Source organism: Aquarana catesbeiana, linkage group LG01 (genome assembly GCF_042186555.1).
Source record: "Aquarana catesbeiana isolate 2022-GZ linkage group LG01, ASM4218655v1, whole genome shotgun sequence".
Classification (NCBI taxonomy): Eukaryota; Metazoa; Chordata; class Amphibia; order Anura; family Ranidae; genus Aquarana; species Aquarana catesbeiana.
The window spans coordinates 647126640-648280072 of NC_133324.1; positions in this window are offsets into that span (position 1 = coordinate 647126640).

Sequence of the window (1153433 nt, forward strand, 5' to 3'; positions counted from 1 at the left end):
TGCTTTATTGCACATATTAAAGTAGACCTGTCTTCTGTCACAAAGCATAATATGTCACTGGGGCACATTGCAATGCTTTGCCCCGATAAGGAGGATGTGACAATAAACCAATCATAAAATCATTGCCAAAGCAGAAGGAGCAATTAAGATGTCTGAGCGCCACAGCCTATGGCTAGAAAACAGATGGATAATCTGGATAGTAATATGGTATGGACATCAGTGACTTTTAACTATGAGTTTTCTGAAGTTCACCAGCTGTATAATTGCCATAAAAATAACATTTACTTAGAATAAATAAAACATTTGGTACAAAGACAAAAATATTATGATAAAACAGATGTAGTGTCCCCAAAATAGTATCAATATGAAAGCATTCTATAAAGGTACAGCTGTTTATAAAGGGGGTTAAAATTGCATTTTTAAAAATGGTTTGAATTTGCTAGATTATTCATGAATTTTTAGCAAAGAAGTCAGAGATAACTTTTGCTCACCTAATGTGACAGATGTGGATTAGTAAATAGCTTACTACACCAGGTGCACAGCAGGTGCAGTGTTAAATAGATTCTCAACAACTATCTACTGCATCTACAATAAATAGAGAACAAAAACTCTCACCAGTTCTTCTAGTGCATCAAATTCTAATCCTTCAAACATGTAATCATTTAAAAAATAGCACTTGAAACATTCAATTACTCAGTCATGCTACACTGTATCCAAACAAATTTTTTTATCATTTTCTTCTCACAAATAGAGCTTTCTTTTGGTGGTATTTAATCACCACTGAGTTTTTTATTTTTTGCGATATAAGCGAAAAAACTGTGAACATTTTGAAAAAAACACACTTTTTTTAGTTTCTATTGTAAAATTTTGCAAATAAGTCATTTTTCTTCATAAATTTGTGGCAAAATTTATACTGCTACATATCTTTGGTAAAAATAACCCAAATTAATGTATATTATTTGGTCTTTGTGAAAGTCTACAAACTATGTTGCCAATCACTGAAAATTGATCACATCTGATCACACCTGATGTACTGAAGGCCTATCTCATTTCTTGAGACACTAACAAGCCAGTAAAGTACAAATACCCCCCAAATGACCCCTTTTTGAAAAGTATACAGTCCAAGGTATTTACTAAGAGGCATGGTGAGTTTTTTGAAGTTGTAATTTTTTCACACAATTCTTGGGAAAATTAAGATTTTTTTTTTACACAAACTGGTCATATTAACAGGTTATTTCTCTCACACAGCATATGCATAATTGCAACTACACCCCAAAATACATTCTGCTACTCCTCCCAAGTATGGCGATACCACATGTGTGAGACTTTTACACAGCCCGGCCACATACAGAGGCCCAACATTGAAGTAGCACCTTCAGGCGTTCTACAAGCATAAATTGCACATATCCTTTCTCAACCACCTATTACACTTTTGAAGGCCCTGGAGCACCAGGACAATGGAATTGTCCACAAAATTACCCTATTTTGGAAAGCACACACCCCAACGCATAATCTATGAGGCATAATGAGTCTTTTGAACGGTTTATTTTTTTCCAAAAGGTTTTGGAAAATGTGGAAAAAAAATGAAAATGCATTTTTTACACAAAGTTGGCCATTTATAAGATATTTCTAACACATAGCATGTACATAGCAAAAATGACACCCCAAAATGCATTTCGCTACTCCTTCTGAGTATGGAGATACCACATGTGTGAGACTTTTACACAGCCTGGTCACATACAAAGGCCCAACATTGAAGTAACACTTTCAGGCATTCTACGAGCATAAATTGCACGTATCCTTTCTCAACCACCTATTACACTTTTGAAGGCCTTGGAGCACCAGGACAATGCAGTTGTCCACAAAATGACCCCATTTTGGAAAGCAAACACCCCAACGTATAATCTATGAGGCATAATGAGTCTTTTGAATGGTTCGTTTTTTTCCAGAAGTTTTTGGAAAATGTGGGAAAAAAATAAAAACACTTTTTTTTTACACAAAGTTGTCCATTTATAAGATATTTCTAACACATAGCATGTACATAGCAAAAATAACACCCCAAAATATATTCCACTACTCCTCCTGAGTATGGCGATGCATGTGTGAGACTTTTACACAGCCTGGCCACATACAGAGGCCCAACATTGAAGTAACACTTTCAGGCGTTCTACAAGCATAAATTGCACATATTCTTTCTCAACCACCTATTACACTTTTGAAGGCCCTGGAGCACCAGGACAATGGAATTGTCCACAAAATGACCCCATTTTGGAAAGCACACACCCCAACGTATAATCTGTGAAGCATAATGAGTCTTTTGAATGCTTTATTTTTTTCCAAAAGGTTTTGGAAAATGTGGAAAAAAAATGAAAATGCATTTTTTACACAAAGTTGGCCATTTATGATATTTTTAACACATAGCATGTACATAGCAAAAATGACACCCCGAAATGCATTTCGCTACTCCTTCTGAGTATGGAGATACCACATGTGTGAGACTTTTACACAGCCTGGTCACATACAAAGGCCCAACATTGAAGTAGCACTTTCAGGCGTTCTACGAGCATAAATTGCACATATCCTTTCTCAACCACCTATTACACTTTTGAAGGCCCTGGAGCACCAGGACAATGCAGTTGTCCACAAAATGACCCCATTTTGGAAAGCAAACACCCCAACATATAATATATGAGGCATAATGAGTCTTTTGAATGGTTCATTTTTTTCCAGAAGTTTTTGGAAAATGTGTAAAAAAATGAAAATGCATTTTTTTTACACAAAGTTGTTCATTTATAAGATATTTCTAACACATAGCATGTACATAGCAAAAATGACACCCCAAAATGCATTCCGCTACTCCTCCTGAGTATGGTGATACCACATGTGTGAGACTTTTACACAGCCTGACAGAGGCCCAACATCCAAGTAGCACCTTCAGGCATTTTAGCAGCATTAATTACACATGTCATTTTCTGACTACCGATCACATTTTTGAAGGCCCTTTATATTTATAACACATAGCAGGTACATACCAAATAACAAAAGGTTACCTGTGGTTTTAGAAGTGCAGTGGTCCACAGAGGATAGCATCGGTCCAGGCAGCAGGCAAGAATGAGGTCAGCGACAGCAAAAGCAATCTTCCAGGCAGCAGGCAGGATTACTGTCCATAGTTCATACAGGCAGAGATACTGTCAGCACAGCCAGAGCACAGCCAGAGCACAGCCAAATCAGAGCCAAAGCACAGCCAAAGCACAGGTCCAGGTAGCAGGCAGAGGTGTCCTGGCAGAAATACTGTCCAAAGTCAGTAGAGGCAGCAGGCAGATATTTGGTCAACACAGCCAAAGTATCGGTCCAAGCAGCAGTAAGAAACATGGTCTATAATGTCATGGGGCATTACAGGCAGCAATATGGTCAGCACAGCCAAAGTATTGGTCCAGGCAGCAGGAAGGACCATCAAGCTTAGGGCCAGGGGACAGGGGTAGAGGCTTCTCCCACCCAAATCGCTTCGAAGCCTCCGGGCAACCGGACCCTGTTCTGGGAGCACAGAAAACGAAAAACTGTTTTTCTCTACTCAGAACGCTATTCTGAAGCCCCTCATGTATGTGAGACCCCTGTTTACTGAAGTAGATTGCCAAAAGATCAGTCCAAGTGGCAGGCAAAAACATGGTCGATTAACAGGCCGAGGTCGGTGCACGTGGAAGTCAGAAACATGGTTTAAATAGGCAGGCAGAGGCATCGTCGGTAAACAGGCTGAGGTTGGTGCACGTGGAAGTCAGAAATGTGGTTTAAATCGGCAAGCAAAGATATTGACGGTAAACAGGCCAGGGTCAGTTAATTAACATGGTAGCAGGCAAATGGGGAAATGGCAGTCTGTTAATAGTAAGGGGAACTAATATTGGATGGATGGATGTATGATAATTTTTGAAGCAATCTCTGATGCACAGGCCAGGTTGGGTGGGACATTGGGGACAATAATAGCTGGTATCTCTTCTTACTCTTCCTCTGCTGCATACATGGCATTTCTTTTGGCGTCTTCTTCCAGATTCTGTGGGGGGATGTGATAGGGAAAGTGTTGCTCGTGAAGTCAACTCACGCTATCAGTGTGAATGCTTATTCGAGCAGGACCTTGTTGGTAAATGAGGGCAGTGACAATATCTTCAATATACTTGAGGTAGGTGAATTGTTGGTTTTGAGTTGCTTTTTGGTAGCAGACAAAAAAAATTAAAAAGGGCCATGTGAAACAGGTGAAACGCAACTTTCTTGTACCAATAATGGGACTTTCTGGTTGATAAATAGGGCTGTAGCATCTGATCGTTTAAATCCACCCCCCCATGTACATATTATAATCGTGGACACATTCGGGCTTTACAGTGAGGCCGCCTCTTCTTTGGATCTCCACCACGGTGTCATTGTGGATGGTAGAGAGGATGTGGACATCTTTCTTGTCCCTCCACTTCATGGCCAACACCTCCTCATTCCTCATGAATGCCGATTCTCCGTTTTGCAATTTTTTGTCAACAGATTTTGTGGGAATTCCTTCCGTTTTTTTTTTAAAGTACCGCAGGTCGGGGTTTTTTTACTATAAAGGTGACGAAAAAGGGGCAGGCTGGTATAATAGTTGTCGACATATAAATGGTATCCTTTGTCAAACAGGGCGTATGCCAGCTCCCAGACAATTTTCCCACTGGTAATATATGTGGGGCAATCATGGGGCTGGATCTGGGAGTCTTTCCCTTAGCAAATTCGGAATGTAAAGACATATCCAGTGGCTCCATCACATAATTTATTTAATTTCAGGCCATACCTGGCTCTCTTGCTTGGTATATACTGCTTGAAGTGCAGTCATCCAGTGAAATGTATGAGGGACTCGTCCACACAAATTTTTTGGTCTCTAAATAGCTGAGAAAAGGAATTGATTAGGGGGCGTATCTTGTACAATTTGTCGTGGTTGGAATGATCTCGGGGAGGGCACTGTGAATTGTCATTGAAGTGAAGAAAACGCATAATCATGTTGTATCTTGTCCTGGACATGACAGCGGAATATATGGGCATGTGGTGGATGGGGTTGGTGGACCACTATGCATGGACTTTGTTCTTTTTTGTAAGCCCCATATTAAATGTAAGGCCCAAAAACAATTTAAATTCGTCCAGTGTTAGCGTCGCCACTGGAACATGTGGGCATAGGAAGGGGTTGGCAGCAATAAATTGGGATGCATACAGGTTAGTTTGATCCACCATATTCTGCAGCAAATCTTGTGGGAAAAATAAACAAAAATAATCAAATTGACAAAAATTTGTAGTGTCGAGCTGCACACCTGGCTGTACAGTGAAAGGGGGGATGATAGCGGATTCTGAGTTGGCAGGCAACCATAAGGGGTTTGCCAGGGCATCGGGAAGGTAGGACTGGGGCTGGGTTCTTCGGCTGGGCGTGTGATTCCAGTACTTGTACTAGGCTCCTCTTCCTGGGGTCTGGCGCTGCTGGTGGTGGGCAGATCTTGGTCCTAATCTTGGTCCTGATCTCGGTCCTGATCTCATTCTTTTGGGAGGGACGGTTTCCTCCGAGGACTCGGACTCCGATCCACTATCCTCCACTGGCTCGTATTCCGAACCAGAATCGGATGATAGGAGCTCCCCGCTGCTCTCATCATCCGACATGGTAAGAAGGGCATATGCCTCCTCAGGTGTGTAAACCCTTTGCGACATTATGGTAGTGTTTTTTGGTGGGCCTATGTAATGGTACTGCTGGTGGTAGTGGTGGTACCGATGTGGTATTACTGGTGGGCCTGTGTGGCTGTACCGATGGCAGTACAGGTGGCAGTACGGGTGGTGGTGGTACCGATGGCGGTACAGGTAGTGGTATGTGTGGTGGTGGCGGTACCGATGGTGGTACGGGTGGTGGTAGCAGTAAAGGTGGCGATACTGGTGGCAGGCCTGTGTGGCGGGCCTGTGTGGTGGTATAGATGGTGGGCCTGATGCCGGTACCTATGGCGGGCCTGATGGCGGAACTGGCGGTGGTACCGATGATGGTACTGGTAGCCTGTGTGGTGGTACCAATGGTGGTACTGATGGTGGTACCGATGGTAGGCCTGATGGCAGGACTGGCAGTGGTACCGATGGCGGTACTGGTAGCCTGTGTGGCGGTACCAATGGCGGTACTGATAGCGGTGGGCCTGTGACAGATGATTGACAGATGGGCTGATTGATTGACAGATGGGCTGATTGATTGGCTGGGCTGATTGATCAGATGGGCTGATTGACAGATGGGCTGATTGATTAGATGGGCTGATTGACAGATGGGCTGTTTGACAGATGGGCTGTTTGACAGATTGGCTGATTGACAGATAGATGGGCTGTGTGACAGGTCCTCTTTATTGGGGGGGTCATGTTGTGCACTGTGGTATGGTACAGATAATACACTGTAACAGACAATCTCACTTACTGTTCCCTGCTCTCTCCTCACATGATCGGTGTGTGAGGAGAGAGCAGAGATCAGATGGTAACTGCTCCTCTGTGTTTACATTTGTGACCGGCTGTGATTGGACACAGGGACACCCGCCTTCCTCGATCACTGCCCTGCACTCCTCTGGCCACGTTTGTTATGACATGTGATCGGCTGTGTCTTTGACACAGCCGATCACGTGACAAACAGCTGGCTTTTTACCGTGATCGGGGAAGCGCTGTGCCCGAGAGACACACGTCGTCCCTGATCGCCTCGCTGCGCGCCCCCGCAGGTGCGCACTAGGGGGTTATTCTGCTGGACGTCATATGACGCCCAGTCAGGATAACACAACCACCGCCCGCCTGTCAATCTGCTATAGGCTGGGCGGGAAGTGGTTAAAGGCTTGAAACACTGCCCATCATGACTGGTAATCAGCAGACAGCAGAATGTAGACATTTAGTTATTTAAGCTTTTGTTCCTTCAAAACTGCACAAGAATGCATGTTTTTCACATAGGGGCCATTTATTAATGTTTTCATCCAAGATTTACATAACTTTCATACAAGATTCACCATTTTTTTTTTACATGAGATTTAAGAAAAACTGGTTAACCCCTTTGTCTACCAAGGTTCATTTATAAATGTCAAGGAGTTAGCAAACTCACAGCTGCTGCAGCCTTGAGCTTGGTATCAATGTTTGATATTGATTTTCAGGTAAAAGTGATCCAGGTGACTCTATATCATTTTTAGAGGGCTCTGAAGATGTGCCCCCTGATTGTTCCTGGGTTCCCTGGTTCTTCTCACCAGGACCATGGTGAACTGTAACTAACAAACCCAGAAGTGAGATGTATTTTTTCACCTATGAGTTCACAGCTGTCACTCCCTGGTTACTCTAGCCTAAGATGCTGCTAATCAAGCATGATCTGTACATGATTAGCTGAAGTGACTGGCAGGAGAGACATTGGGGGTCTAATAGATCCCTGATGTCCCCACAAAGAGACATTCGGGAATACTTTGGGGGGTTATTTGCGAAAGGCAAATCCACTTTGCACTACAAGTGCACTTGGAAGTGCAGTCACTGTAGATCTGAGGGGGAAATGCAAGGAAAATAAAAAACAGCATTTTAGCTTGCACATGATTTGATGATAAAATCAGCAGAGCTTCCCCTCATTTCAGATATTCCCCTCAGATCTACAACGACTGCACTTCCAAGTGCACTTTCAGTTCACTTGTAGTGAAAAGTGGATTTGCATTTCGTAAATAACCCCCTTTATAATAAAATAGATAAAATTAATTCAAACAATTGTAAAAGGATACACATCAACCTTGTACACAGCTGAAAGCGAATGCACAGCAGATGGCACTTTAAAGCGTAACGCCACTTTTGTTGAGAAAAAAACATTCCCCCCGGGTGATCTATGTACATTACAAGGATTATAACAACCTTTGTTGCATATTCTTACCTTTTGCTATTCTGAAGAAATCCCTGTGTGTTTGTATGTGCCTCTGGGCTAAGTGAGTCTAATGGGAGTGGATTCATAATTATCAGTAAGCTGTGGCAGCTACAGGGAACTAATGAGAAAATCTGCTGGGCCTGCATCCCTTTAGACGTGTTCCGATTGGAAATATCTCACCAAAAATGACATTTTTGTTGCAGGGGATGCCTTAAATCTGACTTGTATCTTAGGAAGATCTCTGGGAAACTTGGTGATCCAATCACACAAGCAGGTAATTATGTTTCTGGGGAGTGGTCAGTACACATTCTGTGTACAGAACAACTCCATGTAGCCATATTGCTTTGCATTTTTTAGAAAATTACAGCAGCTGCAGATTGAAAAAGGAAAGGTAATTTTTAATAACATTCAATTACAATATGACTTGTATCACAATTGTACACACCATATCATTTTTTCTTTATTTGCTATTTTTTTCCCCATGAAAGTGGAGTTACCCTTTAAGTGAGACCTCGAGGGTCAATAGTTTCAAATCTCAAATAAGGGGGGAGTGGCTTGCGCGCGATCGAGATGGCCGCCTAAGCCGACAGCTCTGACTGGAAACCAGGGACAGGTGACGTTCTCAGCAGCAAAACGCACATCGGGTGCCCTCACAAAGCCCCACAGCACTATCGGAGTTCGATCCATGCAGTTCCGCAAACGGAAGGAAGACAGATACCCCAAGAAGATCACCGACTTCTTCACAATGCCAGCAACGACCGGAGAGGATTGGCAAGATGTCGCGGGCGGGGATCGTGCACAGGCCTGATCCTCTTACACGGATCTACACGGATGATGATCCTGGAAACTGGGCAGATGAAACTGATCAGCCGCCCACCCAGAGCTCGCCTCCTCACAGCTTGGACACGAATAGCCCAGCGAAGGCGCGGATGTGGATGGATCCCACGGCGCAGGCCTCAGGCGCTGTGAGCTCTACTTCTCCTCCAGACCAGGTAGCCCTAAACACATCATCCTCAATAGCAAACTACCCCACATCTGGCCAAACGGTCCTGGATACTATAATGAAGGACATGCTAATATCCCTTCAATCATCCCTAATGCTAAATATATCCACCATGATCAGAAAATTCTCAACTGAAATGCAGGGGCAGGGGGGGAGAGTACAGCATATTGAACACAAAATAATGTACCATAACAGTTAATGACCTCATAGATGCTTACAAAGAGCAATCTGATGACACAGATTGGATCAAAGCAAAGCTAGCGGACCTTGAGAACCGCTCGAGGAGAAACAATGTGAAGCTCCGGGGGGTCCCCGAGTCGGTAGCCCCGATTGACCTCCAAAAATACGCAGGAGATATGATCGCTCAGCTTATCCGAAGTATTGCCGATCGAACGTAGTATCGATCGTATACACCACATACCAAAACCCAAACATCTGGAGGCATTAATTCCCAGAGATGTTTTTAATGAAAATTCACTTCTTCCCCAAGAAAGAAAAACTACTAGCAAAGGCCAGATCAACCCCCAATCTCCCGGCTCCATACCCCAGGGTACACCTATACGCTGACCTCTCCCGATACACCCTCAACCTGTGGCGCCAGATGAAAACGATCACCAAAGCCCTGATCAACCACATGGTCCCATACAAATGGCGACACCCGGCCACTGTGATTGTCACCAAAAACGGGACATCACACATGGTATCTAACCCTGACGATGGTCTCTTACTACTGCAATCATGGGGAATAATCCCTGAACTCCCAAACAACATGATGAAGCCTCCTGCTGGACCTCAGAAGACAGGCCCCCAGCATAGGGAATTCCGCAACTCCAGGAGGTAAATGACTTCCCCGCTGAACTTAACTTCCCCAGCAACTTACAACCCCGGTTAAAAGTGAAGCTGAATGACATATTTTCTGAACTTTACCCCCACAGTCGGTCTGTATCACCCGTTGGTGTACTGACTTCTAAGTTACCGTCAAACGTTACTTGTTTATCGTTTGCTCATTCTCACCCACACAAGTGAGACACAGTTACTAATAAACCACTAACTGCACAATTCATCTGCCGCCCAGGATACGAACAGGAACTTCCTCGGCCTACTTGTGTGGCATCTGTGTTCTAGTTTAACTAACTTCTACTTTCTTTTTCACCTCACCAATACAGACTATATAGAGCAAAGTACTTACCCTCTCCTAGCCACCAGAGACCAGAAGACTACCCTGAGGACTCCATCATCCACAATCTGTTGAGAAGCTAATGTCGGCGCCAATCATAGTGAGTTTTCTTTTTTTTTTTTTCTCTCTTTTTTCACATTGACATCCACAAGTTCACAATGGCCATCAACATATTGTCCATTAATGCCAAAGGACTGAACCACCCAGCCAAAAGAGCATCACTGTGGAAAACAGCGCTGACTCATAACAGTGATATTTTATGCATTCAAGAAACGCACTTTGACCAAAACGCTACCCCTTATTGCCAACACAAAGCATTCCCACACATCTATAAGTCGAGTTTCTCCAAGAAGCAACGAGGAGTCCTAATTGCTTTCAGAGACACAGTATCATTTCAACTACACAAATCTTCATTGGATCTAGAAGGTCGGTTTATAATACTTGTATGTACCATTGACAATGTCACATACACTTTGGTGTCTATTTATGCCCCAAATCATAGACAAATGCCCTTCCTCAAGGCAACCCTTAAGGCAATCAGAGAATTACAACAGGGTCTCTTACTAATCTTCAATTTAGTTCCAGACTACGAGATGGACTCTTCCTCCGGACCAAGAAGATTCACCTCCCCACTAAACTCTTTTCTAACAACCAATGACTTGTATGATGCCTGGAGGTGTGGTTACGTGGCTGAAAGAGATTATACATACCATTCCCGGCGTCACAACACATATTCTCGCATTGATCTATTTCTATCAGATAAGTGGTTGCTACAAAACATTCATGAATCCAAAAATCCACACCATCACCTGGTCAGACCATGCGCCTATAAGCATAAAAATTACCAACAAATCGGCCAATCCTAATTCTTTCATCTGGAGACTAAACAACTCTCTCCTACAACACCCACCCAATGTCACCTATCTGTCCCAAAAATTGGAAGAATTTTTCCAAACTAACACTGGCTCAGTGTCTGACCCGACGGTCCTGTGGAACGCTCATAAATCCTTTATGAGAGGATTCTTTATCCAACTCGGTTCCAAAATGAAAAAGAGGAGGATGCAGAGGTTGGAAGAATTAAATGCAGAAATAGCCGCGGTGGACCCCTCACCTACACTACAATCCCAAATATTTAAATTACGCCACTAACTTCGATCATTACTACTTGAGGGTTACGAATTGAACCTTAGAAAGCTAAAGGCTAGATCCTACGTAACAAATAACAAAGCAGAGAAGGTTATGGCCCGCCGCATCAAAGGGCACAGATAAAAACTAGGATAGCACATTTGCTCCATCCAACTGCTCAAAACAAAATCATTAATCCCCAAGCAATAGCGGATACATTCAGCTCCTATTATGAAGACCTGTACAACCTTAACACAGATAGCACCACCCACCAACCCAATCAGACTGAGATGCAATCCTTCCTCAATCAGATCAATCTACCCTCACTACCATCTGACCAACTATCATATTTGAACAACCCTTTCACTGACCCAGAAATACACTCGGCCATCACGAATCTTCCTAACTCTAAAAGCCCTGGGCCGGACGGATACACTGGGGAATACTTCAAAGTGTTCAACACTATACTGACCCCACACCTATGCACACTATTTAACCACGCTGCATCCTCCTCATCGTTCCCTACCGAAATGCTACGGTCTTCACTTGTGATCACCTTGCCTAAGCCAGGTAAAGAACCTACCACTCCCCAAAATTTCCGTCCCATATCACAACTCAATCTAGACCTTAAATTATACGCCAAACTACTGGCAAATAGACTTGTAGACATTCTCCCTTCACTGATACACAGAGATCAAACAGGTTTCACCAAAGGGTGTCAGACCTCAGACGCAACTAGGAGACTGGTTAATATTATCCACCACTCCAGCTCAACAGGAATGCCTTTTCTGCTTCTGTCCTTGGACGCAGAGAAGGCGTTCGATAGAGTAAACTGGCAATACCTATCCATGACTCTTCTAAAATTCGGTTTCGAAGGCCGCATCCTCCAGGCTACATTAGCCTTTTACACCAATCTATCGGCACATGTATATACATCTAATTTACTGTCAACTCCTTTCCGCATAACCAACGGAACAAGGCAGGGATGCCCACTATCCCCCCTAATTTTTAATCTGGGAATGGAACCCCTAGCTGAACATATTCGGACTAACTCCCACATTATAGGTATCACTATAGGAAACACAGTAAATAAAATCAGTTTATTCGGGAATGACGTAATCCTGATGATTACTAATCCCTCATCATCCCTTCCAGAAGTCCAATAACTCCTAACCTGGTTTGGTGAGGTATCCTACTACAAAGCTAACCCAACAAAATCTTACATTCTTGATCTACGATTAGACACAGTACTAAGAAATCTTTTACAACAGCAATTCACATATACATGGGCAGACAAAAGTATACCCTACCTGGGTATCCATCTCACAAGATCCACAAAATCTCTTTTTTTAGATAACTATCTCCCCCTGTGAGCCAAAATCCAAGCTGGCCTCCACAATAAATCCAAACATGAATTCTCCTGGTGGGGCAGACTAGCTGCGTTCAAAATGATTCCTCTCCCACAAATTCTCTACCTATTTAGGACTCTCCACATCCTGATACCTGCCAGCTTCTTTCAATCCCTCCAAGCCATGCTATCACAATATGTGTGGCGCGGGAAAAAATCCAGATGTTCGCACTCGAAACTCATTAAACATAGAATGCATGGTGGGACGGGTTACATACATTTCTGAGACTACTTCTCGGCCTCCATTCTAACCCAAACAAAGGAATGATTTCTTCCCTCTCCTACCACAATTTGGGGCTCCATTGAATCCACATACAACATATATGGCCTGAAAAACCTATGGCTATTTGCAGCTCAGATGGGAACTAAAATCCCATCTCACTTACCCCCGACCATGAAAATATCCATTAAAACCTGGTTACACCTATTGTTCAACCAACCTACGAACATGCCACAGACCACCTTGAAAATCCCCTTGCAGGCTTTAAAATTCATCATCCACCAAATTTCCTTCACCTCCTGGATTAAAAAAGGCATAAAATATCTACACAACTTATACTCTGATAGCTCTCTTAAAACCTTTTCTGTCATCCAGAAGGAATTCCATATTCCTCATACTGACTTCTACCAATACACACAAATCAAACAATGCCTACACAAATGCCAGAATATCCTTCAAAACATACACGCATCAGCATGGTCCTTTCTGTCATCACCTACTCCAATTAGAAAGGGGATAACACTATTTTATAACATATTCCAACAAAAACAAATCTTCATCAAATCGCCCTCACACATCCAATGGGAAACCGACTTACAACAATCTTTCATGACTCTTCACTGGCACAAAGCCTGTAAAATTACACAAAAAACCTCACACTGTTCCACCTTATGGGAAATGTCAGTTAAACTAAATCTCTGATAGTACTACACCCCCACCACAGTTTCTAGATTCAATCCTCAACTTCCAGATAACTGTTGGGAGACATTGAGGACTAAGAGGGGACCTCCTACATGTTATGTGGAAATGCCCCAAACTGCTCTTATATTGGAGAAATGTATTTCATATCATCTCAGACATGTCTCAACAACAGGTCATGCCGTCTCCAGCTCTAGCAATGCTCTCCCTGGGCATAGACCGACTTCCCCACATACTGCAACACGCTATCATTCAATTACTTCTAGCTGCGAGATTAATGCTCACTAGAAATTGGAAAAACGCTGTTTTTCCCTCAATAGCTGATGTAATAGACCTAACTCACTTGCACTGCACGTACAAGCGGATGATGGCGTCCTCCACAGGGAGACTCCACATCTTTCTCAACAACTGGTCTCCTTGGCTTTCCTGGTACAAAAACACTGTAATAATGCCTTCTACTTAAGTGTGTACAACCTAATTTGATTCACGATGAGGGGGCCACACTTCTTCTCGGACGCAGATTGCTCCCATTGGGTTGTCTGAGGGGAGTGGGGTCACATCTACTACTGATGACTAGCCCTGCCATCTTTTATGATGATAGGATGACACACATCCGCAATAATTATCCAAAGAATAGACACAGAAGATTGACGTACTGTTTTCCGGTAATGTTTTGCACTCCTCCTTTGTCGAATCCTATCCATGTCACTCTGTAAATGCTAACAACTGTTATATTTATCACATTTATGCCTTTATTTTTGATCTCTTTGTATTAAAATACAAATAAAAATCTATTGAAACAAAAAATCTCAAACCATACAATCCCTCCATTGTTCAGTCCAAAACAATTAACATTTATTCACATCAACATCCATAAATAATAAAAATCCACAGTAAAAAGCATATGTTACACATAACCACTTGCCGACCGCCTAACGCACATATACGGCGGCAGAATGGCACGGGCAGGCAGAATCACGTACCTGTACGTGATCTGCCTCCCGCGGGCGGGGGGTCCGATCGGACCCCCCCCGGTGCCAGCAGCGGTCGGCATTTGACTGGGAGCGTCGGGAGGCGAGGGGGAGACCATCCGATCGTGGCCCCCCCCTCGCGATCGCTCCCAGCCAATCGGAATCCTCCCCTGCCTGTGTGTAGTTTCACACAGGCAGAGGATGTGATGTCATCTCTCCTCGGCTTGGCAGTTTCCGTCCCAGCGCCGAGGAGAGAAGACATGTGAGTGCACAACACACACACACAGTAGAACATGCCAGGCATACTTTACACCCCCGATCCCCCCCAATCACCCCCCCCCTGTCACAAACTGACAGCAAGCAGTATTTTTTTTTTTTCTGATTACTGCATGGTGTCAGTTTGTGACAGTTACGGTGTTAGGGCAGTGAGTATTACCCCCCTTTAGGTCTAGGATAACCCCCTAACCCCCCCCTAATAAAGTTTTAACCCCTTGATCACCCCCTGTCACCAGTGTCACTAAGCGATCATTTTTCTGATCGCTGTATTAGTGTCGCTGGTGACGCTAGTTAGGGAGGTAAATATTTAGGTTCGCCGTCAGCGTTTTATAGTGACAGGGACCCCCATATACTACCTAATAAATGTTTTAACCCCTTAATTGCCCCCTAGTTAACCCTTTCACCACTGATCACCGTATAACCGTTACGGGTGACGCTGGTTAGTTCATTTATTTTTTATAGTGTCAGGGCACCCGCCGTTTATTACCTAATAAAGGTTTAGCCCCCTGATCGCCCGGTGGTGATATGCGTCGCCCCAGGCAGCGTCAGATTAGCTCCAGTACCACTAACACCCACGCACGCAGCATACGCCTCCCTTAGTGGTATAGTATCTGTACGGATCAATATCTGATCCGATCAGATCTATACTAGTGTCCCCAGCAGTTTAGGGTTCCCAAAAACGCAGTGTTAGCGGGATCAGCCCAGATACCCACTAGCACCTGCGTTTTTCCCCTCTGCCCGGCCCAGCCCAGCCCACCCAAGTGCAGTATCGATCGATCACTGTCACTTACAAAACACTAGACGCATAACTGCAGCGTTCACAGAGTCAGGCCTGATCCCTGCGATCGCTAACAGTTTTCTTGGTAGCGTTTTGGTGAACTGGCAAGCACCAGCCCCAGGCAGCGTCAGGTTAGCGCCAGTACCGCTAACACCCACGCACGCACCGTACACCTCCCTTAGTGGTATAGTATCTGATCAGATCAATATCTGATCTGATCAGATCTATACTAGCGTCCCCAGCAGTTTAGGGTTCCCACAAACGCAGTGTTAGTGGGATCAGCCCAGATACCTGCTAGCACCTGCGTTTTGCCCCTCCGCCCGGCCCAGCCCAGCCCACCCAAGTGCAGTATCGATCGATCACTGACACTTACAAAACACTAAGCGCATAACTGCAGCGTTCGCAGAGTCAGGCCTGATCCCTGCGATCGCTAACAGTTTTTTTTGTAGCGTTTTGGTGAACTGGCAAGCACCAGCCCCAGGCAGCGTCAGGTTAGCGCCAGTACCGCTAACACCCACGCACGCACCGTACACCTCCCTTAGTGGTATAGTATCTGATCGGATCAATATCTGATCTGATCAGATCTATACTAGCGTCCCCAGCAGTTTAGGGTTCCCACAAACGCAGTGTTAGCGCGATCAGCCCAGATACCTGCTAGCACCTGCGTTGTGCCCCTCCGCCCGGCCCAGCCCAGCCCACCCAAGTGCAGTATCGATCGATCACTGACACTTACAAAACACTAAACGCATAACTGCAGCATTCGCAGAGTCAGGCCTGATCCCTGCGATTGCTAACAGTTTTTTGGTAGCGTTTTGGTGAACTGGCAAGCACCAGCGGCCTAGTACACCCCGGTCGTAGTCAAACCAGCACTGCAGTAACACTTGGTGACGTGGCGAGTCCCATAAGTGCAGTTCAAGCTGGTGAGGTGGCAAGCACAAGTAGTGTCCCGCTGCCACCAAAAAGACAAACACAGGCCCGTCGTGCCCATAGTGCCCTTCCTGCTGCATTCGCCAATCCTAATTGGGAACCCACCGCTTCTGCAGCGCCCGTACTTCCCCCATTCACATCCCCAACCAAATGCAGTCGGCTGCATGAGAGGCATTTTCTTTATGTCCTCCCGAGTACCCCTACCCAGCGAACCCCCCCAAAAAAGATGTTGTGTCTGCAGCAAGCGCGGATATAGGCGTGACACCCACTATTATTGTCCCTCCTGTCCTGACAATCCTGGTCTTTGCATTGGTGAATGTTTTGAACGCTACCATTCACTAGTTGAGTATTAGCGTAGGGTACAGCATTGCACAGACTAGGCACACTTTCACAGGGTCTCCCAAGATGCCATCACATTTTGAGAGACCCGAACCTGGAACCGGTTACAGTTATAAAAGTTAGTTACAAAAAAAGTGTAAAAAAAAACACATACAAAAATATAAAAAAAAAAAAAAAATAGTTGTCGTTTTATTGCTCTCTCTCTCTCTATTCTCTCTCTATTGTTCTGCTCTTTTTTACTGTATTCTATTCTGCAATGTTTTATTGTTGTTATGTTTTATCATGTTTGCTTTTCAGATATGCAATTTTTTATACCTTACCGTTTACTGTGCTTTATTGTTAACCATTTTTTTGTCTTCAGGTACGCCATTCACGACTTTGAGTGGTTATACCAGAATGATGCCTGCAGGTTTAGGTATCATCTTGGTATCATTCTTTTCAGCCAGCGATCGGCTTTCATGTAAAAGAAATCCTAGCAGCTAATTAGCCTCTAGACTGCTTTTACAAGCAGTGGGAGGGAATGCCCCCCCCCCCCACGTCTTCCGTGTTTTTCTCTGGCTCTCCTGTCTCAACAGGGAACCTGAGAATGCAGCCGGTGATTCAGCCATCTGACCATAGAGCTGATCAGAGACCAGAGTGGCTCCAAACATCTCTATGGCCTAAGAAACCGGAAGCTACGAGCATTTTATGACTTAGATTTCGCCGGATGTAAACAGCGCCATTGGGAAATTGGGAAAGCATTTTATCACACCAATCTTGGTGTGGTCAGATGCTTTGAAGGCAGAGGAGAAATCTAGGGTCTAATAGACCCCAATTTTTGCAAAAAAGAGTACCTGTCACTACCTATTGCTATGATAGGGGATATTTACATTCCCTGAGATAACAATAAAAATGATTAAAAAAAAAATGAAAGGAACAGTTTAAAAATAAGATAAAAAAATAATAATAATAAAGAAAAAAAAAAAAAAAAAAAAAAGCACCCCTGTCCCCCCTGCTCTCGCGCTAAGGCGAACGCAAGCGTCGGTCTGGCGTCAAATGTAAACAGCAATTGCACCATGCATGTGAGATATCACCACGAATGTCAGATCAAGGGCAGTAATTTTAGTAGTAGACCTCCTCTGTAAATCTAAAGTGGTAACCTGTAAAGGCTTTTAAAGGCTTTTAAAAATGTATTTAGTTTGTCGCCACTGCACGTTTGTGCGCAATTTTAAAGCATGTCATGTTTGGTATCCATGTACTCGGCCTAAGATCATCTTTTTTATTTCATCAAACATTTGGGCAATATAGTGTGTTTTAGTGCATTAAAATTTAAAAAAGTGTGTTTTTTCCCCAAAAAATGCGTTTGAAAAATCGCTGCGCAAATACTGTGTGAAAAAAAAAGAAACACCCACCATTTTAATCTGTAGGGCATTTGCTTTAAAAAAAATATATAATGTTTGGGGGTTCAAAGTAATTTTCTTGCAAAAAAAAATTATTTTTTTATGTAATCAAAAAGTGTCAGAAAGGGCTTTGTCTTCAAGTGGTTAGAAGAGTGGGTGATGTGTGACATAAGCTTCTAGATGTTGTACATAAAATGCCAGCACAGTTCAAAACCCCCCCAAATGACCCCATTTTGGAAAGTAGACACCCCAAGCTATTTGCTGAGAGGCATGTCGAGTCCATGGAATATTTTATATTGTGACACAAGTTGCGGGAAAGAGACAATTTTTTATTTTTTTTATTTTTTTTTGCGCAAAGTTGTCACTAAATGATATATTGCTCAAACATGCCATGGGAATATGTGAAATTACACCCCAAAATACATTCTGTTGCTTCTCCTGAGTACGGGGATACCACATGTGTGAGACTTTTTGGGAGCCTAGCCGCGTACGGGACCCCGAAAACCAAGCACCGCCTTCAGGCTTTCTAAGGCCGTAAATTTTTAATTTCACTCTTCACTGCCTATCACAGTTTCGGAGGCCATGGAATGCCCAGGTGGCAAAAAACCCCCCCAAATGACCCCATTTTGGAAAGTAGACACCCCAAGCTATTTGATGAGAGGTATAGTGAGTATTTTGCAGACCTCACTTTTTGTCACAAAGTTTTGAAAATTTAAAAAAGAAAAAAAAAAATTTTTTTTCTCGTCTTTCTTTATTTTCAAAAACAAATGAGAGCTGCAAAATACTCACCATGCCTCTCAGCAAATAGCTTGGGGTGTCTACTTTCCAAAATGGGGTCATTTGGGGGGGGGTTTGTGCCACCTGGGCATTCCATGGCCTCCGAAACTGTGATAGGTAGTGAGGAGTAAAATCAAAAATGTACGCCCTTAGAAATCCTGAAGGCAGTGATTGGTTTTCGGGGCCCCGTACGCGGCTAGGCTCCCAAAAAGTCCCACACATGTGGTATCCCTGTACTCAGGAGAAGCAGCTAAATGTATTTTGGGGTGCAATTCCACATATGCCCATGGCCTGTGTGAGCAATATATCATTTAGTGACAACTTTGTGCAAAAAAAAAAAAAAAAATTGTCACTTTCCCGCAACTTGTGTCAAAATATAAAACATTCCATGGACTCAACATGCCTCAAAGCAAATAGCTTGGGGTGTCTACTTTCCAAAATGGGGTCATTTGGGGGGGTTTTATGCCATCTGGGCATTTTATGGCCTTCAAAACTGTGATAGGTAGTGAGGAGTAAAATCAAAAATGTACGCCCTTAGAAATCCTGAAGGCAGTGATTGGTTTTCGGGGCCCCGTACGCGGCTAGGCTCCCAAAAAGTCCCACACATGTGGTATCCCCATACTCAGGAGAAGCAGCTAAATGTATTTTGGGGTGCAATTCCACATATGCCCATGGCCTGTGTGAGCAATATATCATTTAGTGACAACTTTTTGTAATTTTTTTTTTTTTTTGTCATTATTCAATCACTTGGGACAAAAAAAATGAATATTCAATGGGCTCAACATGCCTCTCAGCAAATTCCTTGGGGTGTCTACTTTCCAAAATAGGTTCATTTGTGGGGGTTTTGTACTGCCCTGCCATTTTAGCACCTCAAGAAACGACATAGGCAGTCATAAATTAAAGGCTGTGTAAATTCCAGAAAATGTACCCTAGTTTGTAGGCGCTATAACTTTTGCGCAAACCAATAAATATACACTTATTGACATTTTTTCTACCAAAGACATGTGGCCGAATACATTTTGGCCTAAATGTATGACTAAAATTGAGTTTATTGGATTTTTTTTAGAACAAAAAGTAGAAAATATCATTTTTTTTCAAAATTTTCGGTCTTTTTCCGTGTATAGCGCAAAAAATAAAAATGGCAGAGGTGATCAAATACCATCAAAAGAAAGCTCTATTTGTGGGAAGAAAAGGACGCAAATTTCGTTTGGGTACAGCATTGCATGACCGCGCAATTAGCAGTTAAAGTGACGCAGTGCCGAATTGTAAAAAGTGCTCTGGTCAGGAAGGGGGTAAAACCTTCCGGGGCTGAAGTGGTTAAAGGGGTTGTAAACCCTTGTGGTTTTTCACCTATACATTAAGGTGAAAAACCACCTGTGCTGCAGCTGCCCCCCAGAGCCCCCCTTTCACTTACCTGAACCTGGTCTTTCCAGCGACGGGGACGAGCACACCAGCTCCAGCCGGTGTCTGGATATGACATGGAGCATGTGCACTCAACTTCGTTGGTCGACCATAGCGAGGCCTGTTCTGAGTGGAACCTGTCCTGTTAAACTGCTGTATGGTCTTGGCCATTGTGCTGCAGCTCAGTTTCAGGGTCTTCTTATAGCCTAGGCCATCTTTATGTAGAGCAACAATTCTTTTTTTCAGATCCTCAGAGAGTTCTTTGCCATGAGGTGCCATGTTGAACTTCCAGTGAGAGCGATAACACGAAATTTCACACACCTGCTCCTCATTCACACCTGAGACTTTGTAACACTAACAAGTCACATGACACCAGGGAGGGAAAATGGCTAATTGTGCCCAATTTGGATATTTTCACTTAGGTGTGCACTCACTTTTGTTGTAAGCCGTTTAGATATTAATGGCTGCGTGTTGAGTTGTTGAGTTATTTTGAGGGGGAGAGAGAGAGAGAGAGAGAGAGAGAGAGAGAGAGAGAGGGATATAGACACTATATTACCAAACGTATGGGGACACCTGACTTTACACGCACATGAACTTTGATGGCATCCCAGTCTTAATCTGTAGGGTTCAATATTGAATTGGCCCACCCTTTGCAGCTATAACAGCTTCAACTCTTATGGGAAGGCTGTCCACAAGATTTAGGAGTGTGTCTATGGGAATGTTTGACCATCCTTCCAGAAGTGTATTTGTGAGGTCAGGCACTGATGTGGATGAGAAGGCCTGGCTCACAGTCGTCACTCCCTAAATTCACCCCAAAGGTGTTCTATCGGGTTGAGGTCAGGGCTCTGTGCAGGCCAGTCATGTTCCTCCACCCCAAACTCACTCATCCATGTCTTTATGGACCTTGTTTTTGTCCTTAGGCGCTTGCCTATTTTCTTGCCTCTGATGTGTTATAAATTGTTTTACTGCAATGTTTATTTGTCCTACATTGGGATTTGTACTTGTATATTTTATTGTGGCATTTGTTGTTTTCAGGATCATCAATTTTTGGTATGGTTTGTTGCATCTTTAGGACCATAATTCCACTCATGGGCCTCACCACATACAGGCATTCCTTACTATTGAGGTTATCCATCAGAATATTTATGATGTTAATGATTGGTCTACCTGCCTATACAACCTTATTCCATCTAAGGTTTGCCTTTATATTTACTCTTATCACTATCTTTCCTGCTTTTTATCTCAGATTCTTCTACCCTCTCACTTCCCCTTCCTTGTCCCCCCCCTCTATCTCATTCACCCCCTTCCCCCTCCATCCTTATTCCCCCTATCTGTTCCCCCCACCCCCTCTTCTCCTTTCCTTCTTCCCCTCTATTTCCCCCCTTTCCTTCTTTCTCCCTCTCCTTCTTCCCCACTTCTTTCCTTGCTTCTCCCATCTCACCCCCCTTCCCTTGCCCTAGTTTTGTTCTCTTTCCCTCCTCCTTTTTCTCTTTCTTCTTTTCTCCCCTTTCCTTTCTTTTTTCCCCCTTTTCTTTTTCCATTTACTTTATCTTTCCTTTCTTCCCTCCTTTTGTTCTCATTATTCCCCATGCCTCCCTTTCATTCTCTCTCTTCTCCCCCTCCCCCCCTTCCCCTTCCCCTTCCCCTTCTTTCCCTATTCCTACCCTTTGTAATTTTTGCTTTTCCTCTTTGTTTTTCCCCACTGTAAAAGCAGTCTATTTATCACTGTGAAACTGTGAATGGCATCCATTAATTTACCATTGTGTAAAACTGTGATAGCTTTGATTGGCAACAGCTATCACAAGGTACAGGTCCACTGTGATTGGCCATATGCCATTTGAGCACTGTTAAAAATCTCGGCAATACTCACAATAGTACACAATAGTACACTATGGATTAAAGCCATTTTTTATAACTGATATGTGACTGGTCACCTTGATTACATGGTACCAGGGCCATGCACAGTGGCCAGGTACAATGATCTGTCTTCTGCTGTGTCTGGTGGAAACTAGGGTACGCATTAGGTGTGAGAGTGGGAAGACGTCATATGACATCCACCCAGGATAGCAGTGCTGCCACCCAGGCATATTATCACAATATGCCGTGTGGGAGGTGGTTATCATTGCTGCTCCCTGCAAAATATTATTGTTTAAAATCTTTATTTGCAATGGTACATGTCCCCTTTGGCAATGTCCAGCTCCTCATGCAATTTGTTCCACAATACCTTGTCTATGAGCCTTCAAAATTAGAAATGTACATTCAACTCATCACTAACACAGATTCTATGACAGTTACTTATAGTCATGCACTTATAAATATATATGGAAATTATGGAATTTAAGTCATATGTATCCAGTTACTATACACCTCTAAATACGAACTGACTTTTTTTTAGTTCCAGTGTTTGTTGATATGCTCACAATACAGAAGTATTTCCAGTTATACTTGGTATAAACTTGATGTGCATCGATTTGAAGAGTCCTCCCTAACTGTATATAGTACATAATCCATGAAACTATGGTGATCTCACAATATCAAATACCATCATGTCCTGTTGTGAGTCAGGGTCATTGCGGCCAGAGGAAAAAAAAAAAAACACACCAAGCTACCTTACTATTTTTTTTACCAGACAATGTTGACTTTGTGGAGGGTGATAATCACCAAATATTTGCCTATACAGACTAAAATTGTTAAAAAACAGGATGGGGATGGCGCATTTGTTCAAGCATTGCTGTAAAGCACAGATTGTGATTCACAGTATATGAATATGAAAGGTATACTTTATTGTCAATTGCCCACCCCCGCATTGTAATAACGTTAAATACATAAAAGTAAAGCATGTACAAAGCTAAAAAAGTCATGTATGTTCAAGCTGAGATGTCATGAACATAAAAGGCAAAGCAGGGTTGGGCATGTAAAGATTAAAAGAGATCAATTTGCATCATAGTGTAGGAAAAAAATTATATTTGGACACACATAGGAGCTATGACTAAACAGTGATTTTCAATGAAACACCTTAGCTGTATATGTTGTTTCCCTCATGTTTTTTTATATTGTCGAATGCTTTTATAAAGATATGCTATAATAATGGTGATTTTATTAGAAGTGCGACCAGCCAGATTTTTTCCTACACTATGAAGACTATGAAGGAGAGGGTCAACACCTGCTAGTATGATTGTGGTCACTAGTTTTAGAAAGTAGAGGTAGTTGAAGCTTGGAATAAACTTTGAGCAGAGGTAGTAAGAAGATCAGCAGTAAATGGCTTCAAACATGCTCGGGACAAACATAGATCAATACTCAGACAAAGAGTTAACAAAAAAGAACAAGCAAAATAAAAAAACAACAACAACAACAAAAAAGCATGCAGACTCGACGGACTACTCTATTTTTTTTTTTTGCCATCACTGTTCTATTTTTCTATGGTGGATGTGGAACAGGGGACTGGCCTGGAGCGGTGCTTATTTTTCGTTTGCATCATTTTGCATCAGTCAATGTAGAAGCAATTAGTAGAAGAGTAGGGAATTTTTTTCCTACATCTCTGTTGTATATGTTTGCCACATAACAGAATTGCCTCCAAACCAAAAATGTCCTTGCCATCACTTCAAGTACATGCATTTGCATTGGTTGGGTCATGGGTAGCTAGTCTGCTTTTTTTGAGTTCATTCAGATAAAAAGAAGAACAAATTCTGTACAACTTGAAAACACTAATGCCCTGTACACACGATCGGACATTGATCGGACATCCCGACAACAAAATCCATCAGATTTTTTCCAAACTTGTGTTGCACGGTCGCACAAAGTTGACGAAATTTCCGAACGTCAAGAACGTGGTGACGTACACCACGTACGACGAGACTGTAAAAGGGCAGTTCAATACCAAATGCGCCACCCTTTGGGCTCCTTTTGCTAATCTCGTGTTAGTAAAAGTTTGGTGAGAGACGATTCACGCTTTTTCAGACTCGTGGTTTTCAGTTCTTCTTTCTGCTGTTCAGTTTGTGCTTGTGGGTTTGTATCTGGTCTTCAGTTCATGCAGTGAGTTCCCATTGGTTTATTCAGTGTGTTCTTGTCTGTTTGTTACTGATTTTCAGGTCGCTCTTCACAGGCCTTGCTGTTCTTCAGTGCTTTCTGTTACTTCATTCTGACCAGCCGACTGTTTTGAAGCCATGTTGCGTGTACGTACTCATCGTAGAGTTCATGCTGTGTGGGGGCTTGGTGTTGGGGTTCTTACTTTGACACAAGCCCAGTCCATGAACAGGGTGACGGACCCCGTTTTTCACCATTTGTTGGCTTTGCTGACCCCTTATATCAGCAGGCAGGATACCTGTATGCGGCAAGCCATCACTCCAGAGCAGAGGCTAGTCGCCACGTTGCGGTACTTGGTGATGGGGAGAAGCCTGCAGGACCTCAAGTTCTCGACAGGCATCTCCCCCAGGCTCTGGGGATCATTATCCCGGAGATCTGTTCTGCCATCATACAGGTCCTGCAGAAGGACTATATTAAAGTAAGATTTATCCTTTAACATCATATTTTATTGTATTTAATGTTTGATAATGTATTGTATTTCTTTCATCATTCCCTAATTACCATGATTGTAATATGCTATGAATGTCCATGCATGCTGGAATGTTTAAATTTTTTTTTTTGATCCTTCATGCATATTTGCCTTCACTTACCTCCCCAGCATGCTCTCCTGGGCCTATATCCACCTAGTCTAGTAACTTAACAATGTATTTTGTCAGCTCCATTGTAGTGCTTTACCCTAAACATCCCCTAAAATGTGTACATATGTTATTTGTATCCTTAAATTCATGCAGTGCCAGAGGCTTATTTTTGGGGTCCCAAAAACATTTGGAACCCCCCCTCCCCCCAACCGCTAACTCAGCTGATACCAATCCTCTATGTGCTGACTTTGCCAAACCCGTACACACTATACCTGCCTCTTTTATGGTCATATTTATGGACAAATTCCCCAAAGCATGTAGTGCAAGGGCCTGCCTGAATACTTTCAAATGGTACTGTTTAAAGTTTTTGTATCCTATTATTATCTTGATAGGTAATTGCAGAATGTTAAAATTGTGCTCCAATTTGTACAGTGTGTATTCATATTTTTGTATTATGACACTTCATACCTGTCCAGTGGGCTGCCAGTTGTGTAAGTAAGGAGGGGCTGGCCAAAGTAATACACATTATTTAGGCATTCATCTCTCAATGAAGTGGAGAGGGTTACCTGTCCAAAACATCCCCCCCTAAAATTTTTACAATGGGCCATCAGAGGGGGTGAGGAATCTGATAGGTGGACCTTATATTTTTGTCTTTAAATACTCCCTAAAATAAATGTTATGCTGATGTTGGCCAAGAATGTTTGTGTCTAATCTGCTTTCAATGTTTATGTGCAATTTTTTTTTCTGGTTTGACTCCACAGTTTCCTTCCATGCCACAGAAATGGCAGACTGTGGCCTCCCACTTTGCCCAGCGATGGGACTTTCCCAACTGCGGAGGGGCAATTGATGGGAAACATGTCCACATAGTCCCACCCCCCAACTCGGGGTCATACTATTACAACTATAAGGGGTTCAATAGTATTGCGATGTTGGCGGTGGTGTCGGCTACTTACGAGTTCCTGTATGTGGACGTGGGAAAGAATGGCCGGATGTCAGATGGTGGAGTCATCACCCAGACCGAGTTCTACAGGCATCTCCAGAATGGCAGCTTGGGCTTGCCACCTCCAAAAGACAATGCGGAAGGACTCCCATTCGTCTTCGTTGTGGATGAAGCATTTGCGCTGGGGGACCATCTTATGCGGCCATTCCTTATGAGGACCCTCACCCCGGACCAGAGGGTTTTTAATTACCAGCTGGCCAGAGCCAGAAGAGTGGTGGAGAATACGTTTGGAATAATGGCCAGCCGGTTCCGCCTATTTCTTACACCAATACACATGGTGGAATATAAACTCAATCACATCATCCTGTCCTGCTGTGTTCTCCACAACTTTTTAAGGAGAAATTCTTTCAACTATGCTGCCTCAGTTGGGCCTGAGGCTGGAATTCAGAATGAACCAACCCTGATGGCGCTTGAAAGTGGCCGTCCTGGCTTGCCCCCCCAGAGTGCCTGCGAGGTCTGTATAAGATACATGGAAGACATTTTTTAAATAAAAATATATTTGAAACTGAACAAATATTTATTTTGATTTACTGCTTGGCTTTCTTTTAGCTGTCTCCTTGGTTATCTTTTATTAATGTTATTTTTTTGGCCTTTTTCTTCAACAGTCCAAACGAAATTTAGTTGACACATGAGGTGACAATCTCTTCTTCGGTGAACTATTATTATTATGTTGTGGGTCTGTTACACACACACCTTGTTTTTGTTGTTAATGTATGTAATGCATTACTGACAAAAATATTAATATTTTTCAGCACCATGACTGAAATTTGGGGAGTCATGAAAATGGCGTGATTGTGTAAAATTAGAAAGCACTGTTGGATGTTATTTACTAAAGGAAAATACGCTTTGCACTACAAGTGCACTTGAGACTGCACTGAAACTGCACATGTAGTGCAAAGTGGAGTTTCCTTTAGTAAATAACCCCCATTGCCACTGAAAACACCAACTTTACTCCAAAAAATGCTTTTGAGCATTGAAAGAAGAACACATTGTTGATTATCAATCTTTTTAATCAAAGCACAATCACATGTGCGTTTATAAAAGGGTTTTTGAACAAACCAACATGTTTGTTGTATAACATTTTTTTAGGTCACATTAAGTAGAAATCGCCTTTTAAGGTAAAACAGGCATGTTTAAAACCATAAAAAAATACACAACTCTGGAACTTACAAAGTTCAACTTTTATAAAGTGAAGGCAATATCAGACATGAGTATGTACAAACTGTGTTTGATATTGCGTTCAGCAGATGGGGTGATGTCACCCCTGGAAAAGCCAAATTTAGAAGATGCACACAAATTGCCTAATGTCAACATGTGCTAGCTGCCATCATGGAGGATCAATGGACGTGTTTTGTGGGTGCAACCCCTTCCTCTCAGCTACTTTATTATCAAGGAAGGGGTTGCACCCATAAAACGCGTACATTGATCTCCCGTGATGGCAGATAGCACATGTTGATACACTGTGTGCATCTTCTAAATTTGGCTTTTAACATATGTAAAAAATTTTAGTCATAAAAAAAAACAGAAGAAATTTAGGGATTTCTGGTTGTTTTAGGTTTTCCCTAAAACATCAATGATGTTCTTCATTTTGTTTTGAACATCATTGATGTTTTGCTTTATGTTTTCTAAATCTCAATTACACCCCATTATCTCCCCGATGAGGATCTGGGCACTTTCAGAGGTGAAATGACATTCCTCTTCCACAACATCCCGATCACCTACAAAAAAACAAAAAAAAAAACACCATGTATTATAAATATACAGGCATCCATCTCTTACCTGAAGCTGTGGTTGCAGACACTCACCTGTTGTGGTGACAATTTCAACAATGTCTCCCTCCCCCTCCTCTGGTTGGGTTTTGTGGATTTCCCCTTCTTCCTGAGGTGGGAGGTCCCTGGTGTTCTCTGATGAGTGGTGTCCTCCGAGTCTTTTCTCCCCTATGTGAACAAAAAGAGGTATACTTAGCACACAGATATATGATGGCAGAAATAGAAATATAAAACATTGCTTGGAAGTGTTTTACAATTGTCTGTTTTGGCAGAGTTTGAAGCAGAAGAAATTTTTTGTCCTTTGTAAAACTTGAATACTTACCTGTTTTGTGCAAGCTTCACAGATGAAGACACGCCTGTAGTATACACTGGAGCACCTGTGTGGGCCCCCTAATAAAAAGGATGTTCTGGTGTCCCACACTAGTGCTCCAGCGTCCAGGTGTGTAAACAGCTGCTGAGCGTCCTCTCCTTACACAGAATCTAGTTTGCATTTCATTCTAGTTACAAACCCATCTAGACAACAAACTTTTTTAATAGAAGTAGGCCAGAAAAAGGTATTGAACTGCATCTGCCCAAAACATTGTATTTCAGTGGCTGAATGAACAATGTTTCCTATGAACGATTAATGTGCCCATGAACATGAAAGTTGCCATTTTAAACTGTACAACAGTAAAGAAAAGCAGATGGAGCAGCACGAACGTAATAAAAATAAACAGGAACACAGGACAACTACTTACTTTTTTGCAGCACTCTCCTGATCCTTCTATACTGATTGTGCTCCCTTAATTTGAGGTCTGACCATCGTTTCCTCAGTTGATCTTTGGATTGTCGTACCCCAAAATTCCTGTGCAGACTCTTCACAACTTTAGCCATGATCTTGGCCTTTCTCACATTTGGGTTGGGGTAAGGTCCATAGTTACCGTCATAGTCAGCCCTTTTCAATATGTCCACCATCTCCACCATCTCAACAAAGGCCATATTTGAAGCCTTAAATCGCCTGCGGGATCCTGACATTTCTGGCTCCGGGCTTTCCTCCTCCTCCTCGTTGCTGGAATTATCCTGCACCTATTGTCTCTCCGCCATGTGCTCTCCCCCACTGCGCTGAAAAAGAAGGGGTGGGGAATAGACTAGAATGAACGCCAGGGGCGGCAGAGTTTCACACATGCGCAGTGTATATAAAGCGTAACACGCGTGCGTCGTACGTACAATCTGTGAGCGGAGGAAGGAGCATTGAAAGCGCAGATCGTGATAACGAAGGTACCATTTTAACTTGGGCCTATACTGCCTAAAGATTGAGGCCTATATTGGGACAAGATTAGGAGAGTTTAGCCTGATATTAGGGTTTGTCTTGTGTTGTGTCTTGCAGAGAAATTGAATGGCTTCAATGATCACAATTTCCTCCCCCTGTTCATAGACAAATACAGGGAGCTGCCCTGTCTGTGCCAGGTCAAACCCAACCATTTTATAATCATAAACAAAAGAGGCAGGCAGAGCTGGAGAAATTGCTGGAGTTGGTGAAGCCGGTGGTCCCTACGACAACCATCCCCTATTTAAAAGCCAAAATTGGTGGCCTGAGGAGCATTTATCTAAGGGAGCGCAAGAAGGTCCAGGATTCCCAGAGATAACGAGCTGCAGCAGATGACATTTATGTACCCAGACTGTGGTACTATGAGAGACTGCGATTTCTGTCAGACCAGACTGAAGTCAGGGAATCCCTCTCCACTCTTCCTTCCACCCTATCTTCCACTCCAGCTGAGGCTTCCAATGTCCAACCTGGGACTTCCAGCCAGGAAGAAGTGGAGGAGCCCAGTTTGAGCCATGTATAGCATTGTTCTACAGATTTCTTGGCAAAACATAAATGATGTTTCCTAGATGTTATTATTGATCATTAATTGCTGATTTAATAAAGGCGTTCACATATCAATAGACAGTAGTGGGCAAAAATAATTGGGACAAGAATGAAAAATGCTGGGCTCAGAATGATAGTCTTTTCTATTTATTAACATTCAATTTGCAACAGTCATGAGATGAAAATTGTGTGTGATTGATTAAGAAAAAATTAAAACTATGTCCCTTTTTCATACACAGGAAGGCCTCAGCCAGGAGGAGGCTGTGGAATGTGGCAGCCAGAAGGAGGCGGGGGTTAGTGGCAGCCAGGAGGAGGTAGGGGTAAGTGGCAGCCAGGAGGAGGCGGGGGTAAGTGGCAGCCAGGAGGTGGCAGGGCACAGTAGGAGCCTCACACAATCACAGGTTCCTCCCCTCCGCCTTCCAAACAAAAGACCTAGGAAGGGGAGTAATGTGGAGGAGTCAGCGCTCAGGCTGATTTGGGAGGCTTCTGCATCCCTCAGAGCCACCCCCACTCGTGAACAGGCCTTTGCCTCCATGACTGTCACCAAACTGCAGGACATGGAGGAGGGCCAACGCCTCATGTGTGAGGAAATCATTTATAAAACATTAAATAAGGGGTTGAGGGCCCAAATCACACCCAATACCCACCTGTGTGAGTTGCATCATCCTCCTCTTCCTGCCACACCTCCAACACCACAGCCACAGCTTGGAAGGAAGAGTGGAAGGAAGACAAGAAAGTGATGGCCTGGGTTCAGTCTGGTCTGACAAAAGATGCAGGCTCTTGTATGACCACAGCCCGGGGACACGTAAGTCATCTGCTGCTGTTCCTGATCTCTTGGACTGCTGGACCAGATTGTACTCACTTAGATAAGGACTCCTCAGGCCACCAATTTTGCCTGAAAATAGTTGATGTGTGCCCTGGGGGCCAAAGGCTTCACCAATTTCTGCTGTTTCTCCAGCAATGCCTCCCTCTTTATTTGGTTAGGACCCCTAATAAAGGGTTTTTTTAACTAATACTTGCCTATGTGTGTTTTCCTTCAAAAAGGACAGTTTGTTTGTGAGTAGGCAGGTACATTTCAAAAATACAATGTGAAATTAACAAGGGACACCAACAACCAACCTCCTTGAGATTAAAAAAGACAAGATAATAATGGTATTGTGGTAACTTGACACACAAAACACACCCAAAACAATTCTGGAGATCACCAAAAAAAAAAAAACAGGAGATCTGGATTAAAAAAAAAAAATACAAAAATAAATCTAAAAAAGAAATTTTTTTCAGTAGATGTGACAAATAAAAATATTATATTCATGAAATCACTAGAAATAATAAAGAAAGAAGTTTGTGAGAAGTCTGTGTGAATATGAGCAGCAAAACAACTTCATTCTTCTAGCATTATAAAGAAGAAGAGAGTGCGCTGCATTAGACTATTTAAAACATTGCAGCATGACGAAAGTGCTATATCCATTACGATCGCTAATTTTACCAAACCGAGCAGTTCTGTCTCGTAATTTTTCTGAGCATGCGTGGCACTTTGTGCGTTGGAATTGTCCACACACGGTCGGAATTTACGCAAACGGATTTTGTTGTCGGAAAATTTTATAGCCTGCTCTCAAACTTTGTGTGTCGGAAATTCCGATGGAAAAAGTCCGATGGAGCCCACACACGATCAAAATTTCCAACAACAAGCTCCGATCGCACATATTCCGTCGTCCGACCGTGTGTACAGGGCATAAGAGGTATGACACAATCAGAATTCATGCTACTTCCATTTAATTCTGATTTTTGCCAGCATCTTTGTGAATTGTCTGTCCAATAAATGGAAGTATAAATGTTAAATGTTTCCTAAAGTAATCATTCCAGATAGATTTAATAGTTGGCATTATATTTAAAAATTATTTATATGTTCACAATATAATAACCTTTATTATAATTACTTTTACTTTTACTCTAACATATTTTTTACAGGTACTGTAAGGTATATGAAGGGAGAGCAAAACACTAACTTTAATAGCTCACACAGGAAATGTTTTTTCTAAGGCTCTTATGTTTGTAAGAACCATGTTGATAACATGACATTTTATAGCTTCTTTTATAGCAACCCTTACAGGCACTTAGTCCTGATGTAAAACTAAGTTTGTTTATATTTGGTACATATACTGAAAAGTGGTTCAAAATGTACAGTACACAGCTGTACTGGATACTGTAAAAATGATAAGATGTTAATTTATCACCAGTATAGGAGTAAAAAAATCCTGTTGGGTATGTTTATTGGGGAGAACCCAGAATAATTGAATTGTATATTTCCCCAAAGACTTTTGTCCTTTTATGATGATTTTTTGTACATTGAAACTGTTGCACAAAATGCACATACTGCATCATATTCAAGACTCACTCATATAAGAACATCATGAAAAAATACCTTTCTGGTTTCCTTAAAAAGGAACTGAACTCTGAACACTGTCCCTGTGCAGGCAAAGAACAAATACCTAGTTAGTAGTATTAATTGTAGGCTTACTCAGCTGATCTTTTCCCCCATTATTGACTTACCATGATTTCTGAGGTAATGGCAAAGAATCAACAAAAGAGTTAGAGAAAGCAAAGATCTACAGAATAAAAATTATACGAAAACCCCCTAACGGGGCTTTAAAGCAGCCAATGGATGCAATGTAGATGGTCAAAAAAGTTAGTTTTATTAGTACAAAAAGTAGTATAAAACAGATGAGTTCTGACCTATAGAGTCAGGACATGAACTAGAGTACAATATTAAAATCACAACGGACAGTGCCCGTAATTGGGAACAGTGTACAATACAGTGTATTTAGGACAACAAGATCATAAGTATTGGAATCCTGATGAGTTTCGACCCTCACTGGGTCTTCTTCAGAGGATGGTTGTCAAATGTAAGGATGTAAGCATATATCAAACACAGCATAAAACTCAACAATAGTCAACCCATATATGTACAACACAGCGTATCTGCATAGATTGCATAGTTACCCGTCACAGAGTTCCCGATAGTTCAGGATGTTCGTGATGAGAAGAGTGTAGTCCCTCCTATGTCCTCTGCCTCCCCAATAACCGGCCAACTCCCCAGGGAGCGGGTAATAGGCCAGACTTGCCTTGCAAGGGATCACGCATATGCTACCCCCCACACAAGGGGGAAAAGGTGAAAGCGGACAGCGGACGGCACACAATGCACCCAAGATGGAGTAACGGTGATGCTGGAATCAGATTGGAAACAAGGAAACATTAGTTCCCCCAGAAAAAAAGTAAGTAATTCCCCTAGTTGAGGGCGATTTACTCGTATTCGAATATAGGTCCGTGGGTATGCAGGGAACAGAGGGTACAGCAAGGAAAGGAAAAGAGGAGGGAGAAAGGGGAAGGGAAAGAAAAAAAAAAAAGGGGAAGGGAAGAGGGGAAAGGGAAAATAGAAGGGTGGAGGGGGAGGGGGGGAAAGGAAAGAAAAGAGTGAAAAAGCCAAACACGAAGGGGAGCCGTAAAGGCCAATGGGTGAAAGGGGTGAATGTGTGACTAGCAAGAGCGAACAACAAACGCCCTGCTGCCCTGCTGCCCATTTAGGACCATATAGCGATAGAAATATTGGAGTAGTAGTACTACACCAGTGAGAGGGACCAAAGAGCAGGAAGGAGAAGACCAGCCAGAGCTGGAGAAAAAGATGGAGGGAAATGGGAGTGATACATGAGTGAGAGTGTGGGGAGAGGTGGCTGGGAATGAAAAAGGTGGAGAGAGAAGATTCGTGTGTGTGAAAAGGACCCAGCAATAGCACAACAATCCAAAAACAAAACAAACAATTCGTGATGCATCAGCACAAGGAATAAATAGGTGCATATAGGTGACGGCAGTGCTAATTACCCAATAATAAGGACCGGAATGGCTTGAGTCAGATTGCCCAGGGTTCTGGAAGGTTAAAATATTAAATCATACATCACTGGATGAAAGGAATAATAGAGGAGGTGTCAGGAGGCACAGGCCGCCTCCATCCGCTGGGCTCCAGGGCGCATGCGTGGTGGACTCGCGCTACGCCGTACACCCGTTGGCGGCCCCATGGTGCGGCGCGCGCGGGTGCACTGCGGTCCCCGTGTGCGCGCCGTGGCCGTGCGGGTGCCCGGCAGCACGTCACGCTGACGCGCTCGCCGGAGGGCTACATCTGACGGCTCCAGCACCCAGTCGGGTTGCTGGTTTGTCGTCAGCTGTGCCCTGTTCCCTGTACCTGCTGTTGTCCCTGTTGTACCTAGTGACCCTGTGCTGAACCTTGCCTGAATAACGGACTATACTCTGCCTGCCTGATACCCCTGACCTCTGCCTGATTAACGGATACTCTGCCTGCCTGATACCCCTGACCTCTGCCTGATTAACGGATACTCTGCCTGCCTGATACCCCTGACCTCTGCCTGATTAACGGATACTCTGCCTGCCTGATACCCCTGACCTCTGCCTGATTAACGGATACTCTGCCTGCCTGATACCCCTGACCTCGGCTTGATTAATGGACTTTGCTCTGCCTGATACCCCGGTTCTGACCTCTGCCTGATTAACGGACTCTGCTCTGCCTGATACCCCGGTTCTTACCTCTGCCTGAATTACGGACTCTGCTCTGCCTGAAACCCCGGTTCGGATCTAACTTCTTGTCTTTGCAGTTCTTCAGTACCCAACGGCTACCCGGACCTTCCTCCGGCCCTTCTGGAATCCTGCTACTACCGGAAGCCCGTGCCTCCGCGTGCCCCCAACTCCCTGTATCACTTCCAGGGGTTCGGGTGCGCGTGGTCGTAAGGGCGAGCCGCTCTCGGCATCTTGGCCTCGGTGAGTATAGTCCCGACAGTACAAACCAGCCAGATATCCGAGGCCGACAGAACGTGCTCTCCTTTGGAGATCCTGTGTCAGCAGGTTTCCACTCTGGCCGACTCCGTTCAGAAACTACAGGAGGGGTATACTCAGATTGACAACCGCCTCCAACAAATTACCGGGGTACTCCCTCCTGCCGCTGCAGCTCCCACACCCAGCAGTGAAGGTCCGCTCCCTCAGGCCACCACCAACCCTAAAGTTGTCATGGCGCTTCCTGAACCTAGGGTCCCTACACCTGAATGGTTCTCAGGGGACCGTAAAAAATTCAGGGCTTTTAAGAACGCATGCTCTCTCTACTTTGCCCTTCAGCCCCGGACGTTCGCATCAGAGATCGTCAAGGTAGGATTCGCAATCTCACTGCTGTCAGAAGAACCTCAGGCCTAGGCCCATGGCTTAATGGAACAGGGAAGTCCTGTGTTAAACTCCATAGATACCTTCTTCGAGAGTATGTCCAAACTCTATGATGACCCACAGCGGATGGCTACAGCTGAAGCCATCTTACACCACCTGTCCCAAGGGAAGAGACCAATTGAAGACTATACGGTAGAATTCCGTAAATGGGCGGCCGACACAAATTGGAACGAGCCGGCTCTGCGCTACCAGTACCGTCAAGGCTTGTCCGAACTCCTCAAGGATGAACTAGCCAGAATGGAGACTCCCGATTCCTTGGAAGAGTTAATTCAGGCAGCTACGAAACTGGACAGGCGCCTGCGGGAACGTCGCTCAGAGCGGTTCCAGGGTCCACGTCCTACGTGGACGCCATTCAGAGCCTCACCCATGCCGTCACCATCTCCTACAACACCTCCCGAGGCCAAGCCCATGCAGCTTGGCCTGGTCCGAGCTCCACTAACCTCAGAAGAGAGGCAACGCAGACGGCAGTCCAACTTGTGTCTCTATTGCGGGGGAGCTGGACACTTCCTGCGCAGCTGTCCAATAAGGCCCAGTAAGTTTCTTCAGCCAAAATTGATGAATTGCCAAGACAATAATGCTCCAAAATCTTACGTGATGTTGTTTGTTTCTCTGCAGCTACCGGAAGGGGAGTCTCGCCTACCATTGATTGGGAGCTTGTAGCTGCTTCATGGATGCAGCCCTGGCCGTATTCCCTTGCAAATGAAAGCTCAAGGTCTACAAGTGCATCTGGCTGATGGGTCTCTTCCTAGTTCGGGTCCAATCACGCAGGAAACTCGGCCTATTCTAGTAACCACTGACTCCGGGCATCAAGAGCTCCTACGGCTTGACCTCATTCACTCTCCCATTTTTCCAGTCATCTTAGGCCTGCCCTGGTTACAGGCTCATGATCCACAGATTCAATGGAGCACTAAGGCGGTATCCTTCTCCTCTCCGTATTGCTCTGAGCATTGCCTCCCTTCGATCCCAAAAGTTTGTGCTACGGTTACTGTTCCGTCTGATAAGCTCCAGCAGATTCCCCATGAATATCTTGAGTTCCAAGAGGTCTTCAATAAACAGATGGCCGACCGCCTACCACCTCATCGGCCTTATGACTGCCCGATCGATCTGCTGCCGGGATCAGTGATTCCGTTCGGTCGTATATTTCCCCTCTCAGAGACTGAACTGGAAGCTCTCAAACAATACATCAATGAGAACCTGGAAAAAGGTTTTATACGTCCCTCGTCCTCACCTGCCGGAGCAGGGATATTCTTTGTTGGGAAGAAGGATGGATCCCTTAGACCATGCGTGGACTACCGGCAGCTTAATAATATCACCATCAAGAACAGGTATCCACTGCCGCTTATCCCGGAGCTTTTCCAACGATTCCGATCCGCCAAGGTCTTTTCCAAATTAGACCTCCGGGGTGCCTATAACCTTGTTAGAATCAGAGCCGGGGATGAATGGAAGACGGCCTTCAGGTCCAGGTTTGGACACTTCGAGTACTTGGTGATGCCATTCGGGCTGTGTAATGCTCCAGCCACTTTTCAGTCAATGATATATTCCGAGAATACCTGAATGACTTCCTTGTTGTCTATCTAGACGATATACTCATTTTCTCCTCCACGATTGAGCTACACAAGGGGCACGTCAAAAAGGTCCTTACCATATTGAAGCAGCACAAGCTTTATTTGAAAGTGGAGAAGTGCGAATTCGAGAGATCAGTGGTGCAATTCCTGGGGTTCATCATATCAGCAGATGGGATCGCAATGGATCCCCAAAAGATACAAGCCATTCAGGAGTGGCCAGCTCCGTCCGATAAAAACGGTTCATAGGATTCGCCAACTTTTACCGGAAATTCATTATTGGATTCTCGGCCATAGTGGCACCCATCACCCAGCTAACCCGCCAGCACGGTTCCTTCCGGTGGTCCGAAGCCGCAATAGCCTTTCTGAAATTGAAAACCCTGTTTAGTTCTGCTCCAATTCTTCGCCACCCCGATCCTTCTCAGCCATTTGTACTGGAAGTGGACGCCTCGGAAATTGCAACAGGAGCAATTCTTTCCCAAAGACAAGGGCCCAAAGCCGTCCTTCACCCCGTTGCATTTGCATCCCGGAGACTCAGCCCGCCGGAATTAAACAACGACGTGGGTGACAGGGAGCTGCTGGCCATAAAATTCGCTCTAGAACAATGGAGGTATTTGCTTGAAGGCGCATTACACCCAGTGATGATCTTTACAGATCATAAGAACCTTGAGTACTTACGGACAGCAAAGCGGCTAAAACCTAGACAAGCCCGTTGGGCTCTCTTTTTCTCTCGCTTCAACTTTCACATATCCTACAGACCTGGCACAAAGAATGGAAAGGCAGACGCACTCTCGCGGATGTTCTCAGCAGATTCCCAGACTCCAGAACCTAGTACAATCCTCTCTTCTCAAAACTTCCTTGGGATGGCACAGGTGGACTTGATGTCATCCATCAAATCATCGTCTAACTCTTGTATGGAACCAGAGATACAATCCTTGAAAAGAAATGGGAATTTTTTTTGTATCCGTGGGAAATTATTTGTACCTCGGGAGACACGGTCACTAACCCTTAAAATGTGCCATGACCATAAACTCACAGGGCACTTTGGGATAAGGAAGACGTCCGAGCTGGTCTCTCGCTCTTTTTGGTGGCCTGGGTGGAGACGGGTTTGCAAGGAATATGTGGCTTCTTGTCCTATATGCCAGCGTAACAAAGGTCAAAACGCCAAGTCTTGGGGTCTACTAAAACCCCTGCCCATTCCAGAATGGCCATGGTCTGACATATCCATGGATTTCATAGTGGACTTGCCAGCCTCGGGGGGTTTTACCACCATTTTTGTCGTGGTCGACCGTCTCTCCAAGATGGCCCATTTTCTGCCCATGAAGGGCACTCCTTCGGCCTTGGAGACGGCCAATATTTTTCTGAAGGAAATCATCAGGCTCCATGGTGTACCAAAGAGTATTGTGTCGGACAGGGGTGTACAATTTACGTCCAAATTCGGGAGGGAGCTCTGCAAAGCCCTAGATATCAAGGTCTGCCTCTCATCAGCTTACCACCCTCAGAGCAACGGCCAAATGGAGAGGACGAACCAGACCCTAGAGCAATACCTGCGGTGTTTCTGCTCAGGATCCCAGGATGATTGGGCAAGTCTTCTCCCATACGCGGAGTTCGCTTATAACAATTCCGTCCATGCTGCTACCAACCAAATTGCGGATTCCAAATTGCGGATTCCACCCCACGTTTCTGTCCAACGATGTTCCTGAGATAGCAGTCCCTGCAGTGCATGACAGAATAACCTCTTTACGCTGACAGTGGTTACCAGTGTCAGAACTGATTGGCGAGGCAATGGGAGGTGAGGACGTGAGAACGTAGCGTCCGTCACGGAGGGAGGGGTCCCAGTGTGGCAGCAGGAAGCCGCCTCGAGGAACGCTCTGTGAAGCCGCCGATGTACACACCACAACGGGAGGAGAACCTCTGCTTGCCAGCAGGGAAGATGACAGCTACATGAAAAAAGATACCGTTGGAGAAACATCCTAGGACACCGAGGAGCGGCCGGAGCAATAAGATAAGTGTAAACCGAAAGTGATCTGTGAAACAGCTTGTAAGCCCCGGCATCCCACCCCTCCTCCTCCCCCTTGTCTCTCCTGTCTTACGAACGGCTGGTTGTCTGTGAAATAGCTGTGAGCCTCGGCATCCCGTCCCCCCCTCCTCCCCCTCGTCGCCCCTGTCTCCCGAACGGCTGGCTAGAGGATTTATTGTCTGCAGTAATCCTCAGCCATTAGCACTGGAGGAATCAAAGGGATTTTTTTTTTTTTTGAGACACAGAACCTGTAAGAGTGGAGAGTGGAGAGGGTAAGAGGTGGATGGATGAGAGAGAATTGATTAACAGCATGTGAAGTGAAAGTCTTGAAGGACAGAAGTCAAGTGTATTTTGGAGATATTGAAGTTTAAACTCTGAGTGAAAATAATTTAACTGAACATCACTGAGAAAGTTGGTAATGTGATAAAACACCAAGGGACTGCATTTAAAAACGCCAGGGAAGCATAAAGAAATATATGTGACCATCAGCATCATTAGTGTTGTCAGCATAAAGCAGTTGAGTTGTGGATGATGAAGGAATATATACTGACTTAAGAGATAAATGGTTAAAGTCTGTATCAGAGCTGTGGTGGGGGAGGGGCAGAAGAGAGAGGGAGAACTATGATTAGGAAGAACCAACAAACCACCAGAAGTATAACACCTAAAAATAAATAAATAAATAAACATAACCAGCTGGGAAAACATCTAAATCACTATAAAACATAACAGGACTGACATATGGGATATCCCTAGATAGGGGTAAACCCTGGAACAGCTCTCTTACCTTTCACCTCCACTACCCACCCCCATAAACCTCTTTCGGTACCCCCTGCCCCAGTAAGACATACTGCTCCCCCCTAATTAAGGGAGAGCAGGGAATTACGGCTGGGTAAACGGATAAGAGGGATAAGAAGGGTAAAGATGAGTAAAAGCACAAATAAAACGACAAGAGGAGGCGCCCCTAAATCTCCAAAAGACAAACCAGGGGTCAGTACATTGAAGCATTACATGACACAAGGAGCCAGCCCAAGAAATACGGAAGCGGAGAAGCAGGGGAAAGCGAAGGTGGAAAATAAAAAAGGGACAGATAAGAAGGTGGGTGAGACCCCAGAACACTCCAGGGAAGATTTCATATCAGAAGGGGAGTTGGAAAGCAGTAGGATAGAGGGGAGACCATCCGAGTCTCTCCCCCCCACAAAAGGAGAGATGAATGAGATGTTACTGAGACTAGAAAAGTTGATCAAAACAGACATCAATATGATGAGAGGAGATCTGGGAAGCCTCCTGGATAGGGTAGAAGAAACAGAAAAAACAGTAGAAAATCAAAAGAAAGAACTGGAAACCCTTAAACAGCAAATGAAAATAGCACAACAAACCCTGAAGGAAATTCTCTATAAGCTGGAAGACCAGGAAAATAGAAATAGAAGACAGAATATAAGGTTACGATCAGTCCCAGAAAAAGAGGGAGAAGATCTGAGGAAAATGTGCACAATAGTGCTAGGCCCCCTTATAGACAAAAAGGATGAAGAACCCCTAAGAATAGAAAGAATACATTGGGTTGGATACCGGCGAAACCCAGAAGAGAGACCACGGGACATTATTATTAGATTTAGATTCTATGAGGATAAAATGGAGATTTGGAGGAAATTAAGAGGAAAACCACCCTTGACATATGAAGGAGCGGAGTTACAGGTGTATGCCGATCTATCCCAAGAACCCCTGACAAGAAGAAGACACCTCAAACCCCTCTTAGAAAAAATGAGACAACAAAACATTAGATACAGCTGGGGGTTCCCAGCCTGCCTGATAGGATACAAAGAGGGGAGATCAGTGAAATTGCGCTTTCCCGAAGATCTAGAAGAGTTTTGTAGAAAAATGGACTTACAGATACCAGATATACCGGGCTGGATGGGGGGGGGACTAGGGGGGAGGGGGAGGGGAAAAAGGGGGGAGAGAGGAAGAAAAAAGGAAAAAAAAAAAAAAAAGAAAGAAAAAGGGGAGAAGCTTTCCATGTTTAGGGGAGAGGGGAGGAGGAATATTAAAAAATAGGGTGCACAGATCACGTGAAACAGAGGATGGCTGATTAGCACCCCTTCAAATTTTCAATCTAAGGAAGGGGTGAGAGGCTACACTGGGTCCCACACCTTGGGACAAATGGGTTTGTCAGACGCCTTGATTTTCAGGGCGCCGGACAAACTAGGGGCCCATACAGGGCCAGGTGGGGAGAGGAGGGGGAGGGTGGATGGGTGGGGATGGAGGGAGGAAGGGGAGGGGGGGGAAGGGGTGATAGGGGACACTGGGCCCCATATCTTGGGACAAACGGGTCTGTTGGTCGCCCTGATGTTCGGGGCATGGAAAAACTAGGGACCCACTTGGGGCCAGGAGGGGAGGGGGGGAGGGGGGAGGATAGATAGGGGGAGGTGGTGGGAGGAAGGGAAATGGGGAGCAGGGGGGGTATATTGTGCATATGCCTCGACAGAAAAAGGGGTAGTTCAAGGTAGGCCAGAGGTACAAAAGATAGCAAATTCAGAAAAATGACAACATTTAAATTCCTATCCTATAATGTAAAAGGGTTAAACTCAAACTTGAAAAGGCACAAAATTTTGAGGGAACTACAAACCTATGGGGCAGGGGTGGTGTCCCTGCAGGAGACCCATTTAACATATGAATCAAATATTAGATTAAGATCAAAAGAATTCCCGAATTGGTTCTATAGAGATGCAATATCGAAAAGAGCAAGGGGAGTGGCGATAGGATTGGCTGAGGGGGTACAGTTTAAATTAGGAGGTATGATGCAGGACCCAGGAGGGAGATTTCTGTTCATCAGAGGAATACTTGGAGAAATAGAATGCACCCTCGCCAACATATACGCCCCTAACAAAAACCCAATAAGGTTTCTGAAGGACACATTGGAAAAATTAACGGATTTTAGGAAGGGGGAACTTATAGTAATGGGTGACCTCAATATGTGCTTAGAACCAGAAATCGATAGTACGTCCGGGGCACAGGGGACGAATAACGGACAGATGAGGAAGATAAAACAGGAACTACATAAAAATCAATTGGTAGACATTTGGAGGGTCATGAATGGTAAAACACGAGATTATACGTTCTACTCCCCTGTGCACCGGACGTACTCTAGGATTGATTACATCTTAGTAGACCATAGACTTTTAGACAGGATAGTAGGCTCAAAAATAGGAATAATCACAATATCAGACCATGCCCCTATTGAGATGGAGATGCAGATATATAGGGCTCAAGGGAGGCAATCATTATGGAGAATAAATGAAGACCTACTGCAAAACGAAGATATCTCAAAAAAAATAGAGAGAGAGCTAAAATATTATTTTGCAACAAATGAAACAGGAGATACATCGGGATCGGTGATATGGGAAGCACATAAAGCCTACATAAGGGGAATAATAATATAAGAGGGAGCAAGGAGAAAGAAGGAAAGGAAAAATAAGATGGGAAATGTTATAAAAGAAATTTTTAACTTAGAACAAGAACATAAAAAACACAGAGGACACCACCAAACAACATACCTTGCACTGATAAATAAACGGGATGAACTAAAAAAGTTGATGGAACAAGAAACAAAGGAAAAATTTAACCAAATAGCTAAAGAAAGATATGTGTGGGGAAATAAGGCGGGAAAACATCTAGCCAGAATGCTCAGGAAAAAAAAAGCCCTAAACTTTATAGGAAAGATACAGGATAAACATGGGAAGATGGTCTATGAAACCAAAGAGATTGGTGAAGTATTTAAAAACTACTATAGTGAACTATATACAGAGGAGATGAATTCAGACCAGATAAGTGAGGAAAATAAAAACAGGAAGATAGAGGAATTCTTAAAACGTGCCAAATTAACCAAGATTACAAAAAATTCTAGAGAGGTCCTGGAGAAACCAATAACAGAGGAGGAGATATATAGAGCAATAGCAGATAGTACACAGGGGAAAAGTCCGGGACCGGATGGGTTCACCACATATTACTACAAGAAATTTAAAGACATACTAGTACCGAAAATGTGTAAGTATATGAACGGGGTGGGAAGTGAGTTTGAACTAAGTAGTGAGGCGCTTTTTGCTACAATCACCGTGATCCCCAAAGAGGCCAAAGACGCGACTTTATGCGCTAGTTACAGACCGATATCATTGATTAACGTAGACACAAAAATATATTCAAAAGTACTGGCCACGAGGATAAAAGAATTGATGAATGGGGTGATTCATCCGGACCAAGTAGGCTTTATAGCAGGAAGGGAGGGAAGAGACAATGGGGTGAGAACCCTATTGCTGCTCCAGAAGAGAAGGGAGGAGGGACTTCCAGGTCTGCTCTTTTGCTAAGTGATGCCGAAAAGGCATTTGACAGGGTGGACTGGGAGTTCCTGTTTAGAACCCTAGAAATAATAGGAATAGGCCCAAAGATGATAGGACGGATCAAAGCACTTTATAGAAAACCCAAGGCGGCCATTAAGATCAACGGAACCCTGTTGTCACCTTTCGAGATGAAGAGAAGGACAAGACAGGGATGCCCCCTGTCTCCCCTTCTCTTCGTGTTGGCCCTAGAACCCCTTCTTGCAACAATTAGAAATAACCCTGACATTGAAGGATTTAAGGTGGGAGAAGAGGAGCACAAATTGGCCGCTTATGCGGACGATGTGCTCTTCTATATAAGTAACCCCGGAAATACATTACCAAGATTGGTTAAAATATTAGAACAATACGGCGAAATAACAAATTTTAAGATCAATATGGGGAAATCGGAAATTCTAAAGATAAACGTGAGTAAAATAGAGGAGGAAAAACTGAAGAGAGATTTCCAATTCCGCTGGAAAAAAGAGATCAAATATTTGGGAATAATGCTTACGAACTCCCCGGAAAAGATATATAGAAAAAACTATATCCATCTCTTGGATGAAATAAAGAGGGAAGGGAAAAAACTCCAGACAAAACCTCTTTCATGGATGGGGCGTATTAAAGCCATAAAAATGGTCCTCTTGCCTAAGATCACGTATAAATTCCAAATGTTACCTATTAAACTCCCACAGGAATATATTAGAAAACTGAAGTCAATAATCTCTAATATAATATGGAAAAACAAAAGATGAAGAATATCTCTTAAGACCCTAAAACAAGATAAAGACAAAGGGGGCCTTGCGGTACCGGATATCCTAAAATATTATAAAGCAATAATTTTATCAAGAGCAATAGAATGGGCTAGGGATAACCAAGAAAAAAGATGGGTGAATATAGAGAAATATTATAGTAAAACACGTTTAGGATCTATTATCTGGAACCCACCGAATCACAGAACGGTAGATGAGGAAACGCACTGTTTGACAAAAATAGTTTTAAAGACATGGGATGTAGTATATAAACAGTTAGATAAGATTTATAATTCTCCCCTGATAGAATTAAAGGAGAATGAGTATTTTGCACCAGGGAAAAGAGATATAGGTGGGAACTGGATAAAAAAAGATAAAGTACAGCTTAGAGAAATACTTAAAAAAGGGAAAATTGTCACAATTACTGAATTGAAACAAAACACTGACACATGGGTGATAGATGAATGGAGGTACATGCAATTAGACCGCTTCATGAAAAATTTACCTCAACCGATAAGATCCGGAGAAAATTTGACAGCGTTAGAAAAATTATGTTTATCGGAAAAAACAAAAAACACAATATCTAAGCTATATAAATTAATATTGAAAGAAGAAGAAGCAGAGGTACCCACATTCATCAAAAAATGGGAAAAGGAATTGGGAACACAAAAAGACACGAGCACGATTAATAAAATGTTATTTTTGGCCCATAGCTCAGCGGCGGATATAAAAACGGCCGAGATGAATTATAAATGTATGGCAAGGTGGTACGCAACGCCAGATAGGATAAGTAAATTCCAACATGGGAAATCGGCAGAGTGTTGGCGGGGCTGTGGAGGGATGGGTACTATGGCTCACTTATGGTGGAATTGCCCGGTAATTAAAAAATATTGGAAAAAAATCTTGAGCTCGATAAAGGAGATTACAAAAATTGAGGTGAAGGAGGATCCGTGGGTGGTTCTCTTCCATGGCATAGAAGGGAGTGTGAAACAATATAAAACATCTCTGGTCCCACATCTTTTAAACGCAGCAAAAAGATTAATCCCCAAAAATTGGTGGGGAAAAGAAAGTCCGGAGATGTGGGACTGGATAAATGCCGTGGAGGAGACCCACACCATGGAGCAGTTTTCTTTGTACAAAGAGGAAAAGAGATAAGTAGACAAATGGAAATGTTGGAAGGAGTTTAAAAAAACATGGAGTTATGCAGAAAAAATCAGGATTTAACTACCTACCAAATAGATCTTAGGCATTGCACAAGGGTTAGGGGGGAGAGGGGAGGGAAAAGGGAGGGAGATGGGAGGGAGGGGGGGTTATATATATGTATATGGTTTCTTTTTTTTTTTTACTTAGATATGTGAAACAGAGAGATTTATAAATAAAGATAAAATTTTAGAAAAGAGGAACTAAGGGCTGAGCCTCATCAGGTGAGGTTAGGTTTTATATAATTATTTTCTTGTAAACCCCTGTTGTGTCCTTCCGTTGAAAACAAAATAGATACGCCACAGTGATGAAGAGATGAGAAGAGACATATATGAGCGAGAAAGCTGAATTAGTCTCTCTAGGAATTTTCTGAAGTGGCAAAAAAAAAAAAAAAAAAAAAGAATAACCTCTTTACAAGTTAATTTCCAGAGGATTCAAGACATGTTGCAAAAAGCTCAAGTGGATTACAAGGAACAGTATGATCGGGGCAGGAGGGAAAACCCAACCTTTAATATAGGAGAGGAGGTCTGGTTGTCCACCACCAACCTTAAACTATCCATGCCTTCTCGGAAACTGGGGCCCAAGTTCATTGGTCCTTTTCCCATCAAGAGGATTATCAACCCTGTGGCTATGGAGCTAGCGTTACCAAGAACGTACAGGATCCATCCTGTCTTCCTTATTTTCTTGCTGAAGCCCATGGTGGACAGCACTTTTCCAGAAAGAGGAGAACTTCCTCCTCCACCAGTTAGGGTGGATGGGGAGAATGAGTTTGAGGTGGAGTCCATCCTTAATTGTAGGAAGAAGGGCAGACAACTGCAGTATTTGATCCAGTGGAAGGGATACCCACCTGAGGACAATTCTTGGGAACCCGCAAAGAATCTGCATGCACCACTCTTAATTCAAGCTTTCCATCGAGACCATCCGGAATTGATGTCCAGCCTGGGCGTCCAGTGTCCGCCCTTAGGAGGGGGACACTGTCAGGAGGCACAGGCCGCCTCCGTCCGCCGGGCTCCAGGGCGCATGTGCGGTGGACTCGCTCTACGCCGTACACCCGTTCGCGGCCTGATGGTGCGGCGCGTGCGGGTGCACAGCGGTCCCCGTGTGTGCGCTGTGGCCGTGCGGGTGCCCGGCAGCACGTCACGCTGACGCGCTCGCCGGAGGGCTACATCTGACGGCTCCAGCACCCAGTCGGGTTGCTGGTTTGTCGTCAGCTGTGCCCTGTTCCCTGTACCTGCTGTTGTCCCTGTTGTACCTAGTGACCCTGTGCTGAACCTTGCCTGAATAATGGACTATACTCTGCCTGCCTGATACCCCTGACCTCTGCCTGATTAACGGATACTCTGCCTGCCTGATACCCCTGACCTCTGCCTGATTAACGGATACTCTGCCTGCCTGATACTCCTGACCTCTGCCTGGTTAACAGATACTCTGCCTGCCTGATACCCCTGACCTCTGCCTGATTAACGGATACTCTGCCTGCCTGATACCCCTGACCTCTGCCTGATTAACGGATACTCTGCCTGCCCAATACCCCTGACCTCTGCCTGATTAACGGATACTCTGCCTGCCTGATACCCCTGACCTCGGCTTGATTAACGGACTTTGCTCTGCCTGATACCCCGGTTCTGACCTCTGCCTGAATAACGGACTCTGCTCTGCCTGATACCCCGGTTCTGACCTCTGCCTGAATTACGGACTCTGCTCTGCCTGAAACCCCGGTTCGGATCTAACTTCTTGTCTTTGCAGTTCTTCAGTACCCAACGGCTACCTGGACCTCCCTCCAGCCCTTCGGGAATCCTGCTACTACCGGAAGCCCGTGCCTCCGCGTGCCCCCAACTCCCTGTATCACTTCCAGGGGTTCGGGTGCGCGTGGTCATAAGGGCGAGCCGCTCTCGGCATCTTGGCCTCGGTGAGTATAGTCCCGACAGGAGGAATGTTGAGGAACCGTGGTGTGTCCCACACAAATGTGGAAGCAGTTAAGACGTTTTGAATATACTCACCAATCACTCAGACCGGTAGCTGAATACAAGGTATCACCAAGCTGGGAGAGAGTCAATGAGCCTCCCCTGGAACTTGGTGCTTTAAAAGTAAGTGTTAATTAACTAACCCCCATCAGGTGCGGGTGCTCATCGACTCCCCTCCCCCCTTCCCCCCCTCCACTGGGGGAAAGAGCAGCACAGCAGTGCGCTCAATGCGTGACCCCCCCGGCGTTCCGGAGGAGAGTAAACTCCCGGGTCCCCCGTCGCATCCGGCGCAACTGCGCAGGCGCCGTGACATCATGCGCACACGCACGAGGTCGCGCGCCCGAGAACAGCATCCAGAAGGGATCCAGGACGCCGCTGGCAGACAAGAAGCGCCCAATCCCAGGTGCTGCCACCTGGTGGGCGCATCAAGGAGACGTAGGGCCCAAGCGTCACCCCTCTTGTCCTGCCAGGAAGGCATGAATGGTACAATCCCGGCCCCTAAGTGGAGAGCACAGCCGATCAGGGGGAGACAACCTAGGACACAGGAAGAGACCACAAAATGATTATACATGTTGTCAAGTGATATTAAGAAAATATAACCACACTTGCCATTATCAGACGCTGATTAAGTATTGTGCATAAAATATATGGGATTTTTTTTTACCATAATATATACATCATAATGTACAATATCACTGTCACCTTACGAATAGTTCTAGGCTGTACTAGCGTCATCCGTTATGTTATCAAGATAAAGTAACGAATCATACAAAGTAACACATAATACCAGGTTATATGTAATATGAAAGAAACTGTGAACTGTTTTTCCAAGGCTGTATCCCTCTGAGGTTAGAAGATTTTAAGAAACAGGGACCCACTTTTTTGCATTACAATCAAGGCGGAAAAGCTGCATCACACAATTGTGAATGTTGCAAGTGATCATAATCAAATTACTAAACGCTGGGAAAAACCAGGGGTGGACCGTAAGATGGAAATTGTGGTTTTACTTATTTTAAGAGGCTATCCCCAGGGCTGGAAAAGGGAGGGTGTATATAGTGGTAATATGGTCCCTGACGCTCCTCCGGGGAATATTGCAGAAAGTACGGGGTTAGGAATCTTCTCCAATACACTCACTGTGTCCTATAAAAATAAAAAAGTGTGGCGCTAGTGCAAAATGAGGCTCCTGTTGCTAAACAGGTAGATATAATTATTTGAGGAGGAATGAAAAAACACTTTCAGTGTAAATAGGTGAAGTGAAGAAAAGTTGTTTTGTGAAACATCCAAAACTATTTATATGTGTAGAGAAATAGGGTACTCAGTGATAACCTATAGGTTGAATAGGAAACAATTCTGCATATGAGATCATATTCCAAATGAAAAACAAAGCAAGTACATATCAATGCAAGGTATCTCGATGGACTGAGTATGTTGTTTAACAAAACTGAAATACAATAGAAATGGGAGCCAAGGCGAAGGACATCGGAAATCCCTGAGGGAGGGCAAACATAAATGGGAGCACAAAAGTCTCTCAAATGACAAGATGGGGCAGTCCCACTCAGTCCCACAGACCACAGGGTGCAAACCGTCTTCTCAAGAGGTAGGTAAAGGTTGTTGGGAGGGGTCCTGATAATTACGCTGAATCTCAACTCATGTGGATGATTCCAACCAGGAGAGGGGAAAAAGCAAAAGGATGCCCTTACCAGATCAGGTGGACTCACAGGCCGTGGCGGTGAGTCAAACGAGCATGTACCGTCAGACGGTATGGAGTGAAGATTTGTGGGAAGACTTGTGGAACATCTTGTCAGCAGTCCTCAATTGAAGAACCAACTTGGAGTCTGGGGTCCCCAGGGTACGGTTTCGATCGCCGAATGACCGTTTCCTCAGAGGTCCGTCAAATGTGCAAATAAGCAAGAAAAAAAGAAAAAAACTTCCACATAGTGTGAATCCGTGATTTGTAAAAAAACATAAGAGCACTTTATTTGAGGAGTGTACTCCCAAAAAAAATATTTTTACAAACGGGGGGCAGTAAAAACTAGGCTCAATATAAAAACCGGCATAGAGAAGTATAAAAATAGCGCAGTGGGTAGTGGTGGGGTATAATCATATGAACCCGACGCGTTTCGCCTCCAAAGGCTTCTGCTGGGGTATGAATAAGCCCCCCACATAACTGCGCTTTATATAGTAAACCATAAATGAAGTGTAACAGCTGATCGGCGCTGTTACATGGGACGACTTCCGGGTTCGGCAGCGTCATCCGTGACACAACGGTCACATGATGTTAAATGGCCAATCATAGGGAGATGGTCAAGAGCCAAGCCTCACTCCTGATCCCCAATGGGCAGAGCGACAATCCCATTCGTCTCAACAGTCATGTGATCGTCACATGATGTGGTAATGACGATGGGACGCTCTGAGGCTGCGTATCAGAGGAAGCAGGAAGCAGAGGCCCAACAGATTAAAGCGTGGAACGCAAGCACAGCGGCGATCCACGCTGATGATGTCTAATTCTAGTATAATGGTGCAGTCCCGAACCCGGAAGTCCTCCCAACACATCACCATATACAGAAACAGACATAATAGAAAATACATGTATATACACTAGACATGGAAGATACGTGAAAGATACATATATATATGCTAAAAGTTCTTGGTGTATAAACTTACGATATACATAGGCAATATATATAATATTTCTTATAATAAAAATAATAGAAACAAGGGGCTAAAAAAAAAAAAAAAAAAGGGGCATGAAACCTATAAAGATATATGGAAACATCCAACAAAGGTTTATGAAGGGATCTAAAGAGGAAGTGACATGTATGTTTAATACTCAATACACATGTGATTCAGTTAGATTGGAATATTACTAAATGTGATTAAGTTAGATTGGAATATTGCTACGTGGAGTCAGGAATTAAAAAAATTCCAGGAGCACGGTGTTCTATGCATAAATGATAAATATTATCCATTCTACTGTGCAAAAGTGGGTGCTCGTAAAGAACTCTACAAAAACATTTTTTTTTTTTTTTTTTTTTTTTGGGTACATAGCATGGGAAAGAAATTAATTGCTCACAATGAGGGGACAACAATCCAGCAACACTCATAAAACTAAAAGGTCTAGGGAGGTGTTACGTAGTCCCTCTATATATATATTGTAAGAGGGAGGGAGGGGGGGGGGGGAGGACATAGATGGGCCTTCCTCACCAATTATTCTATTCAACATAGGCAGATAAGGAGTATTATCTCCAGACATTGGAAAATTTTAAAGAATGACCGAATACTAGGCCCATTACTTCCCGATCAGGCTGGAGTGATCTATAAAGGGGCACCATCAGTAGGTGGCAGAATTGCACCAGGGGTGGTTAATCCTCCGAAGACGCCATCTTTTTTCCATGACCTTAAGGGCTTTTACCCCTGTAGGAAATGTACAGTATGTAAACTCAATGTATGCAAATCTCGCAAAATTGATACCTTCATGTCGTCCACCACTGGGAGAGAATTTAAGATGAAACAATTCGCGACATGCACCACAAAGTATATAGTTTACCTTATCACTTGCCCTTGCGGTAAGCAATATATAGGACGAACTATACGCAATTTCTCTATACGAGTGAACGAACATATCACAGCCATATTAAAAGGACGCACCAATCATAGTGTTCCTAAACACTACTTATACCATCACAACCAAAATCCATCTGGAACGAAGTTTCAAATTATTGACAAATTCGTTCCACATTGGAGGGGGGAACCAAATACAAGGGGTGTTTCCAAACTTGAGACTTTTTGGATACATCTCATGAAATGCTATGTGCCACATGGACTCAACGTTGAGTGGGATATCAATGCCTTCATAAATCAGTCCTAGGCGTTGATACCCCCTCCTCCCCCCCCCCCTCCCCCCCCCCCCCCCTCCCTCCCTCCCCCCCTCCCTCCCTCTGACAATATATATAGAGGGACTACGTAACACCTCCCTAGACCTTTTAGTTTTATGAGTGTTGCTGGATCGTTGTCCCCTCATTGTGAGCAATTAATTTCTTTCCCATGCTATGTACCCAAAAAAAAAAAAAAAAAAAAAAATGTTTTTGTAGAGTTCTTTACGAGCACCCACCTTTGCACAGTAGAATGGATAATATTTATCATTTATGCATAGAACACCGTGCTCCTGGAATTTTTTTAATTCCTGACTCCACGTAGCAATATTCCAATCTAACTTAATCACATTTAGTAATATTCCAATCTAACTGAATCACATGTGTATTGAGTATTAAACATACATGTCACTTCCTCTTTAGATCCCTTCATAAACCTTTGTTGGATGTTTCCATATATCTTTATAGGTTTCATGCCCCTTTTTTTTTTAGCCCCTTGTTTCTATTATTTTTATTATAAGAAATATTATATATATTGCCTATGTATATCGTAAGTTTATACACCAAGAACTTTTAGCATATATATATGTATCTTTCACGTATCTTCCATTTCTAGTGTATATACATGTATTTTCTATTATGTCTGTTTCTGTATATGGTGATGTGTTGGGAGGACTTCCGGGTTCGGGACTGCACCATTATACTAGAATTAGACATCATCAGCGTGGATCGCCGCTGTGCTTGCGTTCCACGCTTTAATCTGTTGGGCCTCTGCTTCCTGCTTCCTCTGATACGCAGCCTCAGAGCGTCCCATCGTCATTACCACATCATGTGACGATCACATGACTGTTGAGACGAATGGGATTGTCGCTCTGCCCATTGGGGATCAGGAGTGAGGCTTGGCTCTTGACCATCTCCCTATGATTGGCCATTTAACATCATGTGACCGTTGTGTCACGGATGACGCTGCCGAACCCGAAAGTCGTCCCGTGTAACAGCGCCGATCAGCTGTTACACTTCATTTATGGTTTACTATATAAAGCGCAGTTATGTGGGGGGCTTATTCATACCCCAGCAGAAGCCTTTGGAGGCGAAACGCGTCGGGTTCATATGATTATACCCCACCACTACCCACTGCGCTATTTTTATACTTCTCTATGCCGGTTTTTATATTGAGCCTAGTTTTTACTGCCCCCCGTTTGTAAAAATTTTTTTTTGGGAGTACACTCCTCAAATAAAGTGCTCTTATGTTTTTTTACAAATCACGGATTCACACTATGTGGAAGTTTTTTTCTTTTTTTCTTGCTTATTTGCACATTTGACAGACCTCTGAGGAAACGGTCATTCGGCGATCGAAACCGTACCCTGGGGACCCCAGACTCCAAGTTGGTTCTTCAATTGAGGACTGCTGACAAGATGTTCCACAAGTCTTCCCACAAATCTTCACTCCATACCGTCTGACGGTACATGCTCGTTTGACTCACCGCCACGGCCTGTGAGTCCACCTGATCTGGTAAGGGCATCCTTTTGCTTTTTCCCCTCTCCTGGTTGGAATCATCCACATGAGTTGAGATTCAGCGTAATTATCAGGACCCCTCCCAACAACCTTTACCTACCTCTTGAGAAGACGGTTTGCACCCTGTGGTCTGTGGGACTGAGTGGGACTGCCCCATCTTGTCATTTGAGAGACTTTTGTGCTCCCATTTATGTTTGCCCTCCCTCAGGGATTTCCGATGTCCTTCGCCTTGGCTCCCATTTCTATTGTATTTCAGTTTTGTTAAACAACATACTCAGTCCATCGAGATACCTTGCATTGATATGTACTTGCTTTGTTTTTCCTTTGGAATATGATCTCATATGCAGAATTGTTTCCTATTCAACCTATAGGTTATCACTGAGTACCCTATTTCTCTACACATATAAATAGTTTTGGATGTTTCACAAAACAACTTTTCTTCACTTCACCTATTTACACTGAAAGTGTTTTTTCATTCCTCCTCAAATAATTATATCTACCTGTTTAGCAACAGGAGCCTCATTTTGCACTAGCGCCACACTTTTTTATTTTTAATTCTCATTTGCAACGGTCATATTGCTGTGTTGGCTGCTTTCTTCACATTTAGGAGTTGGCGCAATTTCTACACCTTTCTTTCACTCACTGTGTCCTGCCAGAGGAAAACCCCTGCAGGAAAGAAGCAAACGAGATAGATTCATTGAGGCCTGGTGGGGAGGTGGCCTGTAATTGGAATATCCATCTCTGCTCTTTCTGTAGCAGAGACTTATTCCAATCGCCACCTCTGGTTGGAATATGCATCCTGCAAAGGGCCACAAAGGTGACTCTTGGAACCCTGTAGTTGTGTATGGAGATTATATGCCTCCCAATGGGGAGATATGGGTTCCCCACCTGCATGCTGTATACATGTTGGGAAATACGTTTCCAAAATTCCTGCCTGGTTTTCCCCACCTAGTATGCACCACATTCACATTCCATAAGATATACTATTCCGCGTGTGTGGCAATTCACGAATTGTGTGGGTGTGAATATGTTTCCGTTGGGAAGGACAAAAGTTTTATCCTTTTTGATAAATGAACAGTAGGAGCAATGTCCACAGGGGAAGAGCCCGTTATGGAGCAGTGTTTCAATCTCCTATTTTCATTGGTGTGGTCACTCCGGACGAGCTTGTCACGTAGTGACATAGCTCTTTTATATGTTATGGTGGGTTGTGTTTGAACAAACTCACGCAATTTGGGGTCATCCGTGAGGATGCTTCAATGACGGTTTATGATTTTTTTGATAGCTGTGTGTTGTCGAGAGTAACGCATGATAATTCAGGTGAGATTACACTCAGGGCTCTTGGGGGGCTTAGATCTAAAGAGCAGCTGAAATCTAGATTGTCCTTGTCACGGGCATGGCCAGAGCGGAGGCTGTTGGAGAGGACTGTGTGCAAGCCTGTTGCCCACCGATTATGGGCCCTAGCATTTGAGGTGAATGAGAAATCCAGTCTGAACTGTATTAATCGGACTCAGTCATGTATATATTGTATGGGGACTCCTTACTGTATACTTGTGTCCCTGAAGAGGGAGGGGGGATTCCTCCAGCAGCCCCCTGCTGATAAGATTGATTCATTCTGCTGGGACACATCCTGTGAGGAGATGCTGGTGTTATCAACATGTGTTTATGTTAATTGAGAGAGCTGATCACATTAGCCACCAGCCCTGGCTAATAGACGAATGGTCTAGGCTGAGGAGGGGGGAGATTGTTGTTTGTATTGTTAATTGTATTAATGTGTGAAGCTCGGTGCCCACAAGACTGTCATCTGGTCTGGGTACATTTTGTAGTAAATTAGGTCATGTTAATTAGGTTAGCTTTGAGTCATCCCTGCTGTATAAAGGTCTGTGAGATCTCAAAATAAAGGAGTTCTGATGTACTCCAAGACTGGTGTTGTCTAGTTCTTGGGGTTCCTATAGCCAGATCCATTGGACTCGTGTTCCAGAACTTAGGAAGCGGTATATGACGGAAGCACTCAAGCGGAGTGTGGGGCGTTCCGTGACATTGGTGGCAAGCAGCGGGAAAGCTTCCTGAAGTCTGGGACATCCAAACTTCCATCTGGATCCAAGGTCCAGATAGCAGAAGAGGAGAGGTACAGATACCAGCCGCCATGGATGAGGAATTCAGAAGGAGGTTGCGAGAGATGCAGATACAGCACAGAGGACCAGTATCGGAGCAGGTCCTGCTGGGATGGTGTGATTCTATTCGCTGCAAACTCTGGAAGGAAGCGCTAGCCCGTGAGCAGCGACACCAGGGAAAAGTTCTCCCCTCCATCGAGGAAAGGTACTGGTCGCAGTACGGACTGCGGGTGCGGTTTTTGGGAGAAAAACCACACAAGAAGCAGACAGCTGAATTAAGCAGGCTGGTCTGGGCAGAGATGAAGCTGGATGAGAGCTACAGAGCCCTCCGGTGGCATGTATCCCAAGCATGTCCCTGGATAGCGGATGACAGCCCAACGGAAGGCTTAAGCTACGGCGGCTTGGGACTGTTGTTTGTGAAGCTGACAGGGGACCCTAACTTTGGGAGTGATTTGGAGCGGCGGGTGGACGAAATCATGGATTTCAGAGAAGGGCTACTGAACATTTCGGAAGTGCACTGGGCACAGGAAGATTTGGAGTTTCTGGCCGTTCAGGAATGGGAGCTAGAGATCGCCTACAGACGGCTGCTAGACATTGCTCAGTGCCAGGGCTGGGCTCCCTTTGCCTGGGACTATCAGGAAATACCAGCTGACAACCCTGAAATCCTGGCTGAAGAGTCGGCAATGTGGCAGAGCGATAGTGTGCTTTGCCAACCTGCCCCCACAGCTATGGAGGCGGAGGTCTTATGGCGGATGCAGCAAGTGCTGACTGACCTTGATGATCCTGTTTCTGCATGGGATGATCTTGGATGGAGGAATGTGCCTGTCCAGCAGCATGCCAGAGAATCTGCATTGGAAAATCTGGAGATTGCCATCCCCAAAACTGAAGTGCTGACAACAGGGCAGAGCTCTGCTAACCTCTGCCCAGCACTGATGGCATCTTCTGAGTTCCACGGACAGGAGATGGTGAACCTCTATCCACAGACACCAGTTATAGAGGTAGAGGATTTAATAGACTTTTCTGCTGAGGAAGAACAACCTGATGAGCCTCCAGCAGAAGAGCTGCTATCAGGGCCAAAGTTCACTGTGTTCTGCCCAGCACCAACAGTGGCTTCAGCCTTCCTGAGAGAAGAGGTAGTCAGCCTTTCTCCCACAACACTGACAGGGACATGTGATTTTCTGCCAACAGCATCTATGGAGTTAAAACAAACTTCTCCAGCTGAAGATCTGGTAACTGAACAGAGGGTCCAAGACCTCTGTCCCACACTTTTACCAATTCCAGAGACTGGGGATTTAATAGATGTTTCTGTAGAGGAGGAACCACCTGGCAAACCCCCAGCAGAAGTGCTGGCAACCGGACAGAGGGTCCAAGACCTCTGCCCCACACCTGCAGCAATTGTGGAGGCCCAAGGTGAGGAGGTGGCAGTCTATCGCGAGCTGCAGATCAGGATCCAAGGAGAGAATGCAGTCATCACCTCACAACTGCAGCTTGATCTGGTGTCGGTTGATGGGGCTTCAGTCCCCACCTGTATACCCCGGGGATGCTGGGCAGTCGGCCCAGATCCCCAACAGCAGGATGGAGTGAGCCCAGTCCCCCTGTCTTCTCTCCAGCGGCAGAAAGGATTCCAGGGAGAAGGGCCAGTCCGGGCCTCTCCCCAGCGGCAGATATGTTCTCTGAGAGAGGCAGAGGATGGCTGGGTGAGTAATGCACTGTTTGGGATGATTTGTTTGGGGTACTGTGTGAGTACAGGCAGTAGAGGACTGGAGCTGTGGACTAACTTCGGAGTCAACCCGTCTGGGGTCTCCTCCTGTGTTAGTCTCCTGCCGAAAGGGGAGAAATGTCACGGGCATGGCCAGAGCGGAGGCTGTTGGAGAGGACTGTGTGCAAGCCTGTTGCCCACCGATTATGGGCCCTAGCATTTGAGGTGAATGAGAAATCCAGTCTGAACTGTATTAATCGGACTCAGTCATGTATATATTGTATGGGGACTCCTTACTGTATACTTGTGTCCCTGAAGAGGGAGGGGGGATTCCTCCAGCAGCCCCCTGCTGATAAGACTGATTCATTCTGCTGGGACACATCCTGTGAGGAGATGCTGGTGTTATCAACATGTGTTTATGTTAATTGAGAGAGCTGATCACATTAGCCACCAGCCCTGGCTAATAGACGAATGGTCTAGGCTGAGGAGGGGGGAGATTGTTGTTTGTATTGTTAATTGTATTAATGTGTGAAGCTCGGTGCCCACAAGACTGTCATCTGGTCTGGGTACATTTTGTAGTAAATTAGGTCATGTTAATTAGGTTAGCTTTGAGTCATCCCTGCTGTATAAAGGTCTGTGAGATCTCAAAATAAAGGAGTTCTGATGTACTCCAAGACTGGTGTTGTCTAGTTCTTGGGGTTCCTATAGCCAGATCCATTGGACTCGTGTTCCAGAACTTAGGAAGCGGTATATGACGGAAGCACTCAAGCGGAGTGTGGGGCGTTCCGTGACAGTCCTATGGCTTGGTTATACGCTTTTTTAGGGCAAGATCGGCTGTATCCCCTTGCTAGCAATCGACTTTGAAGTCCCTCGGCCTCTTTTTTAAAAAGGGCATCATTCAAACAATTGCGGCGAAGGCGCAAATATTGTCCATAGGGGATTGAGTTCTTGAGTGGTGTCGGGTGAAAGCTGTCCGAGTGGAGGACCGTATTCCCAGCAGTTTCCTTACAAAACAAAGTGCTGGATAGCTTCCTTTCAGCAGTGACAGAAATGGAGACATCTAGAAAGGTGACGCTGTGGAGAGTGATCTGAGTGAGTATATTCAAAACGTCTTAAATGCTTCCACCTTTGTGTGGGTCACACCACGGTTCCTCAACATTCCTCCTCTATTATTCCTTTCATCCAGTGATGTCTGATTTAATATTTTAACCTTCCAGAACCCTGGGCAATCTAACTCAAGCCATTCCGGTCCTTATTATCGGGTAATTAGCACTGCCGTCACCTATATGCACCCATTTATTCTTTGTGCTGATGCATCACGAATTGTTTGTTTTGTTTTTGGATTGTTGTGTTATTGCTGGGTCCTTTTCACACACACAAGTCTTCTCTCTCCACCTTTTTCATTCCCAGCCACCTCTCCCCACACTCTCACTCATGTATCACTCCCATTTCCCTCCCTCTTTTTCTCCAGCTCTGGCTGGTCTTCTCCTTCCTGCACTTTGGTCCCTCTCACTGGTGTATGGCTAGTACTACTACTCCAATAGTTCTATCGCTATATGGTCCTAAATGGGCAGCAGGGCAGCAGGGCATTCACATTCACCCCTTTCACCCATTGGCCTTTACGGCTCCCCTTCGTGTTTGCCTTTTTCACTCTTTTTTTCCCTTCCCCCCCCTCCCCCTCCACCCTTCTATTTTCCCTTTCCCCTCTTCCCTTCCCCTTCCCTTCCCCCTTTTTTTTCCTTCCCTTCCCCTTTCTCCCTCCTCTTTTCCTTTCCTTGCTGTACCCTCTGTTCCCTGCATACCCACGGACCTACATTCGAATACGAGTAAATCACCCTCAACTAGGGGAATTACTTACTTTTTTCTGGGGGAACTAATGTTTCCTTGTTTCCAATCTGATTCCAGCATCACCGTTACTCCATCTTGGGTGCATTGTGTGCCGTCGGCTGTCCGCTTTCACCTTTTCCCCCTTGTATGGGGGGTAGCATATGCATGATCCCTTGCAAGGCAAGTCTGGCCTATTACCCGCTCCCTGGGGAGTTGGCCGGTTATTGGGGAGGCAGAGGACATAGGAGGGACTACACTCTTCTCATCACAGACATCCTGAACTATCGGGAACTCTGTGACGGGTAACTATGCAATCTATGCAGATACGCTGTGTTGTACATATATGGGTTGACTATTGTTGAGTTTTATGCTGTGTTTGATATATGCTTACATCCTTACAGTTGACAACCCTCCTCTGAAGAAGACCCAGTGAGGGTCGAAACACGTCAGGATTCCAATACTTATGATCTTGTTGTCCTAAATACACTGTATTGTACACTGTTCCCAATTACAGGCACTGTCCGTTGTGATTTTAATATTGTACTCCAGTTCATGTCCTGACTCTATAGGTCAGAACTCATCTGCTTTATACTACTTTTTGTACTAATAAAACTAACTTTTTTGACCATCTACATCGAATTCATTGGCTGCTTTAAAGCCCCATTAGGGGGTTTTCGTATAATTTTTATGCATCTTATGGGGTGCGCAGCCTATTTGTCTGTACTCATGTTAGTGTCTTTGGTTGGCCGATCTACAGAATAAATGAGGCAGACACAGGCAGTTCCTTATACTGTAGGTCCTAAGTTATTGCTTTCTCTCCAGCAAGTCCCAGGAGAACAGAGAGTAGCAGTAGCACATTTTCACCAAGTTTCACTCACAGAGCAGATACACAGCTTTGAGGCTGTAGATGCAGAAGTGCCTAAACAAAATTCTCATTCCAGGAAGAGCACTATTTTTTTTCAGGTGAAATGTAAGACAAAGATAAATCTTTCAGAGTACTGCCTGGATACAATTAAAGTGATATTAAATAAAAAACAAAATATTTAGCATTTTACTAATCTTAACCACTTCCCGCCCGCCATATAACAGAATGACATGCGCAAAGTGGTTTAGTTATCCTGACAACATCATATGATGTCTAGCAGGATAAGCCGTGATTGCGTGCCCGTGGGGCGCACAGCTACGCCATTGTTGGTGTGGTGTGTCAGTCTGACACACCGCATCACTATTTACCATGTGATCAGCTGTGTCCAATCACAGCTGATCACAATGTAAACAGGAAGAGCTGTGTATCAGCTTTTCCTCCACTCGCACTGACAGACGTGAGTAGAGGAGGGCTGATCGGCTGCTCTCCTGACAGGGGGGTCTATGCTGATTGATTATCAGTACAGCCCGCCCGAGGATGACCACACTTGCCCACCAGGGATGCCCACCCAGGACCACCAGGTATGCCCACCCATGACCACCAGGGTTGACAATCAGTGCCCATTAGAGGTGCCAATCAATGCCCATCAGTAATACCTGCCAGTGCTGCCTATCAGAGCCATCTATCAGTGCCCATCAGTGCCACCTATCAGTGCTGCCTATCAGTGTCCATCAGTGCTGCCTATAAGTGCCCATCAGTGCAGCCTATAAGTGCCCATCAGTGCCGCCTATGAGTGCCCATCAGTGACGCCTATCAGTGCCACCTATCAGTGCCCATCAGTGCTGCATATTAATGCCTCATCATCAGTGCCACCTCATCAGTGCCCATCAGTGCCGCCTTATCAGTGCCTGTAAGTGCAGCCTCATCAGTGCCCATCACTGAAGGAGAAAACGTACTTATTTACACAATTTTATAACACCAAAAGAAAGCTCTATTTGTGGGAACAAAATTATAAAAATGTTGTATGGGTACTGTGTGGCATGATCGTGCAATTGTCATTCAAAGTGTGACAGTGCTGAAAGCTGAAAATTGGCCTGGGCAGGAAGGGGGGAAAGTCCCCTGTATTGAAGTGGTTAAAAAAATACAGCATTTCACAATCCTGATATGTGCCTGCTGTACCATGTGTGAAAATCCCTGGTGTTCCTGCCAGTCCCTCTGCTTTTCTATATATAAAAAAAAAAACTAAACACACTAGGCCTGATAACACAATATGGTCAGTTTTCTAGCTGTGCTGGGAACTCAACCTATTCTCCTTCAATGTTCATAATTCTGACGAAACCCCGTCACTGCACAGCCATTCACTGAGAAGATCAGTGTGCTATGGTTTCTCCTTCCCTAGCTCTCTGAACTCCTTTTGCAGCTGAGAACAGAGAGTATGTGATCACTTATAAAAAGGGGAAAAGGTATTTATAATTTTTTTTTATATGTGTACACAAATGTTTTCCTTTCATTTCTATTTTAAACTGAATGGGTTGTTTTACAAGGTGAGGGTTTACATACTCATACTTTATGGTGACTGCTTTCTTTTTATTTGTTTAGACATGTTTAACTTTGTTTTCCCTGGTGATCCAGCCAGTAATACATCCCCTGTCTTAGGGTGCTTCACTCTACTGGAGGAGCAACAAAGACTTTGGACAGAAGCATTGTCAGTCTGGAGAGAGGATAGTTTTAGATGCACTTGCATATTTAATTTGACTAACAAATGAATGCCAAAGTTGATCTTTTGTAGGCAGTTACAGCAGCAGTTTTTTTTTTCCTTTCGATATAAAGGTCTTGCATAAATTGATATAATCTGACCACTGTTAAATAGTTTTTCAAAACCCTCTAGCTGCCACTATTGCTGGGCATCCTGGTCTGTTAAAGGAAGCTGAAAAATAACAGACTTTACAACCTAGTCAACAGGTTAAAATATAGGGAAATAAATCTGAAAAAGTAACATAACAAAGTCACCATATCTAAGAATTAGTAAGCTACAATATATATATATTTTTTTGTTTTCAGCTTAAATACCATTTTAACATTTTTACATTTTCGTATAATACCCATATTTCCTAGCCTCTGAAAAAAAAAAAAGCTTAATAGGAGAATTTATCTTGATGCACAAGAAATCATTGTCAGTGTGCTTCTCAATCTCCTTGGTGCTGAAAAAAAAATCAAATTTAGGCAAGAAAGTAAGCAGCAGACTGTAGGAGAGTGTAATTTATACAATAGGCTAACCTATCCCAGTTTTGCCGTATGATGCTTTAGGATGTGCCCTTTAATTAAACCTTGAATTTTATACAATGGAAGAAATATTATAGTGCAGAAAAATAAAGTACTTAATTCGAAAAATGTGAAGCTTTATAGTATGAGTATGACAATCCCAATTGTGCCATTTGCATTGAAGCAAATAAAATGGCTGTAATGTAATAAATATTTACTTCCAGAAAGGGTTAATATTTTCACAGGGCAATATATACTAAAATGTAACCTGCCTAAATAATAAACTTTATTGATGTGATTAACATATTTGTGAATCTCAGCATGAAATTGTCTAGTAAAATGTCATCTCTTATATATTTCAAATGATAAAAATACACATTATAAAGATAAGCTTTTCTGAAAGGTGAGTATCTTTAGTATGCAATGATCATTGATATGAAGGTTCCAGTTTCTAAATCAACATAACAAGTTTGATTCATGTTACATTACCTAATGTGACACTCTCTCTGTGTTGTTGTAAAACAGCAATTTTATAAATGGAAAGTGCTAATGAATGCACTAATGAATTCACTTATGAACTGACTTACTGTATTAATCATGACACATTAGAACACCTTTAGAGTGTTTCTCCAATAATCATAATTAATGTCCCCTCTTATGAACATATATTATTAAAAGTGTACATGCTGAAAGTGTGCCAATGATAAGAAATCATTAGGCGAAAAGGGTAATTAAAAAAAAAAAACATTTGTTTCTACCATGGCATTTTTAAATCCATGTTTTATTGAGTACATTATACCTTATAATTTTTTTTTATCTGATTGGGGAATAAAAGTCCCTATTTGTGATGTTCCTGGGCATCATATGAAGTTGTATTTTGGTTCATATCCATATGTTCAATGGGAATTCTAGCAATCACATCCTTGTAAGGCATGTAACTATACAGAGATAATACATCTATTGTCACAAGAAGTGTATTTGGCGATAATTGCTGTATATTATGGAGCTTGTTTGGGAAATCAGTTATATCTTGCAGGAAACTAGCTATGTTTTTCACAAATAGCTTTAGCACATTTTCTGGCCCTGAGAGTTGTTCAGTGAGTATATTCATACTTGTTATGTATCTGACTGAATTTATTAACTTGTGGAGCTTGGACAGAATACAGAAGTTCCTAATTTTTGGATTTTTTGAAATTGCACTGTTCAGTTATGAATGTGGGAGGGGTTGGTAGTGATTTTATAAGACATTTTAGCTGTTGAGTAAAATTACGGATGGGATTCCAACAACTCGCAATGCTTGCCGTCATTCAGCCACCCAACTTCATACATGAATTAATCAGCAGAAAACTTAATTTTGATTACTGGAGCCCAAACAAGATAACAAAACCTTACAGTGAGAAAAACTGCAAACTGTGGAGTCACATCCATACATTAACCCCACTGTTGCCAGAGCCATTTTTGCATTTTTTGCACAAATGCTTAAAAAATAATTTTAGGTCTGAAGATTAGGTAAAACCTCCAAACATTATATATTTGCTGTAGGAAGATACCCTGTATGTCAGACAATATTAGCACAACTGTTTATAAAACTCAAAATTTCAATAAAAATACACAAATTTTAGGGCACGTAACGTTTGGTTACATGAAAAAAATGAAGGTATGCCAAGTAAATAAACACCCAACATGTCAAGGTTTAAAATTGTGTGTGCCCGTGAAGTGTAATATACTTTGGTACCCTATATTTACATAGGTAATGCTTCAGAAGCCCCTATAGGTCATCAGTTTAGAATTAAGCATGAATAATGGGCCTATAATTATTGCTCTCACTCCAGCATGCACAATAATATTTAAGGTGTATAGCCCAATTGACCTTTTTATGTGTAGGCACCCACAATGTGTGTATTTGCATGGGGGGGCGTGTCACGTACCAGGTGGGTAGAGCCTGGTTTATGCAGAGGAAGGCCTATCTTACATCTCTTAGGGCCCCTGGTGGAGTATACAGGTGGCGCAGAAGTGCAGAGTCTCACGGGTGCCGGTAGACGTGCTAACCACTGGGCTGCTGGTTGAGTAGTTAGGCCAGATGGCAGCGGATGTTCCGAGGGCAGGAACAGGCTGGTACCTGGACGTAGTTAGCCAAAGAGCAGGTCCCCTGCGCAGATGGACAGGTGCTTGCAACTTGGTAGCTCTGAATGAACTGGAACATAAGCAGAGTCAGACAAGCTGAGTCATACACAGAACAATCAGATCAGGTACAGATGCGGAGACAGGAGAATGGTCAAAGAACAAGCCAGGGTCGATGCAGATGGAGAGCAGGAACAGTCAGGAGCAAGTCAGGTCAGTATTTCAAGAGCAGGTGCAGGTAACAGGGAACAGGACAATCACAGAACGCTGTAAAAGAGACAGCACTGATCCTGGGTGCTGATCCAGCTTAAATAGCCCAACGCGCCTTTTCTTCGGGAGGTTTGGGGAACAGGGATTTGTCTGCAGGCATTATTCTGTCTTTTGACATAGCCTTCCCGACAGAGCGCCTCAAAATTTGTTTTTTCATTAAACATTTTATTTTTTACATATGAGACAAAAGTCCCCTATGTGATGACTTTTTTGTGACAGGCTCTCTTTAACCGCTTCCGGACCAGCCGCCACAGTTTTACTTTTACCTTACGTTGCTTTGCCTTTTGGCCACTAGCAGCCAGAAGCACACGCACGTGCCCACGGCTTGCCACCGAAGCCAATGCGAGTGCCCGGCGGGTGCGATGACCGCTGAGCACTCATGAACACTTGTTTCTCTCAGGGGAGAAGAGACTGATCATGTGTTCATACTGATTATGAACACTGATCTGTCATCTATCCTAGCCAGTCCCATCCCCCCCACAGTTAGAATACAGTTAACCACTTGATCGCCCCCTAATGTTAACCCCTTCACTGCCAGTGACATTTATACAGTAATCAGTGCATTTTTATAGCACTGATCGCTGTATAATTGTCACTGGCCCCAAAAATGTGTCAAAAGTGTCCGATGTGTCCACCTCAATATTGCAGTCCCGATAAAAATCACTGATCACCGCCATTACCAGTAAAAAAAAAAAAAAATAATAAAATTGCCATAAATCTATCCACTTTTTTGTAGTCGCTATAACTTTTGCGCAAACCAATCAATATACGCTTATTGCGATTTTCTTTACCAAAAATATGTAAAATACATATCGGCCTAAACTGAGGAAAAAATTTGTTTTTGTTTTTTTTTAAATTGGGGTATTTATTATAGCAAAAAGTAAAAGATAGTGTTTTTTTTTCAAAATTGTTGCTCTTCTTTTGTTTATAGCGCAAAAAATAAAAAAACACAGGTGATAAAATACCATCAAAAGAAAGCTCTATTTGTGGAAAAAAAAGGACATCAATTTTGTTTGGGTACAGTGTGGCATGACCGCGCAATTGTCAGTTAAACGACGCAGTGCTGAATTGCAGAAAATAGCCTGGTCATTGAGCAGCCAAATCTTCCAGGGCTGAAGTGGTTAATGAGGCATCGGGGGTCTAAAACACTCTGCTGTCTCACCTGACCTTAAATCAAGCTAACAGAGCAAAGATTACAGTCCATTAGCTTTTTCCCCATCTTACTAGCTGGGGAAAGCGACAGAGGGACCCAAAAGTGACACCAGCAAATGAAAGTTCACTGATCCCCCTCCCCTCTACCTACAGCACCCACCATGCTTGTTCCCAGTCCGCTGTTGGGCACAGGGAGCCCAGGAAACATGGCAGGAGTGCATAGAGTGGTTATGTGGAAGCGATTGGGCAACTGTACATCCAACAGCTGGTTTGTCAGATTTTCACACACTCCAGGCAGCTGCAGCCACCAAAATTGTATATAACCCTCCGCGCCACTACTGATGTAAGATATATGGTGGTGACAGTAAAATGGCTAAAAACTCTCAAAAACAAAAGGAACTTTTAATATGATATGATAGGATCATATAGTTGCACTTTCGGTAATTTGGAATACCTAATTTAATGCAACAAGTACAAGTCACATTAGCAAAACAGGACAGTATTGCGTAAAATAATGAATCTTCATGGACACACCATAAAAGTACCATAAAAGTTGATCACCCAAAAAAAACCTGACTTTTTGTAAAAGTACTGCTTGGACCCTAGATGAAGAGGATATTCCTCCAAAAGCTATATAACAAAAAGCAATATACTCCCAATGGCTTATACACAGATTACAAATAATTTAAAATACCTGTTTTATATAAAAATATTGTTTTTATTTTCAATGGGTAAAATTGCATCAATAAAAACAGCAATAACAAAAAGGAAAGGGGATGGGAAGGGGAACATGTGGAAAAGGAGGAATAACAACAGCTCTGGTGTACACAAAAATAAACATATTAGATGTCTATATAACATTTAACAAAAAGAAATCCACAAATGGTATATCTGTGGATATTACTGTTTAGAGTAACCCCAACGCATTTCAATTTTGCATACGATCTTCTTCAGGGGGATAGAGACATCTATAACACATCAATACAAAATATTAGCAATATTGACATCAATAACATCATTATCATTGGGAATAAAGAGCCTGTATATGCAGGAATTCAAAAATAACAAAGGGTCCTACCTTTGATATGAGAAATATTTAAAGCCAGAGCAAAAAGACAAAATGTCCCAACACATCAGGATATGCTCACGGTGGTCCACCATCCAGAAAATGGGCAGGGAGTCCAATTCTGTCTACAAGAGGTCATACCTAATCAGACTTGCAGGGGTGGGAGGAGACACAAATGCGCGTATGATATACATGGGTATAATATCTAAGGATGAATTACCTTCAACTTTTTTATTTTTGTAAGGATATCCTATGCACTGATGCAAATCCTGTACTTTGTGCTGAAGGAATGTATTTGCCAGATAAAATGCATCACCTGGGGGATATAAATTTCCTACAGGTGTATACATATGTATAGAAGTTTATAACCTATGTCTATATAGGTAAAGCTGCATTCAATGGGTATATTTACCTTGTTTAATTATCTATCAATCCAGTATGTCAGAGCAGGCGGCTAGTTATGCGTTCATCGCAAGATTAGTGGTATCATCAGTTCCTCACCATTAAAGCATACACATGCTGCATTGAAAGAAACACCTGTGTGCATAATCAAGGTATGAACCAGTGCTTCAGTGTCACACCTCCCCATCCTGTATTGCACGCCCTTTCCAGCCATGAATAAATCAAAGGCCAGCTGTATGGCCTCCTTGGCGTTCAGGGAGAATCACGGCAATGGCCGCTGACTCCATGGAAACCTGTCTGGCATTGTGATGCCACGTGCTAGCAATTTTACCCATGCAATTTTACCCATTAAAAAATAAAAACAATATTTTTTATATAAAACAAGTATTTTTCATTATTTGTTAACACTGCGTATAAGCCATTGGGGGTATCTTGCTTTTTGTTATATACATTATTGGGCTAGCAGCACATTATTTATAACAAGGACAGGTGGGTTCCACATTTTCTGTTAAATTCCTCCAAAAGCTTGTTCTGCAGATTTAACCGTTAGTGCAAATAAAAAAAAACTATAAAGGATAGTACTCAAATGAGTTGCTGCAAGTGCATTAATACAGTTTAAACTCTTCCCGGCCACCTCATGCACATATACTGCGGCAGAGGGGCACGTACCTGTACGTTGCCCTTTAAGAGGCGGCTTGCGGGCACGCGCCTGCCGGGACCTCCGTGACCGTGAATGTGGGTCCCGCGGACTCGATGTCCGTGGGGATACCCGCAATCATCTCACGGTGAGGAAGAATGGGGAAATGCTAATGTAAACCAGCATCTCCCCATTCTGCCTAATGACACTCTCACTGATCACAGCTCCCTGTAATCGGGAACGGTGATCAGTGTAGTGTCACACACAGCCCCTCCCCCCCACAGTTAGAATCACTCCCTAGGACACACTTAATCCCTACAGCACCACCTAGTGGTTAACCCCTTCACTGCCAGTCACATTTACACAGTAATCAATGCATTTTTAATCGCACCGATCACTGTATAAATGTGAATGGTCCCAAAATCGCACCAAAATTGTCCGATGTGTCCGCCATAATGTCGCAGTCATGATAAAAATCGCTGGTCACCGTCATTACTAGTAAAAAAAAAATTATCAATAAAAATGCCATAAAACTATCCCCTACTTTTGCGCAAACCAATCAATAAATGCTTATTGCATTTTTTTTTTTTACCAAAAATATGTAGAAGAATTTGTATTGGCCTTAACTGAGGAAAAAAAATGTTTTTTATATATTTTTGGGGGATATTTATTATAGCATAAAGTAAAAAAATATGCCTTTTTTTTTCAAAATTAACGCTATTTTTTTGTTTATAGCACAAAAAATAAAAAACCTCAGAGGTGATCAAATACCACCAAAAGAAAGCTCTATTTGTGGGAAAAAAAGGACGTCAATTTTGTTTGGGAGCCACGAAGCACAACCGCGCAATTGTCAGTTAAATCGACGCAGTGCCAAATAGCAAAAAGTGCTCTGGCCAAATTGTCCAGGGCTTAAGTGGTTAAATCACTTTATGTAAAATGATAACAAATATGGGGATAGTTTGTTGTACATTATGACAGTGATAAAAGACATAATTTTGCATAGCTTTTTACTGATGTCATACATAATACTATTACTCCCAACAAAGTGGTAAAACCTGCATTGTTCCCTATTCATCCAAACATACATATCTCACCTACAACTTTGTATTTTTTTGAGAGCAGCGCTAAATAAATATACTTTAATTCAAAGAGAATATGAAAATAATCAACATTGGTGTTGATAAAGTACAGGCAGTCCCTGAGTTACAAGCATCTGACTTACATATCACTCAAACTTACAAACGGAGGGAGACAACAGGAAGTGAGAGGAAATGTCCCCCTAGGAAGGGAAATTCACTCCTGTAGGAGTTATCATGGGAAAAAGGTGTCTCCACTGAAGATTTCTCACCAATCCTTATTTTCCTGACAACCCAAAATTTTCAAAATCCAGTTGTCACAGTGACAGAAAGTGAGGTGAAATCTTCTGAACAGGGACACAGACAGAAAAACAAAAGTTACAGGGGTGTTAACTCTTCCCTTCCCAACTTACATACAAATTCAACTTAAGAACAAACCTATCCTGTTTGACTGCCTGTAAATGTATAACCATCTATGGTCAATCAATATAACAAAAATTAAAGAAGAAGTATGTCCAAAGCTTTTTTGGCCATATTTCTCTTCTGAGTCTAATGCCGCATACACACGAGTGGACTTTACGGCAGACTTTGCCCGGCGGACGGGATTTCGTCGGACAATTCGATCGTGTGTGGGCTCCAGCGGACTTTGTTTTCTCAAAAGTTGGACGGACTTAGATTTGAAACATGTTTTAAATCAATCCGTCGAAATCGAGTCTGGTCGAAAAGTCCACTCGTCTGTATGCTAGTTCGACGGACAAAAAGCCATGCTAGGGCAGCTATTGGCTACTGGCTATGAACTTCCTTGTTTTAGTCCGGTCGTCCGTCATCACATACGAATTCGACGGACTTTGGTGGATTGTGTGTAGGCAAGTCCATTCATTCAGAAAGTCCGTCGTAAAGTACATTGAAAAGTCCGCCGGGCAAAGTCTGCCGTAAAGTCTGCTCGTGTGTACGTGGCATTAGGAGAACTCCTGTTACCCAGGTTAGCGGGCAGCAAGCTAAAGCTATTGTCATCTAGACATGTGCACACTGAAATATTTTGTTTCAGAATTTCGTTTCCGTCTGAAAAATAAATTTATTTAGTTACTCCCGAAATTCTTTTTATTCATTTCGTTTTTTGTTAAAAATTGCATTCGTCCGAAAATCCAAATTAATTAAGGTCGAATCTGTCATTGAAGGCTTATGCCCTGTACACACGGTCGGACTTTCTGACGGAAAATGTGCGATCGGAGCTTGTTGTCGGAAATTCTGACCATGTGTGGGCTCCATCGGACTTTTTCCATCGGATTTTCCGACACACAAAGTTTGAGAGTAGGCTATAAAATTTTCCGACAACAAAATCCGATCGCGTCAATTCCGACCGCGTGTGTGGCCAATTCCGATGCACAAGTGCCACGCATGCTCAGAAGAAATTCCGAGACGGAACAGCTCGGTCTGGTAAAATTAGCGTTCGGAATGGATATAGCACTTTCGTCAGGCTGCAGTGTTTAAAATGGTTTAATACAGCGCACTCTCTTCTTCTTTATAATGTGAGAAGAATGAAGTAGTTTTGCTGCTCATATTCACACAGACTTCTCACAAACTTCTTTCTTTATTATTTCTCGTGATTCCCTCAATATATTTTGATTTGTCACATCTGAAAAAAAATCTATATATTATTTTTTTTTTGTTTTGTATTTTTTTGAAGCCTGATTTTATATATATTTTTTTCTTTTTTTTGGTTTGTATTTTGTTCAAGGCTGATCTTTTTTTGTTTTTATTTTTGATTTTACATCCTGACTATGTTTGGCGTGTGTTTTGTGTGTCAAGTTACCACAACATTAATATTTTGTATTATTTAATTTCAAGGAGATTGTTTGGTGTTGGTGTCTCTTGTTAATTTCATATTGTATATTTGAAATGTACCTGAATCCTCACAAACAAACTGTCCTTTTTGAAGGAAAACACACATAGGCGAGTATAATTGAACCAAAAAATAATTTATTAAGGGCTCAGAACCAAACAAAGAGGGAGGCAACGCTGGATAAACATCATAAATTGGCGAAGCCTTTGGCCCCCAGGTCAGACATCAATTATTTTACAGCAAAATTGGTGGCCTGAGTAGTCCTTATGTAAGGGAGTGCAGTCTGGTCCAGAAGTCCCAGAGATCATGAAAGCAGCAGATGACATGTATGTTCCCAGGCTGTGGTACTACAAGAGGCTGCATATTTTGCCAGACCAGACTGAACCCAGGTCATCACTCTCTGGTCTTCCTTCCACGCTTTCTTCCCGGCTGTGGCTCTGGTGTTGGAGGTGTGGCAGGAGGAGGAATAGGACCTGGAGGAGGAGGAGGAGGGGGACCTGGAGGAGGAGGAGGACTATGGGTGAGGTGACAAATGTGGGTTGCACATGTGATTTGGCCCCTCAACCCCTTATTTAGAGCTTCCAAAATTAAAAACTCACATAGGAGTCGTTGTCCCTCCTCCATCTGCATCATTTTGCATGCAGTTATGGCAGCAAAGTCCTCCTCCACACTGTGGGGTGTTCTGAGGGCCTCAGTAACCTTCCAAAATAGGCCTATGGCAGCCTCCTCCAGGTTACTCCTCTTCCTGCCACTTTGTCTTTGAAGGCGGAGGGTAGGGACCTGGCTATCAGGCAGCCTTCTTGGCCTGGCCACCTCCTGGCTGAGACTTCCCTGTGTATGAAACAGGGACATTGTTTTAGTTTTTAGTTCATCAATCACAATCATAAATTAGTACTCCAAACTAACATCTATTTAACATCATTGATTAGACAACTAGAAATCTTTAGAAGAATGCTATACCTGGCTCAAGCTGGGCTCCTCCACATGTTGCTGCCTGGAAGGCCCAGGTTGCGCATCAGAAGCCTCAGCTGGGGGGGAAGGAAGCATGGAAGGAAGAGTGGAGAGTGCTGGCCTGGGTTCAGTCTGACCTGACAGAAAATGCAGCCTGTCATATTACCACAGCCTGGGGACATAAATCATCTACAGCTCCTGATCTCTGGGAATCCTGGACCTTCTTGTGCTCCCTTAGATAAGTGCTCCTCAGGCCACCAATTAGGATCTTCAAATAGGTGATGTCTGCCATGGGGATCACAGACTTCACAAATTACAGCAAATTATCCAGCGCTGCCTTCCTCTTTGTTTGGTTCTTATAATCAGGGTGGTTTATCTGCCACAGACAGTACAGCTCCCTGAACATATCTATGAAGATTGGCATGATCCTTCAAGATATCCATTTTAACTGCAAGACACAACACAAGACAAACCCTAATGTCAGCCTAAAGTCTTCTAAACTTGTGCAAATACAGGCCTCAATCTCGAAGCAGTATAGGCCCAGTGTTAAATCTTACCTTCGTTATCATGATCGGCGCCTCCGTTACTCCTTCCTCCGCTCACAGATCATACGTACCACACGCGTGTGTTATGCTTTATAGACACTGCACATGCGTCAAACTCCACCCGCCCCTGACGTTCTTTCTAGTCTATTCCCCGCCCCTTCTCGTTCATCGCAGTGGGGAAGAGCACATGGCGGAGACAGAGCAGGTGTCTGATAATTACACCAACGAGGAGGAGGAGGAAAGCCCAGAGCCTGAAACGTCTGGATCCAGAAGGAGACGATTTAAGGCATCAAATATGTCCTTTGGGGAGATGTTGGAGATGGTGGACATCCTGAAGAGGGCCGACTATGACGGGAAGTATGGACCTTACCCCAACCCCAATGTCAGAAAGGCCAAGATCATGGCAAAAGTAGTCAAAAGTCTGCACCAGAATTTTGGGGTACGACAATCCAAGGATCAGCTCAGGAAGCAGTGGTCGGACCTGAAATTAAGGGAGCATGAGCAGTACAGAAGGATCAGGAGAGTGCTGCAAAAAAGTAAGTAGTTGTGCTGTGTTCCTATTCATTATTTTTATTACGTTTGTGCTGCTCCATGTGCTTTTCTTAACTGTTGTACAGTTTAAAATGGCAACTTTCATGTTCATGGGCACATTATTCGTTGGTATTAAACATTGTTCTTTCGGCCTACAAAATACCATTGTTTTGGCCATATGCATTTGAATACATTTTTTATGGCCTACTTCTCTTAAAATAATTTTGTTGTGTAGATGGGTTTGTAACTAGAATGAAATGCAAACTAGATTCTATGGAAGGAGAGGACACTCAGCAGCAGTTTTCACATCTGGACACTGGAGCACTAGTGTGGGACACCAGAACACCCTTTTTATTAGGGGGCCCACACAGGTGCTCCAGTGTATACTATAGGGGTGTCTCCATCTGTGAAGCTTGTACAAAACAGGTAAGTATTCAAGCTTGACAAAGGAAAAAAATATTTCTTCATCTTGGAACTCTGCCAAAAGATACAATTGTACCCCACTTCCAAGCAATGTTTCATATTTCTATTTCTGCCATGAAATATCTGTGTGCTAAATATACCTATTTTTTTTACATAGGGGAGAAAAGACTCGGAGGACACCCCTCATCCGAAGAGACCACAGACCCCCACCTCAGGAAGAAGTGGAGATCCACCAATGACAACAAGAGGAGGAGGAGGAAGGAGATGTGGTGGAAATTGTCACCACAACTGGTGAGTGTCTGCGACCACAGGCTCAGGTAAGAGATGGATGCCGGCAGATTTATAATACATGGTGTGTTTTTGTTTCTATCTTTTTAGGTGATGGTGATGTTGTGGATTCAGGTCATTTCACCTCTGAAAGTGCACAGATCCTGATCGGGGAGATCATGGGGTGTAATAGGGACTTGGAAAACATCCTGAAAAACATCAATGATGTTCAAAAAAAAAATGAAAAACATCATTGATGTTTTAGGGAGAGTTTAAAACCCCTCCAAATCCCTTCAGTTTTTGGTGCTTTTGGGGATCTAAATTTTTCAAACATTTTTAGACATATTCGAGAAAAGCCAAATTTTGAAGATGCACACAGTGTGTCAACATTTGCTATCTGCCATCACAGGAGATCAATGTAGGCATTTTGGGGGTGCAACCCCTTCCTCAATAATAAAGTAGATGTTTTGGGGGTGCAACCCCTTCCTCAATAATAACATAGATGGGAGGAAGGGGTTGCACCCCAAAACACGTCCCTTGATACCCCGTGATGGCAGCTAGCACATGTTGACATTCGGCAATTTGTGTGCATCTTCAAAATTTGGCTTTTCCAGGGGTGACTTCACCCCATCTGAACGCAATATCAAACACAGTTTAGAAATACTCATGTCTGATATTGCCTTCAGTTTCTACAAAAGTTGAACTTTGTAAGTTCCAGATTTGTGTCTTTCTTGTTGGTTTTAAACATGCCTGTTTTACCTTAAATGGACATTTCTACTTTTAGTAATGTGACCCAAAACATTGTTATACAACAAACATGTTGGTTTGTTTTAAAAACCTTTTACAAATGCACATGTGATTGTGTTGGTATTAAAAAGATTGATAATCAAGAATGTGTGGATTATTGTTTCAACGCTCCAAAACTTTTGTTGTGCTTAAATTGGTGTTTTCTGTGACAATGGGGGTTATTTCCTAAGGGCAAATCCACTTTGCACTACAAGTGCAGTTTCAACTGCACTTGTAGTGCAAAGTGTCTTTGCCTTTAGTAAATAACACCCAACAGTGCTTTGTAATGTTACACAATCACGCCATTTTCAGGACTCACCACATTTCTGTCAGGGTCAGTTAAACAAACACAAGCAGTAAATGTCACCAAAGATTTTAGTAGTCTTTAGTAGTTTTTTTTATTTGAAAAATGTTTCAGACATTGTCTGGCATATTGATGGCCCCCCTACCCGCAAAGTATTCTAGGTATCTAAGAGGGACCTCACGGGCACTCAAGGGGGGGCAAGCCAGGACGGCCACTTTCAAGTGCCGTCAGGGTTGGTTCATTATGAATTCCGGCTTCAGGCCCAACTGAGCCAGCATAGTTGGCAGATGATATGATTCAGTTTGTACTCCGCCATGTGTATGGGCGTAAGAAATAGGCGGAACCGGCTGGCCATGATTCCAAATGTGTTCTCCACCACTCTTCTTTCTCTGGCCAGCTGGTAATTAAAAACCCTCTGGTCCGGGGTGAGGGTCCTCATCGGGAATGGCCACATAAGATGGTCCCCCAGCGCAAACACTTCATCAGCAACGAAGACGAATGGGAGTCCTTCCATGTTGTCTTCTGGAGGTGGCAAGTCCAAGCTGCCATTCTGGAGATGCCTGTAGAACTCCATCTGGGCAATGACTTCACCATCGGACATCCGGCCATTCTTCCCCATGTCCAAATACAGGAACTCATAAGTAGCCAACACCACTGCCAACATCACAATACTATTGAACCCCTTATAATTATAATAGTATGACCCCAAATTGGGTGGTGGGACGATGTGGACGTGTTTCCCATCAATTGCCCCTCCGCAGTTAGGAAAGTCCCACCACTGGACAAAGTGGGAGGCCACAGTCTGCCATTCCTGTGGGTTGGAAGGAAACTGTGGAGTCAAACAAGAAAAATAAATTAATCATTTTGCACCTAAACAGGGAATGCAGATTAGACACAAACATTCTTGCCCAACATCAGTTTAACATTTATTTTAGGGAGTTTAGAAAGACCAAGGTATAAGGTCCACCTATCAGATTCCTCCTCCCCCCCTCTCATGGGCCATTTCTAACATTTTTGGGGGGGGAATCTTTTGGACAGGTAACCCTCTCCACTTCATTGAGAGATGAATGCCTAAATAATGGGTATTACTTTGGCCAGCCCCTCCTTACTTACACTATTGACAGCCCACTGGACAGGTAAGAAGTGTCATAATACAAAGATATAAATACACATTGTACACATTTTAGCACATTTTACATTCTGCTATTACCTATCAAGATAAGAATAGTATACAAAAACTTTAAACAGTACCATTTGAAAGTATACAGGCAGGCCCTTGCACTAAATGCTTTGGGGAATTCATCCATAAATCTGACCACAAAAGAGATGGGTATAGTGTGTATGGGTTTGGCAAAGTCAGCAGATAGAGGATTGAGGATAGATAGAGAATTGGTATGAGCTGACTTAGCAGTTGGGGAGGAGGGAGGGTTCCAAATGATTTGGGGACCCCAAAAAAAGCCTCTGGCACTCTGCCTGAATTTAAAGCACAAATCACATTTTTTCTCATTTTAGGGGGTATTTAGGGTAAAGCACTACTATGGAGCTGACAAAATACATTGTTAAGTGACTACATGAGATGAATATAGGGCCAGGAGAGCATGCTGGGGAGGTAAGTGAAGGCAAATATGTATGAAGGACAAAAAAAATTATTACATAAAAATCCAGCATGCATGAGAACAAAGGGGACATTCACAGCATATTACAATCATGGTAATTAGGGAATGAGGAAAGAAATACAATATATTATCAAACATTAAATACAATAAAATGTGATGTTAAAGGATAAAAATCTTACCTTAATATACTCCTTCTGCAGGCCCTGAATGATGGCAGAACAGGTCTCCGGGATAATGATCCCCAGAGCCTGGGGGGAGATGCCTGTTGAGAACTTCAAGTCCTGCAGGCTTCTCCCCGTCGCCAAGTACCGCAGTATGGCGACTAACCTCTGCTCCGGAGTGATGGCTTGCCTCATGCAGGTATCCTGCCTGCTGATATAGGGGGTCAGCAAAGCCAACAAACGGTGAAATACGGGGTCCGTCATCCGGAGAAAGTTCCTGAAATCGTCAGGATTATTCTCACGGATCTCGCGGAGCAAAGGCATGTGACAGAACTGGTCACGCTGGAGCAACCAATTCTTGGTCCATGAACTCCTCCCCACCCTGTTCATGGACTGAACTTGTGTCAAGGTAAGGACCCCAACACCAAGCCTCCGCACAGCACAAATTCTACGAGGAGTACGTATACGCAACATGGCTAGAAAACGGTCGGCTGCTCAGAACGAAGTAACAGAACACACTGAAGAACAGCAAGGCCTCTGAAGAGCGACCTGAAAAACCGCAACGAGCGGACAAGATTGCACTGAATAATCCAATACGAACTGACTGCACGCACTGAAGAGCAGATACAAACCCATAAGCACAAACTGAACAGCAGAAAACGATCTGAAAACCATGAGTCTGAAAAAGCAGGACTCGTCTCCCGCCAAACTTTTACTAACACGAGATTAGCCCAAATGGTGCCACGCTTGGTTCAGAACTGCCCTTTTCTAGTCTCGTCGTACGTGGTGTACATCACCGTGTTCTTGGTGATCGGAAATTCCGACAACTTTGTGCGACCGTGTGTATGCAAGACAAGTTTGAGCCAACATCCGTCGGAAAAAATCCATGGATTTTGTTGTCAGAATGTCCGATCAATGTCCGATCATGTGTACGGGGCATTATGGTGTCTGTCGAATGTTCAAAGAAGATTTGACGGAGCAGCTACACTGCACGTGTACATTTCCGGTCTAATTTTCCACCTACAAGCTAGCTGTAGTAGAATTCTAATGGTGTATGACTAGTAATAATTATAGTTATGATTAATTATTTTACTAGTCAACCAACATTAGAATTTTTCTATAGCCTATGGGTGGATGCATTTGGCCGGAAATGTTCGATTACAGCATCGTACAGTTTCGCTGCTCCGTCGAATCTTCTTAGAACTTTCAACAGACACCATAAGCCAAAGATTTGACGTTTGTATGTTTTTTGTTGCTTTGTGGAATCTTCGTTGTTCATGTTGAATGGTTTACTCTATCCCAACAGTCAGCCAACTTTCACATTCGTTTCTCAATCTCCAAGTGCAATGGCGGGAGCGGCATTCAACGTTGTGTCAGATATTGATATGGCATTATAATATAGAATATATAATAATAAATCCCCCCCACAACACAGGCAGCCTCTGAGGCTATCACAACACTAGCAACACTAGTATCACTATCAAGTTCACAACACTAACACAATAGCAGCAGATTATTATGAAAAAGTTAAGTTGAACTGTAGCTTGCTTCACTATTGTTCTGCTGCTATGCTTATGCTTAATTGCTAAATAATTCAGGTTCTCTGACAAACGGACCAGCTAAGATTGACTGTCTTCTGAAATGTTTCAGTGTGTGTGTGTCTCTCTCTGCTAGCAAATCGTAAGTGAAAGTAAGTTGGCTGTACGTGTGTACTTAGTTCTAGCTATTTTACTGCCCCTCCTCTTTGGTTACAATTGGCCAATAACATTCATCAACATCATTATTTTTATTTTACTTCCCCCACCCAATTCCAGCAGCGATCTTTTCTCTCTATGTCAAATCTTTTCTCTCTGTGTTGAATCTTTTCTCTCTATGTCGAATCTTTTCTCTCTATGTAGAATAATCTTGGACTAATAAAGTTAAGGTTAGGCACATTCGACCACAGGTTTGATAGACACAGATTGTTATTGTCAGCGTCATGTCGAATCTCCTATCTATATGGAACTGCTGTCGCAACGAAAATTAAAATAAAGCATTTGTTTATGTCGGATTTTTCGGTTTTCGTATTCTGCACTTTCGTTATCGTTTGTTAAAACGATAACGAAAATACCTGAAATTCGGACGAAAATGCATTCGGACGAAAATGAATGCACATGTCTATTGTCATCTGACATCACAGAGCCAGTCCAGATTATGCAGGGATCCCCACAATTATGTTGGGATCTGTCACAATGACTCACCAACAGATAGCTTAGCCTTTCAGAATGCTGAGAGCCTGAGCCAGCCACACTGCCCCTTTCACAGTCTGGCACTCCAATGAGCAATTGCGGGGCAGAGAAGAGGGCCAGTGACTGACAGTCACCACTCTCTGCTCAGAGTGGACTGAGAACTGAGTAATCCGCAGTCATCTTATTACTCATTTCTCAGTGTTAGAACCGGTGGGGGAGAGGAACAGCATTGGATTGATGCTACAGCTATATAGGCGTATATGCATGTTTGATTTTTAATCCCATACTTCTCTTTTAAATGTGTGAAGAAGTATACAAATGACCAAACACTTTTTAAATCTGTGAAAAAGACATCTGACTCTGCCCTACATGTTTCATCACTGAAACATACAACACTATGGGGCTTGCTTTCTGTTTCTGCTCTTATCTGTCTGTGAGTGTATTTTTATACTGAGTCAAAAACAAGTCCGGTCCTCGGTATCAAAGATTATTCCCATAAGTGCTTTTGACAACTTAGTTGTTGAGGGTTCTGCTATTCTGGTAAGCGTCGTAAGTGTTTCTATGTTCACAGAGTCAGAATTTCTTCATGGAGACACATATTTTCCTACAGAAGTCACCTTACTATGTTTGCACACCCATTTTTGGATCTTTAGAGGCTCTATGTGATTTAGCTTTGATTGAATCAATCAAGGTTGCTCACAGAATATTCAGTGTATGTTTGTTTCCTTTGCACTTTTTTTGCACCTATGTTTGGTTGCCCTATTTTGTACAGAATTTTAAGAGATTTGTAACACTTTGTATCTTTTACACAGATTGTAAAGTGTATGGTCATTTGTACACTTCTTGATACATTTATTTTCTATGTTGATTTTTTTTTTAAATCTTTATTTCCTTTAATTAAAATTAAAATAGGAGTAATACAATCCTGATTCCACATAAATACTGTATCTTACCAGCACATACAAAAAAAGGAGAAGAGAAAGAAAAAATAGGGAAGGACAAAACAAACTCGACATCTCTATCAGCAACTCACAACAGCTGTTTTCTGAGATTGATATTATCATTAGTTTATAGCCGAAACGCAAAAAATGGCAAACTGATGTCAACTACAACTCTAATGCCCCGTATACACGGTCGGATTTTCCGATGGAAAATGTCCGATCGGAGCGTGTTGTTGGAAATTCCGACCGTGTGTGGGCTCTATCGGACATTTTCCATCGGATTTTCCGACACACAAAGTTTGAGAGCAGGAGATACAATTTTCAACAAAATCTGATCGCGTCAATTCTGACCGTGTGTGGCCTGTTCCGACGCACAAAGTGCCACGCATGCTCAGAAGAAATTTCGACACGGAACAGCTCTGTCTGGTAAAATTAGCATTCGCAATGGATACAGCACTTTCGTCACACTGCAATGTTAAAAATGGTTTAATACAGAGCACTCTCTTCTTCTTTATAATGTGACAAGAATTAAGTAGTTTTGCTGCTCATATTCACACACACTTCTCACAAACTTATTTTTTTGTTTTTTTCTTGGGATTCCCTTAATATATTGTTATTTGTCACATCTGACAGAATGTTTTTTTTTTTTATTTTTTGGTTTTAAAGCTATTTTTGGTTTAGATTTTATGTTTGTATTTTTTCCAAGGCTGATCTTTGTTTAATGTTATTTTTAGCTTTACTCCAGACTATTTTTGTGTGTGTTTTGTGTGTCAAGTTACCACAACACCTCAAGGAGATTGTTTGTTGTTGGTGTCCCTTGTTAATTTCACATTGTATTTTTGATATGTACCTGAATCCTCACAAACAAACTGTCCTTTTTCAAGTAAAACACACATAGGCAAGTATAATTCAAAACAAAAATCCTTTATTAAGGGCTCAGAACCAAACAAAGAGGGAGGCAACACTGGATCAACAGGAGAAATTAGCAAAGCCTGGGACCCCCAGGGCAGACAACAATTTTTGAACATCAAAATTGGTGGCCTGAGGAGTCCATATGTAAGGGAGGGCAGTCTGGTCCAGAAGTTGCAGAGATCCGGAAAGCAGCAGATGACATCTGTGTCCCCAGGCTGTGGTACCACAAGAGGCTGCATCTTTTGGCCAACCAGACTGGATCCAGGGTCCTCACTTTCTGGTCTTCCTTACACGCTTCCTTCTGGGCTGTGGCTGTGCTGTTGGAGATGTGGCAGGAGGAGGAGTAGGACCTGGAGGAGGAGGAGTACTGGGAGAACCTGGAGGAGAAGGAGGAGGAGGAGGAGGACCTGCAGGAGGAGGAGGAGGACCATCTGTGAGTTCGCAAAGGTGTGTCTGAGATGTAATTTGGCCCCTCATACCTTTATTAAGAGCCTCCAATATGAGCGACTCACACATGAGTTTTGAGGCAATGATGGCAGCAATGTCCTCCACGGTGTGTGGTGCTCCCAGGGCCTCTGTAGCCCTCCAAAAGAGGCCTATGGCAGCCTCTAGGGCACTCCTCCTGCCACTTTCTCTTTCCAGGTGTTGGGGAGGGACTGGCATATCAGGCAGCCGGCTCGGCCCGGCCACCTCCTGGCTGAGACTTCCCTGTGTATGAAAAAGGGACATGGTTTTAGTTTTTGCATCATCAATCACAATCCTAAATTAGTATTCCAAACTAACATCTAGTTAACATCATTGATTGGACAACCTGAACTATTTAGAAGAATGCTATACCTGGCTCAAGCTGGGCTCCTCCACATGTTGTTGCCTGGAAGGCCCAGGTTGGGTGTCAGAAGCCTCAGCCGGGGGGGAAGGAAGCGTGGAAGGAAGACTGGAGAGGGATGGCCTGGGTTCAGTCTGGCCTGCCAGGAAATGCAGCCTGTCATAGTACCACATCCTGGGGAGATAGATGTCATCTGCTGCTCTGGATCTCTGCGAATCCTGGACTTTCTGGTGCTCCCTTACATAAGTGCTCCTCAGGCCACCAATTAAGATCTTCAAAAATGTGATGTCTGCCGTGGGGATCACCTGCTTCACAATTTCCAACAATTTATCCAGTGCTGCCTTCCTCTTTGTTTGGTTCTTGTAATGTGGGCTGTTGATCTCCCACAGACATGGCAGCTCCCTTAACATATCAATGAATAGTGACATGAAGTCATTATCTTTTAATAAGATGTCCATGTTCACTGCAAGACACAACACAAGACAAAGCCTAATGTCAGACAAAACTCTCCTAATCTTGTTACAATATAGGCCTCAATCTTGAAGCAGTATAGGCACAAGTTTGGCTCTTACCTTCGTTCTTACGATCGGCGTGTCCAATGTTCCTTCCTCCACTCACAGATCGTACGTAATATGCACGTGTGTTACGCTTTATATACACTGCGCATGCGTGTAACTCCGTCCGCCCCTGATGTTCTTTCTAGTCTATTCCCCGCCCCTTTTCATTCGGCGCAGTGGGTGAAGAGCACATGGCGGAGTCACAGCAGGTGCGTGCTAATTATAGCAACGAGGAGGAGGCAGAGGAAAGCCCGGAGACAGAAACGTCCCGATCCAGAAGGAGACGATTTAAGGCCACAAATATGTCCTTTGGAGAGATGTTGGAGATGGTGGACATCCTGAAGAAGGCCGACTATGACGGAAAGTATGGACCTTACCCCAACCCCAATATCAGAAAGGCCAAGATCATGGCGAAAGTGGTCAAAAGTCTGCACAGGAATTTCGGGGTATGACGATCGAAAGATCAGCTCAAGAAGCCATGGTCGGACCTCAAATTAAGAGAGCCCGAGCAGTACCGAAAGATCCGGAGAGTGCTGCAAAAAAGTAAGTAGTTGTGCTGTGTTCATATTCTTTTTGTCTTTCTTACTTTCGTGCTGTTCCATATGCTTTTCTTAATTGTACAGTTTAAAATGTCAATTTTAGTGTTCATGGGCCCATTATTCGTTCGTATCAAACATTTTTTTTTTCGCCCTCTAAAACCATTGTTTAGGCCATATGCATTTTCCTACATTTTTTAGGGCCTACTTGGATGCAAAATATTTGGTTGTGTAGATGGGTTTGTTACTAGAATGAAATGCAAACTAGATTCTGTGTAAGGAGAGGACACTCAGCAGCTGTTTTCACATCTGGACACTGGAGCACTAGTGTGGGACATAAGAACACCATTTTTATTAGGGGGGGCACACAGGTGCTCCAGTGTATACTATATGGGGGTCTCCATCTGTGAAGCTTGTACTAAACAGGTAAAGTATTGAAGCTTGACAAAGGCCAATAAAAAAGCGACATCTTGGAACTCAGCTAAAATTGACAATTGTACCCCACTTCCAAGCAATGTTTCCTATTTATAGTTCTGCCATCAAATATCTGTGTGCTAATTATACCATTTTTGTTTTACATAGGGGAGAAAAGACTCGGAGGACACCCCTCATCCGAGGAGACCAGAGACCCCCCACCTCTGGAAGAAGGTGAAATACCCCCAACACAAACGGAGCAGGAGGAGGAAGAAGATGTGGTGGAAATTGTCACCACAACAGGTGAGTGTCTGTGACCACAGGCTCAGGTAAAAGATGGATGCTGGCAGATTTTTGATACCTGTTTTTGTTTGGTTTCTCTCTTTTTAGGTGATCGTGATGTTAGGGATCGAGATCCTTTTACATCAGAAAGTGCCCAGATCCTGATCGGGGAGATCATGGGGTGTAATTTAGAATTGGAAAACATCAAGAAAAAAATCAATGATGTGATTAAAAAAAAAAAAAAATAATAACATCATTGATGTTTTGGGGCGAATTTAAAACCCAACAAAATCACTTTTTTGTTTGTGTGGTACAATGTTTTAAGTATTTTAGCAATGTTTGGAAAAGCCAAATTTGGAGGATGCACACAGTGTGCCAACATGTGCTATCTGCCATCACGGGAGATCAATGGACGCGTTTTGGGGGTGCAACCCCTTCCTCAATAATAAAGTAGCTGAGAGGAAGGGCTTGCTCCCACAAAACACGTCCCTTGATCCCCCGTGATGGCAGCTAGCACATGTTGACATTCGTAAATTGGTGTGCATCTTCCAAATTTGGCTTTTCAAGGGGTGATTTGACCCCACCTGAACGCAATATCAAACACGGGCACTCAGGGAGGGCAAGCCAGGACGGCCGCTTTCAAGCGCCGTCAGTGTTGTTTCAGGTATCACTCCGGCCTCAGGCCCAACTGGGCCAGCATAGTTGGCCGAATGTTTCCATAAAAAGTTATGGAGAATACAGCACGCCATGATTATATGATTAAGTTTATACTCCGCCATATGGATAGGTGTCAGAAATAGGCGGAACCGGCTGGCCAGGATTCCAAATGTGTTCTCCACCACTCTTCGGGCTCTGACCAGCCGGTAATTAAAAACCCTCTGTTCCCGGGGTGAGGGTCCTCATAGGGAATGGCCGCATAAGGTGGTCCCCCAGCGCAAACGCTTCATCAGCAACGAACACGAATAGGAGTCCTTCCACTTTGTCCTCTGGAGCTGGCAAGTCCAAGCTGCCATTCTGGAAATGCCTGTAGAACTCCGTCTGGGCGATGACTCCACCATCGGACATCCGGCCATTCTTCCCCACGTCCACATACAAGAAGTCGTAATTAGCCGACACCGCCGCCAACATCACAATACTATTGAACCCCTTATAGTTGAAATAGTACAACCCCGAGTTGGGTGGTGGGATGATGTGGACATGTTTCCCATCAATTGCCCCTCCGCAGCTAGGAAAGTCCCACCACTGGGCAAAGTGGGAGGCCACATCTGCCATTCCTGTGGCGTGGAAGGAAACTGTTGAGGAAAAAAAAAAAAATTAATATTTTTGCACAGAAACATGGCAAGCAAATTAGGCACAAACATTCTGGGGCAACCTCCAGATTGCATTTATTAAGGGGAATTTTACAACACCAAAGTATAAGGTACACCTATCATATTCCCCCTCCCCCCCCTCATGGGCCATTTCTAACATTATGGGGGGTGTGGAAATCTTGGACAGGTAACCCTCTTCACTTCATTGAGAGATGAATGCCTAAATACAGGGTATTACTTGGAACAGCCCCTCCTTTTAGTTACACTATTGGCAGCCCACTGGACAGGTAAGAAGTGTCCGAATACAAAGATAGAAATACACACTGTACACATTTGAGCACATTTAAACATTCTGCTATTACCTGTCTCAAGATAATAATAGGATTTAAAAAATTCAAACAGTACCATTTGAAAGTATACAGGCAGGCCCTTGCACTACATGCTTTGGGGAATTCATCCATAAATCAGAGCACAAAAGAGATGGGTATAGTGTGTATCGGTTTGGCAAAGTCAGCAGATAGATGATTGAGGATAGATAGAGAATTGGGATCAGCTGACTTAGCAGTTGGGGGAGGGAGGGTTACTAAAAATGATTTGGGGACACCACAAAAAAAAGCCTATGCCATTCTGCCTGAATTTAAAGCTAAAATAACATTTCTAAACATTTTAGGGGGTGTTTCTGGTAAAGCACTACTATGGAGCTGATAAAATACATTGTTTTAAGTGACTACATGCAGTGAATATAGGGCCCGTAGAGCATGCTGGGGAGGTTAGTGAAGGACAATCTGTCTGAAGGACCTAAAAAATTAATGACATAAAAATCCAGCATGCATGAGGACAAAGGGGACATTCACAGCATATTACAATCATGGTAATTAGGGAATGAGGAAAGAAATACAATATATTAGCAAACATTAAATACAATAAAATGTGATATTAAAGGATAAAAATCTTACCTTCATATACTCCTTCTGCAGGACCTGGATGATAGCAGAACAGGTCTCCGGGATAATGATCCCCAGAGCCTGGGGGGAGATGCCTGTTGAGAACTTCAAGTCCTGCAGGCTTCTCCCTGTCACCAAGTACCGCAGGGTAGCGACCAGCCTCTGCTCCGGAGTGATGGCTTGCCTCATGCAGGTATCCTGCCTGCTAATATAAGGGGTCAGTGAAGCCAACAGACGGTGAAAAACGGGGTTCGTCATCCTGAGAAAGTTCCTGAAATCATCAGGATTATTCTCACGGATCTCACGGAGCAAAGGCATATGAGAGAACTGGTCACGCTGAAGCAACCAATTCTTGGTCCATCAACTCCTCCCCACCCTGTTCATGGACTGGACTTGTGTCAAGGTCAGGACCCCAACACCAAGCCCCCGCACAGCACGAACTCTACGAGGAGTACGCATACGCAACATGGCTAGAAAACAGTCGGCTGCTCAGAACGAAGTAACAGAACACACCGAAGAACAGCAAGGCCTGCGAAGAGCGACCTGAAAAACAGTAACGAACGAACAAGAACACAATGACTAATTAAAGTCACGCGGAACTTGCTTGCACGCACTGAAGAGCAGATACAAACCCACAAGCACAAACTGAACGGCAGAAAACGATCTGAAAACCACGAGTCTGAAAAAGCGCGAATCGTCTCTCACCAAACTTTTACTAACATGAGATTAGCAAAAGGAGCCCAAAGGGTGCTGCGCTTGGTTCTGAACTGGCCTTTTCTAGTCTCGTCGTACGTGCTTGACGTCACCGCGTTCTTGGCGATCGGAAAATCCGACAACTTTGTGCGACCGTGTGTACGCAAAACAAGTTTGAGCCAACATCCGTCGGAAAAAATCCTAGGATTTTGTTGTCAGAATGTCCGATCAATGTCCGACCGTGTGTACGGGGCATAAGTATACAAGTGTTTAAACGTGGCAAAGGATGTGAACTCAATCTATGCCTATTGAACATAGAATTTTTTGATGTTATGTTGATTGATTACAGATGGTCATACAGATACATACATCAACAACACTGATTTTGGTTATTTTCATGTTCTCTTTAAATGAATGTAAATTTGTTTAGTGCTGCACTCTTTTATTTTTATTACACATATGTTTAGTATCAGAAGTCGTGTGCTGGCAGTTTTAGACATAGTCAAACCAAAGCACAAATCCTTACGTTTTATATTTTTTTTGTCACTTCTGAGGTCTGAAAGTTATAATGATCACTCAAACTGTTACAAGGAATTAAATATTTGTTAAGACCCCTTTCACACTGGGGCAGTTTTAAGGCGCTTTAGCGCTGGAAATAGCCCCTGCTAAGTGCTTGAAAACCAACTCCTATTCATTCCAGTGTGACTTTTCACACTTGAGCGGTGCACTTTCGGGATGTTACGAAAAATCCCGCAAGCAGCATCTTTGGGGTGGTTTTGGAGCCCAAAATGTCCTGCCCATAGGGATGAGTGCCATAAAAGTGATTGCAAAGCAATGTAACACCAGAGTTTTTAACCCCTTTTTTAGGGTTAAAATCACCCCACTAGCAGCCGAAAAGCACTGATTAAACAGCGGTAAAGTGCCGCTAAAGTGAGCTGCGGCCCCAGTGTAATAGGGGTCTTAAGGTAAAGTGTACCTAAATCCTTTTTTTTTTTTACATTTTAGGATAGAGTGGCAAATGATTAGAACTTGGTTTCCTTGCTGTCTGTGTCCCCACTTAACATCAGTCCTGGTGACCTTTGTCTCCAATAAAGAAAGTAAAGGGAAATGCAAAATGTTTGAATTGTCACAGGAATAAGAAGTACAGGGAAATATAACAAACATAAAAATAGGTTCAGGTGATAAATATCTAGTGGCAGGAAAATCACATGGTGCTTTTGCACCATGCGATTTCCTGGTGGTTCCCACAGATACATTGCCATTGATTACGCTGGTGGTTCCCATAGATATATTCCCACAAATACTTTGTGGTTTTAGATGCATGGGGGTTCCATTAACCACTTTCCACCCGCCGTATGCATAATGATGGCCGCAGGGTGGTTCTGTTATCCTGACTGGGCGTCATATGAATTCCAGCAAGATAAGCCGCTTGTGCGTGCCCCTGGGTGATCAGCTGTGTCCAATCACAGCTGATCACATGGTAACAAGGAAATGCCATTTATCGGCTTTCCTCCATTCGAGATGACAAGGCACAAGTAGAGGAGAGCCAATCAGTGGCTCTCCTGACAGGGGGGTATGTGCTTATAATCAGTACATTGATTATCAGTGCGGACCCATCAGCAAAGTGCATCAGTGCCCGCCAGTGATGCCCATCAGTGCCCCACACTGATGCCCACCTGTACCCACATGTGATGCCAATCAGTGCCCACCTGTACCCACATTTTATGTCAATCAGTGTTCAATCTGTGCCCATTAGTAATACCAGTCACTGCCCATCAGTAATGCCTGTCAGTGCCTCCTCATCAGTGATGCCTATCAGTGCCATCTATCAGTGCTGCCCATCATTGCCCACCAGTGCCACCCATCAGTGACCATCAGTGCTGCCCATCAGTACCACATATCAGTGTCCATCAGTGCTGCCTATCAGTGCCCATCAGTGCTGCATATCAGTTCCACCTATCAATGCCCATCAGTGCTGAATATCAGTGCCCATCAGTGCTGCATATTGGTGCCTCCTCATCAGTGCCCATCAGTGCCACCTCAAATGTGCCGCCTCATCAGTGCCACTTCTTCAGTGCCCATCAGTGTTGCCTCATCAGTGCCTGTCAGTGAAGGAGAAAACGTACTTATTTACAAAATTTTATAACAGAAACAGAGTAAAACTTTTTTTATTTGTAACGCAAAAATAAACATGCCACTGGTGATTAAATACCACCAAAAAAAAGCTCTATTTGTGGGGAAAAAAAGATGAAAATGTTCATATTGGGTACAGTGTCGCATGACCGTGCAATTGTCATTCAAAGTGCGACAGCTTTGAAAGCTTAAAATTGGCCTGGGCAGGAAGGGGCTGTATTAAAGTGCCCTGTATTGAAGTGGTTAAGAATGAATAGCAGTCCCATGCATTTTTGAAGAGCAGTGCGTATTGACTTCGGGTGGTTGGCGGTTGTGGGAACCAATGCTATTCACGCACCCGCAACCACCCCAATAGCGTGAACCAGGTCATAAATCCTCTTGCTTCCTGTGTCTCTGAGACAGAAATTAAATTTCCCTGATGGAAAAAAACTGAAAGGGATTTTAAGAATTCCCTACTCTATCCAAAAAAGTTTTGGCAATACATACACTTTAATCTTTTATAACCTAAAAGGAATATATAGTGGTTTTTAATTTTTAATTATTTTAAATGAAGATTTGAAAACTAAGTATAAAAAGGCTATTTTTCACCAGGTAAATATGAAATTTTACATATAAAAATGTTTTGTTTAGGGGAATTTCCAACTTGCAGTATAGAAACAGCCTTTTAAACAAGCTCCACTACCGCTCAGCTATCCTAAAGATCATCTTGCAGATCTTCTTCAAAGCTGCCACAGCCTCCAACAATTACTCAACTACACATAGCAGCCACAGTGATGGTTAAAATCAATCAAAATTTTTGCTCCCAGGCAAGGAAAATTGTAACTAGTCTTATGCGCATGAACTTTAATCCAGAAATATAACATTTTTCTATGCAAAATGAGACATTAAAGTGTCACTAAAAAACTATCAATAAAAGCCGTATTACACGTTGTTCATACTCAGTCAGTCACTACGAGATTCCTTCTCTGTATTAGGGAGTATTTCCTCCATATCACCTCTGAGCAGCCCATGTGACTATAGAGTCACATATGTGGGCATATACACCATGGTAAATGGTGGCTCACTCCCTCCCTCCCCTCCATGCCCACTAAGCAGCTAAACACAATAGGGGTGGGATATTACATGTAGATTAATGGAGGCTTCTTCTCCCTCTTATTCTAAGGCACAGGCTAGAGGGGCGTGACACAGCCTGTGAATAGCTGAAATCCACCCATACAATGATATTGCCAAAAATAATAAAGATTTGATTTCAAATATATATTTGTATGACAACTTAAAACAGTTGATATTAATTATTTATTTTTACTCTGTATTGCAAAGGTTGTTTTTTTTTAATTTTGAACCTGTTTCCCTGCAGACAGGCTGGGAAAGATCTGGGTTATGTGACAGCTGTATATCAATTAGGAAAAGGGTATTTATATTAAAGAAAACAAAATAGTTACAAAGCCATCATCCATTTACAGAAATAGAAGCGACAATGTAAATTAAACAGTGTGTGTTTAGTATCACTTTAACATGGTATTCAAAAAAAATGTGTCCATGAAGGCACGATCAGATCATCAGATGAGTGATTTTTATACTTTCTCATCCAAACATTTTAACTAAATTCTACAGGTGAAAGGCCAGCATTCGTTTTTTTCCTTTTAACCACCTCAATACTGGGCACTTTCACCCCCTTCCTTCTCAGAACAATTTTCATCTTTCATCGCTGTCACATTTTCAATGACAATTGTGCGGTCATGCTATGTTGTACCCAAATGAAATGTTTATTTTGTTCACACAAATAGAGCTTTCTTCTGGTGGTATTTATTCACGACTCCATTTTTATTTTTTGGATATAAGCGAAAAAAGAGCGGAAATTTGAACTAAAAACAATATTTTCTTCTTTCTATTTTAAAAGAAATCCAATAAAATCGAATTTTGTCATAAATTTAAGCCAACGTGTATTCTGCTACATAATAATTGGTTCATGTAATCATGGACATATGTACGCAGATGATCATGTACAGACGTGCGCAGGTGATCACAGACATATGTGTGCAGATAATCATTGGGACATGTGATTTTACTGTTAAATATGTGGGGGACAGGTGTTTTTACTATGTGGGAACATGTGTGTGGGGACATGTGTTTCGGGAACATGTGCGTTTTACATTGTGTACATGTTTTACATGTGTGATTTACATTGTGTACATGTGTGTTTTACATTTGTGAACATGTATGTTTTACATTTGTGTTTTACACTGGTGATCAGTGAGTAAAAAGCTGTAAAAAACAGCTCATACTCACTGATCACCAGCCGGCTGCAGCGATCCGCTCTCCTCTCCTCACCGACAACTTCTGTTTGAGGTGAGGAGAACCAATTGCCTAGCAACTGGCTCTCTGTTTACATCACATGACGGCCGTGATTGGACACGGCCATCATGTGATCAGGAGGGCCAATCACAGAGCCCTCCTGCCGATCAGAGATGCGCCGTGTCCGGGGGACACAAGCGCATCGGGATTGCGCCACTGTGTGAGTACGCACACGAGATCCTCCTCCTGCTGAGGGATGTTCCTGAAGTCCACTCAGAAGGAGAGAGCGCTCACCCGGCCATTTATATGCAGTGGCTGGGTGGGAAGTGGTTAAACAATGCAGTCACATGCTGGGTACAAAAAGCAGCTTAACAAACAGATGGACAGTAACAAATTACTGCTCCACTTTAAAGGATAAGTTCACCTTTTATAAGAAAATAATAAATGCACATCTCTCTTTAAAAAAATGTGCATTTATTATTTTTTACACTAGAGCCTGTAAAGCATTGTACTCGCACTCAGCAGATCATAGGTGCAATGCCAGGATCCTTCAAACTTTCAGTACACTGCCTGTCCATACCTCCAATATGGGAAGGCAAGTTCTGAATTGCAGGAAGAATCAATTAACTACGAGGACGCTCCATCAGCCCCCTCACAGTTCATTGAGCCATCAAGCCATTGGTTACAGTGCTTGTAGTTAATTAATTCTCAGAACTCTTTGAATGAATGATGTGGCCGCATGGGGATCAGGGAGACATATTGTGGAATCGGAGGAGATAACGTGTTATTTATTATTGGCCTTGGAGTTATTGCTTTGACATTATTTTTTTGGTTGAATAATGATTTGATTTAGTATATTTTCTACATTTTTGGATGCATAGAATGCACGTCTTGGTTAAGTTCTATTGGCAGATAGCATGTCTAATTTTTTTAGAATTTTTTTTTCTAATTGTGGAGAATAATACTTGGCTATGTGTTTTACTTCAAATGACAGTCTGGGAGTAGGCAGTTACATTTAAAGAAATACAATGTAAAACTGACAAGGGACACCAACATAGTTGTATCTTTGTTCTTAAAAACCATGGGATAATGGTATTGTGGTAACTTGCACAAATAATAAATAAATAAATAAATAAAAAAACATAATAATATTATTCTTGATATCACTAGGAAAAAAAGCCTTTAAAAATTTGTTTGCAATAACTCCATCAGTATCACCAGCAAAGCAACTTCAGTATTATTCCATTAAAGAAGAAGAGAATGTGCGCTGCATTTGGAGATTTCATAATTTGCCACGTCACAAATGTAATTCTCCATTACGAATGCTAGTTTACAAGACCGACCGCTTCTGCTTCCGAGCATGTGTGTTTGTACTTTGGACTTTTGTGCAACAGACTTGTGTACACACGATCGGAAAATCCGACAACACACATTTGTTGGCGGAAAATTTTAAGACATGCTAGCCAACATTTGTTGGCGGAAAGTCTGACAACAATTGTCCGATGGAGCATACACACGGTCAGATTTTCCGCCAACAGCCTGACATCCAACGTTTCCCGTTGGAAAATCCGATTGTGTGTACAGGGCTTTAGTCTTCAAATACCATAAACTTTAAAAAAGCTCACTGGTAGCAACCTATTTGCATGAGGTCTAATATATATTTCTACTACATTACCTTCTTTTATAATATTTTTGTGCATTGCAATTTGTGTCAAAATAATCAGATATTTCTATATAGATAATGAAAAATATGTATGCAATATCTGTTATATTCTGAATGTTATTAAAAATCAAGTGCATTCTGAATTTTAGAACATTAAGCATCTTTTCGCAGCTTCTTCTTAAACTCTTCTTAGCATTTTTGATTTCTCTGTTATTTAGAGAGCTCAGTTGATCAAACTGAAATTTTTACCCAAAAGTGGAGGTTGATATACAAAAGGAGTTGAGGCTGTTCATTTTGCAAATCATATATTCACACAAAAAAAGAGTAGTAAAGCAAGTATGATACAGTTGTGACAAGCATAAATATTCAAAATTGCAACATTTTCTTAATTACAATGATTTTCATACCATCTCATCCATTTTTTACGTTTGTTCTTAATTGCATTGCCATAGGTCCATCGCAGTGTCTTTTTGAGTAAATAACTAAAACCAATAACAACATTTATTTGCTAAAATAAAACATTCTTTCAAACCATGACAAAATTAACATATTCTCTCCAACTATCTACTATGATGTGACCTAATACTTAAACACATGATGGGCATATAAGCAAATTATCCAGCTACAAATTATGTTTTGTATAATTTTGTGTAAAATGTGTATACATAAATATCAGGAAGAGCTTTAAAAATTGCATGGTATATTGGCTTTTTTTGTGCTTATATTTTGAATGACACCTATTTCTTGAGCCTATTTTCCAGTGCCATTTCTCATCAATGTACTGTGAAGGATTAGAATTATGATGCTCCTCAGACACATCACCCTACCTTTCTCTGTTTGCTCTGGTTTTATGGAGGTGGTAATACTGTACATTTGATCTTTGTATTTATATAATTAAGAGACCAGCAGCAATTTAAAGGGTTGACTCTTTTTGGCGTTGAATTTTTTTTAAGTGTGATTATTTTTTGTAATGCTATTTTCACAAGTCGGAAACCCCCTTTTTTGACTTCTATCTGCATCTCTCAGACTGCTTGTCCTCTATAACAATGACTGTGATTATCCGAACCCCCACTGGCAGCAGATGGAATGAGGCTGCAAGATAAGCCATGTGCTTTTCTCTTGTGTTTCAGCTCAGTATTGGAGCTGAGGGAAAGCTGTTCTTCACAGGGAACCCAAGTGGGAGCCATTTTAAACAAGTGTGAAGAAAATATTGGGGTAATTACCAAACACATGGAGGGGGTCTGTAGCTATCAACTGTTGTAAGAATGGATTTTAAAATTCATTTAGCAGATTAGTTGATCCTTTCCCTGCAGTCGGTCTTATAATATAATTTATGTGCACATTTTATGCTGAAAGCCAAAGCCAATACAGATAAACCAAAAAATGACTTGCAATGTATTACAGAGTATAAATTCCGCAATGTGTATATTATATATATATATATATATATATATATATATATATATATATATATATATATATATATACCCAGTAGCTGATATAAACCAGCTGGTATAAAGCAGATTTCTAAAAAAAAAAACTTAAATAGAAAAAAGCTAGAAATGTTCTTTCACCATCTTTTCTATGATCATTTTATTTATTTATTTATTTATTTATTTGCTATTATTATTATACAGGATTTATATAGCGCCAACAGTTTACGCAGCACTTTACAATATAAAAGGGAGACAATACAGTTATAATAAAATAAAATACAAATAAAAGAGGATTAAGAGGACCCTGCTCAGAAGAGCTTACAATCTAATAGGGTGGTGCAGGTGGTACAAATGTTTGTAGCTGTGGGGAATGAGCTGGTGGAAGATGTAATAGATTAGTTGGAGACGTGATAAGCTTCCCTGAAGAGATGAGTTTTCAAGGATGGCCTGAAGGAAGCAAGAGTAGGGGATAGCCGGACAGGTTGAGGTAGCAAGTTCCAGAGGATGGGAGAGGCTCTGGAGAAATCCTGGAGATGAGCATGGGAGGAGGAGACGAGAGAGCTTGAGAGTAGGAGGTCTTGAGAAGAGCAGAGAGGATGGTTTGGGTGATATTTGGAGAAAAGGTTGGTGATGTAGCTTGGGGCAGAGTTGTGAATGGCTTTGTATGTTGTGGTTAGTATTTTGAATTTAATTTTGAAGTTTATATTCAAAAAGTAGTGATTAATGATTCTCTGATACTCTGAATGGTCTAAGGTTGTTAGTGGTGTACCCCAAGGTTCAGTGTTGGGCCACTGACTTTTTACCTATAAATTTACCTATAAATGATATAGAGGATGAAAAGTACCATTTAGTGTTTGCAGGTGTCACCAAGCTACAGGTATGTAGTGGAATAATGTCCTTGCAGGATGTCTCTAACTTACAAGTTGACCTCAATGCACTATTAATTACTTAATTGGTCAACTATGTGGAAAATGAGGTTTAATTTTGATAAATATATGCACCTGGGGACTAAAAACATGCATGCATCATTCATCCTAGGAGGAGAACAGCTAGAGAAATCAATGGTCGAGAATGATCTGGGTATTTTGTTAGATCATAAACTTATTAATAGCGTGAAATTCCAAAATTCCAAGCTGCAGTTTGTAAAGATAGCAACATACTTCCTTGTATTAAACAAGGTATGGACTCCGAAAATATAAGTGAAACACTCCTATTTCCACATCTGTATGGGTAATTGGTTAAACAGAGAGAGATTGGGCATATAAATAGCCCAAGGTCGGACTTTAGAGGCACAATGAACAGTAATGGGTATAAAAAGGTATATTTTATTTATAACAATACATGAGACAAAAAAAAGACAAAAAATAAAGAATAAAAAGCATATAATACACAATACAAAGCAAAGATGAATGTGTATAGTATACGCGGTAGTGAGCCCCTGTGCGTCAACGCGTTTCACTGTCTAACTTCATCAGGACACTCAGGGGTTGTTGAAAAAGAAAAACAGGTCAGTTCAGGCTGTAATCAGCTCTTTGCTGAGTACTCATATATAAGTGGCTGGCCTTTTGTATATAGTTATACTTTTAAAGCGCTGTGGTTTTTCATTGTCCAAGTCCATATCATCACCTCCCCCCTTCCCTTTCTCCCCCTGTTCCTTCCCCCCTTTTTTAGTTCTGTGGAGCCTTGTCGCCTGTCAATTCTACCAACATAGGTGCTACTGAGCCATTGGCTCTATGTTATGAATACCCAAGCACCTGGGATACTGTATATGGTGATACTTGAGGCCAAAGGGGTGAGACTAACCTTTGTGGACTCCCTTTCAAGATAATGAGAGCTGTTTTTCTTTTTCAACAACCCCTGAGTGTCCTGATGAAGCTAGACAGTGAAATACGTTGACGCACAGGGGCTCACTACCATGTATATTATACACATTCATCTTTGCTATGTATTCTGTATTATATGCTTTTAATTATTTATCTTTTGTGCCTTTTTTGTATCATGTATTGATATAAATAAAATATACCTTTTTATACCCATTACTGTCTATTGTGCCTCTAAAGCAGTGGTCATCAACCCTGTCCTCAGGGCCAACTAACAGGCCAGGTTTTATGTATTACCTTGGGGAGATGCAAACTAGAATACTGCAATCATTGAGCAGCAAATGATATCACCTGTGATGTATTTCAGTTATCTTGCAAACCTGGCCTGTTAGTGGGCCCCAAGGACAGGGTTGATGACCACTGCTCTAAAGTACCACATTGGGCTATTTATATGCTCAGTCTCTCTCCAGAGATATGTAGAGAGGTATGGACTCCAGAGAGAGGCCCCTGCTCAAATTATTAGTTAGACCTCATATAAAATATGCAGTTCAGTGTTGGGCACCAGTTAACAAAAAAATCTGAGAACTGGACAGAATACAGAGAAGGGTAACCAAACTGATAAGAGGCATGGATGAGATCATCTATGAGGAAATATTAGCTTAACTAAATTTATTCTCATTTGAGAAAAGGTGATTAAGGGCAGATATAATATAAAGGGCAGATGTGATATGATCATCAACTAGGGCAGTTAAGCTCATTACTAATGGTGACACCATAAACACTTCCCTTTGCTTTCAACAGCACTACATATTATTGTGGGGCAGTTTGGTCCACAAAAGCACCACAATTTCCAATGCACCCTAGTACCATATCCCCCACATACAGCTCTTGACAGTTCTTGCCATAGCTGGTAATAAAAGTAGGAAATTATCCCCACAATGACATCATCATATCTGGGAATCCCAAAGGCAGGCACAGAAGTTATTTCCCTGGTTGGGGTGGAGCACCTTGAGGCAGGGCACATGTGCACTGGATGTGGGAATGCTATACATCCATAAGGTATTGTTGAGATGGTGGAATGTCTAATCAAACCTTAATGATCTTCCTTCTCTGCCCCCCAGGTATAAAGTAGCTTGAATTTATTAGTATCTGCTAAGGTTCCCTGTTCTATCTCTTCATCTCCAGCACAGTATGTGGAGAGGATGCACATAATTTAATTGTGTCTGATGTTGAGGAGGACAGCAATGGGAGCATAAATAGAGGTGACAACAGACAGGGAGGACCATTTGGCATAGATGATTGTGCAGTTGAAGCCTGCCAATTAGGCTCCAGTCATGAGGTCTCTGACTGTACTTGAGTGGCATATGTACCAGAAAAGAAAGGTGCAGGAGAGGCACAGCATTAGTCCACTCCCCAGAGCTCAGCTGTTTTTAACACATGTTCTTAAGACCACGCTGTAGTAATTTTGTGTCTCTGCCTAAACTATACCAAGCATGGCATTACTATCAGTTAGTTGGTTACCATGAGTATAAACAAACATAAGACTTACCATGCAGCTCACTGGAAGCAACAACCGAGTGCTAGTCCTTGGCAGGAAAATTGACAAAGCCTCCAGTGATAATGATAAAAGTCTCCCACAGAGTTTTAGATGCTTATATTATGGCTTTTCCAGTGGAGAAGAGGGTAAGAATGGTGGCACACAGAGCAGGAGCAAGCATAGTCTTGCTCTGATTCTGTCAACCCAGCTTAGCCATCTCTAGCTGTAGCATTTATTCTGCCACAGCTGCTGAGATGGCAGAAGAAGTATGTCCATAGTCACTTCATGCTGGTGGATTCAGCCTCTTCCATGAATATGTGGCCTGTGCCTTACTGCAGTGCTAGAATCCCAGCTTCAATTTTTTTTACCTATGAGGTTATTCCTGCCCTCCACCATCACGTGGAAAACAATGTTTTCATATCATTGGACCACACGGTCAGCAGGAGGGTCAACCTGACCAAAGACATGTAACCCAGCAATTATGAGGAGGGTTGTAATATATTTTTCATGGCTCACTGGGTTACTCTGCTGGCAGCCAGGAAGGTTGAAGGATGTAGCACGCCTTTGGAACTGGTTGTGCCACCCTGTTCCCTTACAGCTCGTAATGGTGACAGCCCAGTCAATTCAATCTCTTCCTCTTCCTCAATGGCCCTACAAGAGAAGGAGACTCTGTCAGACACAATCCCAATGAGGCCTCAGCAGGTACAGGAGGAGCATGAGGAATAGTATGGTTGCTATGTCAGCACTCAAAAGGAAAAGGAAAGGCATCCAGGGATGGGTTTTATCCATCATAAACTCTGAAAGTAGTACATGGCTGGGAGGGAGATAACTGAGGATAATGTCATCCTTAGCAATGTTGGGGACTCAGGTTCCTCCATCTCCAGAAACTTATGGTGGACTTGTTTGTGCTTCAGAGCCTGAAAGAAGACTCTCGGATTCATGGCATCAAAGAATTTTTTTTACCCAATTTTTTACCGAAAATATATAGCAGAATACATATTGGCCTAAACTAATGAATAAATTTTTTTTGGATATGTATTATAGCAGAAAGTAAAAAATATTGTTTTTTTTTTTCAAAATTGTGTGCCTTTTTTATTTATAGCACAAAAAAGAGGTGATCAAATACCACCAAAAGTAAGCTCTATTTGTGGGGAAAAATTACATCAATTTTATTTGGGTACAACGTTGCATGACCGTGCAATTGTCAGTTAAAGAGACGCAGTGCTGTCTCGCAAAAAATGGCCTTGTCATTAAGGGGGTAAATCCTTCTGGGGCTGAAGTGGTTAAAAAACAAAACAAAAAAAAACACTTTTGTGTCTTTAAGCTTCCATGGATTAGCTAATCCAAATAAATGTCTAGTAATATTGTATTTTTAGAAAACACATTTGTTATTTATATTTCTGGCTTAAAGAAGCCAACTCTCCATCCAAAAGATGTACTCAAAATCCCGGACATTTTTCTGTTTTAAATTTCCAATGAAAATAGAAAAACTTATTTTTTCCAGATGCAATTCTCCTTTTCTCAACGTCAAAACTGTCATCCTGTCCAAAAGAGTTTAAAAGTTGTGCTGTAGTTTCTTTATAATGTTCCTCTCTTGTGTCTGAGAAAAAAATTTCTGTTTTCTGTCTGCTGTATAGCCGATCTATAACAGCCTGTGCAATTAGACTTTAAAGCTCTGGTGCTACTCTGTTAACATGTAACGCCCGCTGCTATTTTCTAAGGCATCCAGCCTTCTCTATGCCTGACCACCTTCTTAGCTAACGCAGGAAAGAAGGGTAAACCAGAGCAACCCATGGACACATCTAAACTCAAGGAGGGAGGCGTTGCCGCATTCCTGATAGACTGTAGAACCCTCAGACCGACCTGCTCCGCTTTGGCTGCTCTGCTTTCTTCCACTTCTTCTCTCTCGGGAGACATACCCAAGCTGAATGCAGCACCTCTAGTGTCAGTGCAGGGTGGAGGTCTGCCCTGGGACATTGGGCATCATTTTTTTTTAAAGCCTCCCTACTAAGGCAGATTTGGCAACATTGTTTTCAAAGGTGGAAGACACTTACAAGGCTTAAGGAGCTTAAGGCTGAAACCACACAATTGGGGGCTAGAGTGGAGCCCTTGAAGTCCCAACACACAGACACTATGTCTGTGCTTGAATCTGTACAACTCAGGATGGGACATTATGTTTATAAATTAAAGGATCTCACAATTGGATAATATGAAAACAGGAGCTACAGGAAAAAATATTAGAAAACACCAGATCTTATACCTACTTTTCCTTTGTTTTTACCAAGGTCCTGGAGAGACCTCTTTCGTATTCCATAGAAATTGAATGTGCTCATAGAGCATTAATGCCACCTAACCCAGATGCCAGCAAGCTGAGAGATGTGATCTGCAAATTGTTATGCTTTCAGGACAAGGACGCTAGCATGAAAGCTATGCAGAGAGGATCCAACTTAACTCTGAAGTTGTTCTCCTGGTATATCTTGGGGGACATGATCCTGATAGAGGTATGGGTGGGTTGACACCGTTAACACCTATGATATTATGTACTGGCTGGCTTATGTTAACATCTTGTCTCTGTTGTCCTACTTTGTTATTTTTTAAATGTATAAATAAAGATTAAACAAACATGTACCGCCTTGGTTTCTTTTTTTAAAAAAAGAAAATGTATTCCAATTTCTAGCTGAAATCTACTTGCGCTTTTTTTTTCAGCAATAATTTGTATTAGTTTTTAGACATTTCTTTTGCAAAAACCAACAATTGTAAAATCCACTTGTATTAGTATGTAATCAAAAATTAATTCATAAATAACTGTATCCTATGATAATGCAATTAACCATCTCCTGCGTGAAAGTACAGTATATAAAAAACACAATTCAAATAAATATGTATCAATATCCTTCTCCTGTGTGTGAATTACACAAAAACCTGTAAAAAGCAGTTGAAAACCATGTGCAATTTGCCCCACCGTTGTATATACACAATTTTTTTTTTTAGAGTCCCATAGATTCCATAAACCATGAAAATCCAAAACAAATCCAAAAAAGGAAGAAAAAAGAGAAGTCCTCTTGCAAATAATGTGACTGTATTGTGCTTTTGTATCTCTTCTTATTTATAAGTGACTTTGTGAACCACCACCACCTTGTAGATATGCCACTCACCAGATACTGTAAAATGATATGCCTTTGGTTCATTCACGGGATAACCACTCCACCTTAAAAGCCGTTCCACCTTAAATACGCTCCATCTTATTACCACTTTTCATCAGCTATGCTATAGTTGTTCCTCATGTAGGATATATAAATAGGCGATCATAGCGTAATATGTTTAAAACATTTATTGAGTAAAAAACAAAACCAGATATCACACTCACATTTAGAAGTGCCTTTGGGCCGGCATTGAGCAAATCCTGATGACGCATTTGATGATGCGAAATGCGTAGAGGCTGCTGGGAAATCTCTCGGAACAGGTGATCGTGAACGGGCGGAAACACACACGAGAACGAGGGGTGAGGCGCAAGCCAAATGTGGACGCCATACATGGACCACAGAACCGCTTAGAACCTGTCCCTATCTGCTGGATTTGCTCAGTGCCGGCCCAAAGGCACTTCTAAATGTGAGTGTGATATCTGGTTTTGTTTTTTACTCAATAAATGTTTTAAACATATTACGCTATGATCGCCTATTTATATATCCTACATGAGGAACAACTATAGCATAGCTGATGAAAAGTGGTAATAAGATGGAGCGTATTTAAGGTGGAACGGCTTTTAAGGTGGAGTGGTTATCCCGTGAATGAACCAAAGGCATATCATTTTACAGTATCTGGTGAGTGGCCAATCTACAAGGTGGTGGTGATTCACAAAGTCACTTATAAATAAGAAGAGATACAAAAGCACAATACAGTCACATTATTTGCAAGAGGACTTCTCTTTTTTCTTCCTTTTTTGGATTTGTTTTGGATTTTCATGGTTTATGGAATCTATGGGACTCTAAAAAAAAATTGTGTATATACAACGGTGGGGCAAATTGCACATGGTTTTCAACTGCTTTTTACAGGTTTTTGTGTAATTCACACACAGGAGAAGGATATTGATACATATTTATTCGAATTGTGTTTTTTATATACTGTACTTTCACGCAGGAGATGGTTAATTGCATTATCATAGGATACAGTTATTTATGAATTAATTTTTGATCACATACTAATACAAGTGGTGTAAAGATAGGAATAGCGCATTCACACCCATCCAATTCACTTATTCCTTATCCCTTAAAGAAAAGGTTTTTTTGAATGCAGCAATTCTGACAAACACATTGGTTTTTTGCGCCAGTGACACTTATTTATATAATTGTAAAATCCAGTTTCTCGGTTACAGGTAAATGTCAATACAACTTTGTCTTAAAGGAATGAAAACCCCTCCACCACTCAATTTTGAATAATTAATATTTTCTTTTTTTTTCCTTACTTACCTCTTAAGAAGTACCTTGTGTACTTCTGTCCCAGCCTCGCTGAGGCCCAGTGTGTCACGTCCTCTTCTCCCCCGCTGCGTTCTGGGACTTTTGTGTGTCCCAGAAGATGATGGGGCCATTCAGGAAGTGCAGCGTGACTCGCACATGCGCAGTTGGAAACCTGCAGTGCAGCCTGAATGCTCCACTGCCAGTTTCCCTTAGTTGGAATGGCGGTGCCTGCACCTGATCTGATGGACGGATCGGTCCTCGAGGGGGCCAACATCGCGGGCTCCCTGGACAGGTACTGTAAGTGTCCTTATTAAAAGTCAGCGACTACAGTGTCCACATTTTTTCAAATTTGTTTGGGCAATTCCTGTGTTGGTAATTAGCTTTTCTTTAGATATAGTATGATTTATTTGTGTTTTCAGTTCTTCTAAGGTAGGGGAATAGGGGGATAAACATTTTTGGGCAATTAGTTTGTGAGCTTTAAATAACTCAAGTGATAGGGACATATGTATTTTCCGGTAAAGTAGCCTCGTCCGACATGTTCAATAAACATATCCGTGGATCTTCTGCTTAAGTAACCTAAAAAACAGACTTTATAGTAGTCAGAACCCCTTTCCAATATCTATGAAGTTTTGGACATCTTCACACTATGTGGATCAGAGTGGCGGTGCCACTGTTACATTTGGGACAAAGGGGATTCTCTCTAAGATGCCAGGCGAACAGTTTTTCTGGAGTGTGGTATGTCCGGTGAAGAAAATATAGCTGTGTAAGTTTGTGAGTGAGGGATAAGCTAACCTGTGAGAGTGCATACAACACCATCTCCCACTGGTGATCTGTTACAGGGCCCAAAATCTTTGGACCACTGTTCTTTAGCCAGAACAACCACCAATGCTTAAAAACTTAGCGTAAATAGTGGAATAAAATTGGGAAATTAGGCCTTTCTTAGTATCATCACTCTGAACTATAGACAAAATAGCAAAGTATGTGCACAAGTTTGAGACTTGATGGCATGTCTCAACTGAAGGTACTGAAAAAACCTCTGACGTGGGAGGTCAAATTCCCCACATAGTTGATCAAATCATTTAAGAGAAGAATTTTCATACAATTGTACCATATACTGTATCCCTTTATTATTCCTCAGTTTAAAACCCTTCAACTTATTCAACTTCCCATATTCCCTATTATACCATATGGCGGTGCAATCAGTAAAACCTTGGATACCTGTAATATTTTTCATTGTTTGCCATACTCTGTCTAAAAACGTTTCTTTGTAGAAATTAGAAGGTTGATTCAGGTGTCTGGCCTCCAAGAGAAACAGGAGTGGGTACCTATTATATTCAGTGAGCACTATCCCTTGTATTGGGTCAGACTCCTGAATCTTATCCCAACCTAGCAGATGCTGTAGTTCAGAGGCCAGGAAATAATATGTAACATTCATTACAGCCAACCCTCCTACCTCTCTATCCAACATCAGCATTGTCAATTTGATCAAAATATGTGGTATACTCCGCGCTCAGGATACCAGCGGGTTGCAGCCTCCCTACTCAGTTCCCAAGGGAACTTACAAAAGATAAAATTAAAAATAGAAATAAAAGGGGTAGTGGCGCTACCCTATTAGAATGGGAAGAATGGTAGGTTAGATAGCTCTACCTATATGAAGGGAAATCCTTTTCCTAATGGACTAAAAGTATGTATATGTGTCCTCCAGTGGTGGATATTAACATGTGTGATATAGCAAAAGTGGACTAGTCAGGTATCAGAACTATTATACTGAATAGAAACATTCAGGTATAAAGCGATCAGAATAAACTATCATAAGCGTATAATGTGGTATATATAACATAAATGGTCTAGTCTAATAAGCATACATGTTTCCCAGAATAAACATTGGTTCTTCCAGGAAGAAATTATTATCCCAAAAGTATCTATGTGTCTACCACAATCAAGACAGTAGTGAAACTCTGAATAACCATAATATGTGGTAATAGTGTTACATAGGTGAAGCTTCAAAATGGCCAGAATATATATATTATAAAGAATATATATATATATATATTATAAAGAAATAACCAAAAATTAAAAACGTGCTAAAAATGATTAAAAAATAACCAAAAATAGATCCCAAACAGATGTGTGCAAAAAGTATAAATAGTCCCCACACAAAATGTGTGTTAGAAAAAGTTACTCAAAATACTAGTCACAAAAATAATGTATAAATGACATGAGAAAAACTCCAGAGTAGCCAAATGTTCAGCTTGTTCAGATGACTCGTTGTGCTCCCCCTCTTGGGTCCCCACTCACCAAATGCTGTTACCCCTGCAGGGGTGGTAGGCATATGTGGGTAAATGTGGATGGACTTCCTCCTCAGCTTCTCCCAGTGACCCATCCATAATTTATTGGGCTCCTGCAGCTGTCTCCACAAGGTCTGGGACACCCACACCAGTCAGCACCTCACCTAGTACTCATTCCACAGCTACTCAAGACTGGGTCCTCATAGAAAGGGAAAAAAAGGGGCTCCCAAAGATGTGGAAAAGCCCACAAATATTACAAGAATATTACAATAGCTGACAATGTAAAATGTAGGAAAAGCTAGTTCGCGATGTGCATTCCACCTGTGTTCCAGGCTCCCTACTTCCGTACCAGAAATGACGTGAAAGCGCAGCCCCGTCTTAAGCGTTCTCAAAGGCGGCGCCATCTTTTTCTATTTCTATTTGTATTTTTTTTATTGTCAATTTGATACGTGAATGTTTCTTCCTCCAAATCAATCCTGAAACAGGGTATACATTTTTCTAAACCAACTAGATGTAATCCATAAGGGAGAATAATGAAGACTGGATATTAAATGGGGGCCCAAATCATTTTAATTAAGTTTACTCTTCCAACAACTGTAAGCGGCAATCTACAGCAACTTAAGCATTTATCCTTAACTATGTAATATGTACTATTTGAATTTGATGAGCTTCAGCCAAAAGAGGATCTTTAATATCATCTAATGGGAGGAGAACAGATGTGTTCCAATGTATTCGGAAACCTGAAAAGGATCAAACTAAGGACTGTTGTATGTTGCCTAAAAACAACAGAGCATCGTCAGCTTACAGAGCCACCTTATACTCCCTTATGCCTCATCTGAAGCCGATAATTTATCCTTGTCATTTGTTGAATGGCCAAAGACAATGGCTCAATGGCCATGGCAAATAATAATGGCAACAGTGGACAGCCTTGTCTGGTACCCCTATAAAGATTAAATGGTTGAGAAAGCATATTAATTCTCAATCTAGCAGTGGGATTATTATACAATAAACAAACCCATGACACAAAGTTCAGGCCAATAGCAAAGGCAGATACAACTTCCCATAGATATTCCCACTTCACACTGTCAAATACCTTATGAGCATCCAAAGAAAGGATTGCTCTATGGCCACTTTTTTTTTTTAATTCTTTATTTTTAGAAAGGTAATAATGTGGAAACACAGATACAATCCCAATGAAATGTACAGAAGTAACAATAGACTCCCCAAAGGCATTTGATAGTACAATAATTTTGGTCATACAGAAAACTTTCGCCATCTGTGGGGTATCACTAAGTTGTAGAAGGGTACGGAGGTTCTGCATCATACATGACCGTATAATATACACTGTATTTTATGTAAAAAAAAAAGTAGCGGGGACCACTTTGATCCCGGGGTCGAATTACCCAAAAGAAAAGAAAAGAGTAAAGAAGATTAGTAGCTTAGGGAGAGAAGCAGAGAGTAGAAAATGGAGAGACGGGGAAATATGGGAAGAGGGAGAAGAAGAGAAAAAAGGGGGGTGGGGGTGGGGGGAGGGGTCTCCCCTTCATGGGGGAAGAGGGTCGGGGAAAATGCCTGTACCTCCGTCCAGCCTCGCCATCCCATCCGGGGAGCATGTAAGATTGTCGTATCACTGGGAGGTTAGATCAACAGCTCGTTATATTTCTTAGAATAAACAAATTTGTGCCAATAAAACCATTTTTTTGAAAATTGTTCACTGAGGCTTTTCTCTGTGGCCACCAAGTCTTCCACTGCCCTTATCTCCAATACCTTTCTCAGCCACACGGCCACCGATGGGGGCTGTTTCTGCTTCCAGAGCAGGTGGATGCAGCTCTTCACTGCTGTAAGCGGGAGAGGGATAATAGATTTCCTGTAGGTCTATGGCCACTATTATCTGCTGGCAATTGCATATTCAAAAATAATCATCAAATATATTTAGCTGTTGCTCTATTAGGTATAAAGCCTGATTGATCAGTGTGGATTCGGTCAGGAATGCTTTTAGATAGCCTATTAGCAAGAAGTCTCATCAGAATTTTAACATCCGACATAAGAAGGGAGATAAGATAATAAGACTCTGGCTGAAGCTTGTCCTTCCCAGATGTAGGAATTGATAATATTGTTGCTTCTAACAATGAAGGGAGGTTTATGTTGTTGTCTAGCCTTCCCAAAAACTCACAAAAGTTCAGGCAGAAAAATCTGCCGATATAATTTGTAAATCTTGCCTTGGAGACCATCTGGTCCAGGGGCCTTATTACTATGTATTTGTGAGGCTGCCAGTTCTAACTCTTCCAAAGACATAGGGGCATCCAGCATTAGTCTATCTGTGTGTTTTAATTTTGGGAACTCAGGTGTCACTAGAACTTAAGCAGACAAGTTCAATATCGCAGTCCCTTTAGATCTGTATAATGAGGTCTAAAAATCCGCAATCTGTGTCATATACAATACTACCCTCAGAATTTTAAATTGCAGAAATGATAGTAGGGTCCTGCAGAACTCGGGCTTCTCCTTCCTAAAAATATCTGTTTTTTTTAAATAAAATCATTTATTTTCAGCTTTTGTTAAGGATAAATATCCATACATTTTCTATGCCTCCTGCCATGCTGTCTGAGTAATCTCTGATGGATTTAATATAAACGCTTTTTCTGCTGTTTTTACCACCTGCATAATATCTGTCTCCTATTTTTTTCAATGCTTGCTTAATTTTGGAGATCTCCTTAATAAGGTTCCCCCTTAAATATGCTTTCATTGCATCCCAGACTACAAGTGGGAATGCCATACCTCTATTATATAAAAAATATTCATAAAGATATTTATCAATGGCATCTAATTAAATTCAGCCAGTAAGGGTTGACCCTCCAAAGCGGTCTCCCCAAAATTGAAACCGCCCAGTAATCAACAGAAATGTGTGAGTGATCAGACAAGTCTCTGGGTGCATATGAAACAAGAATTGAGCAAATAGTTTCAGCACAGCATCATTATATGGTGGAGGTACATATATATTTTCCAAGAAAAAAACATTTATTTTTGAGAGTACAAACCATAAAAATAAACTGACCCTTTGGATCAATATTGTATTGTCTGCAGGAGAACGTCACAGCGGAAGAAACCAAAATTCTCACTCCACTCGCATAAGATGAGTAGGTGGCATGATATTGAATTTTATGTTTAGCCTTATGAAAAAGAACATTGACATCCCCTGATACATGCATCTCCTGTAGGCACACAATAGCTGAATTATATTGTAATAAGGAGTAATAACTGCCTGTTTTTTTAACTGCATCCCCCAGACCCGAACATTCCATGATAGGATAGAAAATATATTTAGCATATGCAACAACAAAAACAAATGGTACACTAACCATGAATGGGGGGCAGTAAACAATTTGTCTCCCTCAGTCCACCGACATGTGTTGCATGTTGACTAAATAAGTACAGTACACTACTACCTAGCCTCACATCTTCATGCAGTGATATCCTGGCCTTGCCTTTCACCGCCAAATAGGTGGTCGGAGATCGAGATGGGATCTTTGTTTCCCACTCATTCTTGCTCCCTAATCTGGCCCCCTTCACCGCACCAAGATTCCAAGCTTCTTTGCCAAGGCCCTATGTTGTTCTCATTAAAGATATGGGGTACCTGTGCTACAAGGTTCTCTCTCTCTTCGTCATGCCCCCCTCTAAAGTCCTCTATAACCCCTTAATCCCAGACAGTTTGTCCCACACCCAAATGCATTCCTGGGCTCAAGGAGGTCTCCTCCAGCTCCACCATTTCACCCATCCAATTTCCCATAAGCTCCGGACCTTTGCAGATCTCCAGTCTAAACCTCAGATACCTGACTACCCATTCTACTCATATCTCCACGTATGAATAAACAAGGGCAGAGTGGGACTTTATATGAAGTACGCCGTCATCAGAGAGGAGTCAAGACAATGTACATTTATTGCATACCATAAAAATTCATAAAAATCAATAAGTAATGTTATGATATAATTCATCTATATACAAAAAGGAACATGATAATACATGACAGTGGAAAGGGATTGAGCCTACACAACCCGAGAACTTCCTTTTGCATCAAAATTATTTAAAACTCACGAACATAAACAATTGTACATATGAATAGTATTAATAACATAGTCAGTTTAAACATTGCATATACAAAGGCTCTATGCGTTTCGTGAAATATTTATATCCACTCTTCAGGAGCAGCAATGTAAATATCTGTAATGAAACATATAAGTTTCTGGGTCACTGCCTTGGAAAAAAGAAAAAAACAAACACAAAAAAGAGTATAAATCAAAAATGCATCCTTATTAAAGGAATACTCACAACCGCCATATGGAAGTGCAAAATTGAGAGCTGGAGACTCCCCTAGGGGCATCTTTTCCGGGAGCTGTGGCAGCATGAGGCACAGGAAGGGCCCCTACATGACCACACCAGGGGAAGACACTTAACCATAAGGTGGTAGTCCCTAAAGCACAGTTGTAAGTAGTAACTAGACACGTCTTGAAGGACTTCTATAAGAAATGTGAATGTGTATAATTAGCATTAATTCCAAGTATTCTGTGCTTAAATGGTACATGGAACTATGATTATTGACTAGATATATAATCTGGTACTTGACCGTTGGGACCATGGTATAAGGTATAAAATATTCAGCCATGACATTAGGGAGGACTCGTATCTCCAAGTAAGCCATTACCTATCCACATCTCCTTGACCCATACTCTACCTAAACCAACGGCCTTTGAGCTTTTTTGTTCCCAAGGCCCCATCAAAGGCCTTACACACTTACATGCGGAAATGGGCCTAATCACTCAAACACCAATATCCCTTCCTCAATGGTGTAAGACCTGAACTCATATGTCCAAAGTATCCAGGTGGGTGACGCAGAGAGAGACAACACCTAAAATATTACTCTTCTGATACAGGACCCCAGAATTACTGCATCATTTTGATCTCTCCCTCTCTGCAGGAGATGTGGTAAATCCAGGGCATGCACTACCACATCTTCTGGCAATGTGAATTGATTATGCCTTTCTGGTTCATAATGATGTCCCTGCTTCAGCGTATATTCAAACATCCCCCTCCACTGGATCACCTCTTTTTAGGTCTCCCCTTCTCTGAACTAGGGAAAGCTTTGAACAAATTAGCCTCCTATATTCTGCTGGCCGCCAAACGAGTTATCCCATTTTGTTGGTTATCCCCCTCCCTCCCATCTCAGGACCAGTTTCTGCAGGTCATCACCGACATATGCAGAATGGAACACATGACAGTCCAGGTAGATGATGCAGTGGACAGATTTGATAAAGTTTGGGATCTGTGGAGCAAATCTGAGTTCGATATCACACCCCCTAAACCCAACCTAATACCCACATACCCATCCTACATCTCAATCCCTCATCTTTAGTCCTCAGCTTCTCCTAGGTTATAACCCTCAGACTTCACTCTTTTGTATTTCCTTTGATAGAGTTACATATCTTGTACTGGATCTGTTTGTAGTTATTAGATCTAAAACTGATTCTTTTGAATTTCAATGTACTAGATATACTTTTCTCTTCATTTCTCAAATGCTGTATTTACATGTTATATATTCAATAGAAAACACAAGAAAAATACAGTACACTACTTGTTAAAGACATATACTCTAATGAAAGAGAGGGAGATCATTCCCTAAGTTATTACCATTTAAATAACCCATGGCTGAGTCTATAGACAATAAAGGCAGACATTGTAAAATAAAACCATACCACAATCTAGAAAAATTCTGCTGGACATACAAATAACAAAAAACAAAACAAAAAACACCATTGTACAGACAGAACACACATCTAGGGGTTGTCTATTGCATAAGTTGGAATAGTGGTCAACCACAAAAAAATGAGTCCACATAATGATCATGAACACCAAAAAAAAAACTGTGCTTATGATCGTGAAAAAAAAACTGTTTACACCTACTGTAACTCCATTTATTGCCTTTAAAAAAAGAAGTCATGGGTGTCGGGGGGAGGGCGAGGAGAAAAATATAAGCATTTTCAGTATGAATGGTCTAGGCTGATTTCCAGATGGCAATGGGTGGATGGGGATACAATATGCCCTTTTTTTTAGTAAAACCCTCTGATCCAAGCACATCTTGAAGCCATTGTTCTATAAAGTCTGTTTGGGCGTTTACCTTCAGCCCACTCCGGCAGGCCCAGTATACACATTTTGTTCCACCTTGGCCTATTTTCAAGATCTTCCAACCTACCATTGGGATTAGCCACTTCTGTTCTGGTAGGTTTGATCTCATTTTTCATATCAGGAAGATCATCCTCTATCACACTAACTCTCCCTTCCAGAGCAGTAGTGCGCTCACTTATTTTTTGCATATCTCACTGAACTATAGCAATGTCCTCTTTAATACTCTTCACTTAATCTGCAAGGAATTGCAAGGACATATTACAAGCCTGAACTGCCCTGAGTGCCCAAAGTAGGTTCTGTGGACTAAATAGGTTCCACAGGCTGCTCTTGCTGTTCAAACTGTGTACATGTAGATGTAGGGGCTGTACCAGGAACTAGAGCTGTACCAGTCCTTTCCATATATTAGGGGCTCAAGTTCAGGCTCAAACTCAGGTTGGTCAATGCCAGTCTGCATATTGGTACGCATGTCAGTGTCAGCACTACTAGTATGTATTTCCACCTCTACATTGAGGAGTTCTGCTTCCCCCTTAGATGTATTCAGATCAGATTGTGATCCATCATGCTTACAGTCCAGGCATATTTATGCAGCTTACTGGTAATCTCCCTTGTCTGGGCTCCAGTGGATTGTACAGAATGTATCTAGTTGTTGGGCCCATTTTGACAAACATCCTCTGACTCACTCTACTCCATTTTATTCCATCAGGTCTGCATGACTTTACAAGAGACAGCACTAGACAGAACACCACAGCACACCACAAAATAGCAATAATACCTTAGATCCCATACTGGGATTGCTTCACCAGGACCGGCAGGTAGGGAAAGAGTCTCCCCAACCCAGCCCCAGCAAACAACACAGAGTATAGACAGGCTGAGCTGGAGGATAATACCGAGGGGATGAAGGCAACAATGGGATGCAGGGTGAGACAATGGAGACAGAAGAGAGCCATGGATTTGAGCTGGAAGCTAAAGCTGGAGCTAAAAGTTAATATCAAGGTGCTGTCAGGCTGAGCAGGGAAATAATGTCAGGATTTTGCTAGACATACTGACATACAGCAGAAAACAGCACAGAACCGTGTGGTATTGCAGAGCGCTAAATGCAGTATACGTTTTATATACAGCAGTGCTTGGTCTGGCCAGGAGCCATATGCGGAAAGCAGGAAGACATGTGAAGCAATTCCCCCAATGCCTCAGAAGGATCAATGCAGATAAGGAATGGCTGGAGATAAGGAGGGCACGTCTGCTCACATCAGTGACCTAGTGACACACCCCCTACTTGCTCTCTACCTCAGAAAAAGCATTGAGACCAAAAGGATTAGAAGATTATCAGCAAGTCTGTGAAAAAGGAAGCTCATGTTTTGCTCGTGCATGCAATATAATTGCTCTCTCTCACAGAAATTGCAACAGAGGCCTTCTGCAATTCTGTTCAATGCTTTTATTTTTCAAAAGAACCTACTTTGTAACTCTTTTCCATCTTCAGTCTTTTTGCCTTTTCCCTCAGAAATTGTGGCCTATCCAATAAAGGCATCACAGGTATTCTACAAATGTGTATTTTTTCCTTTTAAATTTGAAGCAAATAGATATAAATAGCTGTGGTGCAAAACTGTAAAATTTTTACTTCCTCAGTCTAATGCCCTGTACACACGGTCGGATTTTCTGACGGAAAAAGTGTGATCGGATTGTGTTGTCGGAAATTCCGATCGTGTGTGGGCTCCATGTGACTTTTTTCCATCGGAATTTCCAACACACAAAGTTTGAGAGCAGGCTATAAAATTTTCTGACAACAAAAATCCGATCGGTTAAATTCTGATCGTGTGTACACAAATCCGATGCACAGTAGCTATTGGCTACTGCCCCGTTTATAGTCCCGACTTATGTGTTTTACATCACCGCGTTCAGCAAGATCGGATTTTCCGACAACTTTGTGCGACCGTGTGTATGCAAGACAAGTTTGAGCCAACATCCGTCGGAAAAAATCCATGAATTTTGATTCGAAATGTCCGATCAATGTCCGATTGTGTGTACAGGGAATAACACAAAACCCTGTTTTTTTATTTGCAGAGGCAATTTGCTTTCTCGGTCCCTCAGAAATTGCAGCCTGACCATACAGGCATAAAATCTTTGGTGCAAATCTGTAGCATTTTATGCCTTTGGTCTCTTAGAAACTTTTTTTTCCAAATCCAGTATGCTTGCTCTTTCCCGCACAAAATGTGTCCTATTAAATATAGGTTTAAAAAGTGCATTACAAATATGTGAATTTTTTTCTTTTAAATTTAAAACAAATAGACACTATTTTTTTCTTTCCAGATGCAGTATGTCTGCATAATATCTAAGGAACTGTGGCATGTGCACAAAGGTCTTTTTTTTATTTCAATATGCAATTTGCTCGCTCTCTCCTTCAGAAATTGTAGCTTATCCAACAAAGGCTTAAAAGGTGTGCTGCAATCTGTGAAATTTAAACCTTTTAAATTTGTAATTAATACATACATGTATTTCTTTTTAAATGGAAAATGCCTGTTTAATCCCTAAAACATTATGGCCTTTCCAAAAAATCGAATAGCTGTGGTGCGAAACTGTAATTTCTTTTTCACCCTCAACCCAACAAATAAACCCCTACTTTTTTCATTTACAGAGGCAATACACCTTTTCAGTGGCTCAGAATTTGTAGTCTGTCCATAGAGGCTTAATATCTGTGGTGTTAAACTGCACAATTTTGGCTTGGTCCATCTCTGAATCAAAACACTATTTTTTAATATACATATATAGTATTCTCTTTTAGTCACTCTGAAATTCAAGCTTGTTCATAGAGGCTTAATATCCATGGTGCAAGTCTGTAATATGTTTCCATCTTCAGTCTCCTAAAAATAAATATTTGTTTAATATTTTCACTTGCGCTTGCTCTCTGCTTCAAAAATTGTGGTCTGTTCAAGTTGTGCTGCAACTTTGCATAGCATTTCATTCTTCAATCCTAAGAGATCAAAATAATTGTTTTATTTTTTGGAAATTAAACCCATCTACTCTCTCTTTCTAAATTAGCAGATCAAACTATTTAAACTAGGTGATGGAGGGGACAGTCCAGAGGTAGAGATAGTCAGCGCGGAACATATTCCAGAGGGTAGTATTGAGGGCATTAGTGGTAGGTTGACCAAAGCACATAAATCCAAGGTAAGTATAGTAGCAAGTCCTAGTTGCAATCTTGGAACACCAAATAAGAGGATAATATGCAACCGGTCTAATCTACGTGGAATGTTCACCAATGCCAGGAGCCTGGCGGACAAGGTGGGTGAAATAGAGATACTGTTGTATGAGGAGGATTTGGATTTTGTGGGAATTTCAGAGACCTGGTTCAATAGCTCTAACGATTGGCTGGCAAACATTCAAGGGTATACCCTTTATCGCAAGGATAGAGAGGGTAAAAAAAGGGGGAGGAGTATGCCTATATATCAAGAATAATGGACAAGTGAATTTGAGAGATGACATCACTAAGGGAGCTAGGGAGGAGGTGGAATCCTTATGGGTGAAGCTCCAAAGGGAGGAAGCTAAGGGGAAAATAATACTGGGAGAATGCTATAGGCCACTAACCAGAGGGAGGAAGGGGAGACAGAGCTTCTATCACAATTTGGATTAGCAGCAAGGATGGGAAGTGTTATCATAATGGGGGATTTTAACTATCCAGACATAGACTGGGCGGAGGGAACCGTGCACTCATCTAAGGCTCGCCAGTTCCTAAATGTCTTGCAGGACAATTTTATGGGTTAGATTGTAGATGCACCAACTAGAAATAAAGCATTACTGGATCTACTAATTATCAACAATACAGACCTGATCACGGATGTGGAAATTTAGGTAACAGCGAGATGATGGGCATTGTGAATGGGCCGACTATGGGGGAAGGAGGGAGGGTGAAAACGGGGCAACACGGGGCAATTTAGGTAACAGCGATCACAGGTCAATTGGTTTCAGTATAAATCATACAAATAGGAAACATAAGGAAAATACAAAGACACTGAATTTCAAAAGAGCCACATTCCCTAAATTACGAGCCTTGCTAGAAGGCATAAATTGGGATAAAATCTTAGGAACAAAGAACACGGAGGAGAGATGGGTTTGCTTTAAGAGAATATTAAATAAGGGCATTAGCCAATGCATCCCTTTGGGTAATACATTTAAAAGAGCTAACAAAAGTCCTGGATGGCTTAACTCCAATGTAAAAATGCATATAAAAGCAAAGGACAAGGCCTTAAAAAAATACAGGGTTGAGGGATCATCATCAGCATTCAGACTTTATAAAGAATACAACAAAAAATGTAAGGGTGAAATAAGGACGGCTAAGATAGAACATGAAAGACACATAGCGGAGGAGAGCAAAAAAAGAAATTCTTTAAGTATGTAAACAGTAAAAAAGGGAGGGCAGACCATATTGGCCCCGTAAAGAATGAGGAAGGACATCTGGTTACAAAGGATGGGGTGATGGCGAAGGTATTGAATTTATTCTTCTCCTCAGTCTTCATGAGGGAATCGGGGGGCTTCAGTAACCAAAACTGCAGTGTTTATCCTCATGACACATCACAGGAAGCACCTCCATGGTTAACAGAGGACAGAATTAAAATTAGACTTGGGAAACTTAACATTAATAAATCACCGGGACCAGATGGCTTGCACCCGAGGGTACTTAGGGAACTCAGTCAAGTAATTGCCAGACCATTGTTCCTAATTTTTACTGACAGTCTACTGACTGGAAAGGTACCAGCTGATTGGAGAAAAGCCAATGTAGCACCAATATTTAAAAAGGGCCCAAAATACATCCCTGGGAATTACAGACCAGTTAGCCTAACATCAATAGTATGTAAACTCTTGGAGGGGATGATAAGGGACTATATACACGATTTTAGTAATGAGAATGGTATCATTAGCAATAATCAGCATGGATTCATGAAGAATCGTTCTTGCCAAACCAATCTATTAACCTTCTATGAGGAGGTGAGTTGCCATCTAGATAAAGAAAAGCCCGTAGACATGGTATATCTGGATTTTGCAAAAGCATTTGACACAGTTCCCAATAAACGTTTACTGTACAAAATAAGGTCCATTGGCATGGACCATAGGGTGAGCACATGGATTGAAAACTGACTACAAGTGCGAATTCAGAGGGTGGTGATAAATGGGGAGTACTCGGAATGGTCAGGGGTGGGTAGTGGGGTACCCCAGGGTTCTGTGCTGGGACCAATCCTATTTAATTTGTTCATAAATGACCTGGAGGATGGGGTAAACAGTTCAATCTCTGTATTTGCGAACGATACTAAACAATAAATTATCCGCAGGATGTGGAAACCTTACAAAAATATCTGAACAAATTAAAGGGGTGGGCAACTACATGGCAAATGAGGTTCAATGTAGAAAAATGTAAAATAATGCATTTGGGTGTCAAAAATATGAATGCAATCTATACACTGGGGGGAGAACCTCTAGGGGTATCTAGGATGGAAAAGGACCTGGGGGTCCTAGTAGATGATAGGCTCAGCAATGGCATGCAATGCTAAGCTGCTGCTAACAAAGCAAACAGAATATTGGCATGCATTAAAAAGGGGATCAACTCCAAAGATAAAACAATAATTCTCCCACTCTACAAGACTCTGGTCTGGCCGCACCTAGAGTATGCTGTCGAGTTCTGGGTACCAGTCCTCAGGAAGGATGTACTTCAAATGGAGCGAGTACAAAGAAGGGCAACAAAGCTAATAAAGGGTCTGGAGGATATCCGTTATGAGGAAAGGTTGCGAGCACAGAACTTATTCTCTCTGGAGAAGGAACGCTTGAGAGGGGATATGATTTCAATATACAAATACCATACTGGTGACCCCACAATAGGGGTAAAACTTTTTCGCAGAAGGGAGTTTAATAAGACTCGTGACCACTCCTTAAAATTAGAAGAAAAAAGGTTTAACCTTAAACTATGTAGAGGGTTTTTTACTGTAAGAGCGGCAAGGATGAGGAATTCCCTTCCATAGGCAGTGGTCTTAGCGGAAAGCATCAATAGTTTCAAGAAACTATTAGATAAGCACCTGAACGACCGCAGCAGTGGTCATCAACCCTGTCCTTAGGGCCCACTAACAGGCCAGGTTTGCAAGATAACTAAAATACATCACAGGTGACATCATTTGCTGCTCAGTGATTGCAGTATGCTAGTCTGCATCTCCCCCAAGGTAATACATAAAACCTGGCCTGTTAGTGGGCTCTGAGGACAGGGTTGATGACCACTGTCTTACAGCATAGCTAAAAAGGAGTACATACTGTCTGTTTTTCTTGCTTGATAAATCGGTAAACAACCTGTGAATGAATATGTGTCTGCAGAAAACACCACCACCTTTATTCCCTTTTGGGCATTCTCTCACCTTAAAGTATGACCCTCATCACAAAGGTCACATAAGGGCTCATTCAGAACATAGATCTCCAGTCAGGCAGCAGTGAATGGATTGAATACTGACAAAATACCAATTCTGGAACTTCCCACACAGGTGTGTTCAGTGGGGTGCTGTTTCCCAAAACCAGATAAGTTTCCATCTGGTAAAAACTACTATATGACAGCAAACCATATATCCCAAAAAAATAAACAACATTGCACACATGTGGTAAGAACATAATAAAAACTAAAAACATGAATATAGTTAAGATATCATAAAAGCTATAAAAACTAGGTGACAATCCAGGGGTTAATTCCTCATTATAGGCATACCTCTGCCTGAAGTAGACACCATGTATCCACTACTCCTATACATGGAATTAAAAGACAAATATATAATGCAGAAATAAACACAATATGCATAAAATAAGCAATAGGGATATGCAAAAATTGAATAATGGTATAATATGCATACAGTATATACAAGGTTGTAAAAATATATATGTGAAAACTTACATATGTCACATTGTTGCAGCACAACAGGAGGGGTTGATTCCTGATCCTGTGTAAACCACCTGGTTGCAACTTAATGCAAGTACTAGTCCTACATAAAAGAAAAAAAGGGAAAATTCCATGTGGTACAAAAAATAAATACAAGTTCAAACCAAAGCCTTAGGGCAATATTACTGTTGATATTTTGTTTGCTTGTATGGAGTGTTTGTTACGTGACCTTTCTAGTTGCAATTTTATTTTTGTGTATGGGTATTACATGATACATATTCTGTTTTTCTTTACACCTTCAAAGTCTTTCTATCTTCGTTTGTGACTCAGTAAAAACAAATGGAGTTCAACAAATGGAGTTCAGCATCTCCATGAAATATTTACTAAGTGTAATGCCCTGCCCATGTGCACGTAGCCCTGTTTGCCCTAATTTCAGATAGATTGGAGCAGCTGTTTTCTTGACTTTTGCTATTGCTGTAGACACACACTAGTAATCTTCTGCTGCCTTTGTAAAGGTAATGTTTTGGCTTCTTGTTGCTGTACCTTTAAGGAGAAAAAGACTGCCTCTAGGTAAGCCTGCTCTCTGATTGCAATGCATTTTCCCATAGCTGGGAAATGCAGAGAGGTAGACCACATTCAAAATAGTCCTGATGCACAATGGCTTTCACCTACATTTGCATATGTATGCAACTAAAACTTCTGTTGTTAACCTGAATAGTTAAAATGGTTTTGTCAGGAAAACCAGAAAACCAAGCTTATGCTTATGCTCAAAGAAATGTGCATGAAAAAACAAAAAAAAAAAATATGCACACAGATGGGTCCACAGAACTGTGCACAGAATTAGGACCATACGCACAAGCACATGTTGTGAGCATTAGCTTTCCTCTTGTGCTCATGAGTGTTTGCGTGCAAGTTTGAATGGATTTTGGAAGCTCTACAGAACTCAGGATCATTGCTAAGTGGTTGTCCTTCTGCCTGTGACCTGATCTTGTGTGTACATCTGCATCCTAACGCAGCTTGTTGACTTTACTTGTTCCCGAACCCCTGTTGCTGACCTTTCTTCCCGCCTGCTGTCCCAGTACCTCCTCTGCTCACCCGATACTTACCTTGGTCTGGATTTGATTCCACTCCTGGTTCCCGATTCTTTACTCCTGCTGTCTGATTGTTGCCAACTCCTGCCTGTCTGATCACACATCTGAGATCCTGCATCTTCCAGCTTGCCTGTTGTACTGTCTTTAGCTTTACATCTACCACAAGATTTCCTGACCTGGATCTCCTACAGGCACCCGTGCCCTCTCATTAACTCTGTCTCAACCAGGTTTTTTTCTGCTGGTTAGCTTGAAAGTGTGCTAGGGACTCCTAATGGCTTATATATGTTGACTTTGACATAGTGGTGTTCTGTTTAAGATACTGAGACTTTAGGTCTTTGGTACTAGCTTGAAAATCTTGTCTTAGAACTAATCTATTCAACATGTATTCAACTGACAATCTATGCTAAAAAGTGTCTGCTTACTCATCTTTCCTCACCTCTCCATTCACTTAAATATATACTTGCTTGGGTTAAGCATGCTGTAGACATGCCACCAACCTGTCAGAATCAACTTGTAAATCTTCAAGACTGGCCAACCTCATGTGTCTATAAATGTACTCGTTTTATAAATATAAATCTGCATAATCCAAATATTTTCCCTAATACATCATTGCCCTCAGTAGGAGGTTATAATATCAGAATCATCTAATCAATACACACGATGAACTGTGCTCTCAATATCAACATGATGAACATAGTTTTGAATACCAAAAGATTGTATCAAAACTGACACTTTTCAGTAATATATGCTGCTTAATAAAGGTTTTCAGTCATAACTGGATCCTAAATAGACTCAGTTTTAGTTTTTTTCATCTGAAGATAATTTAACATGAACTTCACATATTTTTGTTCTATCGAAAAATATATAGAAAATATAAGGTAACTATCTAGCACATTCCAAGGTAAAACCAAAAAAACACATTGCTTTACTTTTCTTCAAATTTAGAGAGTTAAGAAAGCTCAAGACTTAAATGTATTTCTTTTTTTGATTAACTGCACTGTGCTTATATATGTTCAAAAGCTTTTAGCTCCATTAGAGAAAATGTTTTTACTTGATAAACTTTCATTATGTGAGTTGCCTTTGATGTAAGATTACCTCAGTCAACATTAATTTTAAACTAATAGAGAATCATCCCCTTAAGCATGTTTCTTATATTGCTACTTCTTATAATTGACATTGGAAAATGAAGATTGATTTTTATAGACACAAAAGAGTCACATGAAAAAACATTCTTCCAGCAAGTAAAAACACTGGAATATAACATTTGATTATTCAATTTTTTTGTGGTGACATTTGAGTGAATCTAGAGCAGTGGTTCTCAACCCCTGTCCTCAGGACCCACCAACAGGCCAGATTTTAAGTATTACCTTGGGGAGATGCAGACTAGAATACTACAATCACTGAGCAACAAATTATATCGCCTGTGATGTATTTCAGTTATCTTGCAAACCTGGCCTGTTAGTGGGTCCTGAGGACAGGAGTTGAGAACCACTGATCTAGAGTATAGCAAAAGGCTTTCACCAGGGCTGAGGCCTTGGAGAAACAACATAGAATTGTATAATGTTGACTGCGGTCCTGGTGGAGTGGTTTGAATTGGAGGACAATTCACAGACTGTAGTGCTTGGACTTGCCTTTCTGACATTAGCTCACTATTTCATGACAGTTCAGAAAAGAGCAAAACAAAATACAAATACTTTAAAACAAAAAAATAATGGTCAAAATATTCCAGTGGCTTGGGCATGGCGAACAAAATGCTAGCACTAGTATCAGACAGAAAACATAAATCAGAGTCCAAAATGATGTTCAAAGATTAGAAGCGGACTTTGAGTTCAAAGTCTAGAGCAGATATCATACAGCAGAGTTATCACCAGAGAAATAAATCTGATCTTTTCATATACAGACTTTCAGATTTAATTGGAACTACCTTTGCCCAGACACTAAGTAAGTGCACTATTCCAGATTTAAGATGATTCCGTGGTTTGTCCCAGCAGGGCACCTCCCCCATGTACTTACCTTCCTTTGGCTCCCTCTCTGTACCTTTGAAAAGTAAAGAAAAAAAACAGTGTTTCTTTATAAAACAGAGCATGGGGCTCACTCATTTTTCTGCGATGTTACCCTAGGTGACTGAGCCGCTCATGAGGATGAAGAGAGAGTCCCCCAGTTCTGTGTGAGATTCAGTTTATGAGTTCACTCTTATGCCCCGTACACACGGTCGGATTTTCCGATGGAAAATGTGTGATAAGACCTTGTTGTCGGAAATTCTGACCGTGTGTAGGCTCCATCACACATTTTCCATCGGATTTTCCGACACACAAAGTTTGAGAGCTTGCTATAAAATTTTCCGACAACAAAATCCGTTGTCGGAAATTCCGATCGTGTGTACACAAATCCGACGGACAAAGTGCCACACATGCTCAGAATAAATAAAGAGATGAAAGCTATTGGCCACTGCCCCGTTTATAGTCCCGATGTACGTGTTTTACGTCACCGCGTTTAGAACGATCGGATTTTCCGACAACTTTGTGTGACCGTGTGTATGCAAGACAAGTTTGAGCCAACAGCCGTTGGAAAAAATCCTAGGATTTTGTTGTCGGAATGTCCGAACAAAGTCCGACCGTGTGTACGGGGCATTAGACAGAACTACGTCTCTTCACGCCTGATGACAGAACAAGAGCCAACACAAGGCTATCTCTCTTTGCTCCTGGCAGCAGAACAGAGAAGTGGGGAAACAAACTGTAGGGAGCTATGTGCCACTGATGAGGCCAAAATTAAAACAAACCTATTGCTTTGTCCTGCATGAACTAGGTGCAGATTCTTCTTAAAGTGGAACTTTAAACAGAAAATTTAGTTCTGCTAGACCACTTCAGGCTGATCACTTTTGCAGGTATAGCTATGTAAAACATTAAAAATAAATGTCTATACTGTTCAAAATCCAGTAATACATTATCTCATCCTGCTTTGCACATGCTCAGTTGCTCTCCATTTTTAGGCATTTTTAGGCACTGCAGAGTTTGTAGAGGCCAATCTGCTGACAGCCTTACATTGGAAGTAAACCCTCCTATCCTTTAAAAGTAAGGGAGCTGCTTCTGTTTTAATTGCAACTGTCATGGTGCTGCACATGTGATCAGCTATGACACCAGCCTTTTAATGGATTGACAGTTTGGTTGAGGACATAATCAAATTTAACAGTTTGTATTTCCAGCATTCCAGGAATGTAACTGTTTTTTGAAACCAGTAAATTGATGGGATTAGTTCTGCTTTATGATTTACTGCTGGGGCTTTGGGCTTCAGCAAAATGGCAGCCTCCAGCAAGATGTAACAGGGACAGTGCTGGAGGCAATTCACAGCACACACTAATTTTGATAGCATAATTATTATTGTATGTTCCTTGCTAAAGAACATTATTTTCTAACAAGTTGTTATGGGTAAAGTTCCACTTTAAGCTTTTTGATGTCAGGTATAAAGCTGCAGCATGGCCATGCCACCCCTGCCAGAAGATATTATAGGTGTGTTCCTAAACATGGAATTTTTGTTATGAATTAAGAATTGAGATAATAGAGGTGAGGGAATTAGCCAGTTGTGAACTTTGGGAGCTATGCAGTTGCAAACATGTCATTGCAGACATTGCAGATGAAAATGAACTGTAGTAAAAAAAATTAAGTAAGGATGTCAAGAGCCCCTTAAACTAATTTTGTGCTTTTTTAGTAATTTTTTTTTAAGTTATGCATGGTTTAAGCAAAACAAAAAAAAAATTAAAAAATCAGCGTGCAACCCTGAAGCAAAGTCATGTAAAGAAATTGGTAAGAATTTGTTTCTAATTTTGCACAAGTAACCCCAGGACATGTTCATGTTTATCAGAAGCATCCTTATTTGGAAGCTTAAAAACTAAACAGCTAAGGGTGACTGGAAAGGCAACAAAACCAGCTGAGATGCATACTGTGCTCGCATAATCCAGTCCTGTCATTAAAAGATAACTAAAGGTTTGTGTTTTAACCACTTGCTTACTGGGCACTTAAACCCCCCTCCTATCCAGACCAATTTTCAGCTTTCAGCACTGACGCACTTTGAATGACAATTGCGTGGTCTTACAACACTGTACCCATATGAAATTTTTATCATGTTTTCACCACAAATAGAGCTTTCTTTTGGTGGTATTTGATAACCTCTGCAGTTTTTACTTTTTGTTAAAAAAATGTAAAATCTGAATTAAAAAAAAAAAAAAAAATATTTTCTTATATTTTGTTATAAAAAATTTAAAACTGGTAATTTTTCTCCTTCATCGATGTACGCTGATGAGGCGGCAGTGATGGGCACTAATAGGCGGCCGTGATGAGTACTGATGGGTGGCAGTGATGGGCACTGATCAGTTACACTGATAGGCAGCACTGCTATGTGGCACTGATTGGCACTACTGGTGGGCATTGATAGCTATCACTTGTTGGCATTGATAGGTGGCACTTGTGGGCACTGATAGGTGGCACTTGTGGGCACTGATAGGTGGCACTGTGGGCACTGTTAGGTGGCACTGTGCGCACTGTTAGGTGGCACTATTAGGTGGCACTGATGAGGCAGATGTGCCTCTTCCACTTCGGGACCAATGTCCCTCACATCTGAGCCGGTGATCGGCTTTTTTTTCTACTCAAGCTGTCAGCTGTCATTGGCTGACAGCTGATCACATGGTAAGGGTCTCGGACTGGCCCCTTACTTGGATCGGTGATCACCCAAGTCTCAGTGACTCAGTGATCACAGCGAGCTCGGCGCGCGCCCTACAGGGCGTGCGCAGGGTGCATGCACAGGGGAGGCCGTCGTATGACGGCCTCTTGGGAATTCAGGTCTTTGCTGTGGCCATCATTTGGCCATAGCGCAGATGTCAAGTGGTTAAAGAAACAAAAAACAAACATGTCATACTTACCTCCTCTGTGCAGTTGGCTTTACACAGAGTGGCTCCGATCCTCCTCTTTTGGGGTCCCTCAGCAGCGTTCCTGACTCCTTCTTTTCTCAAGTGCCCTGTTGGAGAAGTGTTCTCCATCGGGGCACTCATGCGGGCCTGCTCCCGTTTCCTGCTGCTGCATCTATTGACACAGACAGCAGGACTCAGCCCCACCCCCGGCTCCTGCTTAAATGGATTTGATTGACAGCAGCAATCTATCCAATCAGGACCCGAGACACTGGCTGGAGCTGGTGTGCTCATCCCCGTCATGGGAAAGACCGGGTTCAGGTAAGTAAAAGGGGGGCTCTGGGGCGCAGCTGCATTGCAGGAGGTTTTTCACCTTAAATAGTAAATAGAAAGCATTAAGGTGAGAAACCTTGAGGGTTTACAACCCCTTTAAGCAAATCAGTACACTCATCTCTCATGTGTACAATAAACAAGAAGTATCAATCTGCACATTATTGTGTATGTGATTTTTTAAATACCCATCATCTTCACCCAAGTTGGGCATTGTTTAGGAGTTCCTATCACAGCCAGGCAGACTGAGCAGGAACAGCCATAAGGAAGAGGTTAAAATCTAGTGAACCATTTATTCTCTCAATCCATCAGGACCGCAGGTAATGAAATATCAGTGGGCATTCTCTTTACATGTAGGTCAGATTTTACATAGTTACATAGTTAGTCAGGTTGAAAAAAGACACAGGTCCATCTAGTTCAACCAATAAAACAAAAAAAATCATACAATCCCATATACACAATCCTATAAACAGTTGATCCAGAGGAAGGTGAAAACCCCCAGCAAAGCATGATCCAATGTGCTACAGCAGGGGAAAAAAAATCCTTCCTGATCCCCAAGAGGCAATCGGATATTCCCTGACTCAATGTTACCTATAAATGTTAGTATACAGTTATTATGTACATTTAGGAACGAATCCAGGCCTTTTTTATAGCAATCTACTGAGCTGGCCAGAACCACCACTTGAGGGAGTCTATTCCACATTTCCACAGCTCCTACTGTGAAGAAACCTTTTTAAAATTATATCTCTTTTCCTCTAGGTGTAAAGAGTGCCCCACCAGTCCGCTGTGGTGACCTTAAGCCCTTGTTCACACTGACTGTGGAAATGAAATTGTGCAAGTTCACACAATTTCATTCCTGTATGTCAGTCAAGACTTCGGGGCCAATTTCAGGGACATCTGTGTGGGTTTCTGCACAGATTTCAATGTAAATCGCACCCCCAAATTGCCAAAAGTAGTACAGAAACCACTTTTGGGAACCGGTGCGGCAGCGCAAATGCGGCGTTGCACTGATTCGGACACTGCCATTGCTGCAATTGCTGCCGATTTGGCATGCAATTTGTCAAATTGCATGCCAAATTGCATCAATGTGAACCAGGGCTAAATTGAATAACTCAACACCAACTGTACCTTTAAAAATTCAAGAAAAAAATCTGAGTTTTTCTTTATAAAACAGAGCATTTCTAGACCATATCACTTTTGAGCCATTGTGGATCATTTGGGGCTGTGTCAATACCATCCTCATTATGGAAATGAGCTCCCCCCAGGCTCCTTTGTATACACAAAACTAAAGAAAGTATTTAATATATTTTCCTTCTCTTTGTTCCCAGTCACCCACTCCAGATTATTTTGTAAAGAGCCTACATGTTTAGCCTGACCTATTTACTATTGATATATTTGAAGAATTTTTTGGGGTTTGTCCTACTATCTTTTGCAATCTGTCCTTCGTTTTGAATTTTCACGTCCTTGATTTCCTTTTTACATATTCTGTTATATTCTTTGTAACATTTAAATGCTGATAGTGTTCCTTAAATTTTATATTTTTTAAAAACTCTTCCCTTATTTATAGCTTTTAACTTTGGCCGTGAGCCACATAGGTTTTATTTTTAGCCTTTTAAACTTATTGCCCATGGGAATATACTTTGCAGTGAGTTTGCATACAGTATTTTTGAAGAATTCCCATTTCTGTTCTGTGCTCATCGATGCCAATATTCCCTCCTAGTCTAATGCCCTGTACACATGGTCGGACATTGATCGGACATTCCGACAACAAAATTCATGGATTTTTTCCGACGGATGTGGGCTCAAATTTGTCTTGCATACACACCGTCACACAAAGTTGTCAGAAAATCCGATCGTTCTAAACGCGGTGACATAAAACACGTACGTCGGGAATATAAATGGGGCAGTAGCTAATAGCTTTCGTCTCTTAATTTATTCTGTGCATGCTTGGCACTTTGTGCGTCGGATTTGTGTACACACGATCGGAATTTCCGACAACGGATTTTGTTGTCGGAAAATTTTATAGCAAGCTCTCAAACTTTGTGTGTCGGAAATTCCGAAGGAAAATGTGTGATGGAGCCCACACACGGTCAGAATTTCCGACAACAAGGTCCTATCACACATATTCCGTCTGAAAATCCGACCGTGTGTACAGGGCATAAATCTTGGAGAGCAGCACTCAACCTTGGAAAATTTGCTCTACTAAAGTTAAGTGTATTTATTTTTCCAGTATGAGCTTGTTGCTTACAGCTAACGTGAAATGAAATCATGTTATGGTCACTGCCACCCAGATGTTCTTTTATATGACGTTGGGTCCCCCACAAAATCCATACCCTTTGGGCCTGGTATGGACTGGGGGGAACCCACGCCGTTTTTTTAATGATTTTTTTATGTATATTGCCGGAATCCACCAATACATTACAGCCGCAAGCAATTTGAAATTACATTTCTTCCTTTAGAAATGTTATTTTTCTGTGGTACTGTTATAAACATGGGAAAGATGAGCTACTTTACAGGCAGACCAAGGGGACCCTGGGCACGATATTTAAAGGAATATATCATTTTTTTGTTTCACTTTAAGCATTATTAAAATCACTGCTCCTGAAAAAATGTCAGTTTTAAAAACTTGATACATGTCCCCTGGAGTAGTACCCGTTAACCTAAACACTTTTTATGGCAATAACTTGCATATAAGCCTTTAAAATGAGCACTTTTGATTCTTCATGTTCGTGTACCCCAGACTCTAACGGTGTTCGCATGTTCGCACATTTTTTGTCTGTTTGCATGTTCTGGTGTGAACTGAACCAGGAGATGTTCGGCTCATTCCTAGTAGTTGCCCCTATACCTAAATAGCCCTCATTGGACCCCATCAATCTTAACAATCTACACCCATCTCCTCTTTGAACGTCTAATCTACAATGGAGAGACCATTGAAAAAAAAAAGTTTTGATCCCCTTCAACCTGGATGTCGCCCAAAAACACATCATAGAAACTGCTCTCCTAAAACTCACAAACAATCTAATAATGTCTAAAACAAATTGACACTATTTTGTACTCCTACGCTTGGACCTCTCTGCTGTTTTTGACACCATGGACCATGGACTCCTCAAAAAAAAGCTCCACTCCTTCGGTCTTCCTTACTGTACTTTTTGCTGGTTCTCATCCTACTTATCCCATCGCACCTTCAGTGTCACTTACAATTCTACTCCCTCCTCTCCTTTTCCTTTCTCTGTTGGGGTCCCCAAGGATCTGTTCTTGGACCTCTCCTATTCTTGAACTACAACTACTCCTTGAGTCAGTTGATAGCCTCCCATGTCTTCCAATACCGTTTCTATGCTGATGACGCACAAATCTATCTCTCTATCCCTCAGCTCAATCCATCAGTCTCCACACGCATTACTAATTTACTAACAGACATATCATCCTGGATGTCACACCACTTCCTCGAACTCAATCAATCTAAAACTGAGCTCATAATATTCCCTCCCCTCAATGCCTCTTCCCCTGACTTCTCTGTCAAGATTGATGGCAAAACTATCAACCCATCCCTGCATGCCAAGGTGCTAAGCGTTATCCTGGACTCTGAACTATCCTTTTGGCCCCACATTCAATTACTGTCCAAAGCTGCATCCAAAAAACACCACTTTCTAACCAATGACACCACAAAGTTTCTATTTCACTCCCTGGTTATCTCTTCCCTCAACTACTGCAATTCCCTCCTGTATTGTGAGTAAAGACATCTTGTGTAAAACGCGTTAACCGTTCTCTAGTGACACATACCTTGGAGGTGAGCCTGACGTGCAGAGGGAGACCTCTCGTACAGTGATTCCTGGTTCCGGGATCACTGGAGTGGGGACAGTGACCGTCGGAGCACAGTGAGGTATGAGAGCCTGCAGGGTTCACTTGGCTGAAGATGATGTTTGTGCTGGCAGGGACAGGAACAGGCTTGATTGCTGTGGATGCAGGTAAGCAGATGCAGGTGTGCTGAAGGGAAGCAGATGCAGATTCGCACAGACGCAAGACAGCAGGCAGGAGCAGAGTCAGACTAGCCGGGTCACAAACAGCGGATCAATCAGGCAGAAGTGGCAGGCAGAGAATGGTCAAAGTTCAGGCAGGATTCAATAGCAGGAGGTCAGGCAAATGGATAGACAGAGCAAGGTCAAGGCAAGCCAAAGGTCTGGACTGGAGCCAGCAGTGAGGTCAGGAAGCTGGGTAGGTACTGGATCAGATACAGGTTCAGGATCAGGTCAAAGGATAAGCTGCAGATCAAACAGCAAGGATCCATTCAAGAGAAGCCCCCTTTAAAGGTCACTGGGCACCAAGGCAGCGTCACCGTGCACGCGTGCATGATCTCTGTGATCTGTGCACGCGAATGCGCATTGGCGCAAGTCTGTTCACCTCTGGACACCTGTGAGCTGGAACACGTCTCAATGAGCCTGTGCGCCTGTGACCAGTTGCAACGCTGTGCACGGTGCGTCCATGACATCTGGTTTGCAGCTGTGATCTTTGTACACCTGGAGCAGTGCTCACCTGGAGCAGTGTCTCCTTTCATTTATCTCTACTGCAACTCCTCATTGGCTTACCTTAACATAAGCTTTCCCCTTTTCAGTCTACCATGAATACTTCTGCTAGATTCATCAACATTACCAGTCGTTCAGTGTCTGCTACTCCTCTCTGCCAATCCCTCCACTGGCTTCCGCTCAACCAATTAATTGAATTCAAAATACTACCAATAACTTAAAAAGCCATCCACAACTCGGCCCCCAGCTACATCAATAACCTTGTCTCAAAATACCAACCAAATCATTCTCTTCCTTTCTCCCAAGACCTCCTGCTCTCTAGCTCCCTTGTCAACACCTCCCATGCTCACCTCCAGGACTTTTCCCGAGCCTCTCCCACCCAATGGAACTCACTACCCCAATCTTTCTGAATATCTCTTACTCAGTCTACTTTTAGATGATCCCTGAAAACCCTTCTTTATCTTCTTCTTCTTATGCCTATCCTGCCCCACCTAACAACTATACTTTTCTCCAGCAGCTCCTCCCCCACTGTTGTTATCTTTTGTGTCACTTAACCCCCTCACTTAAAGTGGAGTTCCACCCAAAAGTGGAACTTCCACTCATCAGATTCCTCCCCCCCTCCGGTGACACAGTTGGCACCTTTCAGGGGGAGGGGGGTACAGATACTTGTATATTACAGGTATCTGTACCCACTTCCGGCATAGATAGCCGCAGAATCTGCGGTTATTTACGCCACTTCCTGCTCCCTCCCCGCTGCCTGCTGGGAAACACAAGGGTCCCAGAGGCAGCAGGGACCATCCGTATTGCGCTGCGCGACTCGCGCATGCGCAGTAGGGAACCGGGAAGTGAAGCCGCACGGCTTCACTTCCTGATTCCCTTACCGAAGATGGAGGCGGCAGCACCCGAGGACGGAGAGACTCTTCGGCCTCGGGTGCCGACATCGCGGGCGCCCTGGACAGGTAAGTGTCCATGTTTTAAAAGTCAGCAGCTGCAGTATTTGTAGCTGCTGACTTTTAAAAAAAAAAATTTCGGCGGCGCTCCGCTTTAAATTGTAAGCTCTAACGAGCAGGGCCCTCTGATTTCCCCTGTATGGAATAGTATTGTAACTGTACGGTCTTCCCTCATATTGTAAAGCGCTGCACAAACTGTTGGCGCTATATAAATTCTGAAGAATATTAAAAATGTTGCAACAATGTAAATGGGCCCAAACTTTCAGCTTCAGATTAGGAGACATACCCACTATTTCACTTAAGGAGGAATGTTTCCACAGGTTCCTTCATATATTAAAGCATTACAATTTATTTAGAGGAAAATTGTATTTCTTTATTCTCTTGAGGTAACTTGTTGTTCAAAAGGCTGTTGGGTCTTCTAGTCCAGTATAAACATTAGGCTGGGTTCACACCTATGCGAATTGGATGCGACTTACACCACATTCAATTCCCAGAACATTTTAAAATCTATTAGTTTAAATCAGTTTGGTTCACATATGTGCGTTGAATTTGCATTCCGTATTGCCCAAGAAAGTGTGCGTTTTCTAGGCAGTGGGGTGCGAATTGCAGGCACATATTCTTCTATGGGAACACATCTGATTCGCAGATGCATGCCATTGTGAACAGGCATTCTCTCCCCCTCCTCACTACACCTCCCCCCTCTCCCTGCTCAGCTGATCCACAGATACAACGGAGATGCACCGCTGAACAGCTGCTTTTTCTCTGCGCAGAGAAAACAGAGCTGGAATTCGCACCGCACATGTGTGAACCCAGCCTGACCCAAACACCAGTGTAATCAGTTTAATCCTGCTGCTGCTTATTGGGGGCAGATGAATCCCTGATATTTTAAAAGTTTACTTTGTTCTGGAAAAACAATTATTGTAATTAAATTTGTATTAAAAACATTAACTTGGTATACTGTTTATTATATTTAAAATAAAATAAAGTTTCTAAATATTTAAAATATGGTCAGAAAATGAAAATGAAATACAAAATAATACATCTCGAAAAAGATGGACTGAGCTTCATCGAAAAGTTGACAATAAAAACACTGCAGTTTTTGATCTTCCTCCTCTGCAAGACCCTTGAGTACCTCTAGACCAGTTATGGATTTATATGGATTTCTTTGTGGGTGAGCACCTGGACTTTTTCTCTAACTTAGAGTGCCGTGGTTACCCTTGGAACTATATATATTATTACATATAACTATATATATATCTATATATATAGATACATATAGCTATATACTGTACATATATATATATATATATATATATATATATATATATAGCGCTGGTAGATTTTTAATCTATCGCTGATAGGTACATTTTGTGGGTTACTTGTTAAGTGAAGTTAGATTTGCCCCTGTTCCAGCTTGGCTGAGTTGCGTGTAGTTCCACACTGTGCCGGTGGGTGTCGTTGTCACCATGGGCTGGTGTTGGAAAGGCAACGTGTTGAAGCGTATGAGTGCTCCTCTGTCCAGGAGACAACTCGGTGGAGGTGGTCCTCCGAGTTGCATTCTGGGAGAGGGTATTTATGGAACAGACGCCATGTTCGGGGGTTCGTTTTCAGCCACCTGCTGGCCCTCCTGGCCGACAGGTATGCATTAAGAGTACCACCTCGTGGTCCTCCGTTCCTGAGGCCCACGTCGCTGTGGCGTGTGGGTGGGCCCAGAAGCCTGTCTGGGGCCTACCACAGCAGCAGAGGAATGGTCCTGAGCTGTCTATCCTGAGTGAAGAAGCTGGACAACCGAGGAGATCCCAGGGGAGGACCCATCATGGAAGGATCATGCAGAGTGCTGGTCTGGAGAGGAGCCTGGTGACTCGGTTGGAGGACGTATCCTAAAGTAATCTTACTGCATAGTACTGCCGGGTTGGCTTAAAGGTTCAAGTACTGTGTCTGACATTCATCGCAAACCAATACATCCTGTGGCAGAGGATCGTATGGGTTTTATTCCAAACAAGTCTGTGTCAGAGACTTTTGTTCGTGCTGCGTACTGGCTGCTAGGTTAGTGAGAGAGACCTATCCAGACAGGCAAAGATTGAATATCACAAGGGGAGTGCATTCAATTACAAGTGTTCAATTCCAAAGAATGTTCTAAAGAGTACTAAGGAAAGGTATTTGAGCTTCCCTGCAACTTTCCTTCTGCCTCTTTCCTGCTACTTCCTTCATTGTTTGCTCATTAAAGCATTGGATAATATATTCAAGTGTTTGGTGTCTACATCGTCCAGAGGTAAACTCAACGGGACCCTAGACCCGGTGTCGGTGAAACAGAGGTATCGAGAGTGAAGGTAACAGCCCGCTTTAAACCAGCAGCTCCATCGAGAGTTAGTGCTACATATATATATATATATCTATATGTATATAGATATATATATATATCTATAGATATAGATATAGATATATAGATATATCTATCTATGTATATACAGTATCTCACAAAAGTGAGTACACCCCCCTCACATTTTTGTAAATATTTTCTTATATCTTTTCATGTGACAGAACTGAAGAAATTACACTTTGCTACAATGCTACAATGTAAAGTAGTGAGTGTACAGCTTGTATAACAGTGTAAATTTGCTTTCCCTTTAAAATAACTCAACACACAGCCATTACTGTCTAAACCACTGGTAACAAAAGTGAGTACACCCCTAAGTGAAAATGTCTAACTTGGGCCCAAAGTGTCAATATTTTGTGTGGCCACCATTATCGTGCAGCACTGCCTTAACCTTTTGGGCATGGAGTTCACCAGGGCTTCACAGATTGCCACTGGAGTCCTCTTCCACTCCTCCATGACATCACGGAGCTGGTGGATGTTAGAGACCTTGTGCTTCTCCACCTTTCATTTGAGGATTTGCTCTGGAAACATGCTTGGCCAGTTCATCACCTTTACCCACAGCTTCTTTAGCAAGGCAGTGGTCGTCTTGGAGGTGTGTTTGGGGTTCTTATTATGTTAGAATACTGCACTGTGGCCCAGTCTCTGAAGGGAGGGGATCATGCTCTGCTTCAGTATGTCACAGTACATGTTGGCTTTCATGGTTCCCTCAGTCAACTGTAGCTCCCCAGTGCCAGCAGCACTCATGCAGCCCCAGACGATGACACTCCCACCACCATGCTTGACTGTAGGCAAGACACACTTCTTTGTACTCCTCATCTGGTTGCTGCCACACACGCTTGACATCATCTGAACCAAATAAGTTTATCTTGATCTCATCAGACAACAGGACATGGTTCCAGTAATCCATGTCCTTAATCTGCTTGTCTTCAGCAAACTGTTTGCGGGTTTTCTTGTGCATCATCTTTAGAAGAGGCTTCCTTCTGGGATGACAGCAATGCAGACCAATTTGATGCAGTGTGCGGCATGTGATCTGAGCACTGACAGGCTGACCCTGTACCCCTTCAACCTTCTGCAGCAATACATCTATTTCCCAAAGACAACCTCTGGATATGACGCTGAGCACGTGCACTCAACTTCTTTGGTCGACCATGGCGAGGCCTGTTCTGAGTGGAACTTGTGCTGTCAAACCGCTGTATGGTCTTGGCCACCGTGCTGCAGCTCAGTTTCAGGGTCCTGGCAATCTTCTCATAGCCTAGGCCATCTTTATGTAGAGCAAACATTCTTTTTTTTCAGATCCTCAGAGAGTTCTTTGCCATGAGGTGCCATGTTGAACTTTCAGTGACCAGTATGAGAGAGTGAGGGCGATGACACCAAATTAAACACACTTGCTCCCCATTCACACCTGAGACCTTGTAACACTAACGAGTCACATGACACTGGATAGGGAAAATGACTAATTGGGCCCATTTTGGATATTTACACTTAGGGGTGTACTCACTTTCGTTGCCAGCGGTTCAGACATAAATAGCTGTGTGTTGAGTTATTTTTAGGGGACAGCAAATTTACACTGTTATACAAGCTGTACACTCACTACTTTACATTGTAGCAAAGTGGCATTTCTTCAGCGTTGTCACAGGAAAAGATATAATAAAATATTAACAAAAATGTCAGGGGTGTACTCACTTTTGTGAGATACTGTATATAGATATATATCTAGATCTAGATCTATAGATCTAGATCTAGATATAGATATGTAGATCTATATCTAGATATAGATCTACATATATATCTATATCTAAATATATATCTACATATAGATATATATATATAGTACAACGTATATACAAACACATACAAACTTATCAGTAATGAAGACAATTCAGGCATCTCTCTTTTAAATCACTCACCATGCCCTCGAAATGGAAATATGTCTGTGCTTGCATCTTAAATGGCTTACATACTGTATATACAACTCATGGGATGTTAAAGGTCTGTAACCACATTTTAACCATATAATCAAAACATATACTGTATATGTGGCCTCATGGAAGTGGATCTTATTCCATGGGGCTACATGTACGCATCACTGTGTTTGTGCTGGGAGCACACTACACAGTGCGTGCCCAGCACAGAGATTAAGCTGTCACCTACAGCTCTGGGTCTTGTACTGACAATCAGGATCTGGGGGGACCAATTCCTGATCACATCATTTCTATTTATGAATCAATGTGTTATTTCTCCTCTTAAATTGAGAAAAAAATATATAACATATCTTTTTATCCTTGCTAGAGAAGAAGATTGCAAATAAAAAGCAAATAAGAGGAAGCATTGGGTTATCACTCAGGCTTCTGTAACTACTGTAAGTTCAGTAGACTCGGGTATGGTTGCCCGCTCAGCAGAAAGAGCCCATCCCAGCTCTGTATGCTCAGACAGAGGAGAGGAAAGTCCTGATCGCCGCACACCAAACTGTTCATACAATGATAGCAGCCTCAGCCTAGCTCCATGCAAGCCATGCCTCCAACCCATTTCACCTGTGGGTTAGGTGAAACACATCAGTGGGGCATGGGCTGGATGGAGCTAGGGTCAGGTTTGTTTGGTGTGCAGAGATCGGGACTTTCCTCTCCTCGTCTAAAAAATTTAAGTGTAGAAAAAAGACAAAATAACTATATTAGGGTTTGACCTAGGTCAGTTTCAGAATTATCATCAGTGCCAGGTAGTGTCAGTGTGTTTTAGGCAGGCTGGTCATAACATATCTTTAAGAGTGGTAGAAGTGGAGAAGTCAAGCCAAACATACCATAGGATTTAAAATTGTGTTTATTACATTTAAAGCATGTAGGTTTTATGCTGAGGAGTGATAGGTAAAAAAGTTTCAGGTGAAAAAGATTTTACTAAAAGTTTTAACAGTCCTACAGGAGCAAATGTTTACAAGCCTCTCAGGGCTCAACTCTTTTTGATTTTTGATGACCCCTTTCACCCCTTCTGCACTAAGAAAAATAAAATAAAATAAAGTATAAAAAATAGGCAGTTTGATAGTCCTTGCTCCTAGACAGAGCTATGCTTATCTAATGACATGTGAGCAATGTTCTGTGCAATAGTATTGTGAGCCCAGGCGAAGGTGCTAACATACCTCCAATAATAACCTGATCTAACAGGAAGAAGGTTGGTTGATGCTGGGCATTTTTAACCTGGAAAAGGATAGGCAGTATAATGCAAAGTATTAAATCTGCAGGGGCAGTACTGGACAAGAGGGAAGTTTTGTTGTCAAAGCTGATTTTTTTTTTAACATGGCAGTCTATATATTTTTTAAATAAATAACAAAAGTTGAGTTTTAAGATTTATTGTTCAATAGCACACACCTAGGAATTTACGTGCTCTATTACAAGGACTGTACCAATCCCAAGAAATAAAATAAAGTTGTTATTGATGTTTTGTTCACTGTATGATTATATAATCTTGTCTGACGGGGGCTAGCAAAAATGCAGATCATAACATTTGTTCTGCAATAAAAAAGCAAGTGTCAGCCCTTGTTAAGCTGGCATCTCATGTAAGTTAAAAGCTTTTAGGAAGATTTGCTCCAATACACTATCCATTGCATTACAGATTATTGCAAGGATATCTAAATCTTCTTGTGATCATGTAGATCACACACATTTTATGTAAGGCTCTCCTTTACAAACAAACTCTTCTAAGCAGGTTATTACGCATGAATGGTTAGAATTATTGAAGACATTTATTCTAACTTTTCTTTTTCCTCAAAGCATTAGAGTCTTGATATACAGACTAATTTTAGAAAGCATAACTAGCAAAAGCAACTTTCATCTTAATGCATTTCATTACTCAGGAGATAAGGTACAAAAACAGGACTTCAAAACTAACTTGAATTAAAATGAAAGCTCACACTGATTTCGTTAGAAAAATAAACAAGAAAAGATGTCAACATTTTATTTATTTACAACACAGCATAAATGTTTTAATGGTGGTGAACAGAAAGACTGTGTTTATTAGAAGCTGGTAGGTTCAACTTATTGATGCTTCATCAACAAAATGTTACACCCACTGTAGATATGGGATTACAGATAGAAAATTGTTTGCTCGGTAAAATAAAGAACAAATAAACATAGAAGAATATACTGTATATATTTGTTAGTGACTAGGGAATGAGATGGGGGTAAACCACAGGACAATGATTTTATAGGTCAGAAAGTACTTGGGAAAGCCAACTTTCTAATGACCCTCCTCACATGACAAAGGATATCTTATGTGGTGAGTTATATAATGTTACAGTGATTGATGTAATGTGAGTAGGGATAAGGTAAGATAAGACAACCTGTCATGGGGCCCCATGCAGACAACCTGACACGGGTCCCCATACAGCCAATACTTTAGCTATGAATAAACACAGTGATTGATCAGTACTGATCATTCATGTCTGTTCAGGAAAGGAAGGGGCTGGTAATATGACATATTTACCAGCCCCTTCCCCCAATATCAATCTTGAAAGATCCTATTGTCTGCTTGCAGCTGCCGGTGGAAAGGAGAGAAGGCACCCTGGCACCACTGTAAGGGTAGGAGGTGTACAAAGGGGTGCCTGGGCAGCAGGGAGAAACATATGGTGCACAGGGAGAATGATTAGTGTGGTAGGGGGCAATTACTGGAACTGATCCTTTGTATAGATCTCTCTGCAGCAGCTTAAAGTCATTGGCAGGGAGAGGAGAAGAAGTTAGCTTTCGGCTGATGCAGAGAGCCATACGGGAGGACTGCCCCCCCTTATCCACTGCCCTGCTTGGGGCTATAATAGATTTGAGTTAGACCCAGCCCCATTGCAGTTCATAGACCCACTAAACCATTGTGCAATTTTAACCCACAGTAACCAACTAAACATAATTAAATTCCTAACTCAGGTCCAATGGCTTAGAAAAGTTAATAAAGGGGCTTTTGGATAAGCCATCCCTATCACTATTATAGAGTGGGTTCCTAGCCATATTAACAATCTACTATTGCAGTGATAGGGAAAGCATAGGAAGTGCTGCTGTTCAAGTGCATGGGGGAAGGCTGGTGAAGGGCTTGTAGACTTTGGCAAGTATCTTAAACTAGATGTAAACCCTAGCAAGACGTCATGTAAGTAGCCAAATAAAGCATGCTCTGCTCAATGTAATGCTGCTGATGTCCTGCAGCTTCTTTACAGCCAGTACATGACCACATGTATGCATTACAGTGACAATAAGCTGCTTGTCTTTTTTTACACGGGACAACATTTCTGTTTATTGCTGGCTGCAATTGTTTTGTTTTTGCAATGGTGAAAACAGTTAATTATGCTTGGGCAATGTGCCTCAGCAGAGATCCTTTGGGAAAAAATATTACAGGGTGATTTTCAGGCAAGATTGTGGGAGACAAGGAAAGAGCTTCTTGATCCTATAACACGAGGTGGCCAAAACAAGGACCTTTATATTAGTATAACCAGCTGTTATTTTAATGAAAGCTAGTCATTAAAATATAAATAGGCATTTCCTGATATTATTATGCTAAGCTTATATGGGATTTTCGTGACTGGATTAACACCTACTTTAACTGTGCTTTAGCGCTTTGAATTGTACTGCTGGAGTACATTTACTTGCATGCCCAGGCCTGCTGATGTGCACAGATCTGTACACTCAAAAATAATTTTTAAGATCGATACCTTCCCAACCTTCTATATATTGTAAGGCTTTGAGTCACGTCATCCAGCTTGAAGAAGGAGCATGGCTGCCATGTCACTCGCAGCCTGTACGCTCAGGAATTGCATTGCATTCCAGCGCCGTCATCCCTCCTCGCCCAAAACCATCTCCACTGTTCCAAGCCTCGCTCCGAGTATATCTCCACTGCGGCTGGCCAACAATCATTCAGCAGTGTTTGCAGCGAGCCTGGAAGAGCCCAAAAAAGCAGGAACAGGTTGATTTCACTGACGATACTCCCTATGTTGGAACCAATGCCTTTTTTAACCACAAAAATGTGAGTTGCCTGTGAATTTTATCTATATTAAAACCTTGTCCTGTGTCTGCACCTCTTCCTTGTGTCTTTTCAGTGTCATTGGACCATGGTTTCTGTTCCCCCCTGACGGCTTCCCTGAGTACGGGACTCCCCCTTCATCATCACCCCATATGGTCTGTGGACTTCCCAAATCACTACTAGACTGTGGACTTTTGATTATGTTATCTCTACTGTGCATATATTATGCATTTTGTGCATATATTATGTATGCCTATACAGCATATTACCTAACATTGTGGGATATCTATTGTTCTAGTTCTCTGCACCTTTTACTTGTATATTGACCTCTTCAATTGTCGGCATCTTAGTGCCTTTTTAATTTAGGACCTTTGCCATTTTCTAACATCATTTGGAAGAAAACAAAATAATTGCAAGAACAGTGAGCACCAGGCATGTACTGGCCATTGGGACTACAGGGAGTTTCCCGGTGGGCCGATGGCTCAGTGGGCCGATTTCAGTGACAGTGGACCGCTGCCTCCCTCCGGTCCTCTGTCCCCCCCCCCGCAGTGCTCACCTCCTCTCCCTGGCTAGTTATGCAGCACGCCTGAATACAGACATGATGCTCAGGAGTCAACACTGAGAAGCTCATCATATGATCTGGAAGGAGGGCGGCCTCACTTTCCTGCCTAACCTTGTCCCATTGGGGGGGGGGGGCGCCAAACTAATTCTTTGCCCCAGGTGAAATAATGTCTAGCTTCCCCACTGGTACTGCCTATAAGAGAAATAATGTAGAACGGCTAATGGCTAGTGGGGGGGGGGGGGGGCTTGGGTGGCAAGCCGGCATGGGAGAGATCTGTCAAAGTGGGCCAGTCTGGATGAAGTCCAGGGCCAAATTTTTGTCCCAGTCCAGCCCTGGTGAGCACCCAAACCATTTCACGTTATAACACTGAGATTCACTGCATTCTCTCCTCTATCCCCATTGATAAAATAAAAGCTAGGCATACACCAGTTAGGCATGTTATTTTTTGTTAAAATTGTCTGTAGCTGGCCAGCCTGTGTTCTATGTCTCTAGTAATAATTTCCTGTTGCTGAAAAAAATCATATTGCATGTCATCTGTGAAATATTAATTCTTGTAATAAAACACGTGCATGTATTCTTTGTGTCTAATACATTGTGGCCAATTCTCCCTCATTAAACCCTTGCCGACCAGCGCATGGTGATGTACATCGGCACAATGGCACGGCTGGGCAAATGGGAGTACAGGTACTTCCCCTTTAAATCGCGGCATAGTGGGTGCATGCGCACCCACTGCGTACTCCATGAGGGCGTCCACAGATCCCACGCACTCGATGTCTGCTGGGGGCCTGCAGTCTTGTCATGGAGCTGCAGAACGGGGAGATGCCTATGTAAACAAGGCATTTCCCTGTTCTGCCTAGCAACATGACAGAGATCTACTGCTCCCTGTCATCGGGAGCAGTGATCTCTGTCATGTTCTAGTGAGACAATCCCCCCTACAGTTAGAATCACTCCCTAGGACACACTTAACCCCTTGATCGCCCTAGTGTTTAACCCCTTTTCTGCCAGTGTCATTTACACAGTAATCAGTGCATTTTTATAGCACTGATCACTGTATAAATGACAATGGTCCCAAAATAGTATCAAAAGTGTCCGATGTGTCCGCCATAATGTTGCAGTCATGATAAAAATTGCAGATTGCCGCCATTACTAATAAAAAATAAAATAATATTAAAAATGCCATAAATCTATCCCCTATTTTGTAGATGCTGTAACTTTTGCGCAAACCAATCAATATACGCTTATTGAGATATTTTTTAACAAAGATATATGTAGAAGAAAACATATTGGCCTAAACTGAGAAAGAAATTTGTTTTTTTATATATTTTTAGGGGATATTTATTATAGCAAAAAGTAAAAAATATAGCTTTTTTTTCAAAATTGTCGCTCTTTTTTTGTTTATAGTATAAAAAAATAAAAACCGCAGAGATGATCAGATACCACCAAAAGAAAGCTCTATTTGTGAGAAAAAAAGGAAGTCAATTTTGTTTGGGTGCAACGTTGCACGACTGTGTAATTGTCAGTTAAAGCGACGCAGTACCGTATCACAAAAAGTGCTCTGGTCAAGAAGGGGGTAAATCCTTCCGTGGCTTAAGTGGTTAAAAATGTCCTGCTGCTGGTCAATTTCTTTTAGATTATAACTTTAGCTTGGGATGATTAGAATGCATCAGATGGTTATTGTTGACAGTCTGTTCAATAGCTGTTCTTTTCAGTACCTCACTGCTTTCTTTAAAAAACAAATTGAAAACACTGTGCATCGTAAACACTGTACACCCCCAGATTTTTTAAAAATCAGCTTCCTATTCACAAATTCCCATGCTGTGCTGAAGGACCTTTCTCACATGACACATGTAGCAGGACGTCACTTGACCAGTAAAGAGAAAGCCTCTTTTAAAAAAAAGAAATAAATAAAAATAAAAAAGTTAAAGTCATAAAAATTTAAATAATGTTTGAAAAAAAAAACATAAAAATTGTGATGGTGAATGGCAAAATGGCTGGACCAGTGTTTGGCACTCAACAATCACAAAGTCAGTTTTTGTTCCCTTTTTTCTTATTTCAGAGATGACTGATCATTTAAGCCTTGATTAAGTCCTTTGTACAAGGAATTCCCCATGTAGCCCCTCCTATTCATCCCCCTGTGACTCAACGGGATCTAAGGCTGGCCATAGATGACTCTTTTTTGATCAGCCAGAGGGATGTTTTCATTTCTTTTGGATGTTTGTGAGTTTTTAATGTTCATGTTGGACCTTTTTTTTTAAAAAAAATTGGGGTACTTAAAGCACAACATTCACTTGTTATGGACCATCTGTTCTTGGCACTGCTTTTTCTTCACAGAACACCACTGAATCATTTGATGTGCATGTCTGAGCATGTGACCTTACGTATCTTGCAAGGAACCTCTTTCATAAGGTGTTAGGACTTCCTTCTTGCCTAAAAAGAGTACCCAGTTTTTATTGTTGTCCCTGCCTGTGTTTGCTTAACCAGAGTAGGGATAAATTTACAAAATAAAAAATGACAATAAAAATATAAAAATATTGAACAATTTAAAAATGATAACAATGTTAAATATGTAATAAAAAAAATACAACTAAATATAATACAATTAATCTCTGCACCTCTGGAAATACTGTGAAAAATAGAGTGTTGTAAGCTGCTGTACACCTCCTATTTCCAAATGGAAAATAGTAAAGCATTACAAATATAGTTGGCTTGGTGCAGTGATCTCAACAAATACATACACTAAACTCAAATATACCGAATAAAAAAAATCCACTTAAAAATTGACTATACCCTGAGGACATAATATCGATGAGAGCCATGCTGGCATCACATCCTGTTGTCTCATTTGTGGCCGCTGAAGAGCAGGGCCACTTTGCCTGGGACCTGGAGGTGCTATTAATTCTCAATGCCAACCGCATTTGTCAGCCTGTAAGTGCATTTTTTTAAAATAAAACATACTACACTTTTTAGGTCTCTATCCTAGTAATTCCTTTGCATGTATCTGGAGGCAGAGTGGGGAAGAGCTGGAGAAGGTGTCATATGGAGCCAAACTGGAGGAAATAAAGGGTGTTAATATAGTGCTGTGGACTTGTTTGTATAACAAGTCATAAGTATCTAGTGAGTGGCTTTTCAAAAGGGAGAGGTAGAGAGCACTTTTGGCATGGTGAAAGAGCACAATTTAGCCCTTGTTCACATTGGAGTGACTTGTCATGCGATTTGACAGGTCAAATCGCATGACAAGTTGCACCCCATTGTTGGCAATGGCACTTTTCAAATCAATGCAATTACAAAGAAAATGTTATACCTGCACTACTTTTGGTGATTTTGGGTGCAACATGCATAGACATCTGTGTATGAAGCCGCACAGATGTCTTCAAAGTACCTAAAGTCGCACTGAAAAGCGGCTTTGAAATCCATTTCATATGAATTTGCGTGATTTCAAAGCCTTCGATGTGAACGAGAGCTAATGGAAGCACTTTGTTTGGACTGGTTATATATTGGACATTGAGAAGTTTTGCATAGCCTGATCACTTTACAATAAGGACTGGTGGGAGGGGATTTGTAGTTGTCATAAATATTGTCATTTAAAGCTAATATACATTCATGGTTTATGTTGAAATTTGCATTTTACAAGGTAATAGTTGGCAACAGCAGATCGCCAATTATACGCAAATAGCACCAGCAGGGTTTCTTCTATTTTTTAGGTTTTGTTTCACACATTACACTGAAATTTATATAGTTACATAGTTACATAGTAGGTGAGGTTGAAAAAAGACACAAGTCCATCAAGTCCAACCTATGTGTGTGATTATATGTCAGTATTACATTGTATATCCCTGTATGTTGTGGTCGTTCAGGTGCTTATCTAATAGTTTTTCAATCACTGAGCAGCAAATGATGTCACCTGTGATGTATTTTAGTTATCTTGCAAACGTGGCCTGTTTGTGGGCCCTGAGGACAGGGTTGATGACCACTGCTGCAGTTGTTCAGGTGCTTATCTAGTAGTTTCTTGAAACTATTGATGCTCCCCACTGAGACCATCGCCTGTGGAAGGGAATTCCACATCCTTGCCGCTCCTACAGTAAAGAACCCTCTACGTAGTTTGAGGTTAAACCTTTTTTCTTCTAATTTTAAGGAGTGGCCACGTGTCTTGTTAAACTCCCTTCTGCAAAAAAGTTTTATCCCTATTGTGGGGTCACCAGTACTGTATATGTAAATTTAAATCATATCCCCTCTCAAGCGTTTCTTCTCCAGAGAGAATAAGTTCAGTGCTCGCAACCTATCCTCATAACTTATATCCTCCAGACCCTTTATTAGCTTTGTTGCCCTTCTTTGTACTCGTTCCATTTCCAGTACATCCTTCCTGAGGACTGGTGCCCAGAACTCGACAGCATACTCTAGGTGTGGCCTGACCAGATTCTTGTAGAGCGGGAGAATTATTGTTTTATCTCTGGAGTTGATCCCTTTTTAATGCATGCCAATATTCTGTTTGCTTTGTTAGCAGCAGCTTGGCATTGCATGCCATTGCTGAGCCTATCATCTACTAGGACTCCCAGGTCCTTTTCCATCCTAGATTCCCCCCAGAGGTTCTCCCCCAGTGTATAGATTGCATTCATATTTTTGCCACCCAAATAAATTATTTTACATTTTTCTACATTAAACCTCATTTGCCTTGTAGTTGGCCACCCCATTAATTTTTTCAGATCTTTTTGCAAGGTTTCCACATCCTGTGGAGAAGTTATTGCCCTGCTTAGCTTAGTATCGTTCGCAAATACAGAGATTGAACTGTTTACCCCATGCTCCAGGTCATTTATGAACAAATTAAACAGGATTGGCCCCAGCACAGAACCCTGGGGGACCCCACTACCCACCCCTGATCATTCCGAGTACTCCCATTTATCACCACCCTCTGAACTCGTCCTTGTAGTCAGTTTTCAATCCATGTACTCACCCTATGGTCCATGCCAATGTACCTTATATTGTACAGTAAACATTATGGGAAACTGTGTCAAATGCTTTTGCAAAATCCAGGTACACCACGTCTATGGGCCTTCCTTTATCTAGATGGAAACTCACCTCCTCATAGAAGGTTAATAGATTGGTTTGGCAAGAATGATTCTTCATGAATCCATGCGGATTACTGCTAATTACACCATTCTCATTACTAAAATCTTGTATATAGTCCCTTATCATCTCCTCCAAGAGCTTGCATACTATTGATGTTAGGCTAACTGGTCTGTAATTCCCAGGGATGTATTTTGGGCCCTTTTTAAATATTGGTGCAGCTGGTACCATTCAAGTCAGTGGACTGTCAGTAAAAAAATAGGAACAATGGTCTGGCAATTACTTGGCTGAGTTCCATAAGTACCCTCAGGTGCAAGCCATCTTGTCCCAGTGATTTATTAATGTTAAGTTTCCCAAGTCTAATTTTAATTCTGTCCTCTGTTAACCATGGAGGTGCTTCTTGTGATGTGTCATGAGGATAAACACTGCATTGGTTACTGAAGCCCCCCGATTCCCTCGTGAAGACTGAGGATAAGAATAAATTCAATACCATCTCCCCATCCTTTGTAATCAGATGTCCTTATTCATTCTTTATGGGGCCAATATGGTCTGTCCTCCCTTTTTTACTGTTTACATACTTAAAGAATTTCTTGGGATTTTTTTGCTTTCCTCCGCTATGTGGAAAGTAATACAGTAGTTCACAATTTTATAAGGTAATAGCTGATAACAACCTATAGCAAGTTTACGATGGTGGATTTTTTTTTTTAGTTTTTGTTTTTTAATTTGCTATATTTCAGTTTAGTATATGTTTTTAATGATAGCATTGCACCAACCCAACTATATTTGTAAAAAAATAAATAAAAAAAACGTCATGGCAGGTGAGAACATGGCTGGGCTTGGACCAGTGTTTCACTCTCAGCATTATAAAAGGTCATGTTTCTATCCATTCTATCTACTTTCAGAGACCATCAGGCTTTTACAATGAATTTGGTTCTCTCTGTTCTACAGAAAATGACTTTCTAATTTCTCCTACAATGTGGAATTCTTTTTAGTTATCCCTTCTGCTAGGTGAATATCTGAGCTGGTGGCTTTATCTTACAAGAAACCCTTTCTGGTTTTACATAGGGACAAGGTGATGATGAGGGTAAGATTAATGTTGTATTAATGTTGTAAGGATTAATGGATTAATGTTGTAACCAGTTTGAATCACCACCCCTGCCTGTACTAGCTTGACCAAGACAGGAATAGCCTTACAAATGGAAAAAAGTGAATAAATAGTATAATAAAATCTGTACATATGTAAATAATGAAGAGTGTAAATAAAAAATTGTATGCACCTGTTACAAACAGAATACAACCTGGAATTAAACTTATTCGCCCATTCAAGGGAAATTTAAAGTGGTTGTAAAGGTTCAAGGATTTTTACTTCCTGCATTCTATGCAGCCCCCCTAGCGTCCCCTAATACTTACTTGAGCCTGGTCTCCCTCCAGTGCTGAGCTCAGGAGCCTAGGCTCTCCTGAGTCTCTCCCTCCTTATTGGCTGAGATAGCAGTGGGAGCCCATGCTCCCACTATTGTCAATTACAGCTAGTGAACCAATTAGAAAACAATGGGGGCTGGGACAAACTGCACTCCATGTGAATGCTTCTTGCTGTGGAAGCACTCAGCAGGGGGGAGGGGCCAGGAGCGCCAGTGGGGGAACCAAGAAGAGGAGGATCTGGGTTGATCTGTGCAAAACCACTGCAAAGAGCAGGTAAGTATGACATGTTTGTTATTTAAAAAAAACCTGCTTTTAATATCACTTTAACCACTTGTTGACCGCTTTCCGCATATATACTGCGGCAAGGCAGCTCGGCTGCGCAAGCCGACATACTTGTACCTCGGTTCGTGCATGCAATAGTGTGAGCACGTGCACCACCAGACTCGGTGTCTGCTGGCCACCCATGATTGCGGTACAGAGAGGCAGAACTGGGATCTGCAACGCCAGTAAGAAAAAAATCAAAATACGTACTGAAAAGAAAGGAAATATGAGAGAATAAACAAAATTATTAGGGTGGAAAAAGATTCAATAGTACAGCACTATAGAAGTGCCACAATGCAATCAAATATACTGAACCTGCAGGAATGGGATATATCCCAATATATAGTGGGGACGGAAAGTATCAAACATACTGAACCTGCAGGAATGGGATATATCCCAATATACAGTGGGGACGGAAAGTATTCAGACCCCCCAACATTTCCTTAGCTGGATCCCAGGGACGACCACTTTGATAGTCACACAGATGTTAGGTAAAGTTGGAAGTTGTATTCACCTGTGGGTTTTTGTTGCCTGATGGAATTGTGTGGATTTATTGATCTCCCTTCTTATTTCTTCCTCCTTTCCTCCCATAAGTTGTGTCACTATTTAAAACCACCATATACTGATGCTACCTATTACACTGTATTGGGATGTTTTTCTTTTGCTGGTTGTTATCTACTGCAGACATACAGTACAGTGGGGACAGAAAGTATTCAGACCCCCCTTAAATTTTTCACTCTTTGTTATATTGTAGCCATTTGCTAAAATCATTTAAGTTAATTTTTTTTCCTCATTAATGTACACACCCCATATTGACAGAAAAATACAGAATTGTTGACATTTTTGCAGATTTATTAAAAAAGAAAAACTGAAATATCACATGGTCCTAAGTATTCATACCCTTTGCTGTGACACTCATATATTTAACTCAGGTGCTGTCCATTTTTTCTGATCATCCTTAAGATGGTTCTACACCTTCATTTGAGTCCAGCTGTGTTTGATTATACTGATTGGACTTGATTAGGAAAGCCACACACCTGTCTATATAAGACCTTACAGCTCACAGTGCATGTCAGAGCAAATGAGAATCATGAGGTCAAAGAAACTGCCTGAAGAGCTCAGAGACAGAATTGTGGCAAGACACAGATCTGGCCAAGGTTACAAAAAAATTTCTGCTGCACTTAAGGTTCCTAAGAACACAGTGGCCTTTATAATCCTTAAATGGAAGACGTTTGGGATGACCATAACCCTTGCTAGAGCTGGCCGTCTGGCTAAACTGAGCTTTCGGGGGAGAAGAGCCTTGGTGAGAGAGATAAAGAAGAGCCCAAAGATCACTGTGGCTGAGCTCCAGAGATGCAGTCGGGAGATGAGAAAAAGTTGTAGAAAGTCAACCATCACTGCAGCCCTCCACCAGTCAGGGCTTTATGGCAGAGTGGCCCAATGGAAGCCTCTCCTCAGTGCAAGACACATGAAAGCCCGCATGGAGTTTGCTAAAAAACACCTGAAGGACCCCAAGATGGTGAGAAATAAGATTCTCTGGTCTGATGAGACCAAGATAGAACTTTTTGACCTTAATTCTAAGCGGTATGTGTGGAGAAAACCAGGCACTGCTCATCACCTGTCCAATACAGTCCCAACAGTGAAGCATGGTGGTGGCAGCATCATGCTGTGGGGGTGTTTTTCAGCTGCAGGGACAGGACGACTGGCTGAAATTGAAGGAAAGATGAATGTGGCCAAGTACAGGGATATCCTGGACGAAAACCTTCTCCAGAGTGCTCAGGACCTCAGACTGGGCCGAAGGTTTACCTTCCAACAAGACAATGACCCTAAGCACACAGCTAAAATAATGAAGGAGTTGCTTCACAACAACTCCGTGACTGCTCTTGAATGGCCCAGCCAGAGCCCTGACTTAAACCCAATTGAGCATCTCTGGAGAGACCTAAAAATGGCTGTCCACCAACATTTACCATCCAACCTGACAGAACTGGAGAGGATCTGCAAGGAGGAATGGCTGAGGATCCCCAAATCCAGGTGTGAAAAACTTCCCAAAAAGACTCATGGCTGTATTAGATCAAAAGGGTGCTTCTACTAAATACAGAGCAAAGGGTCTGAATACTTAGGACCATGTGATATTTCAGTTTTTCTTGTTTAATAAATCTGCAAAAATGTCAACAATTCTGTTTTCTGTCAATATGGGGTGCTGTGTGTACATTAATGAGGAAAAAAATTTGATTTTAGCAAATAACTGCCATATATCAAAGAGTCTGTATGTCTGCAGTAGATAACAACCAACAAAAGAAAAACATCCCAATACAGTGTAATAGGTAGCATCAGTATATAGTGGTTTTAAATAGTGACACAACTTATGGGAGGAAAGGAGGAAGAAATAAGAAGGGGGATCAATAAATCCGCACAATTCCATCAGGCAACAAAAACCTACAGGTGAATTCAACATCCAACTTTACCTAACATCTGTGTGACTATCAAAGTCACACAGATCCAGCTGAGGAAATGCTGGAATCACCTGCCCTATATATCCCCCACTAGGCTGGCTTCTGACGTCACTGACCGAGTGTGGACGAGACAGGGCCACTGCGCATGTGCCGGAAGGCCCACCGTGCGCCTACAGACCCCAGAATGCCAAGCGGTCATAAATAAATGATGTTCCTTGATGTAGGATTGAAAAGACCTTAAATATATCATCACCTACCGTACATAATATCATCAAAAGATTCCAAGAATCTGGAGAAATCTTTGTGTGCAAGAGACAATGCTGAAATGCAAAAATGTACAAAGTCATATAGTTAATAGGGACAATAATCGCACAAAACATCATGTAAAACCATTAAGGCAATAGTCAGGAAAATGTAAGTATTTTTCTACGCGTTTTGAGGTCGCAGACGCTTCCTCAGGACTTAAAATCTCTTAATCCCACAAAATGGCTAGCATTGATAATTTTAATCTACAAACATAACATACAGATACATAATACATATGGTCCCATATGCCACTATCCCACAGAGCAAAGGGGACATTCATAAACTCAACTGTGCAAAAGAGCGGTGAGGAAAGGGGGGGGCTGAAGGGGAGGGGGAGAGAGAGACAGGGGTGGGGAAAAACACAAAGAAACACAAAAAACAAACAACAACAAAAAAACACAGCCACATCACATACCAAATTAATTTGTCATGTCTGTCTGGGCTATGGGGAGGCAAAGAATGGAACCAAAGGCAGGAGTAATACCTGAAAAAATGAAGGAAGGAGGATGAAGGGTGAGATGGAATCTCAAAAAGCCTTTTGTGATTTTGTGAAAAAAAAAATATATAGATTCACATCAGATGATCAATGGATGGTATAAAAGTGGGCTCATCCACTGCCCTTGCAACTAGAAAAGTTATAAGGATGATATTCTACCAAACTATACCCCAGTTTTACCTATTGTCGATCATGCTAAAGCCGATTGACAGCTACAGCGTGGCCAGCCAGTTCTGGGAGAGCATCATATGAAGTCCTCCTGTGATCGCGCCTGCGATCACGGTGGACGTCATATGCTCATGGTATGCTCTGTGATAGCTGTGTCCTCTGGACACAGCTGATCAAACATTGTGGTAAAGAGCCAATCAGCTGCTCTTTACCACGTGATCAGCTGTGTCCAATCACAGCTGATCACGATGTAAACACAAGCCGTACTTTCCTCATGCTGTCAGCATGAGGAGAAGCGAGGAGAGCCGATAACCGGCTTGTGTAAAAAGGACATCTACACTGATATCAATGTCCTGATTATCAGTGCAGTCCCAACAGTGCCCACCAGTTCTGCCTATCAGTGTCCACCAGTGCTGCCAATCAGTACCCACCAGTGCTGCTAATCAGCGCTCATCAGTGCTGCCAATAGGTGCCCACCTGTGCCTCCTCATCAGTGTCACCTATCAGCGCCCATCATTGCCACTTACCAGTGCTGCCTATCAGTGCCACCTATCAGTGCTGCTTATCAGTGACATCTGTCAGTGCCTATCAGTGCTGCCTATCAGTGCAACCTCAGCAGTGCCCACCAGTGCCGTCTCATCAGTGCCCATTAGTGCAGCCTCATCAGCGCACATCAGTGAAGGAGAAAAATTACCTGTTTGTAAAATTTTATAACAAACTATTAAAAACGTTTTTATTTTCAATCAGATTTCAGTCTTTTTTCATTTGTTTAGCAAAATAATAAAAAACCTAGTGTTGATTAAATACCACCAAAAGAAATATCTGTTTGTGTTAAAAAAGATAACAATTTCATATGGGTTCAGTGTTGCATGGCCATGCAATTTTCATTCAAAGTGTGACAGCACTGAAAGCTGAAAATTGTCCTGGGCAGGAAGGGGGTGAAAGTACCCAGTGGGCAAGTGATTAAAATAATCTGCCCAAGCCATACTAATCTCCAAACGTGGAGATATAGCACGTAAATATTACTAGCTGCAACATATGTTCAATGGCGATCTGCCAGTTTTGACCAACAATCCATTTGGGACTAACATAAAACAACATAAAAAAAAACACCACTTATAAAAAAGGAACAGAAAAAATATTACAACGATATTCCTCATTGTATGCCCTCTCACTCCAGATAAATAACAAAACTTACCACTATCATCAATGGTAAACAGTAACACATAATGGCACCAGTCGTGCTGTCTCCACAGAAAGGATTCTCCTAGATGTCTATTAGGTAAACCATGCCAGATAGTCCCCTTTCCTCCCAAGGACCTAGCTCCCATCAAAGCAAAACACAAAGTCTATAAAACGCATCCAAATGCTAATGACATAAAAACAGTAGCAGTGTATTTAATTAGGTAGCCGCCAGATCCAAGACCAGAGGTGGCAGTGTAATGTCAGCATATAGCCCCTTGGATCTGGCCGCTATCTAAGTAAGTGCGCTGCTGCTGTTTTTATGCCGTTAGCATCTGGATGCATTTTATGGACTTTATGTTTTGCTTTATGTTGATATAATAAAATACTACACTGTATTTGGCCCCTTTTTGGTGTCTGGCTCCTTGCGGTGAGCACTTTCACCCCATACAGTGGCATGGTGGTATTCCTACTCCCCCTAGTGTTGCAGAGCCATGTCTACAGTAAAAAGACCAAGGGTGAATGGATGGATGGAGGTGAATGGCTATAGAGGGATGCTGATCTCTATTGCTTAAAACACGCAATTTGCTGCACTCAACTGTTGGAGCTGGTGACTGCAGTACATTTTTTCAGTCTCAAGTGGTGGACTTCTTCCTCTCTGGATGGTGAAAGACACACTGGGACAGCAAGATTCTAACCAAGACTTTTTTCTTTCTGTCTTTATATTGAAGGACCGTTTATGTGAAAATAATGCTTTACCCTTAATGCGTTAAGGTGCTACATTTTGTGATATTGATTGTTTTGAGAGGTTTGTGTATATTTTCCCTTTTAATAGCTTCCTTAAATCTGTGTTTTAGAGCTGAATTGTTATATATATTATTTCATATATGAACATGAACTAGAAACGCTAAAGAGAAGAGGGCCCTTTAACCCTTGTTTTCAGCACTCAGTTCAAAAGCCTGCATCTCTGATGGTATGGGGTGCATCAGTGTATATGGGATGCGCAACTTGCACATTTGGAAAGGAACAATCAATGCTGAAAGATAAATCCATGTTTTAGAGCAGCATATGCACCTAACCAGACAACATCTTGGCTTATAGTAAGAGAGTCTGGGGGCTTAACTGGCCTGCCTGCAGTCCAGACAATTCACCAATTGAAAATATTTGGCACATCTTGAAATGAAAAATACAACAAAGAAGACCCAGGACTGTTGAAAATACATATTAGGCAAGAATGGAACAACATTCCTCTCCCAAAACTCTATCAACTGGTCTCCTCAGTTCCCAGACATTTAGAGAGGGTTGTTAGAAGAGGGGATGCTGCACCATGGTAATTATGGCCCAGTCACATCTTTTTTGAGACGTGCTGCTGCCATCAATTTCACAATTACCTTATTTTTTCTTAAAATGGTACATTATCTCAGTTTAAACATTTCATCTGTTTTCTATTTTCTATTGTGAATAAAATATAGGTTAATGACATTTGCAAATCATTGCATTCTTTTTTTATGTATATTTTACACAATGTCCCAACTTTTTTTGGATTGGGGTTGTACTTTAAAGGAATTATGTTTTTTCCATGTCACCCTCTAAAAGTAGGACCCTCTCCCCACTGTACAATATTTTTTTTTCCTTGTCAAAAGAAGTTTATTGAGTATACAATGTTATAAAGATACATAAAGTACGTTTACAAGGATCTATAAAGTAAGCTCATTGTTTTACAGTAGGGTTTATATAGGTAAATATCATGAAATTTCAAATATTAAACATTGGGTTCACGTAAACCTAAATTAAAGATATATATCATTTCCTTAGTTACTTTTGTAGGTATTTAAATGATTTATACCTACTATACATATTGTTTACAAGTAGAGTGTATATAGGTCAAATAAATTCTGATAATGAGCTTTAATCGTAAGATGGAGAAAAGGAAAGAAAAAGAAGAAAAAGGATTGAAAGGTAGAGGTATGGTCCACAAGGTTGTCCCGCTCGTCAGTTTATTATTCTTTTTAGTTCTCTTTGAAGCCTTAGAATGGGTGTCTCTGTAAGTCATTTAATCTGTTACCATGGCAACAGGACAGAGTCATTGAAGTTTGACAGGAACTGTTGTTTTATCCAAGGATGCCAAAGTTTTTCAAATTTTGGAATTTGATTTTGATCGATGGCTACCATCTTAGCATGGGACATTGTATTATTCATTCTGTGAATTGTTTCTGCTAGTACCAATGTAGGAGATTTCCATGCCTTGGCCACTGTTTGTTTTGCCGCCGTTATTAGTTGGATCATAAGTTTGAATTGAGAGAGTGTTAACCATTCCGGTTTTAGATTAAGTAAAGTTAAATATGGATCTGGTTGTATTATTTTTTTAAATATTTTAGATGCAATCACGAAGACTTCCTTCCAGAAGGTTTGGATTACTGGGCACGTCCACCATATGTGTAAATATGTGCCTATTTCTGGGCATCCTCGAAAACAAAGAGCTGAGGTATTAGATGAATATTTTGCCACTCTAGCGGGTACAAGGTACCAGCGAGTTAGGACTTTATAATTTGTCTCCAGTGCTAAGATGTTGGGTGAAGATGACTTAGATGTGAGCCATATGTTAGACCAGTCCGTGTCTTCTAAAGTTCGTCCCAGGTCCTCCCCCCACCTCTGAACGTAAGAGGGTCTATTAAGATTTGGTACTCCATATAATTGATTATAAAGTGATGAAATTGTACCTTTAGCAAATGGATCTTTTGTACAGATTGATTCAAAAATGGATAATTGGGATAATGGTGTATCCCCCTTTAGGAATGGTGTATAGAAATTTTTGATTTGGAGATATCTAAATATCTCAGAGTTTGGTAGATCATATTTTTCTCTAAGCGATGGGAATGAAAGGAATGATTTAGATGCTATGAAGTCATTTAGTGTCTGAATGCCTGATGTTGTCCAAGTTTTAAAAGAATTTGGGTAGATCCATGCCAGATAAAAGGCCGGATTTCTGATAAAAGAAAGGAGAGGATTGTGTGGAGATTGTAACTGATATTTGGTTTTTAGTTTATCCCAGAGAGATAAGAAGTGTTTAGTTATGGGATTATGAATTTTAAAGCGGTCTTTAGGATCAAGCCATAATAAATTTGATATTAATAGAGGGTCATTTTCTGAAGCCTCTATAAATACCCATAATGGGATTTCCTGTTTTGCATGGTATTTGGACAGACTGGCCAAATGTGCCGCTCTGTAGTAGTTAGTAAAATTAGGGTATCCCAGGCCTCCTTTATTTTTGGGAAGATGTAGTGTGTGTATAGGTATACGTGGTTTAGAAGAGCCCCATATAAACGAAGTTGCTCTTTTTTGTACTATTCTCAAAAAATAGGAAGGAATTGGAATAGGGAGGACTCTGAATAGATAAAGCAATTTGGGTAGAATAGTCATTTTGATTGCATTAATCTTCCCCATCCAGGATAAAGGAAGTTGCAACCATTGTTTTATTAGATTTGTGATCTGTCTTAATACAGGAGGATAATTGGTTGAGAATAAGTCAGAATGAGAGGCTGTTAAATGAATTCCAAGATATGGGATTGATTTTTCTGCCCATGTGAATGGGAGTGCAGCCCTAGCCGGGATCAATTCCATGTTTGTGAGTGAAATATTAAGCACTAGGCATTTCTTAGGATTAATCATAAGGCCGGATAGGGCTGCAAATCCATCAAGAGCTGGTATTAAGTTAGGACCAGAGACCTGTGGTGAAAAAGTAATATATTGTCTGCAAATATACATAATTTGTGTGTAATACCTCCTACTTCAATGCCAGTTATAGTTTGGTTTGTTCTGATAAATTGGGCCATGGGTTCAAGTATAAGGGCAAATAATAAGGGAGATAATGGGCAACCCTGTCGGGTACCTCTTTCGATATTAAAGGCTTCAGATTTGTATCCAGCATATTTTATATAGGCTTTGGGTTTATTATATAATGCTTTGATCCATGTTAAAAAGTGGGGTCCAAAACCCCATTTTTGTAATGAATATTGCATATATTGCCAGGATACTGTGTCAAATGCCCTCTTAATATCGAGAGATAGAAAACATAAAGGGATTTTCCGTTTTTTAGCAATATGTGCCAATAACACTGCCCTGCGTATATTATCGCCTGCCTGTCTATTTGGCATGAAGCCTACTTGATCTCTATGTATTAATTTTCCTATAATGCTATTGAGGCGTTTTGCTATTATTTTTGCTAATAATTTAATATCGAGGTTTAACAGAGAGATAGGCCGATAATTCACACAGGAAGTATCATCAGAAAGGGGTTTTGGGATCATACAAACAATTGCCATTAGTGTTTCTTGCCGAAAAGAATGTCCATCTAGAAGTTTGTTAAAAGTTTCAGTGAGAATGGGAGAGAGTATTTCTGAGAATGTTTTATAGTATAAAGCCGAGTAGCCGTCTGGGCCTGGTCTTTTGTTAAGTTTTAGGTCTTTTATGGCGTTAGCAACTTCATCTATAGTTATAGGCTCATCCAAACTGCTTTTTTGATTCTGAGATAACTCAGGTAAGGTTATTTTTGAGAAGAAGGATTCAGCCTCTGTAGGATTAAATTCATTGTTTGTCTTGTATAAAGTTGCGAGATGTGAGTGAAATTTATGGACTATTTTAACTGGATTACAAGTGTAAACATTTTTTGATAATTTCAAACGTATTGGTTTGAAAGATTTGTTAGTTGAATTTAATGCCCGAGCCAAATATGTACCTGGTTTGTTTGTATTCATGTAGAAATTGTGTTTGGAGCGTTTGAGGGATTTATCAACTGACTCAGTGAGAAATAGATCGTATTCCAATCTAGATTTTTCCAGATGAGATTTTGTACTCTGAGATGGATTATCTTGAAATGATATGTAGGCTGCATTAAAATTGAGTTCTAGTTTTTTTGCTAGATTTTTGCGTTCCCGTTTAAATAGTGCCATTTGTCTTTGTATTGTACCACGCAAGACAGGCTTATGAGCTTCCCACAGTGTTATTGGGGAGATGTCTGTTGTATTATTAATTGATATGTATTCCTTTAAAGCTTGTTCAATGGCCATCTGATGTAGTGGGTGTTTGAGCATTATGTCCGGTAAGTACCACGTTGGGTCATGCGCTTTTGGTATAGCTGAGGCTAAAGTAGTGTATACTGCATTATGGTCAGACCACGGAATCGGAATTATATCTGATGCAATAATTTCTGGTATCATTCCTGTTGTTAAAAAAATATGATCTATTCTGGTGAAGGTTTGATGAGGGTGCGAGAAATAAGTGAATTTCTTTTTCATTGGGTTACTTTCTCTCCATGAATCTACCAGATTGTATTTGGAAAGAAGTTGAGAAAAAGGTAATCTAGAGGTTATTTTGGATGGTGCAAAAGGTGATTTATCTAGAAATGGGAGGAGGACCTGGTTCGAATCCCCACACATTATCACTGTTCCTATTTTGTGTGTATTAATCACTTGTAATATATGTGAGAGGAATGGTGTAGGTTGTTTGTTAGGAGCGTAGTAGGAAATCAATGTGATTGCTGTATCCATTATATAACCCATGAGTATCAGGTATCTACCTTCTGGGTCTTTAATTTCTGATGATAAGGTGAATGGTGTGGATCGGTGAAATGCAATTAGAGTTCCCCTTTGCTTGGTACAGGCAGAAGCCGTGTAAATTTGTTGATAAAAAGGAGAAATATATTTTGGAGTAGAATCTTTGGTGAAGTGTGTTTCTTGGAGGCATACTATGTGAGCCTTCTTGTTATGGAAAGTACGGAAGGCTTTGGTCCTTTTTTGAGGGACATTTATTCCCTGAACATTCAGGGAAAGTATATTCAGTGGTGCTATGGCAATAGATCAAATAGTTTTGACTTACTTTTTGTTATGCAGAGCTGACTGCGCAGATCAACCTGTGTGGACTGAAGAGATGAATAGATAGAAAAGAAACCAGTGAATTCTGGAGTAAAGAGTAAACAAAAAACATATGAGATTAGATGATACATTGTATAAATTATTTTTTGCAAGTAATCACAATTTACCCGTGAAAGAGAATAAATATCTCTCTCAGGGGAATAAGTGCCTTCGTCACACTCCCACATAATATGGTTGGGAGAATGAGGAGGGCTAATGGGGGTACACGGATCTTCCGCTTACAGGAGAGAAGTGCTATGTCAAAAGACATCAAAATGATGTTTCATTAGTTGGAGTGCAGAATATAGTTTTTGTTGAAATTATTTATTCCAGGGTGGTTGTATATGGTTAGTCTTGCCCTAGGCTAAATAATTCAGTTAGAAAGGTACTGTTAATAACTTTGGTATTGATGAAGATAGTTTGAATTATTTTGGGATTTTAACCCTTTTTAGAGTAAACAATTACATATTTTATTCATATGTAACTGTTTAGATATGTTAACTCATAAAATTGAGGTTGTATTGCTTCAGATTAGAATAAACAAAAACATAATTCTAGGAACTAGTTAGGTAATTATATATTATATATTTGTTTTAAGAAAAGAAAGAAAAAAAAAAAAAAGCTTCCATTACTTCTGGATTTTTGAACATATTTGTCCTAAAAAGTAATAAATCTATTGTTATTACCTGATAATATATAACTGAACAAGAATTTCCTTATTTCACTTATATATTCTAAGGCTATATGAATCAGAAGTAATAAGAAATATAACTGGAATGTAACATGATCCCACACAGTGTGTGACTATCAGAATGCAGTTACATTCAGTTATAAATATAGGTTTTTTATAGAGAACCATCTCTTAGTATAATAAATGAAGAGATATCAGGAATTAGGATGTCAGTCCATTGAATCTTCTTGGTCCATGGATGATGTGGGTACAATATTTTTTAAAGCTTCGTTTTTTTTTTTTTACTTTTTTTGTTTTTTTTTTGGAATACCCTTCATACCACACTTAGGGCTAGTTTACACTTGCTTCAAAACAAGGCTTCGGACATGCTTTGTTAAAGCTCTCTGAATGCCAGTCAAAGCTTGTGACAGACCTAGCCAGGAGAGAGACTTTTGGAGGGGACTGAATGCTAGCCTTTTGCCAATCGATCGTGGGCCCTGGCATTTGGGGGAACAGTGCTCTTTGTGAGCCGTATGCCTGGGGACCCTTGAGGTGGTATTACTGTGGATTCGGGTCCTGGTCCCCCAGGACACACAGACTCTGGGGACCCTGGGTTTGCCATATTAGAATAGTGGCTGATTCATAATGCTGGGACAGATACTGTTAGGAGATGCTGATGTAAATTCCAGCACCTGTCTGTCTGTTGCCTGCTAGAATGTGTATTGTAAATAAGTCTACTATGGGATCTAAGAGTCATTAGATCCCCATTGTTGTTTGTGTTAATTAACTCTGCTATTGTGTGAAGAAGAGTCTATGTTGATTGTGTTTTCTGAGCTACATGATGGCCAGTCTGGCCTAAAGGTCATGTCTGAGTCATCTAGGCTGTCTAAAGGGATTAGTTAATTAGCCCATGTTAATTAGGTTTCTGGTCACAGGTGTATGTTCAGAGAAATATGAGCCGGAGGTACGCACCTCCACTTTTAGTGTATAAAAGAGCCTGTATTTTGCAATAAAGGAGATTCCTGGTTGAACTTACATACAGCCTGCCTGGTGTTTGTTCTGAGCTATCACAACTGGGTTAGAACGGCAGATAGCTGTAGTTCTAATGCAGGAGCATTGGATGACCGAGCAATCAGATGGTGTGATCTGCAATATGATTCTATAGCAGCAGAGGAGTATCAGGAGAGTGGAACCGAGCGAGCAAGGGACTCGTTACATTGGTTGGCAGCAGTGGGATTTGCTCTCCAGTTACTGGAACACTCCAAACCAGTCTGCAGGAGAGCCACGCTGAAAGACTTACTTGAGAGCCATGGAGGGAATGGTGGGATCGTGCTTCCTTGCTGTGAACACATCCAAACCATCACCTGGATCCAAGGTCCAGATAGCAGGAGAGGAGAGGTACAGATACCAGCCACCATGGAAGAGGAATTCAGAAGGAGGTTGCGAGAGATGCAGATACAGCACAGAGGACCAGTATCAGAGCAGGTCCTGCTGAAATGGTTTGATTTTATCTGCTGTGAACTCTGGAAGGAAGCGCTAGCCCGTGAGTAGCGACACCAGGGAAAAGTCCTCCCCTCCATCCAGATAAGGTACTGGTCGCAGTATGAAGTACGATTGCTGTTATTGGGGGAACAGCGAACCAGGAGTGGACAGCTGAGTTAAGCAGGCTGATGCGGGCAGAAATGTGGTTGGACGAGAGCTACAGAGCCCTCCAGTGGTATGTAGCCCAAGTGTGCCAGTGGGCAGCGGATGACAGCCCCATGGAAGGCTTTGACCAAGATGGCCTGGGATTGTTGTACTGGAGGCTGTCCAGGGACCCTGACTTTGGGAGTGATCGGGAGTGGCATTTGGAGGAAATAATGGAGCACAGAGAGCGGAAACTGAATGTCTCTGAAGTGCACTGGGCACAGGAAGATTTGGAGTTTCTGGCAGTTCAGGAATGGGAGCTTGAGATGGCCTACAGACAGCTGCTAGACTCTGCTCAGCAGCAGAGTGGTGCTCCCTTTGCCTGGGACTATCAGGAAATACCAGTTGACAACTTTTACATCCTGGCTGAAGAGTTGACAATGTGGCAGAGTAACAGTGTGCTTTGCCAACCTGCCCCCGCAGCTATGGAGGCGGAGATCTTATGGCGGATGCAGCAAGTGCTAACTGACCTTGATGAACCTGTTTCTGCATGGGATGATCTTGGATGGAGGATTGTGCCTGTCCAGCAGCATGCCAGAGAATCGGCAGTGGAAAATTTGAAGATTGCCGTCCCCAAACCTGAAGTGCTGACAACAGGGCAGAGCTCTGCTAACCTCTGCCCAGCACTGATAGCATCTTCTGGGTTCCACGGAGAGGAGATGGTGAACCTTTATCCCCAGACACCAGTTGCAGAGACAGGGGATTTGATAGACTTTTCTGCTGAGGAAGAACAACCTGGTGAGCCTCCAGCAGAAGAAGAGCTGTTATTAGGGCCAAACTTCACTGTGCTCTGCCCAGCACTGATAGCATCTTCTGGGTTCCACGGAGAGGAGATGGTGAACCTTTATCCCCAGACACCAGTTGCAGAGACAGGGGATTTGATAGACTTTTCTGCTGAGGAAGAACAACCTGGTGAGCCTCCAGCAGAAGAAGAGCTATTATTAGGGCCAAACTTCACTGTGCTCTGCCCAGCACCAACAGAAGTATCTGTGAAGTTACAAGGAACTTCTCCAGCTGAAGCGCTGGCAACCGGACAGAGGGTCCAAGATCTCTACTCTACACCTGCGGCGGTTCCGGAGGCTCAGGGTGAGAAGGAGGTGGTTACTTCCCAGCAGCAGATCAGGATACAGGGGAAGAAGGGAGAGGAGGTGTTCATCGTCCCTCCCCAACAGTTGGCCAGGGTGGAGGAAGTGATCTTTCCTCCCCAGCAAAGATCCGTGCACCTGGGAGACAGTACCACAGACATATCGTCCCAACATCCAGATGAGGGAATGGAAATGGAAGCAGCCGGCTCACCTCCCCAATGGCAGCTACACAGTTTGGGAGTGGAGGAAGCCGGCCTCCTGCCCCAACAGTTAGCCGGAGCAGATGGTGTGGGGTTTCTAGCAGAAAGGCTGGCAACAGGGCTGAATACTGCTGGACTCTGCCCTCAACTAACAGAGGATGGATTTCCTGTGAAGGTGGATGGGACTTCAGTCTCCACCTGTATACCCCAGGGATGCTGGGCAGGCGGCCCAGATCCCCAACAGCATGACGGAGTGAGCCCAGACACCCTGTCTTCTCTCCAGCGGCAGAAAGGACTCCAGGGAGAAGGGCCAGTCCAGGCCTCTCCCCAGCGGCAGATATGTTCTCTGAGAGAGGTAGAGGTTGGCTCGGTGAGTAATGCTTTGTTTGGAACAATTTGTTTGGGGTACTGTGTGGGTAGAGGCATTAGAGGACTGGAACTACTGACTAACTTCGGAGTTAACCCGTCTGGGGTCTCCTCCTGTGTTAGTCTCCTGCGGAAAGGGGAGAAATGTGACAGACCTAGCCATGAGAGAGACTTTTGGAGGGGACTGAATGCTAGCCTCTTGCCAATCGATCGTGGGCCCTGGCATTTGGGGGAACGGTGCTCTTTGTGAGCTGTATGCCTGGGGACCCTTGAGGTGGTATTACTGTGGATTCGGGTCCTGGTCCCCCAGGTCACACAGACTCTGGGGACCCTGGATTTGCCATATTGGAATAGTGACTGATTCATACAGTACCTGACCGCGAGATTGTGTTTCCAGCGCGATACCATCGCGCTGGTTCTCGGCGACAGGGTACTGTGAATGTCGCGCTGGCTCGCTCACCAGGAAAGGAAAACTTTGTTTTCCTTCCGCGATGAGTGACAGGCAGTGCTGACAGCTGTCTAGTATGAATCCTGAGGCGGGAACACCACGCCAAATTTTAAATAAAAAACCGGCGTGGGTTCCCCCCTCTGGGGCATACCAGGCCCTTAGGCCTGGCATGGATTGTAAGGGGAACCCCCTATGCCGAAAAAATCGGCGTGGGGGTCCCCCCCAAATCCACACCAGACCCTTATCCGAGCACGCAGCCCGGTCGGCCAGGAAAGGGGGTGGGGTCGAGCGAGCGCCCCCCCTCCTGAGCCGTACCAGGCTGCATGCCCTCAACATGGGGGGGGTGAGTGCCTTGGGGGAGGGGGGCGCCCTGCGGGCCCCCCACCCCAAAGCACCTTGTCCCCATGTTGATGAGGACAAGGGCCTCTTCCCGACAACCCTGGCCGTTGGTTGTCGGGGTCTGCGGGCGGGGGGCTTATCAGAATCCGGGAGCCCCCTTAATAAAGGGGCCCCCAGATCCCGGCCCCCCACCCTGTGTGAATGAGTTTGGGGTACATGGTACCCCTACCCATTCACCTAGGGAAAAAGTGTCAGTATAAAAAAAACACAGTACACAGGTTTTAAGAATAATTTATTAGTCAGCTCCGGGATCTTCTTCCGACTTCGGGGGGTCTCCTTCCGACTTCTCCCGGTGTTCGGCCTCTTCTCCCGGGCCCCGCCGCTATCTTCTTCCAGCTCTATTGCCAGCGAGGAGCCCGGTCTGCTGCCGCTGTCTTGTCGCCGCCGCTGTCTTGCCGCCGCTGTCTTGCCGCCGCTGTCTTGCCGCCGCTGTCTCGCCGCTTCTTCTCTTCTTTTCTTCTTCCCCGATGTTGACACGACGCTCTCTCCGGCTCGAATGCTGTGTGCGAGCTGCGGAGCCATTTATATAGGCGGTAACCCCGCCCCCTTACGACATCATGGTCCCAGCATGCGCAGGGACTCTGGCGTCATAAGGGGGCGTGACCCCAGAGTTCCTGCGCATGCTGGGACCATGACGTTGTAAGGGGGCGGGGTTACCGCCTATATAAATGGCTCCGCAGCTCGCCAGCATTCGAGAGCGTCGTGTCAACATCGGGCAAGAAGAAAAGAAGAGAAGAAGCGGCGAGACAGCGGCGGCGAGACAGCGGCGACAAGACAGCGGCGGCGAGACAGCGGCGACAAGACAGCGCCGACAAGACAGCGGCAGCAGACCGGGCCCCTCGCTGGCAATAGAGCTGGAAGAAGATAGCGGCGGGGCCCGGGAGAAGAGGCCGAACACCGGGAGAAGTTGGAAGGAGACCCCCCGAAGTCGGAAGAAGATCCCGGAGCTGACTAATAAATTAATCTTAAAACCTGTGTACTGTGTTTTTTTTATACTGACACTTTTTCTCGGTGAATGGGTAGGGGTACCATGTACCCCAAACTCATTCACACAGGGTGGGGGGCCGGGATCTGGGGGCCCCTTATTAAGGGGGGCTCCCGGATTCCGATAAGCCCCCCGCCCGCAGACCCCGACAACCAATGGCCAGGGTTGTCGGGAAGAGGCCCTTGTCCTCATCAACATGGGGACAAGGTGCTTTGGGGTGGGGGGGCCCGCAGGGCGCCCCCCTCCCCCAAGGCACCCACCCCCCATGTTGAGGGCATGCGGCCTGGTACGGCTCAGGAGGGGGGGTGCTCGCTCGACCCCACCCCCTTTCCTGGCCGGCCGGGCTGCGTGCTCGGATAAGAGTCTGGTATGGATTTGGGGGGGACCCCCACGCCGATTTTTCAGCATAGGGGGTTCCCCTTACAATCCATGCCAGACCTAAGGGCCTGATATGCCCCCGAGGGGGGAACCCATGCCGGTTTTTTCATTTAAAATTTGGCGCGGTGTTCCCGCCTCTGGATTCATATTAGACAGCTGTCAGCACTGCCTGTCACTCATCGGGAAAGGAAAACAAAGTTTTCCTTTCCCGATGAGTGAGCCATCTCGGCGCTGGCTCCTGCGACGGGGCTCGTAGGTGTCAAATCTCGCCGAGAAGTGCGGCGAGATTGACACAATATCACGGTCACCTACTGTACTGTTGGGACTCCTACTGTTAAATGCTAATGTCATCAATTCCAGCTACCTGTCTGTTGTCTGCTAAAATGTGTATTGTAAATAAGTCTCTAGTATGGGATCTAAGAGTCATTAGATCCCCATTGTTGTTTGTGTTAATTACCTCTGCTATTGTGTGAAGAAGAGTCTATGTTGATTGTGTTTTCTGAGCTACATGATGGCCAGTCTGGCTAAAGGTCATGTCTGAGTCATCTAGGCTGTCTAAAGGGATTAGTTAATTAGCCCATGTTAATTAGGTTTCTGGTCACAGGTGTATGTTCAGAGTAATATGAGCCGGAGGTACGCACCTCCACTTTTAGTGTATAAAAGAGCCTGTATTTTGCAATAAAGGAGATTCCTGGTTGAACTTACATACAGCCTGCCTGGTGTTTGTTCTGAGCTATCACAACTGGGTTAGAACGGCACATAGCTGTAGTTCTAATCCCGGAGCATTGGATGACAGAGCAATCAGATGGTGCGATCTGCACTCTGATTCTATAGCAGCAGAAGAGTGTCGGGAGAGTGGAACCGAGCGAGCAAGGGGCTCGTTACAAAGCTCCTGTCACTGAATAAAATGGTTAGCTTACAGTCCTGTTTACACTTGCTTTTGCTTGGTGCTTCGATGAGGCTTCAATGATGCATCGGTGGGTCTTTGGTGGAGCTTCGATGGGGCTTTGGTGAGGCTTCATGGGGCTTCCATAGGGCTTCAGTGGGGCTTTGATGAGGCTTCGGTGGGGTTTCAGTGGGGCTTCAAGCGAGCTTTGCCATAGACTTCTATGGAGGCTTTGAAGATGCTTTGAAGCACCACTGAATCTACATAAGTGGATTATTTTTGAAGTGAAGCCGAAGCAAAGCAAAGCAAAATCAGGTTTAAACAGGACTGTAAGCTAACCATTTTATTTAGTGACAGGAGCTTTAACTAGCATTCAGAGAGCTATAACAAACAAAGCCTTGTTCAAGCCATGTTGAAGCCGAAGCAGGTGTAAATGAGCCCTTACTGTGTCACATCAAGGATTCTAATTACCCCCTAGTTATTATCTTGGGAGTGGTTTACAGAATGATTAGGGTCTATGTTGTGGAGAATATAATAGTTTTGTGTAATTTAACAGAAGAAAATTGGGCAGGGCAGACAATGCTCTATTCACAAAAAAGGTTATGTGTTATCTGCCCTGAGCAGAACTCATGATCTAAGTACATTTATGGAAGACCAATTTTTCTGTACATGTATAGGGAAGATTTAATGTACTGCATAGATTTGGTGTAGATATACGAGGGCTCTTCAGAGAGTTTCCACACTTTTTTAGCTTTATTAAATATAAAAAAGTGCAAAAACTTTTTGAAGATTTAAATATATATATATATATATATATATATATATATATATATATATCTATATATCTATATATAGATATATATATAGATATATCTATATATCTATATATAGATATATCTATATATAGATATATAGATATATATATATATACATACACACTATATTACCAAATGTATTGGGACACCTGCCTTTACACCCGCATGAACTTTAACTAGTTTCCGCCCGCCCACTGTCAAATGACAGCGGGATGGTGCGGCTCTCGTTCTGGGGCGCCATCATATGATGGCATCCCAGAACGGCCCCTCTCGTAAGCCCACGGGGACACACAGCGCGGCAATGGCAGCTGCTCGGTGTTGCTAGGACATGGCATGACCCTTATCTCTGGGTGTACTCACTTTTGTGAGATACTCTAAAAGGTTTAGGAGTGTGTCTAGGAGCATGTTTGACCAATCTTCCGAAAGCGCATTTGTGAGGTTAGGCACTGATGTTGGAGAGAAGGCCTGGCTTGCAGTATACGCTCTAATTCATCCCAATGTTGTTCTATCGGGTTGAGTTTAGGACTGTGCAGGCCAATCGAGTTCTTCCACCTCAAACTCGCTCATCCATGTCTTTATGGATCTTGCTTTGGGCACTGGTGTGCAGTCATGTTGGAAAGGGAATGGGCCACCCCCAAACTGTTCCCACAAAGTTAGGAGCATGAACTTGTTCAAAATGTCTTGGTATCCCTTCACTGGAACTAAGGAGCCAAGCCCAATCTCTGAAAAACAACCCCACACCATAATCCCCCCTCCACCAACTGATTTGGACCAGTGCACAAAGCAAGGTCCATAATTACATGGATGAGCGAGTTTGGGGTGGAGGAACTTGACTGACCTGCACAGAGTCCTGACCTCAACCTGATAGAACACCTTTGGGATGAATTAGAGAGGAGATTGCGAGTCAGGCCTTCTCATCCATATCAGTGGCTGACTTCATGCACTTCTGGAAGAATGGTCAAACATTCCCATAGACACACTCCTAAACCTTGTTGACAGCCTTCCCAGAAGAACTGAAGCTGTTATAGCTGCAAAGGGTGGGCCAACTCAATATTGAACCCTACAGACTAAGACACTGTTAAAGTTCATGTGTGTGTAAAGGCAGGCATCCCAGTACTTTTGGTATATATATATAGATATATCTATATATATATAGATATATAGATATATCTATATATATATAGATATATATATAAAAAATGTTGCCCTGACATACTGTACACTTAAATATTGCTTATAGGTGGGTTAAAAAAAAGGGCAGTGATGAATGACATAAAAAAGGTGCTGTATGTGGCAAAAGGAAAGATTTGAATTGGAATAGACAGAGATGTGGGGGGACTGAGAGATGGCAAGGGGGAAGATAAAATGGAATAAATCTAGGAATAACAAATCACTACTGGGAGTGTTGTGTATGATCAGCAAAAATATGGATACTTTAAATGTTTCATGTAGCTATCAATGTCAATACATTCATAGACATATGTGGTCATGCATGTCCTGTAACAGAACACGCGACACACATTAACATGCACCCATGTTAATTTAAACTATACTTTAATTTTCTTCTCAAGAGATACTTTGTGTCAATTTAATTTGTTCTAAACCTCCAAGTTGGTTGAGCATTAATAAACAGTAGACACTAAGAACCTGTGCTATAATCTTTTTCATTTTTTTTTTTACAATAGATGTGCCTTAATATACAAACATTATCACAAATATATGTAACATAAATAATATTTGGCAGCAACCAAAGTGTTTTCTTTGCTTAAGATAGATAGTGCATAAATGTTCAAATTAAGTTAATCTTCTTGTCTCATCTATATTCTCCACTACAACTGATTTACATTGCAATGATAAACACGGCTGTCACCAATTTTAACATCAGTAGTTGCTCATCATAATTATTCATTATACTTTATAATTGACTTTGATCAATCATGTTTGACTATTGTATGATTTACTAAGTTCCTCTAGCATGGTAAGGCACAAACAAGGAAGGCTGGAGTGATTTTATATTGCAAATTTTACTTAAAGTAAAGTAAAACAGTACATGTATATCACTAATTACTCTCAGGTAACTTTTTAATGTACAGTGGGCAACCTCTGTTGCTAACATAGAACAAAACGTAATATTATATATACAGTATATATACACAGTATCTCACAAAATTGAGTACACTCCTCACATTTTTGTAAATATTTTATCATATCTTTTCATGTGACAACACTAAAGAAATTAGACTTTGATACAATGTAAAGTAGTGAGTGTACAGCTTGCATAACAATGTAAATTTGCCGTCCCCTCAAAATAACTCAACACACAGCCATTATTGTCTAAACTGGTGTCATGCAACTTGTTAGTGTTACAAGGTCTCAGGTGTGAATGGGGAGCAGGTGTGTTAAATTTGGTGTTATTGCTCTCACTCTCTCATACTGGTCACTGGAAGTTCAACATAGCAAAGAACTCTCTGAGGATCTGAAAAAAAGAATGTTTGCTCTACATAAAGATGGCCTAGGCTATAAGAAGATTGCCAAGACCCTGAAACTGAGCTACAGCATGGTGGCCAAGACCATACAGCGGTTTAACCACTTGAGCCCCGGACCATTATGCTGCCTAAGGACCAGAGGTCTTTTTCCAATTTGGCACTGCGTTGCTTTAACTGCTAATTGCGCGGTTATGCAATGCTGTACCCAAACGAAATTTGCGTCCTTTTCTTCCCACAAATAGAGCTTTCTTTTGATGGTATTTGATCACTTCTGCAGTTTTTATTTTTTGCGCTATAAACGGAAAAAGACCGAAAATTTTGAAAAAAAATGATATTTTCTACTTTTTGTTATAAAAAAAATCCAATAAACTCAATTTTAGTCATACATTTAGGCCAAAATGTATTCGGCCACATGTCTTTGGTAAAAAAAATGTCAATAAGCGTATATTTATTGGTTTGCGCAAAAGTTATAGCGTCTACAAACTAGGGTACATTTTCTGGAATTTACACAGCTTTTAGTTTATGACTGCCTATGTCATTTCTTGAGGTGCTAAAATGGCAGGGCAGTATAAAACCCCCCCAAATGACCCCATTTTGGAAAGTAGACACCCCAAGGAAATTGCTGATAGGCATGTTGAACCCATTGAATATTTATTTTTTTTGTCCCAAGTGATTGAAAAATGACAAAAAAAAAAAAAAAAAAAAATATTTACAAAAAGTTGTCACTAAATGATATATTGCTCACACAGGCCATGGGCCTATGTGGAATTGCACCCCAAAATATATTCAGCTACTTCTCCTGAGTACGGGGATACCACATGTGTGGGACTTTTTGGGAGCCTAGCCGCGTATGGGACCCCGAAATCCAATCACCGCCTTCAGGATTTCTAAGGGTGTAACTTTTTGATTTAACTCTTCACTGCCTATCACAGTTTCGGAGGCCATGGAATGCCCAGGTGGCACAACCCCCCCCCAAATGACCCCATTTTGGAAAGTAGACACCCCAAGCTATTTGCTGAGAGGCATATTGAGTCCATGGAATATTTTATATTTTGACACAAGTTGCGGGAAAGTGACACTTTTTTTTTTTTTTTTTTTTTTTTTTGCACAAAGTTGTCACTAAATGATATATTGCTCACACAGGCCATGGGCCTATGTGGAATTGCACCCCAAAATACATTTAGCTGCTTCTCCTGAGTATGGGGATACCACATGTGTGGGACTTTTTGGGAGCCTAGCCGCGTACGGGGCCCCGAAAACCAATCACCGCCTTCAGCGTTTTTAAGGGCGTGAATTTTTGATTTTACTCTTCACTGCCTAACACCGTTTCGGAGGCCATGGAATGCCCAGGTGGCACAAACCCCCCCCAAATGACCCCATTTTGGAAAGTAGACACCCCAAGCTATTTGCTGAGAGGCATGGTGAGTATTTTGCAGCTCTCATTTGTTTTTGAAAATGAAGAAAGACAAGAAAAAACTTTTTTTTTTTTTCTTTTTTCAAATTTCAAAACTTTGTGACAAAAAGTGAGGTCTGCAAAATACTCACTATACCTCTCAGCAAATAGCTTGGGGTGTCTACTTTCCAAAATGGGGTCATTTGGGGGGGTTTTGTGCCACCTGGGCATTCCATGGCCTCCGAAACTGTGATAGGCAGTGAAGAGTGAAATCAAAAATTCACGCCCCTTAGAAAGCCTGAAGGCGGTGCTTGGTTTTCGGGGTCCCGTACACGGCTAGGCTCCCAAAAAGTCTCACACATGTGGTATCCCCGTACTCAGGAGAAGCAGCAGAATGTATTTTGGGGTGTAATTTCACATATTCCCATGGCATGTTTGAGCAATATATCATTTAGTGACAACTTTGTGCAAAAAAAAAAAAAAAAAAAAAAAAATTTGTCTCTTTCCCGCAACTTGTGTCGCAATATAAAATATTCCATGGACTCGACATGCCTCTCACCAAATAGCTTGGGGTGTCTACTTTCCAAAATGGGGTCATTTGGGGGGGTTTTGAACTGTCCTGGCATTTTATGCACAACATTTAGAAGCTTATGTCACACATCACCCACTCTTCTAACCACTTGAAGACAAAGCCCTTTCTGACACTTATTTTTTACATGAAAAAGTTTTTTTTTTTTTGCAAGAAAATTACTTTGAACCCCCAAACATTATATATTTTTTTTAAAGCAAATGCCCTACAGATTAAAATGGTGGGTGTTTCATTTTTTTTTTTCACACAGTATTTGCGCAGCGATTTTTCAAACGCATTTTTTGGGGAAAAAACACACTTTTTTAAATTTTAATGCACTAAAACACACTATATTGCCCAAATGTTTGATGAAATAAAAAAGATGATCTTAGACCGAGTACATGGATACCAAACATGACATGCTTTACAATTGCGCACAAACGTGCAGTGGCAACAAAATAAATACATTTTTAAAAGCCTTTAAAAGCCTTTACAGGTTACCACTTTAGATCTACAGAGGAGGTCTACTGCAAAAATTACTGCCCTCGATTTGACCTTCGCGGCGATTCCTCACATGCATGGTGCAATTGCTGTTTACGTTTGACGACAGACCGCCGCTTGCGTTCGCCTTAGCGCAAGAGCAGGGGGCGACAGGGGTGCTTTTTTTTTTTTTTTTTTTTTTCTTTATTATTTTTTTGCTTTTTTATCTTATTTTTAAACTGTTCCTTTCATTTTTTTTTTTTTTAAATCATTTTTATTGTTATCTCGGGGAATGTAAATATCCCCTATGATAGCAATAGGTAGTGACAGGTACTCTTTTTTGAAAAAATTGGGGTCTATTAGACCCTAGATCTCTCCTCTGCCCTCAAAGCATCTGACCACACCAAGATCGGTGTGATAAAATGCTTCCCCAATTTCCCAATGGCGCTATTTACATCCGGCGAAATCTAAGTCATAAAATGCTCGTAGCTTCCGGTTTCTTAGGCCATAGAGATGTTTGGAGCCACTCTTGTCTCTGATCAGCTCTATGGTCAGCTGGCTGAATCACCGGCTGCATTCTCAGGTTCCCTGTTGAGACAGGAGAGCCAGAGAAAAACACGGAAGACGGTGGGGGGGGGGGCATTCCCTCCCACGGCTTGTAAAGGCAGTCTAGAGGCTAATTAGCCGCTAGGATTGCTTTTACATGAAAGCCGACCGCTGGCTGAAAAGAATGATACCAAGATGATACCTAAACCTGCAGGCATCATTCTGGTATAACCACTCAAAGTTGTGAATGGCGTACCTGAAGACAAAAAAATGGTTAACAATAAAGCACAGTAAACAATAAAGTATAAATAATTACATACCTGAAAAACAAACATGATAAAACATAATAACAATAACAATAACAATAACAATAACAATAAAACACTGCAGAATAGAATACAGTAAAAAAAGAGCAGAACAATAGAGAGAGAGAATAGAGAGAGAGAACAATAAAACGACAACTATTTTTTTTTATTTTATATATATTTTTTTTTTTTTTACACTTTTTTTGTAACTAACTTTTATAACTGTAACCGGTTCCAGGTTCGGGTCTCTCAAAATGCGATGGCATCTTGGGAGACCCTGTGAAAGTGTGCCTAGTCTGTGCAATGCTGTACCCTACGCTAATACTCAACTAGTGTATGGTAGCGTTCAAAACATTCACCAATGCAAAGACCAGGATTGTCAGGACAGAAGGGACAATAATAGCGGGTGTCACGCCTATATCCGCGTTTGCTGCAGACACAACATCTTTTTGGGGGGGGTTCGTTGGGTAGGGGTACTCGGGAGCACATAAAAATGCCTCTCATGCAGCCGACTGCATTTCGTTGGGGGATGTGAATGGGGGAAGTACGGGCGCTGCAGAAGTGGTGGGTTCCCAATTAGGATTGGCGAATGCAGCAGGAAGGGCACTATGGGCACGACGGGCCTGTGTTTGTCTTTTTGGTGGCAGCGGGACACTACTTGTGCTTGCCACCTCACCAGCTTGAACTGCACTTATGGGACTCGCCACGTCACCAAGTGTTACTGCAGTGCTGGTTTGACTACGACCGGGGTGTACTAGGCCGCTGGTGCTTGCCAGTTCAATAAAAAGCTTCCAAAAAAACTGTTAGCGATTGCAGGGATCAGGCCTGACTCTGCGAACGCTGCAGTTATGCGTTTAGTGTTTTGTAAGTGACAGTGATCGATCGATACTGCACTTGGGTGGGCTGGACTGGGCCGGGCGGAGGGGCAAAACGCAGGTGCTAGCAGGTATCTGGGTTGATCCCGCTAACACTGCGTTTTTGGGAACCCTAAACTGCTGGGGACGCTAGTATAGATCTGATCTGATCGGATCAGATATTGATCCGTTCAGATACTATACCACTAAAGGAGGCGTATGCTGCGTGCGTGGGTGTTAGCGGTACTGGCGCTAACCTGACGCTGCCTGGGGCCGGTGCTTGCTAGTTCACCAAAATGCTACCAAAAAAACTGTTAGCGATCGCAGGGATCAGGCCTGACTCTGCGAACGCTGCAGTTATGCGTTTAGTGCCTTGTAAGTGTCAGTGATCGATCGATACTGCACTTGGGTGGGCTGGGCTGGGCCGGGCGGAGGGGCACAACGCAGGTGCTAGCAGGTATCTGGGCTGATCCCGCTAACACTGCGTTTTTGGGAACCCTAAACTGCTGGGGACGCTAGTATAGATCTGATCGGATCAGATATTGATCCGATCAGATACTATACCACTAAGGGAGGTGTACGGTGCGTGCGTGGGTGTTAGCGGTACTGGCGCTAACCTGACGCTGCCTGGTGCTTGCTTGCCAGTTCACCAAAATGCTACCAAAAAAACTGTTAGCGATCGCAGGGATCAGGCCTGACTCTGCGAACGCTGCAGTTATGCGTTTAGTGTTTTGTAAGTGACAGTGATCGATCGATACTGCACTTGGGTGGGCTGGGCGGAGGGGCAAAACGCAGGTGCTAGCGGGTATCTGGGCTGATCCCGCTAACACTGTGTTTTTGGGAACCCTAAACTGCTGGGGACGCTAGTATAGATCTGATCAGATCAGATATTGATCCGATCAGATACTATACCACTAAGGGAGGCGCATGCTGCGTGCGTGGGTGTTAGCGGTACTGGCGCTAATCTGACGCTGCCTGGGGCGACGCATATCACCGCCGGGCGATCAGGGGGCTAAACCTTTATTAGGTAATAAACGGCGGGTGCCCTGACACTATAAAAAATAAACGAACTAACCTGCGTCACCCGTAACGGTTATACGGTGATCAGTGGTGAAAGGGTTAACTAGGGGGCAATCAAGGGGTTAAAACATTTATTAGGTAGTATATGGGGGTCCCTGTCACTATAAAACGCTGACGGTGAACCTAAATATTTACCTCACTAACTAGCGTCACCAGCGACACTAATACAGCGATCAGAAAAATGATCGCTTAGCAACACTGGTGACAGGGGGTGATCAAGGGGTTAAAACTTTATTAGGGGGGGTTAGGGGGGTACCCTAGACCTAAAGGGGGGTAATACTAACTGTCCCAACACTGTAACTGTCACAAACTGACACTATGCAGTAATCAGAAAAAAAAAAAAAAAAAAAAAAAAAACCTGCTGGTGTCAGTTTGTGACAGGGGGGGGGGGTGATTGGGGGGGGATCGGGGGGCGATCGGGGGGGGGATCGGGGTGTTTTGTATGCCTGGCATGTTCTACTGTGTGTGTAGTGTGTTGTGCACTCACATTGATGTCTTCTCTCCTCGGCGCTGGAACGGAAAATACCGAGCCGAGGGGAGATGACATCATTTCCTTTGCTGCTGTTTAGCATACAGCAGCAAAGGAGTGTTCCCATTGGCCGGCGGCGATCGCGAGGGGGGGGCCACGAACGGATGGCCTCCCCCTCATCTCGGATCGCCGGGGAACAGAACGGGACCGCTTCGGGCACCGGGGGGGGGTCCGATCGGACCCCCCACCCGCGAGAGGCAAATCACGTACATGTACGTGATTTTGCCTGCCCGTGCCGCCTTGCCGACGTAAATCGGCGTTAGGCGGTCCTTAAGTGGTTAACAGGACAGGTTCCACTCAGAACAGGCCTCGCCATGATCCACCAAAGAAGTTGAGTGCACGTGCTCAGTATCATATCCAAAGGTTGTCTTTGGGAAATAGACAAATGAGTGCTGCCAGCATTGCTGCAGAGGTTGAAGGGATAGGGGGTCAGCTTGTCAGTGCTCAGACCATACACCGCACACTGCATAAAATTGGTCTGCATGGCTGTTGTCCCAGAAGGAAGCCTCTTCTAAAGATGATGCACAAGAAAGCCCGCAAAACTGTTTGCTGAAGACAAGCAGACTAAGAACATATATTACTGGAACCATTTCCTGTGGTCTGATGAGACCAAGATAAACCTATTTGGTTCAGATGGTGTCAAGCGTGTGTGGTCGCAACCGGGTGCAACCAGAGTACAAAGACAAGTGTACCTTGCCTACAGCCAAGCATGGTGGTGGGAGTGTCATGGTCTGGGGCCGCATGAGTGCTGCCGACACTGGGGAGCTACAGTTCATTGAGGGAACCATGAATGCCAACATGTACTGTGACATACTGAAGCAGAGCATGATCCCCTCCTTTCGGAGACTGGGCCATGAGGCAGTATTCCAACATGATAAGAGAGAGGGATAGAGAAAGAAGTGGAATAAATAGTGGGGGCAAGGAGCAAGCACCGGAAATTGCACCCAAGACACTTTGGACATAGTTCCCCACAGACAGCTAATGTGTAAGTTAGGGTTTAAAGGCTTAGAAAATTCAGTCAATAAATAGATAGAAAACTTGATTAAAGGCTATGTTCATACTACTACACTGGCTGAACTCTTTAAGGTTGTTAGTGGTGTACGCCACATTCAGTGTTGGGACCCTTACTTTTTAACCTAATTCTAATAGTTAGTTGTAGAAGAGTTTGGAATTAAAAGTACAACTTTTGTGTATAACACTAAGTTATGCAGTGGAATAAAGTCCTTACAAGATGTCTCTAACTTAACAGCAGACCTGAATGCACCATTTGATTTAGACATCTATGCGGTAAATAGGTTTAATGTTGGTGGTTGTAACCCTAAAAAAATTTATAAAATAATCCTGTCCCTTGAAGGCATGATATAATGTGGGGAAAATAATTATTTGATCCCCTGCAGATTTAGTAAGTGTGCCCACTTACAAAGAAATGTAGGGCCTATAATTTTTATCATAGGTGTATTTTAAATGATAGAGACAGAATGACAACCAAAAATCCAGAACACAAATCCAAAACACGATACAAATGTTATAAATTGAATTGCAGTTCAGTGAGTAAAATAAGTATTTGATCCACAAGCAAAACATGACTTAGTACTTGGTGGAGAAACCCTTGTTGGCAAGCACAGAGGTAAGATGTTTCTTGTAGTTAGTGACCAGGTTTGCACACATCTCAGGAGGGATTTTGGTCCACTCTTCTTTACAGATCTTCTTTAAATCCTTAAGGTTTCTTGGCTGTCGCTTAGCAACTCGAGGTTTCAGCTCCCTCCATACATTTTCTATAGAATTAAGGTCTGGAGACTGGCTACGCCACTCCATTACCTTAAAGTGATTGTAAGGGATTTTTTTTTTTAAATAACAAACATATCATACTTACCTCCACTGTGCAGCTTCTTTTGCACAGAGTTGCCCCAAACCTGCTCTTTTGGGGTTCCCCCGCATCAGATAACCCCCTAGGGGAAGCGCTTCCCCAAAGGGGGTTGCCTTGTGGGCGCGCTCCCAAGTCCAGCATTCGGCGTCCATAGCCACAGAATGTATGACTCGGCACTGCCCCCACAGCATTGGATTTGATTGACAGCAGCAGGAGCCAATGGCTGCGCTGCTATCAATCTATCCAATAAAGAGCCGGGAACCTTGGGCAGAGAGACAGCGCATCCCCGGCAGGTCAAGTTCCAGGGCTCAGTAAGTAAAAGGGGGGGGGGGCTGGGGGGCCGGCCACTGCCAGGCTTTTTTTCACCTTAATGCATAGGTTGCATTAAGGTGAAAAACACAAAGGTTTACAACCCCTTTAATGTGCTTCTTCTTGAGCCACTCCTTTGTTGCCTTGGCAGTATGTTTTGGGTCATTGTCATGCTAAAAGACCCATCCATGACCCATCTTCAGTGTTCTGGCTTAGGGAAGAAGGTTCTCATCTAAGATTTTACAATGCATGGCCCGTCCATTGGCCCCTCAATACGGCAAAGTTGGTCTGTAGCTTTAGCAGAGAAACAGCCCCAAAGCATAATGTTTCCACCTTTGTGCTAGAGATGGTGTACTTAGGGTCATAGTCAGCATTTTCTTCCTCCAAACACGGCGAGTCCCCCTCCTCAAATAGGCACATGTACAGTCATAAAAATGAACATCTAAATGATTCAGGGAAGGATTGGGAGAAAGTGCTGTGGTTAGACGAGATCAAAATTGACCTCTTTGGCATTAACTCAGCTTGCCATGTTTGGTGAAGAAAAATGCTGACTATGACCCTAAGAACACCATCTTTACAGTGAAGCACAGAAGTGAATACATGATGCTTTTGGGCTGTTTCTATGCTAAAGGTACAGGCCGACTTTGCCACATTGAGAGGCCAATGGATGGGGCCAAATCTTTGATAAGAACCTTCGTCCTTCAGCCAGAGCACTGAAAATGGGTTGTGGATGGGTCTTCCAGCATTAAAATGACCCAAAACATACCACCAAGGCAACAAAAGAGTGTCTCAAGAAGAAGCACATTAAGGTCTGAGTCACCAGAGTGGCCTAGTCATTCTCCAGACCATAATCCTATAGAAAATGTATGGAGGAAACTAAAACTTTGAGTTGCCACGAGATAGCCAAGAAACCTTAAGGATTCAGAGAAAATCTGTAAAAAAAAAGTAGACCAAAATCTCTCCTGAGATGTGTGCAAACCTGGTCACTAACTACATGAAACATCTTACCTCTGTGCTTGCCAATAAGGGTTTTTCCACCAAGTACTAAGTCATGTTTTGCTTGTGGATCAAATATTTATTTTGTTTACTGGACTGCAATTCAGTTTATAGCATTTGTTGTATGTGTTTTTTTCTGGATTTTTGGTTGATATTCTGTCTCTATCATTTTAAATACACCTACAATGAAATTTATAGACCCTTCATGTCTTTGTAAGTGGGCAAACTTACAAAATCTGTAGGGGATCAAATAATTATTTTCCCCACTGTATAGAATAGTGCTTTTGCAGTGTCACATGTCCCTTTCCATGTTCTACAATACCTGGTTGATACTGCCTATTCCTGTGTTCCCCTATGTAATCTGACCACACTTATCATGGCTGCTGCTATAATAGCATGGTCAGTTTACATCCTTCCATCACCCTGCTTTCTCCTCAGCGTGACTGCATCTCCCCCTCCCTCTCTCCCTGCCATTTCCATAGTCTGTGCAAGAACCAGATTGCCTCCTCGCCCCTCCTGTCTTCACTGTGTAATACTATTCCCTTGCAGCTGGCCTTGGTTATAAAGTCAAATCTTTTAAATACTTTTGTCTTCTCTGTTTTAGGTCCATATTAAGTGCAGTGTATGTGTGTTTTTAATGCTACATACCTTTTTTGCACTGCTGTGCAGTCATGTGTCCTCCCTCTGCTAGCTTGCATATATCAGGACAGAATCTCAGCCCCTTCCTATGTACTCCCTTAGATTGGGAAGGAAGCAAAGGGAGTACACGTGACTGCACAGCAGCACTGTGCAAAGAACGTATTTAGCATTCAATTTTTTTGTAACACACATACTACATTTAATATTGATCTAAAACAGAGATGATAAAGGTGTTTAATAGCTGTGACTTTACAACTACTTTAAATGTAAAGTTATGCACTTGGGGGCTAAAAACATACATAATGCACTCCTGGAGAAGTACAGCTGAGAGAGTCAGTAATCAAGAGGGGTCTAGGGATTTAGGTACATCACAGACCTAATAGTAGCAGGCAAAGTGAAACTGCAGGTAATAAAGCAAGCAAAATACTTGTTTGTATTAAAAGAGCTATAGACTCTGAAGAGTCTTGCCCTTATAGTAAGGTCTCATTAGTAAGGTCTCATATGGAATATGATTTACAGTTTTCGGCACTAGCTCACAAAAAAAGGATGTTAGAGAACTGGAGAGATGGGAAACTAAACTGACAAGAGACATGCAAGACCTCTTCTATGAGGAAAGAAGCTGAAAAGAGGCAAATAAAGGGGATATGGTCACCAAGTATAAATACATAAAAGGTCCATTTAGTGAATTTGGTTAAAAGTAATTTACTTAAGTAATTGCAAAGGAAAAGAGGACATTGCATCTGAAGGAAAGGAGGTTAAACTTTTACATACAGTAAGGCTTCTTCACAGTGAAAATGTGGATTGCGTTTCCTCAAGAGTTAGCTAGTTAGCTCAGCTGATTTTTTTTTTTTAAAGCTGCATGAAGTCTTAAATGAACAGAATCTAACCAAATATTAACATATAAGTATTAAAAAAGCAAGATTGTTTATCCAGGTAATATATGATTTTGGATCAACAGAGGATATAAGGCTCTGTTTATGTAGGTTGTCTAATTTTCAATGAATGTATTTATTTTATTTATTGGTTTCTCTTAATGGACTCTTAAAAAAAAGCCTGTCACTTGAAAATGCTGAACAAGTTTTGTCTTTTACAGACTTCAGTAATACTTTTGTTGTACAATTAATATTCCTCATAAGTTATATTGCTACCTATCATTTTTAACATATGCCACAACTTCGATAGGGGTATACAGAAATAAGGAATGATATTTAAAATCTGCATAGACCCGTATAGCAAAAAATCTACTTAGAATATATACATATTTATAGACACCATATTATTATGGCAGTCATCGCAATAATTAGAAATGAATGTGCTGTGTAGAAGAAACATTGCTCCTCTATATGTCTATCTTCTTTTACATTGTGGTAGTTATGTTGTTATGCTGTCTTCTTAGGAACCAGTTTGATGCCAAAAATGACAGTTCCTGCCAAACTATTTATATTTACTGTATCTAAAATAGTAAGTCGCTCAGACTATGTGCTGCTGTTCCCTGCATTCAAAAGCAGGTGCTGGGACATATAACTCTTATAATACCAGTATAAATATTTCATTTTAACATTGTTTTATTGAGCTTTAGAAAGCTGTTATTTGGGGCATTCACTGGAAACCTGTCACAAAAGTACTAACTATGAGTACCCTCAGGATATAATTGTTATTAAACAAATGTTTAATAAAAAGAACAAGATGGCAGATCAGATGACCTTTCACACACAGTGGAGGGGATGAGACAGAAGGCAAGCTTTATGTTAAGGTGGCATGCACATCAATTACAGAGGCCTAGCTGCTAAGGTAGCAAAAAAACTTAAAGTGGTTGTAAAGCCATGTTTTTTTACTAAAATAAAAAAGATGTTATATTTTCCTGCTGTGTGCAGGAGTATTACACAGAGCAGCCCTGGACCTCCTCTTCTGGGGTCTCCCACTGGCGCTCTTTGTGCTACCTCTTCTCTGTATGCCCCATAGTAATCGGTTTCCTATGGTGGCATACATGTGCGCTCACTCCCAAGCTGGGCTGTGTGCATCCATAAATACACACAGAGTGGCTTGACCCACTCAGCTCCCGCCTCTCAGGATTTTACTGACAGCATCAGCACCCAATGGCTTCCATTGCTCTCAACCAAGCTTGGAGAGAGGAGAGAAAAGAACTACAGATGGGCACAGCACTGGATTGAAACAGGGCTCATGTAAGCATTTAGGGAGGAAAGGGGAAGGGACAGAAATTGTAAGGTTTTTTTGCCAATTGTCAGATGGAAGCCACCCAATATCTTCCAACCCCCCCGCCGTAATGCCCCTCCCCCACATGCACGCCTCCGCCATGCATCCTGAGCTCCGTGTGCCCACTGGAGCAACTCTGACCAAAATGGCAGTTGTCACCAAGTAGAGTCGAGACATGCATTTGCTTTCCCACCCTTCTTCTTTCTGACATGTAAAATGTCACTTCAGGGTCCCTATGTCAGTATCCCCAGCCTCTATGGCCGAGGAAGAATCTAATGCAGTGTGATGTGCACTGCATTAGATTCACTGGAGGACAGATGAGAATCCAGAGGTATTTTAGACCCCTGGTGTCTCATTAAATGGAACTTCACCAAAAAAAAAAAATCATATAGAGAACTTTTTGTCCCCTATGTGATGAAAAAAATTAAGTAAAAAAATGGAAAAAATGACAGTTACACACAAGCACATATCACCCCCCCACCCAAAAAAAAAAACTTTTGAGGCCCCATCCTGCGATGCCATTTCCTGTGTTTGAAGTACATGCTGGACCTGGAAGTGGGTCAGCGTTCAGACATTACTGTCTGTTAGTTGCTTGAAACGCTAATTCATGGTTTTAAGGCACTGTTTAAATCAGAATGTTTTTAAATGGGGAAATATTTTAACTATTAATAAAGTGTGGTGCACAATGATCTTTTGTTTGTTGCTTCTCTATGTGATGTGCTGAGCTTTGGTGAGTAGGCACTTGAAGCAGAGTGATGGCCTGGCAGAGCAGTGGAATATGACAGAAAACCTATGCTACATGTAATTGAGCGCAATTTGACCCAAATTAAATAGAGAGTCACAATATCTCTGGTGAGTTGTTACATTTAAGGAAGGAGTGTGGCACATCACATGTTTGGAGCACTTTTGTTTGATCAAGCAAGCACTTACACAGTGAATTGTGTTTGGGAATATATTTTCGTTTATATATTCTGTATATTGACTAAATATATGTTTGTTACAAGAGTATTATGGACAAACTAACGCACAACAGTGGTACAGCATTATTTTTTTTTTTTTGCAGCACATCCATAGCGCTGATAAATTTTGCATAGAACCTCATCTTTTATATTTTACCAAAAAACCTTTAGTGAATTTTTTATTGGAATTTTGTGTTTCTTAGACCTTTGTGCTAATATTATGTAACATCATGATTTCCTAAATTTCTGTATATGTGCTGCCTGAGGTACGTGATGCATGGTGTAGTGGACATTTGCTTCAGTCCAGGTCTCATTTTTAGTCCCCCCCCATGGTTTGCCTATGGTGTCCTTGTTTGGTGGCCCTGTTGTGAGGGGGCGGGGGGAATGAAAGGGAGGGCCTGCTCTGGTTCTGGTGAATAGGTGAGTGGGGGTTATTATAAATATTATTTTTTCTCTATCTCTCCTTCTCCCCTCCACCACCTCTTTACAGATGTGGACAATATATTTTTCATTGTACATTGAATAAATATATGCTTATATTTTCATTATGTTTTCAGAGGCAGATGGAGTGTCCTAAAAAACGATTTTAGGGACTTGGGAGCTAAATTGAGTAAAAGGACCTCCAAGATAGTATTCTTAGGAATACTACCAGTACATTGAGCCACACCAGAAAGGCAGAGGGAGATTAGGGAAGTAAACAAGTGGCTGAAGAGCTGGTGTAGTAAGGAGGGGTTTGGGTTCCTGGAGGACTGGGCCGACTTCTCAGTCGATAACCAGTACTATAGAAGGGATGGACTGCACCTAAATGAGGAGGGTGCAGATCAGCTGGGAATTAAGTTGGCCAAAAAGTTAGAGGGGTTTTTAAGCTAGGCGATGGGGGGAGGGTCCAGAGGTAGAGATAGTCAGCAGGGAACATATTCCAGAGAGTAGTATTGGGGGCATTAGTGGTAGGTTGACCAAAGCACATAAGCCCAAGGTAAGTATAGTAGCAAGTCCTAGTTAAAATCTCAGAACACCCAGTAAGAGGATAATATGTGACCAGTCTAAACTACGTGGCATGTTCACCAATGCCAGGAGCCTGGCGGACAAGATGGGTGAACTAGAGATACTGTTGTACGAGGACGATTTGGATTTTGTGGGAAATTCAGAGACCTGGTTCAACAGCTCTCATGATTGGCTGGATTGAAGCTAAGGGGAAAATAATACTGGGAGTATGCTATAGGCCCCCTAACCTGAGGGAGGAAGGGGAGACAGATCTCCTATCACAATTTGGATTAGCAGCAAGGATGGGAAGTGTTATCATAATGGGGGATTTTAATTATCCAGACATAGATTGGGCGTAGGGAACCATGCATTCATCTAAGGCTCACCAGTTCCTAAATGTCTTGCAGGACAATTTTATTGGTCAGATGGTAGACGCACCAACTAGAAATAAAGTGTTTCTGGATCTACTGATTACCAACAAAACAGACCTGATCACGGATGTGGAAATTTAGGTAACAGCGAGATGATGCGCTTTGTGAATGGGCCGGCTATGGGGGAAGGAGGGAGGGTGAAAACTAGGTACCCGCTCCCCTCCAAAAAATGCCAAATGTGGCAGCGGAGAGGCTGAGGAGGCAAACAAGCAAAGCTTCCCTTTTTGGGTGGAGCTCCTTTTTTTGATCACCCAGTGACAGTTACCACCAGATGTAAACCAACCACCAGATGTACAGTAAAACCTTAAATAGGAAAATACTGAAGATCCACAGTAAACAAAGGACATTTGTGACACCCATGAACCAAATCAGAAGCATTGTTGATCATCCAAATGTGCCTTCTGGTTACAGGGAGTAAACATATTTATATTTTGAGAACACAGGGTTTTGGTAGAAAAACTAACAAAAATGAATCGCGAAGCTGGCTTAATATACTTTATAGATTATATGTGCTTTTTAACACACACCATTCTTTGTGAGTAAAACTGTACTATCAGACTATGATGTCCATGTCAAATATATATAGTTTCAGTGACTTATTAATCTAAAGCTACAAGCCTTTTCATGTTCCGCTAACCAATTCACACTACAGCTATAGAAAGGTCACCTTGTATACAAGGTAAGCTTATAAAATGTTTTGTCCTTTTTATCTGTTATCTTTAAAATCAGTAATTATGTTTTCCACTTATGATTTGTTCAGTATGAGGTTAAAAAATGTATAATTAGAAACAGAAGTGATGATATTAATTGTGCCTTTTCTTTTTGCATTCTTCATTTTTGTACTGTGTTTTCTGCATGTTGTGTTTCATTAGCAGTGTCCCTTAGATAATTACTCACGAATATGCTGTGTATTTATCTTCGGTGATAATGAGTAAAAAATGACGCTCTATAATATTCTTCAGCTAAAAGGACATTGAAGTGCACTGTTTATAGCGAAATTAACAGCAACCAGTGTATAAGCTCTTTGCTCCCATTCTACATTTAATAAACAGTCAGAATCACAGCAGGAACAATACCACAGGGCTCATGTATTTTTACTTTTGGCCATCCCTGCTCTGCAGTATGTATGTAACTGAAATTCAGCTTGTTTAGTAAACAATCCCTGAGTGAAATGTGGTGAATGATCATTAAAAAGGTATAAAGTAATAAAGTACATACTGCACTTACTGCACTTGTTGATAGAGAACATGCATTAAAGTAACATGCTATTCAATCATAATTACCATAAAATACTATTACAGTGCCTTGAAAAAGTATTCATACCCCTTAAAATTTTCCACATTTTGTCATGTTACAACCAAAAAAGTAAATGTATTTTATTAGGGTTTTATGTAATAGACCATTACAAAGTGGCACACAATTGTGAAGTGGAGGAAAAATAATAAATGGTTTTCCAAATTTTTTACCAATAAATATGTGAAAAGTGTGGCATGCATTTGTATTCAGACTGCTTTACTCTGATACTCCTAACTAAAATCTAGTGGAACCAATTATCTTCAGAAGTCACCTAATTAGTAAATAGAGTCCACCTGTGTGTAATTTTATCTCAGTATAAATACAGCTGTTCCATGAAGCCCTCAAAGGTTTGTTAGAGAACCTTAGTGAACAAAGCACATCACAAAGGCCAAGGAACACACCTGACAGGTCAGGGATAAAGTTGTGGAGAAGTTTAATACAGGGTTAGGTTATAAAAAAATATCCCAAGCTTTGAACATCCCACTGAGCACTGTTCAATCCATCATCCAAAAATGGAAACAGTATGGTACAACTTTAAACCTACTAAGACATGGCCACCCACCTAAACTGACAGGCTGGGCAATGAGAGCATTAATCACAGAAGCAGCTAAGAGGCCCATGGTAACTCTGGAGAAGCTGCAGAGATCCACAACTCAGGTAGGAGAATCTGTCCACAGGACAACTATTAGTCGTGCACTCCACAAATCTGGCCTTTATGAAGAGTGGCAAGAATAAAACCTGTGTTAAAAGAAAGCCATAAGAAGTCCCATTTGCAGTTTGCGAGAAGCCATGTGGGGAACACAGCAAACATGTGGAAGAAGGTGCTCTGGTCAGATGAGACCAAAATTTTACTTTTTGGCCTAAAAGCAAAACACTATGTGTGGCAGAAAACTAACACTGCAAATCACCCTAAACACACCATTCCCTAAGGAGATCTTAGAAGAAAACTTGTTAGTGTCTACAGATGGCTTGAGACTGAGGCAGAGGTTCACCTTCCAGCAGGACAATGACCCTAAACATACAGCCAGAGCTACAATGGAATCGTTTAGATCAAAGTATATTTATGTGTTAGAATGGCCCAGTAAAAGTCCAGACTTAAATACAACTGAGAATCTGTGGCAAGACTTGAAAATTGCTGTTCACGGATGCTCTCCATCCAATCTGACAGCGCTTGAGCTATTTTGCAAAGAAGAATGGGCAAAAATGTCACTCTCTAGTTAGGTAGAGACATACCCAAAAAGACTTTCAGCTGTAATTGTCCTGAAAGGTGGTTCTACAAAGTATTGGCTCAGAGGGGCGGAATACAAATGCACAATACACTTTTCAGGTATTTATTTGTAAAAAGAAATTGAAAACCATTTATCATTTTCCTTCCACGTTACAGTAATGCGCCACTTTGTGTTGGTCTATCACATAAAAAACATAATAAAATATATCTACATTTTTGGTTGGCAAAATGTTGAAAATTTCAAAGGGTATGAATGCTTTTTCAAGGCACTGTATTAACCATTATCTATGCTAAATTGTAAATAAAATGTTCTTAATAAATGAATGTGCAGATATAAGTACAGATTTATCATGGGCTGCTGGTAACTGTCTCCCCTATTCCTTGCAAGCTGGCAGGCCACAGGAAAAGGGGGGACAAGAGAGCGCCCCCCCTCCTGAACCGTACCAGGCCACATGCCCTCAACATTGAGAGGGTGCTTTGGGGTCCCCCCCAAAGCACCTTGTCCCCATGTTGATGGGGACAAGGGCTTCATCCCCACAACCCTTGCCCGGTGGTTGTGGGGGTCTGCGGGCGGGGGGCTTATCGGAATCTGAAAGACCCCTTTAACAAGGGGACCCCCAGATCCCACCCCCCTGTGTGAAATGGTAAGGGTACCCCTACCATTTCACAAAAAAAGTGTCAAAAATGTTGAAAATGACAAGAGACAGTTTTTGACAATTCCTTTATTTAAATGCTTCTTCTTTCTTCTATCTTCTTTCTTCTTTCTTCTATCTTCTATCTTCTTTCTTCCTTCGGTTTCTTCCTCCATCTTCTTCTTGGATGCGGAGCGGCCCGAGAAGAAGAAGGGAAGTAGTTGCAGCGGAGGAAGATGCCAGACGAGAACACCAGAGGAAGAACCAGAAGAACCAGAAGAAGAAGATGGAGGAAGAAACCAAAGGAAGATAGAAGATAGAAGATAGAAGAAAGACGATAGAAGATAGAAGAAAGAAGATAGAAATGGTAGAGGTACTTTTGTACCCCCTTGCCATTTCACACAGGGGGGTTGGGATCTGGGGGTCCCCTTGTTAAAGGAGGCTTACAGATTCCGATAAGCCCCCCGCCCGCAGACCCCCACAACCAAGCAAAGGTTGTGGGGATGAGGCCCTTGTCCCCATCAACATGGGGACAAGGTGCTTTGGGGGGACCCCAAAGCACCCTCCCAATGTTGAGGGCATGTGGCCTGGTACGGTTCAGGATGGGGGGCTGCTCTCTCATCCCCCCCTCTTTTCCTGCGGCCTACCAGGTTGCGTGCTTGGATAAGGGTCTGGTATGGATTTTTAGGGGGACCCAACGCCATTTTTTTTTTAAATTTTGGTGTGGGGTTCCCCTCAAAATCCATACCAGACCTGAAGGGTCTGGTATAGATTTTGAGGGGGACCCCACACCATTTAAAAAAAAAAATTTTGGCCAATTTTATCAATGAACTTTTATGTGTATTGTTGGTCCGGCAATTCATTAATAGCTGCGAGTAGTTTTTAATGACTTTTTTTCCTTTGAAATGTCATTTTGCTGTCAGACTGTTGTAAACACGGGAAACATGCGCCCCTTTACAGGCATACTATAGACACCCCCAGATACGAAATTTAAGGGAATATTAAACTTTTATTGTTTCACTTTAAGCATTATTAAAATCACTGCTCCCGAAAAAACAACCGTTTTTAAAACTTTTTTTTGCATTGATCCATGTCCCCTGGGGCAGGACCCGGGTCCCCAAACACTTTTTATGACAATAACTTGCCTATAAGCCTTTAAAATTAGCACTTTTGATTATTCATGTTCGTGTCCCATAGACTTTAATGGTGTTCGCGTGTTTGAACAAATTTTTTGCCTGTTCTCATGTTCTGGTGCGAACCGAACAGGGGGGTGTTCAGCTCATCCCTAGTTATGGGATGCCCAATTTGACTGAAACAGCAGATGGGGACAACTTCTTCCTATGTACAGAGACTGTTCTGATCCTGGACTGTTCTCCTTCCTGGACACACTCAGTCTTTAGGGATCAGTGGCAAAAATCCCAAAGGAGCTCTTAGTCCCCTTTGCAAAATAGCACAAAATGTTGCAGATGACTATCTCCCAGGGCACAGGATAAAGGGTTAAGCACAGCACTGTCTTTTGAAAGCTTGCTATATGTGGCTGTCTCTCCTCTTCTGAATCCCTGGGTATGCTGATGTACTCACTCTGTCCTCTTTGCTCCCTGTTTCTCCTTAACCAAGATTCCTTCTCAAATCGTTCTTATGATAGGATCTTCCCAAGCCAGCCCAAGCCCAGCCTGGAGACAGAGTTCCCTCTAGACCTAGGGGACCCCTCCAAGGCTTCCTCAGCACTCCATCATCCACTCAACTCCCCTGCTGGCATGGCTTAAGCATATCCGTCCCATAAATGGGATGAATTAGAGCAGAGACTGCTAGCCAGGCCTTCTCATCCAACACCAGTGCCTGACCTTACAAATGTGCTTCTGGAAGACTGGTTAAACATTTCCATAGAAACACTCCTAAACCTTGTGCACAGCCTTCCCAGAAGAGTTGAAGCTGTTATAGCTGCAAAGGGTGGGCCAACTCAATATTGAACCCTATAGACTAAGACTGGGATGCCAATAAAGTTCACATATATATATATATATATATATATATATATATATATATATATATATATATATATATATATATATATATATATATATAGGTCTATATATATAGATAGATAAATAGATATTTATTTGATTTTCTCTACATATATCATAGATGTCAATATTTTTTTATTTATTAATTTATATGGAAAAGTTGGGGAGGGAATGACCAGGACTTCTCCAATCAAGTCCTACCTCACCCACAAACATTTAATTTATGGACTATCACGGTACCTCATGAACGCATACAAGTTAAGTAAAATTACAATTTATTCAAAAAATAGACATAATAAAAAATCTATATATATAAACAATATAGATTGACAACAATATAATACGGAAATATTACAATACAGTGTTTGTTGGGGTAGCAGTTTGAAAAGCCCACAAAGGTGAATGAAGGCAGGTTTTGAATATTTAGGAACATAAACCTCGACAGTTTCGCGGTCAAGCCGCTTCTTCAGGAGGCGTCCTAGTACATTCTCTACAAAATGAAACAATCAAAATTACAAATACATGATAATAAACAATGTAATGTGAGATAAATGACATGGCATTGGAGTAATTATTACAAAGTTTTTTTTATATAAGTACACTCACCAACCACTGCCCCTTTGGGCTTGGACGGCACTTGTGAGTTCCCCCGGGGGCGAGCAAGGGGGGTTTTTTGGCAATGTGAGCTATTATGTAAAAAACATAAAGTGAATAATGAATGTTGATATGGGGTATCAGCTGTTAGAAAAGTGATTGCAACCTTAGTGGGTAGGGTTGGGAAGATCGTCAGGAATAGAAAGAGAGGAGGAGGGAGGGGAGGGAAGGGGGGAGAAAAGAAGGGAAAAGAATAAGGTCAGGATTAATGAAGGGAATGATGGGGAGAAAAAGAAGGAAGAGGGGGGAGGAAAAGTGGAAAGAGACAGGGAAAAGGGGAGAGGGAGAAGGAGAAGGATGGGAAGGGGAGGAGAAAGAGGGGGGACAAGGAGGGAGGAGTGGTAGGACTAGGGATAGGGAAAGGAAAAAGGGGGGGAGAGGGGGGAAGGGGGGGAGGGAAGAGGGGGGGAGGGGGGAAAGAAAGGGAAGGGGGGGAAGGGGGGGAGAAGTGTGGGGAGAAAAGGGAGGAGATAAAAGAGGCAACGAGGGGGGAAAAAAGAGGGGAAGGGGGGAGGGGGGGGAAGAGAAGAGGTAGGGGATGGTGGTCAGAGAAATAGAGGAGCAGATTAGAAATAGCCCTCCACAAAGGTGAAGTTAGTAATCATTAATATAAGAATGGAACATAACCCACCAATGCTTAATTGAAATAATAAAAATCAATTATTGCTGACACCCAGGGGTAGGAGTTAATTACCAGCGACCACTTTGGTAAGATGCTTCAGCATGTATAAGCCAAACAGGGGCCCTTAGGGAAAAGAGTATGATGTTACAAAGAAATTATTATAGAGGGATGATGTAGCCATGGGGTCCTCCAGAAAAGAGGTGCACCGTGGCTTGTACATCATCTAGCTCAAAGGAGAAAAAATCAAAATGGCTCCCACAATGGCTATTTACTTACTAAGGGTCTGCTCATAGATCGAGAACCTCTGGGTGTACGCCGTCCACATAAGGCAGTCATGGTGACTGCCTTATGTACCCCCAACCCGGAAGACGTACGGCGCTGTGTGCGTCAGACGCCGTTGTCTCCGGGTCCGGCTCTCCACTAGTGCGCATGTGCGAGAAACAACCTTGCGCATGCGCATAGCCCCAATATTGGTGACGCAGTGCGCGTCACCATTGGGAAGCAGGGGCAGAGCCTGCCAATTGAGGGAAGCCCGGCCACTGCCGGAAAGTCGCATGCCTGCCACAAGGAGGAAAGTAAACTCCTCACGCCGTCTTGATGGAAGGAGAGTGTTGGGTATAGAGCAAAATTGAGTCTGTCACAGAGAAATATCAGGAAAGCACTGCGTCCCGCCAAGGAAAGAAAGTTTATTTCACTGGCATGGATGCTTGCATCCTGACATAAAATGCATTAAATACGATAGGCAGTACAGCATCAATGCGAACATAGAAGCATTTTTGATATACAGTATTCTTACAAGCCAACCAAGAAAATGAAAATACACAATACAAGGTGAAAAAAGGGAAATCTCTTTGCAAATGAATTGAGGATCTGTCACGTCTAATACAACATTCATAAGGCATGATAAAGAAATCCTGGGGGAGAAAAGAGGGGGAAGGGAAACAAAGAGGAGAAGGAGGGGAGGGGAAGGGGGGGTAAGGGGGAAAGGAAGAAGGGGGAAAAAGAGAAGAGCAAGGGAAAGAAGAAAATGTGTTAATGACATTATCAGTGGGAAACCACTAGAGAGCGAAGGCAGAGACGGGTCACCTGGGATACCACTAGTCCACTAAAGGAAATGTTTGTACGTATGTGCCTCAATAAGGCCTGGGTGGGTGAAAGTGTTCAGCCGCTCAATCCAGAACGATTCCCGTTTGAGGATTTGGTGATCCCAGTTACCTCCTCTGGGGTCCTCTGGGATAACCTCCAGTACACAAAACTTGATATAATCAGGGTTAAATCTATGATGGATTCCAATGTGGTGGCCCACAGTAGTGAGCTTACCATTAGTGGAGGCATACAGATGGTCCCCCAGTCTCTGCCGTAGCTCCCTAATGGTTTTACCCACATAGAAAGCCCTGCAGGCACAATTCATCAGATAGATGATGCCTCTCATGCCACAGTTGGCAGAATGTCTTGGGGAGAATAGTTCACCATTCGGAAGTACAAATTGTTGTCCTTCTTGAATCCAAGGACAGTGTGGACAATTGCCACACTTAAACGTGCCTCGAGGCTCTCTTGAATAGGATGTGGGGGTTCTATAATGGCTATGAGTGAGCTTGTCCCTCAAAGAGGTGGCTCTCCTAAAAACCAAATCTGGGGTCGGTCTGATATATTTCTTTAGAGTATGGTGGTCAGTCAGTATATGCCAGTGTCGAGATAGTATATTACATAATGGGTTGTGATGGATGGAGTATTTAGTAATGATTTTGGTGAACGAGGGTTGCTTAGGGCGGGGAGGACCTACAGTAGCATTTGTCGATCCTGAGCTGAGGCTCTATTAAAGGCTTTTTTCAAGTTGGTACGGCTATAGCCCCTGGCCAATAGGCGTATGCATAGGGCATTACCCTGTCAATGGAAATCCCCGTCCTCTGTGCAGTTCCTTCTCAGTCTCAAATATTGAGCATAAGGGATACTGCGAACTAGAGGATGGGGATGGGAGTTGGACGCATGCAACAGCGTATTGCCCGCTGTAGGTTTGAGAAATAAATCCGTGATTAGTTTCCCAGAGGAATTCTTTATGATCTGTACATCTAAGAACGAGATACTCTGGGTGTCATAAGTAAAAGTGAAATGAAGGTTGAATTGATTAATGTTTAGCCTTTCAATGAAGGCCTTTAGAAGTTGTTCGGTACCTGTCCAGATGACCAATAGGTCATCGATAAACCTATGCCAACAAAGGATGTGGTCAATGAAGGGTTCTAATGATTCATCACCAAAGATGGTCTTCTCCCAGCCTCCAAGGTATAAGTTGGCGTAGGAAGGGGCACATGATGTGCCCATTGCTACGCCTTGGGTTTGAAGGTAAAGTTGATCCATAAAAACAAAATAGTTTTTAGTAAGGATGAACTCTAATGCCCCGTACACAAGGTCGGAATTTCCGACCGAAAATGTGTGATAGGACCTTGTTGTCAGAAATTCCGACCGTGTGTAGGCTCCATCACACATTTTCCATTGGATTTTCTGACACACAAAGTTTGAGAGCAGGCTATAAAATTTTCCGACAACAAAATCCGTTGTCGGAATTTCCGATCGTGTGTACACAAATCCGACGCACAAAGTGCCACGCATGCTCAGAATAAATAAAGAGATGAAAGCTATTGGCTACTGCCCTGTTTAGAGTCCCGAAATACGTGTTTTACGTCACAAACGATCGGATTTTCTGACAACTTTGTGTGACCAGGTGTATGCAAGACAAGTTTGAGCCAACATCCGTCGGAAAAAATTCTAGGATTTTGTTGTCGGAATGTCCGATTAATGTCCGACTGTGTGTATGGGGCATTAGAGCTTCAAAATGAAATTGTTAACCGGCCAGGTGTTATGGTCTTGTTACATGAGGTAGGAGCCAGCCGTCCGGACGCACTGCTCGTGGGGAATGCTCGAGTACAGAGCCTCGACATCGATAGCCACAAGGAGGGCGTCCGGAGGGACTTGGACTCCCTCAATGTGTTTTAATAGATCAGTGGTATCCCGAATATAGGAAGGTAACCTTAATACATGCAGTAACAGAAATGTGTCAACCAATTTACTCGCATTCGCTGTTAAAGATCCTTTACCCAACACAATGGGTCGGCTGGGTGGTGAGACAAGATGCTTATGGGTTTTTGGTAATGCATAGAACGTTGGTGTTCGTGGCATCTGGATATTGATGAATTTAAGGGTATCTGCTCCCCTATTTCTCTGACCACCATCCCCTCTCTTCTCTTCCCCCCCCTTCCCCTCTTTTTTCCCCCTCGTTGCCTCTTTTATCCCCTCCCTTTTCTCCCCACACTTCTTCCCCCCCCTTTTCCCCCCCTTCCCTTTCTTCCCCCCCTTCCCTTGCCCCCCCTTGCCTTTCCCCCCTTCCCCCCTCTCCCTCCCCCTTTTTCCTTTCCCTATCCCTAGTCCTACCACTCCCCCCCCTCCCCCCTCTTTTTCCTCCCCTTCCCGTCCTTCTCCCTCTCCCCTTTTCCCTGTCTCTTTCCACTTTTCCTCCCCCCTTCCTTTTTTTTCTCCCCATCATTCCCTTCATTAATCCTGACCTAATTCTTTTCCCTTCTTTTCTCCCCCTTCCCTCCCCTCCCTCCTCCTCTCTTTCTATTCCTCACGATCTTCCCAACCCTACCCACTAAGGTGGCAATCACTTTTCTAACAGCTGATACCCCATATCAACATTCATTATTCATTTTATATTATATTATTTTATATAGCTCACGTTGCCAAAAAAAACCCCCTTGCTCTTCCCTGGGGGAATACCCGTTGAGGGCGTCTCACAAGTGCTGTCCAAACCCAAAGGGGCAGTGGTTGGTGAGTGTTTGATTTTGTAGAGAATGTACTAGGACGCCTCCTGAAGAAGCGGCTTGACCACGAAACTGTCGAGGTTTATGTTCCTAAATATTCAAAACCTGCCTTCATTCACCTTTGTGGGCTTTTCAAACTGCTAAACTGCTACCCCCAACAAACACTGTATTGTAATATTTCCGTATTATATTGTTGTCAATCTATATTGTTTATATATAGATTTTTTATTATGTCTATTTTTTGAATAAATTGTAATTTTACTTACCTTGTATGCGTTCATGAGGTACCGTGATAGTCCATAAATTAAATGTTTGTGGGTGAGGTAGGACTTAATTGGAGAAGTCCTGGTCATTCCCTCCCCAACTTTTCCTAAAAACTCTTGAAGGATGATGGTACCCACTAATTACATACCTCCCCTCTTCTAACTCTGTGGCATTTACCCTATAATTCTATTTGAGGGTGGATAACACACCCCGATCTTTGGATCAAAAATCCCCACGTTTTATGTGCCACCACTGTTTCTCATATTTTCTTACTCATATATTGTTGATTTTGTTTTTCAGGCCATCCCTTTTATTCTCAAATACAATTCATATCTTTGCTATCCGGGGACCTGTCCCTGTCACAATAGATTTAGAGCAATGTATGTTCTAGGTACAGCTTGGGGGGACTTTATGTCCAACATCCAGGCAGGGTGTCTAATTAACCAAAAGACAGACGATGAAACCAAAATATTTTTGGACAGGATGTTTAATCTTTTAAAAAGAAAATCCCACCTTTATTGGCACATCCAATACTTTGAATCCTACATCAAAGAGAAGGTTTGTCCCTTAGGTCTCCGTATACAAATGTTTCCAACCATCAAGGGTCCCTCCCCTGACTTTAAAAAGTTCTAGGAAGATATCCTGACCAAATGTAGTATATAATTAATGCAACAACTCACCACACAGTACCGATCGGACATGAAAGTACTGGATGGTGAAATCGATAGACTGATAAATCAATTTCCAAACATTAAAGACTCGGCCCCCTTCACCGATAAGTGGAAGGAGGTACAAGATCGGTTGGAGATTCTTAATAAGGATATCCTTATTAAGAAACAAGGTAAATTTTTTCAGGACAAACTGGCCTTTTCGGAAGGATATGCGTATAAATGGTCAGGAAAACTACACTCTAGAAAAAACAATGTCCGCAATCGTAAACCCCAAACTGCCACAGCAACGGATTATACTGAATCTGACTCTTCCATTTCTTCCCTGTCCTCACAGGTCACATCACGGTCTATAAATCCACGCACACCAAGCATTTCCCGGAAAAGATCCCTCACAGGCGAAAATCAGCCCATTAAGAACTCTAAAAAGGGTAAACAGCATGGTAAAACACTTAAAACACAACAGGCACCTAGGTCGGGTGTGCAGACTCCCCAAGAGGGGACTCTGCAACCCACCCTACACAATATCATTCCCAAACTGTTATAACCCAACATACAGACACTTTTGTCACAACCAAGTTTTTTAGTGCAGGCAACTCTAGAGTCTACCAGACAAGGAAACCTGGACTCGTTTATACAAAAGACCCCCGTTCCAGGCACTTCTCACAACCTGTCACAATAGACGCAAGTGATAATACTCACACACTTAATATTATTAATTTGACACCATATCTATTGTCCCCAGAAGATGAACAGGTTCTCCAACTGGGGCTGGGCTTTTGCCCCTCAGAACCTATAGACATCTATGAGACAATTAAAGACCTTTACCTCTTTGCCAGGAACTTAACTTTCAACTATATCTTTGATCAAGATCGTAAACAGATCAATCTGGAAAAAGAATTAGCAGAAAAAACAAAAAACTTTACTATGGCTGAATTCAGTGCATTACGTGGCCTAATGCTCCTCTATGATGAAGGAGCAATGGTATCAAAATGCCCTGACACTAATGACTCTTCACAAGTCAATCAATGTAACACCACTTTCACTTCACTACAGACTAACCCTACCAAGAACCTTAAATTGAAATCCCGGTCCTTCCCTGATCTAATGACATGCCCATCAGTATGGGCCTTGTTGCATGAATGCATCTTGTCCCTCAAAAAAGAGCAATGGCTAGCATTACCATCCAACCTAACCCAGAAACAAAATAGGGCAGTAAGAAAGCTTAAAAAAAACTAAACTGAATTATTAAACAGTTAGATAAAGGTGGCAACTTGGTGCTCATGACTCACCATCAGTATCAAACCATGTGTCTTAAGATTTTATCTAATCCTAACTGGTATTCCCCAATTGATTGTTCTTATATTCAAAAAACTATTGATGAATTTAGGAGACTCGTGGGTGGGGCCTTCTGGGAGGGCCTCATGGACGAGGATACCCTTAAATTCATCAATATCCAGATGCCACGAACACCAACATTCTATGCATTACCAAAAACCCATAAGAATCTTGTCTCACCACCCGGCCGACCCATTGTGTCGGGTAAAGGATCTTTAACAGAGAATACGAGTAAATTGGTTGACACATTCCTTTTACCGCATGTATTAAGGTTACATTCCTATATTCGGGATACCACTGATCTATTAAAACACATTGAGGGAGTCCAAGTCCCTCCGGACGCCCTCCTCGTGGCTATCGATGTCGAGGCTCTGTACTCGAGCATCCCCCACGAGCAGGACATCCGGACAGCTGGCTCCTTCCTCATGGAACAAGACCATAACACCTGGCCGGTTAACAATTTCATTTTGAAGCTCTTAGAGTTCATCCTTACTAAAAACTATTTTGTTTTTATGGATCAACTTTATCTTCAAACCCAAGGCGTAGCAATGGGCACATCATGTGCCCCTTCCTACGCCAACTTATACCTTGGAGGCTGGGAGCGGACCATCTTTGGTGATGAATCATTAGAACCCTTCATTGACCACATCCTTTGTTGGCATAGGTTTATCGATGACCTATTGGTCATCTGGACAGGTACCGAACAATTTCTAAAGGCCTTCATTGAAAGGCTAAACATTAATCAATTCAACCTTCATTTCACTTTTACTCATGACACCCAGAGTATCTCGTTCTTAGATGTACAGATCATCAAGAATTCCTCTGGGAAACTAATCACGGAATTATTTCACAAACCTGCTGCGGGCAATACGCTGTTGCATGCGTCCAGCTCCCATCCCCATCCTCTAGTTCGCAGTATCCCTTATGCTCAATATTTGAGACTGAGAAGGAACTGCACAGAGGACAGGGATTTCCATTGACAGGCTAATGCCCTATGCATATGCCTATTGGCCAGGGGCTATAGCCATACCAACTTGGGAAAAGCCTTTAATAGAGCCTCAGCTCAGGACCGACAAACACTACTGTACGGTCCTCCCCGCCCCAAGCAACCCCCGTTCACCAAAATCATTACTAAATACTCCATCCATCACAACCCATTATGTAATATACTATCTCGACACTGGCATATACTGACTGACCACCATACTCTAAAGAAATATATCAGACCGACCCCAGATTTGTTTTTTAGGAGAGCCACCTCTTTGAGGGACAAGCTCACTCATAGCCATTATAGAACCCCCACATCCTATTCAAGAGAGCCTCGAGGCAAGTTTAAGTGTGGCAATTGTCCACACTGTCCTTGGATTCAAGAAGGACAACAATTTGTACTTCCGAATGGTGAACTATTCTCCCCAAGACATTCTGCCAACTGTGGCACGAGAGGCGTCATCTATCTGATGACTTGTGCCTGCATGTGGGTAAAACCATTAGGGAGCTATGGCAGAGACTGGGGGACCATCTGTATGCCTCCACTAATGGCAAGCTCACTACTGTGGGCCACCCCATTGGAATCCATCATAGATTTAACCCTGATTATATCAAGTTTTGTGTACTGGAGGTTATCCCAGAGGAGTTAACTGGGATCGCCAAATCCTCAAACGGGAATCGTTCTGGATTGAGCGGCTGAACTCTCTCACCTACCCTGGCCTTAATGAGGCACATACGTACAAACATTTCCTTTAGTGGACTAGTGGTATCCCAGGTGACCCGTCTCTGCCTTCGCTCTCTAGTGGTTTCCCACATAGTCTTTAATTTACACTGATAATGTCATTAACCAATTTTCTTCTTTCCCTTGCTCTTCTCTTTTTTCCCCCTTCTTTCCTTTCCCCCATCCCCCCCTTTCCCTCCCCTCCTTCTCCTCTTTGTTTCCCTTCCCCCTCTTTTCTCCCCTAGGATTTCTTTATCATGCCTTATGAATATTGTATTAGACGTGACAGATCCTTAATTCATTTGCAAAGAGATTCCCCTGTAATGCCTATCGTATTTAATGCATTTTATGTCAGGATGCAAGCATCCATGCCAGTGAAATAAACTCTATTTCCCTGGTGGGACGCAGTGCTTTCCTGATATTTCTCCATGACAAACTCAGTTTTGCTCTATACCCAACACTCTCCTTCCATCAAGACGGCGTGAGGAGTTTATTCTCCCCCTTGTGGCGGGCATGCGACTTTCCGGCAGTGGCCGGGCTTCCCTCATTGGGCGGGCTCTGCCCCTGCTTCCCGATGGTGACTCACACTGCGTCACCAATATTGGGGCTATGCGCATGCGCAAGGTTGTTTCTCGCACATGCGCACTAGTGGAGAGCCGGACCCAGAGACGACGGCGTCTGACACACACAGCGCCGTACGTCTTCCAGGTTGGGGGTACATAAGGCAGTCACCATGACTGCCTTATGTGGACGGCATACACCCAGAGGTTCTCGATCTATCAGCAGACCCTTAGTAAGTAAATAGCCATTGTGGGAGCCATTTTGATTTTTTCTCCTTCATTCCTTTGAGCTAGATGATGTACAAGCCACGGTGCACCTCTCTTCTGGAGGACCCCGTGGCTACATCATCCCTCTATAATAATTTGTTTGTAACATCATACTCTTTCCCCTAAGGGCCCCTGTTTGGTTTATACATGCTGAAGCATCTTTCCAAAGTGGTCGCTGGTAATTAACTCCTACCCCTGGGTGTCAGCAATAATTGATTTTTATGATTTCAATTAAGCATTGGTGGGTTATGTTCCATTCTTATATTAATGATTACTAACTTCACCTTTGTGGAGGGCTATTTCTAATCTGCTCCCCTATTTCTCTGACCACCATCCCCTCCCCCCCCTCCCCCCTTACCCTCTTTTTTCCCCCTATTTTATCTCCTCCCTTTTCTCCCCACACTTCTTCCCCCCTTCCCTTTCTTCCCCCCTTCCCCTTCCCCCCTCTTCCCTTCCCCCCTTCCCCCCCTCTCCCTCCCCCTTTTTCCTTTCCCTATCCCTAGTCTTACCACTCCCCTCCCCCCCTTGTCCCCCCTCTTTCTCCTCCCCTTCCCGTCCCTCTCCCTCTCCCCTTTTCCCTGTCTCTTTCCACTTTTTCTCCCCCTCTTCCTTCTTTTTCTCCCCATCATTCCCTTCATTAATCCTGACCTTATTCTTTTCCCTTCTTTTCTCCCCCCTTCCCTCCCCTCCCTCCTCCTCTCTTTCTATTCCTCACGATCTTCTCAACCCTACCCACTAAGGTGGCAATCACTTTTCTAACAGCTGATACCCCATATCAACATTCATTATACACTTTATTTTTTTTACATAATAGCTCACGTTGCCAAAAAACCCCCCTTGCTCGCCCCCGGGGGAATACCCATTGAGGACGTCTCACAAGTGCCGTCCAAGCCCAAAGGGGCAGTGGTTGGTGAGTGTACTTACATATAAAAAAACTTTGTAATAATTACTCCAATGCCATGTCATTTATCTCACATTATATTGTTTATTATCATGTATTTGTAATTTTGATTGTTTCATTTTGTAGAGAATGTACTAGGACGCCTCCTGAAGAAGCGGCTTGACCACGAAACTGTCGAGGTTTATGTTCCTAAATATTCAAAACCTGCCTTCATTCACCTTTGTGGGCTTTTCAAACTGCTATCCCCAACAAACACTGTATTGTAATATTTCCGTTTAAATATATAGATTTTTTATTATGTCTATTTTTTTAATAAATTGTAATTTTACTTACCTTGTATGTGTTCATGAGGTACCGTGATAGTCCATAAATTAAATGTTTGTGGGTGAGGTAGGACTTAATTGGAAAAGTCCTGGTCATTCCCTCCCCAACTTTTCCTAAAAACTCTTGAAGGATGATGGTACCCACTAATTACATACCTCCCCTCTTCTAACTTTGTGGCATTTACCCTATAATTTATTAATTTATATAGCGGAACATGTATAATCCTGACATGTGTATAAAGTCCTCTTTTTCTCTCTCTTACTACAGTGGGAAAGGGAAAGAAGCTTATACTTAAGAAACTATAGATTATACTTGGAGAATGTAGACATGAGTATTGTCATGGGGAACAGTAACAAAATGTCAACCCAGAGAAAGCACAAATACTTCAGATCCACATTCCAGAGATGGGGCAGCTGTAATGTTGAACTAAAAAAATTACAGTGCTGTGCTTCTAAAACAAAAGCCAAATACAGTATAGGGCACAGTGTCTGGAGATTATGTAAGCAGTTTGATTGAGGTCCAAAGTAACCATGTAATATGGAGAGATATATTGCATGGCTAAGCAATGGAGCCATGAAGTCACACTGAGAGAGAGCTCTGAGCAGAGGGATTGCAGATTTAGGCTAGTGTGCCAGAAGAACCCACCAAATTGACTAAGGGCAGCAAGGATCCTAAAACCATCCATGTGCTGCTGAACTAGGTGGCTTCAGCAAAAATTCTTGTGGTATACTCCTGCAAAACTAAGAAAAGGAAATTGCAAAATAACACCCATGCTTGGGCCTCTGACAGCAGGTGGCCAGCTCACTGTACATGGAGTGGGTTGGATGGTAATGGAACAAAGATATCCCACCAGACAACTCCAGCAGAGATTCAGACATAGATTTGCTGGCACAGCAGAAAGAGGGGACATTTAAATGGGAGCTATCTGAAGTCAGACATCAAGCTGTAGAGGTTGTCGGATGGATCTCTGCTTTGGAAACCCCTCCGGTGACAGTGGAGTCCCAACTTTGGGCCAGTCTATGCCTTACACCTACATGCTCTCCCTTAGCTCTGACTAAAAGTTATTGAAGGTGAAAATCCCAACCATCTAAACAATTTCAGAAACCTGAGCTTTCCAGAAGCAACAAGGGGTCCGGATTTAAATGTCACAGTGACAACACTACTGTTCATCTTATTAGACAGGATCTCATTATCTAACATGGAAATTGATAGGGTCAAAGAGATGTTTTCTGTTGCATTCACAATTATTCAGTGAAAGAAAAGGTGATGTGGAAGGCTTAGGAGAAAAATAGAATTTGACAAGCAATTATCTCCTTCCTCTAGCTAAACTTTGTACATGAGAAGACAACTGTACCTACCTCAGAGCATCCATTTGACTTACAAGATAGAATAGCTGGGCACCAGTTCTAACTGCACTCACCTGACCAACTGCCAGCATTCTTTTACTTCCTTGGCTTGGATGCTGTGGAAGTTTCAGACTAGCTGGCTCCCATAACAATTTATTTACCTCCATGATGAAGGCTACCTTTTCCTCAATGCCAGAGACACCAATGCTTACAATCATTCAGAAGAAACCAACTGAGAGGCCCCATTACCGGTTAGGTCTAATATCGCATTACTGGCCATACAGCGCTTTAGGAACATCCTCTCTACAGCGGCCTACCTTAAAAGTGAGTACATATCGTCTCTCTTTTTGGGGGATTTCCCCTCTTCCTTTAGCCAACACATTCTCATTTTAGATCTAATCCTTGGCTGTTACTGGCCTTGTTCATATTTCTGTACAATCAGGACACAGGAGGATCTATTTCCTTTATATACACAATGCTATGTACTATTTACCTCACAAACCTTCATGCCTTGGTTTTTTATTACTTTATTTTTACTGTCTGTGTGACCGACTGACTCTGCAAAAAAGATACTGACCTTAATTTGTTACTCTTGGACTTTGTCATGCCTTAATCACCAATGGATGTTACTGCTCTGATGCAACTAAACCTCCTGTCAAGCATGCTTGTTCTTTATCAAAGGACTTTTCTGCATTACGCTTGAACTGCTTGCACAGAGCAAGACACTATGCTGCACACAAGCTTTAAATAATTATTTATCTGTACCTGTGTTGTGTCTTGAGATAAGATCTACCCAAATTAAAAACAGCCATAGATGGTTCGAATCTCGGCCAGTTCAGCCGAGTCGGCTGAGTAGAGATTTGAACCATGTATGGGCTGACTGAATGTACCCAAGTTGATAGATCATTCCCATGCTCCCCACGTTCCCCTCCCCCTTGCTGGGAGACCACAATAGCTCCACGGAAGAGATTCCCCCATCAACACAGACACAGGCTTAATTACGTCAAAACCTCTGCAATATATTCCCAAAGTGGACCTGTTAGTAGTCCAAAAGTGGTCCCAGATTGGTTCCAGAGTAGACCCTCCAAAAGGGGACCTTCCTTTCCCCTCTTTCCTGTTCCTGCCACTGTGCCCCCCCCCCACACACACACACACCTTCCCCCGTTACACTCCTCTTCACTTCACATTTTTCTCTTCCCTTGTCCTTTGTGATCCCCCTAAGCTACCCCTTAAATACAACTGTCCTCAACAACCTTAAGAGCCAGGCATGGGTGCTTTGAGACCTATGGGAAGATTTTATTCAACCAGTTATGTGTTTGACTACTGAAAGTTTCAAATATATTACATTATACTGTAATTTTATTGCTAGTTTTAATACACTGTTTAGTTCTTTTGCCAATATACTCCTTTATTTGGTGTTGCTTTAGAAACACGTAAGGAGTGTGAGTGTGCACATGATTGAACCCATGTACCTTTGCATTCTGTGTATGTTATCTCTACTCTCCCTTTTCCTGTTCATTCTCTTTTTCCTCTCCCTTCTCCACTCTGCCAACTTCCTGTGTCCCCTCCTTTTTCCCCATCCCTTTTCTCTCCTCATTCTACCCTTTGCTTTCTTCTCCACTTTTCCCTGTTTTATTTTTTCTTCTTTATCTTCCCCAAATGCATTAAGGTTTGGAAGCTACCTAGTCTCCAATATGCCCATCTGAAGGATTTCTGTTTAATGGGTTGCCCTCAGTTTTTGAGGAGGTTTTAATTCAATAGTTTTGGGGAATTTGGGGGGGGGGACGTTAAGGGAATAATAAAAAATTAGGGTTTACGTTACTGGCTGGCAGAGTAGGCCTTCATGAAGCAATTTTTTTGTTGCTTTTGGAATTTTTTACAATTCTTAAGGGTCTTTTCTCCGACTTAAACCTATCACAATTCTCTTCTCCTTTCTCTCTTTAATTCTTCCCCCACTCCTCTTTGTTGCCCCTTGTCCCCTAGACCACTTTAAAGGAAGTCACACTGACATTGCATATGGAACTTCAGGGATTAAATGCAGAAAATCTGAGTTCTCTTGTCTTCACTTTGGCAGCATGCACATGTGGATACCAGTTTAGATGGCTGTCTCTCAGTATTCACACATCATATAATCCACCTTGTGTTTTATTCTTCCTTTCAAACCACGTAACTGGCCATTCCTGGTTATTTTTTCCAATAAGGCTTGATGTTAAGCAGTGCAGTGTGTTTCTCCACAAGAGTGAGCACACACCACCTAATCTGCTTTTTCAGGTAGTCCAGAATCTACTGTCAAACACTCATGCCGCGTACACACGAGCGGACTTTCCAGCAGAAAAGACATTCCGATCGTGTGTGGGCTTCATCGGACTTTCTCTGTTGAAATATCTGATGGACCTTAGAAATAGGACATGTTTCAAATCTTTCTGACGGACTCGATTCCTATTGAAAAAAACGTTCGTCTGTATGCTAGTCCGAAAACCGAAAATGACGCAAGGGCAGCTATTGGCTACTAGCTATTGAACTTCCTTCTCTATTCATCATGCTCAAAACAAACGGACTTTGGTGGGATCATGTGTAGCCAAGTTCGTTTCGTCGGAACACCATCGGAACTCAGTTGAAAAGTCCTTCGGAGTTCAGTCCGACGAGCAGTCCGCTCATGTGTACTCAGCATTACTCTTTGTCCATATATTATAAATATAAAACCTGTATAGTCATTAGGGATTAGCTTCGAGTTCGAGTCGAACTCATGTTTGTCTAAACATCGACTGTTCGCCAGTTCGCCGAACAGCGAACAATTTAGGGTGTTCGCGGCAAATTCGAAAGCCGTGGAACACCCTTTAAAAGTCTATGGGAGAAATCAAAAGTGCTCATTTTAAAGGCTTATATGCATGGTATTATCATAAAAAGTGTTTGAGGACCTGGGTCCTGCCCCAGGGGACATGTATCAATGCAAAAAGAACTTTTAAAAACGGCTGTTTTTTCAGGAGCAGTGATTTTAATAATGCTTAAAGTGAAACAATAAAAGTGTAATATTCCTTTAAATTTCGTACCGGGGGGTCTATAGTATGCCTGTTAAGGGGCACATGTTTCCCGTGTTTAGAACAGTCTGACAGCAAAATGACATTTCAAAGGAAAAAAGTAATTTAAAACTACTCGCGGCTATTAATGAATTGTCGGTCCAAAAATACACATAAAATTTCATTGATAAAAACTGCATGGGATTTCCCCACAGGGGAACCCCGAACCAAAATAAAAAAAATGGGTGGGGGTCCCCCTAAATTCCATACCAGGCCTTTAAGGTCTGGTATGGATTTTAAGGGGAACCCCGTGCCAAAATTAAAAAAAAAATGGTGTGGGGTCCCCCAAAAATCCATACCAGACCCTTATCTGAGCACGCAACCTGGCAGGCCGCAGAAAAAGAGGGGGGACGAGAGAGCGCCCCCCCTCCTGAACCATACCAGACCACATGCCCTCAACATTGGGAGGGTGCTTTGAAGTAACTCCCCAAAGCACCTTGTCCCCATGTTGATGAGGACAAGGGCCTCATCCCCACAACCTTTGGCCGGTGGTTGTGGGGGTCTGCGGTCGGGGGGCTTATCGGATTCTGGAAGCCCCCTTTAACAAGGGGACCCTCAGATCCCAGCCCCCCGTGTGAATTAGTAATGGGGTACAAGTGTACCCCTACCATTTCACAAAAAAGTGTCAAAATGGTTAAAAAACACAAGAGACGGTTTTTGACAAGTCCTTTATTAATTTCTTCTTATTTCGGCTTCTTTTTCGATCTTCTTTCTTCTGGTGTTCTTCTTCTTCCTCCATCTTCTTCTTCTTGATCTTCTTCTTCTCCATCTTCTTCTTCCTCTGCTCTTCTCATCCCTCATCTTCCTCCAGGTTTCTTCTCCGCTCCGTCCGCACGATCCGCCTCAGTGGGAGTCTTCAGCCGTGTGACGCTTCGCTTCTTCTGACACTTCTTTTATAATGGAGGGCGGGGCCACGGAAGTCTCGTGAATTCCCCGTGCATCAGAGGAGGGCGGGGTCACCGGGTGGCCAGTGACATTTACATAGTAATCAGTGCATATTTCTAACATTGATCACTGTACAAATGTCAATGGTCCCAAAAATGTGTCAAAAGTGTCCAATCTGTCCGTCGCAATTTCACAGTACCGCTACAAATCACAGATCACCGCCATTACTAGTAAAAAATAAATTAATAATACAAATGCCATAAAAATGCCATAAATCCTTCCCATTCGTAGACGCTATAACTTTTGTGCAAACCAATCAATATACCCTTATTGTGATTTTTTTAGCAAAACTATGTAGAAGAATATATATTGGCCCAAACTGATGAAGAAATTTGTTTTTTTTTTATTTGGGGATATTTATTACAGCAAAAAATTAAAAAAATGTAAAACATTGTTTTTTTTAAATTGTCGCTACATTTTTGTTCATAGCGCAAAAAATAAAAACCGCAGAGGTGATTGAATACCACTAAAAGAAAGCTCTATTTGTGGGAAGAAAGGATGCAAATTTGGTACAGCATTGCATGACTGCACAAATGTCAGTTAAAGCGACGCAGTGCCAAATTGTAAAAAGTGCTCTGGTCAGGAAGGGGGTAAAATCTTCCGGGGCTGAAGTGGTTAAAAACAGGCATCCAATAGTAAACAGATCACAAGGCAGAACCCAGAAGTGCTGCATCCAGTGTGCACTCCATGGGCCGGAAGTGTCATCACCGGAAACTGAAAGTCTGGAGTTTTATTTATTGGTTATATACATGTGCAATCTTTCTTGGTCTACCTAATATTGGCTTGGTATCAAGAGATCCTCAAATTTTCCACTTCTTATTAAGTGATTATACAGCACTGACTGGCATATTCAAGGCTTTGGATATCTTTTTATATCCTTTTCCATCATTGTAAAGTTTCATTACCTTGTTACACAGGTCTTTTGACTGTTCTTTTCTGCTTCCCATGGCTTAGTATCTAGCCTGCTTAGTGCATCCATGTGAGAGCTAACAAACTCATTGACTATTTATACACAGACACTAATTGCGTTTTAAAAAGCCACACATGTGGGAAATTAACCTTTAATTGCCATTTTAACATGTGTGTGCCACCTTCTGTGTCTGTACCAAGGCCAAACATTCCAGGGTATGTAAACTTTCCATCAGGTCCATTTGGGTGATTTCGGTTATCATTATGATTTTAAAAGGAGCAAAAAAACTAGGTGATAATAAATGGCTTCACGTGATCACTATCCTTGAATAAAAAACATTTTTTTGTCATGATTAGTCATATTTTCAATATAAATGCCAAAATTTCACAATTTCTGCCAGGGTTTGCAAACTTTTGAGCACAACTGTATATATATATATAAACAAGTAAAATAAACTACAATGTTGGTAACAGCAGATGCTTTTCTGCAGAAACTGGAAACTTCATATTGTCTCTTGCGGGTATCAAGGATTTGCAGCAAAGCATCAAAAGTTAGCAGTCTCATTCATAACTCTTGCATATAACTGTGTAACTGCTGGCACAGGGTATGTACATCTCCAGGAGACAATAGAATTAACCCTGTTACTTATAGAATGCCTTCTTCTTCCTTATTTGATCCATTATTTATCATCTTCAGCTTGACCAAGCTGAGCATTTGGCATAGGAATTCATAGGAATCAATACCATTGTCTTTAAAAGTCCCTTCATAATCGCATAACACATGTATGCAGCATCCAGAAATTGGGCTTTAGTTCTGGGTCCTGCATATATATGTTCCTGTGTTTGCTCTAAAAGTGCGCTCAATTTCACTCTCCTAGCACTGACACCCGGTCTCGTACTAATGGTGAAGAACCAGAAGAACTGGTTCTGAATTACATGATCTCTGTGTTATTATTTCCTCCTCACTAGAGGAAAAGTCTGTACAAAAAAAGCCTTGATCTAGTTTAAAATTCTAGAATATGTTGCACTACTCCCTTTCATACAACATACAGATGTATGTACCCCACAGTAACACAGTTGGACAAAGCAAGGTCCATTAAGACATGGGTGAGCATGTTTGGGGTGGAGGAACTTGATTGGCCTGCACAGAGTCCTGACCTCAACCTGATAGAACAACTTTGGGGTGATTTACAGTGGAGACTGCGAGCCAGGCCTCTTGTCCAACATCAGTGCCTGACCTCACAAATGTGCATCTAGAAGAATGGTCAAACATTCCCACAGACACACTCCTAAACATTGTGGACAGCCTTCCCAGAAGAGTTGAAGCTGTTATAGTTGCAAAGGGAGGGCCAACGCAATATTGAACCCTACGGACCAAAACTGGGATGCCATTAAAGTTCAAGTGCATGTAAAGGCATGCGTCCCAATAATTTTGACAATATAGTGTATATGGACACTAGGGATGAGCCGAACACCACCCCGGTTTGGTTTGCAGCAGAACATGCCAACAGGCAAAAAATTTGTTTGAACACGCAAACACCGTTTAAGTCTATGGGACACGAACATGAATAATCAAAAGTGCTAATTTTAAAGGCTTATATGCATGTATAAAAAGTGTTTGGAGACCTGGGTCCTGCCCCAGGGGACATGTATCAATGCAAAAAAAGTTTTAAAAATGGCCGTTTTTTCGGGAGCAGTGATAATGCTAATAATGCTTAAAGTGAAACAATAAAATTGAAATATTCCTTTAAATTTAGTACCTGGGGGTGTCTATAGTATGCCTGTAAAGCTGCACATGTTTCCTATGTTTACAACAGTCCCTGCATAAAATGACATTTATAAAGGAAAAAAGTAATTTAAAAGTACTCGCGGCTATAATGAATTGATGGTCCCTGCAATACACAAAAAAGTAATTGAAAAAAATGGAATGGAATTCCCCCACAGTACATTACCAGGCCCTTTGGGTCTGGTATGAATATTAAGGGGAACCTCAAACCAAAATGTTTTAAAAAATTGCATGGGGGTCCCCCAAATTCCATACCAGGCCCTTCAGGTCTGGTATGGCTAGTAAGGGGATTTTAAGGGGAACCCCACACCAAAATAAAAAAAAAAAAATAGTGTGGGGGTCCCCCAAAAATCCATACCAGACCCTTATCCAAGCACGCAACCTGGCAGGCCGCAGGAAAAGAGGGGGGATGAGAGAGCACCCCCTCCTAAACCATACCAGGCCACATGCCCTCAACATGGGAAGGGTGCTTTGGGGTCATCTTCTTCTTCTCTTGCTCTGACGGACCGAAAAAAAAAGCCGCTACCGACCCACCTCCATGGGCCATATGACGCGTCTTTGCAGGTGACAGTTCTTTTAAAACTGAGGGCAGGGCCACACCATGACATCCCCAGGTGACCCCACCCCCCTCTGATGCACGGGAACATTCCTATGGCTTCCCTGTAGCACCAGAGGGGGTGGGGCCACCCAGTCATTATGGCGGGTGCCTCCCATGGAGGCAGATAGGTGGCGGCGTGCAGGTTTTTTTTTCAGTCCATCAGCGGAGCGAGAGAAGAAGATGAATGGACCTTGTGGGACTTTTTTTATTTTTTAATAAAGGACTTGTCCCAAGCCATGTCTTGTCTTTTTTTATCATTTTGACACTTTTTTGTGAAAGTGAAATTTGTACCCCATTACCATTTCACACAGGGGGGGAAGGCTGGGATCTGGGGGCCCCCTTATTAAAGGGGGCTTCCAGATTTTGATAAGCCCCCCACCCACAGACCCCCACAACCAGCGGGCAAGGGTTGTGGGGATGAGACCCTTCTCCCCATCAACATGGGGACAAGGTGCTTTGGGGGCTACCCCAAAGCACCCTCCCAATGTTGAGGGCATGTGGCCTGGTACGATTCAGGAGGGGGGGCACTCTCTTGTCCCTCCTCTTTTCCTGCGGCCTGCCAGGTTGCTTGCTCGGATAAGGGTCTGGTATAGATTTTTGGGGGGACTCCCATGCCATTTTTTTTTTATTTTGGTGTGGGGTTCCCCTTAATATCCATACCAGACCTGAAGGGTCTAGTATGGAATTTGGGGGGACCCACCATGCATTTTTTTTTAAATTTTGGTTCTGGGTTCCCCTGTGGTGGAATCCCATGCCGCTTTTTTAAATGACTTTTATGTTTATTGCCGGACCGACAATTCATTATAGCCGCGAGTAGTCTTAAATGACTTTTTTTTCCTTTCAAAATGTCATTTTGCTCTCAGACTGTTCTAAGCACGGGAAACATGCGCCACTTTACAGGCATACTATAGACACCCCCCAGGTATGAAATTTAAAGGAATATTTCACTTTTATTGTTTCACTTTAAGCATTATTAAAATTACAATTCCCGAAAAAACTGACATTTTTAAAACTTTTTTTGCATTGATACATTTCCCCTTGGGCAGGACCTGGGTCCACAAATACTTTTTATGACAATACCATGCATATAAGCCTTTAAAATTAGCACTTTTGATTTCTCCCATAAACTTTTAAAGGGTGTTCCGCGGCTTTCGAATTTGCCGTGAACACCCCAAATTATTCAGCAAACTTACGTTTTACTCAAACATCGGGCTCATCTCTAATGGACACTGATTCAGTTAGAGAAATTTTCAGAGCTGAAACAATGCAGCTGCAGTGAAATAGTGCACTGAAAACTATTGTACCAAGAAAAAGGAGTAGAGTGGACCAGTACAACATAGAAAAAATATAAATAAATAAAATGCACTAAGCAGATAAGTTAAGCTACGTTTCCTATATTTAATTTAAAAGCATAATTTTCAGTTTGTATTGGTGTATACCTTTTTGTTTTTTAATGCACTTTTTTACTAATAGTTAACATTTTTTTTGTTTTTCTTGGGTTAAAATGCTTAAACTCAGAGTACGAGGTCTTTGTCATGCACATGTTAACTAGTCTTTGTGCCGAACATAGTGAGCTATTTATCATTCTAAGAGAAATAGAAATGGTTGTCATAAATGACAGTATAACTACTGACCAGCACAATGGTTTGTCCCTGCTGCATTTCAAATGACGATATGTTGTCATATAATATTTATTTTCATTTCAACTTGTATGGTCATTTTTCATATGTGGTGCCCTTGGTGATGATGGAAATTAGTTGTATAATAACTTACTTTAAAGGACTGTCAAGCTTAGAGGAAGCCACTGCCATTGACACTTAGAAAAAGGTAGCCCTATAAGGAGTCATGTGCAACAAATTGAAATGTCAGTAAAGAACAACCATGAATTTCCATTTAAATAACAGTGATCTATAATTGTATTATGCCTCTATAAATTACCTCTTCCTCTGCTGTGTCAGTCAAAGATATAGAACCACATATCAAAACCGATGTAACAAGCGAGAGATAAAATAATCTTGCCACTAAGGTCATAGCTGGAGATTTGAATCAATAGCTTCTGTATGCAGAGATTAAAGGTTTTTATCTCACAAACAAATTCAGCACATGTTTTGCGTGTTATGTTAAGCTAAGGCTAAGAGGCCTCAGAGAACAAGTTTTATGCAGTAACATATTCAGAGCATTGTATTAAAGCAAAACAAGTCACTACATCCAATTTAGGACAATGACAGTTTTTGAAAAGTGCTGCATTTTAAATCAGGATGCATTTTTAATATATTTTATATACAGTATTTTATTGCATTTAGGAAAAGTTTAGACTAGTCGATCTATGGAAATCCTAGATATGAAAAAAAACAAGAAATATATTAACACAAATATGGTTTATAAGAATATATTTATTTTCTTTATCAGTATCGGATATGTTGGGTAGAGTAGGGAATGGTAAAAATCTCTCAGTATATTTTTTATGTGTCCCAATGAGGATAGGTTTTCACCGCCAGTTCTGGAGACACAGAACAAAGTGAAAGGACGTCAATCTAAAATTATGGGAATTTCCTGCTTAGACAGTTGTTCCCACTGGGAGATTTCCCCCCACATTCTGTTGTGTGACAATTGTACAATTTTGGATTTCCCATCACTTTTTGTCCTAGTGGAAAGTGAAGGTGAATCTGCCCTAGGGCAAGGGCTGTAATTCAAACCTAACAGGGCTTCTAACCTTTCTACATTCATCTGTGTAAAAATTGGGACTGTCTGGGGTGGTGTATTGGCCAGGGAAACTACCCAATCCTTCCTTATTCAGTCCCCAGAATACAAATAAATTAACCAGCTGAATTTTGATCCATGTTTGGCTGGCTTAAGTCACAGCTAAGTGATCTTACTGAACATAGTTCAAGTTAATTTTCCTGTCACACCAACTTTCTCCATTTGCAGCCTTAACACACAAAACCCCACATTATGGGCAGCATATAAATCCAAAATCCTGTATTTACTTTCAAATTGGGTTTCGCTAACCCAGGAGGAAGCCTGTGAAGCTGGAATTTAGCACCAAACTTTATTGAGGTCTATGAGTAACAAAACGTAGTGACAATAAAAAAGGACATGAAAAAAATGGCATGAGCTACCCCTTTATATGGTAAACAGACCCTTACACAGGAATACAGCCTGAATGACTAGTAAAGGGAGGGCAGCAAGTGTGTGGCTCACTTTCTTGCAGCATATCAAGTACCACATGCCTTTCAACATCAGGGGGTAACTTGGAAAGGGAGCTGGACAAGCCTTTAACTCCATCTAGGCATCTTATCCCAATGTTGAGAAACAAGGGTTTTTTCCTACATCCTGTTCCCCATAAAGGATGTAGGTATACTTAAGGGGGATTTTTAAGGGAATCTTGAGCCTCTTTTTTAATTAGGGGCCCATAGATATATTCCCCTTGCCAGGGCAGTGGTGAAAAATGCTTTAATGGCATTACAGAAAATAAACTTAAAAAAAAAAATGGGCAAAAATGTCCCCCAATATAAAACCTTGTTAGCCATGATATTCAGCAGTGTAAAATGCCAGGTATTCTAGGTGACATCATTGACCATTATGGTCATAATCTTATGCGATCAACATCATCATTAGGGATCCATGGCCCAGTGTTTATATTACCACAATGTTGGGGATCTCTTAATTACCAATGGGAGTGTGGCACATTAACATTGTTGGACTGTGGGTCGTTATGATTGATGAGAATTTGCAATCGCCATGATTCAGAATAGGTTTGCATCCCTGGATGTTGTGATTAATGATAAATTTACTCTATAGAGCATGATGGACATTTTGTTTATCTTGAAATTGTTCTTTAACGTAATATAAAATATCTTGACTATGGTGTTGGCTTGATGTTTGCATTTACTTTTTTTGTGGGAATGAGTATTAAAGAATATTAATGTACCCTTGTATTTATTCCTCTAAAGGATGTGGATATCCGGGGGGGTGCCTTGTTATGAAGGGGGTCCCGATTACTTTTTAAGTCACCCCATGTCCTTTTAGCAGAGCAAGATATGGGGAAGAGGCCCCAGATGTGGTCATAAGACAGTTACATATAAGACAATATTCCGGATATCAAAAAAATGGACATCTTATTATCAATAACTAATACGTAATTAATAATGCTTAGTTATTATTACTTACTTATGCCAAAATGTCACTACTAGGGATAAGCTTTATATTCGAGTCGAACACGAGTTCAACTCGAACATTGGCTGTTCGCCCGTTCATCGAAAACCAAAAATTAAGGGCCGTTCACGCCAAATTCAATTGGTGCGTAATGGCCCATAATGCACTGTGGGAGCGCAGTGTATTGCTGTATGATGATTGGCCAGAGCATGCACTATGACCTGCATGCTTTGGTCAATCACAGCGCCTTCAGCTAAGAGAGCCATAATTAGCCAAAGGCAGGGTGCCTTTTGCCAATCATGGCTCAGGGTGACCAAGTCCATGCCCCACACTATATAAGGCCGCCTGCACATCGGCCATGTGTAGTGTGTCATTGGCGTGGACGGAGAGAGAGTGTCATTTAGATTGAGCAGGCAGGCAGGCAAATTATTCAGTTAGCTGCAGTATATTTAATATATATATTCAGACAGTCTTGTGTATATATATATATATATATATATATATATATATATATATATATATATATATATATATCCACTGTATCCAGTTTAGCTATATCTGACTGCAGGCTGCTCCTGGCATACTGTTTCTAATATACTTCAGGCGGTGTATACAGTATACAGTGCTGTGCACCCATAGTGCAGTTGCTCATACTTTTCTGGTGGTCAATACAGTATACCCATAGTTGTTATTACACTTCTGTTGGTGTACAAAGTACCGTGCACCCCTAGTGCAGTTGCTACTACTTTCCTGGTGGTGTACACAATACATACAGTGCACCCATAGTTGTTATTACACTTCTGTTTGTGTACACAGTACCGTGCACCCCTAGTGCAGTTGCTACTACTTTCCTGGTGGTGTACACAATACATACAGTGAACCCATAGTTGTTATTACACTTCTGTTGGTGTACACAGTGTATTTAAAATATATATACAGATATATATATATATATATATATATATATATATATATATATATATATATATATATCCACTGCATACAGTTTAGCTATATCTCACTGCAGGCCATTCCTGGCGTACTGTTTATAATATACTTCTGGCAGGCAGGTTATTCAGTTAGCTGCAGTGTATTTAATATATAAAAAAGTGCAAAAACTTTTTGAAGATATATATACTGTATATATATGTATCCAGTTTAGCTATATCTGACTGCAAGCTTTTCCTGGTGTACTGTTTCTAATATACTTCAGGCGGTATACACGGTATACAGTGCTGTGCACCCATAGTGCAGTTGCTACTACTTTCCTGGTGGTGTACACAATACATACAGTGCACCCAAAGTTGTTATTAAACTTCTGTTGGAGTACACAGTACGGTGCACCCACAGTGCAGTTGCTAGTGCTAATACTTTTCTGGTGGTGTACACAGTACACAATACATACAGTACACCCATAGTTGTTATTAAAAAAATATATAGCAAAGTTGCGCTACCAACAACAAATAAATTGTGAAAAATAATAATAGCAGCCAGCATCAACAATGAATTAAATTGTGAAAAAACTGCAAGAAATATATAATGCAGCGCTAAAAGAATATACAATCCCCAAAATGACACTCTTGGGGAGAATATTCATCAAGTGTACTTGAGAATATAGGATTAAAGGTGAATAAATGAAAACCTGTCCATAACCTTTAACAAAGGGAAGGAATCTCATATGAGCATTGCACAGTAATCACTCAAGTGATTACACCAAAAAGTTCATCTAAGTCAGGTAAATCAACTCAATGGTTCAGCGTGTAATGGAGTTTCTAGATGTTTCATAGAAGCAATCAATGTAGTCTCTTTAGGTAAAATAAATCGGTGCAATCCTCCTTAAACGGCACAAAAGACAGGTATGCATGGTAGATATGACTTAGCCCGGTTTCACACATGTGCGGTGCGAATTGAAGCTCAGGTTTCACTGGGGAGATAAAAATCTCCTGTTCAACGGATTCATTGCGTTTTTGCTCAGGATTAGAGAGCAGGGAGAGGGGGAGGGAGGGGGGGGGGGGAGAGGGGGAGGTGTAGTGAGGAGAAAGAGAAAATCCTTGTTCAGAACGCAATGCATCTGCGAATCAGATGCGTTCCCATAGGAGATAATAGGCTTGTAGTTCGCACCGCAATGCCCAAAAAACGCACACGTTTTTTGTGCAATGCGCAGTGCGAATGCAACGCACATATGTGAACCAGATACATTCATATGAATGTATTTTAAAATGTCCTGCGAATTAGATGCGGTGTAAGCCGCATCTAATTCGCATAGGTGTGAACCCGGGCTCAATATATGATACTGTAGATGTTCATCAAATATCAGGGAAAGACAATGGGTACTCTTACCCCAGGGTGTGGACCCACACACCGGCGGTGGTGAGTCAATCAAGCATTAAACGATCATCCACAATAAATCATCCAACCGGGATCTCTGCAGGCAAGGCGGTGCCTAAAAACATCAACTTCCCTGGAGTTTCATGAGAAGCGGTAACCATCCAAACATCAGAGAGAAAGAGTATTTGTTCTTACACCCAGCGAGGTAGATCATGGCAAAAGAGAAAAATAGAAAGGCCACCACATAGAGCTGATCACTCCAGTATAAAAAATGTATTTAAATAAAATAGTAAAAAAATGTACAAAACATCCCCCATGATGTGTACAAGCGTGATCACAGACAAGAATAAAAAAGCGTGGTATATTGAGCTTAGCAGGCTATGTACCCGACATGTTTCGTACTAAATGTACTTCAACTGGGGCAACCCTCAGCATCAGCAGCAGTCTTCAAGGAATCATTTGCAGTCCCCAGAAACCCATGGAGTTGTACATGGCTGGGAGGAGGTGGTTGGGGATCATGTGATCCTTAGTGACCCAGAGGACTCAGGATCGAATGCCTCTGCAAACCTACGCTGCATGGCCTCCCTGATCCTGCAAAGCCTGCGAAAGGACCCTAGGATTTGTGGTATCAAGGAGAGGGATCATTACTGGCTGGCAACCCTTCTTGATTCATGTTACAAGGGTAAGGTTGCAGAACTTATCCAGCCTTCGCAGAGGGAGCAGAGGATCTTCAGGAGGCCTTGCAGAAAGGTTTGTGCAATGCGTTTCCAGAGCCTGGGAGGTTATAATTTCCTTGTGCTGGACAACGTGTTGCTGAGGCTTTGTTCAGTCACAGAAAGAGCGGTGGAGAAGGTGGCCCGCTGACCGATGCCTTCAGGCAATTCTTCAGTCCTCAGCGCCCAGGTCTGATCGGTTCCAGCAACCATCACCAGCGTCTGAATTACATGGTGCAGGAATATCTAGGGGCAAGATCAAACTTGGAGACCTTTCTACCAGAACATCCACTGGGTTACTGGGTCTTGAGGATGGACCACTGGCCAGAGCTTGCTCAATATGCAATTGATCTACTGGCCTGTACTGCATCCAGTGTTCATTCAGTGCTGCTGGAGGCTTTGTAACCAATCACAGACTGCGCCTGTCCACAGACTCTGTTGATCAGCTCACATTCATAAAAATGAATCAGTCTTGGATCACCAGCTACCAAGTACCTGATGCTGATGTAACCAAATGATTTTTCTATGGATGTGGGATCCCTTGAAGACTGCATATGCTAAGTGACTATCCTATTATGCTGAGTGACTATCCTATTCCTCCTGAATTTTCATGATGATAGCTTCTAAGAATATTTTCAGTTCGGGGCATCACCACCACTACCTAATGCCCAACTTTTCTGCCCCTGTTTAACAGGGGCGCGTAATTACAATTTTTGATCTAATATTTCACAGCAGGGCCTGTTCCTGCGCTCAACAAAAGTATCTGTGAGGCTTTACAGTGTTGTGCCACCACCACCGCCACCGCCTAAGGCCCAATTTTTCTGCCCCTGTTTAACAGGGGAATGTAATTACAATTCTTGATATAATATTTCACAGCAGGGCCTGTTCCAGCGCCCACCAAGAGTAACTGTGAGGGCATACAGTACAGTGTGGTACCACCAACACCTAAGGCCCAATTTTCCACAGAGTGTATAGGGCAGGCTGTATAGTATATACATTCGGTCCCCTATTTTTACACATTCGACTTACAAACGACTCCTACTTATAAACGGAAGGAGACAAAAGGAAATGAGAGGAAATCTACCCCTAGGAAGGGAAATTCTCTCCTGTAAGAGTTAATATGAGAAAAAGGTGTCTCCCCATGATGCTTTATCACCAATCCCTGTTTCCCTAATAACTCAAAATTTTCAAAATCCAATTGTCATTGGGACAGAAAGTGAGGTGAAATCTTCTGAACAGGGGTACAGACAGCAAAACAAATGTTACAGGGGTGATGATAACCCTTCCCTTTGTTATCCAAAAAGCTTAAAAATAGATTTTTTGGCTGGAGCTACACTTACAAAATGTACCTGTTCCAAATTACAAACAGATTCAACTTAAGAACAAACCTACAGTCGCTATCTTGTTTGTAACCCGGGGACTGCCTGTATACAGTACTGCTGCTGTTCAGAGTATATAGGCCTGGAGGCCCCACGCCTTTTTTTTTTTAATTTGGGTGCTGGGTTCACCTTAAACACTTCAATGCAGGGCACTTATACCTTCCTGCCCAGACCAATTTTCAGCTTTCAGTACTGTCGCAGTTTGAATGACAATTGCGTGGTCATACAACACTGTACCCAAATTAAATTTTTATCATTTTGTTCCCACAAATAGAGCTTTCTTTTGGTGGTATTTGAACACCTCTGCGGTTTTTATTTTTTGCTAAACAAATAAAAAAGGACCTAAAGTTTTGAAAAAAATAAAAGTTTTGCTTTTGTTTCTGTTAAAAATTTTTGTAAATAAGTAAGTTTTCTCTTTCACTGATGGGCACTGATAAGGCGGCACTGACAGGCACTGATAAGGCGGCACTGATGAGGTGGCACCAATGAGCGGGCACTGACGGGCACTGACGATGGGCACTGATATGCGGCACTGATGGGCACTGGTAGGTGGCACTGATGGGTGGCACTGATATGCAGCACTGATGGGCATTGATAGGCAGCACTGATGGGCACTCATGAGTGGCACTGGGTGGCACTGGTGGGCACTGATGGGCACTGATAGGCGACACTGATGGGCACTGAAAGGCTGCAAAGATGGGTTCTTATGGGTGGCACTGATAGGCGGCACTGATGGGCACTGATAGGCAGCACTGCTGGGCACTGATGGGCACTGATAGGTGGCACTGCTGGGCACTGATGGGCACTGATACATGGCACTGATGGGCACAGATACGCAGCACTGATATGAGGCACTGATAGACATCCCTGGTGGCACTGGCATTGGTAGGGATTGTGAGTGGGCACTGATTGGCAGCTGCCTGGGCATTGATTGGCAGCTGCCTGGGCACAGATTAGTATTTCCCTGGGGGTCTAGGGGGCATACCTGGTGGTCCAGTGTGGATGGCTTTCCTGGTGGTCCTGGGCGGCTTCCCTGGTGGTCCTGGGTGGGATCCGAGGGGGGCTGTTCTAATAAACAATCAGCACAGACCCCCCCGTCAGGAGAGCAGCCAATCGGCTCTCCTCTACTCGCGTCTGTCAGACGCAATTGAGGAAAAGCCGATCACTGGCTCTTCCTATTTACATCGTGATCAGCTGTGATTGGACACAGCTGATCACGTGGTAAAGAGTCTCTGTCAGAGACTCTTTACCTAGATCAGTGTTGTGGGGTGTCAGCGGCTTAATATCCTGAGGACGTCATATGATGCCCAGTCAGGATATTGAAACACTTTGCTGCCATCATTTTGAATTATATGGCATGTGGCAAGTGGTTAATATCCATACCAGAGCCAAAGGGCCTCGTAATGGTCTGGGGAGGGTGGGAAACATTACACTACAGCCGAAAGCAGTTTTGAATGACTTTTTTTCCTTTAGAAATGTCATTTTGTGCAGGGGCTGTTCTAAACACAGGAAAAATGCGCCACTTTACAGGCATACTATAGACACCCCCCAGGCACGATATTTAACCACTACCCTACCGCCCACCGTCATATGATGGCGGGACGAGGCAGCTCTTGTTCTGGGCGGATGTCATATGACGTGATCGCCCTCCTGAGCCACTAGGGGGCGCGCTCACTCGGGATGTCCACCGGTCACCTGCGATTGCCGGGTAACAGAGCAGGACCGTGGATCTGTGTGTGTAAACACACAGATCCACGTCCTGTCAGAGGAGAGGAGAACGATGGTGGGTCCCTTGTACATAGGGACACTGATCGGTCGCCTCCCCCAGTCAGTCCCCTCCCCCCACAGTTAGAATCACCTCCATAGGACACACATTAACCCCTTGATCACCCCCTAGTGTTAACCCCTTCCCTGCCAGTCACATTTACACAGTAATCAATGCAATTTTATACCACGGATTGCTGTATAAATGTGAATGGTCCCAAAAATGTGTCAAAAGTGTCCGATATGTCTGCTGCAATATTGCAGTCACAATAAAAATTGCAGATCACCGCCATTACTAGTAAAAAAAAATAAATAAATAAAAATGCTATAAATCTATCCCCTATTTTGTAGACGCTATAACTTTTGCGCAAACCAATCAATATATGCTTATTGCGATTTTTTTACCAAAAATATGTAGAAGAATACATATCAGCCTAAACTGAGGAAAAAATTTGTTTTAAAAAAAAAATGGATATTTATTATAGCAAAAAGTAAAAAATATTGTGTTTTTTCAAACTTGTCCCTCTTCTTTTGTTTATAGTGCAATAAATAAAAACTGCAGAGGTGATCAAATACCACCAAAAGAAAGCTCTATTTGTGGGGAAAAAATTATAAAAATTTCACTAGGGTGCAGTGTTGCATGACCGCGCAATTGTCATTCAAATTGCGACAGTGCTGAAAACTGAAAAATGGCTTGGGCAGGAAGGGGGTGAAAGTGCCCAGTATTTAGGTGGTTAAAGGAATATTACTCTTTTATTGTTTCACTTTAAGAATCACTGCTCCCAAAAAAACTGCCATTTTTAAAAAAATGTTTTGCATTGATACATGTCCCCTGGGGCAGGACCTGGGCCCCCAAACACTTTTCATGACAATAACTTGCATATTAGCCTTTAAAATTAGCACTTTTGATTTTTCACGTTCGAGTCCCGAGACTTTAACGGGGTTCGCGTGTTCGCACAAATTTTTGGTCTGTTTGCCTGTTCTGCCGGGAACCGAACCGGGGGGTGTTCGGCTCATCCCTAGTCACTACCATTAAGCCACCTAATATTTATTTTCTAATCCTCACAGCCACATAGGATATTTAATTTGTCACCTTATAGGTTTCAAAAGCAACTGTGTACCATGCATTTTCCTATCAGTATACTGTACATCCAGCAGTTCAACTCCAGGGATCACTTAGTTTACATAATTAAATCACCACCTCATCCTGGTGTCAGCACATCTCTGAGTATTACTATTGCATACTAGGCTAATAGACTCTGCAAGGGTTAATGTGATCATTTAACAAAGCCCTCTTAAAGAGTGTGCAGAGTTTATCTCCCATGTAGGATATCAAAACACCTTTATCACAATTTCTTATTTCAGTACTCCTACATTGCTACAACAGTTCGTTTCCAAGAGCCTTAAAGTATGTAAAATTCATATATCACATTTGCCTGCTGTTACAATTTATTTCCAAGGGAAAAATTATGTATGTCATATCTGTGAGGCACCTTCATGTATGCCATATCTGTGCCTCAATAAGGTACTGAGGCTTCACACCAATCATTTTTAAGGTACAGGCAACATCACTGAAAGGGTTATTGTTGCTTGAATAGCAGCTAATTCTTGGTCTTACTACCCTCTAGTCCAATGGAGAAGAGACTCTTTTTCCTCCATATCAAGACAAGATTCTTTGCAAGAGAGGGGGAGGCTTTGCCCCCACCCCACAACGTATCCCCCAATTTTGAAAAGCATATGGCCTGGTATGGTAGAGGACATGGGGAATTCATACTTACTGCCCTATTTTTTTCTGGACACCCAGGCTGTATGCTTGAATATTATTATTATTATTATTATGCAGGATTTATATAGCGCCGACAGTTTACGCAGCGCTTTACAACATTAGGGCAGACAGTACAAGTACAATACAATTCAATACAGGAGGAATCAGAGGGCCCTGCTCGTTAGAGCTTACAATCTAGGAGGGAGGGTCAAGTTATACAAAGGGTAATAGCTGTGGGGGATGAGCTAATGGAGAAAATAGTGCAGTTGTTAGATGGAGGCAGGATAGGCTTCTCTGAAGAGGAAAGTTTTCAGGGATCGCCTAAAAGTGGATAAAGTTGGAGACAGTCTGACAGATTGGGGTAGGGAGTTCCAGAGGATGGGCGAGGCTTGGGAGAAGTCCTGGAGGCGGATATGGGAGGAGGTGATGAGGGAGCTAGAGAGCAGGAGGTCTTGGGAGGAACGGAGATGGCGATTAGGTTGGTATTTTGAGACTAGGTTAGTGATGTAGCTGGGGGCAGAGTTGTGGATGGCTTTGTAACTTATTGTTAGTATTTTGAATTTAATTCAAAATAGAGGTCTAGTTGGAATAGTATGGGGAACCACAAGACACATTTTTCACAGATCTTCTTGTAAGGTTTCCACATCCTGCGGAGAAGTTATTGCCCTGCTTAGCTTAGTATCATCCGCAAATACAGAGATTGAACTGTTTATCTCATCTTCCAGGTCGTTTATAAATAAATTAAATAGGATTGGTCCCAGGACAGAACCCTGGGGGACCTCACTTTCCACCCCTGTCCATTTCGAGTACTCCCCATTTATCAATTTTGACTGGAATTCCACATTAATATCCAAAAAATAAAATAATAGTACAATTATGTAACTTGCTGGTGGCAAGCAGTAGAGCTGTCAGATATTGAAACTTCTTTCCATTACTGGCATATACATTGAATTTGTTCAGTGTTCTTATTTTGTTTTTACAATTTTCTTATTTTTCATTCCTATCCTGTCAATTTTTTCATTCATGACTATTTGCCACAGTGTCTGTTCTTTCAGGTTAGACAATTCTTCACTTGTTTAATTTTTAGCTCCTTTATTTGTTTGTTTGCTTTACTGCTTGTGCATAACATTTTTTTAACAGCATATGAGGTTTCTGTCTCTGGAAAACCTTTCACATGAGCACTTGTTACTTGCTGGCAAGATTATTGATTGCAAAAGGAATGTTGAAACAAAAGTTTCTGCAAGAATGGGTAAAGTTGTTATTGTTTTCATTAGCAAAGAGAGTTTGGCACACAAGGTGATAGAAAGTGGAATAGTAATAAAGGTATGATTCTCATTTTATGCCCCTGGCAACGGCGCTACTAAGAGATAAAACCTTAAATATGTCACTTATTCTGAGAAATGGTTCAATAACCAAGAAGCCAGCTCTAAAAAAAAACATCTAGCAGAATGCTAAATCACAATTTTAATTTTATAGTGACAATCATGTAGGCTTTATTTTCCAAAGTAAATGATAAATAACATTGGTATGAGGTTACATGGTAAACCCAGAGGACAAATTACGGAGTAAAACATTTATTATGGAAATACAATTGTTCCTTCTTAAGTTTAATGTGTATGATTAATTTTTACATGCACTTAGATCAGCTAAACGTGTCTAGAAATGTATCTCGCAATCTTTTGTTGGCTTGAATGCACAGAGATTAGAAAGAAAACTGGTCAGCTTTGATTAAAATAAGCCCTTTCTCCACAATATAACACACTGTATAATCAAGCAAATACTTAGAGGTACTCAAAATCTATTTTTGCTAATGAACAATCTCATACACACAGTAAAGCATCCGCTAACTGTGAGAGGGCCTGTTGATTCCTGGCATCAAACCCTATTTAAGTTGCTTTACTTAGCGGTTGATTTACTAAAGGCAAATAGACTGTGCACTATGCAAAGTGCAGTTGCTCCAGAGCTTAGTAAATGAGATAAAGCTTAACTTTGCAAAGAATAACCAATCATGTGCAAGGAAAATTAAAAAAAAAACAGCATTTTTGCCTGCACATGATTGGATGACGGAAGTCAGTAGAGCTTCTGCTCATTTACTAAGCTCTGGTGCAACTGCACTTTGCAATGTGCACAGTCTATTTGCCTTTAGTAAATCAACTATGTGTCATAAATGCAATATTTGTCCATGTGTGAAAATGAAGTTCACAATTTGTTAATTTTTTTGACACAATGGGGTTGATTTACTAAAACTGGAGAGTGCAAAATCTGGTGCAGCTGTGCATGGTAGCCAGTCAGCTTGTAACTTCAGCTTTTTCAATTAAGCTTAGACAAAACAACCTGGAAGCTGATTGGTTTCTATGCAGAGCTGCATCAGATTTTGCACTCTCTATTTTTAGTATTTCAACCCCAATGTATGCATTAATAAATGTGTTTTTTTAGCCATTCAATTCAACATACAGTTTCTGTCCCAACAGCTAAATTCAGGAGAGCACAAAGTGTTAATACAACTCAAGGAATGGCTAGGCATTAAGATATAGACTGAGTCAGTGTGGTTCCATACATCAAAATAAAAATACATTCACACTTACTATCCCTGGAAGTGACAGAGGTGCAACAGCCAAGTTGAACAGTTTGTTAAGAAAAGCATTCATGCTTTTTCTTCAACTTGCCTAAAGGAAGAACCTTTTGGTTTCCAACACCCCTAGTAATCCTTCTTTATCCAGGGTGTACTAGAGTTATGCCGCGTACACACGAGCAGACTTTTCGACTGAACTGGTCCGATGGACTGAGTCCGGCGGACAATTCGACCGTGTGTGGGTTTCATCGGACCTACAGCTGACTTTTTCGGTCAAAAAAATGACGGTCTTTAGATTTGGAACATGTTTCAAATCCTTATGTCGGAACTCCGCCAGACCCAGTTCCTATTGAAAAGTCCGCTCATCTGTATGCTAGTCCAATGGATGAAAAGGGCAGCTATTGGCTACTGGCTATCAACTTCCTTACTTTAGTCCGGTCGTACGTCATCATGTACAAATCCGTCGGACTTTGGTGTGATCGTGTGTAGGCAAGTCCGTTTGTTCGGAAAGTCGGTCGGAAGTCCGCCGAAAGTCTGTCGGATAGACTGTCGGACCAGTCTGGTCGAAAAGTCCACTTGTGTATACACGGCATTAGAGTTAGAAACAGGATTTGGGTTCAGGTCAAGCATAGGTTTAATGTGAACCCAGTACATTCATAGTTGGCAAGTTTGCTATAACAACCAACTACCAGTAATGAACTTTGAAGCCTTTGAACTTTGGTCAGATGGCTCAGAAGAGTTGATAAGGGGGTGTTTGGATAATCTACCCCTACAGCATAAAAGGTTGGGTTCTCAGCAGCCATACTGGCAATGTGACACAGAAAGAAATGAGAGTACTGCTGATAAAGTAAAAAACTATAAAGTAAAAAAGTAAAATAAAAAACTCGGACTGAATCTCTTTTAGTATAAAAATACTGTTTATCTTGGGGAATTTTGGGGTGGGAGAGAAAAATATTTTTACATCTGCATGCTGCTGTTGTCTACTCTTTACAGCCTTTTCACATGCCCTACAGTCATACCATGCTGTATGTGCTTTTTCACAGAGCATACTGTATTTCCTAATGTTGGCTGGCTACAACAGATTTTTTTGCACAGCCTGGCCCTGTCCACATGTGCTACACTGATAACAGGATACCTTTATAAAAATTGGGTAATTATACCCGTATAGAACACACCACGTGACTCCACCAAATATTAAAATATGAGCTCACCCTTCCTGTGACCTCTTTATCATAGAAGGCCTGCATACACCTGAGAAATAGTGGCTAGTCTAGTGTTCTCTGTATAAATGTTTTATTTAATATAAAGCATAAAACTACCCACACAAGTATGAATGGTATACAGCTTTAGGACACAGCACATCAGTCTGGCAATGACTAACATTGGTTCTCAAAACAAAACACTGCTGTAGGCTTCCGAGAGGTGTGATGATGTCATTAACAAGTCTCCACCTCCTTTTATTTGTAGAAACCTTTCCCACTGGGGTGGTGCAGGCATAAGTGGTAAAGCGCCGCTAGTTTTAGTGGTGTTTTACAGCTGTTATAGCGGCGCTTTGGCACTGCTAGCGGGGCGCTTTTTTAACCCCTCAGAAGGGGTTAAGAAGGGGTTAAAAGTGCCCGCTTAGACCTGTTTTTAAAGTGCTTTTCAGGCGATTTGAAAGTGGTGCCCATTCATTTAATTTAATTCATTTCAATGGGCAGGGGTGGTGGAGGAGCATTGTATACAGTGCTCCTGCATCGCTCCAAAGATGCTGCTTGCAGGACTTTTCTTCCTGTCCTGCAAGCGCACACTGGGGCTGCAGAAGAGGCAGTTTACAGGCTCTTTACAGGCGCTATTTTTAGCACAAAAACGCTTGTAAAGCGCCTCAGTCTGAAAGGGGTCTTAGGGTAAGCACACCACTTTAGCAGTTTGTATTAGGCATATACAGTACATACAATTATACAACAGATACAGATAACCAAGTATGTCATCTAACATCAAGCATAATACAACAAAGATATTCACTCCATAGTTTTATACCAAGTATAGCAAAAAACATGCATGCATATGGGTGCAATGAGCTACACTTAAGAAGTGACATCACTTCTGGTTCCTGTTTCTGTGAGTGACATCACTTCTGGTTCCTCCTGCTCCCAAGACTTTCCAACCATATCATGGCTAGACCATTCTGGCAGCTGGTTGGGAACATGAATGACTCTTATTACAAGGACACTCATACCAATTATTCACCAAAGTGGTGCTCATTGTACCTATATACATGCATGTATTTTTGTTGGTTGGATTTAAACAGTGGAGTGAATACCTATGATGTATTATACTTAATACCTAATACCTATTTGTACCTATTGTACAATTATATGTATATATATGCTTAATACAACTTTATTGCTAAAATATTTTTGTTATGTGGTGTGCTTATTCTATATGTTTAAAACTATTGTAATACCAGATTGATACACTGTGGAGGGGTTTAGACACTCTAAAAAAATAATCTTTTGTTGGTTGCTAAATGGTGTAGATAATTGTGGTGTGCAGACTAGAGATGAGCCAAACACCCCCCTGTTCGGTTCGCACCAGAACCTGCGAACGGACCGAAAATTTGCACAAACGTTAGAACCCCATTGAAGTCTATGGGACTCGAACGTTCAAAATCAAAAGTGCTCATTTTAAAGGCTAATTTGCATGGTATTGTCCCAAAAAGGGTTTGGGGACCCGGGTCCTGCCCCAGGGGACATGTATCAATGCAAAAAAAAGTTTTAAAAATGGCCGTTTTTTCGGGAGCAGTGATTTTAATGATGCCTAAAGTGAAAGAAAAAGTGAAATATTCCTTTAAATATTGTACCTGGGGGGTGTCTATAGTATGCCTATAAAGTGGCGCATGTTTCCCGTGCTTAGAACAGTCCCTGCACAAAATTACATTTTTAAAGTAATAAAAGTCATTTAAAACTGCTTGCGACTTTAATGTAATGTCTGGTCCCGGTAATATGGATGAAAATCAGTGAGACAAACAGCATGGGTACCCCCCCAGTCCGTTACCAGGTCCTTTGGGTCTTGTATGGATATTAAGGGGAACCCCGTACCCAAATTAAAAAAAGGAAAGGTGTGGGGCCACAGGCCCTCTGAACACAATATACAGGCGGTGCAAACAAGACAGGGACTGTAGGTTTGTTGTAAAGGAGAATCTGTTTGTAATTTTGAACTGGTACATTTTTAAAGTGTAGTTCCAGCCAAATCTATTTTAAAGCTTTTTGGAAAACATAGGGAAGGGTTATCACCCCTGTGACATTTGTTTTGCTGTCTGTGCACCTCTTCAGAAGATTTTACCTCACTTTCTGTTCCAATGACAAATGTTTTTTGACAATGTGGGTTTTTAGTGAAACAAGGATTGGTGATAAAGCATCAGTGGAGAGGAGACACGTTTTTCCCATATTAACTCTTACAGGAGAGAATTTCCCTTCCTAGGGGTAGATTTAATTTCACTTCCTGTTGTCTCCTTCTGTTTGCAAGTAGGAGTCATTTGTAAGTTGGATGTTTGAAAGTAGGGGCCTGCCCTATATAGTCTGCAGAAATTGCGGCCTTAGGTATTGGTGTTGCCACAACACTGTAAGCCCTCACAGTTACTCTTGGTGGGCACAGGAACGGGCTCTGCTGTGAAATATTAGATGAAGAATTGTAATTACATGCCCCTGTTGAACAGGATCAGAAAAATTGGGCCTTTGGTGGTGGTGGTGGTGGTGCCGGTGCCACAACACTGTAAGTCCTCACAGTTACTCTTGGTGGATGCAGAAACGGGCCCTGCTGTGAAATATTAGATTAAGAATTGTAATTGCATGCACCTGTTGAACAGGGGCAGAAAAATTGGGCCTTTGGTGGTGTTGGTGGTTTTGCCACAACACTGTAAGTCCTCACAGTTACTCTTGGTGGGAGCTGGAACGGGCCCTGCTGTGAAATATTAGATCAAGAATTGTAATTACATGCACCTGTTGAACAGGGGCAGAACAATTGGGCCTTTGGTGGTGGTGGTACTGGTGCCACAACACTGTAAGTCCTCACAGTTACTCTTGGTGGGAGCTGGAACGGGCCCTGCTGTGAAATATTAGATCAAGAATTGTAATTACATGCACCTGTTGAACAGGGGCAGAACAATTGGGCCTTTGGTGGTGGTGGTACTGGTGCCACAACACTGTAAGTCCTCACAGTTACTCTTGGTGGGCGCTGAAATGGGCCCTGCTGTGAAATATTAGATCAAGAATTGTAATTACATGTCCCTGTTGAACAGGGGCAGAAAAATGGGGCCTTAGGCACTGGTGCCACAACACTGCAACCCCTCACAGATGCTCTAGTTGGAGTGCAGGAATGAGCCCTCCTGTAAAATATTGTTCAAAAATTGTAATTACAGGCCCCTGTTAAACAGGGGCTGAAAATTTGGGCCTTAGGCACTGGTGCTGGTGCCACAACACAGCAACCCCTCACAGATACTCTAGTTGAGTGCAGCAACGAACCCTCCTTGCAAAATATTGCATCAAAAATTGTAATTACACACCCCTGTTAATTAGGAGCTGAAAAATTGGGCCTTATCCACTGGTGGCAGCGCCCAGAACCAAAAATATTCTTACAAGCTATCAGCATGATCATTGAGGAGGAAGAGCATAGTCACTCAGCATAGCAGGATAGTCACTTAGCATCAGCATAGGCAGTCTTGAAGGGATCTGACATTTAAAAAAAAATTATTCGGTTACATCAGCATCAGGTGCTTGGTAGCTGGTGGGGATCCAAGACTGACTCATTTTTACGAAGGTCAGACGATCGACCGAGTCGGTGGACAGGCGCACCCTGTGATCGGTTACAAAACCTCCAGCAGCACTGAATGTGCATTCCGAAAGAACGCTGGATGCAGGACAGGCCAGTACCTCAATTGCATACTGTGCAAGCTCTGGCCATTGATCCATCCTCAAGACCCAGTAACCCAGAGGATTTTCGGTGGGAAAGGTGTCCAAGTCAGATCTTGCCCCTAGGTATTCCTGCACCATGTAAAACAGACGCTGGCGATGGTTGCTGGAACCGATCATACCTTGGGGCTGCGGACTAAAAAATTGTCTGAACGCATCGGTCAGACGGCCACCTTCTCCACCGCTCCTTCTTTGACTGACCGAAGCCTCAGCAACACGTTGTCCAGGAACAGGAGTTTGTAACCTCCCAGTCTCTGGGAATGCGTTGCACAGACCTTTCTGCAAGGCCTCCCGAAGATGTTTCATCCTCTGCTCCCTCTGCGACGGCAAGATAAGGTCCGCAACCTTACCCTTGTAACGTGGATCAAGGAGGGTTGCCAGCCAGTATTGATCCCTCTCCTTGATACCATGAATATGAGGATTAGGGATGAACCAAACACCCCCCTGTTCGGTTCGCACCAGAACATGCGAACAGGCAAAAAATTTGTTCGAACACGGGAACATCGTTAAAGTCTATGGGACACGAACATGAATAATCAAAAGTGCTCATTTTAAAGGCTTATATGCAAGTTATTGTCATAAAAAGTGTTTGGGGACCTGGGTCCTGCCCCAGGGGACATGGATCAATGCAAAAAAAGTTTTAAAAACGGCCGTTTTTTCGGGAGCAGTGATTTTAATAATGCTTAAAGTGAAACAATAAAAGTGTAATATCCCTTTAAATTTTGTACCCAGGGGGTGTCTATAGTATGTCTGTAAAGGGTCGCATGTTTCCCGTGTTTAGAACAGTCTGACAGCAAAATGACATTTGAAAGGAAAAAAGTAATTTAAAACTACTCGCGGGTGTTAATGCATTGCCGGTCCGACAATACACATAGAAGTTCATTGATAAAAACGGCATGGGAATTCCCCACAGGGAAACCCAGAAACAAAATTTTAAAAAAAATTACGTGGGGGTCCCCCTAAATTCCATACCAGGCTCTTCAGGTCTGGTATGGATATTAAGGGGAACCCCGGCCAAAATAAAAAAAAATTGGCGTGGGGTCCCCCTCAAAATCTATACCAGACCCTTCAGGTCTGGTATGGATTTTAAAGGGGAACCCCGCGCCAAAATTAAACAAAAAAAAAACGGCGGGGGGTCCCCTAGAAATCCATACCAGACCCTTATCCGAGCACGCAACCTGGCAGGCCGCAGGAAAAGAGGGGGGATGAGAGAGTGCCCCCTTCCTGAACCGTACCAGGCCACATGCCCTCAACATTGGGAGGGTGCTTTGGGGTAGCCCCCCAAAACACCTTGTCCCCATGTTGATGAGGACAAGGGCCTCATCCCCACAACCCTGGCTGGTGGTTGTGGGGGTCTGCAGGCGGGGCTTATCGGAATTTGGAAGCCCCCTTAAACAAGGGGACCCCCAGATCCCAGCCCTCCCCCCTGTGTGAAATGATAAGGGGGTACAAAAGTACCCCTACCATTTCACTAAAAAACTGTCAAAAATGTTAAAAATGACAAGAGACAGTTTTTGACAATTCCTTTATTTAAATGCTTCTTCTTTCTTCTTTCTTCTATGACCCCGCCCCCCTGACACACGGTGACCTGGGGCAGGACCCAGGTCTCCAAACACTTTTTATGACAATACCATGAATATAAGCCTTTAAAATTAGCACTTTTGATTTCTCCCATAGACTTTTAAAGGGTGTTCCGCGGCATTCGAATTTGCCCCAAATTGTTCACTGTTTCGCGAACTTGCGAACAGCCGATGTTCGAGTCGAACATGAGTTCGACTCGAACTCAAAGCTCATCCCTAATGAGGATCCTTCCGCAGGCTTTGCAGGATCAGGGAGGCCATGCAGTGTAGGTTTGCTGAGGCATTCAGTTCGGAGTCCTCTGGGTCACTAAGGACGACATGATCCGCAGCCACCTCCTCCCAGCCACGTACAAGTCCATGGGTTTCTTGGGACTGTAAATGATCCCTTAAAGACTGCTGCTGATGCTGAGTGCCAGGCTCCACCTCCATGCTGACACAATCCTCCTCTTCCTCCTCCTCCTCTTCCTCCTCCTCTTCCTGTGTGATTGGCGGGCACGCAGGAACACTGTCTAAATAAAGGGGGCCTTGAGAGCTAAGGAAATCCTCCTCTTCCTGCCTCTGTTCTGCCTCAAATGCCCTGTCCATTATTCAATGCAGCATGTGCTCCAACAGGTGGACAAGGGGGACAGTGTCACTGATGCATGCACTGTCACTGCTCACCATCCTCGTGGCCTCCTCAAATGGTGACAGGACAATGCATGCATCCCTGATCATGGTCCACTGGCGTGGGGAAAAAAAACAAGCTCCCCTGACCCTGTCCTGGTGCCATAGTCACACAGGTACTCATTGATGGCCCTCTGCTGCATGTGCAGCCCCTAATAGGATCAGAAGAACACTAATTTTCTTCAGGTAGCTTTAGGTGCACACTGTGCAGAGGACGCACTACACTAACTGTAAATACTGTAGCTAATAGGACTAATAGGATCAGAAGAACACCAGCAATTTTCTTCAGGTAGCTGTAAATACTGTAAAAACACCTGCCTGCCTGTCAGTAGTAGGAAGAGAATAACAGGAACGGATCTAGCTAAACTGAATACAGTGTGTATATATATATATATATATATATATATATATATATATATATATATATATATACACAATACACTGTAAGTGCAGCTAACTGACTCGCCTGCCTACTAAATTAAATCAAATGACACTGTCTCTCTGTCTACCTATCTCTCTCTCAACGCCGGAACACACTACACAGGGCCACCGTGCAGGCGACCTTATATAGTGTGGGGCGTGTACTAAACCCCCTGAGCCATAATTGGCCAAAGCCACCGTGGCTTTGGCCAATTATGGCTCTCTGTACAGATGTGCGCTGTGATTGGCCAAGCATGCGGGTCATAGTGCATGCTTGGCCAATCATCAGCCAGCAATGCACTGCTATGGCGCAGTGAATTATGGGCCTTGACGCGCCACTCGAATTTGGAGCGAACGGCCCATATTGTGACAATATTGTGTAATGACCGAACAGGCAATGTTCGAGTCGAACATGCGTTTGATTCGAATACGAAGCTCATCTCTAGCGCATACCTTTATTGCTAATAACATCAAAAAGGCACCCCACATGATTCAGGGACCCCACATGGTTTGTCCCCCTCTTTCCTAGCCAGTCAGGTGGCATAATCAGATTAAGGTTCTGCTATGGATTTTTAGGGGGCCCTTTTGCATTTCTTTCTTTTGTTTTTTGTTTTTTAAGTAGTGTCCCTAAAGGTCTGTTATGCATTTTCTGGAGGACCTAATCTATGCATTTTTTTTCATTCTTGCTGTAGGATGTGTTATAGCAAAAGTGACATTTACAAATAAAAAAAAAAATACAGTTTACGTTGCTGGCAAATTACATGCATTGTTGGCTTTTTTTTTAAAGGCACACAAACCCCTCCAAAGGTCCCCCATAATACATATCAGACCCTTGGAGGGGTCTGTGTATGTGTGTGTGTTTTTTTTTTTTTAAGGAAGCTGTCAATTAAATATTGCCAGCGATTTGAAACACTTTTTTTTTATAGTGCTGCTGCAGCACTTTCTGTACAACTGAAATGTACCCTTCACAGACAGGATTAGGATAAATTCTAGGTATGTTGTTTAAATAAATTTACCATTTTTGAGCATTTAAAAAAAATTACTGCTGCTGGTCAAATGGAAATTTTATTAATTTTTTTGCATTGGTACAGGTTCCCCAGGACAGGGCCCACCACATGCTATTCTGTGAAACTCCCTTGCCTATTAGCCCAGAAAATTAACATTTTAATTTGACATATTTGGCTCCCATTGATTTCACTGGGATTCGAGTTTGGTTTACAAACTTCTTTGAAGTTCAATGGACCATGCTGGAACTGAAATTAAAGCAGTTTGGCTCTTTAGGTGAAAATGTTTTAGACAAGCATGAAAAAATGCTGTAAATTAGGAATGCTTTCAGAAACATAAATGTGAATAGTTTATTTTTATCAATTTCCAAAATGGAAAGTAAATGAACAGAAGAGAAATCTAAATATTTGGTGTGACCACCATTTGCCTTAAAAACAGCATCAATTCTCAATTCTTCTAGATACATAGTTACATTAGTCAGGTTGAAAAAAAGACACAAGTCCATCTAGTTAAACCAAAATAAAAAATTGAAAAAAATCATACAATCCCATATACACAACCCTATACCCACAGCTGATCCAGAGGAAGGCAAAAAAACCCAGCAAAATATGATCCAATTTGCTACAGCAGGGGAAAATTTTCTTCCTGATCCCCTGAGAGGCAATCGGATTTTCCCTGGATTAACTTCACCTATAAATGTTAGTATCTGTTTTTATTATGTACATTTAGGAACGAATCCAATCCTTTCTTAAAGCAATCTACTGAGCTGGCCAGAACAACCTCTGGAGGGAGTCTATTCCACATTTTCACAGCTCTTACTGTGAAGAAACCTTTTCATATTGGAGATGAAATCTTCTTTCTTCTAGATGTAAAGAGTGCCCCCTTGTTTTCTGTGATGACCTTAAAGTGAATAACTCAACACCAAGTTTACTATATGGGCAACTTATGTATTTAATATATAAAAAAACCCAAAATAGAGTCAAAGCTGCGCTCAGATCTAAAACCACAAACAGACAATTGTGAAAGAAAAAAGCTGCCAGCACCTACAAAAGTCCAGTATCTGACTCCTAAAATATGGTAAACAGCAAAGTGCAGCGCTATATATGTAAATGTGACATATAAAAAAATATAAATAAGAACCCACCAAGTGACATCATATCAGTCAGTAGATACATAAGCAAAATCAATCGATCAAAAAACAAACTTTGTTCACAAGTGCATGTGAAAAAATATATATAAAAAAACAATATGTGTAATAGTCCAAAACATAATAGTAGAGTCCACAAAAAGAAAAAACCCTCATCCAGGAGAGGTGTGATAAGAAGTAGATAATCCACCAAGGAGTGTGTGAGTAAGGTCTGCTTACCGGACGGCGATGACTGCTATTACAGCAGTCTCGCCCAGCATAGGGATTATGGTCTCCCAAAACCACAGATACAGAGCGGGACCAGTAGCTTTAACACTCGATCATGACCGGAAATAGAAAGCAAAACACATCCATAGCGCAATAACGTATGATAAAAGGTTTTTAATAGAATAAAAGAATTGCACTTACAATTTGGCAGAAAATAATGTGGCATGAGAGATATCATACACAGCAGCGGAGTCTCCGTGTGCCGTGATTCAATCCCCAGACGACGTCCATTCGTGACGAAACGCGTAGGGAGGAGCCTACGACGGTGACGTCATCACGTTCTCGGACGGGCTTTGCAGTACAGGAAGTGAATCGCGGCACACGGAGACACCGCTGCTGTGTATGATATCTCTCATGCCACATTATTTTCTGCCAAATTGTAAGTGCAATTCTTTTATTCTATTAAAAACCTTTTATCATACGTTATTGCGCTATGGATGTGTTTTGCTTTCTATTTCCGGTCATGATCGAGTGTTAAAGCTACTGGTCCCGCTCTGTATCTGTGGTTTTGGGAGACCATAATCCCTATGCTGGGCGAGACTGCTGTAATAGCAGTCATCGCCGTCCGGTAAGCAGACCTTACTCACACACTCCTTGGTGGATTATCTACTTCTTATCACACCTCTCCTGGACGAGGGTTTTTTTCTTTTTGTGGACTCTACTATTATGTTTTGGACTATTACACATATTGTTTTTTTATATATATTTTTTCACACGCACTTGTGAACAAAGTTTGTTTTTTGATCGATTGATTTTGCTTATGTATCTACTGACTGATATGATGTCACTTGGTGGGTTCTTATTTATATTTTTTTATATGTCACATTTACATATATAGCGCTGCACTTTGCTGTTTACCACAACTTATGTATTTATACATATACCCCTTAATCTCCTTCTCTCAAGAGAGAATTAATTCAGTTCCTCTAATCTTTCCTCATAGCTGAGCTCCTCCATGTCTTTTATCAGTTTGGTTGCCCTTCTCTGCACTTTCTCCAGTTCCCCGATATCCTTTTTGAGAACTGGTGCCCAAAACTGAACTGCATATTCCAGATGAGGTCTTACTAATGATGTGTACAAGGGCAAAATTATATATCTCTCTCTGGAGTTTATAACTCTCTTAAAGGGGTTTAAACCCTCAAGGTTTTTCACCTTAATGCATTCTATGTAATAAGGTGAAAAGCCTCCTGTGATGCAGCCAAAACCCCCAGATACTTCTGCACTATGGATTCCCCCAGTTGTACTCCCCCTAGTATGTATGATGCATGCATATTCTTAGCCCCCAAGTGCATAACTTTACATTTATCAACATTAAACCTCATTTGCCCAATTAACCACTTGCCGACCGCCGCACGACTATATACGTCGGCAGAATGGCACGGGCAGGCAAAAGGACGTGTATGTACGTCCTTGCCTGCCCGCGGGTGGGGGGTCCGATCGGACCCCCCCCCCGGTGCCTGCGGCGGTCGGCAAATCTTCCCCGGCGATCGGAGGTGAGGGGGAGGCCATCCATTCGTGGCCCCCCCCTCGCGATCGCTCTCAGCCAATGGGATCATTTCTCTGCCTCTGTATTGTACACAGAGGCAGAGGAAATGATGTCATCTCTCCTCGGCTCGGTATTTTCCGTTCCGGGCCGAGGAGAGAAGACTGTAATGTGAGTGCACCAACACACTACACACAGTAGAACATGCCAGGCACACAAAACACCTCGATCCCCCCCCCGATCGCCCCCCGATCCCCCCCCAATCACCCCCCCCCTGTCACAAACTGACACCAAGCAGGTTTTTTTTTTTTTTTTTTTTTTTCTGATTACTGTATTGGTGTCAGTTTGTGACAGTTACAGTGTCAGGGCAGTGAGTGTTAGGCCCCCTGTAGGTCTAGGGTACCCCCCTAACCCCCCCTAATAAAGTTTTAACCCCTTGATCACCCCCTGTCACCAGTGTCGCTAAGCGATCATTTTTCTGATCGCTGTATTAGTGTCGCTGGTGACGCTAGTTAGGGACGTAAATATTTAGGTTCACCGTCAGCGTTTTATAGCGACAGGGACCCCCATATACTACCTAATAAATGTTTTAACCCCTTGATTGCCCCCTAGTTAACCCTTTCACCACTGATCACCGTATAAACGTTACGGGTGACGCTGGTTAGTTTGTTTATTTTTTATAGTGTCAGGGCACCCGCCGTTTATTACCGAATAAAGATTTAGCCCCCTGATCACCCGACGGTGATATGCGTCGCCCCAGGCAGCGTCAGATTAGCGCCAGTACCGCTAACACCCACGCACGCAGCATACGCCTCCCTTAGTGGTATAGTATCTGTACAGATCAATATCTGATCCGATCAGATCTATACTAGCGTCCCCAGCAGTTTAGGGTTCCCAAAAACACAGTGTTAGCGGGATCAGCCCAGATACCCGCTAGCACCTGCATTTTGCCCCTCCGCCCAGCTCGGCCCAGCCCACCCAAGTGCAGTATCGATCGATCACTGTCACTTACAAAACACTAAACGCATAACTGCAGCGTTCGCAGAGTCAGGCCTGATCCCTGCGATCGCTAACAGTTTTTTTGGTAGCATTTTGGTGAAATGGCAAGCACCAGCCCCAGGCAGCGTCAGGTTAGTGCCAGTACCGCTAACACCCACGCACCGTACACCTCCCTTAGTGGTATAGTATCTGATCGGATCAATATCTGATCCGATCAGATCTATACTAGCGTCCCCAGCAGTTTAGGGTTCCCAAAAACGCAGTGTTAGCGGGATCAGCCCAGATACCTGCTAGCACCTGTGTTTTGCCCCTCCGCCCGGCCCAGCCCAGCCCACCCAAGTGCAGTATCGATTGATCACTGTCACTTACAAAACACTAAACGCATAACTGCAGCGTTCGCAGAGTCAGGCCTGATCCCTGCGATCGCTAACAGTTTTTTTTGGTAGCGTTTTGGTGAACTGGCAAGCACCAGCCCCAGGCAGCGTCAGGTTAGTGCCAGTAGCGCTAACACCCACGCACGCACCGTACACCTCCCTTAGTGGTATAGTATCTGAACTGATCAATATCTGATCCGATCAGATCTATACTGGCGTCCCCAGCAGTTTAGGGTTCCCAAAAACGCAGTGTCAGCGGGATCAGCCCAGATACCTGCTAGCACCTGCGTTTTGCCCCTCCGCCCGGCCCAGCCCAGCCCACCCAAGTGCAGTATCGATCGATCACTGTCACTTACAAAACACTAAATGCATAACTGCAGCATTCACAGAGTCAGGCCTGATCCCTGCGATCGCTAACAGTTTTTTTGGTAGCATTTTGGTGAACTGGCAAGCGCCAGCGGCCTAGTACACCCCGGTCGTAGTCAAACCAGCACTGCAGTAACACTTGGTGACGTGGCGAGTCCCATAAGTGCAGTTCAAGCTGGTGAGGTGGCAAGCACAAATAGTGTCCCGCTGCCACCAAGAAGACAAACACAGGCCCGTCGTGCCCATAATGCCCTTCCTGCTGCATTCGCCAATCTTAATTGGGAACCCACCACTTCTGCAGCGCCCGTACTTCCCCCATTCACATACCCAACCAAATGCAGTCGGCTGCATGAGAGGCATTTTTATGTCCTCCCGAGTACCCCTACCCAACGAACCCCCCCAAAAAAGATGTTGTGTCTGCAGCAAGCGCGGATATAGGCGTGACACCCGCTATTATTGTCCCTCCTGTCCTGACAATCCTGGTCTTTGCATTGGTGAATGTTTTGAACGCTACCATTCACTAGTTGAGTATTAGCGTAGGGTACAGCATTGCACAGACTAGGACACACTTTCACAGGGTCTCCCAAGATGCCATCGCATTTTGAGAGACCCGAACCTGGAACCGGTTACAGTTATAAAAGTTACAGTTACAAAAAAAGTGTAAAAAAAAAAAAAAAACACAAACAAAAATATAAAATAAAAAATAATAGTTGTAGTTTTATTGTTCTCTCTCTATTCTCTCTCTCTCTCTCTATTCTCTCTATTGTTCTGCTCTTTTTTACTGTATTCTATTCTGCAATTTTTTATTGTTATTATGTTTTATCATGTTTGCTTTTCAGGTCTGCAATTTTTTATACTTTACCGTTTACTGTGCTTTATTGTTAACCATATTTTTGTCTTCAGGTACAGCATTCACGACTTTGAGTGGTTATACCAAAATGATGCCTGCAGGTTTAGGTATCATCTTGGTATCATTCTTTTCAGCCAGCGGTCGGCTTTCATGTAAAAGCAATCCTAGCGGCTAATTAGCCTCTAGACTGCTTTTACAAGCAGTGGGAGAGAATGCCCCCCCCCCCACCGTCTTCCGTGTTTTTCTCTGGCTCTCCTGTCTCAACAGGGAACCTGAGAATGCAGCCGGTGATTCAACCAGCTGACCATAGAGCTGATCAGAGACCAGAGTGGCTCCAAACATCTCTATGGCCTAAGAAACCGGAAGCTACGAGCATTTTATGACTTAGATTTCGCCGGATGTAAATAGCGCCATTGGGAAATTGGGAAAGCATTTTATCATACCGATCTTGGTGTGGTCAGATGCTTTGAGGGCAGAGGAGAAATCTAGGGTCTAATAGACCCCAATTTTTTCAAAAAAGAGTACCTGTCACTACCTATTGCTATCATAGGGGATATTTACATTCCCTGAGATAACAATAAAAATGATTAAAAAAAAAAAAAATGAAAGGAACAGTTTTAAAATAAGATAAAAAAGCAAAAAAATAATAAAGAAAAAAAAAAAAAAAAAAAAAAGCACCCCTGTCCCCCCTGCTCTCGCGCTAAGGCGAACGCAAGCGTCGGTCTGGCGTCAAATGTAAACAGCAATTGCACCATGCATGTGAGGTATCACCGCGACGGTCAGATCGAGGGCAGTAATTTTAGCAGTAGACCTCCTCTGTAAATCTAAAGTGGTAACCTGTAAAGGCTTTTAAAGGCTTTTAAAAATGTATTTATTTTGTTGTCACTGCACGTTTGTGCGCAATTGTAAAGCATGTCATGTTTGGTATCCATGTACTCGGCCTAAGATCATCTTTTTTATTTCATCAAACATTTGGGCAATATAGTGTGTTTTAGTGCATTAAAATGTAAAAAAGTGTGTTTTTTCCCCAAAAAATGCGTTTGAAAAATCACTGCGCAAATACTGTGTGAAAAAAAAAATAAAACACCCACCATTTTAATCTGTAGGGCATTTGCTTTAAAAAAATATATAATGTGTGGGGGTTCAAAGTAATTTTCTTGCAAAAAAAATAATTTTTTCATGTAATCAAAAAGTGTCAGAAAGGGCTTTGTCTTCAAGTGGTTAGAAGAGTGGGTGATGTGTGACATAAGCTTTTAAATGTTGTGCATAAAATGCCAGGACAGTTCAAACCCCCCCAAATGACCCCATTTTGGAAAGTAGACACCCCAAGCTATTTGCTGAGAGGCATGTCGAGTCCATGGAATATTTTATATTGTGACACAAGTTGCGGGAAAGAGACAAATTATTATTTTTTTTTTTTTTTTTGCACAAAGTTGTCACTAAATGATATATTGCTCAAACATGCCATGGGAATATGTGAAATTACACCCCAAAATACATTCTGTTGCTTCTCCTGAGTACGGGGATACCACATGTGTGAGACTTTTTGGGAGCCTAGCCACGTATGGGACCCCGAAAACCAAGCACCGCCTTCAGGCTTTCTAAGGGCGTAAATTTTTGATTTCACTCTTCACTGCCTATCACAGTCTCGGAGGCCATGGAATGCCCAGGTGGCACAAACCCCCCCCAAATGACCCCATTTTGGAAAGTAGACACCCCAAGCTATTTGCTGAGAGGTATAGTGAATATTTTGCAGACCTCACTTTTTGTCACAAAGTTTTGAAAATTAAAAAAAGAAAAAAAAAATTTTTTTTTTGTCTTTCTTCATTTTCAAAAACAAATGAGAGCTGCAAAATACTCACCATGCCTCTCAGCAAATAGCTTGGGGTGTCTACTTTCCAAAATGGGGTCATTTGGGGGGGGTTTGTGCCACCTGGGCATTCCATGGCCTCCGAAACTGTGATAGGCAGTGAAGAGTGAAATCAAAAATGTACACCCTTAGAAATCCTGAAGGCGGTGATTGGTTTTCGGGGTCCCGTACGCGGCTAGGCTCCTAAAAAGTCCCACACATGTGGTATCCCCGTACTCAAGAGAAGCAGCAGAATGTATTTTGGGGTGCAATTCCACATATGCCCATGACCTGTGTGAGCAATATATCATTTAGTGACAACTTTGTGCAAAAAAAAAAAAATAAAAAAATAAATTGTCACTTTCCCGCAACTTGTGTCAAAATATAAAATATTCCATGGACTCAACATGCCTCTCAGCAAATAGCTTGGGGTGTCTACTTTCCAAAATGGGGTCATTTGGGGGGGGGTTTGTGCCATCTGGGCATTTTATGGCCTTCAAAACTGTGATAGGTAGTGAGGAGTAAAATCAAAAATGTACGCCCTTAGAAATCCTGAAGGCAGTGATTGGTTTTTGGGGCCCCGTATGCGGCTAGGCTCCCAAAAAGTCCCACACATGTGGTATCCCCATACTCAGGAGAAGCAGCTAAATGTATTTTGGGGTGCAATTCCACATATGCCCATGGCCTGTGTGAGCAATATATCATTTAGTGACAACTTTTTGTAATTTTTTTTTTTTTTTTTTTTTTCATTATTCAATCACTTGGGACAAAAAAAATGAATATTCAATGGGCTCAACATGCCTCTCAGCAATTTCCTTGGGGTGTCTACTTTCCAAAATGGGGTCATTTGTGGGGGTTTTGTACTGCCCTGTCATTTTAGCACCTCAAGAAATGACATAGGCAGTCATAAATTAAAGACTGTGTAAATTCCAGAAAATGTACCCTAGTTTGTAGGTGCTATAACTTTTGCGCAAACCAATAAATATACACTTATTGACATTTTTTTTACCAAAGACATGTGGCCAAATACATTTTGGCCTAAATGTATGACTAAAATTGAGTTTATTGGATTTTTTTTAGAACAAAAAGTAGAAAATATCATTTTTTTTCAAAATTTTCGGTCTTTTTCCGTGTATAGCACAAAAAATAAAAACGGCAGAGGTGATCAAATACCATCAAAAGAAAGCTCTATTTGTGGGAAGAAAAGGACGCAAATTTCGTTTGGTTACAGCATTGCATGACCGCGCAATTAGCAGTTAAAGCGACGCAGTGCCAAATTGTAAAAAGTGCTCTGGTCAGGAAGGGGGTAAATCCTTCCGGGGCTGAAGTGGTTAAACAGTGCATTGAGGTCGGCTTGTAAATCGGAGACATCCTGTAAGAACGTTATTCCACTGCATAGCTTGGTGTCATCTGCAAACACTGAAAGAGTACTTTTAATCACAGACCTTATATAATTTATAAAGATAATAAAAAGTAAGGGTCCCAACACTGAACCTTAGGGTACACCACTGATAAACTTAGATCATTCAGAGTAAGATTCATTAACCACAACTCTCTGAATTCATTTTTATAGTCAGTTGTCTAACCATTTACAAACTGATCTTTCTAAGCCTGTAGACTTTACCTTACACATTAGCTATGTGTAGGGAACTGTGTCAAATGCTTTTGCAAAATCCAAGTATACCACGTCCACAGCCACTTCTCTGTCCAAGGTTTTAATTACCTCCCCATAAAAAGAAATCAGGTTTGTTTGACAACTTCTGTCATGAATCCATGCTGTCTGTTGCTTAAAATATTTTTTTCCAGCAAGAACTCATCTATGTGGTCCTTTATTAAATTCTCCAGTATCTTCCTGACTATAGAAGTTAAACTAACAGGTGTATAGTTACTTGTTAAAAACTTTGATTCTTTTTAAATATGGGCACCACATTGGCTCTACGCCAAAGATAAGCTTGCACACAGATTTTGAAAGAACTCGGCATGTACTGTAGGTTTTTCCAAACATTTTGGAGAAATAGCCACAGATCTTCTATGGATGTAGGTTGCCTCATATCCTTCTGTCTCCTTGTATTATGCTACATAGACTGGATAATGTTGAGATTAGGACTCTGTGGGGGCCAAACTATCACTTCCAGGACCCCTTGTTCTTCTTTACGCTAACAATAAGTCTCGGCCAGTCTTTAGAGTGCTACACAGTAGCAGATACTGTGTATGCTCCACACCCCAAGAGGGGGACAAAATTCCGGTGAGTGCAGCCACAATAAGAGCATGGATAAGACACGTATGCTGTGATCACCTTTGAAAAGTGGAATATATCACTTTTTTGCACACAATTTAAAAAGTGGGACTATAATTTACTTGGTTGTAACGCATGTTTTTATATGTGAGTGATCTGCCCCTTGTTTTTTTTTTTTTGGAATTAAAGCTCATCATTCTATAAGCTTATTACTTATGAATTTTATTATTCACTTTTTTTACCATTGTCACAATTTTTGTATTATTTACGTAATTTTACAATCATTTGGGATGTTTATTAACCACGTATAGATTATTGATAAGGTTTGGGCTATTTATTGCCAACGTCTAAACACCGGGAATCTAGTGTATGCTAATTCACTAGTGCACGTTCACATATCTACTCAAGTTATCATATTTTTCTTTTTTCATCCTAGTTATATATTCACTTTTATCATAAAATATTGTAAATGATCAGGTGTATAGAACAACAGAACAGCGCCACATCTACTTCACTTTCTCGTCATCAGCTGTCAATGGATTTCCTCGCTGATAGCTGAACAATTTAAAAAAAAGTGTAGGTAAAAAAATAAAGAAAAAAAATGCATGGGTTCCCCTGCAGTCCATACCAGGCCCTTCAGGTCTGATATGGATTTGGAGGGGAATCCCAAGCCAAAAAAAAAAAAGTGTGCGTCCCTCCCAAAATCTGTAACAGACCCTTATCTGGGTATGCAGCCTGGTAGGTCAGGAAATAGGGGAGGCAAGCGAGCGCCCTCCCCCTGAACCATACCAGGCCACATGCCCTCAACATGGGGGGACAAGGGCCTCTATGTGACAACCCTGGGCTGTGGTTGTCGGAGTCTGCTTATTGAAATCTGGAATCCCCCTTTAACAAGGGGGCCCCCAGATCCTGCCCCCCTATGTGAATGACTATGGGGTACATAGTACATAGTACCCCTACCCATTCACAAAAAAGTGGCAAAAATGAATACACACAATAGACAGTTTTTGACAAATCCTTTATATCCTAATAGAAAAAATGAAAAATGCTTTGCCTCTTGGGAGGCCTCCAGCCGAATGCCTCCTCTCAGCTTTGACATTTATTATGGCCCCGCCCCCACATGACATCACACGCCCATCATGCACAAGTATGTGATGTAATCAGGGGGCGGGGCCACCGGGTGACGTAGCTAGGTGGCCCCACCCCTTACCTATATAAGAAATGTCAAAGCAAAGAGGAGGCATTCCGCGGGTGGCCTCTCAGGAGGCGAGGGCGTTTTTCATTATTTCTATTTTCCCAGGTCCAGCGGGTGGTGTGATTGACAATGGATTTACATCGAGGGACACTATTTTTTATTTTTCATTTTTTAATAAAGGATTTGTCAAACACTGTCAATTGTATTTATTGAAAATAATAATGCGTACTGGTGCGCAAACCACCAACTAGACTGTAAATAAAATAATAAATATAGGTGATAAAGCTGTCACCCTAAAGGTGTTCCCACACCACGAAATAACTGTCAATAATGATAATAGGTGATGTGGCGCTAAATCCAAAAAATGTGCAAAACAATGATGTGAAAAATCAGTAAGTAATCAAGTAATAATGTGAAACAACCACGTACATGGAGATTCTACACGAAAATCCAAATAATAATTGTGTCAACAGCAATTAATCTACCATCATAATGTGTACCAAAGGTTATGATGAACCATCGCTACAACAAAAATAGGTGTGGATATCCCTATTCCTAAATCACTAATGAATCTCGTACATAAATCCAAACCAATAAATCCAAAAAGTGACTGAATCCCATCAGGAACCAATATATAAAGTATAAACATTAAATATAATGCAAAGTATAAAAAATCAGTGAAAACAGTGACAAATAGATTCTCTGTATTACATAATTACAGTAAGTGTATATAAAGTAGCAGTCCAAAAAAATATTAAAATGTTTAAATTCATGCAAAAAAAAGTGCCCCAATAAAAAGTCCCATATACTGTGCAACCTGGATTGTGAAAATCTCCAGGAAATGGTGAAAATAGTAGTACCGGCAACAGCTCCCCAGTGCAGTCCCTCCAGCCTCTCACCTTAAGGCTGATCGATAACAGCCCAATGAATACAACCCAGATGGACGGACAGCTCCACGATCCTCCTCTAAAGGACTCTCCTATGGATCTCCTGTTATGATACCGCTCTCAGCTCCCACGGCACCCCAGTAAGTCAGCCAGGCAATACAAAAGATGGGAAGGAGTACTCCATGGTGTAGTATCAAATACAACCAAATTTATTAAAAGTATCCACTTACATTAGTAAAAAGAAAACAAGCACACACTACAGCTGATTCCTGATCCTGGACGTGATCGGGAAAAGCCGAACAAGACAGGACCCGCCTCTCCTCCCTGACACGTTGCGTGACCGCCACGTCACTTTTTCAAAGGGTATGGAGAAGGTTAAAGCGGAGATTCCTCTTATAGCAGAAGGGTTACCACGGTAACTTCTGCTCAATACTTAAAATATCCTACTCCTTACAGTTTAGTCAAATAACAACGAAAAATACTGACATATTAATTATATAAAACAAACAATGGTAAGTTCCATAAAACTATAAATAATAAATAAAAATATATATAAAACAAGGATCATGGTGTAATGGCTATATTCAATAGACCAGCGCCATCTAGTGGTCAAAGGAATATTACAAATGACTACATAAATGGATTTTTTTCCCTTGATACCGGGACTGCCATCTACTGGGCAATTAAGATATCACAGCAAAAAACCAAAATACTAAATAAAGTAATATTAATTTCTAACGTACCATACCATAGAAAAAAACAATACATATTTCTGATAATAATTCTAAAATCAATCAATACAAAAAGCATTTCATAAATCACCTAAATTTTAAAATGCATAAATATTTCATTAATCAGGTCTCATGTAGTACACATAATCAATAATAACTAAAAACAAATGTATAAATATAAAACTTCCTCAAGTCTCCTATTTCATATTATCTAAAAATTGTCTAATAGCAGAGAGAGAGCTAAATGATTTCTAAACAATTCCAAAAGGGAAAGAGAACAGTGATAGTGAAAAGGAAGTGAAATATGGTTTTAAAATAAGACTAAAATATTCAATAATCCGAAATAAAACAGTCAAGATCAAATTCCACATTATATCCTAATGGCGCTAAAGTACGAAGCTCATAAATCCAACGAGATTCTGACTGACTAAGTTTAATTACTTTGTTGTCACCCCTCCAATGGGGTTTGTATCTATCTATTCCCCATACTTTTAAAGCATTGGCGAAACAGCTACACAGAGACATAGAACAAAAAGATAATGAGACTGCAGCAAGGAAAAGGAGGAAATACCAGAGAGATTTGAAGGACTATGAGGATGATCTAGTGTTTAAATGGCAGAATAAATTAGAAGAATCGGTAACAAATTCCACCAATACAACCCCTGAAAAGGGAAGGGATGAAAAAACTATGGGAATCACTGAGAAAGTGAAGAATTTACCTATTAGGGTCCCAGGAGAAAACCGTAACATCTATAATACTCCGAATCAGAGACAAGGATGGAATGGAAACAATAATTGGAAAAAGCCTTTTTGGAAGAATAATTGGCATAATAATAATTTCTATAATTCTCCGAGATCCTTTCAACAGGTCCCGGATAGAAGAGAGTCGGTGACACCTCCTTGGAGAAATTATGAGAACCAAAGATATGATAATGGGAATGGAGATACCAGACCATATTATCATGATGGAAGACGAGAACAAAGGCTCTATGAAAATCATTATAATATTCCAACATATAATCGTGAATATCTGAATCATGAATATCTGAGAAGACCTGATGAAGGAGGACGGACGCCTAGAGACCATCGAGAAAGGGGAAGAACTCCGAATTATCAATATGGGAGACGTGATAGAACTCCGACTCATTTTTTAGAAATTAGATCCCGGGGGTCTCCCAGACGGTATCAGATGGAGAACAGATCTCGAAGATCTTTCAGGAGGAGCCCAGATTGGACACTGAGGAGAGAAACAAGAAGGGAAGAAAGAAACTGGGAACAACAGAGAGACCGGGGAGAGAGATCAAGGAGGTCCCCGAGAAAAGGTTCAGAAAAACCATCCGGAGGAAACAGAAAACAAAGCGTGGATGTAGAGCAGAAACAAAAAAAACAAAAGAAAAAGAGAGTAATAGGAGAAGGGATAGTGAATATCAGTGGAGTGGAATTGACAGAAAATGAAATTAGAGTATTGGACAAAGGTCTAAAATTCGCATTAAAAAAGAATTTAAATAAATTCAACACTTACATAGATATTAATAAATTTGCCAGAAGCCTTTATATTAAAAATATATGATGAGTAACCAGGAGAGGATCTATTGAGGAATAATAGTGTGAAAAGTGAAATCAAGTTTAGTGATCTAAAAAACAAATCGTTATTTAATCCCCCAATGGGAACAGAAGGACATATTGAGGTATTCCGAAGAATGGTTTTAAAGGATTTACAGGACCTTAAGATTAAAAAGATGAATGACCCTGGGGATATCAAAAATGGTATCAAGAATCTTGAAGAGAGGAAAAATATTGTGATAAGGCAGGCTGATAAAGGTGGAGCAATAGTGATCCAATCAAAGAAGGACTATCAGGAAGAACTTAATAGACAATTGAGCGATGCCAGTACATATCAGAAACTGCCAGGTAACCCAATTGTAAGATATAAAGATGACTTAGCTCATTTAGTGGAAAGAGGAAAATCAAAAGGCTTATTGAATAAAAGCAAAATATCTTCAGCCACGTGGATGCCGCATTCCGGTAATATATACTCTCCCTAAGATCCATAAAAATAAAGAGAAACCTCCAGGAAGGCCGATAGTAAATGGAATCAATCGGTCGGAGCAAGAATAGGGGAGTATATTGATTGGTTCCTACAGCCGCTAGTAATGAAAACAAAGTCATACTTAAGAGATACGAAACATCTGATACAGACAGCATCTCATTTGGGGATAGACCGGTATATCTTGCAACGGCCGATGTAGCATCGCTTTACACCATTATCAATCACGAAGAGGCAATACAAGCAACCAAATGGGCCCTGAATGAATTTAGTGACTTGAAGACGATGCAGAGAAAGTTCCTTTGTGATTGTTTAAGATACAGTTTGGATCACAACTACTTTTGGTATGAGAGTAAATTCTATAAACAGATTTTCAGACTAGCAATGGGTGCTAAACACACACCTAGTGTTGCCAATCTTTATATGGCTGAGTAGGAGGAAGAAGTCTTATATAATAATAAGCCACAACAACTCCTCCTTTTTAAAAGATTAATTGATGACATTATTGTTATCTGGGCTGGGGATAGAGAAAGTCTGATGGATTTCTGCTTTAACCTGAATACTAATAATAAGAATATTATCCTTGCATGGGAGATTAACGACGAGAGGATACAGTTTCTAGATCTGGAAATTCTAATAGAAGATGGAAAATTGGTTACACAAACATTCTTTAAACAGGTTGACAGGAACAGTTATCTCCCATTGGACAGTTGTCATCATGCTCCTTGGTTAAATAATATAGCTATAGGTCAATTTATTCGGTTAAAAAGAAATGTACCAAGCAGGAGGTGTTTTTAAAACAAGCAGAATTTATTGGTGAAAGATTCATTCAAAAAGGATATCGGTCCAGTTTTATTAAAGAAAACATTAAAGACATTGATGCCTTGGATAGAAGCAGATTGATAGAAGATTCAATTAGAGATAAAGAACCGATAAATACTGTACCATTAGTGATGGATTTTAATACGCAACACAAACAAATAGAAAAAATCATTAAGAAATATTGGAATATTGTGAAAGCCGATCGACATCTAGGAACAATATTACCGGAAAAACCTAGATTCACATATCGAAGGGCACCAACTTTAAGGGATCGTATTGCAAAAAATGTGTTGGATCCCCCTTCTCAAAATAAGTTTTCTTTCTTTGATGGAAAAGGATTCTATCCCTGTAAGACATGTTATACATGCAGACACACAAAGCAAACAAAGAAGAAAAAAATGAATTTTAAATCGACTGTTACCAGTAGAGAATATGAGATAGAAGAATTTATATCTTGTCGAACAGAAGGAGTGGTGTACCTGCTGGAATGTACATGTCAAATTCAGTACGTTGGATGAACTAAGAGAGAACTCTGGAAGAGACTCAAGAAACATACCCAGAACATTAAGAATGGCTACCCAAAACATCTAAACATTATGATCAGTTTCATAACAGAGATCCCTCCTCTTTAAAAGTATGGGGAATAGATAGATACAAACCCCATTGGAGAGGTGACAAGAAAGTAATTAAACGTAGTCAGTCAGAATCTCGTTGGATTTATGAGCTTCGTACTTTAGCGCCATTAGAACATAATGTGGAATTTGATCTTAACTGTTTTATTTCGGATTATTTAATATTTTAGTCTTATTTTAAACCCATATTTCACTTCCTTTTCACTATCACTGCCTCTCCATACCCTTTGAAAAAGTGACGTGACGGTCACGCAACGCCTCAGGGAGGAGAGGCGGGTCCTGTCTTGTTTGGCTTTTCCCGATCACGGCCGGGATCGGGAATCAGCTGTAGTGTGTGCTCATTTTCTTTTTACTAATGTAAGTGGATACTTTTAATAAATTTGGTTATATTTGATACTACACCATGGAATACTCCTTTCCCTCTTTTGTATTGCCTGGCTGACTTACTGGGGTGCCATGGGAGCTGAGAGCGGTATCATAACAGGAGATCCATAAGAGAGTCCTTTAGAGGAGGATCGTGGAGCTGTCCGTCCATCTGGGCTGTATTCACTGGGCTGTTATCGATCAGCCTTAAGGTGAGAGGCTGGAGGGACTGCACTGGGGAGCTGTTGCCGGTACTACTATTTTCATCATTTCCTGGAGATTGTCACAATCCGGATTGCACAGTGTATGGGACTTTTTATTGGGTGCACGATTTTTTTGCATGAATTTAAACATTTTAATATTTTTTTGGACTGTTACTTTATATACACTTATTATAATGTAATACACAGAATCTATTCGTCACTGTTTTCACAGATTTTTTATACTTTGCATTATATTTAATGTTTATACTTTATATATATTGGTTCCTGATGGGATTCAGTCACTTTTTGGATTTATTGGTTTGGATTTATGTACGAGATTCATTAGTGATTTAGGAATAGGGATATCCACACCTATTTTTGTTGTAGCGATGGTTCACATTATGATGGTAGATTAATTGCTGTTGACACAATTATTATTTGGATTTTCGCGTAGAATCTCCATGTACGTGGTTGTTTTACATTATTATTTGATTATTTATTGATTTTTCACATCATTGCTTTGCACATTTTTTGGATTTAGCGCCACATCACTTATTATCATTATTGACAATTGTATATATTACTTTTTGACACTTTTTTGGTGAATGAGTAGGGGTACTATGTATCCAATACTCATTCACATTGGGGAGCGGAATCTGGGGGCACCTTCCAAATTCTGATAAGCCCCTACCCACAGATACCAACAACCACAGCCCAGGGTTGTCGAGAAGGGGCCCTTGTCCCTATCAACATGACCCCCCCACCCCAAAGCACCCACCATGGAGAGAGCATGTGGCCTGGTATAGTTCAGGAGGGGGGGCGCTTGCTTGTCCTGGATAAGGGTCTGGTATGGATTTTAGAGGGGCTAAGCCATTTTTTTTTTTATTTTGATGTGGAGTCTCCCTCCAAATCCATACCAGACCTGAAGGGCCTGGTATGGACTGGGAGACCCCACCACATTTTTTTTCTTTATTCTTTCAATAGCCGGGTGCTAGCAATTGTAACCGCAAGTCATTTTAAATGGGATTTGACTTTTTTTTTCTTTAGAAATGTCATTTTTGCTGTAGCATGTTTTATGCATGCTACAGATGCGCCACTTTGCAGGCACATTAAGGGGACCCCCAGCACTATATTTAAAGGAATTTTTCATTTTTATTGTTGCACTTTAACCACTTCAATAAAGGGCAATTATACAGCTTCCTGCCCAGACCAATTTTCAGCTTTCAGCGCTGTCGCACTTTGAATGACAATTGCGTGGTCATACAACACTGTACCCAAACTAAATTTTTATCATTTTGTTCCCACAAATAGAGCTTTCTTTTGGTGGTATTTGATCACCTCTGGAATTTTTATTTTCTGCTAAACAAATAAAAAAAAACAAAAACTTTGAAAAATATTTTTTTTTTGTTTCTGTTACAAAACTTTGTAAATAAGTAAGTTTTCTCCTTCACTGATGGGCACTGATAGGGCTGCACTGATGGGCACCAATGAGGTGGCACTGATGGGTACTGGTGATGGGCACTAATATGCAGCACTGATGGGGCACTGATAGGTGGCACTGATATGCAGCACTGATGGGGCACTGATAGGTGGCACTGATGGGCACTGAAAGGCGGCACAAATGGGCCCTGAAAGGTGGCACGGAAGGGCACTGATAGGTGGCACGGAAGGGCACTGATAGGCGGCACATATGGGCACTGATAGACGGCACAGATGGGCACTGATAGGTTGATAGGTTGATAGGTGGCACTGATGTATACTAATAGATGGTACTGATGGATTCCAATCAGTGCCAAACAATAATGCCTGCCAATTAGTGATTCCCAATGTGGGCACTGATTGGCATCCATTGTGGGCACTGATTGGCATCCATTGTAGGCACTGATTGGCATCCCTGGTGGTCTAGGGTGGCACACCTGGTGGTGACATCCCTGGTGGTCCTGGTGGCGTCCCTGGTGGTCCAGTGTGGGCATTATCGGGGGGGCTGTGCTGATAATCAGCACAGATCCCCCTGTCAGAGGAGAATCTGATCGGCTCTCCTCTACTTGCATCTGACAGAAGCGAGTGAGGAAAAGCCAATCAATGGCTCTTCCTGTTTACATCGTGATCAGCTGTGATTGGACACGGCTCATCACGTGGTCTGTCAGAGACTCTTTACCACAATCGGAGTTGCAGTGTGTCAGACTGACACACTGCACCAACGATCACTGCGATGTGTATATATATATATATATATATATATATATATATATATATATATACACACACACACACACACATATATATATTCACACACAGTGCTCAGCATACATGAGTACACCCCAACAGTTTTGTCAGAAAACGTCTACTTTTCTTTCAAAATCATAATTTTCTATGGGGCACTATACTACAAAATACTCCCACAAATGCAGACCATTGATTGCAAACAAGATTTGGTAATTTGCACACACAAAAAAAGTATTTTTCCTAACAAATTAATTCAAGATTAATTCATTTTGCAAAAATGAATACATTCCAATAAAAGTCTTATGCCCCGTACACACGGTCGGACATTGATCAGACATTCAGACAACAAAATCCATGGATTTTTTCTGACGGATGTTGGCTCAAACTTGTCTTGCATACACATGGTCACACAAAGTTGTCAGAAAATCCGATCGTTCTGAACGTGGTGATGTAAAACACGTATGTCAGGACTATAAACGGGGCAGTAGCCAATAGCTTTCGTCTCTTAATTTATTCTGAGCATGCGTGGCACTTTGTGCATTGGATTTGTGTACACACGATCAGAATTTCCGACAATGGATTTTGTTGTTGTAAAATTTTATAGCAAGCTCTCAAACTTTGTGTGTCGGAAATTCCGATGGAAAATGTGTGATGGAGCCCACACATGGTCGGAATTTCCGACAACAAGGTCCTATCACACATTTTCCGTCGGAAAATCCGACCGTGTGTACAGGGCATTAGAAGCAAAGCTAAATTTTAGGCAACAGAATCCTAATTAACAAGAATTTAACTACAGGTGAGTCGAATTATTTATGAAACAGGTGTCCAGCATTTAGTTGATTATAAAAGGGCGCTACTTAAGAAAACCCACTTCCTATTTCATGCTTTCAGCAATGGCACCACATGGAAGATAAATGTCAATGTCAAGAAAAGTGAAGGCTACAAGAAAATCAGCAAAGCTTTACTTATCAGTCAAAATACTGTAACAAAAGTGATACAAAAATTTAACACAGATGGAACTGCAACCATCTCACAGAGACGTCCGGGCTGTCCATGGAAGTTAACACCTTGACAGGAGCGTCTTCTGATGAGAAGGCTTGAAGAAATCACCATGCAAGTTCACTACAGTTAGTTAAAGAAGCAGAAATCCAAACTGATGTGATTGTTTCCCCTGACACAATACAGCGTACACTGCAGAGCAATGGAATGCATGGGTGTTGTCCATGAAGGAAGCCTCTCCTAAAGCCCATGCACAAAAAACCCACCTAAAATTTGCCAGGGCCCATGCTGAAAAAGAAGTGATGAGACCAAGATACATTTTTTGGGAACTGATGGCTTTAAATTTGTATGGCATCGCAAGGTAAGGAGTACAAAGAAAAAAGCATGGTGCCTACAGTAAAACATGGTGGTGGGAGCTACATTTCATTGATGGTATCATGAATTCACAGATGTACTGCTCTATATTAAAAGAGAAGATCCTACCATCACTCTGTGCCCTTGGTTATCGTGCATGTTTCCAACATGACAATGATCCAAAACACACATCTATGGCTACTGTTGCATTTCTGAAGAAGAACAGGGTGAAAGTGATTCAATGGCCAAGTATATCTCCTGATTATTATTATTATAATTATACAGCATTTATATAGCGCCAACAGTTTACGCAGCACTTTACAATATAAAAGGGAGACAATACAGTTATAATACAATAAAATACAAAAGGATTAAGAGGGCCCTGCTCAGAAGAGCTTACAATCTAATAGGGTGGGGCAGGTGGTACAAAAGGTTGTAACTGTGGGGAATGAGCTGATGGAAGTGATAAAAGATTAGTTAGAGATGTGATAGGCTGAGGAAAAGGGGAAATTTGGGACTTTGAATGAGATGTGTGTTGGAGAAAAACAAATAAATACATAGCATAATTAAAAGAGGTTTATTCATAACAATGTGCTTAGGACATGGTACATAGCAGGTATAAGGAGCTGATGGGCATATAATGCATGTAAAAAAATTGTAATAATGCATTATTGCACAAACTTAATAAAATCAAAGCAAAATTAGAAACATGATTGAATAAAAAACTGCATAAAAAGCTTGACGCGTTCCGTGGATACATTCCACTTCTTCAGAAGAAAATGCAGAATTCATGTCTATAAAAAAAAAATATATCCAACATTACTCCAATGAATTGAACAAGGATGTAAGGAAAGGAAACAACCAAAACACCCCAAATAACTTACTTTACAGCTCTAAAAAATAGTCATGTAGTGCTGAAGCCTGCTGGTCAAGGAAGGGCGGGACATATCTCCGCCGGGAACTGGGGGGGCGTCAAACTTCAGACAGCCAAGAAAGAGAATACCACACTCCAGGGAGCAAAGAAATGTGTCCAGGGTGAGCTGCAGGAAGAGACCTGTAGACAGCTCCATTCTAGGTGAAAAAATAAAAAATGAATAAAAAATAAAAAAAGAAACAAAACTTCCATATGAGATGTGATAGGCTTTCCTGAAGAGATGAGTTTTCAGGGATCCCCTGAAGGTAGAAAGAGTAGGGGATAGCCAGACAGTTGGAGGTTGGGAGTCCTAGAGGATGGGAGAGGCTCTGGAGAAATCCTGGAGACAAGCATGAGAGGAGGAGACGAGAGAGCTTGAGAGTAGAAGGTCTTGAGAAGAGCGAAGAGGATGATTTGGGTGATATTTGGAGACAAGATTGGTGATTTAGCTCGGGGCAGAGTTGTGAATGGCTTTGTATGTTGTGGTTAGTATTTTGAATTTAATTTGCTGGGTGATTGGGAGCCAGTGTAGGGATTGGAGGAGAGGGTTGGCAGACACTGAGTGGTTGGTAAGGTGGATAAGTCTGGCAGCAGCATTCATGATAGACTGAAGAGGGTATAGCCTATGGAGAGGCAGGCCATTGAGAAGGGAGTTGCAATAGTCAAGGCGAGAGATAACAAGTGAGTGAATGAGGAGCTTGGTGGTTTCATTTGTTAAAAAGGGGCACATTTTAGAGAGGTGTTAAGGAGGTGAATTCTACAAACTTTTGACAACGATTGGATTTGAGGCTGAAATGACAAGTCAGAGTCTAGGATTACACCTAGAATGCCCCCTGGCATGAGGGGAGGGACTGATGGTCGCATTGTTGATTTTGATGGAAAAGTCATGGAGGGGGCACGGGCGGGGGGAATATTAATAGCTCAGTTTTAGAGAGATTTAGTTTAAGGAAATGGTGTGACATCCATGCTGATATGTCAGTTAGTAAATTAGTAATGTGAGAGGAGACTGAAAGAGTGAGGTGAAGAGTAGACAGATAGATTTGGGTGTCATCAGCGTATAAGTGGTATTGGAAGCCATGGGCGGTTATCAAGTGACCTAGGGAGGAGGTGTAGATAGAGAAGGGGTCCAAGAACAGAGCCTTGGGGGACCCCCACAGAAAGGGGCAATGGAGAGGAGAAAACAGAGTTGTAGGTGACACTGAAGGAGCGCTGTGATAAATAGGCAGAGAACCAGGATAGAGCAGAATCTCGGAGGCCAAGGGAATGTAGTTTATTGACAAGGAGTGCGTGGTCAACAGTATCAAAGGCTGCAGAGAGGTCAAGAAGTAGGAGTATGGAGTACTGGCTGTTGGTTTTAGCAGTTAGTAAATCATTAGTGAGTTTTAGTAAGGCAGTTTCCGTGGAGTGCTGCGACCGAAAGCCAGACTGTAAGGGGTCAAGAAGGTTTTCACTGAGGTAGGAGTTAAGACGGTTGTAGACTAAGCATTCTAGAAGTTTAAAGGTGAATGGGAGCAATGAGATGGGTCCTAAGTTGTTCAGGTTGGTAGGGTCCAGTGAGGGCTTTTTAAGTATGGGAGTGATCTGTGCATGTTTTAGAGGGGAGGGGAAAGTGCCACTAGAGAGGGAGAGATTGAAGATGTGAGTGAGGGAGCATAGGATAGAAGAAGAGGGTGACTGTGGTAGTTGCGAGGGAACAGGATCCAAGGGACAATTGGTTAGGTGGACATCTGAGAAAAGTTTTGTAACCTCTTCAGTAGTAGCCAATTCAAAAGAGGAGAGTGTTGAATGTGCTGTTAGGCAAGGTATGTTGGGTGTGGAAGATGTACGCACAGTGGAGGTGTCCTCACTAGGGATGAGCTTCGTGTTCGAGTCAAACCCATGTTCGACTCGAACATCGTCTGTTCGCCCGTTCGCCGAATTGTAAACGATATGGGCCGTTCGTGCCAAATTCGTGTGGCGTGTCATGGCCCATAATTCACTGCGGCATCGCAGTGCATTGCTGGCTGATGATTGGCCAAGCATGCACTATGACCCGCATGCTTGGCCAATCACAGCGCCGTCAGTAGAGAGAGCTGTAATTGGCCAAAGCCAGGGTGGCTTTGGCCAATTATGGCTCAGGGGGTTTAGAACACGCCCCACACTATATAAGGCCGCCTGCACGGCGGCCCTGTGTAGTGTGTTCTGGCGTGCTTAGAGAGAGAGAGAGACAGCATCATTAGTTAGCTAGATTAGGCAGGACAGTCAGTGGTGGTTATGACTAAGGCCTTATAGGCTGAAACGCGTCAACTGTTCTTATTTACGTTTGGTCACTGTGGCTTGTCAATAAATATTATACTTCTTAAGAGCAATCACCGGAATGCGGATCATCTTTTCCACATTTACCTACTTAGCCGGCGACTGTGGATCGAGCACCTGGGATCTCTGCTTTCTGTGTGATGTATGGGTATTAGCACTGACTTTTTTGTTTATATTCAGGACAGTCAGTGAGTTAGCTGCACTTACAGTGTATTGTGTATATATATGCATCCCAGGTGTTGTATATATATATATATATATATATATATATATATATATATATAGGCAGGCTTGTCTTGTTACAATATTTACAGCTACCTGAAGAAAATTGCTGGTGTTCTTTTGATCCTATTAGTACCACAGTCAGGCAGCTAGACTATTTACAGTTAGTGTAGTGCGTCCTCCCCACAGTGTTCAGTTAAAGCTACAAGTTAGTTTAGTGTGACCTCTGCACAGTGTTCAGCTAAAACTACAAGTTAGTGTAGTGCGTCCTCCTCACAGTGTTCAGCTAAAGCTACAAGCTAATTTAGTGTGACCTCTGCACAGTGTTCAGCTAAAGCTACAAGTTAGGGTAGTGCGTCCTCCTCACAGTGTTCAGCTAAAGCTACAAGTTAGTTTAGTGTGACCTCTGCACAGTGTTCATCTAAAGCTACAGGTTAGGGTAGTGCGTCCTCCTCACAGTGTTCAGCTAAAGCTACAAGTTAGTGTAGTGTGTCCTCCTCACAGTGTTCAGCTAAAACTACAAGTTAGTGTAGTGCGACCTCTGCACAGTGTTCAGCTAAAACTACAAGTTAGTGTAGTGCGACCTCTGCACAGTGCTCAACTAAAGCTACAAGTTAGTGCAGTGCGTCCTCTGAACAGTGTTCAGCTAAAACTACAAGTTAGTGTAGGGCGACCTCTGCAGTGTTCAGCTAAAACTACAAGTTAGTGTAGTGCGTCCTCTGAACAGTGTTCAGCTAAAACTACAAGTTAGTGTAGTGCGTCCTCCTCACAGTGTGCAGCTAAAACTACAAGTTAGTGTAGTGCGACCTCTGCACAGTGTTCAGCTAAATCTACAAGTTAGTGTAGCGCGTCTTCTGAACAGTGTTCAGCTAAAACTACAAGTTAGTGTAGTACAACCTCTGCACAGTGTTCAACTAAAGCTACAAGTTAGTGTAGTGCGTCCTCTGAACAGTGTTCAGCTAAAACTACAAGTTAGCGTAGTGCATCCTCCTCACAGTGTTCAGCTAAAACTACAAGTTTGTTTTTTGTGAGCTCTGCACAGTGTTCAGCTAAAGCTACCTGTAGAAGGTTGGTGGTGTTTTCCTGATCCTATCACTACCGCAGGCAGCTAAATAAGCTACACATTCGTTTTTTGCGAGCTCTGCACAGTGTTCAGCTAAAACTACAAGTTAGTTAGTGTAGTGCGAGCTCTGCACAGTGTTCAGGTAAAGCTACCTGTAGAAGGTTGGAGGTGTTTTCCTGATCCTATCACTACCGCAGGCAGCTAAATAAGCTACAAGTTAGTTTTTTGCAAGCTCTGCACAGTGTTCATCTAAAGCTACCTGTACAAGGTTGGTGGTGTTTTCCTGATCCTATCACTACCGCAGGCAGCTAAATAAGCTACAAGTTCGTTTTTGGCGAGCTCTGCACAGTGTTCACCTAAAGCTACCTGTAGAAGGTTGGTGGTGTTTTCCTGATCCTATCACTACCGCAGGCAGCTTAATAAGCTACAAGTTAATTTTTTGCGAGCTCTTCACAGTGTTCAGCTAAAGCTACCTGTAGAAGGTTGGTGGTGTTTTCCTGATCCTATCACTACCGCAGGCAGCTAAATAAGCTACAAGTTAGTTTTTTGCGAGCTCTGCACAATGTTCAAATAAAACTACAAGTTAGCGTAGTGCGAGCTCTGCACAGTGTTCAGCTAAAGTTACCTGTAGAAGGTTGGAGGTGTTTTCCTGATCCTATCACTACTGCAGGCAGCTAAATAAGCTACAAGTTAGTTTTTGCGAGCTCTGCACAATGTTCAGCTAAAACTACAAGTTAGTGTAGTGCGAGCTCTGCACAGTGTTCAGCTAAAGCTACCTGTAGAAGGTTGGTGGTGTTTTCCTGATCCTATCACTACCGCAGGCAGCTAAATAAGCTACAAGTTAGTTTTTTGCGAGCTCTGCACAGTGTTCAGCTAAAACTACAAGTTAGTGTAGTGCGAGCTCTGCACAGTGTTCAGCTAAAGCTACAAGTTAGGGTAGTGCGTCCTCCTCACAGTGTTCAGCTAAAGCTACAAGTTAGTGTAGTGCATCCTCCTCACAGTGTTCAGCTAAAACTACAAGTTAGTGTAGTGCGACCTCTGCACAGTGTTCAGCCAAATCTACAAGTTAGTGTAGTGCGTCTTCTGAACAGTGTTCAGCTAAAACTACAAGTTAGTGTAGTGCGACCTCTGCGCAGTGTTCAGCTAAAGCTACAAGTTAGTGCAGTGTGTCCTCTGAACAGTGTTCAGCTAAAACTACAAGTTAGTGTAGTGCGTCCTCCTCACAGTGTTCAGCTAAAACTACAAGTTAGTGTAGTGCGACCTCTGCACAGTGTTCAGCTAAATCTACAAGTTAGTGTAGTGCGTCTTCTGAACAGTGTTCAGCTAAAACTACAAGTTAGTGTAGTACGACCTCTGCACAGTGTTCAGCTAAAGCTACAAGTTTGTTTTTTGCGAGCTCTGCACAGTGTTCAGCTAAAGCTACCTGTAGAAGGTTGGTGGTGTTTTCCTGATCCTATCACTACCGCAGGCAGCTAAATAAGCTACACGTTTGTTTTTTGCGAGCTCTGCACAGTATTCAGCTAAAACTACAAGTTAGTGTAGTGCGAGCTCTGCACAGTGTTCAGGTAAAGCTACCTGTAGAAGGTTGGAGGTGTTTTCCTGATCCTATCACTACCGCAGGCAGCTTAATAAGCTACAAGTTAATTTTTTGCGAGCTCTGCACAGTGTTCAGCTAAAGCTACCTGTAGAAGGTTAGTGGTGTTTTCCTGATCCTATCACTACCGCAGGCAGCTAAATAAGCTACAAGTTAGTTTTTTGCGAGCTCTGCACAATGTTCAGCTAAAACTACAAGTTAGTGTAGTGCGAGCTCTGCACAGTGTTCAGCTAAAGCTACCTGTAGAAGGTTGGAGGTGTTTTCCTGATCCTATCACTACCGCAGGCAGCTAAATAAGCTACAAGTTAGTTTTTTGCGAGCTCTGCACAATGTTCAGCTAAAACTACAAGTTAGTGTAGTGCGAGCTCTGCACAGTGTTCAGCTAAAGCTACCTGTAGAAGGTTGGAGGTGTTTTCCTGATCCTATCACTACCGCAGGCAGCTAAATAAGCTACAAGTTAGTTTTTTGCGAGCTCTGCACAGTGTTCAGCTAAAACTAAAAGTTAGTGTAGTGCGAGCTATGCACAGTGTTCAGCTAAAGCTACCTGTAGAAGGTTGGAGGTGTTTTCCTGATCCTATCACTACCGCAGGCAGCTAAATAAGCTACAAGTTAGTTTTTTGCGAGCTCTGCACAGTGTTCACCTAAAGCTACCTGTACAAGGTTGGTGGTGTTTTCCTGATCCTATCACTACCGCAGGCAGCTAAATAAGCTACAAGTTAGTTTTTTGCGAGCTCTGCACAGTGTTCACCTAAAGCTACCTGTACAAGGTTGGTGGTGTTTTCCTGATCCTATCACTACAGCAGGCAGCTAAATAAGCTACAAGTTAGTTTTTTGCAAGTTCTGCACAGTGTTCACCTAAAGCTACCTGTAGAAGGTTGGTGGTGTTTTCCTGATCCTATCACTACTGTAGGCAGCTAAATAAGCTACAAGTTAGTTTTTTGCGAGCTCTGCACAGTGTTCACCTAAAGCTACCTGTACAAGGTTGGTGGTGTTTTCCTGATCCTATCACTACTGTAGGCAGCAAAATAAGCTACAAGTTAGTTTTTTGCGAGTTCTGCACAGTGTTCACCTAAAGCTACCTGTAGAAGGTTGGTGGTGTTTTCCCGATCCTATCACTACCGCAGGCAGCTAAATAAGCTACAAGTTAGTTTTTTGCGAGCTCTGCACAGTGTACACCTAAAGCTACCTGTAGAAGGTTGGTGGTGTTTTCCTGATCCTATCACTACCGCAGGCAGCTAAATAAGCTACAAGTTAGTTTTTTGCGAGCTCTGCACAGTGTTCACCTAAATCTACCTGTAGAAGGTTGGTGGTGTTTTCCTGATCCTATCACTACCACAGGCAGCTAAATAAGCTACAAGTTAATTTTTTGAGAGCTCTGCACAGTGTTCAGCTAAAGCTACCTGTAGAAGGTTGGTGGTGTTTTCCTGATCCTATCACTACCGCAGGCAGCTAAATAAGCTACAAGTTAGATTTTTGCAAGCTCTGCACAGTGTTCAGCTAAAACTACAAGTTAGTGTAGTGCGAGCTCTGCACAGCGTTCACCTAAAGCTACCTGTACAAGGTTGGTGGTGTTTTCCTGATCCTATCACTACCGCAGGCAGCTAAATAAGCTACAAGTTAGTTTTTTGCGAGCTCTGCACAGTGTTCACCTAAAGCTACCTGTACAAGGTTGGTGGTGTTTTCCTGATCCTATCACTACTGCAGGCAGCTAAATAAGCTACAAGTTAGTTTTTTGCAAGTTCTGCACAGTGTTCACCTAAAGCTACCTGTAGAAGGTTGGTGGTGTTTTCCTGATCCTATCACTACCGCAGGCAGCTAAATAAGCTACAAGTTAGTTTTTTGCGAGCTCTGCACAGTGTACACCTAAAGCTACCTGTAGAAGGTTGGTGGTGTTTTCCTGATCTTATCACTACCGCAGGCAGCTAAATAAGCTACAAGTTAGTTTTTTGCGAGCTCTGCACAGTGTTCAGCTAAAACTACAAGTTAGTGTAGTGCGAGCTCTGCACAGTGTTCAGCTAAAGCTACCTGTAGAAGGTTGGAGGTGTTTTCCTGATCCTATCACTACCGCAGGCAGCTAAATAAGCTACAAGTTAGTTTTTTGCAAGCTCTGCACAGTGTTCACCTAAAACTACCTGTGCAAGGTTGGTGGTGTTTTCCTGATCCTATCACTACAGCAGGCAGCTAAATAAGCTACAAGTTAGTTTTTTGCAAGTTCTGCACAGTGTTCACCTAAAGCTACCTGTAGAAGGTTGGTGGTGTTTTCCTGATCCTATCACTACCGCAGGCAGCTAAATAAGCTACAAGTTAGTTTTTTGCGAGCTCTGCACAGTGTTCACCTAAAGCTACCTGTAGAAGGTTGGTGGTGTTTTCCTGATCCTATCACTACCGCAGGCAGCTAAATAAGCTACAAGTTCGTTTTTTGCGAGCTCTGCACAGTGTACACCTAAAGCTACCTGTAGAAGTTTGGTGGTGTTTTCCTGATCCTATCACTACCGATGGCAGCTAAATAAGTTAAAGTTAGTTTTTTGCAAGCTCTGCACAGTGTTCAGCTAAAACTACAAGTTAGTGTAGTGCGAGCTCTGCACAGTGTTCAGCTAAAGCTACCTGTAGAAGGTTGGAGGTGTTTTCCTGATCCTATCACTACCGCAGGCAGCTAAATAAGCTACAAGTTAGTTTTTTGCAAGCTCTGCACAGTGTTCACCTAAAGCTACCTGTACAAGATTGGTGGTGTTTTCCTGATCCTATCACTACAGCAGGCAGCTAAAAAAGCTACAAGTTAGTTTTTTGCAAGTTCTGCACAGTGTTCACCTAAAGCTACCTGTAGAAGGTTGGTGGTGTTTTCCTGATCCTATCACTACCGCAGGCAGCTAAATAAGCTACAAGTTAGTTTTTTGCGAGTTCTGCACAGTGTTCACCTAAAGCTACCTGTAGAAGGTTGGTGGTGTTTTCCCGATCCTATCACTACCGCAGGCAACTAAATAAGATACAAGTTAGTTTTTTGCGAGCTCTGCACAGTGTACACCTAAAGCTACCTGTAGAAGGTTGGTGGTGTTTTCCTGATCCTATCACTACCGCAGGCAGCTAAATAAGCTACAAGTTAGTTTTTTGCGAGCTCTGCGCAGTGTTCACCTAAAGCTACCTGTACAAGGTTGGTGGTGTTTTCCTGATCCTATCACTACCGCAGGCAGCTAAATAAGCTACAAGTTAATTTTTTGCGAGCTCTGCACAGTGTTCAGCTAAAGCTACCTGTAGAAGGTTGGTGGTGTTTTCCTGATCCTATCACTACCGCAGGCAGCTAAATAAGCTACAAGTTAGTTTTTTGCGAGCTCTGCACAGTGTTCAGCTAAAACTACAAGTTAGTGTAATGCGAGCTCTGCACAGTGTTCAGCTAAAGCTACCTGTAGAAGGTTGGAGGTGTTTTCCTGATCCTATCACTACCGCAGGCAGCTAAATAAGCTACAAGTTAGTTTTTTGCGAGCTCTGCACAGTGTTCAGCTAAAACTACAAGTTAGTGTAATGCGAGCTCTGCACAGTGTTCAGCTAAAGCTACCTGTAGAAGGTTGGAGGTGTTTTCCTGATCCTATCACTACCGCAGGCAGCTAAATAAGCTACAAGTTAGTTTTTTGCGAGCTCTGCACAATGTTCAGCTAAAACTACAAGTTAGTGTAGTGCGAGCTCTGCACAGTGTTCAGCTAAAGCTACCTGTAGAAGGTTGGAGGTGTTTTCCTGATCCTATCACTACCGCAGGCAGCTAAATAAGCTACAAGTTAGTTTTTTGCGAGCTCTGCACAGTGTTCAGCTAAAACTAAAAGTTAGTGTAGTGCGAGCTATGCACAGTGTTCAGCTAAAGCTACCTGTAGAAGGTTGGAGGTGTTTTCCTGATCCTATCACTACCGCAGGCAGCTAAATAAGCTACAAGTTAGTTTTTTGCGAGCTCTGCACAGTGTTCACCTAAAGCTACCTGTACAAGGTTGGTGGTGTTTTCCTGATCCTATCACTACCGCAGGCAGCTAAATAAGCTACAAGTTAGTTTTTTGCGAGCTCTGCACAGTGTTCACCTAAAGCTACCTGTACAAGGTTGGTGGTGTTTTCCTGATCCTATCACTACAGCAGGCAGCTAAATAAGCTACAAGTTAGTTTTTTGCAAGTTCTGCACAGTGTTCACCTAAAGCTACCTGTAGAAGGTTGGTGGTGTTTTCCTGATCCTATCACTACTGTAGGCAGCTAAATAAGCTACAAGTTAGTTTTTTGCGAGCTCTGCACAGTGTTCACCTAAAGCTACCTGTACAAGGTTGGTGGTGTTTTCCTGATCCTATCACTACTGTAGGCAGCAAAATAAGCTACAAGTTAGTTTTTTGCGAGTTCTGCACAGTGTTCACCTAAAGCTACCTGTAGAAGGTTGGTGGTGTTTTCCCGATCCTATCACTACCGCAGGCAGCTAAATAAGCTACAAGTTAGTTTTTTGCGAGCTCTGCACAGTGTACACCTAAAGCTACCTGTAGAAGGTTGGTGGTGTTTTCCTGATCCTATCACTACCGCAGGCAGCTAAATAAGCTACAAGTTAGTTTTTTGCGAGCTCTGCACAGTGTTCACCTAAATCTACCTGTAGAAGGTTGGTGGTGTTTTCCTGATCCTATCACTACCACAGGCAGCTAAATAAGCTACAAGTTAATTTTTTGAGAGCTCTGCACAGTGTTCAGCTAAAGCTACCTGTAGAAGGTTGGTGGTGTTTTCCTGATCCTATCACTACCGCAGGCAGCTAAATAAGCTACAAGTTAGATTTTTGCAAGCTCTGCACAGTGTTCAGCTAAAACTACAAGTTAGTGTAGTGCGAGCTCTGCACAGCGTTCACCTAAAGCTACCTGTACAAGGTTGGTGGTGTTTTCCTGATCCTATCACTACCGCAGGCAGCTAAATAAGCTACAAGTTAGTTTTTTGCGAGCTCTGCACAGTGTTCACCTAAAGCTACCTGTACAAGGTTGGTGGTGTTTTCCTGATCCTATCACTACTGCAGGCAGCTAAATAAGCTACAAGTTAGTTTTTTGCAAGTTCTGCACAGTGTTCACCTAAAGCTACCTGTAGAAGGTTGGTGGTGTTTTCCTGATCCTATCACTACCGCAGGCAGCTAAATAAGCTACAAGTTAGTTTTTTGCGAGCTCTGCACAGTGTACACCTAAAGCTACCTGTAGAAGGTTGGTGGTGTTTTCCTGATCTTATCACTACCGCAGGCAGCTAAATAAGCTACAAGTTAGTTTTTTGCGAGCTCTGCACAGTGTTCAGCTAAAACTACAAGTTAGTGTAGTGCGAGCTCTGCACAGTGTTCAGCTAAAGCTACCTGTAGAAGGTTGGAGGTGTTTTCCTGATCCTATCACTACCGCAGGCAGCTAAATAAGCTACAAGTTAGTTTTTTGCAAGCTCTGCACAGTGTTCACCTAAAACTACCTGTGCAAGGTTGGTGGTGTTTTCCTGATCCTATCACTACAGCAGGCAGCTAAATAAGCTACAAGTTAGTTTTTTGCAAGTTCTGCACAGTGTTCACCTAAAGCTACCTGTAGAAGGTTGGTGGTGTTTTCCTGATCCTATCACTACCGCAGGCAGCTAAATAAGCTACAAGTTAGTTTTTTGCGAGCTCTGCACAGTGTTCACCTAAAGCTACCTGTAGAAGGTTGGTGGTGTTTTCCTGATCCTATCACTACCGCAGGCAGCTAAATAAGCTACAAGTTCGTTTTTTGCGAGCTCTGCACAGTGTACACCTAAAGCTACCTGTAGAAGTTTGGTGGTGTTTTCCTGATCCTATCACTACCGATGGCAGCTAAATAAGTTAAAGTTAGTTTTTTGCAAGCTCTGCACAGTGTTCAGCTAAAACTACAAGTTAGTGTAGTGCGAGCTCTGCACAGTGTTCAGCTAAAGCTACCTGTAGAAGGTTGGAGGTGTTTTCCTGATCCTATCACTACCGCAGGCAGCTAAATAAGCTACAAGTTAGTTTTTTGCAAGCTCTGCACAGTGTTCACCTAAAGCTACCTGTACAAGATTGGTGGTGTTTTCCTGATCCTATCACTACAGCAGGCAGCTAAAAAAGCTACAAGTTAGTTTTTTGCAAGTTCTGCACAGTGTTCACCTAAAGCTACCTGTAGAAGGTTGGTGGTGTTTTCCTGATCCTATCACTACCGCAGGCAGCTAAATAAGCTACAAGTTAGTTTTTTGCGAGTTCTGCACAGTGTTCACCTAAAGCTACCTGTAGAAGGTTGGTGGTGTTTTCCCGATCCTATCACTACCGCAGGCAACTAAATAAGATACAAGTTAGTTTTTTGCGAGCTCTGCACAGTGTACACCTAAAGCTACCTGTAGAAGGTTGGTGGTGTTTTCCTGATCCTATCACTACCGCAGGCAGCTAAATAAGCTACAAGTTAGTTTTTTGCGAGCTCTGCGCAGTGTTCACCTAAAGCTACCTGTACAAGGTTGGTGGTGTTTTCCTGATCCTATCACTACCGCAGGCAGCTAAATAAGCTACAAGTTAATTTTTTGCGAGCTCTGCACAGTGTTCAGCTAAAGCTACCTGTAGAAGGTTGGTGGTGTTTTCCTGATCCTATCACTACCGCAGGCAGCTAAATAAGCTACAAGTTAGTTTTTTGCGAGCTCTGCACAGTGTTCAGCTAAAACTACAAGTTAGTGTAATGCGAGCTCTGCACAGTGTTCAGCTAAAGCTACCTGTAGAAGGTTGGAGGTGTTTTCCCGATCCTATCACTACCGCAGGCAGCTAAATAAGCTACAAGTTAGTTTTTTGCGAGCTCTGCACAGTGTTCACCTAAAGCTACCTGTACAAGGTTGGTGGTGTTTTCCTGATCCTATCACTACCGCAGGCAGCTAAATAAGCCACAAGTTAGTTTTTTGTGAGTTCTGCACAGTGTTCACTAAAGCTACCTGTACAAGGTTGGTGGTGTTTTCCTGATCCTATCACTACCGCAGGCAGCTAAATAAGCTACTAGTTAGTTTTTTGCGAGCTCTGCACAGTGTACACCTAAAGCTACCTGTACAAGGTTGGTGGTGTTTTCCTGATCCTATCACTACCGCAGGCAGCTAAATAAGCTACAAGTTAGTTTTTTGCCAGCTCTGCACAGTGTACACCTAAAGCTACCTGTAGAAGGTTGGTGGTGTTTTCCTGATCCTATCACTACCGCAGGCAGCTAAATAAGCTACAAGTTAGTTTTTTGCCAGCTCTGCACAGTGTACACCTAAAGCTACCTGTAGAAGGTTGGTGGTGTTTTCCTGATCCTATCACTACCGCAGGCAGCTAAATAAGCTACAAGTTAGTTTTTTGCGAGCTCTGCACAGTGTTCACCTAAAGCTACCTGTAGAAGGTTGGTGGTGTTTTCCCGATCCTATCACTACCGCAGGCAACTAAATAAGATACAAGTTAGTTTTTTGCGAGCTCTGCACAGTGTACACCTAAAGCTACCTGTAGAAGGTTGGTGGTGTTTTCCTGATCCTATCACTACCGCAGGCAGCTAAATAAGCTACAAGTTAGTTTTTTGCGAGCTCTGCGCAGTGTTCACCTAAAGCTACCTGTACAAGGTTGGTGGTGTTTTCCTGATCCTATCACTACCGCAGGCAGCTAAATAAGCTACAAGTTAATTTTTTGCGAGCTCTGCACAGTGTTCAGCTAAAGCTACCTGTAGAAGGTTGGTGGTGTTTTCCTGATCCTATCACTACCGCAGGCAGCTAAATAAGCTACAAGTTAGTTTTTTGCGAGCTCTGCACAGTGTTCAGCTAAAACTACAAGTTAGTGTAATGCGAGCTCTGCACAGTGTTCAGCTAAAGCTACCTGTAGAAGGTTGGAGGTGTTTTCCCGATCCTATCACTACCGCAGGCAGCTAAATAAGCTACAAGTTAGTTTTTTGCGAGCTCTGCACAGTGTTCACCTAAAGCTACCTGTACAAGGTTGGTGGTGTTTTCCTGATCCTATCACTACCGCAGGCAGCTAAATAAGCCACAAGTTAGTTTTTTGTGAGTTCTGCACAGTGTTCACCTAAAGCTACCTGTACAAGGTTGGTGGTGTTTTCCTGATCCTATCACTACCGCAGGCAGCTAAATAAGCTACAAGTTAGTTTTTTGCGAGCTCTGCACAGTGTACACCTAAAGCTACCTGTACAAGGTTGGTGGTGTTTTCCTGATCCTATCACTACCGCAGGCAGCTAAATAAGCTACAAGTTAGTTTTTTGCCAGCTCTGCACAGTGTACACCTAAAGCTACCTGTAGAAGGTTGGTGGTGTTTTCCTGATCCTATCACTACCGCAGGCAGCTAAATAAGCTACAAGTTAGTTTTTTGCCAGCTCTGCACAGTGTACACCTAAAGCTACCTGTAGAAGGTTGGTGGTGTTTTCCTGATCCTATCACTACCGCAGGCAGCTAAATAAGCTACAAGTTAGTTTTTTGCGAGCTCTGCACAGTGTTCACCTAAAGCTACCTGTAGAAGGTTGGTGGTGTTTTCCTGATCCTATCACTACCGCAGGCAGCTAAATAAGCTACAAGTTAATTTTTTGAGAGCTTTGCACAGTGTTCAGCTAAAGCTACCTGTAGAAGGTTGGTGGTGTTTTCCTGATCCTATCACTACCGCAGGCAGCTAAATAAGCTACAAGTTAGTTTTTTGCGAGCTCTGCACAGTGTTCAGCTAAAACTACAAGTTAGTGTAATGCGAGCTCTGCACAGTGTTCAGCTAAAGCTACCTGTAGAAGGTTGGAGGTGTTTTCCCGATCCTATCACTACCGCAGGCAGCTAAATAAGCTACAAGTTAGTTTTTTGCGAGCTCTGCACAGTGTTCACCTAAAGCTACCTGTACAAGGTTGGTGGTGTTTTCCTGATCCTATCACTACCGCAGGCAGCTAAATAAGCCACAAGTTAGTTTTTTGTGAGTTCTGCACAGTGTTCACCTAAAGCTACCTGTACAAGGTTGGTGGTGTTTTCCTGATCCTATCACTATCGCAGGCAGCTAATTAAGCTACAAGTTAGTTTTTTGCGAGCTCTGCACAGTGTACACCTAAAGCTACCTGTACAAGGTTGGTGGTGTTTTCCTGATCCTATCACTACCGCAGGCAGCTAAATAAGCTACAAGTTAGTTTTTTGCCAGCTCTGCACAGTGTACACCTAAAGCTACCTGTAGAAGGTTGGTGGTGTTTTCCTGATCCTATCACTACCGCAGGCAGCTAAATAAGCTACAAGTTAGTTTTTTGCCAGCTCTGCACAGTGTACACCTAAAGCTACCTGTAGAAGGTTGGTGGTGTTTTCCTGATCCTATCACTACCGCAGGCAGCTAAATAAGCTACAAGTTAGTTTTTTGCGAGCTCTGCACAGTGTTCACCTAAAGCTACCTGTAGAAGGTTGGTGGTGTTTTCCTGATCCTATCACTACCGCAGGCAGCTAAATAAGCTACAAGTTAATTTTTTGAGAGCTTTGCACAGTGTTCAGCTAAAGCTACCTGTAGAAGGTTGGTGGTGTTTTCCTGATCCTATCACTACCGCAGGCAGCTAAATAAGCTACAAGTTAGTTTTTTGCGAGCTCTGCACAGTGTTCACCTAAAGCTACCTGTAGAAGGTTGGTGGTGTTTTCCTGATCCTATCACTACCGCAGGCAGCTAAATAAGCTACAAGTTAGTTTTTTGCGAGTTCTGCACAGTGTTCACCTAAAGCTACCTGTAGAAGGTTGGTGGTGTTTTCCCGATCCTATCACTACCGCAGGCAGCTAAATAAGATACAAGTTAGTTTTTTGTGAGCTCTGCACAGTGTTCACCTAAAGCTACCTGTAGAAGGTTGGTGGTGTTTTCCTGATCCTATCACTACCGCAGGCAGCTAAATAAGCTACAAGTTAATTTTTTGAGAGCTTTGCACAGTGTTCAGCTAAAGCTACCTGTAGAAGGTTGGTGGTGTTTTCCTGATCCTATCACTACCGCAGGCAGCTAAATAAGCTACAAGTTAGATTTTTGCAAGCTCTGCACAGTGTTCAGCTAAAACTACAAGTTAGTGTAGTGCGAGCTCTGCACAGTGTTCAGCTAAAGCTACTTGTAGAAGGGTGGAGGTGTTTTCCTGATCCTATCACTACCGCAGGCAGCTAAATAAGCTACAAGTTAATTTTTTGCGAGCTCTGCACAGTGTACACCTAAAGCTACCTGTACAAGGTTGGTGTTAGTTTTTTGCGAATTCTGCACAGTGTTCACCTAAAGCTACCTGTAGAAGGTTGGTGGTGTTTTCCTGATCCTATCACTACCGCAGGCAGCTAAATAAGCTACAAGTTAGTTTTTTGCGAGCTCTGCACAGTGTAGACCTAAAGCTACCTGTAGAAGGTTGGTGGGGTTTTCCTGATCCTATCACTACCGATGGCAGCTAAATAAGTTACAAGTTAGTTTTTTGCAAGCTCTGCACAGTGTTCAGCTAAAACTACAAGTTAGTGTAGTGCGAGCTCTGCACAGTGTTCAGCTAAAGCTACCTGTAGAAGGTTGGAGGTGTTTTCCTGATCCTATCACTACCGCAGGCAGCTAAATAAGCTACAAGTTAGTTTTTTGCAAGCTCTGCACAGTGTTCACCTAAAGCTACCTGTACAAGGTTGGTGGTGTTTTCCTGATCCTATCACTACAGCAGGCAGCTAAATAAGCTTTAAGTTAGTTTTTTGCAAGTTCTGCACAGTGTTCACCTAAAGCTACCTGTAGAAGGTTGGTGGTGTTTTCCTGATCCTATCACTACCGCAGGCAGCTAAATAAGCTACAAGTTAGTTTTTTGCGAGCTCTGCACAGTGTACACCTAAAGCTACCTGTAGAAGGTTGGTGGTGTTTTCCTGATCTTATCACTACCGCAGGCAGCTAAATAAGCTACAAGTTAGTTTTTTGCGAGCTCTGCACAGTGTTCAGCTAAAACTACAAGTTAGTGTAGTGCGAGCTCTGCACAGTGTTCAGCTAAAGCTACCTGTAGAAGGTTGGAGGTGTTTTCCTGATCCTATCACTACCGCAGGCAGCTAAATAAGCTACAAGTTAGTTTTTTGCAAGCTCTGCACAGTGTTCACCTAAAGCTACCTGTGCAAGGTTGGTGGTGTTTTCCTGATCCTATCACTACAGCAGGCAGCTAAATAAGCTACAAGTTAGTTTTTTGCAAGTTCTGCACAGTGTTCACCTAAAGCTACCTGTAGAAGGTTGGTGGTGTTTTCCTGATCCTATCACTACCGCAGGCAGCTAAATAAGCTACAAGTTAGTTTTTTGCGAGCTCTGCACAGTGTTCACCTAAAGCTACCTGTAGAAGGTTGGTGGTGTTTTCCTGATCCTATCACTACCGCAGGCAGCTAAATAAGCTACAAGTTCGTTTTTTGCGAGCTCTGCACAGTGTACACCTAAAGCTACCTGTAGAAGGTTGGTGGTGTTTTCCTGATCCTATCACTACCGATGGCAGCTAAATAAGTTACAAGTTAGTTTTTTGCAAGCTCTGCACAGTGTTCAGCTAAAACTACAAGTTAGTGTAGTGCGAGCTCTGCACAGTGTTCAGCTAAAGCTACCTGTAGAAGGTTGGAGGTGTTTTCCTGATCCTATCACTACCGCAGGCAGCTAAATAAGCTACAAGTTAGTTTTTTGCAAGCTCTGCACAGTGTTCACCTAAAGCTACCTGTACAAGGTTGGTGGTGTTTTCCTGATCTTATCACTACAGCAGGCAGCTAAATAAGCTTTAAGTTAGTTTTTTGCAAGTTCTGCACAGTGTTCACCTAAAGCTACCTGTAGAAGGTTGGTGGTGTTTTCCTGATCCTATCACTACCGCAGGCAGCTAAATAAGCTACAAGTTAGTTTTTTGCGAGCTCTGCACAGTGTACACCTAAAGCTACCTGTAGAAGGTTGGTGGTGTTTTCCTGATCTTATCACTACCGCAGGCAGCTAAATAAGCTACAAGTTAGTTTTTTGCGAGCTCTGCACAGTGTTCAGCTAAAACTACAAGTTAGTGTAGTGCGAGCTCTGCACAGTGTTCAGCTAAAGCTACCTGTAGAAGGTTGGAGGTGTTTTCCTGATCCTATCACTACCGCAGGCAGCTAAATAAGCTACAAGTTAGTTTTTTGCAAGCTCTGCACAGTGTTCACCTAAAGCTACCTGTGCAAGGTTGGTCGTGTTTTCCTGATCCTATCACTACAGCAGGCAGCTAAATAAGCTACAAGTTAGTTTTTTGCAAGTTCTGCACAGTGTTCACCTAAAGCTACCTGTAGAAGGTTGGTGGTGTTTTCCTGATCCTATCACTACCGCAGGCAGCTAAATAAGCTACAAGTTAGTTTTTTGCGAGCTCTGCACAGTGTTCACCTAAAGCTACCTGTAGAAGGTTGGTGGTGTTTTCCTGATCCTATCACTACCGCAGGCAGCTAAATAAGCTACAAGTTAGTTTTTTGCGAGCTCTGCACAGTGTACACCTAAAGCTACCTGTAGAAGGTTGGTGGTGTTTTCCTGATCCTATCACTACCGCAGGCAGCTAAATAAGTTACAAGTTAGTTTTTTGCAAGCTCTGCACAGTGTTCAGATAAAACTACAAGTTAGTGTAGTGCGAGCTCTGCACAGTGTTCAGCTAAAGCTACCTGTAGAAGGTTGGAGGTGCTTTCCTGATCCTATCACTACCACAGGCAGCTAAATAAGCTACAAGTTAGTTTTTTGCAAGTTCTGCACAGTGTTCACCTAAAGCTACCTGTAGAAGGTTGGTGGTGTTTTCCTGATCCTATCACTACCGCAGGCAGCTAAATAAGCTACAAGTTAGTTTTTTGCGAGTTCTGCACAGTGTTCACCTAAAGCTACCTGTAGAAGGTTGGTGGTGTTTTCCCGATCCTATCACTACCGCAGGCAGCTAAATAAGATACAAGTTAGTTTTTTGCGAGCTCTGCACAGTGTACACCTAAAGCTACCTGTAGAAGGTTGGTGGTGTTTTCCTGATCCTATCACTACCGCAGGCAGCTAAATAAGCTACAAGTTAGTTTTTTGCGAGCTCTGCGCAGTGTTCACCTAAAGCTACCTGTACAAGGTTGGTGGTGTTTTCCTGATCCTATCACTACCGCAGGCAGCTAAATAAGCTACAAGTTAATTTTTTGCGAGCTCTGCACAGTGTTCAGCTAAAGCTACCTGTAGAAGGTTGGTGGTGTTTTCCTGATCCTATCACTACCGCAGGCAGCTAAATAAGCTACAAGTTAGTTTTTTGCGAGCTCTGCACAGTGTTCACCTAAAGCTACCTGTAGAAGGTTGGTGGTGTTTTCCTGATCCTATCACTACCGCAGGCAGCTAAATAAGCTACAAGTTCGTTTTTTGCGAGCTCTGCACAGTGTACACCTAAAGCTACCTGTAGAAGGTTGGTGGTGTTTTCCTGATCCTATCACTACCGCAGGCAGCTAAATAAGTTACAAGTTAGTTTTTTGCAAGCTCTGCACAGTGTTCAGCTAAAACTACAAGTTAGTGTAGTGCGAGCTCTGCACAGTGTTCAGCTAAAGCTACCTGTAGAAGGTTGGAGGTGCTTTCCTGATCCTATCACTACCGCAGGCAGTTAAATAAGCTACAAGTTAGTTTTTTGCAAGCTCTGCACAGTGTTCACCTAAAGCTACCTGTACAAGATTGGTGGTGTTTTCCTGATCCTATCACTACAGCAGGCAGCTAAATAAGCTACAAGTTAGTTTTTTGCAAGTTCTGCACAGTGTTCACCTAAAGCTACCTGTAGAAGGTTGGTGGTGTTTTCCTGATCCTATCACTACCGCAGGCAGCTAAATAAGCTACAAGTTAGTTTTTTGCGAGTTCTGCACAGTGTTCACCTAAAGCTACCTGTAGAAGGTTGGTGGTGTTTTCCCGATCCTATCACTACCGCAGGCAGCTAAATAAGATACAAGTTAGTTTTTTGCGAGCTCTGCACAGTGTACACCTAAAGCTACCTGTAGAAGGTTGGTGGTGTTTTCCTGATCCTATCACTACCGCAGGCAGCTAAATAAGCTACAAGTTAGTTTTTTGCGAGCTCTGCGCAGTGTTCACCTAAAGCTACCTGTACAAGGTTGGTGGTGTTTTCCTGATCCTATCACTACCGCAGGCAGCTAAATAAGCTACAAGTTAATTTTTTGCGAGCTCTGCACAGTGTTCAGCTAAAGCTACCTGTAGAAGGTTGGTGGTGTTTTCCTGATCCTATCACTACCGCAGGCAGCTAAATAAGCTACAAGTTAGTTTTTTGCGAGCTCTGCACAGTGTTCAGCTAAAACTACAAGTTAGTGTAATGCGAGCTCTGCACAGTGTTCAGCTAAAGCTACCTGTAGAAGGTTGGAGGTGTTTTCCCGATCCTATCACTACCGCAGGCAGCTAAATAAGCTACAAGTTAGTTTTTTGCGAGCTCTGCACAGTGTTCACCTAAAGCTACCTGTACAAGGTTGGTGGTGTTTTCCTGATCCTATCACTACCGCAGGCAGCTAAATAAGCCACAAGTTAGTTTTTTGTGAGTTCTGCACAGTGTTCACCTAAAGCTACCTGTACAAGGTTGGTGGTGTTTTCCTGATCCTATCACTACCGCAGGCAGCTAAATAAGCTACTAGTTAGTTTTTTGCGAGCTCTGCACAGTGTACACCTAAAGCTACCTGTACAAGGTTGGTGGTGTTTTCCTGATCCTATCACTACCGCAGGCAGCTAAATAAGCTACAAGTTAGTTTTTTGCCAGCTCTGCACAGTGTACACCTAAAGCTACCTGTAGAAGGTTGGTGGTGTTTTCCTGATCCTATCACTACCGCAGGCAGCTAAATAAGCTACAAGTTAGTTTTTTGCCAGCTCTGCACAGTGTACACCTAAAGCTACCTGTAGAAGGTTGGTGGTGTTTTCCTGATCCTATCACTACCGCAGGCAGCTAAATAAGCTACAAGTTAGTTTTTTGCGAGCTCTGCACAGTGTTCACCTAAAGCTACCTGTAGAAGGTTGGTGGTGTTTTCCTGATCCTATCACTACCGCAGGCAGCTAAATAAGCTACAAGTTAATTTTTTGAGAGCTTTGCACAGTGTTCAGCTAAAGCTACCTGTAGAAGGTTGGTGGTGTTTTCCTGATCCTATCACTACCGCAGGCAGCTAAATAAGCTACAAGTTAGATTTTTGCAAGCTCTGCACAGTGTTTAGCTAAAACTACAAGTTAGTGTAGTGCGAGCTCTGCACAGTGTTCAGCTAAAGCTACTTGTAGAAGGGTGGAGTTGTTTTCCTGATCCTATCACTACAGCAGGCAGCTAAAAAAGCTACAAGTTAGTTTTTTGCAAGTTCTGCACAGTGTTCACCTAAAGCTACCTGTAGAAGGTTGGTGGTGTTTTCCTGATCCTATCACTACCGCAGGCAGCTAAATAAGCTACAAGTTAGTTTTTTGCGAGTTCTGCACAGTGTTCACCTAAAGCTACCTGTAGAATGTTGGTGGTGTTTTCCCGATCCTATCACTACCGCAGGCAGCTAAATAAGATACAAGTTAGTTTTTTGCGAGCTCTGCACAGTGTACACCTAAAGCTACCTGTAGAAGGTTGGTGGTGTTTTCCTGATCCTATCACTACCGCAGGCAGCTAAATAAGCTACAAGTTAGTTTTTTGCGAGCTCTGCGCAGTGTTCACCTAAAGCTACCTGTACAAGGTTGGTGGTGTTTTCCTGATCCTATCACTACCGCAGGCAGCTAAATAAGCTACAAGTTAATTTTTTGCGAGCTCTGCACAGTGTTCAGCTAAAGCTACCTGTAGAAGGTTGGTGGTGTTTTCCTGATCCTATCACTACCGCAGGCAGCTAAATAAGCTACAAGTTAGTTTTTTGCGAGCTCTGCACAGTGTTCAGCTAAAACTACAAGTTAGTGTAATGCGAGCTCTGCACAGTGTTCAGCTAAAGCTACCTGTAGAAGGTTGGAGGTGTTTTCCCGATCCTATCACTACCGCAGGCAGCTAAATAAGCTACAAGTTAGTTTTTTGCGAGCTCTGCACAGTGTTCACCTAAAGCTACCTGTACAAGGTTGGTGGTGTTTTCCTGATCCTATCACTACCGCAGGCAGCTAAATAAGCCACAAGTTAGTTTTTTGTGAGTTCTGCACAGTGTTCACCTAAAGCTACCTGTACAAGGTTGGTGGTGTTTTCCTGATCCTATCACTACCGCAGGCAGCTAAATAAGCTACTAGTTAGTTTTTTGCGAGCTCTGCACAGTGTACACCTAAAGCTACCTGTACAAGGTTGGTGGTGTTTTCCTGATCCTATCACTACCGCAGGCAGCTAAATAAGCTACAAGTTAGTTTTTTGCCAGCTCTGCACAGTGTACACCTAAAGCTACCTGTAGAAGGTTGGTGGTGTTTTCCTGATCCTATCACTACCGCAGGCAGCTAAATAAGCTACAAGTTAGTTTTTTGCCAGCTCTGCACAGTGTACACCTAAAGCTACCTGTAGAAGGTTGGTGGTGTTTTCCTGATCCTATCACTACCGCAGGCAGCTAAATAAGCTACAAGTTAGTTTTTTGCGAGCTCTGCACAGTGTTCACCTAAAGCTACCTGTAGAAGGTTGGTGGTGTTTTCCTGATCCTATCACTACCGCAGGCAGCTAAATAAGCTACAAGTTAATTTTTTGAGAGCTTTGCACAGTGTTCAGCTAAAGCTACCTGTAGAAGGTTGGTGGTGTTTTCCTGATCCTATCACTACCGCAGGCAGCTAAATAAGCTACAAGTTAGTTTTTTGCGAGCTCTGCACAGTGTTCAGCTAAAACTACAAGTTAGTGTAATGCGAGCTCTGCACAGTGTTCAGCTAAAGCTACCTGTAGAAGGTTGGAGGTGTTTTCCCGATCCTATCACTACCGCAGGCAGCTAAATAAGCTACAAGTTAGTTTTTTGCGAGCTCTGCACAGTGTTCACCTAAAGCTACCTGTACAAGGTTGGTGGTGTTTTCCTGATCCTATCACTACCGCAGGCAGCTAAATAAGCCACAAGTTAGTTTTTTGTGAGTTCTGCACAGTGTTCACCTAAAGCTACCTGTACAAGGTTGGTGGTGTTTTCCTGATCCTATCACTATCGCAGGCAGCTAATTAAGCTACAAGTTAGTTTTTTGCGAGCTCTGCACAGTGTACACCTAAAGCTACCTGTACAAGGTTGGTGGTGTTTTCCTGATCCTATCACTACCGCAGGCAGCTAAATAAGCTACAAGTTAGTTTTTTGCCAGCTCTGCACAGTGTACACCTAAAGCTACCTGTAGAAGGTTGGTGGTGTTTTCCTGATCCTATCACTACCGCAGGCAGCTAAATAAGCTACAAGTTAGTTTTTTGACAGCTCTGCACAGTGTACACCTAAAGCTACCTGTAGAAGGTTGGTGGTGTTTTCCTGATCCTATCACTACCGCAGGCAGCTAAATAAGCTAGAAGTTAGTTTTTTGCGAGCTCTGCACAGTGTTCACCTAAAGCTACCTGTAGAAGGTTGGTGGTGTTTTCCTGATCCTATCACTACCGCAGGCAGCTAAATAAGCTACAAGTTAATTTTTTGAGAGCTTTGCACAGTGTTCAGCTAAAGCTACCTGTAGAAGGTTGGTGGTGTTTTCCTGATCCTATCACTACCGCAGGCAGCTAAATAAGCTACAAGTTAGATTTTTGCAAGCTCTGCACAGTGTTCAGCTAAAACTACAAGTTAGTGTAGTGCGAGCTCTGCACAGTGTTCAGCTAAAGCTACTTGTAGAAGGGTGGAGGTGTTTTCCTGATCCTATCACTACCGCAGGCAGCTAAATAAGCTACAAGTTAGTTTTTTGCGAGCTCTGCACAGTGTTCACCTAAAGCTACCTGTAGAAGGTTGGTGGTGTTTTCCTGATCCTATCACTACCGCAGGCAGCTAAATAAGCTACAAGTTAGTTTTTTGCGAGTTCTGCACAGTGTTCACCTAAAGCTACCTGTAGAAGGTTGGTGGTGTTTTCCCGATCCTATCACTACCGCAGGCAGCTAAATAAGATACAAGTTAGTTTTTTGTGAGCTCTGCACAGTGTTCACCTAAAGCTACCTGTAGAAGGTTGGTGGTGTTTTCCTGATCCTATCACTACCGCAGGCAGCTAAATAAGCTACAAGTTAATTTTTTGAGAGCTTTGCACAGTGTTCAGCTAAAGCTACCTGTAGAAGGTTGGTGGTGTTTTCCTGATCCTATCACTACCGCAGGCAGCTAAATAAGCTACAAGTTAGATTTTTGCAAGCTCTGCACAGTGTTCAGCTAAAACTACAAGTTAGTGTAGTGCGAGCTCTGCACAGTGTTCAGCTAAAGCTACTTGTAGAAGGGTGGAGGTGTTTTCCTGATCCTATCACTACCGCAGGCAGCTAAATAAGCTACAAGTTAATTTTTTGCGAGCTCTGCACAGTGTACACCTAAAGCTACCTGTACAAGGTTGGTGTTAGTTTTTTGCGAATTCTGCACAGTGTTCACCTAAAGCTACCTGTAGAAGGTTGGTGGTGTTTTCCAGATCCTATCACTACCGCACACAGCTAAATAAGCTACAAGTTAGTTTTTTGCGAGATCTGCACAGTGTACACCTAAAGCTACCTGTAGAAGGTTGGTGGGGTTTTCCTGATCCTATCACTACCGATGGCAGCTAAATAAGTTACAAGTTAGTTTTTTGCAAGCTCTGCACAGTGTTCAGCTAAAACTACAAGTTAGTGTAGTGCGAGCTCTGCACAGTGTTCAGCTAAAGCTACCTGTAGAAGGTTGGAGGTGTTTTCCTGATCCTATCACTACCGCAGGCAGCTAAATAAGCTACAAGTTAGTTTTTTGCAAGCTCTGCACAGTGTTCACCTAAAGCTACCTGTACAAGGTTGGTGGTGTTTTCCTGATCCTATCACTACAGCAGGCAGCTAAATAAGCTTTAAGTTAGTTTTTTGCAAGTTCTGCACAGTGTTCACCTAAAGCTACCTGTAGAAGGTTGGTGGTGTTTTCCTGATCCTATCACTACCGCAGGCAGCTAAATAAGCTACAAGTTAGTTTTTTGCCAGCTCTGCACAGTGTACACCTAAAGCTACCTGTAGAAGGTTGGTGGTGTTTTCCTGATCTTATCACTACCGCAGGCAGCTAAATAAGCTACAAGTTAGTTTTTTGCGAGCTCTGCACAGTGTTCAGCTAAAACTACAAGTTAGTGTAGTGCGAGCTCTGCACAGTGTTCAGCTAAAGCTACCTGTAGAAGGTTGGAGGTGTTTTCCTGATCCTATCACTACCGCAGGCAGCTAAATAAGCTACAAGTTAGTTTTTTGCAAGCTCTGCACAGTGTTCACCTAAAGCTACCTGTGCAAGGTTGGTGGTGTTTTCCTGATCCTATCACTACAGCAGGCAGCTAAATAAGCTACAAGTTAGTTTTTTGCAAGTTCTGCACAGTGTTCACCTAAAGCTACCTGTAGAAGGTTGGTGGTGTTTTCCTGATCCTATCACTACCGCAGGCAGCTAAATAAGCTACAAGTTAGTTTTTTGCGAGCTCTGCACAGTGTTCACCTAAAGCTACCTGTAGAAGGTTGGTGGTGTTTTCCTGATCCTATCACTACCGCAGGCAGCTAAATAAGCTAAAAGTTCGTTTTTTGCGAGCTCTGCACAGTGTACACCTAAAGCTACCTGTAGAAGGTTGGTGGTGTTTTCCTGATCCTATCACTACCGATGGCAGCTAAATAAGTTACAAGTTAGTTTTTTGCAAGCTCTGCACAGTGTTCAGCTAAAACTACAAGTTAGTGTAGTGCGAGCTCTGCACAGTGTTCAGCTAAAGCTACCTGTAGAAGGTTGGAGGTGTTTTCCTGATCCTATCACTACCGCAGGCAGCTAAATAAGCTACAAGTTAGTTTTTTGCAAGCTCTGCACAGTGTTCACCTAAAGCTACCTGTACAAGGTTGGTGGTGTTTTCCTGATCTTATCACTACAGCAGGCAGCTAAATAAGCTTTAAGTTAGTTTTTTGCAAGTTCTGCACAGTGTTCACCTAAAGCTACCTGTAGAAGGTTGGTGGTGTTTTCCTGATCCTATCACTACCGCAGGCAGCTAAATAAGCTACAAGTTAGTTTTTTGCGAGCTCTGCACAATGTACACCTAAAGCTACCTGTAGAAGGTTGGTGGTGTTTTCCTGATCTTATCACTACCGCAGGCAGCTAAATAAGCTACAAGTTAGTTTTTTGCGAGCTCTGCACAGTGTTCAGCTAAAACTACAAGTTAGTGTAGTGCGAGCTCTGCACAGTGTTCAGCTAAAGCTACCTGTAGAAGGTTGGAGGTGTTTTCCTGATCCTATCACTACCGCAGGCAGCTAAATAAGCTACAAGTTAATTTTTTGCGAGCTCTGCACAGTGTTCAGCTAAAGCTACCTGTAGAAGGTTGGTGGTGTTTTCCTGATCCTATCACTACCGCAGGCAGCTAAATAAGCTACAAGTTAGTTTTTTGCGAGCTCTGCACAGTGTTCACCTAAAGCTACCTGTAGAAGGTTGGTGGTGTTTTCCTGATCCTATCACTACCGCAGGCAGCTAAATAAGCTACAAGTTCGTTTTTTGCGAGCTCTGCACAGTGTACACCTAAAGCTACCTGTAGAAGGTTGGTGGTGTTTTCCTGATCCTATCACTACCGCAGGCAGCTAAATAAGTTACAAGTTAGTTTTTTGCAAGCTCTGCACAGTGTTCAGCTAAAACTACAAGTTAGTGTAGTGCGAGCTCTGCACAGTGTTCAGCTAAAGCTACCTGTAGAAGGTTGGAGGTGCTTTCCTGATCCTATCACTACCGCTGGCAGTTAAATAAGCTACAAGTTAGTTTTTTGCAAGCTCTGCACAGTGTTCACCTAAAGCTACCTGTACAAGATTGGTGGTGTTTTCCTGATCCTATCACTACAGCAGGCAGCTAAATAAGCTACAAGTTAGTTTTTTGCAAGTTCTGCACAGTGTTCACCTAAAGCTACCTGTAGAAGGTTGGTGGTGTTTTCCTGATCCTATCACTACCGCAGGCAGCTAAATAAGCTACAAGTTAGTTTTTTGCGAGTTCTGCACAGTGTTCACCTAAAGCTACCTGTAGAAGGTTGGTGGTGTTTTCCCGATCCTATCACTACCGCAGGCAGCTAAATAAGATACAAGTTAGTTTTTTGCGAGCTCTGCACAGTGTACACCTAAAGCTACCTGTAGAAGGTTGGTGGTGTTTTCCTGATCCTATCACTACCGCAGGCAGCTAAATAAGCTACAAGTTAGTTTTTTGCGAGCTCTGCGCAGTGTTCACCTAAAGCTACCTGTACAAGGTTGGTGGTGTTTTCCTGATCCTATCACTACCGCAGGCAGCTAAATAAGCTACAAGTTAATTTTTTGCGAGCTCTGCACAGTGTTCAGCTAAAGCTACCTGTAGAAGGTTGGTGGTGTTTTCCTGATCCTATCACTACCGCAGGCAGCTAAATAAGCTACAAGTTAGTTTTTTGCGAGCTCTGCACAGTGTTCAGCTAAAACTACAAGTTAGTGTAATGCGAGCTCTGCACAGTGTTCAGCTAAAGCTACCTGTAGAAGGTTGGAGGTGTTTTCCCGATCCTATCACTACCGCAGGCAGCTAAATAAGCTACAAGTTAGTTTTTTGCGAGCTCTGCACAGTGTTCACCTAAAGCTACCTGTACAAGGTTGGTGGTGTTTTCCTGATCCTATCACTACCGCAGGCAGCTAAATAAGCCACAAGTTAGTTTTTTGTGAGTTCTGCACAGTGTTCACCTAAAGCTACCTGTACAAGGTTGGTGGTGTTTTCCTGATCCTATCACTACCGCAGGCAGCTAAATAAGCTACTAGTTAGTTTTTTGCGAGCTCTGCACAGTGTACACCTAAAGCTACCTGTACAAGGTTGGTGGTGTTTTCCTGATCCTATCACTACCGCAGGCAGCTAAATAAGCTACAAGTTAGTTTTTTGCCAGCTCTGCACAGTGTACACCTAAAGCTACCTGTAGAAGGTTGGTGGTGTTTTCCTGATCCTATCACTACCGCAGGCAGCTAAATAAGCTACAAGTTAGTTTTTTGCCAGCTCTGCACAGTGTACACCTAAAGCTACCTGTAGAAGGTTGGTGGTGTTTTCCTGATCCTATCACTACCGCAGGCAGCTAAATAAGCTACAAGTTAGTTTTTTGCGAGCTCTGCACAGTGTTCACCTAAAGCTACCTGTAGAAGGTTGGTGGTGTTTTCCTGATCCTATCACTACCGCAGGCAGCTAAATAAGCTACAAGTTAATTTTTTGAGAGCTTTGCACAGTGTTCAGCTAAAGCTACCTGTAGAAGGTTGGTGGTGTTTTCCTGATCCTATCACTACCGCAGGCAGCTAAATAAGCTACAAGTTAGATTTTTGCAAGCTCTGCACAGTGTTCAGCTAAAACTACAAGTTAGTGTAGTGCGAGCTCTGCACAGTGTTCAGCTAAAGCTACTTGTAGAAGGGTGGAGGTGTTTTCCTGATCCTATCACTACCGCAGGCAGCTAAATAAGCTACAAGTTAGTTTTTTGCGAGCTCTGCACAGTGTTCACCTAAAGCTACCTGTAGAAGGTTGGTGGTGTTTTCCTGATCCTATCACTACCGCAGGCAGCTAAATAAGCTACAAGTTAGTTTTTTGCGAGTTCTGCACAGTGTTCACCTAAAGCTACCTGTAGAAGGTTGGTGGTGTTTTCCCGATCCTATCACTACCGCAGGCAGCTAAATAAGATACAAGTTAGTTTTTTGTGAGCTCTGCACAGTGTTCACCTAAAGCTACCTGTAGAAGGTTGGTGGTGTTTTCCTGATCCTATCACTACCGCAGGCAGCTAAATAAGCTACAAGTTAATTTTTTGAGAACTTTGCACAGTGTTCAGCTAAAGCTACCTGTAGAAGGTTGGTGGTGTTTTCCTGATCCTATCACTACCGCAGGCAGCTAAATAAGCTACAAGTTAGATTTTTGCAAGCTCTGCACAGTGTTCAGCTAAAACTACAAGTTAGTGTAGTGCGAGCTCTGCACAGTGTTCAGCTAAAGCTACTTGTAGAAGGGTGGAGGTGTTTTCCTGATCCTATCACTACCGCAGGCAGCTAAATAAGCTACAAGTTAGTTTTTTGCGAGCTCTGCGCAGTGTTCACCTAAAGCTACCTGTACAAGGTTGGTGGTGTTTTCCTGATCCTATCACTACCGCAGGCAGCTAAATAAGCTACAAGTTAATTTTTTGCGAGCTCTGCACAGTGTTCAGCTAAAGCTACCTGTAGAAGGTTGGTGGTGTTTTCCTGATCTTATCACTACCGCAGGCAGCTAAATAAGCTACAAGTTAGTTTTTTGCGAGCTCTGCACAGTGTTCAGCTAAAACTACAAGTTAGTGTAGTGCGAGCTCTGCACAGTGTTCAGCTAAAGCTACCTGTAGAAGGTTGGAGGTGTTTTCCTGATCCTATCACTACCGCAGGCAGCTAAATAAGCTACAAGTTAGTTTTTTGCGAGCTCTGCACAGTGTTCACCTAAAGCTACCTGTAGAAGGTTGGTGGTGTTTTCCTGATCCTATCACTACCGCAGGCAGCTAAATAAGCTTGGTGGTGTTCTCTCACTACAGGCAGGCAGTTGATTTTGCTAGCTGCAGTATCAGTATATATATATCCCAGCTTAGTGCAGCTACAGGCCATTAGTATGTCTGGAAGGCCAACAAGGAGATGCAGACAGTCACAAGCCAATAAAAGAGGGCAAGCAGGCTCTGTGTCTAGAGCCAACAGTGCTGGTCGTGGAGACGGTGCATCCTCATCAGCATGTGGCTGTGGGACACGCTTGGCCTTTTTTTCAGCAGCTGGCCATGTTGAGCCGCAACATGTGAAAGACTTGGTCGAGTGGATGGTCAAGCCGTCCTCATCCTCCTCATCCTCTCTCACTCATGCTCAAGGTACTTTGTCTGGCAAAGCAGCTGCCAACGCGGCCTCTTCCCTCGGCTCAATGGCATCAGTGACTCCTTCCCTAGCTCTGCCATGTCCTCCTGAGGAGTCCCTCGAACTGTTTGACCATAGTGTTGGGTACATGCTCCAGGAGGATGCCCAGCGTTTAGAAGGCTCTGATGATGATACCGAGCTAGATGAAGGCAGTAACGTGAGCACGGACAGAGGGGGTGCACAAGAAGGACAGCAATCTGGCAGTCATGCTCCCCCTTCTGCAGCATACTGCCAGGTTTGCTTCAGTGATGAGGAGGGAGGGGATGATGAGGTCACTGACTCAACGTGGGTGACTGATAGGAGAGAGGAGGAGGAGGAGGCACATCACCAATGAGGCAGGATGCCCTCCAGCAGCCAGCCTAAGGGCAGCACACCCCAAAGCTCCTCATGTGCAGGATGCTACTGTCTCTGCACGTTATTCCAAAAGTTCTCTGGTGTGGGCCTTTTTTGAGACGAGTGCATCAGATCGCACCGCTACTATTTGCAACATATGTCTCAAGCGCATCTCGCGTGGCCAAAACATCTCCCGCTTGGGCACCACATGCTGACCAGACATATGTTGACCTGCCATGCAGTTAATTGGCAAGAGTATCTAAAAGACCCACACCAAAGAACAAAGAGGACCTCTCCTTGCACCTCATCAGCTGAGATCTCCAACCCTACTATACCTTCAGTCCCCTCTGAGACCTGCACTGAGAGGAATGTAGGTGTAGAATTAGGTGTGTCACAGCCAAGTACTTGTGGGCAATCTGCTTTCAGTACACCAACGTCAGATTGTACCAGGCAAATTTCCCTGCCCCAGCTGCTGCACCGCCAAAAGAAGTTCGCTCCCAGCCATCCATATGCCCAGCGGTTGAATGCTAGCTTGGCAAAATTGCTAGCACTTCAACTGCTGCCCTTTCAGTTGGTAGACTCTGCCCCCTTCCGTGAGTTTGTGGAATGTGTGGTTCCTCAGTGGCAGGTACCCAAATGCCACTTTTTCTCACAGAAGGCGATTCCGGCTCTCTACTGGCATGTGGAAGGCAATGTCCATGCCTCGCTGGACAGGGCAGTCAGTGGTAAGGTGCATATTACCGCTGACTCATGGTCCAGCAGGCATGGACAGGGACGTTACCTAAGTTTCACCGCACATTGGGTTACTCTGCTGGCAGCTGGGAAGGATGCAGGACAAGGTGCAGTAGTGTTGGAGGTTGTTCCACCACCACGCCTCCAAAATGCCACTACTAATGATTGTGACACACCTCTCTCCTCCACCCCCTCCTCTTCTTCCTCCATGGCCTCTTCCTGTGCTTTGTCCTCAGAACCAGCAGTGCTCCGTAGCCGTTCAAGGGGCTACGCAAAGTATGCAGGCCAAAAGATGCCATGCGGTGCTTGAGCTGGTGTGCTTGGGGGACAGGAGCCACACTGGGGCAGAGGTTCTATCAGCTCTGCAGGGGCAGGTTCAGAGGTGGTTGACGCCATGCCAACTTAAGGCAGCAATGGTGGTTTGCGACAATGGCACCAACCTCCTTTCTGCTCTCCGACAGGGACAAATGACCCATGTGCCCTGTTTGGCTCACATCCTTAACTTGGTGGTGCCGCAGTTCTTGGGAAGGTACTGTAAGGAAAATGGCTGTTTCTTTGGTTCACTATATAGCTTAGATAAGGGGCTTGAACTTTTGAACTTTTTATACAAGTTATATGAAATGCTTTTGCAAGATTTTTATAATGTCAAAATGACAATTTACTAGCAAGGAAAATATTGAAGTTAGGAAAGCTAGCTAGCTCACCGCACATTTGGATTAAAGCCAATGGTGCATGACTGTCTCAAAAGATTATTCCCATATTTCAAAATTATTCATATTATTCATTTTCTCGGAATTCAAGCTAGGTACTTTTTTAAAAGTGTCACTGAGCATGTCATATAAAATGTAACTTGTGATGATTTGTGATATGTAACTTGTGATACCTGTACTCTTGTGATTGGATAAACTAAGGGACCGCCCCTTGATTTGCCCCTACTGATAAATGATTTGTTACCCTATATAAACATGTGAAATGATACAATACAGTTGTATTTCTGGATATCCAACTGTGTGTGGTGTCTTGATTTAACCAATCGATTGAAAAGATCTTTTTTGATGTCCAAGTTCAGCTCGAGCAAGGAAAAGGTTTGAAGGCACACTTGACCAGTGTACCTATACCCTTACAGGTACCCAGGCTCACAGGATGTCCTGAGGCAGGCCAGGATAGTCTGTGTGCATTTCCGCCGGTCATATAATGCCAGTGCTTGGCTGGCAGACCTCCAAAAGGAATTTAGCCTGTCCAAGAACCGCCTAATCTGTGACATGCCCACCAGGTGGAACTCAATGTTGGCCATGCTGCAGCTGCTGCACATGCAGCAGAGGGCCATCAATGAGTACCTGTGTGACTATGGCACCAGGACAGGGTAAGGGGAGCTTGTTTTTTTTTCCCCACGTCAGTGGGCCATGATCAGGGATGCATGCACTGTCCTGTCACCATTTGAGGAGGCCACAAGGATGGTGAGCAGTGACAGTGCATGCATCAGTGACACTGTCCCCCTTGTCCACCTGTTGGAGCACACGCTGCGTGGAATAATGGACAGGGCACTTGAGGCAGAACAGAGGCAGGAAGAGGAGGACTTCCTTAGCTCTCAAGGCCCCCTTTATCCAGACAGTGTTCCTGCATGCCCACCGATCACACAGGAAGAGGAGGAGGAGGAGGATTGTGTCAGTATGGAGGTGGAGCCTGGCACTCAGCATCAGCAGCAGTCTTTAAGGGATCAGTCCCAAGAAACACATGGACTTGTACGTGGCTGGGAGGAGGTGGCTGTGGACCATGTCGTCCTTAGTGATCCAGAGGACTCCGGACCGAATGCCTCAGCAAACCTACGCTGCATGGCCTCCCTGATCCTGCAAAGCCTGCGTAAGGATCCTCGTATTCGTGGTATCAAGGAGAAGGAACAATACTGGCTGGCAACCCTCCCTGATCCACGTTACAAGGGTAAGGTTGCAGACCTTATCTTGCCGTTGCAGAGGGAGCAGAGGATGAAACATCTTCGGGAGGACTTGCAGAATGGTCTGTGCAATGCGTTCCCAGAGACTGGGAGGTTACAAACTCCTGTTTCTGGACAAGGTGTTGCTGAGGCTTCGGTCAGTCAAAGAAGCAGCAGTGGAGAAGGTGGCTGTCTGACCGAAGCGTTGAGACAATTTTTTAGTTTGCAGCCCCAAGGTATGATCGGTTCCAGCAACCATCACCAGCGTCTGTTTTACATGGTGCAGGAATACCTAGGGGCAAGATCTGACTTGGACACCTTTCCCACCGAAAATCCTCTGGGTTACTGGGTATTGAGGATGGATCACTGGCCAGAGCTTGCACAGTATGCAATTGAGCTACTGGCCTGTCCTGCATCCAGAGTTCTTTCGGAACGCACATTCAGTGCTGCTGGAGGCTTTGTAACCGATCACAGGGTGCGTCTGTCCACCGACTCGGTCGATCGACTGACCTTCATAAAAATGAATCAGTCTTGGATCACCACCAGCTACCAAGCACCTGATGCTGATGTAACCGAATAATTTTTTTGGAAATCTCAGAACCCTTCAAAGACTGCCTATGCTGATGCTGAGTGACTATCCTGAGTAATTATCCTCTTCCTCCTCAAGCTGATAGCTTGTAAGAACATTTTTGGTTCTGGGCGCCGCCACCAGTGGCTAAGGCCCAATTTTTTAGCCCCTGTTTAACAGGGGCATGTAATTACAATTTTTGATGCAATACTTTGCAGCAGGGCTAGTTCCTGCATTCCAACTAGAATATCTGTGAGGGGTTGCAGTGTTGTGGCATCAGCACCAGTGCCTAAGGCCCAATTTTTCTGCCCCTGTTCAACAGGGGCATGTAATTACAATTCTTGATCTAATATTTCACAGCAGGGCCCTGTGAGGGCTTACAGTGTTGTGGCCACAACAACAACTAAGGCCCAAATTTCTGCTGAGTATATATGGCAGGCCCCTACTTTCAAACATCCAACTTACAAACGACTCCTACTTGCAAACGGAAGGAGACAACAGGAAGTGAGATGAAATCTACCCCTAGGAAGGGAAATTCTCTCCTGTAAGAGTTATTACATTAAAGCCGCAAGCAATTTTAAATTACTTTTTTTCCTTTAAAAATGACATTTTGTGCAGGGACTGTTCTAAGCACAGGAAACACGCGCCACTTTACAGGCATACTATAAACACCCCCCAGGTACAATATTTAAAGGAATATTTCACTTTTTTTTACTTTAAGCATCATTAAAATCACTCCTCCCGAAAAAACGTCCATTTTTAAAAGTTTTTTTGCATTGATACATGTCCCCTGGGGCAGGACCCGGGTCCCCAAACCCCCAAAATTAGCCTTTAAAATGAGCACTTTTGATTTCGAATGTTCGAGTCCCATAGACGTAAATGGGGTTCTAATGTTCATGCAAATTTTCGGTCCGTTCTCAGGTTCTGGTGCGAACCGAACTGGGGGGTGTTCGGCTCATCCCTAGTCCTCACGAATTGCATCAATCTTGTTTTTGAAGTGATTGACAATCTCTTGGGCAGTGAGTGAGTTAGTGGGTAGAGGGGGTGAGGGACAAAGCAGAGAGTTAAAGGTTGGGAAGAGCCAACGGGGACTGGATGACAAGGAATTAATAAAAGAGACAAAGTAGGCTTGTTTGGCAGCATGGAGGCAGGAATTGTATTTTAGAAATGCAGATTTATATAGGGTGAAGTCTTGCAGGCATTTGGTTTTACGCCATAGTCATTCAAGAGAACGGCAATGTCTCTTGAGATTTCTAGTGTTGTCAGTTTGCCAGGGTTGTAACGGCCGGGGGCCTGATTCTGCGTGTGGTTAGAGGAGCAAGTTCATCTAGTGATGATGAGAGTGAATTGTTGTAGACAGAGGTGGCCAGGTCAGGACAGGACAGGGGAGAGATTATGTCATATAGGTGGTCAGTAGCAGCATAGAGAAGAGAAGGGTTAAAGTGGCGAAGGTTTCTACAAGTAATTGCTTGCTGCTTGGAGAGAGGGGTGGTTGGAGGCAAGGATACAGTGAAAGTAATGAGGTTGTGATCAGAAAGAGGAAAGGGGGTGTTGGTGAAGTTGCCAGGGTTGCAGAGATTGGAGAATACAAGGTCAAGGGTATTACCATTGGAGTGAGTGGAAGTATGTGTTCATTGGGTTAGGTCAAAAGATGAGGCTAAGTCGAGCAGTTTAGCTGTAGTTGGGCTGTTAACATTGACAGGAATGTTGTTGTCACTAAGAATGATAGTGGATATTTCAGAGGAGAGAAAGTAGGGTAGCCAGGCAGCAAAGTAATCAAGAAAGCGCGATACCAGTCCAGGAGGCTGATAAATTGCTGCAATCTTTAGAGAAATGGGAGAAAACAGACGAATACAGTGCACCTCAAAAGAAGAGAGGGACAGAGAGGGAGGGACAGAAAGGACTTGGAAGGTGCTTTGTGGGGATAGAAGGAAGACAACTCCACCTCCTTTCTGTCTGTTGGGTCTGGGGGAGTGAGTCCAATGGACACCACCATGGGAGAGGGCAGCAGGAGAAGCTGAGTCAAAATTTTGAAGCCAGGTTTCTGTTATGGTGAGTATGTTAAAGCCATGAGAGAGGAAGAGGTCATGTACAGATGTTAGCTTGTTACAGATGGAGTGGGCGTTCCAAAGGGCGCATGAGCTGAACCCGATCGAAAACCTATAGGGTATTGAAGAGACAAGTTGAGCATCACTCTCCATCCAGCATCCAGGCTCTAAAAGAGGTCATCCTTGAAGAATGAAAAAAGATCAATGTTGTAATATGTCATCATCTTGTTTATTCCATGCCTAGAATTCTTGGTGCTGTTCTTACAAATCATGGAGGTCACACAAAACACTAGATGTAGTAGTTTTTGATGTGGGGTGTAGTCATTTTTGCATCAACGAATAAGATTTTGTAATCTAAAGTTTTCCTCAAAGTTATATTAACCTTACTTTCATATAATGGAGCTAAACAAATGTTCTGTAAAACTTAGTTTTGTCAAAATTTTGGAAATTGTTCTTGAGTTCATTGATATATTGATTAAAATCTTACTTTTCAAAAAGTGTGTACTCAGCACTAATATATACACATACACACACACACACACACACACAGTGCCTTGCAGAAGTATTTACCCCCACCTTAGCTTTTTACCTATTTTGTTACATTACAGCCTTTAGATCAATGTTTTTTTAAATCTAAATTATATGTGATGGATCAGAACACTTTTAGAACAAAATTAGAAAAATATATACATAAAACTATTTTTCAGAAACAAAAAAATGATAATTGGCATGTGCGTATGTATTCACCCCCTTTGTTATGAAGCCCATAAAAAGCTCTAGTGCAACCAATTACTTTCAGAAGTCACATAATTAGTGAAATGATGTCCACCTGTGTGCAATCTAAGTGTCACATGATCTGTCATTACATATACAAACATTTTTGAAAGACCCCAGAGGCTGCAACACCTAAGCAAGAGGCACCACTAACCAAACACTGCCATGAAGACCAAGGAACTCTCCAAACAAGTAAGGGAGAATGTTGTTGAAAAGTAGGGCTAGGGTATAAAAAAATATCCAAATCTTTGATGATCCCTAGGAGCACCATCAAATCTATCATAACCAAATGGAAAGAACATGGCACAACAGCAAACCTGCCAAGAAATGGCCACACACCAAAACTCATGGACCAGGCAAGGAGGGCATTAATCAGAGAGGCAGCACACACGGTAACCCTGGAGGAGTTCTACAGCAGAGACTGGAGTATCCATACATAGGACGATAATAAGTCGTATGCTCCATAGAGTTGGGCTTTATGGCAGAGTGGCCAGAAGAAAGCCATTACTTTCAGCAAAAAACAAAATGGTACGTTTTGAGTTTGCGAAAAGGCATGTGGGAGACTCACAAAATGTATGGAGGAAGGTGCCCTGGCCTGATGAGACTAAAATTTTACTTTTTGCCCATCAAAGAAAATGCTATGTTTGGCGCAAACCAAACACATCACCCAAAGAACACCATCCCCACAGTGAAACATGGTGGTGGCAGCATCATGCTATGGGGATGTTTTTCAGCAGTCAGGACTGGGAAACTGGTCAGAGTTGAGCGAAAAATGGAAGGTGCTAAATACAGGGATATTCTTGAGCAAAACCTGTACCACTCTGTGTGTGATTTGAGGCTAGGATGGAGGTTCACCTTCCAGCAGGACAATGACTCCAAACACACTGCTAAAGCAACACTTGAGTGGTTTAAGGGGAAAACATGTAAATGTGTTGGAATGGCCTAGTCAAAGCCCAGATCTCAATCCAATAGAAAATCTGTGGTCAGACTTAAAGCGGAGTTCCACCCAAAAATGGAACTTCCGCTTTAAGGGAAGATGACCCCTGACATGCCACATTTGGGGGGGAGCAGAAACACTCTTTTTAGAGTGTTCCAGCTCCAACTTCCTCCCAGGGCACCACAGCGCCGGAAGAAAGATCACCTTTACCCCCTCCCTCTCGGCAATCATCTGGGACATGTCACAGGTCCCAGATGATTGCCAGTCACAGCACACAGCGCATATGTATATGTACATGTGTATATATATCATGCTGCACTAAGATCATAGGATTGCTGCTTGTTAAAACTGAACTACAGGCAAACAGATAAATACACAGATGAAATGCATATGTGGGAGTTGTTTTACCTGCCAAAGAATTTGACTTTTTATCTTGACTTTTATTTACAGATCTCCTCCCTTCCCACACCCTTTCACACAATGTTTTCCTCTCATCATCATGCTAATGGCGCTCCTTGGCTGCTTCTGATTCTCACATTTTGAGCTCTACTGTATGTAGCAAGAGTCTGAAAATAAAAGTCAGACAATTACACTGCTTGCATTTACAAAATACCTTAACTAATGTATTCACTAATACAGAGCTGCATTCAATTGTGCCTTTTATTTCGACCTGGAGTCCAGCTTTAATGTTTTAGAGTTTTCATGGGAAAATCTTAATGGTTTCATATGGTGGGCCGATATATATATATTTAATTTCCAGAGTTTTGAGCTCTTAAGATGTTATATTTATTGCAGCCACATTTTTTTAAATGTAATTTCAACTTGCTTTCTGTATGCAACAATTACATTTTCTTTGATTGATATTAAAATTACTATGATAAAAATTTATTTAACATGATTAAGACAGCAGTTTCTTTAAACTGCAAACTTTGTATGCTGAAATGTAGCATAATTGTCCTCTAATGAGAAAATATTAATGTACAAAGTTCCTATTATTTAATGTAGGACTTATTTTTTTTATGGGCAGCATTAGTATTTGTTAATGTACAGAACTGTGCAATATAAAGTCAGAACATTGTGCTCAAGAGGGCTTCATGGAACATCTTGTTAATAGCTAATAAGATATCATTACTAAACTTTAACTGCCTGTGGAATTAAGTGTTATGGAAAGATTGCCTTTTGCTAAAACAATGCTTTGCTTTTGCTGGCTAAACTTGAGGCTTAAATGTTTACTGCGTTAACTATGTTAATTAATTAAGCTATTTTATGTTGTTAAAGTAATCATATTACGTTTTTTTTTTTTACTGGCAGGTAGTAGAATAAGCTACAAGATTTAAGAATAAGGCAAACCTGAAGTGTAAAATACTTCCCTAACTCAGTACTGTCAGTTTAGGTGCCCTATAACTATTGACCAGTGAGGTTGCCCATCAAAGTGATCAACAAATAGCAAAGCTTAGAAGCCAGAAGGGTTTTGGTTCAGACTGTTGACCTAATAGTGCAGAAAATATCTGAGTATCAAAACGGTCTGGCATTCTAGCCACCATGAGTATTAACTTATACCCAGAAATGCCTGCATTTTGCCAACAATGCATACAAATGATTAAGAATTTAGAATTATATTAATGCGTACAGTTTTTAAATTACACGTCCTTTTTAAATTAAGTCTATTAATACTATAAAAGGTACTGATTAGATTGTTATAATGAATTTCCCAAGAGGTTCACAAATCTTTGGGTGACCCCCAAGGGACGGAGAAACTCTGAAACTGGGTGCATGTGACATGTTAGTTCTAAGAGGGTTAAAAGCTGGTTTTGATTTTCCAATTTCTGTCAACATTTTGGCTGTTCCTGTTGGCCTATCATCATGGCGAAATACTTTACTGGCCAGTAGAAATAGACAAGAGGTGAGAGAGGGTGTACAACCTTGAAATCTACCAGGAAGTGTTGACACTACAGTAGTGGGTTACAAAGCTCCCTTGTTTCAGTGTTCCCCCAATGACAGCGGGGTTATATAAAAGATCTTGTGAAATCTTCTATAATGTTATTATACATGCAAACACAGGGTTGAATTCACTGCAATAGAAAGTTAATCTGTCAGCCTGTGGACAGGCGTTCCATTTAAGCAAATGGAGAACTCCAGGAAAAATAAGCACATGAAAGATAATTTAAAAAAAAATGTTTACTAAAAGCTTTGCTGTTCTAGCAAAATGCACATTGGAGATCTCAAGACAGTGATGTTTTAGGTAAATATAACCATATTGAAAGGCACTTGTCCTTAAGGTTGATCTATTTAATTTAAAAGCTACTGTAATTTTGCATCATATAGAGTTATACTGTATAGATTTGTGTGCATTTTATCAGCCAAAAATAGTAGAAGGACTGAAATTCTAAAGGTGTAAACACATTTCTAAATAATACATCTTAAGAAGTGTGCACACTTTTGAGATATGAATGTTTAGAGAAAATATAGCTAAATCAACAATCAGAATGCTCAAAAAGCTGTCCCTGAGAAAGAAGGTGCTACAAATTTTGCTCTCCCACCAATGTTTGCAGCACCAAAGGCCACCGTAATGCAGAAAAACCATTCATTTAAGTCTCTTCAGAAACTGACACTTCCAGAAGTGTCAAACTTCTGGACTCCACAGCACTCAGTGCTTCCTCCCTCTAAATCCTACAAAACACAGTTATAATGCAAGAGTTTAACGTTAATAAAAATGTTGGTTTCTGAAGAGATTAATTTAAAATAATAATACACTTTTCTATATATACTAACAAGTAAAGTGAGGTCAGCTCTAATAAAAATGTAATCTCTAAGAATGTTTTACATGTTAAGGAATCACTGTAGACTGCGGTATGTGATGACATCTTTTTGGAGCAGTATTATAATGATCAGTGAAGGGGGGCGTGGCCTGGACGGAGACCGAGATGGCAGCATAATCTGTGAGCTCCTGTGTACCGCAGTCCAAACTCAGCTTATAGGGGAGCCTGCACCTACAAAATAGCATGAGCAGAACCACCAGGAGTTCTTCTGCATCCCGGGCCACCATGGATACAGGTACGCAATTGAGCAAGAACATTCCGGAGCTGTTCCGGACCCAGCGCCAAACGGCTGCGGCCTCACAGGCCAAGACCAGGTTCTCGCCTACCACACCATCCGGCTCTCTAACGATGGCTCCTCCCGACTCAGCCCCGGGCCGAGACTTACTGCCGAGCATCCTAGACTTAGAGAAGTTTGCATTAGATATTAAGAGCTCGGTAACAACGGCAATAGCGGATCTGAAAAATGACTTTCAGGCGGTAGCACACCGCATTGAGGCCGTAGAGCAAACCTCCAAAACACAAGCAGCCGCCATTCGCCAAGTACAATCTGTGTATGACTCCCAGCTTTCCCAAATGTTTGATCTTCATAGACATGTCAAAGACCTTGATAATAGAGGCAGGAGACATAATATTAGGGTGCGGGGGATCCCTGAGAGCGTGGACCCTGGAGCTTTACAACAGAACATTTGCTCATTGTTTAATGATTTAATGGAGTGCCCGGCGGACTCCCCTATTGAAATGGAGAGAGCACATTGTGCCTTGCGCCCCCAGCCACGTGAAAATGAACTGCCTAGGGACATTGTGTGCTGTGTGGTTAATTTCCAACTTAAGGAAGAAATCCTACGCAAAGCAAGAGAGAGAGGACAGATCTTACACAACGGAGCAGAAGTTAAATTATTTCAGGACTTGTCGCAAATCACGCTCCAAAACAGAAGAGCACTGCGCCCCCTGTTGGATGCTCTAAGGGCCCGCAATATCACTTATCGCTGGAAGTTTCCGTTTGGATTGTCAGTGTCATCCAGAGGTCGTTCTGCACTACTGCGCACGCTGAAAGACAGATTTTTTGCGAGCAGTTGGACCTTCCAATTATAGAATTACCAGATTGGTATGCGCAGTTCTTTCCTGCGGAACCATGACTCCCAGTGTCCCTCAATCCATCCCCAAAAGCCCAGCGACACAGAACACGCAGACACAGAGGTGACCTGGCTTCTCCAAGTGCCCGTGCATCACGATGCGACCCTTACCCACGCAGCCCAGGTTCACCTCCCTCACCTTCAGTGAGGAGAGGTCGCATGGAAGCCTAGAGTTACCCTTCATATGCTGGACCCATTGTTCGTTTGTTTTTTGTTCCCTTTTTTTTTTTTTTAGTTTGGGAGCTGACTGATATATGCCTTTTAGATACGTTATTAGACCTGCCTGTGACTTTTGCTTAGGCCCATCTAGAACACTATACTCTGGCACTTTTGTTAACCTTATTCTCCCAGTCCTGCTACACACTTTAATGCAAATGATCCCTGCAAATGGAGCTTCCTGTTACACACAATACATTGCAACTTGAGCCAGCAATGATGATCACACACCTCTGCAGACTTTTCTATGAGATGATACCTCTGAGACTGAGCAACTATAAGAGGATTTTGAACGTCCTGACGCCTCGCCCTATACCTCCGGGTTTTCAGTGCAACTCTCTTCTCGGTTGGTTTGTGAATGACTGTGATCTGCAATCGAGATGCGCACGAGAATGGACACAGCTTGCACGATGGATCTTGAAGACATAGAATAAGTTCACCCGCAGACATCATCATCGCCTCCATCAATGTCTCCACAGAAGAATTGCAACGAACACTGTGAGGTCTGCACCCGAACATTTGGAACATGGCCATCATGGCTTCTAGCCCTTCATAGGGATACGTGGTTTCGACATAACACTAATAGCACTGAGGACTGCCACAAGACCAGGTTGATTCGCTGTGACAGAGGTTTGAGATGTTAACTGTTTTGGCTTGGATGCCTGGGATACAGTGGGATCTGTCCCGACATCCCAGGTCTCCAAACAGGGGTTGAAGTAACTTAGCTTGGTTAAGATGTCAGGGATTATATGTAGCTTATGTAGCCTATATTCTCTAGCTGACCCAGACATGAACATATTGCACAGGGGTATAATGATTTACTTTAGGGTATATCTAGAAGTGAGGGCTATATAAGCTCAAATCAGTTTAACACCTTTATAACACTAAGGTGTGTATCGCATCTACCCGTGTACCTGAACCTATTCTCCCCCCCTGTCCTTGGGTATCTGCTGCCTTTATACTACAGATCACTCCCTCTCCTCTCCCATTCCATCTATTGCCCTCTTTCTATACTCTTCAGGTTTCTCTACCACGCTATTCTGCCTGCTAATCCCCTCCCTCTTTTCCAACTCATATTTTGTTTTGTGTACCCCGTTGTTCCCCCCTTTTTCCTATCCTTTTTTTCCCTTTTTTTTTTGTGGTGTTTCCCTTTTATTTGTACTCATTTTCGTTTGTACGAATACATGTAACCTTAAATGTGATACAGTTGTTTATTTTGCAAATTTTGAATAAAGTCTTTATGGAAAAAAAAAAATAATCAGTGAAGGGAATATTTTAAAGGCTAAGTTCATTTTTTCTTTCTAAATTCCAGCTCCCCTATGTACCAATATACCATTAATGTACTTTGTTGCAAAAAAAAATACAAGATTTCTTTAATTTAGAGAAAAAGGCCTTACGTTAGCCCTTGTTGTATTTCCTAGAAAGCTTCATCACTTGCTGCTATGTAGACATCAGACAGAGAATCCACGAAGACAAAGGAAGGCATTTAGCTGATCTTATTAGCACACGCCTGTGGCTGGCTGCCTTCCCCTCTTCCAGCAGATCACTAACACCTACCTCCAGGTATACAGTTTCCCAATACAATTATTTAGTGTTCAATTTAATCACTGTGCTCACTAAATACACAGACATTGTTTTTTTTTAATTTCATGCATAGATTATTTTTTTGGTATTTTGGAGTGTGCAGGAGAAGAGAGTTAAGATAACAGCCTATGTAGATAGAACTGTTGTATTGAAAACAGGAGAGGTATGTGCTGGGTTCTGTAAAGCTCAACATACAAACTGATTGTACAAACTTCTTTAGATCTACTATCAATTATGTAGTACAAGGGCCTGCCTAATTGGATATAGAGTGATTAATGTCACGGAACGTCCCACACTCCGCTTGAGTGCTTCCGTCATATACCACTTCCTCCCAGTCTGTATACAGATATCCCAACCTCTCTGAGCACAAACAAGGCGACACTTGCTTGTTGCTACCAAGAACTGACTTTATTCAGAACCAGAATACCGAACACCAGAATCACCGAGCTTCACACAGTTATATCAACACAATGGCAGTCGTCCCGTCTCCTACATTGTATAGAGGACAATGTCATTAGCTCACTCAATTAACATAAACACAGGTTGATGACACCATCATCTCCTCACAGGATGTGTCCCAACAGAATGAATCCATTGAAAATCCAGGGCCCATAATCAAAAGGCAACAGGCTTGCATACAGTCCTCTCCAACAGCCTCTGTCCCAGCTAGGTCTGTGACATTTCTCCCCTTTCGGCAGGAGACTAACACAGGAGGAGACCCCAGACGGGTTGACTCCGAAGTTAGTCCATAGTTCCAGTCCTCTACTGCCTGTACCCACACCGTACCCCAAACAAATTGTTCCAAACAGAGTATTACTCACCCAGCCAACCTCTGCCTCTCTCAGAGAACATATCTGCCGCTGGGAAGAGGCCTGGACTGGCTCTTCTCCCTGGAATCCTTTCTGCCGCTGGAGAGAAGACAGGGTGTCTGGGCTCACTCTGTCATGCTGTTGGGGATCGGGGCCCACTGCCCAGCATCCCTGGGGTATACAGGTGGAGACTGAAGTCCCATCCACCTTCACAGGAAATCCATCCTCTGTTAGTTGAGGGCAGAGTCCAGCAGTCCTCGGCCCTGTTGCCAGCCCTTCTGCTGGAAACCCCACACCATCTGTTCCGGCTAACTGTTGGAGAGGGAGGCCGACTGCCCCGCCTCCCTGGAACTCTGTAGTTGTTGCCGGTGCTGGGCAGAGGTTGGTAGCACTCTGCCCTGTTGCCAGCACTTCTGCTGGGGACTCCGCATCCTCTGCTCCGGCTAACTGTTGGGGCAGGAGGCTGGCTTCCTCCACTCCCAAACTGTGTAGCTGCCATTGGGGAGGTGAGCCGGCTGCTTCCTTTTCCATTCCCTCATCTGGCTGCTGGGACGACATGTCAATGGTACTGTCTCCCAGGTACACGGATCTTTGCTGGGGACGAAAGCCCACTTCCTCCACCCTGGCCAACTGTTGGGGAGGGACAACACACACCTCCTCTCCCTTCTCCCCCTGTATCTGCTGCTGGGAAGTGATTGCCATCTTCTCAGCCTGAGCCTCCACAATTGCTGCAGGTGTGGGGCAGAGGTCTTGGACCCTCTGTCCGGTTGCCAGCACTTCTGCTGGGGGTTTGCCAGGTGGTTCCTTCTCTACAGAAATGTCTATTAAATCCCCAGTCTCTGGAATTGGTAAAAGTGTGGGACAGAGGTCTTGGACCCTCTGTTCAGTTACCAGATCTTCAGCTGGAGAAGTTTGTTTTAACTTCATAGATGCTGCTGGCAGAAAATCACATGTCCCTGTCAGTGTTGTGGGAGAAAGGCCGACTACCTCTTCTCTCAGGAAGGCTGAAGCCACTGTTGGTGCTGGGCAGAACACAGTGAACTTTGGCCCTGATAGCAGCTCTTCTGCTGGAGGCTCATCAGGTTGTTCTTCCTCAGCAGAAAAGTCTATTAAATCCCATGTCTCTGCAACTGATGTCTGGGGATGGAGGTTTACCATCTCCTGTCCATGGAACCCAGAAGATGTTATCAGTGCTGGGCAGAGGTTAGCAGAGCTCTGCCCTGTTCTCAGCACTTCAGCTTTGGGGATGGCAATTTCCAGATTTTCCACTGCAGATTCTCTGGCATGCTGCTGGGCAGGCACATTCCTCCATCCAAGATCATCCCATGCAGAAACAGGATCATCAAGGTCAGTCAGCACTTGCTGCATCCACCATAAGACCTCCGCCTCCATAGCTGTGGGGGCAGGTTGACAAAGCACACTATTGCTCTGCCACATTGCCGACTCTTCAGCCAGGATTTCAGGGTTGTCAGCTGGTATTTCCTGATAGTCCCAGGCAAAGGGAGCCCAGCCCTGGCACTGAGCAATGTCTAGCAGCCGTCTGTAGGCGATCTCTAGCTCCCATTCCTGAACGGCCAGAAACTCCAAATCTTCGTGTGCCCAGTGCACTTCTGAAATGTTCAGTAGCCCTTCTCTGAAATCCATGATTTCGTCCACCCGCCGCTCCAAATCACTCCCAAAGTTAGGGTCCCCTGTCAGCTTCACAAACAACAGTCCCAAGCCGCCGTAGCTTAAGCCTTCCGTTGGGCTGTCATCCGCTATCCAGGGACATGCTTGGGATACATGCCACCGGAGGGCTCTGTAGCTCTCATCCAGCTTTATCTCTGCCCAGACCAGCCTGCTTAATTAAGCTGTCTGCTTCTTGTGTGGTTTTTCTCCCAAAAACCGCACCCGCAGTCCGTACTGCGACCAGTACCTTTCCTCGATGGAGGGGAGAATTTTTCCCTGGTGTCGCTGCTCACGGGCTAGCGCTTCCTTCCAGAGTTTGCAGCGAATAGAATCACACCATCCCAGCAGGACCTGCTCCGATACTGGTCCTCTGTGCTGTATCTGCATCTCTCGCAACCTCCTTCTGAATTCCTCATCCATGGCAGCTGGTATCTGTACCTCTCCTCTCCTGCTATCTGGACCTTGGATCCAGATGGAAGTTTGGATGTCCCAGACTGCAGGAAGCTTTCTAGCTGCTTGCCACCAATGTCACGGAACGTCCCACACTCCGCTTGAGTGCTTCCGTCATATACCACTTCCTCCCAGTCTGTATACAGATATCCCAACATCTCTGAGCACAAACAAGGCGACACTTGCTTGTTGCTACCAAGAACTGACTTTATTCAGAACCAGAATACAGTCTTATATACACAGGAGAAGATTACTCTAACAATACAAACGTAACCTAATTAACATGAGCTAATTATCTAATCCTTTATACAGCCTAGGTGACTGAGACATGACCTTTCGCCCAGACTTGTGGTCACCGAGCTTCACACAGTTATATCAACACAATGGCAGTCGTCCCATCTCCTACATTGTATAGAGGACAATGTCATTAGCTCATTCAATTAACATAAACACAGGTTGATGACACCATCATCTCCTCACAGGATGTGTCCCAACAGAATGAATCCATTGAAAATCCAGGGCCCATAATCAAAAGGCAACAGGCTTGCATACAGTCCTCTCCAACAGCCTCTGTCCCGGCTAGGTCTGTGACAATTGGGTAGAAATGTTTGTCCTCCTATTGTATCCTTTTGGTAAATCTTAACCACTTCAGCCCCGGAAGGTTTTACCCCCTTCCTGACCAGAGCACTTTTTACAATTCGGCACTGCGTCGCTTTAACTGCTAATTGCGCGGTCATGCAATGCTGTACCCAAACGAAATTTGCGTCCTTTTCTTCCCATAAATAGAGCTTTCTTTTGATGGTATTTGATCACCTCTGCCGTTTTTATTTTTTGCGCTATACACGGAAAAAGACTGAAAATTTTGAAAAAAAATGATATTTTCTACTTTTTGTTCTAAAAAAAATCCAATAAACTCAATTTTAGTCATACATTTAGGCCAAAATGTATTCGGCCACATGTCTTTGGTAGAAAAAATGTCAATAAGTGTATATTTATTGGTTTGCGCAAAAGTTATAGCGCCTACAAACTAGGGTACATTTTCTGGAATTTACACAGCCTTTAATTTATGACTGCCTATGTCGTTTCTTGAGGTGCTAAAATGGCAGGGCAGTACAAAACCCCCACAAATGACCCCATTTTGGAAAGTAGACACCCCAAGGAATTTGCTGAGAGGCATGTTGAGCCCATTGAATATTCATTTTTTTTGTCCCAAGTGATTGAATAATGACAAAAAAAAAAAAAAAATTACAAAAAGTTGTCACTAAATGATATATTGCTCACACAGGCCATGGGCATATGTGGAATTGCACCCCAAAATACATTTAGCTGCTTCTCCTGAGTATGGGGATACCACATGTGTGGGACTTTTTGGGAGCCTAGCCGCGTACGGGGCCCCCGAAAACCAATCACTGCCTTCAGGATTTCTAAGGGCGTACATTTTTGATTTTACTCCTCACTACCTATCACAGTTTTGAAGGCCATAAAATGCCCAGATGGCATAAAACCCCCCCAAATGACCCCATTTTGGAAAGTAGACACCCCAAGCTATTTGCTTTGAGGCATGTTGAGTCCATGGAATGTTTTATATTTTGACACAAGTTGCGGGAAAGTGACAAATTTTTTTTTTTTTTTTTTTTTGCACAAAGTTGTCACTAAATGATATATTGCTCACACAGGCCATGGGCATATGTGGAATTGCACCCCAAAATACATTTAGCTGCTTCTCCTGAGTACGGGGATACCACATGTGTGGGACTTTTTGGGAGCCTAGCCGCGTACGGGGCCCCGAAAACCAATCAGTGCCTTCAGGATTTCTAAGGGCGTACATTTTTGATTTTACTCCTCACTACCTATCACAGTTTCGGAGGCCATGGAATGCCCAGGTGGCACAAACCCCCACCAAATGACCCCATTTTGGAAAGTAGACACCCCAAGCTATTTGCTGAGAGGCATGGTGAGTATTTTGCAGCTCTCATTTGTTTTTGAAAATAAAGAAAGACGAGAAAAAAAATTTTTTTTTTCTTTTTTCAATTTTCAAAACTTTGTGACAAAAAGTGAGGTCTGCAAAATACTCACTATACCTCTCATCAAATAGCTTGGGGTGTCTACTTTCCAAAATGGGGTCATTTGGGGGGGTTTTTTGCCACCTGGGCATTCCATGGCCTCCGAGACTGTGATAGGCAGTGAAGAGTGAAATCAAAAATTTACGGCCTTAGAAAGCCTGAAGGCGGTGCTTGGTTTTCGGGGTCCCGTACGCGGCTAGGCTCCCAAAAAGTCTCACACATGTGGTATCCCCGTACTCAGGAGAAGCAACAGAATGTATTTTGGGGTGTAATTTCACATATTCCCATGGCATGTTTGAGCAATATATCATTTAGTGACAACTTTGCGCAAAAAAAAATAAAAAAAATAAAAAATTGTCTCTTTCCCGCAACTTGTGTCACAATATAAAATATTCCATGGACTCGACATGCCTCTCAGCAAATAGCTTGGGGTGTCTACTTTCCAAAATGGGGTCATTTGGGGGGGTTTTGAACGGTCCTGGCATTTTATGCACAACATCTAGAAGCTTATGTCACACATCACACATCACACACTCTTCTAACCACTTGAAGACAAAGCCCTTTCTGACACTTTTTGATTACATAAAAAAATAATTTTTTTTTGCAAGAAAATTACTTTGAACCCCCAAACATTATATATTTTTTTAACGCAAATGCCCTACAGATTAAAATGGTGGGTGTTTCATTTTTTTTTTTCACACAGTATTTGCGCAGCGATTTTTCAAACGCATTTTTTGGGGAAAAAACACACTTTTTTAAATTTTAATGCACTAAAACACACTATATTGCCCAAATGTTTGATGAAATAAAAAAGATGATCTTAGGCCGAGTACATGGATACCAAACATGACATGCTTTAAAATTGCACACAAACGTGCAGTGGCGACAAACTAAATACATTTTCAAAAGCCTTTAAAAGCCTTTACAGGTTACCACTTTAGATTTACAGAGGAGGTCTACTGCTAAAATTACTGCCCTCGATCTGACGTTCGCGGTGATACCTCACATGCATGGTGCAATTGCTGTTTACATTTGACGCCAGACCGACGCTTGCGTTCGCCTTAGCGCGAGAGCAGGGGGGACAGGGGTGCTTTTTTTTTTTTTTTTTTCTTTATTATTATTATTTTTTTATCTTATTTTTAAACTGTTCCTTTCATTTTTTTTTTTTTAAATCATTTTTATTGTTATCTCAGGGAATGTAAATATCCCCTATCATAGCAATAGGTAGTGACAGGTACTCTTTTTTGCAAAAATTGGGGTCTATTAGACCCTAGATTTCTCCTCTGCCCTCAAAGCATCTGACCACACCAAGATCAGTGTGATAAAATGCTTTCCCAATTTCCCAATGGCGCTGTTTACATCCGGCGAAATCTAAGTCATAAAATGCTCGTAGCTTCCGGTTTCTTAGGCCATAGAGATGTTTGGAGCCACTCTGGTCTCTGATCAGCTCTATGGTCAGCTGGCTGAATCACCGGCTGCATTCTCAGGTTCCCTGTTGAGACAGGAGAGCCAGAGAAAAACACGGAAGACGTTGGGGGGGGGCATTCCCTCCCACTGCTTGTAAAAGCAGTCTAGAGGCTAATTAGCTGCTAGGATTGCTTTTACATGAAAGCCAATCGCTGGCTGAAAAGAATGATACCAAGATGATACCTAAACCTGCAGGCATCATTCTGGTATAACCACTCAAAGTCGTGAATGGCGTACCTGAAGACAAAAAAATGGTTAACAATAAAGCACAGTAAACGGTAAGGTATAAAAAATTGCATATCTGAAAAGCAAACATGATAAAACATAACAACAATAAAACATTGCAGAATAGAATACAGTAAAAAAGAGCAGAACAATAGAGAGAGAATAGAGAGAGAGAACAATAAAACAACAACTATTTTTTTTTTATTTTATATTTTTGTTTGTGTTTTTTTTTTTTTTTACACTTTTTTTTGTAACTAACTTTTATAACTGTAACCGGTTCCAGGTTCGGGTCTCTCAAAATGCGATGGCATCTTGGGAGACCCTGTGAAAGTGTGCCTAGTCTGTGCAATGCTGTACCCTACGCTAATACTCAACTAGTGTATGGTAGTGTTCAAAACATTCACCAATGCAAAGACCAGGATTGTCAGGACAGGAGGGACAATAATAGAGGGTGTCACGCCTATATCCGCGCTTGCTGCAGACACGACATCTTTTTTGGGGGGGTTCGTTGGGTAGGGGTACTCGGGAGGACATAAAGAAAATGCCTCTCATGCAGCCGACTGCATTTGGTTGGGGATGTGAATGGGGGAAGTACGGGCGCTGCAGAAGTGGTGGGTTCCCAATTAGGATTGGCGAATGCAGCAGGAAGGGCACTATGGGCACGACGGGCCTGTGTTTGTCTTCTTGGTGGCAGCGGGACACTACTTGTGCTTGCCACCTCACCAGCTTGAACTGCATTTATGGGACTCGCCATGTCACCAAGTGTTACTGCAGTGCTGGTTTGACTACGACCGGGGTGTACTAGGCTGCTGGTGCTTGCCAGTTCACCAAAACGCTACCAAAAAAACTGTTAGCGATCGCAGGGATCAGGCCTGACTCTGCGAACGCTGCAGTTATGCGTTTAGTGTTTTGTAAGTGACAGTGATCGATCGATACTGCACTTGGGTGGGCTGGGCTGGGCTGGGCCGGGCAGAGGGGCAAAACGCAGGTGCTAGCAGGTATCTGGGCTGATCCCGCTAACACTGCGTTTGTGGGAACCCTAAACTGCTGGGGACGCTAGTATAGATCTGATCAGATCAGATATTGATCCGATCAGATACTATACCACTAAGGGAGGTGTACGGTGTGTGCGTGGGTGTTAGCGGTACTGGCGCTAACCTGATGCTGCCTGGGGCTGGTGCTTGCCAGTTCACCAAAACGCTACCAAAAAAACTGTTAGCGATCGCAGGGATCAGGCCTGACTCTGCGAACGCTGCAGTTATGCGTTTAGTGTTTTGTAAGTGTCAGTGATCGATCGATACTGCACTTGGGTGGGCTGGGCCGGGCGGAGGGGCAAAACACAGGTGCTAGCAGGTATCTGGGCTGATCCCGCTAACACTGCGTTTGTGGGAACCCTAAACTGCTGGGGACGCTAGTATAGATCTGATCGGATCAGATATTGATGCGTTCAGATACTATACCACTAAGGGAGGTGTACGGTGCGTGCGTGGGTGTTAGCGGTACTGGCGCTAACCTGACGCTGCCTGGGGCTGGTGCTTGCCAGTTCACCAAAACGCTACCAAGAAAACTGTTAGCGATCGCAGGGATCAGGCCTGACTCTGTGAACGCTGCAGTTATGCGTTTAGTGTTTTGTAAGTGACAGTGATCGATCGATACTGCACTTGGGCTGGGCCGGGCGGAGGGGAAGAACGCAGGTGCTAGCGGGTATCTGGGCTGATCCCGCTAACACTGCGTTTTTGGGAACCCTAAACTGCTGGGGACGCTAGTATAGATCTGATCGGATCAGATATTGATCCGTACAGATACTATACCACTAAGGGAGGCGTATGCTGCGTGCGAGGGTGTTAGCGGTACTGGCGCTAATCTGACGCTGCCTGGGGCGACGCATATCACCGCCGGGCGATCAGGGGGCTAAACCTTTATTAGGTAATAAACGGCGGGTCCCCTGACACTATAAAAAATAAACGAACTAACCAGCGTCACCCGTAACACTTATACGGTGATCAGTGGTGAAAGGGTTAACTAGGGGGCAATCAAGGGGTTAAAACATTTATTAGGTAGTATATGGGGGTCCCTGTCGCTATAAAACGCTGACGGCTAACCTAAATATTTACATCCCTAACTAGCGTCACCAGCGACACTAATACAGCGATCAGAAAAATGATCGCTTAGTGACACTGGTGACAGGGGGTGATCAAGGGGTTAAAACTTTATTAGGGGGGGTTAGGGGGGTATCCTAGACCTAAAGGGGGGTAATATTCACTGCCCTAACACTGTAACTGTCACAAACTGACACCATGCAGTAATCAGAAAAAAAAAAAAACATACTGCTTGCTGTCAGTTTGTGACGGGGGGGGGTGATTGGGGGGGGATCGGGGGGCGATCGGGGGGGATCGGGGGTGTAAAGTATGCCTGGCATGTTCTACTGTGTGTGTTTGTGTGTGTTGTGCACTTACATGTCTTCTCTCCTCGGCGCTGGACGGAAACTGCCGAGCCGAGGAGAGATGACATCACATCCTCTGCCTGTGTGAAACTACACACAGGCAGGGGAGGATTCCGATTGGCTGGGAGCGATCGCGAGGGGGGGGCCACGATCGGATGGTCTCCCCCTCGCCTCCCGATGCTCCCAGTCAAATGCCGACCGCCGCTGGCACTGGGGGGGGGGTCCGATCGGACCCCCCGCCCGCGGGAGGCAGATCACGTACAGGTACGTGATTCTGCCTGCCCGTGCCATTCTGCCGACGTATATATACGTTAGGCGGTCGGCAAGTGGTTAAAGAGATTGTATAGCGTACGGCCACCTTTAGACCCCTTTCACACTGAGGCAGTTTTCAGGCATTTTAGCACTAAAAATAGAGCCTGTAAAGCACCTGAACACTGCCTCTCAAGCCTCCCTAGTGTGAAAGCCTGAGTGCTTTCTCACTGGGGCAGTGTGCTTGCAGGACGGGAAAAAAGTCCTGCAAGCAGCATCTTTGGGGCAGTGCATGAGCTCTGTATACATCACTCCTACACCACCCCTGCCTATTGGAATGAATGGGAAACACTTCTGAAGTGCCTAAAAAGCACTTTGGAAGCACCGCAACCCGGGCGCTTGTAACCCCTTCTTTGGCCGCTAGTGGGGGTTCACCGCTAGCAGCCTAAAAGTGCCGCAAAAATAGTGGTAAAGCACCACTAAAACTAGCAGCGCTTTACCGCTAACGGACCAAAGAGAAATAGAATTATGGGACTTTTAGATGCTGAAACCTCCTATTGGAATAATATCTGACACAGTGATGTATAAAAATAACTAAATTTTATTAAATACATAAAAATGTCTTATACTATTTAAGACATGTGTAACAAAAATATGAAACTATGAAACAGCAAACTCTGTATACACCCGTAAACAACCCCTACAACAAGGTGAACACATTCCTCAATAATCACATATATGTGTAATCATAAACCATGATAAACACTCAGGACCAAAGTATGAGAAATGAGACACCGCCCAATGCGTTTCGCATGGTAGCTTCTTCAGGGGTTTTAGTTGACAGAGAAGTCGGTGCACTAGATCTGCTGTAAAAGAAACATAAATACAGATAATATAGATATTCATAGACAATAGTACAATAAAAACATCACTGTCAATTATTCATTTCTATGTTCATTCAAAAAACTTACATTCAGTAAGTAGTAGTTCTTGGAAACCTCAAAAGAGGCATTGCATGTTCCCACCAGGGCACTGCAGAATGGGTCAAATGTCTGTCTCGGTCATGTAGGTCTGAATCCAGCCCAAGAAAAGCTGTCCCACAAAGCACATCAGAAATCCCATACACAGGAAATGGCGATTTCAAGCTAAATTGATTAAAGTTCAGCCATGCTACACTACAAAAAAAAGGAGAGGGTAACTAATATCTCTCTGCTTAAAATAAATCAAATGGTGCAACAGCTTATTCAATCACATACCTGGGAGAAATCTCCCCAGTATAGCCACAAACAACTGCAAAGGTAATGAGCAGCTTCCAAATGCTGATATGGTCACAATGTTAAATCTGAAATAGCATAAAACGGATAAGATAAATAAGAATCTGTCACCATCTCCTAATGATTACATATACCACATCAGTCAAACTAAATACAAATTACCTTCAATCATGGCAGAAAACATCAAAAAGCCAACCACAAAAGGCTCCCTCCTGGTGTCACAATAACAGCAACATTCCCTATGGAAGACAATCTCCAAATGAGGATCCACAGGCCTTTGTGGCTGGTAACACCTTAAATAGAGCAAACTCCAAGAACAGCCTTCCTATCTCATCAGGGTTAAGCTAATTCAACTGTATCTAGTGGCAAAATGGTGTAACTGAAGTTAAAGGCCTTTGCTAATACACAGAGAATATTCACTGCCGCCATCTTGTGTATGAAAAGGAGATGGCAGGTGTGAAACTATTACTTGTTTAGTTAATTAGTGGCCACACTATAAGTTCATTTTGAAAATGTCACCATACTCATGGCAAAATGATTTCATATTGACACTAGTAATCACCAAATTGATAACTCCATTATATGCTATCATAAATTATGTAACAGTGCAGACTGTACACATTCAAGAATTTCAAGACTTTATTACCTCCTTATTAACCTTACAAAGAGGGGGGCATACCTGACCATAGAACACAGCTCTATGTCACCCCATGAACAAAAACGGACCCCACAGCTGCCCACCTGGGGTGTCAGGAAGATCCTGCCAGTAATCGGTGTTCCAGGCTCACTGGCGCGTGGCCGTGGGCACTACCGCGCGAGCACGCGGGCTCGTGCGCGCACGGGCATGTGCATGCGCATCCCCGTTGGCGCCAGGCAGGCTATTTAAACCTACCTGTCATACTAAGTCCCCGCTGTCTGCTCTACAGCGTTCCATGTGCCAAAAACCTGATCTGATCTGAAACCTTCTGTTACCTGACCCGGCTTCCTGTTTGGACTGTCCAGCTATCCGCCTGCATCTGAACCCCTGGCTTGCTTAGAACATTCTCCTGTCTGATCCCTGGTACCTCTACTGTCCGCCTGATATCGACCACCGGCCTGTCTGACTATCCTTCTGCTTGATCCCTGTTACCAGGCTGCTACCTGTTGTGTTCCTGGTTCCAGTCCAGCATTCCAGTATCCAGCCTGCTACCTGCTGTTGTTCCTGGTCCCAGTCCAGCATTCCAGTACCAGCCTGCTACCTGCTGTTGTTTCTGGTTCCAGTCCAGTGTTCCAGTATCCAGCCTGCTACCTGCTGTTGTTCCTGGTTCCAGTCCAGCATTCCAGTACCAGCCTGCTACCTGCCGTTATTCCTGGTTCCAGTCCAGCATTCCGGTATCCAGCCTGCTACCTGCTATTGTTCCTGGTTCCAGTCCAGCATTCCAGTATCCAGCCTGCTACCTACTGTTGTTCCTGGTTCCAGTCTAGCACTCCAGTTTCCTGCCTACTTACCTGCTGTTGTTACTGGCTCCAGTCTGCGTTCCAGTCTCCAGTCTTCTCTTCAGTTCCTGGTTCCTGAGTTCCCACCACTCCTGGACTTCTGGGTTACTGTTGATCCTGCCAGGCACCAATACCACTCCTTACTCCTGTGTCCTCTGTCTCCATTCCAGAGGGCCGTGAGTGGGAGCCGTAGGGGAGGTCTCTCTCTGCACTTCAGGCTCAAAACCTACCAGGTACATGACATGGAGGGAAAAAGCATCCCATACATTCAATTAATGTACATATAATTCCATAATTTTAAATTACTCACGTCACAAATAGGGATGAGCCGAACACCCTCCTGTTCAGTTCGCACCAGAACATGCAAACAGAAAAAAAGTTTGTTCGAACACGTGAACACCATTAAAGTCTATGGAACACGAACATGAATAATCAAAAGTGCTAATTTTAAAGGCTTATATGCAAGTTATTGTCATAAAAAGTGTTTGGGGACCTGGGTCCTGCCCCAGGGGACATGGATCAATGCAAAAAAAAGTTTTAAAAACGGCCATTTTTTCAGGAGCAGTGATTTTAATAATGCTTAAAGTCAAACAATAAAAGTGTAATATCCATTTAAATTTCATAGCTGGGGGGTGTCTATAGTATACCTGTAAACGGGCGCATGTTTCCCGTGTTTAGAACAGTCTGACAGCAAAATGACATTTCAAAGGAAAAAAGTCATTTAAAACTACTTGCGGCTATTACATTGCCGGTCCGACAATACACATAGAAGTTCATTGATAAAAACAGCATGGGAATTCCCCACAGGGGAACCCCGAACCAAAATGTAAAAAAAAAATTACGTGGGGTCCCCCTAAATTCCATACCAGGCCCTTCAGATCTGGTATGGATATTAAGGGGAACCCTGGCCAAAATTAAAAAAAAAATGATGTGGGGGTCCCCCTAAATTCCATACCAGACCCTTCAGGTCTAGTATGGATTTTAAGGGGAACCCCGCGCCAAAATTTAAAAAAAAAACGGCGTGGGGTCCCCCCAAAATCCATACCAGACCCTTATACGAGCACGCAACCTGGCAGGCCGCAGGAAAAGAGGGGGTGGACAAGAGAGCGGCCCCCTCCTGAACCATACCAGGCCACATGCCCTCAACATTGGGAGGGTGCTTTGGGGTAGCCCCCCAAAACACCTTGTCCCCATGTTGATGAGGACAAGGGCCTCATCCCCACAACCCTGGCCGGTGGTTGTGGGGGTCTGCGGGTGGGGGGCTTATCAGAATCTGGAAGCTCCCTTTAACAAGGGGACCCCCAGATCCCGCCCCCCCTGTGTGAAATGGTAAGGGGGTACAAAAGTACCCCTACCATTTCACTAAAAAACTGTCAAAAATGTTAAAAATGGCAAGAGACAGTTTTTGACAATTCCTTTATTTAAATGCTTCTTCTTTCTTCTTTCTTCTATCTTCCTTCATCTTCTTCTTCTGGTTCTTCTGGCTCTTCTGGTTCTTCCTCCCGCGTTCTCGTCCAGCATCTCCTCCGCGGCATCTACTATCTTCTTCTCCTCAGGCCGCTCCGCACCCATAGCATGGGGGGAGGCTCCCGCTCTTTTTTAAAACTTTTTTTTGCATTGATTCATGTCCCCTGGGGCAGGACCCAGGTCCCCAAACACTTTTTATGACAATAAATTGCATATAAGCCTTTAAAATTAGCACTTTTGATTTCTCCCATAGACTTTTAAAGGGTGTTCCGCGGCATACAAGCCAATATGACGGCTAACTGCTGATATAATTTTAGCGGTTTTTATTTCATAAACATAGTCCCTAATACATTTTTTTGAAAGGTCTTTTAGTCTTACCTACATAAAATGCCTTGTATTGGCATTTAATTTAGTAGACTACACTAACTGTATCACAGGTATTGTAATAGCTGCCTTAGGGGTCCACATTTGTCCATTGGATAATCTAATAGTATTTGCTTTCCATATCCAGCTGCAGTAATTACATTTCCCACCGCTGTATGTGTGCTTGCGTTTTTTACTCCAAGGGAGTATAGATACTTTTTCTTTCAAATTAATATGGGTTTAATGATCTTTCAAAGACCTTGCCCTACGAAATGTCACATTGGATTTGTCACCTATATACTTGTCAACTATTTAATCATCCCATAACAAATGCCAATGCCGTTGCAATATCTTCCTAAAGTCCCCATGATTTTGAGAAAACCCTGTAATAATACGGGTGGGTGTATTACTCTCTACTTTGCGATAAGTATAGAGAAGTGGCTGATATGTCCTGCCCTTTGTCCTATTGAAAGCCTTCTTCAAACATTTTTTACTGTATCCTCTCTGTATGAGATGTACCTGTAAATCCCTGGCCTGGACCAGAAAGTCCTCCTCTCAACTACAGTTTCTCTTTAGTCTTAAATATTGACTGAATGGTATACTATTCTTCAGGGCCACAGGATGAGCACTATCTGCATGGAGGATTGTATTGGCCAAAGTTGGTTTACAATATAAATCTGTGGTCAGACATCCGTCTTCACCCTTTAGAATCTGAATATCCAGGTAGGCAACTTTGGCCTGGTCACATTCTATAGTAAACTTCAGATTAAAAGTATTTTGGGCAGTTCATGACATAAAATCCCCCAACTCTTCTCGTGTGCCAGTCCAAATCTTTAGAATATCATCAATGTACCTGTGCCACGTGGCACAGGTACATCAACGAATCTACACCAAAGAATACCGATCGCTCCTACTCCCCTAGGTACAGGTTCGCATACGATGGGGCACATTTGGTCCCCATCGTAACCCCCTGCACCTGGAGGTAGTGGGAGCCATTGAAGACAAAAACATTCCTAGACAGAACATATTCCAATAGTTCCACGTCAAAGGCATTATAGCGCCATGTTGAGCTGTCTCTCTCTTTTAGAAATTCTGCAATCATGGTGATTCCTTTAGCATGGGGTATTGAACAATAGAGAGCCTCAACATCACATGTGACAAGCCAAGAATCTGCAGGCACAGTAATGTCATCCCGAATTTTCAATAAATCCCTGGTATCTTGTACATATGAGGGCAATGAAACAATGAATGGTCGTAGGTAATCATCAATTAGTTTACTGGCTTTTTCAGAGATGCATCCAATCCCCAACACAATAGGGCATCCGGGTGGAGCATCTCTGTTCTTGTGAACCTTCGGCGGGGAATAGAACATGGATATGATTGGATATTGAATATTAAGTAACTCATAGGTGTTTTTGTTAATGAATCCTGCATAGAAAGCTCGAGAGATGATCTCCCTGAGTTCTTGATAGAATACTTGTATTTGGGTTTCCGGTATACATTCTTTATTTTTAATGATATTCTTGCACATCCCAATATATTTTGGGCGGTCCATGATTACCATGTTACCCCCTTTATCCGAAGGTTTTATGATTATATTGTCATTTTTTGTTAGATTCTGCAAAGGAATATGTTGGGATTGGGTGAAATTATTCCCTCTAATGGGTACATCAGGCATTGACCTAATATCATGAAACACCTTTTGGATGAATGACTAGATGTGTATATTTCCTTGTAGTGGGGGGAATAATTGAGATTTGTTTTTGTATTCCGTAACAGTTGCCATCTTCACATGAACTGCTTCAGCCGGCAATGCAACTGAATCTTTAGGATCTATTGGATTACATTCTTCCCAGAGCTGCACTAGATCTTTTAAAACTCTGAAGTCGTTAATAGCGAAATCCTTCCAGAATTCCATATCTTTTGCTTTTTGAACCTGTGGAGTAGCAGTGGTGTCATGGATGACATGGAATAGTAGTTTTCTAGCAAATAACATCACATCCTTTGCCAGCTCAAATTTATCACCCTTCTGATAGGGAAAAACATAGACCTAGTTCCTAGACAGATATTTCATCCTGAGAAAGATGATGTTGTGATAAATTTATCACTTCTAATTTATTTATTTCTGAGTTTTCTTTGCAGATGTGCCTAGGTTAAAGATAGTAGGTTTTGTACTAGAATTACTTTTTTGTAGTTTACTTGGTTGTTCTCCGGAAGGTCCCCAAGCTCATGCATCACCCCCATTGTGTGATAAGGTATTACCCCCACCACAGAACATTGATAGTATAATGGCGTTGGATTGGAGCTGAGGAAACAAAAAAGTGGGAAGAGATAAAGATGTGCCCTTGAGGTCTGTGAAATTACCCTTGTTCGTATTTTGTCTTTTTTTATGGGTATTACCACTACCTCGACTACCAAACTTTGTTTTTTTATTTATCATACCTTCTGGATTGCTCGATGTAGCTGAGTCATTCTTTAGGGAGGAAACAGATGAGGAGGAAACAGAAGATATTACATTAGTATCATTGTCATTGTTTTGAGTTGTACCTTTATCCTGCAGAACGTTCTTACGGGGGTTGCCTGTTAGTTTCCCTCTCTGTATTGCCTGCTATTTGTAAGCTTTATTGGAATCATATGCTATGATATTCCTCATAAGCTTTTTATTTTTGTTCGCTACTATCTTTTTATTAAACTGCTCCATAAATTCATTCAGACTTTTCTGCTGCTCCTCATATTTTTGATTAATTATGAGCTCCTGATTGTCCAAACACAGCTTTTGAATTAGTTCATCCAACCCCTTAATTTCTTTCTCGTAGTGATCTTTTAAGATCTCCATTATCTGGGTGGAGCATTTATGAAGATTCTCCTCCCAGATCCCCTCATTTCACCACTAATATGTGGAAAAGTGGGGAAAATTTGGATTCTCAAACCAAATGGAACTAATTTGCGTTCTATATAGAAGTCAGAGTAGCTTTTATGCCAATAAAGGGATGATTTCTTAATCAAAAGCTGTTTCAGGCTTAGAAAGAATCCATTTAAATCTTGTTTATCATCAGTCAATCCAATCGCTTCTAATTGGATCCTAGAAGTAAATCCCTCCCACTCTTGTCCACAAAAATTGGCCATTCCCAAAAGGTGATATAGTGGCGTGAGATAGAAAACAGAATGTACAAATTATATTAGATATATATATTAAACAAATATATGTTCCAAAATGAGGTTGGCTGAGATACAAGAATATGGGCGTTTACCACCCTACAAAATAGTTATAATAGCGTATATAAGCCAAAATACAGCACCACATACCGGATTAAATAGAGCAAAGAGAAATAGAATAGAATAATGGACCCGCCTCCCCAGTGTGAGATACACCTAAAATGAACTAATTGCACTGTTGGTGCCATTAATTGTTAATGCCAAACCAAACACAGAAGCAAACACATATTTGCCACGTGAAAAACTAAGTAACAAATACAGCAAAACGTACAGTAAAAAAACATGCAACCCACATCACGCAAAAATGTTCCATGAGCTACTTTACCACCTGTAGCACAGCCCATTCAAATTAATGGGCTGCCCTATGTGTGTCAATGGAAAAATGAGACAAAAACATGCGCTCTCACTATGCTAAGTGTGAATTGGGCCTGAAAGCGAAATTGGGGTGTTTACACAAGAACAATGAGGCTCCATTCACATCTGTGTGTTTCCAAATGACAAACTACACAGAAAACGTGAGCTTTGCCATGCGTTTCAGAAACGCGCTGCCAATTTGCATCCTATTTGTGTTGTCATGCTCCACTCCAAAAAGTTCCAGAGCTTTTCCAGGCAGGCCCTTGTACTACAAATCTAAAGGAGATTGTACAATCAGATTGTATAGAAAGTGGATGGAAAGTAGTATTGTAATAAGGGAGGTGTGGTCCAGAGTGGTGAACACACCCTATCAAGCCCTCTTCTGTGATGCCACATAGAAGTGATGGCTTCTGGGAGATGACCCAAAGGGAAGTGAAAGCTGATAGAATCTACAGGAAGTGATGGAATCTTAAAATCAGTTAAAACATTCAAATGCACTGGCAGGATTTTAAACCTCTTGTGGACGAGGTAAGTGAGAGAAAAACACATTGGAATGGCTGAGCCAGAAATGACATTAACAAAATGCTTCTGTTTATAACGAAAAGTGAAATTCTGCTTAAAAAGGTGAACGTATCCTTTAAGTTAGCTTATATGTTTTTTTTTGAAGGAAGGATTATCAAAACGGTCTGCAGTAAGGTACCGCATTTATCGGCGTATAACACGCACAGGCGTATAACACGCACATTCATTTTAAGAGGGAGGTGTCAGGAAAAAAACTTTTAAATAAGGAACTTTGAAGCAAAATAAGGGTCAGTGTCCATCTGCAGCATCACCATTGCCATCAATGCAGCCTGATCAATGCCCATCTGCAGCCTCACAAGTGCCATCAATGCAGTCTCATCAGTCCACATCAATGCAGCCTCACCATTGCCATCAATGAAACAGCCTCACCATTGCCATCAATGCAGCAGCCTCACCATTGCCATCAGTGCAGCCTGATCAATGCCCATCTGCAGCCTAGAGGGGACAGGGAGGGAGGCGGAACAATCACTGACAGATTACATACAGTGAGAATCTCCTATCATAGACAGAACAGTGGTCCAATGGCGGCCAAGGAGATGGGACTTCCTATTACAGAAGCCGCCAAGTAAACAGGACATTCTCACTGTATGTAATCTGAAGGCGCTCATCTCGCCTCCCTCCCTGTCCCCTCCGAGGCAGCTAACATTGAAGTAGTGACGTATAACACGCACGCGCTATTTGCATCCGATTTTCACTGTGAAAAAGTGAGTGTTATACACCAATAAATACAGTATTAAAAAGACTAATGTAAGAAAACCTATGACTGGACTATGCACACTAATTTATTTACATATTCTGAACAAGCAGTAAAATTACTTTAAAACAAGCACCTGTTCACTTCTGTAGCTATAGGCATTGTGGAGAAATTGATCTTTAAATTAATTTTTCCTCTTTATTTTATATAGAGAACATCTTGACCACCTGACAGTCTTCTAATGTAAACAAACATCTAGTGCATGAAAGGTAATAGAAACTAAAAAAAACTGACTTCAAAGCCCTCATTGTGATCTTTCACAATACAATACTTTACATGTCAAACAAAACCAGAAGAAGAAATTCCCAGCTCAACTTACCGACCACTCTGCAACCAACCAAATTATTCTATCTAACAGTATGCATTAAAAACGTGGGTTTAGTTTGCACACATATGCAAATAAATGCATAAGCAGCAGAGCCACTTCAAGGCACCCTAGTATTATTTGCAGTCCTAGCTCTAAATTTTGAGAGCCTCCGCAGTTGAAGCGCATGCATTATAATGGATAGGTAGAGGGCAGGTAAGCCTGGAGGAAGCCCACCCCTCCTTAAAGGCACAGAGTCACACTAGACACCCTGCATATAGCAAAATGGCAGCAAAGGAGTCTAGTGCATCACTAGTATTCCAACAGTACAAACAAATGGCCTCTGCCACTGCCAGTGGTCATTTGTTTGTACTTTACAATACATACAGCTAAAGAAGTTAGGGATATGTACATACTTTAATGTTTACAGTCTGATCACTGGTGCACTGTAAATTTGTTTTAGAAATACCTGCATTTGTCTTTAAATCAGTTTACTAATTAAAAGATACGAAGGAAAATTAGTAACATTGGAAGAAGTCAGATCAACAGAGGAGATAAGAAAGCAGGACTTGAAACCTCAGGTGGAAAGCCTTTGACCAGTTAAAATATAATGAAACTTTCTAATGAAACTTTAGGTGCCAAAAAACATTGTGTATGATCACCAATTTTTTGACGAAACATTGAAAGGACTTTAAAACAAGCCCTTAATCACCTCTGTAGCACTTCTGTAGCTGTGAGCATAGTGGGGAAATTCACCATCAAAATTCACTGCAAAGGCACTGGAATCTCAGCTCCTTTCCTCATTTTCTATGGTGAAGAGTCTTTGCAGCCTATGAGCCGTCTGTTTTAACCACTTCAGATTTCCCCCCCTTCCTGATCAGAGCATTTTTTGCAATTTGGCACTGTGCTACTTTAACTGGTAATTGTGTGTTCATACAACGGTGTACCCAAACAAAATGTTTGTAATTTTTTTCCCACAAATAGAGCTTTCTTCTGGTGGTATTTGATCACCTTTGCGGTTTTTATTTTTTGCACTATAAATAAAAAAACACTGACAAGTTTGAAAAAAAAAAAAACAATATTTTTTACTTTCTGCTAAAAAAAATATCCAATAAAAAAGTAATAAAATGTTGTCATCAATTCAGGCCAATATGTATTCTGTTACATGTTTTTGGTAAAAAAAAAATGCCAATAAGCGTATATTGATTGGTTTGTGCAAAAGTTATCGCGTCTACAAGCTATGGGGTATTTTTATGGCATTTTTATTTTTATTTTTACTAGTAATGACAGCGATCAGCAATTTTTATCAGGACTGCGACATTGTAGCAGAGAAATTTGACATAAAACTACACTTTTTGGAGACCAGTGACACCAATGCAGTGATCAGTGTTAAAAAAATGCACTGTCACTGCACTAATGACACTGGCATAGAAGGGGTTAACATCAGGGGCGATCAAAGGGTTAAATGCGGGGGGTAGAGAAGGAAGCGCCACCTAAATGTAGTATTAACAAATGATATTCAATGATACCAGGTAAAATAACACTTACAGGATAAAAACATATAAAAGCTCATCTGTATTAGTGTACGGTCCTCAGTATCCCCTCTGGTCCTGTTCTGGTGACACTGCAGGGATGCTTGGCTGCAGTGGATGAATTACCAGCCAGGAGCTCCTTCTGTGGCCATCAGGAAGAGGCTGGGGCCAGCGTGAAGTGTACGTGGAGCGTGTGCGATGTCACAGGTCATCCTGGATCGGTATCCAGGGGAGAGATTATCCAGGGAGGAGGGCTTGTGGAGAGGTTTAGAAAAGGCTACGCACTCTGAGCCACTGCTCCTTCAATAGGCCTAATCCACAAAACCTCTCCACAAGCCCTCCTCCCTGGATAATCCCTCCCCTGGATACCGATCCCGGAAGTGGATGGACGACCTATGACGTCATGCGCACTCCACGTGCGCTCCACGCCGGCCCCAGCCTCTTCCTGATGGCCACAGAAGGAACTCCCGGCTGGTAATCCATCCTCTGCAGCCCTGCAGCGTCACCAGAACAGGACCAGAGGGAATACTGAGGACCGCACACTAATACAGATGAGCTTTTATATGTTTTTATCCTGTAAGTGTTATTTTACCTGGTGTCATTAATATCAGTTGTTAGTACTACACTCAGGTGGCGCTTCCTTCTCTACCCCTCTCTTACCCATCACAGAGCCAGCTCTCTGAGGACAGCAACTGCCTTGTTATCCAGCCTATTTTAACCATTGCACTGTCGGTTACTACTTAACCCTTGAACTGCCAGCCTGTCCACTATGGACTAAGTTGCTCAGCCCTTTATATCTCCTGTATTATATGGACTTGTGTGTTTGCGCTTACAGTTATTAATACCTTTTCAAAGGGTGTAGAGTGTTTGTTAACTGTGTGGGGGATGCTTTGACTGGGGGAAGAGAGAGATCTATGTTCCTGCTTAGCAGAAACTTCCCCTCTGACAGAACAGCGATCTACCCTGTTTACATAGGCAGACCACCGTTCTGCCTCTCTCAGAAGAGATCGCCGGGTGACGCGAACATTGGGTCCACCAGACCCACTGATTGGCTTTCACTGTGTCCAATCACAGCAGGAGTGGGTCACCGGCAGCACGCATGCGCCCCAGACCCTGAAGGAGCTGCAAAGTACAGGTATGTTGTTTCGCGCAGCCGGGCCGCAAAACAGTGGGTGCTTGGAAGATACTAGTAATGAATAAAATTGGACAAAAACCCACCAAGCATTGCAAGATCATGGGCGTGGTATATAGCCATAATGTAGATTTTGGCCAGCACACTAAGGATCTTCAATTTGGTCCAAAAGGTTTTTAGTTAAAGAAAGTTTACATCACAAAACAGAGTTGTGCAATGTTTCAGAGTCACGAGGACTCCTTCATCAGGCATGTATCCAGCTGGTGGTCGCTATGCACCCGGTACTTTAAGAGCTCTATCCAGGAATGTGTACGATGGGAATATGGACTGTGGTATATAGAAATGGTGCCTATACCCATATATTAGGGGAGGTGCATCCAAAAATGAATTGCACTACAAAAACACTACGTAGGATATAGCACATGTGAGGAAGTTGCGTCCTGAAGACGTGTTCAACGAAACGTACGTCGAGGCGGTACTTGGTCACGCAATTACATCACATCCGGCTTCCGTGGTTCGCTTGTCCGTCGAGGTTGGAACGCACGCCGTTGCCGCGACCATCTGAGAATCCTTCCCCATAGAGCCGATCTCCTCACTCTAAAAGATACGCTTCCTAGCCTCAGTGCCGGCGATGGCACCTTTTATGTGAGTAGCCATTTGGCTATGTTTTGTTTTTATTTGTATTTTTAATAAACGGTGTTACACTATGTCCGGTTCCTCTCCATCTATTTTATATCCCATGCGTGAGACCCTGTGATGTGAGGACAAGATTTTGGTTTATTTCTCTCCATTGCAGCAAGCATTATCTTGCTAAAGCCTATTTGACCTTTTTTTAATTAAATTGGTCAACTCCATCTGGTAAGCGTACACCTATTCCCATGAGCACATTGGTGTGTTGTTTTCAGTGATGGTGAAGGGATTTTGCTGCTCACGTTTGTTGATATCAAGATTCACATCAGGATTTCATCACAATCAACCTTTGAGTTTTTGATGGACTCTTTACCTTTATTGCACATTTGATATATTGAATAATTTTTTTTTGGTTATTATATGTTAATGACCATTATTGAACACATTTATATATTTCCTGTTTTCAGGTTTATGTTTTTGTATATTCAATATTCCTTTCCACTTAGGCAGGCTGGTATTTATCATTTGAATGTATCTGTTAGTTTACACTGAACAATTTTTAGTTATTAGTTTTTTCACTCATATTTTTTAGCGCTCCCCTACCCCTCTCTTTTTCTCACATTTATGCATCAATGATTCTATTCATTTTTGTTTAGGGTGTAGCTGCAATATTTACTATTTATTATTTACACTTTGTGGCGCGGAATTATTCACTTATTCACAGGATATAGCACATGCTCAGTTTATCATAAATTGTATTAATTGCACATGTGTTATAATAAAAAGCAGTACAAAAGCCAAACCCCCCCTCGGGGATACTCTCCTCCCAACCTCCCTAACCCACCCCACACACAACCCCTACACCAATGCTCCCATCCCACTTCCTAATCCTGAAACCCATCCCACTCCCCCACTAAATGCTCAACTTCCCCCTCAAATCTCAGTATCCTCTAGGGGAGTTTGCCTTTTGTACTGCTGTTTATTAAAATACATGTCAAATTAATACAGTTTATGGTAGCCTGAGTGGGTGCTGTGTCCTTTGTGGTGTTTTTGTTGTGCAACTAATGAAATCTGACTTAAGAGCCTTTGATGTGATCTTTGGGGGTCTTTGAGAATGAAATACTTTACAGTATATGCAGCTATGTTGGCAATTGAGAGCTTGGGTTAAACTATTCTATTCCATTTCTATTCTTGGCACTGGTGCATTTTAAATGTTTTAGAAATACCTGTATGCACCTATATTTGCTTTATATCAGCTTTCTAACTGAAGAAAAGGGGAGTAGAATGCAAAAATATCAGATCAGGAGAGTAGATAATAAAGCAGGACCTGGAAGCTCAGGAAGAAAGCTTTTGATCTATTAACATATAGATACATTTCTGATATACAGTAAGGTACTAAAAATAATTTGAAATGATGACTGATATCCATTTAAAAAACTCCTTCTCAAATTATACATGTTTTAGAGTTTTTTAATTGTGTAGTGCAAGGTGCTGTGACTCTGTAGGGTTAACTTAAGGTTTGTGTACATGCATAGGTGTACAGTACACATGTAGGGAGAGGAATGGCTAGCTCATCATGCCCTACATGTCAGCTGATAGTCCTAATGCTGTAAAAAGGATACTCTCATTAAAAGCAATCAAGCTGTACATGGGGGGTCCCACATTAGGATGACAATGCTGTGCCTCTGTACAGATACTCCTTGTTTAATGACTTACCTGTTTAATGACCGCTCGGACTTCCGAACGGCTCTCCAGACCCACGCAGGACATCATGTCATCACTCTGCATCAGCCTCGTTCTTACTCCCGGCCTGCTGTTTTACAGGTATGTACTGTTCTGTACTCGGTTCTCCTAAATGCCCCTTCCAGCATTCTTTATACTGTAGTGTACTGTCTTATGTCTTTATACTGTACAGTTTTATGTATTTATTTACAGTAATGTAATGTGTGCTTGTACTGTACAGGTATTGCCCACACCATGTCAGAAAAAAGAAAAAGCGTGCTTGCACCTGCAGAAAGTGCTCAGAAAAAAAGAAAAGCTATTGATCTTGATATGCAAATGAAGATCATTAAGGACTACAAGGCTGGCAAGAAAGTTAAAGAAATAGCAAGTGAATTGGAACTTGCACATTCTACCATGTCAACAATCCTAAAGGATAAAGGATAGAGTGAAAGAGGCAGTTAAAGCATCGACAGGATATCAAGCCATAATGACTAGGCAGCTGAAAGGCCTCATTCATGAAATGGAGAAATTGCTGGCGGTATGGATTGACGACCAAATAGAAAAAGAATGCCAATGAATCTTTTATTTATTCAAACCAAAGCACGCAATATTTTTGAGAATGTGAAAGTGCACAAAGGAGAAGAATGGACATTTACAGAAAGCCATGGATAGTTTCAAAGTTTTAGTGGGAGATTCAACCTCCAGAATTGGAGTACCAGTGGGGAGGTTGCACGTTAAAAGGAAATTTTCTCCAGAGCTTAGTGGATGTGGTGACATTTCACTTTGTAAAGAGAAATCTAATCATGTGCAAGGAAAATAAAAAAAAACTGTATTTATGCTTACACATAATTGGATGATAGAAATCAGCAGAGCTTTATCTCATTTGCTAGACTTTCTTTTCAAAATGAACAGACTATTTGCCTTTAGTAAATCAACCCCAGTGAGGATAGTTTGAAAGGAATCTGGGGTTGATTTACTTAAAGCAAACACTGTATGCTCTTTTACTTTGTAAGGGAATTTGCCCCAGAGCCTAGTGAAAGAGGTGATGCAAAGCAAAGATTTTTTTTTTTTATGTGATTGGGTATTCTTTGCAAAATAAAGCTTCACTACATTCACTAAGCTCTGGGGCAAATTCCCTTTCAAAGTGCAAATTTCCTTGCAAAGCGAACAGCCTTAAAAGCCCTAGTAAAAAGGGCTTTTACTAGGAAAGAAGGGAAATGTCATAAATGTCATAAATAATTTACTAATCAGAAAAAAAGAAGGGAAGAACCATTAGCGGCCTTGGTGAGGGCCAGTACGCAGGTCCGTGGGTTCCAGTATGGTGCTTTGCATGAAAAAATCATGCTATATGTGGATGACATGATGCCCTTTTTTGGAGACACCAACCACTCATTAATGGGTGTCATATCCATAATATCAGAGTTTGGCCACATTTCTGTCCTGACCATAAACTGGTCGAAATCTGCCCTTATAATGCTGGATGAGGAACAAGAGACGGAGCTTCCTAATTCTTGTTCCATTCCAGCAGTAGCCACCTTCAAGTATCTAGGAATACAGATCTCGCCCCGGCTCAGAGTTAATTGTTCCTTAAATGTACATCCCTTACTGTCCCACTTTTGGGAAAAGATGGAACAACCTTAAACTGTCACTGACGGGCAAAGCCAACCTAATTAAAATGATTTTAATGTCCCAGCTGCTGTATTTCCTCCACAACTCACCTGTAGCGATACGTCTCAAAATCTTTAGAGTGGTCAATAACCTATTTTCGACGGTTAATATAGAACACTAAGTCCCCCAGGATTAAACTGGAGTAGTTGCAGCACTCTAAGGACAGTGGAGGTTTGGTGGTACCCAACCCTTGGCTGTACTATATAGCTGCCCAGATGCAACATCTGGTTGGCTCTATGTTCCAAGGTCCAGTGGGCTCGTCGGCTTGGCTGATGCTTTTCGCCTCAGGGGCTGAGACCATCCCGATGGGTCTGGAGGCGCAACGCATGTTCGACTCGAACATTGTGTGTTCGGTCATTACGAATGATATGGGCCGTTCGTGCCAAATTCGAGTGGCGCGTCACAGCCCATAATTCACTGCGGCATCACAGTGCATTGCTGGCTGATGATTGGCCAAGCATGCACTATGACCGGCATGGTTGGCCAATCACAGCGCTGTGTGTACAGAGAGCCGTAATTGGCCAAAACCAAGGAGGCTTTGGCCAATTATGGCTCTGGGAGTTTAGTACACGCCCCACTCTATAAAAGGCTGCATCCGTGGCGGCCTTGTGTAGTGTGTTGCGGTGGAGACTGGAGAGAGATAGATAGACAGAGAGACAGTGTCATTTGATTTAGATAGAGTAGGCAGGTCGAGTCAGTTAGCTGTATATATATATATATATATATATATATATATATATATATATATATATATATATATATATATATACTGTATTCAGTTTAGCTAGATCCTCTTCTGCTCTTCCTAATACACTGAAAGGCAGGCAGGTGTTTTTACAGTATTTCCAGTTAGTGTACTGTGTACCCTGCACAGTTGCACCTACAGTATAGCTACCTGAAGCCAGGTGCTTGTGTGGGCTCCTGACATATTTCCAGGTACTGTACTGTGTACCTTGCACAGTTGCACCTACAGTATAGCTACCTGAAGCCAGGTGCTTGTGTAGGCTCTTGACGTATTTCCAGTTACTGTACTGTGAACCCTGCGCAATTGCACCTACAGTATAGCTACCTGAAGCCAGGTGCTTGTGTAGGCTCTTGACGTATTTCAAGTTACTGTACTGTGTACCCTGCACAGTTGCACCTACAGTATAGCTACCTGAAGCCAGGTGCTTGTGTAGGCTCTTGACGTATTTCCAGTTACTGTACTGTGTACCCTGCACAGTTGCACCTACAGTATAGCTAACTGAAGCCAGGTGCTTGTGTAGGCTCTTGACGTATTTCCAGTTACTGTACTGTGTACCCTGCACAGTTGCACCTACAGTATAGCTACCTGAAGCCAGGTGCTTGTGTAGGCTCTTGACGTATTTCCAGTTACTGTACTGTGTACCTTGCATAGTTGCACCTACAGTATAGCTACCTGAAGCCAGGTGCTTGTGTGGGCTCTTGACATATTTCCAGTTACTGTATTGTGTACCCTGCACAGTTGCACCTACAGTATAGCTACCTGAAGCCAGGTGCTTGTGTGGGCTCCTGACGTATTTCCAGTTACTGTACTGTGTACCTTGCACAGTTGCACCTACAGTATAGCTACTGGAAGCCAGGTGCTTGTGTAGGCTCTTGACGTATTTCCAGTTACTGTACTGTGTACCCTGCACAGTTGCACCTACAGTATAACTACCTGAAGCCAGGTGCTTGTGTAGGCTCTTGACATATTTCCAGTTACTGTACTGTGTACCCTGCATAGTTGCACCTACAGTATAGCTACCTGAAGCCAGGTGCTTGTGTAGGCTCTTGACGTATTTCCAGTTACTGTACTGTGTACCCTGCACAGTTGCACCTACAGTATAGCTACCTGAAGACAGGTGCTTGTGTAGGCTCTTGACGTATTTCCAGTTACTGTACTGTGTACCCTGCACAGTTGCACCTACAGTATAGCTACCTAAAGTCAAGTGCAAGTGTTCTCATACTAATATTACTACAGGCAGGCAGTTGATTCTGCTAGCTGCCGTATAATCGGTATATATATACATCCTAGTTTTGTGCAGCTACATCTCACTGCAGGCCAATAGTATGTCTAGAAGGCCAACAAGAAGAGGCAGACAGTCACAAGCTAATAAAAGAGGGCAAGTAGGCTCTGTGTCTAGAGGCAACTGTGCTGGTTGTGGACACGGTGCATCCTCATCAGCACATGGTCATGGGACACGCTTTGCCTTTTTTTCAGCAGCTGGCCATGTTGAGCCACAACATGCAGAAGACTTGGTCGAGTGGGTGACTCCATATCCTCCTCATCCTCTCTCACCCAGGCTCAGGGTACTGAAGGTGTAGAATTAGGTGTGTCACAGCCAAGTACTTGCGGGCAATCTGCTATCGGTACACCGACGCCAAATTGTAAAAGGCAAATTTCTCTGCCACAGCTGCTGCACCGCAGAAAAAAGTTCGCTCCCAGCCATCCACATGCCCAGCAGTTGAATGCTAGCTTGGCAAAATTGTTAGCGCTTCATCTGCTACCTTTTCAGTTGGTAGACTCTGCCCCCTTCCATGAGTTTGTGGAATGTGCGGTTCCTCAGTGGCAGGTTCCCAAATGCCACTTTTTCTCACAGAAGGCGATTCTGGCTCTCTACCGGCATGTGGAAGGCAATGTCTTGGCCTGGCTGGACAGGGCGGTCAGCGGTAAGGTGCATATTACCGCTGACTCATGATCCAGCAGGCATGGACAGGGATGTTACCTAAGTTTCACAGCGCATTGTCAGCTGGGAAGGATGCAGAACAAGATGTAGTAGTGTTGGAGGTTTTTCCGCCACCATGCCTCCAAAATGCCACTACTGGTGATTCTGCCACACTTCTCTCCTCCACTCCCTCCTCTTCTTTTTCCTCCATTGCCTCTTCCTGTGTTTTGTCCTCAGAACCAGCAGTGCTCTGTAGGCGTTCAAGGGGCTATGCAAGTACGCAGGCCAACAGATGCCATGCGGTGCTTGAGCTGGTGTGCTTGGGCCACGCTGGGGCAGAGATTCTTTCAGCTCTGCAGGGGCAGGTTCAGAGGTGGTTGATGCCATGCCAGCTTAAGCCAGGAATGGTGGTTTGTGACAATGGCACCAACCTCCTCTCCCTCTGACAGGGACAACTGACCCATGTGCCCTGTTTGGCTCACATCCTTAACTTGGTGGTGCAGTGGTTCTTGGGCAGGTACCCGGGCTTACAGGATGTCCTGAGGCAGGCCAGGAAAGTCTGTGTGCATTTCCACCGGTCATATAATGCCAGTGCTCGGCTGGCAGACCTCCAAAAGGAATTTAACCTGCCCAAGAATCGCCTAATCTGTGACATGCCCACCAGGTGGAACTCAACGTTGGCCATGCTGCAGCGGCTGCACACGCAGCAGAGGGCCATTAATGAGTACCTGTGTGACTATGGCACAAGGACAGGGTCAGGAGAGCTTGTTTTTTTTTTCCCCATGCCAGTGGGCCATGATCAGGGATGCATGCACTGTCCTGTCACCATTTGAGGAGGCCACGAGGATGGTGAGCAGTGACAGTGCATGCATCAGTGACACTGTCCCCCTTGTCCACCTGTTGGAGCACATGCTGCGTGGAATAATGGACAGGGCACTTGAGGCAGAACAGAGGCAGGAAGAGGAGGACTTCCTTAGCTCTCAAGACCCCCTTTATCCAGACAGTGTTCCTCCATGCCGCCGATCACACAGGAAGAGGACGAGGAGGATTGTGTCAGAATGGAGGTGGAGCCTGGCACTCAGCATCAGTAGCAGTCTTTAAGGGATCATTTACATTCCCAAGAAACCCATGGACTTGTACGTGACTGGGAGGAGGTGGCTGCGGATCATGTCATCCTTAGTGACCCAGAGGACTCCGGACAGAATGCCTCAGCAAACCTACGCTGCATGACCTCCTTGATCCTGCAAAGCCTGCGGAAGGATCCTCATATTCGTGGTATCAAGGAGAGGGATCATTACTGGCTTGCAACCCTCCTTGATCCACGTTACAAGAGTAAGGTTGCAGACCTTATCTTGCCGTCACAGAGGGAGCAGAGGATGAAACATCTTCAGGAGGCCTTGCAGAAAGGTCTGTGCAACACATTCCCAGAGACTGGGAGGTTACAAACTCCTGTTCCTGGACAACGTGTTGACGAGGCTTCGGTCAGTCAAAGGAGCGGTGGAGAAGGTGGCCGTCTGACTTATGCATTCAGACAATTTTTTAGTCCACAGCTCCAAGGTATGATTGGTTCCAGCAACCATCGCCAGCGTCTATTTTACATGGTGCAGGAATACCTAGGGGCAAGATTTGACTTGGACACCTTTCCCACCGAAAATCCTCTGTGTTACTGGGTCTTGAGTATGGATCACTGGCCAGAGCTTGCACAGTATGCAATTGAGCTACTGGCCTGTCCTGCATCCAGAGTTCTTTCGGAACGCACATTCAGTGCTGCTGGAGGCTTTGTAACCGATCATAGGGTGCACCTGTCCACCAACTCAGTCGATCGACTGACCTTCTTAAAAATGAATCAGTCTTGGATCACCACCAGATACCAAGCACCTGATGCTGATGTAACCGAATAAAGTTTTTTGAAATGTCATACTGAAAATTTTTTTGATGCAATTCTTTGCAGCAGGGCTTGTTCCTGCGCTCCAACTAGAGTATCTGTGAGGGGTTGCAGTGTTGTGGCACCAGCACCAGTGCCTAAGGCCCAATTTTTCAGCCCCTGTTTAACAGGGGCATGTAATTACAATTTTTGATGCAATTCTTTGCAGCAGGGCTCGTTCCTGCGCTCCAACTAGAGTATCTGTGAGGGGTTGCAGTGTTGTGGCACCAGCACCAGTGCCTAAGGCCCAATTTTTCTGTCCCTGTTCAACAGGGACATGTAATTACAATTCTTGATCTAATATTTCACAGCAGGTCCCGTTCCAGTGCCCACCAAGAGTAACTGTGAGGACTTACAGTGTTGTGGCACTAGCACCACCACCACCAAAGGCCCATTTTTTCTGCCCCTGTTCAACAGGTGCATGTAATTACAATTCTTGATCTAATATTTCACAGCAGGGCCCATTCCAGCGCTCACCAAGAGTAACTGTGAGGACTTACAGTGTTGTGGCACCAGCACCACCACCATCACCAAAGGCCCAATTTTTCTGCCCCTGTTCAACAGGGGCATGTAATTACAATTCTTGATCGAATATTTCACAGCAGAGCCCCGTGAGGGCTTACAGTGTTGTGGCAACACCAACACCTAAGGCCACAATTTCTGCAGAGTATATAGGGCAGGCCCCTGCTTTCAAACATCCAACTTACAAACGACTCCTACTTGCAAACGGAAGGAGACAACAGAAAGTGAGATGAAATCTACCCCATGGAAGGGAAATTCTCTCCTGTAAGAGTTAATATGGGAAAACGTTTCTCCTTTCCACTGATGCTTCATCACCAATCCTTGTTTGTCACTAAAAACCCCAAATTTTCTAAAAACATTTGTCATTGTGACAGAAAGTGAGGTGAAATCTTCTGAAGAGGAGCACAGACAGCAAAACAAATGTCACAGGGGTGATAACCCTTCCCTATGTTTTCCAAAAAGCTTAAAAATATATTTTTTGGCTGGAGCTACACTTTAAAAATGTACCAGTTCAAAATTACAAACAGATTCTACTTAACAACTAACCTGCAGTCCCTGTCTTGTTTGCACCGCCTGTATACTGATGTTCAGAGTATATAGGGCCTGGGGGCCCCACGCCTTTCCTTTTTTTAATTTGAGTGCGGGGTTCCCCTTAATATCCATACAAGGTGAGATGTCAGATGGGAAGGGAGGAGCTGGAGATGTGTCTGTGAGCTGGCGTCCTCGCGGCTTCTCTCCCATAGCAGTGTGAAGGGACGGGGCGGCCAAGAGGAACGAGGAGACAACATAGAGCCAGGTGAACAAATGCTATAGCCAAAGTATCCGGCAAGAATCGGGACCGGTGTGAGGACAGCTGATGTGGTGACGACCCGGGCTTCTCCCACCGGGACCCCGTCCACCCTGCCCCCCTTCCTCTCTAACGGGTTCTGTTTACACGGAGCGGCTAATACACCCGGTAGATCCTGCAATAGTGAACGAGCACAGAAAACAATTAACAACCACACCAGAAGGCAGAGGCGCAATAAAGGTCGGTGGGTAAGAATTTTTACTAGGCTACTCTGCCTGGAAGGTAAGAGCATTTATAAATCTACCAGTAACAGGAAGATTGTTGGTGTCGGTGTATTAGACATCAGTGAAGCAAGCCGGACTATTGTAGCACCCGTCTTATCTGCAAGTCAGGGAGACGGAACGCCGGGTAACAGGAATATTGGCCTTTTATTCAAATGTATATATTATCTTCAACAAACACTGGAGTCAAATCAATGCTACTTTAGGAAAGCACCTTAACCACCGGTCGTAATCTTTTATATGTTGGTAAATAACCGGGGAAAGACCCGTGGGATACTGTGTTTATGGTGAAGAACTGTTTATTCAATAACGGCCAATACTGGTAATATCTGCCCGCTATTCTATTTGTATAGCATATGGAAAGGGACGCTGGGCAATAGTTAGACGGCTAAACATATAAAAGTAAAATCTCGGCCATTCACCCCCATCACCACTATATTGTTAAACATGAACTGCTCAGAGTATAAGACACGAACATTTGTACTAGGCATGACAAATTAGGGTAAACTTTACTAATGTCGACATCAGTAACTGATTGTAACACCTGAAGCTTCTAATTCACCTGCTATAACTATAACACACAGGCATCATCCGGGGGCAGAGAGGCGGAGACACTGTGTATACCACATATGGTCAAATGTGTCAACATAAATCACTAGTAATTTTACTAGTGTTGTCTGGATATTAAACCTGCAAAAATCTGGGGGTAGGCCCTGGGCAATAAATCATATTGTTAACGCCTCTACAAGATCGACTATTAATCGTATTATCACGGTAACTTTGAACTCCTCTGAAACGACCTATGGGTACCTAGGTACATTGATAAACATACAGGTGTACAACACCCCTAACTCTACCAAAGTTACACCATTGCACTACCTGAGACACTCCCGCTACGCACCTGAATAATACGGTATTGTCAATTAACGTGGGTTGGTCTTAGGAAGGATTAAGGGGGGTGTGATAGTAGAGATTTGCCCTCACCATAATAGCATGGGATGTATTGAGAACTCCAGACCTACCAAGAACAGGAATTATTAAGAACAGCATATATTATAATCACCGCTAAGCCACAGTGCCTAGAATTTATAAATACCCGGATAAAGAGAAAACAGTATGAGCAGAAATACATCTAAAGCTGGGAAGGGGGGCCCACCGAAGACACCAAAGGATAATCTGTCAGGAAGCGCAGCTGGAAGCACTATTAAGCAATATTTGGCAAAGGGGGTGAGCCCGGGGAGTGCGCATCAGGAGACCCAAATTACAACCATGACAGATAAAAAGAAGAAGGGGTCTAATGGAAGGGGTGATCAGACTCCTGACCAGTCAAGAGATGATTTATCAACTGAAAATACCCTCCTCAACCTCTATACCAAGAAAGCGTGAAATCCTTCCAAGGTCTAAGGTAAAGGGCTTTTTTAGGTGAATAGAAAAATGGCTCCGAACACAATAAAATTCACAACATATAATGTCAAAGGCCTAAATATGGCCAATAAAAGACGCAATATTTTTAACGAGCTTAAATTACTTGGTCCGGACGTGATATTCCTTCAGGAAACTCACATCTCACATCAATCGAGACTTAGGTTGTCCTCAAGCAAATATCCGGTCTGGTACCAAGGAGATACCATCTCGAGTAGAACACGGGGGGTAGCTATCGGATTCGCAAAAAAAATAAGGTTTGTTCTGGAGGATAGAATAATAGATCCAGAAGGTAGATATCTACTACTTAAAGGTAGATTGAACGAAGAGGAATATACACCAGCAAACATCTATGCACCAAATACAAACCCGATGAAATACTTGGTAAATATCCTGGGGAAAATAATGGAATTCCGGAAAGGGCATTTGATAATAATGGGAGATCTCAATTTCTGTATGGATCCGGAACTGGACAGTACGGCCCGAACACAGGGGAAGAGAAGCGCACAATTAAAGGAGGTAAAACAAAAACTTTCCATCTACCAGTTGGTGGACATATGGAGAGTTCAACATCTAGGGAAAAGGGATTTCACGTTCTATTCCCCTGTGCACGGGTCATACTCCAGGATCAATTGTGGACTAGTGGAACACAGAGAGATAGATAATGTAGTGGAGTCCAGGATAGGAAATATAACCTACTCTGACCAGGCACCAATGACCATGGAAATGAGAACAGGTGGAAGCCCGGGCGGGATGGGACAGTGGCGTTTAAATGAAGAACTGAATAGAGAGGAAGAGGGGATCAATAGAATCAGAAAGGAGTTGGAGAATTATTTTGCGGTAAATGATAATGGAGAAGTATCAGGTGCCACCCTGTGGGAGGCCCGTAAAGCCTTTATACGAGGGGTTCTAATAGAAATGGGGGCAAGAAGGAAAAAAGATAGACGCGAGAAAATTAAAAAACTAATAGTAGATTTAGCTGGATTAGAACAGAAACATAAAAAACAATTGGGCCAATCCTCTAGGGAGCTTCACCAACAGATGGTTATCAAAAGATCAGAGTTGAAGACGGCAATGGAACAAGAGTCTAGAGTAACATACAGTAAGATAGAGTGGGAAAGATATCAATGGGGAAATAAACCAAGCAAACACTTAGAAAAAAAGGTACAGAAGAAGAAAGCTAGGAACTTTATTGAAAGAATACAGACTAAAGAGGGCCACATGGAATACTCATCCAGGAAGATAGCAGACACCTTTAAGAAATACTACCAAGAGCTGTACTCAGTCTCCAAACAAAACATCTATCTAAAAAATAGTAGAATAAGGAACAATAACTATTTAAAGAAGGCTGCGCTTCCTAAGATCACAGAGGTGAACAGAGAACTCTTGGAAATGCCCATTTTGGAAGAGGAAATAAGAAAAGCATTAGGTGGAATGGCCTCCGGGAAAAGCCCTGGCCCAGATGGGCTCACTTTGTCCTACTATAAAACATTCAAAGAAATATTAGTCCCTAGGCTCTGTCATTACATGAATGGGCTGGGAGATAGCTTTGAGATGGGAAGGGAGGCCTTAAAGGCCTCTATTACAATTATACCTAAAGAAGGTAAAGAGAAAACATTATGCTCAAGCTATCGCCCCATCTCTTTGCTCAACACCGATACAAAACTATATGCAGAGGTCTTGGCAGAAAGATTGAAGGAATCAATGAACTTTCTGGTTAACCCAGACCAGGTGGGGTTTATACCTAAAAGGGAGGGGAGGGACAATGGGGTCAGGGCACTCCTCCTGATGCAAAAAATAAAGGAGAGCGGGCCCCCAGGACTACTTCTGTCAATTGACGCTGAAAAGGCTTTCGACAGGGTAGACTGGGGGTTCATGACACAGACTCTGGAGACCATGGGAATAGGACCTAAAATGATCCGCAGGATCAAAACTTTGTACCAACATCCAACTGCCGTAATAAAAGTGAATGGTATAATATCACAACCATTCCAGATGGAAAATGGCATGAGGCAGGGGTGCCCCCTGTCCCCGTTGCTCTTCGTTCTGACCATGGAACCCCTCCTGGCCGCAATACGTAGAGATCCCGGGATAAGAGGAATTAAGGTAGGAGAAGAAGAACACAAAATCGCAGCATTTGTGGACGATGTGCTATTCTTTTTAACGGACCCGGTTTCCACTATGCCCAACTTAGTTGAAGCTCTGAGGAAATATGGGGAGGTATCAAACTTCCAAATAAACATGGCAAAATCAGAAATATTAAATATAAACCTTAATAAGACAGAAGCAGAGACCCTGAAAAAAGAGTTTAGTTTTAAATAGACCAAGGAACTAAGGTATCTGGGGATCAAATTAATAAACTCAATTGAGAAGATATATACAATTAATTATATGCCCCTACTCGACACTGTCAGAACGGACTGTAAAAGATTCGCCGGTAGGGCCCTTTCATGGATAGGGCGTATTAATGTCATCAAAATGATCCTTTTACCTAAAATCATGTATTGTTTCCAGATGATACCTATACCACTCCCCTTATATTACTTAAGGATGTTAAAAAAAAAAAATAATGACCTTTATATGGAAAAATAAAAGACCGAGAGTCCCCTTCCAAACCCTAAAACAAAGGAAAACAAATGGTGGCCTGGCTGTGCCAGATGTCCAGATCTACTATAAAGCTGTAGTATTGTCAAGAATAGTAGAATGGTCTAAGAGGGAAAATGAAAACAAAATGGGTTAAAATTGAGGAAAGTTTTAGTAAAGCACGACTGGGAAATATTATTTGGAACCCTCCACATCTTAGAATTTTAGATAAAAGCACACGCGTATTAACACGAAATGTCCTTAAAATTTGGGATGGGGTATATAAGAAAGTCAATGGGGAATATAATTCACCGTTAATCACATTAATAGATAATAATTTTTTTGCACCTGGAATAGAAACTATAGGAGGAAAAGAAGCACTATGGGGCAATACACAACTAAGAGAAGTTATTAAAGAAGGCAAAATTAGGCCACTTCAGCAGCTTAGACAAGGGAGGGAGAGGCGGGGATTAGATGAGTGGCGATATCTCCAACTGTGTCACTTTGTGAATAAATTACCACATCCTATTAGATCTGGGGAAAAACTCACAGATCTTGAAAGGCTGTGTGACATGGACGACTCAAGAAATATAGTCTCCAAAGTCTACAAAACTTTGATGACGTCAGAAAAATTGGAGATACCGCCATTCATGGGTAAATGGGAGAGGGAATTGGGCACAAAAAAGGACAATAACACCATTAGAAGAAAGTTGAAAATGATAGCCAACTCAGCATTAGACATTCGAACGGCAGAAATGAACTACAAATGTATCAGTAGAAGTTATTTAACACCAGAGATAACAAGTACATTTCAGATGGGGTCGGCATATTGTTGGCGAGGTTGTCAAGAAAAAGGAACAATGGGGCACCTCTGGTGGAGCTGCCCCAAAATAAAAAACTACTGGAGGAAGATACTTGCTCTTATTAAGAAGATCACGGAAATAGAAGTAGTAGAAGATCCCTGGGTGGTCTTGTTCCATGGGGGAGAAGGAGACTTAAATAAATATAAGCAGACATTGGTCCCGCAGCTCTTGAATGCTGCAAAAAGAACGATACCGAAGAGTTGGCAGAGGAGCGATAGTCCAGAGACTTGGGAGTGGATAGACGCGGTAGAGGAAATATATAACATGGAGAATATGGCGAACAAGGTAGACAAAATTAGTTGTGTCAACGTAGACAAGTGGGAGTGTTGGGAAAAATTCAAAAAAACATGGAACTACGCAAAGGAACTGAAAGCCTTAGACTAAAGAAAGAGAGTAGAAGAATAGACCCTGGTGAGGAGAGGTTGGGGAGGGCGAGGGGCTGGGAGGGAGAGGGAGGGGGGATGGGGTGGGGATTACAGTACAGAATCATATCACATATGTTTGTAATTATAAATATTAAGTAATCTTAATATAAAGGGAGTACAGTACTCGAAACTAGGCCTGATTACCCCTACACGGGACATATTACAAAATAGATATGTTATCTTAAGTTTTTACTATTTTTGATATGGTAAAATGTCACAATGATGAGACATTAGAGGGCGATTTAAGAAAAATGAACTGTAAAGTTGATTTAATTTAAGCCCCTCGAAAAGGTCGACTGAAGTGGCAAAGAAAAAAAAAAAAAATATCCATACAAGACCCAAAGGGCCTGGTAATGGACTGGGGGGGAACCCATGCCGTTTGTCTCACTGATTGTCATCCATATTGTTGGGACCCAACATTACATTAAAGCAAGCAGTTTTAAATGACTTTTATTCCTTTAAAAATGTCATTTTGTGCAGGGACTGTTCTAAGTACGGGAAACACGCGCCACCTTACAGGCATACTATAGACACCCCCCCAGGTACAATATTTAAAGGAATATTTCCCTTTTTTTTCACTTTAAACATCATTAAAATCACTGCTCCCGAAAAAACTGACATTTTTAAAACTTTTTTTGCATTGATACATGTCCCCTGGGGCAGGACCCGGGTCCCCTAACCCTTTTTAGGACAATACCATGCAAATTAGCCTTTAACGTTCTAGTCCCATAGACTTCAATGGGGTTCTAACGTTCATGCAAATTTTCAGTCCATTCGCAGGCTCTGGTGCGAACCGAATCGGGGGGTGTTCGGCTCATCTCTAACTAACACTTACGGACGTACCCCAGTAGGGCAGTGTCTTTATGGGAGAGAGATTTAGGGCCACTTATGGGAGATCAGTGGGAGGAGGCCCTGCAGTCCATATCTACTTGTTCTCTGAATGTGGCACAAAAAGTTTCCTAACTCTATATTATACTGAGAGTACACTACACCCCGACAAAACTACATAAAATGGGCAGACTGGCAGATCCTATTTGTGGTCGGTGCCGACAACACAATGGGGAACTCATACATCTCCTTTGGCGCTGCCCAAAACTCCACCGCTATTGGAGCCAGGTGGTTTGAACACTCAACTGGGTGTTTCAATTGAAGGTACCTTTAGACACAATATGCTGCATACTGGGGGTTCTGGAGGACGTTATCCCTGAGGAACTGCTAAGGATTGCATTCTCTAGGGCACTATTTCAGGCCAGGAAACTTATTTTAATGGGATGGAAATCAATCTCACCACCCACTACTGCCTCTTGGATAACGCATATGGGAAATAACCTTATTATGGGATGGTATATCTACCAACACATGGGATGCCCGGGTAGGTTTGAAAGGCTATGGTCACATTGGCTAGACAAACCTGGGCTAAATCCCAGGGAATTGGTATTGTCTCAACCTCCTGTCCCTAGGGGTGATTATGTTATATATATGATACATGTATGAAGGGATCTATGACAATGAGGGGGGATTGTGGGACTGAGTAAGTGGATGATATGTCTTGATCCATAGCTGCTGCAATGTTAACTGGAATATGTAACTGTCATTGTTAAAAAGTTATGGCTTGTGTTGTTTAATATGTTAAATAAACCCTTTTTCATTCAAAAAAGAAAAAAGAAGTGGAATGTTAACAGGGCAGGTATATGAAAAATGATTTGCATAGAATTAGGAATATATAGGGGTTGATTTACTAAAGGCCAATAGACTGTGCACTCTGCAAGTGCATTCGCTTCAGAGCACAGTAAATGAGGTAAAGCTTCACTTAGCAAAGAATACCCAATCACATGCAAGTTTACTTGTTTACTTGTTACTTGTTTACATTTACTTGTTCTAGAGTAACGGCACTTGCAAAGTGCACAGTCTAATGTGTCTCTAAATTAACCATTTAGTGTTACATTTTTGCAAATATGACAAAAAGGTAAAATTGTACTAAAAAAGAAGCTAAACATTGTGAAAAATCACTGTATAAAACATGTCTCTGTTAAGGTAAGATAGCTTGCAGAATTTGCAGATGAGCAAAGTTTTGGGCCAAATCATTGGTTAAGTTAATGTATAATTAAACCAGAAAATCAGTTTATTAAGGTTCATACCAGTTATACATATACAATGCATTTGGGTCCAGTTGAGGCATACATATACATTCCATCATGAGATATACAAACGTTAATATTCATGTCTGACATCATATCTTTGTACAGATGTGCATCTAATGTTTATATTGAAACAAAATAGTTTAAACAATTAGTCACAATGTCCAGCTACAGCTCATATAGTGCAAGTTTCGCCATCCTCCAGCCAACGATCCCATATACTAGAGAATTTTTGTGGGCGACCTCTGTGAGTATACATCATTTTCCTATAAGGGAGGGTATCGTTTATATCCTTTTTCCAATTCTGTAATGTTGGGGGTACTGTCTGCATCCAGACTTTAGCTATTACTTTCCTTGCTAAGAATAATGCTTCAGATATAAATATAGCTAAATATTTATCCACATCAGCATCAGGTAGTAAACCTAGGAGACATAATTTTGGGTCAAGACCCACAGGTGTGCCCATAATGTTGTGTAGAAACTGTATTACCTGTAACCAGTAGGATTGGATTTTCGGGCAGCTCCATATTAAATGGTAAAAAGAACCCGGAGCCAATAAACACATATTGCACATAGGACTTCTATTTTGTTGGAACTTCGCCAATTTTATTGGTGTAATATATGTGCGGTGCACAATATTTAGTTGTGTTAACCTATCTGATAGTTTAGGGGATGCCATCTTGACTCCCTCCAAGATTTCTACCCAGTCTATGTTATCAATTGGGCCTATGTCTTGCTCCCACTTTTCTTTTGCTATTTGGGATACTTTATGAGATTTATATAGTCTAAGGGCATAGTACAGATTAGATATAAGTTTAGTTGGGTCTACTCCTAGTATAATACCGACAACCGGAGGGGTGTCAAGAGTGATGTCCATTGAGGCCATCTGTGCTCTAAGCGCCTGTCTGAGCTGTAAGTATCTAAACAGTAGCTGGTTTGGGAGCGAAAATCTTTCCTTGAGTGACTGGAAGCTTAAAGGCCCATCTGCAGTGCAGACATGCGACAGATACAGGACACCATACGCTGCCCAGATCTGGGGATTAGGAACTGTTTTCAGTTCAGGTAAGTGGTCATTTAGCCATAGCGGGGTGTGCAAATGTATCCTGGATTTTGTTTCTTAGTTGCTATGTCCCAAATTTTTTGGTGGTGTTTCAACATGCCTGCGTTGAAATATGCATTGTTATGTTGACATTTTCCCTTTCTAAAGATTGCCTGAATAGGGGTAAGCAATAAATTTCCCGGGTCGTCGCATACTAAAGATCTATATCTCTGGGCTTCAGTAGTATTAAAGTAGTATAGGTGTGACAGTTGTGAGGCCACATAGAAATCTTGAATATCCGGAAGGGAACATCCTCCCTCAAGAATGGGATTTTTAAGAATATGCCATGCTATCTTATGTTTCCCTGGACCACATACAAAGGAGTTCAAGATGGCTTCCATTTGTTTAAATATTTTAAGTGGGATATACAAGGGAGCATGCCATATCATATATAAAATTTTGGGCAACAGAGTCATTTTTATTAAGTTGATTCTACCCATCACCCCCAATGGTAATCTTGACCATATTTGTATTTTGGATTTAAGCACCAAGAATAAGGGTTCCATATTTAGGGCTACATAGTCTCTGAGATCTCTGGTAATTTTAATTCCCAGATATTTAATTTCCACTAGTCTCTGTAAAGGAAGCTCTGGTACAACTACTGTAGGGGGAAAGTGATCTATGGGGAGAATTTGTGATTTCTCCCAATTAATTCTCAGGCCCGAATATTTCCCCATTTTCTCTATAATTTCCAATTCTGCTTGTAATGAGGGACCCTGATCCGCCAGGTAAAGTATTGTGTCATCTGCATAGAGACCTATCTTTTCCCAATAATCTCCACGCCTAAGGCCCACTACTTCCGGGCTTGCTCTAATCACCATTGCCAGGGGTTCAGCTGCAAGGGCATATAACAATGGTGATAGAGGGCAGCCCTGCCTCGTGCCCCTCTCCAGGGAAATTTGATCAGATAACCACCCGTTTACATACACCCTCGCCTTTGATGTCTGGTACAAAAGCCGTACCCATTTTATAAAGTTGGGGCCAAACCCATAACAATCCAGGCATTCCCACAGATAGGCCCATTCAACAGAATCAAACGCTTTAGCTGTGTCAAGTGCCACTACCACTCTAGTTCCTGCATTATCATGCTGGGCCTGTAGGTTCATGAATAGCCTCCGGATATTCATTGCTGTGTTCTTCTACGGCATGAACCCGGTTTGATCTGGGTGAATTAAAGATAGGATAACTGAATTTAATCTAGAGGATAGGATCTTAGCTAGTATTTTAATATCTACTGGCAATAGGGAAATGGGGCGGTATGACTCTGGGTAGTGAGGGTCTTTGCCAGGCTTGGGGAGGACTATAATTTGGGCCTCTCGCATTGATGAGGAAGCACTCTCGTTTCAAAAATTGAGTGGAAAAGAGTCTTTAGCTTTGGCGTAAGTATTTCTGAGTACGTGGTATAAAACTCCAGAGGTAAACCATCTAATCCCGGGGCTTTGGATTTTGCCAATTGGGAAATTGCAGTTATGGGGGCCTCTAGTGCTTGAATTTGTTCAAAATTTAGAGGAGAAAATTGTATTGTGTGTAGATATGATCTAATCTCTTGGGGAGTGTAGTTGCATTTGGAGCCATAGAGTTCTCTGTAGAATCTCAAGAACTTTGCGGCCACTAGTGCAGGGTCAGTGACAATCGTGCCATCTGTTTCATGCAATGATACTACTATTGGTGGTTTATCCTCTAGGTGAGCTAGATATGCCAGCATTTTCCCTGCCCTTTCTCCATGCTCGTAAATTCTTGCTTTACAGAAAAACAAGGGCTGTTTGGCTTTTTCCATCTGTAATTGTGACACTACCCGTTCTTGCATTTTAACTTTGTTAAGATTGTCAGGAGAAGGATGAGCATTATACGTCTCTTCCAAATCCCACAGCGCGTCCTCCGTCAAACGTAATATAATTTTAGAGGACGCTTTAAGGCTTGCGATTCTATTATCTAATACTCGTCTTGCATGCATTTTAAAATCGTCCCATTGCATGTTAAATGACATGAGACTTTGATCTGCTGAGAAAAAGAACTTTAGCTCTTTTTCTATAGAGCTGTGGTCCGTCAAAACTGATAACCAAAATGGATTAAGTCTCCACACATATAAAGGAGCCGTAGTGAGCAAAGACATCTGTATCCAACTTGGGGAGTGGTCTGACAGTGCCCTGGGTGCGAATCCTGCTCCTGTAATCCTAGGAAGTAATGTTTTAGAGACCAGTACATGATCTATCCTAGACATGGTTGCATAGCTAGTAGAATGGCATGTATATGCCCTTGTAGTGGGATTCCTATACCTCCATATATCAATTAGCGCAAATTCCGTCATGAGTCGACTTAGTCTAGTCTGTCTATTTGCATTAGCCACATTCCCAGATTGTGCAGGGCGATCCAGGTATGGGTTCATTGTCATATTGAAATCCCCCATCGATACAGCAGGGACCGTCGGATGCTGGGCCATATAAGATAAGCTTGCCCTGACCACTTCCGAGCTGTAGGGGGGGAATGTAACACGCTATCATTAACACAGGCAGTCCCCCCATAGTAGCATGTAAGAATATATACCTGCCCTGGTGATCCGACTCCATGGATATTAGTTCAAATGGAGTGTTTTTAGTTACCAGTAAGGTGACTCCTCTAGAAAAATTGGTGTGTGTACTATGATATGCCCACCCAATCCACGGTCTCTTTAGTGCAGCTCTTAGGTAACCAGTAATATGGGTTTCAGTTAGGATGATCACATTTGCTTTCTGTGAGTTTATATATGTAAGAACCGCAGTGCGTTTGATTTTATCTCTCAGTCCCCTCGCATTCCAGGTCAGGAATTTAATCGTAGTCATCTAATCCTTCGGTGGGAATTTATGAAGCAGATCACCAGGGCCAAGATAACTAAAAACATTGTACACTTACATTTTGATATCATGCCTCTCATTGCACATATAATACTCATACTTATGCATGTGTGTATCTGGTAAACAAACCTAACATTTGTATATACATTTTTTGGTTCAGAACTCAAGCCCTGTATATGGGCAACATCCCTCCCTCCCAGCTCCACACCTCCCCAACATGGTGAGAGCATCCAATACCCTAAACAGGTTATCAATATTACCATCATCCAGCATAAAAACCTAGCTGGCGGTGCATGACTTATTACCATTGTTTGATACATTACAAATATTAACATTATTCCTATGGGGACGATTGTTCACTGAACAGAGTGTGGTAGAGCAATATAGGGAAACTATTGTGTCCTCTTGTGCATATGAGAGTTAACCTCTGCTTCCTGGTATCTCAATCCCCATATTTGAATAGCTCACCGGATATCTGCGATCGGGGGTAGAGGAAAAAAAATAAAGTATATAAAACATTCATAGAAAAAATACAAGGAGAGAACAAAAGGGGAAAAGTGGGTGAAGAAAATGGGGCAATGGGGGAGGTAAAAATAAACCGCCCCCAAACGTTCTTGTTCCCCATCTCCAACCCAGCATAGGATGTAGTATAAGCATTTCTCCAGCCGTGTGAGGCTACAAAACTCATGTACTGTAATACGTCTCGGCTGTTGCGGGTCTTTTGATTTTTCCTCCCAACATCTGGGTGCAAAGATATAAAGTATGCTAAACTTGTGTGGAGGTCAAAATTCAACCTGGGTTCCTATGTAATAAGGGGAGTGGGTGAACGCACTTACAGTGGCAGTGTTCCGGTACACCAACTAAGTCGGTCTGTCTCGGCGGTCCAGCCATGTCATCGCTGCTGGGGTCTCAAAAAATTGCACTCAGTCATCTTCTTCCACCCCAAGCCTGGCTGGAAAGAGCATGGTATATTTTAGGTGCAGTACCCGTAGGCGACGATTGACATCCTGGAATTGTGATCTCTTCCACTGTACCTCACTTGAGAAATCTGGATAGACTGCCACGTGGCCGTTTTCTATCTGTATGTTTCCTCTTTCTCTTGTGAGTCGCATAATCTTATCCCGGTCCTTAAAATTTAGAAACTTGGCAATGAGAGTGCTGGGAGGTGCTCCTGTAGGTGGGGCTTAGCTGGTATACGATATGCCCTCTCCACCGCAAACATCACTGAAAAAGCCTCCTGGCCATATGTAGTAATGAGAAGATTTTCCAGATATTCCGTAGGATCTTTACCCTCAACCCTCTCAGGCAGGCCAATAAATCTAAGGTTGCATCTGCGAATCCTGTTCTCCATGTCATCCTGATGAGAATGGAGCTGTTGGATCTGTCGCTTCATGTTCTCAGTAGTGTGCTGCAGTGGGTTTCAGTTTCAGTGACTCTGTCTTTCACTTTAGACAGATCTTGTCTCAGGTGTGAGATATTAATTTTAACCTCATCAATCTTAGTCGTGAGAGTGGTCTGCAGCGCTGCTATTGCATCCAGTACTATGGTTGTGTCAGCGTTCTGGCAGTCTTCTCCTGTACATGTGGCGGCGCCATCTTTTGCCTGTCCGTACTCACCGTCGTGCTGGTATTTAGCAAGCTTGTCCGCCGTCGCTGTCGCTTTTTTCGGTGGTGACATAGCAGCTCCTTAACTAAAGATAAACAGCTTACTTAATATGTTTTGGTTAGTTGTAAGGAAAGAAGTGTTGGATCAGATACTCATAGAACATCAATATTGTAAAGAAAAAATGACTAATTCAAAAAGAAATGTCCGGTAAACTATCTGTCTTAATGTGAGCCCTTTGCTGCAATGCACAAAAATGTTAGATTAGAAATTGACAAGAGGAGAATAGAAGAAAAATCCATAAATCACAGTGAGCTAGGTTACTGCAGCAAACATATGTAATTATATTTTTTACTGATTCCTAAAGGTAATAATTAAAGTCTGTAAAGCATGAATCCAATAAATGTCTCTAGCATGTCTAATAACATGCATTTTAAATTTCAATCCCAAGCTTTTCTACAATATCACCCATATTATTGAAAATCTCTTATGGTCCTAGGTCAGTCTTATCTATTTTATGTTTGTTTTATTAATCAACATTTTTTTTTTGTAAATGAGCATGTAATAATCTAAATAATAACCATTTCCTACCTGGCCTATTGTAATAATACGGCCAGGTGGGTGCTATGCTATCCAGGATGGACATCACACGATGCCCTCCTGCTCATGTGCCTCATGCGTGCCCTAGGGGCCACGCAGGGGCATGATCTGTGACCTACTATGTCCAGAGGACACAGCAGAATACAGATCATTGTACCGGGCTGCTGTGCACAGCCTTTGTACTATGTTATCACTATGACCAACCACAGCGATTACATGTCAGTTGTAAACAATGGTTATCATTACGGATGAGCCGAACACCGCCCGGTTCGGTTCACACCAGAACATACCGAACAGGCAAAAAATTTGGAAGAACACACAAACAACGTTAAAGTCTACGGGACATGAACATGAAAAATCAAAAGTGCTAATTTTAAAGGCTTATATGCAAGTTATTGTCATAAAAAGTGTTTGGGGACCCAGGTCCTGCCTCAGGGGACAGGTATCAATGCAATATATTTTTTTTTTTAAACGGCCGTTTTTTTGGGAGCAGTGATTTTTTTAATGCTTAACGTGAAACAATAAAAATGATATATTCCTTTAAATATCTGCCTGGGGGGTGTCTATAGTATGCCTGCAAAGTGGCAAATTTTCCCTGTGTTTAGAACATTACCACAACAAAATGGCATTTCTAATGGAAAAACTGTCATTTAAAACTGATCGCGGCTGTAATGAATTGTCAGGTCTCGGCAATATAGATAAAACTCATTGAAAAAAAGAGCATGGGTTTCCCCCCAGTCCATTACCAGGCCTTTTGGCTCTGGTATGAATATTAAGGGGAACCCCAAACCAAAATTAAAAAAAAAAAATTGTGTGGGGGTCCCCCCTAAAATTCATACCAGGCTCTTCAGGTATGATATGGAAATTAAGGGGAACCCTGCGCCAAAATAATAAAAAATGGCATAGGGGTCCCCCAAAAATCCATACCAGACCCTTATTGGAGCATGCAACCTGGCAGGCTGGAGGAAAAGAGCGGGGACGAGAAAGTGGCCCCCCTCCTGAACTGTACAAGGCCACATGCCCTCAACATGGGAAGGGTGCTTTGGGGTCTGACCAGTCAGACAAGGGCCTCATCCCCACAACCCTTGCCCGGTGGTTGTGGGGGTATGCAATAAGAGACACATAACTGAGGCTACGCCACCGATACAACATCCCTCTATGGTGACGGGTACTGAGCATGTGAGTAGACTAGGTATTGCACGTGGTGGCCCTCCTGGGCAAGGCTGTCCACCTGCGGATCCCTCCCTGGTTTCCGCCACCAGGGACGGACCCACAGATGGATATTGGTAGCCAACACTGGATCCTTCAGGAGGTGCAGCTTTAAACATTATCAATTTATCGGATTACAAGTAGTCTGGTGATGAAATGACCTTACTTAGTAAAGGGCTTACTTTTTGCCCATCCTCCAACATGGACACTTTTGAAACCATCAAAGATTTACATCTATTGGCACGTAAATTATTACTTAAGAGCCTTTATGCGAAACCTAAACAAACTCATATATCGTCTAGAAAAGAAAATCAAGATATAGAGGACTTGGTCTCCATGTTGGAGGATCAGGAACATAAAGATCTTATTGATAGTATTGACATTGAATCAGTGCTAGCGATGCATACTACCCCACTACAGGGGGAATCAAGGTAAATCTATATTAAAGAAAAAATCTAGTAAATTTCCATCTCTAAATTCTAATTCAAATTTAAAAGCATTCATAGCAATGACATCAAGGGAGACAAAACACTTAAAAACTAAGGATCAACCACCAGACAACCTATCCGACACAGAAAGAAAGGCACTTATATCATTAAGCGACCAACATCAGCTGACAATTAAGCCCTCTGATAAAGGGGGCAACATTGTAATTATGAATAACTCTCAATATGTACAAATGTGCAATAAGATACTATCCAACAGAGAATGGTATCAACCCATCTCCAGACTAACAATTGAAAAGTTTGACAACAAATTTTTCACATTGGTGGATCAAGCATATTTAGATAGCACCATTACGCAACAAACATGGGAATTTATTCGCACAAGTCACTCTAAAATCCCGACCTTCTACAGCCTTCCGAAGATCCACAAAGACCTTAACAACCCCCCTGGGAGACCAATTGTCTCCGGCAGGGGGAGTGTCACTGAAAATCTCAGTAAATATATAGACGAACAGCTACGCTCACTAGTCACGAGCCTGCCTTCCTATATTAGGGATACCTCCCAATTGTTAAAAAACTTAGAAAATTTATGGATTCCACCTAATTCGATCCTGGTCACAGTGGATGTAGAAGCACTATATTGCTCTATTCCACACCAGAAGGGAGTTGAAACTGTTGGACGTTTTATCTCTCAATCAGATAAAGACGAAAAACCTTTACATATGTTCATCCTGCGAGAGTTACATTTCATTCTGTTGCATAATGCATTTGCATTCAACAGCTCCCATTTCCTCCAGATACAGGGGGTGGCGATGGGGACATGTTGTGCCCCATCTTACGCCAACCTGTATCTGGTGGAATGGGAGAATATTTTCTTATCTCCAGAGGCCCCATACATAGATCAAATACTAGTATGGTACAGGTTTATAGACGACAATTTCTTTATATGGAATGGGTCACTTAACGATCTCCATGAAATTTACCATGACATGTGACTCCCAAAGAATCACATTCCTCAATGTCACCATCTATAAGGGTCCAGACGGCCAGCTAGCCAGTACACTATTTTGTAAAGAAACAGCCGGAAACACCATCTTGCACGCAACCAGTTTCCACCCGGCACCACTGATTAAATCTATCCCCTACAAACAATATCTTTGCATCCGGCGCAACTGTTCTGACGATAATATGTTCCTCATGGAAGCTAAGAAACTCCAGAGGAGATTTCTTCAACGCGGATATTCTCCCACTTGTCTAAAGAGAGCCTTTAAAAGAGCTAGAGAGAAAAACAGACAGAATCTGCTTTTGAATAACCCACAAAAGGCACCCAACACCCTTCAAGACGCACCGATTAGGATCATCACTACCTTTGACAAACAACATAAAGCTTTGAAAAAAATCTTGCGTAAACATTTGCACATTCTTTGGATTGACCCCACACTGAGCCAGTTTATTCCTGAGGATCCTCTTGTTACGTTTAGAAGCACAAGATCCCTCAGGGACAGACTGGTTACCAGTGAATACATGGGTGAATTTAGAGGGGATCCATGCAAACGTTTGGGAACCTTCACATGTGGAGGTTGTCCCAAATGTCAATTTATGAACACGGACAAGAATGCCAAATTATATACCCAAGTAGACTGCGCTAGCAACTTACTAAAAATAAAACATAACAAACTAAAGCCTAAATACACTATAAGAATAATAGTGGATATACAAATATGAAAAGACTGGACATGCACCTTGCACAACACACCCAATACTGAGTGGGAACGTGCATGAATGCACTTCCGGAATTGAAAAACCTTCAATGTGATAAAAAATCAATCAAATAATGTGCATAATATACAAGTGCAACTGTGGAATAATATATACAATTATCGCTACACTAGTGCAAAAATAAGAAATGAATAAATGTGCTCTCAAAGATTCACAATCACAAATGACAATGAAGCGAGCCCCTGAGAAAATGCCAAGTGGGATGATGTAAAACAAAAATGTCAGCAATACAAAAATTGCAAACCAAAAAGTAACTAACAGTTTAAAACCCCTCCATAGGAGAAACAATTGGCAGGCTTCCAGCTTATTCATCCATATGATCAAACAGGGCAGAAGGTGTATCGATGTTAAAGTTGCTTGGAAGGGACCACAAGACTCGCGTTCCACCAAAAGAAAAGGAAAGGCATATAGTGTAAAACCTTAGTATACCATAGGGTCACCTGCGCTTATGTGCGCTACTCACGGGACCGGTATGCAGAGCAGGCATTCAGATACTTGGTTGGTTCGCCGCTGTCCGGCGTGCGTTCCACCAACTCCAGGAAGTGATGTCACTGGTAACAGATTTGGCAAACGTAGACAGGATGTTGCGTCGACGCGTTTCGCCCCTCCCCCAGGGCGTTATCAAAGACTTAACATCCCGCTCACGTAAGGAGTTATTTATATTATGCTCAGTGAGTGACAGCCATTTACGGCCAATGGGTGAAATATCACCCATTCCTTCCTCTATCATCATATCCTGTTGCAATCAAAACTTTAATCAGTGGTCGAAGACAAACATCTCCAGTAAACAGATATATATGCTTATACCATTCACATAGAGAAACGGATTTAACACTCACTGTCCTACACAAAAACAAAGTATATGCTACAACAGGATATCTAGACAAATATAAATCCTATACAGTATATGTTGAATGTCTGATTCTCTAATTGTATTTTACAATAAAAAACAATTCTTTAATCCGTTATACAGTAAGAAAAATATATAAAAATAAAATAAAATAAAAATATAAATAAAGATAAAAAATATATGTGTAAAGAATTACACATACATATGGATAATAAATAATTAATCAAAAAATCTTTAAATATAACACTATGCTTTGCTGATTACTAGATCTTACACCAAGACATAAATATGATATGGAAATATCCCAACAGATACTCAAATTTGGTAATTGATAACAATATATGTAGACAAATAAAATATCAATAAGTCAGATAAAATTAAATAAAAAAGGAAATAAATAAAAATGTGAATAATGATAGAAATGAAAATAAAAATAAAAATAAAAATAAAAATGAATATAAATAAAAATAATAAAAAATAAAAATAAAATAAAAATAAAAATAAAAATAAAAATTATCTGTTATATAAAGATGAAAAAAACTTTTTTTGACACTACCAATTGGATAAAAAACAGTTTAAGTCTAGCTCGATATTCAGGTCCAGGGGGTTCAATGTGCGTAATCTATGTATCCACTGGGTTTCGTTTTGTGAGATGTTTTGCCTAAGGTTAGAACCTCTCCAGTGTTCCTCAACCCTGTCGATCCCACAAAAGGTGAGTAGACTCGGGTCTTGATTGTGGAATAACCTGAAATGGTTGGAAAGACCATGAAACTTATACCCCTTCTTGATCCTATTTACATGTTCATTAAGTCTTATACCCAATTGCCTAGTAGTTCTTCCAACGTACTGGAGATTACAAGGACAAGACAAAAGGTAGGTAACATGTGTTGTACTGCAGGTTATGAATTTTTTGATTGCATAAGATCTACCGTCTACCAGAGAACTAAAGTGGGTGGTTTTCCGTTTGCGGAATTTGGATGTTCTACACATTCCACACCTGCCACAGCTATAAAACCCGACAGTATCTAGAAAGGTACATACCTTTCTCGGGGGGTCTATAACATTATGTGCCAGCTGAAGCCTTAATATGGGTGGTTTAGTGTAAATAAATTTAGGCTGCTTTGGCAACACCTTCCTGAGGTCATTGTCCCGAAGAAGGAGGGGCCAATGTCTCTTGACAATTTTCTCCAGGTCACGATACTGTCTGTTAAATCCTGTAAAAAAGGATAAACTGAAATTTTCCTGTTCCCCTTTCTCTTTGGATTTAAACAGATCATTCCTATCCATTTCCCCAACCGTTTGTTTAATCCTTTCTAGATTCTCCAGACTATAACCTTTTTCTTGAAATCTTTTCAAAATAATGTCAGCTTGCAAGTTGTAATCACTTAGATTACTGCAGTTTCTTCTAATCCTAAGTAACTGACTTTTAGGGATACCCCCTAACCATCTTGGATGGTGGCAGCTTGTCAGGGGGATATACCCATTTCGATCGACATCTTTAAAGAAGGTACGGGTAAGTAGTTTGTTGCCCTCTCTAAATAGTGTCAGGTCTAAGAAATTGATTTGTTGGTAACTAAAGCATTCGGAAAAAGAAATACCAAACCGATTGGTCCCTATTTTGGCCAAAAATTCCAAAAAGGAGTCAGATGATCCTGCCCAGATGATTAGAATATCATCTATGTACCTTTTGTATAACCTGAGCTCTGGGATACTGGATCGATAAATAGCTTCGTCTTCCCAAAAGCTCATGAACAGGTTAGCCGCTGAAGGTGCATACTTGGCACCCATTGCGACTCCTTTCTTTTGCCTATAGTATTCTTTTTTATGCCAAAAAAAGTTATGGCTCATTGCTAGGTCAAGAGCTTTTAGGATAAACTTCTTTTGTTTGAATTTCATATTTGTATTGCCCAATGCCCATTCTACTGCTTGTAACGCATGTTCTTGTTGAATATTGGTATAGAGTGAATTTACATCAATACTTGCAAGTAAACAGTTTTCATCTATTGTTATAGTCTTAGTTAATTCAATGAGTTCTCTACTATCTTTGAGATATGCGGGGTATTTTTTGGTAAGTGGTTGCAGGAAACAGTCTAGATATTCACCGAGTCTGGAAAAGAGGGACCCAATCCCGCTGATTATTGGTCGACCTGGGGGCTTAGATCTATTCTTGTGAATCTTCGGCAATTGGTATATCACAGGTAACCGTGGTGCATCAGGGGTGAGGTATCTAGCCTCTTTTTTCTTCAAGATACCCTCTTCAGTTGCTGTTTTAATTAAATTCTTTAGTTTTACCTTGAATTTCTTAGTAGGGTTATTCTTCAGCTTTTCATAAGTTTCCTGGTCTCCAACTAGTCTATTTAATTCCTCTAGATAATCAATTTTATTGAGTATAACCACCCCCCCTCCTTTATCGGCTGACCTAATCACTATGTTTTTATTTTTTATCAATAACTCTAAACCTCTTTCTAGATCTTTTTTCCGTCTTTGGGGTTTGACAACAAGTTTGTCCAGATCCTGTTCAACCAGAGATTTGAACACCCCAACGAAATGGTTATTATTGATCTGAGGGTTAAAGATTGAGTTATTCCTCAAAGTTGTATGCATATACTCCTCTTCCGGGGAATTTAATGCAAATTCTTTATTGGAGAAATGCTTTTTTATATTAACTTTCCTTATAAATTTTTGTAGGTCGATAAACACATCAAATTTGTTGAGATTTTTTTCCATAGCATATTTTAAGCCCAAATCTAAGACTTTTAGTTCTTCCTGAGAAAAATTGACATCACTTAGGTTAAAAATTCCTTCCATTAAGCCATTCTTTTTCGCTTTCCTTTTCCCTCCTCTGCATCCTCTTGTTCTCCTCTTCTTTCTTGATTTAATTGAGGGGTCGTGGGGTACCATGGTCTCCACTCTTCTGGTAGACTCTGGTCTCTCCCCCAACCCCTGGGGGTTGTAGCACCTCTCCCCCTTGTGATAGGTGGTCCCCCCGATCCTCTCCTCTGAAAATCCCCTCTTTGGTTACTGGGATACCATCCCCTTCCCCGGTTTGTTGGAGGATAGTAGTCGGACTGGTTGTAGGCCCAAGGCTGTCCTCCATACTGTCCTCCTCTATTATATCCTCTTTGATTATGGGATCCTCTATGGTCATAGCCCCTTTGACCATAGGATCCCCTTTGGGATGGATAGGGGTGGTCATAATCTAGGGGTTCATAACGATTGTATGTAGATACATCATACCCAGATGCTGATGCACCATAATAGTCGTTATTCTGACCATTACGAGTGGCTTTACCAGAGTCTTTATGAGAGCCATCAAACTTCCTGACAGGAGTTTTGATGGTGTCCAACACCCGAATAGGCTCTGTTTCCATAGGATTAGATGCAATATTGGACTCCTCCCCTATTTCTTGCCATTTATAGACCTTATTAGATTTGTAGTCATTGGTATCTCTAATGAATTTTTTGATTTTTTTCTTCTGGGTGTCCTTGTCCAATTTATCTACAAAATCCTGAAGCTGTTTTAATTTGTCCTTGCATTCCCCAGAGGTAATGAGAGGACCTAGTTTGGATTTGATTCCATTAATGTTAGCCTCAATTAATTTTAATTTCCTTTCTTTTCTTGCTATCAGCATTTCTAAAAGTTTCCTCTCTACACCATTAAAAAAAGAAAACCATTCATCCTCAAGATCTTTGTCTGTGAGCCCATCATTTGGGGCTAAATCCCATCTAAGCCGTCTGGGGGTCATCCTATCCTTCACATATTTTCTGAGAGAAAAGATATCCCACCAGGTCCTTACTTGCTTGTCAAGGGCACCCCTAAGATGTTTAAAATCTGAATTGATATCAGATTGTTCATTGTTGGATGAAAAGACATCGCAGGTGACCCTATGGTATACTAAGGTTTTACACTATATGCCTTTCCTTTTCTTTTGGTGGAACGCGAGTCTTGTGGTCCCTTCCAAGCAACTCTAACATCGATACACCTTCTGCCCTGTTTGATCATATGGATGAATAAGCTGGAAGCCTGCCAATTGTTTCTCCTATGGAGGGGTTTTAAACTGTTAGTTACTTTTTGGTTTGCAATTTTTGTATTGCTGACATTTTTGTTTTACATCATCCCACTTGGCATTTTCTCAGGGGCTCGCTTCATTGTCATTTGTGATTGTGAATCTTTGAGAGCACATTTATTCATTTCTTATTTTTGCACCAGTGTAGCGATAATTGTATATATTATTCCACAGTTGCACTTGTATATTATGCACATTATTTGATTGATTTTTTATCACATTGAAGGTTTTTCAATTCCGGAAGTGCATTCATGCACGTTCCCACTCAGTATTGGGTGTGTTGTGCAAGGTGCATGTCCAGTCTTTTCATATTTGTATATCCACTATTATTCTTATAGTGTATTTAGGCTTTAGTTTGTTATGTTTTATTTTTAGTAAGTTGCTAGCGCAGTCTACTTGGGTATATATCACTAAAGAACAGTACTTTTATTCTGCAGCTGCAACAAAGTCTTTTGGGTCTATAGATCACTATATTATATAGATATATTTGCGAGCGCTGTTTTGTATGTTTTTATGTTTCACAAGTAGGAGCACTTGGTCACAGCAGCTGCATAAATTAATTAAATCACGATGGAGATTTTCACCTTTATCAATGACAGAAGTTTAAATGCGGATGATTTCTTTTCATCCAACAATGAACAATCTGATATCAATTCAGATTTTAAACATCTTAGGGGTGCCCTTGACAAGCAAGTAAGGACCTGGTGGGATATCTTTTCTCTCAGAAAATATGTGAAGGATAGGATGACCCCCAGACGGCTTAGATGGGATTTAGCCCCAAATGATGGGCTCACAGACAAAGATCTTGAGGATGAATGGTTTTCTTTTTTTAATGGTGTAGAGAGAAAACTTTTAGAAATGCTGATAGCAAGAAAAGAAAGGAAATTAAAATTAATTGAGGCTAACATTAATGGAATCAAATCCAAACTAGGTCCTCTCATTACCTCTGGGGAATGCAAGGACAAATTAAAACAGCTTCAGGATTTTGTAGATAAATTGGACAAGGACACCCAGAAGAAAAAAATCAAAAAATTCATTAGAGATACCAATGACTACAAATCTAATAAGGTCTATAAATGGCAAGAAATAGGGGAGGAGTCCAATATTGCATCTAATCCTATGGAAACAGAGCCTATTCGGGTGTTGGACACCATCAAAACTCCTGTCAGGAAGTTTGATGGCTCTCATAAAGACTATGGTAAAGCCACTCGTAATGGTCAGAATAACGACTATTATGGTGCATCAGCATCTGGGTATGATGTATCTACATACAATCGTTATGAACCCCTAGATTATGACCACCCCTATCCACCCCAAAGGGGATCCTATGGTCAAAGGGGCTATGACCATAGAGGATCCCATAATCAAAGAGGATATAATAGAGGAGGACAGTATGGAGGACAGCCTTGGGCCTACAACCAGTCCGACTACTATCCTCCAACAAACCGGGGAAGGGGATGGTATCCCAGTAACCAAAGAGGGGATTTTCAGAGGAGAGGATCGGGGGGACCACCTATCACAAGGGGGAGAGGTGCTACAACCCCCAGGGGTTGGGGGAGAGACCAGAGTCTACCAGAAGAGTGGAGACCATGGTACCCCACGACCCCTCAATTAAATCAAGAAAGAAGAGGAGAACAAGAGGATGCAGAGGAGGGAAAAGGAAAGCGAAAAAGAATGGCTTAATGGAAGGAATTTTTAACCTAAGTGATGTCAATTTTTCTCAGGAAGAACTAAAAGTCTTAGATTTGGGCTTAAAATATGCTATGGAAAAAAATCTCAACAAATTTGATGTGTTTATCGACCTACAAAAATTTATAAGGAAAGTTAATATAAAAAAGCATTTCTCCAATAAAGAATTTGCATTAAATTCCCCGGAAGAGGAGTATATGCATACAACTTTGAGGAATAACTCAATCTTTAACCCTCAGATCAATAATAACCATTTCGTTGGGGTGTTCAAATCTCTGGTTGAACAGGATCTGGACAAACTTGTTGTCAAACCCCAAAGATGGAAAAAAGATCTAGAAAGAGGTTTAGAGTTATTGATAAAAAATAAAAACATAGTGATTAGGTCAGCCGATAAAGGAGGGGGGGTGGTTATACTCAATAAAATTGATTATCTAGAGGAATTAAATAGACTAGTTGGAGACCAGGAAACTTATGAAAAGCTGAAGAATAACCCTACTAAGAAATTCAAGGTAAAACTAAAGAATTTAATTAAAACAGCAACTGAAGAGGGTATCTTGAAGAAAAAAGAGGCTAGATACCTCACCCCTGATGCACCATGGTTACCTGTGATATACCAATTGCCGAAGATTCACAAGAATAGATCTAAGCCCCCAGGTCGACCAATAATCAGCGGGATTGGGTCCCTCTTTTCCAGACTCGGTGAATATCTAGACTGTTTCCTGCAACCACTTACCAAAAAATACCCCGCATATCTCAAAGATAGTAGAGAACTCATTGAATTAACTAAGACTATAACAATAGATGAAAACTGTTTACTTGCAAGTATTGATGTAAATTCACTCTATACCAATATTCAACAAGAACATGCGTTACAAGCAGTAGAATGGGCATTGGGCAATACAAATATGAAATTCAAACAAAAGAAGTTTATCCTAAAAGCTCTTGACCTAGCAATGAGCCATAACTTTTTTTGGCATCAAAAAGAATACTATAGGCAAAAGAAAGGAGTCGCAATGGGTGCCAAGTATGCACCTTCAGCGGCTAACCTGTTCATGAGCTTTTGGGAGGACGAAGCTATTTATCGATCCAGTATCCCAGAGCTCAGGTTATACAAAAGGTACATAGATGATATTCTAATCATCTGGGCAGGATCATCTGACTCCTTTTTGGAATTTTTGGCCAAAATAGGGACCAATCGGTTTGGTATTTCTTTTTCCGAATGCTTTAGTTACCAACAAATCAATTTCTTAGACCTGACACTATTTAGAGAGGGTAACAAACTACTTACCCGTACCTTCTTTAAAGATGTCGATCGAAATGGGTATATCCCCCTGACAAGCTGCCACCATCCAAGATGGTTAGGGGGTATCCCTAAAAGTCAGTTACTTAGGATTAGAAGAAACTGCAGTAATCTAAGTGATTACAACTTGCAAGCTGACATTATTTTGAAAAGATTTCAAGAAAAAGGTTATAGTCTGGAGAATCTAGAAAGGATTAAACAAACGGTTGGGGAAATGGATAGGAATGATCTGTTTAAATCCAAAGAGAAAGGGGAACAGGAAAATTTCAGTTTATCCTTTTTTACAGGATTTAACAGACAGTATCGTGACCTGGAGAAAATTGTCAAGAGACATTGGCCCCTCCTTCTTCGGGACAATGACCTCAGGAAGGTGTTGCCAAAGCAGCCTAAATTTATTTACACTAAACCACCCATATTAAGGCTTCAGCTGGCACATAATATTATAGACCCCCCGAGAAAGGTATGTACCTTTCTAGATACTGTCGGGTTTTATAGCTGTGGCAGGTGTGGAATGTGTAGAACATCCAAATTCCGCAAACGGAAAACCACCCACTTTAGTTCTCTGGTAGACGGTAGATCTTATGCAATCAAAAAATTCATAACCTGCAGTACAACACATGTTACCTACCTTTTGTCTTGTCCTTGTAATCTCCAGTGCGTTGGAAGAACTACTAGGCAATTGGGTATAAGACTTAATGAACATGTAAATAGGATCAAGAAGGGGTATAAGTTTCATGGTCTTTCCAACCATTTCAGGTTATTCCACAATCAAGACCCGAGTCTACTCACCTTTTGTGGGATTGACAGGGTTGAGGAACACTGGAGAGGTTCTAACCTTAGGCAAAATATCTCACAAAACGAAACCCAGTGGATACATAGATTACGCACATTGAACCCCCTGGACCTGAATATCGAGCTAGACTTAAACTGTTTTTTATCCAATTGGTAGTGTCAAAAAAAGTTTTTTTCATCTTTATATAACAGATAATTTTTATTTTTATTTTTATTTTTATTTTATTTTTATTTTTTATTATTTTTATTTATATTCATTTTTATTTTTATTTTTATTTTTATTTTCATTTCTATCATTATTCACATTTTTATTTATTTCCTTTTTTATTTAATTTTATCTGACTTATTGATATTTTATTTGTCTACATATATTGTTATCAATTACCAAATTTGAGTATCTGTTGGGATATTTCCATATCATATTTATGTCTTGGTGTAAGATCTAGTAATCAGCAAAGCATAGTGTTATATTTAAAGATTTTTTGATTAATTATTTATTATCCATATGTATGTGTAATTCTTTACACATATATTTTTTATCTTTATTTATATTTTTATTTTATTTTATTTTTATATATTTTTCTTACTGTATAACGGATTAAAGAATTGTTTTTTATTGTAAAATACAATTAGAGAATCAGACATTCAACATATACTGTATAGGATTTATATTTGTCTAGATATCCTGTTGTAGCATATACTTTGTTTTTGTGTAGGACAGTGAGTGTTAAATCCGTTTCTCTATGTGAATGGTATAAGCATATATATCTGTTTACTGGAGATGTTTGTCTTCGACCACTGATTAAAGTTTTGATTGCAACAGGATATGATGATAGAGGAAGGAATGGGTGATATTTCACCCATTGGCCGTAAATGGCTGTCACTCACTGAGCATAATATAAATAACTCCTTACGTGAGCGGGATGTTAAGTCTTTGATAACGCCCTGGGGGAGGGGCGAAACGCGTCGACGCAACATCCTGTCTACGTTTGCTAAATCTGTTACCAGTGACATCACTTCCTGGAGTTGGTGGAACGCACGCCGGACAGCGGCGAACCGACCAAGTATCTGAATGCCTGCTCTGCATACCGGTCCCGTGAGTAGCGCACATAAGCGCAGGTGACCCTATGGTATACTAAGGTTTTACACTATATGCCTTTCCTTTTCTTTTGGTGGAACGCGAGTCTTGGTGGTCCCTTCCAAGCAACTTTAACATCGATACACCTTCTGCCCTGTTTGATCATATGGATGAATAAGCTGGAAGCCTGCCAATTGTTTCTCCTATGGAGGGGTTTTAAACTGTTAGTTACTTTTTGGTTTGCAATTTTTGTATTGCTGACATTTTTGTTTTACATCATCCCACTTGGCATTTTCTCAGGGGCTCGCTTCATTGTCATTTGTGATTGTGAATCTTTGAGAGCACATTTATTCATTTCTTATTTTTGCACTAGTGTAGCGATAATTGTATATATTATTCCACAGTTGCACTTGTATATTATGCACATTATTTGATTGATTTTTTATCACATTGAAGGTTTTTCAATTCCGGAAGTGCATTCATGCACGTTCCCACTCAGTATTGGGTGTGTTGTGCAAGGTGCATGTCCAGTCTTTTCATATTTGTATATCCACTATTATTCTTATAGTGTATTTAGGCTTTAGTTTGTTATGTTTTATTTTTAGTAAGTTGCTGTTTTAATTAAGTTGCTAATTGCGCAGTCTACTTGGGTATATATCACTAAAGTACAGTACTTTTATTCTGCAGCTGCAACAAAGTCTTTTGGGTCTATAGATCACTATATTATATAGATATATTTGCGAGCGCTGTTTTGTATGTTTTTAAGAATGCCAAATTGCCGCATGGACATAGGTACAAACCATCCCACTTTGCAAATTGTTGTACTTTCGGTGTTGTCTATTTGCTGACATGCCCATGTGGGTGCTTTTATGTGGGCAAAACAAAACTTGAACTCCATCTGCAGATGGGTAGACACATAACAAGCATGCGTACCTGCAACCCCGACCTACCCCTGGGGTGACATACCCGGGAGGTACACCAGGTAAAATTTCCTAAAATTAAGTTTCTGGTACTGGACCGGGTACACCCTAGCAGTAGGGGGGGTGACTGGGACAAAATCCTACTACAAAAGGAGACCAGGTGGATAGTAGCCTTACAAGCCACATCACCACCTGGCCTAAACGATTGCATTAGTTATCGACCGTTCTGGAGGGGTTTACATCGGGAGTTTGGGAGGGTCAGGGATAATTAAATTTTTCCCCTCCCCTCCCTTCCCTGGGTTACCATTCTCATTTTTTAGTGTGTACCCTTGTAGGTTTTCACATGTAAAACTACAGCATCTCTTAATGTGTAGGTTAGATAACTTAGAGCTGAACAGGATTGTAACAACAATGCAACGGCCCCATGAACATGTACATTTCAGAGCCCACATGTACCTGTAAAAGTATTCTTGCAGGATGCACGATTGTTTAATATTATAATTATTTAATTTTATTACAGCTATATATGAGTCACTGCCAATAACAGATGTGTACTGATCTCTACTACCCATTCCTATCCATGATATAATTGTGCTAGTTTTTACATTTCAGGGAACGGATCCAGCCTATGGGTGTTTCCATATAAATGTATTTGCAGTTACTTAGCTAATTATCCACTAGCTGGCACTTTATCACCCACGCACTCTTCTGTTGCATAATTATATTGGCATCTGCATTTCTGGTAATTTGATATTCCAATGCCTTTTTTCATCAATCTTTCTTTTTTAGCTACTTTCTTCATGTGTTTTGTGTATTCTATGTCATGGGTTTGTCCTTTCTTTTTCTTTCATTGGTATCCACACTAATTCTCCATGTTTTATTGTTTCTCCCTAGTATTTGCTTCTTCCTCTTTCCCTCTAGCAGGGTTCACTTCATACACCCCCTATTGACGTCACGGCTTAGTTCCGACAGCGCAGAAGGGGGTGGAGATGTGATGACGTAGGTCTCCATGGAAACACAAGGGAAGCGACATAGGCACGCTCCGGCGGTGATCCCTTGTTTACTTCAATCACCGCTGCTGCGTTGGACGCATGCGCCGGCGTTACACACTGGCGCTATATAAATACAGCTAGCTAGTCTGTCATTTTTGTCAAGGTATCCATCCAGGCACCACACGCTACACGGCGACCAGCTTAAACCACAGGTAGGCTCCATCCACTTGGGGTACACACGCTCTCTGACCTTGCTTTATTAGATTGATTGCTCATCCCTTTTGTTTGTACACATATAGGACCCGTCTGCAGTGGGACATTTGGACATTTATTCCTGGGCTATTTAGCTTATACTACTAGTTTCAGCAAACTGGTTACCCCTCTCCCAGATGTTAAGTATATGGGCATATGCCATATAATAGGTATACATCTTTATTTACTCCTCCCCACTAGTGTATGCTAAAGATCATTATTCACTTGCAGTTTTGTTTTAGGTTTATATCTTAGAGGGGATCCTCATTCACTTATAGTTTTTTCCCCTCTTTCCATCACGTGGTTTTTCTTTCTTATGTATATTCCTGGTTTCCTCTGTGATCTCTTGCATACCCAATGCACTTATTTCTCTCTGCTTCACTCATAGCCCTTTTTTGTATTTGTTTCTTGTGTTTGGTGGTTTCTGGTTTGGCTACAGAAATAATCTATCCAGTCTTTCTCTACACTATATAATAATCTGGTTTGATAGAAATCTTGAAATGTCTAATTCTTCTTATTACGCAGATGTCACAGTTATTATGCACCTTAAGATTGTGCTCCACACATACAATATTCTCAACCTGTGCATTCTATAATATCATTTTGGACTCTTCGGTCCTTAGTGTTGGCCCACATGGAATCATCTCACTGGGTATGTTCATGGGCTGTTTTTGCTTTTTCCTGTTTATTTCCTTGTTGATTAATACCCTTCACATATAGGTCCATGTACCTTTATGCTTGTATTTTTGATCCAACTACAGTCCTCTTTCTTTGCATTATTCCTTGGGTTCTCTATGTATGTATTGTTTGACATATTTACGCTCTGCATGTATGTGTTCTCTGACATATCTTTTTGTAATTTTAGAATATATTTGAATGCTAAAAATAGTTTGAACCCCTGACCCCTGATGAAGGTATTTGAACATCTCATACAGGAAACGCGTCGGGCATCTGGGCATTCATATCTCATACTACTATGTATATAGCATTTTAAGGATATTTCATGTAATTTATGTCATGCATCTTTGTTATTTGTGGATATTATATGTTTTTTCACCATTAAAGTTTCGATTTTATGGATTTCTTTGAGTGGGTGGTCTATCTAAAGTCCCAATTGAGGGGGTTACCACTTTTTTCTTCTCATTTGTAGGGATGAGACCACCTCGCTCTGTGTGGTATGATGGGAACCTCTTATTTTTCTTGTGGGGGTATGCGGGCGGGGGCTTATCCAAATCTGGAAGCCCCCTTTAACAAGGGGACCCCCAGATCCCGCCCTCCCCCCTATGTGAATTGGTAATGGGGTACATTTTACCCCTACCATTTCACAAAAAAGTGTCAAGAATGGTAAAAAAGACAAGAGACAGCTTGGGAGAAGTTCTTTTAAAAAAAATAAAAAATAAAAATGTCCCGTGATGTAAATTCACGCCGACCGAAAAAGAAAAAAAAAAGCCGCAACCGTTCCGCCTCCATGGGAGGCTCCCGCCGACTGATGAGGGTGCTTTGGGGCCGTCAGACCCCAAAGCACCCTCCCCATGTTGAGGGCATGTGGCCTGGTATAGTTCAGGAGGGGGGGCGCTCTCTTGTCCCCTCTCTTTTCCTGTGGCCTGCGAAGTTGCGTGCTTGGATAAGGGTCTGGTATGGATTTTGGGAGTACTCCTACATCATTTTTTTATTTTGGCACAGGGTTCCCCTTAAAATCCCTACCAGACCTGAAGGGTCTGGTAGGGATTTTGGGGGGACCCCTATGCCATTTTTTTTTTAATTTGGCGCAGGGATCCCCTTAATTTCCATATCAAACCTGAAAGGCCTGGTATGGATTTTAGGGGACCCACATGCAATTTTTTTTTTAATTTTGGTTCGGGGTTCCCCTTAATATTCATGCCAGACCCAAAGGATGAGGGGAACCCATGCTCTTTTTTTCAATTAGTTTTATCTATATTGCCAAACCACGACAATCGTTTACAGCTGTGATCAGTTTTAAATGACCATTTTTCCTTTAGAAATGTCATTTTGCTGTGGTACTGTTCTAAACACGGGAAAAATGTGCCACTTTACAGGCATACTATAGACACCCCCCAGGCATGATATTTAAAGGAATATTTCATTTTTATTGTTTCATTTTAAGCATTAAAAAAAATCACTGCTCCTGAAAAAACGGCTGTTTTGAAAAAAATGTTTGCAATGAGACATGTCCCCTGGGGCAGGACCCAGGTCCCCAAACACTTTTTATGACAAAAACTTGCATATAAGCCTTTAAAATGAGCACTTTTGATTTTTCATGTTAGTGTCCCATAGACTTTAACGGTGTTTTGGCGGCTTTCGAATTTGCCACAAACACCGCATATTGTTCGCTGTTCGGCGAACAGGCGAACACCCGATGTTCGCGTCGAACTTGTGTTCGATGTGAACATCGGGCTCATCCCTACTTGTCATTCATAGAAATTGTGAACTATTGTGATCTCTGTGATTAGTTACAAAGATCATGTGGTATAGGGCCAATCACAGCAGACCTGTACCATGTGACAGGTTTGGCCAATCACAGTTATCACAATTTTACACATGGGCACATAAAGGGATGCCATTCACAGTTTCACAGTATAAAAATTATTACTTAGGGGGCCTTACAGGCGGTACAGGAGAGCTCACTGAATGTGAATCAGAAACAAATGGAACTTTATATTCTTCTACTAAACTAAACTGTTTACAATAGGTATTTTACCAGACTCTGCATCAAATGCCATAGAGACCACAGTGATCTAGTTCACCTATTTTAATGATGCCAGAAATTTCACCCATACTTGCCAGAGGTCATTAGTATACTCAACACTGTATTTCAAGGGTCAATTGCAACTGACCCAAAGCAGTGTGTCTTAGGTATTTTGGACAGTTTGCAATTGCAAAAGTTCTCTAAGGAGGCTGTTGCAAGAGCATTGTTTTAAGCACATAGGTTAACTCTTACTTATTGTTAGTCTGGCACTCTACCAACCTCTAAAGAATGGATAGCCTATATGGGTGACACCCTTTTGTTTTATTTAATTAAATTACTTTAATTTGATGTATTTACCAGCATAGGGATTGCCCCAACAAGTTTGAGAAGATATAGCTCCATGGTTGGATGCCCTTGGACTTAGCCGATTAGGTTTGGTGGCCAACAGGCTTTTTTTAACCCATTTTGTTGTAGCCTTTATATATTGTACGCTGAATATTGGGGAAGGTACATGGGGTTTTTTTATCGAATACTGCCCTCATACTCCATACCGTGTTAACTGAAAATGTATTTTATTAGCCGCGTGATCCTCTCTTTGTTTTGAATGTTTGGGTGGTGTATTGTGCATTGTCAATGTTTGCATTACAAATATTATGCTGTTATCAAATCTGAATATGGTCTGTACTGGACGTGCATTGTTGTGTATTGTATATGTTTTTTTATTGCTTTTATTCTCAATAAACTTCTTTTGCTAAAAAAAAAAATAAAAATACTTATACAGTGATCATGTATAAGTAATAAGCAATCATAGTTGTATTTACTTTCCTAATTTTCCAAAACAATTTGGCAAAAATGTACAACTTCAAAAACATACCATGTCTCTTATCAAATACCTCATCTACTTTCCGAAAACTGGTCATTAGGAGGGTATTTGTACTGTTTTAGCATTTTAGGGCCTCAACAAATGAACTAGCCCATTGGTACGTTAGAACTGATCAATTTTCAAATATAGGTTTCTGCTCTTTTATATATATATATATATATATATATATATATATAAAACTTAGTTTAAAAAAGCGCAGAAAATTTTATAAGAACCCTGGTATATACAATAGTTTGAAGACTCTACAACATTCACTCATACTAAATAATATACACTAATTTTGGTTATTTACGTATGTAGCAGAATACGTTTTGACCTAAATGTATGAAGAAAGATTAGTTATTTGCATTAGTTAAATACCACCAAAAGAAAGCTCTATCTTTCTCAAAAAAGTGTTAAAACATTTTATTAGGGTACAGTGTTGCATGACTAAGTATTTGTAATCAAGTGTAAGAGCACCGAAAGCAGAAAATTGGCCAGGAAGAGGGTGAAAATATAATGAAGTGTATTGAAGTGGTTAATCACACCTGTGTCACATAGAATAATGAATTTTCTAAAGTGAACACAAACAAAAACTGTTTGCCTTTAGACCCTCTCTCTCTCTCTCTCTCTCTCTCTCTTTTTTAAGTCAGATCTGTTTTATTAAGTTTTTGTGCTTTTAGCACACAATCGCACAAGCTATGCTTAACAACAACAAACAAAAGCAAAAAGGACAGTCATACAGAGATAATCATTGAGCATCAAAGACTGCCACAGTTATTGGCTGTAAGCTTACAGATATTAACAATTGGCAGCAGCTAGAGTACCAGCCTGGGCTTACACTAGATACGGTGCAAATTCACAACAAATTTTCTGCAGATTCTGCACTGCATCTAAGTCACAATCTGTGCAAACTGATTATAGAGTGTATGTTCTGTTAAAGACATCCCACAATCAGTTTGCAAAATGCAGCGTGATTTTCAGAATCAGATTGCATGGGTGTGAACACCCATGCGATCCAATTCTGACGTGGACAAAAAAAGGGTCCTGCACCAGTTTGGAGTGAATGTGGGGTGATTTAAGCCATACAAATCCATGGCTTAAATCTCACCATTGTGACACGACATTTAATTCTCATAGGAATGTGCTGCTATAACTGTGCTAATTATATGCGGTGTCCTGGACCGCAACAGTGGGAACCTGAGCCCAAACAGCATTCATAGTTTAATGGATTTTTCAGACATTGTAACTAAAAATACTGGAGTATTTAGACCCTCTCTCCCTAATTAAAAATATGTGCTGAGCTGCCTATACAGAACAGGCAGGAAGAGGATGGGAAGAATAGCAGGAATTACTCTTTTGATTCAGATATGTGTATCATTTGAGCTTGAGTCCTGTATAAATAAATGTTTTTTTTTCAGTAACACACTAGGAATTTGAATAGGGGTCTAACACTCCACCTACTGGCTAAAAGATTAAATATAAAATATTCATATGCAGTATTTTATAGCTGTATTTTTAGTCCTGAACATTATATACAAACATTTAACCACTTATCGCCCGCCATATAGCAAAATGACAGCAGCAAAGTAGTTTCAATATCCTGACCGCGCATCGCATCGATCGTTGTTGCAGTGTGTCAGCCTGACATACCGCAACTCCAATCTAGGTAAAGAGTCTCTGACAGAGACTCTTTACCACGTGATCAGCCATGTCCAATCACGGCTGATCACAGTGTAAACAGGAAGAGCCGGTGGTCGGTTTTTCTTCACTCGTGTCTGTCAGATGCGAGTAGAGGAGAGCCAATCGGCTGCTCCTCTGACAGGGGGGTCTGTGCTGATCAATTATCAGCACAGCCCCCCCGAGGATGCCCACACTGGACCACCAGGGACGCCACCAGGACCACCAGGAATGCCACCACTAGTCACCACAAGGTATGCCACCCTAGACCACCAAGGATGCCAATCAGTGCCCACAATGGATGCCAATCAGTGCCCACAATGGGCATCACTGATTGGCAGGCATTATTGTTTGGCACTTATTGGCATGCATCAGTACCATTTATTAGTGTACAGTGCCACCTATCAATGCCCACCCATGCCCATCCGTGCCACCTATCAGTGCCCATCTTTGCCGCCTATCAGTGCCCATCTGTGCGGCCTCATCAGTGCCACCTCATTGGTGCCCATCAGTGCCACCTTATCAGTACCCGTCAATGCAGCCCCATCAGTGCCCATCAGTGAGGGTGAAAACTTACTTATTTACAAAGTTTTGTAACAGAAACAAAAACATTTTTTTTCAAAATATTCGGTCTTTTTTTTATTTGTTTAGCAGAAAATAAAAATCCCAGAGGTGATCAAATACCACCAAACAAAAGCTCTATTTTTGGGAACAAAATGATAAAAATTTAGTTTGGGTACAGTGTAGCATGACCGTGCAATTGTCATTCAATGTGCGACAGCACTGAAAGCTGAAAATTGGTCTGGGCAGGAAGGTGTCCAATATTGAAGTGGTTAAAATATGGTGCCAAGAAATCATGCAATTTGAATATAATACAGAAGATGTCCAAGGTTATCTGATCTTAAGAACATCAATATACAGAATGTACAGTGATTAGACACATCCACAGATTGATACATGTAAACTGAAATTAGATATTCAATTACATATTTTTTATGTATGTAGAGTATGTGCCTATATTTGCCCTTCCCTGCATAAAGTATAAGTGATAAAGCGATTTATTTGACTGACCTTGTAGATATGCATCCAAGACATGAACAGCACTTCTTACAAGTCTGAATTAGCTGTCTTACCACCCGCCATTTTAGTAGAGGGCTTAGAAGTAGAAAGCTCTCACTTAGCCCATGCAGGCCACTTGTACTCACCTTGTCAGCACTCTCAACTTGCTCGTTCCTACATAACAGCCACTTCACAACATCCTCTGTAGGTTTAATGTCAGATGGTCCCAAGTACTGTTTAATGGGAGGCGATTACATGCTCACCAATAGCTTGAAGTACTGAGCACTTTTCCAGAGTTAGGGCATGGGCTGGCAAAACACTTTGACACTTTGCCCCAAATGAATTTTCATAAAACTAACCATGGTTTTTAGGATGGCTCAGGGGCTATGTTTAAATTGTTGGACATAGGTTTACTATTCAAGGTTAATTTAAGAAAATATGTTAAATCCTAAGGAGGACAAGTGGAGGGATAGGTGTAAGTGTCTAGATATAGAAATAGTTACACTTGGGGTAAACTGATTCTTAAAAAAAAAAAATAATGCCAAAAACCCGTTGCCAAAATGTATTTTGCCTGGTCCTACCAAGAATGTGTGTATTTTGCATTAACATACGCTTTCCAGTACTGTTGGATGAAGTAGGAGTTATTGAAGGGTAAGGCATAAACCTAAGCAGCCTGGTATCAAGGGGCCTGCTAGAAAGTGAGTTTCATTTTGTAACTGGAATTCTCAGAGCGGCAATTTTCAAGTCTTGCTACAGATTCTCAATTGGATTAAGGTCTGGACTTTGACTGGGGCATTCTAACACCTGAATATGCTTTGATGTAAACCATTCCATTGTAGCTCTGGCTGTATGTTTAGGGTCATTGTCCTGCTGGAAGGTGAGCCTTCATCCCAGTCTCGAGTCTTTTGCAGACTCTAATGCCGCGTACACATGAGCAGTTTTGCAGTCGGAATAAACTCTGAAGGTTTCTCCTTCTTCCAACGGAATTCCGCTCAAGCTCTGTCCCAGTCTCAAGTCTTTTGCAGACTCTGACAGGTTTTCTTCTAAGATTGCCCTGTATTTGGTTCCATCCATCTTCCCATCAACTCTGACCAGCGTCCCTGTCCCTGCTGAAGAAAAGCATCCCCAAAACATGATGCTGCCACAACCATGTTTCACGGTGGGGATGGTGTGTTCAGGGTGATGTGCAGTGTTAGTTTTCCGCCACACATAGCGTTTTGCTTTTAGGACAAAAAAGTTCAATTTTGGTCTCATCTGACCAGAGCACCTTCTTCCACATGTTTGCTGTGTCTCCCACATGGCTTCTCGCAAGCTGCTAATGGGAATTCTTATGGCTTTCTTTCAACAATGGCTTTCTTCTTGCCACTCTTCCATAAAGGTCAGATTTGTGCAGTGCAGAACTAATAGTTGTCCTATAGACAGATTCTCCTACCTGAGCTGTGGATCTCTGCAGCTCCTCCAGAGTTACCATGGGCCTCTTGGCTGCTTCTCTGATGAATGCACTCCTTGTCCGGCCTGTCATTTTAGGTGGACAGCCATGTTTTGGTAGGTTTGCAGTTGTGCCATACCCATTTTTAGATGATAGATTGAACGGTGCTCTGTGAGATGTTCAAAGCTTGGGATATTTCTTATAACCTAACCCTGCTTTAAACTTCTCCACAACTGTATCTCTGACCTGTCTGGTGTGTTCCTTGGCCTTCATGATGCTTTTCACTAAGGTTCTCTAACAGAACTCCGAGGGCTTCATAGAACAGCTGTATTTATACTGAGATTAAATTACACACAGGTGACTTCTGAAGGCAATTGGTTCCACTAGATTTTAGTTAGGGGTATCAGAGTAAAGGGGGCTAAATACAAATACACGCTACACTTTTCACATATTTAGTTGTAAAAAATATTTGAAAATGATTTATCATTTTCCTTCCGCTTCACAATTATGTGCCACTTTGTGTTAGTCTATCACATAAAATCCCAATAAAATACATTTACGTTTTTGGTTGTAACATGACAAAATGTGGAAAACATCCAGGGATATGAATACTTTTTCAAGGCATCGTAGGCATACCAAAACTTCACAATTACATTTTATTTAAAGCACAGTAAATCTTGTAAAATGTAAATTATAAGATCTCATTAGGTAATAATTTGCATTTAAATTTATTTAAAAATCAAATATAGCTATTCAAACTTCTGACTGCCATTGCATTTAATTGGAATCATAGAGAAGTATGCACCCTATCACACAAGAAGCTCCACTAAAAAAGCTCAGAAATAAATTTTTATATACTGTAATATGTTATAGAATTATTGATACTGTAAAATTGTCCAAAATGTAAATGGTACAGATTCATGTTCACTCTCCGGAATTGTACAACCTTCACTTCATAGTGTCTTGACACGATAACATCCCATCAGCAGTTTTACCTCAGGCTACTAGATTCACGGCAAGACACAATTTTCAGGTTGTCAGTCACTATGTCTGAGATACTGAACAAATCATTAATCATAATCACATGTTAAATCGTCACTTTTTTTTTTTGAATTTTGCATAATGGCTTACTGCATTTTACATATTATTTGTAACAATTATAGAATTTCCGTAATAAAATATATTTTTTAACTGGGCAATGCAAAAGCATATATTGACTGCTGAGGTGCTCAATTGTAGAATGGCGGAGGGCATAGCAAAGCTCGAGGGTTCCCTGGGAGCAAAGAAAATGATTGGTATCATAAAGGTGCTCAAAGCAGACACAGCATCGGAAATATGTTTTCATGTTAAAGCTCAACTCCATAAAAATATGTTATTATTTTTTTTAGTGACCAAGTAATTATAAAAAGCAGCTTTGGCTGCAATACACACCTCCTTCCCAGCACTGTTCTCTGCAGTTATTGCTTTCTGTCACTATGTTGCCAGTCTTCTAGGATGTGTCATTCAACCCACTTCTTGTAAATGCGGGTCCCACCCCTTGTACAGTAGGAGCATTACCACAGTTCCCTGAACTCACAGTACAATAACACGGAGAACAGCTCTGATGCCATCAAATCAGTTAACATCTCGAAGCACCATAGAAGACTGCTAACCTTTTTGTAGGTACTGTATATCAGTAACAGGAATAAGTTATACTGTGAGATCAAAAAAAGGAAAACTGGGTAAAATACTTATGTTAAGGGAAATCTGTATATTACAAACCATTTAAAAATTTCTTAATTTCAGTCTTCTCAGAAGTAGATGGCACTAACAAAAGCAAGTTGAAGGATAATACTGCTTTCCAAAATGAAGATCATTTGCATTGTCTCTAGAGCTAGCAGATGAACTGGCTCATTTAAAGCTTAATAAAGTAATGGGTCTGGTATTTATTCCAGAGTTCTAAGAGAACTTAGAGGTAGAGTTGATGGACCATTAACTGATGTTTAAAATGAATCTCTTCTAACAAGAGAAGTTCCCCATGACTTGCAAAGAACTAATATTGTACCTAGTAGTAGTAGAATTATTGGAATCTCTTCTAACAAGAAGGAGTAATCATAATTTAAAATAGACAACTTGCTATACTAGACGTATCATAGCCTTACCAGTGGCAGACCGTGTCAGACCTGTCTGAAGTTTTTGACTACAGTATATGACCAATGTTTAGTATCAGAGCAATGCTGTGAAAATAGCCTATCATGATTTCAGAAAAGTATTTGATACAGTTCCACATAAATATTGCATAAAATGAAACTGTGCAAGCTAGGACTTAACCCTTGCTAGCTAAAGAATAGATGTCAGAGTGTGGTACAAAGCACTGTACTAGGTCCTGTTCTTTTTTAATGCTTGTAAGTAAGGTAACTGAAGTTTAGTGGGCTGAGTATGTTTTTCTGCCAATGACACAAAGGTGTGCAATAGGTTTTATATTCTTTGAGGTGCTTGTAACATGGAACATGGTTTGGCATTACTGGAAGGTAAGCGCAGTAACTGAATTTTTATTGGATATAACAAAAAATGAGAATGAAAGGGTGTAAGCCTTTTCATAATTTTTGCATTATTATATATGTCATATAGTCTGGAACTCACATATTTTCGAGTTAGGGGCCACTTTATGGTTATGTCTTAGATAAGCAAGTTGGCTGCATATGTACTTGTATAAAATGTAGTTGTATAAATATGCAACACAAACTTTGTTTTTAACCTGAGATGTGAAAACAGTTTTATTATGTTTTTTTTGTGTTGACTATCTGGAAAATTTGTCATGGTATTTTTATGCTGGGGATGTGTTTGATCAGATTAGTAAAGTTACTAAAAGGTCCACTGCATGGTGCTAACACAGTGAATAATGATAATTTGATAACTTGTTTTTAACATAAGAAGGTATGTGTCACACACTAAATGATGAACACCAGTATTTGCTGGATTGCAAATCCAGTAGTGTTAATCCTGTATACTTACATGATTGGTACTTGATTTATTTCATTGTCTTTTGTTTGTAAAAAAAACTTGCATGGCATCGCATTCCACAGAAAAGACAGCCTTGCATATCAGGCATATGGGCTAGTATAAGAGTACAAGTAAACATTAAGCTGGTCATAAACAGAATTAATTTTGACTTGTTCTTGATGAACAGGCTAACAATTTGCTACATTGGGGGATTGTCCAAGATGGCACCAGAGCTGGACCTGTGATTGCCAAGCTCCCCTTCTGCATTGGGCATCCAGTAGATTTCCAGGCACACCTCACTGTTCGGTCTGCCTTCCACAGGCTCCCGCCACCCTGCTGATAAGCCTTGGGACAGTTTTTTTTGTTTTCAAAAAGTTTTTTATTTTGTTTTTAAGAATAACAGAGAAGGGGTTACAAATCCAAGACAATCAGAGCAATGAATACAAAGAGTGTAGGGATACGGATTATATGCAAAGACTAAGTACAAAAATATACTGTTGAGTTATATATATCTATTAGAGCTATCGACATATTCTGAAAGTCTGAGATTTAGCTAAATAGATGAAACATGTCTAGAGACCAAATCAAAGAGAAAAGAAAAAAAAAGCCCCAAGCAGGAAGATAAAACGTACAAAATCAATAATAAAAAGAAAAGAAAAACATAAAACTGTCAGGTTTGGAGCCTAAATAAGAACCAAGGATTCCAGATGGCATCATATTGAGGGATAGTGTCATGTAGGGTGTGATAGATCTTGTCAGCCAACATCATGTGGTCTATTCTTGCAATAACTTGAGAATATGGTACTGAAGCTGATTTCCAATGCAGAGCAACCACCCAATGCAAAGCTATACAAATAGAGTGGATCAGTTTAACCAACGGTTTAGGAGTGTCTGAAGGGGATTGAAATAATAGACAGTGTTGGTATGAGATGTTAAGAGGTTTGCCCGCTAATTTGTCTATTACTTTCAGGATCTCATTCCATGTAGGGCGTAGTTTCTTGCAGTCCCAAAATATGTGGAGAAATGAGCCTTGTTGCATGCATCCCCTAAAACAGAGAGTGGATGATTGTGGGTAGATCTTGTGAATACGCATTGGGGTGTAGTACCAGCGTGTCATCAGTTTAATAGCAGTTTCACGCACCATGAAAGATTTAGTGCATTTGCGTAGGTTCTGCCAGCCCTTCACCCAGTCTATATCATCGACCTCAGTGTCTAATTCAGCTTCCCATTGGGATCTATATTTTAGGGTTGTGACCTCTGTGTTAGCTTCCAGGTTGACGTAGACTAGTGAAATCAGACCCTTTTGGCGGGGTGAGTTTTGGCATATGTCCTCATATAGAGTGGTGGAGGTCGCAGAAGAGCCTGAGTAATGCTTTTGGAAGAAGTGACGTATTTGTAAAAAGTGATAGAATTCAGTGTTTGGGATGTGGTACGTGGATTGCAACTGAGAAAAGGAGATACATTTTGAGTTTATAAAAAATTTATCTAACGTAGTTAGTTTTAAATCAATCCAGAGTTGGAAAGAGGAGGGTCTATCAAAGGCCAATGGGAATCTAGAATCTCCCAGAAATGAGGCACCCAGAGGAACAATTGAGATGAGATTATATGTTTTTTTTATATGTGTCCCAGAGTTGAAGGCCTGCTTGCGTAATCAAATTTTTAGTGCCTACTTCTGATCTAGTCTGATTGTTTGACCACATAAGGCCAGGGAGATATAGAGGGGCGATGGATTCGCTTTCAAACTGCACCCAAGGGACACTGGAGTTATGAATATTCCATTGCGCTTGTTGAGTGTATCTACTGGCTAAGTAGTAAAACCATATTTGAGGAACCCCTAAACCCCCCCTTTTGGAAGAGCGGTACAGGACTTCTTTGGCAAAGCGTGGGGGTTTGTCCTTCCAAATGAATCTATTAAGCAACACCTGAATAGTGTGGAGGTATGTTTTAGATATTTTAAGTGGCAGGGATCTAAAAAGGTAGAGAAGTTTAGGGAGAATAGTCATCTTGAGTGCAGTGATTCTGCCAAGAAATGAAATGTTGAGGTGTGACCATTGTTTGAGGATACCTTTCAATTTAGAAACCATAGGTGGGAAATTTACTTCAAAGAGTCTGCAGAAATCCTTAGTCAGGTTAATTCCCAGGTATAGAAGGTGAGAATCTGCCCAAATAAAGGGATAGACTGACTGAAGATGATGCAGTTCTCCAGAAGAGTAACCTATAGGGAGGGCGCTTGATTTTGCCATGTTAATGGATAGACCTGAGATCTCTGCAAACTTTGATAGAGTCTGAAATAAGTTCGGCAGAGAAACCAGGGGGTTGGTGAGAAACATTAGAACGTCATCAGCATACATCCCAAATTTGTATGTCGAATGGCCCTTCACATAACCCGAAATATCAGGATCTTGGAGTATAGCTATGGCCAGAGGTTCGAGAGCTAACGCAAAAATTAAAGGTGACAACGGGCACCCTTGTCTCGTACCCTTGCCCAGGTCAAAAAACCTAGAATTACAGCCAGGGAGTCTAATCCGAGTTTTCGGGTTACGATAAAGGGCCAAGAATGCTTGTAGGAAAGCTCCCTGGAATCCCATACATTGTAGGAGTGTAGTGATGTATGTCCATGAGACGCTGTCAAATGCCTTCTGTATGTCTAGGCTAAGCATGAGGAGTTTACGTGAAAAAAGGTTGGCATCTTGTATTATGTTTGTCGCCAGGCGAATGTTATCGGTGATAAGTCTATGGGGTATAAATCCAGACTGAAAAGGGGAAATCAAAGAGGGGATAACCCCTGCTAGTCTGTCTGCCATGATCCTGCTAAAAATTTTTAAATCATTATGAATGACCGAGATAGGTTGGTAATTTTGGGGTAGGGTGTGGTTTTTGTGAGGTTTCGGTATCAGGGACATATTGGCTAGTAACATCTCTTCAGGGAAACTACCCCCTTGTAGGACCCAATTAAATAAATGAACCAACCGAGTGGTAAGGAGGGATGAGAATTTCTTATAGTATATAGAGGAAAATCCGTCGGGGCCTGGGGCTGAGCCTGATTTTAAAGATTTAATTACATTCAAAACCTCTGCTGGTGTGATGGGGACGTTCAGTTTATCAAGTTGTGTAGGTGTAAGATGTGGTAGAGGAATGTTCTGAAACCAGGCCTCATCTGCTGGTGAGGGTTTTAATTGGGAAGGGGCTAGCAGAGAGGAGTAAAATTGTTCAAAGATGTGAAGGACCTCTTGGGGATGGGAAGTGAGATGTCCTGAGGGAGTCATTAATCTATATACGTGGGGTGGGCGGGATGAGTGATTTAACTTTCTGACGAAGAGGGTAGAAGCGGAGCTTTCATGAAGGAGAAATTTGGCTTTAGACCAACGCAGAGCTTTTTCCACCCTCTTCGACAAGGTGCCATCCAACTCTAGTCTCTTTTGATCAATCAGCTGTCTGGTGGATTCTAAGTGTAGGAGATTGGTATTTTTGTAGAGATTATCTAGGTCTTTAGTAAGGGTTAAGATGTTTTGTTTGTCAATTTTGTTCTGGGCTGAGGCTAAACTAATTAATTTGCCCCTAAGGACTGCTTTATGCGCCGACCAAACAATGGCGGGGGGAGTTTCTGGGATGGCATTGAGATTAAAATATTCTTCGATGGCTTGTGCAACTTCTGCTTCCACCACTGTGTCTGAGAGGAGGGCCTCATTTAGTCGCCAAGAGTAAGAGGTAGGTGCAAGCCTAATGTAAGTAGTGGTGAAGGCAGTGGCATGATGGTCAGACCAGGTGCAGGGGTGGATGCTAGCCTCTGTAGTATTAGCAAGAATAATAGGGGTAGTGTAGATATAATCCAATCTCGCATAACTTTTATGAGGATGGGAGTAGAATGTGTATTCCCTAGTACCAATATTGAGTGCTCTCCAGGAGTCTACTAGCTGATATTCCAGTAGTCCACTGGAGAGAGAGCAGGGAAATGATTTGGAGGAGGGGGACAAAGTGGATCTATCAAGGTTAGAATTAGCAACCATATAGAAGTCCCCTCCAATTATCATGTGTGGTGAATGGAAATGAGAAAGGCGGTCAAAGAAGGAGTGAAAAAAAGAGGCAGGGGAGTCATTTGGAGCATAAATACTAGCAATAGTAAGTTCTCTGTTATGAATCTGACCTTTGATTATTACATATCTACTATCTTTATCTTTAAATACCTGTTTGACTTCCATTGGGAAGGATCTGTGCAAGAGTATGGCGGCTCCCCTACTTTTTGTCTGGTGTAAAGAGCAAAAAGTCTGAGGAAAGCTTCTGTGGAGGAATTTAGGGTGCGAGGAATGTGCAAAGTGTGTCTCCTGTAAAAGGAGAATTTGTGCTCCCAGCTGTTTATAAAAGGCGAAGGCCTTCTTCCTTTTAGGTGGGGAATTAAATCCCTTAACATTGTGTGATATACATTTAATTACCATGGTAAATGTTATTATACACTATGGTCTGGGGATAAATAGGAGCCAAATGGGTCCTAAGACAGGCACCTATTGTTTCATGGATCAAGCAGAGGGCCGACATACGAGCACTGGAGGGCAGTAGAGTGTGACATACAAAAAAGTAAGCCATAAAGGCTTAATAAGGCATGTACCCTGCAAAATATTTCTGCAATAGAGAATCGATGCAAACATAGTCTATTGGTTGACCAAAACCTGAGGCTAAAAAGGAGAGAAAAAAATAAAAGGAAAAAAAAATAAGAAAAAAAAACCCATAGGTCTGATAGTAACACAAGTGTCTTCATAACTAGAAACCGGATCAGGTAACTGTAATAAACCTGATAAGAGAAATACCAACTCCCGAGACTGCAAGGTCTCGAACCCAGCCTGGAAAAAGTTCTGAACTTTGCAGATCAAGTGGATAGAAACCCAAAAAAAAAAAATAAAAAGAGAACAGGCCTGCAGTAATGACTCAAACCAAAAATAAAAAAGAGGTCAGAATCTGCAGGCTGCTGCTGGGTGGGGTGTGCATGTCGCAGCTCCAAGGGACCGACGTCCGGGTCATTGTAATCTGGTGCGGGGTGCTAGTTGCTGGGGTATCTTGTAATTGTCCGCTACGCTGAGACGATCAAGGAAAGGGATCTTCCAATCTATCTCCGATGTCGTATCTGATCCTCCGTCTGTCTCTCCTGGTTGGGGGGGTCTGCCAGATGGGTGAAGGTCTAGGAGTAGAAGGGGGCCGGCGAATGACATCCGGATCCAAAAGGCCCAATTTGACCAGAACCTCTTGGCCTTCCAGGAGTGATGTGGCAGAGTAAGTGGTACCATTGTGGGGAATTACAAGCTTAAAAGGGAAGCCCCACCTGTAGCGAATGCATGCAGCTTGAAGGGCAGATGTAACCTCTTTCATGCCACGTCTCCTGTCCAGGGTGGCGGGAGAAATATCGGGATATATTTGGATGGTACGATCTTCCAGAGTGATGCGTTGTTGATTGCGAGCAGCTCTGAGAATCTCCTCTTTAATTAAAAAGTCCTTCATGCAAAGAACAATATCCCTGGGAGGCTTGTCATCTGGAGGTTTAGGTCTGAGGGCTCTGTGAATGCGATCACAGGTAAAAGCTCCGGCATCTGTGTCCGGGAGCAAAGATTTGAATAGACGAATTATTGTGGGGATGAGATCCGTAACGGATTCCGGTATACCTCTTATGCGCAGATTGTTGCGTCTATTGCGGTTATCGAGGTCCTCAATTTGGGATTGCATCAAGGAAAAGGCCGTGACTAGGGATTCGTGTTCTCTGGAGAGGTCACTGTATGCTAGTGCCAGCTCATCGTGCTTAGTTTCCAGTCTTTCTGTCCTGGAGCCTAAGGCCGCAATCTCCTGGGAGAGTGCGTGAGAGGTTTTGTGCAGCTCAGTCTGGAACTTTGTAGCCAGCCTTGCGTACATGGCCTCCAGGCTGCTTTCTAGGTCTAACTTGGTAAGAGAGGCTGTGTACTCACGGCTAGGATCCAGGGGAGGTGTCTCGTCTGGGAGATATCCTGGTGATGAGGCCAGAGACGGAGGTTTGCTTCTCCCCGCAGCGCCATTTTGAGACATGCTGCCAAGATCACGGGCGCGGAGGAGATAGTGGGTTAGGGTGTGCTGAGCCGATCCTCTGGGCTTTTTCTTTCTCCCAGGCATGCACCACGTATAAAGGGCTCGAGAGGTGATAAAATCGCTGAGAAAATAGCTGATATTAGCCCTGCTAAAGCCGTTATCTTCCCGGGCTGGACGGAGCTACACTCTCAGACGTCCATCACGCTCAGCGCCGCGCATGCGCCACGCCTTGGGACAGTTTAACAGCACCACTTGTCAGTGAGTGGAGCCAGTGGGGGCAGAGAAGAGGGGCATGCACGTGTCATCCTGCTTGCATAGAGTCTGAAATTCATGCACAGGGCTTTGCTTCCTCTCTGTGCAGCTCATCCAGTACACCTACTTGCCCAGCCCTAGAACTACAACCCCCCAATGTACTACCGCCACTCCCTGATGCCCGGGGATACACAAGGGCAGGCCGCAGGTAGCACAGAAAAAGAGGAGCCAGCGGAAACAGCCTGGAAAACAGTATGCAAGTGCCCCTCTGACCACAGCTATAACGACTGTAGCCTGCTGCTACAGTCTCCTCAGACCCTATCAGACTGGAGGCAGTGATGGCAGCAATTACTTTTTGCCAGAATGCTCTCATCACCAAAATAGAGCATGTCCGAATAGATATCAGCCTGAAACCCCAGGATCTGGACTCCTTCTGCTCCTGCATAACTGCTGAGGGACAAAGAATAAGTGATATGGAAGATGAACTGCATGTACAAACAGTTTCTTTCCACTCATTACAAACAAAAGTAAAATCCCCAGAAGCCAAAGCCAAAGAAGCCGAAAACAGAACCAGCAAAACAATCTTCGCATCGTGGACCTTTCCGGAGGGGGCGGAAGACACAGATCCAACTGCTTTCCTTGAGAGGCTGCTGAAAACTTTTAGCTGTGGAAAGAGCCCACTGCATGCTGGCTGCTCAGCCAGGGCAAAATCCAATATTAGAACGCATGACTCTTCATCTGTCCCAACTATTCGACTGAGACTCAGTGCCTAAAGAGATCGCTGAAAGGGATGAAGGCCAGGCTTCCCTTTCAGCATGATCTTCCCAGCCAAATGTTTAGGTTCAGGATGGCAAAACAACAATGTTTTTTACTTCACCTGAAGAAGCGGCGTCCTGGCTGGAAACTGTTCACCAGACCTGTTCGGGCTGCTATTCCTTCTTTATTCCTTCTTTCGCTACCAAGCTTCAGGCTTTTTTCTTCTTGTGGGCCCTGATCCCCAACCATGAGTACTCTACCCAGGACTGGCTCTAAGCTCGCCCTTTCCCTGCCTCCTTCTATTTGCTGTACCATTCGGGTAATAGCTACTCACTTATATTCACTGTAGCCACTTGTTTTCCCCTAGTTACATGGTTGCCTCCCTTTGGTGCTGGCACCTGGTCACCACTGTATGGTTTTTGTGCAGTGGTGCAGTGATGCTAATTCTTTCCCTACGGTGCTGTTCCCAGGAGCTTTTTGAGAGCCTGTCACTGTATTTTTCTACATTACCTGCCACAGACTAAAGTATTGTACCCTCAGCTGAGAAACTTGTGCCTTTAAAAGAGTTTAGCGGACCTCTGCTGTCCCCAGAGTCTTGTCCAGGCAGAGGATAGGGTGTGAAAACTAGAGCTTCAGTATGTTACTATGAGAGATCCGTGTGCTTACTTATACCTTCAAATGGTCCTTAGGAAAGTAATGGTACTGCATACTGCATCCACCCAAAAACAGTTGCAGCACCAATCACAGTGCATTTTCAAACAGAGGGAAAAACTGGGGGCTTCTGATGTAGCTTGCTAAAGAAAAGATACCGCTGTGGCCAAAGACTCTATAGTTGATCAGTCAGGTGCACTGGTGTCCACCATAGAACTGATTAACAATAGATTTGTCATCTATTATCAGACCCTTCACTCTTCCAAAGTAAAAAGGAGCAAACAGGAAGCGCCACCTGAGTGTAGTATTAAAATGAACAATTTAATCAAAAGATTAACAACACTCACAGGAACAAAGTTGAAAACAAGCTCATCTGGTGAATGGGAGATCCGTGTGCTTACTTATACCTTCAAATGGTCCTTAGGAAAGTAATGGTACTGCATACTGCATCCACCCAAAAACAGTTGCAGCACCAATCACAGCGCATTTTCAAACAGAGGGAAAAACTGAGGACTTCTGATGTAGCTTGCTAAAGAAAAGACACCGCTGTGGCCAAAGCCTCTATAGTTGATCAGTCAGGTGCACTGGTGTCCACCCTAGAACTGATTAACAATAGATTTGTCATCTATTATCAGACCCTTCACTCTTCCAAAGTAAAAAGGAGCAAACAGGAAGTGTCACCTGAGTGTAGTATTAAAATTAACAATTTAATCAAAAGATTAAGAACACTCACAGGAACAAAGTTGAAAACAAGCTCATCTGGTGAATGGGGGCCCCTCCGATCCATCTTGCGGACATTGCGCTGTGCACAGGGAACACAGAAGTTGCTGGTGCTGTGAAGTAGCTGGATAGCGTCCAGAGAAGCTGTGAGAGCCACCGTGAACCGCAGGGTGGATGTGACGTCACCGTAGATGGGGAGACAGCCAAGATACACACAGGAGGAAGGGCACACTGTGATAAACAGGTGATTAGAGTGTTCTTAACCACTAGACAACCGCTGCACGCCAATATATGTCAGCACAATGGCAGCGGTTGGCAAATGGGTGTACCTGTATGTCCCCTTTAAATGGCAGGGCTAGAAGGCATGCGTGCACCGGCAGTGGCACACAGATCATTTAATGAAATCCCTGCCTTCGGTCATTCACCCAAATCAAACTGATTTCATGCTCGGTAAGGACACTTTCATCAAGATCCAGTGCCTTTTTATGAACATTTCAGCATCCCGACAGAGGGGGAGTGGAGGGATGGTGGCATCTCTAAATGCCGAAAAAGCTTTAGACTCTGTTGAATGGGTCTACCTGTGGGAAATCTTGTGTTGGTTTGCCTTCAGCCCTCAATTTATATCCTGGATACCTGGCTTTATGCCAATCCCACTATGAGGGTCTACACCAATTACACTGCGTCCCCAAGATTTTTGCTTACTAGGGACACAAGACAGAAATGCCCACTTTCCCCCAAGATCTTAACTTTGGATATGGAACCCCTAGTCATTCTAATAAGTGGTCTGTCAGTGGGTCAGTGGGAGGAAAGAATCTCCCTCTATGTGGACCATGTTCTGCTGTACCTAGGTATCGCCACAACCTCGTTGTTGTCGGCACTGGAAATTGGCAACACCTTTGGCTCTTTCTCAGGCATCAAGATTACCTGGAACAAATCTTTCCTGTTCCCATTGGATCGGCGGTGAATCGGCACCGCTGATGGTGGCATCCACTCCTCTCTGACAGGTCACCAGATTTAAATACTTAGGGGTAGTGGTTCAATCTGGTATTTCTGGCTACTTAGCTAATAACCTGCTACTTATCTTGGACATCTTTATACATCAATGCTCTAGCTCTTCTTCGCTTCCTTTAAGCTGGTAGGTAGGGTCAACCTAATTAAAATGATACACTGGCCCAAATTTTTGCATTACTTCCAGCACACTCCAGTCACAATCCCTCAGCCCTTTTACCAGAGACTCAATAGCATGGTAACCTCATTTATTTGGGCTAGAAGGACACCTAGACTGGCTAAGATGGCTCTGCAACACCCTCTCATGCTCAGCGACCTTACTCTCCCCAACTTTGTAAAATATTATTGGACGGCAGTTTTAGTGATGGTATATTGATGGTTTACCAGGCCACAGGGCAATGCACTGGTAACACTGGAGAATGATCTGCTGGGCTCATACATGGATCTGAGCAACCTTTCTTTTTGGGGCCCTTGATCGAATGTGGATATCACAACTCCTATGCGCATTACCTTGAGAGTCTGGACACAAGCCTCTTTGAGATGTCGTGAACCAAGAGTGCACTCTCCCCATACCCTGTTGTGGGGGAATCCCAACTTAACACCTTTACACATGCTACAGGACCCTCAGGTGTGGGCTAAGTATGACATTACCCTCTTATGGCACATTATCTCACAGGGAAGCTTTCTTAGTCTTGAATCTTTAAATATTGCCTTTCCTCTACCCCAGTGGTCTCCAAACTGCGGCCCTTTGCTTGCATTATCCGGCCCTTGGGTCACTATTCTTTCCACTGATACGAGACACTATTCTGCCATCTGACACCGACAATGGACCACCATTTCTCCCACTGACACCACTAATGGGGCACTAATCCTCCCAATGATACCAACGATGGGGCACTATTCCTCCCCCTAATACCAGATGTTTACTTCCGCTGTTGCCAGAAAAAAATTCCACTCCACTCCAAATGGCCACAGTCCAGCCCTCCTAGAGTCTGAAGGACAATAAACCAGCCCTTTGTTTAGAATGTTTGGAGACCTCTGCTCTACCCAATCATATGCTTTTCCGTTATTACCAACTCAGACATGAAGTTCACACACAATTTCACCACAGGGTTTCCCTGTCCTCTCATGCATTAGAAGAGCTCCTTACAACAGAGGATCTAGGTAAGCCACTTTTCTCTATCTACTCAAAGCTTAGTTCTGCTAACAGGCCTAGGCTAGATAGCCTTTATCGGGGATGGCACGCAGATCTTCCTTCTCTCACTGAGGAGGACTGGTCGGAATGCTTGGATCATTTTTTGATGGATATGATATCAGCCACAGGTTTATTCAGCTCAAGCTAATAAATAGAGTCTACTAAACTCCTCAGAGACTGTCTCACATAAATTCCACCACCACAAGCACCTGTCAACAATGTATTGTGGAAGAGCTCACTCATATACATGCTATGGACCTGTCCTTGCATTCAGGCCTTTTGGAATGAAGTAGTATCTACCATAAATTCTGTAGGTGGTCTTTCAATTGCTCGAGACCCTCTTATTTTTTTTGCTGGGTAGGATAGACAATATAGCACACACCCACTATGTTAGATTGTTAATTTGTTACTCAATATCAAATGCTAGACAGACCATACTGAACAGGTGGAAGGTCCCACAGCCTCCCACTGTGGCAGAGTGGAAGGGAGCCATAAATGCAGTCCTCCCACTATATAAATTAGCATACACAAGTCAAAATTGCCCCAAAAATTTCAACTAAATCTGGTCCAACGGGATTGATGGCAAAGGGATTACTGTTTGATGCCAATAATTTTTTGCTTGTTATTAGTGTATATGGGGCTGTAGCTCAGGTTGGGCCAAGCTTTTATAAAGGCAGTTGATTTGTATACCTGACTACTGCCCTGGTATGCATGTACTATCTGGGAAAATATGAACCAAAGTTTGTGAATCTACATCTCTGTATATCTTGACTGTTACTACCAGAGTGTCATGTCTATGCAATTTTTAAGCCTATGCAATGTATTCTTTTGGCTTAACCCGTACTAATAAATTAATTAATTGTTTTACTGACAAACAAGAATAAATCTCTATATGGGTGACTCTGATGTCCCCCTCTGAGCCAGCATCCTTCGACAGAAAGATTTTGGCCACATTTCATCAGATGCAGCACTGCTTGCTGCCTGCATCGGCTGGCAGAATTCAATAACCACAGTGGGAGATTCAACATTTGTGCTATATATTGCTGTAGAGGAATCTGTTTGATTTTTAATCTAATAGAGTATGACCAGCTTAAGAGTAAGTAAAAGAGTGTGGAAAAAAAACACTTACACTTAATTTATCCAGGTTGTCACCTTTTGGGGTACCAGTGATGCAGGGGAGCCCAGTGCCTATTAGCAAGTAATAAGGCCAATGGAAAAAGGATCTGTAAATTAGGTGGTATACCAAGATGGGCAAGTGAAAATGTTCCTTTGTTGTTAACATATATGGAAACCAAATCACTAAAACCTCACATTTTTTTCAAGATGTTACTATAATTTAAAAAAGTAATTTTCAATATTTTTAAAAACAATATTTAATGAAAACATTATCTGGTAATATTTATCCTGCCATGAATGGAATTTTTCAGGTACTTAAAGTTACAAGATGACTATAAGGTGACTGTTCTCTCCAGTGGCGGCCGCTCCATTAGGGGCACAGGGGCGCCGCCCACCCCTAATCCATGTGCCCGGCCCCTAATCTACATGCAGGGCGCCGGAAGCATGGATTTCAATGGGTTTTTTTTTAAACACATGATTATAGCCTTAGGCTCTACTTGGCTTAAAAAAAGGTGGGCTCATTGTGCAGAGCACTGTCCACCCAGTTGTGTGACAAAAGCAAATTAATATTCACTATTGTCTTCCTGATTCTCCTCCCGGCCAATCAGGAAGTGGATCCTTAGGCCCGATTGGCCAAGATGAGAAGCGATCGTATTGGCTGCCAAGGGGGAGACGCAGGCTCGTGACCTAGATGGGGTAAGTGTGGTGTTTGCTGATTGACCAAGAGACAGGGGGGTGGGGGATTGTGACTGACTGACCGAACAGGGGGGGTTTGACTGACGGACCGACCAACTGCCCTGCCCCCCCCCAAAATAGGGCACCAGACACCACTGGTTCTCTCCCTGTCTTCCACTTGTACTCCTGCATTGTCACTCTGTCACACAGGTTTCCACTGTCAGGAAATCTGCCCTGAGAAATGCCATGCAGCCATCACAGGACTGCATGTATGCAAGCAAGAAATGACTACAGAGAGATCTAACAAAACAAAAAAAAAGAAAGAGAAAAACAAGTAGTTTATTTAAAATACAATTGGAATTGTTTTTGAAAAATAATACTTTAGCACATTACCGGTCATTGAATACAGAGGCATTGGCCCTGACTCTTCAACTGGCATATTGATCAAAATGACTGCATGTCTTCTTAGCATGCCCTAGTCTCTATGTAACCTGGCTTGAATGCAATTGTATCTTTAGTAATCAGAGTCATTATCATATATGTGAAATTTTGCTCAAAATGAATACAGATAAATACACCAGGCCCAATACCTCAGCACTCCAAGGTAATAAATCTGGATTGTGATATAATTAGGCTGATTTACTGAAGGAGTTGGGCAGCTTTACAAAATAAATTGTGTGAATATTCCCTTCAATTGTCTAATCATGTGCAGATGATATAGGTAAATAAGAACTTGCTTGGATAATTGAAGTAAATAATCACACAATGTATTGTGTGATAGTTCCTAAGTCCTTTAGTAAATCAGCCTTAATGCTGACAGCTCTAAAATATAGGGGCTGATTTACTAAAGTAGTTGAGAATCCCCACACAATAAATTGCATGAATATGTATTGTAATTATCCATTCATATGAAGAGCAAATTTTCTTTGCTTAATTTATCCGCATTTGATGTGATAATTGAAGTAAATATGCAATTGAAAATGGTCAACTCCTTTAGTAAATCAGTCCACAACTGTATTAGTTCTTTTTTCCTTGTCAAAAGAAGTTTATTGAGTATACAATGTTATAAAGATACATGAAGTAAGTTTACAAGGATCTATAAAGTAAGTTCATTGTTTTACAGTAGGGTTTATATAGGTAAATATCATGAAATTTCAAATATTAAACATTGGGTTCACATAAACCTAAATTAAAGATATATATAATTTCCTTAGTTACTTTTGTAGGTATTTAAATGATTTATACCTACTATACATATTGTTTGCAAGTAGAGTGTATATAGGTCAAATAAATTCTGATAATGAGCTTTAATCGTAAGGTGGAGAAAAGGAAAGAAAAAGAAGAAAAAGGGTTGAAAGGTAGAGGTATGGTCCACAAGGTTGTCCCGCTCGTCAGTTTATTATTCTTTTTAGTTCTCTTTGAAGCCTTAGAATGGGTGTCTCTGTAAGTAATCTGTTACCATGGCAACAGGACAGAGTCATTGAAGTTTGACAGGAACTGTTGTTTTATCCAAGGATGCCAAAGTTTTTCAAATTTTGGAATTTGATTTTGATCGATGGCTACCATCTTAGCATGGGACATTGTATTATTCATTCTGTGAATTGTTTCTGCTAGTACCAATGTAGGAGATTTCCATGCCTTGGCCACTGTTTGTTTTGCAGCCGTTATTAGTTGGATCATTAGTTTGAATTGAGAGAGTGTTAACCATTCCGGTTTTAGATTAAGTAAAGTTAAATATGGATCTGGTTGTATTATTTTTTTAAATATTTTAGATGCAATCACGAAGACTTCCTTCCAGAAGGTTTGGATTACTGGGCACGTCCACCATATGTGTAAATATGTGCCTATTTCTAGGCATCCTCGAAAACAAAGAGCTGAGGTATTAGGTGAATATTTTGCCACTCTAGCGGGTACAAGGTACTAGTGAGTTAGGACTTTATAATTTGTCTCCAGTGCTAAGATGTTGGGTGAAGATGACTTAGATGTGAGCCATATGTTAGACCAGTCCGTGTCTTCTAAAGTTCGTCCCAGGTCCTCCTCCCACCTCTGAACGTAAGAGGGTCTATTAAGATTTGCTACTCCATATAATTGATTATAAAGTGATGAAATTGTACCTTTAGCAAATGGATCTTTTGTACAGATTGATTCAAAAATGGATAATTGGGATAATGGTGTATCCCCCTTTAGGAATGGTGTATAGAAATTTTTGATTTGGAGATATCTAAATATCTCAGAGTTTGGTAGATCATATTTTTCTCTAAGCGAATGGGAATGAAAGGAATGATTTAGATGCTATGAAGTCATTTAGTGTCTGAATGCCTGATGTTGTCCAAGCTTTAAAAGAATTTGGGTAGATCCATGCTGGATAAAAGGCCGGATTTCTGATAAAATGTTTAGTTATGGGATTATGAATTTTAAAGCGGTCTTTAGGATCAAGCCATAATAAATTTGATATTAATAGAGGGTCATTTTCTGAAGCCTCTATAAATACCCATAATGGGATTTCCTGTTTTGCATGGTATTTGGACAGACTGGCCAAATGTGCTGCTCTGTAGTAGTTAGTAAAATTAGGGTATCCCAGGCCTCCTTTATTTTTGGGAAGATGTAGTGTGTGTATAGGTATATGTGGTTTAGAAGAGCCCCATATAAATGAAGTTGCTCTTTTTTGTACTATTCTCAAAAAATAGGAAGGAATTGGAATAGGGAGGACTCTGAATAGATAAAGCAATTTGGGTAGAATAGTCATTTTGATTGCATTAATCTTCCCCATCCAGGATAAAGGAAGTTGCGACCATTGTTTTATTAGATTTGTGATCTGTCTTAATACAGGAGGATAATTGGTTGAGAATAAGTCAGAATGAGATGCTGTTAAATGAATTCCAAGATATGGGATTGATTTTTCTGCCCATGTGAATGGGAGTGCAGCCCTAGCCGGGATCAATTCCATGTTTGTGAGTGAAATATTAAGCACTAGGCATTTCTTAGGATTAATCATAAGGCCGGATAGGGCTGCAAATCCATCAAGAGCTGGTATTAAGTTAGGACCAGAGACCTGTGGTGATGATAGAAAAAGTAATATATCGTCTGCAAATATACATAATTTGTGTGTAATACCTCCTACTTCAATGACAGTTATAGTTTGGTTTGTTCTGATGTATTGGGCCATGGGTTCGAGTATAAGGGCAAATAATAAGGGAGATAATGAGCAACCCTGTCGGGTACCTCTTTCGATATTAAAGGCTTCAGATTTGTATCCAGCATATTTTATATAGGCTTTGGGTTTATTATATAATGCTTTGATCCATGTTAAAAAGTGGGGTCCAAAACCCCATTTTTGTAATGAATATTGCATATATTGCCAGGATACTGTGTCAAATGCCCTCTTAATATCGAGAGATAAAAAACATAAAGGGATTTTCCGTTTTTTAGCAATATGTGCCAATAACACTGCCCTGCGTATATTATCGCCTGCCTGTCTATTTGGCATGAAGCCTACTTGATCTCTATGTATTAATTTTCCTATAATGCTATTGAGGCGTTTTGCTATTATTTTTGCTAATAATTTAATATCGAGGTTTAACAGAGAGATAGGCCGATAATTCACACAGGAAGTATCATCAGAAAGGGGTTTTGGGATCATACAAACAATTGCCATTAGTGTTTCTTGCCGAAAAGAATGTCCATCTAGAAGTTTGTTAAAAGTTTCAGTGAGAATGGGAGAGAGTATTTCTGAGAATATTTTATAGTATAAAGCCGAGTAGCCGTCTGGGCCTGGTCTTTTGTTAAGTTTTAGGTCTTTTATGGCGTTAGCAACTTCATCTATAGTTATAGGCTCATCCAAACTGCTTTTTTGATTCTGAGATAACTCAGGTAAGGTTATTTTTGAGAAGAAGGATTCAGCCTCTGTAGGATTAAATTCATTGTTTGTCTTGTATAAAGTTGCGAGATGTGAGTGAAATTTATGGACTATTTTAACTGGATTACAAGTGTAAACATTTTTTGATAATTTCAAACGTATTGGTTTGAAAGATTTGTTAGTTGAATTTAATGCCCGAGCCAAATATGTACCTGGTTTGTTTGTATTCATGTAGAAATTGTGTTTGGAGCGTTTGAGGGATTTATCAACTGACTCAGTGAGAAATAGATCGTATTCCAATCTAGATTTTTCCAGATGAGATTTTGTACTCTGAGATGGATTATCTTGAAATGATATGTAGGCTGCATTAAAATTGAGTTCTAGTTTTTTTGCTAGATTTTTGCGTTCCCGTTTAAATAGTGCCATTTGTCTTTGTATTGTACCACGCAAGACAGGCTTATGAGCTTCCCACAGTGTTATTGGGGAGATGTCTGTTGTATTATTAATTGATATGTATTCCTTTAAAGCTTGTTCAATGGCCATCTGATGTAGTGGGTGTTTGAGCATTATGTCCGGTAAGTACCACGTTGGGTCATGCGCTTTTGGTATGGCTGAGGCTATAGTAGTGTATACTGCATTATGGTCAGACCACGGAATCGGAATTATATCTGATGCAATAATTTCTGGTATCATTCCTATTGTTAGAAAAATATGATCTATTCTGGTGAAGGTTTGATGAGGGTGCGAGAAATAAGTGAATTTCTTTTTCATTGGGTTACTTTCTCTCCATGAATCTACCAGATTGTATTTGGAAAGAAGTTGAGAAAAAGGTAATCTAGAGGTTATTTTGGATGGTGTAAAAGGTGATTTATCTAGAAATGGGAGGAGGACCTGGTTCGAATCCCCACACATTATCACTGTTCCTATTTTGTGTGTATTAATCACTTGTAATATATGTGAGAGGAATGGTGTAGGTTGTTTGTTAGGAGCGTAGTAGGAAATCACCGTGATTGCTGTATCCATTATATAACCCATGAGTATCAGGTATCTACCTTCTGGGTCTTTAATTTCTGATGATAAGGTGAATGGTGTGGATCGGTGAAATGTAATTAGAGTTCCCCTTTGCTTGGTACAGGCAGAAGCCGTGTAAATTTGTTGATAAAAAGGAGAAATATATTTTGGAGTAGAATCTTTGGTGAAGTGTGTTTCTTGGAGGCATACTATGTGAGCCTTCTTGTTATGGAAAGTACGGAAGGCTTTGGTCCTTTTTTGAGGGACATTTATTCCCTGAACATTCAGGGAAAGTATATTCAGTGGTGCCATGGCAATAGATCATATAGTTTTGACTTACTTTTTTGTTATGCAGAGCTGACTGCGCAGATCAACCTGTGTGGACTGAAGAGATGAATAGATAGAAAAGAAACCAGTGAATTCTGGAGTAAAGAGTAAACAAAAAACATATGAGATTAGATGATACATTGTATAAATTATTTTTTGCAAGTAATCACAATTTACCCGTGAAAGAGAATAAATATCTCTCTCAGGGGAATAAGTGCCTTCGTCACACTCCCACATAATATGGTTGGGAGAATGAGGAGGGCTAATGGGGGTACACGGATCTTCCGCTTACAGGAGAGAAGTGCTATGTCAAAAGACATCAAAATGATGTTTCATTAATTGGAGTGCAGAAAATAGTTTTTGTTGAAATTATTTATTCCAGGGTGGTTGTATATGGTTAGTCTTGCCCTAGGCTAAATAATTCAGTTAGAAAGGTACTGTTAATAACTTTGGTATTGATGAAGATAGTTTGAATTATTTTGGGATTTTAACCCTTTTAGAATAAACAATTACATATTTTATTCATATGTAACTGTTTAGATATGTTAACTCATAAAATTGAGGTTGTATTGCTTCAGATTAGAATAAACAAAAACATAATTCTAGGAACTAGTTAGGTAATAATATATTTGTTTTAAGAAAAGAAAGAAAAAGCTTCCATTACTTCTGGATTATTGAACATATTTGTCCTAAAAAGTAATGAATCTATTGTTATTACCTGATAATATATAACTGAACAAGAATTTCCTTATTTCACTTATATATTCTAAGGCTATATGAATCAGAAGTAATAAGAAATATAACTGGAATGTAACATGATCCCACACAGTGTGTGACTATCAGAATGCAGTTACATTCAGTTATAAATACAGGTTTTTTATAGAGAACCATCTCTTAGTATAATAAATGAAGAGATATCAGGAATTAGGATGTCAGTCCATTGAATCTTCTTGGTCCATGGATGATGTGGCATAACGGCCTCTTTTGTGAGAATGATGATTCCCATTTTGTTCTGAAATTTTCTGGGTGCTGCCTGAAGGTGAAGATGATGCCATTCTTCTGCGTGTGGGAGTGTTGCTGCTTGTGGGTTCTGTCAGATTTAATTTTAAAAGGGTTTGTTGTAGTTCATCTGCTGATCTGCTTCTGTAAATTGTACCTTGGTAGTTAAATCTGACTGAAAAGGAGAAGCCCCATTGATACATAATGTTGTGGCGTTGCAGTTCCATTAGTTGGGGTTTCATGGATCGTCTTTTAGTAATAGTAAGTTGGGATAGGTCAGCAAAAATTTGATAATTGTGTCCTTGAAAATTAAGTTCCTTTTTTTGTCTTGCAGCAATTAGTATTTGTTCTTTTGTTCTGTAATAATGAAATGTTGCGATTATATCACGTGGGGGTCCATCTTTCTTTTTGGCTGTGAGGGCTCTGTGTACTCTGTCCAGTTCTAAACGTTCAATAGGGATGTCTGGCATTAGTTCTTGTAATAGAGCAGTAATAGTAGATTGCAGGTCTGTCACAGTTTCAGGTATTCCCCTTATGCGCAAGTTTGAACGTCTGGCTCTATTTTCGTAATCTTCGAGCTTAGTTTGAAGTATTAAATTCTCTTTTTTTAATTGTTCCAATTCTGTTATATTTTCTTGGGTTGTAATTTCAATTTCATCCATTTTTATTTCTAAGGCTGCGGTGCGGTTTCCCAGCTCTCTTATTTCTTTGGTTAGGCTTTTTGTTATTTGGTCTGAGGTTTGTTTTAAAGCCTTATGAAGCATCTTTTCAAATTGTAATAATATTACTGGGGATACTGAGGAGGCTTGTGGAGAAGTTTGTGAGAGGATTTGTTCTGTATCTGACTCAAATGGAGAGTCTTGCTGTGACATTTTCTGTCTGTGAGAGCGCCCTGGTGCTGTATCTTGTGAGGTGACTGGAGCTGCTTCAGCTGCAGTGAGTGCCTGTGAGCTCTTTGTGAGGTGATTTTTATTTCTGCCACGGTTTCCTCCCAGTACCATATTTCCTGCCCAAACTTTCACAGTTTGTTCCCAGGGGCAAAAAGGTTCAAATGGATACCTTTTGAGTCTGCAGGCTCCGCTTTGTCCTTCTCTTCTCTCCTCAGCGGTGTGGAGCTCTAACAATGCATGTCTGCTCCACTAGGCTCCGCCTCCTGCCCCCCGTATTAGTTCTTTTTTAAGCCAGACTTGTTCCATACAGGTTACCTTCTCCATTTGCATAATTAACAAAAAGCTAACAGGCTGTAACCACACTGCCTATATTGAGTTCATATGTTAGAGACAAATTCAAGTAACTCTTTCTTTGCCAGCATCACTAAATATTATTATAGAAGAAGATGGATAATGTACCCACTATCAGTCACCCAAACTACCATAAATTTATTTTTTTTATGAATTTATATTTTGTCACAACTCAGAATCATGGTTGAAAAACATGGTATTTCTACATTAGTTATATACTGTACAGTAAATTATAATAACAGAGTATAATTTTCAATTTTGTATTAGAAAACATTCAATAAATGAAATCAACAGATAAAACTCAATAAATGCTTGTCTTATTGAACAAAAATAGTCCAGATTGTATATACCAGTTTTTAGCATCCATCTTTCAGACACATTTAAACGAGCCACAGAATAGCAATATAAAGTGTTTGTTTCATAATTGACTTTTGGAAGAACTATTCCTGAGCTCTGTTTACAGTGAAAGTGGGAAATGGAAATGATCGGAGGGGTGCAATGAATATTGCCTTGGTTGCAGCTGCTTAAAAATACATTTTTCAAACCAGATGCTGCTTGACATTGACTTCTATTATTGTATGTCTTGTGGGACCTGAGGCAAATCTGCTGATGGTGGTCTTGGGAGATATCTATGACACCAAGATACATTTTTCTGTGATATCGGCTTCCCTGATAACACTTGAAGGTTATTTGTACCTTGAAGCCTGGTTTCATATAAATCATTTGGTATATACTGTTTGAAAGTCCTTTCATTCAACAGTCATCGTTATATGGAATGGTTTTCAAATTACATTTTAGTTTAATTTTTGTTGGATGTATATTATTTTCTGCTTCTTAATTCAGTAGGCACATTTTGAAAAACTGCAAACAATTACTGGCATGTCAGTTAATTTTTCATGTTGTAATGTTTAAATAAGCAAAAAAAAAAAAGGTTGTTATGATGTACTAATCAAATTAGTTACCAATTCTAAAGAATATAACATAATATTAAGGGGGGCACAATAACTTAGTGGTTAGTAGTGGGGCACTGTAACCCAAAGATCCTGTGTATAGTACTAAGTGCTATGTGCATAGAGTTTGCATAATATCCCAGTGTTGTGTTTTTTTTTTTTACTAGGCTCCACAGTTTTTCCAGACTTAGGTGTACTAAAATATAGTTGGTTTCAATTCAAATTACATTAGAACATATATTCCCGGGGAAGCAACAGAAATGACTATTGGTAATAGTAAGGAAAGTATGGCTCCAAGACTGAGGAAACCTACAACAGAAAGCCATAGGAAATCCAAGGACAGAGTTAAGCAGACATAGATCTCAACAAACAAAGTGTAAATTATTTCTATCAGCAGTGATAGGTGGAAGTCACACTTAGCCCAGGTTCACACTGAGCTGAACTCGCACGATTTCACTCCCGCATGTCAGTCCCCATTTCGGCCGCGATATCTGAGACATCTGTGCAGGTTTCTGCACAGATGTCAATGTAAATCGCAGCTCAAAATAACAAAAAGTAGTACAGAAACTACTTTATGAAATCAGTTTGGAGCTGCAAATGCAGCATCGCACCGATTAGGATGGTGCCATTACCGGCATTTGCCACCGATTTGACATGCGATCATACCAATGTGGACCAGGACTAAGTCAGAGTTGGTCTACAAACAGAAGATGATTTATAGACATGGGCAGGCAGAGATTACTCAGAGCTGGTCCAAAAACAAAGTGTGCAACAAAAGATCATCATATATGGCCAGATATACTGGCCAAGATATACACATAAGACAGGACAGGATAAAAAAAGGTTTAGCTTTTCTGCTGTACAGAGGATTACAAAGGCTGCGATTAAGTCAAATGTATATTTTTCTAGTTGTATTTAAAATATGTTTAATGATTTGTTAATACATATGTAACTGTAATTGTTGCATGGTTAATATCAGTGTTTTCCGTTTTTCATGACTTTGAACATTGTAATGAATTACAACATATCAAGATTTGGTATCTAGGCTTTTTCTGAAAATCAATTCTTGATTATCATGGGAAAATATTATATTAAATGTTTCATATTTACTGTATATTATCATCGAATACTCAATAATGATGGTGCTATATAATAAGTGACAAATGATGTTAAAAACTATAGTCTTAACAGCACAGAGGATTTTTTTTTTTGAAACCAGAGGAAACATTTTACCAACCTACTCACTATACCATGTAAGGACCATATGATTTATCTACAAATTCTTGAACTTTTCCTTGCATTATTAGTATTGTTTGCCCTTTCATGATCTAAAGGTTTGTGAAGGTTATGCTGTCATCAGAAAATTTGCCATAACAAGAATCTCTGTGGTTTTGCAATTTCTTCAGAGATTTGACAACCTGCAATTCTTGGCTCTTAAAGTTTGGTTTTATTTTTAAGCCTGAGGAGAATGCCTTGAACTTTGACAGCTTTGTTAATGGCATGTGAGTCACTCTCTAATCATGCAGTGGAACCTACTCCATATATAATATTCTCTTAATTTGCAAAAATTTGCATGATTGGCTTAGGCCCTGCTGACTGTATGTCATAACACATAAATGACCACCTTTTAGGCCCCATGTACACGGGACGCTGTTAAATGTATGTTCAGAGGCAGTTGGACGCTTTTTTCAACTGCCCCTGAACTCATTCAATGTTATCCTATGTGACCATGTACACAGCTTGTTTATTGCCGTTTTTATGCAGTTGCATTTAACAGCGTTTCTTTGGAAGCAAAAAAATGGGTTCAGACACGGAAGAGTTCCACGTTTCAGATGCCAAACGCGGCTAAACGCGGTACGGGCGTTTAGAGGCATTTTCGTTTATAAGCGTTTTTAAAGGTACCCTATATTTTAGACCTGAAAAGACAAAAATATGATGGAAAACAATGAAAAAACATAAAAAAAATATAGCTAAAAATGTTTTAATTGCTTGCGATGATTCCTAGACCATATATAGTAGGTACGCAGCTGTACATATATGTTTACAAAATATCCTGCCGACATTCGCTGCACAATCAAAGGATGGGTCCAATAGCGATGAATTCTGACTCTGGACCTCTCACGCAATTTTCTACGTCATTCTAGCCTCATCAAGAGCAATTATAAAGGAAAATGCAGCGCTCAAAAAAAGTGTGAGGTGTTAGTATAACCAAAACATGAATGATGCACCTAGTGGTGGAACAAGAGTTCAAAATCCAAACACATAGTATGCAAAAAATGTGTAATAAGTCCACACTGTAAAAAGAAATCAATCCAAATTAAAGTGTTGGGAAAGACCTGCACAGGCAGGTGTGGGTGATGTGAATCCGCAGGTGGAACAACAAAGTCAGTGATGAACAATATGAATCCGTGACTGAAGAACAACATCAAAGGTGTAAAACATCAATGAGTAGAGAAGGGTGGGTACTCTTACCAGATGGCGTGGACTCCCGTGTCTTATGACATGGAGTCAATAAAACATTGAGCCCCACCACGGCTGTAAAAGGATCTCCAGAATGCTGAAACCTCTGCAGCACCCCTCGACTCCCCTGAAGTGGTGAAGGGATATCCAGAAGACTGAAGCCGACCCGATATGCATAAACCAATGGGCATCAAACCATCATCCGGAAGGATCGCCACGACAGGCTTTTCCCGAACCTCCTGGTGAAAATGGCCAGTGGAATGCGATCTCTCTCATCGGGATATTATGCAAAGAGAAATTAAAACTTCCGCATAGTGTAGATAAAACAGGGATTTTTATTTCTAAAAAAAACATACAAATAAAAGTGATCACTATAAAAACAAGCAAGGGCAGCGTAAAGAAGGGAAGGTCGACCGATGCGTTTCGACCCAGGGGTCTTCAACAGGGGCATGAGCTACCCCCTCCACACTGCTAATATTTATAAATAATGTATCTAGAAGGATGAGACTCCTGAACCAATCACGTTGGAGCTATGATGTCAGGTGAACCGGAAATGAGTCATAATGACATCTAGACCAATCAAAATCTAAAGAAGGGGGGCGTGTAGGTGTGTGCTCCAATGGCGCGGTCTCACAGTCAGAGCCATGCCCGGAAGTCAAACAGCCACATGTCAAACAATAGAACGCCGTCAGGTGGGAAAAGCCCGCCAGGCGTCACTTCCTGGTCACGTGATACGAAGGGGACGGCGTCATGCATACCCCATCCAAGTCCCAAGGCACCAAGAGGTACACTGAGTGGGAGGGGGCAGCACAACGTCATCGGATCTCGGAACAACAAGTCCCGATCATGTGATTGGATCAGATGTTGTCACTGGACCGCGGAGGGAAAGGGGCCAAACAATATACTGCATAGCACTACCCAAATCTGACAACTAGATGTCAGCACTGAAAAATAACCAGTGCTCATCAGGTCAAAATGGTAATGAACAGTAAAAATAGATGTCATATTTCTATACACCCAGAGTAAATAAAAAAATGCACAGAGATATGAAACATGACCAGCCAGGGAGTCTGGCAGGTAAAAAATCATAATGAATATAAAAGGAAATATTCAATAATATAATACATGGTGAAATAGAGTGTGTTAAATAGGTTATGTGAAAGGAAATAAGGGTCAACGATGGAACAGTAACTGGGACATACAAAGTGAGCCCAACATAAGCCCTGGAGGCATGCTTCAGTGGACTCTAAAGGACAAAACATCATATAGGGTGGCACAGTGGTGTAGTGGGTAGCACTCTCACCTAGCAGTAACAAGGGTCACTGGTTGGAATCCCGACCACGACACTACCTGCCTGGAGTTTGCATGTTCTCCCTGTGTCTGCATGGGTTTCCTCCGGGTACTCCGGTTTCCTCCCACACTCCAAAGACATGCTGGTAGGTTAATTGGATCCTGTCTAAATTGGCCCTAGTATGTATGAATGTGAATTAGGGACCTTAGATTGTAAGCTTCTTGAGGGTGTAGGGACTGATGTGAATGTATAATGTATATGTAAAGCGCTGCGTAAATTGACGGCGCTATATAAGTACCTGAAATAAATAAAAAAATAAATATATTAGTGCCAGACAACTACTATGATGAATTGATGAACGAGTTGAGGTCCCACTCCATGTTCATACCGAACAGGAAGTAGGACCTCAGCTCATAGATCCAGTAGGTCTCGAGGCGGGATACGCCTCGAAGCCACGATTCTCCTCTCCAATGAGGGATGAATCTGTCTATAACTTGGAAAAGTGTGCCCGAAGGATCTTTATTATGGTGTTGTAAATAGTGTCTTGGTACCGTGTGTTTGCTTTTTCCGCCTTTGATGCCAGCAACGTGTTCATTAACACGAATGGAGAAGGTCCTGATGGTACGACCAACATATTGTTTATGGCAGGGGCATGTTATTAAATAAACAATATATTGAGAAGAACACGTGGCAAACTGTTTCATATGGTATACACGGGACGTCACAGTAGATGTAAATGTTAACATCTTTTGTCGGCCTCCAATGTTGTGGTGGCACACATTGCACTTACGACAAGGATAAAAACCCTTGCAATCTTGAAAGAAAGATATCTTTTTGGGTGGGTCAATCACAATCGGGGCCACCTGCCCCTGGATGGATTGTGCACCCCTAAAAATCACTGCAGCCCATTCAGGGAGAACTGGACCCAACAACCTATCATTAAGGAGTACTTTCCAGTGTTTCCTAAAAATATTTCTAACCTGTTTGGACTGTAAGGAGTGGGTGGTGGTGAAAGCCCACTTGAATTTAGCGTCCAAAGTATTCTTAGGATACTCCATCAATGTGGCGTTCTGTCAACGGACAAAATTGCATTGATCTCCCTGTCTAGGAGGTCTGATTTGTAGCCTTTTTCAAGAAATCTTTTCTTGAGTAGCTGAGATTGTGTCAGAAAATCTGATGTTCTACTACAGTTGTGGCGCAACCTGAGAAATTTGCCTCGTGGGATTGCTCTAAGCCATTGGTCTTGATGGCAACTGTCGACCGGAATATACCCATTCCGGTCGGTGGGTTTGAAGTAAGTTTTGAATTCCAAATGGTCCTCCATGGCCAGAATCTCCAGGTCTAAGACGTGAACGCTAGAGGTGCTAGCTTCATAGCTCAAGGAGATTCCCCTATCGTTTGAATTAAGGGTGGTCATGAAGTCATCTAGGGAGTTACGATCTCCATCCCATAGGAGGAGGATGTCGTCTATGTACCTGGCCCAGAGAACCAACTCCGGCCTACGGTCAACATAGACGACATCCTCCTCCCATTGTGCCATAAAAAGGTTGGCGAGGCTGGGCGCAAATTTAGCGCCCATAGCCACGCCCCTCTTCTGCAAATAGAACTGGTCCTGGAACCAGAAGTAATTATGCCGAGTGGCAAACCTCAACAATTGCATGATGAAATTACACTGCAAGAGGGGAAGTTGGACATCCCTAGATAAAAAACTCTCGACAGCGTCAAAGCCTAAATCATGGGGTATGCACGTATAAAGTGGTTATACACCTCACACTTTTTTTGAGTGCTGCATTTTCCTTTATATTTGTATTTCATTGTTAGTCACAATGTATGCGGCGGCTGTTTCTCATTTATTTTTGTTTTTTATTAGAGCGCAGTGTTTTGTATTTTCTTGTATCATCAAGAGCAATGTCAGGAGCATTTCCTCACATATGCTCATTATGGGATCCATTGCAAAAAAAAGCACAGAAATAGAGGCAAATACAAGTAGACAACTGCTCTCTCTGCTGCTGCTACTCACTCTGGTCAAAATGGCTGAAATAGTTAACTTACAATGTTTTTTGAGCTTGGGAAGGGTCTTAAATGCTTCTAGATGCAAACGCGGTTAAACGCGGCTAAACGCAACTAAATGTGGCATGCAAACGTGGCTAAATGGTCGTTTTAAACGCCAGTTTCGAGGTGTCAAAAAAATTCATTCAGAGGACTTTGCCTCAGCGTCCCGTGCACATGGGGCCTGAGGCAAAGTCCTCTGAACAAATTTTTTTGACACCTTGAAACTGACGTTTAAAACGCCCGTTTAGCCGCGTTTGCATGCCGCGTTTGCATGCCACGTTTAGCCGTGCTTAACTGCATTTGCATCTAGAAATGTTTATTAAGATTACCTCATTTGAGACCCTCCCCAAGCTCAAAAAACATTGTAAGTTAACTATTTCAGCTATTTTGACCAGAGTGAGTAGCAGCAGCAGAGAGAGCAGTTGTCTACTTGTATTTGCCTCTATTTCTATGCTTTTTTTTTTGCAATGGATCCCATAATGAGCATATGTGAGGAAATGCTCCTGACGTTGCTCTTGATGAGGCTAGAACGACGTAGAAAATTTTGCTCTTGATGAGGCTAGAACGACGTAGAAAATTGTGTGAGAGGTCCAGAGTCAGAGTTGTCAGGGGTGCTGTGAGGTAACAGGGTTCAGAGTCAGGGGTGCAGGAGGGTTCAGTGGTAGGGGTGTTGGATGACTAGAAAATGTCAGGGTGCAGACTCCGAGGAATATTAAGTTCTTCAAAGGTTGAAATGCAAACATTTTCTACTTGTGAGCCCACAGGGAGACTTCTCTGATTGATTACCACCCAATATGGTGCAAGCTCCTGAAATCGTGGCAGAGTGGCCAGAAGAAAGCCATTACTTTTAGCAAAAAACAAAATGGCACATTTTGAGTTTGCGAAAAAGCATGTGGGAGACTCCGAAAATGTATGAAGGAAGGTGCTCTGGTCTGATGAGACTAAAATTGAACTTTTTGGCCATCAAAGAAAACGCTATGTCTGGTGCAAACCCAACACATCACACCACCCAAAGAACATCATCCCCACAGTGAAACATGGTGGTGGCAGGATCATGCTGTGGGGATGTTTTTCAGCAGTTGGGACTGGGAAACTGGTCAGAGTTGAAGGAAAGATGGATGGTGCTAAATACAGGGATATTCTTAAGCAAAATCTGTACCACTCTGTGTGTGCTTTGAGGCTAGGATGGATGTTCACCTTCCAGCAGGACAATGACCCCAAAGACACTGCTAAAGCAACACTTGAGTGGCTTAAGTGGAAACATCTAAATGTGTTGGAATGGCTTAGTCAAAGCCCAGACCTCAACCCAATAGAAAATCTGTGGTCAGACTTAAAGTTTGCTGTTCACAAGTGCAAACCATCCAACTTGAAGGAGCTGGAGCAGTTTTGAAAGGAGGAATGGGCAAAAATCCCAGTGGTAAGATGTGGCAAGCTCACAGAGACTTATCCAAAGCCACTTGGAGCTGTGATAGCCGCAAAAGGTGGCTCTAAAAAGTATTGACTTTAGAGGGTGAATAGGTATGCACATTGACTTTTTCTGTTATTTTGTCCTATTTGTTGTTTGCTTCACAATAAAAAAAAATCTTCAAAGTTGTGGGCATGTTTTGTAAATTAAATGATACAAATCCTCAAATAATCCATGTTAATTCCAGGTTGTGAGGCAACAAAACACAAAAAATGCCAAGGGTTGAATACTTTTGCAAGTCACTGTACACAACGTTGTCAATTTAATAAGATATTTCTCCTACACAGCATGGGCATACTTATGCCCCTTACACACGATTGGACATTCCGACAACAAAATCTATGGATTTTTTCTGACAGTTGTTGGCTCAAACCTGTCTTGCATACACACGGTCACACAAATCTTGTCGGAAATTCCCAATGTCAAGAACGCGGTGACATACAACACGTACGATGATCTGGGAAAAATGAAGTTCAATAGCCAGTGCTGCTCTTCTGCTTGATTCCGAGCATGTATGGATCCTTGTGCATCGGAATTGTGTACACACTATCGGAATTTATGACAATGAATTTTGTTCTCGGAAAATTTGAGATACAGAAATGTCTGATGGAGCCTACACACGGTCAGAATTTCTGACAACAAGCTCCCATCGAACATTTTCCATTGGAAAGTCTGACCTTGTGTAAAACCCAAACACAATCTACTACACCTCATGAGTATGGCGCTACCAAATGGGTAAGACTTTTTTCATGTCTGGACTGAATATGTGCCAAATATTGTATCTGGTGTATCATACAAATAAAAAAAATAAGACCTATGTACTGGAATGGTCACCTCTGTATGTGTGATCAGGGATTATAACTTAGTGTAGCATCACCTCGTTAGTGTTAGTGTAGCATCACCTGTAGTAGCAGTCCTCGTTAAGGATGAGCCGAACACCCTCCTGTTCGGTTCGCAGAAGAACATGCGAACAGGCAAAAAATTTGGCAGAACACACAAACACCATTAAAGTCTATGGGACACGAACATGAATAATCAAAAGTGCTAATTTTAAAGGCTTATATGCAAGTTATTGTCATAAAAAGTGTTTGGGGACCTGGGTCCTGTCCCAGGGGACATGTATCAATGCAAATTAAAAAAAAAAACTGCCATTTTTTCGGGAGTGATTTTTTTAATGCTTAACCACTTGCCGCCCGCCATATAGCAGAATGACGCGGCAAAGTGGTTTCAATACCCTGACTGGGCGTCATATGACATCCGCAGGATATTGAGCTGCTGCGCACCCCCAGGGGTGCGCATCATGGCGACCGTTGTTGCAGGGTGTCAGTCTGATGCCCCCCAACACTGATCTAGGTAAAGAGTCTCAATCACGGCTGATCACGATGTAAATAGGAACAGGCGCGAGTAGAGGAGAGCCGATCGGCTGCTCTCCTGACAGGGGGAGTCTGTGCTGATTGATAGGGATGAGCTTCGAGTTCGAGTTGAACTCATGTTCGACTCGAACATTGGCTGTTCGCCAGTTCGCCAAACAGCAAACAATTTGGGGTGTTCGCGGCAAATTCAAAAGCCGCGGAACACCCTTTAAAAATCTATGGGAGAAATCAAAAGTGCTATGCTTCTCTCTTCATCTTCTTTTCATCTTCTTGTCTTCATCTTCTTTTCGGGCCGCTCCGCATCCATGATGGCATGGAGGGAGGCTCCCACTGTGTGACGCTTCTCGTCTTCTGACTGTTCTTAATTAGCAGAGGGTGGGGCCACCCGGTGACCCTGCCCCCTCTGACATCACGGGGAATGCCACAGGGAAGTCCCCGTCAAGTCCCCGTGCATCAGAGGGGGCGGGGTCACCGGGTGGCTCCACCCCCCCATTATATAAAAACCATCAGAAGACGAGAAGCATCACACAGGGGAGCCTCCCTCCATGCCATCATGGATGCGGAGTGGCCAGAAAAAGAAGATGAAGACAAGAAGGTGAAGAGAAAAAGATGAAGAGAGAAGCGTCACACAGCAGGAGCCTTCCATCCGATCATGGATGCGGAGCGGCCCAAAAAGAAGATGAAGATAAGAAGATGAAGAGAAGAAGATGCTGCGGAGGGAGATGCCAGACGAGAACACTGGAGAAAGAAGCAGAGGATCGGAAGAAGAAGAAGATGGAGGAAGAAACCGAAGGAAGATAGAAGAAAGAAGAAAGACGATAGAAGATGGAAAAAAGAAGACTTTAAATAAAGGAATTGTCAAAAACTGTCTCTTGTCATTTTTAACATTTTTGACAGTTTTTTTGTGAAATGGTAGGGGTACTTTTGTACCCCTTACCATTTCACACAGGGGGGGCCGGGATCTGGGGGTCCCCTTGTTAAAGGGGGCTTCCAGATTCCGATAGGCCCCCACCTGCAGACCCCCACAACCACCGGCCAAGGGTTGTGGGGATGAGGCCCTTGTCCTCATCAACATGGGGACAAGGTGCTTTGGTGGGCTACCCCAAAGCACCCTCCCAATGTTGAGGGCATGTGGCCTGGTACGGTTCAGGAGGGGGGCCGCTCCCTTGTCCTCCCTCTTTTCCTGCGGCCTGCCAGGTTGCGTGCTCGGATAAGGGTCTGGTATGGATTTTTGGGGGGACCCCACGACAATTTTTTTTACATTTTGGCGCGGGGTTCCCCTTAATATCCATACCAGACCTGAATGGCCTGGTATGGAATTTAGGGGGACCTCCACGCCAGTTTTTTTTTAAATTTTGGTTCGGGGTTCCCCTGTGGGGAATTCCCATGCCGTTTTTATCAATGAACTTTTATGTGCCGCGAGTAGTTTTAAATGACTTTTTTTTTCCTTTGAAATGTCATTTTGCTGTCAGACTGTTCTAAACATGGGAAACATGCACCCCTTTACAGGCATACTATAGACACCCCCACTTTAAGCATTATTAAAATCACTGCTCCCGAAAAAAATGGCCGTTTTTAAAACTTTTTTTGCATTGATACATGTGCCATGGGGCAGGACCCGGGTCCCCAAACCCTTTTTAGGACAATACCATGCAAATTAGCCTTTAAAATTAGCGCTTTTGATTTTAAACGTTCGAGTCCCATAGACTTCAATGGGGTTCTAACGTTCGTGCGAAGTTTTGGTCTGTTCGCAAGTTCTGGTGCGAACCAAACCGGGGGGTGTTCGGCTCATCCCTACTGATTGATTATCAGCACAGCCCCCCCTCGGATCCCACCCAGGACCACCAGGGAAGTCGCCCAGGACCACCAGGGAAGCCATCCAGACTGGACCACCAGGTATGCCCCCTAGACCCCCAGGGAAATACCAATCTGTGCCCATGCAGCTGCCAATCAATGCCCAGGCAGCTGCCAATCAGGGCCCACTAACAATGCCTACCACTGCCAGTGCCACCAGGGATGCCTATCAGTGCCGCATATCAATGCCGCGTATCAGTGCCCATCAGTGCCACATATCAGTGCCCATCAGTGCCCAGCAGTGCCGCCTATCAGTGCCCATCAGTGCCGCCTATCAGTGCCCATCAGTGCCACCCATAAGAACCCATCTTTGAAGCCTTTCAGTGCCCATCAGTGTCACCTATCAGTGCCCATCAGTGCCCACCAGTGCCACCCAGTGCCACTCATGAGTGACCATCAGTGCCGCCTATCAATGCTCATCAGTGCTGCATATCGATGCCACCCATCAGTGCCACCTACCAGTGCCCATCACTGCCGCATATCAGTGCCCATCATCAGTGCCCGCTCATTGGTGCCACCTCATTGGTGCCACCTTATCAGTGCCTGTCAGTGCTGCCTTATGAGTGCCCATCAGTGAAAGAGAAAACTTACTTAGTTACAAAAATTTTTAACAGAAACAAAAGCAAAACTTTTATTTTTTTCAAAATTTTCGGTCTTTTTTTATTTGTTTAGCAAAAAATAAAAACTGCAGAGGTGATCAAATACCACCAAAAGAAAGCTCTATTTATGGGAACAAAATGATAAAAATGTAGTTTGGGTACAGTGTTGGATGACCGCACAATTGCCATTCAAACTGCGACAGCGCTGAAAGCTGAAAATTGGAGGTGTATAAGTGCCCTGTATTGAAGTGGTTAAAGTGAAACAATAAAAATGAAATATTATTTTAAAGCCTGGGGGGTGTCTATAGTATACCTGTAAAGTGGTGCATTTTTTCAGGGGTAAACCTCTAGAATAAAAAGAAGGTGCTACTGATTTTTTAGACCCTGTGGTATTTGCACAAATGTTTATCAAACTAAAATATTCACAAAAAATAAAAACACAGCTAATTTTACAAAATTCCTGCTAAATTCCTACTAAATATAAAAGCTTAACCTGTATGGAGTTAATAAATAACAAAAAAAATATTTTTACATTGCGCCTTTTTGCAAAATGCTGAAATGGTGAAAATCGAACGTACCCAGAAAATTTTTTTAAAAATCTGGAAGTTTTCATTTATCACTTACAGCTTTCAGAATTTGTGAAAGACCCCCCAAAACCATATATTTTCTGAAAGCACATGGCCAGTAGAATAAAAAGAAAGTGCTACTGATTTTTAAAGCAGAGCGATATTTGTGCAAATGTTTATCAAATACATATTTTCGCGAAAAATACACTAAAATCACATAAACACAACAAAACAAAATTCCTGCTAAATTGCTACTAAAGCATCATTCACATGTGGCATACTAAAGTGTATGCCCATGGGGGGCCATGTTTACCCACACAGGGATGCACAGATGTTCCGTGCATCCCCATACAGGCAGTCCCATTTCTGTCAATTGGGATGCAGTGGCTGCACAGGCATAGCTGCTGTTCCCAATCTGACATCTGTGTGGGTGCATCACCCCAAACCAGACAGTGTGAGCTCAGGGACATGCATGCGGACCTACATGGATGCAAAATTGGGAGCAACGGATCTTTTCACTCAAGTGCTACATTCCAAATGACATCAATGGGACGGCCTGCACAGAGATGCATGGAACACCTGTGCATCCCTGTAAAGGTACCCTGTGTATGTCCTGTGTGAACAATGCCTTAATTCCCTTTCACACAAGCACACCGATTAGGTCTGCCTGTCCGTTTTTTAGGCGGGCACAATCGGAAAACCCATTGTTCTCTATGGAGAGGCTGATGTAAGTACACGTGTCCATTTACACCTGCCTGCATCAGATCCAGTCCCCTTAAAACAGACGGATGGGGATTCCATTCCCCATCTCTCTAGCAGATCAGATCGGATGGTATCGGATGGAAATGGACGGGCGGTCCGTTTCCATCCGACCACCCCATAGAGAATAGCGGGCTGTGTCCATGTCTGCTCTGTATCAGTGGAGAGGACATGGATCTGTCATCCCCCTGCTTAGCGGGGATTAGCAGACAGATCCCCCACTGAGCAGGTGGATCTGCTTGACAAAGTTCACTCCATGTGAAAGGGGTCTTATCAGGAACGGCTGGTTCATTAGGGGCGCAGGGGCATTTGTATGATTTTTTTTTCAAGCTGCATGATTAGAACCCAAGCCTCTAATTGGCTTGAAAAAGGTTTGGCTCAGGGAGCAGAGCATTGCACCCCGAACCCGTCCACTTGTGACAATATTGAATTATTATTTGCTATTGTCTTCCGGCTTCTCCTCCAGGACGGATCGGGTTGGCCGGGAGGAGGAGCTGAAGAAGCCGTGGATGGGGTGGGGGGGACCTTTACCGTGGAGGGGTGAGTGCGGGGGGGGATTGTCACCATGGAGGCGTGAGTGCAGGCAGACCTGGGGGGTCCTTGTTTTTGTGTTTGTTTTTTTTACTTTTTACAGTTTTTTTGGGGGGGAGGGGGTTGGGGCTTTGGTGAGATATAAGAGGTCTAAACAGACCCCCATATCTCTTTTTTTGAGACAGAGAAAGAGACTGCAGATAGTCCCTTTCTCTGTAGCACTTTACATGAATGGATGGAATCTGTATAGGGATTCCATTCACTCATAAAATGATAGTCTGATGCATTGTTATGCCCCGTACACACGGTCGGACTTTCCGACGGAAAATGTGCGATCAGAGCTTGTTGTCGGAAATTCCGACCATGTGTGGGCTCCATTGGACATTTTCCATCGGATTTCCAACACACAAAGTTTGAGAGCAGGCTATAAAATTTTCCGACAACAAAATCTGATCACGTCAATTCCAACCGTGTGTGGACAATTCCAACGCACAAAGTGCCACGCATGCTCAGAAGAAATTCCAAGATGGAACAGCTCGGTCTGGTAAAATTAGTGTTCGGAATGGATAGAGCACTTTCGTCAGGCTGCAATGTTAAAAATAGTTTAATACAGCGCACTCTCTTCTTCTTTATAATGCTAGAAGAATTAAGTAGTTTTTTTTTTTACTCCAGAATATTTTTGTGTGTGTTTTGTGTGTCAAGTTACCACAACACCATTATTATATTGTATTATTTAATCTCAAGGAGATTGCTTGGTGTTGGTGTCTCTTGTTAATTTCACATTTTATTTTTGAAATGTACCTGCCTCCTCACAAACAAACTGTCCTTTTTGAAGGAAAACACACATAGGCGAGTATAATTGAAACAAAAATTCCTTTATTAAGGGCTCAGAACCAAACAAAGAGGGAGGCAACGCTGGAGAAACATCAAAAATTGGCGAAGCCTTTGACCCCCAGGGCACACATCAATTATTTTAAAACAACATTGGTGGCCTGAGGGAGTGCAGTCTGGTCCAGAAGTCCCAGAGATCATGATAGTAGCATATGACATGTATGTCCCTAGGCTGTGGTCATACAAGAGGTCTGCATCTTTTGACCAGACTGAACCCAGGCCATCACTCTCTAGTCTTCCTTCCACACTTCCTTCCCGGCTGTGGCTCTGGTGTTGGAGGTGTGGCAGGAGGAGGAGTAGGACCTGGAGGAGGAGGAGGAGGACCTGGAGGAGGAGGAGGAGGAGGAGGAGGAGGAGGACCTGGAGGAGGAGGAGGAGGAGGAGGACTATGGGTGAGCTGACAAATGTTGGTTGCACATGTGATTTGGCCCCTCAACCCCTTATTTAGAGCTTCCAAAATTAAAAACTCACATAAGAGTCATTGGCCCTCCTCCATCTGCATCATTTTGCATGCAGTTATGGCAGCAAAGTGCTCCTCCACACTGTGGGGTGTTCTGATGGACTCAGTAGCCTTCCAAAATAGGCCTATGGCAGCCTCCTCCAGGTTACTCCCCTTCCTGCCACTTTTTCTTTGAAAGCGGAGGGGAGGGACCTGGGTATCGGGCAGCCTGCTTGGCCCGGCCACCTCCTGGCTGAGACTTCCCTGTGTATGAAAAAGGGACATCGTTTTAGTTTTTGCTTCATCAATCACAATTATAAATTAGTACTCCAAACTAACATATATTTAACATCATTGATTGGACAACCAGCAATATTTAGAAGAATGCTATACCTGACTCAAGCTGGGCTCCTCCACATGTTACTGCCTGGAAGGCCCAGGCGTCAGAAGCCTCAGCTGGGGGGGAAGGAAGCGTGGAAGGAAGAGTGGAGAGTGCTGGCCTGGGTTCAGTCTGGTCTGACAGATAATGCAGCCTGTCATAGTACCACAGCCTGGGGAGATAAATGTCATCTGCTGCTCCTGATCTCAGGGAATCCTGGACCTTCTTGTGCTCCCTTAGATATGTGCTCCTCAGGCCACCAATTAGGATCTTCAAATAGGTGATGTCTGTCGTGGGGATCACTGACTTCACAAATTGCAGCAAATTATCCAGCGCTGCCTTCCTCTTTGTTTGGTTCTTATAATCAGGGTGGTTTATCTGCCACAGACAGGGCAGCTCCCTGAACATATCTATGAAGATTGACATAAAGTCATGATCCTTCAAGATATCCATTTTAACTGCAAGGCACAACACAAGACAAACCCTAATGTCAGCCAAAAGTCTTCTAAACTTGTCCAAATACAGGCCTCAATCTAGAAGCAGTATAGGCCTAATTTTAAATCTTACCTTCATTATCACGATCGGTGCCTCTGATACTCCTTCCTCCGCTCACAGATCCTACGTAAGAAGCACGCGTGTTGAGGCGCATGCGCGGACTCCTCCAAGATGGCGGCTTAAGCCCGGAGCTCCGCACTGCCCTGATCACCCGGCGCACATAGCGGGGGAACCGGGACCCCGGGGACCATTATTCCCAGCTACGGACCGAGAGGAAGTACAGGGGATCGATTCTATGCCAGGCGGTTCGTCCAGGAGGGATCTGGAACCGCTATTCGGAGCGGAGTGGGCCGAATCCAAGATGGCGGGCGCCACGCTGCAAGATACACAGACAGCAGCAGAGATCTCAGGAAACAAACTCTCCTACGCCGCTGTGACCCGCTCTCTCCCCTCTGGGACCCCAGTGAGTACCCCTCCACTGATGGCACAGCTCACGGCCCTCTCAGAGCACCTCACAGAGCAGCCCTTGACACCCCCACCGCAGCCTCCCTCCCCTCACATCACAACAGGGCCTGAGATGGCGCTCACCACAGCCCACACTGTCTTTACAGCCCCTGATCTTTTCGCCCAGTTATCAGCCCTGCTGGATAAAGGTCTGGCTCAAACAGCAGCCAAAATAACTGGCGATATTAGGGAGGACTTCCAGGCCCTGGGCTCCAGAATGGAAGCTATTGAAGATAAACTTGACCAGACCATATCTAAAACAAGACAGAACTCTAACCACATACAGATTCTACAAGATCAACTGGACACTGCTCTCTCACGCATTGATGACCTTGAAAACAGGTCCAGAAGGGAAAACTTTAGACTGAGAGGACTCCCAGAATCTATAACCGACTCCACGACGGTGGTTCAAGACTTCATTAAACAACTTATCCCGGACATTCCTCCACATAAGTTGGAAATTGACCGCGCTCACAGGAGACTAGGACCCCCGAGGAAAGACGGCCTCCCCAGAGATATCGTGGTCAAACCACATTACTTCACGGTTAAAGAAGAGGTGATGAGAAAGTGCAGATACCAACAGCCCCTCACGTGCAGAGGTCATACCATACAGGTCTTTGCAGATATTTCACCCAACACAATACAAAAAAGGAGGGCCCTGAAGCCCCTATTAACCGTGTTGGCGCAACATGAAATTAAATACAAATGGGCCTTTCCATTTGCGCTCAAGTTTGACCACAAAGGTAAAACACACTCTTTCCGAAGCCTCCCAGAAGGAGAATGGATTCTGCTAGACCTCCGTCTCATCTCTCAAGAGTCAGCTATGGACTTCAACAATTCATCGGTGGGGTCCTACAAACGCCCATCTCCCGCAAGTCCTTTGCAGCCCCTATAGGAAAAACCTAAGTACAAACGCTCCAAGGAAGCCAGGCCACCACGAGTCCACGAGTCAAGAAGATGGTTGGATGATTGTCCCTTGTCTCTTTTTTGTTTTTCTCCTTTGTACACCTTCACGAACTCTGTGGACCTTCCCTAGATTATTAATTTTTATGCTTTTTCCTTTTTGAATTTTATCTGAGATCTTTTTTACCCGGAATGCATGTAGTGCTCTGAGTGAGGGCTTGGGTGATAGCTCCTGTGGTTACCCTCCCCTAATATACGGAGAGAGGGAGTAGGGCCATTAAGTTTTCTACGCGAAATGTTGGGCTTTAATAATGTTCTTTGGAGGGTGGGGGGGGGTGGGGAGGGGGGGGACTTTTGGCCTCTCCCCTCTTCTCCCCCTCGTCTCTCTTGACCTTCTCTTAGTAGGAACAACATACGCACTACTCCCAGATACAGTGCAGTCCCGTGAGGGTATCCTTTTAGGGCCTGGTTTGGGTTTTTGTAGTCCAATGTGAGCCGCCAAGATTCTCTGGTGGATCACTTATATTATTTTACTGTGCAGATCTTACCCTATACATTACTCTCTGATCCAGACTTACAAGGCATAGTGTAACAAAGTTCTATTCCATGACACTTCCTTTTACAGTACTCTAGTTGCGGGAAAGAGTTTTACTTTGCCTGGGATGCAGCCTAGGCAGTCTTCCTCTCCCACCCGGAACTGTTTCCTGGGTGGGAGGGGAAGAAGGTGGGACAAAGGGTTGGCGGGGTCCCTTTCGGATCCCCAGTTCGGATCTGATCCGATCAGTTGTTGTTTTTTTTTTTTTTTTTGAGCTTAATCTTATCAAAGTGCGCCGAGGTCGCGGCAGTTAGGCTGCACCTCCACTAATCCCAAGGACCAGGCGATGCCGGTCTCCTGGGTTATGTGTCCTCCCTGACACATCCACTACTGTGAGGGGTGATGTGCTCCATTGCCATCACCGCTCACCCAACTTCCATGATGACTTGATTTTCTCTTCTTCTACCCCTTCTCTTCTCTCTTCTCTACTCTCCTCACTAACAATTTATTCTGTTGTAGTTGGCTGTCTGCTGGGACATACCCACTCTTCCAATAAGACGTGCAGGGACGTTTTAGAGATTCTTCCTTCGGTACCCAATCTCCAACTGGACCAGGTAAGCGTTGAGGGATGGGGGCTAGACCTCTACTTCTGCTCCATGGCGGTCAATGACAATTTAACCTCCCTATTGAGGGTGGCCACACATAACACCCAAGGGCTGAATTCACCCTCTAAACGTAGGAAAGTTTTGGATTTTATGAAAGCCCGCAAGATTGATCTTTTGTTTCTCCAAGAAACCCACTTCCCGATCCGGTACAAACCTAATTTTATCCACGCTCAGTTCCCATTATTCTATTTAGCTAACGCGGAAGATAAGACCAGAGGGGTTGCAATCTTTATTTCTAAAAATTGCAGATTCACACTACAGACAATACAGCGTGAGCCAGAAGGTAGGTTTATCCTAGTTAAGGGATTCGTAGAGGGCAGACTTTACTCCCTGGTTTCTTACTATGCCCCTAACTCAGGACAGCAAAATTTTTTTAGCTCTATGTTTAAGACACTTGGACCTATGCTTGAAGGCTCCATAATTTTTGGGGGAGACTCCAATGTAGCCTTTGACCAGAGCTTAGATAGATCTAAACCCCCCAATGCCCAACACATCCGTCCAACTAAAACCAGTTTGAGAATCGCTAAGATGTTATATACACAGGGACTCGCAGACATTTGGAGGGAGCTAAATCCCTCCAAAAAGGATTACACTCATTTCTCCCATGCCCATCAATCCTATGCCCGTATCGACCATCTGCTAGTCTCGAATAACTTGATCCCGGCAGCCCAAAGATCACAAATTATAGACACAGTCTGGTCGGACCATTCCTTGTTAAGAGTTCTGTTAAATAACCAAACCCCAAACCACAAATATAACCTTTGGAGATTAAAAGAAAATATCCTGTCTGACCCAGCCTGGAAAATAGAAATTGAAAAGGCCATTACCGAATACTTTAATCAAAATGATACTGCAGATGTATCCGCGGAAACCTTATGGGCAGCTCATAAGGCCACAATAAGAGAGAAACTCATACAAATAGCAGCCAAAATTAAAAAAGAACACGGGATAGACATAGTTAACCTAGAAAAGAACTTCCGAAAATTGTGTGCGGAGCACAAGAGAGACCCGGCTGTAATACCTGCCTCCCGACTGGATGCGGCACGCCTAGAACTAAACTTAGCTCTCACAGCAAAGGCTGAAAAAAGTCTATTATGGCTAGGTGCGAAATATTACTATCGGAAGGACAGGACCGGGTCTCTCTTGGCGTCCCGTCTCACACCGCGCCCTCATTCCTATACCTTCCCTAAAATTAAAATAGCGGGCCAACCCCACACCACAAACCCTTTGAAAGTTATGGAAGCTTTCCATGGCTTCTACGCAGATCTGTATAGCGAACATAAGGCAAATAATCCCCAATCTCTGGCTAACTTCCTAGACAACATCCCGATTCCTACCCTATCAGCGGAACACAGAGACAGACTCGAAGCCCCAGTTACCACCGCTGAAGTTCTAGCAGTAATCAAAAACCTAAAGAGGGGTTCGGCACCGAGTCCAGACGGCTTCTCCGTACCATACTATAAGACTTATGCAAATACCATAGCGCCCTATCTTGCTAAATTCATTAACTTCAAAACCAAGGGAGAACCTCTGGACCCGCAGATGAACGCTGCCTTCATAACCGTGATTCCAAAGCCTGATAAAGACCAGGGAGAGGTTTCCAACTATAGACCCATATCCCTGATCAATAACGATCTGAAAATAATGACTAAAATTATGGCAGACCGTTTGGCCTCCTTTATAGGATCCTACATCCACAAGGACCAAGTGGGGTTCATCCCTGGAAGGCAAGGTCCTGACCAAATCAGAAGAACGGTGGATGTGGTCTCAATCCTGCAATCGGCTGGGACGGCAGCGGAGCCCAACAGGGAATGTTACTGTCTCTAGACCTACAAAAAGCGTTCGACTCTGTCTCTTGGTCCTACCTATTTTCGATTCTACAAAAATGGGGCTTCGGCCCTCGGTTTTCAGGGTTACTTCACTCCCTATACTCCTGCCCTAAAGCGAGAATCAAATTGCAAGGACAACTCTCTGAACCTATTAAAATAGCAAGGGGGACCCGTCAGGGATGCCCGCTCTCGCCTTTGATTTTTGCGATAGCAATTGAATCATTAGCAATAGCTATACGCACCAATCCGGACATAGCGGGGGTGCGCTGTGGATCATCTATACATAAATGCGGCCTGTTCGCTGACGACCTCATTCTTTACCTCACGTCACCATTAATCTCCCTGCCGGTACTATGTAAGCTCCTAGAAGACTTTGCACAGGTCTCGGGGTTATGTGTTAACTACTCCAAGTCCCAAGCTCTAAATGTATCCCTTTCGTCGGCGCTAGTGTCTCGACTGCAAGATGCGTTCCGCTTTTCATGGAGCGATTCCAACATAAGATACCTTGGAGTCAACCTCACTCCTAAATTTGAACAGCTATACCATGCAAATTACCCTCCCATATATAAAAAATTAGAATGTGATCTCAAACAATGGTCACCACATCACATCTCCTGGTTAGGTAAAATAAACTCCGTAAAAATGACTCTGCTACCGCGATTACTATATATTTTCAGAGCACTTCCGATTGCCATACGGAAGGATCACCTTTCAGCACTCCAAAACAAGGTAGTAAAATTTATTTGGGGATCGAAGGGGTACCGTCTCCCGAGACGCTCCCTATTCGATCTAAGAAATAGAGGTGGTATGGGACTTCCAAATCTTTTTTGGTATTACCAAGTGGCCAGACTAGCACAGATATCGATGGTTTACGCCAAGACAGCCAAACCTGATTGGGTAGAAATGGAGAGACAGGCGGTGCCAACATATACACTTGACTTCCTCCTCTGGTGCTCACCAAAGGCTAGACCTTCAGTCTTGTCTCCCGCCCTATCACAATCTCTGTCGTTATGGGATACTCTCAGAAAGAGCCCCTCTCTGGTATCACAAAGCAAACCCCTATCCCACCTGTTCCGTAATCCCGCCTTCCCACCGGGTATGGACATAAAAGCATTTCAGTGGTGGCTGGACAGGGGATTGTACCGGATCGGGAACTATTTTACCGTAGCTGGGCCAATATCCCTTAACCATTGTGTAAAACATCTGGATCTCCCCAATTCGGTTCAGATTCTTTCAAATTTCGCATTTTCTTCAATCAGCCTGGGTTGAGAAACCGAAACCTCCGAAATTCACCCCATACGAATTATGGTGTGGGGGTCTCATGGAGCAGAGGGGGGGCATCTCCTTAATCTACTCTTCACTTGCTACCACAGATAGGAAAGCAATGTTTATGCTGGCTTGGGAGAGGGATTTACAGGACACATGGGACCTAGACCACTGGCACATAACCTTCTTCCGTTCCTTCAAGGGCATTTATAATATCTCCTTGATTGAAGCTAGCCTAAAGGTAATCACCAGATGGTACTTAACCCCATCCCGGCTTTCTTTGATGCATCCCTCGGTCTCCCCTCTATTCTTTCGCGGATGTCACATGAAAGGCACCATGATACATATATGGTGGGAATGCCCGAAAATCAGGACCTTTTGGCAAAAAATATTTTACACCATTTCCAAAGTTATAGGTAAGACCGTTCCCAAGTCTCCTCTAATTGCTCTCCTCAATCACCCCATACCGGGGATCTCAAAATCATCACAAAAATTAGTATTTTTTATTCTTCTGGGAGCTAAAATTACCCTAGCTAAAGCATGGAAGAAGACATCTATTTCTATCTTAGCAGCAAAACGGAAAGTGTCATGGATAATGACACAGGAAAAATTAGTAAGCTCTCTCCTAGACACCTCAGCTCAGTATGAGAAGACTTGGGAACCATGGTCCAAATATATAGGTATGGGGGAACACCCAAATTCTTAGAAATAGCACTCTAATAGAAGTGGGCTTGCCTAGTAGACAGCCAAATTCCTATATTATCTAGACACTACAGCAATACTTCACCTCTCTCCTCTTCACTCCTCTTTCTTCTCCTTCTCCTCATCCCACCTTTTCATCACCTCTGGCTGGTTATAAAGGGGACCAACCCCTTCAGTTGGTTTACACTGGAGGGATCAATAGTAGAATACTTCACTAAGTAGAATGTCCCTGTGTCCAAAATACACAGATTAGCATATATATTTATGTTTCTTGACTAAGCTACGCCTCCGCCAGAGGGATAGTCAGTATAAGGTTGAAATGTTTTCAGAATAGCTTGCTATTGTTTCTACCAAGGTTTATTTGGTTCGTATACTTACTTTGTTTTTACATTGCTCAGTCATTAGGCTTTTAGAGGATGGACCCTATTCCTCTCTCCGGCACAGTGTGAACCCATATAGGGGTGCTGGCGGAGGAATTGGACAGTAACTCTAAGCCAAATCACAAAGGCCGGTTCTGACACGGACGAGTTAATATCAGACCCAAGGTAGCACCAAATACACCTAATGTTTGATGTAACTCAAGTTTACAAGATGTCACCAAGCTATAACATACCATGGTTATGTCTATTTTTGGTTTGTTTACATATATGATGTGTAACTACAGCTTGCGATTGCCTTTTGTTTCTTTTCAAAAACTAATAAAAATCTTTTACGCGAAATTCACACCCAAAAAAAAAAAAGAAGCACGCGTGTTACGCTTTATATACACTGGCCATGCATGAAACTCCGCCCGCCCCTGATGCTCTTTCTAGTCTATTCCCCGCCCCTTCTCATTCGGCGCAGTGGGGAAGAGCACATGGCGGAGACACAGCAGGTGTCTGATAATTACACCAACGAGGAGGAGGAAAGCCCGGAGCCTGAAACATCTGGATCCAGAAAGAGACATTTAAGGCGTCAAATATATCCTTTGGGGAGATGTTGGAGATGGTGGACATCCTGAAAAAGGCCGACTATGATGGGAAATATGGACCTTACCCCAACCCCAATGTCAGAAAGGCCAAGATCATGGCAAAAGTAGTCAAGAGTCTGCACCGGAATTTTGGGGTACGACGATCCAAGGATCAGCCCAGGAAGTGGTGGTCGGACCTGAAATTAAGGGAGCATGAGCAATACAGAAGGATCAGGAGAGTGCTGCAAAAAAGTAAGTAGTTGTCCTGTCTTCCTATTCTTTCTTTTTATTACGTTCGAGCTGCTCCATGTGCTTTTCTTTACTGTTGTACAGATGAAAATGGCAACTTTCATGTTCATGGGCACATTGTTCGTATGAAACATTGTTCGTTCGGCCTAGAAAACACCATTGTTTTGGCCATATGCATTTGAATACATTTTTTCAGCCCTACTTCTATTCAAATAATTTTGTTGTCTAGATGGGTTTGTAAGTAGAATGTAATGCAAACTAGATTCTGTGTAAGGAGAGGACACTCAGCAGCAGTTTTCACATCTGGACACTGGAGCACTAGTGTGGGACACAAGAACACCCTTTTTATTAGGGGGTCCCACACAGTGTATACTATAGTAATACGTAAAAAAAACTGCGCTCTGTAAAAGACAAAAGTGAGTAAGCAGCAGCATACGTTGTGACAGACAACTGAAGATATAATTAAAAAATGCAGCGCTAAACGATAATGTAACTAAAACAACCTACATAAGTCCATGTAAGAGCATTAATTGAACAATGTGGTGGAAAAATGATAAGCCCAAAATATGGAAATGGTTAAAAAATAAGATGTTAACTCATGTCCATACATAACAAGCAGGACAATAATGGATGGTTGGAGACCCACAGGACCCGGTGAATGTAGTATAGATCCATAAGGCTGAGCTGGCATCAACGATATTAAACATCCAAACAATAAAGAAGATGGGTACTCTTACCGAAAGAGGTGGACTCCCCTGTCAGCAACATGGAGTCAATCAGGCAATGAGCCCCATCGGGCTAGGAAAGGAAATCCAAGGTGTAGAAATGGGCAAGATGAACTTCCATCACCAGGAATGCCAAGGAACACACGGTGAGTGCCAAGGATAGAAATTTCCAAGTATGGAATGGCTGGGCAGCACTGGTCATCCAAAAGGAAGGTAATCTTGTCCGGAATTCATGCAAGAGAAAAAATCACCAGCAATGCCCCAGTTGAAGACCATTGGGTCAAAACGCGTCGGGCCGTACCCCTACTCCATGCTGCCTTTGTTCTTAATTTTGTGATCACTACTTTTATTATTTGTGGCTTTTTAGCAATAAAAATCCCCTTGTTTTTACCTGCACCATGCGGAAGAGGTGATTTTTTCTCTTGCATGAATTCCAGACAAGATTACCTTCCTTTTGGATGACCAGTGCTGCCCAGCCATTCCATACTTGGAAATTTCTATCCTTGGCACTCACCGTGTGTTCCTTGGCGTTCCTGGTGATGGAAGTTCATCTTGCCCGTTTCTATACCTTGGATTTCCTTTCCTAGCCCGATGGGGCTCATTGCCTGATTGACTCCATGTCGCTGACAGGGGAGTCTACCTCTTTCGGTAAGAGTACCCATCTTCTTTATTGTTTGGATGTTTAATATCGTTGATGCCAGCTCAGCCTTACGGATCTATATTACATTCACCGGATCCTGTGGGTCTCCAACCATCCATTATTGTCCTGCTTATTATGTATGGACATGAGTTAACATCTGATTTATTCACCATTTCCATATTTTGGACTTATCATTTTTCCACCACATTGTTCAATTAATGCTCTTACATGGACTTATGTAGGTTGTTTTAGTTACATTATCATTTAGCGCTGCATTTTTTAATTATATCTTCAGTGTATACTATAGGGGTGTCTCCATCTGAGAAGCTTGTAGAAAACAGGTAAGTATTCAAGCTTGACAAAGGGAAAAAATATTTCTTCATCTTGGAACTCTGCCCAAACAGACAATTGTACCCCACTTCCAAGCAATGTTTCATATTCCTATTTCTGCCATGAAATATCTGTGTGCTAAGTATACCTATTTTTTTTTTACATTGGGGAGAAAAGACTCGGAGGACACCCCTCATCCGAGGAGACCACAGACCCCCACCTCAGGAAGAAGTGGAGACCCACCAAAGACAACAGGAGGAGGAGGAGGAAGGAGATGTGGTGGAAATTGTCACCACAACAGGTGAGTGTCTGCGACCACAGGCTCAGGTAAGAGATGAATGCCAGCATATTTGTAATGCATGATGTGTTTTTGTTTCTATCTTTTTAGGTGATCATGATGTTGTGGATCCAGGTCATTTCACCTCTGAAAGTGCACAGATCCTGATCGGGGAGATCATGGGGTGTAATAGGGACTTGGAAAACATCCAAAAAAACATCAATGATGTTCAAAAAAAATGAAGAACATCATTGATGTTTTAGGGCGAGTTTAAAACCCCTCCAAATCCCTTCCCTTTTTTGTGCTTTTTGGAATCTAAAAATTTCTCACATTTTTTTACATATTCTCGAAAAGCCAAATTTTGAAGATGCACACAATGTGTCAACATGTGCTATCTGCCATCGCGGGAGATCAATGTATGCGTTTTGGGGGTGCAACCCCTTCCTCAATAATAAAGTAGCTGGGAGGAAGGGGTTGCACCCCCAAAACACGTTCTTGATCCCCCGTGATGGCAGGTAGGACATGTTGACATTCGGCAATTTGTGTGCATCTTCAAAATTTGTCTTTTCCAGGGGTGACTTCACCCCATCTGAACGCAATATCAAACACAGTTTATAAATACTAAGGTCTGATATTGCCTTTAATTTCTTTAAAAGTTGAACTTTGTAAGTTCCAGATTTGTGTCTTTCTTGTTGGTTTTAAACATTATTATTATTATACAGGATTTATATAGCGCCGACAGTTTACGGAGCGCTTTAGAACATTAGGGCAGACAGTACAAGTACAATACAATTCAATACAGGAGGAATCAGAGGGCCCTGCTCGTTAGAGCTTACAATCTAGGAGGGAGGGTCAAGTTATACAAAAGGGTAATAGCTGTGGGGGATGAGCTAATGGAGAAAATAGTGCAGTTGTTAGATGGAGGCAGGATAGGCTTCTCTGAAGAGGAAAGTTTTCAGGGATCGCCTAAAAGTGGATAAAGTTGGAGACAGTCTGACAGATTGGGGTAGGGAATTCCAGAGGATGGGCGAGGCTCGGGAGAAGTCCTGGAGGCGGATATGGGAGGAGATGATGAGGGAGCTAGAGAGCAGGAGGTCTTGGGAGGAACGGAGATGGCGATTAGGTTGGTATTTTGAGAATAGGTTAGTGATGTAGCTGGGGGCAGAGTTGTGGATGGCTTTGTAACTTATTGTTAGTATTTTGAATTTAATTCGTTGGGCGAGTGGTAGCCAATGGAGGGATTGGCAGAGAGGGGTAGCAGACACTGAGCGGTTTGTAAGGTGGATGAGTCTGGCAGCAGCATTCATGATGGACTGAAGGGGGGATAGTCTGTTTAAAGGTAAGCCAATGAGGAGTGAGTTGCAGTAGTCAAGGCGAGAGATAACCAGGGAGTGAATCAGGAGCTTTGTGGTTTCATTGGTTAGAAAGGGACGTAGTTTAGAGATGTTGCGGAGGTTGAGGCGGCAAGCTTTGGAAAGTGATTGGATGTGGGGCTGAAAGGAGAGTTCAGAATCTAGGATAAAACCTAGCACCCTGACATGTGGGGACGGGTGGATGGTTTTGCCATTGCTCTTGACAGAGAAGTCAGGGGAAGAGGCACGTGGGGGAGGAAATATTATAAGCTCGGTTTCAGACAAGTTGAGTTTGAGGAAGTGGTGTGACATCCATACAGATATGTCGGTTAGTAAGTTAGTGATGCGTGAGGAGACTGATGGAGTGAGTAGAGGGGTGGAGAGATAGATTTGTGTGTCATCAGCATAGAAATGATATTGAAAGCCGTGAGAGGCTATCAGCTGACCCAGGAAAGAGGTGTAGATTGAAAATAAAAGAGGTCCAAGAACAGAACCTTGGGGGACCCCGACAGAGAAGGGAAGAGGAGTGGAGGAAGTAGAATTGTAAGTGACACTGAAGGTGCATTGGGATAGGTAGGATGAGAGCCACTGAAGAGCACAGTCGCGGAGACCGAGTTAGTAAAGTTTTTTGAGGAGGAGGGGGTGGTCAACTGTGTCAAAGGCAGCTGAAAGATCCAGAAGTAGGAGTGGTTTTTGCAGTTAGTAGGTCATTTGTGAGTTTTAAAAGAGCAGTTTCTGTGGAGAGTTGAGGGCGAAATCCAGATTGAAGGGGATCAAGAAGGTTGTTTTTAATGAGGTGGTCACTCAGTTGGTTGTAAACCAGGCGTTCAAGGAGTTTAGAGGAAAAGGGGAGCAAGGAGATTGGGCGTAGGTTGTTAAGATTGGTAGGCTCCAAGGACGGCTTTTTGAGTATGGGGGTGACCAGTGCATGTTTTAGAGCATCGGGGAAGATGCCAGAGGTGAGGGAGAGATTGAAGATGTGGGTTAGAGAGTGTAGGATGGGGTCAGAGGGTGACCATAGCATTTGAGAGGGAATAGGGTCCAGGGGACAGGTGGTTAGGTGGGCGATAGAAAGGGGTTTAGCAACTTCATCTGTAGTAGTAGATTTGAATAGGGGGAGTGTCAGTTGTACCTGTTGACATGGGGTCTTAGCTGGGGGAGATACCTGTAGAATGGAGATTTCATCACGGATTGTATCAATCTTGTTTTTGAAGTGATTAGCGATTTCCTGGGCAGTGAGTAAGTCAGTGGGTGGAGGCGGTGGAGGACAAAGTAGAGAGTTGAAGGTAGAGAAGAGTTTACAGGGATTGGATGAGAAGGTGTTAATAAGAGTTGTAAAATAGGTTTGCTTGGCAGTGTGGAGGAAAGAATAGTATTTTTGGAGGGCAGATTTGTATTGGTTGAAGTCTTCGAGAGACTTAGTCTTGTGCCACAGACACTCAAGAGCACGACTACGTTTTTTGAGAATTTTAGTGTCATCTGTTTCCCAGGGTTGTAGGGGTCGAGGCCTGATTCTGTGTGTAGTGAGGGGAGCGAGCTTGTCCAGGGTGGAGGACAGAGATTTATTGTAGATGGACATGGCTTGGTTGGGGCAGGACAGGGGAGAGATTTTGTCATAGAGGTGGTCAGTAGCAGAATAGAGGAGAGAGGAGTTGAAGTTGCGAAAGTTTCTACGGGTGATGGTTAGGCGATTGGAGGGAAAGGTGGTGGAAGACAGGGGGAGAGAGAAACTAATAAGGTGGTGGTCGGAGAGAGGAAAAGGATTGTTTGCGAAGTTGCATGGAGTGCATAGGTAGAAGAATACAAGGTCAAGGGTGTTGCCATCAGCGTGAGTAGAAGCCTGTACCCATTGCTTCAGGTCAAATGAAGAGGTTAGACTAAGAAGTTTAGAAGTAGCAGGAGTGTTTGTATAAGCAGGGATGTTGAAATCACCGAGAAGGATTGTGGGAATATCCGAAGATAGAAAGTAGGGTAGCCAGGCAGAAAACTCATTAAGGAAAGTCGATAATGGTCCAGGGGGCCGGTAGATCACAGCAATTCTTAGGGAAGTAGGAGAGAATAGACGTATACAGTGGGCTTCGAATGATGAGAGGGAAAAAGAGGGAGGAGGGTGAATAACCTGGAAGGTGCTCTGGGGGGATAGGAGGAATCCCACTCCACCTTCCTTGCGTCCATTAGGCCTAGGGGAGTGAGTCCAGTGAAGGCCACCCTGGGAGAGGGAAGCAGGAGAAGGGGTGTCATGTTCGTGGAGCCAGGTTTCGGTGAGAGCAAGTAGATTAAAGGAATTAGTGACAAAGAGGTCATGAACAGCAGTGAGTTTGTTGCAGATAGAGCGGGCGTTCCAGGGGGCACAGGAGAGAGGGAGGCTGGTGTTGGGAAGAAGAGGAATGGAGACTAAATTGTGTAGATTGCGACTACTGCCAGAGGGTGTAGGGTGATGGAGATGGTGATGGGTGTGTTGGGCACAGTTAAATAAGGGAGGCCCTGGGTTTGGGGAAATATCTCCAGCGATTAGGAGAAGCAGAAGAGTGAGGGAGGTAATATGAGAATATGATTTGTATGAGGGGACATGCTTTAGTATCCTGGGGGGTATGTTAGCAAGTGGGCTTAGAGTTAGAAAGAGGTGATGAGTGCAGTAATAGGGGGAAGGGAGAAGTGAGGGTGATATGTACAGATTGTGGGGTGGAGCAGAGGGATGTAGAAAAGAGAGCTTGAGGAGAGAGGCTGCAATTGTGAAGAGGAGGAGAGGTAAAGAGTGCATGTTTCAGAGAAGGTGAGATAATATGAAAATGAGATCACCTGCAATCTGCTATGGTTTGCTTTGTGCAAATCGCTGAAGTGCAAGAGCAGAAGTGCCACTTATTTTAAGAACCTCACTTCTTTGGAAGAACCCCCTGTATGTGCAGCCCCCTGTATGTTCCCCCGTAAAGAAGGCCTTGTTATATACTGTGTTGGGTGTGGATGGAATCTGGCAATTAATCAATTAGGAGGGCATATTAGGAACGCAGCAAGCAGGGCATAACTTTCACACCACAATCAAACTGCAAGGGGACTAAAAGGCCAAAATTGTAAAGATAAGGAAACCCATAATTTAGGTAAGACTTAATGGCTAAATAAACATTGAAATAATGTGAGCATGGCTACAGATGTAGTTGAGACAGCGGTGACAAACAGATTTACCAAAAATGTATATAAGCGGTCAGTCAATTTTCAGTTTGCAGGACATGGGAATATAAACGCAGATTACCAAAAATGTATATAAGCGGTCAGTCAATTTTCAGTTTGCAGGACATGGGAATATAAACGCAGATTACCAAAAATGTATATAAGCGGTCAGCCAATTTTCAGTTTGCAGGACATGGGAATATAAACGCAGATTACCAAAAATGTATATAAGCGGTCAGTCAATTTTCAGTTTGCAGGACATGGGAATATAAACGCAGATTACCAAAAATGTATATATGCGGTCAGTCAATTTTCAGTTTGCAGGACATGGGAATATAAATGCAGATTACCAAAAATGTATATAAGCGGTCAATCAATTTTCAGTTTGCAGGACATGGGAATATAAACGCAGATTACCAAAAATGTATATAAGCGGTCAGTCAATTTTCAGTTTGCAGGACATGGGAATATAAACGCAGATTACCAAAAATGTATATAAGCGGTCAGTCAATTTTCAGTTTGCATGACATGGGAATATGAACGCAGATTACCTGTGAAGAGAGAAGAAAATGTTCAGATGGATGGTGCAAGAGCAGAAGTGCCACTTATTTTAAGAACCCCACTTCTTTGGAAGAACCCCCTGTATGTGCAGCCCCCTGTTTTACCTTAAATGGACATTTCTACTTTTAGTAATGTGACCCAAAAAATTGTTATACAACAAACGTGTTGGTTTGTTTTACAAACCTTTGATAAATGCACATGTGATTGTGGTGGTATTAAAAAGATTGATAATCAAGACTGTGTGGATTATTGTTTCAACGCTCCCAAACTTTTGTTGTGCTCAAATTGGTGTTTTCTGTGACAATGGGGGTTATTTCCTAAGGGAAAATCCACTTTGCACTACAAGTGCAGTTTCAGTGCAGTTTCAAGTGCACTAGTAGTGCAAAGTGTCTTTGCCTTTAGTAAATAACACCCAACAGGGCTTTGTAATGATACACAATCACGCCATTTTCAGGACTCACCACATTTCTGCCAGGGTCAGTTAAAAGAAACACAAGCAGTAAATGTCACCAAAGATTTTAGTAGTTAAAATGATTATTTTATTTTAAAAATGTTTCAGACATTGTCTGGCATATTGATGGTCCCCTTACCTGCAAAGTAATCAAGGTATCTAAGACAGACCTCACGGGCACTCAGGGGGGGCAAGCCAGGACGGCCACTTTCAAGCGCCATCAGGGTTGGTTCATTATGAATTCCGGCCTCAGGCCCAACTGAGGCAGCGTAGTTGGCAGAATTTTGCCTTAAAAAGTTGTGTAGAACACAGCACGCCAGGATGTAAGAAATAGGCGGAACCGGCTGGCCATGATTCCAAATGTGTTCTCCACCACTCTTCTGACTCTGGCCAGCCAGTAATTAAAAACCCTCTGGTCCGGGGTGAGGGTCCTAATAGGGAATGGCCACATAAGATGGTCCCCCAGCGCAAACGCTTCATCCGCAACGAAGACGAATGGGAGTCCTTCCACATTGTCTTCTGGAGGTGGCAAGTCCAAGCTGCCATTCTGGAAATGCCTGTAGAACTCGGTCTTGGTGATGACTCCACCATCAGACATCCGGCCATTCTTCCCCATGTCCACATACAGTAACTCATAAGTAGCCGACATCACCGCCAACATCACAATACTATTGAACCCCTTGTAGTTGTAATAGTATGACCCCAAGTTGGGTGGCGGGAGGATGTAGACGTGTTTCCCATCAATTGCCCCACCGCAGTTAGGAAAGTCCCACCGCTGAGCAAAGTGGGAGGCCACAGTCTGCCATTCCTGTGGGTTGGAAGGAAACTGTGGAGTCAAACAAGAAAAAAAATAATCATTTTGCACCTAAACAGGGAAAGCAGATTAGACACAAACATTCTTGGCCAACATCAGTATAACATTTATTTTAGGGAGTTTTGAAAGACCAAGGTATAAGGTCCACTATCAGATTCCCCCCCCCCCCATGGGCCATTTATAACATTTTAGGGGGGGAGATCTTTTGGACAGGTAACCCTCTCCACTTCATTGAGAGATGAATGCCTAAATAATGTGTATTACTATTGACAGCCCACTGGACAGGTAAGAAGTGTCATAATACAAAGATATAAATACACAAAGATACAAAGATATAAATACACATTGTACACATTTTAGCACATTTGGCCATTCTGCTATTACCTATCAAGATAATAATAGTATACACAAACTTTAAACAGTACCATTTGTAAGTATTCAGGCACAACTTTGCACTACATGCTTTGGGGAATTCATCCATAAATATGACCACAAAAGAGATGGGTATAGTGTGTATGGGTTTGGCAAAGTCAGCAGATAGATGATTGAGGATAGATAGAGAATTGGTATCAGCTGACTTAGCAGTTGGGGGAAGGGAGGGTTCCAAATGATTTGGGGACCCAAAAAAAAGGGCTCTGGCACTCTGCCTGAATTTAAAGCACAAATCAAATTTTTAAACATTTCAGGGGGGTTTTAGGGTAAAGCACTACCATGGAGATGACAAAGTACATTGTTAAGTGACTACATGAGGTGAATATAGGGCCAGGAGAGCATGCTGGGGAGGTAAGTGAAGGCAAATATGCATGAAGGACAAAGTACATAAAAATCCAGCATGCATGAGGACAAAGGGGACATTCACAGCATATTACAATCATGGTAATTAGGGAATGAGGAAAGAAATACAATATATTATCAAACATTAAATACAATAAAATGTGATATAAAAGAATAAAAATCTTACCTTAATATACTCATTCTGCAGCACCTGTATGATGGCAAAACAGGTCTCTGGGATAATGATACCCAGAGCCTGGGGGGAGATGCCTGTCGAGAACTTGAGGTCCTGCAGGTTTCTCCCCATCCCCAAGTACCGCAGGGTGGCGAAGAGCCTCTGCTCCAGAGTGATGGCTTGCCTCATGCAGGTATCCTGCCTGCTAATATAAGGGGTCAGCAAAGCCAACAAACGGTGAAATACGGGGTCCGTCATCTGGAGAATGTTCCTGAAATCATCAGGATTATTCTCATGGATCTCACGGAGCAAAAGGCATGCGACAGAACTGGTCACGCTGGAGCAACCAATTATTGGTCCATAAACTCCTCCCCACCCTGTTCATGGACTGGACTTGTGTCAAGGTAAGGACCCCAACACCAAGCCCCCGCACAGCACGAACTCTATGAGGAGTACATATACGCAACATGGCTAGAAAACGGTCGGCTGCTCAGAACGAAGTGACAGAACGCACTGAAGAACAGCAAGGCCTGTGAAGAGCAACCTGAAAAACAGCAACGAGCGGACAAGAATGCACTGAATAATCCAATACGAACTGACTGCACGCACTGAAGAGCAGATACAAACCCACAAGCACAAACTGAACAGCAAAAAATGATCTGAAAACCACGAGTCTGAAAAAGTGCAAATTATCTCTCACCAAACTTTTACTAACACGAGATTAGCAAAAGGAGCCCAAAGGGTGCCGCGTTTGGTTCAGAACTGCCCTTTTCTAGTCTCGTCGTACATGGTGTACGTCACCGCGTTCTTGGCGATCGGAAATTCCGACAACTTTGTGCGACTGTGTGTATGCAAGACAAGTTTGAGCCCAAATGCGTCAGAAAAAATCCTAGGATTTTGTTGTCAGAATGTCCGATCAATGTCCAATCATGTGTATAGGGCATAACACTTGCGGTAACAATGATCAGCTGTCAGTGGATATAGCAGCGATCGCTGCCTATATCCATTGTACAGGGAGGGTTTGGTATACAAATTTGGTATACCAAGCTCCCCAAGCCACAACTTCACCCCCACCTGCACCACCACCCCCCTCCCCTGCCACGATCTCCAGCCTGACAGTTTATCGGAGATCTGTGCAGGGAGAAGCTGCAGGCTGCGGGAGGGAAAGGAGAGATGCAGCTCAGAGCGGTCATGGATCGGGGTGCAGGGGCAGTATGGGGGGGTGATCAGAGGTATTGGGGGACACATCTGGACCCCCCCAAGCCCCATGCAGCACCTGAAGCCGGCGGGAGTGGCAGAGGAGGGATGCCGGCTAATGATGGTGGCTACGGGGAGCAGGTTTGCTGGGGGGGTCGGATCGGGTGGAGGGGGGATAATCAGTGATAGGGGGAGAAGGGGGGTGAAGGGGATAAGAGGGGAGAGTGGGGGGAGTAGTTCTAATTGAAAGTTAGCGTCGGGAGGTGGAGTGGCAGGGGACAGGGAGGTGGCGGCGTGGGTGGGGGGGTCCCATTAGGGGTTAATAACTCTGATCAGTGGTTTATAATCTGCTGATCAGAGTTAAAGAATTGTTCAGCAGAGTCTGCTGAACAATTTTGATATAAGCTTATGGTCATTGAAGTGACCATAAGCTTATAGGAGAGGGAGAAAAAAGGTCTGTACAGCGTACGGACTTGGCCACCAGCGGGCATTTTTTAGGTCCTTACGGCGTACAGACCTGGCAGTGAAAGGCTTGATGACTGCACTGGTCTGGTGACAGTGGGACTTGTGTAGCATTGATCAAGAACACTGTTGCTGGCTTACACTGGTGTGGCAACACTGAGAACTAGCGTGGCAGCAGTCAGGAGCACTGCTGTTCACTATACTAGGTTCACACCTATGCTTTTTTGCATGTCACGTTTGCGCGGGCATGGCAGCCCATTCAAAAGAATGGGATGTCGTGCCTCTGTTTCCACAAAATAAAGGTGCATGCACCTTTTCAAAAACATGGCTGTAGGAAATTGCATGGTCTTTTTGACCATGCCATTTCCCTGTGTTTCCCGCACGTGAACTGCGATATTACATGCATGGGGTACAATTCAGAATGAATGGCAGCCCCACATGTTTCCACAGAGCAGTGCGTTTTCACTGCGGGTGGTTGCGGGTGCAGGAATGGCTGTGATTCCCACAGCCACAAACAGAAGTGTGAACCTAGAGTTACACTGGACTGGTGACACTAGGACTGGTGTGGTAACAATCAGAGACCCTGTTGCTGACTTACACTAATGTGGTGACACTGCAATTGGTGTGACAGTAATAAGGAACACCGTTGCCAGCATACATTGGTCTAGTGACACTGGAATAGTTGTGGCAGTATTTAAGCGCACTGGGACTGGTGTGGTGGTAATTAGAACATTGGGACTTCTGTGGCAGTTATTTGGGACAATATGTCTGGTGTGGCAGTGATCAGAGGCACTGTGAGTGGTGTGGTGGTGATTAGGGACACTGTGAGTGGGTGGCAGTGATTAGGGACACTGACTGGCAGCACTGGTCTGGTGACATTGTTCTGATGTGTTAGTGATCAAAGACAATGGCTGGCAGCACTGATATACAGTGTTATCAGAGCAGCCAGCCACTGTACATGATCACTGCCACAGCAAGACAATGTCACCATAGTGACACTGCACCTGCTATGGTGATGTCACCAGATGACCCTGCCCCCTTGTGACATATTTAAGAACTGTCAAATGTCCTTTTTTTACCACAAATAGAGCTTTCTTTTGGTGGTATTTGATCACTTTTTTTACGTTATAAACTAAAAAGAGCAACAATTCTGAAAAAAAAAATATTTTTTACTTTTTGCTATAATAAATACTCCCCAAAAAAAGTCTTCCTCAGTTTAGGCCAATATGTATTCTTCTTCATATTTTTGGTAAAAAAATTGCAATAAGCATATATTGATTGGTAAAAGTTATAGCGTCCACAAACTATGAGAGATTTATGGCATTTTTTTTTTACTAGTAATGGCGGTGATCTGTGATTTTTAGTGGGACCATTGACATTTATACAGTGATCAGAGTTAAAAATAGCCACTGATTACTGTATAAATGTCACTGGTAGGGAAGGGGTTAACACTAGGGGGCGATCAAGGGGTTAAGTTTCCTGGGAGATGTTGCTTACAGAGGGCCGGGCTGACTGGAGGAGCAGAGATCACTAGTAACAGACGATCTGTCTCTCCTCCCCTGACAGAACGGGGATATGTTTGTTTACACTGACAGATCCCCATTCTGCCTGTCTCTGGAGAAATCATGGGTGGCTGGCAGACATCAAGTCCAATGGACCTGCTGGTTGGCTCCTCCACTCGTGAATGGCCATGTATGTGCCTGACATACAACTAAGGCGATTTGTGCAGGAAAGCCAACTAGCGGCAGTACAACTGCGGCGAGCGGTCGGTAACTAGTTAAATAAAGGACTTGTCAAAATACCCTACACTTTTTTACACTACACTTTTTTGTGAATGAGGAGTACTATGTACTCCTACTCATTCACAGGGTTGTGAGGAAGAGGCCCTTGTCCCACCTGCCCCTAGGCACCACCACCTATGTTGAGGGCCTGTGGCCCGGTATGGTTCAGGAGGGGAGTGCTCGCTCATCCCCTCCCTTTCCTGACCCACCAGGCTGCATGCTTGGATAAGGGGTATGGATTCCCCTGACATTTTCTTCGTAACTTTTATTGCCTGCATTTTTTTTTTTTTACGGGAAAGCCCACTGAAAGCTGATGACCCATCTGTTGTTAAGGATGCAGCGGCTGCCCACTCCTGAACATCCATGACAGTTACTGGTTGTTAAGGATGCCAACAACCGCCTGCTCCTTAACAACCAGCTAGTGACAGCCTGTGGTAAGGACACCCGCTACCACCGGTGCTAAACTACTTCATGCTTTCACTACTAAAATACTGCATGACTTCATAAAATAACTCATAACGGTAACTCATAACTCATAACAGTAGTTTATTAGTGTTTATAGTGAATGCTAAAAAACTTTTTGAAAAACGATGTGCTATATCTTACCATATACTTAGAAAGTCTTAATATACCACAAGAATAATTTAACAATTTTCTTTAACATATTGCCACTAGAGCAGTACAGTGTCACCATAGTACCACTCTGGGGGTGGGTGTTTGGGATTTTTCCTTTCGTTGTACACTATGATTGCTTATTACAGTGATAATCATTGTATAAGCAAACGGTTTTTAACTGTGTTTGGCATCCATTCATTGTGTCATTGTCTACTTTTGTGATTGCTGTGATTGGCCACAGCTATGACATGGTACAGGACCACTGTGATTGGCCCTGTACCATGAAATCACTGTGACCAATCACAGACCATTCCACAGTAGTAAGCAATGACATCTTGAATGACAGCCATTGTTTACTACTTTTCATGTGATCACTGTCATTGGTTACAGTAATCACATGGTACCAGGGCCAGTCATAGTGGTCCAGTACCCCTATTGGTGATCCGCTGTGTCCGAGGCTGCACACGAGTACCATAAGTGGCAGGATGCACAAAGCAGTTACATTTAGCTCCCCCTCCTTAAGTGAGAAGACTCAGCAGTTCAAAATAGCCGCAGAGATACAGTACATAGATAACCCTTACTATTTAAAAGAGAAGTGCGTGATGTAAAAAAAATAAACTTACATACATATCTAGGTGGATACAGCATCAGTGTGATGCTGCATCTGTCTCCCACTACCTTTGAGACTGAAAACTGAGTGATCAAAAACTACTGATTGTTCATTTCTCAGTCTTCAGTGAGCAGAGAGGCAGTGACTGTCAGTCACCGGACTATGTAGGAAGAGGTGCGCTGAGATGCTGAGCCAGCTGCCGATCAGGAATTGGATAGATCCCAACATTAAAATTGGGATCCCTACAGAGTCTGGACAGGCTAAGTAACATCAGCCAACAGTGGACTTTAGAAGGTGCGCAAAGTGTGTTGTCATGGTGATTGACTGATTCATTGGTGTGTGTTCCACTGTAACCACCCACAGCAGCTTTCCATTCAGCAGGTTCCATCTCCCAGTGCAGCTCTGTAACGTCATCTTCGGTCACCTGACCCGGATGCCGTGTCCCCGCCTAGTGCAAAATTGTAAGTTCTTCCGACATACCTTCACGGGTGGAGGCCACCACAGCAGCCGAGGGCCATCTACAATGTTAGTCCATCAGCGGGTCCTGTTAAATGGCATCCCTTGCAGTGCATTCTCCAAAAGACGAGTTATTTATTATCAATTGGATTGCCCAGTTATAATTTGATTGTTCGTATCAATCATTTTTAAAGCCAATGAGGTCATAATAATAATAATTGAATATTCAGGAAAATCAAAGTTTCATGTATGTCCCAAGTGCATCACAGAGATTTCTGGATGTGTGTTTTTTATGGCTACTCCCCCCAAGGATTATCTCTAACAGCTAAGGACGTTTTACTGTCACAAGGATTTTCATAGGTCTGTATACCCCAAGTGGAACCTAATCTTTTTGGTGTGCAACAGTGGACTTTAGCCTGCTGTCGGCTAAATACAGGCCTAACTAAGAACAAAGTGCACTACTGTGACCCCCCAGGGAGAAGTAGGGCCAAAAGAGCTTTGGTCCTACTTCTCCTTTAGAGGGTAACTCCACTTTCATGGGAAAAAATATAACAAAATAAATAGTATAACACATACTGCTACAGAAGCCATGTTGTAATTTAATGTTACTAAAAAATACCTTTCCTATTTCTTTTTTGCAATTGCTTTTAAAGTTTAGTGCAATATGGTAACCCAAAGGCATTCTTTGCACAGTTGGTGTGCAGAACGCCTCAAAAAATGTTATTTCCTGCTTGGTGGAAAACTTCTGCACTATAATACAAGTCAGGTTTTAGGCATTCTCTGCAACAAACCTGACAAATAGGTATCCCTTCAGAGCAGAAAGTTTGTTAAAATCCCTGCAATGTACATTGATTACCCAGAGCGGATTTCTTTTTTTCCCAACAAATTTTAGTAACACATTTACAGTGCATTTGGAGAATTGAGAAGGTTTCAACTTAGTCAGTACAAATATGCTGACATTTTGAACAAAAAAGTTATTTCAAGACATTGATGAAATAGCAACATTTAAAACCAATTTCACAATAGGGAAGCACGTGTCCTACTGCTTGTAAGGATGATCCAGAGAATGCTAGGACTAACTAATCTTGATAATGGGCTTATCACCAAAAATGGTGGTTATCATCTTTACACTGTTTATGACTGTGGCAGTAACTTGGTCAAGCAGTAATTACATTTATAGCACAATTGCACAATAAAAATATATTAACTAAATATACTGTATATTGATAGGGTACATACTGTATATCATATTGTCATAAGACAATCCTTTATATGAATGTGTCAGTCATATGCTGGCTTCTCTCCGGATATCTATACTTTAAATTTGTACGTACTATACCTGCTTTAGCACACTTTTAGTGCCTTTAATTAATATGTCTGAGGTTGCTGTATTATATTCCACCTTGTTCCTTTAATAAAGCAATATATGTTATAAGCTTGTTTTTTTTTTATTTTAATATGTTATACTCACTGTGGAACCTAAGGGATTAATCCTCTGCATTGTGTAAAAAGGCTGTTTGATCCTACCTTCTCTGATCCTCCCCTTCTTCCACAGTCCCCAAACCATCTCCTGATAGAACAGGGTCTTGGGGGCAAGCTGCACATGCTTGGTTTGGTGTGTATTGTTAGAGAGTTTTTTTTTTTTTTTGGTAGAGTGTATGTGATCAGCACAGGGCCAATCAGCACTGTCCAGGCAGAGGGTCAGGGGTCCTGCAGCCTCTTATGACTATCAGGGGAGAATAAAAACTCTTCCTACAAGCTTTAGCCAGGCACTAATAGAAGTCACACAATTGCTCTAACTGCTGAAAAGGTATTTAGCAGTATATATTTACTAAGTATTTTGCATTTCCATATTCTGTGTACTGCGGGAGACCAGATATAGCAAATGCAGGGTCCTGCATTTAGTAACACTTTAAATTTTGAGCAGTTAGTAATTTAGTTTTGGAATTGCTTGATGATGTGCTCTATTTGAATAATTACTTACCTCCCGTCTACAAAGGGGAATATTTTATCTTTTTTTTTCTTTTTACTATATATTTGCTCAAGTTATTTTCTATCCAAAGCCACAAACTTATTTTATATGACTGGGTAGACTTTATTAACACCATATGTTTTATGCATCTATTTCCTGTACAGTCATATTGTATATGTGATTATTGCTAGTATACTGTCTTTTTGTGGTCATATTTTGCCTTTGAATTGCCGCAACATGTTTTATGTGCATACTGTAAATAGTTATTTCCAAAGCTTTTAATACAAAGCAACATAAACTTACATACTTGTCAAAGTGTGTTTACACTACCTCTTTCTTTTGTAATGATTGTGCTTTATTGATACATTCACTGTAGGTTTTTGCTCAGTTTTTGTACTTTTATTTATATATTCATATATATATACCAAACACAGTACAGGCAACAAATTAGCCCTGAAGTTCCACGGGGGTTGTGCCAACGTGTGGCCAGGGAACAACAAAATCAGGTGGTTAGGCTGGAGTTTTTACCACCTCTGACCTCCCACCTTAACACAGACTTTATTTTGCTAAAGTCTGTACACATGCCATGACCACGATGCTGTAGTTTGTAGCAAAAAGGTTACAGCATTTTGCATTTTGTGGGTCTATGAAGCAACATTGCAACTGCATGTAGTGCAGACACTTGTGATGGTGCAACAGTTTCAGGAATAAATCAAGCAGTGAGGAGACAACATATCTCGTACTCACCACCTGTCAAACATCTCTGAAATGTGATTCACTGCGGATCTCTTTTCAGACAGGCTCAAAGGACTGCCACACATGTAAAACAAGCCTTAACCTCTTTGCACCCACGCTATAGCTGAAGGAGGGCTACAGCATGGCTTAAATTGCTGGAAGGGCGTCATGTACGTCCTCCTGAGCATGTGCTGCCTGCACGCTCTCAGTGGGGGGCGGGCAGCGCACTCTGTGATCAATGAGTCATCATCAACAAGCCATCATCAATGAGTCATCAATGTGATCAGCTGTCAGCCAATGACAGCTGATCATGTGATGTAAACAACCCAGTAATCAGCCTTTTTTTCCCTCATGCTGATAGCGCGAGTAGAAAAAAAGCTGATTACCAGCTTGTGTAAACGGGACATTTATCCTGCACACGGAGAGCCACTGCTGCTTCATTGGTGACCACCAGTGTCACCTACCAGTGCCACCTATCAGTGCCCATAAGCACTGCTAAGCAGTGCCCACCAGTGCCACCTATCAGTGCCCACCAGTGTCACCTTATCAGTGTCCACCAGTGGTGCCAATCAGTGCCCATCAGTGCCTCATCATCAGTGAAACCCCTCAGTGCTGCCTATCAGTGTCACCTGGCAGTGCCTATCAGTGCCACCTATTGTAGCCCATCAATGCCTTTTTGTGCCGCCTATCAGTGCCCTTTAGTGCCACCCATCAGTGCCCATCAGTGCCACATATCAGTGCCACCTATTGGTGCTCATCAGTGCCACCTATCCGTGCAGCCTCATCAATGCCTGCTGATCAGTGCCCACCAGTGCCACCTCATCAGTGCTTATCAGTGCCACCTATCAAAGCCCATCAAGCATGACCGCGCAATTGTCATTCAAAGAGTGACAGCACTGAAAGCTGAAAATTGGTCTGGGCAGGAAAGAGGTTTAAGTGCCCAGTAAGCAAGTGGTAAAATTTCCCTTTTTCACCCAGGGAAAAAAACAGACCATCATAGTGACCCAGTGTGTGGCACATTAAGTAAAAAGGTGATAATTACTGACAGCAATTTGTGTACACTGGCAATAAACAATTATGCTGTCTATTATTTTGAGGAATGATGACTTATGGCAATATGTGAGAGCACAGCAAATTCCAATGCACCACAGATGTGACTTCTGGTGATTTTTGAGCAAGTAAGCAAGGAGAAGAGGACATTTTAAGAACATGTGCACTTAGAAAATGGTGACCACCATTTGCCTCCCCAGCCCCACAACAGCTGGACTTAATGGAATAAACCCACTCCTTCGTATATTGAAATCGCACCACATGACACCTTCAGATCACAGATTCTGATGCTTACTTAATGGACACTGGTGCCCCCACATGGGGCCTACCTGTTGGTATATGAACCACCTTACACCTCTCTGCCTTCTGCGTGTTTCAGAAAGTCATACAAGTTCCAAACCTCACACACTACAGTCACTCTATGCTAAGTGTTAGGCGATCTTTGCCTAATATATTTGTTTGAAAATGGTATCCTAGGATCCCTTGGAGCCTAAAGCTTCTTGAACTCCCCCCCATGCTTACAAATTGTAGCACTAGACATCCTAATCCCCTTACACTTGATTGGCACTCCAGCTCCAAGGGCTCGTACCCACTATTCAAGCTAGCTTTGTGGACAACTTCCATCCATGTTGTTCCATCCTTAAGTTGTTGTTATTTGTTACTACTTATAGTATACTGCAAGGTACTTCTTTTTTCTCTTCTTGCCTGCCCCCCGTTCCTCCCCCCTCCACCCTACCAGGTGTTGCATAGTAAACTCCAATCCTAGACGCAATCATAATCATAATACATGCCTAGCCTGAGAATGGGACCCCTAAATATACTTACACTCAATGTACAAGGGCTAAACTCTCCACATAAACGGTCCAAAGCTTTTAAATCTTTTTTCACCACCAAGGCGCATGTTGTGTGCCTGCAAGAGACTCATTTCACTCCCCGATCCGCACCTAAATTCTTCCACCGAGCATACCCACAAGTGTATACAGCTTCAGCCAACTCCAAAAGTAGAAGCGTTCTTATAGCCTTCCACTGCACCACTATCTGAAATCAAGGACCCGGAAGGCCGCTATCTCTTGGTATCAGGAAAAGTGCTTGATTCTGAAGTAATGGTGGTTTCCTACTATGCACCAAACTCTAAACCCCTACCATTTCTTTCCCATTTACTAGAGGTAGTTGATTCTCACAAACGGGGCACACTCCTCCTCTGTGGGGACTCCTTGCCTGGGCACACCCTAATTACCCTGTGTGGTCCAAATTCCCCCTGTTTAGACCCCCAATATTTCACCAAAGCCCTGTAACGGGGCTCCTAAAAAAATTGTAAAAACATTATAAAAATAAAAACTACTGACACTGTCCTCTTACCTACTGACAGTGTCCAGTGCTCTGCTGACACTGTCAGTATACTGTATATATACATGCACACACACAAATATGTTTGAGCTTTGGGGTGCACATCCTAATGCAATAAGGTGTGCACACCTATGGTGACCACTTTGCTTCTAAAATGATTTTATATGCAATTAGGTCTGACTACACAACTCTACTATAGTAATCGTGGGAAAGGCATGGAAGGCAGTATGGGAAAGCCCCTCAGTCAGCAGAAAAAACTAATGGGGCTAGTTCTATTAATTATCTATTAATATCTATTAATTATTCTGGTTTTAAACCCTGTTTGCACAAATTGGTTCACTAATCTATCAATAAAACTCAATAAATTCCTCTCATACATTAATAAATATCCAAGTTTCCAATAGATATCTTTAAAAGGCCATAATGATTACCACTGGGAAAGCATTTGACTTTTGCAAAAATATGGAATACATTTAAAGATAACTTTGGTAAAATATTTTTAATCTTTTTTATTCTAATTTAGTTCTATTCCTGCAGTTTTTCCACATCTTATAAGTAATTTATTTTGGACAGCAGTACGCTGGGAACATATCTACTTTAATTTGCTTTCTCTTTCCTTGTGAGCTTCATATTTCATTTTCAGTATCTTAGTCAACATGTGACATAATAACATCTTTCAGGTAAGCCTCATACTATAGATTGAGTTATAAGTATATCTATAAATTCTATTCCATACTTGATTGACAGCAGACCAGCATTTTGAGCAAATTAACAGGGGCAAAGTAAGAACTGGAAGACTACATGCCTGAGGCTGAAAGCAATTGATACACAAGCAAGAAGAATATGTAACCTTGTAGGAACGTTGATGAAATGATGCAGTTTTGTGAGAAATATGCAAAATAAAACAATGATTTTTTTAGCAATTTTGTTTTCAAGTTAACATGATCGATTAGTGTTTCTTTTTTAGGTGTCATATATACACATTTTAAATTCTGGATTATATGATTTATAAATATTATCACTTCACTTTTAATTAATATCCATGCAGGACGTTTGGCCCTATAGGTACAAAGCTACTTAGAAACATATACTTAAAGTGTATGTAAAAAATATAAATTGCTTTTCTTTGGTGTCTTTTAGTCTGTGATTAGGGATGGGTAGGGATGAGCTGAACACCCCCCTGTTCGGTTTGCACCAGAACATGCGAACAGGCAAAAAATTTGTTCGAACACACGAACACCATTAAAGTCTATGGGACACGAACATGAATAATCAAAAGTGCTAATTTTAAAGGCTTATAGGCAAGTTATTGTCATAAAAAGTGTTTGGGGACCTGGGTCCTGCCCCAGGGGACATGGATCAATGCAAAGAAAAGTTTTAAAAATGCCCGTTTTTTCGGGAGCAGTTATTTTAATAATGCTTAAAGTGAAACAATAAAAGTGTAATATTCCTTTAAATTTCTTACCTGGGGGGTGTCTATAGTATGCCTGTAAACGGGCGCATGTTTCCCGTGTTTAGAAAAGTCTGACAGCAAAATTACATTTCCAAAGAAAAAAAGTTATTTAAAACTACTCGCAGCTATTAATGAATTGCTGGTCTGACAATACACATAAAAGTTCATTGATAAAAACGGCATGGGAATTCCCCACAGGGGAACCCTGAACCAAAATTTAAAAAAAATGACGTGGGGGTCCCCCTAAATTTCATACCAGGCCCTTTAGGTCTGGTATGGATATTAAGGGGAACCCCGGCCAAAATTTAAAAAAAAAATGGCGTGGGGTCCCCCTCAAAATCTATACCAGACCCTCCAGGTCTGGTATGGATTTTAAGGGGAACCCCGAGCCAAAATTAAAAAAAAATGGCATGGGGTCCCCCCAAAAATCCATACCAGACCCTTATCTGAGCACGCAACCTGGCAGGCTGCAGGAAAAGAGGGGGGCGAGAGAGCGCCCCCCCGAACCGTACCAGGCCACATGCCCTCAACATTGGGAGGGTGCTTTGGGGTAGCCCCACAAGGCACCTTGTCCCCTTGTTGATGGGGACAAGGGCCCCATCCCCACAACCCTTGTCTGGTGGTTGTGGGGGTCTGCGGGCGGGGGGCTTATCGGATTCTGGAAGCCCCCTTTAACAAGGGGACCCCCAGATCCCAGCCCTCCCCCCGTGTGAAATGGTAAGGGGGTACAAAAGTACCCCTACCATTTCACAAAAAAAGTGTCAAAAATGTTAAAAATGGCAAGAGACAGTTTTTGACAATTCCTTTATTTAAATGCGTCTTCTTTCTTCTATCTTCTTTCTTCTATCTTCTATCTTCCTTTGGTTTCTTCCTCCATCTTCTTCTTCTTCTGGTTCTTCTGGTTCTTCCTCCGGTGTTCTCGTCCAGCATCTTCCTCCGCGGCGCCGGTGTCTTCTTCCCTTCTTCTTCTTGGCTGCTCCGCATCCACCATGATGGGAGGCTCCCACTGTGTGACACTTCTCCTCTTCTGACGGTTCTTAAATAACGGAGGGCGGGGCCACCCCGTGACCCCGCCCCCCTCTGACGCACAGTGACTTCCCTGTCCGTCCCCCTCTGACGTCACGGGGAATGCCACAGGGAAATCACTGTCAAGTCCCCGTGCGTCAGAGGGGGTGGGGTCACTGGGTGGCCCCGCCCTCCGTTATTTAAGAACCGTCAGAAGAGGAGAAGCATCACACAGCGGGAGCCTCCCATCATGTTGGATGCGGAGCGGCCTGAGAAGAAGAAGGGAAGAAGACGCCGGCACCGTGGAGGAAGATGCCGGACTAGAACACCAGAGGAAGAACCAGAAGAACCAGAAGAAGAAAAAAAAATGGAGGAAGAAACCGAAGGAAGATAGAAGAAAGAAGATAGAAGAAAGAAGAAGTATTCAAATAAAGGAATTGTCAAAAACTGTCTCTTGTAATTTTTAACATTTTTGACACTTTGTTTGTGAAATGGTAGGGGTACTTTTTTACCCCCTTACCATTTCACACAAGAGGGAGGGCGGGGTCTGGGGGTCCCTTTGTTAAAGGTGGCTTCTAGATTCCGATAAGCCCCCTGCCCGCAGACCCCCACAACCACCGGGCAAGGGTTGTGGGGATGAGGCCTTTGTCCCCATCAACATGGGGATAAGGTGTTTTGGGGGGGTACCCCAAAGCACCCTCCCAATGTTGAGAGCATGTGGCCTGGTACGGTTCAGGAGGGGGGCGCTCTCTCGTCCCCCCTCTTTTCCTGCTGCCTGCCAGGATGCATGCTTGGATAAGGGACCGGTATGGATTTTTGGGGGGACCCTATGCCATTTTTTTTTAATTTTGGCGCGGGGTTCCCCTTAAAATCCATCCCAGACCTGAAGGGTCTGGTAAAGATTTTGAGGGAGACCCCACGCCATTTTTTTTTTAAATTTTGGCCGGGGTTCCCCTTAATATCCATACCAGACCTGAAGGGCCTGATATGGAATTTAGGGGGACCCCCCACGTCAATTTTTTTTTTAAATTTTGGATTGGGGTTCCCCTGTGGGGAATTCCCATGCCGTTTTTATCAATGAACTTTTATGTGTATTGTCGGACCGGCAATTCATTAATTGCCGCGAGTAGTTTTAAATTACTTTTTTTCCTTTGAAATGTCATTTTGCTGTCAGACTGTTCTAAACACGGGAAACATGCGCCCCTTTACAGGCATACTATAGACACCCTCCAGGGACGAATTTTAAAGGAATATTACACTTTTATTGTTTCACTTTAAGCATTATTAAAATCACTGCTCCTGAAAAAACGGCTGTTTTTAAAACTTTTTTTTGCATTGATACATGTCCCCTGGGGCAGGACCCAGGTCCCCAAACACTTTTTATGACAATAACTTGCATATAAGCCTTTAAAATTAGCACTTTTGATTATTCATGTTCGTGTCCCATAGACTTTAACGGTGTTCGCGTGTTCAAACAAATTTTTTGCCTGTTCGCATGTTCTGGTGAGGGGGAGTGTTCGACTCATCCCTATCTGTGATATACACTATTGAAACTGTTTTGTTATATCTGTTCATTAAGTGCAAAAAAAAACATGGTAATCCTTTCAAAAATCTAAAGCTGATAACTTCCTGTCCATTCTGTCTTTGCTATAGTTTTATCAGGTAAAATTGCTCCTAACTCTCTTTGCAGGCTACTAAACACCTCACCTCTATGTTATAAAGTTTAGGAGGTAGGGTTTTCTGGCCAAACTCATTTACTGTTTTAGGGTGACATTGTTGCTCCTTCATAGCTAAAGTTAGCATTGTCACATTGGCTAGTGCTCCATTTGCTGGGGGGTGGCAAACAAACCCCCCTGACCACACACCCACTCACCCACCCACCCGCTCGCCCACCAGCCCCACACTTAACCATTCAAAGGTCATGGACGGCTTTGGCGGCTTCCCTGGCTTCTCCTCCTGGCCAATCCAGTCGCTTCTCCTCCAGACCAATCTGGTCTTAAGACCCGCTGCCTGTCCTGATTGGCCAGGGGGGAGAAGGAGGAAGACAATAGCGAAACAACATTCCCTAATGTCACAAGTGGATGGGCTTGAGGCGCAATGCTCTGCACCCCAAGCCCAACTTTTTTGAAGCCAGTTAGAGCCTCAGGTTCTAGTCACGTGCTTCATAAATAAAAAAACATAGAAATCCATGTGTCCGGCAACCTGCATGAAGATTATAGGGGTGGAGCCCCTGCGCCCCTTATGGACCAGCCGACACTGGTCACAAGAGGTGTATTACCAGCAAGATCACCAGGTGATGATAAAGAAAAAAAGTCTGAAAAAAGAAATCAAATGCAACCACCACATATAAGGACTGGTAAGCTGCAATATATTAAATTTTTGTATTTGGGTTTGAGTTTTTATTAAATTAAACATGTGTAGTTAGACACTGGAAGAAATTGCTGTTTCATTTTTTTTTCAAGTTCAATTACAAAGTCACAACCAAATCTTGTATGTTGGGGTCTATGGTAGTACCCCTTCACAGTCAGCAATATTTCAGATTTAAAAAGACAGCACACATTAATATCCTCAGATATTGATACTTCCTTTAGGATTTGTTTGAAACAGTTAATGTTTTTGAAAAAAACATTCTGATTCTTAATGATACCGCTGTATGCTATCAAGTTCTGTAATACAACAAAGACAATGTTAACCTGACCATAGAGAGGAATATTTTTAAATGAGTAAAAGGAGGGTGAAAACATTTATTTATCATTGTTGAGTTAAAATAAAACTGACAATATCATAACTGCTCTAATGCCGCATACACACGGTCGGAATTTCCGACAACAAATGTTCGATGTGAGCTTGTTGTCGGAAATTCCGACCGTGTGTAGGCTCCATCAGACAATTGCTGTCGGAATTTCCGACAACAAAAATTTGAGAGATGGATCTCAAATTTTCCGACAACAAAATCCGTTGGAAATTCCGATCGTGTGTACACAATTCCGACGCACAAAATTCCACGCATGCTCGGAATCAAGCAGAAGAGCCACACTGGCTATTGAACTTCATTTTTCTCAGCTCATTGTACATGTTGTATGTCACTGTGTTCTTGACGTTTGGAATTTCTGACAACATTTGTGTGACCGTGTATATGCAAGACAAGTTTAAGCCAACATCCGTCGGAAATAAATCCACGGTTTTGTTGTCAGAATGTCCGATCGTGTGTATGCGGCATATTGCTGCGTACACGCGGTCTGAATTTCTGACAACAAATGTTCAATGGGAGCTTGTTGTTGGAAATTCCGACCGTGTGTAGGCTCCATCGAACATTTGCTGTCAGAATGGAATGGCAGTGAAACTGTATGGTCAAAAAGACCATGAGGTTCCCCTGCAGCCATGTTTTTAAAAAGATGCATGCCCCTTTTGGCTAGGTTCACACTAGCCCACACCGTGCATTCTGGTTGGGGGTGCAAGAATCGCTTTGATTCCCACATTCGCAACCACCTGCAGCTGAATCATGCTGTTCTTATGAGACACGTGTGGCTGCCATTCATTCTAAATAGCACTGCCATGCATCTCAGCCCATGGCGCAATCACGGGTGCGGGAACCACAGGGAAACCGCATGGTCAAAAAAGTGCAGGTGCTTTTTTATAAAGGTGCATGCACATTTTTCTGCAGTTCCTACAGAACAGAAGCCCATTAATTTGCCCATTTCATCCACACTAGTGTAAACCAAGCCTTTTTTTGTGGTTTGCGAGACACAGCAGCCCATTCAAATGAATGCCTGAGCCCAACAAGGGCTGCATGGCCTGCACTAGTGTGAACCAAGTCTAATGCCCCGTACACATGATCGGACTTTACGACAACAAATGTTGGATGTGAGCTTATTGGCGGAAAATCCGACCGTGTGTATGCTCCACTGAACATTTGTTGTTGGACTTTCCGTCAACGAATGTTGGCTAGCAGGTTCTCAAATTTTTCACCAACAAATGTTTGTTGTCGGACTTTCCGATCATGTGTACACAGCGAGAGTGAGTCGGTTTACAATTGAGCATATAGTTGTGCCACATCCAATGTTTACAAGAAATGAAACAAGATCCCCAGGTGGCGGACTTTTAAGGCACAAAATGGTATAAAGGTATATTCTAATATGAAAAGTATTTATTAAAATATGAAAAATACACAACATTTAATAAAAAATGTTGAGAATAAACATTCCAGTGTTGTCATACAAATCAGAATACAAGGACTTCCGGTTCCGGCGCCACATGAGGAGGAGGTGAGCAGCTCCAGCTCCCGCACAGCTCCTCACAAAACTGGCATTTAAGCCAGTCACAGCACCGGGGAAACCCCCACCGCCTCCGCTCCATCCCAGGCAGGCATGGATCGCTTCGTGGAGCGATCATACGCTCGGGCGCTGTCCTCGCCCCCCTCCACAGCTCCGCTGGCGGGAGACATAGCGGCCGAGACAGCCAAGATGGCGGCCGCTCCAGACTTAACAGAGGGGCCTCAGCAGCAGCCACAACCTCCCCCTGCCCCAGCTGTGACAGAAACCGACCCCACATCCCCTGCCAACATTGCCCAGGCTGTAGTTCAACTACTGGGGCCATCCCTTACAGCCACTGTGGACGCAGCGGTGCACAGAGGGCTGGAACAGCTGCACATAGAACTCCAGGCTCAGGCCCAGCGCATCACCCAGGTGGAGGAAAGGATTTCAATAATAGAAGATGAGTGCACTGCCTCATCTGCAGCACTTGCACGCATAAATGCTTCACATAGAGACATATGGGACAAACTGGACGATTTAGAAAATCGCTCAAGAAGAAACAATCTGCGCATCATTGGCCTGCCAGAGTCGATCCCAGCCTCCCACCTTACAAACATTTGTGCGAAAACCATCCCAGAGCAACTTGGCCTCCGCATACCGTGCACGGTTGAATGAGCACACCGTATGGGTCAATATTCTGACACACGCGCTAAACCTCGGAATGTGATAGTGAAATACTTAAACTACGCCGACAAAAACGCCATAATGCAAAAATTTCGTCGCACGCGCTCACTGGTGGTAGATGGCGCGAAACTGCTACTCTTCGCGGACTATTCCATAGAGGTAATGAAACAACGCAAGGCATTCTCCTCGGTATGCTCCACTCTGCACCACAATCAGATCCGATTCTCCCTAGCCTATCCAGCTGTCCTCCGCGTTCAAACATCTGAAGGGGAGCAACTCACCTTTCATACACCTGAAGAGGCGGAGACCTACCTAACCAACAGAAGCTCCGAAATGGAACACAGTGCCGCGGCAGAGGGATCACCATCTTCACAGCATGCGTATGGACCCCCTAAACACCCCCGAAGCCCAACCAAACCTCCATATAAGCGCAGCCGCTTCACCAACCAGGAAGATCGCTCTGGGAATCGTTGAAGGAACTGACGGAGGACTCCACATCATCACCCTTTTTCACATTGTCATTTTAGGACGGGTAGTATCAACCCATCTTATACTTTTTCTTTTTCTCCTTACAATTTTTTATCGTTAAGATGAGGATGCTTGTGATGTCTCTATAAACTGCCGTACCTGCTCTCTATAGAGCACTACCCCTTCCAACCTGTAGCTGAAAGTTACACAGTTAAGAATTATACAGTTATAATGTTATAGTCATGTTATTCAATAACAGCCATAATCCCCCACTACCTGGGAAACCTTCCTTTTCAAGGACACTTGCAATGTTATGTTTACATGTATTTTCTATTTTCTGGTCCACTTAAGCCTAATCTTAAGAGGGGGGCTTTCCCCTGTGTTCAGCGTACCTCGCCATTGATTAATTTAAACCTGCACTACCTCCTCAGGGGATTCCCCCCACCAGACCACCCTCCCCTCCTATCCGACACCCCCCCTCCCTATTCCCCTTCCTCTCCCCTACCTTCCCTATCCCCACCCCCCGTTGCTACCACCCTGCCCCTAAGTGAGGAGCTGGCAATCAATGGGAGCTATGCTAACTAGATAGGTGAGACCTCATGTGGAAAAAAGAGAAGTCCACAACTCAAGTTATGTATTTCCTTATACGATATACTGCCTTATTAATGTTTACAACTTATTGTTGCTCAGAGAAGTTTAAATTCATGTTTGCCAACCTAGTTCATATGTCTTCAGGGGTTCTGAGGCGCTTTGGCGGCTCCCAGGAGGTAGATAACACATCCACTCAGGGACTTCTATGCAAGCTCCTAAACCAAAACACTTTCAAATACCAAGTATGTCACAGTCTGCACTTGGGAGTCACCTAAAGTTTGTCTCGTGGAATGTTAAGGGGCTACGTTCCCCTAACAAACCTATGTCCATCCTCAGACACCTGCGGCGTCTCCGGGCTGATGTGGCTCTACTTCAAGAGACACATCTGGCTGCAGACGATCTGCAACGTCTTCGCAGATTGTGGGTGGGCTCTGTTTATGGTTCACCAGCAGTGGGCCGTAGAGCAGGTGTTGCTATCCTTTTACATAAAAATCTACAGCACAAAGTCAGAGATGTCAAGGTTGACTCGGAGGGAAGAAAAATGACTCTACATCTGACTATAGATGACAAACACATAGCACTTACTAACATCTATGCTCCCAATTCTCCTGACACCTCCTTATTCCAGGATTTAGTGAAATGGGTGCTAACTACACCAGAGACGCTACACCTATTGGGTGGGGACTTTAATTCAGTCATGTCCCCCCTAGCTGATCGCACAGGCCCCCCTACACATAGAACACACACCCATACCCCCTCATCATCTGCATCCACCCTACTGTCACAAGCCGTCGCCTCCATGCAATTTGTGGATATCTGGCGCTTAATGCACCCAACAGAACGGAAATACTCTTTTTTTTCACAACCGCACAATACGTTTTCCCGTATAGACTATTTTTTTGCTTCCCCCGGCCCTAAGCTCCATAATCAGTGCACCAGACATACAAGACACAGTGATTTCAGACCACAGCCCAATCGTGATTCATCTCACTCAAACAGCTCGCTCATCTCCCTCCCCTACTTGGCGCTTCCCCTCCTATCTAGCTGACAATGAGGACTTTCAACATACACTATACTGCGCCTGGGAGGAATACATCTCCACTAATGGAGCTCACATTACAGATCCTAACCTATTCTGGGAAGCAGGCAAGGCCTTCTTAAGAGGTAAAATAATTTCATACACAACCCAGTTTAAAAAAAAAGCCAAGCAACAGTATAGTAAATCAAGCGAAGCCCTACGCCTGGCTCATGAGCAGCTCACAATAAACCGCACCATAGAAAACATACAAAAATGGAGACAGGCCAAAAGCACCTTTGACCTATGGGCAGAACAGCACGAAGCGGCCAAAACATCATACTCTCAGTTACATTTTCATAGATTTGGAAACAAGGCTGGTAGGCTCCTGGCCAAGATGTGCTCAGGCCCCAGACGTCCCACCCGTATCTCAGCTCTTAGAGCTAAGACAGGCTCTATGATCACCTCCCCAGCTGAAATTAGCAACCTACTAGTGGAATACTATACCAATCTATACAAACCCACCACTGACTTACTGCTCGACAAAATACGTTTACCTGAACTCCACCACACACAATTAGAGACGATTAATGCCCCCATCACTGTTGATGATATTCGATTCACGATCAAAAACATGGCCTCGGCCAAAGCCCCAGGACCCGATGGATGTACCGCTGAATTCTATAAAATGACCAAAGAATTTATCCCTGATACTTTAAAACATGTTTACGCAGCTATGTGGGACGGAGGGCCCTATCTTCCTATGGGAACACAGGCCCACATCAAATTAATCTCTAAGAAAGGGAAAGACCCCCTATTACCGGGCTCATACCGACCGATATCATTAATAAATGTTGATGTCAAAATCCTATCCAAAATAATTGCGTCACGGCTAGCACCCCTACTGCCATCTTTACTACACCCAGCCCAATCTGGCTTTGTTTCGGGCAGATCGGCCACCCTAAACATTCGCAAAGTGTTAATGGCTCTTGAATACGCCAAAACTCACCCTAACCAAGACATTGCCATCATGTCATTAGACGCGGAAAAGGCCTTTGACAACATCAGTTTCTCTTGGCTCTTTAGAGTGATGACACAATTTGGATTCTCAGGACCGATTATGCGATTTCTGCTACAAATGTACGCATCCCCTACCGCACGTCTTGTCACCCCCGACTTTATCTCGGACACGATTCCATTAACGAAAGGAACGAGACAGGGGTGCCCCCTGTCTCCACTCCTGTTCAATCTAGCAATTGAACCCCTGTCCAGAATACTAAATTCAGCTGATGGAATCAGTGGCATCACTCTGGAGAACCACACTCTTCGTTCGGCACTATTCGCAGACGACATACTACTATTCTCCACCGACCCTATAACAGACTTCGACAGACTCAAACGACTTTTTTCAGACTTCAGACTTTGCTCAGGATTCAGAATCAATTTTGATAAAAGTGAGATCCTACCATTACACCCCCATCTCTCCAGTAAATGGAAACACCTATCCCCCCTGGCCATAGCCAACCAACATATTACATACCTGGGCATTAAAATAGGACGTGAACCATCCTCTTTATATTCTTTGAACTACCCCCCTTTGATAACCAAAATTGTGAAGGCGTTGGAGGCTTGGGGGTCCCTCCCTCTCTCGCTCTTTGGGAGATGCCACCTTTTCAAAATGGTGTCCTTTGCGCGCCTGCTCTACCCAATGCAGACCATACCTCTTCTAAATAAACATTCAGACATCCAAACACTTCAAAAGGCCCTAACTACCTTTGTATGGTCTCATAAAAAACCTCGCATAGCGCTACAGAAATTATGTCTCCCGAAGGGCGAGGGTGGAGCGGGACTGCCCAATATGCGTTTTTACAACCTGGCATGTTTACTTAGACAGGGCTTAGTCTGGCTAACTGGTAGTTCTAAATATTCTAACCTATACTTAGAAGAGGCTATGGTACACCCATATACCCTCTCGGCCATCCTCCATTCTAATCCCAATACATTACCCCCCCACCTCAAAACAAGTGTAATAATCAAGGATACGGTCGTTGCATGGAGAGAAGTAAGAAAATTGCTCAAAGTGCAATCCAACATCTCCAAATACCTCAAAATACAAGGCAACCCTATGTCCCTTCCATCTATCATCCACAAAGCTTTTGGCCAATGGAAACTTAAAGGCCTCACAGATGTCTCCTCTTTTTATCTCAACAAGCCGGGCAAATTCAAACCGTTTCATACCCTGATGCGGGAATATTCCCTACCACCAACACATGCTTTCTTTTATCACCAACTCATCAATTATCTCAAATCATGCTCTGGTCCTAATACCAACCCACTTCAAACATCCTGCATTGATACTCTCATCAAAAGCAATAACTACTCCATCTCCAATATTTACTCCTGTCTCATACAACATCAAACACGGAAGTATGCCCTCAAATCCTTTCAAAAATGGTCACACGTCTTAGATGACGAATCTCTACCAGAAAAAATCCTTGAGGGGTACAAGACAATACGCAACCTTACTGCTTCTGAATCTTGGAGGGAAACACAATTTAAGATCATTCACAGAGCTTATTTCCCTTTCCGCTACAACAAGAAGGACCCCACCCAAGCCCAATGTTCCTGGTGCAACATACCTCACCCCACGTTACTACACAGACTCTGGGATTGCAACAAGATTGATGCTTACTGGACTAAGGTGATCACCTACATCAACGAGGTCCACAAAATTCAATGCACAAAGGACCGCCTACTATGCCTGTTCAGCATACCCCCTTCACCCTCATCGCCAACGAGGGTCTCACAAAATATTTCACATTGGGCTCACCTCTGTCTTCTAGTGGCTCGCAGGACTATCATGTCTCACTGGATATCAGCTACTCCTCCTACCCTAACAACGTTTAAAAAAGCCTTGGCATCACTTTTCAATCTAGAAAGGCTGGACACCATCACCCTTAATTTCCGATCAACTTCCCGTTTTTTCAAAAGATGGAGGAAATACATTGAAGCTACATTCGCTCCACAGGCACTGATCGAAATAATGAACCCATTTCGATACACGAAATGGTACTTGACAAAAGATGTCACCAATTCTCCAGGCCGACTCAAAATACCCCCCACCCCAGATTCCTTTATTTTTAACCCACCGTAGGTTATCCATAAACTCATTGTGCCCCTAGGCATCCACCCTCTCAAATTTAGTCAGACGCTGCCTCCACTCCTGAAGGTATTTAGATGTTAAGATTTTATATGTCGAGCAAAGTTTCGCCCCATAATGTTGATAAGATGGCAAACATGAACTCCCCCATCTTCCCTTTCCCCTAATTTTTCTTTTTATTTTTTATTTTTTATCTTTCTGTTACTTCTCTTTTGATCTAACTGATATGACAAGATTGTATTTCAACTACTATGAGAAGTCATTCAACTTATAGATTGTAATGAGTAATACTCTGTAACTTTTGTGACACTAAGTCTTATACTTTTGTATGCCATAAAACCCAATAAATATTTTTCAAATCAGAATACATATAACTGACTAGTGTTTCCTGTACCCAACGCGTTTCGGAGCGAAAATGTAATCCTCCTTCTTCAGGGGTATAGTTTAAAAAAGAAACTCAGTATTCTACATTAAAATAGAGAAAATGATAGCATAAATATACAAATATATAACATATTGTACATCCAATTATAAAGTGTCAGGCAGGATTCATGGAGGGATGAATTTTTTTTTGTACCCTATGGGAGGGTCTATCGCTACTTTGAGATTTTTCTGAAAAAACTGTTTAAAGAAAGCCTATACACATTTTTTAATACCTCTCCTCTATCCCTGCCCCCTCTCCAGCTAGATCAGCTGTGTTTCATATGGCTGATTGCGAGGGGGAGGAGGGAGGGGGGTGTTCTCTGCATATCAAGGCCGCTCTCTCTGGCATCCAGTTCATTCCTGGGCTGGAAAATTTTTTTTTTTAACCATTTTCACCATTTTCACTCTTTACTTTAGCTGTGGCATTCGCAGACAGCCTCTCCTCTTGTTGCATTTTTCTTACCACACAAATAGCAATGTAGCCAATTCCATACAATATTTTAGAACCAAGCTATTTTTTATAATGGGCTAATATACTTCATTGCATTAAAGCTTTGTAACCTATTGGAGGGTCTATCGCTACTTTGAGATTTTTCTGAAAAAACTGTTTTAAGAAAACCTGTACACATTTTTTAATACCTGTCCTCTCTCCCTGCCTCCTCTCCAGCTAGATCAGCTGTGTTTCATACGGCTGATTGAAAGGAGGAGGAGGGAGGGAGGTGTTCTCTGCATATCAAGGCCGCTCTCTCTGGCATCCAGTTCAGTCCCAGGCTGGGTGCTGGAGCGAACGGTCATATTATTCCCACAGGTATGTTTTTTGTCTGGCAAGTTTATTCTACCATTTGCCTGCATTTGGTCTGTTGGATCCTTGACTCCCTATACATAATTTTTTGTCTATTGACTTACTCACACTTTTCACTCTCCAACAAAAAAAAAATTTTTCAAAAAGTTTTTTTTTTGATCCATTTTCATTCTTTCCTTTAGCCGTGGCATTCACAGACAGCCTACCCTCTTGTTGCGTCTTTCTAACCACACAAATAGCAACACAGCCAAGTAATTTCCACACACCACTGTGCAGGTATATTATCTATCTATCTATCTATCTATCTATCTATCTATCTATCTATCTATCTATCTATAGATAGATAGATAGATAGATAGATAGATAGATAGATAGATAGATAGATAGATAGATAGATATATTTATATATATATCTATCTATCTATATATTTTTTTTTTTGTCAACAGTTTATATACAATATTTTAGAACCAAGCTATTTTTTATAATGGGCTAATATACTTCATTGCATTAAAGCTTTGTACCCTATGGGAGGATCTATTGCTACTCTGAGATTTTTTTGAAAAAACTGTTTAAAGAAAACCTGTACACATTTTTTAATCCCTTACATTCATTAATTAATTTCATGCTTTCAGGGTCCTTTCCTGCTTTTCGGTCCCAGTGGGTCCTCAGGCTTCCCCTCCTCCGGGTTGGTGTTGTGTGGGCGTGGGGGAGCTGGACCAGCACATACGGGCCAGGCATTCTCCTGTTCTTGAGGTATGCCTGCATATTGAACTCTGTGGCTCAAGCAATTTGGAAACAACTCCTCTTGGCACCTCTATGTTTTTAAACAATTGTGACTTCCAGTCTATGTAAGTGCTCTCCACTTTATTATCCCTCCATGAACCCTGCCTGACACTTTATATTTGTATGTACAATATGTTATATATTTGTATATTTATGCTATCATTGTCTCTATTTTAATGTAGAATACTGAGTTTCTTGTTTAAACTATATCCCTGAAGAAGGAGGATTACATTTTCACTCTGAAATGCGTTGGGTACAGGAAACACTAGTCCGTTATATGTATTCTAATTTGTATGACAACACTGGAATGTTTATTCTCAACATTTTATTTATTAAATGTTGTGTATTTTTCATATTTCAATAAATACTTTTCATATTAGAATATACCTTTTTACCATTTTGTGCCTTAAACGTCCACCACCTGGGGACCTTGTTTCAGATCATGTGTACAAAAGTCTGTCGGACAAAAGTCCACACATACTCGGAATCAAGTACGAGCCGGAAGTGCTCGGTCTTGTAAAACTAGCGTTCGTAATGGAGATATCACGTACGTCTTGTACATCATTACGTTCATAATTGTTGGCCAACATTTGTGTGACTGTGTGTATGCAAGACAAGTTGGAGCCAACATCCTTCGAACAAAAATCCATGGTTTTGTTGTCAGAAAGTCCGATCATGTGTATGAGGTGTTAGACTTTAACACATTTGAGACGTGTACTGATAAAGAAATAATCTATTAGGTTCAAGAGAAAATATTGACACATTCTGAACCTTTTTGGCTGTAGTCTAGATACAATCCATTATACTGTGACAAAGAAAAGTGATTTAAATAATCTATTAGGTTCAAGACAAATTCTTGACACATTCTGAACTTTTTTGGCTGTAGTCTAGATACAATCCATTATACTGTGACAAAGAAAAGTTATTTTACATAACAATGCTCATAACAGTTTTGAATTATATAAGTCACTTTTATCTGACTAAAAAAACAAAACAAAATATAGCGAAGTGCAACCAAAAACAATTAAATCAAGTCCAAATAACAAAATCCCACCGTTGTGCAACTTTGAGTGACAGTTCATAAATTTCCAGTGACTTCAGTGACCATCCCCTCTAGCTGGAATGCCTGCTCACCTCCAAAAATGTACCCCACTACAGAGTCACATACACCTGTGATTGTATCTCTCAGGATGCCTTGGGAAAACAACTCCTCCACCTGGTGTTTCTGGACAAGACAGACCTCCTCTCAGGTTCTCACTATGTAGACCCCACTGTAGAGTCACACACGCTTAGTGTAATATCGCTCAGGATTTGCCGGGAACACAAATCCTCATCACAGTGCACCTAGACAGCTCGGACCTCCTCCCGGGATATACAAATGTGGAAAAACATGTGTGTCATCAAATATGTTATGAACGGAGAAAAATATCCTGAATGGTGGCACCTCATACCTGTACATGTTACGCTCTCTGATGAGCTTCTCCAACAGGTCTTCTTTAGCAGCATCATATTTGATGACACACCTATATAAAAATACTGTGTGATATATATATATATATATATATATATATATATATATATATATATATATATATATATATATCAGTGGGATGCTTCCTGAAGTCTGGGACATCCAAACTTACACCTGGATCCAAGGTCCGGATAGCAGGAGAGGATAGGAGAGGTACAGATACCAGCCACCATGCAAGAGGAATTCAGAAGAAGGTTGCGAGAGATGCAGATATAGCACAGAGGACCAGTATCAGAGCAGGTCCTGCTGGGATGGTTTGATTCTATCCGCTGCAAACTATGGAAGGAATCGCTAGCCCGTGAGCAGTGTCACCAGAGAAAAGTTCTCCCCTCCATCCAGGAAAGGTACTGGTCGCAGTATGGATTGCGGGTGCTGTTTTTGGGAGAAAAACCGCACAAGGAGCAGACAGCTGAATTAAGCAGGCTAATCTGGGCAGAGATGCGGCTGGATGAGAGCTACAGAGCCCACCGGTGGCATGTATCCCAAGCATGCCCTTGGATAGCAGATGACAGCCCAATGGAAGGCTTTGGCTATGGCGGCCTGGGACTGTTGTATGTGAAGCTGACAGGGGATAGTGATTTGGAGTGGCAGTTGGACGAAATCATGGATTTCAGAGAAGGGCTACTGAACGTCTCGAAGTACACTGGGCACTGGAAGATATAGAGTTTCCGGCCATTCAGGAATGAGAGCTGGAGATCGCCTACAGACGGCTGCTAGACTCTGCTCATCACCAGGGCTGGGCTCCCTTTGCCTGGGACTATCAGGAAATACCAGTTGACAACTCTGAAATCCTGGCTGAAGAGTCGGCAATGTGGCAGGGTAACAGTGTGCTTTGTCAACCTGCCCCGCAGCTATGGAAACAGAGGTCTTATGACGGATGCAGAATGTGCTGACTGACCTTAATAATCCTGTTTCTGCATGGGATGATCTTGGATGGAGGAATGTGCCTGTCCAGCAGCATGCCAGAGAATTGGCAGTGGAAAATCTGGAGATTACCATCCCCAAAGCTGAAGTCCAGACAACAGGGCAGAGCTCTGGTAACCTCTGCCCAGCACTGATAGCATCTTCTGGGTTCAATGGACAGGAGATGGTGAACCTCTATCTCCAGACACCAGTTGCAGAGACAGGGGATTTGATAGACTTTTCTGCTGAGGAAGAACAACCTGATGACCCTCCAGCAGAAGAGCTGGTATCAGGGCCAAACTTCACTGTGCTCTGCCCAGCACCAACAGCAGTATCTGTGGAGTTGCAAGGAACTTTTCCAGCTGAAGTGCTGGTCACCAGACAGAGGGTCCAAGACCTCTGCCCCACACCTGTGGCAGTTCTGGAGGCTCAGGGTGAGAAGGTGGCGATCACTTCCCAGCAGCAGATACAGGGGGAGAAGGGAGAGTAGTTTGTTGTCCCTCCCCAACAGTCGGCCAGGGTGGAGAAAGCAGTCTTTCCTTCCCAGCAAAGATCCGTGCACCTGGGAGACAGTACCATAGACATGTCGTCCCAGCAGCCAGATGAGGGAACGGAAAAGGAAGCAGCCAGCTCACCTCCCCGATGGCAGCTACACAGTTTGGGATAGGAGGAATCCAGCCTCTTGCCCCAATGGTTAGCCGAAGCGGATGATGTGAAGTCCCAAGCAGAAGTGCTGGCAGGAGAGTAGAGTGCTACCAAAGTCTGCCCAGCACTGGCAACAACTGTGGTGTTCCAGGGAGCTGGGACAGTTGGTTCATCTCTCCAGCCACAGATTACAGAATGTATGGATTGAATGGACTGTTCATCGGAGGATGTTATAGATTATGCATCACCTGCTCAAGTACTGGCAGCAGGACAGAGTACTGCAGACCCCTGCTCCACACCTGTAGCAGTTTCGGAGGCCCGAGGTGAGAAGGTGATGGTTCCTCTTTCCCAGTGGATTTCAGACAGAGATGCAAGGTGGAGAAGCTGCCATTTCCCCTCCCCAACAAGGTTTACTGCACCTGGGAGACAATACCAGTGAAAGGGAGTTCCAACAGCAGACGGCGTGCCAGAATGATGACACCAACCCAGCTGAAGCACTGGCAACCGGACAGAGGGTCCAAGACCTCTGCCCCACACCTGCGTCAGTTCTGGAGGCCCAGGGTGAGGGGGTGGTGGTCACTCCCGAGCAGCAGATCAGGACCCAAGGAGAGAATGCAATCGGCACCTCACAACTGCAGCTTGATCTGGTGTCAGTGGACGGTCCTGCTGTCTCCCCTAGCATAAACCCAGCAGAAGTGCTGGCAACCGGGCAGAGTGCTACCAACCTCTGCCCAGCACCCGCAACAACTGTGGAGTTCCAGGGAGCTGGGGCAGTTGGCCTCCCTCCTGAACAGTTAGCTGGAGCGGAGGATGTGGAGTGCCCAGCAGAAGTGCTGGCAACAGGGCACAGGGCTACCAACCTCTGCCCAGTACCAGCAACAACTGTGGAGTTACAGGGATCCGGGGCAGTTGGCCCCTCTCTCCAGCGACAAGCTGAGGTAGTAAAGCTGCTACTAGCAGCCGAATCACTGACAACAGGGCAGAGAGCCGCTGGCCTCTGCCTAGCACCTACAATGTCTCTATAGCTTCAGGAAGCTGGGGCAATCGGCCCCTCTGCCCAGCAGCAGACCGAGCCCCGGAATGTTAAAAACCATCCAGCTGAAGCACTGGCAGCCGGACAGAGAGTTAATGACCTTTGCCCCACACCTACTAAGGTCAACTATTTCTTGCAGCCAAGAATGGAGATCATGCGGACAGACTATTCACTCTGCCCGAGTAATGCATGTCCAGACCAGGTGGAGGTCTGGGACCTTGTTAGTCAACTTTTGATGGGGAGAAATGTGACAGACTCACCTGGGACAGAGGCTTTTGGAGGGAACTGAATGCTAGCCTTTTGTCTACCGACTATGGGCCCTGGCATTTGAGGGAGCTACAAGCATTTAGGAAGATTTTCTGTTATGTAATGCAAAATGATATTATTAAGGAGGCCGTGATGGTCTCTGCATGCTTGGGACTCATATAGCAGATGTGAAAGGAATGCTGATTAATGAGATCTGGAAAGCCCTGGGTCTCCTGTTGTCTACTAGTGTGGCTTCTAAGAGTATTTCACCCATTGTTGTTTGTGTTAATTAACCTTGCTATTGTATGAAGGAGCTCTGTGTTGATATTTATGATAATGTGTATTGTATAGTCGGTGAGCTAGGAGACGTGAAGTCTACCCTGAGGAGTCATATCTCTGAGTCACCTAGTCTGGGTAAATGATTTAGTAAACTAGCTCATGTTAATTAGGTTTCTGGTTACAGGTGTATTGTTAGAGTAATATGAACAGGAGGGAGGAACCTCCTCTTTTACTGTATATAGGACTTGTATTTTGGTTCTAATAAAACAGTCCATGTTCAGCAACTAAACAAGTATCATCTTGTTTTGTGCTTGTAAGCGGCTGGAATATCTGATATCTATATTCAGACTGTGAGGAAGTGGTATATGAGGAAAGCATTCAAGTGGAGAGTGGGACGTTTTGTTACAGACCTCATTTGAGGTGATGTTGGGTAATATTAGTGTCACGGAACGTCCCACACTCCGCTTGAGTGCTTCCGTCATATACCGCTTCCTAAGTTCTGGAACACGAGTCCAATGGATCTGGCTATAGGAACCCCAAGAACTAGACAACACCAGTCTTGGAGTACATCAGAACTAACTCTTTATTTGAGATATCACACACATTTATACACCAGGCTGACTCAAAGCTAAACTAATTAACATGAGCTAATTATCTCATCCTTTATACAGCCTAAGTGGCTGAGACATGACCTTTCGCCCAGACTTTTGGTCACCGAGCTTCACACAGGAATATAAACACAATAGCTGGAGCTAATTACAATTAACAATACAAACATAACCTAATTAACCTAATTAACATGAGCTCCAATAGGAGTCGTCCCGTCTCCTACATTGTATAGAGGACAATGTGATCAGCTCATTCAATTAACACACATTACCATAAACATCAACACAGGGTTAATTAGAACAAACAACAATGAGTTGAATACCTTTAGAACCTAGACTAAACTTATTTACATTAAACCCATTATAGCTGACATCAGACAGGTGAGTGGAGATGATGACATTAGCATCTCCTCACAGGATGTGTCCCAACAGTATAATTCAGTCTTATCATTCTAATATGGCATATAACGGGTTCCAGAGTCTGTGTGTTTTGGGGGGACATGGAGCTGAATCCAAAGTAACACCAACCCCAGGGTCCCCAGGCATACAGCTCACAGAGAGCACCATTCCCCCAAATGCTAGGGCCCATAATCGGTGGGCAACAGGCTTGCATACAGTCCTCTCCAACAGCCTATGTTCTGGCTAGGTCTGTGACATTTCTCCCCTTTCGGCAGGAGACTAACACAGGAGGAGACCCCAGACGGGTTGACTCCGAAGTTAGTAAACAGCTCCAGTCCTCTACTGCCTGTACCCACACAGTACCCCAAATAAATTGTTCCAAACAAAGCATTACTCACCCAGCCAACCTCTGCCTCTCTCAGAGAACATATCTGCCGCTGGGGAGAGGCCTGGACTGGCCTTTCTCCCTGGAATCCTTTCTGCCGCTGGAGAGAGGACAGGGTGTCTGGGCTCACTCTGTCATGCTGTTGGGGATCTGGGCCCACTGCCCAGCATCCCTGGAGTATACAGGTGGAGACTGAAGTCCCATCCACCTTCACAGGAAATCCATCCTCTGTTAGTTGAGGGCAGAGTCCAGCAGTCCTCAGCCCTGTTGCCAGCCCTTCTGCTGGAAACCCCACACCATCTGTTCCGGCTAACTGTTGGAGAGGGAGGCCGACTGCCCCGCCTCCCTGGAACTCTGTAGTTGTTGCCGGTGCTGGGCAGAGGTTGGTAGCACTCTGCCCTGTTGCCAGCACTTCTGCTGGGGACTCCGCATCCTCTGCTCCGGCTAACTGTTGGGGCAGGAGGCTGGCTTCCTCCACTCCCAAACTGTGCAGCTGCCATTGGGGAGGTGAGCCGGCTGCTTCCTTTTCCATTCCCTCATCTGGCTGCTGGGACGACATGTCGATGGTACTGTCTCCCAGGTACACGGATCTTTGCTGGGGAGGAAAGCCCACTTCCTCCACCCTGGCCAACTGTTGGGGAGGGATAACACACACCTCCTCTCCCTTCTCCCCCTGTATCTGCTGCTGGGAAGTGATTGCCACCTTCTCACCCTGAGCCTCCGAAACTGCCACAGGTGTGGGGCAGAGGTCTTGGACCCTCTGTTCAGTTACCAGATCTTCAGCTGGAGAAGTTTGTTTTAACTCCATAGATGCTGCTGGCAGAAAATCACATGTCCCTGTCAGTGTTGTGGGAGAAAGGCTGACTACCTCTTCTCTCAAGAAGGCTGAAGCCACTGTTGGTGCTGGGCAGAACACAGTGAACTTTGGCCCTGATAGCAGCTCTTCTGCTGGAGGCTCATCAGGTTGTTTTTCCTCAGCAGAAAAGTCTATCAAATCCCATGTCTCTGCAACTGATGTCTGGGGATAGAGGTTCACCATCTCCTGTCCATGGAACCCAGAAGATGCTATCATTTCTGGGCAGAGGTTAGCAGAGCTCTGCCCTATTGTCAGCACTTCAGGTTTGGGGACGGCAATCTCCGGATTTTCCACTGCCGATTCTCTGGCATGCTGCTGAACTTGTTCTAGCAGTTTCCTGTATGCCCTTTCCAGATGCTGTTCCTTCCTTAGCAAATGGTCCAGATCAGGTTTGAGCTCTGAGACCCCTGCAAGACCGAGCATAGACTCTCTATAGTCTCTCAGGTCCTCAAGGTCAGGTTCCCCTTCATCGCCAAACATAAAAAGATCTGTAAGGTTCTCCCACAGCAATCCAGGGCCGCCAAAGTCATATCCCTCCGGAGAGCATTCTGTTGTCTCCCCTAAATATCCCTCCTCTGCGTGCCATTGCAGAGCCCGATAATGATTGTCCAGCTCTATCTCCTGCTGGACCAACCTGTCCAACTCAGTCACCCATTGCTCCTGGGGCTGCTCTCCCAGGAATGCCATCCGCAATGCCCGTTGGTCACTGGCCCGTTGCTCTTGGGTTGGAAAGCACTTGCCCTGTTTTGTACCAGCGAGACGGAGGGCTGCAATCCAGAGCTCCACCCGAATCAGCTGCCTGAGCTCCAGGTATTCATCCTCAGACACAGTCCTGGTGTACGTTGAAAGGATGATCCGCAGCAGCCCCGGGAATTCTGATGCCAGGTCCATATCTCCGCTGGGGTGACTGAAGTCTGCTATGCTGATCTTGGATCCAGTTGGAGGTTTGGATGTCCCAGACTTCAGGAAGCTTTCCCGCTGCTTGCCACCAATGTCACGGAACGTCCCACACTCCGCTTGAGTGCTTCCGTCATATACCGCTTCCTAAGTTCTGGAACACGAGTCCAATGGATCTGGCTATAGGAACCCCAAGAACTAGACAACACCAGTCTTGGAGTACATCAGAACTAACTCTTTATTTGAGATATCACACACATTTATACACCAGGCTGACTCAAAGCTAACCTAATTAACATGAGCTAATTATCTCATCCTTTATACAGTCTAAGTGGCTGAGACATGACCTTTCGCCCAGACTTGTGGTCACCGAGCTTCACACAGGAATATAAACACAATAGCTGGAGCTAATTACAATTAACAATACAAACATAACCTAATTAACCTAATTAACATGAGCTCCAATAGGAGTCGTCCCGTCTCCTACATTGTATAGAGGACAATGTGATCAGCTCATTCAATTAACACACATTACCATAAACATCAACACAGGGTTAATTAGAACAAACAACAATGAGTTGAATACCTTTAGAACCTAGACTAAACTTATTTACATTAAACCCATTATAGCTGACATCAGACAGGTGAGTGGAGATGATGACATTAGCATCTCCTCACAGGATGTGTCCCAACAGTATAATTCAGTCTTATCATTCTAATATGGCATATAACGGGTTCCAAAGTCTGTGTGTTTTGGGGGGACATGGAGCTGAATCCAAAGTAACACCAACCCCAGGGTCCCCAGGCATACAGCTCACAGAGAGCACCATTCCCCCAAATGCTAGGACCCATAATCGGTGGGCAACAGGCTTGCATACAGTCCTCTCCAACAGCCTCTGTTCTGGCTAGGTCTGTGACAATTAGCCTATGTTTCTGTTTTCCACTAGTGTATTTTACTTTATTATCAGTTTTCACCACCTATCTTAAGCCTCAAAGCAACTGGATCAATCTTTCTTTGTTTTTTTATTTTTTTTTCGTTACAAACTGGACATATGTTGAGACAAAGTTGAAATCACATTAAGACTGTCCAAAGCCATAATTTAATTATTCAGTAAATCTTCTCAAGGTATAAATGTCAACTGCATATTCTTCTTAGTTGTTTACCCAAAAGCTCATACCACTCTGTGCTCAGTAAACTTACTCTCTTGCTCATAACTAAAAGTGACGATATTCTATTGTTCTTTCTGCAAAAGACAGTTTTTTAAGCATGCACCCAAGTCTTCAAAACCTGTTCACTTTAGGTCATAAGCCTAACAACTCACAATACAGACGGTTGAGAATTGGGATTTTAAGTCACCACATCGACAATCAGTTAGGCAACAACCAGCCAAAGGAGCACACATAGCAGACTGAAAATGCTGCTGCTTATTGCAAGACAATGGCTTAGTGTTGTGAGCCTTCCATGGGAATTGCTGGTAAGATCTACAGTTGCAATAAAAAGTATGTGAACCCTTTTGGAATGATATGGATTTCTGCACAAATTGGTCATAAAATGTGATCTGATCTTCATCTAAGTCACAACAATAGACAATCACAGTCTGCTTAAACTAATAACACACAAATAATGAAATGTTACCATGTTTTTATTGAACACACCATGTAAACATTCACAGTGTAGGTGGAAAAAGTATGTGAACCCTTGGATTTAATAACTGGTTGAACCTCCTTTGGCAGCAATAACTTTAGCCAAACGTTTCCTGTAGTTGCAGATCAGATGTGCACAATGGTCAGGAGTAATTCTTGACCATTCCTCTTTACAGAACTGTTTCAGTTCAGCATTATTCTTGGGATGTCTGGTGTAGATCAGGGCTTAATCTAGGTCCGTCGTAGGGTCAAGGTCAAAGGTCAAGGTCAGAGTCAAAGTTAGGTCATAGGTCAAGATCAGAATATTTTAGGTAGGGTTTTACAAAAAAATATATATTTTTTATTTAGTATATTTAGTATTATCAGTGTCAATGTCTTTTAGGTAGGATAAAAAAACAGCAAAATGTGCACTATTGTTTCTGGGCCCTACTAGGTACAAAGAACAAATAAACATATACAGTGTAGGTGGTATCGCTGCAATAGCCAGGAACAAGACCATTTATTTTGGGTTTTTCTTTGGTGGTAAGTTATGGTAATAGCAATAAATATACAGCTAAAATTTAAATGGATCAGTTTGCCTTTAATAATAAAAAAAATAAAAATAATGTTCATTACCAAATTATATCAAAATGCAAACCCAATTTGTTCTGAAAAAAAAACAAGGTATAATCTACCTTGATACACAAAGTAGTTAAGATGATCTGTACAGTATTACTAACGCATGTCAAAGTTACAAAATTGTTTTCATGGGTTAGGATTTGTTTTACCCTCCGTCATGAAGGGGTTAAGAAAGCTGAATACACAATGCCAAACATAATAAACAATAGATTTTTAGTTTACATATACTTTCAGTCCTTTTTTGTACTTTTGGTAGACATGGGGCTATATAAATAAATGGGCTTTGTAGGGTTTAACCTTTTTACCGCCATGGTGAATGAAATAGAACAACTTCCATCTGATTAGCTCAGTAGGCCCTACATCAGCTGCATTCCTTGCTTCAGTGACCATGACCTAATAGCCCAAGTGTTCCCCAGACTCTGTTGTTTAAATGAATAGCTATGATCAGTGGTTGGCTGGTCACAGTCATTTATACAAAATATCCCTATTTCCTCTGCTGAGACTTATGTGTGCCCCCTTCACTCCTTTGCTCTCTGCTGTGGGCCCATAATCAGCAATCAGTTTACCTCTGATCCCTGAAATTCTCTTATGTGTCCTCCAATCCTTGTGGTTTCCTGTGTGCTCTCCAATCACTGCTCTCCCTTTCCTATGTGCTCCTCCAATCCCTGCAGTGCTCACTGTTCTAAATCCTGCTCTGCCAGATTTCACTTGTACCTTTCCATTTACTGCTCTCCCCTTCCTGTGTGCCCCTCTGATTATTGTTCCACCCCCTCTACTGTGTGTATTCCAATGACTGTGTGCCCTTCAATTTACAGATCCAATTTGTATTATCACAGCTCTCCCCACTCTTTGTACCCTCCAATTACTGCAGCTCTGCAACTACCCCCAGTGGGTTTTGGAGGGGAGCTGGTTGTAGGCATTGATGATTCCATCAGTGTAATGGTGAGCAATGAAGCAATACATTCTGATTCCTCTATGTTCTTAAATAAACACTAGCGCTGGCGTACCTTGATAACTGAATGAAAAGTAAGAAAAAATGGCATGCTTACTCTCTCTTCAGGTGGTGAATCTCTTTCTCTGTCTCAAAAGTGAAATAGCAAGGGCCTGTTTAGACCACTGATATTTCCTCAAATATCCCACTGGTAAAAAATACAAAAAATTCTTTAAAAAAATGTGCTGCAGCGCATTGTTACATCCATCGCAATATTACATTTTTTATCTTTTTAAAATTTTTCTTTAATTACATGAATTCAACTCTGTAATATGCTACATTGCAATGGAATTTATGCCTGCATAATTTTATAGCAACACAGCACACATTTGGCACTGTGGATCAAGCATTACCATAATGCATAAGTCTGAAGCCATAGTCATGCACAGGGGGTGTGGCAGGTGTGCCTGGGCATATCCTAATCACTACATACGGTGCAGATTCCGCCTAGTGCCCAACCTACCCCCCATGTTGCCCCCACCCTGCCTCGCAGTTCTGCTGGCTTCTCACCTCTCCTCCCAGCTGCTCTGGGGGATGTTTTCATTTGGAAAGCAGGGAAAGGGGCTAATAAATATGTAATTTACCAGCCCCTTCTTTTTCTAAATAAACACGGTGAACACACTCTCTCACTGTGTTCATTCATAACTGAAGCATTGTAAACTGTGTTTACGATGCTTCAGTTTGTGAATGAACAGGAAGCCGCTCAGCACAGAGCACTTCCCATTCCTTCACTGTCCTGTGCAGCTGAGGCTAATAATAATCACCTTTAACCTATGTGTGATGCTAACCAACAGATTTTTAGTGCAAATTGCTTACAGTTTTGTGTGTACATTTTTATTAGCTCCACACAGTTTTATCTTTGGGATTAAGTAGGAATTTTGTACGTTATGTTGTGTTTGTCTGTGCTAAAAAAACTTTTTTAAAAACATTTTCTTAACTATCATGGGAAGTAAAAAATCAGTGGCACCTTCTTTTTATTTAATGGGTTCTGTGCTTTCAGAAAATGTATGGTGGTCTTTTACAAACCTTCAAATCTGTTAGTAAAAAAGAGAAATACAATAAAAAAAGTGAAATATAACATGCAAACATAAATGGTCTAGCCACCTGAGGTTAAACCCGGAGAGCAGGGTCTGGCAGTGACCGCCATAAACAAGCCTGATCCTTTTTTAAAGGTTGCAGACTGCATCTAGGATAAATTACAGTCTACAGCCAACCAGCACAATGCAGATATTTTACTATGGTAGGTAACTCACTCTTTTAAAGTGGTTGTAAAGGCACAAGGTTTTTTACCATCATGCATTCTACTAATACTTATCGGAGCCCACTCTCGATCCAGTAATGTCCAGGAGAGCCTTGCCTCAACAGGAACTCGCACTCCTGATTAGCTTTTGGCAGCAGTGAGAGCCATTGACTCCCGCTGCTGTCAATCACAGCCAGTGAGCCAATCAGGAGACAGAAGGGGCTGGGCCAAGCCACAGCTCTGTGTCTGAATGGACATACAGACGGCTCAGTTCGGGTGCCCCCGTAGCAAGCTGCTTGCTGTCTGGGCACTCGGCAGGAGGGAGGGGCCAGGAGTACTGACGTGGGACCCGAGAAGAGGAGAATCTGGGCTGCTCTGTGCAAAATCACTGTATGACATGTTTGTAGTTTTTTTTTAATAAAAAATTAGACTTTAATATCACTTTAAAATGGAAATACCTTACAGTTTTGGAAGATCTAAATAAATAAAAATTTTCAATACCTCAAATATTTCCACAAATGACAAACATCACCTGCCTTAGCATAAGAATACACAGAAATTAAATTATCAAGAGTCACTTTTTTTATTAGCGTCTAGGAGGATAATTAGCCTTCAGCAGGTGAGTTCCGAGATGATGAAAACATTCAGATTTGCAACAGAGCCTATGTTGGGCAGAAAAAATGCAGTTTGAAACCACTATAAGGCACTTTTAGAGAAGGGACTCTTAATTATATACAATGTATTTTCCCTTTATTATTGCTAAATTTGGGGTTGATTTACTAAGGGAAATTAGGCTGTTCACTTTGCAAGAGAATTTGCTCTTAGCTTAGCAAATGTGATAAAAATTCACTTTGCAAAGAATACTAAAACATTCAAGGAAAATGAAAGGTCAGCCAAGCTTCACCTCATTCACTAAGGTAAAGGAAGTTCCCTTGCAAAATGAAAATTCCCTTACAAAGTTAAACGGGCTGCAGAGTGCCCAGTGGGGAGAGAATGGAAAAACTCTTCTGCAAACAGAAGAGATAAACCCATAGATCCTACATGAGACTTGGGCTGATGCCTCCAAAGAGGGAGACAGTAGGCTTGAGAGAGGAGCCTCTTAGTGATCTGACCTCTCTCCTGGCCTCCCAGGAATGGAATGCTGACTAGAGAATACCCCTACAGCATCAGTGGTGAGGGGCATTTTGGTCACCATTTTTCTTGCGCTATGCTTGCTGGTTGTCTAGAGATTTTGCTACCAACAGTGATATCCACTCAGAATGCTATGGGGCACTCCCTTGGACTACAAATATGCCCACATTGAGAGTGAACAGTGTGTACCGCTGACAGACTTTAGATCCATTCTTTCACTGGCCAGTTGTGTTGTCACGGACTATAAAAAAGCACTATAAAATAGGCCACCTTGCTATTAGCATTTTTCAATAATGTGGTGATTTCTGTATTTCTGCTATTGCTGCTGTCAGAATGGTCTCAGGAGAAAATGTGTGCTCATGTGCCAATGCATAGAACAAAGGTCTTTGCCAGCAGGTTACGTGGACATGCTTATTTTGATGAGAATGTATGCAAAATTGTGCAAATATTTGCATGTGCAGGTAAAAGGGCACGCATGCTTGATTTTAGGCTTGGCACCAGATGGCCTATTTAAAGAAGAGTGTTGACGAAGGAGCTTACTAGATGATCTTCAGCTGTTCCCTACAGTATGTCCTGAATTTGCACTTATTCCTGATTTCCTGTTGCTGACCTGGCTTGTCTTTGGAATCTTCTTAGCTCTGACCTCCTGCTGTGACCAGGCTCGATTCTGAACTTGGCTCAGTTGTCTGCTTTCTTTGTTACACTATTTAGTGCTAGCATGCTGTTCCTTATTCACTTATTTATTATGGTTAGGTACATAGTTGTGCAGCCAAAATTTGTTGATAATCTTTTTTTCTACATGTTGTTAACCTTGACTAGCTTCCTGACCACAATCCTGCTGATTAGTTATTACTCACCTTAGCTTGCTTCCTGACCACAATCCTGCTGTCTATTCATTGCTCATTTTGGCTTGCCTCCTGATCATATTCCTGCTTTCTATCCATTGCTGACCTTAGCTTTCCTCCTGACCATGATCCCACTGGCTTTCCATTGCTGAACTTGGCTTGCCTCCTGAAAATGCCACCCCATACTCTTCCTCCAGGCTATCATGGAGTCTGGTGCCTCAGTCAGCTGCTGGTTCCAGTCTTCTCTGTGACTTCTTCACCTAGTTCACTAGTGGTCTCCTTAGTCTACAACAGTGTCTCTTGTCACTTCAACCTCTAACCAGGTACGTGATAGCTGTCCTTAAAGTGAATAAAGTTTTTTTTTATTTTAATCAGCTAAGTGTGTTCTGGCTTGGTCTGTCACAGGCAATTTAAGGGAAAAAATATTTGTGCTACTGTACTACTTATTATTACATGATATTTCAGCCTTGCTGTGACAAGATCTGTCTTTTTTTTTTTTTTTGCAGGGCTTGTCCTGGAAAACTAATAAAACTCTTTGCTTTGTTAGTGGCATGTCAGTGAAATGTCAGGTCCTTTTAAGGGACAGGTCACTGCAAGACTTTAGGACCCAAATATTCCTGTAGCCTCTTTAGGATTCAGAGCTACTGACAAACTAGATAAACCAGAATATTTACTTGGATCCAGTTTTTGTGTACAAAAATAAAATAAACTGAACAATTGACAAATATCATCAAATATTTCCTTTCCCACTAGGAATTTGTTTCATATAGTTCACTTAACATCAACATTAGGAACAGCATGCTAATCTTTACTGTCTGTGTTTTTACTTTTAACTACTGGAACATGCAATCTAAAATCTACAAAATAAATACAAATCATATGTCTGACAAAGGATACATTTTTATTTTCTATGTAAAAACTTGTGTAGAGCAGAAATGTACGCCTAAAAAAACAACAGTAAGGCAATACAAAATTTTAGAGAGATTAGAATATACAGTATACTGATCATTTATTTAGCACACATTGGCAATAATGTAAAGGGAACAACATATGTGTTTGTCTACCACCCTTGCCAGTAGATTTGGAAATCTTGGATATTTTAAAAACAGAACACATTGTTGCCTGTAAAAATATTCAGCAAGTTGTCCTTTTCTTTTATAAAACCTCTGTATTATACTTTAACTCTTGAATCTATACTTAGCTTGCTTCCACCACAAACGTTTCTGAAGAACACATTCAGAATCTTTAAAGAAATAGAGAACATGTGCTATTTTGTAAGAAAAAAGCCTGCAGTGCAGAAGTCTATCAGGACCAGTTTAATCTGTTGAACCTATACCTTCCAAACTTTGTATTGACATCTATAAAAATGCAATGAATTCCCCATCAACAGTAGTGTATTGTTGAGTATTGGTGTCAGGAAGCTAGCTGTTAGATAATTTGGACAGGGTATAATCCCCAATCCTCATTAAATTAGTAGGTATGATGCCCGGCAGGTGTGGAGATGCTACTCGGTGTACATCTTGCGGCATGTATATGTTCCTTGATTATCTGATCGAGGATGAATACTGCTGTGCAAAATGTAAGCACATTGTCTCCTTGGAAGCCCAGGTTCTGAATCTAGGGAAGCAACTGTCAGCGCTGAGAAGACCCTCCATACTAAAGGAGAGCCGGGAACGTACCCAGCAGGTGCTGGCAGGGGCCATCACAGAGGCAGGTGGAGACAAAAAGGTGCAGGCACTAGAAAAGAGTAGATGGGTGACAGTCAGGAAGGATAGAGGGGGAAGTGCTAGGGAGGCTGATCCGGGGCTGGAGCATCCCAATAAGTAAGTCATTGAGTGACATTGGTGAAACCAGCCCAACACCAGCACTGCTGGAGCTGAGGGACTCTCCTAGCTGCAAGGTGAAGAACTCCTCCTGTGAGAGTGAGAAGGAAGTGAAGGGAAAGGATAGATTCTGGTGGTAGTGGACTCAATTCTTAGAAGGACAGAGAGGGCAATCTGTGACAAAGACCTGAAGCACCGATGTCAGGGAAGGCATGGCCGTGCAGCAGGAATCGCATGGCAGACGCGCACATTCACAGTGGGTCGCACGCGCACATGTGTGCCTGTCAACAACGTTGCCTTAACTTCCTTAACCCTCTTGGACATGGAGTTCACCAAAGCTTCACAGGTTGCCACTGGAGTCCTCTTACACTCCTCCATGACGACACCACTGAGCTGGTGGATGTTAGAGATCTTGCGCTCCTCCACCTTCCGTTTGAAGACGCCCCACAGATGCTCATTACGGTTTAGGTCTGAACACATGCTTGGCCAGTCCATCACCTTTACCCTCAGCTTCTTTAGCAAGGCAGTGGTCGCCTTGGAGGTGTGTTTGGGGTCATTATCATGTTGGAATACTGCCCTGTGGCCCAGTCTCTGAAGGGAGGGGATCATGCTCTGCTTCAGTATGTCACAGTACATGTTGGCATTCATGTTTCCCTCAATGAACTGTAGCTCCCCAGTGCCGGCAGCACTCATGCAGCCCCAGACCACGACACCCCCACCACCATGCTTGACTGTAGGCAAGACACACTTGTCTTTGTACTCCTCACCAGGTTGCCGCCACACACGCTTGACACCATCTGAATCAAATAAGTTTATCTTGGGCTCATCAGACCACAGGACATGTTTCCAGTAATCCATGTCCTTAGTCTGCTTGTCTTCAGCAAACTGTTTGTGGGCTTTCTTGTGCATCATCTTTAGAAGAGGCTTCCTTCTGGGACGACAGCCATGCAGACCAATTTGATGCAGTGTGCAGCATATGATCTGAGCACTGACAGGCTGACCCCCCAACCCTTCAACCTCTGCAGCAAACCACTGTATGGTCTTGGCCACCGTGCTGCAGCTCAGTTTCAGGGTCTTGGATCTTCTTATAGCCACGACCATCTTTATGTAGAGCAGCAATTCTTTTTTTCAGATCCACAGAGAGTTCTTTGCCATGAGGTGCCATGTTGAACTTCCGTGACCAGTATGAGAGAGAGTGAGAGCGATAACACCAAATTTAACACACCTGCTCCCCATTCACACCTGAGACCTTGTAACACTAATGAGTCATATGACACCAGGGGAGGGAAATTGGCTAATTGGGCCCAATTTGCACATTTCCACTAGGGGTGTACTCACTTTTGTTGCTAGTGGTTTAGACATTAATGGCTTTGTGTTGAGTTATTTTGAGGGGACAGCAAATTTACACTGTTATACAAGCTGTACACTCACTACTTTACATTGTAGCAAAGTGTCATTTCTTCAGTGTTGTCACATGAAAAGATGTAATAAAATATTTACAGAAATGTGAGGGGTGTACTCACTTTTGTGAGATACCGTATAAACAATGAATGCCTTTTATTTCTGCTATGAATCTCACTTACAAACAAACAATGTTGAGAGGCTACGCAACACCATAGATGTAGAGCAGGGTGGTACCTTCTGCTCACCACTCTTCACAGAGTCTAAATTACATCTCCAGCTCTTGCTCCAGATCAGGCTGCTGATTCACTGGAAAAGGGAAGCTCAAGTTGGTGTGTGTAAACCTCACAGTGCTCCGCCCTATGCGTTATGTCAGATTGACTATTTCAAGGGAACTGGAGCACCATGGATCATTGCTTATATAGCTACTGCCTGCCTGCCTATGGATCTCTAGCTGCCACAGAGACTACCATTGCCATAGCAAAATGTAAACAATAACAGACAGCTGCTAGTGAGACCTGCAAAATACAGAGTGTATTTAATCCTCAGTACATTGTTCTCAAATTACCAGAATAAACAAATCAACTCAAAGCAATGATACTGTATTTATTCTGAACTAATATATGAACTTTATTAAAAAGAATATACTGTATATATAAATATATGTAAAAATTTTAATTGTATTTTTAAAAAATATCTATTTATAAACATAATGTAAACATAACATTAATAAACTAGAAAAGCTACAATTTCTGGGGAAATTGTGAAAGTGTTCTTGCCTCTACAACTGGAGTGGGCGGAGTAACTGGGTGGGGTGGAGTGGCTTGAGTAACTGTGAAAAGTGTTAAAAAGCTTAATATTTTAAAAAGTATAAATAGTAGTAAAAAAGTTCCATCATTAGCTGAAAGAGCTGAACATTTTTTTCAAAAGCAATTTTTTTTTTTCAAAAATGAATTTTTTTTTTTCAAAAATGAATTTTTTTTATTCAAAAATGATTTTTTTTCTTCAAAAATGATTTTTTTTTCTTCAAAAATGATTTTTTTTTTCAAAAATGATTTTTTTTTAAAGTAATTTTTTTTCTCAAAAATATTTTTTTTTTCAAAAATAATTTTTTTTTTTCAAAAATAATTTTTTTTTTTCAAAAATAATTTTTTTTTTCAAAAATAATTTTTTTTTTTCAAAAATATTTTTTTTTTTTTCAAAAATATATATATTTTTTTTCAAAAATATTTTTTTTTTTTTTCATGGGGCGGTCATAATGTTTCAGCTGATCATGGGGTTGTCAGCTTTTGTCACCTCCCACTCTAGTTTTGAACATTTCACCATTCATTCCTATGGGACCAATTTCACCGCAAAAACGACGATATTTCGTGAACCATTCGGCGAAACGTTCCACAGAGTAATAGCACACCAATTAAATGACATTGAGGCCGGATTCACACTGGTATTTTTCAGCTTTTCACAAAGTTCCACAAGGTAATAGGACACCAATTAAATGACATTGAACATTTCGCAATTCATTCCTATGGGACCAATATTGCCGCAAAAAACTACGATATTTCGTGGACCATTCGGCGAAATATTCCACAAAGTAATAACACACCAATCGGGAACAATCCGCTCGTTTCGGTATATTACTTGTCTCTGTAGTGTAAAAACTGTAGGAGGAGACTACAAGCATTATCAAGTCTAGCAGATGAAGTCACATGCATTTGGGGTGTCTCAGCATCTTGTGTTTACAACCACTGTTTCCTAGCAACGCTCATGCCCTGTTTATGCTTCCCAAATACTACTTCATCAAAACTGCCCCATCAGAATTACCCCATCAAAACTGCCCCATCATATTCCTCTATTATAAATCAGTACATGGTGTGTCTGTCCCCTCCCCCGGGCTCTGTAATCAGAGCTGAGATGCTCCAGCCACCTCCCCCCCTGTGTATAACAGAAGCTTTGGTAACCATGGCAACAAAACAAACACTAACAGTACACTCTGATTAATGGCTAAAATTTCCTGAAATGACCTCTAAACAAATGGCCGTATTTTAAAAACTATACATCCTACAGTGAAGATCTTTATATTGTGAGAATCACAAGACCCAGACCTAGATTTTGATGTATAGTATGTCTCTGAAATATTAAAAATGGAGGCACAGTCGCAGTTTAGAAATTGCCCTTCAAATTTGAAGGGGCTAGAGTGTAGTTTCAATGAATGTCAATGGACGGCGTGAGTTGCAAACAAATGGTCATATTGTGAAAACTATCAGGACTATGGCTTAGCCGTGGACATGTTTAGTGGCAGCAGGGATTGCTGAACGTTTTGATATAAGATTTGTGTAGGTGGGCTTGAAAATGAGGGAGTGGCGGCAGTTTAGAAATCATGTTCTGATTTTCCAGCTTTTGTCATTTCCCACTCTAGTTTCCCCATTCATTCCTATGGGACCAATTTCGCCGCAAAAACTACGATATTTCGTGAACCATTCGGCGAAACGTTCCACAAAGTAATAGCACACCATTCGGGAACAATCCGCACGTTTCGGTATATTACTTGTCTATGTAGTGTAAAAACTGTGGGAGGAGTTAGGGTGGTAAATTTGGCTATAATAATAAGAATAATATATATGTAAGACTAGAAAAGGTACAATTTCTGGGGAAATTGTGAAAGTGTTCTTGCCTCTACAACTGGAGTGGGCGGAGTAACTGGGTGGGGTGGAGTGGCTTGAGTAACTGTGAAAAGTGTTAAAAAGCTTAATATTTTAAAAAGTATAAATAGTAGTAAAAAAGTTCCATCATTCGCTGAAAGAGCTGAACATTTTTTTCAAAAGTAATTTTTTTTTTCAAAAATGAATTTTTTTTAATCAAAAATGATTTTTTTTTCTTCAAAAATGATTTTTTTTTTCAAAAGTAATTTTTTTTTTCAAAGGTAATTTTTTTTTTCAAAAATGAATTTTTGTATTTCAAAAATAATTTTTTTTTCGAAATTATTATTTTTTTTAAAGTAATTTTTTTTTCAAAAATAATTTTTTTTTTCAAAAATATTTTTTTTTTCAAAAATAATTTTTTTTTTTCAAAAATATTTTTTTTTTAAAAATATTTTTTTTTTTTCAAAAATGATTTTTTTTTTTTCAAAAATATTTTTTTTTTTACATGGGGCGGTCATAATGTTTTGGCTGATCATGGGGTGGTCATAATGTTTTGGCTGATCATGGGGTTGTCAGCTTTTGTCACTTCCCACTCTAGTTTTGAACATTTCGCCATTCATTCCTATGGGACCAATTTCGCCGCAAAAACGTCATTTCGTGGACCATTCGGTGAAACATTCCACAAAGTAATAACACACCAATCGGGAACAATCCGCTCGTTTCGGTATATTATTTGTCTCTGTAGTGTGAAAACTGTGGGAGGAGTCTACAAGCATTATCAAGTCTAGCAGATGAAGTCACATGCATTTGGAGTGTCTCAGCATCTTGTGTTTACAACCACTGTTTCCTAGCAACGCTCATGCCCTGTTTATGCTTCCCAAATACTACTTCATCAAAACTGCCCCATCAGAATTACCCCATCAAAACTGCCCCATCATATTCCTCTATTATAAATTAGTACATGGTGTGTCTGTCCCCTCCCCCGGGCTCTGTAATCAGCTGAGATGCTCCAGCCACCTCCCCCCCTGTGTATAACAGAAGCTTTGGTAACCATGGCAACAAAACAAACACTAACAGTACACTCTGATTAATGGCTAAAATTTCCTGAAATGACCTCTAAACAAATGGCCGTATTTTAAAAACTATACATCCTACAGCGAAGATCTTTATATTGTGAGAATCACAAGACCCAGACCTAGATTTTGATGTATAGTATGTCTCTGAAATATTAAAAATGAAGGCACAGTCGCAGTTTAGAAATTGCCCTTCAAATTTGGAGGGGGCTAGAGTGTAGTTTCAATGAATGTCAATGGACGGCGTGAGTTGCAAACAAATGGTCATATTGTGAAAACTATCAGGACTATGGCTTAGCCGTGGACATGTTTAGTGGCAGCAGGGATAGCTGAACGTTTTGATATAAGATTTGTGTAGGTGGGCTTGAAAATGAGGGAGTGGCGGCAGTTTAGAAATCATGTTCTGATTTTCCAGCTTTTGTCATCTCCCACTCTAGTTTCCCCATTCATTCCTATGGGACCAATTTCGCCGCAAAAACGACGATATTTCGTGAACCATTCAGCGAAACGTTCCACAAAGTAATAGCACACCATTCGGGAACAATCCGCACGTTTCGGTATATTACTTGTCTATGTAGTGTAAAAACTGTGGGAGGAGTTAGGGTGGTAAATTTGGCTATAATAATAAGAACTAGAAAAGGTACAATTTCTGGGGAAATTGTGAAAGTGTTCTTGCCTCTACAACTGGAGTGGGCGGAGTAACTGGGTGGGGTGGAGTGGCTTGAGTAACTGTGAAAAGTGTTAAAAAGCTTAATATTTTAAAAAGTATAAATAGTAGTAAAAAAGTTCCATCATTCGCTGAAAGAGCTGAACATTTTTTTCAAAAGTAATTTTTTTTTTCAAAAATGAATTTTTTTTAATCAAAAATGATTTTTTTTTCTTCAAAAATGATTTTTTTTTTCAAAAGTAATTTTTTTTTTCAAAAATAATTTTTTTTTTTTCAAAAATAATTTTTTTTTTTCAAAAATATTTTTTTTTTTCAAAAATATATTTTTTTTTTTCAAAAATGATTTTTTTTTTTCAAAAATTATTTTTTTACTTTTTTCAAAAATTTTTTTTTTTTTTCAAAAATATTTTTTTTTTTACATGGGGCGGTCATAATGTTTTGGCTGATCATGGGGTTGTCAGCTTTTGTCACTTCCCACTCTAGTTTTGAACATTTCGCCATTCATTCCTATGGGACCAATTTCGCCGCAAAAACGTCATTTCGTGGACCATTCGGCAAAACATTCCACAAAGTAATAACACACCAATCGGGAACAATCCGCTCGTTTCGGTATATTATTTGTCTCTGTAGTGTGAAAACTGTGGGAGGAGTCTACAAGCATTATCAAGTCTAGCAGATGAAGTCACATGCATTTGGAGTGTCTCAGCATCTTGTGTTTACAACCACTGTTTCCTAGCAACGCTCATGCCCTGTTTATGCTTCCCAAATACTGCTTCATCAAAACTGCCCCATCAGAATTACCCCATCAAAACTGCCCCATCATATTCCTCTATTATAAATCAGTACATGGTGTGTCTGTCCCCTCCCCCGGGCTCTGTAATCAGCTGAGATGCTCCAGCCACCTCCCCCCCTGTGTATAACAGAAGCTTTGGTAACCATGGCAACAAAACAAACACTAACAGTACACTCTGATTAATGGCTAAAATTTCCTGAAATGACCTCTAAACAAATGGCCGTATTTTAAAAACTATACATCCTACAGCGAAGATCTTTATATTGTGAGAATCACAAGACCCAGACCTAGATTTTGATACATAGTATGTCTCTGAAATATTAAAATTGAAGGCACGGTCGCAGTTTAGATATTGCCCTTCAAATTTGGAGGGGGCTAGAGTGTAGTTTCAATGAATGTCAATGGACGGCGTGAGTTGCAAACAAATGGTCATATTGTGAAAACTATCAGGACTATGGCTTAGCCGTGGACATGTTTAGTGGCAGCAGGGATAGCTGAACGTTTTGATATAAGATTTGTGTAGGTGGGCTTGAAAATGAGGGAGTGGCGGCAGTTTAGAAATCATGTTCTGATTTTCCAGCTTTTGTCATCTCCCACTCTAGTTTCCCCATTCATTCCTATGGGACCAATTTCGCCGCAAAAACGACGATATTTCGTGAACCATTCGGCGAAACGTTCCACAAAGTAATAGCACACCATTCGGGAACAATCCGCACGTTTCGGTATATTACTTGTCTATGTAGTGTAAAAACTGTGGGAGGAGTTAGGGTGGTAAATTTGGCTATAATAATAAGAACTAGAAAAGGTACAATTTCTGGGGAAATTGTGAAAAGTGTTCTTGCCTCTACATCTGGAGTGAGCGGAGTAACTGGGGGGAGTGCCTGGAGTAACTGTTGTGTGCTTGGAGTAACTGTGGAAAGGTTGAACTGGGCAGATAGGCAGAGTAACTGTGTGGAGTGTTTGTAGTGAGTAAAGATAGTAAACATTACACTAACCAATTGATTGATCAAATTTAAAAAGTGCACAAGTGCTAATGATGTAGAAGGTAGAAATATCGGTAAATTACTTTGTCGGACACAGACTTAAGGGTTACCAGGATTTATTCGGCCCCAGCCAAAGCATAGCACCTGACGGACTCGCGTCCCAAAATCAAGTGTGTCAAAAACAGTTTACACAGTGTACATATAATTTCAATATATTGCATCACAAGCGAACTGGCGGTATATTTCCGTTATACATTAACATTAACATTAACATTTTGAACAGTCAACTTTTTGAACTTTTTGGATACAAGGCAATTAATTAAAGCATATACTTTAAACCCTTACAAATTTTCAGTTTCTCTGCAGTTTTGCTCCTTGCTGTTTCTTTGTCTTACTAATCAGCAAGCAGGCTATAGCACAGGAAGGAGAGGGTGAGTGTGATGAGGACAGTGTGATAGGGCGAGCTGACGTGCTGCATCTACCGTCTGTAGGACGGGTGATCGTTTTAGCCAGCCGGCTTCTTATGCTTATTTGAATCTGCTACACTGTAAGTGTTATTTTAATTCTTTTAATAAACCTCAAAACCAGGATTACGCTATGTTGTTTCCCTCTCTTTTCCCGGGGTACCCCTAAATGAGAACAACCCCCCAGCTAGGAGTCTTTTATTAATCTCCATGATAAGAGTGATTTCCTGTGACTTGGTGGACTAGTGGTATCATCACCCTTTGGCTGTATGAAGTGGCATGTCGTTTCCTAGAAGCCCATCCAATGAAAGGCCCTGACCGGGTTAAGGTCGCAAGCCCCCTTGTGCTTGCCGTTTGGTAAGCGCGCATTTTATTTTCAGCTACCACCGTGGTGCGGTGGAGGAATTTTTTCTATTTTACATTTCCTGCTTTAAAAAAATGGGGTCTGAGCCTATGTATTTTCACAACATTTATTTGGACTTTATTCACTGTGTAAGGACTGTCCAGTGAACACTTATTGATTTAGGTTTCAAGAACTGTGTTAGTTATTTAATTTGGGTTCTAACCAATTAGTCCTATTCAACACTGGTACTAGTATTTACTCCTATTTACAGCGCTGCTATATTTGTTATATTGTTGTATTAGTGTGTGTATCTCACATAGAGTGGCTGCTTTTGTTATTATGTAGTTTTTTTTAATTTTTTTTCACTAAGTTATTTTCATCACTATTTTGGTTATCCCCTATTTGGTCATTCACAATATTTCACGAACAGGTACCCTTTTTGGGTGCACTACAGCGCGGTATTCCTCTTACTATATGATGAGGACAGATGTCTGTGATGGATGGGGGGGAGTAAGTGAGTTCAGTGTCTAACAAGTACACCGAACATGAAATATAGAGAATGATGTTTAGCTAATTGTAAATGGTCCCACATAACTATGGCCACGTAAACTGACCCTCATTGCCACTTTATCTGTTTGATGACCACTGTCTCACAACCACTGTTTCCTGGCAACACTCATGCCCTGTTTATGCAGGCTCTAAGCGTGTTCACAACCACTGCTCAAAACACAATACACAGGATAATGGTAGCTGTAATAACTGTGCAGTACTCCTGACTGGAGACACTGCTGCACCCTGGAGATGTAAATGTGATCCAACAGTGTGTTTTTTTCTGTGGTGGCTGCCCAGACCAGTTGAGTATATCCTCTTGAGTGAAGAAGGTCAGATATTGGCTTCTTTTCTCTGCACAGAAAATCTTCATTGAAATCTCCACAGAGTATTATAGGTTGGCAATCCATTATTTCCAAAGATTCCAAGAGGCCCAGCAGGTTAGTAAGGAATTGGCCAATACTGTAATCCGGTGGCCTGTAAACGACAGCGATCAAAGCTTGTACAGGGGACTCCAGTTTGACAACCAAGAACTCCAAGTCAGTCACATTGTGATGATACTGCTTTTCATAGGCCTTGAAATGGTTTCTGACATACAAGGCGACACCTCCGCCACTTTTACTTGCAATGTCAGGAAGGTTTGTGTACGAGAGGTGTCTGTTGCGTTTGAGCAGGTTGTAGCCCTCCAGCTGGAGACTTTCAGCAACAGAAGAGCCTGAGAGATGAGTTTCAGTGAAACATAAAACATCTCCAAGTGTCAACTCATGGTGAGATTTGATATCTTCAATGTGAGCTGGTAATCCTTCCGTGTTGTGATGGATAATTGTTAATGTTTGCTGTTTGTCTGTTGTCTGTAGAAACTTTAAGAGGGGCATAACACTTTCCAGTGATGCATTCTTCATTGAATCCAGGGAAGCTGTGATTTCAGGATCAGCAAAGATCTTCTTCTCATCAAAGTCGGTTATGTACAGTCCTTGTAGTGTAGTCGTTCTACTCAGAGCAACATAGGCCATTCCCGGTTGGAAGACCCGTTTCAATGAGACCACTGCCGACTGTATCGACATCCCCTGACACTTATGAATCGTACATCCAAAAGCCAACTTCAGGGGGAACTGCCTGCGAACAACTCCTTTCTGTCTCAGGTTTTCCTCTACCCTTTCTATGTACACCAAGTTGTCAGCATCACAAGACGACTTGTTACGGTATCTCTGTCCTGCATTTGGATTGTCCAGCACAAGCCCAAGCTTGTTTACCGTAGTAGCACCATTCTCAGTCTGGATGATTATTCTTGCAATCTTGCCAAATGTCCCATTAACAAGCCCGTCTTCTACATCAATGTTTCTTGTGATCATGATACGGGCACCTTCAGCTGCTTGCAGTGTGTCAATCAGATTGTCTTTGTGTCCTTTGAAAGGTTGGTGTTGCCTCAGCATCACTCCTGTCTTAGGGTCTTTTCTGTAATCGTCGGCATCTATGTTGGTGACGTTTGAATGGAGAACAGACACAGTTGCAGCATTATGTTTGTGAACCTCTTTGTTGGTGGCAAATATGTGTAGCACGTCATTAGGGCAGTGGGTGGGATCTGTAAAAGCCTGAGCAAGCAGAGCTTTGTCATCATTGCTTAAGGTGCCAGTCTTCTGCTTGACTCTGATTCTATTCAAAAGCTCAGCAAATGAAATGTCTTCCTTCTGTCGCATGATCTCTGTCAGCGTGATCATCTGAAAGTTGTCTTTCCAGACGTCATTGGTATTTTCCTCAAACACGCAGAGTGGCTTACTTTTTCCCAGTGGGGGGACCTGGTAAAAGTCTCCTACTGCTAGTACTGACATACCACCAAAAGGTTTCTTACTGCCTTTGATTTGCTGTAATCTCCAGTTGATGTAGGCAAACAGGGGCTTTGAAATCATTGACACCTCGTCAATAACAATGATCTCCGCATTTGACAGCTGTGCCCTCACTTCATCTATTAGATTTCCAAGTCCTTGGTAGGGTGGCTTCAAGCTTCTTGGCAACTTCAGCAGAGAATGCAATGTGTTGCCTGAAATGTTGAAAGCTGCTGTTCCTGTAAATGCAGTTAGTAAAACGCTGGGCATGGATATGTCTGCTTCCTCACGTAGTCTGGTAAGTTTACAGAGTATCTTTGTCGCCTCAGCATAGATGCACTTTATCAGGTGTGATTTGCCTGTCCCTGCACCACCAGTGACAAAGTAATAGAATGGGTCAGGATTTAGGCCACGCACACGGTTAGTGCACCAGTCACAAACTGAGTAGAATGTCTGAGCTTGTGTCCGGTTAAGGTTTCTGTACATTTTCCGAAGGAAATCAGGGCACATTTGTGGGGCTTTCACAGTAAGCGCAATTCCACCTGTTTGTTTGTGACGTGTATACTCCGGAACATCATCTTGTTCATTCTCATGAAGTGGCTCCCCTTCTTTGCGTTCCTCTACACATTCCAACCTATCCAACTCAGCTTCTGGGGCAAAGGTGTTCCAAGCATCTTCAACGGGTCCGTTTTTTACAAAGTCATCCAAGACTTGTTCCACAATTTTGTTGTGTTGTTCGAACTTCTTTTGGTTGCTGGTAACAATTGCAGACACTGCTTGGATTGCTTCTTCTCCTGGTAAGCTCACACAGGCGCCTTTGTAAAAATCCTGGTGTGTTGGGAACCTTACAGTTTTCAGTGATGACTCTGAACGGTGGGGGAGGTACAGTTTAAGCAGTCTGCCGTAGTAGTTCTCAGGGTCCTTCTTCTCTGAGAAGCGTGCGTACCTGATGATTGCAGGCTTCCCTCTCGTGCGTTTTTGAATCATTCCCATTTCATTCAATAGGCTGACACGCTTGCTGTCTTCCTTTTGCTTGCCATCTTCCTTCTGCTTGCCATAGACAACCCTGTAATGGGATGCAAAGTCTGCCAGACACATGGACTCAAACTCTGGTGTTTCAGGTCTGGCTCTGTATTTGTCGACAAAACTCGTCATCCACACATTAAGAGAATCGGCTGGTTTGTTCTGCAATGCACTGAGCGGGAGACTCATTTTCAGTGCGTTGTCACCAGTTGGCAGAAAAACAACCTCACGTGAGCAAGACTTCATTTTCAGGCTGCACGTACGGGCCACAGACTCCTGGGCGCTGACCTCTCTGTGTTTTGAATAAGCCTGAAGAACCTCTTTCATTTCTTCTCGTTCTGTCGCTGTTTCTGGGCTCATTTCTTTGACTATTGTTTTGAGATAGTCACTCAGCTCCCGTTCTGGCTTGGATATGTAGGACAACATGTACATGATGCAACCATACTCATCAAGAATGTACTGGATGTCCATGTTGGCGTTCCAGGCCGTCAGCAAATGTGGATTATAGTTGTTCACCCAGCAGTCCTTGACATCACGCTTCATTAGAATCACGCTTGAGGAGGTCAATGCCTGAATTTAGGAGTTGTACTGATTCAAAGTCATATCACACTGTGCCAGTAGCTGTGACATGTCTTCAAGCTGCACTTTTGGGTTATTAAGCAAATCCCAGACTGGTTTCAGTTTGTTTTTGGCTGCTTGTGGTTTCATTGCACAATCTCCTTGTTCTTCTGGCATCGGGTAAGTTATCCTCGTTTTTCTAATAGGTGGCTTTGGAAATCCAAATCTGCATACTCTGTTACCTTTCTTGCATGATTTTGAATGAGATCTGCTGTGCATTTGAAGTTCTGTTACAAATCTGTGAAGTAAGGCCTGTTTGGCTTCATCAGGCAGCTGGCATGAGATGTTATGATCTATAAAGGCACACACCTTGTCATCACTGTCTTGTCCAAATATAGGAGCTCCTGCTACCCAACAGAGACAATGTATATGAGGGCTCCCTCTCGCCTGAAATTCAACCCGGTAAAAGTAATCGATAACTTCACCAATTGGCTGTGCAGGACCCAACAGCAGCTCTCGCATCAGAGCATCAACCCGTTTGTCAAACATGCGCATGGTGGTCACTGGGTTGCCTCGAAGAATGTCACACTTTCCAGCCCAGTCTAGCCCCGCAAAATCCACCTTTTGACCTTGTTGTGCCTTTATTGCCGTTATTACCTCTGGCCATCTGAATTCTGCAGCAGAGAAGGTAAGAAAAAATGTTGGCTTACCCAATTGTCTGACCATGGCTAGCAAATTCTTCAGATTTTTATCCCAGTAAGCTGGACTCCCTCTCAGTGGTTGCATGAACCTTGTGGCATCTCGGTTTCGCACCAACCTCTCAACCTCACACTTGTCCTGTAGCAGCTTGTTGGATATTTTCCGTCCATCCCTGGTATTGGGTTTTCCTTTCCTTAACTGGATGGACATGCTGCTTTTGGCCATGTGTGTTTCTGTGACAAACTGCGCAAAGAAGAGGTAGCTTGTGTCTCTTGCAAAACGAGTATCAACACAAAAAAGCCTTGCATTGAAATACATGCTCGGGGACAGTTTGACTTGTCTTGCCTGGTCCAATGTATTCTGTCCAGTAGGGAACTGAACAGGGAAAGCCATTGCCTCAAGCCTAGGAACTTTAAAGAAGCTGACAGGTGTGTTTCCTTGTGCAGGTGCAATGCTGAATATTCCATCACCGTGTGTCAGTGCTTCCTCTCCAAGGTCAGATGGCTGCAAACAACTGTCTAGGCCAATTCCAGGTCTTAGTGTATCCTTCTCATCCTCTGCATTGGGAGGTTGTTGGTCATGGCCTTCCTGTTGCTCAGAAGCAGCCGGTAAACATGCAGACTGTACCTCTGATGGATCACAATTTTCGATGCGTTCAAGTATCTCCATCATTTCAGTTTCGTCACAACTGTCGAGTTCCATCCCATCATCATTATCATCATCATCAGCGATTGTCTCATCCACTCTAATTGAAATGTCACTGTAGTCGGGGTGTGTGTCAATGAGTTTTGACAGACCTGCTACTACATTTCCCATGTTGACATAATGAAACAGCTGGTGGCCTTTGTAAGTCAGATGTCTTTTCAGCTTGACTCTGTGTAACTGGGATTTGCTGTGCGATCTTGGTAGAGTATTGACCGTGGTTTCCACCTCGGATGGCACACACACTACAGCGCCATGTATAGCTGCCTGTCGACCTTTGGGAAGTGTGATGATCTTGGCAAATGGCAGTATTTTGGCCAAAAGTTGTCTTTCCAGCACATTCAAATCGCAGAGCTCTGGGGGAATGGGCGCCAGCTCCATGTTGTTAGTTACAGCGATGGATGATTTGTGTCCTGCTTTTAAATGTAAATCACAGTTGTGACAAATCCATTCTTTGGTCCTTTCATCTGGTACGGTGCATTGTTCAGGTCCTTGACAGTGATTGTTGCACACATGGACATATTTCCCTGTCAAACAGGCAGCAACAATGTGTAGATTCTTCTTGTAATTGCTGTGAATGCAATGTTTCACTTGGTTAGGGAAAAGGGTGCGATGACACATCGTGCACACAAATGTTGGCCCAGCTTTAATGCATTCATGGAAAGTGGATATAGCTGTCTGCATTAGGCTGTTGTCCACTGGTTGACTGCATTCCCGCATGACACGAGTCCATCGTCTGTATTTCATTCTTATTTTGAAGGCACATTGCATCTTATGGGTTATGCGAAAATCTGCTTGAGTTTGACGCTTTATTTTCATGTAACTCATGCAATGTTGCAAGTGACGTTTTCTGAAAGCAGGATCATTATGATATTTTCTGGTGATGTATTGCTTTTGCTTCAACTTGAAATCGACATTTGTGGCATATTTTCTGGTGATGTATTGCTTCTTCTTCAAGTTGTAATCTGCATTTGTCGCATATTTTCTGGTGGTGTACTGCTTCTGTTTCAAGTTGAAATCTGCATTTGTCGCATATTTTCTGGTGATGTATTGCTTCTGCTTCAAGTTGAAATTGGCATCTGTTGCATATTTGCGAATGATATATTGCTTCTGCTTCAACTTAAAATCAGCATCTGCTCTGTATCGGCTGGTGATGTATGTCCTTTTCTTATTGGTGACAGACATCTTTGTAGCCTTGAAATCACGCCTTCTTTCATTTCTGTGTCTTGTCTTCAGTTTTTGTCGTCTCTGTGCATTTAATTTGGACAATGCCTTACTGTCCTTCCATATGCCCTGTGAGGATTTCGCATCAACTGACCGTGGAGAATGCTTGCTGGCTGGGAATCCAGTGTGTGTTACATCTTTGGTCATCTGTGTCACTTTGTTCTCCACATGCTTTGCATTATGTGGTTTGTCAGATTGCGCCAGTGGGGACAGCAAACCATCTGACAGACGTCTTGCACGATGAAATGAGACTGGCATGAAGTCATACTGCAGTCCATCAATAGGGCCTCTGGTGTCTGTAAGGAGCAATTCATACAACTTATAAATCCTTGCCCCCATATCACTCAAATGTGTAAAAGTGATCATAACAGCTTTTCCTTTTCCAGTGGCAGGAAGTCCATCCTTATTTCGACTATGAGAATCAAACAGTCCATATCTCCCAGACTTGTCTCTGAACAATGCAATGCAATATGGCACTACTATAAAAAGTGCATGTGTAACATCTGCATTGAGGCACTGAAGTCTTGTGGAGAGGTCAACAAACCAACCTTGGTTGTCACCGTCTACCGTGTCTCTCATACATCCCGATAACACTGGAGATTTAACAACGTTATACTCATATTTGTCAGTGTTGACTCTGAGGGGCACTTCTTCCATTGTCAAGTGTTGATGCTGATAGACATTTCTTTGTTTTAGCTGTTTTATTGTTGAGCCATACAAGCTGTTGCCCTTCTTCAGTATTTGATCAAGATCACCCTTTCTCACATCATCAAGCTCACTGTGGTATGCCAAAAATGTCAGAGCCATGCATGTACACTGTTTGTTCCTTAACCTTCCATAGCCATGATGACCCTGATGAAATGATGCCTGCACAGAAATCTCACTTGGTACACATGGTTCTTGCATGCCATGATTTTCAGAAGTGCCCACTGTCACTGTGCTCTTGAACTTGACACTGAGTTGAACATGAAAATGACACCACAGGTTCACTATGTACCTCCTGGGCACATTCACTGTCACAAACCTCCATATCCACTATGCTGCTGTGGGGCTCCGGATCCAGTTTAGTCCAGCGTATCTTTGCAGCTTTAGATCTCTTTCCTTTAGATGGCATGATGATATTTGTGGAAGGAGCTATAATTCTCCTCAGAGCTTTGTTCGAAGAGCTATAATTCCCCTCAGAGTTGTGTTGGAGGAGGAGCTATAATTCGCCTCAGAGCTGTGTGGGAGGAGCTATAACTCCCCTCTGAGCTGTGTGGGAGGAGCAATAATGCTATAATTCCCCTCAGAGCTGTGTGGGAGGAGATACAATTCCCCTTAGTGTTGTGTGGGAGGAGCTATAATTCCCCTTAGAGCTGTGTGGGAGAAGCTATATTTCCCCTCAGAGCTGTGTGGGAGAAGCTACATTTCCCATCAGAGTTGTGTGGGAGAAGCTATAATTCCCCTCAGAGCTGTTTAAAAGGAGCTATAATTCCCCTCACAGCGGTGTGGAAGAAACTATAATTCCTCTCAGAGTTGTGTGGGAGGAGCTCTAATTCTCCTCAGCTGTGTGGGAGGAGCTATAATGCTAAGCTGTAATTCCCCTCAGAACTGTGTAGGAGGAGCTATAATTCCCCTCACAGCGGTGTGGGAGAAACTATAATTCCCCTCAGAGTTGTGTGGGAGGAGCTATAATGCTAAGCTATAATGCTATAATTCCCCTTTGAGCTGTGTGGGAGGAGCTATAATTCCCCTCAAAGCTGTATTGGAGGAGCTATAACTTCCCTCCAAGCTGTGTGGGAGGAGCTATAATGCTATAATTGTCCTTAGAGCTGTGTGAGAGGAGCTATAATTCCCCTCAGAGCTTTGTGATTTTTTTTTTTCAAAAATGATTTTGTTTTTTTGTTTTTTCAAAAATGATTTTGTTTTTTTGTTTTTTCAAAAATGATTTTTTTAAATGATTTTTTTTTTCAAAAATGAAATTTTTTTTTCAAAAATGAATTTTGTTTTTTTCAAAAATGATTTTTTTTTTAATTTTTTTTTTTCAAAAGTATTTTTTTTTTCAAAAATATATTTTTTTTTCAAAAATATATTTTTTTTTCAAAAATATATTTTTTTTTCAAAAATATTTTTTTTTTCAAAAATTAATTTTTATTTTTTTCAAAAATATTTTTTTTTTTACATGGGGCGGTCATAATGTTTTGGCTGATCATGGGGTGGTCATAATGTTTTGGCTGATCATGGGGTTGTCAGCTTTTGTCACCTCCCACTCTAGTTTTGAACATTTCGCCATTCATTCCTATGGGACCAATTTTGCCGCAAAAACGACGATATTTCGTGGACCATTCGGCGAAACGTTCCACAAAGTAATAGCACACCAATCGGGAAAAATCCGCACGTTTCGGTATATTACTTGTCTCTGTAGTGTGGAAAATGTGGGAGGAGTCTACAAGCATTATCAAGTCTAGCAGATGAAGTCACATGCATTTGGGGTGTCTCAGCATCTTGTGTTTACAACCACTGTTTCCTAGCAACATTTCCTTTTGAACATTTTGCCATTCATTCCTATGGGACCAATTTCGCTGCAAAAACGATGATATTTCGTGGACCATTCGGCGAAACGTTCCACAAAGTGATAGCACACCAATCGGGAACAATCCGCACGTTTCGGTATATTACTTGTCTCTGTAGTCTAAAAACTGTGGGAGGAGTCTACAAGCATTATCAAGTCTAGCAGATGAAGTCACATGCATTTGGGGTGTCTCAGCATCTTGTGTTTACAACCACTGTTTCCTAGCAACGCTCATGCCCTGTTTATGCTTCCCAAATACTACTTCATCAAAACTGCCCCATCAGAATTACCCCATCAAAACTGCCCCATCATATTCCTCTATTATAAATCAGTACATGGTGTGTCTGTCCCCTCCCCCGGGCTCTGTAATCAGCTGAGATGCTCCAGCCACCTCCCCCCTGTGTATAACAGAAGCTTTGGTAACCATGGCAACAAAACAAACACTAACAGTACACTCTGATTAATGGCTAAAATTTCCTGAAATGACCTCTAAACAAATGGCCGTATTTTAAAAACTATACATCCTACAGCGAAGATCTTTATATTGTGAGAATCACAAGACCCAGACCTAGATTTTGATACATAGTATGTCTCTGAAATATTAAAAATGAAGGCACAGTCGCAGTTTAGAAATTGCCCTTCAAATTTGAAGGGGCTAGAGTGTAGTTTCAATGAATGTCAATGGACGGCGTGAGTTACAAACAAATGGTCATATTGTGAAAACTATCAGGACTATGGCTTAGCCGTGGACATGTTTAGTGGCAGCAGGGATAGCTGAACGTTTTGATATAAGATTTGTGTAGGTGGGCTTGAAAATGAGGGAGTGGCGGCAGTTTAGAAATCATGTTCTGATTTTTCAGCTTTTGTCATCTCCCACTCTAGTTTCCCCATTCATTCCTATGGGACCAATTTCGCCACAAAAATGACGATATTTTGTGAACCATTCGGCGAAACGTTCCACAAAGTAATAGCACACCATTCGGGAACAATCCGCACGTTTCGGTATATTACTTGTCTATGTAGTGTAAAAACTGTGGGAGGAGTTAGGGTGGTAAATTTGGCTATAATAATAAGAATAATATATATGTGAGATAACAATAAGTGGTCTTGCTATGCAAGAACACTTAATAATATATATGTGAGATAACAGTAAGTGGTCTTGCTATGCAAGAACACTTAATAAATAACTAAAAATTATATATATATATATATATATATATATATATATATATATATATATATATAACCTCAAAGATCTACAACTTTTTCTATGTACACAAAGGGTCTATTTCTCTCACATATTGTTCACAAATATGTCTAAAGCTGTGTTAGTGAGCACTTCTCCTTTGCCAAGATAATTCATCCACCTCACAGGTGTGGCATATCAAGATGCTGACATGAGGTGATGGTCGTGGATGATCGACACAACAATGGGCCTCAGGATTTCATCACAGTATCTCTGTGCATTCAAAATGCCATCAATAAAATGCACCTGTGTTCGTTGTCCATAGCATACACCTGCCCATACCATAACCCCACCGCCACCATGGGCCACTTGATCCACAACGTTGACATCAGCAAACCCCTCACCCACATGACGCTATACACACTGTCTGCCATCTGCCCTGCACAGTGAAAACCAGCATTCATCTGTGAAAAGAACACCTCTCCATAGCGCCAGACACCTTTGAATGTAAGCTTTTGCCCACTCAAGTGGCTTACGATGAACTGCAGTCAGGTCGAGACCCCAATGAGGACGACAAGCATGCAGATGAGCTTCCCTGAGATGGTTTCTGACAGTTTGTGCAGAAATTCTTTGGTTATGCAAACTGACTGTTGCAGCAGCTGTCCGAGTGGCTGGTCTGAGATGATTTTGGAGATGGCGATGCTGGATGTGGAGGTCCTGGGCTGGTGTGGTTGTGAGGCCGGCTGGATGTACTGCCAAATTCTCTGAAATTTTTTGTCTCTTTGCATGTTCTGCTGCAAACCGAACTGGGGGTTGTTTGGCTCATCCCTAATGCTGATTATACAGCATGATTATTGAACAGGTGTGCCTTAGGATGGCCACAATAAAAGGCCACTCTAAAATATGCAGTTTTATCACACAGCACATGGCCACAGATGTCGCAAGTTTTGAGGGAGCGTGCAATTTGCATGTTCTGCTGCAAACCGAACTGGGGGTTGTTTGGCTCATCCCTAATGCTGATTATACAGCATGATTATTGAACAGGTGTGCCTTAGGATGGCCACAATAAAAGGCCACTCTAAAATATGCAGTTTTATCACACAGCACATGGCCACAGATGTCGCAAGTTTTGAGGGAGCGTGCAATTGGCATGCTCACTGCAGGAGCTGTTGCCCTTGAATTGCCCTTGAATTGAATGTTCATTTCTCTAACATAAGCTGTCTCTGAAGGCATTTCCGAGGCTACAATTCGCACAGGCTCACCAAAATTAGACAATAGAAGATTGGAAAAATGTTGCCTGGTCTTATGAGTCTTAATTTCAGCTGCAACATTCAGATGGTAGGGTAAGAATTTGGCGTAACCAACATGAAAGCATGGATCCATCCTGCTTTGTATCAACACTTCAGGCTTGTGGTGGTGTAATAGTGTGAAGGATACTTTCTTGGCACACTTTGAGCCCCTTAGTACCAATTGAGCATTGTTTAAATGCCACGGCCTACCTGAGTATTGTTGCTGACCATGTCCATCCCGCGTGTTTGACACCAACATGAATAATCAAAAGTGCTAATTTTAAAGGCTTATATGCAAGTTATTGTCATAAAAAGTGTTTGGGGACCTGGGTCCTGCCCCAGGGGGCATGGATCAATGCAAAAAAAGTTTTAAAAACGGCCGTTTCTCCGGGAGCAGTGATTTTAATAATGCTTAAAGTGAAACAATAAAAGTGTAATATTCCTTTAAATTTCGTACCTAGGGGTGTCTATAGTATGTCTGTAAAGGGGCGCATGTTTCCCATGTTTAGAACAGTCTGACAGCAAAATGACATGTGGGAGACTACCAAAATGTATGGAGGAAGGTGCTCTGGTCTGATGAGACTAAAATTTTACTTTTTGGCCATCAAAGAAAACCCTATGTGTGGCGCAAACCCAACACATCAGATCACTCAAAGAACACCATCCCCACAGTGAAACATGGTGGTGACAGCATCATGCTGTGGGAATGTTTTTCATCAATCAGGACTGGGAAACTGGTCAGAGTTGAGGGAAAGATGGATGGTGCTAAATACAGGGATATTCTTGAGCAAAACCTGTACCACTCTGTGTGTGATTTGAGGCTAGGATGGAGGTTCACCTTTCAGCAGGACAATGACCCCAAACACGCTGCTAAAGCAATACTTGAGTGGTTTAAGAGGAAACATGTAAATGTGTTGGAATGACCTAGTCAAAGCCCAGACCTCAATCCAAAAGAAAATCTGTGGTCAGACTTAAAGATTGCTGTTCACAAGCGCAAACCATCCAACTTTAAGGAGCTGGAGCAGTTTTGCAAGGAGGAATGGGCAAAAATCCCAGTGGTAAGATGTGGCAAGCTCATAGAGACTTATCCAAAGAGACTTGGAGCTGTGATAGCTGGAAAAGGTGGCTCTACAAAGTATTGACTTTAGGGGGGTGAATAGTTATGCACATCAACTTTTTATGTTATTTTGTCCTATTTGTTGTTTGCTTCACAATAAAAAAAAAAGTTGTGGGCATGTTCTGTAAATTAAATGATGCAAATCCTCAAACAATCCATGTTAATTCCAGGTTATGAGGCAACAAAACAGGAAAAATGCCAAGGGGTTGAATACTTTTGCAAGGCACTGTATGTATATATCAGCCTTTGAGGTCCTCAAGGGTGCTGCAGAATCCTGAGAAAAGTTGTCAGATGACTGAGCTCCCGATCCCCTGCCAAAATGTACATCGTCAGTGAGGGAGCTCGGTCAGCCAGCAAATGCTCTCAGTGAAAAGTGAAAACAATGGGAAGGTGAGTGTGTTCTGGGCTCTCTGCCTCTCCCTACAGTGCAGTACCCAGTTGTGTGAGTGTAGGTACTGTACTGCAACATTTTAAAAGACTGTGTATGTGTGTGTGTACATGTGTTTGTATATGTGTGTGTGTGTACATGTGTTTATATACGTGTGTGTGTGTGTGCATGTGTTTGTGTGTGTGTGCATGTGTTTGTGTGTGTGTGCTTCTGTGTGTGTGTGTGTGCATGTTTGTATATGTATATGTGTGTGTGTGTTTGTGTGTGCATGTGTTTGTGTGTGTGTGTGTATGTGTGTGTGTGTATATGTGTACATGTGTTTGTGTGTGTTTTAATGTGTATATGTGTTCGTGTTTGCTTTTATATCTGTTTGTAGGTGTGTGTGTTAATATGTGCATATATGTGTGTTTGTGTGTGTTCATATGTGCTTTTTTTAGTGCTTGTTCATAACAACAGTAAGGCCTGCTGCTCTTCTGAAAAGCAATCCATGCTCATATTGCTTTTTTTGGGTACCTTTAGTAATTAATAGCACCCTTATACATCTGCTAAAGAGCACAGCGTTTGTCTGTGTGTCAGAAATGAGTGCAATTTTGTTTGTGGTCTGCCACACACAATAATGTGAACCAAGTCTTAGACTGGAGTACCTTGAGACTGAAAATACTTTTCAAGGGTGCCCTGACTAATATAAGGTTGAGAAACCCATATATATATAGATATAGATATAGATATATATCTATATCTATATATATCTATCTATATAGATCTATAGATATATAGATCTATATCTATAGATCTATATATATCTATATATAGATCTATAGATATCTATATATATATAGATATATAGATATATATTAATTAATTTTTATAGTATAAATTAGATTTGATAAAGCAGATTTTTTATTCTGGCTATTATAGAACAATGGCTATATGTATAGGTGTCCCTCGGATTGATCTATTTACTAAGGATTAAACACCCTCTGTAATTTGCCAGTCTCCCTGGCTGCTGGCTGTGGTTTTTTACATTGTGCCATGGCAATGGTAGTCTCTGTGACAGTTTGAGATCTGTAGGCGGGTCAGCAGTATTTATATAAGCGATGATCAATGGTGCTCCAGTTTCCTTTGAAGACGTCATCTTGACGTAACGCATAGGGTGGAGCACTATGAGGTTCACACACACACCAACTTGAGGCTTCCCCACTCTGGTGAATCTGCAGTCTGATCCAGAGTGAGCACTGGAGCTGTCACTTGGACTTTGTGAGGAACGGTGGGCAGCGGGTTCCATCTTGCTCTGCATCCATGGTGTGGTTTAACCTCTGAACATTGCTGTTTTCTGAGCGAGATTTATAACAGAAATTATTGTTTGTATACAGAGAGCACTATTACTACTACTACTACTTTCTTTTCTGTATCCTTTTTATGCATATCGTGGTTTACTATGGAGACAACCTTGTATTGAAGAGATACCAGCATGCCAGTGTACTGAGCTGATCCCAGCTCTTAAGGAGGAAAAGGTGCAGTGGGAACTTTGAAATTTAAAGGTCCCTGTTATAAGGTGAGAAGCCATGTGTCTTTTGCCTCTAATGTTGATCAGAGTGGAGCAAACACACATTAAGATTTTTGTCAATTTTGATTGAAGGACTTTCATGTTTTGTCACATTGATGGAATCCCACACAAATTTGAAAGTTGCACATATATTGTTGAGATCTTTGTGATCTTTTGGTATAAGGGACTTTTACATCTTATATTATGGACAGTATCATTGCACACATTTTAATTTGGTCCACTTTATTTCACCTATTTTTTGCCTTTTTAAGCAAGCATACTAGTTTGATATTTATTGCTTAGCACAGCACATTGGTGCACATATGAGTGATAGATTGCCTTCTGTACAAACAGGATCCATACAGGGATCGTAATTCGATCCCTGATGAACCAGCCGAATTTCATTCCATGTATGGCCAGTTTAATAATTGACACTTGTATCTCTGGCATAGATGTCCTTTAATTATTTGCCCACCCCCTTGTGTGCAGGCCACCAAGATAAATACATACCATAATTACCCCCCCCCCCGTGCAGCTTACCAGAATAATTACTTAGCATCAGGCACAATTCAGTGATATTTACTCTGTGACCCCGCCTTTCATTTAATAAACCTCCTACCAGGTTCATTTTCAGTGTGCATGCATGTTGCACCCCCATTCTTTCATATGTGAGAGCCATACTAATGGTGGCCACAATGAATATCACTAGATTGGGGCTGAAGGGAAGCAATCATCTAGGTGGAAAGCACTCAGGGAAGCAGGCAAGTAATTAAAGATCAACTAAACCAAAGGTAAGCCAATGAAGGTTTAAAGCTCAGCTCCAGCCAAAATGTATTACTCTGTTTTGGATAGACTTGTGTGATTAATTTAGTTATGAATAAAAATTTAGACAAAATTTTCATTACTAGGATGTATCAGAATCTCCAAATCACAACAGTAATACATTTCAACAAATCAGAAATAAATTATAAAGAAAACAATGAATTTATTCATACTCATTTGCTTCACTCGGGTGACATGATGCAAAAGTTGGGGCCTTTTGTTAATGTTAATGAAGCATCCAAAATAATGTAACGATCATTAACTTATAGTTTTATTCGGATGAGAGCAGCGCTTGGATAATCAGCCAATTTGTTTTGCATTAAGATTTTTTTATTATTGTATAAAATGCACTACATATGAAATTGAAACATATTGCAATAAACACAGTAAGGTATAAAAGTGAAATAAAATTATTGCTATCTATTGTGTTTGGGGAGAATGGAGTTGGATTCATCAGAATCTCTGAATCATAACATAGTGAATGAATGCAAAATTAACTTGGTTCCATTAATTCTTTTCGGATGCACAAGACTCCAAGTCGATAGTGTCCAATCAGCTCATTCCATTTCTCTTTGCGGTTTGGACTAGCAGGGATAACTCAAAGTGCTTAAGTAATCTCCCAAAATAACAAATGAACATGGTAACATTAATATAGCCAATCTTTTGAAATAACTTCAGAAAATACGAATTGATACGGAACACCGAATATACAAAACAAATTCCGAAAATGAATAATTCTAACATAATGAATAGGGTAAAACCAAATAATTTAACAAATTAATCCGAAATTAAACAAAACGCATTTTTCCATCGTGCACAATTCTAGTTTTGGATAAAGCAGCTTCAGAGCCAGATCCTGTCAGGACAGGAAATGGTGAGAAATCTCTCCAATAGGAACATAGGCAAAAACACATCTTCTGCTAGTGAGGAAGGATTAGAACTCCTGGCAATGTTTTTATTTTTGTCCATGCCTTCTTTTCCCAATGACAGCTGTGTTAACCATTTGTTGTATGGGCATCACAGGAACAGAAAGTGACAACACATTTTTATTTCCCTCTCTCTATTGAAAATGAAAAAAAAATGATGTTAGACTTAAAATGGAAAAAGAGAACTTTAAAGTGACCCTGTCAAGTCTGTAAAAAAATGTTAATGTCAGGTCCCTGCAATAGAAAAGCTCTTATACTAATCTCTCCAACAGCCCATGTCTCCTATGTTCCCTCTATTCTAGCACTGCAGCTTTCTCCAACAACTTACAGTGGTATGAAAGGCAAAGTGCCACCTGTGCCCGCCTGTGCCCACCAGTGCCACCACAGTGCTCTGCAGTGCAGCCTCACCAGCCACCAGTATGGCAACAAAATATTTTACTAGTGAGGAGGCCTACCAGCATCTAAGCATGACGATGAGAGCAGTGGGGAGCTCTCTGAGTCTCAGTCTGATTCAAAACCCATTACAAGCAGCGGGTCTGATACAGAATCGGAAGAGGAATGTGTGCCCATGAAAAGAGGGCATTCTGGCGTGGCGCAGCAGCCTACTACCAGCAGCGCAGGGCCATCCACCTCACAAGCAGTGCCATCCACCTCGAGAGCAGTGCCATCCACCTCGAGAGCAGAGCCGTCCACCTCGAGAGCAGAGCCACTACAACAAAGGCCAGGCACCAGTAGGGTGTCATCTCAGCCCCAAAGAGATAGGGGCTGCCAGCCTTCCCTATGCCCTTCCCTATGCCCTTGTGGCTTCCCCCTAATTCCAGAACAGCAAATATCCCCCCTTTCACCGCCCAGCCAGGTGTCCAGGTGAACACCGATGATTTTGCCATGCTTGATTTTTTTTTCATTTGATTTTCACCGAAGACTTACTATCATCCATTGTGGCCCAGTGCAACCTCTACGCACAGCAGCACATAGTAAGTAACCCTGGCTCTAGTTACGTCCATCCCTTTGAGTGGGGAGAACTAACCGTAGAGGAACTCAAAATTTTCTTAGGCCTAACTTTTACTATGGGACTCACAAAAATAAACAATTGTACTCCTATTGGTCTACCAAACCCATCCACCACATGCCACTCTTCTTATCTCTTATGCCAAGATGCAGATACCTAATGATTATGCGGTTCCTCCACTACAATGACAACACCCAGTGCCCTCCCCGAAATGACCCAGCTTTTGACAAACTATTTAAAATTCGGCCACTCCTAAATTATTTCTCTGAAAAATTTCCCCAGTTATATACCCCCGAACAGAATATTTCCGTGGATGAATCCCTTGTAAAATTCTCAGGCAGGCTGGGCATCAAACAGCTTATCCCCAGCAAAAGGGCCCGATATAGGGTTAAACTGTACAAACTTTGTGACCGAGCCACGGGGTACATTTACGACTTCCTGGTGTACGAAGGGAAGGACTCCAAACTGCATCCCCCTGAATGCCCAGAGTACATTGGGGCCAGCGGAAGAGTGGTCTAGCAGCTTGTCTATCCACTCCTTGGAAAGGGATACCATCTTTATGTGGATAATTTTTATACTAGCTTGCCCCTCTTCCACAATCTTCACCGGAGAGACACCCCAGCATGTGGTACAGTAAGAGCCAATAGAATGGGTATCCCGCAAAAACTCGTCAATGAAAGGCTACGACGAGGGGAGACAGCATCTTTGCAGAACCAGGAGCTATTGGCTGTCAAGTGGAGGGACAGACAAAATGTCCACATGCTCAAGACAATCCATAATGACACCTACGTGGAAGTCTCCAGAAAAAACGGCCCAATCTAGAAACCAGCTTGTGTTTATTAATATAATTTGTTTATGGGGGAGTGGACTTCAACGATCAGATGATTGAACCCTACCTTCCCACAAGAAAATCCTGCCACTGGTATAAAAAAGTGTCCATTTATTTTTTCAGTTTGGCCAGCAACTATTCGCTTTGATTCCATGAGCAGACTCCACGAGCGCCACTGTCAGGAGACTAGTAGACCAGACTGTGTGGACTGCACAGAGATAACCCAAAACGCATGTAAGTGAATAAATAATATTTATTAAAATAGGTGATAATTCAGAAAATACAAAAAGTGCAAAACCAACACAACAAACCCACTACAAACAACAATATATACAGCAAAGGGGCAATACCGGAATCACAGATGTCAGCCAGGCCAGGGTCATACACAGCAGGTCAGCAGGAACAAGGGATATACCAGAAACATAAACGTTTAGCCAAGCCAAGGTCATACACAGAAGATAAGCAACTGAAAAAGGGCAGGTTGGGAAAGGGAGATAATGGATGGGATAGGATACAGGCTCAGGAGCAGGTTCAGGTTCAGGTTCCGATACAGGAGATACAGGTTTACAGGATACGGATAACAGGTCAGGGCGCAAGGAAGTAAGATACCAAGGCGAGCATGTGAGGGCTTGCCGGGTATTTATAGGACTGACTATAATTGACTTCAAGTCACACCTGAGCGCAGGGAGTGTTGTCTGCTCCATACTGCCAGGATCCATCTGGTGGACGTCAGTACTGCGGCCAAAAGATGAAATGAAAAATCCAAAAAGAAAGCGCCTCTTAAGTATCAGTGATTTATTAAAGTAATAAAAGCATATAAAAACATTTACATTAAGGCTGACGAATTGCAGCTTCCATAGAGAACTAAACCCGGTGTTTGTCAAAACTCCAATGGTGTGGGGCTGGATGGGTGCCGGGCGGATGGCCGCGGACCTCCGCTCGGAAGCGCCGGCTGTGTGTGCGGTAAGGTGAGATAGTCACTTAAGCTTCCTGGTTTGCTGTCCCCAATACACTTGATAAAGGAGCGCGCATGCTCGTTACGAGCTTCGTGCATGCTCAAAAACGCGTAGTGGACCCCAGCAAATCTGAACTACCTGAGTGACGTCATCACCCATGTGACCTGTTGGAACACGGAAGTGACTATCTCACCTTACCGCACACACAGCCGGCGTTTCCGAGCGGAGGTCCGCGGCCATCCGCCCGGCACCCATCCAGCCCCACACCATTGGAGTTTTGACAAACACCGGGTTTAGTTCTCTATGGAAGCTGCAATTCGTCAGCCTTAATGTAAGTGTTTTTATATGCTTTTATTACTTTAATAAATCACTGATACTTAAGAGGCGCTTTCTTTTTGGATTTTTTATGTATACATGGAGAGCTGACTTCACTCAACAGGGAGCTGCCCTTGGTATCCTGGTTGCACAGATCCCCCTGGCTCCCACATCCATTCATTTACATTACGGATGATCTACACATCATAGACTTTTTTCTGGACTATTTTTATGGGCCACTGTTTATTGTTTTTTACCCTCTCTATAGATTATTTGACCTATCATCGTATAGATAGAGAGAGATATATATCCAGATACTTATTTTAACGTCATTTTACTGTTAAATCCTCGGACTTGAGCGCTGCTACATCACATATTTTATCAAAAGATGAAATGACACCAGCAGGGAAATATTCTCCTGACAGTTCAACACTGCCAGGAGACACCTGCTGGTGGACCCCAGTACTGCATGCCAAACGATATATCTTACCAGCGGATGGACCCTTTCCTGACAGTACCCCTCCCTAAAGGAGCGGCCTCCGGACGCTCCAACTAGTCTTAATTGTCCATAGTCTATGGCATCAGGCAGATTGGTAGAAGAAGGCATTTCAGGCTGGTCGTCAGGCACATCCGGGCAGACAGCTGGCATGTCAGAGTCATTGAGCTGGGCAGCGGACAGGAACAAACCAAGCTGGGCAGCAGACAGGAACAAACCAAGCTGGGCAGCAGACAGGAACAAACCAAGCTGGGCAACAGGCTCCAGGTCATCGAGCTGGGCAGCAGGCTCCGGGTCATCGAGCTGGGCAGCAGGCTCCGGGTCATCGAGCTGTGCAGCAGGCTCCGGGTCATCGAGCTGGGCAGCAAGCTCCGGGTCATCGAGTTGGGCAGCAGGCTCTGGGTCATCGAGCTGGGAAGCAGGCTCCGGGTCATCGAGCTGGGAAGCAGGCTCCGGGTCATCAAGCTGGGCAACAGGCTCCGGGTCATCGAGATGGGAAGCAGGCTCCAGGTCATCGAGCTGGGAAGCAGGCTCCGGGTCATCGAGCTGGGAAGCAGGCTCCGGGTCATCGAGCTGGGAAGCAGGCTCCGGGTCATCGAGCTGGGAAGCAGGCTCCGGGTCATCGAGCTGGGAAGCAGGCCATGGGTCATTGAGCTGGGAAGCAGGCTCCGGGTCATCGAGCTGGGCAGCAGGCTCCGGGCCATCGAGCTGGGCAGCAGGCTCCGGGTCATCGAGCTGGGCAGCAGTCTCTGGAGCATTAGGCCGAACAGCGAGTACCGTAAGGGCAGGCCGGATTACAGGCACCGGCTCAGCAAGCTGGGTAACGGACCCCAGCCCAGTGGGCTGGGTAACAGGCCCCGACTCAGCAAGCTGGACACCGGGCACTGGTTCGGCAAACTGGATAACGGGTACTGGCTTGACAGGCAAAGTTACGGACTTCGGTTTAGCAGACTGGGTAACGGGCACCGGTTCAGCAGACCGGGTAACGGGCACCGATTCAACAGACTGGGTAACGGGCACCGATTCAGCAGGCTGAGACACAGGCACCGAAACTCCAGGCTGAAACACGGACACTGAAACTTCAGGCTGAGACACGGGCACCGAAACCTCAGGCTGAGATACCAACATCACGACATCAGGCTGGAAGACAGGTACCAGGATATCAAGCTGGAGTATGGGCACATCAGACCGGAAAGTGGGTACCAAAACATCAGACTGGGCTGCAGGTGCTGGGACTTCAGGCTGGACAGCAAAGACAGGCGCTGGCACATCAGGCAGAACAGCAGGTACTGGCACAACAGGCTGAACAACAGGTACATGGGACTGGTTAGTAGTCACTGGAGCGTCAGACTGGAACATGGGCACTAAGATGTCAGGCTGAGCAGCAGGCACTGGGACCTCAAACTGGACAGCGGGCACAGGCATTGGCACAACAGGCTGAGTAGAAGACACTGGCGCATCAGGCTGGACAGCAGACAGAAGATCATCAAACTGGGAATCGGGCACATCAGACTGGAACACTGGTAGCAAAACTTTAGGCTGGAACATGGACACAAGGTCATCAGACCGGTCAGCAAGCACTGGAACGTCGGACTGGGTAGCAGGCACTGGAACGTCGGACTGGGTAGCAGGCACTGGATCCTCAGACGGGGTAGCAGGCACTGGATCGTCAGACGGGGTAGCAGGCACTGGATCGTCACACTGAGTAGCAGGCACTGAATCATCACACTGAGTAGCAGGCACTGGATCGTCAGACTGAGTAGCAGGCACTGGATCGTCAGACTGAGTAGCAGGCACTGGATCGTCAGACTGAGTAGCAGGCATTGGATCGTCAGACTGAGTAGCAGGCACTGGAACGTCAGACTGAGTAGCAGGCACTGGAACGTCAGACTGAGTAGCAGGCACTGGATCGTCAGACTGATTAGCAGGCACTGGATCGTCAGACTGAGTAGCAGGCACTGGATCGTCAGACTGAGTAGCAGGCACTGGAACGTCAGACTGGGTAGCAGGCACTGGGACGTCAGACTGGGTAGCAGGCACTGGGACGTCAGACTGGGTAGCAGGCACTGGGACGTCAGACTGGGTAGCAGGCACTGGGACGTCAGACTGAGTAGCAGGCACTGGGACATCAGACTGGGTAGCAGGCACTGGAACGTCAGACTGGGTAGCAGGAACTGGATCTTCAGACTGGGTAGCAGGCACTGAATTGTCAGACTGGGTAGCAGGCACTGGATCGTCAGACTGGGTAGCAGGCACTGGAGCGTCAGACTGGGTAGCAGGCACTGGAACATGAGGCTGGGTAGCAGGCACTGGAACATCAGGCTGGGTAGCCGGCACTGGAACGTCAGGCTGGGCAGCAGGCACTGGGACGTCAGGCTGGGTAGCAGGCACTGGGACGTCAGGCTGGGTTGCAGGCACTGGGACATCAGGCTGGGTAGCAGGCACTGGGACGTCAAACTGGGTAGCAGGCACTGGGACGTCAGGCTGGGTAGCAGGTACTGGGACATCAGGCTGGGTAGCAGGCATTGGGATGTCAGGCTGGGTAGCAGGCACCGAGACATCCGGCTGGAAGGTAGGCACATCAGACTGGAAGATGAGAACATCAGATTGGGGCACAGGGACTTTAGGCGGAGACACTGGCTGGATAGCAGGCAGAGGTTTTGCAGAATCAGGTTTAGCTGGCCCGCAAGCAGACTGGAGTGGGTTGGTTGGTGTGGAAGCAAGTTGGGTTACTGGCAGGATCGTGTGGGTAGGAAAGAACTTTTGTTTCTTTTTTGGTTTAGCCCGTGCAGTTTTGTATGTAGGTGCATGGCTGTAAGAAAAGAAAGTAGCTGGGCAGAAGGAAGACCAAGGAACTGTAGCTGGAGGAGGGTTTTGTGGGACTGTTACAGGTGGAGGAGAAGAGTCAGGTGGATTGAAGACAGGATAGGTTCTACACTGGGAGACTGGGTAGTAGTATTTGGTAGGGGGCTGATTAAACTGGGCTGTAGCTGAGGTTGCAGATGATTAGTGGCAGGGCTGGAATATTGTGGCTTAGCTAATAACAGGAGATCTGACAATGCCTGCAGCACAGGTTGAACAAACGCTGATTCACACACAGCCTGACTAACCAGAGATTGTACTGAATAAATGCAATCGGATAACACCTGCTGGACACAAGCGGAATAATGTTCATCAAAGAAAGCCGGATCATCCTCTAACAACCATACCAGGGATTCAACCTGGTCACAACTGAAAGGAGGGGAGAAATCGTCACTACCTTCGGGAACGCATGACAAGGCTGACTTTGTACATAATTGGATTGAGTACTGTCCGTGATACTTTTTTTATTTGCACTAACATACAATTTTTCAGGACAAGCTTTCGGGGTATGTCCCCTTCTTCAAGGTCCAAGCAGTACTGATTCACAAATTTTTAAGCAGAATGTTAAAGAAAAAGAAGAAAAAAAAAAAAAAAAGAGAAAACCAAACACATACAAATCAATGGTAATAAAGATAGCAGCAGAGTTAGTGAGATAAGACAGAGGGAGAGCTAGGGGGAAATGCAGGGGGGGGATACTAATCACAGAGCGGTCGTAAAACTTTAGCATAATGTGTAAGGAAACCAATATCTAAATTCAGGCCATTATTCTTCGTGTCAAAAAGAAGTATCATTCTTAGTTCAAAAGTTTTCCTTTCCTGGATAGTTCTGAAATTCCCTTTAAGAACTAAGACATTGAGGTCTTCTATGGTGTGGTCCAATTGTGAGAAATGATGTCCCACAGGTGTGCATAAACTGTCTTCTTTATGTTCTTTGATGGTATGTCTGTGCAAATTCATCCTCGCTTGCAACTTCTGTCCTGTTTCACCAACATAAGATCCTTTGCTGCACCTTTTGCATTGGATGAGGTACACAACATTACTTGAGGTACAGCTGTAAGATCCCATGATATTGAAGGTCCCATTTGTGTGTGTAACACTTTTGGATAGATTTATCTGGTTGCATAGTTTGCAGCGTTTTTTATTGCAGGGTTTGCTACCATTATTTTTGACTTCATAATCAGAGTGAAGTTTCCTGCTGATTAGTTTGTGTCTGAGGTTGGGTGGTTGTCTGAAAGCCAATAATGGGGGTTGTTGGAATATTCCTTTCAGAGTTTCATCCTCTGTTATAATGGGTTGTAAATCTTTGATTATCTTTTTGATCCCTTCAAGTGCTGGGTTGTATGTGGTTACTAGAGGTACTCGGTTATTTGTTTTTTTCTCTGTGTATTGGAGGAGATTTTCTCTTCGGGTTTTCAAGGCTGTGTTTATGCTGTTGTTTATGGTTTTGTCTTTGTAACCTTTCTTATGGAAGGAGTCTGCCAGTGTTCTGAGATGTTTATCTCTGTCTTCTGGGTCCGAACAAATTCGGTGGTATCTGATGGCCTGGCTGTGTATGATGGCCCGTTTGGTGTGTTGGGGGTGAAAACTGGAACTATGAAGATAGCTGCATCGGTCAGTCGGTTTTCTGTATATTGACGTGTGTAGCTTGTCATCCCTGATGTATACTGTAGTGTCCAGGAAGTTGACATGTGTGTTCGAATAGTCCATTTTTAGTTTGATAGATGGGTGAAAAGTGTTGATCAATGAAAAGAATTGGTTGAGATTTTCTTCACCTTCAGTCCATATCATGAATATATCATCAATATAGCGATAATATCTGTATGGCTTTTGTTGTATGCTGTTCAGAAATTTGTCCTCCAGGTCAGCCATAAATAAATTTGCATATTGGGGTGCCATTTTGCTTCCCATAGCAGTACCCATACACTGGAGATAGATGTCATTATTGAAAGTGAAGTAGTTGTGTGTAAGAATGAATTCAATGAGCCGTGTCACATCCTCAGCAGTGTATTTGTGGTCTGGTGAGGATGATAAGAATCTGTGACATGCCGCCAACCCATCCTTGTGAGGGATGTTACTGTACAGAGATTCTACATCCATAGTGACTAGAAGTGTATTAGGTGGTAATTGTTGTATATTGTTAAGCTTGTACCAGGGATTCAGGTGGATTTTAGGGATTTTACTAAGCAATTAAAGGTCTCATTGCGACAATGCTAAGCCACCTACATTCAGAACTCATCAATGCGATTCCGGATAATCCAGAAATTGGAGACTTCTACATGTTGCCCAAGATCCACAAGCCAGGAAATCCAGACAGACCCATTATAACAGGTATGAATACACTTACTGAACATATCTCAGGCCTTGTAGAAAACATGTTAAAACCTTTAGTCATGAACACTGCAAGTTTCCTGCAAGACACCACCGATTTTCTGAACAAGCTTAACAATATACAACAATTACCACCTAATACACTTCTAGTCACTATGGATGTAGAATCTCTGTACAGTAACATCCCTCACAAGGATGGGTTGGCGGCATGTCACAGATTCTTATCATCCTCACCAGACCACAAATACACTGCTGAGGATGTGACACGGCTCATTGAATTCATTCTTATACACAACTACTTCACTTTCAATAATGATATCTATCTCCAGTGTATGGGTACTGCTATGGGAAGCAAAATGGCACCCCAATATGCAAATTTATTTATGGCTGACCTGGAGGACAAATTTCTGAACAGCATACAACAAAAGCCATACAGATATTATCGCTATATTGATGATATATTCATGATATGGACTGAAGGTGAAGAAAATCTCAACCAATTCTTTTCATTAATCAACACTTTTCACCCATCTATCAAACTAAAAATGGACTATTCGAACACACATGTCAACTTCCTGGACACTACAGTATACATCAGGGATGACAAGCTACACACGTCAATATACAGAAAACCGACTGACCGATGCAGCTATCTTCATAGTTCCAGTTTTCACCCCCAACACACCAAACGGGCCATCATACACAGCCAGGCCATCAGATACCACCGAATTTGTTCGGACCCAGAAGACAGAGATAAACATCTCAGAACACTGGCAGACTCCTTCCATAAGAAAGGTTACAAAGACAAAACCATAAACAACAGCATAAACACAGCCTTGAAAACCCGAAGAGAAAATCTCCTCCAATACACAGAGAAAAAAACAAATAACCGAGTACCTCTAGTAACCACATACAACCCAGCACTTGAAGGGATCAAAAAGATAATCAAAGATTTACAACCCATTATAACAGAGGATGAAACTCTGAAAGGAATATTCCAACAACCCCCATTATTGGTTTTCAGACAACCACCCAACCTCAGACACAAACTAATCAGCAGGAAACTTCACTCTGATTATGAAGTCAAAAATAATGGTAGCAAACCCTGCAATAAAAAACGCTGCAAACTATGCAACCAGATAAATCTATCCAAAAGTGTTACACACACAAATGGGACCTTCAATATCATGGGATCTTACAGCTGTACCTCAAGTAATGTTGTGTACCTCATCCAATGCAAAAGGTGCAGCAAAGGATCTTATGTTGGTGAAACAGGACAGAAGTTGCAAGCGAGGATGAATTTGCACAGACATACCATCAAAGAACATAAAGAAGACAGTTTATGCACACCTGTGGGACATCATTTCTCACAATCGGACCACACCATAGAAGACCTCAATGTCTTAGTTCTTAAAGGGAATTTCAGAACTATCCAGGAAAGGAAAACGTTTGAACTAAGAATGATACTTCTTTTTGACACGAAGAATAATGGCCTGAATTTAGATATTGGTTTCCTTACACATTATGCTAAAGTTTTACGACCGCTCTGTGATTAGTATCCCCCCCCCCCCTGCATTCCCCCCTAGCTCTCCCTCTGTCTTATCTCACTAACTCTGCTGCTATCTTTATTACCATTGATTTGTATGTGTTTGGTTTTCTCTTTTTTTTTTCTTCTTTTTCTTTAACATTCTGCTTAAAAATTTGTGAATCAGTACTGCTTGGACCTTGAAGAAGGGGACATACCCCGAAAGCTTGTCCTGAAAAATTGTATGTTAGTGCAAATAAAAAAAGTATCACGGACAGTACTCAATTTTCTCTGTCACAATTGCACTAATACGGCTACAACAAATCAAGTACATAATTGGATCAAAGGCTGAACATCCTCAAATAACGCATGACCCTGATCTACTAGTAAATGGGCTGATTGGATCATTTCCAGCAGTTGGTCACGGGTCCAATCTTTAAGAGTCTGATGGCAATATCCATTATCCTCTGCCGCCAGCAGAGAATAATAGACAATTTCACCAAAGTCCATCTTTTGCGCGCCCACCGTACCAGGACGGTTTCTCAGTGCAGCCACGTCTGGTCAGGGATGGCCTTGGTACACTGTCAGGAGACTAGTAGACCAGACTGTGTGGACTGCACAGAGATAACCCAAAACGCATGTAAGTGAATAAATAATATTTATTAAAATAGGTGATAATTCAGAAAATACAGATGTCAGCCAGGCCAGGGTCATACACAGCAGGTCAGCAGGAACAAGGGATATACCAGAGACATAAACGTTTTAGCCAAGCCAAGGTCATACACAGGAGATAAGCAACTGAACAAGGGCAGGTTGGGAAAGGGAGATAATGGATGGGATAGGATACAGGCTCAGGAGCAGGTTCAGGTTCAGGTTCCGATACAGGAGATACAGGTTTACAGGATACGGGATAACAGGTCAGGGTGCAAGGAAGAAAGATACCAAGGCGAGCATGTGAGGGCTTACCGGGTATTTATAGGACTGACTATAATTGACTTCAAGTCACACCTGAGCGCAGGGAGTGTTGTCTGCTCCATACTGCCAGGATCCATCCGCTGGTGGACGTCAGTACTGCGGCCAAAAGATGAAATGACACCAGCAGGGAAATATTCTCCTGACAGTTCAACACTGCCAGGAGACACCTGCTGGTAGACCCCAGTACTGCATGCCAAACGATATATCTTACCAGCGGATGGACCCTTTCCTGACAGCCACTTTCCTGACAAAATCCCGCTCGTGAAACAGGCCACAGACGTCAGAAGAAATGCTGGGTGTGCTCCAGAGGAGGAATTAGAGGAGACACCAGGTATTATTGTCCCGATTGTCCTTCCCAACTAGGCCTCTGTATAGGTGAATGTTTCCGCCGTTACCATACTTCTCTATATTATTAGGGAAGTATGGTAAACGTAATTCTCATTTCCTGTCATTTTCTTCCACACTCCTTATGCCACTGCACTGAACTGTACATACCTCTGCCTTCTCCAGAACCGACCCTGGCCTGTTATATGACCAAGCTTCTGCCTAACGCTAAATATACCTCTACCTTCTCCGGAACCGATCCTGGCCTGTTATATGACCAAGCTTCTGCCTAACGCTAAACATACTTCTGCCTTCTCCGGAACTGACCCTGGCCTGTTATATAACCACACGTCTGCCTAACGCTAAACTGTACCTACCTCTGCCTGCTCTGGAACTGACCCTGGACTGTTTGACCACATTTTTTGCCTGCCTCTTGGATTGATCTTTTACCCTGCTATGCTAGTGGGAACACAGGGGTCTCACATATGTGAGGGGCTCCAGAATTGTTTTTCTGGATGAAGAAAACTAATTTTTAGTTTTCTCATTCCCGGATTAGGGTCTGGAGACTCAGAGGCTTCAAAGAGATTTGGGTGGGAGAAGCCTCTACCCCTGTCCCCATTCTTTCCTGGCCTGCTACTTGGACCATGTTCCTGCTTACTACCAGGACCAATATTTTGGCACTTCTGGCAACGTCTCTTTTTGCACTGACCCTGGACTGTATATGGACAGTATCCCTGCCTGTACTGACTATGGACAATATTCCTGCCTGCTGCCTGGACAATTCCATTCGCTGTCGCTGACCACGTCCCTGCCTGCTGCCTGGATCAGGGCTCTCCTCCTGTGGACAATTGCACTACTAAAACCACAGGTAATCTTTTGTTTACCCCTTACTCAGCAGAATGTATTTTAGGGTGTAATTCTTGGTATGTACATGCTGTGTTAGAAATATGAAGGGCCTTCAAAAATGTGATAGATTGTAAGGAAATTGGATGCATAATTTATGTCCCTAGAACACCTGATAGTGCTTCTTGGATGTTGGGCCTCTATGTGGCCAGGCTGTGTAAAAGTCTCACACATGTGGTATCGCCACACTCAGGAGGAATATCAGAATATATTTTGGGGTGTCATTTTTGCTATGTACATGCTATGTGTTAGAAATATCTTATAAATGGACAACTTTGTGTAAAAAAAAAAAAAAAAATGCATTTTCATTTTTTTCCACATTTTCCAAAAACTTCTGGAAAAAAATTAACCATTCAAAAGACTCATTATGCCTCATAGATTATACGTTGGGGTGTTTGATTTCCAAAATGGAGTCACTTTGTGAGCGTTTCCATTGTCCTGGTGCTCCAGGGTCTTCAAAAGTGTAATAGGTGGTTGAGGGATTAGATGTGTAATTTATGCTCCTAGAATGCCTGAAGTTGCTACTTCAATGTAGGGCCTCTGTATGTGGCCAGACTGTGTAAAAGTTTCACACATGTGGTATCGCCATACTCAGGAGGAGTAGCAGAATACATTTTGGGGTGTCATTTTTGCTATGTACATGCTATGTGTTGGAAATATCTTATAAATGGACAACTTTGTGTAAAAAAATGTGTTTTCATTTTTTTTCCACATTTTCCAAAAACTTCTGGAAAAAAATGAACCGTTCAAAGGCTCATTATGCCTCATAGATTATACGTTGGGGTGTTTGCTTTCCAAAATGGGGTCACTTTGTGGGCGTTTCCATTGTCCTGGTGCTCCAGGGCCTTTAAAAGTGTAATAGGTGCTCCGTAATGGCTGCTTAAGCCTGGAGCTCCGCACCACCCCGGTCCGACGAGCGGCATAACACCGGCCCCAGCAGGCGGAGGACTCTCTCAAGCACTCCCCCCGCTAGTGGAACAGCGGGGGATCACGGTGAGATGGCCGGCACACAAGCCCGCCAAGACTTGGGCCCGCAATTTGCAGCGGTGGCGGCGGACGGGAGCTCCAAGATGGCCGCCGAAGGGGAAACCGCTAGGCCTAACCCAGCCTCACTTCATAAGGGGACCGAGCAACGTCCCATCCTTACCCCACCGACCCTGACCTATGCCCAAGCAACACAGGGAGGCCACAACACGCTCCAGAATGCGCAGCAGGGCACGCACCTAGCCCCACAGGGTGCTCACAGAGAGACTCACAGTAGTGAACAAGGGGAAGATGGCGCCTCTCCCTCAGGCATATCCCCTCACCTCTTATCCTATGCAGGCACCCCACCTGGATACACATTTAAGGACATATCTATCATGCAAGAAGAGCTTTTCACCAAATTCTCCACCCTCTTAGAAAAGGGCCTGGCCAACACAGCCTCCCAGATCACAAATGCTATCAAATCAGACCTCTCTAACCTGGGCTCTAGGATAGAGGCGATGGAAGACAAAATTGACCATACAGTCGCCAGAACCAACCAGAATGCCGCACACCTTCAGTCAGTCCAAGAACAACTGGAAACGGCCCTATCAAGAATTGATGAACTTGAGAACAGGTCTAGGAGGTACAACTTCCAAATCAGAGGCCTCCCTGAATCCTTCACGGATATCCCCCTCACGGTGCAGGACTTTATCTCGGACCTCATCCCCAACATCCCGCCGCACAGGCTGGAGCTGGATAGAGCCCTGGGTCCCCCGAGGAAGGACGGGTCCCCGAGGGACGTAATAGTAAAACCGCACTTCTACGCGGTCAAAGAGGAGGTAATGAGACAATCTCGCCTGAAGCCCAAGTTCCAACATCAGGGCCATCAAATCCAGGTCTTTGCTGACCTCGCTCAATCCACCATCCAAAGAAGACGCACCCTCAAACCCCTCCTGTCAGTGTTGATGGAACGAGACATCAAATACCGCTGGACATTCCCCTTTGCAGTAAAGTTTTCTATACAAGGCAAGACTCACACTTTCTCCAATCTACCGGAAGGTGAAAAACTTCTCCTCTCCCTCAAGCTGATCTCCCAGGAGGCCCCCATGGAACTCTCCTCATCTGCCACGGGCTCATCCAAATGCCCCCCCCAAGCAGCCCAGTCTCCCCTCTCTGGAACAAGGGCCCCTCTAAGAGGAGCAAAGACGGCAAACCCCCTTAACGGAGCTTGAAGGCCCCCTTCTTACGCACCTAGACCTCCCACGGTCTTTCATGCGGGGGACGTCCCCCCTCCTTCGAATGAGCTAAAGCTCCTCTTTCCAACCCCAAGACTCCAACGGGGCCTTGGACACAAGTTAACGAATTTGTTTTTCACTGTTGGGACAACGTTTACGGCTGAAATCCCCTGAAGTGACTATCCTACGGAGAACAGTTCCAGTGATCACTTTGCCTTTTCGAAGCGGAAGAAGGATCGCTTTCCATCCTAATCTGATTTTTAGAACACTGTAACCTCAGTAACCAATTTTCTTTTCAGACCCAGGCATAAGGTCGCCGGTCACCCAAAGCAGATGGTCACACTTCTTCCATGTTATTTAATTAGATTCTCACCGTTGTTTCCTTTTTATTAGCATTTTTCATGGGTTCATAGCTCTGCTTGAATCCCTTTTATAGTCTCCATGAAGGTTTATACTGTACTGAGATAGCAGTAACAAATAGCACTTATTGAGACGAAGTTCTTACACCACGTTATGCAAATAGTTTTTAGTTACGATACCTTAGAAGTATGGGTCCGGGGTGGTACCCATGCGCCTCCTCTCACCTCAAGGGCAACTACTGTGCCCCAGTAGAGTGAGACTTCTCTCGCCCAATATGGATGAGGGAAGACTTAAAATGGAGTTTAAGCGGTCACACACACCGCTACCCTCCACGGGTCCTTTTAGAAGACCCTTCTCGCTAATCTTTTTGTTATTACTGTTGTTGTTTTTTTTGTCTACGTGTCTCTCCTTCTTCCACCCTCTTCCTCTCACCTCTTCTTTTTCTCCTAGCTGGCCGTCTGGAGACCCCCCGGTTCCTCCCGCTCGCTATTATAGCATGGACCCGTCCACCCTTGCGTACTCAAGGAAAACTCTCCAACACAAGGTAGGCGGCTGCAGTGCCGGTGATCACTCCCCTCTCTGTTCTCATGACTGATCAAGTCTCTAAGGTTCTCGACCTCAGGGTCGCCTCCCACAACGTTCAGGGGCTCAACTCACCTTGGAAAAGAAGGGTTGCCTTAGACCATTATAAATCCCTCAAACTGGATGTAGTACTCCTACAGGAGACGCATTTTCCGATTCGATACAGTCCCAAGTTCTTACACCCCTTCTACCCATCTTTCTTTATGGCCAACGCACCAAACAAAACCAAAGGCGTAGCAGTACTTTTTTCTAAAAATAGTAAATTTAACCATATCTCTGATCTTAAAGACCCAGAGGGTAGGTTCATCCTTGTGAAGGGCACTCTGGAAGGAGTACTATACTCCATAATTTCTTATTACGCCCCTAATAAGGGTCAAGCATCTTTCTTCCAGAACCTCTTCACAACTCTTAGCCCCCTCTTGGAGGGCGGGGATTCAAATGTAGCATTTGACCAGGGTCTGGACAAAACCAACCCTCTCAAAGGTAAACTAACACGCCCCACCAAATTAAGCACCAGAATAGCTAAAATGATTCACTCCCAGGGACTAGCAGATATTTGGAGGGAGCTGAATCCCACGTCCAGGGACTTTACTCACTTCTCCTCTCCCCGCCAGACCTACGCAAGGATAGATCACATACTTATTCAGACTAATCTCATCCCTCTTTCCTCCAAAGCCAAAATCTTAGACATAGTCTGGTCGGACCACTCATTGGTCCTCCTGACTTTGAAAAATGTGCTATCACGTAGCGGGAGCTCTTACTGGAGACTGAACGAGTCTCTGCTGGGGGATCCAGTTCATGCCAAACTAGTAACAGATGCGATTAAGGAATATTTTCGGTTAAATGATGTCGATAACATCTCCCCTGAAACACTGTGGGCAGCCCACAAGGCCTCGGTCCGTGGAGAGCTCATCAGACTAGCCACTAAAGTTAAAAAGGAAAGGCTGATAGACATTCTTAGACTGGAACAAAAATTTATAGCTTTAAAAATAGAACACAAAAAATCCCCGTCTAAAGATCTTAATGATCAATTAGACACGGTTAGATTGGAACTCAACCTAGCTTTAACGGCAAAAGCTGAAAAACATATTAGATGGAGCGGTGCTAAATTTTACTGCCACAAAGACAGAGTCGGGACAATGCTAGCCGTGAAACTCTCCCCCAAGTTCCAATCGCCCTCTTTCCCTAAAGTGCGCATTGCGGGTCAGCCTCCCACGGCCAATCCATCCAAAATCATGTCAGCTTTCCATGAATTTTACTCAGGCTTATACAAAGCCACGCAAACACAGAGCGACAGTTCGACCATCTCCTTCCTCGAGAATATCACACTGCCATCTCTTTCTAAAGACCACAGAGACCTGATGGAGGAACCCTTCTCCTCAGACGAGATAAAGGAAGTTATCAAAAACCTCAAGACAGGCTCGGCCCCAGGGCCGGATGGCTTGTCAGTCCCTTACTACAAAAAGTTCGGGGAAATACTGGCCCCACACATGGCTAAATTTTTCAACTCAAAAAGAACGGGTTCCCCATTGGACCCCCACCTGAATACGGCTTTCATAATAGTAATACCCAAACCTAATAAAAACCACGAAGAAGTAGAGAACTATAGGCCCATTTCCCTCATCAATAACGACCTCAAAATACTCACTAAAATTTTAGCTTATCGACTTGCCTCTTTTATCAAGCAGTACGTACACAAAGACCAGGTAGGCTTCATCCCAGGGAGGCAGGGTCCAGATCAAATTAGGAGAGCGGTGGACATTGTCTCCATTCTCCAATCAAATTGGGAAGGGGGCCCTAAACAAGCAGGTATGTTGCTGTCACTAGATTTACATAAGGCCTTTGACTCAATCGAATGGCCTTATCTCTTCTCCCTCCTGGAGAGATGGGGGTTCGGGGCTAGCTTCCTAGGGGTACTACGATCCCTCTACTCAAACCCGGCAGCAATAATCCGACTGCAGGGACAATACTCCAAACCCCTTCAAATAGTGAGGGGGACGAGACAGGGCTGCCCTCTCTCCCCTCTCATTTTCGCTATGGCCATCGAAACACTAGCAATTGCGATTAGAGCAAACCCCAATATTCACGGCGTATCCTGTGGGGAACAAGTCCACAAGTGTGGGCTCTTCGCCGATGATATGCTCCTTTTCATAATGTCCCCTACCACTTCACTCCCTAACCTATGTAAATTATTGAAAGACTTCTCTAGCACCTCAGGCCTCAAGGTGAACTATTCTAAGTCTTCAGCTTTAAATATCTCCCTGCAGTCGGATACGGTATCCGCTCTACAAAGCTCCTTTGATTTTAAATGGAATGACCAATGGATAGATTATTTAGGAATCAAACTTCCAGCTAGAACAGAACAATTGTACCCTCTAAACTTTCCGCCAATGTACCGGAAACTTACAGCGGATCTGGGAACTTGGTCCAAGGGTGAGATTTCCTGGCTGGGCAGAGTTCATGCAGTGAAGATGATTCTCCTGCCCAGACTATTATACCTTTTCAGGGCCATCCCGATAAATATAAACAAAGAACACCTCTCCAATTTTCAAAAAAAGATCACCAAATTTATCTGGGGGGCCAGAGGACATAGATTTCAGCAAAAAACCCTATTCCTTCCGAGAAACCAGGGTGGCATGGGGGCTCCTCAGCTACACTGGTACTTTCAAGCAGCCAGGCTGGCCCAGCTGTCCACGGTATACTCCAAGGCAGAGAAGCCAGATTGGATTCAGATAGAGAGACAGGCCGTCCCCACATACACCCTGGACTATCTCCTCTGGACTCTTCACAAACAGAGACCCCCAATTCTTTCCCCAGCCTTATCCCAATCATTTCACATATGGGATAATCTAAGGAAAAATTCAGCCTTAATCTCAAGTTGTCTTCCCCTAGCGCACATCTTCAACAACCCTGACTTTCCCCCTGGGTTGGATTTTAAGGCTTTTCGTTGGTGGTTGGACAAGGGACTGTATCGGATCGGACATTTTTTCACAAATGAGGGCCCTATCTCCTTGGAGCAAGGTGTAAGGCAACTGGAAATCCCGAACTCTGAACACTTCAGATTCCACCAAATAAGACATTTCCTCTGTCAACGTTGGAGAGGAGGTGTCCCCTCACACAACGCCTTTACGCCATACGAATTATGGTGTGGTCGCTCCTTTGAACAGAGGGGGGGGATTTCCGTCATCTATCAGTCACTAGCCTTGCACCCCCAAAAAACCCCCTACATGCTTGACTGGGAGAGGGATCTAGCTTTTGAATGGGAGATCTCCAAATGGAGAAGCTCCTTTGACAGAGCCTTTAAAGGCATCAAAAACATTTCCTTAATTGAAGGAGGTGTTAAGGTTATGACAAGGTGGTACCTCACGCCTGTCAAGCTCTCCAGAATGTTCCCATCAGCTGACCCCAAGTGCTTTCGAGGGTGCCAGCTGGTGGGCACAATGGCCCATATCTGGTGGGAATGCCCCAGACTAAGGCCCTACTCGAAATAAAATATTCTCCCTGATAAGGAAAACGACACAGACCCAAATCCCGAAATCCCCGACCATAGCTCTTCTTAATGATAACTTCCCCAGGATGTCGAAGAGCTCACGTAAACTGACACACTTCATTCTCTTAGGTGCAAAACTCACCATTGCTAAGGCCAGGAAACAGCCCAAAGTCTCGGTGAAAGCGACAATCCACAAAATCTCTTGGATCATGGCCCAAGAGAAACTGGCCAGCATCTTAGACGATAAAACTAAGCAATTTGAAGCCATATGGGAGCCTTGGGCAAGGTTCATAGGCATTTCTCTCATTCCGGGAGTCCCACCCCAAAACTAAAAGGGGCCAACTTACGAGGCGGGGGCCCCTCCAGACGGTTAGCTAACCACCCTTTCTCTCTTCTCCTTTCTCCTCTTTCCCCTTTCTGCTTTTATAGTTGCTTTTTTTTGTTGATCATGTCTCTCTGCTGGGGGAAACTAGGACAGAACAGCGGGTAATGGCTGTATTGGGTTTTTCTCACCAGAATTCCTTCAGTTTGAGTCAAACATTACCCTTTTCGTAGCATGTATCTATCTGATATGTTGTATTCCCCAGTAATTATATTGTATAGATCCACGAGACCCTAGGGTCCAAGATCAATCCCAGGTTAGGAGAGGAGGGGGGCTCACGCTGTGCACAGCATGAGCCCGTTAGGGGTGCCGGCGTGATCCCCTAATGCCTCTCTAGTCGTCAGACAATCCACTTAGGGATCTTTTTCTATGTTTACACAAGCCACAAGGTTCCAATCATAGGTTCCTATACACCATAGTCAATTATATTTAATGTGCCTTATAAATGCTAACGCTCTAGTCCCAGCAGGTGTTTCTTATGTATCAGCGGATTTTACATGACATGCGATGTCAAACCCTGTACTTTAATGTGTTTTCCTTTATTATATTCTTTTGTTTTTGTACAAAACCAATAAAAGATTTTTGAATAAAAAAAAAAAAAAAAAAAGTGTAATAGGTGGTTGAGAGATTAGATGTGTAATTTATGCTCCTACAACGCCTGAAGTTGCTACTTCAATGTTGGGTCTCTGTATGTGGCCAGGCTGTGTAAAAGTCTCACACATGTGGTATCTCCATACTCAGAAGGAACAGCAGAATATATTTTTGGGTTTCATTTGTGGAATGTACATGCCATGTGAGAGGTATACTGTATAATATATATAAGTTAATGCCTTATAGTTGTTATCAATCTGTCACTAAATAGGGTCTTGTTTTTTGTAAATGGCTGCAAATACTGTATGTGAAATCACATGGATTATGAACTGTGAAAGTCACTCTAAAAAAAAAAAAGCAATCAATGAGTCGCTAGCATTGTCTGTTCTCTCCTTGCAGCTAATATTTTCAGGTGTTTCATGTGTATTTGATGTGTTGTCTCTGTGTGGAGGTGGCCATCTTGATAGAGGAACAGGGGTTTGCTTCCTCATGTCAGCACTGTCCCTGAAGACTGGTGATCTGATTATTTGTAGAGAAATATTCAAGGAGCAGTAGGAGGCCTGATAGGATGCAAGCTCACAAAATTAACTATGCAGAAGCAGTGAAATCAACAAGCAACATAGTAGTGGCATCACTATATCTTACTCCAAACCTTGTGAACTGAGGCAGCAGTAGCTACCACAGTAGATATACAATTATGAGATTATAAGCATAGGAGTGTCTAGTCACACTTACATTTCAGGAAGTGTGCTGCTTTTCTTCAGAAGTATCTTAGGAATAAAAGTAGAGTTTTCACAGTATTGCTTGGGCACAGTTAATATTTCTTGATGTTTGCAATAAAATAGCAATTTATCATTTTGTGAGTTCAGGTCCACTTCAATTGAGTATAATAAATGTTTTAAAAGCACTTAACTGTTCATTAATGTACCAAATCATTCCTACAACAATACTCATTTTAAGATCAATATTTTATTTAAATAAACATAATAAAATAATTTTATACATAAAATAAGATAAAAGGCTGGCATAATCTTAAAACAACACATTTACCCACAATTACCCCATAACATCATTAACTTAATTCTCAATAGTATTCGGCATTCATTTCTTGATGTTCTTCTTCAGGACAGGAGCCTTAGAGAGTGCTTAGTGTACAAACAAATAATTAGTTATTATGTTTTTCACATATTGCTATCAATTCATACCAATTCTAGATGTGATTCAAATATTAGCATTTATTCATATTGTAGTAGTATGAAAAAGGCCAGCCATGTTTAAAATCTTGTTGTTAATTACTTTTGTGTCTGTGGGAACATAGCAACCTCAGAATGAGCTATGGGGACACAAGGGACCTTAAGCACCTCCTACAGAACTTATTATAATAATATAGCTGGGCAGGAGCACTGGTTTGCTGAGTGGACGTCATTTGACCTTGTGCTTAAGGGCCGTGCAGTGGCATGATCTGTGACCCACTGTGTCTACCAGGCAGCGGTAAAAAACCCAGAATAAACTCAACTGGGACAGTGAGGGGGACACAAATAAGGACTGCTTAAACCTGTAAAAACAACATAATCCCACAAAGGAAATGGGTGCACTGGATAATTCTTGTTCCTTACAGGTAACAGGTAACAGGTGGTTGTTTATCAGCTTAATACACAGTTCAGTTTTGAATACGGATATGGGTTCAGTACCAAAATCCAATATTTTTTTTAAGCACAGAGGCAGCAAACAACATCGTGGGTAACATTCGAGGCTGAGGAAGGAGAGAATCGGGGATGGACCAGTTTGTGATAAAACTGACTCCACTCTAAATGATGATTTGGAGATTATCAGCCTATTTGGGCTTCAGTTAGCCCACGACAAAATGAAGGTATTGTGCTATGGTTAGGATATTTAGATAGATATGTATATAGATAGATTTGAAGTAATTAAGGATCTGAATTTGTTTGCCTGGAAGCTGAATTTTCAATATGGAACTGAAGGACCTAAAATTAGGAAGAGAGAAGCACCTCTTGAAGGCCTTCTCTCAGATTGGTGTGACTTGAAAAGATTGGATTACAAAGAACTTCAAGAGGAACTGCAGTCTGCTCACATAATTTGTGATAAAAACATCTTTGCTATTCTGAAGATTCCCTCCAACCACTTTGTATATTGTTTTATATAGTCTGTGATTCTGTACTTGCAAATATGCTGCAGAAATCTCCCTCCACTAAGTCTGGCTGCATCCGTTTTAACTGTGGGCAGCTGGAGCTGCTGCCTGTTCACTTCCTGGATTTACACAGACACACAGAGGCACACCTCCAGCTCTGCAGCCATGCAGCTTTCATTGGCCCTCTTATGACTCACCCCCCTCCCTTTCTGGCAAACTCTCACGAGAGTGAGAGAGAGCTGTGCACGATGTCATAAGCCTAGGCGAATGACCAGACAAGAAACAGGAACTGGGCTGTATAAGGTATTTACTGGCATAAAAAAAAAGTTTTACTATCCAAAGTAAAAACAACAATGGCCGAAGATTTAATAGATCAGAAGTAGGGATGAGCTTTGAGTTCGAGTTGAACTCATGTTTGACTTGAATATCGGCTGTTCGCAAGTTTGCCGAACAGCGAACAATTTTGGGTGTTTGTGGCAAATTTGAATGCCGCGGAACACCCTTTAAAAGTCTATGGGAGAAATCAAAAGTGCTTAAAGGCTTATATTCATGGTATTATCATAAAAACTGTTTGGGGACCTGGGTCCTGCACCAGGGGACATGGATCAATGCAAAAAAAAGTTTTAAAAAGGACCGTTTTTTCGGGAGCAGTGATTTTAATAATGCTTACAGTGAAACAATAAAAGTGTAATATCCCTTTAAATTTTGTACCTGGGGGGTGTCTATAGTATGCCTGTAAAGGGGCGCATGTTTCTCGTGTTTAGAACAGTCTGACAGCAAAATTACTTTTCAAAAAAAAAAAAGTCATTTAAAACTACTAGCGGCTATTAATGCATTGCCGGTCCGACAATACACATAGAAGTTCATTGATAAAAACGGCATAGGAATTCCCCACAGGGGAACCCCGAACCAAAATGTAAAAAAAAAAAAATGGCGTGGGGTCCCCCTCAAAATCTATACCAGACCCTTCAGGTCTGGCATGGATTTTAAGGGGAACCCCGCACAAAAATAAAAAAAAAAAAAACGGCATGGGGTCCCCCCAAAAATCCATGCCAGACCCTTATCCGAGCATGCAACCTGGCAGGCTGCAGGAAAAGAGGTGGGATGAGAGAGCAGCCCCCCTCCTGAACCATACCAGGCCACATGCCTTCAACATTGGGAGGGTGCTTTGGGGTAGCCCCCCAAAAACACCTTGTCCCCAAGGGCCTCATCCACACAACCCTGGCCAGTGGTTGTGGGGGTCTGCGGGCGGGGGCTTATCAGAATCTGGAAGCCCCCTTTAACAAGGGGATTCCCAGATCCCGGCCCTCCCCCCTGTGTGAAATGGTAAGGGGGTACAAAAGTACCCCCTTACCATTTCACTAAAAAACTGTCAAAAATGTTAAAAATGACAAGAGACAGTTTTTGACAATTCCTTTATTTAAATGCTTCTTCTTTCTTCTTCTATCTTCCTTCGGTTTCTTCCTCCATCTTCTTTTTCTTCTGGTTCTTCAGTTTTTTCTGGTTCTTCCTCCGGTGTTCTCGTCCGGCATCTCCTCCGTGTCTTCTTCCCTTATTCTCCTCGGGCCGCTCCGCATCCATGAGGCATGGAGAGAGGCTCCCGCTCCCGCTCAGGTTGCGTGCTCGGATAAGGGTCTGGTATGGATTTTTGGGGGGACCCTACGCCGTTTTTTTTCATTTTGGCCGGGGTTCCCCTTAATATCCATACCAGACCTGAAGGGCCTGGTATGGAATTTAGGGGGACCCCCACATCATTTTTTTTTTACATTTTGGTTTGGGGCTCCCCTGTGGGGAATTCCCATGCCGTTTTTATCAATGAACTTCTATGTGTATTCTCGGACCGGCAAGGCAATGCATTAATAGCCGCAAGTAGTTTTAAATTACTTTTTTTCCTTTGAAATGTCATTTTGCTGTCAGACTGTTCTAAACACGGGAAACATGCGTCCATTTACAGGCATACTATAGACACCCCCCAGGTACGAAATTTAAAGGGATATTACACTTTTATTGTTTCACTTTAAGCATTATTAAAATCACTGCTCCCGAAAAAACTGCCGTTTTTAAAACTTTTTTTTGCATTGATCCATGTCCCCTGGGGCACGACCCAAGTCCCCAAACCCTTTTTATGAAAATAACTTGCATATAAGCCTTTAAAATTAGCACTTTTGATTATTCATGTTCGTGTCCCATAGACTTTAACGGTGTTCGCGTGTTCGAACTAATTTTTTGCCTGTTCGCATGTTCTGGTGCGAACCGAACAGGGGGGTGTTCGGCTCATCCCTAATCGGAAGTTGAAAAAATGACTGAAGGTCCACTTTAAGATGCTGGTGAAGTTGAAGGAGGAAACTTGAGGGGCCCTGGGCTCATTTGAAGAATCTTCTGATGAATGAGGATGTTTCTGACTTTAGGAAAGAATACAAACCCAATCATATACATTTGCTACTCAGACCAATTCTAGCCAATGTGTTTGTTAAATTGGTTACACAGGATTGAAGGGATATCTCATCACAGAATAACACACACTCTATTACCAAAGAAATATCAGGCATTATTGAGATTACAGGAATGTGAGTATATTGTAATAAAATCCTCAGAAAAGGAAAAGGTGGGGGGTGTTGTATTGATGAACAGAATATGTTAGAATGTGTGAGAAGATCCTGAGCAATAGGGCCTGGTATAGGAAGGTAGAGATCGGTATTTTTTACATTTATTGATCAAGCATATGTGAAGGGAATCATTCCAACAAAATCTAAAACCTTTTATGCATTACAGCAAGTATATAAGAACTCCCCCCTGGTAGACCAATTGTTTCTGGAATGTCTGTCTCACACAACAGGCTAGTATTTTCCCATAAAAGTTTTTATTGTGAACAAATGATGTTACACAGTTTTTACAAACAATAGGTGGATAGACAACAAGGCACTTATTAACATGACTTATTTCACAACAGTAAAGCGAGTCAGTTGTGTATTCAAATGTAAGTCAATCAGACGTATAGCAGAGTAAGAAAGCCTCGAACTCGAGGTTTACCACATCATCTGAGATCAGGAACCATCTTAGGCAGGAGTATCACCTTGGATACTATTTCAGAAGTTAGGGGTTAATTGAGGAGATGGACGAGTGTAGTCAACTATGAGTCCGTATGTTTGTTCCTGAACACGCGTGGATGTGTCGGGCTAGCAACGTGGGGTCTGTCTGTATGGTAGGTTAGTCTCGTCAGTTTTTGAAATGTGAAGATTGGATGGTGAATTATACATCGGGGATAGGTTCGTCACGGGAGTAGGTAGCTGGTTGTCGTCGTCAGTTCAGTTGGGGTAGGGGAATAGAGAGGGAAATAGACATAGACGTGAAGGGGATTGAGGAATGGAGTAAAGATAGAAGTAGGTGGGGGAGGTAGGGAGCTGGGGTATCCCCTCCCCAGTCTCCACCGAGTTTCAAGAGCATGGATATTCTCGTATGCGGATCCCTGTCTGAAGGGGGATTCCCCCCGGGATCCACATTAAAGCAGGAGTGAACTAAGCAGCGAGTTTTGATGGGTAGGTGTATGTCTCAAGGGGGTTTTTGGCTTATTGCAATCAGTCGTTGTGGGAGGATTCGGGACAGTTTGGCTTCATGATGGAGGAATATCTCTCTGTGGTGCAAAAGTGGGTCCAACAAGCCCACGTTCGGGAGTATTTTGAAGGCGTATCTTTTGCAATGTGGATTAATTCCTCCATTTCAGCAATTTTGTCTACACGGGAAAACCATTCAGACATAGTTGGGCTACAAGGGGATCTCCATTTGGCCGAGATGCATAGTTTGGCTGCATTAATCATATGTATTCCCAAAGACTTTCTGTATGTGTGGGCTGAAGTGGAGGAATGGTGGAGAATGAGTCTGGAAGGAGTATAGTCCAGGGGGTATGTGGTTACCTGGGAAGTGATGTCATGCACCTGTTTCCAGAAAGTCTGGAGAAGAGGGCAGGACCACCAGACGTGCAGAAATGTGCCTATATCATTGAAGCATCTCCAGCATTTGTTAGACGTATCAGGATTAAATTTGTTTAGTAATTCAGGTGTACGGTACCATCGGGATAGGGTTTTGTAGTTATTCTCTTGTATCGTGACATTGAGGGAGCCCTTGTGTGCTATTGTGAAAATTCGTTCCCAGTCCTCTTCCGTTAGGTCTATTTGAAGATCCCTTTCCCAAGTCTGGCAAGCCTTTGTATCTTTGGGGGAGGTCAGGGCAAAGAGCATGGAGTGGGTATTTGCAATCAAGTGCTGTTGCGGTGTGGTTTGGGAGCATAGGTTTTCAAATGGGGTTAGGTCTCTAGATACCGACGTGTTTCGGTGTGTTGTTGCCAGAAAATGGCGAATCTGGAAGTAAGTCCATAGCGGGAAGGGTTCGCCCCCTGTATTTCTGGGAAGTGCATCACGGTTTATGAAATTGCCATCTCTAAAGAAGTGTTGGGCTAGTATGTCTTTGTGTGGCCAGGTGTCTTTAAGGAGGTTATCGGACATCCCCGGGGCAAACGCTGGGTTAAGGCGTATAGGCGTAAGGGGCCCTGGGTTAGAGGAGATTTTGAATTTTTTGCATACTTCCCTGAAGCTCTTAAGGGTAGCCTCTATTAGGGGGTGTTCTTTTAGGGTTTTGGGAATGTGGCATTGGAGAATCCATGGGGTGTTTCTAATGGGCAAGTGGGAGAACGAGCCTTCTAGTCTCACCCAGTCTTTAACCCCTTCGTGTACTGCCCAGTCTACAATTCTTCCCAGATGACAAGCTCTGGAATAATTCTGCAAATCTGGTAGCCCAATACCCCCTTTGTGTTTGGGTTTCGAGAGTTGGGAGTAGCTTATCCTAGGACGCTTGTGTTTCCACAGAAACTTCAGCGATTGTTGTTTGATCGTGTGAAAGAAGGCTGCAGGGAGTTTGATGGGTATTGTTTGTAGCAGATATAGGACACGCGGGAGCACATTCATCTTTAGGATGGCCGCACGGCCGAACCAAGAAAAGTGGGGTTTGTCCCATCTGCGTAAGTCCTCGGAGATGTTGCGAATCAGCGGGGTAAAATTTTTAGTGTACAAGTCCGACAGGCGTGTGGTCAATTGGATTCCCAGATAGGTGATGGAATTTTGTTTCCAGACAAAGGGAAAATTAACTTGGCATTGGGAAACTAGGTCTTTCGGGAGGGAAATGTTGAGGGCATGGGATTTTGAGAAGTTAATCTTTAGGTTGGATATTTGCCGGAATAGGTCGAAATCTTTGAGGAGGTTTGGGATCGAGGTAAGTGGGTCACTTAGAAATAGCAAAATGTCATCGGCAAAAGCCGCTATTTTAAACGTACTTCCTGCAATGGGGATACCCTTGATATTCTCGTTCGATCGTAGGCAGCGTAGTAGGGGTTCTAGGGTTAAGATAAAAAGGATAGGGGACAATGGACATCCTTGTCTCGTTCCATTCCGGATGGAGAAGGCGTCTGACAGGTGGCCGTTGACTTTGACTTTTGCAGTTGGTGTGGTGTATAGGGACATAATTAGGTTGAACATACGGTTCTGTAGACCTAGGTGGCGTAAAACCGCCCCCAGGTAGTCCCAGGCCAGCCTGTCAAACGCCTTCTCAGCATCCAGGGATAGAAAGAAGCCTCTTTGTTTTTGGGAAGTTAGCCAATGGTTTAAGTTAATTGCCTTGATGGTGTTGTCCCTGGCCTCCCTGCCAGGAACAAATCCAACCTGGTCTTTCCCTATTATTGTAGGAAGGAGGGGAAGGAGTCGGTTTGCTAGGATTTTTGCAAATAATTTAATATCTACGTTGAGTAGGGAGATTGGTCTGTAACTAGTGACTGAAGTGGCATCCTTCCCCTCCTTTGGGATGACCGTGATATGTGCTTCAAGCAATCTGTGAAAAGGTAACTTTGATGAGGTTAAGGAGTTGAAGGTCTTTAGGAACGGGCCTGATAGTATGTCTATAAAGGTCTTATAATATGGTGCTGAAAAGCCATCGGGGCCTGGGCTTTTGCCTGTTTTTAGTTGTTTTATCGCTCTCTTAAGTTCCTCTTCGGATATGGGGTTGTCTAAATCACGAGCCTCTTCCCGGGGTATAGGTTTGGGGCTGAATTGTTTGAGGAAGTCTGTGATAATGGCTTTTCTAGAGGTTTGGTCTACGGCTGTTTCGGGTTGCTGCGGTATGTTATAAAGTTCTGTGTAGTAGCGTTCAAATTGAGATGCTATGTCTGCGGAGTTTGAGCTTGAGTTACCTAAGGGGTCTTTAATGGTGTGAATATTGGTGCTAGCTTTCTTGGATTGTATCGCTCTAGCTAGTAGCTTCCCGCACTTGTTCCCCTGTTCATAAAATAGCTTTTGGTTTAACATAAATTTGCGTCGGGTTTTACGGTTGAGGACTTCCAACAGAAGTTTCCTGGTTTGGGTAAGTTCTAGGTATGTGTCTTGTGATTGGGACTGCTTGTGAAGTAATTCTAGTCTCTTTATTTTGTTAGTGAGTTCCCGTAAGGTTATTTGTTGTGTTTTTTTCCGATTGGTCTGAAGTGTGAGGAATTCCCCTCGAATGACGCACTTATGTGCCTCCCATAGGGAAAGGGGTGCTGTTTCGGAGTTGTCATTTTCCCTGAAGTAGTTGCTGAGGCTGGTGCGGATGTGGTTAGTGTCAATTTCTGAAGTGAGGAGAGATGGGTCAAGACGCCATATCTTTGTGACCAAGTTTCTTTCCGGGAAGGAAAGGGAGAGGGTGATCGGGTGGTGATCTGAGATGAGTAGGGGTTCAATGGTAGCGGATTTTAGGAATGGGAGATCTTTTTGGGAGAGGAAGAGGTAATCAAGCCTAGAGTACCTATTGTGAGGTACGGAGAAAAAGGAGTAATCTTTCCCATTCGGGTGTAAGGTACGCCATGTGTCGTGTAAAAGAAGTTCCTGTATTTGTATTTTAATTTGTCTCAGTGCCCTGTAGGGAAGGGTGGAAGACCCCGATGAGGAGTCTAGGATGGGCTGAAGTGTCACATTAAAATCGCCTCCAAGGATTGTAGTCCCCGCTTGGAAGCCTGCAAGGATGGCTGCGATAGAACGGAAGAAGCTGACCTGGGCAGTATTGGGGCTGTATATGTTTGCTAGAGTGACCGTCCGATTATGGATGGTTCCCTTCAGGAACACGTAGCGGCCCTCTGGGTCTATTAGGGAATCTATCAGTTGCCATGGAAGGTTTTTAGAGAGCAGAATTGTAACCCCTTTTGTTTTGGCTAGAGGGTTTGTAGCATGGAAGGCGGTAGGGTATCTGCGGCTTGCTAGTTTAGGGGTATTGTTCGTGCGAAAGTGGGTTTCTTGCAGAAACACCACATCTGCTTTTAATTTACTCATCATGCTGAGAATTTGGCTACGCTTCTCAGGGATATTTAGTCCTTTGACATTTTGAGAGACTACTTTGAGCGTGTTGTGTTGCATAGTAGAATGTAGGGGGTCCATGATCGTTGGGTATAGTCTAGTTGGTATATTAGGTACAGGGAGGGGGTGCAAATTGCCGTTGTGGCCGATGTGGGTGTGTGTAATCTGTGGAGAGACGTAAGCTCTTCAAAGGTATTTAAGCTTTATAGTGGGAAATGCTACGGTGGAGACCAGGGAGGGGGAGTAGCCCAGATATCTAAAGGGGGGAGGGGGGAGGGAGGGAAGAGAGTGTAAATAAAAGGGGGGGGGAGATAGGAGAAAGGAGGGGGGAGGTTAGTCAAGTGGGGTTTAGTAACGGGGAGTAAGATGTACTTACCGGAGGTAAACGTAGTCCGGCTACCTTACCCTGTTATGGGTTGAAACGTCCGGTGTGGGTCAACTAGGATAGTCACTGTCCTGTTGTGTGGAGGAGTGGAAGGGGTTCGAAGAAAGGTTCGAGAGACGTTCTGTCCGTGGGAGGTCATCCTGGGTCTATTCGACTTGTATGGAGGGAGCCTGCTTACGTATGAAGGGGAGAATGTGTGGTTAAAGATCTCAGATTGATGATGTGAAAGCAGAAACAATCAATAATATAGACATTTGGAACATTGAACAATAAACTGTGGTCCTAGCAATAAACTAGGTACGTTAGAAAACATGTGGAGGTCGCCACCTGGACAGCGAGTACAAAGGCTCAGGAAGAGTGACTTTGCTAGACCATCTATAGTTATATCTTAAAAATAAAACTGAAACTAGCAGCAGCCATAATCTTAAAGAAAGGTTGATTTTAGTGTAGATTATGAGCTTGTGGTAAGTATTGAGGCTTTATGGGGGCGTGAGGTGGCGCAGCCTCTACGAGGCTAGCTCACTATAATTTGGGGAGGCATTTGACTATGGGGGGAAAATAAATAAGGATCCATGGATGTTTACGTGTAAGGATTAGTCTAAGTGCAGACTAGACACCGAGTTAGGATAGAGCTGTACCTCGAGCAGTTGCTCATTCCCATAGCGGTCTTTGGTAGTTCCTAGCAAAATTTAGCAGTAGATTAGGTATGAAGTGGTCTTTAGTAGGTGTCTAGTAGACTGTACACAACTCAGCGGCTGTGGCCCTAGAGTGGTTGGTTTAATACAACCTGCCTATCCTTAGGAGGCTCATCCCTCATGGACGTCCCTGGCAAATGTAAAGCAAATAGGAGTGTGTCAGGTAGGGAAAAAGCCTTTATCCATGTGGGATGAGTCCCTCTTCTTTCCTATAAACAAATCAAAACATTCAACATAAGCATGTTCAAAAGCAGTAAATCAAGTTGATGGGATAAAAAGAAAAAGGGGAGAAACAGAAAAAAAAAAAACAAAGAACAAAAGGGGGCCAAAAAAAAGAGAGAACTCTAAATGTATCTCAGCGCATGGTGGAATACCGTGCGTTAAGCATCTGACTTGTTTTGGTTCCAGAGGTTCAGTTCGTTTCTTTGTTGCGTCGTCTTCAGTCTGGAGAAGGTACCTGAGAAGAAAAAGGGGGGGTTGGGATGGGTAGGGAAGTGGGGGGGAGGGGAGAGGGGGAAATGGTGGGGGGATACTCAAGTGGTGTAGTGAGCTGTGGAGTATGACACCATATTGAAGGGGGGGTCCATCGCAAGCTGTCATTCCTGGACTCAGTGAAGGCTGGCAGTTGAGTGAGGATGTTGGTGGTTTGTGTGGTGGCCTGTTGTTCAGCCAGACAGAATTTCACTGAGGATGTAAGCGGCTTAAGTTCTGCTACTTAGGAGAGTGGATTGAGTTCTGTTGGGGCCTGAGGGTGAGGGATGTGTCCTCGAGGCGAATGTCCTGGAATTGAGTTGATGTGGAGGTGTGTAGCGTGGGGTCTTCCTGGGTTTCTAGGTTTGTAGGAGTGTATTGTTGTCTGTCTGTATCTGGTGGATCCAGTTCGGGTCCGGTTTGAGGTAGGCCGCTGTCATGTGGATTTCACGTGTCGATCGGATTGCTGTTCTGCTCTGATGCTATGGTCCTGGAGCTAGGGTTGGGGTGGCGACCTAAAAGAAACTGTAACTCTGAACATGAGTGCTGTTTTCAAACATTTGGACAGGATTGATTAAGGCTGATCTGGCCGAGCCCGCCTGTGAGCTGGGGACGCTGTTGGGCTCTGTCGGTCTCTGTCCAGCTGCTCCCTCTGAGGAAATGGTCTTGGAGAGGATGATCTGCGCCTTCTAATGTGGAATTCATCTCTCACCGGGATAGCTTCCATGGAGTTGGTTCTTTGGAGCTGGGGGGAGCGAAAGTCTCTATACCAGTCCGGGAGTTCAATGAATGGTATCTGCAGAGTATTGCAGAACCCCCTGAGATCTTCCGGGACTTTCAGATTGGCAGTACGTCCAGCATTTGTTGCAGACAGGCAGAAGGGAAATTTCCAGCGATATTGGATCCCTTTTTGGCGCAGTAGGTCGAGCAACGGACGTAGGTCTCTTCTGTTTTGTAGGGTTATGGGGGACAGATCTTGAAAAATCTTGATTTCTGCACCCTGGTACATTAAGCTGCGGCGCTCTCTGGCTCTTCTTAGTATGTCTTCCTTCAATCTGAAATTTACTAGGCAGCATATCACATCTCTGGGAGGGTCTGAGTCCCTCCCTCTGGGTTTGAGAGCTCTGTGTAGACGCTCGTATTCAATGGGGGACTCGGGGGGTCTTCCCAGTAAGTCATTGAAAATCTGGATAGTTGCCTGTATAATGTGATTCTGCTCAATGGACTCAGGTATGCCTCTTACCCTCACATTATGGCGACGTCCGCGATTGTCCAAATCCTCCATATGCCTGTGTAGATCTCTGAGCTGGCTGTTGTAGATTTGGGACGAGTGCTGTATCTGTTGTAAGGCGGCATCATGGCGGGTAGTGGTTGTTTCTAGGTCATCAATCCTCATGTGCATCGATTGAATCTCCCTCCTAAGATCTGTAAAGGCAGCAGCAAAGGAGTCTTTTATATCTGTGGCCACCGACCTGAGATCATCCATGGTAAGTGGTCGGGCAGTAGATGGGCTCTCTGCACGCTGTGAGCTTCTCCCGGCAGGGCTGAGGCTTGAGGCGCGTGTTCCGGAGTAGGCCGGAGATGAAGCCGGGGCCTCGCGTGATCGCAGCCGGAAGATTTCCGGGATGTTATGTCCGGAGAGCGGATCCGTGCCCCTGGGGGATTGGGACCGGGACTGGGATGTTTTGTCCTTCGGTTTCCCCATGTGAGCGGCAGTTAAGGGCTCCTTTAGGCAGCTTGCAGGACCTCCGTGGGACAGAGCGAGGAGATCAGGCAGCCATTCTCGTTCGGCTCCAAGCCACGCCCCCCCAGGCTAGTATTTTGCTTGATGAATATCTCAGACCCCACGTGGAAGGTTTACCTTCATATTTGAAAGACACATTACATTTACTCACTACCTTGGATGTAGTCTATATTTCATCTGAGACTAGGCTAGTGTCCACCAATGTGGAGACCTAGTATTCCAACCTCCCACATCAAACCACACTTGGTAATGACATACCTGTGGGAGAGTATTTGAGGGTCTGTAGAAATTGTTCAGATTCCAAAGTATTTGAGGATGAGGCTCTTAAGCTCTGGAACCAATTTTCAAGAAGGGAATATAGTGAGAACTCCTTAAAACATATGTGCCATAGAGCTAAAACTAGTCCACTGGATCTCCTTTTGTTTCAAACAGAGAAAAATTAGGAAAAAATAAACAGAAACCCTGGTTCATTTATACTTTTTGAAATCAACCAAAGGTTATTCAGGCCATTTTAAAGAAACATTGGTATATATCGAAGGATGATAAAGTTTGGAGGTAGTTTGTTGACTGTTCCTAGAGTTACTCTTCAGACACATACATCTATCAGAAAATATTTGATGTCTAGTCCTTTCCAAGCTATATACTGTAGTCTGTATGTGCAATCTTTTTTTAATAAACACATGAATTTAAATGATAATGCAGTCCTCCTTTCATTTTTACATCTACCTGTGAGCCGAGAGCCTTTGACCATCAGGAGTTCCATACAGGCAGCAACACAGATCTGCGTAAGGCGGAGTCACCCACTGACATAATTTCCAGGTGTGATAGTGGTCAGTGAGCCTGTGGAACGCAGCTGGAGGGCACGCTGCAAGCGAGACACACCACAGGTCTGAAGCTGTCATTCCTCCTGCAGTTGTAGAACTTTGTGAGGAGTTTCCATAGTATGGAACATTTGTTTTTATTTTTCATTTCTTATTTTTACTTTTTTTTGCCTTCCTTTTTTTACTGTTTTAACTTTTGAATAAAAACATGTCCCTATTTAAATACTACACTATGAGAGCCCATATCTCATTTCTTGCATGAAAACCTTACCTATACTGGATATTGGAGCGAGCATTAGGAGAGGAGTACAGCTGGTTGATTTGGGCTTGGAGAAGGATCTTTTGCACACACAATTCGATCCAGCTGTGGGATATCTTTGCAAGGTCCATAGGAGCTGGATACCGGTTGGTAAAGTTGATCGGTGCATCAAGCCTATATGCTATGCGAGATACCCCTGTAGGGGTTACTGGAGCTGGTGAGTGGGCACCCAAGAGGGGGAGCACTTAAAAGTCACCTGGATTTTGTTCCTGTGTATCGTCACCAAGCACTTAACTATCACATAAGACTTTGGTTGGATTGATTTTTTTTTATGTATGTTTTGAACTTGGCACGTTCATTTTTTGGGCTCGTTTCATATAATTTCAACTATTTTTTAATATTTTATATTTGTCCCACACTTTTGGGACTATTTATTATTTTTATTTTTATCTGATTTATTTTTTTATTTTCATATACCTGTATTTTTGTTATTGTAGTATCACGTTTTTTGTATCACTTCTAAACATTTATTTATATCTAGTTTATTTGGCAACCTAGTGAGGTTTGCAACATTAGCACATGCACATTGGTAATTTATTAGGCATGCACTATTGGTATAAATTTAATGATGCAACGAGGGATATTTTGTTTGTAATTCATTGTTGTTATTTTTATAGGGGTGGTGCATGAATGTAGTTTGAATGAGCTGGAGCTTCTCTTTTGACACTCTGATGAAGCCCCCTCAGAGTGAGTACGTTTTCAATAGGAGAATGATTTTAGTACATTATGTATTACTTTTTTATTTTTCGAGTGGTATGTTCATTTATTCACAGGTGGACATCTTCATATTTGGAGGTGAATATAGCATTATTGGATTTTTAGATGTGGTTATATAGGAGCATTAAGGGCTTATTGTTTCTGTCTGTTCACTTTACTAACTCTGATGGTAGTCCCGTAATCTGATTGCGTGGTTTTTAAGGTGGGTAATGTATATGTGATTTATGCTAATGTATGAATCTGTGGTTTGGTTTGGAGTGGGGCCTCTTCCCCCCGCAGATAGTGATCTATCTCATGAAGGGCTGTGGTTTTTTTTCTTTGTCTCTCCAGCCCACAGGGTATTTTGTATATCTTTATGTACACAATGTATATGTCAGCTATTTTCATACATGTTTCATACTGTAAGAGATTATTTGTTTTATCACTCTGTGTTATTTGTCACTCTGTGTTATTTAACAGTTGTATTTACTTCATAGAAATGAACTGTCTGGCTTAGATGTAAAAGGAGTTGATCCTGAGGAAGATCAAGTTGATAGCAAAACAAGCCGATCCTTGGTGCCACTTATGGATAATCACTTAGCCCAAATATTTATCTGTCAGAATATTTTTAATGTTGATGGCCATGTTTTTTTATTAATGCCATGAACTTTTGTCCTTTTATCTTTATTTGTATAATTAAGTTGTGATGCTTTTATGAGATTATGTTTATTCTGTATGGCAGATTAAAATCCCATGTTTTCTCCACCCTACTGTGATGTTGGGGTTTAAGGTGTTTATGATATAGAAAAGATATATATTGATTTTTAATATGCACTCAACCCTTGGATCTAATTAGGGATGACGAAAAAAGGTATGAAATAAATTTTCCTTCTATTTGTCCACATTCATTAACTCTGAGTTATCTTAAAGGTACCTACATGCTCAGATCAGATCTTTTTATTATTATTATACACATTTTTGGGGGTGTTACAATCTCTAATTTATTTGAAATTGTGTTATCTTGATCTCCTTTTTACATATTTTGTACATTATTTTTAACTTTCAAATGATAAATGCGTTACAGCATTTTTTATTTATTTATTTTTTTAAATGCTTCTTTCTTATTCTTTATAACTTTTTAAACATATAAACAATGGGAATATATTTTGCTGTGTTTTTGCAGACAGACAATTTAAAACACATAGTAAATACTTAAAACATACTTTATTACAATATATATCAATAATTTAAAACATCATACAATTGTTCAATTGAAATTACTCATTTTGATTAATCTAATTAATTATTCTGTGATCACTGTTTTTGTAATTAATAGGTCCAGCAGCACATTATTTCTCATTAGAATTTCCATCATGTGACACATGAAATTTTCCTGCAGTATGTTTAACAAATGGTGAGCTTTTGTTCAGTATGCAGTTCCATCTGCCCAATCAATATCAAGATAGTTGTAGTCCTCCATGATTATAATATGGTCCTGCTTCCCCACCATCTCTTTCTGTGAAAGGAGATGGGTCTCCTCCACATCCTTAACATTAGGGGGTCTATAGCGTATACCAATTAATTTACTGTTTGTTTAATTTCTTTGAAGCTCCAGCCACAAAGACTCCATCTTTTCACTAGTCACGTTAGCAATGTAATTACTAATATTTACTATCAATCACTCTTAACATACAGACACAACCCTTCTGCATTTCGACCTACCCTGTCCCTTTGATACAGGCAGCACCCCTGGACAGTCACAAGCCAATCAGTTCTGATATTCCCACAAAGTCAAAATCCTCCTGATATGAAGTATACATATATGCATATATACACCCATATTCATTTTGAATACAAAAAAATGGAAAATATCATGAAAAAACATTGGGATATTCTATTACAAGATCCCCTCCTCAAAACCCTCCTTCCTACAGTACCACGAATCACCTACCAAAAAGCACCTAATTTGAAAAGTAAAATCGCCCCAAGCAAATTCAAAACTACCCATACCAACGACCATCCCACTACTCTCATACCTTTGGCTCGGAGCCGTACGAGCCTTACTACACACCGCAGCACGCCCGGTGATCGGCTTTGGCGTCCTTACAGCCTCATCCTTGGAACCCGCAGACAGATGGTCTGTGTCACCCCGAACTTATTCTAATCCGGAAGCGCCATCTGAAGATCTGAGGGAGCCCCTGCTGTGCCCAGTTACCTCACCCCATCCTCGCCAGGATCGGATGTGGGGTCAGCACTGTACGGACCTGCTGAGACTTGTAGTCCTCCATCTTCTCCTCTACTCAGAGACGTACTGGAACGCAACATTACAGTCTTCCATGTGAGTGGATATTGTTTGTTGAATAAATGATTGCTGATATATACTCAGAGGCGCCCTTTTTTTCCTTGTTTATTTCTTCTAGCTTATTGGACCTTGCTTCTGGTCTTTTTTTGGTGGCAGCCCTGACTGACTTCTCCTTATATATTTATATATATATATATATACCCATCTTGCCATTGGACTATTTAGGAACAGTTATCTGAGGTATATCTGCATTGCGCCTTTTTTACTTGTCTAATGTTTGTAATCACAGTACATGTGACAGATTGCCCTATCTGTCCTTCTACTAGTTTAGTTCTTTACCAGTATATGTCTATTTTTGCTTGTACCCCGTCCCCATCCTTACTGGACTAGTTGTTCCCTCCTGAGCTGATATCCCCAACATCATTCAATTGGGCATATTTATTGGAATATATCAACTCAGGACTAGCCCCCCTAATGTCCTCTACACACGATCAGACTTTCCGCCAACAAAACCATGGATTTTTGTTCGAAGGTTGTTGGCTCAAACTTGTCTTGCATACAAACGGTCACACAAATGTTGGCCAACAATTCTGAACGTGGGAACGCGGTGATGTACAAGATGTATGACGAGCCGAGAAAAAGGAAGTTCAATAGTGTGGCTCCTTCTGCTTCATTCCGAGCATACGTGAACTTTTGTGCGACAGACTTGTGTACAGGCATACCCCACTTTTAAGTACACAAAGCTTTATTTACTAAAGTACACAAAGCTTTATTTACTAAAGCTGGAAAGTGCTAAATCAGGCTCACTTCTGCATAGAAACCAATGAGCTTCTAACCCCAGCTTGTTCGATTAAACTTTGGTGATAAAACCTGGAAGCTCATTGGTTTCTTTGCAGAAGTGAGCCTGATTTTACACTTTCCAGCTTTAGTAAATAAACCCCATTGCATACTTAAAAGTGGGGTATGCCTGTACACACGATCTGACTTTCCGACAACAAAGTTTTTTTGGCGGAAAATTTGAGAACCTGCTAGCAAACATTTGTTGGTGGAAAGTCTGACAGCAAATGTTCGATGGAGCATATAAATGGTCGGACTTTCCGACAACAAGCTCATACCCCAATCTGTCCACTTATCTCCTACTTTCTTCACTTTTAGACGATCCCTAAAAACCCTTCTTTTCAGAGAAGCTTATCTTACCCACACTTAACAACAACTGTATTTTAATTTTTTCCATCAGCTCATCCCCCACAGTTATTACCTTTTTGTTTCCACTTGACCCTCCCTTCTAGATTGTAAGCTCTAATGAGCAGGGCCCTCTGATCCCTCCTGTATTGATTTGTATTGTAAGTGCACTGTCTGCCCTCATGTTGTAAAGCGCTGCGCAAACTGTTGGTGCTATATAAATCCTGTATAATAATAATAATAATATCCAACATTTTCCGTTGGACAATCCGACCGTGTGTACACGGCATAACACTTTGCCCTCATCTTACTTTATCTTCTAACTGTAACCCAGCTTGCACCTCCATATCACCACCCTCCTCTATACTGGCCCAGCCAGCACCTGATGGGAATATACATGTGGTCCTGACGTATTATATAAAATATAAAATGAAAAAATAAGAAATTTGATGAAGGTCGCAACCATGAATCTTTTACTAATTCTGACTCCCTTAACAGAAGGCATTCCTGTCAGATGCCTTTTCTTATCATGTCTGCATTGGAATAGCATAGATAATAAACCACTTGTTTTGGGTCTGTTTTTAAAAGATGAGTATATTGGAATGATATGGTCCCCTGTCTGCTGAAAACAGGTCACTTTTAAGTTGCTTCCTTTCTTTTTTATTACTCATTCCTGTGGCACATGAACTTCATAGATATTTAATGGGGGATATCAGGGGCTGAGCTAGGTCAGTAGTTTGAGATCTACAGTGGTGTAGTGGTTAGCACTCTCGCCTAGCAGTAAAAAGGGTCGCTGGTTCGATTCCTCAACCACAACACTACCTGCCTGGAGTTTGCATGTTCTCCCTGTGCCTGCGTGGGTTTCCTCCGGGTACTCCGGTTTCCTCCCACACTCCAAAGACATGCTTGTAGGTTAATTGGCTTCTGTTCAAAATTGGCCCTAGTTGGGGGCCAACTAGGGCCAATTTTGAGTTGGGGACCTTGGATTGTGGGCTCCTTGAGGGTAGGGACCGATGTGGGTGTACGATGTATGTGCAGAGTGCTGCATGAATTGGCGCGCAATATGGGTACCTTAAATTAAAAAAAAAATAGGGATGATTGTAGACACGCACCCACACTCACTCTGGATGGACTGGTGTCTTTATTCAACCTTACTAACTATGTAACTATGTGTATCGATTTCAGTACAATAATTTATTTTATTAAATAAATCTTTTTATGCACTGGTTAATGGGTACATTTCAATAATAGTTAGAGCATTATCAGACATGATTATGGTTTCAAAAGAGGCATCAACAAGTTTTAATAGAAGTTGATGAAGAAATTATCCAATTGCGAGCAGGAGAAGGAGGTTAAGGTGTGGCAAGTATCAAAAAGGCCCATAGAGTTTAAGTAGAAGTTTATTCTAGACATTTTTCTAAGAGAGGGGTTGAACAATCAATTGTAAAATAGCTAACCTGAAAGGCCTCTCAGCAGTATATGTATCATACTGCCTGAAGAAAATAGAAAATGTAAATCCACTAGGCTGTATAGGAAAAAGAAGGCCTAGATATCTTAGAAAATGCAAATACAGCATCTGATGAAAATGATAACAAAATAGTTTGTGACTTATGCAGGGCTACAGGGAGAATATTGAGCATCCTTTAATTATTGTCTCTAGTGGAAAAGCTAAGAGCCTTAGCAGCTAAACTTGCAACTAACTTTGTACAATTTATTTTTAACAAAGTCCCAGGAGAGTTCTCAGCCAAATGCAAACACAAGTAAACAGGGGTTTCCTTTTTTCGCATGATTGGGTAATTGAAGGGAATATTCACACATTTTATTACCTTAGTAAATTGGCCCAATTGTGTTCTGTAATCCCAAGGAGTGTGGGTTAATGAAAACCTCTTAAACAAAGATTTTACTGATAAAGGTCCAAAGAGTTTACCAGGAGCTCCTGGAGCCTAAAATGTCTGCTGACTGAAACAGAAGATGATTCCTAAAGGATGCGGTCTTTACTTGTGAGCAAAGTGAGCTTTTGTGGGAAAGTGGCTGCATGTTGGTGGTAATATGTCATGATGTGTTCCTTGATGATCTCATTGGAAGGTTGTAATCTTCTAGTGGGTTTGGAATGTACAGTTTAAAAGCTCATCTCAAATGCTTGGTGTGGATTGCTACACTGTGCACACCCCCTTGTTCCTTCAACTGCTCCATGTTGGCACATAATCTCACCTATTAATACAAAAATGTAAACCTTCAAATGAGAACAGATTTTGTTTTTAATTTGTAAGAAATCCCCCTAGTACAATCACTAACGGATTGTAAAAAGATGATTTGTTACACAATGCTCAGTGATTTCCACAGTCATACTGCTATTGTTTGCTACTAGCATCATACAAAATTCTAAATTCAAATTCTGTATTTCTGGTATGTTTATTAAAAGCAGCCATTTTGTACTCTTCATTAACTCAGCTTCATTTGTGTTCTTTGATTGACTTTCTGTGGAACTGTAAAGCTATATGGATATTGAGACAATCTAACAGCATGTTCAAGAATAGTGTAGTTCCAGACACAAGGTAAAAGAGAATCACATTACACTGTGGTTCATTTCGCTTTAACTTGATGATTTACTGAGAATGTAAATCAAGATACAACCACAGAAGGTATATTTAATGACATCTTAATGCATCACAGAATTTACGACATCCCATGGATAGCTTGAGCACTCAGCCATTTGAAGCAGATGCTGCAATAATTCTACTTAATACTTAGAAGCAAAGTAAAGCATATTGTTTTTGCACAAATGTTTATGAAACATTAATACAAATAATATGCACCATTCGGTGCTGAGCACGTAATCTGAAATATTTCTTTATAAATATTTATAAGTAGGACTTTTTGCCTTACCCTGCGAATTCATCACAAGCTTCAAGGATTTCAAGGTTGTGCTGTTATCATAATATGGCTACTTAAGAAAATATACAGAGATTAATGATTAAATCCAAAAATACTTTACATGATAGGTACAGTAGATTATTATTTTACTGTTATTTAAAGTCCAAGTTCACTCCAGGAGTTTTACTTTACAAGACAAATTACAAGACAAATGTAAACTATACCATAAATGTTGTGTTATACAGAATTTAGATTTAGTTGATATTTAGTAGATAATGCAGACAATGTGAATTTCATGAAAGTTAATTAACTAGATTTAAGTGAAAGTATCTGTCTAATTAAAAATTTGAACCACATTAAGGTGTATCAAATATCGGCTGGTTCAGCAGGGACCATCCGGGATTTGATCCATCTATGGGCAGGCTGGTTATACTGAAGTTGATGCATCAATTGACTTCCATACATCCAGCCTGTCAGTTTTTGCATGAGATTACTGTCAGCAGCTATAGCTGTTATCAGTAATCATTGTGTTCTGTCGTTAGGGCAGGCTCCCTGCCGGCAGAACACAATAGCGCTGTGGAAGGGATTTCCCTAATAACACTGACTGTGTTGATAGGGAATCAAACAATTTTCTTTCCTGCAACCCATGGTTGCAGGAAAGAAGATTGCATTATCTATGGCTTAGACAGCTCATAGACAGCAGATTTACGAGTTTCCACACTTTTTTTTATAAATTTCACAGCCATCTTCACCAGAGTGTGACAACTCATATACTAAACTGCAAGGTCAGCTGGCTTGCCAGACAGACTAGTCACATTACACTCTCAGACATGACCAATTACTACTCCTCCTGCCCTCATTGTTTTCAACAAAAGTGTAAAAGTTTGGAAACTTTTTGAAGACCACTCATACATGAAATTACATTTGGCATTTTGCTTTTTAAATCAAAATCTTTAACATTTAAATTTAGAGTCATCCTTAAATGATACCAGCCCAGCCCAAGAAGCATGCTGATATCCCTTTTGTGCAAATGAACACTCTCCTACTAAGCTGTTACCAGCTTTTACAGTGCCTTGGAAAAGTATTCATACCCCTTGAAATTTCCCACATTTTATCACGTTACAATCAAAAACGTAAATGTATTTTATTGGGATTTTATGTGATAGACCAACACAAAGTGGCACATAATTGTGAAGTGGAAGGAAAATGATAAATGTTTTTCAAAATGTTTTAAAAATAAATATGTGAAAAAAGTGTGTTGTGCATTTGTATTTAGCCCCCCTTTGTAGAACTACCTTTCGCTGCAATTACAGCTGAAAATCTTTTTGCGTATGTCTCTACCAGCTTTGCACACCTAGAGAGTGAAATTTTTGCCCATTCTTCTTTGCAAAATAGCTCAAGCTCTGTCAGATTGGATGGAGAGTGTCTGTGAACAGCAATTTTCAAGTCTTGCCACAGATTCTCAATTGGATTTAGGTATGGACTATAACTGAGCCATTCTAACACATGAATATGCTTTGATCTAAACCATTCCATTGTAGCTCTGGCTGTATGTTTATGGTTGTTTTCCTGCTGGAAGGTGAACCTCCATCCTCAGTCTCAAGTCTTTTGCACACAAACAGGTTTTCTTCTAATGCCGCGTACACACGAGCGGACTTTACAGCAGACTTGGTCCGGTGGACCAGAGTCCGCCGGACAATCCGATTGTGTGTAGGCTCCTGCAGACTTTTTTTTCCCAAAAGTCCGACAGACCTAGAAATTAAACATGTTTCAAATCTCTTCGTCATAACTCCGCTGGACTCACTTCCTGATGGAAAGCCCGTTTGTCTGTAGGCTGGTCCGACGGACCAGATACGACGCAAGGGCAGGGCACTGCATCTCGCGCTCGCTGCAATGGGAAAAAACAATTTTCCTATTGCGGCAAGCACGGGGCATACCAGGCCCTTAGGTCTGGTATGGATTTTAAGGGGAGCCCCCTATGCCGAAAAATCGGCATGGGGTCCCCCCAAAATCCATACCAGACCGATCCGAGCACGCAGCCCGGCCAGGAAAGGGGGTGGGGACGAGCGAGCGCCCCCCTCCTGAACTGTACCAGGCCGCATGCCCTCAACATGGGGGGGTGGGTGCTTTGGGGAGGGTGCACCCTGTGGCCCCCCCACCCCAAAGCACCTTGTCCCCATGTTGATGAGGATAAGGGCCTCTTCCCGACAACCCTGGCCATTGGTTGTCGGGGTCTGCGGGCGGGGGGCTTATCAGAATCCGGGAGCCCCCTTTAATAAGAGGGCTCCCAGATCCCGGCAACAGGTTTTTAAAGTAATTTATTAGACAGCTCTGGGGGTCTTCTTCTGACTTCGGGGGTCTCTCTGGTTCTTCTCCGCTGTCTCCAGCCTCTTCTCCCGTTGTTTGACCTATTCTCCGTGCATGCCCAGAGACTGTATCTGCATAAGGGGGTGGGGTCACCGCCTATATTACTCACATCGGAGCGCTCAGAGAGCATTCCAGCCAGAGAGAGCATTGTGTCAACATCGCAAGAAGAGAAGAGGGAGGAAGACAAGAAGGCAGAAGACCGGGCCACCACTAGCAAAAGAGCGGCAAAAGAGCAGAAGATAGCGGAGGAGCCTGGCAGAAGAGCGCGGAGAAGAGGTCAAACAATGGGAGAAGAGGCCGGAGACAGCGGAGAGTCGGAAGAAGACCCCTGAAGCCGGAAGAAGACCCCCGGAGCTGTCTAATAAATTACTTTAAAAACCTGTGTAGTGTGTTTTTTTTATTGACACTTTTTCCCCCAGGTGAATGGGTAGGGGTACCATGTACCCCATACTCATTCACATAGGGTGGGGGTCGGGATCTGGGGGCCCTCTTATTAAAGGGGGCTCCCAGATTCCAATAAGCCCCCTGCCCGCAGACCCGGACAACCAACGGCCAGGGTTGTCGGGAAGAGGCCCTTGTCCTCATCAACATGGGGACAAGGTGCTTTGGGGGGGGGGAGCCGCAGGGCGCCCCTCCCCCAAAGCACCCACCCCCCCATGTTGAGGGCATGCAGCCTGGTACGGTTCAGGAGGGGGGCACCCGTCCCCACCCCCTTTCCTGACCGGCCAGGCTGCGTGCTCGGATCGGGGTCTGGTATGGACCTTGGGGGATCCCACACCATTTTTTCAGCGTAGGGGGTTCCCCTTAAAATCCATACCAGACCTAAGGGCCTGGTATGCCCCCCGACAGGGCTCACAAGGTGCCAATCTCGCTGATAAAAGCATCGAGATTGACTTCCTTTTCTAGTCCCGTCGTACCCGAGTCACGTTCAAAATGAACGGACTTGTCCGTGTGTGGGCAAGTCTGTTCATTCCGAAAGTCCGCCGTAACTCCAGCGAAAGTCTGTCGGGAAGACCGGCGGACCTAGTCTACCGGAAAGTCTTGTCGTGTGTAGGCAAGTCCGCCCGTTCAGAAAGTCCGACGGTAGTCCGCCGGAAGTCCGGCGGGAAGAACGTCGGACCTAGTTTCCCAGAAAGTCCAGACGTGTGTACGTGGCATAAGATTGCCCTGTATTTGGCTCCATCCATCTTCCCATCAACTCTGGCCAGCTTCCCTGTCTGTAATGAAGAAAAACATCCCCACAACATGATGCTGCCACCACCAGAGTGGTTTCACAGTGGGGATGGTGTGTTCAGGGTAATGTGCAGTGTTAGTTTTCCGCCACACATAGCATTTTTTTTTTTTTTTTTTATCAGTTTAGGTAGACGGCCATGTCTTGGTAGGTTTGCAGTTGTGCCATACTCTTTCCATTTTTAGATGATGGATTAAACAGTGCTCTGTGAGATGTTCAAAGCTTGGGATATTTTTTTTTATAACCTAACCCTGCTTTAAACTTCTCCACAACTTTATCCCTGACCTGTCTGGTGTGTTCATTGGCCTATATGATGCTGTTTGTTTACAAAGGTTCTCTAACAAACCTCTGAGGGCTTCACATAACAGCTGTATTAACACTGAGATTAAATTACACACAGTTGGACTCTATTTACTAATTAGGTGACTTCTGAAGGCAATTGGTTCCACTATATTTTAGTTAGGGGTATCATAGTAAAGAGTGCTGACTACAAATGCACGCCACACTTTTCAGATATTTATTCATAAAAAAAATTGGAAAACCATTTACCGTTTTCCTTCCACTTCACAATTATGTGCCACTTTGTGTTGGTCTATCACATAAAATACCCAAAAAATACATTTACGTTTTTGGTTGTAACAAAATTTCAAGGGATATGAATACTTTTTCAAGGCACTGTATAACTTCCAGTGCCGAGTGGGTACAGAGAGGGGACAAAAAATGGCTTGATCACCAAACACCAGTCTTGTGCTGACAAGCATAAAGATCTTTCAAATCTCTGGTACTTTAGGTAAAGATACCAACATTCTGACAATTTATGCACTTCTTATCTGGTTTATACGTCTAGAAAATACTACAGTTGTTCTTAAATCAGATTCGTGTAATTTTCCTTAACCTGAGTTCTGTGTAATACTGTACACTGTAACCAGATTCCATAGAGCTTCTGACATGTTAAATCAGTGCATACATTGGGAATTCTTTGCTTGTATAATACATAAGATGGTAAAAGAGGTTACCAGAGGACCTGATTAATAAACAAGTGGGTGTGGAATGCAATGCTCTCCTACAATGATGACTCAATGGTAACGATGATGGAAAATAAAACCTTGAATAGGCTGTGTTCCATATGTGCATTTCAATTCTGACTACACTGCATGTTCAAAATATATTTTTCCTTTAGCAATGTTGTCAAATCTGGTTAAATTAAAGAAACCAGAGGTAAGACTTTCAACTTACTTTCTCCCCTGGGTAAACAAAAATTGCACATTTTTGCCTGTCTCTCGTCCTGGTCCACAATGGGTGTGACAGTTCCTAATGCATGTCAAAACCAGGCTGGTCTTTTGAGAGGAGGCCATTTTTTTTTACTGCTAAACTGTTTTTTAGACAGTTACATGTTTTTTCACCCTAGACTAGTGTTTATAAAGGGAACACATTTTCTCATCCTTGACTTGCTTTTTTTTTGTACCCATTTTTTAAAATCCTAGCCTGGTGTTTTAACAGAAGTACTAGTGGTGTTCATCTTAGGCTAATGTTTTGAAAGGGGTCAATTTTTAATCATAGGCTAGCGTTTAACCACTTCAGCCCCGGAAGGATTTACCCCCTTCCTGACCAGAGCACTTTTTACAATTTGGCACTGCGTCGCTTTAACTGCTAATTGCGCGGTCATGCAATGCTGTAACCAAACGAAATTTGCGTCCTTTTCTTCCCACAAATAGAGCTTTCTTTTGATGGTATTTGATCACCTCTGCCGTTTTTATTTTTTGCGCTATACACGGAAAAAGACCGAAAATTTTGAAAAAAAATGATATTTTCTACTTTTTGTTCTAAAAAAAATCCAATAAACTCAATTTTAGTCATACATTTAGGCCAAAATGTATTTGGCCACATGTCTTTGGTAAAAAAAATGTCAATAAGTGTATATTTATTGGTTTGCACAAAAGTTATAGCGCCTACAATCTAGGGTACATTTTCTGGAATTTACACAGCCTTTAATTTATGACTGCCTATGTCGTTTCTTGAGGTGCTAAAATGGCAGGGCAGTACAAAACCCCCACAAATGACCCCATTTTGGAAAGTAGACACCCCAAGGAAATTGCTGAGAGGCATGTTGAGCCCATTGAATATTCATTTTTTTTGTCCCAAGTGATTGAATAATGACAAAAAAAAAAAAATTACAAAAAGTTGTCACTAAATGATATATTGCTCACACAGGCCATGGGCATATGTGGAATTGCACCCCAAAATACATTTAGCTGCTTCTCCTGAGTATGGGGATACCACATGTGTGGGACTTTTTGGGAGCCTAGCCGCATACGGGGCCCCGAAAACCAATCACTGCCTTCAGGATTTCTAAGGGCGTACATTTTTGATTTTACTCCTCACTACCTATCACAGTTTTGAAGGCCATAAAATGCCCAGATGGCACAAACCCCCCCCAAATGACCCCATTTTGGAAAGTAGACACCCCAAGCTATTTGCTGAGAGGCATGTTGAGTCCATGGAATATTTTATATTTTGACACAAGTTGCGGGAAAGTGACAATTTATTATTTTTTTTTTTTGCACAAAGTTGTCACTAAATGATATATTGCTCACACAGGTCATGGGCATATGTGGAATTGCACCCCAAAATACATTCTGCTGCTTCTCTTGAGTACGGGGATACCACATGTGTGGGACTTTTTAGGAGCCTAGCCGCGTACGGGACGCCGAAAACCAATCACCGCCTTCAGGATTTCTAAGGGTGTACATTTTTGATTTCACTCTTCACTGCCTATCACAGTTTCGGAGGTCATGGAATGCCCAGGTGGCACAAACCCCCCCCCAAATGACCCCATTTTGGAAAGTAGACACCCCAAGCTATTTGCTGAGAGGCATGGTGAGTATTTTGCAGCTCTCATTTGTTTTTGAAAATGAAGAAAGACAAAAAAAAAAATTTTTTTTTTCTTTTTTTAATTTTCAAAACTTTGTGACAAAAAGTGAGGTCTGCAAAATACTCACTATACCTCTCATCAAATAGCTTTGGGTGTCTACTTTCCAAAATGGGGTCATTTGGGGGGGGTTTGTGCCACCTGGGCATTCCATGGCCTCCGAGACTGTGATAGGCAGTGAAGAGTGAAATCAAAAATTTACGCCCTTAGAAAGCCTGAAGGCGGTGCTTGGTTTTCGGGGTCCCATACGCGGCTAGGCTCCCAAAAAGTCTCACACATGTGGTATCCCCGTACTCAGGAGAAGCAACAGAATGTATTTTGGGGTGTAATTTCACATATTCCCATGGCATGTTTGAGCAATATATAATTTAGTGACAACTTTGTGCAAAAAAAAAAAAAAAATTTGTCTCTTTCCCGCAACTTGTGTCACAATATAAAATATTCCATGGACTCGACATGCCTCTCAGCAAATAGCTTGGGGTGTCTACTTTCCAAAATGGGGTCATTTGGGGGGGTTTGAACTGTCCTGGCATTTTATGCACAACATTTAGAAGCTTATGTCACACATCACCCACTCTTCTAACCACTTGAAGACAAAGCCCTTTCTGACACTTTTTGATTACATGAAAAAATAATTTTTTTTTGCAAGAAATTTACTTTGAACCCCCACACATTATATATTTTTTTAAAGCAAATGCCCTACAGATTAAAATGGTGGGTGTTTAATTTTTTTTTTTCACACTGTATTTGCGCAGCGATTTTTCAAACGCATTTTTTGGGGAAAAAACACACTTTTTTACATTTTAATGCACTAAAACACACTATATTGCCCAAATGTTTGATGAAATAAAAAAGATGATCTTAGGCCGAGTACATGGATACCAAACATGACATGCTTTACAATTGCGCACAAACGTGCAGTGGCAACAAAATAAATACATTTTTAAAAGCCTTTAAAAGCCTTTACAGGTTACCACTTTAGATTTACAGAGGAGGTCTACTGCTAAAATTACTGCCCTCGATCTGACCGTCGCGGTGATACCTCACATGCATGGTGCAATTGCTGTTTACATTTGACGCCAGACCGACGCTTGCGTTCGCCTTAGCGCGAGAGCAGGGGGGACAGGGGTGCTTTTTTTTTTTTTTTTTTTTTTTTCTTTATTATTTTTTTGCTTTTTTATCTTATTTTAAAACTGTTTCTTTCATTTTTTTTTTTTTTTAATCATTTTTACTGTTATCTCAGGGAATGTAAATATCCCCTATGATAGCAATAGGTAGTGACAGGTACTCTTTTTTGAAAAAATTGGGGTCTATTAGACCCTAGATTTCTCCTCTGCCCTCAAAGCATCTGACCACACCAAGATCGGTGTGATAAAATGCTTCCCCAATTTCCCAATGGCGCTATTTACATCCGGCGAAATCTAAGTCATAAAATGCTCGTAGCTTCTGGTTTCTTAGGCCATAGAGATGTTTGGAGCCACTCTGGTCTCTGATCAGCTCTATGGTCAGCTGGCTGAATCACCGGCTGCATTCTCAGGTTCCCTGTTGAGACAGGAGAGCCAGAGAAAAACACGGAAGACGATGGGGGGGGCATTCTCTCCCATTGCTTGTAAAAGCAGTCTAGAGGCTAATTAGCCGCTAGGATTGCTTTTACATGAAAGCCGACCGCTGGCTGAAAAGAATGATACCAAGATGATACCTAAACCTGCAAGCATCATTCTGGTATAACCACTCAAAGTCGTGAATGCTGTACCTGAAGACAAAAAAATGGTTAACAATAAAGCACAGTAAACGGTAAAGTATAAAAAATTGCATACCTGAAAAGCAAACATGATAAAACATAATAACAATAAAACATTGCAGAATAGAATACAGTAAAAAAGAGCAGAACAATAGAGAGAATAGAGAGAGAGAGAATAGAGAGAGAACAATAAAACGACAACTATTATTTTTTATTTTATATTTTTGTTTGTGGTTTTTTTTTTTTTTTTACACTTTTTTTGTAACTGTAACTTTTATAACTGTAACCGGTTCCAGGTTCGGGTCTCTCAAAATGCGATGGCATCTTGGGAGACCCTGTGAAAGTGTGTCCTAGTCTGTGCAATGCTGTACCCTACGCTAATACTCAGCTAGTGAATGGTAGCGTTCAAAACATTCACCAATGCAAAGACCAGGATTGTCAGGACAGGAGGGACAATAATAGCGGGTGTCACGCCTATATTCGCGCTTGCTGCAGACACGACATCTTTTTTGGGGGGGTTCGTTGGGTAGGGGTACTCGGGAGGACATAAAGAAAATGCCTCTCATGCAGCCGACTGCATTTGGTTGGGGATGTGAATGGGGGAAGTACGGGCGCTGCAGAAGCGGTGGGTTCCCAATTAGGATTGGCGAATGCAGCAGGAAGGGCATTATGGGCACGACGGGCCTGTGTTTGTCTTCTTGGTGGCAGCGGGACACTATTTGTGCTTGCCACCTCACCAGCTTGAACTGCACTTATGGGACTCGCCACGTCACCAAGTGTTACTGCAGTGCTGGTTTGACTACGACCGGGGTGTACTAGGCCGCTGGCACTTGCCAGTTCACCAAAACGCTACCAAAAAAACTGTTAACGATCGCAGGGATCAGGCCTGACTCTGCGAACGCTGCAGTTATGCGTTTAGTGTTTTGTAAGTGACAGTGATCGATCGATACTGCACTTGGGTGGGGCAAAACGCAGGTGCTAGCAGGTATCTGGGCTGATCCCACTAACACTGCGTTTTTGGGAACCCTAAACTGCTGGGGATGCCAGTATAGATCTGATCGGATCAGATCAGATATTGATCAGTTCAGATACTATACCACTAAGGGAGGTGTACGGTGCGTGCGTGGGTGTTAGCGCTACTGGCACTAACCTGACGCTGCCTGGGGCTGGTGCTTGCCAGTTCACCAAAACGCTACCAAAAAAACTGTTAGAGATCGCAGGGATCAGGCCTGACTCTGCGAACGCTGCAGTTATGCGTTTAGTGTTTTGTAAGTGACAGTGATCGATCGATACTGCACTTGGGTGGGCTGGGCTGGGCCGGGCGGAGGGGCAAAACGCAGGTGCTAGCAGGTATCTGGGCTGATCCCGCTAACACTGCGTTTTTGGGAATCCTAAACTGCTGGGGACGCTAGTATAGATCTGATCGGATCAGATATTGATGCGTTCAGATACTATACCACTAAGGGAGGTGTACGGTGCGTGGGTGTTAGCGCTACTGGCACTAACCTGACGCTGCCTGGGGCTGGTGCTTGCCATTTCACCAAAACGCTACCAAAAAAACTGTTAGCGATCGCAGGGATCAGGCCTGACTCTGCGAACGCTGCAGTTATGCGTTTAGTGTTTTGTAAGTGACCGTGATCGATCGATACTGCACTTGGGTGGGCTGGGCCGAGCCGGGCGGAGGGGCAAAACGCAGGTGCTAGCAGGTATCTGGGCTGATCTCGCTAACACTGTGTTTTTGGGAACCCTAAACTGCTGGGGACGCTAGTATAGATCTGATCGGATCAGATATTGATCCGTACAGATACTATACCACTAAGGGAGGCGTATGCTGCGTGCGTGGGTGTTAGCAGTACTGGCGCTAATCTGACACTGCCTGGGGCGACGCATATCACCGCCGGGCGATCAGGGGGCTAAATCTTTATTCGGTAATAAACGGCGGGTGCCCTGACACTATAAAAAATAAACAAACTAACCAGCGTCACCCGTAACGGTTATACAGTGATCAGTGGTGAAAGGGTTAACTAGGGGGAAATCAAGGGGTTAAAACATTTATTAGGTAGTATATGGGGGTCCCTGTCGCTATAAAACGCTGACGGCGAACCTAAATATTTACCTCACTAACTAGCGTCACCAGTGACACTAATACAGCGATCAGAAAAATGATCGCTTAGCGACACTGGTGACGGGGGGTGATCAAGGGGTTAAAACGTTATTAGGGGGGGTTAGGGGGGTACCCTAGACCTAAAGGGAGCCTAACACTCACTGCCCTAACACTGTAACTGTCACAAACTGACACCAATACAGTAATCAGAAAAAAAAAAAAAAACCTGCTTGGTGTCAGTTTGTGACAGGGGGGGGTGATTGGGGGGGGATCGGGGGCGATCGGGGGGGGGATCGGGGTGTTTTGTGTGCCTGGCATGTTCTACTGTGTGTGTGTGTGTTGTGCACTCACATTGCAGTCTTCTCTCCTCGGCCCGGAACGGAAAATACCGAGCCGAGGAGAGATGACATCATTTCCTCTGCCTCTGTGTACAATACAGAGGCAGGGAAATGATCCCATTGGCTGGGAGCGATCGCGAGGGGGGGGCCACGAATGGATGGCCTCCCCCTCACCACCGATCGCCGGGGGAGATTTGCCGACCGCCGCAGGCACCGGGGGGGGGTCCGATCGGACCCCCCACCCGCGGGCAGGCAAGGACGTACCTGTAAGTCCTTTTGCCTGCCCGTGCCGCTCTGTCAACGTATATAGTCGTGCGGCGGTCGGCAAGTGGTTAATGGGGGATACAGTTTTTTTATCCTTGATAGGGGTACCAGGTGATTTTCAACTTAAGTTATGTTTTGAGTGGAGTGTCAGTTTGTTTCATCCTAGACTAGTGTTTTGAGAGGGGCACCAGTTTTTTTCATCCTAGGTTAGGTTATTTTTTTCACCTGCACAGTTCTGAAGTAGTCTGTATGCAATCAGATGCAGGATGGATGCATGCATACAGAGCAGCAGGGACAGCAGGCTAGCAGGTTACTGGCAGACAGTCAGCAGGCACTTGGCAGACTGGTAGGTCACAGACAGCAGGCGCTTGGCAAGCTGACAGGTCACTGACAGACAAATAGCAGGCCAGTGGTAGAATTACCAGGGTCGCAAAAGTCACACTTGTGAATGGGCCCTGGCATTCCACCACTGTCGGGGTGCCCCAGCGAGGTTGCTAGCCGCAGGGCTCTGAGCTGAGATCATCTTTCTCACACAGCTCAGAGCTGGCACTGACAGTTTCCCTTCCCCCCTCCCTCCTCCCTCACATGAAGCTAAGCAGCTCACACTTCATGAGGAGCACACACAGGAGGAGAGGGGCAGGGAGAGAAGGAGCAGATCAACTGTCTCCTCTTCCATCTGTGCCAGGGAGGATGGAGGGGGAACTGTCACTGCCATCTCTGAGCTGTATGAGAGAGACGCTTTCAGCTCAGAGCCTTGCTGAGGAGGCAGGTGGCATTTATGAGCACTGATAGGCAGCATTGATAGGCTTCGCTGTTGGGCACTGATAGGTGGCATTGTATAGCACTGATAGGTGGCACTGATAGGCAGGGCTGATAGGTGGTACTAATTGGCATTGATAGGGGGCATTGAAAAGCACTGATAGGTGGCACTGATAGGCAGCACTGATGGGCATTGATGAGCACTGATAGGCTGCACTGATGGGCACTGATAGGTGTCATTGATGAGCACTGATAGGAGGCACTAATAGGCAGGGCTGATAGGGGGCACTTAAGAGGCACTGATAAGTGGCATTGATGAGCACTGATAGGTGGCACTGCTAAGCGGCACTGATGTGTATTTATGAGCACTGATAGGCAGCACTGATAGGTGGAATTGATGGGCACTGATAGGCAGTATTGATAAGCATCGATTGGTGACACTAATAGCCACTGATAGGTGGCATTGATGAGCATTGATAAGTGGCATTAATGAGTAGTAATAGGCAGCACTGATAAGAGGTATTGATGAGCACTGATAGGTGGTGCTCATAGGCAGCACTGATAAGCAGCATTGGTGGCCACTAGGGATGAGCTGAACACCCCCGGCTCAGTTCGCAGCAGAACATGCGAACAGGCAAACAATTTGTTCGAACACGCGAACACCGTTAAAGTCTATGGGACACGAACATGAAAAATCAAAAGTGCTAATTTTAAAGGCTTATATGCAAGTTATTGTCTTAAAAAGTTTTTGGGCACCTGGGTTCTGCCCCAGGGAACTTGTATCAATGCAAAAAAAGTTTTTAAAACAGCCATTTTTTGGGAGCAGTGATTTTAATGATGCTTAAAGTGAAACAATAAAAGTGTAATATTCCTTTAAATTTCATACCTGGGGGGTGTCTATAGTATGCCTGTAAAGTGGCGCATGTTTCCCGTGTTTAGAACAGTCCGAGAACAAAATGACATTAAAGGAAAAAAGTCATTTAAAAGTACTCACGGCTATAATGAATAGTCGGTCCCGGCAATACACATAAAAGTTAATTGATAAAAATGGCATGGGATTCCCCCACAGGGGATCCCCGAACCAAAATAAAAAAAATGCGTGGGGGTCCTCCAAATTCCATACCAGGCCCTTCAGGTCTGGTATGGATATTAAGGGGAACCCCGGACAAAATTAAAAAAAATAAATGGCGTGGAGTCCCCCTTAAAATCTATACCAGACCCTTCAGGTCTGGCATGGATTTTAAGGGGAACCCCATGCAAAAATAAAAAAAAAACGGCGTGGGGTTCCCCAAAGATCCATACCAGACCCTTATCCAAGCACGCAACCTGGCAGGCTGCAGGAAAAGAGGAGGGGACGAGAGAGCACCCTCCCTCCTGAACCGTACCAGGCCACATGCCCTTAACATGGGGAGGGTGCTTTGGGGTAGCCCCCCAAATGCATATAAGCCTTTAAAATTAGCACTTTTGGGGTAGCCCCCCAAAGCACCTTGTCCCCATGTTGATAGGGAGAAGGGCCTCATCCCCACAACCCTTGTCCGGTGGTTGTGGGGGTCTGTGGGCGGGGGGCTGCACTGACGATCAGGGCACTAATGATCAGTGCACTGATTATCAGTGTAAACAATGTACTGACTGTCTTTCCATTTAATGGCTCTCATTTCCTAACACAAATACAGGGGGCTACCCCAAAGCACCCTCCCAATGTTGAAGGCATGTGGCCTGGTATGGTTCAGGAGGGAGGGGCGCTCTCTTGCCCCCCATCTTTTCCTGTGACCTGCCAGGTTGCGTGCTCGGATAAGGGTCTGGTATGGATTTTTGGGGGGGACCCTACGCCATTTTTATTTAAAATTTTGTCACGGGGTTCCCCTTAAAATCCATACCAGACCTGAAACATGCGCCACTTTACAGGCATACTATAGACACCCCCAGGAACAAAATTTAAAGGAATATTACACTTTTATTGTTTCAATTTAAGCATTATTAAAATCACTGCTCCTGAAAAAACGGTCATTTTTAAAACTTTTTTTTGCATTGATCCATGTCCCCTGGGGCAGGACCCAGGTCCCCAAACCCTTTTTATGACAATACCATGCATATAAGCCTTTAAAATTAGCACTTTTGATTTCTCCCATAGACTTTTAAAGGATGTTCCGGGGCTTTCGAATTTGCAGCGAACACCCCAAATTGTTCGCTATTCGGTGAACAAGTGAATACCCGATGTTTGCGTCAAACTTAAGTTAGACTCGAACATCGGGCTCATCCCTAGTGGCCACTGATAAGCGCCATTGATGAGCACTGGTAGATGTCACTGATAGGCTGCACTGATATGCACTGATGGGGCTGCACTGACGATCAGGGCACTAATGATCAGTGCACTGATTATCAGTGTAAACAATGTACTGACTGTCTTTCCATTTAATGGCTCTCCTTTTCTAACACAAACATGCCATGGGAGGAAAAGGACTGCTGTGATTGACCCTTTACTGTTATCTGTGATCAGCTGTATCCGAAAGTTACATAAGTTACAGAGTGCGATAAATGCATGCCCCAGGGGGTACACGGGGGACAGGGCTCTGGGTGGATGTCCATGGACCCCCTCCCAAAATTGGAAGCCCGGGGCTTCGGATAAATCAAGGGGACAGGGGGGCCCTTCATGGTTTCTTGCAGCAATTCTCTGAAGGTTCTAGTTATGCCTCTGCAGCAGGCACTTGGCAGGCTGCAGCAGTGAGAATGATAGCTATAGGCAAGACATAGAGCAGGGTCAGGCAAGCTGGGCATGTAACCAGCAGGTACATCAAGAACAGAGGAGCAGGCAGAAAAGCAGTCAGATTCAGGCCAGAGCTGGCAATGCTAAAGCAGACAGGCAGAAGGGGCAGGCAGAGATGTGGTCAAAGGGCAAGCCAGGGGTCAGTTCAGGCAGAGTTTAAGCGTGATCAAATAGATCAAGACAGCAACAGGAGATCAAACCCAGGAACAGGTAGCAGATTAGCAAAACGCTGTAGACCATAAGGCAAAGTCCTAGTGCAGAAGTGATGTTTAAATAGCACACTAGGCGCCAATCTAGTGGTGGGCGTGTGCGTATGCGCATGCACACGAACATGAGTCTGGCCAACAGGTATTCTCCATCTGCCCATAACTATGTGCCTGGGCACATTTTGACCTTCCTGACAGTTTTTTTCCAACATATGGCTATTATCTTACTTACATGACTAAGGAAAGCATGCCATTGTTGTTATGAAAGAAGGTAAGAATCTGCATTCAATAAATTGTGTGAATATTAACTTCAGTTATCAAATAATGTGAAAAGCAAACTCCTGTTCACTTTGGATACACAATTTAAATTCAAAGCAAAGATTATCAACTGTTTTAGTAAATAAGTTCATTTATCTCACTCTTTCTAACATTTTAACCACTTCAGGACCGCCCACTGCACTTATACAGTGGTAGGGTACCCTGCACTGCTGGGTGGCATACATGTATGTGATTTTGCAGTTTTGGGTAGGGGGCGCACATGCATTCTCTACAGGACAAACTGATCAGCTGATCCTGGCCAATGATTTATGGCCAGAACCCGCTGATCAGCTGAGCGAATGACAGAATGACAGAAGAGAGCCCTGTGTAGGTAAACTACACAGAGCTCTCTACAGACAGCATAACCTTGTTAGGCAATATATCAGTTTACCAGATAAATTTATTAAAAGAAAGGGTCAAAATCTCTTTCACAAAATGAGTGCACATAGAAATGATTGCCTCTTTAACCAGTTGTCGCCCACCCACCTTCAAATGACGGAGGGACGGTGCGGCTCTGGTTCTGGGTGGGGCATGCCACACGGTGTTGATAGGACACGGCGTGACCCCAATCTCTGTAAAGAATCGCATTAGAGGCTCTTTAACTGTGTGATTGGCTGTGTCCAATCACAGCCGGTCACATGTAAATACAGGAATTGCCAGGAATTGTCTCTCCTCACTTCACACTGACAGAGTGTGTGGCGAGGAGAGCTGATCAGTGGCATCTCCTCGCAGGGGACAACAAGACGTAATCAGGGCACTGATCATCAGTGCCTTGATTACACTAAAGTGCCCACCAGTGCCAGCAATCAGTGCCCACCAGTGCCAGCGTTCAGTGCCCACCAGTGCCAGCAATCTGCCCACCAGTGCCAGCAATCAGTGCCCATTAGTGATGCCAGTTAGTGCTGGCTTTCAGTGGCCATCAGTGCCACTTATCAGTGCTGTCCATAAATGCCTATCAGTGCCGTCCATCAGTGCCCCTCCATCAATGCCCATCAGTGCTCATCAGTGCCGCCCATCAGTGTCCATCAGTGCCACCTATCCCTGCCACCTATCAGTGCCCACCAGTGCTGCCTATCAGTGCCCATCAGTGCCAGCTATCAGTGCCCACCAGTGCCACCCATCAGTGCCGCCTATTAGTGCTCATCAGTGCCACATATCAGTGCCACCTATCAGTGCCAATAAGTGTGGCATATTAGTGCCTCCTCATCAGTGCCACCTAATCAGTGCCCATTAGGCTTAGTTTTCACTGGCTTAAAAACAGGCGTTTGAGAGGCGTTTGACAGGAGTTAAAAACGCCCCTCAAAAGGCCTATGCACAAGATTCAATAGACAGCACATTGTGCTGTTCACATTACAAAAACATTAAGTGTTAGTGTCGCTTTGCTTCAAAAGTAAAGCTTAACGTCGAGTCAGGAGGCGTTGAAGCTTTTCAACGCCTCCCATTCAAGTCTATGGTAATGCTCTGCAAATGTTTTGCAGGCATTTTCAGCACGGTTTCGGGGCAGTTGCGGCACTTTAAAATCTGTCACGTTCCATTGTGGAGCAGTTTTAACAGTCATCAAACGCTACAAAACTGCGCATTGGGTGTTTTGGCAGCGTATTAAGGCTTGTAAAATGCCCCATTCTATGGCTCATTGACGCCTGTCTGATGCCCATACTATTGCTTTACAAACGCTATGGAAGCATTTGTTGAGCGTCAGTAATTTAGCAAGTGTGAACAAGCCCTTAGTGCCACCTCATCAGTGCCCATAAGTGCCACATCAAGTGCCCATCAATGCAGCCTATCAGTGCCTAAAAATTACTTTTTTTACAAAATTACTGACAAAAATTAAGAAAAACTTTTTTTTTTTTCTAAATTTTTGGTCTTTTTATTGTTGGTAAAAATAGCACCAAAAGAAAGCATGGCAGGATTTTTTAAGTTGTATTTTTTTGTTATAATTCTTTGGAAAATGAAGAAAAAAAATGTATATTTTTTTTTACATACTGTCTCCACTGCAGTACAGCATCATCATTTGCAGTGATCACAGACACTAACTAGTGACAGTACGGAGAAAAATTGTAATGCTTTTTTTTATTACATTTTGTTTCTTTTTTTTATTATTTTTATTATTTTTTTAACATACTGTGACCAGAGCAATATAATGTTACTATAGTAATGTTGTACTACTCTGGGGAAGTAATCAGGATTTTTTTATACCTTATGATTGCTTACAACAGTGAATTGCATTGCTATAAGCAAGCATTTCACAGAAGGAAATTGATTCATTCAGTTTGTTTTGTTGTGATTAGCTGTGATTGGCTAGAGCTAATCACATGCTACAGATGGGCTGCAATTGGCCCTGTCCAAGTGTGTCACATTGACCAATCACAGCTAGCAACACAATTGTACACAATGGATGGCATGAAAGGAAGCCATCTATAGTTTACAACTGTCATGTGATCTGCTGTGATTGGTCACATGGTACCGGCAGCAAGCCAGTACACTGATCAGTCATCAGGGACAAGGACCTCATCCCCACAAGCCTTGCCGAGTGGTTGTGGGGGTCTGCGGGCGGGGGCTTATCAGAATCTGGAAGATCAGATCCCAACCTCCCCTCTGTGTGAAATGGTAATGGGGTACAAGTACCCCTACCATTTCACGAAAAAATTGTCAAAACGTTAAAAACAACAAGACACAGCTTGGGGACAAGTCCTTTATTAAAAAATAAAAAAATAAAAATGTCCCACGATGTCCACTCATCTTCTTCTATCACGCCATGACAGACCGAAAAAGAAAAAAAAATCCGTAACCGACCCGCCTCCATGGGAGGCTCCCACTGTGTGACACTTCTACTCTGTGACAGTTCTTTTATAACTGAGGGCGGGGCCACCCGGTGATGTAAACGGGTAACCCCAACCCCCTCTGATGCCACGGGGAAGCCTTAGGGAAGTCCCTGTGGCATCTTAGGGAGCGGGGTCACCAATTCCGATAAACTGCCCACCCGCAGACCCCCACAACCACCGGGCAAGGGTTGTGGGGATGAGGCCCTTGTCCCCATCAACATGGGGGCAAGGTGCTTTGGGGGGCTACTCCAACTACTCCAAAGCACCCTCCCCATGTTGACGGCATGTGGCCTGGTACAGTTCAGGGGGGGCGCTCTCTTGTCCTCCCTCTTTTCTTGTGGCCTGCCAGGTTGCGTGCTCGGATAAGGGTCTGCTATGGGATTTGGGGGGACCCCTACGCCATTTTTTTTAAATTTGGCACAGGGTTCCCCTTAATTTCCATATCAGACCCGAGGGGCCTGGTATGGATTTTAGGGGGACCCCCAGGCATTTTTTTAACCACTTCAGCCCAGAACGATTTGCCCCCTTCCTGACCAGAGAACTTTTTGTGATTCTGCACTGCGTTGCTTTAACTGACAATTGCATGGTCGTGCGATGTGGCTCCAAAACAAAATTGGTGTCCTTTTTTCCCTACAAATAGAGCTTTCTTTTGGTGGTATTTGATCACCTCTGCGGTTTTTATTTTTTGTGCTATAAACAAAAAAAGAGCAACAATTTTTGAAAAAAAGCAATATTTTTTACTTTTTGCTACAATAAATATCACAAAAAAAAATAAAAAACATTTTTTATCTTCAGTTTAAGCCGATACATATTTTTGGTTAAAAAAAATCGCAATTAGCTTTTATTGATTGGTTTGCGCAAAAGTTATAGCATCTACAAAATAGGGGATAGTTTTATGTTTTTTTTTATTATTAATTTTTTTTTACTAGTACTAGTGATTTTTATCATGACTGTGACAGATCGAACACTTTTGGCACTATTTTGGGACCATTCATAGGGAGTGATTCTAACTGTGGGAGGGCTGGGCTATGTGTGACACGACACTGATCACCCCTCCTGATTACAGGAAGCTGTAATCAGTGTCCTGTAACTAGGCAGAACGGGGAAATGCTTGTTTACATAAGCATTTCCCTGTTCTTCCTCTCCGTGAGACAAACGCTGGTATCCCCGCGGACATCAAATCCGCGAGATCCGTTTTTGGACTCACAGAGCTTGCAGTGGGCGTGCACGCCTGTCATCCAGACCTCGCGATATCACGCACATTCAAGTGATTTTGTGCAGCGGAGCCAACCTGCCGCAGTAAAACTGCAGCGGCTGATCCGCAAGTGGTTCATTTTGGTTCAGGGTTCCCCTTAATATTCATATCAGACCCAAAGGGTCTGGTAATGGACTGGCTATGGTACTGTTCTAAACATGGAAAAAATGCGCCACTTTATAGGCATACTATAGACACCCCCATGGCACGATATTTAAAGGAATATTTCATTTTTATTGTTTCACTTTAAACATTAAAAAATGACTGCTCCTGAAAAAACAGCCGTTTTTAAAAAAAAATTTGCATTGATATATGTCCCCTGGGACAGGACCCAGGCCCCCAAACACTTTTTATGACAATAATTTGCATACTGTATAAGCCTTTAAAATGAGCACTTTTGATTATTAATGTTCATGTCCCATAGACTTTAACGTTGTTTGTGTGTTCTGCTGAATTTTTTGCCTGTTCGGTATGTTCTGGTGTGAACCAAACTGGGGAGTGTTCGGCTCATTCCTACTGGGCACAAGTGGCTGCATAAACTGGTCACAAGTGGCTGCATATACTGGGAACAAGTGGCTGCATTTGACAGGCACAAATGGCTGCATTTGACGGGCACAAGTGGCTGCATTTGATGGGCACAAGTGGCTGCATATATTGGGCACTAGGGATGGGCTTTATGTTCGGGTCGAACATGAGTTCGACTCGAACATTGGCTATTCGCCAGTTCGCCGAACAGTGAACAATTTGGGGTGTTCGCTGTAAATTCGAAAGCCGCAGAACACCCTTTAAAAATCTATGGGAGAAATCAAAAGTGCTAATTTTAAAGGTTTATGTGCATGGTATTGTCATAAAAAGTGTTTGGGGACCTGGGTCCTGCCCCAGGCGACATGTATCAATGCAAAAATAAGTTTTAAAAACGTCCGTTTTTTCGGGAGTAGTGATTTTAATAATGCTTAAAGGGAAACAATAAAAGTGTAATATTCCTTTAAATTTCGTACCTGGGGGTGTCTATAGTATGCCTGTAAAGGGGCGCATGTTTCCCGTGTTTAGAACAGTCTGACTCAAAGTGACATTTCAAAGGAAAAAAGTCATGTAAAACTACTCGAGGCTATTAATGAAGTGTCGGTCTGACAATACACATAAAAGTTGATTGATAAAAACGGCATGGGATTTCCCCACAGGGGAACCCTTCAGGTCTGGTATGGATATTAAGGGGAACCCTGCGCCAAAATTTAAAAAAAAATAGCGTGGGGACCCCCCAAAAATCCATACCAGACCCTTATCCGAGCACGCAATCTGGCAGGCCGCAGGAAAAGAGGGGGATGAGAGAGTGCCCCCCTCCTGAACATGCCCTCAACATTGGGAGGGTGCTTTGTGGTAGCCCCCAAAGCACCTTGTCCCAATGTTGATGGGGAGAAGGGCCTCATCCCCACAACCCTTGCCTGGTGGTTGTGGGGGTCTGCGGGTGGGGGCTTATCGGAATCTGGAAGCGCCCTTTAACAAGGGGACACCCAGATCCCGACACCCCACTCTGTGTGAATTGGTAATGGGGTACAAGTGTACCCCTACCATTTCACAAAAAAAGTATCAAAAAGGTTAAAAAACACAAGAGACAGTTTTTGACAAGTCCTTTATTAATTTCTTCTTCTTTCCACTTCTTCTTCCATCTTCTTTCTTCTGGTGTTCCTTCGGTGTTCTTCCTCCATCTTCATCTTCTCCATCTTCTTCTTCCTCCGTTCTTCTCGTCCTGCATCTTCCTCCAGGCTTCTTCTCCGCTCCTCCTGCGCGATCAGCCTTGGTGGGAGTCTTCCGCCGTGTGACGCTTCGGTTCTTCTGAAATTTCGTATATAATGGAGGGCGGGGCCACCCGATGACCCTGCCCTCCTCTGACGCACAGGGAACTTCCCTGTGGCTTTCCCTGTGTTGTCAGAGGGGGCGGGGTCACCCGTTTATGTACCCAGGTGACCCCGCACCCTCTAACAACACGGGGAAAGCCACAGGGAAGTTCCCCGTGCATCAGAGGCGGGCGGGGTCACCGGGTGGCCCCACCCTCTGTTATATAAGAAATGTCAGAAGAACCGAAGCGTCACACGGCGGAAGACTCCCACTGAAGCGGATCATGCGGACAGAGCGGAGAAGAAGAAGGAGGAAGATGCGGGGCGAGAAGGGCCGGAGGAAGAAGAAGATGGAGAAGAAGATGAAGAAGAAGATGGAGGAAGAAGAAGAACACCAAAGGAAGACGAGAAGAAAGAAGATGAAAGAAGAAGAAATTAATAAAGGACTTGTCAAAAACTGTCTCTTGTGTTTTTTAACCTTTTTGACACTTTTTTTGTAAAATGGTAGGGGTGCATATGTACCCCATTAACAATTCACACGGGGGCGGGATTTGGGGGTCCCCTTGTTAAAGGGGGCTTCCAGATTCCGATAAACCCCCCGCCCGCAGACCCCCACAACCACCGGGAAAGGGTTGTGGGGATGAGGCACTTCACCCCATCAACATGGGGACAAGGTGCTTTGGGGGTTACCTCAAAACACCCTCCCAATGATGAGAGCATATGGCCTGGTACGGTTCAGGAGGGGGGTGCTCTCTCGTCCCCCCTCTTTACCTGCGGCCTGCCAGGTTGCATGCTCGGATAAGGGTCTGGTATGGATTTTGAGGAGGACCCCCACACCATTTTTTTTAATTTTGGCGCAGGGTTCCCCTTAATATCCATACCAGACCTGAAGGGTCTGGTATGGAATTTAGGGGTTCCCCACGCCATTTTAAAAAAAAAATTGGTGCGGGGTTCCCCTTAATACCCATACCAGACCTGAAGGGCCTGATATGGAATTTAGGGGGACCCCCACGCATTTTTTTTTTGGTTCAGGGTTCCCCTGTGGGGAAAACACATGCCATTTTTATCAATGAACTTTTATGTGTATTGTCGGACCAAGAATTCATTATTAGCCGCAAGTAGTTTTAAATTGCTTTTTTTCCTTTGAAATGTCATTTTGCTGTCAGAATGTGCCACTTTACAGGCATACTATAGACACCCCCCCCAGGTACGAAATTTAAAGGAATATTACACTTTTATTTTTTCACTTTAAGCATTATTAAAATCACTGCTCACGAAAAAAAGGCCCTTTTTAAAACTTCTTTTTACATTGATACATGTCCCCTGGGGCAGGACACAGGTCTCCAAACACTTTTTATGACAATAACTTGTATATAAGCCTTTAAAATGAGCACTTTTGATTATTCATGTTCATGTCCCATAGACTTTAATGGTGTTCGCATGTTCAAGTGAATTTTTTGCCTGTTCGCAAGTTCTGTTGTGAACTGAGCCAGGGGGTGTTCCTCTCATCCCTATTGGGCACAAGTGGCTGCATATACTTGGCACAAGTGTCTGCATATGATGGGCACAAGTGGCTGCATATACTGGGCACACGTGGGTGCATTTGATGGGCACAAATAGCTGCATTTGATGGGCACAAGTGGCTGCATGTACTGGGCACAAGTAGCTGCATATACTGGGCACAAGTGGCTGCATATGATGGGCACAAGTGGCTGCATTTGATGGACACAAATGGCTGCATTTGACATGCACAAGTGGCTGTATTTGATGAGCACAAGTGGCTACATATACTGGGCACAAGTAGCTGCATATACTGGGCACAAGTGGCTGCATATACTGGGCACAAGTGGCTGCATATGATGGGAAAAAGTGGCTGCATATACTGGGAATAAGTGGCTGCATATGATGGGCACAAGTGGCTGCATATACTGGGCACAAGTGGCTGCATATACTGGGCACAAGTGGGTGGATTTTATGGGCACAAATAGCTGCATTTGATGGGCACAAGTGGCTGCATTTGATGGGCACGAGTGGCTGCATATACTGGGCACAAGTGGCTGCATATACTGGGCACAAGTGGCTGCATATGATTGGCACAAGTGGCTGCATTTGATGGACACAAATGGCTGCATTTGACATGCACAAGTGGCTGCATTTGATAGGCACAAGTGGCTACATATACTGGGCACAAGTGGCTGCTTATACTGGGCACAAGTGGCTGCATATACTGGGCACAAGTGGCTGCATTTGACAGGAACACATGACTGCATTTCACAGCCACAAGTGGCTGCATTTGATAGACACAAGTGGCTGCATATACTGGGCACAAGTGGCTGCATTTGATGGGCACAAATGGCTGCAAATGATGGGCACAAGTGGCTGCATTTGATGGGCACCAGTGGCTGCATTTGGTGGGCAAAGTGGCTGAAAATGCTGGGCACAGTGGCTGTATATGATGGGCACAGTGACTGTATTTGGTGGGCACAGTGGCTGCATATGCTGGACACAGTGGCTGCATATGATGGGCACAGTGGCAGCTGTATTTGGTGGGCACAGTGGCTGCACATGATGGGCACAGTGGCTGTATTTGGTGGGCACAGTGACTGCACACGAAGGGCACAGTGGCTGTATTTGGTGGGCACAGTGGCTGCACATGATGGGCACAGTGACTGTATTTGGTGGGCACAGTGGCTGCATATGCTGGGCACAGGGGCTGCATTTGATGGCAAAGTGGCTGTATTTGATGGGCACAGTGGCTGTATTTGATGGGTACACAGGCTGCATTTGATGGGCACAGAGGCTGCATATGATGGGCACAGTGGCTGCAATTGATGGCACAGTGGCTGCATTTGATGGGCAAAGTGGCTGGATTTGATAGGCACAGTGAGGCTGCAACTAATTTTTTTTTTTAAGTATTTTTCAGAATTTTTCAGTTTGTTTGTGCCCCCCAAAAATTTTGAGCACCAGCCGCCACTGTTCTATACCCTTCCGAAAACCCACAAAAATAACCAGACACCTCCTTGTAGACCAATCATCTCTGGAAAAAGATCACTCACAGACAATGCCAGCAAATTTGTAGATGCTTTCTTAATACCTCATGTACGGAGCCTCCCCTCCTATATACATGATACTGCTGACCTCTTGAAACATATTGAGGGGATCCAGATCCCTCCGGACACCCTGCTCATGGCTATAGATATCAAGGCTTTGTACACAAGCAGAGTGTCCAGATGGCTGGTTCCTTTCTCAGAGAACAAGAACAGACCTCTTGGCCCCGAACCAATTCATTTTGTGAATATTACATTTCATTTTGACTAAAATCTATTTTACTTTCAATGATCAACTGTATCTACAGACTCAAGGATTCGCTATGGGGACATCTTGTGCCCCGGCATAAACTAATTTGTATCTGGGCAGGTGGGAGAGACATATAACTACTGATGATTGTTACACACATTTCCTTGAACATGTCCTGTTATGGTACAGCTACATAAATGACCTGTTCATAGTATGGACCGGTACAAAAGGCAAACTGTTGGAGTTTATTCAGGCCTTGAACGACAATAGTTTTCACCATAAATTGACATTTAGTTTTGACAATAGTTGGATCCCTTTTTTGGATCTCTCTATCGTCACACAACAGGATGGTACAATAGGCACAGACCTGTTCCACAAACCAACAGCTGGTAATACGCTTCTCCAAGCGTCTAGTGCCCACCCATGTCAACTAGTGCGGAGCATTCCGCATGCGCAATATTTGCGCCTACAAAGAAATTGCACTCTAGAGACAGATTTCAGGATCCAAGCTAATGCCTTACGTGACCGTCTTTTACTCAGAGTTTATTTGTGTACCGATCTAAGAAAAGCGTTTAATCAAGTACTAGCACGTACTCAGAGCTCTTTACTGTATACCTTACCCAAACCCCCATCAACAGATACAGTTAAATTCATCACTAAGTAATCTGCTCATCATCAACAACTCAGAATGATACTATCCAACCATTGGCATTTACTGACAGACCACCATGTCCTGAGCAGACATGTGAGATCTACTCCAGAACTGGAGTTCTGGAGAGCATTCTCGTTAAGAGACCGTTTGACTAACAGCCATTACCAGCCATCCAAGTGAACCGTTGCAGGACCTAATGGAACCTTCCAATGCGGGGATTGTCCCCGCTGCCCCTGGATTTTCGAGGGGAAGAGGTTCCAGTTACCCAACGGTGAAACCTTTTCACCTCATATTTTTTCCAATTGCTGCACTAGGGGGGTGAATTACCTTATGCTGTGTAAGTGTAATGCCTTCTATGTAGGCAAAACAATACGAGAACTCTGACAGAGAATTGGGGACCACCTATACTATTCTGGCAATGGTAAACTTACCACCGTAGGCAGACACGTTGGACTGCACCACCACTCTGATTTTATGGTTGTCAAATTTTTGGTTCTTGAAGTAGTCCAACAGAGCCTTAGAGGGGGTGATTGGGATAGGATGATTTTACAGAGAGAAACTCTGGATCAGACGTCTCAATGCCATCACCCACCCAGGCCTCAATGAGATTATATCTTATAAACCATTCTTGTAGGTTTTTGGCAGTTTTTTCCCCCTTCCCCCCTCCCCTCTACTCCATCCCCTTTCTCCCCCTACAGTACCTGACTGCAAGAATGTGTTTCCAGCGCTATCCCATCGCACTGGTTCTCAGCGACAGGGTACTGTGCATCTCACACTGGCTCGCTCATCAGGAAAGGAAAACTGTGTTTTTTCCTTTTGCGATGAGCCACAGGCATTGCTGACAGGTGTCTGGTATGAATCATGAGGGGGAGCGCCAAGCCAAATTTTAAATAAAAAACCAGCATGGGTTCCCCTCCAGGGGCATACCAGGCCCTTAGGTCGGATATGGATTTTAAGGGGAATCCCCTATGCTGAAAAAAAGGTGTGGGGGTCCCCCCAAAATCCATACCAGACCCTTATGCGAGCACGCAGCCCGGCCAGTCAGGAAATGGGGTGGGGACGAGCGAGCATGCCCCCTCCTGAACTGTACCAGGCCGCATGCCCTCAACATGGGGGGTGGGCGCTGTGGGGCAGGGGGGTGCCATGCGGCCCCCACCCCAAAGCACCTTGTTCCCATGTTGATGAGGACAAGGTCCTCTTCCCGACAACCCTGGCTGCTGGTTGTTGGGGTCTGCGGGCGGGGGGCTTATCGGAATCTGGGAGCCCGTTTAATAAGGGGGCCCCAAATCCCAGCCCCCCACCCTATGTGAATCAGTATGGGGTACATCATACCCCTACCCATTCACCTGGGGGAAAAAGTGTCAATAAAAAAAACACACTAGACAGGTTTTTAAAGTAATTTATTAGTCAGCTCCGGGGGTCTTCTTCCGACTTCTCAGTTCTCTCCGGCCTCTTCTCCCGGTGTCCGGTTCTTCTCCCACTCTCCGGCCTCTTCTCCGCTCTCCGGTTCGTTTGCCAGGCTCCTCTGCTATCTTCTGCTCATTTGCTGCTCTCTTGCTAGCGTTGGCCCGGTTTTCTCCGTCGTCTTGTTCCCTCTTCTCGTCTTCCGATGTTGACATGACACTCTCTCCCGCTGTAATGCTGTGTGGGAGGTGTGTGACGACTTATATAGGGATGGGGCGTGGTCACCGGGTGATGTCACCCGGTGACCCCGCCCCTTGGGACATCACAGTCTCGGGGCATGATGTAGACTATAGAGAACTCAATAAAATCACCATCAAGAACCGATATCCGCTCCCTCTCATTCCTGAACTTTTTCAACGTTTTCGAACTGCCCAAATATTCACCAAACTGGATTTACGAGGGGCATACAATCTCGTTCGGATACGTGCTGGAGATGAATGGAAGACAGCTTTCAGGTCCAGGTTCGGTCACTTTGAGTACTTAGTGATGCCCTTTGGGCTCTGTAATGCCCCAGCTACGTTTCAGCACCTAGTCAATGATATCTTCTGTGAATTCCTAGATAACTTTGTAATTGTCCATCTTGATGATATTTTAATTTTCTCAACCATAATAGAATTACATCGAGCTCATGTAAAGAAGGTACTCTCAGTTCTCAGAAAACACGGTCTGTTCTTGAAGGGAGAAAAATGTGAGTTCGAAAAGACTACCATCCAATTCCTTGGTTTCATCATCACCACTGAAGGGGTGGTAATGGATCCACAAAATGTTAAAGCCATCCAGGAGTGGCCAGCCCCCCAGACAAAAGAGGAGTTCAGCGATTCATTGGCTTTGCCAATTTTTATCGCAGGTATATTGAACGGTTCTCTTCAATTATCTCTCCCATCACCCAACTGACCCGAGTTTCAATGGTCCCAGGAAGCCCAGGATGCTTTTATCAAATTAAATAATCTTTTTTACGTCAGCTCCCATACTTCAACATCCTGACCCAGTCCTACCTTTTGTACTGGAAGTTGATGCCTCGGAGTCCGCCACAGGAGCAATCTTGTCTCAGAGAAGTGGCCCAAAAGCACTTCTCCATCCAGTAGCCTTTGCTTCCCACAAACTAAGCCCTCCAGAGAGAAAGTATATTGTTGTTGATCAGGAATTATTAGCCATAAAAATTGCCCTTGAGGAATGGAGATACTTACTGGAGGGTGCGTCCCAGCCCATCATGATCTTCACGGACCACAAAAACCAGGAGTATCTCGGAACAGCCAAGCATTTTAGACCCCGACAAGCCCGATGGGTGTTATTCTTCTCCAGGTTCAATTTCCAATTTCTTACCGACCTGGTTTAAAGAACGGGAAAGCAGACGCACTCTCCCGTATGTTCCCGGAAGCCAATGAGTCAACGGAACCTGAAACCATCTTATCCTCTCACAATTTTCTTCATCTTATTCAACCAAACCTTCAGTCTGCTATTGAACAGGCCTCTAGTCAATGCACCAAATCCGAAATATCCTCCTTGGAAAAGAGGGATGGTTTGCTGTGGGCCCAAAACAAAGTCTCCGTCCCCTCTTCTGTAAGACTTCAGATTTTACAGACTTTCCATGACCATAAGATGGCAGGACATTTCAGGGTACAGAAAACTTCTGAATTAGTTCATCACTCCTTCTGGTGGCCGGGTTGGAGACAAGACTGTAAAAATTACGTTCAATCCTGTATTACCTGCCAATGCAGCAAGGGGTCAAACACCAGGGCCTGGGGGTTTCTTAGACCCTTATCTATCCCTGAACGACCCTGGAGTGAGGCCTCTATGAACTTCATCATTGACCTACCTCCCTCTGAGAAATTTACCACCATCTTAGTAGTAGTCGACCGCCTCTCAAAGATGGCACACTTTTTGCCCATGATAGGTACTCCATCTGCTCTGGCTACAGTGAACACTTTTATTAAAGAAATAGTAAGACTCCATGGTGTTCCCCATAACATCATTTCTGATAGAGGAATTCAATTCACCTCAAGATTCTGGAGGGACCTCTGTAAATCCCTAGAAATCAAAACTTCCTTTTCTTCAGCATACCACCCACAAAACAACGGCCAAACAGAAAGGACTAATCATACCTTAGAGCAATATCTCAGGTGCTTTTGCTCTTGCTCCCAAGATAATTGGTCAACCCTTCTCCCCTGTGCGGAGTTGCCTATAACAATGCCACACATTCTGCCATCAATCAAACGGCTTGCCAAATGGACTCCTCTTCCTGCCTGATCCTGTGTTTCACCCCTGGCTACTCTAAGGACTTTGCTTCTGCCTGATTACCGTGTTTGACCCTCGGCCTGTTTAAAGGACTTTCCCATTGCTTGATTCTCGTGCATGACCCCAGCTTGCTTAACGGACTTCTCTTTTACTGGATCACTGTGTTTAACCCCCGGCCTTCTCATCAGACCCTGTTCCAGTTACCTGTTCAGGATCAAGGTGTTTGAACCCCAGCCAGGATTCCCTGCTGACCAGTGTCCTAGTGCAACCTGTACAGTTCTTCTATCTGCCAGAAGATCTGCACGCAAGCTTCTACTACTTCCTGGCGACCCGCGCCTCTCCGTGCCCTATACCTTCTGTGCCACCTCCAGGGGTATAGCGCACTCAGCTGCAAGGGGAGCCACTCTCAGCATCTTGGCCCTGGTGAGTACCTGACAGAATGGACATCGTGGGACTGTTTTTCATTTTTTAATAAATGACTTGTCCCAAATTGTCTACTGTCATTTTTAACATTTTGACACTTTTTTTGGTGAATGTGTAGGGGTACAATGTACCCGATACTCATTCACGTAGGGGGGCAGGGATCTGGGGTCCCCTTGTTAAAGGGGGCTTCCAGATTCTGATAAGCCCCCCACCCGCAGACCCCCACAACCACCAGGCAAGGGTTGTGGGGATGAGGCCCTTGTCCTCATCAACATGGGGACAAGGTGTTTTGGGGGGGACCCCAAAGAATCCTCCCCATGTTGAGGGCATGTGACCTGGTATGGTTTAGGAGGGGGGTGCCATCTCATCCCCCCTTTTCCTGCGGCCTGCGTGCTTGGATAAGGGTCTGTTATGGATTTTGGGGGGACCCCTACGCCATTTTTTTTTAATTTTGGCTCTGGGTTCCCCTTAAAATCCAAACCAGACCTGAAGGGCCCGGTATGGAATTTGGGGGGACCCCTTTGCCATTTTTTTATTTTGGTGCAGGGTTCCCCTTAACATCCATAATAGACCTGAAGGGCCTTTTATGGATTTTGGGGGGACCCCCACGCAATTTTTTATTTAATTTGGGTGGGGGGTTCCCCTTAATATCCATACCAGACCCAACAAAGGGCCTGGTAATGGACTGGGCGGAACCCATGCCGTTTTTTTCAATGATTTTTATCTATATTGCGGGGATCCGACAATACATTACAGCCGCGAGTAGTTTTAAATGACATTTTTCCCTTTAGAAATGTCATTTTGCTGTGGTATATGTTTTGCATTGATACATGTCCCCTGGAGCAGGACCCGGGTCCCCAAACACTTTTCATGGAAATAACTTGCATATAAGACTTTAACGGTGTTTGCATGTTCTGACACATTTTTTGCTTGTTCGCAAGTTCTGGTACATACCAAACCGGAGGGTGTTCAGCTCATCCCTACATTCTCCGCTGGTATATCACTCCATCCCAGATTCACACATTCACCCCTTCTAATTCTTATTCTTGCTGGAGGAATTGTGGTGAATCAGGTTGTTTACTTCACATTTTATGGGAATGCAACAGGTTATCTCCTTTTTGGTTGTAAGTGTTCCCACTCCTGTACAATGTCACTAAAATCTCTTTAAACCCAACCCCAGAATTTGCTTTACTAAGTATTGGCATTAATAAAATTCCCCAGCATCTACATTGTGTAACGATCCATATTCTCTTAGTAGCAAGGCTGGCCATTGCCTGCCACTGGAAATCATCTGAACCAATCACAACTGACAAAGTAATTTCCCTGGTGCATACCCATGTTTTTTATGAATGCATGTTTGTGGCTTCGCAAGGACATCTATTTATCATTTATAAAATAGGTCTTACTGGTTTGAATCGTACAACCAAGTTTTCTGCTGTACACTGTAGGGACCTTCCTACATTAGCTTTACTTTTGTTATCTCACTGGTCATGAATTATAGGAGGCTTCATGGACAACAATGTTACCCTTATTTCTTTCTCTCTTTGTGTCATTTTCCTGTAACTCTATTGCAATGTACACCTATGGCAACCAACTGTTTTGGTCTGTATTTGTTTGTTTTATTGCTTAAATTAAATAAAAATCATTGAAACATAAAATATGGTAACCAAAGGTTATTATCAATACCAAACTGTTAACATACATATGACACATATGACCCAGTGGGGGGATTTACTAAAACTGTCGCACACCGAATCTGCAGCTGTGCATTTTAACCAGTCATCTTCTAACTTCAGCTTGTTCAATTAAGATTTGACAATAAATTCTAGAACCTGATTGGTTACTATACACAACTGCACCAGATTCTGTGTGAGACAGTTTTAGTAAATCACTCTCTTTGTTTATATAAAAAAGTGCTAAAGGGAAAAAAAAAGCATTTTAATTACAAATTTACATTTTAACACAAATTTCAAAGCTAAAGCCAATGAAACCTTTATCTCACAGTTATAACAATAGTTTACTAGTGTAAAAACCTAAATAATTCAAGTTCTATTTCTGCAGATATATTTCATTGGTTTTCTTATTTGTACTAAAAAGACGTATTTGTCTGTTCTACTCCACATTTTAACAATATGTATTGCTTTCAGTTACAAAGCAATAAAAAGGCTAAATATCTCCAAATGAAATGTTAAGAAAGCTTCTTACTAATTATTTTTTCAAAGTAACTGTTATTGAGGCCTGTAAATTGTGTTAAAGAATGGAGTATGTTCCATTAACAGGATTTAACAGCTAATAAAATAAAAATTCTCTTGTGCTAGACTTGTTTTTAATTCACAGGCTTATCTTGATAGAATGGCTTAATGGATATATGCAATTAATACTAATTAAAATTCTGCAAGTCCAGTTTTGAGAGCATTTTTATGGGAATGAATGTCAATATGGGCTTCATCTGTTTTAGGAATATGTGACATGTATTAAGCTTTGCTTTGAAATACTAGTCATCATTTGAATAAAAAAAAACTATAATCCTTATTACTACAATGTAACAATACACTTTAAAGTTAAGGTGCGGTTTATAGTGATAACAGTGAACTATTTTAGTTATATTTTCCAAAATAGTAAAGATATTACTAGAAAACATCCAGTTCCTCTATTAATAATAACATCTAAATAGCTAAGGTATGTATACATGTATGTATTCCCCTTTAACAGTGAAGAAAAGTGCTAAAGAGGAATGGAGTCGAGACATTCTAAAGTGACATTCTTATAAATTATATATTTTTTGCACCTAATCCCACTTCAAGGCAAAACTTTTTGTAGTTTGGCAAAGGGTTAGATCCTCTATACATGTCGGGATAATATCCCTTCACTTCAGACTTGTTCAGCATGTATTAAGGCAGTGTTTGCAAGCTTTTTCAAAGCATCTGCAAAGCTTTTAACAAGCTTTAAGCAACTTTGCTAAAACCTTTATCGTAGATTTAGACATGCGTCTAAATATACCTCTCCTCTAAAGCCTGATCAGTGTTCAGATGGTGCTTCAGAGTGGATTGTCACGTGATGTCAGAAGGGGCGGTGCCACAGGGTGACATAGCCGGGTGGCCCAGACCCTTGCCTATATAAGAACTGTCAAAGTGCAGAGCGGGCAGTCAGTGGGAGGCCTTCCAGGAGGTGAAGCGTTTTTATTTTTTTCTATTTTTTGTGTCCGGTGGGTGTCGTGATTGATGTGAGGGACACTATTTTTTTATTTTTTATTTTTTAATAAAAGACTTGTCAAAAACTGTTTCTTGTGATTTTAACTATTTGGCACTTCTTTGGTGAATGGGTAGGGGTACGATGTACCCGATACCCATTCAAATGGGGGGGCAGGATCTGGAGGCCGATAAGCCCCCGCCTGCAGACCCAGACAACCCCACCCCAGAGCACTCACCCCCCCATGTTGAGGGTATGTGGCCTGGTATGGTTCAGGAGGGGGGTGCTCGCTTTTCCCCTCACCTTTCCTGACCTACCGGGCTGCATGCTCAGATAGGGGTTCTGTATTGATTTTGCGGGGGACCCTACGCTGTTTTTTTTCAAAACTTTGGCATTGGGGAGGGCCCCAGTAGTTAAACGTGCTCATAGGATAAGAATCTCTATGTGACAGGTATAAGATAGAACAGGAGGTGAAAAAACTCCTTCCTTGTACGGTAAAAGACAACAGCTTAAAGGGTTACTTCAAAATTGCTACACAGTTATTATTATTATTGTTATACAGGATTTATATAGCACCAACAGTTTGTGCAGTGCTTTACAACATGAGGGCAGACAGTACAGTTACAAATGAATTCAATACAGTAGGAATCATAGGGCCTGCTTGTTAGAGCTTACAATCCAGGAGGGAGGGTCAAGTGATACAAAAGGTAATAACTGTGGGGGATGAGCTGATGGAGAAAATAAAAATATAGGTGTGGGCTGAATAGGCTTCTCTGAAGAAGAGGGTTTTCAGGGATTGTCTAAAAGTAATTGGAGTAGAAGTTAATTGGACAGATTGGGGTAGGGAGTTTCATAGGATGGGAGAGGCTCGGGAAAAGTCCTGGAGGCGAGCATGAGAGGGGGTGATGAGGGAGCTAGAGAGCAGGAGATCTTGGAAGGAACTAAGAGAATGGCTAGATTGGTATTTTGAGACTAGGTTAGTGATGTAGCTGGGGGCCAAGTTGTGGATGGCTTTGTAAGTTATTATTAGTATTTTGAATTTAATTTGTTGGGTGAGTGGTAGCCAATAGAGGGATTGGCAGAGAGGTGTGGCAGACACTGAGCAGTTAGTAATGTGGATGAGCCTGGCAGCAGCATTCATAATGGACTGAAGAGGAGATAGCTTATGTAAAGGTAAGCCAATGAGAAGGGAGTTGCAGTAATCAAGGCAAGAGATGAGCAGGGAGTGAACTAGGAGCTTTGTGGCATCAGTGGTTAGAAAGGAGCGTATTTTGGAGATGTTGACGAGGTTTATGCAGCAAGATTTGAACAGTGATTGGATGTGGGGCCGAAAGGATAGTTCAGAACCCAGGATTACACCTAGAACCTTGGCATGCGGGATGGGATGATAGTTGTGCCATCGATCTTGACTGAGGAATTAGGGCTAGGGGCACTTGGGGGAGGAAAAAAATTGAGCTCAGTTTTGGATAGATTGAGTTTGAGGAAATGGTGTGACATCCAGGCTTACATGTCTGTTTGTAAATTAATGATACACCATTATTTTAAACAAACAATTACAATAAACCATTAAACTATGAACACATGTGTACATTCCATCTTTCCTGAAGGTGTTAATGGTGCAAAAGGTTTTAGATAAGTCAAAATTCCTGATTATAGCATATCCATAATGTGCAATACAGAATATAGTACTGGGACCTAACGTGATACAGTAGTCAAAAAATAAAAAGAGCAGTATAGCAAGTATGTAATATGGATTGTCCTGCTTTGGAAGAAATTATTCTAAGTAGGAAGATATGTAAACCCCCCAAAATCCATGCCAGACCTTTATCCAAACATGCAGCTTGGCAGGTCAGGAAAGGGGGTGGATGAGCAAGCGCCCGGGTAGGGATGGTCTTGATGTTCGAGTCAAACAAACAAACATATGGGGCGCTCGTGGGACGTTCTCGCTGACGAGTGACCTACAATGCACTGCAAGATCGCAGTGCATTGATGGCTGCTGACTGGCCAAATCATGCACCTGACCTGCATGCTTTGGCCAATCACAGTGTGATGTGCTGTGAGAGCTATGATTGGCCAAAGGCAGGGTGCCTTGTGCCAATCATGGCTCAGGGGCTAAGTCCACGCTCCACACTATATAAGGCTGCTTACACGGCAGCCATATGTAGTGTGTTGGAGTGGAGAACTGGAGATAGCTTAGGCAGGTTAGTTAGGGGATAGAGCATGTAGTCAGTGTAATATATATATATATATATATATATATATATATATATATATATATATGTACAGTATATAATACAGTGCAGTCAGTGTACAGTATATAATACAGTGCAGGTAGTGTACAGTATATAATACAGTACAGTACAGTCAGTGTAAAGTATATAATACACTTCAGGCAGTGCACAGTATATAATACAGTGTGTACAGTATATAATAAAGTGCAGTCGGTGTACAGAATATAATACACTTCAGGCGGTGTACAGTAAATAATACAGTGCAGTCGGTGTACAGTATATAATACAGTGCAGGTGGTGTACAGTATATAATACAGTGCAGGTGGTGTACAGTATATAATACACTGCAATAGGTGTACACAGTATATAATACAGTGTGTACAGTATATAATACATTGCAGTCGGTGTACAGTATATAATACACTTCAGGTGGTGTACAGTATATAATACACTTCAGGTGGTGTACAGTATGTAATACAGTGCAGGCTGTGTACACACTATATAATACAGTGTGTACAGTATATAATACATTGCAGTCAGTGTACAGTATATAATACAGTACAGTCAGTGTAAAGTATATAATACACTTCAGGCGGTGTACAGTATATAATACAGTGCAATCTGTGTAAAGTATATAATACACTTCAGGTGGTGTACAGTATGTAATACAGTGCAGGCTGTGTACACACTATATAATACAGTGTGTACAGTATATAATACATTGCAGTCAGTGTACAGTATATAATACAGTACAGTCAGTGTAAAGTATATAATACACTTCAGGCAGTGCACAGTTTATAATACAGTGCAGGCAATGTACACAGTATATAATACAGTGTGTACAGTATATAATACAGTGCAGTCGGTGTACATAATATAATACACTTCCGGCAGTGTACAGTAAATAATACAGTGCAGTCAGTGTACAGTATATAATACACTTCAGGTGGTGTACAGTATATAATACAGTGCAGTTAGTGTACAAAGTATATAATACAGTGTGTACAGTATATAATACACTTCAGGCGGTGTACAGTATATAATACACTTCAGGTGGTGTACAGTATGTAATACAGTGCAGGCTGTGTACACACTATATAATACAGTGTGTACAGTATATAATACATTGAAGTCAGTGTACAGTATATAATACAGTACAGTCAGTGTAAAGTATATAATACACTTCAGGCGGTGTACAGTATATAATACAGTGCAATCTGTGTACACAGTATATAATACAGTGTGTACAGTATATAATACATTGCAGTCAGTGTACAGTATATAATACAGTGCAGTCAGTGTACAGTATATAATACAGTACAGTCAGTGTAAAGTATATAATACACTTCAGGCAGTGCACAGTATATAATACAGTGCAGGCAATGTACACAGTATATAATACAGTGTGTACAGTATATAATACAGTGCAGTCGGTGTACATAATATAATATACTTCCGGCAGTGTACAGTAAATAATACAGTGCAGTCAGTGCACTGTATATAATACAGTGCAGGCAGTGTACAGTATATAATACACTTCAGGTGGTGTACAGTATATAATACAGTGCAGTTAGTGTACAAAGTATATAATACAGTGTGTACAGTATATAATACACTTCAGGCGGTGTACAATATATAATACACTTCAGGTGGTGTACAGTATGTAATACAGTGCAGGCTGTGTACACACTATATAATACAATGTGTACAGTATATAATACATTGCAGTCAGTGTACAGTATATAATACAGTGCATTCAGTATATAGTGCAGTGCAGAGTATATACTACAGTGCAGAGTATATACTACAGTGCAGTGCATAGTATATACAGTGTAGTGCGGTGTGAAGAAAATCCCCATCATGTCCGGAAGGCCACCAAGAGTCCTTAGGCAGATGCTCACAGGCCACTATAAGAGGGCAAGCAGGCTCTGTGTCTACATGAAAAGTGGTAGTCACGGACATGGTGCATCCTCTGCAGGTGGGGCACGCTTGCCCTTTTTGTCTGCTGCTGGTCGTGTTATTGAGCCACAATGTGCAGAAGAGTTGGTGGAGTGGATAACTAAGCGGCCTATTCCACTGGCTCTTTGTCCACGGTTACTCCTTCCATAGCCCCACCATCATGCACGGAGGAGTCATCAGAATCATTCGGCCATAGTGTCGGTTACATGCTGCTGCAGGATGTGCAGCAATTTGAATGCTCCGATGTTGGTTCCCAGGTTGTGGAAGGGAGTAACATGAGCCTAGAGAGAGGGGGGCCACAGAAGGACAAGAAATTAGCAGTTATGCTCACTTAGCTGCAGCATACTGCCAAGTTTGCTCCAGTGACAAGGACAGAGGGGATGATGAGGTCACTGACTGTACATGGGTGCCTGAGAGAACAGAGGAGGAAAGTGAGGAGAAGTAGGAGGAACAACTCCAATGAGGCAGGATGTCCTCCAGGCGCCGGCTTGAGGGCAGCCATCCTATTGCATCACACCGCAGAGCTCCACAGGTGCAGGGCACTGCTGACATCCCTGTAAAAAATATGTGTAAATATCGCGCTGTCATAAAAATATAAGCAGCTAGCACAAACAAGTGATCTAATCCTGTAAGTAAAATTGTGTAGAGGGAAGTGCAGTGCTAAGAAATGAAAAAAAAGGTAGTGGATGACATTAATTCATATCATACAATTAGTGCATAAATTCCGTAGGTATATAATATCATGTGGTGAACATTGTATACATTGTGTCCATGGCACAAAAAATATTTTATAACACACTTATAATTGGTGTTCTAAATAAAATAAGTCCGTGTAAAAGTCCTGAGAAATATATAACACCAGGAAGTGTAAAGAGATAATATAGTGTTGATAGAAGATCCACCACCGCTCTTAAAGGGGGCTTACCGGAAAGATTAGACACAGATGGGTATACACCCACTGTGTCAATCAAGCTTGTAAAAGTGGGGATCCTCGATGATATCTGTTAATAAAGAACGCAAATCCAGGTGACCCGGGTACTTGTAAGGATTGTATATGGCTTTCATTTCTTAGCACTGCACTTCCCTCTACACTGCTGACATCCCCGCTGACTTCCAAAAGTTCATTGGTGTGGGCTTTTTTCAACACATGTGCAGTAGATTGGACAGTTGCTGTTTGCAATCTCTGTCTGAAGCGGATCAAGCATGGCCAGAACACCAGCTGCTTGGGCACCACATGCTCGACAAGACACATGATGACCTGCCATGCAGTCTGTTGGCAACAGCACCTGAAAGACCCACATCATAAAAAAATGCGGACTTCTCCTTGCTCCCCATTTGGGATGTCAACCCCTACTATACCTCAAGTCTCCTCAAAAACCTGCACTGAGAGGAATGAAGAGATAGCAATAGGTACTACAAGTACTTGCATCCAAACTGCTAGCAGTACACCACCTGTTGATTTCACCAGGCAAATTTCGCTACTTCAGTTGCTGAACCGTAAAAAAAATTCTGGCCCAGCCATCCACATGCTCAGCGTCTAAATGCTAGCTTGGCCAAATTTCTAGCACTACAACTGCTGCCTGTTCATCTGGTAGACTCTGCCCCCTTTTCATGAATTTGTGGAATGTGCTGTACCACAGTGGCAGGTTCCAAAAATTAATTTATTTTCACGTAAGGCCATTCCAGCTCTGTACCATCATGTGGAAGGCAATGTTTTGGCCTCGTTAGACAGGGCGGTCAGCAGCAAGGTTCACATTACCGCTGACTCATGGTCCAACAGGCATGGTCAGGGACGTTACATTTCCTTCACAGTGCACTGGATAACTCTGCTGGCAGCTGGGAAGGATGCAGGACAGGTTTCAGTGTTGGAGCTTGTTCCGCCATCATGCCTCCAAAAAGCTGGTGGTGATTCTGCCAAATCTGTCTGCTCCACCCCTTCCTCTTCTCCTTCCCGTATGGCCTCTTCTGCTGAATTGTCCTCTGAACCAGCAGTGCTTCCTAAGTGTTCAAGGGGATACACAAGCAGTCAAGGTTAAAGATGCCATGTGGTGCTTCAGTTGGTCTGTCTAGGGCACAGGAGTCACACTGGGGCAGAGATTCTGCCAGATCTGCAGGGGGAAGGCTCAGAGGTGGTTGACGCCATGCCATCTTCAGCCAGGATTGGTTGCATGCGACAATGGCACCAACCTTCTCTCCGCCCTCTGACAGGGACACTTGACACATGTTCCATGCTTGACACATATCCTGAATTTGGTGGTTCGGTGTTTTTTGAACATGTACCCAGGCTTACAAGATCTTCTGAGGCAGGCTAGAAAAGTCTGTGGGCATTTCCAGCGGTCATACAATGCCAGTGCTCGGCTGGCTTAAATTCAACGGGAATTCAACCTGCCCACCAACTGCCTCAGTTGTGACATGCCCACCAGGTAGAATTCAACATGGCAATGCTGCAGCGGCTGCACACACAGCAGAGGGCCATCAATGAGCACCTGTGTGAATATGGCACCAGGACAGGTTTAGGGGAGCTTGGCTTCTTTTTGCCATGCCAGTGGCTACTGATAAAGGATGCATGCACTGTCCTGTCACCATTTGAGGGGGCCACAAGGTGAACAGCAAAAATGTATGCATCAGTGACACTGTCCCTTTAGTCTTCCTGCTGGAGCATACGCTGTGTGACATCATGGACAGGGCACTGGTGATAGAACAGCGGGAGGAAGAGGCCCCTTTATGCAGATACCATTCCTGCGGGGGCCGCCAATAAAACAATGTTAGTGCAGCGCAATAATATGAGGAAGAAAGTCCATTGCAAAATATAGGAACTCAGATGTCCAAAATGAAGAATGGCAAGTTTCCTCATGATGGAAAAGGAAATAAATTCTCCAGTGGTAAATCGGTGACAATATCCTCCACCACAGACAAACAGATGTGCTTACCGGATCAGGTGGACCTCTTATTATAGGAGGTCAGAAACACATATATCCACTGAGAGATGATGGCACATTCCAATGCAGCTGAAATCTTCCATAGACACACTGCAGACCAATAAGAGGTAACAGTAGCTATTCAGATGTTGTGGAACTGGTTCAGTATACCTCCAAACCGGTAGGAGACACAGAGACTGGTAGTTTTGAGGCAGTTCATTCCATCCTTGTTAGGGAGTCTGGAGAGGTGCAAGCTCAAATGGGTCATGGAAATCAAGTGACCCCCCCTTACTCAGGGAAGTCACAAAGTGCTTGGTTGGATCTCTGATCTTCTAAAATAGAAATCCCTGCGGGGCCGCCAAATGCACATGAGGAAGAGGAGGAGGAGGATTGTTTCAGCCTAGATGTGGAGGATAACATACAGGAGTCTTCAAGGAATGGTTTTCAGTCCCCACAAACCTAAGGAGTTGTACGTGGCTGGGAGGAGGTGGGGATGGGAGGAGGTAGGGCTGGGAGGAGGTAGTTCCTGGCAATGTCATCCTTAGTGACCCAGAGGACTCAGAATCTCATGCCTCTTCAAACTTACGATGTCTGGGCTCAATTCTTCTGCAAAGCCTGTGAAAGGACCAGAGGATTTGTTGTATTAAGGAGAGGGATCATTACTAGCTGGCAACCCTTCTTGATCCACGTTACAAGGGTAACGCAGTTAGGGAGCAGAGGATGAAACATCTTCAGGACGCCTTGAAGAAAAATGTGTGTAATGCCTTTCCAGACCCTGGAAGGTTACCTGGACAATGTTTTTCTGAGGCTTCGTTCGGTCAGAGGTAAAGCAGTGGAGAAGGTGGCCAGCTGACTGATGCCTATAAACAATTCTTTAGTCCTCAGCCCATGGCTGTTAGGTTTAAGCAACCATCGTCAGCTTCTGCATTATATGGCGTAGGAATATCTAGGGGCAAGAGCAGACTTGGAGACCTTTCCAACTGAGCATCGACTGGCTCAGTTGGACCATCCTCAACTGGGTCTTGAGGTGGACCACTGGCCAGAACTTGCTCAATATGCAATTGAGCTACTGGCCTATCCTGCATCCAGTGTGCTTTCTGAATGGACATTCAGTGCTGCTGGAGGGTTTGTGATGGATCAAAGAGTGCGCCTGTCCACAGACTCTGTTGACAGGCTGACATTTATCAAAATTAATCAGTCCTGGAATGGCAGCTATCAAGCCCCTGATGCTGGTTTAACTGATTGAATTTGCTAGGGATCTGGGATCCTTTGAAGGCTGCCTGTGCTGCCTATCCTATTCCTGAATCTTGATTATGCTAGCTTCCAACAACATTTTTGATTTAGGGCACCACCAACACCCAAGGCCCAATTTTTCTGCACCTGTTTGAGTAAGGCATGTCATTTCAATGTGTTTAATAATTTTTAACAGCAGGGCCCATTCCTGCACCCAACAAGAGTAAATGTGAGGGGTTACAGTGTTCTGACACCACCAACACCCAAGGCCCAATTTTTCTGCACATGTTCAACAGGGGCATGTCAGTTCAATTTTTTTTCAATTTTTTTACAGCAGGGCCTATTCCTGCACCCAACAAGAGTAACTGTGAGAAGTTAAAGTGTTCAGGCACCACCAACACCCAAGGCCCAATTTTTCTGCACCTGTTTGACAGGGGCATGTAGGTTCAATGTTTTTTCAAATTTTTAACAGCAGTGCCCGTTCCTGCACCCAACAAGAGTAACTGTGAGGGGTTACAGTGTTCTTGGTGACCTTGAGCCTGGGCTCAGGTGTGGACTGGACCCTCGTACAAACCACAGGGGTGTCCTGGACAGGAGGCACAGGAGGAGCAAGAGAGGACAGCAGGAGAGAGCACTGCCAGGCAAGTCTCCAGGGAGAGGAACAACTGGTCACAGCCAGGAGGGCTGGTGAGTGACATACACAGACCTGAGAGAACTGGGGAGGCACACCTGAGAGGACTGGGAGGATGCAGTCTGGGATGGGTGCAGAGCCAGAGGAATGGTCTGTGGTGTCATGGGCAGTGGAGAAGGGCAGCTGCAGCCAGGAGGGCTGGTAGGGCCTGAAGATGGCTGACTGGGCTGAATAGCCGCATGTAGGACAGCTAGCACCAGAGACTTTCTATCCTGCTACACTATAGGGGCCTGCGGTCCCTGCCTGTAAAGGACAATTGCTAAGGCTTGGCAGGGCCAGTGTCAGGCTTATCCACTTTGTGCTAGCTGTGCCTCAACATTAGAGAGGAAGTGATGTGCAGGAGGAGAGAGGAGTGAACATTAGAGCAGAAGCAATGTGGAGGAGGAGAGAGGAGTGAACATTAGAAAGGAAGCTTTGTGCAGGAGGAGAAATGGAGTGTAAATACCTCAGTGTATATAGTTGTCCCTGCAAGTTCTGCAAAATTCCATTGGGCATCCCATACTTCCTATACCTCATCCAAATTCAAATCCCTCAATAAAACATAAAAACAAGCACATGGACTGTTTTTCTGTCTTGGAGTGTCTGCGAGGTGAACGCCGGGCCAGGCAGGGTGACAGGTGTGCCACAACACTTAGCAGCCCCTATGGGGGTACCGCTACATATATAATACAGTGGAGAGTATATAGTGTGGTCCAGTTAGTGTATATAATACAGTTCAGAGTATATAGTGCAGTCAGTGTAGTATATATAATAAATTGCAGAGTATATAGTGCAGTCAGTGTAGTATATATAATACATTGCAGAGTATATAGTGCAGTCATTGTAGTATATATAATACAATGGAGAATATATAGTGCAGTCAGTGTAGTATATATATCCATAATTCATAATCCAGGTCCTTAGAGTTTGCTATAGATTTTAAGGGGAACTCCACGCCAAAAAAATGGCGTGGGTCCCCCTAAAATCCATACCAGGGCCTCTTCCCGACAACCCTGGCCGGTGGTTGCCAGGGTCTGCGGGCAGGGGCCTATTGAAATCTGGAAGCCCCCTTTAACAAGGGGTATTGGGTACATTGTACCCCTACCCAATCACCAAAAAAAGTATCAAAAAGTAAAAACCACATTTGACAATTCCTTCATAAAAAAAGAAAAAAAAATGTCCCTCGATGATCTTTAATCACGCCACCCAAAACATAGAAAAAAATTAAAAAGCACCGCCTCCATGGGAGGCCTCCTGGTGACTGCAGTCTCTTGGCTTTGACAGCTGCTATATAGGCTGGGGAGGGCCACCCGGTGACGTAACCGAAAAACTTTTTTTTGCATTGATACATGTCCCCTAGGGCAGTACCCGGGTCTCCAAACACTTTTTATGGCAACAACGTGCATATAAGCCTTGAAAATGAGAACTTTAGATTTTCCATGTACGTGTCCCAAAGACTTTGATAGAGTTTGCATGTTTGCTAGAACTTTTTGCCTGCCCACGGTGTTCTGGTGCAAACCGAACCGGGGGGTGTTCAGCCCATCCCTAACCCTGGGCTTTGGTTGTGTTGCTAGTTATGTGGCTGGTGGGGTGCTTATCAGAATCTGAAAGCCCCTTTACCAATCCTGCCACTCACGCTGATTAGCTTCACAAACACAGGTCCTATGACAATGAAGTGCAACATGTTACTGAAGATTAATTTTATGCATTCATACTTGGACATCTCTAACAAAAATCTAGGGGCACTCAGTGACAAACAGTGAAAGTTCTCACCAGGACATTGTCATGATGAACAAATGGTATCAGGGCAATTGGAATGCATCAGTGCTGGCTGACTATTGTTGGACGCTGCAGTGGGATGCACTGGACACCGAGCACAAATGAAAATTAGCAGTAAAACACTTTTAGAGCTATTGAACTCATGCAGTGTGTCAGAAACATTAAGCAAATAAATACATTATAGTAATTTAACTGCTTGCCGCCCACCCACCGTCAAATGATGGAGGGACAGTGTGGCTCTCATTCTGGGTGGATGTCATATGATGGCGCACCTGAGCGGCCACTCCCGCGTGCCTGCAGGGGCACACAGTGTGGTGATCACTGTTGCTAGGACATGGAGCAACCCAATCTCTGTAAAGAGCCATGGCCGTGGCTCTTTAACCATGTGATCAGATGTGTCCAATCACAGCCGGTCACATGTAAACACAGAAATGCTGGTAATCGGCTCTCATCGCCTCACACTGACAGAGGAGAGCCGATCAGTGGCATCTCCTCGCAGGGGACATCAAGACATGTAATCAGGGCACTGATCATCAGTGCCCTGATTACAATAAAATGCCAGCCAATGCCAGCAATCAGTGCCCACCAGTGCCACCAATCATTGCCTATTAGTGATGCCAGTGCTGGCTATCAGTGCCAACTATCAGTGCTGCCCATAATGGGCAGCATCAGTGCTGCCCATCAATGCCTGTCATTGCTGCCCATCAATGCCCATTAGTGCCCATTAGTGCGGCCCATCAGTGCAAATCAGTGCTGCCTATCCATGTCCACCAGTGCCACCTATCAGTGCCCACCCGTGCCACCCATCAGTGCCACCAATCAGTGCTCATCAATGTCACAAAGCAGTCCCACCTAGTGCCCATAAGTGTGGCATATTAATGCCTACTCATCAGTGCCACCTAATCAGTGCTCATAAGTGCCGCCTCATCAGTGCCCATAAGTGCCACCTCATCAATGCCCATCAGTGCCACCTTATCAGTGAAGGAGAAAAATTACTTATTTACAAAATTTACTAACAGAAATTAGGAAAACTTAATTTTTTTTCAAATTTTTGGTCTTTTATTTTTTTGTAAAAAAAAAAAAACCTAGCAGTGAATATATACCACCAAAAGAAAGCTCTATTTGTGTGAAGAAAATTACAAAAATTTCACATGGTTAAAGTGACCTGTAGGCAAATGGTTAAAGTTAGCTTTATTTTAATCATGATTCCTATGTGACACAGTTATTCTGAAAATATGTAAGAAAACTTGTTTCCTGCTACTTATGTGATCAAAATAAAGAAAAAATATGAATAAAAATAAAAAGTTCAATTGGTTAAATATTATAAAGTGATTCTCAATGTGCCCAGTGTCTTTATGGAACTGCTACTACCACTCTTAAGGCCCGTACACACGATCAGACTTTCTGACAGGAAATGTTAGATGTCAGGCTGTTAGCGGTAAATAGGACCGTGTGTATGCTCCATCGGAAAATTGCTGTCAGACTTTCTGCCAACAAATGTTGGCTAGCAGGTTTTCAAATTTTCCCTGGACAAATATGTGTTGTTGGATTTTCCGAGCGTGTGTACACAAGTCCATCGGACAAGTACAAACACGCATGCTCGGAAGCAAGGACGAGCCAGAAGTGGTCGGTCTTGTAAACTAGCATTCGTAATGGAGAATTAACATTCATGACATGGCAAATTATGAAATCTCCAAATGCAGCGCACATTCTCTTCTTCTTTAATGGGATAATAATGAAGCTGCTTTGCTGGTGATACTGATGAAGTTATTGCAAACAAATTTTTAAAGGCTTTTTTTTCTAGTGATATCAAGAATAATATTATTATGTTTTGGGTTTTTTGGGGGCAAGTTACCACAACACCATTATCCCATAGTTTTTAGGATCAAAGATACAACTATGTTGGTGTTCCTTGTCAATTTTACATTGTATTTTTTTAAATGTAACTGCTTACTCCCAAATTGTCATTTGAAGTAAAACACATAGCCAAGTATTATTCTCCACAATTTTTTTATTGTGCATTAAAAAAAGAAAACAAATAAAATTAGACATGCTATCTGCCAATAGAACTTAACCAAAAAGTGCATTCTATGCATCCAAAAATATAGAAAATATACCAAATCAAATCATTATTCAACCAAAAAAAATGTCAAAGCAATAAAAGGCCAATAATAAATAACACATTATCTCCTCCGATTCCGCAACATGGCTGGTTGACGAACGGCCATTCAGAAATTAACTGAAAAGTGTGAAATGAAAAGTGCGAAATGAAAAGTGTGAAATGAAAAGCGCGAATCAACATTCACCAAACTTTTACTAACACGAAATTAGCAGAAGGAGCCCAAAGGGTTCGTAATTGTTGGCCAACAATTGCATGACCGTGTGTATGCGAGGCAAGTTTGGGCCAACGCCCTTCAGACAAACGTCCACGGTTTTGTTGGCCAACAATCTGATCGTGTGTATGAGGCATTAGCCTACTCCCACACTCCCACTCCCTACTCCCACACTAAACACAAAACAGTATAGACAAATAAATGGTGCGCTGTTCCTTTAAATAAATCCAACAAACTTCATAAATACTAACCCTCATGTGCTCCTCTATCCATACCAAGTACAAATATTTTGATACTAAATAAATCACAGCCTAATGGCATTAAATAAAACAAAACAAACACAATGCGATAAAGTGATATGCCATATACAGATTTGGGGTGTTAATCCTTAAATGCATGTCCAAGTGTCCATACATTTACTATTCCAACAGTTCAAGTATTTATTCCATAACACCAAATATTCCAAAACAATGTGCACATAACAACAATGTGCTCCAATCCACTGGTGCTACCACTCCGCCTATAAGTGAAATGCCTGCTCACCTTGGTAGTGGACCTAAAATCAATTGGTCACTCAAGCTTTTTACAGGTACTCTGTGTGATTCCACCTCCAGCTCTTAACAGCTTTTTCATGTGTGGGGTCCCTTCAAGAGACCTGTCCCAACTTGCTTCAATGTAGTTGTGCAAATTTATTTGATCAAATATGCACTCACATAAAAACAAAAATCAGAGAGCAGTATTCCAGCCAACAAAATGGAGTCTCTCACCAAATGTCACTGACTCCGTCACTTTCGGTCATGCACAAACCGGCACAAAGTTTGGTGAGAGACTCCATTTTGTGTTCAGTTTGAAGGGGGTCTATCATGATCACCAAAAGTTTTTTTCAAAAAGCTAAGCTTTTGAAAAAAAATTGTTGTCCAGTATTTCTCACAATGCGACAGGATTACTGATTTAAACAATGCACTCCTTGTCCTTGTAGCCTATATTTTACCAAAACAATGTTTAAGAGTTAGACCAAAAAACTGCAATAAACCACTGAGAACTCCCTGTGGTGGCTAATATACAAATTCCTATATTTTACACTTAATATGCTTAATGTTTAACATGCACATTATGAAAATAAAGTATGCTTTCATTTTAAATAATCTATGTGTTTTGTTCAAATACAGACTGAGTGGCCTGGCAATCTGGTAGTTGCGATATAGAGTATCTAAACAGAATTTGTTACTTAGGTCTAAATACCTAATTATTACTGTAACCATGGTATATAACATATATTTCTTAGGATTATTTCCTTCAGCATGACAGCATTTTTAATTATCATGTTTCAAATGAAATACGTTTTATTAATAATGGTTAGGTTTGATTGCAGTAGATATAATTCAATTCACAATAAATGAATACAGATTCTTTAATAAAAGCCATCACTATTTTAATTTAAAACTATTGTAACCTGCTTAAAGATCAAAGTTTGAATTACAGTGCAAACATGTTTGAAATAAAGTATGCAGGTGTAACTTTTATATGAAAAAGATATGCACTTTCATCCTTATATCTTGTAGGGATATGAAAAGACTAATTAATTGCCTATAGTATGCTTTTAGCTTTAAAACTGTAGGGAAGATGTTCAGAGATGGATTTACTGAAAGGAAATAAAAATACTGTAGAGGCAACTTAATAGAGGAGAAAATGTTAGCAAATCTCAGTGAATCTGAGTTAACAAGCTAAGGGGAGATTAAAATACAGTTTTTTTTTTTTTTTCTTAAAGGGAAACATTTAACATTTTTAGTAAACTTTGTTCTGAATCCATAGCACATTTTTTTTTCATTGTTTGCATACAATTTTCACTTCCCAAATAAGCTATATACTGCATATATATATATATATATATATATATATATATATATATATATATATATATATAAAATCAATATTTTACTTTTATTGTTGAAGTAAAGAATTGTGAAAATATGCCTGGAGGTGAGGGAAGTGAGAGGTAATATCAAAGTGAGGAGAAATCTTGTGTTAGACAGTTTTAACCAGAGCAAGTACCCCCAATAAGGAATTTGCAATGTATTGCAATTCTGGTGACAAATGCAAAATATTGAATTTCCACCCGTCAGCACATAATGGGTTAACACCTCCTTTGGAGCCCCCAAAGACCACATGTTCCAAACTGAATATAAAAGACAGCCCCTCCCCCCAACTAAGATGTTCTTTTTTTGGTCATGCTCCAGGCCACATGCTGATTGCAGTTGGTAAGTAATTTGTTTGCTGCATCCCCCCCGCCGAACCTACCCCACCATGTTCAACCTCTCATGGAGTTGGAAGACCCAGAATGCTGAAAGTAAATCTTTCTAAAAACTGAGGTGCCTTGTGCCAAGGCTGCGGGCAAAATAATGCTTAAACAGCATTGATATATTGTACAGGTGTGGTATTATAAGAGCTCTGCAATGTCATCATTGCCTCTCCCTTTGGGTTTTTTCCTGTCTTTTTATATGCAGCGCACCGCACTGCTCACCTGGCTTTATTGTCAGCCTGAGAGCGGCTGTGAATGGTGTCACAGAGTGTGGGGAGATGGGTAGCACAAGATGGAAACCGCCAGACACCATGCAATGGTGTAACTGATTTTGGAGGTCTGCAGTTGGGAGGGCTTCTCTTCCTCTCTCTCTGCAGTCCTGCCAGGTAAAGGACTTACCTCAGATTCTGGCTGAGTCTCCTGTCTGTCTTTGGATGTGCTGTCCTGTCTCTCTTGCTATGCTGTGTACTTCTGTGGGTTTGACAGTCTGACTGTTTTTTGTCTCAGACTCTGACTGTGTCTGCTGTCTGCCTTTGGAAATGCTGCCTGAAGCTCACCTGCAGAGACTTCTAAGATGAGTGGATGAAGGCAGATGGCTCTTAAAGAGACAGGGTTCCATGTTTTTGGTGAGAGGTAAGATGCTTTTCTCCATATATGTTGTGCAAATATGAGCTTGCCACACCTGTTAGTGGCACAGAATGTTAGCAAAGGTAGGAGGGGGCAACTTGGGACACGGCTCTTAAAAGAGTGCCCAAGGAAAATCTGCAAATTAAGGTATTTTGCATTATTTTGGGAGCAGAAACCCTGAATGCAAACGCTCCAAAAAACATAAGACCCGCCAACGATCACAGGATTACGACACCTAACAGGTTGTCACATTAATTAAGCATGTGGTCAATACACTCTAAATGAGTTGTTTCCACTTACCCTGTGAAGGGACAGAATCCAGGAAATTGGCACATGCGTTTATGCCAGCATGATAGAAAATGCCTTGCCAAGCTCAGGGTGCATTTTGGGCCTGCATGCAGTCTGCAGTGGCAGAGCAATGAAATTGCACAGGTTGCCTCACAAGGATGGGGGTTGTGCAAAACTCTAAGACCTATTAAGGCGGCTATAGCAGAAAGTGTGCTGCAAATATCCACGCCACAAGCAACACCCATAACGATAGAGCGTAAATCGCTCATTCATGAAAGATGGTCTTCTCCCATAATGGCAGAGCGTAAATCGCTGGTTCATGAAGGATGGCCTTTTCCAATAATGGCAGAGCATAAATCGCTGATGGAGGATGGCCTTTTCCCATAATGGCAAAGCATAAATCGCTCATGAAGGAGGATGGCCTTTTCCCATAATGGCAAAGTGTAAATCGCTCATGAAGGAGGATGGCCTTTTCCCAGAATTGCAGAGCGCAAACCACTCATGATGGAGGATGGTCTTTTCCCAACAGTGATAGAGCGTAAATCGCTCATTGATGGAGGATGACAGAGACCTCGTCAGAAAACCAATTTACAGTAACAGGTTCCCTAAACTTTATCCAGATAAAATGGCTGCTGTATGTTTATGCACTGCACTTCCAGGGGTGGTTGCTGCCCTCTTGTGTCTGGTGCAGCAAGTGTCTTTGCCTTTTTATAATTTGGTTGCCTTCAACAGACTTGTTCATACCAGATGCAGTCCAGTGCGTTTTTATTTCTGCATCAAGAACGCATGGATAGTGTTTAACTTTGATTCCATTTACTTCACACCAGTACAGCGCATTCTAATGCTGTCAACAAGAGTAGAAGGTTGCATTGTTTCTTTATAGGAACACATCGGGAAAGTGGCAAAACGCATGTAGAATGCATCAAAAACACTCATGCAGAAACACATCTGGAATGCAGAAACTGTGGTGATCTGGCCATCAGGCTTGCACAGAATCTATACAGTGACAGATTTTGCCTGCCAACCAGCAATAGAGTTAACTTCGATATATTAACTTCAGAAATGTCATTACATTCAACATTGGAAACTGCAAGATTTGGCATAGTTTCTGGAAAGAGTGGAACCTGGCAACTGACTTTTGGTTGATGCTTTTGATAGACCTAGTACAAGCGCTGGTGCACTCAGTCACTGCTAGGAGAGCATTGTGGTTATGCCACTGGAGGGCAGGCGGAACTTCACAAGCCTTTGACATTTCCTATAATGGGAGGTTATTGTTCGGCCAAACACTGAACAACGCAATTCAGCGAATGACAGGAGGAAAAGTCTGGACTGTAGCCACAGACTAATAAGAGGAAGCCGCCATCCTTCACTCAAACCCACTGAACTTCAGAGGGTGCAGGAGGTCAAATCTTACAGGACAGGCTGCAGATTTAATAGATCACAATGGAGCTATCTCAAAGTTACTTTAGACATGAAATAAGTCCATAACAAGCTGCTAAGATGGCTGGAAAGTCTCTTTTTAAAGGTGCGTCCAACCAGTCTCTTCCAGTTGGGGCAAGGGGGCCTAAGTGAAGTAGATGATTGTAGCTTCCTTCTGGGGGGTTTGGACAACAATCTCCAAAGACCAGTGGGTCCAGAAGACAGGTGGGTGGACAATGGAGAACAGATCTCAGAAGAGAAAATGTTTGCAACATTTTTATACTGCTACAAGTCCATTAAGCCAGTGATGCCAAAAACATAGAATCATCTGGGGGCCTTTCTCCCCAGTTTTTCTAGTACCTAAGGCAGGAGCCTCCTGACCTGCTTCAGTTTGAAGGAATGGAATGTGTTCATATACATCAAGAGGTTCAAGATGAAGTCCATGCAGACACTTACAGTAATGCCCTGTACACACAATAGGATTTTCCAATGGAAAATGTGTGATAGGACCTTGTTGTCAGAAATTCCAACCGTGTGTAGGCTCCATCACACATTTTCCATAGGAATTTCCGACACACAAAGTTTGAGAGCTTGCTATAAAATATTCCGACAACAAAATCCGTTGTCAGAAATTCCGATCGTGTGTACACAAATCCGACGCACAAAGTGCCACGCATGCTCAGAATAAATTAAGAAACGAAAGCTATTGGCTACTGCCCCGTTTATAGTCCGACGTACGTGTTTTACGTCACTGCGTTCAGAACGATTGGATTTTCCGCAAGATAAGTTTGAGCCAACATCCGTCTGAAAAAATCCATGGATTTTGTTGTCAGAGTGTCTGATCAATGTCTGACCATGTGTACGGGGCAGTAGAGTTCAGCAGGAGGACCATTGGAATCATTCAACTGGCCGACTCATACTTCCATGTACCGATCAATGCCGAACACCAGAGGCATGTAAGATTTGCGGTGGCCAGAGGTCACTTCCAGTTGTCTGCCTTTTACAGAATTGGCACAGCCCCAGGAATCTTTTTGTAGATCTTGTTGGCAGTGGTGGTACCTTGGGCCAGGTAGCATATGAGGGCTTTTCAATTTGCCTTCTTTAGCCTATGAGCTGGGCTGTCTATGGATCAGAAAATCATTGTGCCTATACAAATTCAACAAAAACTAAAATTTTGGACATCGCCACTGCACTTCTTTCACAGGCATGCCTCTCAGCCCAGGCAATAGGATAATTCTGAAGCCTGATGCCAGTCTCTGGGGCTGGGGAATCCACAATCTGAAGAAACAAGTGCAAGGCCATTGGAGGGCGGTGAAGTGCAGACTTCCCAAGTATCTTGAATGGAAAAAAAGCCTTTATCTAGCATTGCAAGCCTTTCAAGATTTTCAAGGGGTTGACAACAAGACAGTAGTAGCCTACATTTCCTAAAAAGTGGACACCAAAAGTCTTTTTTCTGATATTTGCAACAGGATGCCAATGCAAAGACTCCGTCAGACAAGAGGTTTATAGTGCCATGGAATTCTCTGTTTGATCTTTGTCTCTGGCAAAATTAAATCCTTTATGGCAAGGTCAGTAACAGCTCCCCAATCCAATAAGGCTACTTTTAAAAGCCTGGCTATGGAATAGGCTACACTAGAGGTCCAGGGATTCTCATCTGAGGTTGTTCAGAACTTGGTGACCAGAAGATCATCCATGAACGCTACATAGGAGAGGATATGAAAGAAGTCTGTTTTGTCTGCTCAGCAAAAGCTTTCTCTCCTGTGTTCCCTGCTCTAGCCAAAATCCTTGACAGTTTACAGTCAGCGCTAAAGTTTGGACTTGCATACAAATCCATTTAAGGTATAGATCGCTACCTTATGTTTTCACAAGCTGCAGATGTGTGCAAAAGCCAGTGACCAGATGATGCTTCCAGATGACAATCCATATGACCTTGACGGAAATCCTCTGTGGGACTTGGGCTTGGATCTGAGAGCACCCTTTTGCTCCAATAGGTTTCATTTCCATTGAAGTACCTCACAGTAAAACTAGTTCTGACAGCAACTACTTCAGACAGATATTGAAGATTGCAACACTTTCCGGCAATGGCCCTCTGGTGGCTTTTTCTTTTTCCTTTTTACCAGAGATAGGGATGCCACATCTATCTCCAAAGTAAAATTTTAAAGTGGTATCCAATTTCAGAGGGACTACTTCCCAGTTTTTCTGGAGTTTTCACATGAGAGGCACTGAGTGCACAGCAGGAAGACTTCAGTTTTCTTACACATGGTCGAGTTACTAACAGTGTACTTGGTCAAAAAAGGAAAGTGTACAATCTTTTCATTTAGCCATCAGGCCCCCAAGAGTCATCCACTCTTGGGTTACCAGGGTGACTAGATTGGCATGCAGGAAGCACGCTTTTCTGCTCTGAAACAATTGCAAGCCTATTTGACTAGAGGGGTGGCAGCCTTTGGGGCAGTTATGCCAGGATTGCTTGGAAGATTTAGGTAAGGCCTAGCTTGAAGGTCTGGTGCGGTCTTCATTTAACCTTACAAACTAAATATGCGACCAGTAAGTTGGGGACAAGAGAGATCAATTCTTTCTGGCTTTAGCAGCTTTTCTTTGATTGTCAGTATCTCTTTTCATTCGTTCTCTCCCACCCTATATTGGCTTTGGTATATCCCGTTATGTGCCGACGGGAGGATGAGCCAGGAGAATGGAAAATTGTTATCACTTACCGTAATTTTCCTTTCATGGCCTATCCTCACGTCAGCAAAGGACTCCCTCCCTAGTGGCCTGTCGCAGGCTAAGTTATCGAACATCTTAATTGGGGGGGGGGCTGTCTTTTATATTCAGTTTGGAACATGTGGTCATTGGGGGCTCCAAAGGAGGTGTTAACCCGTTATGTGCTGACGGGGGGATGGGCCAGGAAAGGAAAATTACGGTAAGTGATAACAATTTTCCATTTTCCCATTACTTTCTAACACACTAGCAGTCATTATCAGTACAAAAAGAAAGGAAAAATATATCTATTGAGGAACACAGACATCAATAGAAATCTGGCAGAGGTTCTATCTAGTAATGAGCTCTTCTGTCTGGCAGTAGGTCTTCTTACTGTGCCACCTGAGTTGCTGGACAGCTCCCTGCCTGATCCCTTGGACAACCTTACTTTTGGTTTTGTTTCTGGTAAACCTTGAACTTTTAGCTCCTCCCATGAACTTCATATTTAAAGTAATTGTAAAGTTTCATTTTTTTCCCTATAAAAATAATAAACATGATATGCTTGCCTGCTCTGTTGCAGTGGATTTGCACAGAGCAGCCGGACTCCTCCTCTTCTCAGGTCCCTCTTCTGTGATCCTGGCCCCTCCCTCCTGTTCAGTGCCCCCACAGTAAGCAGCTTGCTATGGGGGCACCCAAGCTGAGTCACAGCTCCCTGTGTCCATTCAGAAGACAAAGCCCTGACCTGGCCCCACCCCCTCTGTTCCCTGATTGGCTACCTGACTTTGATTGACAGCAGTGGGAGCCAATGGCTCCGCTGCTGTATCTCAGCCAATCAGGAAGGAGAATATCGGATGGCTGAGACACTCGTGGATATTGCTGGACAGAGAGCAACTTCAGGTAAGTGTTAGGGGGGCTGAGTGGGTCTTCTGCACACAGAAGGCTTTTTATCTTAATGCATAAAGATAAAAAACCTTCTGCCTTTATAACCCCTTTAAGCCATGCCTTTGCACTTCCTGTTTGCCAGATTATTGTGCTTTTCTCCAGGAAATGCCTTGCTCCTTACACTCCTGCTGCCATCTATATCCTTATTAGCACTCGTTACAGACTTTTGGCCTGCTCCTCGACAATGCATCCAGTTGAACACAACCTGCAATCACTTGTTACCAACCTTTTGCTTGTTTAGTGACTACACTTCTGCTTGATCCCTACCTGCTACATCTGCTACCAGACCACAGTTTGCTTACCTCCTGGTGGGCAATTCTGATTGGGAGCTCTGGTGAAGACTGGCTAGTGTTTAGAACCTGTGCCTCAGGTGAGCCTGCATTGCCTGTCAGGGAGAACTGCATTATCAGCATTATCCTGCTGGTTTCTGTGTGAACCTTCACTGCTACAGCTACTGGCCTCTGAGTCTGACCCCTTACTGTGACAATGGGAAACACATCTGTCAAATTAGGAATTCCAATTTTCTGGGATAATAGACAAAGGTAGTCAAAAATGACGGTCTACAGTCTGCAGTCAACAGCTGGTGGTGGTCTACTGCCAGATGTGCTGCAAGGACCTGGGACACCCTGCACCTGGGACACCCTGCATCATTCCTGTCAGTGGAGGCTGCTGAGAGGTCATGAGGTATAGCAGGGGCAGTCTGAGGAGAGTTAGGAGGAGGAACAGAATTGTGCCCCTTTTGTGTGGCTTTCAGGTGCTCTTGCCAATGCGCTGAGTGGTGGGAGGTTAAATGCCCTGTCAAGCATGTGGTACCCAAATGGCTGGTGTTTTTACCACGCTTGATGTGCTGGAGACAATGTTTGCAAATTGCAACAGTGCAATCGGCTGCACATGTGCTAAAAAAGGCCCAGACCACTGAGCTGTGGGAAGTAGGTTGAGGGATAACAGCTCCACAATGTGATGTAATAAGGTGGCTGCTCTCTACTCTACCTTGTTGGTGTTGTGCCTCACTCTCACTCTCCTCCTCTGCTCTATCTGTCACCCAAGTCACGTCAGTGACCTCATCATCATCTCCTCCATCCTCATTGCCAGTGGAGATAACTAGGCAATAAGCTGTGGCTGGGGGAACATGACTGCCAATTTGTATACCAGTGTTATCCCCTCTCTGTAGGCTCATGTGTCAGCCTTCCTCAACCTCAGAACCAACATCTGAATCAAGTAATGGCTGTGCATGGTCAAGGAGCAAGTGGCTGATGCTGTGTTCAAATAACTCAGATGACTCCTCTATGCCTGATGCTGGGGCTATGGCAGGAATAGCTGTGTACAAGGAGGCAGGTTTAGCCATTCTGGCAGCTGCAGTGAACTGTGCACCCTTCTCTGCTTGGGTGATGGAGGATGATGAGAATGAAGATGGTTTAGTAAGCCTACTCTGCATGCTGTGGCTGGATAGCATGGGCAACATCACTAAACAGAGAAAATGATGCCCTGCCTGAGGACTGACCATGTCCACCTTTGCCTGTGGACACATACACTGCTGGCCTCCTCACAGTGCCATGGGACTATCTGCCTCTCCTTGTTGTCCTCTCAGACATGATGTGGGGGGGTGCTTCTTAACAAAATGTAATAAAGATGTGGAAATGTGTATGTGGATGCATTTTCATCAATGGAAAGTGGTGTCTGGTGCACTTTAACTTGAGTACTCACTACAAAGACACAGTCCACTTATACACTCTAATAAACTGCAGTAAAACTGCACTGATGCACTGCAATATACTGCACGCAACGCACTTAAATTTACAGAGTTAAACTTGCAGTAACGCATTGAGCTATACTATGGTAAATGGAAGTTAATGCACTGAAATATATGGCGTTAAACTTGTAGTAATGCGCTGAAATATACTGCGTTAAATGTGCACTAATGCACAGAATTATACTGTGTTAAACAGCACGTAATGCACTGAAATATATGGCATTAAACTTGCAGTAATGCCCTGAACTATATTACGTTAAACGTGCACTAACACACTGAAATATGTGGCGTTAAACTTGTAGTAAGGCACAGAAATATACTGCATTAAATGGCACGTAACGCACTGAAATATACTGTGTTAAACGTGCACTAACGCACAGAAATATACTGCATTAAACACTAAGTAATGCACTGAAATATACAGTGTTAAACTTACAGTAATGCACTGAATTATACTGCGTTAAACTTGTAGTAACGCGCTGAAATATACTGCATTAAATGGCACGTAACACACCGAAATATACAGCGTTAAACTTGCAGTAACGCACTGAACTATAAGGCGTTAAATGGAAGCTAATGCGCTAAAATATACAGCGGTAAACTTGCAATAACACACTGAAATATACTGCGTTAAACATGCACTAATGCACTGACATATTAGGTGTTAAACTTGCATTAACGCACTGAAATATACTGCGTTAAACAAGCACTAACGCACATAAATATACAACGTTAAATGGCACGTAACTCACTGAAATATACGTCGGTAAACTTACAGTAACGCACTGAAATATACTGCGTTAAACATGCACTAATGCACTGAAATATAAAGCGTTAAACTTGCATTAACACACTGACATATATGGCGTTAAACTTGCAGTAATGCACTGAAATATACTGCATTAAACAAACACTAATGCACATAAATATACTGCGTTAAATGGCACAAAACACACTGAAATGTACGCCATTAAACTTGCAGTAATGCACTGAAATATACTGCGTTAAACGCGCACTAATGCACAGAAATATACTGCATTAAATGGCACGTAATGCACTGAAATATATGGAGTTAAACTTGCAGTAACGCACTGAAATATACTCCGTTAAACATGCACTAATGTACTGAAATATAAGGCATTAAACTTGCATTAACACACTGAAATATATGGCATTAAACTTGCAGTGATGGACTGAAATATACTGCATTAATTGTGCACTAACGCACAGAAATATACTGCGTTAAATGACACATTATGCACTTAAATATATGGTGTTAAACTTTCAGTAATGCACTGAACTATACTGCATTAAACAGAAGGTAAGGCACTAAAATATACTGCGTTAAACTTGCAGTAACGCACTGAAATATACTGCATTAAATGTGCACTAACACACAGAAATATACTGCGTTAAACACTACGTAATGCACTGAAATATACAGCGTTAAACTTACAGTAACACACTGAAATATACTGCATTAAATAGCACATAACACACTGAAATATACAGCATTAAACTTACAGTAATGCACTGAACTATACGGCGTTAAATGGAAGATAATGCACTAAAATATACAGCTGTAAACTTGCAGTAACACACTGAAATATACTGCGTTAAACATGCACTAATGCACTGAAATATAAAGCGTTAAACTTGTATTAACACACTGAAATATATGGCGTTAAACTTGCAGTAATGCACTGAAATATACTGCGTTAAACAAACACTAATGCACATAAATATACTGCGTTAAATGGCACAAAACACACTGAAATGTACGCTATTAAACTTGCAGTAATGCACTGAAATATACTGCGTTAAACGCGCACTAATGCACAGAAATATACTGCATTAAATGGCACGTAATGCACTGAAATATATGGAGTTAAACTTGCAGTAACGCACTGAAATATACTCTGTTAAACATGCACTAATGTACTGAAATATAAGGCGTTAAACTTGCATTAACACACTGAAATATATGGCATTAAACTTGCAGTAATGGACTGAAATATACTGCATTAATTGTGCACTAACGCACAGAAATATACTGCGTTAAATGACACATTATGCAGTGAAATATATGGTGTTAAACTTGCAGTAATGCACTGAACTATACTGCATTAAACAGAAGGTAACGCACTAAAATATGCTGCATTAAACTTGCAGTATCGCACTGAAATATACTGCATTAAATGTGCACTAACACACAGAAATATACTGCGTTAAACACTACGTAATGCACTGAAATATACAGCGTTAAACTTACAGTAAAGCACTGAACTATACTGCGTTAAACTTGCAGTAACACACTGAAATATACTGCATTAAATAGCACATAACACACTGAAATATACAGCATTAAACTTATAGTAATGCACTGAAATATACTGCGTTAAAAAAGCGATAATGCACATAAATATACTGCGTTAAACGGCACGTAATACACTGAAATATAGGGAGTTAAACTTGCAGTAATGCACTGAACTATACTGTGTTAAACAGAAGGTAATGCACTGAAATATACATTGTTAAACTTGCAGTAATGCACTGAAATATACTGCGTTAAATGTGCACTAATGCACTGAAATATAAGGCGTTAAACTTGCATTAATGCACTGAAATATATGGCATTAAACTTGCAGTAATGCACTGAAATATACTGCGTTAAAAAAGCAATAACGCACATAAATATACTGTGTTAAATGGCACGTAATGCACCGGAATATATGGAGTTAAACTTGCAGTAACGCACTGAACTATACTATGTTAAACAGAAGGTAATGCACTGAAATAAACATTGTTAAACTTGCAGTAATGCACTGAAATATACTGTGTTAAATGTGCACTAATGCACTGAAATATAAGGCATTAAACTTGCATTAACGCACATTAAATATATGGCATTAAACTTGCAGTAACGGACTGAAATATACTGTGTTAATTTTGCACTAATGCACAAAAATATACTGTATTAAATGGCACATTATGCACTGAAATATATGGTGTTAAACTTGCAGTATTGCATTGAACTATACTGCATTAAACAGAAGGTAACGCACTGAACTATACAGCGTTAAACTTGCAGTAATGCACTGAACTATACTGTGTTAAACAGCATGTAACGCACTGAAATATACGACATTAAACTTGCAGTAATGCACTCAAATATACTGTGTTAAATGCACACTAACGCACAGAATTATACTGCGTTAAATGGCAGGTAACACACTGAAATATACTGCGTTAAACTTGGCAGTAAAGCACTGAAATATACTGCGTTAAGCTGCACTAACACACAGAAATATACTACGTTAAACACTACATAATGCACTGAAATATACAGCATTGAACTTGCAGTAACACACTGAACTATACGGCGTTAAACATACACTAATGCACTGAAATATAAGGCGTTAAACTTGCATTAACACACTGAAATATATGGTGTTAAACTTGCAGTAACGCACTGAAATATACTGCGTTAAACAAGCACTAACGCACATAAACTGCGATAAATGGCACATAACACACTGAAATATATACAGTGTTAAACTTGCAGTAATGCACTGAACTACATGACATTAAATGGAAGGTGATGCACTGAAATATACAGCTGTAAACTTGCAGTAACGCACTGAAATATACTGCATTAAATGTGCACTAATGCACTGAAATATAAGGCATTAAACTTGCATTAATGCACTGAAATATATGGCGTTAAACAAGCACTAACACACATAAATATATTGCGTTAAATGGCACATAATGCACTGAAATATACGCCATGAAGCTTGCAGTAATGAACTGAAGTATACTGCATTAAACATGCACTAATGCACAGAAATATACTGTGTTTAAATGGCGCGTAACGCACTGAAATATGTGGAGTTAAACTTGCAGTAATGCACTGAACTATACTGCGTTAAACAGAAGGTAATGCACTGAAATATATGGTGCTAAACTTGCAGTAAAGAACTAAACTACACTGCATTAAACAGAAGGTAACGCACTGAAATATACAGCGTTAAACTTGCAGTAATGCACTGAACTATACTGTATTAAACAGCATGTAACGCACTGAAATATATGCCGTTAAACTTGAAGTAACACACTGAAATATATTGCATTGAATGGAAAGTAACGCACTGAAATATATGGCGTTAAACTTGCAGTAACACACTGAAATATACTGTGTTAACCATGCACTGACGCACAGAAATATACTGCATTAAATGGCACGTAGCACACTGAAATATACAGCGTTAAACTTGTAGTAACTCACTGAAATATATTGCGTTAAACTGCACATAACGCACTGAAATATACTGTGTTAAACGGTCACTACACGCACATGGACTGAACTATTACTAGATTCAAACTAAAGTAACATTAAAGTAAAAATTAATGGTCACTCACTACACTTACACTGACTGAACTATCCCTAGCTTCACACTGATGTAAAGATGAAGGGTGCTCACTACACTCACACTGACTGAACTATCACTAGATTCACACTAAACTAATATTTTACACTGAAAATAGAATCAGAATAGCATGCTATAGCACACTAACTGTCTAGTAGCACCGAACAGAGCCCTGTTCTATCTCTCTCCATGCTGATATCACACTAAAAATTGAAAGAATACTTTTATAGTGTGGGGTGGGACTAAGAGCAATGAGCCATGATTGGATAGAGTCATCATGACAGCGTCCAATCATGGCTCTGACAGTGCTCTGTGCCCTGATTGGGCAAAGCTTTCATTGCTTCAGCCAAGCAGGGCTTCCAATGCACTGTGCGGCAGTGCAGTGCATTGTGGTCATTCGATGGGCCGAACAAACGGTTGAACGCCCCCATAAATTGGGCGTTCATTGAAAGGGTGGACAGTCAATGTTTGGCCTGAACTCATACTCGGGCCGAACCATTCGCCCATCCCTATCTTATACAATAAATATATCTTTAGTGGTTTTATACTATGTGGGCCTCTCTTCTTTTTAATTGCTTATGATGATACCTTATCAGGTGTGCTGAGGCTCTTGAGTGGATTTGATCTGACATGGGACAGCATGCTTTGGAATACTACAGAGCTCCTGACGTGATTTACTCGTAACAGGCTGTAGTGATCTCTTTTATACAAGGAATTAATACCATTCAGTAAGAGGCTCTTAAGTACTTGGTGGAGGGCACAACATCAAGGTGTATTTATTTCACTGGTGGATGGCTGGAAAGTGACTTAAAAAACATTCAACATATATGAATTACAACTATTTGATTATTGGATACATTGAGGGAGATTTACTAAAACTGGAGCAGTCAGAATCTGGTGCGGCTGTGCATAATAGACAATCAGCTTCTAACTTCCGCTTGTTCAATTAAGCTTTGACAATTAAACCTGGAAGCTGATTTGTTTCTATGCAGAGCTACATCAGATTTTGCACTCTCCAGTTCTAGCAAATCTCCCCCATTAAGTGAACATTTTATATGGTCTGTGTTTTTTTACTTTTAGTTTAATTGTTTGTTTCTTTATGACTTTTTTGGTATGGATACGCACTCATTTTGTATATATATATTGCTTGCCATCTAGTATTTGGATGTTTGTAGGTACAGCTCCTTACATACATTTATACACTGAGTGCAAAATATTTCTTTATATTTATTGACAACTCACATGTTTGGTTTGCAAAAGTTCAAGGAAAGTAGAAGAGTGGGAGGGGTATCGGAGGCTCAAGGTAGGTAGAAGAGGGGGAGGGGTGTGCACGTGTGTCAAGAGTTATTTGCTAGTGAATACAAGGGATAACATTACTAACAGAGCAAGGGAGAAGGTGGACTCCTTTAGGCTGAAGCTTCTAAGGGAAAAAACAAACAGGAAATTAACACTAGGTGTATGCTATTGGCCTCTTAACATGAAGGGTGATGAGGAGACTGTTCTTCTCTCTCAGTTAGAAATAGTGGGAAAGCCGGGAAATGCTATTATCATGGGGGGCTTAAATTATCCAGATATTGGCTGGGCCGATAGAACTGCTCACTTATCTAAAGCTCATACATTTTTTAATGTCATTTTTGAATGTTGGAGACACCGTCAGCATCAGTTCCATCAGTTCCAACATTACAAAGAATTCAAGAAGAAATGTAAGTGTGTGATCAGGGCAGTAAAATAAGCCCACAAGAGACACATAGTAGAGGAGAGTAAAAAGAATACCCCACATTTTTTTTAAATTATACTAATTGTAAAAGGGCAAAGTCAGAGTATATTGGCCCCATAAAAGTTAGTCAGGGGAAGTTGGTTGCAAGTGACAGGGAGAAGGCAACTGTATTAAAAACATTCTTCTACCTGGTTTTTACTAAGGAAAAGGAGGGGTATAATAATAAACAACACTGTATTGTTAACAACACAACATGGATTGTACCCTTGTGACTAAGAAAAGCCAATATTCAAAAAAGATATAATGATAATGATAATGTCAACCCTAAATTTAATATTCCTGATATGTGCCTGCTGTTCCATGTACTTGTATGATGAATATAATATATCCTGTTTTCTTTGTATTGCTTCCTTTGTGTGAAAAACCTCATGTTCCTACCAGATACTCTGCTTTCCTATTAAAAACTGACAATAGTAGTCATGAGAGCACAGCATAGTCAGTTTTCTGATTGTGTAGGTGTAAGGAATACCACACGGAGGTATTCAGCAAGGATACCCAGATCAGTGGGCTATAGGGTAGCAGGGAGCAAGGTACTGGGAGTTGGTCACAGGAGCCGGTCTCAGGAGCAGGTACAGGAACAAGGATCAAGATCAGGCAGGGACACATCTCACAGAACAATGAAGCACCGAAGAACAATGAAGCACTGAACTTCAGTCAAGGGTGATCATTTTATACCTTCCAGTAGCCCATGTCATGTGAAGCCTAATTACTCGGACAGCCCAGCTGCTGGGAGACACCCACTGGTGGCCACCAGAACAGCATCCTTTGATTCTGCGAACAACAGTGCCTCCAGCAGGTGACCAAGGTAATGACACAAGTCCTGACAGCTGGGGAATCTCAGCCTGCTTTCCTCCAATGCTCAAACTTTTGCTGACACGTCCCCCCTGCATAAGCCATTTATTGGCTAGATCAGTTTGCTGCTGCTTCTCCTCCTCCAGCTCTGTAAACTCCTTACGCAGCTGAGAACAGAGATTTATAATTGTTTTTATAGGTATACACACATATTTTGCCTTTCAATTCCATTTTAAACGGAATGGGTTGTTTTACAATGTAACGACTCACATATACTTTAATGTAAATAAATCCCCAGGATTACCTTAGAGTCTTCAAATAACTTAGCTACAGGTTAGTAAGCCTAACATCAATAGCATTTAAACTATTGGAGGGGATGATAATGGACTATATCAAAGAATTTTCTGATGAAAATAGCATCATTATTAGTAGCTAGCATGGATTTATGAAGGGCTGTTCTTGCCAGACCAACCTATTAGCTTTCTATGAGGATGTGGTGTACCTGGATTTCACCAAAGTATTTGATAGCTTACCCCATAAATGCGTATAGTTGTTGTAAAGGCAGTAGTTTTTTTACCTTAATGCATTCTCTGCATTGAGGTAAAAATCTTTAATATTCAGCTAACCCCAGCCCCTCCTAAATACATACCTTAGCCCAATCTTGATCCAGCACTGTGCCTGAGAGCAGCAGCACTGCTCAGTTTATCTTCACATGCTCAGAGACAGCAGGGGGAGCCATTGGCCAATGAAAGGAAGTTGGGGCTGAGCTGCACTGTGTGTGTCAGGAGCGAGCCCACACATGTGCCCTCATAGCAAGTGTCTTGCTATGGGGACACTCAGAAAGGAGGAGGAGCAGAGAGTGCTTACTAAGGACAGCAGAAGGGGAGGTTTGGGCTGCTCTATGAAAAACCATTGCACAGAGCAGGTAAGTATACCATGTTTATTATTTTAATAAAAAGAAAATAAAGTTTACAATTACTTTAATTTGCAAATTAAAGTCTGTTGGCATTGACAATAATGTATATACCTGGATAGAGAACTGGTTACAGGAACGTGTCCAAAGGGGGATAAACAGCATCTTCTGAGAGGTCTCAAGTTGAAAGTGGAGTACTCCAATACTCTGCCCTGGGACCAATTCTGTTTAACTTGTTCCAAAACAATTTAGAGGTTGGTATACAGTATATAGTTTAATCTCACATACAAAGCTAAGCGGGGTGATAACCTCGGAACAGGATATAGCAACTTTAGAGACAAAATAAAGGACTGGATAACTACATGGCAAATTAGTTTTTTATTGATAAATGTAAAGCAATGCATTTGGAGGCTAAAAATATAAGAGGGAGGACCCTTGGGGAATAGAAGATGGAAAAGGATCTGGGGGTCCTAGTGCAGGTTCAACAATAGCATGCAATGCCAACCTATAGCAAGCAAGGCTAGCAGACAATTAGCATGCATTAAAAGGGTATTTACTCAAGAGATAAAACTATAATCCTATCACTTTACAAAACTCTGGTTGAGCTGCATCTTGAGTATGCCATCCATTTCTGGTCAAAAGACCTCAGGCAGGATGTGCTGGAAATGTAGAGAGTTCAGAAAAGGGCAATAAAGCTAACACAAAAGCAGCAGTTCAATCCTAAACTGTGTAGAGGGTTCTTTACTGTTGGAAAAGTAAGAATGTGGAACTCTCTTTCACAATTGATGGTGTCAGCGGGAAGTGTAGATAACTTAAAAAAAGGTTTAGATGGCCATCTTAGTGAACACAATATACAGTTATTTGGGAAATAGCAGGCACTTTAATATATACATACATACAGAATCTCACAAAAGTGATTACACCGCTCACATTTTTGTAAATATTTTATTATACCTTCTCATGTGACAACACTGAAGAAATTACACTTTGCTACAATGTAAAGTAGTGAGTGTACAGCTTGTATAACAGTGTACATTTGCTGTCCCCTTGAAGTAACTCAACACACAGCCATTAATATCTAAACCACTGGCAACAAACGTGACTACACCCCTAAGTGAAAATGTCCAAATTGGGCCCAAAGTGTCAATATTTTGTGTGGCCACCATTATTTTCCAGCATTGCCTTAACCCTCTTGGGCATGGAGATCACCAGAGCTTCACAGGTTGCCACTGAAGTCCTCTCCCACTCCTCCATGATGACATCATGGAGCTAGTGGATGTTAGAGACCTTGCGCTCCCCCACCTTTCATTTCAGGATGCCCCACAGATGCTCAATAGGGTTTAGGTCTGGAGACATGCTTACCCTGTCCATCACCTTCACCCTCAGCTTCTTTAGCAATTCAGTGGTTGTCTTGGAGGTGTGTTTGGGGTCATTATCATGTTGGAATACTGCCCTGAGCCCCAGTCTCAGAAAAGGGCAATAAAGCTAACACAAAAGCAGCAGTTTAATGCTAAACTGTGTAGAGGGTTCTTTACTGTTAAAATAGTAAGAATGTGGAACTCTCTTTCACACTTGGTGGTGTCAGCGGGAAGTGTTGTTAACTTTAAAAAAGGTTTAGATGGGCATCTTAGTGAACACAATATACAGTTATTTGGTAAATAGCAGACACTTTAATTGTCTCTCTGAAGGGAGGGGATCATGCTCTGCTTCAGTATGTCACAGTACATGATGGTATTCATGTTTCCCTCAATGAACTGTAGCTCCCCATTTCCAGCAGCACTCTTGCAACCCCAGACCATGGCACTCCTACCACCATGCTTGACTGTAGGCAAGACACACTTGTCTTTGTACTCCTCACCTGGTTGCCGCCACACACACGCTTGACACCATCTGAACCAAATAAGTTTATCTTGGTCTTATCAGACCACAGGACATGGTTTCAGTAATCCATGTCCTTAGTCTGCTTGTCTTCTGAAAACTGTTTGTAGGATTTCATGTGCATCATCTTTAGAAGAGGCTTCCTTCTGGGATGACAGCCATGCAGACCAATTTGATGCAGTGTGCAGCATATGGTCTCAGCACTGACAGGCTGACCCCCCACCCCTTCAACCCTTGCAGCAATGCTGGCAGCATTCATATGTCTATTTCCCAAAGACATCCTCTGGATATGATGGTAAGCACTGCACTCAACTTCTTTGGTCAACCATAGCGAGGCCTGTTCTGAGTGGAACCTGCCCTGTTAAACCACTGTATGGTCTTGGCCACTGTGCTGCAGCTCAGTTTCAGGGTCTTGGCAATCTTCTTTAAGCTAGGCCATCTTTATGTAGAGCAACAATTATTTTTTTAGATCTTTGCCATGAGGTGCCATGTTGAACTTCCAGTGACCAGTATGAAAGAGTGAGAGCGATAACACCAAATTTAACACACCTGCTCCCCATTCACACCTGAGATCTTGTAACACTAACAAGTCACATGAGGAAGGGAATATATCTAATTGGACCCAATTTGCACCCTATACCATAGTATAGTGATATGCATCACTGGATATCCTGCCAGCGTGCGTGATTACATCACGTGTTCACATTTCTCTGTAACAAGCATGTTCAGGTAATAATGAGGGAAACAAGAGTAGCAAGCTGAAGTATCAGATTCACCTGGTGATGTGCCTGATCTTTACCTCCACAATGTGAGTGCATCTTACAGTTCCTTTCTTCCACCTCCCCACTTCTATTGCTCTTAGAGACCCTTTTTTCTTGTTTTATATCTATTGAAGGATATTGTGAAGCTGATATTTGTGATTGCTGTATCATAACACCCATTTACATTTTGTATCCACCTGCTCACATGTGAGTGCAAAACTTACAATTCTTCTTATTCATCAATCTTTGTGTCACGAATACAGTACTGAGCTTGGAGAGTGCACCGGTATCCTTTCTCCTTGTTTCCATCTCTGGAGTAATTTAGACATAATCACCTAATCTTCATTGACACATTTTGCCTATTCACTTCTACAACTTGTGAACCTGCTACTTAATGACACCATCACCAAGTACCTATTGACACATGATATCTATCTATGAGTCTGTGAGTGCAATACCTACCTTCTATACATCATCATTGGTCAATCATCAATACTATACTTGGACTCTCCTTTTCCTTTTTCAGCCTATATTTTTGGAGAATTCATGTGGTTTCGACCTGTTGTGACTGACATCTATTACCTATGAATATGCTGGTTTCATCCATTAGCTTTTGAGTGCAATACTTACCTCTTCTTGACTACCATTGTTTTCCTAATTATTTCTGCACTTAGTGGCACACTCTCCTCCATCCAGGTTTTTCTTTTTTTTTTCGTATACCAGCGAGAAGATTCTAGAGTTTGCATGAAGGATAGGATAGACTGCTGACAGTGTATTTCTTCAAAGAGACTGCATCATGAATAGTTGTTAACAAAAGGACCAGGTTGGTTATCTCCCAGCAATCACTTGTGGAAAGATTCTTATATTGGTGGGACTTTTTTGCGCTGAGTTACAAATAGGCTACCTCCTTGGAGTGATATTTGTGTTTGTTTTTGCATAAATGTGAGACATCAAGGGTATGTTTAGACCCATGATATTTCGCTAAAGCCCCTCAACAGGTTAGTTACAAAAATGTAAATAAATACATTTAAATTACGGAAAGGTAAGTATTCAATTTTCCGTTTTCCTGGTGCCTCCCATGTCAGCATACCCATGGTAAATAACTCGCTTACAGGGAGGGTACTGCAATAAAGCAATTTAATTAAACAAAAAAGCTATAGTACAGATGACTGCAAAGTCCTTTCCCCAAACTCTTGGGAAGTAAGGACTGCTGGGTCCACGCTATAGTGGGACATGAACGTGCTGAAGGAGGACCAGCTGGCCGCTCGACAAATTGTCTCAGGGGAGACCTGCGCCAAAGCTGCCCAAGAGGAGACTATTCCATGTGTTGAGTGCGCATTGACCACATCTGGAACTGGGAGACCACTAGCCCAATATGCTCTTTGGATTAACCTTACAATCCAGCTTGCCAAGGTCGTCTTAGATGCTGTCATTCCCTTTCTGGCACCCTTGGGGATGACAAATAGCCGTTGATCTTTCCTGAACTGCTGCGTCAAATTTAGGTAGTGACTTTGGGATCTGGCTATATCCAACTCATGCAGTTTTGAGGAGGCTGGATCCTCCCCGAATGCTGGAAGAACCCACTCTTGGTTCAGATGGAAGACTGAAGGTACTTTAGGGATGAACTGATGAATAGGTTGCAACACCACCCTGTCCGGGAAGAGGGTTGTGACCCTAATGCTTGGATCTCTGATACCCTGCGACCCAAAGTGATGGCGACTAGAAAGACTGCTTTCAGAGAAATATCCTCCAAGGTGCTTTCTTCTGTGGAAGCAAACAGAGGTTTTGAAAGGATATTAAGCACGATAGTCAAATCCCACTTGGGGTATAGCGTCTTTCTAGGCGGTCTCAATCTTAGAACTGCTTTCAAGAAACGTTCCACCAGAGGATCTAGCGCCCACCGGGTGTCTGTTAGAGCTGAAAGGGCTGAAACCTGAACCTTAAGCATATTCAGGCCCAAACCTAAGTCCAATCCACTCTGTAAAAAGAGGAGTATGTTCTGGATTCCGGGGTTTAGAGGATCTAAATGGTTCCTTTCTGCCAATTCCGTAAACTTTCTCCAAACTCTATAGTATGTGGAATTCGTAGATGCTTTTCTGGCCTGTAGTAGTGTTTGAATGACATTATGCGAACATCCTAACTCGCCCAACCTTTTCCGCTCAACTTCCAAACCCTCAAGTCTAGGCTCTCCGGGTGCGGGTGACAGAACTTGCCTTGAGACAGAAGGTTGTCTATGCGTGGAAGGTGAAGCGGTTTGCACAAGGTCATCTTGATTAGCAACGTGAACCACGGTCTCTTGGGCTAGTATGGAATCACTGCTAAAACTGTGATCGCTTCTGTGGTTAGATTGGAGAAACCTCAGTATCAGTGGAGTTGGTGGGTATGCGTATGCCATCTGAAAGTTCCATGGCTGGGTTAGGGCATCCACCCCTGCTGATTTCGGAGATGGGAACCTTGAAAAGAAAAGTGGTGTCTTCGCATTGAGCGGAGAGGCAAATAGGTCTATTTGGGGAGTGCCCCATTGTTGGCATATCCAGGAGAAGACCCTCGGATTCAGAGACCACTCGTTGTTGTGGCTGAAAGATCTTGAAAGCTGATCGGCTAACTGGTTCTCTGGCCCTGGGATATATGAGGCTCGTAGGTTGACTAAATTCCTCTCGGTCCATGTCAGAATGGGTGTCACTTCGTTCAGAAGGGACCTGCTGTGCGTTCCTCCTTGATTCTGAACATAAGCTACTGCCGCTTTGTTGTCCATCTGGAGAAGGATGGATTTTCCCCTGAGGAAGGTGGCCAGAGACAGGATTGCTAACCAAGCCGCCCTTAGCTCCAAGGTGTTTGATACTACCTCTGTCGCATTGAATTGCCATCTGCCTTGTACCAACTGGTCTTGGTAATGTGTCCCCCATCCTAACTGACTTGCGTCTGTCGTCAGAACAGTCCATGGGATGGGGCAAAGGGGACAGTGAAGCAGAAGGTTGGATGGTCTTGTCCACCACCAAAGGCTGGATTTCATTGTAGGTGTAATCAATATCCTCTGCTCTAGGCGATCTTTCTTCCACTGTGATAAGAAGCCCACCTGGAAAGTCCGTAGATGCCATCTGGCCCATTTCACCATAGGTATGCATGAAGAGAGGGAACCTAGCAGGCTTAGACAGTCTGATGCTGCCATAGAATGGCTCGCTAGTGCCCTTTTCACTTTCCCTATCAATGAAGGGATTTTTTCTGCCGGGAGTGAAACTGCTCTTCCTGGAGTGTTGAAGAATGCCCCTAGGTATTATCTCCTGTGTGGGCGTAAGTTGACTTTTGGCGTAGTTGATTAGCCAACCAAACTTTATCAGTGTGTCTAGGACCAACTGTACATGTATCACCAAGGTCTGCCTGTGCTGAGAAAGAACTAGAATATCGTGTAGTACTCGAATCCCCTTCTCTCAAAGAGGAGCCAAGATCGCTACTAGCATTGCCTAGCAAGGCATTGGAATTGAAGATGTAAGTCACCTATTTTGAACCGAAGAAAAGGTTGAAACTGAGGGTGGATAGGTATGTGCAGATACGCATCCTGAAGGTCTATGGACGCCATCCAATCTCCTGGCTGAACAGATAGAATGACCGTGTTTAAGGACTCCATCTTGAAATGTTCCACCCGGATATACCTGTTCAGCCTCTTCAGGTCTAGCACCGGCCTCCAACCCCCCGATTTTTTTGGGGACCAAGAAGACTGGGGAATAAAAGCCTAAGTGCTTCTCCAAGTCTGGAACTGGTACTACTGCCTGCTGGAGAACAAGCATTTTGACATATTGAAGAAGGCCTCCTTCTTCTCTCTGGAGGCTGGAATCTTGGTGGCCTGAAAGGAATAGAGGGGAGGCTGCCTTTTGAATCCCCAGAAATGACCTTGACAGACCGTGGACACTGCCCACTGGTCTACGCAACCTTCCACCCAAACCCGGGCAAACACCTTTAGACAGGCTCCTACCGGACCGGTTTGGGTGGAGAGGGTGTCAAAAGGACTTCTGGCCATCAACTGTGGATGTAGAGGCTTTTGGTTTAGCCAACCTCAGAAAGGTAGCCTGTGAACCTTTCCAGCCCCTTCTTCTTTAGCCACAACGCTCTTCTGGCAGTTATGGAATACAGCATGGCCCTGGAAGAGCATTTTAGGATGTCAATAGCCACTTCTGCTATGAAATCTGAGGCCAGCTTTAATTCATCCAGTGCCTTAATGATTTCTTCTCAACCTACCCCTTGTCTGAGGGCCGTTTCCACGTTGTCTGACCATACTCTGGTGGCCCTTGAGATCGAAGTCAGAGCTACCGCCGGCTTGCATGCTCCCCCAGCCGCCTGATATGTTTTTTTCAGGTCTGAGTCAATCCTTCGGTCAAGGACATCTTTAAAGGAGACTGCGTATTCTAGTGGCAAGGTCGAGTTTCTAGCCAACCTCATAACTGAGGCGTCCACAGTTGGTACAGCATCAAAAAGTTGCGCATCTGCTTCTGCCAGTGGATATAACTTAAGAAAACTATTATACGCCATAGGTCTTCTGTCTACCTTCTGCCATTCATCTGTTACCACCTCCTTGATTTCTTCCATCAAGGGAAAAGTTGATACCTTCTTTTTCAGATGTGGGAAATATTTCTTTGTTTTAGAACGTGGCTCCGGATTTTCCTCCCACTGTATTGCATCCTTGACCGTGGTTATGAAAGGCTCAACTAGAGCGAAGTCAAAAGCTGAAATATTGCTATCCACCCCTTCCGCCTCGTCTTCAGAATCCACCTCTGCGTCCGAATGAGGAGTGGACGCGCTTACTGCTGCTTCAGGCGAGGGTGGGTTAATTTGGTCTTGGGAGAGGGCCAACTCCCTGATTGAATCCTTGATCAAGCTCTTAATTGATTCCAGAGACTGCTGCTTATCTTTCTCTTTATCCCCTGTAGCCTCTAGTAGACACTTCACGCATACCAATTTTTCCGGCAGCGCTTGTCTTCCACATACCCAACAGGTCTTTTCTTTTGGATACAGCGGTCTGTGGGATTCGTGTCTGCTAGGGGTATGTCGGGGTGACATCTGGCCACTGCGGGAGGCATGAGCTGAGGATGAGTGAGAGTGTCCTGAGCTCCTATGACCTTTGGATCTCCTATCTGAGGAGCTACGGTGAGATGATCTGCAGGATGATCCCCGGTGCGGGCTGTAGAAACAAAAAATATGTTCTAATTTGCCCATAGTGCTCTTTTTTATTTTCCTTTAAAACTTACCTGATTGTTGCAGCCCCTACCTAGCGGTATGATGAGGATCTTTTTGTTGCGGTATCACATTACTAGGGGCAGCTGGGCAAGAGAAAAACAAAAAAAGGATAGATTTCTTTCTGCTTTACCTTTTTAACCATATACATTATATACACATATATATATATATATATATATATATATATATATACACATACACACATATACAGTAGTTTGTTACTGGGCATGCACCATACTGTCACATGTGCAAGTAACAGCCTGCTCACATACAGATAGGAGACATACCATCAGGGAAGAGCATAGAGGAGAGGCTAAGCTCCTGTTAATCTTCCAATATGGCCCAAAAAAAGATCCACAGAAAAAAACGGCCTCCCATACTTATCTGGCGCCTTTAGCAGCCCAAGCGCAGGGACTCCATACTGCAGGAGAGCATGAACCTGCAACGGTTACACCATAAAGCAGTGAGGTAAGGCTGATAATGATCCTGCAGGCAGGACAAAGTAAAGAATACTGACTAAGGGGAGGAACTCTTTTTTTATAGAGTTAAAATGGTCCTGTGGGTTGGTAGAGGGCGGAGCAACCAACCATGGGTATGCTGACATGGGAGGCACCAGGAAATAGGTATATGTCTACTTCTACATAAGATTTCAGCTCCCGCTGAACAGAAGACCGAACAAACAAGAGTTTAGGCATTTGTCTGAACACTCAAACAGCCAAAGTTCATTGCAAACCTAGGTTCAGATTGAACCATGGGCTCATGCTTAGTTCTGTGAAAAAAGGGACAAGGTGCGCCAATCTAAGTGCAGTATCAAATAAAACTTTTAATAAATAAATGTAAAAAAGGTGGCCAAAGGGCTACTCACAAACACTCAAAGAGTTGGGCATGTATACACATATAGATGGCCCATAAGCAAAAACCGCAGCTGTTCACAGTGAGGGGGTCCCAGCGATATGATGGACGCTGTCTAAAGGATATTCAGAGGAAGTCCATGGTCTGCAATCCTCGGCGGTGGAGACGCTGCAATGGAGGGCACAGGGAAGTTCAGATGTCAGCAAAGGCTGTATGTTGTTCGTCTCCAGTGCCGGAAGCCGGAACAGGAAGAGGACCAGTGTGAGGCACACGACTCACTGCTGTGCCTCACACTGGACTGGACGAACAACATACAGCCTTTGCTGACATCTGAGCTTCCCTGCACCCTCCATTGCAGCTAGCAGGGGCCCGGTCTTCTGCCACTGCCCAGTTCTTCTCCAGTATCTTCTGCCAGCCTTCTCCAGTATCTTCTGCTGACCTCCCCCGCTATCTCCTTCCAGCTCTTTTGCTAGCGGGGGCCTGGTCTTCTGCCGCTGCCGCTGTCCGGTTCTTCTCCGGTATCCTCTGCCGGCCTCCGCCTTTGCCCACCTTTTTTACATTTATTTATTAAAAGTTTTATTTGATACTGCACTTAGATTGGCGTACCTTGTCCCTTTTTTCACATTGCCTTTCAGAGTTATTACTTCTACTCTCAAGGGAGCTGCTGTTGGTGCTTATCCTCATTTTTATTGAACTTTTCATTGAACTTTTAATTGTCATTTTTTATTGTTCTTGATGTTTGGTTGGTTTTTGCGCCATTTTTCCTTTTTTTCTATTTTCATCCTTAGTTCTAACCATTCCTCACTCTACCCAAAGCTGAAAAATAATTTTTATAAAGACATCTTCCCTGACAATTTGTTTGCAAAGCATGCTAAGCTTTATAGTAAGAAGGTCCAGCTCCACCTTCTCACTAGTTGAATCTCTCTTCTAAAGCCCTTATCTGCTAAGAGAGAAGGAAGGTTCCTCATCAGACCCTTTCAGCTATGTGTAATAAGATTCTACTTATTATATTATCATATTTCAGATATACTGGACTGAAAAGAAATACATAAAAAAGCAATAAAAAATATTAGACTTAAACAAAATAAGGAAAACATTTTCTGTCAATGAAAAGTTCACTTTTGACAAATACTACTTCTATACTCCCTTTCCCCCTAAATTTAAAATTAAACACACAAACGTGTTTACTTACCACAGCATGGCCTCCTGTGCTTTTATTTTCTCTGGGCTAAAATATTTTGAGGGTTGGCTTTGTTTGTGCAGTGAGATTTCACAGATTTGAATGTGATTGTACTCTGAGTGTCTATAGTCACATTTTTTTTTAAGCTTTCTTATAGGGACAAAATCCGCCTCATTTCCTCCGCTAAACTGAAATTCCAAACTGTGTTGTTTGCCCTGTTCTGGACTACAGAACACCTCCCCCTCTCCTCATCTCCATAAATGCGGGAGTTGTTTTGTTGTCTATGGAGGAGACCTGGGCAGGGCTGATAGCATTACTTCAGACTGAGTGAAACAGAAGCAGTATAGTCGGTACACAAAAGTATTATAGGAACTCACTAGATTTCTGGCAGGATCAACTGGTATTTTTTTCTAACTGAAGAATTGTAAAACATAGGGGGGGTCATTTACTAAGATGAATGCACTGCGCTGGTTCAGACCTTAATTGGTGCACTGAATAGATCCTTAATTCAGCGTGTGAACCTGTGCACACACAGGAGTACCTACACGCGAGAATGTTTCCAGCGTAATGGGATCGCGCTGGTTCTCGGCCAGGTACATTTCGCGCTCACTGCAATAGGAAAAACACATCTTCCTATTAAGGCAGCGTGAGAAAAACTGGCATGGGTTCCCCCTCCGGGTGCATGCCAGGCCCATCGGTCTCGTATGGATTGTAAGGGGAACCCCCTACGCAGAATAAACGGCGTGGGGGAACCCCAAAATCCATACCAGACCCTTATCCGAGCACGCAGCCCGGACGGTCAGGAAAGGGGGTGGGGACGAGCGAGCGCCCCCCTCCTGAACTGTACCAGGCCGCATGCCCTCAACATGGGGGATGGGTACTTTGGGGAAGGGGGCGTGCTGCGGGCCCACCCCCCCAGCACCTTGTCCCCATGTTGATGAGGACAAGGGCCTCTTCCTGACAACCCTGGCCATTGGTTTCGGGGTCTGCGGGCGGGGGACCTATCAGATTCCGGGAGCCCCCTTTAATAAGGGGGCCCCCAGATCCCGGCCCCCACCCTACGTGAATGAGTATAGGGTACATGGTACCCCTACCCATTCACCTGGGGGAGAAAAGTGTCAAGAAAAAAAACACACTACACAGGTTTTTAAAGTAATTTATTAGGCAGCTCTGGGGGTCTTCTTCTGACTTCGGGGGTCTTCTTCCGCGCTCTCCGCATCTTCTCCCGGTGTCCGGTTCTTCTCCGCGCTGTCCGGCCTCTTCTCCCGGTGTCCGGTATCTTCTGACGGCCTCCCCCGCTATCTTCTTCCAGCTCTTTTGCTAGTGGGGGTCCAGGCTTCTGCTGCTGTCTGGATCTTCTGTCGCTGTCCGGTTCTTCTCTGGTATCCTCTGCTGGATCCCCTGCTATCTTCTTCCAGCTCTTTTGCTAGCTGGGGCCCGTTCTTCTTCTTCTACGTTGTCGTCTTCTCCCCTCTTCTCTTCTTCCGATGTTGACACGACGCTCTCTTCAGCTTTAACCCCCCTGCTAGCGGCCGAAAAGGGGTTAAATACTCCCGCAAAACGCTGCTGGAGTGGCATTTTGCTGGCAGTATCACAGCGCTGCCCCATTCATTTCAATGGGGAGGACTGATGAGTTCACCGCTCCAAAGAAGCTGCTGGTAGAACTTTTTGTGATGCCCTGCCAGCGCACCACTCCAGTGTGAAAGCCCTCACTGGATGAATGGAGCCGCTTCTTTAGGGCATTTTTCAGATGCTATTTTTAACGCTGTAGCGCCTAAAAATGCCCCAGTGTGAAAGGGGCCTAAAAAAAGGCCTGCTAGCAGCACCTTTGGAGTGGTGTATAAACCACTCCTGCCAATTGAATCAATGGGACAGCGCAGCTATAACGCTGGCAAAACGCTGCTGCGGTGGTGTTTTGCGGGCGGATTTATATAAACCTCTTTAAAACCACTAGCGGGCGAATACCGCCGGTAAAGCCGCGCTAAAAATAGTGCCGTTTTACCGCTGACGCTCGCACCGCCCCAGTGTAAAAGGGGTCTAAGTCCGCCTCGGACCTGAACGGACACTCCATAGACCTCTATGGAAAGTAGGATGTCAGTGGTGACATGTCCACTCCAATCCGAAAAAGTGTAACGGAGGAAACACCTATTTTTCCATCCATCTGCAGATCGGATCGGGTGACGACGGACTCTACGGTCCGTCATCATCCGATCCCCCATAGAAGAGATCGGCACTCTGACAGGTCCATCCCTGCACAGTGTGCAGAGACAGACCTGTCATCTGCCTGCTCAGTGGGGATCCACAGAGCCATCCCCCACACCTCCATGTGAAAGAACCCTAAGGCCAATGCCCTTTGTACAAAAATCCACCGGGAAGTTTATACAAAGTCCTATCGTGTGGTGTAAACACCAGAAATTCAATTTCATATCTTTAAAGGTCACCATACACTGGCCAATCAGTTAGCTCTTCCATAAATTAGATTCAGTGCATGAGCCTGTTTGGTTTTCTACAATTAGAAGTAATTCTTACAGTGCATCTTCCTAATACCGCTTTAGCCTAATGCTCTCTTTCCACTATTTCAACCCCAAAGTTGCGTGATTTACAATGTGCTTTTTCAGCTTGTTTTCCACTAATGCAACTTGTCATGCCACTAGGGACTGAAAAGTTGCATCACAAGTTCTACCCCATGATTTACAATGAGTACCGTTCATGTGTCTGCGACTTCAAGTTGCAGCAACTTCAAAGTAGTCCCTGCACTACTTTGGTCCCACTTTGATGCGACTTGAGGTCCATAGACCTCAAAAATACACAGGCATTGCTTCAAGTTTTGGCAAAAAGTTGCGGGAAACTCGCGGCAAAAAACACGCAACTTTGGGCTTGCAATAGTGGAAACCGAGCCTTAACGCCATGTCATGCGACTAGTTCAAAACATCGGAGAAAAAGTTGCACTGAAGTTGGAACAAAGTAGTGCAAGAACTTTTTTTGGAGTTGCACCAATTAGAACGGGGGAACATTGAAATACATGTGTTTTGACTTGTCCTGCGACTTCACATGTGTCAAGTCGCACAACAACTCGCAGTAGTGGAAAGATGGCCTAAGGCCACTTGGAACTGAAAAGTTGCATCACAAGTTCAACCCCATGATTTACAATGGGTACTATTCATATGTGTGCGACTTGCTTACGCCCATGCCGTATGCACAGCGGGCACACATCTTTATTACAGAAATCCATATTTGGTATGGAAATTAACCACTTGTTTACTGGGCACCTAAACTCCCCTGCTGTGCAGACCAATTTTCAGCGCTGATGCACTTTGAATGACAATTGCACGGTCATGTGATTTGGTCAGCCAAATGTTTTTCTTTTTTAAAGTTCCCACAAATAGAGCATTCTTTTGGTGGTATTTGATTACCTCTGTGGTTTTTTTCTTTTGTTCAAAAAAAAAAAGAAAAGACAGATTTTTAAAAATAATTTAGTATATTTTTGGATATTTTGATATTAAATTTTGCAAACAGGTAATTTGTCTCCTTCATTGATGTATGCTGATGAGGCGGCACTGATTGGTTACACTGATAGGCAGCACTGCTTGGGACCACTGGTGGGCATTGATAGGTGGCACTGGCAGGTGGTACTGGTGGGCACAGATGAGGCAGAACTGCCTCTTCGGGACCAATTGCACCTAAGCTGGTGATCAGCTTTTATTTTTATCCTCATGCTGTCAGCGGGAGGAGAAAAAAATAAACAATTACTGAGCTTTAGTTTACATCATGTGATCAGCCGTCATTGGCTGACAGCTAATCACGTGGTAAGGGGCCGGGATCGGCCCTTTACTCAGATCTGTGATCACCCGAGGCTCAGTGACTCAGTGTGCGCTGCAGGGAGCACACAGGGAGCCGGTTCTATGACTGCCTCCCAGAAATTCAGGTCCACGCTGTGGCCGTCATTTGGCTATAGCACAGACACCAAGTGGTTAATAGAAAAACAGATGCAGATTTCTAGAACTGGCCAAAAATAATGTTTAGAGTCAAAGGCAACTGATGACTTTCTATTAAAGGTCTAAATGGGCCAATAACATGCATCACAATTGAACTTAGGAATGTGTCTTTGCAAAGTTAAACTAATTTAAAATCCTTTCTTATATTTGCTTGGAGATAGAGTGCAGAGGGATTAGAAATTTTGTTAGATGTCTACACCCCTGATAGGGTGAAGACACCTCCCAAATTTTGCCAATTTCTCATTTAAAATTATTCACTTCCTGTCACATAGCCAAACAGGAAGTGAGGGTAAAACCCTACCAATGTATGCCCTTGGGGACACACAGGTCAATATAAATAGTTTCCCCATTCGGGAAATTGTACTCTAGCATTTTGCCACGTACACCCCAAATGATTATGTATCTTGGGGTTTATTTACTAAAAGGTAAATCCACTTTGCACTACAAGTGCACTTAGAAGTGCAGTTGCTGTAGATCCGAGGGGGACAAGCAAGGAAAAGAAAAAAAAAACTGCATCTTTGCCTGTACATCACCAGGACTACCCCTCAGATAGTGCTAGAGTGCAATTTGCATAGTGGGGGCACTAGTTAGATTGACCTGTGTGTCCCTAAGGAAAAATATTGTTAGGGTTTTACTCTCACTTCCTGTTTGGCTATGTGACAGTAAGCGAAGTCAATTTTAATAAAAGGGAGACAAAGGCCAACGTTAAAAATAAATAAAATAAAAATAAAAATCTTGATTTCCCTCAAATGTTCACAATTAGAATAGGATTGTCTTCAGCTTGATTTTAGTTCAGTGCTCTAAATCAGTGCTTCTCAACCCTGTCCTCAAGTACCCCCCAACAGGCCATGTTTGCAGGTTTACCTTCATCTTGCACAGGTGCTTTAAATCAAAGTCAATGGTTTTGTATTTTGGACAGCTATTTTAGTTAAGATACATTTCCTAAACATGTCCTGTCGGGAGGGGGTACTTGAGGACTGAGGCTGAAACCACTGCTCAAAAAGAAAATTGAATACTTACCACTCTGAAATGTTACTTTCCTGGTCACTATCCATGGCAGCATACGCACAATCCATGCATGTGCTACCACGAAGGCACCAGGAAAGTCTAAAAAAAATTAAAAAGGGATTTGTCTAAGACATGCCAATCAGCCTAGTTAAGCTGCAGCTGGGAAACATGTTGCATGAAAAGAACACACATAAAACATAAAAAATTTGAAACAATTTTATTGGTAAAAAAAAAAAAAAGCAAGGAAAGCAGAATACACACATGTATGTTAATTTGAGACACTAACAGAATATGTTTGACCCTTTTGCACATGCACAATGGACATCTATTAAGGATTAAAACAACATTAGGCACAACATCTTGAGAAAGAATTTTAAAAATAAGGCAGCACAGACAGTTAAATCAAAGTGAACAACGTAAAAACTACAAAAATTGCCAACATAAAAAAAGATTTCATGGTAAAATAACCACCACCCAAAAAAACAAAAACAAACCAAAGTAACAAATAAATTGCATAAAAACACATCTATTTTGCAACAACATAATAAACAAAATACAAATCGAAAATACATGTGTTAGAAACTCAATAAGGACACCCAAATGTACTCTCTTGCCGGCTCCCCACACACACAATCTTGGCTCTTTTCAGGGTAAGGCTATGTTTCCACTAGTGCGTCCCCAAAGTCGCGCGATTTACACTGCGATTTTGCGATGCGATTTGTGGTGCGTTTTGTTGCGACTTTAATAACGACTTTGTGCGACTTGGATGTTCTGAGATTTAGTCATAGTGATGTAATTCCTTATCCTGCTTAGTTATTTCCTTTTCCTCTGTCACGTGTTGTATGTTTGTTAGCAAACATGTTGGCTATGCAATATGTTGGGTCGGCAGTCATTTTGGCTGCTGTAGCAGCATTTATAGATAAAGAAGAGGAGGATAACTGGAGGAGGAGAAGGCATAGGTTTTGGATCCATCCCATCATCGCCCAAAGGGAAGTGAGAGGCCAGTTTGGGGTCCTTTACAACAACCTCTGTACTCATGAAGACAAATTCTTCAACTAGACAAGGATGTCAATTAGAAGGTGAGAAAATTTTTTGATGTCAACTTGCAAATGCTGCCAGATATATTTATGAAAATGTGTATATGCCTGGTCAGTATGACTCTTTTTAGAATTCTTAGGTTTGAATAGCTAGAAGTGTTAACTATAACCTGATCAAATTGTTATAAAAATGGAACTCGATTTTTAAATGTTTGATTTTTACATGGTCAATTTAGATAATAGCCATATTTTTTCTCTTTACAGTTTTGATGAATTGTTGACTTTGCTCTCTAGCCATCTAGAGCGACAAAACACAAGTTTCCAAAGGAGTATTCCAGCTGTTGAAAGACTCATAATAACATTGAGGTAACTTTTCATACCTACTGTTTCTTCTTCTTAACTTCTATGTGGCATTTGGATATCCACATCATTCTTTCATCCACTTTACATGAAGTAAAAAAATAAATACTAGCATGTAATTGTGCGTGAGATTGTTTTTACAATCTTAACTTTGCCTCTACATCACCAGTGTCTTTCTCCTGCTCCTCTTCTTCCTTCACTTCCTCAGGCACCTCCTTCCTAGCTCATTTTTTTTTAGTTTATTGAAGTAGCTTAGTTTAAATATGTATCATTATCATAAAATGTATGTACTTTTCCATTTTAGGTACCTGGCAACTGGACATTCCTTTGCAAGTTTGCATTATGAGTTTTTGGTTGGCAAAACTACTGTCAGCAATATTGTCTACGATACCTGCAGAGACATCTGGAATGTCCTTAGGGATTTGGTCCTGAAGAAGTCCACTTGCGAAGATTGGTGCAAGATAGCGGAATTTTTCTGGGATCGTTGCAATTTCCCAAATTGTCTAGGGGCAATTGATGGAAAACATATGAGGGTAGTGATGCCCATCGGCAGTGGAACAAAATACTTTAATTACAAAAAATATTTTTCTTTTGTATTACTGGCAGTGGCTGATGACAATTATAGTTTTAGCTATATAGACATAGGATCATATGGCAGCAGCTCAGACTCCAGTATTTTCCAAAGATCATCGTTTGGAAGAATGTTGCGGGAAAATGGTCTGGACCTGCCACAGGACTGTCCTTTGCCAGGAACAAATGGGCCGCCAATGCCAATTGTGTATGTTGGGGATGAGGCCTTTGCTCTCAGTGAGCATCTATTAAGGCCTTATTCCAATAGGTGTCTGAGTGAAGAGAAGCGAATCTTCAATTATCGGTTAACGAGGGCAAGACGAGTGGTAGAATGTTCATTTGGCATTTTAGCCAACAAGTGGCGTTTGCTACATACACCGATTAATTTAAAACTTGAGAATGCAATATCTGCAGTAAAAGCAGCATGTGTGCTTCATAATTTTGTTAGAATTCATGATGGCTATCTTTTTGAAGATTCCCACATGCACGATCTGGAAGGTGCACAATGGAGTGCCAGTAGGGGCGCCACCAATGGTGCCACTGTGCGTGAGGGATTCTCGTCTTATTTTATGTCTGCTGCTGGTTCTGTCCCCAGCAGGATGCCATTGCATAATGTATGTCATGCATTTTATTGTAATATTATTTAGATGTCTGTTATGTTTCATTGCATCCAAATGCAGAATAGGTCTTTACCACAAATTCGAAAAAAAGGATAAGCAGAAAATGCATAATGTAACCAGAATAATTTTTATTTTCCTGAATTTTGTGCAAGAATGCACCAAAAAATTTTTTTAATGTGTTTTGGTGAACTACACCATTTTTTTTTTACTTTTTAACAAGCACAACAAATATTAAAATAATAAAATATTTCACTTTGAAAAACACCAAAATAAAAGTCATAAAAAAATAAAATATATAATCTAAATCTTTTTTACAAGACAACTCTTTTTGCAAGATGGCAAAAATAGAGAAATAAGTTCCATGAACTCAAAAATTCAACAGTTGTTGTTTTGGCCTCCTCAACCAACCAAAAAATATAGAACAAGTCTTAAACCCACAGCAAAAATAATCGAAAATTACAATTGCTCGTATGTTTTGTTTTCAGTGGTCCCGGAAACGGAACTATTGTTTGGTCCAGGGAAATCCACTGATGGACCAGGGTAATATTTCCTTTCCAGAAAAGGCGGAAGCTGACTGGGTGTAGGCTGCTTAAGTTGGTGAGTGGTTGGGGGGCCAAGGGTAGAGGTAGTGGGGGCAGGAATTGGATGCAACATGCGTGGCCTTGAGGGATTCAGCATATTACCATACTGGTCACAGTATGGACGGTTTATTGGTGGAGCATACTGTGTACTTGGAAAGTGAATGTATTGTTGATAAGGGGGATATTGGGGAAGGGGGGGTTGCATATATGCTGAGGATGTTGTTGGCCCCTCACCCACAAATGATTGAGCAGTTGACATCAAAGCCATCCTGAGTGCATATTTTTTCTCAGGGGGTACCTGTTTACATATGCCTAAAATTACAGTGAGAAATGCTGTGTCTTCACACTGGTTTTCAGCCATTTTAGTGGACATCTGACTGACTACATCTAAAATTTTATCCATGGGTTTCACAGGCCGGGCACTTCCCCTTAAAGATCTTCGCAAAGGCCTAGAGACATTGCTAGGCCCTGGTTCTGCATCCTCCTCATTCATTGAGTTTGATGTTGACCTTGATTCATCTACGAACAGTTCCTTGTCAACATTGTCTTGGAATTGTTCTTGCTCCTCCTCCGCAGCAGCTTCCTCTGACTCATCTTCTGCTGCCAAACCCTGTGTGCTGTCTTCCCAGCTTGCTTGGGTTCTGAAATACAAATCACATATTTTTTAAGTAAGCATTACAATTTGATATGTACAATTCGTAACATATGCCTGCTGATAACTTACTCTCGCATTTCCAACACTGGTTTCAAAAAATCAAGATCCCCGGCATGGGCATATGGGGCTAATCTTTTTGAGCCGGAACCACTCCTTCCTTCTTTTAATTTTCGTAAGTACCGGTTGTAGCAGTCTTTGAGACTTCTCCATCGAGTTTGTAACGAGTGCACTACAAAATATAAAGCAAATAATAAATTAAAACCAAAAACTTTAGTAACTGCCTATAGGTCATTCATTTGCTAGGCTGCATAAATGATATGGATGGTGTTAAAACAACCGCTAAATATATTACCCATGACACCTACATAATTTGCCATGTGCTGGAGGATGTTGACAGGGCCATCTTTAATATCATTTATTATTATTAATATTATTAGGACTGTGGTCAAATATTATTTGCTGGCCCACACACACAGATTTACTTTCCTGCAGCCACAGGTTACAGGAAAGTAACTATATAAATTCCACCATCAACACAGATAGTGTTGACAGGGGATTCCCTCCTGCCAAACCATTGTGATCTCCTGGCAGGAAAAGCGGTCCCCACCAAGAAAACACAGTGCACACTGTTAACACACACCCATTGGTTGCAGAATATTTAAATAGGTGCAAGGCGCAAAGTGCTAAGCAGCATATATCAACCACTTACTTTTTGAAGAACGTTCTGTGGCTGATAAAGAGTACCAGGTCTCATAATATATGCGAGCCACTTCCAACCATGCTCTCTCCTTCTTTGCATGATCTTTGTAACCTGGATCTCTGAGGTCATATATTGCCGGACGTTGTCTGACAAGCCGAATAATTTCCTCATTGTCATGCACTTGTCGCTTGTTTTTTCTAGCCCTAGGTATGCTTCCCGCTGTCTTCCACACTCACATACATCAATATAGGAAGTGATGTATTTGGGAGGAGCAGAGATCATGTGCTTCCGTAGACTTCCGTGGAAGTCACAACAAAGTCGCGGTGTCAGACATGTACATACGACTGCATTGCGACTTAATACCTTTCTATGGAGAACAAGTCGCACCGAAGATGGAACAAAGTAGTGCAAGAACCTTTTTTGGAGTCGCTGCGACTTGAGTCGCACCAATTAGAATGGGGACAATTGAAATACATGGGTTTTGACTTGTCATGCGACTTGACATGTGTCAAGTCCCAAAATAAGTTGCAGTAGTGGAAACAGAGCCTAAAGTAAAGAATGCTATCTGCAAGCTTTATATAACATAGGTTTGTGTGCTAATGAGGCAATTGCAAACACATGGACAGTCCATGAAACACAAAATGCAAGTTCACCCAATGTAGAGAGAACTTAAAAGTGAGTACACCTGTTAAGGATGTCCTTAAATTACTAACCCAAAAAACACACTCTGAGCATGCCCAGAAACATCCAAGTAATGTTCACACACAAAAAGCACCACCAAAAAAAAACAAAGTCCCTGAGCATGCCCAGACCAACCCAAATGCATTTCACACACTAAAAGGCACAAGAAAAAAACAAAGTCCCTGAGTAGGCCCAGAACAAACCAAATGCAGCTAGCACAAAATAAGCCACCCCCTGTCCAAAATTAAGCACATCATCCAGCATGCACCAAAATTACAGATGGGACAAAACACCCCCCAGTTCAGGGGGGCAACTAAAGAGCCTAACATGTGCAATAGTTATACAACAAATACCATTGCAGTCTAAGGGAACTGACTTGGCAATTTTACTAGTCCCCACTTGGCTGGCTTATCTTCTAGTTATTGGCCTTAAAATGGGTATGGGGCCCAGGTCCCACCCTAAGGGACATATATCAATGTCACCAATTGGACGACCCTGTGACAGACCTAGCCGGGATAGAGGCTTTTGGAAGGGACTGAATGACAGCCTCCCGCCGGCCGATTATGGGCCCTGGCATTTGGGGGAACGGTGCTCTTTTGAGCTGTATGCCTGGGGACCCTTGAATTGGCATTACTTTAGATTTAGGTCCATGTCCCCCAAGACACACCGACTCTGGGGACCCTGGATGTGCCATAGTGATGGGTGTCACTAATAGGGGCACAAGGTGAATGAGAACCCCACTATGATCTGTGCTAGTCAGAGACTCAATGCTGTATATATGTGTATATATAATGTGTGCTGTCTCATTGTGTTGTGTACTGTTTGCTGTGCTAGTTTTGGGTGGGGCTGTATTCCAATATTCTATTGTGTTTGTCTGCCTTGGATCACAAGATGTGTATTGCATTGGAGGGAGGGTGGATTCTTCCAACAGCTCTCCCTGCTAAGACTGTGTACTGATGAGACGTTAAACACACCTGACCTGTGTGTCCATTGTCATTGGACAGTTTAACCCCGCCCTCTTTTCCAAGGGTGGGGGGGAAAGAGTCTCTGAGTTATTTTATCTGTTGTGTCCATGTGTTATAATAAATGAGTTGATTCCTGCTTGAAACCTGAAGACAGAGCCGTGTCTCCTTTTTGGGGTGGATTATTTGTATGGATTCCTTGTTCAGCTGATTGGAGTGTTTGGTAGCTGCCTTTGTGTTTGGGTATGAAATGTCCTAAACGACTTTAACCCCTTTCATACTCGGGGTGTCGTTACAAACCCCAAAAACGAAACAAGGAGAAATGCCTTTAAATATGCCAAATTGCTTAAGGGCCAGTTCACACCAATGCAGTCCAGTGCATAGTTTATGCATCAAAAATGCATGGAAATTCAATTATATGGTTTTCAATTGCATAGTTCACACCAGTGCTTGCAGTTCCAGTGCGTTCCAGTTCCAGAAAAAAAAGCACTGGACTGTACTGGAAAGCTGTAAAAAGCAATAAAAATGCACTGGAACACACTTGTCCTTATTTAAGGTTAAGAAAAAAGGGGGGGAGCACTGGACTGCATCAAAAATGCACTAAAATTGCACTGGAACGCATCAAAAACGTGCATGCAGAAAAGCACTTGGAACGTGTCCGGACTGCATTTCTATGGTGTGAACTAGCCCTATGGGCCCTAAGGTCCAGATCACACTATAGAAACGCAGTCCGGATGCGTTCCAGGTGCTTTTCTGCATGCACGTTTTTGATGTATTCCAGTGCATTTTTGATGCATTTTTGATGCAGTCCAGTGCTTGTTTCCCCCCTCTTTTTTCTTAAGCTTAAATAAGGACAAGTGTGTTGCGGTGCGTTTTTGGTGCATTTAGGTGCGTTTGAGTGCCTTTTTGATGCATTTTACAGTGTTCCAGTACAGTCCAGTGCATAAAAAATGCAGCATGTTCTACATTTTTTTCTGGAACTGGAAATGCACTGGAACTGCAAGCACTGGTGTGAACTATGCCATTGAAAACCATATAACCTACTTTCCGTGCGTTTTTGATGCAGAAAAAAAAATGCACTGGACTGCATGTGGTGTGAACTGGCCCTTAAGGAATAAAAGTTATTTTAAAATACTCACGGCTATAATGAAATGTTGGTCTGGCAATACACATAAAAGTTCATTGATAAAAACAGCATTAAGAAAAAAAAACAAAATTAAGAACAAAAAAATGTGTGGGGTTTCCCCAAAATTCCATACCAGGCCCTTCAGGTCTGGTATGGATATTAAGGGGATCCCCGCACCAAAATAAAACAAAAAATGGCGTGGGGGTCCCCCTCAAAATCAATACCAGGCCCTTTAGGTCTGGTATGGATTTTAAGGAGAACCCTGAGCCAAATTTTTTTTTTTAAATGGCGTGGGGGTCCCCCTCAAAATCCATACCAGGCCCTTCAGGTCTGGCATGGATTTTAAGGGGAACCCAGTGCCAAAATTAAAAAAAAATGGTGTGGGGTCCCCCAAAAAATCCATACCAGACCCTTATCCGAGCACACAACCTGGCAGGCCACAGGAAAAGAGGGGGGGACGAGAGAGCGCCCCCTCCTGAACCGTACCAGGCCACATGCCCTCAACATTGGGAGGGTGCTTTGGGGTCCCCCCCAAAACACCTTGTCCACATGTTGATAGGGAGAAGGGCCTCATCCACACAACCCTTGCCCGGTGGTCTTCTTTCTTCTATCTTCCTTTGGTTTCTTCCTTCATCTTCTTCTTCCTCTGGTTCTTCTGGTTCTTCCTCCAGTGTTCTCATCCAGCATCTTCCTCCGTGGCATCTTCCTCCGCGGCATCTTCTTCCCTTCTTCTTCTCGGGCCGCTCCGCATCCATGGGAGGCTCCTGCTGTGTGACGCTTCTCGTCTTCTGATGGTTCTTAAATAACGGATGGCAGGGCCACCCGGTGACCCCGCCCCCCTCTGACGCATGGGGACCCCCGAGGATTTCCCCGTGACGTCAGAGTGGGAATAACCAGAAGAAGAAGATGAAGGAAGAAAGTGAAAGAAGAAAGAAGAAGGAAGATGGAAAGAAGAAGCATTTAAATAAAGGAATTGTCAAAAACTGTCTCTTGTAATTTTTAACATTTTTGACACTTGTTTTGTGAAATGGTTGGGGTACTTTTGTACCCTCTTACCATTTCTCACAGGGGGGAGGGCCAGGATATGGGGGTCCCCTTGTTAAAGGGGGCTTCCAGATTCCGATAAGCCCCCTGTCCGCAGACCCCCACAACCACCGGGCAAGGGTTGTGGGGATGAGGCCCTTGTCCTCATCAACATGGGGACAAGGTGCTTTGGGGGGGACCCCAAAGCACCCTCCCAATGTTGACGGCATGTGGTCTGGTACGGTTCAGGAGGGGGGGCGCTCCCCCCCTCTTTTCCTGCGGCCTGCCAGGTTGCGTGCTCGGTTAAGGGTCTGGTATGGATTTTTAGGGGAACCCCACACCATTTTTTAAAAAATTTTGGCACGGGGTTCCAGACCTGAAGGGCCTGGTGTTGAATTTCGGGGGAAACCCACGCATTTTTTTTCTGAATTTAGTTTTTTTTCTTCATGCTGTTTTTATCAATGAACTTTTACATGTATTGTCAGACTGACATTTCAGTATAGCCACAAAGTGAACCAGCGTAAAAAAAAAAAAAGTCTAGAGGTGCGCCCGTTCAACCTATGCAAATGCATTTATGTTGCTTGACATTTACTAAGATTTTGCCAGCGCACAGAACCAAAGCATTTGAACAAGCGCAAATGCCATTTGAGCATGCGCAGTGTATAAATTCACCTCCCGCAGCTCTAAATGTATTTGCCGGCGCTGCCGGCTTGTCAGAAAAAGACACTTTCTCATTCTATTTTGGCCATATTTGTTATTTAGGCAGTTAGTACTACACTTCCTCACATCACCCCCATAATATTGGCACTTCCAGATTGTTTAAATTTTAAGTTAAAGATGCCGTGCTCCATGTCTATAGTGGCGTACTGATCACCTCTTCCCATGCACTGGGAAGAGAATAGTAAATGGGGGATCGCGCTGTGTTACCGGCTCAAATGCTTTGTAAATACGAAAATGTCATTTGCACATCGGCATGCACTGCAAGTCATGGCACAAATGCTTCGTAAATCAGCCCCAGGGAATGTGTTTGCATAAGAGAGATATACTAAATATGTTATTTTTTAATTTTGTGTAGACATATATATTTAGAGCCCACAAAACTCTTGATATGATTGTTGCAATGCTTTAAGGTAGAGATATTTTGAGAAAGTGATACAATTCAGTTATTATTTAATTGTAACTAGAGACATGATTGTGTCATATTAAGGATGTTATACTGGTTAGATAATGTGGGTAAAAATAGATCTATTTGCCCATGCCATTTATTGAGAAAGAAAATTCAGAACAGCCATTATTCAAAAAAAAAAGGAAAGAAAGAAAGAAAAAGAACACATTATCCTAAAATAAAAAATCAGAAATTAAACTTTACCATCATTATCACTTCGAAAAGAGTATAAATCACAAAAGACAGCAAACAGGAGGATGCAGCATTAAAAAATGCAGATCTGAAAACAAAATCTATCCAGAACAGATGGGTTCACAGCAGAATATCTCATAACTGGAAAGAATACAGCAGCAACATTAAGATGCTCAAATTTCTTTGGGGATGTGTACAAGAAAAGAGAGAAAGAAACCAAACACAGCATATCCCATTAAACATTTGTCATAAACCAAAATAGGAAAACACATCTTGATGTTTGTATGAGAGTACTGTGTCCATTATTCCAGCGAAATAATTAGATCTAGTGAGTGCTTTTTCACTATCAACATATTTCTCCAGGATATTAAAAACGATTTCAGGACTAGAGCTAGCTATAGCTTTTCAAGACTAGAGCTAGCTATAGTTTTGCTAAATAAAGAACAATAAACTGACCAGTGAAAGTCTGCTTATGTTCACAACTTTTGCTCTAGTGTGAAACCTCTAAATGACAACACTATAGGGCTGATTGCCTAAGGGAATACTATCCTTTATTCATAATTGTCAGGTAGGAGTACACCTAGACCACAGAGGGTGCAAAATATATTTCTCTTCATACACTTATGCCGCGTATACATAAGCGGACTTTCTGGTGGACTAGGTCCGACGGTCTTTCCGACGGACTTTCTGACTAGGTCCGACGGACTTTCCGAACCAAGGGACTTGGCCACACATGATAGGACTAAGTCCGTTCATAAGTCCGTTCGGTTTGAACGTGATGACGTAAACAGGACTAAAAAAGGAAGTTCAATAGCCAGTAGCCAATAGCTTCCCTTGTGTCGTATTTGGTCAGTCGGGCCAGCACACAGACGAACAGTTCCCAATTTTAGTCCGTCGGACTTTGAGTCCATCGGACAGATTTGAAACATGTTCTATTTCTAGGTCCGTCAGATTTTTATCCCGAAAAGATATCGGACTAGCCCACACACTATCAGATTGTCCGCAGGACTAATCCCGTCGGACCTAGTCTGCCGGAAAGTCCACTCGTGTGTACGCAGCATCAGGGGTCGATTTACTAAAGTCAAATCCACTCTGCACTACAAGTGCACTGCAATTGCACATGGAAGTACACTTGGAAGTGCAGTCACTGTAGATCGCTGTAGATCTGAGGGGAAGCTCCAAAATGAGGGGAAGCTCTGCTGACTTTATCATCCAATCATGTGCAAGCTAAAATACTGTTTTTTTTATTTTCCTTGCATGTCCCCCTTAGATCTACAGCGACTGCACTTCCAAGTGTACTTTCAGTGCACTTGTAGTGCAAAGTGGTTTTGCCTTTAGTAAATAACCCCTATAGTCACCAATTGCTAACGTTTAATGTAAAAGGGAAAAGTCCTGAAAGTTGCACATCTCTGCAAAACCCTGTAAGAAGACGTATGACAGCCTCAGTCCGGGCTCCAACCAGGCCACGCTCTTAATGTGTTTCACGCCACCTGCGGAGGTGTTCCCCATGACTAAGCTCCATGGGTTGGGTGGCCTGGTTGGAGCCCAGGCTGAGGCTGTCATACATCTTCTTATAGGGTTTTGCAAAGATGTGCGACTTCCAGGACTTTTCCCTATTCCATTAGATGTCTAGAGCTTGGACAAGCTCTGTCCTTGTCTGCACTCCAAGCAGTTGCTACATAAGAGGACCCGGTGGAGCCTTGAGCGGCACCTATCAATTTAGTCTGAGTCACACTTCCTAACTTAGTTTAGGGCCACAGAAGTGGTTTGTTATGACACAAGGGCCAGATAAACTGAACTGAATCTTTAAAGTAAAACTGAATAAAAAATGGAGATTAACTATGTTATACAAAACATCTAAAAGTGCTAGATGTGCCTAAGCAGTACCCCAAAAATGTATTCTTGTCTTGAATTTCTCCTGAAAACTATCAATGCACTTCCTAGTATGTGAGTCTGCTTAGACCCCTGTACCTTGTGCATTTTCTTTCCTATGCAGATATTCTTTAATGCGCAAGTTCACCTTTACAGAAAAATCTGTAAGGTGAACTTACACAGGTCCCCCTCCTTGCCCTCCTCCCCCCCCGGTTCCGCTGACCTGGATCGTTGCAATCTCCAGTTCTAAAACCCTGGTATATCTGCACCAGGATCTTAAAAATCCTCTCTGCAGCCATGCGTCTTCTCCATAGCAGACAGGACAGGCTATGCGGCTGCTGAGACAGCGCGGACCAATTAGAATGCTCTAAAATGTCCCTCCTGACAAGGGACGTTTTGGACATTCAGCTCAGGGGAATTCTAAGCTTAAAACCGGAGATTGCCACGGTCCAGGTCAGCAGGAGGGGGGTGGGCAAAGAGGGGGACCTGTGTAAGGTCACCTTACAGAGTTCTCTGTAAAGGTGAACTCACCCTTTGAGTGAAAGTGTGGACTGCAAAACTAGAAAAATAAATGAATATTTATTTTACAAGAAGTCACTTACAAACTGAGATTGTGACACAGACACTAAAATTGGATTTACAATGAATTCATAAATTTAGCTGCTACAACATAGGTACAGTATATTATATTATATCAAGAAATGAGTTCCCTCTCATAGATACCCAAACTAATTGTACTAAAGTTGGCAGATAATGATCTGCGATTGACTAAGTCGGTTGACTCACTGTAGTAGAATTGAAGGGCAGAGTCCATCTGTAAATTATGCCAACAGGGCTGAAATATAATAACCTAATCATAAGGAGTTAAGATATCATGAGGGTGATTTCAAATAACCCACCAAACGATTGCAACCAGAAAACAAACAAATATCATCAAGAGAATATGACATTATAGTTACCATCAGTAGCAAAATGAAGTGAATCGCTAGGCTGAAAGGATAGGGCCGTAAGTTGGCTGCCAACCAAACCCTCAAGATGGCATCCAATGAGTAGATATAGGCTGAGCTTAGGGTAGGGCCTATCTTTCTTTTAAAATGGCATCTAGTCAAGATGGAGGATGTGTGTCCCATAAATTTTTAGTGAAGGATGATGAGTACCTCCAATGAAATGGGTGAATCTTCCTATAGATGATGAGTGTATGATCCTCCTGTGTCTCCCTGAGCTTGCTATTTATTTATTTATTGAAAATAAATACAATTTAGAAATCTGCCCAGAAGGTGTAGTTGGCGATTTCTAAATTGTATTTATTTTCAATAAATAAATAGCAAGCTCACACTCTGTTTCATAGTTCCAAATCAGAGACATTATAAAAATCTTAATTTTATTTGCTAGAGGCTCTGACAAGAACAAGCGTGGTAAGACAGTGATTGGGAAATATCAACTGCAGAGAGACCTCAGGCAAAACTGGTAACTAGTGATGTTGAGCGAACTGGTTAAAGTTGAGCTTGCTGAATGTTCAACAAACCTGGCAGGAAGTACCTTAAACCCGGGTACACACTATTAGTTTTTTTTTTTATCAAACCCACGGGTTGAACGAAAAAAAAACCTGTCAGCTCTGGTCGGAGCCGCTGTACTAACCATGCAAGGTTAGTACAGCAATCTTCCCTACTGAGCTGTTGTGTTCTGACAGGTAGATTGGCTAAGAGAGCTGATCGGGAGTAAGTCGGATGCTGGTTTTCCAGCATGCATGTCAGACATACGCATGGGCTGAATGTCGCCCATTTTTTTTTTCAACTGCAAGTTGTCTCCCAACATTCAGCCCGTGTGTACGGGGATTAACTTAGTGTTGTGGGTAGATGATGCAACCAGTTTTAGGGGCAATTAGTAAAGCCAAATATGGTGCATACAGCAGGGGCAAATGGCGTGCATTCATTCTAGAATGCCAGTAAACAAAGCTGCTGGAATTAGTAAGTATATTTGTATTGTATTGACAAGCATGATTTCTGGCTGAATTTCACTGAATTTTGTTACAAGGATACATTTCCACTTTAATTTTGAATAGAGTTGGAAAGATCTATGCCCCGTACACATGATCGGAAATGCCGCCAGCAAAAGACCGATGTGAGCTTTTGATTGGAAAATGCGACCGTGTATATGCTCCATCAGACTTTTGCTGGTGGAATTCCAGCCAGCAAAAGATTGTGAGCAGGTTCTCTATTTTTCGGTCGGAAAAAGTTCCTATCCGAAAATGCGATCGTCTGTATGCAATTCCGATGCGCAAAAAAACACGCATGCTCGGAAACAATTCGAAGCATGCTCGGAAGCATTGAACTTCATTTTCTCAGCTCATTGTAGTGTTGTACGTCACTGCGTTCTTGACGGTCGAAAGTTCAGAGAACTTTTGTGTGACCGTGTGTATGCAAGCCAAGCTTGAGTGGAATTCCATCGGAAAAACCATCCAAGATTTTTCCGACAGAAATTCCGCTCATGTGTACGGGACATTAGAGCCTCTGTGTTCTTGTGGAGGAGATTTTTCTAGACAGGAAGGTATGAATAATGTGTTCATTATTCACACAGACAAAAAAAATATTTTTCTGTAGAATTGGGAAAGTTTGGAGTGTCTTACAATGTACTTATTGCTGTCCTCTCCCTTGTGTCTTAGTGACTACTGCATTGTCCACTTCTTCTATGGACATCTCAGGGAAAGGGTGCAAGGGATAATCTCTCCAATGGGGCCATAGATAGGAATTAAAAGCTTACAAATACCTGTATTTTAATCTTTCCCCACTCTATCCAAAGATAGTTTGCTGCAGTCAGGTATTAATAATAATTTCTTCAAAGCTATGTGAAAAATTTCAATTTGCAAAACCTGCTATATTGTGAGTGTTTAGGTCTGAATACTTGATTTGAGAGACAAATTAATCTGATGCCTCCGTTTTTTTTCATATCTTCATTGATGCAGTGTATGTTATTAGACATATAATTAGTGTTATTATTTTTACATATATTCAGCAGAACATGCATGGATTATAACTGACATAAAAGATATTAACAATAATCTTTGCAGCTGTGAATTACAATTTGTTGAAAAACCAGTGCTGCAGTTAGTTACATTGTGAATGTCTCGTTACTCCATAAGGATTATTAGTTGGAAACAATTTAACCAGGAACACTGCCAATGATAAATTAATAGTCCTTCCATTCTATCAATGCTGTAATTAGATGCTTTTGTTTCACAGATTTAAAACAATTTTCTATAAATTTTCCAGATGTTATCAAGACATCTATCAGTCTTAATAGTCATGCATAACCTTTAACAGAAACCAATCACATATACTGGAATTCCGTTAAGGATAAATGCAGATGTCAAAATTTGCATATTGTAACTTGCAGAGTATCTTTCTTACCACTTAAGTAAATTTGTATAACAATATAAAATGTAATTGTTATTATCTTATATTTTTCTGTTGTAAGTCAATAATTTACCAGAGATCTGCTCCTTAAACATCTAAGTGATGTTGTTTTTGTTTGCACAAAATAATAATAATAAAAAAAAAAATCAATCAAATAAATGATTTTTAGAATTGTTGTGATCTTTAGTTTTTTATTCATCATTCAGAACATTGTCAGTAAGGCCATAATTCTAACAAATACTGATTATTGTCTATTTTTCTGTCTGAAATTTTGTTGAAATCATTTGCCAGCTTAAAGCAAAGTTCCAGTCATATTTTTGTTTATTGAAAGGTAGCAGCTACAAAGTGTAGCTGCTGCCTTTTAATAAACAAACACTCACTTGTCCCATGATCCAGAGGTGCACTCATCCACGCTATGTTCTCCCCATGTCCTCTCTCGGCGGCACCGGCATCTCTACTATGGGCGCCTGGCTGTGACAGCTTGTGGCTTCACAGCCGGGTGCCCACTGCGCTTGCACGAGTGGTGCTGCGCTCTGTGACTGGTCCTGAAGTCTTCTAGGGCCTGTCATATGTTCCAGAAGACTTTGGGAGGGAGAACTTCTGCTTCTGATTGCCTAAGGCACCCAGAACGGAGGTGGGAGCAGGTACCTGTCAAAATCAGGAACCTGTCTGCCCCCCCCCCAAAAGCTCCGTTTCACAAACAGGAGCCGGGGAGGAGACCTTAAAGCAGAAGTTCCACTTTTGAGTGAACTCCGCTTTAACCTTGCACAATACACCATAAAGTTTAACTTTTTAAAATGTTTCAGAGTTAAGATGTTTAACACTGTAACGCTTTGACATTTGACATTGCCACTTGCCTATAAGATCCTTGATAAAAAAGAGAAAAACTATGAAAATCTTTTAAGCTGATAACTTGCTGTGCTTTCTGACTGTTGTAAGATATTTTTGTTACTAGCTATATCTGTGAACAACAGAACACCCCCCGTGTTATGGAGAAGAAGGTGCTCTGTAGTCCTGTCATAGGGTGACAATTGTAATCCTCCATAGATACTGTACAGAGAGTTCACATGTCACCCCAGAACAAGATCACTAGACTAAATCACTAGACTAAAATTGAAGGAAAGAAAGCCTATAAAAAAGGAAACCTAATGAAGCAACCGCATTTAGTCACTGGTAAGCTGCATTATTATATGTTTTTCTTGGGTTTAGAAACACTTTACAAACTGTGTATTACATTTACCTATTAATAGGATTGAGTGAATCTGCATGGGTTCAATTTATGACCATTTTCGTGAAACATCCTCAAAGTTTGAAAAATCCAAACATTTTCCAAACCGCACTGAAGTCTATGGAAACCATTGTGGCTGTATTAGTCAGCCCTTTTGAGAAAAAAATACACATGCCCTACCTTTAGTTTGATCCTACCACATCTGTGTCCTGCAGGCCCTGCTAGCCCCTTACTATTGCCAAATGCATCATCTCTGCATCTAATTTTAGACCATTGTGATATTTTTAAGGGAGGTGAACTGAATGCCTAGTTTTTACTTAACCACTTCAATACCGGCACTTTCACCCCCCTTCCTACCCAGACCAATCGTCAGCTTTCAGCACTGTTGCGCTTTGAATGACAATTGCACGGTCATGCAATACTGTACCCATATGACATTTTTATAATTTTTTAAACAAAAATAGATGTTTCTTTTGGTGGTATTTAATCACCACTGGGCTTTTTATATTTTGCTAAATAAACTAAAAAAGACTCAAAATTTTGGGTAAAAAAAAAGTTTCTTTTCGTTTTCTGTTATTAAATTTTGCAAATAAGTGATCTTTTTTCACAAATTTATGCCAAAATGTATACTGCTACATTTCTTTGGTAATCCAAATAAGTGTATATTATTTAGTCTGTAGGAAAGTTATAGAGCCCACAAACTAAGTTATACAGTATACTGTATGTCTAAACAAAACTATCAATCCTGATGGCCTATCTCATTTCTCGAGACCCAAAAATGCCAGGACAGTATACATATCCCCCAAATGACCCCTGTAGCAGACAGTCTGCAGTAGACAGTCTGAGGTATTTAATAAGAGGCATGTGTTTTTTGATACAATTTTTTGGAAATTTATGAAAATATTATTATTACTTCTTTACATACTGTCTCAAGTGTCATCACATAACTAGTGTGTGGGCGATCAGGGATACTGACTACCGACAGTACATTACAAAAAATATATATAATTTTTTTAATTTTTAAAAAAAAAATGTTTTATTACTTTTTTTCTTTTTTTACATTTTTTTTTTTTTTTTACATACTTTGACCGAGGCAATACTGTTTTACCATAATAACACTGTACTACTCCTGGTAAATCAGCAAGGATTTTTTTTTATGCACTTTCACTACTTATACTGTAATAGTGAGTTTCACTGTTATAAGTAGAGTTGCACCGATACCACTATAGGTATCAGTGCAAATAATAGGCATTTTTGCGAGTATCGGTACTTACAAAAAATCCTCTGATACACAGAACCAGTACCTTTTTGGTGCGATTTGAGTCCATACAAAATGAATGGGAACTTCCATGGGCGGGCTGGAGAGGTCCTGGTGGGAGTGTGAGCTGGCTGCCATGGATCGTGTGTGGGGGTTCTCAAGCTGGTAAATGACAGACCTAACGTACATATCAGGAAGAAGAGGGGCGGACTGACTATTGCGCTCTGTGGGTCACCTGCTTGTACACTCCGAGCATCTGCTCTTCCACCTCCATGTGTCTCTGCTAACTCTTGACACTTCGTATGGAACATGACTTCCTTCCCTCTGAGGTGAGTGGAGCCTAGCCTGACCTCTCTCTGCATCATTATTAACTCCTTACTGCACCCACCCCATCTCCATACATTAACCCCTTACTTCACCCATCCCATCTCCATATGTATCATTAACCCCTTACTGCACTCCACCCCCAATCTTCATGTGTCAATAACCTGTTCCTGCTGTGTGCCTCTGATCCCCATAGTCAGAGTCCTGGGAGATCAAATTGGAGGAAATGAAAGTAGAATGTGGGCAGAGTGCTGTCAGAAGAGGGACTGGTCTGTGAGCTGGAACTAGTTGGGAAGAAGTGAAACAGATATAATGGTGTCTCATGCAAAATGCTCCAATTCTAAAACCAATACCTGCCTGCACCTTTTTCATGCAGTGCAATTTGAGCCCATACAAAATGAATGAGCTCAAATCCCACTGCAAAGAATCACATGTGATTTGAACAGGAATGCTGAGCGATTCCTGTTCGAATCACATGTGGTTACCAGCACCATGTCTGTGTGAGCCTAGGCTCATGTAATAATTTTTCATTAGCCTAAAAAAACTGTCACATCACGCTAAAAATAGGTATCGTTAATCGGTATCGGCGAGTACTTGAGAAAAAGTATTGGTACTCGTACTCAGTCTTAAAAAAACTGGTATTGGTGCATTCTTAGTATAAGCAACCATTTTTCTGAAATCCATTCACTCAGTTCTTATAGTTGTGATTAGCTGTGATTGGCCACAGCTAATTACATAGTACAGATGGGCTGTGATTGGCTCTGTCTGTACCACGTGACTACTGTGACCAATCAGGGAGATCAACACTATAGTACACAATGAGCAGCATGAATGGAAGCCACCCATTATGTACACAGCGGGTGACATATTGTGCCCATGAGGAGCATGCCAGGTGTGATCCTGGGAGGATGTCATATGGTGTCCACCCAGAATAGCGATTGTCCAGCCCAACTGTCATTTTACTATAGGCCGGGAGGGAAGGTGTTAAACTTTTAGTGATATGGGTGTGAATGTGTGGTGCTTTTGATGCATTGCACACTACCCTCAAAAAAATTATAATATACATTAGTGTTTAAGTTTTGCAGGCAGGTGTGAAAAAATGCTGTAAATTAAGAATGCTTTCAGAAATAGAAGTGTTAATAGTATATTTTTATAAATGAACAAACTGGAAAGTAAATTATTGGAAGAGAAATTTGAATCAAATCGGCAGGTAGTCTGTTCCAAACAGCTTGGAGAGTTAACCAAAGATCTGCTGTGGATGTTGGCTGCCTCAAACCCTTCTGTCTCTTCATGTAACCCTAGACAGACTCAATGATGTTGAGATCAGGGTTCTGTGGGGATCAAACCATCACTTCCAAGACTCCTTGTTCTTCTTTACACTGAAGATAGTTCTTCATGGCATTGGCTGTATGTTTGGACTCATTGTCCTGCTGCAGAAAACATTTTGGGTCAATCGCATGCCTCCCTGATTGTATGGCATGATGGATAAGTATCTGCCTGTAAATCTCAGCATTGAGGACACCATTAATCCTGACAAAGTCTCCAACTGCATTTGCAGAAACGCAGCCCCAAGGCACCTCTACCATGCTTCACTGCTGCCTGCAGACACTCATTATTTTACTGGTCTTCAGCGCTTCCATGAACAAACTGCCACCTGCTACATTCAGATATTTCAAATTTTGACTCATCAGTCCAGAGCACCTGCTGCCATTTTTCTGCACACCAATTCCTATGTTTTCATGCTTAATTGAGTTGCTTAGCCTTGTCTCCACATCAGAGGTATGGCTTTTGGGTGCAATTCTTCCATGAAGACTACTTCTTGCCGGACTCTCCCAGACAGTAGATGGGTGTACCTGGGTCCTACTGGTTTCCACCAGTTCTGCACTGATGGCACTGCTGGACATCTTCTGATGTCAAAGGGAAGTGTGATGTGTTCTTCATCTACTGCTGATTTGAAGCCAAAGGGTAGTCACCAAATATTGATTTGACTTAGATTTTTCTTCTGTTTGCTTGCTTTGCATTTTGCAAATTGATAAAAATAAACAAATAAAATATATATTTTTGAAAGCATTCTTACTTTACAGCATTTCTTTACACCTGCCTAAAACTTTTGTACAGTATAGTATGCATACTATAAAGGCTAACCACCCAAATCTAGCAGAAAAAAGTTAAATTAAAAAAAGAGCCTATAAAATTTAAAAAGCTGGAAAGGGGTGACACAGAGGCTGGCAAGCAAGAGCACAATACAAAAAAAAAATCTAATCTTGAGAAGGACAGCTAAGTGTATAGAACTGTGAACACCAGGGATACACAAGAGTATGTAGCTCACCACACTGCAATATATATATATATATATATATATATATATATATATATATATATATATATATATATACACACATTGATACTTATCTGCTATTCCTTGGAGTGGGCTCATTATCTGGTGCCAGGCTCAGAGGTAAAGCTCTAGAAGCATATGTGGGATTTTTTAACAAAGCAGGATGAAAATTATGAGGACATAAATAATAATGGGAAATTATCAACCGACACCAGAAGTATACCATAAGAAATTCAGGTCACTGCAAAATAGACCTGCAGACTCCTAAATGGACGTGGTAAGCCCCCTACACATTACATTCCAGCAGTGGGCTAAAGGACTGAACAAACAATCCTGAGTCCCTCGATGACCTGATGATCAAGGGTCAACTCCTTTACATCTGTCCTGCTGAACTATTACAGTTTGTGTTGGAGTGCAAGCCTGAGTCTGCCAAAGTGTCAGAAGAATTGGCAGATACTTACATGAACACTTTGTTATGTGAGCACCACAGGGCTTCTCCCAGCAGAGCTGAAAGAATCTCTGCTCAGTGTGACTCCTGTTCCCTAAGCATAATAGTTGCAGTTCTGTATGACATCTTAAAGAATGAGCCATACAATAGCCTCTTGAGCACTCAAGGTGGACTGGTGGATCAGATGATGACTCAGCAGAAGAGGGCATTGAGGCAGAGGAGTATGTGGAGGTGGAGGGGACAGCTCTGGCATCATCATTAACTGTAAGGAAAAGAGACGGCTGTATAAGTTCCAGCAGGGTGCCCTGTCCAGCATCCTCCCGGCTGCCTGCGGGGTTACCCAGTGAGTAGTAAACTATATATACCACCACTGTCCATGCTATCTGTAGTTATGTGGACCTTGCTTTCTGGTCCAGCAATGTGGAAACATTGCCCACCATGTGTAAGGCAGGGATGGCCTTACAGGCAAAGAAATTGCAGCCTGGAACCTGCCACTGTAGTACAGCACAGACCACAAGTTTGAAAAGGGACAGAATCCACCAGCTGGAAAGCAGAAATGGTAAAGCCAGTGATTTGGCTAAGCATCATGGAGATAGCCAGGAGTGCATTTGTTTGTGCTCTAGAAGGTGGGGCAGCAAAACTTATATGCTCAATACTACAACTAGTGGGGTGACATTGACAGAATCAGAGCAAGGTTACAACTTACAATCTATGCTTTCTCCTATGTTACGTGGCTCCATGCTGATGCTTTACCTCACTTTGACCTCTGACAACCCAGGATATGCTGTCATCCCTCTCACTGCAGGCTAATGAAAGGAAATAGTGTATTTTGAGGGTAGAGGTGGAAAGGGAGGAAATGGAAGGAGGAGAAGGATTATGGCCATTTTGCCGATGAAGAGGATTCTCATTTTGTTCCCACTGAGCTGTATAGTGAGAGGTCAGATGTTTCTTCATACAGGTAGTACCCAAATGGCAAATTGTATTGCCACACTTGATACGCTGGAGGTAGAGGACTGCTGCACATGTGTTAAAAAAGGCCCACACAGATGAGCTCTGGGGAGCAGATCGGGGGATGACACTCAATCTCCCTGCCATCCAAATAAAATATCTAGCAGTAACATCAACATTATTAACAGAACACTGATAACCAGAATTTTTTTTAAAGCGGCATCCTGCATCATATTGCATCATATTGCTACAGTTTTGTAACAGCATGTTTTGCCAGGGCACATGCCTAAATTTTAAAATCTCTTAACAATACATATTTTAAGCTATCATAAAATACTTGTTAAAACATTGTTTGGTGTGGGGATTTTGTAAATGGCTTTAAGTATCCATTTGGAAGTAATTTGCAGTTTAGTGTGGTTTAATTCAACCTGATAGTGCCCTGTTAATGCAACTCAGCTCTCCAAAACCAACCATGCTTTATAAATCCTTACCCAAAAAAAATTGCACTAATAAAATGTACTTACCTACAGTTCATACAGTACAAACTGCTCTCTTGAGATATACTCAGGGCTTTTTTTCAGCGGTAACGTGGGGGAATGCAGTTCCGACACCTCAAGCACTAAATGTAAGGGGTGTGCTGGAGGGTCTATTGATGCTGGCTGCTGGGGGATTTATTGTCACTGGTGGGGATCTGTTTTTGTTTGGGGGATCTATTGTTGCTGGGGGGTGTCTTATGTTGCTAATAGGAATCTACTATTGAGGGAGAGGTTTGTTGTTGCTGTATGCTGATGGGTCTATTGCTGCTGGCTGCTGGAAGATCTGTTGTTGCTGGGAGGTCTAATGTTGCTGAGTGGATCTTTATTTGCTGGGGGTTGTATTTTGTTGTGGGTGGTCCATTGTTTGTGTGTGTGCATGTGTGTGTGGGGGGGTCTATTGTTGCTGGGGTGGGGTCCATTGTTGCTGTGTGTGTGTGGGGGGGGTCTATTGTTGCTGGGGTGGGGTCCATTGTTACTGGGGGTGTCTATTGTTGTGTGAGGGATCTATTGTTGCTGTTGTAAAGTCTATTGTTGCTGGGGGGGGCTATTGTTGCTGGGGTGGGGTCCATTGTTGCTAGGGGAGTCTATTGTTGAGTTAGTGATCTATTATTGCTAGGGTGGAATCCTATTGTTGCTGAGGGGACCTATTTCTGCTTGGATGGGGTCCATTGTTGCTGGGGTGGAGCCCATTGTTGCTGGGGAGAATCTATTATTGTGTGAAGGATATATTGTTGCTGGGATGGGTTCTATTGTTGCTGGCTCCAGGGGATCTATTTTACTGCTTTTCTTGTTATTAGATAAGAGCAAATTCCATACAAATTATTTAGCACCACAAAATGATACTTGGGGCAGTACTGGGAGGTAGGTAGGGGGTGGGACCAAGGGCCAGTGCTCAGAGGAGCGTAGGGTGCGTAGACAAGGGGGAACTCAGAAGGGGGGAGTTCCTGCACCCATCCTCTGAGAAAAAAAGCCCTGGATATACTGCATAAGGGCTGGGTCTAAAGCACGTTTACAAGATGATGTTCTTACTGGGAGAAAACAAGACAGTAGACTGGGCCTGCCTAATTTAACTTTCTGTTACAGATATGTCCTTTTTAAACAAGACACCTAGATCCTAAATTTTATTAAGCCCATAAACAATGGGTTGGGATTGAATATATTTTTTAGTTCCAAATCTGCCTACATCCCATGAATATGCCCCTCAGCACGCTCATCAAAGACCTCTTTACCATTATTTATACTGCCTTTTCTAAAAACATAGGATTATCTAAATAAGAGTCTAGCAATTTCTTTCTATGTATGCCCAATGATGCCAAATCTAGGCAGACCTGACTTTCCCCAGTGTACCATATCCTGAAAAGATGTCACTAAAACCTGTATGCTAATTTAGTATGCTGCTAACTCACAAAATGTCTATTGCCAAGAGAGGGATTTTAAGTTATTATCTAGAAGCATTTAGATATTCCATGGATCTACAATATCTGATTAAATTACTTATAAATGTCATATCCAATTTTATGCCACTGATTTTTTTTTTAAACAGGTAACTGAGCTGGCCAGGACAAGTTCTTGAGGTAATCTATTCCAGAAGATGACTTTCAGAATGCAAAAATCAAATCTCCTTTCGTCCAAATGCATGGTGCCCTTTGTAATGACCTTAAAGTGAATAACTTTGCACCAAGATCACTATAGGGATAATTTATGCATTTTTACATGATGATCATATTCCTCCTTAATTGTCTCTTCTCAAGGGAGAATAAATTCTGTTCAGCTAGTCTTTCCTCATTAAGGGCCTCAAATTTGAGGAACGATTAGCTGAACAGAATTTATTCTTCCATGTAAATAGACGATTAAGGGAGTTGGTTTAGGGCAGGGCTGTCAAACTCAATTTCATCACGTGCCACATCAGCATTACAATTGCCCTCAAAGGGACAAAAGGACAGTTGTATATGTAAGGTGGGTGTGGCCAATATGCAATAACAGTGGGAGAATCTTGAACAGGCAATAAAAAACAGGAGTGCGTTATGTGCAGAGTTCAGGGGTGCGCTATGTACAGAGTGCAGTTTCAGGGGTGCCCTGTGCACAGAGTGTAGAGTTTCAGAGGTGCACTATGTACATAGTGCAGGGTTCAGGGGTGGGCTATGTATAGAGTGCAGTTTCAGGGGTGCCCTATGTATAGACGGCAGAGTTCAGGGATGTGATACCTACAGAGTGCAGAGTACAGAGGTGCGCTGTTTACAGAGTGCAGGGTTGAGGCATTTGCTACATGAAGAGTGCAGGGTTTCGGAGTCTGCTATGCACAGTGTGCAGGGTTCAGCTCTCCTTCACAAGCTGTCAACATCTCACTTCTACTCCTCCTTAGCTCTGATGTCTACATCACAACCCCCATCCCCCACCTTTTCACCCCTCTCCCTCCACAGTCCTCTTCTCCCCTCAATACTTCCTTGCATCTCACCTACCTGGCCCTGCTGTAGTACCTCTCGGCGATGTAAGCGGCTCTACCTCTCTCTCTCACTTGCGGGGAGATCCTTGGTCAGAATCCAAGGGCACAGATGAGGATCGCAGTGATCGCAGTGTAACTAGGAAGTGCCAGTTATCGGCATTCCTCTACTCACGCTGACAGCTTGTGAGTAGAGGAGAGCCAATAAGTGGCTTTCCCGACAGGGGAATCTGCACTGATAATCAGTGCAATGATTATCAGTGCAGCCCCATTAGGGATGCCCACCAGTGCACATCAGTGATGCCTTTCAGTGCCCATCAGTGATGCCTGTCAGTGCCTCTTCATCAGTGCTGCCTATCTATCAGCGCCCATCAGTGCCCATCAGTGCGGCCCTTCAGTGCCACCTATCAAAGCACATCAGCACTGCTTATCAGTGACCATCACTGCCGTCTATCAGTGCCTATAAAGGCTGCCCATCAGTGCTGCATATCAGTCCCACCTATCAGTGCCCATCAGTGATGCATATTAGTGCCTCTTCATCATGGCCCATCAGTGCCAAGTCATCAGTGCCACCTCATAAGTGCCCATCAGTACCGCCTCATCAGTGCCCATTAGTGCAGCCTCATTAACGTACATCAGTGAAGGAGAAAAATTACTTATTTACAAAATTTTATAAAAGAAACAAAGAAAAACTTTTTTTTTTCAAAAATTTCGGTCTTATTTCATTTGTTAGCTAAAAATAAAAACTCAGTGGTGATTAAATACCACCAAAAAAAGCTCCATCTGTCTCAAAAGAATTATAAAAATAAAATTATAAAAATTTAGTTTGGGTACACCATTGCATGACCGCGCAACTGTCATTTAAGATGTGACACTGCTGAAAGCTGAAAATTGCCCTGGGCAGGAAGGGGGTGAAAGTGCACTAAGTTGAAGTGGTTAAAATAACAAACATGTTATATTTACCTGCTCTGTGCAATGGTTTTGCACAGAACAGCCCTGATCCTTTTCTTTTTGGGTCCCCTGCTGCCAGTCCTAGCTCCCCCCCCCGCCAAGTGTCACTAATAGCAAGCCTATTGTTATGGGGACACTCGAGCAGGCTATTATTATTAGTTTTCAAAATTTCAAAAAAGCAACTCACTTTATGTACCAGTCCATATCAAAAAGATGTTGTCGATAAAACTACGCCATCTAAGCACCTTTGCATAAAATTCCTGCATGTCTTCCCTGTAAAATAGATCATGCTCCCACACCCCCAGGTACAGGTTGGCATACGATGGGGCACATCTCATTCCCATCGCTACCCCCTGCACCCGGAGGTAGTCGGAGCATCCAAATAGAAACACATTGTTCGACAATATAAATCATAATAGTTCAAGAATAAACTTATTATAGGATCCTGCCGTTATCTCGCTACTGATTATTTGCACTTTTTAATTTGTCACAATATAAATAGGTATGTTTTTTTATATTGTTTTAATAGTATTAAGAGTACTATCACTTTATGATTTCTATTTATTGTATGCTATACTAGTCTTCTAGTGGTTGCACTGCACTTCGAGTTTTTATTTTGAGCCAAAAAAGTGAACTCCCACTACACTAGGTGTGAATGGGGCCTGAAAGTGAAATTGGTTTGTTTCTGAACTCAAGGCAAACTGCACAGAAAATGTGCGCTTCTCTGTGCATTTCAGAAATGTGCTGTAAACCACAAAAGCATGGTAAAAATGCACCACACTCTATTCTAAAAAAAGGTTTGATTGAGGTAATTGTTGCAAGTAGGCTCCCGCAATCAGGTGAATGGGCTGCCCTATGCACGATAAAAAAACGTATGTGACAAATGTGAGTCCCCGCTATGCAGAGATGAGAATGGGGCTTGACAGCTAAGTGTCTCCATCCACTCCCTCTTTATGTACTTGCATAAAGCTGGCCATAAAATATTGTAGCAGGGTGACCCCGTGCTACTGTAAAAAATTGTGGTTTGCACCAGATTTTGGAAGAAGCAAGCACACTAATTGCTCAGGTGTGTGCTGGCTTCATAGTACAGCCAGAAATAGAGCTCAGAGCCCCACCATCCTGAGGAAGGTCAGAGTGTCTGAAGGGAGCCGTGTGAGATGCTGCCGTTCATCATGGTGTCCATGTGGGATAGATATGCAGCTGGGGAGCTGTATAGAGATAGTCCAAGAGGGACAAGAATAGCAAGGAATCTGTAAGGAAGACACAGAGCTGAGGTGCAGTGTCTGTGCATAAACACTGGGACATGTTTCATGGTCTAGTGGACCAAACAAAGCTACTAAATTTCAGAAGGGAACCTGAGGAGGTACTTGGAGAAGTAAAGCTGCCACAAGAGAGCCAAAAGGCTAAATGTATGTTTTTTCAGTGATGGCCAGAACCCCCTGCGTGGGAAGACTGATGATGCTCGTTTAAATAAAAGTGGGAAGGAAAGCACTGAAAACTCTATCTGGTGTGGAGTAAACCTAAACTAAATAATAGGAGGACACACCATCTATCCAATCATATTGTATTCAATCAAGCAGGCGATTGCACTATATAGTTGATAGTAGATCTAAAGGAGATTGTACAATCAGATTGTATAGTGTATTGTGAGCTAACAGACTTCCAGGACACAGTTCTGTTTTCAATGCTACAGCTCTGATCCACGTAGACTGTTATCTGATCACTCAGCTCCTGCACACTCAAATGCGGCATCTATGCAAGATGAAAGAAATTTGCTTGATTCCCCCATCAACATAGACAGTGTTGACAAAGGAATCCCTTCCGAGAAGCCATTGTGTTCTCCTTGCAGGGGGACAGGGAAAGCCATCCCCGCAGGGAGAAAACAGTTATTATTAAAAAAGCCACTAATGATAATTGCATGTAAAATCCACCAGGCTGGTTGTACCCAAGCTGATTGATCAATCAACTTCAGTACATTCACCCAGCCTGCTTAAGGTAGAAAAAAATGATGCATGTGTATTTAGTGAGAATGGTGATGACTGATTGCATTTGAAACACCTCCAGAGGTGAGTGGGAGTGATCTCCTGGAGCAGGAAGGCAGATGATGCGGGATGTGTGCTAATGAGGTCAGCCGGTGAACTCCTTCCTGTGTTGTAACAGTTGTCATGTCCTAAGGGCCATCCAGGAAGACTTTTTTTATACAGCAAGCTGGACATTGAGGTAAGGGCTGTGTAGGATAAAGAGAAAGCTTTTTTTATTCCTTCAAAATAAGTACATGAATGCTATATTGGTAAATAGGGGAGCTAGAATTTAGAAAAAAGGTGAACTTAACCTTTAAGGTAAAAAACATTCTGTCTTTAGAAACACTTTAAAATTAAAATATATAAATACTAAAATGTATCTTTCTACTGTAAACTTCAGCCACTGAGTTTCCCCCCCCCCCCAAAAAAAATTGTAATAGGAATTCAGCTTGTTTGGTAAGAAACTCATAAAGGGTTAATTGCTACTAAATGGACACCGCATATTCCCACATTACTGAGATTTCATGGGCATACCTCCCAACTCTTGAACTTTAGAATGAGGAACATATGACCTGAAATATGTGGATGTGGTCAAACTCTTAACAGTGGAATGGGCTTTCTTGTACCTATAAATTATGCTTTGATATATTTGTCTGAACCTACCTTAAGCGTATATTGATTGGTTTGCGCAAAAGTTATAGCGTTTACAAAATATGGGATAGATTTATAGCATTTTTATTATTTTTTTTTTACTAGTAATGGCGGTGATCTGCGATTTTTATTGGGACTGCGAAATTATGGCGGACACATCGGACACTTTTGACACATTTTTGGGACCATTGGCATTTATACAGCGATCAGTGCTATAAAAATGCATTGATTACTGTAAAAATGTCACTGGCAGGGAAGGGGATAACACTAGTGGGCGATCAAGGGGTTAACTGTGTTCCCTGTGTGTGTTTCTAACTGTAGGGGGATGGGACTGACTAGAGGAAGTGACGGATCGTGGTTCTTAGCTATCAGGAACTCACAACCTGTCATTCCTCACAGAAAAGAACAGGGATTTGCGTGTTTTCGCCTGCTATCCCGATCCCACGAGCCGACGTACAATGATGGCGATTCGCGGGATCGTGCCGACCTGCCGCAGTATAATGACGGCAGGTGGTCGGCAAGCGGTTAAAGAAGAACTTCATTAAATAGTCAGGGACTGCATAGCAAGCAGCAACTGTTCAGACAATGAACAATTTGGAAAGAAGTATAAAATGTGTACAGTATTGTGTATATAATGCAGGAGTATGTAGGGCAGAGCACAGGAGGTTGGGGAGTGCTGCAGTCAGTGTCGGGTTTAGGATACATAACAGGTATATGTATATGTAGGGGTCCAGGGTGTGTTCAAGAATTAGGAGTATGTAATCCACAGGGCTGTAGTCAGTGCTAGGTTTAGGAGTGCATGACACAGAGAGCAGGGTCTAGGAGTAAATAATGCACAAAATGCAGTGGACAGGAGTGTTATGCACAGAATGCAGGTATCAGGAGTATGTAATGCACAGAATACAGGGGACAGGAGTGTGTAATGCATAGTAAGAGAAAGGAGTACAAACAAAAGGAGTGGGGAAGTCAGAAGTGTGTAACACACAGTGTAGGGAGAAGGAGAAGGCAACCCCCCCAACAAGCAATATTCTCCCGCCACATTACCCTTCCAGCAAAAAGCACACTGCCTCCCCTCCAAAAAAAACAATTCCAGCACTAATTTGCACACTCCCCCACCCAGAACAAATCCTCTCTCCTCCTCTTGGAACACATCCCCCCTCTCAACATGATAGTTCCCCCTCACAGCACAAATCCTCCTTCCCCCGGAACCCCTCTCAGAATAAATCAATTTCCACCCCCCCAAATCCTCTGTGCCAGCACAACCCCTCCATTCTAGTACTCTAATGCTCTCCCACCCAATTCCCCCTCTCCAAACCCCTCCAGTACAAATCCTCTCTCCCCCAATCCCCCTTCCCAGCACAACAAATCCCCTCAAATTTAATCTCCCAGAAAAAATTATCTTCCCCACTTCAGACACCCCCCAAATCCTCTGTCCCAGCAAAACCCCCCATTCTAGTACTCTAATCCTCTCCCACCCAATCCCCCTCTCCAAACCCCTATAGTACAAAGCCCCCCCCCCCAATCCCCCTTCCCAACACAACAAATCCCCTGAAATGTAATCTCCCAGAAAAAAATTCTCTCCCCCACTTCAAGCACAAACATCCCGCCCACTTCAAACAATCCCCAATTCAAGCACCTGCCAAATTCTCTGTCCCAGCACAACCCCCCATTCTAGTATTCTAATCCACTCCCACCCAATTCCCCCTCCCCAAACCCCTCCAGCACAATGCCTCCCCCCTATCCCCCTTCCCAGCACAACAAATTCCCTCAAATTTAATCTCCAATAAAAAATGTTCTTCCCCACTTCAAGCACAAACACCTCCCCCCACTTCAAGCAATCCCCAGTTCAAGCAACCCCCAAATACTCTGTCCCAGCACAACTCCCATTCTAGTACTGTAAACCTCTCTCACCCAATTCCCCCTCTCCAAACCCCTCCTCACAAAGCCTCTCCCCCCAATCCCCCTTAACAGCACAACAAACCCACTCAAATTTAATCTCCCCAAAAAAAAATCTCCCCCACTTCGAGCACAAACACCCCCCCCAAGCAATCTCCAATTCAAGCAACCCCCAAATACTCTGTCCCAGCGCAACCCTCCATTCTAGTACTCTTATCCTCTCTCACCCAATTCCCCCTCTCCAAACCCCTCCATCACACAGCCTCACCCCCCCCCCAATCCCCCTTAACAGCACAACAAACTCCCTCAAATTTAATCTCCCAAAAAAAAAAATTCTCCCCCACTTTGAGCACAAGCACCCCCCCCCCAAATCCCGCTGCTAGCACAGATCCTCCTCCTCCCAGCATAAATCTTTTCTCCACTTCTAACACAAATCATCTCCCCCTAATCCCCCTTCCCAGCACAGATCTTCTTCCACCTCCCAAATCCCCCTCCCAGCACAACTGTTCATCCTGGCACAAATACCCCACCCCCAAATCCCCACCCAGTATGAATCTTCTCCCCACTTCAAACACAAAGCCAACCCACTCCTCCATCCCAGCACAAACCCTTCTTTGCCGTCTTCAAAATCCTCCAGGACAAATCCTCTCCATCCCCGAATCTCCCTCCTCAGCAAAAATCCTCTCCCCACTTCTAGCACAGATCCTCTCCCCAAGTCTTCCCTTTCAGGACAACCCCCCCCCCATCCTGGGTCAAATCCTCTCCCCTCCATCCCCCCCAGCACAAATCCTCTTTCCCCCAAATCCCCCCACACTAGCACAAGTCATCTCCCCAGTTCTATCACAAATCCTCCCACCCAAATCCCCCCTCCCAGTACAGTCCCTAAAAGCAATCCTCTCTCCTTCTAATATAAATCAATACTTTCCAACTGTCCCAGTTTTGGTGGGATGTTCATATATGAACAAAATCACACAAATCTGAACTAAGGGCCCATTCACACTGTAAAGGGCTGTGGGAAACCTGCGTTCCACACTAGTTTCAAGCACCGCATTCTAAATGCACTGCAGTTGCCACCTGCAGGGTGTGTCAATGTAAAACCCCAAACACAGGTAGAAAATTCAATGTGTTTGCCTGCACTAGATTGCATGGTACAATAATACCATGTGATCCAGTTGCTGTGCATTTTTTAAAGTAGTGCATGCACTACTTTGGTGCAGTCTGGCACAATTTAAGCTCATTGAAATTAATTGTCTAAAATTGCACTACACTCAAATCACATGTGAATCGCGCAGGAACACACAATAAGCTCCTATGTGATTCATGGTGTGAACCAAGTTCCGTCACTTGGCTCCAATAAGTATATAGAGGTCAAGTACAGCGCTGCGCTAGGGATAAGACACAAACAGCAGCCAACACACCCGTAGACTCAGGATCAAACTAACAATAAAAATTCAAACGTGTGGCGCTATAAGCTACGTGAAAAGGTGATAAATAAATAATACGAATAAATTATTTTGAATATTCAGTGACTGCAAAGCAAATATTTCGGTATGAACCAAAAAAATGCTACGTGAATGAATGTGATAGTAAATAAAATGATAACACCTAAATACATATATTGAATCAAGTGATGTAAAAATCACAAAATGATATTGAATACAAAGTCCAAATGGGTGAACAAACAAAAGCAAAAAGTCTGTGATAATAGTGCAAAAATAATGATGAACAGGTGTCTCCTGAGCATGCAGGGGGATTGTTCAGACCCGGCAACCTGGTAGATAAATGGGCCGTAGGGAGACCAGAAGTGCACAGAGGATTGAAATCGGTGCCAGGACCATCACCAGAGATCAAGGAGGCTTACCAGAAGTATTGGCCTGAAATGGCGTATGCCATACAGGTCAAAAAGGCTTGATGACCAACAGGTCTAGATATTATATCTGGTCGGATGTCATCACACAGGTGGGGGGAAGAAATCAGCACGGCTTCCTCGTCAATGGGTACACCATGAGCCAAGCGAATAATTTGTATTACATGTGAGGGATAAAAACACTCACATAGCGTGATAACGTTTAACTTGGATTTATTTAAAAATATTGAATAAAAATAAACTCACATTTTCAAAAGATAAGAAAAGCATGTAATCTTGTAGCGGTAGTCATGAGGGGTCCACCCGACATGTTTCAACTAAACAGTCATCATCTGGGGTGTGGACCCCCTCATCCCACCGCTCTATATATAGATAGTTAATGACCCCCACTGGGAGTGTCCGAAACCGGAAGTGCCTCGAATGACCCCTATTTCCGGTTCGGGGGGTACTGGTCTGCTGATCGTTCCCTAGAATCTGAAAGGAACTGTATTATGGGATTCTGTAATTTATTAATATGTTAGAAATCCCGGTTTGCATTGAAAAAAAGAAAGAATTAATACAAATACAGCTTGGCTTAGGTCCGGTTATTTAATCCGGAACCAAGCCTCGCTGTCATTTCAGCATATCTGATAGGTGGGAGTGCAGTGACACCGCCGCGCTCCACACACCATGCCAAGCCTCGCTATCATGTCGCGCGATGACATCACGTGCAGATCAGGATAACGGCGGCAGTGCGCTCCACGCTTGGTCAACGAAGCCTCGCTTTCAAAACGCCAGCAACCACATCCGACCGGGTCACAGCTCCACAGGAAATGGAGCCCGGCCTAAATGTAAAGCCGGAAAGACCGCCAAAGTGTCATCAAAGGCGGACATATGTAGTGGTAAATTATATAGGAGCTTGGACAAAACAGAATATGTGGAATTTACTTTAGAAAAACTTAAAAAATATGTAAGATACATTAAATATAAAAAATTTATGTATGAATTAATTAAAAAAATTAGAAAAATATCAAAGTCGGTGAATATAAAAACATTAAAATATGTAAAAAACGGGAACAAACTTAACCCCGTATATGTATGGAAACTTGAACATAGGAACTACCGGACACTGCCAATAGGGGACATCAGTACAATCCATAACAAAGCTTGGAAAATACATGTAGAGTACATGAAAACAATCATAAATGTAGTGTATTATAAAGTAAATAATTGTATAAATACATTTAAAAATCATGTTATTGACTGGACTAAAAATAAATAGAAAAAAATAATAGAAAAAATGCCCATATTGAATGTGGAAAAGAGAGAGATCAAAAAATATGAGGGATCAAAAAATATATTTATGCCTGATTGATAAAAGAGTTGATGTCCCATTCAACGTTAATACCTTGCGGAAAATGGGACCCCAACTCGTATATCCAATATGTCTCTAAACGAGAGACACCCCTAAGTGTCGACCCCCCCCCCCCCGCCAGGGAGCCGTGTATTTGTCTATGATGAGAAACTGAGTGCCCGCAGGGTTTCTATCATGACATTCCCTGTAATGCCTAGGGACAGTATGTTTTGTGCTGCCTGCTTTAATTAGATTAATATGTTCCGAGACACGTACAGTAAAAGATCTAATAGTGCGGCCCACATATTGTTTGCCACAAGGGCAAGTTATCAAATATACGATCCCAGTAGTTGCACATGTGCTAAATTGTTTAATTGCATATGTGCGACCAGTTACAGTAGAGGAGAAGTTATGACATGTCCTTCTGCCACAGGTGTTATACTGGCAAACCAAACATTTTTTACAGGGATGAAAACCTGTCCAATTATGAAAAAAAGATGTTTTTTTTGGGGGGTCTATGACGTTAGGAGCCAACTTTCTCCTAAGGGATGGAACACCCCTAAAGACCACTTTAGGGGTCTCAGGTAGCAGTGGTCATAATATTTTATCCGTTTTAAGGACATCCCAATGACGTTCAAAAATCCTTTTAATATGCTTATGTTGCATAGAGAAGGATGTCAAAAAGACCATTTGAATTCGTCATTGGGTTGTTTGGGTTTATCCTGCAATAATGTCTGGCGATCCACCTTGCAGGCATTCTCAATTTCTTTGTCCAAGTCGGGCAAATTATAGCCCTTTTCTACAAATCGATCCCTCAGCATCCTGGCCTGAACCATAAAGGTGTCACGGTCAGTGCAATTCCTGCGTAACCGTAAGAATTGGCTCCGAGGGACTGATTTTATCCAAGAACTGTGGTGACAGCTTTCAGTTGGTATATAGCCATTTCTGTCGGTGGGTTTGAAATAAGTGCTAAATGAAAAACCACCTTCCTTTCTATCAATGACCAAATCTAAAAAATGGACCGAGGTGGTACTAGCTTCAAAAGTCAGGGCAATACCCCTATCATTGGTATTCAAAGAACCCATGAAGTTGACCAAATCATCATGGCTTCCCATCCACAAGAGGAGGATGTCGTCTATGTACCGGGCCCACACCAAAAACGTGTGGGTTAGCCATGGCATGGACGACATCCTCCTCCCACTTGGCCATGAACAAGTTGGCCAAGCTGGGAGCAAACTTAGCTCCCATTGCTACCCCCTTGTGTTGGCAATAATAGTTACCGTTGAACCAGAAATAATTGTGTTGCGTAGCAAACTCAATTAACTCCATGATAAAATTAATTTGGGGGGAAGCAAGGGTGGCGTCCCTATTAAGAAAACATTGTACCGCGTTCACACCTTGATGGTGCGGAATGCAGGTGTAAAGGGACGCCACATCCGCTGTGGCCATAATGAGGTCACCAGAGTAAGAAACATTGGATAGTAATCTAATCACGTCTTTTGTGTCTTTTAAATAAGACGGCATTTTGAGTACGGATGGCTGGAGAAAGAAATCTATGTACTTCCCAATCTTAGAAGTGACCGAGTCGATGCCACTAATTATGGGTCGACCTGGAGGGTGAAGGGGGTCCTTGTGGACTTTGGGTAAATAATACATAACTGGAATGCGCGGGGCTAGGGGAACTAAAAATGATCTCTCCTTTTTGTTTAACCACTTGACCACTGGGCACTTAAACCCCCTTCCTAACCAGACCAATTTTCAGCTTTTGGTGCTCTCACATTTTGAATGACAATTACTCAGTCATGCAACACTGTACCCATATGAAATTTTTGTCCTTTTTTTCACACAAATAGAGCTTTATTTTGGTGGTATTTAATCACCACTGGGTTCTTTATTTTTTGCGCTATAAAAGAAAAAAGACCGAAAATTCTGTAAAAAAATAAATTTTTCTTCATTTCTGTTATAAAATTTTGCAAATTAGTAATTTTTCTTCATATATTTTGGCCAAAATTTATACCGCTACATATCTTTGGTAAAAATAACCCAAATCTGTGGATATTATTTGGTCTTTGTGAAAGTTATAGCGTCCACAAGCTATGGTGCGAATATCTGAAAATTGATCACACCTGAAGTACTGACGGCCTATCTAATTTCTTGAGACCCTAACATGCCAGAAAAGTACAAATACCCCCCAAATGACCCCTTTTTGGAAAGAAGACATTCCAAGGTATTTAGAAAGATGCATGGTGAGTTTTTTGAAGTTGTCATTTTTTCCCACAATTCTTTGCAAATCAAGTTTTTTTTTTTTTACTTTTTTTTTTTTTTCACAAAATTGTCATATTAGCAGGTTATTTCTTACACTCCACATATGCATACCACAAATTGCACCCCAAAACACATTCTGCTATTACTCCCGAGTACGACGATACCACATGTGTGAGACTTTTACACAGCGTGGCCACATACAGAGGCCCAACATGCAGGGGAGCACCTTCAGGCATTCTGGAGTGCCCAGGCCAATTCTGACATTTCTCTCCTACATGTAAAAATCATCATTTATTAGCTAGAAAATTACATAGAACCCCAAAACATTATATATTTTTTTTAGCAAAGACCCTAGAGAATACAATGGCGGTCGTTGCAACTTTTTATCTCACACGGTATTTGCGCAGCAATTTTTTTAACGCTTTTTTTTGGAAAAAAAAACTGTTTTGTGCTTTACAAAAACCAAAACAGTAAATTTAGCCCAATGTTTTTGCATAATGTGAAAGATGAAGTTACGCTGAGTAAATAGATACCCAACATGTCACCTTTCAAAATTGCACGCGCTTGTGGAATGGCGCCAAACTTTGCTACTCAAAAATCCCCATAGGCGACGCTTTAAAATTTTTTACTGGTTACATGTTTTGAGTTACAGAGGAGGTCTAGGGCCAAAATTTTTGCGCTCGCTCTACCGATCGCAGTGATACCTCACATGTGTGGTTTGAACACCGTTTTCATATGTGGGCGGGACTTACATATGCGTTCGCTTCTGCATGCAAGCACACAGGGACAGGGGTGCTTTAAATTTTTTTTTTTTTTTTTTATTGTTCATTTTACTTTATTTATTTTTGTTTGATGCTTTTTTACAAAAAAAAAATTTTGACCACTTTTATTCCTATTACAAGGAATGTAAACATCCCTTGTAATTGGAATATGGCATGACAGGTCCTCTTTACAATGAGATATGGGGTCAATAAGACCCCACATCTCACCTCTAGGCTGGGAAGCCTGAAATAAAAAAAAAAAAAAAAAAACGATCCTGGCTTCGATCGTAGCGGTGAGTCGGTAGAAGCAGCGGAGTGCGGCGGGAGGGGGGACATCCCCTCTCGCCTCCCGTAAGAACGATCAAGCAGTGGAACAGCCGCTATGATCGTTCTTATGGTGTAGGGAATCGCTGGCTGAAAAAGCTGATATCTGAATGATGCCTGTAGCTGCAGGCTTTATTCAGATATCCCCGCACAAAGTCAAGGACGTTGTATGACAGTCGGCGGGCGGGAAGTGGTTAAAACGTATTTTTTTTTTTTAACACAAAGTTGTCCATTTATACAATATTTCTAACACATAGCATGTACATACCAAAAATGACACCCCAAAATAGATTCTCCTGCTTCTCCTGAGTACGGCGATACCACATGTGTGAGACTTCCACAGCCTGGCCACATACAGAGGCCGAGTACAGCCAAGCGTGGCTCAGCATGGCAGGGTATGGCTGGGTATGGCGGGGTATTGCAGAGTATGGTGGGGTATTGCAGAGTATGGCGGGGTATTGCAGAGTATGGGGGGTATTGCAGAGTATGGGGGGTATTGCAGAGTACGACGGGGTATTGCAGAGTACTGCAGGGTATTGCAGAGTATTGCGGGGTATTGCGGGGTATTGCAGAGTATTGCGGGGTATTGCAGAGTATTGCGGGGTATTGCAGAGTATTGCGGGGTATTGCAGAGTATTGCGGGGTATTGCGGGGTATTGCAGTGTACTGCAGGGTATTGCAGAGTATTGTGGGGTATTGCAGAATATTGCAGGGTATTGCAGAGTACTGCGGGGTATTGCAGAGTACTGCGGGGTATTGCAGAGTATTGCAGAGTATTGCGGGGTATTGCAGAGTATTGCGGGGTATTGCAGAGTACTGCGGGGTATTGCAGAGTATTGCAGGGTATTGCAGAGTATTGCGGGGTATTGCGGGGTATTGCAGAGTATTGTGGGGTATTGCAGAGTATTGTGGGGTATTGCAGAGTAATGTGGGGGTATTGCAGAGTAATGTGGGGGTATTGCAGAGTAATGTGGGGGTATTGCAGAGTAATGTGGGGGTATTGCAGAGTAATATTGGGGTATTGCAGAGTAAGGTGGGGCATAGCAGAGTATTGCAGAGTAGTGGGGATGGCTGAGCATGGATGTATGGATGGTTGTATGTCTCTGTGCAGCGCTGTGGGCACTACACAACCAGCCCACAGCGCTGCAGCCATCCATCCATCTCCCTCTCCTCCACAGTGTACCGATCGGTACACAGGAGGGGAGGAGAGGAACCGGCGTCATCAGACGCCGCCGGTCTGTTTACATGTGATCGCGCCGTCATTTGACGGCGCGATCACATGGTAAATGGCCGCGATCAGCGGCCATTTACCGGGATCCGTGATGCGCCGGGTCCTGAGGACCCGGCGGTCACGGATGTGTTCGGGTGCGCGCCCCAGGGGGCGCGCGAGAGGGGAATTCTGAGAGGACGTCATATGACGTCCTCCCAGAGTTAAGCAACCGCCCTGCAGCCGTCATTCGGCTATGGGCCGGTTGTTAAGTGGTTAAAATACAAGACTCATATCCTTTATTTATTATTTTCTTCAGTTCTCTCTTATACTCATATGTAGGATTGTTCGGCAGTTCAATATAAGTCTCACAATCTCCTAAAATGCGATACATTTCATCAAAGTAATCTGTTTCATTTAATAAAACGATGCCTCCGCCTTTGTTGGCGGGGCGGATGACCAAGTTCTTGTTATCACAAAGGGTTTTCAAGCTCACTGAGGGTAAAGGATTGTAAAATTTACGCTTGGGTGGGATCTTCGCTAAATCTCTTGTCACCAATTCTTTGAACAAATTGATGGTTGGTGGGAGTTGTGTTAGGGGGCTGAAGAGGGAGGGGTTAGATAAACCAGAATGTACCGTGCCGGACGTTGCTGCCCTGGCTATATTTCTGGTGGGGTTCGAGATGATATATCTTTGAACATTGATTTTCCTAATAAATTTATGAATGTCAATGAACGTATTCAATTTATTAAGTTTGTGTGGGGGGGCGAACTTAAGCCCCTTATTCAAAACACTCTTCTCCTCCTGTGTAAGGACAGTGTCGCTTAAGTTAAATACCCCCTGACATGTTAAGTTCTTTTTCGTTTTTCGTCTCTGGACCCTCCTCCCTCCTCTGGTCCCTCTCTTGTTTCCGGACCTCTTTTTTTGTTCAGAGTGTCCTCGCGAAAACCCCGGGTGGCACGTGGGTCTAGGTAGGGTTGTTTATAAGGGGATGGGTCATACCCAGCACTGGGGAACGGACAGACGTTCTCATTGTAATGATCACGTAACGGGGAATATCTGTTATAGGTGGAAATTGGAGGGTGTCTATAGTATGATGTATTAGGGTAGTAGGGGTGATGGGGAGAATCCTGGTAACGAACCGGAGACCCACGGTGATATGAGTTCTCCCGCTCTCGATATTGGTAATCGTAACCCTGTTGGTCACCCCTATTAGCACCTCTCCCTCTATCTCTAGAATGATGTCCTCTACCCCTGTGTTGGTTCCTAGGGGTATGGATGTTCAGCTGTCGTCCCATATGTGGAGGGGGACCACCATGGGGTCGCCCTTTATCTGCAACAGACTTAGGGCGAACCGAAGGTTCAGTGGGAGGGGCAGTATTAACCTCATTATGGGCGTTAGTCTCCATTGTGGTCTGTGAGGTAGACCCTACAATGGATTTCTGCCACCCAAATACTTTTCCCGCCTTATAGTCCCCAATATCTCGAGAGTATTTTTTATGTTTTTTTATTTTTTGTTCCTTATCCTCCTTTACAAGGTGAGCCTGCAGATTGGAGGACAGAGTGTTGTATTCAACAGAATTTTTATAAGCAAATAATTTGTCCTTCAATTCTCTGATTTCCTGAGCCAGATTGGAAAGACGAATACGTTTCCTATTAATAAGGAAATCAAGGAACTTAATCCCATCGTCATTAAAATATTGGAACCAGGAATCGAGTTCAGTCTCCCCCTGTTGGGGTTGAACATCCCATCTAAGACTACGTGGAATCATGCCCCCTGTTACGTATTGCTCTAAGAAGACCAGATCCCATTGCAGATGGAGTTCGGAGACCATGACATTCTTTAGCCTCATAAACAATCCTCCAATTTCTGTGTCATTGGAGGTGGCAACAAATACACCTTCAGTATTAACTACCCGAGATGCACGGTACTCAAAAACATCCATGTTATATGGAGTGCTATGCGCTGCGGCTATACTAAGTGTCAATTAGGTGTAAATAAGTATATAGAGGTCAAGTACAGCGCTGCGCTAGGGATAAGACACAAACAGCAGCCAACACACCCGTAGACTCAGGATCAAACTAACAATAAAAACTCAAAAGTGTGGCGCTATAAGCTACGTGAAAAGGTGATAAATAAATAATATGAAAAAATTATTTTGAATATTCAGTGACTGCAAAGCAAATATTTCGGTATGAACCAAAAAAATGCTACGTGAATGAATGTGATAGTAAATAAAATGATAACACTTAAATACATATACTGAATCAGGTGATGTAAAAATCACAAAATGATATTGAATACAAAGTCCAAATGGGTGAACAAACAAAAGCAAAAAGTCTGTGATAATAGTGCAAAAATAATGATGAACAGGTGTCTCCTGAGCATGCAGGGGGATTGTTCAGACCCGGCAACCTGGTAGATAAATGGGCCGTAGGGAGATCAGAAGTGCACAGAGGATTGAAATCGGTGCCAGGACCATCACCAGAGATCAAGGAGGCTTACCAGAAGTATTGGCCTGAAATGGCGTATGCCATACAGGTCAAAAAGGCTTGATGACCAACAGGTCTAGATATTATATCTGGTCGGATGTCATCACACAGGTGGGGGGAAAAAATCAGCACGGCTTCCTTGTCAATGGGTACACCATGAGCCAAGCGAATAATTTGTATTACATGTGAGGGATAAAAACACTCACATAGCGTGATAACGTTTAACTTGGATTTTAATATGTTTTTATATTCACCGACTTTGATATTTTTTTAATTCATTCATACATAAATTTTTTATGTTTAATGTATCTTACATATTTTTTAAGTTTTTCTAAAGTAAATTCCACATATTCTGTTTTGTCCAAGCTCCTATATAATTTACCACTACATATGTCCGCTTTCTGCTACATGCCAGAAAGATGCACAACCAGGGTGTCACCGTTAGGAGAAGACCTGCATTTAGCAAGGCAGCAATTCTAAATGCCAGCCACAACACCCAAACAAAGAGCTTCATTCAAGGGTGCAAGAAGCAGGGTCTTTACCTGGGGAGCAACAGGTGGTTGGCCACAAGTTTGTTGCATCAAGGTTCAAATAAGCTGCTTACACATCTTGTTAGGTCCTACAAGGCGAGGAGGACAAAATAAGAACACATGGACTAGATTAGCCTCAAAATTTATGAGACAGGGGTCATATTAATAGTTAGGCAGGAAAATGCAATGGGGTTGTAATGTTTTTTTCTTTTTATGTTTTTAAAGATGCAATAGGTTTTAAATGTACCTTTCATATATCCTGGATCTGTGTGTTGGATACAGCCCTAATCAATTATTCTTTTATCCCAGAAGAGCAACAGTACACAAATAAGTCAACTTACATTACCCCCTCTCCCACACACACGCACGCAAACACAAACACAAAACACCCTCTAAATAATTAAGAAACTTAAAAGATCAGCTTCAGTGAGGTATCCATAGATATTGGACACCATTCGTATTGTGTCAAAATTGTTTTTTTATTGAGGTGGAGAGGCTATTGTACTCACATATTCAGATCAATCCATAAACAAGTTCTATTTTGTAACAGTGTAACAGTGTAATTTCTGTACAGCAAAGCATATATTATTCACACATATATGTATATATATATATATATATATATATATATATATATATAGATATATATATATATCTATATATATATAGATATATAGATATATATATATATCTATATATCTATATATATATATCTATATATATATATATATATAGATATATATATATAGATATATAGATATATATATATTATATGATATCGTACCTTTATGTTTTGGATGCTAATTATTATATAATAGCTTTATTAGGATAACAATGTAAAACAATTTGCAAAGTATTATAATGTATACACAACATTAATCACAAAATATCAATATCTTTAGATTTAAATTAATTACTATATTCAAAATAGCAGAAACAATTAGCCAGTGGCTATTAGTATCATAGAAGTAAACAAGTAAAAATTGAAGGCAACATTCACCAGAAATACCAAGCCTACATTGCAAATCAGTGCAATAAATCAAAAATATCCCTTCCCTGAAACATTACATTATTTTAAGATGTTAGTTTCACATTATATTTGCATATCTTGATTTTCATAAAGAAAATGGTGTTGCTCTGATAAACAAGTAGCTTCAGGAAATAAATGACTATATATGCTTAAAATGTATTTTATGCTCATTCAACTTATTTTAATACTACAGTATATTGACTTTTGGATGGCATTTCTGATGATAACACGCTCAGGGTTTTACAGTGTAATACCAAAAAATATGTTTCTTAACTAGCAAAAAAAAAGTTCTGTTTTGGGCACAAAGGGGATGTATAATGTGATTGAATCTCCACTGGGACTGAACAGTAGGAATTAGAATTGATAATATGAGTTTGGGTTTAGCTTCATATCTACAGGAATAGCAGCACCTGAAAAAGGAAATTGCCACCAACCACTATATCACTCACATACATACAGGTCAGATCCATAAAAAAAAGTCACTTTCATCTGCCTAGGGCTGGTGCAGTGTTAACTTATCTAACGCTGCTTCTTCCTATTAGAGCATGTGAAGACAATCCATCCAGTGAATGTAAAGAGATAAAATTGGGGAACAATAGTTTCCTGCCCCCACTTCGGAGCATATAGAGCAGACTTTCTAAACCCTTGTCAACACAGAGGAACCCTTAAAATAACTTTCTGGTGTCAGGAAACCCCTGCTAAAAATTACTACAACTCATGATATATTAGTGTGATGGGCAATGAAAAGAATGCTCCTCAAACTTGTGATTATTGGAAAAAATGATCCCCTTACAGATAGCTAAAAAGATCAACAGTGTCTGTGGGAACTTACCTGAGAGGCAGAAATTGCTAATTTTTCAATGAAACCCCTAGCAACCTCTGGGGGTAACCCTGGTTGAGAAACCATGAAGTAGAGTGTTGACTCCTTATTACTGTATATGTTTCTTTTTTGCATAGTTTAGCATTTTTCTGCTGCCAGGAGAGTTACCTTTAGGGGTGGGCAATGTACATGTAGCCTTAAAATGTCTCAGTATAGCATAGTGGAGGATGAACACACCCTTGCCATCATTTTAATTGCAATGCCTAATGTTACATCATTTGGTCAGAATGCTAAGACAACGGTATGTACACTATGGGCTAGGGTAATGTCTAAGGCCGCATACACACGAGCGGACTTTTCAGCAACAGCATTCCGGCGGACTTTCGTCAGACTTTTGATGGACTTCCAACGGACTTTTGAAAGAACAGACTTGCCTACACACGATCACACCAAAGTCCGACGGATTTGTACGTGGTGACGTACCACCGGACTAAAATAAGGAAGTTAATAGCCAGTAGCTAAGCTAATAGCTGCCCTAGCGTGGGTTTTTGTCGGACTAGCATAAAGACGAGCGGATTTTTCTACTGGACTCGGAAAGATTTGAAGCATGTTTCAAATCTAAAGTCCGTCAGATTTTCGACTGGAAAAGTCAGCTGAAGGTCCGATGAAGCCCACACATGATCAGATTGTCCGCTGGACTCGATCCTTCGGACCAGTCCAGTTAAAAAGTCTGCTTGTGTGTACGCTGCATAAGGCTATGGAAATATCAAAGTTAGAATACTAGTGTTTGGAATACTCCTTGCAGCACTAGAATGGATTATAAAAAAAAACAAAATATATGGGATGTCAGCTGTTTTTTGCTTTATTGCTTTTTCCTACAGGCAGAGTGGTAAATGAATACTTAGACATGCAAAAGTTGAGAAATTAGAAAAAGTAACTTCTCTTTGTCTATCGGTATTCAGGTTAACCACTTGCCGACCAGCCGCCGCAGTTGTACTGCGTCAGAATGGCACGGCTGGGTGAAACAACGTTATGTAATGTTGCTTCGCCCTGTGGCCACTAGGGGTGCGCAAAACAGTGTCAAAAATAAATAAAAATACAGAGACAGCTTTAGCAAATCCTTTATTAAAAACAAAAACAATGTTATCTAAAGTAAATCCAGTGCCAATCACGATGAACACCACCGTCAACTCGGAAAAAAAAGAGTTCTGTACCTGACGCTAGTTCCCACCATCTGAGAGCTCTGCCACGTCCAGCAGCTAAATAAACTTGGCTAGGCCACCTGGTGATGTCACCAGATGACTCCTGCCCCCTCGTAAACTCATCGACCCAGCATTCCCGATCAATGATGTCACACGTGGTGTGACATCATCAGGTGGCACAGACCCTTAATTTATTTAGTGGGAGGCAGCAGAGCTGTCAAATAGCAGGAGCCAGTATCGGGTTCAGACCTTTTTTGTGGTTTTTTCAGGTCAGCGGACATTGTTTTTTTTAAAATAAAGGACTTGTCAAAAAGTTTACCCCATACTCATTCCCATAGAGAAGGCTTCCAGATTCTGATAAGTCCACCACCCCTTGTCCCTATCAACATGGGGACAAGGTGATTTGGGGGGAGCTCCCCTACCCCAAAGCTTTCGCTCGTCCCCCTTTCCTGGCCTGCCAGGTTGCATGTTCAGATAAGGGTCTGGCATAGATTTTGGGGGTACCCCATGCCACTCTTTTTAATTTTGGCAGACCTAAGGGTCTGGTATGGATTGGGGGGACACCCACGCTGTTTTTTTCTCAATTTTAATTGCCGGCAATTCTTTTGTTTACATTTAGCTGTCAGTGGGGAGCCCTGCTGACAGCTGGTCAGTCATCAATTGTGAAGGAAGTGGCGGCCAGCTTGCTGGTCGCTCCCTAACAAACAGCTATAACACAGAAGAGGAGGGAGGAAAATAGAAAAAAAGCAGCCAAATCATATTCAAATCTGATGACATGTGTAATTCAGAAGTGCTCCCATACAAGTCATTGAGCTTGTAATTTGCCCCAGAACCACACTGCAGTACTTATAAAACATACCGGGCTCTTTTTCAATTTGCACTGTGGATGCACTGCATATACAGTATGTGAACAGCTACAATAGAAACCAAGGTTATTTCACATGTCATGTGAAGCGGATGTGGTTTAAATCACATCCAATGCACAGACATGTGAACCGGGACTTACAGTCTGCAGACTTGAAGGTATCGGTTTTAGTATCAGAGCATTTGCTCAAGTACAAGTACTCATGCAAATTAGGGATGAACCCGTGGTTCGAGTCAAACATAAGTTTGAGTTGAACATCAGTGTTTGCCCGTTCGCTGAATACCGAATATTATGGGGAGTTTGTGGGAAATTCGAGCACCCGTGGAACGCGCCATAATGAACAGCGAGACCGTCAATGCACTGCGAGATCAAAGTTTATTGATGGCTGCTGATTGGCCAAAGCATGCACCTGACCTGCATGCTTTGGCCAATCACAGCGTGCTCTGCTGTGAGAGCCATGATTGGCCAAAAGCAGGGTGCCTTAGGCCAATCATGGCTCAGGGGGCTGAGTCCACGCTCCACATTATGTATGGCAGCCGTACATAGTTTTATAAATGAGAGCAGCAAAATGACATTTGTAAAGGAAAAAATGTAATTTAACTGCCCGCGGCTGTAATGTATTGCCGGATCCCGGCAATAAACATAAAAATCATTGAAAAAAATGGCATGGGTTCACCCCCCCAGTCCATTACAAGGCCCTTTGGGTCTGGTATGCATATTAAGGGCAACCCTGTGCCAATTTTTTTAAGAAAATGGCCTAGAGGCCCCCCAAAATCCATACCAGACCCTTATATGAGCATGCAACCTGCAGGCTGCAGGGAAGGGGGGGGCAAGAGAGTGCCCCCCTCCTGAACCGTACCAGGTCACATGCCCTCAACATGGGGAGGATGCTTTGAGGTCCCCTCCCAAAGCATCTTGTTCCCATGTTGATGGAGACCAATGCCTCATCCCCACAACATTTGCCTGGTGGCTCTGGGGGTCTGCGGATGGGGGGCTTATCGAAATCTGGAAACCTCCTTTAACAAGGGGACCCCCAGATCCCGGCCCCTCCCCTATGTGAATGGGTATCGGGTACATTGTACCTGTACACATTCACCAAAAAAGAGTAAAAATTGAGACAGTTTGGGACAATTCCTTTATTAAAAAAGAAAAAGAAGTGTCCCACGATGTCTGACGACCCGAAAAAAAAAAAAGAAACCGGAAAAAAATCTGCATCGATGGGAGGCTCCCGCTGAGTGTAGGCTTTTTCCAATAACAGCTGTTATATAGCTGAGGGCGAGGCCACCCAGTGATGTAAAGGGTGACCCCACCCCCTTGCGATGTCATGTGACAACTTATCAATAATCTTATACCGAGTACATAGATACCATTGACGGCATGCTTTAAAATTGCGCACAAACGTGCAGCGGCAACAAACTGCATATATTTTGAAAAGCCTTTAAAAGCCTTTACAGGTTACCACTTTAGATTTACAGAGGAGGTCTACTGCTAAAATGACTGTCCTCGATCTGACGTTTGCAGTAATACCTCACATGCATGGTGCAATTGCTGTTTACATATGACACGAGAACAACGCTTGTGTTTGCCTTTGCACGCGAGCACGGGGGAAAAGGGATGCTTTTTTTTTTTTTTTTTTTTTAATTAGTTATTTTGCTTTTTTATTTTATTTTTACACTGTTCCTTTCATTTTTTTAATCTTTTTTTGTTATCACAGAGAATGTAAATATCCCCGGTGGGACAGGAGAGCCTGAGAAAACCAAGGAAGACAACGGGAGGGGGTGGAGAGGGGGGCACATTCTCTCCCACCGCTTGTAAAAGCAGTCTAGCAGCTAAATAGCTGCTAGGATTGCTTTTACATGAAAGCAGACTGCTGGCTGAAAAGAATGATGCCAAGATGACACTTAAACCTGCAAGCATCATTCTGGTATAACCACTCAAAGTCCAGCAACATACCAGTACGTTGCTGGTCCTTGTTGGGTATATATTGTTATTTTCTTGTTTTTCATGCAGCCTGTGGGCTGAACAAAAAAAAGATATTGATCGGTGCGTATGCCCACCATTAGAATACCGCCCTGTATCCACCCAATTCTAATGATGGGCACACATGCACCATTTTTTTTCTTTACTGTGGTGGTGAATTCCCCTCCTACAGAGCTGGATTCGCTGATTTACGTATCGTGAGAGCAAATGCTGTTGCTGTCAAGATAAATAAATCACACAAGGTTGGATTTTCCGACAAGCTCACATCGAACATTTGTTGTTGAAAATTCCGACCGTGTGTACGTGGCATAATGGTGAAATCACCTTCTACAGCGCTGGAGTCGCTGATTTACGTATCGTGGGAGCAAACGCTGTTGGTGTCAAGATAAATAAATCAGTGCTGCAGCTGAATGGCGTACCAGAAAACAAAAAAAATAGTTAACAATAAAACACAGTAAACAGTAAAATATAAAAGAATTACATACCTGAAAAGCAAACATGATAAAACATAGTAACAATAAAACATTGCAGTTAAGCATAGAATACAGTAAAAAAGAGCAGAACAATAGAGAGAGAATAGAGAGAGAGAGACAGAACTATAACACTACAACTATTTTTGGCTTTTTATTTTATTTTTTGTTTTTTTGTTTTTTGTTTTTTTAATTTTTTTTACACTTTTATTTGTAACTGTAGCTGTAACTGTAACGGTTCGGTTCCAGGTTCGGGTCTCTCAAAATGCGATGGCATCTTTGGAGACCCTGTGAAAGTGGGTCCTAGTCTGTGCAGTGCTGTACCCTATGCTAATATTCCACTAGTGTGTTGTAGCGTTCAAAACAGTCACCGATTCAAAGACCAAGATGGTCAGGACAGGAGAGACAATAATAGCGAGTGTCACGCCTATATCCACATTTCCTACAGACACAACATTTTCTTTGGGCTGATCGTTGGGTAGGGGTACCAGGGAGGACATACGGAAAATGTCTCTCATTCAGCCGGCTTACTGCATTTGCATTGGGAAGTTGGAGCACAGCACCGTCTGGAAACAGAAGAGCTGTGGCGGTCTCTTCGTGGAATTTAAGCAATGATACAGTTTGTCCTGATGCTTTGTATAGCACATAAGCGTTCAGCAGAGCCAATTGGAATAAGTAAGAAGGCCAGTATGGTGGCCTGAATTTATGGGAGGAGCCCGGGGGGTATTTAAGCAGCCCGCTCGCCTGTGGTCTTTGTCGGTTTCCCGTGAGTGATACTACATCACTAGGCCGACTATTGGCGTTCATGAGTTACGTGTTCGAAACTATCAGAGGATTTTGGTTTCCGTTCACAGTTTTTCGTACAACGTGTCTGGCTCGGCTGTCGCAGATAGGGTTTCTTCATTTCATGCATCGCTATTTGCTAGATATCGTATGTTGCCCGTACCCCGATACGGAAACTTATGAGTCATTTGTTAAGAATCCCTGCAAGTAGCACTTATCCACCGATTCGTGCCTCTATCATATCTAAACATTTCATTCATTTTACGTACCTCACTCTGATTCGAATCCAGTCGCGTCCGCTCGCACTGGTTCATTCAGGCGAGTCTCTATTGTTTTGGCAGCCATGTTTCATACCATGCTCCACAGTCCGGTTCGTTGTCAGTCACAAACTCCGACTCGTGCCTCTGTCATGGTTTATCATTTCAATCATTTCACTAATTTCACTGTCACTTACCGCACTCCGATTCAAATACAGTTGCCTCTGTGATGCACCGATTTGTTCCGGCGCACCCCAGTTGTTTTTTGGCCTCATTTCATTCCATGCTTCAGAGTCCGGTTCATTGTCAGTCGCAGTCGCAGAATACCTATTCGTGCCTCTAACAATGCAAATCATTTCACTCATTTCACTGTCACGTAGCACGCTCCGATTTGAATCTAGTCGCATCCGTGATGCACCAGTTCGTTCCGCCGTTCCCCAGTGTTTTGGCCTCATTTCATTCCATGCTCCAGAGTCCGGTTCGTTGTCAGTCACAGTTGCGGCACACCAATTTGTGCCTCGGACATGGCAAATCATTTTCACTCATTTCACTGTCATGTACCGCTCTCCAATTCGATTCCAGTCACATCTGTGATGCACCAATTCGTTCTGGCGTCCCCCAGTTGTTGTTTGGCCTCATTTCATTCCATGCTCCAGAGTCTGGTTCGTTGTCAGTCCCAGTCGCGGCACACCGATTCGTGTCTCTGTCATGGCAAATCATTTCACTCATTTCATTTCACGTACCTGTCACTCTGAGTCGAATCCAATCGCTTCCGCGACACACCATTTCATTCCAGTGTGTCCCAGTTGTTTCTGTTTTTCATTTCGTACCTGCTCCACAGTCCAGTTCGTTGTCAGTCGTAATCGCGGCTCACCGATTCGTGCATCCGTTAGGGTAATCATTTCACTCATATCATTTCACATACCTGTCACTTCGAAGTTACACAACCCAGCCACTTAGTCACCTCCTAATTTTAGGTAGTCAAAGCCTCTCACCATTGTCGTCTGTAATTTCTCCTCTAGGTCAGTCAGGTTCAGTAGGTCCATCCTGCACCAGGTTGAACGTTATTTCCCCAGGTAAAAAAGAAAAAAAAAAGGGAAAGAGGGAAGAAGAGTATACATATGAAAAAAAAGGAGAAACAACCTCGACTTTCATGTCACCCCTAATTTAGGTTCCAGTCGATCGGGTTTTTGACCCCAAAGACAGGACATCGCGTCTAGGGCACAAGTTACCCAGAGCCATGTCACAAGCTGGCATTGAAGACTTCACGGCCCCTCTGTGATCTACTCCGGTTTCAGAGTGCGGCAGCATGCAGTCCCTCAGGGGATGGAACTAGTTGACAGCAGAGCTGAGGTGCAGGTGTGTGCCCTTCCCCGCTACGGCCAGGAAGGCCAAGCTCTTCAGGCCCCTCTTCCCTTCGCCAGGCACAGTTGGGCCCAGCACCCAGCAGGCGTCTCTTCAGTCTATATCTGCTGCCATCTCTCAGCTCCACTCCATGGTGTCATCCCTGTCTACCACAGTAACGGACATTCTGGACGGCAAGGACATCAACCTTGCCTCCCTCATTTCAGTCCACGACCTGGCAGAAAACAAATCTTATACCTGGGGAGACGTATCAGTGGTCCTCAAGGTTCAAAGACTCCAGGCTCAACCGCAAATTATCAGTACCAGAATTTGCTTTGGCCTTTGGGATGCTGAGGGATGTCCTATCCTCAGCCACTCCCAGCAGGAGGGAAGAGCTGGACCTGTATCTTCACACCATGGTGGACCTGGGCTATAAGTATGGAGGCTTCTCATTTTACGATTATCATCGTTCCTTCTCCACCAAAGCAGCAGCCAGGCTCACACAATTCCAAACAGGCACGGATTGGAGCCTCATGGACACAGAGTTGTTCTGCCATCACTTTGCCGCCCTGCGCTCACCACTATGTGCTATCTACCAGTCCTCCACCCACACCGCTACCTGGTGCGCCTACGCAGCAGTTAGGCGTCCCTTCAAATTTCCCTCCACCTCCAGCACAGTTCAGGACCTATCGGCCCCAGTACAGATGCCCCAGGTGGACAAGTTCAGATGTTCCGTTCAGACACTAGGGGGAGCAGCCATCTGCAATAATTTTAATTACGGGTTGTGTAATTTCAGCCAATGCCACTTGCTCCACATCTGTGTCATATGCCACAGGGCACATCCTAAAAATCTATGCCAGGTCAAGCAGCAGAAGAAGTTCTGACTAGGCCGAGTAAATATCCTGTGGCTGGGGCTTTACCACACCTCACACCCCACTCCCTCTCTGGCCACTTTCCTTATCCAAGGATTTACAGCAAGATTTCATACCGGCCTCATCTCACTGCCCCACATGTCTCATGAATGTAGGAACCTCTGCTCAGCGGCCATCGACGAACAGGCCATAGATCAACTGTTACAGGCTGAACTAGAACAAGGCTTCATCATAGGCCCCTTCACTCAGCCCCCCTACAACACCTGGGGAGTTAGCCCTATTGGGCTTTGCAAGGGCAAGTTCTCAAATAAAGTTTGCTTGGTGTACGACCTGTCTGCGCCTCATTCTTCCCACGTTCCGAGCCTGAATTCCATAATCCCCTCGGAGGAATTCTCCCTGAAGTATGCTTCTGTAGACATGGCAATTCAGGCCATTATCAAGGTAGCAAACAAAAATACAATAATTTTGCGCTACTCATAAAAATTAAAAGATGACGCATAAAGCAGCCAGCATCCACAATGTAGGAACAAAGCAAAACAGATGGGTGATATAAATGCAGCGCTAAATAGAGGTGAACGGTGCACATAAATGTGACTACCAGACATATAAAAAAGTGGTGTAAAATAGGTGAAAAAATATTATAAACGGCACAGTGGTGCAGTGGGTAGCACTCTCACCTTGCAGTAAGAAGGGTTGCTGGTTCGAATCCCGACCACGACACTACCTGCCTGGAGTTTGCATGTTCTCCCTGTGTCTGCGTGGGTTTCCTCCGGGTACTCCGGTTTCCTCCCACACTCCAAAGACATGCTGGTAGGTTAATTGGATCCAGTCTAAATTGGCCCTAGTATAGGTATGAATGTGAGTTAGGGACCTTAGATTGTAAGCTCCTTGAGGGTATAGGGACTATAGGGGTATAGGTGAATGTATAATATATATATGTAAAGCGCTGCGTAAATTGACGGCGCTATATACGTATAAGTACCTGAAATAAATTAAATAAATTATAAACAATTTTTTTCATGAAATAACTATTTAGTCCATAGCCATATAAGTGTCCAACTCAGTGAGTGTTATAAACATATAAGTGTCCAACAAGGTGGGATGATATGTTTATGGGTGGACAAGAAGTTAATCTTAGATGTCATATAAATCACAGGGATGGTGTCTCAAAACTCTTGGATGCCATGTAAATCACAGGGATGGTGTTCCAATAGTCGATATCCACAAAAAAGTATAGAAGGAGCAAATACCCTTACCGGAATGGGTGGACACGTTTGCCATACGGCTAGGTGTCATACAGGCTTGTGGATCAGCGATCCCAATGGAAGCTCGATGGGAGGACATATACAGCAGGTTCTCCTGGTTCCTCTGTGGCAATCGTTGGTGAGCTGAGGGAGATGGATGATCCGGAACTCGATGTAGGTGTCTCACCCGCAAAGGTATGATGGAGGAATGCAGCCCGGCAAATCAGCATCACCTCCTCTTTGCTAAAGATCTTCTTTAGCAAAGAGGAGGTGATGCTGATTTGCCGGGCTGCATTCCTCCATCATACCATTATCAAGGTAGGCACAGGCGCCTGGCTCTCTAAGGCTGACATTTCGGACGCTTTTAAGCTTCTGCAAATCCACCTGTCCCTCTGGTGCTGGAACAGCATTAAATGGAAGGAGTCATACTTCTTCCCTAACAAACAGACCTGTGGCTCTAAGAGTAGCCCCTGGCTCTTCAACACTTTTATTAAATAAACATGAATACCGTGCTCAGACAAAAACTCAATCAACAAAAAGCAGCAACAATAAACCATCTAATACCTAATGGTGCTAATGTAAAAACTAATGTGAAAAAGTTGCTCTAAAGTAAAAGTTTCCCTATACAAAAGAAAGTAAAAATCAATAAACATACAAGAATCAAGGACACACCCGGATCAAGAGTGCACCCTAAGCTCCTTCAGGTGATAGGTATATAAATAAATAGTGAAACCAATACTATAGAAACAATTGAAATCGATCATGTCCAAATAGATTAATACATAAATACATAGTGTCCATATGTAAAATAGGTAAGTATAATGAGCAACGTCTTTCTTTAGGTGTGATAAATAAACATAAAATTATATGGATAATAGTTCACAGCAGGTATCAGGGTCTGAATAATCAGCCTTGTTCTTTGATGCCAAAAATGGGAGACAAATTGATGTAAAACTCTGTATGTGATAACCCTTACCTGAAGAGCGGGGTCATACGAGCGGACAGATTAAGCCCTCTGCGGGGACACTTGAATCCTCTAGTCTCTCGGGTCTTTTGGTTGCTTTGAAGGGTCAGCAGAGATTTCGCCAAATAGCATTGAATGCTCATCAGCTGGATGTCCCCAATCTGATTGCTGACACAATCACGCCACATGTGACCTGGTACACGGGTGTCTTTTGTTGTTTGTTTTAGTTAGCCGGCTTTTTTATGCATCCATGCACTTTTTATGCAATATCTCTGTATATGTTGCCTTACAAGCTTTTGCTTGTTTAGTCAGCAATAAAGATTTTTGTTTTTAACCTACTACACGATTGGAGTCCCTCTATGTTGCTCACTCGTGGCTGGGAGCCCGAGTGTGCATTTCTTTTCAGATTGGGGACATCCAGCAACTTTTTCACATTAGTTTCTTCAACACTTTCGCACAGTCCCTCAACTGGATACTGTCGCACCAAGCTCAGTGTCAAAAAGTCATCCATTACCTAGATGACTTCTTGCTAATTGAACAGCCCGATGTGCTCCCAGGAGACCTCGATTCAATTAGGGATTGAACACCGTACTTTTTGTACAAGCTTTTGGAGTCACCTAATTTTAATGGGGTGTGATGGACAGACCCCCAGGCTTTTATTCTGCATGTTGTCATGCTGGTATGTTGGTTCTCCTAAGGTATTTTAATGCCAATGGCTTTTGTTTTGCGCATCGAGGCCTTTAGGTAAGACTGCATAGGTTAAGCATTTTAATAAATAAATAAATAAATAAATAAATAAGAGTCGTCTTTGGGAATCTCAATGTTCCCATTGCGGAACACAAAGTATAAGGCCCAGCACACTCCATCACCTTCCTCGGAGTCAACATAGACACTGGCTCCACCTTGGCCAGCCTCTCCCCCGACAAACTGACCCGCATCAGGTCAGTTCTTGAAGACTTCACCCGTACACAGGGGTGTACTAAGAAGCAGCTTCAATCCTTCTTGGGAATGCTCAATTTTGCAATGAGGATCATTTTCCATTTCACGCCTCCATCTGTCAATGTGGAAGGAGTTCCTGACTACATGGAATGGTATATCCGTGTTCATACCATCAATATCACCCCTATCACCGCAGGTAGTGACAGATGCCGCAGTCTCCCCAGGCTTCGCTGCAATTTTTGGCCACCATTGGTTCGCAGGACCATGGCCTCCAGGAGATACTTCTAATCCCCAGGTTTACCCGGACTTCCTCCCTGTTTGAACTATATCCAATCGTGGCAGCCGCTCAGCTCTGGGGTCATAACTGGACTGGACAAACTGTGGCCTTCGCCAACGACAAGCAGGCCACGGCCGATATTATTAACAAAGGCAAGTCCAAGTCGCTCCCGATTATGTCCTTCCTACGCAGGCTGGTACAGCTATCTCTACAACACCAGTTTAATGTCCATTGCATGTTCATTCCGGGCAGTGCAACCTCGCAGCAGACGCATTGTCCCGCTTTAATTACAATTCCTTTTTTCAGCAGAAACCTGGAGCCGCCCCAGTATCAGCCCTTATCCCTCCTTGGTCTCAGCTGACTCTGGACTAGAACAGCATCTTCACAGCATGACCCAGCTCATCAACTAATCTTCATCCCACAACACGCTCAAAGCCTACCACACAGCTTGGAATGTATTCAGCAAATTCCTAGCATCCTGCTCCGTGGTAACGTCAACAGACACTAAGCACATACTGGCTTTTATCTCATATTGCCATAATCAATTGGCCCTATCTCATAACACCATCCGACTATACTTAGCCGGCATCCAACACTTTCTGGCTTTATGAAATCCTGCTAAACCATCCTTATTCACATCCCATACGATCCGAGCCATCCTACGCGGCATCCAGAAACAACAACCCATAATCAATGCCAAACGTTTACCTATAATGAGTGCCATCTTCAGGGATATGTTTACTATCCTTGCTAGTTCTCTGTTTGGCCTTCTCCCCAGCCTGGTCATACAAGCAGCCATCCACCTAGCCTACTATGGGTTTTTGCAGCCTAGCGAGTTTACCTGCAGCAACCCCGCCAAGTTTTGCGTAGACATCACCTGGCTCGCTACCAAGACCATTTCATCCTCCACCTTGCAGTATCCAAAACCCAGCAATCAGGCTCTGGGGTAGACATCTATCTCTACAAAACAAACAATGTCTGGCGTCCAGTAACAATACAATAGAATAGTCAAACTCTAGTCCCCTGCTACCTTTTCTGATCAAACCCTTGAGTGCCTGCCAGTTCATCAAACACGTGAGGATTCTTCTACGCAACCTACACCTCAACCCCAGTCACTCATTCTGAGATTAGGCAGGTGGAAGTCTGCCTGCTTCGCCCACTACATCCCCAATCCTCAGGTAGAATTGGCACGAGCATTCACCAAGCTTGCTCAATGAATAAAACTAAAACTAATAAAAACTACACCCCTACATGTTTTTGCCCCCTTATTTGGTATACTGACCTTTAGACCAGGGCACACTTCAGGTCCATTTTATATTGTAAGTCTTATGGCAAGTCTATGTTGTTCACATCCGTATCGGCCATAGGGCTTTGACCATAAGTAAGAAGGCCAGTACGGTGGCCTGAATTTATGGGAGGAGCCTAGGGGGTATTTAAGCAGGCCGCTCACCTGTGGTCTTTGTCGGTTTCTTGTGCGCGATACCCTCCCTCCCATCCCATTTTTAGGGCATTTCTCAAATTCATTTCTCTCCACAAACATATCCATTACTAATCTTGGGTATGCCCCCTTATTTGGTATACCGACCATCAGACCAGTGCACACTTCAGGTCCATTTCATATTGTAAGTCTTATGGCAAGTCTATGTTGTTCACATCCGTATCGGCCATAGGGCTTCGACCATAAGTATACAGACACTTTTTTATACCAGCACCTGGCCTTGTGGCAATTAAGTATGGCACCAGCTACTGGTTGTTGAGGTCCACCCCTCCCATAAGCTCGGGTAAGCTCCGGCGATTAGATTGCACAGTGCCACATGCGCCAATTCCATGATCAAACAAGTAACTAAAAAGTGTCACGCTCATGTAATAATTTTTCACGTACAAGTGGTACCCCTTTCCAAATAAGGATGACAACAAGTCCCACACAATCTTACCAGTGCTCACTATGTAGTCTGGGTAGTTCTCTGGCTCCACGTGACTATCTTTTCCATAAAAATATATGTATAGCCTGTGGCCCTGTCACAGTGCTTATACATCTTGACCCCATATCTGGCACGCTTGCTGGGAAGATACTGTTTGAAAGACAAGTGGCCAGAAAACTTAATCAGGGTCTCATCAACACAGACAACTTGATCGGGAGAAGGCAAGGCTGCAAACTGTTGGTTGAAGTGATTTACGAGGAGCCGAATTTTGTGTAGCTGATCGTATTCAGGGTCACATCGAGGGCGACAGAGTTCATTGTCATTAAAATGCATTAACCGCAAGATCTGCTCGTATCGTGCCCTGGCCATGGAGGCAGAGAACATGGGCATATGATAAATTGGGTCAGTGGACCAATATGACCGTAACTCACTCTTTTTAGTTATGCCCATGAGGAGGGATAGGCCCAGAAAGGTCTTACATTCGGAAACCGTAATAGGTTTTCATTCTCTGGCAAGGGTCAAATGGGGATTAGTGGCAATGAATTGGCCAGCATAAAAATTGCTTTGTTCCACAATAGATCTATAGAGATCGTCCATGATAAAAATCAAGTGATGTAAAATCAACTGTTTCCACCTGAATTCCAGGTTGGCCAGTGAACGGGGGAGGTACGGGTGCTGCAGAAGTGGTGGGCTCCCAATTCAGATTGACAAATGCAGCATGAAGGGCACTATGGGCTCAACAGGCCTGTGTTTGTCTTCTTGGTGGCTGCGGGACTCTACTTGTGCTAGCCACCTCACCAGCTTGAACTGCACCTATGGGACGTCACCACGTGATACTGCAGTGCTGGTGTGACTATGACCAGGGTGTACTAGGCCTCTGGTGCTTGCCAGTTCACCAGAAGATGAGTGGCACTAGTACTGTCTCCCTGTTCCATATGAGAGCCCTGCGGTTCTTGCACTTCAACAACAGCAGAAAAACGGGGTCGGGTACGCCTGACCTTGGCAGGGACCACTATTCCGTCATCAGAGCTATCTGTCAGGGTGTCGCTGCTGTCTATGGGTGCGAATACTGAGCCTGAATCTGACAGATGTGTAACTTCCACTTCACTCTCATCTGTCATGCTCAGAAATGTGTAGGCCTCTTCACTAGTGTACCTTTGATTGGACATTTTGGCCATTAAATTTACTGGTACAACTAGTGAGACTCACAGGAAAAAAGAGCACATGACTGTCAGCGACTGCTTTAAATGCTACCAAAAAAACTACTAGTGTTTGCAGGGATCAGGCCTGACTCTGTGAACATTGCAGTTATTTGTGTTGTGTTTTTGTAAGAGACGGTGATCGATTAATACTGCACTTGGGTAAGCTGGGCTGGGCGGAGGGACAAAACGCAGGTGCTAGCAGGTATCTGTGTTGATCCCGCTAACGCTTCATTTTTGGGAACCCAATCTACTGGGGGTGCTAGTATAGATCTGATCAGATCAGATATTGATCAGTTCAGACACTATACTACTAAGGGAGGTGTATGGTGCGTGCATGGGTGTTAGCACTACTGGCACTAATCTGATGCTGCCTGGGGTGAAGCAGACCATAACTGACGCTAAAACCTAACTGATGTCACTCGTCGGGCGATCAGAGGGTTTAACCTTCATTGGGTAATATACGGCGGGTGCCCTAACGCTATAAAAAACAAGCTAACTAACCAGCATCACCCATAACACTAATACGGTGATCACTGGTGACAGGGGGTGAAAGGGTTAAAGTTGGGGCAATCAGGGGCCTAAAACCTTTAGGTAGTATATGGAGGTACCTGATGCTATAAAAACCTGATGGTGAAACTAATCAACTAACTGGCTAACCCGTGACACTAATACGGCGATCAGAAAAAAGATCTATTAGTGACACTGGTGACGGGTTGAAAGGGTTAACTGGGGGGCGATCAAGGGGTTAAACCTTTATTAGGGGGGTTTAGGGGGTACCCTAGACCTACCTTTGCCTACTAACTGCCCTAACACTTATTACAGTCACAAATTACACCAATGCAGTGATCAGTGAAAAATCTGACAACTGCAATTGGTGACACAGTGACAGGGAGTGAAGTTAACTGGGGGGTGATCGGGGGGTGATGGGGGGTGACAAGTGTACCTGTGTGTACTGGTGTTAATGTATTTTTGTGCAACTCACGTTTATACGTCCTCTCTCCTCTCTGGAACCGAAAAGAATTCCACGAGAGGAGATGACATCACTTCCCCTGCCTGTGTTTACACTTACAGGCAGGGAAAGCATTTTCATTCTCCAGAACCGATCAGCAGGTCCAGGCAAGAAAAATAATTGGCCTGGACCTGAGGACTGATCGCTTCTATAACGAGACCAACTGCTGCAGGCATGGGGGGGTACGCGCCCCCTGCCCGTGAGAGCGAGGGACATACAGGTACGCTCATTTCTGGACTTGAGCCATTCTGCCAACGTATATTGGCGTGCGGCAATTGGCAAGTGGTTAAATTACTTTTTTTTCTTTAGAAATGTCATTTTGCTGTGGTACTGTTCTAAACACTACTGCACTACTTTACAGGCATACTAAGGACACCCCCCAGGCCCGATATTTGAAGGAATATTTCATTTTTATTGTTTCACCTTAAGCATTATTAAAATCACTGCTCCCGAAAAAACGGCTGTTTTTAAAACTTTTTTTGCATTGATACATGTCCCCTGGGGAAGGACCCAGGTCCCTAAACACTCTTTTATGACAATAACTTGCATATAAGCCTTTAAAATTAGCACTTTTGATTTTTCATGTTCGTGTCCCATAGACTTTAAGGGAGTTCACGTGTTCGCACAAACTTTTTGCCTGTTCACAAGTTCTGTTCCGAACCGGGGGGGGGGGGGGGGGGGCGTTCGGCTCATCTCTAATGCAAATGCTTAGTATCAGCATTGATTCTGATATCGGCATTGATGCAACGCAACTTGTAGAGCTTCATCTTTTACAGTAAGGCATTGTTGTTGTGCAGTAAACTCAGGGCTTTTTTTCAGCGGGAACGCAGGGAACGCAGTTCCGTCACCTCCAGCACTAAATGTATGTGTGCTGGAGGGTCTATTGATGCTGGCTGCTGGGGGATTTATTGTCACTGGTGGGGATCTGTTTTTGTGTGGGGGATCTATTGTTGCTGGGGGGGTGTCTTATGTTGCTGGGGGAGAGGTCTGTTGTTGCTGTATGCTGATGGGTCTATTGATGCTGGCTGCTGGGAGATCTGTTGTAGCTGCTGGGTGGATCTTTTGTTGCTGGGGGTTGTATTTTGTTGTGGGTGGTCCATTGTTGCTGTGTGTGTGTTGGGGGGGTCTATTGTTGCTGGGGTGGGATCCATTGTTGCTGTGTGTGTGGGGGGGAGTCTATTGTTGCTGGGGTGGGGTCCATTGTTGCTAGGGGGGTCTATTGTTGTGTGAGGGATCTATTGTTGCTGTGGTGAGGTCTATTGTTACTGGAGGGAGGCTATTGTTGCTGGGGTGGGGTCCATTGTTGCTAGGGGAGTCTATTGTTGAGTTACTGATCTATTGTTGCTAGGGTGGAATCCTATTGTTGCTGAGGGGACCTATTGTTGCTGGGATGGGGTCCAATGTTGCTGAGGTGGGGCCCATTGTTGCTGGGGAGTCTATTATTGTGTGAAGGATATATTGTTGCTGGGGGGGTGTTCTATTGTTGCTGGCTCCAGGGGATCTATTTTATTGCTTTTCTTGTTATTAGATAAGAGCAAATTCCATACAAATTATTTAGCACCACAAAATGATACTTGGGGCAGTACTGGGAGGTGGGTAGGGGGTGGGACCAAGGGCCGGTGCTCAGAGGAGCGTAGGGTGCGTAGACAAGGGGGAACTCAGAAGGGGGGAGTTCCTGCACCTATTCTCTGAGAAAAAAAGCCCTGCGTAAACTATACCAATTCCTTTTGTCAGTAATCTTTTAACCCAAGGACCCCTGCTGGTGAGTCATTAGGCTATTGTGGTGTTCACACTTCTGGCCTGTACATGTCTCTATTTACAGTTGTTACATATATAAAACTTCTTATTCTCTGTACAAGTTTGTTGCATTTCCTGTTACTGTTCATCAATGGGTGACTGCACTTGTTAATAAAGCTCTTTATCACTACTCTGCTTACAAGACTACAGGACACAACAAGATTGGTGATGAAAATATTAATTCTAGCTCTAAAGCAAGTTGTATCTTTTCTTCCACACGCTGCTGAGCCTGCAATGGCTTTTGCTGCTTGTATTCACATGTTTGACAATTACATGGGATTGCAGGAGACACTCAACCATAAAGAAAAAATACCAACACCAAATAATAAGAAATGTAACCATGGCATTAAAATGGCCACTGCACTTTTTTATGGATTTAAAGCCCCACCCCAGACTCTTAGCAACCCTTCCTCCCACCCCACTCTAACTAACTGCCGGTATAAAAAAGAGCTATCCAAATGTTAATTTTTCCTTAACTGAAGCCAAAATCACGTGATGATCCTTCTCTCTTCCTCTTTACTCCCTGGGAATCTTTTTTGAATGTCCGTATTACTGCCTGCACATGAAGGCAACACTTGGAGTTACCAGGTTCTCTCTTATAAGCAAAGGCAGGATAACTAATTGGTATGATGAAGGGAACATTTCCCAGGAAGTAAATGAGCAGGAAAAAATGCTTGGTCCCTAGAGTAGGAAATTAGCTTAGCTCATAGAGGAAACTGTAACTTTGATCCCGTAAACTGCAGGATGGCATAGGAAGAGGTGTTGAGAATCAAGACCAATCGACCTATGAACAAGGCGCTATTTAAACCAAATTTTTGCCTGGTGTTGAACTTTAAATAAATTAAATTAATAAATTACAAACTTTAAAGCATTTGTTTGCCTGGTGTTTCTGCCAGTCCCTCTTCTTTCCAATTCAAAACTGACCACACTAAGCAGGAGAACACACTGTGGTCAGTTCTCTAGCTTTGCTCTCTCCAACGATCAGACTTGTCCTGACATGCCTCCCTTGCACAGCTTTTCACTGGAAAAAGTAGTGTGCTGCTGCTTCTCCTCCTCCAGCTCTTATGCAGCTGAGAACAGAAGGAATGTGATCACTTATAAAAAAGGAAAAAAGGTATTTAGAGTTTTTTTTTTTATATGTATACACACATTTTTCCCTTTCATTCATACTTAAGTCTGGGTTCACATACATGCAAATTGGATGTGGGTTTCCCCGCATCCAATACGCATGACAGGCGAGTGTGACCGACTCTCAATGGAGCCAGTTCACACAGGACCGGGCAGCCGCGGAGCAGATTGAAAAAGGGTTCTGTGCATGTTTGGGTCCAGTTCAGGTGCGAATTCAGACAAAATTCGGACCTGAATTGCACCTGAACTGGTGAACAGACACGCACCGGACCCCAGGCACGAACCTGCAGGCGCACATATGTGAACCCGGCCTTAAACTGAATGGGTTGTTTTACAAGGTGACCATTTCCACTCATTTTAACATAAATAGTAGGTAACAAACTGCTCATCCATTAAGACTCAAGCAATAAATACAATAAACTCTTAAGGAACATAACGTAGCCCCCTTTTAAAACAAGGAGGGGCAAACCACATAAAAAGTGCTATGATAAAAGGGAGAAGAGAAGGGAATACGCTGCGCACTGATGCAGATGATGTTATGCCACAGGTCCAGTTCCTTTTATTGGCAAAGAAGAATGTCCCCTGAGGCAGTACACTTTTTTAAGGCAATAACGTGCATATAAGCCTTTAAATTAGCACTTTTTACTTTTCATGTTCGTGTCCCATAGGCTTTAATGGTGTTTGCATGTTTGCACAAATTTTTTGCCTGTTCACGGTGTTCTGGTGCGAACCGAACCGGGGGGTGTTCAGCTCATCCCTGACATGAATGAATGACAGATTCGGTGGGTGACAGCTTATATATATAAAGGGGCAGAGTCCCCCACGTATGGACAAGGACATCACTGGGACCTGCGACATCATTAAACAAAAATATGGTCATGTCTATATTTAGTCGATGACGTCACCCAGAAGACCCCATCCACTTTTATATAACAGTTGCCATTCATTGGATCTGTAATTTAGTAAAAGGCAAATGAACAGACTAGATGTGTCTTGACTGCATTGTTTTTTTTTTTCTTTAGATGGGTTGGCAGGCATCATGATTGACATAAATCTTCATTGCTGGAAGACATGATTGATGGTGAATGTACATCGTGAGGTTTTTTTTCCTTTTAATAAAGGATTAGTCAAAAAATATGTTTGATTCTTTTACTGTTTACATTTTTTTTTTTTTTTAGTGAATGAGTACATAGTACCCCACGCCATAAAAATTTACGAAGTGGGGGTATCTCGGTGCCCCTTATTATTAAAGGGTACAAGTAAATGGCAACTGCCCCAACCTGTAACTAGCCTTAACAGCAAGGAGCACATGGAAGGGCGACAAATGTCAAACAAAGCAAAGAGAAATTCCCGGCTTAACTTACCACCCAGCCTGCAACAAACAGAAAATTTCCTGCCTAACAGTTCACGTTTAGTTTGTTGCAGGCTGGTTGGTGTTGAAGGCATGTGGCCTGGTATGGTTCTTAAAGAAAAGTTAGACCCAAGAATTGAACTTCCACTTTAAGTGCTGGTGACCCCCTGACATGCCACATTTGGCATGTCATTTTTTTGGGGGGTTAGCGGGTACCCTGTTTTTACAGGCATCCAGCTCCCAATTCCTCCCCTGGCACTGTGGTGCCAGAAGGAAAATCCCTTCTCCCCCCTCCCTCCCTGCAATCTTCTGGGGCACATCACAGGTCCCATAAAATTGCCCGGCCATTCACAGCATGCATCGTGGTTTGCGCATGCACAGTGTGACCCCGGCTGTGAAGCCACAGCCTGGCGCCCACAGTTAGAATGCCGGCGCCGTGGAGAGGAGGAAGAGCGGAGCGAGGCTTCGTGCGCCCGCATCGCTGGACCGTGGGACAGGTGAGTGTCTGATTACTAAAAGTCAGCAGCTACACTTTTTGTAGCTGCTTACTTTTAAATGGGTGGAACTCTGCTTTAACAACCACTGACAGGGGCAAGCTGTCATGTGTAATAAGGGAAGCAATACTATTATTACCCATGACATCCAGCTCCCACCAAATCAGGGGCGGATCCAGGGGGGCAACGGGGCAATTACTCCCCTCGAGAAAACATTACCAACTCCATCTCTGAGGCCAACGTGTCCAGGGAAATGACAGAGCTGCAGTCGGGACAGCTCACAGCCATTACAAATCAGCGCTGGACTCTTGGCTCCCTGTACTTCCCCCAGCGGTTTTCCAGCCTCTCTCCTGCAAGCTGCTGCTTGAGTGGGCATGATCCTCCTGGCTTTTGCTGTTTGAGTGGGTGGGATGGGGATGTGCCTGACCCCCGAGATTGCACCCACCTGGAAGAGGGAGGTGTGAGCTGCTGAGCAGAGGGATTTAGCAAATTTGCCTGCCTGGAGGTAAACAATCATCTAACAGTATGTTGTGGATTAGTTTACAGGCCCCTCTATGCTAAGTCTGCTGAGTTACTGCAGCTTAGCATAGAGGTGCTAGATGAGAAATGTGATTGCACCTCCTCTTCATATAACACAGTGAGAACTTGGGCTCATTAAAGCATCGTGACAGCCCCCTGGTGTTCACCCTCCCGATCCACCTAGTGTATGCTCTCCGGACCCCCTGAAGTGTGTTCTCCTGATCCACCCTGGTGTGTGTGTCCTTCTGACCCCCCATGAGTGCCCTCCCAACCCCCTGGTTTGTGCCCTTCTACCCAACCCCCCCCAGTGTGTGCCGTTCTGACCCCCCTGGTGACACCTAGTCCTTTGCTCTACTGTCCTACATTATAATGATCTCTGTACACTGCTCTTCATTCAACTGACCCCTGTGCATTGTCCTGTTGCCCCCTGTCCTCTGTCCTACTTACCCCCTATCATCTGTCCTGTCAATTCCTGTTCTCTGCCCTACTGTTCCCTGTACACTGCCCTACATACTACTGACCTTTGTACACTGCCCTACATACTACCAATCTCTGTACACTGCCCTACATACAACTGACCTCTGTACACTGCTCTATATAAAACTGACCTCTGTACACTGCCCTACATCCTACTGACCTCTGTACACTGCCCTACATACTACTGACCTCTGTACACTGCTCTACATACTACTGATCTCTGTACACTGCCCTACATACTGCTGACCTCTGTACACTGCCCTACCTACTACTGACCTCTGAACACTGCCTTACCTACTACTGACCTCTGTATACTGCCCTACATACTACTGACCTCTGTACACTGCCTTACCTACTACTGACCTCTGTACACTGCTCTACATACTACTGATCTCTGTACACTGCCCTACATACTACCGACCTCTGTACACTGCCCTACCTACTACTGACCTCTGAACACTGCTCTACATACTACTGACCTCTGTAGACTGCCCTACATACTACTGACTGTACACTGCCCTACCTACTACTGACCTCTCTACACTGCCCTACCTACTACTGACCTCTATATACTGCCCTACATACTACTGACCTCTGTACACTGCCCTACCTACTACTGACCTCTGTACACTGCCCTACCTACTACTGACCTCTTTACACTGCCCTACATCCTACTGACCTCTGTACACTGCCCTACATATTACTGACCTCTGTACACTGCCCTACATATTACTGACCTCTGTACACTGCCCTACATACTACTGACCTCTGTACACTGTATGATATGTTAAATTCAGTTATGTAAGCAACACCTTATTTTCTGGCAGTGCCCCTCCTGAGACTAGACTCTGGATCCACCCTTGCACCAAATAGGGAAATGTTTGGGCATCTGAGGTTCAGACCAAACTTTGAGCTCATCCCTACTAGAAAGCATACTTTACTTGTTTACTGCCTGGGAACAAAAGGACAGTATATTATACATATCTATGCTAGCAGCAGATAACTCTTGTGATAAGGCTCTTACTACCTAGAGTACCTAGAGTAAACATGGTTGCATAATGATCTAAGTTTTGTCAATGTGCACAGCATAATGATAAATCCACAATACAATTTAGAGCAGCTTTAATAGAGTTGGTTGTTACCTGTGATTTTTGTGCTCCAACAGATCAAATGATAAGACACCAACTAGGAGAAACAAACAAACTCTGCCCGGTTTAAAGAAAGACTGCTCTTGGAACATGCTTTAACTCCTACAAAGGCTATTTGCAATTCAAGCCAAAGTGAGACACTGTGGCTCAGACAAAAAAATCAATTGGGGGACTATGAATACCATCCAGGCTTTGAATTCAGCATCTGCCTCTCATAAGACACAAATTGAGACCCAATGCAAACAATACAAGAGATTAATCTAATCTGCATGCAGAGCTGCATATACAAAGAACAAATATTGTTTCAGGCATGGTTCAACATAGCACACATCAATCTATCCTGTGTGCCATGCAAAAAATGCATGGTGACATAAATGCATAAAGATGGGACACTCTGAGAAAATCTGATGTGCTTTTTCTGCTCGACAGATTCAAGTTACTTCCAAGTGGTTTGCAAACTTTAGTGCAGATATATATGATTTGTCCATTCCAAGGACTTCTGTACACTGTAATTAATACTAATGCACCTGGTAACAAGGGTTACTCTGTTATCCCGATGTTTGATACAGGATCTGCTATTTGTACACTGCCTCAGAAATCTACAATAATTACTTTTTAGATAAACCACTTATTGAACCTCCTTTGAAACTGGTTAGTTATCTTAAAGGATAAGTGCACATCTTGTAAATTAAGGGTGTAACATGTAACGTGTTACTGCAGCACCAGCCCCTGCACCCCCCTGATCCCCCATTGTGACAGCAAGCTGGGGATCTTTACTCCCCACTCACTGTCACAATTTAAAAAACGCTCGCTTGGCCACATCATTCATTAACAGAGTTCTGTGAATGTGAAAACTACAAGTACCGACAGCCTTTGCTGTTGGCTTTTAGTTCTCAATGAACCACCAGGGCACTGTTGAGTGCTCTGGTAGTTCATTGTTCCTTCCTGTCAATGTAAAACTGTCTGCCCGTACAATGGGCAGACAGCTTACACTGACAGTCTGTAGGAGTCCTGCATAGCACATGCGATCTGCTGATCGTGAGTGCAATGCTTTCCAGGCTCCTAAAAAAATTATTGTAAATGCATTTTCTTACCTGCAAAAAAAGTACTTATTTATTTATTTTTTTAAATTAAACTGAACTTATCCTTTAAGCCTGATACACATGTATCCTGACAGGGTAGAATACATTGATCAGCGTTCGCATCCCTTGGCTGCAAGCGCTGATCAGATTCTGGTTTTCTTGCATGTCCCTTCGACAAAAGCTGGTCGGCAGACTAGTTTTTGTCGGAAAGACAGCTATACACATTGACTGAATGTCAGACGGCTCCTGTTGAACTGGCTGATATTCGGCCCATGTGTATCCAGCCTTAGAGACCATATTATTGGATTTGGCTACCTGCCAGCGACTGTAATATTTAAATCAACTAACTAACGCTGACAATGGACCATAATTTATTTCATCCCAGTTTAAGCCCCAGTTCACACCAGCACGATTTGACATGCGATTTGACAGGTCAAATCGCATGTCAAGTCGGAGCCCATTGCCGGCAATAGTAGTGTCTCAATCGGTGCTACGCTGACTTTGTGGCACCGCACCGATTTCTAAAAGTCGTTTCTGCACTACTTTTTGTGACTTGTGGGGCAAATTCAATAGACATCTGTGCATGAACCCACACAGATGTTTTTCAAGTCGCCCCGGAAGTCGGACTGAAATGCGGATTTGAAAATGTGCAAGTTCAATTGAACTTGCACGATTTCACAGCCGTGTTCAGTGTAAATGAGGGCTTAGTCCTTCCTGAGAGGGAGAAAAATTGTACATATCACAGAGAAATCGACAGAGTGCTTAATAGTTTGTAGTATGACTAGACATGAAACTACACAATCATCATCAGCTGAACTACTACATGCCAGAAAATATGCACTAAACTGAATGTTGCAGATTTCCAACTCTTACAAAGCCCAGGGCCTCTAAAATCATCTGTTGCTAAGACTTAAAAATCAACAAGATGAAAGCAAGGCTTAAAGTGACTTAAAACTACAGTATGTGTGATTTATCTCTTGTTACAGTCTTCTGTACAATAATATAATTTTGCTCTTAAGAAAACTAGTAGGCTGTCATTGATAGATTTCTTCTGAAAATGGCAGTTGCCTGATTGTTATGTTGATCCTCTCTTTTCACTACATCCTGTGTTACTGACCCAGAAGCATACAGAAAATGGAGTCAGAATTCCAATTTATATTTCCTGGCTAACCTCACGTCAGCATACCATGGGTTAATAATCCATAGGTAACCCCAAGGACCACCTCCAATAGATAGATAGAATAAAAGACCCACCCTCCTAATCCCCGGTGTTCTTCATTTTTGGTCGCTCCAGGCCAACTGCCAAAAGTTTCCAGATCAGATGGACGTGAGCAGAATCCCCCCTACCGCACCTCCCCCCAGGTTCTCTGCCTCTCCTGAGTTGGAAGACCCTGTGTGTGGGTGGTAAATCACCCGTAAGCCAGGGTACCCTTGTGCCTGGGTCGTGGGCAGTGTTGCTTAGATAGCACATTATTTACTGACTTATGCGTTCCTTCTCAGGGACGCTGTGGCTGCACTCCTTGTTTTTCTCCCATACTGTGTCTCCTTAGTAGCGTGTCAGACTCTCTCTCTCTTCCTTATCCTGTTATCCTGAGTCTAACGCTCCTTCACCTGTCGGCAGACATCTTTGCCCGGGCAGAGGAGCATCTTCAGGACCTGACAGCAGCATATCTCCCAGGAAGTCAGAATAAACTGGCAGATCAGCTGAGCAGACATTTCCCCCAACACAGCGACTGGTCACTCCAACCGAGGTACCTCTGGACAGTTTTCAGGAAGTGGGGCACGCCCATGGTCAATTTGATGGTGACCCCACAAAATGCTCAGATTCCCCTGTTTGTGATGAGATACAGTTACGCAGGAGCACTAACACAGGATGCATTTACGATCCGCTGGGCCTTTACGATGGTGTACATTTTTCCACCAATCCCATTATTATTGAATGTCCTGTTGAAGATAAGAGCAGTGAAGGTGTTGGTGGCTCCCAGATGGCCGAGGAGGCCTTGGTTTCCTTTGATCATACAGATGTTGTCAGCCCAATCCCATTTCCAGCCAAGAAGGGGGACCTTTTGACCCAGAACCAGTGGCGACACTCCAACTCGGCAAAACTAAAATTAGCGGCATGGCATCTGAATCAGCCCAATTAAGGGCTCAGGGACTTTCCTCACAGGTGGTACAGACTCTAATGAAAGCCAGAAAGACCTTAACCAACCTCACATATGAACGTGTTTAGACGAAATTTGTAGAGTTTGCTGAACGTGAGCATTTTTCTCCTGAATCTCCTTCGCAGCTAAACATACTGGATTTCCTGCAGTCAGCCCTAGATAAGGGGTTAGCATATAACTTGATTAGGGTGCAGGTCTCTGCCCTATCATCTTTTACCGGGCATAGGTGGGCTGAAGATCCCATAATCAGGCGTTTTCTGCAGGCTGCAATTCGCATTAAACCACCAAGGAAATGCCTTCCTGGGATCTCGGATTGGTCCTCAGGTCACTCACACAACCTCCATTTATACTTAGTCATGGCAAGGAGAGTTTCAGAATTGGCGGCTCTGTCCTGCAAAGAACCTTACTGTGTGATCCTTCTACAAAAAGCCATTCTCCGACCTGCTCCAAGTCTGAGCTCTAAGGTCGCATCTAGCTTCCATGAGAATTGGGAGGCAATCCTCCCAAGTTTTGACCAAATGCCTTCATCTGCACTAACAGAGGATTTCAACTCACTTTTCAACTCACGGGATCTGGTGAGCCTGCTGGCCATGTATCTGAAAAGATCTGCTCCTATTAGGAAGGTGGATAACCTTTTTATAACTTTTTTATCCTCCCAGTGGGCGCCAAAAGGGGTGAGGTGGCAACGTCAAGAATTATCTCTTCCTGGGTATCAAGGGTCATCACCCTAGCTTACAAGAACCAAGGTCTGGCTCCTCCGGAAGTGACACATGCTCATTCAACGCGAGGGATGGCAGCCTTCTGAGCAGCATACGCTAACGTTCCACTAGAAAACATCTGTAGGACTTCCAGTTGGAGTTACTGCACAACCTTTGTGGGCCACTATAGCCTGGATATTCAGGCCACAGCGTCCGCAAAGCTCAGCAGCCTTACAAGAGAAATAAAATTTGTTTTTCCTTATTATGCAGCATATCTTTGCTAAGTGTATTTTTGTTCTTCCCGCCCTTCTTCTTTATTGCTAGTTAAATCCCATGGTGTGCTGATGTGAGGTTAACCAGGAATATGGAAAATTCTTATTAAATACTTACCATGATTTTCCTTTGCTGGCGTACCTTCACGTCAGCACAACTTTCCCGCCCTGGTGGCTTGTCGCTATCTAGTTAAAGAACACCGGGGATTAGGAGGGTGTGTCTTTTATTCTATCTATCTATTGGAGGTGGTCCTTGGGGTTACCTACGGAGGAATAACCCATGGTGTGTTGACGTGAGGGTACGCCAGGAAAGGGAGATTACGGTAAGTATTTGATAACAATTTTCCATAATTTGTTCCGGATATGTAGTTGGAAAGTCTGCATGAATGTCAGGTAACTATCATTTGGTGAAGAAGATCAGCAATAGTAGCCTGGGTCTGCCATGACAAGTTTTCTTTAACTCCATAATAATAGTTGATAGTTGAATATAGTTGAACAGTTGAATAATAGTTGAATAGTTGATAAGGCTTTATTGTGTAAAGAAGACTTGACAGAATTAAACATGTTGCGCAACACTCTTAAATGCATAATCATGATGTAGTGATTGTTCTCACCTAGGGACTGTTCGATAAGCTCATATAACTTTTATGTAAAGAAAAATATAGAAGAAAGTGTTTTTCCCCTTTTTGGCCAATGATACTAAACAGGTTACCAAATATGCAACACAAAAAAGTTTATGTTGTCTGTGCAGAGAAAACAATGAGATGTATACAAAAAATTAATCTTTAAAAGAGGCACGAAATAACATATTTGTAAACATAGCAATAACCCACAGGATTTATTATATGAAAAAGTCTCTTTTTATTTATCAGAATGAACCTTATAGTACCTAACAAACTGGAAAATTATATTTTCTCAGCTTACTTGTTTCTCGTAAGTCTCCTGATGTCTGTTTTCAGCCTTTTATGGGTTCCCATGTAAGTTTACAAGCCTTTTCACTGCTCAGAACTATAAAACAATTATAGGGTGAGTATATAACACAAGTAATAAATATTAATATTATTTATAATGCTTGGCTATGGATGGTTGTTAGATTGTGTTTCCTCCGCTGCCATATTTAAAAAAAAATGTACTCTTAGGCCCTGTACACACGGCCGGACATTGATCGGACATTCTGACAACAAAATCCATGGATTTTTTCCGACGGATGTTGTCTCAAACTTGTCTTGCTTACACACGGTCACACAAAGTTGTCGGAAAATCCGATCGTTCTAAACGCGGTGACGTAAAACACGTACGTTGGGACTAAAAACGGGGCAGTAGCCAATAGCTTTCATCTCTTAATTTATTCTGAGCACGCGTGGCACTTTGTGCATCAGATTTGTGTACACACGATCGGAATTTCCGACAAAGGATTTTGTTGTCGGAAAATTTTACAGCAAGCTCTCAAAACTTTGTGTGTTGGAAATTCATATGAAAAATGCGTGATGGAGCCCACACACGGTTGGAATTTCCAACAACAGGGTCCTATCACACATTTTCCGTCGGAAAATCCAACCGTGTGTACAGGGCATAAGGCTTATCTTTTTACATTTATCTTATTTTGGCCCCTGTGGGGATCTATCAATATCAACTGATCTATAATGTCAATCTTCATGTTTCTTACATCAGTTGTAATTACATGCTGATATATCTGTGTGTGTGTGTGTGTATGTATGTATATATATATATATATATACGGTGGGGCAAAAAAGTATTTAGTCCGCCACCAATTGTGCAAGTTCTCCCACTTAAAAAAGATGAGAGAGGCCTGCAATTGTCATCATCGGTATACCTCAACTATGAGAGACAAAATGTGGAAACAAATCCAGACAATCACATTGTCTGATTTTTGAAAGGATTTATTTGCAAATTATGGTGGAAAATAAGTATTTGGTCACCTACAAACAAGCAAGATTTCTGGCTCTCACAGACCTGTATCTTCTTCTTTAAGAGGCTCCTCTGTCCTCCACTCATTACCTGTATTAATGGCACCTGTTTGAACTTGTTATCAGTATAAAATACACCTGTCCACAACCTCAGACAGTCACACTCCAAACTCCACTATGGTGAAGACCAAAGAGCTGTTGAAGGACACCAGAAACAAAATTGTAGACCTGCACCAGGCTGGGAAGACTGAATCTGCAATAGGCAAGCAGCTTGGTGTGAAGAAATCAACTGTGGGAGCAATAATTAGAAAATGTAAGACATACAAGACCACTGATAATCTCCCTCGATCTGGGGCTCCACAAAAGATCTCACCCTGTGGGGTCAAAATGATCAAAGAACAGTGAGCAAAAATCCCAAAACCACACGGGGGACCTAGTGAATGACCTGCAGAGAGCTGGGACCAACGTAATAAAGGCTACCATCAGTAACACCTACGCCGCCAGGGACTCAGATCCTGCAGTGCCAGACGTGTCCTCCTGCTTAAGCCAGTACATGTCCGGGCCCGTCTGAGGTTTGCTAGAGAGTATTTGGATGATCCAGAAGAGGATTGGGAGAATGTCATATGGTCAGATGAAACCAAAGTAGAACTGTTTGGTAGAAACACAACTCGTCGTGTTTGGAGGAGAGAGAATGCTGATTTGCAACCAAAGAACACCATACCTACTGTGAAGCATGGGGGTGGCAACATCATGCTTTGGGGCTGTTTCTCTACAAAATGAACAGGACAACTGATCCATGTACATGAAAGAATGAATGGGGCCATGTATCGTGAGATTTTGAGTGCAAACCTCCTCCCATCCGCATGGGCATTGAAGATGAAACGTGGCTGGGTCTTTCAGCATGACAATGATCCCAAACACACCGCCCGGGCAACAAAGGAGTGGCTTCGTAAGAAGCATTTCAAGGTCCTGGAGTGGCCTAGCCAGTCTCCAGATCTCAACCCCATAGAAAACCTTTGGAGGGAGTTGAAAGTCTGTGTTGCCCAGCGACACCCCCAAGACATCACTGCTCTAGAGGAGATCTGCATGGAGGAATGGGCCAATATACCAGCAACAGTGTGTGACAACCTTGTAAAGACTTACAGAAAACGTTTGACCTCTGTCATTGCCAACAAAGGATATATAACAAAGTATTGAGATGAACTTTTGATATTGACAAAATACTTATTTTCCACCATAATTTGCAAATATTTTTTTTCAAAAATCAGACAATGTGATTGTCTGGATTTGTTTCCACATTTTGTCTCTCATAGTTGAGGTACACCTATGATGATAATTACAGGCCCCTCTCATCTTTTTAAGTGGGAGAACTTGCACAGTTGGTGGCTGACTAAATACTTTTTTGCCCCACTGTATATATATATACACACAGTGTTCAGCATAAATGAGTACACCCCAACAGACCAGTCAGAAAACCTTTACTTTCCTTTCAGAATTAACATTTTCAATGGGACAGTATACTACAAAATACTCCCACAAATGCGGGCCTTTAATGTATTTTTTCTAACAAATGTATTCAAGACCATGTTGCAAAAATTAATACACCCTGATGAAAGTCTTAGGAGCAAAGCTAAATTTTAGACAACAAAATCCTAATTAACAAAAATTCAACTACAGGTGAGTCTAATTATTAATTAATCAGGTTCCAGCAGACAGTTGATTCTAAATAGGCATTACTTAACAAAGAAAGCCACTTCCCATTTGATGCTGTCAGCAACGGCACCACATGGAAGAGAAATGTCACAAGGCCTGAGAAGGAAAATCATTTCTTTACACAAGAAAGGTGATGGCTACAAGAGGATCAGCAAAGCTTTACTTTAGTCAGAATACTGTAGCAAGCATGATACAAAAATGTAACTAAGATGGAACTGCAACCATTGTCCTTCTATAGGGCTGCATGATTGTTGCTGGTGTTGGGGAGCTGCATTTCATTGATGGTATCATGTACTGCTCTATATTGAAAGAGGAGATGCTACCATCACTCCATGCCCTTGGCCATCGTGCACTTTTCCAACATGACAATGATCAAAAACACACATCTGATGCCCCGTACACACGGTCGGATTTTCAGATGGAAAATGTCCGATCGGAGCGTGTTGTCGGAAATCTCCGACCGTGTGTGGGCTCCATCGGACATTTTCCATCGGATTTTCCGACACACAAAGTTGGACAGCAGGAGATAAAATTTTCCGACAACAAAATCCGATCACGTCAATTCTGACCGTGTGTGGCCTGTTCCGACGCACAAAGTGCCAGGCATGCTCAGAGGAAATTCCGAGACGGGACAGCTCGTTCTGGTAAACTTAGCGTTCGCAATGGATACAGCACTTTCGTCACGCTGCAATGTTCAAAATGGTTTAATACAGCGCACTCTCTTTTTCTTTATAATGTGACAAGAATTAAGTCGTTTTGCTGCTCATATTCACACACACTTCTCACAACCTTCTTTCGTTACTATTTATCGGGATTCCCTCAATATATTTTGATTTCTCACATCTGACAACATATTTTTGTATATTTTTTTATTTTTTTTTGGCTTTAATGTAGATTCTTTTTTTGTGTTTCTATTTTATTTTTTTTTACGATTTTGATTTGTACTCCCGAAAATGTTTGTGTGTCTTTTTTGTGACAAGTTCCCACAACACCATTGATATGTTGTTCTATTTAATCTGTAGGAGATTGTATGGTGTTGTTGTCCCTTGTTAATTTCACATTGTACTTTAGAAATGTACCTGAATACTCACCAACAAACTGACCTTTTTGATCAAAACACACACAGGAGAGTAGAATTTACCTAAAAATTTTTATTAAGGGCTCACAACTAAACAAAGAGGGAGGCAAAGCTGAAGAAACTGCAGAAGTGGGTGAAGCCTTGGACCCCCAGGGCAGACATCAACTATTTAAAAGCAAAATTGGTGGCCTGAGGAGTCCTTATCTAAGGGAGGGCAGTGTGGTCCAGAAGTCCCAGAGATCATGAACAGCAGCAGATGACATCTGTGTCCCCAGGCTGTGGTCATACGAGAGACTGCATCTTCTGTCAGACCAGACTGAACCCAGGGTCATCACTCTTTGGTCTTCTTTCCACGCCTCCTTCCACGCTGCGGTTGTGGTGGTGGAGTTGTGGCAGCAGGAGGAGGAGGAGGATCGTCAATCTCAATGACATCCGTCTTGGGTGTTAGTTCCCCACTCAACCCCTTACGTAGGACTTTATAAATCAGGTCCTCAGAGAGCTTGCGTTGACCCTCCTGCATGCCCTGCAATTTGGTGGCAGCCATGCAGGCAAAGGCCTCTTCAGGACTGGGGAAGGCTCGTAGGGACGCAGAAGCCTCCTGGATCAGCCTGAGCGCTGAATCCTGCACGGGACTCGGAGTGGCCTTCCTGGCCCTTTTGTATGGAAGGTGGAGGGGAGGGACCTGAGACTCAGTCAGGCTGCGACTGGTCCCAGGCTTCTCTTGGCTAACACTTAGCCCCGCCTCCTCCTGGCTGCCACTAATCCCCGCCTCCTCCTGGCTGCCACTAATCCCCACCTCCTCCTGACTGCCACATTCCACAACCTCCTCCTGGCTGAGGTCTTCCTGTGTATGAAAAAGGGACATAGTTTTAGTATTGTTTTCATCAATCACACACAATTTTCACCTCCTGACTGCTGCAAATTGAATGTTAACAAATATAACAGACTATCCTTCTGAGCCCAGCATTTTTCATTTTTGTCACAATTTTGGGTGCCCACTACTGTGTATTGATATGTAAAACACTTTTTTCAATCATCAATTAGTGATCAATAATAACATCTAGTAAACATCATTTATTTATTGACCAGAAATCTGTAGGAGAATGCTATAACTGGCTCCAGCTGGGCTCCTCCACTTCTTCCTGGCTGGAAGGCCCAGGTTGGACATCGGAAGCCTCGACTGGGGTGGAAGGAAGCGTGGAAGGAAGAGTAGAGAGGGATTCCCTGACTTCAGTGTGGTCTGACAGAAATCACAGTCTCTCATAGTACCACAGCCTGGGGACATAAACGTCATCTGCTGCAGCTCCGGACCTCTGGGAATCCGTGACCTTCTTGCGCTCCCTAAGATAAGTGCTCCTCAGGCCACCAATTTTAGCTTTTAAATAAGGGATGGTTGCTGTGGGGACCACCGGCTTCACCAACTCCAGCAGTTTCTCCAGCGCTGCCTGCCTCTTTTGTTTGTGGTTATAGTGGGGGTGTCTCACTTGCCACAGACAGGGCAGCTCCCTGTACTTGTCTATGAACAGGGGCAGGAAATTGTGGTCATTGAACCCATCCATTTTCTCTGCAAGACACAACACAAGACAAACCCTAATGTCAGGCAAAACTCCCCTAATCTTGTTACAATATAGGCTTCCATTTCGAAGCAGTATAGGAGCAAGTTTAGATCTTTACCTTCGTTATCACGATCGGCGTCTCCGATGCTCCTTCCTCCGCTCACAGATCGTACGTAAGACGCACGTGTGTTACGCTTTATACACACTGCGCATGCGTATAACTCCGCCCGCCCCTGACGTTCTTTCTAGTCTATTCCCCGCCCCTTTTCGTTCGGCGCAGTGGGGGAAGAGCACATGGCGGATAGACAGCATGATCGTGATAATTGGAGCAACGAGGAGGAGGAGGAAAGGCCGGAGCCTGAAACATCCCGATCCAGAAGGAGATTTAAGGACTCAAATATGTCCTTTGGGGAGATGTTGGAGATGGTGGACATCCTGAAGAAGGCCGACTATGATGGAAAGTATGGGCCTTACCCCAACCCCAATATCTGAAAGGCCAAGATCATGGCGAAAGTGGTCAGGAGTCTGCATCGGAAATTCGGGGCACGACGATCGAAAGATCAGCTCAGGAAGCGGTGGTCGGACCTGAAATTACGAGAACATGAGCAGTACCGAAAGATCCGGAGAGTGCTGCAAAAAAGTAAGTAGTTGTGCTGTGTTCCTATTCTTTTTGTGTTTATTACGTTCGTGCTGCTCCATGTGATTTTAGGAACTGTTGTACAGTTTAAAATGGCAACTTTCATGTTCATGGGCACATTATTCGTTCGGATCAAACATTTTTCGTTCCAAATATAAAATACCATTGTTTAGCCCATATGCATTTTGCCACCATTTTGACGCCCTATACTTGTCTTAAAAGAATTGGGTTGTGTAGATGGCTTTGTTACTAGAATGAAATGCAAACTAGATTCTGTGTAAGGAGAGGACACTGAGCAGCTGTTTTCACATCTGGACACTGGAGCACTAGTGTGGGACACAAGAACACCATTTTTATTAGGGGGGCCACACAGGTGCTTCAGTGTATACTATAGGGGGGTCTCTATCGGTGAAGCTTGTACTAAACAGGTAAAGTATTGCAGGTTGACAAAGGGCATTAAAAAAATTACATCTTGGAACTCTGCTAAAATAGATAATTGTACACCACTTCCAAGCAATGTTCCACTTCCACACATTTCTGTCAGGGTCAGCTCAAACAAACACAAGCAGTAAATGTCCACAAAATTTTTTTTTTTATTTGAAAAAGGCTTCACATATTGTCTGGCATATTGATAGCCCCCCTACCCGCAAAGAACTCCAGGTAGCGTAACCGGACTTCACGGGCACTCAGGGAGGGCAAGCCAGGACGGCCACTTTCAAGCGCCGTCAGTGTGGTTTGATGTAGGATTCCAGCCCCAGGCCCAACTGAGCCAGCATAGTTGGCCGAATGTTTCCGTAAAAAGTTATGGAGAACACAGCACGCAAGTATTATATGGTTCAGTTTATACTCCGCCATATGGATAGGTGTCAGAAATAGGCGGAACCGGCTGGCCAGGATTCCAAATGTGTTCTCCACCACTCTTCGGGCTCTGGCCAGCCGGTTATTAAAAACCCTCTGTTCCGGGGTGTGGGAATGGCCGCATCAGGTGGTCCCCCAGCGCAAATGCTTCATCAGCAACGAACACAAATGGGAGTCCTTCCACATTGTCCTCTGGAGCTGGCAAGTCCAAGCTGCCATTCTGGAGACGCCTGTAGAACTCCGTCTGGGCGATGACTCCACCATCGGACATCCGGCCATTCTTCCCCACGTCCACATACAAGAAGTCGTAATTAGCCGACACCACCGCCAACATCACTATACTATTAAACCCCTTGTAATTATAATAGTACGACCCCGAGTTGGGTGGTGGGACGATGTGGACGTGTTTCCCATCAATTGCCCCTACGCAGTTAGGAAAGTCCCACCGCTGGGCAAAGTGGGAGGCCACAGTCTGCCATTCCTGTGGCGTGGAAGGAAACTGTTGAGGAAAAAACAATAAACATTACTATTTTTACTCTGAAACATGGCAAGCAGATTAGACACAAACATTATGGGGCAACCTCCAGATAGCATTTATTAAGGGGAATTTAACAAGGCCAAAGTATAAGGTACACCTATCATATTCCCCCCCCTCTCATGGGCCATTTCTAACATTATAGGGGGTGTGTGTAAATCTTGGACAGGTAACCCTCTTCACTTCATTGAGAGATGAATGCCTAAATAATGGGTATTACTTTGAACAGCCCCTCCTTAGTTACACTATTGGCAACCCACTGGACAGGTAAGAAGTGTCTGAATACAAAGATATAAATACACACTGTACACATTTGAGGACATTTGGACATTCTGCTGTTACCTATCAAGATAATAATAGGATACAAAAACTTGAAACAGTACCATTGAAAAGTATACAGGCAGGCCATTGCACTACATGCTTTGGGGAATTCATCCATAAATCTGACCAGTAAAGAGGTGGGTATAGTGTGTATGGGTTTGGCAAAGTCAGCAGATAGATGATTGAGGATAGAGAATTGGGATCAGCTTACTTAGCAGTTGGGGGAGGGAGGGTTACTAAAAATTATTTTGGGACACCACAAAAAAAAGCCTCTGGCACTCTGCCTGAATTTAAATCAAAAATAACATTTCCAAACATTTTAGGGGGTGTTTGGAGTAAAGCACTACTATAGAGCTGATAAAATACATTGTTAAGTGACTACATGAGGTGAATATAGGGGCAGGAGACACCATGCTGGGGAGGTTATTGAAGGGCAAATATGTATGAAGGACCTTAAATAATAATTACATAAAAATCCAGCATGCATGAGGACAAAGGGGACATTCACAGCATATTACAAGCATGGTAATTAGGGAATGAGGAAAGAAATACAATATATTATCAAACATTAAAGACAATAAAATGTGATATAAAAGGATAAAAATCTTACCTTCATATACTCCTTCTGCAGGACCTGTATGATGGCAGAACAGGTCTCTGGGATAATGATCCCCAGAGCCTGGGGGGAGATGCCTGTCGAGAACTTGAGGTCCTGCAGACTTCTCCCTGTGGCCAAATACCGCAGGGTAGCGACCAACCTCTGCTCCGGAGTGATGGCTTGCCTCATGCAGGTATCCTGCCTGCTGATATAGGGGGTCAGCGAAGCCAACAAACGGTGAAATACGGGGTCCGTCATCCTGAGAAAGTTCCTGAAATCATCAGGATTATTCTCACGGATCTCACGGAGCAAAGGCATATGAGAGAACTGGTCACGCTGAAGCAACCAATTCTTGGTCCATGAACTCCTCCCCACCCTGTTCATGGACTGGACTTGTGTCAAGGTCAGGACCCCAACACCAAGCCCCCGCACAGCACGAACTCTACGTGGAGTACGCATACGAAACATGGCTAGAAAACGGTCGGCTGCTCAGAACGAAGTAACAGAACGCACTGAAGAACAGCAAGGCCTGTGAAGAGCGACCTGAAAAACAGCAACGAGCAGGCAAGATCACACAGAAAACTCTGATACGAACTGACTGCACGCACTGAAGAGCAGATACAAACCCACAAGCACAAACTGAACGGCAGAAAATGATCTGAAAGCCACGAGTCTGAAAAAGCGCGAATCGTCTCTCACCAAACTTTTACTAACACGAGATTAGAAAAGGAGCCCAAAGGGTGCCGCGCTTGGTTCTGAACCGGCCTTTTCTAGTCTCGTCGTACGTGGTGTACGTGACCGCGTGGTTGGCGATCGGAAATTCCGACAACTTTGTGCGACCGTGTGTAGGCAAAACAAGTTTGAGCCAACATCCGTCTGAAAAAATCCTAGGATTTTGTTGTCGGAATGTCCGAACAAAGTCCGACCGTGTGTACGCCCTATTAGGCCACTGTTGCATTTCTGAAGAAGAACAGGGTGAAAGTGATTCAGTGGCAAAGCATGTCTCCTGATCTAAACCCAGTTGAACAACTATGGGGAATTCTTTAGAGACAAGTTGAGCATCACTCTCCATCCAGCATCCAGGTTCTAAAATAGGTCGTTCTTGAAGAATGGAAAATGATAGTTGTTGCAATATGTCACCAACGTGTTCATTCCATGCGTAGGAGACTTGATTCTGTCCTTACAAATCATGGAGGTCATACAAAATTCTAGATGTAGTAGTTTTTGTTGTGGGATGCATTCATGTTTGCATCAACTAATTTGAGTAAAAATTAAGATTTTGTAATCCAAGTTATATTATTAACCTTACTTTAATATAATGGAGCTAAACAAATGTTCTATAAAACTCAGTTTTGTCAAAATGTTGGAGATTGTTCTTGCGTTTATTGAGATATTGATTAAAATCTTACTTTACAGTGCTCAACTCATTTAAGTGAGCACTGTATATATATAGATAGATATATCTATCTATATATCTATCTATATATATAGATAGAGATATATATCTATATATATAGATATATATATACAGTGCCTTGCAAAAGTATTTACCCCCCCTTGGCTTTTTACCTATTTTGTTACATTACAGCCTTTAGTTCAATGTTTTTTTAATCTGAGTTATATGTGATGGATTTTAACACAATAGTCTAAGTTGGTAAAGTAAAATTAGAAAAATATATACATAAAACTATTTTACAGAAATAAAAAACTGATAATTGGCATGTGCGTATGTATTCACCCCCTTTGTTATGAAGCCCATAAAAAGCTCTGGTGCAACCAATTACCTTCAGAAGTCACATTATTAGTGACATTATGTCCACCTATGTGAAATCTAAGTGTCACATGATCTGTCATTACATATACACACTTTTTTGAAAGGCCCCAGAGGCTGCAACACTCAAGCAAGAGGCACCACTAAGCAAACACTGCCACGAAGACCAAGGAACTCTCCAAACAAGTAAGGGACAATGTTGTTGAGAAGTACAAGTCAGGGTTAGGTTATAAAAAAATATCCAAATCTTTAATGATCCCTAGGAGCACCATCAAATCTATCATAACCAAATGGAAAGAACCTGGCACAACAGCAAACCTGCCAAGAGACAGCCGCACACCAAAACTCACGGACCGGACAAGGAGGACATTAATCAGAGAGGCAGCACAGAGACCTAAGAGAATCCAGGAGGAGCTGCAGAGTTCCACAGCAGAGACTGGAGTATCTGTACATAGGATGACAATAAGCCATACTCTCCATAGAGCTGGGCTTTATGGCAGAGTGACCAGAAGAAAGCCATTACTTTCAGCAAAAAACAAAATGGCACGTTTTGAGTTTGCTAAAAGGCATGTGGGAGACTCGCAAAATGTACAGGGGGAAGGTGCTCTGGTCTGATGAGACTAAAATTGAACCTTTTGGCCATCAAAGAAAACGCTATGTCTGGTGCAAACTCAACACATCACATCACCCAAAGTACACCATTCCCACCGTGAAACATGATGGTGGCAGCATCATGCTGTGGGGATGTTTTTCAGCAGTCAGGACTGGGAAACTGGTTAGAGTTGAGGGAAAAATGGATGGTGCTAAATACCGGGATATTCTTGAGCAAAACATGTACCACTCTGTGTGTGATTTGAGGCTAGGACAGAGGTTCACCTTCCAGCAGGACAATGACCCCAAACACACTGCTAAAGCAATACTTGAGTGGTTTAAGGGGAAACATTTAAATGTGTTGGAATGGCCAAGTCAAAGCCCAGACCTCAAACTAATAGAAAATCTGTGGTCAGACTTAAAGATTGCTGTTCACAAGCACAAACCATCCAACTTGAAGGAACTGGAGCAGTTTTGCAAGGAGTAATGGGCAAAAATCCCAGTGGTGAGATGTGGCAAGCTCATAGAGTCTAATCTAAAGCGACTTGGAGCTGTGAGAGCTGCAAAAGGTGGCTCTACAAAGTATTGACTTTAGGGGGTGAATAGTTATGCACATTGACTTTTTCTGTTATTTTGTCGTATTTATTGCTTTCTTCACAATAAAAAAAATTTCTAAGTTGTGGGCATGTTCTGTAAATTAAATGAGGCAAATGCTCAAACAATCCATGTTAATTCCAAGTTGTGAGGCAACAAAACATGAAAAAAAGCCAAGGGGGTGAATACTTTTGCAAGGAACTGTGTGTAGTGGGGACGGAAAGTATGCAGACCCCCTTAAATTTTTCACTCTTTGTTATATTGTGGCCATTTGCTAAAATCATTTAACCACTTGACCACTGGGCACTTAAACCCCCTTAATAACCAAACCAATTTTCAGCTTTCGGTGCTCTCACATTTTGAAAGACAATTACTCAGTCATGCAACACTATACCTATATGAAACTTTTGTCCTTTTTTCACACAAATAGAGCTTTCTTTTGGTGGTATTTAATCACCGCTGGGTTCTTTATTTTTTGCACTATAAAAGAATGAAGACCAAAAATTTTGTAAAAAAATGCATTTTTCTTAGTTTATTTTATAAAATTTTGCAAATTAGTAATTTTTCTTCATATATTTTGACAAACATTTACTCTGCTACATATCTTTGGTAAAAATAACCAAAATCGGTGGATATTATTTGATCTTTGTGAAAGTTATAGAGTCCAAAAGCTATGGTGCCAATATCTGAAAATTGATCACAATTGAATTACTGATGGCCTATCTATATTCTTGAGACCCTAACATGCCAGAAAAGTACAAATACCCCCCAAATGACCCCTTTTTAGAAAGAAGACATTCCAAGGTATTTAGAAAGATGCATGATGAATTTTTTGAAGTTGTAATTGTTTCCCACAATTTTTTCACAAAATTGTCATATTAGCAGTAGGGATGAGCTGAACACCCCCCTGTTCGGTTCGCACCAAAACTTGCGAACAGGCAAAAAATTTGTTTGAACACGCGAACACCGTTAAAGTCTATGGAACACGAACATGAATAATCAAAAGTGCTCATTTTAAAGGCTTATATGCAAGTTATTGTCATAAAAAAGTGTTTAGGGACCTGGGTCCTGCCCCAGGGGACATGGATCAATGCAAAAAAAAGTTTTAAAAACAGCCGTTTTTTCGGGAGCAGTGATTTTAATAAGGCTTAATGTGAAACAATTAAACGATCAAGGGGTTAATATGGCACACAATGGAGGTAGCCGAGTACATATAACTAAAAATGGTGGGGGGAAGAGGGTGGGTTGGGGGTTCCTGAGAGGGAGAACTTGGTGGTGGTAGTTAATGTTTCACAACAAGTTCAGGTATTAGTCCATGTAAGGATAAAATGATGCTGAATAAATGGAAGGCAGCCAGTCCATAAAAGCTAGAAGAAGCTCTGGAACAATAAAAAAGAAAGAATGACGGCGCCCTCTAAGTGCAGCATGTATGTTAAAAATATTTATTACAATAGATAAAAACACTCACATTTGAGTTGCTAAAAATCAGCATGTAAAGTAGTTTCATCCGCGTGCTCTCGGGGATGTGGGTGTCACAGGCCAGTGGGGGGTTCCTGGGATGTGAATCCTGTGACCTGGGTCCTGGTAGCTGTTCCGGTGGTGCCGAGGGTCCTCAGATCCCGGCCTCCCTGTGTGAAATGGTAAGGGGGTACAAAAGTACCCCTACCATTTTACTAAAAAAACTGTCAAAAATTTTAAAAATGACAAGAGACAGTTTTTGACAATTCCTTTATTTAAATGCTTCTTCTTTCTTCTTTCTTCTATCTTCCTTCGGTTTCTTCCTCCATCTTCTTCTTCTTCTGGTTCTTCCTCCACATCCATGATGGCATGGAGGAAGGCTCCCGCTATGCGATGCTTCTCTCTTCATCTTCTTCTCTTCATCTTCTTCTCTTCATCTTCTTGTCTTCATCTTCTTTTCGGGCCGCTCCGCATCCATGATGGCATGGAGGGAGGCTCCCGCTGTGTGACGCTTCTCCTCTTCTTACGGTTCTTAAATACCGGTGATCCCGCCCCCCTCTGACGCACAGGGACTTGACAGAAGATAGAAGAAAGGAAGATAGAAGATAGAAGAAAGAAGAAGCATTTAAATAAAGGAATTGTCAAAAACTGTCTCTTGTAATTTTTAACATTTTTGACAGTTTTTTAGTGAAATGGTAGGGGTACAAGTACCCCCTTACCATTTCACACAGGGGGGAGGTCAGGGATCTGGGGGTCCCCTTGTTAAAGGGGGCTTCCAGATTCCGATAAGCCCACCACCCGCAGACCCCCACAACCACAACCACCGGCCGGGGTTGTAGGGATGAGGCCGTTGTCCTCATCAACATGGGGACAAGGTGTTTTGGGGGGCTACCCCAAAGCACCCTCCCAATGTTGAGGGCATGTGGCCTGGTACGGTTCAGGAGGGGGGCGCTCTCTCATCCCCCCCTCTTTTCCTGATGCCTGCCAGGTTGCGTGGTCGGATAAGGGTCTGGTATAGATTTTTGGGGGGACCCCACGTCGTTTTTTTTTTAATTTTTTAAAAATTTTGGCACGGGGTTCCCCTTAAAACCCATACCAGACCTGGTCGGATAAGGGTCTGGTATAGATTTTGAGGGGGACCCCACGCCATTTTTTTTTTAAATTTTGGCCGGGGTTCCCCTTAATATCCATACCAGACCTGAAGGGCCTGGTATGGAATTTAGGGGGACCCCCACGTCATTTTTTTTTTAAAATTTGGTTTGGGGTTCCCCTGTGGGGAATTCCCATGCCGTTTTTATCAATGAACTTTTATGTGTATTGTCGGACGGGCAATTCATTAATAGCCGCGAGTAGTTTAAATGACTTTTTTTCCTTTGAAATGTCATTTTGCTGTCAGACTGTTCTAAACACGGGAAACATGTACCCCTTTATAGGCATACTATAGACACCCCCCCAGGTACAAAATTTAAAGTGATATTACACTTTTATTGTTTCACTTTAAGCATTATTAAAATCACTGCTCCCGAAAAAACGTCTGTTTTTAAAACTTTTTTTGTTGCATTGATACATGTCCCCTGGGGCAGGACCCAGGTCCCCAAACACTTTTTATGACAATACCATGAAAATAAGCCTTTAAAATTAGCACTTTTGATTTCTCCCATAGACTTTTAAAGGGTGTTCCGCGGCATTCAAATTTGCCGCGAACACCCCAAATTGTTCACTGTTCGGCGAACTTGCGAACAGCCGATGTTCGAGTCAAACATGAGTTCAACTCGAACTCGAAGCTCATCCCTAATTAGCAGGTTATTTCTCACACACAGCATATGCATACCACAAATTACACCTCAAAACACATTCTGCTATTACTCCCGAGTACGGCGATACCACATGTGTGAGACTTTTACACAGCGTGGCCACATACAGAGGCCCAACATGCATGGAGCACCTTCAGGCGTTCTGGAGTGCCCAGGCCAATTCCGACATTTCTCTCCTACATGTAAAAATCATCATTTATTTGCTAGAAAATTACATAGAACCTCAAAACATTATATATGTTTTTTAGCAAAGACCCTGGAGAATACAATGGTGGTAGTTGCAACTTTTTATCTCGTACGGTATTCGCGCAGCAATTTTTCGAACACTTTTTTTGGAAAAAAAACAGTTTTGTGCTTAAAAAAAAACAAAACAGTAAAGTTAGCCCAATGTTTTTGCATAATGTGAAAGATGAAGTTACTTAAAAATCCCCATAGGCGATGCTTTAAAATTTTTTACTGGTTACATGTTTTGAGTTACAAGGGCCAAAATTATTGCTCTCGCTCTACCAACCGCAGAGATACCTCACATGGGGACAAAAAATTTTTTTTTTTTATTGTTCATTTTACTTTATTTATATTAGTTTGATGCTTTTGTCAAAAAAATACATTTTTTGATCACTTTTATTCCTATTACAAGGAATGTAAACATCCTTGTAATAGGAATGTGGCATGACAGGTCCTCTTTACAGTGAGATGTGGGGTCAATAAGACCCCACATCTCACCTCTAGGCTGGGAAGCCTGAAATAAAAAAAAAAAAACAATCTTGGCTTCAATTGTAGCGGCGAGTGGGTAGAAGTACCGTAGGGCGGCGGGAGGGGGGGACGTCCCGTCTCGCCTCCCGTAAGAACGATCAAGCAGTGGAACAGCCGCTATGATCATTCTTATGGTGTAGGGAATCACCGGCTGAAAAAGCTGATATCAGAATGATGCCTGTAGCTGCGGGCATCATTCAGATATCCCCGCACAAAGTCAAGGACGTCATATGACGTCCGGCGGGCGGGAAGTGGTTAAAATGCATTTTTTTTAACACAAAGTTGTCCATTTATACAATATTTTTAACACATAGCATGTACATACCAAAAATGACACCCCAAAATAGATTCTCCTTCTCCTCCTGAGTACAGCGATACCACATGTGTGAGACTTCCACAGTCTGGCCACATACAGAGGCCAAGTACAGCTGAATATGACTGAGCATGGCAGAGTATGGATGAGCATGGCAAAGTATGGCTGGGTATGGCAGAGTATTGAAGAGTATGGCAGAGTATGGCTGGGTATGGCAGCATATGGCTGGGTATGGCAGAGTATGGCTGGGTATTGCAGAGTATTGCGAGGTATTGCGGGGTATTGCAGAGTATTGCGGAGTATTGCGGGGTATTGCAGAGTATTGCGGAGTATTGCGGTGTATTGCAGGGTATTGCAGACTATTGCAGAGGATTGCGGGGTATTGCAGGGTATTGCAGGGTATTGCGGGGTATTGCAGAGTATTGCGGGGTATTGCAGGGTATTGCAGAGTATTGCAGAGTATTGTGAGGTATTGCAGAGTATTGCAGGGTATGGCAGAGTATGGCTGGGTATGGCAGCGTATGGCTGGGTATGGCAGAGTATGGCTGAGTATTGCAGAGTATTGCAGGGTATTGCAGGGTATTGCAGAGTATTGCGGAGTATTGCGGGGTATTGCGGGGTATTGCAGGGTATTGCGGAGTATTGCGGGGTATTGCAGGGTATTGCAGACTATTGCAGAGTATTGCAGGGTATTGCAGAGTATTGCAGAGTATTGTGGGGTATTGCTGAGTACTGCGGGGTATTGCTGAGTATTGTAAAGTAGTGCAGGGTATTGCGGGGTATTGCAGGGTATTGCGGGGTACTGCAGAGTATTGCGGGGTATTGCAGGGTACTGCAGCGTATTGTGAGGTATTGCAGAGTATTGTGAGGTATTGCAGAGTATTGCAGGGTATTGCAGAGTATTGCGGGGTATTGCAGAGCATTGCGAGGTATTGCAGAGTATTGCAGGGTATTGCATAGTATTGCAGGGTATTGCAGGGTATTGCAGAATATTGCGGGGTATTGCAGAGTATTTTATGGTATTGCAGAGTATTGCAGAGTATTGCGGGGTATTGCAAAGTATTGTGGGGGTATTGCAGAGTATTGCGGGGGTATTGCAGAGTATTGCACAGGGAATTGCAGAGTATTGCAAAGGGAATTGCAGAGTAGTGCAGGGTAATGCTGAGCATGGAGGGATGGCTGAGCATGGATGGATGGATCCATGGTTGTGACTGCACATGTTACTGAGCAGCGCTATGGGCACTACACATCCAGCCCACAGCGCTGCTCCCATCCAATCCCTCCCCCTGTGTACCGATCAGTACAGAGAGGGGAGGGAGGAACCGGCGTCACGACATGACGCCGGTTTGTTTACATGTGATCACTCCGTCATTTGACGGAGCGATCACATGGTAAACGCCCATGATTAGCAGCCAGAGGACCCGGCAGTCATGGATGTTCCCGTGTGCACGCCCCAGGGGGTGCGTGGGAGCTGTTATCCGGGATCACGTCATATGACGTGATCCCAGAGTTATCCAACCACCCTGCTGCCGTCATTCGGCTATGGGCCAGTTTGGCAACTAGTTAAGTTCATTTTTTTACTCATTAATGTACACACAGCACCCCATATTGACAGAAAAACACAGAATTGTTGACATTTTTGCAGATTTATTAAAAAAGAAAAACTGAAATATCTCATGGTCCTAAGTATTCAGACCCTTTGCTCAGTATTTAGTAGAAGCACCCTTTTGATCTAATACAGCCATGAGTCTTTTTGTGAAAGATGCAACAAGTTTTTCACACCTGGATTTGGGGATCCTCTGCCATTCCTCCTTGCAGATCCTTTCCAGTTCTGTCAGGTTGGATGGTAAACGTTGGTGGACAGCCATTTTTAAGTCTCTCCAGTGGTGCTCAATTGAATTTAAGTCAGGGCTCTGGCTGGGCCATTCAAGAACAGTCACAGAGTTGTTGTGAAGCCACTCCTTTGTTATTTTAGCTGTGTGCTTAGGGTCATTGTCTTGTTGGAAGGTAAACCTTCGGCCCAGTCTGAGGTCCTGAGCACTCTGGAGAAGGTTTTTGTCCAGGATATCCCTGTACTTGGCTGCATTCATCTTTCCCTTGATTGCAACCAGTCGTCCTGTCCCTGCAGCTGAAAAACACCCCCACAGCATGATACTGCTACCACCATACTTCACTGTTGGTACTGTATTGGACAGGTGATGAGCAGTGCCTGGTTTTCTCCACACATAATGCTTAGAATTATGGCCAGAAAGTTCTATCTTGGTCTCATCAGACCAGAGAATCTTATTTCTCACCATCTTGGAGTCCTTCAGGTGTTTTTTAGCAAACTCCATGCGGGCTTTCATGTGTCTTGCACTGAGAAGAGGCTTCCATCGGGCCACTCTGCCATAAATCCCCGACTGGTGGAGGGCTACAGTGATGGTTGCGTTTCTACAACTTTCTCCCATCTCCCGACTGCATCTCTGGAGCTCAGCCACAGCGATCTTTGGGTTCTTCTTTACCTCTCTCACCAAGGCTCTTCTCCCCCGATAGCTCAGTTTGGCCGGACGGCCAGCTCTAGGAAGGGTTCTGGTCGTCACAAACGTCTTCCATTTAAGGATTATGGAGGCCACTGTGCTCTTAGGAACCTTAAGTGCAGCAGAAATTTTTTTGTAACCTTGGCCAGATCTGTGCCTTGCCACAATTCTGTCTCTGAGCTCTTCAGGCAGTTCCTTTGACCTCATGATTTTCATTTGCTCTGACATGCACTGTGAGCTGTAAGGTCTTATATAGATAGGTGTGTGGCTTTCCTAATCAAGTCCAATCAGTATACTCAAACACAGCCGGACTCAAATGAAGGTGTAGAACCATCTCAAGGATGATCAGAAGAAATGGACAGTTAAATATATGAGTATCACAGCAAAGGGTCTGAATGCTTAGGACCATGTGATATTTCAGTTTTTCTTTTTTAATAAATCTGCAAAAATGTCAACAATTCTGTGTTTTTCTGTCAATACAGGGTGCTGTGTGTACATTAATGAGGAAAAAAATGAACTTAAATGACTTTAGCAAATGGCTGCAATATAACAAAGAGTGAAAAATTTAAGGGGGTCTGAATACTTTCCGTCCCCACTGTATATAGATATAGATATATCTATATCTATATCTATATCTATATCTATAGATATAGATATAGATATATCTCTCTATATATTATATATTGGTCAAGACAGTCAAGACAACACAGTCAAGACAATGAGCATCACAGTGGCTATGTGGTTAGCATATCTGCTATGCAGCATCAGGGTCCAGTGATGTAGATCCAAATCAGTGACGATGATCCTCCCCGGTATTCATTAATTGGAAATTGCAATATTGTTTTATAGAACTTGCTTGTGCTTGTTTGTATATTTTTTAATGCTCGGCTATAGCCAGCCTAAGCTTATGTTCTGTATTTTGCAGCAGTTTCTAAGCTCAAACTGTCAGCTAATTAACTTAAGGAGTTGAGAATCTCAAATCTTTATTGAAAGAGATCTATTACCACAAGGAGTGAGCACCTGTGGCTCCCCATATAGAGTGAGTGGATCTAAACTAGCTACATGAGTGTCCTCATCTGCCTAGCTATTATAAGTGTGTGTGTGTAACTATATAATACAAACAGAGCCCTGTCCATTTAAAACACATTCCCTCAAGGGTAAATCAAACACGATAAAGGTGATTCTGTGAATGTGACCAAATGCCAATGAACATACAACTAATGAACAAATAGTGCAACCAATATAAATAATTTAACATTTCATATGGGTTAAAAAGTCCAAAAAAGTTCATTTGTGAATAAAGTGCTCCATGCTTCTTAATAAACTGTGAATAAATGGTTCTCCAGTGCAGAAAGGTGCTCCTTAAGTAAAAAATGGCCTTTTACCAGATCTAATTGATCTTGAATTAAGGAGATCAAATGTGCTGTGTGATATATATATATAAAAAAAAGGTTGACACTGTCACTGTCAAAACCTCAGGATGATTTGTGATGATTGTAATGATTGTAGATGGTGCACTTCACCAATGGGAAGGTCCTGTTATATCCTCCATTGTGACACTGGCAAGTTATTTTTGTAGAAAGAATTCTCAAAATGTAACTTTACAGTGAGAAATTGTCCCGGGTTAAAAGTCAGAGAGAGTGCAAAATTTGTGCGGGTCTGAAGCCTACAATAAGTTGCTTAAGGCACTTAAAATGTTGTTAAGAAGTACTGATTTTCTCCCTCTTGAGTGGTTAGCAATATATCTACAAAATCAAAGTGACTGACAACCATTTTGTGTTTTTCCACCACACATTTTGGACCCAGCCCACAGAGAGTGGATTCTTCCAGAAGCTTTTATTCAAGTGGATTTGGGCATTTATAGTGAAGACCTACTAGGCTACTAAGGGCTCATCTCTGATGAGTCTGGGGTTAGTAGCGTTACACGTGTAAAACAGAAAACTATATAAAATAAAAAGCAGTAAGCTCTGGCCCTTTTACTATACTGTTAAAAAAACATTACAGTAAATCTGGAATTTGCTTTCAAAAAGTAACAACAAGCAATAAGTAAAAGCATTTAATGAGCTGATAATTCTATCCAAAGAATACAAAAAAATGCAATTATCACCACAGCACGTACAGTGTATATCACATAATATGACAAACCAAAATATATATATATATATATAGATATGTACAGTGAAACAAATTAGTCCAACAAAAAATTCCAAATTCACAATGGACCCATCCTCCAATAAAGTGCTCAGTGCTCAAAAGTTCATGATCAAAGTGCTGAAGTGCTCCAGGTAAAAATGACACGAAGTGTGGCACACACCCCTCTTGTACCCCTACTTACCAGAAAAAAATGGACCCTCAGCTTTTCAGTCTGGGGGGTCAAGCTTGCTTATATCTGGTGGAGGGGGGAAGTGGGGGTGGGGTGGTACCACAGATCCCTTTTCTTTCTATGCCTCCAACTTGCTGGTTCTATATGTAGCTCATTTTTCCACCAGACTCAACAAAAAGAGAGATTTCTCATAGTGTAGTACTTAAGATTTAATAAAACGCATCATATAAAATGACATTTACAGGGTCTCAGACATAATCACGCTTTGCATAGTGAAAAGGCTCTTCCTGATTTGCCGCGGCTTGGAGTGTGTCCCACGGGTGGCGGAATAATTTTAATATAATAATTTATGATTATGTCTTTTCCTCAGATCATGTCAAATGTAGCAGTGGAGGGGGGGGGGGCAAACAAGCGAAGCTTCCCCTTTTGGGTGGAGCTCCGTTTTGAGGAAAGGTAAATATGGTTAGCTGAGGAGGGGAGCATTAAACTGAACCTTTGAACCTGTTGCTTTACCTTTAGTGTGTAACACTTACGTTCACTTTAATACTTTTTTATTACCGAGTGAAGACATCAAAACGTTTTTCTCTATGAATATTTTAGAGCAGGTTAAACATATTGCTCCCAACATAATACATCCTATTTGTTAGTAAACTGATTAAGCCTAGTTTTAACATCCTAACTGATTTCACATGGGAGTCTTCTACTTTACAAAATACATTTGGGATGGTCATGGTTCCTTTTTTTCAAATACATTGCAATCAAAATAAGAGCATAAACACTACATAATAAAGTAAATGTAATATAACAGATTGTTTTTTATCGTGCTGTATAACTTTAAAAACACAAAAATCCTGAAATATAAGTACTTCCCAGAGCTCTAATTAAATAGTAGTGACTGAAAGCTAACTCAACATATGACTCAGTTTGCTTCCAAAGGTCTAGATCTGAGGAAAGGTATATGTCCAATCTGGCAAGACAATTTTATGTGTATGTGGACCTAAGCTGTATAAGGATCCTGACATATTTACTCTTGCAACAATTCTGTTAATAAGATTTCAGGCCTGATGCATTACAGATCTACATATGTCCTATGTTCATAATATAGAAATGCACTAACTACTCAGAGCCAAGACTTGCTCTAGATAAGCAATTAAGTATAAAGGTCTCAAGAAGACGTATTGTAAAAGCCAAACAACTTAGTTTCTGCAAGCAAAGCAGACAACTTGGATGGCACTTTCTAATTTATACTCGCACAATGTGCTGAATTATGAATTAATGTTTAATGGCGTTAACAAATCAGTTCTATATGCATTTTCTTAATTGCACTAGTCATGTATTCATATATTTCTTTTGCTAGCACTTGAGTAGTCATTCTTTTTGCTACAGCATAGTTATTAAGGTTTTATTTTGTAAGTGAACACTTCTAAAATGTGTTATAACATAAACAATATTTGGTAAAGGCTTAGCTGTTTTTGTACTTAGTTTAAACCTAGTTACAAACATTGGAATCCCCGCTGCAACTCCATCACAGACAACCCAAAGCAGTATATGAGAGCTGCGTGTGGCATGATGATGCTTACGGCAATGCCTCAGCAGGTTTTCTGTATCCTAGCAGGTGTCCAGAACCTGTCCATTTAAAGACCTGTGGATTTTTACTTCTCTTAAGGATTAGATGTGTTGGTGACCCCTGTGCGAGAGCATATTTCAAGAGAAATAATTGCATGCAAGTTTTCTGGAAGTTTTCTGATAATTAATTAAAAAAATACTTAGTACTGCCTACTATTAACTTATTTTACTTAGTAATTGCAAGTCTGAACAACAATAATTTTTTTGTAATAACAATTATTTGAACATGCATGGTGTTTAACCCACAATCTATAAATACTATTTCATTACAATTCTAATAAAATGTAGCCTACCCAAATCACCCTAAAACATATTAGAGCACACAGTAATACACGATAATGTCCATTAATGGTGAAAGTCTACCAAAGTGTCCAAATATTACATAAACAGTCTTGTATTATAAGAAAATATATATAAGCAGTACTCAATTTGTGGACTGTTATGTAAATTAAGTGACAATGTTAAATTGGAACCAGCCAGAAACGTGCAAAAGTGACTGTGCAAAACCAGAATCGTTCATCACAATATAGAATATTAAAACAAAGTTTAGTCCATGAAAGATAAAAAGCTAAGAGCATCAAGGAGGAGAGCAATTTTCAATGGATGACAGATCCCAAAGATAACTCAAAATGTTTGAAAATAAAAACTTCCATAGTGAAGTCCATTAGGATATTATAATATTTATTAAAAACAGTGGCTTACAATTACTTTGCAGCAGATAAAAACTAGTGTTGTGTTATCAATGCAAAGTACAGCAGGCTGATGGCTCGTGCAATTCCGCCCAGTGGTGGCTAGGCGTGCATGATGTCGTCACTCACAGGCCACTCACTAACGTGTTTCATCATCAAAAAGACATCTTCAGGGGATGGGTCAAGTCTTGTGTTATACGCTAACCATTTGTGATCTCCCTTAGCAAGTTCATACAACAATGATGTGCTTCTAACCAACACCTCCACTTACCTGTTCAGAGAAACTCAACAGACTGAATTGACCCCTAAATTAATAGAATTGCTTTATGCAGTAAAATCTCTATTATTGATCCTCAACTCTACCTAAATATGGTTCCTAATTCTTCAACGGACAGGTGCAGATTGACATAGACCTCTGATATTCCCTCTTAAAACAAAAACTTTCATAGTGTGATAGTGCAAAAAACACTTTATTATACAGTGCAATCCAAGTAAAAAACTCACATGAATGTTTGCTATAACTAGCACAAGATGACACGCTTGAGACAATCTTGCCACTCTTTGGGTTTCAGCTATACTGGCTTCACCTGCCAACTGCCATCTCTGTACTGTATTGATGTCACCCGTTCAGGCACTTGACACTTTTCGCCCAACTTTAAACCTTTTCAAGAACTCAAATCTGTGTACCCCACCACAAATTTTACAGTCTGTCCTGCTACAGGCAGTGCCTTTGTAAATCGCAAACAGCAACATAGCAATTGTGTTAGAACGATGCACATTGTTTATGTCACATCTCTTCTGCATACTAAATGATGTTGGATGCAAGAAGTTTTCTGTGTGTCCATTTATGAACATATGCAGGCAAGGACTGGGCTTTAGGGAACAGAGAAAGGGAATCCTCCATCCCACCCACATGGCCAGTGCAAATATGATATGTAGGATTAGTAGCCCTGTATGGACATATACTACCATTTAGACCTTGATCAGAATGGGACCTGCAGTGACAACTGCTGTGCATTAATAAGCTACCTGCTCCCTGTTCAGACATTTGATTCCATTGTCCGGAAAACGAAAGTCTTCCAGCACAATCTAGCACATATTCCCTGGAATTCATAAAGACTTGTGCAGACAGATTTTGCAAAAGTGTCTAGCTTGCATTCTAAAAGTGGCACAGAGTGCATCAAATTAATGTGCCAGTCTAGTACTTGAATTTTGCACAATATGCTCCATTTTTAAAATGCATGTGAGACACTTTAACAAAGTCTGTCTGCACCAGGCTCTCTCTCTGTACACCAAAAAAAAAATAATTGGTCTTAATTAGTTCCACTTCATAAGATACAGAATGAACTCTCTGTATTTTATTTATAATTTGCCACATTTATTATTCCACAATGTAAAAGTGGTGCATTTTTGAACTACATGAATTTGGTGCACAAGTCGCTGGCAGACCCAAAAGTGTCACAGGTGCTTCATGAATTTGGTGGAACACTTTAACCACTTGCGGACCGCCTCATGCCGATATACATCGTCAAAGTGGCATGGGTGCGCAAAACGACATACCCGTACATCACTCCGTCATCGGTGGCTACCTCAGTCCCGCGGACTAGATGTCCGCCGGTGGCTCACGATCATGGCATGGAGAGGCAGAGTGGGGATGTAAACAAGGCATTTCTCTGTTCTGCCTAGCAACATGACAGGGATCTACTGCTCCCATGATCGCGAGCAGTGATCTCTGTCATTGTTCTAGTGAGCCCATCCTCCCTACAGTTAGAACACACTGAGGGAACACATTTTAACCCCTTGATTGCCCCCTAGTGTTTAACCCCTTCACTGCCAGTGACATTTACACAGTAATCAATGCATTTTTTATAGCACTGATCGCTGTATAAATGTCAATGGTCCCAAAATAGTGTCAAAAGTATTCGATCTGTCTGCCGCAATGTCACAGTCATGATAAAAAATGCAGATCGCCGCCATAACTAATAAAAAAAAATTATTAATAAAAATGCCATAAATCTATCCCCTACTTTGTAGATGCAATAACTTTTGCGCAAACCAATCAATATACGCTTATTGTGATTTTTTTTAACAAAAATATGTAGAAGAATACATATTGGCCTAAACTGAGGAAGAAATTTGTTTTTTTATATATTTTTTGTCTCTTTCAGAAAGATTGGGACTATTACGGTACCAAAGGGATATGAGCGAGCTTTTTATAAAAATTTTGTTTTATTAAGAAATAACAATAAAAAGGTCCTATATAGGACACAAAATATACATAATCACAAATAAACATAAACAAACAGTACTTGTTACAGCAATGTTGACACTCAGTTAGTGGAAGTAGTGCCCAAACAGGTGCCTGAAAACAGGTTATATAATACTTGCAGACGTGACCTCTACAGTTTCGCGGTCACAGCCGCTTCTTCAGGAGGCGTCTGATAGTACATATTCTAAAAGATGAAGAAGATATATACAGTATCAACATTATAAGTAAGAAAATACAAGTATCACAAAAAGTACAAAGTTGATATTGGAGAGGGTACTTCAAGTTTAAAAGATCGCACTCACCGACCTGTACCCACAAAGGGTTTGGAGCGATACTGTGAGACGCCTTCAAGAGGCGTTCCCCCGGGGGCAAGCCAGGGAGGCAAATTGAGATAATACTATTGTAAAAAATAATAGAAAAGGATTTATAATTAATAAGCTGTGGCTTCTGCTCAGTAAGAGAACCACCCGGGCTGTAAAGTCAAGAGACAAGAAAAGGTGGAAGAGAGAAAAGCGGGAGGAAGGGAAGGGTCAGAGGGGGAAGGAAGGAGGGAAGGGAAGGAGAGGAGGAAGGGGAAAAAAGGGGGGGGGGGAGAAAAGGGAGGGAACAAAAACAAGGGAAGAAGAAGGAAAAAAGGGGGGAGGAAGGAGAAAAGGAAGAGGGAGGGGAGGGGGGAAGGGAAAGGAGGGAAAAAAAAAAAAGGGGGGGGGGGAATGGGGGAAGGGGGGGGAGAGGGGAGAGGAAAAGAGGGGAAGGGAGAGGGGGGGGAGGGAAGAGAGAAAAAGGGAAAATGTGGAAAGAAAGGAAACAGAGAAAAAAGAAAACACAGAGAGGGAAAGCCGAGAGGAGCAAAGAGAAGGAAAAAAGTGGGGGTGGGGGGTGAAGGAGGGAAGCAAGGGGGGGGAAATAGGGAAAGAATAGAAAGAAGGGGGAAGGGGAAAGAAAAGAAAAAGCATGCCACCTATTTGGAGTAATGAGCAGAAGGGGGCTAAAAAGCAGGGGGTTTTTTGTATCGTAAAAAATGTACCCACCGTTGCTGTGTTTAATGAAAACTAGACCCAGAAGTCATTTGCACCCAGGAAAGGTAAGTGATGGAACTAGTGGCCAATGGGCCGGACCTCAATGCCAAAGGAAGCCGCTATGAAAGAAGTAAATGCATCAAGAGTAAATATGTGCATGTAGTTATCATAAATTGCGTAGATTGCAGGGCATTTCTGACAAAGGAAAGAACGTTTGTAAAGCGAAGGAGAGCGGGGGAGAAAAAATTGCTGTAGAGTAATACAGTGATGACCCCCATCCTTCCCAAAAGACCTCTGGCTAGTACTTACAAAAGCTCCAAGGTAGCGTTGGTGAGCAGCTGGGTGTATGCCTGTCAGGGCTTGCAGCTAGGTCTGAGCATTTTATATGCCTCCAACCCGGAAGTCGAGCAGCGCTGAAAACACAAGCTGCCTTCTCTTCCTGGTCCGGTCCCCCTCTACTGCGCAAGCGCCAGAAGGACATCCGGCGCAAGCGCACAGCTCCACAGTGAGTGACGCTGAAAGCGTCACTCGGGAGAGGCAGCAGCTGGGCTCCGTGGAGCCCCTCCCACTGTCGGAGGAACGCAAGCCCGCCGTAAGGGGGAGAATTAACTCCTCACATCCCTCCAGAAGAGGAGAGCAAGTGCAAAAGCAAGATGCTTAATTGGGTAAAAAGAATTGACAATATAAATAAACAAAGGGGCAAAAATGCCAGGTCACTGGCAAAGGGAGTAAAATTGACCCATGGCCACGGAAATGTGCATCTCAGCCCCTGTACAAAAAGTAATACTGATCAACATACATGACAGTTTTTGCAAAGCATGTAATTATACAGAGTATTTGTAGTCAGCCGAGCAGATAAAGCAAATATACAAAAAATTACATAGTATGGAAACCTATGTATAATAAGTCCACTCACAAATAATCATGGGAGAGATCTGGTTATGCATGAAAGGGGGGATGAAGAGGAGACAAAGAGGGACACAAGGGGAGATACAGTTAGTGCTATATAGTATAGTACAGTATGGCGCCGAATTAGATGTAATGTGGAAAAGACATAGAGCATATATCGACAGATAGATACGGCAGAGACTGGTGAGTCGGTTGGCCAGTCATTCAAGAAAATACTTGTATGAGTGTGCCTCATTGATGCCAGGAGGAACCAAAGTGTTGAGTCGCTCAATCCAGAGCGATTCGCGCTTTAAAATTTGGCAGTCCCAGTTACCACCTCTGGAGTCTTCAGGGACAACTTCTAGAACAGTAAATCGAATGTAATCGAGGTTAAAGCGGTGATGAATGCCAATATGGCGGCCCACTGTGGTGAGCTTGCCATTGGTAGATGCATATAAATGGTCACCCAGTCTCTGCCGCAACTCTCTAATAGTCTTTCCTACATAAAAGGCGCTGCACGCGCAGGTCATAAGGTAAATTACACCCCGTGTGCCACAATGAGCTGAATGTTTTGGAAAAAACATCTCCCCATTAGGGAGTAAAAATTGTTGTCCCTCTTGAATCCAGGGGCAGTGTGGGCAATTGCCACACTTAAAGGTGCCTCTGGGTTCTTGCGGGCCAGACAGGGGGATCTTGTAGTGACTACGTGTGAGCCTGTCCCTCAAAGAAGTAGCCCTCCTAAAGACCAGGTTGGGGGTTGGTTTGATGTATTTCCTAAGGATATGGTGGTCGGTCAGGATGTGCCAATGGGTTGATAATATATTGCGTAGCTGATGATGATTCTCTCTTTATCCATATTTAGGATGATGGTACCTATTAACGATTTTTTACCTTACTCTTCCAACTATGTGGCACACTCTTGAACTAATATATTTTTTGTGATATTTATTATAGCAAAAAAGTAAAAAATATTGCTTTTTCTTCAAAATTGTCTCTTTTTTTTGTTTATAGTGCAAAAAATAAACACCGCAGAGGTGATCAAGTACCACCAAAAGAAATCTCTATTTGTGGAAAAAAAAGGACATCAATTTTGTTTGGGTACAACGTGCACGACCGCGCAATTGTCATTTAAAGCGACGCAGTGTCATATCGCAAAGAAGGGCTTGGTCAGAAAGGGGGTAAATCCTTCCGGGGCTGAAGTGGTTAACAAGAGGGATTAAGGCGATAAAAGTTCACAGTAGCTTTATTGAATTGCCACCCATGAGTGTTGCACTTTACTAGCTCACAAGAAACTGTGCTTATCAATATGATTTGCATGTCTTTGTTCCCTAGGGCCAAAGTTCCCAATCCACCCTGATCATATATTACAGGGTTAAAAAGACATCACACATACCATTTGTTAATTAAGGATATTGATGCACTAAACTTTGACTTGTATATTAGGCTGGTTACTCAGATCACAACCTGATTGCACTGGTCCATTAAGGTTAAAGGTGTTGTAAACCCTCATTGTTTTTCACCTAAATGCATTCTATGCATTTAGGTGAAACGCCTTCTGTAGTGCTGCAGCCCCCCAGCCCCCCATTTTACTTACCTGCACGGATCTTTCTCTGGATGGGAACGAGCACACCATCTGTAGCTGGTGTCTCGTGTCCTGATTGGATAGATTGATAGCAGCGCAGCCATTGGCTCCCGCTGCTGTCAATCAAATCGAATGACGCAGCATCGGGGGGCGGGGCCAAGTCCTGCATTCTGTGTGAATGGAAACAGATGCGAGACTCGGGATTGCACCCGCATGGGTGTACACCTTAGGAGAGTCTTCACCAACGTGGACACTTGATGCGGGGAGGAACCAAAAATGAATGTGCATATTGCAATCTACTGGTTTCATAATCAGTTTCTGCAAAGTACTAAACACAGGTTGTTGTCATATGTACTGTACATCATCTATGGAGTCATCTATTTTCTTTCACCATAGTCAACATTAGTTGTAATTATACACTGCAGAGCACGATTTATTGCTTGTGCATCGACTTGCAAGAAAGTGAACACAAACTGCAGTCATGCAGTGCACAGTGTCATCTATTAGTTTAACATAATGTTTTAGCAGTCTGAACACTGGTTTTAATGGTATAAAACACAATGACATTAAATTGCAGGTAAATTACAGGTAGAGATGGCTTAATTGATTCTCGAAGTTTAAGATTTGACATGGGTATTTGGTAAGTTTACCCTAAATGTGGTATTTTTAAAGAGGAAGTAAACCCTGATGGGTTTTACTTCCTCTTTTGTTTCCAGCAAACCCTGCAAAGTAAAAGCATAATGGGCTAGTATGCATTGCATATTAGCCCATTATGTGGCACTTGCCTGCAAACGAAGCCTGCGCTGTCCCCGCTGCAGGAAGCATCCATCTTCACCCCTCTTCCTTCCAGGGCTGCGTACTCCAGATGTGTGACTGGCCGGAGCCACGTGGCATCACTCCAGCGCATTCGCGCCAGAGCCGCCAGTCACGGCACAAGCTCGGGTAGAAACTGCATGTTTAGGGGATATTTCCACTACCTATAGCCTTATTCTAGGCTTACCTATAGGTAAAACTTACAATTGGGGGTATACAATAACAGTGTTATTTTACATTAAAAAATGTGCTGCCCCCTTCGTAAACACACCATGTTGGCATACTAGGTATAAATACTGATAGCCACATATTTGAGACACACAATAGGGATGAAAGACAATGACTACAGAAGGCACCTGTAGAGAGGAATGGTTCAAATCCTCTCCCTCCCTTAAACAGACATCCCTGTTGACTTATGTATGTTCACTAGATTTCAACAGAAACCCTCAGAACATATGTAAGCAGACATAAATCAGTAATCAATAATTAAAGCTTGTGTATAAATGTGCTGTGCTGAAAACCACATAAAAATCTACACAAATGTCATATAAAGCAGTGCAATAAAAATCTCCATCTCTGACTCCCTTTTAAAGCTCTTGTATACATGACCCTAATACTAAAGGACTTATCACAATGATTTATACCTCTATTCTTGAGAAATGGGCACCTTTCCCACATTCATATATGACTAAATGGGAAAATTATATTGGTACATCCATAGAAGAAAAAGATTGGTATCGTATCTGGCACACCACACCCCATTGTTCCGTCAGTGCTGCTACAATTGAATCCAATTATAAACTATTAATGAGGTATATGGATCCCCAAATTTTAGCTAAAATCAAACCTACAATCTCTGATAAATGTTTTTGGGGCTCATCACATGTTGGTACCTTCCTCCATATATGGTGGGAATGTCCCAAAATCAGGCAGTTTTGGAAAGACATATATCGAATGATCTATACCCTATTTAAAAAAAAAAACTAAGCAAAAATCCAAAAGAGGCTTTACTAAATCTCAAACCAAAGGGATGCACCAATAAAAAATTCCACTTTCTAATATTTTTATTCACTGCTGCCAAACAAACTTTAGCAAAAGCCTGGTGGTCCTCCTTACCAAACTCTAGAAACACAATGATGTGGTCTAATGAAAAACTTGCCTCAATCCTCTGTGACAATTCCCACAAATAAGAAAAAATATGGTCCCCTTGGATTTCATATTTTCTTCCTCCAAACTTTCACAGATCCCTACTACACTTATAAAATACCAATGATTATATACAGCCTGCTCACCACAATCACTACAATCACTTGTAAACACAGAAGTCCGGTTTCTGTGTTTACAAGTGACAGCTCTGCACTCTGTGTGTAATGCAATCTTGGTATTTAACGCCCCTTTAAGACCCTCCTACTGTTTTCGTGAAATTTGACTGAACACACACACTATTTAATGTGATTTGGAGAGTGTGTGTAGGGGGAGGGGTTTTGTGGGGCCGTGGTTAAGTTCCAGCACCTATTGTTTGAGAAAAAAAGCCCTGATTATATATATTTTTTTAAGAGAACCATATTAGTGACTCTTATCTTGATATTTCTATCCTGCTCCTCCTTCCAAATACTTTGCACACAATTTGTAACTTTTGCCTTATTGTTCTAGTTAAATTCTCTTTTCTTTTATCTACAAATATACAGTATGTATATGATGTATCCTAGCAATTCACATGTATATATTTATATCTTTTAAATGTATTTAAAAAAAAAAAATTCTCCTTCAAAAATTAATGTATAAAAGTGACAACAATAATTTATCCAAAAACAACTCATATGTTACTCAAAACAGCTCAAGTTGTACAGAAATAAATTGTTAAAATATTTTCAAATAAAGTCCAAAAAACACAATCCTCCACTTTTCCCTAGTGGGTGAATGCTCACCTCCAGTATTTGCAGCGTAGGGTGCATGCAGCTATACTTAGGAATACAAGGGGGGGCGTTGCACAAACTTTTTCTTTATCACAATAATTAAGGCTTATCCTACCTCAAAAAAAAAGAAAAAAAAAAAAAAGCTTACACAAATGTCCATGCCATTTTAAAATGATCAGATACTTAAAAAAAAACATTCACCCACTATCACCATTATCTTGTCAAATACTATAGAGGGGGTGGAGTAAACTACTGTAATTTACTGGCAGAGTAGCCAGTAAAATTAGTGTAGCATATCTTAGGACCATCAAAGTAATCATCAGTCACAGACACAAGAGGAAGAGAATGGTCTACATTTATTTGTCAGGAAGATACATGTTCCTCTCATTTCTGGTTGCTAAAAGCAAGGGAGATGGGTCGTGGAAAGTTTTTCCAGCAAGTTTCGTTTTTTATTGTTTATCCCTGGTCACAAAGAGGTATAAGAAAATAGCAAGGTGTGAACATGCCTAAAACATAGGTATATTTTAAAGTGCATTTTGACTTTTGCAGTCATATTTGAGAACCCCCCCACCATATGATCGTAACGTGTTTCTATTCATACTGCATGCCTAAAAATACTTTTAAAAACACATTTCTTTCCTTTTCCTTTTTTGTTTGTTTGGAGCATGATTATACATGCTGTATGTCACTATAGGCAGTTTCTATTGTTTTGAATAGAAGGCAATGTACAGATAGTGGTCAATATTGAGGCACAGTTTTTTTTTTTTTTAAATGTGTCAACATACAATGAACCAGCCAGGACTGGAAATCTGTAATGCCGCGTACACACGGTCGGACTTTACGGCAGACTTTGCCCAATGGACTTTTCGACGGACTTTCCGATGAACTTTCTGAATGAACGGACTTGCCTACACACAATCCACCAAAGTCCGTCGAATTCATACGTGATGACGTACGACCGGACTGAAACAAGGAAGTTCATAGCCAGTAGCCAATAGCTGCCCTAACGTGGCTTTTTGTCCGTCGAACTAGCATACAGATGAGCAGACTTTTTGACCGAACTCGATTTTGACGGATTGATTTAAAACATGTTTCAAATCTAAGTCCGTCCAACTTTTGAGAAAACAAAGTCTGCTGGAGCCCACACACGATCAAATTGTTTGACGAAATCCCGTCCGCCGGACAAAGTCTGCCGTAAAGTCCGCTCGTGTGTACACGGCATTAGCCTTTGTTAGGACAGACAGTTCTGCACATTTGGTAGTGATAATGAAATCTGCCAGCACAGTACAGACAGGATTTTTTATGGCAAACAAAAGTCCCTAGCCACTCATAAACAGGAAGCACTAAGTAAACTAATGCCGAGTACACACGAGCGGACTTTACGGCAGACTTTGCCCGGCGGACGGGATTTGGTCGGACAATTTGATCCAGCGGACTTTGTTTTCTCAAAAGTTGGACGGACTTAGATTGGACAAAAAAGCCACACTAGGGCAGCTATTGGCTACTGGCGATGAACTTCCTTGTTTTAGTCCGGTCGTACGTCATCATGTACGAATTCGACGGACTTTGGTGGATTGTGTGTAGGCAAGTCCGTTCATTCAGAAAGTCCATCGTAAAGTCCGTCGAAAAGTCCGCCGAGCAAAGTCTGCCGTAAAGTCCGCTCGTGTGTACGCGGCATGAGATTTTTCAATCCTGGCATTTCCAGAAAAGGACATCTAAAAAGGTAGAATGTAAATCTACAATGTTTAAATATTTTTTTTAAGTTATGTTACAAATATAAAGTATGTGTTCCCCAAATTTGGCTGCAAATTGAAACTACGCTTTAAAGGCATTGTTCAATAATGATAGAGTCCATATTTTCCTTATGCTGTGGGTACTATACCCATTTGGCAGATTTGTAATTTCCTTGACAAGTGATTCATGGTACAAGCATGTGATGATGTCAGCTAGTGGTTAAAAAAGCTATATGTAATCCTTAAACTTAGGTAAAAAGTATTTATTTTGAGCCTCGCTGATACAGTCAGGAGCCATTGATAGACTTTGGTATGTTACTATAGATCCTTAAAACCTCATTTTGTAGCTATAAACTCCATAAGAACCCAGTTAGCAGCCCTTACCTGCCCATCAATCTCCTAATACATCCTATAGACCTCATATGTGTGTAAGCCATGTAGATCTTGACAGTGGGTCTTATTTTTTCATGTCAATCCCAGAGTCCCTGAATGCTTTTCAGCATTAAGCCCCACCACTGTCCACAGCAAGAGAGTTCCTTGATTCCATATAGAGGACTGCAATTTTGGCCAAGGCACAGCTACCATGCCACAACCCCTTTCCGCAGCCAGCGACCACCAACATAAGAGAGAGCCAGCCCCCCATCCATGTTCCTGCAGCATCCCTCAGCCACAGCCAGAGCCTGGTCTTTATATCCACTCCCTGTCCCATCCCCTCCACCCCCTTCCTCCTAGTCATGTGTCACTAACAGTAAGGACAGCTCAGTCCTGTGCCAGTGTCCCAGTGTGCCCACCCGTGATTGGCAGTCCATGACCCCTCTCTCCACCCTGCCCTTACCCCCGCCTATGCAGGGCTCCACTGCGGGGGGGTGGTTGGTAGGTCCAGCCACGGTGGGCTGGGTGCTCCGTATCCTGCGCTGGCACTGCCTGCTGATTGGCTTCTCCGCTGCTATCTCCTTCACTGACACCAGCACAGAGATAGAGAGAGAGCTGACACCAGCACCGAGATAGAGAACGCTGACATAGGCACCGAGATAGAGAACACTGACACCAGCACTGTGATAGTGTTACATACCTAAAGGGTGAGCCCGAATTGCAGAGAATGGCCTCTCTTATGCCTCCGACTCGAGGGCCCCTGGTAGTGGTGACAGGGGTGCAGGAATGCGGAGTGGTACGAGTGCCTGGCAGGATCAAGAGCAGAAGGATCAGATGGCCGGCACAGCTGACAGGATGGATCAGTAGACAGGAGCTGCAGACTGGACAACTCAGCAAACTGGACAGCAGGCAGGATATATCAGCAGACAGGTAAGCAGCCTGGGTGGCCCAGCAGACTGGATGGCTCAGCAGACAAGCTCAGCAGACTGGATGGATCAGAAAACAGGTGAGCAGCCTGGATGGCTCAGCAGACAGGCCCAGCAGACTGGATGGATCAGCAGACAAGCTCAGCAGACTGGATAGATCAGAAAACAGGTGAGCAGCCTGGATGGCTCAGCAGACAGGCCCAGCAGACTGGATGGATCAGCAAACAGGTGAGCAGCCTGGATAGCTCAGTAGACAGGTCCAACAGACTGGATGGAAGTCCAGGAACATCACACAGGCCGGATCAGAAAGCAGGCTGGCAGCAGAGGTACAAAAGTAACAGGCAGAGGGGTCGTCAAACAAGCCAAGGGTCAGGTACAGGCGGATAACAGGAACAGTCTCAAAGCAAGCCAGGGCAAAACAGAAGCAGATGTCAGGTTTTCAGGGAGCACATACACAGAGCTGCAGAGCAAACAGCAATGATGCAAGTGTCAGACAGGTTTAAATAACCCACCAGACACTAACGAGTGCATGTGCGCGTGCGCATAGACGCCCACAATCGTGCACCGATGGGTCTAATCTGCCTGTTACTGGCAGGATCTTCTTGTCTAGGTTTTGCCTAATGCCTCACAAAGCCTAGAGCCACCTCTGCTTAGGGAGGTTTGTTCCTGTGACAACTGTCTAAGAAGGGATTTTTCTTCACTTTGGAGTGTTCACTTAGGGAGTGAAGGGAATATCACTTTCTCTTGTGCCTTTGGGACAGAAAGTGAATAAAAATCTCTCAATGGGACATGGGCCACAGGCAGAAAAAAAAGTCCAACGGGACACATACAGCAAATAAAAACTATCAAGAGCTTTTACCATTCTTTATCCAAAAAAAAATGTCTTTAGATATACATTATCTCCCTCCCTATCTGACTAATAATGAGGCCAGCTTTTAACAATCTGGACCAGGGTTCTGTGTAACTCTAGGGTTCCTCCAAAGGTTGCTAGGGGTTCCTTGAGCAATGAGCAATTTCTGCCTCTCATATAAGTTCCCACTCACATCATTGATCTTTTTAGCTACCTGTAAGAGAGATTTGTCTCAATAACCTCAAGTGTAAGGAGCATTCTTCCCGCTGATCATCACACTAATGTATTATGAGTTGTAGATATAGGAATTTTTAGCAGGGGTTACCTGAGACTGGAAAGTTATTGCAAGGGTTCCTCTGTGTTGAAAAGGTTGAGAAAGTCTTATCTGGATGCTATAGTGCATCAAGCTGTGAAGAACTATTACAAAGTGGTCAGAAAGCCAAAGTTTTCTGTAGATTTAAAAACCAAAACCAAACTGTTTCACCCCCTTCCAGCCCCTCACCCCCCCTTCCAGCCCAGGACATTTTTTATGTTTCAGCCCTGTCACACTTTGAATCACAATTACTCTGTCATGCAACACTGTACCCAAATAAATTGTATATTTTTGTTTTAAAACAGAACTTTGTGTTGGTGGTATTTAATCACCATTGTTATTTATTTAATTTATTTTTTTTACTATGTGAAGGAAAAAGACCAATATTGTTGAAAAAAAGTTTTTCTTAGTGTTTGTTAAAATTTTTTTTTCAAATAAATAACAGTATTTATAAATTTAGGTCTAAATTTATTCTTTTACAATTGTTTGGTAAAAATAACCCACATTAGTATATATTATTTAGTCTGTGTGAAGATTATAGAGTCTGCAAACTATGGTATATATATTTAAAAAATCATCAATCCTGATATACTGACTGCCTATCTAATTTCTTTGAGACTTTAAACCACCAGGACAGCACTAATAACCCCCAAAGATGACCCCTTTTTGGAACGTAAACAGTCAAAAATAGAAAGTTGTCATTTTTGTCACAAAAAAAAGCTTTTTTTCTACAAAGTTGTAATTTTAACAAATTATTTCTCACACACAGCATAGGCATACCTAAAACACCCAAAACACATTCTGCTATGCCTTTCAAGTATAGCGATACCACATGTGTGAGACTCTTTCACAGACTAGATGCATAGGGGGCCCAAATTTCAAGGAGCACCTTCAGGCATTCCAGGAGCATAAATTATACATATAATTTGATAACCACCTATCACTTTTACCCCAAAGTATTTTCTAAGAATCATGGCAAGTCTTTTGAAGACTTAGCTGTTTTGCCCCAAGTTTTTGGAAAATGCAGGAAAAAAAAATGAAAATGTCTTTTTTTTTACTCAAAGTTGTCAATTAATAAGATATTTTTCACAAACAGCATTGGAACTACATTCTAAAGCTACTCCTTTACTACTCCTTCCCTCATACAACATATGTGAGACTTTTTCATTGTTTGGAGTGATTTCCAAACAATATTTTATGTGTATCACACAAATTAATCAATTGTGTCAAAACCAATGTACTGTAATAGTTGATTCTGTACAAGTGGTCAGGGAATATAGCTTAGTGTAGTGTCACCTTTAGCAGACATTGTTCCTATAAGCCAAACAAGCCTAGCCTACTGGTACATGACTTCCACCAGGAATGCCATGTTCATTGGCAGGAAGTACTGTATAGCAGGAAGAATAGATGAACAAAAGAGTCCCTGTGGTTCAAGTAGTTGCATTTGTTTGCAGGGGATGTCTGAGACAGGGGTCTTGTAGGAATGTAGTCAGTGGGATATGCAGATGGGTCAATTCAGGCAGCAAGCTGAGACATGTTGACCAAACAGGCAAATGACTTGTCCAGGCTGCAGGCACAAACAAGGTAAATAAACAGAACAAAAGGCAGCAGGCACAGACAACACTGCACTGGTGTGGTAGTGATCAGGAAAACTGTTGATGGCTGCACTGGTCTGGTGATACTGGGACTTGTGTAGCAGTGATCAGGAACACTGTTGCTAGTTTTAGACTTGTCTAGTGACACTGGGGACTAGTGTAGCAGCAATCAGGAACTCTTGCTAACTTACTCTGGTAAAAATGGGACTAGTGTGGTGATTGTAATGAACACTGTTGCTAGCATACACTAGTCTGGTGACATTGGGACTGGTGTGGTAGTGATCAGGAACACTGTTGCTGGCTGTATTGGTCTGGTTCGGTGGCAATCAGGAACACTGATTCTAGCTACACTAATCTGGCGATACTGTGACTGGTGTGGTGGTGATTGGCAACCCTGTGACTGGCTTCACTATTAGAGATTGTTGGTTAGCCTCAGTTTTACCTACCCTCAACCACTCCCTCATTTAGCTGCAAAGGCAGTGCTGGGGGTGTACACATGCCACGGCTACAATGCTTTGCTTTGCAGCTGTAGAAGAAATTATACCAGCTGTACGTCTACTGATCATGAACCATTACAGTGAATGGGGTGCTAGGGCATCATCTAAGAGGTTAAGACAGTTAATGAGGAGGTGATACAATGTCTCTTCACTGCTTGTCAAACGCTCTAAGAAGAGCAATCTGAACACAGTGATTAGGGTCACTGTGACTGGTGTGGCGTGATCAGGGACACTGGGACTGGTGTGGCAGTGATTAGGAATAGGGATGAGCCGAACACCCCCCCTGTTCGGTTCGCACCAGAACATGCGAACAGGAAAAAAGTTCGTTCGAACATGCGAACACCGTTAAAGTCTATGGGACACGAACATGAATAATCAAAAGTGCTAATTTTAAAGGCTTATATGCAAGTTATTGTCATAAAAAGTGTTTGGGGACCTGGGTCCTGCCCCAGGGGACATGGATCAATGCAAAAAAAAGTTTTAAAAACGGCCGTTTTTTCAGGAGCAGTGATTTTAATAATGCTTAAAGTCAAACAATAAAAGTGTAATATCCCTTTAAATTTCGTACCTGGGGGGTGTCTATAGTATGCCTGTAAAGGGGCGCATGTTTCCTGTGTTTAGAACAGTCTGACAGCAAAATGACATTTTGAAGGAAAAAACTCATTTAAAACTACCCGCGGCTATTGCATTGCCGACAATACACATAGAAGTTCATTGATAAAAACGGCATGGGAATTCCCCAAAGGGGAACCCCGAACCAAAATTAAAAAAAAAATATGACGTGGGAGTCCTCCTAAATTCCATACCAGGCCCTTCAGGTCTGGTATGGATATTAAGGGGAACCCCGGCCAAAATTTAAAAAAAAAATGACGTGGGGTTCCCCCTAAATTCCATACCAGACCCTTCAGGTCTGGTATGGATTTTAAGGGGAACCCCGCGCCAAAAAAAAAAAAAAACGGCGTGGGGTCTCCCCAAAAATCCATACCAGACCCTTATCCGAGCACGCAACCTGGCAGGCCGCAGGAAAAGAGGGGGGACGAGAGTGCGCCCCCCCCTCCCTCCTGAACCGTACCAGGCCACATGCCCTCAACATTGGGAGGGTGCTTTGGGGTAGCCCCCCAAAACACCTTGTCCCCATGTTGATGAGGACAAGGGCCTCATCCCCACAACCCTGGCCGGTGGTTGTGGGGGTCTGCGGGCGGGGGGCTTATCGGAATCTGGAAGCCCCCTTTAACAAGGTGACCCCCAGATCCCGGCCCCCCCCCGTGTGAAATGGTAAGGGGGTACATAAGTACCCCTACCATTTCACGAAAAAAGTGTCAAAAATGTTAAAAATGACAAGAGACAGTTTTTGACAATTCCTTTATTTAAATGCTTCTTCTTTCTTCTATCTTCCTTCATCTTCTGGTTCTTCTGGTTCTTCTGGCTCTTCTGGTTCTTCCTCCGGCGTTCTCGTCCAGCATCTCCTCCGCGGCGTCTTCTATCTTCTTCTCCTCGGGCCGCTCCGCACCCATGGCATAGGGGGGAGGCTCCCGCTCTTCTCTTCTTCTTTTCTTCTCTTCTGTTCTTCTTCATTTTCTTCTCCGGGCCGCTCCGCAATCCATGCTGGCATGGAGGGAGGCTCCCGCTGTGTGACGGCGCTCCTCGTCTGACAGTTCTTAAATAACCGGGTGGGCGGGGCCACCCGGTGAACCCCGCCCCCCTCTGACGCACGGTGACTTGACGGGACTTCCCTGTGACGTCACGGGGAATGCCACAGGGAAGTCCCGTCAAGTCACCGTGCGTCAGAGGGGGGCGGGGTCACCGGGTGGCCCCGCCCCCCGTTTTTAAGAACTGTCAGACGAGGAGCGCCGTCACACAGCGGGAGCCTCCCTCCATGCCAGCATGGATTGCGGAGCGGCCCGGAGAAGAAAATGAAGAAGAACAGAAGAGAAGAAAAGAAGAAGAGAAGAGCGGGAGCCTCCCCCCTATGCCATGGGTGCGGAGCGGCCCGAGGAGAAGAAGATAGAAGACGCCGCGGAGGAGATGCTGGACGAGAACGCCGGAGGAAGAACCAGAAGAACCAGAAGATGAAGGAAGATAGAAGAAAGAAGAAGCATTTAAATAAAGGAATTGTCAAAAACTGTCTCTTGTCATTTTTAACATTTTTGACACTTTTTTCGTGAAATGGTAGGGGTACTTATGTACCCCCTTACCATTTCACACGGGGGGGGGCCGGGATCTGGGGGTCACCTTGTTAAAGGGGGCTTCCAGATTCCGATAAGCCCCCCGCCCGCAGACCCCCACAACCACCGGCCAGGGTTGTGGGGATGAGGCCCTTGTCCTCATCAACATGGGGACAAGGTGTTTTGGGGGGCTACCCCAAAGCACCCTCCCAATGTTGAGGGCATGTGGCCTGGTACGGTTCAGGAGGGAGGGGGGGGCGCACTCTCGTCCCCCCCTCTTTTCCTGCGGCCTGCCAGGTTGCGTGCTCGGATAAGGGTCTGGTATGGATTTTTGGGGGGACCCCACGCCGTTTTTTTTTTTGGCGCGGGGTTCCCCTTAAAATCCATACCAGACCTGAAGGGTCTGGTATGGAATTTAGGGGGAACCCCACGTCATTTTTTTTTTAAATTTTGGCCGGGGTTCCCCTTAATATCCATACCAGACCTGAAGGGCCTGGTATGGAATTTAGGGGGACTCCCACGTCATTTTTTTTTTTTAATTTTGGTTCGGGGTTCCCCTTTGGGGAATTCCCATGCCGTTTTTATCAATGAACTTCTATGTGTATTGTCGGCAATGCAATAGCCGCGGGTAGTTTTAAATGAGTTTTTTCCTTCAAAATGTCATTTTGCTGTCAGACTGTTCTAAACACAGGAAACATGCGCCCCTTTACAGACACACTATAGACACCCCCCAGGTACGAAATTTAAAGGGATATTACACTTTTATTGATTGACTTTAAGCATTATTAAAATCACTGCTCCTGAAAAAACGGCCGTTTTTAAAACTTTTTTTTGCATTGATCCATGTCCCCTGGGGCAGGACCCAGGTCCCCAAACACTTTTTATGACAATAACTTGCATATTAGCCTTTAAAATTAGCACTTTTGATTTCTCCCATAGACTTTTAAAGGGTGTTCCGCGGCATTCGAATTTGCCGCGAACACCCCAAATTGTTCGCTGTTCGGTGAACTTGCGAACAGCCAATGTTCGAGTCGAACATGAGTTCGACTCGAACTCGAAGCTCATCCCTAATTAGGAACAATGTGACTGGTATGATGGTGATGAAGGCACTGAGACTGTTAAGGACAGGAGAATAGGAACACTGTGAGTAGGCAGCAGTAATTAGAGACACTGACTGGTGCAGTAGTGATTAGAGACACTGACTAGCAGCACTTGTCTGGTAACATTGTAGTACTGGGGCAGTGAGCAGAGACAATGGCTGGTGGCACTGACATACAGTGATATCACAGATCAGAGCAACCAGCCATTGTCCATGATCACCGAAACAGCAGTACAATATGTCACCATACTGTTACATCACAGTAGTAAACAATGGCTTTTATTCATAATTTCCTTGTTTATAACTGTGATGACACAATACTACTATGATGGTGACACTGATGGTGACACACCATCGGTGTAGTATTGCATCATCACAGTTATAAACAAGGGCATTGTGAATGAAAGCCATTGTTTACTACTGTTACTGTGATCGCTGAAATTGGTGACAGTGATCATATGAAACAGGGCCAATGACATTGACCCTGTACCCCAATCTGTACCCCAATCTGTGATCCACTGTGTCCAAGGGAGGCACATGAGTGGGAGGACATACAGGTACAACCTCTTAGAATGATGCTTGTCCTGCCCAACTGTATATGTACAGTGGCCAGGCAGGAAGTGGTTAATAGAGTATTCTACCTCTTCTGTTACCATTACCAGCTCTAAGATACCTCTATTTGTCATCTTGTGTTACCAGACCTAACCTGGGCTTCACTGCGAGGAATGTTCTCTGTATAGATAAAATAGATAAAGTAGCAGTTAGTCATTGGTGTGCACAGCCTATTGCATTAGTGTGTGCACCTCAAAGCTCAAATACATATAAGTGTGCATGTGTATACATACTGATGGTGTCAGTAGAGCAGTGGCGGGTGCCAGTAAGGCAGAGATTGGTGTCAGTAAGGCAGTGGATGGTGTCAGTAGGTTTTATTAGTATTATTATTTTATTTTTATTCATATCAGGGGTTTAAACAGGGAGAATCTGCACCACACAGGGTGACACCTGGCACACCCTGTGTGCAAGCCTATGCAGTTAGTATACTGTACTGTACTATTTGTTAAAGTAGAAATTTGCTTTGCTGCCACCTAATGCCCTGAATGAGCTGCAGAGACACTGCTGCTGCACAGCTTCATAATCTGTTAACATTGTTTTGTACTGTATATTTACTAGTTGTCATTCTGACTATATTTTCTTTGTTAATCCTACTTCTCACCTATTTAGTAAACTTAAAGGAGTTTTAAAGGCAGAAGGTTTTTTTTTTTTATCTTAATGCATTTGTTGCCTTAAGATAAAAAACCTTCTGTGTGTAGCAGCCTCCCCAGCACCCCCCTAATTACTTACCTGAGCCCTATCTCTCTCCAGCAATTTCCACGAATGTCTAAGCCATCCAGGACACTCCTCCTGATTGACTTAGACACAGCAGCAGCGCCATTAGCTCCCGCGGCTGTCCATCAAAATCAAAGGCAGCCAGACAATCAGGGGAGGGGGGGCGGGTCAGGGCTCCATGTCTGAATGGACACACAAAGCTCGGGGGCCCCCATAGGAAGCTGCTGGCTGGGGGGGGGCACTCAATAGGAGGGAGGGGCCAGGAGCAGCAAAGAGGCACCCGAGAAGAGGATGATCTGGGCTGCTCTGTGCAAATCCACCGCACAGAAGAGATAAGTATACCATACCATACCAAAACTTTACAATCACTTTAAGTTACATTTACCCTTTTTCTGATAATTTGGCTATTTGGTTCATACCTTATACAAAGTTTGCTTCTGAGTTGCTTTAAAATGTTCTCTTTTTATCTTTTTTATACATCCGTGGAATTTCAGCATGGTAATCTGTTTTCCGTACACACATATAATGTGTATCACTATCTGTTGTTTTATTTAACATGCACAAATGAACTTATTGTATTGTATTTCTCTGAAACATTTACATTGTTTAGGGTAAGTTTGACATTCAGTTGGGGTAAACTGAAGAAATACTACAGTTGGAGATACTGAAACTTCTCTCTAGTAAATTGTGCATTTGATAGATAAAACCTTAAGATATCCATCAAAAGAAAGGGCTGCTACTGAGCGCAGAGGAGAGAAGTTGTTTATTGCAATACCTGTTAAAGGACTTTGGGGCTGGTTTTATTTGTATTATACTATATACTGTATATAGCATAGAGCAATACAAGCTGCAAGTCAAAGATTTGATCAGTTTTACTGCCAACACAAATGCTGGGAGAGTGTGGAAAATAAATATGGATTTAAATGCAACAAAAGGAATACATGACTTATAAATATACCACTCCAAGCACTGAAAAAACTTGCTACAAAGTATAGGCACCCAGAATCCTAATCTGCTTACTGTAGTTATCAGGCAAATTCAAACTTCCAAGGTGGGCTGAAATGAAATTGTTGACTATAAGAGAAGGTTCAGTATTGATATTTTATTTTTCCTCCAGTTTCCTACATTTCAGAGACAGTAAAAAGCCCACAAAGGGAAATTTTAGATTTTTCCCGATTCAAATATTATTAGAAAATTGGATTCCCAGATCTCTAGAGCACAGACAGAAAGGAATGCCATGGGCTGGTGCACTACAGTATCACTTAATTGCAAATTGAAATCAGTTAAGGGCTTATTCACATGAGCATCAAAAATGCAGCATACAGATGCATACAGTGCATTATTTTTACGTACTGTATCTCTACTCGAGAGAATTGAAATCTATGGGCCCATTCACACAGCTGAGCCTAGTAGCATGTTGTGCTGCATTTAGCAATCTATAAAAATATAGAACATAGCTGCAGCCAGCCATAATTTCTGCCATATCTGTATTAGACATGTGCATGACGAAAATATGTGTTTTCTTTTGTTTAGATTCGTTAATCTAGTTATTTAGTTTAGTTAAATTCGGTTGATTCGTTCAATTCGTATTTGAGATTTGAAAGCTGGAATTCATATTTGTAATTATTTTTATGTCTTTTTTCTAATTTTCTTCAAATTTACCAACTTTTTTAATTCAAATCACTCGACTCAATACATTTTGAATAGGTCATATCGAAAACTTTAGATTTTTTTTTCGATTCTAATGTGGCAAAGTGAAGAAACAAAAGAAAAATCTTCATCGAATCACCTTTGGCTTAACAAAAACAGCAGGGTTATTTACGAAAGGCAAATCCACTTTGCACTACAAGTGCACTGCAAGTGCACTTGGAAGTGCTGTCGCTGTAGATCTGAGGGGTGCAAGCAAGGAAAATAAAAAACAGCATTTTTGCTTCTACACGATTGGATAATAAAATCAGCTTCCCCTGATATCAGATCTTCCTTTCAAATCTAAAGCGACTGCACTTCCAAGTGCATTTCCAAGTGCACTTGTAGTGCAAAGTGGATCTGCCTTTAGTAAATCAACCCCACAGTCTTTGATTTCAGAAATATGTTTACAGTTAAAATTTGACTGGAGTTTGATGTAAAATTCGATTAGAATTTCAATTAGAATTTTGGAAATTCTGACATATTTGTTTCATTATTCAGAGCATTCAGTAAATTTTATTTTATACTGAAATTCAGGTATTTGGATATATCCGAATCAGCGAATATTGAAAAATCTGTCTAAATATTTATTCGGAACAAAACGAATTGCACATCTGTATGCAAGTAAAAGATTGCGCTAATGTTTACATACGTAGAAGCATACATGAACCCTATTGGCCACTGCTGCTTATGGTTGACATATTCTGAATGAGACATGTTCAATGAATGAAAGCATAGATCATTCTGTGTGGGCACTGTCACCGCATCATTGACTCATTCAGAACAAATATGCAGACACATTAGGGCAGACACATCAATAGTGTGTAATTAGCAGCTTAGGTGCCAGTGACTACAGATTCTCATGCCTCCCAACTTTCTAAGATGGGAATGAGGGACACCTATTAGCAAAAGTATGTAGGACACACCCCCTGCCAAACCCCCTTAAAGGAGAATTGTACATGAAAAAAATATTTGTTAAATCCATAAGTGCTTTTTTTACCACTGCTATTCCTCCATGACGTCAGAAGGGGTGGGATCACCCGGTTATGTCACCACGTGGCTCCGCCATTGGCTATATAACAACTGTCACAGCAAAAAGGCTGTAGTCGGTGGGACTCCTCCCATGGAGGCGTAGTTTTTCCATTTTCTTTTCTCTGGACCGTCCTGGCGCCGTGATTGATGATGAATGGAAATTTCGGAACTTAAATTAATTAAATTTTTTTTTAATAAAGGAATAATCAAAAACTGTCTGCTGTCATTTTTACTTTTTTGACACTTTTTTGGTGAATGGGTAGGGGTGCAATGTTAACATCCATATCGGACCCGAAGGGCCAGATAATGGATTGGGGGGGGACCCACGCAGTTTTTTTCAATGATTTTTTATGTACATTGCCGTGATCCGACAATACATTACAGCCTCAAGCAATTTTGAATGAAATTTTTTTCCTTTACAAATGTCATTGTGCTGCGGTACTGTTATAAACACGAGAAAGAGGTGCTACTTTACAGGCAGACTAAGGGGACCCCCCAAGCATGATATTTAAAGGAATATTTCATTTTTATTGTTCCACTTTAAGCATTATTAAAATCACTGCTCTTGAAAAAACAGCCATTTTAAAAACTTTTTTTGTATTGACACATGTTCACTGGGGCAGTACCCGGGTCCCCAAACACTTTTTATGGCAATAACTTGCATATAAGCCTTTAAAATGAACACTTTTGATTTTTCACATTCGTGTCCCATAGACTTTAACGGTGTTTGCATGTTCGCACAAATTTTTTGCCTGTTCGCATGTTCTGGTGGGAACTGAACCAGGGGGTGTTCGGCTCATCCCTAATCTCAAGGATTCATTTTCAGTTTTGACCTGCACTACAGTGTTACATTAACCTTCACAGTGGTAGCTGCTGCTGTACAGTAGGTGTATAAGCACCTACCAACCAGTATATACAATTCCCCAACAAATATAAAAACAACATATACATATATATATCATTCTGCTAATAAATATTGCAATTTAAAGTGATTGTAAAGGCTCGTTTTTTGTTTTTTTTTAATAACAAACATGTTATACTTACCTCCTCTGTGCAGTTGGTTTTGCACAGAGCAGCCTGGATCCTTCTATTCTCGGGTCCCTCTTTGCTGCTCCTATGCCCTCTCAAGCACCCAAGCCGAATTAGAGCTCTGTGTATCCATTCAGACACGGAGCCTCGACCTGGCCCAACCCCTCTCTCCCCTGATTGGCTGACTAACTTTCATTGACAGCCGCGGGAGCCAATAGCACTGCTGCTCTGTCTCAGCCAATCAGGAGGAGTGTACTGGATGGCTGAGGGGATCGTGGACATCATTGGAGAGAGAAGGGGCTCAGGTAGGTAATTGGGGGTGCTGGGGTGCCTGCTACACACAGAAGGTTTTTTATCTTAAAGCATAGAATGCGTTAAAATAAAAAAAACCTTTTGCCTTTACAACTCCTTTACATTTCACTTTTTGTATTTGTTGGCAGAATCTGGGTTTGCAACACAGGCAGCGCTGCTCTCATACTAATTGTTTTTGAGGAATTATATATACATTTAAGGAAAGCCCATCAATAATTTTGTCTACTATATACACTGTATCACCAAAAGTATTGGGACACCTGCCTTTACACGCACATGAATGTTAATGGCATCCTAGTCTTAGTCCGTAGGTTTCAATATTGAGTTGGCCCATCCTTTGCAGCTATAACAGCTTCAACTCTTCTTGGAAGGCTGTCCATAAGGTCTAGGAGTGTGTCTATGGGAATGTTTGACCATTCTTCCAGAAGCGCATTTGTGAGGTCAGGCACTGATGTCAATTAGAAGCCTCCGCTCTAATTCATCCCAAAGGTGTTCTATCGGGTTGAAGCACAGGCCAGTCAAGTTCCTCCACTGCAAACTCACTCATCCACATTATATTGCCAAAAGTATTGGGCCTCCCCCCCAAATCATTTGGTGGAGGGGGAAATATGGTGTGGGGTTGTTTTTTAGGGGATGGGCTTGGCCCCTTAGTTCCAGTGAAGGAAACTCTTAAGGCGTCAGTATACCAAGACATTTAGAACAATTTCATGCTCCCAACTTTGTGGGAACAGTTTGGGGAGGGCCCCTTCTTGTTCCAGCATGACTGCACATCAATGCACAAAGCAAGGTCAATAAAGACATGGATGACTGAGTTTGGGGTGGCCTGAACAGAGTCCTGACCTCAACCCGATAGAACACCTTTGGGATGAATTAGAGCGGAGACTGTGGGCCAGGCTTTCTTGTCCACATCAGTGCCTGACCTCACAAATGTGCTTCAGGAAGAATGGTCAAACATTCCCATAGACACACTCCTAAACCTTGTGGACAGCCTTCCCAGAAGAGTTGAAGGTGTTATAACTGCAAAGGGTGGGCCAACTCAATACTGAACCCTAAGGACTAAGACTGGGATGCCATTAAAGTTCATGTGCGTGTAAAGGCAGGTGTCACAAAACTTTTGGCAATATAGTGTATATATTAATAAGGATTTTACTGAAATTCTAATTAATAGCATCAAAATAACATTTTCAGTACTTTCCTACCAAACCAAAAATATAGGAATAAAAAGCGACTTGATTCACCCAATAAAAGGGTCTAGAGTCTCAAATATATGCATAAAAAATGATTATTTTAAGAAATAAAAGAGTTAGCATTTGCACCAGACTTGTTAAATGTATGCATGATTCATTTAAATACATATTTTATTTACATTCTGAATAACTACAATGGCAAAAGAGACCAACTAAGTAATGCCGATGATTGACACATCCTAAATAAACACAAGCAATTATTTGAAAAACATTTGTCATGGTAATTATGTTTTTATATATCAAAACACACACCAGGGAGTGAATAAAAGCAATCTGTCAGTTTAAGTATTGTCATGCTATATACGTGTGGATTATACTTCTGGGCAGGTGGCAGATTGCATCTCTTTTTACACCTTATTGTATCTCATGGTAATAGAAAATGATTTGCCCTAAGCATTTGCTTAATGTAAAACATGCAAAGGTCCTCAGAGGATAATCAATAACTTCAGTGTCAGAAAATGTATGGCATTGGCAGTGATTCAGTGCCATTTGACTTTATTCCTTCCTCTAAAAACAGGTCTTAGTCGATTTTCCAGTCTATTTCTTTCTTATTTTTCTGCTGACAAAATGATAAGAACTTTTCTCTAACATTACCTGGTTGCCAATTGTATGTGGCTGATATGAATCTGAATGTAAATTAGGGTAAAATCTCCATTTAAATATCTGCAGCTTTGTTACTGTTTAAATAAACCATATTTGTTTAAAACACCTTTATTGGCTGAAAGTAATTATATTTCAGGACTGTATCAAACATCCATGGAGTCCAACAGAAATGTATAAACATTTCTACTAATATAGCTGTCTACTAGGGGAAACCAGGAAGTGAGGAAACCAGGAAGTGTGGAAACCAGGAAGTGTATTTTACTTTAATCTATTTTAAAGATATGTTAAAGCTCGTGTGTTATTATTTTATATAGAAATTATATGCTTACCCATGTCCTACAGAAAGAAGTGTATTGTGGGAGTAAAGCTCTGGAAAACTTTTTACATACAGGATACACTTACAAGCTGCATGTAAATTATTTTGGTGGGAATTATTTAAACTCAGGAGTCCAGAGCTGCAAGGAAACACTGCTAATTAGTGCTCAACTGTGTGTTGTTTTTTAAACAATACACCAGAAAACATACAAACCCTTGCTGCAACTCCTTTCAGAGATCATGGAACATCTCCTAATAGTAACCAGATAAGCAAACATCACAGAGTGCAATCTAAATGTAGTATAACCCTTTTTTTTAAGGATAAAAAAGACAAGTGGTCATACACAAGAGAAAAAAAAAAAGGTCAGAAGCGCATGCAATATGATATCTTAGCTGGTACTGCCATTTTCCCCACTCTCCAGTATAAGGCTGTCAGTGTTGCGGAATCGGAGGAGATAACATGTTATTTATTATTGGCCTTGGAGTTATTGCTTTGACCCAAGTCCAGTCCAGGAACAGGAGGAGGAGGATTTCTTGGACCAAAAATTGATTGCTTCATTAATCCTGACAAATTATGTCATATGCCTTTGCTGCGGAAGCTCCAGGAGAATAATCCAGATGATTTTTGGAATTATGACGGACCCCTGCTTTCACCAACTCTTGGCATTGTTGACCCCCTATGTTAAGAAGCAGGACACATGCATGAGGCTTTTATTTTATTTTTTGGTTGAATAATGATTTGATTTGGTATATTTTCTATATTTTTAGTGCATTGAATGCACTTTTTTGTTAAGTTCTATTGGCAGATAGCATGTCTAATTTGATTTGCTTTTTTTTTTAATGCACAATAAAAAAAATTGTGTAGAATAATACTTGGCTATGTGTTTTACTTCAAATGACAGTTTGGGAGTAGGCAGTTACATTGTAAAAAATACTATGTAAAATTAACAAGGGACACCAACATAGTTCTTTGATCTTAAAAACTACAGGATAATGGTGCTGTGGTAACGTGCACTAAAAAAAAAAAAAATAAATAACAAGCATAATAATATTATTCTTGTTATCATTAAAAAAAAAAAAAAAAAAAAGCCTTTGAAAATGTGTTTGCAATAACTCCATGAGTATCACCAGCAAAGCAGCTTCATTATTATCCCATTAAAGAAGAAGAGAATGTGTGCTGCATTTCAAGATTTCATAATTTGCCACTTCACGAATGTTAATTCTCCGTTACGAACGCTAGTTTACAAGACTGCCACTTCTGGCCGCTTCTGGCCCATCCTTGCTTACGAACATGCGTGTTTGTACTTTGGACTTTTGTCCAACAGACTTGTGTACACACGCTCTGAAAATCCGACAACAGACATTTGTCCGCGGAAAATTTTAAAGCCTGCCATTCAACATTTGTCCGTAGAAAATCCGACAACAATTGTCTAATGGAGTGTACAAATGGTTGGATTTTCCGCCAACAGCCTGTCATCACGCGATTCCCAACGGAAAATCCGATCGTGTGTACGAGGCTTAAGTCTAAAAAATTACAAAAATGTATTGTGTGCAATATAACAAAAATAAGTGAATAAACCTCCACCTTCCACCATCTAAAAAAAGATAGCGTTGTCTACACCAAATTGACGTCTAGACACCATTAATGCATCCACATTTCCAAACAAAATAACATCAGCCATATAAATTATATAATAGGGGAATTATATGGAAATTCCACCAATGGCTGGATATGGCCCTTTAAATCTAATGGCAATCTAGCTATAATCGGCTATAGAGGCTTCTCAAACGTTGTGCAGTGTTCAGAGGGCTACGGACCGTGGCTGGAATGAGGAATATATTAATAAACATGAAGCAGTCTCTTCAGTAAAGCCGTGGTAAGTAGATTCTTTCTACTAATGAACACATGAGCAGCAATCCAAGCAGTTAGAAAGAGTTGTGACAGAGCAAACTGTGTATAACAAGCTATGTCCATGCAGTAATGGCAAGCGGGCAAAAATCATGCATGATTAAACTGCAAGTTGAATCTCCTATCAAAGGATATGGTTACTGCAAGAGGAGCAGCAAGAGTTCAAAGTATAGTTAGCATAGTTAAGTTTCCATATATCAGCTTTTGAACCCTGTGATTATGGCATGAAGCTGCTGCCGGTGTGAAGAATCCAGGCTCCCACCAGCTCTCCTTGTGGCAGCTCAACAGCATGTCACACTTCGACACATTGCTCCCATGCTGCTCACAGTCATATTGCCAAGTAGGTATGGGAGCGCCTCAGGTAAGCCTCCAGTCAAGCACTATAGCTCCATGCTCATGGTCAAGCCGGGTCATCCAAGCTTCGGTGGAAGCAAAAAGATGCAAGGAGCGGTGTCAAACGCAGAGGGGTATAACGTCAACACATTTTGTTGTGAGTCCCCAGTTCCATCAGGACGTGGTAGAAGACAATTGGTACTTAGTAGATATCGATGTGGAATCCTTGTACACATCAATACCTCACTACTGGGGATTAAAAGCTGTGAAATTTTTCTTGTACAAATTCTATACTGAAATGGCTCATCAAAACAAATTCATCTTAGACCTACTGGATTTCGCCCTCTATAACAGCTTTTTTCATATATTACATAGACATATATTACCAACAGGTGTCAGGCACATCTATGGACTTATGCTCCACTGCACTGGCAATCAGTTCAAAGTTTTCTTTGTTTCACCTGAAGGTGATGCGTCTTGGCAGAATCAATATGTGCAATGCCACCCTTTTCTCAGCTTACTGTCCTCAAAATAAAGAAAAGCATATCTTTTTTTTTGTTGTCATTTAGTTCTCTTGTGTCGCTTAGCATAAACAATATACAGTATGTAATGTATATATAGATACACACTCCAGTTTGGTGTCTGTATATGTTTATCCCACACAGAAAAAAACTGGGTCCTTTTCTTCTGTGGGAGGTTAAAGTATACAGTCTGCCACCAATCTTTCTTACTTAAATAATGTTAAGCGCTTAAACTACCCTTGAAAATCTCCCGCTGCATAACTCATTGGGAATCTGCTGAAAATATTTTCCATAAATGGTATTTTATTCCAACTAGACTTGCAAACATTTATCCTTCTTCCTCCCCAGCCTGTTGAAGGTACTGTGGACATAATGGATCAGTCTTCCACATTTGGTGGGAGTGTCCTAGTCTTATTTTGTATTGGTCTGATATTGCTATGTTTATGACCTCTGTAAATCTTTTGTATCCACACACCAAACAATGTTACCGGGCTTGGAAATCACTAAAAGGCCCACTAAATTCCACACCTTTATTACTCCTAGTCTTATATCAGTCTGTCTAGCTATCATGATTAAATAGGAATGCCTTCATCCTCCAACCCTCTCTGAGGCCTTCTGTATTCTCAATGATTATTTCTTAATTTGTTGCGGTGTCTAATAAAATGCATTTATGCTTGTAAACTCTTGACGTGCTTAAATGCACTTGAACACTGAAAGCCACATTCACACGCATTTAGGAAAGGTAAAATGTTTTTACCGCTGAACTGCTCCTCTCCTGCAAGTGTTGGCACTGGGGTTTTTTTTGCTGCCTCTAAATGCTCCTGTCTCTATACTCTAGACGCCTATGTGTGCATGCACACATAGGCTAACATGTAGGGGCATTTAGAGGCAGAAGATAAAACACCACACACCCTTAAGAGCAGTATTAAAAACATGCAGTGTGCATGAGGCCTTAAAGCTCGGTTCACATATATACGAATTGCATGCATTTCCATCTGCATCCGATTCGCATACCATGTGAATCGGACCGGCTTTCAATGGAGCCAGTTCACACAGGTCGCGGTCTATTTCTAAAAAGGGTCCTGTGCGATCTTAGGTTCAGTTTAGGGGCGAAGTCAAGTAAAAATTTACACCTGAATAGCACCTGAACCGGTGAACAAATTTGCACTGGACTCTGGACTGCAAACCACAGCCAGACATGTGTGAATCTAGCCTAAAGGTCTGCCATGACACCCAGGTGTTCTTTCTCCTTTTTCAGTGGGTCATTTGTATGCATATCTAAAGGAATTTGGCTTTAAGCTTCCCAATCCATACTTTTGTTTTCCATTATAAAATGAAGCTTATGAAATATGTTCATCAATATGATTCAATTTTTTCTTACTATCCTAGCATTTATATTAAACTGATGAGTAATTTATCTAAGTACCTTGTGCACAAAAGTTTAGAGAAGGCAGAGAAAGAATGCTCTCATAACTTTGTTTTAATAAAGCAATGTAAAGTGCAAATATGATGTGTAAAGGGCAATAACCAAGAGCAATCAATCAGATTTCAATTCATTTAGTTGTCAAATCAACAAGATAAACAGTAATTGTCTGTTGCTATCTTCTTCACTAACATTTACAGCCTTATAGCATAATAAAAACTTTTTATGGTTGAATATAGGTGAAAAGGGATCCATATTGTGCCAAATATAGATTACTCACCAACTACTTAAAAAAGCCAACTAATTACCTGGAATTAAGTTAATATAGGTAAAATATAAATCAAAATGGTAACTTTTTTCTACTATTTTAATTGATGCAAGTGATCACTTCACTGAAACTGTGATCAATATCATTACCTTAACACTTAAGTTATCATTTTTATACATGTAAAAATATAATTTCATTATAAGTACATTGAGAATATTTAAATGCATTTTATGATTTCTTAATGAGCATATAATTTTACTAAGGGGTGTTTTTATATTGGCCCGGAGTTAATTCAGATTGTATATTAAAACTCACAAAATTTTCATGCTAAATTTTAATATATTATAAATGCTATTTTGTGTTAATAAATAAAAAGCTTCACGTTACAATTACTATAGTCTTAAAATGTATGTTTCCATGTCGGTCTTTTAATGTTTTAAACTTATTAATAAATTATATTTCCTGGTGCATTAAACACAGTCTCTGGAGATTTAAATGACTTAATAACAAATTGTCTATAATATACTAGAGGTCATGCAAGTCAGCACAATGTGAAAGTGCTCTTCTTAGGTCCAATTCAAGGTGTAGGGTTGCAGACCTATTTGAAAATGACTTCAGGCTCTAGAGTAAAAAAACAGATGGGACAGATTGCCATCACAGCATGGTCCTACAAAAATACCGCCTGAAGAAATTTAAGCTTGGTATGGGATAGTCTTCATTACAATACCAACTGCTGGCTTTGATCTTGCAACCAAACAAATGAAAACAAAAATATATCCTTAGGAAATGAATTCCACATGATATATTAAAAGGCCTTAAAACAAAACTACGAAGAAAATATAGTGTTAAAAACAACAACTAGGATTTCTTTTTATTATTTTAAATGAAGCGCAAATAAAAATATTACAATACAAGAAAGTGTATCATATGCTGTTTTTTCTGGTTACCAGTTACTGTTGCTAACATTGAAAGATAACTGCAAGTAAAACACAAAGCTCAGCAATACATATATTCTGAGAAAAGATGTTGTCTGGATGCAAAATTGGGAAAAAAATAATTAGCCTTAAAGTTTGGGCCTATAGCAAACAGCTTTGGGCAATGACCACTACCCAACTTCACAAAGACAATCCTGCAGCAGCGAACACTCACACATCCACAATATGCCTTAACTAGAAACATTCAGTTGCTAAGAGTTAATTTGAAATCTCCTACACAGGTACAATTTTAGACTCATATTTAGGAACATAGCCTGTTAAATGTTGACCTGTGATTTTTCTCCTTATGGCAGTTCTCCTTTTATAGCATATTCACTCTTCTAAAACAGGAGCCAAGCTCACATTGGACTTTATGGCATTTTTAATAATCTTGCTTCTGTGTCACAAATAATTTTCAAAACTGTTTGATGGAATTAAAAAAAAGAAGCCTTTCCTAACCTCAGCGGTAGAAATGTAGATAGATTTCCTAAATTGGTGTAGGAGAAATTATGCATGCATGCATGCATTCCAGACTTACCGCATATATTGTATGCTGCATGTGCATGCTATAATGTAAAATCACTTTTCTTTATTTTACTAAAATATTTCTGCTTTTCTGAATTCATAACAGTGCATTTAGGGATCTAAAAATATTATGTTCAACTGATGAAACTCTGGAAGCATTTTATACAAGATTATGCATGCTGGCAAGACATAGTGGACTTTAAGATACTGATAAGGCAGCAGAAGCCTTGATAATGCATATGTGGACCTTGTGAAATTGAATTATATTGTCCCATACATGTATTCAGAGCCTGAGATGATGCACAGTTCCTGTCCAAGCACCCCTAGATGTTGAGATAGTGACTGCAGGGATGAAGGAAAGGCACAATTGCCAAGGTGTAGACAATGTGAGTGGGAACTTGGGAGTGCTGGTATGTGACAAGCAGATGTACAGCTGGCAATGCACCATGAAGAATCCAAGTCCAGTTGATGGTGGAGTCGGGTCCCACAATAGATAAAGTAAGCTAAAGTAAGATAAAAGACACAAGAAAGTAAGCAGATTTAGAGTCAGGAATAAGCAGAAGTCAGCAACAATCAGGCAGCGAGGTACAGTTTAACTAAGAAGAAGTGTAGTCAATAGTCCAGGCCAGGCTCGGTAGCAGAGGCAGAGAGCAAACATGAGCAAGCAAGGGTAATTTGAGAGCAAAGTCAGAGAGGAAGCCGGGTCTGTAACATAATCAAAGATGTGTATAAGGAACTGGATCACAAGAACAAGGCTGAAGACCATACAAGGGACTAGTGCAGAGTTCAGGTTTAAATAGGCCGCTCGGTGGCAGTGTGTGCAGGCAATGATGTATGTGCAGACCATCTTCTATGCTCATAGAAATGTGCACGGCTATGTTAATGCACATGCATATTAGCCAGAGAGTGAGTTTTAGCTGGATGGCATCATGTCCCTGATAGATATTTGCATTAGGATAATATGAGCTCACTTTACATGTGCTATCAAGAATTTTTTGACTGATGATAAAAAAAATCCCTATTGGTCAGCCTGCTATAAGATGAACTGATAATACCATTATGACAAGTTGAAAAAACAGCTCCCATATCTAAAAACAGCTCACATGTATAAAAACAGCTCTCAGCAGCACACATCTAGAACCTGTGAGGTCTCCTACCCACATAAAAGAATATGTTTATCAAAAGGTAATAGTACAGAGTATGTAAATGTGAATCATTACACTGAAAAGTGTTATACAAAATCATATACAGAGGGCCAGCTCCAACTATTTGGTAACCGCTATCAGAGAGCAATGAATAATAATTGTTATAATGTGTTCTGCTGTGAAACTGTTGGAGATCACATACTAACCCACAGCTTGTTTATTACTGAACACTCTCAATAGGTATACATTTCTGTAGATCAAAAAGATATCTATTATAGGCAGAATATTCTTGATTGTATACAAATTCAAGGATGTAAAGACAAAACTACTCATTCATTTTCCTAAGGGTAATCATTCTGCATTTTAACACTCATCTTTCTTGTGACTCATTAAAGCTGCTTCAAATTTTGTAGTTGACCAGTACATACTATAGTAATCTCATCTGCCTGCAGGCACTGGAAAATTAAAACACTTTCAAGTGAAAATACATATCGATCCAACTTTGAAGCCAGCCATACAATCATACAAAAGAATTCTATCCTATTTAAAGGCAACACATTTCCAAAGAAGTGGAAAACCTGGAAGAGTAGGATATTTTTAAACTTTCCCAATAATTTGTGCTACAAAACACAAAGAGCCTGATAATGTGTTTGTCTGCGTAAACATGCAGTGAGCTAACATTGACAAGACTTTGAGTGAGAATTTAATAACATTCAGCTTCATTTTCTCAAGAGAGATCTGCACATTTCAGACATGTAGCAGCTATTTCTATTGCCATTAAACAAATATGCATGAATTTGTCCCCAAATTCCTGTTATGGCACCATCCCTAATTACAAGGAATTAGAGATGGGCCAAACACCCCCCTGTTCGGTTTGCAGCAGAACTCCTGAACAGGGAAAAAGTTCTAACCCGAAAGGCGAACCCCATTGAAGTCTATGGGAGGCAACCAGGAAAAATAAAAAGTGGGACTTTAACTGTGCCTCAACAGGAACATAGTTACATAGTAGGTGAGGTTGAAAAAAGACACAAGTCCATCAAGTCCAACCTATGTGTGTGATTATATGTCAGTATTACATTGTATATCCCTGTATGTTACGGTCGTTCATGTGCTTATCTAATAGTTTCTTGAAACTATCAATGCCCCCCGCTGAAACCACCGCCTGTGAAAGGGAATTCCACATCCTTGCCGCTCTTACTGTAAAGAACCCTCTACGTAATTTAAGGTTAAACCTCTTTTCTTCTAATTTTAATGAGTGGCCACGAGTCTTGTTAAACTCCCCTCTGTGAAAAAGTTTTATCCCTTCTGTGGGGTCACCAATATGGTATTTGTATTTTGAAATCATATCCCCTTCTCCAGAGAAAATAAAACATGCAACACAAAGAAAAAAAGAAAAGCAAAAAGTCTTCATTAAAATAATTAGAAACTATAAAAAAGACAGTGCCATATCATTAATATTACACATGTAATGAACACACCAATACAATTACAAATTGGTGCAGTAAATTGATGCTCTTGATAAATCTAGTTGCTTCCTCAGGAACCACAACAATTTTCAAAAAACCATATGGCACAAGCTGAAAGATATTGGCTTACAAAAATAAATGAGAGGTCCAGATACATATCATATTTATATATCATATTCAGAACTAGCCATATAGAAATATGCAACATTTGGAAGCCATACCGGATCCTTTTGGTCAAACTAGCAGTGACAATGAATGCAATTGCAAACCAGAGACGTATTGGGGTATCAGGCAAGGTAGAACTCTGCAACCTTTCACCCCATCCATTTGATACTGATCTGGATTGCAACAGGCATAGAAAATCAGCCCCATTTGCATTGTATGTATTGGCCTGGCCCCATAAGACAGAAACTGACTGTAAGACTATCCTCCCTTGTGAAGTGACAGCTGGTGCACAGCTCTGACCAAATGAGCTATCTATCTGCTTTACTGCAGAGGCTTGAAGGTTGTAGTTGCACCCCCCCCCCCCCGATATCCACTGCCTTAGGCTCCAGTCTAGGCTGTCTTATGAAAGACCCAGCCTCGGGAACCATACTTAGATACCCCATCATCTATGGACAAAATACAAAGCTCAAAACTGTGTGTGCAATCCGTTTCATAACAAATCAAAATTCGGCCAAATTTTGCATCTTTCAGACATTCAGATGCATCCGAATGTCCGAATAAAAAAATAACGAATTTCAACTAATACGAAAGAAACTATAGCGAATATAACGAATGAATTCAACATGATTCGGTAATTCGTTAAAGATCTAATGAAGCAAAGGGTCAACTCAAAGTAAATCTTACAGTCCAATCAGCTGATTAATTTTGTGCTGGAGGTTGGATTACTGGCAAAGTGCATTCCTGAGAACTGAGTGAGAAGGGTGTTGTATTGTATTTGAGCAGAGGAGAAGATATTCCAGAGGGTAGTATTGGGGGCATTAGTGGTAGGTTAACCAAAGCACAAAAACACAAGGTTAGTATAGTAGCAAGTCCTAGTTGCAATCTCGAAACAGCCAATACGAGGACAATATGCGACCGGTCTAAACTATGTGGCATGTTCACCAATGCCAGGAGCACGTCAGACAAGATGGGTGAACTAGAGATACTGTTGTACAAGGAGGATTTGGATTTTGTGGAAATTTCAGAGACCTGGTTCAACAGCTCTCATGATTGCCTGGCAAACATTCAAGGGTATACCCTATACCGCAAGGATAGAGAGGGTAAAAAAGGGGGAGGGGTATGCCTATATATCAAGAATAATGTACAAGTGAATGTAAGAGATGACATCACTGAGGGAGCTAGAGAGGAGGTGGAATCCTTATGGGTAGAGCTCCAAAGGGATGAAGCTAAGGGGAAAATAATACTAGGAGTATGCTATAGGCCCCCTAACCTGAGGAAGGAAGTGGAGATGGATCTCCTATCACAAATTGGATTAGCAGCAAGGATGGGAAGTGTTATCATAATGGGGGATTTTAATTATCCAGACATAGACTGGGCGGAGGGAACCACGCATTCATTTAAGGCTCGCCAGTTCCTTAATGTCTTGCAGGACAATTTTATGGGTCAGATGGTAGACTCACCAACTAGAAATAAAACCTTACTGGATCTACTGATTACCAACAATACAGACCTGATCACAGATGTGGAAATGCGGGGCAATTTAGGTAACAGCGATCACAGGTCAATTAGTTTCAGTATATATCACACAAATAGGAAACATAAAGGGAATACAAAGACACTGAATTTCAAAAGAGCCAACTTCCCTAAACTACAAACCTTGCTAAAAGGCATAAATTGGGATAAAATATTAGGAACAAAGAATACGGAGGAGAGATGGGTTTGCTTTAAGAGCATATTAAATAAGGGCATTAGCCAATGTATCCCATTGGGTAATAAATTTAAAAGAGTGAACAAAAATCCTGGATGGCTTAACTCCAATGTAAAAATGCATATAAAAGCAAAGGAGAAGGCCTTCAAAAAATACAAGGTTGAGGGATCATCCTCAGCATTCAGACTTTATAAAGAATGCAACAAGAAATGTAAAGGTGCAATTAGGACGGCTAAGATAGAACATGAAAGACACATAGCAGAGGAGAGCAAAAAAAAAATCCCAAGAAATTCTTTAAGTATGTAAACAGTAAAAAAGGGAGGACAGACCATATTGGCCCCATAAAGAATGAGGAAGGACATCTGGTTACAAAGGATGGGGAGATGGCGAAGGTATTGAATTTATTCTTCTCCTCAGTCTTCACGAGTGAATCGGGGGGCTTCAGTAACCAAAACTGCAGTGTTTATCCTCATGACACAACACAGGACGCACCTCCATGGTTAACAGAGGACAGAATTAAAATTAGACTTGAGAAACTTAACATTAATAAATCACCGGGACCAGATGGCTTGCATCCGAGGGTATTCAGGGAACTCAGTCAAGTGATTGCCAGACCGTTGTTCCTAATTTTTACAGATAGTCTACTGACTGGAATGGTACCAGCTGATTGGAGAAAAACCAATGTAGCACCAATATTTAAAAAGGGCTCAAAATACATCCCTGGGAATTACAGACCAGTTAGCCTAACATCAATAGTATGTAAACTCTTGGAGGGGATGATAAGGGACTATATACAAGATTTTAGTAATAAGAACGGTATCATTAGCAGTAATCAGCATGGATTCATGAAGAATCGTTCTTGCCAAACCAATCTATTAACCTTCTATGAGGAGGTGAGTTGCCATCTAGATAAAGGAAGGCCCGTAGACGTGGTGTATCTGGATTTTGCAAAAGCATTTGACACAGTTCCCCATAAACGTTTACTGTACAAAATAAGGACCGTTGACATGGACCATAGGGTGAGTACATGGATTGAAAACTGGCTACAAGGGCGAGTTCAGAGGGTGGTGATAAATGGGGAGTACTCAGAATGGTCAGGGGTGTGTAGTGGGGTTCCCCAGGGTTCTGTGCTGGGACCGATCCTATTTAATTTGTTCATAAACGACCTGGAGGATGGGATAAACAGTTCAATCTCTGTATTTGCAGATGATACTAAGCTAAGCAGGGCAATAACTTCTCCGCAGGATGTGGAAACCTTGCAAAAAGACCTGAACAAATTAATGGGGTGGGCGACTACATGGCAAATGAGGTTCAATGTAGAAAAATGTAAAATAATACATTTGGGTGGCAAAAATATAAATGCAATCTATACACTGGGGGGAGAACCTCTGGGGGAACCTAGGATGGAAAAGGACCTGGGGGTCCTAGTAGATGATAGGCTCAGCAATGGCATGCAATGCCAAGCTGCTGCTAACAAAGCAAACAGAATATTGGCATGCATTAAAAGGGGATCAACTCCAGAGATAAAACGATAATTCTCCCACTCTACAAGGCTCTGGTCCGGCTGCACCTGGAGTATGCTGTCCAGTTCTGGGCACCAGTCCTCAGGAAGGATGTACTGGAAATGAAGCGAGTACAAAGAAGAGCAACAAAGCTAATAAAGGGTCTGGAGGATCTTAGTTATGAGGAAAGGTTGCGAGCACTGAACTTATTCTCTCTGGAGAAGAGACGCTTGAGAGGGGATATGATTTCAATTTACAAATACCGGACTGGTGACCCCACAATAGGGATAAAAGAAGAGAGTTTAACAAGACTTGTGGCCACTCATTAAAATTAGAAGAAAAGAGGTTTAACCTTAAACTACGTAGAGGGTTCTTTACTGTAAGAGCGGCAAGGATGTGGAATTCCCTTCCACAGGCGGTGGTCTCAGCGGGGAGCATTGATAGCTTCAAGAAACTATTAGATAATCACCTGAATGACCTCAACATACAGGGATATACAATGTAATACTGACACATAATAACACACATAGGTTGGACTTGACTTGTGTCTTTTTTCAACCTCACCTACTATGTAACTGTGTAACTATGTAAGAGATATTGTCATTGTGTGTGTTAATAGATTCAATAAACAAACAACTTTCCAAACTATGAATCATTAACACGAATCAATATATATATACATAAATATCGAATTTCAACTAATATGAAAGAAATTATAGCGGATATAATGAATGAATTCGACATGATTCGGTACTTTGTTAAAGATCTAATGAAACAAAAGGTCAACTCAAAGTAAATCTTACAGTCCAATCAGCTGATTAATTTTGTGCTGGAGGTTGGATTACTGGCAAAGTGCATTCCTGAGAACTTAGTGAGAAGGATGTTGTATTGTATTTGAGCAGAGGAGAAGAGATATTGTCATTGTGTGTGTTAATAGATTCAATAAACAAACGACTTTCCAAACTATTTATCATTATCACGAATATATATACATACATAAATATCGAATTTCAACTAATACAAAAGAAATTATACAGATATAACGAATGAATTCAACATGATTCGAGATTCAGTATAACAAACTGCTGAATAGAGATGAGCTTCGAGTTCAGGTGGAACCCATGTTCGACTCGAACATCGCATGTTCGACCACTCGTCAAATTGCGAATGTTATCAGCCGTTTGTGCAAAATTCGAGTGGCACGTCACGGCCCATAATTCACTGCAGCATCGCAATGCATTGCTGGCTGGTGATTGGCCAAGCATGCACTATGACCCGCATGCTTGGCCAATCACAGCACCGTCTGTACAGAGAGCCGTAATTGGCCAATTTGTGGCTTTGGCCAATTATGGCTCAGGGGGTTTAGTACACGCCCCACACTAAATAAGGCAGCCTCTCTGGCAGCCTTGTGTAGTGTGTTGCGATGGAGACTGGAGAGAGATAGATAGACAGAGAGACAGTGTCATTTGATTTAAGTTAGATAGAGTAGGGAGTCGAGTCAGTTGGCTGCACTTACAGTGTATTGTGTATATATATATATATATATATATATATATATATATATATATATATATATATGCATCCCAGGTGTTGTGTATATATATATATATATATATATATACTGTATTCAGTTTAGCTAGACCCTGTTCTTTTCTTCCTAAACAAATTACAAGCAGGCAGGTGTTTTTACAGTATTTCCAGTTAGTGTACTGTGTACCCAGCACAGTTGCACCTACAGTATAGCTACCTGAAGCCAGGTGCTTGTGTAGGCTCTTGACGTATTTCCAGTTACTGTACTGTGTACCCTGCACAGTTGCACTTACAGTATAGCTACCTGAAGCCAAGTGCTTGTGTAGGCTCTTGACATATTTCCAGTTACTGTACTGTGTATCCTGCACAGTTGCACCTACAGTATAGTTACCTGAAGACAAGTGCAGGTGTTCTCATACTAATAATACTACAGGCAGGCAGTTGATTCTACTAGCTGCAGTATAATCGGTATATATATACATCCCAGTTTTGTGCAGCTACATCTCACTGCAGGCCAATAGTTTGTCTGGAAGGCCAACAAGGAGAGGCAGACAGTCACAAGCCAATAAAAGAGGGCAAGCAGGCTCTGTGTCTAGAGGCAACAGTGCTGGTCATGGACACGGTGCATCCTCATCAGCACGTGGCTGTGGGACACGCTTGGCCTTTTTTTCGGCAGCTGGCCATGTTGAGCCGCAACATGCGGAAGACTTGGTCGAGTGGATGACCAAGCCGTCCTCATCCTCCTCATCCTCTCTCACCCAGGCTCAGGGTACGTTGTCTGGCAAAGCAGCTGCCAACACGGCCTCTTCCCTTGGCTCAATGGCATCAGTGACTCCTTCCCTAGCCCCACCAGGTCCTCCTGAGGAGTCCTCAGAACTGTTTGACCACAGTGTTGAGTACATGGTCCAGGAGGAAGCCCAGCGTTTTGAAGGCTCCGATGATGGTACTCAGCTAGAGGAAGGCAGTAACGTGAGCCCAGACAGAGGGGGTGCCCAAGAAGGACAGCAATCTGGCAGTCATGCTCCCCCTGCTGCAGCATACTGCCAGGTTTGCTCCAGTGATGAGGAGGAAGGGGATGATGAGGTCACTGAATCCACGTGGGTGCCTGATAGGAGAGTGGAGGAGGAGGCACATCACCATCGAGGCACGATACCCTCCAGAGGTCAGCCTAAGGGCAGCACGCTAACTGCATCACACCGCAGAGCTCCGCATGTGCAGGGCGCTGCTGTCTCTGCGCGTTATTCCAAAAGTTATTTGGTGTGGGCCTTTTTTGAGACGAGTGCATCAGATCGCACCGCTGCTATATACGTCTCAAGCGTATCTCGCGTGGCCAAAACATCTCCCACTTGGGCACCACATGCTTGACCAGACATATGTTGACCTCCCATGCAGTTCGTTGGCAAGCGTACCTAAAAGACCCACACCAAAGAACAAAGAGGACCTCTCCTTGCTCCTCATCAGCTGGGATCTCCAACCCCACTATACCTTCAGTCCTCTCTGAGACCTGCACTGAGAGGAGTGAAGGTGTAGAATTAGTGTCACAGCCAAGTACTTGTGGGCAATCTGCTATCGGTACACCGACGTCAGATTGTACCAGGCAAATTTCCCTGCCCCAGCTGCTGCACCGCAGAAAGAAGTTCACTCCCAGCCATCCACATGCCCAGCGGTTGAATGCACTTCAACTGCTACCTTTTCAGTTGGTAGACTCTGCCCCCTTCCGTGAGTTTGTGGAAAGTGCGGTTCCTCAGTGGCAGGTTCCCAAACGCCACTTTTTCTCACGGAAGGCAATTCCAGCTCTCTACCAGCATATGGAAGGCAATGTCTTGGCCTCGCTTGACAGGGCGGTCAGTGGTAAGGTGCATATTACCGCTGACTCATGGTCCAGTAGGCATGGACAGGGATGTTACCTAAGTTTCACAGCACATTGGGTGACTCTGCAGACAGCTGGGAAGGATGCAGGACAAGGTGCAGTAGTGTTGGAGGTTGTTCCGCCAACACGCCTCCAAAATGCCACTACCGGTGATTCTAACACCCCTCTCTCCTCCACCCACTCCTCTTCTTCTTCCTCCATGGCCTCTTCCTGTGCTTTGTCCTCGGAACCAGTGGTGCTCCGTAGGTGTTCAAGGGGCTATGCAAGCACGCAGGCCAAAAGATGCCATGCAGTGCTTGAGCTGGTGTGCTTGGGGGACAGGAGCCACTCTGGGGCAGAGATTCTGTCAGCTCTGCAGGGGCAGGTTCAGAGGTGGTTGACGCCACACCAACTTAAGCCAGGAATGGTGGTTTGCAACAATGGTACCAACTTCCTCTCCGCCCTCCGACAGGGACAACTGACCCATGTGCCCTGTTTGGCTCATGTCCTTAACTTGGCAGGTACCCAGGCTTACAGAATGTCCTGAGGCAGGCCAGGAAAGTCTGTGTGCATTTCTGAAGGTCATATAATGCCAGTGCTCAGCTGGCAGACCTCCAAAAGGAATTTAACCTGCCCAAGAACCGCCTAATCTGTGACATGCCCACCAGGTGGAACTCAACGTTGGTCATGCTGCAGCGGCTGCACACGCAGCAGAGGTCCATCAATGATTACCTGTGCCCCCCTGGCATCACGGAGAATGTCACAGGGAAGTCCCCGTCAAGTCCCCGTGCGTCAGAGGGGGTGGGGTCACCGGGTGGCCCCGCCCTCTGTTATTTAAGAACCATCAGAAGAGGAGAAGCGTCACACAGTGGGAGCCTCCCATCATGCTGGATGCGGAGCAGCCCAGAAGACGAAGGGAAGAAGACGCCGGCGCCGCGGAGGAAGATGCTGGACGAGAACACCGGAGGAAGAACCAGAAGAACCAGAAGAAGAAGAAGATGGAGGAAGATAGAAGATAGAAGATAGAAGACGCATTTAAATAAAGGAATTGTCAAAAACTGTCTCTTGTCATTTTTAACATTTTTGACACTTTTTTTGTAAAATGGTAGGGGTACAAACAGGGTGGAGGGCCGGGATCTGGGGGTACCCTTGTTAAAGGGGGCTTCCAGATTCTGATAAGCCCTCAGCCTGCAGACCCCCACAACCACCGGGCAAGGGTTGTGGGGATGAGGCCCTTGTCCCCATCAACATGGGGACAAGGTGTTTTGGGGGCTACCCCAAAGCACCCTCCCAATGTTGAGGGCATGTGGCCTGGTACGGTTCAGGAGAGGGGGCGCTCTCTTGTCCCCCCTCTTTTCCTGCTGCCTGCCAGGTTGCATGCTTGGATAAGGGTCTGGCATGGATTTTTGGGAGAACCCCACGCCATTTTTTTTTTTCAATTTTGACGTGGGGTTCCCCTTAAAATCCATACCAGACCTGAAGGATCTGGTATAGATTTTGCGGGGGACCTCACACCATTTGTTTTTAAATTTTGGCCGGGTTTCCCCTTAATATCCATACCAGACCTGAAGGGCCTGGTATGGAATTTAGGGGGACCCCCACATCATTTTTTTTTAAATTTTGGTTCGGGGTTCCTCTGTGGGGAATTCCCATGCTCTTTTTATCAATGAACTTTTATGTGTATTGTCGGACTGGCAATTCATTAATAGCCGCGAGTAGTTTTAAATGACTTTTTTTCCTTTGAAATGTCATTTTGCTGTCAGACTGTTCTAAACACGGGAAACATGTGCCCCTTTACAGGCATACTATAAACACCTCCCCAGGTACGAAATTTAAAGGAATATTACACTTTTATTGTTTCACTATAAGCATTATTAAAATCACTGCTTCTGAAAAAACGGCCGTTTTTAAATCTTTTTTTTGCATTGATCCATGTCCCCTGGGGCAGGACCCAGGTCCCCAAACACTTTTTATGACAATACCATGCATATAAGCCTTTAAAATTATCACTTTTTAATTCTCCCATAGACTTTTAAAGGGTGTTCTGCGGCTTTCGAATTTGCCGCGAACACCCCAAATTGTTCGCTGTTCGGAGAACTGGCGAACAACTGATGTGCGAGTCGAACATGAGTTCGACTCGAACTCGAAGCTCATCCCTAGTGAGCAGTGACAGTGCATGCATCGGTGACACTGTCCCCCTTGTCCACCTGTTGGAGCACACACTGCGTGGAAAAATGGACAGGGCACTTGAGGCAGAACAGAGTCAGGAACTTCCTTAGCTCTCAAGGCCGCCGATCACACAGGAAGAGGACAAGGAGGAGGAGGATTGTGTCAGCATGGAGGTGGAGCCTGGCACTCAGCATTAGCAGCAGTCTATAAGGGATCATTTACAGTCCCAAGAAACCCATGGACTTGTACATGGCTGGGAGGAGGTGGCTGCAGATCATGCCGTCCTTAGTGACCCATTGGACTGCGGACCGAATGCCTCAGCAAACCTACGCTGCATGGCCTCCCTGATCCTGAAAAGCCTGCGGAAGGATACTCCTATTCGTGGTATCAAGGAGAGGGATCGTTACTGGCTGGCAACCCTCCTTAATCCACATTACAAGAGGAAGGTTGCAGACGTTATCTTGCCATCGCAGAGGGAGCAGAGGATGAAACATCTTCGGGAGGCCTTGCAGAAAGGTCTGTGCAACTCGTTTCCCAGAGACTTGGAGGTTACGAACTCCTGTTCCTGGACAATGTGTTGCCGAGGCTTCAGTCAGTCAAAGAAGGAGCAGTGGAGAAGGTGGCCGTCTGACCGATGCGTTCAGACAATTTTTTAGTCCGCAGCCCCAAGGTATGATTGGTTCCAGCAACCATCGCCAGCGTCTGTTTTACATGGTGCAGGAATACCTAGGGGCAAGATCTGACTTGGACACCTTTCCCACGGAAATTCCTCTGGGTTACTGAGCTTGCACAGTATGCAATTGAGCTACTGGCCTGTCCTGTATCCAGCTTTCTTTTGGTAACGCACATTCAGTGCTGCTGGAGGCTTTGTAACCAATCACAGGGTGCGCCTGTCCACCGACTCAGTCGATTGACTGACCTTCATAAAAATGAATCAGTCTTGGATCACCACCAGATACCAAGCACCTGATGCTAATGTAACCGAATACATTTTTTTGAAATGTCAGATCCCTTCAAGACTGCCTATGCTGATGCTGAGTGACTATCCTGTTATGCTGAGTGACTATCCTCTTCCTCCTCAATGATCATGCTGATAGTTTGTAAGAATATTTTTGTTTCTGGGTGCCGCCACCAGTGGCTAAGGCCCAATTTTTCACCCCTTGTTTAACAGGGGCGTGTAATTACAATTTTTGATGCAATTCATTGCAGCAGGGCTCGTTCCTACGTTCCAACTAGAGTATCTGTGAGGGGTTGCAGTGTTTTGGCACCCGTGGCTAAGGCCCAATTTTTTAGCCCCTGTTTAACAGGGGCGTGTAATTACAATTTTTGATGCAATTCTTTGCAGCAGGGCTTGTTCCTGCGCTCCAACTAGAGTATCTGTGAGGGGTTGCAGTGTTGTGGCACCAGCACCAGTGCCTAAGGCCCAATTTTTCTGTCCCTGTTCAACACTTCAACACTACACTTTAAAAATGTACCAGTTCAAAATTACAAACAGATTCTACTTAATAACAAACCTACAGTCTCTGTTTTGTTTGCACCGCCTGTATACTGCTGTTCAGAGTATATAGGGCCTGGGGGCCCCACGTCTTTCCTTTTTTTTAATTTGGGTGTGGGGTTCCCCTTAATATCCATACAAGACCCACAGGGTTTTGTATGGATATTAAGGGGAACCCCACACCCAATGGACTGGGGGGGTACCCATGCCATTTGGTAATGGACTGGGGGGGTACCCATGCCGTTTGTCTCACTGATTTTCATCCATATTGCTGGGACCCGACATTACATTAAAGCCGCAAGCAGTTTTAAATTACTTTTATTCCTTTAAAAACATCATTTTGTACAGGGACTGTTCTAAGCACGGGAAACACGCGCCACTTTACAGGCATACTATAGGCACTCCCCGGGTATGATATTTATAGGAATATTTCACTTTTATTTTTTTCACTTAAAGCATCATTAAAATCATTGCTCCCATTTTTAAAACTTTTTTTTGCATTGATACATGTCCCCTGGGGCAGGACCTGGGTCCCCAAACCCTTTTTAGGACAACAACTTGCATATTAGCCTTTAAAATTAGCACTTTTGATTTTGAACGTTTGAGTCCCATAGACTTTAATGGGGTTCTAAAGTTTGCGCGAACTTTCGGTCCGTTCGTAGGTTCTGGTGCAAGCCGAACCAGGGGGTGTTTGGCTCATCTCTACTGCTGAATAAAATGTGGACAAACCACCTGATAATGTGCTGTTAGACCATGTCCCCGGGTATCACATTTATCAAGGATTAATTCCAGAATTTTTTGTAGGATAATAGGAGATGGGAGATTAAGGCTTCATACAGAACTGCAGTGTGTGTAGTCCAGTGTTGTGCACAGCTGAGAATGGCGTGGTGGTCAATTATTCGGGCTGTCCATTTCACCCAGCTAGATTGTGCCTTTGAAGAAGCATAACTCAGGGTCTCCTAATAACATTGAGGAAACAAAATAAATATGGAACTGTAGAAATAGTTAGTGGAACAAGTGCTTATAGCAGAATGCTACCCAAAAGGGGAAGCTCCACTTGTTCGCACCCTCCCCCTGTCTACAGCAATATTTGGTACTTTTTGGGGGGGAGGGGTTGCCTGGTTTTCAATGGTACCCACTCCCACTTCCATGTAAGATCACTGCGGCAATCTCTGAGTATTTATGGCCCCTCCACCTTCCCCTGTGCCTTCTGGGACACACACAGGTCCCAGAAGACGGCGGGACCATTCAGAAAGTGCTGGACAGGTAAATGTCCTTATATTAAAAGTCATTTTTTATTTTTTGGCCAGACTGGGGCTCCTCTTTAACGGTACAACAATATGAATAAAAACAAAGCAAATCATAAATATAAAACATAAGTAAAACATAAACATAAAACATAAACAAAGTTACAAAATTGAAAGATGAGGGTCAAGGGCACATCCTAGAAAAAAGATGATAAGGTATGCAGATCAGTAGCTTTGACTTCAGTCTGACTTAATTTCTGCATACTTTTTTGGGTTAGTAGCTTAGTATTAAAACCAGAGACAGGCAGACAAGTAGCTTTTTCAGGAGGACTTCGGCAGTGGCAGCCTACATGTTCACTCAGTAAAGGGTTTTCTTTACTGTCAGTCAAGACTGAAATGTGGTTATATGCTGCCAACTTTGTCTTGGTATCAAGAGATATCAAGGTATCAAGAGATCCCCAAATTTTCCACTTCTTATTAAGTGATTGAACAGTACTGATTGGAATACTCAAGGCTTTGGATATCTTTTTATATCCTTTTCCATCTTTTTAAAGTTTCATTACCTTGTTACTCAGGTCTTTTGACTCTTCTTTTCTACCTCCTCCTGGCTCAGTGACTAGCCTGCTTATTGCATCCATATGAAAGCTAACAAACTCATTGACTGTTTATACACAGACACTATCTGTGATTTAAAAAGCCACAAATGTGGGAAATTAACTTTTAACCACTTCAGCCCCGGAAGGATTTACCCCCTTCCTGACCAGAGCACTTTTTACAATTTGGCACTGCGTCGCTTTAACTGCTAATTGCGCGGTCATGCAATGCTGTACCCAAATGAAATTTGCGTCCTTTTCTTCCCACAAATAGAGCTTTCTTTTGATGGTATTTGATCACCTCTGCGGTTTTTATTCTTTGTGCTATAAACGGAAAAAGACCGAAAATTTTGAAAAAAAACGATATTTTCTACTTTTTGTTATAAAAAAAATCCAATAAACTCAATTTTAATCATACATTTAGGCCAAAATGTATTCGGCCACATGTCTTTGGTAAAAAAAATGTCAATAAGCGTATATTTGTTGGTTTGCGCAAAAGTTATAGCGTCTACAAACTAGGGTACATTTTCTGGAATTTACACAGCTTTTAGTTTATGACCGCCTATGTCATTTCTTGAGGTACTAAAATGGCAGGGCAGTACAAAACCCCACCAAATGACCCCATTTTGGAAAGTAGACACCCCAAGGAAATTGCTGAGAGGCATGTTGAGCCCATTGAATATTTATTTTTTTTGTCCCAAGTGATTGAATAATGACAAAAAAAAAAAAATTACAAAAAGTTGTCACTAAATGATATATTGCTCACACGGGCCATGGGCATATGTGGAATTGCACCCCAAAATACATTCAGCTGCTTCTCCTGAGTACGGGGATACCACATGTGTGGGACTTTTTGGGAGCCTAGCGGCCTACGGGGCCCCAAAAACCAATCACTGCCTTCACGATTTCTAAGGGCGTAAATTTTTGATTTCACTCCTCACTACTTATTACAGTTTTGAAGGCCATAAAATGCCCAGATGGCACAAAACCCCCCCAAATGACCCCATTTTGGAAAGTAGACACCCCAAGCTATTTGCTGAGAGACATGTTGAGTCCATGGAATATTTTATTTTTTGACACAAGTTGCGGGAAAGTGACAATTTATTTTTTTTGCACAAAGTTGTCACTGAATGATATATTGATCACACAGACCATGGGCATATGTGGAATTGCACCCCAAAATACATTTAGCTGCTTCTCCTGCATATGGGGATACCACATGTGTGGGACTTTTTGGGAGCCTAGCCGCGTACGGGGCCCCGAAAACCGAGCACCGCCTTCAGGATTTCTAAGGGCATAAATTTTTGATTTCACTCCTCACTACCTATCACAGTTTTGAAGGCCATAAAATGCCAAGATTGCAAACCCCCCCCAAATGACCCCATTTTGGAAAGTAGACACCCCAAGCTATTTGCTGAGAGGCATGCTGAGTCCATGGAATATTTTATATTTTGACACAAGTTGCGGGAAAGTGACAAATTTTTTTTTTGCACAAAGTTGTCACTAAATGATATATTGCTCAAACATGCCATGGGCATATGTGGAATTACACCCCAAAATACATTCTGCTGCTTCTCCTGAGTACGGGGATACCACATGTTTAGGACTTTTTGGGAGCCTAGCCGCATACGGGGCCCCAAAATCCAAACACCGCCTTTAGGATTTCTAAGGGTGTAAATTTTTGATTTCACTCCTCACTACCTATCACAGTTTTGAAGGCCATAAAATGCCAAGATGGCACAAAACCCCCCCAAATGACCCAATTTTGGAAAGTAGACACCCCAAGCTATTTGCTGAGAGGCATGTTGAGTCCATGGAATATTTTATTTTTTGACACAAGTTGCAGGAAAGTGACAATTTTTTTTTTTTTTTTGCACAAAGTTGTCACTAAATGATATATTGCTCACACAGGCCATGGGCATATGTGGAATTGCACCCCAAAATACATTCAGCTGCTTCTCCTGAGTACGGGGATACCACATGTTTAGGACTTTTTGGGAGCCTAGCCGCATACGGGGCCCCAAAATCCAAACACCGCCTTTAGGATTTCTAAGGGTGTAAATTTTTGATTTCACTCCTCACTACCTATCACAGTTTTGAAGGCCATAAAATGCCAAGATGGCACAAAACCCCCCCAAATGACCCAATTTTGGAAAGTAGACACCCCAAGCTATTTGCTGAGAGGCATGTTGAGTCCATGGAATATTTTATTTTTTGACACAAGTTGCAGGAAAGTGACAATTTTTTTTTTTTTTTTGCACAAAGTTGTCACTAAATGATATATTGCTCACACAGGCCATGGGCATATGTGGAATTGCACCCCAAAATACATTCAGCTGCTTCTCCTGAGTACGGGGATACCGCATGTGTGGCACTTTTTGGGAGCCTAGCTTCATAGGAGGCCCCGAAATCCAATCACCGCCTTCAGGATTTCTAAGGGCATACATTTTTGATTTCACTCCTCACTACCTATCACAGTTTCGAAGGCCATAAAATGCCAAGATAGCACAAAACCCCCCAAAATGATCCCATTTTGGAAAGTAGACACCCCAAGCTATTTGCTGAGAGGCATGGTGAGTATTTTGCAGCTCTCATTTGTTTTTGAAAATGAAGAAAGACAAGAAAAATGTATTTTTTTTTTTTTTCAATTTTCAAAAGTTTGTGACAAAAAGTGAGGTCTGCAAAATACTCACTATACCTCTCAGCAAATAGCTTTGGGTGTCTATTTTCCAAAATGGGGTCATTTGGGGGGGTTTGTGCCATCTGGGCATTCCATGGCCTCCGAAACTGTGATAGGCAGTGAAGAGTGAAATCAACAATTTACGCCCTTAGAAAGCCTGAAGGCGGTGCTTGGGTTTCGGGTTCCCTTACGTGGCTAGGCTCCCAAAAAGTCTCACACATGTGGTATCCCGTACTCAGGAGAAGCAACAGAATTTATTTTGGGGTGTAATTTCACATATTCCCATGGCATGTTTGAGCAATATATAATTTAGTGACAACTTTGTGCAAAAAAAAAAAAATTTGTCTTTTTCCCGCAACTTGTGTGACAATATAAAATATTCCATGGACTCGACATGCCTCTCAGCAAATAGCTTGGGGTGTCTACTTTCCAAAATGGGGTCATTTGGGGGGTTTGAACTGTCCTGGCATTTTATGCACAACATTTAGAAGCTTATGTCACACATCACCCACTCTTCTAACCACTTGAAGACAAAGCCCTTTCTGACACTTTTTGTTTCATTTTTTTTTCACACGGTATTTGCGCAGCGATTTTTCAAACGCATTTTTTGGGGAAAAAACACACTTTTTAAAATTTTAATGCACTAAAACACACTATATTGCCCAAATGTTTGATGACATAAAAAAGATGATCTTAGGCCGAGTACATGGATACCAAACATGACATGCTTTAAAATTGCGCACAAACGTGCAGTGGTGACAAACTAAATACATTTTTAAAAGCCTTTAAAAGCCTTTACAGGTTACCACTTTAGATTTACAGAGGAGGTCTACTGCTAAAATTACTGCCCTCGATTTGACCTTCACGGTGATACCTCACATGCATGGTGCAATTGCTGTTTACATTTGACGCCAGACCGACGCTTGCGTTCGCCTTTGCGCGAGAGCAGGGGGGGACAGGGGTGTTTTGTTTTTGGTTTTTTTATTTATTTATTTATTTATTTTATCTTATTTTTAAACTGTTCCCTTCATTTTTTATTTTTTTTAATCATTTTTATTGTTATCTCAGGGAATGTAAATATCCCCTATGATAGCAATAGGTAGTGACAGGTACTCTTTTTTGAAAAAATTGGGGTCTATTAGACCCTAGATCTCTCCTCTGCCCTCAAAGCATCTGACCACACCAAGATTGGTGTGATAAAATGCTTTCCCAATTTCCCAATGGTGCTGTTTACATCCGGCAAAATCTAAGTCATGAAATGCTCGTAGCTTCCGGTTTCTTAGGCCATAGAGATGTTTGGAGCCATTCTGGTCTCTGATCAGCTCTATGGTCAGCTGGCCGAATCACCGGCTGTATTCTCAGGTTCCCTGTTGGGACAGGAAAGCCAGAGAAAAACATGGAAGACGGGTGGGGGCATTCCCTCCCACTGCTTGTAAAAGCAGTCTAGAGGTTAATTAGCCGCTAGGATTGCTTTTACATGAAAGCCGACCGCTGGCTGAAAAGAATGATACCAAGATGATACCTAAACCTGCAGGCATCATTCTGGTATAACCACTCAAAGTCCAGCAACATACCAGTACGTTGCTGGTCCTTGTTGGGCATATATTGTAAACTTTTTTTTCATGCAGCCTGTGGGCTGAAAGAAAAAAAGATATTGATCGGTGGGTATGCACACCATTAGACAACCTCCCTTCATCCACCCACTTCTAATGATGGGCATACATGCACCGTATATATATGCCGAAGCATGGGGGCATCCTCCCGCAAAAGTTAGGAGCAAATCACTCCTCCGCCCTCTGCTGCCTATATGCATATATGCTGAAGTATGTAACTGTGGTGGTGAAATCACCTCCGACAACACTGGAGTCACGGCTTTATATATCGTGGGAGCAAACGCTGTTGCTGTCAAGATAAATAAATCCGCGCTGCAACTGAATGGCGTACCTGCTAAGCAAATGATGGTTAACAAAAAAAAAAAAGTAACATTACAGTATAACAGTAATACTTACCATACCTGCAAAGCAAATACAAAAAAAAACATAGTAAAAAATAAAACATTTAACGCAACCTGTGCCTACCTAAAATATATATATGCCGAAGCATGGGGGCATCCTCCCGCAAAAGGCAGGAGCAAATCGCTCCTCCACCCACTGCTGCCCCCACGCTTCGGCATATATGCTGAAGTATGTAACTGTAGTGGTGAAATCACCTCCGACAGCGCTGGAGTCATGGCTTTATGTATCGTGGGAGCAAACGCTGTTGCTGTCAAGAGAAATAAATCTGCTCTGCAGCTGAATGGCGTACCTGAAAACAAAAAAGTGGTTAACAATAAAAAAACAAAGTATAAAAAAATTGCATACCTATAAAGCAAACATGATAAAAACATAACAATAAAACATTGCAGTATAGAATGCAGAACAATAGAGAGAGAATAGAGAGAGAACAATAAAACAACAACTATTTTTGTTTTTTTTTATTTTATATATTTTTTTTTGTTTTGTTTTTTTTTACACTTTTTTTTTGTAACTTTAACTTTTTTAACTGGTACCAGGTTTGGGTCTCTCAAAATGCGATGGCATCTTGGGAGACCCTGTGAAAGTGTGTCCTAGTCTGTGCAGTGCTTTACCCTACGCAAATACTCAACTAGTGTATGGTAGCGTTCAAAACGTTCACCAATGCAAAGACCAGGATTGTCAGGACAGAAGGGACAATAATACCGGGCGTCACGCCTAAATCCACGCTTGCTGCAGACATGACATCTTTTTTGGGGGGCTCGTTGGGTAGGGGTACTCGGGAGGACATATAGGAAATGCCTCTCATGCAGCCGGCTTACTGCATTTGGTTGGGAATGGTGAGGTGGAGCACCGTCTGGAAACAGAAGGGCTCTGACGATCTCTTCCTGGAATTTAAGGAAGGATCCAGTCCATCCTGAAGCTCTGTATAGCACATAAGCATTCAGCAAAGCCAATTGAAATAAATAAACATACACTTTTTTGTACCAGCGTCTGGCCTTACGGGCAACTAGGTACGGCGCCAACAACTGGTCGTTGAGGTCCACCCCTCCCATATTTTGGTTATATTCGTGGACACAGAGGGGTTTCTCCACAACACCAGTCGCCGTAGTAATTTGGACCATCGTGTCTGCATGAAGGGAGGTAAGAACGAAAACATTCTTATTGTCCCTCCACTTCATAGCGAGCAAATTATTATACTGCAAGCAGGCTCTCTCCCCCAGCCTAAGATGGGAATCTACAAGCTGCTGGGGAAAGCCCCGGCGATTAGGTCGCACGGTGCCACATGCTCCAATCTGATGATCAAAAAGGTGGCTAAAAAGTGGCACGCTCGTGTAATAATTGTCCACGTACAAGTGGTACCCCTTTCCGAATAAGGGTGACACCAAGTCCCACACTATCTTCCTATGTAGTCAGGGCAGTTTGTCGGCTCTACGTGACTATCTTTGCCCTCGTAAACCATAAAACTACATGTATAGCCTGTGGCCCTGTCACAGAGCTTATACATCTTGACCCCGTATCTGGCATGCTTGCTGGGAAGGTACTGTTTGAATGACAAGCGGCCAGAAAATTTAATCAGGGACTCATCAACGCAGACAACTTGATGGGGAGTAAACAAGTCTGCAAAACGTTGGTTGAAGTGGTTTACGAGGGCCCGAATTTTGTAGAGCCGATCATATCCAGGGTCTCCACGAGGATGACAGAGTTCATTGTCGTTGAAGTGCATGAACCGCAAAATCTGCTCGTATCGTACCCTGGCCATGGAGGCAGAGAACACGGGCATATGGTAAATTGGGTCAGTGGACCAATATGACCGCAACTCACTTTTTTTATTTATGCCCATGTTGAGGGAAAGGCCCAGAAAGAGCTTAAATTCGGAAACCGTAATTGGTTTCCAATCTCTGGCAAGGGAGGACTGGGGAATAGTGGCGATGTGTTGACCAGCATACAAATTGCTTTGGTCCACAATAGATCTAAAGAGATCTTCGGTGAAAAACAGCAAATAAAAACTCAGTGGCATAAAATCAACTGTTTCCACCTGAATTCCGGGTTGGCCAGTGAAAGGGGGAAGTACGGGTGCTGCAGAAGTGGTGGGTTCCCAATTCGGATTGGCAAATGCAGCAGGAAGGGCACTATGGGCACGATGGGCCTGTGTTCGCCTTCTTGGTGGCAGCGGGACACTACTTGTGCTTGCCACCTCGCCAGCTTGAACTGCACTTATGGGACTTGCCACGTCACCAAGTGTTACTGCAGTGCTGGATGTACGACCAAGGTGTACTAGGCCGCTGGTGCTTGCCAGTTCACCAGAAGGAATAGCGGCACTAGTACTTCTCTGCTCCATATGAGAGCCCTCCGGTTCTTGCACTTCAAGGACAGAAGAAGAAGATTGGGGTCTGGTACGCCTGACCTTAGCAGGGACCACAACTCCGTCATCAGAGCTATCTGTCATGGAGCCGCTGTCCTCTACAGGATCGTATTCTGAGCCTGAATCTGACAGATGAGTGACTTCCCCTTCACTATCTGCCATGTTCAGAAACGTGTAGGCCTCTTCACTAGTGTACCTTCGATTTGCCGTTTTGGACTCAATAAATATAGGGGTACACTAGTGAGACTCACAGGCAAAAAAGCTCCTGACTGTTAGCGACTGATTTAAAACGCTACCAAAAAACTGTTAGTGATCGCAGGGATCAGGTCTGACTCTGCGAATGCTGCAGTTATGTGTGCTTAGTGTTTTGTAAGTGACAGTTATCGATCGATACTGCACTTGGGTGGGCTGGGCTGGGCTGGGCTGGGCCGAGGGGCAAAACGCAGGTGCTAGCAGGTATCTGGGCTGATCCCGCTAACACTGCGTTTTTGGGAACCCTAAACTGCTGGGGACACTAGTATAGATCTGATCGGATCAAATATAGATCCGTTCAGATACTATAGCACTAAGGGAGGTGTATGCTGCGTTCGTGGGTGTTAGCGGTACTGGCGCTAACCTGACGCTGCCTGGGGCGACGCAGACCTTATCTGATCCTAAAAATGTAACTTATATCACCGCCGGGCAATTAGGGGGTTAAGCCTTTATAAGGTAATAAACGGCGGGTGCCTTAAAACTATAATAAACTATAATAAACTATAAAAAACAAACTAACTAACCAGCGTCACCTGTAACACTTATAAGGTGATCGCTGGTGAAAGGGTTAACTAGGGGGCAATCAGGGGGTTAAAACCTTTAGTATGTAGTATATGGGGGTCCCTGTCGCTATAAAACACTGAAAGCGGACCTATATACTTACCTCCCTAACTAGCGTCACCTGTGTCACTAATACAGCGATCAGAAAAACGATCGCTTAGCGACACTGGCGACAGGGGGTGATCAAGGGGTTAAACTTTATTAGGGGGTGTTAGGGGGGTACCCTAGACCTAAAGGAGGGTACCCCAGACCTAAAGGGGGCTAACCCTAACTGCCCTAACACTTATAACTGTCACAAACTGACACCAATGCAAAAAAAAGAAAACTGCTATTGGTGTCACTGTGACAGGGGGTACAGGGGGGTGATCGGGGGGTGATAGGGGGTGAAAAGTGTGCCTAGTGTGTTCTACTGTACGTGTAGTGTTGGTGAACTTACTTGATGTCTTCTCTCCTCGGCGCCGGAACGAAAAGACCGGCTCGAGGAGGGATGACATCACTTCCTCTCCCTCTGTTTACATTACATTTACATTCGCCGGGAGCGATCGGGAGGGGGTGGCCATGAATGGATTGCCTCCCCCTCACCTCTCATCGCCCGCGAACTAAAGCCGACCGCCTCTGGCACCGGGGGGGGGTCCGATCGGACCCCCCGCCCACGGGAAGGCAATCACGTACCAGGTACGTGATTTTGCCTGCCCGTGCCATTCTGGTGACGTATATCAACGTGAGGCGGTCGGCAAGTGGTTAATTGCGTTTTTAACCTGTGTGTGCCACCTGCTGTGTCTGTACAAAGGCAAAACATTCCAGGGTATGTCAACTTTTGATCAGGGTCATTTGGGTAGTTTCTGTTGTCATTATGATTTAAAAAGTGTACACACAGTTGATTGATAAATTACTTCAGCCAAACACTAACCATGAGTGAAAGAAATATTTTTGTGTTATCACTCATATTCTCTGAAAAATGGCCAAGAAATCATAAATTCTGCCAGGATATGTAAACCTATGAGCACAACTGTGTATATATATATATATATATATATATATATATATATATATACACACACACACACGCATACACAGATGTCTAGCATGGCCAGATAGGAGTATATAATCTAAGAAATAAGTATTACTTCCATGAAAATAGAAATCTATCCCAAATTGGATGCAGCTATTCTTCTGCATGCACAGATCAACAACGGGAGTCCATATAATATATCCTAGTAAAAACATGCTACCAAAGGCATATCAGTAATACAGCTAAAGGTACCACCCCAGTCTTGTATAAAGCAGCATCCTGGTTTTGGATATCGCATTCTCCCTGTCTTTGTCCATCTGCAAGGTGATTGATGTGGTTAGTCTCTTGGTGGAAACCAAACCTGTTATAATCAAGCCCAACCTTCAGTCTCATGCTTGTGATAGAGAGTGATACGTATGTAATTCCTGATCAAGGCCCCTGTCTGTCTGCCCTGCTCTGCTAGATTGGATTTCCCTGTGTATGACCTTGGACCAGATTTTGGACTATTCCCTGAACTCAGCCTGCCTTTTACCTGGACTGTTATAGAACCATGCTGCCTGTCTGCCAACCGCAAGTACTGTACCTGTTTGCTTTGCTCAGTTTGCGCCTGTCCTGGCGTGGTAGCCAGGCACTATTGCATATAAGACCTTGGGGCAAGAGAATACCGGTAGGCCTGCTTGCCCTATGGGAAAGGGGCCTGTTATAGGTGAAGAACACAGCAGCCAGCTATAGTGTCTGACCAACTGCATTGGGGTAAACGTAATAGTAACATGCCAATGCAATGGATTAAGCCCAAGGGAAGTGTGGCACATACTGCAATACATCCAATGTTGTAGGCGTCCAGGTGGCACAATTCTGCAGCAGCATCTGCCATGCTGCTTCCCCTCAAATACTCCCACCACCTGTCTCCACGCCCAGCACCTGTCTGGCTTCTGATGCGATGGTGCCAGGAGGCATGGCCAACATCACTGGGCATGCGCAGATCAGCACATCAGCACTGAATGCAGGGACGCTGGGAGGTGTGGTCAACATCACTGGGCATGCGCAGGTCGGTGCATCAGCCCAATGTCATCAGCCCCATGACCAGCTCACTCCACTAAAGGAGGGGCAGCCTAGTTGGATATATAAAAAATGATTGGGGGAAAGTATCCCAAAGTTAAGAAAGTCACAGCAGGACCACGCAGCGTAATCATGGGAATACTTTAATCAAACATTAAAGAGTACAAAAATATGGGTAAAAAACTCCACCAACACCTTTACCATTGGTAATAAATTAAAAAGACAATGTTATCTGGATAGACGCAGCTACAATCCCACAGTATACATGCACACGGAGTCACACCATAACTATAGTAAACATATGACTGTCAGCAAGGGAAAATTGCCAATAATATGCACTATACAGTGAACAGTAGTTGCCCCTTAAAACTGCAGCAAAAAAGTATTGGAGTGTTAACACCAGGTTCTTTGGAGGGTATAGATTCACTTATATCAAGTATAGTTAGTCCTCTTGTGGATTAAGATGAAGCCAATTGGTGTTATCGGATAGTAAAGTGCAAAGGACTTAACTGTAGCGAATAGAGTCTCAGAAAAGTATCAGCACTGTACTGTGACAGTGGTGGATCATAGATGGTAGGTACTGAAAGGTATCCGGTAGTTCACACATTCATACAGTTAGCAATGGAGTGCATCTGCACTGTTAGCAATATAAAGACAGATAAATCCACTCACCATACCAGTGTACAGGCAATTCCGCTTCTTATGTCATAGGAGAAAGCCACTGCAGACGCAGGTATATAACTTACAGGAACCAGGCTAAATTGCCAGTATGTATGTTCCGTTACACGAGTCTCTCACATAGGTTGAAGCAGTCTGCAGTCGTCTGGTCTGCTTGCTATGAAATTGGCATCACGGTGCCTATACAAAAATGGAGTCCATTGTCCTCAGTCGGTGCATAGAGTATGTGCACAACATACGTCAACAGCATCACTCACATGGTTTTGGGACCACCTACATGTTTCGCCCAATCAACTTGAGCTCAAACATCAATGGCGAAGGTGTTGATGGAATTTTTTACCCATATTTTTGTATCATTTAATGTTTGACTAAAGTATTCCCGTGATTACGCTGAGTGGTCTTGCTGTGACTTTCCTTACTTTGGGGTACTTTCTCCCAATAATTTTTATATATATAATTTTTTGGTCACTTGGATCGCACCCTTTACACGTGACGTGAGACAGCAATCATTTGTGACACTGCTCTTTGGCTATATTTAGTCCTACAGCATTTACTACACTGGTGAGATAATGGCAAATCCCCTTTTTCTTTATATGCAGCCTAGTCGGAAGCCAGCCAAAAACCCTGGAATGTGCAGATCACCGTGCAGATCACCGTGCAGTCCAGGTCAGCTTCACGTCATGGCTCAACCTGCAAATGTACCTGCATATATCTTGATTTCATCGTAATCGTGACGTAAACCAACATGGCCCCAATGGGTGTGTTTAGTAGGCCAATTCTAATGTATGAAATATGGTCAGAGATTCTCTTCCAGAATGGTCTAATAGTCTTGCCCGCGTAGAATGCACCACATGGGCAAAACATAATATATACCACACCATGCGTTTGGCATGTAATATGCTGTTCAAATGAGTAAAGAGGTACGTGGCGCTAACTAAAAATAAATAATAGATAAATAAACAAAAATAAGTGTGATAAACACACTTACCTGTAGCACTCCCAGAACCATGCTAATGGTGATGTGCTAAATAGATCAGGTGCTGATAATCTTTAACATAATAGTACGATAATAAACATTCATAATAATAGTAAACACAAATATACAATGAATACTTCCAAAACCATGCTAAAAATGATGTGCTGAATAATCAAGTGCAACAAATCTTTAACATGATATATAATATTAAATGTTCATAACACAGCTATTTCTAATAAAGTGCAATTAAAGCAATAAAGTGCAAAAGTGTTCAAAAAGTACTGGTGGTGTAATCAAAGTCCAAAAAAAGACAGATCTCCAAGTTACAGTTCATATAAAAAGACCAAAGTGCATGTGCAGTATTATCGAACAAAATCCTCTTCATCCAATAGATATCACCATCAGTGGTGCGCCACTCATTTTCCCCAGCCTCTCACCTCATATAAAGACCCCTACAGGTCAAGTCAGGCCTTGGTATGAATATATCCAGTATCCTCAGCGATCGATCGATCTCCGCATACCAAGATAGACTTCAAGCTCATCCGATGTAATAGAGTCATGCAATAAAGAGGGGGGGGGGGCTCCATAGTGTAGTATAATCAATCAATTTATTAAAACAAAAAGTAGTAACTTACAATCTTAAAATCTTTATAATAATATTAATGTTTTTTATCTTTCTATTATATTGAAGATTATTAGCACCTGATCTATTTAGCACATTACCATTAGCACGGTCCTAGGAATGCTAAGTGTGTTTATCACACTTATTTTTGTTTATGTATCTATTATTTATTTTTAGTTAGCGCCACATACCTCTTTACTCATTTATTTTTTCTGTGTGAGAACACTTTTATATGTTGGCAGCTTCTCTTATCCTTATTTCCTTATCCTTTTATTTTCAGTGAGTCTAGATTTTGCGCATTAGTATTTTTCCTTTCTAATATGCTGTTTAACCACTAGTGTCCTGCCATTGGGTAATCTGATGGAAGAGCCCTCCAGTACCCACAGGCATAATGAGCATCTCCCACATTTGGAGATGCCAGGGTTAACTTCATTCATAGATTTGTGCCTGATATAATGACTGGTAAATATCCGATAACAGAGTGAAGTGGGGTGCCTATACGTGATTTCAGTATAGGTTTCAATATATTTTTTTCAAAACCGAATCAATGGTGATATGACCCCAGTATTTCTGTAGTATATTTCTGACAGGAGCCACCTTTCCCTCTAGTACATGGTGTCAGCAGAAGATAGCTGTTATCTGTCTTCTGCTGACACCATGTACTGTAGGGAGAGGCGGCTTCAGTGTGTCTTGGTGCTGCTGCTGGGTTTCCTTGCATGGAGGCAGAGCAGAGCTGAGGAGGATAATACAGTGGAATCCTGATCTGAAGTGCAGTTCAGTGTCCCCTTATCATATGATCTATTGCTACACATTGTCATGCTATATCAGCCATGCTATATATACCTCCTATAACTTGGCGTATGTCTTTCTGGTAAGAAGCTGGATGTGTTGAGGTTTTGGATTCACTGATCACAAAATGTTGTTGTTACATTTAAGAATGATGGACACTATTCTATGAGCACTGAGATCGGATCTATTCACTTGATTACAAGATTTCCATTTGTGGACTATTTAATTGCTTTGTATATCACTGGACTGGGCTATTTTATTTAATTTATATCATTTTTATTTATGATGAATGTGAATTGTATGCTTTAGCACAACTATTCTGCAATATATTTCATTAGTGATAGACCAATATCAATCCGATTATCAATATCTCCCTGATCCAAGTATATGTTCCAACAACAGATGCAGGAGATTACAAACAACTTCAAAATGCAATAGATTAAAGTGATTGTAAGGGTTTGTTTGTTTTTTTAAATAACAAACATATCATACTTACCTCCACTGTGCAGCTCGTTTTGCCCTGAACCTCATCTTCTGGAGTCCACCAGTGGCTCTCGCAGCTCCTCCCCAGATCAGATAACCCCCTAGGAGAAGCGCTCTCCTGAAGGGGTTACCTTGTAGGTGCGCTCCCGAGTCTAGCATTCGGCGTCCATAACCACTGAATGTATGACTCGGCCCCACCCCCCTGGCACCCGCATCATTGGATTTGATTGACAGCAGCGGGAGCCAATGGCTGCCCTGCTATCAATCTATCCAATCAAGAGCCAAAAACCCTGGGCAGAGAGACAGCATGTCCCCGCCGCGTAAAGTTTCAAGGCTTGACTAAGTAAAATGGGGGGCTGGGGGGCAGTCACTGCCAGGTATTTTTTCACCTTAATGCATAGGATGCATTAAGGTGAAAAACACAAAGGTTTACAACCCCTTTAAGAAGAGAATCAAGATCTATTGATCATCAGTGGTTAGAAAGTATGGCAGGAGCCAATGGCTGCCCTGCTATCAATCTATCCAATCAAGAGCCAAAAACCCTGGGCAGAGAGACAGCGTGTCCCCGTCGCGTAAAGTTTCAGGGCTCGAGTAAGTAAAACGGGGGGCTGGGGGGGCAGTCACTGCCAGGTATTTTTTCACCTTAATGCATAGGATGCATTAAGGTGAAAAACACAAAGGTTTACAACCCCTTTAAGAAGAGAATCAAGATCTATTGATCATCAGTGGTTAGAAAGTATGGCTTAGGAGAAAGAAATGAAGCTGGCGATAACTTTGTACAATTTTGCAAAACTAAGCAACTGTCCATTTTGTACACACAATTTCAGTACCACAAGTGTTTGCTATACACATGGACCTCTCCAAATGGCATGTATCATAATCAAACTGACTACATATGCATAGGACAGAGGTGGAAATCTACAGTTTTTACATTAAGGACTAAGCCAGGAGTTGATTGTGGAAGCAACCACAAGCTTTTGACACGCAAGACCAACATAAAGCTTTGCAAGAAGATCATTAGATGCCCATCGAGAAATGACATTGAAAAATGTACACAAGATTACTGCAACAGAGTTGCCATTCTTGATATGGGAGATAGAGAGCCCAACGGGTTATGGAAAGACATCAAAACCATAATTAGTGAAGAATCTGAAAAAAATATTACAGATGAGTGAAAAAAACCAAGAAGTCACCTTGGATTTCAGAAGAAACTACACAATAAAAAGAAGAAAACAATGAAGACAAGCCAACATTTCTGGTAACAGAGAAAAAGTATCACAAATGAACCAAGCTTTTCAATGCCAATTTCTGAAAGATAAAGAACTATATGTCAAGGATATTGGTCAGAAACATGAAGCCTAACCAAACACCTGTGCTCTGTGTCTATAAAATGTGTATATCAAGGACTGCAGCACTTTCATATCCTAATACAGGATACTTAAAAATAAATACCAACAATAGATGCAATTTCCATTTAAGTGCTCACAAATTAATCAAACATATGATAAAATAAAATAGGTCTACATAAAGTACATCAAGTGAATTAATTCATTGGTATGTGAATAATTTAGTATAAAATAACCCAAAATTTACACCATACAAAAAAGGATTCACCCATGGGACTTTAAATGAGGTGAGCACCATTTGGCCAAAAAGCATCATAACAGTAATTGAAGTATAAAGTATATGCATTTATTCAGGTAAAAATCATGCATACATTAGTATCATCAGCAATGGCCAATTGTAGAATAACATACATATGAATTGAACAATAGGTACATAAATGAGTAATTGACATGTAATACATGGGCATCTAATGTACCCTAGGAGTAAAAAACATGTGATACACGGGTATCTAATGTACCCGACGCGTTTTGTGAGACCCAGCTCACTCTTCAGGGGTTGATGCGTGTATGGGTGTACCTAAGATGGAAAAATATAAATGGAGTGATGGTATAATATTGATAAAGTAGTTTCAGGGTGTGGGGGCCATGATGTAAGAGCCCATACTCACCACTAAATGAGGCCAAAACGGACGGTGTGCGATTCCCAGAGGCAGCAGCAGGTGTCTTACCCAGGGGCTGAGGAGGCAGAGTCAAACGGGACCCCGGTGGAGCAAACCAGAAGACAGACATGGTGCGCATGTGAGAGTGTGTCCCCAAGAATCTCACTAGGTCCATATGTAATGAAAGCTGTAGGCGTAAATAAGTATAATAATGCATTAAGTACTAATGATATGTATGTGTTTCTGTATAAATAGAGAGCCTGAGCCAAGGATAGTAAGGACATAGGAAACTGAAGGGGGAAGGAAAATGGCAGAGAATTGCCAGCAAAGAATGAGAGTCAAAGGAATAGAGAAAAGGAGTGAAAAAAGCCAGATTAAAGTTGAAAAAGTCTCCTATGTCCTTACTATCCTTGGCTCAGGATACCAAACCTTTTTTTATTCCTTATTTCTTATTTTTTAAAATTCACACCAAATATCAAAATTCATGCTCCCATCTATAATCACTGAAATAAAATGCATAAGAGTATAAACAATAAATAAATTAATATATAACATAAAAAATAATATTTAAAAATTGATGCTCAAAGTCTAAATACTATTTTAAAAATAATGGAGGACCTTTAAACTAGATGGAGGACCTTTAAACTAGATGGAGGACCTCTAAACTATTAGAGGTCAATGCAGCCTGTGTTAGATAGACAAACAATCTCAACAATAGCAGTTTGCAGTGTACAAATCACACCTTCCACCACTAGGTGGCTCCAAATATACCAAGGAAGGCTCACAGTGTCAGGCTCAACAGAAAATTTCTGCATAAAAAGGTAATTAATTAGTAGGTATTTTTTTTACATCGCTCCACTAAAATGTGTTCCTACTAAACAAAATGTGACATAATTATTAACATGATTACAAAATAATAATGAAAATGCATTTATACAAAAGTATTTAGCACATCATATTTTCCAAGCCTTTCCTTTGTTTAAACCCTTAGCTGTTTTCCAAAAATAACTTGTTCCTAATTACCTAATTTCAGGTGTTTGTTGGCTGTGCAAAACTGCAATGTTGCTGTCTTACTGGATAACCACCAAGGTGGAAAATTACATCTGCAGACCAGTAATAGTGATCATACCTCACTGTTCTTCCAACTGCTATCATTCCAGCTCAGCCTGCTACCCAAAGCTCTACCCAGCTGTCAACATTTTCTTAGCTGCCTCTGTGTCCTTATATGTTAAGCCTTGTTGGCATAATGTATATAAGCACTGCTGAGAAGATACATGCATTTGGCAAAACATTGTTTTGGAAATGAAGACACCAAGAAACCCTGTGCTCATGCAACATGTTCAAGTTATTAAGCCAGATAATAGTTTGCAAGACAGGTCTTGTGAGTTGTTCTCTTTTGATTGATATGGTTAGACAGGGCACGATGGGTATTAGAGCTCCCATCTTGTCTTCTTTTAATTGAATGTGTCAGTGACAATTGAAAATCACTTGTGCAGCAGCATCTATTCCAAGTGAAACAATTGTTTTAAAATAATTGATTTGACAAGTGAGCTGGCAATCTGTAAGGACAGAGAAATCTAAACACTGAAGAAAGCAGGTAAAATGCTTACAATAATTGTTTACCCTACATTAGAGGTCTTTACATCTTACATACGAATTCCAGATAATGCTAATATATCTCTATAAAATTTTATTGATATCAGATAGAGACATGAATAAAATATACTTATTTCTGGATAATGTTCAGATCATATAAGCTATTATACAAAACAAAGTTGGCAAAAAAATTAAACCAAAAGCAGCATGTAAACGAGAAAGGTTTACACTTATCTTTTCATCAGGTGGTGTACGAAATCTTTGCTCTATTAAAGATTCTTAGACTTCACTGCTATTCCAGTCTTCAGGGTATGTTGAGAAGGCCCCCTCTCTCCCATAATAAAAAGCAACACAAACGTGTAAAAAAAAGGGTAGAGTAAAAAGTTAATAAATATACTTACCTTTCTCCCATCTTCCATACAGCAAAGTGTGAGGTCATACAGTATTCCTTTTGGGGAAATCACAAGGAATGTATCCCAAATCTTGCAAGAAGATGCTCTAGTAAGCTCAGGTGCATATTCCATAAGACCTGGAATACTCAGCACCCCCTTGGATGTTATCAACGGTCCACTTTAAAAAGACTCTGTCTAAAAGATAGCTGTGTATAAAATAAGGTGGGATACAACTTTTAAGAAAACACTATGTACTGTTGGTAGGAAAACAGTCAAAACATTTGTTTTAAATATGAATATTTTGTTTCAAAGATTCTTATTGAAGGACATCAGGTGTGACACCTTTGGCAAGTAAAAAGAAGATTTTATTGTGTTTACTGCGGGTATGATATTCTAATACCATTTGACTTGTACATTCCAAGGGCAGCACAAATTAAGAAAATGCTGGTTGCATGGCACAGAGAGAGTGACAGCATTTACAATTCTGATATTTTGGTATAGAACGCCTGAACTGTTACACCAACAAGATCCTTCACTGTCTCCTCTTTGTTGGAGGTGCAACAAATCAATTGGCACTCATTACTCATTTTTTGGTCCTGTGAGCTTATATCCCCTTTCTGGCAATTGGTATCGTCTCTTCTCCAGCGGTTTCTAGATGTAACACTTCTGCTGGACCCGATACATTGTCTTTTGATTCTCCCCTTCCCTGACATAGGGAAATGTCCAAATAGATTGGCCTCATATATTTTACTAGCAGCTAAGAGAACTATCCTGGTACATTGGTTATCCTCTACACCCCCTACTCAATCGCAACTCCTACACAACATTTCAGAGATTCGGAGAATGGAATATATGACTGCCCTGGTGGGCGATGCCGTGGACTGGTTCAACAAGATATGGGATCCTTGTGACCAATCTGAGTTTGGACCCCCCCCCGTGTCCTCATTGCGCTTGGTCTCTGCAGGCACTGCCGGATAACAACTCTTCACCTTTCCATGCCTCCTTCTCACTGACCAAAAAACACTGATGTATATTTCTAACTCATTTTTTGTTTTTGTTTTTTTTAGTTTTCTAATTTATTCTAGTTTTAAGTTTTGATATGTAAACACACCATATGTGTGATTGTTCTATTCAGTGTTCATATATATGTTATTCCATTTATTGGATTTAATGTTTTGCTTTGTGCACTACTGTTTCTTTTGCAATGTTCTCTTTTTTTTTTTTTATTCAAAATTGCAAACTTTGTAATTTCTTTTTGGAAAACATTTAATAAATATACAATAAAAAAAAGAGAATGCTGGTTGTAGAAGTAATTTTTCTGTTCAAACATAAGAAGCTGTGATCCAATTAGTGACAATCTTTAGAATAACATGTTAAGCATTCTGACAGCTAAAAACTGGCATTTGGCAAAGTAGATGTAAACTAAAATTAATAGAACAGACTTTGATATGATGTTTTTGACATCAAGCCTAAAAAATGTAATTGTTGCAATCGACTCTACAATTATGAAAATGCAAAAGTTCCAGGAATTCTGTTTAAAATTAATGTTTCATTTTGAACCATTAATATACTGTAGCTTGCCAATCTCTAAAATCACAAAAGTACAGTAAAAGTCACTTTTTGCTTGTGCTCGGTTTATAGCAAAACCTTAACTGCAAACCAAATAAACTGAATGATAATTTAAATTACAAAAAATACTTGTAGTGCATAAATGGGTTTAAACTACTGGACCCCAATCCAGAATAAAAACTGGAGACAAAAAAGACCCTGCTCTGACCTGTACACCCTACACTAACTTGATGATTACCTTACACTTTTTCACTTCTTTTTGCTGCTAGTTGAGCTAGTTGAGCTTGTGGTAGTCATTAGAAAAATCTAAAAATGGAATAATACAATATTTACTTAAATATTGGACACTTTCCCCCCTTTACTGCCCATGCCAGTTTTCAGATTTCAGCACTTTCACACTTTGAATGACTATTACTCATGCAACACTGTTTACCAAGAAATCAAAACAAATAAGTTTAGAAATGAAGTTATGTGTAATAGAATGGAATGACACAGGGAAAAAGTATTGAACACATGAAGAAAGGGAGATGAAAAAAGGCATGGAAAGCCAAGACACCAGCTGAAATCTATCAGTAATTAGAAAGCAATTCTGTCCTTGTCAGTGCAAATTAATATCAGCTGGTTCAGCCTCAACTAATGGCCTATAAAAAGGTGTCTCATTACCAAGGTGTCACACAAGAAACATCTCATGATGGGTAAAAGCCGAGAGATCTCTCCAAACCTTCACAACCTTATTGTTGCAAAACTTACTGATGGCATTGGTTACAGAAAGATTTCTAAACTTCTGAATGGTCCAGTAAGCACTGTTGGGGCCATAATCTGGAAGTGGAAAGAACATAATTTCACCATAAACTGACCACGACCAGGAGCTTCTCGCAAGATTTCAGAGGAGTGAAAAGAATTATCAGAAGAGTTGTCCAGAGCCAAGGACCACTTGTGGAGAGCTTCAGAAAGACCAGGAGTTAACAGGTACAATTGTTTCAAAGAAAACAATAGGTAATGCACTCAACCACATATAATAAAACAAAAGAAAAAGAGAGGGGGACTGCACTCCTCCTCAATAGATTCCGGAGTTCTAGGGTGAATTCATTAAGGCAATAAAGCAGCCTCACCCATTATAGAATCATCCAGTTCCATTGTCAGTCTAGAGTGTCCAAAAAATATATAGATATTGGGAGACTCTAGAGGTAGTTGTCCTCTGAATTAAATATATCAGCATGAAAAGATTGTGTAAACCACAGAAGAATTCTTCAAAACGGACAGACCAGTCAGAAAAACTATTGACCATTTATTGATTATCCATATGAAAAAAGCTATTACAAAAACTTAAAGTGAAAAAATACACCTAACTCCAACACATAGTTAAAAAGACCTAATGTCTAGGTAGGAGACCGGTGGCCACCAAACCTTTATCACACCTTTCATATCCCTCACTTTCACACATACACAGACAGACCAGGATCGATCCTCTAATCAATGGAAAAAATAGGGGGGGGGGTGATAATAGCCCAGTACTTTAGAAAAAATAATAATAATATTAGTGACTGTTCCCAGCTGAGGGATATTGTCCTCTGTGCAGTTTATAAATGTTCATGGCAAGTCTTCCCCGGAGAAAAAAAGTATCAAATTGAAACATTCAAAGTGCTAGTACTGTGTGAAGGTCCCTCAGTGTAATGCCGCTGTAGATATTTAGTTGCACATGCTCTAGATGTTTAGCAAATACACGCTGTGGCTGGAGATCAGAGACTAATGGCAGATTGTAACAGAGCGAGATTTAATGCTGTACATCATATACAGATAGTGTTTCCTTATACGGGTAATAGGGATATGATACAGCTCACCGTGTCTTCATGTGTACCGCTGCTCACCACCTCCGGTATCCGTGTATAATTGCCGTAGTTTCTCTGTCACTTTGGCAGCCGCTGCGGGAAAGTCCCAGTACCAAGTAACAAGGTAGTTACCTCCGTGAGGAGTTTAGGCAGTTGTCCTTGTCAAAACCGGAGGAAAGGAGAGGATAGGTCCTCCAATGCAGCCAGGATTCACAGCAAGAAGTACACTTGTTGTCTCACTCAAGAAGGTTACAGCAATAGTCGGTCTCCAATGCGTGGTGGCAGCCCAAGGAATATTAGAGGGGGGAGTCAGGTTAGTGAATGGGGGTCACGGTGTCCTCATCACGGATACCATGATTCAATCATGCTTACATGTTTCGCTTTGTTAAAAGCTTCCTCAGAGTATGCGCAGTAGTTTCCAATCCCTGTTTAAATCTTCAGTCAATCAGGGATTGAACGATATCATATGGAGACATTCTAAATGCGTTGTGATTCAATCAGGGTATCATTCATCACCCGTGCAAAGACACAAACTCATGCAGGGGCGTTCGGTATCTAGATATATGAAAAATGTTAAATAAGATTACACCCAGATTATATAGAAAATTGATTCAATAGATTGTACTACACAGTGAGGAAATTAAGAGAATTATTTCATCTCAACTAATAGAGATTGAAATGGCCAAATTTTAATAGAAAATAAGCAATGTTACAAAGAGGTTTTATTTCATAGATGGATTAATGGTAGTAGAAACAAATTTTCTCTACATTCCTGGAATAGTAAGAGGTATCTCTATAGTAGCCTAATTCAGGCCTTTTAGATTATATATCAAGGGTCTATCACTGTCTCAACTCATATTGTTCTATGCAAAGAACCTTTTTGGTATTCCCTCTTCATTCAGTTCATCTCATAGGGGTCATTCATTATAGCCCATCTAGTGTATAAAGGAAGTGGCAATTTTACATATTAAGATATGCAGTCGAGACAGTGTCCCCTTAAGGGAATAGCAGACTAGGACAAAAGGAATATTCTTTATCCACTATTGGACATACGGACAGATTACATTCGTTATTTAGGCCTCGCGGTTGCATACTGTTTAACGTAAATATCCACATTTTTTCCTTTTGATAGAGGATCCTGTCAAAGTCTCCTCTATGTGATGGTAGGTTAAGTCTGTAGATACCTTTGCATTTAAGGCCACTCGGTTCACCTCCGTGCATTTTCAAAAAATGTAAAGATAACGGACGATCGTCATCTTTATTGATTATACTTTGTATATGTTCACCTACCCTGGTTTTAAGCTGCCTTTTCATTTTTCCCACATAAATTAGTCCACATGGACAGGTGAGCATGTATATAACATGTGTTGTTTGGCAGTTTATAAAATTATAAATTTTAAATTGTTTAGTACCATCCGAGTTGGTGAACATATCAGTCTTGTCTACGTATTTACAGATATGGCATCTACCGCATTGATACATTCCCTTAAATGGGGGAAGGCTACTAAGCCAATCCCGTCTTCCGTGTCTGTGGTACTCTGAATGGACCAGACAGTCCCTGAGGTTAGGAGCTCTTCTAGCTGTAAGTAGGGGCCTGTCGCCAATGATATTTCTAAGGATGGGAGACTCAGCTAGAATGTGCCAATGGCGGCTGAGTATCTTCCTAGCCTGTTCCCATTGGGCCCCAAATTTTGTAATGATCCTGATTTGGGCACATGTGGTTCTATCTGGTTGTTGCCCCTCTGTGATGTCAGTAAGGAGGGACGGTCTATCGGCTACCATAGCTCTTTTTTTAGCCTTTCTAATGCATCTATGGGAGTATCCCCGTTCACGGAATCTTCCATACATTTCACAGGCTTCAGTTTTAAAGTCCAAATCCTCTGAGCAATTTCTCCTACTGCGTAAGAATTGACCTACTGGGATTCCCTGAATAAGTGATCTAGGGTGGTGGCTTGAGGCCAACAGCAGGGTATTTGCTGCCGTCTCCTTTCTAAACGTTTTAGTGGATAGCTTGCCATCTTTAATTCGAATTGTAAGGTCAAGAAAGGGTAGAGATACCGGATCGTAGGAGAAGGTAAGTTTTATGTTCCGGTTGTTATTATTGAGTTCCTCAATGAAAGAAATTAATTCATGGGGTGTGCCTCCCCAAATCATGATCACGTCATCAATATACCTCAGCCACAAGTGACAGTGGCTGAGGTACAGAGACGAGGTATAGACGCATTCCAGTTCCCACAGTCCAAGATGTAGACATGCATAAGCAGGGGCCCAGGGAGCTCCCATTGATGTGCCCCTGACTTGCCTATAATATTGGCCGAGGAACTGGAAGCAGTTGTTATCCAACATAAATTGCAAAAGGTCCACAATAAATTCATTTTGTGAGGCCAACTGAGGAAACTTATTGTCCAGATAATGTTGTACTGCCTTCATGCCCCATTGGTGTAGAATTGACGTGTATAGTGATTCGACGTCAATCCCTACCAAGATCGCATCCGGTGGTACCAATACCTTGTCTAATTTTCTAAGTAAATCATGGGTATCCTGTACAAAGGAGGGGAGTTCGCTTACCAGTTCTTTTATCAGTACGTCAACGTATTTTCCTATTCTCTCCAGGAGTCCCTTTACTGCGGACACAATAGGTCTCCCTGGGGGTTTGGTAACTGATTTATGAAGTTTTGGGATAATGTAGAAAGTGGGAATGTTAAATTAGTTGACGCAGAGATATTTACTTTCTTTATTTGAAATGAGATGTTCCTCCAGGGCCATTTGCAGTTTAAAGTTCAGAGTAGCTACTATTTTAGGGAATGGATTAGAGGGGAGTTTTTCATACGTAGTTTCATCCCGAAGGAGGCGCATAGTTTCTCCTTCATACAGGTCCTGTGATAGGAGGACCGTATTCCCCCTTTATCACTACTTTTAATTATAATCTCCTTGGCATCCTTGAGCTCCCTAAATGCCTTTCTCTCTGCTTTGGTGAGGTTATCAATTCCCCTATGTTTCCAATCCAACATGGACAGGTCCCTTTGGACCTGTTCCAGGAATGACTGGATCTGTTTATGTTTTGAGAGTGGTGGCATTTTGAGGGACTTAATGGTCAACCGGGCGAAGGGATTCGGATGGGGAGCTGTTAGTCTCACAATCCGAATCAGAGTTCTGATTCTCTTCCATCAGGGCAACCAGTGCCTCAAGAGCCTCATGTTCTTCCTTACTTCGTCCATCTATGGTATCTTTTTCCTTCTGTTCTGAATGCCAGTATCTAAAGATAACCTTCTGCAAGAACAGGTTTACATCCTTAAATACTTCAAATTCGTTCATCGTGGACATGGGTGAAAATGACAGTCCTTTCTGTAGGAGGGATATGTGATGTTGATTCAGGGGAAATTCCGATAGATTAACTACCTTTTTATCAGCATCTAGACTCTCAGTATTATCCCCCTTGTTAACTGTATCAATTAGGTTCTCCGTGACCCTGATCTGAGTTCCCTTTGGCTTCCCTTCATGTCTCTTTCTTTTCCTTGGCCTGCGATATTGTTCTGCGGGGGAAATCTGCCAGTAGGTGTCGTTTTTGTTTGGCCCTTTCTGGGATTTGAGTTGTTTGGTATATCCCCCTCTACTTCTAAAAAAGCCACTGTTCTTTCTGGGTGTCCTAATTCACTATCTGTAGATGAGTGTCTAGATTGGGCCTTTTTAGATCTGTTTCTTCTATTTCTCCTACGTGATCTGCTTCTGCCTCTAGTGATAGTTGGATCAAAAATGTCTCCATTCTCCCAGTCCAATAGGTTTTGTTTAAATTTCTCTTGTTTTGTAGATTGTAAAAGTTTCTGTGTCTTCTCAACTTCTTTTTTGAGTAGTTAATTGGTTTTAATAAACACCGGATCCAATTTATAAGGTTCCAGCAGTTGTACGCTGCCGTCAATTTCTTTCCTAATTTCCTCAAGTTGTATCTGTTCCTCCTCCACTATCATATGTAGTATAGCTAATCCACGTTCCAGGCAGCTTTGTTTCCAAAGCTCAAGGAATCTTGGAGTATGTAGATGTCAAGCTGGTGTGACCTTTTCCCTTAAGCCCCTTGGGATTATCCTGTGTTCGATATGCGATTTCAGTGATGAAATGTCCCACTTTCTATTCAAAAACTTTATGGTAAGTTTTTTATGTTTTTTTAGCAGTCCTTTCAGGGTATCATCTCCACTGCTGTGTATAGCAGTAGAATCACAGGAAAATGCAGATTCTATCTCCAGGTCTATCTCCTCATCTAGAAGATAAGCCATATTGGGGTATTTATATCGAGATTTCTTCTGTAAATAGGTATTTGGTACAGGCAAAAGGTTGAATATATATTTTTTTTTTTTTAAAAACACTGACTCAATCAAAATCTTCCAATCGCCCCTGCATGTTCATATAAAAAGATGTTTTGGATGTATATTGGAAAAGGAGAGGCTATCCTCCAGAAGGGAAGTAAAATCCCACTAGAACGCATATAATAAAACAAAAGAAAAAGAGAGGGGGACTGCACTCCTCCTCAATAGATTCTGGAGTTCTAGGGTGAATTCATTAAGGCAATAAAGCAGACTCACCCGTTATAGAATTATCCGGTTCCACTGTCAGTCTAGAGTGTCCAAAAAATATATAGATATTGGGAGACTCTAGAGGTAGTTGTCCTCTGAATTATATATTAGCATGAAAAGATTGTGTAAACCACAGAAGAATTCTTCAAAAAGGACAGACCAGTGGAAAAACTATTGACCAGCGGTACACATGAAGACACGGTGAGCTGTATCATATCCCTATTACCTGTATAAGGAAACACTATCTGTATATGATGTACAGCATTAATCCCGCTCTGTTACAATCTGTCATTAGTCTCTGATCTCCAGCCACAGCGTGTATTTGCTAAACATCTAGAGCATGTGCAACTAAGTATCTACAGCGGCATTACACTGCGGGACCTTCACACAGTACCAGCATTTTGAATGTTTCAATTTGATACTTTTTTCTCCGGGGAAGACTTGCCATGGACATTTATAAACTGCACAGAGGACAATATCCCTCAGCTGGGAACAGTCACTAATAATATTATTCTGGGCTATTATCATCCCTCCCCTATTTTTTCCATTGATTAGAGGATCGATCCTGGTCTGTCTGTGTGTGGGAAAGTGAGGGATATGAAAGGTGTGATAAAGGTTTGGTGGCCACCGGTGTCCTACCTAGACATTAGGTCTTTTTAACTATGTGTTGGAGTTAGGTGTATTTTTTCACTTTAAGTTTTTGTAATAGCTTTTTTCATATGGATAATCAATAAATGGTCAATAGTTTTTCCACTGGTCTGTCCTTTTTGAAGAATTCTTCTGTGGTTTACACAATCTTTTCATAATGCACTCAACCACCATGGACTGTATGCATGCTCACCACGCAGGACTCCATTTCTGAAGAAAAAGCATGTTGAAGCTCGTTTAAAGTTTGCTGCACAACATTTAGACAAGCCCATGAAAAACTGGGAGTATATAGTCTGGTCAGATGAGACCAAAATTGAACTCTTTGGATGCCATATTACACACCATGTATTGAGGTCAAATGGCACTGCACATCACCCCAAAACACCATACCAACAGTGGAGTATAGTTTGTCAAACATTGAGATAACACAGAACACATGGCAGTACAGGATTTCTGGCAGCAAAAACATACACTTATTAACCACTTATGGACTGCCCGCTGTCATTATACAGCGGTACTTTGAAGAGGAATATCGTTGTTATGGCTCTTCTTCAGTGGGTGGTCCGCTTTCAAATAAAAGTGGTCTCTGTGGCGGATTTGACGCAAGATCACTTTTATCGGTGGCAAGAGTGGGGCCCCACCCGCCGTGCTCCAGTGACCTCTGCTTTACGGAAATCGGCTCTTGTGTCCTCTGTAGTATGGAGTTGAGTGAGGGGAAGATGGCCCCCACCCGGCTCCATACCAATGCAGGGTGGAAGCGACGTCAAAACGTCACTTCTGCCCATAGCTCTTAAAGCAACCTTTTTTTTTAAACAACTTTTTTTTTAATTGTATTTTAGTGTATATATGAGATCTGAGGTTTTTTTGACCCCAGATCTCATATTTAAGAGGTCCTATCATGCTTTTTTTTCTATTACAAAGGATGTTTACATTGCTTGTAATAGGAATAAAAGTGACACTTTTTTTTTTAAAGAACAGTGTAAAAATAAAAAATAAAAGGTAAAATAAATTAAAAAAAAAAATTTAAACGCGCCCGTCCCGCCGAGTTCGCGTGCAGAAGCGAATGCATACATGAGTAGCGCCCGCATGTGAAAACGGTGTTCAAATCACACATGTGAGGTATTGCTGCGATCATTAGAGCGAGAGCAATAATTCTAGCACTAGACCTCCTCTGCGACTCAAAACATGCAATCTGTAGAATTTTTTAAACGTCGCATATGGAGATTTTTAAGGGTAAAAGTTTGTCGCCTTTCCACGAGCAACTTTGAAGTGTTACATGTTGGGTACCAATTTAATTGGCATAACATCATCTTTCACAATATAAAAAAAATTGGGCTAACTTTATTTTTGTCTTATTTTTAAATTTAAAAAAAGTGTATTTTTTCCAAAAAAGCGTGCTTATAAGACAGCTACGCAAATACGATGTGACAGAAAGTATTGCAACAACTTCCATTTTATTCTCTTAAAAAACATATATAATGTTTGGAGCTCTAAGTACCGTATTTATCGGCGTATAACATGCACAGGTCTATAACACGTGCATTCATTTTAAGAAGGAAGTTTCAGGAAAAAAAACTTTAATTTTAAATAAGGAACTTTGGGTCAGTGCCCATCTGCAGCCTCACAAGTGCCATCAATGCAGCGTCATCAGTCCACATCAATGCAGCCTCATCAGTCCACATCAATGCAGCAGCCTCGCCATTGCAATCAATGCAGCAACCTCACCATTGCCATCAATGCAGCAGCCTCACCATTGCCATCAATGCAGCAGCCTCCCCATTGCCATCAATGCAGCAGCATCACCATTGCCATCAATGCAGCAGCCTCACCATTGCCATCACTGCAGCAGCCTCACCATTGCCATCACTGCAGCCTGATCGATGCCCTTCTGCAGTTTAGAGGGAACAGGGAGCGGGGCGGAACGAGCGCCGACAGATTACATACAGTGAGAATCTTCTATGATGGACAGAACAGTGGTCCAATGGTGGCCCAGGAGAGAGGACTTCCTATTACAGAGGCCGCCAAATAAACAGGAGATTGTCACTGTATGTAATCTGATGGTGCTCATCCCGCCCCCCTCCCTGTCCCCTCCGAGGCAGCTGAAATTGAAGTATTGGCGTATAACACGCACATGCTATTTGCACCCGATTTTCATGGTGAAAAAGTGAGTGTTATATGCCAATAAATAGAGTAATTTTCTAGCAAAAAAAAATGATTTTAACTTGTAAATAACAAGTTTGAAAAATAGGCCCATTCTTAAAGTTAAACAGATATCACAAAACACATTTTTAGCAGTATATTGAACAGACAAAAAAAGTTTACTGTTGAAACATACATATACTTTTAGACAAGTGGATTAATACTTCTCCTGATAGTTAGCCATCAGAGCACAATGTACATTTATTTCTATTTTTACTCTGTGCTTAGAACATATTGCCATTGCATACATGTTAATTACATCCATAGCAGTGACCCATACACTCCTTAATGGCTATTATTTAAGTTATAAATTATAGCACTTTATTTGAATAGTGTTGTCCTGCAAAATAGATATTTAAATATCAAGAGTGTTGCAGGCCCTGCCATGGACATGATTAATTATTCAAAGCTTGAGTCTAATCAGTAGTCAGCAAGAGTGTTATTTGATATAATTATCATTTACTTTAAGGAAATGAGTACCTATACACAAATTTCATTCAAGCATAATAATAGTGTAAGTTTGACATAATGCGAACTGACATTAACAATACAAACATGGCAAACCTCTATATAAAAAAATGTGAAGCTTTTAAAAATCATGGACCCTGTATAGTTCACCAAAAATTTTACACTGAAAAAAAAAGAGACAACAAAAAGTGTCAGAATAACAAATAAAGTCACAGATCCACACAGGACCAATTCCAAGACAACACAAAATGTATTAAAATGCAGTAAAAACAATAAAAATCCAGTCATCTTGAAAAAGGAGAATCTTATCTGCAATAAAGGCAGTCAATAAAGAAGCTCTCTCATTTAAACATCAAATGCACATTGTTTTGCAACACCTGTTATTCAGCCATAATAGCTTTCTTAACCTGTCAAAGTGTTTAAGCTGAAGAAAAGAAATGGGCCTCCAGCTGTGCAGTTCTGTGCAGAGAGCTTGTGCAAAGCGATATTAGTTTAATGAAATGTGTACAGATTGTAATTGTGGTAATAAGAGGGCAATTCCCTGAGGTGCAGTAGGAAGGCAGTAGATGCAGTCAAGCACAAAACAGAAGTTTCAGATTTAGCAGACAGAGAGAGAAAATGGGGAGCACGGTGCAAAGATTAATGCAGCATAAGCAGAGGTGCTATGTGATAATGAAACACAGCGACGCGCCACAAATGTGAGCTACGCTTACTGAAAGAGAATTTATTGTCGCAAGTAAATCTTCATTTGTGATGATAAATTCTATCCATCAGGGAGCAGCAAGAAGGGCCAACTGATTATATGCTTCACACTACTTTCCCTGGCCAGGGCTTTGTGCTTTGTGGTTGATAATGATTTAATACAGATTAATAAAAAGCACATCATTGTAGAGACAATCTGCTCCAGTATGAAGATACTGTATGTAGTTACAAACCACAGAGATGGATAACACCAGCATTGCTGCCAGTTGCTGAAATGTATATAACTCTCTCGTATAGGATTGCGTTTTCTTCAGTCATAAGCACATCAATAGGAAATGAGTGGCATACACAGCAGTAGCAGCTGTTTTCATTAGGTTTATGAAAGGTGAAGACAGGGGAAGATTGTACACTGATCCAGCTCAGACACTTGACCCTGCTGCGCTTCTACTGTGGCCCTTATGCTAGGCGGTAGGGATGGGCCGAACACACCCCGGTTCAGTTCGAACCAGAACATGCGAACAGGCAAAAAATTTGTTTGAAAACGTGAACACCGTTGAAGTCTATGGGACACAAAAATGAAAAATCAAAAGTGCTAATTTTAAAGGTTTATATGCATGGTATTGTCTTAAAAAGTGTTCGGGGACCCGGGTTTTTTCGGAAGCAGTGATTTTAATAATGCTTAAAGTGAAACAATAAAAGTGTAATATTCCTTTAAATTTCATACCGGGGGGGTGTGTCTATAGTATGCTTGTAAAGTGGCGCACGTTTCCCGTGTTTACAACAGTCCGAGAGCAAAATTACATTTCTAAAGGAAAAAAAAGTCATTTAAAAGTACTCGCGGCTATAATGAATTGTTGGTCCCGGCAATACACATAAAAGTTCATTGATAAAAATGGCATGGGATTCCCCCCACAGGAGATCCCCAAACCAAAATTAAAAAAAAAATGCGTGGGGGGTCCCCCCAAATTCCATACCAGGCCCTACAGGCCTGGTATGGATATTAAGGGGAACCCCGCACCAAAATTTAAAAAAAATGGCATGGGGTCCCCCCAAAAATCCATACCAGACCCTTATCCGAGCACGCAACCTGGCAGGCCGCAGGAAAAGAAGGGGCGATGAGAGAGCGCCCCCCCTCCTGAACCATACCAGGCCACATGCCCTCAACATTGGGAGGGTGCTTTGGGGCAGCCCCCTGGCCACAGACCCCCACAACCACTGGGCAAAGGTTGTGGGGATGAGGCCCTTCTCCCCATCAACATGGGGACAAGGTGCTTTGGGGGGCTACCCCAAAGCACCCTCCCAATGTTGAGGGCATGTGGCCTGGCACAGTTCAGGAGGGGGGTGCACTCTCGTCCCCCCTCTTTTCCTGCGGCCTGCCAGGTTCCGTGCTTGGATAAGGGTCTGGTATGGAATTTTGGGGGGACCCCACGCCACTTTTTTATTTTGGTGCGGGGTTCCCCTTAAAATCCATACCAGACCTGAAGGATGTTTGGGCTTCCCCTGTGCGGGAATGCCATGCCGTTTTTATCGATTAACTATTATGTGTATTGCCGGCAATTCATTATAGCCGCGAGTACTTTTAAATGACTTTTTTTCCTTTAGAAATGTAATTTTGCTCTCAGACTGTTGTAAACACGGGAAACATGCGCCACTTTACAGGCATACAATAGACACCCCCCAGGTACGAAATTTAAAGGAGTATTACACTTTTATTGTTTCACTTTAAGCATTATTAAAATCACTGCTCCTGAAAAACTTTTTTTAAAACTTTTTTTTGCATTGATACATGTCCACTGGGGCAGGACCAAGGTCCCCAAACACTTTTTATGAAATACTATGCATATAAGCCTTTAAAATTAGCACATTTGATTTCTCCTATAGGCTTTTAAAGGGTGTTCCGTGGCTTTCGAATTTGCAGCGAACACCCCAAATTGTTCGCTATTCAACTCGAACATCGGGACCATCCCTACTAGGCGGTAAATCAATACTCAGCCTTCAGTAGTAAAAGCTAATTTTTCATTGGGTGCTGCAAACTAGTGTTCTTTTCAAAGAGCATCATCCATGGGGCACCTTCATAGAGTTTACATCCAAAACAAAAAGGAACATATCATAAGGTAAAAATGTAGGCTGTCACTGCTGATCTTTTCTCTTAAAAATGTATTTGCCTGGTTGTCATGCTAACTCTTTTGTTTAAATGCTTTAAGGCGCGTACACGTGATACGAACATAGGGAGTAAAATTTTGTCCGCCTGCCGACTTTCGGATCGTTAGTATGGTGCTTTCAACAGCTAAATCCGATTATCGGTCCGACAATAGCTGGATGTGCAGACTATACAATTTTTGTTGTACATGAACTTAACGTCTGATTTTCATTTAATTAGTATGGTTTTTATCCAAAAAAAATTGCAAGAGCAAGACTACGCATGCTCAGAAATGAAAGAACACATACAAAACTATTCAAAACATTACATCACTTCTGAAGTTGTATTCTGTCGTACGAGAAATTTTGTCGACATAAGACTAGCATGCAACAAAAAACAGACGAACGGTCGTCTAAAAATCTTATCATGTGTACGAGGCTTTAAACTACTGATCCTGAACAAGTTTGATCTGGTCTGCATATGAATTCTGGATCAACAGGTTAAAGTGTGTGTAAACCCTAAAGTGGTTGTAAACCTCTGACATGAAATATGAACAAAGCATATCCCTCTATAGCATATGCTTGTCTCAATCCAGAGCACTAAATGCCATTTATGTCTGCTGCTTCATTCCTCTGCTATCAGCATGAATCACTTCTTACACATTTTCTTGACTGAGAGAGGTAAAAAGTTAACAGAGGAGGGAGCTCCAGCACACAGCCTGTGATTGACAGTCTCAGCGCTATTACTCCATCCCCCCTTACACAGTGTGCTGTGTAAAGGGGGCCTTCCCTTCAACTAGCTCTTAGCACTGAATGTAGCTTCAGCCCTCACCCCGTTTTCAGACAGCTTAGAGAGACTGTATAATGTTTAGACTTCGCATGGCTATAGAGAAGAGAGGCCTGGAAATAAACAGGTGCAACCTATGTAGGGAAATTGGTGTATCGTCTGAGCCCAGTCACTTCACTGGGTATTTATGAGGTTTTACAACCACTGCCTTTTTTGAACCAACCTGTTTAAAAAATCTATTTAGGCCTTATGTCACACATTATTTGCACAGCCAGTTATCAAATGCAAATTTTCAGTAAAGATTACACAAGTTAGTTTTAGGGCACATGAACACAATATATTATATAATTTTGTTGGTAAAATATAGAACATGAAGCTACACTGAGTAAATAGATACTCAACATGTCAAGCTTTACAATTGGGAATGCATGAAAAATGACAATGAACTTCAGTACACTTAGTTTCAATAGGTGACACATTATTGGCCCCTACAGGTCATCACTTTAGAGTTAACCATGAATTTTGGTCATAGAATTATTGCTCTTATTTTAGCATGTGTGCTGATATGTAACATGTGTAATGCAAGCAATGTTTTTGTATGTAGGCAACCCTGCCAGGTGTGTTTACATTCATACATATATGGGGATGGGGCGAGCTCATCATTTTCTAAGGCAGGCCATACATGGGTCGAATTTCTATAGAATTTTCTTTAGAAAATCTTATCTAAGAGATTTCGTTTGAATTTTGCACCATTAGTGGGCTTCAGCAACAACCAATTTTCGTGCGGCCATCGAATTTGAGTAATCGGGCATGTTGGAAATTTTTTGAAAAACAAACGATTTTCTATTCAATGATGAGAGAATCGTGTGAAAAATGTAATCGAAAAAAAAAAATCTGCATGAGTGCAAGAGAAGAAAATTCCCGGAAAGAAAAGAAGATTCCCACCAATGAAAATTTTTTTCTGTAGCAACATGAGATGAAATTGAAGGCTTGGTTGGTCGAATTTCAAAATCAATGGTGGCACCATCGGATCACAAAATCCACAAAATGTCTTATTTTCAAAAGAAAATTCCTTTGAAATTTGACCATGTATGGCCAGCCTAAGTGCCTAGGGTTATTTGTTTTTTACACTTTTTGAACTGAACCATAATGGGAGTGGCATACCTAGCATATCTGGCAACCAGGATGGATAAGACTTTGCTGACCACATTTGCAAGGTGTTCACCCACTGACAAAGACATGTTATCTGGCATGATTCAGGAAGGAGTCGGGGGGGCATGCTTGCTGTCCCCCATTTCCTGGCCACGCAGGCTGCATGCCTGGATAGGGGTCTTTTTTGAACTTTTAGGTGAATGCCATACTTTTTTTAAGGGTCAGGGTGGAGTCCCCTTAAAATGTATTAAATATCCTTATCTAAGCATGCAACCTAGATAGCCAAGAAAATAATGGCAGTGGGCCTGTACTATCCCAACCAGACCAGACAGCATGCCTTTAAGATTTGTGAGGTACCTTGCAAGGGAAAGAGGGGGGGTGGCAATGCATCCCATGCTTGAAGGCACCTTCTCTCTCTGTTGAGGGGGCAAGGGCCTCATCCTCACATTCTGCTCCCAAAACAAGATGTTGGGATCTGTGAAGAAGAATTATTGAACATAATGTGAGTGCAATTTATGTTTTTAATCAATAAAATTAGTTTTATGGGTTATACTATGAGGCTTTCTTCTATTTTGAGTTAAGCTTTGGTTTGAAGTGAAATGTTCTGTCGTCTGCTTTTAATACCTTCATATCCATCGGATACACACCTGTAGCAGCTATCTCTGAACCCAGGTTGTTTTGAGGTTTCATTGGTCCTCGTAATAAGGCCTCGTTTTAAGGTGAGCATACACCCATTGGGAAATTCCTGGTGGCAGTTCTGTGTGTGTCTTTGGTCGCAGATAGATTTGCAAGAATCGCAAGTGAACACAAACTTATATTAAATTGCTTTTTATCGGTTTATCATTTTTTATCATTTTTATATTTTTTTATTGATTGGTTGTACGCATGGATGAAATTTTTTTACCCCCTCATAAATTCCACTACAGAAGAGATTTCCTTTTGTTTAACCAGTTATACAAATCCTCCTTGGATGTTAGGCTTAATCATTGTTTTTACTGTTTTTGCTGTTTGTTTATGCCTATGCATAAGTTGTATTTCACACATTTATAACAAATACCACTTTGTATTTATGATTTTACCTATCTTTTATAAGATGTTACTGTAATCTGCATTATCTCCTTGAATAAAACCCTTTTTTGGTATAAAAAAAAATTAAATTTGCAGCAATCGTTCATGGACAAGTTCAAATGAATCACGAGTGAATACATGTATATGTGAGTATATGTTCTTTATCTGTTTATATTTATTGCCATTTATTGGCTTTGCATATAGATCACACTGCTTTACATTGATCGTCTTTTTTAATGATTGTACTTTGCATTTGCAATGACTGCAATTTTTACAACAGAGTTCATTTGTTTGGAGACACATGAAATTTGACACATTTATAAGTTAATATACAGTATTTTAATATTAGTGCAGCACACTTTAAAAAACAATATGTATTATTTTGCAGTTTATCAGTTCTTAGATGTAAACACGGCATTTGTTTTCTTTTTTTTTTTTTTTTAGGCTTTCTTCCTTTTTTTTCATCTGGTGATCCAGCCAGTAAGTCGGTCGTTTTTAAACAGAACAAGATCTCCTACAGACATAGCAGTTCAAGTGTTGAGACAAATCAGTGACCACTGACATGGGGCGCTTACAAGGGTCAGCTTTTATTTATTCATGTAAAACCTTTTTCCCAAAAGAAAAAGAAAACTGTTGCTGCAACTGCTTGTGGAACTGCAGTGTGAGCTGGAGTTTGGCTTCAATTTGTAAGTTTATCTACTTGTAATTCTGCTAGTACAACTAACACTCCCCTACCCCCAGACAGACAATGCTGATGTCCAAAGGTGCCCCTGTCTTTCTTCATCCAGAGTTGGAGTTCTCTAATACAGGAGGTGTGGTACTGACCAGATCACCAGGTGAAATCAGAGGGGAAAAAAAGCCTTAAAAAAGGAGACTAATGCAGTCACCATATCTAATGATTCATAAGCTGCCATATATTATATTTTTGGCTTTGGGTTTAATACCATTTTGAGGAACTTTAATTCTGCTTTAATTCAGCATTATAGTGCCTTTGTTTGCATGCATCAAAAATGGTAATATGCTGATTATATATGGTCTGGATTCACTGGATCCTTTTTCTATTCAGAGCTAGAAATAAAAATAATTGAAACTTTGTATGCAATATTTTAAAAAGGATAATTTTGTTTCATGCCATGGCATTTGTTCGTTTGTTATTTCCTTTTGAAAAGAAGAAATAGTGAAGGAACAAACAAGCAATGGTCTACAAAAACATCCTGCTAATTTTGAATATGTAGCAATGTATCACCAGAGTATATTTAGAAACCGTTTGTGATTTTTTATTGCACTCTACCAAGTATTAAATTAGAAAAATGTAAATTTTTCAGGATATAGCCCACACGCAAAACTATGCATATTGTGGCAGAACATGTCAAGTGAGTCCTTAAAATAAGAATGAATGAAATAATAAAAACCTATTAAAAATGAAGCATGCAATTTTACATTGCCTAAAGCAATAGTCTTCACAGATGCAAGCAAACCAATCATTAACTGCTGTTACCAACTTTTTTGCCCCAACAAAAATATGTTCATATTTATCCTTAGTGTTATTTTTCTTTTTTCATCAATATTATTGAGATTCATATAAATAAAATAAAAGCATTGTTATTAGCATTTTATTGGGCTCTTTAATTGCTAACTTTTCTGTATACTTTATATAAAACATCACATCAATATTTTAATAGCTGTAGCATCTAATGTGTGTCTATAATAAACAATACCTTATTTTATATATATAAAAAAACCTGAAATTCATGATATATCTGATTTTTCTTTATTTGTGACAGGACATGTTTCATTTAATTTTTGTCGCCCTGTACAAGCACAAACCTGTAAACGTTGTAAAAAGGACTTAAAAGAATTAGAATATGGAATTGACAATAAGGCCTTCAAAACTGCAGTCTGAGAATATTAGGCTAATTATTTTTAAACCCCCCAAATAAATTAGTGCATATGTCAGCTGTAAGGACACATATTCAAAAAGGGTAATGGACAGATTATTCTACAGTATGTGTTATGCCTTTAGCATAATAGCCTTTTTCGCAGTAAGCTACTATATTCAAAGTAATTTCAGGTAATAGGGAAATGAATCATTGAACAGTTAATACTGTTTGGATAATAAAAGATTGTCTGGGACTTTAAATGAGGTAATGACGTAGTCAATTACCTCCATCCCTATATTTGTATATAAGAAGAATATAGAAAAAAGGCGGGACTTTAAATGAAGTATGTGTGGGATAAGGGTCTGGTATTTATATAGTAGTAAACATATCTATTATACACTGTATATCATAGTTTCACATATTTAGTTAATAAATAACTGACATTTTTCTATTGTTCAGACAAGTTCAGAAATGTACATAGGAATAAGTACCTACTATGTTAGATGTTAATAGACTACTCCAAAACAAGGAAAAATAGGAGAATATACAGAATTTTAATTTAACAGCTTTATCATATAGTAAAATAAATACAAATTAGTGTATGGTACACAGGGGTTCATACAGTAATAGACAAGAATACACAGCAATACACAAGCAGAAAATATATTGGTAATGCATTAAGAAGATGCTAGTTATGACACATAGTTGAGACACGGTATTTGTAGACTACGCATGTCGTGACATATTGTCGCTCGTCAGGAGCAAATGTGTATTGTGTCTCTGCAATGACAAAAGTAAAATTTCAAAATTGGCCCAGGGCATTCACACGATTAAGGGACAGTGAACACAGGGTCAGAGTTCCAGGTGGTACTTACAGGGTATTTGTGCATTGCTGGCATGGGAGCCGGGCCATCGAAGCCACCATTGGCAGGCACCTCTCCCCGGGGGGGGCTGAGATGGGAGACTCGTACAGAAAGCAACCCCACCTGTAGATTCTTCCATGCCCATAATTGTAACTGCTTTCAGCCCTATGTCTCTCCCCCATGTAACTATGTAACCTATGTAAGGCTATGTAAGCCGCAGCTGCATTGTGGGAGGTTATAGTCATTTTGGATATCAATGACTGGCCTCCATCTTGCGACCTCAGTGGACATGCGCAGTCCACTGGGGAAGCTGGCTATGTCGGCGGGTGGTGTGCGCGTGGCCCCGTTCAGACGTGCATGCGTGACCGAATCCTCACCTCCTCCTTCTCCAAGTCCATCAGCTGTTGCAATTAGTTGCGCCAGCTGATTGGAGAGGGAGGGACATTTAATAGTAAACTAGGAGCCAGTCCAGAATCCATTGCATTTAGCTGCTGGATGCTGAAACGGGCTGGATTTCAAAAGCTCTCTGTTACAAAGGTAAAAGACTGTTTTACGCTACTATACCATTAGTTTAATGGATTTAAGTACCTTATACTCTATACAATTGCTTATAATGACATGACCTGTATTCAGGAGTACTAACCTTCAGTGTCGTTAACTTTATTAACAACACTAACAATTGACTTTGATCTATTTAATATGTTAATATATAAGATTGATAAAATATGGGTCCAACTGATATGATTATTTTGCTTAAATTTCCACTACTAATATCTCAATCAATACATCATACATGAACAGTTTGATTATTCTAATTAAACTAGTTCATTTAATTAATAATCCAAAATAAAATAAAAAAATATTTTTTCACTTTTCCATTACATATATTAAAAATGAATGATCCAAGCAATTTAACTGACTGATCCACAATCTTTCATTACATCTTTCTATAAAGATGCCATAATCAGCTATTATATACTACAATCATCACCTATTTGTTGACTCCTCAACTGCTACTCTCAGGTACACTATATTCAAAAAACAAATGTCTTTTCATATACTATATAAGACAAATCTCCATTTATATTCTTCTAAAAATTCCCCCTTTTTGAAATAAGAAAAACTATATACTTTACAGGACCTGCCATCTGGCCCCAGCTAATTTTCAGGTCATACCCTGCTGATGCTGGGGGGCTAAGAAAGTTTTGGGATTTTTTTACTACAATCCCATTTTTTACTACCACTTTTTCAAAAATACTTATTTTTGATCTGACATGGATGTAAAACATCCTATAAAACAATTATACTAAGAGCTTTTGAAGCTGAGAATCTGCCTGGCGCACCTGTCCTAAATCTCTGTTGTTTTTAACTATAACACTATGGAATGTTAACTCATTAACTCCTTATGAATATGTAAGTGTACTATGTGAAAATTGTTTGTGGAATATTGTATACATGTGATGTCATATATGCTTATCCTCTTCTTTTGAATATATTTTATTTTAGAATTGCTAATACTCACCCCTGAGGAAGGAGATACGTGTACTCCAAAACGCGTTGGGTGCAAGAGTATTGTATACTACTGTATGTATAATAGTAACAATGTTGTAAACACATTCTTTATGAGATATGTTTAAAGTTTTTTATTCTACAGATTTATTAAGCTATTTTTGTATTTAAAATACTCTTTTACCCTTTATGTGCCTTAAAAGTCCACCACTAGGGGTTTTTGTTCTTTAGATATCCACTACCATAGTGGTACCATAGTGCGAGTACACTTACCAGAGTGCGGGTACACTTACCAGAAGGTAAGTGGACCCAAGTACTAAATGGCAATGAGTCACACAAGCAGGGGTTAACAGACTTTATATAAGGAATTATTCCAGATAGTCCATGCGTTCTCTATGGATGGCTCACTCCAATCTCCAGAGTTCAGATATGGATATGGACTCCATTCACATTAGCCTTCTGTGTCCAGTCTCCGGCCACTCCGCTGTCTGTCTACGACACTGTCAGACACCGCTAAGGGAGGTGACAAGGTGCAGCACAGCCAGCCGGCATTTCTGGGATAGAAAAAAAACAATGTATTATGGTCAATAGGATGTATTCTGTCCAGTGTTAAAGACGTTTAGTACTTTAGTAAATAATGTAAGCAACATAGCAGAGACAAAGACATCCACACCACAAACTCCTGTTTTATTTTCAGTTAATTAAAAAGTGGGATCTCCTTGGGATTCAATGCAATTTATAGACTGCAAATATTAGTCTGGTAAATTAGATGTTCTTGGATTTTCTTAATACTAATTACAAACAGATTAGCAAAGTGATCACCTGATTATCCCCAAGAGGCAGTATGGCTGCTTGGTGACTTATAGCAGTGCCTGGATGTCTAGAGATACTTAACACTTGACCAACACTAGGAGGTGCTTGATAAACACGTGCTTAAATAAAAGGACATATGCTTTAATGAAAATAAGAAAAAGTTATCCTGGACACTAAGGGGTTGATTTACCAAAAGTAAAAATGCTGTGCACTTTGCAAAGTTGCAGTTGCACTCTGCAAGTGCAGTTGCTCCAGAGCTTAGTACAAAGTTGTAGGTTATTGGTGCAAGGTGAGAGCCAGTGTGTCCCAGGAGTGCTGAGGATATCAATATCTTAAACCAGGGCTCAAAATTTCAAGTCCTGAGCTACTAGCCAGACCTTAAGGGTTACTCGCCATCAATTGCCCCACCCAACCCCTACCATGCCCCGCACCTAATCCCGCCCCTATACACGACCTCAAAAAATTCTCATGAAATGACACTTAAATGTTTTATGTAGAATTAAGTTACACAAATAAATATTAACAACAACTTTATCACCCGTGCCCATCAATACAGCCTCACCCATGTCCATCAACACAGTGTGACCAGTGCCCACTAACGCAGTCTCAACTGAGTCCATCATTGCAGCCTCAACCATGCAGCCTCACCTGTGTCCATCATTGCAGCCTCACCCGTGCAGCCTCACCTGTGTCCATCATTGCAGCCTCACCCATGTAGCCTCACCTGTGTCCATCATGCAGCCTCACCAGTGCAGCCTCACCTGTGTCCATCATTGCAGCCCAACCTGTGCAGCCTCACCTGTGTTCATCATTGCAATCTCACCCGTGCAGCCTCACCTGTGTCTATCATGCAGCCTCACCAGTGCAGCCTCCCTGTGTCCATCATGCAGCCTCACCCGTGCAGCCTCACCTGTGTCCATCATTGCAGTCTCATCCAAGCAGCCTCACCTGTGTCCATCATTGCAGCCTCACCCGTGCAGCCTCACCTGTGTCCATCATTGTAGCCTCACCCGTGCAGCCTCACCTGTGTCCATCTTTGCAGCCTCACCTGTGCAGCATCACCTGTGTCCATTATTGCAGCCTCACCTGTGTCCATCATGCAGTCTCACCCGTGCAGCCTCACCTGTGTCCATCATGCAGCCTCACCCATGCATCCTCACCTGTGCAGCCTCACCTGTGTCCATCATGCAGCCTTACCCGTGCAGAGAGGGTGGCCGGATCATTATAGCGTAGAGGAAGAGGAGAGCCGGCTTTATCACAGAGCGTGGGTTTGCATGCTGTATCAGCTTACATTACAATTGGAGTCTGCATGCTGTCACACACAGCCCTGCCCTCCTGACCCCGCAACTGTGACAGACAGAACGCCGATCCAATGCCAGGGCGTGTTCTGATTTTTCTTCCTCCACACTATAATGATCTGGCCAGCCTCTCTGTTCCTCCGCACTCTTTTTCTCTGGGAGACTGGCTCCCATTCATCCCCGCCCCTAAGGCGGTGCTCACCCCCAGGCAGCCCAGCTCCTCGCCAACCCTCCTTTTCCACTCGCAAAATGCAAGTAGGCGAGTGGAAAATTTAAGGGCGGTCTTAAACCAATGACTCTTACTAATGGTCTAAAAAGATAACCAAGAATTCCCTTCCACAGGCGGTGGTCTCAGCAGGGAGCATTGATAGCTTCAAGAAACTATTAGATAATCACCTGAATGACCGCAACATACAGGGATATACAATGTCATACTGACACATAATCACACACATAGGTTGGACTTGATGGACTTGTGTCTTTTTTCAACCTCACCTACTATGTAACTATGTAACTATGTAACTAAGTAAAATGTCCATAAAGTCCATAAGAATCCATAAGCTAATTCACTCCATGGCAGCTCAGTGGGCAAGCAAGTAGCAACTTGGAATGAACTAAAGAGAAAGCACAAGCACCATCCTGAGTGTAGCATTTTGGTAAATTTATTATATAATACAGAATGTTACTCACAAATTTAAGATTTTTAACAGCGCGTGTCACTGCAATATTCCCTGTCCATGGAATGGTGAGTCCAGAGGGTCCTCTGCGGCTGGGGATTTGAAGGGAAACGGCCAGTGGATTTTGGCACTTCCTGGAGCCATGTAACACAAGGGCAACCAATTTGTGATGTCACTTCCCAGATGTGATGGGGTATCCTAGGCGAAGAAGGAGCGCCTGCTCTGCAAAAGTGTTTCCTAGGATACACTCAGGATGGCGCTTGTGCTTTCTCCTTAGCTCCAGAGCTTAGTGAATGAGGTAAGGTTCACTTTGCAAAGTATCCCAATTATGTACAAGAAAATTAAAAAAGAATGCATCTTTGCTTGCACAATCTTGGATGATGGAAGTCAGCAGAGCTTCTGCTCATTTTCTGAGCTCTGGAGCACCTGCACTTGCAGATTGCCTTTAGTAAATCAACACCTTAATGTCACTGATATGCTTAGAGTAGTTTTTACTATAAACACTAGTCACATGACTATCTGACAAAAAACAAATAAAGAGCAACAATTACAGTACAAGTACTCTCTGTTGATCTCTTGCATGTGATATAGCAAAAAAGGCCAATAAAGTGCTAGTGATTAGGGATGAGCCGAACACCCCCCGGTTCGGTTCGCACCAGAACCTGCGAACGGACCGAAAGTTCGCACGAACGTTAGAACCCCATTGACGTCTATGGGACTCGAACGTTCGAAATCAAAAGTGCTCATTTTAAAGGCTAATTTGCATGGTATTGTCCTAAAAAGGTTTTGGGGACCCGGGTCCTACCCCAGGGGACATGTATCAATGCAAAAAAAACTTTTAAAAACTGCCGTTTTTTCGGGAGCAGTGATTTTAATGATGCTTAAAGTAAAAAAAAAAGTGAAATATTCCTTTAAATAATGTACCTGGGGTGTGTCTATAGTAGGCCTGTAAAGTGGCTCGTGTTTCCCGTGTTTAGAACAGTCCCTGCACCAAATGTCATTTTTAAAGGAAAAAATCTCATTTAAAACTGCTTGCGGGTTTAATGTCATGTCGGGTCATGGCAATATGGATGAAAATCAGTGAGACAAACGGCATGGGTACCCCCCAGTCCATTACCAGGCCCTTTGGGTCTTGTATGGATATTAAGGGGAACCCCGCACCCAAATTAAAATAAGGAAAGGCCCTATATACTCTGAACAGCAGTATACAGGCGGTGCAAACAAGACAGGGACTGTAGGTTTGTTGTTAAGTAGAATCTCTTTGTAATTTTGAACGGGTAAATTTTTAAAGCGTTTAGCTCCAGCCAAAAAATCTTTTTTAAGCTTTTTGGAAAACATAGGGAAGGGTTATCACCCCTGTGACATTTGTTTTGCTGTCTTTCCTCCTCTTCAGAAGATTTCACCTCACTTTTTGTCCCAATGAAAAATGTTTTTTGAAAATTTGGGTTTTTTGTGGAACAAGGATTGGAAAGCATCAGTGGAAAGGAGAAATTGTTTTCCCATATTAACTCTTACAGGAGAGAATTTCCCTTCCTAGGGGTAGATTTCATCTCACTTCCTGTTGTCTCCTTCCGTTTGCAAGTAGGAGTCGTTTGTAAGTTAGATGTTTGAAAGTAGGGTCCTGCCCTATATACTCAGCAGAAATTTGGGCCTTAGGTGTTGCTGTGGCCACAACACTGTAAGCCCTCACAGGGCCCTGCTGTGAAATATTAGATCAAGAATTGTAATTACATGCCCCTGTTGAACAGGAGCTGAAAAATTAGGCCTTAGGCACTGGTGCTGGTGCCACAACACTGCAACCCCTTACAGACACTCTAGTTGGAACGCAGGAACGAGCCCTGCTGCAAAGTATTGCATCAAAAGTTGTAATTACACGCCCCTGTTAGACAGGGGCAGAAAAATTGGGCCTTAGGCACTGGTGCTGGTGCCACAACACTGCAACCCCTCACAGACACTCTAGTTGGAACGCAGGAACGAGCCCTGCTGCAAAGTATTGCATCAAAAATTGTAATTACACGCCCCTGTTAGACAGGGGCAGAAAAATTGGGCCTTAGGCACTGGTGCTGGTGCCACAACACTGCAACCCCTCACAGACACTCTAGTTGGAACGCAGGAACGAGCCCTGCTGCAAAGTATTGCATCAAAAATTGTAATTACACGCCCCTGTTAGACAGGGGCAGAAAAATTGGGCCTTAGGCACTGGTGCTGGTGCCACAACACTGCAACCCCTCACAGACACTCTAGTTGGAATGCAGGAACGAGCCCTGCTGCAAAGTATTACATCAAAAATTGTAATTAACACGCCCCTGTTAAACAGGGGCTGAAAAATTGTGCCTTAGGCACTGGTGGTGGCGCCCAGAACCAAAAATGTTCTTACAAGCTATTAGCGTGATGATTGAGGAGGAAGAGGATAATTACTCAGGGATAGTCACTCAGCATCAGCATAGGCAGTCTTTGAAGGGATCTGAGATTTAAAAAAAATTATTCGGTTACATCAGCATCAGGTGCTTGGTAGCTGGTGGTGATCCAAGACTCATTCATTTTTATGAAGGTCAGCCGATCGACCGAGTCGGTGGACAGACGCACCCTGTGATCGGTTACCACGCCTCTAGCAGCACTGAATGTGCATTCCGAAAGAACGCTGGATGCAGGACAGGCCAGTAGCTCAATTGCATACTGTGCAAGCTCTGGCCAGTGATCCATCCTCAAGACCCAGTAACCCAGAGGATTTTCGGTGGGAAAGGTGTCCAAGTCTGATCTTGCCCCTAGGTATTCCTGCACCATGTAAAACAGACGCTGGCGATGGTTGCTGGAACCGATCATACCTTGGGGCTGCGGACCAAAAAATTGTCTGAACGCATCGGTCAGACGGCCACCTTCTCCACCGCTCCTTCTTTGACTGACCGAAGCCTCAGCAACACGTTGTCCAGAAACAGGAGTTTGTAACCTCCCAGTCTCTGGGAACGCATTGCACAGACCTTTCTGCAAGGCCTCCCGAAGATGTTTCATCCTCTGCTCCCTCTGCGATGGCAAGATAAGGTCCGCAACCTTACCCTTGTAACGTGGATCAAGGAGGGTTGCCAGCCAGTATTGGTCCTTCTCCTTGATACCACGAATACGAGGATCCTTATGCAGGCTTTGCAGGATCAGGGAGGCCATGCAGCGTAGGTTTGCTGAGGCATTCGGTCCGGAGTCCTCTGGGTCACTAAGGACGACAACGTCCGCAGCCACCTCCTCCCAGCCACGTACAAGTCCATGTGTTTCTTGGGACTGATCCCTTAAAGACTGCTGCTGATGCTGAGTGCCAGGCTCCACCTCCATACTGACACAATCTTCCTCCTCCTCCTCCTCCTCCTCGTCCTCTTCCTGTGTGATCGGCGGGCACGCAGGAACACTGTCTGGATAAAGGGGGCCTTGAGAGCTAAGGAAGTCCTCCTCTTCCTGCCTCTGTTCTGCCTCAAGTGCCCTGTCCATTATTCCACGCAGCGTGTGCTCCAACAGGTGGACAAGGGGGACAGTGTCACTGATGCATGCACTGTCACTGCTCACCATCCTCGTGGCCTCCTCGAATGGTGACAGGACAGTGCATACATCCCTGATCATGGCCCACTGGCGTGGGGAAAAAAAACCAAGCTCCCCTGACCCTGTCCTGGTGCCATAGTCGCACAGGTACTCATTGATGGCCCTCTGCTGCGTGTGCAGCCGCTGCAGCATGGCCAACGTTGAGTTCCACCTGGTGGGCATGTCACAGATTAGGCGGTTCTTGGGCAGGTTAAACTCCTTTTGGAGGTCCGTCAGCCGAGCACTGGCATTATATGACCGGCGGAAATGCACACAGACTTTCCTGGCCTGCCTCAGGACATCCTGTAAGCCTGGGTACCTGCCCAAGAACCGCTGCACCACCAAGTTAAGGACGTGAGCCAAACAGGGCACATGGGTCATTTGTCCCTGTCGGAGGGCAGAGAGGAGGTTGGTGCCATTGTCGCAAACCACCATTCCTGCCTTAAGTTGGCGTGGCGTCAACCACCTCTGAACCTGCCCCTGCAGAGCTGACAGAACCTCTGCCCCAGTGTGGCTCCTGTCCCCCAAGCACACCAGCTCAAGCACCGCATGGCATCTTTTGGCCTGCGTACTTGCGTGGCCCCTTGAACGACTACGGAGCACCGCTGGTTCCGAGGAAGAGGCCATGGAGGAAGAAGAAGAGGAGGGGGTGGAGGAGAGAGGTGTGTCACAATCAGCATTTTGGAGGCGTGGTGGCGGAACAACCTCCAACACTACTGCACCTTGTCCTGCATCCTTCCCAGCTGCCAGCAGAGTCACCCAATGTGCCGTGAAACTTAGGTAACGTCCCTGTCCATGCCTGCTGGACCATGAGTCAGCGGTAATATGCACCTTACCGCTGACCGCCCTGTCCAGCGAGGCATGGACATTGCCTTCCACATGCCGGTAGAGAGCCGGAATCGCCTTCCGTGAGAAAAAGTGGCGTTTGGGTACCTGCCACTGAGGAACCGCACATTCCACAAACTCACGGAAGGGGGCAGAGTCTACCAACTGAAAAGGCAGCAGTTGAAGTGCTAGCAATTTTGCCAAGCTAGCATTCAACTGCTGGGCATGTGGATGGCTGGGAGCAAACTTCTTTCGGCGGTGCAGCAGCTGGGGCAGGGAAATTTGCCTGGTACAATCTGACGTCGGTGTACCAAAAGCAGATTGCCCACAAGTACTTGGCTGTGACACACCTAATTCTACACCTTCATTCCTCTCACTGCAGGTCTCAGAGAGGACTGGAGGTCTAGTGGGGTTGGAAATCTCAGCTGATGAGGAGCAAGGAGAGATCCTCTTTGTTCTTTGGTGTGGGTCTTTTAGATACGCTTGCCAACGAACTGCATGGCAGGTCAACATATGTCTGGTCAAGCATGTGGTACCCAAGCGGGAGATGTTTTGGCCACGTGAGATACGCTTGAGACATATGTTGCAAATAGCAGCGGTGCGATCTGATGCACTCGTCTCAAAAAAGGCCCACACCAAAGAACTTTTTGAATAACGCGCAGAGACTGCAGTGCCCTGCACATGTGGAGCTTTGGGGTGTGATGCAGTCAATGTGCTGCCCTTAGGCTGGCCCCTGGAGGGCATCCTGCCTCGTTGGTGATGTGCCGCCTCCTCCTCCTCCTCCTCCTCCTCTCTCCTATCAGGCACCCACGTTGAGTCAGTGACCTCATCATCCCCTCCCTCCTCATCACTGGAGCAAACCTGGCAGTATGCTGCAGCAGGGGGAGCATGACTGCCAGATTGCTGTCCTTCTTGGGCACCCCCTCTGTCCGTGCTCATGTTACTGCCTTCATCGAGCTCAGTATCATCATCAGAGCCTTCCAAACGCTGGGCATCCTCCTGGAGCATGTACCCAACACTGTGGTCAAACAGTTCGAGGGAATCCTCATGAGGACATGGTGGAGCTAGGGAAGGAGTCACTGATGACATTGAGCTGAGGGAAGAGGCCGCTGCTTTGCCAGACAAAGCACCCTGGGCATGGGTGAGAGAGGATGAGGAGGATGAGGACGGCTTGGTCATCCACTCGACCAAGTCTTCCGCATGTTGCGGCTCAACACGGCCAGCTGCCGAAAAAAAGGCCCAGCGTGTCCCATGGCCACGTGCTGATGAGGATGCACCGTCTCCACGACCAGCACTAGACACAGAGCCTGCTTGCCCTCTCTTATTGGCTTGTGACTGTCTGCCTCTCCTTCTTGGCCTTCCAGACATACTAATGGCCTGTAGCTGCACTAAGCTGGGATAGAACACCAGTAATTTTCTTCAGGTAGCTTTATATACTGTAACCAGACAAGCCTGCCTGTCAGTAGGAAGATAACAGGAACGGATCTAGCTGAACACTGTGAGCAGGACGCACTGTACTAAATGTAAATAGTCTAGCTGCCTGACCGTGGTACTAATAGGATCAAATAGAACACCAGTAATTTTCTTCAGGTAGCTTTATATACTGTAACCAGACAAGCCTGCCTGTCAGTAGGAAGATAACAGGAACGGATCTAGCTGAACACTGTGAGCAGGACGCACTGTACTAAATGTAAATAGTCTAGCTGCCTGACCGTGGTACTAATAGGATCAAATAGAACACCAGTAATTTTCTTCAGGTAGCTTTATATACTGTAACCAGACAAGCCTGCCTGTCAGTAGGAAGATAACAGGAACGGATCTAGCTGAACACTGTGAGCAGGACGCACTGTACTAAATGTAAATAGTCTAGCTGCCTGACCGTGGTACTAATAGGATCAAATAGAACACCAGTAATTTTCTTCAGGTAGCTTTATATACTGTAACCAGACAAGCCTGCCTGTCAGTAGGAAGATAACAGGAACGGATCTAGCTGAACACTGTGAGCAGGACGCACTGCACTAAATGTAAATAGTCTAGAAGATAACAGGAACGGATCTAGCTAAACTGAATACAGTGTATATATATATATGCAACACCTGGGATGCATATATATACACAATACACTGTAAGTGCAGCTAACTGACTGACTGTTCTGCCTAATCTATCTAACTCAAATCAAATGACACTGTCTGTCTCTCTCTCTCTCTCAATGAACGCCGGAACACACACTACACAGGGCCGCCGTGCAGGCGGCCTTATATAGTGTGGGGCGTGTACTAAATCCCCTGAGCCATAATTGGCCAAAGCCTCCTTGGCTTTGGCCAATTATGGCTCTCTGTTCAGGTGGCGCTGTGATTGGCCAAGCATGCGGGTCATAGTGCATGCTTGGCCAATCATCAGCAAGCAATGCACTGCCATGCCGCAGTGAATTATGGGCCGTGACGCGCCACACGAATTTGGCGCGAACGGCCCATATCGTTCGCAATTCGGCGAATGGGCGAACAGCCGATGTTCGAGTCGAACATGGGTTCGACTCGAACACGAAGCTCATCCCTACTAGTGATGCTAGATCTGAACATGAGACATGAAATTTAAGATGTGTGGACACTTTTTACATTTAATCTTTTATAAAATGGTATGCTTTTGGGCTGGGACCCCTTTTGTAACCACAAAAGGGCCCTGAGTAATAACTTAGCTCAGAAGGTAATTTCCAGAGGGCTTTGATGTTAACTGAAAAGTATTAGTCAACAAGGTACACGTACACACTACAGAACCACAGAATTGCTTCTCTTACCTCTTCCAGGTAGTCACTCTGCCATGTCAATCGTTTATGTTCAGTACATTAAATGGATTTTAAAGCGTATCAGCGCATAGTGGTCATGCGGATACGAACTAGGTTACAGGTGCCACGTCTTATTTTAATGGATTAGAGGACATAGGGCAATAGTGGGCTCAAGACTTTATAGGCACAATAATAGCTAGATATATAATTAAAATTCTGGTTTATTTAGAAAATATTAAAAATAGGAGATAAAACAAGGAAACATATATAGTTCAATTCCTAGTTACACAGTTTTACAAATTATGCACTCCATACATAGCTGAATGGTTAAGTTATAGAGATTGAGCAAAGTTTAGAGTCAAAAAAAAAAAGGAAACTTTTTGATCAATATATTTACAGTACGTTCCGTTGAACCAAAAGCTATGCAGTGGTGATAATCAGATTCTGTATAGCCTCGACATGTTACGCGCCACATGCGCTTCTTCAGGAACACAGAATTGAATACCTAATAGGCTTTGTAGCTATGCCTAAAAGAAGGGGGGGATGGACCACAACAATCTCATTAACCAGTATTGGTAACTCTCAGTAGTGGATTATCAGCAGTTCTAATTTGATGGAAGGGGATCTGGTGTCAGTCAGAGGCAGATGCAGGTATTACATCAAAGTACGTATGGGATTTGTTCCTTAAGAAATTGCTATTTCTGATCCCCAATCATGCTGAGTCTGAGTCTGTAAATGAAAATGATAGTCCAAGGAGTTAGTAGCATAGAGCCACACAGCCGTCTCATAGAGAGCTCTTTTTTTTTTTACTCTAAACTTTGCTCAATCTCTATAACTTAACCATTCAGCTATGTATGGAGTGCATAATTTGTAAAACTGTGTAACTAGGAATTGAACTATATATGTTTCCTTGTTTTATCTCCTATTTTTAATATTTTCTAAATAAACCAGAATTTTAATTATATATCTAGCTATTATTGTGCCTATAAAGTCTTGAGCCCACTATTGACCTATGTCCTCTAATCTATGTTCAGTACATGTCATCTTCCTGCATACAAGATTCTTTTTTAGCGATGCTGGAGACAAGAAACATACAACTGCTCTTAGGTGCTATGACATTACAGTAAGTTATGAAAACATATGAAAGGATAGCATGTCCTGCTCACATTGGAGCTCCAGAGAATAGGTCTCTCTCCCTCTAACTGCTTTTGCCAAAGTCCTCCAGAGTTTGGCAGAGAGAAAGAAACACAGTGACCTTTCTCTAGATGATCTCTAGAGAGTTTTCTTTCAGTCAAAGAACAGGACCTCAGTTACACACCAAAAGGTGAATATAGACCATAAAGCTGTAAGCAAACATAAGTTAGTGCTGCTACTGTTTCCCAGTAATAGATGGCTTAAATCAAGGGTAGGCAACCTCGACCCTCCAGACTTTGCAAGACCCTGACAATCACAGGCATGACTCCTAGAGGCAGAGGCATGATGGGATTTGTAGTTTCACCACAGCTGGTGTGCCGAGGTTGCCTAACCCTGGCTTAAATGGTAAAAGTTATCTGGTACTTACTTCTAGTCTCTCTCTCTGGGTACGTTAAAGCAGTATTGAACCCAAAAGCAAAAATGTTCCAATCCATAGATGTTGTGGCTGCATCAATTTTCTTATCTTTGGCTTTTTCCCCCTCTGTTTTCACCTGTTGATCTGGCCAGTAGGACACCTCCTGTATTAGTGAGACACAACTCAGGAGGAATGAGTATAGGAGGTACAGCAGACAGCAGCATTGTCATTCTTGGAGGGGGCCGTGTTAAATGTACTATCAGATTTAGATACACTAGCAAATTCAAGCTAAATCCAGCTGACCATTTTAATCACCCCTGCCCGTGTTAAAGATGAGGTCCGCCCACCACTGCAAAAATAAAAGCCAGCAGCTGCACGTACTGCTACTATTACTTTATAATCGAACACTTACCTGTCCTGGAGTCCAGCGATGTCGGCACTGCAGCTGATGTTTCCATCAACTGTCAGGTGCATGCTGCCTCCATTGCGAGTAAGGGAACCCAACAGTGAAGGCTTACTGTGCATGCGTGAGGCTCTGCTCCTCTCCTCTCTCCTACTGGCCCGGCAGCCGGGGAAGGAGGAGGGAGCCCGGGTGGTGACGTCAATACCCACAGCTGAGGCTCCCGGAAGTGGGAACAGGATACCTGTGAAAGACAGGTATCCTGCCCCCTCCGAAAGGTGCCAATTGTGGCACCGGAGGGGGAGGGTACAACGAGCGGAAGTACCACTTTTGTGTGGCGCTCCACTTTAAGTGGCTTGTCTCATCCATATACACTGATGCATTCTGCTGGAGAGTTTGTGCTGTGAAAAAATAACAGACTTTCTGGCTGGATTACCAGATGAAAATAGAAGAAAGAAAGTGAAAAAAAAAGAAAATGAATGAAGCCATCACATCTAAGAATTTGTAAGCTGCACTAAATGTTTGCTTTTGGTTTTACTACTGCTTTAATTCTACTTGCTGCATTATCTGTAATGAGAAAAGCATTCATAAAGGTAACATTATATGGAGTAAATGGAACTTCCATAATGGCTGCAGTAGGTGGGCATAAGAGAGTGAAAGTCTCACCTTCATAGTCACTGTGAGAAATTAAAAGCCAATATACAGTGTATGATACTTCATTAGGAATTTGTGCATCTGACTGGGTTTGATTCATGGGGGGGGGTTTATTGAATCCTGGCATTGCTGATACATTCTATTTCTCCTCCTGTTTGAGCACTCTATTTCTGGCTTGCTGGGCACAGGACCTATGTGAAGCTCTCCTTTGGCACTCTATTTCTCTATGACCTCTGCCAATGATATCAATCTAATGCCCCGTACACACGGTCGGACATTGATCGGACATTCCGACAACAAAATCCTAGGATTTTTTCCGACGGATGTTGGCTCAAACTTGTCTTGCATACACACGGTCACACAAAGTTGTCGGAAAATACGATCATTCTGAACGCGGTGACGTAAAACACATACGTCGGGACTATAAACGGGGCAGTAGCCAATAGCTTTCATCTCTTTATTTATTCTGAGCATGCGTGGCACTTTGTGCGTCGGATTTGTGTACACACGATCGGAAATTCCGAATACGGATTTTGTTGTCGGAAAATTTTATAGCCTGCTCTCAAACTTTGTGTGTCAGAAAATCTGATGGAAAATGTGTGATGGAGCCTACACATGATCGGAAATTCCGACAACAAGGTCCTATCATACGTTTTCCATCGGAAAATCCGACCGTGTGTACGGGGCATATCTGTCTATCTATTTATCTAAATTGGACTCTGATCTTATCTATCTACTGATCTTAATTATAAATCCACTTGGACATTTCCTAAATATCTATATTCCACCAGGGAGGCCATGCTCCAGGCAGAGGACAGCAGCCAGGCAGTAGCACTATCCATCTAAAGGCCAGTAGCTGGTGCTATCTGCAAGCTGGGCCCCAGTGAGAAGTACAAAGCAGTACCAAGATGATGAGTCAGACTGCACATGGATGCCATAAAGGGGAGAGCAGGATAAGGAGAAGCAGAAGTTGAAGAGCAACAGCATGCTGGAAGAGGAAGTTGGGAGAAGTCACAAAGTACAGTGGGCATCAGTTGCAAAACAAAGCTACACTATAACCACTCCCAAGAGCAGCAATCGGAACCCCACATTGTTCAAGCTCTTTGCAGTGCAACCCCTGTCATTAAATCAAGTAGAAATATCTTAACCTGAGTCACTCCAGATTGGGTGATTACAAGACTCATTTTTTTTTAACCTATGTTATTTTTTTTTAATATGCAATTACATTTTTTTTTCTGTATTTCTGGTATTAATGCAGTGGTTTGGCATACAACAGAGACCAGGCACATCTGCAGCACATCTGCTTTCCAGAATATTTCCTTATATTTATTTCCTTATAATAAGGGCACTAGAGGCATAGCTGTAGGGGGTAAATGTATGGCAGTAGGCTGTCCACCGCTCCATAACACAGGGGATGGAAAGACAGCATCAAAGAAGGGGGGGGTTATGGCCAGCGGAAAAGCAGGCAGCAGATAGAAATAAACTAAATTAAACAAAGTTATCTTCATGCTAAGAAAAAGTAAAAACACTGAATGGCCGACCTGAGTATAAAGATCTCGAAGGAACCGTGGAATGAAGGACATACTGAGGATAGCAAAGATGATCAGCTTGCACATGATTGGATGTTGTAAGTAAGCAGAGCTTCTGCTCATTTACTAAGCTCTGGAGCAGCTGCTCTTACAGAGTACAACTGTACTTTTGCACAGTGCACAGTGTATTTGCCTTTAGTAAATCAACCCCTATGTGTTGGTTGACACCTGTAGACTTAAGCCGTGTACACACGATCGGATTTTCCGACAGGAAATGTGTGATGACAGGCTGTTGGCGGAAAATCCGACCGTTTGTACAATTATTGTCGGATTTTCCGCAGACAAATGTTGGATGGCAAGTTTTATCATTTTCCGCGGACAAATGTCTGTTGTCGGATTTTCCGAGCGTGTGTACACAAGTCCAAAGTACACACATGCATGCTCAGAAGCAAGGGCGAGCCAGAAGGGGTCGGTCTTTCGCCCTCAACACTCCACAGAAACTGCTCTCCTTAAACTCTCAAATGACCTACTAATGGCTAAAGCCAATGGACACTATTCTGTACTACTTCTCCTGGATCTCTCTGCTGCCTTTGACACAGTGGACCACCCCCTCCTCCTCAAAAAACTCCACTCCTTTGGTCTCCGTGACTACTCTTCGCTGGTTCTCATCCTACCTATCCCACCGCTCCTTCAGTGTCATTTACAACTCTACTTCCTCCTCTCCTCTTCCTTTCTCCGTTGGGGTCCCCCAAGGTTCTGTTCTTGGATCTCTCCTTTTCTCAATCTACACCACCTCCTTGGGTCAGTTGATTGCCTCTCACGGCTTTAAATATCATCTCTACGCTGATGACACCCAAATCTATCTCTCCACCCCCCAGCTCTCTCCATCTGTCTCCTCACGCATTACCAATTTACTAGCAGACATATCAGCCTGGATGTCACATCACTTCCTCAAACTCAACCTATCCAAAACCGAGCTCATGATATTTCCTCCCTCAGGTGCCACTTCCCCTGATTTCCCAGTCAATATCAACGGCTCAACTATCAACCCATCTCCCCACGCCAAGGTCCTAGGTGTAATCCTGGACTCTGAACTAACCTTTCGACCCCACATTCTATCACTATCCAAAACTTGCCGCCTCAATCTCCGCAACAACTCCAAGATACGCCCATTCCTAACCAATGTCACCACAAAGCTTCTAATCCACTCCCTGGTCATCTCCCGCCTCGACTATTGCAACTCCCTCCTGATTGGTTTACCTCTAAATAGGATATCCCCACTTCAGTCCATCATGAACGCTGCTGCCAGGCTCATCCACCTCACAAACCGCTCAGCGTCCGCTACACCCCTCTGCCAATCCCTCCATTGGCTGCCACTCAGTCACCGAATTAAATTCAAGATACTAACTATAACTTACAAAGCCATCCACAACCTGGCCCCCAGCTACATCTCTAACCTAGTCACAAAATACCAACCTAATTGTTCTCTTCGCTCCTCCCAAGACCTCCTGCTCTCAAACTCCCTTGTCACCTCATCCCATGCTCGCCTTCAGGACTTCTTCAGAGCCTCCCCCATCCTCTGGAATGCTCTACCCCAATCTGTCCGATTTTCTCCTACTTTATCCACTTTCAGACGATCCCTGAAAACTCATCTCTTCAGAGAAGCCTATCTGGCCCCCACCTAACAACTGTACATTTATCTTCTCAATCAGCACATCACCCACAGTTATTACCTCTTGTATCTCTTGACCTTCCCTCTTAGAGTGTAAGCTCTAAGGAGCAGGGCCCTCTGATTCCTACTGTATCAAAGTGTATTGTACTGTCTACCCTCAAGTTGTAAAGCGCTACGTAAACTGTTGGCGCTATATAAATCCTGTATAATAATAATAATAATAATGAAAGAGTGACGGAAAAAGGAGATGTATAATGAATTGAATATGTGATGGTATATACATTTTGCAAGGAAGATGACATACTGTAGGTATATATACGCCCATTAACAACAAAACTCCAGATCAGAGTGTAGATATTATGTTTACATCAGTCATGCCTTGGTACAAGCTACTAAATAGAAGGGAAAGAGATATAGATAATTATTGTTATGGACGTCATAGCTAATAGGGGAACACAACCTTATAAAATGATAATGTGTTATAATTGATTACTTGGATCATAGATCCCCTATATGAGTCATTATAGAATTACAAAAATGGAGTAAATGACAGGGCAGTATTGATCCCCACTGGATAAGTAGCTCTTTGGTTAAAGATCCATCTGGCTTCTTGTTGGAGGATTTTTTTATCAAAATCCCCTCCTCTCTCAGATTCTGATATGACTTCTAATGCGAAGAATGATATATATGTTGGGTCATAGCTATGATTTAATCCAACATGCTTGCATATTGGAGTATATAGTAAACCCGCATCAAGGTAATAAAGATGATCCTGAATACGTTTCGCAAATGGGCATTTCAGCTTCCCAATATAGAATGCGCCACATAGGCACATTGCAAGGTAGACGATCCCAATAGTGCTGCAGTCTGCATATGTTTTAGATTTGTGGTACCCTCCTCTTGGTAGGGGGCAACCAGTACCCTCCCTAATCCATGGGCATTGGTCACAGTTACCACATTTAAACGTCCCATTTCCACCTGCCGCTCCAGTTAGGGGATTGGCAGGTACAAAGTGACTATGCACCAGACTGTCCCTAATAGAGCGAGATCTCCTATAGGTGATTTCAGGTTTTTCTGCCACATGCTTGGATATAACCGGGTCCTCTGATAGAAAGTGCCAGTTATTTTTATTATATTTTATTGCCGAAAGATATTCTGGTGTGCACTAAATGTAACAAATTTAGTCGTAGATTTAGTCTCTCGTATCTTTGTTTTAAAGATTAGCGATTCTCGTGTATTTGCTTTGGCCCTTTGATAGGCTTTTTTGAGGACCTTCTTGCTATATCCCCTAATGATGAGTCGTTCATATAGTGCTTTGGCTTCACGGTTAAAGTCCTCCTCCCTGGCACAGTTTCGGCGCAATCTTAAATACTGGCTGAATGGTATACTTCGTACTAGAGGACGGGGATGAGCACTAGAGTAGTGCAGAATTGTATTCCCCGCTGTCTCTTTCCTATACAGATTACTATGTATCGATCCATCACTATTCAAGAAAAGACGCAAATCCAGAAAGGCGATACTTGTAGTGTCTGACTGAATTGTGAATTTGAGATTAAAAATGTTGTTAGATATGTACATCATAAATTCCGAAAGTTCTAAGGTGGAACCTGTCCAGACGAGCAGCACATCATCGATAAACCTTCACCATAGTAAAATGTGGCAAAGGTGTATCGTGTGTGCCATCATTTGAGAACAGGGCTCGCTCCCACCCCCCAGGTACAGGTTGGCGTATGATGGGGCACATGATGTCCCCATCACTACCCCCTGTACCTGAAGGTAGGTGGGGCCATTATACAAGAACATGTTGGTAGTAAGGATATGTTCCAATAGTGTCGTAATAAATTGACATAATTTCCAGTTATTTTTGTCTTGTTCTCTAAGGAATGCTGAAATGATTTCGACACCTTTTTTGTGAAGGATGCTGGAATATAAAGCTTCAATGTCTATTGCAGCTAAAATAGTTCCTGGGGGTTAGGGATGAGCCGAACACCCCCCGGTTCCGGTTCGCACCAGAACCTGCGAAATGACCGAAAGTTCGCACGAACGTTAGAACCCCATTGACGTCTATGGGACTCGAACGTTAGAAATCAAAAGTGCTCATTTTAAAAACTAATTTGCACGGTATTGTCCTAAAAAGGGTTTGGGGACCCGGGTCCTACCACAGGGGACATGTATCAATGCAAAAAAAACTTTTAAAAACGGCCGTTTTTTCGGGAGCAGTGATTTTAATGATGCTTAAAGTAAAAAAAGTTAAATATTCCTTTAAATATCGTACCTGAGGGGTGTCTATAGTATGCCTGTAAAGTGACGCGTGTTTCCCGTGTTTAGAACAGTCCCTGCACCAAATGTCATTTTTAAAGGAAAAAATCTGATTTAAAACTGCTTGCGGGTTTAATGTAATGTCGGGTCCTGGCAATATGGATGAAAATCAGTGAGACAAACGGCATGGGTACCCCCCAGTCCATTACCAGGCCCTTTGGGTCTTGTATGGATATTAAGGGGAACCCCACACCCAAATTAAAATAAGGAAAGGTGTGGGGCCACCAGGCCCTATATACTCTGAACAGCAGTATACAGGCGGTGCAAACAAGACAGGGACTGTAGGTTTGTTGTTAAGTAGAATCTCTTTGTAATTTTGAACGGGTACATTTTTAACGTGTTTAGCTCCAGCCAAAAAATCTTTTTTAAGCTTTTTGGAAAACATAGGGAAGGGTTATCACCCCTGTGACATTTGTTTTGCTGTCTTTCCTCCTCTTCAGAAGATTTCACCTCACTTTTTGTCCCAATGGATTGGAAAGCATCAGTGGAAAGGAGAAATGTTTTTCCCATATTAACTCTTACAGGAGAGAATTTCCCTTCCTAGGGGTAGATTTCATCTCACTTCCTGTTGTCTCCTTTCGTTTGCAAGTAGGAGTCGTTTGTAAGTTAGTTGTTTGAAAGTAGGGTCCTGCCCTATATACTCAGCAGAAATTTGGGCCTTAGGTGTTGCTGTGGCCACAACACTGTAAGCCCTCACAGGGCCCTGCTGTGAAATATTAGATCAAGAATTGTAATTACATGCCCCTGTTGAACAGGAGCTGAAAAATTAGGCCTTAGGCACTGGTGCTGGTGCCACAACACTGCAACCCCTCACAGACACTCTAGTTGGAACGCAGGAACGAGCCCTGCTGCAAAGTATTGCATCAAAAATTGTAATTACACGCCCCTGTTAAACAGGGGCAGAAAAAATGGGCCTTAGGCACTGGTGCTGGTGCCACAACACTGCAACCCCTCAAAGACACTCTAGTTGGAACGCAGGAACGAGCCCTGCTGCAAAGTATTGCATCAAAAATTGTAATTACACGCCCCTGTTAAACAGGGGCAGAAAAAATGGGCCTTAGGCACTGGTGCTGGTGCCACAACACTGCAACCCCTCACAGATACTCTAGTTGGAATGCAGGAACGAGCTCTGCTGCAAAGTATTACATCAAAAATTGTAATTACACGCCCCTGTTAAACAGGGGCTGAAAAATTGTGCCTTAGGCACTGGTGGTGGCGCCCAGAACCAAAAATGTTCTTACAAGCTATCAGCGTGATGATTGAGGAGGAAGAGGATAATTACTCAGGGATAGTCACTCAGCATCAGCATAGGCAGTCTTTGAAGGGATCTGAGATTTCAAAAAAAATTATTCGGTTACATCAGCATCAGGTGCTTGGTAGCTGGTGGTGATCCAAGACTGATTCATTTTTATGAAGGTCAGTCAATCGACCGAGTCAGTGGACAGACGCACCCTGTGATCGGTTACCACGCCTCCAGCAGCACTGAATGTGCGTTCCGAAAGAACGCTGGATGCAGGACAGGCCAGTAGCTCAATTGCATACTGTGCAAGCTCTGGCTAGTGATCCATCCTCAAGACCCAGTAACCCAGAGGATTTTCGGTGGGAAAGGTGTCCAAGTCTGATCTTGCCCCTAGGTATTCCTGCACCATGTAAAACAGACGCTGGCGATGGTTGCTGGAACCGATCATACCTTGGGGCTGCGGACCAAAAAATTGTCTGAACGCATCGGTCAGACGGCCACCTTCTCCACCGCTCTTTCTTTGACTGACCGAAGCCTCAGCAACACGTTGTCCAGAAACAGGAGTTTGTAACCTCCCAGTCTCTGGGAACGCGTTGCACAGACCTTTCTGCAAGGCCTCCCGAAGATGTTTCATCCTCTGCTCCCTCTGCGATGGCAAGATAAGGTCCGCAACCTTACCCTTGTAACGTGGATCAAGGAGGGTTGCCAGCCAGTATTGGTCCTTCTCCTTGATACCACGAATACGAGGATCCTTACGCAGGCTTTGCAGGATCAGGGAGGCCATGCAGCGTAGGTTTGCTGAGGCATTCGGTCCGGAGTCCTCTGGGTCACTAAGGACGACATGGTCCGCAGCCACCTCCTCCCAGCCACGTACAAGTCCATGTGTTTCTTGGGACTGAGCCCTTAAAGACTGCTGCTGATGCTGAGTGCCAGGCTCCACCTCCATACTGACACAATCTTCCTCCTCCTCGTCCTCTTCCTGTGTGATTGGCGGGCACGCAGGAACACTGTCTGGATAAAGGGGGCCTTGAGAGCTAAGGAAGTCCTCCTCTTCCTGCCTCTGTTCTGCCTCAAGTGCCCTGTCCATTATTCCAGGCAGCGCGTGCTCCAACAGGTGGACAAGGGGGACAGTGTCACTGATGTATGCACTGTCACTGCTCACCATCCTCGTGGCCTCCTCAAATGGTGACAGGACAGTGCATGCATCCCTGATCATGGCCCACTGGCGTGGGGAAAAAAAACCAAGCTCCCCTGACCCTGTCCTGGTGCCATAGTCGCACAGGTACTCATTGATGGCCCTCTGCTGTGTGTGCAGCCGCTGCAACATGGCCAACGTTGAGTTCCACCTGGTGGGCATGTCACAGATTAGGCGGTTCTTGGGCAGGTTAAACTCCTTTTGGAGGTCCGTCAGCCGAGCACTGGCATTATATGACCGGTGGAAATGCACACAAACTTTCCTGGCCTGCCTCAGGACATCCTGTAAGCCTGGGTACCTGCCCAAGAACCGCTGCACCACCAAGTTAAGGACGTGAGCCAAACAGGGCACATGGGTCATTTGTCCCTGTCAGAGGGCAGAGAGGAGGTTGGTGCCATTGTCGCAAACCACCATTCCTGCCTTAAGTTGGCGTGGCGTCAACCACCTCTGAACCTGCCCCTGCAGAGCTGACAGAACCTCTGCCCCAGTGTGGCTCCTGTCCCCCAAGCACACCAGCTCAAGCACCGCATGGCATCTTTTGGCCTGCGTACTTGCGTAGCCCCTTGAACGACTACGGAGCACCGCTGGTTCCGAGGAAGAGGCCATGGAGGAAGAAGAAGAGGAGGGGGTGGAGGAGAGAGGTGTGTCACAATCATTAGCATTTTGGAGGCGTGGTGGCGGAACAACCTCCAACACTACTGCACCTTGTCCTGCATCCTTCCCAGCTGCCAGCAGAGTCACCCAATGCGCCGTGAAACTCAGGTAACGTCCCTGCCCATGCCTGCTGGACCATGAGTCAGCGGTAATATGCACCTTACCGCTGACCGCCCTGTCCAGCGAGGCATGGACATTGCCTTCCACATGCTGGTAGAGAGCCGGAATCGCCTTCCGTGAGAAAAAGTGGCGTTTGGGTACCTGCCACTGAGGAACCGCACATTCCACAAACTCACGGAAGGGGGCAGAGTCTACCAACTGAAAAGGCAGCAGTTGAAGTGCTAGCAATTTTGCCAAGCTAGCATTCAACCGCTGGGCATGTGGATGGCTGGGAGCAAACTTCTTTCGGCGGTGCAGCAGCTGGGGCAGGGAAATTTGCCTGGTACAATCTGTCGTTGGTGTACCAAAATCAGATTGCCCACAAGTACTTGGCTGTGACACACCTAATTCTACACCTTCATTCCTCTCAGTGCAAGTCTCAGAGAGGACTGAAGGTCTAGTGGGGTCGGAAATCTCAGCTGATGAGGAGCAAGGAGAGGTCCTCTTTGTTCTTTGGTGTGGGTCTTTTAGATATGCTTGCCAACGAACTGCATGGCAGGTCAACATATGTCTGGTCAAGCATGTGGTACCCAAGCGGGAGATGTTTTGGCCACGCGAGATACGCTTGAGACATATGTTGCAAATAGCAGCGGTGCGATCTGATGCACTCATCTCAAAAAAGGTCCACACCAAAGAACTTTTTGAATAACGCGCAGAGACTGCAGCGCCCTGCACATGTGGAGCTTTGGGGTGTGATGCAGTCAATGTGCTGCCCTTAGGCTGGCCCCTGGAGGGCATCCTGCCTCGTTGGTGATGTGCCGCTTCCTCCTCCTCCTCCTCCTCCTCTCTCCTATCAGGCACCCACATTGAGTCAGTGACCTCATCATCCCCTCCCTACTCATCACTGGAGCAAACCTGGCAGTATGCTGCAGCAGGGGGAGCATGACTGCCAGATTGCTGTCCTTCTTGGGCACCCCCTCTGTCCGTGCTCATGTTACTGCCTTCATCAAGCTCAGTATCATCATCAGAGCCTTCCAAACGCTGGGCATCCTCCTGGAGCATGTACCCAACACTGTGGCCACCTTCTCCACCGCTCCTTCTTTGACTGACCGAAGCCTCAGCAACACGTTGTCCAGAAACAGGAGTTTGTAACCTCCCAGTCTCTGGGAACGCGTTGCACAGACCTTTCTGCAAGGCCTCCCGAAGATGTTTCATCCTCTGCTCCCTCTGCGATGGCAAGATAAGGTCCGCAACCTTACCCTTGTAACGTGGATCAAGGAGGGTTGCCAGCCAGTATTGGTCCTTCTCCTTGATACCACGAATACGAGGATCCTTACGCAGGCTTTGCAGGATCAGGGAGGCCATGCAGCGTAGGTTTGCTGAGGCATTCGGTCCGGAGTCCTCTGGGTCACTAAGGACGACATGGTCCGCAGCCACCTCCTCCCAGCCACGTACAAGTCCATGTGTTTCTTGGGACTGATCCCTTAAAGACTGCTGCTGATGCTGAGTGCCAGGCTCCACCTCCATACTGACACAATCTTCCTCCTCCTCCTCCTCATCCTCTTCCTGTGTGATTGGCGGGCACGCAGGAACACTGTCTGGATAAAGGGGGCCTTGAGAGCTAAGGAAGTCCTCCTCTTCCTGCCTCTGTTCTGCCTCAAGTGCCCTGTCCATTATTCCAGGCAGCGTGTGCTCCAACAGGTGGACAAGGGGGACAGTGTTACTGATGTATGCACTGTCACTGCTCACCATCCTCGTGGCCTCCTCAAATGGTGACAGGACAGTGCATGCATCCCTGATCATGGCCCACTGGCGTGGGGAAAAAAAACAAGCTCCCCTGACCCTGTCCTGGTGCCATAGTCGCACAGGTACTCATTGATGGCCCTCTGCTGTGTGTGCAGCCGCTGCAACATGGCCAACGTTGAGTTCCACCTGGTGGGCATGTCACAGATTAGGCGGTTCTTGGGCAGGTTAAACTCCTTTTGGAGGTCCGTCAGCCGAGCACTGGCATTATATGACCGGTGGAAATGCACACAGACTTTCCTGGCCTGCCTCAGGACATCCTGTAAGCCCGGGTACCTGCCCAAGAACCGCTGCACCACCAAGTTAAGGACATGAGCCAAACAGGGCACATGGGTCATTTGTCCCTGTCGGAGGGCAGAGAGGAGGTTGGTGCCATTGTCGCAAACCACCATTCCTGCCTTAAGTTGGCGTGGCGTCAACCACCTCTGAACCTGCCCCTGCAGAGCTGACAGAACCTCTGCCCCAGTGTGGCTCCTGTCCCCCAAGCACACCAGCTCAAGCACCGCATGGCATCTTTTGGCCTGCATACTTGCGTAGCCCCTTGAACGACTACGGAGCACCGCTGGTTCCGAGGAAGAGGCCATGGAGGAAGAAGAAGAGGAGGGGGTGGAGGAGAGAGGTGTGTCACAATCATTAGCATTTTGGAGGCGTGGTGGCGGAACAACTTCCAACACTACTGCACCTTGTCCTGCATCCTTCCCAGCTGCCAGCAGAGTCACCCAATGCGCCGTGAAACTTAGGTAACGTCCCTGTCCATGCCTGCTAGACCATGAGTCAGCGGTAATATGCACCTTACCGCTGACCGCCCTGTCCAGCGAGGCATGGACATTGCCTTCCACATGCTGGTAGAGAGCCGGAATCGCCTTCCGTGAGAAAAAGTGGCGTTTGGGTACCTGCCACTGATTAACCGCACATTCCACAAACTCACGGAAGGGGGCAGAGTCTACCAACTGAAAAGGCAGCAGTTGAAGTGCTAGCAATTTTGCCAAGCTAGCATTCAACCGCTGGGCATGTGGATGGCTGGGAGCAAACTTCTTTCGGCGGTGCAGCAGCTGGGGCAGGGAAATTTGCCTGGTACAATCTGACGTCGGTGTACCAAAAGCAGATTGCCCACAAGTACTTGGCTGTGACACACCTAATTCTACACCTTCATTCCTCTCAGTGCAGGTCTCAGAGAGGACTGAAGGTCTAGTGGGGTTGGAAATCTCAGCTGATGAGGAGCAAGGAGAGGTCCTCTTTGTTCTTTGGTGTGGGTCTTTTAGATATGCTTGCCAACGAACTGCATGGCAGGTCAACATATGTCTGGTCAAGCATGTGGTACCCAAGCGGGAGATGTTTTGGCCACGCGAGATACGCTTGAGACATATGTTGCAAATAGCAGCGGTGCGATCTGATGCACTCGTCTCAAAAAAGGCCCACACCAAAGAACTTTTTGAATAACGCGCAAAGACTGCAGCGCCCTGCACATGTGGAGCTTTGGGGTGTGATGCAGTCAATGTGCTGCCCTTAGGCTGGCCCCTGGAGGGCATCCTGCCTCGTTGGTGATGTGCTGCTTCCTCCTCCTCCTCCTCCTCTCTCCTATCAGGCACCCATGTTGAGTCAGTGACCTCATCATCCCCTCCCTCCTCATCACTGGAGCAAACCTGGCAGTATGCTGCAGCAGGGGGAGCATGACTGCCAGATTGCTGTCCTTCTTGGGCACCCCCTCTGTCCGTGCTCATGTTACTGCCTTCATCGAGCTCAGTATCATCATCAGAGCCTTCCAAACGCTGGGCATCCTCCTGGAGCATGTACCCAACACTGTGGTCAAACAGTTCGAGGGACTCCTCAGGAGGACATGGTGGGGCTAGGGAAGGAGTCACTGATGACATTGAGCCGAGGAAAGAGGCCGCTGCTTTGCCAGACAAAGTACCCTGGGCATGGGTGAGAGAGGATGAGGATGATGAGGACGGCTTGGTCATCCACTCGACCAAGTCTTCTGCATGTTGCGGCTCAACATGGCCAGCTGCCGAAAAAAAGGCCAAGCGTGTCCCATGGCCACGTGCTGATGAGGATGCACCGTCTCCACGACCAGCACTAGACACAGAGCCTGCTTGCCCTCTCTTATTGGCTTGTGATTGTCTGCCTCTCCTTCTTGGCCTTCCAGACATACTAATGGCCTGTAGCTGCACTAAGCTGGGATATATATATGTACTGATACTGCAGCTAGCAAAATCAACTGCCTGCCTGTAGTATGAGAACACCACCAACCTTCTACAGGTAGCTTTAGCTGAACACTGTGAGGTGGACGCACCCCACTAACTTGTAGGTTTAGCTGAACACTGTGAGCAGGACGCACTGCACTAACTGTAAATAGTCTAGCTGCCTGACTGTGGTACTAATAGGATCAAAAGAACACCAGCAATTTTCTTCAGGTAGCTGTATTTACTGTAACAAGACAAGCCTGCCTGTCAGTAAGAAGATAACAGAAACGGATCTAGCTGAACACTGTGAGCAGGACGCACCCCACTAGCTTGTAGGTTTAGCTGAACACTGTGAGGTGGACGCACCCCACTAACTTGTAGGTTTAGCTGAACACTGTGAGCAGGACGCACCCCACTAACTTGTAGGTTTAGCAGAACACTGTGAGCAGGACGCACTGCACTAACTGTAAATAGTCTAGCTGCCTGACTGTGGTACTAATAGGATCAAAAGAACACCAGCAATTTTCTTCAGGTAGCTGTATTTACTGTAACAAGACAAGCCTGCCTGTCAGTAAGAAGATAACAGAAACGGATCTAGCTGAACACTGTGAGCAGGACGCACCCCACTAGCTTGTAGGTTTAGCTGAACACTGTGAGGTGGATGCACCCCACTAACTTGTAGGTTTAGCTGAACACTGTGAGCAGGACGCACCCCACTAACTTGTAGGTTTAGCAGAACACTGTGAGCAGGACGCACTGCACTAACTGTAAATAGTCTAGCTGCCTGACTGTGGTACTAATAGGATCAAAAGAACACCAGCAATTTTCTTCAGGTAGCTGTATTTACTGTAACAAGACAAGCCTGCCTGTCAGTAAGAAGATAACAGAAACTGATCTAGCTGAACACTGTGAGCAGGACGCACCCCACTAGCTTGTAGGTTTAGCTGAACACTGTGAGGTGGACGCACCCCACTAACTTGTAGGTTTAGCTGAACACTGTGAGCAGGACGCACCCCACTAACTTGTAGGTTTAGCAGAACACTGTGAGCAGGACGCACTGCACTAACTGTAAATAGTCTAGCTGCCTGACTGTGGTACTAATAGGATCAAAAGAACACAAGCAATTTTCTTCAGGTAGCTGTATTTACTGTAACAAGACAAGCCTGCCTGTCAGTAAGAAGATAACAGAAACGGATCTAGCTGAACACTGTGAGCAGGATGCACCCCACTAGCTTATAGGTTTAGCTGAACACTGTGAGGTGGACGCACCCCACTAACTTGTAGGTTTAGCTGAACACTGTGAGCAGGACGCACCCCACTAACTTGTAGGTTTAGCAGAACACTGTGAGCAGGACGCACTGCACTAACTGTAAATAGTCTAGCTGCCTGACTGTGGTACTAATAGGATCAAAAGAACACAAGCAATTTTCTTCAGGTAGCTGTATTTACTGTAACAAGACAAGCCTGCCTGTCAGTAAGAAGATAACAGAAACGGATCTAGCTGAACACTGTGAGCAGGACGCACCCCACTAACTTGTAGGTTTAGCAGAACACTGTGAGCAGGACGCTCTGCACTAAATGTAAATAGTCTAGCTGCCTAACTGCGGTACTAATAGGATCAAAAGAACACCAGTAATTTTCTTCAGGTAGCTTTATATACTGTAACAAGACAAGCCTGCCTGTCAGTAAGAAGAGAACAGGAACGGATCTAGCTGAACACTGTGAGCAGGACGCACTGCACTAAATGTAAATAGTCTAGCTGCCTGACTGTGGTACTAATAGGATCAAAAGAACACCAGTAATTTTCTTCAAAATACTGTAACAAGACAAGCCTGCCTGTTAGTAAGAAGATAACAGGAACGGATCTAGCTGAACACTGTGAGCAGGATGCACTGCACTAAATGTAAATAGTCTAGCTGCCTGACTGTGGTACTAATAGGATCAAAAGAACACCAGTCATTTTCTTCAAAATACTGTAACAAGACAAGCCTGCCTGTCAGTAAGAAGATAACAGGAACGGATCTAGCTGAACACTGTGAGCAGGACGCACTGCACTAAATGTAAATAGTCTAGAAGATAACAGGAACGGATCTAGCTAAACTGAATACAGTGTATATATATATATATATATATATATATATATATGCAACACCTGGGATGCATATATATAGACAATACACTTTAAGTGCAGCTAACTGACTGACTGTCCTGCCTAATCTAGCTAACTCAAATGAAATGACACTGTCTCTCTCTCTCTCTATTTCTCAGCACACCGGAACACACTGCACAGGGCCGCCGTGCAGGCGGCCTTATATAGTGTGGGGCGTGTACTAAATCCCCTGAGCCATAATTGGCCAAAGCCTCCTTGGCTTTGGCCAATTACGGCTCTCGGTTAAGGCGGCGCTGTGATTGGCCAAGCATGCGGGTCATAGTGCATGCTTGGCCAATCATCAGCAAGCAATGCACTGCGATGCCGCAATGAATTATGGGCCGTGACGCGCCACACGAATTTGGCACGAACGGCCCATATCGTTCGCAATTCGACGAACGATCGAACAGCCGTAAGCTCATCCCTACTGGGGGTACTGTATGTCCCTAGACTTTTAAGAGGTCTAGGGTATCCTTCAAGTATGAAGGTAGTGCCATTACATGCGGGTGTAGATAACTATCGACATATTTACTAGCCGTCTCTGTATGGCTGCCAATTCCCGATACAATTGGCCGCCCAGGCAGGTTCTCAAGATTTTTATGAACCTTCGGAATTGAATAAAAGGTTGGTGTAATGGGCCATTTAACATCAAGATACTCCAGCAGGTCATTATCGATAAGGGCTCGCTGATGTGCTTGAGTAATAATCAATTTGTGTTGAGATCTAGCTTCAATAAGTTTTTCCGCAGGAACCAGTTGATACCATGTTTGCCAGGGATAAAATTAATATACAAACCAATGAACCAACACAAACCAAAGATTTAGGAGCTACCCTGAAAACCACCGGCCCCTTTAGGCCCTGCTCATACCCCCCCTAGCAACAGCCACACATTCACGGATGGGTAAAATAGACCCCTTTGTGGTGAAGCAAACTTCATTGTGTCAGGATTAGACGCTGTACAAGAAGTTTATTCATGGTCAGATGATCGCTTAGTCGGTTGTAGACCAGTCTTTCAAGAAGTTTGGAGGAGAAGGAGAGTAAGGAGATGGGACGTAAGTCGAGAATGGTGGGGTCCAGTGAGGGCTTTTTAAGTATAGGGGTGACTAGCGCATGTTTTAGAGAGTTTGGGAAGATGCCACAAGAGAGGGAGAGGTTGAAAATGTGAGTTAGAGAGTGTAGAATCGAGTCAGAGGGTGAGCGTAGCATTTGCAAGGGCACAGGATCCAGGGGGCAGGTGGTTGGATGAGTGTTAGATAAAAGTTAGTAACCTCAGTAGTAGTAGCAGGTTGAATGAGGGAAGTAATGATTGTATCTGAGGACATGGGGTGTTGCATGGGGGATGTTTTTGCGCATTGGCGATCTCCTCATGAATTGTATCAATCTTAGTTTTGAAGTGATTGGCAATCTCCTGGGCAGTGAGTGAGTTGGTGGGTGGAGGCAGTGGAGGACAGAGTAGAGTGTTGGGGGTAGAGAAGAGTTGACGTGGACTGGATGAGAAAGCGTTAATGAGTGTGATAAAGTAGGTCTGTTTGGCAGTGTGAAGGCAGGAGTAGTATTTTAGGAGGGCAGATTTATATTGTGTGAAGTCTTCCTGGGTCTTACTCTTATGCCACAGGCGCTGAAGACCACGGCTACGTTTTCTGAGACTTCTGGTGTCATCTGTTTGCCAGGGTTGTAGCAGTCAGGGCCTAATTCTGCGTGTAGTGAGGGGGGCAAGCTTGTCTAGGGAGGAAGACAGTTAGCTGTTGTAGATGAAAGTAGCTAGGTCGGGGCAGGACAGAGGTGAGATTTTGTCATAGAGGTGATCAGTAGCAGAGTAGAGAAGAGAAGGGTTGAGGTGGCGAAGGTTTCTACGTGTAACTGTTAGGCGGTTGGAGGGAGAAGGGGTGGAAGACAGGGAGAGAGCAAAACTAATAAGGTAGTGATCAGAGAGTGGGAGTGGATTGTTGGAAAGGTTGCACGGAGTGCACAGGTAGGAGAAGACAAGGTCAAGGGTGTTGCCGTTGGAGTGGATAGGAGCCTGTATCCATTGCTTCAGGTCAAGCGATGAGGTTAGACTGAGAAGTTTAGAAGTAATAGTAGTGTTAGTGTTAACAGGGATGTTGAAGTCCCCAAGAATAATTGTGGGGATTTCAGAAGAGAGAAAGTAGGGTAGCCAGGCAGAGGAGTCATCAAGAAAGGCTGATACTGGTCCAGGGGGCCGGTAGATGACAGCAATTCTTAGAGAAATGGGAGAGAATAGACGAATGCAATGTGCCTCAAAAGAGGAGAGTATCAGAGAGGGAGGTGGGTGAAGTACCTGATAGGTGCTGCATGGGGCTAGAAGGATTCCCACTCCACCTGCCTTCCGTCCACTTGGTCTGGGGGAGTGAGTCCAGAGATTCATTAAATCCAAATGGTAAATGTCTCATATTTGTACTATCTGTCCCCTCCCCCCTTCCAAAAAACTCCCCCTTTCTTGAATTATTTTGTATTTATGTAGCATAATCAATAGATATTTGTATATTTATGTAAAATCAATTGTCAATGTTTAGTTACATTTTAAATTCTTTTTCATTTTTTTTTTTTTTTTTAAATTGCTGGTGCTACAGTGACTGTATGGTGTTTCATGCTCGGGACTCGGTGATTCAGCCTTCTTGGACCAAGGACAATTAGTGGTGCTGTTTGGGCGCCCCTGGTGGAGGGTAGGGACTCTGTACCTCCCTCCCTCACTCCCTTCGCACATTCTTATGTGCGTTGTGGGCGTGTGCGTGGTGTTGGCCATGACTGGCCTCTTAACGCATGCGCCATGCCGGGGCTCCCGCTCTGGAAGTAAAGTCAGGGGTTATTACGGACCCTTTACTTCTGGAGGGATCGCCCACTTTTAAGCAGACGATGAGAGCGCTCTCACCGTCACTCACTTGAGACAGCGAGCGCACCACATAGCGGATGGGAGTACTTCTGCAGTGAAGCCGCGGCTTATTGAACACCTCACAGGTAATTGGGCTATACTTCCCCTTATTCATGCCATGTTATATACTCAGAGAAATTAATATACTATAGTGGACATGCTGCTCGGTGCATCTACCTGCCTTGTTAGGCATGTTAGAGAAGGCCATCAGCTGCTGAGTGTCCTTAATAGCAAAGACCATGTCACAGCAGGTTTGCCCTGAAACCATGGCTGCATACTTCAATACATTTTTGGTATCTATATGCTGCATAGGCTGCAATGCCAAATCATTGGTGCTTCTCCCTCCCTGTCCCATGGATGGCTCATAATCAGAATGGTATATCTAGATGTATTAGATCCTGTGGACACAACTTTATTATTGAATCAATTTGTTAGTGTCAATCTTATTAGTATGATTATTCCCTATACATAGATATATTTGATCAACTCTCGCGTAGTCCATATTACTATGTTTCACTGCGTGCCACTGGTGGCCCGGGTCGGGTCACTTTTGATCCATTTGTATCACATTATCTATCATCTGTGACTGCTGTGAAAATATGGGCATAGTTGTTTAATTGGACAGATCTATGAGTACCCCACCACTGATCCATTTGTGCTAAATAAACAGTCACTTTTAAATCTTAACTATTAGATTAATGGCACTGGGAATAATCTCCTGATATCTTGGCCACTGCGTGATTCAACATCCCACTATCCAACCCTTACAGATCTGGCTTCCACAGGGTAATGGTCTCGGTTGGCTGACTTTGTTAACCGGGTCCTGACCGTGAGCTTTCGCCATGCACATTCTTCGCAAGCATTTGCAATCTCTGATTGGGTAAGCACTTACACAATTTCCAAGGAAATATTTATCAATTATGTATTCAATAAATTGGGGTTCTAATGTTGTTTTATGTAATTTAGATGAATTTATAGATGCATGCGACGCCCTTGAAGAAGCAGGAAACTGCGAAACATGTTGGCCTTCTGCATATCCAAGCATTTTGTGAAATAGTACATACAAGCATCATTCACAAACTACGTATTATGTGGATTCTGTGATTTTATATTATACACTATATTTTTGTATCAATAAAATTAGTTCCTAAATTATCCTAATGTTTCTGTGCTTACCTCCTTATACAGATGTAACTGTCTCCCCAAAAATCCCATTTCTATAGGGGCAGCATAGTCTTCCCCCTAATTAATTTTTTTTATTCTTCTTTAATGGGATAATAATGAAGCTGCTTTGCTGGTGATACTGATGGAGTTACTGCAAACGAATTTTCAAAGTCTTTTTTTTTCTAGTGATATCAAGAATAATATTAATATGCTTTTTTTTTTTTTTTTGGGCAAGTTACCACAACACCATTATCCCGTAGTTTTTAATGTCAAAGATACAACTATGTTGGTGTCTCTTGTCAATTTTACATTGTATTTTTTTAAATGTAACTGCCTACTCCCAAACTGTCATTTAAAGTAAAACACATAGCCAAGTATTATTCTCCACAATTTTTTTATTGTGCATTAAAAAAGAAAACAAATAAAATTAGACATGCTATCTGACAATAGAACTTAACCAAAAAGTGCATTCAAAAATATAGAAAATATGACAAAGCAAATCATTATTATTCAACCAAAAAATAAAATTAAAGCCTCATGCATGTGTCCTGCTTCTTAATATAGGGGTCAACAATACTAAGAGCTGGTGAAGGCAGGGGTCCGTCATCCAGAGATAATTCCGAAAATCATTAAAATTATTCTCCTGGAGCTCCCGCAGCAAAGGCATATGACATAATTGGTCATTATTAATAAAGCAACCAATTTTTGGTCCAAGAACACCTCCTCCTCTTGTTCCTGGACTGGACTTGCTTTGACTTGGGTCAAAGCAATAACTCCAAGGCCAATAATAAATAGCATGTTATCTCCTCTGATTCCGCAACATGTCTGGTTGACAAACGGCAGTTCAGAAATTAACTGAAAAGCAGGAAATGAAAAGTGCAAGCTGAAAAGCGCTAAATGAAAAGCGCAAACTGAAAAGCGCTAAATGAAAAGTGTGTAATGAAAAGCACGAATCAACACTCACCAAATTTCTACTAACACAAAATTAGCAGAAGGAGCCCAAAGGGTGGCACTAAAGAGCTGAAAAACCATCATGTCACTACGTTCATCTTTGTTGGCTGACAATTTCTTGCCATTTGTATGCAAGACAAAATCCAGGCACAAACCTTCAGACAAAAGTCCGAGGTTTTGTCTGAGGAAAACCTGATCCTGTGTACGAAGCTAAAGAGATTTCAATTCCAGTGAATTAGAGAATATTAACCACTTGCCGCCCGCCATATAGCAATATGACGTTGGCAAAGTGGTTGTGATATCCTGACCGGACATCATATGAGGTCGACAGGATATCAAGTCGCTGCGTGCCCCCGGGGGCACGCATCATGGCAATCGTTGTTGCGGTGTGTCAGTCTGACACACCACAACTCCGATCTAGGTATAGAGGCTCTCACGGAGACTCTTTACCACGTGATCAGCCGTGTCCAATCACGGCTGATCACAGTGTAAATAGGAAGAGCCGTTGATCGACTTTTCCTCACTCGCGTCTGTCAGACGCGAGTAGAGGAGAGCCGATCGGCTGCTCCTCTGACAGGAGGGTCTGTGCTGATTGATTATCAAAAGGGTGGGAGTAGGTGCTGCGCTATCCAGGAGAAGTGAGAAAGTGCTGCTACAGGTAATAGTATGAAGTGAATGCTGCAGCCCAGTGTAAACTGGAAGCTGCCAGCAACAGGGTCGTGTATATTTTAATGTGGTGTAAACCACTAGTAATAATGCAGGGCAATCCCAAATAAATATGCAAATGCTACAGCCCTGAAGGACAGTGCAAACAAAATGAATGTGCAAAATACTGCAATAAATACATTCTTTCTGCAGACAATCACATAATTATATACACTCATGCGCAAACATAAACGTAAAATGTGAATAGATAAATGTGCAAAATACAGCAATAAATAAGCATACAACCAACCATAAAAACTGATTGTGCAAAAAGATCATAAAGTACTAAAATACTGCTAAGTAATGTGTACAACCCTAAACATAAAGTGCAAATAAATAGATGTGCAAAACACAGCAATACATAAAACTTCCTGTGAAAACGTGCAAAATCGCATAAAAAGTGTAAGGTAGTTTGTGACATACACACTCCAATCACATCGCAATCAGATGGTGCCTCAATGATAGGTCAATTGAAATAAGTCTGAAAAAATACAAAAAGGACCCAAGGAAATGTGTGCATAGGTGAAAAACTGGACAATAAACAGATGGTTCAGTGCTATTATTTCTTCTTAAAAAAAATAAAATTAAAACAGTCCATTGTGCAAATAGCAAAGTGAGGTGCCTGAAGAGAGATGGTGTGTGTCCTCTTCGTGCATAGATCGCACAAAAGTGAGCAGTGGCCCCTTACCTCATTATAGGTGAAACAGGTAGTAAAAGAACAAAGGGGTACCGGATAGTGTAGTATTTTTAGAAAAAATGAATTTTATTCAAATCATAAGGATGTACTCACATTGAACATAAAAGCACAGCATCTATCTCCTACGAGCGGCGAAACGTCAACCTCGATCAGTGTAGAGTGCCTATCCCGTCCCTTGATTATCAGCGCAGACCCCCGATGATGCCCACACTGGACCACCAGGGATGCCACCCAAGGCCACCAGGGATGCCAATCAGTGCCCACAATGAATGCCAATCAGTGCTTACAATGGATGCTAATCAGTGCCCATAATAATGCCTGCCAATCAGTGATGCTCATCAGTATCATCCATTAGGTTACATCAGTGCCCATCCATGCCCATCTGTGCCACCTATCAGTGCCCATCTGTGCCACCTATCAGTGCCCATCTGTGCCACCTTTCAGTACCCATCAGTGCCGCCTTTCAGTGCCCATCAGTGCCGCCTTTCACTGCCTATCAGTGCCACCTTTCAGTGCCTATCAGTGCTGCATATCAGTGCCACCTATCAGTGCCCCATCAGTGCTGCATATTAGTGCCCATAATTAGTGCCCATCAGCGCCACCTCATCAGTATGACCTCATCAGTGCCACCTTATCAGTGCCCGTCAGTGCAGCCCCATCAGTGCCCATCAGTGAAGGAGAAAACTTACTTATTTACAAAGGTTTGTAACAGAAACAAAAAAAACTTTTTTTTTCAAAATTTTCGGTCTTTTTTTTTTTTTATTTGTTTAGCAGAAAATAAAATCCCAGAGGTGATCAAATACCACCAAAATAAAGCTCTATTTGTGGGAACAAAATGATAAAAATGTAGTTTGGGTACAGTGTAGCATGACCACTCAATTGTCATTCAAAGTGGAACAGCGCTGAAAGCTGAAAGTTGGTCTGGGAAGGAAGGTGTATAAGTGCCTTGTATTGAAGTGGTTAAACACCTGTTCCAATGTGAATCATTGGAATTTAAGCCAGCTGACAAAGACCACAATGTGGTAATCATAGTTAGAGACAAATAAGAGATAATGTGTTTAAAATGATTGCAAAATAGAAAAAGTGAAACTATCAAAACAAGTTATGTCTGTGTAAAACCAGAAAGATCCCTTTGCCATTGTAGATTTTGGAGTCCAGAATATCATTAATCAGGAAATATCTTTATTCTTGAAGATCTCACCTTACATACTTCGCACCTTTTACTCACTACCAGAGATCTATAAATCATGTTCTAGTCCTCCTGTGAGATCTGTTATATCAACCTGTTGGTCCCTCTGAGTATCTCAAGTGTAACAACACTTCCCTTGTATGTAAGGGACACACCACTCTTGCTAGACCTTTTTAAAGATTTGGAGTCTCCTGAAGAAACAATTTTGGTTTCTCTTGACCTGAAATCATTTTATATGAGCATCCCACATAAGTGCAGGACACATTGCGTAAAGACATTTTCGAATGTATGATACTTTGCGCAAAAGGATCAAAATGGTTTCCTCCTGCATCTACTTTAATTTTTACCATTCCACATACTATTGTGTTCTCTGGCTTCCTCTACATCCAAGTGCAGGAACAGCATTGGGCAAAACTTGTGCTACATTACAACCATTTAACCATGGTTAAACAACCATTTGAAATAAGAATGTCTCATCATATATCAAATGTTGCATATTGGATACCCTTGGGGTCCCCTCTCTTTTTTTTCATTTTGATCCTCTGATAGCACGTCACACTGCACTGTTTAAAAAAGCCATCTCTATGATCAACGAAACACGTTGCATGATGCAGTATTGCTACTAACCACACATAGAACTTTATTTTATTTTTATTTTTTTATTTTATTTATTTGTTTATTTTGGCTGATACTTTTGAACATATGTTTGTGTCTCCATTCATGACCTATTCTGGATCATTTTCTCATGTTTCCCCTTTGGTCAAAGCAATGGACCATTAGAAGCTTGATTTACCTTCCATTCATAACCTGGGTGATGTATAAGTGACTGCTGCAAAATATGATTATTGTCAGCCATTTTGAATGGGATATGATCCACCAGTGTTTTATTTGAAAATCTGCATGACTAGTTTATGTCTATGACACTTACTCCCTACATTTATTTTCAGGTCCGTACATCATAAAGACAAACTTTGCTGTTTCTGGTTGACCTTTATATACTAGGAGAATGCAATATGTTTTTGATGACATAAGTCTATTTTTTTATGAACATTGAACAATCTTTGTGTGATTTCACTATTATATAAAGGATAAACTATCAGCCTGAGAACCTACACTTTGAAAATTTGGAATTTGGTGTTAACTTCTTTTGTGCATGGACTTGAGACATTGGTCTTAGATACATAATTTATTTGGATGGAAGATCTATTTGTTTATAACAAGAACCATGGAGCCAATCATTATTGTTGTTTTTCTTTGGTATTAGTTTCTTGTGCGATTAAGTCATTTAAAATTAGTTTAGACTTGTGGAACTAAACAGGGAATATACATATTAATTTTATTCTTTTTTTTTTTCTTATTTACTTAATACATTTCATTTTTTTTTCATGAATTTTGAGCATTATGGTAATTTTTGTTTTTGGGTTGCATACTGCTGTGTATATCTGTAAGCCTTTATACTAGTGGTTCGATATTTTAGGAAAATGACAGACAAGCCTACAAGGAAAGGTAGAGATGCTGCCACCTGGGGGTTGTAAGTGCCAAGGATTATCATTTCCTCCTCCTCCCTCTTCTCCACCCTCTCCCTCCTCCACATCAACCTCCTCCACCACCCTCTATTTCTCCTCCCTTCAAAATCCTCATGTGAATATGGCATGAGGAGAAGCTCTGGGGAGCTAGGATTTTTTTCCACCCTGCCAGTAGCTCATTATCCAGGATGCCTGCATCATTTTGTCCTTTTTGAAGAGGAAACTAAAATGATAATCCTCAGTGAGGCAGAGATTAGCGACCAAGCCTGGCATAATAGATGGTATCATTCACAGAAAGAGTTCACTGCACTGCAACTCCTCCCATATTTAGTGCAACGTTTCTGGCCTGGGCTGTGCCACATTAACATATTAGCAACAGCCATCACTCACACAATTATTTGTATTAATGTATTTATTTTTCTAGTAAGGCTAACTCCACGCAGGTCAAGTAGACATAGACAGGAATATCAATTTAAGGCTAAGTTCACACTGGAGATCGCAGTGGCTCACAGCAGATGTCTCCATTCACCATTTCAGGTCCAATTTCAGCCCAAATTTTGGTCTGAATTCAGACCTGAAATGGACCAAAAGACGCACAAGACCCCTGTGCAGTTCGCAACCAGAGCCGCTGCGGAGATGTGTGAACCGGCTCCATAGAGAGCCAGTCACAATCTCCTGCTATGTGAATTGGATGCGGGGAAACCGGCATCCAATTTTCAATAGGGTGAACTCAGCCTAAATATTTTAAAAAGAACTTAAAGCTGTACTCTGTTTGCAGAAGCTTGCAGAGGAATGAGACCCCTTTAATCTGTCCCATTGCATAACACCCTAAAGTAAGCAGAGAAAATAGTGTCCCTGAATCATACATGGGGAATAAATGGTAAACACCACCCCCTTCCTTCAGTTCATGGCAGTCCCATATTAACATATTTCTACCTTCCATCACACTTTTTTTTCTATGTATTTTCATTTTTGTTAAAATTCTTTTCAAATTAACTTTTTATATATTTTTTTTCTCATAAGGCTAAAAAATGGACTACTGGGTGGCCAGGATGTGGCGCTGTCTGAAGGTAAACCAATATGCACCAGGCCTGCCCTGCTGCATGTGTCAGAGAAGGCCTACAATGTAGAGGGAAAATTTGTGAGTAAGAAACTGACTTTTATTGAAAGGAATCAGGCCTGAACCACTGAGGAATACCTAACACCCATCCTTATTCTTGCTGTTACTGCCAGTGATGCCAACTTTTCCACCTCCTGACACCTCTATTATTTTCTCTCCTTTCCATCCTTGCCTTTGACAAAAAAATCTATCCCTTCAAATCCAAAAAAAGGCTTAAGCTCTATTTTTTGGAACAAGAACCCTCAGGCCTGGATCACAGAGGACTACTAAGCACCCACTCTTATTTTTGCTGTCACTGATGCCAACTTTTCACCTTCTGGCACGTCTCTTATTTTTTTCTCACTTCTCTCCTTCTGTTTGCAAAAAAAGAAACTGACTCCCTTAAATCACAAAGGGGCTTAAGTTCTATTTTTTTTTTTTTTTTTTTGGAAGAGAAACCTCTGTGCCTTGTGTCTCAACATTTGGGCTATTTCTCCCTGTTTTTTGTCTCCATTTAAACATTTGTGCCTGTGATGTCAGGGCTGCCAATTAGCCCAATGCCTGAGGTGCAGAGTTTAAAGAGCTTCCTGATATTTACGAGCACAATTACAAGGAGTAATGAACTTCCCTGCAGAAAAGCAACCAAGTTGCAGCTCTCAGGTGCACCAAAAAGCATATTTATAAAGTAGTGGATGTGACATTCACCAAACATTAATTGATTGTGAATAAATCATTGTCATTTAAAATACACGTACCAGAAATATTCACCTGCAGTGAATGTCAGATTACTTACATTAATAATATGCTGCTAAGCCTGGCATCGTTCTTTTAAATCGAACGTTGACAAAAAAAAATCCCGACTTGCATTTACACATTATGGCTTATTTGAATGGCTCACATATCTGTCTGAGCCTAATCATATTTTATATTTGGATTTTTATTGTGGAAATTAACCTGCTTTACTGTACATGTGTCTGCACAGTTTCTACTATTCTACCTGAAGACATTAAAGAGTCAGGGCCAGTTCACTCACCTTTTTTTAAGAAAAAAAAAACATTCTACTCTGAAGATATCCCTGCATGTTTGTCTGTGTCCATGTGGGAAAGTGATTGGGAGTGGTTTCACACTTATCAATCAGCTGCAGCACCTGCAGAGCACTAATGAGGAAAGCTGCTGGACCTGAATCCTACAATGTAGCCTATTCTACCTGGTTACATTCATGTGCATTTCTGTTGCTGACTAATTTTTTAACAAACCATTTCCCAGGGCTATAGCTCTGATATTTTTGGGTGCACAGTATTTTTACATTTTGCAGCGAGGTGCTGTGAAAAAAAGTGGCTCTTGGATAAACTGTCAGCAACAACTGCCTGACGCACACTAATTACCCAAGGTAAAAGATTTGATCACAAAAAGTGGCAAAATACACCAATTAAAAGAAAAAAGTATCCAAGCTTTGGCAGTTGAAGAGCTAGTAATAAATCAGCTGTTGCAGATAGATATTGGTTCCTACAAAGATTTTTGCACGTACAGATATAAAAATACAGGCAAGACATATAAGAGATTATTTCCATGGTACTGCATTTTAAAGAACTCCAGCATAGTTTGTTACTGTTTATCCAGTAAGTAAAACCTCATATAAATGTAGAGTTTTTTTAATTGCTAGCTATCATTAAAGCGGGATTCCAGCCTTAAAAAAAAAAAATTTAAAGTCAGCAGCTACAAACACTGTAGCTGCTGACTTTAAATAAGTGCTTACCTTTCCTGGGTGCCCGCGATGTCGAGCCCGACCCGTCCCTCGGCTTTCGGGTCCCGGCACCGCCATCCTAGGTAAGGGAAACAGGCAGTGGAGCCTTGCGGCTTCACTGTCACTTTCCTATTGCGCACGCGCAAGTGGCGCTCTGTGAATGGCCCCGTGGTGTTCTGGGAACACACACAGTTCCCAGAAGACAACAGGGCTGCTCACTGAGGAGCAGAACACACCACAGAAAAGGAAGAGGCAGATTAGGAAGACTGCTTAGCAACAAGGGATTAGGTAAGTTTAAATTTTATTTTTTTTCAAAATTTTTTTTTTGTATTTTTTTAGGATTTTTGGTGATTTTTTTTTTTCAGGGTGGCCCTCCACTTTAAAATAAGATCTGGTGATACTGATATTAAGGTGGTTGTTTTGGCACTTTGTGTTATGTGGTGATACATGATATAAAAAGGTCCTTGTTTGGACACTTTCGATTTTTATTCAGTGACAATGCACAATACCAGTTTGTGCTCTACCTGCATTCCAGCTGACCGGAAATTATGTATCTCAAACACCACCCAACGCCGTTTCCTCAGCCAACGTCTGACGTCTTCAGAGGTAACCCGACGATTCCTATACAATACATGCTGATCCCTGTCTTCTTTGATGTACGTTCAATACAACCTTATTTTTCAAATAAATGATTTGAAATACTGCACCATGAGAGTGGCAGGGGCAGTGGAGTCCATGGTAGGATTCAGAATTGTATTAAAGCCTCTGCCAATGATAAGGGTGCTATGCATGACCTCCATAGCTTTGGCAAATAGGGGTGCCAGAAATTTCCTCTGTTTGGTATTCGGAGCATAGAGATTCACTAGTGTGAGAATTGCTTGGTTTAGTTCACAGATAAGAATGATATACTGGCCTTGGGAATCCTGATTAGTCTGAATATGTCGAAACAACATATATATGTCCTTGATGGCAATAAAGACTCCTCAGGCATTTTTAGGAGCGTTAGCCATATACAGCTGAGGGAAGTGTTGGAAATGTAATCAAGGACATTTGTGGGCATCAAAGTGAGTTTCATTGGCAAATATGATATCCGCCTTAAGGGAACAAGCCTACTTTAACAACACTGCACGTTTGAAAGGGCTGTTGAGACCCATTGAGTTCAGGGACATAAAATTCAGAGGCCTAACAAGATCCAAATATTCGCTAGGGCAGTGATGTAAAGCAACATAACATAAAGGTAAATATGTGAGGTGGAATACCTGTGAGATGAGGGCTGCATTTTCTGTGAAGTGGCACAGCTCGCAATGTTGATAGTCAGGTAGCTTTCATGTGGCGAGGTGGTTAAGAAGTCCTTTAAGTTGAAAGTCATTGCGGGTAAGACAACTATTAAACCAGCTCCACTCATGGTAGACGCATCTTCATACTTCATAAGGTACTAGGTAGAAAAATAAGCAAGGAAAAAATAGAAACAATATGTGTAAGAAACTCCTGTCAAAAACATAGGCACACTGGGCAGCCTAAGCTGCTGTGGTGTCATGGGGGGGGAGTAGAACAAACCAACAAACCAGCAGTGCAATGCACTGAGCAGAAAAATAAAGAGAAAAAAGAACAATGCAGTTGATCTCCGAGCCACACTAATAGGGAATTTGTGGTGTTAGGGAGAGGTACTACTATGGGTAAGGGATCCAGCTCAGGACCATTCCTTTTCCAGTCGCTCTGGGGATGAAGGAGCAGGAGCCTGCAATCTGGCAGGGAGCAGTTACCATTGTTTGAAGATTTGGATGCCTTTTTCCACGCTGTATATGGGGATCATTTTGCCATTCCAGGTGACAAGTAATTTTGTGGGAAAACACCATGAGTTGGTGACATTGTTGTTTCTCAAGACTTTTGTCAGTGCAGTGAGCTTCTTTTTATTAAGTGCCATCTGTTGCTATATATCTGTGTACAAAGAGATACCCGTAAATTCATCTGGTACCACAGGGTTTTGTTTGGCCACCGCCATGACTCTCTCCTTCACGTGAAAGTAATGAATATGTGCTAGGGTATCTCTAGACCCCGTGTCAGGGAGAAATTTAAGTTTGGCTATGCGGTCGGCCCTATTGAGACACAGCTCAATATCACTCAGAAAGGGTATGAGGGTCTTCATGAGGCATTGAATGCATTTGGTGCATTCAGTTGGCGGTATGGATTCCGGCATTCCTCTGAATTTTATGTTATTCCGCCATGAAAGGTCCTTCTTTAGTTCTCTGCATGTAAATCACCCTGCTACAGGCAAAACCAAAGGAAACTATATTCTGCAGTGATGATGCATATTGTTCAGGCATATTCCACTGTTGTTACTTTTTAAAAAGACTTGAAACTATTAGGATATACTGTATGCTCTGTGAAAAAAACACATGCAGTCTGTTTTCAGTGTAGTGCCCTGGGATTAAAAGTACCATTTCAGTTTTTGCAGATGACACCAAGCTATGCAGTGAAATAACGTTCTTATAGAAGGTCTCTGACTTTCAAGAAGACCTCTATGTATTATTTAATTGGGCTACTATGTGGAAAATTAGGTTTAATGCTGATAAATGTAAAGTTATGCACTTGGGGGCTAAGAACATATATGTATCATGCATACTAGGGGGAGTACAACTGTGGGAATTAATGGTGTTTTGGTAGATCATAAGCTTAATAATAGCATGCAATGCCAAGCTGCAGTTTCCAAGGCAAGCAAAATTCTTTCTTGTATTAAGAGAGGTATAGACTCCAGAGAGATATATCATTTTTTCCCTGTACAAATCATTAGTAAAACCTCATCTGGAATATGCAGCTCCATTTTGGGCACCAATTCGCAAAAAGGATATCGGGGAAATGGAGAAAGTGAAGAGAAGGAAAACCAAACTGAAGAAGCTCAGATATGAGTAAAGATTAGAGGAATAGGAGATTAAGGGGGATACGATAAACATGTATAAATACATACAAATAAGTGGTCCATATAGTGAACTTGGTGTTGAGTTATTCACTTTAAGGTGATCACAGAGGACAAGGGGGTTGTCAGGGCTGGGCTCAGCCCTTCCTTCTCTGAGCTGGCCGCTCAGCTGTCGGCTAATTGCCAGCTCCTATCTCTCCACAGTTACTCAGCTGTTGATGATATCCTGCTCGTCAGTCCTGCCTACTTAAGCCGTCCAGCCCAGAGGATCTCTGCCTTCACCTTGGTCAACATCACAGAGACTATCTCCTGTGTTCCTGTTTAAAGACTTGCTTGGCTGACATCCCTTCTGGCTCCAGAACCTGCTTGCTGTTCCACTACATTGATCTCTGACTTTCTGGCTTGGCTGACTATCCGTTCCAGTTACCGAACTTTGGCATGTTTTGACCATGTTTGTTCTATATACTTATATATATATACTTATATATACTTAAACAAGTGTGAATTAACTGTACTTCTGTCTCGGTCTGATTTCATGGTTTCTGACAGGGGGAATCTTTACGTCTAGTGGAAAATACAAAAATGTTTCTTCACAGTAACAGCTGTGAAAATGTGGAATAGACTCCCTCATGAGTTGGTTCTGTCCAGTTCAGTAGATTGCTTTAAAAAGGACTGGATTATTTCCTAAATGTACATAATATAATTGGATACTAACATTTATAGGTAAAGTTGATCCAGGGAATATGCGATTGCCTCTCAGGGAATCAGGAAATATTTTTTCCCCTGCTGGAACAAATTGGATCTTGCTTTGCTTGGGTTTTTTGCCTTCCTCTGGATCAACTGTCGGTATAAGATTGTGTATATAGGACTGTATGATTGTTTTCCCTTTTATTGGTTGAACTAGACTAACTATGTAAATATGTAACTATATGCATGTGGACCAGGACAGGCTATAAAGAGCCTGCAGGACATTAGCAGCATTTAATGTAGCAAAGCATTGAAAACAGTAAAAACCCACCCCCATCCAACCCCTTATTCTCTAAGATACATAGCATTTTGCCACCCCTGCCATTTAGTAAAGGTTTACATCTACTTTACCACACCTGCAGTGCTGATAATCCTTACATTAATCTCTTCCTATGCAGTTTTGTCAGCAGTACTCCCTATGACAGCTGAAGCAATATAGCTGCTGTAACCTCACTAATTTTAGGGAGGGGGCTGGCTTACACAAAAAACCCTTTATTGGCCCTTCTAAGCCAGCTAACCTGAGTTTAAAGACCAGGTGGTTCAATAAGGTTACAAAGAATTTGGTCTGGTAAATTACCACATTTATTCACTGGGACTGCAGGTCTCGAACCCACCAGATCCGCCACAATCCCAAGGAAGTAGTAAACCCACACTTCTTCATCCTTCAGCAACTATTTTCTAGTACTATTTTATTCTACTTGCATTATATTGTATATTGTCCTGACATAGACTCAAGATAAAACTCACTTACATAAATCGCAGCTCAGGATATTTTAATTCTAAAATCTTCATATTTTACTTTTTTTCTTAACTTTCTGGAGCTGCTACAAGAAGCCAAAATGTTCCTCATTCTTATCTGAAGAAGCATATGGCGCTATTCTTTGAGGTTAGATTAACTATTCATATGCAACACAAAGACAATACAAGGTTTGGCAGCAAGTCCAACATAATTTCCTCCTTCCAATTTGACTAAAACACTTAGCCAGACTACTCAACATTTCTTTTGAAAACTGTAACAAAAGAAAGAATTAACAGATGAACTTCAGCTAATAAGTCATGTTACAAAAATAGTTGCTCACCCAACCAAAAAAGTTAAAGACACTGAAATACAGAATTTTGTACTACATATTTTCAGCTTTTACAGAATTTAAATCCAATAAAGTGCTTACATTATACAGTATTAAAGCAAATTTAAAGGTAAAATACTGGTAATCTCTTATCAAAGCATTTGTAAAGATGTTTTCTTTAATAACAAACATGTCATACTTACTTGCTCTATGCACTGGTTTTGCACAGAGCAGCCCAGATCCTCCTCTTCTCGGGTCCCCCGCTGGTGCTCTAAGGCCCTTACCCTTGCCTAGTACCCCAAAAGCAAGCTGCTTGCTATAGGGGCACTTGTACATGCTCGCTCAAGAGCCAGCTGTGTCCATAAGACACAGAGAGCGTGGTTCAGCACCCCCACTCTTGCCTAACTGGTTGTGATTGACAGCAGCAGGAGCCAATGGCTCCTGCTGCTGCATCTCAGCCAATGAAGAGGGAGAGACCCAGGAGAGCCTAGGCTCTGGCACACAATGTTGTATTAGGGATGGCTGAGAGGGGAGCTGCACACTGAATGCATGAAGGTAAAAAACCTTCAGCCTTTACAACCACTTTAAAGCCCAATATTATTCAAAACATTGTATTAGTTTTTGTTAGAGTGGGGTATGTTAGAATAAAATTTTTTTTGGTGGTTTTGTGGCTATTAATGCTCTCGTTGGGAGCAATGTCCCTCAGTTTCAGGGTGCTACCAGGACTGGAAATAAGAAAAATCTATCCAATGGGGGCACAGAAGGATTAGAACCTCAGCCAGTTTATTATTGTTGCCTGTCTACCTTTCTTTTTAACATCTATTGCCCTCATTTAATTTTTTCTTAATGTTTCATGCACATAATTTAAGAAATAAATTATGCTTAAAAACAAAGCATAAAAATTTTTGGGAGGAGTTTGACTTTAATAATACATACCAAATTATGCTTAAGTTGTTCATCACAAAACGTGATTCGATTTTCTTTGACTCTGTTTGCAGTGTAGGTTAGATACCTACTGTAGCTGTTACATGATTACAAAAAACATTTATTTATTTATTATTTATTACAAAAAAAAGCTAAGTGTACTTTTTTTTCTTTTAAGATTACTATGTTTAAGCAATAGGTGATTCCAGTGCTACTGACTGTTGTCTTGCACAATGTACAGATCTTTCTAACTGTGTGGCTCACTTAAAGAAGAAGTAGGGCTACAGACCTTTTCACCCTATTTCTTCTGTGGGTTACAAGAGTGCAGTTTGTTCTGCACTCTTGTCATCTTATTTACACTAACAGATGGCTAAATTCCATTGTTGTCTGACGTAACTCAGCTGGTCCAGGCCCTGGAGGGATCCTGGAGGGATCCTGACTTTAACCACTTCAGCCCCGGAAGATTTGGCTGCTCAATGACCAGGCCATTTTTTTGCAATACGGCACTGCGTCGATTTAATTGACAATTGCACATTCGTGCGACACTGTACACAAACAAAATTGTGTACAATTTTGTACAAAAACAAAATCCTTTTTTTCCCACAAATAGAGCTTACTTTTGGTGGTATTTGATCATCTCTGCATTTTTTTTTTTGCACTATAAACATAAAAAGAGCGACAATTTTGAAAAAAACACAATATTTATTACTTTTTGCTATAATAAATATCCCAATTTTTTTTTAAAAAAGCACATTTTTTTCCTCAGTTTAGGTCGATATGTATTCTTCTACATATTTTTGGTAATAACAATCGCAATAAGCGTATATTGATTGGCTTGCGCAAAAGTTATTGCGTCTACAAAATGGGGGATAGATTTATAGCATTCTTCTTCTTCTTCTTTTTTTTACTAGTAACGGCGGTGATCAATGATTTTTATCTGGCCTGCAACATTATGGCGGACAGATCAGACACTTTTGACACATTTTTGAGACCATTGACAATTATACAGCGATCAGTTCTATACAAATGCACTGATTAATGTGTAAATATCACTGACAGGGATGGGGTTAACACTAGGCACCTGCTATCCCTCTTAAAGGAGCCGAGGTACAGCTAAGACAGCTCGTGGGATCGTGCCGACCTGCCGCAGCATAATGACGTTGGCTGGTTGGCAAGCTGTTAATGACCACCCAGATGTCCGGACTGGCAGCTGGCTCAACCTCTCAATACACCTCTGAGACACTGATCCAGATGCTTCTACCCCCTGCACAGTCTGGCACTGACTCCAGTGAGCACTGGAGGGGCAGAGCAGTCACCAGATTGCTACTCACTGAAGACTCAAAACTGAGTGATCGGTGGGGGGTAGATGCAGCATCAGACCAATGCTTAATTCTCCTAGGTGAGTATAAATGTTTATTTTTTAGATTTCCTAAACTTCTCTTTTAAAAAAATTGTGTCTTACTCTGGCCCGTATTACGTTATTGTTTGGACAGTGTTCCAAAATACATAAATAATTAAAAAAATAATTAAAAAATACAGGTAACATTACTTTTTTGGTAGGAGAAGCAAGCATAGCAAGAAACATTTTAATATACTCTGTTTACATTTAGTTTTGATATGGAAAACAAGACATATAAAATGTTACTGCTGATTTTTTTACTTTTTATGAGCGTGCTTCTTGACTAGGGGATAGGGCAACATATAAAAGCCACATGAATTAAAGCTCACCAGTGTAAGAAACCTCACCATAACAATATATTTTTTTCTAATCCTGTAACTGCCACTTTTGCTGGACAGTTTGGCCTGTTAGAGGAAGTGAAAAAATAATATAATGACGTTGCCCCTGTTGACGTTTTTTATAATGACACGTGTTAGGTGAAGCCATCTTGTTGGTAGGAAACATCTATGTTTTATATCGATTCACATGCGAGTTTTTTCTTCTGTATGGTGAGTGTGTACTTTGGAAACTGTTTTAATAAATCCCCCTTTTTGGACATATTGCACCATGAGATGTCTACCTGTTTTGTTGACATGATATATCTGGTGGAGTTTCTGTCATATGGAGTCTATTTGATGTGGAAGGAATTCTTGTGACCTGAAATGATATGATTTGTAAAAAGCGCTAGGGACCACTTTGTAAGGTGTTCCACAGTTTACGGTAAGAGGCATTGTGTGCATACCCGCTGGTGGAGGATTCCTCACAAGATTTCTTATTCACCATTCAGAATCACAATATCTGGACTCTTATCATTATGAACTTTATACTTTGTATTCTGCTTTAAAACACCCTTTTTTAGCTCTGCATCTTTTGTGTTTAAATATAATTATTAGCTGAATGACCGAGTAATCAAACTATGATATAGGGTACTCAGAAAAACAAAAACTGCTAATGCTACTGACAGACTATATCATACAATATGTATTTTTTCATTTTGCCCATAGTTACACTTTGAGTAAAAAGATATTTTAGGAGTGTGCTGCATTTACCTCATAGAGCGTTGCAGAGTTAAAATCAAGCACTAAAATACTTTCTAGGTGTTGATAAAAAGACTTCTGATCAAAACACTTGAAAAAATGTATAATAAGTTATAGAGTTACCTCTGGGCTTACAACAAGCATCAGATCTGTTTTTCAATTAATTATTTATTGCTTTTTAAGTCAGGAGGGTTTAGTTGATGTTATTTCTGAATAACCATATTTAACATATCTGAGTTCTGTCCAAGCAATGTTATTGGTGATAGAAAACACTTCAAAAACCTTCAGTATCATTTGGAGTGTAAATATGCAGATTCAGAACTGTAATCGTTACAACATCATATGTCTGTTACCCTTTCTGTGCTATTAATACACTGAATGATTTTGAAAATAAAAGTATTATTCAAGCCAAACATTTTTTTATTTTAATTTTGGATAGGTTGTGAAAGGTTCTAAACATATTTCAAACTTCAAATGCTGTCTGCTTCACTGTGGAGAATGTTTTAACTCACTTCTTATATTCGGTGGGTCCAAAAACTGTGACAGAATGTAAGGGGAATCTCCTCATGAGTTTATAAGCAGCAAACCTAACTGACTGATTGTAATTCTTGACCATGCTACAACAAAAAGATGTTGTTTTTGTTTTTTATTTTTCTGTTTTTGCTGCTTATGTTCTTTTTTTCTAAACTTCCTGTTCATGGTGACACTGATCATTTGAACAGGAAGTGAGATTAAATACTCCCAATTGAGTCACAAACAACAAGAAAAACCTGGCAGATGTTCTAAACCTTTCTCACTAAAAAATAAAGTAATAGATTGACTTCTAAGAGTATCAGTTAGATTTATATAATAAAAGCCAAATTAGCGTGAACCAAATATGTTTATCTACAGTTTAAAGTACAACAAAGTTTCTTGTATGACTAAACACATCTAAATAAGTACAAAATCCAGGTATGTGATGTACATGTCTCACAAATTAAACAAGAAACGTTCATTTCATGTTAATGTTCATTTCCTTCATTTGTGTCTCATGCCCCCCCCCCCCTTTCTATACAGTGCATCTCACATAGGAATGAGCCGAACACCCCCCCGGTTCGGTTCGCACCAGAACTTGCGAATGGACCAAAACTTTGCACGAACGTTAGAACCCCATTGAAGTCTATGGGACTCGAATGTTCAAAATCAAAAGTGCTAATTTTAAAGGCTAATTTGCATGGTATTGTCCTGCCCCAGGGGACATGTATCAATGCAAAAAAAAGTTTTAAAAGTTTTTTCGGGAGCAGTGATTTTAATGATGCTTAAAGTGAAAGAAAAGTTAAATATTCCTTTAAATATTATACCTGGGGGGTGTCTATAGTATGCCTGTAAAGTAGCACGTGTTTCCTGTGCTTAGAACAGTCCCTGCACAAAATGACATTTTTAAAGGAATAAAAGTCATTTAAAACAGCTTGCGGCTTTAATGTAATGTCGAGTCCTGGCAATATGGATGAAAATCAGTGAGACAAATGGCATGGGTACCCCCCACCCCCTAGTCCATTACCAGGCCTTTTGGGTCTTGTATGGATATTAAGGGGAACCCCGCACCCAAATTAAAAAAAGGAAAGGCGTGGGGCCCACAGGCCCTATATACTCTGAACAGCTGTATACAGGAGGTGCACACAAGACAGGGACTGTAGGTTTGTTGTTAAGTAGAATCTGTTTGTAATTTTGAACTGGTACATTTTTAAAGTGTAGCTCCAGCCAACAAATCTATTTTAAGCTTTTTGGAAAACATAGGGAAGGGTTATCACCTCTGTGACATTTGTTTTGCTGTCTGTGCACCTCTTCAGAAGATTTCACCTCACTTTCTGTCCCAATGACAAATGTTTTTTGACAATTTGGGGTTTTTAGTGAAACAAGGATTGGTGATAAAGCATCAGTGGAGAGGAGAAATGCTTTTCCCATATTAACTCTTACAGGAGAGAATTTCCCTTCCTATGGGTAGATTTCATCTCACTTCCTGTTGTCTCCTTCCGTTTGCAAGTAGGAGTCATTTGTAAGTTGGATGTTTGAAAGTAGGGGCCTGCCCTATATACTCTGCAGAAATTGTGGCCTTAGGTGTTGGTGTTGCCACAACACTGTAAGCCCTCACAGGGCCCTGCTGTGAAATATTAGATCAAAAATTGTAATTACATGCCCACTGTTGAACAGGGTCAGAAAAATTGGGCCTTTGGTGATGGTGCTGCTGGTGCCACAACACTGTAAGTCCTCACAGTTACTCTTGGTGGGCGCAGAAACAGGCCCTGCTGTGAAATATTAGATCAAGAATTGTGGGGAAAAAAATGGAAAAGGGCCGGGATAAATTTTCTTTATCAGATATTTGAAGGGGACACTTTACTGCCTTTTAGTATATTGAAAGATTGCTTCTAACTCTCAAAAGTTAACTTCTACCGGTACCTTCAGATTTGTCATGCTTTACAAAGTCAAGCTTTAACATTTCAACTTCGATATAATCCAACAGAAATCCTACTGAAAGCAACTTCAGTTAGGCTTTATCAAAAGAGGACTAATAGGGGACCTTTATCACATCTTATTAAGTACAGTGAAGGAAGATGGACAGGCTAAGAGTCTTATTCGTTGGCAAAAAGATCTGACAGATCTTAATGAAGATGAATGGACTCGTGCTATGGAGATCCTTCCTGAGGTATCTATTTCACCATCTCAGAAATTGACTCAACTTTTTATTTTACATAGAACCCACTATACCCCACAAAAAGTATTTGTGTGGGAAAAAAATGCATTGCCTTTGTGTCCTCGATGTTTAGTTTCGAATGGCTCCCTTGTTCATATGCTTTGGCGATGTCCCAAACTCCGTAGATATTGGGAAAAAGTTTTTATGACCCTAAATACAATTTCGCGAACAGAAATAATAAATACTCCTAAATTATCACTACTGGGAATAATTCCAGATGGAATTTCACCTGTAGATTGCATATAATGTGGACTCGATCTCTCTACCTAAACTTATTCTACAAAAATGGACAGATAAGGTACCACCAACCCATAAACAATGGAGTAATAAAATAAATTATGTATTAAAAAGAGAAAGATTGACATATAAACATAGAGGATTCCCCCAGAAATTCAGTAAAATCTGGCATTACTGGATTGATTCGAGTAATCTACTGTATGATGGGTCATGTGGAGGGATTGGTGAGGGGGGGGAGGAGAATGAGGACGAGGAGATTGATTTATAATATATTAAGATGATAAGAGTTGAACAAAGTAAAATTACTTTTAGTGTTGGTGTGTGTGGCTAATTATAGTCTCTCTAGTTGGAGCTCAGGAACGAGCCCTGCTGCAAATTATTGCATAAAAAATTGCAATTATACGCCCATGTTAAACAGGGGCTGAAAAATTGGGCCTTAGGCACTGGTGTTGGTGCCACAACACTGCAACCCCTCACAGATACTCTAGTTGGAGCTCAGGATTGAGCCCTGCTGCAAAGTATTGCATCAAAAATTGTAATTACATGCCCCTGTTAAACAGGGGCTGAAAAATTGGGCCTTAGGCACTGGTGCCACAACACTGCAACCCCTCAAAAATACTCTAGTTGAGCGCAGCAACGAACCCTCCTTGCAAAATATTGCATTAAAAATTGTAATTACACGCCCCTGTTAGACAAGGGCTAAAAAATTGGGTCATAGCCACTGGTGGCGGCGCCCAGAACCAAAAATATTCTTACAAGCTACCAGCATGATCATTGAGGAGGAAGAGGATAGTTACTCAGCATAACAGGATAGTCACTCAGCATCAAGCCTCCAGCAGCACTGAATGTGCATTCCGAAAGAACGCTGGATGCAGGACAGGCCAGTAGCTCAATTGCATACTGCGCAAAATCTGGCCAGTGATCCATCCTCAAGACCCAGAAACCCAGAGGATTTTCGGTGGGAAAGGTGTCCAAGTCAGATCTTAGGTATTCCTGCACCATGTAAAACAGCCGCTGGCGTTGGTTGCTGGAACCGATCATACCTTGGGGCTGCGGACTAAAAAATTGAACGCATCGGTCAGACGGCCACCTTCTCCACCGCTCCTTCTTTGACTGACCGAAGCCTCAGCAACACGTTGTCCAGGAACAGGAGTTTGTAACCTCCCAGTCTCTGAGAATGCATTGCACAGACCTTTCTGCAAGGCCTCCCGAAGATGTTTCATCCTCTGCTCCCTCTGCGATGGCAAGATAAGGTCCGCAACCTTACCCTTGTAATGTGGATAAAGGAGGGTTGCCAGCCAGTAACGATCCCTCTCCTTGATACCACGAATACGAGGATCCTTCCGCAGGCTTTGCAGGATCAGGGAGGCCATGCAGCATAGGTTTGCTGAGGCATTCGGTCTGGAGTTCTCTGGGTCACAAAGGATGACATGATGCGCAGCCACCTCCTCCCAGCCATGTACAAGTCCATGGGTTTCTTGGGACTGTAAATGATCCCTTAAAAACTGCTGCTGATGCTGAGTGCCAGGCTCCACCTCCATCCTGACACAATCCTCCTCCTCCTCCTCATCCTCTTCCTGTGTGATCGGCAGTCATGCAGGAACACTGTCTGGATAAAGGAGGCCTTGAGAGCTAAGGAAGTCCTCCTCTTCCTGCCTCTGTTCTGCCTGTCCATTACTCCCCGCAGCGTATGCTCCAACAGGTGGACAAGGGGGACAGTGTCACTGATGCATGCACTGTCACTGCTCACCATCCTAGTGGCCTCCTCAAATGGTGACAGGACACTGCATGCATCCTTGATCAAGGCCCACTAGTGTGGGGAAAAAAAAACAAGCTCCCCTGACCCTGTCCTGGTGCCATAAACGCACAGGTACTCATTGATGGCCCTCTGCTGCGTGTGCAGCCTCTGCAGCATGGCCAACGTTGAGTTCCACCTGGTGGGCATGTCACAGATTAGGCGGTTCTTGGGCAGGTTAAACTCCTTTTGGAGGTCAGCCAGCCAAGCACTGGCATTATATGACTGGCAGAAATGCACACAGACTTTCCTGGCTTGCCTCAGGACATCCTGTAAGCCCGGGTACCTGCCCATGAACTGCTGCATTACCAAGTTAAGGATACGAGCCAAACAGGGCACATGGGTCAGTTGTCCCTGTCGGAGGGCGGAGAGGACGTTGGTGCCATTGTCACAAACCACCATTCCTGGCTAAAGCTGGCATGGTGTCAACCACCTCTGAACCTGCCTCTGCAGAGCTGACAGAATTTCTGCCCCAGTGTGGCTACTGTCCCCCAAGCACACCAGCTCAAGCACCGCATGGCATCTTTTGGCCTGTGTACTTGCGTAGCCCCTTGAATGCCTACGGAGCACATCTGGTTCTGAGGACAAAGCACAGGAAGAGGCCATGGAGGAAGAAGAAGAGGAGGGGTGGAGGAGAGAGGTGTGTCAGAATCACCTTTAGTAGCATTTTGGAGGTGTGGTGGCGGAACAACCTCCAACACTACTATACCTTGTCCTGCATCTTTCCCAGCTGCCAGCAGAGTCACCCAATGCACTGTGAAACTTAGGTAACGTCCCTGTCCATGCCTGCTGGATAATGAGTCAGCTGTACTATGCACCCTATCGCTGACCGCCCTGTCGAGTGAGGCCAAGACATTGCCTTCCACATGTCGGTAGAGAGCCTTCCGTGAGAAAAAGTGGCGTTCGGGAACATGCCACTGAGGAACCGCACATTCCACAAACTCATGGAAGGGGGCAGAGTCTACCAACTGAAAAGGTAGCAGTTGAAGTGCTAGCAATTTTGCCAAGCTAGCATTCAACCGCTGGGCATGTGGATGGCTGGGAGCAAACTTCTTTCTGTGGTGCCGCTGCTGGGGCAGGGTAATTTGCCTGGTACAATCTGACATCGGTGTACTGATAGCAGATTGCCCGCAAGTACTTGGCTGTGACACACCTAATTCTACACCTTCATTCTCAGCGCAGGTCTCAGAGAGGATTGAAGGTATAGTGTGGTTGGAGATCCCAGCTGATGAGGAGCAAGGAGAGGTCCTCTTTGTTCTTTGGTGTGGGTCTTTTAGGTACACTTGCCAACAAACTGCATGGCAGGTCAACATATGTCTGGTCAAGCATGTGGTGCCCAAGCGGGAGATGTTTTGGCCACGCGAGATACGCTTGAGACATATATTGCAAATAGCAGTGGTGCAATCTGATGCACTCGTCTCAAAAAAGGCACACACCAAAGAACTTTTGAAATAACAGAGACAGCAGCGCCCTGCACATGCGGAGCTCTGCGGTGTGATGCAGTCAGTGTGCTGCCCTTAAGCTGGCCCCTGGAGGGCATCCTGGCTCGTTGGTGATGTGCCTCCTCCTCCTCCTCTCTCCTATGAGGCACCCACGTGGAGTCAGTGACCTCATCATCCCCTCCCTTCTCATCACTGGAGCAAAGCTGGCAGTATGCTGCAGCTGGGGGAACATGACTGCCAGATTGCTGTCCTTCTTGGGCACCCCCTCTGTCTGGGCTCACGTTACTGCCTTCCTGTAGCTGAGCACCATCATCGGAGCCTTCAAAATGCTGGGCATCCTCCTGGAGCATGTACCCAACACTGTGGTCAAACAGTTCGGGGGTCTCCTCAGGAGGACATGGTGGGGCTAGGGAAGGAGTGACTGATGCCATTGAGCCAAGGGAAGAGGCCGCGTTGGCAGCTGCTTTGCCAGACAAAGTACCCCGAGCCTGGGTGAGAGAGGATGAGGAGGATGAGGACGGCTTGCTCATCCACTCGACCAAGTCTTCCGCGGCTCAACACGACCAGCTGCCGAAAAAAAGGCCAAGCGTGTCCCACGAACAAGTGCTGATGAGGATGCACCATGTCCACGACCATCACTGTTGCCTCTAGACACCGATTATACTGCAGCTAGCAGAATCAACTGCCTGCCTGTAGTATTATTAGTATGAGAACACCTGCACTTGTCTTCAGGTAGCTATATTGTAGGTGCAACTGTGCAGGGTTACACAGTACACTAACTGGAAATACTTCAAGACCCTGCCTGTGCTATTAATAGTATCAGAAGAAGCACACAAGCACCTGGCTTCAAGTAGTTATCCTGTAGGTGCAACTGTGCTGGGTACACAGTACACTAAGTGGAAATACTTTAAGAGCCTGCCTGTGCTGTTAATAGTATCAGAAGAAGCACACAAGCACCTGGCTTCAGATAGCTATACTGGAGGTGCAACTGTGCAGGGTTACACAGTACACTAACTGGAAATACTTCAAGAGCCTGCCTGTGCTGTTAATAGTATCAGAAGAAGCACACAAGCACCTGGCTTCAGATAGCTATACTGTAGGTGCAACTGTGCAGGTTACACAGTACACTAACTGGAAATACTTCAAGAGCCTGCCTGTGCTATTAATAGTATCAGAAGAAGCACACAAGTACCTGGCTTCAGTTAGCTATACTGTAGGTGCAACTGTGCAGGGTTACACAGTACACTAACTGGAAATACTTCAAGAGCCTGCCTGTGCTGTTAATAGTATCAGAAGAAGCACACAAGCACCTGGCTTCAGATAGCTATACTGTAGGTACAACTGTGCAGGGTACACAGTACACAAACTGGAAATACTTCAAGAGCCTGCCTGTGCTTTTAATATTAACAGAAGATAATCACAAGCACCTGGCTTCAGGTAGCTATACTGCAGGTGCAACTATGCAGGGTCCACAGCACACTAACTGGAAATACTACACAAGCCTGCCTGTGCTATTAATAGTATCAGAAGAAGCACACAAGCACCTGGCTTCAGGTACCTATTCTGTAGGTGCAACTGTGCAGGGTACACAGTACACTAACCGGAAATACTTCAAGAGCCTGCCTGTGCTGTTAATTGTATCAGAAGAAGCACACAAGCATCTAGCTTCAGGTAGCTATACTGTAGGTTCAACTGTGCTGGGTACATAGTACACTAACTGGAAATACTTCAAGAGCCTGCCTGTGCTTTTAATAGTATCAGAAGAAGCACACAAGCACCTGGCTTCAGGTAGCTATTCTGTAGGTGCAACTGTGCAGGGTACACAGTGCACTAACTGGAAATACTTCAAGAGCCTGCCTGTGCTGTTAATTGTATCAGAAGAAGCACACAAGCATCTAGCTTCAGGTAGCTATACTGTAGGTGCAACTGTGCTGGGTACACAGTACACTAACTGGAAATACTTCAAGAGCCTGCCTGTGCTATTAATAGTATCAGAAAAACCACACAAGCACTTGGCTTCAGGTAGCTATACTGTAGGTGCAACTGTGCAAAGTTACACAGTACACTAACTGGAAATACTTCAAGAGCCTGCCTGTGCTGTTAATAGTATCAGAAGAAGCACACAAGCACCTGGCTTCAGGTAGCTATACTGTAGGTGCAACTGTGCAGGGTACACAGTACACTAACTGGAAATACTTCAAGAGCCTGCCTGTGCTATTAATAGTATCAGAAGAAGCACACAAGCACCTGGCTTCAGGTAGCTATACTGTAGGTCCAACTGTGCAGGGTTACACAGTACACTAACTGGAAATACTTCAAGAGCCTGCCTGTGCTATTAATAGTATCAGAAGAAGCACACAAGCACCTGGCTTCAGGTAGCTATACTGTAGGTGCAACTATGCAGGGTACACAGTACACTAACTGGAAATACTTCAAGAGCCTGCCTGTGCTGTTAATAGTATCAGAAGAAGCACACAAGCACCTAGCTTCAGGTAGCTATACTGTAGGTGCAACTGTGCTGGGTACACAGTACACTAACTGGAAATACTTCAAAGAGCCTGCCTGTGCTATTAATAGTATCAGAAGAACCACACAAGCACTTGGCTTCAGGTAGCTATACTGTAGGTGCAACTGTGCAAAGTTACAAAGTACACTAACTGGAAATACTTCAAGAGCCTGCCTGTGCTGTTAATAGTATCAGAAGAAGCACACAAGCACCTGGCTTCAGGTAGCTATACTGTAGGTGCAACTGTGCAGGGTTACACAGTACACTAACTAGAAATACTTCAAGAGCCTGTCTGTGCTATTAATAGTATCAGAAGAGGCACACAAGCACCTGGCTTCAAGTAGCTATACTGTAGGTGCAACTGTGCAGGGTTACACAGTACACTAACTGGAAATACTTCAAGAGCCTGCCTGTGCTGTTAATAGTATCAGAAGAAGCACACAAGCACCTAGCTTCAGGTAGCTATACTATAGGTGCAACTGTGCAGGGTACATAGTACACTAACTGGAAATTCTTCAAGAGCCTGCCTGTGCTGTTAATTGTATCAGAAGAAGCACACAAGCATCTAGCTTCAGGTAGCTATACTGTAGGTGCAACTGTGCTGGGTACACAGTACACTAACTGGAAATACTTCAAGAGCCTGCCTGTGCTTTTAATAGTATCAGAAGAAGCACACAAGCACCTGGCTTCAGGTAGCTATACTGCAGGTGCAACTATGCAGGGTCCACAGTACACTAACTGGAAATACTACACAAGCCTGCCTGTGCTATTAATAGTATCGGAAGAACCACACAAGCACTTGGCTTCAGGTAGCTATACTGTAGGTGCAACTGTGCAAAGTTACACAGTACACTAACTGGAAATACTTCAAGAGCCTGTCTGTGCTGTTAATAGTATCAGAAGAAGCACGCAAGCACCTGACTTCAGGTAGCTATACTGTAGGTGCAACTGTGCAGGGTACACAGAACACAAACTGGAAATACTTCATTACCCTGCCTGTGCTATTAATAGTATCAGAAGAAGCACACAAGCACCTGGCTTCACGTAGCTATACTGTAGGTCCAACTGTGCAGGGTTACACAGTACACTAAATGGAAATACTTCAAGAGCCTGCCTGTGCTGTTAATAGTATCAGAAGAAGCACACAAGCACCTGGTTTCAGGTAGCTATACTGTAGGTGCAACTGTGCAGGGTACACAGTACACTAACTGGAAATACTTCAAGAGCCTGCATGTGCTATTAATAGTATCAGAAGAAGCACACAAGCACCTGGCTTCAGGTAGCTATACTGTAGGTCCAACTGTGCAGGGTTACACAGTACACTAACTGGAAATACTTCAAGAGCCTGCCTGTGCTATTAATAGTATCAGAAGAAGCACACAAGCACCTGGCTTCAGGTAGCTATACTGCAGGTGCAACTATGCAGGGTACACAGTACACTAACTGGAAATACTTCACGAGCCTGCCTGTGCTATTAATAGTATCAGAAGAAGCACACAAGCACCTGGCTTCAGGTAGCTATTCTGTAGGTGCAACTGTGCAGGGTACACAGTACACTAACTGGAAATACTTCAAGAGCCTGCCTGTGCTGTTAATAGTATCAGAAGAAGCACACAAGCACCTAGCTTCAGGTAGCTATACTGTAGGTGAAACTGTGCTGGGTACACAGTACACTAACTGGAAATACTTCAAGAGCCTGCCTGTGCTGTTAATAGTATCAGAAGAGGCACACAAGCACCTGGCTTCAAGTAGCTGTACTGTAGGTGCAACTGTGCAGGGTTACACAGTACACTAACTGGAAATACTTCAAGAGCCTGCCTGTGCTGTTAATAGTATCAGAAGAAGCACACAAGCACCTGGCTTCAGATACCTATACTGTAGGTGCAACTGTGCAGGGTTACACAGTACACTAACTGGAAATACTTCAAGAGCCTGCCTATGCTTTTAATAGTATCAGAAGAAGCACACAAGCACCTGGCTTCAGGAAGCTATACTGCAGGTGCAACTATGCAGGGTCCACAGTACACTAACTGGAAATACTACACAAGCCTGCCTGTGCTATTAATAGTATCAGAAGAAGCACACAAGCACCTGGCTTCAGGTAGCTATTCTGTAGGTGTAACTGTGCAGGGTATACAGTGCACTAACTGGAAATTCTTTAAGAGCCTGCCTGTGCTGTTAATTGTAACAGAAGAAGCACACAAGCATCTAGCTTCAGGAAGCTATACTGCAGGTGCAACTATGCAGGGTCCACAGTACACTAACTGGAAATACTACACAAGCCTGCCTGTGCTATTAATAGTATCAGAAGAAGCACACAAGCACCTGGCTTCAGGTAGCTATTCTGTAGGTGTAACTGTGCAGGGTATACAGTGCACTAACTGGAAATTCTTTAAGAGCCTGCCTGTGCTGTTAATTGTATCAGAAGAAGCACACAAGCATCTAGCTTCAGGTAGCTATACTGTAGGTGCAACTGTGCAGGGTATACAGTGCACTAACTGGAAATTCTTTAAGAGCCTGCCTGTGCTGTTAATTGTATCAGAAGAAGCACACAAGCATCTAGCTTCAGGTAGCTATACTGTAGGTGCAACTGTGCTGGGTACACAGTACACTAACTGGAAATACTTCAAGAGCCTGCCTGTGCTTTTAATAGTATCAGAAGAAGCACACAAGCACCTGGCTTCAGGTAGCTATACTGCAGGTGCAACTATGCAGGGTCCACAGTACACTAACTGGAAATACTACACAAGCCTGCCTGTGCTATTAATAGTATCGGAAGAACCACACAAGCACCTGGCTTCAGTTAGCTATACTGTAGGTGCAACTGTGCAGGGTACACAGTACACTAACTGGAAATACTTCAAGAGCCTGCCTGTGCTATTAATAGTATCAGAAGAAGCACTCAAGCACCTGGCTTCAGGTAGCTATACTGTAGGTCCAACTGTGCAGGGTTACACAGTACACTAACTGGAAATACTTCAAGAGCCTGCCTGTGCTATTAATAGTATCAGAAGAAGCACACAAGCACCTGGCTTCAGGTAGCTATACTGCAGGTGCAACTATGCAGGGTACACAGTACACTAACTGGAAATACTTCACGAGCCTGCCTGTGCTATTAATAGTATCAGAAGAAGCACACAAGCACCTGGCTTCAGGTAGCTATTCTGTAGGTGCAACTGTGCAGGGTACACAGTACACTAACTGGAAATACTTCAAGAGCCTGCCTGTGCTGTTAATAGTATCAGAAGAAGCACACAAGCACCTAGCTTCAGGTAGCTATACTGTAGGTGAAACTGTGCTGGGTACACAGTACACTAACTGGAAATACTTCAAGAGCCTGCCTGTGCTGTTAATAGTATCAGAAGAGGCACACAAGCACCTGGCTTCAAGTAGCTATACTGTAGGTACAACTGTGCAGGGTTACACAGTACACTAACTGGAAATACTTCAAGAGCCTGCCTGTGCTGTTAATAGTATCAGAAGAAGCACACAAGCACCTGGCTTCAGATACCTATACTGTAGGTGCAACTGTGCAGGGTTACACAGTACACTAACTGGAAATGCTTCAAGAGCCTGTCTGTGCTATTAATAGTATCAGAAGAAGCACACAAGCACCTGGTTTTAAGTAGCTATACTGTAGGTGCAACTGTGCAGGGTTACACAGTACACTAACTGGAAATACTTCAAGAGCCTGTCTGTGCTGTTAATAGTATCAGAAGAAGCACGGAAGCACCTGGTTTCAGGTAGCTATACTGTAGGTGCAACTGTGCAGGATACACAGTACACAAACTGGAAATACTTCAAGACCCTGCCTGTGCTATTAATAGTATCAGAAGAAGCACACAAGCACCTGGCTTCACGTAGCTATACTGTAGGTCCAACTGTGCAGGGTTACACAGTACACTAAATGGAAATACTTCAAGAGCCTGCCTGTGCTGTTAATAGTATCAGAAGAAGCACACAAGCACCTGGCTTCAGGTAGCTATACTGTAGGTGCAACTGTGCAGGGTACACAGTACACTAACTGGATATACTTCAAGAGCCTGCCTGTGCTATTAATAGTATCAGAAGAAGCACACAAGCACCTGGCTTCAGGTAGCTATACTGTAGGTTCAACTGTGCAGGGTTACACAGTACACTAACTGGAAATACTTCAAGAGCCTGCCTGTGCTATTAATAGTATCAGAAGAAGCACACAAGCACCTGGCTTCAGGTAGCTATACTGCAGGTGCAACTATGCAGGGTACACAGTACACTAACTGGAAAAACTTCTCGAGCCTGCCTGTGCTATTAATAGTATCAGAAGAAGCACACAAGCACCTGGCTTCAGGTAGCTATTCTGTAGGTGCAACTGTGCAGGGTACACAGTACACTAACTGGAAATACTTCAAGAGCCTGCCTGTGCTGTTAATAGTATCAGAAGAAGCACACAAGCACCTAGCTTCAGGTAGCTATAGGGCAGGTGCAACTATGCAGGGTCCACAGTACACTAACTGGAAATACTACACAAGCCTGCCTGTGCTATTAATAGTATCGGAAGAACCACACAAGCACTTGGCTTCAGGTAGCTATACTGTAGGTGCAACTGTGCAAAGTTACACAGTACACTAACTGGAAATACTTCAAGAGAATGCCTGTGCTGTTAATAGTATCAGAAGAAGCACACAAGCACCTGGCTTCAGATACCTATACTGTAGGTGCAACTGTGCAGGGTTAGACAGTACACTAACTGGAAATACTTCAAGAGCCTGCCTATGCTTTTAATAGTATCAGAAGAAGCACACAAGCACCTGGCTTCAGGAAGCTATACTGCAGGTGCAACTATGCAGGGTCCACAGTACACTAACTGGAAATACTACACAAGCCTGCCTGTGCTATTAATAGTATCAGAAGAAGCACACAAGCACCTGGCTTCAGGTAGCTATTCTGTAGGTGTAACTGTGCAGGGTACACAGTGCACTAACTAGAAATTCTTTAAGAGCCTGCCTGTGCTGTTAATTGTATCAGAAGAAGCACACAAGCATCTAGCTTCAGGTAGCTATACTGTAGGTGCAACTGTGCTGGGTACACAGTACACTAACTGGAAATACTTCAAGAGCCTGCCTGTGCTTTTAATAGTATCAGAAGAAGCACACAAGCACCTGGCTTCAGGTAGCTATACTGCAGGTGCAACTATGCAGGGTCCACAGTACACTAACTGGAAATACTACACAAGCCTGCCTGTGCTATTAATAGAATCGGAAGAACCACACAAGCACTTGGCTTCAGGTAGCTATACTGTAGGTGCAACTGTGCAAAGTTACACAGTACACTAACTGGAAATACTTCAAGAGCCTGCCTGTGCTGTTAATAGTATCAGAAGAAGCACACAGGCACCTGGTTTTAAGTAGCTATACTGTAGGTGCAACTGTGCAGGGTTACACAGTACACTAACTGGAAATACTTCAAGAGCCTGTCTGTGCTGTTAATAGTATCAGAAGAAGCACGCAAGCACCTGGCTTCAGGTAGTTATACTGTAGGTGCAACTGTGAAGGGTACACAGTACAAAAACTGGAAATGCTTCAAGACCCTGCCTGTGCTATTAATAGTATCAGAAGAAGCACACAAGCACCTGGCTTCACGTAGCTATACTGTAGGTCCAACTGTGCAGGGTTACACAGTACACTAAATGGAAATACTTCAAGAGCCTGCCTGTGCTGTTAATAGTATCAGAAGAAGCACACAAGCACCTGGCTTCAGGTAGCTATACTGTAGGTGCAAATGTGCAGGGTACACAGTACACTAACTGGAAATACTTCAAGAGCCTGCCTGTGCTATTAATAGTATCAGAAGAAGCACACAAGCACCTGGCTTCAGGTAGCTATACTGTAGGTCCAACTGTGCAGGGTTACACAGTACACTATCTGGAAATACTTCAAGAGCCTGCCTGTGCTATTAATAGTATCAGAAGAAGCACACAAGCACCTGGCTTCAGGTAGCTATACTGCAGGTGCAACTATGCAGGGTACACAGTACACTAACTGGAAATACTTCACGAGCCTGCCTGTGCTATTAATAGTATCAGAAGAAGCACACCAGCACCTGGTTTCAGGTAGCTATTCTGTAGGTGCAACTGTGCAGGGTACACAGTAAACTAACTGGAAATACTTCAAGAGCCTGCCTGTGCTGTTAATAGTATCAGAAGAAGCACACAAGCACCTAGCTTCAGGTAGCTATACTGTAGGTGAAACTGTGCTGGATACACAGTACACTAACTGGAAATACTTCAAGAGCCTGCCTGTGCTGTTAATAGTATCAGAAGAGGCACACAAGCACCTGGCTTCAAGTAGCTATACTGTAGGTGCAACTGTGCAGGGTTACACAGTACACTAACTGGAAATACTTCAAGAGCCTGCCTGTGCTGTTAATAGTATCAGAAGAAGCACACAAGCACCTGGCTTCAGATACCTATACTGTAGGTGCAACTGTGCAGGGTTACACAGTACACTAACTGGAAATGCTTCAAGAGCCTGTCTGTGCTATTAATAGTATCAGAAGAAGCACACAAGCACCTGGTTTTAAGTAGCTATACTGTAGGTGCAACTGTGCAGGGTTACACAGTACACTAACTGGAAATACTTCAAGAGCCTGTCTGTGCTGTTAATAGTATCAGAAGAAGCACGGAAGCACCTGGCTTCAGGTAGCTATACTGTAGGTGCAACTGTGCAGGGTACACAGTACACAAACTGGAAATACTTCAAGACCCTGCCTGTGCTATTAATAGTATCAGAAGAAGCACACAAGCACCTGGCTTCACGTAGCTATACTGTAGGTCCAACTGTGCAGGGTTACACAGTACACTAAATGGAAATACTTCAAGAGTCTGCCTGTGCTGTTAATAGTATCGGAAGAAGCACACAAGCACCTGGCTTCAGGTAGCTATACTGTAGGTGCAACTGTGCAGGGTACACAGTACGCTAACTGGATATACTTCAAGAGCCTGCCTGTGCTATTAATAGTATCAGAAGAAGCACACAAGCACCTGGCTTCAGGTAGCTATACTGTAGGTCCAACTGTGCAGGGTTACACAGTACACTAACTGGAAATACTTCAAGAGCCTGCCTGTGCTATTAATAGTATCAGAAGAAGCACACAAGCACCTGGCTTCAGGTAGCTATACTGCAGGTGCAACTATGCAGGGTACACAGTACACTAACTGGAAATACTTCTCGAGCCTGCCTGTGCTATTAATAGTATCAGAAGAAGCACACAAGCACCTGGCTTCAGGTAGCTATTCTGTAGGTGCAACTGTGCAGGGTACACAGTACACTAACTGGAAATACTTCAAGAGCCTGCCTGTGCTGTTAATAGTATCAGAAGAAGCACACAAGCACCTAGCTTCAGGTAGCTATACTGTAGGTGCAACTGTGCTGGGTACACAGTACACTAACTGGAAATACTTCAAGAGCCTGCCTGTGCTGTTAATAGTATCAGAAGAAGCACACAAGCACCTGGCTTCAGGTAGCTATACTGTAAGTGCAACTGTGCAGGGTTACACAGTACACTAACTAGAAATACTTCAAGAGCCTGTCTGTGCTATTAATAGTATCAGAAGAGGCACACAAGCACCTGGCTTCAAGTAGCTATACTGTAGGTGCAACTGTGCAGGGTTACACAGTACACTAACTGGAAATACTTCAAGAGCCTGCCTGTGCTGTTAATAGTATCAGAAGAAGCACACAAGCACCTTGCTTCAGATACCTATACTGTAGGTGCAACTGTGCAGGGTTACACAGTACACTAACTGGAAATACTACACAAGCCTGCCTGTGCTATTAATAGTATCAGAAGAAGCACACAAGCACCTGGCTTCAGGTAGCTATTCTGTAGGTGTAACTGTGCAGGGCACACAGTGCACTAACTGGAAATACTTCAAGAGCCTGCCTGTGCTGTTAATTGTATCAGAAGAAGCACACAAGCATCTAGCTTCAGGTAGCTATACTGTAGGTTCAACGGTGCTGGGTACACAGTACACTAACTGGAAATACTTCAAGAGCCTGCCTTTGCTATTAATAGTATCTGAAGAACCACACAAGCACTTGGCTTCAGGTAGCTATACTGTAGGTGCAACTGTGCAAAGTTACACAGTACACTAACTGTAAATACTTCAAGAGTCTGTCTGTGCTATTAATAGTATCTGAAGAAGCACACAAGCACCTGGCTTCAAGTAGCTATACTGTAGGTGCAACTGTGCAGGGTTACACAGTACACTAACTGGAAATACTTCAAGAGCCTGCCTGTGCTGTTAATAGTATCAGAAGAAGCACGCAAGCACCTGGCTTCAGGTAGCTATACTGTAGGTGCAACTGTGTAGGGTACACAGTACACAAACTGGAAATACTTCAAGACCCTGCCTGTGCTATTAATAGTATCAGAAGAAGAACACAAGCACCTGGCTTCACGTAGCTATACTGTAGGTCCAACTGTGCAGGGTTACACAGTACACTAACTGGAAATACTTCAAGAGCCTGCCTGTTATATTAATAGTATCAGAAGAAGCACACAAGCACCTGGCTTTAGGTAGCTATACTGTAGGTCCAACTGTGCAGGGTTACACAGTACACTAACTGGAAATACTTCAAGAGCCTGCCTGTGCTATTAATAGTATCAGAAGAAGCACACAAGCACCTGGCTTCAGGTAGCTATTCTGTAGGTGCAACTATGCAAGGTACACAGTACACAAACTGGAACTACTTCAAGAGCCTGCCTGTGCTGTTAATTGTATCAGAAGAAGAACACAAGCATCTAGCTTCAGGTAGCTATACTGTAGGTGCAACTGTGCTGGGTACACAGTACACTAACTGGAAATACTTCAAGAGCCTGCCTGTGCTATTAATAGTATCAGAAGAACCACACAAGCACTTGGCTTCAGGTAGCTATACTGTAGGTGCAACTGTGCAAAGTTACACAGTAAACTAACTGGAAATACTTCAAGACCCTGCCTGTGCTATTAATAGTATCAGAAGAAGAACACAAGCACCTGGCTTCACGTAGCTATACTGTAGGTCCAACTGTGCAGGGTTACACAGTACACTAACTGGAAATACTTCAAGAGCCTGCCTGTTATATTAATAGTATCAGAAGAAGCACACAAGCACCTGGCTTTAGGTAGCTATACTGTAGGTCCAACTGTGCAGGGTTACACAGTACACTAACTGGAAATACTTCAAGAGCCTGCCTGTGCTATTAATAGTATCAGAAGAAGCACACAAGCACCTGGCTTCAGGTAGCTATTCTGTAGGTGCAACTATGCAAGGTACACAGTACACAAACTGGAACTACTTCAAGAGCCTGCCTGTGCTGTTAATTGTATCAGAAGAAGAACACAAGCATCTAGCTTCAGGTAGCTATACTGTAGGTGCAACTGTGCTGGGTACACAGTACACTAACTGGAAATACTTCAAGAGCCTGCCTGTGCTATTAATAGTATCAGAAGAACCACACAAGCACTTGGCTTCAGGTAGCTATACTGTAGGTGCAACTGTGCAAAGTTACACAGTACACTAACTGGAAATACTTCAAGAGCCTGCCTGTGCTGTTAATAGTATCAGAAGAAGCACACAAGCACCTGGTTTTAAGTAGCTATACTGTAGGTGCAACTGTGCAGGGTTACACAGTACACTAACTGGAAATACTTCAAGAGCCTGTCTGTGCTGTTAATAGTATCAGAAGAAGCACGCAAGCACCTGGCTTCAGGTAGTTATACTGTAGGTGCAACTGTGAAGGGTACACAGTACACAAACTGGAAATGCTTCAAGACCCTGCCTGTGCTATTAATAGTATCAGAAGAAGCACACAAGCACCTGGCTTCACGTAGCTATACTGTAGGTCCAACTGTGCAGGGTTACACAGTACACTAAATGGAAATACTTCAAGAGCCTGCCTGTGCTGTTAATAGTATCAGAAGAAGCACACAAGCACCTGGCTTCAGGTAGCTATACTGTAGGTGCAAATGTGCAGGGTACACAGTACACTAACTGGAAATACTTCAAGAGCCTGCCTGTGCTATTAATAGTATCAGAAGAAGCACACAAGCACCTGGCTTCAGGTAGCTATACTGTAGGTCCAACTGTGCAGGGTTACACAGTACACTATCTGGAAATACTTCAAGAGCCTGCCTGTGCTATTAATAGTATCAGAAGAAGCACACAAGCACCTGGCTTCAGGTAGCTATACTGCAGGTGCAACTATGCAGGGTACACAGTACACTAACTGGAAATACTTCACGAGCCTGCCTGTGCTATTAATAGTATCAGAAGAAGCACACCAGCACCTGGCTTCAGGTAGCTATTCTGTAGGTGCAACTGTGCAGGGTACACAGTAAACTAACTGGAAATACTTCAAGAGCCTGCCTGTGCTGTTAATAGTATCAGAAGAAGCACACAAGCACCTAGCTTCAGGTAGCTATACTGTAGGTGAAACTGTGCTGGATACACAGTACACTAACTGGAAATACTTCAAGAGCCTGCCTGTGCTGTTAATAGTATCAGAAGAGGCACACAAGCACCTGGCTTCAAGTAGCTATACTGTAGGTGCAACTGTGCAGGGTTACACAGTACACTAACTGGAAATACTTCAAGAGCCTGCCTGTGCTGTTAATAGTATCAGAAGAAGCACACAAGCACCTGGTTTTAAGTAGCTATACTGTAGGTGCAACTGTGCAGGGTTACACAGTACACTAACTGGAAATACTTCAAGAGCCTGTCTGTGCTGTTAATAGTATCAGAAGAAGCACGGAAGCACCTGGCTTCAGGTAGCTATACTGTAGGTGCAACTGTGCAGGGTACACAGTACACAAACTGGAAATACTTCAAGACCCTGCCTGTGCTATTAATAGTATCAGAAGAAGCACACAAGCACCTGGCTTCACGTAGCTATACTGTAGGTCCAACTGTGCAGGGTTACACAGTACACTAAATGGAAATACTTCAAGAGTCTGCCTGTGCTGTTAATAGTATCGGAAGAAGCACACAAGCACCTGGCTTCAGGTAGCTATACTGTAGGTGCAACTGTGCAGGGTACACAGTACGCTAACTGGATATACTTCAAGAGCCTGCCTGTGCTATTAATAGTATCAGAAGAAGCACACAAGCACCTGGCTTCAGGTAGCTATACTGTAGGTCCAACTGTGCAGGGTTACACAGTACACTAACTGGAAATACTTCAAGAGCCTGCCTGTGCTATTAATAGTATCAGAAGAAGCACACAAGCACCTGGCTTCAGGTAGCTATACTGCAGGTGCAACTATGCAGGGTACACAGTACACTAACTGGAAATACTTCTCGAGCCTGCCTGTGCTATTAATAGTATCAGAAGAAGCACACAAGCACCTGGCTTCAGGTAGCTATTCTGTAGGTGCAACTGTGCAGGGTACACAGTACACTAACTGGAAATACTTCAAGAGCCTGCCTGTGCTGTTAATAGTATCAGAAGAAGCACACAAGCACCTAGCTTCAGGTAGCTATACTGTAGGTGCAACTGTGCTGGGTACACAGTACACTAACTGGAAATACTTCAAGAGCCTGCCTGTGCTGTTAATAGTTTTAGAAGAAGCACACAAGCACCTGGCTTCAGGTAGCTATACTGTAAGTGCAACTGTGCAGGGTTACACAGTACACTAACTAGAAATACTTCAAGAGCCTGTCTGTGCTATTAATAGTATCAGAAGAGGCACACAAGCACCTGGCTTCAAGTAGCTATACTGTAGGTGCAACTGTGCAGGGTTACACAGTACACTAACTGGAAATACTTCAAGAGCCTGCCTGTGCTGTTAATAGTATCAGAAGAAGCACACAAGCACCTGGCTTCAGATACCTATACTGTAGGTGCAACTGTGCAGGGTTACACAGTACACTAACTGGAAATACTACACAAGCCTGCCTGTGCTATTAATAGTATCAGAAGAAGCACACAAGCACCTGGCTTCAGGTAGCTATTCTGTAGGTGTAACTGTGCAGGGCACACAGTGCACTAACTGGAAATACTTCAAGAGCCTGCCTGTGCTGTTAATTGTATCAGAAGAAGCACACAAGCATCTAGCTTTAGGTAGCTATACTGTAGGTTCAACTGTGCTGGGTACACAGTACACTAACTGGAAATACTTCAAGAGCCTGCCTGTGCTATTAATAGTATCTGAAGAACCACACAAGCACTTGGCTTCAGGTAGCTATACTGTAGGTGCAACTGTGCAAAGTTACACAGTACACTAACTGTAAATACTTCAAGAGTCTGTCTGTGCTATTAATAGTATCTGAAGAAGCACACAAGCACCTGGCTTCAAGTAGCTATACTGTAGGTGCAACTGTGTAGGGTACACAGTACACAAACTGGAAATACTTCAAGACCCTGCCTGTGCTATTAATAGTATCAGAAGAAGAACACAAGCACCTGGCTTCACGTAGCTATACTGTAGGTCCAACTGTGCAGGGTTACACAGTACACTAACTGGAAATACTTCAAGAGCCTGCCTGTGTTATTAATAGTATCAGAAGAAGCACACAAGCACCTGGCTTTAGGTAGCTATACTGTAGGTCCAACTGTGCAGGGTTACACAGTACACTAACTGGAAATACTTCAAGAGCCTGCCTGTGCTATTAATAGTATCAGAAGAAGCACACAAGCACCTGGCTTCAGGTAGCTATTCTGTAGGTGCAACTATGCAAGGTACACAGTACACAAACTGGAACTACTTCAAGAGCCTGCCTGTGCTGTTAATTGTATCAGAAGAAGAACACAAGCATCTAGCTTCAGGTAGCTATACTGTAGGTGCAACTGTGCTGGGTACACAGTACACTAACTGGAAATACTTCAAGAGCCTGCCTGTGCTATTAATAGTATCAGAAGAACCACACAAGCACTTGGCTTCAGGTAGCTATACTGTAGGTGCAACTGTGCAAAGTTACACAGTAAACTAACTGGAAATAATTCAAGAGCCTGCCTGTGCTGTTAATAGTATCAGAAGAAGAACACAAGCACCTGATTTCAGGTAGCTATACTGTAGGTGCAACTGTGCAGGGTTACACAGTACACTAACTGGAAATACTTCAAGAGCCTGCCTGTGCTATTAATAGTATCAGAAGAAGCACACAAGCACCTGGCTTCAGGTAGCTATACTGTAGGTTCAACTGTGCTGGGTACACAGTACACTAACTGGAAATACTTCAAGAGCCTGCCTGTGCTATTAATAGTATCTGAAGAACCACACAAGCACTTGGCTTCAGGTAGCTATACTGTAGGTGCAACTGTGCAAAGTTACACAGTACACTAACTGTAAATACTTCAAGAGTCTGTCTGTGCTATTAATAGTATCTGAAGAAGCACACAAGCACCTGGCTTCAAGTAGCTATACTGTAGGTGCAACTGTGTAGGGTACACAGTACACAAACTGGAAATACTTCAAGACCCTGCCTGTGCTATTAATAGTATCAGAAGAAGAACACAAGCACCTGGCTTCACGTAGCTATACTGTAGGTCCAACTGTGCAGGGTTACACAGTACACTAACTGGAAATACTTCAAGAGCCTGCCTGTGTTATTAATAATATCAGAAGAAGCACACAAGCACCTGGCTTTAGGTAGCTATACTGTAGGTCCAACTGTGCAGGGTTACACAGTACACTAACTGGAAATACTTCAAGAGCCTGCCTGTGCTATTAATAGTATCAGAAGAAGCACACAAGCACCTGGCTTCAGGTAGCTATTCTGTAGGTGCAACTATGCAAGGTACACAGTACACAAACTGGAACTACTTCAAGAGCCTGCCTGTGCTGTTAATTGTATCAGAAGAAGAACACAAGCATCTAGCTTCAGGTAGCTATACTGTAGGTGCAACTGTGCTGGGTACACAGTACACTAACTGGAAATACTTCAAGAGTCTGTCTGTGCTATTAATAGTATCTGAAGAAGCACACAAGCACCTGGCTTCAAGTAGCTATACTGTAGGTGCAACTGTGTAGGGTACACAGTACACAAACTGGAAATACTTCAAGACCCTGCCTGTGCTATTAATAGTATCAGAAGAAGAACACAAGCACCTGGCTTCACGTAGCTATACTGTAGGTCCAACTGTGCAGGGTTACACAGTACACTAACTGGAAATACTTCAAGAGCCTGCCTGTGTTATTAATAATATCAGAAGAAGCACACAAGCACCTGGCTTTAGGTAGCTATACTGTAGGTCCAACTGTGCAGGGTTACACAGTACACTAACTGGAAATACTTCAAGAGCCTGCCTGTGCTATTAATAGTATCAGAAGAAGCACACAAGCACCTGGCTTCAGGTAGCTATTCTGTAGGTGCAACTATGCAAGGTACACAGTACACAAACTGGAACTACTTCAAGAGCCTGCCTGTGCTGTTAATTGTATCAGAAGAAGAACACAAGCATCTAGCTTCAGGTAGCTATACTGTAGGTGCAACTGTGCTGGGTACACAGTACACTAACTGGAAATACTTCAAGAGCCTGCCTGTGCTATTAATAGTATCAGAAGAACCACACAAGCACTTGGCTTCAGGTAGCTATACTGTAGGTGCAACTGTGCAAAGTTACACAGTAAACTAACTGGAAATAATTCAAGAGCCTGCCTGTGCTGTTAATAGTATCAGAAGAAGAACACAAGCACCTGATTTCAGGTAGCTATACTGTAGGTGCAACTGTGCAGGGTTACACAGTACACTAACTGGAAATACTTCAAGAGCCTGCCTGTGCTATTAATAGTATCAGAAGAAGCACACAAGCACCTGGCTTCAGGTAGCTATACTGTAGGTGCAACTGTGCATGTTACACAGTACACTAACTGGAAATACTTCAAGAGCCTGCCTGTGTTCTTAATAGTATCAGAAGAAGCACACAAGCACCTGGCTTCAGGTACCTATTTTGTAGGTGCAACTGTGCAGGGTACACAGTACACTAACTGGAACTACTTCAAGAGCCTGCCTGTGCTGTTAATAGTATCAGAAGAAGCACACAAGCACCTAGCTTCAGGTAGCTATACTGTAGGTGCAACTGTGCATGTTACACAGTACACTAACTGGAAATACTTCAAGAGCCTGCCTGTGTTCTTAATAGTATCAGAAGAAGCACACAAGCACCTGGCTTCAGGTACCTATTTTGTAGGTGCAACTGTGCAGGGTACACAGTACACTAACTAGAACTACTTCAAGAGCCTGCCTGTGCTGTTAATAGTATCAGAAGAAGCACACAAGCACCTAGCTTATGGTAGCTATACTGTAGGTGCAACTGTGCTGGGTACACAGTACACTAACTGGAAATACTTCAAGAGCCTGCCTGTGCTATTAATAGTATCAGAAGAACCACACAAGCACTTGGCTTCAGGTAGCTATACTGTAGGTGCAACTGTGCAAAGTTACACAGTACACTAACTGGAAATACTTCAAGAGCCTGCCTGTGCTGTTAATAGTATCAGAAGAAGCACACAAGCACCTGGCTTCAGGTAGCTATACTGTAGGTGCAACTGTGCAGGGTTACACAGTACACTAACTAGAAATACTTCAAGAGCCTGTCTGTGCTATTAATAGTATCAGAAGAGGCACACAAGCACCTGGCTTCAAGTAGCTATACTGTAGGTGCAACTGTGCAGGGTTACACAGTACACTAACTGGAAATACTTCAAGAGCCTGCCTGTGCTATTAATAGTATCAGAAGAAGCACACAAGCACCTGGCTTCAGGTAGCTATACTGCAGGTGCAACTATGCAGGGTACACAGTACACTAACTGGAAATACTTCAAGAGCCTGCCTGTGCTATTAATAGTATCAGAAGAAGCACACAAGCACCTGGCTTCAGGTAGCTATTCTGTAGGTGCAACTGTGCAAGGTACACAGTACACAAACTGGAACTACTTCAAGAGCCTGCCTGTGCTGTTAATAGTATCAGAAGAAGCACACAAGCACCTAGCTTCAGGTAGCTATACTATAGGTGCAACTGTGCAGGGTACATAGTACACTAACTGGAAATTCTTCAAGAGCCTGCCTGTGCTGTTAATTGTATCAGAAGAAGCACACAAGCATCTAGCTTCAGGAAGCTATACTGTAGGTGCAACTGTGCTGGGTACACAGTACACTAACTGGAAATACTTCAAGAGCCTGCCTGTGCTTTTAATAGTATCAGAAGAAGCACACAAGCACCTGGCTTCAGGTAGCTATACTGCAGGTGCAACTATGCAGGGTCCACAGTACACTAACTGGAAATACTACACAAGCCTGCCTGTGCTATTAATAGTATCGGAAGAACCACACAAGCACTTGGCTTCAGGTAGCTATACTGTAGGTGCAACTGTGCAAAGTTACACAGTACACTAACTGGAAATACTTCAACAGCCTGCCTGTGCTGTTAATAGTATCAGAAGAAGCACACAAGCACCTGGTTTTAAGTAGCTATACTGTAGGTGCAACTGTGCAGGGTTACACAGTACACTAACTGGAAATACTTCAAGAGCCTGTCTGTGCTGTTAATAGTATCAGAAGAAGCACGCAAGCACCTGGCTTTAGGTAGCTATACTGTAGGTGCAACTGTGCAGGGTACACAGTACACAAACTGGAAATACTTCAAGACCCTGCCGGTGCTATTAATAGTTTTAGAAGAAGCACACAAGCACCTGGCTTCACGTAGCTATACTGTAGGTCCAACTGTGCAGGGTTACACAGTACACTAAATGGAAATACTTCAAGAGCCTGCCTGTGCTATTAATAGTATCAGAAGAAGCACACAAGCACCTGGCTTCAGGTAGCTATACTGCAGGTGCAACTATGCAGGGTACACAGTACACTAACTGGAAATACTTCAAGAGCCTGCCTGTGCTGTTAATAGTATCAGAAGAAGCACACAAGCACCTAGCTTCAGGTAGCTATACTGTAGATGAAACTGTGCTGGGTACACAGTACACTAACTGGAAATACTTCAAGAGCCTGCCTGTGCTGTTAATAGTATCAGAAGAGGCACACAAGCACCTGGCTTCAAGTAGCTATACTGTAGGTGCAACTGTGCAGGGTTACACAGTACACTAACTGGAAATACTTCAAGAGCCTGCCTGTGCTGTTAATAGTATCAGAAGAAGCACACAAGCACCTGGCTTCAGATACCTATACTGTAGGTGCAACTGTGCAGGGTTACACAGTACACTAACTGGAAATACTTCAAGAGCCTGCCTATGCTTTTAATAGTATCAGAAGAAGCACACAAGCACCTGGCTTCAGGTAGCTATACTGCAGGTGCAACTATGCAGGGTCTACAGTACACTAACTGGAAATACTACACAAGCCTGCCTGTGCTATTAATAGTATCAGAAGAAGCACACAAGCACCTGGCTTCAGGTAGCTATTCTGTAGGTGTAACTGTGCAGGGTACACAGTGCACTAACTGGAAATACTTCAAGAGCCTGCCTGTGCTGTTAATTGTATCAGAAGAAGCACACAAGCATCTAGCTTCAGGTAGCTATACTGTAGGTGCAACTGTGCTGGGTACACAGTACACTAACTGGAAATACTTCAAGAGCCTGCCTGTGCTATTAATAGTATCAGAAGAACCACACAAGCACTTGGCTTCAGGTAGCTATACTGTAGGTGCAACTGTGCAAAGTTACACAGTGCACTAACTGGAAATACTTCAAGAGCCTGCCTGTGCTGTTAATAGTATCAGAAGAAGCACACAAGCACCTGGCTTCAGGTAGCTATACTGTAGGTGAAACTGTGCAGGGTTACACAGTACACTAACTGTAAATACTTCAAGAGTCTGTCTGTGCTATTAATAGTATCAGAAGAAGCACACAAGCACCTGGCTTCAAGTAGCTATACTGTAGGTGCAACTGTGCAGGGTTACACAGTACACTAACTGGAAATACTTCAAGAGCCTGTCTGTGCTGTTAATAGTATCAGAAGAAGCACGCAAGCACCTGGCTTCAGGTAGCTATACTGTAGGTGCAACTGTGTAGGGTACACAGTACACAAACTGGAAATACTTCAAGACCCTGCCTGTGCTATTAATAGTATCAGAAGAAGCACACAAGCACCTGGCTTCACGTAGCTATACTGTAGGTCCAACTGTGCAGTGTTACACAGTACACTAACTGGAAATACTTCAAGAGCCTGCCTGTGCTATTAATAGTATCAGAAGAAGCACACAAGCACCTGGCTTTAGGTAGCTATACTGTAGGTCCAACTGTGCAGGGTTACACAGTACACTAACTGGAAATACTTCAAGAGCCTGCCTGTGCTATTAATAGTATCAGAAGAAGCACACAAGCACCTGGCTTCAGGTAGCTATTCTGTAGGTGCAACTATGCAAGGTACACAGTACACAAACTGGAACTACTTCAAGAGCCTGCCTGTGCTGTTAATTGTATCAGAAGAAGCACACAAGCATCTAGCTTCAGGTAGCTATACTGTAGGTGCAACTGTGCTGGGTACACAGTACACTAACTGGAAATACTTCAAGAGCCTGCCTGTGCTATTAATAGTATCAGAAGAACCACACAAGCACTCGGCTTCAGGTAGCTATACTGTAGGTGCAACTGTGCAAAGTTACACAGTACACTAACTTTAAATACTTCAAGAGCCTGCCTGTGCTGTTAATAGTATCAGAAGAAGCACACAAGCACCTGGCTTCAGGTAGCTATACTGTAGGTGAAACTGTGCAGGGTTACACAGTACACTAACTGGAAATACTTCAAGAGCCTGTCTGTGCTGTTAATAGTATCAGAAGAAGCACGCAAGCACCTGGCTTCAGGTAGCTATACTGTAGGTGCAACTGTGCAGGGTACACAGTACACAAACTGGAAATACTTCAAGACCCTGCCTGTGCTATTAATAGTATCAGAAGAAGCACACAAGCACCTGGCTTCACGTAGCTATACTGTAGGTCCAACTGTACAGGGTTACACAGTACACTAACTGGAAATACTTCAAGAGCCTGCCTGGGCTGTTAATAGTATCAGAAGAAGCACACAAGCACCTGGCTTCAGGTAACTATACTGTAGGTGCAACTGTGCAGGGTACACAGTACACTAACTGGAAATACTTCAAGAGCCTGCCTGTGCTATTAATAGTATCAGAAGAAGCACACAAGCACCTGGCTTCAGGTAGCTATACTGTAGGTCCAACTGTGCAGGGTTACACAGTACACTAACTGGAAATACTTCAAGAGCCTGCCTGTGCTATTAATAGTATCAGAAGAAGCACACAAGCACCTGGCTTCAGGTAGCTATTCTGTAGGTGCAACTATGCAAGGTACACAGTACACAAACTGGAATTACTTCAAGAGCCTGCCTGTGCTGTTAATAGTATCAGAAGAAGCACACAAGCACCTAGCTTCAGGTAGCTATACTATAGGTGCAACTGTGCAGGGTACATAGTACACTAACTGGAAATTCTTCAAGAGCCTGCCTGTGCTGTTAATTGTATCAGAAGAAGCACACAAGCATCTAGCTTCAGGTACCTATACTGTAGGTGCAACTGTGCTGGGTACACAGTACACTAACTGGAAATACTTCAAGAGCCTGCCGGTGCTTTTAATAGTATCAGAAGAAGCACACAAGCACCTGGCTTCAGGTAGCTATACTGCAGGTGCAACTATGCAGGGTCCACAGTACACTAACTGGAAATACTACACAAGCCTGCCTGTGCTATTAATAGTATCGGAAGAACCACACAAGCACTTGGCTTCAGGTAGCTATACTGTAGGTGCAACTGTGCTGTCACGGGCATGGCCAGAGCGGAGGCTGTTGGAGAGGACTGTGTGCAAGCCTGTTGCCCACCGATTATGGGCCCTAGCATTTGAGGTGAATGAGAAATCCAGTCTGAACTGTATTAATCGGACTCAGTCATGTATATATTGTATGGGGACTCCTTACTGTATATTTGTGTCCCTGAAGAGGGAGGGGGGATTCCTCCAGCATCCCCCTGCTGATAAGACTGATTCATTCTGCTGGGACACATCCTGTGAGGAGATGCTGGTGTTATCAACATGTGTTTATGTTAATTGAGAGAGCTGATCACATTAGCCACCAGCCCTGGCTAATAGACGAGTGGTCTAGGCTGAGGAGGGGGGAGATTGTTGTTTGTATTGTTAATTGTATTAATGTGTGAAGCTCGGTGCCCACAAGACTGTCATCTGGTCTGGGTACATTTTGTAGTAAATTAGGTCATGTTAATTAGGTTAGCTTTGAGTCATCCCTGCTGTATAAAGGTCTGTGAGATCTCAAAATAAAGGTAGTTCTGATGTACTCCAAGACTGGTGTTGTCTAGTTCTTGGGGTTCCTATAGCCAGATCCATTGGACTCGTGTTCCAGAACTTAGGAAGCGGTATATGACAGAAGCACTCAAGCGGAGTGTGGGGCGTTCCGTGACATTGGTGGCAAGCAGCGGGAAAGCTTCCTGAAGTCTGGGACATCCAAACTTCCATCTGGATCCAAGGTCCAGATAGCAGAAGAGGAGAGGTACAGATACCAGCCGCCATGGATGAGGAATTCAGAAGGAGGTTGCGAGAGATGCAGATACAGCACAGAGGACCAGTATCGGAGCAGGTCCTGCTGGGATGGTGTGATTCTATTCGCTGCAAACTCTGGAAGGAAGCGCTAGCCCGTGAGCAGCGACACCAGGGAAAAGTTCTCCCCTCCATCGAGGAAAGGTACTGGTCGCAGTACGGACTGCGGGTGCGGTTTTTGGGAGAAAAAACACACAAGAAGCAGACAGCTGAATTAAGCAGGCTGGTCTGGGCAGAGATGAAGCTGGATGAGAGCTACAGAGCCCTCCGGTGGCATGTATCTCAAGCATGTCCCTGGATAGCGGATGACAGCCCAACGGAAGGCTTAAGCTACGGCGGCTTGGGACTGTTGTTTGTGAAGCTGACAGGGGACCCTAACTTTGGGAGTGATTTGGAGCGGCGGGTGGACGAAATCATGGATTTCAGAGAAGGGCTACTGAACATTTCGGAAGTGCACTGGGCACAGGAAGATTTGGAGTTTCTGGCCGTTCAGGAATGGGAGCTAGAGATCGCCTACAGACGGCTGCTAGACATTGCTCAGCGCCAGGGCTGGGCTCCCTTTGCCTGGGACTATCAGGAAATACCAGCTGACAACCCTGAAATCCTGGCTGAAGAGTCGGCAATGTGGCAGAGCGATAGTGTGCTTTGCCAACCTGCCCCCACAGCTATGGAGGCGGAGGTCTTATGGCGGATGCAGCAAGTGCTGACTGACCTTGATGATCCTGTTTCTGCATGGGATGATCTTGGATGGAGGAATGTGCCTGTCCAGCAGCATGCCAGAGAATCTGCAGTGGAAAATCTGGAGATTGCCATCCCCAAAACTGAAGTGCTGACAACAGGGCAGAGCTCTGCTAACCTCTGCCCAGCATTGATAACATCTTCTGGGTTCCATGGACAGGAGATGGTGAACCTCCATCCCCAGACACCAGTTGCAGAGACAGGGGATTTGATAGACTTTTCTGCTGAGGAAGAACCATCGGGTGAGCCCCCAGCAGAAGAGTTGGGATTAGGGCCAACTTCATTGCGCTCTGCTCAGCACTGATGGCATCTTCTGAGTTCCACGGACAGGAGATGGTGAACCTCTATCCACAGACACCAGTTATAGAGGTAGAGGATTTAATAGACTTTTCTGCTGAGGAAGAACAACCTGATGAGCCTCCAGCAGAAGAGCTGCTATCAGGGCCAAAGTTCACTGTGTTCTGCCCAGCACCAACAGTGGCTTCAGCCTTCCTGAGAGAAGAGGTAGTCAGCCTTTCTCCCACAACACTGACAGGGACATGTGATTTTCTGCCAGCAGCATCTATGGAGTTAAAACAAACTTCTCCAGCTGAAGATCTGGTAACTGAACAGAGGGTCCAAGACCTCTGTCCCACACTTTTACCAATTCCAGAGACTGGGGATTTAATAGACGTTTCTGTAGAGGAGGAACCACCTGGCAAACCCCCAGCAGAAGTGCTGGCAACCGGACAGAGGGTCCAAGACCTCTGCCCCACACCTGCAGCAATTGTGGAGGCCCAAGGTGAGGAGGTGGCAGTCTATCGCGAGCTGCAGATCAGAATCCAAGGAGAGAATGCAGTCATCACCTCACAACTGCAGCTTGATCTGGTGTCGGTTGATGGGGCTTCAGTCCCCACCTGTATACCCCAGGGATGCTGGGCAGTCGGCCCAGATCCCCAACAGCAGGATGGAGTGAGCCCAGTCCCCCTGTCTTCTCTCCAGCGGCAGAAAGGATTCCAGGGAGAAGGGCCAGTCCGGGCCTCTCCCCAGCGGCAGATATGTTCTCTGAGAGAGGCAGAGGATGGCTGGGCGAGTAATGCACTGTTTGGGATGATTTGTTTGGGGTACTGTGTGGGTACAGGCAGTAGAGGACTGGAGCTGTGGACTAACTTTGGAGTCAACCCGTCTGGGGTCTCCTCCTGTGTTAGTCTCCTGCCGAAAGGGGAGAAATGTCACGGGCAAGGCCAGAGCGGAGGCTGTTGGAGAGGACTGTGTGCAAGCCTGTTGCCCACCGATTATGGGCCCTAGCATTTGAGCTGAATGAGAAATCCAGTCTGAACTGTATTAATCGGACTCAGACATGTATATATTGTATGGGGACTCCTTACTGTATATTTGTGTCCCTGAAGAGGGAGGGGGGATTCCTCCAGCAGCCCCCTGCTGATAAGACTGATTCATTCTGCTGGGACACATCCTGTGAGGAGATGCTGGTGTTATCAACATGTGTTTATGTTAATTGAGAGAGCTGATCACATTAGCCACCAGCCCTGGCTAATAGACGAATGGTCTAGGCTGAGGAGGGGGGAGATTGTTGTTTGTATTGTTAATTGTATTAATGTGTGAAGCTCGGTGCCCACAAGACTGTCATCTGGTCTGGGTACATTTTGTAGTAAATTAGGTCATGTTAATTAGGTTAGCTTTGAGTCATCCCTGCTGCATAAAGGTCTGTGAGATCTCAAAATAAAGGTAGTTCTGATGTACTCCAAGACTGGTGTTGTCTAGTTCTTGGGGTTCCTATAGCCAGATCCATCGGACTCGTGTTCCAGAACTTAGGAAGCGGTATATGACGGAAGCACTCAAGCGGAGTGTGGGGCGTTCCGTGACATGTGCAAAGTTACACAGTACACTAACTGGAAATACTTCAAGAGCCTGCCTGTGCTGTTAATAGTATCAGAAGAAGCACACAAGCACCTGGCTTCAGGTAGCTATACTGTAGGTGCAACTGTGCAGGGTACACAGTACACTAACTGGATATACTTCAAGAGCCTGCCTGTGCTATTAATATTATCAGAAGAAGCACACAAGCACCTGGCTTCAGGTAGCTATACTGTAGGTCCAACTGTGCAGGGTTACACAGTACACTAACTGGAAATACTTCAAGAGCCTGCCTGTGCTATTAATAGTATCAGAAGAAGCACACAAGCACCTGGCTTCAGGTAGCTATACTGCAGGTGCAACTATGCAGGGTACACAGTACACTAACTGGAAATAATTCTCGAGACTGCCTGTGCTATTAATAGTATCAGAAGAAGCACACAAGCACCTGGCTTCACGTAGCTATACTGTAGGTGCAACTGTGCAGGGTTACACAGTACACTAACTGGAAATACTTCAAGAGCCTGCCTGTGCTGTTAATAGTATCAGAAGAAGCACACAAGCACCTGGCTTCAGATACCTATACTGTAGGTGAAACTGAGCAGGGTTACACAGTACACTAACTGGAAATACTTCAAGAGCCTGCCTGTACTTTTAAAAGTATCAGAAGAAGCACACAAGCACCTGGCTTAAGGTAGCTATACTGCAGGTGCAACTATGCAGGGTCCACAGTACACTAACTGGAAATACTACACAAGCCTGCCTGTGCTATTAATAGTATCAGAAGAAGCCCACAAGCACCTGGCTTCAGGTAGCTATTCTGTAGGTGTAACTGTGCAGGGTACACAGTGCACTAACTGGAAATACTTTACGAGCCTGCCTGTGCTGTTAATTGTATCAGAAGAAGCACACAAGCATCTAGCTTCAGGTAGCTATACTGTAGGTGCAACTGTGCTGGGTACACAGTACACTAACTGGAAATACTTCAAGAGCCTGCCTGTGCTATTAATAGTATCAGAAGAACCACACAAGCACTTGGCTTCAGGTAGCTATACTGTAGGTGCAACTGTGCAAAGTTACACAGTACACTAACTGGAAATACTTTAAGAGCCTGCCTGTGCTGTTAATAGTATCAGAAGAAGCACACAAGCACCTGGCTTCAGGTAGCTATACTGTAGGTGAAACTGTGCAGGGTTACACAGTACACTAACTGGAAATACTTCAAGAGTCTGTCTATGCTATTAATAGTATCAGAAGAAGCACACAAGCACCTGGCTTCAAGTAGCTATACTGTAGGTGCAACTGTGCAGGGTTACACAGTACACTAACTGGAAATAATTCAAGAGCCTGTCTGTGCTGTTAATAGTATCAGAAGAAGCACGCAAGCACCTGACTTCAGGTAGCCATACTGTAGGTGCAACTGTGCAGGGTACACAGTACACAAACTGGAAATACTTCAAGACCCTGCCTGTGCTATTAATAGTATCAGAAGAAGCACACAAACACCTGGCTTCACGTAGCTATACTGTAGGTCCAACTGTGCAGGGTTACACAGTACACTAACTGGAAATACTTCAAGAGCCTGCCTGTGCTGTTAATAGTATCAGAAGAAGCACACAAGCACTTGGCTTCAGGTAGCTATACTGAAGGTGCAACTGTGCAGGGTACACAGTACACTAACTGGAAATACTTCAAGAGCCTGCCTGTGCTATTAATAGTATCAGAAGAAGCACACAAGCACCTGGCTTCAGGTAGCTATACTGTAGGTCCAACTATGCAGGGTTACACAGTACACTAACTGGAAATACTTCAAGAGCCTGCCTGTGCTATTAATAGTATCAGAAGAAGCACACAAGCACCTGGCTTCAGGTAGCTATACTGTAGGTGCAACTATGCAGGGTACACAGTACACTAACTGGAAATACTTCACAAGCCTGCCTGTGCTATTAATAGTATCAGAAGAAGCACACAAGCACCTGGCTTCAGGTAGCTATTCTGTAGGTGCAACTGTGCAGGGTACGCAGTACACTAACTGGAACTACTTCAAGAGCCTGCCTGTGCTGTTAATAGTATCAGAAGAAGCACACAAGCACCTAGCTTCAGGTAGCTATACTGTAGGTGCAACTGTGCTGGGTAACACAGTACACTAACTGGAAATACTTCAAGAGCCTGCCTGTGCTATTAATAGTATCAGAAGAACCACACAAGCACTTGGCTTCAGGTAGCTATACTGTAGGTGCAACTGTGCAAAGTTACACAGTACACTAACTGGAAATACTTCAAGAGCCTGCCTGTGCTGTTAATAGTATCAGAAGAAGCACACAAGCACCTGACTTCAGGTAGCTATACTGTAGGTGCAACTGTGCAGGGTTACACAGTACACTAACTGGAAATACTTCAAGAGCCTGCCTGTGCTATTAATAGTATCAGAAGAAGCACACAAGCACCTGGCTTCAGGTAGCTATACTGTAGGTGCAACTGTGCAGATTACACAGTACACTAACTGGAAATACTTCAAGAGCCTGCCTGTGTTCTTAATAGTATCAGAAGAAGCACACAAGCACAAGGCTTCAGGTACCTATTTTGTAGGTGCAACTGTGCAGGGTACACAGTACACTAACTGGAACTACTTCAAGAGCCTGCCTGTGCTGTTAATAGTATCAGAAGAAGCACACAAGCACCTAGCTTCAGGTAGCTATACTGTAGGTGCAACTGTGCTGGGTACACAGTACACTAACTGGAAATACTTCAAGAGCCTGCCTGTGCTATTAATAGTATCAGAAGAAGCACACAAGCACCGGGCTTCAGGTAGCTATACTGCAGGTGCAACTATGCAGGGTACACAGTACACTATCTGGAAATAATTCATGAGCCTGCCTGTCCTATTAATAGTATCAGAAGAAGCACACAAGCACCTGGCTTCAGGTAGCTATTCTGTAGGGGCAACTGTGCTGGGTACACAGTACACTAACTGGAAATACTTCAAGAGCCTGCCTGTGCTATTAATAGTATCAGAAGAACCACACAAGCACTTGGCTTCAGGTAGCTTTACTGTAGGTGCAACTGTGCAAAGTTACTCAGTACACTAACTGGAAATACTTTAAGAGCCTGACTGTTATGTTAATAGTATCAGAAGAAGCACACAAGCACCTGGCTTCAGGTAGCTATACTGTAGGTGTAACTGTGCAGGGTTACACAGTACACTAACTGGAAATACTTCAAGAGCCTGTCTGTGCTGTTAATAGTATCAGAAGAAGCACACAAGCACCTGGCTTCAAGTAGCTATACTGTAGCTGCAACTGTGCAGGGTTACACAGTACACTAACTGGAAATACTTCAAGAGCCTGCCTGTGCTGTTAATAGTATCAGAAGAAGCACGCAAGCACCTGGCTTCAGGTAGCTATACTGCAGGTGCAACTATGCAGGGTACACAGTACACTAACTGGAAATAATTCATGAGCCTGCCTGTCCTATTAATAGTATCAGAAGAAGCACACAAGCACCTGGCTTCAGGTAGCTATTCTGTAGGTGCAACTGTGCTGGGTACACAGTACACTAACTGGAAATACTTCAAGAGCCTGCCTGTGCTATTAATAGTATCAGAAGAACCACACAAGCACTTGGCTTCAGGTAGCTATACTGTAGGTGCAACTGTGCAAAGTTACACAGTGCACTAACTGGAAATACTTCAAGAGCCTGCCTGTGCTGTTAATAGTATCAGAAGAAGCACACAAGCACCTGGCTTCAGGTAGCTATACTGTAGGTGAAACTGTGCAGGGTTACACAGTACACTAACTGTAAATACTTCAAGAGTTTGTCTGTGCTATTAATAGTATCAGAAGAAGCACACAAGCACCTGGCTTCAAGTTGCTATACTGTAGGTGCAACTGTGCAGGGTTACACAGTACACTAACTGGAAATACTTCAAGAGCCTGTCTGTGCTGTTAATAGTATCAGAAGAAGCACGCAAGCACCTGGCTTCAGGTAGCTATACTGTAGGTGCAACTGTGTAGGGTACACAGTACACAAACTGGAAATACTTCAAGACCCTGCCTGTGCTATTAATAGTATCAGAAGAAGCACACAAGCACCTGGCTTCACGTAGCTATACTGTAGGTCCAACTGTGCAGTGTTACACAGTACACTAACTGGAAATACTTCAAGAGCCTGCCTGTGCTATTAATAGTATCAGAAGAAGCACACAAGCACCTGGCTTCACGTAGCTATACTGTAGGTCCAACTGTGCAGTGTTACACAGTACACTAACTGGAAATACTTCAAGAGCCTGCCTGTGCTATTAATAGTATCAGAAGAAGCACACAAGCACCTGGCTTCAGGTAGCTATTCTGTAGGTGCAAATATGCAAGGTACGCAGTACACAAACTGGAACTACTTCAAGAGCCTGCCTGTGCTGTTAATTGTATCAGAAGAAGCACACAAGCATCTAGCTTCAGGTAGCTATACTGTAGGTGCAACTGTGCTGGGTACACAGTACACTAACTGGAAATACTTCAAGAGCCTGCCTGTGCTATTAATAGTATCAGAAGAACCACACAAGCACTTGGCTTCAGGTAGCTATACTGTAGGTGCAACTGTGCAAAGTTACACAGTACACTAACTGGAAATACTTCAAGAGCCTGCCTGTGCTGTTAATAGTATCAGAAGAAGCACACAAGCACCTGGCTTCAGGTAGCTATACTGTAGGTGAAACTGTGCAGGGTTACACAGTACACTAACTGGAAATACTTCAAGAGTCTGTGCTATTAATAGTATCAGAAGAAGCACACAAGCACCCGGCTTCAAGTAGCTATACTGTAGGTGCAACTGTGCAGGGTTACACAGTACACTAACTGGAAATACTTCAAGAGCCTGTCTGTGCTGTTAATAGTATCAGAAGAAGCACGCAAGCACCTGTCTTCAGGTAGCTATACTGTAGGTGCAACTGTGCAGGGTACACAGTACACAAACTGGAAATACTTCAAGACCCTGCCTGTGCTATTAATAGTATCAGAAGAAGCACACAAGCACCTGGCTTCACGTAGCTATACTGTAGGTCCAACTGTGCAGGGTTACACAGTACACTAACTGGAAATACTTCAAGAGCCTGCCTGGGCTGTTAATAGTATCAGAAGAAGCACACAAGCACCTGGCTTCAGGTAGCTATACTGTAGGTGCAACTGTGCAGGGTACACAGTACACTAACTGGAAATACTTCAAGAGCCTGCCTGTGCTATTAATAGTATCAGAAGAAGCACACAAGCACCTGGCTTCAGGTAGCTATACTGTAGGTCCAACTGTGCAGAGTTACACAGTACACTAACTGGAAATACTTCAAGAGCCTGCCTGTGCTATTAATAGTATCAGAAGAAGCACACAAGCACCTGGCTTCAGGTAGCTATTCTGTAGGTGCAACTATGCAAGGTACACAGTACACAAACTGGAACTACTTCAAGAGCCTGCCTGTGCTGTTAATAGTATCAGAAGAAGCACACAAGCACCTAGCTTCAGGTAGCTATACTATAGGTGCAACTGTGCAGGGTACATAGTACACTAACTGGAAATTCTTCAAGAGCCTGCCTGTGCTGTTAATTGTATCAGAAGAAGCACACAAGCATCTAGCTTCAGGTAGCTATACTGTAGGTGCAACTGTGCTGGGTACACAGTACACTAACTGGAAATACTTCAAGAGCCTGCCGGTGCTTTTAATAGTATCAGAAGAAGCACACAAGCACCTGGCTTCAGGTAGCTATAATGCAGGTGCAACTATGCAGGGTCCACAGTACACTAACTGGAAATACTACACAAGCCTGCCTGTGCTATTAATAGTATCGGAAGAACCACACAAGCACTTGGCTTCAGATAGCTATACTGTAGATGCAACTGTGCAAAGTTACACAGTACACTAACTGGAAATACTTCAAGAGCCTGCCTGTGCTGTTAATAGTATCAGAAGAAGCACACAAGCACCTGGCCTCAGGTAGCTTTACTGTAGGTGTAACTGTGCAGGGTTACACAGTACACTAACTGGAAATGCTTCAATAGCCTGTCTGTGCTATTAATAGTATCAGAAGAAGCACACAAGCACCTGGTTTTAAGTAGCTATACTGTAGGTGCAACTGTGCAGGGTTACACAGTACACTAACTGGAAATACTTCAAGAGCCTGTCTGTGCTGTTATTAGTATCAGAAGAAGCACGGAAGCACCTGGCTTCAGGTAGCTATACTGTAGGTGCAACTGTGCAGGGTACACAGTACACAAACTGGAAATACTTCAAGACCCTGCCTGTGCTATTAATAGTATCAGAAGAAGCACACAAGCACCTGGCTTCACGTAGCTATACTGTAGGTCCAACAGTGCAGGGTTACACAGTACACTAAATGGAAATACTTCAAGAGCCTGCCTGTGCTGTTAATAGTATCAGAAGAAGCACACAAGCACCTGGCTTCAGGTAGCTATACTGTAGGTGCAACTGTGCAGGGTACACAGTACACTAACTGGATATACTTCAAGAGCCTGCCTGTGCTATTAATAGTATCAGAAGAAGCACACAAGCACCTGGCTTCAGGTAGCTATACTGTATGTCCAACTGTGCAGGGTTACACAGTACACTAACTGGAAATACTTCAAGAGCCTGCCTGTGTTTTAATAGTATCAGAAGAAGCACACAAGCACCTGGCTTCAGGTAGCTATACTGCAGGTGCAACTATGGAGGGTACACAGTACACTAACTGGAAATAATTCTCGAGCCTGCCTGTGCTATTAATAGTATCAGAAGAAGCACGCAAGCACCTGGCTTCAGGTAGCTATTCTGTAGGTGCAACTGTGCAGGGTACACAGTACACTAACTGGATATACTTCAAGAGCCTGCCTGTGCTATTAATAGTATCAGAAGAAGCACACAAGCACCTGGCTTCAGGTAGCTATACTGTATGTCCAACTGTGCAGGGTTACACAGTACACTAACTGGAAATACTTCAAGAGCCTGCCTGTGTTTTAATAGTATCAGAAGAAGCACACAAGCACCTGGCTTCAGGTAGCTATACTGCAGGTGCAACTATGCAGGGTACACAGTACACTAACTGGAAATAATTCTCGAGCCTGCCTGTGCTATTAATAGTATCAGAAGAAGCACGCAAGCACCTGGCTTCAGGTAGCTATTCTGTAGGTGCAACTGTGCAGGGTACACAGTACACTAACTGGAAATACTTCAAGAGCCTGCCTGTGCTGTTAATAGTATCAGAAGAAGCACACAAGCACCTAGCTTCAGGTAGCTATACTGTAGGTGCAACTGTGCTGGGTACACAGTACACTAACTGGAAATACTTCAAGAGCCTGCCTGTGCTGTTAATAGTATCAGAAGAGGCACACAAGCACCTGGCTTCAGATACCTATACTGTAGGTGAAACTGAGCAGGGTTACACAGTACACTAACTGGAAATACTTCAAGAGCCTGCCTGTGCTTTTAATAGTATCAGAAGAAGCACACAAGCACCTGGCTTAAGGTAGCTATACTGCAGGTGCAACTATGCAGGGTCCACAGTACACTAACTGGAAATACTACACAAGCCTGCCTGTGCTATTAATAGTATCAGAAGAAGCCCACAAGCACCTGGCTTCAGGTAGCTATTCTGTAGGTGTAACTGTGCAGGGTACACAGTGCACTAACTGGAAATACTTCAAGAGCCTGCCTGTGCTGTTAATTGTATCAGAAGAAGCACACAACATCTAGCTTCAGGTAGCTATACTGTAGGTGCAACTGTGCTGGGTACACAGTACACTAACTGGAAATACTTCAAGAGCCTGCCTGTGCTATTAATAGTATCAGAAGAACCACACAAGCAATTGGCTTCAGGTAGCTATACTGTAGGTGCAACTGTGCAAAGTTACACAGTACACTAACTGGAAATACTTCAAGAGCCTGCCTGTGCTGTTAATAGTATCAGAAGAAGCACACAAGCACTTGGCTTCAGGTAGCTATACTGTAGGTGCAACTGTGCAGGGTACACAGTACACTAACTGGAAATACTTCAAGAGCCTGCCTGTGCTATTAATAGTATCAGAAGAAGCACACAAGCACCTGGCTTCAGGTAGCTATACTGTAGGTCCAACTGTGCAGGGTTACACAGTACACTAACTGGAAATACTTCAAGAGCCTGCCTGTGCTATTAATAGTATCAGAAGAACCACACAAGCACTTGGCTTCAGGTAGCTATACTGTAGGTGAAACTGTGCAGGGTTACACAGTACACTAACTGGAAATACTTCAAGAGTCTGTCTGTGCTATTAATAGTATCAGAAGAAGCACACAAGCACCCGGCTTCAAGTAGCTATACTGTAGGTGCAACTGTGCAGGGTTACACAGTACACTAACTGGAAATACTTCACGAGCCTGTCTGTGCTGTTAATAGTATCAGAAGAAGCACGCAAGCACCTGTCTTCAGGTAGCTATACTGTAGGTGCAACTGTGCAGGGTACACCGTACACAAACTGGAAATACTTCAAGACCCTGCCTGTGCTATTAATAGTATCAGAAGAAGCCCACAAGCACCTGGCTTCACGTAGCTATACTGTAGGTCCAACTGTGCAGGGTTACACAGTACACTAACTGGAAATACTTCAAGAGCCTGCCTGGGCTGTTAATAGTATCAGAAGAAGCACACAAGCACCTGGCTTCAGGTAGCTATACTGTAGGTGCAACTGTGCAGGGTACACAGTACACTAACTGGAAATACTTCAAGAGCCTGCCTGTGCTATTAATAGTATCAGAAGAAGCACACAAGCACCTGGCTTCAGGTAGCTATACTGTAGGTCCAACTGTGCAGAGTTACACAGTACACTAACTGGAAATACTTCAAGAGCCTGCCTGTGCTATTAATAGTATCAGAAGAAGCACACAAGCACCTGGCTTCAGGTAGCTATTCTGTAGGTGCAACTATGCAAGGTACACAGTACACAAACTGGAACTACTTCAAGAGCCTGCCTGTGCTGTTAATAGTATCAGAAGAAGCACACAAGCACCTAGCTTCAGGTAGCTATACTATAGCTGCAACTGTGCAGGGTACATAGTACACTAACTGGAAATTCTTCAAGAGCCTGCCCGTGCTGTTAATTGTATCAGAAGAAGCACACAAGCATCTAGCTTCAGGTAGCTATACTGTAGGTGCAACTGTGCTGGGTACACAGTACACTAACTGGAAATACTTCAAGAGCCTGCCGGTGCTTTTAATAGTATCAGAAGAAGCACACAAGCACCTGGCTTCAGGTATCTATACTGCAGGTGCAACTATGCAGGGTCCACAGTACACTAACTGGAAATACTACACAAGCCTGCCTGTGCTATTAATAGTATCGGAAGAACCACACAAGCACTTGGCTTCAGGTAGCTATACTGTAGGTGCAACTGTGCAAAGTTACACAGTACACTAACTGGAAATACTTCAAGAGCCTGCCTGTGCTGTTAATAGTATCAGAAGAAGCACACAAGCACGTGGCTTCAGGTAGCTTTACTGTAGGTGTAACTGTGCAGGGTTACACAGTACACTAACTGGAAATGCTTCAATAGCCTGTCTGTGCTATTAATAGTATCAGAAGAAGCACACAAGCACCTGGTTTTAAGTAGCTATACTGTAGATGCAACTGTGCAGGGTTACACAGTACACTAACTGGAAATACTTCAAGAGCCTGCCTGTGCTATTAATAGTATCAGAAGAAGCACACAAGCACCTGGCTTCACGTAGCTATACTGTAGGTCCAACAGTGCAGGGTTACACAGTACACTAAATGGAAATACTTCAAGAGCCTGCCTGTGCTGTTAATAGTATCAGAAGAAGCACACAAGCACCTGACTTCAGGTAGCTATACTGTAGGTGCAACTGTGCAGGGTACACAGTACACTAACTGGATATACTTCAAGAGCCTGCCTGTGCTATTAATAGTATCAGAAGAAGCACACAAGCACCTGGCTTCAGGTAGCTATACTGTAGGTCCAACTGTGCATTGTTACACAGTACACTAACTGGAAATACTTCAAGGGCCTGCCTGTGCTTTAATAGTATCAGAAGAAGCACACAAGCACCTGGCTTCAGGTAGCTATACTGCAGGTGCAACTATGCAGGGTACACAGTACACTAACTGGAAATAATTCTCGAGCCTGCCTGTGCTATTAATAGTATCAGAAGAAGCACGCAAGCACCTGGCTTCAGGTAGCTATTCTGTAGGTGCAACTGTGCAGGGTACACAGTACACTAACTGGAAATACTTCAAGAGCCTGCCTGTGCTGTTAATAGTATCAGAAGAAGCACACAAGCACCTAGCTTCAGGTAGCTATACTGTAGGTGCAACTGTGCTGGGTACACAGTACACTAACTGGAAATACTTCAAGAGCCTGCCTGTGCTGTTAATAGTATCAGAAGAGGCACACAAGCACCTGGCTTCAAGTAGCTATACTGTAGGTGCAACTGTGCAGGGTTACACAGTACACTAACTGGAAATACTTCAAGAGCCTGCCTGTGCTGTTAATAGTATCAGAAGAAGCACACAAGCACCTGGCTTCAGATACCTATACTGTAGGTGAAACTGAGCAGGGTTACACAGTACACTAACTGGAAATACTTCAAGAGCCTGCCTGTGCTTTTAATAGTATCAGAAGAAGCACACAAGCACCTGGCTTAAGGTAGCTATACTGCAGGTGCAACTATGCAGGGTCCACAGTACACTAACTGGAAATACTACACAAGACTGCCTGTGCTATATATAGTATCAGAAGAAGCCCACAAGCACCTGGCTTCAGGTAGCTATTCTGTAGGTGTAACTGTGCAGGGTACACAGTGCACTAACTGGAAATACTTCAAGAGCCTGCCTGTGCTGTTAATTGTATCAGAAGAAGCACACAAGCATCTAGCTTCAGGTAGCTATACTGTAGGTGCAACTGTGCTGGGTACACAGTACACTAACTGGAAATACTTCAAGAGCCTGCCTGTGCTATTAATAGTATCAGAAGAACCACACAAGCACTTGGCTTCAGGTAGCTATACTGTAGGTGCAACTGTGCAAAGTTACACAGTACACTAACTGGAAATAATTCAAGAGCCTGCCTGTGCTGTTAATAGTATCAGAAGAAGCACACAAGCACTTGACTTCAGGTAGCTATACTGTAGGTGCAACTGTGCAGGGTACACAGTACACTAACTGGAAATACTTCAAGAGCCTGCCTGTGCTATTAATAGTATCAGAAGAAGCACACAAGCACCTGGCTTCAGGTAGCTATACTGTAGGTCCAACTGTGCTGGGTTACACAGTACACTAACTGGAAATACTTCAAGAGCCTGCCTGTGCTATTAATAGTATCAGAAGAAGCACACAAGCACCTGGCTTCAGGTAGCTATACTGTAGGTGCAACTATGCAGGGTACACAGTACACTAACTGGAAATACTTCACAAGCCTGCCTGTGCTATTAATAGTATCAGAAGAAGGACACAAGCACCTGGCTTCAGGTAGCTATTCTTTAGGTGCAACTGTGCAGGGTACACAGTACACTAACTGGAACTACTTCAAGAGCCTGCCTGTGCTATTAATAGTATCAGAAGAACCACACAAGCAATTGGCTTCAGGTAGCTATACTGTAGGTGCAACTGTGCAAAGTTACACAGTACACTAACTGGAAATACTTCAAGAGCCTGCCTGTGCTGTTAATAGTATCAGAAGAAGCACACAAGCACCTGACTTCAGGTAGCTATACTGTAGGTGCAACTGTGCAGGGTTACACAGTACACTAACTGGAAATACTTCAAGAGCCTGCCTGTGCTATTAATAGTATCAGAAGAATCACACAAGCACCTGGCTTCAGGTAGCTATACTGTAGGTGCAACTGTGCAGGTTACACAGTACACTAACTGGAAATACTTCAAGAGCCTGCCTGTGTTCTTAATAGTATCAGAAGAAGCACACAAGCACCTGGCTTCAGGTACCTATTTTGTAGGTGCAACTGTGCAGGGTACACAGTACACTAACTGGAACTACTTCAAGAGCCTGCCTGTGCTGTTAATAGTATCTGAAGAAGCACACAAGCACCTAGCTTCAGGTAGCTATACTGTAGGTGCAACTGTGCTGGGTACACAGTGCACTAACTGGAAATACTTCAAGAGCCTGCCTGTGCTATTAATAGTATCAGAAGAACCACACAAGCACTTGGCTTCAGGTAGCTATACTGTAGGTGCAACTGTGCAAAGTTACACAGTACACTAACTGGAAATACTTCAAGAGCCTGCCTGTGCTATTAATAGTATCAGAAGAAGCACACAAGCACCTGGCTTCAGGTAGCTATACTGCAGGTGCAACTATGCAGGGTACACAGTACACTAACTGGAAATAATTCATGAGCCTGCCTGTCCTATTAATAGTATCAGAAGAAGCACACAAGCACCTGGCTTCAGGTAGCTATTCTGTAGGGGCAACTGTGCTGGGTACACAGTACACTAACTGGAAATACTTCAAGAGCCTGCCTGTGCTATTAATAGTATCAGAAGAACCACACAAGCACTTGGCTTCAGGTAGCTTTACTGTAGGTGCAACTGTGCAAAGTTACTCAGTACACTAACTGGAAATACTTTAAGAGCCTGACTGTGCTGTTAATAGTATCAGAAGAAGCACACAAGCACCTGGCTTCAGGTAGCTATACTGTAGGTGTAACTGTGCAGGGTTACACAGTACACTAACTGGAAATACTTCAAGAGCCTGTCTGTGCTGTTAATAGTATCAGAAGAAGCACACAAGCACCTGGCTTCAAGTAGCTATACTGTAGCTGCAACTGTGCAGGGTTACACAGTACACTAACTGGAAATACTTCAAGAGCCTGCCTGTGCTGTTAATAGTATCAGAAGAAGCACGTAAGCACCTGGCTTCAGGTAGCTATACTGCAGGTGCAACTATGCAGGGTACACAGTACACTAACTGGAAATAATTCATGAGCCTGCCTGTCCTATTAATAGTATCAGAAGAAGCACACAAGCACTGGCTTCAGGTAGCTATTCTGTAGGTGCAACTGTGCTGGGTACACAGTACACTAACTGGAAATACTTCAAGAGCCTGCCTGTGCTATTAATAGTATCAGAAGAACCACACAAGCACTTGGCTTCAGGTAGCTTTACTGTAGGTGCAACTGTGCAAAGTTACACAGTACACTAACTGGAAATACTTCAAGAGCCTGACTGTGCTATTAATAGTATCAGAAGAAGCACACAAGCACCTGGCTTCAAGTAGCTATACTGTAGGTGCAACTGTGCAGGGTTACACAGTACACTAACTGGAAATACTTCAAGAGCCTGCCTGTGCTGTTAATAGTATCAGAAGAAGCACACAAGCACCTAGCTTCAGGTAGCTATACTGTAGGTGCAACTGTGCTGGGTACACAGTACACTAACTGGAAATACTTCAAGAGCCTGCCTGTGCTGTTAATAGTATCACAAGATGAACGCAAGCACCTGGCTTCAGGTAGCTATACAGCAGGTGCAACTGTGCAGGTTACACAGTACACAAACTGGAAATACTTCAAGACCCTGCCTGTGCTATTAATAGTATCAGAAAAAGCACACAAGCACCTGGCTTCAGGTAGCTATACTGTAAGTCCAATTGTGCAGGGTTACACAGTACACTAACTGGAAATACTACAAGAGCCTGCCTGTGCTGTTAATAGTATCAGAAGAAGCACACAAGCACTTGGCTTCAGGTAGCTATACTGTAGGTGCAACTGTGCAGGGTACACAGTACACTAACTGGAAATACTTCAAGAGCCTGCCTGTGCTATTAATAGTATCAGAAGAAGCACACAAGCACCTGGCTTCAGGTACCTATACTGTAGGTGCAACTGTGCAGGGTTACACAGTACACTAACTGGAAATACTTCAAGAGCCTGCCTGTGCTATTAATAGTATCAGAAGAAGCACACAAGCACCTGGCTTCAGGTAGCTATACTGCAGGTGCAACTATGCAGGGTACACAGTACACTAACTGGAAATACTTCACGAGCCTGCCTGTGCTATTAATAGTATCAGAAGAAGCACACAAGCACCTGGCTTCAGGTAGCTATTCTGTAGTTGCAACTGTGCAGGGTACACAGTACACTAACTGGAAATACTTCAAGAGCCTGCCGGTGCTGTTAATAGTATCAGAAGAAGAACACAAGCACCTAGCTTCAGGTAGCTATACTGTAGGTGCAACTGTTCTGGGTACACAGTACACTAACTGGAAATACTTCAAGAGCCTGCCTGTGCTATTAATAGTATCAGAAGAACCACACAAGCACTTAGCTTCAGGTAGCTATACTGTAGGTGCAACTGTGCAAAGTTACACAGTACACTAACTGGAAATACTTCAAGAGCCTGCCTGTGCTGTTAATAGAATGAGAAGAAGCACACAAGCACCTGGCTTCAGGTAGCTATACTGTAGGTGTAACTGTGCAGGGTTACACAGTACACTAACTGGAAATACTTCAAGAGCCTGTCTGTGCCGTTAATAGTATCAGAAGAAGCACACAAGCACCTGGCTTCAAGTAGCTATACTGTAGCTGCAACTGTGCAGAGTTACACAGTACACTAACTGGAAATACTTCAAGAGCCTGCCTGTGCTGTTAATAGTATCAGAAGAAGCACGCAAGCACCTGGCTTCAGGTAGCTATACTGCAGGTGCAACTATGCAGGGTGCACAGTACACTAACTGGAAATAATTCATGAGCCTGCCTGTCCTATTAATAGTATCAGAAGAAGCACACAAGCACCTGGCTTCAGGTAGCTATTCTGTAGGTGCAACTGTGCTGGGTACACAGTACACTAACTGGAAATACTTCAAGAGCCTGCCTGTGCTATTAATAGTATCAGAAGAACCACACAAGCACTTGGCTTCAGGTAGCTTTACTGTAGGTGCAACTGTGCAAAGTTACACAGTACACTAACTGGAAATACTTCAAGAGCCTGACTGTGCTGTTAATAGTATCAGAAGAAGCACACAAGCACCTGGCTTCAAGTAGCTATACTGTAGCTGCAACTGTGCAGGGATACACAGTACACTAACTGGAAATACTTCAAGAGCCTGCCTGTGCTGTTAATAGTATCAGAAAAAGCACACAAGCACCTAGCTTCAGGTAGCTATACTGTAAGTCCAACTGTGCAGGGTTACACAGTACACTAACTGGAAATACTACAAGAGCCTGCCTGTGCTATTAATAGTATCAGAAGAAGCACACAAGCACCTGGCTTCAGGTACCTATACTGTAGGTGCAACTGTGCAGGGTTACACAGTACACTAACTGGAAATACTTCAAGAGCCTGCCTGTGCTATTAATAGTATCAGAAGAAGAACACAAGCACCTGGCTTCAGGTAGCTATACTGCAGGTGCAACTATGCAGGGTACACAGTACACTAACTGGAAATACTTCACGAGCCTGCCTGTGCTATTAATAGTATCAGAAGAAGCACACAAGCACCTGGCTTCAGGTAGCTATTCTGTAGTTGCAACTGTGCAGGGTACACAGTACACTAACTGGAAATACTTCAAGAGCCTGCTGATGCTGTTAATAGTATCAGAAGAAGAACACAAGCACCTAGCTTCAGGTAGCTATACTGTAGGTGCAACTGTTCTGGGTACACAGTACACTAACTGGAAATACTTCAAGAGCCTGCCTGTGCTATTAATAGTATCAGAAGAACCACACAAGCACTTAGCTTCAGGTAGCTATACTGTAGGTGTAACTGTGCAGGGTTACACAGTACACTAACTGGAAATACTTCAAGAGCCTGTCTGTGCTATTAATAGTATCAGAAGAAGCACACAAGCACCTGGCTTCAAGTAGCTATACTGTAGGTGCAACTGTGCAGGGTTACACAGTACACTAACTGGAAATACTTCAAGAGCCTGTCTGTGCTGTTAATAGTATCAGAAGAAGCACGCAAGCACCTGGCTTCAGGTAGCTATACTGTAGGTGCAACTGTGCAGGGTACACAGTACACAAACTGGAAATACTTCAAGAGCCTGCCTTTGCTATTAATAGTATCAGAAGAACCACACAAGCACTTGGCTTCAGGTATCTTTACTGTAGGTGCAACTGTGCAAAGTTACTCAGTACACTAACTGGAAATACTTCAAGAGCCTGACTGTGCTGGTAATAGTATCAGAAGAAGCACACAAGCACCTGGCTTCAGGTAGCTATTCTGTAGGTTCAACTGTGCAGGGTTACACAGTACACTAACTGGAAATACTTCAAGAGTCTGTCTGTGCTATTAATAGTATCAGAAGAAGCACGCAAGCACCTGGCTTCAGGTAGCTATACTGTAGGTGCAACTGTGCAGGGTACACAGTACACAAACTGGAAATACTTCAAGACCCTGCCTGTGCTATTAATAGTATCAGAAGAAGCACACAAGCACCTGGCTTCAGGTAGCTATACTGTAGGTCCAACTGTGCAGGGTTACACAGTACACTAACTGGAAATACTTCAAGAGCCTGCCTGTGCTATTAATAGTATCAGACGAAGCACACAAGCATATGGCTTCAGGTAGCTATACTGCAGGTGCAACTATGCAGGGTACACAGTACACTAACTGGAAATACTTCAAGAGCCTGCCTGTGCTATTAATAGTATCAGAAGAAGCACACAAGCACCTGGCTTCAGGTAGCTATACTGTAGGTGCAACTGTGCAGGGTACACAGTACACTAACTGGAAATACTTCAAGAGCCTGCCTGTGCTGTTAATAGTATCAGAATAAGCACACAAGCACCTGGCTTCAGGTAGCTATACTTTTGCTGCAACTGTGCAGGGTTTCACAGTACACTAACTGTAAATACTTCAAGAGCCTGCCTGTGCTATTAATAGTATCAGAAGAAGCACACAAGCACCTGGCTTCAGGTAGCTATACTGCAGGTGCAACTATGCAGGGTACACAGTACACTAACTGGAAATACTTCACGAGCCTGCCTGTGCTATTAATAGTATCAGAAGAAGCACACAAGCACCTGACTTCAGGTAGCTATTCTGTAGGTGCAACTGTGCAGGGTACACAGTACACTAACTGGAAATACTTCAAGAGCCTGCCGGTGCTGTTAATAGTATCAGAAGAAGAACACAAGCACCTAGCTTCAGGTAGCTATACTGTAGGTGCAACTGTGCTGGGTGCACAGTACACTAACTGGAAATACTTCAAGAGCCTGCCTGTGCTATTAATAGTATCAGAAGAATCACACAAGCACTTAGCTTCAGGTAGCTATACTGTAGATGCAACTGTGCAAAGTTACACCGTACACTAACTGGAAATACTTCAAGAGCCTGCCTGTGCTGTTAATAGTATGAGAAGAAGCACACAAGCACCTGGCTTCAGGTAGCTATACTGTAGGTGCAACTGTGCAGGGTTACACAGATCACTAACTGGAAATACTTCAAGAGCCTGTCTGTGCTGTTAATAGTATCAGAAGAAGCACGCAAGCACCTGGCTTCAGGTAGCTATACTGTAGGTGGAACTGTGCAGGGTACACAGTACACAAACTGGAAATACTTCAAGAGCCTGCCTGTGCTATTAATAGTATCAGAAGAACCACACAATCACTTGGCTTCTGGTATCTTTACTGTAGGTGCAACTGTGCAAAGTTACTCAGTACACTAACTGGAAATACTTCAAGAGCCTGACTGTGCTGGTAATAGTATCAGAAGAAGCACACAAGCACCTGGCTTCAGGTAGCTATACTGTAGGTTCAACTGTGCAGGGTTACACAGTACACTAACTGGAAATACTTCAAGAGTCTGTCTGTGCTATTAATAGTATCAGAAGAAGCACACAAGCACCTGGCTTAAAGTAGCTATACTGTAGGTGCAACTGTGCAGGGTTACACAGTACACTAACTGGAAATACTTCAAGAGCCTGCCTGTGCTGTTAATAGTATCAGAAGAAGAACGCAAGCACCTGGCTTCAGGTAGCTATACTGCAGGTGCAACTGTGCAGGGTACACAGTACACAAACTGGAAATACTTCAAGACCCTGCCTGTGCTATTAATAGTATCAGAAGAAGCACACAAGCACCTGGCTTCAGGTAGCTATACTGTAAGTCCAACTGTGCAGGGTTACACAGTACACTAACTGGAAATACTACAAGAGCCTGCCTGTGCTGTTAATAGTATCAGAAGAAGTACACAAGCACCTGGCTTCAGGTAGCTATACTGTAGGTGCAACTGTGCAGGGTACACAGTACACTAACTGGAAATACTTCAAGAGCCTGCCTGTGCTTTTAATAGTATCAGAAGAAGCACACAAGCACCTGGCTTCAGGTAGCTATACTGTAGGTGCAACTGTGCAGGGTTACACAGTACACTAACTGGAAATACTTCAAGAGCCTGCCTGTGCTATTAATAGTATCAGAAGAAGCATACAAGCACCTGGCTTCAGTTACCTATACTGTAGGTGCAACTGTGCAGGGTTACACAGTACACTAACTGGAAATACTTCAAGAGCCTGCCTGTGCTATTAATAGTATCAGAAGAAGCACACAAGCACCTGGCTTCAGGTAGCTATTCAGTAGGTGCAACTGTGCAGGGTACACAGTACACTAACTGGAAATACTTCAAGAGCCTGCCGGTGCTGTTAATAGTATCAGAAGAAGCACACAAGCACCTAGCTTCGGGTAGCTATACTGTAGGTGCAACTGTGCTGGGTACACAGTACACTAACTGGAAATACTTCAAGAGCCTGCCTGTGCTATTAATAGTATCAGAAGAACCACACAAGCACTTGGCTTCAGGTAGCTATACTGTAGGTGCAACTGTGCAAAGTTACACAGTACACTAACTGGAAATACTTCAAGATCCTGCCTGTGCTGTTAATAGTATGAGAAGAAGTACACAAGCACCTGGCTTCAGGTAGCTATACTGTAGGTGCAACTGTGCAGGGTTACACAGTACACTAACTGGAAATACTTCAAGAGCCTGTCTGTGCTATTAATAGTATCAGAAGAAGCACACAAGCACCTGGCTTCAAGTAGCTATACTGTAGGTGCAACTGTGCAGGGTACACAGTACACAAACTGGAAATACTTCAAGACCCTGCCTGTGCTATTAATAGTATCAGAAGAAGCACACAAGCACATGGCTTCAGGTAGCTATACTGTAAGTCCAACTGTGCAGGGTTACACAGTACACTAACTGGAAATACTTCAAGAGCCTGCCTGTGCTATTAATAGTATCAGACGAAGCACACAAGCACCTGGCTTCAGGTAGCTATACTGCAGGTGCAACTATGCAGGGTACACAGTACACTAACTGGAAATACTTCAAGAGCCTGCCTGTGCTATTAATAGTATCAGAAGAAGCACACAAGCACCTAGCTTCAGGTAGCTATACTGTAGGTGCAACTGTGCAGGGTACACAGTACACTAACTGGAAATACTTCAAGAGCCTGCCTGTGCTATTAATAGTATCAGAAGAAGCACACAAGCACTTGGCTTCAGGTAGCTATACTGTAGGTGCAACTGTGCAGGGTTACACAGTACACTAACTGGAAATTCTTCAAGAGCCTGCCTGTGCTGTTAATAGTATCAGAAGGAGCACACAAGCACCTGGCTTCACGTAGCTATACTGTAGGTGCAACTGTGCAGGGTTACACAGTACACTAACTGGAAATACTTCAAGAGCCTGCCTGTGCTATTAATAGTATCAGAAGAAGCACACAAGCACCTGGCTTCAGGTAGCTATACTGCAGGTGCAACTATGCAGGGTACACAGTACACTAACTGGAAATACTTCACGAGCCTGCCAGTGCTATTAATAGTGTCAGAAGAAGTACACAAGCACCTGGCTTCAGGTAGCTATTCTGTAGGTGCAACTGTGCAGGGTACACAGTACACTAACTGGAAATACTTCAAGAGCCTGCCTGTGCTGTTAATAGTATCAGAAGAAGCACACAAGCACCTAGCTTCAGTTAGCTATACTGTAGGTGCAACTGTGCAGGGTACACAGTACACTAACTGGAAATACTTCAAGAGCCTGCCTGTGCTACTAATAGTATCAGAAGAAGCACACAAGCACTTGGCTTCAGGTAGCTATACTGTAGGTGCAACTGTGCAGGGTTACACAGTACACTAACTGGAAATACTTCAAGAGCCTGCCTGTGCTGTTAATAGTATCAGAAGAAGCACACAAGCACCTGGCTTCAGGTAGCTATACTGTAGGTGCAACTGTGCAGGGTTACACAGTACACTAACTGGAAATACTTCAAGAGCCTGCCTGTGCTGTTAATAGTTTCAGAAGAAGCACGCAAGCAACTGGCTTCAGGTAGCTATACTGTAGGTGCAACTGTGCAGGGTTACACAGTACACTAACTGGAAATACTTCAAGAGCCTGCCTGTGCTGTTAATAGTGTCAGAAGAAGCACGCAAACACCTGGCTTCAGGTAGCTATACTGTAGGTGCAACTGTGCAGGGTACACAGTACACTAACTGGAAATACTTCAAGAGCCTGCCTGTGCTATTAATAGTATCAGAAGAAGCACACAAGCACCTGGCATCAGGTAGCTATACTGTAGGTGCAACTGTGCAGGGTTACACAGTACACTAACTGGAAATACTTCAAGAGCCTGCCTGTGCTGTTAATAGTATCAGAAGAAGCACACAAGCACCTGCTCCAGGTAGCTATACTGTAGGTGCAACTGTGCAGGGTTACACAGTACACTACCTGGAAATACTTCTAGAGCCTGCCTGTGCTGTTAATAATATCAGAAGAAGCACGCAAGCACCTGGCTTCAGGTCGCTATACTGTAGGTGCAAATGTGCAGGGTTACACAGTACACTAACTGGAAATTCTTCAAGAGCCTGCTTGTGCTGTTAATAGTATCAGAAGAAGCACACAAGCACCTGGATTCAGGTAGCTATACTGTAGGTGCAACTGTGCAGGGTTACACAGTACACTAACTGGAAATACTTCAAGAGCCTGCCTGTGCTGTTAATAGTATCAGAAGAAGTGCACAAGCACCTGGCTTCAGATAACTATACTATAGATGCAACTGTGCAGAGTACACAGCACATTAACTGGAAATACTTCAAGAGCCTGCCTGTGCTATTAATAGTATCAGAAGAAGCACACAAGCACCTGGCTTCAGGTAGCTATACTGTAGGTTCAACTGTGCAGGGTTACACATTACACTAACTGGAAATACTTCAAGAGCCTGCCTGTGCTATTAATAGTATCAGAAGAAGCGCACAAGCACCTGGCTTCAGGTAGCTATACTGTAGGTGCACCTGTGCAGGGCACACAGTACACTAACTGGAAATATTGTAAAAACACCTGCCTGCTTGTTAGTATATTAGGAAGAGAATAACAGGAACGGATCTAGCTAAACTGAATACAGAATATATATATATATATATATATATATATATATATATATATATATATATATATATATACAACACCTGGGATGTATATATATATATATACACAATACACTGTAAGTGCAGCTAACTGACTCGACCTGCCTACTCTATCTAACTTAAATCAAATGACACTGTCTCTCTGTCTATCTATCTCTCTCCACTGCAACACACTACACAGGGCCAACGTGCAGGCGGCCTTATATAGTGTGGGGCGTGTATTAAACCCCCTGAGCCATAATTGGCCAAAGCCTCCCTGGATTTGGCCAATTACGGCTCTCTGTACACACGACACTGTGATTGGCCAAGCATGTGGGTCATAGTGCATGCTTGGCCAATAATCAGCCAGCAATGCACGGTGATGCTGCACTGAATTATGGGCCGTGAAACGCCACTCAAATTTGGCACGAACGGCCCATAACGTTCGTAATTCGGTGAATGACCGAACACAAGATGTTCGAGTTGAACATGCGTTCGACTCGAACATGAAGCTCATCCCTAATCTCACAGTGCAACAGCTATAGAGGCAGTGCTGCCAAGCAAGAAAGCAGTGGGAAGAATTTGGCATGACAAGCTACAGTCTTGCAAATAAACTGGGACAATTCTGATAGCTATGTCCCCCTGCAAAATTGTCCACACACTGTAGTGCAAGCAGGCACAGTCTACATGAAAATGGCAACTCTGGTCTGAATTCAGGTGCAATGCAGCATCATTGCCACAACATTATAAGAAGCTGCATTAGGGGGAATTTACTGGCAGGATTGTTCTGTCCACCAGATGTTTTATACTGGTTATTTGTAACTGTGTTGTTAAATTTACACACAAAATGTGTAATTTACTTAAGACAATCATATGTGGTGTGCAGGCTCCATCTAGTGTTCCTTTTTGGTATAGTTCTGTTTTATTGTTGTATTGTATGTGTAATTAAGGAAGTTGCCAACAAGCAGGGAATTCTAGGTAGAGTCTTCACAGGAAGTGAAACAGCCACCTTTCTTTGAGAAGGCATTCAGGAAACAACAAATGTATTTCTCTATCTATCGCCATCACCCCTTAGAGAACTTAAAAAGTAAGTTTTTACTATCCCATCTTGTACTGTATATCGTTGTTTATGCAATGTATGCTGTATTGTATGCAATATTATACTTATTGAGGTCTATTTCTGTTATTTTGTAGTTTCACCTGGCTTGTTCTAATAAACTGAGATCAAAGAAATATGGTATCTACAGTTATTGGGATAATAAGGTTTAGCTATCTGCTCCTTGAGACAGAACAAGGATCAACAGGTATTTGTGGTACTTTACAGGGGGACCATAGTTTAACATAACCAAAGCAAATAAATAATCAATTTGGATATCCATTTCAATGTATTATTAATAATGTGTTAATTTTGTGAAACTATTATCTGACTGTGAAAACGTCACATTGGACCTCATGTACCTTGGATTCTGTGCCTCTCCACTCTTCCTCCAGCCTTTGGGACCTAGATTTCCAAATAAAAGGCTACATTTTCCATAGTCAGTGATTATTTGGGGAGCCATGCCATCTGTTGGTGTAAGTCCACTGTGTTTTATCAAGTCCAAAGTAAACGCAGCCCTCTACTAGGAAATTCTAAAGCACTTCACGCTTCCCTCTGCTGACGAGCTTTACTTGCCTGACCTAAGCCCCATAGAGAATCTGTGGGGTATCGTCAAGAGGAAGATGAGAGACACCAGACCCAACAATGCAGACGAGCTGAAGGCCGCTATCAAAACAACCTGGGCTTCCACAGCACCTCAGCAGTGCCACAGGCTGATCGCCTCCATGCCACACTGCATTGATGCAGTAATTCTAGCAAAAGTAGCCCCGACCAAGTTTTGAGTGCATACTATACTGTACATGGACATACTTTTCAGTAAGCCAACATTTCGGTATTAAAAATCTTTTTTTTATTGGTCTTATGTAATATTCAAAGTTTCTGAGATACTGAATTTTGGGTTTTCACTAGCTGTAAGCCTCAATCATCCCAATTAAAAGAAATAAATGTTTGAAATATATCACTCTGTGTGTAACGTATCTACATGTAATATGTGAGTTTCACTTTTTGAATTGAATTACTGAAATAAATTAACTTTTTAATAATATGCTAATTAATATTTGATGCACTTTTATAAGTGTACAATGTAAATCAACAAGTTAGCAATGCATGTCAATTTATTGTCCAACAACAAAAGCATATGCATGATACTTTAGAGCAAATATCCTGGGAAGATTAGTGTCTGTCACAATTTTGTAACAATCAGAGCAAAAACAAAGAAAAAAAACAGTCAAAACTAACAGTAACAGTTAGCCATTCATTAACAGTCATTGGGGTAGATACACTTGTATATGCAGGTGATTGTCACTTTTGCATTGTTCAGTAATAAAATTATACTCTAAGGACACAAATAAATTGCATGATACATTTGAAAAGACAGCGAGAGGAATTTATCAAAACTGGAGCAGCCAAAATCTGGAACAGTTGTGAACTGAACTTTGGTTCAGTTCAGTTTCAGTTGAACCAAACTGAACTTTAGTTCAGTATTGAGTTGGCCCACCCTTTGCAGCTATAACAGCTTCAACTCTTCTGGGAAGGCTGCCCACAAGGTTTAGGCAAGTGGGAATGTTTGACCATTCTTCCAGAAACACATTTGTGAGGTCAGGCACTGATGTGGATGAGAAGGCCTGGCTCACAGTGTCCACTCTAATTTATTCCAAAGTTGTTCTATCAGGTTGAAGTCAGGACTGTGCAGACCAGTCAAGTTCCTCCTCTCCAAACTCGCTCAGCCATGTCTTTATGGACCTTGCTTTGTGCACCGGTTCAAATCATTTGGTGGTGGGGATTAGGGTGTGGGGTTGTTTTTTTAAGGTTTGGGCCTGGCCCCTTAGTTCCAGTGAAGGGAACTCTTAAGAAGTGAGCATACCAAGACATTGTGGACAATTTCATGCTCCTAACTTTGTGGGAACAGTTTGGGAATGGCCCCTTCCTGTTCCAACATGACTGCGCACCAGTGTACAAGGCAAGGTCCATTTAGACATGGATGAGCAGGTTTGGGGTGGGGGAACTTGACTGGTCTACACAGAGTCCTGACCTCAACCCGATATAACACCTTTGGGATTAATTAGAGCGGAGACTGCGAGCCAGGCCTTCTCATCCACATCAGTGCCTGACCTCACAAATGCTTCTGGAAGAATGGTCAAACATTCCCATAGACACACTTCTAAATCTTATGGACAGCCTTCCCAGAAGAGTTGAAGTTGTTATAGCTGCAAAGGCTGGGCTAACGCAATATTGAACCCTACGGAGTAAGACTGAGATGTCATTAAAGTTCATGTAAAGGCAGGTGTCCCAATACTTTTGGAAATATAGTGTATGTAATATTGGTGCGGATGCCTGTCTTGTTGCATAAACTTGGGATATTGGCTCAGGAAAATACTTTTTTGCATGTAAAGTGATCACAATAAAGCTTATCTGTATTGGTTTTTTGGAAGTTAGCCTCACGTGCAGTTGGGTAATTGGGTGTTTTTATACAGTATATGTGAGTCCACAGAAGAGATGTATGCACATATACAATGTATGCGTTTGATAACTAGCAATTTAAATAAAAATGTATACTGTTATCTTTTCATACATTTTTATGGTCTTTCTAGTTTTTGGTCTCATATAGAATAATAATAATAGATATTTAGACTGCTTTAGTGTCTCCCATTTTTTAGTCTTAATTTTGACTCCTGTTCTAACCTACCTCTGGATCCTTAATTTGATGATGTACAGCCTCTTGCTCACTAGACCCAACTTGTATATACTCAGTAAACAACATGCTCTTCTCCAGGTTGTTTTTTTTATAACTCAGGACTGCGTTATCAAACATGGAAGATGGAGTGATTGACTATATGAGGATTTCAATAAAGCATTTATTAAGCAACAAATACTGAATTAAGGGTCAGTGTGCATTTTAAATCTTTACGTAGACTATAAGAAAGGAATTTTTCACAAAAAAACTTTGAGGATTTCTCAAAAACATGAAATCACAGAGTTATCTTTTTTTTCTGTAATGGCCTTGTTTTGAAATATGCTTTAGGCTATGCTGTTAAACAATTACCAGTTTCTCTGATAAATCTCATACTTTGCTTTTGCTCAGCAAACTTTGCTTTCAACTGCACAAAATAAACCTGTTTCAAATATACAGCCAGCAGAAATGTCTTAATTAATGGCCTGTGTCAACATAATTTGTTCACTTCAACATAGTTTGTTCACTTTTGTTCACATGCCTATAGGAATGCAAAACATGCTTAACCCTTTTGCTGCCAGGCCCTGTGCTTCATTTTGTACACTCAGGTGACCAGACCATTTTTGCTGTTTTTTCCTTTGCTTTTTTACTTTTCACTTATAGCTTTCAGTGTTTGTAAAAGACCCCCCAAACCATTTATTTTCTGAAAGCAGATGACCAGTAGAATAAAAAGAAGGTGCTGCTGATTTCTAAGGTCCCACGATATTTGCGCAAATGTTTATCAAAACAATATTTTTGCTAAAAATCCACTAAAATCATGATTAGCAGATAAATACACAGCAAGTTTTACAAAATTCCTACTAAATATAAAAGCTTAACCTGTATTGAGTTAATAAATAACAAATATTTGTAACTTTTAAATTGCACTTTTTTGCGAAATGGTGAAAATTGAACAGACTCAAAAGTGTAAATATCCAAATTTCTCTAAAAATCGGAAGGTTTTCATTTTTTCTTTACAGCTTTCAGAATTAGTGAAAGACCCCCAAAACCATATATTTTCTGAAAGCATATGACCTCTAGAATAAAGGTGTTACTAGACTCCACGATATTCGCGCAAATGTTTATCAAACCAATATATTTGCAAAAAATACACTAAAACCATTATTAGCAGATAAAAACACAGCTAATTTTACAAATTTCCTGATAAATCCCTACTAAATATAAAAGCTTAACATGTATGGAGTTAATAAATAACAAATATTTATTTTTTGCAAAATGGTGGAAATCGAACGTACCTAAAACCGTCGCTAAAAACTTGCAGTTTTCATTTTTTACTTACAGCTTTCAGAGTTTGTAAAAGACCCCCCAAACCATATATTTTCTGAATGCATATGACCTCTGGAATAAAAATAAGGTGCTAAAGATTTTTTAGGTCCTGCGGTATTTGCGCAAATGTTTATCAAACCAATATATTCCCAAAAAATACACTAAAACCATTATTAGCAGATAAAACCACAGCAAATTTTACAAAATTCCTGCTAAATTACAACTAAATATGAAAGACAAATATAAAGAGGGAGACAGGACTCTCCCTAATGAAAAATGGTGTTTTAAGGGGAGATGGTGTGTCTGTTTGAGGTGAGCCAATACAACGGTCGTTAATATAGAAATATAAATTTTATTGAAAACATTTAACATCTAGTCTATTGCAAAATGAGAGGACAACCGCATAACCACCTTCACAGCCAAATGTCCCTTTATGAGTCACCTGGAGCAATAAAACCCATGGGTGCCAGATCCTGATGGGCAATGCCGATAGGGAAACTGGACCGTGCAGAATGACAGGCAGGGGTCTTGTAGTAGGATATAAAGAGGCTGAAGAGTCCTGATGGATGCCGTGGCATCCAGCAATCGCTAGTCCCGATGGAGTAACAGATGCACCCTGCGTTCCTCCATCCTGTCTCTGTTTCTTCTGAAATACAGTCCAATCATTCACTCATTTATAACTAAATATGAAAACTTAACCTGTATGGCGTTAATACATAACAAATATTTGTAAGTTTTTACATTGCGCCTTTTTGCAAAATGGTTAAAATCAAACGTACGCAAAAATGTAAATATACAAATTTCTCAAAAAATCTGAAGGTTGTCATTCTTCCCTTACAGTATTTAGAATTTGTTAAAGACCCCCCCCAAACCATATATTTTCTTAAAGAATTGGACCAGTAGAATTAAAAGAAGATGCTATTGCATCAGCGGAGCAGACACGGACCTGTCATCCGCCTGCTCAGCGGGGAACAGCAGACGGATCCCCCGCTGAGCAGGCAGATCTGCTTGACAGCGTCTACACCATGTGAAGGGGGTCTTACCAGGAACGGCCGATCCATTAGTGGCACTGGGGCACCGCCCCCCTGCAGGGTGCTGGACTCATAAGTTTGTATGAGTGTTTTTTTCAGGCCACAAGATTAGAGCCTGAGGGTCTAATTGGCTTGAAAAAGGTTGGGCTCGGGACGCAGAGCATTGTACAAGAACTACGCTATTGTCTTCCGGGTTCTCCTCCTGGTCATTTAGGATGGATGGGTTGGCAGGGAGGAGAAGCTGAGGAAGCCATGGAGGGGTGAGTGCAGGGAGCGGGGGGCATCACCGTGGAGAGGCTGAGTGCGGGTGGACCTGGGGGGTTTGTTTGCCACCCCCCCAGAAAAAAACTTTAACACCCGCTACCACTGGGTATTACTATGCTTTCGTTTCTTTAGATTTTTTCCTTTTTTTTTCCTTTTTTTTTACAGTTACATTTTTTTGGGGGGTCATTGGTGAGATATCAGAGGTCTAAACAGACCTCCATATCTCTTTTTATTGAGACAGAGAAAGCGAGTGGCGGGGGTGGAGGGGCAGGAGACAGGGAAGCAGTGGCATGGTTGGGGGGTGGCGGTCACATTTAGGGATAATAACTCTGATCAGCAGATTGTAATCTGCTGATCAGCATTATAGAATTATTCAGCAGAGTCTTCTGAGCAATTCTGCTATAAGTTTATGGTCATTGAAGTGACCATGAGCTTATAGGAGAGGGAGAAAGAGGTCCGTATGCCATACGGACTTGGCCACCTGCAGGCACTTCTGTAGATCCGTATGGCGTACGGACCTGGCAGTGAAAGGGTTAAAGCATGTTAAATGCAGGTTGGGAAGAAGTTAACTGCAGGTCAAGTTCCCCTGTCAACAAATTCTGAATGACCTAAGAAAGCACCATGTACTGATGTCAAACTACAGCTACTGATATAAGCCAAAATCACTCAACACAGACCCTAGTGCCCTGTACACACGATAGGATTTTCCAACAACAAATGTTGGATGTGAGCTTGTTGTTGGAAAGTCCGACCATGTGTATGCTCCATAGAACATTTATTGGCCCTCAAACAAATGTTTGAGAGCAGGTTCTCTAATTTTCCGACAACAAGAATCAAGCAGAAGAGCCGCACTGGCTATTGAACTTCATTTTTCTCGGCTCATCGTACGTCACCGCGTTCTTGACGTTCGGAATTTCCGACAACATTTGTGTGACCGTGTGTATGCAAGACAAGTTTGAGCCAACATCCTTTGGAAAAAAATCCACGGTTTTGTTGTCGGAAAATCCTATCGTGTGTACATAGCCTAGGAGTGACTGAATAGCGTTTTTTGATTCTCATGCAACTTTAAGTTCAATTCTAGTGTACCAGAATCACTGGCTCCCGGTATGACTCTTAGGCCTCCTGTACACTGTACAACGAACATTTAGGAGCAGTTGGGCATTTTTTTTTCAGCATCCCCTGAACTCTCCTCTATGTTATCTTATGTGTACATGTGCATTCAGATGTTTATAGGAGTTTAGAAGCAGTTGAGTTTACTGGCATTTTTTAAAAAGCAGATAAATCGCGTTCAGGATAGTAGTTTAGTGGCATTTGAAATGGCAGATGCTTGTGACTGCTTGTAAACTTGTGCAAAAGCTGTAGCCTGAGTTTATGCACTTTTTGTTTATAAGCGTTTTTAAAGAGGAACACGTAAGATATGGGAAAAACACAATTTTTACCACATGCTGTTGACTGCAAGGGGGGGGATGAGGAGATGGGGAGAGACAGACAGACAGAGAGAAACAGTCAGACAGAGACAGACAGACAGAGAGAGACAGACAGACACAGACAGAGAGGGAGATTGAGAGAGACACAGGCAGACAGAGAGAGACAGACAGAGAGATATAGAGACACAGAGAGAGACAGAGAGAGACAGAGAGACAGAGAGAGACAGGAAGAGCCAGAGAGAGACAGACAGAGAGTCAGAGAGAGACAGAGAGAGAGAGAGAGAGGGAGAGGGAGAGAGAGAGAGAGAGAAAGACAGACAGAGAGATAGAGAGAGAGTGAGGGAGACAGAAAGACAGAGACAGAGAGAGAGAGACAGTCAGACAGAGAGAGAGATTTAAATTGGATTGAAATTTGGCCGGTCCCTGCTGAATATTCCAAATTTCCAATTCCAATTCCAATTCTATGGGCAGCTTTACAGTACAGTTTAACATATCTTTTTTTATTGTTTTGAATAGAGTAGAGAAGGATTAGAACCCCTTGTGATGATAATTAGGTCTGAGGAATCCAAAAATTGAGGAAGAAACAAAAGACAAACATATTGATTTGAGATTTGCAAGCCCAGGTAGTGGTATTTTTTTTAAAGACATATTTTTTTCTCTGGCCTTATCCGACCCCTGAATACTATCAAGTGAATAAACATGTTTTCAGCAGATACCTTCTTTTAGCAGCAATCTACACCGTGTTATCAGCACTTAGATAATTAACTGAAACCCAGATATTTGTAAAAAGCATATAGTAAATGAGTTATGAGACAAAGCTATTTTGTGGCATTTCTGCCACAATTCAGATGGATCCAAATGTATAGGAAAGGACTAGTTATATAAATATCACACATCCCTTTTCTGTGACATAAAGAGGGTTAATAGGGCACATTACTTCTTTTTAGGAAGGCCAATATCAAAGGTATATCATGTGTGGTCCTGTTTAAAAGTAATTTTTATGAATTATGTGTTATTAGATGTCATAGGGAGAAATCAGAATATGTAGGAAAACTGTATTTGAAGGAGAGTATCATGAAATACCTCCACACCGCCCGGCTCTACTCAGCCATTTGGTCATGTTTTTTTTTTCAGTAAATGCCCTCCTCAGGGGCCACAAAACTGTTACAAACTGCAGCTTGATAGCTCTACATTGGTGTCAAAAATACGCATGCATGCTAAGGCCTCATGTATACAGTTCAGTTGAAAACCTCTTCTGAATGTTGAAAACTGACGGCTGATACCGACAGTGAAAAAAGTTCATTTACAGCTTTTACATACTGCGTTTATGCGAGTTTAGCAGCAGTTATGAGTAAAGCAGCATTTAAGGTTAAAAGCATTTTTTTTTAAATAAGAGAAGACCCTCAGACCCTCCCAAATGCCCACAATGCATGAAAAACAAGCTTATTAACTTGATCAACAGAAGTTGACCAAACAATCTAACGGGACTTTTTTCTCGATCAGCCAACTGCAGCCAATCAGCTGCAGCTACCAATCATTGTATTCTGACAGTGGAGTAATCCCTCTGTCAAAATAAAATGGCACAGTAGGGAGGATTCCTCCATCTACCGCTCTTGCCTGAATAGGGCATTTTTTTGTTTTGTTTTTTTAACCACTTCCCTCCCGGCCCATAGCAGATGACGGCCGGGCAGTGGTTCAGTTATCCTGACTGGGCATCATATGACGTCCAGCAGGATAACATGCTGCCGCGCGCCTGCAGGGGCACGCATCGCGGCGATCGGTGGATCGGTGTGTCAGTCTGACACACTGCTACACCGATCTTGGTAAAGAGCCTCTGGCGGATCACGGTTGATAACAATGTCAATAGGAAGAGCCGTTGATCGGCTTTTCCTCACTCATGTCTGACAGACGTAAGTAGAGGAGAGCTGATCGGTGGTTCTCCTGACAGGGGGGGTCTGCGCTGATTGTTTATCAGCACAGCCCCCCTCAGATCACCACACTGGACCACCAGGGATCGCCACTAGGACCACCAGGGAAGGGGGCAACATGTGGATGGCCAGGTATGTACCCCATGGCCATCCACATGTGCCCAATGGGCCCAGTGAGTGCCCAATCTGTGCCAATCAGTGCCCACAAATGAGCACTGATTGGCACCATTATATAGCACTGATGCCCAGCAATGCCACACTTAGGGGCATCAGTGCCATCAATCAGTGTCATCAGTGCCACCCATCAGTGTTCATCGGTGCCACCTGTCAGTGCCCATCCATGCCCATCAGTGCCCACCTATCAGTGCCCATCAGTGCCCATCCGTGCCACCTATCAGTGCCACCAATAAGTACCCACCAGTGCCACCCATAAGTACCATCAATGCCACCTAAAAATGCCCATCAGTGCCGCCTATGAGTGCCCATCAGTGCCACCTATGAGTGGCCATCAGTGCCACATACCAGTGCCACCTATCAGTGCCCATCAGTGCCACCTATCAGTGCCCATCAGTGCTGCCTATCAGTGCTCATCATCAGTGCCCGTCAGTGCCACCTCATCAGTGCCACCTCATTGGTGCCACCTCATCGGTGCCCATCAGTGCCGCCGTATCAGTGCCCATCAGTGCAGCCATATCAGTGCCCATCATTGAAGACGAAAACTTTATTTCCAAAAAATTTTAACAGAAACAAAGAAAAACTTGTTTTTTTTCAAAATTTTCAGTCTTTTTTTATTTGTTGCGCAAAAAATAAAAACCGCAGAGGTGATCAAATACCACCAAAAGAAAGCTCTATTTGTGGGAACTAAATGATTAAAAAATTGTTTGGGTACAGTGTGGTATTCAAATTGCGACAGCGCTGAAAGCTGAAAATTGGCCTGGGCAGGAAGGTGTCTAAGTGCCTGGTATTGAAGTGGTTAAAAAGCCTTCTGAGTTATGGAAAAAAAAATGGGAGTTGACCATGGTTGTTGGGCATTGGGCATGGCCAGCCTTAAACAGTTGAATTTCAGTTGCACAGATAAACTGAAAATTCCACTTTCAATGATGAACTTCATTTGAATTTATACCTGTTTTACAGCCACCACGTTTGCTCTATATTGCTGAATCTTCCCCTGCAATTAATCATAATTCTGTGAAACTCCAAAGATTGTAACAGCTAGAGAAGATAAGACCAAATGATTTTAAATGATTTGATACAATCCCAAGAACAGAGAAAAACAATTAGTTGTTGACATTCACCAACACCAGCAATAGTATAATTGTTGTAGCATCATTCTGTGCAATCATGAAGTTTCTGAGAAGGAGTAATATTTGGATTAAATGGTGTACATATCGGCAGGCAAACCAAAAAAGCAACATTGACATGTATACCTAAAACAGCATTGCTTTATATAATAAACATAGCACTTAGGTATTGTACCATAATGGCACTAGATATTATCATCGCCATTAATACATGCAATAAATCTGACACTGATAGTCGTATGAAGTGTAAAACTTACAGATGCAATAACAATGGCATTGATTAAAATAATTTTGTGGCAATAAAGAGGATATTTGTTATGGCTGTCTCTAGTATAGTCATTCAAGTAGATTTCTATGAAAATCCATGTGAAGCTAGTACAATGCTTTTCTTTGCCTCTTACCCAATCTCATTGAGACTATGCAATGGAGTCTAGAGAAGTCCATTATCTCACTCCTGTGTTCTTAATCAAGCTAACATCTTATGTTGACAGGAGTACTTTTCTTTGAGGTGAGTGGTTTGACATTACTAGGAACAAAAGCTTCTCTGTATAAGTTGCATATAAAATTATATCAAATTATGATGTTGCCTTTTACTCTATAGAAACAAGAGGAAACAGAACTAAAGGATGATTCTGTGTTTGTTGAGCTGTAGACATTAAGTTTAATGCAATGATGGTGCCACCATTCAAGCTTTAATAAAGCCTAAAACTGAAGAGCACTTCTATACATATTTAGCTGCTAAATGTCGTTCATTTAATCTAAAGTATATGTAAGCAGAAAAAAATCAATAACTTATGTGCATTAAAGGAACTATATAGTATATAAACCTTATTTGTTTTCTAAGAGGTATTTTAGTTGTTTCTTTATATTGCTTTTGATTATACCATTAAGGTAATCATCGTATATTACATTTAATGGCCACTCTTACTCAAATAAGGGAAGCGTATATGATTTTTGTCCGCTCCTGGGGAAAATAAAAGTACCTAGATGATCATCATTCATCAGATGATTATTTATGATTTAGCTGATCCCAGCCAATTTGTATTAGGCTAGACCCACAATCTCCACTTCCCAGCCAACAGATCATAGTAGAAAAGTTTTGAACTGCTATATTCATTTTACCCAAAGTATGGGACCCAGAGCTTTCTGGATATACTGTGATTTACAAAGGTAGTACAGCATTTGGTAAACACATTTAGATCAAATTAATTATAAATAATGAATATAAAGGCTATGAAAACATAAATATAAATGCCATGAAAACAATTATTAATCACAAGAAGAATTACATTTGAGGTGTAGATTGTTGCAATGTTTGGAGGAGGGGTGTACCCTGACATTTATTCTAACAAAGAGGTTTATCTACTATTTAAGCATACATAAATAAATATGGTCTAAATGTGTGTGTGTATGTGTATATATATATTTTTTTTTTGTTGAAAATTTGTAACAATGGGGACGAGAGAGGGTTACTGAAACTGATACACTGAGAATCTGGTGCAGCTGTGCATAGTAAACAAACAGTTTTCTAACTTCAGCTTGTTCAATTAAGCTTTGACAATAAAACTTAGAAGCTAATTGATTACTATACACATTAGTTAAAAATTAGCATAGGTAGTGCTAAGTGCACAGTCAATACAAACTCACCAGTATGAGACTTGCAAGGCCTCTGTAATCTGTCTATTTTTAAAATAAATTCCTGTAAATAGTACATGGAAAAATGTGGAAGGGCATACAAATGGAACTTCCAAGGTGTTTCCTCTCAATAAATCACAAACACAAAACTGCTAAAAGTACTATTTTTATTACATAACTGTACTTCCAAACAATAACAACATTAAAATCCCAATTATAAAAACATGTAAATAACCATCCTTAAACAATAGTGCCAACCTCCCCAAGTGGCCAATTTATAGCCTCCATTTACTCAGTATAACCATGATGATGATGAGCCCTGCTGCACCACAATCTGAACCATCATTCATTCATCCATCCATTACAACTCACATCCTCTCCTGTGATATATCCCACATTGACTTTCACTGAAACAAAGACTCCATAGGAGTACTGGACTTGGAACCTCTCTGTTACATCTTAAAGTTCCCTTCTGACTGTAGATCCTTATTTCCGTATTTAAGGTTTGATGAGCCTGAATTTAGATGACTCTTTTTTTCCTTTTTTGTCAGTATAACCATATTAATGTATTTTAACCCCATCAATCTGGAACTTGTTGTAAGCATATAATTGTATAATAATGCTATTCTGGTTGTTGGTATGGCCAGACTCCACCAGTTTCACTTGTTGATTCTTCTGGAGTGGGTGAAAGAACTGAATAATTGTGGTAACAATGAGGATGCTATCTGCCAATGTGTCAAGGGCACACAACCAGCATTCATTATTTATTGGTGTAGGTGCAAAAGATGTTGCAAAAGTACTAATAGCCATAATCTATCAAGTAAGCTTTTTTGGTGAATCACTCAAGTCAACAGAACTCAGATGTGGTCCACAAATGGTGCCTCCTTCGCTGAAAAGCCTTTGCTCTGTTGGGTCTCCCTTGTTTGTATGCCCTTCCACTTTTTTCCAGTTGCAGACCTATGCACATATATACAGAAGTTGGATGCCACGTCAAGATATATGCTTTTGCAAAGTGAAAACTGTGAACGAATTTAGATGCTACTGCATTTTTTCCCTGTAAGAATTCTGTTTTGCATCGCCCACTTATTAAATTCACTTTCCCACTGTGCCCTACCATTTGCTAGTTTCAAATGAATCTGCAAGGTTATTATTTCATGTGATGCATGACCCTGGGAAAACTTTAAATACCTTTGACTAATCTGGGTTTCTCATGTGTATGCACCATATGGAGGAATAGGACAGTAAGAAGTAAAGGAGCTTTTCGCTGAGTAAAGGTGCATGTATAGTCACTCTGCTCAAATGACACAAAATGAATGGATATAGTAGGCTATTTCCCGTGTTGGATAAACATTTTCTAATTGATTTACAGAAAATACCACATTTTTCAATCAGTGTTTGGCTGTCCCTGCTTTACAGAAGACGATCATTTAAGTGACTTCTCTTGAAGGGGCACATTGGAATTTTTCTTGATCAGCTGCTGGTAAAAGCCTAACAACATTTGCTTTCTCCCTATTTGAAAAGAACAAATGGAGGACTGAATTTTTTGGGATATTTAACCACTTTGTACCAGAAATCCAAAGGCCTCTCCTGGTTCTATTTAAAACTACAACATAACACCATCCCTACAAAGGCTTCTAGCATGTTGAACTGGGAGAAGGATTTCCGTACTACTTTCACCATGTCGGCTTGACATAAGGCAATATACTATAGCTATAAATACTTTGACTGTACTAATCATTGGGACTTGGCCCTAAAACTTCTACATAGGGAGTTACTTGACTCCAGTGATGTTATCGCAAATATTTAAGGAATCCTCTAGTTTTTTCTGAAGAGAGTGTGGATCCAAAGGGACAATATTTCACCTAATGTGGTAGTGTAAAAGTTTGAGGAGTTTTTGGAAATCTGTGTTTTCCCTATTGGCATCTGTTACTGGAGTCTTACTCCCACCTAGGCCTCTATTATGCCGCGTACACACGAGCGGACTTTACGGCGGACTTGGTCCGGCGGACTTTTCGTCGGACTTTGTTGGCTCCTTGCGCTGGACTTAAAAACGGACGGACTTGGCCACACACGCTCACTGCAAAAGTCCGCTGGTTTGGAACGCGGTGACGTATAGCACGTATGACGGGACTAGAAAAAGGAAGTTCAAGCCCCACTACGGCACCCTTTGGGCTCCTTCTGCTAATCTCGTGTTTATCTCGTGTTAGTAGAAGTTTGGTTAGAGACGATTCGCGCTTTTCACACTTCAGCTTATTTCGTTCGTTTTCTGCGGTTCAGTTTGTGCTTGTGAGGTTTGTATCTGCTTTTCAGTGCGTGTTGGTCAGTTTGTAACCTGCCTTGCAGGCCGTTCTGGTCCGCTCGTTCCTGATTTTCAGGTCGTTCTTCATAGGCCTTGCTGTTCTTCAGTGCGTTTGTTATAAGTTTGTTTGAGCAGCCGACCGTTTTGAAGCCATGTCGCGTGGACGTACTCGTTCTCGTGTTCGTGCTGTGTGGGGACTTGGTGTTGGGGTTAATACTTTGACCCGAGTCCAGTCCATGAACAGGGCGAGGAGGAGTTCATGGACCAAGAATTGGTTGCGCCAGCGTGACCAGTTCTCTCATATGCCTTTGCTCCGTGAGCTCCGTGAGAATAATCCTGAGGATTTCAGGAATTTTCTCAGGATGACGGACCCCGTCTTTGAGCGTCTGCTGGCTATGCTGACCCCCTATATCAGCAGGCAGGATACCTGCATGAGGCAAGCCATCAGTGCGGAGCAGAGGCTAATTGCCACGTTACGTTACTTGGCGACAGGGAGAAGTCTTCAGGACTTGAAGTTCTCAACAGGCATCTCCCCCCAGGCTCTGGGGATCATAATCCCAGAGACCTGTTCTGCTATTATTCAGGTCCTGCAGAAGGAATATATGAAGGTAAGTTTTATCCTTTAACATTACATGATATGTATAAAATGTTTTTTGATGTATTGTAGAACTGTCCTCTTTACCTAATTGCCATGCTTTCAATATGCTGTGAATGTCCCCTTTATCTTCGTGCATGCCTATTTTAATCATTTATTGCCCTACATGCATAATTTCTTTCATTAACCTCCCCACCATGCAATCCTGGGTCCATTTATATCTCTAGCCTATAGTCCCTTGAACAATGTATATTGTCTGCTCCATTGTCTTGTTTGTCCCTCCCCCACCCCACAAATGTTTGAACCAGTCAGGTGTGTTTGTTAACCTAATTAGAACCCCTCCACCCACATTCAAATGTATCAATGGGCCATCAGAGGGGGTGAGTAATCTTATAAGTGTGCCTTATGTTTTTCAACATTTCAATTACAAACACACATATTAATAATATTTGACTGCTGTTGTTTACTAATGTTTTGGTGTAATCTGATATACAATTTATGTTTTAAAGTCCTTATCTTATTTTTTTTGCACTCCACAGTTTCCTTCAAGTACACAGGAATGGCAGACTGTGGCCTCCCAGTTCGCTGACCGTTGGGACTTTCCCAACTGTGTAGGGGCGATTGACGGGAAGCATGTCTGGATTGTGCCACCACCGCATTCGGGGTCTTATTTCTATAACTACAAGGGGTTCCATAGTGTAGTTTTGATGGCGGTGGTCTCGGCACATTTGGACTTTATGTTTGTGGATGTGGGGAAGAACGGCCGGATGTCTGATGGAGGAGTCTTTGCACAGACCGAGCTGTGCCATCGTCTCCAGACCGGTGGCCTGGAATTGCCACCTGATGACGAGAATGTGGATGGACTCCCCTCAGTTTTTATTGCGGATGAAGCATTTGCTCTCGGTGAGAACTTGATGAGGCCGTTCCCCCAAAGGACACTCACCCCTGAGAGGAGGGTATTTAATTATCGGCTGGCCAGAGCAAGAAGAGTTGTGGAGAATGCCTTTGGGATTCTGGCCAGCCGGTTCCGTTTATTCCTTTCTTCAATTAATTTGGCGGACTATAAACTAAACTACGTCATCCTTGCTTGCTGCATCTTGCGTAACTTTTTAAGGAGACATTCAGCAACATATCTATCCTCTGTTGGGCCTGAGGCCAGCCTGGAACAGGATAGCACTTTGACAGGCCTAGAAATTGGCCGTATTGGCTTGGCCCCCCGAACCGCACGTCAAGTGCGTGACCGTTATGTCAATTATTTTAATGGTCGGGGGGCCATTGCTATTCAGCAACAGCTGTAAGTTTCTTACAAAAGGAAAAAAGAAAATTGTTTTATCTAAATATCTTGTTTTTATTGTTGTTTACATTTAAGTTATGTCTGTCTCCTAGTGCACTTGTAGTAGTGTCAAGTGCATTTAGCTTTAGTTAATCAGGCCCACAAAAACAAACCACAAAATTTGACTTCAAGAATCAGCCACACACATTGTATTGCGTAAAAAATTTTACTTTGTGCACATTGAAAGGTGCATTTTTAACAACATTTTTTTTCTTTTTTTTATTTTTATTTTTTGTTAAATTATTTTACGTTGTGTAAAAAATTTTTGTTTTACAAAATTATTCAAGGCATATTTTCACAAATATATAGACCTTTATATAAAAAGATTTACATAAACAACAGTGTTTTTAACCACTTGACGACCGCCTCACGCCGATTTACGTCGGCAAGGTGGCACGGACAGGCAAAATCACGTACATGTACGTGATTTGCCTTCCGCGGGTGGGGGGTCCGATCGGACCCCCCCCGGTGCCCGAGGCGGTCGTCTTTTCTCCCACGGCGATCGGAGATGAGGGGGAGGCCATCCGTTCGTGGCCCCCCCCTCGCAATCGCCGCCGGCCAATGAGAACATTCCTTTGCTGCTGTATGCTAAACAGCAGCAAAGGAAATGATGTCATCTCTCCTCGGCTCGGTAATTTCCGTTCCGGCCCGAGGAGAGAAGACAAGTGAGTGAGTGCACAACACACACACACACAGTAGAACATGCCAGGCACACAAAACACACCGATCCCCCCCCGATCGCCCCCCTATCCCCCCCCAATCACCCCCCCCGTCACAAACTGACACCAGCAGTTTTTTTTTTTTTTTTCTGATTACTGTATTGGTGTCAGTTTGTGACAGTTACAGTGTTGGGACAGTTACTGTTACCCCCCTTTAGGTCTAGGATACCCCCCTAACCCTCCCTAATAAAGTTTTAACCCCTTGATCACCCCCCGTCACCAGTGTCGCTAAGCGATCATTTTTCTGATCGCTGTATTAGTGTCGCTGGTGACGCTAGTTAGTGAGGTAAATATTTAGGTTCGCCGTCAGCGTTTTATAGCGACAGGGACCCCCATATACTATCTAATAAATGTTTTAACCCCTTGATTGCCCCCTAGTTAACCCTTTCACCACTGATCACCGTATAACTGTTACGGGTGACGCTGGTTAGTTTGTTTATTTTTTATAGTGTCAGGGCACCCGCCGTTTATTACCGAATAAAGGTTTAGCCCCCCGGTCGCCCGGCGGTGATATGCGTCGCCCCAGGCAGCGTCAGATTAGCGCCAGTACCGCTAACACCCACGCACGCAGCATACGCCTCCCTTAGTGGTATAGTATCTGAACGGATCAATATCTGATCTGATCAGATCTATACTAGCGTCCCCAGCAGTTTAGGGTTCCCAAAAACGCAGTGTTAGTGGGATCAGCCCAGATACCTGCTAGCACCTGCGTTTTGTCCCTCCGCCCGGCCCACCCAAGTGCAGTATCGATCGATCACTGTCACTTACAAGGCACTAAACGCATAACTGCAGCGTTCGCAGAGTCAGGCCTGATCCCTGCGATCGCTAACAGTTTTTTTGGTAGCATTTTGGTGAGCTGGCAAGCACCAGCCCCAGGCTGTGCCAGATTAGCGCCAGTACCACTGACACCCACGCACGTACCATACACCTCCCTTAGTGGTATAGTATCTGAACGGATCAATATCTGGTCCGATCAGATCTATACTAGCGTCCCCAGCAGTTTAGGGTTCCCAAAAACGCAGTGTTAGCGGGATCAGCCCAGATACCTGCTAGCACCTGCGTTGTGCCCCTCCGCCCGGCCCAGCCCAGCCCAGTCCACCCAAGTGCAGTATCGATCGATCACTGTCACTTACAAGGCACTAAACGCATAACTGCAGCGTTCGCAGAGTCAGGCCTGATCCCTGCGATCGCTAACAGTTTTTTTGGTAGCATTTTGGTGAACTAGCAAGCACCGGCCCCAGGCAGCGTCAGGTTAGCGCCAGTACCGCTAACACCCACGCATGCAGCATACGCCTCCCTTAGTGGTATAGTATCTGTACGGATCAATATCTGATCCGATCAGATCTATACTAGCGTCCCCAGCAGTTTAGGGTTCCCAAAAACGCAGTGTTAGCGGGATCAGCCCAGATACCTGCTAGCACCTGCGTTTTGCCCCTCCGCCCGGCCCAGCCCAGCCCACCCAAGTGCAGTATCGATCGATCACTGTCACTTACAAAACACTAAACGCATAACTGCAGCGTTTGCAGAGTCAGGCCTGATCCCTGCGATCGCTAACAGTTTTTTTGGAAGCTTTTTATTGAACTGGCAAGCACCAGCGGCCTAGTACACCCCGGTCGTAGTCAAACCAGCGCTGCAGTAACACTTGGTGACGTGGCGAGTTCCATAAGTGCAGTTCAAGCTGGTGAGGTGGCAAGCACAAGTAGTGTCCCGCTGCCACCAAAAAGACAAACACAGGCCCGTCATGCCCATAGTGCCCTTCCTGCTGCATTCGCCAATCCTAATTGGGAACACACCGCTTCTGCAGCGCCCGTACTTCCCCCATTCACATCCCCAACCAAATGCAGTCGGCTGCATGAGAGGCATTTTTATGTCCTCCCGAGTACCCCTACCCAACGAACCCCCCCAAAAAGATGTCGTGTCTGCAGCAAGCGCGGATATAGGCGTGACACCCGCTATTATTGTCCCTCCTGTCCTGACAATCCTGGTCTTTGCATTGGTGAATGTTTTGAACGCTACCATGCACTAGTTATTAGCGTAGGGTACAGCATTGCACAGACTAGGCACACTTTCACAGGGTCTCCCAAGATGCCATCGCATTTTGAGAGACCCGAACCTGGAACCGGTTACAGTTATAAAAGTTAGTTACAAAAAAAGTGTAAAAAAAAATATATATATATAAAATAAAAAAAAATAGTTGTCGTTTTATTGTTCTCTCTCTCTATTCTCTCTCTCTATTGTTCTGCTCTTTTTTTACTGTATTCTATTCTGCAATGTTTTATTGTTATTGTTATTGTTATTATGTTTTATCATGTTTGTTTTTCAGGTATGTAATTATTTATACTTTACTGTTTACTGTGCTTTATTGTTAACCATTGTTAACCATTTTTTTGTCTTCAGGTACGCCATTCACGACTTTGAATGGTTATACCAGAATGATGCCTGCAGGTTTAGGTATCATCTTGGTATCATTCTTTTCAGCCAGCGGTCAGCTTTCATGTAAAAGCAATCCTAGTGGCTAATTAGCCTCTAGACTGCTTTTACAAGCCGTGGGAGGGAATGCCCCCCCCCACACCGTCTTCCGTGTTTTTCTCTGGCTCTCCTGTCTCAACAGGGAACCTGAGAATGCAGCCGGTGATTCAGCCAGCTGACCATAGAGCTGATCAGAGACCAGAGTGGCTCCAAACATCTCTATGGCCTAAGAAACCGGAAGCTACGATCATTTTATGACTTAGATTTCGCCGGATGTAAATAGCGCCATTGGGAAATTGGGGAAGCATTTTATCACACCGATCTTGGTGTCATCAGATGCTTTGAGGGCAGAGGAGAGATCTAGGGTCTAATAGACCCCAATTTTTTCAAAAAAGAGTACCTGTCACTACCTATTGCTATCATAGGGGATATTTGCATTCCCCGAGATAACAATAAAAATGATTAAAAAAAAAAAAAAATGAAAGGAACAGTTTAAAAATAAGATAAAAAAGCAAAAAAATAATAAAAAAAAAAAAAAGCACCCCTGTCGCCCCCTGCTCTCGCGCTAAGGCGAACGCAAACGGCGGTCTGTCGTCAAACGTAAACAGCAATTGCACCATGCATGTGAGGTATCGCCGCGAAGGTCAGATCGAGGGCAGTAATTTTTGCAGTAGACCTCCTCTGTAAATCTAAAGTGGTAACCTGTAAAGGCTTTTAAAGGCTTTTAAAAATGTATTTATTTTGTTGCCACTGCACGTTTGTGCGCAATTTTAAAGCATGTCATGTTTGGTATCCATGTACTCGGCCTAAGATCATCTTTTTTATTTCATCAAACATTTGGGCAATATAGTGTGTTTTAGTGCATTAAAATTTAAAAAAGTGTGTTTTTTCCCCAAAAAATGCGTTTGAAAAATCGCTGCGCAAATACTGTGTGAAAAAAAAAAATGAAACACCCACCATTTTAATCTGTAGGGCATTTGCTTTAAAAAATATATAATGTTTGGGGGTTCAAAGTAATTTTTTTGCAAAAAAAAATAACTTTTTCATGTAAACAATGAGTGTCAGAAAGGGCTTTGTCTTCAAGTGGTTAGAAGAGTTGGTGATGTGTGACATAAGCTTCTAAATGTTGTGCATAAAATGCCAGGACAGTTCAAAACCCCCCCAAATGACCCCATTTTGGAAAGTAGACGCCCCAAGCTATTTGCAGAGAGGCATGTTGAGTCCATGGAATATTTTATATTGCGACACAAGTTGCGGGAAAGAGACAAATTTTTTTTTTTTTTTTTTTTTTTTTGCACAAAGTTGTCACTAAATGATATATTGCTCAAACATGCCATGGGAATATGTGAAATTACACCCCAAAATACATTCTGCTGCTTCTCCTGAGTACGGGGATACCACATGTGTGAGACTTTTTGGGAGCCTAGCCGCGTACGGGACCCCGAAAACCAAGCACCGCCTTCAGGCTTTCTAAGGGCGTGAATTTTTGATTTCACTCTTCACTGCCTATCACAGTTTCGGAGGCCATGGAAAGCCCAGGTGGCACAAAACCCCCCCAAATGACCCCATTTTGGAAAGTAGACACCCAAAGCTATTTGCTGAGAGGTACAGTGAGTATTTTGCAGACCTCACTTTTTGTCACAAAGTTTTGAAAATTGAAAAAAGAAAAAAAAAAAGTTTTTTCTTGTCTTTCTTCATTTTCAAAAACAAATGAGAGCTGCAAAATACTCACCATGCCTCTCAGCAAATAGCTTGGGGTGTCTACTTTCCAAAATGGGGTCATTTGGGGGGGGGTTTGAGCCACCTGGGCATTCCATGGCCTCCGAAACTGTGATAGGCAGTGAAGAATGAAATCAAAAATTTTCACCCTTGGAAATCCTGAAGGCGGTGCTTGGTTTTCGGGGCCCCGTACGCGGCTAGGCTCCCAAAAAGTCCCACACATGTGGTATCCCCATACTCAGGAGAAGCAGCTAAATGTATTTTGGGGTGCAATTCCACATATGCCCATGCCCTGTGTGAGCAATATATCATTTAGTGACAACTTTGTGCAAAAAAAAAAAAAAAGTGTCACTTTCCCGCAACTTGTGTCAAAATATAAAATATTCCATGGACTCAATATGCCTCTCAGCAAATAGCTTGGGGTGTCTACTTTCCAAAATGGGGTCATTTGGGGTGGGGTTTGTGCCACCTGGGCATTCCATGGCCTCTGAAACTGTGATAGGCAGTGAAGAGTGAAATCAAAAATTTACACCCTTAGAAATCCTGAAGGCGGTGCTTGGTTTTCGGGGCCCCGTACGCGGCTAAGCTCTCAAAAAGTCCCACACATGTGGTATCCCCATACTCAGGAGAAGCAGCTGAATGTATTTTGGGGTGCAATTCCACATAGGCCCATGGCCTGTGTGAGCAATATATCATTTAGTGACAACTTTTTGTAAATATTTTTTTTTTTTTTTTTTTTGTCATTATTCAATCACTTGGGACAAAAAAAATAAATATTCAATGGGTTCAACATGCCTCTCAGCAATTTCCTTGGGGTGTCTACTTTCCAAAATGGGGTCATTTGGGGGGGGTTTGTACTGCCCTGCCATTTTAGCACCTCAAGAAATGACATAGGCAGTCATAAACTAAAAGCTGTGTAAATTACAGAAAATGTACCCTAGTTTGTAGACGCTATAACTTTTGCGCAAACCAATAAATATATGCTTATTGACATTTTTTTTACCAAAGACATGTGGCCGAATACATTTTGGCCTAAATGTATGACTAAAATTTAGTTTATTGGATTTTTTTTATAACAAAAAGTAGAAAATATCATTTTTTTTCAAAATTTTTGGTCTTTTTCCGTTTATAGCGCAAAAAATAAAAACTGCAGAGGTGATCAAATACCATCAAAAGAAAGCTCTATTTGTGGGAAGAAAAGGACGCAAATTTTGTTTAGGTACAGCATTGCATGACCGCGCAATTAGCAGTTAAAGAGACGCAGTGCCAAATTGGAAAAAGACCTCTGGTCCTTAGGCAGCATAATGGTCCGGGGCTCAAGTGGTTAAAAACCAAACAAAAAAAAAAAGAACTTACAAAGTTCAACATTTAGAGAACGGTGCATGTAATGTCACCCTTGCAGAAATTGTTTATTTAGAAGATGCTCAAAATTGACCTTTACAAAAGGGTCAAGTCAACATGTGCTATCTCCTATCATGGGTGAGCAATGTACGTGTTTTGTGTGTGCAATCCCATTTTTGGTTCCTCTCACCACCAAAGATTTTTCTGGATGAAGGGGTTGCAAACACAAAAGAAGTACATTGCTAACCCATGATGGAAGATAGCACATGATGACACACCGTGTGCATCACAATGTAAATTTGGGTATACCCCAAAAATTTAAAATACTATTTTTTTAACAAACAAACTTCACAAGGAAATGAAGAACATGATTGATGTTTTTAGGCCAATGGTGATTATATTCGGCCCAAAACATCAATCATGTTCTTCATTTCCTGTTGCATGGAGTCCAGGCGAAGTTGCATGCTGTGAATTTGGTCACGCATTTGATCGATCTGGCCATTCCACAGCATTATCTGGCCAATTAGTCTTTGTGCACTGTCTGTGGTGAAGTGCTCTGCCGCTTGGCCTTCCACAACCAGAAACTCACCTAAAATGAGTGAATAAAAACAAGGTTTACAATATGCACGCCAAAATACAGTAACTCAAGCTGGGGTGTCAGTCACTCACTTGGTGGGCTTGAAACCTCACACACTTCCTCCACCTCTCCTTCCTCAAGGTCGTCGGGTGGGCGTGGTCTTGGGCTGGGGCTTGGGGTATCTTCTGCCTCAGGCTGGTGACTTGGGGGGGTCCTGAGATTCTTGGATTGTTGTCTGAGTCTTTTCTCCCCTATGAGAATTGAACAAAAGGTATAGTTAAAACACACTGATATTTTAGCTTTTAATAAATAAAGTAAAACGTTGGTTATGAGTTGTGGCCAATTTTTCATCATAATAAATGTTGAAGACAGGACGAACATTACCTCTGAACAACAATTATAAACAATGCTCATTTTCGGGCAAGTTTCACAGATGCTGACACCTCAATGATCTCCTATGTGTATTACCCCTCTAAAATTTATTTATGGTCACATAGTACACTAGTGCTCGTGAGTCCAGATGTGGAAACAGCTGATGTGTCCTGTCCCTACATTACACTGAATCATTTTTGATGAAGCATTATATTTTCAAACACACCTACACCACATCAACTAATTGTGGGAATTCGACAAATTATCAAGACATAAATGTATGTCCAACCCTGTCCCATCGTATTTGGCGAAAAAATAACGTCACTTTATAAAGTATCATATCTATTCTAAAGAACGGTCTTTACGAACGATGCTGAAAAAACTCCCAAAATAAGGATCAGCATGCAAGTTAAGTATCTCAATAGTAAAACACAAGTACTTACTTTTTTTAAGCAGCTTCTTTATTCGCCAATATTGTTCTGGCTCCCGACTTTTGATGTCAGACCACCGCTTCCTCAATTGTTCTTTCAAACGTTTTGTACCAAATTTCTCTTCAAGAGCGGTGACAACTGAGGACATTATTTTGTCCTTCCTCATATTCGGTCGTGTGTACGGTTCTTTTTTGCCATCGTAGTCCTCCCTTCTCAATATGGACACCATCTCCACCATCTCTTCAAAAGCCATGTTGGTGGCCTTATATCTCCTCCGGGATGTGGATGTTTGGGGCTCCGGGCTTTCCTCCGCGCTACTTCCACTTAATCTCTCCGCCATCTTTTGCTATCTACTCCCACTGCGCAACGAAGAGTGAAGGGGCGGGGCCAAATCGTACTTACGAACGTCAGGGGCGGGCGACGCAGGCGGAGCATGACACATGCGCAGTGTATATAAAGCTATTACGATGGCCTACGTATGTCCGTGCGGAAGTAGCGAGCGTCACAAACGAAGGTAAGATTAAAGTGTGTGTGTATGTGTCCCCTAGATTACAACCCAAACTAATCCTGTGATTTGGGACTGACATTTAAGTTTGGATCTTGTGTCTTGTCTTGCAGAAAAAATGAATCCCTTTAAAGAGGAAGAATTTTTGGGCCAATTTATTGAGCTCTATGAGGACAAGAAAAACCTGTGGGAGGTCAAACACCCCCTATATTATAATAGGGATGTAAGGAAGGCAACACTGGGCACACTTTTAGAGTTTGTGAAGACTCGACTCCCCCAGGCAGACCTCAAGTTTGTGGACAAGAAGATTGGTATCTTGCGAAACATGTATAAGCGAGAACACAAAAAAATCCAGGAGTCGCTCAGATCCGGGGCAGCAGCTGACCAAGTATATGTACCCAAGTTGTGGTACTACAACAAACTGCGATTCCTGGATGACCAGACCGAAGCCAGGCAATCACTTTCCACCCTTCCCCCCACCCTTCCCTCCAGCCTTCCCTCCAGCCTTCCCTCCACTCTTCCCTCCAGCCTTCCATCCACCTCCACCCCAGCTGAGGAGTCCCAGGATGACCTGGGCCTTTTCAGCATTGATGAAGTTGATGCGCCCAGCTTCAGCCAGGTATCCTTTTTTTTTAAATTTGGGATTGTGTAAATGTTATTAATGATGTTAAGGTGTTAATTTTGAAAGTGCTTCCTAAAAAATCACTTCTGCACAAAGAGTAATATGTAGGCATATCACTAGACAGTAGTGGCCAAATATATACTTCACTTCAGATCTTGTTGATCATCTGAAATAATGGTGTTGTCAAATAGATAGCCTTTACTATTTTGTGTAATTATATTTGAAAGTCATGAGCTGAAAATTGTGTGTGATTGCATAACACAAAATTACAACTTATGTCCCTTTTTTTGACACAGGATGACCTCAGCCAGGAGGAGGCCTTGCCCAGTGGGAGAGAGGAGGAGGCCTTGTCCAGTGGGAGAGAGGAGGAGGCTGTGGCTGGGCCAAGTCGAAGCCGCACAGAGTGTCAGGTGCCTCCCCTCCGCATTCTCCACAAAAGGCCCAGGAGAATGACACCAACTGAGCAGGAATCCCTAGACCTCATACGGGAAGCAAGCCTCATCCTGAGCAAACCACCCAATGCAGAGGAGGCGTATGGCACCTATATAGCCAGCAGATTGCTGGAGTTGGAAAAGGGCCAACGCCTCCTCTGTGAGGGTCTGATTTTTGAGGCTTACCAGAAGGGCTTGAGAGGGGAGCTTACTGCTACCACATATCTGGCAGATGAAGCCACTCCTCCTCCTCCTCCTGCCCCAAGTACACCACCAGAGGCACAACCTCCAAGGAAGGCTGCAGAGAAGCGTAGAGGGAAGGCTCCACGGAAGAGTTGAAAGTGATTGCCTGGTTTCTGTCTGGTCTGACTGTGCTCCCTGTGCTCCCTATAGTCGCAAGATACCAATTTTCTTGTCCTCAAACTTGATGTGTGTCCTGGGGGATGAAAGGCTTCCCAGATTCTAAAAGTGTCTCCAGTGTTGCCTTCCTAATATTTTTTAGAATAAACTAAATACATTTTTGGTTACCTTATAATTTTTGCTTATGTCTTTTGATTAAAAAAACGCCTTTTTCTTTGGGAGTAGGCAGGTACAGGTCCAAAAGACTATGGGGTTGATTTGAGAAAAGCAAATAGTCTGTGCACTTTGCAGAGGGCAGTTGCCCTCTGCAAGTGCAATTGCTCCAGAGCATCAGAAATTATTTAAAAGCATGACTTTGCAAAGAGTACCCAATCCTGTGCAAGTAAAAAAAAAAAAAAAAAATTAGTCCAAAATCGATTTTAAAATGTATAATTTATGGAGATCTGGCTTTTACAAAATATTATATTAGTCATGGCAGGAGGATAAATCATGAAGAAAGTAGTTTGTGAGAACTCTGTGTGAATATAAAGCAGAAAAAAAACTTCATTCCTCTCGCATTATCAATCCTAAAAAAAGGCTGTATTAAAAGACGACAGAAGAGGAATGTGCTAGCTTCAAGACGAAGGCTAGTTTTACCAGACCGAGCGCTTCCGTCTTGTAATTGCTTCAGAGCATGCGTCAGTTTGAGTTCGTCGGACTAGCACACAGACGATCGGTTTGTCCGCTAGAAAGAAGAGTCCGTCGGATAAATTTTAAACAAGTTTCAAATCTAAGTCCGTCCAACTTTTGAGCAAACAAAGTCCGCTGGAGCCCACACACGATCGAATTGTCCGACGAAACCCAGTCCGCCGGACCAAGTCCGCCGTAAAGTCCGCTCGTGTGTACGCGGCATTAGCCTTATTGAATCTTAATATGCCCACACAACTTTGGTGCATCACCACACACATTCTCATTGCAACCCGTCTTACAATCACTTCAAAATGGAGGTCCTCTAATGCACCTAATATATCTGATATTAAGAGTAAAAGCCCAGTATCTTTAAGAACAGTATTTTGCATATTCTACCCACTCTATCACTCAATTTTCAGACAGATGGCAGCCCTGTGTTGAAACATTTTAGACACTTCTTCTTGAGACATTTGTCTCTCACTTGATGTAAAGAATGGCAACTCATAACGAAGTTAATGGCAGTCTTTGTTTAGTTTCTTTTTAGTTATGGTATCTTCTGTTATTCTAATGCCCTGTACACATGGTCGGACATTGATCGGACATTCCGACAACAAAATCCATGGATTTTTTCCGACGGATGTTGGCTCAAACTTGTCTTGCATACACACGGTCACACAAAGTTGTCGGAAAATCTGATTGTTCTGAACGCGGTGACGTAAAACACGTATGTCGGGACTATAAACAGGGCAGTAGCCAATAGCTTTCGTCTCTTAATTCATTCTGAGCATGCGTGGCACTTTGTGCATCGGATTTGTGTACACACGATCAGAATTTCCGACAATGGATTTTGTTGTCGAAAAATTTTATAGCAAGCTCTCAAACTTTGTGTGAAATTCTGATGGAAAATGTGTAATGGAGCCCACACACGGTCGGAATTTCCAACAACAAGGTCCTATAATGCATTTTCCGTCGGAAAATCTGACCGTGTGTACAGGGCATAAGTCTGTAATTACTACCAGTTGATTTATTTAATCCTTGCTGGCCTGTTTCTTGCATCAATACTTGTAACCACAGGTTTTGTACTACAGAGCCATGTTCGATACTTGTATTATTATTGATAGTAAACTTGCGTTGAAGGGGGCGTGGCCTGGATGGCGAGGAGATAGGACGTGTGTGAGTGAAGCTCCGCTCATGGTAGATCCTGACATTGAAATCCTGCACTTCTAAAACTGATTCTTTACTTCAAAAACCAAGAGAACTAATACAGCCTATCCTCCGCAACATGTCCCCACCGAAGAGGAACAATACAGCCTCCTCGTCTCTGGATAGATACCGGAGGACAGAGCGGGACCCTGAGGAGCAAGATGGCGCCTTGGCTGCGGCTCATGCGGCTTCCCATACAGAGCACGAGGCAGCAGACACAGTAAAGGTCCTTATGCCAATCCACACTCACAACAAAGATAGAGGAGGTGAAGGTGGACACCTCACTACTGAGACACGACATGACCAAACTCCAGGAGCAGGTCACAGAGGCAGAAACCAGGCTCGGGCGGGCGGAGGACACACTGTACCCTCTGCAGCACTCTCAAGAGGATCTGCAACGCCAAGTACAACAACTGGCACAGAAACAAGATGACCTTGAGAATCGGGCCCGTAGGTCCAATCTCCGGTTTATCGGTCTCCCGGAGGGATCTGAGGGCCCCGATCCTGCCACCTTTTTGGAGAAACTGCTGATTGCAACATATGGCAGAGACGCCTTCTCAGCGACATTTGTGGTGGAAAGGGCCCACCGCATGCCAGCCCGCCGTCCACCTGAGGGAGCACCGCCGTGTACGTTTATAGCGAAGCTACTAAATTTCAGCGACAGAGATGCGGTCCTAAGAATGGCCAGAGTTAAGGGGAACATTCCCTTTCAATCCGGCTTTGTATTAGCGTTCCCCGACTTTTCTGCAGAGGTCCAGAAACAGTGTGCAAAATTCTCGGAAATCAAACGCCGCCTCAGAGTGCATCACATAAAGTACGCAATGCTGTTCCCTGCTCGTCTCCGGATAACTGGTGAGGATCGCGTACATTTCTTTGAGGATCCGGCGCAAGCCTCGGCATGGATTGATCAACGAGACATGGAGAAGAATCGTCCCACCTAACAGTAACCCCTGCAAGGTGTAATACGTGAGTGACAGTGTTACCTCTGCTACACAGACCCATTCGGCCTGTGTAATATTCATTCCTCCCAGTGAAGCCTGACACCCATAACGCATTCTTGTTACTGGTTTGTTGTTATAGCAGGACCATGGTTAAGTTTTCAGTTTCTGGTACCAGACATTCTGCAAATAGCTTGTTAGCAGGCACTGTGTAGTATCCATTTGAACTTCCCTCCCAAGACCCCTCTTATGGACTCCTACGCTTGAACTGTCTGGGCCAGTTAAAGGTCGTTCATGCGCTAAGTATATATGACTGGAGACTATACTTACCCTGGAGCGAAGCATGGGGGTTTTTTCCTCTTTCCTCTATTAATCCAGCATAGTGTGCCCACTGCCATGGTTCTGGAGGGAGGGGAGGGAGGCAACCCCCTTTTTTTTTCCCCCACGATAGATATTGTATGGTATTGGATATTGGTTCTTAAAAAGTATAATCCTTTGTTATAATTACCACAGCGGGGCGAACGATCAAATTTGTGTGGTTCACTGACAGTGTTCCACTGCAGGGACTGCACCTATTTTACTGTCAATCTCACAACCAGAGATTGTTCGCCCCCACTAGGAAACTGTTAAGCTGTAACCGACGCTGCCCTATAGGCTTCTGCCGGCGACAGTATGTTTAATGTGCATTACATATCTTTGTTTGAAAGATATGTTCTCCAAATGTAACAGCACAAGTTTTGGGAATGATGCCCCAACCATGTTTGGGAGGCTGAGGGTAGGGAGGGGGGTTAGGGGAAGTTTTATGTTTAGGTTAAAGAACAAGATCAATGAAGTACTAAACAGTATGGTGGAGTTTTGTATTTGGCGCCACACAAGGGCGCACTGTAAAATCATTCTCACATTAATATGGAGTGTGGAGGTATGTGCCCTAGGATCCACCCCGCACCTGCTTCCATTGCACTTACCACTAGATATGCATGGCTAATATAAAATTCCTTACCTGGAACGTAAGGGGGCTCCGGGACAAACTCAAACGCACAGCAGTCTTCAGCTGCCTTAAATCCTATAGAGCAGATATAACCGTGCTGGTTGAGACACACGTTACAGGTCAACTTCAACTCGCACTGAAGCGCCCCGGATAGGCTGGGCATATCATGCCACACATACTCCATACTCCCGGGGGGTGTCCGTCTTAATAGCCAAAAACACCCCATTTGTAATTATCTCAGTACAAACGGACCCACAGGGTAGATTTATTTTTTTGCATTGTACCTTAGGGGGCACACAATACCTGATTATGGCATTTTATATTCCCCCTCCCTATAATTCCACCTTGATTACAGAAGGACTTCTATACATGGCGCAACACCCCAACATTCCTGCTATTTGGATGGGGGATTTTAATGTGGTATTGAACCCCAAAATGGACAGACTACAGCTGAGTCAGAACACTCACCTCCCTAGTACCACTCAATTTAGTCGCACTCTGAAAGAATTTTCACTAACTGACACGTGGCGATATAAACACCCAAATACCCAGGCATATTCTTGCTTTTCGGCAACACACTCCTCCCTGTCTCGTATAGACTTTATCTTAATCTCTGACGTATTACTCCCATTGCTATCAGACTCTGGCTATCACACTAGATCCCTCTCTGATCACGCTCCTTGCTGGGCCACATTGATCTTGGCCCCCAAAACGGGACCCCACACATGGCGCCTTCATCCCTTTTGGCTGTCTGCTTTGCAAGATCAAGAGGACATAATCAAGGAATAGCAATTCTATTTTAATATTAACAGGGACACGGCCTCAGTGGGCATGGTATGGGAGGCGTTTAAATTACATGTCCGCACCATTCTATCCTTGCGAATAAATAGACTGAAAGCTTCCTCTAAATTAGTAATTCAACAAGCAGCCGAAAAATTAGAAGTAACAACGAGTGAGTTTCAAGCAAACCCCACACAGGCCAAAGCATCTAAGCTTAAGCTCCAAACCCGTATTTTAGACCAACTACAATTCGAAAAGGCTAAACAGAAACTCTTCTTTTCTAGACAGCGGGTATTTGTGGCAGGGAGAGCGGGCGGGTAAATTGCTGGCATTTCTGGCCCATCAAGATACTAGTCCTCCAGTGGTGGTTACCTTGATAAACTCAAATAACTAACTGATCTCAGATCCTTCGTTGGTTGCAGAGGAATTTCAGAGGTACTATACTGACCTATATTCCTCCAAGGTAACGGCTACTATACAAGAGACTCAGGCTTTTCTCCAGAATATCACCTTCCCCCAAATTTCCGAATCACAATTGAATGACCTAGAAGCCCCTCTCACTATGGATGAAATTGCAACGGCAATAGCATCCCTTGCACCAGCTAAGTCCCCTGGTGGGGATGGTATACCATTAGACTTCTATGCATCTTACTCAGATGTCTTAGTCCCTGAACTACTGAAATGATATAATCATATCTTTGAATCTGAATCGCTTCCTGAATCCCTTAGACAGGCAGTAATTATAGTACTCCCTAAGCCAGGTAAAAACCCTCATCTTCCGGAATCCTACCGCCCAATTTCACTTTTACAAGCGGACATAAAAATTTTGGCCAAAGTGTTAGCTATCCGTCTTAACCGTAGTATTTTGTCCCTCATTCACCCTGATCAGACGGGGTTCATGCCTGGTAAGAATACAGCCATTAATTTACGCCGCTTACATATGAATATACAGGCTGAACATGAGAATATGGGAGATAGAGCGATAGTGGCATTAGACGCCGCCAAGGCGTTCGATTCAGTGGAATTGGTCCATGTTTTATAAAGTGGGTAAAGGTATTATATTTCTCCCCGAAAGCCAGGGTGGTCGTAAATGGGCAGACGTCTGACCCCTTCCCACTTGAATGTGGAACTCGTCAAGGTTGCCTGTTATCCCCCCTTTTATACGCCTTGGCGGTTGAACCTCTCGCTATATCCCTTAGGTCGAACCCAAACATGCGCGGTCTACGTGTGGGATCCTTAGTAGAATCATTGAGTCTGTATGCTGACAACATGCTCCTCTACCTAGAGGACACTGGTCCGTCTCTCCAAGCAGCTCTTTCGACCATTGAGGAATTTGGAAACCACTCTGGACTTAGCATGAATTGGTCCAAGTCCCAAATTTTGCCCTTAGACTCGTCACCCCCCACATGCAATTCGGCCTCCCTTCCCCTGCAAAGGGTCGCATCTATAAAATACTTAGGAGTGGAAATTACTAAAGAGCCCTCAGAATACATTATCAATAACATTGAACCACTCTTCTCATACTTAAAATCCCACACACAATCCTGGGCAAGACTTCCTTTGGGAGTAATGGGGAGAATCAACCTTTTTAAAATGATTCTACTTCCCAAGTTTCTTTATATGTTATGGAACTCACCAGTAATTATTCCCCTAAAGATTTTTAAGACAATAGACAAGATCATTAATTCTTTTATTTGGGGATCTAGCAGGCATAAGTTGGCATGGAATACGTTAAAAAACCCCACCTCCTCAGACGGGACTGCTCTCCCTGACCTCCACACATACTACATAGCTGCACAGCTCTCACACTTTTACTACATACATAAAACAGATGACACCAGATACCACACTTTAATATGTAAAGAGCCGAACAATGTCACTCATTCCCCCTTACAGGTACTATTTAGGGGTGGTAGAGGAAGGAGGGGTGGAGACGGTCGAAATCTACTACTCCTTCAACACAAATACATCTGGGAAGTTGCACTTAAGTTAACGGGTGTCGATTTCTTCCACTCGCATACGCCTCTATGGCATAACCCTCAGATGGGGGAACTGCTATCCATACCAGGAATCACCACCCGGGCCGCCAAGGGGATACTGTTCCTTTTCCAGGTAATTACACCTTTCGGTGTAAGACACTTTCAGACTCTCCAAGAGGAGTTTGACCTTCCCTCCCACATGTTTTTTAACTATGTGCAGCTGAGGCATGCACTCCGAACTCAATTTGTAAATGGATTCCCTAACACGCAAATGATACCTCTAGTGGATGTGGTTACAGGGTCGAACCCAGACAAATTAATATCCTCTTTTTATACTATATTGCGCACAAGATCGATAGCAAGAATCACAGACACAGCCAGAATTCGATGGGAAGATGATGTGGGCCCCATAGATGACTCCGACTGGGACAAAATATTAGAAAATGTCAAAAAAAATCCCCTAAAATATCCGAGCGTCTGACTCAGTTGTACATAATCCATAAGTCCTACCTCACACCATCCAGAATAGCCAAATTCTCTTCAAGTCAGAACCCGAACTGCCCGAGATGCTCGAGTGGTCCGTGTTCATTCTTCCATCTACTGTGGTCATGCCCAGACATTCAAAATTACTGGGCACAAATTATAAAATTCTTACATGATCATATGGGCTCCCCAATTTCGCTTAACCCTAGGCCGTGTCTACTGGGGCTATTCCCAGACGCTGACATGGACAAGTATCTAGCTTCCTTCCTTGACGAAACTTTATTCTGCGCCAGAAAACTAGTCGCTAGAAGGTGGATGAGGACTGCTTCTCCTACCATTCAGGAATGGATTGGAGAAATAAATGCAGCATTACCATATAAGAAGGTGATATATAGACATAGGGGGTGTCCAGCCAAATACAACAAGGTCTGGGATAGGTGGCTTAACAATACTAATACATGCACGGAATGATTAATGGTGATAGCTCACACAATGTCTAACGTTACCAAGCCCTACCATTTAATGAGCTAGAAGACGATATTTTAGGCATTAATGCTGTGGACCCTGGGAAGGCACTTGTTAATTGTATATTTTAAAACAAAAATAATTGATGAAGTGATTGCTTGTACATTTTAGTATGCTGCCTATAGGAGTTACCTGATTATGGGAAGTGTTAATTCCCGCCAGTCTTCTGTGTTTTTTTTTTTCATTTATGACTCTGAACTCTTTGTACCATACCTGTACGAATTACTATTTGAAATAAACTTGTTCTTTTAAAAATAAACTTGTGTTGAAAAAGTTTTGTATTGTATTTGTATTGTGCCAGCATAAACTTCATACAAAAATAATTGAAAGAAAAGAACAAATGTACATGTAAATTAACTTTTATCATAAATACACTTAGTGTGTGTTTACATTCCAAGGTTTTCAGGGCCCTTCCGTAAGATGGGAATAGCTCATTTATTTAAGCACCACAACCACAAAGCACAATGTTTGGCTTTGCGTGCCCTTTCTCAAATGCTAGTTAGTGAAACTCAACTGCAATAGTTTTTTTCATTTTCTGGGTGGAGTTAAGAAGAATTAGAACCTCTTTCAGCTTTGTATTGCCATCTGTGTCTCTACTGGGGACAGCAAGTTTTGGGGATTCTCTCCAACAGGAATATAGTAGTAGGGTAAGGGAAGATTAGAACTTCTGACAATGTTTTTGTTGCTGTTCTTGGTTTTATACCGTAGTGGACACTGCACCCCCCCCCCCCATTTCTTGCACTGCTGTTACCGGGACAGGACTTGTGAAACTTTCACAATGGGGTCACCGACAGAAATAGAAACCTGACAAAATATTTAAGTCTGTCGTTCTCTGTACTAAACTTTCAAAAGAAAGAGGTGATAATTGACAGAGAATGCAAGTTCCATGAATACTTCAACATATATTAACAAATGTACAGTATTTAACTGAGACCCCTATTTTTATTTAGAAACAATTTGACATTTCCATTTTTGCTGGCTAATAGGTTAGAATGCCAGAGTTGTCTTGCACTGTGTTAAACGCTTTGAAATTAAACACCTATCAAATGTCGATTTAGCTGATGTACCCGTGGCATGCCTGCTACATCTCATGAGGCGACCCATAAAAAAATACAAAGCCTCTCTTACCATACAGCTTCTAAATGTGACCAAGGCATGCATTCCCCTATGCTGGAGGTCTGTGCACCCACCTACGAAGTCTCTTTGGTTCTCTAAAGTCAACAAACTCAGGGACACGGAAGACCTCACAGCTACTCTCTATAATCAGGAGGAGCCCTTTTGTGACATCTGGAGACATGACAATATTTGGTGTACATGGATGCATATCTACAAGAAGTTTCGCAACCTGGATGACTTCCCCAAGGACCTATTATTGTGAGAGAACTTGCTTTTCTGATCCTTCCTGCCTTTCTTTGCTTCCTTTTCATTTCTCATTATTCTTCCCCTGGTTTGAGGACATTGCCCTAATTTTTCCAACCTGCACTTGCTGCCTCCTTCTTGTCCCTGCCCCTCCCCTCCATTCCCTTCCATCCCTCTCTTCTCTTCTCTTTATATACCCCACCATTTAGCTTGGAAACTTTTAATTTGCATTTTTTTCTGCAGTTCTTCTGTTATTATTTTTTTCTTTGGTCTATGCTCCCTTATTATTATTATTATTATTATACAGGACTTATATAGCACCAGCAGCGGTGATGTAAAGCACAGTGAGGACAGACAGTACAGTTACAATACAGTTCAATACAGGAGGAATCAGAAGGCCACTGGGACACTTTTTCTGACCACAGTATTTTCTATTTTTTATTTTTTACTCCATGTGGTTGCATTGTTGACTTAGGGCTCTTCTGTATAGGTTGGCATTTTGGAGATACCTACAATTGGGCTATCTAAGTTTTGCTTATATTTGAACAACTTGACACCTGTTGTACCTTTTATGCTTATATTCGTTGACTGACTTCTTAATTCTGCTGATGTCTTTGCTATTTGTCTACCCATATAATTGTACCATACAATTTCTTGACGTGGTTTGTACAATTCAACTTATGGATAAATAAAGGTCTTTTGGAAAAAAAAAAAATTACTGACTGAGAATTATGTAAAGCTCTGTTTCATGTATGCAATTATACTTTTTGTTCACTGACATAGATTAAAATCGGGCTGATAAGTAGAGAGAAAGTTCACGTATTATTATTATTATTATTATTATTATTATTATACAGAATTTATATAGCACCAACAGTTTGCACAGTGCTTTATAACATTAGGGCAGACAGTAAAGTTACAATAACATTCACTGCAATAGGAATCAGAGGCCCTGCTTGTTAGAGCTTACAAAAGGGAGGCTCTAAAAGGGAGGCTCAAGTGATACAAAAGATAATAACTGTGGGAGATGAGCTGATGGAGAAAATAAAAGTACAGTTGTTAGGTGGAGGAAGGATAGACTTCTCTGAAGATGAAAGTTTTCAAGGATTGCCTAAAAGTGGATAGATTAGGAGATAGTCGGATAGATTAGGGTAGGGAATCCCAAGTGTATAAGAGGCTTGCGAGAAGTCCTGGAAGCAAGCATGGGAGGAGATGGCAAGGGAACTAAAGAGCAAGGGGTCTTGGGAGGAACTAAGAGAAAGATTTGATTGGTAGTTTGAGACTAGGTTAGTGATGTAACGGGGGGCCAAGTTGTGGTTTGCTTTGTAAGCTATTGTTAGTATTTTAAATGTAATTTGTTGGGTGAGTAGCAGCCAATGGATTGGCAGAGAGGGGTAGCAGACACTGAGTGGTTTGTAAGATGGTTAAGTCTGGCAACAGCATTCATGATAGACTGAATAAGGGATAGCCTATTTAAAGATAAGCTAATGAGCAGGCATTTGCAGTAGTCGAGGCAGGAGATAACCAGGGAGTGAATTAGGAGTTTTGTGATGTCATTGGTTAGGAAGGGACGTATTTTGTTGTGGCTGTTGAGGCAGCAAGCTTTGAAAAGTGATTGGATGTGAAAAAGTTCAGAGTCCAGAATAACACCTAGCACCCTGGCATGCGGGTATGGGTTGATGGTTGTGCCATTGATCTTGACAGAAAAGTCAAGGGGAGGGGCACGTGGGGGAGGGAATATTATAAGCTTGGTTTTGGACAGGTTGAGTTTGAGATAGTGCTGTGACATCCAGACTGATATGTCTGTTAGCAACTTGGTGAAGCGTGATGGAGTCAACTGATTGGTAGAAAGAAAAATTTGGGTGTCGTCAGCATAGAAATGATATTGAAAGCCATGGTAGGTTATCAGCTGACCCAGGGAGGTGGTGTAGATTGAGAATAGGAGAGGTCCAAGAACAGAACCTAGGGGGACCCCAACAAAGGAAGAGGAGAGGAGGAAGTAGAATTATAAGTGACACTGAGGGTGTGGTGGGATATGAAGGATGAGAGTCAGTGAAGAGCACAGCCAGGGAGACCAAAGGAGTAAAGATTTTTGAGGAGGAGGGGGTTGTCAACCGTATCAAAGGCAGCCGAAAGATCCAGAAGTACAGTAGAAGTAAAGAATAGTGTCCATTGGTTTTTGCTGTTAATAAACATTTGTGTGTTTTAGGACAAGTTTCTGTGGAGTGTTGAGGGTGAAATCCAGACTGAGAGAGATCAAGAAGGTTCTTCTTAATAAGGTGGTCACTCAGTTGGTTGTAGACCAGGCGTTCAAGGAGTTTGGAGAAAAAGGAGATCGGGCAAAGGTTGTTAAGATTAGTGGGGTCCAAGGGAGGATTTTTAAGTATGGGGGGACTAAGTGCATAATTTAGAGCATTGGGGAAGAGGCCAGAAGAGAGAAAGAGATGGAAGGTGTGGGTTAGAGGGTGTAGGATAGAGTCAGAGGGTGACCGCACTATTTGAGAAGTAACTGGGTCCAGGGGACAGGGGGTTGGGTGGAAATTAGAAATAAGTTTAGCAAGCTCATCTATAGTAGCAGAGTTGAATAACAATGTATTGCTCATGTACTCACTTAGCAAACAGTCATATATGGTAATTAACTGTATAAGTGAATAAAGTGAAGCTGTGGTCATTTTGAACACCCAATTGTGTGCAAGGAAATTTGTAAAATAAGAACACATTTTACTTACACCTCATTAAATGACTAAGTTAAAATCGCTTCCCTTTATGCTTAGTGAACATTCACTACCCCTTTAGTAACTTAACCCTATTAAGTGAGCCTGGAAGACTATTAAAAGTTCAGTTGTTGTTAGGTATATGGACTCTAAGTAGCCCTAAGTAGCCCTTCAGCAGAAGGGCTGAATTTGTTATCCATTAGAGAGCTGAAAATAATAATTATATATAGATATATAGATATATATATATATATATATATATATATATATATATATATATATATATATATAGATATAGATATATATATTGATAGATAGATAGATAGATAGATAGATAGATAGATAGATAGATAGATAGATAGATAGAGCCAATCCTTCTGGAATAGGTCCATACAATGAAAATATTTAACCTGTGGCGTTACGCAAGTAGGCCTTCTTCTGAGGCACCGCATATATGAGGCTGAGCAGTCACTGACAGTTCTGGGTCTGTTAGTAATCATTGTGATTGGCTACCACAGTGATCACTCTCTGTAAAACCTGTCCATTTACTCCCTTTCTCCCCTGAATGGATACAATTATACATAAATATATATTATATATGGTATCTTTTTTTTCTCCTAGCCAGGGAGGAATGTAAAAAAAAAATCTGTGTGCAAATAATAATAATAATAATAAAAAATATAAAGTGTTGAGATCAGGGCTTGATCTAAGCTATTTTCAGTGTAAGGATCAAGGTCAACATCAGTGTGTTTTAGGTAGAATTAATAAAAAAACTTTTACTGTCAGAGTCACCATTAGTGTGAGCGTGTTTTAGGTAGGATAAAAAAGCAAAATGCACACTAGTGTTTCTAGAAATAAATATGGGTACAAACAGCAAATAAAATCTTATTTTTTTTTTTTTTTGGGGGGGGGGGGGGTGGAATCACATTAACCCTTTTGCTGCCAGGCCCTGTGCTCCATTTTGTACACTCAGGTGGCCTGACCATTTTTTGCAATTTTTCCTTTGCTTTTTTATTTTTCACTTATAGCTTTCGGGGTTTGTAAAAGACCCCCCCAAACCACATATTTTCTGAAAGCACATGATCAGTAGAATAAAAACAAGGTGCTACTAATTTTTTAAACCCTGCAATATTTATGCAAATGTTTATCACACAATATATTCGCAAAAAATACACTAAAACTATTATTAGCAGACACAAACACAGCAAATTTTACATAATTCCTACTAAATATAAAAGCTTAACCTGTATTGAGTTAATAACAAATATTTGTAATTTTTAAATTGCGCCTTTTTGTGAAATGGTGAACATTGAACAACAGACGCAAAAGTGTAAATATCCAAATTTCTCCAAAAATCTGAAGGTTTTCATTTTTCCCTTACAGCTTTCAGAATTTGTGAAAAAAACCTAAACCATATATTTTCTGAAAGCATATGACCTCTAAAATAAAAAGAAGGTGCTACTGATTTTTTAGACCCTGCTGTATTTGCGCAAATGTTTATCAAACCAATATGTTCACAAAAAATAAAACACAGCTAATTTTACAAAATTCCTGCTAAATTCCTACTAAATATAAAAGCTTAACCTGTATGTAGTTAATAAATAACAAAAAATTTAAATTTTTACATTGCGCCTTTTTGCAAAATGGTGAAAATCGAATGTACACAAAAATGTACATATCCAAATTTCTCTAAAAAACTGAAGGTTTTCATTTTTCCCTTAAAGCTTTCAGAATTTGTGAAAAAAAAAAACAAAAACATATATTTTCTGAAAGCATATGACCTCTAGAATAAAGAAAAGGTGCTACTGATTTTTTAGACCCCGTGGTATTTGCGCAAGTGTTTATCATACCGATATATGTGCAAAAAATACACTAAATTCATCATTAGTAGATAAAAACACAGCTAATGTTACAAAATCCCTACTAAATATAAAAGCTTAACCTGTATGAAGTTAATAAATAACATATATGTGTAAATCTTAAATTGCGCCTTTTTGCAAAATGGTGAAAATCGAACGTACCCAAAAATTTCTCTAAAAATCTGGAGGTTTTCATTTTTCACATACAGTTTTCAGAATTTGTGAAAGACCACCCAAACTGTATATTTTCTGAAAGCATAGGAGCAGTAGAATAAAAATGCTATTGATTTTTAGGCCCCACGATATTTGCGCAAATGTTTACCAAAGCAATATTTATTAAATCATTAATAGTGGATTCATACATGGCAAAATATACAAAATTCCTGCTAAATTCCTAGTAAATATAAAAGTTAAAACTATATTGAGTTAATAAATAACAAATATTTGTAAATTTTAAATTGCACCTTTTTGTGAAATGGTGAAAACTGAAGGTGCGCAAAACTGTAAATAATAACAATTTACTCTAAAAATCCGGAGGTTACCATTTTTCACTTACAGCTTTCAGAATTTGAAAAGACCCCTCAAATTAGACATTTTCTAAAAGCGCATGACCTGTAGAATAAAAAAAGTGCTACTAATTTTTTGGGCCCCGCAATAATTGCACAAATGTTCATGATATCGCTAGTTTCACAAAAAAATACACTAAAATCATTAATCATTAATATTGCACATAAACACAACACAATTTACAAAATTTCTGCTAAATTAGTACTAAAGCATCGTTTACATGTGGCATACTAAAGTGTATGCCTATGGAGGGCCATGTTTACCCACACAGCGATGCACAGGTCTTCCGTGCATCCCCGTACAGGCAGTCCCATTTATGTCAATCGGGATGCAATGGCTGCACAGGCATAGCTGTTGTTCCCAATCTGACATCCGTGTGGATGTGGGAACATGATCCCGAATGTAGACAGTGTGAGTCCAGGGACATGCATGCGGACCTACATGGATGTAAAATTGGGAGCAACGGCTCTGTTTGTGCAGTTGCTACATCCCAAATGACATCAATGGGACTGCCTGCACAGAGATGAATGGAAAACCTGTGCATCCCTGTAAAGGTACGCTGTTGTATGCCCTGTGTGAACAAGGCCTTAGGTCCCTTTCACACAAGCACACCGATCGGGTCTGCCTGTCCATTTTTCAGGTGGGCCCAATCGGACCATCCATTGTTCTCTATGGAGAGACTAATGTAAATAATGTGTCCATTTACACCCGCCTGCATCCAATTCAGTCTGCTAAAAACAGACGGATGGAGATTCCACTCCCCATCCATCTAGCAGATCGGATCAGATGGTATCCGATGGAAATGGACAGGCAGTCCGTTTTCACCTGACCGTCCCATAGAGAACAGCGGGCTGTTTCTGTGTCTGCTCAGCATCAGTGGAGTGGACACAGACTTGTCATGCACCTGCTCAGCGGGGATCAGCAGACAATTTTTATTGTGGGGGTCTTTGGTGAGATATCAGAGGTCTAAACAGACCCCCATATCTCTTTTTTTAGACAGAGAAATGGACTGAAGATAGTAATTTTCTCTGTATCACTTTACTTGAATGAATATGGAGATTCCATTCATTCATAAACTGAAAGTCTGATACATAGTAACGCTAGCTAGCGTTTACTATTATAAGATGTCAGTGGGCATATAGGATTGATAATAGTGATCTCTGCATGCGCCCAGGGTGTTACACTGAGGGGGTGGTAAACACATGTTTACCAAGCCCCCCAAGCCCAAACATCACCAGCACTTGCACCCCCCCTTCCCCCGCTGTGATCCCCAGCCTGTCAGATTGCCGAAGCAGAAGCTGCAGGCTGCGGGAGCAGCAGAGGAGGGATATCAGCTTATGATGGTAGCTGCAGGGGATCCAATTTGCAGGGGGAGGGTCAGATCGGGTGGAGGGGGAGTACACCGTGCTGGGGCTGAAGAAGGGAGGTGAATGGGATAGGAAAGAAGAGTGGGGGGAGTAGTTTTAGGTGGAAGGGAGCAGTGGGGGTGGAAAGGCTTGGGACAGGGAAGTGGCGGCATGGAGGGGGGATGGTCACATTTAGGGTTAGTAACTCTGATCAGCGGTTTGTAATTCACTGATCAGAGTTATAGAATTGTTCAGCAGGGTCAATTCTACTATAAGTTTATGGTCATTGACATGACCATGAGCTTATAGGAGAGGGAGAAAAGACTTGGTCACCTGGGGGCAGTGTTGTAAGTACGTACGCCGTACAAACCTGGCAGCGAAAGGAATAATAGCAAAAAAATCAGAAAATATCCATTAACATTTACCCCCAAATGAAGGCCCAATTTATACTAAAAAAATTATGCATTATTCACCTTGATATACCAAGTTTTACTAACACATGTCAAATTCCAAAAAGGCAATTAGGCGCTAAGGTTTGTTTTATCTTTCATCATGAAGGGGTTAACAAATAAACTGCAGTTTCAGTGTACTCACTTTACATAAGCTATAGTTTCCCTTTAGAGCTGAGTTTTAAATGCACAAAAAAGATGTAGTGATACCAATTAGCTAAAAATGATATGGTTATTCAGATTTAAACTACTGATGGTTATGTAAACGTCAATGGACTATATAGATGATTTGTTCATTGGCAACTAAATTGCTTGTAAACTATAAATTGCAAATGAAGGACTAGTTGATGCCACAAATAAAACAAATGAATACAAATGACAGAGCATAGTAAATGTCAATAATAAACAGTGAAATTGTTATTGAAGGATTATATAAATATATGACAAACATACCACTTATGATCTACTTAAAGCAGAACTTTACCCATAACAACTTGATAAAAAAAATAATGCTCTTTAGCAAGGAACATGTATTCCACAATAATAACTATGCTACCAAAATGAATATTTGTTGTAAATTGCCTCCAGCAATGCTCCTGTTTTTTCTTGCTGGAGGCTACCATTTTGCTGAAGCCCAGAGTCTCTGAGCAGCAATACATTTTTAGGCTGTCAGCAGATTGGCCTCTAGTGGCTCTGATTTTTAACATAATGTCAAAAACGGAGAGCAACTGAGCATGTGCAGAGCAGGGTGATACAGTTTATTACTGGATATAAACAGCACTTTATTGCATGTGTTTGAATGGTGTTGAATTTTATTATGCTAATTGGTTAATCTAAGGACATAGCATACAATACTTCATTTAAGAAAAAAATTAATTAGGAATGGTGGATTCTGTATGATTTCCAGCACAATGTTTTTTTTGTTTTTTTTTTAAACACTATTGTGCAAATAGGAATATACTGAAATCATGTGTAAAAAATTAAATATGTAAACATTCAATTATGATAATTACATTTTTAAAAAATCTATGCATTTCACATACTTAACAGTAATTACATTATGTTATTTAAAAATTATTTTGATGCCAATTTGTTAAAACATTTTGGCATGTTAAAATGCACATTTTTAGCTTGAAAATTACTTAATGTCAGAAACCATGAATCAGACTGAGACATAAGTACAGTTAAATCACACTTGTTTAATATTAATTTAAAAAAAGGTAAACAGAGTAAACGTAGTCAAAACATAGCCAGAGTTCAGGAACCGGAACGAATAGTCAAAGAAGTCAAAACGTCAGGGAGAACAGTGTAGTATAACAGCAAGCTGGATCTTGAGCCAGAAGGAATGTCAGCCAAGCAAGTCTTAAACATTTAACAGGAACACAGAAGAGCTTCTCTAGAGATGTGACCAAGGTGAAGGCAGAGATCATCTGGACTGGATAGCTTAACTAGGCAGGACTGACGAGCAGGATCTCATTAACAGGTGAGTCACTGTGGAGAGATAGGATCTGGGAATTAGCAAACAGCTGAGTGACCAGCTCAGAGAAGGAAGGGATGAGCCCAGCCTGACAGTAACCTCTCCTCAATGACCCCTCCCCTTTGGAGGACCAACAGGCTTGAGGGAAAAAGGCTATGGAAATCACGGAGGAGGACAGTGGCATGTACGTCCGAGGATGAGACCTAAGAGTGTTCCTCCAGACCGTACCCTTTCCAATGCACCAGGTACTGTATGCGCCAACAGAACACATGGGAGTCAACAATGGACTGTACTTCATACACCTCATGATTAAATGACTGAACTTAAAATCACTTCCTTTATGCCTAGTGAACATTCTCTATCCCTTTAGTAACTTAACCCTATTAAGGGAGCCTGGAAGCCTAATAAAATTTCAGTTGTTGTTAGGTATATAGACTCTAAGTAGCCCTAATTGGGCAGAAGGGCTGAATTTGTTATCCATTAGAGAGCAGAAAATACTATAAGAATATATATATATATATATATATATATATATTCATATAGTATTTTCTGCTCGCTAATGGATAATGTCCTCCACCTGTGTATCCCTGTAAAGATACGCTGTGTATGCCCTGTGTGAACAAGGCCTTAGGTCCCTTTCACACAAGCACACCAATCGGGTCTACCAGTCCATTTTTCAGGCGGGCCCAATCAGACCACCCATTGTTCTCTATGGAGAGACTGATGTAAATGGACATGTGTCCGTTTACACCAGCCTGCATCCGATCTAGTCCGCTTAAAACAGACAGATGGGGATTCCATTCTCCATCCATCTAGCAGATCGGATCAGATGGCATCCGATGGAAATGGACAGGCAGTCCATTTCCATCCGACCGTCCCATAGAGCTTAGCTGGCTGTTTCCGTGTCCGCTCTGCATCCGCAGGACGGACACAGACTTGTCATGGGCCTGCTCAGTGGGGATCAGCAGACAATTTTTTTTTTTTTGTGGGGGTCTTTGGTGAGATATCAAAGGTCTAAACAGACCCCCATATCTCTTTTTTTTAGACAGAGAAAACTCTGAAGATAGTCCTTTTCTCTGTATCACTTTACTTGAATGAATAAGGAAACTTTATAGAGATTCCATTCATTCATAAACTGAAAGTCTGATACATATTAACACCCGCGGTTGCTAGTATCAGATGTTAGTGGGCATATAGGATTGATATTAGTGATCGCTGCATGAGCCCAGGGTGCTACACTGAGGGGGGTGGTAAACACATGTTTACCAAGCCCCCCAAGCCCAAACATCACCAGCACCTGCACCCCCCTCCCCCCGCCATAATCCCCAGCCTGTCATATTGCCGAAGCAGAAGCTGCAGGCTGCGGGAGCGGCAGAGAAGGGATGCCGGCTTATGATGGTAACTGCACGGGATCCAATTTGCAGGGGGGGTCAGATCGGGTGGAGGGGAAGTACACAGTAAAAGGTAATAGGATCAATATAAGAAACAGCAGCTAAAATCAGAACAAATTGTAAAATAAATGAATTGAAAAGTGCTGTTCTATGTAATATGCACTATACACCCAATAATTGGATACCAAATGTATATATAACATAAAAACGCACAAATATTGACCAATGGTGAAGTGCCAATAAATAATAAATAAAAAAATATAAGGGAGTGGAAATTCAAATACACAGTAAGTATATAGTGCTCATGTGAAAAAAACATATAGATTTCTAAAATTCATAAAGTTCGTAGAAGTCCATAAAATATATGTGAGAAAAAAATGTATATATGTATATATAGCAAGTAATAAAGTGCTCATGTGCAAACAGAGTGTCCTGCTGTGTTTCTAATCATTACGCAGGGTAGTCCATGCAATCACAAAACAGCTTAGTAGGTGTTCAAATGTGCCAAGGTGTCCTCCCTCCAGTGATCCCCTAGGTAGTGAATGCTCACCTTAGAGCGTGCGACTTAGTGATTAAGCCAAGTCTAAACACGCATTAGAACCTCCTCTGGGCTCAGAAGGGAAAAACTGCATCCAGGGCTCCTCAGTGAAATACATTTATAAAGTGCGTCTAGTGCACCACTCTATTGCCAGCAGTAACCAATAAGATTAGATACTGGAAAGGTATGGGGGTAATGTGCGTTTCCTCCTATGGCAGGTAGACTGCTCCTCATGCCATCCTGTCCCTTCCTCAATGCGTATTTGTTACAGGGAATTCGTATCTACTTCAGGGGGAATTGCCCCTTCGTGTTTACCTCATTTCAGAAATATCTGAAGTTTTAGTATTAGAGAGTAGAAAGCAGAGATAAAGGAGAGATAAGTAGAGTTAGGAAGTTTAGCTGTGGGTGGAGATGTGAGATGAGATGGGGTGAGGGAGGAGTGGGAAGTAGGGGGGGCAGATAGAGGTGGGAGGTAGAGGGGAGTAGCATGTGCATTCTATCAAAATCATAGCAATTCATCAGTGTTATTTATTGATAGATTATCTAAAGTTGATAAGTCTGAGTACATTATTTGGAATCTAACTTGTGGAAAAAGTCTAGGCGGGCATGTGTGTCGCACCTATATTTCCTGTTTTGGTCAAGCTTTAGTTAGCATCCAGGCTAAGGTTTAGTTCCAGATACAGGTATAAGTTGAAACCAGAGTCCCCCTAAGGGGGTGAAATTGATTTGTTTAGTCAACCCCGGGTGATCTTAGTTTCTCATATTCCTGAAAATATCTAAAGGCAAACCAAGGGGACCTTGTCTGGTGGTATCACTCGATCGCATCATTGGACTGCGCAATTGTTTCCTCCAAGTCACATATATCAGTGATTCTGTGCAGCCAGTCCTTGATGGAAGGAATACTAGTAGATTTCCAAAACAACGGTATAAGTGACTTGGCTGCGTTTAGCAGGTGTTTAGATAAGGATTTCTTGAATTTTATCTGAATCTAGCTTCAGTAAAGTTTCTGTGATATGATGGATGGGTTTTGTTACCTTAGTCCAATATGGAGAAATCAGGGGACACTGCCACCAAATCTGGAGAAGAGTACCTTCAGCGTTCTTGCAGCGCCAACATAGTTCTGAAGTTTGAGGGTACCATTTATGTAGTTTGGCAGGCGTGGCGTACCATTATGCTACCCGACCATTGCACGTCGGTTAGCGTGATGTCGAGATCTTTTGTCCAGCTCTCTCTGAATCTGTCTTTGGCTTGTTGATTTGAGTCCTGTAGCCATGTGTATGATAATGAGGTAGCTTTTTGAATTTGAACTCCCTCCAGGCACACTGATTTCAGGTCCGTCAGTTGTCTAGTAAAGTGTTCTCAGCGGTGGGTGTTGTTAGCGTAACTACGTATCTGAAAGTACATCCAAAGCAGTAAGCACTGAATATGGTTGTCAGCTTTGAGTGCGTGGAAATCTGTAATCAGTGTGCTTTTGAAGCAGTGTTTGGTGAGAAGGGGTATGTCCGAGACTGAGGATTGTAGTAAATGGTTTCCCATCCCTAGTGGGAGGTCAGGGTTGTTTTTAAGTGGGGTAAGCGGGCTCAAAGGTGAGGAGATTTCAGATTGTTTGGTTAGTAAGTGAAAAATCGATAGGGTGGCGTTCAACAGGGGATGTTGTTTCAGGGTCACTGGGTACCTCGTCCAGGTCATCCAGGGAGAAAATTTTAAGGGTATAGGACTTAGTTCATTTTCTGAAGATACCCAGTCCTTAAGGTCCTGGTGGCAGTGCCAGTCAATAATTCTGGTGATGTGTGAGGCATAGAAATATTTCCTATAGTCAGGTAGGCCCATTCCCCCTTTTTCTTTGGGTCTGTTCATGAGTTCGAATTTGATCCGCGGGCGTTTGTGTGCCCAGATGAAGTCTAGTTGGATCGATTGTAGGGTTTTGATGAAACTTTGGGGGATCTTTATGGGTAAGGTTCTGAATAGGTAAAGAATTCTGGGTAAAATGGATATTTTACATATGGCTGCTCTACCGAACCAGGAGAAGTTTTTTGAGTGCCAGGATAGCAGGTCCTTCCCTATAATTTTGAGAAGGGGTAGGAAGTTTCGTTCAAAAATTTGGGAAAGTTGGGGAGTCAGCCAGATACCCAAATATTTGAGGGCCAAGGTCTCCCATTTAAAGGGGCTTTTGTGTTGTGCGTTCTTGAGCATTTTCTCTGGTACGGTGATATTCATCGCCTTGGATTTTGTATAGTTGATTTTTAGGTTGGATACATATCCATATAAGGAGAATTCCTTCAGCAGTGTAGGGATTGATATGAGTGGCTTTGTCAGGAAAAGTAATAAATCATCAGCATAGGGTGCTATTTTAAATTCTGTATTTGCTACTTGGAATCCTTGGATATCCTGTGTACTCATCACCCTCCTGATGAAGGGTTTGAGCGAGAGGATAAAGAGAATTAGTGAGAGTGGGCAGCCTTGACTTGTACCATTTGTGTTGGTTACAGAGTCTGATAGGGATCCATTAATCCACAACTTAGCCGAAGGGTTCTTGTAGAGTGCGGATATCCATACCATCATGTGTGTGCCTAAGCCAATGAACTGGCATGTCGCTAACATGAAATCCCAAGCTACTCTAACGCCTTCTCCACATCCGAAGACAGGAGAAGACCCTCAATCTTTCACATTCGGGCCACATAGATTAAATTGAGTGACTTTGTAACATTGTCTTTTGCCTCCCTACCTGGCATGAATCCTGCCTGTTCAGGTCCGATCGGGACATGGAGTAGGGGTCTTAGTCTGTTGGCTATGATTTTTGTTAATAGTTTGACATCGAGATTTAGCAGGGAGATTGGTCTATAGCTAGGGCAGTGTGCTGGATCTTTATTTGGCTTGGTTTTGACCGTTATATGCGCTGAGAGAAATGTCTAAGGGACTTCCCTAGGTGTTGAAAATGAATTCAATGCCTTTTCAGGGGATTAGTCAAGATGTCTATGAATGCTTTATAGTAAATGGACGAGAAACCATCTGGGCCAGGGCTTTTCCCTGTCTTTAGGTCTTTTATTGCTAGTCGTATTTCAGACATTTCAATGGGTTGTTCTAGAATTTCAACGTCTGCGTCTGTTAGCTTAGGGAGTTTAGAGGAGTTTAGGTAGTCTTGTATGATTCGTGACCTGTTTCCCTGTATGTCTGCCGGTTTATGTGGTGTTGGTAGGTTGTAAAGATTAGAGTAATAGTCATGGAAATGTTGAGCGATCAGCTTATCAGTCATGTCCAATGTCCCTTCCTTATATGCCTAGAATATTGTTGTTGTAACGGGGGCCTTTCAGGGCCCTGGCTAGGAATTTTACAGTTTTGTCTCCATATTCATAATACATTTTTTATCTAAAAAATAGGAAGCGTTTAGTAGTGGTGTCAATTGTTTGCTGCAGCATTTTCCTAGTTTCCATTAATTCAGTCGCATTGTTTATTGTCAAAGATTGTTTGTGTTGGGTTTCTAATTTCAAAATTTTGTCTGTCAGTTTGGTGATATCTTTTTCCCTATCCCTTTTTCGTTGGGCTCCCATCTTAATTAGTTCCCCTCTGATAGAATATTTGTGGGCCTCCCATATCATCAGAGGGTCAATCCCGGGTGTAACGTTGTGTTCAAAGAATTATTTTAAATGTGATGTAATTTTCGGCAGTAACACGTGGTCGGTCAGTAGTGAGGAGTTTAATCACCAAGTAGGTGCTTTAGCAGGGGGGGTCATCAAGTCTAACATAAGTGAGATGGGAGCATGATCAGATATGGATTGGATACCAATGTTCGCTTCAGCGACTGTATGTAAATCTATGAATAAATAGTCGATCCGCAAGTATCTGGCATGCGGGACAGAGTAGAAAGTAAAATCCTTTTCTTCTGGATGGAGGTAACGGCACAAGTCTATGAGATGTAGGGAATACAGGATTGATTTTAGACTTTTCAGGATTCTGTATGTTATGTACGTTTTACCTGAAGAGGTGTCTGTCAAGGGGTTTAAAGGGAGATTAAACCTAAGATTATGTAATCTTAGGTTTAATCAGTAATCAGAGATCCAGATGCACGGGAACACAGCCACGGGTTCTACTGCGCATGCGCGCACGTTCACGGGTGCTGTCACGCACGGGCACACGCGTGCGCACTCCCGCTGGTGTCAGGCGGGCTATTTAAACCGGCTTGTCACATTCAATCCCCGCTGTCTGCTCTACAGCGTTCTGTGTGCCAAAACCTGATCTGACCTGTGTACTCTGTTATCTGACCCGGCTTCCTGTTAGGCCATCCTGCTATCCGCCTGCACCAGACCCTCTTGGCTTGCCTGACCATCCTTCTGTGTATTCCCTGGTACCTCTGCTGTCTGCCCGATACCGACCACCGGCTTGTTTGACCATCCCTCTACCTGATACCAGTATCCTGTCTGTTTCCTGCTGCTTGTTCCTGGTTCCAGTCCAGCGCTCCAGTATCCAGTTTGTTTCCTGCTGCTTGTTGCTGGTTCCAGCCCAGCATTCCAGTCTATTACCTGCTGCCTTGTTTCTGGTTCCAGCCCAGCGTTCCAGTCTGCTACCTGCTGCTTGTTCCTGGTTCCAGTCCAGCGCTCCAGTATCCAGTCTGTTTCCTGCTGTTTGTTCCTGGTTCCAGCCCAGCATTCCAGTCTACTACCTGCTGCTTTGTTCCTGGTTCCAGCCCAGCGTTCCAGTCTACTAACTGCTGCTTGTTCCTGGTTCCAGTCCAGCGCTCCAGTATCCAGTCTGTTACCTGCTGCTTGTTCCTGGTTCCAGCCCAGCGTTCCAGTCTACTACCTACTGCTTGTTCCTGGTTCCAGTCCAGCACTCCAGTATACAGTCTGTTACCTGCTGCTTGTTCCTGGTTCCAGACCAGCATTCCAGTCTCCTACCTACTGCTTGTTCCTGGTTCCAGTCCAGCACTTCAGTTCCGGCCTACTTACCTGCTGTGGTTCCTGGTCCACTCTGCATTCCAGTCTCCAGTCTCCTCTTCAGCTTCAGGTTCCAGAGGGTGCCACCACTCCTGAACTTCTGGTGACTGTTGATCCTGCCAGGCACCCATACCACTCCTCACTCCTGGGCCCTCTGTCTCCATTCCAGAGGAACGGGAGTGGGAGCTGTAAGGGAGGTCTCTCTCTGCACTTCAGGCTCCAAACCTACCAGGTGCGTGACAGTAGCAGACAGCCATGTCTGAGCCTGAGCAGGGAACCTCTCCCATGGAGGAACTTTGTGCACACCTGGCAGGATTGACTGAAGCAGTCAAGAATCTGCAGCAAGGATACACCAGGCCGGAGGAACGAGTGTTAACTAATCCCATTGGGGTCCAGGGAGTTCTTCCTGCTTCTACTTCTTCAGTCGGGCCTTCCTCAACAGTGGTGATGCTCCCTCCAGAACCCAAAGTCCCGACACCTGAACGATTCTCCGGGGATCGCCATAAATTCAGGGCCTTCCACAACTCCTGTGAATTGTTCTTTGCTCTTCAGCCACGTACATTTTCCCTGGAGGTTACCAAGATGGGCTACGTAATTTCTCTGCTTTCTGGTGACCCCCAAACCTGGGCCCATCGCCTCTTGGAGCAAAAGGATGTATCCCTGACCAATCTCTCCACTTTCTTTGACGCATTGGGTCAGTTATACGATGACCCCCAGCTGTCCGTGACTGCAGAGGCGGCTCTGCACAGCCTTCAACAGGGTCGCAGGGCTGTAGAGGACTATGTGGCTGAATTCAGAAGGTGGAGTGCGGACACAAATGGAATGATGTGGCTCTCCGCTATAAGTTTCGAATGGGACTCTCTGAAGGACGAATTGGCCAGGGTGGGTACACCACAGACTTTAAATGCTTTGATCGATCTAGCCATTCAGATCGATTGACGCTTAAGAGAACGTAGGACTGAGAGAGCTATGGGATCTTCTCGCCCAACCTGGGTTACCCCTAAAGTTTTTCATCATACGTCACCAACACCACCCACCTCCACGTTTAACCCACCTGAGCCGATGCAATTAGGGGTCCTGCGGCCTTCTCTTACCCAGGAGGAACGACAACATCGTCAAGTGAATAATTTGTGCCTGTACTGCAGGGAACCTGGGCACTATGTCAGGAACTGTCCTCTTAAAATCCGTAAGTGCCTATCCCTGTCTACTGACTATATTGCACCCCTGGCCAAGATTACTACTCACCTTGCTGTCTCTATCCTGTTACAGCTTCCAGGAGAGACTCTGCAAATAAGTGCCATTATTGACTCTGGAGCTTGCAGTTGTTTCATGGATTCTCTTTTTGCTACCCAACACCAGATACCTTTGTTGCCTAAGGCCCATGGACTTTCCATTCATCTAGCTGATGGAACCACCATCAAATCCGGACCTGTTACCCAAGAGACTGTTCTGATACCCGTTTATATTTCCATTTTTCATCAAGAACTGCTACGCCTGGATATCATCGCCTCACCCCTGTTTCCCATAATCCTCGGCATGCCCTGGTTACAGGCTCACAATCCTGACATTAGCTGGACCACAGGTGAGGTTACCTTTTCTTCTTCATATTGCCAACAGTCTTGCAGAATTCAGAACGCTCAGGAGAACCCTACCTTGCTCTGCCTAGATACACATCCCAGTCTACATCTCTCCATCCCTTCAGCTTATCATGATTTCTTAGATGTATTCAGCAAGCAGGGGGCAGAAGTCTTATCTCCTCACCAGGCCTATGACTGTCCTATCGAGTTATTTCCCGGTGCTGAGATTCCCTTTGGAAGAATCTTTCCTTTGACTGAAGTAGAACAAGGGGCATTAAAGGAATATATTGATGAGAGCCTAAAGAAAGGCTTCATTCATCCATCCACATCTCCAGCAGGTGCAGGCATCTTCTTTGTACAGAAGAAGGATAAAACCCTCAGACCATGTGTGGATTACCGCAAACTAAATAAGATCACTGTAAAAAAAAGTTATCCTCTTCCTTTTGTACCAGAATTGTTCCAAAGACTTGGGACGGCCATCATATTTACTAAGCTTGACCTCCGCGGAGAATACAATTTAGTTCGTATTAGGGACGGAGACGAATGGAAGACCGCCTTTCGTACCCGTTATGGACATTTTGAGTACCTGGTGATGCCTTTCGGTCTGTGCAATGCCCCTGATACATTTCAATATTTCATCAATGATGTTTTACGAGACTTTCTAGATCTGTTTGTTACCGTCTATTTAGACGACATATTAATTTTTTCTTGTTCTCTTGAATCTCACCGCAGGCACGTCAGAAGTGTGTTGGGCCGGCTTCGACAACACAGCCTGTATGCAAAGGCTGAGAAGTGTGAATTTGAACAGGAAAGTATTCCATTTTTGGGGTTAATCATTTCCAGTAAAGGCATTAAGATGGACCCTCAAAAGGTCGCTGCAGTTTTAGATTGGCCAGTTCCTACAGACAAGAAGGGAATCCAGCGATTCGTTGGATTCGCTAATTTGTACCATAAATTTATTAAGGGGTTCTCAGCCATCATTACACCCATCACACAGCTAACTAAACAAGGAACACGCTTCCACTGGTCTGCTGAAGCCCAAAAGGCTTCTGAGACCCTTAAGGGCCTTTTTACTTCCGCCTCCGTACTAAAGCATCCAGATTCCTCTCTGCCATTCGTACTAGAGGTGGACGCATCTGAAATCGCGGTAGGAGCAGTGTTGTCCCAAAGACAGGGAACTAAGGCCCTGTTATATCCTGTGGCCTTCTTCTCTCGTAAACTGTCCACGGCAGAGAGAAATTATGATGTAGGTGAGAGAGAGTTGTTGGCAATTAAATCAGCGTTAGAGGAGTGGCGCTATCTGCTGGAAGGTGCCGCTCACCCAGTCTTAATTTTTACAGATCATAAGAACCTGGAATATTTGAGATCTGCTAAGAGGTTGAAGCCACGTCAGGCCAGGTGGGCTCTCTTTTTCTCCAGGTTCTCTTTTCATGTCACTTACCGTCCTGGCTCCAAAAATACCAAACCCGATGCCCTATCCAGGATGTTTCACAAGTCCCAAGAAGTTTCCCCTCCGGACACCATTTTGTCCCCGGGGAATTTTCTTTTGCTTCAGGGAAACCTGCTTTCCCAGATTAAGCAGGCTTCCGCGGAATTGGGGTCTTCCATTGGGCCAGAACTCCAAGTTAAGGATGGGTTACTTTGGCACGAGAGTAAGATTTTTATACCTGAAACACTACGAGTTCCAGTACTAGAACTCTGTCATGACCATGCATTGGCCGGGCATTTTGGCGTAGCTAAGACCACTGATCCGGTACAGCGTACCTTCTGGTGGCCTCAGTTACGTGAAGATTGTAGGAAATTTGTTGAGTCCTGTACCACCTGTATTAGCAAAAGGGGCACAGAACCAAGGCATGGGTATTGCTAAAACCATTGCCTGCCCCAGGTAGGCCATGGAAAATGCTTTCTATAGACTTTATTGTTGAATTACCTCCGGCCGGGGGCTTCACCTCCATTTTTGTCAAAGTGGACCGGCTGTCAAAAATGGCCCACTTTGTCCCAATGAAGGGCACTCCCTCAGCTACAGAAACGGCACAGGCATTCATTAAAGAAGTCATCAGGCTCCATGGGGTACCGGTCAATATTGTTTCAGATCGGGGGGTACAGTTTACCTCCCGATTCTGGAGGTCTCTTTGCAAAACACTGAACATTGAGCTTTCATTCTCATCTGCTTATCATCCCCAGACTAATGGGCAAACAGAGAGAACAAACCAGACTCTTGAACAATATTAACGCTGTTTTTCTTCTTTTGCCCAAGATGATTGGATTTCTGTGCTCCCATTGGCTGAATTCGCCTACAACAATTCTATTCATTCCGCTATCAAACAAACTCCGTTTTTTGCAAATTATGGTTTCCATCCTTCATTTTTGCCTAATTCTCTTCCAGAGTGTATAGTACCCGCAGTTCAGGAGAAGTTGAATTTCTTTACTTCCAACAACCAAGTTTTGCAGGAGACCATGACCAGGGCCCAGGAGTATAATAAATCAATCTTCAATAAAAAGAGGCGAGGTGAGCTGTTACTTATACCCGGGGACCAGGTATGGTTATCTACAGTAAATCTCAGGCTGGCCTGCCCCTCAAGGAAATTGGGTCCCAAGTTTCTTGGACCATTCCCTGTCAAGTGAAGAATTAATGAGGTGGCACACGAACTTGAACTCCCGGATTCACTAAAAGTTCATCCAGTATTTCATGTGTCTCTGCTCAGATCCTCTATTTCTAATCCATTTCCAGGCCGAAGTACGGATCCTCCTGATCCAATTTTGGTAGATGGGGAGGAGGATTCAAGGTGGAGGCTATCATGGACCATAGGAAAAGAGGTAACCAAAATCAATTTCTGATAAAATGGAGGGGGTTCGGCCCAGAAGAAAATTCTTGGGAACCTGAGGACAATATTCATGCTGAAGATCTGTTGCAATCTTTTAAAAGGTCCCATCCAGAGAAATTTCTCCAAAGGGGCAGCCAGAGGCTGCCCCTTGGGGGCAATGTCATGAAGATCCTGCCAGTAATCAGCGATCCAGACGCACAGGAACACAGCCATGGGTTCTACCGCGCACGTTCACGCGTGCACTCCCGCTGGTGTCACATTCAATCCCCGCTGTCTGCTCTACAGCGTTCTGTGTGCCAAAACCTGATCTGACCTGTGTACTCTGTTATCTGACCCGGCTTCCTGTGAGACCATCCTGCTACCCGCCTGCACCAGACCCTCTTGGCTTGCCTGACCATCCTTCCGTGTATTCCCTGGTACCTCTGCTGTCCGCCCGATACCAACCACCGGCTTGTTTGACAATCCCTCTGCCTGATACCAGTATCCAGTCTGTTACCTGCTGCTTGTTCCTGGTTCCAGTCCAGCGCTCCAGTATCCAGTCTGTTTCCTGCTGCTTGTTCCTGGTTCCAGCCCAGCGTTCCAGTCTACTACCTGCTGCCTTGTTCCTGGTTCCAGCTCAGCGTTCCAGTCTGCTACCTGCTGCTTGTTCCTGGTTCCAGTCCAGCGCTCCAGTATCCAGTCTGTTTCCTGCTGTTTGTTCCTGGTTCCAGCCCAGCGTTCCAGTCTACTACCTGCTGCTTTGTTCCTGGTTCCAGCCCAGTGTTCCAGTCTACTACCTGCTGCTTGTTTCTGGTTCCAGTCCAGCGCTCCAGTATCCAGTCTGTTACCTGCTGCTTGTTCCTGGTTGCAGCCCAGCGTTCCAGTCTACTACCTACTGCTTGTTCCTGGTTCCAGTCCAGCGCTCCAGTATCCAGTCTGTTACCTGCTACTTGTTCCTGGTTCCAGCCCAGCGTTCCCATCTACTACCTACTGCTTGTTCCTGGTTCCAGTCCAGCACTTCAGTTCCGGCCTACTTACCTGCTGTGGTTCCTGGTCCACTCTGCATTCCAGTCTCCAGTCTCCTCTTCAGCTTCAGGTTCCAGAGGGTGCCACCACTCCTGAACTTCTGGTGACTGTTGATCCTGCCAGGCACCCATACCACTCCTCACTCCTGGGCCCTCTGTCTCCATTCCAGAGGAACGGGAGTGGGAGCTGTAAGGGAGGTCTCTCTCTGCACTTCAGGCTCAAAACCTACCAGGTACATGACAGCTTTCAAGTTCTCTCACTAGGCGTTGACAAAACGTTAAGTGGGATGTGTTTGGAAAGTACACGTTTGCTAATGTGGTTGGGATACCATTGTGTTTCCCTTTAAGTAAAAGATATCTCCCTTCCGGACCCGTCAGTTTGTCAGTCAGTTCAAAGTTGGCTTCTTTGCTGATCAATATTGTAACCCTTTTTGATCTGACCAAGGCATTTGTGGCATGGTATGCTTCAGTAAAATAGGAATCAGTGAGCCTGGGTATGTTATGGGTCTTGAAATGTGTCTCTTGTAAAAAGGCAAAACGCGGCCTACCTTTCTTTAATTCTCATAAAAGGGCTGACCGCTTCTCTGGGACGTTAAATCCTCTAACATTATGAGAGACCACTGTGGGACTGCATCCCAGCGAAGAGTACGCCATGGAACAGCTGTAGACAGATTCAGAAATCTGTGACCTGTAAACAACACTGGTAAGACAAATCGTGAGAATGGATACATACAATTTCGTCAGACGCTTGGAAAGGTGGGAGCAACTACTATCAGGAGCTGAGAGTATATAGAAACAGAGTATAACAGAAAAGAAAAAATGAGTCATAGATCTGACACCTTTGAAATAGATTTACTATCCACAAGGTCTTATGTAGTGCACTCCTGTGTGGTTAAATGTCACAGCAGGAGGTAATTTGCGGGGTGATGGGAGGTACTGGCTGGTGTGAACAACACTGAGCCAAAAATGCCCGTTACTCTTTAAGGGTAGTAAACTATAGGAATGGAGATTAGAGGTCCGCAGCCTCATTTGGTGGCTAATAATTGGTTCTAAAGAAGTGACTCTGCACTTTGGTGTATAGAACGTGGGAACTACCGTATATAGTGAGCGGGGAATAGGAGGGAGCATCTTTCCCAGCCCTATCCCTCATAAGGTGTCATATTATCTGGAACATGACCCAACAGTTGGGGTGCAAGCCCAGTCAAGCTAACATAACATAATATTTTAACATATTAGGGAACAGGAGCATGTAAATAAAAAAAAATAAATAAAAAAAAAAAACTTTTAAAGGTGGATACACGATAGGCTGGTAGGAGCTTCTGAACTGCCCGGTTTACCACCATATCTAAAACAGACATATGTAGTATATATAGATCCTGAGCTGGTGAACCTGTTAAAGCGACTATTAAGCATAATCTGCCTATTAATAGGTGCATAACTATCCCATATTGAAGCGGATTGGAAGTCCGCTGCATATAATTGCTTAATATACATGTAACTGCATTTTCAGACCAACCTCTTTTTGCTGCAACCTGGGTTACAGAAGTTCCTAAATGCTGTGAGAGTTAGTTGACAGCTGGGTATACATTGTGGCATTGGAAAAAAAGTCAGAAGCCTGTATTCATTACTGAGTGAACACAGGTGTCTTCCTTGTAGGGATTTCTTAGGCCGTATACTGTGTGGCTGGTCTGGCAAAGATATGAGGTAGGCGGCTTGTAACTGCAAAAATGTATGCATGAATAGCCTTCCAGTGAAAGGGGGGTAAAATCACACTTTTTAGCCCAACTGGGGATAGAGCGCCTCGGATCCCCGAAAGGGAAAACACATAAATTGGAGAGGAGGCGATCAAAAACAAGGGGCAAAACAAGGCAGATAAAAGGCGGGATGTGTAAATTGGAACATAGTGATCAGCTTATATGGCTGAAAGTTGTAGGTCAGCCTTTAGGTATCATCCGGTGCTCTGGAGGAGTGTGCCCTGGGGGTGCCAGTGATCGAGCTTCCCTGATGGCTTTGCTTCATCTTTTTAAACTGGTGTTTGTCAGGTGAAGAAAATGGCGGGCAAGGGGGGCTCCTGTGCAGGGGGGAAAGGAAAAATTTCCTGATACCAGTCCGGGAGATCAACTTGGCCCAATTGGAGTGCGTTGCAGAATTCTGGGAGGTCATCCGGAGAGCGTAGAGAATGCTGCCGGCCATTATGGGTCACGAGTAGTGCCAATGGAAAGAGCCAAGTGTAGCGCAGGTCCTTCTCACGGAGCTTGTCTAGGAGGGGACGTAAAGCCCTGCGGTTTTCAAAGTTATTTGAGACAAGTCATGAAAGAGCATTATCACTTCTCCATTAAACACAATTTGATCGTTCTGTTGCGCTTTTTGCATGATATCCTCTTTTGATATGAATCTCTGCAGGCGGCATATGATGTCTCGTGGAGGCATGGTGTCTGGGCCACGCGCTCTCAGGGCCCTGTGTACTCTCACAAATTCAATGTCGGTATCTTCAGGCCTTTCCAATAGGCTATTAAATACCTTCTGTGAAGCTGGAATGATTTGGTTATTATCTACTGTTTCAGGGATTCCTCTGACCCTAATATTGTTCCGTCTCCCTCTGTTATCAAGGTCCTCTAAATGTCTATTAATTTCTATGAAATGGTTAGAGTGTGAGGTTGTAAGTTTTTCAAGTCTTCTGATAGCTCTCTCTCTCTGTGCTTCCCAGCCGCCTCAGCCAAGGCCATTTTCTCAGTAAGCACCAGCAGGATTGATTTAAGATCAGTTATTGCTGCTGAGAAAGTGGACTTAATGTCTGCAGCAAATATGGACATGTCGGCGTAAGTGAGGGGATGGTTAGAATGTGAAAGTCCCCTACCATTATCCTCTGCCGCTGACTGAGAGTCTTTAATGAAGTCCTCTTCTGTGTGAGTTGGCGCCATCTTGACTCCGGCCATGCTGCTACGGGACAGTGATTGATTCCTAAAGATGTCAGAGATATTCCTGCCCTGGGAAGCCGCCACTGAGCGGCAGGATTGGGTGTGGGGTGTCCGGTTGTTCTGCTTGCTCATTATCATGGGCGAATGTGCAGGATAACGAGCTCAAGGCTGCGGGTCCTCCGGAGCTCCTCTAGCAAGCTGCCATCTCCGCCTCGCACCAAGCCACACCAATAGTTGCATTTTTATGTCACTCTATATTTATGTATATGTTTATCAAAACTTTAGTTTCAGTTATTGTGGGCCATAAGCTTGTTTTAATCCTTTGATTGCCATTATGTGTAGGACACATTCTTGTCAGTCAGAAGAGTAATTCATTCATGACTGTAATCTGTAGATAAATGTTTTCAGACATTGTCCTGGTGCTGAAAGAATATGAATGTACTATTCTGCTGTGAAATAGTAACATGCACATGTGCTAGTTGTCACTGACATCTGCAGGTTTCAGACTAATAATTGCCAATTAGCATGGCTTCTGATCATGTGATCACTATGAAACCCTGATATAGGAATCACATGCAGGCTGAAGATTAATTTACAAACAAACTTCTCCAAACCAAGGATGACATTATGCCTCCCACTGTTTGTATTCTTGCATGAATAAGGAAGCACAAGCATGAAAATAAATACAGTTTCAAAAAAGTAAAACAACTCAAATGTGAGATGAAAAATGTTATCTGTCAAACAGGAGGCGGAGCCTAGCGGAGCAGACATGCATTGTTAGAGCTCCACACCGCTGAGGAGAGAAGAGAAGGACAAAGCGGAGCCTGCAGGATCAAAAGGTATCCATTTGAACCTTTTTGTCCCAGGGAACAAACTGTGAAAGTTTGGGCAGGAAATATGGTACTGGGAGGAAACCGTGGCAGAAATAAAAATCACCTCACAAAGAGCTCACAGGCACTCACTGCAGCTGAAGCAGCTCCAGTCACCTCACAAGATACAGCATCAGGGCGCTCTCACAGACAGAAAATGTCACAGCAAGACTCTCCATTTGAGTCAGATACAGAACAAATCCTCTCACAAACTTCTCCACAAGCCTCCTCAGTATCCCCAGTAATATTATTACAATTTGAAAAGATGCTTCATAAGGCTTTAAAACAAACCTCAGACCAAATAACGAAAAACCTAACCAAAGAAATAAGAGAGCTGGGAAACCGCACCGCAGCCTTAGAAATAAAAATGGATGAAATTGAAATTACAACCCAAGAAAATATAACAGAATTGGAATAATTAAAAAAAGAGAATTTAATACTTCAAACTAAGCTCGAAGATTACGAAAATAGAGCCAGACGTTCAAACTTGCGCATAAGGGGAATACCTGAAACTGTGACAGACCTGCAATCTACTATTACTGCTCTATTACAAGAACTAAAGCCAGATATCCCTATTGAACGTTTAGAACTGGACAGAGTACACAGAGCCCTCACAGCCAAAAAGAAAGATGGACCCCCACGTGATATAATCACAAAATTTCATTATTACAGAACGAAAGAACAAATACTAATTGCTGCAAGAGAAAAAAAGGAACTTAATTTTCAAGGACACAATTATCAAATTTTTGCTGACCTATCCCAACTTACTATTACTAAAAGACGATCCATGAAACCCCAACTAATGGAACTGCAACGCCACAACATTATGTATCAATGGGGCTTCCCCTTTTCAGTCAGATTTAACTACCAAGGTACAATTAACAGAAGCAGATCAGCAGATGAACTACAACAAACCCTTTTAAAATTAAATCTGACAGAACCCACAAGCAGCAACACTCCCACACGCAGAAGAATGGCATCATCTTCACCTTCAGGCAGCACCCAGAAAATTTCAGAACAAAATGGGAATCATCATTCTCACAAAAGAGGCCATTATGCCACATCATCCATGGACCAAGAAGATTCAATGGACTGACATCCTAATTCCTGATATCTCTTCATTTATTATACTAATGCCGCGTACACACGGTCGGACTTTTCGTCTACAAAAGTCCAACGGACGCCGACGGACTAAAGCTGGCTGGTAATCCGTTCGTGTGTGGGCTTCTCCGGACTTTCAGCAGACTTTTTCAGCCTCAAATCCGACGGACTTTAGATTTGAAACATGCTTCAAATCTTTACGTCGTAACTACGACGGACCCGAAATCCGCTCGTCTGTGTGCTAGTCCGACGGACAAAAACCCATGCTAGGGCAGCTATTGGCTACTGGCTATGAACTTCCTTATTTTAGTCCGGTGTACGTCATCACGTACGAATCCGTCGGACTTTTGTGTGGTCGTGTGTAGGCAAGTCCGTTCGTTAGAAAGTCTGCTGCAAGTCCGCCGAAAGTCTGTCGGACAGGCTGTCGGACTTTTGTAGACGAAAAGTCCGACCGTGTGTACGCGGCATAAGAGATGGTTCTCTATAAAAAACCCGTATTTATAACTGAATGTAACTGCATTCTGATAGTCACACACTGTGTGGGATCATGTTACATTCCAGTTATATTTCTTATTACTTCTGATTCATATAGCCTTAGAATATATAAGTGAAATAAGGAAATTCTTGTTCAGTTATATATTATCAGGTAATAACAATAGATTTATTACTTTTTAGGACAAATATGTTCAATAATCCAGAAGTAAAGGAAGCTTTTTCTTTCTTTTCTTAAAACAAATATATTATTACCTAACTAGTTCCTAGAATTATGTTTTTGTTTATTCTAATCTGAAGCAATACAACCTCAATTTTATGAGTTGACATATCTAAACAGTTACATATGAATAAAATATGTAATTGTTTACTCTAAAAGGGTTAAAATCCCAAAATAATTCAAACTATCTTCATCAATACCAAAGTTATTAACAGTACCTTTCTAACTGAATTATTTAGCCTAGGGCAAGACTAACCATATACAACCACCCTGGAATAAATAATTTCAACAAAAACTATATTCTGCACTCCAATTAATGAAACATCATTTTGATGTCTTTTGACATAGCACTTCTCTCCTGTAAGTGGAACATCCGTGTACCCCCATTAGCCCTCCTCATTCTCCCAACCATATTATGTGGGAGTGTGACGAAGGCACTTATTCCCCTGAGAGAGATATTTATTCTCTTTCACGGGTAAATTGTGATTACTTGCAAAAAATAATTTATACAATGTATCATCTAATCTCATATGTTTTTTGTTTACTCTTTACTCCAGAATTCACTGGTTTCTTTTCTATCTATTCATCTCTTCAGTCCACACAGGTTGATCTGTGCAGTCAGCTCTGCATAACAAAAAGTAAGTCAAAACTATTTGATCTATTGCCATGGCACCACTGAATATACTTTCCCTGAATGTTCAGGGAATAAATGTCCCTCAAAAAAGGACCAAAGCCTTCCGTACTTTCCATAACAAGAAGGCTCACATAGTATGCCTCCAAGAAACACACTTCACCAAAGATTCTACTCCAAAATATATTTCTCCTTTTTATCAACAAATTTACACGGCTTCTGCCTGTACCAAGCAAAGGGGAACTCTAATTGCATTTCACCGATCCACACCATTCACCTTATCATCAGAAATTAAAGAACCAGAAGGTAGATACCTGATACTCATGGGTTATATAATGGATACAGCAATCACGGTGATTTCCTACTACGCTCCTAACAAACAACCTACACCATTCCTCTCACATATATTACAAGTGATTAATACACACAAAATAGGAACAGTGATAATGTGTGGGGATTCGAACCAGGTCCTCCTCCCATTTCTAGATAAATCACCTTTTACACCATCCAAAATAACCTCTAGATTACCTTTTTCTCAACTTCTTTCCAAATACAATCTGGTAGATTCATGGAGAGAAAGTAACCCAATGAAAAAGAAATTCACTTATTTCTCGCACCCTCATCAAACCTTCACCAGAATAGATCATATTTTTCTAACAATAGGAATGATACCAGAAATTATTGCATCAGATATAATTCCGATTCCGTGGTCTGACCATAATGCAGTATACACTACTATAGCCTCAGCCATACCAAAAGTGCATGACCCAACGTGGTACTTACCGGACATAATGCTCAAACACTCACTACATCAGATGGCCATTGAACAAGCTTTAAAGGAATACATATCAATTAATAATACAACAGACATCTCCCCAATAACACTGTGGGAAGCTCATAAGCCTGTCTTGCGTGGTACAATACAAAGACAAATGGCACTATTTAAACGGGAACACAAAAATCTAGCAAAAAAACTAGAACTCAATTTTAATGCAGCCTACATATCATTTCAAGATAATCCATCCCAGAGTACAAAATCTCATCTGGAAAAATCTAGATTGGAATACGATCTATTTCTCACTGAGTCAGTTGATAAATCCCTCAAACGCTCCAAACACAATTTCTACATGAATACAAACAAACCAAGTACATATTTGGCTCGGGCATTAAATTCAACTAACAAATCTTTCAAACCAATACGTTTGAAATTATCAAAAAATGTTTACACTTGTAATCCAGTTAAAATAGTCCATAAATTTCACTCACATCTCGCAACTTTATACAAGACAAACAATGAATTTAATCCTACAGAAGCTGAATCCTTCTTCTCAAAAATAACCTTACCTGAGTTATCTCAGAATCAAAAAAGCAGTTTGGATGAGCCTATAACTATAGATGAAGTTGCTAACGCCATAAAAGACCTAAAACTTAACAAAAGACCAGGCCCAGACGGCTACTCGGCTTTATACTATAAAACATTCTCAGAAATACTCTCTCCCATTCTCACTGAAACTTTTAACAAACTTCTAGATGGACATTCTTTTCGGCAAGAAACACTAATGGCAATTGTTTGTATGATCCCAAAACCCCTTTCTGATGATACTTCCTGTGTGAATTATCGGCCTATCTCTCTGTTAAACCTCGATATTAAATTATTAGCAAAAATAATAGCAAAACGCCTCAATAGCATTATAGGAAAATTAATACATAGAGATCAAGTAGGCTTCATGCCAAATAGACAGGCAGGCGATAATATACGCAGGGCAGTGTTATTGGCACATATTGCTAAAACACAGAAAATCCCTTTATGTTTTCTATCTCTCGATATTAAGAGGGCATTTGACACAGTATCCTGGCAATATATGCAATATTCATTACAAAAATTGGGTTTTGGACCCCACTTTTTAACATGGATCAAAGCATTATATAATAAACCCAAAGCCTATATAAAATATGCTGGATACAAATCTGAAGCCTTTAATATCGAAAGAGGTACCCGACAGGGTTGGCCATTATCTTCCTTATTATTTGCCCTTATACTCGAACCCATGGCCCAATACATCAGAACAAACCAAACTATAACTGGCATTGAAGTAGGAGGTATTACACACAAATTATGTATATTTGCAGATGATATATTACTTTTTCTATCATCACCACAGGTCTCTGGTCCTAACTTAATACCAGCTCTTGATGGATTTGCAGCCCTATCCGGCCTTATGATTAATCCTAAGAAATGCCTAGTGCTTAATATTTCACTCACAAACATGGAATTGATCCCGGCTAGGGCTGCACTCCCATTCACATGGGCAGAAAAATCAATCCCATATCTTGGAATTCATTTAACAGCATCTCATTCTGACTTATTCTCAACCAATTATCCTCCTGTATTAAGACAGATCACAAATCTAATAAAACAATGGTCGCAACTTCCTTTATCCTGGATAGGGAAGATTAATGCAATCAAAATGACTATTCTACCCAAATTGCTTTATCTATTCAGAGTCCTCCCTATTCCAATTCCTTCCTATTTTTTGAGAATAGTACAAAAAAGAGCAACTTCGTTTATATGGGGCTCTTCTAAACCACGTATACCTATACACACACTACATCAGTGTTTCTCAACTCCAGTCCTCAGGACCCACCAACAGGTCAGGTTTGCAAGATAGCTGAAATACATCACAGGTGATATCACTTGCTGCTCAGTAATTGCAGTATTCTAGTCTGCATCTCCCCCAAGGTAATACTTAAAATCTGGCCTGTTGGTGGGTCCCGAGGACTGGAGTTGAGAACCACTGCACTACATCTTCCCAAAAATAAAGGAGGCCTGGGATACCCTAATTTTACTAACTACTACAGAGCAGCACATTTGGCCAGTCTGTCCAAATACCATGCAAAACAGGAAATCCCATTATGGGTATTTATAGAGGCTTCAGAAAATGACCCTCTATTAATATCAAATTTATTATGGCTTGATCCTAAAGACCGCTTTAAAATTCATAATCCCATAACTAAACACTTCTTATCTCTCTGGGATAAACTAAAAACCAAATATCAGTTACAATCTCCACACAATCCTCTCCTTTCTTTTATCAGAAATCCGGCCTTTTATCCGGCATGGATCTACCCAAATTCTTTTAAAGCTTGGACAACATCAGGCATTCAGACACTAAATGACTTCATAGCATCTAAATCATTCCTTTCATTCCCATTGCTTAGAGAAAAATATGATCTACCAAACTCTGAGATATTTAGATATCTCCAAATCAAAAATTTCTATACACCATTCCTAAAGGGGGATACACCATTATCCCAATTATCCATTTTTGAATCAATCTGTACAAAAGATCCATTTGCTAAAGGTACAATTTCATCACTTTATAATCAATTATATGGAGTAGCAAATCTTAATAGACCCTCTTACGTTCAGAGGTGGGAGGAGGACCTGGGACGAACTTTAGAAGACACGGACTGGTCTAACATATGGCTCACATCTAAGTCATCTTCACCCAACATCTTAGCACTGGAGACAAATTATAAAGTCCTAACTCACTGGTACCTTGTACCCGCTAGAGTGGCAAAATATTCACCTAATACCTCAGCTCTTTGTTTTCGAGGATGCCCAGAAATAGGCACATATTTACACATATGGTGGACGTGCCCAGTAATCCAAACCTTCTGGAAGGAAGTCTTCGTGATTGCATCTAAAATATTTTAAAAAATAATACAACCAGATCCATATTTAACTTTACTTAATCTAAAACCGGAATGGTTAACACTCTCTCAATTCAAACTTATGATCCAACTAATAACGGCTGCAAAACAAACAGTGGCCAAGGCATGGAAATCTCCTACATTGGTACTAGCAGAAACAATTCACAGAATGAATAATACAATGTCCCATGCTAAGATGGTAGCCATCGATCAAAATCAAATTCCAAAATTTGAAAAACTTTGGCATCCTTGGATAAAACAACAGTTCCTGTCAAACTTCAATGACTCTGTCCTGTTGCCATGGTAACAGATTAAATGACTTACAGAGACACCCATTCTAAGGCTTCAAAGAGAACTAAAAAGAATAATAAACTGACGAGTGGGACAACCTTGTGGACCATACCTCTACCTTTCAACCCTTTTTCTTCTTTCTCTTTCCTTTTCTCCACCTTACGATTAAAGCTCATTATCAGAATTTATTTGACCTATATACACTCTACTTGTAAACAATATGTATAGTAGGTATAAATCATTTAAATACCTACAAAAGTAACTAAGGAAATGATATATATCTTTAATTTAGGTTTACGTGAACCCAATGTTTAATATTTGAAATTTCATGATATTTACCTATATAAACCCTACTGTAAAACAATGAGCTTACTTTATAGATCCTTGTAAACTTACTTTATGTATCTTTATAACATTGTATACTCAATAAAGTTCTTTTGACAAGGAAAAATGTTATCTGTAAAATCATAAAACATGCATTTTTTTTTTTTTTTTTTTTTTTTTTACAATTTTGACCATTTTTCATTTTACAATTATAAAAAAAGAAACAGAGCTAGAAATGTATTACAAAAGTAGACAAGTGAAATCTTTTTCTTTTCTAAAATGTTCAAATTCAGCAATGTAAAATAAATATTCTGGTAGGCAATTTATTCACAGACATGCTAAATTACACCTGGGCATTTAGGTTTCAATGGCCTCTGCTCATAAATTGGTTAAATAATCAGAAATAACAAGAAAGTGACTTGGCTCAATTTTTTTTTTTAATATTAAATCCTACTGTTCACCCAATTAGCTGGTGATGATTAGAGATGAGGTAGCCGTCTGAACATAGATTCAAACGGAACTTTGTACGTTCAAATATGCATCTGACTTTTAGCTCATTTGGCAAGAGCTGAATGTTATATTTAGTGGCATTATTTATTTTGCTACTATACAGTTGCAATAAAAAGTATGTGAACTTTTTTGGAATGATATGGATTTCTGCACAAATTGGTCATAAAATGTGATCTGATCTTCATCTAAGTCACAACAATAGACAATCACAGTCTGCTTAAACTAATAACACCCAGAGAATTAAATGTTACCATGTTTTTATTAAACACACCATGTAAACATTCACAGTGCAGGTGGAAAAAGTATGTGAACCCATAGACTAATGAGATCTCCAAGAGCTAATTGGAGTGAGGTGTCAGCCAACTGGAGTCCAATCAATGAGGTGAGATTGGAGTGTTGGTTACAGCTGCCCTGCCCTATAAAAAACACACACCAGTTTTGGGTTTGCTTTTCACAAGAAGCATTGCCTGACGTGAATGATGCCTCGCACAAAAGAGCTCTCAGAAAAACTACGATTAAGTATTGTTGACTTGCATAAAGCTGCAAAGGGTTATAAAAGTATCTCCAAAAGCCTTGCTGTTCATCAGTCCATGGTAAGACAAATTGTCTATAAATGGAGAAAGTTCAGCACTGCTGCTACTCTCCCTAGGAGTGGGCGTCCTGAAAAGATGACTGCAAGAGCACAGCACAGAATGCTCAATGAGGTGAAGAAGAATCCTAGAGTGTCAGCTAAAGACTTACAAAAGTCTCTGGCATATGCTAACATCCCTGTTAGCGAATCTACAATACGTAAAACACTAAACAAGAATGGATTTCACGGGAGGATACCACAGAGGAAGCCACTGCTGTCCAAAAAAAAACATTGCTGCACGTTTACAGTTTGCACAAGAACACCTGGATGTTCCACAGCAGTACTGGCAAAATATTCTGTGGACAGATGAAACCAAAGTTGAGTTGTTTGGAAGAAACACACAACACTATGTGTGGAGAAAAAGAGGCACAGCACACCAACATTAAAACCTCAACTGTGAAGTATGGTGGTGGGGGCATGATGGCTTGGGGCTGCTTTGCTGTGTCAGGGCCTGGACGGATTGCTATCATCGAAGGAAAAATGAATTCCCAAGTTTATCAAGACATTTTGCAGGAGAACTTAAGGCCATCTGTCCACCAGCTGAAGTTCAACAGAAGATGGGTGTTGCAACAGGACAACGACCCAAAGCATAGAAGTAAATCAACAACAGAATGGCTTAAACAGAAGAAAACACACCTTCTGGAGTGGCCCAGTCAGAGTCCTGACCTCAACCCGATTTTGTAAAGAGGAATGGTCAAGAATTACTCCTCACCATTGTGCACGTCTGATCTGCAACTACAGGAAACATTTGGTTGAAGTTATTGCTGCCAAAGGAGGTTCAACCAGTTATTAAATCCAAGGGTTCACATACTTTTTCCACCTGCACTGTGAATATTTACATGGTGTGTTCAATAAAAACATGGTAACATTTAACTCTTTGTGTGTTATTAGTTTAAGCAGATTGTGATTATCTATTGTTGTGACTTAGATGAAGATCAGATCACATTTTATGACCAATTTGTGCAGAAATCCATATCATTCCAAAAGGGTTGACATACTTTTTATTGCAACTGTATATGACAGCTTCTGCAGTCAATGGTTGTTAAGTAAGCAATGGGTGCAGGCATATCCCTCAGCCATGTAAACAAATAACACAAACTTCATCAAATGACATCACCGGGTATAACCCACCCCTTTGTTTACATTCAGCATGGAGAATAGAGCCGTCATTCATGGCAAGTGTAGCAATGGGATCAGATGTACCCATCTATCAGAATTTTTGGAAAGTAGGCAGACATAGTTCATTGTGATTGACACAGATTTGAATTACTCAGTCATGTGACAGATGATATATTTACAGCATGGAACTTTTTGGGAGATGGTAATTTTTGATGAAAGAAAAAACTGGGTTTCTTTTTTTTCACCCTATCCTTTTTTGTGAATGACTAGGGATACTATATAAACCTTACTCATCCATGTAAAGTGGTTGTATTTGGGGGGCCCCTTATTTTTAAAGGGGGCTTCCAGATCTCAAAAGGGCCCTCCACCTGCAAGTCCCCCACAATCACCAGGCCAAGGTCCATTGTCTGTTCTTATCAACATGCGAACAAGGTGCTTTGCTAGGTCCCATGAAAAGGGCATGTGGCCTGGTATGGTTCAGGAAGGGGAGCCACACAATTAGCCTGCCTTTCCTGTCCTACCAGTCTGCATGCTCGAATAAGGGTCTGTTATAGATTTTGAGGGAACCTCACACTTTTTTCTTTTCATTTTTTTGCATGGAATCCTCCTTGACCTGCATCCTGTACCCTCATTAGAAACGGCATCCCCCAGCAATTTATTTAAATTAATTTTGCATTTTTAATGTTGCCCTTTAAGTTTTATTTAAATTGTTTCTCTCTGTCAAAAGGAATTAAAAAAAAATGTTTTTTTACTTTTTCAGGGGCAATGCCCAGCCCTCTATGTCATTTGCCAATCCCTTGCCTATTAGCCTAGAAAATTGCCTTTACTGTTCTTTTTTAACATTCGAGACCCATTGACTTCAATGTTTGTGCTTATACTGGTTCTCCTAGATTTTAATAAGATCAAAGTCTTAAGGGTCTGCATATGACATAAACAGAGAGTAGCTTGGTGGAGACATACACATTGACTGCCATGAACAACTTATTATAATGTTCTGTTTCAATATTTTTATTAAATATTCATGGAAATACAGATCAACAGTTTTTCCTGGGAACTATCAGGAACATACAGAGAATTATACAGTATAAGTGTTCTATCAAGGACCATGAGAAACGAGTGCGGGTAGTTAGAAAAAGGATTCAAAACCTTCAGCGCAATTGAAAAGATTACCCACATTCCATGACAAATCTAAATGTAAATGCAAATATTGACCTTTAGCAGAGGTCAATATTTGGTGTGACTTCTCTTTGGCTTCAAACCAGCATCAATTCTTACCCTTGAACACTTTGTGCAGTTGCACAAATTCAAGGATTTTGTAGAATTAGAGAATTATGATTAACCAATTATAGCAAGCAGGTGCTAATGACCATCAATTTTATATGTAGGTTGAAACAGTCATTAACACAGAAACCGATTTGTAGGAGGCTTAAAACTGAGTTTGACCTCCCCACATACCCTCCTGGAATTCCACACACCTCTACTACCATACTCACACACCTATCATAACTACTCTCTTCCTTTTCTGACTAAGCACCCACACTCGGCCTCCATGGCTTTTCATATCATTTGGAACTTTCAACATGGAACTTAAGTTTCTTTCTGTTAATGCAAGGGGCCTCAATCACCCAGCCAATTGAAGATCATTACTCCAAGAAGCTCTATACCACAAGGCTGATGTCTTAGCAGTGCAAGAAACTCACTTCCATGATGCCGTGTACACACAAGCAGACTTTCCGGCAGACTTGGTCCGGCGGATTGGACTCCGTCGGACAATTCGATCGTGTGTGGGCTCCAGCTGACTTTTTTTCCCCAAAAGTCCAACGGACCTAGAAATAAAACATGTTTCAAATCTTTCCGACGGACTCGTGTCCAGTCGAAAACTCTGCTAGGGCAGCTATTGGCTACTGGCTATCATTAACTTCCTTATTTTAGTCCGGTCGTACGTCATCACGTACGAATCCGGACTTTGGTTGATCATGTGTGGGCAAGTCCGTTTGTTCGAAAGTCCGTCAGAAATCTGTCGGAAAGTCCGTTAGAAAGACCGTTGAAAAGTCCGCCCGTATGTACGCGGCATAAGAATGCCTCCTCTAATTGCTCCCATATAAAATTTCCTCCTATTTTTATGAGAGGAGTGATCCTGGCCATAAAAGACTTGGTCTCTTTCGAACTCAAAAATCCCATCATTGATCCAGATGGACGATAAATAATCTTGGTCCGACAAGGCTTCTGTCACAATTCAGATAGAGGAGGGGAATGCCTCTGCAGCATCGCGAATCTGAAGATGCAACGAGTTTGTGATTCCAGAGTCACCAAAAGAGGTTACCCATCATCTGGAAGATTTTTTTTTTCATTTCAATGACCCCCAGACCACTGGGTCCTTTATTAACTGGAATGCCCATAAGGCTTTTGTACATGGCGTCCTTATCAAATTAAGAGCCAGGTTGAAATGGTCCTGCTCCACTAAACTAGATGCTCTCCTTACTGAAATCCGCACAGTAGAATCACAAAACCAGTCGAATCCCTCCACTACTTTGGCCTCAAGGTTACCTAATCTCCGTTATAACCTTAGAGGACTGCTTTATACCCAACACGACCATTATATGCGGAACCTAAATTAAATTACAACACAAACAATAACAAAGCAGGCAAGTTCTTAGTAAATTGACTCAAAATTCAAAGGAAAAAAACTAGAATCCCCATATCATCCATCCCACAACCTCCACTAAAGCGGAAAATCCTCAGGCAATAGCTGATGCTTTTGCCGATTATTGCTCCTCACTTTATAATCTAAAGGATGATCCTAAAACCCCACAAACTGCTAGGACGGACATAGACAACTTCTTGGCCAAACTTAATTTACTCTCTCTCTCTCTCTCTCTAAATCTCATCTAAAAACACTGAATGCCTAGTTTCCTCTGAAGAATTAGACCGTACCATACTTTCCTAATAGTAAAGCCCCAGGTCCAGATGGACTTACAAATGTTTACTATAAAATATTCAGACATGTATTAATACCCCACTTGCTTCCCGTATTCAATGAAGCAATGTCTTCGGGCTCTTTCCCAGCTGAAATGCTCAAAGCTTACGTCATCATCCTCCTAAGCCAGGAAAATCCACTGATGTGCCAGCCAACTTCCGTCCTAGAGAGATCTGTTAAATGTGGACATTAAACTTTATGCCAAATTGTTAGCCAATAGACTTTTTGACATTATTCCATTGCTAGTGAAATAGGACCAAACAGGATTTACTAAGGGGCGTCAAGCTTCTGGAGCCACCAGACGCCTGTTAAACAATATCCACTATGCTGAATCTCGAAAAATGTCTTCTCTGCTTCTTTCCATTGCTGCAGAGAAGGCGTTTGATAGAGTTCACTGGGGATACATGACAGCTGTTCTACATAAATTTGGTTTCCAAGGTAAGTTTCTTTCCGCCATACTTGCCCTTTATTCCAACCCCTCTGCCCAGGTCTTTACTTCAGGTCTATTGTCAAAAAATTTCACAATCACAAATAGCACCCACCAAGGAAGTCCACTATCTCCTTCCATCTTCAATCTGATGATGGAGGCCCTCCGGTCTCATTCCCATATATCAGGTTTTAAATTTCAACAGAAAAAACATGTGATTAACCTATTTGCAGATGATGTCATACTCCTACTCTCCAACGCTTCTATCTCGCTGCCCTTTGTCCATGACATCCTTAACCATTTCAGTACCCTTTCATATTACAAGGTTAATTTCAATAAATACTTAATCTTGGACCTTGGCATTAGTTGTCATGCTCGCGCACACTTAAAGCAGTTACTTCCTTATAACTGGGCAGAAAAATCCATCCCATACCTAGGCATACTACTCACTGCAAAAATGTCCCTCCTAGCAGATACTAACATCAAACCTATTCTTTCAGACATCCGTAAGGACTAGACCCGCATAGTAAAAACTGAACTATCCTGGGTGGGGAAAATCGCTTCTTTCAAAATGTTGGTCCTTCCAAAAATGTTGTACATATTTCGTACCCTCCCAGTAACGCTTAAACTTTCCCATTTTTCTGAGCTCCACAAAATGCTCAAACATTTCCTTTGGCAGGGGAAGAGGGCACGTTGTTCCCATAAACATCTTATTCAACATACAAAAGTGGGAGAAATGGGCCTACTGGACATAAAGGACTATTACTTGGCCACTATATTAACACAAATCAAATGCTGGTTTACTGTATGTCCCCTTCTGAAGGCATGTGGGTTGGTATTGAAGCAGCCTGCACCAAAGTACCCAACATGAAACTTCTGTTACTGGTAGATGCATGGAAGCCATTCATGTTGTCCACCCTTCCCCCGATAACCCAGGCCTCAATCTTGGCTTGGAGGCACTTACGTCTTCAATCACAATATGAACCTTCAGCCACCATGCTTAGGCTACTTATTGAAACATTGGAAATTCTGCTCCCTTATTGTTCTGTTAATCAGTGGGCTGAGAATGGTATCAGGTGGGTCAATGAACTTATGGAGCAGGAGTCCCCCAAGTCATTAGATTAATTGCTGGCCAAATACAATCTTCCTAATACAAGTCAGTTTTTGTATAGGCATGTTACCTCTTTTCTGTCTAAAAACTAAAAGTGTGCAATTCTACATAGCTACAAAAAACAACTGTAAAGGCATTTCTATACTATAAAATACGCTTCAACACAAACAAAAGTTCATTAAATCTCCTCCCATGTTGACATGGGAAACAGATCTGAATAGAATTTTTGGCTCCGAACAATGGGCCATAGCGCTCCGATACAATTACACAGCTTCTCACTGCATTAATCATTGGGAACTCACTCAGAAGATTCTGGCTCAGTGGATTGGACACCATGCCAACTTGCCAAAATGTTCCCTTACCATTCATCACTTTGCTGGAGAGACTGTGGCAACTCTGGCACAATCCTACACATCTATTGGCACTGTATTCAGTATTATAGCACACACTGGAATTCTGTTACCCCCTGAATAGACAAATATTCACCGACATTTCGCATAGCAGTTATTCATATACTGATTACAGCTAAACTGGTTATTGCCAGACATTGGAGGAAGACCTATATTCCTAACCCCTCAGAAGTCTTGGTACAGGTTAACCTCAACTATTAGTATGAAAGGCTCATAGCTATAAGGAAAGCCTCTTCTTCATACTTTGATAAACATTGGAACTGTTGGAAATAGTGGTATAGGCGGTAACTTTGTCTAGAGGATAGGTGCTCTCTCCTATTCTTTTCAGCGCATGTTCATCTATATTTCTAATATTCTTTTCTGATCCACCTTGTAAATTGTTACTCTTTTTTGTGCCCTGCATGGCAAACAATTCCAGCTGTTGTTTACCTGTCTATACACAATGCTGCAATTGCTATTAATTACACATTATGTACCTGTATGTTAAAATCTTAAAAAAATCTATGAAACTAAAAAACTGAGTGAAGACCAGGCAAACTCTGCTACTAAGGTGAGGTTGTGGAAAACAGCTTCATGTCACCGGTCATACACCATGGCAAGACTGAGCACAGCAAAAAGACACATGGTAGTTATATTGCTCCAGCAAGGTCTCTCTCAGGCAAAGATTTCAAAGCAGACTGGGGTTTCAAGGTGTGCTGTTCATGCTCTTTTGAGGAAAAACAAAGATATAATCAACGTTGAGAACCACAGACACAGTGGTCGACCAAGGAAACTTAATGCAGCAGATGAAAGACACATCATGCTTACTTACCTTCAACATCGGAAGATGTCCAGCCCTGCCATCAACACAGAACTGGCATAAACCAGTGGGACCCAGGTGCACCCATCTACTGTCCAAAGTCTGGCCAGATGTGGTCTTCATGGAAGAATTACGGCCAAAAAGCCATAACTCCAGAGTGGAAACAAGGGGGATTCTGCTATGCATGAAAAAGTAGGAATTAGGATGCAGAAAAATGACAGCAGGTGCTCTGGGCTGATGAGTCAAAATTTGAAATATTTGACTGTAGGAGGAGGCAGTTTGTTCGAGAAGGGCTGGAGAGTGGTACAATAATAAGTGTCTGCAGCCAACAGTGAAGCATGGTGGAGGTTCCTTGCAAGTTTGGGAGCTGCATTTCTGCAAATGGAGTTGATGATTTTGTCAGGACCAATGCTCTCCTCAATGCTGAGAAATACAGGCAGATACCTATCCATCATACCATATCATCAGCGAAATGGGAGATTGGTACTAAATGTATTCTGCAGCAGGACAATGACCCCAAACAAACAACCAATGTAATTAAGAATTATCTTCAGCATAAAGAAGAACAAGGAGTCCTGGAAATGATGGTTTTCCCCCCACAGAGCCCTGATCTCAACATATTCGAGTCTGCCTGGGATTACATGAAGAGACAGAAGGATTTGAGGCAGCCTACATCCACAGAAGAATTATGGTTAGTTCTCCAAGATGTTTGGAATAATTTACCTGCCGAGTTCCTTCAAAAACAGTGTGCAAGTCTACCTAGAAGAACTGATGCTGTTTTGAAGGCAAAGGGTGGTCCCACCAAATATTGATTTGATTTGGATCTCTTTTCTGTTCATTTACTTTCTATGTTGTTGTTAAAAATACATATTTAAGGTTTGAACAGTGTTGTATATCCATGTCCATGCATACAGGCTGAGAGTGTTTCAAAGCTTGATTTAATACATTTTTATGGTTTTACACTGTTATTAAATAACAAGAAAAAAATGTAAGTAGCCATCTATTATTCAACTATGTTCAAATTCATAAAACATTGTGAGAAATAATCAAAAATAGACTTAAGAGGCCAATATCATTTTGCGCCTGTACAAAGCCTTAGTAAGAACTAATTTTGAATATACAATTAAGTTTTGGGAACCAGCACACAAAAAAGATGTTGAAGAACTAGAAAGAACACATACATGGGGAAGAAAATCATGAAAATCATATTTTAGCACATCCTCATCAACCTCATCCTCATCAACCATGACGTGAAGTACCAAACTATGAGTGAATACTTCTTAAAAGGCCTTTTTACGGGGCGTGTCCTGAACATGGAGGAGTGAGGTTGTGTCTTGCCTCAGCTCCGCTCCACCGCCGCACTAATCAGCCAAAAACGGGGGGTAAATCGCCGCTCCAGACTCCCCACATGTCACAGAGGCTCAGGCAACCCACACAGCCGGCAAGGACCGATAGTTCCAGACAGGGACAGCTGGATTACTACTTCACAGGGACCCGAGGACAAGGCCGCGAACCATCCAAGATGGAGCCGCCTGGGAAGGCCCAGAAGGCGAACAAATCCTCCCAGCCAGCTACAGCCACAACGCAGGCACTGAAGGGAACAAACTCCCCAGCATCTCCGGTTCCATCCCCAGGGTCGGTGAGTGATTCTGCCCCCTGTGCTTCCCCAGCTTTGCTAGGAGGCCGCTCTGAGATATCTGACTTTCTCAGTGATGAGGACATTCAGCGCCATATTATGTCCCTGCCTACAAAAGAGGACTTGGAGCGCTTCACAAACAGAGTAGAGAAAGCCTTCACTGAAGACATAGCCCAATTGAAAACTGACACCACTCACTTGGGTAACAGAATAGAATCTATTGAAGAAAAACTGGAGGAGGCTCTCCCCACTATTGCTCTACTGCAATCACAATGCCAAATACAAAGCCAGCAGATTGAAAGCTTGCTTTGTCAGCTGGATGACGCTGAAAATCGCAGCAGGAGAGCCAACATAAGGATCAGAGGCCTGCCTGAAGCCACAGCTTCAAGGGATATTATCCCCACACTGACAGACATCTTCAGGGATATATTAGGCCTATCTGCAACTACACCAATTGAAATTGACAGAGCACATAGAGCCCTGAGGCCTCCGTCTCAAGACATAGACAATCCTAGGGACATAATTTGCAAACTTCACAAGTATAATCTGAAAGACCGCATTATGCAAAAAATGCGTGGTAAACCATTCTATGATTTTGATGGTGCGCACTTATTTTTCTACCAGGATATCTCCAGGCGCACCCTCATGCAACGCAGGGCTCTGCGTCCACTCCTGAATGCCGTTCAAGAGGCGGGTCTGCCGTACCGCTGGGGCTTCCCTTTCTTCTTACAAGTGACAAAAAATGGACGCCAAGTCACACTGCGCAATAAGGATGACCTACCGAACTTCCTTTCCACTCTTGACCTGGATCCAGTGGATTTTCCAGATTGGAGAAGCACATTTAATGCTCCCGGGACTCAAATCCCATCTCAATGGTCAACAGTCTCCCGCAAGAACCGCAGAAGAGACAGACAGCACCAGAATCAAGACACTGAAGCAGGATCCTCCACCACAAGAGATTAACACCGCAGTCCTCATGTGATACCTTGATAAATATGGATGACTTATACAATTCATACGCAGCCCATGTATGATACCCTGAGGACTATGGGTGAACTACCAACTACTAAAAAGGTCCACACTCACACTCCGAGACGTTACCCCCCCTCTTTTCTCCCAATCTGAAATGCAAAGCAGGATACCCACATGCAAGTCTTCAGACTATCTACGATCACTAGCTACAATCAGTAAATGAGGGACACTCGCTGACAAAGTCCAAAAACCAGATGACCACAAGCGAAAACCACCTTCCTGATAATATTGTCTCACCCATTTTTACTTAGGCCCCACGCAATGTCAGGCTACATACGCTCCCCTAGAATGATCCCCCCCCCCCGTTTACTACCACGATCTACTGATGCGGTGGACGGAGACGGCACCCCATGTCCCCCACCGTGTTTAGGTTCATGTTTCCCCACGTAGGCCACCCCTTGTTGGGTATTGTCCCTAGTAGGGACATTAGTCTAAGGTCTGAGGCCTCCCCTGTTATTAGGGCAGACCTCACACCTCACAAGCAGAACCTCTGCTCATTACCACTGTTACTCATAAGTTGTACTGTTTTGTATGTTTTAACAATACTCTCTTTGTGCTTTTTTTTCCTCTACCTTTCTGGCTTCTTCCACCCTCTCCCTACCCCACCCCATTTTCCACAGGAGCGATACTTCACTGGGGGCTCCGTGCCGGACGGACTCGACCACGCGACTTACGTCCAACCACTTGACCCATCATGTCTACATTAAAGGTAATATCCTATAACATAAGAGGCATATGCTCCCCTGGGAAGAGAAGCAAATTATGGTGGGAACTCAAAAAACTGAAGGCACAAATAGTTTTCTTACAAGAAACCCATTTTACCCATCTCTCCTTACCTAGACTCCCGACCCATTTATATAATCAGTGGTTCCACAGCACTTCCCCATCCTCCAAATCTAAGGGAACTTCAATAGCGATCCACAAAACATGCCCTTTTCAACTTTTAAACAGCAAAATAGACCCATTAGGTCGATACGTTTTCCTGAAAGGCACCATAGCAGAAGGTAAATACACGTTCGCCTCGATATATGCTCCCAACTCAAATCAAATTTCCTTCATAGACAAGGCTCTTGAACTCTTGACAGAGTTTAAGGAGGGATTTGTTGTCCTTGGAGGAGACTTCAACGTCAGCCCAGACCCTTCCATTGACACCTCTAACTCTAGCCACACCCACTCTTACGCCTTTCTAAAACATTTCCGTAAGTCCTTTCAATCACACATGCTTGTTGATGGCTGGAGGGCACTACACCCTACGGAGAGGGACTTCAGCTATTATTCAGCAATACACAATGTCTATACCCGAATAGATCAAATATATGTTGATCGGCGGGCGCTGGAGCTCCTACAGACAGCATCCATCGGGAACATCACCATATCGGACCATGCACCGATAGGTGTGACCCTTAAGATACCGTCTGGCTCCCGTGGGGCATGGACGTGGAGATTAAATGAAAATTTGCTGGATGATGCGGCTGTGGAAGCTGGAGTGTCGGAAGCCATCACAAACTATTTTAGAGAGAATACCACTAACGATCTAAAAGAAAGCATAGTATGGGAAGGTCATAAAGCTGTAATAAGAGGAGTGCTAATATCTTTAGGGGCCAAACTCAAAAAGATGCTCCAAGCTGATTTCACAAGAGTACTGACTGCCCTTCAAGAAGCAGAACTAAAACATAAACAAAAAGGGAGCCCTGAGGCATTACAGAGGTTAACTGAACTGCGAAACTTGTTGTCACGTCTACTAGATAGACAGACTCGTAAACAAGCCAGACGCCTTTCACACAAATATTATGAACATGGAAACAAGTGTGGGCGCATACTCGCTAGAGCTCTTCGTAAGAAACAAGCTCAGACTTGTGTCCACAAGCTACGCTCCCCAAATGGAGACGTTTCGGTCCAATCCTCTGGAATTGCTGCAAGGTTCCAAGAGTACTATACTCAACTTTACAATTTGACCACTGACCACCCTTTAGACGCCCAGGCAAATAGGATTACAGCCATACGAGACTACCTGGCTTCAGCCGGTGTTCCACCCCTAAACGAAGATCAATGCACTGAACTAGAACTGCCAATATCGCCAGAAGAGATAGAATTAACAGTGAAATCCCTGCCCAAAGGAAAAAGCCCGGGACCAGACGGCTTTACAGGGACATATTATAAAATGTTTTTACATCTCTTAAGCCCCCACATGTGCAGATATTTCAATACCATTGCAGATGGGAATCCCATCCCCACGGAGGCACTTCTAGCACACATAACAGTGCTACCCAAAGAGGGCAAAGACCCGATGCTACCCCAAAGCTACCGGCCCATATCCCTCCTTAATGTTGACATTAAGATTATGGCGAAGGTATTAGCAAACAGACCTGGGAATCTTATACCTAATATAGTCCACCCAGATCAAACAGGGTTCATTAAAGGGAGAGAGGCAAGAGATAACTCAATTAGAGCCATCCAACTCATACACTGGGCGCGTACCCGCCCAAACTTAAAACCTTACGTAATTCTCTCTACTGACGCCGAGAAGGCTTTCGACCGGGTCGATTGGACATTTCTTAAAATGGTATTAGAGACACTAGGACTCAAACCACGTATGCTATCCTCGATTCTAGCTCTTTATTCCACTCCTTGTGCGCAAGTTAAAGTGAACGGAGTACTATCCTCCCGGTTCCCGATTCGGAATGGCACGAGACAGGGGTGCCCACTTTCCCCTCTCCTTTTCGCTCTAGTTCTTGAACAGTTGTTATGCACTGTCAGAGCGAACATAAACATAAAGGGCTTGAAGATCGGAACGACTGAACACAAACTGTCTGCCTATGCGGATGATGTTCTATTTCATCTATCGGAGCCCCTGATCTCACTGCCAAACTTGATGAAGGAACTGAATGAATTCGGATCATTATCAAACTTTAAAATTAATTTCTCTAAATCAGAAATTTTACCTGTCCACTTGCCTCCCTCCCTGATGAGTAACTTGCAAAATGCATTCCCCTTTGGGCCAAATCTTCAATTAGATATCTAGGAATACAACTGACAGACAGATATGATACCCTGTACACCATAAATTTCCCCCCACTCCTTAATATAATTAAAAAAGATCTCTCACAATGGACTAAGACTGCATTCACATGGATAGGACGTGTCAACATAATCAAAATTAATATTTTACCTCGCATCCTTTTTTACTTACAAATGATCCCCATACCTCTACCGAACAAGTTTTTCTCTCAGATTAATAGTATACTATCGGGCTTTGTATGGAACTCACAGAAATCTAGAATAGCCTTGAGAGTGCTGAAACGATCCAAATTGGCCGGAGGGCTAGGAATTCCTGACATATTGAAATACCATAGAGCTATAGTCCTTCAAAGAGTCCTCAATTGGCACTTCCACACCCAGTCCAAGCTTTGGGTCTCCTTGAAAAAATGGCTAGCGGGTAGGAACCTGGCTTATGCGCCATGGCTACCTAGAGAGTACAGGGGACTGTCCGAAGATACTTCCCCTCTGACACTCCACGCACTCTCCACTTGGGACAAATTAAACTCAAATTTAAATTTGTCTCCTCCTATGTCACCACTAGCCCCACTAGGGGGATTTCTCTGGTTCCCACCAGGAGAACAAATGGCCTTCTTCGGCCCTTGGTTGGATGATGGAAATGCCAGCTGTGGGAAGCTAATACATAAAGGCAAATTAATGGACTTTGAATCTTTACAAAAGAGACACGAGGGCTCCAGAATGAACCTCTGGAGATACAGACAGCTCCATCACTTCTTCCAGGCAAACGGGAATTCAATTAGAGACCTTTCCACTCTCACAAGCTTTGAAAAAACTTTCATAGAAGAAGAACCAATCCCCCACATGGTCTCGGAAATGTACCACCTATTAAGTAACACTACTGACAATCTCAGGCCAACTTATATAAGAGCTTGGGAAAGGGACTTAAAGATGGATCTCCCCCCAACTCAACTAACACACCTTTACCATTTAACCCACTCGAGCTCCATAGAATCCAAATCTCAAGAAACTAACTATAAAATTTTATCGCGTTGGTACCGGGTCCCGGCTGACTTAGCTCGCATCTACCCCATGGCATCGGACTTGTGTTGGAGAAAGTGTGGACAAAAGGGAACACTCCTCCACATCTGGTGGGAGTGCCCATTGATCCAACCATACTGGAGTGAAATTAAAAATCTAATAAAAGAGATTCTAGATCTTGACATCCCTATGTCACCTGCGCACTTCCTCCTGCACATTCCACAAATGCCAATCAGTAAATACAGAAAAAGTATATTGCCACACCTCCTAAACGCAGCCAGACGCCTCATCCCGATATATTGGAAACAAACCAAGACCCCATCAAAAACAGACTGGATAAAGAAAGTGAATGACATTAGGGAAGCAGAACACTGGGTAGCGACATGTAAGGGGAAGGTAGAAAGATTTGAAATTATATGGACCCCCTGGAAAGAATACATGACAGAACCTGACCATGAAAACTCCAGTTTAGACATAGCCCTGCTAGAGCTAGCAGAACCTTCCCTAAGATCTCGCCTTACTGTCATCAATACCCCATAAAGAATAAGATACACACTAAATGTTGAAAAGACCTGCGGTGGTCGAGGCCCGTTCGGCGCGGATTCCTGTGACTTCTTCAAACACAAGGTATGCTCCTCTCCTACCTTCCCCACTCTCCCCACCTACTTACACCCTTCCCTTACTCTAATTCCTGGTCTATACTTTCTCCCCCTCTTTCACCTATTTTCTATCACTAACTATGATTTATAGAGTATGCAATCTTTCTATACCCATGGACGGGACACTAACTGTGTAAACACTCTGCAACAGCGAACAACAAAGCAATAGTGACCAATCACGGGGGGTGTGGGCCCGGCTCCTCTAAGCCCTGTTGGGACGGGGGGGCTATGTCTCACACTCCAGAGAATGGGTGTTGGGGGGGTGCTCCCGCCGAGGTGGCGGCCTGGGGGAGGTTGTTGGAGGCAGAAGGCCCCCCTCTCCCCGGGCGGTCGTCGGGGGGGTGCCCCACATACCCACCTGAACAACCTGCATCCTTGGCGGGGGAGGTCTGTCACTGGATGGGGCTCGCACCCCAGGGATGTAGGGAATCAATAAGACGTCCAAAAACCACAAAATTGTGAATTAATATTACTTGTGATGGGGCTGGTTGCAAAAATTGTATCGCTGTAAACCTTCCTTGGGCCACACTTTTAATGCTTACTCTATGTAATGTTTCTGTTTTCACTGAAATGTTCTCAAAATAAAGATTATATAAAAAAAAAAAAAAAAAGGCCTTTTTACTTTTCACCATAAAGTAGCTATACATATTAAAGGAGTTGTAAAGTCTCACGGTTGTAAAGTCTCACGTTTTTTCACCTTAATGCATTCTATGTATTAGGGTGAAAAACCTTCTGTGCTGCAGCTCCCCCTCCCCCCTTTTTCTTACCTGAACCTGATCGTTCCAGTGACGAGTCCAGCAGCTCCAGCTGCTGTCTCAGGTCCTCATTGGATAAAGTGATAGCAGCAGGAGCCATTGGCTCCTGCTGACGTAGCAGCAGGACTCGTGAGTGCACATGCACAGGTGCCCCCATGGAATATGGCTCTCATGAAGAGGAGTAGCCAGGGGCACTGCTGAGGCACCCCAGAATAGAAGGATCAGGGCTTCTCTATGCAAACCCCTTGCACAGAGCAGGTAAGTATAACATGTTTGTTATTTAAAAAAAAACCCTTACAATCAATTTAAGCCTTAAAACAGAAATAGAAATAGAATAGAAATGAAAGGCAAATCTTTTTTGTATAGATATAAGAAACATTATAAATACCCTTTTTCTCTTTTTTTATAAATGATCGCATTCCCTCTGTTCTCAGCTGCATAAGAGCTGGGAAGAGGAGAAGCAGCAGCACTGGGAGCTTTCCAGTGAATGGCTGTGCAGCGGGAGTGTGTCATGCACAAGTCTGACCATTTGAGAAGAGCACACTTAGTTTCCAGCATACCTAGAGAACTGACCATGGTGTGCTCTCCTGCTTAGTGTGGTTAGTTTTTAATAGGAAAGCAGAGGGACTGACAGGAACACCAGGGATAAAGAAAGCAATACAAAGAGAACCGAGAACAGGAGTCTTTCTCATACAAGTGCATGGTAAAGTAGGCACATATCAGGAATATGAAGTGCTGGCGTAACAAATGCTTCAATGCCACGTACACAGGAGTGGAATGTCTGTCAGAAAAAGTCCGATGGGAGCTTTTCATCGTATTTTCTGAATATGTGTATGCCCCATCGGACTTTCTCCGTTGAAAGTTCTGACGGACTTAGATAGTGAACATGTTCTAAATTTTTCCGACAGAACTAATTACTATCGGGAAACCTGCTCGTCTGTATGCTGTTCCGACGTACCACAAACAACGCATGCTCAGAAGCAAGTACGAGATGGAAGTGCTTGGTCTGGTAAAACTAGCGTTCGGAATGGAGATAGCACATTCCTCATGCTGCAATATCTGTGATCATGCGCATTCTTTTGTGCTTTATAATGCTAGAAGAATGAACTTGTTTTGCTGCTGATATTCACACAGAGTTCTCGCAAACTTTTTTCTTTATTATTTTTTGTGATCTCATGAATAATCTTTTATTATTTTAAAGCCAGATCTCCATAATAATGTTGAGAATTATTTTTTATAGTCATCTTTTTTTATCATTTTTTTTTTCATCAAGATCTTCTTTTTTTTTTATTACTGCAAAATTATTTTCTAGTGATCTCCATATTTTTTTTGGTGTGTCATGTTGCCACAATAACATTATTATCTTGTAGTTTGTAACCTCAAGGAGGCTGGTTGGTGTCCCTTGTTAATTTGACATTGTCTTTTTGAAATGTACCTGCCTACTCACAAACAATCTGTCCTATTTTAATAAAAACACATATAGGCAAGTATTTTCTCAAAATAAAATATCCATTTATTCTTGTTAACAAAATAAAGAGGAAGGCAAGGCTGGAGAAACTTTTGGAATTTACGAAGCCTTTTGGCCCCAGGGTACACATGTCTGTGTAAACAAAAAAAATTATCTTGAGGAGTCCATATAATTTTGAGCCCAATCTGGTCCAGGACTCCCCGAGATCAGGACTAGGGATGGGCCGAACACCCCCCGGTTCGGATCGCACCAGAACATGTGAACAGGCAAAAAATTAGTTCGAACATGCGAACACCGTTAAAGTCTATGGGACACGAACATGAAAAATCAAAAGTGCTAATTTTAGAAGCTTATATGCATCATATTGTCTTAAAAAGTGTTTGGGGATGTGGGTCCTGCCCCAGGGGACATGTATCAATGCAAAAAAAAGTTTTAAAAAACTGACGTTTTTTCGGGAGCAGTGATTTTAATAATGCTTAAAGTGAAACAATAAAAGTGTAATATTCCTTTAAATTTCCTACCTGGGGGGTGTCTATAGTATGCCTGTAAAGGGGCGCATGTTTCCTGTGTTTAGAACAGTCTGACAGCAAAATGACATGTCGGTACGGTAATACACATAGAGGTTCATTAATAAAAGTTCATTGATAAAAACGGCTTGGGATTCCCCACAACCATCTGACACATCCTTGCAGGTGACAGCTCTTTTAAAACTGTGGGCGGGACCACATGGTGTTGTCGCCGGGGGACCCCGCCCCCCTCTGATACACAGGGACATCCCTATGGCTTCCCTGTAGTGTCAGAGGGGGGCGGGGCCACCCGGTTCGCCCCCCTCTGATGCACGGGGACATCCCTATGGCTTCCCCCATAGCGTCAGAGGGCGGCAGGCCACTCATTTACGTAACTGGGTGACCCCGCCCCCTCTGACAACACGGGGAAAGCCACAGGGAAGTTCCCGTGAAGTCCCTGTGTGTCAGAGGGGGGCGGGGTCACCGGGTGGCCCTGCCCTCCGTTATATGAGAAGTGTCAGAAGAACCGAAGCATCACACAGCGGAAGACTCCCACTGTGGAGAAGAAAAAGATGGAGGAAGAAGAAGAACACCAAAGGAAGACCATAAGAAAGAAGATGGAAGAAGAAAAAATTAATAAAGGACTTGTCAAAAACCATCTCTTGTGTTTTTTAACCTTTTTGACACTTTTGTGAAATGGTAGGGGTACATTTGTACCCCATTACCAATTCACACGGGGGCGGGATCTGGGGGTCCCCTTGTTAAAGGGGGCTTCCAGATTCCAATAAGCCCCCCGCCCGCAGACCCCCACAACCACCGGGCAAGGGTTGTGGGGATGAGGCCCTTCTCCCCATCAACATGGGGACAAGGTGCTTTGGGGGGCTACCCCAAAGCACCCTCCCAATGTTGAGGGCGTGTGGCCTGGTACGGTTCAGGAGGGGGGAGCTCTCTCGTCCCCCTCTTTTCCTGCGGCCTGCCAGGTTGCATGCTCGGATAAGGGTCTGGTATGGATTTTGATGGGAACCCCCATGCCATTTTTTTTTTAATTTTGGCGCGGGGTTCCCCTTAATATCCATACCAGACCTGAAAGGCCTGGTATGGAATTTAGGGGGACCCCCACGCATTTTTTTTTTTATTTTGATTCGGGGTTCTCCTGTGGGGAAATTCCATACCGTTTTTATCAATGAACTTTTATGTGTATTGCCGGACCGACAATTCATTATAGCCGGCGCTAGCGATAGTAGTTTTACATGACTTTTTTTAAAAAAAAGGCAATTCATTATAGCCGGCGCTAGCGATAGTAGTTTTACATAACTTTTTTTGAAAAAAAATCATTTAAAACTACTATCGCTAGCGCCGGCTATAATGAATTGTCGGTCCGGCAATACACATAAAAGTTCATTGATAAAAACAGCCCCTTCCCCACAAACCTGGCCAATGGCTGTGGGGATCTTATTAGGGGGCTTATTAGAATCTGGAAACTTACTGAATAATAGGGAGACTAACAGATAATGCCCCCCTACATGAATGAGTATAGGGCACATAGTACCCCTACCCATTCACAAAAAAAGTCACTTTTAAAAAAGGGCACCCAAGCTTTTCACAAACCCTTTATTATAAAAACAAAATTTTCAAATATTAAAATTGCTTAAATGGTCTATTGTTTATAAGCTATATGATTATCTGTATGAGGCTAAGTAAGAATAGATAATAATTCTTTGATGTATATCCTAACCACTGCTAAACTGAATGCCACAGGACATTGTTGGTTGGCTGCCTTATCCAACTATCAATTCACCCTGAAGTACAAACCTAGCCCAAAGAACATTGTAGCCATCTAAATGCCCAGGATTAGCTTCAGTTACCAAAATCAGTGAAGATCAAGTGGCCGTTTCTGAGATAGAGCCCATAGATTCTATTGGAGGTTGACCAGAAGCTGTGCCAGACATGTTTGCCTATCCTGCTGCATTGGAGTCATTTGAAAACTGCTCCATATATCCGGCAATGGATGACCAAATGCCAAAAGACTGACCTCTTAATTGGTCCTCTGTATAAGGGCTGTGAGTGGCAAAAGACAAGAGATGCTGAGCAAGGCTCTACCTACTGTGTACTAAAAATTATGACACCCTTCCATGAGTGAGATGCATAGAGACGCGTCTTGTCAACTCATACATCACACAAAAATTTCCGGTTTCGCGGATCAATGACGGCTCTGTATTCCTGTAGCTTCATGGATTTACTGTGTGCTGGGCAGGTACTGTGTCACATGAATGCAATAAACATGTTTGTTTTTAACATAGTTTAATATACTGGGTGTGCAATGATATTTACTTGCGGATTTGCTATCCATGGATTTGAGCCTTATTGAGAGCAAGCATCCTGGTGCTGGGGCTCTGGCCCTGGTTATGATGGAATGGTGAAGTCTCATAATTGGAACTTTTGTAATTCTTTTTGGCAGTGGCGGCTGGTGGTAATTGGCACACAGTGCACCTGACAACCCCCCCCCCACCGTCGGTTCGGTCGGTGCAGTTACCTCATCCATGGAGGGCAATTACGGGCAGCTTCCCTGGCTCTCCTCTGCGGGCATCAAAAGCAGCTTCTCCTTCCCTTGCTCAGCGGCTTCCGTCTCCTCCCTCCTTGGTGGCCAATCAGAACACTTCTCCTTCACTTTTAAAAAAGGGCACTCAAGCTTTTCACAAACCCTTTATTATAAAAACAAAATTTTCAAATATTAAAATTGCTTAAATGTGCTATTGGTCATAAGTTATATTATTATCTGTATGGAGCTAAGTAAGAATAGATAATAATTCTTTGATGTATACCCTAACCACTGCTAAACTGAATGCCACAGGACATTGTTGGTTGGCTGCCTTATCCAACTATCAATTCACCCTGAAGTACAAACCTAGCCCAAAGAACATTGTAGCCATCTAAATGCCCAGGATTAGCTTCAGTTACCAAAATCAGTGAAGATCAAGTGGCCTCTTCTGAGATAGAGCCCATAGATTCTATTGGAGGTTGACCAGAAGCTGTGCCAGACATGTTTGCCTATCCTGCTGCATTGGAGTCATTTGAAAACTGCTCCATATATCCGGCAATGGATGACCAAATGCCAAAAGGCTGACCTCTTAATTGGTCCTCTGTATAAGGGCTGTGAGTGGCAAAAGACAAGAGATGCTGAGGAAGGCTCTACCTACTGAGTACTAAAAATTATGACACCCTTCCATGGGTGAGATGCATAGAGGCGCGTCTTGTCAACTCATACATCACACAATAAGTTCTGGTTTCACGGATCAATGTTAGTTAGTTGAGCACCCCTCCTCATTACCTCTTATTTAGTGGCCACCAGTGCATAGGATGTATCCCCTTCAGTTCTCCCACATAGAGGAGTTCAGCTCCCATTGTTGAGACAAAGGATCTTCCATTCTATTACTAGAGTAGGACCCACTAATTCGGGGTACTTTGTCGCAGTAAGTGGGCTTAGCACTATATGACCATATAGTGTGACCAACCCCCCGTATTTTTTGAATATGTTCAGATGTTTTTAACTAGCCTTGCAGGAAATGTCATTCTTGAATCTGTGCGCTGTAAAATATTTTGTACTGTTTGTAGGTCTTATAGCAGCACCATCTTGAATTTAAATGCATTGTATGGTGTGACCCCCAATATGTTTTTGTATATTGTAATAGACCTTGACCAGGTTTTTTGGGCTGGAGCACCCCTACCCCTCCTCATTACCTCTTATTTAGTGGCCACCAGTGCATAGGATGTATCCCATTCAGTTCTCCCACATAGAGGAGTTCAGCTCCCATGGTTGAGACAAAGGATCTTCCATTCTATTACTAGAGTAGGACCTACTAATTCAGGTACTTTGTCGCAGTAAGTGGGCTTAGCACTATATGACCATATAGTGTGACCAAACCCCCTATTTTTTTAATATGTTCAGGTGTTTTTAACTAGCCTTGCAGGAAATGTCATTCTTGCTACTTGTCTCTGCGCATCACCACTAGTCGCAGCAGGAGCGCATCCTGTCCAATTGGCAGCAGTGAGTTAAGATCCTGGCATTGCCCCGACAACCAGGAAGTGTGCAGGTGAGAGTAGAGAAGACACAAATTTGACATGGGTTCTAATTATTGACCACCTTGTCCAAAACTTTACCAGAAGCTTACTTTCCTCTTTAACTATTAGACAAAAAAACAACATTCTATTTTATTTTTACTAGACAAAGCTGTTCTTTATCAAAAATATATTATTAATGCAGCATTTTCTGTTTGTTTATTTAAGCTATGAACACAAGCAACGTTCAGCCCTTCAGCACAATGCATATTACCATGTCCCGCAAGAATGAATAACATTTAGCTGATCTCCAAGAATAACCGTTCTGCTTTTGTTTAGCATGATACTACAGGGAATGTTCTGAAATCCTGAACCCTAGAACTTTCTGCTCCTTTGCCGCTAAACAGAAAAGCAGTGTTTATTACACACACTTTGAAATGTTATAAAAGCAGCTCATCAAAGCATGTGATTTAAATAAGCAAGTAATAATGCATCAGCATCCCGCTTAGATCAGTCAACTGTTCAAGTAACATAAAATTGGGAGGATTTGGTTTTTATTTTGTGACTTGCTTTAAAGTTGATACACATTGAAATTGCAAGACCAGGGATTGACACATAAGATTTCGAATGGATAGTAAATTAAAAGACATGTATAGAACGTCAAAGCCCAACTCCAGAAAAAAGTGCACCCTTGCATTGTGCCCCTCCACACACACACACGCACGCACACACTGAAAGGATTATATGTTCAGTTAGTATAGGGACAGAGAATTATAGTGATTGTAAAGTTTTGTTTTTTTCTCTAAAAATAACAAACATGGCTCCATTGCTGTATAGAGATGGGGCTCATGTAAGTAGTACGGGGTGCTGGGACGGCTGCTGCACACAGAAGGTTTTTTATCTTATTGCATGGAATGCATTAAGATAAAAAAAAGCCTTCTGACTTTAAGGTGTAAATACTTACCTTACTTTCACTCACCCCAGCAGGATCTCTTTGATGCTGCAACCAGTCCCACTCATCTGTTGTAACCATCTCTGGTCACACTGCAGCCTCTTTAGGTTCATATCCCTGTATGATACATGATAATGCTTAGCCCCTGCCCACCAAATGCATCTTCGGGTGGCGGAAGAGGGGGTGGAGCTGGCCTTGCAAGCAAACGGGTAAGAAAAAAAAACTGTTCTACTCTCCCCTAAACATAATGAGCAAAAACCCTGTTTGGCTTTAAAAAGACTGTTAGCAGGTATGTAATAGTTGTGTGAAAAAAAGGTAGCAATTCCAAAAATGTATGTGTGACACATACTACATTTTAAAAAGCACAGTTATAAAGTAGTGCTATTTACAGTACTATATTCAGTGCTATATGTTGCCACTGAAATAGTGCAGTGAATTGCAGTTTGTGGGGCTAAAAAGAGTGGCAAGTAAGCCGACTTGCATTCACTGTAATTTTATAAGACTCAACATATATTTTTAGAACTACTTGTTTTTCTTGTGTGTCAGTGACAGGTTATTTTACTGTGATGGTGCTGTTGTCCCTCTTTTTGTTTTCTTTGCTTTTCATTGATTTTTTTTTACTTTGTATTCTTCTGTTTTTTTTATTTTGTTGGTGTTCAGGTTTTTTTCTAGTTTGGTCCTTGAGCTCTTTTATTTGTGCTTAAGGGGTAAGTTTACCTTTGTACACTTTTTTTCTAAATTTCAACTCCCCTATGCACCAATATAGCATTCATGTACTTTTTTTGTAAAAATATCAAAGGTTTCCATTAAATCTATAGTCACTTACTTTTTTTGTCCTAATCCACATTTCCAGATGTTTTTATTAGTAATGTCTTTCTTCCTTACAGACTGTAGGTCACGACACAGGAAGGGGTTGACCAGCTGACCTCATTAGCACACACCCTGCATTTTCCATCCACCCATTCCAGGTGCACATTTTTTAAATTAAATGCAATCAATCAGTGATCACCCTTCTCACCAAATACACAATACACAATATACAATCAGATTGTATATTGTATGGCCATGTTTATACACCTAAAATTACTACTTGCGCTTTCAGTGCCATTAATCGGTATAAGTCGAAAACACCCCCCCTGTGCGCAGCAGAACATGTGAACATGCAAAACGTTTTTTGAACATGCAAACACCATTAAAGTCAATAGGACAAGAACGTGAAAAATCAAAAGTGCTAATTTTAAAGGCTTATATGCAAGTTATTGCCATAAAAAGTGTTTGGGGACCCGGGTCCTGCCCCAGGGGACATGTGGTGGGCGCAGGAATGAGCCCTGCTGTGAAATATTAGATCAAAAATTGTTATTGCATGCCCTGTTAAACAGGGGCAGAAAAATTGGGCCTTTGGTGGTGGTGCCACAACACTGTAAACCCTCACAGTTACTCTTGGTGGGTGTAGGAATGGGCCCTGCTGCGAAATATTAGATCAAAAATTGTAATTACATGCCCCTGTTAAACAGGGGCAGAAAAATTGGACCTTTGGTGGTGGTGCCACAACACTGTAAGCCCTCACAGTTACTCTTGGTGGGCGCAGGAATGGGTCCTGCTGTGAAATATTAGATCAAAAATTGTAATTGCATGCCCCTGTTTAACAGGGGCAAAAAATTGGGCCTTGGGTGGTGGTGCCACAACACTGTAAGTCCTCACAGATACTCTTGTTGGGCACAGGAATGGGCCCTGCTGTGAAATATTTGATCAAAAATTGTAATTACATGCCCCTGTTAAACAGGGGCATAAAAATTTGGGCCTTTGGTGGTGGTAGTCGTGCCCTAAACCAAAAATATTGTTGGAAGCTAGCATCATCAAGATTGAGGAGGAATAGGAGAGTCACTTAGCATAGGCAGTCTTCAAGGGATCCAACATCCATAGAAAAATCAGTTACATCAGCATGCTTGACAGCTGCTGCTGATCCAAGACTGATTCATTTTTGATTCATCATTGTGAGCCTATCAACGAAGTCTGTGGACAGGCGCACTCTATGATCCGTTACAAACCCTTCAGCAGCACTGAATGTGCATTCAGAAAGAATGCTGGATGCAGGACAGGCCAGTAGCTCAATTGCATATTGAGCAAGTTCTGGCCAGTGGTCCATCCTCAAGACCCAGTAACCCAGTTGATGGTCTGTTGGAAAGGTCTCCAAGTCTGATCTTGTCCCTAGATATTCCTGCACCATGTAATGCAGACGCTGGCAATGGTTGCTTGAACCGATCAGACCTTGGAGCTGAGGACTGAAAAATTGTCTAAAGGCATTGGTCAGCCGGCCACCTTCTCTACCACTCTTCCCCTGACTGAACAAAACCTCAGCAACATGTTGTCCATCACCAGGAAACTGTAGGTTCCCAGGGTCTGGAAATGCATTGCACAAACCTTTCTTCAAGGCCTACTGAAGATGTTTCATCCACTGCTCCCTCTGTGAAGGCAGAATGAGTTCTGCAACCTTACCCTTGTAACATGGATCAAGAAGGGTTGCCAGCCAGTAATGATCCCTTTCCTTGACACCACGAATCCTAGGGTCCTTTCGCAGGCTTTGCAGAATTAGTGAGGCCATGCAGCGTAAGTTCAGATTCTTAATCCTCTGGGTCACTAAGGATCACATGATCCGTAACAACCTCCTCCCAGCCACATACAACTCCTTGGGTTTCTGGAGACTGAAAACTATCCCTTGAAGTTTGCTGCTTAGTGTTATTCTCCAAGGCTATGCTGACACAATCCTCCTCCTCCTCCTTCTCTTCTTCCTGTGTGTTTGGCAGGCCTGCAGGAATACTATCTGGATAAAGGGGGCCTTGAGAGGTAAGGAAGTTATCCTCTTCCTCCCGCTGTTCTGCCTCAAGTGCCCTGTCCATTATTCCATGAAGCGTGTGCTCCAACAGGAAGACAAGAAGGACAGTATCACTGATGCATGCATTGTTGCTGCTCACCATCCTTGTGGCCTCCTCAAATGGTGACAGGACAGTGCATGCATCCTTGAACAGTAGCCATTGGTGTGGCGAAAAGAAGCCAAGCTCCCCTGACCCTGTCCTGGTGCCATACTCACACAGGTACTCATTGACAGCCCTCTGCTTAGTGTGCAGCCACTGCAGCATTACGTTGAGTTCCACCTGGTGGGCATGTCACAAATGAGGCGGTTGGTGGGCAGGTTTCATTCCCTTTGAATGTCAGCCAGCCGAGCACTGGCATTGTATGACCAGCGGAAATGATCACAGACTTTTCTGGCCTGCCTCAGGAGATCCTGTAAGCCTGGGTACCTGCTAAATAACCGCTGCACCACCAAATTCAGGACATGTGTCAAACATGGAACATGGGTCAAGTGTGTTGCATACAACCATTCCTGGCTGAAGCTGGCATGGCGTCAACCACCTCTGAGCCTGCCCCCCGCAGAGCTGACAGAATCTCTGCCCCAGTGTGGCTCCTGTCCCCTAAGCATACCAAATCAAGCACCACATGGCATCGCTTTGCCTGAGTGCTTTCGTAGCTCCTTGAACGCTTATGGAGCACCGCTGGTTCTGAGGACAAATCTGCAGAAGAGGCCATAGAGGAAGAAGAAGAAGAGGGGGTGGAGGAGAGAGCTGTGGCAGAATCACCACTAGCATTTTGGAAGCGTGGTGGTGGAACAAGCTCCAACAATACTGAACCCTGTACTGCATCCTTCCCAGCTGCCAGCAGAGTTACCCAGTGCGCCATGAAGGAAAAGTAACGTCCCTGCCCATGCCTGCTAGACCATGAGTCAGCGGTGATATGCACCTTACTGCTGACCGCCCTGTCCAACGAGGCCAAAACATTGCCTTCCACATGCTGGTAGAGAGCCAGAATGGCCTTCTGTGAAAAAAAATGGTGTTTTGGAACCTGCCACTGAGCTACAGCACGTTCCACAAATTCACGAAACAGGACAGAGTCAGCAGTTGCAGTGCTAGCAATTTGGCCAAGCTAGCATTCAGACGCTGAGCATGTGGATGGTTGGGACCGAATTTCTTTTTACAGTTTAACAACGGGGTAGGGAAATTTGCCTGCTAAAATCAGATGGTGGTGTACTGATAGCAGATTGGCTGCAAGTACTTGGGGCACCTATTGCTATACCTTCATTCCTCTCAGTGCAGTAACGTCCCTGCCCATGCCTGCTAGACCATGAGTCAGCGGTGATATGCACCTTACTGCTGACCGCCCTGTCCAACGAGGCCAAAACATTGCCTTCCACATGCTGGTAGAGAGCCAGAATGGCCTTCTGTGAAAAAAATGGTGTTTTGGAACCTGCCACTGAGCTACAGCACGTTCCACAAATTCACGAAACGGGACAGAGTCAGCAGTTGCAGTGCTAGCAATTTGGCCAAGCTAGCATTCAGACGCTGAGCATGTGGATGGTTGGGACCGAATTTCTTTTTACAGTTTAGCAACGGGGTAGGGAAATTTGCCTGCTAAAATCAGATGGTGGTGTACTGATAGCAGATTGGCTGCAAGTACTTGGGGCACCTATTGCTATACCTTCATTCCTCTCAGTGCAAGTTTTTGAGAGGACTGGAGATATAGTGGGGTTGGAGAGCCCAGATTAGGAGCAAGGAGAAGTCTGCCTTTTTCTTTGATGTGGGTCTTTCAAGTGCTGTTGCCAACGGACTGCATGGGAGGTCGTCATATGTCTGGTAAAGCATGTGGTGCCCAAGCGGCTGCTGTTCTGGCCATGCTCGATCCGCTTCAGACATAGGTTTTAAACAGCAATGGTGCGATCTACTGCACATGTGTCAAAAAAGGCCCAGACCAAGGAACTTTTCAAAATCAGCGGAGAGTCAGCAGCGCCCTGCACCTGCGGAGCTCTGCGGTTTGATGCAGTAGGGTGGCTGCCCTTAAGCTGCCCCCTGGAGGACATCCTGCCTTGTTGGAGTTGTGCTGCCTCCTCCTCCTCTCTTCTATCAGGCACCCAAGTAGAGCCAGTGACCATCCCCTCTCTCCTCGTCACTGGAGCAAACTTGGCAGTATGCTGCAGCTGGGGGAACATGACTGCCAGTTTCTTGTCCTTCTTGGGCACCCCCTCTCTCTAGGCTCACGTTACTCCCTTCCTCAACCTGGGAACCAATATTGGAGCCTTCAAATCGCTGCGCATCCTCCAGCAGCATGTACCCGACACTGTGGTTGAATAGTTCGGGGGACTCCTCCGTGCATGATGGTGGGACTATTGAAGAAGTGACTGTGGGCAAGGAGCCAGTGGAATAGGCCACTTTGGCTGCTGCAGTGGAAGGCAAACTACTCTAAACCTGGGTGACAGAGGATGAGGAGGATGAGGAGGATGAGGACGGCTTTGTTATCCACTCCACCAACTCTTCTGCATGTTCTGGCTCAAAAACATGGCCAGCAGCAGAAAAAAAGGACAAGTGTGCCCCACGGCCACCTGCAGAGGATGCACCATGTCCACAACCAGCACTGTTGACTTTAGACACAGAGGCTGCTTGCCCTCTTTTAGTAGCCTGTGAGCATCTGCTTCTCCTTGGTGGCCTTCCAGACATGATGTATATTTTGTTTTGCAACACCACACTACACTGTATTGTGTACTGTGTACACCACCAGAAGTGTAGTAGTAACTGCACTACACCTGCACTGTATTGTGTACTGTGTACACCACCAGAAAAGTAGTAGCAACTGCACTACAGTTGCACTGTATTGTGTACACCACCAGAAAAGTAGTAGCAACTGCACTACAGCTGCCCTGTATTGTGTACACCACCAGAAGTGTAGTAGCAACTGCACTATGGCTGCATTGTATTGTGTACTGTGTACACCACCAGAAGTGTAGTAGAAACAGTACACCACAGAATGCACTGTAGATATAGGCTACGCTGGATGCAGAGTATATATATCTATATAGATATATCTATATAGAGATAGATAGATAGATAGATAGATAGATAGATAGATAGATAGATAGATAGATAGATAGATAGATAGATAGATAGATAGATAGATAGACAGATAGATAGATAGATAGACAGATAGATAGATAGATAGATAGATCTATATATATATATATATATATATATATATACACACACACAAGCACAAGACTGTATATGTGTGTGTATATATATATATATATTAATACACCGCCTGAAGTATATTAGAAGTAGTACACCACAGAATGCATTGTAGATATAGGCTACACCAGATGCAGAGTATATATATATATATATATATATATATATATATATATATATATATATATATATATTAGACTGTATATACAGTATCTCACAAAAGTGAGTACACCCCTCACATTTTTGTAAATGTTTTATTATATCTTTTCATGTGACAACACTGAAGAAATGACACTTTGCTACAATGTAAAGTAGTGAGTGTACAGCTTGTATAACAGTGTAAATTTGCTGTCCCCTCAAAATAACTCAACACACAGCCATTAATGTCTAAACCGCTGACAACAAAAGTAAGTAAACCCCTAAGTGAAAATGTCCAAATTGGGCCCGAAGTGTCAATATTTTGTGTGGCCACCATTATTTTCCAGCACTGCCTTAACCCTCTTGGGCATGGAGTTCACCAGAGATTTGCAGGTTGCCACTGGAGTCCTCTTCCACTCCTCCATGATGACATCATGGAGCTGGTGGATGTTAGAGACCTTGTGCTCCTCTACCTTCTCTTTGAGGATGCCCCGCAGATGCTCAATAGAGTTTAGTTCTGGAGACATGCTTGGCCAGTCCATCACTTTTACCCTCAGCTTCTTTAGCAAGGCAGTGGTCGTCTTAGAGGTGTGTTTGGGGTCAATATCATGTTGGAATACTGCCCTGCGGCCCAGTCTCCAAAGGGAGGGGATCATGCTCTGCTTCAGTATGTCACAGTATATGTTGGCATTCATGGTTCCCTCATTGAACTGTAGCTCCCCAGTGCAGGCAGCACTCATGCAGCCCCAGACCATGACACCCCCACCTTTTATATATATATATATATATATATATATATATATATATATATATATATATATTTATATATATATAAAATTGTAGCATATACTGTACAGTTGCTACACAAGCTATGTTGTAATTTAATGTTATAACAAATTATGTTTCATTTTTTATCTGCAGTGCTGTAAATTTCTGTAAAATTCAATGCAATTAGCTTGCTGATTTTCTCAGAATTCTGCACCAAGATACAAGACAGGTTTTAGGCAGCCCCCTCTTTAGAAATGTAAGTTTTGGTAAGGTACTCCATTAATCATTTTTAAAGGGATGCAGACACTGCAGCCTTCCTTATTAGAACATAGAAATGCATCAGCTGACCAGTCACTCCCATTCAAAAGGAGTATGTGATCAGTTTGATGAAACAGATTTTTTTCTTCAGAGCAACAAAAAGTGGAAATCTGCTATAAAGTTTGTTAAAATCCCTGCAATGTACACTGATCACCCAGAGGGTTTTGTTTCTTTTCTCAACAAAAGTGGATGTACTCTTTAAAACAAAAATAATGATTTCCAGATGCAGTATGCCTGCTCAGTCCCTCACAAATAGCACTCGTTCCAAAAAGGCTTAGTAGGTTTGTTGCAAATGTATTGATTTTCTTGATCTGTAGTCTCTGAAACAAGACTCTGAGTTTTTTAATATTTGCAGATGCATTGTGCTACAATTTCTCAAAAATTACAGCCTGTCCCTAGTGTGGTGCAAAACCATAACATTTTTGCTATTTCTCCAAATCAAGACACATTGGAGGTAATTTACTATAGCGCTGAAAAATGATCCTGCAGTCTGAGAAAATAGTGCCCAATTAAGACTTCAACTCACAGAAACTGAGCGCTAATGCAAAAGGAAAGCAAAATTTTTGTGGGCAAAAATGCCTGTCAGATCACCCATGCGGAAATAGTGGAAGTCAAAGGGGCTCGAACCTGCAAAATCCAAAGTTCTCACTGAAGGCTTATATGCAAGTTCTTTGCCATAAAAAGTGTATAGGAACTGCCTCAGTGGGCATGTATCAATTTGAAAAAAATTTTTTAAAATAGCTGTTTTTTCGGGAGCAGTGATTTTAATAATGCTTAAAGTGAAACAATAAAAATGAAAAATTCCTTTAAATATTGTGCCTGGGGGGTGTCCTTAGTATGCCTGTAAAGTAGTGGACCTTTCCACTGTTTATTACTGTACCGCAGCAAAATGACATTTCTAAAGGAAAACATTTAATCCAAAATTGCTTGCGGATGTAATGAATGGACGGAGGAAGATGGAGGATGTAGCAGGGGAAGAAGAAGCTGGAAGAAGAAGGAGAAAACCACAGGAAAACCAGAGGAAGGAGCAGGGGGAAAAAGAAGAAGCTGGAGGAAGACCAGAGGAAGAAGCAGGGAAAGAAGATATTTTAAATAAAGGAATTGTCAAAAACTGGCTATTATCTTTTGTCACATTTCACTACTATTTTTGGTGAATGTGTAGGGGTACAATGTACCGGATACCCATTTACATGGGGGGGCGGGATCTGGGGTCCCTCTTGTTAAAGGGAGGCTTCCAGATTCCGATAAGCCCCCCGCCCGCAGACCCCCACAACCACCAGGCAAGGGTTGTGGGGATGAGGTGCTTTGGGGGGCTACTCCAAAGCACCCTACCCATGTTGAGGACATGTGGCCTGGTACGGTTCAGTGGGGGGTCTCACCCCCCCTCTTTTCCTGTGGCCTGCCAGGTTGCGTGCTCGGATAAGGGTCTGGTATGGATTTTGGGAGGGACCCCCACGCCATTTTTTTTCCAATTTTGGTGCAGGGTTCCCCTTAATATCCATACCAGACCTGAAGAGTCTGGTATGGACCTTGGGGGGACACCTACGCCATTTTTATTTTACATTTTGGCGTGGAATTCCCTTTAAAGTCCATACCAGATCCGAAGGGCCTGGTATGCACTGGAGGGGGGGGGACTCTACACAGTTTTTTTCCTTGATTTTTGAATAGCTGATTTTTTAAATTCCACACCATAATATTATTGAATAATTGCATACCATTGCATGCATTTGAAGAGTTATAACGATGGAATAAACCAAACTGATGTGCATTCGCTAATTATGCTGCTGAGTACAATGTACATTTTCAGGAGGTGATACCATTGGTGGGATTCAAACCCATGGCTTGAACCTTTGAAGGTAGCACTATGGAGCTGAGCACAATCATACATAGAAAATACTATTACTAATGTTTGATTCTTTTCATTGTATACAATAATGTCTTGCATTTGAGACATTAATATTATGGTACCAACCATGCTCATGTGCCATTGGGTAGGGATGAACCGGTTTGGTTCGCACTAGAACTTGCGAAGAGGCCAAAAATTTGTGCGAACATCATTAAGGAGACACGGCTCGGCTTAGAAGACCACTCAGAGCTATTTTACAATAAAGGAATTGTCAAAAACTGGCTATCGTTTTTTGTCATATTTAACTTTCGCTTTTTTTTGGTGAATGGGTAAGGGTAAAATGTACCCGATACCCATTCACATAGAGGGGGGATCTGGGGGCCCCCTTATTAATGGAGACAAGGTGTTTTGGGGGGGCAAAGCACCCTTTCCATGTTGAGGGCATGTGGCCTGGTATGGTTCTTCCTGCAGCCTGCCAGGTTGTGTGCTCGGATAAGGGTTTGGTATGGATTTTGAGGGGGGCCCCATGCCATTTTTTTTTCAAATTGTGGCGCAGGGTTCTCCTTAATATCCATACCAGACCTGAAGGGTCTGGTATGGATTCTGGGAGGACCCCCACGCAATGTTTTTTTTTTTTTTTGATGCGGGGTTCCCCTTAATATCCATACCAGACCTGAAGGGCCTGGTATGGATTTTGGGGGGACCCCCACGCATTTTTTTTATTTTGATGCGGGGTTCCCCTAATATTCATACCAGACCCAAAGGGCCTGGTAATAGACTGGGGGGGAACCCCATGCCATTTTTGTTAAATTTTGGCATGGGGGTCCCCTCCGAATTCATACTAGACCTGTAGGGCCTGATATAGACCTGGGGGGGACCCCATGCATTTTTTTTTTACTTTCAGTGGGGAAGCCGCTGACAGCTGAAGATTCAGTGGTTGTTAAGGACGTGGCAGCTGACTTTTTCCAGCCCCCTGGTTAGCAACCAGCTATACACAGTGTTAACCGCTTGCCGACCGGCGCACGCCGATGTACGTCGGCAGAGCGGCACGGCTGGGCAAATGGGCGTACCTGTACGTCCATTTGAATTTCCCGCCATGCCCGTGCGTGCGCGCCGCCGGCGGCGCGCGCGCGCGCTGGCCGGGAGCTCCGTGAGTCGGGTCGTGGGTCGCCCCCCAAAAAACCTTGTCCCCATGTTGATGAGGACAAGGGCCTCATCCCCGCAACCCTTGCCGGTGGTTGCGGGGGGTCTGCGGGCGGGGGGCTTATCGGAATCTGGAAGCCCCCTTTACCAAGGAGACCCCCAGATCCCGGCCCTCCCACCTATGTGAAATGGTAAGGGGGTACAAAAGTACCCCTACCATTTCACAAAAAAAAAACTGTCAAAGATGTTAAAAAAGACAAGAGACAGTTTTTGACAATTCCATTATTTAAATGCTTCTTCTTTCTTCCATCTGCTTTCTTCTATCTTCCTTCGGTTTCTTCCTCCATCTTCTTCTTCTTCTGGTTCTTCTGGTTCTTCCTCCAGTGTTCTCGTCCGGCATCTTCCTCCACGGTGTCGGCGTTTTCTTCCCTTCTTCCACTCGGGCCGCTCCGCATCCATGATGGCATGGAGGGAGGCTCCCGCTGTGTGACACTTCTCTTCTGACGGTTCTTAAATAACGAAGACGCCACGGAGGAAGATGCCGGACGAGAACACCGGAGGAAGAACCAGAAGAACCAGAAGAAGAAGAAGAAGAAGATGGAGCAAGGAACCGAAGGAAGATAGGAGATAGAAGAAAGAAGATAGAAGATAGAAGAAAGAAGAAGCATTTAAATAAAGGAATTGTCAAAAACTGTCTTTTGTCATTTTTAACATTTTTGAAACTTTTTTTGTGAAATGGTAGGGGTACTGCTAGATTCCGATAAGCCCCCCGCCCGCAGACCCCCACAACCACCGGGCAAGGGTTGTGGGGATGAGGCCCTTGTCCCCATCAACATGGGGACAAGGTGTTTTGGGGGGGCTACCCCAAAGCACCCTCCCAATGTTGAGGGCATGTGGCCTGGTACAGTTCAGGGGGGGTCGCTGTCTCGTCCCCCCTCTTTTCCTGCGGCCTGCCAGGTTGCGTGCTCGGATAAGGGTCTGGTATGGATTTTTGGGGGGAGCCCACGCCATTTTTTAAAAAAATTTTGGCCGGGGTTCCCCTTAATATCCATACCAGACCTGAAGGGCCTGGTATGGAATTTAGGGGGAACCCCACGTCATTTTTTTTTTTAATTTCGGTTCGGGGTTCCCCTGTGGGGAATTCCCATCCCATTTTTATCAATGAACTTTTATGTGTATTGTCGGACCGGCAATTCATTAATAGCTGCGAGTAGTTTTAAATAACTTTTTTTGCTTTGAAATGTCATTTTGCTGTCAGACTGTTCTAAACATGGGAAACATGCGCCCCTTTACAGGCATACTATAGACACCCCCCAGGTACGAAATTTAAAGGGATATTACACTTTTATTGTTTCACTTAGCATTATTAAAATCACTGCTCCTGAAAAAACGTCCGTTTTTAAAACTTTTTTGCATTGATCCATGTCCCATGGGGCAGGACCCAGGTCCCCAAACACTTTTTATGACAATAACTTGCATATAAGCCTTTAAAATTAGCACTTTTGATTATTCATTTTCTTGTCCTATAGACTTTAACGTTGTTCGCATGTTCGCAAGTTCTGGTACGAACCGAACAGGGGGGTGTTCGCTCATCGCTAGTGATGACGTTTTATTGTTAGCACACTGACACCCACACACCCAATAGAAGTACATGCCCACCAGTATCTTTAAATCTGTCTTTTCGTGTATGTCTAAAGTGATTGCACCTGATGAGCAGGAACACATAATACTATTTGCAACTGTGTTAGCACTTGTGCATCAAATTTTCAACTACAGGCCAAAGATTAAAGTCCATTTGCATGCACATAAACAAAGCAACAGTTTTCTAAGCATATGTACATGTGCAGTGTAAACCCTACATTTTTAAATGTCCAAGTCCCTGGGCATGATTAGTGCTAACAAACATTAACATCAGTCCCTGGCTGCAATGAGCTTCCAATCTAAAGTCCTAAACTAACTTTCTTACATTAGAGACTATTTAGATAGGAGTCAAATAAAATGCCAGCATGTCTTTGGATTGTGATGAGAAACCCACACAGGGAGAACATATAAATTTCAACACAAGCATTAGCATGTTGGGGAATCAAAACAGCAACCCCAGTGCTGCTAGACAGAATTGCTACCCTCTTAGCCAGCAGGCAGTCTCACACATGTTCTCTGCATCTCTGTGGAGTGAACCAGTCCTAAGTCCATAGCCATGCTCAGTGTCACAAGCAATATACAATATATTGGCCTAAATTTTGGGACACCTGCCTTTAAACGCACATGAACTGTAATGGCATCCCAGTCTTAGTCCGTTGGGTTCAATATTCATTTGGCTACCTTTTGCAACTATAACAGCTTCAACTCTTCTGGGAAGGCTGTCCACAAGGTTTAGGAGTATGTCAAATAGAATGTTCGACCATTCTTTTAAGTGCATTTGTGAGGTCAGCCACTGATGTTAGACGAGAAGGCCTGGCTTACAGTCTCCGCTCTAATTCATCCCCAAGGTGTTCTGTTGTGTTGAGGTCATAACTCTGTCCAGGCCATTCAAGTTCCATAAAGATATGGATGAGTCAGTTTGGGGTGGAGGAACTTGACTGGCTGCACCTCACCTCATAGAACACCTTTTGGCTGAATTAGAGCAGAGACTGTGAGCCAGGCCTTCTCATCAAACATCAGTGCCTGACCTTACAAATGCACTTCTGGAACAATGGTCAAACATTCCCACAGACACACTAAACCTTGTAGACAGCCTTCCTAGCCTTTTCAGAAGCTGTTCTAGCTGCAAAGGGTGGGCCAAATCAAATTTTAACTCTATGGACTAAGACTGGGCTGCCATTAAAGTTCATGTGTGTGTAAAGGCAGGTGACACAATACTTTTGACAAGATAGTGTATCTGGCAAGATTTACAATGGTGGTGGAACCCTCCTACACATAAATACTACATTTAGACATAGTTTTAGGACCTGGGAGATGAGACAACTTCTCTACTTGAAGTGGCATGTTTGGGATTTGAACCCAGATGCTAAGCAGAAGTTCTAACCTCTAAGCCACAGAGCTGCCACATGTGAGAACCTCCTACACATAAATGCTCATAAATACTTAATTTCTTTGGACATACAGGTGATGGAATTACTCAAGAGTTATTCATCTTGATTTATTCTGTGATAGTTGTTGTTTCTTTGTGGGTCAGTGTAGAATAGTGATATAACCCACACATTTTTGGGAATTACATTTGATTTATGATGTTGGTACACATATCACATTTTTTGGGCTCAAATTATGATTATTTGGAAATAATAAAAAACACAAAGAATTGTGACTCATTTTAAATTTGCATCAGCAATTGTATTGTTTGTGGTTTGTAAAGACACCTGTGTGAGTTTGGGTAAAGATTGTTGTGAGATGGAGAGTGACAAGTGAAAGTGACAGAGAAAAAATACCCTTTAACACAGCGCTCATTTTCGTATTTACTATTGCGCCTTGTAAAAAAGACACTGGAGCTAAAATGAGAGCTATTTGCAGGTCTGAGCATCAGTTGTGTTGGCACCTACTGTCAGGTCCATAAATATTGGGACATCAACACAATTCTAATCTTTTTGGCTCTATACACTACCACAATGGATTTGAAATGAAACGAACAAGATGTGCTTTAACTGCAGACTTTCAGCTTTAATTTGAGGGTACATCCAAATCAGGTGAATGGTGTAGGAATTATAACAGTTTGTATATGTGTTTCCCACTTTTTAAGGGACCAAAAGTAATGGGACAATTGGCTGCTCAGCTGTTCCATGGCCAGGTGTGTGTTATTAAAAAACTAAAAGTGTTTCACCAGACCTGCAGAAACACTACTCAGCGCCAGGTCACTATGCTGATCCGAAATGCAGATGTATAAAAATATTCAAGAGTGCATAAATGTGAATAAACATCAATTTGCAGCTATATAAATATTCAAAACCATTCATAAATACATAAATAAAATTAAATTAGACTCCACTTTGCCGTTAAGCAGAGAGGAGACCCGGGATAAGGCAAAGCAGCTGTCTCAAACAAAATACGTAAATGTGAACACTGTGTTAGAAAATAATCCAAAATTAGACTAAATCATCACACTAGACAGCGCTAATGTTGAACAACTAAAACATGTGGCCAACAACACATGCAAAGGAAAATCCTATAACAGAAAAGTCCCTTAGGAGAAAGTCCCTTATAAAGGGCAGTGATGTAAAGTTCAGGGTGTAGTTTACAAATATTAATCAGGTGATCATGAAAACAGTCTCCTGCCTTCCACCCAGAACTAGGCTGTCTCCTGATCGCCACTCTACACACGACGGCAGACTTATTATGAGCCCTGAAAACCTGTGACCTTTCATGAAGTGATGTTAACAACAAGCTGCTGGCAAAGAGTTTTATTCTGAATGCTTTATTACTCCTCAATTCTGGTGAGTTTAACCCCCTAGGGGGAGAGTGTTTGCACCGGGTGGATTTCCTAGCGATCGGTGGAAGGTGCATGCGGAGGAATGTTTTCATGATCACCTGATTAATATTTGTGAACTACACCCTGAACTTTACATCACTGCCCTTTATAAGGGACTTTCTCCTAAGGGACTTTTCTGTTATAGGATTTTCCTTTGCGTGTGTTGTTGGCCACATGTTTTAGTTGCTCAACATTAGCGCTGTCTAGTGTGATGATTTAGTCTAATTTTGGATTATTTTCTAACACAGTGTTCACAGGTGTGTGTTATTCCCTCGTTATCCCATTTATATGGAGCAGATAAAAGGTCCAGAGTTCATTTCAAGTGTGCTATTTGCATTTGCAATCTGTTGCTGTCAACTCTCAATATGAGGTCCAAAGAGCTGTCACTATCAGTGAAGCAAGCCGTTACTAGGCTGAAAAAACAAAACAAACCTATCAGAGAGATAGCAAAAACATTAGGTGTGGCCAAATCAACTGTTTGGAACATCCTTAAAAAGAAAGAAAGCACCGTGGTGGATGACCGAAGAATTATTTCCCTGGTGAAGAAAACACCCTTCACAACAGTTGGCCAGATCAAGAAGACTCTTCAGGAGGTAGGTGTAGGTGTGTCAAAGTCAACAATCAAGAGAAGACTTCACCAGAGTGAATACAGAGGGTTCACCACAAGATGTAAACCATTGGTGAGCCTCAAAAACAGGAAGGCCTGATTAGAGTTTGCCAAACAACATCTAAAAAAGCCTTCACAGTTCTGGAACAACATCCTATGGACAGATGAGACCAAGATCAACTTGTACCAGAGTGATGGGAAGAGAAGAGTATGGAGAAGGAAAGGAACTGCTCATGATCCAAAGTATACCACCTCATCAGTGAAGCATGGTGGTGGTAGTGTCATGGCGTGGGCATGTATGGCTGCCAATGGAACTGGTTCTCTTGTATTTATTGATGATGTGACTGCTGACAAAAGCAGCAGGATGAATTCTGAAGTGTTTTGGGCAATATTATCTGCTCATATTCAGCAAAATGCTTCAGAACTCATTGGACGGCGCTTCATAGTGCAGATGGACAATGACCGGAAGCATACTGCGAAAGCAACCAAAGAGTTTTTTAAGGGAAAGAAGTGGAATGTTATGCAATGGCCAAGTCAATCACCTGACCTGAATCCGATTGAGCATGCATTTCATTTGCTGAAGATAAAACTGAAGGGAAAATGCCCCAAGAACAAGCAGGAACTGAAGACAGTTGCAGTAGAGGCCTGGCAGAGCATCACCAGGGATGAAACCCAGCATCTGGTGATGTCTATGCGTTCCAGACTTCAGGCTTTAATTGACTGCAAAGGATTTGCAACCAAGTATTAAAAAGTGAAAGTTTGATGGATAATTGTTAATCTGTCCCATTACCTTTGGTCCCTTAAAAAGTGGGAGGCACATATACAAACTGTTATAATTCCTACACCATTCACCTGATTTGGATGTAAATACCTTCTAATTAAAGCTGAAAGTCTGCAGTTAAAGCACATCTTGTTCGTTTCATTTAAAATCCATTGTGGTGGTGTATAGAGCTAAAAAGATTAGAATTGTGTCGATGTCCCAATATTTATGGACCTGACTGTAGTTGTACAAAAACGGGGAATTTATCTCTTCTCAGACTTTTAAAGATATTTCAGTGTAGAGATCACTTTTTCACACAGTTTAAAAGCAGATTATCTTTAAATAATATACCACATATTTCAGTACTATTTAGGCAATTATATCAGGCTCTAAACAATATTTCTATATGCAATTCTCCAGGATTTAGCAGTGTAAGGGTTTGGGCGCTATTTGGTTTCAGGAAACTGTAGTAAATTCGATTTTGGGAGTATTTTCTAGCGTTAATTAGTGTGATTACTGCTAATTAGTTATAATTAGCACCGCGGCGCTATAGTAAATGACCCCTATAATTTCAATTTCCAGGCACAATATGTCTGCTCAATTGCTCAGAAATTGCAGACTGTCCAAAAAGGCTTAATAGCCATGATGCAAATATGTGAACTTTTTATGTTTCTGATTTCAAACAAGAAAGCACTATTTTTTTAATTCAAAATGTGATGTAAATCTGTAACATGTATCTTTAGTCTCTGAAAAAAAGACACCGTTTTTTTCCTGATGCATTCTGCTTTCTCTCTTCCTAAAAAACTACAACCTATCCAATAAAGGCTTACAAGTTTTGCTCAATGATGGATTTCTCACATGAAATTTGCTCGTGCTCTCCTTCCTAAATAGCAAACTATTACATTTACATTTCTGCTACAAACATGTACAATTTTTTGGTCTTCAGTTTCAGAAAAAATATACTGTAATTTGAGTTTTTTGGCTTGTGACTCAGAAAAAGTATACTCATACATTTTTATTTTAAAAAAATCTGCCTAGACTCACTTTTTCTTTAATGGCAAAATAAGAAAGCTTACATGGTGTGTAGCATGTCCATGAAATATTTCTGGCTTTTGATTGTGACAAAATAAACTGAATTTTTTTCACAATAGGATTTCCCTCAACTCTTCTTGTAATATACAATATCTCACAAAAGTGAGTACACTCCCTCACATTTTTGTAAATTAATTATATATTTTATTAAAACACTTGCCCCCTGGATCCTGTTCCCTCGCAAATGCTACGCTCACCCTCTGACTCGATTCTACGCTCTCTAACTCACATTTTCAACCTCTCCCTCTCTTGTGGCATCTTCCCAAACTCTCTAAAACATGCACTAGTCACCCCCATACTAAAAAAGCCCTCACTGGATCCCACCAATCTCAACAACTTACGTCCCATCTCCTTACTCTCCTTCTCCTCCAAACTTCTTGAAAGACTGGTCTACAACCGATTAAGTGACCATCTAACCATGAATAAACTTCTTGATCCTCTTCAGTCCGGTTTTCGCCCTCAACACTCCACGGAAACTGCTCTCCTTAAACTCTCAAATGACCTACTAATGGCTAAAGCCAATGGACACTATTCTGTACTACTTCTCCTGGATCTCTCTGCTGCCTTTGACACAGTGGACCACCCACTCCTCCTCGAAAAACTCCACTCCTTTGGTCTCCGTGACTGCACTCTTCGCTGGTTCTCATCCTACCTATCCCACCGCTCCTTCAGTGTCACTTACAACTCTACTTCCTCCTCTCCTCTTCCTTTTTCCGTTGGGGTCCCCCAAGGTTCTGTTCTCGGACCTCTCCTTTTCTCAATCTACACCACCTCCTTGGGTCAGTTGATTGCCTCCCACGGCTTTAAATATCATCTCTACGCTGATGACACCCAAATCTATCTCTCCACCCCCCAGCTCTCTCCATCTGTCTCCTCACGCATTACCAACTTATTAGCAGACATATCAGCCTGGATGTCACATCACTTTCTCAAACTCAACCTATCCAAAACCGAGCTCATGATATTTCCTCCCTCAGGTGCCACTTCCCCTGATCTCCCTGTCAAGATCAACGGCTCAACTATCAACCCATCTCCCCACGCCAAGGTCCTAGGTGTAATCCTGGACTCTGAACTAACCTTTCGACCCCACATTCTATCACTATCCAAAGCTTGCCGCCTCTGTCTTCGCAACATCTCCAAGATACGCCCCTTCCTAACCATTGACACCACAAAGCTTCTAATCCACTCCCTGGTCATCTCCCGCCTTGACTACTGCAACTCCCTCCTCATTGGTTTACCTCTAAATAGGCTATCCCCACTTCAGTCCATCATGAACGCTGCGGCCAGGCTCATCCACCACACAAACCGCTCAGCGTCTGCTACACCCCTCTGCCATTCCCTCCATTGGCTGCCACTCAGTCACCGAATTAAATTCAAGATACTAACTATAACTTACAAAGCCATCCACAACTTGGCCCCTAGCTACATCTCTAACCTAGTCACAAAATACCAACCTAATCGTTCTCTTCGCTCCTCCCAAGACCTCCTGCTCTCAAACTCCCTTGTCACCTCATCCCATGCTCGCCTTCAGGACTTCTCCAGAGCCTCCCCCATCCTCTGGAATGCTCTACCCCAATCCGTCCGTTTTTCTCCTACTTTATCCACTTTCAGACGATCCCTGAAAACTCATCTCTTCAGAGAAGCCTATCTGGCCCCCACCTAACAACTGTACATTTATCTTCTCAATCAGCACATCACCCACAGTTATTACCTCTTGTATCTCTTGACCTCCCCTCTTAGATTGTAAGCTCTAAGGAGCAGGGCCCTCTGATTCCTACTGTATCAAATTGTATTGTACTTGTACTGTCTACCCTCAAGTTGTAAAGCGCTACGTAAACTGTTGGCGCTATATAAATACTGTATAATAATAATAATAATAATATATTTTCATTTGACAATACTGAAGAAATTACACTTTACTACAATGTAAAGTAGTGAGTGTACAGCTTGTATTACAGTGTAAATTTGCTGTCCCTTCAAAATAACTCAACACACAGCCATTAATGTCTAAACTGCTGGCAACAAAAGTGAGTACAGCCCTAAGTGAAAATGTCCAAATTGGGCCCAACTACAGAAGCCAGGTATAAATGCATGCATAATATGCAGCAAATCGTTGCAATACATGGCTGTTGCTATTGAAATATAATACTGGATATTTACTGAAAAAAAAAACAATATTTATCTATCTTCAAACATTGTTGCTCCAGACTCTAGTCAAAATGTTTATTTACTCTCCAGCCACTGTACCATATGTTGTCTTTGTCTGAAACATGTCACTGTACTTTTTTTAGTCTGTCATTACAGCTGCCTCATCTATGGAATGTGAGTTTGTGGTTTTGAGATGTTTTAGTGCACTCTCATATGATATACTTCTCATGCTAAGCAATGTGTAAGTTTAATCTATAGTGTGAAGATCTGCTATGTTATAAGGAACGTCTAGAAGTGTTAATTGTATGTAAGCAATACCCTGAAAAATGTACCATGGTAAGTCAGTAATGGCTAAAAGATCAGATGCAGGGAGACCACAGGTAATGCTGGTGACCAGTTGTTTAATCGCTGCCTGCTTTTTTTTTGGGTACAGCTTACAGAATTCAATTTTTCCTTTTGACAATACCTTCATCTGCTTTTCTTTCCATAAGGATGATGACATTTTTGTTCAGACATCATCCAGGGTCAGCACCTACTTCCTAGACTGAGATAATGTCTCGGAGATTATATAGTGATTTAAATCCTATTAACTGTGCAGTTCTTGACTGAGATCACAAATGCCTTACACATATCAGTCCCTGCTGCAACCTCTCACCTTGTATCTTGCTAGAGAGACTGGATCTTGAGGACTACTCAATGACATATTGCTGTATAATGTAGAATGTCAGAAATGTATTCTTGCAGACTTGCAAATGGTTGTATGTACTGGTTGAAAAAAAACAGGGTATGTGACTCCTGTCATATCAATTTTCCCACTTTTCAATGAAGGCATATACTGAGATGAGAACTTAATCTCTAATCCCTTAAGGAAAAATGCTTTAATTTTCAAATAGTAAAATATTTTATTAATATTAGTTTAAGCAGATATGCACATTGTGCTGCTTGTTTTATTAATTGATGCATTTTTCTTTATCTATTTAATGAAAATACACTTGCTGTTTTTGCTACTCAAAAATATATTTTTTTTGCTTAAATAAAAAAAATTGTAACATACAAAAAGGCAGTTGAATCACTACTGACTCGTTTTCTGCATTCAAAATGCTTACATTTATTAAGACACATTGTTTGAAAGAGAAATAAAATTACAGTGTCATTAGTAAGAGATTGAATTGCATCTGACTGATGGGTTTAGTGGACCTATTTTTCCTTATTTTCAGCTGAAATAAATGTTGCTAAGGCAGTGAAAGAATCTAATAAACAAAAACAATAGAAGGTATATATCATAGACAGTGTGTCAATAATGAAGGTGATTTGTTGACAGTCCTGGTAGTGGGTGGGGATGTGGGTCCTTACGACTAGCAATAAAATGCCTGCTGAAAGCATGTGGCCTGGAAAAGTTTCGAGGAAAGGAGGGGGGGGCATATGCTTGGGCCCCACTTGTCTTCCACACTAGATCTTCATCAAGAATATGAGTTTGTTATGTATTTTTTGTAAAACCCCATGCCATTTTTGTTTAGGTGTACCACAATAACAGTTATACTAGCCCCCAATCTATAAAAAGGGTCTGGTACAGGTGAAGGAAATCCCCAGCCAGCTTATTATTTCTTTGTAAATTTCAGTTATGCTGTAATAGGTTGTATACATTGTACAGATGTGCCACGGCATAGGCAGAGTTAAGGCCATCCCTCAAACATGCTATTTAAATGAATTTTTAATTTTTAATTATGCTTTTTAAGGATTATTAAAATCACAGGAATTGTTTTTAAAACTGTTTTATGCTTTGGTGAATGTTTCCTGAGACAGATATCTTAGATTTTTTAAAATATTTTCCATTCATATCAGTGAGTACCAGTCTGTAATATCCCCTCATTACCAGGCCATTTTTTAGTTTTCAGTGCTGTGATAGTTTGACCAACAATTACGTTGTCATGCAAAGTTGTACCCAAATGAATTGTATATAATTTTTGGAGACAGTAGGAGCTTTCCTTTGGTGGTGCCTACTCTCATAAATTTTTTATCTCCAAAACTGTCTCTATGTGACTTTCACCTCCCTTATCCTGCACAACTAAAAATGAACCCCATTCATTGTCATAATGTCACTTTATGTGACCTGTATATTAATATCTATCTAATGTACCATTCTCAATTGTTTTTAACCTCCTCGATAACGACAGGTTTCTTTATTTCCCAAAAATTGTGACAAAAAATAAGATCACCCTGGGGTGTCTTGTGTTCCAAAAAATGAAAAATGGGAGTTACGCACTATTCTAATTTTTATTTTAACAGAAAAAAGGGAAGCTTTTTTTTCTTAAAAATGTTGGTCTTTTTCTATTTTATAGTTACAGCAATTTTTAAAAAGCACCAAAGGAAAGCTCCATCTGCCTGCTGGATGCAGTGTCTCTGGTAAACTGGAAACTGGGAAAGTAAAGGGTAGTCAAAGCGTTGTTGATAAACATACATTGGTTCGGAACTGGTTATGTTTGCAAACTTAACCCAAATTTGAAACTCAGACATTTGGCTCATCACTACTGATGAACTCTGAACTGTACCTGTTCTGTTAGATATCTTCTCCATTATCACATGCTTATTACTTTAATCAAATTTTTCCAAACATAAGTAGATTAACCACTTGACCACTGGGCACTTAAACCCCCTTCCTAACCAGACCAATTTTCAGCTTTCGGTGCTCTCACACTTTGAATGACAATTACTCAGTCATACAACACTGTACCCATATGAAATTTTTGTCCTTTTTTTCACACAAATAGAGCTTTCTTTTGGTGGTATTTAATCACCGTTGGGTTTTTTATTTTTTGCGCTATAAAAGAAAAAAGACTGAAAATTTGGTAAAAAAAATGAATTTTTCTTTGTTTCTGTTATAAAATTTAGCAAATTAGTAATTTTTCTTCGTAAATTTTGGCCAAAATTTATACTGCTACATATCTTTGGTAAAAATAAGTACAACTTGGTGTATATTATTTGGTCTTTGTGAATGTTAGAGTCCAAAAGCTATGGTGCCAATATCTGAAAATTGATCACACCTGAAGTACTGACGGCCTATCTAATTTCTTGAGACCCTAACATGCCAGAAAAGTACAAATACCCCCCAAATGACCCCTATTTGGAAAGAAGACATTCCAAGGTATTTGAAAAGATGCATGGTGAGTTTTTTTTAAATTGTCATCTTTTCCCACAATTCTTTGCAAAAATCAAGATTTTTTTTTTTCACAAAATTGTCATATTAGAAGGTTATTTCTCACACACAGCATATGCATACAACAAATTACACCCCAAAACACATTCTGCTATTACTCCCGAGTATGGTGATACCACATGTGTGAGATCTTTACACAGCGTGGCCACATACAGAGGCCCAACATGCAGGGAGCACCTCCAGGCGTTCTGGAGCACCCAGGCCAATTCTTATATTTCTCTCCTACATGTAAAAATAATAATTTATTTGCTAGAAAATTACATAGAACCCCAAAACATTATATCTATATTTTTTTTAGCAAAGACCCTAGAGAATACAATGGCGGTTGTTGCAACTTTTGATCTCGCACGGTATTTGCGCAGCAATTTTTCAAACGCGTTTTTTTGGGAAAAAAAACAGTTTTGTGCTTTAAAAAAAACAAAACAGTAAAGTTAGCCCAATGTTTTTGCATAATGTGATTGCATAATGTAAATAGATACCTAACATGTCACCCTTCAAAATTGCACACGCTCGTGGAATGGTGCCAAACTTAGCTACTTAAAAATCTCCATAGCTGACGCTTTAAAATTCTTTACTGGTTACATGTTTTGAGTTACAGAGGAGGTCTAGGGCCAAAATTATTGCTCTTGCTCCAACATTCGCAGTGATACCTCACATGTGTGGTTTGAACACCGTTTTCATATGTGGGCGGGTCTTACGTATGTGTTCGCTTCTGCATGTGAGCACACGGACAGGGGCGTTTTAAATTTTTTTTTTTTTTTTATTGTTCATTTTACTTTATTTAATTTAGTTTGATACTTTTTTCCCCCCAAAAAAATTTCTGATCACTTTTATTTCTATTACAAGGAATGTAAACATCCTTGTAATAGGAATATGGCATGACAGGTCCTCTTTACAGTGAGATATGGGGGTTAATAAGACCCCACATCTCACCTCTAGGCTGGGAAGCCTGAAAAAAAAACAAAAAAAAACGATCCTGGCTTCGATCATAACGGTGAGTCGATAGAAGCACCGGAGGGTGGTGGGAAGGGGGGGGCGCCCCCTCTCGCCTCCCGTAAGAATGATCAAGCAGTGGAACAGCTGCTATGATCATTCGTATGGTGTAGGGAATCGCCGGCTGAAAAAGCTGATATCTGAATGATACCTGTAGCTGCAGGCATCATTCAGATATCCCCGCTCAAAGTCAAGTTTGTCATATGACGGTGGGCGGGAACTGGTTAAAAATTGCGGAGTATTGCAGAGTATTGCGGGGTATTGCAGAATATTGCGGGGTATTGCGGAGTAGTGCTGGGTATATTGCAGAGTATTGCAGGGTATATTGCAGAGTATCGCAGGGTATAATGCAGAGTATTGCAGGGTATATTGCAGAGTATTGCCGGGTATATTGCAGAGTATTGCAGGGTATAATGCAGAGTATTGCAGGGTATATTGCAGAGTATTGCAGGGTATAATGCAGAGTATTGCAGGGTATAATGCAGAGTATTGCGAGGTATAATGCAGAGTATTGCAGAGTATTGCCGGGTATATTGCAGAGTATTGCCGGGTATATTGCAGAGTAGTGCAGGGTATATTGCAGAGTATTGCAGGGTATAATGCAGAGTATTGCAGCGTATATTGCAGAGTATTGCAGGGTATATTGCAGAGTATTGCAGGGTATAATGCAGAGTATTGCAGGGTATAATTCAGGGTATATTGCAGGGATGGCTGAGCATGGAGGGATGGATGGATGGATGTGACTGCAATTGTCACTGAGCACCGCTGTGGGCACTACACATGCAGCCCACAGCGGTGCTGCCATCCGATCCCTCCCCCTCTCCCCTTGCACTGTTCCGATCGGTACAGAGAGGGGAGGGAGGAACCGGCGTCATGACATGACGCCGGTCTGTTTACATGTGATCGCTCCGTCATTTGACAGGCAGTCACGGAAGTTCTCGGGTGCGCGCCCCAGGGGGCACGCGAGAGCAGGATTCTGGGATGACGTCCATGGACGTCCACCCAGAACTAGCCGACCACGCTGCAGCCGTCTTTCGGCTATGGCCCGGTCGGCAAGTGGTTAATATAGTTATTTAAAACTGTGAAGGATTATGTAAGATCTTGATGGTGTTATTGAATTCAGCCACACCACTTGTTTTAAAATGTACAGTCAGGTCCATAAATATTGGGACATCGATGCAATTCTAATCTTTTTTGCTCTATACACCACCCCAATGGATTTGAAATGAAACGAACATGATGTGCTGTAACTGCAGACTTTCAGCTTTAATTTGAGGGTATTTACATCCAAATCAGGTGAACGGTGTAGGAATTACAACAGTTTGTATATGTGCCTCCCACTTTTTAAGGGACCAAAAGTAATGGGACAGATTAACAATTATCCATCAAACTTTCACTTTTGTTATTCCCTCATTATCCCATTTACAAGGAGCAGATAAAAGGTTCAGAGTTCATTTCAAGTGTGCTATTTGCATTTGGAATTTGTTTCCCCCCCAAAAAAATTTCTGATCACTTTTATTTCTATTACAAGGAATGTAAACATCCTTGTAATAGCAATATGGCATGACAGGTCCTCTTTACAGTGAGATATGGGGGTCAATAAGACCCCACATCTCACCTCTAGGCTGGGAAACCTGAAAAAAAAAAAAAAACGATCCTGGCTTCGATCATAGCGGTGAGTCGTTAGAAGCACCGGAGGGTGGCGGGAAGGGGGGGCGCCCCCTCTCGCCTCCCGTAAGAATTATCAAGCAGTGGAACAGCCGCTATGATCATTCTTATGGTGTAGGGAATCACCGGCTGAAAAAGCTGATATCTGAATGAAACCTGTAGCTGCAGGCATCATTCAGATATAAATAAACTAGTATGTGTGTGTCACCGGCGCAAAACCAATATCTACCGATTACTTTAATAGTGATTGCCTTAGCTGCTGCATCCAAAAAACTTCTCATAGAAATAGATTACAAATGCTGTGTGTGTGAATGCGCTGCTCCCATCTAAATACGCTTATATCCTATCCATAAAGTGCAAACTTATTTCATATACAACATGGATCCATATAGAATCATTACATTAAAAAATAAATTATATCAAAAATTATATCAAAAAAATCCAAAAATTCAACAGTTCAATGATGTGTGTCACATTTGTGGCAAAGTCTCCCAGTAATGTATTCAAATCTTCTATCAATTGCCGTGATTGGCGTGCTCTTGTGCTAATTCAATGTACTAGTGACTTAGTGCTCCACCACCACCTGTGAGATTGGCCACTCACCAGATGTTTCTTTAAAACTACACCTTTGGTTCATTCATAGGGATAACCACTCCACTCAAAGGGAACTTCTTCAACAGTTATGATTGGACCTTAGTGTTCCTCATAAAACATGAATAAAACGATCATCGCGCAATACCGTTTAAACTGTTTATTGTAAAAAACAAATAAAAACTGTGCACTCACATTTATATGTGCCCTTGAGCCGGCACCAAGCTATTCCAACAGTTAGGGACGGGTAGGTATAGCAGTCTACTGTATGCTGTGCGACCTCCGTTCCTCCCCTCGTACCCGTTCGCGTCCTCACCAACCACGTTCGTACTTGATCACGTGGGTGTATATCTCCCAGCAGCCTCTACGCGTTTCGCAATTTGCGTCATCAGGAAGCTGCCATTTAATTGGTTCCTATTCTATTTATATTAAACATGGGCGGAAGTACCCATGCCGCCATCTTAACTATGGGTATTCCCTTACCATGCTCTCTAGTAGGACTTCCTCCCACTTGGCGCCATTTTATCTGTGGGCATTAGCCCATTCCTGTAGTTGTGTATTGCGCATACCCTTTCCCCTGCTCTCTCTCTGTATGTCAGTGTTCCGGTCTAGTCCCTAATATACTAGAAATGTATGGATATATTTACAACTACCCCATCCGTATCTGTTGGAGAGGCTTTCACATACTATTAAATACTTAACCCTTGGGTTATGTGACATTTAAAACGTCTTTGTACATGTTATTATTACGCATCAATTATTGCACGATTTACAATATGGAACAGCAAAATCTTCCACATTACTTTATTTCAGCGGAATACCTGTGCGCCCCTACCCTTTATTAAAATTAGTCTCTAACCTATGGTCAGTACTTAGAGATATCTTGTTACCAAGAAAAAATGTCTTGAACTGCTAAAAATAAAAAATAGAAAAAACGAAAAAAACGAAAAAAACTAAGAAAATGAAAAAAATAATAAAATGAAAAAAATTTAAAAAATGAAAAAAACGAAAAAAACGAAAAAAATGAAAAAAATGAAAAAAATGAAAAAAATAATAAAAAAATGAAAAAAATAATAAAAAAATAAATAAAATAAAAAAATAATAATAAAAAAATAATAAAATAAAAATAAAATAAAATAAAAATAAAAATAAAAATAAAAATAAAAATTTTTATTTTTATTTTTATTTTTATTTTATTTTATTTTTATTTTATTATTTTTTTATTATTATTTTTTTATTTTATTTATTTTTTATTATTTTTTTCATTTTTTTTATTATTTTTTTCATTTTTTTCATTTTTTTCATTTTTTTCGTTTTTTTCGTTTTTAATTTTTTTCATTTTATTATTTTTTTCATTTTCTTAGTTTTTTTCGTTTTTTTCGTTTTTTCTATTTTTTATTTTTAGCAGTTCAAGACATTTTTTCTTGGTAACAAGATATCTCTAAGTACTGACCATAGGTTAGAGACTAATTTTAATAAAGGGTAGGGGCGCACAGGTATTCCGCTGAAATAAAGTAATGTGGAAGATTTTGCTGTTCCATATTGTAAATCGTGCAATAATTGATGCGTAATAATAACATGTACAAAGACGTTTTAAATGTCACATAACCCAAGGGTTAAGTATTTAATAGTATGTGAAAGCCTCTCCAACAGATACGGATGGGGTAGTTGTAAATATATCCATACATTTCTAGTATATTAGGGACTAGACCGGAACACTGACATACAGAGAGAGAGCAGGGGAAAGGGTATGCGCAATACACAACTACAGGAATGGGCTAATGCCCACAGATAAAATGGCGCCAAGTGGGAGGAAGTCCTACTAGAGAGCATGGTAAGGGAATACCCATAGTTAAGATGGCGGCATGGGTACTTCCGCCCATGTTTAATATAAATAGAATAGGAACCAATTAAATGGCAGCTTCCTGATGACGCAAATTGCGAAACGCGTAGAGGCTGCTGGGAGATATACACCCACGTGATCAAGTACGAACGTGGTTGGTGAGGACGCGAACGGGTACGAGGGGAGGAACGGAGGTCGCACAGCATACAGTAGACTGCTATACCTACCCGTCCCTAACTGTTGGAATAGCTTGGTGCCGGCTCAAGGGCACATATAAATGTGAGTGCACAGTTTTTATTTGTTTTTTACAATAAACAGTTTAAACGGTATTGCGCGATGATCGTTTTATTCATGTTTTATGAGGAACACTAAGGTCCAATCATAACTGTTGAAGAAGTTCCCTTTGAGTGGAGTGGTTATCCCTATGAATGAACCAAAGGTGTAGTTTTAAAGAAACATCTGGTGAGTGGCCAATCTCACAGGTGGTGGTGGAGCACTAAGTCACTAGTACATTGAATTAGCACAAGAGCACGCCAATCACGGCAATTGATAGAAGATTTGAATACATTACTGGGAGACTTTGCCACAAATGTGACACACATCATTGAACTGTTGAATTTTTGGATTTTTTTTATATAATTTTTGATATAATTTATTTTTTAATGTAATCATTCAGATATCCCCGCTCAAAGTCAAGTTTGTCATATGATGGTGGGCGGGAACTGGTTAAAAATTGCGGAGTATTGCAGAGTATTGCGGGGTATTGCAGAATATTGCGGGGTATTGCGGAGTAGTGCTGGGTATATTGCAGAGTATTGCTGGGTATATTGCAGGGTATTGCTGGGTATATTGCAGGGTATATTGCAGAGTATTGCCGGGTATATTGCAGAGTATTGCAGGGTATATTGCAGGGTATATTGCAGAGTATTGCCGGGTATATTGCAGAGTATTGCTGGGTATATTGCAGAGTATTGCCGGGTATATTGCAGAGTAGTGCAGGGTATATTGCAGAGTATTGCAGGGTATATTGCAGAGTATTATGCAGAGTATTGCAGGGTATATTGCAGAGTATTTCAGGGTATATTGCAGAGTATTGCAGGGTATATTGCAGAGTATTGCAGGGTATAATGCAGAGTATTGCAGGGTATATTGCAGAGTATTGCAGGGTATATTGCAGAGTATTGCAGGGTATAATGCAGAGTATTGCAGGGTATAATGCAGAGTATTGCGGGGTATAATGCAGAGTATTGCAGAGTATTGCCGGGTATATTGCAGAGTATTGCCGGGTATATTGCAGAGTAGTGCAGGGTATATTGCAGAGTATTGCAGGGTATAATGCAGAGTATTGCGGGGTATAATGCAGAGTATTGCAGAGTATTGCCGGGTATATTGCAGAGTATTGCCGGGTATATTGCAGAGTAGTGCAGGGAATATTGCAGAGTATTGCAGGGTATATTGCAGAGTATTGCAGGGTATAATGCAGAGTATTGCAGGGTATAATGCAGGGTATATTGCAGGGATGACTGAGCATGGAGGGATGGATGTGACTGCAATTGTCACTGAGCACCGCTGTGGGCACTACACATGCAGCCCACAGCGGTGCTGCCATCCGATCCCTCCCCCTCTCCCCTTGCACTGTACCGATCAGTACAGAGAGGGGAGAGAGGAACCGGCGTCATGACATGACGCCGGTCTGTTTACATGTGATCGCTCCGTCTTTTGACAGGCGGTCACGGAAGTTCTCGGGTGCGCGCCCCAGGGGGCGCGCGAGAGCAGGATTCTGGGATGATGTCCATGGACGTCCACCCAGAACTAGCCGACCACGCTGCAGCCGTCTTTCGGCTATGGCCCGGTCGGCAAGTGGTTAATATAGTTATTTAAAACTGTGAAGGATTATGTAAGATCTTGATGGTGTTATTGAATTCAGCCACACCACTTGTTTTAAAATGTACAGTCAGGTCAATAAATATTGGGACATTGATGCAATTCTAATCTTTTTTGCTCTATACACCACCCCAATGGATTTGAAATGAAACGAACATGATGTGCTTTAACTGCAGACTTTCAGCTTTAATCTGAGGGTATTTACATCCAAATCAGGTGAACGGTGTAGGAATTACAACAGTTTGTATATGTGCCTCCCACTTTTTAAGGGACCAAAAGTAATGGGACAGATTAACAATTATTCATCAAACTTTCACTTTTGTTATTCCCTCATTATCCCATTTACAAGGAGCAGATAAAAGGTTCAGAGTTCATTTCAAGTGTGCTATTTGCATTTGGAATCTGTTGCCGTCAACTCTCAATATGAGATCCAAAGAGCTGTCACTATCAGTGAAGCAAGCCATCATTAGGCTGAAAAAACAAACCCATCAGAGAGATAGCAAAAACATTAAGTGTGGCCAAATCAACTGTTTGGAACATCCTTAAAAAGAAAGAACGCACCGGTGAGCTCAGCAACACTGAAAGACCTGGAAGACCACGGAAAATAACTGTGGTGGATGACCGAAATATTCTTTCCCTGGTGAAGAAAACACCCTTCACAACAGTTGGCCAGATCAAGAACACTCTTCAGGAGGTAGGTGTATGTGTGTCAAAGTCAACAATCAAGAGAAGACTTCACTAGAGTGAATACAGAGGGTTCACCACAAGATGTAAACCATTGGTGAGCCTCAAAAACAGGAAGGCCAGATTAGAGTTTGCCAAACAACATCTAAAAAAGCCTTCACCGTTCTGGAACAACATCCTATAGACAGATGAGACCAAGATCAGCCAGAGTGATGGGAAGAGAAGAGTATGGAGAAGGAAAGGAACTGCTCATAATCCAAAGCATACTACCTCATCAGTGAAGGATGGTGGTGGTAGTGTCATGGCGTGGGCATGTATGGCTGCCAATGGAACTGGTTCTCTTGTATTAATTGATGATGTGACTGCTGACAAAAGCAGCAGGATGAATTCTGAAGTGTTTCAGGCAATATCATCTGCTCATATTCAGCAAAATGCTTCAGAACTCATTGGATGGCGCTTCACAGTGCAGATGGACAATAACCGAAGCGTACTGCGAAAGCAACCAAAGAGTTTTTTAAGGGAAAGAAGTGGAATGTTATGCAATGGCCAAGTCAATCACCTGACCTGAATCCGATTGAGCGTGCATTTCACTTGCTGAAGACAAAACTGAAGGGAAAATGCCCCAAGAACAAGCAGGAAATGAAGACAGTTGCAGTAGAGGCCTGGCCGAGCATCACCAGGGAAGAAACCCAGCGTCTGGTGATGTCTATGCATTCCAGACTTCAAGCTGTAACTGACTGCAAAGGATTTGCAACCAAGTATTAAAAAGTGAAAGTTTGATGGATGATTGTTAATCTGTCCCATTACTTTTGGTCCCTTAAAATGCGGGAGGCACATATACAAACTGTTGTAATTCCTACACCGTTCACCTGATTTGGATGTAAATACCCTCAAATTAAAGCTGAAAGTCTGCAGTTACATCTTGTTCGTTTCATTTCAAATCCATTGTGGTGGTGTATACAGCCAAAAAGATTTATGGACCTGACTGTATGTATAGCAAAATTTTAATTTTGCATAGAGTAGGAAAGGTTTAAAACTTCCAGCAATTACATTTTTGCTGTATGTGTACCATTGGGGAAATTTCCATTCAATTCCTGTCAGAAAGATACAAGAGGAAGTTAGAGAAAATCTCCCAAAGTGAGTGAAATTTTCCTATTACACATTTTTCCTGGAACAGATATCTCCACTGGGGGATTTTTCTGTACCTTTTGTTCTGGGAACAGATCTAAATCTTTGAATTTCCCCTCATTTTCTGTCCCAGTGACAATATTCAGCAGAGCAAAAAAGTGGAGAATCTCCTCATTAGGGACACAGAGAGCAAAAGTCTTGGCAGGGAGTCTATCTCTTCTCCATGCCATCCAAAAACAGTTTGCCTAGAGATATACTTTCTGCTTGAAATTTTTTTAACACGTATGCATTAATATTCTTTGCTTCTATCAGGAAAGTGTTGAATATATACATTTTAGCAGGAGTATATATACCTAACTATAGAGGTGCAACAGTACAATTTTAGTTAAGAGATAGATTTTAAGAGACAGAGATTTGTCATTTAGATAAAGAGCCAGTTGTAATAAAACATTAAAAGGGTACCTACGTTCTATCAAATGTATAAAGAAGAATGTGGACTGAGGCTATTATGGACTTTCGTGGTACCGTACAAAGGCTCGACATACATAGGGTAAGTAGATTTTTATTCCAAAATATATTAAAACATACATCTAAAAAAGACACAACAAATAAAGGTGTATTTAACATTAAGCTCTATAAAACCACAGATGGATTTGACATTAGGAGGTAATCATTGTCAGTTTAGTGTATACCATCTGCATAATGGATGCTCGCCATGTTTCGCAGGTAAACCACCGCTTCTTCAGGAGCTTTTATATATTTTATTATAGCGCAAATATCACTATAAATTCTATAAATAGAAAAAAGAAAAGAAAAACTATAACAATCATAAAAATGCAGATAATACAAACAGGTGTGGTGATATCCAGTGCATGTGATCTTACCCAGGACAGAGTCATGTGCGCAAGCCCAACTGATACAGGTCTGCACCGTCAAATGTGGGGACCTCACTTCAAGGGGACATACAGTCTGATAAAAAAGGTGTAAAAAGTGTAATCATAAATTGAAGTCATATGACAAATATATAGGTTCAGCTATATAATAATCAATATATAGTTCAACACACTGCGACAACAGATACCGTGCATCTTCCCTTCAAAAATAGAGCTGAACCATGGCAAAGGTATATGCAGCAATGATGGTAAAACTATGGAGAGAAGCAAAATTAATACCATGCTGTAATGCATGCATACTCAATACATATATATATATATTAGACATGTGCACACTGAAATATTTCGTTTCGGAATTTCGTTTTCGTCAGAAAAATAAATTTATTTAGTTACTTTTCTTTAATTCGTTTTTCTTTATTTCGTTTTTCGTTAAAAACTTGCATTCGTCCGAAAATCGAAATGAATTAAGGTCGAATCTGTCATTAAAGGCTTATGGTGTCTGTCGAATGTTCAGAGTAGATTCGATGGAGCAGCTAAACTGTTACGACGTCGCAATCGTACATTCCGGTCGAATTTTCCGGGATGTATTTGACCGGAAATGTACGATAGCAGCATCGTACAGTTTGTTTAGCTGCTCCGTCGAATCTTCTAACTTTCGACAGACACCATAAGCCAAAGATTTACGTTTGCATGTTTTCGTTTCTGTGTCAAATCTTCATCGTTCATGCTCATTGGTCTACTCTGCCCCAGCAACAGTCAGCCAACCAAACTTTCACATTCGTTTCTCAATCGGAAGTGCGGAAGTGCGGCCGCAAAATTTGACGCTGTGTCTGGCTTAGAATAGAGATAATATGGCAATGGCAGCACCAGCAGCAACCCATAAAAGCATGGAGGAGGACGTTCCTGGGCCTTCTATGGAGGCAGCATCCAAAAATGGGCGCAGGAGGGGGACACAAGCTGCAACCAGCAGGAAGCGTAACCTTATGTGGACTCACATTGAGTCCCAGGTCCTTGTAAGGGAAACGCTTCCTTGCTGGATGCAGCTGTGTGGCCCCCACTCCAGGGAAACCACTGCGGAGTGGAAGCAGGAGAAGAGGGAGGAGATCTCCAGGAAGGTCGAGGAGACCTATCGCCATCGGCGTGACCCGACTGCCTGTCGCAAAAAATTCAGCGACATAAAACTGTAAGTAACGTGTCTGATTATTTATTTTTTTTACATTTTAACCACTTCAGCCCCGGAGGTATGGCTGCCAAATGACCGTGCCACTTTGTGCGATTCGGCACTGCAACGTTTTAACTGACAATTGCGCGGTGGTGTGACGTTGCTCCCAAACAAAATTGACGTCCTTTTTTTCCCACAAATAGAGCTTTCTTTTGGTGGTATTTGATCACCTCGGCGGTTTTTATTTGCTTTTTGCTATATAAGTATCCCCAACGAATATATAAAAAACACATTTTTTCCTCAGTTTAGGCCGATATGTATTCTTCTACATATTTTTGGTAACAAAAATTGCAATAAGCGTTTATTGATTGGTTTGTGCAAAAGTTATAGCGTCTACAAAATAGGGATAGTTTTATGGCATTTTTATTAACAATTTTTTTTACTAGTAATGGCGGCGATCAGCGATTTTTATTGTGACTGCAACATTATGGCAGACACTTTTGATGCCATTTCGGGACCATTGTCATTTATACAATGATAAAGGCTCCAAAACTGCACCGATTTTACACACACACATAAACATATATTATTGCTATCACATGTGATGTCAGTAAAGTTAAGTGAATTTTTTTTTTTTAAAAGGAACAAATAATTTTCAATTTATCCTCCCTCCTGTGAAAAACCAAATTTGCGCATAGGTGTGCCTAGCCTACACATAGTTTGCTGTTGCACATGTTATATATTATCGCCACGATCATTTTAAGAGGAATATTTCCATGCCCGTTATTTGTTCTTATCACTAAACTGAGCAGTAAGTGGCTTTTAAGTTCCACTTGACCTGACCACCTGTAGGTTACGCCCCCTTTCTGACCAGGCCATATTCTGCTATTTAGCACGTGGCAGCTTTAAACTGCATGCTCCTGCGATGTACTACCCAAATTAAATTTATGCTCTTCTCCCGCCACATATAGAGCTTTTATTGGTGGCATTAGATCACCGCTGGGTTTTACATTTTTTGTTATTGAAAAATTAAAAAGTGAAATATATATATATATATATATATATATATATATATATACATATATATAAAGTGTTACGGTGGCTGGACTTAACCAGCTTGCGGACCCGCCATATGTTTAGTTACTATGGGGGGGTCCACATCCGCAAGTGGGTTAATGCTTTGCAAAAGAAACAAGAAAGGAAATTTTACACTATACACAGTTCACACAAGCGCGTAATAGAAAGGTGGACTGGAGTGGACACAATGGACATTTACTCTGCACAATCCCAATCCTATCTTTTATTATTTATTGTGCACCAAAAAAGCATACATTTTTCTTACAATAAATTTGGTTAATAAATAAATGTGCAAACCTTGTGCTACATGAAAAAATGTGCCTAATCCAAAAATTCCATTTGCATTGTTTCATTCTATGGGTTCATTCTACGGGTTCATTCTACATGTGATTCATGTGTTGATGTCATTTTCAGATTACAATTGTAGTTTAATTGTGGAACCGTTTCTCTTCTCTTTTTGTTTTGCAGTTCCATAGTGGCGTAAGCGCAGGCAGTCGGGGAGCAGAGGAAAGCAGGTGCCTCTCCTCCCCCATGAGAAGGAGCTCTTAGCAGCTGTAGGGGAGGATGAGATAAGAAAGCTGCTGGCTCGTCAAGGTTGGTGTCAGCATTGCATTGAGTGCAGGACATTTTTTTTGTCAAGCATGCGAGGCGACATAGTCATTTACCATGATGTGTTTGATTTTATTTAAAGATCGTCTCCAGGTCCAGCGCCGCCGAAGGCAGAGGGCGGAGGAGCAGTCCTCCACATCATCAACGTGCAGTAAGTACTGTAGTAGTGACACTAATACAGTGGTTCCTTTTGCATTTGTCCAGCCTTCCATTGTTGATTCCAGTGTTATTGCTTCTCGCTCATGCAGTAACAGGTAGAGCCACTGCGATGCTCTCTCAGGTAACGCAAGCGATTGCGTAACTTATGTAATCTGACAGAACTTCGCCGCTCTGAACTGAGGCGCCTGATCAGTGGCGGTGCACCTAGCACTCGCCAGCACCGCTGGAACCAGGACAGGTAAGTGCTTCGTATTTGTTTTTTTTTCTAAATGGTGAATGCATGTCCCTGCCTTGTAGATAAATGTTAGTGACCTGCCCTGTATTGCCATGCTAATGGATAATTAATTTTATCTATTTACACTACAGTATATTTATTTACGTTTATTAACGTTCATCATTTCTCCTTTATAAATAGGTGTCATCCAGTCAGAGGGGGAGACTGAGGAGGAGGCTGAGGCAGCAACGCCCACATTAAGTTAGTATAATCTTGCTGATATCTGCTGAGTGATCATACATGTTTCAATGTTCTTGTACTAATGTGTGAGATTGTTGTACACTGCAGATTGTAATGTTCTTTTCTATCATTAATCAAAAGGCTGAGCAGGAGGTGGAGGAGACCTGCCCTGTAGAGGCTGCTGGGGATACAGCAGAACAGCCAGACGCGGCAGATCCAGGGAGTAAGCATAACTTTTTTTGTATTTTCCAGGCAAATATAGTATTTTAAATATGAAATGCTGATGGCACACCTTGTCTAGAATAGCTTGTGATTTATTCTGCAAGGCTTCGGTTTAGCTGGAATTATTAATTATATTAGTTCCCCTCTGCAGCTGATTCCAGTCTTCCTGTTAGCGTGACCTGTGCTTGTTAATATTTCCTCAATGTCCCTGATCACGCCACCTTCTTGCTGCAGTTCAGATTCCCAGTCTGAGCCAATCACTGTTAATCATTATGAATAACACAGCAGGCTGGAGGGGGTGTGTCAGAAAAGAATCTCCAGCTATTGGCTGGCAGTCCCTGGACATGTTCAATCTCTGGCATGCCCCTAATGCATACATTAACACTTGTTGATGTTATACCTGTTATACCTCCTAGCCTAGACCAGGAGTGAGTAACCTACCTAGCCTAGAACAGAAGTGGGGCTTATTCAACAATCAGTGGCCTTACAAAATTATCAACTTTAAAAAGTAGCCTGCTATATTTTATTAAACAACTTTTTATTAGGTCATCCCAAATGCAATGGCTTGAATGGCTTCTTTTTGGTGAGTGTAATGTTAAAAGCTGGTATAGCTGATATGTTTTTCTGCAAGTGCAACTGATCTTCCATATTTGCCAAAGTCAGTCAGTCTGGATGAGTTAGCAGTAGCACTTAGGCATCTATTACACCTTAAGATTTTCTCCAGCTGCCCGTGCGACCAAGCGGATAAAATCTTTGGGAGATTCCCCTTTACACTGCTCAATGTGTAGAGGGGAATCCCTTTGTACTCTGGCCGGGGAGGACACTCAGCTCTGCCCCGGTCAGAGTACAGTAAAGTAGTACTACACCATCCTGCACAGCTCTGCAAACTTGGTATGAATTGACACAGACACCACTATCTCCTACACACAAATTGATTAGGTGCATCTCACTAAATATCAAAAATGGAAAACTGGTATGGAAGTGAAAACATCTCAAGATGTTACAGGATTGTCTACAAGGGCTGGGAGATCTTTGCCTTTATATAATGTTAGGGTGAAGAAGCCATGTGTATAATGTATTTTCTTTTCTTCACAGGTGAAGTCTTCATCCTTCAACTGCACCCTGTGGACAATGGCCTGGACCTGCCCACGTCTGGTTGGACTGTTCCAGCCTGCTGCCTCTTTCCTCTTCTCCTGTAGTCTACTGTGAACATGAGCTGTGAGATCCTGGGGGCCACGACCTGGAGCCAGACTGCAGCGCAGTCCATCCTCACCACTAGAGGCTTTGGTGAACACCTGCTGGCTTTTAGACTCCGTGCCCTGGGGAATCTATGCTCTAGCTCCCAGTGGGATCTGTGTTAGTGATCCAGTAGACCTGCTTCCTGACCCTCCCAGGGTTCAATCCACAGCAGTCAGTCCTAGGGTCCACTACCTAGCGGTGCACTTCCGATTCCTACAGAGTGCATCTGTCACCTAGCCTCAAGGTGACCTGACAGGCAGTCATTATTTCCAGGGCTTGAGTAACATGGCAGCAGGGTAGATTACTCACTCACACTGGTGACTTTGGACAATTGCAGATGGTCATGAAACAGGCGGAGGATCAGAGAGGGCCCTGGTGTCCCCAGGGTCAGAGATGGTAAATGGGAGGGGTCCTGGGCATCTGGATGCAGCTCAGCAGTGACCAACGAATCTATCTTGCATAGAATCATGTTTCCAACTGTATGCTTCTTTGTGCTATGTTGTGTTGGTAGCATATTCTGATCCTTGAGTTGACAGTCTCTCCATCAAGAGGAACTGTCATGCTGTTGAGGTCATCTTTAATCATTGTCTCTTATTTCCAGACCATCAAACAAAAATGGTTAAATTAGCACATGTTGCTATTTGTATTTACAAAGACAGCAACAAGTGAGCAGTAGCGCCACGTCAAGGATTCAACCCTTGCTACTGTCCATTCACACAACATTCATTCATGCAATCACGCACACTCTAGTCACTCTACACAAAATTAATTACAAAAAAGGGTGATGGAAGGAATAAAGGGAAAAATTTGGATTGCTTAAAACAATATAATTCTATTTAAATCTTGGGGTCACACCAAAGTCAAGTAGACAACTGCTATTGTGTCAAGTGGTAAGAAAATAAAAAAAATGATTTTCCTCAACATTTGGATGGTTCCTTTGAGTCCCATCTATCTTCACTGTCCATTCACACAACATTCATTCATGCAATCACGCTCACTCAAGTCACTCTAGTCCTCTATCTTCACATGGTAACAATGATTCAGGTCTCACAAGTTAAGGGTAGGGTAACCCAGCTTGGGGAGGTTAAATTTGAGGAAAGTTATTTGTTCCATCAAATGGGGTGTTAGTTGTGAACGGTGTGGATTAAGGATATTCCCAGTAATAGAGAAAACTCTCTCACTTTGCACAGTGGTTGGAGGACAGGATAGTTGTTGCTGGGCAACCAGGCAAAGACCAGGCCACAAACTTTTCTTACCATCCCAATAGGTCAAAGGGTCCTCTGTAGGAAGCAAAGGTGCTTCATATAGGTAGGCCCTGACCATTTCAGAGGCGCTGCTCTCGTCTCGATTACCTGCTGCTTGACCTGCATCCACCAGATTGTCAAGTGCCTCTACCCAACATGCACATGCTCTACTCTGTTGTTTTTGAGTGATGGCGCCAGGCCTTGGAATAGCAGACATGGCAGGTGAATCTTCCAAACCGGCCTCATCTGTCGTACATCTCTGTTGCTGCAAATTCTGGACCCTTTCAATCAATTTTTGTTTCCAGTAGGAGAGGCTGTTGTCTCTGAGTGCCAGTTTACCTTTAATCCTGGGATCACACAGGGAAGCCAGCATGGGTTCAGGGCTTTTGCGGACACGGTCATTTAGTCGATCTTTTAAGTTAGCTTGTAGCTTTCTGATGAAAGACGCTACATCGGCATGAAGTGGGCTGCCACAAACAGGCTCGCTGTTTTCTAGGAACGATCCCATCTTATCTATGAGATAGGTAAACAAGGGTATGACCTGTCCTAGGTTGGCATTGCTCTGACTCAAGTTTTCCGTCACATTCTGAAAGGGTTTTAAGACATAAACGAGCTGCCCAATTATACACCAGTCATCACGTCCCAGTGTGGAATCAATCCCGATGCTGTGGCGGGATGATAGCTTGTGGATGGCTGTCTTTTGCTCCAAAATGCGTTCCAGCATTTCCAGGGTATAGTTCCACCGGGTGCTGACATCTTATTTCAGGCGATGTATGGGGAGCCCTGATTGTTCTTGCTCCTCCCTCAACAGTTGACTAGTCCCTACACTGCGGTGGAAATGCCCTGCAATCTTTCTGCAAAGGTCCAAGGTTTGAACAATCTTGTTGTTTTTCTCCACTGGGATTGCACCCTTGACCACTAAATGCAGTATATATGCAGAACAGCGCACACCGACAAAAGATCCATCTTGGAGAGCTTTAACCATGTTTGAACCTCCGTCTGCCACAATGAACCAAACAGAGACATTGGTAACTGCCCGCTCTCCAAACCAATTGGCCAACATTGATCTAATTGCCCGCAATATGTTGGCAGAGCTGTGTTGGTCATCACGGACTTCTGTGTGGAGCAGGAAAACTTGATAACCCTGCTGGTCTTGCGCTGCAGACCTGCTTCCTGATGGAGTTTGAACTCTTACACCAGTGCCACCACCAATAGGCACAGTGGCCTGCTACCAGTGTGCAGTCAAAGACAGGAAAGCGTGTTGACCGCTGGGAGCTGTCCACAAATCAGTTGTCAAATGAATTGTCTGTCCCTCGGCTTTGGCCATTTTTTCCTTCAATAATCCAACACACGAGTGGTATAGTGCTGGAATAATCTTTCTGCTGAAAGTTGTTCATGCAGGAACAATGTATCGTGGAGCAAGGGCATGCATGAGCTGTTTAAACGGCTCTCCTTCAATCATGCAAAAAGAGGCTTCTCCAACAGCAATGAATTGGCCAATGAGGCGGGTGATCTTGTTGGCCTGCTGTTTTGACATGCCCTTGGAACTAAAGCCAACAAAACTATCGAGGGTAGGCTGATGATGTCCTTGGGAGGATGAGGAGCCTGATTGGGTCTGCAGTGGAACTACTGCACGTGGACGGGTTGTATTAATTGAACCCTCTCTATTGCCTCCTGTGCTCTGAGTAAGTGGTGTGCTTGAGGAGGTACCACCAGTACAGTCAGAGTCCATTATGCTGCTTCCCAGTAAGTAGAGTGGTGGTAATTTTTAAGGTGAAGGTTCATACCAGCATTGGTTAAATGACCTAACTTTTTACCCCTACTTACTTGCTTCCCACACAATTTACACTTAGCAAAGAACCCGCCTTCCAATGTTTGAAAGTATTTCCAAACATTGCTGCGGTGGGATGCAGCCCCTTGACCCTGTTGATATCTATTTAGGGCTGATATAGCTGCAGCAGGTAGCACACCAGTGGTGGAAGCTGTTGCCACTACAGTTACACTTGGTGAACTAGAACTAGTGCTGCTAATGGCAGGGGTGCTGGGGACTGGGAGGTCAGTGATATCATCACAGGATTCTTCCATAATAACAGAGGGAGAAGGGGAGTTAGCAGCATATGAAAAAAGTGGACTGCTATCTGTCCTACTCCTCACAGAATATCCCTCTTGCACTTTCTCCAGGTCAAGCTGTAAGTCCTGTGGGCTAAAATTGTATAAAACATCCGCAGTGTTTGGGGAAAGAGGAGCATCACATTCTAAATCATCTTCTTGGGCCAATGAAGAAAAAGTCTCACACTCTGTCTCTGCTGCTGTCTCACTCAATTGCTTCTTTGGGGAGCTGGGCAGTGGCACTGGTAGTGTGATTGGTGGTGGTGACTGTAAAGGCAACGCCACTTTACTAGGTTTCTTGCCTATTCCATAAAAATATGCAGCCATGACACCTGTAGAAGTGGAAGGAGGCGCTGCACTGGCAGTGGAAGTGGCAGCAGATGTTGTTGGTCTGGCAGGAAAAGTAATATTAGGAGAACTGGGGGTGGTGGAACTAGCTTTGCTGGTGGCACTGGCGGTGACACCCACTGCTGTGGACAGCATGTTGGTGGTGGCAGAAGTGTCAGCCTTCACTTTTACATTAGAACAGTACATTTCTGAACTTTACAGCAACTGCAAGTCAGAAAATGGACTGGAGTGGAGATAGGGTATATAGAATCTCAATCTATAAATCACCCCCCACCACAACACGGACAGCCTCTGAGGCTATCACAACACTAGCAGCAACACTAGTATCACTAGTCTATCTATCAAGTTCACAACACAGATGTAGCTTGCTTCACTACTGTTCTGCTGCTGTGCTTAGCTTATGCTCAAATGAAATAGTTCAGGTTCTCTGACAAAGTGACAATGAATTCAAACGGACCAGCTAAGATTGACTGTTCTGAAATGAATCAGCGTGTCTGTCTCTCTCTGCTAGCAAATCGTAAGTGAAACTAAGTTGGCTGTACATGCGGTTCTAGCTATTTTACTGCCCCTCCTCTTTGGTTACAATTGGCCAATAACCATCATCATCATTATTTTTATTTTACTTAATTTTTCTCTCTACGTCGAATCTTTTCTCTCTATGTCGAATCTTCTCTCTCTATGTCGAATCTTTTCTCTCTATGTCGAATCTTTTCGAATAATCTTGGACTACTATGGTGGATAGACTATAGAGTTAAGGTTAGGCACATTCGACCACAGGTTCGATAGACACAAATTGTTATTGTTATAGGGCGTACACACGGTCGGACTTTGTTCGGACATTCCGACAACAAAATCCTAGGATTTTTTCCGACGGATGTTGGCTCAAACTTGTTTTGCCTACACACGGTCGCACAAAGTTGTCGGAATTTCCGATCGACAACAACGCGGTGACGTACACCACGTACGACGAGACTAGAAAAGGCCGGTTCAGAACCAAGCGCGGCACCCTTTGGGCTCCTTTTGCTAATCTCGTGTTAGTAAAAGTTTGGTGAGAGACGATTCGCGCTTTTTCAGACTCGTGGCTTTCAGATCGTTTTCTGACGTTCAGTTTGTGCTTGTGGGTTTGTATCTGCTCTTCAGTGCGTTCAGTCAGTTCGTATCGGAGTTTTCTGTGTGATCTTACCTGCTCGTTGCTGTTTTTCAGGTCGCTCTTCACAGGCCTTGCTGTTCTTCAGTGCGTTCTGTTACTTCGTTCTGAGCAGCCGACCGTTTTCTAGCCATGTTTCGTATGCGTACTCCTCTTAGAGTTCGTGCTGTGCGGGGGGCTTGGTGTTGGGGTCCTGACCTTGACACAAGTCCAGTCCATGAACAGGGCGGGGAGGAGTTCATGGACCAAGAATTGGTTGCTTCAGCGTGACCAGTTCTGTCATATGCCTTTGCTCCGTGAGATCCGTGAGAATAATCCTGATGATTTCAGGAACTTTCTCAGGATGACGGACCCCGTGTTTCACCGTTTGTTGGCTTCGCTGACCCCCTATATCAGCAGGCAGGATACCTGCATGAGGCAAGCCATCACTCCGGAGCAGAGGTTGGTCGCTACCTTGCGGTATTTGGCCACAGGGAGAAGTCTGCAGGACTTGAAGTTCTCGACAGGCATCTCCCTCCAGGCTCTGGGGATCATTATCCCAGAGACCTGTTCTGCCATCATCCAGGTCCTGCAGAAGGAGTATATGAAGATAAGATTTTTATCCTTTTATATCACATTTTATTGTATTGAATGTTTGATAATATATTGTATTTCTTTCCTCATTCCCTAATTACCATGATTGTAATATGCTGTGAATGTCCCCTTTGTCCTCATGCATGCTGGATTTTTATGTCATTATTATTTTAGGTCCTTCATACATATTTGCCCTTCAATAACCTCCCCAGCATGGTGTCTCCTGCCCTATATTCACCTCATGTAGTCACTTAACAATGTATTTTATCAGCTCCATAGTAGTGCTTTACCCCAAACACCCCCTAAAATGTTTGGAAATGTTATTTTTGATTTAAATTCAGGCAGAGGGCCAGAGGCTTTTTTTTGTGGTGTCCCCAAATTTTTTGTAACCCTCCCCCCCCAACTGCTAAGTCAGCTGATCCCAATTCATTATCCTCAATCATCTATCTGCTGACTTTGCCAAACCCATACACACTATACCCATCTCTTTACTGGTCAGATTTATGGATGAATTCCCCAAAGCATGTAGTGCAAGGGCCTGCCTGTCTACTTTCCAATGGTACTGTTTAAAGTTCTTGTATCCTATTATTATCTTGATAGGTAATAGCAGAATGTTCAAATGTCCTCAAATGTGTACAGTGTGTATTTATATCTTTGTATTATGACACTTCTTACCTGTCCAGTGGTCTGCCAATAGTGTAACTAAGGAGGGGCTGTTCCAAGTAATACCCTGTATTTAGGCATTCATCTCTCAATGAAGTGAAGAGGGCTACCTGTCCAAGAGTCCCCCCCCCCCCATAATGTTAGAAATGGCCCATGAGAGGGGGGGAGGGGGAATATGATAGGTGTACCTTATACTTTGTTGTTGTAAAATTCCCCTTAGTAAATGCTATCTGGAGGTTGCCCCATAATGTTTGTGTCTAATCTGCTTGCCATGTTTCTGTGAAAAAATAGTAATGTTTATTGTTTTTTCCTCAACAGTTTCCTTCCACGCCACAGGAATGGCAGACTGTGGCCTCCCACTTTGCCCAGCGGTGGGACTTTCCAAACTGCGGAGGGGCAATTGATGGGAAAAACGTCCACATCGTCCCACCACCCAACTCGGGGTCGTACTATTATAATTACAAGGGGTTTAATAGTATAGTGATGTTGGCGGTGGTGTCGGCTAATTACGACTTCTTGTATGTGGACGTGGGAAAGAATGGCCGGATGTCCGATGGTGGAGTCATCGCCCAGACGGAGTTCTACAGGCATCTCCAGAATGGCAGCTTGGACTTGCCACCTCCAGAGGACAATGTTGAAGGTCTCCCATTTGTGTTCGTTGCTGATGAAGCGTTTGCGCTGGGGGACCACCTGATGCTGCCATTCCCGATGAGGACCCTCACCCCGGAACAGAGGGTTTTTAATTACCGGCTGGCCAGAGCCCGAAGAGTGGTGGAGAACACATTTGGAATCCTGGCCAGCCGGTTCCGACTATTTCTGACACCCATCCATATGTCGGAGTATAAACTGAACCATATTATACTGGCGTGCTGTGTTCTCCTTAATTTTTTAAGAAAACATTCAGCCAACTATGCTGGCTCAGTTGGGCCTGAGGCCGGAATACCAAATACATCAACAATGACGGCGCTTGAAAGCGGCCGTCCTGGCTTGCCCTCCCTGAGTGCCCGTGATGTCCGGTTACGATACCTGGAGTTCTTTGCGGGTAGGGGGGCTATCAATATGCCAGACAATCTGTGACACCTTTTTCAAATAAAAAACAACCAAAAGCAATTCTTGGTGGACATTTACTGCTTGTGTTTGTTTGAGCTGACCCTGACAGAAATGTGTTGAGTGCAGAAAATGTCGTGATTGGGTAACCTTATAAAGAATAGTGTTGGCTGGTACTTCCTAAATGCAAAAACACATTTCACTACAAGTGCACTTGCAACTGCACCCCCATTTTTGCATAAAACAGCAATTACATCACCCCAAAAGTGTTGTAGTGTTGAGACAATAATCCACACATTCTTGAGTAAGGCACTTTTTTATACCTGCACAATCACATGTGCATTTACCAAAGGTTTTTAAAACAAAACAACATGTTTGTTGTATAACAATTTTTGGGGGGGCATTATCAAAAATCGAAATATCCATTTCAGATAAAACAGGCCTGTGTAAAACCAACAAGAAAGCCAAAAAAACTTGAACTTACAAAGTTCACATATGGTAAAACCTGAAGGCTATATCAGACATCAGTATTTAGGAACTGGGTTTGATATAGTGTTCAGATGGGGGGGAAATCACCCCTGGAAAAGCCAAATTTGGAAGATGCACACAAATTTCCCAATGTCAACATGTGCTATCTGCCATCAGGGGAAATCAAAGGACGTGTTTTGGGGGAGCAAGCCCTTCCTCAACGCTACTTTATAATTGAGGAAGGGGTTGCACCCCCAAAACGCGTCCATTGATCTCCCGTGATGGCAGATAGCACATGTTGGCACACTGTGTGCATCCTCCAAATTTGGCTTTTCTAAACATTGTAAAAATTTTTGTAAGATAAAACAGGTGATTTTGTGGGGTTTAAATTTGCCCCAAAACATCAATGATGTTATTATTTTTTTTAATAACATCACAGATTTGTTGCTGGATGTTTTGCAATTGGAGATTACACCCCATGATCTCCCCGATCAGTATCTGGGCACTTTCAGATGTAAAGCGTTCTGGATCACGATCACCTAAAAAGAGATAAAGAACAAAAAAAACAGGTCTCAAAAATCTGCCAACATCCATCTCTTTTACCTGAGCCTGTGGTCGCAGACACTCACCTGTTGTGGTGCCAATCTCCACCACATCTTCTTCTTCCTCCTGCTCTTCTTCTTGGGTTGGTATTTCCCCTTCTTCCAGAGGGGGGGTCTCTGGTCTCCTGGGATGAGGAGTGTCCTCCGAGTCTTTTCTCCCCTATGTAAAACAAAAATGGTATACTTAGCACACAGATATTTGATGGCAGAACTAGAAATAGGAAACATTGCTTGGAAGTGGGGTACAATTTTCTATTTTAGCCGAGTTCAAAGATGTCTTTTTTTTATTGTCCTTTGTCAAGCTGCAATACTTTACCTGTTTAGTACAAGCTTCACAGATGTAGCACCCCTATAGTATACACTGGAGCACCTGTGTGCCCCCCCTAATAAAAATGGTGTTCTTGTGTCCCACAATAGTGCTCCAGTGTCCAGATGTGAAAACAGCTGCTCAGTGTCCTCTCCTTACACACAATCTAGTTTGCATTTCATTCTAGTAACAAACCCATCTACACAAACAAATATTTGGTATCCAAGTAGGCCCAAAAAAAATGTGTGAAAATGCATATGGCCTAAACAATGGTGTTCTAGAGGCCGAAAGAAAAATGTTTGATACGAACGAATAATGGGCCCATGAACATTAAAGTTGACCTTTTTAAACGTTACAATTACTAAAAGCATATGGAGCAGAACGAACGGAATAAAGACAGAAAGAATATGAACACAGCACAACTACTTACTTTTTTGCAGCACTCTCCGGATCTTTCGGTACTGCTCTGGCTCTCTCAACTTCAGGTCCGACCACCGCTTCCTGAGCTGATCTTTAGACCTTCGTACCCTGAAATTCCGCTCAAGACTCCTGACCACTTTACCAATGATTTTGGCCTTTCTGATGTTGGGGTGGGGGTAAGGCCCATATTTTCCGTCATAGTCGGACTTCCTCATGATGTCTACCATCTCCAACATCTCCCCAAACGACATATTTGTGGCCTTAAAACGTCTCCTTCTGGATCGGGACGTGCCTGGATCGGGGCTTTCCTCCTCCTCCTCCTCGTTGTTAGAATTATCACGCACCTGTTGTAACTCCGCCATCATGCTCTTCCCCCACTGCGCCGAACGAAAAGGGGTGGGGAATAGACTAGAAAGAACGTCAGGGGCGGGCGGAGTTACACGCATGCGCAGTGTGTATAAAGCGTAACATGCGTGCGTATTACGTACGATCTGTGAGCGGAGGAAGGAGCATTGGACGCGCCGATCGTAAGAACGAAGGTAAGAGACAAACTTGGGCCTATACTGCTTCTAGATTGAGGCCTATATTGTAACAAGATTAGGAGAGTTTGGTCTGACATTAGGCTTTGTCTTGTGTTGTGTCTTGCAGTGAACATGGATATCTTAATGAGAGATACTGACTTCATGTCACTATTCATTGATATGCTAAGGGAGCTGCCCTGTCTGTGGGAGATTACCCACCCCCATTTCAAGAACCAAGCAAAGAGGAAGGCAGCACTGGAGCAATTGTGTGAAATTGTGAAGCAGGTGATCCCCATGGCAGACATCACCTATTTAAAGATATTAATTGGTGGCCTGAGGAGCACATATCTGAGGGAGCGCAAGAAAGTCCTGGATTCACAGAGATCCGGAGCAGCAGATGACATCTATGTCCCCAGGATGTTGTACTACGACAGGCTGCATTTTCTGGCAGGCCAGACTGAACCCAGGTCATCCCTCTCCAGTCTTCCTTCCACGCTTCCTTCCCCCCCGGCTGAGGCTTCTGACGCCCAACCTGGGCCTTCCAGGCCACATGTGGAGGAGCCCAGATTGAGCCAGGTATAGCATTCCTCTAAATATTTCTGCTTGTCCAATCAATGATGTGAACTATATGTTAGTTGGGAGTACTAATTTATGATTGTGATTGATGATGCAAAACATTACAACTATGTCCTTTTTTCATACACAGGGAAGTCTCAGCCAGGAGGTGGCCGGGCCGAGCCGGCTGGCTGATCTGCAGGTCCCTCCACCCCCCCTGAAAACAGAAAGTGGCAGTAGGACGAGTGCCCTAGAGGAGGCGGCTATCAGATTCTTTTGGAGGGCTACAGAGGTCCTGGGAGCACCACAGACCAGGCAGGAGAACATTGCTGCATTCATTGCCTATAAAATGCAGAGGATGGAGGAGGGCCAAAAAGCCATGTGTCAGGCCCTCATATCAGAGGCTCTGGAGAAAGGTGTGAGGGGCCAAATTACACCTCACACACAGCTTTGGGATGGTCCTCCTCCTCCTCCTGCAGGTCCTCCTCCTCCTCCTCCTCCCTCTCCTCCAGGTCCTCCCAGTCCTCCTCCAGGTCCTCCCAGTCCTCCTCCTCCTCCTCCTCCAGGTCCTACTCCTCCTCCTGCCACATCTCCAACAGCACAGCCACAGCCCGGAAGGAAGTGTGGAAGGAAGACCAGAGAGTGATTGCCCTGGATCCAGTCTGGTCGGCCAAAAGATGCAGCCTCTTGTGGTACCACAGCCTGGGGACACAGATGTCATCTGCTGCTATCCAAGTCTCTGTGAATCCCGGACCAGACTGCCCTCCCTTATATATGGACTCCTCAGGCCACCAATTTTGATGTTTAAGAATTGATGTCTGCCGTGGGGGTCCCAGGCTTCACTAATTTCTGCTGTTGATCCAGTGTTGCCTTCCTCTTTGTTTGGTTCTGATCCCTTAATAAAGGATTTTTGTTTTGAATTATACTCTCCTATGTGTTTTACTTCAAAAATGACAGTTTGTTTGTGAGGATTCAGGTACATTTCTAATATACAATGTGAAATGAACAAGGGTCACCAACAACAAAAAATCTCCTTGAGATTAAATAATAAAAGATATCAATGGTGTTGGGGTAACTTGACACACAAAACACACACAAAAATATTCTGGAGTAAAAATAAAAATAACATTGAACAAAGATCAGCCTTGGAAAAAATCCAAACATTAAAGAAAAAAAAAGGCTTAAAAACAAAAAAAAAAAAAAAACATAAAAAATATAAAACTGTCAGATGTGACAACTAATAACAATATATTGAGGGAATCCCACTAAAAAAACACAAATAAAAGTTTGTGAGAATTGTGTGTGAATATGAGCAGCAAAACGACTTAATTCTTGTCACATTATAAAGAAGAAGAGAGTGCGCTGTATTAAACCATTTTTTACATTGCAGCGTGACGAAAGTGCTGTATCCATTGCGAACGCTAAGTTTACCAGAACGAGCTGTCCCGTGTCGGAATTTCTTCTGAGCATGCGTGGCACTTTGTGCGTCAGAACAGGCCACACACGGTCGGAATTGACGCAATCGGATTTTGTTGTCGGAAAATTTTATCTCCTGCTGTCCAACTTTGTGTGTCGGAAAATCCGATGGAAAATGTCCGATGGCGCCCACACACGGTCGGAATTTCCGACAACACGCTCCGATTGGACAATGTCCATCGGAAAATCCGACCGTGTGTACGGGGCATTAGTGTCATGTCGAATCTCCTATCTATATCGAACTGTTGTCGCAACGAAAACGAAAATAAAGCATTTGTTTATGTCGGATCTTTATTTTTTCGGAATCTGCGCTTTCGTTATCGTTTGTTAAAACGATAACGAAAATACCTGAAATTCGGACGAAAATGCATTCGGACGAAAACGAATGCACATGTCTAATATATATAGATATATAGATATATCTATATATCTATATATAGATATATAGATATATCTATATCTATATATACAACCCCAAAACTCGGGCCACAAAAGTATAACCAGAATTTTTACCTTCTACATCAGGCCCAGGGAAGATGAGAGCATATACAGAGTAAGCATATATGTCTTGATTGATATGAAATGCTTGCAGTGTATTTATATTACCAAGTGTGTCTGGGGTAAACAGAAGAAAAGGAGGGTACTCAGCAAAGAAGGATGCATACATGCATCAAACATGCATAGAGCATCACTTACTAGTAATATAGAGACATATACACTAAAAGCTCACCTTTCAAAGAGAATATATAAAGACATGCTTATCAGACCGGTACAGCAGTGTAACCTTAAGACAATTAAGCTCGTGGCCAGCGTTGTTTTAATATATATTGGAATAAAAATGTACTTTTATACTTACCCTATGTATGTCAAACCTTTGTACGGTACCATGAAAGTCCATAATAGCCTCAGTCCACATTCTTGTTTAGAGATTTGTCATTGATGAGATGACACCCTAGACATAAACAGTATCACAGGGTACAAAATAGCCTTTAACTGCCTCCCGCCTGCTGAATAGTAAAATGACGGCGGGTGGGATCCCCTCTCATTCTGGGGCAATGTCATATGGCGTTGCCCCGTGTCACTGCTCTCACACGCCCATGCCCAAGTCCCTAGATTACAGCGTGACCCCGATCTCAGTAAAGAGCCGATGATGCTGCTCTTTAACCATGTGATTGGCTGTGTCCAAATACAGTTGATCACATGTAAAAACAGAAGTGCCATTTATCGGCTCTCCTCGCCTCACACTGACAGGGTTTGAGGGGAGGAGAGCCGATCAGCGGCATTTCCTCGCAGGGGAGACTGTACAGGTAATCAGGGCACTGATCCTAATTGCCCTGATTTTCAGTGCAGCCCCAGCAGTGCCACCAATCAGTGCCCATCAGTGACACCAATCAGTGCCCATCAGTGATGCCAGTCAGTGCTGCCTTTAAGTGCCCATCAGTACCTGCTCATCAGTGCCACCCATCAGTGCTGCCCATCAGTACCCATCAGTGCCACCTATCCGTGTCGTCTATTATAGCCCATAAGTGCCGCCTATCAGTGCTCATCAGTGCCGCATATCAGTGCCATCAGTGGCAGAATTATAAGAGTCGCAACAGTCGCAGGTGCGACTGGGCCCTGTAGTTCTCCGCCACTTCAGGGGGCCCACCTGACTGTCCGGGGTGTGTGTCAGTCTCACTGTCAGGTTCATGCCGTGGGGAGGGGGGTTTTCATCCGCTACGTCGAGCGGAGAGACAGTGAGAGAGAAGCGCTGAGTTTGTGGGCTCCGCCCCCGCCTATCCAGAAACAGAGACTGTAAGGGAGGAGGGACGGACACTGAAAAAACTCAGCAGACCAATCCAGTGAAGGCGGGGGAGGAGCTCTCCCCTCTGCGACTGCGCAGTGCGTGCAGTACCTACCTGAGGACCTGAGGCAAGCAAGGGATTCCTGGAGGAGGCACGCCATGACTTGAAGGATAATCTCTGAGGAGGGGGAATCGATCAATCGATTGATTGGCGGTAAGTCACCATTTTGCACTGCAATCGATCGATCCCAACCTCCACCACCTCTGCGGCTCTGCCTCTTACTGATCCCATCCCACCACCACTGATCTCATCTCTATCCCCCCACCCCATCACCTCTACAACAGAGGTGATGGGGGTGGGGGGATAGAGATGAGAACAGTGGTGGTGGTGGGGGGATGGGATCGGTAAGGGGTCCCTCTCCAGTACCACCCCCCTCCAGTACCACCACCACCCCCCTCCAGTACCACCCCCCTACAGTACCACCACCACCCCCCTCCAGTACCACCACCACCCCCCTCCAGTACCACCACCACCCCCCTCCAGTACCACCCCTTCCAGTACCACCACCACCCCCCCTCCAGTACCACCACCACCCCCCTCCAGTACCACCCTCCCTCCAGTACCACCACCACCCCCCTCCAGTACCACCCCCCTCCAGTACCATCACCACCCCCCTTCAATACCACCCTCCCTCCAGTACCACCACCACCCCCCTCCAGTACCACCCCCCTTCAGTACCACCACCCCCCCTCCAGTACCACCCCCCTCCAATACCACCACCACCCCCCTCCAGTACCACCCCCCTCCAGTACCTGTGGAAAAAAATATAGTATCAAAATCATGCTTTTCGGTGGGGGGGCCCTTCATGATTTCTTGCACCGGGGCCCTGAGGATTCTAGTTACGCCACTGAGTGCCACCTATCAGTGCCCATCAGTGCGGCATATTAGTGCCACCTCATCAGTGCCCATCAGTGCTGCCTCATCAGCACACATCAGCGAAGGAGAAAAATTACTTATTTACAACATTTACTGACAGAAAAGAAAAACTTTAATTTTTTTTTCAACAATCTTTTTTTGTTTTTTTAGCAAAACATAGAAAACCCAGAGGTGATTAAGTACCACCAAAAGAAAGCTCTATTTGTGGGAAGAAAATAATAAAAATTTAATTTGGGTACAGAGTTGCATGACCGCCCAATTGTCATTCAAAGTGTGACAGCGCTAAAAGCGGAAAATTGGCTTGGGCAGGAAGGGGGTAAAAGTGCCCTGTATTGAAGTGGTTAACAGATTCCATGACTTTCTTACAATATGGCCATGGCCTTAAAACAATTATGCACTCTTTTTTAATCCCCAGCAGAACCTGTTTAATGATACAGATTAGCAGTTACCAGTTAGAATAATCGATTAGGCCTACAAGAGCTTTAATCAAATACAGTAGGTTCAATTTTAATTAATTGGCAAATGGACGATAGATTCTTTCTCTATAATAGGGTACCTACGGTATATTAAATCTATGTCAATACAACTAATTTGAACAATTACCCTAGATTTTAAAGGCAGCAATCCCACTTTTTTTTACATCGTTATTCACAGTTATGCCCCGTACACACGGTCGGATTTTCCGATGGACAATGTCCGATCGGAGCGTGTTGTCGGAAATTCCGACCGTGTGTGGGCGCCATCGGACATTTTCCATCGGATTTTCCGACACACAAAGTTGGACAGCAGGAGATAAAATTTTCCGACAACAAAATCCGATCGCGTCAATTCCGACCGTGTGTGGCCTGTTCCGACGCACAAAGTGCCACGCATGCTCAGAAGAAATTCCGACACGGGACAGCTCGTTCTGGTAAACGTAGCGTTCGGAATGGATACATCACTTTCGTCACGCTGCAATGTTCAAAATGGTTTAATACAGCGCACTCTCTTCTTCTTTATAATGTGACAAGAATTAAGTAGTTTTGCTGCTCATATTCACACACACTTCTCACAAACTTATTTCGTTACTATTTATCGGGATTCCCTCAATATATTTTGATTTCTCACATCTGACAACAAAATTTTTTTTTTTTTTGGACTCTTTTTCATTTTTTTTTTTTTTGGTGATTTTGATTTGTATTCCCGAAAATGTTTGTGTGTTTTTTGTGACAAGTTCCCACAACACCACTAATATGTTGTTCTATTTAATCTGTAGGAGATTGTTTGGTGTTGTTGTCCCTTGTTAATTTCACATTGTACTTTAGAAATGTACCTGAATCGTCACCAACAAACTGTCCTTTTTGGATGAAAACACACACAGGAGAGTAGAATTTACCCAAAAAAATGTTATTAAGGGCTCACAACTAAACAAAAAGGGAGGCAACGCTGGAGAAACTGCAGAAGTGGGCGAAGCCTTGGACCCCCGGGGCAGACATCAACTATTTAAAAGCAAAATTGGTGGCCTGAGGAGTCCATATCATAAGGAAGGGCAGTCTGGTCCAGAAGTCCCAGAGATCCGGAAAGCAGCAGATGACATCTGTGTCCCCAGGCTGTGGTCATACAAGAGACTGCAGCTTCTGTCAGACCAGACTGAACCCAGGGCAATCACTCTCAGGTCTTCTTTCCACGCTTCCTTCCAGCCTTTGGCCGTGGTGGTGGAGTTGTGGCAGCAGGAGGAGGAGGAGGAGGATCGTCGATCTCAATGACATCCGTCTTGTGTGTCAGTTCCCCACTCTCCCCCTTACGAAGGACTTTATAATTCAGGTTCTCAGAGATCTTGCGTTGACCCTCCTGCATGCCCTGCAATTTTGTGGCAGCCATGCAGGCAAAGGCCTCTTCAGGACTGGGGAAGGCTCGGAGGGACGCCGAAGCCTCCTGGATCAGCCTGTACGCTGAATCCTGCACGGGACTCGGAGTGGCCTTCCTGGCTCGTTTATATGGCAGGCGGAGGGGAGGGACCTGAGACTCAGTCAGGCTGCGACTTGTCCCTGGCTTCTCTTGGCTGACACTTAGCCCCGCCTCCTCCTGGCTGCCACTAATCCCCGCCTCCTCCTGACTGCCACATTCCACAACCTCCTCCTGGCTGAGGTTTTCCTGTGTATGAAAAAGGGACATAGTTTTAGTTTTTTATTCATCAATCACACACAATTTTCACCTCCTGACTGCTGCAAATTGAATGTTAACAAATATAACAGACTATCCTTCTGAGCCAAGCAGTTTTCATTCTTTTCCCAATTTTGGGTGCCCACTACTGTCTATTGATATGTAAAGCACTTTTTTTAATCAGCAATTAGTGATCAATAATAACATCTAATAAACATCATTTATTTATTGACCAGAAATCTGTAGAAGAATGCTATACCTGACTCCAGCTGGGCTCCTCCACTTCTTCCTGGCTGGAAGGCCCAGGTTGGACATCGGAAGCCTCAGCTGGGGTGGAAGGAAGCGTGGAAGGAAGAGTGGAGAGGGATTCCCTGACTTCAATGTGGTCTGACAGAAATCGCAGTCTCTCGTAGTACCACAGCCTGGGGACATAAATGTCATCTGCTGCAGCTCCGGACCTCTGGGAATCTGTGACCTTCTTGCGCTCCCTACGATAAGTGCTCCTCAGGCCACCAATTTTAGCTTTCAAATAAGGGATGGTTGCTGTGGGGACCACCGGCTTCACCAACTCCAGCAGTTTCTCCAGCGCTGCCTGCCTCTTCTGTTTGTGATTATAGTGGGGGTGTCTCACTTGCCACAGACAGGGCAGCTCCCTGTACTTGTCTATGAACAGGGGCAGGAAATTGTGGTCATTGAACCCATCCATTTTCTCTGTAAGACACAACACAAGACAAAGCCTAATGTCAGGCCAAACTCCCCTAATCTTGTTACAATATAGGCTTCCATTTCGAAGCAGTATAGGCCCAAGTTTAGATCCTACCTTCGTTAGCATGATCGGCGTCTCCGATGCTCCTTCCTCCGCTCACAGATCGTACGTAAGACGCGCGCGTTACGATTTATACACACTGCGCATGCGTATAACTCCGCCCGCCCCTGACGTTCTTTCTAGTCTATTCCCCGCCCCTTTTCGTTTGGCGCAGTGGGGGAAGAGCACATGGCGGATAGACAGCAGGATCATGCTAATTGTAGCAACGAGGAGGAGGAGGAGGAAAGGCTGGAGCCTGAAACGTCCCGATCCAGAAGGAGATTAAAGGACTCAAATATGTCCTTTGGGGAGATGTTGGAGATGGTGGACATCCTGAAGAAGGCCGACTATGATGGAAAGTATGGGCCTTACCCCAACCCCAATGTCCGAAAGGCCAAGATCATGGCGAAAGTGGTCAGGAGTCTGCACCGGAAATTCAGGGTACGACGATCGAAAGATCAGCTCAGGAAGCGGTGGTCGGACCTGAAATTACGAGAACATGAGCAGTACAGAAAGATCCGGAGAGTGCTGCAAAAAAGTAAGTAGTTGTGCTGTGTTCCTATTCTTTATGTTTATTACGTTCGTGCTGCTCCAAGTGCTTTTAGGAACTGTTGTACAGTTTAAAATGGCAACTTTCATGTTCATGGGCACATTATTCGTTCGGATCACACATTGTTATTTCGGACGATAAAATACCATTGTTTAGGCCATATGCATTTGGCCACCATTTTGACACCCTATACTTGTCTTCAAAGAATTGGGTTGTGTAGATGGCTTTGTTACTAGAATGAAATGCAAACTAGATTCTGTGTAAGGAGAGGACACTGAGCAGCTGTTTTCACATCTGGACACTGGAGCACTAGTGTGGGACACAAGAACACCATTTTTATTAGGGGGCCACACAGGTGCTCCAGTGTATACTATAGGTTGGGCTACATCTGTGAAGCTTTTACCAAACAGGTAAAGTATTGCTGCTTGACAAAGGACACTAAAAAAGCTACATGTTGGAACTCTGCTAAAATAGATAATTGTACCCCACTTCCAAGCAATGTTTCATCTTTATAGTTCTGCCATCAAATATCTGTGTGCTAATTATACCATTTTTGTTTTACATAGGGGAGAAAAGACTCGGAAGACACCCCTCATCCGAGGAGACCAGAGCCCCCCCCCCCCCCTCTGGAAGAAGGGGAAATCCCCCCAACACAAGATGAGCAGGAGGATGAAGACGTGGTGGAAGTAGTTACCACAACAGGTGAGTGTCTGCGACCACAGGCTCCGATAAGAGATGGATTGCGGCATTTTTTTGAAACCTAATTTATTTTGGGGTTCCTCTCTTTTTAGGTGATCGTGAGGTTGTGGATCCAGATCCTTTCACATCCGAAAGTGCCCAGATCCTGATCGGGAGATCATGGGGTGTAATTTACAATTGGAAAACATCAAGCAAAACATCAATGATGTTATTCCAAAATATAAAAACATCATTGATGTTTTGGGGCGAGTTTAAAGCCCCTCCAAATCACTTTCTTCTTTTGTCTGCTACAATGTGCTAAATGTTTTTGTGATTTTTCCCAAAGCCAAATTTGGAAGATGCACACAGTGTGTCAACATGTGCTATCTGCCATCACGGGAGATCAATGGACGCGTTTTGGGGGTGCAACCCCTTCCTCAATAATAAAGTAGCGGTGAGGAAGGGCTTTCTCCCCCAAAACACATGCCTTGATCCCCCGTGATGGCAGCTAGCACATGTTGACATTGGGAAATTTGTGTGCATCTTCCAAATTTGGCTTTTCCAGGGGTGATTTCCCCCCATCTGAACGCTATATCAAACACAGTTCCTAAATACTCATGTCTGATATTGCCTTCCAGTTCTACCAAATGTGAACTTTGTAAGATCAAGATTTGTGTCTTTCTTGTTGGTTTTACACAGGCCTGTTTTCTATAAAATGCACATTTTGATTTTGGATAATGACACCACAAAAATTGGTATACAACAAACATGTTGGTTTGTCAGAAAAACCTTTGGTAAATGCACATGTGATTGTGCAGGTATTAAAAAGATTGTTCATCAAGAATGTGTGGATTATTGTCTCACGCTACAACACTTTTGGGGTGATGTAATTATTGTTTTATGAGAAAATGGGGGTTATTTCCTAAGGGGAAATCCACTTTGCACTACAAGTGCAGTTTCAGTGCAGTTGCAAGTGCACTTGTAGTGAAAAGTGTCTTTGCATTTAGTAAATAACAGCCAACAGTGCTTTGTATAAGGTTACACAATCACGACATTTTCTGCACTCCACACATTTCTGTCAGGGTCAGCTCAAACAAACACAAGCAGTAAATGTCCACAAAGAAGAGCCTGGGGGGAGATGCCTGTCGAGAACTTGAGGTCCTGCAGGCTTCTCCCTGTGGCCAAATACCGCAAGGTAGCGACCAACCTCTGCTCCGGAGTGATGTCTTGCCTCATGCAGGTATCCTGCCTGATAATATAAGGGGTCAGCAAAGCCAACAAACGGTGAAACACGGGGTCCGTCATCCTGAGAAAGTTCCTGAAATCATCAGGATTATTCTCACGGATCTCACGGAGCAAAAGCATATGAGAGAACTGGTGACGCTGAAGCAACCAATTCTTGGTCCATGAACTCCTCCCCACCCTGTTCATGGACTGGACTTGTGTCAAGGTCAGGACCCCAAACCAAGCCCCCGCACAGCACGAACTGTACGAGGAGTACGCATACGAAACATGGCTAGAAAATGGTCGGCTGCTCAGAACGAAGTAACAGAACGCACTGAAGAACAGCAAGGCCTGTGAAGAGCGACCTGAAAAACAGCAACGAGCAGGCAAGATCACACAGAAAACTCTGATACGAACTGACTGCACGCACTGAAGAGCAGATACAAACCCACAAGCACAAACTGAACAGCAGAAAACGATCTGAAAGCCACAAGTCTGAAAAAGCGCGAATCGTCTCTCACCAAACTTTTACTAACACGAGATTAGCAAAAGGAGCCCAAAGGGTGCCGCGCTTGGTTCTGAACCGGCCTTTTCTAGTCTCGTCGTACGTGGTGTACGTGACCGCGTGGTTGTCGATCGGAAATTCCGACAACTTTGTGCGACCGTGTGTAAGCAAAACAAGTTTGAGCCAACATCCGTCGGAAAAAATCCTAGGATTTTGTTGTCGGAATGTCCGACCGTGTGTACGGGGCATTATTCTGACTGTTTGGTAGCACAATATTGACATGTATCTAAAAAGCAGCACATCATCAGCAACGCTAACATTCATTGGTATACTATTTATTTTGGTTGATTATTCTTATCTTTAAACTTACTTAAAACACAAATGATTGTATGCATTTATTATATTGTTTTTACATATACTGTATATATATATATATATATATATATATATATATATATATATATATATATATATATATATATATATAGGCAAAAAAGTTTTACTTTTGTAGTCCATTTTGCTTCTTTTAAACTAGGTGTTTATGCATTACAGAAGATATTTTCACTCTGAGGATATTACCAGAAGTGATGGTTTGGAAGCTCAAACAGACAGTCTATTATCCAGCACATCTGTATCTCCTCCACTCTTCAGCATGTACTTCTAAAAACATGTACATATCAGTGTATTGGAAGTGTCCTATACTCCCAGCCCCTCCTGCTGTTCACTGAGTTTATACTGAAGCAGCATGTGTGCATTCAATTACACACACCACATTAGTTCAGTAATGATGTAGGGTGAGATCTTCAATTCATTCAGTGTGTTTACCCAACAAAGAACACATAGAGGTTTCTATAGTATGTTGAACTGAATAGGGAACATAAAACAAAAATGAAGATAAATGTAATATTTTAAAGTGAGTCCAAAATCATTTTCAAGTATTGTTAGCTTTTATTGCCTCATCCACAGGACTAATACAAAAACATGTAAAAATGTCTGTGTATTGATAAAATGAAAGTTTTTCCCGCTTACTTTAATTGTTTTCTTATGTTTATGTATGTATTTCCTGTATTGTTATTACAATATACTAGTATCAATAAATTATATTTTGAAAAAGACATTCTAATGTAGTAAGGTGGCCCAAAAGAGACAAAGGCATAACACTAATAAATTCATATATCACCACTTAAAAATCAAAAAAATTAGGGAGATCAAGAATTTAAAAAATGTAAGGAAAACTCAGCCAGCGGCGTTTCTACCTCTTCTCTTAGCTGAAGTGTTCCCAATCAGCAGAAATGTCACTATTTGTATGCTGGCTATATTATCAGTTTTTTGTTAGTATATGGGGATATTTGGTTTGATTAATAAAAAATTGTAAAATAGAGAGCATTAGATTTGATCGTATTGCTTTTAAGGACATTGGAAGTGGATTGAGCCTCTTGGATGGTACTAGTGGATTTGTTTTTTTTTTTTGTAGTGACCCACAGGGCTGGAAGTGTATACCATTGTGTTTGCTCAGATCTATTATAAACTGGAGGTCAATACTAAGGTGAGCAGATTGATATACACAAATGATGTGGTGGTGTTGGAAGGAGGTGTTCACTGGTTCACCACCAAAAGAAGATTGCATTTGAAAAGAATACACTGGATTTGTATTAATGACAGAAATTATTGATTCACACTGCTTAACCACTTCAGCCCCAGAAGATTTTACCCCCTTCCTGACCAATGGAATTTTTATGATTCGGCACTGCGTCGTTTTAACTGACAATTGCGCGGTCGTGCGTCGTTGCACCCAAACAAAGTTGACGTCTTTTTTTTCCCACAAATAGAGCTTTCTTTTGGTGGTATTTTATCACCTCTGCGGTTTTTATTTTTTGCGCTATAAACGAAAAAATAGCGACAATTTTGAAAAAAACGCAATATTTTTTACTTTCGCTATAATAAATATCCCCCCCAAAAAATAAAAAAAATATTTTTTTCCTCAGTTTAGGCCGATATGTATTCTTTTACATATTTTTGGTAAAAAGAAAATCGCAATAAGCGTATATTATTATTATTTATTATTTGTGATTATATTGATATATTGATTGGTTTGCGCATATATTTTATATATATTGCGCGTATATTGCTTGGTTTGCACAAAAGTTATAGTGTCTACAAAATAGGGGATAGTTTTATAGCATTTTTTGTAATTTTTTTTTTATTACTAGTAATGGCGGCGATCTGCGATTTTATCAGGACTGCGACATTATGGCGGACACGTCGAACAATATTGACACAGTTTTGGGACCATTGGCATTTATACAGCGATCAGTGCTATAAAAATGCATTGATTACTGGAAAAATGTCACTGGCAGGGAAGGAGTTAACACTAGGGGGAGATCAAGGAGTTAATTGTGTTCCCTAGTGTGTGTTCTAACTGAAGGGGGGATGGAACTGTGTAGGGGAGATGACAGATCGCTGTTCATACTTTGTATGAACAGACGATCTGTCTCTTCTCCCCTCAGAGAACTGTAAACTGTGTGATTACACACACAGATCCCGACAGTATAAAGCAAACGCACGTTTACAATTCAAAAATAGCAGCCAGTGGCTTCCAGATTATAACATTAAAGGTTTAATATTATACTAAGGAATAAACAGCACATAACGATATATAAAGCAGGCTTCAAGATGTTTACTTTTATGAAAATGCAACAGATGTTATAAAATTGCTGCCATCTGTGGTCCATCTAATAAAATGACTTAGAGTAGTTTAAGAGTAGGGATGAGCTTCGCGTTCGAGTCAAACCCATGTTCGACTCGAACATCGGCTGTTCGATCGTTCGCCAAATTGCGAACGTTATGGGCCGTTCGCGCCAAATTCGTGTGGTGCGTCACGGCCCATAATTCACTGCGGCATCGCAGTGCATTGCTGGCTGATGATTGGCCAAGCATGCACTATGAACCGCATGCTTGGCCAATCACACGCCGTCAGTAGAGAGAGCTGTAATTGACCAAAGCCAGGGTGGCTTTGGCCAATTATGGCTCAGGGGGTTTAGAACATGCCCCACACTATATAAGGCCGCCTGCACGGTGGCCCTGTGTAGTGTGTTCCAGCGTGCTTAGATAGACAGGGAGACAGTGTCATTTCATTTGAGTTAGTTAGATTAGACAGGACAGTCAGTGAGTTAGCTGCACTTACAGTGTATTGTGTATATATATGCATCCCAGGTGTTGTATATATATATATATATATATATATATATATATATATATATATATATATATATATACACACTGTATTCAGTTTAGCTAGATCCGTTCCTGTTATCTTCCTACTGACAGGCAGGCTTGTCTTGTTACAGTATTTACAGCTACCTGAAGAAAATTGCTGGTGTTCTTTTGATCCTATTAGTACCACAGTCAGGCAGCTAGACTATTTAGAGTTAGTGTAGTGCGTCCTCCTCACAGTGTTCAGTTAAAGCTACAAGTTAGTTTAGTGTGACCTCTGCACAGTGTTCAGCTAAAGCTACAAGTTAGGGTAGTGCGTCCTCCTCACAGTGTTCAGCTAAAGCTACAAGTTGGTGTAGTGCGTCCTCCTCACAGTGTTCAGCTAAAACTACAAGTTAGTGTAGTGCGACCTCTGCACAGTGTTCAGCTAAAGCTACAAGTTAGTGTAATGCGTCCTCCTCACAGTGTTCAGCTAAAACTACAAGTGTAGTGCGACCTCTGCACAGTGTTCAGCTAAAGCTACAAGTTAGTGTAATGCGTCCTCCTCACAGTGTTTAGCTAAAACTACAAGTGTAGTGCGACCTCTGCACAGTGTTCAGCTAAAGCTACAAGTTAGTGTAGTGCGTCCTCTGAACAGTGTTCAGCTAAAACTACAAGTTAGTGTAGTGTGACCTCTGCACAGTGTTCAGCTAAAGCTACAAGTTAGTGTAGTGCGTCCTCCTCACAGTGTTCAGCTAAAACTACAAGTTAGTGTAATGCGTCCTCTGAACAGTGTTCAGCTAAAGCTACAAGTTAGTGTAGTGCGTCCTCTGAACAGTGTTCAGCTAAAACTACAAGTTAGTGTAGTGCGACCTCTGCACAGTGTTCAGCTAAAGCTGCAAGTTAATATAGTGCGTCCTACTCACAGTGTTCAGCTAAAACTACAAGTTAGTGTAGTGAGAGCTCTGCACAGTGTTCACCTAAAGCTACCTGTCGAAGGTTGGTGGTGTTTTCCTGATCCTATCACTACCGCAGGCAGCTAAATAAGCTACAAGTTAGTTTTTTGCAAGCTCTGCACAGTGTTCACCTAAAGCTACCTGTAGAAGGTTGGTGGTGTTTTCCTGATCCTATCACTACCGCAGGCAGCTAAATAAGCTACAAGTTAGTTTTTTGTGAGCTCTGCACAGTGTTCACCTAAAGCTACCTGTAGAAGGTTGGTGGTGTTTTCCTGATCCTATCACTACCGCAGGCAGCTAAATAAGCTACAAGTTAGTTTTTTGCAAGCTCTGCACAGTGTTCAGCTAAAGCTACCTGTAGAAGGTTGGTGGTGTTCTCATACTACAGACAGGCAGTTGATTTTGCTAGCTGCAGTATCAGTATCCTAGCTCAGTGCAGCTACAGGCCATTAGTATGTCTGGAAGGCCAACAAGGAGAGGCAGACAGTCACAAGCCAATAAAAGAGGGCAAGCAGGCTCTGTGTTTAGAGGCAACAGTGCTGGTCATGGAGATGGTGCATCCTCATCAGCACGTGGTCATGGGACACGCTTGGCCTTTTTTTCGGCAGCTGGCCGTGTTGAGCCGCAACATGCGGAACACTTGGTCGAGTGGATGACCAAGCCGTCCTCATCCTCCTCATCCTCTCTCACCCATGCTCAGGGTACTTTGTCTGGCAAAGCAGCTGCCAATGCGCCCTCTTCCCTCGGCTCTATGGCATCAGTGACTCCTTCCCTAGCCCCACCATGTTCTCCTGAGGAGTCCCTCGAACTGTTTGACCACAGTGTTGGGTACATGCTCCAGGAAGATGCCCAGCGCTTAGAAGGCTCTGATGATGATACTGAGCTAGATGAAGGCAGTAACGTGAGCACGGACAGAGGGGGTGCCCAAGAAGGACAGCAATCTGGCAGTCATGCTCCCCCTGCTGCAGCATACTGCCAGGTTTGCTCCAGTGATGAGGAGGGAGGGGATGATGAGGTCACTGACTCAACATGGGTGCCTGATAGGAGAGAGGAGGAGGAGGCACATCACCAATGAGGCAGGATGCCCTCCAGAGGCCAGCCTAAGGGCAGCACACTGACTGCATCACACCCCAAAGCTCCGCATGTGCAGGGCGCTGCTGTCTCTGTGCGTTATTCCAAAAGTTCTTTGGTGTGGGCCTTTTTTGAGACGAGTGCATCAGATCGCACCGCTGCTATTTGCAACATATGTCTCAAGCGTATCTCGCGTGGCCAAAACATCTCCCGCTTGGGCACCACATGCTTGACCAGACATATGTTGACCTGCCATGCAGTTCATTGGCAAGCATATCTAAAAGACCCACACCAAAGAACAAAGAGGACCTCTCCTTGCTCCTCATCAGCTGAGATCTCCAACCCCACTATACCTTCAGTCCTCTCTGAGACCTGCACTGAGAGGAATGAAGGTGTAGAATTAGGTGTGTCACAGCCAAGTACTTGTGGGCAATCTGCTTTCGGTACACCGACGTCAGATTATAGCAGGCAAATTTCCCTGCCCCAGCTCCTGCACCACCAAAAGAAGTTCACTCCCAGCCATCCACATGTCCAGCGGTTGAATGCTAGCTTGGCAAAATTGCTAGCACTTCAACTGCTGCCTTTTCAGTTGGTAGACTCTGCCCCCTTCCGTGAGTTTGTGGAATGTGCAGTTCCTCAGTGGCAGGTACCCAAATGCCACTTTTTTTCACGGAAAGTGATTCCGGCTCCGATTCTGGACAGGGCGGTCAGCAGTAAGGTGCATATTACCACTGACTCATGGTCCAGCAGGCATGGACAGGGACGTTACCTAAGCAGGCCAAAAGATGCCATGCGGTGCTTGAGCTGGTGTGCTTGGGGGACAGGAGCCACACTGGGGCAGAGGTTCTGTCAGCTCTGCAGGGGCAGGTTCAGAGGTGGTTGACGCCACGCCAACTTAAGGCAGGAATGGTGGTTTGCGACAATGGCACCAACCTCCTCTCTGCCCTCTGACAGGGACAAATGACCAATGTGCCCTGTTTGGCTCACGTCCTTAACTTGGTGGTGCAGCGGTTCTTGGGCAGGTACCTGGGCTTACAGGATGTCCTGAGGCAGGCCAGGAAAGTCTGTGTGCATTTCCACCAGTCATATAATGCCAGTGCTCGGCTGGCAGACCTCCAAAAGGAGTTTAACCTGCCCAAGAACCGCCTAATCTGTGACATGCCCACCAGGTGGAACTCAAAGTTGGCCATGCTGCAGCGGCTGCACACGCAGCAGAGGGCCATCAATGAGTACCTGTGCGACTATGGCACCAGGACAGGGTCAGGGGAGCTTGTTTTTTCCCCATGCCAGTGGGCCATGATCAGGGATGCATGCACTGTCCTGTCACCATTTGAGGAGGCCACGAGGATGGTGAGCAGTGACAGTGCATGCATCAGTGACACTGTCCCCTGGTCCACCTGTTGGAGCACACCCTGCATGGAATAATAGACAGGGCACTTGAGGCAGAACAGAGGCAGGAAGAGGAGGACTTCCTTAGCTCTCAAGGCCCCCTTTATCCAGACAGTGTTTCTGCGTGCCCGCCGATCACACAGGAAGAGGACGAGGAGGAGGAGGATTGTGTCAGTATGGAGGTGGAGCCTGGCACTCAGCATCAGCAGCAGTCTTTAAGGGATCAGTCCCAAGAAACACATGCACGTACGTGGCTGGGAGGAGGTGGCTGCGGACCATGACGTCCTTAGTGACTCAGAGGACTCCGGACCGAATGCCTCAGGAAACCTACTCTGCATGGCCTCCCTGATCCTGCAAAGCCTGCATAAGGATCCTAGTATTCGTGGTATCAAGGAGAAGGACCAATACTGGCTGGCAACCCTCCTTGATCCACGTTACAAGGGTAAGGTTGCGGGCCTTATCTTGCCATCGCAGAGGGAGCAGAGGATGAAATATCTTTGGGAGGCCTTGCAGAAAGGTCTGTGCGACGCGTTCCCAGAGACTGGGAGGTTACAAACTCCTGTTTCTGGACAACGTGTTGCTGAGGCTTCGGTCAGTCAAAGAAGGAGTGGTGGAGAATGTGGCCGTCTGACCGATGCTCATGATCGGTTCCAGCAACCATCGCCAGCGTCTGTTTTACATGGTGCAGGAATACCTAGGGGCAAGATCTGACTTGGACACTTTTCCCACCGAAAATCCTCTGGGTTACTGGGTCTTGAGGATGGATCACTGGCCAGAGCTTGCACAGTATGCAATTGAGCTACTGGCCTGTCCTGCATCCAGCTTTCTTTCAGAACGTACATTCAGTGCTGCTGGAGGCTTTGTAACCAATCACAGGGTGCGTCTGTCCACCGACTCGGTCGATCGACTAACCTTCATAAAAATGAATCAGTCTTGGATCACCACCAGCTACCAAGCACCTGATGCTGATGTAACTGAATAATTTTTTTTGAAATCTCAGATCCCTTCAAAGACTGCCTATGCTGATGCTGAGTGACTATCCTGAGTAATTATCCTCTTCTTCCTCAATGATAGCTTGTAAGAACATTTTTGGTTCTGGGCGCCACCACCAGTGCCTAAGGCCCAATTTTTCAGCCCCTGTTTAACAGGGGCGTGTATTTACAATTTTTGATGCAATACTTTGCAGCAGGGCTTGTTTCTGTGTTCCAACTAGAGTATCTGTGAGGGGTTGCAGTGTTGTGGCACCAGCACCAGTGCCTAAGGCCCAATTTTTCAGCTTCTGTTTAACAGGGGCGTGTAATTACAATTTTTGATGCAATACTTTGCAGCAGGGCTCGTTCCTGCGTTCCAACTAGAGTATCTGTGAGGGGTTGCAGTGTTGTGACACCAGCGCTAGTGCCTAAGGCCTAATTTTTCAGCCCCTGTTTAACAGGGGCATGTAATTACAATATTTGATGCAATACTTTGCAGCAGGGCTCGTTTCTGCATTCCAACTAGAGTATCTGTGAGGGGTTGCAGTGTTGTGGCACCAGCACCAGTGCCTAAGGCCAAATTTTTCAGCCCCTGTTCAACAGGGGCATGTAATTACAATTCTTGATCTAATATTTCACAGCAGAGCCCGTTTATGCGCCCACCAAGAGTGAGTGAGGACTTACAGTGTTGTGGCACTAGTACCACCACCACCAAAGGCCCAATTTTTCTGCCCCTGTTCAACAGGGGCATGTAATTACAATTCTTGATCTAATATTTCACAGCAGGGCCCTGTGAGGGCTTACAGTGTTGTGGCCACAACAACACCTAAGGCCCAAATTTCTGTTGAGTATATAGGGCAGGCCCCTACTTTCAAACATCCAACTTACAAATGACTCCTACTTGCAAACGGAAGGAGACAACAGGAAGTGAGATGAAATCTACCCCTAGGAAGGAAAATTCTCTCCTGTAAGAGTTTAAATGGGAAAAACGTTTCTTCTTTCCACTGATGCTTCATCACCAATCCTTGTTTCACAAAAAACTCCAAATTTTCAAAAAACATTTGTCATTGGGACAAAAAGTGAGGTGAAATCTTCTGAAGAGGAGCACAGACAGCAAAACAAATGTCACAGGGGTGATAACCCTTCCCTATGTTTTCCAAAAAGCTTAAAATAGATTTTTTGGCTGGAGCTAAACACGTTAAAAATGTACCAGTTCAAAATTACAAACAGATTCTACTTAACAACAAACCTACAGTCCCTGTCTTGTTTGCTCCGCCTGTATACTGCTGTTCAGAGTATATAGGGCCTGGTGGCCCCACGCCTTTCCTTTTTTTAATTTAGGTGCGGGGTTCCCATTAATATCCATACAAGACCCAAAGGGCCTGGTAATGGACTGGGGGGTACCCATGCTGTTTGTCTCACTGATTTTCATCCATATTGCCAGGACCCGACATTACATTAAAGCCGCAAGCAAAAAAAATTACATTTTGTGCAGGGACTGTTCTAAGCACGGGGAAACGCGCGCCACTTTACAGGCATACTATAGACACCCCCCGGTATGATATTTAAAGGAATATTGCACTTTTTTTTTTACTTTAAGCTTCATTAAAATCACTGCTCCCGAAAAAACTGCCATTTGTAAAAGTTTTTTTTGCATTGACGCATGTCCCCTGGGGCAGGACCCGGGTCCCCAAACCCTTTTTAGGACAATACCATGCAGATTAGCCTTTAAAATGAGCACTTTTGATTTCGAACATTCGAGTCCCATAGACGTCAATGGGGTTCTACCGTTCGTGCGAATTTTCGGTTCGTTCGCAGGTTCTGGTGCGAACCGAACCGGGGGGGGGGGGGGGGTGTTCGGCTCATCCCCATTTAAGAGTAGGGTTTTTCCAAACAAAACTATATATTCATATGTTCTTATCCATTTACTAATCAATTTGCACTTTCTAAATAGTCTTCACAAAATATGCACATTTCAGCACTTTCATATTAAAGCTAAACTCTAAGCTAATGACCAAACACAAAGATCAAGTACTGTCAATCGCTACACATTTGGAAATTGGAACAAATAACTCCCCATAAAGTGAGGAACATAAGTAGCAAAATAATCACTAATAATCGCACATAGCTCCAAATGTGTATAGTTAATTAATACTACAAGCTACTTGTGTGCTTCATGCCACTGTGAACCAATTGTACCAAATGTGTAATAATTTATTACTACTATTAGCAATTAATCTTTAGTGATTTTAGTAGCCTGATCATGCTACTAAAAATCACTCGTGTGCACCTACCCTTACACAGGGGGAAACCTGACTTTACTGATGCCAACCACTTCAGCCCCAGAAGGATTTATCCCCTTCCTGACCAGAGCATTTTTTGATTTGGCACTGCATCGCTTTAGCTGACAATTGCGTGGTCGTGCAATGTTGTACCCAAGCAAAATTTTTTTACCACAAATAGAGCTTTCTTTTGGTGGTATTTTATCACCTCTGCGGTTTTTATTGTTTGCGCTATAAACAAAAAAAGGTCGACAATCTTGAAAAAAAGCAATATTTTTTTACTTTTTGCTATAATAAATATCCCCCCAAAAAATATTTTAAAAAATCATTTCTTCCACAGTTTAGGCCGATATGTATTCTTCTACATATTTTTGGTTAGAAAAAAATCGCAATAAGTGTATATTGTTTGGTTTGCACAAAAGGTATAGCGTCTACAAAATAGGGGATAGATTTATGGCATTTTTATTATTATTTTTTTTTTACTAGTAATGGCAGCAATCTTTTATCGGAACTGCTACATTATGACGGACAGATTGTACACTTTTGACACTATTTTGGGACCATTGACATTTATACATACATCAGAGCTACAAATAGCCACCGATTACTGTATAAATGACACTGGCAGGGAAGGGGTTAAACACTAGGGGGTGATCAAGGGGTTAAGTGTGTTCCCTGGATGTGTTCTAACTGTAGGGTGGATGGGCTCACTACAACATGACAAAGATCACTGCTCCCGATGACTGGGAGCAGTAGATCCCTGTCATATCACTAGGCAGAACAGGGAAATGCCTTGTTTACATCTCCCCGTTTTGCCTCTCCAATCGCAGGCCGCCAGCATCGAGTTTGAGGGACCCGCGGAGCTTGGCGGGCTCACACGAATGCCCGCTAGGCAGCAAATTTAAAGGGACGTACAGGTACACCTGTTTGCCTGCCCGTGCCATTCTGCCGACATCAATCGGCTTGTGGTGGTCGGCAAACGGTTAAGTAATACAGGTTTTGTCCCTGTCCCCAGCCTGTGATTGGACAAGGAAGAAGCAGCAGCAGACTAATGAACTCATCTCTCCCTCTCTCTCTCATGTCACTCTGTTCTCTCCTGGTATCCGCATGTTTCTTGTTTTCAAGTGACTGCTGAAGAACAACTGAATACCTTATTGTGTTGCTCCTCCTTTTGCCAGTTCTGCTGTACAGGGAACGTACTCTATTATGTGTGGTTCTTATATTGTCAGCACTATCTAGTGGCCACAATATGTTTTTGTTTCTTGATTGGGGTATCTCTAGAAAACAAAATACATTATGGCCAGTATGTGGAGCTGCTAATAAAGGAACTGCACATATTAGAGAAAAAAGTGTCAATTTTTAGCCTGTTGGTGCTAATGTTTTTCAGGAACATTTTATTCATAGACACCTTAATCACTTGCCGACCGCCGCACGCCGATGTACGTCCCTACTTTGGGGACTGATATCGTTGTTATGGCAGCAGCTAGCTGCCATAACCCTGGTATCCCTGTGTTCGGCCGGCAGTCGGCTACGAGATAAAAGTGGTCTCTGTAGCAGATTCACAGCGAGATCACTTTTATCGGTAGCGGGAGAGGGCCCCCCCTCCCCCCGCAATCCGGTGCCCTCCACCACTTACCGGAGCCGTCGGCAGCAGTGGTGGTGATCGCGTCTGTCCCCTGGGCTGACATGGAGACGAGTGAGGGGAAGATGGCCCCCACCTGTCTTCATGACACTGCAGGGCGAAAGCGACGTCAAAAGTCACTTCCGCCCATAGCTCTTAAAGGGCCAATTTATTTTTTACATTTTTTTAAATGACAATTTTTTTTTTTATTGCATTTTAGTGTAAATATGAGATCTGACGTCTTTTTGACCCCGATCTCATATTTAAGAGGTCCTGTCATGCTTTTTTTCTATTACAAGGGATGTTTACATTCCTTGTAATAGGAATAAAAGTGACACTTTTCTTTTAAAAACAGTGTAAAAATAAAAAGTAAAAGGTAAAATAAATAAGAAAAAAAATTTTTTTATTAAACACGCCCTGTCCCGCCGAGCTCGCGTGCAGAAGCAAACGCATACATGAGTAGCGCCTGCATATGAAAACAGTGTTCAAACCACACATGTGAGGTATCGCCACGATCTGTAGAGCAAGAGCAATAATTCTAGCCCTAGACCTCCTCTGTAATGCAAAACATGCAACTGGTAGGATTTTTTAAATGTCACCTATGGAGATTTTTAAGGATAAAAGTTTGTCGCCATTCCACGAGCTGGCGCAATTTTGAAGCGTGACATGTTGGGTATAAATTTACTCAGTGTAACATTATCTTTCACAATATAAAAAAAATTGGGCTAACTTTACTGTTGTCTTATTTTTTAATTCAAAAAATGTATTTTTTTTTAAAAAGTGCGCTTGTAAGACCGCTGCGCAAATATGGTGTGACAGAAAGTATTGCAACGACCACCATTTTATTCTCTAGGATGTTAGAAAAAAAATGTATAATGTTTGAGGGTTCTAAGTAATTTTCTAGCAAAAAAAAACTGTTTTTAACTTGTAAACATCACATCTAAAAAAGAGGCCCGGGCTTAAAGTGGTTAATTATTTTTTTTTAATGAACATATATAAGTAGGAAATTGTATTTTTTTAATCTGTTTGGACATTTACAGATCAAAAAAAAATAGTAGTGGATGTACATGGTTAAGGGCACAAAACAGGCCACATTTCACTTTACTGATGCCAGAACAATTTTCAATGTATTTGGTTTCATTGCTATGGATACTGCACTATTGCATTTGACTTTTTTGAGCTTCTTATTTTTTTAAGGCTAGATTCACATCTATGTTGCGGCTGTTGTGTTTATCTGGTACGTTTTGTGGAGCATTTCGCGTTTTTGAACACATGGCGGGTCATTTACGAAAGGCAAATCCACTTTGCACTGCAAGTGCACTTGAAAGTGCACTGAAAGTGCACTTTCAAGTGCAGTCGCTCTAAATCTAAGGGGTAGATCTGAAATGAGTGGAAGCTCTGCTGGTTTTATCATCCTTGCATGTCCCCCTCGGATCTACAGCTACTTTACTTCCAAGTGCGCTTTCAGTGCACTTTCAAGTGCATTTGCAGTGCAAAGTGGATTTTCCTTTAGCAAATACCCCCCCATGGTTTTATGGTTTTGATGTGTTTTTGATGAATTTTGCAGAATTTTTTTTGGTAAATAGGAAAGTATGACAGCTCAGTTCAAGGGGTAAAACTTTGATGCAACTTTGATTCAACTTTGATGTGACTTTACACTCTCTGGCACTCAAATAGCATCAAAGTAGTGCAGAAACCTTTATCCTTTATGTGCCCAAAGTCATGTGTTAGGGTAAGGGTTAAGGGCTAGGATTAGGGTTAAGGGCGGGGGTTAGTGTTAGGGGCTAAAGTTAGGGTTAAGGATTAGAGTTCGATTTTAGAATGAGGGTTAGAGTTAGGGTTAGGCTGAGGGATAGGGTTAGCGGTAATCATTAAGGTTAGGGGTCACCGTTAGGATTAGTGTTCTAACCCTATCAATTACCACTAACCCTAACAATTTATGAACGGCAAATTGCACTTGGAAGTGCAGAATGCTGTAAATCTGAGGGGTAGATCTGAAATGAGCGGAAGCTCTGCTGATTTTATTATCCAATCATGTGCAAGCTAAAATGCTGTTTTTTATTTTACATGCATGTACCCCTCGCATCTACAACTAGTGCACTTTCAGTGCAATTTTAAGTGCACTTTGCACTTGTAGTTTGCACTTGTAGTGCAAAGTGGATTTGCCTTTAGTAAATAACCCCCTTAGTCTTCTTGAAAGAAAAGAACTCCCACCGCAACCTATGGGTCTCAAAACAAATACCGTTTGAAGCAATGATGTAAAGGTTTAGAATGTATGGAAGGATCAGAGTGACTATCCTTTATGCCTAGCAACAAACTTGTACTTCTGTTGCCAAGGGAAGAGAAGCATTTTTCTAAACCAACAACTTGATTCAAAGAGAGGTAAAATTTACTAGTATGTGTTGTTGCCTTCCCCTTCTGAAGAATGTAACTCAAAGGGAGGTAAGAAGAACTGATGCATTTTTAACATTAACATGAAGGGGGTCATTTACTATAGTGCTGCAACGCTAATTAGCGCTAATTACAGAGAATTAGTGCTAATTAGCGCTAAAACAGTATTCACTATATTGCTGGTAAAAAAAATACTCCCAAAATCAAATTTACTATAGTTCCCTGAAAACAAATAGCGCCCAAACCCTTATGCCTCGTACACACGATCGGACATTGATCGGACATTGCGACAACAAAATCCATGGATTTTTTCCGACAGATGTTGGCTCAAACTTGTTTTGCGTACACACAGTCGCGCAAAGTTGTCAGAATTTCCGATCGCCAAGAATGCGGTGACGTACACCCCGTACGACGAGTCTAGAAAAGGCCAGTTCAGAACCAAGCGCGGCACCCTTTGGGCTCCTTTTGCTAATCTCGTGTTAGTAAAAGTTTGGTGAGAGACGATTCGCGCTTTTTCAGACTCGTGGTTTTCAGATCGTTTTCTGCTGTTCAGTTTGTGCTTGTGGGTTTGTATCTGCTCTTCAGTACGTGCAGCAAGTGACGCGTGACTCTTGTCATTCTGTTCTTGTTCGCTCGTTACTGTTTTTCAGATCGCTCTTCACAGGTCTTGCTGTTCTTCAGTGCATTCTGTTACTTCGTTCTGAGCAGCCGACCATTTTCTAGCCATGTTGCGTATACCTACTCCTTCGTGCTGTGCGGGGGCTTGGTGTTGGGGTCCTGACCTTGACACAAGTCCAGTCTATGAACAGGGTGGGGAGGAGTTCATGGACCAAGAATTGGTTGCTTCAGAGTGACCAGTTCTGTCATATGCCTTTGCTCCGTGAGATCCGTGAGAATAATCCTGATGATTTCAGGAACTTTCTCCGGATGACGGACCCCATATTTCACAGTTTCTTGGCTTTGCTGACCCCTTATATTAGCAGGCAGGATGCCTGCATGAGGCAAGCCATCACTCCGGAGCAGAGGATCGTTGCCACCCTGCGGTACTTGGCGACGGGGAGAAACCTGCAGGACTTGAAGTTCTCGACAGGCATCTCCCCCCAGGCTCTGGGGATCATTATCCCAGAGACCTGGTCTGCCATCATACAGGTCCTGCAGAAGGAGTATATTAAGGTAAGATTTTTATCCTTTAATATCACATTTTATTGTATTTAATGTTTGATAATGTATTGTATCTCTTTCCTCATTCCCTAATTACCATGATTAGAATATGCTGTGAATGTCCCCTTTGTCCTCATTCATGCTGGATTTTTATATAATTATTTTTTGTCCTTCATACATGGTCTCCTGCCCTATATTCACCTCATGTAGTCCCTTAACAATGTATTTTATCATCTCCATAGTAGTGCTTTACCCCAAACACCCCTAAAATGTTTTGAAATGTGATTGGTGCTTCAAATTCAGGCAGAGTGCCAGAGCCTTTTTTTGGGGGTCCCCAAATCATTTGGAACCCTCCCTCCCCCCAACTGCTAAGTCAGCTGATAACAATTCTCTGTCTATCCTCAATCATCTATCTGCTGACTTTGCCAAACCCATACACACTATACCCATCTCTTTTGTGCTCAGATTTATGGATGAATTCCCCAAAGCATGTAGTGCAAGGGCCTGCCTGTATACTTTCAAACAGTACTGTTTAAAGTTTGGGTATCCTATTATTATTTTGATAGGTAATAGAAGAATGTCCAAATGTGCTTAAATGTGTACAATGTGTATTTATATCTTTGTATTATGACACTTCTTACCTGTCCAATGGGCTGCCAATAGTGTAACTAAGGAGGGGCTGTTCAAAGTAATACACATTATATAGGAATTCATCTCTCAATGAAGTGGAGAGGGTTACCTGTCCAAGAGTCCCCCCCCCCTATAATGTTAGAAATGGCCCATGAGAGGGGGGAGGGGGAATCTGATAGGTGTACCTTATACTTTGGTCTTAAAAAATTCCCATAAATAAATGGTATCTTGGTGTTGGCCAAGACTGTTTGTGTCTAATCTGCTTTCCATGTTGCAAAAAGACTAATTTTTTTTTTTTACTCCACAGTTTCCTTCCACGCCACTGGAATGGCAGACTGTGGCCTCCCACTTTGCCCAGCGGTGGGACTTTCCTAACTGCGGATGGGGCAAATGATGGGAGACACGTCCACATCATCCCACCACCCAACTCGGGGTCGTACTATTATAATTATAAGGGGTTCAATAGTATTGTGATGTTGGCGGTGGTGTCGGCTACTTATGAATTTCTGTATGTGGACGTGGGGAAGAATGAAGAAGTCTGATAGTGGAGTCTTCACCCAGATGGAGTTCTACAGGCATCTCCAGAATGGCAGCTTGCCACCTCCAGAAGACAATGTGGAAGGACTCCCATTCATCTTCGTTGCGGATGAAGCTTTTGCACTGGGGGACCATCTTATGCGGCCATTACCGATGAGGACCCTCACCCCGGACCAGAGGGTTTTTAATTACCAGCTGGCCAGAGCCAGAAGAGTGGTGGAGAGCACGTTTGGAATCATGGCCAGCAGGTTCCGCCTATTTCTTACACCCATACATATGGCGGAGTACAAACTGAATCACATTATCCTGGCATTCTACACAACTTTTTACGGCAACATTCTGCCAACTATGCTAGCTCAGTTGGGCCTGAGGCTGGAATTCAAAATGAACCAACCCTGACGGCGCTTGAAAGTGGCCTTCCTGGCTTGCCCCCCCTGAGTGCCCGTGATGTCCGGCTAAGATACCTTGAATTCTTTGCAGGTAGTGGGGCTATCAATATGCCAGACAATGTGTAAAACCTTTTTCAAATAAAGAAAAAAAAATAAGCAAATCTTTGGTGACATTTACTGCTTGTGTTTGTTTTAGCTGACCCTGACAGAAATGTGGTGAGTCCTGAAAATGGCGTGATTGTGTAACGTTACAAAGCACTGTTGGGTGTTATTTACTAAAGGCAAAGACACTTTGCACTACAAGTGCACTTGAAACTGCACTTGTAGTGCAAAGTGGATTTGCCCTTAGGAAATAACACCCATTGTCACAGAAAACAGCAATTAGAACACCACAAAAGTGTTGTAGCGTTGAGACAATAATCCACACATTCTTGATTATCAATCTTTTTAATACCTGCACAATCACATGTGCATTTAGAAAAGGTTTTTAAAACAAACCAACATGTTTGTTGTATAACAATTTTTGGGGTCACATTAGAAAAAGTAGAAATGTCCATTTAAGATAAAACAGGCATGTTTAAAACCAACCAGAAAGACACAAATCTTGAACTTACAAAGTTCACATTTGGTAGAACTTGAAGGCAATATCAGACATGAGTATTTACAAACTGTGTTTGATATTGCGTTCAATGAAGTGAAGTCACCCCCGGAAAAGCCAAATTTTGAAGATGCACACAAATAGCCGAATGTCAACATGTGCTACCTGCCATCACGGGGGATCAAGGGACATGTTTTGGGGGTGCAACCCCTTCCTCTCAGCTACATTATTATTGAGGAAGGGGTTGCACCCCCAAAACGCGTCCATTGATCTCCTGTGATGGCAGATAGCACATGTTGACACACTGTGTGCCTCTTCAAAATTTGGCTTTTCTACAATTTGACAAAAAATGTTTAATAATTGTAGCACACCAAAAAACAAAGGGATTTGGAGGGGTTTTAAACTCTCCCCAAAACATCAATGATGTTCTTTTTTTTTGAATAACATCATTAATGTTTTTCTTGATGTTTTCCAAGTCCCTATTACACCCCATGATCTCCCCGATCAGGATCTGTGCACTTTCCGAGGTGAAATGCCCTGGATCCACAACATCACGATCACCTAAAAAGATAGAAACCAAAAAAAAAACATGTATTATAAATATGCCGGCATCCATCTCTTACCTGAACCTGTTGTGGTGCCAATTTCCACCACGTCTTCTTCCTCCTCCTGCTCTGCGTTGCTCTGCGTTGCTTGGGTGGATTTCCCCTTCTTCCAGAGTTGGGGTGTCTCTGGTCTCCTCGGATGAGGGGTGTCCTCCGAGTCTTTTCTCCCCTATGTAAAAAAAAATGGTTATACTTAGCACACAGATATTTGATGGCAGAACTATAAATATGAAACATTGCTTAGAAGTGGGGTACAATTGCCTGTTATGGCAGAGTTCCAAGATGTCGAATTTTTAGTGTCCTTTGTCAAGCTTCAATACTTTACCTGTTTTGTACAAGCTTCACAGATGGAGACACCCCTATAGTATCCACTGGAGCACCTGTGTGGGCCCCCTAATAAAAAGGGTGTTCTTGTGTCCCACACTAGTGCTCCAGCATCCAGATGTGTAACCAGCTGCTGAGTGTCCTCTCCTTACACAGAATCTATTTTGCATTTCATTCTAGTAACAAACACATCTACACAACCAAATTAGTTTCAGACAAGTAGGCCCTAAAAAATGTGGGAAAATGCATATGGCCCAAACAATGGTGTTTCTAGGCCGCACGAAAAATGTTTGATACGAACGAATAATGTGCCCATGAACATGAAAGTTCACATTTAGAAATGGATAACAGTTAAGAAAAGCACATGGAGCAGCACGAACGTAATAAACATAAAAAGAATCGGAACACAGGACAACTATTTACTTTTTTGCAGCACTCTCCGGATCTTTCTGTACTGCTCATGCTCTCTTAATTTGAGGTCCGACCACCGCTCTGACATTGGGGTTGGGGTAAGGTCCATACTTCCCGTCATAGTCGGCCTTCTTCAGGATGTCCACCATCTCCAACATCTCCCCAAAGGACATATTTGATGCCTTAAATTGTCTCCTTCTGGATCCAGACGTTTCTGGCTCCAGGCTTTCCTCCCCCTCCTCCTCGTTGCTATAATTAGCACGCACCTGCTGTGTCTCCGCCATGTGCTCTTCCCCCACTTCGCCGAACGAAAAGGGGCAGGGAATAGACTAGAAAGAACGTCAGGGGCAGGCGGAGTTACATGCATGCGCAGTGTGTATAAAGCGTAACACGCGTGCGTAGTACGTACGATCTGTGAGCGGAGGAAGGAGCATCGGAGGCGCCGATCGTGAGAACGAAGGTAAGATCTAAACTTGGGCCTATACTGCTTCTAGATTGAGGCCTATATTGTAACAAGATTAGGAGAGTTTTGCCTGACATTAGGGTTTGTCTCGTGTTGTGTTTTGCTGATAAAATGGATGGCTTCAATGACCACAACTTCCTCCCCCTGTTCATAGACAAGTACAGGGAGCTGCCCTGTCTGTGGCAGGTGAAACATCCTCATTATAATAATAAACAAAAGAGGCAGCGCTGGAGAAACTGCTGGAGTTTGTGAAGCCGGTGGTCCCCACGGCAACCATCCCCTATTTAAAAAACAAAATTGGTGGCCTGAGGAGCACTTATCTTAGGGAGCACAAGAAGGTCACGGATTCCCAGAGATCAGGAGCAGGAGCAGATGACGTTTATGTCCCCAGGCTGTGGTACTATGAGAGACTGTGATTTCTGTCAGACCAGACTGAAGTCAGGGAATCCCTCTCAACCCTTCCTTCCACTCTTCCTTCCACCCCAGCTGAGGCTTCCGATGTCCAACCTGGGACTTCCAGGCAGGAAGAAGTGGAGGAGCCCAAATGGAGTCAGGTATAGAATTCTTCTACAGATTTCTGGTCAATAAATAAATGATCTTTAGTAGATGTTATTATTGATCACTAATTGCTGATTTTAGAAAGTGTTTTACATATCAATAGACAGTAGTGGCCAAAAATAATTGGGACAAGAATGAAAAATGCTGGGCTCAGAAGGATAGTCTGTTATATTTGTGAACATTCAATCATTCAATTTGCAACAGTCATGTGATGAAAATTGTGTGTGATTGATGAAGAAAAAACTAAAACTATGTCCCTTTTTCATACACAGGAAGACCTCAGCCAGGACGAGGCTGTGGAATGTGCCACACAGGAGGAGGCTGTGGAATGTGGCAGCCAGGACTAGGCGGGGCTAAGTGGCAGCCAGGAGAAGCCTGGGATCAGTAGGAGCCTGACCGAATCGCAGGTTCCTCCCCTCCACCTTCCATACAAAAGACCCAGGAAGGGGAGTCACGTTCAGGATTCAGCGCTCAGGCTCATTCAGGAGGCTTCTGCGTCCCTCAGAGCCTTACCCACTCCTGAAGAGGCCTTTGCCTGCATGGCTGCCACCAAACTGAAGGGCATGCAGGAGGGTCAATGCCTCATGTGTGAGAGTCTTCTTTATAAAGTCCAAACTAAGGGGATGAGTGGCGAAATCACACCCAATACCGACGTGATTGAGTTGGACCATCCTCCTCCTCCTGCTGCCACAACTCCATCACCACAGCCACGGCATGGAAGGAAGCGTGGAAGGAAGACCAGAGAGTGATGACCTGGGTTCAGTCTGGTCTGGCAAAAGATGCAGTCTCTTGTATGACCACAGCCTGGTGACACAGATGTCATCTGCTGCTTTCCGGATCTCTGGGACTTCTGGACCAGACTGCACTCCCTTAGATATGGACTCCTCAGGCCACCAATTTTGCTGTAAAATAATTGATGTGTGCCCTGGGGGCCAAAGGCTTCACCAATTTCTTCTGTTTCTCCAGCGTTGCCTCCCTCTTTGTTTGGTTGTGAGCCCTTAATAAAGGAATTTTTGTTTTAATTATACTCGCCTATGTGTGTTTTCCTTCAAAAAAAACAGTTTGTTGGTGAGGAGGCAGGTACATTTCAAAATACAATGTGAAATTAACAAGGGACACCAACACCAAACAATCTCCTTGAGATTAAATAATACAAGATATCAATGGTGTTGTGGTAACTTGACACACAAAACACACACAAAAATATTATTGAGTAAAAACCAAAAAAAAAGAAAAAAAAAACAGCCTTGAAAAAAATACAAACACCAACAAAAAAAAAAATAATAAACAGCCTTAAAAAAAAATTTTAAAAAATTAAAAACAACCAAAAAAAAATTGGTCAGATGTGACAAATCAAAATATATTGAGGGAATCCCAATAAATAATAAAGAAATAAGTTTGTGAGAAGTCTGTGTGAATATGAGCAGCAAAACTACTTAATTCTTCTCACATTATAAAGATGAACAGAGTGCGCTGTATTAAACTATTTAAAACATTGCAGCGTGAAGAAAGTGCTGTATCCATTCCGAACGCTCATTTTACCAGACCGAGTTGTTCCGTCTCGGAATTTCTTCTGAGCATGCGTGGCACTTTGTGCGTCGGAACTGGCCACACACGGTCGGAATTGACGCAATCGGATTTTGTTGTCGGAAAATTTTATAGCCTGCTCTCAAACTTTGTGTGTCGGAAAATCCGATAGAAAATGTCCGATGGAGCCCACACACGGTCGGAATGTCCGACAACACGCTCCGATCGCACATTTTCCGTCGGAAAATCCGACCATGTGTACGTGGCATTAGTCTGCTAAAACCTGGAGAATAATGTTTAGAGCATGACATAATTGCCTAAATGGTACTGAAATATGCGGAATATTGTTTAATGATAATCTGCTTTTAAACTGTGTGAAAAAAGGGTTTCTACACTGAAATATATTTAAAACTCTGTATAACTAGGTGCCAACACAACTTAGCATGCCCAGACCTGCAAACAGCTCTCATTTTAGCTCCCATGGCTTTTTTACTAGACGCTATAGTAAATACCAAAATTAGCGCTGGCCTAAAATGCGTTTTTGAGAATGAAAATCGGTCCTATTATAGTCCAATGCAAGTTTCATCCATTGGGGGTTATTTACGAAAGGCAAATCCACTTTGCACTACAAGTGTACTGCAAGTACACTTGAAAGTGCACTGAAAGTGCACTTGAAAGTGCAAATTGCTTTAGATCTGAGGGAAAGATCTGAAATGAGGGGAAGCTCTGCTAATTTTATCATCCAATCATGTGCAAGCTAAAATGCTGTTTTTTATTTTCCTTGCATGTCCCCCTCAGATCTACAGCGATTGCACTTCCAAATGCACTTTTAGTGCACTTTCAAGTGCACGTGCAGTGCACTTGTAGGGCAAAGTGGATTTGCCTTTCTTATGTAGCGCTGGTAGATTTTTAATCTACCGCTTATAGGTAAATCTTGTGGGTTACTTGTTAGGTGAAGTTAGATTTGCCTCTGTTCCAGCTTGGCTGAGTTGCGTGTAGTTCCACACTGTGCCGGTGGGTGTCGTTGTCACCATGGGCTGGTGTTGGAAAGGCAATGTGTTGAAGCGTGTGGGTGTTCCTCTGTCCTGGAGACAACTCGGTGGAGGTGGTCCTCCGAGTTGCATTCTGGGAGAGGGTATTTATGGGACAGACGCCATGTTTAGGGGTTCGTTTTCAGCCACCTGCTGGCCCTCCTGGCCGACAGGTATGCTTTGAGAGTGCCACCTCGTGGTCCTCCGCTCCAGAGGCCCACGCCGCTGTGGCGTGTGGGTGGGCCCAGAAGCCTGTCTGGGGCCTACCACAGCAGCAGAGGAATGGTCCTGAGCTGTCTATCCTGAGTGAAGAAGCTGGACAACCGAGGAGATCCCAGGGGAGGACCCGTCTTGGAAGGATCATGCAGAGTACTGGTCTGGAGAGGGGCCTGGTGACTCGGTTGGAGGACGTATCCTGAAGTAGTCTTACTGCATAGTACTGCCGGGTTGGCTTAAAGGTTCAAGTACTGTGTCTGACATTCATCACAAACCAATACATCCTGTGGCAGAGGATCGTACGGGTTTTATTCCAAACAAGTCTGTGGCAGGGACTTTTGTTCGTGCTACGTACTGGCTGCTAGGCAAGTGAGAGAGGCCTATCCAGGCGGGCAAAGATTGAATCCGACAAGGGGAGTGCATTCCATTACAAGTGTTCAATTCCAAAGAATGTTCTAAAGGATACTAAGGAAAGGTATTTGAGCTTCCCTGCAACTTTCCTTCTGCCTCTTTCCTGCTACTTCCTTTATTATTTGTTCATTAAAGCATTGGAAAATATACTGAAGTGTTTGGTGCCTACATCGTCCAGAGGTAAACCCAATGGGACCCTATACCCGGTGCCAGTGAAACAGAGGTATCGAGAGTGAAGGTAACAGCCCGCTTTAAAGCAGCAGCTCCACTGAGAGTTAGTGCTACACTTAAATAACCCCCACTGTGCTGGCAATTAAAAAGTTAACTGGCAGTCTCTAAAAAAAAAAAATGTATCAATTGCTTAGCTCTGTGTCTAGAGGTTGTTTGTAAAGCACAGGCAGCTTTCTGTATCCCTTGATCAAGAAGGTATTATAAGCAGACTTCAGGTTGGCATGTAGTAATGCAGACAACTTCTACTGTATAAATGTACAATGTACAAATTCACTTGTATAAGCATCCCATTAGGCAATAGGGATGTGTGATTAGTTTCGCACGAATCGAACATTCGTACGAATTTCCGTAAATTCGTACACTCGGGAGGATCCGAAATACGAATTTCTATGTTTCCGAATTTTATATGAAATACGAAATTTTGTTTACGAATTTCGGATCCAAATTCTTTTACAACGGAAACGTGACTGTTATTTTGTTGACCAATCAGAGGTTTTCTTCTGCTGCTGAGTGAGGGTTGGGAAAATTACCTTTTTTAATATGGGAGTGGGAGTGAGACTGGTATTGGTAGTCGATGGGAGATTCAGAATCAGACAAAATAAGAATGTTCGTTAATATTGTTTTATTATTGTCATAATAATTACAATTATTCCTTATGATGAAGTTAAAAACCCAGGAAGTCAAGTCAGCACAGCACAGGGATGGTGGGAGGCCCTCATAATGAGCACAGCAGGGGTACAGCCCCAGGAGCAAGTCAGCACATTGAGAAAGGTATATTTTTGCCTTTAAATTCATCATAAAGAATGTTCGTAATTGTGACGAAAAGTTAACGAACCTAACGAAAATTCGTATTTCGTACGAATTGAAATTGAATTTCGGACATGAATCATGAAATACGAACTAACGGCTAATACGAAAGGGAACGGAACGAAAGAAAACACATTTATTATGGCAAACATGTCTATTAGGCAATCACTGTAGCACTGGTAATGTAGGCTGTGGATGTGGTTTTGTAATTAGCATACAGGCTTGTATGACAAGGACTACACTGTCTTAACCACTTATCCTCTGGAAGGTTTACCCCCCCATGACCAGGTCATTTTTTGTAATACAGCACTGTGTTAGTTTAACTGACAATTGCGTGGTCATGCGACGCTGTACCCAAAAACAAATGCACGTCCTCATTTTCCAACAAATTGAGCTTTCTTTTGGCGGCATTTGATCACCTCTGTGGTTTTCATTTTCTGTGCTATAAACAAAAAAGACCGACAATTATGACAAAAAACAATAATATTTCCTCCTTTCTGATATAAAACATATCCAATAAAAAAAATTTAAAAAAAAACAAATTTCTTCATCAATTTAGGCCAATATGTATTCTGCTACATGTTTTTGGTAAAAAAAAAAATCCCAAAAGTTATAGTGTCTACAAATTACGGGATAGATTTATGGAATTTTAAAAATTTTGTTTACTAGTAATGGTGACGATCAGCGACTTATAGCGGGACTGTGACATTGCAGCAGACAAATCGGACACTAAGTGACATTTTGTGTAAACCAGTGACACCAATACAGTGATCAGTGCTAAAAAATGCACTATCACTATACTAATGACACTGGCCAGAAAGGGGTTAACATCAGAGGTGAGAGGGAGAGCTTGCAAACTGTGTGGAGGGTGCTTGTACTGTGGGATGGCAAATATCCATGTTCCTGCTTAGCAGAAACACAGGATCGCTACCTCCCCTTCTCACAGAACGACGATCTGCCTTGTTTACATAGGCAAACCGCCATTCTGTCTCTGTCGGGAATGATCGGTGCCCGCCGGACCCACTGATTGGCTGTGTCCAATCACAGCGGAAGAGGGTGGAACTACCTATACAGAGCATCTCCTAGCTAAGAAGTGAGACAGGGACAAAATTATTTTTGAGAGTTTTGCTTTTTTATCCTGTAAAGCTCAGTTAGTGTGTAACCTATTTAAATGAAATACCAATTTCAGATGCTCCAAAAATGAAACAGTTAGAACTATTGCCTAGATTTTGCCCATAATTCTACTGTAACTGCAACTGACCCCACCTTTATATATCTATCATCTGCACCCTAACCACTCTGTTATCCTTGGGAAGCAAAGGGAAATACTTGGTACTTCTGTGTTTGGGGGAGAATGTTACAGTGCTGGTATTTGGTGATTGGCTGATTGTGCACCCAGAGCTGTCACATGGGTGTGGGGAGAGAGATTTTAATCCTGTGTAAGCTCCAAGTCATGGCTTTAAGCTTACATCAAACTTCCTTGGTTTGCTTCTAGTGGACAAAAGGAAAGCTAGAGGAGTAAAATGGAAGGAAAGTATATGAAGCTGGTGGGGGTGGCATTAAAGTGAGAACTCTGCATTGTTTTGCATAACAAAGCACAAGTTCACTTCAGACAAGAATCACAACTTATACTACATTATTTTCAAACAATAAAAAAATAAAATTATTTATAAAGACCTGAGGAGAAAAATGATTAACAATATGTAACTGGTGCCCATCGTTTCAAGTCTAATACTTGACTGGTCACTCTGAGCAACAACTTCACTTTTGTTCTTATATTTTTTCAAGTTTTTGATCTATAGCCTCTGTAAGATTAAATACACAACAGGAACCCATTTGTAATTGTCTGAAAGAAGGCCTCTCTGTTCTTTTTGTAAAACTTTCTTCAGCAATAAAAGTCACCCACCTAAGATGCTCTACTGAATTATGAAAATGATACAGCTCATGTTTAGTACATAACCAGTGAATTAATTTAGTGTAATTAGAAATTATAGTGAAAGGCAAAGTGGAAGGAGAAGATACAGGTGAAAAGAAGGCAGGATGATAAGAATATATAAGGCATGTGGAGAGCCAAAAGAAATATGTACGTCTAGATAGCTGTATTTATTATAACTTGCACATAACTCACAGGGGGTTATTTATGAAAGGCAAATCCACTTTGCACTATAAGTGCAAACTAAAAGTGCAAAGTGCACTTGAAATTGCACTGAAAGTGCACTTGGAAGTGCAGTCGCTGTAAATCTGAGAGGCACATCTGAAATGAGGGGAAGCTCTGCTGATTTTATTATCCAATCATGTGCAAGCTAAAATGCTGTATTTTATTTTCCTTGCATGTCACCCTCAGATCTACAGCGACTGCACTCCCAAGTGCACTTACAGTGCAATTTTAAGTGCACTTTGCACTTGTAGTGCAAAGTGGATTTGCCTTTCAAAGGCAAGTCCACTTTGCACTGCAAGTGCACTTGAAAGTGCACTGAAAATGCACTTGGAAGTGCAGTCACTCTAAATCTAAGGGGTAGAACTGAAATTAGGGGAAGCTCTGCTGATTTTATAATCCAATCATGTGCAAGCTAAAATGCTGTTTTTTATTTTCCTTGTATGTCCCCCTGGGATCTACAGCTACTTTACTACCAAGTGCACTTTCAGTGCACTTTCAGTTGCACTTGCAGTGCAAAGTGGATTTTCCTTTAGTAAATAACCCCCTGTGTGTTGTTATGCAGGCTTTAAATCAAGTATAAAGTGCACACAGTAAAAGTCAATGTAAAGTCTGTAGCAAACATTTTTTTATTCTCCCCATAACCTGCAGTTCAGCTTTCTTACATTATTTTAATATTTGTTCTCTTTTTCTTGCTCTATACTGGCCAATATGAGGAGAGGAGTAAAGCCAGCATATTACTGCAGTAATGCCCACTCAACTGAGATAGACATTTAGCAAACAGGGGGTTATTTACGAAAGGCAAATCCACTTTGCACTACAAATGCAAACTACAAGTGCAAAATGCACTTGAAAATTGCACTGAAAGTGGACTTGGAAGGGCAGTCGCTGTAAATCTGAGGGGTAGATCTGAAATGAGGGGAAGCTCTTCTGATTTCATCATCCAATCATGTGCAAGCTAAAATGCTGTTTTTTATTTTCCTTGCATGCCCCCCCTCAGATCTACAGTGACTGCACTTCCAAGTGCACTTGCAGTGCACTTGTAGTGCAAAGTGGATTTGCCTTTAGTAAATAACCCCCACCGTTTTTTCCGAAATATAAACAGTAGAAGAAAGTTAACCAGATGCTGCTTGTTGCACGCGTTTGTAATTCAGATCACAATGCACATCCAACAACATTAGTCTGAGCTACCCTTCCATATTTCTTGCTGCTTCTATATAAATGAATGATAATATGGCACACATTGGGGGTTATTTACGAAAGGCAAATCCACTTTGCACTGAAAGTGCACTTGGAAGTGCAGTCGCTCTAAATCTAAGGGGTAGATCTGAAATGAGTGGAAGCTCTGCTGATTTTATCATCCAATCATGTGCAAGCTAAAATGCTGTTTTTTATTTTCCTTGCATGTCCCCCTCGGATCTACAGTGACTTTACTTCCAAGTGCACTTTCAAGTGCACTTGCAGTGCAAAGTGGATTTTCCCTTAGTAAATAACCCCCATTGGGTGTTATTTGTGAAAGGTATATCCACTTTGCACTACAAGTGCAAACTACAAGTGCAAAGTACACTTGAAATTGCGCTAAAAGTGCACTTGGAAGTGCAGTCGCTGTAAATCTGAGGGGAAGATCTGAAATGAGGGGAAGCTCTGCTGATTTTATTATCCAATCATGTGCAAGCTAAAATGCAGTTTTTTATTTTCCTTGAATGTCCCCCTCTGATCTACAGCGACTTTACTTCCAAGCGCATTTTCAGTGCACTTTGCACTTGTAGTTTGCACTTGTAGTGCAAAGTGGATTTGCCTTTAGTAAATAACCCCCATTATCACCTAATACAGTAAAGAACAAAGCAAGTCAGTTTTACTCACTGAAAAAAAAAACACTGCATTTACAAATAGAGAGCAACAACTTACAGTACATTGCTAGCTGCTGTTTTAGAGTCCTAGGATTGGGAAGAGGGGTCTACAGTAATTGTTTCTCATCTAGATGAAACTGGCTATAGAGCAGCGGTTCTCAACCTGGGGGTCGCGACCCCCTGGGGGGTCAATTGCCGATTCGCCAAGGGGTCGCGAATGCTGGCCAAGACGGACCCGAAGTTACTGCCGGAGTCTGTCCATCTCGGCCAGCGAGATGTCACTTCCTGGAGAGGAGAGACCGCACGGAAGTGACGTTCTGTCGTCGCCATCTTGGTACTCTCGTCCGCAGTAAAAGATTCAAAGAAAAAGCGCCTCTTAGGTATCAGTGATTTATTCAAATATTAAAAGCATACATGAGCACTTACATTAAGGCTGAGGAGTGACTGCTTCCATAGAGAACTAGACCCGGTATCGTCAAAACTCCAATAGTGTGGGGCTAGTACCGGGTCTAGTTCTCTGTGGAAGCAGTCACTCCTCAGCCTTAATGTAAGTGCTCATGTATGCTTTTAATATTTGAATAAATCACTGATACCTAAGAGGCGCTTTTTCTTTGAATCTTTTATGTCTATATGGAGAGCTGACTTCACTCAACAGGAAGCTGCCCTTGGTATTTTGGTTGCATAGATTCCCCTGGCTCCCACATCCATCCACATTTCGGATGACCCACACATCATAGACTCTTTTTCTGGACTATTTTTATGGGACTATTTTTATGTGATTACTGTCTATTTTTAACATCATTCATTTTTATACCTACGGACTTGAGCGCTGCTACATTGTATATCTTATTCTCGTCCGCAGTAAGGCTACACTTAGAAGTCGGCAAGCGGACATCTTTTTACACCCACCGAAGTCCGCTTGCTGCGGACGAGTGTACCAAGAGGGCGGCGACGAAACGTCACTTGCAGAAGCTGAAGAACATCTGTGATTTTTGGTAAGTCAGACACAGTAATTATAAAAGCATTTTGCACTGTGTGTCACCAGGGCAATCAAGACATAAATTTTTTTAAAGTAAATGCTGACATGACAATTTTTTTTTTATTATGGAACAATACATATCATTACTATATGAACGTCCCAGTTGGTTCCTCAAAAGTGTTTATTCCGTGCCAGTGCTAGATAGTAGATACATGTTTGGGTGCTATACACTTTGTATCTAGCACTGGCACGGAATAACCACTTTTGAGGAACCAACCGGGACATTTATATATAAATCAGTGGTGGGGGCGCAAACAAACTGAAAAAAATCTGAAAAAAAAAAAAAACATTAAAACGCCACCACTGTGCCATCAAACGCAGCCACTGTGCCCATCAATTGTCGCCACTGTGCCAGCAAACGCCGCCACTGTGCCATCAAATGCAGCCACTGTGCCCATCAATTGTTGCCACTGTGCCAGCAAATGCCGCCACTGTGCCATCAAATGCAGCCACTGTGCCCTTTAATTGTTGTCACTGTGCCAAATGCAGCCACTTTGCCCATCAATTGTCATCATTGTGCCAGCAAACGTCACCACTGTGCAGCCACTGTGCCCATCAATTGTCACCACTGTGACCATCAATTGTCACCACTGTGCCAGCAAACGCTGCCACTGTGCCATCAAACGCAGCCACTGTGCCCTTTAATTGTTGTCACTGTGCCAAACGCGGCCACTGTGCCCATCAATTGTCACCACTGTACCCATCAATTATCGCCACTGTGCCAGGAAACGCCGCCACTGTGCCATCAAACACGACCAACGAAAATAATTTTACTGTTAGGGGTCCCCACAACTTGGGAAATTTTATCAAGGGGTCACGGCTCTAGACAGGTTGAGAACCACTGCTATAGAGGATATGTGTTACAGTAGCAGTGACAGGACATTCCCTAAAGTTCAGCAGGCATGGTTAAAACAGTTAGTGGGTCTTGTGAGAGACTTGGCATCTAAAGACAGAAAGTGTGCCTGCTGCAATGCCTTCCATTTTAGAGAGACATTTTGGGGAGGAAATGGAAAGAGAATTAAAAAGCAGAACAGTTTTCCACCATGCACTAGGAACAGAAGTAGAAGTGACAGAAACAGTAAAGGCTGGAGCTCTGCTTTTAATATTTCTTTTTCACATAAGTAAATGTTTTGCTCATCTCAGGTCATTAATGTATCATTTTGCACAGACCAGTCCATGAAGGCTGGGAGACTGGAACTATAGTAAAAAATCAAAAAAAAAAAAAAACTTTCAAAAAGTTATCAAAGTAACATATTTAGAGTGAATTTTAGAGTGATGCTTTTTAATATTAGTTTTAAATAGATTGAGGAAGTATTAAACATCCTTTTGTCTTTTTACTACTATCTGTAATTTTGCTCAAGAGCTTTGTCCTCATTTTCTGTCCTGGTGACAATTGCTTTATCAAACAGGAAGTGAAGGGAACCTACCAACAGAAATACAGTTAGAAATAAAAATACATTAATTATAGTAGGGGAAGGCCATAACCCCTATCAGTTTTTTGTTTTGTTTTGTTTTTTTGCAGTATATTTTTATTCATTTTTAGATTTTTTTTTTCAGTTCCTGTATTGTAAACCAATTGTAACTAAGAGAGAACAAAACATTTTTTTGGGAAGACCCTGATAGTCATAAAAACTTGAATTGGGTCTAACATTTGCCCACTCTATCCTAAACTAATAAAAAGTTTTGGGCACACCTCTAATTTAAGCCTATGTTTTATCAATAATTTAAATATGTGTTTCTTTTCTAAATGTATTTTAAATAAATAATATGCTTTATTGTTACACAGGTTGAAAAAGACACAAGTCCACCAAGTAAAAAATTAAAAAAAAATAAAAAATAACAATAAAATGAATATACCTTTTATCCTCATGCTGATGTCAAATGGGCAATGCTGTGGCCAATCATCATTTGCAGGATCAATAAAAAGCTTGTCTATCTGTATCAGAGGCTGTGAAATGTCACTCCATGGCTTGATGAATATTGGTTACAACATCCTGGTCCTTCAGCCAGCAATGGAGCAATTGTATATGGACAGGCGGCCTCTTAGTGATCCTGTCTCTGGCCTTAGCAATTGTGCTGCTGGCCATTTTTTGCTACAGGCAGAATCGGCTGACTGACATCAGACTCAGAACTCTAGAACATTAGTTTTCCTAGAGAACCCTTATAATATGTAACCCGACTTGATCTAACAGAAAAAAAAATCCTACAAAAAAAAACAATAACTGCCAGCACGGTCACTCATGTCAGTCACTACAAAGCAGCTATGTAAAGCTGCACAAAAGAAAGACAGAACTAAACCTAACTTTAAACAATACCATTCAAACACACACACACATTACTCTCTCTTTATTTCATAAGGACAGTATATGACCAAATACGCTATTAACAGGTTCATAAATTTAAAAAAAAGAACATAGCCATGACTGCCTTATTTTATAAAAGTTATTTGAGCATGCTCTGCCTGCATAGAGGATTATATATTTTGTTAGTTCTGGATTCGGCTAACATAATACCTGTGACAATGATGTAGGATTAATACAGTATCTAACAAAGGTGAGTACACACCTCACATTTTTGTAAATATTTTATTATATCTTTTCATGTGACAACATTGAAGAAATTACACTTTGCTACAATGTAAAGTAGTGAGTGTACAGCTTGTATAACAGTGTAAATTTGCTGTCCCCTCAAAATAATTCAACACATAGCCATTAATGCCTAAACCACTGGCAACAAAAATGAGTACACCCCTAAGTGAAAATGTCTAAAGTGTCCAATTAGCCATTTTCCCTCCCCGGTGTCATGTGACTCATTCATGTTACAAGGTCTCAGGTGTGAATAGGGAGCAGCTGTGTTAAATTTGGTGTTATCACTCTCATCTCTCATACTGGTCGCTGGAAGTTCAACATGGCACCTCATGGCAGAGCACTCTCTGAGGATCTGAAAAAAAGAATTGTTGCTCTACATAAAGATGGCCTAGGCTGTAAGAAGATTGGCAAGACCCTGAAACTGAGCTTCAGCATGTTGGCCAAGACCATACAGCAGTTTAACAGGACAGGTTGCACTCAGAACAGGCCTCGCCATGGTCGACCAAAGAAGTTCATTGCACATGCTCAGCATCATATCCAGAGGTTGTCTTTGGGAAATAGACGTATGAGTGCTGCCAGTATTGCTGCAGAGGTTGAAGGGGTGGGGTCAGTGCTCAGACCATATGCGGCACACTGCATCAAATTGGTCTGCATGGTTGTCATCCCAGAAGGAAGCCTCTTCAAAAGATGATGCGTATACAGTTTGCTGAAGACAGGCAGACTAAGGACATGGATTGTGAACGAATGTGTAGCGCTAGAAATTTCTAAAACCTTGGGATGAGTCCAGGAAAGTGAATATGCATTCCTAAACAGCAAATTAATCAAAATGGGAGTGCGAACCTGTGCACATAAAGGAAAACAAATATAGGCAAAAAGAGCAATCTTAGTTACACATTAACGTAAAACTGGTGCAAAATAAATGCATACAAGTAAAATACTGACTAAAGCGCACATATATGTGATGGTGTTTAAAACACACAGACAGATAGTATTCAATCCACGTTGAAAATATCAAAAAGAATCACAATATAATAAAAAGTGATAAGTCCACAGGGATGAGAAATCAAACAAATGACACAATCTGACAAAATGGTCAGTCCACAAAGATGAAGTGTCGACAAGTGATAACGATGTAATGGTAAGTCCATATGCATGGGACATCAAGGTAAAATCACAATAGGATCTTAGGTGAAATGTCAATGCATTTGCAAATGCTTGTGATCAAACATTCAAAAAATTCTACAACACCCAGGATTGTGCCTCCACTGTCTAGGGGTAAGGGGGATTTGGTACTCTTACCCTGAGTTGTGGATCCACGCACCAGCGGCGGTGAATCATACGAGCATGGATGTAAGCATGGATTGCAAATGACAATCTCCCCAGAGGACTTCAATGAAGACACACTCCAGCCCTTTTTCGGACAATCAGCAGCCGTAGGAATCAGGAATTACAGCAATCACTCACCACTCTCCAGATAATAGTGGGAACGGTAATTGATAAAGATAAGAAAAGAAAACAAAAAAAGCCTCCGCATGGCATAGATCAAAAAATATCAGGTTTATTTGTAAAAAAGTACTAACATCATGGCAGATGCATACATTAAAAGTGATCACATGAACATATAAAAGTGCGCAGTAAGTAGAGCTTCAGCAAGCGTTAAAATCTAACGCGCTTTGTCCGTCCGGACTTCAACTGGGGCAGAATGGGGGGTAAATATTTTATTATATATTTTCATGTAACAACACTGAAGAAATGAAACTTTGCTACAATGTAAAGTAGTGTGTGTACAGCTTGTATAACAGTGTAAATGTGCTGTCCCCTCAAAATAACTCAACACACATCCATTAATGTCTAAACCACTGGCAACAAAAATGAGTACACCCCTAAGTGAAAATGTCCAAATTGTCCAATTAGCCATTTTCCCTCCCCGGTGTCTTGCAGCTCATTCATGTTACAAGGTCTCAGGTGTGAATGGGGAGCAGGTGTGTTAAATTTGGTGTTATTGCTCTCACTCTCTCATACTGGTCACTGGAAGTTCAACATGGCACCTCATGGCAAAGCACTCTCTGAATGTCTGAAAAAAAGAATTAATTCTCTACATAAAGATGGTCTAGGCTATAAGAAAATCGGCAAGACCATACAGCAGTTTAACAGGACAGGTTCCACTCAGAACAGGCCTCGCCATGGATGACCAAAGAAGTTGAGTGCACGTGCTCAGCATCATATCCAGAGGTTGTCTTTGCAAAATAGACGTTTGAGTGCTGCCAGCATTGCTGCAGAGGTTGAAGGGGTGGGGAGGTCAGCCAGTCAGTGCTCAGACCATATGCCGCACACTGCATCAAATTGGTCTGCATGGTTGTCATCCCAGAAGGAAGCCTCTTCAACAGATAAAGCACAAGAAAACCCGTAAACAGTTTGCTGAAGACAAGCAGACTAAGAACATGGATTACTGGAACCATGTCCTGTGGTCTCATGAGACCAAGATGAACTTATTTGGTTCAGATGGTGGCAAGCATGTGTGGCAACAACAAGGTGAGGCGTACAAAGACAAGTGTGTCTTGCCTACAGTCAAGCATGTTGGTGGGAGTGTCATGGTCTGGGGCTGCATGAGTGCTGCCTGCACTGGTGAGCTACAGTTCATTGAGGGAACCATGAGTACCAACATGTACTGTGACATACTGAAGCAGAGCATGATCCCCTCCCTTCGGAGACTCGGCCGCAGGGCAGTATTTCAACAGGATAACAACTCCAAACACACCTCCAAGATGACAACTGCCTTGCTAAAGAAGCCGAGTGTAAAGGTGATGGATTGGCCAAGCATGTCTCCAGATCTAAACCCAATAGGGCATCTGTGGGGCATCCTTAAACGGAAGATGGAGGAGTGCAAGGTCTCTAACATGCACCAGCTCTGTGATGTCGTCATGGAGGAGTGGAAGAGAACTTCAGTGGCAACCTGTGAAGCTCTGGTGAACTCCATGCCCAAGAGGGTTAAGGCAGTGCTAGAAAATAATGGTGGCCACACAAAATATTGACACTTTGGGCCCAATTTGGACATTTTCACTTAGGGGTTTACTCACTTTTGTTGCCAGCAGTTTAGACATTACTGGCTGTGTGTTGAGTCGTTTTGAGGGGAAAGAAAATGTACACTGTTATACAAGCTGTACACTCACTACTTTACATTGTAGCGATGTGTCATTTCTTCAGTGTTGTCACATTAAAAGATATAATAAAATATTTACAAAAATGTGAGGGGTGTACTCACTCTTGTGAGATACTGTATGTTTCTAAATAAGAAAAAAAGATGAGTAAAAAAAGGAATAAACTTGAACTGTATGAGCTTATCCCCTTTGCTGATCACATCCTTAAACCACTTATCAGAAACCTCCTCTCATCTTTCAACAGTGAGAGATAGTATAACTCAAAGCCACTTGTTATGAGGTAAGGTAAATGAAGAAGTCTCCTTAGCCTGCAGGTGTTTGTATAGATATGTAGAAGTTTACTTTATCCAGTTGTCACATACTCTGTGGCAGAGCCTGACATGTAGAGGGAGACCTCTTGTACAGTCCCGCACAAGGACCACTGATGTTGCAACAGTGGCCACGAGAGCATGGTGAGGTAAGCGTGCCTGTAAGTTCTTCTGTTGGTTGCAGAGGTGCCTGGCAGGTGCATCATCAGAGTTGGGCTGGATAGCTAAAGCAGCAGATGGCAACAGGAACAGCAGACCCTAGGCTGGGTAGGCAGCAGCTGGTAGCAGATGCAGGAAGGCTGGCAGCACACAGCAGATGGAGGACCAGCGTCACCAGGTACAATGCAAAGCAGGATAGATGGATGACTGGATACAGGGTCAGACAAGCCAGGTCAGAAATGGACGAGCAGGTATGAGCATCAGCAGCAGGCAGAAAATTGTCAAGCTGCAGGGTTTGGCAATAGGTTGGCAACAGTATATCAGGCAGATGAGCAGAGATAACTGAAGTCTAAGGTAAGCCAAGGTCAGGACAGGTGGAGTGCAAGCATGGTCAGGATAAGCCGGAACAAACACAGGAATCAAGCACACATCACAGGAACAGGAACATGGGTAAAGCTGCAGATCAGACAGCAATTTACTAGCGCAGCTGCTGCACTTACAGTGGGGGAAATAATTATTTGATCCCCTGCAGATTTTGTAAGTTTGTCCACTTACAAAGAAATTAAGGGTCTAGAATTTTTATTACAGGTGTATTTAAAATGATAGAGACAGAATATCAACCAATATCTAGAAAAAAACGTTTCTTGTAATTGGTTACCAAGTTTGCACACATCTCAGGAGGGATTTTGGTCCACTCTTCTATACAGATCTTCTCTAAATCCGTAACGTGATTGTAGAGTCTCTTTTTTTTTTCTAGAAAAATAAAAAACATGTTATACTTACCTGCTCTGTTGCAGTGGATTTGCACAGAGCAGCTCGGATCCTCCTTTTCTCAGGTCCCTCTTCTGTGCTCCTGCCCCCTTCCTCCTGTTGAGTGCCCCCACAGCAAGCAGCTTGCTATGGGGGCACCCAAGCTGAGCTGCAGCTCCATGTGTCCATTCAGACATAGAGCTGCAGTTCAGCCCCACCCCCTCTCTCTCCTGATTGGCTACCTGACTTTGATTGACAACAGGGGGAGCCAATGGCGCAGCTACTGTGTCACAGCCAATTAAGAGGGAGAGTCCCAGACAGCCGAGACGCTCGTGGGCGTCGCTGGACAGAGATTGGGCTCAGGTAAGAATTAGGGGGGCGGAGGGGGGCTGCTGCACACAGAAGGATTTTTATCTTAATGCATGAAAAAACCTTAATTCGTAGGAAAAAACCTTCTAACTCTACAACCACTTTAAGGTGTCTTGGCTGTCTCTTGGCAACTCGAAGTTTCAGCTCCCTCCATAATTTTTTTAAAAGATTAAGGTCTGGAGACTGACTAGGCCACTCCATTACCTTAATGTGCTTTTTCTTGAGGCACTCCTTTGTTGCCTTGGCGGTATGTTTTGGGTCATTGACATGCTGGAAGACCTATTCCCGTGCCATCTTCAGTGTTTTTGCTGAGGGAAGAAGGTTCTCATCCAAGATTTTACAATACATGGCCCGTCCATTCGCCCCTCAATCTGGCAAATTTGGCCTGTACGTTTAGCAGAGAAACAGCCTTAAAGTATCACGTTGAGGATCAAAAATGTATTTTACTCACTGGACTGCAACTTTTTTTTTTTTTTTTGGTTGATATTCTGTCTCTATCATTTAAAATGCACCTATGATAAAAAAAATATATACCCTTTATTTCATTGTAAGTGGACAAACTTACAAAATCTGTAGGAGATCAAATAATTATTTTCCTCACTGTATATAGGCCATTTGGAACCAATGCTAATGGCTAATGTGCGTGCATCTGCATGCAAATATTTGTTTATATGAGCACATTTGTGCGCCTGTGCCCAGCAAGACAGGTACCTACAGGACTACGCCTTTGCCTTGGAGCTTCGGCTGCACTATGGCCAGCACATCCTGACACCAGTAGTGTATGGAGAGTGTTCTGGGAGGAAGTTACCAAGCTCACCTCACCAAGGTGCCAAATTGGGCCTTAATAGCACGGTTCAACAGAAAGTATGCATTTTCTTCTTAAGAAACTGTTTTCAAACAAAGTGTGAGAGATGTATCATTTTCTTACCAGTCCACCAGGCATTGTCAGGGTGAGTATACAATTCCTTTGACCTATAGATGTTTTACAGGCAGGTGCAAGGTGACATGTAAGAAGGCAATTCTAACAGTATGTCCTCTGCTTTAAGGAAGACATGACAGACACATCCACAGAAAACCATGTTTTACAGTTGTGCAAAGATGCCCAACAGATATCATCTAATAATCAGTACATTTCCTAGTACAGTACATAATATTGACCGGGGCTTAAATTATTAGATATATGCAGCTTAAATAGAAATCTGTCATGAAAGTAAAAGTAATCTACTGAAAGTATACCTGCTGAAACTGTAAGCTGTACATTGAAAATATAACTGCTGAAAGTGCAAGATACCTAGAGGTTGCACCACATAACTGAGCAGACTCCCGAAACCTCCCATCAAGGCAGAATCCCCAGCCCTTCTAAAAGGCCAACCTGACCACTCCTTCCTGCTCACTGCACAATCTTATTGACTAGTAAGGTTTTCCATCATAGTGAATGGCCAATACAAATGTGTTGGGGTAGGGCTTAGCTGGAAGCTCTGTACGTTTTGGTCTAGGTGCCTGCGATTTATGCCTGAAGCAGTTTTTTTTTTTTTTATGAAAATGTCTCTTTAGAAATGTTTCATGCACTTGCATTTTTTTGTGCATTCAGAATGTGGTAAATAATGTAATTATTCCATTTGATTCTATTCTAATATTATACAGCATGATCCATACAAAAGAAACACATACACAGCTATGCTTTTCACTTTAATGGTAAATCCCACTTACACACACATACATATTCTGCAAAGTTGATTAAATATGATCTATTTTTCATTCAATGTACCTAGAAGGGCATTTCATATTTTTTTTATTTGAAGTGGGACTTCAATGTATCAGTAAAATGAATCGTACTAATTCTAATGCAATGGGGTCATTGAACAGACATTTAATGATGTTATCTATAGAGTAATACATAAGAGCAAAAATAAAGTATTTCAATACTGCTCTTGTCAGCTGGTTTATCTTAATCACAGTTAGTACTGGTCTTATCTTTGCAAACCAAATGGCTATTAATTATTTATTCAACAAGACACTTTGAGAATATTGGTTTAGCATTTTTTCAAACTAGATAGGAAGGAATCTGCCCGGAGACCAAATATAAACCTAGCTGCAAACCCCAGTCTATGGGGCTGAATCTTGATTTGCAGAGTGAGTTGGACACTTCCACAAGAGATATTTAGCAAAGCAAAAAAAAAAACTAAAAAAAAAATTTTAGTGGGGAGAGGATCTTTTTTAACACAAATTTGAGGGAAACATGGAAAAAATCCTTTTACATGCTTGGGAAATGCTTTTAAGCGATACCTGGAGTTAGGGAGCAAGGGCAGCATTAGTGAAACCATATTTGATATTTTCACTTTTACTTTTACTGATTAATTTCAACTTGAAAAATAGTCTTTTTAAAGTAATTTTGGCTGTAACACCAGACTTTTTTTATCAAGTTGTAATAGGCCAGAATTGATTGTTGGTTGTAGCAGCCACAACAGATGTAAAAGCTATAGGAAGGTCTACTCTTATAAAAATGCTAAAGCTCTCAATTTTGAACAAATTGGCCAGCAGCAGCTTTTTGTAGTACCACACAGCATTGTCCCATCCCTGCATCTAACAAGTAATCCCAAAAAATTCAAAATATAGACTTCAGGTATGTGTTTTGAGGAAATTGGTGAATGTCAAAAAAATTAAGACTTTTGCAATAAATAACAGGATGTATTATCTGAGAGACAATAGCCATTGATGTTGTTCTGTGGCTGGACAGTATGTATGCTGCTTGGCTAGGCTGAAATATAAGAGAGAGAGAAAACATAGGGGGATATTTTCTAAAGGAAAATCCACTTTGCGCTACAAGTGCAAACTACAAAGTGCACTTGGAAGCGCAGTCGCTGTAGATTTGAGGGGGACATGCAAGGAAAATAAAAAACAGCATTTTAGCTTGCACATGATTGGATGGTAAAATCAGCAGAGCTTCCCCTCATTTTCAGTGCAATTTCAAGTGCACTTTGCACTTGTAGTTTGCACTTGTAGTGCAAAGTGGATTTGCCTTTCGTAAATAACCCCCATAGTGTATTATCCTATATCTATTAATCTATATTGTTCAGTGGCTAGAAGTATAAGTAGTTTGGTTAGGCAGAAATATAAAAGGGAGAGATGAGCTGGGTTTTATAATAAAATAGAGACATTAGCCATATATATTGCACAGCAGCTACACAGTATGTAACAGCATGCTAAGGCTGCAATGTAAGAGGGAGACAGGTTTAATCCTACAGTAAAAGAGTGTATTTTTTTAAAGAAAATAGCCACACACATTTTTTAGTAGCTGGACAGCATATAAGCGGCCTGGTTAGGCTACAATAGTAGCCGGAGAGAGAGGCAGGTTTTATCTTGCAATAAATAATATCTCAGACACAATAGGCACAACTGAGTGCCAGAGTAGGCCATAAACTATGAGGCACATTGCCAGATTTACTGTGATTTACTATGCAATGAACACTAGACTTTTGGCATCTGAGGTTCATTAGCAGAACTTGTGTGAAAATGTTACAGTGCCGGAGCACCCTTATAGGCCACAATCTATGAGGTACAATGCAGGATTTACCCTGCAGTACACATTAGAATTTTGGCAATCCATCTGTGGAAACATTGTATAGCAACTGTACAGTGCCAGAGGGCCAGAGTAGGCCAGAAGAGGTGACCAGAAGAGGTGTCAGGAACCAGTAACAGTGGCAGAAATGTTTTTTTTTTGGGGGGGGGTAGGTGTTGACGACAAATCAAAGTTCAGTCTGTAGCATCAGCAGCAGAAGTTTTGTAGTCATTGACAACCCAAGACAAATTTATCCTATTAAAGGTGAGCTGGGCCACACTGTCAGCAAACAGGCAGATTAACTTCTACATAACAATACGTCCTGCTGTGCTAAAGGTCCTATCAAACAGCACAGTGGCTGCTGGGATAAACAGAAGCTTCAGTGTATACTGTGCAAGTTCTGGTAAGTGGTTCTGCCTGAGCATCCAGTAGTCCATGGGGTCCTCACTTCTAAGAGTGCCAGCATCAGCCCTGGAACCGATGTAGCCACCAATCATGCAGTTCACCATTTGTCCTGCAGAACCTACTCAGCCTCTACTACCTCCAAGAGCAGAACCTCTGCCTCCAACATTTTTAATAAGGATTGCCTAAATTTAAAGGCAGCTATGGCAATAGGGGAAATAACTATATGATGCTTTGGTACACAGTGACATGCTTGCCTGTGTCAGTACCAAGTGTATACTGCACATCCTGAGATAAAGAAAATAAGTCCTGGTAAAATAAAATATACATCCCCTATAGAAAATAATCCCTGAAACTCTAAATCCTAAATCTTTAAACATTTGAGCTCGGGAAGATTTTACCCCCTTCATGACCAGGTCATTTTTTTGCTATTCAGCACTGTGCTACTTTTACTGACAATTGCACAGTCATCTTTCTAAAGGGAAAAAAACAGTGCTTCAAAATTTTAATAAAAATATAATAAAAGCCAATATAAAAGATAAATCCAACAGTAATATAAGCTGTGACTCTACTGTGTGATATAAGAACAGTTAGACATAAACATATATATAAACAGTTTTACTTTGACAATTAACAATTATTATTGTAGCAAACACAATAAAAGTGATTTATAACACGTGTTAAGAATTTACAAGCATAAAGTCCAACAAGATAATTGCTAAGGTAAAATCCTCTTCATATATGACTCAAGTTGAGAAAACATGCAGTCACCATCCGTCACCATGTGCGGGGTAGGATGGGAGCCGATTCTGCAATCGGCCAGGAAACTGTGGGGAAGGGAGTGGAGAGGAAGAGGAGAGCCAGCTGGATCACTCAGAGAAGGGATCCCCGCTGTCAAAAAAAGTCCTGCCTCCTGGACCAGTGCCTATGATAGACAGAACACTGGTCCAGTGCTGTGAAATTGAAGTAGTGGGATGTCTATCATAGGAGCTGGTCCAGGAGGCGGGATTTTGTTTGACGGCAGAGTTCTCCCACCAGCCAGCTTTCCTCTTCCTCTCTTCTCTCTTCCCCACAATTTCCTGTCCAGTCGCTGAGAGAAGAATCGGCTCCCATGAGGATGCATTGATGGGCACTGGTAGGCTGCATTAATAGGCACTGATAGCTGCATTGATGGGCACTGATAGGTTGCATTGATGCTCACTTATGAGGCTACATTGATGGGCACTGATAGGCTGCATTGATGGACACTGATGGGCACTGATAGGCTGCATTAATGGGCACTAATAGGCTGTGTTGATGGGCACTGATGAGGCTGCATTAATGGACATTGATAGGCTGCATTGATGGCCACTGATTAGGCTGCATAGATGGGCATTGATGAGGCTGCATTGATAGCCACTGATGAGGCTGCTTCGATGGGCACTGATGAGGTTGCATTGATGGGCACTGATGAGACTGCACTGAGGAGTCTGTACTGATATGCTGCACTGATGAGACTGCACTGATGGGCACTAATGAGACTGCACTGATGGGGCTGTACTGATATGCTGCAATGATGGGCACTGATATGTTGCACTGATGGGGCTGCACTGATGGGCACTGATATGCTGCACTGATAGGCTGCATTGAAGGGAACTCATGGGCACTGATAGGTTGCATTAAAGGCCACGAATAAGGCTGCATTGATGGGCACTGATAGGCTGCACTGATAGGCTGCATTAATGATCACTGATGAGGCTGCACTGATGGGCACCAATGAGGCTGCACTGATGGACACTGATGAGACTGAACTAATATGCTGCACTGATGAGGCTGCATTGATGGGCACTGATAGATTGCATTGATGGGCACTGATAGCTACATTGATGTTCACTGATGGGCACACATAGGCTGCATTGATGGGCAATGATAAAACTGCACTGACGGGCATTAATAGCTGCATTGATGGGCACAAGTAGGTTGAATTTAGGGCCACTGATAGGCTGCATTGATGGGCACTTATGAGGCTCAATTGATGGGCACTGATGAGGCTGCATTGATGGGCACTACTAGGCTGCATTGATGGGCATTGAAAGGCTGCATTAATGGGCACTGATGAGGCAACATTGAAGGGCACTGATAAGGCTGCACTGATGGACACTGATAGGCTGCACTGATAGGCACTAATTGGCACTGATGAGACTGCATTAATATGTTGCACTGATGAGGCTGAATTGATAGGCTGCATTGATGGGCACTGATAGCTACATTGATGGGCGCTGATGGGCACTGATAGGCTGCATTGATGGGCAATGATAAAGCTGCATTGATGGGCATTGATAGCTGCATCGATGGGCAACGATAGGTTGAATTGATGGCCACTGATGAGGCTGCATTGATGGACTATGACGAGGCTGCATTGATGGGCACTGATAGCTACATTGATGGGCACTGATAGGCTGCATTGATGGGCAATGATAAAGCTGCATTGATGGGCATTGATAGCTGCATTGATGGGCACTGATAGGTTGAATTGATGGCCACTGATGAGGCTGCATTGATGGCCTATGACGAGGCTGCATTGATGGGCACTGATAGCTACATTGATGGGCACTGATAGGCTGCATTGATGGGCAATGATAAAGCTGCATTGATGGGCATTGATAGCTGCATTGATGGGCACTGATAGGTTGAATTGATGGCCACTGATGAGGCTGCATTGATGGCCTATGACGAGGCTGCATTGATGGGCACTGATAGGCTGCATTTATGGGCACTGATGAGGCTGCATTGATGGGCACTGATAGGCTGCATTAATGGGCACTGATGAGGCAGCATTGATGGGTACTGAAAGGCTGCATTGATGGGCACTGATGAGGCTGTATTAATGGGCACTGATAAGGCTGCACTGATGGACACTGATAGGCTGCATTAATGATCACTGATGAGGCTGCACTGATGGGCACCAATGAGGCTGCACTGATGAGACTGAACCAATATGCTGCACTGATGAGGCTGCATTGATGGGCACTGATAGGCTGCATTGATGGGCACTGATAGCTAAATTGATGTTCACTGATGGGCACTCATAGGCTGCATTGATGGGCAATGATAAAACTGCATTGATGGGCATTAATAGCTGCATTGATGGGCACTGGTAGGTTGCATTGATGGCCACTGATAGGCTGCATTGATGGGCACTTATGAGGCTGCATTGATAGGCACTGATGAGGCTGCATTGATGGACACTGCTAGGCTGCATTGATGGGCACTGAAAGGCTGCATTGATAGGAATGATGGGCACTGATAAGCTGCATTGATGGACAATGATAAAGCTGCATTGATGGGCATTGATAGCTGCATTGATGGGCGCCGATAGGTTGCACTGATGGCCACTGATGAGGCTGCATTGATGGGCACCGATAGGCTGCATTATTGGGCACTGATGAGGCTGCATTGATGGACACTGCTAGGCTACATTGATGGGCACTGGTGAGGCTGTACTAATGGGCACTTATGAGGCTGCATTGATGGGCACTGATAGGCTGCACTGATGGACACTGATGAGCCTGCATTGATGGGCACTGCGGAGGCTGCATTGTTGGGCACTGATGACGCTGCACTGATAGGCTGCATTAATGGGCACTGCTGAGGCTGCACTAATGGGCACTGATGAGACTGCACAGATATGCTGCACTGGTGAGACTGCACTGACGAGGCTGCACTGACATGCTTCACTGATGGTCACTGATATGCTACACTGATAGGCTGCATTGATGGGCACTGATAAGGCTGCACTGATGGGCACTGTTAAGGTTGTTGTTGTTCATATTTATTTTTGTAACTCAATTCTGCATAAAAAATTTGTCATTTCATGAGATAATTTATGAGGGCCTGTTTAAGGATGGAATTAGGGCGGGGCAGGTTAGGGTTTGGGTGGGCCAACTGGTGGCGAGTAACTCTTAACCTCCCTGGCGGTATGATTATTTCGGATTTTAGGTGCTGAAAGCGGTACAATTATTTTGCATGGAAATTTGGCGTTTTATATTGTAGTTCTGTAAATCTTAACAATAACACACTTAAATCTGTCCAAACCAGAGTCTAGTAGATATCCCGGGTATGATAAAGTTTGAAACACAAAAACATAAATTATAATATAATAAATAAAAATAAATAATTAAAAAAAATTTAAAAAAATAGTAATAAAATAAATTTCCCCACAATTCACTATCGCTCAATTCTGCAAGTGTTCTAATTTACTATCGCTGTTTTCTAGCTCGTCTAAAGCCACTTTTGACGTAAAGGGACACTTTTTGGTTGCTATGGACAATCTCCAGTTTCCAGGCAGAAAGAACAGTGTATATCATGTAAAACTGCATGCAGGGCATGGGCCAGAGCACTGGGGACAAAAGGGATGTGAAATCATTTCATACAGTACTGTAATCTGTAAGATTACAGTACTGTATGTGTTATGATTTTGACATTTTTTTGAATTTGCCGCCAGGCTCCGCCCCCGTGCGTCGCGCCGCTCGCAGGGAATGGAGCCTGGCACGGAGAGGCTTCGGAGGAGGACGGAGCCCTCGGACACTGCGGGGGACATCGCAGGATCCCGGGGACAAGGTAAGTAACGCTGCCCCAGGATCCTGCAATGCGATCCCGAGTGTGGCTCGGGGTTACCGCTAATGGGACTGAAATTTAACCCCGAGCCACACTCGGGAAAACCGCCAGGGAGGCTACGGCCTGGCTAGTAGCTTGGGACTTGAAATTTGGAGCCTTGCTGTATACTATAGCAACAAAATCTCCCAACACAAAGACCATAGGCTTTCTCTAAACTACTTCAATATACATTGACAAATTGCTGTCTATTTGTTTGTTTATTGTTTTATTTATTGGCCCTTCTAAGCCAACTAATCTAAGTTGAAAGGCCATGCAGTGTTTTGTAATTACAAAGAATTCACCATACATTTGCTGGAACCTCAAACACACAGGATTTATCACAAACTTGTGGTTGTGGACAACAATGAATCTAAACCTCCTCCCTAGTCCTAATAATAACTAACTAGTAACCATATTGGCGACATCTTTAAAATGGCAAAATAGTCAATATGAGCTGTGTAATTGAAAGCAGGGATGGGCCGAACCACCCCCCCCCCCCCCCTGTTCGGTTCGCACAGAACATGCGAACAGGCAAAGAATTCGGAAGAACACAGGAAAACCATTAAAGTCTATGGGACACAAACATAAAAAATCAAAAGTGCTCATTTTAAAGGCTTGTATGCAAGTTTTTTCGGGAGCAGTGATTTTTTTTAATGCTTAAAGTGAAACACAAAAATTTTAATATTCCTTTAAATATCGTGGCTGGGGGGTGTCTATAGTATGCCTGTAAAGTGGCACATTTTTCCCGTGTTTAGAACAGTACCACAGCAAAATGACATTTCTAAAGGAAAAATTGTCATTTAAAACTGATCACGGCTGTAATGAATTGTCGGGTCTCGGCAATATAGATAAAACTCATTGAAAAAAAGAGCATGGGTACCCCCCCAGTCCATTACCAGGCCCTTTGAGTCTGGTATGAATATTAAGGGGAACACCGAGCCAATTTAAAAAAAAATAGCGTAGGGGCCCCCTCAAAATCCATACAAGACCCTTATCCGAGCACGCAACCTGGCAGGCCACAGATAAAGGGGGGATGAGAGAGCGGCCCCCCTGAACCGTACCAGGCCACATGCCCTCAACATGGGGAGGGTGCTTTGGGGTCTGACCCCAACGCACCTTCTCCCCATGTTGATGGGGACAAGGGCCTCATCCCCACAACCCTTGGCTGGTGGTTGTGGGGGTATGTGGGTGGGGGGCTTATTGGAATCTGGAAGCCCTCTTTAACAAGGGGACCCCCAGATCCAGGCCTCCCACCCTGTGTGAATTGGTAATGGGGTACAAATGTACCCCAACCATTTCACAAAAAAGTGTCAAAAATGGCAAAAAAGACAAGAGCCAGCTTGGGACAAGTCCTTTATTAAAAAATAAAAATGTCAGACGGACACTTCTTCTCTGTGACAGTTCTTATATAGCTGAGGGTGGGGCCACCCGGTGACATAAACGGGTGACCCTGCCCCCTTTGATGCCACATCCATTGGTCGGCGTGAATTTACATCGCGGACATTTTTATTCTTTTATTTTTTAATAAAGGACTTGTCCCAAGCTGTCTCTTGTCTTTTTTACCATTTTTGACACTTTTTTTGTGAAATGGTAGGGGTACTATGTACCCCATTACCAATTCACACGGGGGGAGGCTGGGATGTGGGGGCCCCCTTGTTAAAGGCGGCTTCCAGATTCCGATAAGCCCCTCGCCCGCATACCCCCACAACCACGAGGCAAGGGTTGTGGGGATGAGGCCCTTGTCACCATCAACATGGAGACAAGGTGCTTTGGGGTCAGACCAGAGGGCATCTGGCCTGGTACGGTTCAGGAGGGGGGGTGCTCTCTCATCCCCCCCTCTTTTCCTGCTGCCTGCCAGGTTGCGCGCTCGGATAAGGGTCTGATATGGATTTTGGGGGGACCCCTACACCATTTTTTTTTTAATTTTGGCGCAGGGTTCCCCTTAAAACTCATACCAGACCTGAACATTGGCTCATCCCTAATTGAAAGCTATCTTAATTTTACTTTTGCCTAGGTTCACATCTGTGCAGGCGATTCCCGCTGCAGGTCTGCACCTATTCCTACAGCTGCAACTACCCGCACAGAAAACACAGGAGATGTGGTCGGGTGTCATTAATGTTAATGGCACACTGCATGCACTGGAAACTGCACCCACATTGTGAACCGCACTGCAATTGTAGCAATTTCTAAAATGCTGCAATGATCTTTTAGGGGGCGATTCAGGAGGCACGGCAGCCCATTCAAATGAATGGGCTGTTGTGCCCATGCAATTCATGGTTCGCAGGGCCATAAAAGTGTGAACCTAGCCTTACAGGAAAATTGTATCAGTATTCTGCTTTAAAAGCATGTGATCACTGCTTTATTTAATATAATTAGAATTGAACCAATATATAATGCTAGCACTGCTAGCAATTTTATATACAGTGTATATATATGTATATATATATATATATATATATATATATATATGTGTGTGTATATATAAATATAAGAAGGCCAGTATGGTGGCCTGAATTTATGGGAGGAGTCCGGGGGGTATTTAAGCAGCCCACTCATCTGTGGTCTTTGTCGTTTCCTATACGCGATTCGTTACGTCACTAGGCCAACTCTTCCAACTCACTCGGTGTTCGTGAGCTGCGTGTCCGAACTTCCAGAGGCTTTCGGTTCTCCGTTTGTGTTCTTTTCGTAGATCGAGTCTTTCCTAAACTGTCGCAGGTAGGATTCGTATATCATTTCTTCATTTCACGCATCGTTGTGTGCCAGGTACCCCGTATCACCGAAACCCCACTACGGAACTTACGAGTCATTCGTTAAGTCTCCGTATGCAGCCTTTGTAGCCTCGTGCAAATCACAAACTCGTGGCTTAGTTTGGGTGCACAAACACTGAGCTGTTTTTCATCGTTTCATTTGTACATTCTCGTACCATGTTACACACCACATAATCGTCCCATTTCACTTAAAAAACACTATCTATCATCATTTCCGTTATTTTAGTTCGCATTACCCTACACTCCGGTCCGTATCCAGTTGCATAAGCGACTCATCATTTTGTCCCGGCTAGTTTTATTGTATCATCTCATGCCATGCTCCGCAATCCGGTTTGCTGTCAGTCGCAATTGCAGTACACCGATTCGGGTCTCTGTCATGGCATCCATCGTTATTTTGCATACCCTCCACACAAATTCCAATCCCGTCGCATCTGTGTCACACACCGATTCATGTCGGCTCGTTCTAGTCATTCCATCTCATTCCATTCCATGCTCCACAGTCCAGTTCATTGTCAGTCGCAATTGCGACACACTGATTCGTGTTTCTGTCATGGCAATCATTCCGTTCGTCTCATATACCCGTCACTTTGATCTGAATCCAGTCACATCTGCGACACACCAACTCGTGTCGACTCATTCTAGTCATCCCGTCTCATGCATTCCATGCTTCACAGTCAGGTTCCTTATCAGTTGCAAATTTAGCCACACTGATTTGTGCCTCTGTCATGGCAAATCATTTTATTTATTACATTTTGCATACACTCCAATTCCAATCCAGTCACATCTGCGACACACCGATTCATGTCAACCCATTCTAGTCAACCCGTCTCGCGCACACCGATTCATGCCTCTGTCATTGGAAATCATTTAATCTATTACATTTCACATACCCTTCACCCCGATTCGAATCCAGTCGCATCTGAGATGCACCAATTTGTGTGGGCTCGTTCTAGTCATTCCGTCTCATATAGCTCCATGCTCCACAGTCTGGTTTGTTGTTAGTCACAACTGTGGCACACCAATTCGTGTTTCTGTCGTGGCAATCATTCCATTCATCTCATATACCCTTCACTCCAAATCGAACTCAGTCGCATCTGCGACACACCAATTCGTATCGACACATTCTAGTCATTTTGTCTCATGCATTCCATGCTCCACAGTTCATTATCAGTCGCAAATTGCGGCACTCCGATTCGTGCCTCTGTCATGGCAAATCATTTAATTTGTTACAATTAGCATACTCTTCACTCCGATTGTAACCAATCGCATCTGCGACACATCAATTTGTGTCGGCTTGTTCTAGTCATTCCGTCTCATACAATTCCATGCTCCATAGTCCGGTTCGTTATCAGTTGCAAACATTTTTCATTCATTACATTTCGCATACCCTTCACTCTGATTCGAATTAGTCACTTCTGCGACGCACTAATTCATGTCGACTCGTGTTAGCCATTGTTATTTCCTGTTCCACAGACAGGTTTGCTGTCAGTCGCTATCGTGACACACCGATTTGTGCCTCTGTCATGGCAATCATTTCATTTCATATACCCCACGCGCCGATCCGAGTCCAGTCCTTTAGCAGCACTCTGATATGTGTCGGCTTCCTTTCGATCATTTGATTTCGCCTCACTTCATCCCATATTCCACAGTTCGGTTCACTGTCAAGTCCCAGTTACGGAACCCCGATTCATGTCACCATCAATCATTCAGTGGTCTTATTTCGTATATTGTCTGTCATGTTCTCCTTAGGTTCGGCAGTTGCTTCGTGTCGGGTCATTCATGCATTTTTTGTTTCTTTTATCCCATCATAGGCTCTACTATTGTTCGATGTCGGTCGCCTCAGCGACGCAATGGTTCACTTTTAAGTTCAGATCACTGTATGATTTGTCACGTCATTGACGGACACCCCTCAGTACGGCTCACCCTACGATCCAGTTAGAATCCAGACTAACTGTTCTCAAAGCCGTTTTTCTTCGAAGTCCATTCATCATTTCAAATTTGTTCATTTAACCATTGTTTGCCTCCCAATAAGGTTTCCCTTGCAGTCGGTATAAAGTCACACGACCCGGCCACTCATTCACCGCCTAATGGCATGTAATTAAGCCACTCACCATTGTCCGTCTGTCATTTCTCCTCTAGGTCAGTCGAGTTCAGGTAGTTCCATCCTGCACCAGGTTGGACGTTATTCCCCCAGGTTCTGGTCGAATGAGCTTTCAACCTCAAAACCAGGACTTCGCAACTAGGGCACAAGTCAGCCGGAGCCATGTTACAGGCTGGCAGCGAAGACCTCACATCTGCCCCTCTGTCACCCTCTCCGGTTTCAGAGATGAGCAGCGTGCAGTCCCTCAGGGGATGGACCATCCCCAAGTTAACAGTGGAACTAAGGCGCAGGGTCGTGCCCTTCCCCGCTACAGCCAGGAAAGGCGAGTTCTTCAGCCTCCTCTTCCCAACACCAGCGACAAATAGGCCCAGCACCCAGCAGGCATCTCTTCAGTCCATGTCCTCGACCATTTCTCAGCTTCACATAAAATTTGTTTGGTGTACGACCTGTCTGCGCCTCATGCTTCCCACATCCCGAGTTTGAATTTCTTAATTCCTTCAGAGGAATTCTCCCTGAAATATGCTTCAGTCAACATGGCGATCCAGGCCATTATCAAAATAGGCACAAGCGCCTGGCTCTCTAAAGCCGACATATCAGACACAGTTAAGCTTCTACGCATCCAACCTTCCCTCTGGTGCTGGCATGGCATTAAATGGAAAGTCACTAAACTGACCTTCGGCTCTAAAAGCAGCCCATGGCTCTTTGACACCTTCGCACTTTGACACCTTTGCTCCCTCACTTGGATCCTGTCGCACCAAGCCCAGTGCCAGATGGTCATTCATTATCTGGATTACTTCCTGCTTATCGAACAGCCCAACGTGCCCTGGTAGACCTAGATAGGTTAAGAGTGGTGTTTGGGTATCTCAATGTGCCCATAGCAGAACACAAAGTGGAAGGCCCAGCACACTCTATCACCTTCCTCGGGGTCAACCTTGACACTCGCTCCATGCAGGCCAGCCTGCCCCCCAACAAACCGACCCATATCAGGTCAGTTCTTCATGACTTTACCCGTTCACAGGGGTGTACTAAGAAACAGCTTCAATACCTCTTATGAGATTTATTCCCTAGGGATGATCTTTTATTTTGCGCCTCTTGGTCTTCCTCTCTCAGACACAGGACCCCGATCAAATCCTTAGAGTAGACACAGCTGCAGTAGTGGATTTGTCTATGTAGAATGAGTTCCTTACTAGTTGGAATGGCATATCCATGTTCATTCCATCAGTATCACCTCTATCACCGCAGGTAGTAACGTATACCACAGCCTCCACAGGCTTCGTTGCAATTTTTGGCCATCATTGGTTTGCAGGACCGTGGCCTCCAGAGATACTCCTAATCCCTGGGTTCAGCCAATCTTCCTCATTGTTCGAGCTATACCCGATCGTGGCAGCTGCTCAGGCCTGGGGCCATACCTGGACCAGAGAAGCAGTGACCTTCGCTACCGACAACCAGGCCACGGGCCGATATTGTTAAGGGTAGATCCATATCGCTCCCTATTATGTCCTTCCTACGCAGGTACAATTATCCCTGCAGCATCCCTGCAGCATCAGTTCAATGTGCACTGCACATACATTCCGGGCAACTGCAATGTCGCAGCAGGCGCACTGTCCCGTTTTAACTTCTTTTCATTTTCCAGCAGAAACCTGGAGCCGACCCAACATCATCTCTTATCCCATCTTAGTCTCAGCTAACATTGGATTAAAGCAGTACCTTCACAACGCGACCCAGCTCATCAATCAGTCCTTATCCCGCAACACACTCAAGGCCTACCACACAGCTTGAAATGCCTTCTGCAAGTTTCTGGCATTCTGCCCCGCAGCAACGTCAACAGACACTAATCACATACTAGCTTTCATTCCATATTGCCACACTCAATTGGCTCTATCACACAACACCATCAGACTATACTTCCGGCATCCAACACTTCCTGGCCTTACAGGATCTTGCAAAGCCATCCTCATTCGCAACCCATGCGATTCGAGCCACTTCTGCATGGCATTCAGAAGCAGCAGCCCATAGTCAACTCCAAACGCTTGCCCGTCATGAGTACCATCTTTGGAGACATGTCGTCCATCCTCTCTCGTTTCCTGTTTGGCTTTCTTTCTAGCTTGGTCATTCAAGCAGCCATCTACCTGGCCTACTACATTTTTTGTGGCCTAAGCGAGTTTACTTATAATAGCCCTGCCAGCCAGGTACTGTATAGACATCACCTTGCTCGCTTCCAAGATCATTTCATTCTCCACCTCGCAGTATCCAAAACCCAGCAACCTGGCCCCGGGGTCGACATCCATCTTTTCAAGACAAACAACATCTGGTGCCCAGTAGCGATACTCAACCGCCCACTGTCGCTCCTACCCAGCCAATCAAACTCTAGTCCCCTACTACCTTTCCCGACCAACCCCTTGAATGGCTGCCAGTTTATCAAGCACATCAGGCTCCTCCTGTGCAACCTAGGTCCCAACCCCAGTCGGTACTCTCGACACTCCTTCTGAATTGGAGCAGCCTCGGCCGCATCCTAGCACAGGGTTCCACACCATATCAACAAGAGATTAGGCAGGTGGAAGTCTGCCTGCTTTGCCCGGTACATCCCGAATCCTCAGGTAGAAATGTTGCAAGCATTTACCAAACTTACTAAATAACACTAAACCAATAAAGAGCTTTCACCCCTACCTGAATGTTTTTGCTCCTTTTTTGGTATAACGACCAGCAGACCAGGGCATACTGCAGGTCCATTTCATGTTGTAAGTCTTGTGGCGTGTTTATGTGGTTCACATCCATCCTGGTTGAAGGGCTTCAACCATAAATAAGAAGGCCAGTATGGTGGCCTGAATTTATGCGAGGAGTCCGGGGGTATTTAAGGAGCCCACTCATTTCTGGTCTTTGTCGGTTTCGGTGGGCGATACCCTCCCACCCATTCCCCTTTTCAGGGCATTTCTCAAATTCATTTCTCTCCAAAAACATATATTACTCTTGGTTAGGCCCCCTTTTTTGGTATACCGACCAGCAGACCAGGGCACACTTCAGGTCCATTTCATGTTGTAAGTCTTGTGGCGTGTTTATGTGGTTCACATCCATCCTGGTTGAAGGGCTTCGACCATAAATAAGAAGGCCAGTATGGTGGCCTGAATTTATGCGAGGAGTCCGGGGGTATTTAAGCAGCCCACTCGCTTCTGGTCTTTGTCGGTTTCGGTGGGCGATACCCTCCCTCCCATTCCCCTTATATAGAAAGTATTCAGACCCCCTTAAATTTTTCACTCTTTGTTATATTGCAGCCATTTGCTAAAATCATTTAAGTTCATTTTTTTCCTCATTAATGTACACATAGCACCCTATATTGACAGAAAAACACAGAATTGTTGACATTTTTGCAGATTTATTAAAAAAGAAAAACTGAAATATCACATGGTCCTAAGTATTCAGACCCTTTGCTCAGTATTTAGTAGAAGCACTCTTTTGATCTAATAAAGCCATGAGTCTTTTTGGGAAAGATGCAACAAGTTTTTCACACCTGGATTTGGGGATTCTCTGCCATTCCTCCTTGCAGATCCTCTGCAGTTCTGTCAGGTTGGATGGTAAACATTGGTGGAAAGCCATTTTTAGGTCTCTCCAGAGATGCTCAATTGGGTTTAAGTCAGGGCTCTGGCTGGGCCATTCAAGAACAGTCACAGAGTTGTTGTGAAGCCACTCCTTCGTTATTTTAGCTGTGTGCTTAGGGTCATTGTCTTGTTGGAAAGTAAACCTTCGGCCCAGTCTGAGGTCCTGAGCACTCTGGAGAAGGTTTTCCTCCAGGATATCCCTGTACTTGGCCGCATTCATCTTTCCCTTGATTGCAACCAGTCGTCCCGCCCCTGCAGCTGAAAAACACCCCCACACCATAATGCTGCCACCACCATGCTTTACTGTTGGGACTGTATTGGACAGGTGATGAGCAGTGCCTGGTTTTCTCCACACATACTGCTTAGAATTAAGGCCAAAAAGTTCTATCTTGGTCTCATCAGACCAAAGAATCTTATTTCTCACAATCTTGGAGTTCTTCAGGTGTTTTTTAGCAAACTCCATGCTGGCTTTCATGTGTCTTGCACTGAGGAGAGGCTTCGGTCGGGCCACTCTGCCATAAAGCCCTGACTGGTGGAGGGCTGCAGTGATGATTGACTTTCTACAACTTTCTCCCATCTCCCGACTGCATCTCTGGAGCTCAGCCACAGTGATCTTTGGGTTCTTCTTTGCCTCTCTCACCAAGGCTCTTCTCCCCCGATAGCTCAGTTTGGCCGGACAGTCAGCTCTAGGAAGGGTTCTGGTCGTCCGAAATGTCTTCCATTTAAGGAGGCCACTGTGCTCTTAGGAACCTTAAGTGCAGCAGAAACTTTTTTGTAACCTTGGCCAGATCTGTGCCTTGCCACAATTCTGTCTCTGAGCTCTTCAGGCAGTTCCTTTGACCTCATGATTCTCATTTGCTCTGACATGCACTGTGAGCTGTAAGGTCTTATATAGACAGGTTTGTGGCTTTCCTAATCAAGTCCAATCAGTATAATCAAACACTGCTGGACTCAAATGAAGGTGTAGAACCATCTCAAGGATGATCAGAAGAAATGGATAGCACCTGAGTTAAATATATAGAGTGTCACAGCAAAGGGTCTGAATACTTAGGACCATGTGATATTTCAGTTTTTCTTTTTTAATAAATCTGCAAAAATATCAACAATTCTGTGTTTTCTGTCAATATGGGGTGCTGTGTGTACATTAATGAGGAAAAAAAAGAACTTAAATGATTTTAACAAATGGCTGCAATATAACAAAGAGTGAAAAATTTAAGGGGGTCTGAATACTTTCCGTCCCCACTGTGTATATATATATATATATATATATATGTAGGAAGGCCAGTATGGTGGCCTGAATTTATGGGAGGAGCCCGGGGGGTACTTAAGCAGCCCGCTCACCTGTGGTGCTTGTCGGTTTCCTGTGCGCGATATACGTCACTAGGCCGACTATTCGATATACCAGCGTTCGCAAGTTCTTGCCTCGCAAGTTCCCGTATTCGATATTCCATACTCAAAACCTTCGAAGTCCGCGTTTTCCGTTCGTAGTTTGTACCACGCGTCTGGCTTGGCTGTCGCAGGTAAGGTCCCGTCGGACTTTTCGTTTTCATATCATGTCACTAAACCGTGATTTCAAATTTCGTTTCACCCGCATCTCACAAACTGCAATGTATATCGCTCGTACTTTCGATATGTTACAAATTCGACAGCACAGCGACACTGACGTCGCTTCATTTCTAGCATGTCGGTATCAGTAGACAGCCATAGCCAGTCGCAATTTGCAAATTATCAAATCAAGTTAGTTCGATACCAATCATTTCTCATTTCTGAGACATTTCTAAACTCATTTCGGACATTTCAAATCATTTCTCATTTCTGAAAACATTTCTAAACTCATTTCGGACATTTCAAATCATTTCTCATTTCTGAAAACATTTCTAAACTCATTTCTGACATTTTCAAATCATTTCTCATTTCAGTCACCTACCGCGCTCCGATTCGAATCCAGTCGCACCAAATGCGCCGATTCGTTCCGGTGTGCCCCAGTTATTACGGCCTCATTTCCATACATGCTCCAGAGTTACGTTATTGTCAGTCAATTGTACCTCTGTCATGGTTATCATTTCATTTCCACGTATCACGTTCCGACATGAATTCAGTCGCATGAAAAATGCACCGATTCGTCTCGGCGTGCCCCAGGATTGGCCTCATTTCTATACATGCTCCAGAGTTACGTTTTATCAGTCATTGGTACCTCTGTCATGGTTATCATTTCATTTCCACGTATCACGTTCCGACATGAATTCAGTCGCATGAAAAATGCACCGATTCGTCTCGGCGTGCCCCAGGATTGGCCTCATTTCTATACATGCTCCAGAGTTACGTTTTATCAGTCATTGGTACCTCTGTCATGGTTATCATTTCATTTCCACGTATCACGTTCCGACATGAATTCAGTCGCATGAAAAATGCACCGATTCGTCTCGGCGTGCCCCAGGATTGGCCTCATTTCTATACATGCTCCAGAGTTACGTTTTATCAGTCATTCGTACCTCTGTCATGGTTATCATTTCATTTCCATGTATCACGTTCCGACATGAATTCAGTCGCATAAAAAAAAAAAAAAAAAAAATAATAAAATGCACCGATTCATCTCGGCGTGCCCCAGGATTGGCCTAATTTCTATACATGCTCCAGAGTTACGTTATCAGTCATTTGTACCTCTGTCATGGTTATCATTTCATTTCCACGTATCACGTTCCGACAGGAATTCAGTCGCATGAAAATGCACCGATTCGTCTCGGCGTGCCCAGGATTGGCCACATTTCTGATACATGCTCCAGAGTCTGGATCATAGCTAATCGCAGACATCGGGGGATTGATCCACATCTCTGTCATGCAATTTCTACCATTTCACTCCCACAACGCATCACCGTTTCGAAACCAGTCGCATCTGAGGTGCACCGATTCGTCACGGCATGCATCACTGGTTCCGATCGCATTTCATACCTATACCAGAGCTCGGTTAGTTGCCAGTCGCTAACACGGCACAACCAATTCGAGCCTCGGTCAAAACAAATCATTTCTCTCATTCATTTAATACTGCACTCCTATTCGAATCCAGATGCATCAAACAAGCACCGATTCGTCCCAGGAGCACCAATATTTTCAGTTGCCTCATTTCAATACATGCTCCAGAGCCCGGTTCACGGTCGAACAAATCGTGACACGACCAGGCCGCACCTCTGTCATGCAGTTCATTCATTTCACAATCAAGGCAAACATTTCGAATCATTTCATTGTCACAAGATTGCAAGCACCATACAAATCATTGCTTCAAGTTACTTAGCAATCCCTTCACGAATTCTCACCTTTCATTTTCCTCAGGTCAGTCAAAGTTCAGTAGGTCCACCCTGCACCAGGTTGGACGATATCCCCCCAGGTAAAAAAAAAAAAAAAAAAAAAGGGGGAAAGGGAGAGTAAGTCGGGTAAGTATGACTCAGTGGATCAAAGAAAAAACTTGAAATTCATCTCACCCCCAATAGGTTACAGTCAACCAGGAAATAAAGCTCGAGAGATCCTCACCAGAGCAACCATGTCCCAGGCCGGCAGTGAAGACTTCACGGCCCCTCTGTCACCTACTCCGGTCTCAGAAAGCGGCAGCGTGCAATCCCTCAGGGGATGGACTATCCCCAAACTGACGGCAGAGCTCAGACGCAGAGGTGTCCCCTTCCCCGCCACAGCGAGGAAAGGCGAGCTCTTCAAACTCCTTTTTCCCCCACCAGCAGCAGGACCCAGTACCCAACAGGCATCCCTCCAGTCCATATCATCGGCCATCTCGCAATTACACACGATGGTGTCATCTCTATCCACCTCAGTTGCTGACGTCCAAGCCAGGGTTGCACTTCTGGAGGCCCGACCGGCCACGGCTGTCCCCGACCCAACTGCAACTCAGACCTTGACACCTCTTCCTACAGGTACCTCAGGCTCAAGCGCCATTGTCTACCCCTCCCATCTGGTCCCAACCAGTATCAGGAAGGACATTTTGGACGGCAAGGACGTCAACCTGGCCTCTCTCCTTATCTCCGTGCATGATTTGGCAGAAAATAAGGCCTACTCCTGGGGCGATATATCGGTGGTCCTTAAAGCCAAAGACCCCAGGCTGAACCGCAAGCTATCAGTCCCCGAATTTACCCTGGCCTTTGGCATGCTCAGAGATGTCCTGTGCTCAGCCACCCCTAGCAGGCGGGAAGAGCTGGACTTATATCTCCATACTGTGGTAGACTTGGGCCACAAGTATGGAGGTTTCGCCTTCTACGATTATCATCGTTCCTTCTCAGCCAAGGCCGCCGCCAGATTCATACAATTCCAGATCACGACAGATTGGAGTCTCATGGACACAGAGCTCTTCTGCCGCCACTTTGCCGGCTTACGCTCACCTCTGTGTGCAATTTGCCAGTCTTCCAGCAACACTGCCACCTGGTGCGCCAACACGGCGATCAGACGGCCCTTCGAGTTCCCCTCTACCTCAGGTACAGTACAGGGCCAGTCGATCCCTGAACCAACGCCTCAGGTGGACAAACTCGGACGCCCAGTCCGAACCGTGGGAGGGGCAGCCATCTGTAACAACTTCAACTATGGGTCCTGCAACTTCAGCCAATGCCGTCTACTTCACATCTGCACTTTATGCCAAAGAGCACACCCTAGGAATTTGTGTGAAGTCAAGCAACACAAGAGGGCATGACTAAGCCGAATCAACATCTTATGGTTAGGACTGTATCTCACTTCACACCCCACCCCTTCCCTGGCCACCTACCTTATCCAAGGCTTCACAGTAGGCTTTCACACCGGCCTCATTTCACTGCCCCACAGTACTCACGAATGCGCCAATCTTCGTTCGGCAGCCATCGACGAACAAGCCATAGATCAGCTCTTACAGGCAGAGGTAGATCGAGACTACGTAATAGGCCCTTTCACTTGCCCCCCTTTCAGCACATGGAGAGTCAGCCCTATTGGGCTTGTCAAGGGCAAATTCTCTAATAAATTGCGTTTGGTGTACGACTTGTCTGCGCCTCATTCTTCGCACATACCCAGTCTCAATTCCCTGATCCCCTCCGAAGAGTTTTCCCTAAAATATTCCTCCGTTGACATGGCAATACAAACGATCATCAAAGCAGGCACAGGTGCCTGGCTCTCCAAAGCCGACATCTCGGATGCTTTCAAGCTCCTGCCCATCCACCCATCCCTTTGGTGCTGGCATGGCATCAAATGGAAGGAAGCGTATTATTTTGCTACGAAACTCACCTTCGGTTCGAAGAGTAGCCCGTGGCTCTTCGACACGTTCGCACAGTCCCTCGTTTGGACACTATTACACAAGGGTCAATGCCATGAAGTCATCCATTACCTGGATGACTTCCTACTGATAGAACCGCCCAGCAAGCCCCCAGGAGATCTCGACAAACTTAGAGTAATTTTTGGAAACCTCAATGTTCCTATCGCCGAGCACAAAGTCGATGGTCCAGCTAACATCATCACCTTTCTCGGGGTCAGCTTGGATACCTGCGCAATGCAGGCCAGTCTCCCCCCCGACAAATTAACACGCATTAGGGCAGTCCTTCACGAGTTTACACACACCAAGGGCTATACCAAAAAACAGTTGCAGTCTCTCCTGGGTATGCTCAACTTCGCTATGCGAATTATCCCACAAGGCCGCACATTTGTATCACGCCTGCTTAGATTTCTGTCAGAAACTCAAGACCCTGATCAGATTTTGAAATTAGACTCCGCAGCTATAGCGGACCTATCAATGTGGGAGGAATTCTTGTCCGCCTGGAATGGCATATCTCTATTTATACCTATGGTTTCGGTCCATTCACCCCAGGTGGTGACTGACGCTGCAGCCTCCACAGGTTTCGCGGCAATTTTTGGCCACCATTGGTTTTCAGGACCCTGGCCTCAACAGATACTGTTGATACCCGGCTTTTCCCAAACATCTGCCCTCTTTGAGCTTTATCCCATAGTGGCAGCCGCACAACTCTGGGGCCACCACTGGACAGGACAAACCGTAGTCTTCACCACCGACAACCAGGCTACGGCAGACATCATCAACAGAGGCAGGTCCAAGTCCCTAGCAGTCATGTCCTTCCTGCGCAGGTTGGTACAACTGTCTTTACAGCATCAGTTCAATATACACTGTGAATTTATTCCCGGCAGATACAACTCAGCAGCTGACGCACTATCACGTTTCAATTATCCCTCCTTTTTCAAACAGGTTCCCGATGCCGATCCAATGTCGGCCCCTATCCCCGTCTGGTCACAACTGACCCTGGACTAGTTCAACATCTACACGGAGCTACGCAACTCATAAATAATTCCCTCTCCCGCAACACACTCAAAGCCTACCAAACAGCTTGGAAGGCTTTTAATAAATTCCTCACGTCCTGCCGCAAAGAACCAACAGATATCAAACAGGTACTGGCCTTCACTGCACACTGCCACACGCAGCTGGCCTTATCCTACAACACCATCCGGCTATACCTAGCCGGCGTTCAACATTTCATGGCGCTTGAAGACCCGACGAAACCATCATTGTTCTCATCTCACGCTATACGAGCCATTCTAAGGGGAATTCAGAAACAACAACCAGTCATCAGCACTAAGCGCTTGCCCATTACGGGGCCCGTCTTTAGGGACATGTCAACTATTCTGGCTACTTCGCCATTCGGTCTGCTCCCCAGCACGGTCTTACAAGCAGCCATATATTTAGCTTACTATGGGTTCTTGCGGCCTGGCGAATTCACCTCTAACAAACCCACAGACCACGTACTATGCAGACGACACTTGCTTCGATACCAAGACCACTTTATCCTGCACCTCGAGGTCTCTAAAACCCAGCAAACGGGCTCGGGAGTGAACATTCATCTCTACAAAACCAACAACAGCTGGTGTCCAGTCGCTGTACTCAACCGACTCCTGTCTCTCCTGCCTGAGCAACCAGACAGCAGTCCCCTTCTACCATTCTCAGTCAAACCCTTAAACGCCTCTCAGTTTGTGAAACACATAAGGATACTTCTCAGCAACCTTCACCTTAACCCTAGTCAGTATTCCGGACACTCTTTCCGCATCGGAGCAGCCTCCGCGGCGTCCCGCCACGGGGTGCCAGATCACATCATCAAAAGACTAGGCAGGTGGAAATCAGCCTGCTTCGCCCGGTATATCCCCAATCCACAAATAGAGATGGCACAGGCATTCTCCAAATTGGCTCAATAAATAACTGAAAACCAATAAAATTATAACCCTACCTGAATGTTTTTGCCCCCTTATTTTGGCATACCGGCCATTAGACCAAGGCACACTTTCAGGTCCATTTCATATGGTAAGTCCACACTTTCAGGTCTATTTCTGATGGTAAGTTTTATCTTTACTATAAGTGTTATCTATGTACATATCGGACATAGGGCTCCAACCATAAGTAGGAAGGCCAGTATGGTGGCCTGAATTTATGGGAGGAGCCCGGGGGGTACTTAAGCAGCCCGCTCACCTGTGGTGCTTGTCGGTTTCCTGTGCGCGATACCCACCCTCCCATCCCCATTTCACAGCATTTCTCAAACTACTCATTTCATTCATTTCTCTTACAGAATAATCATTTCTTAAACCAGGGTATGCCCCCTTATTTTGGCATACCGGCCATTAGACCAAGGCACACTTTCAGGTCCATTTCATATGGTAAGTCCACACTTTCAGGTCTATTTCTGATGGTAAGTTTTATCTTTACTATAAGTGTTATCTATGTACATATCGGACATAGGGCTCCAACCATAAATATATATATATATATATATATATATATATATATATATATATATATATATATATATATATATATATATATTATATATATATATTTACTATAGTTTGTGGACTCTATAGCTTTCCTACAGACTAAATAATATACACTTGTTTGGGTTATTTTCACCAAAGAAATTTAGCAGTATACATTTTACAGTTTTATAACAGAAACGAAGCAAAATATACTCATCTAAGTATCCTGCCAAAGTTATTCGCTGCTGCAGTTTCTGCATGCTGAGGACCACTGATACAGTGCTACAAATCCACCCAAGACCACCGCCCCCCTGACATTCCCTTGTGGGTTCTGAGAGGACCTCCAGCTAATTGAAAGTGTCATGCAGACTTTCATTAGAAGAAAAAAGACCTCACAAGAAGAAAAGAGAAGAAAGAGAGTGAAAGACCAGGTCAACGACATCACAGCAGAGAACAGAAAATGTTCCCAATACCAACCCTGGCAATAAAACCCAAGATTGTATTGCTGTATGCCAGTTGAAAATATTATCCCACCACCACCACTACTTCTTGCTGAGGTGCCCATTTTCATCAGGATAGGCAATAGGGGAAAACTATTCAAAGAGGTTATAGAGGTATATAAAAACACGATAGCGGTTCTAAACTTGCCCTAATCTGCCTCTAGAATAGAAAGGCTCACAAACCTATAATAGTAATAGTAAAAAGTTTATGGTCCCTATAAAACATGTAATTTCAGTAAAATTAAACATTAGAATCAATTTACATGCTTATTTACCATTGTTTATTGTACTCTACCACCTGTGCAAGAAATCAACATGATATAAGTTTAAAGTGGTTGTAAACCCTTACAATCCACTTTTTACTACAAGTAAGCCTATAAAAAGACTTACCTGTAGCTGCCTGCATGGTTTAGGAGAAATTTCCTATATCAGCATGTGCCAACGTCATCGGCACATGCGCACTGAAGCAACGGCTCGTGCCTACTATATCCTAGCTGTAATCATAATGGCTTCTCTTACGTGTTCCAAGACATAAATGAATCTCTGTCCTTGGACGTCTAACACATCAATAGCAAATACATTTTACATGAATACAGATGGGAACAACAATTCCATTTCAAACATAGTTAAAATCTATGTTTTGAAGCACCTAAACTGTAATTTTAGACCTGCCTAAGCCGATTAGGCCAACATTAGGGAAGGTAGTAGGTGCATTAAAGCTAGTGTAAACATACCTGAAACTATTAGTAGGCAGATCCTACAACAGTCTCGTTTGGGGTCATGTGACCTGAATTCTCAGCAGTTGTGGATTGGCGTGTAAAAGCTTACCTTTTGTAAACATCAAATAGCACTAAGTCTGCTGCTGGGCTATCTTCAATTTGATGTCAGCAATCTTAGCAGTCTCAGAACTGTCACTCAAGTAAAAATTTATAGTATTCCTTGTCACTCCTTCCTGGCTGCTACATTAAATTATATGTAAGGAAGTTTTAACACTGTAACAACAATCGTTTGAACTGTCATGAATGGCCCTCCATTCATGAAAGCTGGCTTTCTGTCTAAATGCTGTGACTGGCTATGGCTAATCACATGGTACAGGGTGCTATGATTGGTCCAGGTACCATGTGATAGCTGTGTGCCAATCACAGAATCACTACAGAAAGCACAGCTGTTATGAATGAAACTCATTCATAACAGTTGTGCATATATTGTGGTCAAGTTATTGCATTGCGATCACGTGATACCTTGGACGCTCAAAGCGACCAGGTACGCCAAAACATAATTTGCTGTGTCCAGTGGACACAGTGGTTATTGTAGGGGTTACGGTTACGGTAGGGGTGCGCTGTGCATCTCAGGAGCACACCAGTACGCATGTGAGAAGCAACGTATATATACACGTTGCTTAACCTGCCCATGCCTCAGTACTTTTACTGTGGGTTGTCCTAAAGTGGTTAATTTAGAATGAAGGGTTCCTTTAAGTAACCGTTTCTATTTTGCATTACTCTGGCCACCATATTTTCCAGTTACTCTGTCCTGCTTAGTTCTGTCTAGCTTAGTTAGTCATTCCTACATTGTGATCCATTGTCCTATCCAGGGGCCATATGGCTTGCAGAGCCTGTGTAACCACTTTCCCAGGACATGCATACAGCTACCCATTCAGATGGATTAGAAGATATGGTTGCACAAGGTTAGAACATGATTCCTAGATCGGTTAGGATCAGAGGAAAAATAGAAATGGTAAAGAAAGAGAGAGGGAAGAAGAGAGTTGGGATGCTCCAGTCATTATCGGCATCAGTCTCCTGGGACCTGCAAATAGTTTAGCCAAGGAGACCAAACTTTTTCAAAGGTTGGTTGCTAATCCTGTAAGATGCTCACTATCTTTTCGTTCACGATCCAAGTATGTTTCCATTTCATCAGGGCCATATCTATGACAGGGCTTTTCCATGCTCTGGCTATAGTAATTTTAGCTGCCAGAAATATGAAATAAATCAGTATCTGCGTATGTCGAGGGATATTTTCAAAAGGCTTATTTATTAATGCTATACCCGCTTCTTTAGGGATATTGACCATCATGACCAGTAAAATAAGCGAGTGTACCCTTATCCAAAATTGGTGTTCCAATTTGACCACAACCCCTAATGCACCCTGAGGCACCTGGATACATTTTTGAAAAGCGCTCTGGCACCAAGTACCATCTGGCATAACTTTATAGCCTGCTTCTACGAAGGCTACATTCAGAATGCCTTTATAAATTCTCGTGCTCCATTTACGCCAGTCTTCCGCCCCAGGGGTTATGGATAGATCCCTCTGCCACGCCACCTGGTAGGGTAATCTATCATTATTGCTGATAAACAGTTTATATAATAGCGAGATGCTCCCCCGCAGAGCAGCAACCTGCATGCATCTGTTTTCGAACACAGTACGACTGCCACATCAGAGCTGTCTTTCTGTAGGGATTGGAGAAAGTGATACATTTGTTGCAAGTGGAAGCTCTCAGCTGGGGGGGGGCATCTCCAGGCTTCCCATGAAATATGAAGAGGGACATATGCCTCTATGGTCAAAATAGTCACCTATACAGGACATTCTCCTATTCAGCAACCAGATGTACCTGTCAGGTTGAAAACCAGGTGGGTTGCCAAAAGGGGGGCTGCTGGGATATGTGAAGAGCGCAGAGGCCATCTCCTGCAGCTTGTATCCCACACCTGTAGTGAATGGGAGAGCGTTGGGCACAGTATAGCCCTGCGATGTTTCGGGGGGACCCAAAGGACGGGATCCATTGCAAGTGGGAAACTTGCCTGGGCCTCTATGGCAACCCAATCTGGTTGGTAATGTTTGCTATGGAGTTGGCCTAGTTAAGCAAGCTGTGCTGCCACGTAGTATTTCTGAAAGTCTGGTACTCCTAGTCCGCCAGTATCTTTAGGAGCATAAATTTGTGGCCCTTGCTATTCTGGGTCCTTTGGTACCCCAGATAAATCGGAGTACTTTGGATTGGAACCTTTGAGTGGCGCTAACAGGGACCTGGATTGGTAAATTACAAAAAAATATAGCAACCTAGGCAGGATTGTCATTTTCACTGAGGCAATCCTACCTATACATGATATGCTTACATCCAACCACACCTGCATGTCTTCTAACAGCCCAGCAAATAGAGTAGGGTAGTTAGCCTTATAAAGGGAGGAAACGCTGGGGGTCAATCGGATTCGCAAATATGAGAGGGACGTCGGCTGCCACTGAAATGGGTATTGAGACTGAATGCTCTGTAGTATCAGGATTGGTAGATTGATGCTCATCGCTTCTGATTTGTCATGGTTAACTACGAGCCCAGAAACTCTCCCAAAGTGGCGCATGAAGGGAAAGTATGTTTGGCAGAGTAGTGTGGGGTGAGGTGATGAACAACAATAAATCATCAGCGAATAGAGCACACTTATGGCTCCTCCCCCCACTCTCTATCCCCAAAATGTTTGGGTTCTTCTGTATTGCTATTGCGAGAGTTTTGATGGCTATGACGAACAATATAGAAGATAGCGGGCATCCCAGTCGAGTGCCCGATGAGATGGGTATCAGATCCAATCTATGGCCCCTAAGAACTATCTGAGCTGTGGGTGAGTTATATAATGAGTGCAGCGAAGCCAACTAGGGGCCGAACTTCCACCTCGACAGCACCCAGAAAAGGAAAGGCCACGAGAGGGAGTCAAAGGCTTTACGGATGTCAAGGGACAGCAGCATCCCGGACCTATTCGCTCCGCCATCCCAAGAGGAGTGTAGTATGGAAATTAGGTTGATTATTTGGTCGACAGCCTGTCTGTGCAGCAGTAAACCTACCTGCTCAGAGTGTATATAGCTAGCTAAAAATGACGACAGCTTTTTCGACAAAATTTTTGTAAATAGTTTCAAGTCAGTAATAATTAAAGATATTGGGCACTAGTTAGCCACATCGCTGTGGTCTTTGTGGGGCTTAGGAATGAGGCGAGGGTAATGAATGCTCTATTAGAGTCCATGTCTATTCTTCACCCTTTTGGATGGCTTTAAAGAATAACGCTAAGGACTGGGTCAAAAGGGGAGCAAATTTTTTATAGTATAAGGTTGTGAACCCATCTGGCTTTGTCTAACGGGGCTTGTTTAATAGCTCTATGTTCGTCTGCTAGGGTTTAGATAGGGAGTCGGTCGACTAAGTCATCAAACTCTGGTTGGCCAGTATCGTTCCTGCTGTCGTATAATGTCTTATAGAAGGTTTGGAATTCCTGTAAGACCAAATTGGGGTTTTGGGTAAAGGTGCCATCAGGTTTCCTAATCTTGGGGACGTGGGGGGGACATCTAGGGGCTAGTTTTTTGCCAAGCGTTTTCCCTGTTTATCCACTTGGGAGTAGAACCTGGCCTGTGTCCAGCGTAATTGTTTCTCTGCTTTAGTCGTAAGACAAACTTTTATATTTCTAATCGAGCGGCCTCAATCCAACTTTGTAAGTCTAGTTGGGGGTTGCGTTTATGTTCTTTAAGTATGGCTGCTAGGTTGTCCTCTTTTTGCTTCAGCAAAGCACTATAGTGTCTCTTGTATCTAGCGGCCATCTGAATAAGAATACCCCTGATCGTGGCCTTGTGAGCGGCCCAGGTACACAATGGGGAGGTATGTGCCAGGTCGTTTAGGGAGAAATACTCCTTCAGATCCATTTCAATATCGAGGCAAGTAGCCGGATTGCTAAGATTCATTCAGACACCAGGTAGGGGAGGTCATAGAGCTTCGCAGTGAGGAGAGGAGGACCATTATTGGGGAGTGATCCGACCAGGAGGTCTCTAGGATCTTAGAAGACATGCAGGAGGGCAGTGTTGTGGCTCACGCGAAGATGTGATCTATTCGCAAATGCATCAAATGCACATGGGAATAAAAAGTGTAGTCATGTGCTGTAACGTTAAGTTCCCTCCAAATGTCCACCAAGTCATTTTCGTGCAGTAGTTTAGCAAATTTGGTGCTCATCTGCGAGGGCTTCAAAATTTGGGATCCTAGGTGGTGAGTCTTATCTAAAGGGGAATCTAAGGGGATATTAGAGTTCCCCCCTATCAAAAGCATGCCCTCAAAGAGGTGGCAGAGTTGCTGGAAAAGGTTTTGAAAAAAGGGCAACTGAACCTTGTTTGGAGCATAGTAGGCAAGGAATGTTACTAGGGAGCCTTCCAGATCCCCTTTAACCAGGAGAAAACGGCCATCCGGGTCACTGATTATCTGTGAGGGCAAGAAAGCTAAGCTTCTTGCGACACAGATAGCCACTCCCCTTTTTTGTCTGGAGCGTTCGCGAGGAAAAAAGGTTGGGTAGTGCTTATGAATGTAATTGGGTTTATAGGAGGATGGAAAGTGGGTTTCCTGGAGAAATAATATCTCAGCGCCCACCGAGTGAAAGTAGTTAAAGGCTTTACGCCATTTAACTGGGTAATTAAGGCCTTGGACATTGTGGGATAGGAGTTTGATGGGTGTCTGTGTTTGTGAGCTAGCCATGATTCATGTTGGGGTGAAGAACCCTTACCTTTCAATCTATGACTTAATCGAATGTTCGATCTCGTAGAGGCTGACCTTTAGGAATGCCCGGATGGAGCGCAGAAAGTGGGGTTAAGAAAGCAGAAGAGAAAAAAGAGATTAGATACCAGTGGAGGGCAAGGACCTGAGAGAAGGACCAAGAGAAGAAATCTTTAGTGCGTCTCATAGATAACATTAGAAAATACATTACACATAAAAGGACGATTGAATATCAAGTAAGCAACAAATGGTTGCAGACCTCGGGTTGGGGCCTAGGATTACCAAAACCACTGCCTCCCAAATTAATATACGGGAGGAGGGGGGTCAGAGTGGGGGTGAGGTGCATGGCTCACTGACCCGATCCGAGCTGCACATTGATCATATTATTTTGTTGAACAAATACTTGAGATGTGGAAGGTTGTGACCATAGAAAAAAAGACTGTGGGAGCTGCGGTGATAGACTAGAGCCATCTAGTGGCAGGCACACCAAATCGCAGCTTCCATTAAATTGAAGCAATAGGCTAACAACAATCCCTGAACCATTACCATAACATATACTCCTATAGTAACTGTAAATGCGTTTAACAAGTCTGTTCGAGGAACCCAGGAACAAGGGTGATTAAGACCTCTCTGTAGAGGGGAATAAAGGTACAATTTTCTATCAATTTTCAGGGTGGTCTGGACTGATGACGTGTCTGGCTTCTGGTGAACTTGGTGGATTGCCACAATGGTGAAACCGGACAGTCCCCATTGCAGCGACCCCTTCCAGGGGCAGAGGAGGTGTGGGAGCCTTATTATGTTGGTGGGGAGGTGGATATGAAGCCCAGGCATTTAATCAATGCTTCCCCATCCGAGAAGGTGGAAAATGAGTATGACTTGCCCTTGTATGGAAAGTAAGGTGAAAGGGAAACGACCAGAAGTATCTGATGTCTTTTTGCTGTAATGGATGGAGCAAAGGTTTGAAAAATCTGAGTTTTTGCACAGTAGCCGGGGAGATGTCTTTAAATATTTACACTTCATGGCCGAGTAACTTGATAGATGGCGATTCACGAGTATGACCTGCTCTTTTACCATGTAAAAGTGGGGTATCATGATGATGGGCATTGAGCTGTGAGTGCTCTATGAGCTTGGTCCAATTCCAATTTATGCACAGGTATATAAGGGAGCAGTGAAGTCAGCAGCGCAGTGGTGGCCTCCTGGGTGTTAGTTATTGACTCTGGTAGTCCGCGAATGCAGAAGTTGTATCTGCGAGACCTATGTTCTAAGCATCAATTTTCATCAATGCCTCTTCCAGCCTTGCTTTTAAGTCGCAGATGCAATCCGTATTTTGATTTGATCTGCCTACTGTCACATAAAGCTTGTTTTTAAAAGCGTTAATTCTGGAGCCCAGATCTTGGAAGTCCTGCTTTAAATCACCTGTAATTCTCTTGCTGGCTTTTTCCAGTCTCTGTTCTAATAAAGCTGAAAATCTAGCCAGGATAATGGGGTCACCTGAATAGGCAGGCTGGTGGGCTATGGGCTGGGAATTTGGCAGATCAAGGGAGGCCTGCAGACTATTCTGACTAGAGATAATGTCTCCCATGGCCCATGGCCCGGGCTAAAGAGGATCCTGAGGAGAATGGGGACTCGCTGCCTGAGAAGTCGCAGTCCTGCAGAGTGGAGGGGACGCCTGGGGTGACAGTGAAGTCCTCCATATCGGCGGGTTGCTGGGATGACTGGTTGCTTTCTGAAAAGCCTGAATGAGGGTGGGAGGCGCCGCCATCTTGCTGGAACAGGCTTGCTGACTTTGTGAGACCCGCAGCTGTCCTGTCTTAATTTTCAGCTTCTTCTTGCCCATTAAAGTGTGCCAGGGTAGAGGATGAAGGGCACCATATGGTATGCTGGTGTCCTCAGAGTAGGAGGATGCTGCATGATGCGTGATCCGAATCAAGCCGCCATCTTGCCGGGCCAGGCTGGCTGAGAAACACAGTCCTGTGGCAGCTCCAGGTGAAGTTTCAGCTCCCCTTTAGGCAGCGGAGTTTAGCCCAGTTGTGTATGAATGGCTCTAGGCACTTTGTGGGATGCCGGTGCCCTCAGAGAGGGAGGATGCCACCGGATGGTGTCAGAGATGTTTCAAGCTGCCATCTTGCCAGATCTGGATGGCCGGGAAGCAGTCCTATGGCGGGTGTAGCATCTGCTCCATTTTAGGCAGCAGAGTATGGCCAGGTAGTGGATGAAGGGCCCTGGGTGGGTTTCGGTGTTCCAGAGTCATCGACTCGGCGGGATGCAGCTGGATTAGATCAGGCTGCAGTGGAGCTGATTCAAGCCACGTCCACCATGTACAGCTGCACGCATGCGCAGGTCTCATAATTTTCAATAATTCTGCTGTGACCAGCCAACAGGAAATCAAAAGGATGAGTGGGCCGGTGCTGAGAAACTGTACAGAGGAAGAGGAGCATCTGAAGAAGGTGTCTAATGGTATTTCTTTGTGTGTATCACTTAGAGCTGTTTTCAGCTTGGTAATTTCACTGACATCAGAATGCCTGCAGTGATGGTAATAATTACGATGTCCCTTGTTGTGTTCTTAAATCACCTATTATTCAGTCCATGCAGAGGGGTTTTGAGTAAACTAGCACATTTACATGTTACTTTTGTAGATCATTAAATAGCAGCTATAATAGTTTGGGGTCCATTTTATTTTAATATTTTTTTCTCGGACATTTGTACACTGTTGCACATTTCTATTTTTTAAATATGCACAATTCTACTTTAACATATAAGTATTTAATGAGTGAAAAGTGATTCCAAGAACATTATGGGTTAACTAAAGAGATATTGTAATGTACAACTGCACCCCATGTTAATCTCACTTAGAAGTTATATATGAAAATGTTCTCCCGTATTTAACTTCCTGCCATTTACACAGTATGGGCTCCAGATCAACACCTTTTACCACCAGGTTTCAAAACAGGCTTAACAGTAACAAAATCAAAATACAGAACTTTCTTCTTATGTGTTTTTATTATTATATTGCAATTGCATTCTTTTTATTGTCCATCAGTACTGGGATACTTTTGACTTCTCTAGCCTCTTTCTCTGCTAATGGGTTCTCCTGGTGAAACACTCTTTGTTTACCAATCTATACAGTCTAGTTCATATTCCAAGAAAATTAACTGGAGTCTAAATATAGGTTTCCAAAAATGCATATTAGTTAAGAATATTCTCATGGATCTTCCAGCATACACTCCAAGTCACAGATAATTTATTGTGTTAGGTGATATCAAGTGCTAAGGATTATTGTCAGGGTGCTATTCAGAATAAGAATGAGCAGGTGCTGAAATGGAGTCAGAAGAATAAAGATGTGCAAGTGCTGTATGAAAGACCTGGCAAAGTTGCCAATACTTTACATGGCCGTGCTTGTTTGTACAAATGTTCGTACTGGCGCACGTTCACACACACCTGCTGCCAGGACTGGCGCCAAACGCTGCACTTAGACTTTGCTGGATGATCATCATCTACCAGTACTCCCTACTCCTGTGTTTTTTGTATTCTTGGACTACCCGTTACCGACTCGGCTTGCCTCTGGACTTCTCTGCTGCCTGATCCCTGGTTTTGACCCCTGCTTGCTCTAAGGACTCTGCTTCTCCTGCTCTACCGTGTATGATCCTGGCTTGCTCCTACTACCCTTCTGCATACTCCCTGGCTTGCCTTCCTGTGTATGACTTTGGCTCTCATCCTGACTTAACCTCTTCAGTCCTGTCCCGCCAGCCTGCTCCTGCTCCTCGGGTGCCACTTTGCCTGTGGTCGCTGCCCTGGTTAAGTTACACACCTGGGGCTATGGAGATTCTGCCATATGCTCTGACAGACCAGCTAACAGCTATCCATTTCCTCTGCACTGCAAACAGCTTCTACTGGATCTACCCAAATGGCACCAATGCTTCTTTGAGTCTAGCACTCCCTGTTCCTACCTTTAGGGGTGCTTGGCACTTAGCCGCAAGGGAAGCCCTCTCACCAAATCGGCCTCAGACCAGGTACGTGACAATTATTATAATCAAGAGTCAGTAATGGCTCTATATAGAAAAGTGGGAGGATCGCAAATCCTAGCCATAGAATGGTATCTGTCAAAGATCACCTCAATGGGAAGCCAGGTATATCTGAAACACAAGCCCTGACCAGTGAAAAACATCCGGTTGTGCTGTTATGTACACCATCACTAAAGCTAAAGTAAATTAATACAGTAAGTAAGCACTAAGTAAAACAGCTTGCATTTCTGACTTGTCTTCCAGAGACTGTATTGTGTGTTTTATCAGTGCATATAAAAATTTTCAATACAGCTCAACCATTTGGAATAATGAATGTACTTTCTCAAATGTTGCTTCATGCTTACCCCTAACACAGGTGGTCAGACACTATAGCTGGCTTCTGTGTTCTTCACCTAGAGCACCCCCCTTTCCCATAAGACAAGCAGGCCTACCGGTACTCAGTGGCCCCCAGGACTTACACACAATGCTATAGTGCCTGGCTACTACACCAGGGCATGCACAAACTAAGCAAACAGGTACTTGCTGTTGGCAGACAGGCAAGGTTCAGAATAGTCAGGACCAAAATCTGAAATCAAAAGGCAGGCAAAGTTCAGAGAATTGTCAATATCCAATCCGAGCTCATCAATGAGGTAATCCAATCTAGCAAAGCAGAGCAGACAAACTGGTAGCTTTATCAGGTATAACACATGCTATCACAAGCATGAGACTGCAGGCTTAAATCAGGTTTGGTTTCCACCCAGAGACTGGCCACATTAATCACTTTGCAGGTGGACAGACAGACAGGGAGAATGCTACAACCAAAACCAGGATACTGGAACCAGCAGCTATGGAGGTTCCAGTATCTCTGCAAAAACCACAAGTTCTGTCAACTTAGAAGTTAAATCCAACATAGTTTATTCAAGCTCAGAGTGAATTTTAGTGTCAGTATTACAGGGGGTGAATTTACTGTGTTTTTTATGTAGGGGAAAACACATTCAAATCAAAAGCCTTCTGACTCTGCAAAAGTCTCTTACTCAGCATGAGTAAACTGATTGGTGAGCATGGTAGACTAGGATTGTCTACAGTAACTAGGGAATAAACTAACATGGAACAAGAGTGTGGACAGTGGAACATATCAAGAAAAAGATAGCGCACGGCTGCCCTAGTGTGATTCCATTTTATTGATACAAATGAAAAATTAAACAATAGAGGATTGCACTCACAAACATGGGACTTAGATCACAAGTACAGCAGGATGTATGTCTCCCTTCCTGGCCTGTATAACTGGATTGGCTTTCAAGAACGAGTGGTAATGGTATGAGAAGTGACTTGAAGAAGGAGGCCACGCCTCCGAAACATGTAGTCTTGGCAACCGTTTTTTGTTATCTAAAGAGGAGACATCTCACTTACCTTGTCCTTCCTCTCTGGCCGCGAGTGACATCACACAGCGTCGGCTAGACCGTGCGCATGCCCTACAGCAGACACAGCCTGACAAGATGAGGAAACAGAGTCCGCAGTGACTTCTCATACCATTACCACTCGTTCTTGGGAGCCAACCCAGTTATACAGGCCAGGAAGGGAGACATACATCCTGCTGTACATGCAATCTAAGTCCCATGTTTGTGAGTGCAATCCTCTATTGTTTGATTTTGCATTTGTATAATAAAAATGGAATTACACTAGGGCAGCCGTGCGCTCTCTTTTCCTTGTATATTTCAGATTAAGTCCGCCACCCAGTGGATCTTTGAGAGAACCGCAGCACCTAGAGCAAGAGAACTTTTTCTATATAGCCTGTAAACATTTGAGAGTTGGTTGTGGGGTCAGCGCTGACTTTTTTGTGAGTGGAACATATCACAATACTATACGTGAATGAAGTAAATAGGCTGCGTAGCAGTACAGTAATGATAACCCTGTCATTGATATTGTTAAGTCTGACAACAAATTGCAAAAAATAGTAAAACTATGAAATTAATATATATGAGTTTTCTTGACTACTTACTGTATTTTACATCAAATATGATAAACTTCTCACTGTCATGTTTATGCAGTAATGTTTGCCTGTCAGCTTACGTCTCCATGAGTCCGGCCCACCTGGCTGCTTAAGTAATCTATCCTCAAAGGATGGCTCCACCTCAGCCCCTATCAGAGAACTCTATATTAACCTGTGCCCTGCAAGCCAGTCCTGCTGATCAATAGTGTGTGTTTTTGCTTCCATGTGCTCATTTCTCTGTGTCTTACGTCTGATCCTGTTTACCGACCTTGGCTTGTTCTTGACTGTCCTCGTCTGCTTCATATCCTGACCTATGACATGTTCTTTGACTATCGCTATCTGCTTGCTGCCCTGACCTTTTGGCTTATCTCCTAACTATCATTGTTGTTCCAGGCGGCTGCTTCCTTTCTATCCTCCAGTGGTCTACTGTAAGCGTGAGCTGAGAGACCCTGGGGGCCGCAACCTGAAGCCAGACTGCAGCGAAGTTCAACCCCACCATCAGGAGCACTGGTGAACACTCACTGGCTCTTAGATTCCGCGCCCTGGGAAATCTCATGCTCTAGCTCCCAGTGTGATCCGTTTTGGTGCACCAGAGTACCTGCGTTCCTGAACCACTCAGGCCTCCATCCGAAACAGTCAGCCGTAGGGTCCACTACCTTGCGGTGCACTCCAGACCCCAATGGGGTGCATCTGTCACCTGGACACAGGTCACCTGACACTCACATTCAGCCATAGTAAGTCATTGTTACCTCAGTATTATTATTACACATAATGTTTTATATGAACTCATCATACAATACATACATAATAAATATAATACTTATATGTGCATTACTTCAAAGTTTAAAATTCTAGTGTGATTTTGTTACTTTCCTGTAACAGATTTTGAATGCCTAAGCTGGACACTGTACTGTCTAAACATTTTCCCTTTGATGAACAGTATAATATCCCAAACTGTTTTTCCTGCCTTCTGGCAACTGTCTGTGTCATGCTGTGATCTGACTTTTGCAGTAGCAAACAACAGGAAACTACAAACCGGTACAGCAATATGGATGTACCACAGTACTACATAGTATCTAGTTTGATATATATATATATATATATATATATTATAAATTACTAAGTTAATTCAACTTTATTTTTTAATAACATATGAATAATTGGAAGCATTACATTTTAAGAGGGCTGCCTGATTTCACTGGATAAAGATTTGTATTAAAACATTTAACTTTATTGTTTTAGAAAAATGATATTGGAAATATCTCTCCTTCCCATAATAGGTTTTGCTCCTGGGGTTGAAACTTGAGGTCATGGAGTAATAAAACTAAAATGAATTAAATCCTAAATGTGATTACACAGGAATGAAGTCAGTGGAACTGGTTTACAGTTTACACATATATGGCCTAATTTAATAAACAGTGCAAAAAAAAGGAAGTGCAAAGTACAATATCCCATAGCAACTTTGCGGAATTGCCTTTGCTGGTTGGGGAATAAATCCAGATTGGTTTGCTGTTAATACTACATTTTTGTATGATGCTTTATGCTTTACTATATTGAATAAACTAATTATGAGATGCCAAACACTTGAGTTTATTTGATTGATTATAGAAGATAGTTAATTTATATATAACAAGAATGGATCTCCAAAGTTGTAACATGATAAATGCATACACAAAGCAGCTTAAGGTGATTGTAAAGGACACATTTTGTCATACTTACCTGCTCTGTGCAGTCACTTTGCACAAAGCAGCCCCGATCCTCCTCTTCTTGGGTCCCCCGCTGGTGCTCTGGGCCCCTCTGCCTTGCAGTTGTGTGTGCTTGCTCCCGAGCTGGCTCTCTTCAGCCATAGGACATGGAGAGCATGGCTCAGCCCTGCCCCCTGCTTCCACCTCACTGGCTGTGATTAACAGCAGTGGAAGCCAATGGCCAATGGCCCTAACTAAAATCTGGCAGAACCAATTGCCTTCAGAAGTCACCTAATGAGTAAATAGAGTCCACATATGTGTAATTCAATCTCAGCATAAATACAGCTGTTCTGAGAAGCCCTAAGAGGTTTGTTAGAGAACCTTAGTGAACAAACAGAAGCTTTAAACAACTCACAGAGCACTGTTTAATCCATCACCATCATCATACTCTGGAAAGAGTATAGCATAACTGCAAACCCACCAAGACATGGCCGTCCACCTAAACTGACAGGACAAACAAGGAGAGCATTAATCAGAGAAGCAGCCAAGAGACCAATGGTGACTATGGAGGAGCTGCAGAGATCTACAGCTCATGTGGGAGAATGTGTCCACAGGACAATTATTATTTGTGCACTTCACAAATCTGGCATTTATGGAAGTGTGGCAAGAAGAAAGCTATTGTTGAAAGAAAGCCATAAGAAGTTCCGTTTGCAGTATGCAAGAAGCCATGTGGGGGATACAGCAAACATGTTTAAGAAGGTGCTCTGGATAGATGAGACCAAATTTGAACTTTTTGGCCTGAAAGCAAAACGCTATGAGGGTTATTTACTAAAGACAAATCCACTTTGCACTGCAAGTGAGCTTGAAAGTGCACTCAAAGTGCACTTGGAAGTAAAGTCGCTGTAGATCAGAGGTGGACATGCAACGAAAATAAAAAACAGCATTTTAGCTTGCTCAGGATTGAATGATAAAATCAGCAGAGCTTCCACTCATTTCAGAGCTACCCCTTAGATTTAGAGCGACTCCACTTCCAAGTGTACTTTCAGTGCAGTGCAAAGTGGATTTGCCTTTCGTAAATAACCCTATATATATATATATATATATATATATGTACTAAGAGGCCAGGTGATGGAGTTGAGCAGCTAAGTAATTGTTATGTAAAATCTGTAAAGCTTAAGTCACCTTGTGATTTGTGTGCCAATAATACCTGTCTGGCAACTCTATGGGGGTTATTTACTAAAGGAAAATCCACTTTGCACTGCAAGTGCACATGAAAGTGCACTGAAAGTGCACATGGAAGTAAAATCGCTGTAGATCCCAGGGGAACATGCAAGGAAAATAAAAAACAGCATTTTAGCTTGCACATGATTGGATGATAAAATCAGCAGAGCTTCCACTCATTTCAGATCTACCCCTTAGATTTAGAGCGACTGCACTTCCAAGTGCACTTGTAGTGCACTTGCAGTGCAAAGTGGATTTGCCTTTCGTAAATAACCCCCATGTCAACTGTTCCCCCCCCCAGGAGAAATGAAGTAAGGCTTGTTGCAGATATTTTATGCATTAAGGTGAAAAAACACCTGGCAGTGACCGCCCCCCCCCAGCCTCCCCTGTTTTACTTACCTGAGCCCTGGAATTTCACCCGGCGGAGACGCACTCTTCCTCTGCCTGGGTTTCTTGGCTCTTGATTGGGTAGATTGGCTGCCGCAGCCATTGGCTCCCGCTGCTGTCAATCATATCCAATGATGCGGGCGCCAGGGGCGGGGCCAAGTCCAGCATTCGTGTCTATGGACGCAAATGCTGTACTCGGGAGCGCTCCAGCAAGGTAACCCCCCTAGGGGGTTATCTGATATGGGGAGGAGCCGCGAGAGCCGCTGAGGGACCCATCCTCAGAGGATGTTCGGGGCCAAAATGAGCTGCACAGTGGAGGTAAGTATGATATGTTTGTTATTAAAAAAAAAAAAAAAAACCTTTACAATCACTTTAATAGGCAGTGTTTTGTAAATAGACAAATTTGGGAATAACAGTCATTTAACAGCTGATTATACCTGTCCAGAATAGCTAGAGGTGTTTCCATTTCGACAAAGTGTTTTTAAGTGCCCTGAGTAGCAGATAGTAGTTGGTATTGTAGAGTTTGGAGATCTTAGGTGTTAAAAAGATTACCAGATATTTGAGTTTATCTGTTTTCAAATGGTAAGTAAAACCGGCCATAGATGATGTAATTTTCTTTCCTGCAACGGCAGGTTGGGGGAATCACTCTATTCCACGATTAACACAGCTGGTATTGATATTGCAATCCCTCCCATGGAGTTATTGCTTTTTTTCCTGGTGGGGGGGGGGCACAGGGAGCCGTCCCTGCTGGGAGAACACTGTGAATATTGTTAGCGGCTATAAAGGTGGAAATAATCACATGTAAGAATCAAGTTATAGAATGTAAATTCAACTTATAGCCCTAAAAATTAGAGTTAATACAAGTCTATGTCTATCAGATCAATAGTGCATTGGGTATTGTCCCCTGCTTGATGCACGGAGACAAATCCTACCTGATCAAGGTAAATTCATTTAGCATAAAAGCACACCATAGCACCGAGCAAGCATGTTGCTTTTGGTTAAAGGGTAACTCCACTTTCGTGGGGAAAAAAATAGCAAATAAAGAAAACATAATATAGCACATATAATTGTGACACTAATCTTATTGTAATTGAATGGTATTAAAAATGACCTTTCCTTTTCAATCTGCAGCTACTGTAATTTTCTGAGAATGCATTGCAATATGGCTACCTGGAGTTGTTCTGTACACAGAATGTGTACTGACCACTCCCCAGAAACAATTTCCTGCTTGTGTGATTGGCTCACCAATTTCCCAGAAGTCTGCCTAGGATACAAGTCAGATTTCAGGCATCCCCTGCAACAAAAATGTAATTTTTCGAGAGATGCTTTCAATAGGAGATCGTCTAAAGGGATGCAGGGCCAGCAGATTTCCTCATTAGTGCCCTGCAGCTGCACACCTGATAGTTAATTATGAAACCACTCCCATTAGACCCACTCGCTAAAGAGGTACAGACAATCACACATGGATTTCTTCAGAATAACAAAAGGTGGGAATCTGCAACAAAGGTTGTTATAATCCTTGCAATGTACATAGATCACCCAGAGGGGAATGTATTTTCTCAACAAAAGTGGAGCTACACTTTAACTTTAAAAAATCCTGATAACTGATGACACTGCACTACTTGCCTCACATTAAAAGGATGCCAGGGTAGGTTATGGGTATTTAGAAAGCATGCTTATTTATTGTTTAGTTTTGTACACTGACTTCTATGGGTGGTACCTCTGTTCTGTACCACCTAAAAAGTTCTATTTTTTGCTGCTTTACCAGCTGCTTGCACTTCCTATTACTCTTCAGCTCCCTTTGTTGGATCATCTCACACTGCAGACTTCTTTCCTGAGCCCACATGCCTAAAAAAAATGCAATTTATTGGCTCAGAAATCACCTCCACCTGCAGTGAGCAGCATTGTGATTCCTATTTGGTCCAGTAACCTTTTTAAAGACAATTAGTGAAACTCGCAGGTTTCCAGTTGAGGTTTTTGCTCGTGGGCAGGAAACTCAATTGTGTTTCAAATTGACCTTAGTGGCTAGTCTTGTTAATACTTTTTCTGCCTTAACATTAGCTGTGGTTTCTGACTATGTGTATTGTTTTGTATACTCCTCTACGATTTGCATCTTATTGTCATGCTCCAACTCTGCCTGCCTAGATACAAACTTTAGTCTATCTACCTCCCTGATGCCACCAGTGAGGGCATCCCAAGGGCCATTCTCCAAAAGTGACTACAAACAAGTTTATAATGCCACCATCAGAGACTCTGAACCAGGTACATTCACAATTTGCATCTTGGTGCGAACCAATATCTGTTTTGCTGGTAGCATTGAGTATCCTCTAGCATTCACTTATAACATTTTGGATCCAACTAAACATCCTCACACTGTTACTATTCTAGGTTATTTATTTATTCTTTTTTTACTGTTAGTTCTTTAAATGACCAGTGTCACTGTGTGTGTATTCTCCTATAACCTGTATTTTCATTTGTTTTAAGTTTAAAAATTGCATAACGAAATTCATAATTCATTAGGCTTCACATCCCAAATTCTCCTACTTATGTGAATAATGGGAAATGAAGCTTGACAGAGTTATTTTTTGTACCAGTAAGAATTATTTTGTTTAGTTAGGCAAACTTAGCAAAACTGTGCAAGCCTGAATAGAGTATGAAGTGCATCAAACTGCCAAGAAAAAAACAAACCACAATCTCCTGAAGTTCCATGGTAGTTTTGCAGTCAAATCCACCCTGGCGTGCATTTGTATTCAGCCCCCCTGAGTAAATACTTTGTAGCTCCACCTTTCACTGCAATTACAGCTGCAAGTCTTTTGGGGGGATGTCTCTACCAGCTTTGTACATGTACAGAGTGAAATGTTTGCCCATTTTTGAAAATAGCTCAAGCTCTGTCAGATTGGATTGAGAGCATCTGTGAACAGCAATTTTCAAGTTTTGCCACAGATTCTCAATTGGATTTAGGTGTGGACTTTGACTGGGCCATTCTAAGGCTGGGTTCACACTATACTACACGACAGTAGTACGATTTTCATCCTACTTTGCTCCGCGACATCAGTCCTACATTGGTCCTACATTGACCCTACATTGGTCCTACATCCATCTGACTTTCATGAACAGGATACTACTTTGATCCGACTTTTCAGATAGTACACTTGTCCTTTGACTAATCAAAACTAACACACAATGGGAGGGGCTACAGAAGGGGCAGGAAATAACACAATGTCAGATGCCAAAGTCGGATGGTTAGGACAAGGATTCGACTTTGATCCTACTTCAATGATAGTCAATGGGCTGAAGTAGGATCAAAGTCGGACCAAAGTAGTACAGGGAGCATTTTCAAAGTCAGACCGACTTGTGTCGGACCAGTTAAGACGGCTTGTGACAGACCTAGCCGGGAGAGACATTTTTGGAGGGGACTGAATGCTAGCCTCTTGCTGATCGATCGTGGGCCCTGGCATTTGGGGGAAAGGTGCTCTTTGTGAGCTGTATGCCTGGGGACCCTTGAGGTGGTATTACTGTGGATTCGGGTCCTGGTCCCCCAGGACACACAGACTCTGGGGATCCTGGATTTGCCATATTAGAAATAGTGGCTGATTCATAATGCTGGGACAAATACTGTTGGGAGGTGCTGGTGTCAATTCCAGCCACCTGTCTGTCTGTTGCCTGCTAGAATGTGTATTGTAAATATGTCTCTAGTATGGGATCTAAGAGTTATTAGATCCCCATTGTTGGTTGTGTTAATTAACTCTGCTATTTTGATAATGTTGATTGGGTTTTCTGAGCTACAAGATGGCCAGTCTGGTCTAAAGGTCATGTCTGAGTCATCTAGGCTGTCTAAAGGGATTAGTTAATTAGCCCATGTTAATTAGGTTTCTGGTCACAGGTGTATGTTTAGAGTAATATGAGCCTGAGGTACGCACCTCCTCTTTTACTGTATAAAAGAGACTGTATTCCTGTCAATAAAAAGGGATTCCTGGTTGAACTTACATACAGCCTGCCTGGTGTTTGTTCTGAGCTACACAACTGGATTAGAACAGCACATAGCTGTAGTTCTAGTCCCGGAACATCGGATGACCGAACCATCAGATGTTGCGATCTGCAATCTGATTCTATAGCCGCAGAGGAGTGTTGGGAGAGTGGAATCGAGCGAGCAGGGGCTCGTTACATTGGTTGGCAGCCATGGGATTGGCTCTCCAGTTACTGGGACACTCCAAACCAGCCTGCAGGAGAGCCACGCTGAAAGACTTACTTGACAGCCGTGGGGGGAATGGTGGGATCGTGCTTCCTTGCCGTAAACACATCCAGACCATCACCTGGATCCAAGGTCCAGATAGCAGGAGGGGAGAGGTACAGATACCGGCCACCATGGAAGAGGAATTCAGAAGGAGGTTGCGAGAGATGCAGATACAGCACAGAGGACCAGTATCAGAGCAGGTCCTGCTAGGATGGTTTGATTCTATCCGCTGCGAACTCTGGAAGGAAGCGCTAGCCCGTGAGCAGCGAAACCAGGGAAAAGTTCTCCCCTCCATCCATGTAAGGTACTGGTCACAGTATGAAGTGTGAATGCTGTTATTGGGGGAACAGCTGAACCAGCTGATTGTATAGCCGCAGAGGAGTGTCGGGAGAGTGGAATCGAGCGAGCAGGGGCTCGTTACACGGCTCCCATAGGGAAACATTGATTTTTACATGTCATGCGACATGAGCTCCCAATGTCGGAGCGTTTGTCGGACCAGTGTGAACCCAGCCTGACACATGAATATTCTTTGATCTAAATCATTTCATTGTAGCTATGGCTATATGTTTAGTTGTTCTGCTAAAAGGTGAACCTCCACCGCCATCTCAAGTCTTTTGCAGACTCTAACAGGTTTTCTTCTAAGATTGCCCTGCATTTGGCTCCATCCATCTTCCCATCAACTCTGGCCAGCTTACCTGTCCCTGCTGAAGAAAAGCATCCCAACAACATGCTGCCACCACCATGTTTCAGGGTGGGGACAGTGTGTTCAGGATGATATGCAGTGTTAGTTTTCCACCACACATTGCATTTCGCTTTTAGGCCAAAAAATTTAACTTTGGTCTCATCTAACCAGAGCACCATCTTCCACATGTTTGCTGTTTCCCCCACATGGCTTCTCGCAAACTGCAAACAGGATTTTTCTTGGCTTTCTTTCAACAATAGCTTTCTTATTGCCACTTTTCCATAAAGGCCAGATTTGTAGAGTACATGACTAATAGTTGTCCTGTGGACAGATTCTCCCACCTAAGCTATGGATCTATGCAGCTCCTCCAGAGTTACCAAGGGCCTCTTGGCTGCTTCTCTGATTCATGCTCTCCTTGCTCGGCCATTTCTTGGTAGGTTTCCAGTTGGGCCATACTCTTTCCAGAGTATGATGATGGTGATGGATTGAACAGTGCTCTGTGACATGTTTAAAGCTTGGGATATTTTTTTATAACCCAACCTGCTTTAAATTTGTCCACAACTGTATCCCTGACCTGTCTGGTGTGTTCCTTGGCCTTTATGATTCTGTTTGTTCACTAAGGTTCTCTAACAAACCTCCAAGAGCTTCACAAAACAGCTGTATTTATACTGAGATTAAATTACACACAGGTGGACTCTATTTACTAATTAGCTGACTTCTGAAGGCAATTGGTTCCACTAGATTTTAGTTAGGGATATCAGAATAAAGGGGGCGGAATACAAATGCACTCCACACTTTTCACATATTTATTTGTATAAAAAAAAATGAAAACCATTTATTATGTGCCACTTTGTGTTGGTCTATCAAATAAAATCCCAATAAAATACATTTACATCTTTGGTTGTAACATGACAAAATTTGGAAAATTCTTAAGGAGTATGAATACCTTTTCAAGGCACTGTATAGAAAAGTAACAGCAATGTGACTAACCAGCAATGTGAGGGGGCTTTACAGCACTGCTTCTCTCCACTAACGCAAGGAAAAGTTAAATATCACTGCCCTTGAATACCAATGCAAGGGGCAGGTAAACAGCACTGCCACTGACCATCAACAAAAAGGGGACTAATATTACTGCCACTGACTCCAATGCTAGGGGTTATTATTGCAGCTACTGACACCAATGCTGGGAGGTATTATTACATCTACTGAAACCAATACTGGGAGTTAGTACTGTGGTCACAGCAACACACTGGGGAATTTTAGAAACCAATGCCGAGGGCCATTATTTTGTCCACTGATAGATGCAGGGGGTTATTAATATGCTCACTGACACCAATGCTTGGGGTTAATATTGCGGCCGCTGACATCAATGCTGGGGATGATTACTGTGCCCTTTGACATCAATGCTAGGGAGTGTCATGAGGACCACCACTGGCTTAATCACACTTAGTGGGCAGAGAGGAGACCATGGTGTGTTGCATAGCTGCAGTAGAGAAAAGTAATTTCACCAGGCTGGCTGTGTTAACTGTCAGGACTATGAAACTTTTAGAATTGGATTGCCAGAAATACAAATTGTTTTGTTAAAACACCTCCCCTATATATTGTATATTTTAAAAGTATATTTAAAGTATATGTTTTTTAGTTAGTCATCTTTAAAGCTGAACATCATATAAAAGATACACCAATAACCCCTTCATGACAGCATTCTGCATATATGCAGGAGGAAGATGGGTGGGCCTTAAAGCCCACCTGCAAGGAAGGATTTTCACATTTTTCAGGAGTTGGCCTTTAATGCTCAGGAGCTGCATATATACTTTGCTGCCTTGTCCTGGGGAGCTTTCTATCAGTGCTCCACAAACTATGGCTGAGCTGTCACCAACAGCTTGTGGTCAACTACTGATCATAGGATGGGCTCCCAATGATGTCAGGAACATCAGGGACATATTAAAGTGCCAGCTCCTACTGGCATAAAGGAGTCAAGTTGTAATGTTATGCAACAATATATTTCTCACAGCCAGGATCAGCAACTTTGCATATTGGCATGACATATTTTGCATGTGTTATTATTATTATTATTATACAGGATTTATATAGCGCCGACAGTTTACGCAGCGCTTTACAACATTAGGGCAGACAATACAAGTACAATACAATTCAATACAGGAGGAATCAGAGGGCCCTGCTCGTTAGAGCTTACAGTCTAGGAGGGAGGGTCAAGTTATACAAAAGGGTAATAGCTGTGGGGGATGAGCTAATGGAGAAAATAGTGCAGTTGTTAGATGGAGGCAGGATAGGCTTCTCTGAAGAGGAAAGTTTTCAGGGATCGCCTAAAGGTGGATAAATTTGGAGACAGTCTGACAGATTGGGGTAGGGAATTCCAGAGGATGGGTGAGGCTCGGGAGAAGTCCCGGAGGCAGATATGGGAGGAGGTGATGAGGGAGCTAGAGAGCAGGAGGTCTTGGGAGGAACGGAGATGGCGATTAGGTTGGTATTTTGAGACTAGGTTAGTGATGTAGCTGGGGGCAGAGTTGTGGATGGCTTTGTAACTTATTGTTAGTATTTTGAATTTAATTCATTGGGCGAGTGGCAGCCAATGGAGGGATTGGCAGAGAGGGGTAGCAGACACTGAGCAGTTTGTAAAGTGGATAAGTCTGGCAGCAGCATTCATGATGGACTGCAGGGGGGATAGTCTGTTTAAAGGTAAGCCAATGAGGAGTGAGTTGCAGTAGTCAAGGCGAGAGATAACCAGGGAGTGAATCAGGAGCTTTGTGGTTTCATTGGTTAGAAAGGGACGTAGTTTAGAGATGTTGCGGAGGTTGAGGCGGCAAGCTTTGGAAAGTGATTGGATGTGGGGCTGAAAGGAGAGTTTAGAATCCAGGATAACACCTAGCACCCTGACATGTGGGGACGGGTGGATGGTTGTGCCATTGCTCTTGACAGAGAAGTCAAGGGAAGAGGCACGTGGGGGAGGAAATATTATAAGCTCAGTTTTGGACAAGTTGAATTTGAGGAAGTGGTGTGGCATCCATACAGATATGTCGGTTAGTAAGTTAGTGATGCGTGAAGAGACTGATGGAGTGAGTTGAGGGGTGGAGAGATAGATTTGCGTGTCATCAGCATAGAAATGATATTGAAAGCCGTGAGAGGCTATCAGCTGACCCAGGGAAGAGGTGTAGATTGAAAATAAAAGAGGTCCAAGAACAGAACCTTGGGGGACCCCGACAGAGAAGGAAAGAGGAGTGGAGGAAGTAGAATTAATTTTGATTATTGATTGATTAGTGTTATTGATTATGTTACATTTACATTATTGCTTAGCTTAAGTACAGCAGCCACACCCCAATCTGATTCAAACTTGAGGAAAAATACTTTTTTCAGATGGTTTTTGCTTAAACACCTGATTTATCTATCCAGTGGTATTGGACCTGAATCGAAAGGTGGAAATAAGAGCCAGAACAGATCTAAAAGCTATAGGAACGTTTATTTATATTAAAAAATGTAAAGCTAAATCCCTCAGCTTCATATGATGAGCCAGTGGAAAAACAGTTTACTAGTATAGTTTGGGGGTTTCTTTTTCACCATACCACACTGCATATTCTTAACACAATAAATGTCAAAATAGAGTGCACTAAAACAATTAGGTATTGTTAACACCATGGACAAAGACATGCATGCATTTTTCTGCACAGGTGACGCCATTGAGGTGTGAACTGGGCACATAGAAAACAATTGCTTTCTTTGTGCCCTTGCAGACACATTTCTGTTGCATATATCACAAAAATGCACCAACATTTTGGTGTGAAAAGAGTTCAAAGAAAACAAGAAAAACAAAGAAAACAATTGTTTTAGAAAGCATGCCAGTTATTATAGTTTGTGGCTTGGGATACACCATGGTGACAGGTATCCAGCCACCTTTATATTGCCCAAAAAGCCATATGTCAGTTGCCAGGACTTTGCACAGAAGGGCTAACTGCTGTCCACCAGCACATGGAATGCCATGAGGCAGCAGGAGTCAGAGGGACAGGAGGGGAGGAGGAGGGTTTGGGTGGTGGCAGTAAGGAGGAGGAGTGATGGGGTTCTGATAAGCAGGAGGGTTGGGGTGCTGGTGAAGAAGAGCAGTGTTGATGTGCTCATGGTGAGGAAGAGGTTTGCTGGTGGTGAGGTAGAAAAGGAAATTGGTAGAAGGTTTCAGGGGGACATTTTACTCCTCCTTGATAGAAGGGGAACATTTGGAGGATTCCCTGCGACCATCACAGGGGGAACCCATCATGCCCATCATGCCCCACTTTAAGGATGTGATCAGCTACAACCTTTAATTTGCATTTCTTGATGATACAAGAATCCCTTGCACTGGAGGGATAGCTGCAGGTGGAAAAAATATGGCCATAGGCTGCACACCTTTTTTCTTTATTTAAAAAAAGCTTGTCACGCTAAAGTGATAGGCAGAGAGGGGTTCATGCACACGATTTTTCTTTAGAACAAAGCATACTGTAATAAGGAAGGATAGACCACATATCAGCAGAACTGCAAGTGGCTGATCTGGTTTGTTGATTATCTTTGGCACAGATTAGATCATATTAAAAGGAGTGAGAGGCCAATGGTCTTTTAAAAAAAGTAGAAAAGACAAAAAACCTGAGCTTTGCTTGTAATTAAAGTCAAATGCAGGTCCCACTCACTATCACTATTTAAGCTATAATGGTTATTATCATAACCTATTAATAATGTCATAAAGAGTTTTTAATATTTAAAAAAATGAAGAGAAGATAGAAGATACAGCAGAGTAAAAATGGCAAGAGGAAGGACCCCATTTAACATAAAAGTAGCTCAGGTGTTGACAATTAAAGAGCTTAATCATCAGTTGTTGTGGACAGATATTAGTCCTTAAAAGGATAAAGGATATTTGGATCTACAAATTTGTGTACACAGGCCAGGAGCATAAAAAAATATACTCTAGTGCTGCAATTTAAATACCTCGAGCATAGTTTGCCATAGCATAAACCCATCCCCTAAAATGTCATATAGGATTTAACAGCTGGTGATACTGATATAAAATCTCATTTTAGGCTTTGTGTTAAGGGGGCCGTCTCTCCAGCAATCTCCTGCCTGCAAATGAGCTTCTGTGCTGATGCACATTGCCCAGTAATATTACACTGTTTTTACAACTAAAGGCCCTTAAATAAAGTTGCCACCAGCAACAAATAGAAAATATGTCCCCGCATGCAGTTGAATAACAATGAAGTGCATGTAGTCTCAGGGAGAAGTTGTAAGAAAATAAGGTGCAGCCAGCAAAAAAAAAAAGAAAGAAAATGTGCCCTTTTAAAAACAAATACACACATTTAGCTTAATATGACTGTAGACAGTGCATGTGGAAAGGCTGTAAAGAGGCTGCAGGATACACATCAGGAGCATTAACATGTAACCCCCCCCCCCCCCAACTTCCCCTTAATACACATTTTGCTACCTAAAGAACATTCCGTAAAGGTTTACATTTACTTTAAGACACCATTGTCTACAAATTCTATACTAATCTGCAGGGCTGGTACAAGGGGTGGGCAGTAGGGATGAGCCGAACAACCCCCCCGCGTTCGGTTCGCACCAGAACATGCGAACAGGCAAAAAATGTGTTTGAACACGTGAACACCGTTAAAGTCTATGGGACTCGAACATGAATAATCAAAAGTGCTAATTTTAAAGGCTAATATGCAAGTTATTGTCATAAAAAATGTTTTGGGACCTGGATCCTGCCCCAGGGGACATGGATCAATGCAAAAAAAAGTTTTAAAAATGGGTACCCCGCCCCTCTCTGACGTCACAGGGAATGCCACAGGGAAGTCCCCATCAAGTCCCCGTGCGTCAGAGGGGGGTGGGGTCACCGGGTAGCCCCGCCCTCCATTATTTAAGAACCGCCAGAAGACGAAATGTGTCACACAGCAGGAGCCTCCCATCATGGATGCGGAGTGGCCGAGAAGAAGAAGGGAAGAAGACGCCGCGGAGGAAGATGCCGGACAAGAACACCAGAGGAAAAACCAGAAGAACCAGAAGAAAAAGAAGATGGAGGAAGAAACCAAAGGAAGATAGAAGAAAGAAGATAGAAGAAAGAAGGTGGAAAAAAGAAGACTTTAAAAAAAGGAATTGTCAAAAACTGTCTCTTGTCATTTTTAACATTTTTGACAGTTTTTTTGTGAAACGGTAGGGGTAGTACCCCCTTACCATTTCACAAGGGGGGTGGGATCTGGGGGTCCCCTTGTTAAAGGGGGCTTCCAGATTCCGATAAGCCCCCGCCCGCAGACCCCCACAACCACCGGGCAAGGGTTGTGGGGATGAGGCCCTTGTCCCCATCAACATAGGGACAAGGTGCTTTGGGGGGCTACCCCAAAGCACCCTCCCATTGTTGAGGGCATGTGGCCTGGTATGGTTCAGGAGGGGGGGTGCTCTCTCATCCCCCCCTCTTTTCCTACAGCCTGCCAGGTTGCATGCTCGGATAAGGGTCTGGTATGGATTTTTGGGGGGACCCCACACCATTTTTTTTTATTTTGGCGCGGGGTTCCCCTTAAAATCCATACCAGTCCTGAGGGGTCTGGTATAGATTTTGAGGGGAACCCCCACGCCATTTTAAAAAAAAATTTGGCTGGGGTTCCCCTTAATATCCATACCAGACCTGAAGGGCCTGGTATGGAATTTAGGGGGACCCCCATGCCATTTTTTTTTAAATTTTGGTTCAGGGTTCCTCTGTGGGGAAATCCCATGCCGTTTTTATCAATCAACTTTTATGTGTATTGTCGGACCGACAATTCATTAATAGCCGCGAGTAGTAGTTTCCACAGAGCAGAGAAATGCAGCTGTTTGCTAATGACAAGAGGAAAAAACAAAACATATGTGTGTGCAATCACTGTCCCCACCCCCCACCCCCTCCCCGCATGTCAGGCTCCTGCTAACCTCTACAGTCAGCATATGTGTGTCCTATGGAGGGACCAAGCTGCAGAGAACCGAATGGCAGCATTCCTAGAAGTTGATAGCAGCACGGAGGATCTGAGCTGAGCCACTGCCCTCTATTGTTGTTACTGAAAGGAGGGAGGAAAAAGCTTCAATGTCCTACAGCTGAATATTATGTGGGTCTTGGTATTGCAGCAGAGGAGAGCTTGCTTTAAAACGACTGATAGCATGTATTGTGGAAAGGGGGGGGGGGGTGGAATGCATGGAGGGGGGTCTGACAGGTACAGTACTGTATGTATTACTCAGAGATAAGGACATATGCTATTCCATAAGAGCTTCTTCATTTCAACAAATATTGCTCTTGTATTACTAATCAAAGTAACAATAGCCAGGTTAAAGGAAACCTAACATGAAACAGGGTGGTTGACATTGCTGTTTTTTATCTGAAAATGCTAGTTGCTTGGTTGGCATGCTGACTGCATTGTTCTGATTCAGTGGAGGTATACAGATTGGGGCATGTGAATTTTAGCAGACTTTCCTGACATACATGTTTTAGGTCAGAATGTATTAAAGATAGTGGGCCTAACAGTAAAAGGGCTTACAGTTCACTAATCAAACCTAGTTCCCCTTTTCCCAAACACACAAATTCACAGGACTCTGCTAAGGGGTAGGGGTGCCATAAGTCAAGTGTAATATGCCTTATTGCATGTGTTTAGGAGATATTATTTTGCCTCTTCTCTACCTGTTTTAGGCTGGGTTCACACTATTGCGATGATAGACATCACATGTGATTTGCACCACATTGCTGTGCAGATCACATGCAATGTCTTTACGATGCAAATTTAGCCATACAGTTTGTATGGCTGAATTCGCATCACATTCGGACCAAAATGGTGCAGGACCCTTTTTTGGTCCGCACTGGAATCGAATGGCATGGGTGTCCACACCCATGCCATCCGATTCCTGTACCATTTCACAGTACACACTGCGATATGTAAACAAATCTGGGGGTGTCCTTAACTTCACATTGACAACTGCAGCAGTTCGCAGTTGTCAGTGTGAACTGCTGGCAATTTAAGTGAAATGCAGAAACCCGCACAGGAATTGCAGGATTTCCCACATCACACCAGTGAGAACCCAGCCTGAAACTCTAAAAGTCTTCGCCACTGTGCTGTAAGTACACAAATTGCAAATGGTTTTCGGGTGTCCGACTAGGTCATATTCTGCAGGTAGTACTGCCCGCCAAACACTTCAGGGAATTGTTTTTGCCATACTGTGATACAATTCATCACAGCCTGGCATGTGTATACCTCCATATACAAAACAATTTATCAAGATTTCTCCTTATATCCAACATTTACTATAACCTGTAGCCAGGACTAGCTACACATTCTAATGCATATCAGGTCTGACATGCCTACTACTACTCTCTAAGAATAAGGATATGTGTATATTCTGGTAGGTGAAGACATGCATAAGAGAAAGTATGTCAGACCTGATATGCATTAGAATGTATACCTCCATATATCTGCTTTTGCAATTACGGGGTCATTGGGAGATTTGGTAAGTTGTAATCAGTGCAGCAGCCTGCTGCAACCAGTACATACGTTTCAGCGCTGCATATACTTCTCTAATTCCTCTAACTCCTCCCAACTCCTTGGGGGGGGGGGGGGGGGCGCAGTTTGGCATTTTAGCCCTGGGCTAGTTGACCTTGTCCCTCATCAATATGGATCCAAGGAACTTAACACAGCCCCCATTATTGGCCATTCTAAGCCACCTGATCTGACCAGTTCAGGAATTACATAATTGGTAGTTAATTCCTATGGCAGTGAGCAGCTGCATTAGGTTGCTCATAAATTGTGGATGAGTTACGTTCTTCACAACCCCAACCCTGGCCTGAACCCAAAGTTCATAGCTATAGTGAGTGAGCATAGCCAGGCAGGGACAGGTCATGTGTTATTTGAAGAATTACCATGTACAATCAGAAGGAAAAAGCCAAAAAATAGAAAATAAATGCAAGCATCACATTTAGGGACTGGAAACCTGTAATATATTAATTTTTATGGGTTTTAATACACTTTATACTATTTTCTTGCAATATAATAATGCAGCAACAGTCACAGTTGTAAAAAAAAAACCTACTGTCAGACATTCTGAAATATGTGAATGTTCCCTAATTAAGGAAAACAAGCCACTGTCCACCAGCTTGCTTTAAGAACCCATTTTCCATCTGGAAGTCATCTTATAGATCAAATTATTTCTTGCATTTTTGTGTGAAAAACAGTTAGTAATGAGCAAGAAATGTGTTTAATTATCTTCTGTAACATAAGCCAAATTCTAATGGTGTTTGATTACATAAAGCCACAAAAATGTCAACCACATTTCCATTTAGAGTGCTTGCTTAAAGAGCCATGCAAATGGGGAATATCCGATATCAGAAGGCATCATGACAGTTTTTATCTTCCTTATGGCACGTGCTGTTTTCAATCCCCTATCTTCTTCTCACACTTCTTAATGTAACATAATCTAATGCGTAACATCATTTTCCTAAATGAGTATGAGAATGCTGCAGATTAACTCGCAAGGACTATTAATAAAGTCAGTCTATTTCCCACAGTTCCTCTCATTTGGAAGGTGTTATCCTAGAGGGTGCATTAGCAATGAGAACATTGCTCCTCTCCATTCGCTCAGACAATTCTGTATTGTAGCTTTTCCCGAGCACATGAACACCAAGCTTCAGAATAAATGATAGCACACTTCTTTCTAGAACAAAACATTATTTATTTCATGCTAAACGGCTGGTTAAATTTAACATATTTTCTTTCAGTAGATTACACCTCTTATAATCTTGCCAAGCAGCTATGCTTTATGTTAATGCTACATAGCAACAGTCGTCTGTTTTGCTCTCCTTCAATTCAATTTCAGATGCATTGTTTTATGTTATGTGCTGGCACAGGACCAGGCGGATGAGTAGAACACTCTTGGGTTTACAAATATGCTATAAAATGTATCACAAATATTATGAAAATTTAAACATATTTACCATTTATTGTGCTCTGGGATAAAATACCAACGCTAAAGTAGAAGGTACAATAATAAAAACCTAGAGGAGAATTTTGGTATCAAAATTACTACTGACCTGAATAAACCATTTTAATAGTTCAGTTACAAGTTGAATATTAACAGAGGAAACTGAGCAGCACTATGTATTCCTTGTGCATAGCACAGAGAAATTCAAAGTATTATAGAAACAATTTAAAACAGACTTATCCATAGTTTTACAAGCCTGCACAAAGAAAATTCCTAACCTGATTAAATATAAAACAGCACTATAATGTTCAAAAAAAGAAAAAAAAATGGTAGTCATTAAAAAGTACTATTCTGGCTTCCTTTTTCCTCACAGCGAGTCCCCTCTGCTTCCGTGGTTGCCAGCTCGCAGGCTCCATGGCCCATATTTGGTGGGAATGCCCTTGAATTAGGCCATTCTGGAGCAGGTTGTTCACCCTGATCCAGAGTGTGACTACTCACCAGCTCCCGAGGGTCCCAACTATATTGCCCTGTACACACGGCCATTGATCGGACATTCCGACAACAAAATCCATGGATTGTTTCAGATGGATGTTGGCTCAAACTTGTTTTGCATACACACAGTCACATAAAGTTGTCGGAAAATCCGATCGTACTGAACGCGGTGATGTAAAACACGTACATCGGGACTATAAACGGGGCAGTAGCCAATAGCTTTCATCTCTTAATTTATTCTGAGCATGCGTGGAACAGTGTGTTGGATTTGTGTACACACGATTGGAATTTCCGACAACGGATTTTGTTGTCAGAAAATTTTATAGCAAGCTCTCAAACTTTGTGTGTCGGAAATTCCGATGGAAAATGTGTGATGGAGCCCACACACGGTTAATATTTCCGACAAGTAGGTCCTATCACACATTTTCCATCGGAAAATCCGACCGTGTGTACAGGGCATTACTCTCCTGAACGCCATTCTCTCTGGAATTCTCAAAGCAAGCTGCAAACTAATACATTTTATGCTGAATTTTTGTATTTTATGTAATACATTTTATTACACATACAGGGGGCTGCACATACAGGGGTTCTTCCAAAGAAGTGGCGTTCTTAAAATAAGTGGCACTTCTGCTCTTGCACCATCCATCTGAACATTTTCTTCTCTCTTCACAGGTAATCTGCGTTTATATTCCCATGTCCTGCAAACTGAAAATTGACTGACTGCTTACATACATTTTTGGTAATCTGCGTTTATATTCCCATGTTCTGCAAACGGAAAATTGACTGACTGCTTACATACATTTTTGGTAATCTGTTTGTCACCGCTGCCTCAACTACATTTGTAGCCATGCTCACATTATTTCAATGTTTATTTAGCCATTAAGTCTTACCTAAATTATGGGTTTCCTTATCTTTACAATTTTGGCCTTTTAGTTCCCTTGCAGTTTGATTGTGGTGTGAAAGTTATGCCCTGCTTGCTGTGTTCCTAATATGCCCCCCTAATTTATTAATTGCCAGATTCCATCCACACCCAACACAGTATATAACAAGGCTTTCTTTACGGGGGAGCACATACAGGGGGCTGCACATACAGGGGTTCTTCCAAAGAAGTGGCGTTCTTAAAATAAGTGGCACTTCTGCTCTTGCACCATCCAGCTGAACATTTTCTTCTCTCTTCACAGGTAATCTGCGTTTATATTCCCATGTCCTGCAAACTGAAAATTGACTGACTGCTTACATACATTTTTGGTAATCTGCGTTTATATTCCCATGTACTGCAAACTGAAAATTGACTGCTTACATACATTTTTGGTAATCTGTTTGTCACCGCTGCCTCAACTACATTTGTAGCCATGCTCACATTATTTCAATGTTTATTTAGCCATTAAGTCTTACCTAAATTATGGGTTTCCTTATCTTTACAATTTTGGCCTTTTAGTTCCCTTGCAGTTTGATTGTGGTGTGAAAGTTATGCCCTGCTTGCTGTGTTCCTAATATGCCCCCCTAATTTATTAATTGCCAGATTCCATCCACACCCAACACAGTATATAACAAGGCTTTCTTTACGGGGGAGCACATACAGGGGGCTGCACATACAGGGGTTCTTCCAAAGAAGTGGCGTTCTTAAAATAAGTGGCACTTCTGCTCTTGCACTTCAGCGATTTGCACAAAGCAAACCATAGCAGATTGCAGGTGATCTCATTTTCATATTATCTCTCCTTCTCTGAAACATGCACTCTTTACCTCTCCTCCTCTTCACAATGGCTGCCTCTCTCCTCAAGCTCTCTTTTTTACATCCCTCTGCTCCACCACACAATCTGTACATATCACCCTCACTTCTCCCCTCCCCTCCCCCTATTACTGCACTCATCACCTCTTTCTAACTCTAAGCCCACTTGCTAACATACCCCCCAGGATACTGAAGCATGTCCCCTCATACAAATCATATTCTCATATTACCTCCCTCACTCTTCTGCTTCTCCTAATCGCTGGAGATATTTCCCCAAACCCTGGGCCTCCCTTATTTAACTGTGCCCAACACACCCATCACCATCACCCTACACCCTCTGGCAGTAGTCGCAATCTACACAATTTAGTCTCCATTCCTCTTCTTCCCAACACCAGCCTCCCTCTCTCCTGCGCCCTCTGGAACGCCCGCTCTGTCTGCAACAAACTCACTGCTGTTCATGACCTCTTTGTCACTAATTCCTTCAATCTACTTGCTCTCACCGAAACCTGGCTCCACGAATATGACACCCCTTCTCCTGCTTCCCTCTCCCAGGGTGGCCTTCACTGGACTCACTCCCCTAGGCCTAATGGACGCAAGGGAGGTGGAGTGGGATTCCTCCTATCCCCCCAGAGCACCTTCCAGGTTATTCACCCTCCTCCCTCTTTTTCCCTCTAATCATTCAAAGCCCACTGTATACGTCTATTCTCTCCTACTTCCCTAAGAATTGCTGTGATTAACCGGCCCCCTGGACCATTATCAACTTTCCTTGATGAGTTTTCTGCCTGGCTACCCTACTTTCTCTCTTCGGAGATTCCAACAATCCTTCTCGGTGATTTCAACATCCCTGCTAATACAAACACTCCTGCTACTTCTAAACTTCTTAGTCTAACCTCTTCATTTGACCTGAAGCAATGGGTACAGGCTTCTACTCACTCTGATGGCAATACCCTTGACCTTGTATTCTCCTACCTATGCACTCCATGCAACTTCTCAAACAATCCTTTTCCTCTCTCCGACCACCATCTTATTAGTTTCTCTCTCCCCCTGTCTTCCACCACCTTTCCCTCCAATGGCCTAACCATCACCCGTAGAAACTTTCGCAACTTCAACTCCTCTCTCCTCTATTCTGCTACTGACCACCTCTATGACAAAATCTCTCCCCTGTCCTGCCCCAACCAAGCCACGTCCATCTACAATAAATCTCTGTCCACCACCCTGGACAAGCTTGCTCCCCTCACTACACGCAGAATCAGGCCTCGACCCCTACAACCCTGGCAAACAGATGACACCAAAAGTCTCAAAAAACGTAGTCGTGCTCTTGAGCGTCTGTGGCACAAGACTAAGTCTCTCAAAGACTTCAATCAATACAAATCTCCCCTCCAAAAATACTATTCTTTCCTCCACACTGCCAAGCAAACCTATTTTACAACTCTTATTAACACCTTCTCATCCAATCCCCGTAAACTCTTCTCTACCTTCAACTCTTTACTTTGTCCTCCACCGCCTCCACCCACTGACTCACTCACTGCCCAGGAGATTGCTAATCACTTTAAAACAAAAAAAAAAAAAACAAAATTGATACAATCCGTGATGAAATCTCCATTCTACAGTTATCTCCCCCAACTAAGACCCCATGTCAACAGGTACAACTGACACTCCCCCTATTCAAATCTGCTACTACAAATGAAGTTGCTAAACTCCTTTCTATCGCCCACCTAACCACCTGTCCCCTGGACCCTATTCCCTCTCAAATGCTATGGTCACCCTCTGACCCCATCCTACACTCTCTAACCCACATCTTCAATCTCTCCCTCACCTCTGGCATCTTCCCCGACGCTCTAAAACATGCACTGGTCACCCCCATACTCAAAAAGCCGTCCTTGGACCCTACCAATCTTAACAACCTACGCCCTATCTCCTTGCTCCCCTTTTCCTCTAAACTCCTTGAACGCCTGGTTTACAACCAACTGAGTGACCACCTCATTAAAAACAACCTTCTTGATCCCCTTCAATCTGGATTCCGCCCTCAACACTCCACAGAAACTGCTCTTTTAAAACTCACAAATGACCTACTAACTGCAAAAACCAATGGACACTATTCTGTACTCCTACTTCTGGATCTTTCAGCTGCCTTTGACACGGTTGACCACCCCCTCCTCCTCAAAAAACTTTACTCCCTCGGTCTCCGTGACTGTGCTCTTCAGTGGCTCTCATTCTACCTATCCCAACGCACCTTCAGTGTCACTTACAATTCTACTTCCTCCACTCCTCTTCCCTTCTCTGTCAGGGTCCCCCAAGGTTCTGTTCTTGGACCTCTTTTATTTTCAATCTACACCTCTTCCCTGGGTCAGCTGATAGCCTCTCACGGCTTTCAATATCATTTCTATGCTGATGACATGCAAATCTATCTGTCCACCCCTCAACTCACTCCATCAGTCTCTTCACGCATCACTAACTTACTAACCGACATATCTGTATGGATGTCACACCACTTCCTCAAACTCAACTTGTCCAAAACTGAGCTTATAATATTTCCTCCCCCACGTGCCCCTTCCCTTGACTTCTCTGTCAAGAGCAATGGCACAACCATCCACCCGTCCCCACATGTCAGGGTGCTAGGTGTTATCCTGGATTCTGAACTCTCCTTTCAGTCCCACATCCAATCACTTTCTAAAGCTTGCCGCCTCAACCTCCGCAACATCTCTAAACTACGTCCCTTTCTAAACAATGAAACCACAAAGCTCCTTATTCACTCCCTGGTTATCTCTCGCCTTGACTACTGCAACTCACTCCTCATTCATTGGCTTACCTTTAAACAGACTATCCCCCCTGCAGTCCATCATGAATGCTGCTGCCAGACTTATCCACCTTACAAACGGCTCAGTGTCTGCTACCCCTCTCTACCAATCCCTCCATTGGCTGCCACTCGCCCAACGAATTAAATTCAAAATACTAACAATAAGTTACAAAGCCATCCACAACTCTGCCCCCAGCTACATCACTAACCTAGTCTCAAAATACCAACCTAATCACCATCTCCGTTCCTCCCAAGACCTCCTGCTCTCTAGCTCCCTCATCACCTCCTCCCATATCCGCCTCCGGGACTTCTCCTGAGCCTCGCCCATCCTCTGGAATTCCCTACCCCAATCTGTCAGACTGTCTCCAAATTTATCCACTTTTAGGCGATCCCTGAAAACTTTCCTCTTCAGAGAAGCCTATCCTGCCTCCATCTAATAACTGCACCATTTTCTCCATTAGCTCATCCCCCACAGCTATTACCCTTTTGTATAACTTGACCGTCCCTCCTAGATTGTAAGCTCTAACAAGCAGGGCCCTCTGATTCCTCCTGTATTGAATTGTATTGTACTTGTATTGTCTGCCCTAATGTTGTAAAGCGCTGCGTAAACTGTCGGCGCTATATAAATCCTGTATAATAATAATAATAAATAATAATATGCTGCTAGGGGCCAAGATGACAATAGCTAAAGTGTGGAAACAACCCACGGTAACCCTCTCAGCAGCCAAACGTAAGATCTCCTGGATCATGCCGTAGGAGAAACTTGCCAGCATATTAACGGACACGGTCCCGAAGTTTGAAGCCATCTGGGAACCCTGGTCCCTGTATGTTGGGGTTCCTCTACGCCCAGGTTTCCAGGTCCAACCAGAAACTATTGGCAGCGGCCACTCGGATCCCCCCTCCCGGTAAGATTGGATCTCTCTCTCCTTCATTTTCTTTCTCTGTGACTCTCTCTCTTCACCCTCTTCTCCCTTTCTCCTCCCATCTCAAGTAACTTTCCGACTAAATATGGCCCTTTTGCCAAGTCTGAATCTGGAACGATAGTCTGACATATAGCCTTCCCCGCCGAGCTAAATGGCACCACATCAACAAGTAACTACCGCCCACGAGGTCTTTAGCCTTCTTTGGGATCAACAGGGGCATCCTCCAGGCACAGATAGCTCCCATTAGGGGTGCTGGAGGTCTTCTCCCCACGACCTGTTCCATCGCCTGCGTTGCAGGTTAGGCCCTTTAGATTGAAAACGCCTGCTCGACTATCCTGTTCCATAATACCCTTGCTTGTTTGTTGCCATAAAGTAATATGACTGCAACTATGGAAAGATTGTACTTGTTTATTTTCATGTTCAAAACCAATAAAAATCTTTGAAAGAAAAAAAAAAGTACTATTCAAGCAACTGTTCCTATGCATGGTCTGTCAAGGTCTAGAGGTCAAGGTCAAGGCCCACTGCTAGCAGGGGAAACGTTTTTCTCAGCTCTTCCCTGATGATCAATTATGTTTTTATATGCCTCAGGGTAAGAGATAGGAGCAGAAGCTTGTGAGAAGCCATGCTAACACAACCAAGAACATAAAGTCCATTTTCTGTAGTGAGTCAAGTTTTAACCTAAATGATTCCTGAACAAAGATGACACTGGCCTACAAATAACAAACATTCATTCACTTAACATGAAAAAGTATATCTGCTATGAGGTTCATTTTAAAATGAACTCAAGTTAAATCAGAAAATATAGTGCAGTGTTCCTATAATTCTTTTGGTGACACCCATTGCTTTGTTAGACATGTGACTTATGTGTCACAATGTTCATTCAATTGTTTATTACATTGTATTACGCTGGTATTTGTTTTTTTTTTGTAAAATCACTGGATTGTTAAGTATTGTGTAATATGTTGTTGTTGGTATGTTGTTGCCTCCATCCCACATAAATACTGAAGTTAAAGCCTTTGTTCATCATTAATGCAATAGCTATCATTGTGGCCTGGATTATAGGTTTTACCTATACAGAACTAAGTATTACAGACAGTATATTTTGTATATGGGGTATATATTGAGATGAGCTCCCAGTTTGATCCAAGACCCTGTTGGGATCAAATTTGATTTGTTTGTAGATTCCTTTTATTAAATTAAATAACATAGGAGCAGTGTTATTACTTCTGCCAAATGTGACAGCTTCCCACTCAGGTTGGTGTTAGGGAGCTAATGTCTGCTGGTATCCTACCATCAAGAAAGTCATCCCTGCCCGCTCTATTCAGCTGTCAGCTTGCAATTCCAGGCTGCTAGGTGAATGCAAACATAGTGGAGGGGATAGTGCGAAGAAAAAACATGGGACCTCCACCAAAATTCATGGCAGACCTTTATACAAATATGCAACCTGACTGGCCAAGAAAAGGGGAGGTGGGCTTGTGCCCCCCTTCTGAGCCATACACTCAACATAAACATGCCCTCAACATTGGGAGGGTACCTTTGGCAGGGATCTGCCTGACAAAGCACCTTGTCCCCATGTAGATGAGAGCAAGCACCTCTTCTTCACAATCCTGGCCTTGTGGTTGTGGGGTTCTGCAGGCAGAAGGATTATCAGAATCTGGAAGGCCACTTTGTGAATGAGTAAGGGGTACATAATACCCCTACTTGCTCACAAAAATAGTAATTTTGATGTACCTGTAAATTCTATATCTTAGAGTACAGTAGTTGACAGCAGAGGCACTTGGTGGCTAAAGCATGCATCAGCAGGGGCCCAAAGAGACACCTGGAAAAAACAGTTTTGAAAACGTAAGCAGAGGATCAGGTGGTGGCTCTGCAACCTGGAAAAAAAAGATGCTTAATGCTGAAAAAACCCAAGAACCCCAACACTTTCAGGGGAAGGGTCTCAGGTAGGTCATGAGGTACTTAATCCGAAAGGGGCAAATGCCCTAGAAAAAAGGAAAAATTACCATCTAGTAGAGTGGTTATTACCCACCAACCCACTGACAAGTCCCATCTCATCACACACTCAAATAACAGCTCCCAGGCTCCACAGCAAATTGAAAACAGAGGAACAGGGTATCCTGGGTGATAACATCAACCAATGAAGAACATGACTATATTGGTTAATGACATCATCAAGGATCCCCAGTGACAGCAGTAATCTGAGGGGGCTGGTATGGATTTGGGAAGAAACATACAACATTTTTGCTTTTTTTTTCATGAGGATCCACTATTAACATCTATACTAGACCCTCATCTTGGATAAGGATCTAACATAGAAGGAGGGAATCCCTATCCCCTTTGTATACAGACAGAATGAAGTGGCTGGAAACTGTCATTTACTGCTAATTTAAATGCCTTTTTTCTTCTTTGTTAATGTCAGTTTTTCTGTAGTAGGTTGTATACATTGTATACAGATTTGCAACTTCAAAGGCAAATTAAGGGTATCCCAAAGACATGATTTTTAAAGGTATTGAGGTACTGAGTGAGGATTCTTGACTCCTTTGGCAAATCTTTCTCCTTGTGTCTCACAAACCAATTCAAAGAATTCCAAGAAGAATTCTAAGAAAACCCCAGGTGTAAGTATAATTTTTCTCCATACCCTACCCCCTGGTCCCAAATAAACAAGGGCAGAGATTCTCCAAATGTTAGGCCACCTTGCTCTCTTTGTACGTCAGCTGCTGGAAGGGCTCTGAGCTCAAGAATATGTGGGCCATGATGAGGGACATCTGAGACTTGGGAGGGATAATGGAACCTCCTCCTTTGTGCTGCCTTTCCCCACCATCAACTACTCCTCTGTAATGTCTGTCCCCATTTTTTCCTCCTAATAACACTGAAACAGTATAGATTTTTCCTTACTGACCATGATGGAGCTGCATTTTTTCTTGCCAACGACACTGATACAGCAGTATTTTTTTTCCCCTTGACACTGACGCAGTGGCATTTTTTTCCTTACACAACAGTTTTTGTGTCTTCCACTGACACTGATGCAGTGGTATTCTTTCCTCTCACTGACACTAATGCACTGACATTTTACCTCTCACTGACATAGCAGAATATTTTTTCTTCTACTGACAATGACAGTTTTTTTTTTTCTTCTGGCTAAAACTGTTGCAGTGGAATTTTTACCATTCCACTGACAGCAATACAGTGGACTTTTTATCTGACAATAGGGATGAGCCGAACACCCCCCGGTTCGGTTCGCACCAGAACCTGCGAACGGACCGAAAATTTGCACAAACTTTAGAACCCCATTGAAGTTTATTGGACTCGAAAGTTCGAAATCAAAAGTGCTAAATTTAAAGGGTAATTTGCATGGTATTGTCCTAAAAAGGGTTTGGGGACCCAGGTCCTGCCCCAGGGGACATGCATTAATGCAAAAAAAAGTTTTAAAAACAACCGTTTTTTCGGGAGCAATGATTTTAATGATGCTTAAAGTGAAAAAAAAGTGAAATATTCCTTTAAATATTGTACGTGTTTCCCGTGCTTAGAACAGTCCCTGCACAAAATTAAATTTTTAGGAATAAAAGTAATTTAAAACTGCTTGCAGGGCTTTAATGTAATGTCGGGTCCCGGCAATATAGATGAAAATCAGTGAGACAAACGGCATGGGTACCCCCCACCCCCCAGTCCATTACCAGGCCCTTTGGATCTTGTATGGATATTAAGGGGAACCCCGCACCCAAATTAAAAAAAGGAAAGGCGTGGGGCCCCCAGGCCCTATATACTCTGAACAGCAGTATACAGGCGGTGCAAACAAGACAGGGACTATAGGTTTGTTGTTAAGTAGAATCTGTTTGTAATTTTGAACTGGTACATTTTTAAAGTGTAGCTCCAGCCAAAAAAATTATTTTTAAGCTTTTTGGAAAACATAGGGAAGGGTTACACCCCTGTGACATTTGTTTTGCTGTCTGTGCACCTCTTCAGAAGATTTCACCTCATTTTCTGTCCCAATGACAAATGTTTTTTGACAATTTGGGTTTTTTAGTGAAACAAGGATTGGTGATAAAGCATCAGTGGAGAGGAGACGCGTTTTTCCCATATTAACTCTTACAGGAGAGAATTTCCCTTCCTAGGGGTAGATTTCATCTCACTTCCTGTTGTCTCCTTCCATTTGCAAGTAGGAGTCATTTGTAAGTTGGATGTTTGAAAGTGGGGGCCTGCCCTATATACTCGGCAGACATTGGGGTCTTAGGTGTTTGTGTTGCCACAACACTGTAGAGAATAATTGAAAAAGTGCTCAATGTCACAGGATACGCACTAGATTATCCCACATCCCGAATAGCAAGACATTGAAAAAATAAAATTTCCTCTAGGTGGGATATTTGGAGAGGGATAAATAGCGCAATGAGGTATGAAAGTAGTGTAAAAAATATATGAAATTTTATTAAGAAACATAAGTTTAAAATAATGAGCACATATATACACTATACATATCAAAAAATCATAAATGGATACTGGACAGGACTGATCATATAATCATATTACAAAAAGGACAGCTAGTGAATCGCAAAGATCTGTTATGTTGAAGGTGAGCACAACAGAGAAGGTCTTCTCTGTTGTGCTCACCTTCAACATAACAGATCTTTGCGATTCACTAGCTGTCCTTTTTGTAATATGATTATATGATCAGTCCTGTCCAGTATCCATTTATGATTTTTTGATATGTATAGTGTATATATGTGCTCATTATTTTAAACTTATGTTTCTTAATAAAATTTCATATATTTTTTACACTACTTTCATACCTCATTGCACTATTTATCCCTCTCCAAATATCCCACCTAGAGGAAATTTTATTTTTTCAATGTCCTGCCACAACACTGTAAGCCATTGTTGAACAGGGTCAGAAAAATTGGGCCTTTGGTGGTGGTGGTGGTGGTGCTGGTGCCACAACATTGTAAGTCCTCACAGTTACTCTTGGTGGGCGCAGAAACAGGCCCTGCTGTGAAATATTAGATCAAGAATTGTAATTACATGCACCTGTTGAACAGGGGCAGAAAAATTTGGGCCTTTGGTGGTGGTGGTAGTGGTGGTGGTGTTGCCACAACACTGTAAGTCCTCACAGTTACTCTTGGTTGGAGCTGGAATGGGCCCTGCTGTGAAATATTAGATCAAGAATTGTAATTACATGCACCTGTTGAACAGGGGCAGAAAAATTGGGCCTTTGGTGGTGGTGGTGCTGGTGCCACAACACTGTAAGTCCTCACAGTTACTCTTGGTGGGTGCAGAAACGGGCCCTGCTGTGAAATATTAGATCAAGAATTGTAATTACATGCACCTGTTGAACAGGGGCAGAAAAATTGGGCCTTTGGTGGTGGTGGTAGTGGTGGTGGTGTTGCCACAACACTGTAAGTCCTCACAGTTACTCTTGGTTGGAGCTGGAACGGGCCCTGCTGTGAAATATTAGATCAAGAATTGTATTACATGCACCTGTTGAACAGGGGCAGAAAAATTGGGCCTTTGGTGGTGGTGGTGCTGGTGCCACAACACTGTAAGTCCTCACAGTTACTCTTGGTGGGTGCAGAAGCGGGCCCTGCTGTGAAATATTAGATCAAGAATTGTAATTACATGCACCTGTTGAACAGGAGCAGAAAAATTGGGCCTTTGGTGGTGGTGGTGGTGGTGGTGGTGGTAGTGGTGGTGGTGTTGCCACAACACTGTAAGTCCTCACAGTTACTCTTGGTGGGAGCTGGAACGGGCCCTGCTGTGAAATATTAGATCAAGACTTGTAATTACATGCACCTGTTGAACAGGGGCAGAAAAATTGGGCCTTTGGTGGTGGTGGTGCTGGTGCCACAACACTGTAAGTCCTCACAGTTACTCTTGGTGGGTGCAGAAACGGGCCCTGCTGTGAAATATTAGATCAAGAATTGTAATTACATGTCCCTGTTGAACAGAAAGTGCAAATAGCAGAAAAATTGGGCCTTAGGCACTGGTTCCACAACACTGCAATCCCTCACAGATACTCTAGTTGGAGCACAGGAATGAGCCCTCCTGCAAAATATTGCATCAAAAATTGTAATTACACACCCCTGTTAAACAGGGGCTGAAAAATTGGGCCTTAGGCACTGGTGCTGGTGCCACAACACTGCAACCCCTCACAAATATTCTAGTTGAGCACAGCAACGAACCCTCCTTGCAAAATATTGCATCAAAAATTGTAATTACACACCCCTGTTATACAGGGGCTGAAAAATTGGGCCTTAGCCACTGGTGGCGGCGCCCAGAACCAAAAATATTCTAATAGCTTGTAAGCTACAGTATTAGCATGATCATTGAGGAGGAAGAGGATAGTCACTCAGCATAACAGGATAGTCACTTAGCATCAGCATAGGCAGTCTTGAAGGGATCTGACATTTAAAAAAAAATTATTCGGTTACATCAGCATCAGGTGCTTGGTAGCTAGTGGTTAACCAAGACTGATTCATTTTTATGAAGGTCAGTCAATAGACTGAGTCAGTGGACAGGCGCACCCTCTGATCGGTTACAAAGCCACCAGCAGCACTGAATGTGCGTTCCGAAAGAACGCTGGATGCAGGACAGGCCAGTAGCTCAATTGCATACTGTGCAAGCTCTAGCCAGTGATCCATCCTCAAGACTCAGTAAACCAGAGGATTTTCAGTGGGAAAGGTGTCCAAGTCAGATCTTGCCCCTAGGTATTCCTGCATCATGTAAAACAGACGCTGGGGATGGTTGCTGGAACTGATCATACCTTGGGGCTGCGGACTAAAAAATTGTCTGAACGCATCGGTCAGACGGCCACCTTCTCCACCACTCCTTCTTTGACTGACCGAAGCCTCAGCAACACGTTGTCCAGGAACAAGAGTTTGTAACCTCCCAGCCTCTGGGAACACGTTGCACAGACCTTTCTGCAAGGCCTCCGGAAGATGTTTCATCCTCTGCTCCCTCTGCAACGGCAAGATAAGGTCCGCAACCTTACCCTTGTAACGTGGATCAAGGAGGGTTGCCAGCCAGTATTGATCCATTCCCTTGATACCACGAATACGAGGATCCTTCCGCAGGCTTTGCAGGATCAGGGAGGCCATGCAGCGTAGGTTTGCTGAGGCATTCGGTCCGGTGTCCTCTGGGTCACTAAGGACAACATGATCCGCAGCCACCTCCTCCCAGCCACGTACAAGTCCATGAGTTTCTTCGGACTGTAAATGATCCCTTAAAGACTGCTGCTGATGCTGAGTGCCAGGCTCCACCTCCATGCTGACACAATCTTCTTCCTCCTCCTCCTCTTCCTGTGTGATCGCCGGCACGCAGGAACACTGTCTGGATAAAGGGGGCCTTGATAGGTAAGGAAGTCCTCCTCTTCCTGCCTCTGTTCTGCCTCAAGTGCCCTGTCCATTATTCCAACAGGTGGACAAGGGGGACAGTGTCACTGATGCATGCACTGTCACTGCTCACCATCCTTGTGGCCTCCTCAAATGGTGACAGGACAGTGCATGCATCCCTGATCATGGCCCACTGACGTTGGGGAAAAAAAAAACAAGCACCCCTGACCCTGTCCTGGTGCCATAGTCGCACAGGTACTCATTGATGGCCCTCTGCTGTGTGTGCAGCCGCTGCAGCATGGCCAACGTTGAGTTCCACCTGGTGGGCATGTCAGGATTAGGCGGTTCTTGGGCAGGTTAAATTCCTTTTGGAGGTCAGCCAGCCGAGCACTGGCATTATATGACCTGCAGAAATGCACACAGACTTTCCTGGCCTGCCTCAGGACATCCTGTAAGCCCGGGGACCTGCCCAAGAACTGCTGGACCACTGCTGGACCACCAAGTTAAGGACGTCAGCCAAACAGGGCACATGTGTCAGTTTTCCCTGTCGGAGGGCAGAGAGGAGGTTGGTGCCATTGTCTCTGTAACGAGCCCCTGTTCGCTCGGTTCCACTCTCCCGACACTCCTTTGTGGCTATTGAATCAGATTGCAACGTCTGATGGTTCGGTCATCCGATGCTCCGGGAATTGAACTACAGCTATGTGCTGTTCAAATCCAGTTGTGAAAGCTCAGAACAAACACCAGGCAGGCTGTATGTAAGTTCAACCAGGAATCTCTTTTATTGAAAGGAATACAGGCTCTTTTATACAGTAAAAGAGGAGGTGCATACCTCCTGCTCATATTACTCTGAACATACACCTGTGACCAGAAACCTAATTAACATGGGCTAATTAACTAATCCCTTTAGACAGCCTAGATGACTCAGTCATAATCTTTAGGCCAGACTGGCCGTCTTGTAGCTCAGAAAACACAATCAACATTTTTACAAATCAGCACAGAACTCTTCTTCACACAATAGCAGTGTTAATTAACACAAACAACAATGGGGATCTAATGACTCTTAGATCCCATACTAGACTTATTTACAATAAACACATTCTGGCAGGCAACAGACAGACAGGTGGCTGGAATTGACATCAGCATCTCCTAACAGTATTTGTCCCAGCATTATGAATCAACCACTATTTCTAATATGGCAAATCCAGGGTCCCCAGAGTCTGTGTCTCTTGGGGGGATATGGACCTGAATTCAAAGTAACACCACCTCAAGGGTCCTCAGGCATACAGCTCACAAAGAGCACCGTTCCCCCAAATGCCAGGGCCCATGATAGATCGGCAAGAGGCTAGCATTCAGTTCCCTCCAAAAGTCTCTCTCCCGGCTAGGTCTGTCACAGTCTCAAACCACCATACCTGCCTTAAGCTGGCGTGGCGTCAACCACCTCTGAACCTACCCCTGCAGAGCTGACAGAATCTCTGCCCCAGCGTGGCTCCTGTCCCCCAAGCACACCAGCTCAAGCACCGCATGGCATCTTTTTGCCTGCATGCTTGCGTAGCCCCTTGAACGCCTACAGAGCACCGCTGGTTCTGAAGGCAAATCAGCACAGGAAGAGGCCATGGAGGAAGAAGAAGAGGAGGGGTGGAGGAGAGATGTGTGGCAGAATCACCACTAGCAGTATTTTGGAGGTGTGGTGGTGGAACAACCTCCAACACTACTGCACCCTGTCCTGCATCCTTCCCAGCTGCCAGAAGAGTCACCCAGTGCACGGTGAAAGATAGGTAATGTCCCTGTCCATGCCTGCTGGACCATGAGCCAGCGCTAATATGCACCTTTCCGCTGACTGCCCTGTCCAGTGAGGCCAAGACATTGCCTTCCACATTCCAGAGAGCTGGAATCGGCTTCCGTGAGAAAAATTGGCGTTTGGGAACCTGCCACTGAGGAACTGCACATTCCACAAAATCACGAAGGGGCAGAGTCTACCAACTGAAAAGGCAGCAGTTGAAGTGCTAGCAATTTAGCCAAGCTAGCATTCAAACCGCTGGGCATGTGGATGGCTGGGAGTGAACTTCTTTCGGCGGTGCAGCAGCTGGGGCAGGGAAATTTGCCTGGTACAATCTGACGTCTGTGTACCGATAGCAGATTGCCCCCAAGTACTTGGCTGTGACACACCTAATTGTACACCTTCATTCCTCTCAGTGCAGGTCTCAGAGAGGACTGAATGTATAGTGGGGTTGGAGATACCAGTTGATGAGGAGCAAGGAGAGGTCCTCTTTGTTCTTTGGTGTGGTTCTTTTAGGTGTGCTTGCCAACAAACTGCAAGGCAGGTCTACATATGTCTGGTCAAGCATGTGGTGCCCAAGCGGGTGTGTTTTGGCCACACGAGATACGCTTGAGACGTATGTTGCAAATAGCAGCAGTGGGATCTGATGCACTCGTCTCAAAAAAGGCCCACACCAAAGAACTTTTGGAATAACGCGCAGAGACAGCAGCGCCCTGCACATGCGGAGCTCTGAAATGATGCAGTCAGTGTTTCCCCTTAAGCTGGCCCCTGGAGGGCATCCTGCCTTGTTGGTGATGTGCCTCCTCCTCCTCTTTCCTGTCAGGCACCCAAGTGGAGTCAGTGACCTCATCACCCCCTCCCTCCTCATCACTGGAGCAAAGCTGGCAGTATGCTGCAGCTGGGGGAACATGACTGCCAGATTTCTGTCCTTCTTGGGCACCCCCTCTCTCTGGGCTCACTTTACTGCCTTCCTCTAGCTGGGTACCATCATCGGAGCCTTCAAAATGCTGGGCATCCTCCTTGAGCATGTACCCAACACTGTGGTCAAACAGTTTGGGGGACTCCTTAGGAGTGCATGGTGGGACTAGGGAAGGAGTGACTGATGCCATTGAGCCGAGGGAAGAGGTCATGTTGGCAGCTGCTTTGCCAGACAAAGTACCCTGAGCCTGGGTGAGAGAGGATGAGGAGGATGAGGACGGCTTGGTCATCTACTCTACCAAGTCTTCCGCATGTTGCGGTTCAACATGGCCAGCTGTCGAAAAAAAGGACAAGCGTGTCCCATGGCCACGTGCTGATGAGGATGCACCGTCTCCACGACCAGCACTGTTGCCTCTAGACACAGAGCCTGCTTGCCCTCTTTTATTGGCTTGTGACTGTCTGCCTCTCCTTGTTGGCCTTCCAGACATACTAATGGCCTGCAGTGAGATGTAGCTGCAGAAAGCTGGGATGTATATATACTGCAGCTAGCAGAATCAACTGCCTGCTTGTAGTATTATTAGTATGAGAACACCAGCAATTGTCTTCAGGTAGCTTTAGGTGCACACTGTGCAGAGGACACAGTACATTAATGCCCTGTACACACGGTCAGACATTGATCGGACATTCCGACAACAAAATCCATGGATTTTTTCCGGTGGATGTTGGCTCAAACTTGTCTTGCATACACACAGTCACACAAAGTTGTCAGAAAATCCGATCTTTCTGAATGCAGTGGCGTAAAACACGTACGTCAGGACTATAAATGGAGCAGTAGCCAATATCTTTCGTTTCTTAATTTATTCTGAGCATGCGTGGCACTTTGTGCGTCGGATTTGTGTACACATGATTGGAATTTCCGACAACGGATTTTGTTGTCGAAAAATTTTATAGCAAGCTCTCAAACTTTGTGTGTCAGAAATTCCGATGGAAAATGTGTGATGGTGCCCACACACGGTTGAAATTTCCGACAACAAGGTCCTATCACACATTTTCCGTCGGAAAATCGGACCGTGTATACAGGGCATTACTGTAAAAACTGTAGCTGCCTGCCTGTGGTATTAATATAGGATCAGAAGAACACCACCAATTTTCTTCAGGTAGCTTTAGGTGCACACTGTGCAGAGGATGCACTACAATAACTTGTAAATACTGCAGCTGCCTGTGGTACTGTACTAATAGGATCAGAAGAACACCACCAATTTTCTTCAGGTAGCTTTAGGTGCACACTATGCAGAGGACGCACTACACTAACTTGTAAATACTACAGCTGCCTGCGATACTAATAGGATCAGAAGAACACCACCAATTTTCTTCAAGTAGCTTTAGGTGCACACTGTGCAGAGGACGCACTACACTAACTTGTATATACTGCAGCTGCCTGTGGTACTGTACTAATAGGATCAGAAGAACACCACCAATTTTCTTCAGGTAGCTTTAGGTGCACACTGTGCAGAGGACACACTACACTAACTTGTAAATACTACAGCTGCCTGCGATACTAATAGGATCAGAAGAACACCAGCAATTTTCTTCAGGTAGTTTTAGGTGCACACTGTGCAGAGGACGCACTGCACTAACTGTAAATACTGTAGCTAATAGGACTAATAGGATCAGAAGAACACCAGCAATTTTCTTCAGGTAGCTGTAAATACTGTAAAAACACCTGCCTACCTGTCAGTAGGAAGAGAAAACAGGAACGGATCTAGCTAAACTGAATACAGTGTATATATATATATATATATATATATATATATATATATATATATGCCATGCAGGCGGCCTTATATGGTGTGGGGCGTGTACTAAACTCCCTGAGGCATAATTGGCCAAAGCCACACTGGCTCTGTACAGATGGCGCTGTGATTGGCCAAGCATGCTGGTCATAGTGCATACTTTGCCAATCATCAGCCAGCAATGCACTGCGATGCCACAGTGAATTATGGGCCATGACGCGCCACTCGAATTTAACACGAACGGCCCATATCGTTCGTAATTCGACGAACGAAGTCGAACATGAGTTTGGCTCGATCACGAAGCTCATCCCTATCTGACAATGATGCCTGGGCATTTCCTCCTTTCCCACTGTTAGCAGTAGTTTGTGGATATAAGGACTGTGCCCTATGTGTGCAGTATATACAGCGAATAGATGTAGGTTATGTCTTACATTTTCGCGGGACTGTCCCTGATTTGAAGCAATGTCCCTCTGTCCCTCTGTCCTCCTCATATGTCCCTCATTTTGGTCTGATCTATATAGTTGTATAAAAAATGCACTTTGTATCTATTAAAAAGTGTTTTCCAGTGCTAAACCCATCATCTGATTTCTAAATTGCTGCATTTGTAAATTCCAAAAGCCAGTATAAAGAATAATAATGGTAAAAAAAGCACTTGTGGGTTTAACCAATCTTGTTTTTTAGTACAATTCTCCTTTAAGGGGGCATGCAAAGGGGTGTGTCCTATGCCTATGCCTGCATACTTTTGCTGATAGGTCTCCCTCATTCCCATCTCAAAAAGTTGGGAGGTATGTGATTTGTTTGTGGATTCTCTCCCAGGGTGCCCCAGGTATTATATCATATAATTATATTATTCTTATATATTATAATATTCCTATTTATTCTCAAGTGTTGTCACTCTGTTTTATTTTTTTAAACTGTAAACCCAGGAGGAGCACCCTTAGGTAATGCATTATTATTATTACAGTTACTTATAAAGCAATTTATGCAGCTTTTTACATATTGTATAGTCACATCATTCTCTGCCCACAAGAAGTTTATAATCTAATCTCACATCCATACATAAATTTACTAGGGCCAATCTGCAGAGAGGTCAGTTAACCTACCAGCATGTCTTTGGAGTGAGGGAAGAAACTGGTGAAAACCCATGCAAGCACAGAGAGACCTGGTTAGAATTTGTACTGAGAAGTCAAGTGCTGCCAGTAAAAAGTGCTAATTGTTAAGCCACTGTGCTGCCACACAGCCCATCATGCATGTACTGAGTAAATATTGATTTGAAACGGTGGCATAAGTTTGTGGCCATGGTTAAAAGTGGGCATAGTCAGCAGGGTGTTCCTGGAATTCATTTTGAAAATCTGGTCAGGTCAAAAGAAAACACATAAAACATAGTAAATATGTTTGTTTGCTGCTTCTTCATCCAAATTGTTAGCACTTCAGGTTACCTTTTTTTCTGTGTGATGTCAACATGATCATTTGTTGCAAAAAAAGTTCAGCGTCAACATAGCTCTTTATGATTTATCTTCTTAGAAGTAATGTATACAAAGTCTAGTGCATTATCCAGCTGTAAATAGAAACGGGAGCCATGACCTTGTGAAGGTATTGAGAGAGCTGGTAATGAGGGATGTTCAGTTAATGCAACTTGATCTGAGCACTCCAGGTCAGAGGCCAGACCTCCATGCACTGGGAACAGGTGTAACAAAGACAACGATGGTCACATCTATTTATCATCACATGAGTAGCAAGTAATATAACAGCCATCATTTCTGGTCATGTGTCTATAATGCTAATTAGATTAAGATCTACAGAATGTCATTATCTAACTGACTTATTGATTGTAAAGTCATGAATGACATATTGCCCTGTAATATTGAGCAGCAATTCAGTGGAGAAAGTCAAGAGACTGTCCCTGAAACACCCCCTGTAAACCACCACAGTGCTACTGTCTATCAATCACAATCAAACAACCACTGTAAAATGCAGCTAATTAAAAACAATTATATACTGTACATACATGTGTTAGATTATAATATATATATATATATATATATATATATATATATATATATATATATATATATACACATATACTGTATATATACAGTATATATCGTTACATAGTTTGCGAGGTTGAAAAAAGAAACAAGTCCATCAAATCCAACCTATGTGTTTGCTTTTATGTCAGTATTACAGTATTACATTGTATATATCTGTATGCTGTGGTCGTTCAGGTACTTATCTAATAGTTTTTTGAAATTATCGATGCTCCCCGCTGAAGCCACCGCCTGTGGAAGGGAATACCACATCCTTACCTCTCTTACAGTAAAGAACCTTCTACGCAGTTTAAGGTTAAACCGCTTTTCTTCTCATTTTAGTGAATGGCCGCATGTCTTATCAAATTCCCTTTCGCTGAAAAGTTTTATCCCTATTGTGGGGTCACCAGTACGGTATTTGTACATTGAAATCATATCCCCTCTCAAGCATCTCTTCTCCAGAGACAGAACCCTGGGGGAGCCCACTTTACACCCCGGACCACCCCGGACCATTCCGAGTACTCCCCATTTATCAGTACCCTCTGAACTCACCCCTGTAGCCAGTTTTCAATCCATGTACTCCTCCCTATGGTCTATGCCAACAGACCTTACTTTGTACTGTAAATATTTGTTGGAAACTGTATCAAATGCTTTTGCAAAATCTAGATACACCACCAGGGGTGTAACGAGAAATCACAGGGCCCAATAGCAAAATGTTGTATGCCCCCCCCCCCCCGCCATTGAACAAAAGATTACTACACCCATGTAGCACAGTACCCAGGCAACAGCTTATATTAATTTCGAACAACAAAATATGCAGTATACTGTACAGACACCCCCTACCTCAGTACAGACCCCCCAACAGTACAGACACCCCTCAGTACAGACACACCCCAGCAGTGCAGACACCCCCCTTGGTACAGACACCCCCCTAGTGCAGACCCCCCTCAGTGCAGGACCCCCCCAGCAGTACAGACACCCCCCTTAGTGCAGACCCCCAGCATTACAGTCCCCCCTCAGTGCAGATACCCCCCTCAGCAGTACAGACACCCCCCCCAGTGCAGACCACTCCCCTCAGTACAGACACCCCCCTGTGTAGACCCCCCAGCATTACAGACCCCCCTCAGTGCAGACACCCCCCTCACTGCAGACCTCCTTTAGTACAGACACCCCCCCAGTGCAGACACCCCAGCATTACTGTAATGGAAATTTGTAAGTTCTGTATATAATTGTATTGTATTTTGTATGTATTGCACACTGCCCTCACTGTGCACACAGCACTAATAATGTTTTCAGTAAATGTTTACATTCTTTCGAGTCCTGATTAGAATTAGCCTGCCTATGTAACGCCCACTGTTACCATAAATGTACAATTGTAATATTAATGTGATACCTACGTAATCATGTGCATAAAAACCTTCAATTGCGTCATAATAAAGCAGAACAGTTATTTGGAAAGATGCTGAGCGTATCTTTTGTGTCTGTTCCCTACTGCAGTAGTTGTTATTAATTTGGAACCACTAATCAATATGAGGATAGGAGTTGCCTATCATCAATTTAACCAAGTCAGCATGGTGAGCTTTGCCTTAGGAGGGGATTCCAGGTGACCCTGAGTATCCGAAACGAGGAGCTTGAGACGATCTGGGAATTTCTGATAATCAGCCGGCTGAGGTAAGCCTTTTGCTTACATTTGAGTTATCAGACTTCCTTGATCGGTAAGGCATTTTTGAGACAAAGGGTACCTATTTTACTCCCCTTAATCGAACTGTATTGATTGGTGGTTATATGTTATGTTGTCCCTGTCTATTGTCCATCGGAGTGTTATAGATAAGAAAGGGAAGAATAGTCCTGTTCACAGGTATATGTAGTACATCTGCTAGATAAAGTAGTTTAGAGGCAAGAGGGTATAGGCATATGTAGAGAAGACTGGCCAGTCATTATGGGCATTAAATTAAGTAAAGGAATGAAGGGTAAGAGACCCTCAAAAATGCCCAGTGCAAGAGGAGCGCTATATATGAACCGAAGGTGCGGTTTCGCCTATACTGAGCCCCTAGATTAATGGTTAAAGTGTACAGGGATCCACAATGGGTAACTGGGTTACCAAGGTCCACAGGGACTGAGAATCATGCAGAGTAAACAGCTAGAGAAACAGCTATCTATGTGAGCAGATGGATGAAGGGTGACATTAACACTAGACAGAAAGGGACATTTTCATGTTAAGTTGTGGGATGAATTTGGGGTCAGGCACTACAACTATTAGAGTCAGAAACAGAGAAATGAGAGGTAAAACAGAATACTTTATATGTTGGCAGAGAGGGAAGATGGGATGAGCACTGTGGCTCCCCGTCTGATCATAGAATCATAGAAGCTAGATATAAAAGATATCTGAACAAAACAAGGAAAGCAGAATGAGAATGTAGGCAGGGAAATATTAATGAGAGTTAAAAGAAATTGAGAGAATGATATGCATGTGTTGTGTACAAATGGGAAAAATGTAAGCGATTTTAGAGAGATATTGGTGTGTGTGCGAATGCTGGGATCTTTAGTTCTAATGCTTGTGTGTGTCATGTACGCAGATGTGACCCCCTCCTTTGCGCTCTCATGAAAGAAATGTGGCTGGGATGAGAGGTTAGTGATAAGCTGGAAAGACACCATGCCAATTTCTGTTTTTTAGACAAAACATTTATAACAAAATGTGCCGGGTTAACGAATCTAATGGTAAACAATGTGATCACAATTATTTTGAATCTGTTTTCCAGACATGGTAAAATGAAGGTTACATTTAACCGTGTATTACACAAATTGAATATCCTTTGATAGTGGAAACAGTGCATTTAAAAAAGGGAAATTAATTAAAATGAAGTAATAATGAGTATTAATTTCTGAGTTTAACAATTATATAGATATATTGAAACTGGTTTAGACAACCTTTGGTTGGAAATGAAATCCAGGTTATTGGGGAAATTTGTAAAAATGGGATTAGTTTAGATTAAGATAACAATTTTGTAATTTTACATTTATACAATAAGCCCTTATTGAGAGAAAAAAAGATTAAGATGAGGTTGTTATTTGGAATACAGCTGCCATAATATTTAACAAAGCCAAGATGGATGGGATACATAAGAAGTTTTTCTACAAAAATGATATTGTAAGGTTTTTGATGATAACTTGATGTGCGGTCCATGATGTAAGAGTAATAATAAATAAAATTTAAATATAACAGACCCATCACATCAAGTCCACACACCCTGTTAGGATAGATGCCACCTGCAGCCAGTTGTTTTATAGTTTTTGATGCTTTCTGGTCCATCATACAGATTGGTCCTTTTGTTTTTATTTATTTTTATTTTTGAAATCCAAAGCAGAATATGTGGATTGTGAAATGATGTGCCCCTTTTTCTTGTAAGTACAGTGGTATAAGCAGAAGAATAGTTTTGGATTTATGGACATCTCTCCATGACCGCAAGGTATTGTTATCATTTATTATATTATTGCCAGGAAAAAGTTGTCTTTTGAAACATGAAACTGGAGTTCTTACACAAACAGTGTGATAGAAAACAAGCCATTGTAATATATTTATGTAGCTGGACCCAGTAATGAAGGGTTCATCCCGATATATCAGAGCTGCAGCTTTTATGCAAAGGTGCTATTAGACAAAGTTAGATATTGTTTTGGTCAAACATTTAATTTTTAATGGTCCGACATTCTGTGCAGCAAATATACAGCTAACTAAATGTTTGTCTAATGAAAGGTTTAAATATGAGTTTGTTTATGTACAAATCTAACAATGAAAAACACGTACATTTATTCAAAAGAAAGGAAAAGACACATGTGTTAAATTGATGGTGTAGGAATCAGCTGCTGTGAGCCCAGTGCAGGACACACTCCCTGAAGACCCAGATATTACATTTTTTGTAGATTTGAGTATGCAGTTTATCACCCAGAAGGATACTCTGAAATTCAAAGTCATTGGATCCTTTTTCCCCAGCTCAAGAAGCAGAGCTCCATGTTTTAGCAAAGCCTCTGAGCTACAAAAAGAGTGTATATTTATATAGATAGTCGAGATATAGAGAGCTTTTGGTTCCATTTGAAGGGCCAGAAGTTTGTTTTTACTTCAGCAGGTAAACCAATAAAGCATGCCAAGTTAATTTGATTGGCTGTTTTCAGCCTTCCAGCTTCTTGCTGAGGTAGCCATATTAACTTTCACACATGGAAGCAGACCAGGTGACTAAAGATGCTGCATAACAGCCCCGGACACTGCAACTCACAGATTCCACCCTAGTTCTGGCCCAGTAAAGCTGGGATTAATAATTCAACTTTAAGGACCCCAGAATGAGAAGAACAAGTGGTCCACAGGGGGCAACTTCTTATGAAACAGGACTTTGGAAAAGGTGATTATTTATGTCTGCCAGCCACTCTTTTCCCTCCAGCTTGACACATGGACCGTGTCATCAGTCACAAGCAGTTATGGCTGCCTTAGTAAATGAGCATGGGATAGAGCCAGGGTTCACCACAGTTGTTTTACTAACATACCACTTCTTGTTTTACCTGTTACCAAAGGTGTTACCAAAAGCTGAACATCCCTTCCAGAGATTACAAAAAAGATATATCCAGATCCCCAAGTCAGGATCTTACAAGTATGCATTTTGTCTGTATGGACATGTTTTTTGGATGTCCAGTGGCAAATGCTACTGCAAAGGCCACAGTAAAAAGTGTTATCAGAAGTAGTTTGTAAGTACAGAGTGCCAGAAAGTACAGAGAGTAACAGAGGAAATAATTTTTAAAGGAGAGTCCTTACTAGAAGTTTTGAGGTTTTATTTTTACACCCCCTACTGTCTACAATATAGCGGACAAAGTAAAGTAAGAAACTAGAAAACTTTTGCCTGAATGTTTTCTTATATTTTATCAAGCCTCTAAGGGGGATGTTGGACTCTCTCACTATGGGATTTGGTTTGGGAGTGTGTTACTCACTTGCTTATATTTTGTCTTAGCAGCTGAAGTCCTCCATTCGGATCTCACGGAGAATGTTGATGATCTTTTAAGGTTTTTTACAAACTCATTTATGTGTTTTCTCCCCAATTCCAGATCCTAAAAGTTTGGAAGGATCTAAAACTAAAGCCAGGGGACTTTTGGATTGTTAAGAGACATTTATATATAAGGAAATGTTTGGAGACTCAATACAGCATCTTTTTCATGTATAGTTTTTGCAAAACTTGAAGGAAAAGTCACCTGGATCCACACCAGACACTGCAAAAATGACTTAATTAAAGAAATCTCTGTGTTTGATTTGTTTCCCTCTTGTCATCACAGTCTAGGGTACTTTTTGATTCAATTACTTTAATTGTAAGGGATATATATTTGAAAAATAGTTTAGCCATGTTGAAGTCATATTTGTCTTTTGTATGTCTTCCATTTTATGTAGAATTGTCTGTGTTTACATATGCTGATAAGTCAGCATGTCCACAATTCAGCTAGAAGGCCATTCTGGCCACAGGAGTGTACAGCCAGTACTCTGTAAATATGTCTTATCAATGTTTTTCACAATGAAAAGTTATTTTGTAATGAAAAAGTTGCTCAGCTATTATTTTCTCCACAATGGAGTTTTTTGCCTCTTTGGCCAGGACTACCTCCACCTAAGTGTGTGAAGGTTCCAGGTTAAAGGTGATAGCAGGTATGGTTAGTGATCAAAATATTGATCAAAAGAGGGGAGACTGTAATGGAAATTTGTAAGTTCTGTATATAATTGTATTGTATTTTGTATGTATTGCACACTGCCCTCACTGTGCACACAGCACTAATAATGTTTTCAGTAAATGTTTACATTCTTTCCAGTCCTGAGTAGAATTAGCCTGCCTATGTAACGCCCCTTGTTACCATAAATGTACAATTGTAATATTAATGTGATACCTACGTAATCATGTGCATAAAAATCTTCAATTGCGTCATAATAAAGAACAGTTATTTGGAAAGATGCTGAGCGTATCTTTTGTGTCTGTTCCCTACTGCAGTAGTTGTTATTAATTTGGAACCACTAATTAATATGAGGATAGGAGTTACCAATCATCAATTTAACCAAGTCAATTACAGACCCCCCTCAGTGCAGACACACCCCTCAGTGCAGACACCCCCCTCAGTGCAGGACCCCCCCAGGCAGTACAGACACCCCCCAGTACAGACACCCCCCAGCATTACAGACCCCCTCTCAGTGCAGACACCCCCTCACTGAAGACCCCCCTCAGTGCAGACCCCCACAGTAGTACAGACCCCCCTCAGTACAGACACACCCCAGCAGTGCAGACACCCCACTTCGTACAGACACCCCCCTAGTGCAGACCCCCAGCATTACAGACCCCCCTCAGTGCAGACACTCCCCTCAGCAGTACAGACACCCCCCTCAGTACAGACACCCCCCAGTGCAGACCCCCCCAGCATTACAGACCCCCCTCAGTGCAGACACCCCCCTCACTGCAGGCCCCCCAGCATTACAGACCCCTCTCAGTGCAGACACCCCCCAGCATTACAGACCCCCCCTCAGTGCAGACACCCCCCTCACTGCAGACCCCCCTCAGTGAAGACCCCCCTCAGTAGTACAGACCCCCTCAGTACAGACACCCCCCAGCAGTGGAGACACCCACCTAGTGCAGACCCCCGTCAGTGCAGGACCCCCCCAGCAGTACAGACACCCCCTCAGTGCAGACACCCCCCTCAGTGGAGGACCCCCCCAGCAGTACAGACACCCCCAGTGCAGACCCCCCCAGCATTACAGACCCCCCTCAGTGCAGACACCCCCCTCACTGCAGACCCCCCTCAGTACAGACATCCCCCAGCAGTGCAGACACCCGCTTAGTACAGACCCCCCAGCATTACAGACCCCCCTCAGTGCAGGACCCCCCCAGCAGCACAGACACCCCCCAGTGCAGACCACCCTCTCAGTACAGACACCCCCCAGTGCAGACCCCCAGCATTAAAGACCCCCCTTAGTGCAGACATCCCCTTCAGTACAGACCCCCCATCAGTGCAGACCCCCCTCAGTAGTACAGACCCCCTCAGTACAGACACCCCCCAGTGCAGACCCCCCCCTCAGTACAGACCCCCTATCAGTGCAGACCCCCTCAGTACAGACACCCCCAGCAGTGCAGACACCCCCTTAGTACAGACACCCCCCTAGTGCAGACCCCCCAGCATTACAGACCCCCCTCAGTGCAGACACCCCCTTCAGTGCAGGACCCCACAGCAGTATAGACAACCCCCCAGTGCAGACCACCCCCCTCAGTACAGACACCCCCCAGCATTACAGACTCCCCCTCAGTGCAAACACCCCTCAGTACAGACACCCCCTTTGTACAGGCACCCCCCTAGTGCAGACCCCCCATCATTGCAAACCCCCTCAGTACAGACACCCCTCAGCAGTGCAGACACCCCCCTTAGTACAGACACCCCCTAGTGCAGACCTCCCAGCATTACAGACTTCCCCTCAGTGCAGACCCCCCTTACATACCTCAACCACGCTGACAGTCTCCACTCTCCAGATACACACAGCGGTGTATGTCCCTCGAGCGCAGGCTCCTCCTCCTCTGTGGATGTAAACAGAGAGGAGGGGAGGCGGCTTCGGTCCACTCCGCTGAGGGACAGCCACAGCTAATCAGGGCAGCAAGCGGTGCGGCTGCCGCTACCCAAGGGTGTCACCGCTCTGGCGGGCCGCGGGTGTCACCCGGTGCAGCCCGCACCACCTTGCAACTTCACTCACCGGGCCCCACTCGGCTGCGGGCCCCATAGCGCCCACATGTGTCGCTACGGCGGTAGTTCCGCCACTATACACCACGTCTATGGGCCTTCCTTTATCTAGATGGCAGCACCTCCTCTTAGAAGGTTAATAGATTGGTTTGGCAAGAACGATTTTTCATGAATCCATGCTGATTACCGCTAATGATAGCGTTGTCATTACTAAAATCTTGCATATAGTCCCTTATCATCCCCTCTAAGAGCTAGCATACTATTGATGTTCTTCTAACTGGTCTGTAATTCTCAGGGCTGTATCTTGGCCCTTTTTTAAATATTGGTGTACATTGGCTTTTCTCCAATCAGCTGGTACCATTCCAGTCAGTAGACTGTAAAGATTAGGAACAATGGTCTGGTAATCTGGTCCTGGTGACTTATTAATGTTAAGTTTTTCAAGTCTATTTCTAATTCTGTCCTCTGTTAGCCATGAGGGTACTTCCTGTGATGTGTCATGTGGATAAACATTGCAGTTTTGGTTACTGAAGCCCCCCGATTTCCTCCTGAAGACTGAGGAGAAGAATAAATTCAATACCTTCGCCATCTCTCCATCCTTAGTAACCAGATTCCCTTCATCATAATTTAAGGGACCAATATGATCTGACCTCTCTTTCTTTCTATTTATGTACTTAAAGAATTTCTTGGGATTTTTTTTTTTTACTCTCCTCCGCTATGTGTCTTTCGTTCTGTCTTAGCTGCCCTGATTGCACCCTTACATTTCTTGTTGCATTCTTTGTAAAGTTGGAATGCTGATGATGATCCCTCAGCCTTGTATTTTTTGAAGGCCTTCTCCTTTGCTTTTATATTCATTTTTTTTATGTTGGAGTTAAGCCACTCAGGACTTTTATTAGCCCTTTTAAATGTATTTCCCATAGGGATGCACTGGCTAATACCCTTATTTAATATGCTCTTCAAGCATACCCATTTCTCCTCCGTGTTCTTTATTCCTAAGATTTTATCCCATTTAGTATCTTCTAGCAAGGATCGTAGTTTAGGGAAGTTGGCTCTTTTGAAATTCAGTGTCTTTATATTCCCCTTATGTTTCCTATTTGTGTGATTTGTACTGAAACTAATTGACCTGTGATCGCTGTTTCCTAAATTGCCCCGTATTTCCACATCCGTGATCAGGTCTGTATTGTTGGTAATCAGTAGGTCTAGCAATACTTTGTTCTAGTTGGTGCATTTACCAACTAACCCATGAAATAGTCCTGCGAGACATTTAGGAAATGGAGAGCTTTAGATGAGTGCGCGGTTCCTTCTGCCCAGTCTATGTCTAAAATCCCCCATTAAATGACACTTCCCATCCTTGCCGCTAATCCAAATTGCTGTAGGAAGTTCGCCTACTCCTCCTCCCTCTTGTAAGGGGGCCTATAGCATACTCCCAGTATTACTTTCTCCTTAGTTTCCTCCCTTTGTAGCTCTACCCATAAGGATTCCACCTCCTCCCTAGCTCCCTTAGTGATGTCGTCTCTCACATTCACTTGTACATCATTCTTGATATACAGGCATACCCCTCCCCCTTTTTTCCTTCTCTGTTCCTGCGATATAGGGAATACCCTTGAATGGTTGCCAGCCAATCATGAGAGCTGTTGAACCAAGTCTCTAAAATACCTACAAAATTGAAATCCTCCTCGTACAACAGTAGCTCTAGTTTTCCCATCTTGTCCCCCGGACTTCTGGCATTGGTGAACATGCCACGTAGTTTAGACCGGCTGCATACTATCTCCTTATTGGGTGTTCTGAGGTTGCAAATAGGACTTGTCACTGTACTTACCGCGCGTTTAGGTGCTTTAGTCAACTACCACTAATGCCCCCAATACTACCTTCTGGAATTTGTTCCACGCTGACTATGTCTACCTCTTGATCCTCCCCTCCATCACCTAGTTTAAAAGCCCCTCTAACTTGTCAGCCATCTTCACTCCCAGGCGATCTGCACCTTCCCCATTTAGGTGCAGTCCGTCTCTGCTAAAGAGCTGGTAACCGACTGAGAAGTCGGCCCAGTTCTCCAGGAACCCAAACCCCTTCTTTCTACACCAGCTCATCAGCCACTTGTTTACTTCCCTAATCTCCCTCTGCCTTTCTGGTGTGGCTCAAGGTACTGGTAGTATTTCTGAGAATACTACCTTGAAGGTCCTTTTCTTCAATTTAGCTCCTAAGTCCCTAAAATCGTTTTCTAGAACAATCCATCTTCCTCTGTGTCACGGAACGTCCCACACTCCGCTTGAGTGCTTCCGTCATATACCACTTCCTCCCAGTCTGGATACAGATATCAGATATTCCAACCGCTCATAAGCACAAAACAAGGCGACACTTGTTTCACTGCTAACATGGACTGTTTTTATTAGAACCAGAATACAGTCTTATATACAGTAGAAGGGGAGGTCCCCCTCCTGCTCATATACTCTAACAATACACCTGTAACCTAATTAACCTAATTAACATGAGCTAGTTTACTAAATCATTTACCCAGACCAGATGACTCAGAGACATGACCTGTAGGACACAGACTTGTGGTCACAGAGCTTCACACAGTAGTATAAACGCAATAGCAGGAGCTAATTACAATTAACAATACAAACAACAATCTCCCCCCTCCTCAGCCTAGTCATCAACAAATTATAGTAGGAGTAGACTGTTCGTCTCCTAGCCAGTCCTGGAGGCCAATGTGATCAGCTCACACAATTAACATGTTGAGTTCAAAATCAAACAAGCCAATAATAGTCTCTACATACATCCTGGGTAGCGATGAGCTTTGAGTTCGAGTCGAACACATATTTGACTCAAACATCGGCTGTTCACAAGTTCGCCGAACAGCGAACAATTTGGGGTGTTCGCGGCGAATTCGAATGCCGTGGAACACCCTTTAAAAGTCTATGGGAGAAATCAAAAGTGCTAATTTTAAAGGCTTATATGCATGGTATTGTCATAAAAAGTGTTTGGGGACCTGGGTCCTGCCACAGGGGACATGGATCAATGCAAAAAAAGTTTTAAAAACGGCCCTTTTTCGGGAGCAGTGATTTGAATAATGCTTAAAGTGAAACAATAAAAGTGTAATATCCCTTTAAATTTCGTAGCTGGGGGGTGTCTATAGTATGCCTGTAAAGGGGCGCATGTTTCCCGTGTTTAGAACAGTCTGACAGCAAAATGACATTTCAAAGGAAAAAAAGTCATTTAAAACTACTCGTGGCTATTAATGCATTGCCGGTCCGACAATACACATAGAAGTTCATTGATAAAAACAGCATGGGAATTCCCCACAGGGGAACCCTGAACCAAAATTTAAAAAAAAAAAATGACATGTTTTTCCCCCCAAATTCCATACCAGGCCATTCAGGTCTGGTATGGATATTAAGGGGAACCCCAGCCAAAATTTAAAAAAAAATGACATGGGGGTTCCCCCTAAATTCCATACCAGGCCCTTCAGGTCTAGTATGGATATTAAGGGGAACCCCAGCCAAAATTTTTAAAAAAATGACGTGGGGGTCCCCCTAAATTCCATACCAGACCTTCAGGGTCTGGTATGGAATTTAGGGGGACCCCCACGTCATTTTTTTTTTTTTAATTTTGGCTGGGGTTCCCCTTAATATCAATACCAGACCTGAAGGGCCTGGTATGGAATTTAGTGGGACCCCCCACATCTTTTTTTTTTTAATTTTGGTTCGGGGTTCCCCCGTGGGGAATTCCCATGCCGTTTTTATCAATGAACTTCTATGTGTATTGTCGGACCGGCAAAGCATTAATAGCCGCGAGTAGTTTTAAATTACTTTTTTTCCTTTGAAATGTCATTTTGCTGTCAGACTGTTTTAAACACGGGAAACATGCGCCCCTTTACAGGCATACTATAGACACCCCCCAGCTACGAAATTTAAAGGGATATTACACTTTTATTGTTTCACTTTAAGCATTATTAAAATCACTGCTCCCGAAAAAACAGCCATTTTTAAAACTTTTTTTGCATTGATCCATGTCCCCTGGGGCAGGACCCAGGTCCCCAAACACTTTTTATGACAATAACTTGCATATAAGCCTTTAAAATTAGCACTTTTGATTATTCATGTTCGTGTCCCATAGACTTTAACGGTGTTCGCGTGTTCGAACAAACTTTTTTCCTGTTCGCATATTCTGGTGCGAACCGAACAGGGGGGTGTTCAGCTTATCCCTAATCCTGGGAGATATTGTGGACAAATATTACTGTCCAATTTTAAGTAGCCTAAGATATATTTTCTCACTCACCCTATGCCAGGATAGCACAGGGTGACTTAGACATAAGAGGTGTATGGGGAGCTGAAACAAGGGCATCCCCTACTTTCCAAGGGATTCTGAGTTCCACAGGCCCTCCTGTCACACCTCTCCCCTTTCAGCAGAAGACTAACACAGGAGGAGACCCCAGACGGGTTGACTCCGAAGTTAGTCAGTAGTTCCAGTCCTCTAATGCCTGTACCCACACAGTAACCCAAATAAATTGTTCCAAACAAAGCATTACTCACCCAGCCAACCTCTGCCTCTCTCAGAGAACATATCTGCCGCTGGGGAGAGGCCTGGACTGGCCCTTCTCCCTGGAGTCCTTTCTGCCGCTGGAGAGAAGACAGGGTGACTGGGCTCACTCTGTCATGCTGTTGGGGATCTGGGCCGACTGCCCAGCATCCCTGGGGTATACAGGAGGAGACTAAAGTCCCATCCACCTTCACAGGAAATCCATCCTCTGTTAGTTGAGGGCAGAGTCCAGCAGTACTCGGCCCTGTTGCCAGCCCTTCTGCTGGAAACCCCACACCATCTGCTCCACTTAACTGTTGGGGAGGGAGGCCGACTGCCCCACCTCCCTGGAACTCTGTAGTTGTTGCCAGTGCTGGGCAGAGGTTGGTAGCACTCTGCCCGGTTTCCAGTGCTTCAACTGGGGAAGTTCCTTGTAACTCCACAGATACTACTGTTGGTGCTGGACAGAGCACAGTGAAGTTTGGCCCCAATAACAGCTCTTCTGCTGGAGGCTCATCAGGTTGTTCTTCCTCAGCAGAAAGGTCTATCAAATCCTCTGTCTCTGCAACTGGTGTCTAGGGATAGAGATTCACCATCTCCTGTCCATGGAGCTCAGAAGATGCTATCAGTGCTGGGCAGAGGTTAGCAGAGCTCTGCCCTGTTGTCAGCACTTCAGCTTTGGGGATGGCAATCTCCAGATTTTCCACTGCCGATTCTCTGGCATGCTGCTGGACAGGCACATTCCTCCATCCAAGATCATCCCATGCAGAGACAGGATCATCAAGGTCAGTCAGCACTTGCTGCATCCGCCATAAGACCTCCGCCTCCATAGCTGCTGGGGCAGGTTGGCAAAGCACACTATTACTCTGCCACATTGCCGACTCTTCAGCCAGGATTTCAGAGTTGTCAGCTGGTAATTCCTGATAGTCCCAGGCAAAGGGAGCCCAGCCCTGGCACTGAGCAATGTCTAGCAGCCGTCTGTAGGCAATCTCCAGCTCCCATTCCTGAACGGCCAGAAACTCTATATCTTCCAGTGCCCAGTGCACTTCCAAGATGTTCAGTAGCCCTTCTCTGAAATCCATTATTTTGTCCAACTGCCACTCCAAATCACTCTCAAAGTTAGAGTCCCCTGTCAGCTTCACATACAACAGTCCCAAGCCGCTGTAGCTTAAGCCTTCTGTTGGGCTGTCATCCGCTATCCAGGGACATGCTTGGGATTCATGCCACCGGAGGTCTCTGTAGCTCTCATCCAGCTTCATCTCTGCCCAGACCAGCCTGCTTAATTCAGCTGTCTGCTTCTTGTGTGGTTTTTCTCCCAAAAACCGCACCCACAGTCCGTACTGTGACCAGTACCTTTCCTCGATGGAGGGGAGAACTTTTCCCTGGTGTCGTTGCTCACAGGCTAGCGCTTCTTTCCAGAGTTTGGAGCGAATAGAATCACACCATCCCAGCAGGACCTGCTCTGATACTGGTCCTCTGTGCTGTATCTGCATCTCTCGCAACCTCCTTCTGAATTCCTCTTCCATGGCGGCTGGTATCTGTACCTCTCCTCTCCTCTCCTGCTATCTGGACCTTGGATCCAGATGGAAGTTTGGATGTCCCAGACTGCAGGAAGCGTCCCGCTGCTTGCCACCAATGTCACGGAATGTCCCACACTCCACTTGAGTGCTTCCGTCAGTATACCACTTCCTCCCAGTCTGGATACAGATATCAGATATTTCAACCTCTCATAAGCACAAAACAAGGGGACACTTGTTTCACTGTTAACATGGACTGTTTTTATTAGAACCAGAATACAGTCTTATATACAGTAGAAGGGGAGGTCCCCCCTCCTGCTCATATTACTCTAACAATACACCTGTAACCTAATTAACCTAATTAACCTAATTAACATGAGCTAGTTTACTAAATCATTTACCCAGACCAGATGACTCGGAGACATGTCCTGTAGGACACAGACTTGTGGTCACCGAGCTCACACAGTAGTATAAACACAATAGCAGGAGCTAATTACAATTAACAATACAAACAACAATTTCGCCCCTCCTCAGCCTAGTCATCAACAAGCTTTAGTAGGAGTATAGGAGTAGACTGTTCATCTCCCAGCCAGTCCTGGAGGCCAATGTGATCAGCTCACACAATTAACATGTTGAGTTCAGAATCAAACAAACCAATAATAGTCTCTACATACATCCTGGGAGATATTGTGGACAAATATTACTGTCCTATTTTAAGTAGTCCAAGATATATTTTCTCACTCACCCTGTGCCAGGATAGCACAGGGTGACTTAGACATAAGAGGTGTATGGAGAGCTGAAACAAGGGCATCCCCTACTTTCCAAGGGATTCTGAGTTCCACGGGGGCTCCCGTCACACTCTGACTTTGTCATTGGTGCCAACATGCACCATGACAGCTGGGTCTTCACCAGCCCCTCCCAGTAATCTGTCCACCAGATCCGTGATGCACCGACAACATACAGTTTGGAGCTTCAGGTCTTTGTTACAGGTTGCCCTCTCTGTATTTCTTAGAATTGAGTCCCCTACCACCAGAATCTGTCTTTTCTTTTCCTTGGCTTTACTCTCACCCTCACTGCAGGAGTTATTCCCCTGGCAGCTAGGGGAGTCACTCAGCTCCAGCAGTGCTGGTCCTTGACTGGTTTCACCAATGTCACTCAACAGGGCGTACTTATTGGGATGTTTCAGCCCAGGACCGGCCTTCCTGCCACTTTCTCCTCTACCCTTCCTGACTGTCACCCATCTACTCTGCTTTGGTGTCTGCTGCTCATCTCCACCTGCCTCTGTGCTGGCCCCTGCCAGCACCTGCTGGGTACAATCCCAACTCTCCTTTAGTATAGAGAGTCTTCTCATTGTTGACAGTTGCTTCCCTAGATTCAGAACCTGGGCTTCCAAGAAAACAAAGTGCTTACATTTTGCCCATCAGTATATGCCCTTGATCCGATGATCAGTGAATGCATACATGCCGCAAGATGTACACCGAGTCACATCTCCACACCAGGCATCGTACCTACTAATTTGATGGGGATTGTGGATTATACCCTGTCCAAATTAACTAACAACTAGCTTCCTGACACTAATACTCAACAATACACAGGTTATCAACAAGACAATACACAGGTACTCAATAGGGATGAGCCGAACACCCCCCTGTTCGGTTCGCACCAGAACACGCGAACACCGTTAAAGTCTATAGGACACGAACATGAATAATCAAAAGTGCTAATTTTAAAGGCTAATACGCAAGTTATTGTCATAAAAAGTGTTTGGGGACCCGGGTCCTGCCCCAGGGGACATGGATCAATGCAAAAAAAAGTTTTAAAAACGGCCGTTTTTTCAGGAGCAGTGATTTTAATAATGCTTAAAGTCAAACAATAAAAGTGTAATATCCCTTTAAATTTCGTACCTGGGGGGTGTCTATAGTATGCCTGTAAAGGGGCGCATGTTTCCTGTGTTTAGAACAGTCTGACAGCAAAATGACATTTTGAAGGAAAAAACTCATTTAAAACTACCCGCGGCTATTGCATTGCCGACAATACACATAGAAGTTCATTGATAGAAACGGCATGGGAATTCCCCAAAGGGGAACCCCGAACCAAAATTTAAAAAAAAAATGACGTGGGAGTCCCCCTAAATTCCATACCAGGCCCTTCAGGTCTGGTATGGATATTAAGGGGAACCCCGGCCAAAATTAAAAAAAAAAAACGGCGTGGGGTTCCCCCTAAATTCCATACCAGACCCTTCAGGTCTGGTATGGATTTTAAGGGGAACCCCGCGCCAAAAAAAAAAAAAAAAACGGCGTGGGGTCCGCCCAAAAATCCATACCAGACCCTTATCCGAGCACGCAACCTGGCAGGCCGCAGGAAAAGAGGGGGGGACGAGAGTGCGGCCCCCCCCTCCTGAACCGTACCAGGCCACATGCCCTCAACATTGGGAGGGTGCTTTGGGGTAGCCCCCCAAAACACCTTGTCCCCATGTTGATGAGGACAAGGGCCTCATCCCCACAACCCTGGCCGGTGGTTGTGGGGGTCTGCGGGCGAGGGGCTTATCGGAATCTGGAAGCCCCCTTTAACAAGGGGACCCCCAGATCCCGCCCCCCCCGTGTGAAATGGTAAGGGGGTACAAAAGTACCCCTACCATTTCACTAAAAAACTGTCAAAAATGTTAAAAATGACAAGAGACAGTTTTTGACAATTCCTTTATTTAAATACTTCTTCTTTCTTCTATCTTCCTTCATCTTCTGGTTCTTCTGGTTCTTCTGGCTCTTCTGGTTCTTCCTCCGGCGTTCTCGTCCAGCATCTCCTCCACGGCGTCTTCTATCTTCTTCTCCTCGGGCCACTCCGCACCCATGGCATGGGGGGAAGCTCCCGCTCTTCTCTTCATCTTCTTCATCTTCTTCTCTTCTTCTTTTCTTCTCTTCTTCTCTTCTTCTCTTCTTCTCTTCTTCATTTTCTTCTCCGGGCCGCTCCGCATCCATGCTGGCATGGAGGGAGGCTCCCGCTGTGTGACGGCGCTCCTCGTCTGACAGTTCTTAAATAACGGGGGCGGGGCTACCCGGTGACCCCGCCCCCCTCTGACGCACGGGACATGACGGGACTTCCCTGTGGCATTCCCCGTGACGTCACAGGGAAGTCCCGTCAAGTCACCGTGCGTCAGAGGGGGCGGGGTCACTGGGTGGCCCCGCCCCCCGTTATTTAAGAACTGTCAGATGAGGAGCGCCGTCACACAGCGGGAGCCTCCCTCCATACCAGCATGGGTGCGGAGCGGCCCGGAGAAGAAAATGAAGAAGAGAAGAAAAGAAGAAGAGAAGAAGAGAAGAAGAGAAGAGCGGGAGCCTCCCCCCATGCCATGGGTGCGGAGTGGCCCGAGGAGAAGAAGATAGAAGACGCCGTGGAGGAGATGCTGGACGAGAACGCCGGAGGAAGAACCAGAAGAGCCAGAAGAACCAGAAGAACCAGAAGATGAAGGAAGATAGAAGAAAGAAGAAGTATTTAAATAAAGGAATTGTCAAAAACTGTCTCTTGTCATTTTTAACATTTTTGACAGTTTTTTAGTGAAATGGTAGGGGTACTTTTGTACCCCCTTACCATTTCACACGGGGGGGGCCGGGATCTGGGGGTCCCCTTGTTAAAGGGGGCTTCCAGATTCCGATAAGCCCCCCGCCCGCAGACCCCCACAACCACCGGCCAGGGTTGTGGGGATGAGGCCCTTGTCCTCATCAACATGGGGACAAGGTGTTTTGGGGGGCTACCCCAAAGCACCCTCCCAATGTTGAGGGCATGTGGCCTGGTATGGTTCAGGAGGGGGGGGGCCGCACTCTCGTCCCCCCCTCTTTTCCTGCGGCCTGCCAGGTTGCGTGCTCGGATAAGGGTCTGGTATGGATTTTTGGGGGGACCCCACGCCGTTTTTTTTTTTTTTTTTTTGGCGCGGGGTTCCCCTTAAAATCCATACCAGACCTGAAGGGTCTGGTATGGAATTTAGGGGGAACCCCACGCCGTTTTTTTTTTTTAATTTTAGCCGGGGTTCCCCTTTGGGGAATTCCCATGCCGTTTTTATCAATGAACTTCTATGTGTATTGTCGGCAATGCAATAGCCGCGGGTAGTTTTAAATGAGTTTTTTCCTTCAAAATGTAATTTTGCTGTCAGACTGTTCTGAACACAGGAAACATGCGCCCCTTTACAGGTATACTATAGACACCCCCCAGGTACGAAATTTAAAGGGATATTACACTTTTATTGTTTGACTTTAAGC